General features: G+C 46.9%; 2 protein-coding genes across 3 annotated transcripts; both read left to right on the top strand.

Moving 5' to 3' along the window:
- Positions 1–42,826: 42,826 nt before the first annotated feature.
- Positions 42,827–555,224, top strand: DQX1 (DEAQ-box RNA dependent ATPase 1). 2 transcript variants are annotated; one of them, XM_069632365.1, is made up of 12 exons: positions 42,827–43,076; positions 222,517–222,896; positions 266,472–266,665; positions 304,298–304,688; positions 349,082–349,330; positions 385,332–385,431; positions 413,359–413,517; positions 424,889–425,080; positions 425,671–425,796; positions 503,169–503,359; positions 524,765–524,955; positions 551,323–555,224. In XM_069632365.1, the coding sequence occupies exons 2-12, from the start codon at positions 222,531–222,533 to the stop codon at positions 551,516–551,518; spliced, it is 2,355 nt and encodes a 784-aa protein (XP_069488466.1). In that variant the 5' UTR covers positions 42,827–43,076; positions 222,517–222,530; the 3' UTR covers positions 551,519–555,224. The 2 variants fall into 2 exon arrangements, with proteins under 2 accessions (XP_069488466.1, XP_069488467.1); XM_069632366.1 differs by lacking the exon at positions 42,827–43,076 and adding an exon at positions 164,435–164,455.
- Positions 555,225–799,178: 243,954 nt separating this feature from the next.
- Positions 799,179–851,028, top strand: LOC138515666 (interleukin-12 subunit beta-like). The gene is made up of 7 exons (XM_069630347.1): positions 799,179–799,256; positions 810,668–810,871; positions 814,288–814,411; positions 825,027–825,211; positions 831,731–831,882; positions 839,786–839,904; positions 850,624–851,028. The coding sequence occupies exons 1-7, from the start codon at positions 799,208–799,210 to the stop codon at positions 850,676–850,678; spliced, it is 888 nt and encodes a 295-aa protein (XP_069486448.1). The 5' UTR covers positions 799,179–799,207; the 3' UTR covers positions 850,679–851,028.
- The last annotated feature ends 24,883 nt before the right edge of the window (positions 851,029–875,911 follow it).

The following is an 875,911-nucleotide window of genomic DNA, read 5'->3' on the forward strand; positions in this document are numbered from 1 at the left end:
TCAGGGAAGCCTGCTTCTCACGGACCGTGTTGAGGATGATGATGGTGCTTATGCACGAACTTCGTGGCACTGTTCGTCCGCGTAATCCGAGTAACGAGTAAGTATACTCTGGTTGTGATGTCAGTGATGCCACTACTATTTCATGGTCGTCTCCCACATATAAAATTACATCTACATATCATTCGAATGCATGTAAATTGGTTCCATATTGTGCATTTTCTAGATAGAATTTTTTTCAAAGCAGAATGACATTTTTTACCTGAATCGACAGTGATAAGAAAGTTTTGTCATTTTAATACAGTTTGCATCTTTCATTTTCACAGGTGGTACAGGCTGGTGGCCTATCGTTGCTTCACTTGGTGGCTTCACGGGAGGCTCGGACACCGCGTTCGGAGAGTAATACCAGCCTGTGCGGTACTTGCCATTAGACAACATTTCCCCAGCGACAGTGGACAATACCGCGGATTTTCCCTGGATGTGCTGCAACCAGAACTTTACAATGTGTAATGTTTATTATTTATGTTCAGTTGAAATTAAGATCTAAAATAAAACCCAACATATATTTTAACAATGGTTGTTTTATTTTTTAAATGAATCTAGTGTGTCTCCATTGAATAGTCTTCCTGTGCCTTGTCTTGTCACACCACATGTCTCCGGCCAGCATCCTCCCTCACGCTGGCCGCCCACCTTCAATCCACATAACCGTCGAACCCATATGCAGCAGACATACATATGTTATTTTGCGGGTTGGCATCAAGCCTCCCGGCCTTGCCTCCTCCCCCAAAAATACTTACCACACCACTTTGTTCAAGCGTTGGCAATAAAAGGCCGTTGGATTTTATTGATACAAAACATGGTTATAGGTAAATAATCAATATGGTTGATCATAATAAATCATCCTTTTGGGCACCGGGTACAGAGATGACCCCCTCTGGCCCGTGCCGCCTTGCCACCACAGGCCAGCCTGCTGCTGACTAACTGCCTAGGCATCCAGGGTCTCCAGGGTGAACTGCACCCATATATTCTCCTGGGAGGGTGAGGTATTTATAAACTCACCCCCCTGCCTTCCATGTACTAGATCCTGCAGCCTGCCTCTTACATGCAGTTAGATGGCCTCTCCTTGGTGAGGCCCTGCGGCAAACGAGTCTTGTCTGCACGACCACCGCCCCAATCCACCCCCCCGCCCTATCAAAGGCAGTTCGCACCAGGGTACTTGTGCTGGCAAGTGGAGCTGTCAGGGAGCGATAAAGGCCAAGAGGTGCCAAAGACCATGTACACTTCAAAGTGGTCTATAGAGCATGGGTTGTTGTTCCCATGTCTACCTCCAGACCCCGTGTCTCCTGCCAAGCATCCCCCCTCACGCTGGACGCCCCCTGCAATCCACATAAGTGTGTCTCCATTCACGAGTCTTCCTGTGTCTTGTCTGCACGACCACCGCCCCAATCCACCCCCCGCCCTATCAAAGGCAGTTCGCACCGGGGTACTTGTGCTGGCAAGTGGAGCTGTCAGGGAGCGATAAAGGCCAAGAGGCGCCAAAGACCATGTACACTTCAAAGTGGTCTATAGAGCATGGGTTGTTGTTCCTATGTCTACCTCCAGACCCCGTGTCTCCTGCCAAGCATCCCCCCTCAGGCTGGACGCCCCCCTGCAAACCGCATAATGCCACGACATATACACGTCATTCATTCACAAACACACCCCTGTTTCGAATTCTTTATAACCCACTTCATATTTCTAATGAGAACTTCTTTGCGCTTTGCTAGTCAACCCGTGAAGGTGCTGGTTATCTGCTCTTCGTCTCTGTGAACTTCCGTGACCACTTCGAGGAAACTCGTCAGTTTGCAACCTGTGAACTGCTCCCTGTTCTACGACAAGAAACTACTCTGATCCCTGCATCTAACTGTTTGTTCGTCAAGGTAAGGCCATGTACCATAATCATTTTGCGTCCAATTTATTTTCGTTCAAGACAGTACATGCAAGGAACTAGTCACATGTTCTGAGTTTAGTGAAATTATTTTTCTATTTTTTTAAAGTTATTCAAATACTTATCCGCATGTGAATAACGTGTATAGTTCCAAGAACCAAAACGAACCTTGCATTGAACCTTTTATGTGTCATTTAATTTTTTAACACATTGGTATTCATAGAGAATTGTTGATCTTTACTTTTCAGAACTTTCCACAATGCCTGCCTGTGCCATTGGCGGTTGCCCTTCGAAGACTCATAGTAAATCTGAAGGTACTATAATGCATGTTTTCCCTAAGACAATAGATCAGATAAGAGAATGGGTCCGATATTGCGGATATCCACCGTCTGAGCTTGAAAGTAGAGTCCTAGAAGTCTTTGCGGACAAGAGGGGTGATCGATACCGCATCTGCAGCAGGCACTTTACCTCTGACATGTACTCCACATCATTGCTAATAAAGAAGAACACACCGCGAGCGAAGCGAAAATTGCTCTCAACCGCTATTCCCACTCTATTCGTCCACATCCCTCCACTGGTGAGTCAAGTTTACGTATTTATCTCTCGGCCTTGCGGTAGTGTGTAGCATTAGCTAACAATAATTTCCCCATTTATGTATCCACTCAATATGAAGGCGGAAGATTCTCCATCCGTGTCGTTATTGCAGTCATCAGCCACTTCAAGCGCCTATCGGGTAATCTTACTTAGCTATTCTGCCACTGACTTGTTTTAGGCATGTAAATCAATAGTTTTAATTTATCGTGTGATTATTTTACCTAATGGTACACCCTTGTACTCGTCCTCTAATCTTTGTTTTCAGTTATAATTATTGTTATCCAAAATAATGCAAGTACTGTCTTTCAGGGAGATGCTGAGGAGTCCAACGCATTGACGACAACCGTTGATGTCACTCAGATGCTCGAGGTACGTTTCCGGACAGTTCCATCGATGGAGATCATCAGATCTTGCATTCTTGTAGCGTGATTGTTACACACAATGTTTCTTTCGTTTTTAGCCATTGATATGTCCTTCTGTCGTCGCCCTCCTATGTGTCTTCTTTTTTCAATATTGTGTTCATTACTAATGAAAGTCCTATGTTTCAGGGAGTCGATGGAGCATTAGTCCAAGAAGAAGGGGGAGCATGCAGTTACGGGTCGGCGCAACAGCTTGCAGAAGTGTGCACCGCAGTTACATCGTCCCTTGATGTTCTTATGCATTTCGAGGTATGGATACTGACAGTTCGATCAAGCGAAATCATATGACGTGATTACATCCGCTATACTTCCTTCTTTATTAACGCAAGTACTATGTTTCAGGGAGATGACGGAGCTTCTTCTACAAGAACATCACCCCTAGTAGTTGATGCAGATCTCTGGGTGGTGACACTTCCAACGATCGAGCAAATCGAATCATATTTAGATATCCATTATTTATTTTAGACAACTGATCATTTGTGCAGGTCTATTTAGATGAGCCGTTGACGCCGGCACAAAGTGTATGTTCTTTTTAACAAAATAGAAAACCATACTAATGCAATTACTGTGTTTCAGGGAGTTACTGAAGCATCATCTTCAATAATATCATCAATGGAAGTCTATGAGGAGCCCGAGGTATGGATCTTGACAGTTCCATCTAACTAGATCAACAATGCGTGAATAATTGTCGTTTGAATGTTCTACACAAAGCGTTCATTCGTGTTTTGCTATTGAGATGTACATGGGTATTGGTCCCCAAGTACATTTTGTGTTTTCAATATTATTATACATACTAATGAAAGTTCTATGTTTCAGGGAGTCGATGGAGCGTCAGTGCGTGATGGATGTGCTTATCATGAAAATATAGTCGTTGCAGCGCAAGAGGAAGTGGAGACATGCACACACGAGTCGGAGCAACAGCGTCCCGATGTTGAAGTTCGAGGCAAGAAAGTTTCAAAGAAAAGAAAGCAAAAGAAGGTTAGTGTCCTGGTCACTATATTATGTTGTTTTTCACTGTTAATAGTTCAATACTGTAAGTTGTGTTTAAACTGAACATCCCTTTTCCAATCTGTCCTATAGTTGCGAGTGGGTGTACGAACTAGATCTACACAGACAGTGAAGCGAACGAGAGATGTTGCTTGTCAAACCTTTTGGCAGGGACTTGAGACTGGAGATGCATCGTGCCAATGGGAAGAATATGAAGTGATTGACAACGGAGCTATACCACATCCAGCCATTGATAGTGAATGTCCTCCTGGTAGTTCGGATGCAGTCGGAGATCAATTCACAGAATCCACACCCGCAAAAACTAAGACCACGAGAAAGTTGAAGAAATTGTTTTATTCACCCATCGCCGGAGAAGGAACAGATGTTGCAATGGAAGAGAATGAAGTGGACGACAATGAAACACCATCAATATCACTGAACATAGCAGAAGACGATATCAGAGATTCTACCTTTCATGTGAGTGACATGTCCTCAACGTTACAGGCCGAACCAGCTGGGATGCAGAGTGACAGTATAAGGAAAGAGGCCAAATTCATTGTATTCGATAGTTGTTTGATTGATATTATTATTCGGATGAAATGTGGGCATTCGGTTGGTGGGGAAGTATGTGGGGAGCCATTGATTAATGTGACTCGTGCAATTCGAGGCACTAACCTTAAAATACATGCCACCTGTACAAACTATCATCCTTTCTCATGGTCTGCACAACCCATGCTGGGGCAACTGCCAGCAGGCAATCTACTTTGTGCAGCGGCTGCACTTTTTAGTGGTTCAAGTTTTAAAAAGTTAGAGTCTTTCTTTCAGTTTGTGGGAATCCATTTCATTGCGAAAACTCAGTTCTACAAATACCAAACCGATTATCTATTTCCAGCCATTAGCGAAGCTTGGAGAATGGAAAAAATCTCTATTGATAGTACATTCGCGGGCAAACGGTTCAGGCTAGCCGGTGATGGACAGTGCGACAGCCCAGGATTTTCAGCCAAGTACTGCACCTACCACTTTCAGGACATGGAAAGTAAGAAAATTGTGAGTTCGGTGGTCGTGCAGGTGTCACAAAGTACATCCTCAGTGGCCATGGAGAAAGTTGGCTTTGTAGCATCATTGCAAGAACTACAATCGCGGGGAATGGTGATCGACCTGATAGCCACGGACAGACACGTTTCAATTGCCAAGACAATGAGAGAAGAGTACAAAAATATAAATCACCAATTTGACGTTTGGCATCTTGCAAAAACAATCAATAAAAAAATGTCGGCTGCAGGTAAAAAAAAGATATGCAAGGTATTTCACAGTGGTCCAAGTCAATCAGCAACCATCTTTGGTGGAGCTCAAAAACATGTGGAGGGTCGTTGGAAATTCTACTGGAAAAATGGCGGTCAGTAATGCTACACTGTAGCAACGTTCACCGCTGGACCACAAACCAACATTTCCACAATTGTGAACATGGCCATTTGTCCACAGAGGAGGCACGGAAGAAGAAGTGGTTGATTCCTTCATCACCCACTCACAAAGCCATTGAAAAGATTGTATTTGATAAAACTATAACAAGAGATTTGAGGGGACTCACGGAATTCTGCCACACAGGAGATTTGGAGGTGTTCCACAATATGTGCCTAAAGTACAGGCCAAAACGATTGCATTTTGGCATGGAGGGCATGATAAATCGGACTCTTCTAGCGGTCTTGGCACATAACCATAATGTTGGCCGTCAACAAAGTAGGACGACCGGAACTTTAGGGACGCTTCGCTACAATAAGGCCTTCACTAAAAGAAGTAAACAATGGGTTATCAAACCAGTGTTTGAGGATATGCAATATGACTTTATTGAGAGACTTATTGTTGATGTCCTAGATAGGCACATACATGGAGTTGTGAACGAACCTGTGCAGGGGACAACTGCATTGCCACCCAACATTGCCTCTGTTCCATGTCCACCTAAAGAAGAGCTCATTGAGAAATACACATCACGGTTTAAATGATTGTAATTTGATTGTGAGTCCTGTGAGATGGCCTTACACTGAATGTAGCTAACTAGGAATGTGTGCTCGTTCAAAGTGAAGGTCAGCTGCTTTGATTTTTTTCTCGGGTGCCGGAATGGCCCACGACTCAGTATAAGGTTCTATTGTTATTTGACCTTGACAGGCCGGGACCATCCCGAAAGACTTCTTTTTGGGGGTGTGGGGCAATAACGTAAGAAACGATAATGAATATAATTTCAGAAACGAAAGCCATTTAATGTTCGTTCATTAGAAGAAATAACGTCGGCATAGAAGGAGTGCTATTTCGGGGCTGCCCTACGCACAGACACAATGGAAAATGCAAATATAATGTAAGTAACTCTTTAGATGAGTTTATACCGCAATTTAATTACTATACAGTAGTTTTAAAGACGGGTTAAGTTGTACTTGTTCGTTCTATGTGGCATATTGTTGTGTACCGCGCACTATCTTGAGGAGAACCATCTCCTTTTACGGAAGCACCTCAAAACCTTCCTCTTTGCTTCTGCTTTCTCTCTCCCTCTCCCCTGCTACAACTGGTCCACTGTCTGCGACCTCGGTCCTGGGCCCTTCCACTCTCCACCTGCACTGCCTCCCTGTCAACCCCTGCACTGGGGGACTGTCTCAGTATCCTACAGCCCCCCCTTGACGTATAATACCCAGTTGCACTGTCCTAGCTATGAAATAATTTCCCGACCTAATATATAAAATGAATAATTTTAATAAAGATCTGATGGTGAGACTAATTTCATTTTTTATGTTTTTAAAACAGATACATCCTTCATTATTGTATGTGTCACGAGTACCAGACACCGGCGGATGGCTTTTATAACCGCCAGTTGCTTCTCCGCGTGAACAACGTTACCACCCTGACCATTTTATGGGACGATCGCCAAGTACAAGTATGCCCTTACGCGGTACTAACGGCTAGATGCAACATACAGACCGTTGTGGTGGCCTAGTGCCTCGTTGTTGGAACAGCCATGCGATTATCAGTGCGACCGAAGAGCTTATTTTATCGTAAACCAACACCCTGTGTACTGCACACGAACATCGCTTGCCTCAAGACGAACTATTTTGGATCGAGAGCAAAGAAAAATGCAAATCGCAGAATATTCTCTAAACATTTGATGTCCAATAAATCTACTTTGCCAAATGGACAATCTTGCCGTTTGCTTTTAAACCACAGTTTCATATTCCGAATTGTGGCGCTGTATTGTGAGATGATCTAAGACCATGTGTACAGCAAAGGAACATCGCGTGCCTCAAAACGAACTTTTTGGAACGTGAGCAAATAAAAATGCAAATCGCTGAATATTCTCTAAACATTTGATGTCAAATAAATGTACTTTACCAAATTTACAATCTTGCGGTTTGATTTAAAAGTACAGTTTCATATTCCGAATAGTGGCGTGCTGTGTTGTGAGCTAATCTGTGTTGGTTTCCGGGTTCTGTATGGAGTCGCGTAGAAGACGCCTGGGCGCGTTTGCCTACGCAGCACAGTCACGTCACGGATAGAGGCGGGGAATATGAATGTTTTGATAAAGTCTGTTTCAGGGGCGGGGGATTTGATTTTGTGCCGCAAAAGCAGGTGAGCCAGGGCGATGGGGGGAAATGATAGGATTATCAGAAAATGGCGGCTGATTTCGAGTGCGTTAATGGACGAAAAGTCGGGTAAGGTCCACAGGAAAGTTTTCTACGATCTACCGATTTATGCTTAAAAACACATGGCCGAACCGTAGTGACAATAAAAAAAAAGTCCCGGAACTATCCTTTAAAAGGGATTGGTGAGAGGATGGAGCATGGGGTGACTCCGGTGAAGACTGAGAGATGCTTAGAATGCATTGTGTTGTTCTGGAGCGCCTAGTGACTGCCCTAGGGGTAGAAGGTAAACCAATGCAGGACAGTGCCAGAGAATCCCATCCTTCGGCCGATGATGCAGAGAAGGATTCTGTGGTCGGCAGTATCTAATGCAGCTGGGAGGTTAAGAATGATTAGGAGTCATGAGCCACCCTTATCAATGATTTAGAGGGCAACATCCACCACCTGGATGATGCATATCTCTGTGCACACTTGGGGCAGAACCCCAGCTGATAGTCATTTAGAGGGTGGAGTTGTTTGATTCTGCTGAGTAGTTGTGTAGTGACACGTTTTAACCCGATTTTACAGATAAACTGGAAGTTCCTAATAGTCTGGAAGTTGTCCAGGTCGTCTGGCTCTACGGTTGTTTTTTTCAAAAGAGATCATATGAGACCAGTCTTAAGGGTGTGCCGGAATGACCTTTCTCTGAGGGGGGCAATAATGATGCTGAGGAGTGCTCTTAGCTCCGGGCCCATCAACTGTTTAATGATGGGGGCTGGGATGAATTGTAAGAATTGGATTGGAGTGAGGCTATTTTTTTTAGTGGGACTTCGGGAGAGAGAGGATAGAATTCGGTCCCGAATGGTAGAGTGCATGCTGGAGTACAGGCGCTCTAATTCAATGGGAGGTTGATTTGATCACCTGTTGAATTTTGTCAAATTTTTCAATAAAAAAAGGTGTTGATTAAGTAACATTTTTCCCGAGTTGCTGGCACTTCAGGGTCGTTTGAGGGTTTGGTAAAATTATTTACTACCTCAAAGAGGGCTTTGCACCTGTTAGAGGCTGCCAAATTGGTGTTGGAGGGCATTCCGTTTTTGGCCTCTGTAATGAGAATCCTGTGGTGGGTGCTGAGGGATTTGAGATTGGTCAAATCTCCAGGGTTATGCGTTTTGCACCACTGTTTCCCTTGGGCTCTGATTGAGCATTTTTTGGAGGCTAGCTCTGGAGTGTATCAAGGGACAGATGGTTTGGTCTTAACGTGACTGTTTTTTAAGGGGGCATGAGTGTCTACCAGTTTCATATTCAAGCTGTTGAATAATTCTAGGGGGATCAAGGTATTCCCTGTTGTGGGGAAGTCTGCAAAGTTGGTTTCTAGTTCATTGACCTGGTAGATGTTCAAAGAGTGACAGTAAGGGGGCATTTAACCTGACCATTGTGGGTCGCGGTCAAGTGGGTGATCAACAGTGGGATGTTGGCGTGGTCTGACCAGTTGAGTTGGTTAGGGTCTACATAGATGATGGGGTGGTGATGCAAAGTCTATGATTAGGCTGTTGCCTTTTTTATGCATGGGGTAGAGCACAATTTGCTTACGGTCCATGGATCAGTCAGTGCGAAAAGCCTACTTTGAATGTGGTTGTCAACGTGTGACCCGAACACGTTAAACTCTCAGAGAAAGTCATTATTAGCATGTGCTAAGTTGGCAGAGGAGAGTAGGTTGGAGATGTCAGCAATGAAAGAATCACTCCTGTGAGGAGGGCTGTAGATGAAGTTCAAGGTGATGGGGTGCCTCTGAGATAAGGGAAACCGGGAGGTGAGTGATTCGAGTTGGCTTGTTCTGGAAGAGGTGATGATTGAGCAGCGTTTGTTTCTCCTGTCGATGATTGTCACTCTGCTGCCTGCTCTTCCTGGCAGGTCAGCAAGTGGGATGCAGTAGGAGGATGTTAAAAAGAGGGAGTTTGGTGAGGACTCAAGTTTGTTGTACAAGAGGAGCAGAGCTTTCTCTGCGGAGTGAGCGACTGCTGTGCGTGCATTGATCCGTATGAGGTGTGCATGTGGTCCGAGGGTTTTGGATTGGGGCAAGGGCAATATTGAGGCGGCTCCCTTGGGAGCATGCCGAGGTGGCCCATGGCACTTGGCAGTTTGAATCCTAGCTATGTGTAGTTGGCTGGTAAGGGGAACAAATCTGGGCTCCCAGGAAACCTTTGGTTTCTGTGGCGGGTTCCATGTGGTGGGTTCCATGCAGGATTTGCCAAAGGCGTGAGTGTGTACCACTGGGCTGGACAACACTCAGTTGGTTGGGTAGTGAAGCCTGAAAGGGGGAGTGACCCCCATGTTAGTGTAGAGGTATAATAATAATGATATATTTAAAATGCCATGCTATGGTCAACTTTTACACAACAGTGTTCCAAGATTCGAAACTGCGCAGAGCTGAGAGCTATTTAGCTCTTGCTACTAGCATAGTAGAGCCTGACTATCTTAAAACCAACAGCAACCAGGAGCTATTTGTGGCTCTTATAGCCAACTGGTGCCTTCCAAACATGTAAATATGACATTACCTGAGTATTTAAGAATGTTAATAAACAAGAATTAGAACACATCTTATACACATTTAAACCCAATGATTCATACAAAATGGACAAAAAGTTAAAGGAGCAACTATGGTAGCTTCTGGTTTCTCTCGTAGCTCCTGCCTACAGGGTGTAGCCCGACACCCAAGAGCTGGTTTTAGCTCCTGCTCATCAAATCTCAATTTCGAACCCTGGTGTTGTGCCAGTAAAGCACATTGTCTCCAGAAAATTAACGTTTCAAATTGCTCCAAAAAAATAACTCATCCCACATTGCCGTAGGAGTATTGCCCCATGGGACCATGTGACTCATATTGCAACATGAACTGCCCAATGCACTATAAATTGCTTTGAAGCAGTTGCAAAGCAACATGTAGCTCTCAACAAAACACAAATAATACATTTAAAACCCGGTCCGACCATGAAATGGTCCATAATGTCCAGATTTAGATGCATTTATTTATTGATTGGGTATTTATAATGTGCCTATACACAGGTGTTTGAAGGCACAGCAGGACACGGGCGGCGGGAGCAGAGGAAAGGGAAGTAGAACACAAATACAGTCCCACTAGGCCATGTGACATTCAGATTGTGCCAATGCATCTAGAGATGTTGACTAACCCGCCACCAATAGTAACAAGAGGAACTCCATAAACAGCGGGAACTAGGTGGAGTAAAGAACTAAAAGTAAACAATAGACTGTTCCCGTGTAGATAATATCTAAATTATTCATAAACAACCAGCATTTATTAGACTGGTAAATACATTGAATACATCTTTAGTAGAAGTATGATACCTGACATACTGTACAGGTGCAATAGATGGATTGTGAATATTGACATAAATGGAGCAAAATGAATCAATCTAGAACATATACAGTACTCTGTTTTGATATTCCAATGGTTCAAACATTGAGGTGGGATCCATCACATAAATTGACTCAAAAAATCACATTATTCTTTTCCCTTACAGACAGCGATGGCTGTCAAAACAGTAGTAACAAAGAGGAACTCCCGCCACCAAAGCAGCTTAGTGCAAGATGCAGAAATTGCACAAACATTTGACACCCACTAACTCACCTGTTTTCAGTTTCTGCCTGCACTGAAGCTTAATACTTCTGTGCCCTGTGCCCAGCAGGACACCCTTTACCCAGCAGCTATTTTGTGAAAGGAGAATCATGGCTCTCAGCAACACTGATTCAGTGCCTTAGGGACCCGTCCAAGGTTCATTCTGCTTTAAAGGAATGGTTTGGTAAAAAATGTTTATTGCCCCTACGGGTCGGCCATGTGTTTTTAAGCCTAAGTCGCTCGATTTTAGAAAATATTCCTATGGACCTTACCCGAGTTTTCAACCATTAAACGCACGCGAAAACAGGCATCAGGGAGCTGCCATTTTGTGATAATCCTATCACTTGCCGCATCGCCCTGGCTGACCTGCTTTTGCGACACTAAATCATATCCCCCGCCCCTGAGCCTGTCATCAGCAGACGCGTACCGCCCATTTCACAACACCAAAGCACGTCTCGTGTCAACATTCGCTGCGCTTCAGCTAATGACGTGTCGCCATGGAAATGGCAGGACGCCTCTTTCCTCAATAAGTATAAACAGACCGTTTCACAACACACAGCAGCAGATTTTCGATTCCATTCCTCTCTCTGTGTTACTTTGAGTATTTTGTGACTCGTTTCCGTCCTCTGGTCAACTACCTTCGTTGCTTGTAGCCCGTGTGAACAGATACCAGTACCACCGCTATAAATTATTTTAGTTTGTTTAACACACAATGGCCCTCATTACGACCCTGGCGGAAAGTGACTGACCGGACCGCCACAGCGTAAATAGCGTTTCCGCCATTGCACGATGGAGCAAAGTGCGGCTCATTCCGACCCATCGGGCACGAGCACCACGCCATGGCGGAAGTGCAAAGTCCGCGATGGCGTAAATGACCCCAAAACGGCCCACACCGCCGCCGTACGGCGCCCTAGGTGCAATACCGCCACCCATCTCAGCGGACACCGCAGTGAGCGCCAACCGGAAAGTACGGTGACCGTAAATATACGGAAACGGAAGTAAAAGCATGGTCCCGGAACGGGAAACATCACGCCGTACACCTATAAAACCACTAAATCCACACAACCATTAAAAATACTACCCTGAGACACATCCCACCCGTCATCCACCCTAGTGAAACCAAGAAAAATGGGAAAAGTAGCGAAGAAAGCGTGCGACCGCAAGCGGCAGGTCCACTTCTCCCGTGAGGAACTCACCGTACTCACAGAGACCCTCCAGGAGAATGCAGCCGCCGTCTTCTCCACGCAAATGACCAGGACGGCACTTGCGAACAAGAAGGCCATATGGGCCCTGGTGGCACAGCGGGTAAGTGCGGTGGGAACCGCACCCCGCAACCCACAGCAATGCAGAAAGCGATGGGACGACCTGCGGATACGCGTCCGTAGCATACTTTATGCCAACCGCAACATTGCCACAGCCACCGGGGGAGGATCGGAATCACCCATCAAGTTGACCCCCTGGGAAGAAATCTGTGCCTCCACCATAGGAATGGAGAGCATAGAGGGAGTCGGAGGGATGGAGAAAGGAGTGCAGACATCCGAAGAATCAGGTAGGTGGCCCAAATAAAACAATGCCAAAACCACAATGTCCAATCATGTGAAGTACCACGTGCCCACATAGTGCAACAGTAACACATGTCCAGGAGAACGTCCACATACATAGGCCTGATAGCACACTTCAAAACTCACATCAAATACATAAATAATTAAAAATCCTAAAAACACCCTCTTCACGTGCAGCAGGCACACCCTAACTGCAGGCTGCCAAACAACTGCACCCTCACACCACACACAAATGAAACCACCTCCAAGGCCCCGACCCAAATCACCCTCAGGTACCACCCCAATGCATGTGATACATTGCCATTCCAATTCCCACAGACCCATTAATAACGCTCGCCCTCCTTTACTCCACCACAGGGTCCGATCCAAACGACGAGCTCCAGGACACCCCTACCAGCACACCTGCAAAGAGGGCCAAGACCAACGGCCAAAGACCCTCCACCTCAGCTGCACGCATCAAGACACGGCAGCAGCACAAATCAAGTGGCAGCACAGAGGAGGGAACTCCAACAGGCACCCCAGCAGCCAGCATGCCCACACCACCACCACCACAGGTCCCCCCAATGGATGCCACAGTAGGCACTGCTTCTGGTGGCAGCAGCACCATAGGTGACACTGCATTAATGGCAGCATGCTCCGACACAGAAAACGGGGATGTCGAAGTCAGATCCATCCATGACCTGTCCCAATCCCCCTGTCTGTTCCATCCCGTACACCGTGAGGATACCACGCAGGGGCACCCACAAGACGACGACTGGCCATCCCCCACAAGCCCTGTGGCAGGGCAACATGAGGCGAACAGCCACTCTGTGACACCACCGCAAATGGCCATGGCCCAGCAGAGGCAACAGTCCCTCGACCAGTTAATCGTGCAACAGCAGCAACTGGCCACGCTCCTCAAGGACCATGCCGATGAATGTGGGGGCACTAAGGCAGACATAGAAACATCAACTGAGACACTTAGGGCAGAAATGGAGAGAAGTACAGAGACACTAAGGGCACAAATGGAGAGTAGCACCGAGAGCCTGAGAGTCCAAATGGAGAGAAGCACCGAGAGCCTGAGGGGGGAACTGCATGCGACGTCCAAAGACGTATGTGCCGAACTTGCCGCAGTGCGCCGTGTGCTCACTGAGCTCTCACAAACCCTTAGGGACATGCATGGACGTGAGCAGGCAGAGACATCATCCGTTGCAAGTTCCGTCCAGGGCAGCCCCCAACGTAGATCTGGGAGGAACCTGCGCTCCACAGGCAGGGGTGCCCCTGATACCCGCAGAGGGGGCTTGCAATAGCGACTGCCCACTGACAATGAGCATCTCTGGACACTGGTGTTCGGGGGGGAGGTAGGAGGGTGGAGGAGGGGTGTTGGGCTCACTTGGGTGGCGGGTCGATAGGGTGTTTAACATGATATCACATATGCCATAAACAATGCACGATCAACCAATGAGATGTGTGGACATTGATCTTTGTGTACGAGACCATTATAGGCGTACAGTCCATATTGTGCATGTACCATACACACACAGTGCCACGAGTCCCGTGTCCATGTATCAGCCACCAGGCGTGAGTGCTAGAAGCATGCATCTATGAGATGCTGACGAATGTCACGGCCCTCCTGTGCCTCGCAGACTCCTTGAGGTGCTGCCACATCCCCACCCTCATCATGACCATCTTCAGGTGCTTGCAGTTCTGCGTCAGGGGGCATGGGCACATTTCTACGTACGCACATGTTGTGTAGCATGACACATGCCATCACCATCTTCGCAACCTTCACATGGCGGTACAGGAGTGCCCCGCCAGACCTGCTGAGGCACCGGAAACGAGTCTTCAGTAGGCCGAATGCCTGTTCTATGACTACACGGGTACGTGAGTGGGCATGGTTGTAGTCCTCCTCATGCTGGTCCCGTGGGTTCCGGACTGGTGTGAGGAGCCATCTCTTCAGTGGATATCCGGCATCACCTGTATGTGGACGATAAACGAATCATGTGGAATGCCATTGCTACGTACGCACCCCCCCCCCTTCCTGCCAGGTCATTGCCGCATCACATACCCCACATCATCATGCATGAAATGAGACTCACCGAGTAGCCAGGATCTGTTCCCTGCGTGTCGCTCCATGTAGCGTGGTATTGTAGAGTTCCTCAAGATCATAGAATCATGGGTTGATCCAGGGAATCGGGCACAACAATGTGTAATGATCCTGTTGGAGTCACACACCATTTGTACATTCAGAGAATGAAATTGTTTCCGGTTGCGGTACTGGGCCTCCATGGCATGTGGGACGACCAATTCCACATGGGTGCAGTCGATGGCACCAATGCAACCCGGTATGCCGGCAAGTGCATGGAATCCCACTTTTGTGTTCGTAATTTCCTGCTCCGAGCGTGGTAGAGAGATGTAGTCGTCTGCGTGCTTCAGGAGGGCATCGAGCACTTGCAATAGTGTCCGTGAGAACAGTGGCTGTGAAATGCCATGCAACTGTCCGACTGTGTGCTGGTAGGTGCCTGTGGCCAGGAAGTGGAGTACAGACACCACCTTCAGTAGGGGTGGGATGGCGGTTGGGCTATCTATCATGCTGACAAGGTCAGCCTGTGTCATGTCCACAATGGCGGTTATGGTGTCCCGGTCCAAACGGTAGAGGGTGTGGATCTGCTCATCAGTGAGGTTGAACGGATGTGCTCGGAGGCGTGGGATTGCGGGCTGCCTGCGTGGTGGTAGTGGCTGTGCTGGCGGCCCTTGCTGGCCCTGCCTTGCCCTCCTCCTCCTCCTGCGTCTCCTCCGTGCGGCCGGTTGTAGTTGGTGTTCATCTTCTTCTTGAAGTTGGAGTACCTGCAGTGCTATCAGGTCCCCCAGGGCCAACATAGCTAGTCCTGCCGGTAGCATTTCGGAGTGGTTGTGGGAGGAGACTGGGCGTGCAATTTATGTGTTTTCAGGCTGTATGGCCTCCACCTGTGGTGATTCATTCCACCTGTGCAAGCTGCTCTCCCCTTTGGGCGAGCACGTCCCGCACACAACGCTGCAATTCGACGAATGGCATCTTGCTATTACAATCATGTATTTGTACCCGATGGCAGTGTAACATTGGTTGATATGTTCATTCGGCTATGGTCCCATTGTTTCACATACTATCTTTGCAGTCGCGAACAGACTTGTGAAGGGTCAGTGGAACGTAGTACTCGAGTAACGGTGGACCCTCATGCATCACTGCACCGAGGTTCAACGACGGGCGGGGCGTCCCATTTGTGAGTGAAGGCAGTTGCCATTTTCACACACAGCCGCACTAGATGGATTAATTTGTGATTTCAAGCGGCCACAGATGCCTTTTCGACGTGATGTTGCAAATGAGGAATTCGAAGGGCGGCGCTTTCGGTTTTCAGCTAGCGGCGAGGAGATGCCCACAGGTCTGACTGCAAATATAACGTTCTATTGTTCAATGTCCTTGGGACAGGGGCCATGGCGAGGATGCAATGATTGATATGAATAGTTTGGGATGCGCAATGTGGAAGTGGACGATGAGGCCGGACGTTCCCAAATACATGTTACTTCACAACACTGGAATTACGGGCTGGGGCACAGTGGATTTTGCAGGCTGCATAACGCACAGACTCAATGGAAATTTCACATGTTATGTGAGTATGGAAACAGGCGTTCTCATTACGGGATGAGGGAATGATGAATGGATGCATGGACAGATGAATTGATACAGAGTTTGCCATGTACAGGGCTTCTTGGAATCTGTCCGCCTCCCCTGCGCTATGTGATGCAGGGCTGCCATAGTGGGACCATCGTCTATCTGGCCTTGTTGAGCCCTCCCTGTCTCGACGCGCCTTCAGACACTTGTGTCTATGCACGTTACCAATCCCATCTGATGGATTCTGTTTTAACAGACGCATGCACAGGTACACTCGTTTGTGATGGTGTTTTCACCTCGATATAGATAGTTATGATTCGCAAGTTGTTTTTGGGTGGTGATGATCCTTTGGAGTGGGCTAGCATGCATATGGCTGTGGATTTGGTGTGATCATTGAAGTGAGTAATTCAAATGTAGTTCTGATGGCCATACTGTTCTTTTTCATTTCATTTGGTTGACAGGTATCTCCTCTCCTTTTGCCACTGCCATCTGTATGCCACTCCTGCAGATGGATTTTACTCCCGACACCTGCTGCTTCGTGTTCATCAGTGGAGCAGCATTACGATCTTATGGGACGATCGCCAATGGGCCACATGCCCTTACGCAGTACTAGTGGCTAGGAACAACATTTCGGCCTTTCAGCTGGACTAGTGCCTCCCTATTGGGACGGCCCTGCGGTTCTAGGCGCTTCCATGTTGCCTTTTCGTACGAGAATGTAGCCCCTGTGTACCATGAAGGAACAGGGCGTCACACAAGAAGTAGCTGGTCATTTATTGCGGATGCAGCCCACAATGGTGAAATGTGTTTTGGAGTTCATGGCCTAATGGCTGTATGGGCTTGGTGAATTTGTTGTGCATTAAATTTCTATTCTGATATGGACCGTGTAGCGTTCTTCTTTGCAAGTGATGTGGCATATTCCTATTTGGGGAGCGATGTATTGTGAGGAGATCTGCATTGGGTTCCAGCTTCGGAGTATAGTTGCGTGGTACTGTGCTGGGCGCGTTTGCCTACGAAGCCCAGTGAGGTCAGGGATGAGGGCTGCCAATATGACTGTTTTCATGATGTCATGCTCAGGGGCGGGGGATTAGCTTTTGTGTAACAGATGCCGGTCAGCCAGGTGGATTGGTGGAATGATGTGATTTTCGGAATATTGCTGGTCACAGGTGCCTGTGTTTGCGTGCGTTTCTTGGTGGGAGACTGAGGTCATGTCCATTGGGATGGCTTCTGTATTCGTGCCATCTGTGCCCTGCAGCTCCCATTGGCCCCTCTTGAGATTCATTTGTTCGTTGGCAGGCATGGATGACTAGTACATTTCACTGGTTGCATTGTGTGACTTCATTGCACCTACGGGGAGTTGTACAATGTGGCCAGGGAGCGGTGTACAGGCACTCAGTGGGGCCGTTTACGGTTGGTTCGCGATGCCGTACTTCTCACCATGGCGGAATGGTACTTTCCACCGTGCTTGATGGCGTTAGGTGCATGTCCGCTAGGGTCAGAATTCGCGTACCGTTGCGCAATGGTGGTAATTACGGTTTGGCATGGCGCGCGCGCGCGTACTTGGTGCAGTTAGCGTTGGCGTTCACTACGGTGTCGCTAATGGCATCGTACTTTGCGGTGACGTGTCATAGTCGCACCGAGCGCTATTCGATGGCGGTATTGCATTTCCGCCATCGTTTTTCGATTTCCGCCAGGGTCGTAATGAGGCCCAATGGCTACAATAATGCCCTACATGTACGAGCCCGAGTATACCGAGGAGGAACTACTGGAAAGGGAAACACGCGAAAACGATGGGTCTTCGGACGGCAGTTGGGAGGACGATTCAACAGCTGAAGAGCCTGGACCTAGTTGCATGGACAGTGTTTCCACCTGGTGCACATGCAATCGGTGCGAGCTAATGCCAACCGAGGACGAGAACTGCTGCTGCTGTGAAAACTCGGGATGTGTGGCCTACATTTTGGAAGGCGAGCCACGACCGCAATGCATCACCGAGCTGCCAGACTTCAGGGCAGCCTGCCTCACACGGTCCGTGTTGAGCATAATGATGGTGCTTATGCACGAACTTGGCGCAACTGTTCGTCCTCGTAATCCGAGTAACGAGTAAGTATACTCTGCTTGTCATGCCACTCCTATTTCATGGTCTTCTACTATATCCAAAATTACAAATACATATCATTGGGCCTCATTACGACCCTGGCGCTAAGTGAAAAACGATGGCGGTAAATGGTTACCGCCATCGTTTTCCGCTAGGTCCGATTATGACCCGTGACCGCTAACTACGATGCCATTAGCGGCATCGTAGTTAACGCCGCCGCTAACTGCGCCAAGGGCGCGCGCGCGCGACCTCCCACACCGTACTTAGCGCCATGGCGGAAAGGTACGCGAATGCCGACCCAAGCGGACATGCACCTAACGCCATCACCGAGCCCGTTAACTACCTTACCGCCATGGTGCTAATTACGCCATCGCGAACCAACCGTAAATGGCCATGTAAAGTTAATGCAGCTGCCACAGGTGCACAGAAACAGCACAGGTGAAGGCAATACAGACTCAGGAAGTACAAAAAGAGCACACCCCACCCCTTCCCACACCCAGTCACACTCCACAATTATACCAATACGACTAGCAATGTTGGGGCTGGAGGACTTGATAGCAATGCAAGTGCTACAACAGCAACAACAACAACAGGCAGCACAGAGGAGACGCAGGAGGAGAAGGAGGGCAAGGCAGGCCCAGCAAGCCCCACCAGCACAGCCAGTGCCACCACGCAGGCAGCCCCCAATCCCACGCATCAGAGCCAATCCATTCAACCTCACTTCTGAGCAGATCCACACCCTGTACCGTTTGGACCGGGGCACCATCACCGCCATCGTAGACATGACACACCACAACATCGTCAGCATGATAGAAACTCCAACCGCCATCCCACCCCTACTGAAGGTAGTGTCTGTACTCCACTTCCTGGCCACAGGCACCTACCAGCACACAGTGGGGCACTTGCATGGCATTTCACAACCATTATTCTCACGAACACTCATCCAAGTGCTCGATGCCCTCCTCAAGCACACAGACGACCACATCTCATTACCACGGACTGCCCAGGAGATTGCAAACACCAAAGTGGGTTTCCATGCACTAGCCGGCATACCTGGTTGCATTGGTGCCATCGACTGCACCCATGTGGAATTGGTGGTTCCACGTGCCATGGAGGTACCGTACCGCAACCGGAAACAGTTCCACTCAATCAACGTGCAAATGGTCTGTGACTCCAACAAGATCATCACACATTGTTGTGCCCGATTCCCCGGATCAACCCATGATTCTATGGTCCTGAGGAACTCCACAATACCACGCTACATGGAGCGACATGCAGGCCCAAGATCCTGGCTACTCGGTGAGTCCAATGTCATGACCATGGAAATGTGAAGTGGGTAGGTGAATGACGTACCAATGCAAACCTCACCTGGCTGAAAGGGGGGGGGTGATGCATATTCCACCTGGCTGAAAGGGGGGGGAATGATGCATACTCCACCTGGCTGAAAGGAGGGGGGGATGATGCATACTCCAATTGGCTGTGAGTAGCAGAGAGAACGGAGACAGATGATACCCTAAAGCAACCCAAACTCCACCCAACACCAGTAAAGCCAATACCCAATGTATGCAGCCCTACCATGTGAATGAGGTTGTGTCCCAACCATGACACAACCATCTGCAAGTGCATTCTACCAATTCAGACCACATTGTCAACAATGAAATGCACCTACATGCACGTCACCAAACACCATCAACCGAAAGGCCTGTCCCCCATAACTGCCCACGAAGGAGGCACATGACGGACAGAAACATCAACACACCATTACACAGACAGCAGGGCCCCCAAAATGTCCCTATCTACATCAGCATTGCTCACTGGGGTCATGATGAGGCCCACAGCAATGTTGCAATGATGTGCGCATTGCCATCACAGGACATGTGCCAGGCCAACTAAACAAACGGCATGAACGGACACAGTGGATGGGCACTCACAATGCACTCCACCCCTCTGCATACATTGGGTGATGGCATGCAAAACAGGCCATGAGAGCCATCAGCATATACTGGTTGCATTGTGTGAATCAATTAGTGCATTTAGAAGTGGTCCAAAGTAACAGTTGGATGCAAGCCATGGTGGCACATCATGTTCTTGATCAGACGTCATGACTGACACATACATTCTCGCCTACATACAGGTGATGCAGGCTATCCCCTGAAGAGGTGGCTCCTTACACCAGTCCGGAACCCGCAGAACCAGCACGAGGAGGACTTCAACCGTGCACATACACGTACCCGTGTGGTCATAGAGCAGACATTCGGCCTATTGAAGGCACGGTTCCGATGCCTCAGCAGGTCTGGTGGGGCACTCCTGTACCGCCATGAGAAGGTGGCAAAGATGGTCATGGCATGTGTCATGCTACACAATATGTGCATCAGACGGAATGTGCCCCTGCCCCCTGACGCAGAACTGCAACCACCTGACGATGAGGATGAGGAGGGTGCAGATGGGGCCGCACCTCATGGAGGAGGCGATGCACAGGAGGGGCATGAAATGGTTCAAAATATCATCGACCACTGCTTCTAGCACACACGGCTGGTGTGTATCACATGGAGACTGCACTTGGGGCACTGTGTGTCTCTGGGACATGCACACTGTGGACTGTACACCAATAAAGCACACATATGCAATGAAAATGTCCACACATTTCATTTCGGAAAAGGAAAAAGTGTATTTCAATCATAAATTGTCGTGACACACCCCCTCCCACCTCCCCCCTCCCCCCTGCACACCCCAACACACCCACTCCCACCTCCCCCCTCCCCCCTGCACACCCCAACACACCCCCTCCCACCTCCCCCTCCCCCCTGCACACCCCAACAAACCCCCACCCACCTCCCCCCTCCCCCTGCACACCCCAACACACCCCCTCCCACCTCCCGCCTCCCCCCTGCACACCCCAACACACCCCCTCCCACCTCCCCCCTCCCCCTGCACACCCCAACACACCCCCGTCCCTCCTCCCCCCTCCCCCCTGCACACACCAACACACCCCATGTAAGTGTCTACAGATGCCTGTGACAGTGGCCACAGGCTGTTACGAGCCCCCTCTCCCGGCCCCCGGGGCACCCCTGCCTGTGGAGCGCAGGTTCCGTCCTGAACGTCGGACGGGGCTGCTCTGTGCAGAACTGGCAGCGGAGGATGTCCCTGCCTGCTCCCGTGCATGCACGTCCTGTAGGGTGTGGGAGAGCTCAGTGAGCACACGACGCAACCCGGCAAGTTCGCCACAAATGTCGCTTGACATGGCCTGCATAGCATCCCTCAGGGCGGCAGTGCTCTGCGCAATTTTGGCCCTTAGGGTCTCCGTGGCATGTTCAATGGTTGCCCTAGCCCCCACACATTCCGCAGCATGCTCAGTCAGCAGCGTGGACAGATGTTGCTGCCGTTGTATGATGTCCTCGAGGGACTGCTGCCCCTGCTGGGCCATGCCCAGTGCTGGTGGTGTGATGGAGGGGCTGCTCCCCTCCTGTGGACTAAGAACTGGGCATGGGGTAGAAGGCCACTCCTCTTCCTCTGTGTGCCCCTGTGTGTGATCCTCACGGGGGCTGGCATTTGACAAACAGGGGGAATGTAGAAGGTCAGTGGGGCTTCTGACGTCATGCTCCTCAATGTCAGAGTCTGAATATGCAGCAATTGCAGCTGTTTCACCCATGTTGCTGCTGGCCGCAGACCCAGTGCCTTCTGTGGCAGGCAATGTTGGTACAGGTGGTGCTGCTGCTGCTGGCCTGCTGCCTACTGGGGTGCTTGCCGGTGGGCCGTCCGGTTTGCTTGCAGTGGATTCTGCTTGTTGTGGGGTCTGCCTCACTGCAGCTGAGGTTGAGGGTGCGGGGATGGTATTCTTGGCCTTCTTGGCGCTTTTCGTCGCAGGGGTGTCCTGGTCCTCGGGGTGTGATTCTGTGCCTGTGGTGGAGCAAAGGTGGGAGGGCGTTTTTGATGGGTCTGCGGACTTTGGAATGACAATGATTGACATGATTCTGGTCAGTAGATGAGGCAGATTTCAGGCAGGGCCATGCAGGTTGTCTCCTTTTTGTGTGGAATGTGGATGGAGGTATGTGGGTGCCAGCAGTGTATACAGGGTGGAGCTCGCATGTGGTTGTGGGCAGTGTCCAGCTAATGTGTTGCATTTACACTCTAGGGCAACATTGTGCTACACATGAATGGATTGCAGTGACTATGGCATGTCTTGTTTGAGGCACCTACCTTCATCGCCTGATGTCGGAACTCCCCTTTCCATCCCATCCGACGCCTTCAATACCTTCCATGCCCACGGTTGGAGTTTCAGTGGGGATTCCGAACCTCTACCGGTACCCAGGGCAAGGTTGCGGTTCGCAGAGATGACGGCTCTGCCCGTATGCAAAGGTCATCCCAACGCTTCCTGCACTGCTGTGGGGTGCGGGGTACGGTCCCCACCGCGCTGACGCGCTCGGCCACCAGGGCCCATATGGCCTTCTTTTTTGCTATCGCCGGCCTGGTCATTTCTGGCGAGAAAACAACAGCTGCATTGTCTTGCAGGGTCTCCGCAAGCATGCAGAGTTCCTCCCGGGTAAATCTTTCCTGGCGCTGGCGGTCACATGCCTTCTTAACAACTTTAGGCATTTTTGGGTGGTTGAATGGGTGGGTGATGGGTTCGGACAGGTGTCAGGGTTGGATCTGGTGTTGTTCGGAAGGATGGCAATGGATTGTGTTTTTACAGATGGCCGACGTGCTGTTTCCCGTTCCGCCGCAATAACGCTATTTCCGGTTCTGCTTTTTACGGTGACCGCTAATTGCGGCCACCGCTAATTACGGTGGCCGCTACTTACGGTGGCGGAAGTGCACCTTGCTCGCCCTACGATGCCGGTAGGGGCCCTTTCCGCCATGGCGTTATTTACATTACCGCCATGGCGTAAGGCTCGTGCACGATGGGTCGTAATGTGGCACTCTTTACGCCATCGGCCCACGGCGTAAACGCTCATTACGCCATGGCGGTAATGTTGGCAGATTACCGCCAGGGTCGTAATGAGGCCCATTGTAACGCATGAAAGTCGTTCAATAGTGTGCAGTGTCTAGATAGCATTTGTCCGAGCAGAAAGCCATTAGTTACAAGAATTGTCATTGACAACAAGCGTTTATTAAACTTATCTTGGTCATTTAAAAACAGTTTGTTTCATTCCTTTTCACAGGTGGTACAGGCTGGTGGCCTTTCGTTCCTTTACATGGTGGCTTCACGGGAGGCTTGGACACCGTGTTCGAAGAGTAATACCCGCCTGTGCCGTTCGTGCCATAAGAGAAACGTTCCCGAGTGACACCGGTCAGTACAGGGGACTTTCTCTCACTGTGCTGCAACCTGACCTGTACAATGTGTAAAGTTTTGTATTTTTGTGTCATCAAAATAAGATACAAAATAAAACCGCACATATATTTTAACAACGGTTGTTTCGATTTTTTAAATGAATCAAGTGTGCCTCCATTCAAGGATGAACGTCAGACATCCCTGCTCCGAATGGGTGAAGGTCAGGTCGCTGTGAAGCAGGGTGGTCACTATCTAAGCTAACATAATATATTCTCAATAATGCATGCAGGTATTGAGGACACGTTTGTGGAGATGAACGAGCTATGTGCTTAGTTCAGGCTGGTTCACATGCAGGACAGTGATCGAAGAGGAAGAGTGATGTGTTACATTTATTAGCTGTTGCAAATACCTCTGGAATTTTCCAGTCAGAGTGGGAACGAGGGTGGGAGCCATGTGATGTGCGCAGTGACGCCTGGTCATCAAGATGGATTGGAAAGGGGGGTACAAAAATGGATGCCCTGTGTCCTGCTCAGTGGTCCCATCTACGCGAATGTCAACCAAAGTTAACATCACATAAGGGCAAGGGGCGAACCCACTTCTGGAGGCACTTGGTCCGAGTTTCTACTGAGAAGTAAAGGATGAGAGGGGCCTGATGGCCTCTCGCTCCCACACACTTGCCTGCATGCCCACCGGCCCATCCATCCCACCCCCCTCTATCAAAGGCTGTTCGCACCCGGGGATGAGCGCTGGCATGGGGGGCTGTCACGGGCGCAAACAGCCAAGGTGCCAAACAGCATATACACTTCAAAAGGCATCCCACGCCCAGGGGCCATCGCTCACATGGCCTCCTCAGACCCCGTGTCTCCAGGCAGGCCTCCCCTGAGGCAGGCCGCCCCCCTGCAATCCACATAAGTGTGTCTCCATTCAGCAGTCTTCCTGTGCCTTATCTGCACGCCCCAGGCCCATCCATCCCACCCCCCTCTATCAAAAGCGGTTCACACCCGGGGATGAGCGCTAGCATGGGGGGATGTCACGGGCGCAAACGGCCAAGGTGCCAAACAGCATATACACTTCAAAAGGCATCCCACGCCCAGGGGCCATCGCTCACATGGCCTCCTCAGACCCCGTGTCTCCAGGCAGGCCTCCCCTGAGGCAGGCCGCCCCCCTGCAATCCACATAAGTGTGTCTCCATTCAGCAGTCTTCCTGTGCCTTATCTGCACGCCCCAGGCCCATCCATCCCACCCCCCTCTATCAAAGACGGTTCGCACCCGGGGATGAGCGCTGGCATGGGTGGCTGTCACGGGCGCAAACGGCCAAGGTGCCAAACAGCATGAACACTTCAAAAGGTATCCCACGCCCAGGGGCCATCGCTCACATGGCCTCCTCAGACCCTGTGTCTCCAGGCAGGCCTCCCCTGATGCAGACCGCCCCCCTGCAAACCACATAATACCACAACATACACACGTCATTCATTCACAAACACACCCCTGTTTCTAATACTTTATAAACCACTTGATATGTCTCATGAGAACATCTTTGTGCTTTGCAAGTCAACTCCTGAACCTTCTACCTGAGAAGCACTGATATCTATGCTAATCTGCTCGTCGTCGTGCTATCTGTGACCGCTTCGAGCAAACCCGTCAGTGTGCTACCTGTGGCCATCTACCTGTTCTCCTGCAACATACTGCTCGGCCTGCTGAATCCAACTGTTTGTTGGTCAAGGTAAGGCCATGTATCCTAGTCATATTTCTGTCAGAGTTTCAATTGTTATGCTATCAATAGATCTATTTATTTTCATCTGTGTCAATTGTCATCGAATTGCTTCCTTCGGGGGTCCCGTCTATAATGTAAGCATGTTTCCTTTTCGTGCAAGACAGAACATCCAAGGGACGAGTCACATGTTCAGAGTTTAATCCCATAATTTAAAACATTTCTGTAACTTATGCAAAGCCGCACATGATGAACTGGTATAGTTCCGGTGACCAAAACAAACCTTGCATTGAGCATGGTATGGTTCATTTACTTTTTTATGACATTTTTATTCATCAAGGTTTTATAATAATCTTGATATTTACTTTTCAGAATTTTCAACAATGCCTGCCTGTTCGATTAGCGGTTGCCCTTCGAAAACCCATGCTAAATCTGAAGGCACTACAATGCATGTATTCCCGAAAACTGTTGATCGAATAAGAGAATGGGTCAGACATTGCGGATATCCACTGGATGAGCTGGAAAGTAGTGTCCAACAAGTCTTAGAGGACAAGAGGGGTGATCGATACCGCATTTGCAGCCGGCACATTTCCTCGAACATGTACGCCACATCTTGGGTAACAAAGAAGAATAAACGGCGAACGACACGAAAATTGCTCGCAAACGCTATTCCAACTCTATTCGTCCACATTCCGCCACTGGTGAGTCAAGTGTCCGGATTTAGCTTTAGGCCTTGCGGTAGTGTGTAGGTAGCTGAATGGATTAATTGATATTTTAGGTGTTGTGTCCCTTGTAATACTCCCTTGTAATACTTTCGATATTGATATGAGTGTATAGCTTTTTGAATAATGACATTTATCAATAAATTATTTTTCGATTTTATAACCCCCAAAGGAAATCTATTTATGGGCACAGGGAACTGTACTATAGTGAGCATTTTCAATAGCATTATTCTCAAGTATTCTGTCGGTTTACATGGCAATTTTTTAATATTTGCTTTTCATCATCAAACAATAATTTACCTTTACAACTGCTTGACTATCCACTGAATCTGAAGCAAGAACATTCTACATCCGTGACGTGCCCGCAGTTATCAACCACTTCTAGCGCGTATCAGGTAATCATACTTGGCTATTCCGCTACAGACTTGTTTTATGCATGTCAAGTAATTTTTTATGTCTCGTGTGATTATTTTACCAATTGTTTGGTTAGTGCTTTCAATTGATATACACCTTAGTTGTCGTCTCCTGGTGTTTGTTTTCAGTTAAAATGAGTGTTATCTATACTAATGCAAGTACTGTCTTTCAGTGAGATGCTGAAGCGTCCACCACATTGACAACAGCCCTAGATGTTCTTCAGCAGCACGAGGTATGGATACTGACAGCTCCATCGACCGTGATCATCAGGACTGGAACACTTGTCGTTTGATTGTTCTACTCCATGTTTCATTTGTGGTTACCCATTGATATGTACCTGTGTGGTCGACCCCAAGTGTGTGTTGTGTTTTCAATATTGTAATCCTTACTAATGCAAATTCTATGTTTCAGGCAGTTGTTGCAGCGTCAACCCCTGCACTTGATGCGGAGCCTGAGATTCAAGTAATTCCAGGGGAAGTGGAAGCGGAACCATGCGGATAAGAATCGGCGCAACAGCTTTCGGAAGTGCGCACCACATTTACAACATCCATAGATATTCTTCAGCACCATGAGGTATGGATACTGACAGCTCCATCGAGCGTGGTCATATAACGTGATTCCATTTGCTATACTTTCTTCCCTATTAACGCAAGTACTGTGTTTCAGGGAGACGATGGAGCTTCCACTAAAATCACAAGATCCCATTTAGATGATGCAGATGTAAAGAAATCAGAGAAATAAGTCGATTAAATCTGATCATATTTAAATATTCCTTGATTCTTTTAGACAATGCAACATTTGTGGTTATCTCTTTATATGTATCTGTGCCGTCGACCCCAAGTGTGTGTTATGTTTACAATATTGAAAACCATACTAACGCAAGTACTGTGTTTCAGGGAGTTGCTGATACCTCCTCTTCAATACAATCATTCGTGGCAGTCCATGCAGAGCCAGAGGTATGGATACTGACAGCTCCATCGAACTAGGTCAACAGAGCTTGAATACTTGTCGTTTGATTGTTCCACACAATGTTTAAATCATGTTTGCCTATTGAGATGTACCTGTGTGTTCGTCCTCACGTGTGTTTTATGCTAACAATATTTTGATACACAGTAATGAAAATACTATGTTTCAGGGAGTCGATCGAGCCTCATTCCGTGCTGTCTATGCGGATACAGAAAATATAGTCGTTGCAGCGCAAGAGGAAGGGGAGACATGCGGATACGAATCGGAGCAACAGCGTGCAGATGTTGAAGGTCGAGTCAAAAAAGTTGCAAAGAAAAGAAACAAAAATAAGGTTAGTTACAAACAGTTCATAACTTTAGAATTTTTTTTGTGCTGGGGACTATTTTATGTTTTTTTCCAGTCAATTGTACTATACTTTATCTTCTGTTTAAACTGAACATCCCTTTTCCAGTCTATCCTCTAGTTACCCGTGGGTGTCCAAACTATACATACACAGACAGTGAAGCGAATGAGAGATGTTGCTTGCCAGACCATTTACACTATGGAGCAACTATTAATTCAGATGCCGCGTGTTGAGACTAGAGATGCTCATGTCAAATGGCCAGAACATGAAATGAATGTGTCCGGAGAATCCAGCAAAGTTGTATTGGACCATTGCTACAGTGCGACCGCACCACCACAACAACATGATACTGGATGTATTGAAGATAGCTCTGAAGTAGTCGCAGATCAATTCACACAATTTACACTCGCCAAAAAATTGCCACCAAAAAAGCTGTCGACATTGTTGTGTTCTCCCATCAATGTTGAAGTAGCAGATGTTGAAATGACAGAGAATGAACCAGCAGCAGCATTCACCGACGCATCAGAACTTGATAGCAGCGATATTTCTTTCAAATGTGGTGATATGTCCTCAACGACACAGGCCGAAACAACTTTGACGCCGGATGACAGTCTAATGAAAGAGGGCAAATACATAGTATTCTACAGTTGTTTGATGAATATTATAAGTATGCTGAAATGTGGGCATTCCGTTAGAGGGAAAGTATGTGGGAAGCCATTGATTCATGTCACTCGTCAAAAAAAGGCAGTAACGTCAAAATAAATGCCGCCTGTAGATTAAATCATACGTTCTCATGATCTGCACAACCGATGCTGGTGAAACTGCCAGCAGGCAATCTACTGTGTGCAGCTGCATCACTTTTTAGTGGGTCCAGTTTTAGAAAGTTAGAGTTTTTCTTTCAGTTTGTGGGACTAAATTTCATTTCAGAAACGCAGTACTACAAATACCAACATGATTATCTGTTTCCAGCCATTAGTGATGCTTGGAAAATTTAACAATTGTCTCTAGCAAGTACATTCGAAGGCAAACGATCCAGGCTAGCCGGCGATGGACAGTGCGACAGCCCAGGATTTTCTGCCAAGTACTGCACCTACCACTTTCAGGACATGGATAGTAAGAAAATTGTGAGTTTGGTGGTCGTGCAGGTAACACAATGTACATCCTCAGTGGCCATGGAGAAACTAGGATTTATAAAATCAGTGGAATATCTACAATCGAGGGGAATGCACATCAACCTCATAGCCACGGACAGACACGTTTCAATTGCCAAGACAATGAGAGAGCAGTTCCCACATATTAAACATCAATTTGATGTATGGCATCTTGCTAAATCAATCAATAAGAAAATATTGGCTGCAGAGAGAAAAAAAGGTTTGGAAAGTATTTAAGAGTGGTCCCAGTCTATCAGCAACCATCTTTGGTGGAGCTCCAAAACTTGTGAAGGGTCAGTGGAAATACTACTTGAAAAATGGCGGTCACTGATGCACCACTGTACAAACGTGCACCGCTGGTCAGAAAACCTACATTTCCACCAATGTGAACATGGCCCTTTGTCCCCAGTGGAGGCACGGAAGAAGAAGTGATTTATTCCATCTTCACCGACACACAAAGCCATTGAGAAGATTGTTTTCGATAAAACTCTACCAAGAGATTTGAGGGGACTGACAGAATTCTGTCACACAGGAGGTTCGGAGGTGTTCCACAATATGTGCCTAAAGTACAGGCCAAAGGGCTTGCATTTCAGCATACAGGGCATGAGACATAGGACTCTACTTGCCGTCTTGGCCAATAACGAGAATCTCGGCCGTGAACAATCTAGGACTACGGGTAATGTAAGGATGCCTCGCTACACTAAGGCCTTTTAAAAAAGAAGTAAGCAATGGGTTATCAAACCAGTCTATGAGGAAATGGAGTTCGACTTTGTCAAAAGCCTTATTGTTGCTGTATTAGAGAAGCACAGATATGGAATTTTGAACGTTTCTGTGCAGAGCACTGATCCATTGCCACCAAACATTGCCACTGTGCCATGTCCACCTAAAGGAAAGCTGGTTGTGAAGTACAAATCCTGGTTTAAATAATTGTAATACGATTGTCTTTTTGTAAATAAATGTTATTGTACAGTGTACATACAAAGTATGCTAACCCTAACCCCTACCTTCACCAGCCTGGGTGGCGAACAACCTGGGTGTCATCTTGGACTTCTCTCTCTATTCAACTCATATTGCTGACCTTCTCAATATGTGTATGTATATATTTTTGTTGATGTAACTAATTTTCGCAATCTCATGTAAATGCTGCGCACTGTTAACCGAGGGGAGGCTTGCGTATTGCAAATAATAAAACAAACAAACAATAAATCTCACTTTCAACTCAACTCCTCGGGTACTTTATACTTTCCCTGACCTTCCCCAAAAAATTAAAAGTCTCAATAGTTATGGTTCTTTGGGGCTGCAAAGCTCGCAGACAACGAGGACAAAATTGGGGGCCTTAGAACGCGCCAAGCGAGCCGTTGCAGATGGGAGAGAAGCCAGTTTGCATTTGCACATTGAGGCGCAGTACATAGATGGATTCGAAACTTCAAGTTCTCACAGATGGCTTTACTACGGGATGTTGCAAAGAAAGAATGTATGCTAATTTCTAGTGAAGGTCAGCGGCTTTGATTTTCAGCTCGCGGCCTGAAGAGGCCCACAACTCGCACTGGCAGCATAAGGTTCTATTGTTTTTTGACCTTGAGAGACAGGGACCATGCCGAAAGAACTTCATTTGAAGGGGGGGGTGCAATAACGTAAGAAATGATAAGGCAGAAAATTCTAAAACTAGACCGAGTTCCATGTTAGTTCAGTATACGAAAAACCGTTGTCAAGAGCACAGTGGGATTTACGGACTGCTTTACGTAGAGACACAATGGAAATTGCAAATATAATGTAAGTAACTCTTTAGACGCTTTTATACCGGAATGAAGAATTAATGAATTGATGCATGAATAAATGAATGAATGAAGAGCTAGAAAAACGTTTGTAGGATCGTCCTTGTAGCGGGCACATGGGTATGCAGGTCCACATTCCACACACATGTAGACAAACAGTTGTTTCTCATTTTGTTACTTTTCGCATTGATTTTAGAGCCGAACATACTCCGTTGCACTATCCTTGAAAGCAAATAGTTTCAGCTTGGCTGTAATAAATAAAATGAATAATATTAATAAAGATCGGCTGGCGAGACTAATTATAATTTTTATGTTTTCAAAACAGGTCTATTCTTCCCTACTGCGACTGCCACCAGTTTCAGACCCCGGCAGACGGCTTCTTCAACCGCCAGCTGCAGCTTCTTGTCGACAACTGCACCACTTTGACAATCTTATGGGATGATCGCCAAGGGACCATATGCCCTTACGCGATACTAGCGGCTAGAAGCAACATATCATTCTTTACGCTGGCCTAGTGCCTACTTGATGGAACAGCTTTGCGGTTCACCATGCGACCAAAGTGCTTCTTTTAACGAAAACCAACACCCTGTGTACCATAAAGGAACAGCGCGTGACTCACGATAAAACGGAACAGTTTTTAAATGGCATTCCGAGTTAATATGGCAATTGCTGAATATTCTATAAACATTTAATGTCAGCTAAATCTACTTTACTAAATGTACCATGTTGCTGTTTGATTTTAAAGTACAGTTTCATATTCTGAATTGTGGCGCGCTGTGTTGTGAGTTCATCTGTGTTGGTTTCCGGGTTCTGTGTGAAGTCGCGTAGAAGACGACTGGGCGCGTTTCCCTACGCAGCACAGAAACGTGACGGAGAGAGGCAGGGAATATGAATGTTTTGATAATGTCAGGCTGAAGGGCGGGGGATATGATTTAGTGCCGCAAAAGCAGGTCAGCCAGGGCGATGCGGCAAGTGATAGGATTATCACAAAATGGCAGCTCCCTGATGCCTGTTTTCGCGTGCGTTTAATGGACGAAAACTCGGGTAAGGTCCATAGGAAATTTTTCTAAAATCGAGCGACTTACGCTTAAAAAAACATGGCCGACCCGTAGAGGCAATAAAACATTTTTACCAAATCATTCCTTTAACCTTTTAATGCCATGATCAACTGGATCACATGGTGGGAGTTTGCAGAGGAGTGATGTATTTGGATGATTCTCAAAACAGCCTGCCACTTGCTTGATGGCAGCCCTGCCTTCTCAATACCAGTGGAACCCCATGAGAAAATTAGCAAGTTTAATGGGCTACCATAGAGCAGGTATAAGGCACGGGGCTATGTTGGGAAATCACTTTACGCCAACCTTACTTGAATGTGTACTATCCTGTAACACCATGCAGCCTGCCTACACAACAAAGAATGCAGTTATCTTATTTTGTTTTGTCAATGGCCTTCTCAGCATCCCTCTCAGTGGTGGTCTTTAGGCCGAAAGGCAGGTGACAAACACATGCTTCTTTGCCCACTGCTCTTTCTAAACTTGTGAGATTGAGCCTTGAGGCCTGTCATCTCCCCTTCATAGTCATTGTTGTTGCCGATGTCCATTAACGATAGGAATAGCATATGCACTTCTTGACCTATCAGGTGTAACAGACCAGATCATTTCATGTCAGGCTCCGCCTCTCTAGTGCTGTGGAAGAAGCTGGTGAGGCACCCCAGCCACATCATCCAGTATGGCATGCATGCGAGCTGGTACCAGCTGCAGGAGGCTGGAGGTTCCCTGGGATGATCTCCTGCCAGCTCCAGGTCAGACATGGTGTCCTGATCCCTTGGGCTGTGGCGCAGCCTGTGGGAACGGGTGCGCCGCATGGTGGGTCCGAACCCTCTTTCTGGTTATTGCTCATTCACAGTAGTTTTGTACCACCTTATACTGGCATCTATGAATGCATATTGATGCATCTTTCACCTGTGTCTTCCATAGCGGCAGGATGTTTGCAAGCCATGACATCACAATGTCCTGGTCTATGCCTGGTGACTGCAGTGAGGGCAAATGATGCATACCTCTTAACCTTCTAGGACCCCAGGGCAGGTGAAAGCGGGCGATTTAATTTTTGGTGGGTGAGAGCCCATTGAATTAAATCGGCTGGTAAGGGGCTTGGTGGGTGATTTAAGTTTTCCCAATGAGGGTGACACCCACCCAAAGCGTGTAGGTTGAGAGCTATTATAATGTGTTGGCATAACATATGCTTTTGTGGGACCAGTGCTTCACTCCACTAGCAGCTTTGGACATTTTAATTCCAGCAAAAGTCAAAAACCGTTGTGAAAGTTACATGCTGCTGGAATCGGAAATTTGCATCAAAGTCATCTAGCAATGCACGCTAACCACCCTCTAGAAACCTATCACTTGTGTTACCTGAATGTCCATCCTGCAGATCCTAGTGTTGGTGCAAAACTACACCACACAAGTCACACGCGTTTGGCGGGTGTTACACGCCATGGAATCAGTTCCCTCACCAGCCAATCCCCTTACACTTCAATGAGCTCTCACCCGCCAAAAACATGATTTTGTTTTTGGGCCTCCTGCACGCCCATTCATTCCAATGGACGTCTCACCCGCCAGAAACAAAATCGGGTGATTTCACCCGCCTTTGCAAGACAAATGGTTGAGAGCTATGAAATCAGTACTTTCACCTGCCCTGGAAACACAACATTTTAAGAGCTATGCGCAACTACAAAATGGCTGACATTAGAGCCTCTGCCACTGCAATGTAGAAATCACTCGGTGCTAGGGTGACCAACTGTCCTGTATTTTGCGGTACTGTCCCGTTATGAAGGACTCTGTCCCGTGCTGAATGGGTAAAAGTCCCGCCTTTGCTCGTTCAGCAGCCTGGGCCCAGGTTCCGTTGTGAGCCTACAGATCGAGCTGTTGCTGCTGCTCTTTCAGTCTTTCTAACGCTCTGGCACCTGGCTTTATATTACAATGCTGATGCTTTGCTCCTGGGGTTGTGATGGTCGCCTTTGCAGTTAAAACACGTGACCATCATCTCCCACAGATAAACCTTTCGCATTACAATTAATCCAGGTGTTAGAGCATTAAAACCCATTCAGCAATTGTATAAATAACAATTGGAGGCTGGTCGAAGATGACACCATTGCTGCTGTGTGTGTGTGCCAAGTGTGACAACTTCAGTGTTCTGGAAAAGAAAAGTAAGAGAGAGAAAATCAAAAGCATGAGGTGAAAATATAGCAAACCAAAAGGAGGAGAAAGGAGAAACAGAATGGGTGGGAGAAAAGAGGAAGAACAAATGGGAGTCAAAAAGAAAGAACAAGAGAGGTGGTAAAAAAGAGAATGTGAGGGACGACGATCCAATCTACAGAACGAAAGAGAGTGAGTGAAGAGACAGATTGGAGATCAGAGAAAACCAAGAGACTGCATGAAAGGGACAGCAGAATTGTAGGGATAAAGGGAAAAAACTAAACCAAATGTAAAGTTCAAGTGAGAGGAAAGGTGTGATAGGAAAGGAACAGGAAGGAGCGACAAAGACAGAGGACAATAAATAATAAAGGAATTAGGCAAACAATTATCAAGAATGAAAGAGAGGGTAGGGGTACCACCCCATGTTCACCATTTATAATCTCTTACTGGGAAAGGTGGTGAACCCTGAGCTCAAAATAGGATGTGGACTGGAAGTGGGATATTGGGAGGCTCTTCGAGGACAAACAATGGGAAGAAACATGTTTCTACACAATGGCAGTGTCTCGCAATGCGCGACTAAGTCTCGTACAATACAATTTACAGAGGACATACCTGACCCCATGACATGAACCACAACAGGCCAACAGATTGCCTGAGGTGTGAGGAAGGGGACAACGGGTTTTCTTCATATTGTATGGGAATGCACGTGCTTTAAACAGTTTTGGGAGGCAGTATCGGTAGATATAGTGGATCAGCCCGGCTGCTGATGTGGTTACTGGGACAATTCCCTCAGAGTAAACCCAAAGAATTACGGAATAGAATGGCTAACTTAGCTATACGCCTCTTTGCCAGCATCAAGCAGTGGTTGAAGTGGGCTGGAGCGGTCGGGAGCGGTGCTCCTCTACTTATTTGAATTAAGTTTTACCGTTCCTATACTTTTATTTTAAAAAGAAACCGTTCCGGAATGGTTTCGTTTTAAAAAATAAAGTGTAGGAAGAAGTTGAAACTTGCACTTTCAGTGCACTGTACAGGACGTTTCCTTAAAGAGCAGGCTCGTGTTTTTTGGGGTTTGTATCGTGCATGGGAGGGGGTGCGGCGATGGGGTCTGTGTGGAGCGGTGCAGGCCAGTAGGGAACATAGTTCCACTACTTCTTTTCGTACACTCCGACCACTGGCATCAAGGCTATGTCGTGGTTTAGTCCACTGGGACCCAAGATCGCTGTCAGGGAGACTTACTGAAACTGGCCGGAGTGGAGTCATTGTTGTTGATACGACTAGAATTGACATACGCAAATGTAAACACGTCCAATAGAACGGATTGGGCAATATTTCTCGATGGTTTGCTGTACCCTCTGATGGCAGGACCCCCTGCATTTACAACAGTTGGTTACTCATATGTGTCCTTGGTTGATAGAGGCAACTTAGATGAACAGCTGGAATGACTCAATATTAGATTGTGTAGACCTGACAGGGGTTGTTGGCATATATATATATATATATATATATATATATATATGATGTGCAACTGGGGGCGGGGGGTTGGGCAAGTTACTGCATTGATATTCCTGAATGTTGGCACTTCCTGTGGCAAGACATTGATCAATGTCTTGAGTTTGTATGTATACTCTTGATAAAAGCCATTCAAATACATTGGTTTTTCAATGCAAGAGGAAACATGGGAACTGAAAAGAGAGTGAATAAGAGAACAAACAAGGCATCTGAAGGAGGGAGAGAAGAAGGGTGACAGCACAGGTTAGGGACAGAACGAACAGAGGAGGGAGTGTGAAGAATGTAGAGATAGTGGAGAGAGTGTTCAGGGGAAGGCGAGTGATGAGGGAGAATAGAAGGCAGTGTAAATTTAAAATCCAAAACAAAACATGCAAATGTTCTAAGCGAGCCTGTTCCATGCTGTGTACATTTCATCCTCCGTGATCAGGTTTCGGATCTTTTACATTGAAAACATGCAAAGAGAGACCTCCCCTTTAATCCTCCTGCCCCCGAAGTATACCATTCGATTCTCGTGGTGTCCTGTCCACATTGGTATGCAATTTCACCCTTTTAGCAAACCAAATGGATACATGCCAACATTCCGACACACCTAGAAGGGAGATTTCATCAGAGAAATCGGGAGACAACAATTTCCCCATAGGAATCCATTGGGGAAATAATAATTTTAGGCGGGAGTATGTGAAAAAGAACATTATTATTTAGTGAAAAATCAGGAGTCTCCCGCCTAAATCGGGAGCGTTGGCATTATGCAAATGTCATCTGGACCTCAATAGGATACCCCTCAAAGACATCTAAGCGTGTCCTCCCCTTTAAAGCTAAACAGATTTTGTAGTATGCATTAGAGAGAGTTAAGGTAGCATCTTGGCAAGCCGCCACCAACAGCCAACCCCTTCTTTAGGTACCTACTGACCCCATGAGGGCCCACCAGAAAAAAATGTTCTTCAAGGAGGGATGGCATTAAAAAGTGTGACGACCTGTGCCCTATGATGAAGCTAAAGGCTTCACTATTGGGCTCAATTTTTAGAAGGCCCACCCTGCCCATTAGTAGCATCTTTTTTAAACTGAATAGCCACGGAATTGGGGAGAAAGGTGCAAGAGAAATGACCCAAAGGAAGCTCAAATAGCTATTAAGCCTCCTGGCCTCAAAGGGAGGGAGGGGACAAAATACAGTCACTACCAGCTTTCAAAACTGTTGTCCAGCCACCACAACATTTTGAAGCTGGCTTGGTAGTAACTGGAAGCTTAACCTGGTAGGTGAGGTTATGTTCCAGCCCTCGGCGTGCGCGCACGAGGGCTGGAGGAGTTAGGCAAGGCCGCATGGTCTGTGGCGCAGCTCCAGCGGGAGCTTCAAGAACTCACAAGCACACGAGTCGATGGTCTGCCCCGGAACTGCCTCCCGAGCACGGGGGCATGGCTTTTATTCGGCACGCCCTGCGTCACCGCGTAGCGGGAAGCAGGGCGGAACATAACATTCCTCCTTTATTATAAAACAAACAAACATAACACTAACTTGCATGAACGGTGAGTGCAAACATCTGCTCACGCTCTTAACCAATAGGTGCCCGGCCATACCACACATAGTCATTTAGCTTGGCCGGCTGTCTCGTGGCCACTCTCAGACCGTACCGCCCTTCTTGGGGCCTGCACCCCCCCCCCGGCTCCTGATCTGGCTCACCTTCACTGGTCAGGTCCTCGAGGCCGGGGGCCCCCAGCGGTTCCCAGGTTCCATCCGCCGCTCCTGTTTCATCCAGGATGGACCTAGGCTCGTCTTCGCTGGGCTGAGCGTCCTCCTCTTCCAGATGGCACTCACTGCCAGTCCACAGGTTGCGAGGCACCGCCTTGAACCACGACGAGTTCCTCGTCACTTGACGGTGTCCTCGGGTCACAGTCACCATGGTTCTGTGCCGATCGCTGACGGTCCATGGCAGTTCCTCGTATCTGGTGTCGAGTTTTGATTTGGTGGGGTTTCGTAGCATGACGACTTGGTCCCCCACTTGGTGATCAGACTGCCTCACTCTCCTCTTGCCGCTCATGTGGGCATTGGCACTCCTTCTCCTCATTTCCGTGTGTGATTCATTGACCTCATCCGGGGTCCTGCTTGGATGGTGCGAAATCGAGGATCGGATGACGGTGCCGAACATGAGATCCGCCGGCGGTATGCCGGTTGTGCTGTGGGGGGTAACCCGATAGTTACTGAGGAATCGGTAGAGGTCGACCTTCCATGGGCTGGCGTTCGCCTTGGATACCCTTAGCACCTTGTTAATGGTTCTCATGAAGCGTTCGGCGTCCCCGTTGGCCTATGGCCACCTCGGCATGATGTGGTGATGCTTTATATTAAGGTCCTGCAGATAGTTCTTGAATTCCTCCCCGCTGAACGGTGGCCCATTGTCACTTTTGATGGAGGTTGGTAGTCTGTGAGTTGCGAACATTTTTTCTATGGCTGGAATGACCACTTCCGCTGCTGTGGATTCGACCACTTCAACTTCCGGATATCGGGAGTGGTCATCAACGGCTACCAAGAGGTGGAGGCCTTCCCGTAGCTTGTAGAAATCAATACTGATGGCCTCCCACCGAGAGCGGCCGCGTGCCGCCGATAGAATTGGTTCTGGTTCTGGCGGGGCTCCTGTTATCTGACAGGCGAGGCACGTGCTGATGAGTGTCTCGACCCGTTCCTCGATCTGGGGAAACCATACCCTGTGCCGTATGCGGGCTTTCGTCCTTGCCAGCCCTTGGTGTCCTTCATGGGCCATGGCCACTATCCTGTCTTGCATTCTGAGAGGGATTACGATGCGGTTACCCCTTAGTATCACTCCGCCTTCTGTGATTGACAAGTCTTGCCGGATGGTAAATATGCCGGACAGAAATCCTTTTGCTTCCGCTGTCCTGTTGTGTGTGTGTCTCGTGAAGGTTTTCCAGTCCCCTGAAATTATGGCATCTTTCACTAGATTGCAGCAGGGATCCTTGTTGGTTTCTGCCTCGATGCCTTCGATGCTCACCGCTTTTGGTCTCATTGCGCGAACCACTTGGCATATATGTTCCTCTGTCTCTTCGGCCACTTGGATCTCGTGTTGGGTGGCCGCTCGCGGGTGCCTCGATAGGAAGTCCTCTGGGTTTCCACTGCCTGGTTGGTAGATGAGATCAAAGTCGTATTGCTGGAGATGTAGTAGCCATTTGGTGATCCGTGCCGGAGGGTGTGACGACGTTCCCATGAAGATGGGTAGTAGGGGTTTGTGGTCGGTGACTGCTGTGAACCGCCGCCCATATAGGTACAGATGAAAGTGCCTGCACCCCCACAGCACTGCGATGGCCTCTTTTTAAATGTGGGAGTACCTCTGTTCGGTTTCCGTGAGGGCTCTCGAGGCGTATGCTTTCGGTCTTTTCTCCCCTTCTCTCGTCACTTGCATTAGGATGGCACCGAGCCCCACGGGGCTTGCATCCACAAACAGTTCTGTGGGCAGTTCGGTGTTGTAATACGCCATCTTGGTGTCGACGGACAGGGATTCTTTAATACTTTCAAACGAGTCTTGGCACTTCTGCCCCCAGTCCCACTTGACGTTTGCTTTCGTCAGCTCCCGTAGTGGCTCAGATAGGGTGGTCAGGTTTCGAATGAACCTCCCGCAGTACGTTGCCATCCCTAGGAAACTGCGTACTTCTGTGGGGGTCATCGGTGGGCTTGCCGCCTGGATGTCTGCGACCTTCTGGGGATCAGGGGAGATGCCCGTGCTGCCAAACTTGTAACCAAAAAAAGTGATTTCCGATCTGAGGAACTTGCACTTCTCCCTGTGTATGGTCAGTCCGGCCTCTTGTAGTCTGCCCAGTAGTGTATGAAGCCTCTTGAGGTGCTCCTTCTTGTCGGGGGCGTGAATCAGAATGTCGTCGCTCACGTTGAGGACCCCAGGGATGCCCCTGATGACCTCCTGGATAGTTTGCTGGAATACTTCAGCAGCAGACGAGATCCCGAACCTCAGGCGTTTGTATCTCCTTAACCCCAAATGCGTCGAGAATGTTGTGATGTAGCGCGAGTCTTTGTGGAGTTTGAGTTGATGATACCCCGCTTTCAAGTCAACTTTCGAGAAAACACAAGACCCTGTGAGGTCCGCCACGATTTCGTCGATCGTTGGGGTGATGTGGCGTTCTCGTTGGATGGCAGTGTTAGGTATAAGCATATCAATGCAAATCCGGTCTTTTCCGGGCTGTTTAGGCTTTCGCATGACGACCATCGGGGAGACCCATGCTGTGGGCCCTGTAACCGCCTCTATGATGCCAGCTTCCTCCAGAGCCTTGAGTTCCTGCTCCACTTGTTCTCTCATGTGGAAAGTGTCCTCCGATGCCGTAGGGCCTTCGGCTGCACTGTTTCGTCAATGTGCAGCCGGATGGTTTTGCCCTTGAAGCAGCCTATTCCATCTTGCAGCTTAGGGTATTGACTTAGCATTTTCTCCACCTCTTCGGCCTCATCAATGTGGCAGATGAATTTGACCACTCCCAGATCTTCTGCGGCATCCCCACTCAGGAGGCTTTCAATTCCTGCCTTCACGACATAGACTTTCGACCATAGTCTGTTTTCGCCGTGCTCCAGCGTGGTGCGGAACCTGCCCATGACTGGTAGGGGCTTCCGGCTACCGTAGGCATACAACAGCGTGTCTGTGCTTTTCAGGACTGGTTGAGGCTTTAGAGTCTGGAATATGTTTGTGGGCATAACATTCACCAAAGCGCCGGTGTCAATTGTCATGAGAATGCGCTGGTCTTGGACGGTGACCATGCACTTGCGCCTTCGGACAGATTTTCTTTGTGTTTCTTGACCTTGGCTTAATGCGGACACCAGGTATATCTTTCTTCCTTTCCTCTCGTTGTCCTTGCCGGGATCCTGCTGCCCTGTCGAGATGTCATCCCCTTCTTCCTCCGTGGAAGAGTTGACCACTGCGACCCTCCTTGCACTGGCTTGCTTCTTTTTCTTGGTCGCGTTTTTGTCTGAAATGTTCTGTGGGGGCTGCGTGGAGGCGCCCGACGATCGGCACACCTTTGCATAATGATCCTTCCAGCCGCAGGCGCCGCAGGTGGTGCCCTGTGCAGGACAGTTGCGGCGGCCATGTTGTGGGCCACCACACCACCCACACTCTGTGGGCCCAGGAATGCGCGGTTGCCACCTGTTCTGGCCATAGCCCCCACTGTATTCATCCCTCGAGGATTGTTTGTTGGTGATCTGGGCCACCATGGCTGTGTTGAGGGCAGGTTGCAGTCTGTGCAGTGTGGCCTCCATGTTGGCCGCTCTGGTGTGGGCTAGTTCCCTTTGTCGTCCAAATTCAAGGATACGTTGCAGGGGGATGCCTCTCTCGCTGAGTATTAGGCGCCTTAGTTTTTCTGATTGTACGCCGTTAATGATCTGCCTCCTGATCTCCCTCTCAACATTGGTGAACTCGCAGGACATGGCCAATTTTCTTAACCGAGTGTGGTAGGCATCCAGGGTCTCGTCTGCTGCCTGTATGGTGGTGCAGAAAATGAAGGTCTCATAGTCCGGGTTCAGTTGGGGGAGAAAATGAGCCGTGAGGGCATCTTTTGCGCTTTGAGACGCATTTTGGCCATCGGTCACATCCAAGGAGTTGAAAATTCGCAGTACCTCGTCACCCACACTGAGTAGTAGGTGCGCCTTCATCTTCCTGGCCGACGTCACATCTTTGCACTCCATCGCCATCTCGAATTTCTGGATCCACAGCTGCCATCTGGGTCCACTCGAAGATGGGTCGGTAAAGGGGTCAAAAGGCTGGACCAGTGTCGATGAGCCTCCTTGTGTGCGAGGCTGTGGGGACGTCAGCGATAGGTTTTCCGCAATTCTGGATGGCGTGGTAGGCCCAGGGGTGGACGTGCCGGCCGCCATGTCGTCGTGTACCTGTTCAGCCTTGGCGTGAGCTGTTCAGGCGACCACTAGCGCGGTGAATTTGGGCTTTCCCTGGAGTTGCTGTGGTGTCAAAGCGCTGTGGCGGAGAATTCAGGTGCTGGTTTTCCCATGTGGTTCCGATGCCACGTTGTGTTGGTGCTCCTGGTGTGGGAGGGCAGATGTCAGATGGCTCCACACTGCCCAGCCATCACTTGTAGGGCGAGTGATGATGAGAAGATAGAAGGACAGAGAGAAAAAAAAAATATTTTTTTTTTCTTTTTTTTTTTGGGGTGGGGTGGGTCACGTGTGCGATCCCCCCCCCCCACCGGGTGTCCAAAAATGTGGCCGCGATGGCTGCGGGCCATCTAGGCGCCGTGAACGCCGAGTGCGTGTTTGTCCTCGCTCCACCTCGTCGCCATTGTTATGTTCCAGCCCTCAGCGTGCGCGTACGAGGGCTGGAGGAGTTAGGCAAGGCCGCACGGCCTGTGGCGCAGCTCCAGCGGGAGCTTCAAGAACTCACGAGCACACGAGTGGATGGTCTGCCCCGGAACTGCCTCCCGAGCGCGGGGGCAGGGCTTTTATTCGGCACGCCCTGCGTCACCGCGTAGCGGGACGCAGGGCGGAACATAACAGGTGACACCGGCCTTATGCATAGCTCTGAACCATTTGTGTTGCAAAGGCGGGTGAAATCACCCGATTTTGTTTTTGGCGGGTGAGACGCCCATTGAAATGAATGGGAGTGCTGGAGGCTTGGCGGGTGAGTCAGCCTTTTACAAGGCGGGTGACACCCGCCAAAAGCGTGTGAGTTGAGAGCTATGCCTTATGTGGACGGGAGAATCCTGATTTTGTAAGAATATTTTGTATACATGTTTAACATCCCTCCTAAATTACCAAATATTTTAATGCAAATAAGCAAACAAACAATGGGCAAACAAAGTTCCCCCATTTTTGGTGCTAGATCTAATGTATGTCCATTGACCACTTCATAAACAGCTGCCAGATTGCTCCCTCCTTCTACTGCACAAGCTAGCCGCAGGTGTCTTCGGTCCTTCTGCTACAACTGTGTGCAAACAAGGCGGCCATCTTGCAGTGGTAATTTCCCTCTTTCCATTTCGTAGATACTCGATAAAATACTCTTAATATTACAACACTCGCTGTTCGAAATTTCCAATACAGGAGACCATTTTAAAAACTCCCAAAACAAAAAAAATTCTAATATTCTGACTAAAATATTTACATAATTGAAAAGCCTCTTATTTATGCTATTAAAATATGCACAGATACAGAATAATCAAAAGACTAAGAAAGGTTGCATTTTTTCCGGGGAGTCGTGTGGTTCTGCGCCATTAAGCCACCGCCTGGAGAGGGAGCTGGGGTTGAGCCGCGCCGGGGCGTTGCCCATCTTCCCTGTCCTTGCCCTCTTGGCCTGCCAGTGCGACAGGCAGTGTTTTTGACTGCCGACGCCTCGGCTGTTCCCGGCTGCCCTCGGCTGTTCTCGGCACTCCCCTTTAAGGCGTCCTCGGCAGTCTCCGGTGCTCGGCTCTAGGTGTTGTGCTGGGGCCGGGGACAGGCGGAAGCAGGAGCCCAGGGCAGGAGCTGTCAGGCCCGTGACCAGTGGAGCTCACCTGGGAGAGGGCAGGGAATGAAGAGGCCGAGTGCCGACGCAGCTCTGACACCGCCGAGCCCCCCAATGGAACCACTGACACTGGGGTGACAGGTGAGAGAAGGGACAGGGGGCTGGGGTGGCAAGGGGGCCTGGGGGTAATAAGATGGTATGGGGCAAGAAAGGGGGGTAATAAGAGGGTATGGGGCAAGAAGAGGGGGGTGCCAAGAGAGGGGGGTAATACGAGGGTATGGGGCAAGAAGAGAGGGGTGCCAAGAGAAGGGGGTAATAAGAGGGAATGGGGCAAGAAGGGAGGGGGTAATAAGAGGGTATGGGGCAAGAAGAGGGGGGTGCCAAGTGAGGTGGGGGGGTAATAAGAGGGTATGAGGCAAGAAGAGAGGGGTGCCAAGTGAGGGGGGGTAATAAGAGGGTATGGGGCAAGAAGAGAGGGGTGCCAAGAGAGGGGGGTAATAAGAGGGTATGGGGCAAGAAGAGAGGGGTGCCAAGTGAGGGGGGTAATAAGAGGGTATGAGGCAAGAAGAGAGGTGTGCCAAGTGAGGGGGGTAATAAGAGGGTATGGGGCAAGAAGAGAGGGGTGCCAAGAGAGGGGGGTAATAAGAGGGTATGGGGCAAGGAGGGAGGGGGTAATGAGAGGGTATGGGGCAAGGAGAGAGGGGGTAATAAGAATGTATGGGGCAAGAAGAGAGGGGGTAATAAGAAGGTATGGGGCAAGAAGAGAGGGGGGTTATAAGAAGGTATGGGGCAAGAAGAGAGGGGGTTATAAGAAGGAATGGGGCCAGAAGAGAGGGGGGGTTATAAGAAGGTACGGGGCAAGAAGAGAGGGGGTAATAAGAAGGTATAGGGCACGAAGAGAGGGGGTAACAAGAAGGTATGGGGCAAGAAGAGAGGGGGGTTATAAGAAGGTATGGGGCAAGAAGAGAGGGGGTTATAAGAAGGAATGGGGCAAGAAGAGGGGGTAACAAGAAGGTATGGGGCAAGAAGAGAGGGGGTAACAAGAAGGTATGGGGCAAGAAGAGAGGGTTTGTTAAGAAAAGAGGGGCAATATGGGGGGAAGCTACATTGGACAAGAGGGGACAAGAAAAATAAGTAGGGGGAAGGATATCAGGGTAATTGAAGAGGGGTGACAAGCAGGGCTGGACTGGCCTCTGCACCCTGGACCTCTTTGTGTTGTATTTCCAAATTTTCCCATAGGAAAAAGGATTGGTCTTGCTGAATGTGTGTAATATGGGGCCACTTTATTTCCTATGCTTCCTTTTTGTTTCCAGCCCACCCAGTGGAGTAACTTTTCAGAAACTGTTGCTGGAGTGGGGGACATGACATCTGAAGAAAAAGTGCCCCAGCCAAATGAATGCGACAAAATGGTGTGCCATGAAAGTGGGGGGGGAGAGAGACAAACTCCCCTGCCCCCTCCCCCTTAAAATTACACCCATGAGCTCACTCCTGGTGAGAAGGAGTAGATGAAAGAGGAATCTGGGGGTTAAAATGAGATGCCATGGGACAAAGGTGTGAAGTTAGTTAAGCATAGAAGCCGAGGGTGGGAATAGGAGGGCTTTGCAGAGGGAAGGTATGGTATGAAGAGAGACGTCTAGGGTTACCAGTGAGTCCAGAAGGAGGACAGCACCAGCATGAAAGGAAAAATGCAGTGGTGGGTAAGGGGAGAGTTGTGGAGGTGAGGCAAGGAAAACTGGGAGCATCATGTAATAAACAGTCCGATCCATTTTTGATTAATCTTCATCCAAGATTGTAGCGCCTGACGGTAGCGGTCACCTGCTGCCAACCGCCTATATTGCGGCCCATGAACGCTTCATCAAGGCTGGGGGCTTTGGGTTGGGGTGCGATGGGCTTGCTAATTTGGCCTCACACCTTCTTGCAACGCTCAGTTCACCATCCGAAGCCAAAACATCAAGTGCTCCATCTGCTGATGACTGTTTATGCGATATCCCTTATCAATGCTCCCTCCTCATGGACATGCCATTGGACGGGACTGTACAGTAGGCTCGACGGGTGATCAATTGACAGAATCAGTTAGGATGCACCCTATATAAGATATGTTGCCTCACGATGCCCCGCAGTCAACTGCGCTGTCCATCTAGAGCTGGCTTTGTGTATTTTTGGGGAAGGTGAATATTTGGGGACCATCTGAGATCCGAGAGTTCATTTGGCACCACACTAGAGAGTTAATCACCATGAACGGTTCTCTAGACTTTGGGTAGATTAGGTGACTCTGGGGTAAAGACATTCAAGTTGCAAGCTACTAGCTAGGCATAAAATGTCACTACAAATTCTCCACGTTCCACCAATGTCTTACCTAGAGTCCATTCTCACTAGCTAAAGGCTATTGGCAAGTTTAGATTTTGAGCTCCAGGTGGCTGTTGGGATTGTAATCATTGCGCGTGGTTCCTGACGGGCCATGCACGACACATCCACCAGGACCTTTTGATGTTGTTGTAAAAATGCTGACACAACACACACTATAGTAATATTCCAAATCCAGAAAAGGGACTTTTGCAAGTCTGGTTGTAATTGACGGTAAGTGGTTAAAATCTGCTGCCGTCTCTGGGAGAATTTTAATGAGCTCTGCAACGCTGGACTTGCAGATGCCTGTTAGGCACTATCCAAATATCGTGGTCCTATGTTATTCTTTTCCATTCATTGTTGCTTTTTAAGGTGCCCTATTGCATGCAAGATATTTCAGCATGCACTGGAAAGATATAAAAGTAGGGAGCTTCTGAGGTGGTGAAGCCACGTGGGGAAGTGCAGTCTCAAAAGAATCAAAGAACAGAGAGAGTACGTTCCTGGGGCATGTAGGATCCCAGCTAAGAGCAAACAAGATCCATGCATAGAAACCTCTGGGTATTAAACACGTTATAAATAACCAATAATAGTAATTACAATATGTATGAACCCACTTCCCACTATTAAATGCTAGAAGAAAAGGGCAGAATCCACGTCACAGGGTCTGGCCACTGTTAGAATCAGATGCCACAACATGTTGGATGGGGCAGAGGCTAATGACAGTGCATGGATTCAAGAGTGGTCAGAAAGACTGGGGTCAAGTTTATTTTGAATCTTGGGAGACTGCCATTCAACCTATAGGATATTATTGCAGACGGTGATGAAAGCATTACCTCTAGTGCATTGTTTCTTGAACCTAATTTGAATGAGCTTGCTGCTGTTGACCTATCTGAGCGTTCTTCCAAAGGGATAACTCTTCAAGATAGATGACATAAAATTGGATCCAACCATTTTGTAGGGTTGGCACACTGTTTTAGATGCAGTTTTGGAATCCTATAGGTAGTCCTTCCAGCATTCCAAAATCCGTGCAGATGGAATTGTGAGATTGTAGGCCCAGAATCCATCTAGCAGCTTAGATTTGGATGAGATGAATGTTGACATGTGGCGCATTTATCAACACAAAGATAGTTGCTATTACAATATTCAAGGTAAGATGGGAGTAATACTCTTGTCTCGTCCGTTATGGTTCATGTTCAAGCAAGGAATGCTATTTCTCATCAGATGGCGTTTGAAGTAAGATTCTGGTTTGTCTCATTTTTAGGAGTTCATGGAGAAGTCTATCAGAAATCTCAGATTTTTCACTGTACTGGAGGGAGTCTGAAGATGGCAAGTTGAGCGGGAGTTGTGAAGGCTAGGAGATGCCAATAAAGATTGTCTTTTTTACGAGCAGGGTTTGATAGAGGCCCCTGTTCTTAAGCCGACATGAGGCAGGTGTGACAGAGGGATCGTTTGTTTGTTTGAATTCCAGATGGACAGACATTTATGTATTGTCCATATAGATTTGGAAAATGCTGGTTGAAGGTTCTAACGTCGGCAAGGGGAGTCATGTAGATAATAAACAGCCATGGTCGGAGGGTTAGGGGAACCTTGGGGTACTCCTCTGTCTTGTGCAGTCCTTTCCAACGCATAAATTAGTTTTGAAAAATTGATTAGCAGATTTAGCTAATAAAAAATTTTTTGATTAGCAATTTTGTACTAATATTGAATGTCCCCAGAATTAGTTGTACCCCAAGATATAGAATTAGCAATAATGCAGAGATTATTTCTATGTACCTCTGAAGTATAACATCAGTGCAATGTCTGTAAAATGTAAAGGTTCGCTGTAAGATATTTTTAGAATAAAGTGTTGGGCTAGGCTTACCTCTCGGGCCCGTTGTTATCAAGTTGGAAGGTCCTTTCTGCCTAATCTTCCTCTACACGGCAGACCCAATTCCTACAAAATAGGCAAAAAGCAACTCATTCACCAGCTACCAACAACAATGTACACTCACTCTGCGGGGGTGGGGGGGGCTCGAGAATCAACAGCCGAACAAATGCCAGCGTAGCCACTTGCCAACACCCAGCCCAGCAATCAGCGACAGCGCTGGGGCTTTTCGCCTTTACAAACAAGTGAGGCTCGAGCCTCTGAGGGGGGGGGGGGGGTCCAGCAACTGCCCCCATGGTTCCAGTCCATAAACTGGCCAGTGTAAAGCTTCCTACTGGCTCTGGCTGCCTGCCTCGTGATAAATTCGGCAGCTAACCTCCATGCACCACTGCAGGCTGCTCGGACTGGCCTATATAGGGCAATAGGCCCATGGCTTGACCAAGAACGCAAAATGCTTGTGTGGGCCCATTTATTGGGTCAAAGTGAGCCACCTTTTTGGCCAATGTGGGCCAGTTTGATAACTTACTGGAGTCCAGTAACTCATCAAACTGGCCCAATAGTTTTGACAGTGTTGCTGAATTAAAATGTACAATTTGCCCCACCTCCCCCTTTGGTTAGTGAAACAATGTCACAAAAGGAATTCATTCACTGTGAAACACTTTTTCGGTTGGTGCCCGAGACAATTGTATGCCCCAGTCTGACCCTGCCCCACTGTTTCCACCATCAGCAGTGGGTAGCTGGGGTCACATATCAGAGTCCCCTCCACAGTTCTATATCTGGTCCTGCACCCTTGCATCAATAATGTGCTCTTATTTAATGACCTTCACTGAATGACCATGGGCGTCGTAAGGGGGGGGTCAGTGCCCGTTGTTTCCCCCTACCTAACCTGATGAAAAAAAACTAAGGTGAAATGTCGAATTGCGGTGCTGCAAAATTCAGGGAAAACCTTTGTATTGATTCTTGGAGTTTACATGTGCATATTTTACAGTGTTGATTTTATGGAATGGTGAATGCTTTTTGTCCAATGCAATTTGGGTGGTTGTGACAAGGCAATTTATTGAAATATGCATAGTTCAATTTGAACCGCAAATTTCTGACGTCTCATCACATTACAACAGAGTTTACCTTTTTGACATGTGGGCAGAGCCAGGTGAGAATGGGTGGGGTTTTGTGTGACTCACTGTGGGCGGGGTGTAAATCTCAGGAATTTTGATTTTCAAATGTAGACAGGTATGGGTGCTGGGTGTTAGAGAGCGCCTGCTCCCTAACACCCAGCACCCGCCGCAATAACGCAGCCTTGTGCTCGTAGCAGAGGCCTTCTACGAGCACAAGGCTGCGTTATTACGGCGGGTGCTTGGTGTAAGTGGCTGAGAATAATATTTCTCTTCTCCCGAACGGGCGGGAGAAATATTATCAGACACTTACACCCTGCACCCAACAGATAAATTAATAAAAAGGGCCCGGCTCCACCACCCAAACCTCCTTACCGTTGAAGCCAGAGTCGAGTGTGAGAGGGGTCGGAGATCCTCCTCTCACGTGACACTGCACCCGGCTGCGCTCACATTGATACAATGTTTTGAGCCTAGCCCGGGTGCTTCTGCCTGCCTCGCCTGCAGTGCGCAGAGGCAGGCATTAAAAGGAACCATTTATTTTTTTTTGAGTGGAAAATCATATCGCAGTAACTGCGACATGATCATGAACATAAACAGCAAACAGGCTTAATTATATTGCAAATAGCGATGCAATACCGCTTATTTTATGCCTTGCTTTCACTGAGAAACGAAGGGAACCATTTGGGAGGAGTTCCCTCATACCCGTGGAGGTATTAAGGAATTTTAGCAATTGGGTATGATATGCTGTGTTTTATAAGCAGCAGATGGGTACATTGAGGGTATTGTTGCGCAGGTCTTTTCAGTAAGGGTTATTTCATGAAGGGTAGCGAGGTTTCAGAGCTTCTTTGATCCTAGGGAATAAGGAATGGGGTGCCAGTCTCTCAATATGGTATTTATGAGCTTGGCAGGACATCTGAGCATCCAACGGATATTGACAACACCACAGTACAGCTTAACACATTGCATTAGCCATGGGTATGCAATTCCTGGCCCTCTCGGGTGTTTTGTACTTCAACTCCATTTGCTCTAGACAGCATAATAAGTAGTGATGGATCAAGGGAATTGTAGTCCCAACCATAACAATTTAAGTTTTTTCACAAAGGACACCTATATAAGGTAGACCTCAGCGCCCTTCTGTTTGTTGAGACCGTAGTATTTGTCGCATGAAATTAGTAACTGCAGTGAAAATATGGTTCCTCCACTCTGCTTTATAAACTAATCGTAACACTGTTTTTACACTTTGACTTTCATGCCCCAGGTAAACAAAAAATAACTTCATTCAGTTGGAATATAGTTCTTAAAGCTGTGTATTTATATGAACAAGTGCCCACACGTGTTTCGACCGACTTGGCCGTCTTTTTCAAATCAGGGCAAATGGTATTGTACTTTAATTCTGAACACGCCTTTTCAGCAAGTCCACAAAAGTCATGGGTTCAATCCCAACCTCTGTACTTTAAACAGCAGATCCGTACGAATCTGTCCGCGTTCGGAGTAGTCCCAACCAACTTTCAGAATACAAATTGTCTACCCAGTCCATGCAATGGTTGCCTGCTCGAACACCAGCCTAACAAGAGGAATACCCTGCCACCTGACTTGAGATTCTATCCCAGTCTAGTTAGTTTCAAACGCAATCTGAAAACTGTACTTTTTGAATACATCTCAATCACAGGCCTGCTCTCTCTACCTTTCGCATTAGCCCTGACTGCTATGTTACTCGTTATCTGTTTGGTCCCAGCGCTTAGATGCCTCAGGGTTCCTGTTCAGCGCTTTACAAGTAAATTAAAATAAAATAAAAAGGACTGGAGTCACATTTATCTTTTTGTTTGGCTAGTTAGTCTGGTACCATGTTTTATTATTTATTTTCACCACTAATGGTAGAGGGACCAACCGGGTCAATGCTCCCTCTTGCTTTGTTTCTTAAATGCCTGTGCATGTCGATTGGCAAACGATTCCATGCGCTGTCAGTAGCAATGGTGGAATACTCTTTGGCCAGGGCATCTTTGATAGCGCGGGGGGGGGGGGGGTGATGCTGCAACCTGGGGTACAAAGTAAGTACATCCCGGGGTAGTTGGGAAGTGCTGCCTAGTATGTTTGATATTTACCCTGCATGGTACCTTCTGTATTCCTTTTTTCCTAAGTAGCCCGTGTGGTCCAACACATGAGTAGCATTTTCAACATGTAAGGCACAATCCACAGGTTTATCCTTTTTAGTTTTCACGTTTGCAGCATGAAAGCAAGGCACTGTCTCGTCGCAGGCTCGTTGGCGGGGCCCATTCTGTCACTAATGTATGTGCTAATAATAGTCCGAGACGCGCTACTTTTATCACTTCTTATGAAGAATGCACGGAGTTGCAGTACCGGCATTAAACACACATTTAAGGTAGCCGCAACACCAGCCAGGAAACGCTTACGTAAGGGTGGGGCGCGATGTTCCAAAAGGCGTCGCCATACTTTGTCTTAAGTGCCAACTCACGTTTTGAAAACGTGATGACTGCAGCGAAGAAAGCCGCCACGTTAGCTTTAGTAAGGAGGTGGCTTTCTTTTCAGGTTGTTAGGAGTAGTGGTGTTAAGAGTACTGTGTGTTAGTGCACTAACAATAACCTAGCTCAGCCGGCCAACAAGCAGTTGCATGTGAGCTATGTGTAGGCTGCCGCCCAGTTACCTGTTCCCATCATGACCAGGAAAATGAAGTGCTGTGTTTTCATGGCAATATTCTCTGGGCGTGTCCCATGCACACGTGACCTTTGTGGACAAGATTATGTATGCTTTTCTGGCCTGCAGATTCCATTGTCCGCAACATCCTTTGTAAACATCCTAGATAACAAGGCACATGGATGGAGGTCAGCCTCGCCTCGGGGTCAGATCAGTGGCAACGTCTATACAGAGAGGGGCATAGACACAGGCCCCTGTGCATTCAGCCTACACCCCACCCTTCCTTTCCAGCGTTGCCCTGAGTATGAGGACCGGTCCGATTGCGTGGCTTCACATTGGCAGTCCTGCAAGTGTTACTAGCGGGCAAAAGAATGCCATGCTATGGATACAGATTGGTATTTGAAGGTCAGAATGCGATACCATTCTATTTGCATTTTGATGTGCGTTTTATATAGCACAACCTTTCTATGGGTTATGAATGGCTTTACAAGTAATTTTGGTTAATGGATCCTTGGAAGTGGAGGCTCTGGGAATCAACCCCGTGTCAGGTGCGTACATGGCTGGTAACGGCCCACTAGCAAGAGCCTAGGCAGGCTCGAGCAAAGCGAGGGTCTCGTGAGGTCAGTGGCCCGTTACCGGCCATGTATACCACCACCCCCCACTCCCACAATGGAACACTAATAAGAGCCTAGGCAGGCCCGAGCAAAGCGAGGGTCTCGTGAGGTCAGTGGCCCGTTACCGGCCATGTATACCGCCACCCCCACTCCTACAATGAACACTAGCAAGAGCCTAGGCAGGCCCGAGCAAAGCGAGGGTCTTGTGAGGTCAGTGGCCCGTTACCGGCCATGTATACCACCACCCCACTCCCACAATGGAACACTAGCAAGAGCCTAGGCAGGCCCGAGCAAAGCGAGGGTCTCGTGAGGTCAGTGGGCCATTACCAGCCATGTATACCACCACCCCACTCCCCCAATGGAACACTAGCTAGAGCCTAGGCAGGCCCGAGCAAAGTGAGGGTCTCGTCAGTGGGCCGTTACCGGCCATGTATACCACCACCCCCCACTCCCACAATGGAACACTAGCAAGAGCCTAGGCAGGCCCGAGCAAAGCGAGGGTCTCGTGAGGTCAGTGGCCCGTTACCGGCCATGTATACCACCACCCCCACTCCCACAATGGAACACTAGCAAGAGCCTAGGCAGGCCCGAGCAAAGCGAGGGTCTCGTGAGGTCAGTGGGCCATTACCAGCCATGTATTTTTTTTTTTTTTTTTTTTTTTTTTAATTTTATTATTTTCAAACAACTTCTCACCCACATTAGGGTGGAATTAGCTTAGCCATGTCCCCCTCTACTTCCCCCCCCTACCTCCACCCCCGTCCCTCGACCCCTATATTGTGTATACTCCACCAAGTCTATGAGTATGCAACCGAGTCAGCGGTTGGTATGAAAAGGGAAACTTCCCTTGTTGTCACTAACGAGAAGATACTGCTTCTACTGAGAAATGGTCAGCGAGGCAGGAGCCCCCACTGATTCATTCATCAAAAAGGTTACTAAGGGTCCCCAGATGTCGGGTGGGCGTGCATGTTGTGGCAGCAGCTTAATGAAATCTGTTTCAACATCTTGGCAGTAAAGAATATCTCTGCGCCATGCGGTGACTGTTGGGGGAGGACCACGGCTCCATGCCATGGCGACTCTTCTGCGAGCCAGTGTCAGTAGAATGCCTGCTAGCTTTCTCGTAGGGGCCTTTAACAGTCTGGTCATACCCAACAGCGCTGCTGTGTTGGCTGGGAGAATCGGCTCACCGATTATCTTACTCGTGATTTCCAGCACCTGGGGCCAAAATGAGGCCAGCTTAGGGCAGTCCCATGCTAGATGAAAGAAGTTTGCAGATGTCAATCCACACCTCTCACATTCGAAGGATGAATTTGGATGCTGTATTTTTGCTTTGGCTGGTGTAAAGTACGTTTGGTGCAGGTAGTTGAAGTGGATTAACTTGAGGCGGGTATTGAGGGCAATCTTCTGTGTCTGTCTAAGGATAAAGGACCAATCGGTGTCGGAGAAAGTTATGTTTAGGGCCCTTTCCCATCTAATCTTGGCTCGGGTCACAGTGGGAGATGTGTCTGTAGTGATGGTTCTGTAGATCTGAGAGAGGGGTCTCCCTTCACCCTGAGACTGAATTACTGAGTGTAAGAGTTGCCATGTTTGGGGTTGTTGTGGAAAGGTAGGAAGGATTGCTCGCAGAGTGTGGCGTACCCTGAAGTAGATAAAGATGTCTAGCGAGGTAGTGCCACCTTTTCCCTTCGCTTGATCGGGGGTCAGGAAACTGTCATCAGTGAATAGGTCCCCAAGGTTCTTAATTTGAAGTTTCTCTAGCCATTGGAGGTACACTTTTTCGGACGTCAGCGAGATCCCCGGTATGAATTTTGCAGGTAGGAGTGGAGAGTATCGAGTGACGATGTTGTGTTTCTGCGCTAAGAGCTTCCATATCTTGTACGTTATTAAGATTACATTCATCGTGTCGTTGGGGACCGGGATTTTCCCGAAGATGACTGCTCTCAGTAGATTTGGTGAGGCTAGGGCCCTCTCAACTTGGACATGTGGTCTGACAGGGTTTGTGGCGTACCAGTGGCTAAGAAATTGCGCCTGGGCCGCCCAGTAGTACCTCTCCAAATCGGGGAGCGCCAAGCCACCTTTCGTTACTGGGAGGGTTAGCGTGGAGTGAGCCACTCTGGCGGGTTTACCGGCCCACAGTAGCTCCAGGACCAGACTCTTTAGTTTTTTCAGGAAGGGTTGTGGAAGTAGGATGGGAATGTTGGTGAAGAGATAAAGAAGTTTCGGAAGAATCACCATCTTGACAAGAGAGGTTCTTCCCCATAGTGTTAGGGGTAGGGATTTCCATCGGGCCACCTTTTCTGTTAGGGACTTGAAAACTACCTCGTAATTGTCCCGGAATACTTCTTGGTGATTTAGTGACATTTGGATGCCTAGGTTTCGCACCTTGGATGATTTCCAGGTGAAATGGAAGTCGTCATGAAATGGCTGAGTCGCCGGGGTGAGCGGGAAGACAATTGATTTTGTTTGATTGATCTTGAGGCCAGATGCTGCCCCGAATCTGATCACTTCGCGCATGATGGGGTTCAGATTGTCGATTGGGTCTCTTATGTAAAGAACCACGTCATCTGCGTACAGCGAGATGATGAGTTTGTGTGGGCCTATGACCAGACCTCGGTGTTGACTATGCTCGCGAAGATTGGAGGCAAGGGGTTCCATTACTAGGGCGAATAGTAGAGCTGACAGTGGGCAGCCTTGCCTGGTACCCCGTTGTAAGTTGATGATGGACGATCTAGCTGTGCCGACTAGTATGTTGGCTGTAGGTTTAGAGTATAGCAGGGAAACTAGTTTAATGAAGCGAGCCCCCAGGCCCATCCTGGCGAGTACGGAGAATAGAAATGGCCACTCCACTGAGTCGAACGCTTTTTCAGCATCAAGAAGAAGAGCAATGGCCTGTTGGGCTGGGTCCAGTGCTCCCATCACTCCAAACAGTCTCCTAATGCCGAATGTGGTATTGCGGCCCGGTATGAACCCCGCCTGGTCAGCAAGAACTAGAGCAGGCATTAGTGGCATCAGTCTGTTCGTTAGGATTTTTGCTAGAATCTTGTTGTCTAGATTTAGGAGGGAAATGGGGCGGTAGGAAGCACATTTATCTGGTGGCTTGTCTGTTTTGAGCAGGAGAATCACATTGGCTTCACGCATGGTCTGGGGTAGGGTACCGTTCTCTAGGGCTTCCTCGTATACATCGGCCAGAAGGGGAGCAAGGGTAGGCGCGAAGGCTTTATAGAATTCCCCGGTTAAGCCGTCAGGGCCGGGGGCTTTGGTATTCGGGAGTGATTTAATTGCCTCAGCTATTTCTTCTGGGGAAATCAGTTCATTGAGGGGTTCCCTTAGTTGTGCCTCTGCCCAGTATAATTCCGTCTCTCTCAGGTATCTCAGTGGGGCATCAGAATTTTCGGGGTGTTGGGAACTATAAAGCTCCTGGTAGAAGAGCCTAAATTCCTCTGCCATGTCGACATCTGTGTTCGATGTTCTTCCTTGTTGGCTGCGAATCTCTGTAATAGGCGTCGGTGTGTGGTCAGCTCTCAGCAACCTCGCCAGGAGAGCTCCAGGCTTTTGCCCCTCACCGTATTGTCTGACTACCGTGCCACGGTGGAGAAATTTTAGTTCGCGTTCGGCGAGTGTATTAAACTTCAGCAGTTCTTCTTTCAGGGTAGCTTTCGTCTTGGGTTCGTCCGAATCTCTGGTTTTGCGTTCGAGATCTTTGAGGCGGTCCTCGCAGGTTTTAAGTTCGCGTCTAATAAGTTTGACAATGCCATTCTCCTTGGCTTGGCATACGCCTCTTACGAAGCATTTCAGAGACTCCCATAGCACTCCGGCCGAGGAGACCGACCCCACGTTGGCTCCGAGAAAGATTTCGATCTCCTCTTTTAGCTCTGCTGCGAAAACCGTGTCCAGCATGGAACCTGTCTTGAAGCGCCAATTCTGTAGTCTGGGGACAGGCCGGGAGGGGAGGAGACAAAGGACCATTGGCGAGTGGTCTGATATAGTCCGTGGAAGGATGTGACAGGGACCGGGCTGTAGGGGGCCTGTTCTGGATGTGAACAAGTAGTCGATGCGAGAGCTGGTATTATGGACCGCTGAGTGAAAGGTGTAGTCCCTCAGATCTCCGTTAACTGTTCTCCAGGCGTCTTTTAAGTCAAAGGCGCGGCAGATTTCTGTTATTTGCAAGCTGGCTTTAGAGGTCTGCTGAGACGAGGGGTGTGATCTGTCTTTGGCCGGGTCTATGACCGTGTTCATGTCGCCACCCCAAACCACCATGGAATGTTCAAGTGAGGAGAGCTGCGACATCACCCAGCCAAAGTTATCTGGACCATCTACATTGGGGGCGTAGGAGTTAATGAAGGTTATCGCGTTGCCTGCAATTATGCCCTTGACCAGTACGGATCTTCCTATGGAGTCTTTTGCAACGTGTGTGAGACGGAAATTGGTTCTTCTGTGTACTAGAATAGCCACTCCTCTAGAATAGGAGGAGTAAGATGAATAATATCTATGGCATCCCCACGATTTGGCCCATGTGCGTTCTTTCACGGGTGTTAGGTGGGTTTTTCCGTATCATTGCCACGTCAATCTCATGTCTCCTTAGGTATTGTAGGATTTTGCGGGTTTTAGAAGGGATGTTACCTCCCCTTATATTCCATGTCGCAACCTTGAGTGTTGAGAAGAAAGTTTGGAATTGCGTTGGGAGTTCCTTGGTCCAACGGTCGTTATATAGTTTTGGGTGGAATGGTGGGCATGGAGCATATCGAGGTACATTACATGGAGCACGACGACAGGAAGCGGAGAGCGAGGAGCGAAACCGAGGGGAGGCAACTCGGGAGGGTGCTGGTCTCTCCTAATGAGAGATTTGCACTTAACGAGATCTGGCAGTGCCAGAAGGGTGGTTGTTAACCTGACCCTGAACAAAAAACAATAAACAGTCCAACAGCCCTTAGAACTATTCCCATTTCGCGGACAACCCCCAACATGTCCGACGGGATCCCCCTCAACCTGAGTGAGGAAACAGATGCTGTGCTCGGGGCGCTTGGGGTCCTTCCAAGAACTCTGCCCAGATGTTTAATGGTGAGTGAGCGTGTTCCGGCAATTTGGGTATGTTTCGGAGCCTGGCTTGGGTTTTAAGGAGGATTCCTGGGGACCCTCTCTCTTCGTGCGTGGGGTCGTTGAGGATTGTGAGCTGGGCAACCGTTACGGTCCAGAAATAGATGGACTTCCTCAGGTGAATTAAAGAAGTGAGTCTTTTCGTTGTATTGTACCCTGAGACGAGCAGGGAAAATCATGGAATATGCGAGCTTCCCTTCACGCAGTCGTTGTTTGGCGCTGGTGAACGCTCTCCTCTGGGTCTGTACTGTTGATGAAAAATCGGGATAAATATGGATCTTGTCTCCGTCGTGGTGTAACTCTCCCTTCTCCCTTGCCAGTCGCAGGATGGTGTCGCGGTCTCTGTAATTGAGCAGCCTCGCTATGATGACTCTAGGAGGTGCGCCTGGGGCTGGTCTGGAGGTCGGGGTTCTGTGGGCCCTTTCAATCATGAACATTTGCGAGAAGGAGTCTCGGCCGAAGAGGGAGAGGCACACGGACTCCACAAAGTCCTCCATCTTCCCTGGGGTAGCGTTTTCCCCGACCCCAACGATTTGGATGTTGTTCCGCCTAGAGCGACCCTCCAGGTCCTCGCACTTGGCCATTGTTGCGGACATTTGGCTTTCAAGTCGCGCGACTTTGTTGGAGAGGGATGTGGCACCGTCATCGAGGCTCGAGATTCTTTGCTCAGCGTCGTTTAGCCGTTCTGTATGTGTGTCTAGGCGATGTTGCATCAGATCGACTTTGGAGGATAGACCATCCATCTTGTTATTTAGACTTCCTATGCCTGCTTTTAGATCTAGAAGGAGTTCTTTTATTTCCATCGGATAGCTTTCGGAAACTGGTTGACTAGAACTGCACGGTGACGGGTCATCCCCTTGTTGTGGGTTTGGAGTTTTTGGTGCAGTGTTGCTGTCGAATGTCAGCTTCTTTTGAAGTTTATCTACTTTGCCCATCTTGGCGGGTGAATGTATGCAGTCTTGGCGAAGAGGGTCAGCGGTGGCAAGGTGGCTTGTAGTCGCCGCCGTGATTGAGGGAGAACTGGCGTTAGGTCGGTGGAGGCTCGACCCCTAGTCGAGGCCAGGCCCCAGGTGTCTTATGGGCTTCTTCGTGGACCGGAGGGAGTTCAGCCCCCCGAGCCGCCGCCACGCACGGCCAACCGTGCCTGTGGCCACGTTTGGGGGGCGCAGCAATCTATTCTCGGGGCTCTCGGCGAATCCGGGCACGTACCTCAGGTCTTCATCTGTCGGGCGGATGTCCTGGTGTTCCCCCGCTCACGTCGCTGCCTCCCGGTTCGGTGCGGCCCTGCACGATGGCTCCGGGGAAAGCGGGAAGGCGCCTCTGTGGCCGGACTGCAGGTGTCACACTCAGGTGGGGGGGCTGTCCAGGATCGTGCTGGGGCCTCCACCGGCCCGGAGCCGCCCGCGGGCGGGGATCCGCCGGATGGCTAGGTGATGACACCCCCCACCACGGGGTCTGTCGGCGAGGCGGTCCCAGGAAGGATGGGGGGCAGCTGGCTGCCTGCCGGGCCCCGGGCGGTCCCACCAGCACCGGCCCGGGCCCTATGTCCGAAGCGCCGATGCCCCGGAGGGGGGGGGGCTCCGCAGGCACGCGTCCGGACCCACGTCGGCCCCGAACCAGGGGGGGCGGCGCTCCCAGAGGGCCGCCGGTGCCCGTGGGCGACGGATCTCCGGAGCAAGGAACGACCGCTCAACGGTCTCCGCGAAGCCGCGCCCCGCCCCTCGGCGTCCGCCCGGTGCTCGGGGAGGCCCCGGCCTTCGCGCCGGTGTGGTGGTGTGGGGGCTTGGACTGGCCGATTCTCCCCCAAATTTCGGCAGGGAGTGTGCTGTGCAATCAGAAGCAGGGAGAAGCCCTCTGATTTCCAGTATGTAGCCAGGAACCGCAGGATTCAACAGGATTTATTGCGGGCAGAGCGGGAGCTCAGGTAAGAGCGGCCATCTTGGTTGGCCCTCTAGCGCCCCCTTATTACCAGCCATGTATACCACCACCCCACTCCCCCAATGGAACACTAGCTAGAGCCTAGGCAGGCCCGAGCAAAGTGAGGGTCTCGTCAGTGGCCCGTTACCGGCCATGTATACCACCACCCCCCACTCCCACAATGGAACACTAATAAGAGCCTAGGCAGGCACGAGCAAAGCGAGGGTCTCGTGAGGTCAGTGGCCCGTTACCGGCCATGTATACCACCACCCCCCACTCCCACAATGGAACACTAATAAGAGCCTAGGCAGGCCCGAGCAAAGCGAGGGTCTCGGGAGGTCAGTGGCCCGTTACCGGCCATGTATACCACCACCCCACTCCACCAATGGAACACTAGCTAGAGCCTAGGCAGGCCCGAGCAAAGCGAGGGTCTCGTGATGGCATTGGGCACCATGTATGCCCCCTCCTCCATCCCCCACAATGGAACACTAGCTAGAGCCTAGGCAGGCCCGAGCAAAGTGAGGGTCTCGTGAGGTCAGTGGCCCGTTACTGGCCATGTATACCACCACCCCACTCCCGCAATGGAACACTAGCTAGAGCCTAGGCAGGCCCGAGCAAAGCGAGGGTCTCGTGATGGCATTGGGCACCATGTATGCCCCCCTCCTCCATCCCCCGCAATGGAACACTAGCTAGAGCCTAGGCAGGCCCGAGCAAAGCGAGGGTCTTGTGATGGCATTGGGCACCATGTATGCCCCCCTCCTCCATCCCCCGCAATGGAAGTATTGCCATTAGCATCCTGAGGCTCTGAAGTGGTGCTTTCTTGGGAAGCACCAGGCTTTGCACATGCCACGCAAGCCACATCTCCCGTGAAGAATAGTAAAATAAAACAAGCTGGCCAGCGCCCTAGTAAATCGAAAAGGGATCTAGTCCTTCTTCTATTTCCATGGCGGGTGCAGAGAACTGGAGCGAGCCTCTGGACTGGGGCACCAAGTCCTGGTGCAGCAGATAAGTGGGGTTGTGTGTGGGATGTAGAGGGTGGGGCTGCTTGTTTTATCCCCAAAGTGAAGATGGTGCAACCTGGGGAAAGGATCCGGGTGGCTGGAAAATCCAGGTGTTACACTATATTATCGCCCGTATTTCCAGCTACTTGAAAGGCTGAGCCTCCTTCCACGGGTGCGAATATAGGTTATTCTAGCTTGGAAATCACATACTACAGGCACAGTATGTGTATGTAGCTGGGAGCATCAGGCCCTAAATTATGCAAAGATTTCTCCGGATGAGCTGGTTCCAGAGTTCATGTTGGAGCTGTTCTGATGGCACTTGGTTGGGATGTGGCAAGAGAAGTCATGTTTCCTGGTTTTTCTCTTTGTGTGCCAGTTTAGTCTTTGAGCCTCGCGAAGGTCTGGCTCCGTGAGTAGTGGCTCCCACCTGAACCCCTGAGCTTTGTGGCTAGGGAGGCAGCTGTTTGGGAAGTAGTTGCCTCATATGTGATCCATGCAGTTTGGGAGAGTATCCTAAGCAGTAAACTCCAGCTACCTTGGGATTTCAGAATACCTCCATGTAGTCTGCATAGCATGTTCCCTGGACTGGGCTTTTTATTTATTTCTAAAGCTGGCTCTGCATACTAACTTTTACCTCCTCACTGGAAGTCCTACATGGTGGCTGCTGTTGCACAGCATAGTTAGGTCCTATTGTGTGGAGAAGCCATGGCCTGGAAATCAGAATTGTATGAATGGGCAGGTTGCAGATGAGTTTGAAGCCCACAGCAGATGGGAAATGTGTCTTTTGGGTTACGTCCCGTTTTTGTCAGAGGTAGACGGGGATAAAGCATTTGTGGTTACAACAGTTTGGTGTTCAGTAATGTCCTCAACAGCATTTTATTTATTTTAATTTTACTGTGTATTCGTAAGGTGCTTATACATCAAGAAAGTGTGTTTCAGAGGGCCCACAGGGCAAAGGGGAGGGAACATGGGAACAAAGGCTAAGAATAAACAGATGATCGGGGGGAAAAGTGGCGGTCCTACTAGGCCTTGTGAGCATTCAGAACATGCAAGTGCAGTGAGAGAAGAGGGAAGGTGTAGGGGGTAAGTGCTAAGGACGCAGATGTGTGCAACAGTGAGTGACTGGCAGAGATTGCAGAGTGATCACCTGCCATTAGTAAGTGCAGGCCTGTGAAACACGAGCCAATGGTTGCCAGAAGGCAAGTGCTGAGATGGTGCAGAAGGCTGAAGGCCGGATAAGGTGCCAGGCCATCAAATTCAGTGACTGTGGGGTATTAGCACAGGAGTGAGAATGGGAAGGAGGAAGTGAAGAGGTCCGGATCAAGACGCAGAGGAGGGGGGAGGCTGGTCCAAAGGAGGGAGCCAGCCGAGGAGAGAGATCTTCCACCAGCTCGCTGCTTCAAAAAGTGCCTGCACGCAGAGAGTTGGAGCCGCAAGAGCATAATGGTCTGGAAGGACCGGATTTAAGTGAGAACAAGTTCTATATAAAGTGGTCCTCGGCCCCAGATAGCTTTATGGATGCTGCAGAGGGATTTCAATTTGATCCTTGCAACAACCGGGAGCCAGTGGAGGGATTTTATGACTGGAGAGATACGGTCCCTGGGCTTGAGGCCAAAGTCTTGCAGCCCTATTCTGGACAAGCTTGAGGGGGCGGAGAGAGGAAGAGGGTAGATTAAGGAAGAGGCTGTTGCAGTAGATCCGAGATCTAGAAACCAGTGAGGAAGGGAAGGATACCTCCTGGGGAGGGGAAGTTGAAAATGGGCCTTTTTGGCAAGGTCCGAGATGTGAGGGAGGAAAGAGAGAGATGAGTCGAACAGGACTCCAAGGTTTCTGGTTTCAGATGTAGGAGAAGGGAGATATCCTATAGAGGGTGGCCAAGGTGAAGGGAGGAAGGAGGGGGAGGGAGTCCGAAAAGAATGGATTTTAGCCTTGCTGGCATTGAGGCAGAGATCATTGGAGACACACAGTACTGGATAGCAGATAGGCAGTCAAGAATGGCAGAGGAAGAAAGAGGAGCATCAGAGGGAAGTTTGAAGAAGTGTTGGGTGTCCTCTGCATAACACTGGAAGTAAGGGGAGTAAGTGGAGATAAGGTGTGCAAACCGAGCGAGATGGACTTTAAAGAGCCAGGGTGAGGGGTTAGAGCCTGAGGGGGAATGCCACAAGTGGAGATAGAGGTAGGAGATTAGAAAGAGCCCAGGATGACCTGGGAGGGGCGGTCCGCGAGGAAGGTGGTCAGCCAGTCGAGTGCCTGCTCCAAGATACCCAGGGTATCATGGAGCTGTTTTATGAGGATGGAGTGGTTGACCATATCAAATGCAGAGGAAAGATCAAGCAGGATGAGGACAGCAGGGGAATTGGTGTTGAGAGATGCAAGCAGTTTCCGTGCCTCTGGATGCTCAGAATCCAGATTGATGGTTGTGTAGGCAACCAGCGATCTAAGTATGCGGGCCAGTTGTAGGTAGACCAGCTTTTCAAGGAGTTTCCCAAGGAAGGGAGTGATGGAGATGGGGACGGTAGCTAGCGGACACGAGGGGTCGGCAGGAAGCTTATTCAGGAGTGGGTGCCTAAGGGAGTGCTTGAGGGAAGAGGGGAAAGACCCATTAGCAAGAAAGTGATTGCAGAAATCAGCATGGGCAAGGGAGCCAATGCATGTGGGTGCAAGCATTGCAGATCTGTTGATGTGTTCGTTACAGCGCCGTGGGATGTTCATAGAGAAGCATCCAGTTCTCATTTTCACTGCAACAAACCTTATGAATGCTTCCAACCTATCTTCCTGCCAAACAAAATAATCTGATGTTTCAAACCAGATAGCTAAAGATTCACTCAATAATCCAGGGATATGCAACCTTGAGTCTCCAGAGGTGTTCTACTACAACTACCATCATCCCTAACCAGCACAGTCGATGGTGAGAGGCCATGGGAGTTGTAGTCCAAAATATCTGGAGAGCCAAAGGTTTCAGATCCCTGATTAATCAATTGCTTATGGAACCATCTCTTGGACCTGCTTGTTCTTGCCCCCGCCACAATGTTCGATTCTATGGGCCCTATCCTTTTCTCTCTGAAGTGAATTTGTTATTGTACAAGTATACTATGAAAGCCAATAAAATAAAGCTATTCTGCTATAGTGCTAGACGGGGGCGGAGCTAAAGGCGCGGTTTGGTTAGAAGTGTGCAGTTCGTTTTGATGTGCATTTGACGGAGTACTTCCAAGGTGTTTGTAGGTGAGGAACATAAAGTTTGTGCAGGCATGGACTGGCTGCCAGTGGGTGATCATTAGTTTGGGTGATACAGGTTGACTTTTTTTCCAGCTATAAGATTAGGTACCTGCATCACTCTGTAATCTGTCCAGCTGGTACTGCAAGGACTGCATTGACTGTGAGCTCAGTACAATCGCGAGTAATCCGGCGACCATGGGGTGGTATTTGGTGGAATAAAAGGCAACAGGTTTTTCAGTTACTCCAGCTGTTATTGGGACATTTGAGTCCAGAAGGTTGTCCTCTCACATGACCTTAGATTCCTTTCTTTTCTTTTATTTCGATTTGTTCAGCAATGAAGGTGGATTTCGGGCATACACTATTACTCTGCTTCAAGCAGTTTTTTCACCATAGGACCTGCAGTTCTGTTTTTTGAGCAAATCGCTTTAGGGCCTTGGCTCATTTTCAATTTTATTTTCGGACCTTCTGATGGGGTTTGGCAACTTGCGGCAGATGCTTTCCAGGTGTTTTGGACTCCATTTCTAATGATCCCTCACCGTTGACCATGCTGGCTAGGTCTGTTGGGAGTTGTAGTCCAAAACATCTGGAGAGCCAAAGGTTTAAGACACCTGTCTTAAATTGATTACTTGTGCTGCCAGGGGATTTGTGTGCCATCTGCATCTGCGTGGAAGATGAGATGATCTCATTGTAGGTTAATTGATGGTTGGAGGTAAAGATTCAACAGCGGGTGGTGGCGGGAAGATGCTCGCAGGATGCTGCAAAAGACTGGTGTGGGAGGTGGGTGGTGAGGCTGCTTATGATGCAGGCTAGATCGTTACAGAGGGCAGTGCTGGATCCGCAGAATGGGCGCAATCCTTATCGGCAGGTGTTTTAATCTTGCCTCTTGGTTGTGCTATTACACATTTCTAGATTTATATTGGATGTCCTAGGTAGACCTGTCGTGAAACAGTAATTATTTAGATCATGTAGGTTTCTTTAGGCACCGGCTGATGCATGAGGCTTTTTGAAAAAAACTCTCCCATGTTTGGAGCTGTTGATAAGATTTACTTATAAGATTTGAAGCCATGTGATTGGCTGCTTCAGTACCATTAGTTAGTTGGAGTGAACCAAGACTACAAGTCCTAGAATGCATTGGGCTTTACATAACTTCATGCACGACGAGAGATTATCTGGTGACCCTACCTTTCCAGAATAACTCGATCTAATGATTGAAAGCATAATGTAATATAAACGCCCAGCTCTCCCACCGCTCCACCATCCCTCCCAACACCCGTCTCCTCTCTCTCTGCACAGGAGTTCTTTTTGATTTCCAGGTCTCTGGATCGGTTGTGTGGATTAGGGTGGTCAGCTGGTCTTCTTCTTTCATTGGGACTCCTCATGCTGTTTGCCTTGGCATTGGTCTCTACCACGCTGAGTAGGTTGGACTAGGGTGGTCAGCTCGTCTCCTTCTTTCATTGGGACTCATCATGCTGTTTCCTTGGCATTGGTCTCTACCACGCTGAGTAGGTTGGACTAGGGTGGTCCGCTCGTCTCCTTCTTTCATTGGGACTCATGATGCTGTTTGCCTTGGCATCGGTCTCTACCACGCTGCGTGGATAGGATTAGGGTGGTCAGCTCGTCTCCTTCTTTCATTGGGACTCCTCATGCTGTTTCCTTGGCATCGGTCTCTACCACGCTGCGTGGGTTGGATTAGGGTGGTCAGCTCGTCTCCTTCTTTCATTGGGACTCATGATGCTGTTTGCCTTGGCATCGGTCTCTACCACGCTGCGTGGATAGGATTAGGGTGGTCAGCTCGTCTCCTTCTTTCATTGGGACTCATCATGCTGTTTCCTTGGCATCGGTCTCTACCATGCTGCGTGGATAGGATTAGGGTGGTCAGCTCGTCTGCTTCTTTCATTGGGACTCCTCGTGCTGTTTGCCTTGGCATCGGTCTCTACCATGCTGCGTGGATAGGATTAGGGTGGTCAGCTCGTCTCCTTCTTTCATTGGGACTCATCATGCTGTTGCCTTGGCATCGGTCTCTACCATGCTGCGTGGATAGGATTAGGGTGGTCAGATCGTCTCCTTCTTTCATTGGGACTCATCATGCCGTTTGCCTTGGCATCGGTCTCTACCATGCTGCGTGGGTTGGATTAGGGTGGTCAGATCGTCTCCTTCTTTCATTGGGACTCATCATGCTGTTTCCTTGGCATCGGTCTCTACCATGCTGCGTGGGTTGGATTAGGGTGGTCAGCTCGTCTCCTTCTTTCATTGGGACTCATCATGCTGTTTGCCTTGGCATCGGTCTCTACCATGCTGCGTGGGTTGGATTAGGGTGGTCAGATCGTCTCCTTCTTTCATTGGGACTCATCATGCTGTTTCCTTGGCATCGGTCTCTACCACGCTGCATGGGTTGGACTAGGGTGGTCAGCTGGTCTCCTTCTTTCATTGAGACTAATGATGCCGTTTGCCTTAGCATCGGTCTCTACCACGCTGCGTGGGTTGGATTAGGGTGGTCAGCTCGTCTCCTTCTTTCATTGGGACTCATCATGCTGTTTCCTTGGCATCGGTCTCTACCATGCTGCGTGGGTTGGATTAGGGTGGTCAGCTCGTCTCCTTCTTTCATTGGGACTCCTCATGCTGTTTGCCTTGGCATCGGTCTCTACCATGCTGCGTGGATAGGATTAGGGTGGTCAGCTCGTCTCCTTCTTTCATTGGGACTCATCATGCTGTTTCCTTGGCATCGGTCTCTACCATGCTGCGTGGATAGGATTAGGGTGGTCAGATCGTCTCCTTCTTTCATTGGGACTCATCATGCTGTTTCCTTGGCATCGGTCTCTACCACGCTGCGTGGGTTGGACTAGGGTGGTCAGCTGGTCTCCTTCTTTCATTGAGACTAATGATGCCGTTTGCCTTAGCATCGGTCTCTACCATGCTGCGTGGGTTGGATTAGGGTGGTCAGCTCGTCTCCTTCTTTCATTGGGACTCATGATGCTGTTTGCCTTGGCATCGGTCTCTACCACGCTGCGTGGATAGGATTAGGGTGGCCAGCTCGTCTCCTTCTTTCATTGGGACTCCTCATGCCGTTTGCCTTGGCATCGGTCTCTACCACGCTGCGTGGATAGGATTAGGGTGGTCAGCTCGTCTCCTTCTTTCATTGGGACTCCTCATGCTGTTTCCTTGGCATCGGTCTCTACCACGCTGCGTAGGTTGGATTAGGGTGGTCAGCTCGTCTCCTTCTTTCATTGGGACTCATCATGCTGTTTTCCTTGGCATCGGTCTCTACCACGCTGCGTGGGTTGGATTAGGGTGGTCAGCTGGTCTCCTTCTTTCATTGAGACTAATGATGCCGTTTGCCTTGGCATCGGTCTCTACCACGCTGCGTGGATAGGATTAGGGTGGTCAGCTCGTCTCCTTCTTTCATTGGGACTCATCATGCTGTTTCCTTGGCATCGGTCTCTACCATGCTGCGTGGATAGGATTAGGGTGGTCAGCTCGTCTCCTTCTTTCATTGGGACTCATCATGCTGTTTCCTTGGCATCGGTCTCTACCATGCTGCGTGGGTTGGATTAGGGTGGTCAGATCGTCTCCTTCTTTCATTGGGACTCATCATGCTGTTTCCTTGGCATCGGTCTCTACCACGCTGCGTGGGTTGGATTAGGGTGGTCAGCTCGTCTCCTTCTTTCATTGGGACTCCTCATGCTGTTTGCCTTGGCATCGGTCTCTACCATGCTGCGTGGATAGGATTAGGGTGGTCAGATCGTCTCCTTCTTTCATTGGGACTCCTCATGCTGTTTGCCTTGGCATCGGTCTCTACCATGCTGCGTGGATAGGATTAGGGTGGTCAGCTCGTCTCCTTCTTTCATTGGGACTCATCATGCTGTTGCCTTGGCATCGGTCTCTACCACGCTGCCTGGATAGGATTAGGGTGGTCAGCTCGTCTCCTTCTTTCATTGGGACTCATCATGCTGTTTCCTTGGCATTGGTCTCTACCATGCTGCGTGGATAGGATTAGGGTGGTCAGCTCGTCTCCTTCTTTCATTGGGACTCATCATGCTGTTTCCTTGGCATCGGTCTCTACCATGCTGCGTGGATAGGATTAGGGTGGTCAGCTCATCTCCTTCTTTCATTGGGACTCCTCGTGCTGTTTGCCTTGGCATTGGTCTCTACCATGCTGCGTGGGTTGGATTAGGGTGGTCAGCTCGTCTCCTTCTTTCATTGGGACTCATCATGCTGTTTTCCTTGGCATCGGTCTCTACCACGCTGCGTGGGTTGGATTAGGGTGGTCAGCTCGTCTCCTTCTTTCATTGAGACTAATGATGCCGTTTGCCTTGGCATCGGTCTCTACCACGCTGCGTGGGTTGGATTAGGGTGGTCAGCTCGTCTCCTTCTTTCATTGGGACTCCTCATGCTGTTTCCTTGGCATCGGTCTCTACCACGCTGCGTAGGTTGGATTAGGGTGGTCAGCTCGTCTCCTTCTTTCATTGGGACTCATCATGCTGTTTTCCTTGGCATCGGTCTTTACCACGCTGCGTGGGTTGGATTAGGGTGGTCAGCTCGTCTCCTTCTTTCATTGGGACTCATCATGCTGTTTTCCTTGGCATCGGTCTCTACCATGCTGCGTGGATAGGATTAGGGTGGTCGGCTCGTCTCCTTCTTTCATTGGGACTCCTCATGCTGTTGCCTTGGCATCGGTCTCTACCATGCTGCGTGGATAGGATTAGGGTGGTCAGCTCGTCTCCTTCTTTCATTGGGACTCCTCATGCTGTTTGCCTTGGCATCGGTCTCTACCATGCTGCGTGGGTTGGATTAGGGTGGTCAGCTCGTCTCCTTCTTTCATTGGGACTCATGATGCTGTTTGCCTTGGCATCGGTCTCTACCACGCTGCGTGGATAGGATTAGGGTGGTCAGCTCGTCTCCTTCTTTCATTGGGACTCATCATGCTGTTTCCTTGGCATCGGTCTCTACCACGCTGCGTAGGTTGGATTAGGGTGGTCAGCTCGTCTCCTTCTTTCATTGGGACTCCTCATGCTGTTTGCCTTGGCATCGGTCTCTACCATGCTGCGTGGATAGGATTAGGGTGGTCAGCTCGTCTCCTTCTTTCATTGAGACTCATCATGCTGTTGCCTTGGCATCGGTCTCTACCACGCTGCGTGGATAGGATTAGGGTGGTCAGCTCGTCTCCTTCTTTCATTGGGACTCCTCATGCTGTTTGCCTTGGCATCGGTCTCTACCATGCTGCGTGGATAGGATTAGGGTGGTCAGCTGGTCTCCTTCTTTCATTGGGACTCATGATGCTGTTTGCCTTGGCATCGGTCTCTACCACGCTGCGTGGATAGGATTAGGGTGGTCAGCTCGTCTCCTTCTTTCATTGGGACTCATCATGCTGTTGCCTTGGCATCGGTCTCTACCATGCTGCGTGGATAGGATTAGGGTGGTCAGCTCGTCTCCTTCTTTCATTGGGACTCATCATGCTGTTTCCTTGGCATCGGTCTCTACCACGCTGCGTGGGTTGGATTAGGGTGGTCAGCTCGTCTCCTTCTTTCATTGGGACTCATCACGCTGTTGCCTTGGCAAAGGTCTCTACCATGCTGCGTGGATAGGATTAGGGTGGTCAGCTCGTCTCCTTCTTTCATTGGGACTCATCATGCTGTTGCCTTGGCATCGGTCTCTACCATGCTGCGTGGGTAGTATTAGGGTGGTCAGCTCGTCTCCTTCTTTCATTGGGACTCATCATGCTGTTGCCTTGGCATCGGTCTCTACCATGCTGCGTGGATAGGATTAGGGTGGTCAGCTCGTCTCCTTCTTTCATTGGGACTCATCATGCTGTTGCCTTGGCATCGGTCTCTACCATGCTGCGTGGATAGGATTAGGGTGGTCAGCTCGTCTCCTTCTTTCATTGGGACTCCTCATGCTGTTTCCTTGGCATCGGTCTCTACCACGCTGCGTGGGTTGGACTAGGGTGGTCAGCTGGTCTCCTTCTTTCATTGAGACTAATGATGCCGTTTGCCTTAGCATCGGTCTCTACCACGCTGCGTGGATAGGATTAGGGTGGTCAGCTCGTCTCCTTCTTTCATTGGGACTCCTCATGCTGTTTGCCTTGGCATCGGTCTCTACCATGCTGCGTGGGTTGGATTAGGGTGGTCAGATCGTCTCCTTCTTTCATTGGGACTCATCATGCTGTTTCCTTGGCATCGGTCTCTACCACGCTGCGTGGGTTGGATTAGGGTGGTCAGATCGTCTCCTTCTTTCATTGGGACTCCTCATGCTGTTTCCTTGGCATCGGTCTCTACCACGCTGCGTGAGTTGGATTAGGGTGGTCAGCTCGTCTCCTTCTTTCATTGGGACTCATCATGCTGTTGCCTTGGCATCGGTCTCTACCATGCTGCGTGGATAGGATTAGGGTGGTCAGCTCGTCTCCTTCTTTCATTGGGACTCATCATGCTGTTGCCTTGGCATCGGTCTCTACCATGCTGCGTGGATAGGATTAGGGTGGTCAGCTCGTCTCCTTCTTTCATTGGGACTCATCATGCTGTTGCCTTGGCATCGGTCTCTACCACGCTGCGTGGGTTGGATTAGGGTGGTCAGCTCGTCTCCTTCTTTCATTGAGACTAATGATGCCGTTTACCTTGGCATCGGTCTCTACCACGCTGCGTGGGTTGGATTAGGGTGGTCAGTTCGTCTCCTTCTTTCATTGGGACTCCTCATGCTGTTTCCTTGGCATCGGTCTCTACCACGCTGCGTAGGTTGGATTAGGGTGGTCAGCTCGTCTCCTTCTTTCATTGGGACTCATCATGCTGTTTTCCTTGGCATCGGTCTCTACCACGCTGCGTGGGTTGGATTAGGGTGGTCAGCTCGTCTCCTTCTTTCATTGGGACTCATCATGCTGTTTTCCTTGGCATCGGTCTCTACCATGCTGCGTGGATAGGATTAGGGTGGTCGGCTCGTCTCCTTCTTTCATTGGGACTCATCATGCTGTTGCCTTGGCATCGGTCTCTACCACGCTGCGTGGATAGGATTAGGGTGGTCAGCTCGTCTCCTTCTTTCATTGAGACTAATGATGCCGTTTGCCTTGGCATCGGTCTCTACCACGCTGCGTGGGTTGGATTAGGGTGGTCAGCTCGTCTCCTTCTTTCATTGGGACTCCTCATGCTGTTTCCTTGGCATCGGTCTCTACCACGCTGCGTAGGTTGGATTAGGGTGGTCAGTTCGTCTCCTTCTTTCATTGGGACTCATCATGCTGTTTTCCTTGGCATCGGTCTCTACCACGCTGCGTGGGTTGGATTAGGGTGGTCAGCTCGTCTCCTTCTTTCATTGGGACTCATCATGCTGTTTTCCTTGGCATCGGTCTCTACCATGCTGCGTGGATAGGATTAGGGTGGTCGGCTCGTCTCCTTCTTTCATTGGGACTCATCATGCTGTTGCCTTGGCATCGGTCTCTACCATGCTGCGTGGATAGGATTAGGGTGGTCAGCTCGTCTCCTTCTTTCATTGGGACTCCTCGTGCTGTTTCCTTGGCATCGGTCTCTACCACGCTGCGTAGGTTGGATTAGGGTGGTCAGCTGGTCTCCTTCTTTCATTGGGACTCATCATGCTGTTTCCTTGGCATCGGTCTCTACCACGCTGCGTAGGTTGGATTAGGGTGGTCAGCTCGTCTCCTTCTTTCATTGGGACTCATCATGCTGTTGCCTTGGCATCGGTCTCTACCATGCTGCGTGGATAGGATTAGGGTGGTCAGCTCGTCTCCTTCTTTCATTGGGACTCATCATGCTGTTGCCTTGGCATCGGTCTCTACCACGCTGCGTGGATAGGATTAGGGTGGTCAGCTCGTCTCCTTCTTTCATTGGGACTCCTCATGCTGTTTGCCTTGGCATCGGTCTCTACCATGCTGCGTGGATAGGATTAGGGTGGTCAACTCGTCTCCTTCTTTCATTGGGACTCATCATGCTGTTTCCTTGGCATCGGTCTCTACCACGCTGCGTGGGTTGGATTAGGGTGGTCAGCTCGTCTCCTTCTTTCATTGGGACTCATCATGCTGTTTCCTTGGCATCGGTCTCTACCACGCTGCGTGGGTTGGATTAGGGTGGTCAGCTCGTCTCCTTCTTTCATTGGGACTCATCATGCTGTTTCCTTGGCATCGGTCTCTACCACGCTGCGTAGGTTGGATTAGGGTGGTCAGCTCGTCTCCTTCTTTCATTGGGACTCATCATGCTGTTGCCTTGGCATCAGTCTCTACCATGCTGCGTGGGTAGTATTAGGGTGGTCAGCTCGTCTCCTTCTTTCATTGGGACTCATCATGCTGTTTCCTTGGCATCGGTCTCTACCATGCTGCGTGGATAGGATTAGGGTGGTCAGCTCGTCTCCTTCTTTCATTGGGACTCATCATGCTGTTTCCTTGGCATCGGTCTCTACCACGCTGCGTAGGTTGGATTAGGGTGGTCAGCTCGTCTCCTTCTTTCATTGGGACTCATCATGCTGTTGCCTTGGCATCGGTCTCTACCATGCTGCGTGGGTAGTATTGGGGTGGTCAGCTCGTCTCCTTCTTTCATTGGGACTCATCATGCTGTTTCCTTGGCATCGGTCTCTACCACGCTGCGTAGGTTGGATTAGGGTGGTCAGCTCGTCTCCTTCTTTCATTGGGACTCATCATGCTGTTGCCTTGGCATCGGTCTCTACCATGCTGCGTGGGTAGTATTAGGGTGGTCAGCTCGTCTCCTTCTTTCATTGGGACTCATCATGCTGTTTCCTTGGCATCGGTCTCTACCATGCTGCGTGGGTAGTATTAGGGTGGTCAGCTCGTCTCCTTCTTTCATTGGGACTCATCATGCTGTTTCCTTGGCATCGGTCTCTACCACGCTGCGTAGTTTGGATTAGGGTGGTCAGCTCGTCTCCTTCTTTCATTGGGACTCATCATGCTGTTGCCTTGGCATCGGTCTCTACCATGCTGCGTGGATAGGATTAGGGTGGTCAGCTCGTCTCCTTCTTTCATTGGGACTCATCATGCTGTTGCCTTGGCATCGGTCTCTACCACGCTGCGTGGATAGGATTAGGGTGGTCAGCTCGTCTCCTTCTTTCATTGGGACTCCTCATGCTGTTTGCCTTGGCATCGGTCTCTACCATGCTGCGTGGATAGGATTAGGGTGGTCGGCTCGTCTCCTTCTTTCATTGGGACTCATCATGCTGTTTCCTTGGCATCGGTCTCTACCACGCTGCGTGGGTTGGATTAGGGTGGTCAGCTCGTCTCCTTCTTTCATTGGGACTCATCATGCTGTTTCCTTGGCATCGGTCTCTACCACGCTGCGTAGGTTGGATTAGGGTGGTCAGCTCGTCTCCTTCTTTCATTGGGACTCATCATGCTGTTGCCTTGGCATCGGTCTCTACCATGCTGCGTGGGTAGTATTAGGGTGGTCAGCTCGTCTCCTTCTTTCATTGGGACTCATCATGCTGTTTCCTTGGCATCGGTCTCTACCATGCTGCGTGGATAGGATTAGGTTGGTCAGCTCGTCTCCTTTCATTGGGACTCATCATGCTGTTTCCTTGGCATCGGTCTCTACCACGCCGCGTAGGTTGGATTAGGGTGGTCAGCTCGTCTCCTTCTTTCATTGGGACTCATCATGCTGTTGCCTTGGCATCGGTCTCTACCATGCTGCGTGGGTAGTATTAGGGTGGTCAGCTCGTCTCCTTCTTTAATTGGGACTCATCATGCTGTTTCCTTGGTATCGGTCTCTACCACGCTGCGTAGGTTGGATTAGGGTGGTCAGCTCGTCTCCTTCTTTCATTGGGACTCATCATGCTGTTGCCTTGGCATCGGTCTCTACCATGCTGCGTGGGTAGTATTAGGGTGGTCAGTTCGTCTCCTTCTTTCATTGGGACTCATCATGCTGTTTCCTTGGCATCGGTCTCTACCATGCTGCGTGGGTAGTATTAGGGTGGTCAGCTCGTCTCCTTCTTTCATTGGGACTCATCATGCTGTTTCCTTGGCATCGGTCTCTACCACGCTGCGTAGGTTGGATTAGGGTGGTCAGCTCGTCTCCTTCTTTCATTGGGACTCATCATGCTGTTGCCTTGGCATCGGTCTCTACCATGCTGCGTGGATAGGATTAGGGTGGTCAGCTCGTCTCCTTCTTTCATTGGGACTCATCATGCTGTTTCCTTGGCATCGGTCTCTACCATGCTGCGTGGGTTGGATTAGGGTGGTCAGCTGGTCTCCTTCTTTCATTGGGACTCATGATGCTGTTTGCCTTGGCATCGGTCTCTACCACGCTGCGTGGATAGGATTAGGGTGGTCAGCTCGTCTCCTTCTTTCATTGGGACTCATCATGCTGTTGCCTTGGCATCGGTCTCTACCACGCTGCGTGGGTAGGATTAGGGTGGTCAGCTCGTCTCCTTCTTTCATTGGGACTCATGATGCTGTTTGCCTTGGCATCGGTCTCTGCCACGCTGCGTGGATAGGATTAGGGTGGTCAGCTCGTCTCCTTCTTTCATTGGGACTCATGATGCTGTTTGCCTTGGCATCGGTCTCTGCCACGCTGCGTGGATAGGATTAGGGTGGTCAGCTGGTCTCCTTCTTTCATTGGGACTCATCATGCTGTTTGCCTTGGCATCGGTCTCTACCATGCTGCGTGGGTTAGATTAGGGTGGTCAGCTGGTCTCCTTCTTTCATTGGGACTCATCATGCTGTTTGCCTTAGCATCGGTCTCTGCCACGCTGCGTGGATAGGATTAGGGTGGTCAGCTCGTCTCCTTCTTTCATTGGGACTCATCATGCTGTTTGCCTTAGCATCGGTCTCTGCCACGCTGCGTGGATAGGATTAGGGTGGTCAGCTCGTCTCCTTCTTTCATTGGGACTCATCATGCTGTTGCCTTGGCATCGGTCTCTACCACGCTGCGTGGATAGGATTAGGGTGGTCAGCTCGTCTCCTTCTTTCATTGGGACTCCTCATGCTGTTTGCCTTGGCATCGGTCTCTACCATGCTGCGTGGGTTGGATTAGGGTGGTCAGCTCGTCTCCTTCTTTCATTGGGACTCATGATGCTGTTTGCCTTGGCATCGGTCTCTACCATGCTGCGTGGATAGGATTAGGGTGGTCAGCTCGTCTCCTTCTTTCATTGGGACTCATGATGCTGTTGCCTTGGCATCGGTCTCTACCACGCTGCGTGGATAGGATAAGGGTGGTCAGCTCGTCTCCTTCTTTCATTGGGACTCATGATGCTGTTTCCTTGGCATCGGTCTCTACCACGCTGCGTGGATAGGATTCGGGTGGTCAGCTCGTCTCCTTCTTTCATTGGGACTCATGATGCTGTTGCCTTGGCATCGGTCTCTACCACGCTGCGTGGATAGGATTAGGGTGGTCAGCTCGTCTCCTTCTTTCATTGGGACTCCTCGTGCTGTTTCCTTGGCATCGGTCTCTACCACGCTGCGTAGGTTGGATTAGGGTGGTCAGCTGGTCTCCTTCTTTCATTGGGACTCATCATGCTGTTTGCCTTGGCATCGGTCTCTACCACGCTGCGTGGATGGGATTAGGGTGGTCAGCTCGTCTCCTTCTTTCATTGGGACTCCTCATGCTGTTTCCTTGGCATCGGTCTCTACCACGCTGCGTAGGTTGGATTAGGGTGGTCAGCTCGTCTCCTTCTTTCATTGGGACTCATCATGCTGTTTCCTTGGCATCGGTCTCTACCACGCTGCGTGGATAGGATTAGGGTGGTCAGCTGGTCTCCTTCTTTCATTGGGACTCCTCATGCTGTTTGCCTTGGCATCGGTCTCTACCATGCTGCGTGGATAGGATTAGGGTGGTCGGCTCGTCTCCTTCTTTCATTGGGACTCATCATGCTGTTGCCTTGGCATCGGTCTCTACCACGCTGCGTGGATAGGATTAGGGTGGTCAGCTGGTCTCCTTCTTTCATTGGGACTCCTCATGCTGTTTGCCTTGGCATCTGTCTCTACCATGCTGCGTGGATAGGATTAGGGTGGTCGGCTCGTCTCCTTCTTTCATTGGGACTCATCATGCTGTTGCCTTGGCATCGGTCTCTACCACGCTGCGTGGATAGGATTAGGGTGGTCAGCTCGTCTCCTTCTTTCATTGGGACTCCTCGTGCTGTTTCCTTGGCATCGGTCTCTACCACGCTGCGTGGATAGGATTAGGGTGGTCAGCTGGTCTCCTTCTTTCATTGGGACTCCTCATGCTGTTTGCCTTGGCATCGGTCTCTACCACGCTGCGTGGATAGGATTAGGGTGGTCGGCTCGTCTCCTTCTTTCATTGGGACTCATCATGCTGTTTCCTTGGCATCGGTCTCTACCATGCTGCGTGGATAGGATTAGGGTGGTCAGCTCGCCTCCTTCTTTCATTGGGACTCATGATGCTGTTTGCCTTGGCATCGGTCTCTACCATGCTGCGTGGGTAGGACTAGGGTGGTCAGCTCGTCTCCTTCTTTCACTGGGACTCCTCATGCTGTTTGCCTTGGCATCGGTCTCTACCACGCTGCGTGGATAGGATTAGGGTGGTCAGCTGGTCTCCTTCTTTCATTGGGACTCCTCATGCTGTTTCCTTGGCATCGGTCTCTACCACGCTGCGTGGATGGGATTAGGGTGGTCAGCTCGTCTCCTTCTTTCATTGGGACTCCTCGTGCTGTTTCCTTGGCATCGGTCTCTACCACGCTGCGTGGATGGGATTAGGGTGGTCAGCTCGTCTCCTTCTTTCATTGAGACTAATGATGCCGTTTGCCTTAGCATCGGTCTCTGCCACGCTGCGTGCGTTGGCCGTTGGCCAGTGGAGGCACTTTTATGGCAAGGGAGGGCAGGTTGCATCTTGTGACCAGCGGCCGGTATGAGGTCAGCACTTGGCACTGGTGAAATCGACCTTTTGTTGCTTGTTCGTGTAAACATTGGAAGCCTCCCGCACACACGGGCAGAGCGTGTGCACACCCAGTGTGGTGTTTACTTGCAGCCCGTCGTCCCAGTCCCCCTAGCATTTGAAGCATGATGTGTTTTTTCCACCAACGCGGCCGGATTGTGCCTTTACCACAGTCAGCAATTCCCTTTGGTGCAGCAGCGCCGTTGCCTTGTCTCTGTAAGCAGGCGACTGACTCTTCACTCATCCCAGCGTTCCGTTATCTGGGTGCCCAATTCCGTAAAGTAGACGGGCTTTCCAAGCTATTTCACCCGCTAACATGGCTGTAAGTACTTCAACCAATATTCTGTAGGGCGCTGGTCGAGTGCTCTATCTTACCAGCAAGGTCTTTCCTCTGGAACGTGAGAAGGTGACATCCTGCGGGTGCACAGGACTTTCTGCTCAAGGGTGGGGGGGAGCGCACTGAGATGTCTTTCTATGCAGTATAGGAATGGTGCCATTGCTGGAGGTGACCTGCCTACAGTATGTGGCTTGTTTTGCGTGTATTTACGAGATGTCATTGAGCTATAAATGACAGCAACAGAGAATAGCCCCCTACCTCTGTATGCTGAAGTGCTGCCTTACGGTCTGTACGATGTGCAGTCTGCATAATATTTATGGTCTCCAGTGTAATCATTGGCCACTTCTCCACAATTACGGGTCCCTTGGCCGTGACCGTGGCCAGTAGTCACATAGCCTGTGGCATGGCATCAGATCATGTTAAACCAGCCAAAGTAGCCACTGGGCCTCATCTGTAGCCAAGCCCAGTGACTACACTACCCACATTGCTGATCCAGTTGCCTTTGGCCCTGCTTCATCCCTCGCAAAGCCATCCAAAGTATGATACACAATAACATAGCATGTCTGGTGGGAACTTTACCTCTGGCGTGGCCTTCTGCCATGCCCCATCTCCCACGAAGTGACACAAAGAGGTCGGAACGCCTGGCCAGCAGCCAAGCAGAGTGGCTACTGTTCCGCAATTGCATGTGTCCGAGCCAGTGGCCATGGCTTCCACCACTTGACCTGTGGCACTGCATTTCGCCATGCTACATGCCCTGCCAAGCCACCCACAGTGGCCGATCTCCTCCATTGTAGTGTCATAGGCTAGTGGGTACAGCCCTGCTGAATCCACAGGCTTCTACTGGATTCCAAACCTGGTCTCTGGGTCAAAACCCGGTCAGGGGTCTGGGCCTGGTCTGAGAAATGGGCTTGGCCTGTGAGCTCGATAAACCATGTGATAAAAATGCTGTTTGTTTTTTGGGGCCAAGGGCATATGCCTCTAAGCACTAACCATCCCATTTAGCCCTGTGTCAGTGCAGATAGACAGCAATAGTCAGCAAACCCCAACAGATGCCTTTTGATGCAACTCAATGGATTGGATAGATGAAGAAAATCTGATTTCCCCTGATGAGTCCGCAGAAGTTACCATGCAGCTGAACCCAAAGTAGCCAATCATGGCCTGTCTGCTATATCTGAATACAGACATCCTGGATCAATCATTGGCCCGATTTGCACCAGATGTGTAGACGACCACTTGTGCGGCCCATCGCCTGTGAATGTTTGACTCTGATCCACTCAGATTCAGGCTGTAGTCATAACCTCTTTCCTTGGCTGCTCACTTCTCCATCAATGCAAAAGCCTGGATCGAATCATTGCTATCAAATATAACTATGAGGGTCTTCTCCACCTCTGTCTCTGCCACTCCAACACCAGTCACCTGCGGTGTCCCGCAAGGCGCCTGTGTCTCCCTGATTTATACCGTATCTTCACAAAGCCCCTCTTCTACCTTCTTGACACTTTGGGTATCTATTATACTAACCCTGCAGACGATGCCCGAATCCTCATACCCCTGTCTGGCACCTACGAGACTGATGTTAATGCACTGAGCAAAGTACACGAAACCATCCATGCCTGGATGGCTGTACGCTTCTCTGCCTAAATGACAAGAAAACAGAGTTGCTCTTCATTGGGACGCAAGCCCGCTTAAAGAAACTACACCATGACTACAATTCTTTCATCATTGATGGAGACCTCATTTCAGTTTCAAAAGATATAAAAACATTAAGGGTCTACCTGGACTCTATGCTATCACTAACGAGACACGTAAATTCAGTCGCCTCTGCCGCTGCATACACCTCGAAACTTCTCAACGCCTGCAGACAACTACTTGTACCTTGTATGCTTGTGACCAGCGCCCAGATGCCTCCGGGTTTGACGTGCTTTATAAATAAATAACTGAAATACAGCCAAGGAGAATGAATGGTTAGTCCCATCCGTACCACTCTCTCCACACCCCCACGACGAGTAGTATTTTCATTTGCCAGTCGATGCTATATATTTATTGAAAAGTGTCATGGAGATTCGTCATACTGCCCAAAAAGTGCGTGTTCTATAAGCAGTGTCACTTGAGCATAACTATAGGTTTGCCGCCTGCAGCCCTGGCATTCCCTGGTTTTTGAGGAAGGCTGCCCAAGTGGCGCATATAGAAGGGTAGAGAACCAAGGTCCTGCACCAATAGCAGCCAACATTTGGAAACATTTGATGCTTTACACGTACAGTTCTCATTTAGCAGAATGTTGTGTTCGTTATTATGCTTTGGGATTGTAAATCGGCCAATGTTTTTCTTTCACCAGGGTTCTTACTTTTTGCTTTTGACTTTTCTGCTGGAAGCCAGTGTTAGTCGGACTGAGAAATTAGTAAAACTGAGGGAGGGCGCTGTGCCTCACTGAGTGACCCTGCCTCACTGCTCATAGCTGTGTCATGTGTGGGAATCTGATTATTTACTCAATGTCGCCCCCTCACCCTTCGTCTTCTTGGGCACCCACCTCCATACTCCTTTTACTCCTTTCTTTTCTCTTCCTCTTGATACCCCACTGCTCCTTATTTATTTATTTGTTACACGCCGTAGCCCGCAGGCATCGGGGTACCCCGCGTCTTCCTCTCGGAGCCATGTTCGGGGCACAGGCTGTTCTAAGGCCTGACTGCTCTTGTAGGAACTCGTCCCTGTATTACAGACCTGGCGGTGCAGTCCGAGTGGGTCTGTTTCCCACTTCCAGTGAGCCGGGTCCACCTGGAGAGGGTTGCTGTTATGTGGCACCCTGGCGTGTACGTGCTCCATCTATTAAAGACTCTGTGGTACGGACCTGGCGGTTCAGTCCGAGTGGGTCTGTTTCCCACCGCCAGTGAGCCGGGTCCACCTGGAGAGGGTTGCTGTTATGTGGCACCCTGGAGTGTACGTGCTCCATCTATTACAGACTCTGTGTTACGGACCTGGCGGTGCAGTCCGAGTGGGTCTGTTTCCCACCGCCAGTGAGCCGGGTCCACCTGGAGAGGGTTGCTGTTATGTGGCACCCTGGTGTGTACGTGCTCCATCTATTACAGACTCTGTATTACGGACCTGGCGGTGCAGTCCAGAGTGGGTCTGTTTACCACTTCCAGTGAGTAACCAAGAGGCCTGTGTCGGCTGATCTCAGGTTTCTCCTAGGTGTGTAGAGTGCAAATTTTTCTTTGAAGTATCCTGGCGCCGTGCCATATAGGCATCTGTGAACGATCGTCATGGCCTTAAAGTAGACTCTTTCTTCAATTCTGAGCCAGTGAAGATCTTTCCTTGCAGCCGATATGTGGTTTCCAAATTTAATTTTCTTAACAATGCGAACTGCCTCATTTTGCATGACCTGGCAACGATGCAGCTCTTTCTTGGTGGCGCCCACCAATAGTGCATTGCCATAGTCGAGACGGGATAGTATGATCGCTCTTGCGATATTTGCCGCGTTTGCTTCACTTATGTAAGGTCTAATGGCTCTCAACAAGCGCAAGTAATATGTGTTGTTTTTGTGTAGATAGTTTACTTGTGGTTCGGCCCCCACTGAGGCTTCTACCAACATCCCAAGTGTTTTGACTTGGGGTAGAACTGGGATTTTGGCATCTTTTATTCTGAAAACCTTATATTGATCTCCTAATTTGGGTCTTGCATGCTGAGCTCCAAAGATCATGAGCTCAGTCTTGCTATTGTTGAGGCACATCCAATGCTTCTGCATCCAGATATCAATGATTTTATAGACTTCTTCTACTTCCGCACTATCTAGTGTATAGTCTCCCGTCATTTCAAAAACCAGCTGAGTATCATCGGCATAGTTAGTGAAAAACACACCGATGCTTTCCAATAATTCACACAAGCTACGCATGTAGACGTTGAAAAGCAGAGGGGACAGACTGGCTCCCTGCGGTACTCCAAATAGGATGAGAGCTGCTTCTGAGAAAGTGTCTCCCCAGTGAATGCGTGCCCTCCTGTCACTTAAGAAGGATGCTATCCAAGCCAGTGCTGTTGGAGAGCAACCTATAGTTTTATCTAGAGCCTCTTGTAGTAGTTGATGGTCCACTAGGTCGAACGCTGCACTAAGATCCAGCAGCATGAGCATCCCGACTTGCCCTTTTCTATCAGCTCTAACATGTGGGATTGTAGGTCGAGCATAGCTGACTCTGTACTGTGGGCTGTTCTAAAGCCCGATTTGCTGTGTGTGTAGCATCTCCTGTGCTTCCATGTGTTGTTGTAGCTGATTTGTGGCAATTTTGTCCAGAATCTTCAATACAAAATTGGAGTTTGTTATTGGCCATAAGTTGCTAGGATCTTTTGGATCTAAGCCCGGCTTTTTGACCAGAGGGGTTATGGTAACTTTTTTGATGATGTTGGGAATTTTCCCTTCAGAAAACGAGGTGTTAATTATTTTAGTGAGAGTTGGTGCAAAGAGCTCTTTATTATCCAGAATAATATTTGTGGGCAGGATGTTCTCTGCACAGGATGTTGGTTTCATTTTAGATAGTACCTGGCAGAAATCTTCCTCTGTTATGGCTTTGAACTGAAAACTGTCCCTATTTCCTGGTCTGGGCTCTACTGTGGTGCAAGTTTCGATACTGGCGGATTCCCTTGCCTGAATTATATTAGTTCTGGCTTTTAAAATTTTGGCTGCAAAAGCTTCTTGTTCTTTCTCGCAATCTTCTTTAGATGGGTTATGTGGTACTGAGAGTGCCTTTGGCCTTTCAATTGACTTGAGGATTTCGAAGAGTTTACTAGTTGAGTTAGCGGCTGACTCTATTTCTCTGTTGTAGTAGTTGAGTTTGGCTTCTTTGACTGCCTTTCTGTATTCTAGGTCCTTGCGTTTCCAATCATTTCTATTCTCTAGTGATTGGTTCCGAAGCCATGTTCTTTCTTTGGCACGTTTCTCTTGTTTCAATTTGTTTATTTCATCATTGTACCATTTACAGTGATTGTTATTTTTCCTGACCAACTTATTTTTTAGTGGGGCGTGCTTGTCCACTAATTTTTGCAGACCTGAGGTGTATTTCTCTAGCATGGTCTCACAGCTATCATTTTCTGCAAAAGATTTCAGGACTTGCTGTAGGCAAGGTGTCAGAACTTCTGGCCCTAGATTCTTGAAATTTCTACTCTGAATTCCTATATGTGGGTTTTCTTGTCTTTTGGGTGGGGGTCTAATTTTAATTCCAGGGTAACCAGACTGTGATCGGACCAGATGCATGGCTCAGTGGAGACATGTTCTGATTGTACATTGTTGGTGCACACCCAGTCCAGCTGGTTCCCTTGGGGTGTAGTAGGGTCATTGTTAATAACATAGAAACCTGTATTATTCAGGGCTTTTTCTAATGCCAATGCCTCTTTGTCCGCCGGGTCCCCCCTCCACCTGTTCATATCGCCTACTAGTATGGTGGCGGAGTTTGCCGAGGTTAGTTTATTGATTTGACTGACTACCTCATTTTGAAAGTCTGAGGTTCGCACTGGGGGCCTATACACCACAATAATATTCAGACAATTATTGGGTGTATAGGTCAATTTTAATTGAATAGACTCGCAGCCCGTACATTCGAAACTGGCTTTGAATAGGTGTAAGGCTTCTTTTGCTATGACAGCCACTCCACCGCCCTGTCCCTTATCTCTATTTTTGTTGTATATAATGTATCCCTCTGGGACTGCGGTAGAAACCACTGGCCCTGGAGAGGGTTATGTGGCACCCTGGCGTGTACGTGCTCCATCTATTACAGACTCTGCGTTACGGACCTGACGGTGCAGTCCAGAGTGGGTCTGTTTCCCACCGCCAGTGAGCCGGGTCCACCTGGAGAGGGTTGCAGTTATGTGGCACCCTGGCGTGTACGTGCTCCATCTATTACAGACTCTGTGGTACGGACCTGGCGGTGCAGTCCAGAGTGGGTCTGTTTCCCACCGCCAGTGAGCCGGGTCCACCTGGAGAGGGTTGCTGTTATGTGGCACCCTGGCGTGTACGTGCTCCATCTATTACAGACTCTGTGGTACGGACCTGGCGGTGCAGTCCAGAGTGGGTCTGTTTCCCACCGCCAGTGAGCCGGGTCCACCTGGAGAGGGTTGCTGTTATGTGGCACCCTGGCGTGTACGTGCTCCATCTATTACAGACTCTGTGGTACGGACCTGGCGGTGCAGTCCAGAGTGGGTCTGTTTCCCACCGCCAGTGAGCCGGGTCCACCTGGAGAGGGTTGCTGTTATGTGGCACCCTGGCGTGTACGTGCTCCATCTATTACAGACGCTGTGGTACGGACCTGGCGGTGCAGTCCAGAGTGGGTCTGTTTCCCACCGCCAGTGAGCCGGGTCCACCTGGAGAGGGTTGCTGTTATGTCGCACCCTGGCGTGTACGCGCTTGTTCCCCGCATTCCCAGCTCTGTGTCCCGCACATTCCTGGTGAGATTGGCTGCTCTCATCAGGTAGGAGAATTAGGGATGGGCTGGGGAGAATCGGTAGGATTTTGCCCACCAACCTCGCTACGAAGACTTACATTTCTGGAAGCTCCATCGTTTCAGCCTCTAGGTTTTGCGTTTCTGAATTTGAGATCCGTCGTTATTTTCGCTCTGACTCTCATATTCATCGCAATAGCCCTTTTTTTTTTTTTTTTTTTTTTAAGTATTTGTCTTTGCGGTTTTGCAAACATGGTAGCTTATTGTTGTAACCGCATTTACAAACTTTTCTTATTAATAAATACAGTGTACATTTATTATATTCGTGTTTTAAAGGTGTTGGAATCTGGCGCGCCCGTGCCCGCATTCCATACTCCCTTTTGCAGCTCAGTTTGATGTACGCGTTTTGCATTGTTGAAAACGGGGCTAAGCAAGGCTAGACATAGATTGCACCATGGAGCACTACTTAGGAAAGGAAGAGCGCCTTAGGGGTCGCTTTCGGTGCTCTGCCTTCCTTTCTGGGATCAAGTAGCGTTTTACACTTGTTGAATGAATGGGAACCCAACACTGTGAATGAGCATTGGCTGGAACTAGGAGCACATTTAATTCTTTCAATTCTCTTTTAATAGTTCCCCCTGCCACTATTGGTGGCCTAGCTGCGCGTGGGGTGGGAGCGGCCTAAGAGCGCCCGTGGGAGAGGCTGATGGTGAACCAGTGCTGTGGATTGGTGCAGGTCGGAGGTACACGGTTCCTGAGGGCCAATCTGCTTTCTAGGGGTTTGGCAGGGATACTTGTGTGTATGTTACTCATAGGGAAGAGCCCAAGATCGGATAGACTGCAGCGCTTATGGTCAGTGGTCGAAGTGTATAACAAAAAGAAGTGGAACTATGTTCCCGTTGCCCAGCCCCCTTTCCTGCGCACTCCCTACCACCCATGATCACTGCCACCCTCGCAAATCCAACCCCACACCCTGTCCTTCCTTTCCTCCACCCAAGAGTTCTAGCAAGACTGAAGAAAACACAGTGCAAGAAAAATCATCTAAATGGCCACCATTAGTATGTCATTATTCCGAACACTATGCAGCCTCCCCTTCCAATCACACACCACTCGCACCTCTTAAGGGAAATGCCCATGTCTATAACCCCCCCTCCCATTATATGCAAAGACCGCTGCACCTACAGCAATTCATATACAGGTCGCTGCCGAGCTGGGCTTTTTGGCTGCTTCGGAATGCGTTTTATGTGCCAGTCTATTCAAATAACACCAATTGAGGCATGCAAGATTGCACAGTGACTTGTTGTGCTGGCTTTTTATGGCAGGACTCAGCTTCGAATCCCCAGTATGGAGAAGTTTAAACAAAAAACGTTTCCATCCTGGAACGGTAATTCGGGTTACATAAAGTAAGGGAACAATCATGGATTGCCCCGAGAAGCAAGGGAACGTCGTACAATTTAGGCCCTCCGCTCCCCCTTAAACTCCCACCCTGCAGGGGAAAGAGGAGCCCATCATGAGGAAGCAAACAAGATTGCATCTTTAAATCAATGGTTAATAAAAAAGCTTAATGAACCTCCTTGCGTCCCCAAAGTCACAAAGCGACCACTCGAGGACCTAAAGGGAGCGGTTCTGTTCCGATAGGCAAGAATCCCCTTTCTCGTATTCAATGATAACTGTATCCACAACGTTTCCTGAGGCAAACACGGACAAAAAAGAGCTGGGAGCACTTATCCCTGTGACAGTGAAAAGTGGAAACTACCTTGGGCCAGAAAGAGGGAACACAACGCAAGGTATATGCTTTCAGCGAGATGCAGAGTTAAGGAGAGCAATGAAGGGTTCCTAGTTCAGCTATCGCCCAAGGGGATTGTGGTCAAGGTACTCCTCACAGTCAAGTGGCTCTGTGGACTGAGAAGGCTCGAGTGGTAGCCTGAAGGGTTTGGGGTACAGGGATCTTTCCCAAGGAGGAGTGAGAGATTGCACCCTGTGGAGGCAAAGAGCAATGCCAGAAAATAATGTCCTATTCCTAAATATCCACCCAAAGATCCCGGAAAGCAATAATGGCTTCCCACAGCAGGCTGAGTGAGGAAACAGACGCCCAACTGAAAGCCATGTAGAAGAAACTTTGCCATGTCTGGCCACACATAGTCAAGAGTAAGAAGGTTGTTCCTGACACACCAGCTTGGCAAGGTACTCCAGTGCCGATCATGGGCGTGAATAGTGAAGGGCTTCTTGGAAGCCTGAACTGCCATTGACGGACGACCAGAAAGATCCTGATGCTTCAGATAGTCTCTTATTAAAGACCAGTCTGTACACAGGAAATTGTTAGGTCGTCTGCCATTGATTGATTGATTGATTGGTAGATTGGCTAGAGAAAAGGGAGGAGCTGTTAACAAGATCAGAAGGAAGGTAAACGAAGACCTCTGAGTTCAGTAAGGGACCACCAGAAGAACCTGGGCACAGCAAGAGGGTCCGAGGAAACCTGTAAATGAGATAACGAGGCCAGATAATATTTATTTATTTGTATTTGTATCGTGCACTTTCAGCCCAGGGACATCGAGACGCTGTTACAAGAATATGTGACTATGTAAGAAGTTTGGCATACAGGTTGAGGCGCCTTAGGCTTCATGGTAGGATGCAACATAGCATGACAGGTTACATACATGCAGAATGATAGAGAACAATATGTTGGTTCTAGCTAAGAAGGGTGGTACCAGTTCAAAGCTTTTCAGTTGAAGAGCTTGGTTTTGATGGCTTTCCGGAACACTTGGTGGGATTCGATCTGTCTCAGGTGAGGAGGGAGTGCGTTTCAGTGTGTGGCGGCCAGGGTAGGAAAGCTAGAACCGCCTGCTCGGGCTTTCCGGATTTTAGGTGTGAGGATGGTGTTGGAATAGCCTTCTCTGAGAGGCCTCGTGGCAGTGTGCCTCGTGATTCTCTGGGAGAGGTATGGGTGTGCGAGCTCATGGAGGCATTTGTGGGTGATGGCAAGGGTTTTAAAGACAATTCTCTCTTTGACCGGGAGCCAGTGGACCTGCCTTCTCACTTCAGTGATGTTGTCTCTTCTGGATGTTCCAGTGGCTGCCCTGAGTGCGTTGTTTTGCCCCAGCTGGAGTTTGTTGAGGATTTTTTGGGATGTCCCAATGAGGAGAGCATTGCAATAATCAAGCCTATAACCAATTATTTCCCTTTCAATAGTAAGGCAGTTCTCATGGGAAAGAAATGGTCTAGCTGCGTTTAGCACTTTGGTGTAGTACGCAGAAGATGAGGCAATGGCATTAACCTGCCTTTCCATGGTCATGTCGGCGTCCAAGTAGACCCCAAGGGTCTTGACATTGTTAGAGACTTTGATGGGAATGCTGTCAAGAGAGAAGGATGAGTACTGCTCATCGAGGTTGCCCAGGGTGGTGGGTGATCCAATGCGCAGGAACTCAGTTTTTTCGCTGTTGAGGCAGAGCCAATTGTCCGCCATCCAGGATTGGATGGTGGAGTAGATGGAGGTGAGTGTGGTAAGATCTGCGTCATAGTCCCCTGTGAGTGGAATAAGCACCTGCGTATCATCAGCATAGTTGGTGTATGATATGTGGCGAACCCTGTGGGACGCCACATTTGATGTGGCTAGGGGCGGCACAGGCAGTGTCAGAAAATACTTCATGACTCTTTGCTGGAGAAAGGAGGTGATCCATTCATATGCCTTTGGGGAGAAGTTGGCCTCAGTAGCTAGATGGCGACACAAAGTGTTTTGTTCAACCAGATCAAAGGCTGCTGACAGGTCAAGGAGCAGGAGCAGCGCAGGTTTGCCTGTGTCTCTGATATCGTCCATTTGGTCCTTTAGGTCTAAGAGGGCCGTCTCAGTGCTGTGTCGAGGGCGGAAGCCAGATTGGCGTAGTCCAAGAAGACGGTTCTTTTCCAAAAATTCTTGGACTTGCAGGTAGGCTGCTTTGTCAAGAATTTTTAGTAGAAATGGGATGGTGGTGATGGGCCTATAGTTCCCTGGAGCCGTTGGGTCAAGGGAAGGTTTCTTGAGGAGCGGGCGAACCCATGCTTCCTTAAGGCCAGATGGAACGTGTCCAGACTGGAAGGATGAATTTATGAATGCAGTAAGGAAAGCTGCTAGGATTTGTGCCGAGTCTTTGATGAGTTGGGCAGGACAGGCGTCTCCTCTGCAGTTACAGGGTTTGATGGCTTTGAGCAGGATGATCACTTCAAGTTCGGTCATATCTCTGAAGTGGAAGGTGGAGGGTGGGGAGGATCTAGTCATGGGGGGGTTTAGGTGTAACGCTATGTAAGTTGGCTATGAGGTTATTGAGAGCTTTTTGGTGGCCGCAGATTTTATTTTGGAGTAGGTTGAGTTTGTCAAGCATGGCTGACTGAATGCTATTGCACCGGTTCTCATCTTTAAGGAGGGAGGGAGGTGGCGGAGAGGGCTTTTCCAATTCCCTGAAGATCGTGAATAGTTCTTTGGAGCCTGATTTGGCGTTGTTGATCCTAGAGTTGAATGCTGAGGATTTGGCTAAGGTGATGTTGGCTTTATAAGAGATGGAAATGGTTTTAAATGCGTTCCTTGTGACTTCTGAGGGATTAGCTTTCCAAGCGGAGAGTGCAGCCCTCTTCAGAGAGCGCTGGTCAAGCAGATCTTTTGAAAACCAAGCATTAGAGTGTTTGATTTTCTTGGCTTTTTTTTTGGGTAAGTGGAGCTATGGAGTCGACTGCTTGGGTGACGATTTCTTTGAAGGTGTTGGATAGAGTTTCTGGGTCTTTGGAGAAGGGGGCCTGAAGGCCTGGCACCTGTAAGAAGGGTGCTAAATTTTGGGCTGTGAGTAAGCGTGAGCTCCTTGCGAGTGCTGCAGGGAGGGGGTGGGGTAATAGGTTCGGTAGGGCCTTTTTTAGTCTCGATGTTGAATTGAAGGAAGTGGTGATCAGACCAGGGAATGGGACTGTTGGCGACCATTTGGATGGAGCAGTTATGTTGGCTGATCCAGTCAAGGGTGCGTCCTTTGATGTGGGTAGGGTCTGTGATTGTGTGAAGCCCAAGGTGGTGAGGGCCTTTTTGAGGGATCTGGCGTGGGAGTCCTTAGGGTCGTCGAGCCCTAGGTTAAGATCGCCCAGCAGGATGACTTGTGAGGTCTTTTTAATGTTGTCTGACAATGAGTGGATGAGGGCGTCATGGACGTCTATGATAGGACCAGGAGGTCTGTAGACAATATGCAAGTTGATAGTGCAGTTGTGGGAGAAGTAGATTTTTAGTGGGAGGTAGTCTGAGTTGTGGACCAGTTTCCCTTCCACTTCTCTAATGGATAGACTTTCTTGGGCAATGAGGGCTACACCCCCTCCTCTCTGGGGTGCCCGATCTTTTCTGAAGATGGTATACCCTTGTGGAATGGCGAGAGATAGTGCTGGGCCTGAGCTCTCAGTGAGCCAGGTTTCAGTGATAATTAGGATATCGAGGTTGTTATTTATGATGAGGTCTTTAATGTCTAAGGCATGGCAGGTAATGAGCGGGCGTTAACCAGGGCACACCTGAGGGTCGTATTGGTCTTAGAAGATCTGAAGGCATCATGCAGAGGGGCAGCGGAGGGCAGGGTGAACATAGCAGCATCAGTAGTGGACATCACATCATTAGACACAGGGGCCACAGAGGGTTTACACAACGTAGCAGCATGAGTAGCGGGCATCACAATACCATCGGTAGTGGGCAGCACATCATTAGACACAGGGGCCACAGAGGGCTTGGGCATAGGCAGCATAGCAGCATCAATAGTGCGCAGCATATTGTGGAACATAGGGGCAACAAAGGCCAAGGGCGTGATATGACCAGCTTTCAGAGTAGTGCCCATAGTGGCCACAGGGTGCTCAGGTGCTGGAAGCGTGGTGGACCCAACGTTTTTGTTCCTTATATTCACTGGTGAATGGGCCTCAGGAATAGTCGCTGTGAGAGATCGGGTCTCAGAGCAGTATAGGGCTAAGTGTGAGCGTGCTGACGATGGAGCGCATCTGTAACCTAATCTTAGGTTACGTAGGATAAGGCTAGGCGTGAGGTGTGCCTGCAAATGAGAGCGGGTGCACGATCGCAGCCGTGCATTTCTGTGGCAGGCAGAGAGAGGGACTGGTTTCCCTTGCTGGGGGCGCATAGCCGTAATGGTAGTTTTTAGAGGCTTACCTTTATACAAAGTGCTTTGCAGCGCCTCCCGCAGCGGAGAGCTGCAGAGAGGGGGGGGGGAGGCCTTTTCCGTTGGCCTTCTCCCGGCGGCTTTGCCTGTTGGCCTCCTCCCACTCCATTTAAAGCAGGAGGGGAGGGGCTGGCAGGCTGTGTGCGCCAATGGCGGCCCTGATTAGCAGAGCAGGTTTTCGCGGGCATTTCCTTCTGTTTCCCGGGCTCGGGATTGTTGATGCCGGTTGCCTGCCATCTCTCGGCCAGGCACACGCACAGACCACGTGTGCTGGCGGTGTAGCGGCCACGAAGGGGAACAGATGAGGGCTTCTCCGGGTGAGTGAAGCCGTGATTCTTGATTGCAGGCAGACTTCCTTGCAGCAGAGCTGCAGAGAGGGGGGGGGAAGGCTTTTCCCCATAATAGTGTTTCCACTGCCATGCTTTCCTCCTGTGGGACTCTGAGCAAAGCCTGGGAAGCGTGTGGTTGAGACGTAAGGCAATCCTGTCTAAAGCCAGGAGGTGAAAGCACTAGACAATCAACTGGAATGCTGAATGCTTGATCAACATCGCTTGTTATGAGAACTCCCTACCAGTATGTTGTGGATTCCCTTGATATGGGCCACCTTTGCGCCCAGCACTCAGTTTGAGCAAGATAGCAGCTAGATTGGGAGATTTTATTCTTCCCTAAGGGTTCAGATAAGATATTGGCATTGTGTTTCCTAACGGAATCAGACAGGGAAATACTTGATATGGTAGAAGTTCCAAGAGGGTTTAACGCACAGCTTCCAGTTACTCCAATTAGACAAACTTCGAGATTCCCTGGGTGACAAACGACCTTGATTGGTAATGATCCATGAGAAGGCACCACATGCCCAACCGCTGCTGTTAAGAGATGTCTAATGGCTAGCCATTGAGTAAGTTGATTATTTGATTGATTCCCTCAAGTGGGGGGTGGACCCAATCTTTCAAAGTCTGCTAAAGCTAGAGACCCAGGCATTTGAAGATGCCAGAGGTGGAGTCTCGCCAACAGGAGGACCTTGAACCCAAAGACCTCTCCTGGTGGAAGCCTTCTTTCTTTGACACAATCGCCTCACTTTGTGAATGAGGTAGACTGCTCTGGGCTCTAGAAGGTGAACCAGATCGAGTTTGGTTTAGAAGCGGGGTCTTATTAATGAGCGATCTCTGGGTGAGACCAATTGTGAGAAATCGGGGAAACCATGTTTGGTCAGGAATTAGGCCACACTGACAACTGCCTCCTCACCTCCTGACTTGAGTTATCCTGCACCAGGACATGGTCCGGAGGAAGCCTCTCCATCAGGGGCACAAGCACTCTTGGTGCCTACCGGAGCCCCAGGGGAGAATTTTGAATTGTGAATGGAGCCCCTTTGATGGAGACCCTCAGGAATCTGTGATGTTCTGGCACCTAGCGATGGACATCACTGAGATCTAAAGAGGCCAACCAATCCCTGGATGTTACCAAAGGGATGATCCGCTGGAGGAGCTCCATCTTGAACCTGACATTTATCACGTACCTGTTGACCCCCCCCCCTTCTGATCAAGGTGCAGCGTGCACCTTCCTTACACTTTGGGGACCAGGGAAATTGGATAAAACCAACCTTTACCCCAGCAGCACCGAAGAACAGGGCAGACACCATATTCTTTCTCAGAACCTGAAATGGTTACCACATGCGGACTTTCTTCAGCACATTCCTGAGTCAGAAGGGTATTGAAGGAATTCTATTCCATGCGCAATGTCACGCACCCATGGATCTGTGATGGAGGAATTCCAGATGACCCTGAAGAGACTGACTCCTCTTCCCCCCTCCCCCCCAGCTCCCAACGAAGCTGATGGAAGGTGGCCCGCCATTCAGAATTTCCCTTTCAAAACTGAACGCTCCTATCTGGTCTTCTGGGGTAGAGCCTGCTGCCTGTTCCTGTAGGTAGGTCTACCTGTAATGGGGGACAGTTGGACAGTAGACGGTGTTGAAAATCTTAGATGACCCCTGGAGTGTTGTGTTGAGATTTTTCCTGAAAGTCTTCGAATGCTTCTAATGTTTGTGCACTTGATGTACCTTTTTTTTTTTTTTTTGTTCCACTTTCTCAACCAATATGTAGGAGCTCCGGAACGGGAGGATTCTTGCAACATTCTTGCGTGCATTCATTGACGGTCAGTCTCGGTGATGGATGCTTTTCCTTTTTGCTATTGCCGATCCCATGGTGAGAGGCTGCTCCGTCATAAGGCAAATCGAACGTGAATTTCTGTTTGTGATGCATGGTTTTCGGAAGGTAAGAGAATTCCTGCCCCACCTCCATACAGTCCTAGAGGACCTGGAAGTCCTGGAGCAGGGACGGCGCTGCATTATAAGGGAGTGATATGTGGAGGCTTGAAGAGATCACTGGAAGCAACGAGGTCGAACACCGCTGCTTCCTTAGTGGACCTAGAAGAGCGCTCCATAAGTCGGAATAACTAGTTTTCTTTTTCCACAGTGGCGGATAAAGCCTGTTCCTTCCCACTTAGGGAACATCATTTCTCCATGGTTCTAGGAATGTGTATTCAGCTCGTGCCTTTCGATTCCTGCAGAACCTTGTCCTTGATCTCCTCAGTTAGGGGAAGGTCTTCTGAATGGCTTTCTCCAATTGCTGAACAGTAGCCAGCCCTACATATGAGGGGTATATCGGCTACTTTTACTCACTAATGTGCATGAATAACTTGGACATTTCTATTATGAAGAATTTCTATTTTACAGTTAAAACATTACTTTCTTATAAAATACTCCTGTTCCGAATGGGACTTACTTTTTTGCTCTCTCAAAATCCTTTTAATCACAACTTTAAAAAGTAGGGTGTAAAATACTCTCACTTCAAAATCTTACCTGGAGCACTGACGATAGCCCTGAGGTTGAGAGGTGATGCTTAATCACCCGAGGACTGCATTGAGGAAGCAACATGTTCCAGCACCTTACTCCTAGCTCCCTGAACGAGGTACTGGGTTACCTCACTTCAGTGGAGAAGGGAGAAAGCTGCCCTAGTCCTGCTCCTGTGAGTAACCGCTAAGCCACCGGCTCGTTGTACACAAAACATGAGCGGTGTCTGTTGGACCAGGTCATTGCAGCTGACCCCCGGGGGACTGGGGGGTCAGCTGCAATGACCTGGGGGGGACTCTACGTCCAGCCAGGCTGAATGTGCGATTCAATGGTAGCGGGAGGATGGTCCATGCCACAAGTGTCTCTTCCACCACAATTCTGCAGGCGTGCCAACCTGCGTTTCCTGCCAGCTGCACCTAGCCAGACAGCCCCGCTCCTTCTTCATAGCTCATGCTTTACGGGCCGCGTACCCCGGGTTAGCCTTGAAATCCTGGGCTCCACTGTCCCGCTAAACCCAGCAAAGGAGGTTGGAGCAGAATCTTGAAACAATGGGCTGCCTGTTCTTGTAGGTGCCGGCAGGTCTCTGCTTCAGTGAAACATCTGCCCAAGGGGCAGCAAGGGAAGCCGGATGATTGGAGCTCTAGCAGCCAACTTCAACCTACAGCGGGAGAGCGGAAGGTGTGTTTTGAGGTTTTGTAAAAGGGTCTAGTGGAGGAGGCCAGACTGCCTTTGTTTAGTTTGGAATGGAATGAGGAAGAGGGGACATTGGGTAATAGTTCTTTATTGTATTCAGGGACCAGATTATATTGAGTTACTCATTTGGCAACAAAACAGTCCTGCGCGAAGCCTTCATAAACCTTGCCCTGTTTTTCAGCTTCGGCTGCTGCTTTGTGCACTGCATGTTACATCCACCAACCTGAGGGATGGTGTCTGGCAGTTCAGGCTGCTTCTTCCCATCTCCCCATGAGATCATTTCTGCATAATAAGCTTTACAACCTGTCAATATGCATTTGTGTATCCAGGTTTTTATTATGCCTGTCACATGCAGGCAGGCGCCACGGTGTAAAAGGTTGGTGGACGTGTGGCGAACGAAGGTATAAAGAAAGGGTAGGGAGCAGATGACATGAATTGTTACGTTCTTGAAAAGAGGCATCTACTCCAATATAGACTTCTAGAATGAGGGAGGGGGTCATTACCGCAGGATAATGACTCGCCACAAAGTTGTGCAAGGGTCCTTTTCCCCATTAATAATCCCCCTTCCCGAGGTAGAGAAGCCCATTAGCCCATAGTGGCAATTGCAATGCATGTTTTGGAGTTGTCGTGGTGAAGTAAAAATGTTACTTTTAATAGTGAGTAAAATAGACAAATGTGCTCTTAGTAAGTTTGTCTTCATAAGTTGAGCATTTAAATTGCAAACTTTCTTAAACTGCAGCAGGTTTCAACATGAGCATGCACTAGGTGTCATGTAAAAGGAAACCATTTCTATATAACGAGTTTTCCCATCTTTTAGCTGTTCCTTTGTTGTGTTTAATAGGATGTTGCAGCAAACAAAAAGATCTTCTGAGAGATGAGGTTACTTGTTGAAATAATTCTTGCATGGAAATAACAGTTCTTTCCAAGTTTGCTTTTGAACCCCTGTTCACAGTGCAGTCTCTGCCACCAGTTTTTGACTGTGTTCTGAATGTTCCTATTGGCTGAGAGGAGGTCAATAGCCATCTCCATGTGCTAGTAGACATTTATATTTTAAATTAACCCCTAATTGGTAAGAGTTGCTACCAATAGATTAGCACCCCGGGCAGAGCGAACAACCAATTAGATTGCTCGGATCTCAGGCTGAATCCCACGATCCATGCCCGCGTTTCAAGCAGTCTGACTGCTGCTTCCCCTGCCCCACAATCCCCCCCCCACACTCCCCTGCCCTTCGTTTACCGTCACTCCCATCCCCACGTACCAGATTTGTTTTTCAGCAGCAGCGGTGCCTCGGCCGCTCCGTCTTCCATTTCCATGGTGGCCAGAAGGAAGAGGGGCACTGCTTGGAGTTCAATTTTCCAGGTCTGTGGCAGCCATCTTGAGTCAGTTTTTTGCATGAACGAATGGCACGCTGCGAGACATCCCGTTCATTCATACAAAAAACATTGCTGTCAGCACGCCGGGTTACAGGATTGGCAACCCAGGATCCAAGATGTTTGGGCTGAGACTCCCTGGAGAAACAGTCGGCCTGTAGGACGCATGCCAGGCAATCGGATGTGGCAGCAGATTGCCGGCCAAACCGCATGTCCAGTTTGCCTTTTGCTTCCGGAGATCATTCTACTATTTCGAGGCCAGTGATGAAAATAGTCTCCTACCAACCCGCTTCTTCTTGCTTCTGCTGATATGTAGCACATGCTTCGATGATGAACTGAAGTTTCTCGGATAGACCTACGGAATGACAGTGGGGGGGGATCCGTATATATGGGCTGCCCTGGTTGTGTTTGATCTGGGGAAATGAAGTTCTTGGATGCTTTTTAAATGGACAATCCTGGGTCGCGATTGGGCCTCTAGTAGTTTTGAGCGAGTGCAGGCTCCAGCACAGAAGTGATGCGAAGAGTGGCCCACGGGTTCAGTGATTGCCTTTTTTTTAAGTTGGTTTCAAGGCTTTGTGTTTCTCATACTTCATTTAAGGTTGGTGAATTTAAACCTTTAGTAATTAGAGTGACTCTGGTCTGGCTGGAGGGTCACTGTCAAATATGTTGTATTCTCTTTTCTCTCTCTTTGCAGCTCCGGATCTGGCTCAACCTATGGTGGGTTAAGTTATGCCACCAGTGGTCTAAAGGGCAGTTTTACCACCAAGGGGTGGGACTATGGTACTCGCACCCAGCTGCTCGTGGCTAAAGAAAGCCCTGTTTTTAGAATGCGGCACACTTTTTAAAGATCCTTTTCGATGTAATTACTGTAAAGACACTTCACGTAGAACTGACATTGTTTGAATCTTGGGGTAGAAGGAGGGCAGTGTGAATCCTGATAGGCTGCCCCCGAACTGGCAGAGCATGATCTGACCTCTCTGTGCCAGGCGTCACGCGAGCAGCCAGCCTTTACAGATCCCTTCACCCCCCCCTCCCATGGAATGCCTACTTATGAGGTACACACGCCAAGGTTGGGGGTGCTGCTCAGCATATTTTTGATGTTTCTATTGAACCTTTCGACAATCTATTAATCTTTTATTTATTTGTCCCCTGAATAATGGTGAATGGAGATGCCATCTCCTTTGCCTTTTAAGCCACTTAAGACATTGGAAATACAGATCGGTTTCCTGCCTAAGGTGAATCACTAAACATTTTTGGCCATAGATGGACATGGTAGAGATATTCGCTGGAATGTTGCTGCTCTAGAGAAATATTCCAACTTATTGGCAAATGGCTTATCTCAAAATAACATCTGTTCTTTTGAAGATCTGTTGTTACCGTCTCTTCCAGATGTTTCCAGTCCATTTTAAACTGGCTTCCCTTTTAAGAACTCTATGGAAAAGGAGAACCTCAATATTTACATGATCTTATAATAATAATAAAAATAATTTGGCATTTATATAGCGCTACGAACCCTCACGTATCTGAGCGCTGCTTATTATTACCCACGGTGTGTGGTGCTCATTTATCGACCTCGGAAGGATGAAAGGCTGAGTTTGGCCCTGCCGGGATACGAACCAGCGTTAACAGGCTCTGCATAGATGTCAAAGCGAGCGCTCTACCCGCTGTGCCACTTGCCACTTTCTTTACTGTCACTTTTACAGTGATGTGCTATGTGACCCTGTGACAATGTGTGCATATCTTATTACGACAACTGTTTTACTTTTATGTATAAAACGGGACCATAAAAGCCTTACTGACATGGAAATAATGGAGCAGGAAGTAAATCATGTAGGACCTTTCCTCTAAGCCTGTTTTTGGTTTCCTAGGAGACGGGAGCTGAGGAAGAAAACGTCGTGGAGCCCAACGGTCTCAGCTGGGCTTACTAATGAGGGGCGAAAAGGAAACGAGAAAAGAAAACAGCTGATCGGCGCAGTCGAGAAGAAATAAAAAAAATGAGTCGTTAGAGGAACGTGAGAGGGAGAGGGAGAGTCGCGATCACAGGAAGACCTGCATGGCGAGGCCCAGCTGATTGGGAGAAAGTCGTTGTTGTGACAGCCGGAACAACGTTACAATACGGAGAAACAACGCCGGAGGCTCCAGCGGAAGGCCCGCATGTCGAAGCTCAGCTGAATAGCGGTAAGCCGTAATTGGGGAAAGAAAGAGCAACGCTGCTCTACAAAGCGAAGATCGGCAGGACGAGGCGAATAAAGTTGCTGTTTATTGTTGAAAAGAAAGCGCCGTTGCGCTATACCTTAGTTAAGCTGACGTTACGAGTTTTTCAGGGAGCGCCGTTGCGCTAAGGATATTAATTAAAGCACTATCTTGCCATAAGTTGTTAACGAAACCACCGCATGGTAACTATTTGAAAAGCGCCGTTGCACTATGAACTGGGTACAAAGCGCCAAGGTGCACGTTGAGAAGTGCTGAATCCAGACAGAAAGAGTGATGAGAGTAAAGAAGGAAAAAAAAAAGGGAGAAGGAAGAACACAAGACACAGAGAAATTCTAAAGAGCTCCTGATCAGAGAGTAGTGACTGGAAAAAACAATTTAAGGAAACAGTGACCTGATAAAGGGAAACCTTAAGTTGAAAGGGTGTGTAAAGACAATTGAATTGTATGAACACAGTCACAAGGCAAACAACAGAGGAAAAAGGAATAATCCCTCAAGATCAGAAAACCAAGAGCCAGGAAAATGAAAAGGTCACTTCTATGAGATAGAGAAAAGAACGGAGAAGAGAGGCAAATACATAATTAAAGACAAAGAGAAACAAATAAGTCCAAGAAGAGACTTTCAGATAGAACTTACCTTTTAAATTCCTTGCTGGTGAAACAAGACGACTCTCTCCTTAAAGAATGGCGGAACAACGGAGAAGACGTATCCTTTTCCTGTTTTCTTTTTCAGAAAAGAAAAGAATTTGATTAATAAAGAATTGGGCTCTCTTTCAGTCCAAAGAAAACTACTTTTGGTTGAAGTCTCATATTTCTTACTATTATATATATCATTTCCACTAGTATCGTCAGAGTTGGTGTCAGAAGTGGGATTCTGAGAACGCCATGGAGGACCTGATTAAAACTCTAAGCGAGGGTCAGCAACTGTTACAACAAGCCTTACAGATGCAATCACAACAAGCTCAAGCTGACAGGTTGGCCTTCCAACAAGCCTTACAAATACAGCAGGCTCAACTACTCGAAGTCACCAACGCACGGAGCAACCCCCAGGTCCCTACCTCTGTATTGCAGAAGTATTTAGCAGGCGAAGACCCAGGACACTTTTTCGTGAATTTTGAAAGAGTAGCTCGGAATGCACAGTGGCTCGCCGAGAGATGGTGTCATTACATCGCACCATTGATGACCGGTGAAATGCAATGTGCATATCAAGCGGCAAACCCTGCAGGTGATACGAACTATGGGGACATGAAAAAGGTGGTTTTGGAAAGAATGGGACACGATGAGGAAACTTATCGAGTAAAGTTTAGAGAAGTCAAGTTGAAAGGAGACGAAACCCCAAGGCAGATGTTTTACCGAGTAAAGGAGTTAGCAGAAAAATGGTTACAACCGGGGACTTCGACTTCGGCAGAAATGACAGAAAAAGTCATTTTGGAACAGTTCACTGAGGCTCTCCCTAGTCCGGTACAGAGGTGGGTCAGACAACATCCCAGGCTGTCATTGCCGGAGGCTGTGGAAGTGGCCTCAGCTTACCAAAAGGCTGGGCAAGGGAAGGTGATGACCTATCCGGCAAGCTATAAACCACCTCTTTTGTTGAACAAGTCCGCTACTACACCAAGATGGCCACACTCAATGCTACGAAGACCAGAAGGTGACGGCGTACGCTCCAGACCTACCAGTGAGGGTCCGATGAATTATCGTCAAGCTACACTTACCCCTAGGGGTCCACAATGTTTTGACTGCGGAGATTGGGGACATTTAGCAAGATTCTGTCCGAAAAAACCAAAAGCTGAACCGATGGAGGTGGGGTTACTCGAATCCCAAAAAGGAAATGAAGCTACAGAAATGATGAGTGCGAGACCGTCGCAGTATCTGTATACTTGTGACGCAGAGGTTGACGGAAAACACACCACAGCATTAATCGACTCAGGGAGCCTACAGACAGCGGTAACATCAGAGCTGGTAGGTGAAGATTATTATTCCTCAGAGAAAATTCCGATCCGATGTGTGCATGGGGATGTAAGGGTATACCCATCTAAAGAAATACAAATCAAAGTAGTCGGGGAAACAATGGGGGTGAAGGCCGCAGTATTACCACATCTACCAAAACCACTTTTAATTGGTTCAGATATACCAACATTTCCAGAGTTAGTTCATAAGATTGAGAAGAGTTGGTTGGAAACGGCCCCTTTCCATAGTGATGAAATACCTAGTCCAATTCCAAAAATACAAAAAATCAAAAAGCTCAGACGCTCTCTGAAGAAAGAATGGAGAGTCAAAAATGCTTTACCGGTAGCAGTGGATTGGAAGATCGAGGAAGACGGAGACAGTTTCCGGTCTGCACAAGAGCTAGATCCTTTGCTGCAATATGCTCGAGAAAGGGCTCTGGAAAGAATAACGGGAGAAGGACCACGATTTATCAAGGAGAATGGATTGTATTATAGATTAAGTAAGGCCAGGACTGGCGAGGACTTAAAACAACTGCTGGTTCCCCATAAATTTTATCAGACTATATTGGAGGTAGCTCACATACAAATTGGTGAAGGCCACCTAGGAACGGAGAAAACAACCAAAAAGATATTGGATAGATTTTACTGGCCTGGAGTCTATCAGCAGGTGGTTCGGTTCTGTCAGGCATGTGAAGAGTGCCAGCGGAAGAACCGAGCCAATGTAAGAAGAGCCCCCCTTCAACTTATGCCCCTAGTGATGGAACCATTCAGTATAATCGGAATAGATATGGTTGGACCTTTGGAGCCGACTCGAAGAGGTCACAAATACATTCTTGTTGTGGTCGATTATGCAACTAGATATCCCGAGGCATTTCCGTTGAAAGCCACAAATACGCAACAGATTTGTGACGCCATCATACCTTTTATTGGACGAGTTGGGATACCCAGGGAGATTGTTACTGACCGGGGGTCGAATTTCATGTCCAAGGTATTAGAACAAGTTTGTGAGACCCTAAAAATAGAACACCTGAAGACCGCTGTGTATCACCCACAGACCGATGGGCTGGTAGAACGATATAACAATACAATTAAACAGATGCTGAAGAAAACGACTTCCCCAGAGAATAAAGACTGGGATAGAGTACTTCCATGGATTCTAATGACACTCAGGAATACTCCACAGTCCTCAACCGGGTTCTCACCCTTTGAGTTATTGTTCGGGAGGCCCGTTCGTACTTTGTTAGACCTGTTAAAAGAAGCTTGGGAAGAACAACCAAAATGTGAGATAACGCTGACAGAATATGCCTCCCAACTACAAGAAAGGGTAGAAAAACTACAAAATGTCGCAAGAAATAACCTTCTCCAAGCACAGATAAGACAAGAAAAATACTATAATCAAAATACACAGTTACGTGTTTTTAAAAAGGGAGACCAAGTACTAGTGCTAGTACCTACCTCTGAGAACAAAATGCTAGCTACTTGGAAAGGTCCTTATGAGATTCAAGAAGTGTTGGGACCGGTAACCTAAAAGCTGAAACAGACAGACTGTAAATTTCCCTATCAAACCTATCATGTCAATTTACTAAAAAAATGGAGATCTCCCATCCCAACAACGGCCATGATGTCGGTGAATTAATCTACAGAAGACAATTTCTGCAAATAAAGAATAAAGTTGGTTCTGAGGACCTAAATGTGAACCCAGATTTGTCCACTGTACAAAAAATAGAATTGTCCAAGGTTATACAAAAGTTTACACATGTGTTCTCTTCCCTACCGGGGAAAACTAATTTAACGAGTCATCATATAGTCACCAAACCAGGAGCCATAGTGAGACAAAGGCCTTATCGAATTCCTGAATCAAAGATCAAAGCTTTCAACCAAGAGGTTCAAGAAATGCTAGATCTTGGGATCATTGAACCATCTTACAGTGACTGGTGCTCCCCGGTAGTCCTTGTACCAAAGCCGGATGGGAGTGTAAGATTTTGCATGGATTTTCGAAAAGTAAACGACATTTCTAAATTTGATGCATATCCAATGCCTCGAATAGAAGATCTCCTGAACAATTTGGGGAAGGCAAAGTTTTTGACTACAATTGATTTAACTAAGGGTTACTGGCAAAATTCCCCTACTTCCCGCTGATAAGGAAAAGACAGCATTTGTTACACCCACGGGTTTATATCAATTTACTGTGTTACCCTTTGGGTTGCATGGAGCTCCCGCCACCTTTCAACGACTAATGAAGCATATCATCAAGGGACATGAACAGTATGTCGGTGCTTACCTTGATGATATCATCATCTATAGCAACACATGGACAGAACATTTACAACATCTTGCAAGGATTCTTAAGACCCTAGAAACAACCGGATTACACATAAATCCCAAGAAGTTGCCATGTTTCATACAAAGTATCTGGGATATTATGTCGGTCAGGGGATCATCAGACCTCAAGAGGAAAAGATCAAGGCTATAAAGCAATTGAAATTTCCAACTACACCGAAACAAGTAAGAGCATTTCTAGGGTTTGTGGGATACTATCGAAGATTTATTCCACACTTTTCAACTCTGGCCAGCCCTCTCACAGATCTATTAAAGAAGAACTCAATGACCAAGGAGACTTGGGAAACTCGGGAGACTTTACAAGCATTTAAGGCCTTAAAGGAGGCCCTCACTGAGCGAGCTGTCTTGCACTGCCCAGATTTTAATGCCCCGTTTTTCCTACATACTGATGCCTCAGGTACCGGGCTAGGAGCTGTGCTGTTTCAAGATGAGGGAGAGAAAGAGAGACCCATACTCTTCATTAGTCGGAAGTTGTTACCACATGAATTGAGTTACCCAACTATCGAGAAGGAATGTTTAGCCGTAAAGTGGGCTATTGACGTTCTACGATATTATCTGTTAGGCCGAGAGTTCACTTTAATTACTGATCATGCTCCCTTGGTCTGGCTTGCTCGAAACAAAGACTCGAATCAGAGGATACTTAGATGGTTCCTTTCCCTCCAACCCTTCTCTTTCAGGACAGTTCATAAACCAGGAAAACTCTTAGCTCAAGCTGATTATCTATCCAGGGCTGAAACCCTTCCCGATCGTAAGGGTTTAGTAGAGGGGGTGTGACAATGTGTGCATGCCTTATTACGACAATTGTTTTACTTTTATGTATAAAACGGGACCATAAAAGCCTTACTGACATGGAAATAATGGAGCAGGAAGTAAATCATGTAGGACCTTTCCTCTAAGCCTGTTTTTGGTTTCCTAGGAGACGGGAGCTGAGGAAGAAAACGTCGTGGAGCCCAACGGTCTCAGCTGGGCTTACTAATGAGGGGCGAAAAGGAAACGAGAAAAGAAAAACAGCTGATCGGCGCAGCCGAGAAGAAATAAAAAAAAATAGTCGTTAGAGGAACGTGAGAGGGAGAGGGAGAGTCGCGATCACAGGAAGACCTGCATGGCGAGGCCCAGCTGATTGGGAGAAAGTCGTTGTTGTGACAGCCGGAACAACGTTACAATACGGAGAAACAACTCCGGAGGCTCCAGCGGAAGGCCCGCATGTCGAAGCTCAGCTGAATAGCGGTAAGCCGTAATTGGGGAAAGAAAGAGCAACGCTGCTCTACAAAGCGAAGATCGGCAGGACGAGGCGAATAAAGTTGCTGTTTATTGTTGAAAAGAAAGCGCCGTTGCGCTATACCTTAGTTAAGCTGACGTTACGAGTTTTTCAGGGAGCGCCGTTGCGCTAAGGATATTAATTAAAGCACTATCTTGCCATAAGTTGTTAACGAAACCACCGCATGGTAACTATTTGAAAAGCGCCGTTGCGCTATGAACTGGGTACAAAGCGCCAAGGCGCACGTTGAGAAGTGCTGAATCCAGACAGAAAGAGTGAAGAGAGTAAAGAAGGAAAAAAAAAAAGGGAAAAGGAAGAACACAAGACACAGAGAAATTCTAAAGAGCTCCTGATCAGAGAGTAGTGACTGGAAAGAACAATTTAAGGAAACGGTGACCTGATAAAGGGAAACCTTAAGTTGAAAGGGTGTGTAAAGACAATTGAATTGTATGAACACAGTCACAAGGCAAACAACAGAGGAAAAAGGAATAATCCCTCAAGATCAGAAAACCAAGAGCCAGGAAAATGAAAAGGTCACTTCTATGAGATAGAGAAAAGAACAGAGAAGAGAGGCAAAGACATAATTAAAGACAAAGAGAAACAAATAAGTCCAAGAACAGACTTTCAGATAGAACTTACCTTTTAAATTCCTTGCTGGTGAAACAAGACGACTCTCTCCTTAAAGAATGGCGGAACAACGGAGAAGACGTATCCTTTTCCTGTTTTCTTTTTCTGAAAAGAAAAGAATTTGATTAATAAAGAATTGGGCTCTCTTTCAGTCCAAAGAAAACTACTTTTGGTTGAAGTCTCATATTTCTTACTATTATATATATCATTTCCACTAGTATCGTCACAGACCCATAATGTTTTTTTATTTTGCTCTTTCATTTAATTTGATTATATATATATATGACCCAGGATTTTTCTGATGCTGGATTTATGGGTTCTTTTTGTAAATCCGAAATAAAATCATTTAACTAACTGATCACCACTTTCTCTTTTCAATGCATTGATGTGTTACTGGCAGAGTTTGTGTAACTTCTGGTGCTTGAAGACGGATCTGCAACATATTTTATGTAGCATGTGTGTGAACCTTCTGTACAACAAGTGCCCCATGTTTAGTTGACTTCACAAGTAGCTGCTTATTCCCACAGTTTAAAAGCAGAGTGGTGTTCAAGCAAAGCATGGCCAGTAACGCTTCCCCACTTAGGACGCATTTCCAATGAATCTGGGAATCCTTTGCACTTAACCCAAGGCCATGCTGGACTGGTTCCACCTCCCGCCCCCCCCCGCACTTCCGTCCGTACACTTGCATGACCTGAATTTACTAGGCCTACTAAGTCTGTCCTGTCCCCCTTTGTCTCCCCTCCCTAGTTTGGTTGCACCTGAATCAATTCATGCACTTGGAGTAGGTGAAATGCCGTCGTGCCTAGTACGCTAATTACTTTTTTATTAGATCATTCGGAAACCTCAAGGCGTAAGAATGACTACTGTATTCTCTTGCACCCTTCCCGCTTTGAAGCGCTATGGAGCACTTCACTTGTGTATAAGCGCTGTACAAATAAACAATTACACTAATACACTGCAGGGTTAAATGACAGCCTTACATGACATGAACTGAAAGGTCAAGTAGACCTCTGCTGTGAGAGACATTGCATCTAATGGCCAAGCACACTTAAGAAAGTGACAGGTCTAAAAGAAACCCTAATGCAGTGAACGGGCCTGATGAATGAGCCCATGTGTCATGCTGAAGATGACACAGGGAACAGTGGATTAAGGAAAGTGTGTGTCTTTCCGCAGTTGAAATCCAATGAAAGCTGAAATAAATGTAACCAAAGTGCAGGTTGGAAAGGCACATCACATGTTGGCTGAGAGATGAATGCAGAATTTTCAGTGAAACTGCCACCCATCAAAAGGTAGTGCACTATGACAACTCGGACCCACTTTTCAGCATTAAAACAAACCACAGATAATTAAAAATATATTTTATGAATGACTGAAATAAACAGCCCTGTACTTTCAGCTGTCCTATTTAAAAACCATTGCTGTATGAAAAGAAAGAAGAAATCCACTGAAGTGAAAGTAAAGTGAACCATGATCCGTAAAACACACAGTATTTCAAAGAATAAAGGCTGATGTTAGAACATGCAATGTGAGTTCATTTCAGCCAAGGACAATCTGTGGGTCTCGGGCAGAATTCGGCCAGGTTCTGTGAAAGTTGAATCTAGATCTGTTACCACCTGCATTTGAACTGTTCCCACCTGCATTTAGAAGTGTACCCAACTGCTCCTGGAAGTTGCGCCGGATAGCCTCTCAGAGAAAGTTGAATTAGAATTGTGCCCTCTTGCATGTAGAAGTGTACCCAACAGCATTTAGAAGTGTACCCAACTACATTTAGAAGCTGCATCCCATAGCCTCTCTGTGAAAGTTGATTTTAGAATTGTGCCCTCTTGCATGTAGAAGTGTACCCAACTACATTTAGAAGCTGCACCCAATAGCCTGTCTGTGAAAGTTGATTTTAGAATTGTTCCTACCTGCATTATAAGTATACCCAATCTTATTTAGAAGCTACGCCCAATAGCCTCTCTGAGAAAGTTGAACTAAGAACGGCTCCCACTCGCATCTAGAACTGTACCATGCACCCTCTCTGAGAAAGTTAAAATTAGAATTATTCCCTCTCACAATTAGAAGTGTATCCAACGGCATTTTAGAAATGTACCTAATTGCATTTAGAAGCTGCACCCATTAGTTTCTCTGAAAGTTGAATTTAGAACTGTTCCCACCTGCAATTAGAAATGTACCCAACTGCATTTTAGAAGTGTACCCAGTGGCACTTGAAAGTTGCACCCAATAGCCTCTCTGTGAAAGATAAATTCAGAATTGTTCCCACCTGCATTAGAAATATTCCATTTTAGTTAGAAGCTCTGCCCAATTGCCTCACTGAGAAAGTCGAATTAAGAACTGTTCCCACCTGCATTCTAGAACTGTACCCTGCACCCTCTCTGAGAAAGTTGAATTTAGAATTGTTCCCACAAACATTTAGAAGTGTACCCAATTGCATTTGAAAATTGCACCCAATAGCCTCTCTGAGAAAGTTGAATTTAGGACTGTTCCCACCTGCATTTAGAAGTATAACCAACTATATTTGAAGTTGTGCCCATTAGCCTCTCTGAAAAGTTGCTCAACTCAGTAGTATACCCAACTGCATTTAGAAGGTATACCCAATTGCATTTAGAACCGTACCAAGTTGCACTTAGAAGTATACCCAATTGCTTAGAAGCACCAATTAGTCCTTGACTAGTTGTGCCCAGAAGTGTTCCTATAAGTGTGAATCACCGACCCTAGAACCACAATCAGAAATCCCTCCTAATCAACCCAAAGCTCACACAAACCATGAGCGCACCAACTCCACCAGTTCCCGTTAGAAACGACTCTCATCGACCCCCTCCACTCTCCGATCTGCCCTCCTCCCCCCCTCCCAAGAAAACCCACCATCCTCCGCAATCCCTGCCAGCACCCTCACCAAACACCAAGCCAGGGGGGCACGATGGCGTGCCACCCACCCCAAGACCGCTCATCTCCTGAACCCCACTGCCAACCCGCCAGCACTGCCCACGCCCACTCCCCCCACTACCACACCCCACCCTGCAGTCACCCACCCCCCGCCTTGCCATCATACCCCTGCCACCTTCCCCCCCGACTGCACCCTTTCCCCTCCCTAAAAACTGCGCGCCTAGCCCTAGCGAGAACCGAAGCTGCCTCCGTCTCCCCCTCTGAACCCCCTACCCTCTCTCTCACACCAATCGCAGCAAAGAAACTAAAGAGGAAGCGTTCCTGGTCCCCCTCAACCTCTCTGCTCTCCTCGCCTCCCTTGTCTCGACCCACCTCCTCCCTCCCACACTCTCCCCCCTCCCCCGTGTCCTTTCCCTTCCTGAAACCCCTCTCCCTCGATTTCTCCTCAACCGCAACCGAAACTCCCAACCGCCCTCCCCCGTCCTCAAATCCCCCTCCCCAAACCCGATCATCCCACAACACACATCCACCCAACCCCGCCGTAAGCCAGCAAATCTCCCGGCTTGCCCTCTTTTCCCAAGCATCACTAACCCTACCCCTCTCCCTCCACTCTCTCCCCTTCCGCCCAATCCCACTCCAGCCCCAAAACCAACCTTCCCTGCCGATGTGAACTGTATCCTATTTAACGCCCGCTCTGTAGCAAAAAACAGACACTGCATCTTTGACCTCCTCACTTCCGTCAAACCAGACCTAGTTTTCATCACCGAAACCTGGTTCTCTGATGACTTCAGCCCAATCGCAAATGAAGCCTTTCCGCCCAACTACAGCCTCAACCCACTGAACCGTCCGTCCAGAGGAGGGGGGGGTAGCATTTGTCTTCAAATCTCTCTTCCGCGCCTCAATCATGGACAACCAACCCTCCATTCCATCCTGCAAATCCCTCCTCGTTAAACTATCCCTCTCCCCGTCGCTCTCCCACACCTTCCTAATAATCTACAGGCCCCCTGGCTACGATAGACATTTCGCAAACAACTTTTGCGACTCTATTGCCACCCTCCAAATAAACCATCCCAACCTCACCCTTCTCGGAGACTTCAACATATGGCTCGACATCCACACCAATCCCATGACACACGCCCTGATTGACGGTCTAGATGCAATTAATCTCCCACCCCACATAAACGGACCGACTAATTTTAAAGGACACACTCTCGACGCCATCTTTAGCTCCAACAACCAGATTCGGTTAAAGCCCCCCACTCCTATCATCTGGTCCGACCACTTCATTCTCTCGTTTGCCATCCCCGCGCCCGGCCCGATACCCGTACCCGTACCCGCATCTGAACCTCCTAACCTATGAAAATGCTGGAAAAAACTTACCCCGGACCTAGCCGAGGCACTCCTCCAGTCTCCACCACCTACCTGCCAAACTAACAACCAACTAACACCTGAGGCCTTTGACTCATGGCTCAACACATCTCTGATGCGACTCACCCCTCCATGCAAACCATCAACCCGCCGTGGCCCGTTCCCCAGATGGTTCACTCCTGACATGACGACCAGTAAACGACACTACAAATACCTAGAACGCAATTGGCAAAAAGAGAAAACCCTCGAGAGCAGGACCACCTTGGCCCGACACCTGTACCGTTACAAGGCTGAAATCCGGAAAGCTAAAAAAGCCCACTACAACACCCGAATCCTAAACTGCAAAAACCCAAGCAAAGAACTCCACAAAATCATCTCCGAATTCACCAACCCAACTTGTAATACAACGGTCCCGACCCCGTCACAATCACTGTGTGACTCACGCTCCCTCCACTTTTACACCACAGCCATTGAAAGGACAAAAACTCTAAACACCAAACTGGCTCTCATTCAACCAATTAACAATCCCCCTCCCATACCGGCCAGCCCGTCAAATGCAACCTCTACTCAACCAACGTTCGAATCCTTTAGTCCAATATCACCAGAACAATTTCTCAAACTTCTATCAGCCCGCAAACCATCTGGATCCCCTCTGGACCCCTGCCCAGCCACAACCCTTAAAGAAATCTTTGCTTCTACCAGAGCTGGAGAACACGCAAGATCTATCATAAATGCCTCCCTTTCCTCCGGTATTTTTCCCGAAGCATTCAAAATGGTACATGTCAAACCTCTAATCAAAAAACCCTCACTCGACCCTCTCGAGCCCAAAAACTACCGCCCAATCTCAAACACCAGATTCCTTGCCAAACTCATTGACCGAACCGCCTACTCCCAACTAAACGCCTTTGTCGAAGCCAACAATCTCCTTGACCCCGCCCAATCAGGTTTCAGAACTCGGCACGGAACCGAAACAACCATAACCCCGATCTGGGACGACCTTAAAATGACAGCAGACTCTGCAGGATGTGCCGCTCTAATCCTTCTCGACCTATCCGCTGCCTTTGACACGATCAATCACTCAATCCTCCTAGACCGCCTCCACTCCCTAGGAATTTGTGGAACCGCTCTTAAATGGATAGCTTCATTCCTCAAAGACAGGCACCAAATAACAACACTCTCCGGCTTTACCTCCCAAGCTCGACCAGAACTTTCAAAAACCTTAGGCGCGTCTTTCCATACCTCTCATTTCCCAACAGAGTCTCCGCTGTCCAATCAATCGTTATATCCAGACTGGACTACGGAAACCCCCTATACCTCGGAATCCATGCCTACCAACTGAATAAACTCCAAAGAGCACAAAACGCGGCGGCCAAAATGCTACTTGTGCTCAATCCAAGAGACCACATATCCCCAGCCCTTAAAACACTGCACTGGCTTCCAGTAGCAGTAGGGTAGCTTTCAAAACCTTATGCCTCTCTCATCGAGCACTGCATAAAACTGGACCGCAATATCTTCAAGACAAAGTAATAGCTTATCATCCCACTCGCACACTAAGATCGAGCTCAGCCGGCCTCCTAGTAATTCCCAAGACAAACTCAGTCAGGCTAGGCGGATCATCATTCTCTGCCCTGGCACCAACCCTGTGGAACTCACTCCCACCCCACATCCGTCTAACTGAGGACAGAACGGCCTTCCGCAAATATCTGAAAACCTGGCTCTTCCCATAAAACCAATCTAGCATTATCACAATAATACCGACCCATCAAACTACATGAAGCGAGAAATGACAGCTAAATAAACTCAAATGTAAACTAGAAACACAAAACAGGCCTAAACGAGTAAAGTAGATCAAAACGGTGAAACAGAAAATAGGAATAAATCATTGAGAAACTTGGAGATCTGAACCGATGAAAGGGACATAATAAATGAGAAAGGAATACAGTGATTGACATAAATGAAATAGTTAGAATGGATGAAGCGTACAGAACAGACAAATACACTAAATGGAAGCGTGCGGTTAAGACCGGAGAGCGGATGAGTTGTGGAGAGCGGATGAGTGGTGGAGAGTGCGGATGAGTGGTGGAGAGTGCGGATGAGTGGTGGAGAGTGCGGATGAGTGGTGGAGAGTGCGGATGAGTGGTGGAGAGTGCGGATGAGTGGTGGAGAGTGCGGATGAGTTGTGGCGATCGGTAAGTGTAGAGAGTAGAGAGGTTTTAGTGCGGAGTGCAGCTGAGCGTGGGGACCAGAAGAGAGCTGAGGAGCGTGGAGAAGGGACGAGTGTGGAGAGCAGACTAGTGCGAAGCGAATGAATAAGGAGAGCGAAAAAAGTAAATGTGTAGCGTGGATGGGCGTAAGGAACGGGTGTGTATATGGAACGAACGAGTGTCGGATGCGGATGTATATATAGAGCGGACGATTGGGTGAAGCGGATAAATGTGTGGTGCGGACGAGTGTGCCTAACAGATGAATCCATGGAGCGGACAAAAACCATAGAGCCATATGGGTGTATGGAATGGATGAACAGACAGAGCAGACGAGTAGTTGGCTTTTCCGATGAATGGATAGACCGGACGACCATTGTAGACTGAACGAGTGCCCTATCTGGAGCCGGTATCCAGACTGGACGAGTGTGTGGACTGGACGAGTGTGCAGACTGGATGAGGGTGTGAACTAGACGATGATAATGACCGACGAATCTGTGAAGCGGATGAATATGAGGAACGGACGAATATGTGCAACGGACGATACCTAACATGCTTTGGAATGATGGAAACACTTGAAAACATACATCATACCACACACCACGCTTACTCTTCCCCCTTACACCAACCACTCATCTAGAACACAGAGATACTATGACACCATTCGGTATAACTGTTCTCATATCTACATCTCCCGCTCACTCCACATCACTCTAAGTAATCATTGCTGGTTGCACCCCCCCAGCCAGGCGTTCTCCTCAGGCCTAATGCAGCCACACTCGTTCTGGGTAAAACCGACCAGAGCGAACACATACTCCTGACCTCTCAACCACCACACCTACAGCTAAGAAGCAGCTACCACTCGATTTCTGCACCAGCTGCACACATACCTGGTGCGCACACGCACTTTTGCTCTCCCTCTACTCTCTCTACTGACCTGAACTTCGGTTCCCAAGGGCGTTCAACCTACCAGCGCCTTCAGATGGAATATATATCTTTTCAGTACTTTTCAGTACTCTTCGGCCCAAGTATACGTTTGAAATCAAATCACTGGAATCCAGGGGTCTCCCATTCTGCAAACTGAATACTCCTTCCTGAAATATACAAAAGGGGCACCAATGCGAGGTAGAGACACTCTTTGTTTTCGAATATTACTATGCTGATGTAAATGGATACAATAGCACACTAAAACCATCCCTATCTTTTTTTTTTTTAAGGGATATAATCTGTGTGGAAGAACAAATTTAGAAATTACGAAATTATGGAAAACTGAAATTTGAGATTGGATAACATATTATGTTTTGCTCCTGATGAAGGGATGTTATTTCCCGAAACGCGTTGAGCTAGTTGTACAGTAGTTAGGCCTCCACTGTATCATATATGCACTTACTTTTTGATTGAAGACCTGGGACTATGAGGATCACCAATTGTGAATATTGCTGAATATAGACGGGCATGCACTAATAAATCTTCTGTTCTTTTTTAAATCATTAACTAAGTGACCTTATTATTACCACCTCAATAGATGAAGAAAGTATATAAATGATTATGAATTGTAGAGTGAACTTAATTGGGTGACGCACTAGCCACCTACTTTAAACAAATTTAGCATTTTAATGTTTTGAACTTTGTTTCGTTTTGCTCTGTAAGCAATTCATGTGACAAATGGACCACTGAAGTAGATCCCCAATAACAATATCCACATTTTGTGAATTACTGATTGCCATTGGCAATATCTTGAGTGTGCAGGGGACGCGAGTGTTCCACAGCCCGTGGACACTTTCTTCTTCTTGTTATGTACCACTACCTAGTGTCAAGGCAGTGTTTTTCTCTTCTGCACCTCACTAAATCTCTATCGGCACTAGAAGAATCTTTCTCAATCGCTTGGTCTGCATACTATGTTCGATTTCCTTTGTGCAGTAGCCTCTGAGTGCCAAGCCAAGAGATTATCAAAAGGAACTAGATTGTCCAACAAAAGCAGCATGGGGATCTATTTAATCAACCCATTCCCTTTCATTGGTGGGTTCTTTTCCACTAGTGAGTGGGGGTAAAACTTTGTAAATCCTTAGCATTTTTGAATGAATATTAATTTAATTCCCCTTTAGCAAAACACAACAGGGTAAATTTTGTTAACATTCAAAATTAACAAAGCTCATTCCCATTGTATGCTTAAAAACTATAGCCTGTAATGTAATTGGGTAATCCTATTTTTCCTGTTGACCTCGACTTCTTTAAGGAGGGCTGCCCTTGTCCCTAAACTAAAAATCCCTAAACTATTTACATCCCTCAACATGAGCCTGTAACTGAAGGGGAGGAGGGGTCTGAAAATCCTAAAAATCCCCATGTTTTGGTCCCACTTCCCCAACATGGGCCTTTAAGTGAGGTGGGTTTGAAAAACGAACTTCTGAACTGTCCCCACTCCCCCGACCTGGCCTTTGAATAGAAGGTGCTGCATGTAATTGTTGCTTGGGTTTTTGGGGCTTGGGATAGAAGTGCTTTGCTTTTTGCTTTAAATTCACCCTGTGTTTATTTAGAAGCAAAATCGTGGGTGAAATAATAATTGCCATATGAATTTGTACAAATCTGTAAACCAAACTTCTAGCCTTTTTAAGTACGCAGGAAAATCGAAATTGAACTCTGTACGTACATTGATTTTGATCCTTGACCAGTGTTGATTATTCCTTAAAGTGAAATCCAAAATCTGCATAAAGTATTGTGATTTGTGTTTTCCAAACCAACTTGTGTGATTTATTTATGTAAAAAGACGTTTAATTGTGAGCCGCAGAGAAGGTGGCGTGCATAGTTTTAGTGCGATCTCCGTTACCTATAATTCAAATGCATATATATAAATGTTCTGTACACCTGCTTGGTTCTTGGCTCATTGGTGGCACAGTGGGAGGGATTCAAGGGGCAGGAAATTAATCTGAAACGGGGCTGAACAAAGAACCCATTCAACAGTTGGTTGTGTGACACCTTGATTGGGGATGGAAGGCACTCCTATGTTGAGGGTGGCGGCATACCCCGTGTTGAAGGTGACCTCTCAATAAACAGTTACAACGCACACCACTCGGGAAATGGGGCATAGATGTAAAGACTACCCCCAAAGGGGAGCATGGGGGTTTACATGGTCTGAATGATGGCTGAAGAAGGGGGGGCAGGCTGAGGGATTTTCTTGATTTGATATTATGCATACGTTCACTTTTTGTGTTGAATATTATAGAGGGATTATCTTTGCAATGTGCCGGGACAGTGAATGGGCACTGCTGCATACAGTGTGAGTTCTATCCCCCATTGGCGTCTTGAGCACCTATGGCGTTAAGCTTCTGTAGAGGTAGAAGTGGCTACACATCCTCTACCTTTTAGATTTCATGTCCCTAATTGTGCTGATAGGTTAAACAGTTGTGCATTTGAGGATGTGGGGGTGAACACTGCCACGCTTTTGGGCCATACAGTAGTGTAGCTTTTTGGCAATGGGCCATTTTCATATTTTTTTTCAGTAAGAAAGCTTTTTAAATACATCTGATCATTGCTGTAACTGTTCCTCTATTTTTGGAGCCTCGCATATAGTTTAGTGTTTGTGATGGCTGATTTAGAGCTTAGAAGCATAGACTTGTATTGTTTTAATATATAGGCGTTGTCAGGTGGAAATAAGTGATTGCTGTTTATTCCAGGAAAAGCAAAGTTATCATTCTTATTCCTACTGCAGGAAAGTCACACACTTCAATACTGTCTCCCCCTGTCCCCTTGTATTTGTTTTATTCGGAGGAAAGTGCGGCGCGGTGACGTAGTGGCTCTGCAGCTGCCGTCCGACACGTGTTAAGTCCTGCACAGCTGCCTTTGCACTGCATCTTTTGAGTTCCTGGAAGCTTGCGTAGCCTTCCTCTTCCTTCCACCTGCGTTCACTTGGGCGAGGGGGGTGCGGTCGCGCGATCCCTGGGGCCCAGCAGTGACCACTCTGCTATGAAGCTCTTTTCATAGGCTGAGAAGGTGCGTCCTGTGCAGGGGGCAGATCGTTACTCGTGCTCCCCTTTATGTGTGACCAGCTGCTTTTGATAATAAATGACACTGTGTCACACCAAGTAACTGCAAAGCGGCCAGGGCCCAATGTTGTCATTGGTAATGCCCCCTTTCGTTCTTCGCATGAACCCTGGGAGGCCAGGAAAGGCTATAGCTGGCCCCGTATCCCGCCGTGCCGACATTAGCTCAGCCCCTGGTCTTTTCCAGGCCCAGCAACACCCCGGGCTGAGAAGCAAAGTTGCCTCCTCGACCCTCTTGAAGGAAGACTTGACGTTTTGAAAGAGGGCTCCTATTGTGGAACGGAAGCAGCTCTTCCCTGGGGGGCATCCAACAGACTGTGGGACCCGTAATGCCCCTCCCAGGTGAACATTGTAAGCATAGATGAGTGACATGTCTTTCTTTTCTTTCATTAGTGCCCGATTCTGCCCATTTCCCTCTGCTGGCGCTTTCCTTTCTATCTGCACTGCCTGTGTTTGATAGTTGGCGTATGATTCTTCTCTTTTTTTTTTCTTTTACTCTTGCACAGTCTGTTTTACATTCTTGGAGTGGTCCTAGCGCCTAGATGCCTGTTTAGGTGGTATGCACTTTACAAAGGAAACATTAACCCTTCCTTTTCTTCTAACATTTGATCTCATCCCTTAAAGGCCTCCTAAGTTGTCGTGTTACCTGTCTGGCCACTTCCAAACACTCATGTCGCGTGTTATGAAGGTTTACATGTAGATAAAGCATGTTGGGGAAGTGCGCTTTTCGCATTGGGTTATCCGCATATCCGAAACCAACCTTTAGGAGCTCGTATCTCGACATTGCACATGCCTTTATCGTACTGGCAACCCTGCATTCATCACCCACTTGGCAATCGGAGTAAGGGGCGGGAGGGGGGAGGGGGGAGTTCATTCGTAGGATGTATCGTATCTTTGATCTGGGACGGTGGAAGAAGAGGAATTATTGTAAAATTAATATTTTAAGTAATATTCTGGTGATTTGGGCGGGCGTCATGCAAATCAGATGCTGGGCCGTATGCTGGCAGTGTCATGATTGCGCTCTCCTAGATCTCCATGTATACACCTCGGAAGGATGAAGGGCTGAGTCGGCCTCACCAGGTTCTGAACTTGTGCCGCAAGACCTTGGACCTGCTGTTCCCAAGGGGCGTGCATTATTCGTGATCGCTTCAGCCGGCCACACTTTGATGTGAATACTGGCGAAAATATGATGCGTAACTACTGCGCTTATCAGGCACAGCTGTGAAGTTCTGTAATATTCTGCAGCAAACGCTTCTGCATTGCAGTATACTCGATGCATTTCATGTGCTACAGTTTACACAAGACATGATTGCGGTTTGCTTGTGAAAACGTAAGTAACCTATACCATGAATTCAAATGCTGCTGGGCTCTCCCCATACGCTATAGTCCCAATGCTGCTGGGCTCTCCCCATACGCTATAGTCCCAATGCTGCTGGGCTCTCCACATACGCTATAGTCCCAATGCTGCTGTGCTCTCCCCATACACTAGTCCCAATGCTGCTGTGCTCTCCCCATACGCTATTGTCCCAATGCTGCTGTGCTCTCCCCATACACTAGTCCCAATGCTGCTGTGCTGTCCCCATACACTATAGTCCCAATGCTGCTGTGCTCTCCCCATACACTATAGTCCCAATGCTGCTGTGCTCTCCCCATACACTATAGTCCCAATGCTGCTGTGCTCTCCCCATACACTAGTCCCAATGCTGCTGTGCTCTCCCCATACACTAGTCCCAATGCTGCTGTGCTCTCCCATACACTATAGTCCCAATGCTGCTGTGCTCTCCCCATACACTATAGTCCCAATGCTGCTGTGCTCTCCCATACACTATAGTCCCAATGCTGCTGTGCTCTCCCCATACACTATAGTCCCAATGATGCTGTGCTGTCCCCATAAACTATAGTCCCAATGCTGCTGTGCTCTCCCCATACACTATAGTCCCAATGCTGCTGTGCTCTACCCATACACTTGTCCCAATGCTGCTGTGCTGTCCCCATACACTATAGTCCCAATGCTGCAGTGCTCTCCCCATACACTATAGTCCCAATGCTGCAGTGCTCTCCCCATACACTATAGTCCCAATGCTGCTGTGCTGTCCCCATACACTATAGTCCCAATGCTGCTGTGCTCTCCCCATACACTATAGTCCCAATGCTGCTGTGCTGTCCCCATACACTATAGTCCCAATACTGCTGGGCTGTCCCCATACACTATAGTCCCAATGCTGCTGTGCTCTCCCCATACGCTATAGTCCCAATGCTGCTGTGCTCTCCCCATACACTATAGTCCCAATGCTGCTGTGCTCTCCCCATACGCTAAAGTCCCAATGCTGCCGTGCTGTCCCCATACACTATAGTCCCAATGCTGCTGTGCTCTCCCCATACACTATAGTCCCAATGCTGCAGTGCTCTCCCCATACACAATAGTCCCAATGATGCTGTGCTGTCCCCATACACTATAGTCCCAATGCTGCTGTGCTCTCCCCATACACTATAGTCCCAATGCTGCAGTGCTCTCCCCATACACTATAGTCCCAATGCTGCTGTGCTGTCCCCATACACTATAGTTCCAATGCTGCTGTGCTCTCCCATACACTATAGTCCCAATGCTGCTGTGCTCTCCCATACACTAGAGTCCCAATGCTGCTGTGCTCTCCCCATACACTATAGTCCCAATGCTGCTGTGCTCTCCCCATACACTATAGTCCCAATGCTGCTGTGCTCTCCCCATACACTATAGTCCCAATGCTGCTGTGCTCTCCCCATACACTATAGTCCCAATGATGCTGTTCTGTCCCCATACACTATAGTCCCAATGCTGCTGTGCTCTCCCCATACACTATAGTCTCAATGCTGCTGTGCTCTACCCATACACTAGTCCCAATGCTGCTGTGCTCTCCCCATACACTATAGTCCCAATGCTGCTGTGCTGTCCCCATACACTATAGTTCCAATGCTGCTGTGCTCTCCCCATACACTATAGTCCCAATGCTGCTGTGCTCTCCCCATACACTATAGTCCCAATGCTGCAGTGCTCTCCCCATACACTATAGTCCCAATGCTGCTGTGCTGTCCCCATACACTATAGTCCCAATGCTGCTGTGCTCTCCCCATACACTATAGTCCCAATGCTGCTGTGCTCTCCCCATACACTATAGTCCCAATGCTGCTGTGCTCTCCCCATACACTATAGTCCCAATGCTGCTGTGCTCTCCCCATACACTATAGTCCCAATGCTGCTGTGCTCTCCCCATACACTATAGTCCCAATGCTGCTGTGCTCTCCCCATACACTATAGTCCCAATGCTGCTGTGCTGTCCCCATACACTATAGTCCCAATGCTGCTGTGCTGTCCCCATACACTATAGTCCCAATGCTGCTGTGCTCTCCCCATACACTATAGTCCCAATGCTGCTGTGCTGTCCCCATACACTATAGTCCCAATGCTGCCGTGCTGTCCCCATACGCTATAGTCCCAATGCTGCCGTGCTCTCCCCATACGCTATAGTCCCAATGCTGCTGTGCTCTCCCCATACGCTATAGTCCCAATGCTGCTGTGCTCTCCCCATACACTATAGTCCCAATGCTGCTGTGCTCTCCCCATACACTAGTCCCAATGCTGCTGTGCTCTCCCCATACGCTATAGTCCCAATGCTGCTGTGCTCTCCCCATACACTAGTCCCAATGCTGCTGTGCTGTCCCCATACACTATAGTCCCAATGCTGCTGTGCTCTCCCCATACACTATAGTCCCAATGCTGCTGTGCTCTCCCCATACACTATAGTCCCAATGCTGCTGTGCTCTCCCCATACACTAGTCCCAATGCTGCTGTGCTGTCCCCATACACTATAGTCCCAATGCTGCTGTGCTCTCCCCATACACTAGTCCCAATGCTGCTGTGCTCTCCCCATACACTATAGTCCCAATGCTGCTGTGCTGTCCCCATACACTATAGTCCCAATGCTGCTGTGCTCTCCCCATACACTATAGTCCCAATGCTGCTGTGCTCTCCCCATACACTAGTCCCAATGCTGCTGTGCTCTCCCCATACACTATAGTCCCAATGCTGCTGTGCTCTCCCCATACACTATAGTCCCAATGCTGCTGTGCTCTCCCCATACACTATAGTCCCAATGCTGCTGTGCTCTCCCCATACACTATAGTCCCAATGCTGCTGTGCTCTCCCCATACACTAGTCCCAATGCTGCTGTGTTCTCCCCATACGCTATAGTCCCAATGCTGCTGTGCTCTCCCCATACACTATAGTCCCAATGCTGCTGTGCTCTCCCCATACGCTATAGTCCTAATGCTGCTGTGCTGTCCCCATACGCTATAGTCCCAATGCTGCTGTGCCCTCCCCATACGCTATAGTCCCAATGCTGCTGTGCCCTCCCCATACGCTATAGTCCCAATGCTGCTGTGCTCTCCCCATACGCTAGAGTCCCCACACACTGTTGAATGGTATGGCTTTTCTTTACGGGCGTCGTTGTATTGTGAAGTGATTGGATTGTATGCCTCGTGCACGGATAGTCCTGCATGGCTTTGAAGGCCGGGCTTTGCATTGTCTGGTGTTTCTGATCCTCGAGTTAAAGCCCATTTTGGGCCTCGTTGGTACCGCCTGGTCTTCTCGAAGTGTTTGGAGGTTTGCTGCTGTGCGACCTTCCATAACTAGACCTTGTGTAAGACCCCCTATTTACCTCCATAAATTCCTCTACCAGGACCAGCGTTTTGCTCGTGTGCAGGCAGTGCCCATGCCAACTTTGCTTGGCCCGCCTGGCTCCATGGTGGCTGCAAGCGCTGCCTGGCTCACTGACTGCCTGTCCCCTGAGGGGAAATCCTAGTAAACGCTTCTTTCATAGCGATTGCCTGACGTGGCGGCCTGGCCAGCCAACAGCTGAGCATGGCAGACATATGCCAGGGCCGGCGGCTGCCTGCTGCCCTCGCAAGTGTCGGGCAGCCTGCCAGGGCTCCCACTGAAAGGACTCTGTAGTACTGGGGCAAACAGCAGCCTGACTGTTCACCAGTCCTTGTGGCCTCGAGGGATCCTGCTCCCAGGCAATGGGATCTCTGTCCGTCACTTAAATGTTTCCGACTGGCTGCCTCTGCATATGGTTCCTACTGCCACCAGGGTTCTCCCCTACCCTCCGTTATCTATCGCCAGGCAACTGAGGACCTTGTTGCTCACTGGTTGCTCACTGGTTGCTCACTGGTTGCTGGCTGGTGCTCGCGCCCAGGGCTTTGGCCATTGGCACCGACGCGAGATGGTGCTTGGTCCTTTGCTGCCACTGGCCCAGTAACGAGTCTCGGTAGCCTTTGATGACAATCTCTTGATCGTGTTACACTGACTTTCCTCTGGGGCTTTAGTCTAAGGTTTTATGTGGGGCATCAGCTTGGCAAGAGTCTTTTTGTCTGACTCGGTAGCCGGCTTGGCTTTGATGCCTTCCCAGAACAATCGTGTGGGCAGGCCAGGCCCCCCAGAAAAATAGCAAATGGACAGTAAGTCCAAATGGCTATGAAGTATCGTGCTCCGTCGCGTCTCTGTGCTCCCCCACCTGCTCCCGGACTCCCTCATCCCTGGGCTATCCCCACCCCCAACCCACCAAAGACCCCGGGCTCTACCCACCCTGCTCCTGCCACTATCCCATGCCCCCCACACCCTTCATCCTGCTCCTACCATAGTTCCTGGGCTCACCCTGCTCCCAGCCATTGGAAGCTTGTGATTTTTTTTTAAGGGAAGCGTCATTTGCCCCATGCCATAGCACACTTTAAAAAAAAAAGAAAGCCAAGAGGTGTGCGTGGCCAGGAACATGTTCTGAGGAGGGCAGTGGGTGGAGAGAAGAGCAGGCGTGGAGCCCCATTGAGGCCGTAGCGGCAGATTCGACCATGCTCTTGTGCAAGTGTGGGAGAACGGAGAGTGAGCTGCGCCTATGCAGGGACACAGCTGATGGGGCCTCCAGAAGTGCTAAATTCATGTCACTGCCCGACTCTGACCAACAATTCTGATAGAGTGGGCCAGTACTGAATGTATGCAATGAGGGCACACGTTCAGAACACGGGAGCCATCTCTCCCTATATGCATTAGGAAGTGGTAGACTCGTCTGATACGCATGGGGATTCCTATATACTCTGCTCAACACCTCGAAGTATCCTTGCCCCTGTCCAATGTCATTGCAGGAGTTAACATACCCTACACCCCAGCTGTTTCTTAAGTGTGTAATGCACTTGAGCATTGAGTATAACGGTGCGGTCCCTTTCTTGGGTAACCCTAAAACACCTTTACTGGGAAGACTTGCATGGGATCTTGTGTAACCAAGTTCTGCAGTCTGGAGTCCTAAAAACTAACACTCCAAACGCAGGAGGCTCCACCTCTGGAACTTGATTCTGGCCCACAACGCCTTATCCTTATGAGAACCTACGCTAGGGTACTGTCCCGCCAGCCTCTGAGAGCTGATCCCTCCTGGTCGGTTTAAAGTGAAAAGACCGAAAAAAAAAATATCGAAAAAAAAGTCGAACCAAAAAATCTCGGGGAAAAAAAAATTTTTTTTTTTTTTCAATACGTTTTTTTTTTTCGAAATGGGGGGTTACCCCAACCCCCTTTTTTTCTATTTTTTTATTTTACCCCTTTTTTTACTTACCTGACCCCAAAAATACATATAAATAAATAAAAAATGCGTATTTTTTTTTTTGATATTTTTTTTCTCTATATTTTTGTCATTTTTTTTCGGCCTTTTGACTGACCACCCTCCTGGTCCATATCGAAAGGTGGCAGTACCTGACTGATTTGCATATGGCTGGACCCCTTTTGCAATGGCGCAGCCGGGCTAAGAAACGGTGGTGTGGAAGGTTGCCCAGAGCAATGCCAGTGGTTTCGGTTCATTCAAAACCTTCCACCCATCACTTTTGTGCTTACAGTTTGTCTCACTATGTGAGAGAAGGTATGCCCAGATGTGGGTCCCTTGCTCGCTGCGCCATAGGGAACCAAGCTGCACCTCACTGAGAGGGCCCAACAAGGCCGAAACATGTCTGGGGTTGCTTGGTTTTCTGTGCAGAGGGGACCTGGCCTAGCAGTTCGGGCTGGGCTGCTACCATTGGTGGCAGTACCTGACTGATTTGCATATGGCTGGACCCCTTTTGCAATGGCGCAGACGGGCTAAAAAACGGTGATGTGGAAGGATGCCCAGAGCAATGCCAGTGGTTCCGATTCATTCAAAACCTTCCACACATCACTTTTGTGCTTACCATATCAAGATGTACCATTTACAGCTCTGTGAAAGCACTTAATCAGTGTTCACGGGTTGGCAAAGGCGCCACCCTCCTTCACCTTATACTGGACTCCATCATTTAATTGTACAGCACCTGTTTGAAGAAATCATTAACCACCTTGAAAAAACACCCAAACAGACGCCTGTTGTTCCTGGTTCTATACGCCCCAACAGTTCAGCACAACACCTTGTCTTTTCCCTCTCCTCCCCTGAGCAATACCACACTTTCTCCTTTCAGATCAAAGTGTGTGCCTGAACACCATGCAAATGGCATAAATCGCACACATACATGTTAAGAGGGACTCGAGACACTTGACATGTATGTGTGTGATTTATCCTCTGGCTGCAGTATCTTACAGGAGAGATCTTTATCTGCCAGGTGATAGTCAAGAAGCCCCCCTCAACATTTGCAGTCTATTAATATGAGCCCTGTTAGTAGACTGCTGCCCTGTCTCCCTCTGATACACCCGACCCCCCCATCCCTTTTACCGGAGGATCAGATTTCTGGTAGCATTGTTCTCGTTCCCTTTCTAGACACTGGAGGGCTGTGATTCTAACACTCAAGCACTCACACAGACAATTGCACCTCATTTACAGACACAAGGAATGGCTGCCCCCTCACTCTTCAAACTCTTCATTCCAACGGGCACTACCAATGGTGCCCTATGATGCCTGCAGAACTTCTTGCATTGCCTCTTTTCTGGGGTCTGGGGGTGGAGGATGGATACTAGTGCCCCCTTTTCTGGCATATTGTCAACTTCCTTGCATAATGCACCGCTGACGGGCCTTTCTGTTATGCATATTAATCTTTTATAACGCACTTAATCCTTCAAAGAAACTAAGGACTCAAAAAAAAGACAACGTTTTGGTTACATTTCTTTTGCAGACTGGTTGAGCGACCCACTGGACATGAGGCAGCGGCCCCTCGGGGGCCTGCGCCCCACAGTTTGAATAGTACTGTCCTAGATGGAGATTAATCCATAGGGCTCGTGGCACAAGCCCTGAATGCATTGGAGGAGGAGGCTAATTGCGTTTGGAATGCCCAACATTACAAAGTGACGTCAGACGACATGAAGTCACAGCAAGGCCAGCCTTGCTCCTGGGGATAGCAATGGCAGAGGGTTTTTCTTCCCCACACAGCGGTCCTCTTCGATGCAAGGAACTGCAGAGGAGGAAATGCTGAATTGCAGTAATAATGTTGATGAAATGTTGCCTTTTTTATTGTGAATTGGTTTATCAAAGTTAGCCTTACACATACAAATCCAATTTCCATTTTTTTTAAATATCACTATAACATATGATAGACACAAGTAGATTATATAAATGCATAATAGTAATAAAAAATACAAGTGAACATATAATCTAACAATATAATAAAAGGCAAGATGTAGGTTGTCCGATGCAGGAGCTTTGCCTGTTGCCACCGCTAGAGGGAGCTCTTGCCTTAGGATATATAGTGGTCCTACTGTGTTAATGAAAACCTGCACTTTGTATTTGTATTTATTTTTGTTACGCGCCGAAAGCCCACAGGTATCAGGGCACGGACATAAAGACAGAGGACTATGAGTAAGACAGGACGGGAACGTGTCATCTAGCTCAGGGTATTAGGTAAGTTATTTAAAGAGCAATGTTTTTAATTTCTCTGTTAAAATGTGGAAATTGGCTTCTAGATTTGGCCGTCTAACCTGGTTGTTACACTAGTAGTTTCAATAAATGCATACTTGCTCCGTTCGTCCTTAACCTGTGAGGAATCGGCAAGGTAATTAATATAACACCTCCTCTATATGTGCACAGTAATTGATAAAGGGCTCGCTGCGAGGATGCATATCCTTTTGGAAGTCCTAAAAAGTCCCAATGCTCATTTTTCGTTCCCCTTCCTGCCATCAGTCACGCTTCTTCAGGGCACAGCTGGTATTTCTACATGGCCTGGCTTTTAGGTTGTCATTCTCAAGTCCTGTACTAACGTAGCGTATTTATTTTATTCGGAAAATGTAGCATTTCCTTATAATATAACACAAGATATAAGAACTCAAAAGCATAACGTTTAATTTTCAATGAAAATCCGTAAATAATTAAGAGCCAAGCTATGGAATAAAATGCCAAGCTTAAACCGCAGGCGCAATGAAATGATAAACCCGACAATGTCGAATATTCACCCTGTGGCAGAAAACTAACATCACACAGGGCTGTTTCACTTTGTTTGTTTCTTTATTTGTATAGCGCACTGAACCCTGGGGTAACTGGGCGCAAACACTTTATCTAACACCTCGTTTTGGACCATTGTTTTGCCCGAGCCATATGTTGGCAAAAAGACAGACATTGAGACGCCTCTTCCCCTGGAAGCGCGTCACACATATATTTACAGTTTGCGTGTTTTGACCCCAGTGACATGTTCTAACAGCTGATGCGGGCATATTCCTGCGCAATCTTTGAAATGCGCCTCGCTCCAATCCGCCAGTCCAGGTAATATCCTAAACCGGTCAACCCCTTGGATAACTGGTCGAACTTGACTGTCGCTTTCACCTGATCCCTGACCTCCAGAAACGGTTCCCAAATTCCCCCAGCCAATGTGGACAGCCTCCGCCCCACCCCAAGCTCACTTGGTGCATTGCTTTCCGCTGCATGCTGACGGAGACCTCTACAGCGGTTTTGGAGGGGGCACTATCTGCGTCACATATTGCCCCCTGTGCCCTAATCCTTCCCGAGGATTTCCACAGACTTGTGCCCAAGTGCAGAGGATGGCTGACCTGGCAGCTGGCCAAGAGGAATTGTAGTCTTTCGCAATCCGAGGTTGCATGCTCTGTAACGATTCCTGTAAGGCAGGCTCTGGCGGCCTCGTCCAGGGTAATGGCATCGTTAGATTTAAGAGGCTGATGATCACTGTTACTGTCTAAGCACCAATCAGAACAGTGACTCCTGATTGCAATTCAGGCAACACTGTGAGAGCTGTGACCCTTCTATGCCATCCGTGTGTTACTGCCATGTATGTTGCCTTTGCTAAGGCCATGATGGGCCGTGCTTTCTGGTAGACTCAGCATAACAAGGCTTGCCTCCTCTGCCAAAGCTCTGCGGCTCCCAATTGGTCCACTGTGCAGCTGTGCAAGTATGCCGCTATAAAAATGGGCAAATATACATGTGCACATATATATAATGTGCTATGCAGGTATATAGATATGTATGCAGCAGGTCGCGTGCCCCTTTAGTGAATTTGCATACTTGAGGCAGGCGGGCTGAAGATTTGTCAGGGCTCGTGGAGGGCCTATTTCAATATGCGCCCCCCCCCCCCCTTGCAAAACGGTCTGAGACACCTCTGGGGACTTGAATAGTGGATACTAAGGGATGCAAGGGTCGTGCTAATCGCTGGAGATTATCACGGGCAGGCAGCCAGAGGGGAGCTGGAACATGGAAGTCCCAAGGCTGCATGTAACATGCACACATTTTAAAGTCTTGAATTAAGGTGACAGCAGCCAGCAAAGGCAGCGGCACCTAAATCAAGCGGATTTAATGTCCTGAATTAAAAGAAGTAACCTGTTGCTGTGTAGTAACACAAGCTGCTCCGGTCCCCCTGAGGCTCGTGGCCCATTTCATATGAAATACCTCAAAGGCCCTGGTGCCGTCTTTGCTTCGGAGTCCGAGAAATGACCATGGAGTGAGGTTAAAAAAAATCTCTCATCAAAGAGAGAAAACCGGGCAATTGGGGTGAGCGATGACAACCGCTGCAAGAAAAGTTGGCAATTCTTATAGAGGCCGACAACTTGCTGTTCTGTATTATGCGATTTAAATCTGCAGTTTAGAAGATCAAATATGCATTTACGTGTAAAACATGGAGTGGACCAGAACGTGGAGTGGACCACTTGGAATAGCTTTTTAATGTTGGCAAAACAAACCTGGATGGGAGGTTAAGTCATTGTAGGCCAGCATGGGACTCTGCTGAGGTGCTCTCGACGAGTTCTCATGTTAATGCCTTGCCTGGCCTAGGTGGAGGTTGGTCCTACCTCCTGAAATATGGTATGGGGTGCATCCACTCGCATGTACTCTCTATGTGTGTGTGTGTGTGTGGGGGCGGGGGAGGGCTCCTTTCACTTAGATGACCTCTGATCTCAAAGGAAACACTTGCTTTTTTCTGGGACATGAAAAGTGTGTGGAAAGTGAAGGTGTGGCCTCTCCGATGCTATGTGCGTGTGCGTTTTAGGATCCTTCTCTGTTCTAAACAATTCTAGCTGGTAACGTAACTTCTGTGTGCGCCGAAGGGGCTTCAATGCATCCTCCACGGTCGGGCATCATCTTTGGGAAATGCTTCTCCAAGTTTAAGAATGCCTAGGTCACTAGCTCTGGTAGCTTCAACTCGCAGGCGATAGGGGTGGCTCAGGCGTTTCCGATTTCCAGGCCTATGGTCTAGGTTTCACGGTCCTACATCGTGCCAGCTTGTGCGGGCCATTGCCACCTAAGGTTACTTTTAACGAAATCCATGCAGCCATTTGCCTCTGTGTCACCTACAGAATTCTTGAGGGTGCCTCGGAAGAAGCTTGTGATCCTTGTGGGTGGGGGTGGGGGGAGTCGTTCCGACATCTTGGCTCTGCTGGAGATCAAAGATGGGAGGAAGATGCTTTTTCGGCCTGATTGGTGCCTTGGGGGGTGTTCCGTGGATTGGTGCCTTGGGGGGTGTTCCGTGGATTGGTGCCTTGGGGGGTGTTCTGTGGATTGGTGCTCTTGGAGCAGATGGGGGAAGTGGCTTGCTTTCAACCAGCAAAGGCTACATAGCATGTTCCTAACTACACCATTCAGGAACCCCGCAGTCTGTGCTGGGGAGGTTCCCAGAACACATGCCATGGGGATGTGATTAAGGGATGGGCTTCTGGGAAAGGTTGTCCTTGATATTCCGTAGGGTGCTGAGAAAGTCACTTGATCATGACTTTGATACCTTGACACTGGGAGATGATCGGCTCGTTGATGATTTGACTGGTGCACAGAAAAGGGGGTTCTTTGGGGAATTTATGCCAATTCATCCTGAGGAGCGCACGTGGATTGGAGAGATGGGCGGGATCACGACGATGGAGAGCGCTATTTACAGGCATCGGAAGAAGAATACGTTGGTTGAGGATGGCTGGAGCTGGTTTTTGCAATTGTTCTAATCTGCATGACACTGTTGAGGATGACTGGGGTGGGTAGTAGGTTTTTGCAACTGCTCTGTATATTTTTATAAAATGTAAATAAAAAAACAGAATGGCTAGGTTATTGAAGAGGAGAGCCCTTCTTGTCGTATCGTGTTTCACTCACTGAGCAGCCCAGCTGTCCATGTAAGTAAACTTGTCTGAGCAAGTATATCCTCGGTCTAGCCATAAGGTGCACAGTGTTTCCCTGTGTTCACAACTTCCCGAGTAGTGCACGAAGGTCAGATCGGCGCATCTGCCTTCTCAGTTCCTCGCACGTTGGGACTTTGCTCTGTGGGGCCGTTATCAGCCAAGGTAATTACACCTGGACGGTCTGAACCCAATCACAGACAGTCTAGTGTATTGCATCACCTCTGACATAACACGTTGCCTGTCTGTGTCAGTGAATCTTACATCACAGGCTTGTTGGCATAGGAGAGGGGTTCTATAGCTTTCAACATGTGACTTGCTGGGTGTACACAGTAAACCTAATCCTGGCCTTCAGTGGGCATCACTCCTGGTGCTTGTATCCCCAAAGCAATACAATGTGAACTTGACAATAAAAGTGCATCAAATAAAAAGAAATTCAGAATGCTGTGAGCTGGAATCCACGAGCTGGAGAGCATCTTTTGTGAGCTTTCGCTGCATATTTTGGAAACTGTCAAATGACCCAGGCGTGACTTTTGATTGGAAACGTGACCAGCAGCTTGGGCGGCAAGATTGCCTACTCGGTAGTTCCTTTGCATGCATGTTGCTATAGTTTCCAAGAACACAAAACATGCCAATGCTGCCATTGTACTCATCATAAGAGTTGGATACACTCTGGGGCTGGCATGACCCCTGAACAGACATTGCGTCCTCTGATGTCACTTCCTGCATGTTAATGACTCCAATCAAGCATTCCCACTAAGTCAGTGCCTTGTCTGGGATTGCTCAAGGGAAGCCCTTATTTATATATTTTTATGACAAGTTATAATCTGGATGATGAACCCTTGTATAACGCCCCTCTCTTAGAATCCCCCTGACCCCACTGAGCCAAGAAGTAGGTTTGTTTTGCAAATTAAAAAGGTTTATTCGAAAAATTAAACAATAGATATATATCACACTTTTATAATTAATATTTGACATCACACTTAGACATATGACAGTGATCAACAATGGATGATGTTATACTAGTGCACTGGTTTAATTACTTAGGAGTAGTATAGAGGATAAGGTAGCTGAGAATGCTTTATGGTTTCAAGGAGATGCAAGATGAATAAAAGGCAGTACAGAAATAAACTTGATATGATTTCAGCAAAGGATAATATGATGACTTTTTCTCTGACAATTCACTCCCCCCCCTATGCAATGTGAGGAGATGGAAGTAACACACACAGTCTTCAGGAATACAATCATAGTACAATACAAATTCAGTTCCCCCCCTAGCAAGCTTATAGCACCAGGGATGATTTTGAAACACAGGCAAAATACTTTAAATGTGTTTTTCAAAGAAGGGAAAAATATGCTAAAAATGATTTTTAATTCCCTATAAGACATTCAGGGTGGGTGATGGATACTTTAAATTAGTTCAGGATCACTTTAGCAGTGCTCTATGAATGATTGTCAGGTTGCAAACGAATTTCAGCAAAGGAAAGCAAGAAGCTGCTATTTTGATAAGTGAAGAAATTTGAGCCAAATCGCGGCACTTTTTCTGAGTCCGTCGAGCGCGATTACGGAATAAGTATAATGAATAGAAAGTCAATTCTGGGTTCGTTAGAAAGCCTAGAATCTTAGCTTTAAAATGAAAGTTAAAATGCGCTCCTAGCACAAACGGTTCAAGAGATACGGACAACTTCATGAAGGTAGTTTTTCAGAAATGAAATAATGATTCAAAATGGCAAAATGACACTTTAGAGGTTTAAATCGGAGAAGGAACACATGATTCCTATGATGCAGTTCTGGACAGGTTCAAATGTTTTGAATCGGATTATTTTAAGCTAAGAGATGGGTTCTGTACAGTTCTAGCTGGGTACTCACACTATAAATTTGAAAGGAATGGCCTCGTCACGGATCTGGTCAACCAGTTGAGCTGCGGTTCTCTCTGCTCGACGGGTCAATCAGGCACCTGTTCTGTTCACAGCGGTCTGGTCTGGGTCTCTGGTTCTGCTGGTCTGGATCAAGTGGATTCTGGATACCGCACTGCTTTCTGGGTACTGGTTCTGTTCTGGATACACAGGACTCTTAGCAGGCAGCAAACCGCACAGCCCGGCGGTTGAATAGTTTGCAAAAGATTTAGAGCCCTGCTGAAGAGTTCAGCTCTTTGGAGTTTTTGTTCTGGAGTCAGTCTGGATCTCTGGAGTTCTGGATTCTGGAGTTCTCCGTCAGCGTGCTGTGCAGGAATTCAGTTGAAGGTTGGAAAATGAAAGTCCCTGTCTGTGTTCCAGTGGCTCTTTTTATGTCTTTAGAAAATGGGTGTGTGTTGGCATAACTAAGCCTGCCCCTCGCAACTTATCATTGGCCAAGTTTTCCTCTCTCCCTTGATTTGGGGAAGGAAATGGAGTGTCATCGTGATGAGGCAGTTTATGGGTCAGAGGATCCACCCCTGGTCAATTTGCACCCAAATCTATTCTTGATCCAAATACATATTTATCTACGTACAATTTTTCTAATATTATATGTCCAGTTAACATATTTTCTGTAGCACCAAAACATCCGATCCCTGTCTTTGTAAGATGTCGTGTCCACTTATGACAGAATTCTGCTCTTTTCATCAAGAACACAACCTCTAAACTTGTCCAGAATTTACACAAACATGCACAAGGAATATGGGCATCAGCTGATAAAGTGTCCGATTTTTAACATACAGACATTTGGAGTAATACCTTATTTTCCACTACTACCCCCAAGAACATACCACAGATTCCTAACACCTCTTAAAATGTGCACAGAAAATTCACAAGAATAATGATATTAATTATATAATTTTGACAAGTCCGTACTATGAATTATCCATCTTTTTAAAATTATGCTCTGGCCCAGAGGGGTGTGGTTTCCCAAAGCACATGGTGGAATTTCTGGTTTGTCCACTTCCTCCAACTCAAGTTGCTCGCAGAGGCACTGCCCCTCCCCGTTTCTCTCAAGAGGAAGCCATTTACGACCCCCCCTAATTTAACATTTGCCTGAGCCAAGAAAGGCTCATTGTTCTGTTTCCCGCCAGTCCTAGGTGCTCCTCCCCTGATGCAATCACGGAGGTGTCATCTCCTTTTGGTGGGGGCAGCAGAATGCAACCAGGCCTGGGAAGAGTGGCTGAGCAAGTTTCAACTCCTGTCGGGGGTAGTTGCCGGGCAGAATTCACTCTCTTCAAGCCAGGGTTCAGCCAAATGTCACTTTTGTTCCCAGTTTTTATTCATTCAAAACAAACTAACAATTTTTACACATGCAGCTAGAATGCTGATTCTAAGTTCAAAACTATGACATTTAACAGTTGCAAACTATGTGACACTCAACAGTAGGTCACTCATTTATTTTAAACATTTAGATTTTAGTGGCTTTCATTCCAATGGCTGCTGACATCCACAGCTCAGCCAGTTTCATTATGAACATTATTTTAGGCTCTTTCTTTTCCCAGATTTTGTATGCACACAAGACTACATTCTGCCAAATGTCTGCTGGTGTTCAGTGAGATTTTTGAATGTCTTGCAATGTTCACGCTCACACTGGTGGGTGGCAGATCAGGGGAACATTTTGGTGTGCACCAAAACTGTGCAGTTTTCCTGGATTGTGACGCAATGTGGGCTTTTTCGGCCATCTTGGATTGTCTAAGCCCACAGCACCAAATATTGCAGCATAATAGTCCAAACGTGGGTCAGGACACCCAACAAGCCCCCCCCCCGCCCGACTGCGCTTTGATTTCGAGTCGAGGGGGAGTCGGGTGCAAAGGATGTTTTGATCCACGCGCTGGAATGTCCGCATCATCTTCTTCCGATTCTGCAGATGACAAAGTTCAGCATCTTTTCCTCCATCAGGGTGGATCGATCGGTTCTCCTCGCAGGTCCTGATGGGAGTATTGGGCAGTACCCCGGGCCCCTCGGATCTTTGGTCCCCAGGTCATCTTCCGTGGTCAGTCTCCAGGTTTTCTTTCTCCTAGCATGACAAAGCAAAGCGGCAATACACATTCCTAGACATTTTTCCACCACTATTCATGGTGTGGCGAAGAGATACATTTTATACATCAGGATACATTTTGCAGTCTTATTTTAAAAACAGGATATAATTAGGAGACATTTACATTAGGTTACTATGTTGTTGATATGTGGAATATCTTAGGGTTGGAACTCTGGAGCGGCCCCCTCTGGTATTGCAGAGGAGTCCTCCAGTTGCTGCAGAGTGTTCCTGGGATGGCAACACTTTAACTGATTTATATGGACCCACTTGTCTTCCCCTTCTGCCAAATTACCTTTGGGGATGCGGATCTTGTAGGCAACTGGGGAGATCTTGTCTATAATTTCAAAAGGTCCCTTCCATGTAGGCAAACATTTTCGCTGTTTGGCCTGGTTCCTTTGGAAATTGTATAGATCGACCCGGTCTCCCACATTATATACTTTCCTGGAAGTTTTCAAATCGTAATTGGTCTTCATGCTATCAGCTGATCTTTCTAGATTTCGCTGAGCATAGGCAAAAGCATGTTGGAGGTGTTTCCTTAAATTCTCCACATACTCATGAGTTGTGGAGGCATTTATCAACGTTTGCTCTTGGGTTCTGTAGAGCAAATGCTGGGGAAGCACCATCTTGCGTCCAGTCATCAGCTCAAATGGTGACATTTTAGTTGCAGATGAAGGGGTAGATCACATGACCATTAGGACCAGAGGTAATCGGATATCCCAACTTGGCCCAGAATCTGCCACAAACTTTTTAAATATGTTCACAATGGTCTGGTTGTAGTGTTCTACTGCCCCAGAAGAAGCTGACCGGTAAGCAATATGTAGCTTCCTTTTGACCCCCTGTATCTCCAACATCTTTGTCATTACCTCGCTGGTGAAATGGCTACCTCTGTCTGACTCAATCCTTTGAGGTAGACCAAAACGGGAAAAGATGTGGTTAATCATCAGGGCAGCTGCTGTTTCTGCCTTGCAGTTTGGGGCCGGGAGACATTCCACCCACTTGGTAAACAAGCATGTGACCGTCAACATGTACTTGTTTCCTCTAGACAAGGGAATCACGGGGCCTATGAAGTCGATTTGCAAATCTGACCATGGCAGTGTCATCCCCCTCTTTTGGAGAGGCGCCCGCTGTGTGAGGGATGTTGGCTGAAATTGTGCACACACAAGACACCCCTTCAAGTATTGGTCGAGGTCTTGCCCCATGTGTGGCCAGTATGCAACCTCTCTTAAGATCTCAAGTGTTGTGTGAAACCCCCTTTGACCGGCGGTGGCCGCATCATGGGCGTGACTTAACATCAGGCTTCGGAATGAGGTAGGGACCACCCACTGATCATGGCCAGCTTGGGATTTCCTTACCAACAAACCGTCTTGGATTCAGAACATTTTTGGACATTTCATCAACACTCTAAGGTCCTCTTTCCCAATGTAATCGGTATCCGTCAGGGGAAAGTTCTCAGGGTCCTCAATGTGTTGGTAAAACCTACCAATTATTGGATCCCCCTTCTGAGCCGTAATTAAATCGGCATCAGGGGTCTCCTTACTCCATTGTGCAGTTGAAAGATCATTGTGAGCATTTGTCTGGGACCTAGTGATAGCAGTGACCTGGATTTCCCCCAACAGGGACTCTATTTCTATTAGATCCCCTTGGATGGCCCCGGTTTTGTCCAGCTGATCAGCTAAGTCATTCCCAGTTTTGTCTGGTCCATCTACTTTGGAATGACCCTTGATCTTTTTCCAATAGATGGTCATCCCATTCAAAGTGACCAGATCATCAATATTTTGGATTAACTTCCCATGTTTCAAGGGTTTGTTATTAGCACATAACATGCCTCTGGTTTTCCAATTAACCAGGTGCTCTACGAACCAGTTCCGTACATAATCCGAATCTTTGATTATGACCAGTTCGTGGAGTTGATGTTGGACAGCAGTGAGGATGGTCTGACGCACAGCCATCAACTCTGCCACCTGACTACTTCGGGGACCAATTTTGTACCCAGCGGAGGGTTCTGGAAACTCCTTCACCCATGCATTCCCTACGCCGGCCACCAGTTCTTTCTCCCCGTTGATGTCAACGAGGTAAAAACATCCATCCACATAGACGGTGGGGATCCCCTCACACTTGTCTTCTTCAAAGACTTTGTGTGGGGTATTAAGGTATGCCTCCATGTTGTCCTTGATTTTTAGACTTTCGTCCTCGAGACAGTTTTCTCTGGCACAATCATGCAAGTCAGCCAGACTTCTTCTTGTTTTGGCCATATCTGACCTCCACAGGAAAGCCTTGCATTGAGAGAATCCAGGAAGTAATTCGGGAATTACTCACATTTCCTGCCCGGATTCTGTCACTTTGGAGATATTGCAGAGGCTGGTGTGGAGTCTCCACTATGATGTGTTCCCCCTGGATGAATGGGCGGTAATTCTTCAATGCCCACACCGTTGCCAGGAGTGCCTTCTCACAATCGTTGAATTTTTCCTCCACAGAGGATAAAGTTTTGCTTGCATAGGAGATTACTTTATTGACCTTGTCATGCTTTTGGTATAATACTGCCGTCAAGCACGTATTAGAGAACCCTGTCTCCAGGAAAAACTCCTCGTTTCTGACAGGGTAAGCTAGGCAGGGCGCTTGTGAGAGGCTTCTTTTGAGCTGTCTTACTGCCTTGGCTTGTTCTGGACCCCATTCCCACTTGACCCCCCCCCTTCAAGAGATGAATCGGGGGTCTGGTGATCTCTGCGTAGCCCTCAATGAACTTTCTGCTGTAATTAGTCAGTCCAAGGAGGCTCCTTAGTTCCCGCAGAGTTGTGGGGTCTTTCAGTTTCTGGAGTGCTTCCACTTTCTTTTCCTGGGGACAGAGACCCTGAGGAGTAATCTCATGCCCCAAGAAATGAACACGTGTTCTTCACCACTGTGCTTTTTGGAAGGAAAGTTTTGCTCCGGCGGCCCTCAACTGGGTCAGGACATAACGGATCTCCGCTATGTGTTCCTCAACAGTTGAGCTTTTAATGAGGACCTCATCTACATAAGCCAGGTTACCCCTCGCACCCAGGTCGGCATGGCCTTGTGTAGGAAAATGTTGAATTCATTGCCAGAGTTGAGGTATCCGAAGGGAGTTCGGGTCCATGTGTACTGCTGGCCCCCAAAGGTAAAAGCCAGTTTGTATTGGTCCTCCCTACTGACGGGTACGGTCCAGTATCCATTGGTCAGGTCTATTGCAGTGAATACCTGTGACCCCTGAATCTGGGCCAGCCCTTGGTCAATGTAGGGCAGAGGCCATCTTGAAATATGGACCCATATGTTGAGCTCCCTAAGGTCCGCGCAGAGTCTCCACTGGCCGTTTGGCTTCAATATTCCCACCACCAGATTATTGAAGGTGCTTTGTACTGGACGGATTATCCCTTGGGACTCAAGGTTCTTAATTATTTCAGTAAGGGACTCCATGGATGCGAGAGACAAACAATATTGCTTCACAAACACTGGAGTCATGCCAGGGTCTGTGGGAATTGTTGTCGTGTGGATGTCGGTGCGACCACAGTCATATGAGTCTACCGCAAAAAGATCTTGGAAATCCAAGAAAACTTGTTTCAACTTTTGCTTCTGTTCCAGAGTCACACCGGCATCAGCTAGGTTGACTCTCTCTTCCACCATCTGCCTGAAGCCTGGAAAGACTTCTGGTTTTGCTATCTCGGCGGCTTCCTCCAGCTGGGTGGAGAAGTCCCTGGTCAGAGTGCTGATTTGGACCGGAGGCTTCAGGTGGGAAAGGCAACCCTCATGGACCTGGAAAATCACCTCATCCCCTCTGAAGTCACAAGTCACATCTTCCTTACCATAAGGGCAAGAAGTGTACACCAGGAAGTTCCCCCCCCCCATGCCGGGTAAAGATCCTGTCTGGTGTTGTATTGTCATCACTGTCACTGTCAAAACAGTCCTCGAGGATTGGTCTTAACAGTTCATTTCCTAAATCAATGGAGACATGTCGGTCATCAACCGCCATTCCAATAATGGTGCCTGCGGCTAGAGTAATACTCTGTAAGTCGCTGTTATCCACCTCTATTGGAATGGTGTCATGTTCTATATTGACTAATGGTGTTGGGTTTACCTGGGGACAGAGACCCTGAGGAGTAAGCTCATACCCTTGCTGTTGGAGATAAGCATTTAGATGAATGTAAGCATCAGGGTTTTTTAATTTTTGTCCTCTTAACTTTCACTTCCAGGGAGAATTGTCGGGTCCTTTCTGGGATGGTGACTTCCTCTTTAATCTGAATTTCAACTTCATAAGGTAGCAATTGAGCCGACCTAAATGCTTTTTCTGGATCTTCAAAGCCCATGGGATTATCCGCTAATCGGGACCAAGCTTTGAAGTTTATTAGGTCCAAACTAATGGCAAAGCGATTGAGAATGTCACTGCCTAAGTAAAAGGCGGCAGTGACGTCTCGCACAACCCAACAATTATGGACTATGCTCTTGTTGCCAATAGAGATTTTGAGCATACACCTGCTTGGCAGGAGATGTTTGGAATTGGGTGCTTCCAGGTCCATTTCCCATTTGTCTATCAGTTGGAATGTGGGAATGGCTGGATCTTTTGGGAGTTGGCGGAACATGGCTTCGCTGATGAAGCTCTTACCGTTGTTCACACACACTCGGGCGAGAACAGAGTCCTTCCCATCATTTAACTGAACAGGGATGACCAACTGCTCTCCAATTTGCTGAACATTAGCCAGGCTCTGAGCTGATTTCACATCTTAATGGACTATCGGAGTGGGAGTTTCTGATTGTGGATTAGTAAAGAATTTCAGAGTATTTCCTTCCAGTGTGGAATACCACCTTAAACTGGAGCGAAGGTTGATTTTCAGAAATAGAGAGGACCCCCCATCACCAGTCTGTTGTCCTACTGCTATTACTGTCACATCTGGAATTTGGTTGTTCTGGAAGTGAAATTCTACTTGGTCAGATTTTTGTTCAACCATGTGGCACGTGCCGTTTAAACTAACATGGTTGACACTCTGCTTTAATTTTATTGGTCGGCTAGTCTGGGTCCAGAGGACCTTGTTTATGCAATCTATTAGGGGTGACAACCTTCTCAGGAGGTCATTCCCTAGTAAACAAGGGGTGCCCTCTGGAGTCACTACTATGACCGGGTGTTTCACCTTGTGTCGCCCAATTTTAATGTCCAAATCTGCAGTCCCCTCGACAGGAATTTCCTTCCCGTCAAAGTTCTGCAGTTGTCCAGGAAGAGAGGTGAGAGGAATCTGGTATTTCTCTCCCCCTTCCTGAATTTATTTCATCAAAGGCCTTTTTGGACAGAAGAGTAGCTTGGGATCCAGTGTCCACCAGTGCCAAAATTGTACCCTGCCCCTGTACTTGTACCGGGGCATAGTATCTTCCCTCCTTCTCCTCAAGGGGGCACAGATAATGCACATTTTTGGACAACTGGTGGGATAATTTTCTGGTTTTGGACATTGCGAGAGAAGAAATTTGGGCAGAATTCTTTGGAGAGTCATGGGAATCTGCAAGAAAAAGTTGGCAACTTGAAAGAGGATTTTCGAGTTCCCCTGGTTCCAGTCCTGGGCCGCCGCCCCCCCCCCCCCCTTTTTTGAGGCAGTCACCAGAATGGGTTTGAACCTGGGGATTTTGATGCTGTTGGTTCTGGGATAGGATGATGGGCAGCGACAGCTCAATCCCCACATCTACCCAGTCTATTGATTCGGCTTTGGGTTCCTCTGGTTCCGGTTCTGGGCCGCCCCCCCTTTTTTGGAGGCAGTCACCAGGATGGGTTTGAACCCGGGGATTTTGATGCTGTTGGTTCTGGGATAGGATGATGGGCGGCGACAGCTCAATCCCTACATCCACCCAGTCTATTGATTCGGTTTTGGGTTCCTCTGGTTCCCGTTCTGGGCCGCCCCCCTTTTTTGGAGGCAGTCACCAGGATGGGTTTGAACCAGGGGTTTTCGGTATTGTTGGTTCTGGGATAGAATGATGGGCGGCGACAGCTTAATCCCCACATCTACCCAGTCTAGGTTGGAATCCCTTGGGACCCATTTTTCCTTGGGAGGAGTTCCCCCATCTCTGAAGGAGAAGATACTTTTCCCAGGATCCTCTGAGGATCCCTCTCCCTCGAATTGGAAGACCTGTACCTCATCCACAACATGGGTCTGTTTGGGTCCTTTGTTTCTCCTACCTCCTCTTTGCTCCTTGGGTGGCAGACTTTCAGGGGTAGGAGATTTTGTTTCCAGTTCCTGGTTTTCCAGGGGCTGTTTACAAGTGGGGAAGGAAGCTTCCTCCAATGCTTTACAACCCCCTTCCACTTGTGCCTCCTCCCTGGGAACCGGTGGATTATCGGGGTGCTGCCCCCATCATTGTTCTGGAGCACCAGGCCCAGAGTTTGGGGCATTCTGCGGTGGCATGCTCATCTGAGGGTTCTGTTGAGCCCTCAGTATGTGACCCAGATCCCGTGCCATATTTTGGACCTGGTGCTCTAACTGTGAAACCCGCTCAGGCTGATACAGGGGTTCTATTTTCTCCCCGGGGCTGATCCCGGGAAGGGTAGCTATCCCTTCTCTGGTAATATCCGGGGTTGGGAAGATTTGGGTACCCCTCCACCCTTGGCCTTCCCTCTCCCGGATTCGGTTGTCTGGGCTCAGGGAATTGGGGAAAGAAGGATGGATGATTTTGGGGCTGGAAGTTGGGTGGATACCTGGGGAACAAGTTCTGCCCAGGATTTGGTGAATTTCTACCCCCCTGTGGGAAGTTGGGAGGGAAGTCCCCTGGGTCAGGTGCTTGGCTGGATCCCCCCTCTTGGGCTGGAGGAGTCCACACGTAACCCAGGATGGGTCTGTTTCCCTTGTAGCGGGGACTTACATAGTCGGGGGAGCGAGGGACCCCATTTGTGGGATTACCTCCTTGACTCCCTGTCAGTGACTGGCCCGAGGGCCTTCTGGGCTGTGAATTGTTCGGTGCAGGCAGGTTTTTAGGCCCCCCATCTCCAAATCTAAAACGGGGGCAACCTTTACCTCTGCCACCTTGGCAGCAGCAGGGGTGCTGTTGGTTTTGGGGTTTTTGGGCTGATTCTTATTTTCCACCGGTTTCTGCACCTCATAGATGCGGGTGGCTTGCTCAATGACCCAGTCTAAACAGACCCTCCAGCTTATAGCGATTTTGCGATCCCGCAAAATGCCGCGAAAACGGCCGTTTGTGCAAAAACAGCATTTTTTAAAAAAAACATTTTTTTTTTACATTTTTTTTTTTTTTAAAGTAATTTGCAAAAATGACTGTTTTAAGAAAAATTATACTCGGGGTGCCAGGTTCTCAATTTTTTTTTTTTTTTTTTTTACACAAGAAATGAAATGCGCTAACGCATCTCATCACTTGCGCCCCAAAAAAGTGCAGCCCAATCCACAAGGGACACATGAATGGGCACATTTTATATGCGCGCCCATTCAGATGGCCTTTTTCACCTCCTTGATCAAATAAAGTAGCGTTTCTGTCAATTTAAAAGTGCATCCCTCATTTCCAAGCAAGATGCACATTTAAATGTGTAGAAATTGTAGGCAACCCTACGCGCACGGGATGTGGGGCTGCCACTGCATGACAGGGTCTTTCCTGACCCTGTCATGCATTTCTTTTAAGGTATGAACCGCTGCTGTGTTGCTTGCATTTCTGTTCCTCAAACAGGATCAAAATGAATTTTTTGGGTCGCATTTTACAGCGGCAGGCACCTGGAGGGCCTGTCCTTGTGAAAGGCGCTGGGAGCTTGCAAAACACTGTCAGGAGAGCGATTCCATTCAAAGTACTGCCCATTTTGATGACAAAAATCTATCGAATGTTCCAATTTGACCTATTTCGTCCAGTACTATTCCATCAGTATTTTTATAAATACTGAACATGTGTTGCGGGGGTGTCACCCGCTCCCCATGTTCAGTATTTATGGTCTAGGTTGGTTGAGAAGTGTTTTCCCCTTTTTTCTTCAAAATTGGAGGCGGGGACAGAAAAAAAGAAAATAACGAAAAAGGGACCCTGCGGAGTCGGATCCAACCCGCGTTAGAGGGACGGATCTGGCACCGCAGGGTTGCAGGGGAAACGGCAGCGACCAAGCAGTTAAGTGGGGGAGGGGTGGGGTGGTGGTGAAAGGTACATTTTGGCTTGTTTGGCAGAAGTGCAAATCAATTTGCAGCGAAATTGACTACGGTCAATTCCGCCGCAAATAATTACACTTCGGTCAAACAACCCAGATCACCATTCAAGGCAGCTAGACAGCGCACAATTTGCGCTACAGCTCAAGCCTGTGGAAATGTGCCAGTCACCTTTGAGAATAAGGTTACCTTCTCATTTCCAAAAATGGGTTGTCTAAAAATAGCATATCCTCCGTTCTTTTTTTAAATGGCCCATTATTTGAGGAACTGGGTCAAAATGTACCATTCAAAAAAATAAAAAAAATGGTTACACTATGAGAGAGAGGGAGAGTGATGGGTGAGATGTGAAGTGATAGGCAAGAAAGCAGAGGGAGAGCAGTGGGTCAGAGGAGGAAGCGCTGCACAAGAGAGCAGTGTAAGCAGTGATGCGGTGGGCCAGAATTCTGAGAGCGAGCAGAGGTACAGAAAGTAGAGGGAGTGTGTGGTCAGTGAGCCAGAAAGCAGAGAGGAAGCGGTTGGCCAGAAAGAGGCAGTGAGCTGCAGATTGGGAAAAAGGATGAGGGAAGAGTGCGATAGAATGGGAGAAAGGATGCATGATGCAGAAGCAGCACAAAAGAATGAAGGACTGTATATTGCGGGAGGAATTGTAGAGTGTAAGGTGTGAGTTGGGAGTATGATTTGGAGTGTGGCAGGGTCTGGGCAGTGTAAATTGTGACTTGACAGTGTTACATAGCACGTGAGTATTTGTATGACATAGTGAGAGGTTAAGGAATGCAAGTTGTGATGGAGAGTTGGTGAGATGTGTGTGGGTGAGAGAGGTGTGTGGGTTTTTGGGGGATTGGAGAAAGGGGAATATTTTCAGCATTACAATTGATAATGATCAATTTAGTTAATACTATTAAATAGTCATGAACATTAAACCAGAAATGTAGCCAAATCAAACACTGTTCTGCCAAGCCAGAGACATCTGGGACTCTTCCTATTAAATTAATACAAACGATACATAATAATGAGACCCTGGCTCTCTTGTAGCCTTGCACTACGCCTATGTTCTGCAATGTGGCAATCTTACACCCTCCAGTTAATACAAAATGTCCTACAAAAATGCTGCAATAAATAAAGGTTTGTGCCGCAAAATTTGCCATTTCATGCCGCAAAATTTGCCATTTCATGCCGCAAAATCCTGGAAGGTCTGTCTAAAGATCTTTTCTCATGAAAATCTCTCACAAGCTGGGTCATTATGTATTTGGGTAAGGCATGGAAAAACGTATTAACAAATTCTTTACTGTCCGTACACACCCTTTTTGTAGTCTGTGCAAAAGCACGCTTTAACTCCTGCACAAATTCTTGTGGAGCCTGATCCTCCCCACATTGCAAATTGTAGGCTGCCTTGCGAGCCTCTTGAGGATTTCTATGAACAGAAAAATGTTTCAAGATGGCCGCCCTATAGGTGGACCATCTTGAATGATTTTGGTCCTCCAGCCCCGCAAAGAAACTGGAGTATTCTGGGGAGAATGTCCATTTGACGTACTGGATGCAGCTACTGCTGTCCTTCAAATGGAAAGTCTCCATCATTTGCTCATAAAGCTCCAAGTGTTCCCAAACAGAATACTTGGCGTTCTTGTGATAAGGGGTGATGACACTCCTTATTGCCTTGATCTGCTTTAAGGGGTCCTTAAGCAAGGCCCTTTTTGCCTTATTGGCCTTTTTGGTTCGGGTAACCCTGGTCCACTCATCCTCTGACTTAGAGGCACTGCTCCCAGAGGTGCCCGTCTGATCTTCCAGGTTTTCCCGGATTCTGCGAGCCTGGGAATGGCTGGCAGAATGTGGGGACCTGGTCTCCTGTGTCCTGGGCCGCTCAGAGGAGTCTTCAGATCCCTCCTTGCTGCCAGGATTTGATGGGCACCCCCCCCCACTGACCTAACTGGCCTGAGGTTTTTAGGATGCCCTTAGTGGGTCTACTTTCCTGGGGTTCCCCACTAAATTGCACTGTGCTTGGGTGCCCATACCCGGATGCCCGCCCATCCATTCCTGGGAGGTACTGGCCTATGAACCCCATACTTTTGGCTGGATAGTAATCTGCCATCCCTGTAGCCCTGTGCTCATGTGCACCAGGGGACATGGGGGTGGCAGAGTCCAAGGACTGGGAGAGATGAAGGCCTCTGGTACTAGGGCTCCTGAGGTTATGCTCAGGTGTTTCCCTTTCCCAGCGAACTTCATCTCTGTCAGCCCCTGCTCCCTGTTGCAATGCAAGAGCCTGCGCTTTTCAGTTCCTCAGTTAAGGCCTTACTAGACTCTATCAGTCTCTCCTGCATGGCTACCTGTTGCTGGAGCCTATCATTGTGCTGACAGAGAGCCTCATTTTCTCTCTGCGTCTCCCGATTGGTCCTGGAATACTGGGCCAGTCTTTGCTGCAGGGTGGTTACCTCCTGAGTCCCATCCCTACTGGCCTGCTCCTTTCTTGCCAGAGCATCTTCCACCCTCCTGGTGTGCTCTAACAAGTCGTGGTGCTATTTTTGGAGGTCACCCAGTCCCTGGAGGGCCAGGTGATTTTCTTCCATTTTACTTTTTAAGTGGCAGACTTCCTGGCCTAAGGTGTCCCTTTCCTGACTAAGAGTCTGCATCTGTGCCGCCAGGTCGTCCCTCTGCCGTTGAAGGGCACCAGCTTTCTGGCGCTCTTCATCAAACTCTGCCTGGGTATTCAGGTCTTTCAAAATAATTTTTATTGCTTTCCTCTTTCTCTCTGTCTAGTTGGATTTGCAGGGTGGCTACCTGCTCTGTGCACGCCCTGTTGAAATTGATCTGTTGCTCCAGCTTTTTCTGGCTCTGCAGTAGGGAGTCCAAACCTTCTTGGTACTCCTTCTGCAAGGCCAGAATTCTGGTATCCTGGTCAGCCTTTTCCTGTTGCAGGATATCCATATCCCCCTTCATTTTAATGATGTATTGTCTACTCTCATTTTCGGACTCCTGGCTTCTGTGCAGCCTCTGCTCAGAAGAGTCCAGATCAGATTGGGCCTTCTGTAATGCCAAGAGTTGTCTACTTGCCAGATCTTGGCCTTCAGCACATTTGTCCTGCATGGCTCCCATATATAAATATAAATATGCCGCTACCCTGGCAATCTTGTTGTGCTCATCCTTGGCCTTAAGGGCCATATATAGTTCACTAAGGGCCACATGTAAGGGACCCTGATCTCTCCATATATCTGACCCTGTTTCAGTGATCTGGGGTGCGATTGCCTGCAACCAGACCGCCTGGTCCTGATGAGCCCACTCACCTCTCACAAATATCTTTATGTAAGAGGTTTTCTCTGGCTATTTTGATGTCTACCAGTGTCGTCATTCTGGAAATTGATTTCCTTCCTGACTTACCGAAGTTAGTATTTTGTTTTGCAAAACAGACCGTTTCTTGAGAGCGTTCCTTTTTGAGGGATGTTTTCACAGCGTAGCACAGCGTGGTGATCAACAGGATTTATGTATCATATCAGTTAGTACACTGTATTAAGCTGCACAAGCGGTAGATCTAATCCAGAATCCCCGGCTACGAGCCCCCACTCTGTTAATGACTCCAATCAAGCATTCCCACTAAGTCAGTGCCTTGTCTGTGATTGCTCAAGGGAAGCCCTTATTTATATATTTCTCCAGCATTGGATCTTTCATGGATTCACATGCTTAGAATATTCCCCGTCGTCAGACTGGGACCCCTCGGTACACATATATAGCCTTTTCCTATAGGAAAACTTCTGACACTTTTGTGTCCTATCTACGTCCTTTTAGGACCCGCCTACGCACGCTCCGTAGGCCGTCCCAGTATAAGAGGCCCGCCCCCACGGCTCCCCTTCAGATTTCAACCGTCTCCAAAGTAGTGGGATCTCCTCGCGTCGTCTTACTATTTTGTACAAGGTTGTGTACCTGGAGTTGGAGTTAAGGGAAACTTTCCTCCATGTCAGGAAAAGCGCTGTTCCGTCCGTGCGCAACGTGCAGCTTGAAAAATGTTTACGAGGGGGACGGACCTATGGATTGTATATACTGTCTCCACCCTCATCATTCGGCTGATAACTGCGACATGTGCAAAGGGTTTTCTCAAAAGACCCTCAAAGACCGAAATTGACGGCTGGTGGCATGGTTGAATGATGGAGCGGGGGCATACCCCCCTTCGGAGGTAGGCTCCACACAATCGGCGAAAACATCACACCGCGCTGCCTCGTCGGAACCACCGGCGCAGAAATCTCGACCGACGGAAAAAGAGTCATCTCGGAGTCATTCAGCTAGAGAATCCTCGTCGAAAAAATCATCATCTTCAGCAAAAAAGCATGACAAGGAAAGGCCGAAATCCTCCCCGGGCGATCACCATAGATCGACCATGAGTCGAGAGTCCAGTAAAGGCAGGCCAAGTGTGGAAAAGGCAGGACCGCCTAAACCACCTGCTAAGCCACCGTCGTCGATGGCGGTCCAATCATCGGCCTCCACCCTGCCACTGACGCATGTGGTATCCACCGTCCCACCGACTGCGACGGTGGCCTCGTCAACGGAGGTTCTACAGGAAGCCTGGAGGCCTGAAGTTTTTGATCCGATCCCCCCGGATACTTTACTGCAGGAACAGGCTGTGTCGCTGTCCTCTGGGGAGGACGAGAGCGGGAGAATAGCTGCCCGGCAGACCTTGGCCTACGAGTGGTTGACAAGTCGTCGACGAGGGGATCCGGAATTCCGGTGTCTGCCCCTCTTCTCAATCCTCAATCCGTTTTGTCGTTGGAGATTCTGTCCACGCTTCAGTCTTTAGTACAGTCGTTGGACCAGAGATTACCTCAGGTAAACCTGCCACAGTCACCCGTCGACAAGCCGGGCCCGTCCCGTCCACCGACGCACTTACGCACGCCAATCTCAGCACCACTGGCACCCCAAGAGGAAGGTGAGCTGCCAGATTCGGCCTCATGTCGGATATCTCATCATCCCCCTCCAGGGATCCAACCTGGGAGTCAGAAGTGGAGTTAGAAACCCCAAGAAGCCCAGCTCACCCGTCCCCCCCCGGACGATATTGCATCATTCCATTCTATGATGGAGAAGGTGTGTAAGGAATTTGGTTTGTCCCAGGAAGAACAGAAAAAGGACTGTTTGTTTTTTGTTTGACCACATGGATAAGAGAAGGAGGTCAGTGTTCTCAATACCCATACTAGACCACGTGTGGAAGGAGGGTTTTCAGACAATGCGTCACCCCTTTTCGGAGCCGGCAGTGAAAGGACGCCTTGAGAAAGTTTAAAGCTCCAGAGTCTACCCCCAAGTGTTTATCCTCCCAACCAACGCCTGATTCGGTGGTGTCGGCGGCAGCGGCGAGGAAGGCGAAGGCCCAACACAAGTGCACGACTCCGCCTGAAAACGAGGCAAGACGTCAGGATGCCTTTGGCAAAAAAGTGCTATCCGTAGGAGCAACTACAGTAAAGGCCGCAAACTCTCTGGCTATTGTAGTCAGATATGACAGAGAAATGTGGCACAGGCTGGCACCGTTGCTGGATAATCTTCCGGAAGAACACAGGAAGGCAGCAATGTTACTTGTCTGAGAGGGTGAGGAAGCCTCCAATCACGCAATAAACATTGCGGTTGACCTCGCTGAGTCGGGCTTCAAGCAAGTAAATAATGGGGTTGTATTACGACGACAGTCATGGCTTAAGTGTACCTACTTCAGACCAGAGGTACAATACAAAGTACTAGATATGCCCTTTGAGGGAGACCTTCTATTCGGAGAGAAGGTAGACGAGGCCCTAAAGGGAATGAAAGAGGACTCGGACACGGCACGTTCATTGGGTGCCCTCCAGAGTGGCCGAAGCTACAAGTCTTTTCGTCCCTTTAGAGGGGCTTCAGGTAATTCCAGATTCTCTGCGTCGGGAGACAGATCCTTTGGTAGGTCGGCTTACCCTCCCAGGGATACAGGCGTGCTTCCCAAACTGCAAACCGACGCCGGAACTTCCAGACGTCCAGGAAGAGACCATCCTATCCGTCGTCGTCGAGAGACAAGCAAAATAAAGATCAGCAATGACGAACAACACACCGTTCTGGGGGGAAGAGTATCAGCCTATGTCGACGAATGGGAAAGAATAACGACGGATCAATGGGTGCTAGACACTATAAGGAACGGGCACTCTCTACAATTCAAGCACAGCCCTCCGCACATTCCACCTGCGTTCACTGCTCATTCCCATCTGAGGATACTGCAACAAGAGGTAACACTCATGTTAGCAAAGGGCGTGATAGAATTAGTTCCAACATCACAGAAAGGTCAAGGAGTCTACACAAGATACTTCGTCGTAAAAAAGCCGAACGGCAAATGGCGTCCCATTTTAGACTTACGCGATCTCAACAAGTCTTTAAAGAGCCTCAAATTCAAAATGCTCACGCTGCAAGAAGTGATCCGAGCCGTTCAAGAAGGGGATTTTCTAGCGTCCCTGGATTTACAGGACGCGTACTTCCATATTCCAATGTGTCGGAAACACAGGAAGTTCCTGAGGTTTGTAATAGGGCGGACTCACTACCAGTTCACGGTTCTTCCCTTTGGGCTCAAGACCTCCCCCAGAACGTTCACGAAATGCCTGGCCCCAGTAGCGGCCTGGCTAAGGAAGCAAGGCCACCACGTATATCCATACCTCGACGACTGGCTGGTAAGGGGATCCTCCCCAGCGTCGACTAACACAAGTTTGCAAGCCACCATGCAGCTTCTACAACAGCTGGGATTTGCCATAAACTTAGAAAAATCCTCTCTGCGGCCATCGAGAACGTTGGTGTTCCTGGGGGCACAGTTCGAGACCCAGTCGGGGCTAGTGATGCCTTCCCTCAACAGAACCTCAAAACTCAATCAGCTGGCGAGCCGACTTCGACGAACCACCAGGCTCTCAGTGAGGAAATACGTTTCGGTCCTAGGAGCCATGGCATCCTGCATCCATCTGATGGCAAACTGTCGCCTATTCATGAGGCCAGTCCAGGAATTCCTCGCGGACCGATGGACACAGGCCCAAGGATCATGGTCAGACAAGATAACCATCAACGACGACAAGCTGCTTCGGACCCTTCAGTGGTGGCAGAGTTTCCACAATCTGAACAACGGTGTACCCCTACAGGAACCGGAGTTCCAGCGAACCATAGTCACGGATGCGTCCCTAACCGGATGGGGAGCTCACATGGGTACTCTCAAACGGAGTCACTCCTACACATAAACGTGTTAGAGCTCAGAGCCGTACGATGGGCCTTGAAGGCATTCCTACCACACATCAAGGGATCGAGAGTACGAGTGCTGACGGACAATACGACGACCATGTTTTATTTGAGAAAACAAGGAGGGACGCGATCAAGGACTCTTTCCATAGAGGCCCAGAAAACATGGCATTGGGCATTAAAGCACGAGATTTCCATCGTGGCTCACCATCTCCCGGGAGTGAGAAATTCGCAAGCAGATTCCCTCAGCAGAAGGATGGCCCAGATACACGAATGGGAAATGGACACAGTTCAGCTGATGAAAGTTTTCGAGAAATGGGGTCACCCCCCACTGGACGTTTTCGCAACCAAGGAAAACAAGAAATGCGAGCAATTCGCAAGCAGATGGCTCAGGAGGGCTGCATGGGGGAGGCATTCTCCTTCCCATGGACCGACATGTTCCTTTATGCTTTTCCTCCGTTTCCCCTCATACGGAGGACAGTACAGTGGATACGCAGATACAGTTGCCGGGTAATTCTAGTGGCACCGTACTGGCCGTGGCAACCGTGGTTTTCCGACCTGCTTCACCTGTCGCTGGAACATCCAATAGCGTTTCCGAGAGTCCCGAACCTACTGTCCCGGGACAAAGGCACGGTGTGGCATCACGACCCGGACAGTCTCAACCTTACAGCCTTGATCCTGACTTTTCGGAGTTCGGTGCCTTAGACGTTTCGGAGGATTGTCAGAAAATTCTGCAGGCGGCTCGGGCCCCTTCTACCAACAAATCTTACACCTATAAGTGGCGGAGGTTCTGTGAATGGTGTCGAGGACAACAAGGCCTACAGCCGTTGAAGGTGACTCCGGAGCAAGTTCTACCTTACCTGCTTCTCCTGGCGGAGGGGGGTTTATCTTTCACATCGATAAAAGTGCACCTGGCGGCCATCTCTAGGTTCACGAGGAAGAGACAGTCGCCTCCTCTATTCAGCGACAGACTTGTGAAACACTTCATGAGGGGTTTATTTCGAAATTTTCCCATGGTAAAACGTTTCCCACCAACATGGAGTCTCAACATAGTGTTGGCAGGCCTAATGAAACCACCCTTTGAGCCTATGGCCACGTCGGACATGAAATTCATATTGTGGAAGTTGGCATTCTTAATTGCTATCACATCTGCTAGGAGAATCTCGGAACTACAAGCGTTGATCGTAGACCCGCCATACCTAAGATTCTTTAAAGACAAGGTGGTCCTGGCAACTAATCCTACGTTCGTCCCAAAAGTTCCTACAGTGTATCACAAACACTCGTCCATTGTTCTCCCTACTTTCTTCGCGACCCCATCATCGACAGCAGAAAAAGCTCTGCATACCTTGGACGTTAAGATGGCCCTGAAATTTTACCTACATCGCACACAGGAACTCGGGTCTACTCGACAACTGTTCATCGCATATGGTCCGTCGACGAGAGGGAAAGCAATCTCTAAGCAAGGATTGGCTCGATGGGTCTCATCGACGATTGCGTTTTGCCACTCCAAGGCCGGAAGGCCGCTGCAAGGACATCCTAGAGCCCATTCTACGAGATCAACGTCCTCCTCAGCAGCATTATGGGCAGGAATTCGGCTAACGGACATATGCCAGGGTGCGGCATGGTCAGTGCCCCCCACGTTTACCCGCCACTACTGCCTTGCCAGGCAGCATGCGGACGAGGTGCAGATGGGAAGAGCAGTCCTGCGCCATCTGTTTTAATAAGGTAAGCTCCACACTCTGGAGAGTTGTTTTTCCACCTTTTGGTGACCGTATACTTTATGGGGGTACGGTTATATGAGTAAACATATTTCTGGTGTACCTATGCATTGTGTATTGTGGTGAGGGAATATTACATTACATTCTCATCGGCGTTTTCAGGTGTTACTGCTATACAATCTATTCTAAGCATGTGAATCCATGAAAGATCCAATGCTGGAGAAGGGAATAGTTTCTTACCTGTAACTCCATTTCTCCAGCATTGGTATCTTTCATGGATTCACATGCGCCCACCAGCCTCCCCGGAATGCAATGTATTTGCTTGATAAGTTTAACCCTTCCTACTTTGGAGGGGCCGAAATCTGAAGGGGAGCCGCAGGGGCGGGCCTCTTATACTGGGACGGCCTACGGAGCGTGCGTAGGCGGGTCCTAAAAGGACGTAGATAGGACACAAAAGTGTCTGAAGTTTTCCTATAGGAAAAGGCTATATATGTGTACCGAGGGGACCCAGTCTGACGACGGGGAATATTCTAAGCATGTGAATCCATGGAAGATACCAATGCTGGAGAAATGGAGTTACAGGTAAGAAACTATTCCCTTTTATGACAAGTTATAATCTAGATGATAAACCCTTGTATAACGCCCCTCTCTTAGAATCCCCCTGACCCCACTGAGCCAAGAAGTAGATTTGTTTTGCAAATTAAAAAGGTTTATTCGAAAAATGAAACAATAGATATATATCACACTTTTATAATAAATTAATATTTGACATCACACTTAGACATATGACAGTGATCAACAATGGATGATGTTATACTAGTGCACTGGTTTAATTACTTAGGAGTAGTATAATGCCTCGGGGATCTCTCTCTCTCTCTCTCTCTCTCTCTCTCTCTCTCTTTCTCTCTCTCTCTCTTTCTCTCTCTTTCTCTCTCTCTCTCTCTCTCTTTCTCTCTCTCTTTCTCTCTCTCTTTCTCTCTCTCTTTCTCTCTCTCTTTCTCTCTCTCTTTCTCTCTCTCTTTCTCTCTCTCTCTCTCTTTCTCTCTCTCTCTCTCTTTCCCATGCAGTCTAATCTCAGCGGGTCTCATGGGGTTGGTATCTCGTGAATGTAGCCCGTGTGTGCCCCCTATATAGTGCTGGTACGCGCGCAGTGCTGCAATGGCGGCGCTTCCCTTTCACCCGTGTCATGGGAGCTAGCCCGCATAGCAGCCATTCTCTGGATAGCACGTCTCGCTCCAGGCCCGCAGCGAGCTCCATGGCGGCCCCTTTTATCAGTTTCCATCTGTAAGGCCGTCAGGCATTTCACAGGTGCGTGCATTATTCTCTCATTTTACTGTGGCTGGGCTGTGGGCGGGCTGAGAAAGCGGCAATGCCTGCCATTTCTTGTCAACGATCAAAGCTCGCACGGAGGAACCGCTGCCGCAGTGCAGGAAGAGCTGTGCAGTGCGCTCAGACGTTCAGCTGCAGCAGGAGAATTTAGATCTCAAGCGTATAACCGAGCAGCTCCGCTGGCCTCTCACCTTAAATGTTTATGGGCCCCTGATCTTTGACCTCCGCATCACAAGCCTGCATTTGGGTCAGACATAGGCTTGCTACAGCCAGGAGAGAGTGACCCAGCGAAAGTAACAGAAAGAAAGAGAACACCAGAAAGATGAAGACCCATACAAATGGAGTGACCAAGAGAAAAGCAAGGGAAAGTAACCAATGAGACAAACGAGAGGTGTAGGGATGGGTGGCCGGGGAGAGTACACGAAGGTAAAACTAGAAAGTAAAAGGCTGCGTCTACTGGGTGACGACCACCACCCCATACTTGAGAATCAAGGCCTGTGGAAGCAGAAACTGCAGGTTCGGTCCTGTTAGACACTTGCAGAAAAGGTGCTACCACTGGGCAAGGCCTTAAAAAGCCCTTATTACAAGGGCAAACTGTTAGGGCCAGCCTTCTTCTAAAGAGAGGGCTGCATTTCACCTGCTATCAAGATGCAGCACCTGCTCGGCACCCCAGGGGCCTCAAGAAATGCCCACGGGTGTGCACTCGCCTGGGCTTTTTTGATGTTTTTTAAGAAATTGAATGATGGGAGATCAAATCCAAGAGGGAAGCAAGGCCCCTCCCCTAAACATCTCCCAGGGAACAGAGGGAGATGCTGAATTCAGAGGACCCTCCAAGCAGCTCCAGAACCGGTACCCAGCAAGCACACAGTGTGCCCGGCTTGGATCTGCAAGCAAGCTTCCTAGCTAGGAAGTGCCAGAGAGTCTCTGAAAACAAAGGACAAGGCTGTTACCTGCAACACTCTCCTCAGCTTTGGGCCATCCGCCTTATAGTAGGACACATGCCCTGGAGAAGCTAGGAGGAGTGCACCAATGAGCATAAACCAGCGTCCACGAGTTGCAACCGACTGTACCACTGACTTACCATGCACAGTCGCTCATGTCGCCCAAGACGCCTCGACGAGTGCTTCAGACCCGCCAACCAGAACTGAGACCATGATTCCTGATGGCCTTGCTCGCTGAACTGCTTGCAACCTGATACCCTGCAGCTGTCTCCCGTCTTTAATTCTGTCGCAGAAGCTGCAAAGCACCCTGAAACCGACTTGACGGTATCGCACACCAAGAACTTCTACAAGCACATGGTACATTGTGGTTCTGTCCTCCTGGTCCTTCACCGAAGGCCGATAGTGATATTTTACGACCCATTGCTCCCTTTGTGCTGAAACCAAATATCCTTGAATTATTGAGATTAATTACTTTACCAACTACCCTCCTGTCAGTATCCAGAGTGCATCCCTTTTCCTTATTGAAACTGCTCCCTGCATTGCTTTCAAATGTTCTTGATTAGCAAACAAATCCATTTGATTAGCAATGTTGTTCTAATGGTTTTAAAGCCATAAAGTTATTTGTAGCCAAGAAATAAAATGATCAACGATACAGCAGTTTTGTGTAACGCTGAAGCAAGACATTGTGGGGTACATTTAAGGCCTAAGGCAGAATCCCTGTACAACAAAAACTGAATTTCAGCAGTCGCCCAAAAGTGGCTGTGCTTTTGTCTTCTGAGCACATATGGGGCGAGAGTTGAACACAGCCACCCCAAGAATAGCTGCATTTTTTCATTCACGTGAATCCAGAGAAAATAACACACATTCAGAATGGCTGTGCATTGCTGTCCTGTCATTTAAACATTCCAGGTTGCACAGGAAAATGTCCTGCATTTAAAATGGTATCGCACTGGTGCTAGTTTCATTTTAACATCACACAGTTTTGTTCTATTAAACCACGGCCCTGTCTGTGTATTTCATTTTGAACACCATCAAATAAGGCCATCCCTTCCAAAACGGCATGGTTTCATCAGTGAAGTCTGTGAAAAGCAAAAGAATTCTGCTTCAAGCCCGCACGGCTTGGATTTACTTTTTGAAATAAACCAACACATGCAAAGTACTTCAAAGAAAAGATGCTCCCTCTTGACTCATGTCAATTACCAAGAAACCATTTTCAAGCATATCTCTGCGTCCAGAAACTGACCAGATCTATAAAAAGCCTTTCAGAAAGTAAATTCCAAGGAAGCTGCGTGCATCAAAAACCGCATTTTGTGAAATGAACAGGAGAGAAAAAGAACATGGGTTAATCCTGCTTTTGCAAAGCAGAAAATGGCATTTGGAAAGCTAAATCTGAAATAACCCTGTAGCTCGCACATAAACACAATTGTACATGTGAGGAGAGGGGCCACAAAGACATGTATATTGTGCTGTTTTTCCCCCCAAAAGATAAATCATCTTGGCTGAGGCCCAGGAGTGTCTGTCAAAACAGTTTGGCAGAAAGGCTAATTTCGCACCTACCAGCGACTAAGGCTGCAAGGGCATATGCCCTGTTCTTATGGACCTGACAGTGTGATAATTACATGTTCTCCCAGCCCGACAAGCAGAACTGCTCCCACGGACAAAGGATGTGGGTGAAGCCCTGTGTTTTGCCTCAGAGGTGTGATTTCCTCTGCATTCATTCCCAGTATCCACTGGACGACTTCAAGGAGGAGTCCTGGAAACCCGTGTGCAAGCTGACCCAGGGGAGACAAGTTGTATTGTCGGGGTGGCAGCGCTGCCCACATCTTTGGCAAATCCAACTCATTGACAATGCAGGACATTTATACTTTAAGACATTTTTCTCCGCAATCTGAATAAGCAGTAATGTGATATTATGACAGTTAATTTTAATGTATTTTTGTACAAGCGCAATAAGACTATGTGCATCTCTCTGGCACGTGGTGAAATGAAATGGCAGGAAAATGCATTTCTGTGGGGAGCATAAATGGCACAGGTATTAAACATGAGGAAACTATGCCAAATACTATTATGCTAATGTGTAGCTATTTGCAGAATTTTAGATAATGTATCTCCTGAAAACAGCGAAATTGTGTGCAAGGACGAGGCAACATCGCACAGAGTTGTCGATTGAACCGCCATATTCCTTGTAAAATATAGGATCTGCCCATCTGATTATTATTTTTTTAACATTTTTTTAATTTTTTTTTTAATGATGGTGACTATTGTAAATGTGAAGTTTTGTTCACTAACCCACCTTTGTGAAAAATAGGCTTCTTAGACAAAGGGAGTCCTAAAAGGCCACACACATAAGGTGAGGTCACTTCCCAGGAACCAATCGGCCCGCTGGGAGGAAGGGACACCTGTAGCCTGGCCTATCCCCTGCAAGCGGTAAATCCAGAATACTTCCGCCCAGAATTGTACATTTCTATGATGCCACTCTGCCTATATAAGGGGTAGACCGGGAGACAGAGAGATTAAACGTTCAATATTCACCCTGCAAGAGTCCAAGACTTCAGAACCAGGTCCAGAGGCAGCTGATCCCATCCAGCCAGAACCAGCTATCCATATCACTATTCATCCCAATAATCCAGGGAGAAAGGAGGAAAGGCAGCTAATCCCTTTAGGAGAATCCAGCGGACCCATCCTGCTGTCCACAGTGACCAGACTTTGCACAGCTGTTCGCAACCAGGAGAGCCCAGCTGACCCAGTAACCAGATCTCTTGACCCCGCTGCCTGTGACAATATCCGTGGACCCGCCGTCTAGAGACCCTGGTGGCTGTCCAAATTACCAAACCCAAGCTTGCCTTGTGAGTATCCCATCACCCAGTACCCAAAAACTGCATATCCCGCTGTTTTACCTTGCCTCCTGTTCAAAACCGATTCAAATCCCATAGAGCCCCTAGTCATTTCCCAAATTGCCAGTATCCTCTGTTCATCCTTGCCCTAGAAGAATCTGTTTAGTCTATATCTGTTAGCATATGTCTTTTCTAATTCCTTCAGTTACCTCTGTAAGTCCCTAGTATCATTTGGAATAAATCAATTAATTTCCCTGTAAAGAGATTCACGGTGAGTTGGTTGCAATTCGAACTCAACCTCCTCTTGACAAGTGCCTTTCTTGAACAATTATTGTCTTTAAAATATAGTCTCAGTAGAACTAATCATTGTGCCACCAAAACCGATTTTGCCCATGTATTTTGCTTTCCTTTTAAAAATCTGACTTCCATTTCCCATAAAAAAACATATCACCATCCTATAAAGAGGCATCCCTTCCTTTTAGTATCCGACCTGTTCTGTTCCTTTGTTTCCCATCGCAAAACCGATTTCCGACTTTGCATGCCAAGCCCATTTTCCTAGCTGTTTACCAATTTAAAGCCGATGTCAAATAAGAAATTGCAATTCTGCCGTGTGTGATTTTTGTTGCATTGTTTTCCTCCCAAAATCGATCTTCTCACCTGTGTTCCCGTTGCTTTAGTACCCTGCTCAGTAGCCTGTAAGCTTCTTTGTCTCTTTAGTGCAGCCACACAAATTTGTCCTATCTATCCTACCGCAGATACCAGAGTCAACCACGCGAAAAGTTTACGTTTGCAATCTAGACCACAAATTAACCACTGCTCCAGATAAGTCACAAAATAGATTAGTCCGGGAACCAACCGTGTACAGATCCTGAAGAACCAAGAAATAGTGAAAAGGGGAGATGTGTTATGCAAGACTCGATTACATAGCATAAGCAAGCATAGCTAAGGGTTAACTCCTAATTCGGGATTGTACTCTTAACAGCCCTGGCAACTTCTGTAACTGGCAGCCACAGGGCAGGAAACGAAGATTAGTCTGCTGTGTGACTGTTTTCCCTGTCAAATTTAAGTGATATGTGAACTGAACGTGGGTCACTGGAGCCATTCCAGGTGGCAGGCTTGGATGGGGCAGGGGAGCACATATCCCATTTTTGTCCCAAATATCATTAAATCTGCCCCATTATATTCCACAATTTTTTTTAATATTGTGTACTTATTACTTCTAAAGACTCCACTTTCTGCAGTGTATTCACAGTGCGGTTACACACATTGTTTAAGTAATAAAAGTGGGATTTTAGCCCCCCTACTGCAAATTGGCACTCAACTACATTATTACTATCTCATGGTGTATACTTGATAAATACAGCAAACCTATTTCCCAAGAGTCTAAGAGCAGTCCTCCTATTTAGGTTCACTCTTTGGTTTTTTTTAAGATAGGTGGGAGGGTGCAACAGAGAAACAACCAACCCTGACACTGGGTGGTACAAACTAAGACACACAGCAGATGTCCACACCTTTGTGGAACTCTCCCGTCCCTCGCACACCCTTTCTGTGTTGCAAATGCAACCACATATTTACTGTTTAACTATCATTTTCTTATCATGCCACTGCAGACTTGTTATATATAGTACGTGATATTACTAATATTGTGTACTTATTTTCATATGAATCATATTAGATAATATTTTACACATAAAGTTCATTTTGTTATTGTAGGAAACACATTCGATGCAAAATTCAATTACAAAAGAAAGAGCAATAAGTTTGATAAACATAGTTACTTCCTTTAGTATATTTCCAGAAAATGAACTACAAATATTGATCCAATTACTCCCAAACCATTCCTATGCAATTAACCACATTGTTGAATTGTTGGAAATAATGGTGTTCTAATTCCTTGAATGTATATGCGCTCTACGTGTTTCAGGAACCCTTCCCCTTCGTCAGTAGCTGTTAATTCAAAGTGTTGCTATTCCTTTTCTTTTATATAAGTAATGATATATGATCATCAAAGATTAGATTTCAAAATGTTATTTCGTTATGTAATTAGCATTAATCGTCTGTCATGTGACTCAATGGTCATAATCACCTAGATGATACTGTTTTTGCAAAGAAATGTTCGAATCTTCCTTCTATCAGGATTGCCTTAAGTGAACTTGTTTCCTCCTGTAAATAGTAGAGGTGTAATCAATCTGATGAAAAGGCTATATCTTACTAACTTAAAGTTCTAGCGCTAAAAAGACATTATACTGATATCTAAATTAGATGCCATCCATCTGTTGGTTAAAATCTGAATAAGATATCTTGTCTATTTTAGTATACCTGTGTAAGGTAGGACGGATTACACCGCTCTATGCTGATTAGAACGCGTCCAATCCCTTATTTGGGTCCTTCAGTTTTCATATTGTGTGGCATTAGAATTGTCCTCAGCATACACCTGTAAAACAGGTTAAAGACCTGTGTCACTTATGTCAAGCATTTCTAAGCAACATGCCTATTATTTATCCCAGCACAAATGCCTGGTAACGTGTATTTTGATCTTATCAAGCGGGAGTATGGTCATCAGGGTCATTCCGGTGTATCGTAGTGTTGTTTTAAAGCCCGGGGGTCAAATTAATGCCTTGTTGGTATAAATCGAAAACGTGGAATGTTGGGGCATTGTCTATTGCCCTCATAAGTTGTCAATGTGTCTTAAACTTCGCATAAAAAGCCTAAACCAATCTATCTACCATCTACTTACCTTGGAACGTCATGTCAAAGCACTGAACACTTCCTGAGAGAACCACGAGGAGCGCACGTTCTCAAAATGGCTGCTTAATGTTTTTGTACGTCATCACGCCATAACGTGATGACATCATGTTCTTGTTTACATTTTTGTCGATTCAAAGCTTTTCCAGTCTGCTAGGGAATCTATGTAGCTATGCAATGCAAGTCAAAACTTTCAGTGTAATAACAAGGATCCTATAAGTCTTTCATGTGTATTTTAATAAATTTGCAATTAAGTAATAATTCAATAACTTAATAATGCCCCAAAGAAAGCGATTGGTTGAGATAATAAGTCCTAACTATTACTGTGTCACAAGACCTCTCGTAGTTCTGAATCTGTTACCTAGTGAGGCCTCTAAGTGGCCCCTGATTGTATTAGTAAAATGGAGGGCAACTCTGATTTCTCAAGTTAATTCCCATCAATTCTGCATAACCGGTTCTTAGAAGGGATACTGAAATCGGTATTAGCTAAGTCCTGACTAATACTGTGTGGAACAAGGCATTTAGTCCCCAGTGAGGCTTCTATGTTGCCCTTGATCTTACTTATAAAATATTTAAAGAGTAACTCTAGTTTCTCGTGTTAATTCCATCAATCCTGCACAGAAGATTCTTAGAGCTGATACTGAACTTGGTACCATATCCGCTAGATGTTGTTGTTAGTGTAGTGGATCTCTAGTAGTAAACTGTATGAGATACTTGGTAATGGATATTATCATCAAATGTCGGGCATGAACCCAAAGTGGGTTTATCTTTTCGACAGTACATCATCCTTATGTTTATTTTTAGGAACATGCTCACAGTCTTATACTATCCAGTTGAACTCAATGTTCAGTTACATACCCCGATTTCAGATGCACATTATGGAGGTTACGATTACACCACACGTACTGTTGAATCATTCTTTCGGTGGACAATTTTAGGAACCCACATTTCTAATTTTCTCGATGGATCCTGTACTCGAATAACATTTTTTTCCATCACATTTGTACATTAAGGAGGTTGCAATTTCACAGGAATGGTCACAAACTGTACTCCTCATTCATTTCATCAGGGTTTAAGCTGCTCAAAGGTTCAATCCAAAGGATTTCTCTTTGGTCCATGTGTCTAGCATTCCCCCCCCCCCCTCTGTTCGCTTTCTTAACTACCTCCAAGATGATCACTTTAAGTTGTGCAATGGTGTGTCTATTTTCATTGAAATGTGGAGCTATTGGTAACTTGGTGTTATTGGTTCTTATATTTATTTTATGCTCGTTCCACCTCTCCTATGCTATTCTTGTGGTTTGGCCTACATAAAAGATTACACATGGGCAGGTTAGGCCGTATAGGATTGCCTTGGTGTCCCATGTTGCAAAGTCTTTCAGTTTGATTTTGTGACCTTTTTTAAGGTGTCTGACATAATTGCCTCTCATAGGATTGTTGCAGTTGTTGCAATTCAAACCTTGATATGTGCCTGTTTTCTTTATACTCCGGGTACGTTGTTTATCCCTGGGTGGCCTTTCAGCTTTGACCAACTTGTCTTTAAAATTCCATCCCATTTTACAAGCGATGATGGGTGGTTTTGTGAACAATTGCTGGAGTTGTGAGTCCAACTGTATAAGATGCCAATTCTTCTTTATTAGTCTAGATACAGGATGACTTTATCCCGAATACTGTAGTGCACATAAAAATGGAATGTCTTACATTAAAGGATGAGAATTAATAATTGACTGAAAAGTACACGAAGAGGGGTTACTATAGAGGCATCATTGAGAAAGCCAAAGTCAGAACTAGGAACTTGGAAAGGACAGACCTTCTGGTCCCTAAAACTAAATCAAGACATTCCATTTTTATCAAACTTATTGCTCTTTCTTTTATAATTGAATTTTGTATCGAATTTGTTTCCTACAATAACAGTGAAAAAAATGTGTAAAATATGATCTAATATGTTTCATATGAAAATAAGTACACAATATTAGTAAATCACTTTTATTATATAACAAGTCAGCAGTGATATTATTAGAAAACAGTAAATAATTGGTTGTATTTGCAACACCGAAAGGGTGTGCGAGGGATGGGAGAGTTCCACAAAGGTGTGGACATCCGTTGTGTCATACTTGATAAATACACAAATCCCATAGTAAAGCAACCTACTAATATGTATGTATGGAAACATGGTAAGCGAAAAGAAAATCATTGTACAATCTTTTATTTTCCACATCCTGAATCGAAAAATGTTCTAGAATGATGGTCTTAAAAATCTTGTATTGATCATTTTTAGTTAACTTTTTGTAACACGCTAATAACCAGAGACCAGTTTCTAAGTGGAAGACTGGGATTCGAACCTGTGTTGCTCTGCGTTGTTTTGCTTCCAAGACAAAATTGTTGCCACTGAGCTATGCTTCCGGCCCATTTGTGAAGCACCAAGCTTCACTCTGCTTTCAATACTTAAGAAATTCTGGGGTTTCCCTTTACTTAAGAATGTAACTTGAATGGAAATGACCTGTTGCATTTGCCCTTGCATTTAGCCAGGTCTCGCGCATGCACCTTTACTCATTTGCACTAATGAAGTGCAAAACAAAGTGTAAATGCAGGCCTCATTGCCTGCGCCCCTTCGTCTGTGCACTTTATGTTATGAAGACGCCGGGGGAGACGGGTAAGATCAATTATAAGGTTTATTGAGATAATTGATAAGGAAAAGAGCCCCAGCAATGCAGAGGCTCCCTTCCTCCTTGTAACTTCTCCAACTGCCATAAAATAGAACACAAACAATACACAGCTAACATAGTTCTATGACATCACATAGAACACAGTGCATATCTAGGCCATCTGTCATTAGGGAAAGCATCATAACACATCTTCCCATTTTTTTTTTTTAAATCAATTCACCAATTTATTTACATAACAGGGTCATTTACACAAACTCCTCACTCATGACCCCTCCTCACTGTGGCAATCCTATCCTTATTCCACACTTGCCCTCCAGTCACCCGCACAGCTCCTTTCATGACAGCAACAACTCTGACCGGATCAGAATAAAGGGAATCACCCTTCCGCTTCACCACCCCTTTCTTTATCCTGACCCAATCCCCACACTCCACATGCAATTCTTTCCTTCCTCTCTTCCTATTCTCACGCATGACCCACTCTGTCTTCCTTTCCACTAGTGACTTTCTTACTTCATCAATAATCACATCCGTCTCTCTGCTCCTGCCAAGCCATGGCGGACATGCCCAGGAATATGGCTTTTGGCCCCTCATAGGTTCAAAAGGACACAATCCTGTTGTGGAATGTGGCGCCATCCTCAGAGCCCGCACCCTACTTTGTATAGCGGCTAGCTTATCAAAACCACACTCTTCCCCCATGCGAACGCTTTCCATCACACATCTATTCATCATTTCAACCACTCCGTTGGTCTCTGGATGATATAAGGAGGTTTTTTTGTGACCAATACCACATTTCCTCAAATAGTTGGCAAAACTTCCTCCTACAAACTGGGGACCGTTATCCGTTAACACGCTTTCAGGCAGACCCTCATTCACAAATATTTCTTGCAATACCTTAATCATACTTTCTCCCGTGATATCCTTCACGATCTTAAAATCCACCCACCTGGAGACCAAATCCACAACCAAAACTATGAACTTCCCCCGCCCATAGCCTAAATCTACCGGGCCCAATATGTCCATGGCTAGATCACACCATATTCTCGATGGGAGACCAACATCCACCAACGGCTGTTTCTTAGCCACAATTCCCTTGATACACAACTGACAATCAGCTAAACATTTTTCAATTTCCTTATCAAAACCCGGCCACCAGTAATCTGCCCTCAACACTCCCTTGGTCTTGGTAATCCCAATATGGCCTTCATGTGCTAAATGTATCACTTTTTTCCGTAAGCCAACAGGCACCACTGCCCTTCCCCACCTGAACAAAATGTCATTTGCAACAGATAATTCGTCTTTCACCTCCCAATATGGCTTCACCCCTTCTGCCAGTTCCAACTTGCTAGGCCAAGATGTGGACACCACATACGGAATTACTCTGTTGATTGCTTCATCTCTTTTTATCTCATCCAGCCACTCTTGCTTGGAGACAATTCCATCGGTATTCACGAACACTAATTCCATCTCTTCACCATCTACAACATCCGCAGCACTTACTCTCACCCTGGATAAACTATCAGCCAGTACATTGTTCTTTCCAAGTATAACATCCATCCTAAAACAATGTGTCTGCATCCTGGTGACCCAGCCAGCTACTCTACGTGAAACTTTGTCCAGGCCCTTATTTTCAAAAATAGCTTTCAGGGGTTTGTGATCTGTTCGGATCACAAACTCTGCACCCCACACAAAATTCCTGAAACGCTCGACAGCCCAAAAACATGCCAGAGCCTCCTTTTCTAGAGCAGAATATCTCAATTCTGCTCCCTTAAGACCTCTTGAGGCATGAGCTATTACCTCCTCTGATCCGTCCTCCTGCTTTTGAGACAATACGGCACCTAGTCCACTTTCACTAGCGTCAACTGTAATGATTGATGGTTTCCTTGTATCAAAACACCCTAAAGGATGAGCCATATTAATCTCTTCTTTATTCTGATAAATTCCAGGTCGCACTTCTGATTCCATACAAAATCGGCACCTTTCCTCAAAGTTTTTCTCATCTCCTGCACTTTGTCCGCATAATTCTCTACAAACTTTTGGTAAAATTCAATCATACCAAGAAAGGAACGAAGTTCACTCTTACTGCTCGGTTTCTCAATGTTCTTTATAGAATTCATCATGTCCTCCTTGGGTCTGATACCATCACCTGATACCTCATGACCTAGATAATCCACTTTTGTTACGGCAAACTTACACTTCTCTTCTCTCAAAGTAATGCCCCTCTCTTCGAATATCTTCAGCACCCTGCCCAGATTCCTGTCATGCTCTTCCAACGTCGCTCCACTTATCAACACATCATCTTGAAAACAGAACACACCCTTCAAACCCCTTAGAAGACGATCCATAATTTTCTGAAATGCTGATGAGGCTGACGCCAAACCAAAAGGCATCCTTTTAAATTGAAACACTCCTTCATGCGTCACAAAAGCCGTGACCTTCCTACATGCCTCCTCCAATTCCACCTGGTGATAAGCGGATGTCATATCAAGCTTCGAAAAGTATTTTCCCCCACCCACCATGGTTAACATTTCGCCCATGTTGGGTAGCGGGTGCCTGTCCACTAAAACACACTTGTTTAACTCGTGCATGTCTACACATAGTCTCAAATCTCCAGAACTCTTCTTGACAATCACAACTGGGGAGACCCACTCAACCCCCCCACCCCCACTCTCTCGATCACACCCGACCTCAACAGCTTCTCCAACTCTTTCTTCACACTATCTCGCAGGGCAAAAGGTACCGGTCTGAGCTTTGCCACCACAGGCGTACTCCCCCTTCTTAGGATTATTTGATGTTGAAAACCCTTCACCTTCCCCAACTTTTTATCAAATACCCCACCATACCCTGAAGTATATTTGCTGGAAAATGGGGACGCCTCCGACACTTGCAACACCTGTTCTGGGTGATTGGGATCAAGTCTGATGCCAAGATTCTTTTGTTCTCTCCATCCCAATAATGATTGCCCCTTCTTAGTAACATACAGCTTGCCCTCACATCTGCGGCCTTTAAACTCAAAGGTACTCCACACATATCCCAGTAACTCAATCTTATCTTGGTTATAACCACCGGGATTGATGTCTGGTTCCGACAATGTAGATACCACACCTTTCATCTCAGTCTCAAACGCACCCCTAGACAGCAGAGTGATTTTTGATCCAGAGTCAGCCATCATAGATACTTTACAACCATTCACTGTTAACACAGCATGTGGGCGTTCACAATCATCTGACTTCCCACCATTTGCAACCACATTTACAGTATTGACGATAACATTCTGCAATGGCATCACTATATCGTCCTCAGATGATCCTGTCTTCTTCCTCATTTACATGGAGAACCTTTCTTTGCCCTGCCTGGCCACATTGGAAGTTCCTACAGCACGTCGCAAAGTGTCCTCTTCTCTTGCACTTCGTGCACACAGCTTTCCGACCTGGACATATCACGGAAGATGCAAAATGTGTTGCACTGGCACACCGATAGCAAAGTCTCTCATCTTTTCTATCGTCTCTCTTCTAATTTTTCTGCGTTGGTTCTTGGCTCTTCTTCTCTTCAGCGTTGTTTCGACTCATTTGTTTGTTTCTTCCTCTTCTTTTGTTTTTCGCCTCACCCACATTCAGTATCTCTGGTTTATTTTCCTTGGCCTCTCCGCTCTCCGTCTTTGCAAGTTTTGCCACACATGCCAGAGAATGTTCTACCCGCTTTGCCAGATCCAACACTTCATCCAGGTTCGGCTCATCTCTTAGCCAAAGTTCCTCTCGTATTTTGTTGGACCGGCAGTGGGTCATGAACTGGTCGCGGATGTGTTCATCGAAAGCTCCTTGGAACTTACACGTCAGGGCCAGGTGCCGGAGTGCCATCACATAGTCTTCTACAGATTCCCCTTGGCCCTGCATTCGCATGCAAAAATTATCGTTCCAGGATGGTACTGGTCTTGGGATTAAAGTGCTTGTCAAGCTTCAATAAAGCCAACTCAAATTCGTTCATGTCATCACCAGCACCATCTCCAGTCATCTGAGGAAGAGTTTCAAAAATTCTGACCTTCGTACCCCAGAAAGTGTAAAAGTAATACCCCCTTTCTCTCACTGGAATACGATGTTCCTCCGGCAGCTTTCATATAGTGCATAAACCCCTTGTGGCATTGGGGCCAAGCTATCTTTGCAGCACCTGGAGCTGGCATGAATATAGGTGGGCCCGCTATGCCCGGTAAGGCTGCCATTCTTGCTGTGTGTGTGATACAGTAGAGGTAGGACTGATACTTTGGACAGAGAGTTCACGTCTTATTCCTAAAATGCAAATCACCAGAATATGTCCTGTGCTTATTAGTGAATTACCCACTAAATTAGGCGCATCTCTCCATGTTCATCCTGCTCCTCTATTACCATCAATGCGTTAGTTATTCGCTTCAGTATGTGCCCCCACGAATGTGTATTCCACGGGCGTTTGATATTGGCCCAGCTTTTTAGGACGCGGGCTCTGCAAAGCACGCCGTCCCCTATTCTTCGTTCACCTTGCGCCTCTATAAGAAGGTTTGCGGTAGCTGGTGAGTGACGTTGCCCGGCTCCTCTTCGCTTTCACGGATACAGGCCAATATCGATCGATTCACTTCGTCTTTCAAACAGGACACACTTATGCGACTGCAGATGAACCTGGTTGGGGGGCGGGCACACACTTACTTGAGGGATGCAGATGGCTTCAAAGATGATCCAACGGCCGCTCGACTCTGTGGGAAAGCAGAGTAGCCTGCTGAACGATGGATCAGGCTCGCCGCGTAGTCCGTGGTACCGGAGTGGAAAATTCCTCACAGCAGGCCGCTCGACGCCGGGATGAGGCGGAGCAGCCCGCGAAGGCACGGGTGAGGATCGCCACTCACCCTGGAGAGATGCACACTTCTTCTCGCCCGAAACGGTCGCTGCAGCTCCAACGGAGGGAATATCGGGATGCTGCTGCTGCGCTCTTCAGGCCGCTCGACGCCAGGCAGTGGCGGAGCAGCCCGCGGAGATCGGCGCAGGGGCGGCCGTACTAGCCGCGGTGGGGCCGCTTTTCACAGCTCAGGCCAGCGCTTCAATGCCGGGGCAAAGAGGAGCGGGCCAACGACGATGTTGCTGGGGGTCTCCTGTCTTCCGTGTCTTCAGCACCATCCCATCCTCGTCGCCATTGTTATGAAGACGCCTGGGAAGACAGGTAAGATCAATTATAAGGTTTATTGAGATGATTGATAAGGAAAAGACCCCCAACAATTCAGAGTCTCCCTTCCTCCTTGTAACTTCTCCAACTGACATAAAATAGAACACAAACAATACACAGCTAACATAGTTCTATGACATCACATAGAACACAGTGCATATCTAGGCCATCTGTCTTTAGGGAAAGCATCATAACACTTTACAGTGCACATTGAATAAATGTCACTTGCCATTTATGCAGTGCTTTAAGTGGGCCGTAGCCCGCCGTGGCTGGGCCCCGGAAGTCTCCAAAAAGTAGGGCTGAGCCGGGACCTCCCGGTCCCACCACAACATTGGCGGAACGCATTATCCCGCCGCAGCTGCGATGGGAGATGCACCTTCCATTAAGTCTGTCAAGCTGACAGAAGTGCCAGCCACTGCGATGCTGTGGATGGCTGGTATTTCTGCCAGTCACTGTAAATTCCTCTAGTGACCCCTCGAGTGACAGATCACAAGAGGAAGTTACTGTCCCTTTGTTTACTCAGGTCGCTGAGGCATCTTTAACCCTCGGCGAACCTGGGTATTCCTTTAAATATTTTGAGGTTTATAAAAGATTGCTTGAAAAGTGCACAATTCCTTTGCCGACGGACAATGACGCCTTAGGCAATGTCCGTTGCAAAGGGTTATAAAAGATGGCTTGAATTGTGTACTTTTCTAGCCATCTTTATAAACATAGAAAAGTACGCAAACCATAAGGTATGTACACACATTTAAATCTTATATATTTGTGGGCGTATCTTACTATGGTTTGTGTACTTTTCAAGCCATCTTTTATAAATCGATATTTTATAAAAGGTAGTTTGCAAAGTACACAAACCATAATACGGTATTTATACAAATACTTGCATGCATTAATAGATTTGTTTGCGTACCTTACTATGGTTTGTGTACTTTTTCGGCCACGCCCATCCCACAAGCCACACCCCCAAATGACCCCCCCCCAAACCCCTTCCCCGATTTCTTATTCCACCTAATGCATGGTAGTCTGTGGTTGCAATGGCCTTCTTTGGAATCCACTTGCAAACGTAGTCGGAGTCCATAACAATCAAAAGCAGTGAAGCTAGTATAAAAATGGCATGCTGGCGTAAACGAAACGCTCGTGCTTTTGTATGACGAAGAGGTTGGGAGTGGAGCAATAGGCAATTCCATTCCGTGCCCTTCTTTACAATACAAATGATACAGTGAAGCGTAAAAAACACACGTTAAAACTTTTAGGTTCACATTATACAGATGCTGTTTATTATAAACATGATCCCTCTGTAAAAAACAATTGTGTAAAAATAAATAAAAGTCACCTGATATGATATGATAGGTTATTTATAACACGCTTAATACCCAGAGGTTTCTAAGCGCGGACCCAGGAATTGAACCTGCGTTGCTCCATGTGGTCTTGCTTCCAAGGCGAGCACGTTGCCCCTGAGCTATCCTCCCGAGACAGTGCTACCAGATTATCCGTCAGAAACGCCTAGTTAACTGTAATACACGCTGTTGGGAGCATTTAATGCTCGTCAAGGTAGTGGCCATCCTGCGTCTAAATTGCTCTGTAAAAAGTAGCGTTGTTGTTTTACACCCTTTAACCGTCTTGGATGCAGTCACAGGTGTGTTCATTAATTGGAGATGCGCGGGGTCGCAGGGTCTTCAAGTTCGAAAGGTCCCATTGCAGCGCCACTTGCCTGAAAAATTCCCACCTCGGAAAGGCGCTGCTGAAAACCCAAGGGAAGTTATTGCGCAGAGCCGGACTCCGGCCTCATCTGCGCGTCATGCTGCCCCTGACGGCCCTGGAGGTCAGCGGGTGCCTCCAGGGCACCGTAGGCCCCGCCACGGGCATGCTTAGGACTAGGAGCAGTGCTATAAATGGTATAAGAAATCGAGGGGTCCCTCATTTGAGGACGTGTCTTCTGGGATGGGGGTGGCCTAACTGTAGTAAGGTACGCAAACAAATGTAAATCTACGTAAGCATTTATAGATTTGTGTGCGTACCTTACTATGGTTTGTGTAGTATGCAAGACATATTTTATAAACATAGAAATATGTAACCTTTATGTTTATAAAATATGGTTTGGAACGTACACAAACCATAGTAAGGTGGACACACTAATATATAACATTTATATATCTGTGCATACCTTATGGTTTGTGTACTTTTCAAGCCATCTTTTATAAACCTCAAACTAATTCACGGAATCCCCAGGTTCGCTGAGGGTTAAAGACGCCTCGGCGACCTGGGGAAACTAAGGCACAGTTACTTCCTCTGGTGACCCCCTCATCTGAGAATTTACCGTGACTGACAGAAGTGCCAGCCAGTCAGTGTCGCTGTGGCTGGCTTGCACTTCTGTCATGTCTGATTTAATGCAGGCGCATCGCCCGTCGCGGCTGCGGCCACAGCAGGATAATGTGTCCCGCCAACATTATGGTGGGACCGAGAGCCTCGGCTCAGCCCCACTTTTTGGAGACTGCCGGGGCCCGCCCTCAGGTGGCTCCGGCCCACTTAAAGCACTGCCTTTTTTTTTCTTTTTATTGGTTACATCTAAATGAATTGTTTTTGAGTAAAACCAATAGATGCTAATTAAAAAAAAGAAATACAAATAAAAGCATATTAACCTAGGAGAGCATTTGAGTGCCGCCGCACAGGGATGGTAGCCAGGCTCCCAGAGCTGGGGCGCTGCCATCATGATGTCGGTGTGGGGTTGAGCATCGTTGCTGCCTGAGCCTCTTAGAGCAGCAACGCATCACATCTGGACTTCTGTTGCCCCGTCCCCACCCCCAACAGGATTATGGTCTATTTTGCATGCTATTGTGAGTGCATATTACTCTGCAGGACCGGGCCCTGAACAGCGCTCCGAGCAGGCAGGCTTCTCCGGGAGCTGCACGGTGAGGTAAGGCACCCGTGGATGGGCGGGCGCTCTCCATGGCATCCCTGGCCTCTAGCCAGCCTTCCTCTGCTCACCCTGCAGGCCTGCTGTGGCCACGTCCTTGGCTCGGGGCCCAGGGGCGTGTGAAGTCAGTCCGCTACCCCCTGGCGCCGCACTACCCTTCTCGCCGCAGAGGTATGAAGCGAGCTCCGTCTGCGCGGCTGTTTGTGTTGGCATACGTGGCATGTGATGTGACAGAGGGACTGGTGTGCTCGCAACACTAGTTTTACGACCGTCTCTTGCGGAGCATGACAGCAGGAGAGACCTGGAGAGTTGCAAGCGGGGGGTAGGGGGAGGGCCGCGGATGTGCGACTGCCCTGGCACGGGCTCAACCACAGCGATAGCAGGCGAGTGGCACTAAAGCCGAGGTGCTTTACGAGAGCTGCCTACGAGATCCAGCTTTGAGAAGGAGGGCATGTTGCCTGTAAAACGAAGGTGTGTTGGCAGGGCTGTCTATGATGCCGGCACTGGACGAGGAGGCATGTTGCGTCAGTGTGTGCGCTTCGCCAGGGCTGCTGCTGATTCCAGGACCGGTAAACTGAGGTTTCCAGCATTGGGGTCGCCTGAAAGCGGAAGATTAAACCCGAGCAGTGCGGCTATTGATCCGGCCATTGATCACGGCGATCTGCAAGGCCAAGGAGTGTGCATTTATTCAGCCATTGCTTTGATCCCTGTGTGGGCAAACTTTGATGGAGCGCAGTTCCGCCTTGTTGCTGCCCATTTCCTAGTCTGGGCTCATGATGTTAAAGAGGGCAGTGGTCTTGTTGCCCCCGTCTGTTCTGCAAGAGCAGGACCTCGTGGGACACTACATGGGATCGGACGGGCTCTTTTCTTTCAGACTGACCCACCCATCTAGTTGCTTCCCCATCTGCCTCAGCCCCTGGGGTAGCATCTGGGGGTGCCCCTAAACCTTAGGCTGATGGGGTTTTTGGAACCAAAGTACCGGAGCATATTTGCAAAGACTATACAATGGAACTAGAGGATATCAAAGGTCTATCCCTGAAATATTTATTTAAATGTATAAAGCGGCCGTGGGGCATTGTGGCGCTGTTGCAGCAGTGCTTACTTAGTTACACAGAGAAAGACCAGAGCACCTGTCTGTGGTTCTTGGTTACATTGAACCTATTGCCAGACAGATAGACGTACAATGACAAAAGATGGCACATAAAATGACAGGGAAAGGCACAAAGTGCCGGTGGACAGGACGTAGGATTGAGGTAACAGACGGAGAGCTAGCGAGGGCAGGAGACCTACTGATGGGTGGATGGATGCAGTGTGAGTGACTAAACTACCCCACGCAAGAGAACATAACCTGGGCATTTGTCCATTAGTTAGGCCATGTGTATCACCCATTTCTCATTCTTGCCAGCCCCTTTTTTTTCCCCTCCAGTAAGGTGCTGAATGAGACATTTCCTTTAGTTTGGCGTAACAAGGCCGCAGATTTATTTTCACATATATACAACCACAGCAACAGATCTTGAAAATAGTTCCAAAGATGTAGCGACTGCTCCTTGTCCTGCTTCCCCCTTTTTAACCATGTCCATTGCAGGCCCAACTCCCCCAAGACCTTCGAGTCTGAGAACCGCCTGCCCCTGCAGGTATTTGCGGACTGGGGGAGCGCCGTTTGTTGGGGGGAAGCTGAGCCCCAATTGCTACCGCCAGACACCCCCGCCGTTTAGGCTCCCAGGAGGCGCTGTCCAGACTGGGCGAAGCCCCTTCCGGTTTAGCAATGGCTCATTCGGAGTCTTTCTCTTCTCATTGGTCGCCACAACACCGCACTGTCGTCCTGCGGCGACGACGTCCAGGCTCTGCCGTAGCTGTAGGGTGGGTGGGTGGGAAAACAAAATCCTCTCCTGGTTGACGGGCACCCGGCTGCTGGAAGAGCTGCAAGTGCTCCTGTGCCGGGCGCCCGCTGCATATGAAGCCCTTGCTCCTCCCCTTTCCATTGTTTCCCTTCGCAGGCTTACTGTTGCGCTTGGCGATCTTTTGGAACTCTTGCCGCCCTCTCCCCTGCCCCTGAGCAAATAAGACGTTACAGTAATCTAATTTGGCTCCAATGGTGGCTCTGGAATATGCACATGTAACGGACCAGAATGGCTAAGCCCCTGGAGTGATGGGTAGACAGGAATGTTATACATTTCCGCGAGATTTGGCGCACCTGCGGCTCTTTTGGGGTCATTTTAGTGTTAGATGAACTATTACTATTGTAAATGCAATTTCGATAGCTTGAACCATTTAAGGGACATTTGGAGGTATTTCTTTGCTTAATGCTTGACTTCTAATGGGGCAACGTGTGTACATCCAATGCTTCGAGGCCTCCCGCTCGCTCTCTTTGAATTGCCCACCAATTCTTTGCCATCTCGGCCCACCCGCTTCCTCCAGGCTTTTATTTCCCATTTCATTTTTCAAGCCACTTGCCCTTAAGTGATGGCTGCTTGTGTTTGCACTATTTACTTAACGCAGTGCTTTCCTGCAGTGGTACGCACGCGCGAATTCCAACCGGACCTGCGCAGTTCGGTTATCAGATGAGCCAATCTCTGTTGCACCCCTCATTTATGAGATGCGCTCCAAGCTGACCTGTACCCATCAGATAGGTCGCAGATGGCCTTAAGAACACCAGTTCAAAGGTTGTTGTAAAAATCGTAAAGGGGTTCTCTAAGGGGCGCCCCTCTCTCTGTCCTACTGCGGGCTGTTCCTTCCCTAACCTAGGGGTCCCCGAACCACAGGCTTGTTACTAATTATGGGTATCCCCTATTAGACAACACCTTCTCTAAGACTCCCTTAGGGGCTGCGTGGTATCTGCTCTAATGTCCCTCTTAGGGTCCTACTCTCCAAGGATAGGGGCCTTCCAGGCACTCTGGCCCCACTTGGTCGCTTCCTTTCAGACCCTCCTGTTTCTCTGCCTACGTGTCTCTCTCTCTCTCTCTCTCTCTCTCTCTCTCTCTCTCTCTCTCTCTCTCTCTCTCTCTCTCTCTCTCTCTCTCTTTTCACCCTCTCTCTCTCTCTCTCTCTCTCTCTCTTTTCACTCTCTCTCTCTCTCTCTCTCTCTCTCTCTCTCTCTCTCTCTCTCTTTTCACCCTCTCTCTCTCTCTCTCTCTCTCTCTCTCTCTCTCTCTCTCTCTCTCTCTCTCTCTCTCTCTCTCTCTCTCTCTCTCTTTTCACCCTCTCTCTCTTTTCACCCTTCCAGTTACCATCCCATTCACTCCCTGCTTAGGAGCAACCACAACCAAGTACCACTTTCTGTAACCAAGCAACACATCCTCTGGCACACTTTCACTAATTCCCCTCCACGCTGTTCTCCACTTTTCCTTTTCTGGCCTCGTCTCTTGGTCCTCCACCACTTTCTTTCACCACACCCGGATAACGCACACCTTCCGTTTTCCTGTCTCCCCCCTTCCCTTGGCCTATCTTCCTCTGCTGGTACCCCAGCCAATCTCTGACTGCCTTTTCCCCCATGGATAAAAAAGGGTACTTACCCTCGCCCTTTCGATATGTGGTCCTATGTGGTGACTTGCTGGCGTGTATTGGATGCTGGATAGGTAACTGGTCCGCTCCACTGCCTTGTACCCGCATTGTCCAGGTGATTGAGCGCACAGCTGAACGGAGTGCCGTGTGGTCTGCGTGGGGTGGAACCATTATTGGAGTCCCGGCTGCGTGGGCCCCTAGGATTGCTTGCTCTCGGGGCATGGGTTGTTCTACTTCCTGGAGCTCTCTTGTAGTTTCTATGCCAGTAGGACCACTTGCTCTTTCACCCCAGGTCTTCTGGGAACTGAAGTTTTCTTGGGGAAACAACTAGCCAGCATCCTGCAGTACAGGTATGAAGCAAAGATGGTGCGTCTCAATTCATGCATGCAGGCACAAAAAGAAGGGGCAGGGCTTGGGGCCCAACCAAAACCCTTAATCTGGGCAGGACTGGATCTGGAATTCCTTGTCCCAGGCCTTCCACTCTAGGCTGAGAGGGGTCCCCATCTCCTCGTGACTGGGTCAGATCACTGACCCTATCACAGTTAAAATATGAGCTCAACTCTGCCCTCGCCCAATCTGTTATCAGATGAGCCCCAGGCTGAGAGGCGCACTCCACATCTGTCCGACGAGCCCCAAGCGGAGATGCACTGCACATCTGTCCGATGAGCCCCAGGCTGAGAGGCACTCCACATGTATCAGATGAGCCCCAAGCGGAGATGCACTGCACATGTATCAGATGAGCCCCACGCTGAGATGCACTGCACATCTGTCCGACGAGCCCCAAGCGGAGATGCACTGCACATGTATCAGATGAGCCCCACGCTGAGATGCACTGCACATCTGTCCGACGAGCCCCAAGCGGAGATGCACTGCACATGTATCAGATGAGCCCCAAGCGGAGATGCACCCCACATGTATCAGATGAGCCCCACGCTGAGATGCACTGCACATGTATCAGATGAGCCCCACGCTGAGATGCACCCCACATGTATCAGATGAGCCCCACGCTGAGATGCACTGCACATGTATCAGATGAGCCCCACGCTGAGATGCACCCCACATGTATCAGATGAGCCCCACGCTGAGATGCACTGCACATGTATCAGATGAGCCCCACGCTGAGATGCACCCCACATGTATCAGATGAGCCCCACGCTGAGATGCACTGCACATGTATCAGATGAGCCCCACGCTGAGATGCACCCCACATGTATCAGATGAGCCCCACGCTGAGATGCACTGCACATGTATCAGATGAGCCCCACGCTGAGATGCACCCCACATGTATCAGATGAGCCCCACGCTGAGATGCACTGCACATGTATCAGATGAGCCCCACGCTGAGATGCACCCCACATGTATCAGATGAGCCCCACGCTGAGATGCACTCCACATGTATCAGATGAGCCCCACGCTGAGATGCACCGCACATGTATCAGATGAGCCCCACGCTGAGATGCACTGCACATGTATCAGATGAGCCCCAGGCTGTGATGCACTGCACATGTATCAGATGAGCCCCAGGCTGTGATGCACTGCACATGTATCAGATGAGCCCCAAGCTTAGATGCACCGCACATGTATCAGATGAGCCCCAAGCGGCGATGCACCCCACATGTATCAGATGAGCCCCACGCTGAGATGCACCGCACATGTATCAGATGAGCCCCAAGCGGCGATGCACTCCACATGTATCAGATGAGCCCCACGCTGAGATGCACTGCACATGTATCAGATGAGCCCCACGCTGAGATGCACCCCACATGTATCAGATGAGCCCCACGCTGAGATGCACTGCACATGTATCAGATGAGCCCCACGCTGAGATGCACTGCACATGTATCAGATGAGCCCCACGCTGAGATGCACCGCACATGTATCAGATGAGCCCCAGGCTGTGATGCACTGCACATGTATCAGATGAGCCCCACGCTGAGATGCACCGCACATGTATCAGATGAGCCCCAGGCTGAGAGGCACTCCACATGTATCAGATGAGCCCCAGGCTGAGAGGCACTCCACATGTATCAGATGAGCCCCACGCTGAGATGCACCCCACATGTATCAGATGAGCCCCAGGCTGTGATGCACTGCACATGTATCAGATGAGCCCCACGCTGAGATGCACCGCACATGTATCAGATGAGCCCCACGCTGAGATGCACCGCACATGTATCAGATGAGCCCCAGGCTGAGAGGCACTCCACATGTATCAGATGAGCCCCAGGCTGTGATGCACCGCACATGTATCAGATGAGCCCCACGCTGAGATGCACCGCACATGTATCAGATGAGCCCCAGGCTGAGAGGCACTCCACATGTATCAGATGAGCCCCAGGCTGAGAGGCACTCCACATGTATCAGATGAGCCCCAGGCTGAGAGGCACTCCACATGTATCAGATGAGCCCCACGCTGAGATGCACCCCACATGTATCAGATGAGCCCCAGGCTGAGAGGCACTCCACATGTATCAGATGAGCCCCACGCTGAGATGCACCCCACATTTATCAGATGAGCCCCAAGCGGCGATGCACCCCACATGTATCAGATGAGCCCCAGGCTGAGAGGCACTGCACATGTATCAGATGAGCCCCAAGCTGAGAGGCACTGCACATGTATCAGATGAGCCCCACGCTGAGATGCACCCCACATTTATCAGATGAGCCCCACGCTGAGATGCACCGCACATGTATCAGATGAGCCCCACGCTGAGATGCACTCCACATGTATCAGATGAGCCCCAAGCTTAGATGCACTGCACATGTATCAGATGAGCCCCAAGCTTAGATGCACTGCACATGTATCAGATGAGCCCCACGCTGAGATGCACTGCACATCTGTCCGACGAGCCCCAAGCGGAGATGCACTGCACATGTATCAGATGAGCCCCAAGCTTAGATGCACTCCACATGTATCAGATGAGCCCCAAGCTTAGATGCACTGCACATGTATCAGATGAGCCCCACGCTGAGATGCACTGCACATCTGTCCGACGAGCCCCAAGCGGAGATGCACTGCACATGTATCAGATGAGCCCCAAGCTTAGATGCACTCCACATGTATCAGATGAGCCCCAGGCTGAGAGGCACTCCACATGTATCAGATGAGCCCCAAGCTGAGAGGCACTCCACATGTATCAGATGAGCCCCAGGCTGAGAGGCACTCCACATGTATCAGATGAGCCCCACGCTGAGATGCACTGCACATGTATCAGATGAGCCCCACGCTGAGATGCACCCCACATGTATCAGATGAGCCCCACGCTGAGATGCACTGCACATGTATCAGATGAGCCCCACGCTGAGATGCACCCCACATGTATCAGATGAGCCCCACGCTGAGATGCACCCCACATGTATCAGATGAGCCCCACGCTGAGATGCACTGCACATGTATCAGATGAGCCCCACGCTGAGATGCACTGCACATGTATCAGATGAGCCCCACGCTGAGATGCACCCCACATGTATCAGATGAGCCCCACGCTGAGATGCACTGCACATGTATCAGATGAGCCCCACGCTGAGATGCACCGCACATGTATCAGATGAGCCCCAAGCTGAGAGGCACTCCACATGTATCAGATGAGCCCCAAGCTGAGAGGCACCCCACATGTATCAGATGAGCCCCAAGCTGAGAGGCACTCCACATGTATCAGATGAGCCCCAAGCTGAGAGGCACTCCACATGTATCAGATGAGCCCCAGGCTGAGAGGCACTCCACATGTATCAGATGAGCCCCAGGCTGAGAGGCACTCCACATGTATCAGATGAGCCCCAGGCTGAGAGGCACTCCACATGTATCAGATGAGCCCCAGGCTGAGAGGCACTCCACATGTATCAGATGAGCCCCAGGCTGAGAGGCACTCCACATGTATCAGATGAGCCCCAGGCTGAGAGGCACTCCACATGTATCAGATGAGCCCCTGGCTGAGAGGCACTCCACATGTATCAGATGAGCCCCAGGCTGAGAGGCACTCCACATGTATCAGATGAGCCCCAAGCTGAGAGGCACTCCACATGTATCAGATGAGCCCCAGGCTGAGAGGCACTCCACATGTATCAGATGAGCCCCAGGCTGAGAGGCACTCCACATGTATCAGATGAGCCCCAGGCTGAGAGGCACTCCACATGTATCAGATGAGCCCCAGGCTGTGATGCACTCCACATGTATCAGATGAGCCCCAGGCTGAGAGGCACTCCACATGTATCAGATGAGCCCCACGCTGAGATGCACCCCACATGTATCAGATGAGCCCCAGGCTGTGATGCACTCCACATGTATCAGATGAGCCCCAGGCTGAGAGGCACTCCACATGTATCAGATGAGCCCCACGCTGAGATGCACCCCACATGTATCAGATGAGCCCCACGCTGAGATGCACCGCACATGTATCAGATGAGCCCCACGCTGAGATGCACCCCACATGTATCAGATGAGCCCCAGGCTGTGATGCACTGCACATCTGTCCGATGAGCCACAAGCGGCGATGCACCCCACATTTATCAGATGAGCCCCAAGCGGAGATGCACCCCACATGCATCAGATGAGCCCCACGCTGAGATGCACTGCACATCTGTCCGGTGAGCCCCAAGCGGCGATGCACCGCACATTTATCAGATGAGCCCCAAGCGGCGATGCACCCCACATTTATCAGATGAGCCCCACGCTGAGATGCACTGCACATCTGTCCGGTGAGCCCCAAGCGGAGATGCACCCCACATTTATCAGATGAGCCCCAAGCTTAGATGCACCCCACATGTATCAGATGAGCCCCAGGCTGTGATGCACTGCACATCTGTCCGATGAGCCCCAAGCGGCGATGCACCCCACATTTATCAGATGAGCCCCACGCTGAGATGCACTGCACATCTGTCCGGTGAGCCCCAAGCGGCGATGCACCGCACATTTATCAGATGAGCCCCAAGCGGCGATGCACCCCACATTTATCAGATGAGCCCCACGCTGAGATGCACTGCACATCTGTCCGATGAGCCCCAAGCGGAGATGCACCCCACATTTATCAGATGAGCCCCAAGCTTAGATGCACCCCACATGTATCAGATGAGCCCCAGGCTGTGATGCACTGCACATCTGTCCGATGAGCCCCAAGCGGCGATGCACCCCACATTTATCAGATGAGCCCCACGCTGAGATGCACTGCACATCTGTCCGGTGAGCCCCAAGCGGCGATGCACCGCACATTTATCAGATGAGCCCCAAGCGGCGATGCACCCCACATTTATCAGATGAGCCCCACGCTGAGATGCACTGCACATCTGTCCGATGAGCCCCAAGCGGCGATGCACCCCACATTTATCAGATGAGCCCCACGCTGAGATGCACTGCACATCTGTCCGGTGAGCCCCAAGCGGCGATGCACCGCACATTTATCAGATGAGCCCCAAGCGGCGATGCACCCCACATTTATCAGATGAGCCCCACGCTGAGATGCACTGCACATCTGTCCGATGAGCCCCAAGCGGCGATGCACCCCACATTTATCAGATGAGCCCCACGCTGAGATGCACTGCACATCTGTCCGGTGAGCCCCAAGCGGAGATGCACCGCACATTTATCCGATGAGCCCCAAGCGGCGATGCACCCCACATTTATCAGATGAGCCCCACGCTGAGATGCACTGCACATCTGTCCGGTGAGCCCCAAGCGGAGATGCACCGCACATTTATCAGATGAGCCCCAAGCGGCGATGCACCCCACATTTATCAGATGAGCCCCACGCTGAGATGCACTGCACATCTGTCCGGTGAGCCCCACGCGGAGATGCACCCCACATTTATCAGATGAGCCCCACGCTGAGATGCACTGCACATCTGTCCGGTGAGCCCCAAGCGGAGATGCACTCCACATGTATCAGATGAGCCCCAAGCTTAGATGCACTCCACATGTATCAGATGAGCCCCACGCTGAGATGCACTGCACATCTGTCCGGTGAGCCCCAAGCGGAGATGCACCGCACATTTATCAGATGAGCCCCAAGCGGCGATGCACCCCACATTTATCAGATGAGCCCCACGCTGAGATACACTGCACATCTGTCCGGTGAGCCCCAAGCGGAGATGCACCGCACATTTATCAGATGAGCCCCAAGCGGCGATGCACCCCACATTTATCAGATGAGCCCCACGCTGAGATGCACTGCACATCTGTCCGGTGAGCCCCAAGCGGCGATGCACCCCACATTTATCAGATGAGCCCCACGCTGAGATGCACTGCACATCTGTCCGGTGAGCCCCAAGCGGAGATGCACTCCACATGTATCAGATGAGCCCCAAGCTTAGATGCACTCCACATGTATCAGATGAGCCCCACGCTGAGATGCACTGCACATCTGTCCGATGAGCCCCAAGCGGCGATGCACCCCACATTTATCAGATGAGCCCCACGCTGAGATGCACTGCACATCTGTCCGGTGAGCCCCAAGCGGAGATGCACCGCACATTTATCAGATGAGCCCCAAGCGGCGATGCACCCCACATTTATCAGATGAGCCCCACGCTGAGATGCACTGCACATCTGTCCGGTGAGCCCCAAGCGGAGATGCACCGCACATTTATCAGATGAGCCCCAAGCGGCGATGCACCCCACATTTATCAGATGAGCCCCACGCTGAGATGCACTGCACATCTGTCCGGTGAGCCCCAAGCGGCGATGCACCCCACATTTATCAGATGAGCCCCACGCTGAGATGCACTGCACATCTGTCCGGTGAGCCCCAAGCGGAGATGCACTCCACATGTATCAGATGAGCCCCAAGCTTAGATGCACTCCACATGTATCAGATGAGCCCCACGCTGAGATGCACTGCACATCTGTCCGATGAGCCCCAAGCGGCGATGCACCCCACATTTATCAGATGAGCCCCACGCTGAGATGCACTGCACATCTGTCCGGTGAGCCCCAAGCGGAGATGCACCGCACATTTATCAGATGAGCGCCAAGCGGCGATGCACCCCACATTTATCAGATGAGCCCCACGCTGAGATGCACTGCACATCTGTCCGGTGAGCCCCAAGCGGAGATGCACCGCACATTTATCAGATGAGCCCCAAGCGGCGATGCACCCCACATGTATCAGATGAGCCCCACGCTGAGATGCACTGCACATCTGTCCGGTGAGCCCCAAGCGGCGATGCACCCCACATTTATCAGATGAGCCCCACGCTGAGATGCACTGCACATCTGTCCGGTGAGCCCCACGCGGAGATGCACCGCACATTTATCAGATGAGCCCCAAGCGGCGATGCACCCCACATTTATCAGATGAGCCCCACGCTGAGATGCACTGCACATCTGTCCGGTGAGCCCCAAGCGGCGATGCACCCCACATTTATCAGATGAGCCCCACGCTGAGATGCACTGCACATCTGTCCGGTGAGCCCCACGCGGAGATGCACCGCACATTTATCAGATGAGCCCCAAGCGGCGATGCACCCCACATTTATCAGATGAGCCCCACGCTGAGATGCACTGCACATCTGTCCGGTGAGCCCCAAGCGGCGATGCACCCCACATTTATCAGATGAGCCCCACGCTGAGATGCACTGCACATCTGTCCGGTGAGCCCCAAGCGGAGATGCACTCCACATGTATCAGATGAGCCCCAAGCTTAGATGCACTCCACATGTATCAGATGAGCCCCACGCTGAGATGCACTGCACATCTGTCCGATGAGCCCCAAGCGGCGATGCACCCCACATTTATCAGATGAGCCCCACGCTGAGATGCACTGCACATCTGTCCGGTGAGCCCCAAGCGGAGATGCACCGCACATTTATCAGATGAGCCCCAAGCGGCGATGCACCCCACATTTATCAGATGAGCCCCACGCTGAGATGCACTGCACATCTGTCCGGTGAGCCCCAAGCGGAGATGCACCGCACATTTATCAGATGAGCCCCAAGCGGCGATGCACCCCACATTTATCAGATGAGCCCCACGCTGAGATGCACTGCACATCTGTCCGGTGAGCCCCAAGCGGCGATGCACCCCACATTTATCAGATGAGCCCCACGCTGAGATGCACTGCACATCTGTCCGGTGAGCCCCAAGCGGAGATGCACTCCACATGTATCAGATGAGCCCCAAGCTTAGATGCACTCCACATGTATCAGATGAGCCCCACGCTGAGATGCACTGCACATCTGTCCGATGAGCCCCAAGCGGCGATGCACCCCACATTTATCAGATGAGCCCCACGCTGAGATGCACTGCACATCTGTCCGGTGAGCCCCAAGCGGAGATGCACCGCACATTTATCAGATGAGCCCCAAGCGGCGATGCACCCCACATTTATCAGATGAGCCCCACGCTGAGATGCACTGCACATCTGTCCGGTGAGCCCCAAGCGGAGATGCACCGCACATTTATCAGATGAGCCCCAAGCGGCGATGCACCCCACATGTATCAGATGAGCCCCACGCTGAGATGCACTGCACATCTGTCCGGTGAGCCCCAAGCGGCGATGCACCCCACATTTATCAGATGAGCCCCACGCTGAGATGCACTGCACATCTGTCCGGTGAGCCCCACGCGGAGATGCACCGCACATTTATCAGATGAGCCCCAAGCGGCGATGCACCCCACATTTATCAGATGAGCCCCACGCTGAGATGCACTGCACATCTGTCCGGTGAGCCCCAAGCGGCGATGCACCCCACATTTATCAGATGAGCCCCACGCTGAGATGCACTGCACATCTGTCCGGTGAGCCCCACGCGGAGATGCACCGCACATTTATCAGATGAGCCCCAAGCGGCGATGCACCCCACATTTATCAGATGAGCCCCACGCTGAGATGCACTGCACATCTGTCCGGTGAGCCCCAAGCGGCGATGCACCCCACATTTATCAGATGAGCCCCACGCTGAGATGCACTGCACATCTGTCCGGTGAGCCCCAAGCGGAGATGCATCGCACATTTATCAGGTGAGCCCCACGCGGCGATGCACTGCACATCTGTCCGGTGAGCCCCACGCGGCGATGCACTGCACATCTGTCCGGTGAGCCCCACGCGGAGATGCACTGCACATGTATCAGATGAGCCCCAGGCTGTGATGCACTCCACATGTATCAGATGAGCCCCAGGCTGAGAGGCACTCCACATGTATCAGATGAGCCCCAAGCTGAGAGGCACTCCACATGTATCAGATGAGCCCCAGGCTGAGAGGCACTCCACATGTATCAGATGAGCCCCTGGCTGAGAGGCACTCCACATGTATCAGATGAGCCCCAGGCTGAGAGGCACTCCACATGTATCAGATGAGCCCCAGGCTGAGAGGCACTCCACATGTATCAGATGAGCCCCACGCTGAGATGCACTGCACATCTGTCCGGTGAGCCCCACGCGGAGATGCACTCCACATGTATCGGATGAGTTAAATCATGATCTCCCATTATATCCTTTTCTTAAGGCTGGGCGGTTTTTCTATTTTTGCAGAGCCGCACATTGATGTTAAATGTGTTGCTTTGTAGTCTGGTATTACTAATCTGGTAGAAAACAATATTGATCCGGACATCTTCTGGATTCCAGAAAGTACATCTAAAGGAAAAGGTTACTGAGCTGCATGGATTGGTGCGAGACCTGCACTCGCTCTGGGAAAGGATCCCATATGAACTTTGACAAGGATTGCCATTCATGAAACTCAAACAACAGTTGCACAATGTTTTCATTAAGTTAAAATCAGGATTTTACCACAAGGTACATTTGTGCTTTTTTTTCTCCAATATTTCACAAACACATTTTTGAAATTACTTGTATATTCCTAACACCAGGATTATCATCACAAATGAAATCGAAAAAAATGTCAAAAAGCAGCAGCATTTCTGTTATACCGTTTGGGCTGAAGCCATTTAGCATATTGAATGCCATACCCTGGTGACCAAACCCGCCATATCTCAAGATGTCTGAGCCCATCTTGGACACCATCATGGCGGGAGATGCCAGTTCTTAAGGGAGTGACGCCACATAACATGCGTGAGAGGATAGTGGCGTTCCCAAGAATATCCCTGCGCGCCTCAGCTCTGACCCATTCCATAAGTGAAGAAGAGGTGTGCATGGGGATGTAAAGAAGCGGAGAGGGAGCGGTGGGCAGGAAAGAGGCAGTGAGCTGCAGATTGGGAGAACGGATGAGGGAAGTGTGATAGAATGGGAGAAAGGATGAGGGAAGAGCGCGATAGAATGGGAGAAAGGATGAGGGAAGAGCGCGATAGATTGGGAGAAAGGATGAGGGAAGAGCGCGATAGAATGGGAGAAAGGATGAGGGAAGAGTGTGATAGATTGGGAGAAAGGATGAGGGAAGAGTGTGATAGAATGGGAGAAAGGATGAGGGAAGAGCGCGATAGATTGGGAGAAAGGATGAGGGAAGAGCGCGATAGAATGGGAGAAAGGATGAGGGAAGAGTGTGATAGATTGGGAGAAAGGATGAGGGAAGAGCGCGATAGAATGGGAGAAAGGAAGCAAGATGCAGAAGCAGCACAAAAGAATCATTGCAATAGGAATTGCAGAGAAAAAGGTGTGAGTTGAGAATATGACTTGGAGCGCGGCAGGGACTGGGGAGTGCAAATTGTGACTTGGCACTGTGACAGAGCATGTGTGGGACAAAGTGAGAGATTCAGGAGCCAAGTTGTGATGGGGAATTGGTGAAACGTGTGAGTTGTGTGGGTGTTTGGGGGGTTCGGAGAACATAGAAAAGGAATATTGTCAGGCTTACAACTGAAAATGATCAATACAGTTAATAATATAAACTAGGCGGGCACATTAAACCAAAAACGTAGCCAAAACAAACACTGCTCTGCAAACCCAGCACATCTGGGACTCTTGATATGATTGGTTATTTATGTCGCACTTATTACCCAGAGGTTTCTAAGCGCGGACCCGGGGATTGAACCTGTGTTGCTCCGTGTCGCCTTGCTTCCAAGGCGAGCACGTTGCCCCTGAGCTTTCCTCCCGAGACCATCCTATTAAATGAAAGCTACACATAACGACATCCTAGCTTTCTTGTAGCCTTGGAGACTGCCTCTTTCCTGCAGTGTGCCAATCTTACACCCTCCAGTCAATAAAAAATGTGCTGCAAAATTTGCCATTTCATGCTGCAAAATATGCCATTTCATGCCGCAATTTCCTGGAGGGTCTGATTGTATATGAAGATAACAGTGGGTTGCAAAAATCCAAAGGGTAAAGAACCCGTCAAATGACTCTGCAATGAACAGCTGGCCAAGTGTTAGCGGAATGCACCAATTCTCACAACAATACCTGAAAGGAGCATTGGATCTCTTGCACATGGAGGCTGTGGTGTTCCCGAATTACTGACAATCGTGCTACCATGATTTCAGCAGAGCATTAAGGGCATTTAGGAGCAACTCATCCAAAACTGAGTGAGCCAAACGCAATGGCGGCCAAGTATGGACGCAGATGTGGAGTTAGCTGTCAAATGCCTTGAGTACCTTAACAGCGACATTGATATTTTATTTCTATCGTGCTCATACACACGTGTTTCAGAGCGCGACGAGGCATGAGAGGGGAACAAGGAAGAACAAAAGCAACAATCTTACTAGGCCCAGTGACATTGAGAATGCGCAAGTGTAAAGGACATGTAACGTACTATGAGGTAGGCTTCCGTACAACATGCCAAAAAGCTCCAAGCAGTACTGGAAATGGAAAAAAATAATTACTCTGGGAACAGCGCTCTCATTGCGAGTAGAGGCCGTGGAGGGGGGTGTGTTCAAGGGGTGAGGCCAGGGCACTTCACGAAACACCCTATTTCTTCATGGAAACCAAGACTGGCAATTTGCATAAAAGCAAAGATCATTTTGGGAACAATAGAAAGCACCCATTTTTAAATCTTAAATTGCCTATTCTAGTGATTCAGTGAGAAACCCTTTGACTAATAGAAGTTGTGTTCTGCGTTTTTTAATGGTCTTAACACTCATCCAAACAAAAATTTCTTTAAATTGCAAGACATATATACAAATTTGGACAGCCTTTACATGGCATGTGAGACTTCCTCCAGGCTGTTCCTGCATTCAGTCTCGTGTTCCTGCCGACTCTTGACAAAGTTTGCCGGTGCTCCGCTCCATCGAGTTCCACCCAATTTCCTACGCTGGCTCCAAGGAGCATAGGACAAGCCAGGTCCAGTCATTTTTTAACACCTAGAGCACATGAAGCCTGAACACAAGTACAGATTAATGATGGTGTATTATTTATGAAAATGAATTGAACTTTGCTGCGTGCAATACATTTCTACATGTACTGGTATCGACCCACTGTGAAGTATATTCTGGACCGAAGGGTATCCGTATGAGCCCAGTCACACTTGTGTGACATAAAATGGTGGAATACCTCCAATATTAAGCAAAGCAACATGGTACCTTCCCCATGCCAATGGCCAGGTTGAGAGTGGCAATTTATTAAAGGAGCCTTACAGCACTGTGCCGCAAGGAGATGATTACCAGGTGGGACTGGGATGTGTTCTCGGTCCACCCTGGTCTCTGCAGTCCCAGGGCTTCCTGGTTCGTAGGCTCTTGGCCGCTGTATCAGCATGACTTGACTCCTCGTTAATGGGTATATTGCGTGATTAGCAGCAGGCGGGTGCTGGTGCAGTGAGGTTGCCTTTGACTGCATGGAAGTACCGGATTTACCCGTGGAAGTGCAGGAGAGTGCACTTCAGCAGTTGTATGGAGTGTGCTGAGACACATTATTTTCTTGTTAGTCTCTTGATTAAAGACTAAAGTGGGCGTATGAATGTATGACCTAAGGTTTAAAGGTTGTGTTGCAGCGGTTCCCAATTCTGTTCCTTTTTCAGTTTATTCGGTTTGAACTTGCTTGGTCTGTCCCCCTGCCGGTCTCCTATGAATGATCAGATTCCAACTATGAGTGGGTGCCCTGCTAAGAGGGAGGGAGAGAGGGAGGGAGGGAGAGAGGGAGGGAGAGGGGGATAGAGGGGGAGAGAGGGGGAGAGAGGGACAGAGAGAGGGGGACCACGACCACCAAATGTGAGATTGTCTGTCTTAGATCCAGATTTACTGGATATAAGTACAAGTCTGAATTTAGGTCAGGAGAGTGATCGCTACATAGACACACACTCTATATTCTAAGAAGAGGATAGCGATTGCTCCTCCTTTTCATCTTCTCAATCCAGTGAAGGAAGTGGGTTATTATCACTGTTGCGACAACCTCAAAATGGAGTCCATAATTCCTCTACTATAATTGCTTTGAACTGCGTTTCAACAGCATTTGTTGCATTATATGAAGTAAAACTTCTCGGTCGTGTTTGGTACTATTTGTAAAAAACCTGATAGAATATCGAAAACTGGGAATGCAGGTGATAATCGTGCGATGGGGAGTCAAATTCAAGCTCTCCTCCTACCAATAGTGTAGCCATATATTTAGGCTCTCAGAATTTGTTTGCAAACTTGGGTATACAGAATGCTTCGGGATATCAGTGGGGCTTACTTTGGGGAGTGTGGTTCATGCATCACCTGCAAGGGAGTGCACCACTGGAAATATCCTGGTCACCGGCAATGTGCTTAGCTGCAGGGATTCATCAACCTAACCTAGTGGAACCAACGATTGTGATACCCGACACTCAATTTGAGTCTAGGCCACTGTGAAGGATGGAGGGGAGCCTCAAATGACTAATGCCTTAAGAACTGCCACAGATGAGTCGTGTTCGGCCATCCCTACGACCCTTTGTAAAGATAAGTCGTCGGGAAAGCAAACAAGCAAAACAAAGAATAGGAAGGCTGAGAAGATTAATGGCAGTTCTTATAGGACATATACAATGCCCTGTTGAGGCTGGTGGCTCGGGGAAAGAGAATGTCAAAGCTAATGTGGGGATTGCGGTCGTAGCTTCTGTGTCAGATGCTCGATGTGGACATTATTAATTAAATTACTGATCCCGGATTTGGGTGAGAAGTTACAAACTGATTAAGCCACAATCAACATGTTATATTTGGCCAACTCTCTGCAAAAGGCATACATTGGTATACGTGATCTCGAGAAAAGGTGTGTTCCAGTGCTATTGGATCACGATATGGAGCCAACTGGTACTGTTCCATCATTAATTACTAAAGATCCTATAACTGGGAAAGGAATATGGGGTAAGGTGTCTTGGGCTCTACTGAGCCAAGTGTGCATATTGCGGAGTAAAGCCTGGCACCGGCAGACCGGTTAATGTACTGCTAGGTGGCGTGTCCCCATCCAATTAGACACTGAAAGCACCGTCTTCTGGTTTACCTGGGTCAAGTGGTCTGGGAAATAATCATTCATATGAACGATCACAAGTATTACCATTGCCAGTACGTCCTAATCGATTATTGTTAATATATACTGCGAGATACTTGTCCTGTGCCTGTGAATCATATGAATGTGTACTGGCTATGTTTTCTGAAATTCCCAATCGTTGGGCTATACCTACTAGGGATATAGCAAGAGTGGAGTTTTCCAATGGGAGACTAGATCCTGTGACAATGAACATAGCCTCTAGGATAGTTTGGCGTGATTCTAAGGGAGCCCCCCCCCCGCTTGGATGTTGGGTTATGATATTACTCCCTAGGGATCCTTGTCACGGGGATCACAGGATCTCTTAATTATGCTTATTTCCCACAAGGTTTGAAGATTTCAGTAAATGATCATATGGAATCGGGCTCCAAATCCATCTGATCTCTCCACCCATGAAAAATATTAATTGAGGGGATGACTGGTCATGGATCTCAAGATCTATGAATACTAAGGCTATGAATTGTTGTTTGAAACAACCCCATCTTTAGTGAAGATTTAAATCTGGTTTCTTGGAACTCATGTGGGAACTTACATTTGTTCACTAATGAGCTTTTGGGGTCCGTGTTATTGGGCATTGCTACAAGAAACCTGGCTGTTGAGTGCCTCCATGTTGGATGTCCTTACTGTTTATTTGCAGGTAGCTGAAAAAAGTTTGGGGTGCCACCCTCAGGGGGTGGGGAGGCCTGCTTACGGCCATAAAATCACATCTTGTGGGGAGGAATAGTTCAGTACCAAATATTCAGAGAGGGGCTATGGAGGTTGTTTTGCATTTCCCAGTTGATAATTGGTTAGACTGTTGATTGTGAATGTTAAATGTGGTGTTTCTAGCTAGGGTAGAGGAATCATTGGATTGATAATAATCAGGACGGTTTCATTACAATAGCGGGTGATTTTAGTTCAGATTTAAATTTTTACTCAAAATGACATTTCGTCGACTTGAATGCATCATCACTAAAGGAATTAAATGGTAGAAGTTGGTATTTAAAATGAACTACCCTTGGTTTGAGGATGCTGAATGGAAATGCAGGGGATAATATCCCAGCTCAAAGTACTTGGAAGTGTAAAGTCTGAATCCATTTTGGATTACGTTTTTGTGGTCCATCGTTTATTTTCTCGCTGTTTTTAAATTTGGAATGATAAAATCCAACATAAGTGACCATAATATGTTGAGCGGTCAGTTTGTCTTAGATTTTGAAAGCGTGACCGTTTAATTAGTGATTATTTGATAGTGAACCATGCCTGTAATAAGTTTAGGTTGTCTAGTAGGCAGATAACATTTTTTAATGCTATGATAGATCACTGTTGGAATAGAAGTACATATTAATGGAAATGGCATACTTTTAATCACAACCTATTTTTGGTTTCTGACGAGCATTCTGCCTTAGGCGGGGTCAATTCTAGTGAACATCTGCATAAATTTGATCCATTAGTAGCGGGGCGTAAAGAAAGGCTTGATATGTGCAATCAGTAGGGGGCGTACCGAACGTCGGCTTCGAGTAAGTATTTGGGCAAATTCCGGCTGAAAAAAAGCTATTTGGCTCCAGTCGAATAGTTTCTTGCGGAAATCTTTGTCTTTCTCATTTGAATAAAATGCAACAAGAACTCAAAGGCTAATATAGACTTCAGTTTGCAAAACAGAGTAGGATTAGACCAGACACCTAGTCACAAGACCAGACAAATTGCTATCACACAGCTGTAAAATATCTGATATTGTAATCTGCTCTTTAGGGCGTGTTTTATTACAGATTTTTAGACATATAAAAGGTGCTAATCTTTTATACTTAGCCAGCAACAATGCAGGAATTATTTTTCTTTTGCTGATTATTTATGTGCAATGTGCACTTTCTTCAGTTGGAAAAGACAAACTGAAAGACCTATATTGCACTTTGGGATGCATTCAGTTCCTGTCATCGTCGCTTCCCATTGCGTACGTCGGAGCCCCTTTTTCATTTTTTAAGGACTCGAGTCCTGAGTTTAACATTATCTGAGATGTTTCAGGAATGATAAGGTGCATATGTTTGTGTTTTGGCGAGAAGGAGTGACGAGGATAAGTGAAAAGTGAGCAGCATTTGTTCCTATGAGCCATGCCCATAGAGAAACATTAAGAATTATAGGTAGTGGAGTGGGCTCGGGGATGTCAGGCAGAGTATTTAGTATTTATTTATTTATATCGCGCACCTAACCGAGAGGTAACAAGGCGCAGAGGCAACAAGAGGAATGCAAAGCTTGGTTACATACAAAGGTACGCGGTCCGGCTGTGGTTACAATGCTGGACGCGTAAAATGGAAACAATGCACGCTGAGGAGGCATAAATTACAGGGATAAACAATATAGGCAATATTATATACAAGGTGCAGGTTGTCTCATGACGGATATCTACGGCAAACAGATGACAACCTAAATGTACATATTTACAAACATAGTGGTGTGGGGCATCAGGGCAGCAAGAGATCAGGCAGTCGTTATGTGTCGTGATCCTTGAGCCAATGGATGGTTTTAGATCTAAATTGGCCGTAGGGAAGGTCCTCCCTACAAGTAGGAGGGAGGGAGTTCCAGAATTGTGCTGCTTTTACCGGAAAGCTGTTCCCTCCCGACATAGTACGTTTAAACCTAGGCACCAGAAGGAGATTAGAGTTGGCCACCCTGGAAGCGCGAGAGGAAGTGGGTCTGGTGAATCTAGTGATAAGGTATTGAGGGGCTGCTTGGTGGAGACATTTGTGAGTCAAGGACACCGATTTGAGGAAAATGTTGTCTTTAGTGGATAGCCAATTGACGTATCTTCTAGAGTCAGAAATGTGGGCTTTCTTCGGGATACTGAGGGCCGCTCTTAGGGCATTATTTTGAAGGATCTGTATTTTGTTAGTGATATATTTGTTGCAGCCTACATAAAGTGCGTTGCAATAGTCCAGCGTGGACAGGATCAACGCCCTTGCTAGTGTGATGCAGTTGGAAGGAGAGAGAAAAGGTTTAGCTGCTCTGATGAGTTTGCAAGTATAAGCTGTGGCGGAGGCCATGGCGTTAACTTTGTTTTTTGAAGGTGAGAGTGGAGTCTAGGTAGAAGCCGAGGGTTTTGACCTCCTTGGCTACCGTGATCTTATTGTTGTCAATTACAAAGGAGGAGTAATTTTGGTCCAATTTGCTAAGGTTATGTGGCGATCCCAGAATGAGGTGTTCCGTTTTGTCATCATTCAGGCATAGATCGTGTGAGGCCTTCCATGCCTGAATGATGAGGTACACCCTATTGACGAAGGCCAAATTCTTATCATAATCCCCCGTCAGCGGGATGAGGATCTGGGTATTATCGGCATAATTGGTGTAGGTGATACCCAGACCATCTAGATCATCAAAAAGGGGCTTTGAGAATATGTTGTAAAGTGTCGGGGAAACGCATGATCCCTGGGGCACGCCACAGGTGATGGGCGTGGGGTCGGCTGCTGCTAGTAGTGAGAAGACTCATTGTGTGGTTGTTTAGAAAGGATTGGATCCAGTCAGTAGCCTCTTGAGAGAAATGGGCTGCTTTTTGAAGGTGATCACAGAAGATCTCGTGGTCGGCCAGGTCGAAGGCAGCTGAGAGATCAAGAAGTACCAGGAGTGCGGGCCTGCCCTGATCTCTCAGTTCATCTATCTGTGCCTTAAGGTCTATGAGTGCAGTTTTGGTACCATGTTGAGGCCTGAAGCCCGATTGTCTGACTCCTAAGAGCTGGAAGTGCTCGAGGTGGTGTTGGATTTGTTGGTATGCTACTTTATCGATGATTTTAAGAAGGAACGGTACTGTGGTGATGGGGCGGTAATTAGTGGGAGTAGAAGGGTCTAGATTCGTTTTTTTGAGCAAGGGGAGGGACCCATGATTGTTTCAGATTGTTAGGTACGGTGCCTGATGTGAATGACACATTTATTAGTTTGGTAATAAATGGTGCAAGATCACGAGCCGCATCCTTGATCAGTTGTGCAGGACAATGGTCCCCGTGGCAGTTCGATGGCTTGAGAGAGGGAATGACCTTTTCTACCTCTTTGGTAGATACTCTGTGGAAGTTGAATTGGGGATTATGAGCCTGAGGATGCGTCTGAGTAGGGTGAGTCTTTTTAGGGGTGAGACTACTAGGCTTAGTAGAAGAGAGAAGGGAATCTTTTTTGGTGTTTATCTTTGTTTTGAGGGACAAGATTTTGTTGGCTAAGGCATTTGGTATACCCGTGCACCAGATTTTGTCCTTGAGGCATGAGTCAGGCGCTTGGACGGGAGATTCAACCTCTTTTAGTATAGTAAAGAGCTCTCTGGTGTTAGGTTTGGCTTGTAGGATTCGGGTGCTATAGGACGTTTGTTTGGCCAGGATAATGTCTTTTTTATATTGGGAGGCTAGTCTACTTAAGTTATTCTTGTTTTTTTCCGAGGGATGTGATCTCCAGATTTTTTCGCAGCGTCGCTTTTCCTCTCTGAGGGCTTTGAGATGGGGGGGAAAACCAAGAGTTGATGTGTTTTCTAGGTTTGCTCTTTTTCAGTTGCAGTGGGGCTATGACATCAAGAGATGAGAGCATGACTTTGTTGTAAATGTCTACCATCATAGCGGGATCCGTATGGTCCGGGATGGCGTTCAAGGTCGGTGCGATCAATGGGATCAGATTTTCAGGGGTAATGTTCTTTTTATTTCTCGTCTGGACAGCTGGAGCTATACTATCAATTTGCGCTGGTGTCGCCTCTAGTGTAAACGAGATCAAGTAGTGATCTGTCCAAGGCTGTGGAAGTATAGAGGAGATCAGGACTGGGCAGTTGTGCACAGCTAGCCAGTCCGGAGTTCTACCTTTGGTATGAGTAGGCTCTGTGATCTTCTGGGAAAAGCCCAATTCCTCGAAGGTATTATTAATTTTTATGGCGTTAGTATCTGTGGGGTCGCTAAAGCCCAGGTTAAAGTCTCCTAATAAAATGCTTTGTGAGGAGTTCTTGAGATTATTAGATAGGATATTTGTAAGGTCTTCTTCAAATGACCCTAGGGGGCCAGGTGGTCGGTAAATGAGGTTAATGGAGATGGATTGTGTGTTGGATATGGTTAGTTTAGCAGTTAAGGATTCGCAAGATCCTGCATCGGGAGGTGTCTCAGTAGTCGGGGGGAATTTAGTTTTAGCTATAATGGCGAGACCTCCGCCTCGAGAGGTGGTACGATCAAGTCTTAGTAGGATATAGTCATCTGGAATGGCTAGCATAATTGCGGGGCCTGCTGTTGGGTGTAGCCAGGATTCAGTAACAGCTAAGAAGTCCAGGTCTTCATTGTAGAGTAGGTCGGCAATGTCAGTTGCGTGGGCTACCATGGAGCGGGCATTTATCAGTGCTCCCTTGGTCCCAGGTTGTGCTGGATTTGACAGAGGTATCGAAGATGTGTGCGTCCTTTTCAGGGCACGGGTAGACTCGCGATAGAGTCTGCTATTTAGTTGAAGAGGGTGCTGGAAGGAGCTGAGGGGGCTGGTAGTAGCCTTGCTGTGAGCTACTTTGGTTCGAGGGTCATAAAGCCTTGGGAGCCTTGCACGTAATTTGAGGTTCCTTTGTAGGACAGTGCAGGGTGTGGTGATCATGTTGGTGGGTTTGTGCAAGTTAGGTGGGGACTCGTGTGCAGGTAGATTGAGTGGCATGGTCGGGTAATGGATATTCACAGTATAGAGCAGTAGTCTTAGTGTCACAGTATAGAGCATGTGGAGATACATTGTATGCGTGGGCAGGATAGGATTAATGCAGGGTAATTGTTAGTGGTTGGCATGCAGTCGTATAACACCTCGGTCTAAGGAGGCAGCAGTTCGAATGCAGGGCAGTAGCACACCTAGATTCAATTATATCACTAAGGTTTGACAGGCCGCAATTCAGTACATGGGCATAAGCACACCCAGATTCGATTTTACCACTAAGGTCTGACTGGCAGCAATTCAATACATGGGCGTTGGCACATCTATACTGGGCAAGTTTGGCACTAAGGTTCGGTAGGCAGCAGTTCAGTGCAGGGGTAGTGGCCCTGAGTGACTAGCAAACACGTTTAAAGTAGTAGCTAGATTCGAATTGTGAGCACACTAGCAAGGTAGCAAGTAAATGGAGTGACTAACGAACACATTTAAAGTAGCAGCTAGATTCGAATTGTGAGCACACTAGCAAGGTAGCATGTAAATGGAGTGACTAACAAACACATTTAAAGTAGCAGCTAGATTTGAGTTGTGAGCACACTAGCAAGATAGCATGTGAATGGAGTGATAAGCAAACGTTTAAAGTAACAGCTAAAATCGAACGGCATACTCACACACTAATAAAATAGCTCATACGTAGAGTAGTCAGAGAGCAAATTAAGGTAGCGGCTAGGTAACTAGTAGTCATAAAGGGAGTTCTGAGAGCGCCATTGTTTATCTAGAGCCAGGCGCTTACATTGGTTCCAGTGTTAGTATAGTTGCTATCCGGATTTGCAAAGGGATCAGTCCGCTCTCTCGCGGCTCGCAGCGGACAGCAGCAGCAGACAGGTCCTTTATAGCGAGGTCCTTGGTGCGAGGGTCCACAGCCGGCTCACGCCATCCGGCAGTGCAGGCTGCGTGATCAGAGGACGTGCAGCCAATCGGGCGGCTGTCTGGAATCGTCGGATGTGGATTGCGTTGCCTAGCAACCACATGTAAACGTGCTCGCGACCATTTTCAAACAGGCAGCACGTTAATATTGGTAGGCAGTGTTACGCATGTAACGGGCTTGGGGCTCGTACCTTATTTGTGCTGCCAGAACGGAGCACTATTTATGGGCACATCAGGGTCAGGGTTCACGCTCATGCAAGTAGCGTCGGGACGTCGTGAAGAGCTCGACCTCAAGGGCTCCTGCCCTTGTAATATGCTCCCACCTAACAGGCCTCACAGATGAATTTATGTTGGGTAATCTCTCCAGTTCCAAAGTGGGCCAGTGTGTGACAGCGGTTAAAGATAGGTGTGAGGGCTCTGAGACAGTCAAAAAGCTATGCTCTGTTGGTGGAATTTGTAGGATGTAGAGTTGTGAGAGCCAGAGAATTCCTGCGATGGCCCAAGTCAGGGCCGAGTCTTAGAGTCCGGCTTGGCTCCAAGTGGCAAACGTGGGCTGAAATGGCAAAATGAGCATGTAAGCCTTGGAACCAAAGACACTATTGCTGACACTCTGCAAAACCCATGTGGTCCACATTCAAAACCCTTAATGGCCTAAGACATTTAACAATGGACATTTCCCTTCTCAATGCTGTTGCCACTTCTTGGGTGTGTGGGTGCCTTCATACGCCCCCAATGGTAGGCTCTCACTGCAGTCTACTGCTGGGGGCTGTCATGATCCTTGTTGTTAGCTTGTGTGCTTGTTACCTTGGCTGGCCCAGTAATTTAGCTGCCCGTGTACCACAACAATACAACAGTGGTGATTGGCAACAGTTGAGCTTCTTCATCCACCGGATGTTGTTAACCCATGAAGTGCTAGGGGTCTGTTTTTCCCATCAATTACATTGGAAATACTTCTAATCTCCACCCACTCCAGTGCTTAACCTGGCAATTCTCTCTCCAAATATTTTTTGTTTGTATTTATGTAAATCTGATTCTACAGCTTTTGCATTTTTAGTGCTCTAAATCAGTAATGATGTCATTTGTTCTACTCCATTCCCTTTCTGCCAAGTTTTCTAGTTTCATGCGTGACACCTCAAGCCAGTCCTGGTTTTTGCTTCCAGTTGCATGCTGGACCTTGAGTTTTGTTTTTCCCATTGCAAGGGTGGGCCTACAAGTCCCAGCATGCAGTGTGTAAAAACAGGACGGGCTCAAAGTTTCTGCGTGCAACTGGGAAACTTGGCAGTTAGGCCATTACCATTCAAAGCTGTGAATCATTGGAACATAGATTCACAACACGGTATTCAGTGAACCCACTGAGCTAGCAGTTAATGTGGTTTGCCATCTGTAGACTTTGATAGTATAGCTAGTGAATGCACTATGTTCTCAGAAGTAATCCTCCAGAGTCTGCTTGAAGCTTGTGGGTGATGCAGCCTCTCTGTGGTAAAGCAATGCCCTGGTGGTCAGATCCTGCATTCGAGACAGGAAGCAGAGAATGTGTTGGGAACCCGGTTCCCCTCAGTCCTGGGGTGCCTTCCTGACCCTCGCCCCTCCCCGCCCCCATGCTGTTTCTTATGGGTGTGGGTGTCTGGGAGAGGAGTCTGGGCAGACCCACCCAGAGCAGCATGTGATAAGACAGTGGAAGGACCTTTGAGCTTCTTGGAACCGTTACAGCGGAGCTTAGACGTGCACTGGGAAAGTCCCCTCCCCTCTCCAGTGCAGACTATGTCCTCTGGGAGGCCGCTGGAGGGGCGCGAGGGCGGGGGAGGGTCATCCCCCATCCCTGGCCGTGACCAGGGAGTGCTGTACCTTGGTTGCCTGTTATGTTTCTTCTTTTTCTGCCCCCCTGCAGCCGCTCTGTGTATTTCTAATGTAGGATGCGCGTTGCACATTGAAAGGCTGTGAACATCCAGACAGAAACCCTGCAATACTGCAGCGCGTGTGGCTGAACGGAGGACTCTGCGTGCTTGTAATGCCCGTGTTTCTATGTGAAGATGACCCCCCCACCCCCCACCCCCCATCATTGCGCTCTTTATGTATGATAATGTAAAACAATCTGGTGTATGCATTTCTGATATTTTGGCGGTATTGCTGCGCATGTTTGTTCTAGTAAAGAGAGGGGGCGTGGGTAGAGGAGGGCAATGCAAAGCCTGTGGCCTTGATGCTTCACAGAAGAAAGTACCTGGATGCCAGTGTAACTAGGCGGTGGGTGAATCACCCATAGAGAACGCAACATCGACCCGTTAAGTTGGCGCTATAAGGACTTAATTGGCACCACTGATGACGCAGCACGCTGCTGGGAATGCCATCTGGTGCTTTGGCTAAATTCATGTTTTCCAGGAAAAATGCTATTTCCAGTGGAAGACATTCCACCCGACAAGGCTTCCTCGTACTGTCAGGAGAGAGCCCACGCGAGTGCTAGCTAGGCCTGTGACATGAAGTCTTGTTCAGAACTTCGCTTAAGTCTGGTGCAATCCCCAGGTGGCCACCTTAAGCCCGCTTGTGCAATACCCAATGTACACAGGAACTTCTGGGGCACCAGTGGCCCAGGGATGAATATCGGTTTCTAAACTATGAATCAGCCCCACAACTCTAGTACACCAGAAGGGATCCGAACAGATTGGAAACGCAAGCAAATTATAAACCTCCATGTCCAATTTTGGTAATGTGGACTGAACGGCAGGCTTATCGCTGCACGGTCGTGGATCAGTGGTTCATTGCAACACAGTGAAAATACAATTTTCACACATTGATAAAAAGGGGCTTTCCAGTCAAGGTTGAACAAAAATATCTACTTCATTATGATTACAACAGACAGTTCTAGCACACTGCAAAAAACAACACACCCTGTAAAGGAACACAGAGGACGGACCGTTTCAAGAAGGAAAGGAGGTCGCACTGAGGATACTGACAGGAGGGTTGTCGGTGAAGTAATTAATCGCAATAGTTAAAGTTGCAGCTCCTAGCACATAGTTCAAGATGGAAGACGCCGCAAGTATCAGGCGGCAGGCAGTTCGGCAAGAGAGGCTGGAGGGACGCCTGCAGGCTGGTTTACATGGCGGGTTCTGGTCAGGAATATTTGTCTCAGTGCTGGTTGGCGGGTCGTAAGGACTGGTCAAGGCGTCTCAGACAACGTTGGCAACTGCAACATGACAACAGTCAGTGGTGCGGTCCGTTGCTGCTCGAGGGGCTAAAATGTCCTTTAATCTGGACGCTGGTTGACGCTTGTCGATGCACTCCACCTAGCGTCTTCACTGGGCTCCTGTTGTCCTTTAAGGTGGACAGCCCAAAGCTGAGGAGAGTGCTGCAGGCAACGGCCTTGTCCGTGGTTTGGTTCAGAGACTCAGCGGCACATCCCATCTAGGAAGCTTGCTTGCAGAGGCTAGCAGGGCATGCTGTGTACTGGCTGGGTATCGGTTCTGGAGCTGCTGGAGGGTCCTCTGGATTCAGATCTCCCTTTGTTCCCTGGGAAATGTTTAGGGGAGGGATCTTGCTTCCTCTTTTGCAGTCCTGGCCTTCCTTCACTGGCAGAAGCTGTAAGGCAGGCTGTACCTTCAAAACCAGGAAATGTTAGTGCACACCACTCTTAAAATCTCAAGAAATTCAGAGAATTAAAACAATGTTAGAAAGTCCCTAAGGTCCAGGGAAGGAACTGTGGTCCTGGCACAGAACACCTACACAATACAAAGGAGAAAAGAATATCCAAAAGTCTGATCCTCCCGTCCCCTGCACACTATGAAATACTGTACAAAACGGTCAACATTTCAATGTAGAATTATATCAAGTTTTGTCCTAATGAATATTAAATCATGGACACCTCCATTCAATTTTCATAACAAAAAGTAGAATTGTAATCACAATCAACATTAAAAATTAAAAAGAAAGAAGTGATAAGTCCGCTTTTCTGGCTGATGCGTTTCGAGGTAAAGACCCCCTTCTTCACATCACATACAAGGACATATCGGACTAATGTAAATTCAACAGTAGCTTGTGGTTTACAAAACTATTCTATTTGGGGGAGATGTGTTTCATAGGACCCTCTTTAAGTCTTATCTCATTATGCATTATCAAAATATCTACACATGGTGCCAGCTGGATGTGTCCCTCATAAGTTGCTAAACAAGCATTCAGTTGCCAATCTACTACCATGGTTTCTCGCGGTCAGTCCCTGTGCGTGGAATTTCCCCATAATAAAACCCATTCACCCGGTGAAATAAAAATAAAAAGTGGTAAGGGCCTATGTTGCTCACCAATACTTCTTTCATTCCATACCCAATGTTAATAGGATGGCTCATGTCGCCAGACAATTCCTGGGAACAAAGGAGAGCCAAACGGCATCTGTTAGATGTCAATAAGGCTCACGCACAAACTATACCATATCTGTAGTAATAGTAACGTGACCGACCATCCTCTAGACTTGCTTTGGCATATCCATGTTTCTTCATGAGGTCGGAGTCTGAGTACGGAGTTCCATCCACCGCGTGCTTGACTACAAGGATGTAAAAGGCCACCACCCATAGGGAAGAAGAGTGCCTTTTATGTTGTTATAAATTGTATAATATTGTACTAATACGCCTCACTCTGTGACTCTAATTGCCTATTCACAGTGAGATCATTAACCTGAGAAATATAAAGCAAAATGGCAGAGATAACGTATAGACAATAGGACAACACTCACTCACCCCTCGGTGGATTTTGCTGGTGTTACGTATCCCACCAGTCTATTCAGTAGAATTATTCTCTCGGCAGATGTGTATCATCATGGGGTGCGGAGAAACTGCTATAGGCAACCTGGTTCCAGCGGGTACTGTAACGAGTTACAGTTTACGTTGTGGTGATTAAGTGGTCTAACTAAACGATAGAGCCAACACTCGTGCGTGTATGAAGAAAACCCATCTTCCCGAGTTCAATCGACTCACCCCTCTCAGACGGACACCGCTGCTACACTGTGTAGTGTGGTCAGTGGCGTCTGTAGCCACGGCAACAGCAAAAGCTGAATACTCGTGACACCCGACATCTTGCAATGGTTTATGGACTCAGGCGTATAGATTAATCTTGAAAGGACTAACTGGAATGCCTTCTATCACCTAGACACCATCTTGGAATAGAGTTTTATACCTGAATCCAAGGCAGAAACATCCTAATAATTGTGCCGACCAGTCCCAAAAGTACAGTACGTCCTGGTCGCACCAGTCCTACGACTGATTTTAAATGAAGGTGTACCCAGATGGCAAGGAGGGATTTAAAAAAAAAAAAAAAAAATTCATTATAGTAATCTCTTGGTTCTGTGTAAACAAGACCCCAATATTGCTATCCCAGGTCAACATCTAGGTGGCTCGCATGTTTTAAGTCAAAAAGCCTCGCGTTCATTTACCGTAGACACCATCATGTAATGGTCTCCTATTTGTATGTAATAAGTGCTTGATCCTGATGGCTCATCAGAGCCTACACGCGCTTACAGTACATAGCCTTACCTAGCTACATTTCTCAATCAAGCCATGTTCCTATAGTTCCATCGTGTTAATAGGGTGACCATATTGGTCCTACCAACCAGGCTTCACATCAGAGATTAGTCATGTACTTATGATTCAATCATGCTAACCGGGAAACCATATTCTTTCTGCCTACCAGGTTCACTAGCAAACTCAGCAAACCTTTCACCATGTGTATCTAAAGCTGCCTACATAGATGTATTCATAGGGAAACACCCACACAAGTACGGACTGCAATCACACACTCCTGTTTAGGGAAAGTTGCACATGCATGATTAGTGAAAGTTGTACCCATGTTGTTTGAGATTAACAGAAGGGAAACCCCGACTGTTGGGACCTGGGGATAAACCATGCTTAACAAGAAAACCTCCTAACAAGGAATGAATATTGCAGAGGCTTAGTGATTATTTCCCCATGGGGCACTCCATGTCCTAGTCTGTGTCTCAATCGCTCAACATGTTGTGTTGATCATCATTTCTTTTGGCCTCAAACGGGACACCTCACGATTTGGGTGTTTCTACTCTTTACATACTCTTTTTCTATAATTTATATATTGCCAGGCTGATATTTGATGTGTACAATAATTTGGGTACTTTCTGATTATTTCTAAAAAGCAGAATATTAGTAGCCAGCCCTATGGTCATGTGCGTACATTGCAAACTGGCCTCAAATCCCAGATTGTCTATTCAATCAGTGTCATCATTTTTCAAAGCATTCGCTCTTCCTAAAAATAAAGTTGTTCAAATCATTTGTATGTCTTTACTTCTAATTGTTAAATCAAACAATAATATATGCATTCATGTTATCCAATTCTTAAATTATTCATGGGTTAGTAGACGTGAAAACATTTTTGTACACACTATGAGTTCACAATAACAAAAGATGTGCTAACTTATTTTGTCTCTTGTCATTTTTGATTCATTTAAATATCCTAATATATATATTCTACCCTTCTCCCAATTCCTGCTGCTCTTTGACCTTACATTTCGGGTTATCGGACATAAGTAGCAGTTGGCCTTTGAATTAAGACTACGGTTTTGAAACATTTGTATTGTAAATACTTATTAACCTTGCCTTGAAAAAGACCTCCATGCGACGAAATAGATGGCTATGCAGTCGGCACATCTTTTGTTGTTGTAAACTCTGTTTTATGTTTACTACCCATGGATAATTTAAGAATTGGATGACTTGAATGCACACTTCTTGATATTGGAAACAAGATCCAACCAAAATTTAAATGTCCTAATTTTCACTAGTATATGTTTTTGGAACAGCTAAATTCGTAAATCATTTTGTTTTGTAATTCTTACTTAGAAAGCAAGTTTCAATAGACACAGTATTATACAAAAATAATTATTTTATCCACATGATTTTTTTAGTGTTTCCAATATCAAGAGGTGTGCAGGGGACGGGAGTTCCTATTATCAATAGGAATTCCATATGTTTTCAGTATATTACTGACCTTTGATACCGAGGTTGTTGGTTTTCTCCCCCGCACCCCTGAAGAGTATTTAACCACTAAACAAGCCATTGGAGCTTTGAATTTCTTTAACAGAGACTAACTACTTATTTATAATATAGGGTGTGCAATTTCTTTTTTGCATTTCCATGACTTGAATGCATACATATTTGTTTAATTTTGCAATTAGAAGTAAAAATATACAAATGATTTGAACAACTTATTTTTAGGAGGAGCGCATGCTTCGAAAAATTATTTCTGAATTCTATTAGCCGTAGGTTTTAGGCTAATTTCCTTAACCATTTCAGCAGACAGCCATTCTCTTCATTTAATCAGTTTATGTGAGCCCGAGCAAATCATTTAACTCCCTGTGCCTTATCACGCACAATTTCTAATCGGTAAAAGTGATACACTTTGCAGCTTTCTCTTTTCAAAAAAATCTCTTGTATTTTACGGTTCTATGTAATGTTGTCCCTGCAAAAATGTCTTCTGACGAAAAAGTTGCTGTTTTTTGCAGAGATTTTATTTTTTACAGGGGGAGCAGGGGACATCCTCCGCAAACGTCCCCATACATAATGTCACTGTATATAATGCCGCCAATGGCTTTTCCCGGCGACATTACGTATGGGGACATTATTACCCGATACCTGTTGTACTAGACTGTAGTGTAGCATTGACAAAGCCGTAAGTTGAAGTTTGTGACTAGTGAAAACGTTTTCTGTTTCAATGTGTTCACCATACAAAGAAATATGTTGTTTCTAAATGTGAGTCTGCTTAGATTTAGAGGGACTGTTTCCATTCCTTTTTGCTATTTAAAGTGATTTAATTTTTTTTTTTTTTAAATTTCTGTAGGTAAGCTTTTGGTTCTAGTTACACTTTCAATTGAGAGAAACATGATCGCAATAAACACTTTTCCGGTAGCGAAATCTAGGGGAGTGCGCTTTTACACAAATTACCTTTACATGAGATAATGAAGGTACATTACTTTTGCAATATTATTTTCCGCTTTGCCATGACTGCTTTTAAGTACTGGAAGTATAAAGTAATAAACCCAGTATTTGTGTACAGTTTAGGGATTATAAAATGGGGCAGAGTTGTATTGTGGAGTTTGCAGTAGCCAGCACATTCTAGTGCGTCATTCTTCTTTGTGGTATATTTTCTACAAACTGCCCTGCCTAGCAGAACTAACTGGGCCCGCAGTTCTGCGCAGGTTACTGTTCTCAAACTAGCAGATTCCACTACATGGAACTCTGCGGCATCATCATGTGGCTTCTCACATGGAGCCGGACCTATTTGTAATCCTTTTATCTTTGTCACTTTTTTCCTAGTGCCTTTTACACCTATTTAAATGGGGTATTCAAAATGCATCTTTAGGTCTGATCATCCATTTGGGAAGACGGTTCCTCTATTCTCATAATTTGAGCATCGGTACATTACATGCACTGTGTCCTTGTGGATGGGTCCAGTGTTGGGGTCGAAATTCTAGTCTCTAGAGCAGGAGCTGGAAGTAGCTCCCAGGTGCCAGGATGTTCCTCTGACCAGTAGTTACTCATCGCGACCCTGAAGCTATTAAACTCCAGTCTCACGAAAGAGTGCCTGAAAGATGCTGGAAACTGCTGCATGCACTCAAATGCGCATGCCTTGCATCACCCCTCCTCTATTGCTTTGATTCTATGGCTTGTGCTCTGTTGCTGCGCGGGTTGAATACTCCGTTTCTTGCCATGTTGCTTTACAGTTCTTTCCTTTTCACACTCTTGTTTTCCCTTTTATTGCTTTTTCATTTTTCTGTCAATTCTTACATCTTGTTACTACCTCTCATTTAGTCTATCTGTTGTTGCCAATACATTCTAACTCTGCCACTTCATCTGTTGCTGTATTAATCTCTGTTGCGATCTCTGTTGCTACCTCTTTTCCTGTGATGCGAGACTTGCTCACTATTTCTCGATGCAGCTGTTGCAAGTCTAGCTTCAACATGAGACGTAAGATCTTTGTGTTCAGCGCATATGTTATCTTGCATTTGTACCATTCATGTTCACATTTCTTCTAGATATTTACTAATGCACCTTTATGTAAATGCCCAGACTGAGTTAATATTCAGACAGGCAAAAGTAGCTCCTGGCAGCAGTTGGTGTCAAGATACCCGGACTCTTTTAGGCGCTATCCAGGAGCTAAATAGATTGCAATTGCAAAGCCTGCAGTGCTGCAGGTCGCAAGTAATCCACGTCCAAACCAATTGAATCATGCGTTGCAAACCCAGAGTGTAGTATGTGTTGTAAAGTGTAATGCCATCCTTCACTGTTTATTAATTAATAGGTGCTGCGAGTGATTCATGTCATTGGAGATGCCCTTCTCGCTGCTCTAGTTTTGCTAATAGTGCAGTGAGGCATATCTGGTAGGGAACAGGAGACACTATCTTAGTTTATTTATTTGTATAGCACAGCCAAACCCTGAGGTAACTGGGCACATTAGACTTGTAGCACTGCAAAGGTTACAATGTGGAGCTGAGACAACAGGTTACATACACATGCACAAACTTACAAATGACAATAGTAAATACAGAATAAATAGAATGGGGACCAGGTTACAGAATGGTCCGAGTCAATTGGCAGCATAGGTGAAACGGGATAGAACAGGAGTAGTATTACTGGGTAGAAAGTAGATCCTTCACCTTGGCTCTGAATGACCAAAAAGAAGAGTCCGCTCTGATGTCCGTAGGGAGCGAGTACCCGCATTTCGCAGCTAGCACAGGGAAGGTCGCAACCCCTACTGTTTTCAAATTAAACTTAGGAATGTTCAGTTGGTGCAAGTATGGGGATATGATCGGTCTGGTGGAGCACTGTCTTATAAATTTGTCTGAAAGATATTGAAGTGCTTTCAGTGAAAGGCATTTACGCGTAATGACAAGTGATCGCAGTTTAATTCTGTCACGAATGGGGAGCCAGTGAGCTTCCTTTCTAAAGGTGGAGATGTGTGCCGTGCGGGGTGAATTGAGGCCACATCTGAGGGCGTTGTTCTGAAGAACCTGTAATCTATTCAAATTGTGGTTCGTTGGGCCAAGAAAGAGTGTGTTGCAGTAATCCAATTTGGACAGAATTCTCGCCCTTGCCAAGGTGAGGCAGCTGTTGGTGGACAAAAATGGTTTACAAGCATTAATACATTTGTTAGTGTAAGTAGTGGAGGAGATAGTGGCATTTGTTTTTTGAGCGAAGTGTGGAGTCAAGGTAGACACACAGCGTTTTGACTTTCCGAGCCTTTTATAATGTTACCGTCGATAGTGAAGGACTGGTAGCGGGGGTCGAGTTTATTAAGACGAACCTGAGATCCCACGATCCGCAGTTCTGTCTTGTCATTTAAACAGAGGCTATGAGTGGCCATCCCGGCCTGGATTTCAAGGTAGATTTTGTTTATTTTTTCAACATCTTTCTCATAGCAACTGGTGAGGGTAATGAGGACCTGGGTATCATCAGCGTAATTCGTGTATGTGACACCCAGATCATCAAGACGGTCAAAGAGGAGCTTAGTAAAGATGTTGTAAAGCGCAGGAGAGACGCAAGACCCTTGGGGGACACTGCAATGGATGGGGACAGGGTCAGCCGCGGCCAATGGGGCGAAGACCCGGGTTGTTCTATTGGAGAGGAAGGATTAAATCCAATTGGTGGCATTCTGGGAGAAGGCGGCTGCTGAAGAAAGGTGTATAGTCAGAATTTGATGATCTATCAGGTCGAAGGCTGCTGACAAGTCCAACAAGAGCGGGATGGCCAGCTTGCCCTTGTCTTTAGCTTCATCCATTTGGATTTTTCGGTCTAGGAGGCCTGTTTCCGTCCCATGCCTGGGTCTAAAGCCGGATTGTCGCAAACCTAGTAGGTTATCTTCAAAATGTTTTTTGTATTTGGAGGTTCTCCTGAACCTCGCTGGACGCCGCGCACCCCAGAGGATTTAGAGTCCAGGTGCCCGCTGCTTCTGGTCCGACAGAGCTGTCGTGAGGTGGGGCGACTATAGATCCGGCGGCACCGGGCCTTAGTTGTGGTCTGCTGTAGTGGGAGCCACATACTAGCTCTACTTGTCGGATGGTGGCCTCCATCCTGGAGTTAACGAGCCTGGACTCCTGTTACCTCTCCGCCCCATCGCCTTCCACCTAGACTGCTGCTGCGGGGCCCACCGTCCCCTGCCCCAGCTGGATCGTGCGCCTGGCCACCCACTTCTGCTCCCTGGGACCCCTGGGCAGCCCCAACATCGTACACGAGACGGCACTGGGGACCTTCTGTCGGCGCAAGTCTCCCGGCCATTCCGGACCCACTACAGTTTCAGAGGACCCGAGGTGAGCTGGCCCACATTTCCCCTTGCCCCTCACCCTTGGCGGCATGGGGCCTGGCACACACAAGCCTTACTGTGCTATATCCTTTCCACTGGATTTGACCTCAACGTCCCTGGCTAGTTGAGTGAACATTTGCACGCCTCTACTGTTGTCCGGCTGCTGGGCGTGTTAAGAGATGATGTGCTTGAGTGGGGCCTCCATTGCAGAAACTTAATCATCTCCCTCGGTATCTGAAATCATTTCTCCCCCTCTTTTGTGGGGCTACCTCTCCATTTGACATCTCTGCATTGCCAACCCCAATGAGGGTTTTTTTGTTTCGCCTGCGGAATATAAGCAAGATACTCGGGGCGGGACGATCCACCTTTGACTGCCTGGCTGAAGAACGTGCACCTTGCCGGACGGCCTCCTGCATCAGAGTCCTGCAAGGGGAGGCTGCAAGTGCCGTTGAGGGGGGGGCCTGGGTACTCCAACAATGCGCTATAGATGCCGCAGTAGCAGTCAACTAAGTGTGCCACGTAAAACGTCATTAGCTCACCCCTGTGTGCCATCCTCACTCCCCCTCATCAGAGGTGCAGAGTCGCCGGGGGAAGGGGGACTGGCCTGGCCCTGACCTCAAGCCATGACAAAGGGAGCTAAATGGGGAAGGAAAACTGGTGCCATGGACATGTTCACTATGTCGACCCCGAGATCGGAACAGGGGGCCACGACTCACGATCAAGGGGAGCCATCCTCTCCTTCCCCTGCACCACCCCCATATCTTACGAACATGATGGAGGCCATGGCCAAGAAATTTGCGGCCATTCTTGATAAACTAGATGACATCAACACTAACGTGGCGTCAATTCGCACACAACTGGCTCATGAGGGTGCCCGCATCACTGAGACCGAGACCAGGATCGGGGCCAACGAAGATGGTCTACATGTTCTTCAGGACACAGTGGCAAACCTAACCCGTGACATGAAGCTCGTCAAGCACAAGTGCGATGACCAAGAGTCCCGCTCACGGCAGAACAATGTCCACCTTATCGGTGTTCCCGAGGATGCCCTCAAGGGGACGATGGAAGTGGCCACTGATAGCCTCCTTAAAGATCTTCTGGGGGACCCGGTTCTCGCCCCCTTGTTTGCAGTAGAGCGCGCCCGCCGGGCCCTTGCCCCCGCGCCCCAAGCCGGGTGACTTCCTCAGACCCATCATTGCGAAAATCCTAAGCTTCCGGGACCTAGATCAGCTGCTCAGGCTGGCTCGAGAGGAAGAGGAACTACGGCTGGGTTCGCAGTTAAGTATTTTCTCGGATTTCTCCACTGGTGTGCAGCAAAAGCAGCGTCAATTCAGCGGGGCCAAGAAAATGCTCCGGGAGAGGAATATCCCGTACACCCTGCTCTTTCCTGCCCGTCTAAATTTCTCCTTTCGGGAAAAACTCTACTTCTTCACCGTCCCGAGCAAAGCTGTGAAGTTTGAGGCGCAGATTCCTATGCCGAGCCCTGCAGCTAACCCGATAGAGGGCTGACGCAATGATATGATATATTTTATTTGTATCGCGCTCGTACACAAGTGTTTCAGAGCGCGAGTTTGTTGACTGGTTCAGATGTTATATTTCCTCTTGTTTAATCCTTTCAATCATATGAGCCGATAGAGTCACACTGAAGTATTAGCCGCTGGTATATTTTATAACAAGGGGGCATCCACCCTCTTGGAATGTTGTCTGTGGTTGAAGCAAGGCCACAGTGGTCACCAAGGCCTTCAAACAGGTTGGCCGGAAATGATATCCCTATATGCTGATGACGTACTTCTGTATGTCTGCGATCCACATCTTAGTCTAGACCCCATAATGCAAGCTATCGTCCGCTTCGGGCACTTCTCTGGTTTCACAATTAACCCATCTAAGTCTGAAATATTCCTGCTTGCAGACAATATCCCCTGTATTCCACGGCATCTTCCCCCCTCCTCTGGTCAGCTGAATATATTAAATACCTTGGGGTGACTGTGGCTAGGTCGCGCCCTGTTCTACTGAGGGACAACTATGACTCGTTGGCGGTGGTTGTCGAGGGCAAAATGCTTAGGTGGCAAAGCCTCCCCTTGTCCGCACCGGCTAAACTCTCACTCATAAAAGCTACCTAAGCTGCTCTGTGTTCTCCAATGTGCCGCTCTGGCCTGGTAAACAGTATTTTGCTAGACTACATTCGCTCTTCGTACAATTCTTGTGGCCCTCTGATGCGGTCAGGAAGAAGTGGACCAAACTGACTACTACATATGATAAGGACTGAAAAAGGGGATTGGGTAATGAAGCCTAGTGGGACACTGCGCTTGCAGACTAGTTTAACAAACCGGAAGGCAGCAGGTGGCTGGGGTTTGTAGGTACGTTGCCCAAGTACTCCACGGTAAAACTTTTAACTATCCTCGCAATTGCGGAAAGCTGTTAATTGAATGTTGGATCTGCTGTTGAAAGCAGCTGATCCCCACACCTAGGAGGATAGTTAAAAGTAAATCTACAATTACGTATGAACGTACGCATCAGAACTACTTCAATCCAAGCCTCAGAGGAAGAGCAAGGATTGCTCGAAACACGTGTTAGGCTGTACACCATCTCATCAAATAAATCTGCAACTTAAGCAGTGTCTATCATTTTTTGTGTTGGCGCAGCGAGACTGGAAACACTTCCATTTAGTACATATGATAAGGGGCGGTTATCAGCACAGCACACCAAATTATACTGGATGTCTTCCCAGGCACAATACACAACATACTGGTATCTAGTGAAGCTTCCCACTCCACATCAAATTTGAGTCGCTGGTGTGGTTGCACTGATATCAAGACCCTTATCCTAGATTCTCGGTACAGGGATGACTCCCTGCTGGATCCGGTGGCCTCTATCCCGAAGGCCTGGCAGCTGATCTTCACCCTGGTGGGCACTGAACACCCATTCTGTAAATGTCTCCCTATCTGGAACTTTCCAGGGTTACTCCCAATGCGCAACAAGGCAATTCAATCTCGATGGGAGGCGTTAGGCTACAGAACACTGGCCAACCTATTTCCAAATGGGGTGTTCATTACGCCGGAGACTTGGAGTCCGGGCCACAGGGATATCGGAGGTGATCTCTTTCAATATTATCGGGTCCGTGATGCGATTGCATCCCACTGGCCTGGGTCCCCCCGGGAACCCCAGGAGACGCTGATTTTAGCCTACATTGCCAACTCTGGTGATAGTAATCATTTAGTGTCCTCACTATACGAGTTGTTACTGGACGGGAGGGTCCCACCCTCTCAGAATGCACGCTCCCGCTGGGCAGAAGAACTGGGGACAACCATTACTAACACCCAATGGTCACGCATGTGCACACACACACACACACACACACACACCAGAAGAGTCTCCCTCCACTTTCACCTCAATTTATGCAATTTCAGATTTTACATCGCCTGTACTACACTCCCTGCCAGACTCTCCGAAATTCCCCCTCTTACACAACATGGTTGTCACAGGTGTGGTGAAATGGCAGCCGACCACCTCAACATGTTCTGGGGATGCCTGCAACTTGAGGCGTTTTGGTCTGGAATTGTTGATGTTCTCTCTGACATAGTGGGCATCCCGTTAGAAAAACACCCGCTGGGCACACTGTTTGGTTTATGGTCTGAGACTCTGGGTAGGCCTGACCGGGCCTTCGCCAACGTAGGGTGCATGATTGCGAAAAGAGCAATACTTCTTTGTTGGAAAAATAAGTGCCCCCCGACTGTGGGCGAATGGATGAAAGCACTAACATGGGCACAAGAAAACGAGAATCTCTATGCCCACACTCTCTCCTCCGGGACTAGACCCCAGGATATATGGAGCGGGTTCTGCTCCTACCTGGCCCAAGGAGTTGCGAATGAGTGATGTAGTCTATATTCTCTGCTTATGTCAACAGAAATGTCCGTCCTATGTGTGATGTAAACTGCATTGCTGCGTTGGTATTTGAAAATGTTGTACACATTACCTTTTGAAGGGTGCCTGCCCCTTCTGTATGTATCTTCAATCGCCAATTTTATAAATAAGTTTTCAAAAAAGAAAACTGATACTGGTATCCTGTAGAGAAGCTGATGTCGCATATTGGAGCGAGTTGCATAGTTATTTTAAAGGGTCTTGTATCGCACACTGTTACCACCTGAGTGGTGTCTTGGTGGTCTGGCAGGCCTGTAAAGCAAGAGGGTCAGGGGGCGGGGGGTAAATTAGTAGGGCTAAGCTGGAGAAAAGAGCAAGAGAGCTGTGCTGTTGGCAGCTTCAGTTCGGTTGACACTGTTAGCTGATTGTGGGGGTGTTTTTTTCTGTTGGTAGCTGTTGTGCAAGGCTGTGTGTGGTTTGTTTTGTTGTGGTGTATTGAAGTGTATGCAGTTTGTTGTGCTGTAGCGTTATGGTTGTATTTAGTTCAGTGTTTTAGAGGTGTACGCAGAAATGTGAGTTTTTATTAGTAGGGTAGGTTAGTGGCGGTACCCTATCCTACCCCCACTATTTTTAATTTACTGTGGTCCGTGTCCCTTCCCCTGTCATACATTCTGGGTCCTCCATGGGCTGTACAGTGGCAGTACCCTTTCCACCCTCAGCGTTGTGATCAAGTGCTGCCCCTCTCCCTTCCCCCTTGGTACATCCTGGTGTGCAGCGACCACCACCCCCACAGGCTCCTCTAGCAAGGAATGCGCTATTTGTGCCCATGGTCCATCAGTTCCGAGATTGGGACGCCTCTCACGCCCCATTTTTCATCTACAGTTCTCGTCAGTGGTCTAATAAAGTCAGACCCATTTCCCATCCCGGTTTCCCTTTTGACCCTCTATAGGGAAGGATACTCACTCCCATTTGGGCGAGGTCTCTTCTCTGCACTCCACTGCGGTCTGGCTTACTCCCCAGTCCTTCTCATGGGAGAGACACCCAAATTTGGGTATCAACAGCAAATGCAGTGACGCCCAGATTTGAGATACACCAGTGAATAATAAAACACCTAAATTGAGCTACCTGGTTGAATTGAGAAACGCCTAAATTAGGGGCTCAACAGGAAATGCGCTCACATTTGAGATACCTGGCAAATGAATGAGCAGGTTTGGCATTCCCTTGGAAGTTTGCTTTGGGCTCAAGTGGGTAGGTAGATGCTTCTGGTTCCTGATGCTTAAAATCCATGCCTTAATCGTTTTCCAGAATATAACTTGGTCCCGGATCATTCAGACTTCTTTTGGTAGAGTTCTGCCACTGTGCTAGAGGAAGCCAATCCTCTTATCTTTCTGATGTAGCACGTGGTCTCTAGTGCTACATTCATCACTGATATTAGTGTCTGCCTTGCGTGATCCTTGCGCTGATGAATTCTGCTCCATAGCACTGAAGGGCTCTGTGGGTGGTGCAGGGTGCTTTCAAGTGGATTATTGCCATGATCCATAGCCAGTGAGAGTTAATAATGCTGGCGGTATCTGGTCCCTCCCTGGGCCCTCCCGTCGCGCCTGAGCAGAAGTTTATTTGTGAAGTTATCCGGCATAGCAAAGTATAAGCTGTTGACATAGTCAATTCTTCATTAAAACCAGGGATTTGACGGTGAGGGCCCTGTGTGGTTAAGGGACGAATGGCAGAAGCTGTCTGAGTGAATGGGGCAGAGGCATTTCTTCAGTACTACAGTGATTTGTGATTCCATAAAGCTAATGAGATTCTGGATTACTTGTGTGGTTTCTGGTCATATACCCATTAAAATAGGCCAAGGTAGTGGTGCTTCTAATGTTGGATTTAGGTGAGACAATTGTGTGTTCTGTTTTCTCTATCTTCAGTTTGAAGTTTTGAGGTTATCCAAGTGATCGCATGCCAAAGGCACTTAGTGAGGGCGCAAGTGGATGTGTTGTTGCAGGTCGCTTTGAAGATTCTGCATCGTCTGCTTAGTTTAGGCCACAAGTCTGTTAACCAGCTTCATAAGTTGCACCATTTTGATGTTGAAAGATGAGTGGTAGACACTTTGAGGGATGCCACAGGTTATTTTGTCCGAGTTTGTACTTAAAGGTGGAAGTCTTGTGATTTCTGTTTTATCTGTGAGGAAAGGTTCCATCCACAGAAGTGTTGTCTTTTCCAACCTCTTATAGACTCCTCATTGAAGATCTTTGGTGACGGTGCCAAAAGCCATTGTGATATTTAAGAGTTTGAGGGCTGAGGTGGTGTTAGTGTCTTTGATGTTTCTGAGGTAATTTCAGATATATGAGAATGCTGACCCGGTTCCCCTCATCGGTATGAATCCTACTTGTACGCGATGTTGGATGTTTTTGGACTCTGTGTTCCAGATTGCTTTCTAGAATTATGGCTGAGTTGGGTATATTTGTTACTAGCAAAAAGTACCCGTACTTCGCATGACTTCTACAGGCAGACGTGATGACGCTCTTATCAATTGTTGAAAATCAATGTTCCTGTAGGTCGCTGTTCCGAGTTGCTTATCGATTGATGCGCTTTGCACTCTGAAGTAAACTGCACCAAAATGGGCACGTATGGCTGGCTTGCATACCCCAGACCACATGTGGCGGTGAGGCAAGAGTTGGCATGCGGAAGCATATTGGGACATTCTGTGTGCTCTCCCCACCTGTCGCCTCACCCTGCCATAGGGCAGTGAGTTGCGGTGCAAATATCTCGGAAACGGTGCGTCCGAGGGCCGTTAATTGTACTTTCAACCTTTTTGAGTTGTGTTCCTCACATCGAGACGCTTAAAATGAGCATTGTCCGGTCCTTCCACGACCACATTGATGTTTTGCTGATTTCAGGCAACCGTCTCATGTGTGAAGGGGCTGAAATCCGGGGAAAGAGGTGGGGTGTCCAAATGTCATGTAGCCAGTAATGTCCAGAGGGTCCTAACTGGTAACTATGCACCTTTTGGTGCTCATTGGTGGAACTGTGAGGAATTGTATAGGGAGCAAACTAACAGATGTTCTGCTTTATACGTGTAGATAGGTCGTTATTAGGACAATCGTCTGTATTTCTGGTAACCTTTTTGTGGAGCAATTTTAAAATGCAGTTTTATAGGGTCTTTGGTAAAGAGTTCATCACTTTAGAGTGCCAGGCTTTCTTTGGTGTGTATCTTTTTGTGCCGTCTGCCGGGAATAGGTCTGCTTGGGAGCCCGCTTCTACTTATGTGATCACGTTGAATTGTTTAAGTGCTGGTGCTATTTGGTGGTTGCATAAGATTTCTGTCAGTTTATGCTGCATGCGTTGCTTGCTGGGTGTTTTTCACTTTATTTTAGAATTTGGTGGTGATATCGACACACAACTTCTGGGAGGGCATGGGTGATTTGGTTTCTCTGGTGACTTCGGATCTTTCTTCGTCTGGGTAAGTGGTTTTTCTGGTTTGTTGTTTGTAGTGACGTTTTTGAGCTTCGAATCAGTCTCTGTCTGATATGCGGTCTTGTCTTGTTGCATGTCATGCTTTCCCCAAGCTTTTTTCAGGGTCCTATCGATATTTTTTCAGAGTTCTTAACCTCTGTGCTGTTGCCTTTTTCTAAAATGGCGGCAGGTTTCAGTGGTGTCAGTATGTAGAGTTTGGTGCTGCTTCTTATTCCTCCACCGGGAGCTTCTCGTCACTTTGCCTTGGCGTCCTCCATTAATATTCGTAGTTCTTCAAGCTGGAGTTTTTTTCCCAAAGTTGAGAGCCTGCTTATTAGTGCTTTGATAACAAAAGCTGCAATGAGGTAGTCCCTCAGGCGCCCTCTCACAGACCATGTAATTGAGATTGTACCTACCTACAAAACGTGTTGCTCCCCGTTGTGGAAAGTGGCCATGTAGGAGCCCCAAAGGTTTGCTACAGCTTTTGGTTTCTTCTTTAATCAGATATGGAAATCTCCAACTACTTCGAGGTCCTGGTGTTCCAGCGTGAGTTTTATGGGCCCTGGTCATCTACACCTCCAAAAAAGCAGGGTATCTAATGTACTCCTTTAACAAACTTGGGGCGCAGGTCACAGTCCACTGACTTGTGCCAACTTGAATATTGTTCATAAACTTTGCATACTCCTAATTATTAATGCTTGAACTCCTTTTCCAAAGGTTTCATTCACCTTTAATTCGCTCTATTCCTTTCTTTTTCGCACTGTTCTGCTTTTCTCATTTGCTTTTTCCCTGTAGCGTTCTTTTTGCTTTCCTTTGTAATCCGCTCTTCGTGTTTGTACGTTCTGTTGCAGAATCCTTTCCTCTTTCTCTGCAGTGTGTACTGTCGTTCTTTGTTGCTGTTTCTCTTTTTCAGAAGTTTTCGTCCTCTTGGACCCATAGCACCCATTACCAGCCAGCTATAAATCACCGCTTCCTCCCTTTCCCAACACAACCTTCTGATCTCCCAAACACCACTTCTTGAAACAAACCAGTGCTTGTGATCTCAAGGTGTGCAGTGTTTTGAGCGCTGAAAACAAGCCTCGCTATTTCCCTTCAGCGCCTGGAGATTTTTGTTGTTAGATTCATGGGAGTTGTCCCGCTTGGGGCCAGGTGCCAGCAAGTCCATGCCTAGCTGAGCAGCATCCCGGGCTCCCCGGTCCGCTGGCAAGTGTTTGGCTGTCAGAAGACCCGTGCCCGCTGCTTGGCTGAGCATGTATCCGGTTCGGCCCGTTCCCTGGCCCGAGCTGATGATGATGATGATGATTCAGAAGGGCGCGGGTGCCAGGTAGATTGCATCTGCCACGTGTCGCTCTCGCTTAGGATGACCTTACGCAGGGCCCAGAAGCCTAGGCCCCCGTCTCACCCGGTGGCATTCCTGTGTCGCAGCGCTGTGTGACATGAGGACGATACACAGGGTGTCCCCGGACTTCGCGAATTATGAATCCCTCCCAGCTTTATTTTCATCGCTCACTAACCGCTTGCTTAATTACCGCTTCGGCGTATATATTCATAAGTAGCGCTATCAATAGCGCAGGGTGTCGCCGCGCTGTGCGCCATGAGCAGCTTTAGTTTTTAGCTGCGCCCTTTAGGGCTCACCTAAGGAACGCCCAGTGCAGGGCCGAGCCCTTCACTACTGCTCCCCCAAGTGCACGGCTACAGAGGTGGGCTAAGAGCACAACCGGAGAGGTCTCCAGCGCCGTGTACTGCCCTGGCCGACCATGTCTTTATGGCACTATCTACTAGTCTTGGTCGCTTTAGGCCACAATCTCTCTCAAATGTTCTGGAGTCCTCACCCGTGCTGTCCCCATGTTACTGATGAGACCCTGTGCTGTCAGCACCCCAGCAGGCTAGCCCAGTGCTTTGAGGGGGGCTCTAACAAGGGGGCTTGACCTAAGCGTGTGGTGGGGGAGCATTCGTGGGAGGGGTGAGAGAGGGGAGCAGCAGGAGGGGTTGGGTAAAATTGGTTCATACCCATCTTTGTGTTTGTTGCTCCCTGGCTCCCGCAGTTGGGTGCCTGTGGTGGTCAAAGCCAGTGATTATGAAACGAAAGGAGAGGACGCACCAAAAGAATTGATGGCAGTGTGGTCGCCGCTTTTTTTTCCTTCTTCTTTTGAGCAGACCCATCAAGCAGCCCTTTAACTCAACATAGCCTGAAAAGTCGAGGCCTCTGTTTTTTCTTATCGGACTCCAGGCAACCCTTTAGCCATGCAGGTCTAAAGGGCTGCCTGAAGTGTTTTTGCCTATGTAGCTTTTCATGGGATAGCCCCGGCCCACTTAAAGCCCCGGGCTATCCACAGCATGGAGTTGATGCCGGGTGTTTTCAGGAGGCGCTGGGGTGGAAGAACTTGAATGGGCAGTGCACCCCGGCTTTTACACCGACCTGGACCAGCCTCTTTGTGGGGTTCTTGGGTCGCAGTCATTAGTCGGGCTCATAGAAGCTGTGTTTTACCAGATACGCAGGATAGGGCATCTCATGGCTTCCATGTTGGTAGCAGCGACCGAGCCATCCATGCCAGACCATCAGAATGGCCACGCCCTGTGGACACCTTTTATATAATAACACTGCCCTATAGAAAGAGACTCCCATTATAAAGCATAGCGGGGCTGCCACCAGCTTTGCAGTTTTGTAAAGCAATGGTACTCCTTTTATTATCCTCTGGAGCGTAAGACTATCGGTCTTCCATTTAAGGTGCACAACAACATTGAGAAGAAATAAGTTCAGCAACTGAGCAGTCTTAGTCGCTGGTGGATCTAGACGTGTGGGGCAAATAATGGTGACACTCGTGTGAAAGCAAGAAAGGCACACGTTTGTTTGGTAGTTCTCACCATAGTTCTCACTGTTCTTAAGACACTTTTGCTATGCACCCTTGCAGGTCTCAACATTGCTTAGCGGGTGATAATGAGAATTCATATAGTGCTTTCTCGAGCGTGCTTTAAATACAACTTATTTACATACAGTATCACCCAGCCGAAGTGGGTGTTCATTTATCAACCTCGGAAAGATGAAAGGCTGAGTTCTCATCCCGCTGAGCTATTTTATCGGCGATGCTTTGTTTTTGTGAAGCAGCAGTGGAAGGAAGCATTACGTGCAATGCCGGAGGGGACCCTCCCTAGGGGGGCACAGATGAGCTCATAGTGTGAGCACAGAGACGTTACGCCCTAGACGCAGAGTCTGAATGTCTCGAGCATCACGCTGCTGGGGGCCGAGCTAGTCAGTAACACAGGACATGATGCCTTCTGGAAAGCGAACCTAGTTGCCCTTCCTTTGCTCTTGCTTCCTAAGGCCCTCTAAGCAGGGAGATGGGTGAGGCAGTTGCTTTGCAGTGTGGGGGTTGCAGCTTCATTTCTGATGCTCGTCTTTGATTCTTGGCCTCTGCGGATTTCTTCACCTTAGAAAGATTAAGGTGAGCATTGCACACGTTCCCGGTTTCCCCCTCTGTGGAGGGCGATATTTGGGTCCAGGTCAGCTTTGTTTTCTCATGCTCCCATTGTCGACTGAAAATGCTTAGACCATTTGATCTCGGTGGCCTTTCTCTTTTGGAGGAGGCCAGGCCCTGCATATTGCATAAGAACACAGATCACTACACGTTTTGCCTTTTGCAATAGCTGATTTGAAAATAATTGTTAATGATTGTTTGAATTGTGATACTTGCTGTTCCCGAGCGTAACATACGCCGTAATAGCGTATCTTCAAGGTCAATATTGGTTGGCAATTCCTAGGGTCACTTCTGTGCCCCTTCTTAAATATCGGAATTACCACTGATCGTTTCCAGGAAGAGGTGGGGGTGTAGTTCCCTGTGTCCTATTAATGGTCATTGAAAGGCTAAAGGTATCTGAGTTCCCTCAGTCACACAGACCTCTATGATGCGTCTTTGTAGACTCGTAATTCTCAACCTTGTTCCATTGCAGAGTGCCCGTGATGGCATAATGTTGTGTAGTAGCATCATTATCTAACCAACTTTCAGTTTTAGCTCATGAGGAGGCATTCGTTCTACAGCATTTCGCTCTTCAGAGACTGAAATGTTGAGCCAGTAATTGTACATTGACACTGGAACCGCTGTGACCTGTATGAAGAGAAATGGGGTTGGAAAGAAGTCACTTCCAAATGTTTGCAATAGTGGAAGGTGAAGGCGACCGCGTAGAGCCATACTCATTCTGTCTGTTGAAATGGTAGCTGTTGTTGAAGTGGGTGCACTTTGTCATTTGGACAGTAGAGGGAAGCCTAACACTGCTAAATTGTATTAGCGAAGTATGAAAACATACCTAAGCATATATGATTTCTGAGGCTTGTGGAATCTGCTTAGATCACATGCTATGCATATGCTGACATCTAGTGGAAGCTGTACAGTATTAGTTTTTTCCAAAACTCAAAGGGAGGTCAACAGGGAATGCCGGTAATACTAGCCCTAGTGTGATGTCTACGGTACCCATGGTGCTTCACGCGTCATGGTGCCTCAGATTGTTTTTTTCCACCATCATAGTCTGGCGCATGTTATTTTGTTTGTACCGCGCCAAAGCCCGTAGGCATCCAGGCGCCGAGAGACAGGTAGGAAGCATTTAGAATAGCATTGTTTATTCTAATTAAAAAGATGAGTTTTCAATTGCTTCCGGAAAGCAAGGTGGTCCTCGGTTTTGCGCATCTGTAAAGGCAGAGCATTCCATGCCTTGGCTCCCTGTATGTGGAAAGCCAACCGAGGCCACAAGCTTGTTTTACCTGATGCAGAACCATTTGAGAACCCTCTGCTGACCTTAGGTTCCTTTTTGGCATGTACATGTTTACTTTGTCTTTCAGATAGATGGGTGCATTATGCCATGTGGTCGGCAATTTAAACTGAATTCCTGCTCCCACTGGAAGCCAATGTAACTTTTTACGTGCATCAGTGGTAGGTTCCGAGCGCTTCATCCGAAAGATGATGCGTATTGCTGCATTCTGAAATTTCTGCTGTTGTTTAATATCGGCTTTATTAGCACCTCCTAAGAGTGCGTTACAGTAGTCTAAGCGTGGGAGAATCACTGCTCTCACGAGTTTCATACGATTCTTGATTGAGATCAGTGGTGCTACTTGCCTGAGTACTTTGAGGTGGTAATTTGAACTGGTACTAATGGCTGTAGCATGTGCTTCACAGTCCAAATTATTATCCATGTATGTGCTTAGGGTCTTTCTGTATATCGCAGATTTCCTTCTCGGCTATAGCCATTTCTTAGAAAAGTTTAATGTAGTATTTCTGTCCTTGCGATATCAATCTACCGCTGGATCTTCGACAACTGCATCAAGGATGAATTACTATCGTCGACGACTACAACAACTCGTCTCGACAATCCTTGGTCACGGCCTCGGAAGGCCACAACGTCCCTCAGCCCTCACAGTAGGGAGAGTGGGGGGGGTGTTCATTCTTTAGCCTCGTTAAGAGAATGCATATTCCCCTTTCCGCACACTTATATTGCCAGGCTGCCATCCCCATACATAATAGAGAATACACTGTTTAAGTTTTGCCCCTCTTGTAATAGAAAATTCTCCTGGAAAGACTTGCACCAGGTGTGCAATCTTTGTCTCCCCAGGGATCACGCTGAGGGACAGTGCAAGTCATGCAAACTGTTCAGGTCCAAGGCACTCAAGGACCGCAAAACCAATCGCTTGGCCCACTACTCTACACCGGCCGAGGCCGCCATGGACGTCAAGGGAGCCTCCAGTGACGGCAGCATAGACATGAACAGTGACGCCAAAGGCGATTGCGATCCGTCAGATACCCGCGTGCAAGCCTCCAACCCCAAGAGGTGGGCTGGTGGTTCTGCTAGGGGACGCGGCGGCACTAGCACGTCCAAGTCACACCACATAAAGTACACATACCATGGCTGAAAGTCGACCACGCTGCCGATCGGAATCCCACACAGCGTCATGGGGAAGGTACGAGGATTCCCTGTACTCTGGTCCATCGCGCTCATGATCACCACATGACAGGCCCCTGAAACAGATGAGCAAGACTGTTTCTGACACCATGTCTAAAGCCACAAATCCTCACATGTCGATGACCAGGCATCGAAAGACGTGTCAACGCCCCCCTACAGACCGACCACTGACCGGTGAAAGACACGTCAAAGGCCTCCTCAAAGTCTACTCCAAGATTGAAGATGAGCTAGCTGATAAAAAAACACGTCCCAGATAAACCGTTAAAAAGCCGGTTGTCGAAAAACCATAAGTCTTTGAGGACCCAGGGAGAGGGCACTATTTCGGGGGCTATGACCCAGGGGCACTATTTCGGCGGCTATGCACCATAAAAGAACCCGTGCACCTAGCCAACACCCACCCACCGCCTTTGTTCCCCCTGTAATTTCAAGTTCATCACAAAGGATAGCAAAACAAATTGACAAGGTCATGAGGTGAATGTCCTCTCTAGCTAATTTCTTTGATGACCACCCGAAGTCCTGCAAAACCTTGAGGGTGCTCCACACAGCGGGCCAGTAACTACTGAAAGTGGGGCAGCAGTTACCCAGACTTCTGCCAATAGAGCCCACACAGACTTCACACAAGCTTCCACCTCGCAGCAGGACCTAGGGCAGCATGCTTATTGTTACTCCATGCAAGGCTCCCAGGACCCATGAACTAACTCAGGCACAGATGATCAAGGGGACATGGGTGATGTCGACCAATATAATGATGATGATGATGATGAGGATGTCTACGTCATCCAGTCCCCAGATCATTCAGACCAACTGGTGGCAGACTCGCCAGTGGATAACCAAATACAATATAACAACCTACTCCTAAAGCAGCAGAGTACTTCAAAATCAGATCAACACACAAGAGACACAAGTTGATAAGGACTTTGTTGAAGACATTCTAGGGGATACAAAAGCATTCAGGCCAGCTGTCTCAGACGCCCTATACATCAGGGGACAGTAATACCCAACTCTTTAGTGGTAACAACTACTAGAAATAGAGCTGGCACCCCTCAGGCCTCTTCCAAAAGCCCTTCTGATAAGGAGAGTAAAAAGATTTACACTTTGGGAGAAAGGTAGCCTTTTCAGCAGCTTACTTGACTAGAATTGCTAATAACACAACTCTGTTAGCTATTTACAACTGTCACAAGTGGGATGGCCTTGCCGAACAAATAGCATCGGTCACAAAGCCCCTCAAGACAAGGCTGTCGGTTTCCATTGCAGAGGGTAAGCAAATGGCAAACTGCATCCTCAAAAACAATTTGGATGCAGCCGACAATGCAGGTAGAATCATTGCTGAGGGCACGTTAATTAAACGCCACACGAGTCAGGCTTCAAGCTTGAAACCCAGGCAACCCTCCTTAACATGCCCATCGAACCCAAGGCTTTATTTGGCAAAGCGGTGGAAGATGCCATAAAGAGTGCAAATAGGAATATGACACCCACAAGTCATTAGGGCAGCTCTCCAAGAAATATTCCAGGCAAAGAGGGGGCTATAATTCTCGCTGTTTCAGAGGGCAAAACTCTAAACAAGCTTCACATTATAATCAAGGTGGCCAAAGCTCGTCCTGGGGTTCGTCACAGGGACAGTCCTCAACAGTGGTTTCAAAGAGGCCAAAGAAGGTCTCGAAGTAGGGGCAGACCCTCTTCTTCCAGAGGCGGCTCATCACCCCCCAAGTAATGACCACCCACTACAGGTTCCCTCCCATGCCACTCCAGTAGGAGGTTGCAGTTCATACTTTACCCACACATGGGAGGGAATCGCCTTGGACAAGTGGGTACTTTCCGCCGTGGCTAACGGTTATTGCATAGAGCTGATACAACAACCAGCCAGCCAGCCAGCCAGCCAACCAGCCAATCACCCACCAAGACAAAGGAACACCTCCCAGGAAGAACACCATATCCTGTTGGAAGAGGTTGAAGGCGCTGCTCCTAAAGGACGCTGTAGAAATCGTCCTGACAAACCAGTGTGCTGGATCGACCAACACATTAAGATGAGTAGCATTTACCCTGGAGATGGACGGGAATGCAGATTTTATTCATACAACAATAATCGAAACGACTCAGGTTGTTAGCAAAAGGAAAACTGTTTTAATATCAATTATCTAAAACAGGAAGCATAACGAACATCAACGATCTCGCTCGATCCTGTTACTCAATGCATTTTAGTAAAAACTAAGACTTTAGGCATAATATTCGTCATCATTGATGTTTAACCCACGTATTACCAACGTCATCCTACGTGGCATACTACAAAAACCTATACAAGTGGATGATTGGCTCAGAGTGAACATCTAAGTATACAATCCATACTAGTTACAGAAATGTGACTGTGATTGGTTAATTAACATCAGGTGGGGCAACTAAGCCCTCCCCTAAAAATGATCACTATGAACGTCACTAAATGTACGACCTCCCATTTGGTTACACAACTATAGGACCTCTAATTACGTGGTCCTCTACAATTGGTTGGCACTCTAACCCTTCGTCAGTACTTTTCCACCTATGTCTAGCAGCAAGCAGGCTGGCCATCCAGGTGCTGGTGAGGTTGCCTTAACTTTAGCTTCCCACCAATTAGCATATCAATCCATCACCACCTCAGTAGTCTGTTGGCAATTAGGCTTTGAAGCTCGTCCTTGAGTGTTCTTAGCTCTGGGAAATTCAGGGAGTAGAGGCACGCACTGCCTTCACCATCTCGTTCATTCAACTTCATCTTTCCACATGACTGGAGACCATGAAATGGAGCTTCTAGTGTATTAAAATACTATTTTTTAATAGACCTCTGATGTCTTCCTTGTTTTGCTCATGCCTTCTGAACAGGAGTTTTGTTCTTCCACATGTTTTGTATCCAATGTCAGTTCATTCCAAACTGTAATACTCCGCAGCTGCCACTAGATGTCGGCCTATGCACAGCATGTGAATCTAAGCAGATACAAGCATCAGAAATACGATTACGGTGAGTAATGTATCCCATATATAATATATTTGCCGCAATCTAGTCACTATAAAGCTTGAGGCTAGCTTCACGATTACTTTGCTTTTGTACATTTGTAAAATAATTTGATATCTTCATCAATTCTGTGGCATAAACTTCTTTACCTTGATCCCAAGATGCCACTTATCCTTGATACTTTCTTGATGACTTATAGAATATCTGCATTCTGTGGGCTCTGCATCTCTTCTAGGTATGCCAGTTAAGCTCTGCATGACGTCACCATTCTCTTGTACTGTTCATCTGCACTGCTTCTTCAGGAATCTTATTTAAACAACCATCATATTTCCCCCTGTGCAGGTATGGTTTCCTCAATGGGAATCTTGCCTCTAGGATTCTCTTTGCTGTTGGTATTTTCACTGGTATGACACAGAGTCGATACTCTGGCCTTTGTTGGTTCAACTGTTCCGTGTATGTCACATACTCTGGCTTCCAATCTATAGGTAATATGGGTGGGACGGTTGAAGTGGGAGTACTTGGTTCCTCCTTTAAACCAAGTAAATGAGGGTATTTATTCAATGTACTTCCTTGTGCCAAAGAAAGAACTTACGATGTGCCCTGTCTTGGGCCTGTGCCCTGCAAACACCTATGTCATGCCGCAAAAATTCAGCATGACAACGCTATAGGAAGTAATCCCACTGCTAAAAAAGATACATACTTTCATATTTCAATGTTCCCAGCGCACAGAAGATTCTAGCGTTTCAAGATAGTGAACCAGCACTACCAATTCAAAGTGCTATCCTTCGGCATAGCCTCCGCTCCAAGGGTATTCACCAAGGTGCTGGAGGCAGTGGCAGTGCACCTACACAGGGAGTCAATCCCAGGTACCCTTACCTGGACGACTGGCTGATCACAGGAGAGAACCCCCAAATTTGCAAGCAAAATCCCGAAAGAACCATTAATCAAATTTTTCAGTTGGGTTACTCGATCAATGAGAAAAAATCAAGTCTCGTACCAAACAAGACCAACCATTTCCTAGGAGCTGTCATAAAAACAGAAGAGGGTCTAGTCGGTCAATGAAACGAAAGAGTACAAAACATACTGCTGAAAATACCCACGTATCTAGCCGGTCGCCAGAAAACCGTACGCAAAGCGATTGCTCAGGATGAGGATGACATGCATTTACCTGGTCCCACACGCACGATTGCACATGCGCCCAATGCAAGAGTGGTTGGCGAAACCGTGGTCTCAGGCAAGTGGTCAGTGGGACGATCTAGTGGTTGTTTCGCCAACCCTAGTACAATTTCTGTGCTAGTGGACAAAGGATAACCTGTTAAAGGGGAAACCCCTCTCACAACCCTTCAGTGCAAGTGGTTATCACAACAGACGCATCACTCAGCGAGTGGAGAGCCCATTACCTTCATCACAGAGTGCATGGCCTGTGGACTCAGATCACAGGCCCAGAATCACATTACCCTACTGGAACTTCTAGCAGTGCTCAAGGCTCTACGAACATTCCAAGCACACCTGTCACATCTGACAGTACAAATACTCAGACCGCTCCACTGCTATGTTTTACATAAACAAGCAGGGGGGGCACCCACTCTCCAAGTCTGTCCAGGCTAGCACAAAATATCTGGAAGTGGGCACTCGGGCATGTTCCTAACATCGCAACATGTCGCAGGGGAACTCAGTTCTCTAGCAGACTCACTAAGCAGAGATCCTCTGCCTAAAGCACATGAGTGGCAACGCGACAAAATATGGTAAAATGGATCTTTACACAATGGGGCGACAAAACGTGCAATTCTCAGACTTCGCATCCAGGTTTCCCCAACACGACTCCAAGGGGAACGCCCTGTGGATGAACTGGTCAGGGAAGTTTGCCTGTGCCCTACTCCCCACCCCAATGTCCCCCAACTCCTCTAATGAGCAAAGTGGTGAGCAAGTGACATTAATCCTAGTTGCTCCTATGTGGGCGAGAGAACCTTGGTTTCCATATCTGCGTAAACTGGCAATGTGAAATCCCAATCAAACTCCCGGGCCCCTTCAACATGCTCACGCAGCACGGGGGGACGACATTACACCCTCAACCTCAGTCTATGAACTTGACAGCTTGGCTCCTGAAGGCATAACGTTGGGCCTTTTTAAATCTACCTCAAAGGTGTATTGAAATCCTCAAGGAGGCACGTTAACCGAACACTAGACACTGTTGAAAAGATTTGTATTGTGGTGCCAGTCAAAACAAATAAGCCCAATAGAATAAAGGTTAGTATTTAACTAGATGAATCTTCACCTAGCGGCTCTATCCATGTGTACCACTTCTCAAAGTAAGGTGTCCTAGTGGAAAATCCCAGTCATTAACGCATTAATGGAGGGAGTAAAAAGACTCCACCCTCCCATTTCAAACCTGCTGCCAAGGGTGGGACCTAAATGTAGTACTTGCAAAGCTCCTGGGACACCCTTTTGAGCCTATGCATAAGTCCAGACTGCAACACCTCACATATAAAACAGCATTTCTGGTGGCTATCGCCTCCATAAGGAGAGTCAGTGAACTACAAGCTTTGTCAGTGCAAAACCCTTTCTTTGTTATCCACAAAGGGAAATTGGTATGAAGAATGCACCCTAGGTTTTCACCCAAGTTAATTTCAAAGTTCCATGTCAATCAGGCCATCGAGTGACTAGCTTTCTTCCAAAATCCATCAAGCTCTGCTGAGAAACTCCATACACTAGATGTAAGGAGGGCAGTCCTTTACTGTGTAAACAACACCAGACTGCTAAGGAAAACAGACCACCTGTTTGTCTGCATAACTCTAGGCAGGGAAGGAGACCGCGTTTCTAAAAGCGCCATGTCCAGATGGATAGTAAGATTAATACAGCTCTGCCACTCTGTCAAATAAAACGCTGCCTTTCACACCAGGAACTACCTTGGCCTTTATCACAAGTCGCGCTGGACACCATTTGCAAAGCAGCTACATGGAGCTCTAGCCACACTTTTACTCGGCACTACTGCATTGACACTCACTCTAAAGCACTGTAGACCACCCCACCTTGCTTACTCGCCTGTCTCAAATTGGCATCTCGGGCCAGGTTCTGTCCTGGTTCTCTTCTTTTTTGGCTGATCGCACTCAGGTACTGTCTTTTGCATCCTTTCTCTCAGGCTCGTACCGCCTCTCCTGCAGTGCTCCGCAGGGCTCCACCTTGTCACCCATTCTTTTCAACATTTTCTTCTGGCCTTTGATCTGTCTCATCTGCTCCCTCGGCATCAGTTGCCATTCTTATGCCGATAACACCCAGATCCTGATACGGTTAGATCTTGATCGGACTGAGGTGTCGTGCCTTCATAAGTGCCTGATTGCTGTTGGTGAGTGGATGAGTCATAACAGGTTGAAATTAAATGGGGCCAAGATGGAGGTGATGGTGTTAGGGGCCCCTCCTGATCCCACTCTTTGGGTGTCTTCCTTCTGGCCTCTTCGCTTGGTATTCTTTCTGTCCCTGTGTCCAAGGTGAGAAATATGGAAGTAATTCTTTCATCTTCCCTCTCAATGAAAGACCATGTGTCCGCGGTTGGCAAAGCCGGTCCTTCCCCCTTAAAGTCTTTAAAAAAGGTTCTCCCTTTGTTACCTGCTACCTGCTAATCTCCACCCGCTGGTGTTTGCTGCCTTGGTGTTGAGCAGACTTGATGATTGTAATTCTCTTTATCTGGCTCAGCCCAAGGGCACAATCCAACGGCTACAGAATGTAGCTGCCCGGGTGGCCACAGGGTCTCTGCATTGAGTTCATATTTCCCATGTGCTACGTACTCTCCATTGGCTTCCTGTCATGCAGCGGATTAGGTTCAAGGCTTTGTGTATTGTACATAGGGCACGGCAGGGGGCAGAGTACCTCCAGTCTAAATTTACTCGGTACCTCCCCACTCGCCATCTTGGTTCAGCCTCGGCTGGCCTTCTGCTGGTTCCAACGTTCCATAGGTCATGTATTGGAGGACATGCCTTTTCGGTTGTCACTGCTCAAATTTTGAACGACCTGCCAGGGACAGTTAAGAACCAGTTTAAGAACCAGTCAAATCACCTGCAGTTCAGGAGAGCACTCAAAACATGCTTGTTTTAGGTTTCCATTCTTTTGACATTTTCGGCAGCCTCCCCTCTAGCACCAAGATACCTTTGGGTGAATATTGCGCTCTACAAATTATAAAAAAAGAAAAAAGTAGATTCCTAGGTGGGATAAGTAGTGCTAAAACATTTATTTTACGCTGTACCTTCTCACAACCCACCACCTTCTCCAAACACTGGAGTGAATCTAAGCAGATACACTAGCATGAATCTTAGCAGATACAAGCATCAGAAATATGATTATAGTGAGTAATGTATTATATATATTTATTACAATTAAGCATGGTGTTCATATTTCTACGTTTCTTCTTAAAATAATAAATATGTCTGTGCATTGGGCGCTGGCCAGATCGACAGACGTTCTTACTGTGACCTAGTCCCTCCTGTTGTAAAAATCTGCAACAAGGCTTCCAGACCCTGCAAAGCACTCGCCATATGGAAGAAGAGACATTACTTCTGCAAACAAGAAGCACAGGGATCGCAATTAAGATGGAATAAGCAGGAGCTAATAGCAGCTCCTGGGTATCCAGCATTAACCAGTGACCAGGAGCTACCCCTGGGAACGAGGAGCTAGTACATAGCGTTCCACAAATCTAACTTCCACATAATTTGCAAGCCTATAATTTGTCCTTTTACTTCTATCCGCTTATGCTTTAAATGTCGTATGGATGGGTACTAATGTTTATTTACATATTCTCCCAAATGTACATGCATAAATAAACATTGGTCTGTTTGCTTGCCATTACTTGGCCTGGGGAGTCAAAAGTATCTCTTGCTAGCAGGCGTCAATCTAACCAGGCTCTTCTAGGCTAGAAGCAAGATATAAGTAGCTCACAGCTGCCTTCAATTTCGACCCCTGGAAGCAGGTTGGCCCTCAACCCCAAAGGGGTTACAGATTTCAAATGAGAGACTTGTTATGAGTTGGCACCACTTAATTAGTATTATTTTAATATCTTTTCTGCACTTCAATTTTGTGCTACACCGAAAAAGCGCCAAGCGCTAGGGGTTGTTATTATGCTAAACTAAATTCTGACCTGAACTCTGTCACTAGACGAACCTCTAAAAGACACTGCCTTGTTTGCTATTGATACACTTTTAAGCCATAAATCATATCTTAACCCTCAATAGAGCGTTTTAGACAATGTAGTTTACATAAAAGAGAACAGGCTTTTATTGTACATGGATCCGAAGTCCTTTCTGAAGGAAGCTCATTCTGACCTGCCCTACAGAGCATATCTTGTCTCATGTCTTCTTCAGAACTAAAATGTGGTGAAGTGTTTCTATTTCCTTCAGCATTATCTTCATACACAGAGCCTTAAGTGGCACAGAAAAATGAGCCAGGGCTCATCAAGGGTGGGGGGAGTTGCCTGCCGGCTCGTTGGCCATGCCCTCGTTGAGCCCCTGCGTAATGGGCTACAGGCACCCCCTCTAGGTAGCCCTTTGCAGAGATCAGCACCCTCTCCACCAGGGGAGAGGGTGCTGATCTCTGCATTTATTAGCTAAAGAGATGTGAAATAATTACATAATAAGCGAGAGCTGCAGGCTTTAAAAAAAAAGCCTTGTCCTCCCGCAGCCAGGCCTGCAAGGGGACATTAGTAGGCCCTGGCACGGCCCCACCTCAGAACGCGCACTCTGTGCCTCAACCCTGCCCGCTCTGCCCCCGCCCGCCTGCCTGCTCTGTCACTGTCCATAAACCATGTGCCAATGTAGGTATGAAGGGATGAGAGAGCAATTTGTTATCATGCGAGATGTCTGGAATCTTGCCTGCAGCACAAGTTGCTCTTTCACAGCCGTCATCTCAAAGATCTCCTTCCTTCCATTCTCTAACCAGCGTCTACCTGGCACGCAGAATCTTTTGTTTCTTTGTTAGTAATGGAACCCTTTCCTTTCATATCAGTGATTTCAAGTTCTCCTTGTAAGCCAGAGCAATATTTTGTGGGTAAATAAAATTGAAAAGTGTGAAATCCAGCATGCTGATCACAGGTGCTAAGAACCAATGTCTTGCAGAATAGAGTTGGCCAACACTAACAATGCATGGTGGTTTTCGAGCACTGTTGTGGTGGTCTTTATTCCTATGTCTCATTTCAATGACCTCTCTTGTTGCTCCAGATTGCCATTTGGGGATGTGCACCGCTGTAACTCTTCCAGACCGTGTTGGTGCCATGGATGGCAGGCTGAACACTGAGGCGGAAGGTTCTGGACTGGAAGCAGACTCAATCTCCAACTCCTCGTTACGCTCCAATGGACTGGACGGCATGCTGGATGAGGAGGACGACGAGGATTGGGAGAATGGGGCTGACCATGACATTGGGGAGGACCTTGAGGTGAACCCGTATGACGGCCTCCCCTTTTCATCACGTTATTATGAGCTGCTGAGGCTCAGGAAGGAGCTTCCGGTGTGGGGCATCAAGTACCTCTTCATGGAGAGCTTGGAGAGCAGCAGCATTGTGCTGGTCTCGGGGGATCCTGGCACGGGAAAGAGCACCCAGGTAAAGGAAGATGGCGTTAGCCTATTTGTTTATTATTTTTTAAGACCGTGTTTATTGACTTGCCCTCCATTTAGAGACTAACATAATGTTCTTTGTAATTAATACAAGACCAGATGTGACATGCCTCAGAGAACTGCTGGGGTGATGTTATATCTAGGCGTTGTGTTACAATCCAGAAAGTTCCATGTCTTGATGAGGGACCCTGGAGAATGGGCACAAAAGGAAAGTACCTTTATTCACTCCATTCTGGCTAAGTGGACAGTCTAGAAAATAGATGCTAGAGACTGACCCATAGCCATTTCCTGACTCCAAGTCGGGTTCACAACAGTTAGCAATGGTTGCACGCATGCATCCCTCCCTCAACCTGCCTGCAGTCATGCAACCCATGAAAACACCATTACATGTAAGCACACCACAGACCCTAAAACTGTTCATCTGAGCGTCGGCCTTTACTATTCATCTGTCTGCTGCGATTACATGCAGTAGTGCGGGTTTACTGTCCTAGTTTAGAATAGCTCTGTGCATATGTGGGTGTCCTAGGCCAGGGGTCTGCAACCTTTTGGCTTTCCCATGGTGGGAGTTGTAGCCCAGCACATCGGAATCGCCACAGGTTGGAAACCCCTGTCCTAGGCCATCGGAAGTAACTTGATGTGCTAGCATTTAACTCAAGTAGTTGGGTGATATGCGGCATCTCGTTGCTGAAAGGTCTTAGTTTTAATTATGTTCGCACACCAAACGTCATGTTCTTAATGGGCTCTAGGTGAAATCACTGCAGCTGATTTTCCCGCGACGGGAATGTTTGCATGGGAAATGCACGAATACAAAATGTTCGTACATTTCCCATGCGAACATGCAGGAGTGTCCCCCCCCCCCCCCCCGCTCACTGTAGTAAGCGGGGTGTTGTGGGGGACACCCGCACCAGCCCCCCACAGCCTTTTTTTTAAAATACATTTTTCAGACCGTCCCCACCAAAACACCTAAATACATTCCACGAAAAGGTCGAACTTTTGGTAGTTAGAACTTTTCGTGGTGTGTGTTTTAGGTCTTTTGGGGGGGGTCAGTAATTTTTATTCGGACATTTCGTCCTATTCCTCTTAATGCAAATCTTTGCCCTGGTGTCTGGATAGGTCATTATACTAGCAGCTCCACTTACTAATAGCATACGCATTACAATATTCCAGACAGTATTAGCCATTAACTGTCCCTAAACCTGGGTTTAATAAAGAGTTGTTATTGCCGGCAAACGCAGGCAATAAGGCATATTTAGAATATATAGCCAATCAATTGACCTCTCCCGCCCTTCCTTCTAGCATTCCGATTAGTCAATCAGTTTATGGAAACTTGATGTCTCAACCAACCAATCAGAACCTGCCTCAGACAAGTTCTACTGTTGTATGGCTCCCTTCAGGGTACTTTTTATGGTTTACCAAAAACCGACTTAACATTGCCTACCTAGTACATTTAGTAAAGAGTTTATTTTGGAGTATTTTAAACTGATGGCAGAAATAGTAATGTGACACTGTATATTCCAGAGGGCATTATGAGAACATTTACCTTTGTCCCCGCTGGAGGCCCTCGCCTTAGGCTCAGCACCTTGCATTAAATAAATAAAATAAAAACTCAAAACCTCCCCCTTCGCCTTAACCTTTTGATTGCCTTGCTCTTTACCTTGCCTGTATTATACACTGTTTTCCGTTTTCCCTCCGTAACTAAGAAATCTGTCTGTGACGAGCACCACGATGCCAGCTATCTCTCATGCGTGTACTGTAATATGTCTGTGTCGCTTCTCATATATTTTGTAACTTAGAAATGTGTCTGTAACAAGCGCCACGATGCTCCCTGGCTGTTGCGCGCTCTACAAATTCAAATAAATAAATACATAGTGATGGTTTCAGTTATTTCATGAACAGTGACTATAATAATATAGTCTTAAAGCCTAGGCTTCTTTAGACGTATTAAAGACCAAGGGACCTAGTTAAATGCCCAAGAGATGGGCATATCTCTTTCATAGCAGCTGTCCAAACCAATGAGCAGTTTGGCCCGTCACATGACCTGTGGCTAAATGGCGGCCCCCTAAACCACAGCTTCTTAAGCTGGTCACAAAGAGGATCTGCCTTCTTTATAGTGAATGTGGTTCAGTGGGTTATAAATAATTGTATCTCCTTCTTTATGGTGCTTGTGAAGCATTTGCCCGCATTTCTGTTTAAAACATACATAATGCCTTGTAAGGTGTTGCGGTTTATTGCGTGGTCGCACTCAACTCGGGGAGTTCCTTTCCCCCAATCAAGGTGGCGCACAACAAAGCACTCTTCTTTTGTCAAGGTTCAGTTTGATAAGGCAGCCAATCTCGCACCCAATCCCCACAAATAACCGGTGCCACAATCGACTAGGAACCAGGCCGGTGTCTAGTAGGAATATAGATTTGTTAATTTATTTAAACCAAATTTGACAGACTAAGATCAGCCACCAATGCTGTGGCAACACAAGAACAAAAATGTCTTCCGTAAGGGCACCAACACAGAGGAAAATACTGAGAGCAGTCACAATTTCTCGCAGCTTTCTTTTCAAATCACCCACCAATACAACAAAAGAACATTTCAAGACACACACTGATTGCTGATTTGGTTCCAAGACTTTTTCTCCCAGCAACCCCCACCCTCCAAACATTAATAAGACTTGGCCCCTCTGAATTGAAGTCCAGTGGAAGAGAGTGCGAACACAATGGGGAAAATCGTTTTAGGGTTCTGTTAAAAATGCACACTTTGGAAAAGGGTTTCAAGGGGAAACATAGTTTTTTCTCTTATTACCACAGATGCAATGTGAGAGAAAGAAAAGCAAGTGAAACTAAAAAGAACAGGCAGAACTGTGTGGTGAGGGTCACAGTGCAATGGGAACATAGGGGCAATTTCGTTTTCCCACCACACATGCAAAGGTAATCCAAGGCGTCGCACTTCCGATTTCAAATGAAAGGGATCAATGGGGACTTTCATTTCGCACCCTGCACACTCCCTTGGAAACAGGGTTTTGGGATTTATTCCTTTTGCAAATCTTTAGGTCTATACCGGCTCAGTACACACTGGGAAGAGCTCGTTTGTTTTTAATGCTATCATAACACATCCTGTGATTTCCATAGGGTAATTAATTGATTTACATTAATTAAATATGCTAAGGATCTACACTGACAAACAGGATATTTTGCTATGGGGAAATACTAGAACAATACTTGAGAAAAATGCAGGGCCTACACAATCTATGGCTTTGGGATAATGTTCCTTACATGAGGCCTTGTAAAGGGCATCAGTGAACAGCAGGGCAGCTCAAGGGGTCAGCAAGGGTGTCAGTCAAGGGTAGTCCACTCTGGCTCCTCCAAGGGGTCGCAGTCAACTTCTGTGTCTCCTGGTCCATGTCTCCAATACAAGATTTGGGGCCTCTGCTTGGGATTTTCTAGCAAGAGTTTAGCAGCAGATTACCTCACAGAATAAGTGAAAAAGCCCAGTGCAGATGCTAACTGGTTTACTTAGATCTTGAGTTGGGAAAGCTGTGGGGGAGAAAGCCTTGTCATCCGAAACTGACATGTGGGCTTGGCATGTTCAAACTCTGACAATCTATCAACATGGCAAGTACCCTCATTTTTCAAATATTTACATGTATGGATATATTTTTAAGAATTACATTTTAAAGCAAATCAGATGATGCTAATCTGATGTCGGCATGCCCTTCCTATGCAGAGATATGGTTTTTCTATGTTTACTCAGGAGCGGAATCAGTGAAAATATGCCACTTCATAGTTCCCATGTTAATTTTCTCCTTCACCCTCAAACCAACTTTCAAATCTCTCAGAATCCAGGGAAGGCCCAAATCAAATTTTCATTATTAACATCTGTCATGTTTATCACACACATCATTTTGGCATGGTTCAAAGGGGGTTACTGTCACCTCTTAATAAATGTCTGAAATGACCATTGTGGCATATACACTGCCCTTTTTATGCAATAATATATATTTTGAGGGGATTTTCCTTCGACGTATTCCACTTCTCCGACACAGTTAATGACCACAGCTGTGCTGCTTCGGAACATTTTTCGGCGTAGCCGTCCTGAGTTGATGACGTCCATAGGTTGTTCCTCGAGGGCCTCCGTCGAGGGTCGACGTCACCGGATGTCATATATAGGACACATGGCGCCCGTAGCCTCGGTTCTGTTTTTTCTGCAAACGTGTTTGCTTCGGAATATCGGCGCACTCGATTCTTACTTTTGGATTAAGAGGTCTTCGTCGTCTTCTGCGACCCCGAAGTCGGGCTTTAAGAAATGTCGGGACTGCGGGTCGAAAATGTCCATCACGGACCCGAATGACATCTGCCACTGGTACCGCGGCGAAAGCCACGCCACCGACGATTGCGATGACTGCCAGTCCCTAACATCCAAGTCCTTACAGGAACTTAAGACGAAGTTAAAGGTAGGTAGGGTGTCTAAGCTCCATAAGTCGAAATCCGCTAGCCTTTTGACAATTGGAGAGGTGACACTCTGCGTCGCCGGAAGTCCAGGGGATCTCGGTCCCGGAGTGGTTCCCGCCATTCCTCTGCCTCGTCGAGGCATTCTAGGAAGCGCCGTCATCGGTCGCCTTCCCCGTCCTCGTCGGAAGACTCCGCAAGACGGTTGACTTGTCCTACCAAGTCTTCGTCTCGGGCAGAATGGGACGCATTCCGCAAGCAGATGATGACACTGTTCCGTCCGTGCCTTTCAAAAGAAGCTGCCAGGGAACGAGCTCGGTCCACTGCTCGCACACGCCTTTGGGCAAGGGCGGTCGGCGCGCTCATCTGGATCCGCCGAGGTCCCAATCGGACAAGGAAGATCGCCGTAGCCGTGCCATGTCTAGGTCCCGGTCTTCGACACCATCGAGACCGGCGGATCCTGTGAAGCCTTCGAGCAAGGCGTCCGACATCGGCGCAGTGTCCATCGAGGGACACTCTGGGCTCTGCCCTCAAACAGGTTGTCGACGGCGTCTCAGTCGACGCCGATTCCTTCGGCGCCTTCGATGCCGTTTGTGGAGGAATTGCCGAAGGTGCCCCAGAGGGGTGTGGAACCTCTGAGAAAGGCTCTCAGTAAGTCGGTGAGACCTATTTTGGAGCCTTATTCTGGTCCTCCTGCAGGCGGCGGCGGCGGCTGCGGCTCCAGCAAAGCAGGCGGCGTACCCTACCATCCCTCCTGATAGGGACAACAAGCGCTTTTATGGTTGGGCGAAGAAGGTATTTTCTTCTGGGGGTATAGCTTTGAAGGCAGCCAACTCTGTTTGTGCCTTGGCGAGATTCACTCACACTCTGTGGAACTGCTCATCGTTGGCGGCTGAGCATATTCTCGAAGGGGAAGAACAGGATGGTTTTCTAGCCCTCGTGCAAGATGGCAAGGATGCCATGTGTGAATCCGTTCAGTCGGGGTTTGGACGCGACAGACTTTGTCAGCTGGTCCATGGCTGCAAGCACCGTGATACGCGCATTTGCGTGGTTGCGGAAGTCGGGGTTTGCTCCTGATGTGCAATCCCGGCTTCTCAACATGCCTTTTGATGGTGTCCATCTGTTTGGCAGCAAGGCTGACGAGAGCCTTGAGAGGTTGCAGACCTCCAAAGCTGCAGCAAAGTCTTTGAGCGCTGCAGTTCGTCAACCTCTGCCTTTTCGTCCTAGGGGACAGCAATGGAGGGGAGGTTCCTTTCGGTACTACTCTACCTTTGGTAGATCGAGAGGAGCTGCCAGTCAAAGGGGCCACTGTAGGAGTACCAGAGGAGGAAAGCATGGTACTCGAGGTGCCAAAGCCGCTCGGGCAGTTGTCTCCTTGCACTCAGGCAATGCTGCAGCCGCTTCCGCTCAGTCATGAGTCCTGGCCCATGGTTCGCCGGTTGGGGGGAAGACTTGCGCAGCATCTTGGAGAATGGCGTGCCATTACTTCAGATGTGTGGGTTCTGGAGATCATCACCCACGTCTACTCTCTTCCCTTCCGGCAGAGGCCTCACGACAATCCACCGGGAAAGCTCTCTTTGAAGCGTCCGGATCCGCTCTTTGCGCAGGAAATTCCTATCCCTGCAGGAGAAAGTGGCCATAGAACTGGTGCCTGTAGCAGAGAGGAACAAGGGATGGTATTCCCCATATTTTTTGATACCGAAAAAAGACAGAGGATTGAGACCCATCATGGACTTGCGTGGTTTGAACAAGCTCCTCAGGAAGGACGAGTTCAAGATGGTTACTCTTTCTCAAGTCCTCCAGGCCCTTCAACTTCAGGATTGGTTGGTGTCTCTCGACCTCAAGAATGCTTACTTTCATGTGCCGATTCATCCCAAGCACAGGAAGTACCTGAGGTTCGCGGTTGGTGACTCGCATTTTCAGTTTCGGGTCTTGCCGTTCGGATTGACCTCCGCCCCGAGGGTCTTCACCAAGCTAATGGTGGTGGTGGCAGCGTATCTCAGGAAAGGGGGGATTCACGTCTACCCCTACCTGGACAATTGGTTGATCAGTGCGCACTCTCCCAAGCAAGCCCTGGATCATCTGTCTGTCACCTGCCACTCCCTTCACAAGCTGGGCTTCTCCCTCAATTTAAAGAAGTCTCATTTGACACCTACCCAGCAGCTCCAGTACATCGGAGCAGTGCTCAACACATCCCTGGGGCAGTGTTCGCCTCCCCAGGTGAGGGCTCATCACATTCTGCAGATGGTGGACAAGTTTCAACATGCCCAGAGTCTCCCGGTGCTCCGGTTCTTGTGGTTGCTCAGCCTCATAGCATCCTGCATTCTACTGGTGCCAGAGGCCAGGCTGCAGATGAGATCTCTTCAGTGGGCTCTCAAGATGCAGTGGTCGCAGTTATCCGGCAGGATGTCGGATCCCGTTCAGGTGCCGCCCTCGGTCGCCCAGGATCTTTTGTGTGGGCCATCGAAGGAAATCTGATGAAGGGAGCACCATTTTGGCTACCGTGACCGGAGGTGACGATCGTGACGGACGCATCCCTCACAGGATGGGGAGCTCATGCCAACGAGTTGACAGCCAGCGGTCGTTGGTCTCCATCGGAGTCCAGACTCCACATCAATCTGCTGGAGCTGAGGGCTGTCAGGCTAGCCCTGAAGGCTTTCTGCCGTCTGAGCGGGGGAAGAATGTCCTGATTATGACGGACAATACAGTGGCCATGCACTACCTCAACAAAAAAGGGGGGCGGGCGTCACTCCCACTGTGCAGAGAGGCGATGCAGCGCTGGTTCTGGGCCATCCAGCAGGAAATTTCAATCTCGGCAGTTCATCTGGCCAGAGACGAAAATGCGGCGGCGGATGCTCTGAGCAGGCAGAGCACGGTCTCTCACGAGTGGGAGCTGGCTCAGGAAGTTCTTTTGGAGATCTTTGCCCTTTGGGGAACCCCACAAGTGGATCTCTCTGCCACCAGTGTCAACCGGAAGTGCAAGAGATTCTGCTTGCGGGAATTTTCCCCAAGAGGAGGCTTAGGGGATGCGTTCATATTGGAGTGGTCCTTCCCACTGCTGTAAGTGTTTCCTCCAGTCCCCGTCATTCCGCAAGTGTTGCAGAGGTTATGGAGGTTCGGTTCCCGAATGATCCTCATTGCTCTGGCATGGGCCAGGAGAGTGTGGTACCCGGACCTTCTCAACATGTCCATCTCTCCTCCATGCCGTCTTCCCTATCGAGACGATCTGCTCTCATGGGAGGGTGGTTGGGTTCTCCATCCAGAGGTCAAGTCTCTCAGCCTTCATGCTTGGTATCTGAAAGGCTGAGGTATAAGGATTGGGACCTCACTGAAAACATGATGGAGGTGTTGCTTTCAGCCAGAAGGCCCACAACGAAATCCCTGTACCGTTGCCGTTGGAGAAAGTTCTGCGACTGGTGCAGAGTACAGAAAGTGGATCCTTTTCAATGTTCCATTCCTTGGGTTGTCTTTTTTGCTTTCATTAGCCCACATGGGCCTGCAAGTGGGTACCATTAAGGGTTACCTGGCGGCGCTGTCAATATTTAAGCGCTTGTCTGAGGAGTGTTCTTATTTTAAGATTCCTTTGATTTCTCAGTTTATAAAAGGGCTAACTTATGTGTTTCCACCGTCGCCTTTCTAGGTGCCGAGATGGGATTTGAATTTGGTTCTAAAGTTCCTGATGGGAGCACCGTTTGAGCCCTTACATTCTTGTATGTTGCGACTGTTGTCCTTTAAAACTGTTTTTTAGTTGCGGTTACTTCCGCACGCAGAGTGAGTGAGTTGCAGGCACTTTCCGCCAAGCCACCCTTTACTGTGTTCCATAAGCACAGGGTTGTCCTTAGGGTGTGGCCTTCTTTTCTTCTGAAGGTTGTGTCGTAATTTCATTTGAGCCAGAAAGTAATTCTTCCGGCGTTTTATCCTCCTCCACATCCTAGTAGGGAAGAGGAGAGGCTCCATAGGTTGGATCCTAGGAGATCTTTAAGTTCTATCTCCCAAGGATGTCCTGGGTCATAGTGGACAATCGGCTCTTCGTTGGTTATGCTGGAAGACACTTGGGTCAGGCTGTTTCCAAACAGACCTTGTCCAGATGGATCATTTTGACGATCTCGGAGTGTTACCGTTTGGCGGGAAAGGACCCACCGGTAGGCTTACGGGCTCAATCTACTAGGGGTGTGGCTGCCTCCACTGCTCTGCAGAGGGGTGTTCCTATTCGCAGTATTTGTGAAGCAGCCACATGGGCCTCTGTCCATATTTTTGCGAGACACTTTTCCCTGGACTCCATCCATGGGCAGGATTTGGCCTTTGGTAAGGCAGTCCTCTATTCAGCAATTTGATTGGGCATTCTAAAATTATAAAATTGTGAATTCTGTTCCCACCTCCATACGTTGGTACTGCTTTGGGAGTCTGTCAGAGATGTGGAATATGTCAGAGGACACAATCCCCTCAAAGAACAAGTTACTTACCCTAGCTGGTAACGTTCTTTCGATGGGATGATGTTCTGACGTATTCCACATCGAACCCTCCCAGCCTGCCCCTCTACAGAACTTCTTATGCGATTGCAGCTTGCGTTTCCGCAAGGCTTTCTGCAATCGTACTGTTAGGAGATTGGTGCCACACGTTCTGGGAAAAAAACTACAACTGAGGCTATGGGCGCTGTGCGTCCTATATATAACATCCGGTGACGTCGACCCTCGACGGAGGCCCTCAAGGAACAACGTATCGACGCCATTGACGCAGGACGGCTACGCCGAAAAATGTTCCGAAGCAGCACAGCTGTGGTCATTACCTGTGTTGGAGATGTGGAATACGTCGGAGGAACATCCCATCGAAAGAATGTTACCAGATAGGGTAAGTAACTTGTTCTTTTCTATTAACTAAACTCCAACCTCACCTTTGTTCTTAAGTTTCATTTCCCCATAAGCATGTGATCAGCCAGAGGCTGGCTCATGTTTATCTTCGCCTATCACTTCTTGTTCTTGTAATAGCCCTGGCTGTGCTTCATACACGTTTTATGGGAGTTGTGACTTAAAGGTCATGTCTGCTGAAAGAACAGGCATGACTTTATCCATTTCCACCGTGGTTTAAATCTAGGCAGTGTATGTCTTTATTTTATTTTAAGCAATGGACCTGATTGATTGTTGACAACCAGACCTCCTCCTCCTGGACCCACAGAGGAAAGGTCTTTGAGGTTAAGTTTCATTTTCAGGAGAAATGCCCAGCTGCATGTAAAATTCAGCAAGAAAGGGCTTTTAAACTTGCACATAATACATTTTTGCATGAATCATTTTATAATGTATCGAAGCCTTATATCCCTCTGTAATGTCTTTCCTTTAATCTCACAGTCGCAAAAGACATGATATCACTTCTGGATTGTCCATATGTATAGGGCAGTTATATGAGAAAACCATGTTCCATCTCTGAAACCAAGTGAGCACTTCTCTTAGCATACTGTCATTTGGATGAGGAAAAATGAAGTTCTTTTATTTCTTATACTTGCAATAAGCTTGGTTTCACTTGAGATTACTGGAACACAGTCTGGTATTACATTGAAAATAATGTACATACTGCTATCTGTCTCTTTAAGTAAAAGTGCAACTCTCCATGAATTTAGTAAAACAGTATTGTCAGCCACATGGTCTTTCTTTTCTTTGCTGAAATGCATTGTGTTTATCTTCGCACTTTTGAACTTCCCAGCATATGTCTACTTCATTTGAGATTTAGGCCTTCTTTAGTTCAATAGGCCTCATGTCTGACATCACCATTTCTTTGTTGGCTTTAGACTCCAATGGGACTTTACAAATGACTCTGGCCTCTTTGGCTGGTATTCAGGGACTATATTTCACCCCACAAAGGCAAGTCCCCTTTGTATCATTACAAATCAATCCAAAGAGTAAAGAAATGTGCACAAGATGTGAGAATAACAAATATTTATTTTAACATTCTAGGGCAGGGAAACATCGAACAGACATTCAAATTCAATCAGCGAAATGTCTGGTCATATAGCAATTACAGAAAGGAAAATACATCAAATGTTTCAAACTTCATTATTCATTGACTGGTGTCCTCTACAATATAGGTGCCTACATACATTTTCTAATTTTATTGGCCTATTCTGATCATTGATCATGTGATAAAGCTAACGTGCTTGCTAATTAGCTCATGTGCTGGGAGATCATTTCCATGTTCTTGCACTTACATTGGACAGTGCCTTTTGGTACATATATCAGTCGGAATTAATTCATTCTTGGTTGCTCCAGGAGCAGTAAATCTGGAGTGAATGATTGCAGAAGTCTAGTAACAATCATTTTATGTGATGTCATAGTGTAATACATACAATATACATGTTTACAACTCTTTATGTGTGCTTAGCAACAAAAATGCATGTTTGTTCAGTCCATTTCAGTAATCCAGTGCCCATGTTATGCCATAGCAGCCAACATGTGTTTCGACTAAAATTGTCTTTCTCAAGGCTGACCCATGATCCAATATTTATGACAATTTTGACAAAGTAATCGTATCACAGCAAATTATGACATTTATCAGTGAGCAGTTACATACATAATATTCAATTTATTGAAACCCATGATCATCACATATTGTAATATGTTAGTTTTACATACCAGGGTGGATTCGGGCATGTGGTAGGATTACCAAAGGTCACATGGAAAAAACATGACAATGGCATATGAATGTCTAAAAAATTAACCAGTTGTTGAGCCAAATATCCTATTGGAGCATTAAGCACCACCAATCACAGTGGCCCGTTGTAGCTCTCATAGTAAATGACACAATGTTAAGGATAACATCCTTATGTGAAAAACCAATTGCCAAATATAACATTCAAGGATTTGTGATCATCCAAATTAGTGCCTGAATAGAATGATTAGCTTGTTCACCACCCCCTCCTTCTGTTAACATGCAGGTTGAAACCCTTCATACCACTTAGTAGTGTCAGCTTGAGTGGTAGGCAGTGATGTGACCTGAGAGTATGTGTGGGTAGTTAACAATTACTATATTAAAAGACTCACCCCATGAACCTTTATCACTCTGAAAATAAATAACAGCATGAGTAATCGGAAAACCCGAAAGCTAGTTGAGTCCCCAGAATGGAGTAAACATCGAATTAGTAGCATGTCCGTTGTGAATTAATGAATCTTTTACCCCTTGTGTTTTATTAGGTAAATCTGTCATCCTAAAATAGTAATGTAGTTGCTGTTCGCCATGTGCTAATATTCTGCAATTTAACAGTTAAATATAAACAGGTATATACCAAGTAATTCATCACTGGTGATCCCGATTAGTTAGAATTTACCTCATTTGCCTAGGCGGCTAATGTGGTCAGACAGACGCTTACCTATTGTCCCAGTGCGCGTTAGTAGTAATGTTTATGCGTTCCTCGAGATAAGTTTTCCATCCATTCCAAACCCGCTAGTTAGTAGCTCTATATTCCCTGAAAGAGAAACAAAGTGCTCTGTAGCCATACATTACTGATAACCTCGAAGACTATCCCGAAATTGCATTTCTATAAAACTTACTTTGTCATTTGTAACAAATGTCCTGTTCGATTCATTTGTTCCGGTGTCCGTGCTAACTCTACACACTCATTTCTTATAAAGAAAATACTTTCGGATGCTTGCAGAGTGTGCTCAACTTATGATGTACGTCGAACAACTGGACCGATAAAGTTAAGAAGGTCCAGCGCAGAAAATATCAGTGTTAACCCAGTCAAATTAGCTGTCTTAATATTAAGTAGCGAACACCTGAGTCTGAGATTTCTTATGACATAAACTATTACACCTGATTACTCATGCTGTTATTATTTATTTTCAGAGTGATAAAGGATTATGGGGTGAGTCTTTTAATATAGTAATTGGGAACTACCCACACATACTCTCACGTCACATCGCTGCCTATCACTCGAGCTGATGCAATTATGTGGTATGAAGGGTTTCCACCTGCATGTTAATACAAGTAGGGGGTGGTGAACAAGCTAAACATTCTATTTAGGCACTCATTTGGGTGATCAGAATTCCTTGCATGTTATATTTGGCAATTGGTTTTTCACATAAGGATTTTATTGTTCACATGTGTCATATTTGAGAGCTACAATGGGCCGACACTTACTAGATGATTGGTGGTGCTTAGTACTCCAATAGGATATTTGGCTCAACAATTGGTTAACTTTTTGGACCTGTATACGCCATTATCTTGTTTTTTCCATGTGATGTCTGGTAATCCTACTACATTCCCGAATCCGCCCTGGTATGTAAAACTAATTAATTTATTACAATATGTGATGATCTTTGGCTTCAATTATTTGAATATTATGTATGCAACTGCTCACTGATAAAATGTCATAATTTGCTGTGATAGGATTACTTTGTCAAAATTGTCATAGAAATATTGGATCATCGGGGAGCCTTGAGAAAGACCACTTTTGTTGAAACTAATGTTGGCTGCTATGGCAAACATGGGCAACGGATTACTGCAATGAGCTGAATAAACATTCAATTGTGTTGCTAAGCGCATTGGATTAGAATATTCAATTTTGACTATATATAGATATATTTCTGAGGCTTATCGAATCTGCTTAGATTGCATGCTATGCATAAGCTGACATCTAGTGGAAGCTAGGGAGTATTACAGTTGTTTTCTAAACTCGAAAAAAGGGACGTCGACAGGGCGTGCCAGTAATACTACCCCTAGTTTGACATCCACTGTACCCATGGTACTTCACGCATCGAGGTCCCTCAGATTGTTTTTTTCCGCCATCATTGCCGGACGCCTAAAGCGGAGTGCCTTCTAACCGTTGCCATTTTATTAACGATAATTAGAGTTAGTTACTGTCCTTTCTTAGCCGTTGCCCTACAAAACCTTCAGCGACGGCTTTGAGGACTACATTAGTTGGCTGCCGAACTCGACTCAAACTTTTCCTGATGGCCTCGGGAGGCCGCTTCGGGCCTCGCCCTCACAGTAGGGGGGTATTCATATCTTAGTTCCCAAAGAGAATGCATATTTTCCCTTCTTCCCACTTTTTTTCAACAAGCTGCCTTCGCCTCACAAAATGGACAATACACCATTTAAATTTTGTCCATCCTGCAATAAAAAATGTCCCTGGAAAGACTTGCACCGGGTGTGCATCCTTTGTCTTCCAAGGGTCCATAATGAGGGCCACTGCAAAGCTTGCAAGCTCTTTAAACCCAATACTTTAAAGGACCGTAAAACGAAGCACTGGGCCCTCCATGCCATGCAGGCCAAGGCCGCCATGGATGTTGAGGGTGCCTCCAGTGACGGCAGCATCTGCGTCTTAAGACGGTGAACGGAATCTGTCAGATACCCGCGTGCAAGCCCCCGACCCAAACAGGAAGGTTGGCAGCTCTGTTACGGGTACGACACCCAGCAGCACTGGCACAGACAAACCTACTCACACTAAACACATAACCCTCGGCCACAAGTCGACTTCAATGCTGACCGGAATGCCTCACACAGCGTCAAGTGGAAGGTCCGCAAGTTCCCTGTCCTCTGGACAATCGCGCTCCCGCTTGCCTCACGACAGGCCACCGAAATAGAGAGAAAATCCCAGTTCGGACGCTGCGTACAAAACTACCAGTGCTATGCATGCCGATGACCGAATGTCGAAAGACGCGACGATGGTCTGTATGCACGCCAAAAGACAACTGTCGAAAGACACGTCGAAGGCCCCTGCTAAATCCCCCTCCGACCACGAAAATGTCTGAACTTAATAAAAAACATGTCCCGGACATGCTTTTTCGAAGCACTACAAGTCAAAGGACCACAAGTCCACTAGACAAAAGGAGGCTATGTCCCAGGAAAAGGAAACCATTTCAGGGGCTATGAGGCACAAGAAACACCATGCACCTCAGCCAAATCCCACACCTCCTGCTTCAGCTGTTGTCCCATCTCCTGTTGTCCCAAGTTCTTCCCAGTGGTCTGCAGAAGAAATAGATGGTCATGAGACGCATGTCCTCTTTAGCCAATTTCTTTGACAGCCACCCAGAGGTTTTGGTAAATCTCCAAGGCACTCCACCAGCAAGTGGGGCCACTCTTACTCAAACCCCCCACCAAAAGACCCTGTACAGACACCTCAGAAACAGCCACTCCTTAGCACGACCCAGGGCAGCTTTCATACTATGATTCCACTCAGAGCTTCCAGGACACTGTAGCATAAACGGATATTGAGGATCATGGGCACATGGGGGGGGGGAGGATGTAGACCAGTTCTATGACACAGACTATGAAGACAGTCTTCGTCATACAGTCGCCGGATCATACAGACCCACTGGTTGCAGACTCATCGGTCTATAACTGATTCCAGTATAATGATATACTCCTAAAGGCAGCTAAACATTTCAAAATAGATACACAGGAAACCCAAATAGACAAAGACTGTGCCGAGAACATCTTCAGAGACAAAAATCTGCTACCCAATTTATCCCTAACCTCCTGTCTGTAAAGAGGCGAATACAACCCGCTTTGTTAACCCCAAACTTAAAACAGGCTGTAAACCTGCATATTGAAAAGGTCTTCCGACCAGTTCCCTCAGACCCCCTTTACATCAGGGGTCAGTTCAAGCGAGACTCGTTGGTTGTTACCACCATGAGAAAAAGAACGGAAACATCTCTAGTCTCGTCAGAGGCACCCCTGACCAAGTAAAACGATCTATACTTTCGGCAGGAAAGTCGCAGCCTACCAGGCGAGGATTGCCAATAACACCACCTCGGTGGCCAGTTACAACTGTCACAAATGGGACGAGGTAGACCGAATTAATGGCCTCAGCCCCAGAGCCCCTTAAATCTAAACTCTCTCTCGCCGTGTCAGAAGGGAAAGTTGTTGCCAACTGCACTGTAAAAAATAATCTAGATGCAGTGGATAATGCGGGTAGGATAATTCCTGAAGGTACGATTATCAAAAGCCACGCATGGCTACGCCAGTCTGGCTTTAAACTCGAGACACAGGCACCACTTCTCAACATGCCGATAGAACCTAATGTCTTGTTTGGCAAGTCAGTAGAAGACTCCCTCGAAAGTGCCAAGGAAGAATAAGACACCTTAAAGTCACTGGGCTATCTTACCAATAAATCCTCTGGTCAGTTAGGGGATAACATTTACAAAGAGGGTCTGGATACAACCAGGATCAGAGCTCGTCCTGGGGCTCACCACAAGGCCAGTCCTCACAAGGTTTCCAGAGGCCTGAGAAGATCTGGCACCAGTGGCAGATCCTCCTCTTCCAGAGGCGGTGCCACCCCCCCAAAACAATGACCACCTGCTACAATGTCCCTCCCATGCCACTCTAGTACGAGGACGCAGAACACACTTTACACACGCATGGGAGGGAATCACCCCAGACAAGTGGGTGCTTTTAAACGTGGCTGGCATTTATTGTATAGAGCTGCTACAGCGACCTGCCTATCATCCCTCGAGACAAAGAGCCACCTCAGAGGAAGAACAATGCATCCTACTGGAAGAAGTAGCAGCGCTGCTATTAAAGGGCGCCGTCGAAATCGTCCCGGCGAACCAGGTAAACAAGGGTATCTATTCAACATACTTCCTTGTGCCCAAAAAAGATCTCACAATGTGCCCGGTATTAGACCTGCGTCCTGCAAACACTTATGTCAAGCCACAAAAATTCTGCATGACAACGCTACAAGAAGTAATCCCACTGCTAACTGGGGCCTATGGCAACCTTTAATATGAAAGATGCTTATTTTCATATTTCAATGTTCTCAGCGCACAGAACATTTTTGCGTTTCAAGATAGCAAACCAGCACTACCAATTCAAGGTGCTACCCTTCGGCATAGCATCCGCTCCAAGGGTATTCACCAAGGTACTGGCGGTGGTAGTGGCTCACCTACGCAGGGAATCGATCCCACTGTATCCTTACCTGGACGACTGGCTGATCACAGAGAAATAAAACCACATTTTCATGCGAAATACCCAAAGAACAATCAACCTTCTTTTCCAATTGGGTTTCTAAACGAGAACATGTAATTCCTTGTACCAAACGGTTCTATGGAGCTGTCATAAGAACAGAAGGTGGTCTAGTCTTTTCATCAAAGGAAAGAGTACAAAACATACTGCTGCAAATACCTGAGTATCTAGCCGGTCGCCAGATAACCGTATGCAAAGCAATCCGCTTGCTCAGAATGATGGCGTCATGCATTTACCTGGTCCCACACGCAATCAGTACACATTCTCACAGACAGCACCACTGCGATGTAATATATAAACAAGCAGGGTGGCACACATTCTCCAAATCTGTCCAGACTAGCACAGAACATATGGAAATGGGCACTCCAACAGGGAATATTCCTAACATGTTCCAGCGGAACTCAATAGTCTAGCGGACTCTTTAAGCAGAGATCCATTACCAGAAGAGCACGAGTGGCATCGCAACAGAAACTTCGTAGAACACATTTTTACACAGTGGGGCTACACCTGACTAGACTTGTTTGCAACAAGAAAAAACAAACAATGCCCAGACTTCGCGTCGAGGTTTCCCCAACCCCACTCCAAGGGTGACGCACTGTGGATGAGTTGGCCAGGGAAATGTGCCTACGCTTTTCCCCCAACTCCACTAATGAGCAAATTGGTGAACAGGATTCACAAGGAACAAATTACATTAATCCTAGTTGCTCCTGTGTGGACGAGACAACCTTGGTATCAATATTTCCACGAGCTGGCGATGTGCGACCCGATCCTGTGCCCATTCAACCTGATCTCCCAGCACGGGGGGACATATTACACCATCAACCTCACTCTATGAACTTGGCAGCCTAGCTCCTGAAGTCATATAGTTTCGACATCTAAATCTACCTCAAAGGTGTATGGAAATCCTCAAGGAGGCACGTAAACCAAACACAAGACACTGTTATTTTGACAAGTGGAGAAGATTTGTAATTTGGTGCCAGTCAAAACAAATAAACCCAATAGAATGTACACTACATCTCACATTCTCCATTACATGCTTCACTTATTGGACTCGGGGTTAGTTTTTAACTCATTAAAGGGTCACCAAGCTTCTCTATCCATATACACCACCTCTCAGAGTAAGGTGTCATGGTGGAAAATCCCTGTCATTACGGCATTCATTCAGGGAGTAAAGATTCTCCACCCTCCTATTTCAAGCACACCGCCCAGCTGAGATCTCAATGTAGTAATTACAAAACTCATGGGATCCCCCCTTTGAGCCTATGTATAAGTCAAGCCTTAAACACCTCACGCTTAAAACTGCTTTCTTGGTGGCTATCGCCTCCATAAGGAGAGTCGGTGAACTGCAAGCTTTGTCAGGGCAAAACCCTGTCTTTGTGATCCGCAAAGACAAATTCAGAGTACCAGAGAGAGTCTTTGACAGCAGAGGGAACGTTCTGGTATCAGCGTTGGAATAGTCCGCTGAATACCTCTTTAAGCTGAAGAAGTGGGCTGGACTTAAATACCCTTACACGGCCTGCAGCACCACGCAAAGTCCCAGTCTACCAGTCTCCCGGCTGTCGCAGTATGTGCAGTTTGCGGGCCCAGATCCAGCGTACGTGTGAATTTGGTGAAAGAGGTTACACTTTGTAGCCTACACCAAGCGATCCATAATCTAGCTTGAAGCTTCATCGGACACCGTCGGACACCAGTAAGATGGTAACGAGACCAGAACATGGTGTGGGACATGGACGCCCCAACACAAGGCTGAAGGCGAAAGCGACGGATTGCGTGCTGCAAGGAACTGTACAGGTCTGCGGTGTTAGAGTGAGGCTGAAACAGACACAGATTGTGTGAACTCGGGTGAAAGTTTCCAGCAAGAAAAACAGAACGCTAAAGTTGTTCTTGTACAACAAAAAATGGTGGAGAAATCTATCAGTGGAAACCTGGAAAACACAGTGGGCGGAACTTTGGAGCCTGAATGTAAAAAAAAAAAAAACTGAAAGTGAACGTGAAGCAACATAACCTACCGAAGCCACGGAACAGCAAAACATGGAAACTACAGACACTGTGGCCGCCTTGGATACCGCGGCGAGTGCAGAAACTGAGTAGACTTGAAAAAGCTGTGGGTCCGGGTCTGGGTACTGCAGAGGCCAGATGTATCCTTATAGTCGACAACGATATGGTACCATATACATCCGACCCGAACTAATCGAATGAATCGATCGAAGAGCCTAACCAAAGTTACATTACAAAGGAAAAGCGCAATAAGAGTGAACTATGTACACCGCAAACGGGAGGGAATTTCCCAAGGAGCTTCCACGAAATTCATGCAATAGATGTGGTTGCTGTTTCAGTTGCAGACATAGTGCTTGACATGAATATATACAAAATGGAGGAAAGACTGTCAGCCATAACAAATAAGGAGCAGACCTTGTTTAAAGAAGACCTCTACGATCTAACAGATGCAGAGATTTAGAGGCTGACAATGAGCTGCAGTTAGCACCTAATCGAGTTGAAATAACTCACACAAGTCGATAGCAAAAGGCCTTGGAGCTAGTGCCGTAAAAACACCTAAAAAGGCATCTCCGGTTCAAAAGAAAACAACCTTATAAGTGTGGTGAAAGAAGTCAGCCCGCGCAACAAATGTTTTGGAATTGAACTAAAGGGGCATTTAAAAACTGGAAACAAAGATCAAACAAAAGAGGTAAATAGAACAAGAAAGGAGGTACTGACATGAAAAACAGTCAAAGGAGATCTAAGAGGGCAGGTAGAGCCCCAGTGTTCCACTCCAGTCTCCTTACTACCTTACATGAGCAAGGGCAAGGGGAATTTCAATCTGTGCCAAATAGAAGACTTGCTAAACGAAGGAATTGGAGAAAAGAAATGTAATGTTTTCAACTAATGGAAATAAAGGCAAACAAGAAAGTGTCAGTATAAACACAGAAAGAGTCTCTGACTTGACATTAAAGCCAAGAGCTGTCGCATTTAATGAAGACGAAACATGGAGGCCATTAAGAGGCGAGTTCATGCCTCGGGGAATCAGGACTGCAGACTGATGCAATCGACCAAATACACATGGACAAATTAAATACTGAGACAAAAGAAGATAAACATTCTAACAGGCATCTGTCGGTGGCAGCAGAGATACAGATACATAACAATGTAATGGCTGCCATGACGATAGCAATGGCTCCCTTTACGAAATTATACGAGAGCATCAATGAGAATGTAAGAGATAACTCGACCCTACTAGCCATGATACACTTGAAGATGATTTACATAGAATCTTTCACACAACAGTTGCAAGAATGCTTGAACCAGGAAGCGGAAAACTTAAGCACATGGCAAAGAAGACTCAGAGACCTTGCAGAAAGCAGAAACAATGATAATGATGTAATGAAGGAGGCCTTACTGGATTCTTTAAAATGGATGCGAAAACAAACAGAAAGAAACTAAAAAGACGAAAGTCTTTTAAGGAATAATTTAAGAAACGAGGTGAATCAAGCTCTGAACATAAACAAGACACGGGGAATACAAGATCACATAATAAGACCAATTCTTGAGCAAGCAAAAGAAACCCATCCACGGTTGAACATTCAAACAACCGTAGCAACACAAGCTTCCAGTGACGAACGGGTTACAAAAGTAATTGCTCAACCAGGAGAAGAATATGCAATATTTCAAAAACCCCAAACAGGTATCAAAATGGAATGAGCAAATAAAACATCACAAAATGTTAAAAGCATAGGTCAAGAGAAGTCGCAAATATCCCAGAATGAAAAAGAAGCGAACAAAGTTAAAAAAAAAACAAAGCACCAGAAAGGACATCCTGAAATGAAAGCATCATGCTCTCAAGCATTTTTGAGAAATATCTAGACACCCCCAAGGGCACCAAAACCCACAACAGAGACAGAAGCCTCCGTGGAGAGGCCGACAAAAAGTTCTTATGAACATATCAATTTAATCGACCTATCTGAATATCTGAACTCATAGACTGGAAATATGTCACAGACATCGCTCTACCAAGGAGAGTACGATCTGATTGAAGAAGCCTCTTTTTACATTGAGGAAGACAGTAAAGACAAGAAGGGTATAAAGATCCCTGTAAGAGTGAACGGTGGTCAAGGGCACGGGCTCCCGGTAGAAGAAAGTGGAGAGAGTCCTGATGAAAGGAAAGAAGGTCCAGGTGTAAGAAAAGTGACCTTCAAGGAAGCCAGTGATGTAACTCACATTTGTACTCTAGCTGAGAAGTGGGAAAAAGTCCTAAAGAGTAAAAGTCAAATTGCCAATAAACTGTCATGGCCATAGGGCAAGAACCACAGCTGACATCACTTAAAAGGTCCAGTGGGACCCAGTCCTTGTGCCTTTGGTGCCAGGCTCATGAGAAAGTGTGCTCTGCACACTTTTTTCCTAGTGCACGTGCTATTTCATCTCTCGCTGAGCCCCGCGTGCACACATGCCGGGCGTGGCAATAGGAATGCGTTGGGCTACGCATGCAGCATCTTCTGGGAGTGGCAGGGTGGAGCCATCAAGCAGAGCAAAGGGGTGCGGCTGGGACCAGGCTATTTGAGCCTGCCCCACCCGCATGCCAGCGCTTCGCGTTAGTCTGCTCATGCAGAGTAACGCTCACCGCCGCATGGAGTGCTTCTTACCTGTTTCCAGCAAATCCATCGCCCCCAAGACGCATCCTACCTTTGCCTGAAGCTCATCTTACCTGCTTTCAGCACCACGATCTACCATCGCCTAGAGCGCACCTACCTGACTCCAACAATACTACCGCCTGCATCGCTCCTTACCTGTTCCGGAGTTTGAACACTTACATGGGAGTTCTCCTCGGCCAGCATCCTCGCGGCTACAGTCATCCATCATCCGCCGACAGGTTTTTAGACAGCTGCTCCTTGTCGGGCGTCGACAGGCCATACCTGCAGAAGAAAAGGATAATTAAGGTCAGAAACCACATACAGACGAATCGCTAAGGTCACGCACTACATAACCCTCGCAATGACCTTAGGGCTCAAACTTACCATCTATTTGGGACATTGTAGACTCCTCAGGGCTCTATTCCGGCTCACTTCCAGCAGCGCGACTCCGGAGGGCCTTCGTCACCTACTGGGGAGAAACAAAGACGTTACTAGGGATATGAACACTAATCATGTGGAAAAAACATTGCTAACGAATACAGACAATAATCATTGTTGAAGAACACTTACCTTAGAAGTGGATCAGTCACAGCTGGTCTGGGCTGCCACGCACAAGAGCCAGTGAAGGAACTAGGCCCAATTAAAGCACCCCTGCACTTGAAAAGCAGGACGGAGAGCTCATCATCATAGTTTTAACAGGTGAGACTATATGGGCAATGCTCACCACGTTCTGGGAAGAAGGATTCGAGAACTAGAGCCATATAACGGCATCCTCACGATCTTTCGTATCCTTACAGAGGCAGTTCCAACCATCGGAGCAGTTCACAACACGGGAGCAGGGGAAGAAGCCTGATCCAGGGAAGCCAGATCCTGGGAGGGCAGCAACCGTGCCCCAACATCCCCGCAGAGACCAGGTGAGCGTAACATAAACTGAATCTGCAGTCACGGCCAGAAGAGAGAAAAAAACAAAACTTATGGAACCCAAAAAAACAGACAAACAGAAGACAGAACAAACGCAAACAAGGGCAGCCGAGAAGTTGAAGAACCCTGTGAACCTTAGAAAAAGCGGCTGTTCTATCTTTAAGGGAGAAAAAGAAATCAATTTAAATAGAGCGAACATTACGAACTTGCTGCAATCGGTCGTGGGAAGAAATAGATTAGACTCAGATGAAATCACAATAGTGGAATACCTGACCGAACAAAGGGTAGATCAAGTGATTCTAAATCCGAGTTTGGAGAGAATAGTAGAATAAATTGAGCAAAAAAAGAAAGACCTACAGAAAAAAGGCTATGACCTAAGACATTACAAGGATGAGACAAGAACCTACAAGACACAAGTGGAACACAAGAAAGCGGTGAAAAAAAGAGAAAGGGAGTGTAAAGACATCGAGCCAGAAAAGATAGCACATGTTACAATTACAATTGATAACTCAAGACCAAGGAACAACGAGGAAGATCGTAGTCCAAGGTGCGAAAAGAAGAAAGTTAAAATATCTGAAAACTGCGACTTGTTTGCAATAGCTCTAGCAGGCGCAGACGAACAATAGGTAGCAAAGGTGAATAATGTTATCTCCCTGATAACATGGAACACAAGAGGGTTTAAACACCTATTTAATAACGTCCAAGAAGCAATAAGGGAGGTGGAAATACTGTGCCTCCAGGAAACCTGGCTACAGACCTGTCCATCATGTGATGGATACAACGTCAGGATAAACCCAGCTGGTAAAGGAGAAAATGGAAGACCCCATGCAGGACTCCTGATACTTGTCAAAAATAATGGCAAGTTATCAGTATCCAGCACTGGGTGATTATTAAAGAACATTCACGGACAAGTGAAAACAATACCATCTTCATAAATGTGTATTGGAACCCTAAGAAAATCAACAGAGCCGAGCTACTGTACTGTATTGGGATGCTTATTGATAACATGCATCAACAAGAGACAAATCAGGTGATTCTAAGTTGTGGACACATCAACATTAAATTATTGGTGGACACAGAAGTACTCAAAAGAGCAAATGCAGGTCTCCAGAAATGGATGGTGTCAAACAAGATGCTGTGGGAAAATCTAATGAAATCCTGGAATCTCCACCTACTGAATGGTCAGGCGGTAGGCAATAAACCAGCGAAAACGACCTCGGAAAATGGTTTCATGAAGTCTACGTTAGACTACATATACGTATCTCAAAACCATCTACACAAAATGAGACTTGAGGTGTTGGAATCCAAAAACCGCAATCACAAGCCGTCAAAATAACATGGGAGGGAGAAGAGGATATAACCCAAAGTACATGAACGCCCTTGGAAATTAATCAAGGTTGCAATCGCCTAAGTATAAAACAATGTGACGTGATACAACTTAAACGCTCCTAGTTTGTAAGTATACTACCTGGTATGATGGGGTAAAGGGGTTACAGGGAGGGGGATACTGCCTCTTGCCACCCGGCCTCCAAATCCCCGAAGACCCCCTCACCCAGGTGATCCTCCCGCACTGGTCCACCCCCAGGAACTGGATTCAAAAATGATGACAGTGTCCTGGCCACCTGGATGATAGATGCCGGGGACTAGCGGGTGAGACACCTTCAGGTTTCTCAAAATACACATGCATAATATAATAGCACCTACACATTTCCCATACTCTTGGTCTCTCTGAAGGATTCAAACTACAGCGCATTGGGACCATACCCATGGTGAAAGGTGCTATACAAATGACAAAATGAAATAAGAGACTTTGGTTCGAGATGACTATCGAGAACAAGTATGTTGAAATACAATGTCTTTAAGAAATGCTTCTAAAACACCATGACCAGACAATCTCCTGATGGATTTTTATATAGCTTTCCATGAGAACCGTTGACCCATACTTCGTAAATTGTTGGAATATATCTAGGGGCCGTATGGCAACATCTATTAACCTTGAACACCAGGCCTTAAATACACTTCTAGCTAAGCCAGGTAAAGATCACAGTGAACGGGTAAATCACTGCACAAAATCAATACTTAATAAAGCTGTTAAACTCTCAGTGAAAATCTTTGTTAGCCGACTGGATATTGTTATGCATGGTCTTATTTCCAGAGATCTGGCTCATAAACAGTCTGTTTGGTTCAGATAACCAAAATAATTACAAAAGTTGGTAAAAAGGAGTGCAAGAAATAACGCAGTTTTATTCACTGCCCCAGCACAGCTGGAACAGCAAATTCAAAGAGATTGTGGAACAGAACTGCATGAAAAGGTGCTGTCAAAGAAACTCCCCTAAGGTTAGAACTTTTATACAATGCAAGTAATTTGTTATGTAATCGTGCAGCATGAAAAAAATCTCACCAAACAAATCTGATTGCACTTTGAACCCTTATAGAAAAGCATTCAGTGTGATCAATGATTGGGTCCATGGACCTTCCCACAATGCCCTCATTTACACCCTATGACGTCACAATCCACCCTCAATTCCCACAGCGCAAAGTTAAATCATTGAAACATTTGCGATGACCAGTGGAACTTTATTCATATTCAACTGCTTTGTTCGGCTCATTCTGATTCCCATGAGAATGGCCTTTCACCATGACACCATCAGAGCCTTGAACCACAGACATACTAACATACAATTGTTGCATATCACGGACCCTCTAACCACTTTCCCAGACAAAATGTCCTAAGGGGTTTTGAAACTGCTGTGGTTCTTTTTGACTCCATTAGAAAATTGTATTTCATGAATGATTTTGAATTATGAAATGGTCATGTATTACTTATTCATTGGCAAACCCTGTGAGCTCTAATCAGTGACCTCGAAAAATAACCAATGTGTATTCTCTAAGCGCTGGCCTGAGATTGCAGACTGCACTAAATCGCCAGCCAAAGTGGCCTTTACCACGCATAAAATGCAAACACATGTTTTAAGTAAAATCATGCTTTTAAGGCCTACCACTAAGTTTGATACTTACCTGTGCCCCAGTATTTATGGATATGTTTTATTAAGCATATCATCAGAAATAGCCCCCTCCCCTTTTACAGTGCTACTCTTGCAGCTAAGTGTGTTGCTTCATACTGCGCTGAACTTGCACATTTTTATTACATTATTTCCTCCTTTGATTAATTTATTGATAACTACTTTTATTGGGGCCTCGTGCATTTTTAGCAAGTTCTTCTTCATGTATCCAAATGTTTTCCAATCGTGTCATGTCTCCCCCAGTCTCCTCCCAACCGTTCAGATCTTCCCCCACCCATATACACCTTGCCAATCCTTTGATATTGTATCCAGCATTCCTTGTAATTCTCAACCTCAGCAGGCTGTGTGAAAACCCATCCACCAGGAACCTCCCCCTCACTTTCCCCCCTTATTTTTTTCCTGCTCTCCATTTCAAAACTATTTTTGTCAACACTCATTTTTGCTTGTTAAAATATACCTATGTTCTTAATAAATAATGTAGAAGGTGATGAGAATACGCAACACGGGGACAGTCACAATCCAGAAAGAAAGGTGGGTACCCATGCAAATACTGTCCAGCCAGTCTTTTGCTTGCACTCAATTAACCTTGTTTGTCATCTTTCTCAGTAGTGTCTGTATCTCTTGTACAGCTGCACTTAGAATTCCATTAAAGGCATCACTGTCGAGTATCTTGGTGCTTCAACTTGTCCCCAGCTTGGCACACCAAGTGCAAAGCTTCCTCTTTTCCTTGATTGCATTGAGCCCTTTTGCTTTTGAGGTGGCCAGCTGCAATAGCTCTCAACTGGTTAGCTGCAATCATTTCGAATTTGCAGCAGCCTGTACTCCTGGAAGCAACAATGAAGGTTATCCGCACTGTAAGAAACGCATGGTGGCAATTAGGGGTGTCACGGTATTAGTTTTATGACGGTACGATAACCTTCTTGCCAAATGACGGTATATCATGGTTACCACGGTATAGCAGGTGGAGTTAACTAATCTTAACAAATATTTTCTAAAAGGTCATAAATTGCCAGATTTATCAACACAAACAAAACCAGACACCCAGGGCCAGAATTGGGTTTTTCAACATACTTTCCACTGAAATGCCACCCCTTGCTTCCACCAAACACAAATACACGTGTGGAGGGTGGACGGGGGGGGGGGGCAGGCCTGCTGCGACTGGCAAAGCAAACTGAATAGCTTTTCTTAAGTGGTCATTTAGGCTTTTAGCTCCCCCACTGGCTGCTGGTGAAGATGAACATGTTGCCATTTTGATAACATGCCACAGATCAATGGAGGCTGATGGTAGTATAAGCTTGTGTGCATACACACAGGCACACGCACACACACTCTCTCTTTACGTTACAGCCTTTAGCTTACTTGCGGCCCAAAAGGTGTTCAGTAATCACGGTCCTGTTACCCTTTGGTATGGCAGCAGGGAATACCCACAGAGATGAGTGAATTTCGCAATGTGACTTATTTGTAAATTCAATGATAGAACCAGGGAAATCCCCCCCCCCCATTGTCATATGTTTAGCAAACATTATTGATTATAAATATACCCCAAAGTTGCCAACCCAAAGTAAACCCTTTTCCTCTTGGCACTGTACTTATTCTTCCTATTACTAACATATTGATTTTGTGTCAGGCACGTGTGGTTTATGGGATGGCATTAAAAACTGCTCCAACTGAAAATACTTGGCATACGGCACATCCAACAGTGCAAGACCAAGACTGCGCAGCACTTGCTTACTGCAGCCTTTACAAATCAGATTGAAAAGCACACTTGACGGTATACCGGTATAAACAATGTGATGGTTATTATTGTTAAATTAAGTGGTTCACAGTATCTTTAACGGTATACCGTTATACCGTTTCATCCCTAGTGGCAATAGTAAGACAAACACAGTGACCACAGTTTAAGGGTGTTTATTGAACTTTTGCAAAGGTATGATAAACGCCTATCTTAAGCTAAATCTAAGGGAGCAAGCTGCGACCATCATTTAATAATAATAAAGTCCTTTTGGAGTCATGTCAAATCAAAAAGGGTCTATACTAAAAAGAATATTGCCAATCCATACCACGAATTTACAAATGGTGCTGGGTGAAGTTCATGAAAAAGAAAAGTGTTTACAAAATGATAAGTTAGGATGATTGGGCCATTGGCCTCCTCCCCCATGTTTTCAGCATGGGGTAAGGCGGTTCACTCGAGCAAAGCGCACACTCTGGCTTTGGTGGCATGAGGATACAGTGCTCTTTTCACAGTTTAGGACCTCTTATGTCCAAGTCTCTATGCAAGTCTCTTGACTCAGATGGCCTGGTGTATACAGAAACAACACACAAACGTTCTTTTCCATTTTACCAGTATTCAATTTGGGCGTTCGTCCTGGATCCCCCCCCCCCCCCCTCTTCTGGGCTCAGATCCCTTTCAACTATGTTCAGATCTTCTCTGGCTCAGATCCCTTTCTTTTGGTCAATTAGTCACCCTCAGCGAGGCTCAGACCAATTGCAATCTACTTCAAACTACTGGAGACTTTCGAATGTGCACAGGATTTAGCAAGACCCGTTGCATGACCACTTAAATCTCTGTATACTTTTTCTCACATTCAGCATCAGTTGGATAGCTAACATAGACCTTCAAATGGGCTCCCAGATTGCACTGGACTACTCTGTATATGGTATCTTGTGTTGCCTCCCAAAGTTCAATCATAAAGTTCAATTACCTCTTTTGGTCCAATTATACTTGCGTCGCTCCTTGCAAACGGCCCACACACTGTTCTCTTTATACAGTGTTGCTGCTTGCAACCTTGCTTCAACACACAAGCTGGTTTGCTATCAGTCTCTCTGAATGAACGGCTGTGCTGTCTTTTCTGATGCTGCTTTGTTGTAAGAGCTAAGGACAGTATCACGGCGGCAATCATTCCTTCCTGCCTTGGTTATTGACGTGGAGAGCCCCGGGTACCTTCGACACACTATGCAGGTTTAATCAGCCTTAGTTCTGGTCATCGATTTCTTACTTTCGAAGGCTGATGAAACTAACAGTCTTTAGGGGTCACGGGTACTTCCCTACTTGCGAATCTCTGTGGTCTTGCTGTCTTTCTACTTGTATTAAACTGCCATCTTGGAACTGCTGTTTCCTCGCATAGTTTGCCTCGCCCAGAGTGTGCTTTCGTGCTCCGCCTTTTTATCCGTGTGGGGAAGTGTGATGGAAGTCAGGTGTATGTAATAATCTGTAATTGCCTGTCCTTGCCTGTCCATGGTGTTAGGACTTGTCAGGTATGCGGCTCTGGTGTTAGTCAGCTGTCGCTCATGGTAGACTGTCCTTGAGAAAGAGTTTGTGTAAGAAAAGGGGGGATTGAATTCCTGTGTATTCTACCTGGTAAGATGGCAAAAGGGTGTTATTAGGAAGGGGAAACGGCATCTAACCGTCCAGTGTCCCACTTCCACTCCCCGAGGACCCCTCATCCAGGTGATCCTACCGCACTGATACACTCCCAGGAACTGGATCTAAAAACGATGGCCATGTCCTGGTCACCTGGATGACAGATCCCCAGGGACTAGCGGGTTAGACACCTTCAGGTTTCTCACAGCACCCTCCTTGGAGAAGTACCTATTTCTTTCCTTCTCATTATTTTTTGCTGCTCATTTTGATGTGCCATATTCCCCTGCAGCGCAATCTTCATTGCAGTGCTATTTTGAGGCATCACTAGTGCAGGGCTGTGCAAAGTGATGAAAGTGCAGACACCACTCCAGTCAGGCAGAAGCTGGGCATATGCTTTGGACCCACAGACCCACCAATAACCCATTATCGCCGATGTTCTCTGCATCAGCGCCACATTCTTCACCACCTCTGTGCAGCACGAATTAGTCCCCAGGAAAATGGACCCACTTGACCTGAAAGACAAAAGGAATCATGTAAAGCTCCTTATATCGACTGGTTGATGCTTTTCGTGTAAGCAGTTTAAAGCATGATCATATTTTCCCCACGTTGCCTGGTAGCTGCCATTGACTTTAGCTGCCACATTTTGCTCAACGCCCACCGGTCTCTCTGCTTGACACTGTTTTATTCCCCCCTCTCATTTATCCCCATACCATACTGCTCCTATTCTCATCAGTGGCCTTGTGTGACACCATGGGACACTTTGCCCTTCTTTAGTTGTGCATTGTAATCTTTTATGGTCTCTTAGTTGTAATTCCCCCTGTTTCTGACCTTAGTGACATACTCCCATCACCTTATGCCGGGTTTCCTCATTTTGAAGTTTGTGTTAATTTTACGAAGTTGTCTTCATACACATTTTTCCCTTCATCCATCCAGTGAACGGCTACATTTTTCACTTGGAGTAAACTTTGAGTTCTACAAAGAGACTGGTTCATTAGGCATCCCGCCTCCTCATAGGACACAGCTTGGGGCAGGAAAAGCTTAGACACTCCAGCTACGTGTGGAATGAGAGAGCACATGCTTCCCACACGCATCATACCAAATATTGCACGTTAATGAATTATGCTCTTCCCCAGAGCCATGGTGGAAGCCTTTCCCATTCATCTCATTGCTCTTTACAATTTCCCTTTTTCATTAAATAGTTTTTCACATTTTTCTTTAAAATCAAGTAAAACAAAAACATTAAAACTACACTAAAACATATTAACATTCTGCTCCAGAAACCTGAAAATGTATTTGTCGAACATTTTGCATTACAACCTTCCACCCTCTTTTCGCTGGCTTTTTAAAAAGTCTAAGGGCTGTCGAAAATGAAAAAGTTTTATACGCCCCATTATGATGTGCTTTGTGCTTTGGGAGATGGTGCTCTTGTCTTTGCGAACGTCAGCTATGTGGACTCATGAGCGACGTCCCTCGATCTTTACTGCAGCTGGTGTTGAATAGTTGACGGTATGTGGACCAGTGAAGCATTCCTATTTCCACTTCCAGACGTGTTTCAGCACGAGGACGTGGTCACCCGGAAAAAGAAGTGCTGCGTGTGGGAAATGTTTGTTTGGATCACCTGATTGTCCAGGTTGGTTTTTAGGCGTCCTCTGCAAGGAGATATAATGTAGTGAGCATCAGAGATTGTACGTGACGGCGGAATTGGCGAATGCATTCTCCGCCCTGTAACAATCACATGAGAAGTCAAGTGATGATCTTCTCCAGGTGTATTTCTTAGCGCAAACAAAGCAAAAGGCAAACGGTGCACCTATGATTTCTCAAGCGTTTGCATAAGCTTAGCCAATCCAGCCCATTCACCACCTCTACCAAACGGTTGGCTTGAGGATGGTAAACCGTACATAGTTTATGCTTTATCCCCAGGATTGTTGTTATTTCCTTTATCAAATTGTTGACAAAGTGCTGCCCATTATCAGAACAAATTTAATCAGGAATCCCCCACCTCCCTCCCCAGAAATCTTTTTGCATAGCGGGCATCACTGTGGGCACAGGGACCTGCCACAAGCTAAGGCGAAAATGGACACACAACTACAAGCAGGTACTTGTAAGAAGTACACCTTTCTTGCATATCGATATAATTGATATGCAAGTGCCGGAAGGGGCCTTCCTGTTGGGACACTTTTCCATGTACAACTCTCAATGTGTGAACTGGCAGAAACCTCTGGCAGGTCATGCAGTTAATTACATATTCAGAAACACATACATACATATTTGGCACAAACCAGTCTTTGCTTATCCCTGCAGCCACATGCTCTTTCAAGCTGTTCCAATGTCTTTGTCATGACAACCTTTCCTGTGCTATCATGTCGCAAAACCAAGTCTTTTGGGGACAGATAACATCCTCTCTTTTTCCACCGCTCTTTTCAGCATCTGATGCTGCTCCCTGCAATTCGATTATCTGCAATATTGGGATTGCATTGAATCTTTCTGGCAGTGCATCTTTCTCTTTGCTCACTTTCAATACTGCTATTAGGGGTATTTTGTCTTCGCCAGGGAACAGCACATGTTATCCCTCTGGCATATATGCTGCTTCTTTTGCTGCTCTGTCTGCTTGCCTTTCGTTTCCTAGTGAGATACAATCTTGCCTTCATGTATGGGCTTTGCACTTTATTAATGCTAATAACAGGTCTCCCCCTGCTCATCCAGGACCATCAAGGATAACATTGTCTCTCTTGCCCCTGCTCTCGCTGATTTCTGAAATCACTCCTTTATTACTGGATCTTCCCCCCCCTCCCCCTAAAGCACTCCCTGGTGCGGCCACTCCTGGAAAAACCATCCTCTGGCCCTATCTGCCTTGCCAGCTATCGCCCTATCGCGATCACACCCTTCCTGGGGAAGCTACTTGAGAAGCTGCCTTGCCCCAACTTAACTATTACACTGAACTTGTTGGAGGCCTCCACGACCATCAATCTGGATTCTGAGCATCCAGAGGCATGTAAACTGCTCTACTGAAGACCCGTGAAGAACTGTTTGCATCCCTGAACTCCCCAGCGGTCCTTATCCTCCTCGTTCTGTCCTCTGCATTTGACACAGTTAACCATTCGGTCCTCATACAAGTCTCCACGATACACTTGGTATCTCGGAATGGGCACTGGATTGGCTGTCTTCTATCCTCATTAACCGCTCTTCTGAAGTCATCCTGGGCCCCTTCTCCATCTCCACCTATGGTGTCCCTCACGGCTCTATACTCTTCCCCCTGGCTATTTGACAACTACCTTTCTCTCCTTGCACGCCTCATCTCCTCTTTCCCCTCCAACTTCCAGTGTTAAGCAGATGACACACAGCTATTCTTCAGATTCCTTGCTGACCCTCTTGTACCCTCCATCGTCCCTTACTGCCTATCTGCCATCCTGTCCTGGTGCGCCGCCATTGATCTCTGCCTCAACGCCTGTAAAACTGGGATCCTTCCCATTGGGGCCAATGCTCCATCCTCCTTCCCTTCACTGTGGCCTTCTTCCTTGGGCTCTCCTCCTGTGCCTTCAACAGAAGCCTGAAACCTTGGAGTCATCTTCAACTCCTCTTTCCTTCCTCCCTGACACTCAGGACTTTGCCAAGAAGTCCAACTATCAGCACTTACTTCTTTTCTCACTATCCCTCAGAGGCTCAATGTGATTGAAGCCCTGGTTCTCTCTAGACTTGACTACTGTAATAGCCTTCTCCTGAATATTCCTTCTACCGTTTTGCGACCCCTCCAGCTTATCCAGAATAGTGCAGCAAGACTTATCGCTGGCCTTAAGTCCAGGGACCACAACTCTCCTGCACTAAAAAGTCTTCACTGGCTTCCGGTTGCTGCACAGATTAAATTCAAATCCCTCTGCATCATCCACAAGGCTGTCTGGCCCGGGACTACACTATCTTCAACTTTATCTCACCAAACACTCTCCCTCTAGACCACTTTGCTCATCTAGCACCAATTCTTTGTGCGTAAAGCGTTTTGCTAAACAGAGGGCAGGGGGCGCTCCCTTTCCTCTGCGGGCTTCCTCCTTTGGAATAGCCTCCTGCTCCATTTGAGTAGGATCTTCTCAAATTCCAGAAGCTCTTTAAGACTTTCCTCTTTTCCTCCTCCTCCTTCCCTCCCTTGCTTTGCTAATCCCACAGTTGCTGAATCGGTGTACTTGGCACTTATGCATCTTCGGGGCCTTGACCTCCCACACCAAGTCCCACACCAATTCTTCCCAGCTTCTGGATAGCTCAGGGGTGACGTGCTCGCCTTGGAAGAAAGACGGCACGGAGCAACACTGGTTCGATCCCCGGGTCCGCGCTTAAAAACCTCTGCGTTTTAAGTGTGTTAGAAGCCTCTGCGTATTAAGTGTGTTATAAATAACCAATCTTATATCACCCTCGGTTCTGGAGACTTGCACTTATACCTCCCTTGGCCCAGGCCGTGTAGCACTCAACACTCCTAGCACTACGTCCAGGGCTCACCCACAAACTCAGACTCCCTAGCCCTTATCCCACTTCCCCCTTACTGCACTTTCACGCTCTGAATACTCCCAAGGCATAGTAGGTTTGTCCCTCTTCCCCTCTAAATATTGTGTTGTAATGTATTTTCCTACCTGCTCTGTGGGCGCTTTGAAACAGTATATTCTTATTGCATAAGCATCTAACAAGCAAACAATAAATAATGAAATAACCCTACTGGGAACGGTAACATTTCTCGTTGTTCACTTAGTAATGCTGCTTGCTGAAAGGGAGTGCCACCACTTTATTTAAACTGTCTCCTTTCTTGCTAATCCTGAGTGCAGTGTAGAGGTGACATAGGCCAAATCTGAGAAGATGTTCACTGTTTGGTCTTCTGACATGTCTAATTTTTCAATCAAGGCCACTAGCTCTGCTGCTTGTGCAGAGTAATGGTTTGGTAGTCGTGTCTGTGTACATGATCAACTCCTCCCTTTTGTGTACTCCTGTTCCATATGCCACCACTGCGCACCCAGAGTGCCTTTGCCCCGTGGTCTGGTCAATGCTGGAACTCCCATCAATGAAAAACATGTCCCCCCTTTGATCACTTCTTCCTTAACTAGGGTTTACCTTCACTCCTGTCGATGCATGCTACAGTCATGCACATAATCCTTTTCTACTTTCTCTTCAATGAACTTGTTGTCCTGCACCACACCACTTCTATTGCTGGGTTGGTTAGTATTACCTCATACCCTGAAGACCTCTGAGTTGTTAGTATTGATTTTGTTTTCTCCAGTACGGAAAACAAAGCATTTTCGACGTACAAAACTATCTCTTTCACTGTTTTCGGTCGTGGAGTCTTGTGTATGGCCTCTACTCCTTCTGGTGTTAGTTTTCTCCCATCTGCTGATGTAATCTAACCCAAGTACACCACCTCTTTTTGAAGTATTGCAATATCTCCCTGTCCACCTTGTATCCTTTGTCTACTAGCAGAGTCAGTTGTGTTACTGAGTCCCTTCTGCACGCCTCTTGTGTCGTACTGTACACCAATAAGTCATCAACGTACTGTAACACTGTGCTAGCAACCTACACATTTCTCAAGTCCATTAGTATTACTCTGTTGAAGATGCTAGGCCCTTTGCAGTAATGCTGAGGCATTCTAGTATGTACGAACTGCGTCCAGCGATATGTAAATGCGGTGCGATACCGGGAGTCTGGGTGTAGTACAATAGAGAAAAAGGCGTTCATTAAATCAACTACTCTAAAATAGTGTGGCTCTCCGGGAATGCTGCAAAAAAATCATTGCAGGTTTGGGAACCAATGGATACTGTGCCTCAATGTCATTCAAAGTGCGTAGATCCTGTAAAAATGTCACGCCCCTCCCTTTGTTTTTTTAATAGGATAGATAGCTATGTTGCAAGATGATGAGCAGGCCTGTATTATGCCTTGCTCCCATAGGGCATGCAGTGTCTCGTATATGCCCTCAAATGCTTCTTGAGAAAGTGGGTACTACTTTACTCATGGCAATAGTGCTGCCTCTTTTAATGTGCTGTGTACCGCCCAGCCACTTAAAGTATTCCGACATCATGGGGTCCTGTTGTCCACACATTCTTGGGCACCTTATCCAAATCCTCCTGCAAATTATTGTGCTTTGTTATCTTGCTCAACTGAGGCATTGCCCTTTCTTTTATGTACTGAGCAAGGTAGGCTCAGTTCGAACACTACCTCTCCTTCATTGTATTATGTTGCAAATAACTGTGTGAATATTGAGCGCCATTCCATGTTCTCATCATTGGCAACTAGTATAATCATGACTTTTCTTACGACTACTTCCTCCACGTATAGTACAGTGTGTTTGTCTAATATAACTGAAGAAGGACACCGAGCACCGAGGCCTGAACAAATATTCGATGGACAGCCGGGTTCAATCCCTGACAACCATCCCAAAAACATGTGTACTCCATACACAAACACCTCTGTGTGTTGGTATCCCTCTCATTGTGCTGTGTGCATAGTATGCTTGAATCAGTACTGCTGCCCGAGCTGCATACATTCCGGGTGTGGTGAACTCCATCCCCCTACTCTGAAAATGAAATTGTGGCATTCAGTCTGCCCACCATCGGTTAAGGTCGCCAATCAAGAGCGTGGAGCAGTTAGGTTTGTTCATACCTGCCAGAATGCTAATTATTTCTTCATTGAAGCTAGACATATCAATGGGTGGACGATAAAATGATATTTGTGCAATTTGTAGTAGTCAAAGTAATTTTGAATGGGTGATTTAAAAAGGCACAGATATCCCCCCTTTTGCCCCCCCCCCATCCTTGTTTTTGGTCAAAGATATCCATTAGATGACTCTGTTTAATTAGTTTTCATCACTACTGAATATTACATCTGATGACGTAATTTCTGAATGTATGGATGACTGATAATCCTACATCTGAGGTCGCATAAGATTAAAGACACGATCATGAGAGCCAAAGAGAAGCTGGACGATATCGGCTTTGGACTAAGCGACCCTGAGACATTTGAGCGGAAGAGACGGGAAGAAAAAACCAGCGGCTTAGGCACGATCACAGAGAGATAAAGACAAAAATTGCAGAGTCTATCTGTAGGTCAAATATTAAAAAACATATGGAAAGGCATTGACCAAAGATCAGGACAAGTGAGAATCAACGACCAAAGGAAAAACGAAGAGAAAGTCCACAAAAAAAAGGTTGAAATGCTCATTTGCTTGTCGCCGACTCAGTTACAAAGCTAAGATTTACTGTAGACAATTCCAGATTAAAGACCAAACAACTTGGAGTTCAGAAATTAGGACGTAAACAAGTGGCAGACTGGTCGTGGATGGCGAGTGCCCTGACCATAAAAAAGAAACAGACTAATACTGAAGCAGACGAAAAAAAAGACACTACATCCCTCAAGGAACACCAGGGACATCTAAACATCTATACTCCAGAGAAAGTCGTTTCTTGGGAAAGTTTGAACTAATTTGTTTACAAGAATCATTATGTGAAGGGTATGAAGTTTATATGAACCCTGCAAGAAAAGGTCTTAAGGGAAGACCTTGTCCCGGGTCATTTGACCCAGGTTAAAGTTGACGGTGATCTAAATGTGTTGGAACACCATATCCCATATCCTTTTGCACAGCTGTTAAAAATTAAGAAAACTATGGGACCACATGAGATTAGATTACTTTTAATAAATATGTATTGGAGCGTAAATAACTGCGACATCGAAAATTACATGCGTGACATTATGGAGGCCATTGACAAATCTATGTTGGATGAAAAGAACCAACTCATTCTCCTATGTGGCAATCTCAATCTAAAGCTACTGAGTAAAGGAGGACAATTGACAACAGGCTCCCAGCTGGAAGCAAAGGAGAAGAGATGGCTAGAAGAAATGGAAATCTGAGAGATGAAGATGCGGAACGGACTGACCAAAGGTGATCTCCATGGGGCTGATACGTGGTCTTGCAACATAAATAGTGCATGTCTGGGCTACTGCTTTGTGGCAGGGAACACTTTAAAGTGGATTAACTCCTTTACATTTCAGAAGCAGACTGTTGGTGATCATGCGCTATTGGAAATTGAATTCCATTGGGAGGGATGGTTAAGTATATACCTCCCCCATTGGAAGTAACTTGGGGGCGCAACAGATTAAGAATAAAACATCAGGCCATTCCAAAAAAAGAAGATCACTTTAATACCCATGTGAATAGAAATCCAGATGAAGTAGAATATAGGTGGCTACTTAAATGAACTGCGATGTAAATAAAATCAAAACAATTACAAAGAGGCATGCATACAACAAAGACCTCATGGCCAAAAGGAAAAAACATCGAGCACAATTGCTATGACTAAAGTCGAAGCTCTTTTGGACAAGGACAAACTTATGAGGAAATGTAACAAGTCCAATAAGAAGTGGCCGAAATCTTCAAGGGCCTTGAGAGCGCAGGATGATTCCGAGCAAATGCTGGCAGCAGTCAGGACAGGTAATGCAAGAAGTCTTTGGTAGATAATAAATAAGGGCGATCAGCTTCAATCTGCATTAGTCACTAATAAAGTCTCGGGAGACACATGGGTCAGGCATTATACAACACTATTCCAGCAGAGCCCTGAGGGCAACATCAGTGAAAAGACAAAGAAATTGACCCCTTGGCACATTAAGTTTGATCGCAATGATATTTCTCTGATGATTAAAAATTGAGCTCCTCAAGGGGGGCCGGGCCCGACAGCATATCGAATCATGTGTTAAAAGAAACCTGTGAACCCTGGACTGATTTAATCTTATTACTATTTCAACAGATAATAAGAACTAGAACAATACCACAATCATGGAAGGAGGCATTGATAGTGCCCATTAATAAGAAAGGAGATCGTATTAACCTACTGAACTACAGGCCTATTGCCCTATTGGGAAGCTATTTGCCTCAATTCTCCTGCGGGACTTGAAGAGCTGGGCCTTTAAGGCTGGCATTATGGACAAACGGCAAACTAACTTTGTAAGTGGGGTAGGTACCTCCCTGAATCTATTTCCTATGAATATACTAAAACTAAGGGCGCTTGAAACAAAGAGAAATATCTATTTGGGCTTTGTTGACCCAGAGCAGGCCATGGATGGCATCAGTAGAGAACTTTTTTGGGCCAAGTTGACAAAATTGCATTGTCCGGATGACCTATTAGAAGCCACATCAGTACAAATTCAGATTTCAAAGGGAGGTTGCACTACTGAGAAGATCCTGACCTTTAAGGGCATTAAACAAGGCTGTGCCCTGCCCCATATTTTTTTTGTCTTCCACCTGGCTGACATGGCTGATTCACAGATGAAAGTCAGAGCCTTCCCGCCCATGTTTGAAGGTGGTGTAATATCTTGGATCCTATATACGGATGAAGTGGTATTTATATATCAAACCGCTATAGGTCTCCAGAGACGAATCACTGAATTTAAAAATTATCTAGATGAAAACAGCATGAAGATGAATAGAAAGAAATCAATGATTCAATAGGGAAATCAGCCTGGGGAAAGCTAACTAAGAAAAATAATTTTACATGGTCGATTGAAAGCCAAAAGCTGGAAATAGTCAAGTCAATAATTTACCTTGGCGTAAGAGTTAATAAAAACATGAAGGCACATGGTCAATATTGCCTGATTAGAGAGATGTTGTTGACACTCACAAATCAGGGCAGAGCCCTCTATCAGCGATATGGCACTAATTTGATGATTCCAATATTATCCTTTTACAAACAAAAGGTGATAGCAGTTCTGACTTATGGAGCTGGCGCACTGTGAAATCTTCCTTGGTTAACATGGGGAATATGTGAGGCTTTCTTTTGGCGGAAAATACTTAGGCTCCAAACTGCCTAGCTGTATCAACAATAAGGCATGAACTTAGATTGCAATCCCTTGCATCGACAGTCTTGTGGAAGACCATCTACCTCTATCGGAAATGTATCCGGGATTCACCTCCAATGCCTTTTGAGATCTTGACAAAAACAGATGTGACAAAGGTTGATAAAAAATGTCAACTTTGGAAATTGAAATGCAAGGAAGTGCTAATGTTCCATAACATCAATTTGGAGACATTAAAGGGAAATCCAAATGAGGCAAAAAGAACCCTTCAGGAAAAGGATTGGGATGGAACCCAAACACTAAAAAGACAGAATACATTCTGCCATAGAATCGTATGGGAACGAAACACATTGAACAATCCTCCCCCTTGCATGAGAGAATTTCCATCATCTCATTATAGGGATGTATTGATGTGATGCAGGCTTGATATCCTGCCATCTATGTATCTGCAATTACTAAGAGAACAGAGCAAAGTCCAAGAAGCTAGTTGCCGATTTTGCAGAGACACTGCAACATTGGAGACTATTTATTAGGCATTTGATGCTGTCCTGTCCTGAATTAAGAGATCAAAGGGAACAGAGCATGGGCAAATATGTGGTTTTGATTAACCCAAATACAGAGGAGGAATATTGGGAAAGACTAAAGACGGCCGATAAAATGGGTCAGACAATCGATGGTCTCAAATTTGTGGAACTCTTATCGTCCCAACCTGATGCTGATAATCCTGAATACTGAGAAGGGACCCGGAAAATTGCTACTGGCCCATTTTGCTCTGACATTAATTAACAAAGATGTTTTGTGTTTTCTTTTTTTGGGTTGGATGTATGGATATATGTTAAAGGTTTAATTTTTTTTTTGTTTAACCAATAAAACATTAAAAAAAAATAGGGGTGGCCAAATCGATATTTGGTTAACCCGAGTCTATTAGCCAAGTTTCCGTTAAGCACATGAGATAGATATCATTGTTCAGAATATAATTGTGAATGCTGATTGCATGTTTGCCTAATGAACGCCTTTTTAAAAGGGATTCTTTAATAACTTGTTTGCAATGGGCATATACTTAGGAAGCGGCATAATGGGTTTGTCCATGTGTGTGATTACTCGAGCAGGCGAATTCTTGCAATTGTGTGCGAGTGCCATTTTCCCCCATCCGTCTCAAACCCTTTTACAAACTACTGAACTCTAGTCTAGTCTTTGTCCACTTCTTTAGTTTTGGCTATTAGGTGGTTCTAAAATGTGTCATGCTTAAGTGAATCCCTGGGGGTGCTTGGGGGGAGTAGGCGGCCTCCTGCTTCCGAGGAGGCTTTGAGCTGGGGTTGTTTTTAGATGCAACCAAAAAGTGCTTCAGTTCCGTCCCGAAGGACGGAATATCCCACAAGTATAAAGGAAAGTGAACTAAGTCTTAGGAGTAGTACATCAGTCACTATGGTGAATAACGTTTTCTTAATCTTCCACAGAATTGACACTAAAAGGCTGTAAACCAGTGCTATGAGGGGATGGTAAGCCTTTGCTTGGGATCACGTGTTTGGTGTTGCGTGTATTGTAGAAGGTGTCGAGATGCAGCACGTGAATCGGTCACCGATATCAAGTTGGTACTCTCTTGTCCTAAATTCGGGTCTGTGTTTAGGTTATTGGTGTAGCTTTGGAAATTCTGTAGTAATGCAGTACCTGTAGGCTTTATTGATGATACACGCACCGTTTGGACAATTGAGGATATGCAGCGTTCATCTGCTTTAGATCCAGATGCTTTTAATCTTTCTGCAGTTTAAAAAGCCACAAAAGTAAGTGGCCATTAATATTCAGTAACCAGCACACTCACCCTTGATGCTGGTAGTGAAATGGGAAGCAGCTTCACAGTTCTTACTTGGATGATGCAAATACTAGTGTTACTGGTAAGTAACTTTCACACCTGGCTTCGCGTTTCAAGGGGAATTACACCTCGGATAACTCACTTTAAAAGGTAACCTTATTTGGTGTTGATGAAACGGTCTCCAATTTCAGACTACTAATGTGGCTCCTGCCCAATGGGTGCCCAGTACAGACAAGTTGCTTTTAGCTCATGCTCATCGAAGCTCCATTTCGACCCCTGAAACAGAGTCCGATTTCCAGCCTCCTGTGCTCGCCTCTGACCATATCCAAGGCAGGGGTCTGCCAGCCCAATCCTTGGGGCATGGGATTACCACGCTAAACTGTGACATTTGTGGTGTACAGATTAGAACCTTCCCCTTTCGGTGGAATGTGGTAGACAAAAGTGCAGGGTTCTATGGGGATATGTTCTTCATCTCGTTCAAGGTAAGTAAGGGGTTGGTTCAGGTTAAAGGTGAAAACTTGGTTTCAGAGAGTCTGAAGGTGTAAAGGGGCTTGTCTTGCCTTAGCTGGTTGGCTCAACCACCAATTAAGGTTCTAGAATAATAGGTTTTTAATAATCCTTTATTATTGGGTGCATCGGGCTACAATAAGGTCTAGATACCCTCATCCAGATCTTAGTCTCATAAGGAATGGTAGGAGAGACAGTCGTCCTTTGACTGGCAGAGCTGGTTACAGTGAGAAGTTTGGGACCCAATGTTAATGATTGGGCTAATTATTTCTTCACGACCACCCAGCCGCATTTGCAAGTGAGCTGAGGTGTAAGATCTTTACCCCCTGGCATCTTTTGTCAATTTCTAACTGCTCACAGTAGGCCATTGGGTCCTGAAAATAATGGCGGGTCACTGGCGGTGGTTCCAGTGTTCTGGTGATCCAGCAGTGGTTCTGAGACAGACGCAGATCTTCAAGGAGGGCAGCTAGAAAGCCCCTGCTGATGCTTGTGTGCTGCCAAGGGAAGATGGAGAACTACTATGGTTGGGGTGCATTGCAGACCTCATGTTAGGAATGCACAGACATTGCCCAGTAGAGGCCGTATAGATGAGGGGGGTTGGCTCATTTCTTACTACTTTAGAAGCAAAAGACCTGAGGGTTTATGGTTTTTCAATGCACCGTTTGTCTAGTGCTCCTCCTTTTTTGAGTTGGGTCTTTGGAGAGACTGGTCAGAAAGGCTTTCTGGGACAGATGTGGGCAATCCAATGTTTTAGCTGGATAAAAAGAAGGGTGACTTGCTTCATAGACTCTTTCATAACACAAGATATCTGGCACAGTCTATACCGGGGAATAGTTTTGCTGTTCGGAGGCTCTTGGCAGTTTGCACATTCAACCAGGTCCTTCTCGCAAACAGCTTCCAGATGGGCATCACTCGAAGCTTTGTGCCACACCACTAGTGTTTCCAATATATAGGCACCAGCCTTCTAAGTGTAGTGTGGCTCTTGAGGGAAGTGCAGAGTATTTTTTTTAATTTTTTTTTATTTTTTTAAGTATTGAAGTATTAATTCCATTTGCAATAGGGGTATTGTTTTCAGGCCAGTAAAAAAAAAACAGTTGTCGCTCACATCCCTATTTTATAGTCCGTACTTTGCACCTATTAATTTCTGCAAAATAAAACCTGCTTAAAGTTCCTTTTCTATTCATGTAGTTTTAATGTTAGCTCTTCTTCTTGTGACACTGCTTTTCTGGTCGCACTGATCCGAATTGATTGTATGTGGGTGGAGCTGGCAATATGCGCTTATGGGCCCGCTGTTTCCTATTTTTGGTTGGGAGTGTTTTAGTCCCTATTTTTTATTTTGTGAGTTTTTGACTGTTAAGTGACTAGTGCGCTGCTTCTCTGTATGGCTGAATACCCCATTCACACAATCGAATCCGCTCTTGTTCTTCTAGACGTGCAGTAGCTATGACTATATGTGGGTTCTACTCACACATTAGTCCAATGTTTGACCTTCAGTATTGAATTTAACATGGAATCCATTAGGACCTCACTGAAATCAGTAAACCGGTCAAACAAGCCAATTGGTGTACCCTGACCGTAAGAGTCCTGGGGTCTTTTGACATGGGAGGTATTTGCGTCTTCGAGGACATCTCAGTGAGAAGAATTGGTTAACTTGGTCGGACAATCCAATATACCTAGGATCCTAGACCATAGAAGCAGGATCCCTCCATGGGAATCTAGGAATGTGCTTGTTTTATATCCGGTGGTGATGGGTTGCAGGAATTTCCCTGCCGGTTTCACTCGGGGTGGTCAAAGAGTAGTGCCTCGTCGGCAGGACATTCCTGAAGGCTCTTACTTGGCAGGAACATCAGCGGGCACCATCGGAAAAACTGGGAGCAGTATCAGCACTGTGTCTACACTGAGCCTCTAAGCGCTGCAGTGGGGTAATGGTGGTTGCCAGCCTTTACTGATCTCTCCTGTTGGCTGGCAAAAACCGAGCCAGAGAAAAGTAAAAGAAGCCATTCCTCGCATGAAGGACCAGTGATTAATGATTCTCCTGTTTTCTCAGTGGGGACTTTCACTTCCCCCCTGAATCCTGGGATAATTCGCTCCAGCGCTTGGCACCTGCGGACACAGTCTCAAAGGTCCTTTCACTTGTGAATTAGAAATCATTTAGAACCATAGGGCCAAGATATGTTTTTAAGAACCGAAACAAAAGCACTTTAACTAGGTAATCTGGTTGTTGGTGACCGAGTGAGGGAAACCTGCTCAGCCATATTGTTTTAGGATGTTATTTTGTCGGATGTTTTTGTGTTTGATATGCATTATTGATTTGTCCTTCATCCTATTTTCTTACATAATGATATTATCGCCATAGTTGTAGTCCAGACTGACCTATTGACTATAACTGCAATGATTTCCGATATGGATTCGTTTCGTACATTACTTTAAGCAGTATTGCTGATCCAAACATTTGCACAGTATACACACTCAGCAAACTGGCTCACCCTTGCCTTCACAGCCTGCCCCTGGGGAAGGCTGGCACAGGGCTGGCAGGGCTGGTGACAATCAGACTTTGGAGCCGGGCCAGGAAAAGTGGTGCTTTTGATGGACTACTTGACAGGTGATGCTTGGGCAGGTAGAGTTATTGATAGGTTAATGCAGGCTGCCTTGACCATGTTGCGTGCTTGAAGGGGTAGCCAGTAAACCTCCTTGAAGGGAGTGATGTGTTTGAATTTTCTTTGTCCTGTGGTGGGGCGTGCTGCAGCATGCCCGGTGGCTTTCAGAAGAGACAGGGTGGCATCGGCCACTCCTGTGGAGACAGTCTTCCCATCCTCCAGAAGTGAGCGGAACAAGGCTTGGACGGCTGCACTGAAACTCGGGACACCACCTATCTTGCGTCTCATTCCCCCAGCTCTCTCATCTGCATCCTGGACCCTCCCCCAGCCTGTCTTTATGTCCAGGCTTCTCATTAGGGCCTTATGAATATCCAATAAACAAATAACTAATCTGGCATTACAAATGAATATATCTGCAACTGCCCAAATGTGTAAGTTGTTTTTTTCACCATGTTTTATTACATGAATAATCGCTCAGAATGCAAGTAGCATGCGTCTGCCTCATGGATGTTCTCTTGTGTCTTGCAGATCCCTCAGTGGTGTGCGGAGTATGCCCTGTCCATGCAATACATTCATGGATTGGTGGCGTGCACGCAGCCGCACAGCCCTGCTGCACTCAGCCTGGTGCTGCGGGTCGCCGATGAGATGGATCTGAACCTGGGCCACGAGGTGGGCTTCTGTGTCCCATACGAAGATTGCTGCACCCCAGAGACCATCCTCAGGTGAGAGGGCGACCCCTTTTCACCCCCCCCTTAACGTTTACTGGCAACAGTCTGACTACGGCAACCTTTTCCTCCCCAGGAGATGCCCTGCTGGCAGGCATGAGCTCTGCTACTGGTAGGCAAACATGAGTCCAGAAGTGACTTCATGGTTGGGATGCCAGTGTTCCCCTGTGCCCCATGACCTGCTACTTTTGCAACATGCCACCGCTATTCTATCATATCCACAAAGGCCTATTTGAACCATGCAAGGATTGTGGGAAACCCCCAGATGCTGTTGACTCTTGCAAGCGCTGTGACTGTTGCGTGGGCTCTGATCATGACAGCCAGAGCATCCTAAGGCCATTAGGTGGAGCTTGTGGCAAATGTCTTCACCACCCTCCACCCAACGGCCCTGTCCTCCGCAGAGACATGGGTGCACCGCCTGCTGATGCGGGCCTTCAAACTGGCCTTGGGTGCCTTTTTTGTATTTCATGCATTTATTAATCGTTTTGAACATACAAAGCAGCACAAAGTAATGAACAAAGGAGCCACGTTAGTAGGTATGAATAGAAACCAGACAAGAGTGCAGTATCTCCGTCTAAATGTAGTCTATTAGAACATGCCTGTTCAAAACCCCCTGTAGTGAGCTCATTACGAGACTGGCCCACGTGTTCCCACTTAAGGTAACTGGGTACGAAAATGACCCATTGGTATAATACATCATTCCATTTAATATTCAATTATTTATCTATGCGTGCTCTATAAAAAGAATAGGAAATGCAAAGTAAGCATAATCACAGAGTCCTTTAAACATACACTAAATAATAGTTTCATGCTACAGGTGCCTTCCACCCCAACAGAGATCCATCCATATAGAGGGCCACATGTTCTTACGTCCTTTAGTGACAAATCTATCCTCAATTCTCCACCGACAACCATGATTTTTCTCTTTTTTTTTAAGGTCAATATCTTTTGTTATAACAATATGCATTGCTGTGCTAGCATTTTACTTCATGTCAATACTCTGGGGTGATATGCGACTTCTAAAGAATAGATTTTCAAGGTGTTAAGGATGCCAATCGGGCGTCACACACTGGACCTGGACACTTGGTCTTATCCTGTGAGGTGGCGCTCAATAGGAATGCTTTTTCTTTAATTTCAATTAATTCACATTGAGCCGATACCCGACCCGTCTCACACCCCGTTTTACAAATACCCCGGGTCACGATGGACCTAGAACCAGGCCAGTTGATTGAAAATACCATTTTATTTACTTTAAAATTCACAAAAATAACACACATTTTTCATATTGGGCAGCAATCCCCATGGGGTGATAATTACAATACAAACTACTAAACTACACTTGGTTAGCCTCCTACATGAACATACCCAAAGCACAATTGAATATGAGCACTTTTTTGAATTAGGATAGATGCCACCCAAGTTAAGGTTTCCCCCTGCAATTTTCCCTCCACCCACAAACCAAATTCTAAGTGGATAGAAAGAAGCAGCAGGTAATTGGGGATAAGAGGCAGGAAACAAAAGCAACAAAAATAAGAGGGAAACCCTTTGCAAAGGCCTGAATTGACACTCGGATTTTGATAAATAATTATATATGTTTTTAAATAATGATATGCATATGTTTTATCACAGTATCAGGGATGTTATATCACTAGCAACCATCAGGAAAAGTATCACAAAAGCCTACAGTTCACAAAGCAGATTGAAATGGAAAACCCAGCGCAGCCAAATTCACACATGGAAAAGTTGCATTTTTCTAGTTTGCAGTTTTAAATGTAAAAAACGTTTTTTGCAAAAAACGGGTGAAAAACACTGAATTGGAATGCGGTTTGTGGGCAGGATAATAGATGCACAGCACAGGGACAATATAGAGGTGAAAGTAGAGCTATAGGTGGTGAATTGGGAGAGACTTGGAAGGTAGAATGAGGTTCGTTTTTAGGAAAAATAGAGCAGTTAAAAAGAGAAAATCGGTTTTAAACTGAAAGGCAAATTTTACTTAAACTAGGTTTAATGGCTAAGAAAAGAGGAACGCCACCCGTGAATATAAATGTTAGGATGCAGTTGTAACCCTTCACGCAGTGTACCCCTTTTCTTTAGGGAAAATTAATTTAATCAAAATATGGCTAATGACTTATGATCTATGAAGACAAAAATGAAGAGGAAAGTGGCTCTAATGCTTGGAGATAAAGGATGGGGTGCACAGAGAATGCTGACAGTTGGACAAGTTATCAGGATATGGATAGGGCTGCTTAGAGAGTGGAACAAAGACAAAAATCAAGATGGGGTAGACTGTGTGATGGGATGTGGATACTCAGTTTGCTCTTAAATTTGGGATTAGGCACAGTCAACCGGGTTCTGGACTCCAGGGCTCGGGTCACTGGACGGTGGACTCTCCTGCCAAAAGACAGCCGGGCAAAGGTCTTGTCACAGCACAGCGACGCCTCAGCGGGATGGAGCGGGTATGCAGGGCAGGCAGTTAGTGAGCAAAAAGCCGGTCTAGTTTCAGGAAGCTTCACCACAGCTTTCCCTTTGGTTATTGGGATTTTTAGATCTGAGGTCTCTGTATTGAAGCCTTGCTGGGATGGTCAGCAATGCTTTGGCTTTGCAGTGGAATCTGGAATCTGCAATGCTTTGGCCTTTGCAGGGTGATCTAGAATCTGGCAAGGTGAAAGTGAAAAATCAGGAACGCAGGCGCAGGCAATTCAGGAAAGAGTGGGTCAGCCACCCTTTATATAAAGCATGGTGACATCATAGAAATATATGGTGGGGCAGGCCTTAGCTGAGCATGCCTCCTAAACAACTGGATTGGTTAGGGGTAATGGTTGACGCCTTGCTCTCAGCTGGTTGGGTTTCAAGGGCATGCCGTCAGATTTATGATGTGAGTTTTACAATGTCCAGACCCTCCCACAGTTATTTTAGCTAAAATCCAGTTTTGCCATGAATGGCGCATTTGTACAGTGGTAGCATTTTAACAAATTACATACACAGGTTACATAATTTATGCAAATTAACAAGGGGGGTCCTGGGAGTCCCTCTGCCAGACATTAGTCCTGGTTACGAGAGACTTACCCAGAGTCTTTAGCTCACTATCTTTCACAGAGAAGAAATATCCCACACATATCAGTCTTTGTCCTGCCCTGGGGCAGTCCAGCACCGAAATGCTAGGCAATTCTCCTCTGAACAAGAGTACCAACAGAAACCCCAGACACGTGTTTCGGTCTGGTTGGACCTCATCAGTAGGGTGGATCTGTGCCTCTCTAAGAATAGTGAGCAAGGGGTCCACGTCTGGGGGTGGGACCAAGCCTGATTTGCATATGGTTTTTCCCCTTTTGTAATGGCTTGGCAGGCGAAGAACGATGGTCTGGAGGGTTGCCCAGAGCAATGCCAGAGGTCAAGATTTATTCTAAACCTTCCAGCCATCTACTCTTTTGTTTTGCTATTGTCACCCCGAGTGGGAAGGGTATGCCCAGACGTGGGTCCCTTGCCTGCTGGGCCTAGAGACCCAAGCTACTCCTCACTGATGACGTCCAACAAGGCTGAAACATGTCTGGGGATGCTTGTGGTCTTGTGCAAAAGGGATGTGACCTAGCAGTTCGGGCTGGACTACCCCTTTGGGGGTGGGACCAAGCCTGATTTGCATATGGTTTTTCCCCTTTTGTAATGGCTTGGCAGGCGAAGAACGATGGTCTGGAGGGTTGCCCAGAGCAATGCCAGAGGTCAAGATTTATTCTAAACCTTCCAGCCATCAACTCTTTTGTTTTGCTATTGTCACCCCGAGTGGGAAGGGTATGCCCAGACGTGGGTCCCTTGCCTGCTGGGCCTAGAGACCCAAGCTACTCCTCACTGATGACGCCCAACAAGGCTGAAACATGTCTGGGGATGCTTGTGGTCTTGTGCAAAAGGGATGTGACCTAGCAGTTCGGGCTGGACTACCCCTTTGGGGGTGGGACCAAGCCTGATTTGCATATGGTTTTTCCCCTTTTGTAATGGCTTGGCAGGCGAAGAACGATGGTCTGGAGGGTTGCCCAGAGCAATGCCAGAGGTCAAGATTTATTCTAAACCTTCCAGCCATCAACTCTTTTGTTTTGCTATTGTCACCCCGAGTGTGAAGGGTATGCCCAGACGTGGGTCCCTTGCCTGCTGGGCCTAGAGACCCAAGCTACTCCTCACTGATGACTCCCAACAAGGCTGAAACATGTCTGGGGATGCTTGTGGTCTTGTGCAAAAGGGATGTGACCTAGCAGTTCGGGCTGGACTACCCCTTTGGGGGTGGGACCAAGCCTGATTTGCATATGGTTTTTCCCCTTTTGTAATGGCTTGGCAGGCGAAGAACGATGGTCTGGAGGGTTGCCCAGAGCAATGCCAGAGGTCAAGATTTATTCTAAACCTTCCAGCCATCAACTCTTTTGTTTTACATAATTTATGCAGCACATGCCAGTACAACCTTGCAGTCTGTAAGACATTGTTTCGCCCTTCTAATAATCTTTGGTCATTTTTAGGGTGAAATAACTTTATGCATGTGTGGGGATTATCATTAGGCATGTCAGCATTGAATTCGCAGTTGCATCAGGTATACTTTCTGTGGAATATCCAATTCTCTGCCATTTCTATTCCCAATATGGCAGTGAAAGCTACAATGTCTTACATTTTTTAAATTCCTGCAAAGTCCGCTTACAAAGATAAGTCTGAAAAGTTTCTTAATAAAATAGCTGTTTAAACCAAATGGTTAGCATTGTCCTCCAAATATGGTCATGCCTTTCCAGGCTTCCCTCCTAAGTCTAGGGTTTGTCATGGTGGAGTTTTTCTTTGAAGCTTCTTGTAGAAGTCACAGGGAGGTGTGATTTTCCTTTTCACATCCTCGTGTCCCAGAATTTCTATTGTGAGAGGCCTCTGCCCAGCCGAAGTCTGAGTATGTGAACTTTCTTTGTCTTGGTCAGTCAAAGTTTTCCAACCTAGTAATTATCAGCCAAGTGTCCTGTAAGTTTATGGTGGTTCCTTTTGGGGGAAGCCTTAGATTAGCCAGCAGGGAAAAACATGTTCTGGATCTTGCAAAATCCCGCCAGTACAGTTTAATTGCTTTTATTTTATTTTGTTCTGGATCAAAACAAATCTGTTTGATGAAACATCCCCTATGTTTCACAGCAACACACCCCTTTACATTGCTAGGCACAGACACGTTTTTGTTCAACATGGTACTTTTAAAACAGGCATTTTTTTCTTCTGGTTTGCAAAAGGCCATTATTACATGTGAAGCCAGCTGACATTTTCCTTGCAAATTCGGTTTGTCTCTTCCCTCTGCATTTCCACATTGTTTTGTAGCCATAGTTAGTTCCTTGTATGCAGCAATTTGTTTGAACACAGATGTACTGAAATCGACATGAGCCCAGAGCCAGGGCCTCTTCGACGCATTGATCTTTGATATTTTGTATCCCAAAAGTAAAGCGTATACCGTGTGGCTGAAGTAAAGCTTATTTTGATTCCTTCAGAACTGAACAACAGCCGGTCATTCAGGGATACTGCTCTTGTCTGCTGGAGCACAATGTGAATGGGCATGGCAGAGTCTCCTTAATAAAATAGTGTGATGAGGAATTGGAGGAAAAAGCATCAGAGTGGCATAATTTTTAATATAAATATTTCCCTTTTCTAATGGGAACTGTGGGTTTGCAGCAAAGCAGCACTGTGGCAATAAGACCCGAGGCGACGGGCCCATACCGCCCCAGGTAATGCCCGGGACCGTACGCTCGGGCCTTAACGAAGCCCCGGGCATTACCGTGGGTGGTATTGGCCGACCGCCGAGGGTCTTATTGCCATTAGTACCTCGACCCGTTAGACCGGGGTACTAATTGCTGAAACATAGGGGATGGCCCCCGCTCCGAGTCTCCACACGGCTGGAGGCTTCCCTCGTCTCCCGTTGGGGACGCAAGAACAAGAAGGTAAGTTGGGGGTGGTGGGGGTGGGAGGGAAGGGAATAAAAAAAAAGACTTAACCGTGTCCCCGGCGGGGGGCGAAGGCAGCCTCTCAGCCGCGGGGAGGCTCAGAGCGGGGATGGCCCCGTTTCGAGCCTCCTCATTGGTTGAGGGGCTGTCACGCCCCTCACCGGGAACAGAGTAGCCGGCACACACAGCGTAACTGGGAATACCGTGTGGTATGGCTCGCAAATGAGCCAATCACCACACAGTATTCCCTTTGCACCGCGCGTGCCAGGGACTAATGCTTTTTCACTCCCCTTCTTTTGTACATGTAAGAACACACTGGCACCTTTCTCTTTGTGCTCCCGGTTCCAACTCTCCCATTTTGTGTTTGGCAAGATGGTGCAGCCATACATTTCTCGCTGCCAGGCACAGTTCTGACGCAATGGTGCCCCAAGGAGTCAGTGCAGCCATTTTGCTGTTGACTGCCAAAGCGCAGCTTGGTTATGGATAAGAATTCTGTTGAGTGGGTCAATGTAGCCCACAAGACTATGAAGAATGCAATCTGAAGCAGCTTCACCTTTAAGCTGCCATCTAAACGCTAGTCAATATATTTATCAAATAATAAAAGCATAGGACTGCTCTCCATTGTACTTCCGAGCATTTTCTTTTCAGCCTAGTAATAACTGCATTCTAAAGCTTTCCCATATGTGGAAATGCCCAAAATATGTGGCCGAAGGAGAGCCCAGTGGCCCACACCACCTCCAACAATTGGGTGATTGTATTAGACCCACACTAAAACTTCTGGACGGATTGCATTGTATCCTTTGAATGGTCTTAAACAGTGCCTCCCTATTCTTTAGATCATATGTAAGTGATTTCAACCCAGCACTTCACCTAAGTCAATGCCTAGTGTGGGATGCACAATTGAAAGCCTTAATTATATATTTTTGTCTAGAAGTTCTTTTATTTCTGAATGTTGTACCCTTTTATCACACCCCTCTCTTTGAATACCCCCGGTCACACTGAATCAGGAAGCAGGCTTTTTTTGTTAAGTTAAAAGGATTTATTTTATGAATTTGAACAAGATATATGTCACACTTTTATGAATTTGAACAATATTTAGATATCACACTATTCATATTTATACAATGATCAGCATTGGGTCATATCACAACAATCAAAAATCTCTTTAATCAGAATGAGTATGGATAAGGAAAATAATGAAGAATGGAATAATACTTGATGTGGGTTCAATCAAATGCAATGTCACTCTTTCCCCCTGATACGACTCAATCCCCCCTAATATGCAATATAGAAATGGAAGGAGAGAAAACAGATTTAAGGAATATACTATCTCAACCAATACAATATCAATCCCAATTCCCCACCTGCCCCCCAACAAGCAGAGAGAAACCGGAATGATTTCAAAACAGGTCAAATGCTTTTGAATGTGGTTTTGAATGAATGGGAAAAATACGGAAAAATGAATTGAATTCTCTAAATTGGATTCAAATCTAGTGGGAGCCGCTTTGTATAGTTTCAGGTAAACACTAGCAATGATGATTAAATAACTAGCAGATTGGAAACTGAGTTCTGAGGTCGGATGCAAAGAATAGCTGTTGTACACGTGTTGAAATTGAGCCAAATGCAAATCTACGGCATACTTTTCCGCGCAGGAGAAACGCGATAGAGGCAAAACTATAAGTAGTTGGAATGCGATTTTCAATTTGGCACTTAAATTTCGTTTCTAGCATGTACGGTATGGAAGTTAGAGGTTTTAGTAGAGGTCGATTTTTCGCAGAAAGAGTCAAGATTTTCAAATGAAAGATGTGCTTTTGAAATTACAAACAGATATTCTTTACACTAAGGAGGCTATGAAGATGCAAGATACCAACGGACAGCCACCAGAACAGCGGCGCCTCTGCTCTGACTTTTGCCCGCCAAGACACTTGTCTTTCTTCAGCAAATATATTAGCGCAAAGATGAATTCATCACTACAATTTACAAAGGACTATATGGATGAGGGAAAGATTCAGAAAAACAAGAGAGATTCTACAATGCAGTTCTGGATATGATAGAAGAGTTTGGATAGGATTACCTAAGGATAAGAGATTGGCTATGGACAGTTCTATGCTATAGATACTCACAACTATGGTTTGGAATAGGCCCGTCAGTATCGGGTCAAAGGGTTCTGGACTGGAATTCTGCTAGCCCACCGGACAGGTTTCAGGCACCCGGTTCTGTACTCAGCACGACCCTCTGGTCTCTGCACAGCCTCTAGACTGGATCTGACGGGTTGGTTCTGGTTACAGCTATCTGGTTACAGCACTGCTCTAGTGGTTTGGATCTCTGGGTTCTTGTAAGGGTTCTTGGCAAGAAGCAGAAACAGCACGCAGGCTGTTCAATTTTTGGTGTGCACCATCAGGTTTCAAGATTTTAAAGGCCAGCTGAGAAGGGTTAAGCTTTGGAATTGGGCCTTCTGCTTTCAGAGTTCTGGAGTCTTGGATCTGGATTCTCCTGCAGAGCGCTTCGCCAGTAAGTCAGTTGATGGGTGAATCTGTGTCCCTCTAGGTCCTACACTGTCCCTATTTATGTATTTCCCAAAGGGGTGGGTAGGCTGAATTATACTAAGCATAACCTCTAGGAATCCTATTGGTTAAGGTCTTTCCCCTCTCCTGATTTGAGAAGGAAGTCTAGTGTCATAGTGATGCTGCATTTTACAATCCATGGAGTACCTCCCCTTTGTTTCAGTACTGTAAATCTATTTTTCACATAAATCATATTTACAGTATCACCAACTTGCTAATAATACATATTCTCATTACAGATTTAATAGAGCACGTATCCGTCCGAGTCTCATTTAGTGCAAGCTTTGGTTCAAAATTGACAATTTTTCACGCTTTTGCTGGGGTACCCAGTGTCGGATCTGTCCACATTTTTCTCCATACATGCACATGACATCTGGGCATAATCCTGTGAAGTTTCATATTTCTAGCATTATCACAATTGCTACAGCATCAACATGTTGGTAGTCCTGTCTCTGAACATCTGTCAGGCTGAGAGGTCCTGTATCCGCGGAAGCTGCTGAACCCCCGACAATCCCCCTGAGATGTATTTCCCAGAACTAGTTTTCAATACAGCTCTGTAAACTACACCCCAAAGGGAAAGGGGGAATGGGACAACAAAACAACACCAGGCAGACTGCGTCAAGGCTAATCAGTGCTGAACCTGCAGAGGATAAAGAATAACATATACACTTTCTTAATTCACTTACTTAACCTTATGAATGGGAAGTAATTAATCCTTAACTAATAATTGAGAATCCTACCTGGTTCTTCTCTTGAAATTTCTTAGAGAAGCGGATAAGAAGCTGAAAATCTCTCTTACTTGCGATACTAGAAATTCCCAGCAACTTCTTACATTAGGCAAAACTGGAAGTTTTAGTTCTTTGTTTGTCTTTTTTCCAACTTGCACTGGTAGTTCAATTAGATTGTCTTTAAAATGTTCTTTCTTGTAATATCAAAACTTTTCAAACTATTTATAATTATCTTGAGTCTTTGAATCCTTGAAGAAAGAGGAAAAAACGTGCTAACTGCACACGCAGGTTATTTCCATTAATCGTTGAACTTCACATAGAAATCTTCCTGGTTGAAGAACACGCGCAAACGGATGAAGACGCGCGATCCAAGTAATCCACACGCGCAAAAAATCCACACGCGCAACAATTCACACGCGCAATGGTCCACACGCGCAATAATATTCTCCTGCGAGACACGCGAAATAAGAACACCCGCGCTATTGAGTTCAAAAGCAACGAAGTGATTGTCACGCGCAAAATTACTCGCGATGGAAAAAACACACGCGCACTCACAAGGCACGCGACGAACAGATTCTCGCGCTTAAAATCACACGCGCTTTGTATTTCACACGCGCTTTGTACACACGCGATAAAAATCACACGCGCTTTATATTTCACACGCGAATTGTATTTCACACGCGCATTGTACACACGCGATAAAAATCACACGCGCATTGTATTTCACACGCGCTTTATACTTCACACGCGCTTTTTATACTCGCGCTAAAAATCACACGCGCATTGTATTTCACACGCGCTTTATATTTCACACGCGCTTTGTATTTCACACGCGCTTTGTAGTTTTCACGCTGCGTATAGCTTTTGGCGAAAAGGATCTCTCGCGCAATAAAACACACGCGCTTTTAAAATGGCACGAGACCAACCTCTGCTCGCGCTCGGAATACAAACGCTAGAAAGCACGCGCTCACTTGAATACGCACGTTAGAGTCAAAATCTCGCGCTAAGGAACACCGCACTGGAAACACAAGCACACACCGATAGTTCAATTGTTTTAGTTGAAACACTACTTTTAACGAATTTTCAAGGAGACTGTATTTAAGATGAACAGATTTACAGTAGAAATAAAGTCACTTATCTCCTTAGCGAATTCACAAAGATTTCCTGCTTTTCCTATCTTCCAAAACGAATTCCTGCCAGCTGAAGACTTCTCCTGAACCCCCAAGAAAGTAGCCGCTCAACTGCTGAGATCTGAAGGATAAAATCCACCAGGCCTAATACTAAAGCAGGAGCAGCCACTGAACACGTCCTCTCAGATGGGGTTTTGATGATGAAAGGCACAGAGTGACAGTTTAGAATGTTCATTGTTGTTCAGCATTGTCTTCTAGCCAATCAGAGCTGTCACTGTGAGGCTCCATCTTGCCTTGGGTCAGAACCAGGATTCTGAATCATCAAGTTAAGGCCTAACCACCTATAATGGAAAACTTCCCACCCACACAAAGCTAATCTGAAAAGGATAAATAATGAAAAGGAAACTTGAATAAGAGAAGGAAACCTGACAGTACCCCCCTCCTAATGCCCAGTCTCTGGGCCTATCTTGTGTGGGTATTTAGCGTGAAACTTAGCAACTAAACGGGGGGCATGTACATCAACTGAATCTTCCCAAGAGCGTTCCTCCGGTCCATATCCCTCCCAATCAATCAAATACTGCAATCTTCCCCTCACTTTCCTAGAATCCAAAATTTGTTTAACCACAAATTCCTCAGATGAATCCTCCAAAATCACAGGGGAAGGTGGTGTTCTGAATCTAGCTCCTGAACAAACTGGTTTTAAAAGACTAACATGAAAGGTAGGATGTACCTTCAACTGCTTGGGTAATTTCAATCGTACTGCCACAGGGTTGATGATTTTCTCTACCTCAAAAGGGCCTACAAATCTTGGACTGAACTTATTCTTCCCCTTAATTTTCAGGTATCGGGTAGAAAGCCAAACTAAGTCTCCCACCTTATATTCAGGACCAGTTTTTCTTCTCAAATCGGCATATCTCTTATATTTCAACTTATTTTCTCCCAGAACCTTTTTTGCTCTATCCAAGTTATTTTTCATTATCAACAAGCGATCTTCCACTCTAGGATTCCCTGAATCCTCCTCCAACACCTCAAAACTCAGAAAGCGAGGATGAAACCCACGACCCAACAAGAAAGGGGACATAGAAGTAGCATCTTTTCCACAATTATTGTAAGAGAATTCTGCCAACCACACCAAATCCACCCATTCCTCTCTAGCTTGTAAATAACACCTTAAAAACTTCTCCAATTCTTGATTTACTCTCTCCACTTGTCCATTACTTTCCGGATGATACCCAGAAGTCAAACTAACTTCCACTCCAAGTTTCTTACAGAAGGCCCTCCAGAATTTTGAAATAAATTGAGATCCCCTGTCAGAGATAACTTGACTTGGGAGTCCATGTAGTCGAACTACACCTTGCAAAAAACTATGAGCCAGTTTTTCCGCGGTAACCTCTCCCTCTATTGGTAAAAAATGTGCTTCTTTAGTAAGAAGATCGACCACAACAAGAATGGTAGTACAACCCTTATCTTGAGGGAGATCTACTATGAAATCCATAGAAATTGTGTGCCAAGGACGAGGAGGAACAGGTAACGGCTCCAATAAACCATGCGGCTTCCCAACTTGACTTTTCGCTTGTGCACAGACTACACAAGTTTTAACAAAATTCAATGGCCCTCATTACGACCCTTGCGGAAATCGGAAAACGATGGCGGAAATGCAATACCGCCATCGAATAGCGCTCGGTGCGACTATGACCCGTCACCGCAAAGTACGAAGCCATTAGCGACACCGTAGTGAACGCCAACGCTAACTGCACCAAGCACGCGCGCGCGCGCCATGCCAAACCGCAAACACCACCATGGCGCAACGGTACGCCAATTCCGACCCTAGCGGACATGTACCTAACGCCATCAGGCATGGCGTAATGTACCATTCCGCCATGGTGAGAAGTACGGCATCGCGAATCAACCGTAAACGGCCCCACTGAGTGCCTGTACACCGCTCCCTGCCCACAAAGTACAACTCCCCGTAGGTGCAATGAAGCCACAATGCAACCATTGAAATGTACAAGTCACCCATGCATGGCAACGAACAAAAGAAACACAAGAGGGGCCAATGGGAGCTGCAGGGCACAGATGGCACGAACACAGAAGCCATCCCAATGGACATGACCACAGTCCCCCACCAAGAAACGCACGCAAACACAGGCACCTGTGACCAGTCATATTCCGAGAATCACATCATTCCACCAGTCCACCTGGCTGACCGGCATCTGTTACACAAAACCCAATCCCCCGCCCCTGAGCATGACAACATTCAAACTGTCATATTGGCAGCCCCCATCCCTGACCTCACGGGCTTAGTAGGCAAACGCGCCCAGTACAGTACCACGCAACTAAACTCCGAAGCTGGAACCCAATGCAGATCTCCTCACAATATATCGCCCCCCAAATAGGCATATGCCACATCACTTGCAAAGAAAAACGCTACACGGGCCAAATCAGAATAGAAATTTAATGCACATCAAAGTCACCAAGCCCATACAGCCATCAGGCCATGAACTCCTAAACACCAATCACCATTGTGGGCTGCATCCGCAAGAAATGACCAGCCACTACTTGTGTGTCGTCCTGTTCCCTCATGGTACACAGAGCCACATTCACGTACGAAAAGGCAACATGGAAGCGCACAGAACCGCAGGGCCGTCCCAATGGGGAGGCACTAGTCCAGCCGAAAGGCCGAAATGTTGCTCCGAGCCACCAGTACAGCGTAAGGGCATGTGGGCCATTGGCGATCGTCCCATAAGATCGTAATGCTGCTCCACTGATTAACACGAAGCAGCAGGTGTCGGGAGTAAAACCCATCTGCAGGAGTGGCATACAGATGGCAGTGGCAAAAGGGGAGGAGATACCTGTCAACCAAAAGAAAAGAAAAAGAACAGAATGGCCATCAGAACTACATTCCAACAACTCACTTCAATGATCACACGAAACCCACAGCCATATGCATGCTAGCCCACTCCAAAGGATCATCACCACCCCAAAACCACTTGCGACTCCTAACCATCTATATCGAGGTGCAAACACCATCACAAACGAGTGTACCTGTGCATGCGTCTGTCAAAACAGAATCCATCAGATGGGAATGTTAATGTGCATGGACACAAGTGTCTGAGGGCGTGTCGAGACAGGGAGGGCTCAACAAGGCCAGATAGACGATGGTCCCACCATGGCAGCCCTGCATCACATAGCGTAGGGGAGGCGGATAGATCCCAAGAAGCCCTGTACATGGCAAACTCTGTATCAAATCACCTGCCCATGCATCCATTCATCATTCCCTCATCCCGGAATCAAAACGCCTGAATAATTACTCACATAACATTAGAAACATCCATTGAGTCTGTGCGTTATGCAGCCTGCAAAATCCACAGTGCCCCAGCCCGTAATTCCGGTGTTGTGAAGTAACATGTATCTGGGAACGGCCGGCCTCATCGCCCACGTAGCAATTGCGCATCCCAAACTATTCATATCAATCATTGCTCCCTCGCCATGGGCCCTGTCTCAAGGACATTGAACAACAGAACGTTATATTTGCAGTCAGACCTGTGGGCATCTCCTCGCCGCTAGCTGGAAACCGAAAGCGCCGCCCTTGGAATTCCACATTTGCAACATCACGCCGAAAAGGCATCTGTGGCCGTTTGAAATCACTAATTATTCCATCGAGTGCGGCTGTGTGTGAAAATGTCAACTGCCTTCACCCACAAATGGGACGCCCCGCCCGTCATTGCAACTCGGTAAAGTGATGCATGAGGGCCCACCGTTACTCGAGTACTACGTTCCACTGACCCTTCACAAGTCTGTTCGCGACTGCACAGATAGTATGTGCAACAATGGGACCACAGCAGAATGAACATGTCAACCAATGTTACACGGCCATCGGGTACAAATACATGATTGCAATAGCAAGATGCCATTCCCAGATTTGCAGCGTTGTGCGCGGGACGTGCTCGGCCAAAGGGGAGAGCAGCTTGCACAGGTGGAATTAATCACCACAGGTGGAGGCCATACAGCCTGAAAACACATAAATTGCACAGCCAGTCTCCTCCCACAACCACACCGAAATGCTACCGGCAGGACTCGCGATGTTGGCCCTGGGGGACATGATAGCACTGCAACTACTCCAACTCCAAGAAGAAGACGAACACCAACTGCAACCGGCCGCACGAAGGAGACGCAGGAGGAGGAGGAGGGCAAGGCAGGGCCAGCAAGGGCCGCCAGCACAGCCACTACCACCACGCAGGCAGCCCGCAATCCCACGCCTCCGAGCACATCCGTTCGACCTCACTGATGAGCAGATCCACACCCTCTACCGTCTGGACCGGGACACCATAGCCGCCATTGTGGACATGACACAGGCTGACCTTGTCAGCATGATAGATAGCCCAACCGCCATCCCACCCCTACTGAAGGTGGTGTCTGTACTCCACTTCCTGGCCACAGGCACCTACCAGCACACAGTCGGACAGTTGCATGGCATTTCTCAGCCACTGTTCTCACAGACACTATTGCAAGTGCTCGATGCCCTCCTGCAGCACGCAGACGACTACATCTCTCTACCACGCTCGGAGCAGGAAATTACCAACACAAAAGTGGGATTCCATGCACTTGCCGGCATACCGGGTTGCATTGGTGCCATCGACTGCACCCATGTGGAATTGGTCGTCCCACATGCAATGGAGGCCCAGTACCGCAACAGAAAACAATTTCATTCCCTGAATGTACAAATGGTGTGTGACTCCAACAGGATCATTACACATTGTTGTGCCCGATTCCCTGGATCTACCCATGATTCTATGGTCTTGAGGAACTCTACAATACCACGCTACATGGAGCGACACGCAGGGAACAGATCCTGGCTACTCGGTGAGTCTCATTACATGCATGATTATGTGGGGAATGTGATTTGGCAATGACCTGGCAGGAAGGGGGGGGGGGGTGTGCGTACGTATCAATGGCATTCCACATCATAGGTTTCTCGTCCACATACAGGTGATGCTGGATATCCACTGAAGAGATGGCTCCTCACACCAGTCCGGAACCCACGGGACCAGCATGAGGAGGACTACAACCATGCCCACTCACGTACCCGTGTAGTCATTGAACAGGCATTCGGCCTACTGAAGACTCGTTTCCGCTGCCTCAGCAGGTCTGGCGGGGCACTCCTGTACCGCCATGAGAAGGTTGCAAAGATGGTGATGGCATGTGTCATGCTCCACAACATGTGCGTACGTAGAAATGTGCCCATGCCCCCTGACGCAGAACTGCAAGCACCTGATGATGGTCATGATGAGGGTGGGGATGTGGCAGCACCTCATGGAGTCTGCGAGGCACCGGAGGCCCGTGACATTCGTCAGCATCTCATTGATGTATGCTTCTAGCACTCACGCCTGGTGGCTGATACATGGACACGGGACTCGTGGCACTGTGCGTGTCTGGGACATGCACAATATGGACTGTACGCCTATGATGGCCTAGTACACAAAAATCAATGTCCACACATCTCATTGGTTGATCGTGCACTTTATATGGCATATGTGATGTCATGTTGAACACCCTATCGACCCGCCACCCAAGTGAGCCCAACACACCCCCTCCACCCTCCTACCTCCCCCCCGAACCCCAGTGTCCAAAGATGCTCATTGTCAGTGGGCTGTCGCTATTGCAAGCCCCCTCTGCGGGTATCAGGGGCACCCCTGCCTGTGGAGCGCAGGTTCCTTCCAGATCTACGTTGGGGGCTGCCCTGGACGGAACTTGCAACGGATGATGTGTCTGCCTGCTCACGTCCATGCATGTCCCTAAGGGTTTGCGAGAGCTCAGTGAGCACACGGCGCACTGCGGCAAGTTCGGCACATACGTCTTTGGACGTCGCATGCAGTTCCCCCCTCAGGCTCTCGGTGCTTCTCTCCATTTGTGCCCTTAGCGTCTCTGTGCCTCTCTCCATTTCTGCCCTAAGTGTCTCAGTTGATGTTTCTATGTCTGCCTTAGTGCCCCCACATTCATCGGCATGGTCCTTGAGGAGCGTGGCCATTTGCTGCTGTTGCACGATTAACTTGTCGAGGGACTGTTGCCTCTGCTGGGCCATGCCCATTTGCGGGGGTGTCACAGAGGGGCTGTTGTCCTCATGTTGCCTTGCCACAGGGCTTGTGGGGGATGGCCAGTCGTTGTCTTGTGGGTGCCCCTGCGTGGTATCCTCATGTTGTACGGGATGGGACAGACAGGGGGATTGGGACAGGTCATGGATGGATCTGACTTCGACATCCCCGTTTTCTGTGTCGGAGCATGCTGCCATCAATGGGGTGTCACCTATGGTGCTGCTGCCACCAGAGGCAGTGCCTTCTGTGGCATCCATTGGGGGGACCTGTGGTGGTGGTGTTGTGGGCATGCTGGCTGCTGGGGTGCCTGTTGATGTTCCCTCCTCTGTGCTGCCACCTGATTTGTGCTGCTGCCGTGTCTTGATGCGTGCAGCTGAGGTGGAGGGTCTCTGACCGTTGGTCTTGGCCCTCTTTGCAGGTGTGCTGGTAGGGGTGTCCTGTAGCTCGTCGTTTGGATCGGACCCTGTGGTGGAGTAAAGGAGGGCGAGGGTTAATGATGGGTCTGTGGGAATTGGAATGGCATTGTATCACATGCTCTGGGGTGGTACCTGAGGGTGATTTGGGTCGGGTCCTTGGAGGTGCTTTGATTTGTGTGTGGAGTGAGGGTGCAGTTGTTTGGCAGCCTGCAGTTAGGGTGTGCCTGCTGCACGTGTAGTGCGTGTATTAGGGGTTTTTATTTATTTATGTATTTATTGTGGGTTTTAACGTGCGCTATCAGGCCGATGTGTGTGGCCGTTCTCCTGGACATGTGTTTCTGTTGCACTATGTGGACGCATGGTACTTCACATGGATGGACTGTGTGGATTTGGCATTGTTTTATCTGGTACACCTACCTGAATCTTCGGATGTCTGCACTCCTTTCTCCATCCCTCCGACTCCCTCTATGCTCTCCATTCCGATGGTGGAGGCACAGATTTCTTCCCAGGGGGTCAACTTGATGGGTGATTCAGGACCTCCCCCGGTGGCTGTGGCAATGTTGCGGTTGGCAGAGAGTATGCTGCGGACGCGTATCCGCAGGTCGTCCCATCGCTTGCGGCATTGCTGTGGGGTGCGGGGTGCGGTCCCCACCGCACTTACCCGCTGTGCCACCAGAGCCCATATGGTCTTCTTGTTTGCAAGTGCCGTTCTGGTCATTTGCGTGGAGAAGACGACGGCAGCATTCTCCTGGAGGGTCTCTGTTAGCACGGTGAGTTCCTCGCGGGAGAAGTGGACCTGCCGCTTGCGGTCGCACGCTTTCTTCGCTACTTTTCCCATTTGTCTTGGTTTCGCTAGGGTGGGTGACGGGTTGGGGTGTGTTTCAGGGTAGTGATTTTGGTGGTTGTGTGGTTTTAGTGGTTTTATAGGTGTACGCCGGGATGTTTCCCGTTCCGGGCCCATGTTTTAACTTCCGTTTCCGTATATTTCCGGTCACCGTACTTTCCGGTAGGCGCACACTGCGGTGACCGCTAAGAGGGGTGGCGGTATTGCACCTAGGGCGCCGTACGGCGGCGGTGTGGGCCGTTTTGGGGTCATTTCCGCCATCGCGGACTTTGCACTTCCGCCGTGGCGTGGTGCTCGTGCCCGATGGGTCGGAATGGGCCGCACTTTGCTCCTTCGTGCAATGGCGGAAACGCTATTTACGCTGTGGCGCTCCGGTCAGTCGCTTTCCGCAAGGGTCGTAATGAGGGCCAATGTGTCTTGGCGAATTTTTTCCCACCAAAAATTTCTTCGAACCAGTTCCAGAGTTTTTCTGAACCCAGGATGTCCTGCTAAAATGGATTCATGACAATTTCTCAAAACCTTTTCTCTCAACTCATCAGTAGGTACATAAAGCTTATTATCAAAAAAAGGAAGATTGTCTTTCAACTTTCTAGCTGGATCCAGTCTCACCCACTCCTCCATCTTCTGCAAGGACATATTTTGACGAACTTCATTCAAAAAATCCATTTCTTTAATGGCTCCAGCTAACAAAAAACGTTCTGGAGCAATTATAGGTTCTGGTTCTATAATCTCTTTGTCTTCACTTCCAGGAAATTGGCGAGATAACGCATCAGCTTTTTTGTTCTGACTTCCAGGTTTAAAAGTCACAATGAAATCATAATCTGCAAAGAACAAAGACCAACGAAGTTGTCGTGGAGACAAAGTTCTTGCAGATTTTAAAAACAATAAATTTCTGTGATCAGTAAGGACCGTTACTGTATGTCTTGCTCCTTTAAGAAAATGTCTCCATTCTTCAAAAGCGGACTTTATTGCTAACAGTTCCCGATCAGCAATTGTGTAGTTCACTTCAGCAGCAGAAAACTTTCTAGAAAAGAATGCAACTGGATGTATTTGACCAGTAGTTTCATTCCTTTGAGAAAGCACCGCCCCCAACGCTAAATTTGAAGCATCCGCCTCCACAAAAAAAGGTTTAGAAAGATCTGGATGAATTAGAATTGGACTAGAAGTAAATCTTTGTTTTAACTCTTGAAAAGCCTTTTCTGCTTCAAGGTCCCAGTCAAATTTCACTCCTTTTTTCAAAAGTCTCGTTATAGGAGCAACCAGTCGAGAAAAACCTTCTATAAATCTCCTATAAAAATTGGCAAACCCTAAGAAACTTTGTATTTCCTTAACCTTAGTAGGAGGGGGCCATTCAAGAACGGCTTGCACCTTTTTAGGATTCATTTCTAAACCCTTAGGTGAAATTATAAAACCTAAAAACTCCACAGAATCGGTATGGAATTGACTTTTTTCCAATTTGGCAAACAAATGATTTTCTCGCAATTTTTGTAACACCAAGCGCACATGTTTCTGATGTTGATCTAGGTCAGAAGAGAAAATCAAAATATCATCGATATAAACGACAACAAAAATATCCAAGAATTCTCTAAAAACCTCATCAATGAAAAATTGGAAAGCCGCTGGAGCATTACATAGACCGAATGGCATAACTTGATATTCAAACAGCCCAAATCTGGTCTTAAACGCTGTCTTCCATTCGTCCCCTTCCTGCACACGTACAAGATGGTAAGCTCCTCTCAGATCTAATTTAGAGAAAATATTTGCTCCTTGTATTTGATTAAGCATTTCTGAGATGAGAGGAAGAGGATACCGGTTCTTAATAGTGACTTTATTAACTGCTCGATAATCTATGCAAGTTCTAAGCGAGCCATCCGGTTTTGGTACAAAAAATAAAGGAGAGGCCGCAGGTGACTTAGAATGACGAATAAATCCTTTGGCCAAATTTTCCGACAAATATTCTTTTAAATAATCATTCTCTTTCTCAGTAAGAGCATATACCCTACTACTAGGCAAAATTGTTCCTGGCTCCAGTTCAATTTTACAATCAAAGGATCTATGGGGTGGTAATTCTCCTGCCACTTTCTCATCAAATACGTCCCAGAAATCTTTGTAACACTGGGGAAGTTGACCCACTACAGCTCCCACATCATGACCTCCAATTCCAGTCTCAGCCAGAAAACTAGATACAGAATTACTTTGTTTTACCTCTTCCTCTGAGAGACTTCCTGAAAAGCAATTCTCTTTACAAAAATCGGATTGCATGTCAATTGTCCTAGCACTCCAATCAATTAGGGGATTATGAAGAGTAAGCCAAGGCATGCCTAAGATAATCTTCAACAAAGGGGCATCAATTAACTCAAATGAAATTATCTCTCTGTGACCTCCTGATAACTCCAAAGTTAAAGAACCAGTTCTATGAGTAATAGGACCAGAAGATAAACATGTACCATGAACAGCCCTAGCCTGCTCTACAACCTCCTTCAGAATAATTGGAATTCCCAACGATTTGGCCAGACCCCAATCCATGAAATTCCCAGTCGCACCAGAGTCAATCATTACAGGACCATTTCCCTTACACTCCAAATCAAAAAATAAGGATACATTTATGGTTATATGAGGAACCGCTGTCTGCACCGTATTGGCGATCTGTTGTACCTTGACTGCTGAGGAAGAAGTCTTCTTGGGAGTGTAAGGACAGTTTCCTAAAAAATGCCCACCTCTTCCACAGTATAAACACAAATTATTCTCTCTCCTCCTAGTCTTTTCCTCCACTGTTAACGGGCCTCTGATTCTTGGAGATGAATTATTCCCTTTGGGTCTACTCTCTATTTTGGGTCTATCTACTCTAAGTATAGACTTTACATCACTCTGACCATGACGTCTCTCTGCCTTCCTTTCACTCAAACGGAAATCCAATTGAATAACCAAATCAATCAGACCTTCACAAGTAGGAGGGCGTTCAACTACTCCAGACAAGGCATCCTTTAACTCATCTCTAAGGCCCCGATAAAACAACGAGGCTTGTTTAGCCTCGGGCCACTTGCTTTCTAACACAAGGGACTTAAATTGTGTTATATAAGCAATCAAGTCTCTATTACCTTGTTTTAATTCTAAAAGTTCACCATCCACTTCCAGAGATAGCTGTCTTCTATCAAACATTTTTCGGAATATCTCTAAAAAGTTGGTATAATTTTCTAAAACCGCACTCTTTTGACTCACCAACAACCCAGCCCAAGCAGATGCTTCCCCAGAAAGATATGACAACATAAATGTTATCTTAGAAGCATCCGATGGAAATAATTCTGGTCTACTCATAAAATGTAATTCACATTGTGTTAAAAACACCCTAAATCTCTTGGAATCCCCATGATAACGTTCTGGGGACGCCAAAGGCACTGGCATAATTATACTCCTTACCCCTTCTGCCACTGTAGGCGCCCGTTGTATGTGTGGTAACTGATCTTCTCTTTCTAACTCTGGTGGAGAACCTGCGCCCCCTGAAACCTCATCCTCTCTCCTTTCTCCCCTCTGTTGAATTTGTGTAACTTTAACACTTAAGTCATCCACCTTTTGACTAAGTAAAGCATTCTCATCCCGAGAAATTTTCAACTCCTCCCGTAACTCCCTAATCAAAGATCCTAACATCTCCATGGATTCGTCGGGGTTCATGACAGCTCGGGCGGACTAAATTATTGGCCTTTCATTCTGTCAGGCTGAGAGGTCCTGTATCCGCGGAAGCTGCTGAACCCCCGACAATCCCCCTGAGATGTATTTCCCAGAACTAGTTTTCAATACAGCTCTGTAAACTACACCCCAAAGGGAAAGGGGGAATGGGACAACAAAACAACACCAGGCAGACTGCGTCAAGGCTAATCAGTGCTGAACCTGCAGAGGATAAAGAATAACATATACACTTTCTTAATTCACTTACTTAACCTTATGAATGGGAAGTAATTAATCCTTAACTAATAATTGAGAATCCTACCTGGTTCTTCTCTTGAAATTTCTTAGAGAAGCGGATAAGAAGCTGAAAATCTCTCTTACTTGCGATACTAGAAATTCCCAGCAACTTCTTACATTAGGCAAAACTGGAAGTTTTAGTTCTTTGTTTGTCTTTTTTCCAACTTGCACTGGTAGTTCAATTAGATTGTCTTTAAAATGTTCTTTCTTGTAATATCAAAACTTTTCAAACTATTTATAATTATCTTGAGTCTTTGAATCCTTGAAGAAAGAGGAAAAAACGTGCTAACTGCACACGCAGGTTATTTCCATTAATCGTTGAACTTCACATAGAAATCTTCCTGGTTGAAGAACACGCGCAAACGGATGAAGACGCGCGATCCAAGTAATCCACACGCGCAAAAAATCCACACGCGCAACAATTCACACGCGCAATGGTCCACACGCGCAATAATATTCTCCTGCGAGACACGCGAAATAAGAACACCCGCGCTATTGAGTTCAAAAGCAACGAAGTGATTGTCACGCGCAAAATTACTCGCGATGGAAAAAACACACGCGCACTCACAAGGCACGCGACGAACAGATTCTCGCGCTTAAAATCACACGCGCTTTGTATTTCACACGCGCTTTGTACACACGCGATAAAAATCACACGCGCTTTATATTTCACACGCGAATTGTATTTCACACGCGCATTGTACACACGCGATAAAAATCACACGCGCATTGTATTTCACACGCGCTTTATACTTCACACGCGCTTTTTATACTCGCGCTAAAAATCACACGCGCATTGTATTTCACACGCGCTTTATATTTCACACGCGCTTTGTATTTCACACGCGCTTTGTAGTTTTCACGCTGCGTATAGCTTTTGGCGAAAAGGATCTCTCGCGCAATAAAACACACGCGCTTTTAAAATGGCACGAGACCAACCTCTGCTCGCGCTCGGAATACAAACGCTAGAAAGCACGCGCTCACTTGAATACGCACGTTACAGTCAAAATCTCGCGCTAAGGAACACCGCACTGGAAACACAAGCGCACACCGATAGTTCAATTGTTTTAGTTGAAACACTACTTTTAACGAATTTTCAAGGAGACTGTATTTAAGATGAACAGATTTACAGTAGAAATAAAGTCACTTATCTCCTTAGCGAATTCACAAAGATTTCCTGCTTTTCCTATCTTCCAAAACGAATTCCTGCCAGCTGAAGACTTCTCCTGAACCCCCAAGAAAGTAGCCGCTCAACTGCTGAGATCTGAAGGATAAAATCCACCAGGCCTAATACTAAAGCAGGAGCAGCCACTGAACACGTCCTCTCAGATGGGGTTTTGATGATGAAAGGCACAGAGTGACAGTTTAGAATGTTCATTGTTGTTCAGCATTGTCTTCTAGCCAATCAGAGCTGTCACTGTGAGGCTCCATCTTGCCTTGGGTCAGAACCAGGATTCTGAATCATCAAGTTAAGGCCTAACCAACTATAATGGAAAACTTCCCACCCACACAAAGCTAATCTGAAAAGGATAAATAATGAAAAGGAAACTTGAATAAGAGAAGGAAACCTGACAACATCGCACAGAGTCCAGAATAGTTTCAAATGGTGAACAGCATTTTCATATTAACAACCTCTAATTTACAGATTTTTACAAATTTTTCACAGTTTTCTATTCTTTTTCAAAAAGATATTTTCTTGTAATTTAAGATACACAAATCTGTCTGGTCCCGCCCCCCAAGGTTTGGCTGGGTCCAGAGCACTCCCAGGCTTCTCTTCCTGCTGGCAGTTTTCTGTTGACAGTTGAATCTGCATATCTTTTCAATCAAGGGAGTCTGTTCTCTCCTCAGAGCAACAGGCCAAAATCTCCTCTCACCTCCATTAACAACTCAATGACAGTTCCTGAGCAGAGAGCAGGGGGAAGATGCCTTTGTTTGGGGCAACTGTGGAATGTGCCTTTGAAGTACCGTGGCTAACATTAGGTCACTTTTAAAACCCCTGGTTTAAAATTGTCTTTTCTAAATAAACTTACATTTTCACCAAATATACACACAGATCTCATAATCCCAGTCTTTTCCAAACATAGAGATTGAATTGTAGCAACCTATATTGATTTTGATGGCAAGTCTCTTCTTTTCCACAATTTGATCTTAATGTACAAGTTTAACTTGCAGTATAAGTAAATGACAGCACTTACACCGGCAAGCGGCGTTACTGCGCCCATATCTGACAGATTTTTCCAGGCAAGCATATTTTTTAATGTGGATTTTCTTGTGATGAAATATGCTCCTCATGACATTGTGCTTAGGTGGATTCTTCAAATAAAGGGATGTTTAACACCGAACAAGGATGTTGGATCTTTTCTGATGTTTTGGAACCATGATTTTGCACCTTCAACAGCCAAGGGAAAACAGATTTTAAAGCACTTCTGGGTTTTCCTGGCAATGCAGCCCTGCCTTTTCAAATAGTTCCATTTCACTCTGTGGGCAGCCCAATGACAGATTTTGGTAGTGTGGTCTTCGGTTCCACCACTGACACAGGCAAAATGGATTGGCGGCCTATTTTTCAGGTTTCCCTGCGCACTTCTCAGAGATTTTTAGCGATTAGAGCTTTTTGGCGACCATCCTGTTGTTTCTGATGAAAGCAGCACAGAGTGATGTTGCAGGGCAGAGCCTAGTGGGTCAGAACATCCCACACATAAGAGACATGCGGTATCATTGTCACAGGTGGGTGTAATAATTTAGTTAAACCATTTTCTGCGATTCTTAACGGAACCTTTGAAGATTCTGGTAAGCTCAATTCTTGTTCTTAGAGGGTCGATTGCACAGCATAAAAACAGGCATGTGGTTCAGTAGGATGCACCGGCTGAAAAGGGGTTTGGAAATTGCTGCTAGTGCCGTCCCTCACACTCTCGTATCCCAAGGGACCTCCTTCCGTAGCCCAGACATCTGTAACCACTGGTTAGTTCTACCGAATGGTAACCCCCTACTGCCTGACCACTATCTTTGGCTAAATGTGTCTGTAAAGCGATTGCTCTCTCTCCTTTAAGGGCTTCCTAGTTGGCCCTAAACTACCGATGATTGCGTGCACGGTTCGATCTTCAAGCCTGGTATACCTACTTACTGCTCACGTCCGTCCAACTCTACCCGCATTCTCTCCTTCCCATGCCTCACCTCCTGGATTTTGTAAGATTTCCTCTGGCCCTGTGATCTTCTATTTGCGGGGTCTTGCACTAGCCCTAGATTTGATATTCTACTATGTTTCTATTCTCTCAGTCTTGCTCTGCTGTGGCAAGGAAAGTTCTCCGCCACTTGAAACAAGCCACCCAAGATATGTTTAATGAGTGGAACAACTGGATGCCTACAGGCAATGGCTTATGATCTATGCCAGAGATGGGCTAGCCAGAGATAATGTTAGGTCAAATGTTACATTGTGGATATATTCAAGATTTCTTCAAGTGCATTGTTTGATAGAATGGATAAACATTTTGATATGTACACAGGCTCTCTGCTTGGTACCCAGGCTGCAGGATGATATGGTATAGGAAGGGGAGGAGGAGGACAACAAAGGGTTGGAAAAGTGTGATTGGTGCATACCTATGGGACATTCCGCCCATTGGGACAGGACCGGAGCACTTTAAAGCATATAAAATTACTTTATTGTACTTCTTTTGAAAATTTGTATGTGCGCCCACCGGACATGACTGTAGCCTCGCCTTACTGAGCTCTGCCCCACGCATCACCCTTGAGTCCTTTTCTCCCCGCGGTCAGACGTACTTGCATCTCGGGGAATATTTTTCTTTTGGTTCCCTTGTCCTAAATTTTCCTGCTCCGGATTCCACAGACATCTTTCTTCTGTCAGTCGGAGGGAGCGTCTGGGATTCGTGTCTTGTTCATCGTGCGAATGTCGTTTCCCGAGGGCGCCTCCCAACTCTTTGCCTGGAGTGCTTAGGCCCTGAACACCGGTGGGACGCGTGCTTCTGCTGCCGACACCCTCTCCATCCAGGCACTCCAGCATCTGCTTTTCAGGTGGGAGGTGGTGATCCAGCTGGTTCCTCCACCACGTTTACAGCAGTTAATTGAAGAAAAATGGAAATGGGCAGTAATTTCTTTTTTTTTTTTTTTAGGGCCCCTCGGCCTGGGGACTCCTTCCCGTGGGTCTTCTGGGTCCGGGAGGGGCTCAAGTGGCTCTGTTACCAGGGATCTCCCTAAGGTGTCCCAAAAGGGTTCTAATTGGTGCTCCCGAGTTTTCTCTGAGGTTCCTGTAAAGGGCCTCCCAAGGCCGGATCTTCATCCGAGGTTCCCTTTTTGGGGGCTAAAGTTGGGCTGAGTGTTTCTGGGGTTGTTGTCATTGGGGTCAGCCTTGAGGTTTCAACTAAGTGTACAGCGTCTCTGCTCGAGGTTCCTGTGAAGGTGACTAAACGTCCCCGGGTTACCCATGAGTTTCCCTTCTTGGGGCTATATCTGAGACCAGCAAAATTGAGTGGCCCACTTTGAGTGCTCTGGCTTTAAGGGGGTGTCTCTAAGCCTTTCCACGCTCAGACCTAGGATCGAACCGATTCTTCTGAGGGTGCGTTTTTGATAAGTTTCAGACGCTCATGCATTCTGATCCCATGAAGGTGTACTTTAAGGAATTTTTTTATTTAAGGAAATGTATCCAAGCTGCCAGAAGCGGCCCCCTTCTGGCAATGCCTATGCAGGTCCCGGTAGTGCCACCTCCTCCACCACTTCCTGTGGGGCCTCCTCCTCCAATGCCTCCTCTGCCTCCACTTTCCCCTGTGGAAAAGACTACCGTTGCGCAGTCAACCCTGCTCTCGGGGGCCTGAGGCGCCACGTGTGGCGTATCAGATTTCTGCCTCCGACTCTCTGGATGAGCATCAGGCGGACCAAGACAGCGATGACCCACCCCGCTGTATTAGAGCCTTTCACGACCGGGTTGTGGATGTGATGGCGTTGCTAGACATCCCAATACCCGAGGCCCCGGCTCCACAAGAAAAGGTACAGGGGTACTTTCTGGAGCCTTTACTCTGTCGACACAGGAGCGCACTGGCCTGTACCTTCAAAAGGATGTCCTCGCCGATGTCCTCGCCGAAGCCTGCAAGGTCTGGGAAAAACCTCATTCCAGTCAATATCTAAACAAGAAAATTGACGCTCTCTACAAGCTACATGTGTCTGAAGACCTATCCCTGTCTGCATGTCCACTCTCCTAATCGACGGTGGTAGCAGCAGCTATGCTCCAGTTGAAGCCGGCCTCTACATCCTCCACTGCAGCATCTCCGATCCTTTCCAAGGAGGACAAGCATCTTGACGCCATTGGGGGAAAAGGGTATTTTCAAATTCAGCTCTTCAGCTGCGTCGGGCTAATGCCAAGCTTATCCTGGCGGCTGCTAATGTCAAGCTGTGGAAGTAGCTCACAGAGTTTCAGGAATGTATTCCTCCTGATAGGCTCAAAGACTTTAAGGGTGGCTTAGCTGATGCCAGAGTTCTGGCGCAGGATCTACTAGAGACACTTGCGCTCGGGGCTGTATGGTCGGAGTAGAAGTTCAGGACAAGGTACTTGATCTCCCCATCGGTAAGGAACTGTTCCACTCCTCCACTGACGAAGAACGTACAAAAACTACGGCAAGTACCCAACTGCCAAGTCCTTGTCGGTCCTTGCCAAAACCCCAGCAAAGGCACCTTATACTTAGAGGTTGGGGTCTCAAACGAGGTCCTCATCTGGTTTCAGCGGTTTTCAGGACCACCGGTCAAAGGCTCCCGCTGGTGGCCATCGCCGTAAACAGCAATGGCGAAGTGGCTGGCTTTTTTCTCGGTCAACATTCTTCTCTTCAGTAGCGGGTAGTCTCCTTGTCGATAAGCCATCAAAATTGTTTTTCATTGGTCGCACGAGACACCGGTGGGAGGACGAGTTTCGTCTCATCTGGAGGCGTGGCAGACCATCACAGAAGACTGATGTGTTTTGTCTGTAGCCTGGGTGGGCTTCCGCTTGTCCCACCCCCTGCCCCACCCTCTCACCGTCTTCTCCAGCAGACTGGTTCGCCCTCCCTCGGAGCCGAGGTACAGAAACCTCCAGACCTCAGAGCAGTGGAACCTGTTCCCACTGTCTGTTTACAGTGCCCAAACCCAACCAGGCTGGCCTGCGCACTATCCTCGACCTCTCCAAGTGCAATCTCTTTTCACCCCAATAGAAATTCAAGATGATTACGCCCTGTCAGATTAAGTCTCCTCTCTGGAAGGACGATTGACTCAGCATGGTAGACCTTCAGGATGCCTACATGCATATTCTGATCTGGAGCCTGCATCGAAAAGCTCTGTGGTTCTCTGTAGGAACGAAACACTTTCAGTATAGTGTGGTTCTGTTTGGGCTCAGCACTGCGTGTCTTTGCGAAGATGATGGTGGTCATCGCAGCATTCCTTAGACTGCAGGGAGTTGATGTATATGCATACTTGGATGATTGGTTCCTGCGCACCCCTTGCCCACAGGCCGCTACGGCTAATCTTCAGTCACTCCTTCAGCTCCTGTTCCATCTTGGGCTGTCGGTGAACTGGCGGAAATCGTCTGACTGTTGCTCAAGACCTGATCTTTCTGGGTTTTCATTGGGATACCATCAGTACCAGAGTGTTCCTGACAGAGGACAGGATTGAAGACCTATCCACTGCGTGCCAGCTTCTCCTGCAGTCCTCCCACATGTTGACCTGGTGGTTCCAGACCTCATGGACTCTTGTGTGTTAGCTCTATCTCTTGCACGGCTGAAAGTGAGGCACACTCAGCTGGCTCTTTGGGGCTGCTGGTCCCAGGCTACGGATCCGGACTCTGAGATGATTCCAGTCCCACCCTGCATGACGGCGGATCTTCAGTGGTGGTCGTATGCCAACAACCTTTCAGTTGGGACCTCCTTCCGGGAGCTCTGCCTACAAGTAACAGTTACTACAGACTCCTCCCTTATGGGGTGGGGGAAGGACACTGTGTCACCTCGAGGTGTACGATTCCATATCAACTACCTAGAGCTCCCAGCTGTTTTTCTGGCGCTTAAGGCTTTTTAACCCTCTATCACCAAGTGTGGTTTGATTTCGCACAGACAATTCCATAGCAATGTTCTACATCAACATAGGGGCACCAAGTCTCATTCTTTGGTGGACCTTGCTATTCAAATTTGGATTTGGGCTATCCAACACAATGTCTGTCTCTAAGCTGCGCACATTCCGGTCACATCAATGTGGCTGCAGATTCCCACAGCCGCCTGTCTGGGAGTGGAAGATGAACACCGATGTTCTCACCAAGATCTTCCAGCAATGGGGTTCTCCAGCGGTGGACATCTTTGTGAACTCATCAAACCGGAAAATTCCTCTTTATGCTTCCAGGGACGGGCTCAGAGTGTCTTCCTTGGGGACGTTCTCAAGATCCCGTGGGACAACATTAAAGCTTACACTTTTCCTCCTTTGCCGCTTGTTAGATAAAGATTTGGGGTAGTACCCTTAGGGTGCACTACAACAACCTTAGCCTCCTGGCAAGAGGCACCCAACCTTTGGTATAAGTCTGAACTACACAGGTTGGTAGTGTAGTAGAGCAGTCAGGCTTATCTCAAGAGGGGTCAATGTGAGCAGTAATGCAGTTACACAGATTCACAGTGACAAGTATTAAAATAAACACTCATACTCATTATAAATTTATTTACTGGTCATTTAAACAATCCTTCTTCAGAAGGGAGCAATATAAAAGCAACACTCGAATACACTTCAAAATCCACACTCTTATGTTTTCTAGATTCAGTAACCTCCTATTGGGGATGGTACAGAGACTTCCTACACCATCAGGTGACTTAAATAACTAGGACACTGTGGACATTAATATAGTTCTGTTGCATTTAGAGTAGGCAGAGAGAGTGGCAAAGGGAGAGTTATTTAGAATAAACAAGAGAATACAAATATTTCTAAAGCAGGCGAATACTTTTGGACCCCCCAATGTACAACAGAGGAGAGAAGAGTCATTCAGGGAACCAGGCTAAGCCAATGTCAATGGGCAAAATCTATGTTGCTGAAGCACTTCTTGCAGGTGAGTAAAAGTCTTTGCACAATGTTTTTAGAGTCTTTGTTGAAGAAAGAGGAATCAAATGTAGGGCCACAAGCCAGGAGACTTGTGAAGTAGAAGAGAAAGCAAATCTACAGTGAGACGTAAGTCCTCTCCAACTTTACAGTACCTTTTGGTTTGAAGAAAAATGCAGCAGATGACTACTGTTCCTGTGCAGCTCAGCAGATCCTGGTGTTCCTGGGCCTCAGTCGTGGGGACAAGAGGGAAGACTTCTGGGGACTCCTGCACTACAACAGGACGGTCACCGACTGGAACCGGCAAACTTCAAATCAGTGTTTCTTCAGTGTTTCAGCTCCTTGTGTCCACCGCAAACAGCACCACCGTGGTTTCTGGCTGTCGAGATGGGCCTTCCTTGCATCTGGGGTCCCACACTCTGTTGAGGGGGCTCAGGCTCGGTCAATCCTGCTTCCTGGGAGTCCGGAGGATCTTCCTGGAGCTCTTGGCCAACTTAAAAGCAACGCACACAAACTGGTGTTCCTCTCCCTGGCTATTCGGTTCCAGCAGCGACTGCAATGGAAATTCAACCAGCTCTGAGAAGGATGTCCAGGTGGCTTATTTTGAAGTTGATTGTTCCCACCAACTCAAGGGGAGAAGTCGTCTTAGCAGGGCTTCTCTATTGAGGAGAACTTGGAATTTCAGCACAGCAGCAGGGCTTCAATGTGCAAACCAACGGTCCAGGAGTTGCAGCAGGCGTCCTCTTCAAGCTCTTCTTCTGATTCCTTTGTCCAGTGGTCAACTCTGCCTTCCATCCAAAAAGCCTCACCTTTTCTTTTATGCAGGTTTCTCCCATTCATTCCAGCCTAGCTGTCAGTCACCCAGCAGGGTGGCTGTCCTGGGCGGTCAGCCAGCCGGCCAATCGCCTTGGAGTGCATTCCTGTCTCCTAGGCACAGGGAGTTTCGGGCACCTCCCTCACTTCCTGCCCCCACCAGACTCTCTGGAGCCAGAGGTGGGTTTCACTTGTGAAGTCCGCCAAAGGCAAAATTAACAAAGGGACCAAACCTGGTTTGGCACGCAGAGTAACTCTCAAGAAGGACTAAAACAACAGGGAATGGTGAAAAAAGAAGACCGGGGCCATTTTGACAAAAATGGCACCAATGGGTGCTTTACTGTAGCTGCGAAGGCAGCCCGCGGTAAAGACACGACACGGTAGTAAGAAGTAACCAGCCATTAATTGTGTAAAGGGTAACATAAAATCTTTTACAAAGCGAAGCTAGACAACGTCGCTACTAAGTAATCCCTCCAGCCCCTATTGTAAGATAGTGTGTGCTGGGTCTAGAAAGTTACAATGTAAGTAAAGTCAATTTCACTTTACTGTTCTTGGAAACGGTAGTTAATCCAAGAGTAAGGTATTTAAACCTTGAGAAATCTAAAAGACCTCCCTGTGTCACTGCACTAAAGGTGCTGTGTGACACAATGCAAAAAGATGCCTATGGAGTTTGTCAGACTCCAAAAACAGAGTTAAAAATCGCATTCAAAATACATGAGAGAGTGGAAAAAAGGTTTCACTCTCTCCAGGTTCAAAATTAAAAGTCCTAGAGTCCAGCAAAAGTGCTGTGGGTCTGTAAGGTAGAGAGGAAATAGCACATTTCTGAGAATTCTCCCTAACGCAGCTGATTCATCAGCCGCTCTGGAAACTCAGGAGTGCCGCCAACTGCACTCTCCGTTTCATAGCTCCTTGGGAGCCAGCCATGTTCTGGTTTTCAGAACTGCAGCACCTGTCGGTGTGCTCCCCGTTCAGGTTGCCGCAGATTCCCGACCTCCTTCACCAGAGCAATCAACAGTTGTGTCATCCCTCCCCACAATCGTTCAGCTTGGCGGCCTGGTGCCTGAGTTCCGATCAGTAGCGCAGTTCAACCTCTCCGAGGATAACTGTAACGCTCACCTGACTCCTACGGGGGCGCTGGCCTGGTTCGCGCTGCTGTGACCTCGTCTAAGGTGAAGCGCAGGGTTCGGAAGACGGACTGGACCGGGCCCCAGATCTGGCTTGTCTGACTCGCAGAAGTATCCTTCTGTAGGTGAGAATAGGGAGTTAACTATCAGCGGGGTAATGCAATCGGCCTCCCACTTACCCCTCTCACCCTCCTCAAAACCCTTCTGTGCTTCCCCGTAGCGTCTCACCTTAGGGTCTGGAAGGACGAGCTCTCCATCCTGCTTCTGATGCAGGGGCGCGTTGGTATCCAGTTACGTCACTGGATTTTCGGATTGGTGAGAACCAAACTTGCTTGGCTTCCAGGTAAGTTTTTCTATAAGTGGTTCCCCTTGTGTCCATGCATTAATGTTCTAATGCTAATGTCTTTTTCCCCCATAGGTGCGGGGGTACGGAATGCCGGGGAACAGGCACCGACCCGAGGTGAGCGGTGAAATCCTTGTGGAAATCAGGTAAGTCTTTAATGAGTGTTTTGGTAATGTCTTTTCATTCACTCATTAACGCTGATGTCTTTTTCCCCTTAGGGGCCGGGGTCCGAAAATGCCTGGATGCGGCGCGGACCCGAAATGAAAAGGGAATGACCCAACAGGTAAGTCTTGACATGGAGTTCTAGGTTCCCTTTTCCCTTCTTTCTCTCACCTTTGTTCTTGTCTTTTTCTCCCTAGGCGCGGGGGCGCGACTGCGAATCCAGATGGTCGCTGCTGAACATGGAGGCGCCCTGTAAAGGTGAGTAGAATGCGGCGCTGCAGCGATCGATGCGATGTGCTTTTAAAAAATAAATGTCTTCCTTTTCAGGATTGTCGGCGAAATGTTTCTGGGATGCAGATTTAGCAGGTGAGGCCTTTTCCTTCTTCTGTTCTCTTGTTCCCTTCCTTTGCAGGTGATTCAGGATGCGGGCAGGTGTGGCAGAAGTCAAGATGCAGGAGCAGACACGGTGAGCGTCCAGCTGCTAGATGCAGAACAACGCGAAGCACGTGTGGCTGATCGGGTGTGGTTTAAATAGCCTTGGAAGAAGTTCCTAGAATGTGTCCTTCCTCCAATCAGGTATGTATCCTTCCCCGACCACGCCCGGGTGGTAAAGGAGTCCCACAGGTAAAGTAGTTACTTTCAGGCCTCAAGGAGGCCGGGGTTCTGCAGCTTGGTCTGCATCAGGTAAGTGCATCCAAACACTTTCATAATGAGCCTGGCGCCCATGGCGCCAGGACTGACGTTTTCTATGAGCCTGGCGCCATAGGCGCCAAGATGCTGTCCAAAGGGCCCCTATAAGGGGTTGCTGGGACCTTCCCCGGGGACTTGATGTCCGCTTTCGGGGACGCAGGGCCTGAGCCGGCTCCCCGGGAGCGGGCATCATGACAATAACATGCGTATAATTCAAGCGGCACGTAAGCCTTCTACGAGAGCTCGATACAGGAGCCAAGTGGCTCTGTTTTTGCCATTGGTGTCTAGCCAAAGATCTTGATTCCACACAAGCTTCTATGGACTGTGTTTTGTCTTTTGAATCTGACCTTCAAGCCTCTGGCATTCATGTCCTAACATACATTACATACTTTTCTGCCATTGCGGCTTATCTGTCTACAGACAGTTGCTCTTTTTCACTGGCAAATCCAGTCATCAGAGACACTTTGCAGGTCTTCATCTTTTTCCGCCGGTTCTGGCCCCTCATCTCAAATGGGATCTTAACGTGGTCCTCAACGCTTTGTCATAAGCCTTTTTAACTTATGGCCACTACCGAACTCAAGTACCTTTCTTGGAAGGTGGCTTTTTTTATTGCGGTAACATGCGCAAGATGAATAAGTGAGCTTCAATCTCTGTCGAATAGCCGTTTCCAACTTTCCACAAGGATAATCCGGTACCGGTAAATCCTTACCGCCTTACTACGAGGTCCCTTTGCGGGTTGGGAAATTTAACGCCTGCTTTTTGCAGGCGTTAAAAACCAACCCGCAAAGGGACCCAGGGAGCTAATTACGGTACCGCAATTTGCGGTACCGTAATTAGCACCTTTCCCCATTCCCATTATGCCCTATGGGGCAAAAAGGGGAATGGGGAAGGGCAATGGTGGAAGGGGGAATTACCGCCCCGCCAACCTTGGAATGGGGCGGTAATTCCCCTTTCCACCAAGGCGGTACCGGTAAATTACCGGCATGAACGCACCATGGTTTATCGCCTACCGTGTAATGAGGCCCAATATCTTTACTGGTCTTCTTCCTGAACCCGGTCACCGATGCCGAGAGGGTTTTACAAAAGATAGACATCAGACGCGCTCTGAAGTTTTACCTCGACAGGACAAGCGAACTCAGAGGTTCTTCACAACTCTGTTACGTTTGGTGACACAAAAGGGAAACCAGCCTCGAATGCGTCCATCTCTCGTTGGATAGCTTCATGTATTTCCAAGGCCTACAAAATTCAAGGCCCTCAGCCCCAAAGGGTATTAATGCACATCTGGTCCATTGCAAAGTGGCGGCTGTTGCCTTCCAAAATAACGTCCCTAGGGGGCCCATTGCCAAGACCTCCACGTGGGTCTCCCCATCAGCTTTTTTCAGACATTGTCTTGACCTGAGCTCCCGGGCCGATGCCCAGTTTGGCCAGGCAGTTCTTAAGAATTTGTTTCAATAAGGGAATTTTCCACCCACCCGTAATACCTGGGGTCAGTGCTTGGGGATCTCCCACAAGCATGGAGGAAAGGGGACGTAACGGGACATAGGAGTATGACAAAGCTACCCACCGTAGTGACTACCTTGCTCCTAGTCCATAGTCCAATTTCCTCCATACTTGTGGGACATCCCGTTATATATATATATATTTGTGTTTTTTTGTTTTGATGCTTTAAAGTGCTGCGGTCCTATCAAGTCCCACAAGTATGGAGGAAATGGGACTATGGACTAGGAGTAAGGTAGTCACTACGGTGAGTAACTTTGTCATTCTATGGTGCCCGTGTTGGTGTAATATTTTCTCTGTGAACGAGACACTGCGAGGCATCTCGTTCACGGAGAGGAATTACTTTTTATTTTTTTACACCATTAGCACCCATGTAGCGCACTACACAGGTGCTAATTAGGCGACATGCCCCGAGGTGGCGGCCCACTCTGTAGTTACCTGCATGTTATTTTAGGGTTTTGCCTTTCTAGTCACTCTTACTCCTGCATTTGTCAATTGTTTACTTAACACTCAGCATTTTGTGTGCATTTGCCTCTAATCTGTTATGAGTTGCGTGCCAAGAGGCTGTTTTTGTGCAGGTTCTAATTTTCAAATAACCACGTAGATTATACCTGCTTTAGTTTGTTAGCTACCCAGATTGACTCTAGTACTCATCCTACATGTCTAACTTATTGTATTGTTTCGTAAAACTGCTGATTGTGGCTATCAAATGTGCACTGTGGTCCACTGACCACTTCGGCACCGTCTTCTAGGTAACCAGTTTTCTAGTCTGAGGAATTATATAACCTTGGGCCTAGTCCCTAATGTCCCATTTATAGATTTTTTCCTTCGTAATTTCAGTTGAGCAATTCATAGTATATTGCATTACATCGGTCCAATAGCACAGCCAACCTTGTTTGTGGCCATACAGGTATACTAGTTACGAATCCTGCAGTCCATCACCAAATAATACATTCAGGAGGCCAGGCAGCAAAGGTAGACTAGGTTAATTTCCATACAGCTGCACAGAAATGGACGGGGAAGCTGGCATAGTATCCCCATCCCAAAAATGAGGTTCCGTTCATGTGCATGCAGTTACTGGTACGGCAGCAACATTTAGCTTTTGAAAATTCCCTGTTATGTGTTCATTTTAAGGCAATATTAAACTTGTGGGGCTGCTACCATTTGTCATTTCCCCCATTAACATGTGACCCTCCCACTTTACATGCACGTGCCCCAGGTAAAGCACAGGAGGCCAAGTAGGGTTTCCAGGAATGGGGCTTGGGTTTTAGGCAGGGGGGTGTTTGCAGTAATGCTGTGTGTCGAGTTGCCTGCTTCAGTGTCTCTACACTAGACACTAGAATAGAAACCCTATGCATATCAATGAATGCGGTGCCATAGTTACTGTAGTGAGTATCTTCTACTTATCACTGATTTGACATTATCTTTGGGGAGCAGCACACAATGACTGCCCTGTGGCTTCCCAAAATGAACTCTGTATCCTCCTCTCTCTCTCTGCTGATGCCTTTGCTCTTTACTTCTCCACGGTCACTAAAATATGGGACACTCTAACCACCCAATTAACTCCCTCCCTCATTTGCACCTCTGCTTGTCACCTCTTCTCTCTCCTCTTTATTCCATATACTCCCCACATCCTCTTCAGAGCTCCAACCCTTTCTACGCTCAGCCAATCCGTCCTGTGATCCCACTATAATTTAAAAACCTGTACCTACCACCTGTGCCTATATCGCGTCTCCTCCTCTCACCCAATATCTTCAATGTCTGCTACAAAGTAGTCCCCATTATCTGGAAAGATTGATCTTATCCCAACAATCCCTCCTTTGATCATGTTTCCCCTCTTACCTCCTGACGCAATTGGTCTTTAACCACATTCTCTGCTATCTTGAAAACACTCCACCAAAATCGTTCTCTTGTGTTCAGACCACTGCACATCAGTCATCTCTCCTCCATCCTATTCCTACTTGATATCTTTGCAGCCTTCGAAACTCCCCCCATCACTCCCTCCTTCTGGCCCTCTCCTCCCTAGGCATCGCGATCATTGTGCTTGACTGGGTGACCCACGACCTCTCCAATTCCTCCTTCACCTGGAATTTCAGCATTGCTTCTCCCACAGCTCTGCCAGGGGGTGTCCCTCAAGGGTCTGCCCTGGGCCTCTTCACCATCTATACCTCCCTGGGGAAAATGATATTTTGATTGACTTCCTATAGATGGATCGCTCTATGCTGCCTGGTGGGGAATTCTTCCAAAACTGTCCTTCTCCTTGCCTCTACTGCTTTTCCTGCTCTTCTGTACGACATCCTTCCCCCTAGCCTGCTCTCTCCCTGTTTTGAATCTTGCAAACTTCAACTATTTATTATGGCAATAGCCATGGTAGCCTAGTGCAACATCCCTGAGGAACATCGGCACCTTGCCTTCTACTGTACTATAACCTTTATATCAATCATTGAACTCAGAATACCTGAATACTGTTCCAGCCTACTATCGGGTCTTCCCATCAGTAAAGTTCTGAACTTTGCCACACATGCCCTCTAAAATCTACACTGATCCTCCCCCACTACTTTACACCTTCACCATGCTGGCAGGCTCTCCATGCACATACACTCTTTACATTTCTACTCCAAGTCTACAAAAGAATCTATGGCCTTGCCCTTTACCACCTAGCCCACTGCTCTACTTTATATTGCATGCACACAGTGATCACCCTCCCCCCTCAGCCTATCTGTCACCTGACCTTCCTTCCACCACCTGGTGTGTCAACCTGGTTCTGTTCCTGCTCCGTACTCTTCCCCTGTCCACTGGGGTGTCCTTCCCCCTCATCAAAGCCAGCCCATAACTGGAACTGTTACATAATAAAAACCCACCTATCTGTAACCAAATGGTCTCTACAAATCCTTGTAGTGACTCCACCTGGACTATAGCCCTTCCCAGCTGTGATTATCCCATGTGCTGGTGCTCCTTTTAAGAAATGTATACTTCTAAAATTAACTGGAAATGGGACACCTTTTGTCTGGTGTATGCATGCGCCTGCTCTGTCCCTCCATGTCATCTTTTCACCAATGTAGGTGCTCTCATTCAAACATCTACCACCTATGGTAATGCACTCTACACAGGGGACTGTCACCTGCCACTTGAATCTTTCACATTGAAATGTCATTCCTCCTTCTCCATTAAATACCAATACATTAGTGGGATGGGTTTCTTGATTTCTTACTAGGCTCACCGTCTTCATGAACTGTATAGGTAGTGGGCAGACCTAGACCCACCTTTCTAAGGTACTGCTGGCTTCTTTTCAGGTACTGCACAGATGAGATGCTTCTGAACGAGATGATGTCCGATCCGCTGCTGCACCAGTACGGGGTGATTGTCATCGACGAGGTACAGGAACGTACCGTGGCAACGGATGCACTGCTAGGCTTGCTGAAGGACGTGCTAAGGCAACGGCCGGACCTCAAACTCGTGATCATCACCGCGCCCACACTGGAGCCTCGACTACGGGCCTTCTGTGGGGAAGCAGCCCCAGTAGTACATGTTCCATGGACTGAGGAGGGTCCACCTCCGGAAGCAGAAGTGGTTTACAAAGACCCGCAGTCCCGGGACCGTGTGTCTGCTGCATGCCAGATGGTGCTGGATATCCACCGGAAGGAGGAACCTGGGGATGTCATGGTCTTCCTTGCAAGCGAAAAGGTAGGTCTCCAAAATCTACTGCTTCTGGCATTTTAAAGTGAAGTTGCTTGATTGCATTTTTCCTCCTCCAAACTTTTATTCAGGCCATGCTGAACGGTTTTCTAGTAGTAGCATGTATGTAATTCTTGTCATTAATTTGCTTCCAAACATAAGCAGAAGCTAAAATAACATGACAAATAATTAGGGCTATTTGGAATCCTGATAATAAAATGAACTTGGATTATAAACACTAAATGTTGGATCCAAGGGGCACCGTTTGATGGGTGAGCAACTGGAACCCACATTTGTAGTTGGTTAGGTGGCAATCTCTTTTGACTACATACAAACGAGTCCCAGTCAGAATGGCTTAAATAAACGTAGAACATGTGTTAAATCCAAGCCCACTCAGTGTATTATAGGACACAAACAGATGAGAAATCTACGGGGTAGGAGATTTCAAAGAAGTTACAGGTTATTAATGTTTGCAAAAGTCTGTAGAAGTTCACATGCTTATAGAAATGTCCTGATTTGTAAACAACTAAAGTCAAACCAGGTAAATGAAAATTACATTTTAGTGATTGAGCTGCAATAGTCTTTTATGCTGCCCCCAATACCATCAAATGCCGTTTGGACGGACTGCTGAGCTGAATGTAAAAGATGTATTGTGCCCAGTGTTGCATTTTCAGACCTTGGTAGGTTGTAGGACGATAGGAGGGTGGGTTCATAGCTGTAGGAAGCGGGAGAATGTGGGAACGAAAGGAGTGTGCGTGTTAATGCTTTGATGTGAGTGCATCCCATTAGTTCGACCAAGAGGAGGCCTAGAAAGATGGCGATGTGATGCATGGAGGCATGTGGACTTACTCTTCAAGTATGAGCACCATTCTCTGCCATTAAAAAACGGAAACATTTCACTTGGGCTGTGTTGGCATTGTCCAGCGTAACCTTGGGGAAGTGCGAGAGGCTAAAACTGACCATGCCTGAGCGCAACAAAGTCACAGAAGGGATGATGTTGGTTTTGATTTTTTGGGTACCATGTTAGTCCTCTGTCTTTCAGTGGAAGTGCAAGCTGGGTGCCTGGAAAAGAAAAGCTGGGTGCCTGGAAAAGAAAAGCTGGGTGCCTGGAAAAGAAAAGCTAGGCAGCTCCTGAATTGTGGATTTTTGCTACCTCTTCTATTGCAGAATGTGTGGAACTTTTTTCGCCTTTTAGGAACCTGTCAAGAACTTACTTTTTTTATTCTAAACCCATCTGAAAAGTGCTATATTAGTATCTCCTATACAATACAGCACGTTCATTGTCTTCCACAGGTGCAGCCATGTAGAAGGAATACAGCCCAGAGGGCAAGCAAGGACCTAAATAAGTCCAACCCTGCTGCAGGCAGGTTGGAGCGAGAGATGCCACAAGGGAGGTTGGAGGGAACAACCTGGAGGTTGGCAGGAGATGGAAGCAGAAGGTGGCATGGAGCTGCTAGGAGGGTGACGGACAGAGCAGAAGGGAGTTGGCTGGTAGAGTTGTGAGAATGTTGGAAAGAGGAGAAACCACAAAGGAGGGCATCAGGAGGATAAGAGAACAGCAGAGGAGGTGGTAACAAAGCAGAAGTGTCAAATTGGAGAGGCAGGAGGCCCAGAGTAAACCTAGACCCAAGGAAGTAAAACAGAGGAGATGGCCCAGCACTTGCTTCTGTAAAATATTTAGTTTTTAGCATGTGCTTTCCGTATGCATACACCCTTTGGCAATTTTAAATTGTCATGTGATGTGTGCACTTTCGTGTTGGTTGGTTGTTAAGAAGAGACAGAAGACTAGTCATCTTCGCAGCAGTCCTTAAGTGTCTGAATTCACACATGAAGGGCCGAATTAAGACTGCTTTTGACATTGAAGCTTCACCAGATGCGTCTCACTAAAATTTGTAACTATTAGAGGCCCGAAACACCACATTCGGTGAAGAATGCCCACAGAAAGAAAGCGATTCAAAGCATAGTTACTTTTTAAAGCTGAGATCATATCATGGGGTCTTCAAGTTTAAGATGAAAAGGAAACTCCTACCTTAGCGAGACTCTGATTTAGATGGGATTTTGTTACAATGCTGCTTCAAAAGTGGAAGAAACTAGCAGCTGAAAAGCCAACCACACACTGCATCCCATCCACAGGATTACTATGCTGGCAAGTACCAAAAGAAATGTGCATTTGGTCCTGCAATCGTATTCTGTTCAGAGGTAGTGCAGTTCCCAATCGGGCCCAGCATACCTATGAATTGTGTTGGCCTTACCCACTGCCTCCAACTGCATTCTGTGCCTTCCGCCAGCCACTGTTATGCTGCCCTTTTGAATGGTGTTGGCCTTTCGAATGGATTGTGTCCTCCCACGTATTCTTCATCTTAGCTATTCAATATCTTCAGATTTGCTGCTTCGGAAAAAAGATTTCTCAACCAGAGGGCGCTGTGTTCGAGGTCGTGGCATCAATGTCCTTCGGCGGCAGCCGTCGAACGTCGACGTCATGCGTAGTATAAATGTCTTGTGCCAAGCACGTTGGCTTCAGTTCCGTTTTTCCGATAGCTTTCGCTTCGTATCAAGAAAACAGCGCTTCAGTTCTTCAAACTATGTTTCTTCGTCGAATCCTTACACGCCTAAAACTGGCTTTAAGAAATGTCAGAAATGCGGGAAGATGATGTGATTACCGATCCCCATCAAAATTGCCTCCGGTGCTTTTGTCTGGACCATCGGGTGGACGAGTGCGGTTCCTGTCAGGCGATGACCAACAAAGCTCTTGGGGAATGGAGAGGTAAACTGGCAGTGGGGCAGGAATCCTCAGTTTTCTTCAAGAAGAAAGAAAGACTTGGTTGAGTCGAGTGAGAGACGTCACAAAATTAAGAAATCAAGGCCAAGGAGTAGGTCTAGGAAGTCATCTTAAAAAATAAAATCAAAGAAAAGGCGACACCCATCTCCCTCTCCCTCTTCCTCTTCTTCGACATCATCAGAAGCGGAGGTTATCACTTGCCCTTCATAGTATGATTCCCCAAACAAGTGGGAGGCCTTTGGAGCCTAAATGATAATCTTTGAGAATGCGGCCCAAGCCCCCTCAAAGAAGTCTAGTGAAGACCATGCCCCTGCTCCTGCTAGAAGTGACAGGGGGAGATCAAAGACAAAGTATAAAATCTGGCGAAAAATCGTCGAGGGCGTCATTGAAGGAAACTTCTCCGACGCCTCATAAAAAACGCCTACCAGTGCATAAACCGGAGGCAATACTCAACAAAATGGTGTTGAATACCCAACCTCCATTAAAGTCTATATCGAAGGCTTCCTCAACGCCTCTATCGAAGTCGACAGGGTCGAAAGCGTCGGCAGTCCACTCAAAGACTCTTACATGGAGAACTCCTTTGACTGTATCGAAGCCAGTGTCGATAGCATCAATGCCTTTGTCAAGGTCTTTGTTAATTCCGATACCCAAATCGGCTTCTTTGTCGAAGCCAAGGTCTATGCCACCTAAGAAGAGGTTTCATCCAGAAACTAGACAGGATTTCTTTTTAATCCATATCTTTAATTTATGAAGAGCATTCCTCAGAGGAGGATATTTAACTTTCGGGTGTTAAGTTTGGAACAAGAAAAGTTTGTGAGGAGTTAATTGACCCTCATTCCAAAATGGCTGACCTATATGAGTGTCTACAGACAGCAAGTGGTCTGGATACATCTCCTGAGTTAGAGTTTGAGAGACCTGACCCTGCTGATCACGCAGATTCAGGATACAGGAGACTGATGAATAGAGTAACGGAATTCATGGGATGGAGCAGAAATTCCCCTGTTTACCAAGAGGATGACATGACATGACAGACAATCTTTCTCGAGGCCCTCAACAGGATCCCATACTTCCCATTCACATAGCTCTGCAAAGAAAGGTGATGGCTTCATGGGAAATCCCTGAGTCAGCTCATGCAGTAAATAGAACATTCACGAGTAAATACAGGCCCTCGTCTTCGGACCCTGAATATTTAATAAAGCATCAGTCAACTGAAAGTTTTGTGGTCCAGGCGGCCACATCCACTAGGAATTCGGCATACCGTACAATTCCCCTAGACCGGGATGACAAAAAAGTTGATGCATGGTCTCGTAAGATTTTTTCTTAGAGAAGCATGGCATTAAAATCAACAAATGTAACTTGCACCCTTGCAAGATTCACATACACCCTCTGGGAGTGTATGACAGTGGCAGCTGAACATATTCCTGATGGCGGGGCGCGAGAATGGTTCCTGGCGATTGTGAGAGATGGAAAGGAGGCTATGGGGGAATGCCTTCAATCAGGTCTGGACACTGCTGACCGCATCAGTAGGTACATGGCGTCTAGCACAGTGCTACGCATATTTGCGTGGCTGAGATAGTCGGGGTTTGCATCGGATGTACAGGCCAGACTTCTTAATATAAAAAGACCAAGTACACAACTAGGTCACTCAACTGCTCTCCAGAAAACCCAACCGGGTACTTTGATAATGCAAATTCATCAAAAGTTTAATGTATTTCCGAAATTATATGTTCACATATAATAACCACGTTAGTCCATTGATTTTTCAAAAAAAGAGAGTTTTTATCAACAAATAGTTGCGTGAAGGCATAGTAATCTGCCTCGTGGTGTGAGGCGTTACTAATATTTCCTTAGCGAGGAAGGAAAAGCCACTTAACATCTCATGTCAGACAAAAACATTTGCCAATGCATTTCGGATTCATATATCCTTCTTCAGGGCAAGTCTGCAAATTGTACATGTGTCATATCATAATATTCCAAAATTAATGTATCGACAATAATTAAATGAATAAAGTAAATAACATACCAATAATTGTTGTGGTGGAAAAGGTCAAAATTGATAGATGCGGATAACAGGAAACAGAAGGAGAAGAAGAAAACAGCAGTGAGAGGGCTGATGCATATAAAATTGGCAAGAAATAAAAATTCGAATAGCATTTACCTGACTGAGTAGTAAAGTGCTTGCATGCGTGGTGGCTTGGTGTGCGAAAACATGTGGACGGCAGTGAACTGCCCGGGAAAATGTCAGCGCCGTAGCGCAGCCTTCGGAATAGGCTGAAATGTAATGAAAGTACCATAAGCTATGGAAGCAGACAGGTACGATCGGTATAGATAAATCTTTAAGAAGGCTTACCGTGTGACCAGCGAGCGATAGAACTGTTCCTCTCGCTAGCTCACTTGAAACTGCGATGCACGCATCGGCGCGTTGTCAGGACAACGCCTCTTGAATCTACCACGTGACCGCGTTCCCGAAGGACTCGCGGGTAGGGATGACCGACTGTGTGTGGATCTCCGGAAGGGAGTGCAAAGTCAAAAAATAATTTACATTCTACCAAAAGGTAATCACGGAATAATGGTGACTCAAAATTATCAATAATGAAAAACATGGAAATAGAAGAAATACTGCCAAAGTAAAGAAGAGTAAAGACAAGCAGTAGCCAAAGGTATGAAAGTGAGATGGCAATTAAAATGGTGTCCAACCCAGAGGCGGGCTGCTAAATATGTTAAGCACAGTATACATAATATTAGTAACACATGGTTGTGGAATTACATTCTGAAATTACAATCAACATACAAAATGCAGTGTCGAACAGTGGCGACACCAAAGGGAGTAACGCTGATGGTGCAAGCCTCCCCACTGCTATGGTGGCGCAAAACAACGCCACCTTGGGTCCCAGACAATTGTCCAGGAGACGTAGCGGGGAGGACACAAATAGATCAGTCATATGGAAATTCACAGTATATAATAGCTAGAAACATGTCTATAAAGCAATTCACAGTATATAATAGCTAGAAACATGTCCATAGAATCAAAGAAAAGGCAAAATTATAAAAAACAGTGATAATTGATCTCCTCGTTCATTCCATGGGGAACCAAACTCCCAAGTTTGTCGATCCAAAATGTCTCTCTTCGGTTCAACCGCTGGTTCAAATCTTCGTGAGGATTATTCTTAGTCAGTACCTCCAAGATCACAAATCTGATTTGGGTCAAATTATGACCATTCTCCATCCAGTGGCGGGCTACAGCAGAGTTGGTGTTAGCAGTCCGGATGCATGAGCGATGCTCATTCCACCTCACTTTAGCCATTCTTGTGGATTGTCCCACATAGAATTTTCCACACGGGCATTTGATGCCGTAGATTATATTGGTGCTATCACAAGTACCATAGTTCTTGAGCGGAATCTTTTTCCCTGTTCTGGGATGGTTGATAGAGTCTCCTTTAATTACTGAATTACAATTGGTACAGTGGAGGCAAGGGTATGTCCCAGTGCGTTGGGTTGCAGATTCTTTCAAGGGGGGTCTAGTATATACCAGTTCATCCCTCAAGTTCCTGCTACGTTGATAGGCAAATACCGGTAATTCAGTGAATAAACTTTGTACTCGGACATCATTCTTCAAAATCCCCCAGTGCTTACTAATAGTTTTCTTAATCCTGTTACTCTGAGTTGAAAATTTAGAAACAAATACCGGTGTTTTTAATTCTTTCTTATTTCTGGGATTTTGGGTAGATAACAAAGTTTCTCGTGTCAGGGTACTGACCCTATTTGATGCTATGTCGAGTTCTGTTTGTTTGTAGCCCCGGGCTAGAAATTTCTCTTTCATAATCTGTTGTTGGACTGCACAATCCTCGGGGTCGCTAACAATCTTCTTAACCCTAAGCAGTTGACTGTATGGAAGGTTCTTGAGTAAACTGGGTTGGTGAAAACTTAAGCGATGTAACAGATTGTTACGATCTGTCGGTTTCCGGAAGATTGAGGTACTGTAAGATGTAGTCTCTCTCTTAATGCAGATATCCAAAAAGGTAATCGTATCCTGTGAAACCTCTCTAGTGAATTGGATGCGTTGATCAATACTGTTGAGATATTCAAAGAAGGTGTCAAAGGCCGTCTTGGTGCCCCTCCACACTCCAAAGATATCATCGATGTAGCGAGTCCATAGGCAAATGTCATTTTTCCAACGTTGATTACTCAGCACATTATCAGTTTCAAATTTATACATGAAGCTGTTGGCGTATGAGGGTGCCATTGTTGCCCCCATAGATTACTATGCCTTCACGCAACTATTTGTTGATAAAAACTCTCTTTTTTTGAAAAATCAATGGACTAACGTGGTTATTATATGTGAACATATAATTTCGGAAATACATTAAACTTTTGATGAATTTGCATTATCAAAGTACCCGGTTGGGTTTTCTGGAGAGCAGTTGAGTGACCTAGTTGTGTACTTGGTCTTTTGCTTTTTTAGTTGAGTTTAGATTTGGGTGTCTCCTCATTTATCTCAGCTGGCTCCCTCTTACAATTTTTGGACAAAAAATCACATAAGAAACTAATTTTCTAAAAAATCAGTATCCGAGTAAAGATTACAAAGTGGTGCCCACTTCTTTGCTGCTACAGACTTCTTAATATGCCATTTGATGGCTTAAGGTTGTTCGGCCGCAAAGCGGATGAAAGTTTGGAGAAGCTGCAGACCTCTAAGGAAGTAGCTAAGCCGCTTAGTGCCTACATACGACAACCTCAACAACGCCCCTGCAAAGGCTCATGTTCCTGGAGGGGTCGTCCTTTTTGTTTTTATTCCTCATTTGGAAAGGGAAGAGGACAGGCCAGTCAGAGGGCAAAGGAAATTTCCTTGGGGGCGAGGAAAGGGTGCTCGATCAGCCCCAGCAGTGGCATCTGTCCCCTCAGCCGCAACAAAGCAACTCTCAGGCCTTGACCCACAAGACCCCAGTGGGAGGCAGGATCTCTCAGCTTCTGAACGAATGGTGGGGCATTACTTCAGATGCTTGGGCACTAGAAACAGTGGCCCAGGATTACTGCCTTACATTCCAGAAAAAACCTCTGGATCACCCTCGGATTCAACTCTGTCAAAATTCCAGATGCGCTCCTGTTGCAGGAGATCTTAACCCTGCTGGAGAAAGGTGCAATAGAACATGTACCTGTGGCGGAGAGGAACAAGGGTTGGTATTCCCAATACTTTGTAATCCCAAAAAAAGACGGAGGATTGAGACCTCATCTTGGACTTAAACAAGTTCCTCAGGAAGGACAAGTTCAAGATGGTTACCATTTCTCAGATCCTTCAGGCTCTCCAACTCCAAGACTGGTTGGTATCATTGGACCTTCAGGATGCTTACTTTCATGTGCCGATCCATCTCAAGCTCAGGAAGGATCCGCGGGTCGCGATTGGCAATTCTAACTATCAGTTTTGAGTTCTGCCATTCAGGTTGACCTCCGCCTGAGAGTTTTCACCAAGCTGATGGTGGTAGTGGCAGCTCTCAGGAGAGGGGGAATTCATATTTACCCTTACCTGGACGATTGGTTAATCAGGGCAAGTTCACCCGAACAAGCCCAGGAACATCTGAACAAGACCTACCACTTCCTACACAGACTGGGCTTCTCTCTAAATTTCAAGAAGTCAAATATGATACCATCACAAAGACTCCAATTCATTGGAGCAGCCCTGGATACTTCCTCGGGCAAAGCCTCGGCTCCTGAGGTGAGGGCTCACAGCATTCTGCAGATGGTAAAAAAGTTCCAATATGCCCAATATCTGCCGGCCTTCGACTTTCTGAGGTTGCTTGGCCTCATGGCATCCTGCATTTTTCTGGTGCCAGAGGCCAGATTGAGAATGCGATGCCTTCAATGGGCCCTCAGGGCTCAATGGTCCCAATTCTCGGGGGGATATGTCAGATCTTTTGCAATTTCCGACCATGGTGGTTCAAGATTTTCTATGGTGGGCTTGCAAGGAAAATATCCTCAAGAGAGAATCTTTTTGGCAACCACGGCCAGAGATAACAGTAGTGACGGACGCCTCACTCACAGGGTGGGGAGCCCACACCAACGATCTGACAGCGGTCGCTGGTCTCCATCGGAGTCCAAACTACACATCACCCTTTTGGAGCTTGGAGCCGAGAGCAATCGGACTAGCGCTGATAGCTTTTCTGCCCTTTCTACTGGGGAAAAAGGTCCTGATAATGACGGACAATACAGTGGCCATGTACTACCTCAACAAAAGAGGAGGTGTAGGGTCACTACCTCTGTGCAGGGAGGCAATGCAGCTCTGGTTCTGGGCAATACAAGAAGGAATCTCTCTCTCTGCAATTCACCTAACTGGAGAGCAGAACACAGCGGCAGACACTCTGAGTAGACAGAGCACAGTGTCCCACGAGTGGGAATTAGCTCGGGAAGTTCAAGAGATCTTCACCGTTTGGGGAACCCTTCAAGTGGATCTGTTCGCAACCAGTGTCAACAGGAAGTGCTATCAGTACTGTTCAAGGGAATTTCCCCCAAGAGGAACTCTAGGAGACTTGTTCATAGTGGACTGGGAATTTCCACTCCTGTACATGTTTCATCCAGTCCCCGTGATTCCTCATGTAATCAGGAGGTTAAGAAAGTTCAGGAAAACCATGATCCCAATTGCCCCGGATTGGGCCAGGAGGATGTGGTACCCGGACCTTCTGGACATGTCCATCTGCCCTCCACTACGTCTTCCACAAAGAGAGGATATTCTCTCGCAAGAGGAAGGTCAGGTTCTCCATCCAGAGGTCAAGACACTCAGCCTTCACACATATCTCAACCTCTCGGAAACCAAAAGGATTGGGACCTTCTGGATGACGTAATGGAGATTTTGCTTTCGGTCAGAAGGCCAGCAACTAAATCTTTGTGCCAGTGTCGTTGGAACAAGTTCAGTAACTGGTACAGGGATAAGAATGTGGGTCGATTCCAATGTAATATCTCTACAGTACTGTTTCCTTTTACACTTGGTCAATTTGGCGCTCCAAGTTGGCACAATAAAAGGATACTTGGCAGCGTTATCTATTTTTAAGCGCTACTCAAAGTATCTTATTTCAAAATGCCCTTAATTGTCTAGTTCCTGAAAGGGCTTACTAATGTGTTCCCTCCAATACCCTTTTAAGTACCTGTGTGGGATTTAAATGTAGTTTTAAAATTTCTCACATGTATTTCTTTTGAGCCCTTACATTCTTGCCAATCTTAAGGCCCCTTACTTTAAAAACAATACTTTTAGTGGAAATTACATCGGCCCGCAGGGTGAGGGAGTTGCAGGCGCTTTCTAGTAAGCCTCCTCACACCATTTTTCATAAGGATAAAGTTATTCTTAGGGTCAACCCCTCCTTTCTGCCAACAATTGTCTCTGACTTTCACCTGTCACAAAAGGTAACAGTGCCTTCCTTTTATCCTCCTCTTCATGCAAGTATGGAGGAAGAAAGGTTACACAGATAGGACCCAAAAAGTTTCTATATATCCAGATTGGCTACATTTTGACAATGTGGCCAACTTTTTGTGAGATATACTGGACATAAATTGGGTCTAGCAGTAAAAAAGCAAACATTATCCAGATGGATAATTTTGGCAATAACTGAATGTTATAGATTGGCTGGGAAAGATCCTCCAGATGGGCTGAGAGCTCATTCAACCAGGGGCATGACGACTTCAACAGCTCTTCAGAGGGGTGCCCCGGTGCAAGAGATTTGTGCAGCAGCCACATGGTCATCTATGCACTAATCTCTAGATTATAAATCTTCTCAAGGGGATCTCTTTGCACTCCATACAGTCCATGATTAATATTTCTGTTACTCCCTCCTCCAAATTCATACTGCTTTGGGAGTGCGCGCACATTTGGGAAAGTGCTTTGGATAAGGGCTGTTGTGGCTGTCTCACCCTGCTGGAAACCTGCGTTCATTGACCTACAGTATGGACACTTCCACTATAATACCAAAGGAATGGTGACTGTCGGCTGGACCATTTGCTGAACCTGTTTTTATTATTCATTTGTTTTCAGGTTCGGCAGACTTTGTGCTCTTGTGATGAAAACGAGTGTGCTCATACGGATTTTGTGCTTTTTTTCAAAGCTTTGTGTCACTGAGAGCTGACAGGGATTGTTAGCCCGCCTCTCGCCCAGCCCAGCATTACGCAGCCTTCTACATAACCGCTGTGCGTGCGCATTTGTGCGCGCGCATTTGGGAAAGTGCTTTGGATAAGGGCTGTTGTGGCAGTTGGGGCTGATTAGGGAGAGTTGGCGTGTCTTCACGCATTCAGCTAAGTCTTGTAAGCTTTATGCGCTTTCTGTTGTACCTAGTTAGTAGGTTTATTTATTATGGTTCAAGGATTGTACACCCTTACTACTGACATCTTGGTATCCCAAGCCTCTATGACACTTAACCTGCTAAAGCTTCTCCTACTATAGCCAGCAGAAAAACAAGTAACGGGGGTATTGTCTTTTGTAGCAGAAAAGAGACTTAACTCAGCAGATGTGATTTTTGTTCCCCACGTGAGCCACTGTCGAAAGAAATCAAAGGTGACTGCCCGCCTCAGTAATCAATCCCCCATAATTATTCTGGACAGTGCTGTGCAGCTACGAACATCAGAAAATGTTTCACTTACTAATAAACAACTGGTTTCTGGCGCTATGCCAATTGCTGAGGTTGTAGAGGCACCTGAGCCGCTGGAGGGGGTTTTGAAAGCGGCTGAGATGCCTGAGCATTTACCCTCTGTGTTACCACATATTGAGGATGATATTATTGAAATTCCTCATAATGGCAATGAAGAGTGTGCGAAAAATCGTGAGTTAGAAACTTTGAATGTTGACCATGCCCGACATGTTTCGTGCGGCCAAGGCGTAAGTAACTAGATTAACGAATCGGTTGGTGTTCTGGCATGTTTCTCACCAATAGCAAAAGAACCGCCGTGCCCACGAGTTACTGCGAACATGTCGCATAGCATGTTAGATCATTCTATACAATATCAAATCTTTCTGTATCATATATACAGCCCACTCCAAGAAAACCACAAACAGAGTTTACTCCTAAAACAAATCATGCGGGCCACCTGTCCCTGGTTGAAGTTTATTGAACACAGTAAATATTGCTATGACGTCTCTAATGAAACTTTTTGAGACTTTAGATAATCAACTAACTATGCAAGCAAAACAGATTGATAAAATTGTAATCTGGATGGCTAAATTTGATAAACACTTGAAATGCGAGAGTATACTTTAATTAAAAAGGCTTCAACAATGGCTGTTAGTTTGCTTGCCGAGACCAGGGACAAGGGGTCACACGTGGACGAAAGTGATTTAAAGGCTGCTTTCGCTACACAGGTGTCTGATCACAAAATGAAGTCTCAAATTGGAGCGGGAAACCTCCAAATGCCGGAGAAGCCAGGACAGGTTGTGGACTTAACTGCACAATCTGGCGATCATGTTCTAAAAAATAATGTAACTGACTTGATTAAAGGCGGCGACAATACTTCAAAAACTTTAAATATGTTTTCCTCTAAAAAGAACTCTAGACAAAAAAGTTACGGGGCTCCGATTGTGAAGTCTTCACATGCTAAAATAGCAAAACGTTTGTCAAACACTTTGTGAAACAAGTCACTATAAAGACTGTGCCTCGAGTGGATACTTATCAAAAGATTTTAAATAAATATAAAAAAGTGGCTAAATGCCAGGCTAAAATCACCTCCTCAGAAACAAATGCTGAAGAGATCATCTTCCTCAAGATGATCTAATAGCATCTCTGGCTGTGGGCGGTGCAGACCCATCCACAGATACTAATAAACAGAGCACACAGCTCCATATTGAGCGACTGTCAACAGAGATCATGCTAATAATGACAATGCTGGTCTTAAAAATATATTTGGATGAAGTCAAGAGGCTGGTCCCAACAATTCTACTCAAACAAGCTCAAATGGAGATATTTTACCACATATACAAGGAATGATACAGTCATCATTAGATTTTTTTTTAAGGGTTCAACAAATAAAAATGAGCAAAAATGGTCAGATGCTTTCGACCTTAGCTACTCTGGTGCAAGACCTGCGTGCACATAGAAAGGATGACGTTACAAAAGAGAAACAGGCGTTTGTCTCACATTCCCATGGAGAAAAGATCAAACCTCATATTGACGCACGAAATTTTAATCATTGCGTCACAATCAAATGTAGACCTGCTCCCTATCCATCTTACTGCTTTGGGAGTCTATCTAAGATGAGGAATACGTGGGAGAACACAATCCATTCGGAGAACAAGTTACTTACCAACAGTAATGTTCTTTCGACTGGATGTTCCTCCCACGTATTCCTTATCGACCCTCCCATCCTACCCCGCAGTACAGTTTACATGTTTTACACTCGATGTTCCTTGAGAGCTTAAGGTCGAAGGAAAATGCCTTATCTACTCATCATTATTTTTAAATATACGAAAAAACCAGAACTGAAGCCAACGGGCGTGGCTCGAGCCTTTTATACTATGGATGATGTCGATGTTAGACGGCTGCCGCCGAGGGACATCGATGCTGCGACCATGAGCACAGTGCCCTCTGGTGGAGAACATTTGTTTTCCGAAGCAGGAAAGCTGAATATATTGAATATCTAAGATGAGGAGTACGTGGGAGGAACATCCAGTCAAAAGAATGTTACAGTTGGTAAGTAACTCGTTTTACTCACTGCCTTCTGTGCCTTCCACTAGCCACTGTTACGCTGCCCTTTGAATTGTGTTTGCCTTACTGCCTCCAACTGCATTCTGTGCCTTCCGCTAGCCACCGTTACGCTGCCGTTTCTATTGTGTTGGCCTTACTCACTGCCTCCAGCTGCATTCTGTGCCTTCCGCTAGCCGCTATTACATTGCCCTTGAATTGTGTTGGCTCCACCTAATGTTACTCTGCTTTCGCTTGTTCTGCCACCTTTGCTTAGGTCTGTTTGCTCGACTGCTGCTCTCTAGCGACCTGCATTACTCTCACTTGCCTGATGTATTTCTAGTATAATTGATTTTTATGCCTCTACCATTCAGGTTTGTGGCTTTGACATCTTCTAACTGTTCACCTAGCTCCATTTCTTGACATCTAACTGTTCACCTAGCTCCATTGCTTGACATCTTCTAACTTTTCACCTAGCTCGATTGCTCCCCGTCTCACCAACGTATTTCACTACGTATACACTGGCCTCACACATGCACACACAGCAGAATATACATCACAGCACCCCAACCTCGCATCTCCTGCTCATGCTAGTGCTCACCGTTTCCACCTTAACTAATTCCACGCAGTCTATATTGTTAACTTCCAACATGATTTACCCACCTTACACCGGCCCCACAGCTCCCTATCCTAGATGTCCAGGCCTCCCCGAGGAGCCCCAATGCCACACACAGCCCGCCGACGCACCTATTCTTTAGGCTCTTCAGGCTTGGGTCACACACTGAAACGTCACTGCCTCCTAGCCCAACAGCCGGGAGGATCTTAGGCTGGGCTCTCGCACTCATCACGCCTACGCAACCAAGTGCACCACTAAAGTCAAAAACACTCTCACTGTGCCAGAAACGTCATTCCTGACACCTCCTCTAAGGACTCCCGCCTTCCCTATCAAGTCGCTCCACATGCGCAATAATCAAATTAAGAAGCTAGTCCATTCGCCCCCCCATTTCCCATCCCCTCACTCCAAAGTACCCCCTCCTCCCACTCCCCATACTAAGAAAACCACACCCTCACCCGCCCTTAAACGTGCACTCATAAATGCACGCTCTTTCCGCCCATGTGCTGGAGATCAGTGACCTCATCACTATTCACAACCTAGAACTACAGGCTATTACGGAGAAGTGGCTCCACGAGGCCCCCGTTCAAGCCCTCCCGCTCAGACACTCAATTATCCGTCAAGACACTGCTGTCTAAAGGAGGAGGTGTAACTCTGATTACCAAAGATGCACTGTCTATCAGGCTGTGCAACCACCCGTGGGAAGGTAACGCCGACCTTCTCTCATCCAAACTGTCCCTATCCCCCAATTGCACCATTAATATACACCTCACCTACAGTGCCCCAGGCTCAGCCCCAGATTTCCAAGGATGTCTCCTCCACATTCTAGGCAACAACTTAAAAAGCTCCACCAAAACTATCCTACTCAGCAACCTTAATCTAGGTCTGAGTGACCCTAAAGATAAAGCAGCTACAGCCCTAGCCAAAGAACTGAAAGACCTGGGGTTCACACAAAAAGTTACTAGCCCAACTCACTGTAAAGGCCGCACCCTTGATTGGGTGGCAGACCATAACTGCTACATCATCTCCATCATCTTCAACTTTGCCTACCCGTGGACGGACCATAACTGCATCCAATTCACCATTCCAACCACACCTACCATTAAAGCTCTCACCTATGCTTCTCCAGCCCGGGTCACAAGCTCAAAAGAACTAAGGACAACCTTTGTCCCTTCCTGGAAGTCACTGAACTCAAACCCCTGTTCTCAAGTGACCCTAGCATACTCGCAGACATCTACGCCGACACACTCACTAGAGCCATCGACGCCATAGCGCTGAATGAATGCAAAAAAAGAGAAAAAATCCATTCACACACACTCCTGGATCACGGATTAAATACAGGCCTTGCGTACTAGTAAACATAACGCATTAGCTTACTAGCACTCCAAGCCTAGTGACTCCACCAAAGAAGGATTTACAAGGCTATTCGCTCAGTATAAAGAAGTGATATTTAAAGAAAATTCAAACTCCTTCAACATACAGATCTCTAAGGCTAACTCGCATTCGAAGGAAATGTTCTCCATCTTCAGAGACCTTATCATCCCTTCCGCCAGTCCTAACAAGATCATTAAAGATTAAGCTTGGTGCTCCAGCATACAGCCTTGCTCAGCAAAATAGAACTCCTCCAAGAGAAAATACAAGCACAATTCAAAGCTTTACATAAGCTTGACCTTCCTCCCCTGTCCAGCCTCCCATCCTATATTCCCTCAGACCTGCTCTTTTCTTTCCGTGACGTCACAGGAGCTGAAGTCCTCGAACTCCTCCAACATCTCAAACCATCTATGTGCAAAGGAGACATTTGTCCACCTAACATTATCAAAGAATGCAGTGACTCCCTGGCTCCCCTCATCACAGCAATCATTAATGCATCATTTACAACTGGTTCTGTCCCGACTAGCCTCAAAGAAGCCTGGGTACGCCCTCTACTAAAAAAAAAACCAAAAAAAAAACCACCCTAGATCCTACCTCATCTAACAACTACCAACCTATTACCACTTTCCCAATTCACCTCAAAATCTTAGATAAAGCTGCCCACAACCAGATCCAACATTTTCGCACAGAAACCACCCTTCTGGACCTTAAAAACCAAATAACCGCAATCATGGACAAAGGTAAACCGGCTCTCCTCCTACTCCTGGACCTCTCGGCTGCCTTTGATCTTGTGGATCACAAGAGGCTCACCTCCCATCTCACTCATGCAGCTCACTTTACGAATAAGGCCTCCTCGTGGATCACATCCTTCCTAGAAGGAAAAGCCATGAAGGTCTTCTCAGACCAGGCGAATGCAGCTCATCCACTATCCACTGAGGTGTCCCACAAGGCTCATGCACAGCTCCCCCTCTCTACAACCTGTTCACAAAACCGCTCTTTGACATATTGGACTCCCTCGGCATAGCTTTTACCAACTATGGCGATGATATGCAGGTACTCCTGCTACTCTCAGGCTTGTATGACCAAGACACTGCAGCTCTCCTCCAGATTTACACCACCATCCAAGCCTGGATGGCAGCTAATGGGCTGTGTCTGAACGGTGACTAAACCGAGAGCAGCAGCATCATCATGGGCCCCAAAGAAACACTAGCTAAACGTAGCTGACAATACTGTAACTTTACTATCGAGAACTCCTTCATCCCTGTCTCCTCTTCAGTCAAGACACTAGGGGGTTGCCTAGATTCCACTCTGTCCATGACACGACAGGTCAGTGCCATTGCCTCTGCATCTGCCTACACTACCAAGCGTGTAAACGCAGTAAAACCATTCCTATCCAACCAGAACTGCCTTTCTATAGCCATAGCCATCATTGGGGATAAACTAGATTATTGCAATGTTCTCCTAGCCGGCACCTCTGCAAAAAATATAAATAGACTTCAAATAGTCCAAAATAATGCTCTTAGAGCAGCACTTAAGATCCCGAAACGAGACCACATCACGCAGGCCAGACGAGCTGCCCATTGGCTCCCCGTAAAGGAAATGATTACCTTTTAAGCCCTCACCTTAACGCACAAATGCTTAGGCTTCTCTGCCACTACATACCTATCGGGGACCATAGCCAGAGATACCTCATCATATCCCAAAAGACCTTGCCATGCCAACCAACTGCGCATCACACCCATCAAGAGTCAAAGCAGGGGGGATTGGCTACCCTCATATAGCACCAAAACTTTGGAATTTCCTACCCAACACACTCAGAGCCGAGACCTCCCTCCCAGCCTTCCGGAAAATGCTAAAAACCACACTCAACTAACACTGCTATTTTCCTTCCCCTTCCTCATGCTGTCTGCTTGTAACTTGCTTTGTTTTATGCTTTCTTCATGTAACCAGTATGTACTATACAATTAAGAACGTTGCCTGTAACAGCGCCACAATACCCTCGGGCTCTTGGGCACGTTAAACATTTTAAATAATAAATAAATAGCTCTGAGGAGGTTCCCAAGGTATTTGCACAGCGGCTTTGGAGCACTTCCTCCTGAATGGGTTCTCAGGAGACTCGGATGTGCGTCCCTAGTCAGTCCTTACGGTCAGGACTCGTTAGGAAAGGATTGTTGCCAGGCTACAGTTTAGGCTTTCTGCCTAGCACATCCGCTTTGACATTTGAAACATCCGTACCTACAACTCGAAATGTGGCAATGCCAAACACCCCGTCAATTTGCTCGCAGACTCTTGTCTTTGTTATGGTTAGAGCTGCTGGGAGAGCCTGGCTCCCACCAGTGCTCTGGATTGACCCCCTGCACTCCCGTGCCTAAAGCAGGGGCCGGCCACGAACCCCACTGTGTGCTCGCCCACTCCTCCTTTATTGGTCCCTATATCCATTTAAAACCTGTTGTTGTCCCTTAGCCCTTTTAGCTGTCACGAGACCCGTGTAGCACCTGTTCTTGCCTCCTTTTTACACCTTTACTTACCTTTTTTCTTTTAGCCCCTTTAGCCCTTTAAGATGCCCCTGTATTGTTTAGCCTCTTTTGTTGCTCCTAGCCACCTTAAGTCCCTTTTGTTGCCACAATCCCGTTTAGCCCCTCCCGTTTAGACCCTTTAGCTCCTTTTCATGCCCTTGAAACAGCACCCCTCCAATTTCGCACGGATATTTCTCTGGCTAGGCTCCTATTTGGCCCCAAGAGCCAGCCGGACCCCCAGGCTCGGCCCTTCTCATGACTCCCTTGGCTCTCCCATGCAGGTCTAGTTATCGCCTTAGAGCTCTGGGAACTTCCAGAGACACTCGGGTGACATGCTGGACCAAAGTGAAACAGCTTTCCCAAGACCCTTGCAAAAAACCAACTATAAGGCAACATCTCCATGGATGTCTGTCTTATTCCGCCATAGTGCCCCTTTGTCGTCACGTGATGAGTCTGAAGATGGCACGCTTTGCTCAGATGTGCATGGACTCAGTGAAGGTGTCCGGCTGCCTACACGCGCCATATTCCGGGCCGGCGCTAGGGGGCGCTGTGTGCACAGCTTGTGATTGCAGACGGGATTCAAGCTGTAAACCCAAGATAAGCCTCTTCTGCTCAAATGTTTACATTAACAACCAGCACCAACTGCGCGTCGCCACCACCTGCCTCGCGGAGCAGTCGACACAGCTTGCTCTGCGATTTCGCGATATCTGGAATCCTCGAGGAAGACACATTTTAGTGCCTCTTAAGGTGCCCGGATGTGCGTCACAGCACATCTGCCTGAAAGTAGCAGGATAGCCGGGCGCTGCTCGTGATGGTATAGGCAGTGGTGAGGGATCGTGGAGGCCTGTGAGCCAAAACATCTGGAGGTCACCACTGATTTACAGATTGTACAGTATCACAGTAAAAAACCCAGTTGGTTGTACGATCACCCAAGTGACACTCTGGTATGGTAATTTTTATTTGTAAAGCGCTTATACACAGGCAAGTGTTACAAGGCGCTCAAGGAGGGAAGGAGCGGGATAAAAACAAGTAATTCAGAATTCAGAGCCATTAGGTTCTTGAACGATAACCTTTCTGCCAAAGCAGTGTACGTGCATATAGTACAATTAACAGTGTACATAACAACAAAGACGATTCTGCAGTTTTTCCAAGAGCATAGAGGCGCCACCATGCAGGGGGGGGACAGGGAGAAAGAGAGAGAAATGATATTCAAGGCATGGTATGTTCAGATCAAACACGTGCACAGACGGTACAGGAGAGGGGTCATTGTTTTCTCAGGCCCCCACAACCCTTAAACCAATCTCGCACAGATGTAAACAATGTAAACACACCGCGTCCCTAAAGCTGTATTGCAATTACCCACACCTTCAGTGTGTACTGAAATCAGATCCTTACTATTGAAAGGGATGACGGATCTGTGGCATGCAACTTTTTCTCCAGACTCCTAAGCATTGGCGGATCTGTGGCATGCATCGGTTTCTCCAGACTCCTAAGCATTGGTGGATCTGTGGCATGCATCTGTTTTTCTCCAGACTCCTAAGCATTGGCGGATGTATGGCATGCATCTGTTTTTCTCCAGACTCCTAAGCATTGGCGGATCTGTGGCATTCATCTGTTTTTCTCCAGACGCCTAAGCATTGGCGGATCTGTGGCATGCATCCGTTTCTCCAGACTCATAAGCATTGGAAGATCTGTGACATGTATCTATGTTTCTCCAGACGCCTAAGCATGGGCGGATCTGTGGCATGCATCGTTTTTTCTCCAGACTCCTAAGCATTGGCGGATCTGGGGCATGCATCGTTTTTTCTTCAGACTCCTAAGCATTGGCGGATCTGGGGCATGCATCTGTTTTTCTCCAGACTCCTAAGCATTGGCGGATCTGTGGCATGCATCGTTTTTTCTCCAGACGCCTAAGCATTGGCGGATCTGTGGCATGCATCTATGTTTATCCAGATGCCTAAGCATTGGTGGATCTGGGGCATGCATCTATTTTTCTCCAGACTCCTAAGCATTGGCGGATCTGGGGCATGCATCTGTTTCTCCAGACTCCTAAGCATTGGCGGATATGGGGCATGCATCTATTTTTCTCCAGACGCCTAAGCATTGGCGGATCTGTGGCATGCATCTATGTTTATCCAGACGCCTAAGCATTGGTGGATCTGGGGCATGCATCTATGTTTATCCAGACGCCTAAGCATTGGTGGATCTGGGGCATGCATCTATGTTTATCCAGACGCCTAAGCATTGGCGGATCTGTGGCATGCATCTATGTTTATCCAGACGCCTAAGCATTGGCGGATCTGGGGCATGCATCTGTTTCTCCAGACTCCTAAGCATTGGCGGATATAGGGCATGCATCTATTTTTCTCCAGACTCCTAAGCATTGGCGGATCTGGGGCATGCATCTGTTTTTCTCCAGACTCCTAAGCATTGGCGGATCTGTGGCATGCATCTGTTTTTCTCTAGACTCCTAAGCATTGGCGGATCTGGGGCATGCATCTATTTTTCTCTAGACTCCTAAGCATTGGCGGATCTGTGGCATGCATCTATTTTTCTCTAGACTCCTAAGCATTGGCAGATCTGTGGCATGCATCTATTTTTCTCCAGACGCCTAAGCATTGGTGGATCTGGGGCATGCATCTATTTTTCTCCAGACGCCTAAGCATTGGCGGATCTGTGGCATGCATCTGTTTTTCCCTGGACTCCTAAGCATTGTCGGATCTGGGGCATGCATCTATTTTTCTCTAGACTCCTAAGCATTGGCAGAACTGTGGCATGCATCTATTTTTCTCTAGACTCCTAAGCATTGGCGGATCTGGGGCATGCATCTATTTTTCTCTAGACTCCTAAGCATTGGCGGATCTGGGGCATGCATCTATTTTTCTCTAGACTCCTAAGCATTGGCGGATCTGTGGCATGCATCGTTTTTTCTCCAGACTCCTAAGCATTGGCAGATCTGTGGCATGCATCTGTTTTTCTCTAGACTCCTAAGCATTGGCGGATCTGGGGCATGCATCTGTTTCTCCAGACTCCTAAGCATTGGCGGATATGGGGCATGCATCTATTTTTCTCCAGACGCCTAAGCATTGGCGGATCTGTGGCATGCATCTATGTTTATCCAGACGCCTAAGCATTGGTGGATCTGGGGCATGCATCTATGTTTATCCAGACGCCTAAGCATTGGTGGATCTGGGGCATGCATCTATGTTTATCCAGACGCCTAAGCATTGGCGGATCTGTGGCATGCATCTATGTTTATCCAGACGCCTAAGCATTGGTGGATCTGGGGCATGCATCTATTTTTCTCCAGACTCCTAAGCATTGGTGGATCTGGGGCATGCATCTGTTTCTCCAGACTCCTAAGCATTGGCGGATATAGGGCATGCATCTATTTTTCTCCAGACTCCTAAGCATTGGCCGATCTGGGGCATGCATCTGTTTTTCTCCAGACTCCTAAGCATTGGCGGATCTGTGGCATGCATCTGTTTTTCTCTAGACTCCTAAGCATTGGCGGATCTGGGGCATGCATCTATTTTTCTCTAGACTCCTAAGCATTGGCGGATCTGTGGCATGCATCTATTTTTCTCTAGACTCCTAAGCATTGGCAGATCTGTGGCATGCATCTATTTTTCTCCAGACGCCTAAGCATTGGTGGATCTGGGGCATGCATCTATTTTTCTCCAGACGCCTAAGCATTGGCGGATCTGTGGCATGCATCTGTTTTTCCCTGGACTCCTAAGCATTGGCGGATCTGGGGCATGCATCTATTTTTCTCTAGACTCCTAAGCATTGGCAGATCTGTGGCATGCATCTATTTTTCTCTAGACTCCTAAGCATTGGCGGATCTGGGGCATGCATCTATTTTTCTCTAGACTCCTAAGCATTGGCGGATCTGGGGCATGCATCTATTTTTCTCTAGACTCCTAAGCATTGGCGGATCTGTGGCATGCATCGTTTTTTCTCCAGACTCCTAAGCATTGGCAGATCTGTGGCATGCATCTGTTTTTCTCTAGACTCCTAAGCATTGGTGGATCTGGGGCATGCATCTATTTTTCTCTAGACTCCTAAGCATTGGCGGATCTGGGGCATGCATCTATTTTTCTCTAGACTCCTAAGCATTGGCGGATCTGGGGCATGCATCTATTTTTCTCCAGACTCCTAAAGTCTTTCCATGTGCAGTATTTTATTGCCTACAGTCGTAGCTCCTCCCAGTCTGAAGGCAAAGGCCGGAGAAGCCCAACTGATGCTTGTACATCGCCTCGTGACAGCAGCGCACTGCACATGGTCGACTCTAGCATGGTTCTTTCTTCCACAGTTGTTGAAGAGGGGTGGCCCTGTATAGTTGTGCCTGATTTGAGAGCTTTTATATTTTCTGCTGCAGTGTGGCACTAGTGCTCAGACAATTCTCGCGTGGTTTGTGATTACCCAAACATTTTTTTTCAGTTATTGTCCATCTTTAGATCAGAAAACCGAATGGTGAAGCTCCTGTGAGTAGCAGCGCAGTATACTGAAGCTCCTATGAGTAGCAGCACAATAGTAAAGCTCCTCTGAGCGGCAACACATTGATGACGCGCCTCTAAGCGCTATGATCTGCTGATTCCTCTGGTGTGGATTTATCAGCACCGCAGTGCAGGCACCACCATGGGCAGGCAACTGCTTATCTGTTGCTTCTGTATATTTTGTGTCTAGTTCTGGGAGTATTTGCCTACCATCCCACTCTTCTGCAGCGACTCTATCACCTTTGTATTTGAGGCCCCCCTGCTTGGCTGGAAACTGTACTGACCAAGCGCTCACAGGCGATGATTCCTCCCTCCCACGCCCCTCCACCCCCACCCCCCCCCCCCGAATCAGCTGCAGGCTCAATCGGCGGAGGAGTGGTCACGCAGGGATCTTTCTTGAGCAAACTGCTTTTTATCTATATCCAAGGCTTTTGGTGCATTTAGTCCAAGATGAGGTCTTGTATGCATATGATACTCTGGTTTGCTATTGACTGGGGTGCTTCACTGGAGGGCTTCAGAAACTCCATACACTGCGTAGGATTCTGGATGAATAATAACAATCCAGGAGAAATCGAGATCTTTTTCCCTCCATCACCTAGGCCGTGCTCTCCTTTAGCTGCTGGATTGAGCAGTTTGGGTCTGCACCATTAGGCCGATGCATTTCTTCTGTGGCGCCTGATCACAATCTGTGTTCTTTTTGGTTCATTTTTATCATTCCCTGCCCACAACAACCGGCTCTCTAGTTTGTTTTTGTTAGTTATTCGGGTATCTGAAGGATACCAGGGAGTGCTTTACAAGTCATAGGAGAAAGTAGGTCAATGGAAGCAGAGATGCAAGGGGGTCTGGGGCTAAGGGCGGGGGAGGGAGAGGGCAGCCCATTGACGGCAAAAGATCTACAAGCAACCGGGGAAGCGGGTCACCCAGTCTCGGGTTAGGTGGGGAGGGCTGGGGCTGTGGTGCGTGCTGTTGAAGAGGAGCCATTCCTTGAAGTGGAGGCTCTTGACCTCTTTCCTGAAATGTAGAAGTTATGCGGTGCGGTCTCTACCTAGGTCCCTCCCTCCCTCCCCCTCCCTCCATAGAGTATTTCATTGCTATTATTGCACTCTTCATAGATGGCAGATCATGGTGGGGGATGGTGGGGGGCGGTGTTCTTCTCTGAATGCGCGGCACTGGCTGCCCACCCATCACAGAAACGCCTTTGCTTGGCGCCCACAGCCTCGGGCTCGCAGGGCCCGGGGATTCCTAATGGTTGGGATTAAACCTCGCCTCCCGGCTTTTGCACTGGGATCAAGCAATAAAGCCCTGCTTATAGCGCACGATGGGGCGGGAGATGCTTTTCACTACAGGCCTCTAATGCTAGTAACGCTCTGCTGCCTGTGCATCTAATATGAATGGTGGATCATCCGGCGTCTACACGGCATCTTGAAACCTCTTTGCACCCGCAAGGGTCCCTAGTTGGATGGTTCTTTGTTCAATGTTTATTTTGGAATCCCAGCTCCGAGATTGGATGAATGGGGCCTCTGCGCTTTGCTTTATCATGCTATGTAAGTAAGACTCGGGGACAGCTGGATACTGTGTTAAGGCTAAGTGCTCTTCTAGTATCACGTGGTGTATGGGGAGCCATTGTTATCCCCCTTTATAATTATATAACGCTACAAACCTTCATGCATCTGAGCAATTACCTGTGGTATCCCCTGCCGGGGTTAGGGGAGCGAGCGCGGGTCGCAGCAATAACAGGCCGACACGAAGCGGTGCTGCAAGACCTCTATCTTTATTCGTGCTCCAACATGAACTGATTAACCCCGCCCGCGTCACTTCCCTTCTCTTCCCGCCCGGGTCCCACCCGCCCCCGTTGTCCAGGATACGTCAACATGACATCTCCCCCCTTTTTAAACGGTTACCACACTCTTCGCAACAGGCGATGATCTGGTGAGTCTCTAGTCCATTTCCTCGATCCACCGGCGAGGTCTGTTCCGGACTCGCTGTGGTCGTGTCAGCTCAGCCCTTGGTGACGGTCTGCTCGCGGCCGTCTCGGCTTCTGGATCTTGATCCGATTCGTCAGCTTCCCACGGATCCTCTCCTTGTTGATCACTGTATTCCTCCTCTGGTGGGGCTTGTACCCTGCCGCTCAGGCGTCTTGTTCCGGGCGGTGGGAGTTCCTTGACGTGGAACGAGTTCCGGGTTACCGCTCCCGTGGAGCCTTGTGCAATGATCATCGACCCCTTCCTCTGGGTAACGAGAAGGGGCTCTTCCCCAAATGCAGGCGTGTGCTTATGGGTCGAGGGCTGTCGAACCGCCACCACATCTCCTATGGTTATTTGGGATGTCTGGGCCTTTCTGCGGGCGTCTGTGTATTCCTTCATTCTGTTCTTTGCTGCTTCATCCCGCTCTCGGACCTCCGCATCCATCGCCGGGCGTGGTGCACTTGCCTCTGCTTGGGGAATTCGGGTTTGAGGGTTACGTCCAAACACGAGTTCGGCAGGGGTCTTCCCTGTGGTGCTATGGGGCGTTCCCCGGTAGTCCCGTAGTAGCTGATTGAGCACTTGTTCGTGTGGTTGTTCCGTGAGGCGTGCAATCTGTAGGGCCCGCTTGAGATTGGCCATGAACCGTTCGATCATCCCATTGGCTTGTGGCCAAAGCGGGGTCACCTTCCGATTTCGGAACCCCAAGTACTCCACAAACCGGGCAAATTGATGTCCACAGAACGGGGCCCCGTTGTCTGTCTTGAGCACCTTGGGCACTCCATAGGCAGAGAAAATCTGGTCCAGTGCTGAAACGACGTGATGCGCGGCAGTGGACGAGATCAGCTGTACTTCTGGATATCGGGAGTACTCATCCATTACTGCGAGGACATATCTTCCCCCTCGATAGGTCCAAAGAAATCGGCTGCCACCGCTTCCCATATGTTCTGCAGAAGTTCGGACATTTGTAGTGGCTCAGGATGTCGATTAGGTGTAATGATGCAGCAGGTGGGGCATTTTCTCAGGGCGGCCTCTACTCGGGCATCCATTCGTGGAAACCACACCTTTTGTCGCAGCGTGCGCTGTGTGGAGACCATGCCTCGGTGGGTCTCATGTGCCAGGTTGATGACTTTCTCCCGCATGGTTGCAGGGATCACTAGCTTGCAGTCCTTCTACTCTGATACGGCTAGCTCTTCTTTCACGAGGAGAAGTCGTTCCACGTCTTCCCATGTTTGGCCTCCTGCCGCTTTTCCTCTCTCCTTAGCCCTCCTCCATTGTCCAGATGTGAGACCTTCACATATGATGCGGCATGCAGGGTCGTTTTCAGTTTCTCTTGCCAGTTCTTCTGTGTTAACCCCCTCCGGCGTGGTTTGGTGAACCAGATCTCTGAGCTAGCGGTCTGCCACAGACGGTTCAGGTCTGCTCTCGCCTCTCGGTCTTCTTGACAGGAAGTCAGCAGGGTTTTCACCCTTCCCTGGTCTGTGAATGATGTTGAAAGCGTAGTCTTGCAGACGTAGCCCCCATCGGGCGATCCTAGGGGGCATCTTAGCTTGGGGATTGCCATGGAGAAACAGTAGCGCCTGGTTATCAGTGACCACCTGAAATGGCTTTCCATACAGGAATAAGTGGAAGTGTTCGCATGCCCACACCACCGCCAATCCTTCCTTTTCAGCCTGGGAGTAGGCTTGTTCAGTGGCGGATAAGCTGCGGCTGGCATAGGCTACCACATGTCTCTGTTGTGGGTCTTTGGGATCAAATTGAGCCAGAATGGCCAATAATCCCACGGGGCTGACGTCAACTGTTAGTTCTGTTCTCCGGTTAGGGTCGTAGTAGGCCATGTTTTCCGCCTTTGCAACCCTCTCCCTGATGGTTTTGAAGGCTCCCTGACATGCGCCGGTCCGCTCAAATTTCTTGTTCTGGTGTCTTAGTTTCCTTAAAGGTTCGGTAACCGAGGCGAAATCCTTGATGTACCTGCTGCAGTAGCTGGCTAGGCCTAGAAATGAACGAAGTTCCGACACATTAATTGGTGCTGCTGTGTCATTCAGAGCCAAGACTTTATCCGGATCTGGGGTCATCCCCACCTCTGAGAAGACGTGGCCGAAGAATTTTAGCGTGCTCTTCCAGAACTCGCACTTGTCCTTGTTTAGTGTGAGGTTTGCATCGTGTAGAGCTTTACACACCTTCATGAGGGTTTCGTCGTGGCTCTTCACGTCCGTCCCGAACACCAAAATGTCATCCGAGTAGTTGAGGCAGTTGGGAATGTGCTTTATGATGTTATGGACCTCGGCTTGAAAGATTTCTGCGGCTGACGACACCCCAAAGCTCAGCCTTTTATATCTGAACAAACCAACGTGAGTGACAAATGTGGTTATGTTGCGACTCTCGGGGTGTAAAACCAGCTGATGGTATCCCTTCTGGAGGTCTAGTTTTGAGAACAACTTGGCTCCGTTTAACAGATGGATCATGTCCGTTATTCGTGGTGCAGGGTATCTTTCCCTGCGGATTGCTTGGTTGGGACGCCTCATGTCGACGCACAACCTGATAGCTTCAGATCCCTTCTTCGGGACGGGGACGATGGGAGAAACCCAGGTGGTTGCTCCCGAGGCCTTTTCAATGATGTCCTGTTCTAGCAATTTCCTTAACTCATCCTCCACCTTTTGTTGGATGTTGACAGGTATCCCTCGGTATGGCTGAGCCACTGGGCATATGGAGTCGTCTACGTGTAATTTCACTTGTCGGTTCTTGAGTTTCCCGATCCCTCTGAATATTTTTGGATATAAGTTGTTAATCTTGTCAATCGGGTCGATGTACTTGTGGACCATGATGTTATATAAGATGTGTATCAGGCCCATGTCTGCGGCGGCCTTGAAACTCAGAACACATCCGCTGTCTGTTTCGGTGGCCAGGACGTGGATTGGGACTTTCATCTCTTGCCCCTTGTAGCGGCATAGCCCGCTGAACCTTCCTACGCACTTGAGGGGAGTTTTCGCACCATAGGCGTAGATATCAACAGTGGCTGGCTGGAGCTTTGGTTTCGGGGTTAGTTCGGCATATACTTGTTCACTCACCACGTTGACGGTGGCGCCAGTATCGATGAGGAATTCCGTTGGTCTTTCCTGCAGCTTGATGATGAGGGTGGGGCTATGAGCCGTGGCTGTGGGATTTCCTAAAGCGTAAACGTATGCCTTCTTCTTGTGATCACTCCCGGAAGAACTAGGGTCTGATTCAGTGGGGCATTGTTTCGACAAGATAGCGGACATGGCGCCTTGATCTTCTTTCGGGTTTGGCCCGTGTCACGAATTGTCTCCTTTCTCTCCGCTTTTGGCGGTTGTCGCCGGAGTCCTTATCTCTGTGGTCACTTCCGAGTTGACTTGGAGGGTTGGAGGTGCTACTTGGGGTCGAGTGAGTGCTCGGTGTCCCCCCATATCGATTCCTCGAGCGAGTGGTGCTGTCTCGGGGCCTCTCTCTCCCTCGATCCCTGAACAGTCTGCATACCGCTTTGAAATGGCCTTCTTCACCGCACGAGGTGCAGCGTTGTCCTACGGCCGGGCATGTCCCTTCATGGGGATATTCGAACCCACACTTGTAGCAGAATAGTTCTTCTGTCTTTTTCTCTAGGTCTAATTTGTTCAAATTTTCACCCAGTGGTGTGCTCCCGAAACTTTCTACTTGACAGTCAATGGCTCTTTCGACCCTGGCCAGTGCCAGTATTTCCTCTAGCGTGCGGGACTTCTGGAGCATTTTCCTGTGGAATGTTTGGGACTCGCAACCCGATATTATTTGCGATCTGAGGGCTTCAATGTTCGAATAATTTGCAAAGTCACAGTGTTTGAGCTTTGTGCGAAGTCGCATTACATACGCATCCATGGTCTCCACTGTTGCCTGCTTTGTGGTGTGGAACAGGTGCCTTTCGTAATCGACATTCGTGTGGGGCGCGAAGTATGCTGCCAGGGCGTCTTTTAGTTTCTGTATGGAGTCTATGGAGTCCTGGGGCATTTCGTCTATGATGTCTCGGGTGGCGGAGCCGACCGCTAGCTTTAGTAGACACACTTGCCTTGCATCCGCCACTGGCCCCGTGGCCCCCATGTATAGGTCAAAGTCCCGAATCCATTTGGTCCACCTGGGACCCATGTTGCTCGTGTCCGTCACGTCAAAGGCTCCAGGCATCTGGGCAGCCGGTGTGTCCGGCAGTTGGTAGGGCACGTGATCCAGCATTTGATCTACGGGTGCTGGGGGCCCATTTCCTGGAGCTCCTGCGCCTTGATTTGCATCCTGATCAGACATGGTGATGGGAGCGTAGCTTCCCTACGCGTGATTCCGCTTTTGTGGTGTGATGGCCGCCTTATGTGGCACGAGCACCATCAATGAGCACCACGCCTGTTGAGATGCTCTTCCCTGGCTTCACTTCCCTTGTGTGGGGCTCCTCGTGTCTCTGGTGTGGGCCTGGCCTGGCCCTAGGCCCTGGGTTGTGGCTGCGCGAGGGCCTTCTCTCTCTCTCTCGGCGTGGGTCGGGGCTCGACCGTGACTATGCACTTGGCCACGTGTGCTTTATGGAGGAGGGGCCCGCACCGTACCTTGCGCGTATTATTACGCGCACGTGCACTCTCCTGCTTCTCCGTGTTCACCGCCGCGGCCCGGATCTTTTCTCCGTGACTCGATCTTGAGCGGGGAGGAGCCTAGACGAGCTCCCTCTCTCCGCGTCCGGTCTGTCGGGTTCCGTGACACCCCGATGCTGCGGTGACGCCACGCGCTTCTTGGCTGCTGCGGGCGCCGGTCGGCGAGCGTTCTACTTGCTGTTGCGTGCGGATGCACGGCGCTCGTCTCTCTCTCTCAGGGGACCCTGCCGCTCCTGATCCCATCCTCGTCGCCATTGTGGTATCCCCTGCCGGGGTTAGGGGAGCGAGCGCGGGTCGCAGCAATAACAGGCCGACACGGAGCGGTGCTGCAAGACCTCTATCTTTATTCGTGCTCCAACATGAACTGATTAACCCCGCCCCTCCCGCGTCACTTCCCTTCTCTTCCCGCCCGGGTCCCTCCCGCCCCCGTTGTCCAGGATACGTCAACATGACATTACCCACGGTGTGTGGTGCTCATTTATCGACCTCGGAAGGAGGAAAGGCTGAGTTTGGCGCTGCCGGGATTCGAACCTGCGTCAGCAGACTCTGCACGGATGTCAAAGTAGGCGCTCTACTCGCTGTGTTATCTGATTTGCCAGGTGCAATGAATCTAGGAGACCCAGCTTCCTTTGCAGGTTTGCAGGTTTGCTTTATTAAGTAGAGAGGCTGCAGCACACGGAGTAGGCCCTGATGGGGGCTGGGGGACATTACATGTCTAGTGACTCTTGGACCGGCCTAGCTTGCTCCGCATGTTTGCTTTGAAGGTGACGACGGAAATACAGAAAGAAAATGGAGGAGGCACCCCGATAACCGGGGCAGGGGCCTTCCTCCTTCCGCTCTCTCCTCCCCCCACTTCCCCTCGGGGGCAGGGGAGAGGGCGGCAAGAGTCCAAAAGAGCGCCAAGCGCAACAGTAAGCCCGCGAACGGCAACTATGGAAAGGGGAGGATCAAAGGCTTCATATGCAGCGGGCACAGGAGCGCTTGCAGCTCTTCCAGCAGCCGGGCGCCCGTCAACCAGGAGAGGATTTCGTTTTATCACGATGGGTTTGTTACTGATTTCGGGCCTCCTTTTCACGTTACTGATGTGGGGCCTCCGTGTCACCTTAATGATTGAGGGCTCCGTTTAACTTTTCGGGTCGCTGCACTAGCGGTGAATTGTTTGGAGGTACGGTTGTAGTTTTGTAATATTATGGCGCTACACATGCCCTGTTTATTGGATTGTTCAGGGGGCACGCAATGCGTTTCCTCAAGGGGAAAGTCTCCTGTGTTCAGCGTTGGTTTTCTGCATTATATGACGTTATGTGGTTGCCCTGTGCCCTCATTCCGGCCCTCGGGCATTGCTGATTGTGGTATCTATGCGCAGTATATCATTACAGTATCTAAAAATTTGGCCGTTGTGTGGTGTTTGTTCGGTACGGCCGCCACACCGATTTGGGGCATTTCTTGTCTGCCACAGTTCATCCTAATGAAAAGGAATCGTTGGGTGGTGATATGTATATATCTGGCGTGACCCAGGAACCACATGGTACTCCGTTGTCCGTATAACCAAGGGTCGGCCCATGCATCCACTCGGAAGAGCGCATTGTTGTTCGCCAAAGCGCACCTCGGATGCAGATTTAATTTTCATAAAGTGTTTTCCTTGCATGGTGGGATGCGAGCTTCATAGAGGTATACTTCTGCAATTAAGCGATTGGGCGATTCATAACCCCCACGCCGCATGTTACCAGTATGTCAGTATTTTCTTGCCCAACCGCATTGGAAATGTAATGGTACAAGAGGACCGCAGCGAGGCATCTTGTTCACTTGACCATGTTCGCAATCTTATGAACTGCATTGGTGTTCTATTTTGGCGGCAAAGCTGTTTCACTTGACCAGCCTGTGTTTTGGTGCACAATGGCCCCGTGCTGCACCGTTGTTTTCGAGGTTGGAGCACGTGTAGTGCAGTGTTGTAATGGAGGCTCGGTGTGAAGCATGGGCTTTTTTGTTTACGGGTTGCTGGGACAAAACGGCATGAGTGCTGAGCGTGTCTTTACCCTAAGAGCTGGGAGGTCATACAATGTGCATAATGGGCTGTAATTTCGGACTGATTGCCGGAATTTATATGCACACTCTTAAATGTCTGCACGGAATGTAATTCATGCGATTTATTCACAAAGTTGTTCGTGGCCGCGCCTCTGTGCACTAACGCGAGCACTCCAGGTGAATGTGATCACCTTACATGCTGTATCTGTGCATTCATCAGGTTTTGAAATTGGTAATGTCGAAAGTGGGTAGCACGTATGGTCTTGGAATTCAAAATGTGAACCATTATAGGATGCAATAGGCGAAGAGATGAAGAGATTACAGATGGTTTCATGTACTTCTTTCTCGATGCTGGAGATGGAATCCGCAGGTTGGTGCATGGTCTCTGCCCGCATGACACAGCCTGTTTAAGGCGACGGTTTGTGTTGATTTCAGCTACTATGTGACATGATTGTGTGGGGGTTGCTGGTAGAATGAGTTTGCCGGCATTTTATTAAACATGGCAACATCAAGGAGGGAGAAAAGGCGGCGTGTTTTTTGTTTTGTCGCTCAGAACACAGTAACGCGTGTCGCTTAATAATTTAAGAAATGTACAAATTACTTTAAATTGGTGCAGTGTTTTCCGGCATACCAGATGCTCCCAATGGTATGCCGAGTGTTTAAATGGAGCGTTAATTTGCGCTCATACTTGCTTTACAAATAGTGAGAATTCAATGTGAACCTCGATTCGGCGTGAAAAAGTAACAGATCGGCCGTTTTGAACCTGAAATTTTCCAATGGGGCTGTTGATGGCCGACGTCCCCTTTTGTTGTTGATGCGTAATTTAAACAAGTGGACGTTCGGAATTATGAGTAAATTGGTTCATGGCCTCGGCGCCGCACGTTCCCTTTATGGTTCATGGGAGCAAAGGTAAACGCATATGGGCATTCAGAGGAACAAGCAGGTTAGTTCACGGCGCCACACCTGCGGTGCATAATTTGAGGCGTTGTTCCAGAACAGGTGTATTTAATTTGAATTCTACGCCCAACTGTTCATGGCCCTGTGGCGCAGTAATTGAGGTAATACTGTGGGATTAAGTGATTTAAGGAATGATGAATCAAGGGGCGCATGTATGCTTGCGCCATGAATTGAACTCCATAATGGCTGCAGTTTTTAACCAGCGGATATGTGCAAGGAGAAGCCCATGTCCCTTAGGGCAACAGGGCAGCATATGGTGCTTGAGAAATAAACATGGAGGCCGCGATTGCATAAGGAACGGACAACTCCTAAGGTTGGTGTGGCAATGTTGTGCCTTTATAAGTGAGGTCTAGGTACGGCCGGAGCTTTAAAGAACTGCTGCAATACTGGTTGGCGGAAACGAAAGAGGGTCAGTGGCCGTGTTTAGGAGTTTGCGTTTAATGTTTCAAGCCCATTTTGGTGCATTATGGGAATTGTAGTTGGGCACAGGATTGATATCAGATTGGCTTTTTATTCTGTAGATTCAATTTATGCCAGACAGTCATGCCCCTGGCCGGGGTTTAGTTCCCCGTATACCTGCAAGACTATAAGTCCCAGAATGCGTTTAGGCATTTGCCACGTGCATTTCTAAATAATGCGGCTTTCATGTAGCTGTTACGCATTGGTAAGGTGCTCTCTATTGTTGAAAAAGGGTTTGAAAATGGAAAAATGGCGGCTTTACAGTGAATAAATGTTCTTTCATTACACATGCATGGGATTGGTTTTTCCAAAAAACGAAAGTAATCAGAGTTGGTTTCCAGTAACGTCCACACGAATAATAGGGAATACTTTCTACGAATAGGGATTTTCTGACCATTGATGTTAGTAGGCGCAAACATGGTGTAAGTGCATGGCCATGGGATATGGTTTCCTGTGGTATTACTGTACATTTATGGTAACAGGTGTAAGTGCATGGCCATGGAATATTGTTTTCTGGGGTATTCACTAGCCATCGATGGTAGCAGGTGCAAGAAGGGTGCATGGCCATGGAATTGTGCCAGGCGTATCCCTTAGACTTATACACAGCCCAAAACTGTTGGGTTTGAGAGATGGGTGCGTGCATATCTCCTGGGTTGATCGCCTTGCCTTGGGGCAGGGGGGCATGTGCCCAAGGCATTTGGGGGGACAGCCCCGGGTAGTGTTGCGTGGGGGGGCACTGCTGTGCGTAGTGAGTCACTGGTCCCTCCCGCAGGAGGTGAATAGTTAAGTACATTTGCCATAGCACAGCAACGTGCGGAACTCGCGTGTCTGGACTTTTATGCAACATCCAAGAAAAATGTTAGGATGCATCTGGACTGAGTAATGGTTTCTTAAAGTGGGTTTCTACGTCTTTAGGACAGGATAGCGTGCCACAGGACTTAACATTCTTTTAAGAGGCACAATTACTGAAAGATTAGCGGAAACATTGCTGGTGGATAATATAATTATGGCTAATAGTATAGGTTGTATGGATACAAATAAGCCCCACTTCTGGATAACGAGACTACAAATACCAGAATGCAATTCGGCAGAAGGCGGTAGCATGGCCTGAAGTTGTTTAGATATTGAGGAATGTTGATGGATAATATGCTGGTTGGTTTTCAGGAGCCATTAGAAAAGGTTTTCCAGGAGGCATTACTTGGTGGAGATGATCCATACGGACAGGTAGCGATTGCACCGACCAAGATTTCCCGGAAATGGCAGGGTGATTAATTATTCACTCAGCTGACAAATGAATTTATGTATGGGGGAAGGTACCTATCCACAAGGCAATGCTTTTGGGACACAACCTACAAGTCCGAAAAAGGTGTCCACAGTAAGCCTCATGTCTGCATTGGGTGGATAACAAATTGTTTTCTGTTCAAATACAGGCAGGGGTGTCTGGTGTGGCAACGTGGGCTCCGCTTCCTCGAACAAATGGCGTTCTCTCAGCCCAAAAACACCTGCAAGGGCAGGGGGTATCAGGCACGGAGGGTTGAGAGAGTCGTGTCTACGAAGGAGATGGTTGGACAAGGCAAGGAACAGAGTCGGACCGGCGCCTCTTGGGAGCCTAAAACGGCAGGGGCGTCTGGTGGTGGCAACGAGGGCTCCGCGTCTTCGAACAAATGGCGCTCTCTCAGCCCAGAAACACCTGCAGGGGCACGGGGATAGCAGGCACGGAGGGTTGAGAGAGTTGGGGCTACCACGGGATGGTTGGAAGAAAGGGGAGGCAGTTGGCCTCAAAGCGGTGGTCGAACCGGGAGCCGGTTGTGTGAGAGCAGGTCAAGGTATGACGGAAAGATGGAGGGGACTGAAGTATCCCTAGATCAGGCACAACCGGCAAAGGTGAAATCCCTGGTCAAAGGAGGATAGACGAGGCTGCACTGGGCAACAAGGTGTACTCAGAACTGCTAGAACTACAAAATAGGAAAAGGGGGAGCCACGGTGGGCGGTAACCCAACTTTGGCGTGGCGGTGTTGTGGCGACCAATGAGAAGAGAAAGACTCTGAATGAGCCATTGCTAAACCGGAAGGGGCTTCGCCCAGTCTGGACAGCGCCTCCTGGGAGCCTAAACGGCGGGGGTGTCTGGCGGTAGCAATTGGGGCTCAGCTTCCCTCCAACAAACGGCGCTCCCCCAGTCTGCAAATACCTGCAGGGGCAGGCGGTTCTCAGACTCGAAGGTCTTGGGGGAGTTGGGCCTGCAATGGACATGGATAAAAAGGGGGAAGCAGGACAAGGAGCAGTCGCTACATCTTTGGAACTATTTTCAAGATCTGTTTGCTGTGGTTGTATATATGTGAAAATAAATCTGCGGCCTTGTTACGCCAAAACAAAAGAAAATGTCTCATTCAGCACCTTACTAGAGGGGAAAGGAAAGGGGCTGGCAAGAATGAGAAATGGGTGATACACTGGCCTAACTAATGGACAAATGCCCAGGTTATGAGTAGAGGCAGCAGCCCCGCAGTAAGCCCTCATGGCGTGGCATTACATGTCTAGTGACTCTTGGACTGAAGGGTCGTGCTCATAATAGTCTGGTGCCTCATATCTGCATGGCCTTTAACCTTCAAGAAATCCGTTACTACCAAACGACACCTGCTGGATAGAACTCCAGTTGCTCCATAAACTCGCGTACCATCAACCCCTCACCCCATCTCATTTTCCCCTCTCTCTAACAGAACTTGTGAGTGCTGATCTAGTGGCACCACTCCCCCTAAACTCTTCCCTCGTTTTATCAGGTCTGGGGATTATAGCACCTGGGTGGTCGCACCCACTGGACCTGGGGCTCAACCTTTCCTGGGTGAACTTGCTGCATACTGATTTCCAAAATTCCATTGTTAACAATCAAAACCCTCATATTTTTAGCTTTGTTACCGCCCTGTGCTTGACAGCCATCTTGCCTGTGCTGATTTATTGGTCTCCCTGAACTATTAAGTTACTTCCCTGTTTAATTGAGCAATTGAACACGTTGCTTTATCATCTGGCAATGGCAGCATGCTGCAAACCTGTCTGCTCCACTGGATGGAAGCTAGTGAGGAGTGACTTTCCATGGAATTGCAGAATAAGCAACACATTGCTTTATCATCTGCAATGGCAGCATGCTGCAAACCTGTCTGCTCCCCTGGATGGAAGCTAGCGAGGAGTGACTTTCCATGGAATTGCAGAATAAGCAACACATTGCTTTATCATCTGGTAATGGCAGCATGCTGCAAACCTGTCTGCTCCACTGGATGGAAGCTAGCGAAGAGTGACTCCATGGAATTGCAGAATAAGCAACACATTGCTTTATCATCTGGCAATGGCAGCATGCTGCAAACCTGTCTTCCCTAGCGAGGAGTGACTTTCCATGGAATTACAGAATAAGCAACACATTGCTTTATCATCTGGCAATGGCAGCATGCTGCAAACCTGTCTGCTCCCCTGGATGGAAGCTAGCGAGGAGTGACTTTCCATGGAATTGCAGAATAAGCAACACGTTGCTTTATCATCTGGCAATGGCAGCATGCTGCAAACCTGCCTACTCCACTGGATGGAAGCTAGCGAGGAGTAGCGACTTTCCATGGAATTGCAGAATAAGCAACACATTGCTTTATCATCTGGCAATGGCAGCATGCTGCAAACCTGCCTACTCCACTGGATGGAAGCTAGCGAGGAGTAGCGACTTTCCATGGAATTGCAGAATAAGCAACACATTGCTTTATCATCTGGTAATAGCAGCATGCTGCAAACCTGCCTACTTCACTGGATGGAAGCTAGCGAGGAGTAGTGACTTTCCATGGAATTGCAGAATAAGCAACACATTGCTTTATCATCTGGCAATGGCAGCATGTTGTAAACCTGTTTGCTCCACTGGATGGAAGCTAGCGAGGAGTGACTTTCCATGGAATTGCAGAATAAGCAACACATTGCTTTATCACCTGGTAATGGCAGCATGCTGCAAACCTGTCTGCTCCCCTGGTTGGAAGCTAGCGAGGAGTGACTTTCCATGGAATTGCAGAATAAGCAACACATTGCTTTATCATCTGGTAATGGCAGCATGCTGCAAACCTGTCTGCTCCACTGGATGGAAGCTAGCGAAGAGTGACTCAGTGGAATTGCAGAATAAGCAACACATTGCTTTATCATCTGGCAATGGCAGCATGCTGCAAACCTGTCTGCTCCCTTGGATGGAAGCTAGCGAGGAGTGACTCCATGGAATTGCAGAATAAGCAACACATTGCTTTATCATCTGGCAATGGCAGCATGCTGCAAACCTGCCTACTCCACTGGATGGAAGCTAGCGAGGAGTAGTGACTTTCCATGGAATTGCAGAATAAGCAACACGTTGCTTTATCATCTGGTAATGGCAGCATGCTGCAAACCTGCCTACTCCACTGGATGGAAGCTAGCGAGGAGTAGTGACTTTCCATGGAATTGCAGAATAAGCAACACATTGCTTTATCATCTGGTAATGGCAGCATGCTGCAAACCTGCCTACTCCACTGGATGGAAGCTAGCGAGGAGTAGTGACTTTCCATGGAATTGCAGAATAAGCAACACATTGCTTTATCATCTGGTAATGGCAGCATGCTGCAAACCTGCCTACTCCACTGGATGGAAGCGAGCGAGGAGTGACTTTCCATGGAATTGCAGAATAAGCAACACATTGCTTTATCATCTGGTAATGGCAGCATGCTGCAAACCTGTCTGCTCCCCTGGATGGAAGCGAGCGAGGAGTGACTTTCCATGGAATTGCAGAATAAGCAACACATTGCTTTATCATCTGGTAATGGCAGCATGCTGCAAACCTGTCTGCTCCCCTGGATGGAAGCTAGCGAGGAGTGACTTTCCATGGAATTGCAGATTAAGCAACACATTGCTTTATCATCTGGTAATGGCAGCATGCAGCAAGCCTGTCTGCTCCCCTGGATGGAAGCGAGCGAGGAGTGACTTTCCATGGAATTGCAGAATAAGCAACACATTGCTTTATCATCTGGCAATGGCAGCATGCTGCAAACCTGTCTGCTCTAGCGAGGAGTGACTTTCCATGGAATTGCAGAATAAGCAACACATTGCTTTATCATCTGGTAATGGCAGCATGCTGCATACCTGCCTACTCCACTGGATGGAAGCTAGCGAGGAGTAGTGACTTTCCATGGAATTGCAGAATAAGCAACACATTGCTTTATCATCTGGTAATGGCAGCATGCTGCAAACCGGTCTGCTCCCCTGGATGGAAGCTAGCGAGGAGTGACTTTCCATGGAATTGCAGATTAAGCAACACATTGCTTTATCATCTGGTAATGGCAGCATGCAGCAAGCCTGTCTGCTCCACTGGATGGAAGCGAGCGAGGAGTGACTTTCCATGGAATTGCAGAATAAGCTTCACTGGCTCAGTGCGGTCTGGGGCAAGACTTGGCAGTTGTGCACCAGGGTCATGTGCTGTGTTTCTCCCCTTGTGAGCCACAGAAGTGTGCTTAATGTATATAGGTACGGGCCTGTACTGTGCCTCCTGCCCCGACTGAACCCATATGCGTTGCACAGGACATGCTATCATTGCCACTCTGGCCTGTGCGTTATGAACAATACCCAAAAGGTACGCAAAATGTTTGCCTTCTCTTGCGGGCCTTTAAGTCGCAATTACACAAAAATAGAATGATAGTCCTTTCAGACAATACAATCACAATACACTGTACAACTGCAGGGTCACTCTTAATCTGTGCAGAGAGGCTCTAACTCTGTAAACTTGGCTAATTATATTTTTATTTTATTGCCTGTAGCGCAAACCTAACTCAAGACCAGTGGAGCTCTTTACAACAGGATTGTTCCAGAATTGGCCTTGGCTTTTTTTTTATGGTAACGCAGTACTATAGGTGGACGGAGACAGGGATTTGTATTCCTCTGGCAGGTATTGTTGCAAAAGCCATTTTTTTAGTGTTTTGCTGAACTGGAGGATGATAGGGCCATTTCCAGCCTCTACTGGGATTGGGTTCCAAATGGCCGGGGCGTGGCAGGAGAAGGGTTGCTTGCGATGCCTACTCTTTGCGGTCTAGCTTTGACTCCAACCTTTTGTGAGATTTGTTATGTGAGGTGGGAGAGCCTCCAGAAGTGTGGAGTTTACCCGCCAAGTATGTGGAAGTTGCGTTTGAGACTGCTTTGTAGTTGATGCATGGAGGGGAGGTGGGGAGCCAGTGAAGTGTGCACAGTGTTGGGGGGGTACGGTCGAATTTGCGGCCACGTGTAATGAGGCGGGCTTCGGTGTGGTGTGCTGCTTTGCGAGGGTGTGGGGAGTATGAAGGCACTAAGGTGGGCATTTCCCCCATCGATGTGAGAAATAAGGAGGGCTTGTCTCACCATACACAATTGGTTCGGGGGAAGTGAATGGTTTGATTTTGTGAAGTGTGTGGATCTGGAACCATGTATTTGTGCCTTTTGGCTTTGTAGTTTTGGAAGGAAAGGCTACTGTCAAAAATGAAGCCCAGGTATTTGGCTGAGTTTGACAGCTGTGGGGCGAATGCCTTCCGACACTCGTCATCCAGCCATTGTTGCACGGGTTATTTGGTCGGGGGAACGATGAGGACAAATTCGGTCTTGGCCTGGGACAGTTTAAGGAAAACGTTTGACATCCATATTTGGATAGTAGGCAGGCATTCAGGGAGGCTAGCAATATCCTGGGGCCACTGACCTGAAGGTACAGCCAGCTGGCATCAGCGTTTTGATGGATGGCTACGTTTGGGTAATTTAGGAGAGTTCCCTAGGGTTCCATGTATAGATTGAAGATGTTTGGGGAGAGAATGGATCCTTTGGTGACCTCACATGTGGCTGGGAGTCAGTTGAATATGAATGATCCCATCTGTACCACCTCGTGCCTATTGGATAAGTAGAATGTAAACCATTTTAGCACAGTACCAGAGAAGCCCATCCTGCCCGCTAGAAGGGAGAGGAGTAGTTGCCGATCAAGTTTGTCAAAGGCAGCTAAGCGGACTAAGAGGACTAGAAGACATGAGTTCCCAGTGTCAGTGATTATGAGCGCATCATCCACCACTTGGATGGCTCTATTCTCAGTGCGGCATTTGGGGCGGAAGTCAGACTGTTAATCGTGGAGGAGGTCAAGCTAGTCGATTTTGGCTAGTATTTGGGTCGCAAATACTTTCTCAATGAGCTTTGCAATGGATGGGAGGCTTACGATAGGTCTGTAGTTGGCTAGGTCCAGTGGGTCAAGCAAGGGTTTTATGAGAAGGAGTTGTATGAGATAATTTCAGGGGACATCTCTGTTCATGCTTTCCATGCTTTTGCCTGTGGAGAGCAATGCAAGAATGGACGAGCTCTGCAGGCTGCTGTTGGTATCTTACATGCAGTCTTTGCATCACAATGTGGTAGATCATGTTTTTGAAAATTGTGAGCTTTCACCGGTGGATACTTTAGTGACCCCTGCTAATCAGAAGTGCCCAGATTCTGCTGTATATATTTCCAAAAGAGAGGGAAGGGAGGGATTAGGGGATGCCTTCTTGATCTCGTGGAACTTTAGGCTTAGGTATGCATTCCTTTCAGTTCCACTACTGTATCTGACCCTTAGGAAGTTCAAGTTTCAAATGGGGGAACCAATGGTCATGGTAGCCAAAGATAGCCAAGGTCTTGTATGCAGACTTGCGCAACCTGGGTAATGAGTGCTGAAGGATTACTATGTGTTTCCAGGCTTATTGAGACAGGATCTGGGCAGGGTATACCATCTAGACCAGGGTGGCATCCATCATTATGGCTGGCTCAGGTTTGATGGTCTTGACTTGTCTGAGAACATTCTAGACCGCATGGGTCTGGATAAACTGAAAATCACGAGTAAGCTGCCTTCCTGGATGTGGTTGTGCTTTTGTAGGTGTATGATCCTCGGTGGATTGGCATTTCTCAGCCTCAGTGGCTAGGAGCCTGCCGTGCACAAAAGTGAGGGATGGCTGGCCGCCCGGTCTATCTGGAAGCAGGGGCATGAGGCGGGGGTCCTTTTCTAGATCCTTTATTTGATTCAATTTCTGAAGAAATTGGCCATCCACTATCTACTGGCACCGTAAATACATTTACAGAGAGACCTGAAGTTGGTCTTGACATAACGGATAGCTCTGCGATTAACGCTAATGCCCAGATGTGACTTTTTACATTCCTCACCCGAAAAACTGACTTTTTGTTGGCAGTACCATCGGTGAGATGTATTTATGAGCTGCAGGCTTTGTAGGCTGATGGGCCTTACCCAGTATTTACACATTATAAGGTGACACTTGCAGAGAAGCTGTCTTTATTAGCAATTCTCAGATCAGCCAATCTAGGCACTGTCTCAATTCCTTTGTGGCCATATTCCTCAGTCATTGGGGAAATCTATAACGTGTGGCCCCACTAAGAAGAGTAGAGCATGTACAGGCAACTGTGACCTTTGTCCACATGTCTAGAGAGGCAGCTCTGGCCAAATGACCATCTCTAGACAGATTGGTGCATGCCTTCGGCTCTGATAGAAGACAATGTACAAGTATCCCCTTTCCCCATCACCAAAGGGGATTGTGGTGCATTCTAAAAGGAGATGCGCAGCTATGGCTAGTTTAGCTGGGCGGCGACTTGGTTGTCTATGCCTATGTCTGCAAGGTACTACTGTATGGGCTCAGACTCTAGGGCTGAGACTTTGTTTGGAAGATCTGCAGTGCAGCATACCATTTTATGTGAGCTCTTCTCTTGTTCTATTTTGCTGGTGCATCCCAGAGCCATCCTTTGCAAATAGACATTACTGGGTCAATCATTCAAAGATAAGGCATCTACAAAAGAGCTGTTATACATCAGCAGAGCAAGTTACAAAGCATATGAGTAATATGGTTATGATGAAGCAGTTTTTTATTTGCAAATTTCATATTGCCTGTGCTCTTCTCCTTAGACCTCTATGCATTTTCTCTACCTGTGATGGGAATTATCCGGGGACCTATTGTGCTCTTGGCCTACTCAGTCTTGAAACACTTGTGTATAGGCGCGTTATAAATGCCATATCATATATCATATTATACCCTGCCACTTCCAGTGGAGGCAGCGAGGCACCTTTCTGTGGCCAGTGGAGTAACTTTGGTGGAAATGTTGGGTGGGGGGACGTGACGACTGAAAGAAAGGGGCAGGTTGGAGGAAGGGCGGACGGTGGCTCTGAGGCAGAACACTAAACTACTATACCACAAGAGTCCATTGCTGATGCTCTTATAACTTTCGTACGACTGGTGACGTATCTTTAAAATTAAATTCGAAAGACACTCTAGTCTTCTGAAACATATAACGCTACAGCTGGTCTTTAGAATGAACTGCATTGGCAACAGTAAAAAAAAGCCTGCGCCCCCCTCTACCCCAAGAGGGCCTGCCAGCAGCCCGAAGGGAGCTGGTGTTTGATTATTGCCACCAGGCCACTGACTCAAACAAGCATATAGACCTAATACACTATGGATGTCTACAAGATTTTAAAACGGCACATTAGGTCGCTTATTCTGATTGCATTAATTACTTGAAACAGTCTGACTTATTAAAATTCAGGTATGTTTTTCTGTGTTCAAATGACCCCAAGCAGTAGCGTACCATGTGGGAGGTCAGACTGGGACATTTGTCAGTGGGGTACCACTCCCGTTCGGCACCTCAAAGATGGCGCCCAACGGAAAAGGTGTCACACTGGCAGGACAATGTGTGCCAAGCAATTCTTGCTCAGCACGCTCATTGTCCTGGCAACAGGACACCTTACCCTTTCCCAACAGTACAGGTGTCCCGCTGCCAGGACATTGTTCCAAGAGCTGTGGTAATCAGAGCATCCTCACGTTGCTCTGTGTCAACAGAGCATTACACTGTGAGCCATTAGGCACTGATGGGAATGGGAGGGAGTGATCAGAAGTGAGAAGGGTGCATAATGTTGCAAGTTTTATGAAATAATGACTATGGCTTTAAAACCCAAGGGGGAATTGTTAGGCTCACGTTAATCTGCATGATGCTATTGTGACTTTGCATGCAGGATGGGGAGAATAAAACTAAAGCCATACTTTCATTCCTCAACATATTTCTATGTCAATGTATATAGTGTACAGTTAGTTTACTATGAAAGGCTAGCATATTATGTAATGTGGTTTGCTTCCAAGGCATTGCCAGAAATAACTATTTCAGCACATGAAATGTAAAGCAAAACCATAATAAATATCTATATCAACTAAACCTGGGAAAAAGTGAACAGTTGCATAAATCGGTTTCACCATTTAACCAAAGTGTGTGATCCTGGGTAATTTATTTAATCACATTGGGCCTCATTACGAGTGTACCGGTCCGGTAACAACGGAGCCGGTAAGCCTAACGGCACCATTGTTACCGGACTCGCACATTACGAGTCTGCCTGCCTGAGCTGCTGGGCACATCGACCACGGGAAGCGGACCGTAACGGAGGCACCGGCACTGTTATTTACGGTGCCGGTGCCTCCGTGCTCCCCATTCCCATTGAGTCCTACAGGACTCAAATGGGAATGGGGAATTACATTTACCGGCGCCTGACATCCTGGAATGCCGGGGTCATAATCCCAGTGATTCCGGGAAGCCAGGCGCCGGAAAATATTGCATGTCCGGCGGCACCCCGCCAGCAGCACCGGCAGCGTTACTGCCGGACTTGTAATGAGGCCCACATTGTGTCTTATCTGAAGCTCTGTACGTGATTCTGATTTACTTCAAAGCTTATGTTAATATATCATGCTATTATAATAAAAAAAGCCTAATGACTATAGAGTTGCTCCACATATAAGAATAGTGCAATTTCTGTATTTTGCACCACTAAGTTATTTGCCACTCGGCTTGCTTATGGCAACTTATCCTAAAGTCGCTTCCATGGTGCCTCCATGTATCAAAGACTAATGATGCTCCTTGCAATGTCCTTTTCTGTGAAGTCCCTACTGTTGGTGCCATCCATATGCAAATTAGGAGGTTTCCACATATTTTGCCCCAGAGCGCCTGGACAGAGCTCTAATAGATGAGTAATGTGCATCTGCAATGGTTCTGCAGTTTTATTTTTTTTATGTGTAAAAATGCCATCTGCCACTAGTGTTACCAAAAAGTAGATTGGGGCAGGGGTGGGCAGTTTGGGCATGTGAATTAAACTATTACACTCATTGCATTTCGTAGCTCACTTCACCCCTTAGTCTTGCAATGCCTGATTCTCCCCTGACACCAAGTGTGATTGTCCAAATGTGCCCACTCACTAGGGTCAGCCCGCAGCTCAGCCCTCCAGCAAAATACACACAGCTGAGCTCAGCTTGGCATTATGTAATAAGACGGCGCGAGCCTGGCTGGGCACTTCAGCCAGGCTCAAGCTATCCCATTAAATGATCAATGAATGCGGCGGCCACCATGCGGCCCCCTGGCCCTCCCACAAAAAAGCATGCCACAAAAGTTGGAGGGGACTTGTCCCCCCCCATCCTCCCTAGAATTACGCTCATGTCTGTGGCGCCATCCAGCACCATGCGACTGGTGTAATATTTCTAATGAAAAACCTTGCGGATAGACGTTTCAAAAATGGGGAATCTAGAGTGGGGTTATTGTATGTCTTTGGAGGATAGCTCAGGGACATGATGCTCACTTTGGAAGCAAGACGACACGGTGCAACACAGGTTCGATCCCGGGGTCTGCATTATAAATAACCTACCCTATCATAACAGAACCAACATTACACGTGAGATGTGCAACCTGTTCTTCCTTAGCAGCCTCAAGGGTTTAAGAATAATATTGAAATGAAAGAAAAGGAAAACTGTAGTAGATTTTCTTATATGCCAAGAGACCCGCCCCAGAGGATCAAGGATGAATGTGGAAAGACTGGACTCATTACCATGTATAGCAACATTTTGAGTGTGCAATATGTATTACTGTGTTTTGTGCGTGTAAGCTGACTTGTTGCCTTTCATCTTCATCCACTCTGCCAGGAGATCATTGACTGCTGTGAAGCCATCAGGACTGAGGGGGTGGCGCTGAATCCTGTGCTGGGAGAAATCCTACCCATCCCCCTTCACCAGGGCGCAGGAAGTTCTGCACAGAAGGTCTACGAGCCACTACCAGAGCGAGGAGAAGGGGGCTACCGACGGAAGGTGGTGATCACCGATTCATTGGCAGATTCCTCTTTCTCTCTGGGAACACTGCGTTACATCATCGACACTGGAGTAGAGCTGAAGAATGTGAGTGTATGTGTGAAGGAGCCCGATGTGAGGCGGAATCGGTGTTTATATTATTGTAGAAGTGCATGGTTTATGTCTTTTTACTTGCATTATGTGATTTTCAGTTTATTTTAACTTGGAAGCAGGGATCGCAAAATCTATTCGCCCACTCAAGGTGCATTTATGAAGGTCTTCTACCAATTGCATGGTGCTCTATTGTGCTCGCAAGTACGGGGATGTTTGAAACTTTTTTTACATTTACTGCAATCAAACTTTGTTTGCAGTAAATGGCAAATAAACGTTTTGCTGGGCGCAGCTGACACCGAGTGTCAGCATTGTACAAATATGATGTGTGCTTATTGGGACATGCACCACTTCACAGAAAACAGTAGTAAAGTCCTTGCGAAACGAAGTCACTCGACCTGCAGGTCTAGTAGGATGTTATGAGGCCTGGAAAATGAGTCTGTGGCCATTGACCCATTGCTACGTCTTTTTGGTTTTACTCTCTTGCTGACTGTTTGGTATACACAGAGATCTAGATAACTTGCTGTGCAACCTATACACAACACCTACATGAATAAATGACACATGCAACCATTGCAGTCTAAACAGTTGGACTATTCTTTATGAACAAGTTAGTTCCATTCGCATCCACATGTGGCTGTTATTGCAAATGTGCAATGTTCGAACCACAGTGTTAGGCGGAAACCTGTGCAGTTCCCTCTGGGACCACTGCAAAAGGTTTAGGACTACAGGTGTTTGGCAGTAAACCCACTTGGTAGCAGTCTCTACCACACAGTTTCACTTGGTAGCTGTGGCTGAGCAGTCAGACTTCTCTCAAGAAGAATTAGGCAGTATGTGGAGTATACAACATAGGGCAATTCTACACAGTAAGACAAGCAAACTCGCAACAAGGCTTCGGTGTAAAGATATAAAGGTATTTATTTATAACAACACATCTATGGAAAACACTCGGGCACTAATACGGCAAACAACTTCAATCGCAATTACTATAAGAAAAAGAGCAATCCCCCTAACAATAGTTCGACAAGTCTAGGTTCAACGGCATCACTTATTTGCAGACAGAGGTGTATGCTTTAACCTAGATGGCACTCTCGTATTCGTTCGTATTCGTTCGGACGGGAGAGAAAAGGCGGGTTAAGAAATCAACTCGATACCAATACTTTTAAGAACAAAGATGCAAGGCAAGAAGACAGGAACCACTGTAGCTTCAAAAGTTCAGAGGCCAGGCCCACTCGGAGAGAGTCAAGGCGATATGTCCCAAAAAGTATCTTAGTGGAAATGCGCTTCAAGTCTTTGTCGCAAATTGTTATAGGCAGATTGGACCAGTTCAGAACAAAACGTTATAGAAGCTTAGAGGCGACCCTATGGAGAGGCGAGGATTAAGACACCCAACTCTATCCGGCAACAAGGGAAGCCAGGCGGACACAGTACCTTGTTTGTGGAGAGACAGCTCCGGCGGGGGCAGTTGTTCCTGGTGGTGGATGCACGTCGGGTCTTTGCCAAGAGAAGAGATGATCTCGTCGTCGAAGGAAAGTTGAGGTTCGGTGCACCACCAGGGAAGAGAACAGCCGCGGAGTGCTCCGTCACAAGGCAGCACCTTTTGGTCGCGGTGCAGGGGTAGTGGCTATCCGGTTGCCGAGGTGCTCTGCACGGGCAATTCGACCACTGCGTCCTGGAGCGAAGAAAAAGCGAAGGGGACTGGTTGTTCCCACCAGTCAGGGGAAGAGACTCTCCTCTGTCGTCGGGAAGTGGTGAGTCGGTTCAGCAGGGCTCCACCGGAGGTGTCGTCGTTGCAGGTCAGCTCAGCTTTACCGTCGTCGGATTCTTAGGTCCTGTGGCAACTTCTGAAGATCCAGTCCCAAAAGCCCTGCTGAATGAATGGGGGTTTATGCAGAAAACCCCCATTCATTCAGCCTAGCTGTCAATCAAAACACGCTAAGTGGTGAGCGGGGTGGCTCATGGAAAAAAACAAACTCCAGAAATCCAGCAAAGCTGCTGGGGGACTCACTAGGTTAGGAAATTCAGCCTAAACAGAGAATTCTCCCTAACACACGGAAGATGTCAGTCTCCCAGGATCCTAACTTTAGATAAACCTTATTGAACATATCCGTACATCTGAAGTATCTCTTTTATGTAGTCCATAAGGCTTGAATTTGTCTCAGCCCATTCACATTATATTAAATTAGTAATATTATGTGAAAAAGAGGCTTAAATTCGCCTTTTCGAAATGAAGGCTGTAAGCACTTGGCGAATCAAGGTTCTGCATACCTAGCATGAGCAGCGCATCCTCGTAGCCTGTGGTGGTGTGCATGTCTACTGCTCTTTCTCTGATTTTGGGCCCCGTCTTCGCCAGATATGCTTAATTTGTGCGCTCACTAGCTCAACGTGATATTGTGTTTGTCTCTAGATGACTAACACGGTGTTTGTCCATGACACCGACAGCTGCTCTATATTGGGAAAGCCAGAATATTTAAAAAACATTCTTCTAATTGCCCAGCCATTGATGTTTACAACTGTCCTGGAAGCTACATGAGGGGAAACAATTGTTTTATGTGCACCCACAATTCTTGAAGTGTTGTGACACTGTGATAATGGGTAAAGCATTTTATGTGAGTTGTTTTCAAAATTATGAAACTTTCCCGCCAGGCCGAGGACTCTTAACAAGAATGATTTTTTTCAAACGTATTTTATTGGTATTTGGTGATAAAACACGTGCAGTACAAACATGTGAATTGAACAGTGAGGTAAACAAGGGAGGGAGTAGTGAGGGGGGGAGGTCAGAAGAAGGGGGAAAGAGCAACAAAAAAACCCCAAAAAAAACAACAGTCTTCATGTTATAGCGAACGTTTTGGTGGGTGGATGGGTCGGGGGCCACGCCCCAGCGCCTCAGGAAGCAGGGGGGGCCTCATTCAGGGTCCTTCAGTTCAGGCGCAGGAAGTTAGTGTCAGTGTGATGACATGGTTATCAGGGAGGCTTGTGGTCAGCGCTGAAGCGAATGTCTCTCAGGAGGGCCCTCCAAGAGTCCAAGGTGCTGCTCTCTATTTCACCGCTTGATGTTATTCCTTCTTGCCTGGCTCTAGTTTCAGCTGCCGTCCATCTCTCCATCTCTTTCAGCCAGCGTTCGTGCCTGGGGCCCGATGGTGTCTTCCAAGCCATCGCAATGGTTCTCTTGGCCAGAATGCATGAGATGTCCATTAACCTAACGGCATGCTTGAATTTGCTGGGTCTGGGGTAAATTCCCAGTAGGCATTCGCCGGGAGTCCATTCGTACCTCCGCATTCCGGCGTTCATGCATGTCTGTTTAGCTTTGGCCCATAGTGTCATCGCTCTAGTGCAAGTCCAGAACATGTGGATCATGTCTGCTTTATCGTTCCCACACCATGGGCATGCTGGGGAGGATGTCTTGTTGAAGGAGGCGACCCTATGTGGGGTCATGTATGTCCTGTACAGGACGTTCAACTGAATCTGGCCGCATCTAGCGTTCCTTGACACCTTTATGGGGAATATTAACACTACTCTTTCCCATTCTTTGTCCGTGATTGGGGTCTCGAGGTCTTCCTCCCATCTTGACCTCAGAGCTTCGCCTTTAGGTTTGGGTTTGTCATATAGTCTGTTATAGAGCCTGGAGACTGGTCTCCAACCATCCGTGAGGTCGTGCATCTCTTGTAGTAGAGGGTCTGGGGTGGGTTCCTCTGGCCAGCTGTTCCATTCTTTCTTGGCGGTCTGCTTGAGGCGGTGGTACCAGAGAAACTGGCCTGGGGGTATTCCTTCGATGGCCTTTAGTGACTCAAAGTCCCTGAATTCCCCTTCCTCAAACATGTCTCCGCACGTGTATACACCGGCTTCTTCCCACCTCCTTGCTGTGGATAGGTCTGCCTCCGTTCTGCAAGTGTCTGCCTAGATAGGATTATCCGGAGAGTACGGGTGTTTCACTCGCTTGATGTAACAGGACCTGGCCCATATCTTCCTTCCTAGCTCAATTACCTGTGGGGTGGTCGGGGATAGCTGCATGGGGTGCCATATGGTTTCCTTGGGGGTTACGTTGATCGAGGATTGCCTCAGTAGTTCCGATTCAGCCGAAGGTTCGTCCGAGAGCCATTTTGTTATGTGGCTTAACTGGGCAGCCAGGTAGTATAACTGGAGATCTGGTAGCTTTACCCCCCCCTCCCTATGTGGCAGGGATAGGATGGCTAGCGACAGTTTGTGTCTATGGGGTCCCCACAGGAAGTCCTTGATGATTGCCTCCAGCCTCTTGAAGAAGGGTGGACGGACATAGTGACAAATGTTCACGAAATAGTATAGGAATCGGGGGAGTATGATCATCTTGACCATCGCTGCTCTGCCTACCATTGCCAGCGGGAGCTTGGACCAGAATTTTATAGAGCGTCGAAGACTTGTGGTTGCGACTTCTGTATTGTGTTTATGCGTGAGTAGCGGGATGTGGCTCACGTTGATCCCTAGGTATCGGAACTTAACCAGTTGTCAACTTATTCCGACAGCCGGGAGATCGTTTTCTGGTTTGCCGTGTAGGCCCGCCAGGGGGAACGCAGAGGACTTACTTCTGCTGAATCTGATCCCGGAGTATTTCGCGTAATTGTCGAGTACCTCTAGCGCAGTTGGTGTGTTGACCTCAGGGTTTCTCAGGTATAGAAGAACGTCGTCCGCGTATAGGGATATTATGTGGTGTACATTGCCCACCTTGATGCCAGCGTCGAAGAGCTGTTGCCTGAAATATAGTGCGATCGGCTCCAGGTCCAGAATGTACAGGATGGGCGATAGCGGGCACCCCTGTCTCGTTCCCCTTTGTATCTCCCTGGCAGCTGATACCATTCTTCCCGTTTTCACTCTTGCCATTGGGGAGTTATAGAGGTCCTTGATCCACCTGATGAAGCCCCCTCCGAAGCCGAATCTCCTCAAGACCTCCCTAATCCACTCCCAATGTATGGAGTCGAAAGCCTTGATACCGTCAAGCGACAATACCGCCAGGTCCTCATCTCTCTCGTATGTTTCGGCCATTATGTGTTGTAGCCTCCTTAGGTTAGCTGTGGTGTTGCGCCCAGGCACAAATCCGTTCTGATCTTCATGTATTATGGGTCCCACCATTCTGGCCAGCTTGCTGGCTAGTATGGATGTGAGAATCTTGGCGTCATAATTTAGCATGGCCAGGGGGCGATAGGATTCGCAATCGGTGGGTGATTTGTGTGGCTTGAGCATGGGAATGATTATGGTCTCTTTCATGGTGTTTGGTAGGACCCCGTTTGTGTATGCCTCTTGGTAGACTTCATGGAGTACTGGGGTAAGGATGGGCTCGTACGTTTTGTAGAACTCGGGTGGGAGGCAGTCGCTGCCGGGGGCATTGCTGTTGGAGAGGGACCTGATTGCCCCTTGCACGTCTTCTGGAGTGATCTCCATCTCCAGTTCTTCTCTCTGCTCGGCTGATATTCGGGGGAGGTCTATCTCCTCGAGTGTTTCTATGATGTCTTCCGTGGGAATTTGTGCCTCGTGGGCGTACAATTTGGAATAGAATTTGGCAAATGCGTCATTGATCCCCCGTTGTGTCGTGTGGGATATTCCATCGGCATCCCGTATCTCCGTCGAGAGATGCTTGGGGTGTTCTCGCTTGCAGAGCCAGGCCAGCAATCCCCCCGGTTTGTCCGATTCCTTGTGGGATCTGGCAGTGTATGTGGTGAAATCGAATTTCTCCAGTCTTTCCCATGCTTGCTGACATTCCACGCGAGCTTCCTTCAATTTGCTCTCGGCCTCTGTGGAGTTGTCGAGGGCGGACTCCAGTCGGGAGATCTCCGATTCTTGTGCTTCGAGTGTTGTCTTCAATTGCCTGCGAATTCCGCCGGCTTTTGATATAATTTCTCCTCTGGTCACCACCTTCATGGCTTCCCATAATGTGCTCCAGGAGGATACCGAACCCTTGTTGATTTCCAGATATTCTTCCAGTCTTCCGGCGAGGTCTTCCCTGAACTCCGGGTCTTCGAGTGCCGCAGTCGGCATCCTCCACATAGGGATCGGGGGTCTGGGTCCCTTCTGTTGCCATAACATGGTTAGTGGGGAATGGTCGGAGATCGTTCTCCCCAGGTATTCTGTAGCAGTGGCTCTTGGGGCAAGCTCCTTGTCTATGAACAGATAGTCAATTCTTGTATGAACTCCGTGCGGGGCTGAGTAGTGGGAGTAGGTCCTCTCGGATGGGTGGTGCTCCCTCCAGATGTCCACCAAGTTGAGCTGCTCTAGTGTTTCCTTCAGGGCACGGGTTGTGAGGTTGCTCGAGTGGGGAGGAGGCAATGATCTGTCCATGTTTGCGTCGGCGACGCAATTGAAGTCGCCACCCCATATAAAGGTGCGGTCCCGGTGTTGAGTCAGCTTTGCGATCATTGTGGTGAGCTATGCCGGTATTCCGTGGTGAGGGAAATGTGAGTTGGCCAAGCAAATCGGGGTCTGTTCCATTGTGCCCCAAATCACTACATATCTCCCTTCTTTGTCTAGTTCACACCCCTCCAGTTGGAAGGGCACATCTGGGCTTATCCATGTCAGCACCCCTCTCGCGTAATTGGAATAGGGGGACCCTCTCACAGTCCCGGCCCATCGGTCTGCAATCTTGGACATGGCCTCCGTCGTGAGGTGAGTTTCTTGTAGCAGTGCAATCGAGACTTTCTTCCTTTTTGAGATAGGATTGTATGCGATTCCGTCTGAGGTATGAGCCCATACCCCTCACGTTCCACGTCATCACAGTAAGTTGTGCCGCCATCGGGTCTGAGTTTCAGGTCTGGCGCGGGACTCCGTCCCTGGGGTTTGGCTCTGCTTTAATCCGTGATGAGCAGAATGCAGGAGAGACACCGCCGGCTCCCGAGCTCCAGGGCCACATCCAGGGCCCATCCCGATCTTTATTAGCGAGAGAAATTTGAAGACTGTGTAACTAATGAAACTAATAAAACTCAAACTGGTGCGCCCAGCGACTACAACATTGTCGCGGTGCTCAGGCGCTCTCGAGCCGTCGAAGCCCATCCGGGAGTCGGGCGCGAGCTGGGTCAGGCGGGTGCCTGGCCTAACTGAATTCTACGCTGGGGGTAGGACTAGGGCCTGGCAGCGGAGCTGAACGAGGCCCTTTCCTTGTGGCAAAATGACATTGGATTACATTCTGGTTTCCGGCGTCTTATTTACTGGTTCTTGATGGTTACATGTGGGTTACTTGTGAAATCTAAGAGGGTTAGGCCTCCGTCCGTGGATTGTCCTTGCCGTTGGCAAGATTATTGTCCTCTAGCCACATGTTGGCTGCGTCTGGATTGTCGAGGAATACCACTCTCTCCTTGTACATGACCCTGAGGCGCGAAGGGTAAAGTAACCTGTATTTTAGGTTCAATTGGCGGAGCCTAGCTTTTATCGGGACAAATGAATTTCTCTCTTTGCACCTTCTGCGTATAGTCCAGGTAGATGGCGATTTTGGAGCCCACCCTTTCGATGGGGCCGCCCTCCCTGGAGTGTCTTAAGATAGTTTCTCTGTCCTGAAAGTCCAGTATCTTGGCTATTATTGGTCTAGGGTGCGAGCCTGGGGGGGGGGGCGCTTCTGGAGGGACCTGTGGGCCCTTTCGACCGAAAATCCCTGTGTCAGCTTGCCGTCCCAAATTTCTTGCAGCAGAAGGGTTTCGACGAAGGATGTGGTGTTTGCCCCTTCACTTCCCTCAGGGACTCCCAGGATCCTGATTTTGCCCCGTCCGGCCCGGCCTCTTCCGCCCTCTCTTCTAGGAAGGCTACTTTCCTCTTCAGGTGGGCGACCTCAGACTGTAGGGCTGAAGTGGCCCCAGATGTTTCCTCTGTTGATTGTTCGATGGTCGTTACCCTCTCCGCCAAGTTGCGTGCGTCTTGGCGAATGAGTTGAATGTCTATTTTAAATTTGTCGATCTTGGAGTCTATGTGCGTTATTAATGAGGCTATGGCTTCCAGTATTTGAGAGTGATTCTTGGCGGCTACCCCTTCGCTTGTCTGGGCGGTTTCTGGGGGGCTGGCCTTAGCTTGAGTAGGGGTCTTTACCTTGGTGGAGACAAAGGAGTCCATGGTGGCAGCTCTGGTTTTGTTCTTGGTGGCCATCATGAGGTGGTAGTTGTGGATGCCCTGGGCCTCAGGAGCTAGATAGCGTGCAGGGATGTGATCGAATCGCCCTTCCGATACTGGGGTGGGGGGCCCAGGTCAATGTTTTACTCGCCCTCAGTCTTAAGCGTGCAGGCCCCTCAGGGTAGATGCAAGTAGAATCGGGGGCGCAGGGGTACCCTTACGTAGGTGTTGTGAGTTCTCACGCATCTCGTCTTGTGGCTCCGTGCCGATGGATTGTCCCGCGGGGCGTCTATCTTCTCCTCCTGCGTATCGGGGTGATGGGCAATCCGTGCCGGAATCGGGTCTGGCGTCGTCCCGGTGAGGTGAGCCGCAGTGCAGTCGGTTGCGGCCCAGGGAAGCCCAGGATTGGGTATGTCGTTGTGTCCTTGTCCACGGTCATCCAGCCGCAGAGGAGCTTGGGTCACCCCACGGCGTGTGATCCGGTACGGGAGCCCCCGCACTGTGCGACGGGGAGCGTTCAGGCCCAGCGTTCGTGCCAACTGGGCGACCCCCGTCCCCCTTAGAGGCTCCGCTATGTAGTACGAGGCGCCATCTTGGATTCAATCAGAGCGGAGGGGGGGAGAGCAGTCTCAGTGCTCCGGTAGTGTCTAGGAGGTCCGATTCAATAGGCTCGCCGGCGGTTCGGGTGCAGGTCCGCTTCCCCCAGCAGCACGTTCCACTCCGAGGGCTGGTGCTACACATGAGCCGGAGAAAAGGATCAGGAAACGGCGTCTCGGCCGGAGCTCGGCAGATCAGCTACCGCTCGCCATCGGCGCCAAGCCACGCCCCTCTGAACAAGAACGATATGCTATAACCAAGAACAGTTGTCTATAACCAATCCCTGACAGAAGGGGTTTAAAGTGACATCCATTTGACATCTGTGATGTAACTACCCCAATCACCAGAATGGGTTGGCTTAATGCATTTTATGGAACTACGAGCGGTCCATGATGGAGCCACTACACTTGACTTGTCTCTAGCTGGGCTTTGCGCAGCTCTGTGTTCAGAATATGAGAGACCTCTCATCAACTAATGAACATGATTTCCCTCAAATCTGGCAGATTCCTAGTATGAGAAAGACCTCCCCTCAACTAGGAAACATGATTTCCCTCAAATCTGGCTGATTCCAAGTATGAGAATGACCTCCACTCAACTAGGCAACATGATTTCCCTCAAATCTGGCAGATTTCTAGTATGAGAAAGACCTCCCCTCAACTAGGCAACATGATTTCCCTCAAATCTGGCCGATTCCTCGTATGAGAATGACCTCCCCTCAACTAGGCAACATGATTTCCCTCAAATCTGGCTGATCCCTTGTGGTAAACATGCCCAAGCAGACCGGAAAAACATTTAGGAGGAGAACAAGTTGGTTAAACACATACTGTCAGGAAAGTAAAACAGTAATGGAGGTTCCAGGTGTATAACTATATGAAACAGAATTTCTGCAGCGTCTGTGATGGGTTACTCCATCAAGAAGGGCCCCCAGCAACTGGGTTGGCTAACCAGGATCCAGGGGCACTGCGTAACGCTGATAAAGGATATCCCAGGCCCAATATTAACCGTACAAAGATAGAAGTTCAGTGCAGCTCAGCAGTTATAGGGAATAAAAAAGGAGATGTTAAAACTTCAGAATAGTTTGAAGTGTTGTAGTTCAACAAAAGCATGGCAGGCTTCCAGTTCAGCACTGAAGATTCCGGTGTTGAAACTTCCATGCACGCTGGTAGATTTTGAAGCTGCTGGAGATGATGCTGGGCCACATCCCTCATGCTGGGGTATGGGACACTTGTCTAGAAGGCATGATGTCCGGTTACTAGGATATACCAACTAATTCCTGGCACCTCTCGCCCTCCGCATTGCTGCTCTATGCTCCAACTTCCAGTGCTATGCGGATGACACCCAGCTCGCCTTCAGGCTCCCCTCTGTCGCCTCTTCCCCTTCTCTCATCCCAGACTGTGTGTCTTCAATCCTGGAGTGGTGTGCCGCCAATGATCTCTCCCTGAATGCCAGTAACAGAGATCCTCCTCATCAGCACACCTGCACCCCCCTTTCCCGCCTCTCTGGCCGGCCTCCCTTGGCCTTCTTCCTGCTCCCACCTGGGTGGCTAAGAACCTCAAGGTTATCTTCGACTCTACACTCCATCTCCCCTAACGTTTCCGACGTCTCAGAGAAGTCCAACTACCAGCTGCACCTCCTCAGAGGTATTCTGCCTTTCCTCTCCTTCCCCCAGAAGTTCACTGTCTCCAGGGCTCTGGTTCACTCTAGGCATGACTAGGTTCTGTCTTTATACTGAAATATTTTATAAAGAATGAACATATATAGAACATTTAATAACAAACATTTTTTATAGAGAATGCACTTTTATTTTTTCAATCCCCCTTTTTAGACCCTCAAAAACCCACCCCAACCATTTGCCAAAAATATTTAATCCTTTACCCCATCACAAAATGCATTCTCTATGAAAATAAATGCCTTTTTGAAATCTACCCTCCTCTACTCTCCGTCCTCTGCAGCTCATCCAGAACAGGACTGCGAGACTTGCCCTTGGCCTCAAGCCCAGGGATCGTATCTCTCCCCCACTGAAATCTCTCCATTGGCTCCCAGTGGCTGCAAAATCAAGTTCAAGACCCTTTGTATTGTCCACAAGGCCTTCTGGGGCCTAGGGCCAATATACCTCCAGCTTTCTCTTCAGAAGTATCTTCCATCTCGAGCTCTTCGCTCTGCCACCTCCAACTTCCTGAGGGTCAGTCGCTTTTCTAAGCAACGAGTTGGGGACAGATCTCTCTTCGACCGGCGCCCCTCTCTGGAACAGCCTCCCTGCTTCTCTAAAACTTGAGCAGAACCATCTCTGGTTCTGGAAGATGTTCAAGATGTTCCTCTTTGCTTCTGCCTTCTTTTTTCCACTTCCCTGCTGATCCTCTGTCCGACAATGCACTGGTTACCTGGCTACCCTCTGAATCATGGACCCAGGTCCCTGTCCTCCCAGCTGTACACCTACACTGCCTCCTGGCAACCCTGCACTTGGGGGCTATATCTGCATCCCTACAGTCCCCCAACTTGCACTTATCCAACTTTTTGTTGTCTGCACTTAACCCCTGCACTGCCACATGTTGGCTGCACTCTTTCCTTTGTCTTGATCCTTTGTCTCGCACTTCCCCTCCTCCCTTTCCCCCTTCCCTCTTCTCCGCACTTGCGCAATCTCAATGTTCCTTGGCCTAGTAAGATCGTTGTATTGTTGCCCACCCTGGCCTTGTTGCGCCTTGAAACACTTGTGTATATGCACCCTATAAATAAAATATCCGATCATATAGGAGAAGTGGGCAGTGATCCAGCAGCCTGGGACAACTAAGCTTGCTTGTAACCTTGCTGCGCCTGCCATGTCAGTGAACGAAGCACCAACTTCATGGGTCCCTCTGGAAGGGGCCAATTGGCCCATCGGCCATTCGGCCTGTGGTCTGGCCAAAATCATGATGAGGTCGGCGAGGCCCTGGGGGCTGGATCCTTAAGCCCACGCCAGGGCTGGACGTAAGTATCTTTGCAGCCCACCGCACATGCAGAGAAGGGGAACACTAAAGTTTAGCTTTCTTTGATGAATGCGGCAGGCCGGCGGCCAACTGCTGCAACACCATGGTGCCAGCAGACAGTCAGTATTACAAAACACTGGGAGCGGCTGGGCAAGGCCGGGCTGCCTCAGCCCGTCCTGCACCCTCGCAGTGAATTATATTGGTAACTAACATGAGAGAAGTACCGGCGGGCCGTGCGCATTTGCAAGTTGTTGCAAATTACTTTGTGCCGTCATCGCCCACTCCTGGCTGCCTCCGGAGCTGGGCAGTGGACACCCACTACCATAAGGGGGAGACTGTGACCGTGAGCGTTAAGCCATTGAGCCCAGCTTTCCTATCCTGCTCCTCGAATTTCAGTCTATGTAGGGGGCGTGGTGGCCTGTCCTGGTCACTCCTGATCCATAGCGTCTGTCAATGCTTTGCTGCGTGTGCCTTACTCGTGGCCTCCAGTCTCTCCCCTGTGCCCGTGCCTAAGCAGGCAGCTGCCGGTCCGAGTTCTGCATCTATGTTAAATTATGCATCACGTGTTCACCCAGATCCAAGCGTGTGGGCAGGAACTGGGTCTGTGGAGGAAAGAACTGTCCATGTGCCTCGAACCTGCCCTAGTCGGTGGGGAGTTCAGACTCCATGCCGATTCAGCCATGGCTTGGCCTCTTTGCTGAGACTGACAACAGGGGCCCATGTCTTGCTAATTACAGCAGTGTTTTGTAGCCAAATGAAGTGGGAAAGGCCAAAAGGACACACAGGAAAGTATGTCCTGTATACAAATTACACAGGCTCAAGCTGATGCTGCTTTAAGTGTCTCCCTTTGCGATGCCTGACCCATCCATCTGATTGGAGTTGTTGGAATGGGTAGTGCGCAAGCAACACAAACCCTGGCAGTGGTAAACAATTTCACAGGCCTTGCGTTGCACTGCTCACAGCAAGCAGTGATGTGTTGGATAAAATAATGGAACTCAACGAGGCGTATAGGCTGGATTTAACCACTGCTTTAGAGCAATTGTGTTTCATGTTGTGGATAGACCCGTTTTGATGCATTCAGACCGTAAATAATGGGTGTTAATGAATCAGGTCCTGTGTCTAGAGTTCTAATCAGAATCTCAGAGTTTAGGTTATTAAAGGCCTGGTTGAAGGTGAAGAAGCAGAGGAACATTGTCCCAGAGAGTGGGGGCATGATGGTGGACAGACCTACACCTTCTGTGCTTATCGCAGATGGAATGAGGCCAGGAGGTTGCTTAGCAGAGTGCTCGTGCCCTAGTTTGGAATAGTGCCTCATTATAGTCGTGGAAAGATTTGTGGTGCAGTCAGTGGATCTCCCATTTATGTGGGGGTCTCCCGCATCCGTAATCCCATCACACCTTCCATGTTGTGTGTGACCCCTTCGGACCGTCCTGTCTTTTGGCCAAATGTATTTCATATGCTGGGTTCTGCTGGCACATATTTTAAGAAGGAACAACAAAACTACATATCCAAGAATACAAAGTGCTGTGTGGGGTGAAAGATTGCCGGTTGGTCGACATGACGACACATGACTTCAGGGACGGGGAGGCGGGTCAGGCTGTGCATACAATTGTCTCGGGCACCAACGAAAAAGTGGCCCAAGCCAGTTGCAAATAGCAATACATTCCTTTTGTGACAGACTGTTTGAGTAGTACCCAAGGGGAAACGCAATGCAAATTGTCCAATTTAAAGAATATTGATTCAGTACCAATGGTCTAAACTACTAGCCGCAGAGTGAAGTGACTCATCAAACTGTAATATTGGCCAAAAAAAGTGGCCCACAGTTGCAAATGGCGATTCATTCCTTTTGTGACACTGTTTGAATAGTAACCAAGTTGGAGTTTTTTTTTAAATAAAATGTGATGTAAATTGTGCTTTTTAAAGGATAGTTCCGGGACTTTTTTTTTATTGTCCCTACGGTTCGGCCATGTGTTTTTAAGCATAACTCGGTAGATCGTAGAAAACTTTCCTATGGACCTTACCCGACTTTTCGTCCATTAACGCACTCGAAATCAGCCGCCATTTTCTGATAATCCTATCATTTCCCCCCATCGCCCTGGCTCACCTGCTTTTGCGGCACTAAATCAAATCCCCCGCCCTTGAGCCTGACATCAGCAGACGCGTACCGCCCATTTCCCAACGCCAAAGCACGTTTCGTGTCAACAATCGCTGCGCCTCAGCTAATGAAGTGTCGCCATGGAAATGGCAGGACGCCTCTTTCCTCAATAAGTATAAACACACCGTTTCACAACACACAGCAGCAGATTTTCGATTCCATTACTCTCTCTGTGTTACTTTGAGTATTCTGTGACTCGTTTCTGTGCTCCGGTCAGCTACCTTCGCCGCTTCTAGGCCTTGTGAACACCTGTACCATCTCTGTAAATTATTTTACTTTCTTTACCACACAATGGCTACAATAATGCCGTATATGTACGAGCCCGAGTACACCGAGGAAGAACTACTGGAAAGGCAAGCACGCGAAAACGATGGGGATTCGGACGGCAGTTGGGAGGACCAGTCAACGGATGAAGAGCCTGGACCATGTCGCATGGACGGCGTCTCCACCTGGTGCACGTGCAATCGGTGCGAGCTAATGCCAACTGAGGAGAACTGCTGCTGCCGTGAAAATTCCGGGTGCTTGGCCTACATTTCGGAAGGCGAGCCAAGTCCGCAATGCATCACCGAGCTGCCAGAGTTCAGGGAAGCCTGCCTCTCACGGACCGTGTTGAGGATGATGATGGTGCTTATGCACGAACTTCGCGGCACTGTTCGTCCGCGTAATCCGAGTAACGAGTAAGTATACTCTGGTTGTGATGTCAGTGATGCCACTACTATGTCATGGTCGTTTACCACATATAAAATTACATCTACATATCATTCGAATGCATGTAAATTGGTTCCATATTGTGCATTTTCTAGATAGAATTTTTTTCAAAGCAGAATGACATTTTTTACCTGAATCGACAGTGATAAGAAGGTTTTGTCATTTTAATACAGTTTGCATCTTTCATTTTCACAGGTGGTACAGGCTGGTGGCCTATCGTTGCTTCACTTGGTGGCTTCACGGGAGGCTCGGACACCGCGTTCGGAGAGTAATACCTGCCTGTGCGGTACTTGCCATTAGACAACATTTCCCCAGCGACAGTGGACAATACCGCAGATTTTCCCTGGATGTGCTGCAACCGGAACTTTACAATGTGTAATGTTTATTTATGTTCAATTGAAATTAAGATCTAAAATAAAACCCAACATATATTTTAACAATGGTTGTTTTGATTTTTTAAATGAATCTAGTGTGTCTCCATTGAATAGTCTTCCTGTGCCTTGTCTTGTCACACCACATGTCTCCGGCCAGCATCCTCCCTCACGCTGGCCGCCCACCTTCAATCCACATAACCGTTGAACCCATATGCAGCAGATATACATATGTTATTTTGCGGGTTGGCATCAAGCCTCCCGGCCTTGCCTCCTCCCCCAAAAATACTTACCACACCACTTTGTTCAAGCGTTGGCAATAAAAGGAAGGCCGTTGGATTTTATTGATACAAAACATGGTTATAGGTAAATAATCAATATGGTTGATCATAATAAATCATCCTTTTGTGCACCGGGTACAGATATGACCCCCTCTGGCCCGTGCCGCCTTGCCACCACAGGCCAGCCTGCTGCTGACTAACTGCCTAGGCATCCAGGGTCTCCAGGGTGAACTGCACCCATATATTCTCCTGGGAGGCTGAGGTATTTATAAACTCACCCCCCTGCCTTCCATGTACTAGATCCTTCAGCCTGCCTCTTACATGCAGTTAGATGGCCTCTCCTTGGTGAGGCCCTGCGGCAAACGAGTCTTGTCTGCACGACCACCGCCCCAATCCACCCCCTGCCCTATCAAAGGCAGTTCGCACCGCGGTACTTGTGCTGGCAAGTGGAGCTGTCAGGGAGCGATAAAGGCCAAGAGGTGCCAAAGACCATGTACACTTCAAAGTGGTCTATAGAGCATGGGTTGTTGTTCCCATGTCTACCTCCAGACCCCGTGTCTCCTGCCAAGCATCCCCCCTCACGCTGGACGGCCCCCTGCAATCCACATAAGTGTGTCTCCATTCACGAGTCTTCCTGTGTCTTGTCTGCACGACCACCGCCCCAATCCACCCCCCGCCCTATCAAAGGCAGTTCGCACCGGGGTACTTGTGCTGGCAAGTGGAGCTGTCAGGGAGCGATAAAGGCCAAGAGGTGCCAAAGACCATGTACACTTCAAAGTGGTCTATAGAGCATGGGTTGTTGTTCCCATGTCTACCTCCAGACCCCGTGTCTCCTGCCAAGCATCCCCCCTCACGCTGGACGGCCCCCTGCAAACCGCATAATGCCACGACATATATACACGTCATTCATTCACAAACACACCCCTGTTTCGAATTCTTTATAACCCACTTCAAATTTCTAATGAGAACTTCTTTGCGCTTTGCTAGTCAACCCGTGAAGGTGCTGGTTATCTGCTCTTCGTCTCTGTGAACTTCCATGACCACTTCGAGGAAACTCGTCAGTTTGCAACCTGTGAACTGCTCCCTGTTCTACGACAAGAAACTACTCTGATCCCTGCATCTAACTGTTTGTTCGTCAAGGTAAGGCCATGTACCATAATCATTTTGCGTCCAATTTCTTTTCGTTCAAGACAGTCCAAGCAAGGAACTAGTCACATGTTCTGAGTTTAGTCAAATTATCTTTCTATTTTTTTAAAGTTATTCAAATACTTATCCGCATGTGAATAACGTGTATAGTTCCAAGAACCAAAACGAACCATGCATTGAACCTTTTGTGTGTCATTTAATTTTTTAACACATTGGTATTCATAGAGAATTGTTGATCTTTACTTTTCAGAACTTTCCACAATGCCTGCCTGTTCCATTGGCGGTTGCCCTTCGAAGACCCATAATAAATCTGAAGGTACTATAATGCATGTTTTCCCTAAGACAATAGATCAGATAAGAGAATGGGTCCGATATTGCGGATATCCACCGTATGAGCTTGAAAGTAGAGTCCTAGAAGTCTTTGCGGACAAGAGGGGTGATCGATACCGCATCTGCAGCAGGCACTTTACCTCTGACATGTACTCCACATCATTGCTAATAAAGAAGAACACACCGCGAGCGAGGCGAAAATTGCTCTCAACCGCTATTCCCACTCTATTCGTCCACATCCCTCCACTGGTGAGTCAAGTTTACGTATTTATCTCTCGGCCTTGCGGTAGTGTGTAGCATTAGCTAACAATAATTTCCCCATTTATGTATCCACTCAATATGAAGGCGGAAGATTCTCCATCCGTGTCGTTATTGCAGTCATCAGCCACTTCAAGCGCCTATCGGGTAATCTTACTTGGCTATTCTGCCACTGACTTGTTTTAGGCATGTAAATCAATAGTTTTAATTTATCGTGTAATTATTTTACCTAATGGTACACCCTTGTACTCGTCCTCTAGTCTTTGTTTTCAGTTATAATTATTGTTATCCAAAATAATGCAAGTACTGTCTTTCAGGGAGATGCTGAGGAGTCCAACGTATTGACGACTACCGTTGATGTCACTCAGATGCTCGAGGTACGTTTCCGGACAGTTCCATCGATGGAGATCATCAGATCTTGCATTCTTGTAGCGTGATTGTTACACACAATGTTTCTTTCGGTTTTAGCCATTGATATGTCCTTCTGTCGTCGCCCACCTATGTGTCTTCTTTTTTCAATATTGTGTTCATTACTAATGAAATTCATATGTTTCAGGGAGTCGATGGAGCATTAGTCCAAGAAGAAGGGGGAGCATGCAGTTACGGGTCGGCGAAACAGCTTGCAGAAGTGTGCACCGCAGTTACATCGTCCCTTGATGTTCTTATGCATTTCGAGGTATGGATACTGACAGTTCGATCAAGCGAAATCATATGACGTGATTACATCCGCTATACTTCCTTCTTTATTAACGCAAGTACTATGTTTCAGGGAGATGACGGAGCTTCTTCTACAAGAACATCACCCCTAGTAGTTGATGCAGATCTCTGGGTGGTGACACTTCCAACGATCGAGCAAATCGAATCATATTTAGATATCCATTATTTATTTTAGACAACTGATCATTTGTGCAGGTCTATTTAGATGAGCCGTTGATGCCTGCACAAAGTTTATGTTCTTTTTAACAAAATAGAAAACCATACTAATGCAATTACTGTGTTTCAGGGAGTTACTGAAGCATCATCTTCAATAATATCATCAATGGAAGTCTATGAGGAGCCCGAGGTATGGATCTTGACAGTTCCATCTAACTAGATCAACTATGCGTGAATAATTGTCGTTTGAATGTTCTACACAAAGCGTTCATTCGTGTTTGCTATTGAGATGTACGTGGGTATTGGTCCCCAAGTACATTTTGTGTTTTCGATATTATTATACATACTAATGAAAGTTCTATGTTTCAGGGAGTCGATGGAGCGTCAGTGCGTGATGGATGTGCTTATCATGAAAATATAGTCGTTGCAGCGCAAGAGGAAGTGGAGACATGCACACACGAGTCGGAGCAACAGCGTCCTGATGTTGACGTTCGAGGCAAGAAAGTTTCAAAGAAAAGAAAGCAAAAGAAGGTTAGTGTCCTGGTCACTATATTATGTTGTTTTCACTGTTAATAGTTCAATACTGTAAGTTGTGTTTAAACTGAACATCCCTTTTCCAATCTGTCCTCTAGTTGCGAGTGGGTGTACGAACTAGATCTACACAGACAGTGAAGCGAACGAGAGATGTTGCTTGTCAAACCTTTTGGCAGGGACTTGAGACTGGAGATGCATCGTGCCAATGGGAAGAATATGAAGTGATTGACAACGGAGCTATCCCACCACCAGCCATTGATAGTGAATGTCCTCCTGGTAGTTCGGATGCAGTCGGAGATCAATTCACAGAATCCACACCCGCAAAAACTAAGACCGCGAGAAAGTTGAAGAAATTGTTTTATTCACCCATCGCCGGATAAGGAACAGATGTTGCAATGGAAGAGAATGGAGTGGACGACAATGAAACACCATCAATATCACTGAACATAGCGGAAGACGATATCAGAGATTCTACCTTTCATGTGAGTGACATGTCCTCAACGTTACAGGCCGAACCAGCTGGGATGCAGAGTGACAGTATAAGGAAAGAGGCCAAATTCATTGTATTCGATAGTTGTTTGATTGATATTATTATTCGGATGAAATGTGGGCATTCGGTTGGTGGGGAAGTATGTGGGGAGCCATTGATTAATGTGACTCGTGCAATTCGAGGCACTAACCTTAAAATACATGCCACCTGTACAAAATATCATCCTTTCTCATGGTCTGCACAACCCATGCTGGGGCAACTGCCAGCAGGCAATCTACTTTGTGCAGCGGCTGCATTTTTTAGTGGTTCAAGTTTTAAAAGGTTAGAGTCTTTCTTTCAGTTTGTGGGAATCCATTTCATTGCGAAAACTCAGTTCTACAAATACCAAACCGATTATCTATTTCCAGCCATTAGCGAAGCTTGGAGAATGGAAAAAATTTCTATTGATAGTACATTCGCGGGCAAATGGTTCAGGCTAGCCGGTGATGGACAGTGCGACAGCCCAGGATTTTCAGCCAAGTACTGCACCTACCACTTTCAGGACATGGAAAGTAAGAAAATTGTGAGTTCGGTGGTCGTGCAGGTGTCACAAAGTACATCCTCAGTGGCCATGGAGAAAGTTGGCTTTGTAGCATCATTGCAAGAACTACAATCGCGGGGAATGGTGATCGACCTGATAGCCACGGACAGACACGTTTCAATTGCCAAGACAATGAGTGAAGAGTACAAAAATATAAATCACCAATTTGACGTTTGGCATCTTGCAAAAACAAGCAATAAAAAAATGTCGGCTGCAGGTAAAAAAAAGATATGCAAGGTATTTCACAGTGGTCCAAGTCAATCAGCAACCATCTTTGGTGGAGCTCAAAAACATGTGGAGGGTCGTTGGAAATTCTACTGGAAAAATGGCGGTCAGTAATGCTACACTGTACCAACGTTCACCGTTGGAACACAAACCAACATTTCCACAATTGTGAACATGGCCATTTGTCCACAGAGGAGGCACGGAAGAAGAAGTGGTTGATTCCTTCATCACCCACTCACAAAGCCATTGAAAAGATTGTATTTGATAAAACTATAACAAGAGATTTGAGGGGACTCACGGAATTCTGCCACACAGGAGATTTGGAGGTGTTCCACAATATGTGCCTAAAGTACAGGCCAAAACGATTGCATTTTGGCATGGAGGGCATGATAAATCGGACTCTTCTAGCGGTCTTGGCACATAACCATAATGTTGGCCGTCAACAAAGTAGGACGACCGGAACTTTAGGGACGCTTCGCTACAATAAGGCCTTCACTAAAAGAAGTAAACAATGGATTATCAAACCAGTGTTTGAGGATATGCAATATGACTTTATTGAGAGACTTATTGTTGATGTCCTAGATAGGCACATACATGGAGTTGTGAACGAACCTGTGCAGGGGACAACTGCATTGCCACCCAACATTGCCTCTGTTCCATGTCCACCTAAAGAAGAGCTCATTGAGAAATACACATCACGGTTTAAATGATTGTAATTTGATTGTCTGTTCTCTCGAGTCTCCTCATGTCGCAGGCCCATTGAATATGTGTATCTATGTAATGTGTAAATAAAAGTGATTGCTCAGTGTACATGCAATGTGTCTATCCAACCTTGTTCATTTGCGCATTAAATTAAACCAAACAGTAATATAAATCATTTTTCAAAAAATATAGAATGTCTCCGTATTAATGGTTCTATGGGGCTGCAAATGCACGCAGACAAAATGCAAAGATGGAGTGTAAATTTCAAGTCCTGTGAGATGGCCTTACACTGAATGTAGCTAACCAGGAATGTGTGCTCGTTCAAAGTGAAGGTCAGCTGCTTTGATTTTTTGCTCGGGTGCCGGAATGGCCCACGACTCAGTATAAGGTTCTATTGTTATTTGACTTTGACAGGCCGGGTCCATCCCGAAAGACTTCTTTTTGGGGGTGTGAGGCAATAACGTAAGAAACGATAATGAATATAATTTCAGAAACGAAAGCCATTTAATGTTCGTTCATTAGAAGAAATAACGTCGGCATAGAAGGAGTGGTATTTCGGGGCTGCCCTACGCACAGACACAATGGAAAATGCAAATATAATGTAAGTAACTCTTTAGATGAGTTTATACCGCAATTTAATTACTATACAGTAGCTTTAAAGACGGGTTAAGTTGTACTTGTTCGTTCTATGTGGCATATTGTTTTGTACCGCGCACTATCTTGAGGAGAACCATCTCCTTTTACGGAAGCACCTCAAAACCTTCCTCTTTGCTTCTGCTTTCTCTCTCCCTCTCCCCTGCTACAACTGGTCCACTGTCTGCGACCTCGGTCCTGGGCCCTTCCACTCTCCGCCTGCACTGCCTCCCTGTCAACCCCTGCACTGGGGGACTGTCTCAGTATCCTACAGCCCCCCCTTGACGTATAATACCCAGTTGCACTGTCCTAGCTATGAAATAATTTCCCGACCTAATATATAAAATGAATAATTTTAATAAAGATCTGATGGTGAGACTAATTTCATTTTTTATCTTTTTAAAACAGGTACATCCTTCATTATTGTATGTGTCACGAGTACCAGACACCGGCGGATGGCTTTTTTAACCGCCAGATGCTTCTCCGCGTGAACAACGTTACCACCCTGACCATTTTATGGGACGATCGCCAAGTACAAGTATGCCCTTACACGGTACTAACTGCTAGATGCAACATACAGACCGTTGTGGTGGCCTAGTGCCTCGTTGTTGTAACAGCCATGCGATTATCAGTGCGACCGAAGAGCTTATTTTATCGTAAACCAACACCCTGTGTACTGCACACGAACATCGCTTGCCTCAAGACGAACTATTTTGGATTGAGAGCAAATAAAAATGCAAATCACTGAATATTCTCAAAACATTTGATGTCAAATAAATGTACTTTGCCAAATGTACAATCTTGCCGTTTGCTTTTAAACCACAGTTTCATATTCCGAATTGTGGTGCTGTATTGTGAGATGATCTAAGACCCTGTGTACAGCAAAGGAACATCGCGTGCCTCAAAACGAACTTTTTTGAACGTGAGCAAATAAAAATGCAAATCGCTGAATATTCTCAAAACATTTGATGTCAAATAAATGTACTTTACCAAATTTACAATCTTGCGGTTTAATTTAAAAGTACAGTTTCATATTCCCAATTGAGGCGCGCTGTGTTGTGTGAGCTCATCTGTGTTGATTTCCGGGTTCTGTGTGGAGTCGCGTAGAAGACGCCTGGGCGCGTTTGCCTACGCAGCTCAGTCACGTCACGGATAGAGGCGGGGAATATGAATGTTTTGATAAAGTCTGTTTCAGGAGCGGGGGATTTGATTTAGTGCCACAAAAGCAGGTGAGCCAGGGCGATGGGGGGAAATGATAGGATTATCAGAAAATGGCGGCTGATTTCGAGTGCGTTAATGGACGAAAAGTCGGGTAAGGTCCATAGGAAAGTTTTCTACGATCTACCGAGTTATGCTTAAAAACACATGGCCGAACAGTAGGGACAATAAAAAAAAAAGTCCCGGAACTATCCTTTAAAGAATATTTATTAAGCAACACCGGTCAAAACTACTAAGCCCATAGTGAAGTAGCTCATCATACAGGCCCACATTGACCAAGAAGTGGTATACTTTGAACAAAATAGGCTGGCCACACCAGCATTTACATTTTTGGTTTGGCCATGGAGGACACCGCACAGGGGCAGTGAGTACTGCGCTGTGGGAAGGCTGTTGCATGCGTACTCTTGCATGATTGGGTGAAAGAGCATTATCACTCAAGCCAGAAACTGTGCTACTGTTCCATTGCTAGGGCCTTCATATGAATCCACATAGAAGGATACATGCTTTACAGTTAAGTTGCAACATACACTGCATGGGAATAGCATGTCATTGTGTTACTACCTATGACCATACTTGCATACATAGAAGTAATAGCCTGTATTTAGGCACGTGTTTTAGTGGAACGACTAGTTTCCATTCAATTTCATATGGGGCAGCACCGTGCCGCCATGGGGTGGAATTCAAGCAAGTATAGTAGCTTTCAGCCATACTTGGACAAGAAGAGTGACATTGGTGGGGCAGAACTGGGACAAGAGGCAGGCAGCATGAAAATGTGTTAGTGTTAATGCAAGCACAGATTAAGGCCGATACATGTTGTATGGTATCACTTTCTCAAGCGTTTACACAAAACATGACCTGCAAAAGACACATGAATCCTAGCGTTTTCTGCAAAGTCGTGAATTGACACGATTCACAGATGATGGTTTGAGGGCCACTTTTTCTGAGGCGACGGGTGTCTTTTTTTTGGTTGTCCGGGCCTATTTCTTGTCCCAGTCCGAATCTGCCCTCTGGTCTTGAGCAGTCAGTCCTGTATCACAGATCCTCTGCAGCGTTATGTTGGACAGACACCACAGCAGAGCTACCAGGTTTTGTAAAACTCTAAAACCCAACTTTTGAAGCATGTTCAGTTCAAGCTCTGACATCTGTACTCCCAGGAATTTCCTGTCCGCAGCACCAACATTTCCTGTCTGTTGAGGTCAGATGTATCCATAAAAAAGTTTACTTACGCAAATCAATGGGGGCTTGAAAAGTATATATAGGAAATTGTAAACGGCTGTAACCTTCTTCTATAAACTGGGAGGTAAGGTACCATCATCCACCACAAGAAAAGAGATTTCTCTGGCTGCCACAGTCAGCAGGGCCAGTACCCATCCAGCCTCTTCTCTCCTTGTCCATAATGTCTGTTTTATGCAGAACTCAGCAGTAGCCTGCAGGCTGCTGGCGCTTTCTCTCTCTCTGCCCACCTTTCATACTTTCCACTCACTGCTTGGCTTTTCTACACCTTTCTCTGACCCTTGCAATGCGTTCTTCCATGCCCTCAGCACCCCCCTGAAATCCCAGCCTTTTTTTTGTAGTTTACCCTTTCCTGCCCATTTCTCTCCTGCATCCAGTCTCATTTGCGGCTTCATAAGGACCATAAAACTCTAACATGCACGCCCCAGACTCCGTTCCAATCCCCAACATGTGTATGTGAGTGAATAGTGCAAAAAGAAAAGTATGGAAAGTAGAAGAACACCCTATTCTCAGAGATATAATCTACTCTAATCAGTACTTAGTCAATTGGTTGCTAATTGCAAAAACTATTCGAGGTGCAGAGTAGAGAGATGCAACCTTGACACCTAGGTTGCCTAAATACAGAAAAGAGAAACAAGTTCCCAAGTCGGGAACTCGCGTCCCCTGCACACTATTGTATGTCTGGAATACCAGACCAAAAATTCATCATTTAAGTTCACGCTATTTTAGGTAAGTAGTTGTAACATATATTGGAGAGAAAACAACTTAGACAAGAAACAGTTAAGAAAAAATGAGCTTTCAGTCAGTTTAGGGCACAATAACCATCTTCATTTTATTCATGATGATGTAGTCGAAGGGGGCCCAACACGTTTCGAGTGTTGCACACTCTTCATCGGGGGCAATTCAATTTCTAGAAAAGGATTATGCAAAAACAATAATGAATTCAATCTCATCAAATCTCAAAAACATTCAAAGCCTAAAACTTTTTCATAGTAAATACACAGATTTAAGAGACATGATCCAGATAATAGATTTGCTCCAAGCCAACAGAATGCCAAGAACTAAGGGTGATAGTGTTCCAGTGTATTGTGCCTACCCACTAAAGTTATCGGTGGGGGCAGTTTACCCACAGAAGTATTTATAATGGCTCAAGAGTCCAAGACAGGAGATGCATCAAGTGAAGAAGCCCAATAGGTGACAATGTTGTGGATTAACTGGCATGGCCAGATTAAAGGTAGCAAATACCAGTAGAGAAATAACTGGTCTAACCTTGTGTCTTTTTCTTTAAAAATTATTCAGGGTACATCTATATTCTGACTAGTATCGGTCTTTCGGCGGAGAAATACATTCATGCGGCTAGTTCACCCTATAGTGCAGACAGGTCCCTGTGTGCAAGAGAGTAACCATCAGTTACAAATTGGACTGAACAGATAAACTTATATATTCCGAAAAATTTAGAAAGCCCTTAATTTATGTCTAGGAAGTCTTTAACATGGAGGCTCTGCCAAAGATGGCGGGAAAGTGGAAGGCAGTAACTGGTCCCGAGGGTTGTTCAGAGGCACATTCTAAAGCGAGAGGTGTAGGTAAGTAAGTACAAATGACCCCTCGTAGCCGAGTGTCATGGTTCAGGTAAAAAGAATGTGCAATTAAGCACAAGCGAGTGGAGAGTTCTTACCTCAAGAGTGCGGTGCTGCAAGATGGAATCAGGATCCCAAGGAGGATGTCTGACTCCATTTGCCACGTCGCATCCATTAAAATACGGTCATAGCCGGTGACGTCAGCACGCACTGAGCGCGCGTGCCGTGTATGTGCAGATGAATCCTTTGCTGTCAATGGATGATTATATTACCAGAGTACGAAAAAAGATAAAAACCAAGAGGGAACGCATTTGTCAATGTAGTGCTCCGGCTATGGAGCATTCTCCTAAAAAAGAAGTAAACTTTAAAAGCGTGACGGGTAATGGTTACATAGTGACCTCACTACGCTAGCAAGCGAACAACGTCACATGTAAACAGAAGATCCCTAATCTGCTCGGAACGAAAGGATTGCTGTTTTAAAGCTGTATTATGCCTAAAGAGGAAGCTGTCACTAATAAAGGGCTGCTAGTCTCCTGGGAGCTTACGGGTGTTTGAAAAAAGAAAGTGTAAGGCAAAACCAATGTTTTTATCGGGAGTGTCCATACAAAATAGGAGGCTATAGGGAAAGCAGTTACAAGCAAGTTGCTGCTGAAAGCATGAATAGTCGGGAGATAAAATGTGCATGGGGTGTGCATTCTGTTGGCTTGGAGCAAATCTATTATCTGGATGATGTCTCTTAAATCTGTGTATTTACTATGAAAAAGTTTTAGGCTTTGAATGTTTTTTAGATTTGATGAGATTGAATTCATTATTGTTTTTGCATAATCCTTTTCTAGAAATTGAATTGCCCCTGATGAAGAGTGTGCAACACTCGAAACTTGTTGGGCCCCCTTCGACTACATCATCATGAATAAAATGAAGATGGTTATTGTGACCTAAACTGGCTGAAAGCTCATTTTTTCTTAACTGTTTCTCGTCTAAATTGTTTTCTCTCCAAGATATGTTACAACTACTTACCTAAAATAGCGCAAACTTAAATGATGAATTTTTTTTAGTCTGGTATTCCAGAGATACAATAGTGTGCAGGGGACGTGAGTTCCCGACTTGGGAACTTGTTTGTCTTTTATCTGAGTGAATAGGTCAATTTCAAATAAGATGCGTACAGGTAAGAAGAAAACTAATTTGCTAGACTCACAATTTTTTGTTTTTTCATTCTTGATTTCAATTTTGCAAAGCGGCACATATAAAAAATGCCAAAATACGTCAATCAATATAACCCCAAATCATAAATAATGCAACGTCCGGACAAGGGGCCAGTCCTACAAACTGTGCTTGCACCTGTGTGTGCTTAGGAAATGCACCTCCAGGTTCACACATCACTCTCTAATGGCTGCACAGTAACTTCATGTATTGTGTCCAGGCAGCAAAGATGGGCTTAATATCACGCTTCCACTCGCCACATATGCCCTTCCTGCCCTTCCATCAGCCCATTCAATGCCACCTCAGAACTCGAGTATGTTTTCATTCCGTCTGTACATCACCCCAGAATCATGTAAGCCAACAAATCACCACCCGCCCAGCACTCATCTTCTTTAAGCGCTGGTCATGCCATCTGGCCAGTGACCAGTATTTGTTTTATAGTAAAAGAGAAACTGGTGCACATACGTGTATGGTCCATACTGGAGCCAAAAATCCCCTCTACAGGTTGCTCAAGGTCAGTTCAGTTATTACCGTACCACGCATTCTCCCGGATTCGTGTTTTCCCACCTTTCCCTCCAAGGTCAAGGTATCCAAATGCTCACCTCCCCCTCCACTGCCCAATTGCACGGATTTTCGTTTGACCAGCAGCCTAATGTGGAGAGTAGGGTAGATTGCACACTGGTCACATCTTTTCCCAGTAACACCCTCTGTAGAATTCCCTTAAGCATTTTACATTATAAAAAGGAAGCATTCTGCCAATGTGTAGCTTTCAGGCCCAGGCTGGGCGCGGATATGGTGTTTTATGGCCCGCCAATCCAAGCTTTGCTAGGCCCGAGTGAAGCGGGGCCTCGGCTCGGGCTGTACCCCTCCTTCACATCATTGCTGTCACTTTCTTCATGCATGCGTTCAGCCTTTGTCCAGATGTGGGGACTCAAAGCCCCCCCCCCCCCCCAAATGACCTCTCAGGAACTTCCAAGAGAATTTCTCTTCTTCTCCCTCGCCCCAGAATTTTAGTAAACCTCTTCCTTTCCAAACAGAAAGGGGGAGGTATCTGAAAATGTCCGTCTGGGAATAGCATTCATTGTGCTAATGTTCATTCTAGCCTTTACAATGCAGTTCAGACGCACCTTATGAGACCGTCTGGTACTTTTACATCAAACATTAATGTCAGCGCGAGACTTTTCCCCAACGTTTTTTTTTTCTCTCCCTTTCTCTCTTACAGTACTAATGTGTTGGCATTAGCTGGTGCTCCAAAGAGGGGAAAGAGCTTAATGTGGGAGAGGTGTGCCTCCTCACATGCAAGTACTAGGACGAGGAAGAGGGATGTGGAGGTAACGGAAATGCGCAGTGTTTAAAATAATGAGATCTTTGCATTTCACATGGTTTTCCTGCTGCGGGGTAATGAAAGGGTGCTGCAGGAATTGGTTGGCAGCTGATGCCTGTAATATCCAGATAATACTAGACTCTTTAGAGAGCTAACGGCAGCCTGTGTTTCCATTCATTAAATGTGGTTTTCATGCTTAAAGGAAAATGCATCTAATTGGTCAGGTTCACGCTACCCAGGTTTCCAATTTGGTGAAATTGATAATTGATTGGGACTCCTGTAGTTATAAATTAGGGGTGTTAAAACCAGTAATGATTGTGTAGAAACCTAGCTAAAGATATACTCAATGTAAGTCTATGGAGACCTATGGTATGCAGAGTAATGTATCTTATGGGGGCATTATGCTTACATTCCGGGCATTATACATGATGCATCTGGGATGTCGAGGGAGCGCTCGAATGTCTGGATCAAACATTCATACTAGGTAAATATGTTAGTCACATAGCGCTTTCACCAAAGTGCTTTACAAAGAACACATTTACGTACAATGTATGACCCAACCGAAGCTGGTACTCATTTATCGACCTCTGAAGGATGAAAGGCTGGGTAGGCCTTGCCAGGTTTCGAATCTGTAACCTGCAGATCACACAAACAGCTGGAAGCTGCGAGCGCTCAAGCCGCTGAGCTATCTTACCGGTTTGTGAACTATCTAACCGCTTAGGGAAGATCCCTGACAGTCACCCTCACTTTGATTTAGTTCTAATATTTGTTTTGCACTAAAATAGGAACTGGATCCAGGATTGGTGCATTTTACGAAGTGTATTGCGTTCAATGCATTTGTGTAGATTCTTCTTGGGTGTTTTATACCCCGTCGCGATGTTCAGCCGTCAGTTGGGGACGGCACTCACGTGGATAATTAAATAATTCCCTGTTCCACGTGCCGGGCATGATAAATATATGCGCCAACTGTCGAATATTTAGCATTTGTTGGGTGTTAAATATTTAAAGAGTAATCTAAGGAAATGTGCTTCTGAGCTGGCTTTTCGTCTGAAGTCTGTGAAACATGTGCTAACCAAGTCACAAAATGTACCCCTCTCGGGTGCCTGCTCAGACTGCACTCCAATACTTACAAGAACTGAGCAGTGTGCACCCAGTGACTGGAGAAACATGGGAAGAGGCGCCTGGCAGCCTCCAGACTCTCACTCTGGATGCTCTCCCTCTGGACTTGCACCTCCTAGAGACTGGAGAAGCATGGGAAGAGAAACCTGGAGGCCTCTGGACCCACACACTGGAAGCTCTCCCTCTTGACTTGCACATATAGCCTGGAGAAACAAGGGAGGATGCTCCTGGCAGCCTCCAGACTCTCACTCTGGATGCTCTCCCTCTGGACTTGCATCTCCTGGAGACTGGAGAAGCATGGGAAGAGAAACCTGGAGGCCCCTGGACCCCCACACTCTGGATGCTCTCCCTCCGGACACGCATCTCCCAGAGACTGGATCAATGTTGGAAGAGGAGCCTGGCGGCTTCTGGGCCCACTCTCTGGAAGCTCTCCCTCTTGACATGCACCTATAACCTGGCTAAACCTGGGAATAGAAGCCTTGTGGCTTCCAGACCTATACTCTGGATGCTCTCCCTCTGGTCTGCCTTCAGACCTGATGGACTCTGGACACTCTCTGGAAGCTCGCCCTCTGGACATACACCAGGGAATACCTAGAAAGAGGAGCATGGGGGCCTCCAGACTCGCACTCTGGAAGCTCTCCATCTAAACAGCCTCCAGACCCCCACTCTAGATACTCTCCCTCTGGACGGCCTCTAGACCCCCACTCTAGATGCTCTCACTCCGGACATGCATCTCCTAGATACTAGACAAATATTGGAAGAAGAGCCTGGCAGGCTCTGGGCCCAAACTCTGGAAGCTCACCCTCTTGACTTGCACATATAGCCTGGAGAAAGATAGGAGGCGGCGCCTGGCAGCCTCCAGACTCTCACTCTGGATGCTCTCTCTGGACTCGCACCTCCTAGAGACTGGAGAAGCATGGGAAGAGAACCCTGGAGGCCTCTGGACCCACACTCGGGAAGCTCTCCCTCTTGACATGCACCTATAACCTGGATAAACCTGGGAAGAGGAGGCTTGTGGCTTCCAGACCTATACTCTGGATGGTCTCCCTCTGGACTGCCTTCAGACCAACAGGGGAACAGGAGCCTGATGGCCTCTGGACATGCACCAGGGGAAACCTAGGAAGAAGAGTGTGGCCGCCTCCAGAGTTGCACTGTGGAAGCTGTCCATATGAACAGCCTCCAGACCCCCACTCTAGATGCTCGCACTCTGGACATGCACCTCCTAGAGACTGGAGAAGCATGGGAAGAGAAATATGGAGGCCTCTGAACCCACACTCTGGAAGCTCTCCCTCTGGACATTCAAATGGAGACTGGAGAAACATCGGAAGAGGAGCCTTGCGGCTTCCAGCCCTACACTCTGGATGTTCTCCCTCTGCCTTCAAACGAACATGGGAACTGGAGCCTTATGGCCTCTGGACACTCTCTGGAAGCTCGCCCTCTGGACATGCACCAGGGGAAACCTAGGAAGAAGAGTGTGGCCGCCTCCAGAGTTGCACTGTGGAAGCTGTCCATATGAACAGCCTCCAGACCCCCACTCTAGATGCTCTCACTCTGGACATGCACCTCCTAGAGACTGGAGAAGCATGGGAAGAGAAATATGGAGGCCTCTGAACCCACACTCTGGAAGCTCTCCCTCTGGACATTCAAATGGAGACTGGAGAAACATCGGAAGAGGAGCCTTGCGGCTTCCAGCCCTACACTCTGGATGTTCTCCCTCTGCCTTCAAACGAACATGGGAACTGGAGCCTTATGGGCTCTGGACACTCTCTGGAAGCTCGCCCTCCGGACATACCCCCAGAGAAACCTGAGAAGAGGAGTGTGGCGGCCTCCAGACCCACTCTCTGGATGCTGTACCTCTGGATGACCTCCAGACTCACTCTCTGGATGCTCTTCCTCTTCACATGCACCTAGATCCTGGAGAAACATGTGAAGAGGATTCTATCGGCCTCCGGACCCACTCTATGGATACTCTACCTATGTACATGCACCTAGAGACTGGAGAAACATGGAAAGAGGAGCATGGCGCATCTAGACCCACAGACTGGACAGTCTCCCTCTGGACTGCCTCCAGACCAACATGGGAAGAGGAGTCTGGTGGCCTCTGGACCCACACCCTGGAAGCTTTCCCTCTGGACATGCCCGCAGAAACTTGGGAAGTGAAGCTTGTCGGCCTCCAGATCCACTCTCTGAATGATCTCCCTCTTGACATGCCCCCAGAGACGGGAGTAACCTGGGAAGAGGAGCCTGGAGGCCTCTGTCACCACAGTCTGGAATCTCTCCCTCTCGTCATGCACCTAGAAACTGGAGAAACATGGGAAGAGGAACCTGGCCACCTCCTGGATATACACTCTGGATGCTCTCCCTCGGACATGCACCTCCTAGAGACTGGAGAAACATGAGAAGAAGAGCATGGATGGCCTTCGGACACAAACTATGGACGGTCTCCCTCTGGACCATCTCCAGACCAAGGTGGGAACTGGAGCCTGTTGGCCTCCAGATGCACTCTCTGAATGATCTCCGTCTTGACATGCCACCAGAGACAGGTGAAACCTGGGAAGAGGAGCCTGGCGGCCTATAGACTCTCTGAATGCTTTCCCTCTGGACTGCCTCCAGACCCATAATCTAGAAGTTCTCCCTCTGGACATGCACCTTGTAGAGATGGAGAAACATGAGAAGAGGAGCCTGGCAGCCTCTGGACCTACACTCTGCCTCTCGACATGCATCCAGAGAATGGAGAGACCTGGGAAGAGGAGTCTGGCTGCCTCCTGATAAAATCTCTGTATGGTTTCCTTCCCACTGGACATGTGCAGGGAATCCTTTGCAGTTCAGGAACACACCTGGTACTCTTTCTTCATCAAGGCCGTCCATGACTTTACCAGAACCCCAGCGGGGCTTTTTCTCCATCAGGCTTTCAAGCGTGTAGGGCTTTCTCCGCTCAAAAGGATTAAGCCATCCATACCGGGATATATTAATGTAACTTTTAAAGTCAGGATGATTCTTCTTTTGCCAGCCTGCTTGCTGGTTCAGTTTTGATCACTGTCCTGCCACCTCCCGCCCTCCTTTCTGTGGGGGCTCTGAGGTAATCTTGCATACATGCAGTGCCTACCTTAGCACCATATATGTATGCATGCACATGCACTGGCACCTAGAAACACTTGTGTAGAGGCGCGTTATTGACTTATCATATCACCCAATTATCCTTTCGCATGATCACCAAATCACTCCTTTTATGCCTCAGGCATGTTCCTGTCGGCTAAACCAGATTTAGCATTCTCATTATGGATGGTTAATGAGTTATTCAAGCATTTTGTAAACATTTTTTTTTAAGCGACTTTCCCTCATCCTGTACGGGCACAGTCGTGATCGCATGGAAGCAATGCAAACCGAATCAATCGACATCTCTCTGAGGACCAAAAAGGCCAAACATTTTTTAGCTGTGCTTGTGTTGAGTTGATATTTATCCTAACAAGTTGGGCTGGATTGCCCCCTTTGGTGGCAGGGTCCAGGCTGATTTCCATAAGGCTGGGCCCCTTCCTTAATGTGGCAGACTCCCAAAAGAAACATGGAATGGAAGGCTTCCTGGAGCAGTTTATAATGGTTAGCGTTGGCTCAAGAATTTGATCCATTGTATTTTCCCTCTCAACACTGCTTTCTGTACCAATATCATGACTGTTGGCCCTTTGTCTTCCACCCAAACCTCGACTTGCTCTGTTGTACAATGATAGAAGGATTGTGGTCCGCAGGGACCTTTATTTCCATAGAGGACCCTGTTGAACCGTCTTTTCAAATGTTGGCCTTTGGATTTTTACCCCCTAAAGACTTTAAGGAAGTGCACATTTCAAGTGTATAGAATGGAATAATTGGAGCTTCTGCAGTCAGGTGACTCTTGCTTAAACCTAGACTGTGCTGCACTATAAAGCAAATCGACTCTTGAAGCAATAGCCTGAATTCTTGATTTCTTCATGAAATCTGTACCACAAGACAGGCTTGATGCAACCTCCAAATGAGATCCTCTGCCGAGTGTGGTATGCAACATTATCCTGACCACGCTCCAGCCTACTTCATAAAGATTCATATGCATCCTTTGTGACAACCATACAGCGGATTATCAATTGTTGCTTTGCTGAGGGTATTTTTTACTGCTCCCTCTAAGAAGGTATAGAGGAGCAGGTAGACACGTCATCCCTAGCTGCCGCCCCCTCACCTTCATCCTACTGGAACAGCAGGAGGAGAGCCCCATGTGGGACACCAGATATTATCCCAATAATGCACTGAGTGAATAATAGACAATATGCACGCAGACAACCGTATCGAATGTGCCCCGCATTGAAAGGGTGGAAGCATGCGTGCACACACCATCGGACATCAAAGAGGTTTAAGTGAAATCGGACGGTGGCAGAGTGACGTCATGATGGAAAGACACGACGCACCGAAAAGATATGCAAATACATAAAGAATGAAGATGTAACTGGGGTAATTAGAGAAACATGTAATCGAAGATGAAGAAATCATGTGCACCAAGGAAATAAGTGAGGAGAGATGAAGTGACTGTTATATACAGAAATTCAAGCTAGTTGACACATATAGAAGCTTACTGCGGAAGAAAAAATAACGTTGCTAAGGCGGCCATGATGGAAAGATGGACGTCGGACTTGTGTTGAAATGCTACCTCATACAGACCAAGGCTTCAGGGTCAGGAGACGCTAGTTTTGCGAGAGGAATAAAGAGGAATCTATTGGCCTGGGATCATTGATATTTTATTTTTGTCGCGCTCATACACAAGTGTTTCAGAGCGCAACGAGGCAAGGAAGGGGAACAGGGGAGGACAAAAACAACGATCTTACTAGGCCCAGTGACATCGAGACGTGCAAGTGCAAGGGAGAGGCAAGGGGGAAACTGCATGGGGGAGGGGAAGAAGTGGAAAGTGCTGAGCAAAGGAATAAAACAGTAGTACTGCAGCCAGCAAGTGGCAAGTGCACAGACAGGGTTTTTCTGATAAGTGCAGAAAGGGTTGGGGCTGTAGGGTTACAGATACAGACCCAAGTGCAAGGGTTGCCAGGAGGCAGTGCGGGTGCGTGGCAGGGTGAGCAAGTAACTGGGCCTGAAATCGGAGGGTAACCAGGTGCACGATGCCGAAGCAGAACATATCAGCAGGGGAGAGGAGGAGCGAAGGCAGAAGCAAAGAGGAAGGTCTTGAGGTGCTTCCGGAACCGGAGATGGTTCTCCTTAAGTTTCAGAGTATCAGGGAAGCTGTTCCAGAGGGAGCCCTCTGCTGAAGACAGAGATCTACCCCCAGCTTGTTTCTTTGAGAAGCGACTGACCCTGAGGGAGTTGGAAGCAGAGGATTGAAGTGATCAAGAGGGAAGGTATTTACGGAGGGACAGTTTAAGATATTTTGGACCCAGGCTCCAGAAAGACTCGTGGACAATGCAAAGGGTCTTGAATGTAATCCCTGCAGCCTTTGGGAGCCAATGAAAAGATTTCAGGACTTGAGGCAAAGAACAAGTCTTGCAGTCCTGTTCTGGGCGGAGAGAGAAGGTCGATTTAGAAAGAGCCTGTTTCAATAACCAGCCTGGAGAGAACCAGGGCTCGAAAGACAGTGAGCTTCTGGGGGAAGGAGCGGAAAGGCAGAATACCTCTGAGGAGGTGCCACTTCAACGGATAATTGCAAGGCACAAAGGGAGTCGAGGATAGGCCATGTACGTAAACGTATTCCTCTTAGATTAAGCAAAGAATAAAACATTTTCAAGAGCCAACTATTGGACAATTAAAGTTGCAAATAGCCTATGCAAAGTGGAGTGAGCAAGTCTCCAGAGGCCAAAGGGAGTAATGACACCCAGCTTAATTAAATCAAAAAGCAGTAAAAAAAAAGTCAAAAATGAACAGAATTGTGGTCTCCTCACACGTAATTCAGAAGTCGAAAACATGGGCTATTCGTTAAGATGCAGACAACGATAATTATGTACCTACACTCCCTTAAAAGTCCCAGAACAGAGAACAGGATGCAAGTTTAACTATAAAGGTGAAGCCTTGCCTTGGGGTCTGACCAATGAGAGATGATGGACTAATTGGGCAAGTGGGTAGTAGTTGGACGTTGCTCTCTGCATCAGTTTCATTTTGCTTACGTGCTGCTAACCAGCCAAAAGTCCAAGGTGGGAGAGAATGCCGACCAATTAGAGGGTCTTTGTAGCAACACGCTATGCAATGTTGCACAGGCCAACCGTTGCTTTTTTTCTGCTATCTATATTATACGTAGTTAGAGATGGTTCAAGGCATGCCTATTAGATAAGGGGCGTCCAGTAATATTACTAATACTTATGATATACAGGCCCATTTGTTCCCTTAACCAATCCCTCCATTGAATATATAAAGCAATTCTGATTATACAAAGGAAGTGTGAGTGCATGGTCTAAAGTTTGTTGTTCGCCAGGTTGCCCAATTTTATTTTATGCTGAGAATAAAGTAGTACTTTGCCATATTCTTTGAGTCTGTCCGGTTATTTGGGCCTGAGATCATTATTGATGATTCCATTTAGCACATGCGATGCTTCAAGGTGCTAGAGCACAGAGGGGTAATGTTACTACTATTCAAAAGGCTTTAGCCACTTGTGGATTTCCACCATCCCAACCTTGGTTGAAATCATGGCAAAGGTGGTCGGCAAAACACTTAAGGCCTTACTAGACCTCAAGCGCTGTTCACCTCTGTTACAGTCTGGGTTCGGAGCACTAGGCCGGATTTAAAGCACCTCATTGGAGAGGATGCTATGAAGCAGATGGACAATGGATAACGAGTTTCGTTGGTCATACTTGACCTTTCAGTGGGCTACAGTGCTGGGGGTCACCTTATCATGCTGACCAGCCTGTATGGCCCTGTCCAATCATCCTGGACAAACCTTCACTGTAGGTGAAGTTAGCATAGTTCCTCTGTCCTTGGGTTCATTTCAGTTGAGGGGTTGCTCACTGTTCACCCTATCTCTCCTTGGCACGTTCCTGAACTGCTGAATTCTCAGTGACTTGTCCGCACCAAAACATGAATACTGCCAATTCCAGTCGGCTCCAGCTCAACCTTGCAAGTGCACAAACAAGTTATAATTGCCCTATAGCGTGGCTAAGCCCCACCTCTAACACTCCACTACTCTTTGAGTTTAGGTTGGTGACCGCCTGACTTCGTGGGTAATTGAGGTGACCCTTTGATCTTTATCGTAATTGTACTATTACTCTACCTTGTTGGACTTTACCTGTATGAAACCTTGCTAAATGACAATCCCCTAACAAAATGACATATTATTGTTGGGGATTTATTGAGCGGGGACCTAGTATTCCATCACCCCTCATCCCCTTCTGTTCTTTTGTACATTTCCTGAATGCTTTCACTGCCATGTTGCTTCTTTCCTCAGACCTTCTATTCTTTTGTTCACAACCAGGTTTACAGTCCCAGGATCCGAGCAGATTCTCAGGTCTTTCGGCCCATCAGTAAGAGCCAGGCAGAGTTACGGAAGAGGCGTGTGCTGGGATGTCCACCAGGTGAGACCAAGTGCAGCTGTTTCATTCCATGCACAGCTAGACTCTGATTTTGTACCAAGGATCTCAAAGTGTAACCTATTGACATAAGGATGCTCTGAAATGTGAGAACACTCATTTATTTCCTGAGATGTCAGGATTCTGACCGGGAGCATCATAGCTCAGGAACCCTTTCCTAATACCTATTTGTAGAGTCAAGAAAGGCTGAACCACAGCTTTCTTTCAAACCTTCTCTGTAGGTGCCAACCTCTTCCTGGGTGACAGTAAGCCAACCCTCCACCCAATACAGAGTAGCCACCACAAATGTAAAGGGAAACATGGTTTCTCTTTTCATTTCAGTTCTCCACTGTGCATGCCCGATAGGAGATGCAAGTCTGGGCCGTGTTGCTCCCCTTGCTTTGCATGATCCATTGGGGATGGGGACTAGGGAAGAACAGTCCTAAATGTGTGTAGTGGGTGCTACTGTGCCACCCCTCACATTAAGAACTCATTGGCCAGCGAAATTGAGGTGCTCCAGCCCCACCACGCATGTCATCACTAGGAAGTGCTTCCTGCTTTTTGCCTACATGAAGCACAGGAGCTGGAAATCCGAAGCAGTGTTCATCCCCAGGCTGGAAAGAAACTGGTAAGGGAAAACCAGCAGTTGTGTATGCCTGCTTATGCATGCAAGGAGGCTAGATGTGTATGCATGCCTTTGAACATGGGAGTCTGTGTAAATGTGCATCTGAGATTGCAGTGTGGGCATATGAATGGCTGCTTGAGAGAGATGGTGTGTGTGTGTGTGTACGTTTACAGAGCCAGGTTGGGTGGCATATTTGTGCCGCAAGCAAGGACATGTTTTCCTACTGTCATTTAGCATTTCATAATGGTGCTACTGACAATCATGGCGGGGGCACCCAGAGAGCATCCAGCAAATATGTCTTCTCATTGTGTCTTGCCATTATTTTTCCTGCAGTTAAGGGCAAAGTCAACATGAGTGGTCTTAAGTGCCCCTATCATTCATCATTGCAATACATTGCTAGTGGTAGTCGTGGATGTGCTTCCTATTGCTCCTCTGTTGCTCTGTCACACTCACAATTATGTGCTGCGCTTTCTGTTAACTAGACCCTCCTCCTTTGAAGTTATCATTGTAACCCGTGGCTCAAACGGGACCCTTAAAGATAGGTGTTTATGGGTAAGTATAAAAATACATATATTAAGAAATACAAGACACACCAGAAGGAGTTTATTAAAAGCTTTATTAAATGTGTATGTCCTTTAAATAGACTTACCTGAACATACCAAGTTCCCCACCATGGGGGACACATGGAACACTGGGACAATACCCAAAAGGCAGGTCTTCCCTGTTGAAAAAAGGTTGACTGGTCTTAAGAAGCTCCAAAAAGGAATGCGAGAAAGACAGTTGAAAAGTGACAGTTGAAAGGAGGGGAAGTAACAGAAAACACAGAAGGAAACCTTGGGAAAAAAGCAAAAGAGAAAGAAAAGCTGCGGTCCCTCGAAGGTCGCAACCTTGGGCAGCCACCCGGGGCTTTATAGGTGAGCTGAGCCGGGCTGTGTCTGCCAACTGCAGCCCGGCGGGAAGTTTAGCATCAGGCCGTGTGTGTGGCCTAGCCGGGGTGAAGAGAAGGGCCTGCATCCGGTTCTGCTTGTGCAGGGCGGCCCTCAAGACGCAAATGTGCCCTGGGAGGCAGTGATCCGCCTGAGTGACTGATGCCCCAGTCCGGGGCTGCGTGTGTAATGAGGATCCCCACCAACAGTTGGGTGGCCGGAGGGCTACAGGCTACCCGAGCAGTCTGAAGGAGAGTGAAGTCCTGGGCCATGCTGCGTGGGCGAAGATGGAGCGCACCCACATTGAAAGCTCACCCACCCCGGGGAGGGTGGTGAAGAGAAGAGACTCCCTTTCCCGTTCCTTTGTGGAACTCACTAAACCACCTACTATCGCAGCATGCATGGGACTGCCTCTTATAACAAATAACCTGACACATTTTCATTTGGCTGAAGGCAATGCAAAGAGAAACCCATGTGGAAAAGAAAAGGAAGATGGCTCTTTACCAATAGACGTATATATAACTGGGACATCGTGGCATCACGCCTTGTGGGCTCAAAGGCGAGTTTTGGAGCCTGCGACTTTCAACAAGGCAGAGAATGCCTTTATAAAGCCCAGAGGCCCGGCATGTGCATACGCGAGGAAAGCATTGTCAGGAGGAAAGAAGGAACAAGGTATCTGGTGGTGGCATGATCACCCCAACGAGGGATCGAGAAGCCGGCGACCGAGAAGAGCACGAAAGCGTACTCGAGCGAGGTCTGTGCCCCCCGACCTTTCCCTGCATACAGAGACATTATTACAGCTGAAATTGCATCCCGCGCCCGTTCCACTCTGTTTTACTCCCCCTGGCCGCATTGCAACCATTAATACAGAATTTTGGAAAAAACGTGGTTTTTATGCCACTTTTGTTAAAAACGAGTGTTCGCCGCCATTGATTGCCACGAGGACTCCCCACACTTCATCATGGCCACCCCTGCCTCCTGCACCCTCCCCACTTGTGCCATTGAGCCAGGAAGCTCCAGGATTGGCTGTAGTCTCAACAACTAGCCAATCCACACCGCCGGCAGGCGAGCGCCAGCCCACGAACTAAGGCACAGGAACCAAGGCACCTGACTGAGCCTTCTGCCTTCCAGTCCCCTTTGCATCAGAGCGCGAGCTCTACCTGCTCTCCCAGCTGCAGGAGCAGCCATATCAGCACCTTCACCCCTGCCGGGTGTTAAGGTAAGGCCTGGGGCATTTTACGGAGCCCAAGGCATTATTACGGCTGAAATTGCATCCCGCGCCCATTCCACTTTGTTTTACTCCCCCAGGCCGCATTGCAACCATTAATAAAGAATTTTGCAAAAAACGTGGTTTTTATGCCACTTTTGTTAAAAACGAGTGTTCGCCACCATTGATTGCCACGAGGACTCCCCACACTTCATCATGGCGGCCCTGCCTCCTGCACCCTCCCCACTTGTGCCATTGAGCCAGGAAGCTCCAGGATTGGCTGCTAGTCTCAACAACCAGCCAATCCACACCGCCGGCAGGCGAGCGCCGGCCCACGAACTAAGGCACAGGAACCAAGGCACCTGACTGAGCTGACCGAGCGTGCCGTGCTGCGGGCAGCTCAGGGTCCTAGCGCTTCCTCTGCCCATTGCCTTATCCTCTCCAGGACTGCCAACCACCACGGAGAGACGCACTACGGACTATATTACATGTTACACATCCACGGTATGTCACCATCTGCATCCTGACCTGGATCGTGCCTCACAACGTTTAAGTATAGCATATCTCGTGTACTGCCTTCCCTCCTTCCTGCATCCCACGCGTGTCCCACTCTTTACACGGAGGTGTGGCAAATAACCATTAAGTCATGTACACCATGGTACTAAACGTAATTTTGTGTTGCTCAGCACTATATGGCACTACTAAACATTGCACTGTTTTGTTTTCTCTTAATGCTACTGCTAAAACCATCCACTCACCAATGCACAGTAGCACCTAACCTGCCGGTATTCTCGTATATAGCCCTTCTACTGTAGATATCCGCGGCACTTAGGGGCACAGCAGCATTTAGTCTGCCCTGATATGCCAGTTAGCCTGCTATTGCCTGATTGCATTTTGCATTTAGTTTGCCCTGATATGCCAATTAGCCTACTATTGCCTGATGCGTCCTACTAGCCCTGTTACTGCCATTTCGAGCACATAGGTGCACAGTTGCATTTTGCATTTAGTTTGCCCTGATATGCCTAGTTAGCCTGCTATTGCCTAATTGCATTTTGCATTTAGTTTGCCCTGATATGCCAGTTAGCCTGCTATTGCCTGATTGCATTTTGCATTTAGTTTGCCCTGATATGCCAGTTAGCCTGATATTGCCTGATGTGTCCCACTAGCCCTGTTACTGCCATTTCGAGCACACAGGTGCACAGTTGCATTTTGCATTTAGTTTGCCCTGATATGCCTAGTTAACCTGCTACTGCCTTGATGTGCCCTGTTAGCCCTGTTACTTTGTGCACCTATGTGCTAGAAGTGGCAGTAATCTGCATTCTGACTGCCTTGGTGTGTTCAGCTAGCCTTGTTATTACCATCTCTAGTCTACAGAAGCTTGTCGCATCTAGATTACTTGAAAATATCGCTACTCATCCCTGGCCCTGTCCTTACACCGCAGCTCATAATTACTATAGCTCCCCCAGCTCAGTGGTATGCGTTAAGCAAACACTTGGCCCACAATTGTAACCCAGACTTCCCATTTATGTAGCAGGTGAACCCCTGGCTACAGCTAGCCACCCGCATTCTATATTGCAACACCCTAGCCAGACACTCTAGCGAAGTAAGGGAGTAACTTCTCCCACTACCATGTGCAGAAACCTGACCTCCTTGACCCTCCTAACCACAATCATGGCCTTTGCTACCTACAGCACTAGCCCCCTCACAGACAGAAACCGGAGACTTAGGGCAAGACTACCTTGCATATATGAACCTAATAGAAACAGCGTTAACAATACCGTTAGATCCCTAACCATACAGACGCATTTGGAAAAGCAAACTCAAGCCACGAAACCTTCAAATCTGGCCACAAACCCCACTCACCTTCACAAAAAGAAACACCTGAGTCGAAACAAGCACACAGATAAAGCTGCTAGCCTTCCCTTTCCTAAGAATACTTTATCACTTACTGGATCCCTTATCAACGCCAGATCCAGGGTAGCCCATGCAACTGAAATTGCTGACATACTAAATAATAGCAGCATCGACCTCCTTGCCGTAACAGAAACTTGGCTCCACGAGGCAGCAGGATCCTCCCTGATGCTAGCCGTACCTGACAATTACCAGATCCACAGAGTAGATAGACCTAATTCTAAAGGTGGTGGACTAGCCATCATCGCTAAAACCAGTCTGCCTATCAGACTCACCACCTCACCTCCCTGCGCTTCCTGCGAAGTACTCTCAGCAAAATTACAACTCTCTAACAACCGTATGTTAACTATTCTCTTGATCTATATGCCCCCAGGTCCCTTGGGAACATTCAAAGATGACCTTACCACCCTTATAGCCAACAATACCCAAAACCACTCGCAAACGCTGTTGCTGGGCGATTTTAACATTGGCTTTAACGAGCCAGATAACAAAAATGCCCTCTCTATAACAGCTATCCTAACTGACCACAGGCTTACCCAAAAAGTCCTCACCCCCACACACGTTAAAGGTAGAACCCTTGACTGGGTATCTGAACTTAACTGCAACATAGTCATCACTGACATCATCCCTCAACCATGGACCGACCACTATCTAATAACCTTCAGTGCCACACTTGACCTCCTCAGCCCTAAAATTATCAAAATTATACCACCACTCCCTACCAGAAGTAAAAAAGACATTACTACAGAAAAACTCACCCCCCTCCTCTTGCCCACTATCAATGGCCTGGAGAACAATACTGACCCAGACACCCTAGTAGACACCTTTAATAAAGCTATGTCTCATGCACTAGATACCATTGCACCACCTAAACTACGCAAAGCCAAACAAGAAGCCCACCTCAATGCCTTGTTCACACCCCAACTTAAGGACCTTAGAAAGCAGAAACGAAAACTCCAAACTATCTGGCGTAATTCACCCACTGACAACAATAAAGATAACTTAACCCAATTTGCTAACTACTACAAGTTAGAAATTATCAATACAAAAAAAACCTATTCAATGACAGAATTAGTAATGCCAAATCTAATACCAAGGAACTTTTTGCCATCCTCTGGGAAATGGAATCCCCCATCCAACCAACTGACACGGTCCCCAAGGACAAGACATGGTGCACTAATATACAGAACGCCCTATCGAATAAAATCTCCACCCTCCAACTCAAAATAACCAATAAAAAGGACACCCTCGCTCCCTCTGATCAACAAGTACCTTTACTGACTGAACCTAATACTATCTCCCCCTTTAGCTTCAAACCGATCTCCATCATCAACACTGAAAAGGTTATCCTCTCACTGAAGCCCTCCCACTGTAAGGGTGACAGTTGCCCAGCTCAAATAATAAAGGACGCAGCTAGAGATCTAGACCCGTTTATCTCGAAGCTCATTAACTCCTCTTTCAAATCTAACACAGTGCCAGCCAACCTTAAAGAATCCTGGGTCCTCCCCCTTCTTAAAAAACAAACTCTTGATCCATCCATCCCAACCAATTATAGGCCTATCACCACTGTACCCTTCCTACTCCAAATTCAAGATTACTTAGAAGCTAACCATCTACTAGGCTTGCGCCAATCGGGCTTCCGCCCTCTCCATGGCACTGAGACAGCCTTGATAGATCTTAAAACCAAAATTGAGGAATTCAAGGATAGTGGGAAAACAGCACTGCTACTCCTACTGGACTTATCAGCAGCTTTTGATTTGGTGGATCACGCAGTTTTATGCACCCACCTCAAGCTTGCGGCCAACCTCACAGGGGAAGCTTTAGCATGGGTCCAATCTTTTCTAGCCAACCGGACCATTAGAGTCTTCCACCTCTACCTGTCCTGATCCCATCCAAATTACATGTGGAGTCCCACAGGGATCCTGTGTCTCTCCCACTATGTACAACATCTTCACCAAGCCATTGTTCGACAAGTTGGACAGATTGGGTGTCACCTACACAAATTATGCAGCTGACACCCAGATCCTCATACCTCTTTCGGGCAACTATGTAACGGACCTGGCTTTGGTGAACAAAATATACATCCTCATTCAGGCATGGATGGCCACCCAAGGCCTCTGCCTGAACGACGATAAAACTGAAATCCTGCTCCTTGGCTCAGACCATAACCTAACTAAACTCACCCCGGACTATGCCTCATTTAACATTGACAACAACACCATTAAGGTTATGCGAGAGGTTAAAACTCTAGGTTTTTACCTCGACTCAGCTCTCTCCCTTAAAAAGCAAGTGAACTCCCTCGCCTCTACAACCACTTACACGTGTAAACTCATCCGTGCTGCCAGACCATTCCTGTCCAGTGCCAGCTGCCTCACCTTGGCTAATGCTCTTATGTACATACTGGACTATTGCAACGCGCTATACTCGGGTGCAAATAAGTCGGTCACTGACAAACTCCAGAGATTACAAAATAATGTCTTAAGAGCAGCTTTGAATATCCCACGTAGAGAGCATATCTCCAAATACCGGACTGAGGCCCACTGGCTGAAAATAAAGGGAAGAATCCTCCTTAAAACTATTTCTCTCACGTCCAAATGCCTCAACAATCAAGCACCCCCCTACCTAGCTGAAAGAATCAACTGGAGACCCACAAACCGACTGACGAAATCTGCTAACACCTTCTTACTTGAAGTCCCGAGATTCAAACTTACCACGGCGGGTGGATCTAGCTTCCCTGGTAGAGCTGCACAATCATGGAACACACTCCCTCCTGACCTCAGACGCCCATTACCCTACACTAGATTTAGATGTAACGCTCTCAAATGGTTGCATGACAATGATATGTAATACTCATCCTTACCTAGCTGATCTTGCTATACATATGTCAAGACGTTACTCCTCTAATGCTCACTAGTTATGATCCCATATGTACTGTATCTCTGATTTCCTCTGCTGTAACCTTCTCTGTCCTTGTAACAGCCTGTGTCAGGCTATGCAACTAAGTTTCGAGTATACTTGTATTGTTGCGCCCAGCTGCCCATGGGCTTGGAGCGCATTACCAAATAAATAAACAAACAGAGAGATATCCAGGGAAACTGGAGAAGCAGGAGGCCACAGGGTCCCCATAATCGATCTGAAGAAACTTGTCCCAGTTCTAAGGACAAGAAAGTAAGGGTAAGACCGTAATTGGAATTGTAAAAAGTAGAGCAAACCAGTAACAAATAACCTGGTTGGGGTAGAGGGTTAATATAAGAGAAACTTGTCCCAGTCCAGTGGACGAGATATTAAGGGAAACCAGTTAACAAGAGAAGTGAAAAGAACACAACAAAAGGGGTTTACCCAACTGAGGTGGGGGGAACACGCAGAGACTGGAAACCAATCCCCTCATAGGAAGAGGAGAACCCCTATGAACAGGACAAGAGGAAAGAATCTAAGAGCGCATTCATTGCAAGGAAGCCTGAAAAAGATTCAAGATAAACCCCAACTCAGGAAAGCCTGAAATTAAAGAATAGGAAGTGCTTACCAGGGAAGACAAGAGTATGAGGAACCAACTGCCAGAGAAAACATTCCAAATATAGGACCACGGAAAGCACAAAATTGACACCTCCTTCCGACCCACCACAGTTCTCAATTTGGTGTCGGCCCTGAAGGCTGCTATTGCCTTTTCCTTGGGCTGGACATAATTAAACATTACCAGAATATCGCTTGGTGGAGCCTTGGGACACCTTTTAAGTCTTCCCAATCTCTGAACTTCTTCCACTCTGTGAGCCTATTCAATGCATCCTGTTGGGATTTTTGTAATCAAGGAAAAAGGGTTCTGCTTATGGTCCATTCTAAAATGGATTTTGAGAATAGGCCCCAGAGGCCACTCTATTCTGATGAACGAGGACAAACGCTAATGTCTAGCCACATTTTTTTCTGGGTCGTGTGACTGAACAGCACGCTTAGACTTGAGAGCATGAGAGTGGGGAAGGAACACATTCAGAAACTCTTAGCAATGAAATTTCATAGGCAAGTAACACTAAAGCAGTCACAACTATATTATATACGCAATTACCTTGGTGTGCTGTGCTAAGAGAAGTAGCACTTCACTTTTAAAATACAGTATACAGTATTCTGAAAACTATTTCTAAGTGTAGAAAAACAAGTGAAGGAAGAAGTAGAACCAGGTATGTAATGAAAAAATCGAGAATGACTAGACTGGAAATAAGAGTTGGAAAACACAAAACAAAACCATAGAAATGCGGTATAAGAAGTCTTTCCCAAGCTAGATATGCAGAGACCTGGCGCCCTTAGTGTCACAGGTCTCAATCCAATGAAACTCACTTCAGGAGGCTGGGAGTCTCTTTAAGGGGTTAAATAGGTTTTGGATTGAGCAAACAAGTCGTTTGTAAGTGTACCAAAGTACCAGAACAGTGGTACCAACTCTCTCCTTCAGAAAACCATGTCTTTCATCCTGTAAATTACTTCAGATCTGCTGTTCAACCCTTGTTCCTCCCCCACCTAGATGGTGGCAATGCCCCTTTGGGAGGCAACTACTTTGGCACCCCTGAGATGTGTCCTGCATGCTGCTGCACTTCTCATCAAAGGACTCCACAAATGTTACCTCATAACCGTCCCTCGTCAACTGCATTAGCATCCACTGCAAGCATTTATCATCTTTAAAACCTGCTGCACCATCTACAAGGCTGTCACCTGGAAGTCGTATAGCCAACTCAGGAAGAAACTAAGCATCTCCTGAAGCCTACTATGCGTCAGAAGTAAGGACATTTGCAGACTTGAACTCTGCCAGTGCAGGAGGGAATGAACTAGAAGACCAGCTTTTCAGTCTACGCCCCAAGACTCTGGAACCCCCTCCAAGTCAAGAACAGGTTTGCCCTGCCACTTCTTCAGTTCAGAAAAGGGCTCAAGACCCCCCCTCTTCAAGGATTGACTCCTCCCTAAAACGTAGGTCCACACATCCTCCACTTCCCACCTGTCCTGAGTGGGTGATCTGCTCCCGACTGTTCCCTTGTCTGGTTGCTTGCAGATCCCTTGCTGCCAAATTGCCCACCCTCTCCCAACCCTGTTGCTCGCTCCCAATCTCTTGTGTTCTGCTTCCGCCACCAAGTTCTTCCCCGTATGAATGTAAAGCACTCCAGTCAGGGTCCAACAGGGAAGGTACTTCAAGAGACATGCGAGAGTGGTGGGCAAAGAAGGCCCAGAGAGTTCCAGCGCTATCTCCGTGAGTTCAAAAGAAGGCGTTCGGCAGCGGTCAACTGTTAGATTGTGAGTGCCTTGCCCTGCACCCAACAGAGAAAACTTGCTAGTCCAAGTGTAAACAGTCGAACTGCGCCACACCAAAAATTTCAAGAAGTACAGATGTACTTTGTTTTAATTCATGCACTGGACAGCCTGACACGTGTTTTGAGCGTAGCTCTTCTTCTGAGGCTGTTAGAATTAGTAAATTAGTATCATAATACATTTTTTCACATACACATGATGTTAACATTGCCATTCAAAATAGATGGGCCAAATTATGGGGCCATTCGAGGTTGCACCACATGTATATAATCAAACACAAATTGTAGATCATTGATGCCAACATTAAATAAGATATATAGCAATGCATATTAGCCTAAGAATACATATAACAAACAGTTTTATGTAAAAAAAGAGTTATTCATTTTACCGATTCAAGTAGTGGCATCAAGGCAGTCCAAAGATAAGAAGAAAGAAAGAATAACAAAAAACAACTATTAGCCATATTGGTAGATAAACAACCGCGGACAAAATCTGCGGCAGTTGGGAATTTGTCAAGATTGTAAATAGAGATGAAAAAAGAGGCATATTTACCAAGGAAACTTGTCCAATCTGATCCACTAAACAGTAAACAAAAACAGTAAACATCTGTACTTCTTGAACTTTATGGTGTGGCGCAGTTCGACTGTTTACAATTGGACTAGCAAGGTTTCTATGTTGGGTGCAGGGCAAGGCACTCACAATCTAACAGATGACCGCTGCCGAACGCCTTCTTTTGAACTCACGGCGATAGCGCTGGAACTCTTTACAATTGGTATGACATGTGCGAGTGGTCCACAGAGGGGGCAGATGTTTTGCACACGAGATGTGAGTGAGCATGGACAAGGCCCAGTTCTTTTCTTAACTTTGATTCCTTTAAGGGCCTGGTACATTCCCTTTCCAAGATGGTGTGCATGCTTCCCAAAATTGATTGGTAGAAAGCAGTGGTGAGCTAGTGTGGACTCCTGAGGAAAATTCTAAACTGCCTTTTATCCAGGACTTTGACTAGAGTGGTCACAGTTTCATTATGCTCCAAGAATGAAGACTTTGAGAGTGAGAAAAAGCCAAGCGAAGATTACAAGAACCAACCTGATGTATCCAAGCACCTGAAAGGGGATAAGTGAGACCTTAAATACTATTAGACAGGACTGGCCATCTCATAGCTTTATCTTCACACTGAATCTGTTGGTTGTCTTCATGACCATCAGTCTGGCTTCAGAGCTGCCAGAATCATGGAAACTGCTCTCCTGAACATCAGTGAAGACCTGCTCTCCAATATTGACTCCAACACCCCCTGTGTCCTCATCTTACTCGATCTATTTTCTGCCTTTGATACGGTCAAGAAAGCCATCCTGCTCAGCCGTCTCCATGACAACCTGGGTAACCCTGGTCAGGCCCCGGACTGGCTGACTTCTTTCATCTCTGATCGACCCTCCCAGGTCCAACTTGGGTCCTTCCTCTCCTCTATCTCTGTCTCTACCTGTGGTGTGGCCCAGGGGTCTAACCCATCTCCCTGGCTGTTCAACCAATACCTGGCACTTCTTGCCCACCACATTGCCGCCCTCTGCCCTAACCTTCAGTGCTATGCGGATGACACTCCGCTCATGTTCAGGCTACCTTCAGCCACCTCATATCCTTCTCTCATCATCTGTGTCTGTCTGTCTGATATCCAGGAGTGGTGTGCCGCCAATGTTCTCTGCTTTAATGCCAGCAAGACTGAGATTCTCCTCATTGGCACACCCGCTCTATCCTTCCCTGACGCTCGTTGGCTGGCCTCTCTTGGCCCTCTTCCTGTTCCCAACTGTAAGGCTAAAAACCTCGGGGTCATCCTCAATTCCACACTCTCCTTCTCCCCTCACATCTGTCGTCTCTAAGAAGTCACACTACCAGCTGCACCTCCTCAGAGGTATTCTTCCTTTCCTCTCCTTCGCCCAGAAGCTCATGGTATCCCAAGCTCTGGTTCTCTCTAGGCTGGACTACTGCAACAGCCTCTTTCGAAATCTGCCTGCCTCTACTCTCCGCCCTCTGCAACTCATCCAGAACAGGAGTATGAGACTTGCACTTGGCCTCAAGCCCAGGGACTGTATCTCTCCAAGACTGAATTCTCTGCACGGCTCCCAGTGGCTGCAAGAATTAAGTACAAAGCACGTGGGAGTGTAGTGAAAGTGAGGAGACTTTCAAATTAAGATGCTGCAGGAGCACGGAGAATAACTTCTGAATCTTAGCACAGTTAGCTGTGAGGGGTCAGAAATGAAAACTGGACACAAAGTTGTCATATTTTCAAAATCAGACGTTTTATTAAACAAAAGGGGTTGGGAAAATACATCCCTAGCCGTATAACTACCCTTCCTAGAAACTAAAGCTAAGGGTCTGTCAGTATGTCAATTGTTAAAGAAAGCTTGTTCTTGTGTCCAAAACATCCTACTCTGACCCTCTCACTAAAACACAGCAATAGAGGGTGCAAGGACATTTCTGTGTCTTGGTGTTGGAAAAAAGAGTTCAAATCCAAAAGCATAAAGGATGGATCCAACAAAAATGTTCTCCAGGGTAAAGATCCTGCGATCCAGAGGTTGTCCCTTTTCCACTGGATTCTTGGATATACTAGCAAAAATGTCTCTCTAGCTAATATTTCCATCGGGTCTTCACTGGACTCACAAAGCTCTTGTTTAAACCATAAGTTCTGTAATAGTGTTTCTGTAGTAGTTCTGATAATCTTTGCAGATCACCTGCTATATGCCCCTGTCAGGAATGTTCATACAAGTTCATCTGCCTGGTATATTCGCCTATCGCGACTTCTTTGTGTTTCACAATTCTTTAGTTATCACTCTTCTTTGATCATACCATGACATCATACACCGTGTGGTGCTTGGTAGATGGGTTTATGGCAGTGGTCTTCAAACTTTTTTGGCCCGAGCCCCCCTGAGCAACATTTGGGCAGGCCGGGCCCCCCAAAATACCAAATGGAAACTATGTACAAATGGCTGTGAACTATTGTGCGCTGTCAATGCACCCTACTCCCAGTATAGTCCCTGTTCTCCCCCACTTGCTCCGATCAGAGTTGCTGGGCTCCGTCACCCCACTCCTACCCAGTCCCTGGGTTCTCCCCACCCCATCACAGATCCTGGGCTCTCCCCATCCTGCTCCCACCATTATCCCAGTGCTCAAACCCATCCTACTCCCACCACAGTTCCTGGGCCCCCTCACCCCGTTCCCAGCACAGTCCGAGGGCCAATGGGAGCTGGCAAATTTTTTAAGTGGAGCGGCATACATATTTTAAAATGGGTTAAAATGTTGCATTTTAGAGCATACTTAAAAAAAGCTGCAAAAACCAAAACAGTTTGCAATTGCCACTGGGGGGCCAAGGGGGAAAGCATGGTATTTTTGACTGGACATCTATGACAGATATCCAGTAAAAAATGAAATTACCATCCCTGTCCCCTGGGCTCCACAGCGCCTCAGATAGAGAGCTGATTTTGGCAGGTGGGTAACAAAGCTTTGTTCTACAACCCCCCCTAACGCCTTATACCTCCAACTCGCCAAAATCGGCTCAACAGACCAAATACACACACACACACACACACACACACACCTACACACCAACACTATCATTCATACGAGCACCCATAACCATAACACTCACTCATAACAAAAGCTTAAACACATCTATACCCATATTTAAATAAAAAATAAATGAACATAAATGTACCTTTTGCAGGGGCCTGTGCATGGGTGCTGAAATGCCCCGCTCCAGGTTGCTCTGTCTGTAATGTGCGAGGAGGCGCAGGATCTCCCCCCTCACACATACAGACCTGCAGTGCCCCAGCCAGCCTTTTCAATGAGCTATGCAAGGCTGGCGAAACTAAACACCTCCAGCGTTGCATGGCTCAGTGAGCATGTGTGGCAGGGGAACTGAAATGTCGAAGGGAAACAGCGTTTCCCTTCGTCAGTTCAGCCAGTCCAGGAGCACTCCCTCAGCTGGAAAAAGCAGCTGAGGGAGTGCTCAGTGTTTCACTGTGCTGGCTCCTCGGCTCCTCCATAATGGGTGACGGGACCACTGGGTGGATGCCCCCTCGCCCATTATGGATGAGCCGCCAGGGTCGGACTGTCCCGTAGGGCAATAGCGTGATGCCCGTACCAAAAATGCTAGTGTAGGCCAATCAAAATGGGCCACTTTTTTGGCCAATGTGGGCCAGTTTGAGGAGTTACTTCACTATGCAGCTAGTAGTTTTGAGCATTATTGCTGAATAAACATTCTTTAAATATCACAATTTGTTTACATTTGAACAAAAAACACCCCCTTGGGTACTATTCAAACAGTCAGTGACTAAAGGACTGAATATCCATTTGCAACTGCCGGCCACTCTTTCATTGGTGCCTGACAGTTTTATGGTCCATTCTGTCATGACCAAAATTCAATTTGACGCAGGAGCTGCCGAACCCCACAGACCCACCAAAGTGTAGCGCTCTCAACTAACTGTATAACCAGCTGAGCTTGTGACACCCCAGGGGGGAAGAGGAAGTGAACAAAACAACAAACTCAGACACAGAATCTTCAACCTCCTTCTGGTATCGTCTCTGCATAGGCGAGAGATTCATACAGAATTTATTAAAATCTACATTCCCATTCCAACATAACATATCCCTCCAAACACTAAGGATAAGTTACCTGAGAACGCCTCTATAACTGCCTAGAGAATTGTATTCCTTGTATTCTTTTGGCTAGCTCATGGCACTTAAAATTCACAGTCTTTTCCTAGGATAGCTTGTGCACAACGTTTTTGAATCTATAGCCCAACACTTAGAATTAGTGTGTACCCTTTTATTCCCAATAGATAATTGTTCTGGTAGTAGACAAACACTAGGATTCTTTAACACAGTCTCTAAACAGAGTTCTTCAGCTTGAGAAAGTTGGATCCTGTTTACACTGAGTTGTATGTGTTCAATGAAACCTGTGGAAAATTATTCTTTTAAAACCCTGATCTGCCACTTAATTCTAGAAATGTCCTAATAGTTGCCCTAAAAAGAATTCAAACAAGCACTGGAAAAGTCTCCATTAAACTCTAAGGCATATTAACCTTGAATTCTCAGCTTGCTAACAGATATGGAAGGAGTTCATCTAATTTCAGCACACTATGGGTTAAGTGGGCACTGTTATATCCGCCCTACGTCCCGCTACGCGGTGACGTAGGGCCGTCAAATAAAAGCCCCGCCCCCGGCATCGGGAGGCAGTTCCGGGCGAAGCTACCGAAGCGTGTGGTGTGTGTTTGTTCGTGCTCCAGCTGGCGCGGCGCCACGGGACGTGCGGCCTACTGTGTCGGAGCCAGCCCCACGTGCGGGGCGCTCCGGGACATTGAAACATAACAATGGCGACGAGGAGGTGTTCGAGTCCTCACGCGCTCAGGAGAGCCTAGCACGCGGATGCCCCACGGACATCCCAAACAAATTTTTGGACACTCAGTGGGGGGCACAGCGACCACGTGACCCCTACCCCCCCAAAAAAAAAAAAAAATTTCTCGCCCTCTATCATCCGGATCGATATTTTTTTCTCCCTGGCGCACGTACCACAAGGCGCCCATCGGACGTTGTGAAAGTGCCTGAGGGCACATCTACCACCAGAGAACATTTCCCACAGCAAGGCACATGTAAGCCCATGAGGCAGGACAATATCTGGTCACGAAGACTGCACAAATAAAGCGTCAAAGGCACGTGACGCCATGGCGGCTGGGACATCAACCCCTGGGCCCTCCACGCCATACAGAATCGCGGCAAATCTGTCGATGGCGTCGCCACCACCCCGCACGCAGGGCAACTCGTCAACGCTGATACAACCCTTCGACCCGTTCACTGACCCCTCATCCAGTGGACCCAGATGGCAGTTATGGCTACAAAAATTCGAGATGGCTATGGAGTGCAAGGACATCACGTCATCCAGAAAAATGAAAGCTCATCTACATCTCAGCGTGGGCGACGAGGTATTGCGCATCTTCAACTCCCTGAACATTGATGATGGTCAAGACGCATACCTGAGCGCAAAGGACGCCTTAACGGCCCATTATCTCCCACAACTGAATCCAGACTATGAGACTTTTATCTTTTGCACGACCGTCCAGGCCATCGATGAAACGTTGGACGCCTACCACACGCGACTGAGGAAACTGGCCATGTCTTGTGAGTTCACGAACACTGAGAGGGAGATTAGGAGACAGATCATAAATGGCATCCATTCGGAGAAGCTGAGGCGGCTAGTACTCAGCAAAAAAAGGTATACCTCTACAACGCATCCTGGAACTGGGTCGACAGAGAGAGCTTGCCCACTACAGGGCCGCCAACATGGAAGCTACATTACAGAAACTACAGCCATCTCTCTCCACAGCAATGGTCGCCCAGATCTCCGACAGACAATTCACAAAAGTCGAGGCTGGCGGCAGCCACACTCAGAACAGGTGGCAACCTCGACTCCCTGGGCCCACGGAATGTGGGTGGTGTGGTGGCCAAAGACACGGTAGACGAAACTGTCCAGCACAGGGCACCACGTGCGGAGCTTGCGGCAGGAAGGACCACTACGCGAAAGTGTGCAGATCAGCGAACATGCCGTTACAGCCTCCGCAAGGATCTCAGGAAAAGGGGTCGTCGAAGAAAAAGAAGCAAGCCAGCACCAGGAGAGTCGCAGCAGTTAACTCCTCGACAGAAGAAGAAGGGGATGATCTCTCAGCCATACGGCAAACGGCAGGCAGAGAAAACGAGGAAAAGGGCCGGAAGGTATACCTAGTGTCAACACTAAACCAAGGTCCGGAACCACCGTCAAGAACTGTCAGGCGACGAAAATGAGTGGTCACCATCCAAGACCAGAACGTCCTGATGACCATCGACACGAGAGCCTCGGTGAACGTCATGCCATCCAGTGTCTTCCAAACCTTAAGCCCACCGCCTGAACTCAAAAATACAGACACCCGTCTGTTTGCATACGGCAGCCAGAGACCTTTGCCAGTCATTGGGAGGTTCCGCACAACCCTAGGACATGGCAAAAATAAGGTGTGGTCAAAGATATATGTCGTAAAGGCAGCAATCGAAAGCCTACTGAGCGGAGACGCAGCCGAAGACCTGGGGGTGGTCAAATTCATCTGCCAGGTTGACAGTGCAACCGAAGTTGAAGACATTCTCATGCAACACCCCAAGCTACAGAAGGGGATAGGCTATCTCAAGGGCAAGACTATCAAACTGCACATTGATCAATCTGTACAACCACGAGCGGTGAGACACCGGAGAACACCATTCCACATGAGGGAACAGGTGGAGAAAGAGCTGAAGGCACTACAAGCTGCCGGCATCATAGAAGAGGTCACGGGACCCACACCGTGGGTTTCCCTGATGGTGGTCACCAGGAAGCCCAAAGAACCCGGAAAATTCTGGATCTGCATTGACATGCGCCTGCCCAATGCGGCCATTAAAAGGGAACGACACATCACACCAACAATTGATGAAATCATCACCGATCTTACAGGGTCATGTGTGTTCTCGAAGGTGGACCTAAAGGCGGGGTACCACCAACTCAAGCTCCACAGAGACTCGCGCTATATCACAACATTCTCAACGCACCTGGGTTTGCGGAGGTATAAGCGCCTGAGTTTTGGCATCTCATCGGCCGCGGAGGTTTTTCAACAGGCCATCCAGGAAGTCATCAGAGGCATACCAGGGGTGTTGAATGTGAGCGATGACATCCTGATACACGCACCGGACACCAAGGAACACGTCAAGAGACTCAAGACCCTTTTGGGCAGGATGGAAGATGCCGGACTCACAATTCATCGAGAGAAGTGCGAGTTCCTGAAGTCGGAAATCACGTTTTTTGGATACAAATTTGACTGTACAGGTATCTCACCTGATCCCCAAAAGGTAGCGGACATCCAAGCTGCCAGTCCGCCGGTGAACCCCATCGAAGTACGCAGTTTCTTGGGCATGGCCACCTACTGTGGTAGGTTCATTCGAAACCTGGCCACCCTATCTGAACCATTACGCGAACTAACCAAGATCAGCACCAGGTGGGACTGGGGTCAGAAATGCCAGGAAGCTTTTGAGAGCATCAAAGAGTCCCTGTCGATTGAAACTAAGATGGCTTACTACGACACGGACCTACCGACAGAACTATTCGTGGATGTAAGCCCAGTAGGACTCGGAGCAATCCTGATGCAGGTCACAAAGGAGGGCGAAAAAAGACCCATTGCATACGCATCCAGGGCACTCACGGTAACGGAACAAAGATACTCCCACATAGAGAAGGAGGCCATTGCCGTGTTATGGGGGTGTCGACATTTCCACATATACCTGTATGGACGTAGATTCACTGCGATCACTGACCATAAACCCTTGCTACCCATTTTCATCGGGTCATCGGCGCACCCACCAGCTAGAATCACCAAGTGGCTGCTCCACCTCCAGCAATACAATTTCAAACTTGTTTATCAGCCGGGTAGTGACAACCCAGCGGACTTCCTCTCGAGGCACCCCCAGCCAGCCACTCAGCAGGAAGTCCTGGTCGCTGAAGAAACGGAGGAACACATATGCCAAGTGATTCGGGCCATGAGGCCCAAGGCTGTAAACATTGAGGACATTGCGATGGAAACGCAGAAAGATCCCTGCTGTGACTTGGTGAAAGATGCATCATGTCAGGAGATTGGAAGGAGTTCCTGACGCACATCCGCAACAGAACAGAGGAGGCAAAGGCATTCCTGTCCGGCATGTTCGCAGTCCGACAGGATCTCTCAATCACCGAAGGAGGACTGTTGCTAAGGGGAGATCGCATCCTCATACCCCCAAAACTGCAGGACAGGATAGTAGCCCTAGCACATGAAGGACACCAAGGACTTGCAAGAACAAAGGCCCGGGTCAGACACAGGGTATGGTTCCCTCACATCGATGATCGTGTCGAAGTCCTAGTAAGCACATGCTTGCCCTGCCAAATAACAGGGGCCCCACCAGAACCAGAACAAATCCTGTCGGCCGAGCGCAGCCGTGCACAGTGGGAAGCGATCAGCATTGATTTTTGCAAAATCAGAGAGGGCCTATATCTGCTGGTGGCAATCGATGATCATTCACGCTATCCAGAAGTCGAGATACTGGAATCCACAGCGGCGGAAGTGGTCATCCCGGCGATAGAAAAGATGCTTGCAACCCATGGCCTGCCCACAGCTATCAAGAGTGACAATGGACCCCCGTTCACAGGGGAAGAGTTCAGACAATATCTACAGGAACTGAACATAAAATATCACCATATAATGCCAAGGTGGCCCCAGGCCAATGGGGACGTCGAGCGTTTCATGAGGACCATCAACAAGGTGTTAAGAATATCAAGGGCAAATGCTAGCCCATGGAAAATTGACTTATACCGGTTCCTTCGGAACTATCGGGTCACCCCACACAGCACAACAGGCATACCGCCAGCTGACCTCATATTTGGAACAATCATCAGATCTTCGATTCCCCATCATCCAAACAGGACCCCTGACGAGGTCGACGATCCACGCATGGAAAGGAGGAGAAGAAGTGCGAATGCTCACATGAGCGACAAAAGAGGGGCAAGGCAGTCAGATCATCAAGTGGGTGACCAAGTCATCATGCTACGAAACCCCACAAAGTCCAAGCTGGACACCAGGTACGAGGAACTGCCATGGACGGTCAGCAACCGGCGGGGGACCATGATAACTGTGACACGGGGACGCCGGAAAGTGACAAGGAATGCCTCCTGGTTCAAGACTGTGCCATACAATCTATGGACGGATGGCGAGTGCCCCCAAGACGACAACAACCAACAACAGGACGTCGAGGAGCCTATGCAGGGCCCCGAGGAGGAAGCCGCAGCTGGCGATCAGCGAGCACGCCAGACATTGGGGACATGCACAGTGAAGGTGAGCAGATCCCTGAGCTGAGCAGGGACAGTCCCCAAGGGAAGCGGTATGGTCTGAGAACTGCCACGAGGCCGCCTGCGAGGCTAAATGACTATGTATGGTAATTGGTATACGGTTGCCAGGTATCCTGTACAAGGGGGAGCTGGTGCAGTGTGAAAAGGGGGCTGTGTTAGAAGTGTGAGTTTTTCTTGTTAAGTTGGTTATGTCTATGTTAAGCTTATTTAAAATAAAGGAGGAATGTTATATCCGCCCTACGTCCCGCTACGCGGTGACGTAGGGCCGTCAAATAAAAGGCCCGCCCCCGGCATCGGTAGGCAGTTCCGGGCGAAGCCAACGAAGCGTGTGGTGTGTGTTTGTTCGCGCTCCAGCTGGCGCTGCGCCACGGGCCCTGCGGCCTACTGTGTCGGAGCCAGCCCCACGTGCGGGGCGCTCCGGGACATTGAAACATAACAGGCACTAGTAGAAAATGTCCTCCCTTTACCGTGTAGACTTTAATTCAATTACATTGTCCGTTGAAGAAAAGAAAACTCCCTATAGGTGCTCACAGTAGCTGCTCAGAATGCACCTTTCAAAACTAGGAAATGATTTGTTACTGCTTTAAAAACGAAACAGCTTCAGACAGCAGTAACCCACTGTCGCTGCTCACACCGTGCTAAAGGAGTGGGTAAATACTGCAAACAATGTATGTCAGTTTCACTTGCAAGTGGCTGCGCAAACGGGTGCAAGAAAAAAGCACTACGCCAGAAAAAATACAAGCGCGCCTGCTTACCTTATTGAAGGAAGGAAGCCCGGAAGAAATGTCCAACCCTCACCTCCTATGTACGCAGCAGTCGAAACATCCGCGGCTCGATTCCTCACCTCCGCTGGATCTGGAAGAACGCACTGCGCAGCCGACTTCTCTCATGAAAATTCAGAACTTCTAATGAGGTAAGAAAAGTTACATGAGAGTATTCACACGATCCTCTCATAAACAACACACTCACACACGCATATCAAAAGATTAACCTCTCAAGGACAAGAACCAGGTTCTCAGTTACCAGCTTATCTCAAAACAAGAGGGGAAGTACTTACAAGTGTGGAAAAGCTGAGGTAGTTAATCATAAGAAAAGTACTTGGCTCAAGAATGAAAGTTCATGACACTCAATTGAATCTTCTTTCCCAAAAAGATGTCTACTTTTTCATAAGGCTGCTTCAAGGTTCTGAAGTCTTCACAAGAGGTCCTAGGCCGAAAACTCAGGGGAAAACAAGGGGAAAAGAAAAAACATAACCTGCACTTATGAAATGTATATGAAAGGCAGTTTAGAATGTTCAATCCAGTCCTTTGTTCTCACATCCACCAATCGCGACTCCTTTTCCTTTCCTCCATCTTGGCTTGGGCTCCCACCACCATTCTGAAGACGAAAGTTAAGGCCCAAACCAACTCCTGGAAAACTTCACTGATTAACAAATAAAAAATTATAAAAGCCCTATAAAGAGAAAGTGAAGCACTGAGCAGATAAATATGTATGAAAACATATTGGTAACCTTTCCTGGGGCCTGAATTTTACTGGTTATTTACCCAGGGACCTGACACAGTCCGGCCATGTGAGCAGCCCCTGCCCTTTCAACCAACCTAAAAAAGAGCTTTTTTTAAAAATGACATTTCACACAGGGCTCTCGCGCACCCCCCCTGGGATGCGGCCGCCCCCCATGAGGGGGCGCACCCCACAGTTTGAAGACCTCTCGTCTATGGTCATCTTTATTCACTCTTCCCACATCGGCCTCTCATGCATCTATACTTGATTGGGTTTTGCCTTCATACTTTGCCTTCTCTGCATTCACACATTCTCCTTATTGAGTGCTGAATTTGTGCTTTGCCTTGACTACATTTTAACAACCTTCTTGCATTATCTGCATCAGCAATATTGTAGCATTCAAAGACTTGTTGGTGCGCTTGTTGGAACGCCCTGTGGTCCCCAGCTGCTTTGGGAAGACTTACTGGTTCTTTCCAGGGTCTCTGATGTTGCTTGTGCATCTGTGGTGTGATTCATTCACCTGCTTTCCCTTGATGCTCGGACGTCATACTTGTGGTTCTCTGCATTTGGCCAGCTCTCCGTGTGGCTCGCATTCCTGAACCCCAGTATGGTCAGCAACGTCTCTTCTTGCATTTCTCGACTTCACCTGGCAGTTGCACGCTTTAAACATCCTGTGCACTGAAAGTTTGGTGAAACTAGTCAGCATATTGAACTTCGAGCACATGTCGCTTTGTACAAACTCCCTTGTTGTCCTCGTTTCAGTGCCTCGGTGGTTATCGAAGTTGGCGTCCATAGCTGTCTTTGGACTTTTAACTCCTAGATGGTGTCATTTATGGATCTCGCATGAAGGCATATTAGAAAAAAAAAAGTTCTGTGTGAGTTGTGGGTGTTTGGGCCAAAGGTGGTGGCCTGTCCTGAACAGTGTAAGGAAAAGGTTTATTGACTTCCTCTACATGGGGGAACTGTTAGTTTACAAAATGCCATTACGGTTTTGGTTGTTAGAGGGTCTTCCTCATGGGGTGGGTGGGATATTGTGCATCATCCAACAAAGTCATGACATCTCCCCGTTAGTTGTCTCCTCCCATGTGATCCTCCCTCATAAAGCCGTCGAAACCCCCCCCACCCCACAGCGTCAGTATCGGGTAGATGTCCCCTTGCCACTGTTAGGCACAGTTTGTATGCAGTACCCTTTGGGACCACTACACACAACTATGGCTACAGGTGTAAGCAAAACTAACCTTTGGTATAAGTGCGTACTACAGTTTTTGGTAGCAAAGCTGAGCAGCCAGGCTCATCTCAAGAGGGAATATGAGCTGTAATGTTACATAGAAGTGTACAATCACAGGTAATCAAATAAACTATTACACTCAAGTTTTCTTTGTTAAACACTTATTCGACAGTTATAAAAACATTCACTAGAAGGATGCAGTTACATATCACACAAATATACTTCAGTACTATATTTGTTAAGTTTCTTAGGCATTCAAACTACTTTGAAGGAGGAGCAAAATGGAATTCAGAATACTTTGAAGGAAGAGCAAAAAGGAATAGGTTCAGAACATAAAAGGATTACAATTTCTTAGACAGTGCAGATACTTTGAGTTCACCAGAAGAGTCAATTCAATAGGCTAGGCCAAAGTCAATGGGCTAAAGTCTTGGATAGGAAAAAACGGTTCTGGTAATTAAACAGTAAAGTCTCTGTCAAAGTTCTGATAGGTGGGTTGTAAAGCGAAGAATTATATGATGGGTTACAAGCTGATTAGGCCTGCTGGTTGCAAAAGTTTCAAGCACTTTCACTTCGAGAGGTAAGTACTCTGTCTCGTTTCACAGTATCTTACAAATGAAGAAAAAGATGCAGCTGAAGACTTCTGTTCCTGGCATTTCCTGCAGATCTCGCTGTTCCTGAGCCTCACTCGTGGGGACAAGAGGGAGGACGTCTGAGGACTCCTGCACTGGGACGGGTCAAAGCTGGCACTTGGCAAATCTTCAATTCTGGTAGCTGTAGTAAAGCACACAAGCTGGTGTCCCTCTCCCTGGATATTCGGCTTCCTGCGGCACTCTGAGGAAAATACAACCAGCTCTGAGAATGGTATCCAGGTGGATTAGTATCGAGTTGATTGGTCCCACCAACTCAAAGGGAGAAGTCGTCCTTGCAGGGCTTTTCTGTCGAGATGAACTTAGTGATTCGGACCTCCAGCAGGGGGATTCACCGGACAAACCAACAATACAGGAGTTGCAGCAGCCCTCTTCAAGCTCGTATTTGGTTCTTTCGTTCCAGTGGTCGACTCTGCCTTACAAGCCAAGAGACTCTCCTTTTATTCAGTACTCTCCCATTCATTCCAGCCTAGCTGCCACTCACCCAGCAGTGTGGCTGTCCTTGCCGGACAGTCAGCCAGCCAATCATACCAGAGTGCATTTGGGTCTCCTAGGAGTCTAAGCACAGGGAGTTTTGGGCACCTCCCTCACTTCCTGCCCACCCCAGACACTCGGGCGCCAGCGGCAGTCTTCAGTCCTGAAGTCTGCCCAAGGCGAATGAACAAAGGAACCAAACCTGGTTTGGGGCGCAGAGCAAAACTCTAGAAGGACCTTACCACAAAGAAATGGCAAATAAGATCGGGACCTGTTTAAACAAAGGGGGCTCAGACGCCATCTTGAAAAAAATAGCTCCCACGATTTAACGCTACTGGTGTTCGCGGTAGGGAAAAATCAGGGTAGTTCGCTGATGAACCATTTCCACCAGCCATTTAGAGTGGAAAGGGTAGCATTTGACTGCTACATGAGTATCAAGACACAGGGGATGCTAAGTAACCCCTCCAGCACTCTATAGTAAGATGGGGTTTGCTTGGTCTAGGAATTTAAGAAGACTAGTAAAGTCAATTTCATTTTACTTTCTCTGGGAAACAGTAGTTTATCCCAGAGAAGGTATTTCAACTTTGGGAAAACCTGAAAATGTTTCCCTGTGCCACTGCACTGAGGGTGCTGTGTGACGCACGTGAAAAGATGCCTATGGAGTTGTCTAAAACTCCATAACCAAAGAAAACACAAGAGTAAAAGAGATTTCAAAACACATAAGAGAGTGGGAAAAAGATTCACACTCTCTCAGGTAAAATAATCTAGTCCTCAAAATCCGGCAGAGTTGCTGGGGGTCTCTAAGGTGAAGGGAATTGGACCATTTTTGAGAATTCTCCCTAACAGCCACATGGGAGGAGATTCCTGCTAAGGAATCCGTGATCACTCCATTGGATTCATCATATAGCACTGAATAGACTGTGATGGAATAAACAAAGTAGAAGTGGAAAACGCACACTCCGAATTTGTAAATATTGTATTTCCTGCATGGAAGTTTAGTTCATGCATTTATTCATGAATAGAGTCATTCAAGTCAATAAAAGAAAGAAAAGACATTTTATGCCGAACCGAGCAGATAAAAGCTGCCTTGCACTTAGTGGAGGCAACAAGTTAAAGGGGAATGAAGTTAGAGCAAAGAAAATTCTAGAACTGAGAGCCGATGAGGAAAGGCCTGTGCCACTATGTTTTCCTTCCTGTACTTGTAGAGGCGGAAACTAGAGCAGAATGCTGGCGAAGAGCAGCAAACAGTGGTCTGGCATTTGTTTTTTATTCCCTTTCACTTGCCCAGCCCCCCTCCTCACTTTCCCCCAGGAAGTGTTTAGTTTGTTGTCCAACATGGCAAAAGCCTCTCTGTGGAGGTTGTCGCTTAGTGGCAAAGTCTAATGGTGAGGGACCCGCAGCTTCACAGTGGTAGAGTTCGAAGCAAGCAGTTCAAAGTTGCCAGAATTGATAGTGGGCGGTTCAGATTGCTTGAGTTCTAAGTGGCAAATCTAAGGGTGGAAAACTCAAGGTGGCATGCTCTAAAAAGTGTCATAATCGCACAGTCGTCAAGGGCAGGGTGGCAGGGCCCCACTGTGGTAGAATTAAGTGGCAAACCTCACACCTGCAGAATTGAAGAGACAGAGCTCACATTGGCAACATTCAAAGTGAGAAGGAAGGAAGAGGATCACAGGAGCAGAATTTAAAGGAGACAAGGGGCAACACAGGCAAAATCCAATGTGAGAAATTCAAAGTGGGAAGGTCCCCCAGTGATAATATCAATGTTCACATCTGACAAAGTTCAAACTAACAGAATTCCAAGTCGCAGAATTCAAAGTTAAGAAAGTTCCACAGTGGCAGGAGTAATACATTGAAGCTTACAGCAGCAAAGTTAAGTGTGGCAGAAGGTTAAGAAAGTTCCACAGTGGCAGGAGTAATACATTGAAGCTCACAGCAGCAAAGTTAAGTGTGGCAGAAGGTTAAGAAAGTTCCACAGTGGCAGGAGTAATACATTGGAGCTCACAGCAGCAAAGTTAAGTGTGGCAGAAGGTTAAGAAAGTTCCACAGTGGCAGGAGTAATACATTGGAGCTCACAGCAGCAAAGTTAAGTGTGGCAGAAGGTTAAGAAAGTTCCACAGTGGCAGGAGTAATACATTGGAGCTCACAGCAGCAAAGTTAAGTGTGGCAGAAGGTTAAGAAAGTCCCACAGTGGCAGGAGTAATACATTGGAGCTCACAGCAGCAAAGTTAAGTGTGGCAGAAGGTTAAGAAAGTTCCACAGTGGCAGGAGTAATACATTGGAGCTCACAGCAGCAAAGTTAAGTGTGGCAGAAGGTTAAGAAAGTCCCACAGTGGCAGGAGTAATACATTGAAGCTTACAGCAGCAAAGTTAAGTGTGGCAGAAGGTTAAGAAAGTCCCACAGTGGCAGGAGTAATACATTGAAGCTTACAGCAGCAAAGTTAAGTGTGGCAGAAGGTTAAGAAAGTCCCACAGTGGCAGGAGTAATACATTGGAGCTCACAGCAGCAAAGTTAAGTGTGGCAGAAGGTTAAGAAAGTCCCACAGTGGCAGGAGTAATACATTGGAGCTCACAGCAGCAAAGTTAAGTGTGGCAGAAGGTTAAGAAAATTCCACAGTGGCAGGAGTAATACATTGGAGCTCACAGCAGCAAAGTTAAGTGTGGCAGAAGGTTAAGAAAGTTCCACAGTGGCAGGAGTAATACATTGGAGCTCACAGCAGCAAAGTTAAGTGTGGCAGAAGGTTAAGAAAGTTCCACAGTGGCAGGAGTAATACATTGGAGCTCACAGCAGCAAAGTTAAGTGTGGCAGAAGGTTAAGAAAGTTCCACAGTGGCAGGAGTAATACATTGGAGCTCACAGCAGCAAAGTTAAGTGTGGCAGAAGGTTAAGAAAGTTCCACAGTGGCAGGAGTAATACATTTGAGCTCACAGCAGCAAAGTTAAGTGTGGCAGAAGGTTAAGAAAGTTCCACAGTGGCAGGAGTAATACATTGGAGCTTACAGCAGCTAAATTTAAGGTTAAAAAAAAAAACTCCCAGCAGCAAAGCTCAAAATGACATCCGCACAGTGGCAACATTAGCAGTGACAAGTCTGAAGGGGGGCTGGGGGAGTGGGGGCTATGTCTCAGTGGTGAAGATAGAAAGTGGCAAGAAACGTCATTGCCCCTTTTTTCTTTTCACTGATCACCAGGGCTGATGGTGGTCGGAAGGCTACAATGCAGGGCCGGGTGCCAGGCAAACAGGGAATTGCCTTTCTACACTGCCCTTTGCCTGGCTTCCCGGGAAAGGCTGCTTTAGGCTGCCTTAGGCTAACTGTAGAAATAGGACGGGATGAGGGACCAGGTGACTTCCTGGGCCTATCGGATGCGTGGATGTCTTAAAGAGATTTTGGGATGGCGAGTTAAAAATTGTTCCTAGAAAAAACCTAATGCGATGCCATTTGATTAACTAATGAATTATATACTGAATTGTGCGAGTACTCATGATATCAGTCACTAACTTGATATTTTCATACATATGTGCATCTATACGTCAATGCACCACTGCTTTCCAGCTGGCTTTACCCTAGAAATCCCTGGTATACATAATGTTTCATCTGCCCTCCATGGCGATCCAGCTTGCTTCGTGCTTTAATAATCCCTCATATACATACAGCGTTCCGTAAGTGGGTCACGGCTTTCCAGCTTGCTTCATGCCCAATAAATCCCTTACACACAGTACAGCATTACATAGTTGAATTTTCATCCTTTGAGCACCAGTCTTCATTTAAGAACTTTCATTTTGTGTAGATTTGACAGTTGCTGGAGCTTGGAAAGGCGCAAAAAGAAATTGGTCTGAGATGTATGTAACATTGAAAAAGAAACAATTCGGCACATTTTGCTAAACAGCAGAACCTTGTTAATTAAGAAAGGGAATGGTCTTCCACACCTGGGGTATGATGTTTATAGTTCAAATAATGCTGTGGGCTATACTCTGCATGGCAACATTCTGCAGATCTTTAGAATGAAATGTGATTTGTAGTTTTGGATAATCTTCATTGTGTTGTAAGTCTGTACAAGCCAACATTATAAATGTATTTTCTTTAGATTTGATTTTGTTATATTTGTATTTTAGTCAGTGATTGAGGTCTACTGATGGTTTTAGGTCTACATTGCTAAGGTTAAGAAAACATAATTTTTATTACATGTGTTGTAAGTGTTCAAACGGTTTGCTGTTGCTTTCACAGGTACCTGCTTCCGCTTGTACACAGAAAAGTTCTATGAAACGTGTATGCCAGACTTCCCTCCTCCGCAGGTGATTGAAGCAAACCTCAGCCACCTGGTGCTGCTGCTGAAGAGGCTGGATATCGCTGATATGGGGCAATGTGACTTCCTCGACCGGCCAGGTATGACGTTACTGGATCCAATGGAAGAAACATGCTGTCGGGTTACTGGAAGGGCTTACTTTCCTTCATGTTATTTCGTCTCATTTATTGTCAGATTTTACATATGCCTTCCCTTTTATTTTCCTAAAGGCCATCTACACCTACATGCTGTCTCTCTGTTTTCATTGTTTTGTGATGCTCATCTCTATGCTCCATCCAGTACTACTGTAAGGTTCCAGCTTACCTGGCCTGCAGAGATTGAAGATACATCCACTAACCCCCGCTGCACTGCACAGACTGAGGGTTTCCTCAAAATCTACTTCAGACTGGATAGCCCCAGGGGGCAAAGAGGAAGTGGACTAAATAACAAAATTCCAGACTTCAGCTCTACTCTCGGTCTCAGCTTGCTTTATTCCTCCTCAGGATATCTGCTGATCTCTTTTTCTGATTTTCTTTTGACTTCTCTAGATTTCCATCCTAGAAGGGAATACTTTTTTTCTGCAGTCTTCTGTCGTTGAACTGTCTTGTTCATACAGCCCCACTCCTCAATTACTCTGACTTCTTGTTTTACTTGTTTGTCAAAGATATTGCAGACTGTTCCTCACTGCTTTCTTTTGGTAGTTATAGCTTAACTAATTAAGTGTTGCAGTCTTTTTCAAACAGTTTCCTGCTCTCCACTCTTTACAATTTCTATTATTGCTAGCCTTTGGTAGCTGTTACTGAACTAAATTGGCCTTGTAGTCTTTACAAACTATTTCCTGCTTTACAATATTTACATTTTCTGTTGCTGCCTCGCGTCCTCCTGAAACGGATGCCACACATCCATGCTCTGCTTTACACATGTACAGCGCTCTGAATACCATGAGCCGGATTACTTCTCACTGTTCCTTGCCATTGCTGCGACACTCACTTCTGCCTGCCCTCCGGGTTGCCATGATGAGCTCCCAGATTGCGGCATTGTTGTGATGCGCATATAAACAAGACAACGTCACACACAGAGCACGCCGCAAGGTCCTTTACTTGCGCTGGCTCAAAGCAGTCTTTCACCTCTGCCAATGGATCGCCCGACTGACGCAACAGTTAAGCATCAATAGACGGAAAACCTGATAACTGTCTCACACTTTTTATAAACGCATGGAAGGCATGGCAGCCTATTTTCTTCGATTAATTTGCCAGCTATTCAAAACATGTTTACTTTTTGTCCTAAAAGAACACTGCCCCTATTATATCAGTAACTATTTACATTGACTGTACACTCTGTTTCTTTCATATTAAAAATGAGTCCTTTCCAAATATTCACATAGCAAAACTTTAGTTTTTCATATCCTAAACACTTGGCTCTCTTTTCACTGCCGATGGGTTTCTCTTGATGTTTCAGATTATTCCTCACTGGAGCTGCTGAAGCTGTGACCTTCCTTGCTTAGTTCTGAGGATGAAAGGCAGTTTAGAACCCCCACGATGGTGACAAATTGTCACAAGTAGCCCTTGTGCCAACAATTGGGAATTCCTGTTTTCACCATCTTGGAATGATCCCATTGTCCTAAATGCCAAGGTTAAGGAAAGCAACCAAATACCAATGCCCACTTCAGACATACCATACACAACTACCTATTCTATTCTAAAGATTTTTTATATTGCCACAGCACGACCGCAGGCCTCGGGGCGCTCACAAAACGTACAACAGAAAACAATCCGGTAGGAACACCAAACTATTCTTCCAAGCAATTGAGTGATCCAGTCTAAGTGACAATGGTAAAATGTCCCACATGGTTGGAGCCCAGGAATCAAAGCTGATTCCTCCAAACCTCTTCAAGAAATAGCGTGGCAGAAACCGAAGGTCATCCTTATTTGAATGTAGAGGGCGCCTGATTGGTGCTCTGTTAATTTGTGAACTGAGATACGGAGGGGCATTACCAGCCACACATTTGTATACCACACTAGAGACTTCAAAGTGAATTCTCTGTTGAATGGGTTGCCAGTGTAGCTTCCAACGGCCCCCAGAAATATGTGCCCTCCTGTCCATGACACAAACTGCATGGACTGCCCCATTCTGATTCACTTGAAGCTTTTTAATGTTGGCCTGGTATGTTCCAACCAAGAGACTATTACAATAGTCTAGTTTTGTGTTAATTGTTGCAGCTGCAATTAGTGTTCTGTTCTTTTCTGATAGGTAGGGATGAATCTGCCATAGTGAGTTTGTCATACAAGCACAGGAAGAACTCAAATAAGAGACATGCTTTTTGAAGGTTAATTGGGGGTTGAAATAAACCCCTAACGTTTTAAAATGTTTGAGACCTGAATCATGTTTCCTGCAATAATAAAAGCATTGTATTGGGGATCAAGATTTTTCAATTTAGCATTGGTACCCAAAATCAGAATTAGTTTTTTTTTCATTTACAGCAAGTGCGTTTCTGGCCATCCATATTTTGATGGTCCCAAAAACCTCACTTACCCTTGCTAAATCTTCTAAATATGACCCTGACAACTCAAGGACTATCTGGGTGTCGTCCGCCTAATTTCCAAACCTGACACTCAGGCCGTCCAAAGGTTGCACAGTGGTCTCTAATACACATTGTACAGCAAAGGAGACGCACATGAGCCCTGCGGAACACCCGAGTTCAGTGGAACCTGCTTTGATTGGAAATCATCCCTAGCCACTCTTGCCATCCTTGTTCCAAGGAAGGATTTAAACCAGTTTGCAGCAAGCTTTGAGCATTTGCCAGTATTAATCAACCTGTCCGCCAACATCTCGTGGTACACCAAATCAAATACGGCGGACAGGTTGAGCAGCAACAGCAGTGCTACACCACCCGTGTCAATAATCTGGGTTATATTGGACTTCAGATCAAGTAGTGCAATCTCTGTACCATACTTTGCCCGAAAGCCTCATTGTCCTACGGCCAGGATTCCCTGTTGTTCAATGAAACTCTGATACTGGCTACAGGCCACTTTATCAATAACTTCCAGAAGGTAAGGAACATTCGTTATTGGTCTGTAACTAGCAGGGTCCTTGGGATAGAGGTTATCCTGTTTTAGCAAGGGGGGGATATCCAAGCTTCCTCAAGACATTCTGAATCATAACCTTCCTGGAAAGAACGTTTTATGAAGACCGTGACCCAAGGAACAAAAGATGGTAGAAACTCTTTAAACGGTGCCGCCAGAAGAGCATCTCGCTTGCATGAAGTGGGTTTCATTGTGTGTCCTATCTCGGGGACCTCTCTATCTGAGACTTGTTTGAAAGTAAATGAAGAATCGTCTGGATTTGGTTCTACCCCAAGAGCAGTGGTTACAATTTCAGATTCTGATATGTTATTAATGCAGTCTGCAATACATGCTCAATGCTGATTGAATTTCTGTGTAAATTTGGACTCCTGTAAAAACTTGACTATCTCTCTATAGTTTGACTTGGCTCCCCTAATTCGTTCATCAAGTTTGATCTCCTTTGCCTTGAAGAAAACCACTGCTTTGTTTGCTTCCTTTTTTAACCTTAAGCGTAGGGGTGCCAGAGTTTCAAACACTCTGTTGGTAATAGTACGAAACTGGTTAGTGAGGGATTCAAGAGAAATATTTTCTTTAAGGGAAATTAATTGAGGAGTAACAATGGACTTGATGGCCTCATATGTGGCTTCCCGGGTACTTCTAGAAAGAAAGGATTTAACCCATACTTGACTACTTTTCGTTAATACATTTGGAAGTTGAATCTCGAATATCAGGGAAGAATGATCAGACCATATGCACTTTTGAATAATGATTAATGTAATGGGCTGTTTTTATGTTAAAATCCAGTCAAGAATATTCCCTCCACAATGTGTGGCTACTTTTAGCTGTTTCAATCCCAGACTATCCAGGAGATTCAGCAATGTGCTGGCAACTTGATCTGATTGGTCATGTACCCACACGTTAAAGTCTCCCACGATAATGAATGGTGTGCTAAGCTTTATGATAGATCCCAGAAAGGCCATTAGTTGTTCTTCAAAAATAGAGGTTGCTATTGGTGGGGCTATAGTGTGGTTGTAGAGTTTAATCCCATTTTCACCAGCATGGCTTCACAAGAATCCAATGCTGGTGAGGTATATATAAAAATGTTAAAATGGTCTCTGAATATTATTTCCACACCACCTCCTCTCTGACCCACACGGTCTGAATGCAAAATCTTATACCCAAACGGGGTTGCAATTTGTGCAGCTTGTAGACTTGCTTCCTGCAGCCATGTCTCTGTTATAAAGGCAAAATCAAGCTTTGAATCGCATATAAAATCTAATAGTTCCGTAGCATGACATACAAGCGATCGCGTATTCAGTGGGACTGTTCTTAATGTCAATTTAGAGTTACATAATGGTATATGACTTCCAGATACAGTCATGGATCAGTGGTATTTGATAAACTAGTTTTAATTTCTGGGATTCCGCCCGGAATAAGACTCCCTTGATTAGGCCCCAGTACCAAGGGGTCTAGCTGGACTACGTCTTTGTGGATCAGTGTCTCTTCAAGAGCGCAATCAGCTGTAGCTGCCTCTTTTCCAGCCTTTCGTTTCCATTGGATCTTAGAAATCATATCCATGCAGGACATTTTGAATAATCTGCTTAATGCCCAATTTCTGTTTCCTGAAACTAAAGCTTTCTAGAAGCAAGAGGTTCCCGTACTACTCACCATGCACGAACCAGCACAAACCTGCTCCGACGCTGACGTGCCTGAACTTGTAATAAAAGGTTGCAAAGACTACAAGATACAAGGGAACCATAGTTCTAATTGCAGTTCTGGTGCGTAGAACCCAGATGCAACGCAGTACAATAGATCTTTAAAAATCAAATTTTGGACATTTTTAAAAAGGTTTCCTAAAATCTATTAAACACACTAAGAGGTTAAAATTAGCTGTGCAAAATGAAAAGTAAGCGAGTCGAAGTGGTCAGTGCCTTTTGAATAGTCAAACAGGCACTGATGCACCCGCGCTGACGACACCTGAGCTTGTAGTAGAAACCCCTCACATAGTTGTATTTCCTGGGCATGGACCCGACAACTACAGCTGTATTTTCCCTTGCATAGTTCTATATAATGTAATGGGAGTGTAATTTATATAACTCTTAAAATCCTTGTGGACCTCAGTGTTTCAAGATGGAGATTACAAGTGCCATCTACACTCAGATGTGGACCTTATGCAGGTTTATACGTTCTATTTTTCAGTTTTCTTTGGTTGGACTGGCTCTCCTGAAGAGAACTAAAAGGATATTGAGAAGCATTTGAGTTAAAGTGATGAAAACTAAGGTAGCAAATTACTTCTTTGTAAATATTGGGAGCTTTATTCTCTTAGAAATGTTGGATTATCTCGAGGACTGATGAGCAGCCACTGGATTGGAAAAGTTAATAGGATAAAAAGTTGATTTGTCAACTAGGGGCAGGATTTGGAGATCTACAAAGTATGGGCGGTTAACAATGTGAATAGGACACCAGCAAAGGTACAACATTTCCCATGACTGTGATTTGAATCATTTTGAAAAGACAGTAATCATCTCTCTGAAAGAAGATTGAGTCCAGGTTCTTAAATATTTAAGATGGCTTTGAGCGAGACTGATAGAACGGGCACAATTTATTGAACATAAATTTGCTAATTAAGGTGCCATTGGAGTTGGCAGATTGTTGAGGGGAGTTGATATAAACATTTGGAATCCATATAACAAATCGCTTTATTTTCTCTCACACAAATCCTAAACTCAATTAGTTATTAAGAGTACATCACAACAGATAACGGAATTTGAGGTTCTCATTTGCATTTTGTGGGATGCCGAGGAGTGTTGAGAGTTACATTATAATGATGGGGAAACGGCTGGAGAGTGTTGCTGTTATTTGCTACCTGAACTGCAGTAGATTCATTGGTACTTTTTTGCTGGTCAATAGACTGCTATGGAGATTAGGTGCTGCTGCATTTCTGGTTACTTGAATTTTAACCTCATATCTGTCGGGAGGGTAGAAGCTGATTAGGACCTTAACGGTACCTGGAAGGAATGTGGTGACGTAAACCATGATAGCTTAGGTGGCACCAAGCAGGAGAGGCACATTGGAAAATAGTCCAACAGTCAAAACCTAGACGGGGTACGCTGCACAGTTACTGTTGAGGGCTGCTTAGCATAAATGGCTAAGTAATCTTTGGTCATAATCCTACTTCCTTCCCTTCATCCATAGTAGTATTTGGCTGGGGTGTTGCTAGGTCTGGAAAAGATCAGGGGCTAAGCTAATGTCGGGACTTGCGGATTTCTGGGCTGGCTAGCATTTTGGTTGTAGCACCTTAGCATCTATCCAGGGCAACAACCAAAAGACCAGGGGCTATAGCCCCGTCAGCAACCCCACCCACCCCCCAGCAACACCTCTGGTATTTGGAAGTAAGTCCCAGAATGGGAGAAATATCCCAGTTCCTTAAGCCTTAGTGGCTCCTCTACTGCACCTGTTGTCCCCCAACGGAAACAAACGTTGACGAATCCAGCCCTTTATCTCTGCATGTGGGGCTAAATGTCTTTGCATAATGTGTACATTTGCTTGCACACTTGCAGATACTTCCAAGATCTCTGATGCTTCGGTCCCTATGCCATATTCAAGGCATGTTCAGAATTCCACCCACTCCCCATTTGTGTGTGTGATACACACCGTGCGAGATGAATCAAGCACTGCTGCGTACCATCATCACCACTAATATTCCAACCTCTCACGAGTTGTATACGTTCCCTTTTAAAGGAAGAGTGTAAGTAAAACTTAAAACTGGCTAATAGATTCTCACTGGGCTCTAGTGAAGAAAAAACATCATTTTAGTTCTCCTTTGGACAATATTCTTTCTTTCATATCGGACCTGCAATTTCAAACTTAAGAGTAGATTCTTTTAAGTGTCTTTGGCAGCAATAAGTGCCTAAATTGCATCTGAATCCGAGTGGCTTTCTTTCTAAAATGCTGTAGTAAATCATAATTTTGATGAGTTGCTCTTTTGTATCCCCTAGTTTAACGGTCCAATCCAGTTGGGCATCTTAGTTTTGTCGTCAGTGTTGCATCATAATCAGTTTGATTGGATACCTTCAAGTGAGTTGAAAATTGTGTTTTAGATGACATGTGTTGATTACTTCAACTGCAAAGCGAGCAAGCTGCCATCACTCTGTCCATCATAGGCTTATTGCCAGCTTCCACAATGTCCCTGTAGTGGGTCACAGAGTTTGAGGGGTGCTTTACTCATAGAAAATCGATATGAGGCCTGGATACTAACGGGTATCTCAGATATTGCATTGAAGGAAAGCGAGAACAAACTTTGGCTGCACAGTTGGAGATATTTCTTCAATTTGAGCCAGCAAGACATTCTACAGATCAACGGCGTGCCTTTCTGATGCTTGAGCAAACACCTTAACAAAGACTTTTGCTGGTTGAAAATGTCTTCCAGAATTCTATGTACACAGATATAAAAGGATATGCAAAATGATATAAAGACTGCGCAGAGCATGCATGTATTTATTTTTAATTTTAATTTTAGAGAAATATCGAAATAATGTTTCATAGTTGGCTAGATATGGACACTTAAAAATTATTGGAAATTGGAGCCGAAGTGAGAAATTGAGAAATCTGTAAATACACAACACTGAAGCAAGACGGTTTAGCTTCATTAATTTATGGAAAGAGTCAGCACGACTGTATAATGCTCATTTCACTTGGCACAGTAATTAATCTCAAGTGGGTGGATGTTAACAAATCAGATTATTTATTGGTTCTGAGTATGCCAACATTCTAAGGGTTGTTCACTTGAATCTCCTCTCACCTCTTAGAGGAATAGTACAGGTAAGAAGAGAAGACTGGGGAAAGTCTTGAGAAGAGAGATAGGCCCATGTCCAAGATTGAAATAACTAACTTGGTTTTCTTGTTCGGGTCGTCGACCCTGCAGATCTCAGTTTCAAAATGAAAGAAGAGAATCTTTGATTTTTGTAATAAACTTCCACTTTCCCTTCTTGGTGGTTGCTGGTTCAGCTGTAAATAAAAGGGAGCTTAATTAGAAACACTTCGGGTCTGTCTGCAGGTTTCAGCAGATTCTGTGGATCTTGACCAGTGGGATCTGACAGTGTTTTAATAGTTCATTTGGGTTCACCTATCCACCTTGCTCTAGATCCCATCATGTTTTCATTGGCCCTCTTCTGGTGCTCTGAACACTCTCTGTAATCAGAATGTATGAATTAATTTGTGTCCTTCATTTAACAGCTATGTGTGGTGCTACTTCTCCTGTAAAGTAGGCCTTTCGTGGTTCAATAATGCTCTATAACTAATTCAATACATCAGTAGGGAATCTAATATACCTCGAGGAGTAATATCAAATCTTGTATCCAGTTAAATTGCTGTATGAAAGTGTTGTGTACCATCAGTACAAAATATTCCGCAAAACATTTATTTGGGAAATTGATCATAAATGGTATACACAAAAAATCCTGATTAGATCAATACAGAGACAGGCTATTACAACAAAATATTCCATTGTACATAAATTGTGTAGACGACAAAATGTTATCACAGTACACTTCAATGATCTTAATTGCCAACAGTTCATGCCTGTGTGTCGGGGTCTCCTTGAAACTCACCCAAAAATTGCAAAACTAGTTAAAAAGGAGTGCTATGCTGGTGCAAGAAGTAACAGTTTAATTCAGGGTGCAGACGCTCCTGGGACAGCTATATTCAAATAGATTGCGTAACAGAACTACATGAAAAGGTGGTGTGAAAGTATGCCCCTCAATCTAGAACTTTTATACAAAGTAAAATAAGTAGCATTCGTGATTGTGCGACATGAAAAAATGCCCCACAAAAAGCTGCTTGGTGCTCACACTTTGAACCCTTATGGAAAAGAATACATTATGTACAATAATTTGTTCCATGAACATTCCCACAACGCCCTCAATTACAATATGTGACGTCACAGTCCAACCCTAATTCCCACAGCACAAAGTTAGTTCATTGAAACATTTGAGACAACCAGCAGAACTTTAATCAACTACCCTGGTTGCCTCATTTCCGTTCACATGAGAAGCGCTTACAACCATGTCATTGTCAGAGCCTTGAGCCACGGACGTACTGCTACTCAAATGTTGCAAATCGGGGGCACTGTAACCTTTTCCCAAAGAAAATGTACTGCAGGGCAATTTGAAACTGCTGTGGATCTTTTGTGCTCCATTAGAAAATTGTATTTTGCAAGTGAATTTTGAATTATAAAATGGTCATGCATTCATTACTTGCTGGAGGAACCCATGGGCTCTAATCTATGACCTTGAAAAATAACAACCTTTGAACACTTCTTTCAGTACTGGCCTGGGATGGCAGACTCTGCACTAAGTCAACTATCACAGCGGCTTTTGTCCACACACAAAAGGCTAACGCATGTTTTTGGCAAAAGCAAGCTTTTATGGCCTATTTACCACACTTCATCCTACCACTAAGTTTGATACCTGTGCCCCTGTATTTATGGATTTGTTGTATTATGGATTTTATTTCACACAAGTATTAGAATGCCCCCCATCCCCTTTTACAGTGTTACTCTTGCAGCTGATAAGTGGGTTATTATACCGTGTTGAACTTTTCCCTGGATTATACTTGTACAAAGTTCACATGTGTATATATAATAGACCAACATGTTTCTGTCATTCTGAATAATCTTTGGACATTCATCAGGGAATATATTTATGCGCATTTCTGTCTTTTTTGTTCTGTGAAACAATACAGTTCTTGTTTTAAACAATACAAGATTCCAGATACTATAGGACAATTTGTCCTGTTTTCTTTTATTTGTTGGGTGATAAACTCATGGATGCACTCCAATGTAGAGTTGCTGTGAAAAAAACACAAATGGTGCTAATTAACTATGGAACCACGAAAGGGCATGGGATGTAAACAATCCAGTGCAGCCAAAAGGTAAAACAATACCTCCATAATTTATATGCAAGTTGGCTCCTTGTATTAGCTTAATCTCCATTCTTTACTCAAGTGTCTCAACGTAATCCTACTAATATAACGAAGGGATTTAATTATAGGATATGGGCCTTAAGTGCAGACACCTTGCGGAAGGCACTCATTACCTTGTTCTTGGAAGTGAACACAGATCAAAAGCTTAGCTTCAGCAGGCATCAGTAGTGGGTGTATTTTCTTTCATAAAATGGACGGCATCTGAAAAAAACAACCCAATGGTTTTTTATACTCTGCCTTATTTCCTGGCATGTTCATTTGTCTGAGGGTCTCCTATGATCTTCCTTCAAAAGGCCTTCATAGTAATTTGCCAAGACTGCGCCAGTGAACTTTAAGTGGCCAGTTCTGCTTGCTATCTTCAGAGCTGCCACCTGGTCTGCTCTGAATTATTTTTGTAAGCATCAAGTCAAAATCGAGCTCTACAAAGGGCCCTATTTTTTGGCTAGTCCCTTAACTTTGGCTTAGACGTTGGCCCAGAGGTCTCAGTTGCCTCCCCCTTACTATGTTTTAGTCCATAGCTCTAATTCCTCCAGACATCATAGCTGCTGGCAGATCTCGGTCTATGTAGGTCTTTTGCCTCATATACATTGGGAAGATAATGGGTTGGCAGTTGGGCTGCAATCGGAGCATTGCATGATTCTGACTTCAGGCCCTGTTATATGCAAAGTTGTTCCAGACACTGCTCATGTTAGGAGTCGCCATCAAGTGTTTAGGAATAGGGTTGTTAAATTACAAAGCTTACTAAGATTAATGGCTGAAAGTAGCTTTACAAAAGATGAAGAGGTAGTTCTCGGGAGGTGCTGTAATGCTGGGCAATGAGCTTAGGTCGAGTTGGATAAAATTTCCAGTGAAGTGATATAAGAGCATAATGCTTTAAGATGCCAATGCAATGTGTTTCGGAATCATGGGGTGCTTCAGGATTCATACTAATATATTTCACATTTGGAAGGAAAAGCCGGCTCATGGGCTTAATTTAAAACCAAGTTTGAGCAATTAAAACATTAATGCTATCCTTTCCAGACCTGTCACACCACGTTCATCTTCCTCATGAGCAAAGCCTGGCCGGTATTATACAGCGTCACACTGCCACACACTTATTTAATCTTTTTCTCGTTTTCACTATAAGTATTCTTTCCCCTTTATGAATGTTTAGCACTGTTCCCTTCTGTAGTCTTCTTTCAAATGCCTTCATTTTGTCTGAATCGCTCATTTAATGTGTTTTTTTTAATGTTCACTGAATGATAAATTTCATCTGCCCCTCTTGTCAGTTCTGTGCTCTTTCTCACTCCGTTTCCCATGCTCTATGCCCTGTGGGTCTCTCTCCAATTGGAGAGAAAAGGTGGAAGGTAAATTGCCTCCCACCCATCCCTGCTTTTGGTCAGTGTCCAAGGTGTGAACTGCTATTCCTCTGTCTGCCTCTCTCCCACAGCTCCGGAATCCCTGATGCAGGCCCTGGAGGACTTGGACTATTTGGCTGCTCTTGACGATGATGGGAACCTATCGGAGGTCGGGATTATCATGTCGGAATTCCCCCTGGATCCTCAGCTGGCCAAGGCCCTCATCGCTTCCTGCGAGTTTGACTGTGTGAACGAGATGCTGACAATCGCTGCCATGCTAACCGGTATACAGCACTTTGTTTCTGGAACTCTTGGCGACCCTGCCTTCTTGTGCATACGTATTCCATTAGCGGCATAAAGGGATGTTTTTCATGATCTGCAATTGCTAATCCCTCTACTCACATTTGTAATATAGCACCTTCATGAGGCAGGACATGTTTTAAAGGTCTTGACCGAATACTATGCAGTGACCCTGGGACACCACATCCAAAAAATGCCCACTTGCAGCTCTTGTTCTGCAGTTTAAATCTTGACCAACTACAAGATCAATTTTATAGGTCAGTGATTATTGGATCCCTGTCCAATCTTCTATACCATTGGTGTGTTAGATCTTTGCATTAATCTACCATCTGGTAGGACCGAGCAGCTTCATACAAAGTCAGTTCCTGCTGTTGTAGTTGCTTGGATACCAGAGGTTGGATTTGACAACCCTTGGGGGTAATTAATGATTTACAATTCCTTTGGTTGGCTGTGTCACCCCGTGAGGCTGTGCAATGTCTTATTTGGATTAGTTTTCTTATTTGCACAAGGATGTGTTTGTATTCTCCATAATTTCAGTCTTGCTTCTTTTCTAAATCCTCCCTCCATTCTGTAGCTTCTCAATGTTTTGTGACCCCACCCTCACGATCCGAAGAGGCTGCCATTACCCACCGTAGAGTTCTGCTGCATCCGGACGGAGATCACTTCACACTGATCAACGTTTTCCATGCCTTCAAGCAACGTAAGTAAAACCTTAAACCACTGGAACATGGGTAGAAACATTCAGGTGCTGAGAAGAGTTTGAAATAAGTAGCTTTAAAGACTAAGAGTTGAGGTAAGCATCTAAAGGCAAGCTGGCAGATGTCACATTGTGCAGTACTATGAGAGTGGCTGCATATAGTATGTTTGAAAGAAAGAAGAGTCCAGCTCCCAAGATCGACTTGAATCTGGGCTGCAGTGATTGGAAGTTAACCAAATAGCCACTTACGTGATTTAGATTTGGAAGGTGGATCAACATTGCTACTAACAGATCATTTCCTCCCACAGATTCCTGAGTGCCTAATGCACACACCATTAACCTGTCTCCTTGTTTACCAGACGGTTTGTTGAATCGTCAACACTTTTGTTTCTTAGACCTGTGTCATGTCCACTCATAAAATCTCAGGCTTCGTTCCCTGCAATGATTGTAAGAGCTGCATGTCTATCTGGGATCCTCACTGGTGCTATGTTTGGTGCTTGATGCCGGATCGACACTGAGGAATGCAGCTATTGTCGGTCAATGAATTCAAAGGCACATTTAAGGAAAGGGAGCCATGGTCTTAACGGCATTGCACAAGGCAAAATCATCAGAATGCCTCCCCCCCAAAAGCCCAGTTTGTGCCACATAACAGTGTTTTTGGAGGCGTGCGGCTTATTCTCTCCAATCTTCCATATCCCGTTTTTCACTATGGAGGGTGTGAAAGTTTGATCGACCATGATTTTGACAGATCCTTATTAGGCAAAGAGGATTTGGTAACCTGCCAGCTCCTACATAGTGTGGACTTGTGTCCTGGGTGGCAGGGGCAATCCTCAACCTGAATCTGGCCGGCTTCAACATTCATGCTAAATGCAAAGGTACAAGGACTGAGTTTTATTTAATGATGGTCGTCCAGGAGACTTGCTGCCAAATTGATTTATGCCTGCAGATGGAGCAAGTTTTTCACCTGGGGTGAAGAAAGCCGCATGGATTGTTGTCACTTTCTATTGATGGCCTAAACATTTGCACAGTGAAGGGCTAGGTAGTGACTACCTCTCTGTGCAAGGGTACGCCTGAAAAGTTTGTTCTTCTCCATATGTACTAGTCTGCAATTTCTGAAAAGGGTTGGCCAATGTTTTTACACAACCATAGTTCTATTGGATATATACGACGAGAACCGAACTGTAATGCAATCTTAAACTCCCCACCTTTTTTACTGCTAATATTTTCATTAATAGGTATAGTTTTAATCTGCTGTGAATTTACGTTTCCTTAGAAACCAAAATACGTGGTTGTTTTCCTGCTGAAGCCATTTGTTAAGGACTTAAGAGAGTGGCTAAAACAGAGCACTGATTCTGTGAGATTTTGATTTCTGATGTGAACTCACTCAACATTATTCATAAAGCTGTGTTAATCGATTCATGTAATGATTTTGATTTTTTTCGCATGTGTTACATACCCTGCTCATGTTGCAGGACCATCTGTTTGCATCAATGCCTCTTATGGTCATTGATGTCACCCTTTGGACCAAGCATGCCTGTATGGAGTATAAACTGCCGATGTGTATAGCACTCATTTAACCATCCTTGTTGGCATAATTATATGTTACTGGAACGCCTTCATATATCCGTCCTAGCGGCACAAGTGCTTTGTGACATCTCAGACCAAAACAATGGACTTGCAAATTTTAATGAACACATGATGGCCACTTTTAATAGTTCTGTTTCACTGATCGCCAAAACATGAACGGAATTCTCTCATAAGAGTAGAGAGTGGCTCCCAAAGAACATCCAGCTCCTGCAGCGCTCATTCAAAACCCTAGAGAGGAAATGGGAATATGCCTGTGCTTGGAATGTAAAAGCTGAGATCATATATATGCCGGTTTATAGTCATAAAATGGAATGACATAATGTTGAAAGTCATTATGTTGAAAAAAAAAATTCGAATTTCTATTTTTGCATGTATTTGTTCGAAATGGGGGTGCCCCCTAACCCCCCCTTATTTTATTATATTTTTTAACCCCTTTTTTCTAATCGTGATAGCCAAAAAAAACATAAATAAAGAAATAACAAATTCAACATTTTTTTTTCGACATTTTTATTTTCGACATTATGACTGTCGACATTATGTTTTCGACTTTATGACTGCACACCATATATGCCAAATTAAGAAAGACTAATTTATGTAATCTAATTGATAACTGTTTGGTAAATGTTGCTTTTTACATATCTTTCCACTACTTCCTTTCAAACCCCAACCCCCCCCCCAACCCCACAACACTACTGCTGGAATTTCTGGATCTTCCGATTGTCATTGAAGGTGAGTGAAGAAGATTTTCAGTCTCCCTGCCCCTCTGCATTCCTTTTTTTGTTTGGGCACTGGTTTTTCTTTTTGGGTTATTAGCACTGCAAAATTCTCCCTTTGTTGTGGCATCTGAGTTTTTCTTATGGCATACACCCACAGTATGGGGAGTGCCACCAGGGGCTGCAAGACACGTTGTCTGTGCTGAGTAAGGTGCATTGAGTTAGCCTATGTTCCTCTGGTACTCAGCGAGAAGTAACGCTTTGCTTATTTGAGCAGTTGATACTTTTTTATTTTTGTTTTACAATATTTTTACTGATGCCAGGTCGTATGCTGCCTCTTTCACAACAATGATGCACTTAAGAGGACCATATACTGAAAATGGCTACTCCTCGTGTTTTACGCCCGGTTCACGATGGTGTAGCCTTAATAGGCCTTCTCTCTGCCTTTCCGGGTGCGGTCGGGTCCTCTTTCTTATCACGCATCCTCTACAATACCTGTGTTAGCAGTCAGGAGATAGGAAGAAGGGCTATCTGCCCCAACTCTGCTTTACTCCAGGGATGTGGGTGTGGCTGTTGCTGCACAGATTCTGGGAGGCTTGCTGCATGCTATTGCCTAGCCACTTCCAGGTTTAAATGCTGCAGAGTCCCTTTTAGGAGGGCTGGCCTAACCACCCGCCTTATTTCTGGATTATAAGGAGGGAGATGGTCCCTGGCAGCTAGTCGACCACTGGACCTAGAAGAGCACCAAACAAGGAGACGCCCGAAGGACGCCAGAAACCTGCATTGGCTCAACAAACACCATGATATTTGGACCTCCACCTTCGACCTGACAGGCCAGACCTTTGGGAGGCACCTCCCTCCCTTTTGTCTGGTGGGCACAGCCCTGCACCATTCTTGTGCCAAAGGAGCTTGCAAGTTTGCAATGCGCCTGAATCAACTGGAATCCGCTTTGCACCCATGCATGGGCTCAAATCTAACATAGTGTTACACCTCACTGCTTGCTCCCTACACATCTGGACCCTCCTATACATCAGGGCAGGCAGAATCAATCAAGTAGGAACGTGCACAAAATCATAGCCATCCATCATGGCGTTGTCATGATCCGCCGACCATGGAAGTTGTGGAATCAATGGAGGAAGGGTTGAGCCGTATTGTCTCATGGCAGAAGCGAATGCAGCATTCTAGTGTTTCCACTTCCTGTTAGTGACGTGTATTTATGCGCGTTGGCAGCTTTCAACAGCGTGTTGCAACCCTCATTGATTTCGGGTTTACACACTGTCAAGTTCTACTCTGCATACTCTTGTGCTCTTTTCCTTCCTTGCCCTCCTCTCCTGTCTTCCTCTGTATCCCTTCCTCCCCTACGTTCCGCTCCTCGGAACGTATCCTTTCCCGTTTGGTTTCACTTTACCTCTCGGGTTTCCGATCCACTTACCGCGCTTCCTGCGGTCATTCTTTGCAGCAAAGGCAGTTCCGCTCCGGACCCTCAGACGTGCCTGGAACCTTCCTCGCTCCGTCTTTCTGTCGGAGCTCCCTACTCTATGTTGGACCGCCTTACTCTTCTACACCTTACCGGGATAAAGATCTCACCGGTGCATGCTGGTCCTTGCAGTCCTCCACAAAGAAGACCACCACTTTTCTACGTCACCGAATCCAGTTAAAACCTCCGGATTCTGCTGACATCGTTCTACATTAACAGGGTTTTTCAGCAAAGCTTTTCCCTGCCTGTGGGGTGGTCTCCCTGGAGGTCCCCACTGCCGAGCAATTGCATCAGGCAGGGTGGCCTCCGGAAGAGCCCATCCTAAATTCTCCAATAAAAAGCCTGCTGCAGCTTGGAGAGAGAGAAGAGACATTCATTCTGACGAATCATCTGAAAACGAACATTCAGGTGAGGAGGAGGAGGAGGCGGGTGAAAGGGAAATTCAAGCATATTCTTAGAGATTGCCCTAAGATGGCTAGCTTAGAACAATACCAAGAACTCGTCAATGCTATACAAGGCATCAATCTAGAAGTGCAATCATTGAAGACCGACAAAGCCGTTCTGAAGGCAGACAATACCAACTTAAGGCAAATAGTACAACGGAGCGACAAGGGTCGAGGAGACTTACCTCCATTATCTTTGCCTTGCGGGAAGTACGATGGTAACCCCAAGCGAATAAAGGAGTTCCTAGACTCTTGCACCATTTATTACACTTTCCGGCAAAAGACTTACGTGTTCGACAGGAATAAATTCCGTTCCCTCATTTCCAATCTAGCGGGAAACGCACTGGCTTGGGCTACTCCGCTGGTTACTAATGCCGACCTAGTACTCAACGATTACGGCTTGTTTGTGCAACGTTTTCGAGCCAGGTTTGAAAGACCTGAAGTGTTGTACACATCCTATGAGACACTCCTTGATACCAGACAGGGCTCTTCAGATGTTCAGACTTATGTATCTACTTTCCAAAGAATCGCCCTCGAGACAGCATGGCCTGATTCGGCTAAGCAGACCCTTTTCAGGAGAGGTCTCCATGATGATATAAAAGATGAGTTGGCTAGAATTGCCAAACCCACTGCTTTCCAGGATTTGGTCTTGTTAGCTCTACAGATTGAATACAGGTTGTCGGAAAGGAGAGCTGAAAAGAGAAAGACCCGTCCTTTCACTCCGGTACCTCCTCATCTCCCTGTGTCCTCAGGAAAGAACACACCAGTATTCCAGACCGATGAACCTATGCAAATGGGAATGACAAGAGGTCCCTTGACTCCAGCAGAAAGAAAACGAAGGAAAGATTTGAATCTCTGCATGTATTGTGGCTCAGAGAAGCATCTCCTGCGGGATTGTCCGGAAGTACCACCCAGGAGATCGGGAAACGAGGGAGGGGTTTCAGCCATAAATCCCTGTGTCTCCAATCCACAAGATATCTCTCAACATTTAATGGTATTTAGAGTGGTATTGGAATGGGAAAAGGTCATGAAGTGGAGTGTCTTGCCATGTTGGATTGTGGCGCGGCAGGTAATTTCATGGACGACGGGTGGGCTAAAAAACACCTTATTCCCAGAAGGAGGAAGTGTCTGTCAATTCCTGTAGAAGGCGTAGGTCACACAAGAAACCCTAGAGATCAAGGTGAAGATGGATATACACCAGGATGAACTTATATTTGATTTGATTCGTGCGGCCCCCTTTCCTGTAATATTAGGGATCCCTTGGCTCAGGAGACATAACCCAAACATAGACTGGGAGACCAACAAGGTGGAATTCAGATCTAAACATTGTTTCCAGTCATGTTTAGGACCTAAAGAGGAACAAACCCATCACGGTGAAGCTGTACAAATAAGCAGCATGAACACCATCCCTCAGGCATATCAAGAGTTCGAGGATGTGTTCACGGATGTTCAACCTCGACTGTTGCCGCCTAATAGACCGGAAGACTGCAAGTTTGAACTAATACCAGGAGCTATAGTTCCATTCGGGAGAATGTTCCCTTTATCCCTCCCAGAAAAGGAAACCCTAAGAGAATATCTATCCACCAATCTAAAGAACGGTCTTATCCAAGAATCGGTCTCTCCAGCTGGGGCCTCATTGTTCTTCATATCCAAAAAGGAAACAACCGAGCTCCGACCCTGCATTGATTTCCGGGGACTGAACAGTCAGACGATTAGAGACAGGTACCCTATGCCCCTTATGAAGGACATCATGGAGGCTGTACAGGAAGCAAGATGGTTCACTAAACTAGACCACAGAGGGGCTTACCATCTGCTTCGGATTCAAAAAGGAGACGAGTGGAAAACGGCGTTCCGGACTCCTCTAGGACATTATGAGTACCGAGTGATGCCCTTCGGGCTTGTAAACGCTCCTGCCCAGTTCCAAAGATTTATGGATAAAGTCTTTTCTGATCTGCTCTTCAATTCAGTGGTGGTTTACTTAGATGATATCTTGATGTACTCAGACACCCTTGAAAGACACCGTGGGCATGTAAAGGAAGTACTCCAAAGACTTCGTCAACATCAGCTATTTGCTAAACCGGAAAAATGCCTTTTTGAAGCCTCAACCGTTCCATATCTGGGTTTCTTGTTATCCGAAGGACGTCTGGAGATGGATCCACGCAAAACTGAAGCCATCACAAATTGGCCTACTCCCAAATCCGTCAAAGATATTCAGAAATTCCTGGGGCTGGCCAATGTTTACCGTAAATTCATTACGAATTTCTCAGATATAGTTTTGCCCATTACCACTCTCCTTAAGAAAGAGACAAAATTTGACTGGGACCAGAAGGCCGAAGAGGCTTTTAGGCAACTAAAAGAGGCATTCGTATCCGCACCAATCCTGAGGCAACCTGACCAATTGTTACCCTTTATAGTGGAAACTGATGCCTCCTATGGGGCTATAGGGGCAGTGCTTTTACAAAGGAAGGAAGATCTGCTGGAACACCCTATTGCCTATTACTCCAGGACTCTCACCTCAAGTGAAAAGAACTATTCAGTTCTTGAAAAGGAATTACTGCCCATCCCGCAAGCTTGCACAGAGTGGAGACATTTACTACAAGGGGCCAGGCATCCTTTCACAGTTCGTACAGACCATAGAAACCTCAGTGTCCTGCAACAGATGGAATGCCGTAACTCACGTCATGCCAGATGGGCATACTTCTTTTCTCAATTCGATTTTGAACTCACTTATCTACCTGGAAAGGAGAATCAGTTAGCAGACGCCCTCTCTAGGAGTCAAGGAGAAGAACCAGGGAAGTATACAGGGCAAGAGCTGATGTTGTCCGGGAAGAGATTCATAGGAGCGGTCAACTCCTTTCTACAGGAAGTATTAGAGGCACAACGAACGGCTTCTTTTGAGGATCCCGCCTTGCTCAAGAAAGGGAATTACTGGTTCAAGGACGACCAACTGTACTTACCGGTTAAGAAACATCAACTAGTAGCTTTGTCTTGGTGTCATGATCTTCCAACGGCAGGACACAAGGGACAAAACGCCACATTAGAGCTAACTAAACGTCACTTTTGGTGGCCAACAATGACCAAAGATACAAAGGACTACGTATCCTTCTGCCCTACATGTGCCCGGAGTAAATATAGCACAGCAAGACACTCCTCCAGCCGGGCCTTGGCAACACTTGTCAATGGACTTCATAGTGGAACTGCCCAACTGCCAAGGTCACACTGCTATTATGGTAGTGGTGGATTCCTTCAGCAAGCTGGCACACTTTTCCTCTCTGACCGGTACCCCCACTGCTTCAGTTACCGTAGAGGTGTTTCTAAAGGATATCGTACGTCTCCATGGTCTACCACTCACAGTTGTGTCCGACAGAGGATCTCAGTTCACCTCAAAGTTCTGGTCTTCAATTTGTAAACAGTTGCAAATACAACGGGTTATGTCATCCGGATTTCACCCGGAGAGTAACGGACAGACCGAGCGCCTTAACGCAACTCTCGAACAATACCTCAGGTGTTTCTACAACCAAGCCCAAGATGATTGGAACAGTCTCTTGCCAATCGCAGAATTCACCTACAATAATACAACACACTCCACGATTGGAATGAGTCCTTTCCGATGTACTTATGGATACAATCCACTAGTCAACCTACAATCCATCAGGTGTTAAACACCTTAAAAGACAGTCACAAGAAAGCCCAGAAATCCTACTTTCCAGTCGTCAAGAGTACAAGAAGTGGGCTGACAAGAAAAGAAGACCGAATCCGGAGTGGCAAGCCGGGACAAAGGTTTGGTTATCGACTAAGTACCTACCCAGATGGGTACACCCTGGGAAGTTTGCTCCAAGATACATTGGGCTTTTTTCCATTGATCAGCGCATAAACCCAGTGGCATTCAAGTTGTCTCTACCACAGTCCCTAAGAAGAATACATCCTGTATTCCATACCTCCCTTTTGAAGGAATATAGACCAGGCCCCTACAACAGACGGATCAAAAGGACACTTCCTTGTACTGAACCAGATAAGGAGTACGAAGTATCTCATGGCAGAAGCGAATGCAGCATTCTAGTGTTTCCACTTTGTGTTAGTGACATGTATTTATGCGCGTCGGCAGCTTTCGACAGCGCGTTGCATCCCTCATTGCTTTCGGGTTTACACACTGTCAAGTTCTACTCTGCATACTCTTGTGCTCTTTTCCTTCCTTGCCCTCCTCTCCTGTCTTCCTCTGTATCCCTTCCTCCCTTACGTTCCGCTCCTCGGAACGTATCCTTTCCCGTTTGGTTTCACTTTACCTCTCGGGTTTCCGATCCACTTACCGGGCTTCCCGCGGTCATTCCTTGCAGCAAAGGCAGTTCTGCTCCGGACCTCAGACGTGCCTGGAACCTTCCTCGCTCCGTCTTTGTCGGAGCTTCCTACTCTGTTGGATCGCCTTACTCTTCTACACCTTACCGGGATAAAAATCTCACCGGTGCATGCTGGTCCTTGCAGTCCTCCACAAAGAAGACCACCACTTTTCTACGTCACCGAATCCAGTTAAAACCTCCGGATTCTGCCAACATCGTTCTACATTAACAGGGTTTTTCAGCAAAGCTTTTCCCTGCCTGTGGGGTGGTCTCCCTGGAGGTCCCCACTGCCGAGCAATTGCATCAGGCAGGGTGGCCTCCGGAAGAGCCCATCCTAAATTCTCCAATAAAAAGCCTGCTGCAGCTTGGAGAGAGAGAAGAGGCATTCCTTCTGATGAATCATCCGAAAACGAACATTCAGGTGAGGAGGAGGAGGAGGAGGCGGGTGAAAGGGAAATTGAAGCATATTCTGAGAGGCGTGCAGCGCTTTAGAGCTCCATTCTACACTCGGTGGAAGCTGCCGTGGAGAATGGCTAATGCAGCACTACATTTGCCATGAGGCTCCGCTTATCATGTGAGCTACACCACCAATGGCGCATTAGAGCCTCATCTCCGGGTTACGTCCGCCTCCGTCTCCTCATTGATTAAAGCAGCTGTAACTCACTGAACGCCGCTTCTGTGTGAAGTTGCAATCCAGCGTTCCGAAGTTCCTTCTTCCTGCCAACATTCTTGTTGTTCGACTTCAATGTACCGAACTCTTGCCTATCCTGACACTTCTGCCTTCTGTTACATTGCCTAAAGTCAGCCCGTGTACTGAACCTTTGCCTGTTTGACAGACTGCTTTTGTCTTCTGTTTTGTACTTAATTGCCAGCCCGTGTACTGAACATCCTGCCTACATAATGGACTCCTTTTGCCCTTCGTTGGGTCTTGTCTAGCGTCAGCCTGTGTTCTGGACTTTTTCCTTCATATCGGACTCTCCTGCTTCTCTACCCTGCTTTGTGAGCCGCTCTGCATAACTCCAACACGGTGAGTCGGCTTCATACTCTCCGGTGTTTTCGGTGGGCTCCTATTAGTCTGCTCTGCTTGCAGTCCTTTTGGACTAGTGATCCTGTGCCTTTTCATTCCATTGTGCCTTCGGGGAGTAACTACTGAACCCTTCTGCATTGGACACAACACTGTTCTCCTCATTCTGCATTGGATTTATTCTCTGTGCTGGGACTGCCTATATATCATCCTCAAGTGCACAGAGGGACGCTCTGCAGATTGTGCACCTACCCGTATCTAGTGCGCTCCTCGTGCCGCCCGAGGCTAGTACTCTCACTAACGTTCCTGTTAGTTATTTTTCACAGTAATTGTTCTTTACCTTGAAGGTAAATCCAATCAACTAGTGGTATGAAATATTCCTCTTCTTATAATCCCCACCTGGCTGTTTGAAAAGTATCCACAACCTCTTTCTGCACTTATAGGAAGAATCTTGTGTGTGTCCTCTTTGACAAGCTAGAAAGTTTTTCAGGTATTGTTTCTTCGTGTTTTGGGAAATGTGGATGTTCATTCTCAACTAGTTGCTTATTGCCTGTTCTTTCCTTTCAACTGGGTCCGTGGCGGTGCGTTCTCCCCGCTCTTTTAGGTGATTGGTCTCTTTGCCTGTTTTTGCATACAGCAAAGAGGCATAATTATAGAAAATAGCTTTTTCCCCTCATAGAGAGGAGGCTCGGGTGGAGGCTCCAACCAGAGCTCTTCAATCACCAACCCAGGGAAACGCAGACGTGGTCTCCTGCCTCGCTCATTCACCGTCCAGTGAGTAACGCATAGAGGCTGGAATCTACAAGGGCATCCTCTGCATTCTGGTGCAATGCTGTAACACTGCTGTGCTGACCTTCAACAGAAGAGGAACCCACCAGTAACCCGAAGTCCAACCACTGAGCTGCACAAGGCCCGCTGACCCTGTGCGGGATCAATCCAAGAAGTGCATCTGTCAAGTCATTCATGAGTCTCTGCTTAATTGTCGGACTGATCCAGGGTGACTCCACTCTAATTTAAAGGAATGGTTCGCCCAAAAATTTTTATTGCCCAAAAAGATGGGCAATAATAAAACAATTATACTCGTACTTTTTTTTTTTTAAAGTTCCTATGTAAAATTTTGAGCAATTCAAGCTCAAAAATTGGAAAAGCAAGCACATGGGCGCATCCATTTTGTGAAATGTATGCCCGCCTGTGCTGGCTTTTGCGGCACTAATGAAGGAAAAGCCAGCCAGCTGTAGTAAACAAAAGCTACCACTGGGTGGCTGTTCCTTCGTTGGTGCCGGGACTCGGAGGACGCGGACCGGAGACTACAGGCAGAAAAGCTGCAGCTGAATCTCGGTAAGTGCTATTCATTTATTTTTTTAAATAAGCACTAGCTGCGTTTTATTTCTACGTTTTCCGGGCTGGAGGAGCCCGGAAAACATAGAAATAAAACCACCGCTTTAAAAACGTATTTATGTTTGCGGTAGCTTTTGAAGCTACCGCAAACATAAATACAACGTTATTGTGTTTGAAAACGCTGCGGTTTTGCCTCTGAGCCTGAGAAACCTAGAAATTAAAACCGCAGCGTTTACAAACACAACCGCGTTGTGTTTCTGACTAAATCTGCTTTCCCATTTGGGGCTCTCGGGCTCCCCCGAGAGCCCCAAATGGGAAAGCAGATTTAGGCAGAAACACTACAATATTTAGCATTTCCCATTTGGGGCTCTCGGGCCCCCCATGGGGAGCCCGAGAGCCCCAAATGGGAAATCGGCTGTAGGCAGAAACACTGCGGCATGTAAACACAACCGCGTTGTGTTGCTGCCTGCCTTGGCTTTCACTTTGGGTCTCCGGTGCTCCCCTGGGGGAGCACCGGAGACCCAAAGTGATAGCCACGGCAGGCAGAAACACAACGCGGTTGTGTTTGAAAACACTGCGGTTTTTCTTTATAAGTTTCTCAGGCTCCTCCGGCTCGGAGAAACTTAGAAAGAAAAACCGCAGCGTTTTCAAACACATTAACGTTGTATTTGTGTTTGCGGTCGCTTCAAAGGCGACCGCAAACATAAATACAATGTTTTTAAAGCTCCTCCAGCCCGGAAAACTTAGAAAAAAAAATCCAGCTATTGCTTACTTTAAAAAAATAAATAAATAGCACTTACCGAGATGCAGCTGCAGCTTTTCTGCCTGTAGTCTCCGGTCTGCGTCCTCCGAGTCCCGGGACCAATGAAGGAAAAGCCACCAAGTGGTAGCTTTTGTTTACTACAGCTGGCTGGCTTTTCCTTCATTAGTGCCGCAAAAGCCAGCACAGGCGGGCATCCATTTCACAAAATGGATGCGCCCATGTGCTTGCGTTTTCAATTTTTGAGCTTGAATTGCTAAAAATTTTACATAGGAACTTAAAAAAAAAAGTGCGACTATATTTGTTTTATTATTGCCCATCTTTTTGGGCAATAAAAATGTTTGGGCAAACCATTCCTTTAAGGTTTCAGATGAACCAGAAGAGGACTACTGGTGGCCACTCTCAAATACGTAACCCAACGACTCTGCATGACCCAAGATGCATGATGGTGGGGCAAGTCTTCCTCAGAGATCACCTTCTACTAGTGGTGGTCCTACCTTTTAAGCTCCAGGGCTGAGAGCCGTTCTCTTAATTTGCCCCAATCCACTTTGAATTTACATTAGGCGCAAAGTCCTACTTAACTTGGCGCTATCTGGTCTGACCCATTTGGTGGTGATGGGGCCTTTTTTTTTTTTTATATATATATAATGCGCTGCATGGCCGTATGCCTCAAGGCGCACAAATAACAATTTCAAACAAAAACAAGACATTATAAGAAACTGGGGTCAGGCGGTCAGATCAGGGAGACAGAAGGTAGTGAGTTAGGTTCTACTGAACCTGATTTAGACAGAAACAGATGGGTTTTGATGGATCTCTTGGATTCTGTCAAGGATAGGGATGCTCCGGGGAGAGTGGAAGGGCATTCCACTCCCTGGGTGCTTGTATGTTAAAGCTGGCTCTGCCTAATTTGGTCAGTTTAAAATGTGGTTGCACCAGTTTGTGATTGTCAATGGAGCGCAAGTTGCACCTGCGCTGGTTGACAGTCAAACTATAAGTCAAATATTGAGAGGAAGTGGCTGTCAAACATGTATAAAACAGGGATAGCAATGTATGTGTAATCCTGTGTGTCATTGGTTACCAGTGTAGGGACCTTTTGGATGATGTCACATGATCTTGTTTGGACATACCATGAATGGCACGCACCACACCATTTTGTGTAATTTGGAGAGAGTGGAAGTTGGCCTGTGACGTTCCAATAAGGAGGCTGTTAACATAGTCATGCCTGGTGTTAACCAGTGCAGTGGCTAGGAGGGATCTGTTGCTGATGGACAAGTAAGGCCTTATTTGATTCAGCAACTTGATGACGTACCCACAGGAGGATCGGATATGAAGACCTGGGGCTTCATAGACAATTCTTCTTTTTGGGACACCTTAAATGATTTTCTAATTGAGTATATATGCATTGCAATGTATCAATGGACACCAGAAAGCTACGTGTTAGGACTATTCCCAAGGGGAGGCAAAACACACACAGCCAAGATGAAGGACTGTCGTTGGAGATAGGCAGAGACAACAGTTTGGACCAGCGTAGTACAGAGAGGGTCAAGAGAAAGCAGCGACAAGATATTGGCTTGAAACACACTTGTACTGGATATGCCGGGATCCAGAGAAGATAGGGATACCAAGGACCCTGGTGGGTCGGAAAGCGTGGTTACAAACCCGATGGACCATGAGGAAAGCCCCAACATGGGCGTCTAAACAGCCGTGGGTGCCATTCGAACACCAGTTCACTGGGTTGGGCGAACAGACAAGCAGCTGGAAAATGGATACCCGAGAATTGTGCATAGAGACAAGGAGATGCGTCACGAGTATTGCAATTGTGAGAGACTCCCTGCAAGCAGTGCGATTTGTATGTTATGGTGTTTGTTGTATTGTTGCTTAGTGTTGAATGTTATAAAAATACAATGAAGAGTTTTAAAAAGAGTATATATGCATTGGACGCACACAGTGTATGAGCTGCCTTATAAGTTTAAGCCCTATGTTTTGATGACATTAACAACTTTTTCCTCTTTAGCAAAAAAAGTATGTTGTGTTAAATACTAAAGTATTGAATACTAAAGTGTGCCAAACTGTGTGTTACATACTATAGTGCGGCGGTCGTGTCACTATCGTTAAGTTGAGTATCAAGTTCAATACGAAATGTGAAATTGAATTGCTAATAACATTTGACTCTCATGACGGATTTGGATGATATTTTGCAAACACAAAACTTGTCATGGCCCCTTTCCACCCCAAACCACCTCTCCTCAAGACTGGACATTTTGTGAAAGAGTTGTTAAACAAAAAAGTTATTAAGAAATTAAATAACTGTTTTCAGCCTACTCCCATTCATTTCCCTCCTAGAGAAAAAGTCCACATTTCTGTACAGTGCACAGCAAAAACCACTGGACTGAATTGGGCCAGGTACGAAAAAGCTTGAGCACAAAGCAGTGACTCGCTTTCCAGTAGTTGTTAAAATATTTGATAGGGAAGGGTGGGGTGCCCCCTTCTCCCAAAATTATAGCTATATCTCCCATGGTGCTTTGCCATTTCTTTTTTTGTTCGATGCAATGGATGACCGGGGTCATTTGTAAAATAACCGGGGTTAGTCGAGAACGAAAAAAGCCATTTATCTGGGGCGGGTGCGGGAAGAGGATGACTTGGCATTCGGCGAGAAGTTGGGAGGGTGAAAGAGGACACTGTGAAATTGGGGGTTTGCTGGGGACCAAGTTAAGGGTTATGGTTGAAAACAAGATCGGGAATGAATGTGCGTCACAATAATAACGGGGGTTATTTTACAAATAACTGACGTTATTTGTAGTACATTACTATTTTCGTGGTTATGGGAAAGATATATATGTTTTTTTAAAGAGTTAAAAATATTTGATTAACAGAAAAAGTGGAATGTTGCAGCTACAGCGAGGTGGTGGTATAATGGTGTGGTCAGAGACTATGGCTGCTGGGTTACTTTAAGGAACCGGGTGGTGAAATATGGAAAGTGGACACAGCCGAATGTCGTGGCCTCTGGCCATGGCCCAGTGTGCCCAAAAGAAACCTAGTGCTGTGGCCACTCCAAATGGCCATGCCAAAGGCCCCAAAACCCTTGGATGTCCCCCTGTCCTGATGCACTTAAACTTCTTTACACGAACAATAGTGTTCAGGTCAGATTAGACCACAATGGTACTTTATCACGCCCAATAGCGAACTCCAGAGGAATCAGAAAAGGTTTCACAGTAGCTCCTCTCCATGAAAACTAGGAAGCTTGGGCGCATGCCTTCCAAAAAATAGCGTCATCCCAAGTAAAGTACCTTGCTTACGCAGATGGCCTGTACTTATGGATTTAAAATTTGCTGGGATAAGGAAACTTGCTGAGGGCCTGTGGAAGTATGAAGACCCAATTGATATTATTCATCCAGAAGCTGTGTGGAAAGACCTGCTCTGTTGGTTTTAGGGTGCCAGAATAGAATACACAGATAACTATCCATATCTGGGTGTGGAACAGGAGTGTAAAAGAAACTACCCAGAGTGTGAATGCATCAGAAAAGGAAAGCTGAGCAGCTGATGGCTCTGATAACCTAGTTTACCAAGAGCACATCCGGTTGTAGCCTGAAGGGATTTCTGAAAATTAATAAACAGTGTTTCTGCCCGGATGTGACATATGGCCTGGAATCGCTCATGATGGCCGATATGGCTTGGGTTGGCAGTCTGGAGGCTTGCTTTTGGCGTATGATCCTGGGCTTACCAACTTGCCTAGAGTTGGAACTTTGTTCAATGGATACAATGGTCCTAATGAGAAGGAAGGCAGTTATACATAAAAGCTTTGAGAAATCCCTGGTGCCCTCTATTAAATCTAATTGGAACAGATATGCAGTCTAGGAAAAGTACTCCATATGTAGAATCTGTTCTGGACCTATTTAGAGCAATCAATTGGTCCCCAAAGTGGGAGATGGGACACAGGGATCTGTCCAAGGAATTAAAGATTAAAATGGCCTGTGACAGAATAAAAAATCACATGCACCTACAGGGTCTTAAATTATATCAGCATTCAATGTTATACACCCTGGGTGTCCCGCAGCGTTACCTTATGCTCTGTCCATCTGAAAATTCAAGCAGGTTTTTATTGCCTCTCTTAAGCAACATCGGACCAGCGATGAAAATAAAGCGAAGTGAAAGGTACTGTCGCTTGTGCAAGAATGAAAATTGTATGGAAACAAAGAAACACGTCCTTATGGAGTGTCCCCGTACGGCGTAAGCTATCCAATTAAATCTAACCAGCTGCGTTCATGGCCTGGCTTCAGACAGACGGAGCCCTTTTGGCGCTGGCTGAAAACAGGTAATAACGGTTTACATTTGGCTTTAAATCGCATATGGAGGGCTTTTGAGCAACAGATAGCAGCCACAGGGGGCTTATGTAGCCCCCCTTGTAAACCCTTCTGCGTACAATGTCGATGTTGATGAAGTGAGCGTCCTTGTCAACGATGTATTTTGTATTCTGCACTTTCTTAATTCATAACACTTATTTAATGTAATGTATTATATGTTTTATTCTGTGTATATTTGATCATGTTCTGTTTTATAAGGAGTATTTTCTATTTTATGTGTAAGGTCTTTATTTGGCTAAAACACTTTAAAGCATAAATAAATACATTTAAAAGATACAGGGGGCACAGCCAATGTGGCCAGAGCCAAAAGCCCTGTCTAATGAGGCCGAAAGACATGTAGAGGCCGTGGCCACCTAGTGGGGGGAAATAAAAAAAAAAAACATAGTGGGGGGCAGGCATGTAAAGTGGCCATGGCAGTGGTGCTAGTGGCCTGTAAAAAAGCTGATATAACACAACTCCTCAAATTCAGCAGATGTGTGAAGTGCTGAGCAGCTTAACTGCGCGTTCCCGTTGCAAAGCCCATGAGCACATGCATATAATAAAAGAGGAGATTCACAATGACACTCAAAATTATATAACGCGGGGGGACATCAACGGGAGCGTGCCATGTTAAGCTGGTCATGACTTCCCACATCTGCTTAATTTCAAGTGTTTTGTTGGGTTAAAACTGCACCATAAATGTTTTTTCCAGTGTATGTGTGTGATGAATCTGGCTAATTCACACCCTTTGCAACTCCCAAGAAACACTCCCCTCATGATGAAAGTAAGGGACAGGAAAGAAAGTCCTGTGGAAAATATCTATTATTTAACTGTGACAAGGAGGCCATCCGCAGATGCAACGGAGAAGTACCAGCAACGTTCTAGTTGTTTCCCAGCCACTATGAGCATTCGTCCAATAAAAACAGAAGAGGGACGAAAAAAAGTTTTGGTCAAGTAGTAGAAGCAGTAGTAGCTGTGGCAGTGGTCGTCGTGGTAGAACTGGCAGCAGCGAAAGTAATGCAAGCAGGAGCCTTACTAGCAGTGGGCTGGAGCAAAGAACTGGAGAGAGACGAAAGAGAAGTGGCTGGAGTAATTGGGAAAGTCGTGGTAGTGGGCAACGGAAGGGAGACCGAAGAAATCTAGTGCCCGAAAATTCCCACACGTTACGGGAGCAGTGGAAGGCACAGGAGACTTCATTGAGTGCCGGTCCGTGAAAACCGACAAAGACGTACTGTGGAGGGCTGCCTAAACCAAGGCTGCTGCAGAGGCAGTGTATGTTCCCGTGGCATGGGAAACATCTGTGTGCAACACCTGAGGCAGATTCCAGACAAACATGAGAGGTCAGCCTCTAGGCTTGGGAAATACTTGCATACCGACTGTGGACAAGTACTTAAAGGTGGTGTAGGCCGGGTGTGGAAATCTATACAGGCTGCCCCTCTACTGTGGCTTACAACCTGCAACTCCCCTGCAGGCACAACGGGGAAGCCGGCAGAACCGAAGATTTCACTAGCTGGTGTCTGCAGCGCCAGTCTGGTGAAAGAGTGAAGCAACCTTGGAAATGGCTTGTGTGGTAGCCGACCAAAGAACCGATAAGTGAACCTTCTGATGTTTGTGAATCTGCTTAGAATCACATGCTGTGCATATAGTCAGACATCTAGTGGTAATCGCAGAGAATTGCATCTTTTTTTTGAAGATCGAAAATGTACGTTGAAATGCGCGTGACTGTAACACTATCCCATATGTGACATGTAGTTTACACAAGATCCCTCGAGCGTCTAGGTCCCACCAGATAGATTTTTTCCGGCAACCTAGTTGATCACACAAAATGCAGAGCTCATAAGAGTTTTTTATATTTTGATCAAAATTGGTGTTAATTCCACGGTTATTGAGTGGTTCACTCATTCTCGAACTATTGACGCCTGATCCTGCCGACGTTACATCCTGGGCTGTTCGGCAACTGTTCCCGCGTGACTTCCTCTTTGAAAATGCCTTTCTCTTTCCCCCTTCTCTTCATTTTCTTTCGGTCTGGCTGCCGCTTCCCTCTACTATGGAGAGGACGCCCTTTAAATTTTGCTCGTCTTACAACGGGAAGTTCCCTTGGGTAGACACCCATCATCTATGCAATCAGTGTTTTCCTAGTGACCATGACAAGCGCTCATGCAAAGCCTGTGAACTCTTACAACCAAAAACTTTGAAAGACAGGCGCACGAAACAGTGGGCGGCATATGCCATGCAGTCAGAGAATTTATCTGGCGCCTCAGACGAGGAATCTGTCGGCAGCCACAACTCTGATTTTGGAGGGTGTGACTTTACGGTGGAGCCCTTGTGCTCACACGTGTCCGGCCCGGCCACGACAGGCATGCAGCTGGCAGTGCTATGGGGAGATCACACCTCGGCGTCAAGGACACACACACCACATGTTTCTAAACCCACAACTCCTAAACTTTCATCGACTGTACCGTTGAAGGTTTGCACACCCGCAGGCCCATCCAAACTTTAGACTAAACATTCCGAACCTCACGGTTTGACGCCCCCTGCATTACCGCAGTCGCGGGTTTTGCATGGTGGGAAACCTAGGGTTAAAACGGGTGCCTCTAAATCTTCTAAAATTAGGAAAGACACAGCTGCCCCGAGAGATCTGGCATCGCCAAAAGATGTTGTAGGGCCACAGGACACAGTATCACCGAAAGACAGGCCAAAACAGGCCCACTCGACGATTTAAGCTTCCAAAACTACGGGAGAAGCTTTTCGAGTGACGCCTCTTTACCGGAAAGCTATTCTTCTGCCCCCGTCCTCTCTCGAAGGCCCTGCCTAAGGGCTCAGCTTCCTTTCAAACCCTTCAGCCTCCCCTGAATGTACTAGGGACAGGTTTGAGGGCCTGTATGAACAGAATGGCATATATTCTCCAGTTCTCAGACCTGTTTGATACATCTGTTAAAAGACGTAGTGAGCTGGACTCGTGTCCTATCCCTTCTAAGGACCCCCTTTGTCCAGGTGACCAGTTTCTCGACTTGGAGGAATCCAATCTGGACCCCCAAGTCAATGTTTTTGGTGATGACCAGGATGAACTGGATCAGGATGTTGTTTACACATCAAGCTATAACCAAAGGTCATGATCCCAGCTACCAGGACCCCTTAAATGATCAGGACACATGGCACACCCCACCACATGACCCGGACACAGACAATATTTTCTTGGATACACAGACCGTCACCCAGCCTAGAGACTCGTCGCCTATATACGACAAAATGACATTCAGCGGCCTTCTTCAAGAGGGGGTTGATCACTTCTAAATCATTACACAAGAATTCAGACTTTGTAGAGGATATTCATAAGGAAAAGGCCCTAGTCAGCCAGGCCATTCCTCTGTTGAACGCCATCAAAAAACGCCAGACTCCCCCGTTGCTTACACCTTCACTTACAAGAGCGATTAATCCCTATTAGGCAGGTTTGTATGTAGTAACCCTGTGGGAGACTACACCAGTCGTGTCCTCTTGGCAGTAGGTAACTCAACCTTTGGTATAGGCCTGTACTACACAAGTTGGAAGAGTGACTGAGCAGCCAGGCTTATCTCAAGAGGGATCAATGTGAGCTGTAGAGATGCAACTCAAAGATTCACATTGACAGGTATTCAAATAATACTTATACTCAAGGTTTCTTGATTAAAATAATTATTTATTAATTTAAAAGTCAGTTTTAAAATAAGCCTTCTTTAGAAGCTGGCAACAATAACATACACTTCAAAAATACATTCCTTCAGTTCAAGTAAGCAAGTAGATACCCTTTTGGGATGTCACACACACACACTTCCTACACCCAGAGGTGACTTCAATAACTAGTGTGCTGTGGACATTAATATATCACTTTAACACTTAAATGTAATATTGGAGTTATGGAAAAAGGAAAAGGTTAGGGAAGGAAACAATGGTTAACAAGTTTCTCCAAACACGTAAGTACTTTACAATCCCCCAATGAAATATAGGTTAACCCTTTCCAAGCTATACAATTAACTTATGTATGACTTTTTGAGGGACAGATAAACACCAAGTCAGAGGGTAAGAAGAGTCTGCAGGGTGCCAGGACAGCCAATGTCAATTGAGCAAAGTCTAGGGAAGCTTAGGCACTTCTTGAAGATAGATCAAAAGTCTTGCACAATGTTAAAGAGAGTTTTGTTGTAAAAGAAATCACTGTTGGGCAGCAAGCTGGGAGGTTTGTGAAAAGCAAAGATGCAAGCAACTAGCAAATGCAAGTCTCACAGTGGGGTTACCCCACACTAGACTTGTTCGCTACACTAGAAAACAAGCAATGCCCAGACTTTGCGTCCAGGTTCCCTCAACCAGACTCCAAGTGGATCGCCCTATGGATGGGCTGGTGAGGGAAATGTGCTTATGCTTTTCCCCCAGCTCCATTCACGGTAGTGAACAAAATCCACAGAGAACAGATGACACTCATCCCAGTGGCTCCCATGTGGGCGAGGCAGCCTTGGTATCCACATCTGCCCAAACTGGCGATGTGCGACTCCATCAAACTCCCTTGCAGCCCAATATATTGACCCAACACGGGGGGACTAACAGTGCACCCTCAACCACACTCAATGAACTTGGCAGCATGGCTCCTGAGATCATAGAGTTCGGACATCTTAACATACCACAACTGTGTAAGGAGACACGTGAACCAAAGACCAGGCACTGTTATTTTCTTTTTTTAAAAACTTTTATTTATTCAGCTTGGTAGCACAGGTACAGGTGAGCAATAACAGAGCATATAAAATCAAAACAACGTAAAACATTACAGATTCATACAATGAGTCGTCTTACGCACAAGTGGGGATACATAGCAGGACAGTACAAAACCGGGTGGAGAACAAATCAAGAAACAACTGGAGATAAACGAGAAGAGGGGGCTGGAGATGTAGGATCTGAATCAGTGTCAGGGGGGGACATAAATGAGCGGAACTTCAACCAAATGTCTCTAGGTCTAGAGCAGGCGGGCTGTTGTACCGCCCATGATTCTTCGGTGTCGGAAGCCCACGTAACTGCTCTGAGCCACTGTGCGTGAGTAGGGGTGGTAGGCCGAAGCCAGCAAAGTAGTATTGCACGCACAGCCAGCAGCATACAGAGGCCAGCCAGTTTCCTGGAATCACGGTGGAGCTCGGGAAAGTCGTGGAATAAGCATTTCATTGGGGTTGGGGAAATAGGGTGATCAAGAATGGACGAAACAGTGGAACAAACTGCGCTCCAGAATTGAGCGAGACAGGGACAAGACCAGATCATGTGGATATAGTTGGCGTCATCACGGCCACATCTAGGGCATCTAGGGGAGGAGTCGTTAGAAATACAGTGTAGTCTGGTCGGGGTGTAGTGGTATCTGTGGAGTAACTTAAATTGAATTAACTTGAATCGGGAGTTGAAGGAGACCCCCTGGATACGTGCGCACATATGGGACCAACGATCGTCGGTCATTTCCAATCCGAGATCCGCCTCCCAAGAGCGCTTTAATTTAGAAAATGAAGGGGGTGATCTGGATTGGATCAAGGTATATAGTCTGGAAATTTTGCCCCTCATAGGGAAAGGTGAGGACAGTTCAGTGATTGCCAACTCATCAGGTGGCAATGCTGGGAAGCACGTGTACTTATGTTTGAGGACTCTACGGAGGGCTGAGTACTGAAGCCAGACGGAAGGCCTCTGTCTAAGGGACGGTGGGAGGTCAGGCCATTCTATGAAATTACCACGTTCGAATATGTCTCGGAGCAATTCAAATCCCGCCTCAGCCCATGTGCGAACAACCGATGGAGGGACCTGTGGGATCCCCGGGACACAGTTCCAGATCGGAAGGTTACCATGGAAGGGATGGGTGGTGCCCAACATTTGCCACGTTTTGGATAAAGCCAAGGATGTGCACCTCACCGGATCTAGTGAGCCCGATACTATTGGCATGGGTGCGATCACCAGAGATCGGATGTCGCGGTCACTAACTGATAGCTTTTCCAGTCTGACATGGGGAGGGGGGTCCGATATATTAAACCAATGTGCAATGTGTTGAAGTTGTGCCGCCAGCCAGTACTTGAGGAAGTCAGGTGCACCAAGGCCACCCACCTCCATCGGGGCGGCAAGGGTCTTGAGCTTAAGGCGGACCGCACCCGAGTGCCAGAGGAAAGTATTGAGGGTTCGTGTCAACGCCTGAAAGAAATCGACTCCCGGCCACTGCGGCACATTAGCGAATCTATACAATAGTTGGGGGAGTACTACCATCTTCAGTATTCCTACCCTACCTGCCAATGAAATCGGAAGTTTGTCCCAACCCTGAATTTTTAACATAAGATTTGTGAGGTATGCTTGATAGTTCTCCTCGAAAACCCGATCAATGTGACGTGACACCACTATGCCTAAATAGGTAAACTCAGATTGGGCCCAAGTGAATCCCAGGGTATCGGGAGGGGGGAGTGTGCTGGGAGTGAGCGGAAAAAGGGTTGATTTAGCGCAGTTCACCATCAGGCCAGAGATACGCCCAAAGAAAACAATATCCTCTAGTATTGGGGCCAGGGTTATTTCAGGGGAGTGAATGAAGAGGAGAGCATCATCAGCATATAGGGAGACTATATCCGAGGAACCGGTGGTACGTAGGCCTCTATGAGAATGATAATGGCGAAGCATATCTGCGAACGGCTCCATTGCCACAGCAAAGATTAACGGAGAGAAGGGACAGCCTTGTCTAGTACCCCTAGCTATATGGAAGAGGGTGGAGCAACGGTCCTCAGTGCGGACTCTGGCAACGGGGTTTGAATATAGTAGCCTGACCCAGGAGAGAAAAGTGGGGCCGAATTTACATTTGTCGAGTACCCGCCAGAGATACCTCCACGAGACTGAATCAAAAGCTTTTTGCATATCAAGCGTGGCGGCCACTGCATGGACATCTGGGCTCACTCTGCTTATAATATTAAAAAAGGCGCCTCAAATTCAGGGAGGTAGAGCGTCCCGGAATAAACCCCGCCTGATCTGGATGAATATGTGGCATGAAGGGGACAAGTCGTAAAGCAAGTAACTTTGCGTAAATCTTGACGTCACAATTGATTAATGAGAGTGGGCGGTAAGAGCCGCACTGAGTGGGGGATTTGCCAGGTTTTAGCAGGACGGTTATGGTGGCTTCGCGGAGCGTGGGAGGGAACTGACCCACCTCCACCGATTCCTCCCAAAGAGCAACCAGACGAGGGAGTAGAAGAGACTTGAACCGCTTATAGAACTCAACAGGTATACCGTCCGATCCTGGGGATTTGCCTGATGAGAGGGAGTCTATGGCCTCCGAGAATTCCAAGGGGGTAAATGGGCTCTCAAGGGATCCGATGGTATCGAGGGAGAGAACCGATAGGGGAAGCTTGTCAAGAAAGACGTCGATTTCTGATGTAGTGGCATTGTCCGCGTTAGCATACAGAGATTGATAGGAGAGGAATTCGGAATTGATATCACCCGGGGAAGTGGCCAGGGATCCATCAGGTCTCTCAACTCCAGGAATGGGTGCGGCACCAAACTCACGGCGGAGAAGCCTAGCCAGGAGACGGGATGGGCGTTCACCCTCACCATATTTCCTCGCAAGCCCAGGGTTATCAAGAAACCTCCGCTCCCGGTCCGCAAGTGCACGGAAGGTATCCAACTCCGTGCCGATTAACGCAAGGATTTCAGGAGTTTGATCTAATGTATATCGAGCCTCCAACTCGGATAGAGCGGCCTCGCTCTCGGCGATCTCCCTACGGATGGTTCTAAGGATGCCATTTTCCTTAGAGAGGGCAATGCCTATGGTGTAGGCCTTGAAAGACTCCCAAAGGGTGGCTTGTGACGAGACAGAGTCGGTTTTGATCTCAAAGAACTCCTCGATCGCCGACTCCAACTCCGAGCTGAAGACCGGGTCGAGGAGGGAAAGTGGTTTCATCCTCCAGTGTCTGGTTCGGTCACGATCCGGGCCCCAGTATAGGGTGACAGTCACTGGTGAGTGATCGGAGAGAGTCCTGGGCAGGATCGTCAAGCCCGAAACACTCCTTATGAGTATATCAGACACTAGCCATCTGTCAATCCGGGAAAAGGAATCATGTACCGAGGAATAAAAGGAGTAAGAGCAGGAGTCGGGGTAAAGGAGCCTCCATGCGTCGACCAGGGCCAGGCGGGGAAGGGAAGAGAGTGTAGTATATGCAGCCCTAGTGAGTTGACGGGGACGAGAACCAGATCTATCGAGATCCACATCGAATATCGTATTAAAATCGCCTCCCTAGAGAATCGGTACCAACGGGAAGCCATCTAGGAGAGACGTAAGGTGTGTATAAAATTCAGGATCGTCGATGTTGGGACCGTAGATATTTAGCAGGACCACTTCCCTATTCTGCAAAGTGCCATGGAGTAACACGTATCTGCCCAGGGGGTCTATTGTCATAGCTATGGGGTTGAACCTAATGCTCTTGTGAATAAGGGTCATAACCCCACGACTTTGGGTAGAGTAGGAGGTATAGTATCTCTGTGGTCCCCATGATTTAGCAAACTTTTTACAATACTCAGTACATGCATGTGTCTCCTGAAGAAACAGGACCTTAGTTCCATGCCGCTCAGCCTGAAGCTGTAGTAATCTCATTTTCTTGTAGTTTCCCAGCCCCCGCACGTTCCAGCTCATGAATGTCAAGGTTTCCTCACTCAACACTCCCAAGGTAGACATAGAGGAATACAGGTGGATGGAACAGTGCCCCCCATAGTCGGTCCCTAGTGTAATCAAATCTGTAACGCCATTGGGACCATGGTGCTCTGAACTCTACCTTCTCTGCGAATACCAAGCCTTTTTTAACGTAAAACCCCCTACCCCCCACCTCCACCCACATCCCTCCCCCAACCAGAGGGATGAACACCCCATATCCAACCAACCAAATCCAAAACAATGGCATCAACGCCTGGGGGGCCTGTAAGTTGGCCTGGCGGTGGTGCTCCGTACCATGAGGCAATTTTAGGATAAACTTAATGCCTGACAATGATAGCAAGACTCATCCGGGGGTGGTCCCGCAGGGGGGGGGGGGGGCAGGCATGACCACCTATAATGAACCAATGTAACGAGGTTATAAGGAGTAACCATCCGATCAACAGGATCGAGACGATGTATGGGTTCAGTCACAAACGTTAGGATCAAGGGATTACCACAGAGTTCCTGGGCAATCGAAAAGGCAGAGGATGCATGTGGCAAGTAACTGGGACGCATCGATGGGGAGAAGTCCGCACCATCGACCGCCCAACAGCTAGAACACACTGTAGCATAACCCAAACCAGCAGTCGAACCGCATAGAGAAAAAACAAAGACATTAACATTTTACATCACGATGTGGCCAGGTCGGGATGGACGGCGGCCCCTCGGCCCATAAGCCTTCGTAGATGCTACAACTGGTAATGACGGAATGCTACAAGTCTAAATAAGTTCTGGGCTAGGGCCCATTGGCATCCCCTCAACAATTAGTCCATGTTGTGGTAGGCTCATGTCACAGTGTGTGATCTGACGTAACAAGATATAAGGCAATAACAGTGAATGTTGCGAATACGGTTCAGCCGGGGAAGTGTTCATCCATGAACCTGGAGGCCTCCTCCGGTAGCGTGAAGAAGTATACTCGGTTTGCATGTTCGATTCGCAGTTTGGCGGGATATAGCATAGCATATTTAACCTGGAACTCGCGCAGTCTTCTCTTCACCGCCAGGAAGGTCTTATGCTCACGCTGGACTGCCACTGAAAAGTCCGGATATAGGTGGATTCTGGCTGCGCCCAACAGAAGGTCTCCCTTGATTCTCGCCGCCCTGAGGAGGGCATCACGGTCGCGAAAATTTAGGACTCTGGCTATGATAGGGCGCGGAGGAGCGCCAGGTCTGGGCTTCGCTGTAAGTGCACGGTGGGCTCTCTCGATTGCAAATTGTGGGGAGAGTTTTGGGGAATCAAGAAGTCGGAGTAGCATGCTCTCCACGTAGTCCTCCATGGGTTCTTGTATGCTATCCTCCGGTACCCCGATTATGCGGAGGTTGTTGCGTCTCGAGCGAGACTCAAGATCCTCGTTCTTCTTCTCCACCTCTGTCACGCGGGCGGATAGCGTGGAGACCTCCGCACGGAGGCAACCCAGACCATCCTCGGCGGTGCTCACCCGTGATTCAATCTCGGTCACATGACCATCAGTCCTCTCCATATGTGCCTTAATAGAGGATATCGTACCATTCATGTCATCTAGTTTGCTATGGATTGTGGTGAACCCCTCCCGGATGTATTCCATCATTTTCTGAGATTCGGATGGTTCCAGCTCATGCGAAGTGGATGGTTCCTGTGCAGGCGTCTCCGCCCCAGATCCCCCCGGAGGCTTCGTAAACTTATTGATGGAGGATTGTTTCTTTCCCGTCCGTGTCGACATGATGCCGACAAGAGATGAGCTTAAATCCAGTGGGCCAGACAGGGAGGTGAATAGGGCGCCAAGGGAGGGCACCCAGACCGACCCGGGCCACGTGTGTGTGGGGTCGCGGCCGAACACCAACACCGGATGCGGCGACTCAAATCCAGATGGTGGGACCAATCTATGCTGGACTGCAGGTCCTGGGTCAAGAGGGCCTCCCCGGCCAGCTAATGTGTAGAAGCCAGTGAACCGCAAGCAGACCCCAGAGATCCTGTAGGGGCCAGGGCCAAGGAGACAATGACTAGTAGGAGAGACCGGAGAAGCCGGAGCCCTGATTGCCACTGCGGTGAAGTGGCACAGGGTTATACCACTGTATGAGGCTGCAAGGTGGTCGGCACTCTGGAAGACAGGGGTCATCAAAGGCAAGTGAGTCCCGGATCAATGGCGCGGCAGTGCGGAAAGTCAGGGGTCACAGCGCACCTTGGCGCGGTAAAATGACCAGTTAATAGGTAACTCGGAAGGGCCAGACGCCTCAGGTTATCACCGGGCCAATTTATGAGGCAGGTGGGCCACAGGCGAATGGGCCCGGGGGGTGGCGTGGCCAGAGAAAGGATCCGCCGGGGGGTAGACTCCGGCCGGCATGCCTACACCACAGGGTACCAGGAGAAAAAAGGGGGATGGAGTTGCCGCCACCAGACAGGGCCAAGCGTAGCGCCCGAAATCATCCACAAGGGAAGGGATCCAGCGTAGGTAGTGGGATGCCACAGAGCCCACCGTGCATCAGGGAGGCCCACACGCGACCCAAGGACGCCAGGAATGTGGAGTTCCGGGAGGACTGTCAGCGGGCTGCACGCAGAGAAGATCAGGGGCCCAGGGCAACTCACCGCCCGGAGCCGGGAATGGAGGCTCAATCCAAGACAGCACGCCACCCAGGATGGGGCAGCGGAGCGAAACGCTCTCGAATCCAGCGAAGGTCCCGGGGATAGGCCGCAGCGCAGATCAGCCGCTCTCCCGTAAGGCAGGAGAGAGCGGTCGCGCAGGGCGGGAAGGACGCCCCTCCCCCACAGAAGGCCGCAAGCCACGGGACCCGGCCGCGATCCTCTGGAACCCAGAGCGGGGCCAGAGAAGCACCCGCTCCCACCCCGCTCGCGGCGGCCCGTAGCTCCACAGCAGGAGAGGCCCGGGGGACGGGGTTCGAACAGCAGACGCCCAGCCACACCAGCAATCTCCCCAGTCAGTTGGTTGTACAAATCGCCGAGGCAAGCAGGACGATTACTGCAAAAGGGCGCCTCACGGCTCGGAGCAGATCAACAGGCGGCCATCTTCTCTGAGCGCAACAGCGCCCCCCCAGGCACTGTTATTTTGACAAGTGGAGAAGGTTCGTAATTTGGTGCTAGTCTAAACAAATAAACCCCATAGAATGTTCACCTTCCTACATTCTAAATTATATGCTCCACTTGCTAGACTCGGGTTAGCATTCAACTCTATAAAGGTCCACCTGATGGCTTTATCAGCATACACCACCTCCCAAAGTAAAGTATCATGGTGGAAGGTGCCAATCATTAAAGCATTCATGGAGGGAGTAAAAAGACTCCACCCTCCAATTTCAAAACCTCTGCCAGGCTGGGATTCCAATGTGGTACTCGCACAGCACATGGGACCCCCCCTTTGAGCCTATGCACAAGTCCACTCTTAAACACCTGACATGAAAAAACGGCCTTCTTCGTGGCCATTACTTCCATTAGAAGAGTTGGTGAATTGCAAGCGTTGTTGGTGCAAGATCCTTTCTTTGTCATACACAAGGACAAATTGGTTTTACGTACACATCGTAGGTTTTCACCTCCAATTAATTTCCAAATTCCACGTGAACCAATCCATTGAGCTGCAAGCATTCTTCCAGAATCCATCTAGCTCAGCTGTGGTAAAACTCCATACGCTAGATATAAGGAGGGCGGTCCTTTACAAGTTTAAATAAGACCAGACCGCTCAGGAATACAGGCCAACTGTTTGTCTCCGTAGCACCAGGCAGAGAAGGATATCGCATTTCCATGAATGCCATCTCCAGATGGATATTCAGATGCATACACATGGGCGTAATTTTACGGGGGGACAGGTGTGTTTGTCCCCCCAACTTTCATGGTACACCATTTTGTCCCCATTCATTTGGCTGTGGTACATTTTCTTTAGATGTCATGCCCTCCCCCCCCAACATTTTCTGAAAGGGTACTCCACCGTGCATACAACTATGCTACTCATTATCAAACAAGACACTGCCTTTCACACCAAGAGCTCACTCCACCAGAGGCACAGGAGCTACCTTGGCCTTATTGCAAACGTCCTGCTGGACGCCATTTGCAATGCAGCTACATGGAGCTCCATCCACACGTATACTCAGCACTACTGCATTGACACTCACTCTAAAGCAGATTCCCAGGTGGGACAATCGGTACTTATATATATATTTCTGATGCTTGTTAATCTGCTTAGAATCACATGCTGTGCATAGGTCCGACATCCAGTGGTCACTGCGGAGTATTGCATTTTGTTTTTCGTATTCGAAAAGGGACGTCGACAAGGCGTGTCTGAAATACTATCCCTATAGTGACGTGCGTTGTACCCACAATCCCTCACGCGTCGAGGTCCCTCAGATTGTTTTTTTCCGCCCAGCTACTGGTCGCCTTTACGCGGAGCTCCTCGAGAGACATTGCAGATTCCATCTCCTCGACCTTTGGTCGTTTTTTCCTGTTTAAAGATTTAATATATGGATCCCTCCCTCGACGCAGTTGTGAAGCTGTCTCCGCCGACCAAGATCCCCGACGGAGGGGACGAGCGGAGGAGATCCTTCGGCGTTGCCGAACACGTGGCCTGGCCTCGCAGGCCAAATACAGTAGGGAGAGTGGGGTCGTGGGACATCTCTGATTCTTTTTCTGAGAATGCCTTTCCTTTTCCCCTTCCTTTCCCTTGGGGTAGTTATCACGGTTTATTGCCTCGGCTATGGAGAGGACACCCTTTAGGTTTTGCCCACTTTGTAAGGGTAAGTTTACTTGGAAGGACAAGCATTCACGGTGTAACCGCTGCTTGCCCCTCGATCACGTAGAGGAGGGTTGCTCGGCTTGTCGGCTTCTAAAGCCAAAGACTCTAAAAGACAGTAGGGTCAAGAGGTGGGCGGCCTACGCTATGTCGAAGGCCGGGTCTTCACCCGCCGCTGCTACCACCGACAGTGACGAGGAACGTGATAACACGACCTCCGCTACGGAAGTCGTACACCCCTCTAAAGAGCGCTTGCGCTCTTCGTCGTCTGTCCCCGGCCCCGACGGGCTCGGCTCACGCCCTGCTTATGGGGATGAACACCCCGGCGACACTGACGCACACGATACAACACATAAACACACAACCCATAGCTCTTCTTCGTCGAAGACGAAGAAAGCATCAGCGCCCAAGGAGACGCAGGTTACTCCGGTGGCCTCCTCGGACCGTTCGGGTTCGAAGCCCCTCTCGCAACCGCAGCTGCGACCAGCGACTGGGCTTTCGGCAAATAAGGGCGCCGCCCCCAAACCATCGGCCGGCGCGCACCAGCAGAGAGCGCACGCCGCCGTAGAACGTTCGACACCCGTAACGTCGAAACCACAGCCCTCCGCTGACAAACGAGTCACAGAGAGCTTGGCGAGGATCGTTGTGGCCGACGCCCAGAAGCGTACGCCGAAAGACACGTCGAGCGCTACGCAAAGGTCGAAAGACACGCCGAAAAAGCCCGACGAAAAACAGGGACTACCCCCTTCAGTCGGGGGGACCCCCAGCACACCGGAAGGCTTTTCGGAGGGCGACGGGACACTTTCCTCAACGTTGTGGGAGAGGTCGAGCTGTTTTCAGCAAGATAACACTAATTTTCCCCCGCTAGACCGCTCAGGGGTACCCCATGAAACCATGGAAAGGCTCCATCTCTGCATGGAGAGAATGGAGAGGTTTATGAACACCCAGAACCCTCCCACGAGAAGGGCCTCAGGAGGACCCCAGGGCCAAATACCCGAGGCAGGACACACCCTTAGACTTCCATAATGTGTATGACCTCACTGGTGAGGAACAATACTTAGAAGAGGAGGATGATTTTGTGGACAATCAAGAAGGACAGAACCAAGAGGAAGGTCTGGAAGACAGCCCAGACATGGTAGGAGAAGGCTTCGGAGAAAATCCAGAAGAAGGACCTTCTCATCCCTGGCAATCCCGATCAGTATATTCGGACACTGATGTCCTGAACCTAAATCCTCCTGACAATTCACCTGTTAGAAACCCATCTCCCATTGACGATCAGCCCACATTCAATGCCCTGTTGCGCAGAGCAGCAGCACATTTCGAACTGGACACTGGGGAGATCTCTCCGGAAATAGACTTTGTGGAAAGAGTAATTAAGGAGAAACCCCCAGTCAGCCAGACCATTCCCCTCCTCGCTTCAGTGAAGAGAAGAATCATCCCTTCGCTATCCACACCCGCACTAATCAGAGGAGTCAATCCAAGGATTGAAAAACTTTTCACTCCTTCACCCTCAGACCCGCTGTACATCAGGGGACATTCCATTCCGGATTCCCTTGTAGTAATGAATACAAGGAAGAGGGCAGGGGTGCCGCTGTCCACCAGTGAGGCACCACCTGACAAGGAGGGCAAGAGGTTATATGCCCTTGCTAAAAGAGTCACATCCTCGGCTGCCTTTTCGGCAAGAATTGCGAACAACAATTCTTTGTTAGCTAGCTACGCGGACGCGCAGTGGGCCAAACTGCGCAAGGACGCCAAAGAAGCGCCGGAACCACTACGTACACGCGTGCTTTCAACTATTGGCGAAGGAACCCAGGTCAACCAGAGTATTGTAAAGAACTCTCTGGATGCTGCTGAAACAGCGGGACGTACCCTGGTTCAGGGAATACTCCTAAAACGCCATGTATGGCTGCGCAACTCAGGGTTCAAACCGGAGACACAGGCGTCTTTAATAAATAAACCTGTTGAAGTCTCAAACCTCTTCGGGAAGGCGGTGGATGAGGCTCTGGAAATGGCTAAAAAAGAGTTCGATACTATCAAGACTCTTGACCAGATCTCTAAGCCCACTACCAGACGCGGCTATGGCAACAAACGCTTTTTTCGTGGCCAACGCCAACAGCAGAATCAGCAGCAACAGTACCCTGCCACCAGTTACCAGACCAATAGTGGGCAGTACAGCCAAAGAGGACAGCACAGGGGCAAAGGGAGAGGGCGGGGGTCCACCCCCAGAGGCTCCCAAGCCCCGAACAACACCAAGTGACGCAAAGATTCGCGTCCCCTCCCATGCAACACCGGTCGGGGGCCGGATAACATCCTTTCTTCCAGCATGGGAGGGAATAACGTCAGACCGCTGGGTACTTTCCACCGTAGCCCACGGACACTGCATCGAATTCAACAGTTCCCCAACATACAGACCCCCGAGGGGACGACGCATGACACCGGAACACCTTGCCATCCTTCTCCAAGAAGTACAACAACTGCTGGAAAAAGGAGCCATAGAGGTTGTGCCTCTATCTCAGGTAACGGAAGGTATTTATTCAGTGTACTTCCTTGTACCCAAAAAGGATCTAACCATGCGCCCTGTATTAGATCTGCGCCCAGCGAACAAGTTTATCAAACCCCAGAAGTTTCGTATGGTGACCTTACAGGAAGTGATCCCACTGCTATCACAGGGAGATTACATGACAACATTGGACATGAAAGATGCATACTTTCATATTTTAATGTTGCCAGCGCACAGAAAATACCTCAGGTTTATGAAAGAGGGCAAACACTATCAGTTCAGAGTGCTACCCTTCGGCATAGCATCAGCACCAAGGGTATTCACGAAGGTACTGGCAGTGGCAGCGGCCCACCTGCGCAGGTTGTCCATCCCAGTTTACCCTTACCTCGACGACTGGCTCATAACAGGGGATTCTTACGAAACATGCTTCTCCAATACCCAAAAGACTGTAGACCTTTTGTTCCAGTTGGGCTTCTCCATCAACAAAAAGAAGTCCAGCCTAGACCCCAGCCAAATCAAACAATTCCTAGGGACTCTAATTCAAACAAAGGACGGCCTCGTCTTCCCCTCTAACGAGAGGGTCCAAAACATGCTGTTTCAGATCCCTCAATATGTGACCGGTCGAGAGGTGACGGTACGCAAAGCAATGCGCTTCCTAGGCATGATGGCGTTGTGTATTTATTTGGTACCTCACGCGCGCCTGCGCATGCGCCCTATGCAAGAGTGGCTCAACAGCCAGTGGTGTCAGGCCAGCGGATTATGGGACGATCCAGTGGTGGTCTCGCAGGCCTTGGTTCTCTCGCTACGATGGTGGACAAAGGAAAACCTGGAAAAAGGGAAACCCTTTGCCACACCCGCGGCGGAAGCCACTCTAACCACAGACACATCCCTAACAGGATGGGGGGCTCACCTATCCCATCAGACTGCTCACGGAGTGTGGACTCCGAAAGTAGCATCCAAACACATAAATCTACTGGAGCTACTAGCTGTGTTCAAGGCGCTAAAAGCCTTCCAGGAACACCTACAAGGGAAAACTGTGTTGGTCCTTACAGACAGCACCACAGCCATGTACTACATCAACAAGCAGGGGGGCACCCACTCTCCAGGACAGTCCAAACTGGCCCAAAATATATGGAAGTGGGCTCTCAAACAAAACATGTTCCTACTGTCAGAACATGTACCAGGGGAACTCAATCTGCTGGCAGACAAACTCAGCAGAGAGTTCCCCCTGCCCGAAGAGTACGAATGGCGACTGCACGAAGACATCGTCTTCGACGTCTTCACACAATGGGGATTCCCAGAAATAGACCTATTCGCAACCCTGGACAACTCACAATGCCCAAGTTACGCCCCTAGAACCAATCCAAGGGGAACGGTCTGTCGATGCAATGGTCAGGGAAATTTGTTTACGCTTTTCCCCCCGACTCCCCTTCTCAACAAGGTGGTGCACAAGATGCACCAGGAACAAGTAACCATGATACTGGTGGCCCCAATGTGGGCCCGACAGCCATGGTTCGCTCACTTGATGGAGATGTCTCTATCTCCCCCAGTGAAACTCCCCTGCCCGTACAACATGCTGTCACAAGACAAGGGCAGGACTCTGCATCCATGCCCCCAGAACATGAACTTAGCAGCTTGGCTCCTGAGATCATAGAATTCGGACATCTACTGCTCCCGCAGAGATGCATGGACATCCTCAGGGAAGCCAGAAAACCTAACACTCGCCACTGCTACTCTAGCAAGTGGAGGAGATTTGTCATCTGGTGCAGAGGGAAAAGCATCAACCCGATTGACTGCTCTCCCACACATATTGTTCTATACCTGACCCACTTGTTGGATTCAGGTCTAGTGTTCAATTCCATTAAAGTCCACCTAGCGGCACTTTCTGCATACACCACTTCCCAACTCAAGGTGTCGTGGTGGAAGATCCCTGTTATAAAGGCCTTCATGGAGGGAATAAAGAGAATACACCCCCCGATAGCTGACCCAGCTCCCGGATGGGACCTTAACGTGGTACTTACCAGACTCATGGGCTCACCTTTCGAACCCATGCACAAAGCATCTCTTAAAGACCTCACTCTTAAGACTGCTTTTTTAATAGCTATCACCTCCATCAGGAGGGTAAGTGAACTACAGGCTCTTTCTGTTCTAGACCCCTTCGTTACAGTTCACAGAGATAAGGTGGTTCTACGCACGCACCCAAGGTTTGCTCCGAAGTTCATATCGAAATTCCACGTAAACCAGTCTATAGAACTGCCAACGTTCTTTCAAAATCCTTCCAACTTGGGAGAAAAAAACTCTACACACACTAGATGTGCGCAGAGCGGTCATGTTCTACATGGAAAGAACGAGACCACTGAGGAAGACTAATCAGTTCTTCGTCTCGGTGGTAGCAGGAAGAGAAGGGGATGCAGTTTCAAAGTCCACTATTTCTAGATGGATTGTTCAATGCATCACTCTCTGCTATACTCTTGCTAAGAGAGAACTGCCCTTTAAGCCTAGAGCACACTCTACTCGAGGCACAGGGGCGTCCATAGCATTCATTGCAAATGTTCCCCTTGAGTCCATCTGCAAAGCGGCAACCTGGAGTTCTGTGCACACCTTTACAAAACACTACTGTCTAGATGCACACTCGAGATCTGACTCCCAGGTGGGTCAGGCAGTATTAAGACATATTTTCTCTACTGTTCCTTCTCATAACCCACCTCCAACTCCGGGTACTGCTCGCTAGTCTATGCACAGCATGTGATTCTAAGCAGATTAACAAGCATCAGAAGACAATGCATTACTTACCGTAAAAGCATTTCTGATGATTGTATCTGCTTAGATTCACATGCGCCCACCCTTCCTCCCCGCTCGGATGGAAGGAACATAGACTTCCTTTTATATCTCTCTTTTCTGTACTCACTCACGTCTAGAAGGCTCCCTCAGGGCAGAAAAATACAAACAGAGGGACCTCGACGCGTGAGGGATTGTGGGTACAACGCACGTCACTATAGGGATAGTATTTCAGACACGCCTTGTCGACGCCCCTTTTCGACTACGAAAAACAAAATGCAATACTCTGCAGTGACCACTGGATGTCGGACCTATGCACAGCATGTGAATCTAAGCAGATACAATCATCAGAAATGCTTTTACGGTAAGTAATGCATTGTCATATATACACACACATATTTCTAGGGCTCGTGGATTGGTTCTCCCTAGTATGACATGCACTGTGTCCATGGTCCTTCACATGTCGAAATCTTCAGATGTTTTTTTCCCACCATCATTGTTGGTCGGATTTTGCATAGCTCCTCGCTATGCTGGTCTTTAATGCATTTTGCCCATCTTGCAACCGAAAGTTTCCCTGGAAAGATGGACAAAACATGTGTAACCATTGTCTACCTCGAAACCACCAGGAGACTCGGTGCAAGGCCTGTAAACTATTTCGACCAAATACACTTAAAGGCTTTCAGTTGAAGCACCAGTCAGCCTATGCGATGCAGATTGAAGCAACGTCCGAATACCCCGCTGGCGCAGAGGAATTCGAAGCAGAATAACACGGCACTGTGATGCCGAAGATTCCGAATTGGAGACGGAAGACTCCAGTGTGCTCATACCCCAGCTCCGGAAGGCAGGCGTCATGCTCTGCTTTGGAGGCCTCCTCTGTTGACAAGAGCAAACATAGCAAAGACAAGGAAACAGCACTGCACCATAAGGCACATCCACATAAAATGACATTCAAACACTGTACACCTTCTGGTCACGCAAATCTGCTGAAAAGTGCAAGGCTGGCAGCAGAACCTAGCCCTTCTGCAGGCATTAAGGCGTCCCATAAGACCACTATGCTAGTGGCTCCTCGAGCAAGTCCCGAAACAGATGTCGAACACAGTTGGTTTGGCGCTGAATATCCCAATGCACGTCCCCGTTCAGGCACAGCTGCCGAAACAGCTCCCAAAACAACCTTTGAAAAAGACAATTTTGGCAGGGTACACTAAATTCTTCACCCCTTTATCACAAGCGCTAAAAGAAAGGCCTTTTTCTCTCCAAAGGAAGAAATAATCTTTCCCTTACAGGATACACCACCCTTGGACCAGAGTAAGATTTGAAACCACCATGGATAAGGAAGCTTGCATTGTAGATTTTGTACCTTCCTTTCCTGTCACTCTCTGGCCGGCCTCCCTTGGCCCTCTTCCTGCTCCCACCTGTGAGGCTAAAAACCTTGGGGTCATCTTCGACTCCACACTCTCAATTTCTGCTCACGTCTCCAACATCTCTAAGAAGTCACACTACCAACTGCACCTCCTCAGAGGTATTATTCCTTTCCTTTCCTTCCCCCAGAAGCTCACTGTCTCTAGAGCTCTGGTTCTCTCTAGGTTGGACTACTACAACATCCTCTGAACTCATCCAGAACAGGACTGCAAGACTTGTCATTGGCCTCAAGCCCAGGGATTGTATCTCTCCAGCCCTGAAATCTTTGTTGGCTCCCAGTGGCTGCAAGGATTAAATTCAAGAGCCCTTTGCATCATCAACAAGGCTTTCTGGGTCCAGGTTTCACAATACCTTCAACTTTCTCTCTGTAAATTCCTTCCTACTAGACCTCTTTGCTCCTCCAACTCTCTCAGGGTCAGTCGATTCTCCAAGCAACGAGTTGGGGGGGGGGGGGTAGATCTCTTTTCTCGGCTGGATCTTCTCTCAGGAACAGACTCCGTGCCTCTCTGAAACCTGAGGAGAACATCTTTGGTTCTGGAAGCACCTCAAGACCTGCCCAAGTCTCCTGGCAACCCTTGCATTTGGGTCTGTATCTGTTACCCTACAGTCCCTTTACCTGCACTTATTTAACCTTGCACTTGCCACCTTGCTGGCTGCTCTTCCGATTGTTGTTTTATCCCTTGCTCAGCACTTTCCACTCTTCCACTCTCCCTTGCACTTCCCCCTACCCCTTCCCTCTCCCCTGCACTTGCGTGTTCTCAATGTCACTGGGCCTAGTAAGATAGTTGTTTTGTCCTCTCTTGTTCCCCTCCCTTGCCTTGTCGTGCTCTGAAACACTTTTTTAGTAGCGTGATACAAATAAAATATCATATATCATATCACAAACATTGCATTAGACAACCTCCCCAGGGTGAGTTTGCACTTCCAGCTAAAGTCCCAAGGGTTCAGTAGACTGAACCCTATGAAGAGTCTGTAATTGACTTAGAAGAGGAAGAGGTGTAGGGGATGTCTTTTTAACAGACCAACTTGTCTCGGACCTTTATGATCCAGATGATTACTCTATTCAGTCCCCAGACATAACTGTTGCCAACTCTCCAATTGATGACCAAATACTTTATAATGATCCCTTATAAAGAGCTACTGATCATTTTAGAATTGATCCTCTGGAGTCAGAAGACGACACCGACTACGTAGCAAATATATTAAACGTAAGAAAGCAGGTGGGGCAGTACACCCCCCTAGAACAGTTGAGAAACATTTTCTCCCTTCGTTGACTATTCCAGCTCTAACTAAAGCTATTAACCCACATGTTGAAAAGCGATTCACACCTGCCCCCCAGACCCTCCTTCCATCAGGGGTCACTTAAAACCCGACTCTTTGTGGTAACAACATCACGCAAAAGGGCAGGTACCCCCCTAGTTACCTCAGAAGCTCCGCCAAACAAGGAAAAGCAAAACTTTCGCACTAGGCAAAAAGGTGGCAACTTCTTCCACCTACCAGATGCGAATAGCCAACAACACTACCCTGATGGCCAGCCGGGCACTTTGAGAACAAGTGGAGGAACAAGTTAACGGGGTTCCGGAGCCACTGCATTCAGATTCTAAAGCCCCTACATGACGGCAAAAATGCTGCTAACGCCATTATTAAACACCCTTGATGCCGCTGATACAGCCGGCATTGTGGTGGCTGAGGGACACTTCTTAAACATCTTGCATGGAGCAGAAACTCAGGCTTCAACCTGAAACTCAAGCCACTCTTATTATCATGCCCATCGAAGTTAGAGTCCGTTTTGGCAAAGCTGGTGATGACAGTTTAGAAACCAGCAAGAAAGAACATGATACACTAAATACTTTAGGCCAAATCCCCAACAAGCCTTATACCCAATGGGGGGCTTAGTCACACTTTTTTGTGTACATGGTTATGCTAGAACGGCACAGTCACTGTATTCCCCAGGTACTTCCAGCACATGGTACACCAGTCAGGGACAGCTACCATCATCCCAAACCTCTTTCCATAGGCAGTTAAGATGAGGGCGTAGTCTGGGTATAGGCCAAGCCGCTAGAGACTCAGCCATCCCCTCAAAACAATGACTCCCAAATGCTGGTCCCCTCCCATGTATCCACGGTAGGGGGGTCGTGTTTTACTTTTTTCCCCACAAATGGGAAGGGATCACAACAGACAAGTGGGTACTATACGGATATTGCATCGATTTCTTAGAAACCCCACGTTATCATCCACCAAGATCCAGGAATATGTCCTTGGTACATCAACTCATACTCCAAGCAGAGATACTACTGGTTCTGGAGAAAGGAGCCATAGGACGTGCACCCCCCCCCCCCCCACCCTCCCCCCATCCTGATGCCCAAATAACAGGTAAACAAAGATATCTCTTCTGTGTACTTCCTTATGTAAAAGAAAGACAAGACAAAATGCCCAGTTTTAGATCTAAGACCTGCAATTACATATGTCAAACCTCAACAGTTCAGAATGACAACTTTACAAGAAATCATTCCTCTATTAAAGAGGGGAGACTAAATGACAACGCTGGATATGAAAGATGCACACTTTCGTATTTCAATGTTGCCCGCACATCAAAAATATCTGAGTTTCAAGGTACAGTCTAAACACTACCAGTTCAAAGTGCTACACTTTGGGCTTTCCTCAACCCCTCGGGTGTTAACAAAGGTGCTAGCGGTAGTGGCAGCCCACCTACGCAGGCAATCATTTCTAGTGTACCCTTATCTTGATTACTGGCTCATAATAGGGGACACACTGCAAGTGTGCTGCGGGCACACTCAAAGCACCATAAACCTCCTGTTCCAACTAGGATTTTCCATCATTAAGAAAAAGTCAAGCCTAGTCCCAAGCCAAGTCAAACAGTTTTTAGGGGCAAATGTTCAGACAGAAGTCGTCCTAGTTTTACCCTCCAATGAGTACACAATATGCTGTGCCAGATCCCTTGATACACAGCGGGGTGCCAGATAACTGTTCTGAAGGTGATGCACCTTCCTGTTATGATGGCTTCTTTATTGTGCCACGCGCAAGGTTGTGCATTCATCCAATGCAGGAATGGCTAGTGAAACAATGGTCTCAAGCAAATGCACAGTTTGCAAAGCTACCACTGGATCATCCCACTGTCCGACAGCACTTCAGTGGTGGACAAAGGATGATCTTCTGAAAGGCAAGCCATTTGTCACCCCTCAGACACAAGCCACATGGACAACAGATGCATCGGCTGGCTATGTTTTTCGTGGCCAAGGTCTACAGCTCAAGCAGCTTATGCCTCTGGTGCAGGTTGCTCCTCCTGGTTCGGGAACCAAGGTCAATCGTCTGCTTCTCAATCCTAATTTCTATGGCAGTTCACAAGACTCCAAGAGTTCCAGCCACTTCCACAAAACAATCACTCCCTTTGAAGTTCACTACCCATTTCACCACAGCAGGGGGTTGCATAATATTGTTCACCCACACATGGGAAGGGAACACCACAGACAAGTGGGTGCTGTCGTCTGTGAAAGACAGGTATTGTGCTATATAAAACAATAAATACAAATACAAGAACAACCACCAATCACCCGCCAAGACACCAAAGGGTACCAGTAGAACATCTGTAGATTCTACAGGAGGAAATACAGATACTGCTATAAAAGGGAGCCATAGAACCCGTTCCACCATCAGAGGTAAACCGTATTTATTCTTCGTACTTCCTTGTGCCAAAGAAAGGGGAGACAAAATACCCACTGCTAGACCAAAGCCACATATGTAAAGCCACTTAAATTCAGGATGACAGCCCTTAAAGAAGTCATCCCACTGCTCAAGAAGCGAGACTTTAGGGCAAGACTGGATATGAAAGATGCATACTTTCATATTTTAATGCTGCCTGCACATCGAAAATACCTACGATTCAAAGTGGGCCAAGTGCATTATCAGTTCAAACTGCTCCTTTTTGGGATTGCATAAGCCCCCTGTGTATTCACAAAGGTTCTAGTTGTAGTGGAAGCGCACCTACCCAGGGAAAGCATTCCAGTGTACCCTTATCTTGTTAATTGGCTAATAACAGGAGAAAATAAGAAATATATCGGCTAAACACTAAAACGCTGAAAACTAGAACTTCTTTGCACAAACTAGGCTTCCCCCTCAATGAAAAGAAGTCCAGCTTAATAACAGTCAACAAAAGCAATTTTATGGGGCTTTAATTTGGACAAGAGAGACACCTTGTCGTTTCCCTGCAATGAGGGGGTCCAAAACCTTTTTTTATTTTTTTTAAATCTGTTTTTATTGTTTACATTGTACCATTAACGTGGTTACTCAACAAAACAACAGTACACTTACACCCTCCCTTTCCCAACTGTCCGGACCAAAACGTAATACACCACAAGTTGCAGCTCTGTGATTATTGTGAGTCATTTGTGTCATCGCCAGAGGAGCCTTCTGCATTGGGGTTGAACAATGTAACAATTAGCGCCACCCATTGTAGTAGGTCATCCGAGGTGTCCTGTCTTTGTTTGCTCTGGGCCATCTCCCAAGCAGCTGTTTCGGCATTCGTCCATTTGCAAAGGTCTTCCCACCATGTTGACAAGCACAGGGCCTGAGGGCGCTTCCAGTTCATGGCGATGCGTCTCTTTGCAAGTATATACATTAGGTCTTTTAGTTTATTGAGTGGTCTATTCTTATTGCTTCTGGAGTATCTGCCGAGGATACATGCTTTTGGCGTGTGTACCTCCGGGGTGACGTACGCCTCGGCCACCTTGGCTTTGACCTGAGCCCAGAAGGACTGTATGGTGGGGCATCCCCAAAACATATGTGTCATCCCTGCATGGGGTTCGTTGCATTTGGGGCATCCCATACTCACGGCACCGCTAAATCTGGAAATGATGTCTGGTGTGAGGTACGCTCTGTTCATGATGTAGAATTGGATGAGTTGGAACCTGGCATTCCTGGATACCTTCTTGTGGTATACCATTATGTCCCCCCCACTCTTTGTCTTCGAACTGCAAGCCAAATTCCTGTTCCCACTTTTCCTTACACTTAAGGCTTTGTTGGGTGGTGCCGTCGAGCAGTGTTTCATATATTCTGGAGGTCTCGTGGCCACCCTCCGCTGCCCTGAGCAGGCTCTCAATGCTTTCGTGTCCGGTATCCAAGTTCTCCATTGTGGGCCAGCGGGCTTCTAGTCTCTTAACCACTGCGTTGTGCAGTAAGAACTGTCCCGTGTGGATCCCAGAGGCTTCATGTAGCTCAGTAAAATTTAAGATTCCCTGGTCGTCCACCAGGTCGCCCAGGGTGGCGATGCCGCTAGGTTCCCAAGTGTCTCTTATTATCCTTTGACTTCGCGGCCTGTTAGTCATAATGGCAGCTATAGGGATTTGTGGGGAGTAGGGGTCCGGAAGCATTGCGGGCTTGCAGGCTCTTTTCCATATCTGGATACCTAAGAGGATCAAGTACGAGTGTGGTTGTTTAGTTCTAGGTTCAATCCATAGCAGGTCCCTGAGTAGCAGTTGCGTGACTCCTGGCTGCAGCAGGCGAGTGTCTGTTGAGGCCTCATCGGCCATCCATTGTATAACGTGCTTCAATTGTCCAGCTAGGTAATACAGTTCGAAGTTAGGAACCTTGAGGCCCCCTTTGTCATATGGTCTCTGCATTGTTTCCAGGGCGACTCTGTGCCTTCCGTCTTGCCACAGAAATGTCCTGCACAGCTTGTGTAGTTCATTGAAGAATTGTCGTGGTATGTTATATGGTACGTTAGTGAAGAAGTAAAGAAGTCTGGGTAACGCCACCATTTTTAGTAAACCCCCTTCTGCCCGCCACCGATAGCGGCAGCCTGCTCCAGAACTCCATTGATTTTGCCAGTCCTTCCTTTGCCCTAACTGTATTCAGAGCGTGCTCTGTCTTGGGGTCTCTATGCACCCTAATGACCAGGTACTTAAAAGAGGAGGGTTCCCATTTCAGGGCTAGCTTGGGGAGCACTCCGGCCCCTTCTCCGCTCAAGGCGGCTAGGGAAACAGGCAGGATTTGTTCTGATTAATCTGGATCCCCGTATATCTGTGGAATATGTCTAAAGTTTCTAGTATGTAGGGCAAAATGTGTGCAGGGTTCGTTAGATAGAGGAGCATGTCGTCAGCGTACATGGAAATCATGTGGTTCTCCCCGTCTACCACTATGCCCCCATCTCCATATTCTTGTCTTACGTATGCTGCCACCGGCTCTATAGCCATAATGTACAGCAGTGGTGATAGGGGGCATCCTTGCCTAGTTCCCCGGGATAGCCTCCATTTGTCTGAGAAAGTGTTGTTGGTGTGTACTCTGGCCTCGGGGTTGGTGTAGATGAGTGTGACCCACTTAATGTAGCTAGGCCCTATACCCATCTTGGACGTGGTAGCCAGGAGCCATTTCCAGCGCACCGAGTCAAACGCTTTGGAGGCGTCCAAGGACGCCACTGCGCATTGCGTTTGTCTACCTTCGGTACTGTAAATGACATGGTGCAGTCTACGTAGGTTTTCGGTGATGGTTCTGCCGGGCACATATGCCGTTTGGTCTTGGTGGATCAGGGTCGGGATGACTTTCCGCAACCTCATGGCCAGTATTGCCGTTAGTACCTTACTGTCTGTGTTTAGTAAGGACAAGGGTCTATATGAGCCGCACTCGGCGCTATCTTTGTCAGGTTTTAAGAGTGGGATGATGACCGCCTCCCTCATGGTACCAGGTAGTTGGCCTGTTTCATATGCCTCGTTGAACACTTGAGAGAGTAACGGGGCTAGTTCGTCCTCGTAGGCCTTGTAGAACTCGCCTGGGAGTCCATCCGGACCCGGCGCCTTCCTAGAGGGAAGCGTTCTAATAACGACTGCAACCTCTTCAGGGGTTACTGGCCCTTCCAGGGATTCCGCTACGTGTTCCTCAAGGTGTGGTAGTCTAATGATGTCCAGTACGTCCTCTATTTCAGTGTCTGTAGGCGGTGGGGTGTCAGTGTAGAGGGCGTGGTAATACCCAGCGAATGCGTGGTTTATGGCAGCTTGTGAGTGTGTGTCTATGCCGTTGGCATCGCGTATACGGCAGATGGGTGTTCTGGGGGTTTCTCGCTTGTAAAGCCACGCAAGTAGCTTACCCGGTTTATCTCCGAGGGCGTGGTTTCTCTCGGTGAATTTGGCGTAGCTGAGTTTTCCGAGGGCCTCCCAGTGTTGTAGGCAGGCCTTCTTTATTTGATTATTTTGTGTACATGGGCTGGGTCTGAGGAGGCTATGGATTCTAATTGCTTTAGCTCTTCTTCAGCGCTTGCTAACTTCGCTGTGATGGATTTTTGGGCTCCCCCTGTGGTGGCTATCATTTCCCCTCTGATCACTACTTTGTATGCTTCCCATGCCGTGCTGATGTGCTGGACACTGTCCATGTTCGTCTGCCAATAGTTCACTGTGCATTGTCTAATCTGTTCTTGGAATGCCTTATCTAATAGTGCTTCGCCTCTGAGTCTCCATGTGGGTATGGGGGGTCGGGGTGCCATTATCGTCCAAGAGGTAACTATGGGGGAATGATCCGATAGCACTCTGGCCAGATATTGTGTGTCCTCGAATGTGTCTAAGTGTTCCTCGCTCACCAGTAAACTGTCAATTCTAGTGTGTACCGCGTGTGGGGGTGAGTAAAAGGAGTAGACTCTGCCCTCTGGGTGCTGAGCCCTCCAGAGGTCTTGTAGGGCGCATTGTTGTAAGAGGGCTTTCAATATTTTAGCGGGAGGGGAGGGGCGGGTGTGTTTACTATCCGATCTGTCCATGCGTGGATCTAGGGTGCAGTTGTGGTCCCCACCCCATATCAGCATGCCGTCTCTGTCCGGACTGAGCCGGGTATATAACGAACGGAAGAAGACCGTTGCGTCGTGGTTGGGGGCGAGAGGGTCCAAAACCTTATTCAGAAAATACCTTCTTATAAAGTGTGTCAACGGATAAGTCAAAAGTGCTATGCCCCCATCTCGGCATGATGGCATCATGCATCATCTTCATGCCACATGCAAGGCTTCATATGCGTCCAACTAATGTTACCTAAAAAAAAGTTGATGGGAGGGGAAGCTGCTAAAATGAGGCCGTATGTATGAAATTGTGCACACTGCATTTGGGGGGAAAGTAGCAGGACTTTTTTTTGCGCCTCACCGACCCACTGTTGCAATGCTGGATACTCCACCCCCCCCCAAACTTCCAGCGCACACACACACACACACCAAAAAGCACATGAGAGCGCCCCACTTAGCACCGTGGATGTTGTTGCGCTGCAGCTGGCGTGGCAAGGCTGAAATGCCTTCCAGTAACAGTCCACGCCATGCCAGCCGTAGTGCTGAACTGTGTGATCCTCTGCAAAGACTTTGGTACATTGACTTTGGCCCATGCCTCTTGGATTTGATTGCCTCACTGTAGTTACTTTTTCTAGATTGCCCTGCTTACTTACTTGTTGGTGCTGCTCAACTTTTGTCTAACTTTCTTTCCCTCCCTTTTAAATTACTGGAGTGCCATTTTGCTCACACTTAATTTTGAGCTCAACTTGTCCAGAATCTATTGGGTGGGGTGTGGTGTATTAAGATTGTGATTTTTCAACTCCCTGATAGTAGTGCAATGTTTTATAACTGATGTGTAAATAAATGTATGTTCTTTTACTCAGAAACCTTGAGTTAGTGTTTGTTTGAGTCATAGTAGTTGCTGTTCTTTGTGTAACTATTGATACTGCTCACTTTACTCTTGAGATAAGTCTGGGCGCTCAGCCATCGCTACCACTTTACTTGTACCAAAGGTGAATTTGTACTGTCACTTGTAGTCTTAATTGTGTGTGGTGTTCCCAAAGGGTACTGCATATGATTCTGCCTAACATCTCCATCATATATAGTGCACTATTTATTACATGTATTAGACTCTGGTATTGTTTTCAATTAATTAAAAGTCCATCTTGCAGCTCTGCCTGCTTATACCACTTCTCAAAGTAAGATCTTTTGCCAGAGAGTACCAGTCGTCCAAGCCTTCAAGGAAGTAATCAAACGACTGTACTCACAAATTTCAAACCCACCCCCTGTTTGGAATTGAAATATTATATTAAGATAAGCAAGATCATGGGCCACCCTATTGAGCCAATGTATAAAGCAAGCCTCAAGGATCTCACTTGCAAGGTATTTTTTTTTTCTCACAGTAATTTCATCCATTCGAAGAGTAATTGAGTTTTATGGCATTATCTGTGGCAGAACCCTTTGTCATAATACACCAAAACAAGGTGGTTTTAATAACACATCCATGATTTTCACCTAAATATATTTCTATGTTCATGTCAACCAATCAATAGAGCTGCCAGCTTTCTTTCAAACTCTTCAAAATTCTGAGGGGAGGGAACTCCACGCCCTGGATGTTCAGAGGGCTATCGTGTACTACCTCAACAAAACAAAACCACTCAAAGACTAAACATTTAATTCTTTGCTTAGCAGCCGGAAGAGAATGCCACCCTGTCTCAAAGGCTAGTTAGTATATCTAGATGGATTGTAAGGTGCAGCCAACCCTTTTAAACATTGTCAAACAAGACACTGCCATGTACACCCAAGGCTCACGCCACTCGTGGTACAGGTGCTACATTAGCTTTTATTGCTACTGTACCACTAGAATCTATATTACAAGCAGTCACATGGAGTTCACTAAACACTTTCTAACAACATTGTGTTGACACACAGGAATGACTCATAGGTTTGACAAGCACTGCTAAAATATGGGTTTGTCTCCGTGTCTTCTATCTGCTTAGATTCACATGCACCAACCCAGCGTCTCCTCATTTGGAGTTGGTGCACCATAGACATGTATGCTATGTGACGTTTTTCAAACAATTCTTCACATTCACACTTCACTACATACTTGCAACCTTAGGTCAGAAAAAATATCTCAGGACCGTGGCACGTGAGGGATCATGGGTACAGTACATGTCACAGTAGGGATAGTATTAGTCATGCCCAGTCGATGTCCCTTTATTCGAAATCAAAAAAAACTATTATGAACTACTCTGCACCAACCAGTAGATGTTGGCCAATGCAGAGCATGTGAATGTAGGCAGATATATGCATAAGACTGATGATTACAGTTATGTAATTTTTTTCATATATGAAAGCCTTAACTTAAAGGGACAAGTGCGCAAAACTAAAGAGAAGTACTATATAAATATACAAAATTGCATTATTAAGCATCACTGGAGGCAGTGGTGGGGCCAGTTAGGGAGGATGGGGTAGAGGGCAGGAAGAGCTTGCCCTTTGGAAAGGTAAGTTCACGCCAGGCGTTTGAAGAGATCCACAGTTGGGCTAGCTTTGATTGTTCTGGGCAGTGGGTTCCAGTCGGGTGGGCCGAATAGGGAGAAAGAGTGGAAGCGAGAGGAGTTGCAGGGAGTGTATGGGATGGGGGGATCAATGCAGAAGAGGATCGGAGGGAACAAGATGGTAAGTAAACTGAGATACAATTGGACTGTACTGAGGAGCAAGACCATTGCTAGATTTGTAGACTAGTAGAAAGTACTTGAAAAGAGCAGTTGTGCATGGGGAGCCAACTAGCATGTTGACGGTAAGTAGGTAGGTTTTAGAGAGTGCAGGTTTCAAAGTTGAGCACTTTCTCTAGAGGGATGAATGAGTAGATAGGAAGGCCAAGGAGTAGGTTTCAGCAGTAGCCAGGTTTGCTCAGCACGAGACTGGAGTTGAGTTTTTGTAGAATGGTTAGTAACAAAAGGAATCATTTTCCAAATGTTGAGGAGGTTTAATACAAGCCGTGGTATTGTGTAGGTCGTTATCAAAGAGGATCCCAAGATTGCAAGCCTTGGGTGAGTGAGCAAGAAGTCCAGGCGGGAACGAGATACGAGAGGCGAGGGTTGGGATGTCACTGGAAGCTGAGAGAAAAATTACTTCAGTTTTTTTAGGAACATGAGGCAACGGAGAGCCATTATAGTTAGTAATCCATTCCAAGGTTATGTTGTGTTATTTTATCTTATACCGCGCCAAAGCCCGTAGGCATCCAGGCGCCGAGAGACAGAAACATGCAGGCTACCCGTGAGGAGAAGGGTTACTAATGAAAGAGATGGGTCTTCAGCTGCTTCCTAAAGGAGAGTAAGTCCTCGGTCTTACGCAATGTAGCTGGTAACGCATTCCAGGCCTTAGAGCCTTGGATATGAAACGCTCTGCCCAGCCCACGGGATTGTTTCACACGATGTTGGACTAGTAAGAGATCTTCCGCTGATCTGAGCCTTCTTGAGGGTTCGTAAACATTTACAACATCCTTCAAATAAATTGGTGCAGTCCCAAAGACGCATTTATGACAGATGGTGAGTAGCTTAAACCGAATTCGGGCCTCAACTGGAAGCCAGTGTAGCTTTTCCCTAGCAGTAGTAGTTGGTTCTGAATATTTCATTTGGTAGATGATGCGAATAGCTTTATTTTGTACCTTTTGGAGTTCAAGGATGTTGGCTGTGCTTGCCCCACATAGGAGAGCATTACAATAATCCACGCGTGGTAGTATAACAGCTCTCACCAGTTTAGTACGGTTTTCAATGGAAACAAGTGAGGAAACCTCTCTGAGCACTTTAAGATGGTAATTAGTGCTCTTTGATATGGCAGCAACGTGAGCTTCACAGTCTAAGCTACTCTCCATGAAGATGCCTAATGTTTTAACTTTCTGTACAACTTTTATATCACTACCATCAATCCTGAAACCTGAGTACGCCTGGTCCAGTTTGGTTAGTACCTGACGGGGTCCGAATAGCATGAGCTCAGTCTTCGAGGCATTAAGGCAGAGCCAGTGTGTAGACATCCATTTTTTTATCAGTTGATATACCAGATCTACCAAATTTTGGTCTGTGTCATGATTACCCATGATGTCAAGGACCAATTGGAAGTCATCCGCACAATTGCAAAAGAAAATCTGAAAAAATTCCAAATCATTGCAAAGGGGGAGGATGTAAATATTAAATAATAAAGGGGAGAGGTAGGCCCCCTGTGGAACTCCACAGGTCAACAGTTGAGGTTCCGAGGCACAGTCCCACCAGTATATCTGTGATCGACGGCCCTCCAGGAATGATCTTAGCCATTCTATAGCATTTGCAGAGAAGCCCCCAACTGACTGCATTCTCTCAAGAAGTATGTTATGATCGAGCAGGTCGAAAGCTGCCGATAGGTCCAACAACATCAGCAGCCCCGACCTGCTTTCTTCTAGCTTAGAAAGCATATGAGTCTGCAAGTCCAGGAGGGCGGTCTCAGTGCCATGATGGCTTCTAAAACCTGACTGTTTAGTATGAAGTATATCCGCCATCAATACATAATTCTGCAATTTGATGGTTGCAACCTTGTCAATAAGTTTGAGTAGAAACGGGGTATTCGTAATTGGCCTTAAGTTGGCAGCATCAGAGGGATCCAGTCCGGCTTTTTTTAGTAAAGGTAAGACTGCAACATTTTTCAGTGGCTGAGGGATTTTGCCTGACCGAAACAAGGCATTTGTAAATCTACATAAGAAAGACGCAAATTGCTCTTTGTGCTCCAAGATGACTTTGGAAGGGAGGAGTTCACCTGGGCAGTTGGTAGGCCGCATAGATTTCATAATGTTAATCATTTCTACTACAGAGGTTTCCTTAAAGGTGAAACCAACTGCAGGTTCAGTTTTGGTGATCGTGTTGGGCATAGAATTTTGTTCAGTAGCCTTTGGTTTAACATCAGGTTGTGATACCTGACTAGACAGAAGTATAGTCTTAACTGTGAGCGATGGGAGAGTCGGGGTTTCCTGCTTGATTTTGTCTTGGGCTTTGCGTAGTCTATCCGCAAAAGCTTTCTGCACACGGTTGCAGTCCTCAATGGTAGGTGACTAGGGTGCACAAGGGAAATGAGAAACAAATCTTATATCTGCAAAAATCTGATGGTGAAAGCAAAAGGATGAGATAAGTCTTCCTATGGCAGAGGTATAGAGGGTGCACAGCAGAGGTCCTGACTGATCCTTGGGGAATGCCGACGGGGAGCGGGGTTGGTTCAGAGGTATGCAACTTTCTGGAGATTTTAAACGATCGAACTTGCAAGAAGGAGGGGATTCCAGGCAAGAGCTGATCTGTGAAACACAAAATCCTGGAGAGTAAAGGAGGCGAGGAGGAGTGTCGAAAGTGGCAAAGTTCCAAAAGGATGAATATAGAAGAGAGTTTGGAGTGGTGAACATTAGAGAGGAAGTTGGAGACGTGCATGCTTGCAGGCTCAATGGAGTGTTTACTAAGGAAGCCAGATTGAAGTGGGTCTCCAATTCCATTAACCTCAGTGTTTAGTGATCCAGACAAAGACCACCTGCTTAAGGGCTTTTAAATGATGGGTAAGGAGAGAAACTAGCCGATAGATTGCTGGGAAGTTTGAGTCCGCAGAGAGTTTATCAAAAAGGGGTAATACGGTTGCAGATTTGAAGGAGGCATGTAAAAGTCTAAAAGGGAGAGATTGGTTAGAGCTCAGAGAGGTAAGGGCAAGGGGTTGAGACGAAGTCTTAGTCCATTTGGGGAGCGGTTGCGAGTAGGGGGAAAGGTGGTGGACAGGAGGAGGGTGTCCGAGGGATAGAGATGAGGGCTTTGAAAGTGTCACAAATGTTAGAGATTTTAGAGTAAAAGTAGTGATCAAAGACATTAACAGAAAGGGAGGAGGCAATGCATCGAGTGACACATAAATAATGCATCCCAGACTGAGTAACTCGAGCAAGCATCCATTTCGGGTCCTGATCAACTTGATCCGCAAGAGCCCCAAAGACCCACCAAGGCGTCTAGTCTACAGCGGACTACCTCAACAGCTGAACCCGACACCCCCAAGGGTGAAGGAAAAGAGGATAAATAACAAACGTCCTTAAGGATATATGAAGATCTGCAGTGAATGAGAACATAGAAGCTCATTGGTAAACTACACTTTTAAGCACTACCCACAAACTCTCTACCCTCTTCTCCCAAGATTACCTGTGATCCTCTGCAGTCAGGGAAAACATTTGGAATAGGAGTTTCCTGCGTGACTGTTTCTGTTCATCCAAATCCTTAATAGTGGTTCCTACAAGCCATTTAAGACCAAGCTTTGGACAGAAACATTAATCTAAAAACGAAAATAACTTGACTAACCTTTTGTAAAAACGATCTAATACAAACCTATTTCTTTAATAAGCTACTTCATGCAAACACCTAAGAATGTGGTGCTATAGTTTACTTTAAGCACACTCTTAGTTATGTTGTAGTTCAACTCTTTAAGTTTTAACTCCTCTTCAAAACTCTTTTTCCCTTATTCGTTCAGAGTTAATGCTTGCTGCATAGGAAAAAACACAATTCCTTCTTCATGAAACGGAATTGGCCACAAGAGGGTGTCAGAGCACTACAGAGGCTCCAATCCTAAGTATGCCTTCCTTTGAAGGAAATCTCCCATTGCACAGCACAAAAACAAGACTCTTTATTAATTTTAGGGTTTGGTTGTTCAAAGTCATGAGCTGCTCCTGCATGGTTTCTTACATCTCCCAGCTTATTCACCACACCAAATCTGTTGCTTGTCTCCACGACCACAAGTCTGGCTTTAGAGCTACCAGAGGCATAGAAACTGCTCTCCTGAACACCCGTGAAGACTTGCTCTCTAATCTCCATTCCAGCTCTCCTTCCGTTCTCATCACCCTTGACCTTTTCTCTGCCTTTGATATGGTAAATCATGCCAACCTCATAAATCGGCTCCATGATACCCTTGAAATCACAGACCTGGCTCTGGACTCGTTGACCGCCTATCTCTTTGACTAACCTTCAAAGGTTTAACTGGGCCCTTTTCTTTCCTTCATCTCACTCTCCACCTGCGGTGTCCCTTGGGGCTCTGACCTCTCGCCTTTGCTTTTAAACAGCTACCTGGCCCCTCTAGCCCACTTGATCTCCACCTTCTCTCCTAACTTGCAGTGTAATGCCGATGACACACAGTTTTCCCTCAAGCTTCCCTCCTCTGCCTCCTCATTTTCCTCTCTCATTCCTGACTGTCTGTCTGCTATTCAGGCATGTGGCACTGCTAACGACCTCTGCCGTAATGCCATTAAGACAGAGATCCTTCATTCGGACTCCTGCTTCCTCTTTCCCTCCCACACTCTGGCCATCCTCCATGGGCCCCCTGCCCCTACACTGATGTGAGGCAAACAACCTTGGTGTCATCTTCGACTCCCCTCTCTCCTCTCCTCACATCCCGTACCTTGCCAAGAAGGCCCACTTTCAACTGCACCTCTTCAGAGGCATTCTCCCTTTCCTCTTTTTCCCCCAGAAACTTAATGTCTCCCGAGCTCTAGTACTCTCCATGCTGGACTACTGCAACAGCCTCTTCCTCAATCTGCCTAACTTTTCGACTTCGCCTCCTTCAACTAATCCAGAATAGGACTGCAAGACTTATCCTTGGCCTCAATCCCAGGGGCCACATCTCTCCAGCTCTCAAATCTCTCCACTGGCTCCTGGTTGCTGAGTGGATAAAGTTCAAGGCCCTCTGCATCATCCACAAGGCTTTCTGGGGCCGGGGAAGCCAGGTACATCCAACTCGCTCTCCCTAAATGCCTCCCTGGTAGAGCCCTTCAGTTTTGTAGCTCCAACTCTCTGCAGATCAGATGCTTTTCAAAGCGGAGCGTGTGGGGGGGTACATCTCTCTCCTCAGCAGGTGCCTCCCTCTGGAATGGCCTACCTGCCCTTCTCAGACTTGAGCCAGATCTCCTTACGTTTCGGAAGATTCTCAAGACCTTCTTTTTCTCACGTCCGCCTTCCCTCTCCCCCTTCCCTGCTAATGTCCCCGTCTGCCTCTTGACTGGCCTCTTGGTTCCTTCAGATTCTTAGAAAGCACCAGACCCTCCTCTTCCAGTCTACCTCTGTACTTGGTCTCCCCAAACCCCCCTCCAAATCCCCTCAACCTGCACTTTCCATCCGGTCCCCCTCCCCCGCGCCCTGCACTAGCCTGACTGGGCCGGCACTCATGAGTCCTTCCAGCCCCTTACCTCACACTTAGCTTGTGGACTTTCCTTCCTTCCCCTGCACACTCTGCACTACCCTGGCTCTGTCCATCTGGCCTCCCTTGGCAGGCACTTTCTCACCGGCCCTTCTGCCCCTCCCTCCTCCTTGCACTTGCACGATCTGAATGTCACAAGGCGTAGTGGGATCGTTTTTGGTTTCGTCTTCCCTGTCCCCCTCCCCCCCCCTTGTCCTGTGCCCTGAAATACATTGTGTGTAGGCGCATTATAAATACCCAATAAATAAATAAATGAAATAAATAAACAGTCTTAAATTGATTAAACTTCTTTAAGCACCCGTGCGGGGGAGTAACCAATCGGGTAGGTCGGATAGCGGGCTGAAGCTACTGAGCCAAGCCTGCGTTCTGAGCTTCCCCACCATCTTTCCTCCACCCCTCTTTCTCTTACGTACTGTTTTAAGCCCCCTGACCCTGCCCCACTTACCTGATTTCTGTGGCTGTGCTGCCCACCGCTGCTGCTGCCTCCTCCCGTTGTCCCTGCTGGCCGCCATGGAAATAGAAGAGAGGCTCCGTACAGCGCCCAACTTACTGATCCATGGTGGCCATCTTCGTTCATTCAAACAAAATACTTTGCTGTCAGCACCCCGGGTTACCGGATTGGTAACCCGGGGTGCTAATGGCAATATTACCCGATCCGGCAGGCCAGATCGGGTGGTAACAGCCTGGGGACCCCCGTTAAACGCCCTCACTACGCTCATGCCTTTAACTCCGGCCATGGGCCATTACCAACTGATCTGGCCTGCTGGAATAGTTATTACTACTATAGTAGAGTTAACTGTGCTGCTTCTTGATTAAAATTAATTCTTTGGCACAAGCAATTGACTTCAACTCAGTTCATACAGAACACTGCGCCCCACCAGGTCAACCCCACTGCCCCTCGAAGCTCCTGCAAACTATCCTTCCTGTTTCTTGTCACCTTTCTTCATAAAATACACTGGTTAGGCCTGGAAACTGGGTAGCTACAAAAACCAGGACCTTCCTACATGTAATCTTCTATGAAGGGCAGTTTAGAATTTTGACTGCCTTTCCAGACTAAAGTTCCAACCAATCCTCATTCAGAGGTGTTTACACCATGATGGGACATTGAAAGTAATAGAGCTTTCATGCTCACTGAATCCCAAAAGGTGTGTAATCGAACAAATGAAACTCTTGATTCTGGTCCCTAATTCTATATGACGTGACATTCCGGTATGGAGTTTTCGAAGTGGTACACGTTCATCGCTCCAACTATGATGTATTTGAGCGGGCAAAATACCTGTACTCGGACAGTGCAATAGACCCAGAAAATGATACATTCCAGGGAAAGTATTACAACTTTGGACATATGCTTCTCTCAGATGAGGTGCAGCTCTGATTGTAGATTAGCAAGGCACCCAGTAAAAATGAAACCAAACTACAAGGCATAAATTAGTTTTGCAAAATCGATTAGTCAAAAATGCTAACTAAAAATATTTTGATTGCCAATCCAAACTAAATGATTAGCAATGTTTGCATCAATATTTTAAATGGGATGAGAACATGGGCGTAATTTTAGGAGGGGGGGCGTGGGGGACAGGGGTGTTTGTCCTCCCCTACTTTCATGGCACACTTTTTTGTCCCCATTCATTTGGCTGGGGCACCTTTTCTTCGGATGTCATGTCCCCGCAAACTTTTTCAGAAAAGTTATTCCACTGGATGAGCAGTTTATTGCAACAAGGCATCAATGAAGTTTGTGTGTGTACCATTTTTGTTTTATTGTGAAGCAAGTAAGAACATTTTACTAGCATTTCGTATAAAAGTGCACTGTCACAAGCAGCTGGTTGGTTTAAGACTGGGGAATTTTTTTTAAGGAATCTAGGACTAAGGTGTGTCTTGAGATGTGCTTGGTGTATATCTGCTCTTTTTCGGAGTGCTTGGTCTCAACTCTTCAACCGCACCAGCATGACGTCTAGGTTTCATGCAAAACAAATACCAACAATCCTTTTTTTTTTCATACAACCCTGCTGGAGAAGGGCCATAGACTGTCAGATTTAAAATTGGTTGGTTTGTCATGTGATGTACACTGTTCAAGTCTAACCGCACATTCTGCTAGCCCGTTGAAAGTGGAAACTTAATACACGTGTACAAACAACTAGATCTGAGAACACAATCCAGTGCCTGAACTGTAGGCTGGGCGCAAATCCCAGCGTCACCGCTTAACTTGTGTGATCTTTGACTAATAATCTTCAGTCACTGTGCCTTCTCTGCAAAAATTGGAAAATGACTTCACTCACAAAAAGCCTCTGTTCTTCAAAATGTTTAAATAAACTGCTTGTTGCAGCTCTATATTGTAACACAGTGACCAATTATGATGCCGTCACGACGTTATTTGTCACTTGGCTCAAGCAACTTAACTGCCCATATGATGTAATCTACTATCAAAGACTGGTGATACTTCAGACTGGCATAATTCTATGTCAATGCTGTTGTGAGTGTCATAACTAAACATGGAACAAGGCACTGTACAAATAGACAGGAGGAAGAGGTGTGGTATATATGAGCAGGAGGTAGAGTGTGCAGAGGGCCTGTAGCAAGTGAAGACCCCAGCTGGTGGATACAGAATAGTGGGCAATGGATGGATTGGCTATTAAACAGGTGCGCCATTTGCCCAGTGAGCCTACCATCAAAGAGTCCGGGGTGGGTCCATTGATCGTTGCCTCCCTGCATGTAATCGCCTCCCTCCCCATTTCCTCTCAAGCTAATAATGGTTGTCTCCGACAAATCAAATACATTAGCATAAAAAATGTTCCCGTGAGACTTTCTGCAGCACCGTCGTCCTACAGTTTTCAGGTTAAACAGGGCTGGCCACTAGTCTGCCACAGCTACACAGCTCAAGTTCACCCACAGGATAGATAGCTCACCGTGTTAGGTGTTTGCTGCTGGGGTCTGTGCTCACATTGTAGATAAGAATGTTCAAGCTCGGAAAGGGTCAAATCAAGTTTTCTTACTAGGTTTGATAATAATTTGTATTAACAGTACTGTGGAGCATGGTTAAGCATTCTATTTATGTGAGCATGGCTCGTGCACCCTGTCTTTGAACGTGGAGTCAGAGGAGAGGGAACATCAGATTACTACCTGTTCACAGACGTGTTGGGAACAGGCTTGGAAGTCTTTTTTTGCGGCAGTGCTGATCACAGGCATTTACTATAATAGAGGTGACTATTTTAAAACGTTGTTTTTATTTTTTTTAACTGTTCTAGAGTCTGATACTGCCCGTGCCGGTGGTGGCCTCCCTGTCCTCCAATGAGTAGTCGGGTTTTATATCGGTTGGTTTGTTATGTCAACCTTAATACACATATTGTACCAACAAATGGAGATGAAGGCACAGTGCAGTCCCTAAAATGCAGCCTGGGCTCAAATACAAGCTTTACTGCCTAAATAACTTGTGGGATCCTTAGCAAACTGTTAAAAAGCACCTTCTTCAGACTTCTTTAGCTTCTTAGGAATACTGTATTGCTTAGTTCCATGAAGCTAACAAGTAAGGGAACCACTGGGTCCCATCACCCAGGCATAACTGACCTCAGGTAGAACACTCGCACAGCATTCACTCATCAACATTCCACATAGCATCGCAGGGTGTCTCTTTCACAGGCAAGCACTCTCACTGCTCATTAGTTTACAAAAATTAGAAGGGTTTGGCTGCATTATTTATAAAGCCCCCACAGTTTTAAAATCTACCGCTTCTTGCTCCATAAAGAACACATCGACCAATTGTGTGCACATGCTCACACAAGTATCTGCTGATTGGATCGCTCATCGCAACTTCATTTACATGTCCATATGATATGCTCACTCGACTATCAGACTGCTGTCAATTCAGACTGGACATCGTTTTTCTCACCGCTATTGGGGAGAAAACATGGAACGGCAATGTGCACATTTAGGTAGAGGTCAGATATAAAGCGCCCATAGAAAGTGAAACAATCGGAATAGTCGGCATTTAGTAGAGAAAATTAAGGCACTGATTGTAAATAGATTGTGAAGTGGAAACCACAGCCATGCCAATGTGGTGATAGATTGGTATACAAGAATGCATAACTCTCAGCCTTTTCTATGCCCACGTTAGGTGAAAGCACCAGATCTTTGTTTTTGTGTGGCAGGGGGTGGGTTGGGGGTGAGAGCCCATTGAAGTGTATAGGCGTGTAGGTGGCTTGGTGGGGTGAGTACAATAATTCCAGGGAGGGTGACACCCGCCAAAACGTTTGACAGGTATGGGTATGGGCGTGGAAAAGAGCAGGGACCAACAAGTGTTTAGGTGGGATAAACTTCAAAATAGATTAACTTTGTTACCCATTATAAAAATGGTGATGCATTGCAGAGCTGTTTTTCTTCAAAAATAATTGTTGCCCTCCCCCATCTACTACAGAGCCCAGAACTCGAATCACAACCTGCAGGGCCTACTTCAAATGCAGTGATTTTTTTTCTTCGTAATAGCAAAGGCATTTTTTGGAGTGTTCCCACTACCCTCCAGCATGTGGGATGTTGCCCAACGCCAGCATGACCTTATACCCCCTCGTCGAGTAGATACGTGGAAAGGCGCATGTCTGCGCCAGACCCCATAATTGATTGTGTTTGCTACTGCGATGCTCACCCTTTTACTTACCTGTATTCATGAGCACACGTGGCAGTTCCCATTCTGGCCCCGGACCCTCTGCACATACACTCCACTGGCAGCAGCATGTCCTGTGCTCCTGGGCTCGGCACATACACTCCACTGGCAGCAGCATGTCCTGTGCTCCTGGGCTCTGCACATACACTCCACTGGCAGCAGCATGTCCTGTGCTCCTGGGCTCGGCACATACACTCCACTGGCAGCAGCATGTCCTGTGCTCCTGGGCTCTGCACATACACTCCACTGGCAGCAGCATGTCCTGTGCTCCTGGGCTCTGCACATACACTCCACTGGCAGCAGCATGTCCCTGTGCTCCTGGGCTCGGCACATACACTCCACTGGCAGCAGCATGTCCTGTGCTCCTGGGCTCTGCACATACACTCCACTGGCAGCAGCATGTCCTGTGCTCCTGGGCTCTGCACATACACTCCACTGACAGCAGCATGTCCCTGTGCTCCTGGGCTCTGCACATACACTCCACTGGCAGCAGCATGTCCCTGTGCTCCTGGGCTCTGCACATACACTCCACTGGCAGCAGCATGTCCCTGTGCTCCTGGGCTCTGCACATACACTCCACTGGCAGCAGCATGTCCCTGTGCTCCTGGGCTCTGCACATACACTCCACTGGCAGCAGCATGTCCCTGTGCTCCTGGGCTCGGCACATACACTCCACTGGCAGCAGCATGCCCTGTGCTCCTGGGCTCGGCACATACACTCCACTGGCAGCAGCATGTCCTGTGCTCCTGGGCTCGGCACATACACTCCACTGACAGCAGCATGTCCTGTGCTCCTGGGCTCGGCACATAAACTCCACTGGCAGCAGCATGTCCTGTGCTCCTGGGCTCTGCACATACACTCCACTGGCAGCAGCATGTCCTGTGCTCCTGGGCTCTGCACATACACTCCACTGGCAGCAGCATGTCCTGTGCTCCTGGGCTCGGCACATACACTCCACTGGCAGCAGCATGTCCTGTGCTCCTGGGCTCGGCACATACACTCCACTGGCAGCAGCATGTCCTGTGCTCCTGGGCTCTGCACATACACTCCACTGGCAGCAGCATGTCCTGTGCTCCTGGGCTCTGCACATACACTCCACTGGCAGCAGCATGTCCCTGTGCTCCTGGGCTCTGCACATACACTCCACTGGCAGCAGCATGTCCCTGTGCTCCTGGGCTCTGCACATACACTCCACTGGCAGCAGCATGTCCTGTGCTCCTGGGCTCGGCACATACACTCCACTGACAGCAGCATGTCCCTGTGCTCCTGGGCTCTGCACATACACTCCACTGGCAGCAGCATGTCCTGTGCTCCTGGGCTCTGTACATACACTCCACTGACAGCAGCATGTCCCTGTGCTCCTGGGCTCGGCACATACACTCCACTGGCAGCAGCATGTCCTGTGCTCCTGGGCTCGGCACATACACTCCACTGGCAGCAGCATGTCCTGTGCTCCTGGGCTCTGCACATACACTCCACTGGCAGCAGCATGTCCCTGTGCTCCTGGGCTCTGCACATACATTGGTACAATGTTTCAGGCCAGCCCAGAAACCTCTGCCTTCCTTGATAACCGTGATGAGAAAAAAAATAAATTGTACAGAATCTGCACTACCCTTGCTTTAGAAATCATTTCGCAGTTACTACGACATGATTAATTAAATAAAATGCAAATCACTGGTATTATATCGCAAAATGCGATGCAATACAGCTTATTTTATGCCTTGGACTATCTGGAAAATTAGTTTTACTTAAATTCTAAATGAAACGCATCAGAGCAGCTCCCTTTCCTATGAAAAAACGAATGGTGTATTTTAAAGTTCTCATGTTTTTGCTGGTCCGGAAGTATGGAAAATGTTTCTCGCCACACCATCCGCATATGAGCCAGCAGTTCAACAATCAGTGGCTCCACGGCCTGCTCTCTGCCAAATTTATGATGATGTAACCATTGATGTATCAGAAAAGCACTGCAGTTATTTGATTAGAGAGCTGTACGTCCATCTTGACAGCCTCTACCACCTATAGTAGTAGTGCACAGTTTAGGATAATCTAGAAGAGCAGTAGGAATCTGTGATTTTAACAAATTAAAAAACAGAATGAAATAATTCAACTTTTATAACGAAAAAATATCGAGTTCTTTTATTTGGGGGTGTTCCCCCTCCCATCCCCATCATTTCCCCCTGCTGACCCTCGTGGCAATACAGTCTGGCTTGGAGACCGAGGTGAGCAGTCAAAGCTCAGCTGACCTACAGTTGATAATCGGCACTAACGCAGAGGGGCTTACCCTACTTATCTTCAATGTCTATAACAGGCCTTATGGAGTTGACCCACTGGCTACTATGACCCAATTGCATGACTTAATGAGTGGAAATTGCGGGTATCCGGCCTCCTCCACATTATTGTGGGTGGAGACTTTAACATCTAATTTGAACCGCTAAAAGAAATGGAGGGGTTATGGTAGAATATGGATGTGGCTTGGGAGATCCTGCCTTTAGAACAGCCTTCTTGTGCGGACTCATAAGTACGCTCTGGAGTCAGCCCGGATTTTATATGCGTTAAACCTGAGGGCGTGTAATGGTAGAGGCGTAGAGGGTAGGCCGGGAGGGAATACGTTGTTTGCAACAGATTGGTCCTCTAGGATAGATTAGATCCTGATGGATATGGATGACTGGCAGGCAGTGCAAGAATTCTCCATAGTAGATCAGATGGACAGCGACAACAAACTCCTCCAGCTAAAAGTAAGAGGGTCAGGTAAGAATCAGGGACCTATCACTCCTGCCGTACCGATTAAAATAAGTGCGAACGGTAGGCGTGCTGTCAAATGGGACAACACTATGACAGCGGGTCTCAAGTTTGCAATATATTCCTCGATCCTCCCTTATATTGAGAATTTCAGTGAACCTAATCGTGGGGACTGTGAAATCATGGTCAAGTATGCCCGACTGACTTCAGAGCTTAGCCCTTGGTATACCAGTGTAGTGACCTCGCATAAGCGAAGTAATCTGCAAATGGCTGCCTGGTTTAATTCCTCATGTAAGCTGGCAAAGGAGGACCTTATGTCATACCTCAGAAAAGAAGAGACGGTGGATAAGGACATTCTCCAACTGAAGAGGAGTAACTCCAAGAAATTGGTGAAGAGGAAAAAGTTGGACTTTCTCAAACTGAAGTGGGATTATCCTAGAGAGGCAGCCATAAGCTAAGACAGACTTTCTGGTCCCTATTTGCAGATGGGAAAGACACAAAAGATAACACCCTCTACTGTATGATTACAGCAGAAGAATGGTTTCTTCATTTCCGAGTCCTGTATCAGGAAGAGGATGACCTCCAAGGTCCTTCTATAGAGAGCCGAGTTGAAATGGATTGGACATCATTTAACCACTGTTGGCAACCTATTAATATTACCCTGATGGCTGTAAAATTTGCACTACTTGGCACAATAAGCCATAAGGCATCAGGCCAGGACAAAATTGATGTTGACCTCTGGAAAGACGAGCCTGATGTCTGGCTACCTGTATTTACTAGGTTGTTTCAAGCAATGGTTTGCCTTAACAAGGTCCCCGAGTCATGGCATTGTGTGGAGATCATACCCATTTACAAAAAGGGTGGAAAAGAAAAACTGAGTAACTACAGACCAATCTTCATAACTCGATGCTTCGGGGAATTGACAATCAATCATTCAAATAAGTTTATTCGGCCTGAGGCCATCAAAGTACACGTATACAACATAACCACATAATACCATATGAAAAATAATATATCAGAACATGTTTAGACCCTTGATCATATAGCCTCAACTTCCATTGTGCAGAAGTAGAGTCTACTTGGGAACACATTTACAGGCCGATTCATGGAATTAGTGTGCGCCGAAAATCTCTGCGCAAGCGTGCGAAAGCGTGCTAATTGCAGCACAAGTGCGAAAATCGCAGTGCAAGCGTGCGAAAGCCGCGCACTTTGATTCATGGAAGTCCGTGCGCGTGTACATTCTGGGATGTGCGCTAAAATCCTGCGTGGCGCACGCGGGCACACATGTCATCAAACGGCGTGTGCTACGCGCACAGCGAAAGCGCGCATTGCGCAGCGCACACAAAAAAAGTAGGCGGAACACAGGGCGTAACACGTGGAATTAGGAAAAACGCGTGAAAATGTAGGCGTTACGGGGGAAGTACAGGAGGCAAATGCGCGGAACACCCACACGCGCGCCTACTACAAGTATTGATGGAATTGAACAGGGCAAACGTGTGCGCCAAAAAAGACGCACTAATCCGGAAACAACATAAAAGTGCGCGCAAACAACAAACAAGCTCAGACGCTATGATGAATATACCGTTCCTCGCAGCAGTGGTCGTGGGACACCGCAGGATGAGGAGGCTAGTCAGGGCCTGAATTTCTACACCCAGGACCAGCCTTTTTGGGATGCCTGATGACCAGTTGTATGGGAGGTACAGGTTTCCACCTCACATAATACTCGACCTGTTGAGTGAGTGGGAGGATGACCTCACATCACCCACCCTGTGCTCCCAAGCACTGAGCCCCTTGGAAAAGGTGCTCAATGTACTCCACTTCTTGGCCACTGGTTCATTTCAGCGGACAAGTGCCATAGTGAGGGGTGTCACAGGCCACGCAGTCACACTGCCTACACCAGGTGTTGGCCATCATGACTGCACGCTCCTCAGTCCGCAGGCACATATACATGCCAGGAACACCTGCAGAAAGGCAGGCTGCCGTCCAGGATTTTTACGGGGTGGCACACTTCCCCAAAGTGCTAGGTGCCATTGACTGCACCCATGTGGCTCCCACGTCCTCCCAGGGCAACTGAGCACATCTATAGAATCCGCAAGCACTGGCATTCCATCAACGTGCAGGTAGTATGTGATGCCAAGGAAATCATCACCTCAGTATATGCCAACTATCCAGGGTCCACCCATGACAGTTTCATTTTCAGAATGTCAACCCTAAACCGGGTTCTAGAAGCTGGGCGGCATGGCGATACATGGCTGCTCAGTGAGTATAAATGCCACAGCACATGCATGCATGCCAGATACTGAGTAATGTCACAACCCCACTAATGATACCCATCATCACCTCCCCAGGGGACAGTGCCTACCCTCTGAGCACCCACATGATGACGCCAATTCGGAACCCCACCACACCACCCGAGGTAAGATACAACACAGCCCATATTGCAACCCGGGCATAGTGGAGCGCACATTCGGAGTGCTCAAGTCACGCTTTCGCTCCCTTGACCGATCTGGTGGGCAGCTGCTATACGCGCCCCCAGTACTGTGCAGGATCATAGTGGCAGCATGTGTTCTGCACAACGTTGCAACCCGCCGAGGCATGCCGGTGGACATGGTGGTGCCCCCACATCCCCAACCACATGCACGGCCGCTGCGCATGGGAGGGGAAAAGGCACGTGGTGAGGCAGCCGTACGCAGCTGTTGGCTAATTAATTCACCTAAATTCACACCCCTGTGAAGTGCACATAGCCCTGGCACATTCCAGCTGACAATCAATGATGATGACATAAGGGACAGTCAACTGTCACAACCATACCAGCCTGAGATTGGTCACCTGGAAGTGTTACATTGTGTGCATCCCTACCTACCGAAAGACAACCAATGCTGTGTCACAAAAAGACACACATTTATGCTGCATGAATGACTACCGCCTTGCAAAATACAACATGAAAATAGCGCCATGTCACCCAACCCCTCCCCATCTCCGCCACCCAACACACCATGGCATGTCATGCAATGTGAAAGCAAACAAAGGAATGCACAACACATGACACAAGTGTCACAAAGTGCACTGTCCCAAATGGAAACAGGCCACAGACAATATGCTCCCAGTAATCAATAACAAACAGCACACATGACCAAATACTTACCAGCAACACAATACAGCAACACAGCATGAAACATTGCCAAAAAATGACAGTACAAACTCAAAGTAGTGCAAGTCTTACAACCTTAGTAAGCCAGCACATCGACCCCTTCCAACTGCAGAGTGTTGCCATCAGGCAAATGTGTCAGTGTACTGCATACAACATGAACTGCATCTGCAAAGGAGACGGCCTTGTGAAGACATGAAGAAGGAACCTGCGAATAAGGAGGAAGACATGGATGCGCAAGCACATATCAATACACCATGCAGTGTTCAATACAAAAACAATCCCCTCTAGGGATGTCCACACAGTTATGACTACAGACTGCCCACACAGCTCATGGGAGCCAAAATGTGACTGTGTAAGTCACTGTCACTTGGTCACACCCTTTGCAAGCCCATGGAAACGGGAAGCAGGAGGGGTGTGTGTGTGTCAGGAACCCCAAGCATCTAACCCAAACACAGGACAAGCCTGCATGTGCCCAGCCGGAATACACAGTGGATGCCCATGGGAGTCACACTAGGCAACACACTGTAAAAAAATGTAATTTTTTTTTTAAAAAAATGGCCATGTGGGGGTTAAGGGCGGGGGGGGCACCCAGGAGGTTCGAGCACAGTGTGCACACCAACACTCCCCTGCGTGGATGTTGCGAAAAAAAAAATACTTCCATGGGCTCATGGCCTGCACAGCTATGCCAATGTGGGAGAACTGCTGTCGCTCTCTTCACCCTCTGCTGCTGTATCAGGAGGTGGTGGTGCTATGGGAGGCAGCCCATGCAAAGCCCTGGTATGGTCCTCCATGGCAGCAAGCATGCGGGTGTGGAAGGTCTCGTTCTGGAGGATGATAGTACGGAGATCCCCATGCAGCACCTGACGGGTTGCCTGCATTTCTGCACACATGGCCTCACGTGATGTCTAGATCTCCTCCCGAGTTGCCTGTAGCTCAGCTGAGAGCGAACGTGTGAGCTGCTCCAGCTGCTGTTCTGACCTAAAATTTCGGGAAGCCTCAAGTTCACCCAGAGTCTCCCTGAGGTTATGGAGTTATACCCTCAGGGCTTCCCTGTGGCCCTGTGACTCTATAGATATGGCTTCGCGCAGTCTCCAGTGCCGCCCATCGGTCCCTGTTGGACGCCAACATGTCTTCCCTGTGTGATTGGCAAATGGAGTCTGTTGCCTGCTGTTGTTGCTCCATCTGGCTTTCAAGGGGGAGAATGGAAGTGGCCACTCCGCTCCCTATACCGCACATGGAGTTTTCCCATACAGTATTGCCTGGTGGCGTATGGCCACCGCGTCGGCGGGCAGCATACCTGTTTGGGGCAAGGCGATCTGCACCTTGCTGTGCTAGCACTGCCTGATGCTGCAGGACTGCATTCCCCCTCTGATCAGCTGGCACAGGAACAGGATCAGATGTTGTGGAGTGTGACCCTGTATCCGTAACCGCCAAAGGCGGACTTACCAACACTGACATCCCCATAGAGGGTACTACCCCTGGTGCAGGTGGGTTGGACAGAACAGAATCCCTGCCAGAAACACTCACCTGCGACAGCACATAAGTCTCATCATCTGATTCAGCACCTGAATAGAGGTCTGGGGAGGTGCACCCAGAGACACCCCTGGACAGTATGGTCTGCAGTAAGATTGAGCTTTCACCCACCACCACACCACGTCCTCCACTGGTGCCCGGTCGGCCTGAGATTCCTCCTCGGTCTGCACCATCTCCTCAATCTCAACAGCATGAAGTGCGTCATCACCTGCAAAAACATGAAAGACAACAAATGGAAACGGGCATTAGCACCATAGCACACACATAGGCCTGACAAGCCAGAGATCCAGTACATGAATTACACATGTCCCACATGACTATAACCCTGGCATGCATGGACTGTCAATCAGTTGGAAGGGGAGGCCAAAAGCAGACACTGAGGACACCAAGATGGAAAAGCAACCCATTTTCTGCATGCTGGGTAGCACTGGCATCACACATTAGCCTGTGAGTGGCATGTCCAATACACATGCATGACACATGCCAGCACACAGATGGCATGTAGCATAGCCATGGTACATTTGACAAGTACAGCCATATGTCAGTGAATGAGTACTGTCACCCATCCATGTGAGATGGACATGATGAGATGAAAAATGCTAAATATTGTGACAAAATACGCATGTGCCACACACTACAACACATCCAGTGTACAATAATACAGTGATAGCAGGAAGATGTACACATCAATGGTTGGTCACTTCAACAAACTATCATGTTCCACATTCAAACAGGCCCCAAAAATTAATGTGAGCAGGCCAATACTCAATCAGCCTGAATGGTTTAATCATTCACATAACAAGGTGACAAATGTGGGCCAATGTGGGGGGTAATCAATGACAGAAGCATGTCACATATGTGGCATTAGAGCTGAAAAATGCGTTGCAAAAATGGGAGAATTGAAGCAATCAGAACAATGTTGTTGCAAGATGACAGTTCAAGGGCAACTGCAGTAATGTGGGGCTAATTGGCTACTGTGGTCAGAAGGGATACTGTCATACCCAAACCCAAGGCCGGTGAATGGTTTGGAAGAAGCACATTGGTGACCCATACCACTCAGGAGTACACACCCTCACCTGGCACTCAATCAGAATCCGTCACCCAAGCAACATACAAATGGATTACACACACATGCATGGGCACTCACCGGACAATGTGTCGTAATCTGGTAGGTCTCCCACGCCTTGAATCTGTTCCTCTGTGACGAAGGTTCCAGCAACAGACTCATGTTCTGTGAGTTGGTTGTCCTCTGGTGGAGACCCACCGCCAGTCACCAGAGTAGAGGCATGATTTGAGGCCAGCTTGTTCTTTGCTCTGCGTTTCGGGTCATTCCACTGCTTGTAGCAAATAGCTGTGCGCCTCACAAATCCAAGGGCACTAATGTGGTCCACGATGGTCTGCCAGTGTGCCCTATGTTGACCAGGTGTGGTCTTGCACCCTGCAGTCACCACCATTTTGCGGCTATGTGCCGACACATAGGCCACAAGTGCATCAAGTTCGGCGTCATTAAAGCTAGGCTTCCTTGACGTGCCGGAGTGTGAAGCCGTGTCTGGGGTCGCAGCCTGTAGTGCCAGAGCACACTTCTTCTTTTTCAAAGGTGGTGCGGATCCCGAGTGGCTTACGCCACTCTGGTCCGTAGGGGCAGAAGCGCAGGTGGACTGGGTAATAGAAGTGTGCAAATGCACAATGACCATAGGTCTTGGTGCAAGCATTGGCTGCAGGGTGATGTTGGCAGGGCCAACGTCGGTTTGATGGACCTGGACCGACACTGTCCCGGATGGGAGACTCAGAGCTGGGGTGGATTGAGCTGCAGCTGCCCCTGCAGCCTCCCCACCCTGGCCTGGTGACGGCAACCTTCCCCGCCACACGTGGCTTAGACTTGCTGACCTGGAAGTCTGCCTGGGATTCATCCTGTGCCGGTTCAGGTGCCAAAATGGGCCGGTCCAACAAGGGCTGAGCTGGGATGGTGTCAGCTACGTTTCCCACAACCATGGGGGTGGGGGGGGACATGGGTGTCCCTGATTGGTCCTCCACACACGGGGGTCCAGGGGCACCCTGCAAATCCTGGCCACGTCCCCTACCGCGCCCACCACGCCCACCTTTTGGAGGACGGCCACCCTTACCTCCCTTACTGCTTGGTCGCCTTCCAACCATGGCACTGATGTTGTTGTGGGTATGGGAGTTGCATTAAAAAATTGTCCAGGGCAATTGTGGTGACAGGGGTAGGGTACTAGATGGAAATCATACCCTAGTGCTCTAGAAAGGCTGTATGTGACCCTCTGGGGGAAGATAGCGGGTCACGCAACGCACAGGCACCCCAAAAACAAAAGCACACGTGCACGCAACCCCTGGTAGACCACGTGTGTGGAAAAATAAACCTGCACTACGCTGTGGCACCCAGAAACACAAAAATAAGCGTACACGTGTTACACACAGCCTACAATGACCTCTGAAGGGGTACGCGACACACGGGTGCAACCACAGTTGGAAAATACGTACGCGACTCACCGTCTGCCTTGAAACATAACGTGAAAAAGACGCGCATAGGCAACACCCCCGCCAAAAGAAGAAAAGAACGCAGTCTGAGGAAACAGGGAGTACGAACTGGAAACATTGTGAAGTAATTGCGTGTGAACCGACAAGAAGTACAAGATACACCTGCTCGCTCTCCACAAAAGGCACGTACAAGGTAATAGCGTGATACTCATACCTTTTAAGCCAGCCCACACGTGAAACGTCACTTATGCGCTAACGCCCTTTCCTCAATAGCACGGTGACGTGCAGTTTTCTCACGTGCTGATTCACTATGCACTCGTGTTGTGGGCAACGCCCGCATGCGTAACGTCACAGATGTGCTTACGTGCTAAGGGCCTTTCCTCGGATTTCACGCTGACGTGCAACTTTTTCACATGCCAAATCACTCCGTATCAAGCTGGCCACGCGAAAACACACGGAAGACCACGCTCCTGCCCAAAAGGCCATTTTCCTGCCCCCAATAGCCCTGAGCACGCTCCCACCTCCTACCTGCCATCTGCTGCTGCCTGCCTGCCTGCTGCCTACGTGCCCTGCTATTTGCTGCCTGCATGTCAGCCAGGGGTGCAGTTGCTGTGACCATCCCTGCTGGAACCGAAGACTCCCGACTGGGATACCATCGTTCCACAGCCCAGCCCCAGGACCCAGTTGCCCACCCACACCTGCCTCTGGGGTTGCCATGTCGGGCACAACACCATCTGGCACCACTGGCAACCCCCAGCCAGAGAGGCAGAGGACCACCAGCTTCAGTGCCAGGGAAGTTGGTGCCCTGGTGGAGCAAGTCCTGGGGCAGTATTATGCCCTCTTTGGAAGTTCACGTGCCGACAATGAAGGACGAACCAGGATCTGGATGGACATCGTGACTGCCATCAACGAGGAGGGGGTGGCATTCCACGACATCAAGCATGTCCGGAAGCGCTGGGAGTACTTCAGGTCCAGGACCCTCGACATGGCCCAGCGACTCTTGAAGGCAGCGGATGCAAAGGGGCGCCGGGGCCAGCTGTCAGACCACCAAATGCGGGTCCTGGAACGCATACGCCCAGCGCTCCATGTCCAGGTCCTTCAGAGGCAGGCCCACCTGTAGTCGAGCGGTAAATGTACATGCATACTGATTGGATGCTGTGCATGTTGTGGTGTGCCACTAGTGTGCAGGTTGCACATGTGTTTTTGTAGGGCCATGTATGGATGTGTATGTACAGGGGCGTGAGGCTGACACGTGAGTCCTCTCATGTGTGAGACACATCGATGGTGTATGTGTTGGTAAGCATGCTGGGCAAATGCAGGTGTGGGAGCACACACGTTTGAATGTCTGTGTATGTATGGTGGTATGGTTGTGGTGTCACACATGGATGGTGGTTCCTGCTGCATGTATCTGCACTGTGTTCATGTGCATGTGTGTGTATTTGACAAGTGTGCAACTGTGATACAACATGGATGCATGTGACACTGACATATAGATGACAGAATGCCAGATGTGACATGGATGGGGATGTCATCACTGCGACAGTTTGTGGAGATGTACACATGAATGTAGGTCAGGTGGCGTGTGTGCATGTGTTGTGCACTCCGTGTTTCATGTGTCGTCAGGCACACCTTCGGCTGCTCGTGCTGTTTTGTCTATGGATGGTGCTGCCTGGTGCAATATTGCTGTTGAATTGCTCATGTGTGTGAGTTGAAATGACATGTGTGTTAGGGAGTGTGATGCCATGTCTGAAGTTTGACACTGCCACTCATGTACAATTGTCATGTGTGTATCAGTCCATTGTACAGTGCCCTGATTCCTGTGTTCTATCTCTCCCTGTCTGCAGCGTCAACTGATGGAGAGGGCGGAGAGGGTGCTGTGGAGCAAAGTGGCAGGGATCACACCACCAGCCAGAGACGCAAGGCCCGGCTCCCCTGCCAGATTGTCATCTCGTCGGGGAGTGAGGAGTCTGGTGCCGCATCCCAGGCCGCAGCTGCCGAGGGTAGGTCCAAGACGCGGAGGTCAGAGATGGACTCCTCGGCAGCAGAAGGGCAGCTGAGACCCCACAGGGTCCGACGGAGGAAGATGGCATGGAGTCATCCAGGTTGGTGGGGGGTTTGGTGGAGGAGGAGGCCGCGGAACGGACACACACGGGGTCTGGAGGTGGGGATTCCACTGGTGCGAGTGGTGCAGTGCAGGGGTAGGGACAGGAGGCAGCACAGGCCACCGCTGAGGTGCCTGCTTGTAATCCTGTCCCTGATCCTGTGACTGCATCATCCGGCACCAGCAGGGATGCCTACGTCCAGACCCGTTTTCAGGGAGGGGATGAGCGTGCAACAACTGGCCTTCCTCTCCCTGCGAATGTGGCTATCCGGGACCAGGTTGAGCCTGTCCTGGCTGGGATAGCGTTGCGTCAACGGGGCATGCAAGGTGACCTGCAGTGTTTTTGTGAAAACACTGCCCGTCATCTCGGATGCCTCTTTGACCGCGTTGGCCTACTGGGACGGGTCACCAGTGCTGGATTCCTCTGTGTGCTGGACCTTCTTGCGACCCCCTCCTCACCTGATCCCCCTTCCCACCCATGTATCACCTGGGTACCCTGTGGAGCTTCCTCTGACCCAGCGGCCAGGCTGGTGGAGGACACATCCCTGCCACAGTCGGGAGTCGGACGTCCAGTAGGGGAGGCCACCACGACAACTGCACCCCAGCTGGAGGAGGACGTGCAGGCAGCAAGAGACAGGGCGCAGGAACAGGCACAGCAGCAGCAGCAACAAGGTGGGAGCAATGATGGATCAGGGCCTTCAACATCGGAGGGGCAGGCATCGGCCAGAGGGCAGGAGGATCCAGGATTGCAAGTGTCTTCCGTGTGGCAGCGGTTGGGCCAGGCCATAGGTGTCGAGCGGCGGCGGGTGGAAGAGGCACGTCTCACAATGGTCAGGGCGGAGAACTCCATGCGGAGGGCACTGAGGCAGGGCGAGTGCCTCGAGGCTATTCGCAGGGAGTTGGATTCCAACATGGCATCGTCCCTGCGAACCCTCGGGGGCCATGGAAGAGGACTGCCTCCAGGACATTGAGCGGGAGTTCGATGATGCCCTGGCCCGGGACATCGAAAAGTGATCCGTCGGACCAGCCCGCCGCAATTGTAAATTAGTTTTTAGTGTTAGGTTTCATTTTCGTTTTCCTTTGATTTGCGTTGATTGGACTATGCCCCACACATTTGTAAAATGTTTTTTTCTTAGATAGTGTCTTAGGTAGGTTTCATTTCTTTCGTCGGGCTCATGGACCCTTGACGATGGATTGTACATAGTTGGACAATGGATTTGTTTGAACTTTTCCTTTGGATTTCACCAGGGATTAATGGAATTTTCTTTTTACGGTTCATTTGGATTTGCTTTGGTGGAGGGAGAGTTTGGACAATTTTCTTTTGGATTTCTTTGGATTGGTTATACTTTTCATTTACTCATCTTTTGGACATGCTTTTCATTTCAAGTTTGCTATTTGTTTATGCTTTCATTTCATTGCGTTATTTTTGTCCACAATACATTTTGATATTTTACTTCCATGTGTGTAATTCGCTCATTGGGTTCATGCATGTGAAAATGTGGGTTTACACTATCAATGCCAACCAGTGTGTGTGTGTGACGGACATGTGTTGATTTACATAGTTGACTTTTGGTTTGTGTCTTGAGATAGGCATGTCAGTGTGGGGTGGATTGGGAAATCATTGCGTCTCAAGGGTGGCGTGCTGTGGTATTTTGGTGTAGAAGTGGGCCATGATAGTGCATCTTTATGTCATGTGGGGGGGGACATAATTGGGACATGAGTGGGGGCCTGCTGGCAGGTGCCCCTCACTGCTGGGGGGTGGGGGTGCAGGGGGACATGAGTGGGGGCCTGCTGGCAGGTGCCCCTCACTGCTGGGGGGGTGGGGATGCATGGGGACATGATTGGGGGCCTGCTGGCAAGTGCCCCTCACTGCTGGGGGTGGGGGTGAAGGGGACATGAGTGGGACATGAGTGAGGGCCTGCTGGCAGGTACCCCTCACTGCTGGGGTTGGGTTGCAGGGTGCAGGGGGACATGAGTGGGGGCCTGCTGGCAGGTGCCCCTCACTGCTGGGGGGTGGGGGTGCAGGGGGACATGAGTGGGGGCCTGCTGGCAGGTGCCCCCTCACTGCTGGGGGGTGGGGGTGCAGGGGGACATGAGTGGGGGCCTGCTGGCAGGTGCCCCTCACTGCTGGGGGTGGGGGTGCAGGGGGACATGAGTGGGGGCCTGCTGGCAGGTGCCCCTCACTGCTGGGGGGTGGGGGTGCAGGGGGACATGAGTTGGTGATCACTAGTGCAAGGTGACATATGGCCTGGCTGGGGGGGCATGCCCATGGTGGATGGGCTGCCTGCGGGACATGACCAGGGGTGCAGGGTAGTCCACTGTGGTGTGGGCTGCCTGCAGGGGCCGTGGAGGGTGTAGAGTGCACACCTGGGAGGACCCACACTGCCAATTCACATTTGAAACTTCCCGCGCACCCCCTAAATACGCGTACCTCGCTCGCACAGGCCCAATCACGTGTGAAACTTCCCACGCACCCCCGAAATACACGTACCCCGCTCGCACAGGACCAATCGCTTGTGAAACTGCCCGGGCACCCCCGAAATACACGTACCCCGCTCGCACAGGGCCAATCGCGTGTGCAACTTCCCACGCACCTCCGAAATACACGTACCCCGCTCGCACAGGACCAATCGCGTGTGCAACTTCCTACGCACCCCCAAAATACACGTACCCCGCTCGCACAGGGCCAATCGCATGTCAAACTCCACGTGCAGGGGTGTACGTGTATTCGGACGGGTGCACGGGGAGTTTTACAGGTGTTTTCGTGGTTGGGGGGCCTGTGCGCTTGTACGGGATTTGCGCGCTGATCATGGCGCATGGGGAGGGGTTTGGGGACGTAACTGGCACTGCTGCAGGATCGCTGCGCCACTCTGCACCACGGCTGGTAATGGATGTTGAAATCCATGAATACACTGTGCGCGGAAATGGATTTTGGCGCACGCGGCTGGCGCAGACTGTCGCACGCGCACAATGTGCGCCAGCCGCGTGCGCCACTTGGGCGCTGAATTCTATGAATTACCCCCTTAATCTTCGGAAAGAACACTGCTTGTCTGGCCCTGAGGGATGCTCCAATGACTGTTAGTGGGCAGCACCTGTCTTTTCCCCAGTGGGCCCCTGTTGGCACCAGAGAGCATGAAAAACTGGGGCTCATTGGGAGCATTGATCCATGAGGGTGATCAATCTTGAAGTGAGGGGACGCGTTAGTTCGGTGGCCATCCTATGGTCCCTGAGGTCTATGTGGATTAAATTGTATATGCTATACTTGTTAGAACCTAGTCTCATGCAGCTTGTAATGTCCTCCCTTGTTATAAAGCAGCAACAAAGTACTGATCTCAGCGAATGAGTGCACTTTTTTGTGACGGAGTCTCTAGTTTCTGGCTGGCCATTGGGGTATTTGGGGATCCTGTGTAAGAACACCACCCCTGTTCGTTGTGGCCTCCTCAGATGTGTACGCTCCATACTTTTGCCATGGGCAAGTTGAGGTTTTGAGACCTGTGGGTGGGATTTGGTTCTGGTTGCCAAGTGTGGGGAATACTCTGCGGCCGATTGCTTTCGCCCCTCCTTGCTTGACATGGAACCCCCCTTGATTGTGCACCCCGCGGGCACTCCCGGCATAAAGATCCCTAGGAATGGCCTAGCGACTGGCGCTGGAAAGGTTAGTGCCAAGAGCAGTTTCACCCATGAGCACTCTGTTGCACCCTACGGCAGGCTGGATCGGCTGACCCCTGGCCTCTTTTGCGGGCGCTGTTCCCTCTATCATGGGGTCACCACTAGGGTGTTCCACTGTCATTTCTGGACCTCTGCCTGGACTCCTTGGATATGCTGCCCTGGTATGCTGCTTCCTGCAACTCTTGTGTTTTCGAAGATTAATAGAAACCATTTTTTAATGGACCCCCAGCTCAACAAGAACCTGAGAGCCATGCAGCCCCATGCTATGTCCTCAGGAAATGTTGCTGGGGTATGGGTGTTGGGTAGCCCAGTGAAGGCTGTGGAAGGGGACTTAGCACCCGGAAGACCTTCTACTTCTATTATTTGGTGGGCGTGTGTGTGTGGGCACTCCGTGATAGTGGAGGTTGCCCGCTCATAGGGGGCAGGGTCCTCAGCTCGTGTTTGCTGTTTGCAAACAGGTGGGTTAGGGGGTCTCGGATTGGATTCAAAGGGGTGCTGGCATTGAAACCCTTGGTCAAGCTGCTTAAGAGAAATTGGTTGGTGGCGATAGCGAGGTTGTTGGTACACATCCCCTGGGCTTTATTCACAGGAGACTCAAGGTGATTTTTCTGGGATTGACATATGGTCGTGGGAGCCTCGACTGAAGGTGATTGGTGGGTGTGATCCGATGCTTCCATGGGTAAATGAGAAAAATGTTTGTGGCTCAGCAGGGAGGCCATATCCCAAATAGTTTCACCTTGGACCTGGAGTTCCAAATGAGGGGCAACAGGTAATGCAGTGAACCCCGCTGGTTCATTCAGGGCCTTAGTGCCTGTGCCAACCCAATGTGCTGCAATATCACCTTTGCCATCGCGTGCAGGGCTGCCCTCTCCGCAGTGAGTCCATCGAACCCCTCAAGGATTGGGGCACCTCCCAAGAAGTTGATTTCTTTGATCAGGTTATATGCATCCCCTGTTAACATGATGTAGCCATGGTTCCTGGCTTTATTTGCATATGTTTCGGGGACCTGGGGTAGGACTTGAGTTTGGGGGTCCCTTGGCCTCTGCTTCAGTCAGAGTTCTTCTCTTGTGTGCCACTGGCGCAAAAGGAGATCTTGGTGGTTAAAGAGGGTTGGGGGTTAGCAACAACCTCAGTGAACACTGCTTTCGTGGCCATGGCAGCTAAACCAGCCCTAGCGGCCAAGGAATCACGATTTAATAGCTGGATGTGGGTGAGGGGAGCAAATCGGGAAATTTGATTGCATCAGAGGGGGAAGCCTGTTGCAGTTCAGATAGCCCCCCCACTCTTCTCATGCTCCTCACCTTGATACGTTTTCTCGATTCAGGTTCTCCTCTTCAGCGCGTGGAGCCCTCCTGTTCTCCTAACACCCCCTGCGGGTGCACAACAACCTTGCGCCCTTGCTTCCCCTGCGGGATTTGGGGAATTGTTTGTCAAAGTGATACAACATCAACTCTAGTGCTGGGTGATGGCGAGGGGCCTTATTTCGCATCTTCAGGCTGTGTTCCAGAAAGGGGTACGCGCAGTAGAGCAGTGCTTCTGCCTATCCATATTCTGCAAAGGTACACTGTACTGGAAAAAAAAATTGTTTATGCAGTATTTATAGATCTACAAACTGCTTTTGACAGTGTACTCAGGGCAAAGTTATGGCAGGTCCTGCTGAATAGGGGGGTGTATTGCCAGTTGGTATCGATCATTATCCAACTTTATTGTAATAACACAGCAACTGTGAGATGGGGCCCGTTAAGAGAAATCACGGACCAGTTTTCCATAGACCGAGGCGTGCAGCAAGGCTGTGTCCTTGCCCCGCTTCTGTTGTGCTTATATATAAACGAGATTATCACCAGCCTGATGGTGGAATGTGAGTGGGGCAACTTAGATTCACCGAAAATTGGTGCTGATGGTTACCCTATTCTTCACGGATGACTCAGTTCTGTCATCTACGTCACCCGTAGGGCTTATGCAGGCTCTGGAGTGCTTAGCTAGTAAGTGCTTGCAACTAGGACAAACCCTCAATAGAACCAAGACCAAGGTGATGGTGTTTAGGCCACTGAGATCTAGGGTTAAGACCCTGGGTCTAGAAGTTGAGGGGACTGTCTTGGAACAAGTCCAGTACTACGACTACTTGGGGGTACGATTCTCCGGCACTGGGCCATGGGCTGGTGAATCCAGCTGGTCGCAGTCTATTCTGGAAAAGAACAATAGTGGCCTTCGAATTTTTTTTGTACCTCATGGTGAACAAGCGGTTTTACCCGCCATTGACATTTACACGATCCAGTTCACATCAGCAGTTTTGTATGAAGCTGAAATACGGGCCCAATGTAATGGTTCCTAAACTGGGCATGACTGACAATAAATTCCTCAAAGAATTACTTAGGCTACCATGTAATTCACTGTGTGCACCAATACTGATGGCCTTGAACCCATGACCCACCAATTGGCCTGGAAACTTGCCTTCTACTGTGTGCGGCTTTGGGGATCACCGGAGCTGGGAGAGTACCAAGAGGATCTCTTTGACTTGCTGAGCCCGCCGGGAGGTCGATCTCTTTAATGGCCTACCCACGTAAAACTGGGCTCGGAGGGTCTAGACGAACTCTGGAAGAATTCCCAGAATATGCCATGCAATGTCAAAAGAGATGTCCAGTGACTTGCTAAATGGGAGAATCAGGAACACTTCCGAAGCCAGTGCTTGAGATTGAAATCGGGGCTGGATTATTTGGGTCGTGAAATTTAGACCTAATAACTCTGCCTATGCACGTACCCTATTTATTACATTCAGGATTGGCACGCACCCTCCGGGTCGCGACTTTCAAACGCAGCTGGAGGGATGGCAACCCTGAAGTTTTCCCAGCCTGTTGTATGGCCCCTGAGTCCGTTGTGCACTTCCTACTCTACTTCTGTGAAAGTTATAATGATTTGAGAATGTATTTGATCCCGCTATTTAGGAATAAACACGTCTAAATACTGTGGGTGCAGTTGCCCTATGCCAATCGGGCATATTAATTTTAAATGATATATATTTTGTTGCCAGATTTGTTCACTGTGCTTGGGGCTTTGTAGGAAACTCTTGTTGTGTAACTGATTTTTATGTAGTATGTAATTGGATTTTATGATACGCCGATGCACATTGCAATGCTAGCTTCGTCCTGGATTCATGGTATGAGATTTCTGCAGCATCGCTTTAAAAACAAAACAAAAACATTTTACGCTAATGGCAAAATTGCTGAATAAAGCATTTTGACTTTTTTTTTAAAATTCAATATGTTTTCATTATTATTGTTTAGTTATTATTTTTTTCTCTTTTCGATTCGGTAAAATTACTGGATACCGAGCAATATGTCCAATTGCGTTCCTCGTAAACCGGGGCGTAGCCCGCATTGTCTAACAAGTGGAGCCTGAAGCTAAGGTAGCTGGGCCCCCCGCAGTGACAGTAGCATCTGTAAATGCCCACACTGCGCTACTGAGTAGGTATTTACAGATTTGGGGTGTCCCTTGCCCGCTCAGGCCCCACACTGTCTACGCCTTTGATCCTAAACTGCATGCCAATCCCCTGACAAACGGGGGCTGTAGATTTGCTGTTAGTGTAAGGCTGAACTGCTCCTCCCGTCAGCACACTTCTTATTTCTATATGTATATTTTATTTGTATTAGTGTTTTCGTTATTACAACTTTTAACACCATCATACAAACCTAAAAATGATATCAATAATAAAACACATTATACATACATAAAAACAGCTACATATATAAACAGGCCATTAAAGTGCAAGTGCGAATACAGTAGATATATTTCCTCTGACGGCCCCTACCTGTTGGGTGCCTCCTCATTATTGTTTCATGACTTGATTACCATGTAGGTGCCGTAATCCAAATAAATTGAGGCTCTGGACCTAATAACATTGAGACTTATTTAGATACCAGTTAGTCTGTAAATAGTGGCATAGTGTCCAGTTTCTTTGCTGCCACCAACCAAACTCAAATTACTGCTAACGCTCAGGATAGTCTACGTCTCGATAAACACTGCAGCCAAGTCTTCCCTCCTAATTTCATGTATATCTTCTGCGTGATCACCATAGTAACAGAAGTATGTTTCTAGCTTGTTGTTGCAGCTTGTCAAAACATTGTTTCTTGATTTTCTACACACTTGGAGTCTGCAAAACCTTTCAGTCATACCAAGTTCCACAAACCGCTCCTACCCTTAGATTATTTAATCTGATGAACATGAAGATTCTCCTCTACCTTGGCGAGGGAAATTGTCATAGATAGCCCTGTGGTTTCATAAAGCTAAACGCCATTCTTGCCAACGTGCTCATGATTCCTCGCCTGCAGTAGGGAGACACAGTCCTTTTCCCAATGAGGCCACCACGCAATTGCACAACAAATATTTCCTTCATGTTCTTGAATTCTTGCAGAGGGCAGCAGGATCTCTCCTCAGTGGCCTCTCTCAGCATTGTTATGATAGACGTACCCTCTGATGTATTATTTTAATGAACAAACTCCCTCTGCTTCATTTAATTGTAGAGGTCAATGCACAAGGGCCGAACTCCAACCTGATGGCTTCAGTTGGAATCTCTTGCGATATGCCTAGTATTTGGCGCCAGATCTAACCCTAGAGTTTCTTAACCCAGGACTCTTGGAAACCATACGCTGTTTCCAATGCATAGGTCATCCCTGCACCCAATGTTTGCTTGTATGCCTGAATGATCCCTAAGAGGCTATATCCTGCATACCTCTGCGAGAACTATTGCATCAGTCCGATCGTCAAGAGTGCCTTGGCTTTCCTACGATTTTTCAACTGACTCATAAGATATAGATATTACGTCCTAACCCTTATTTCTATACAGTAATTGAGACGAATATGCTTGGGACTTTTGATACAATAATATTTCTGAAGGCACATTTCTGAATAACCTTGTCTCCTCTTTGCAGACCATGATGACGAGGCTTGGTGTGCTAAGAACTTCCTAAGCTACTCTGCCTTGAAGCTTGCAGACGTTGTAAGGGCAGAACTTCTCGAGGTAATGCAGCGGATAGAGTTGCCCATCTCCCCACCAGCATTCGGCACGGCTGAGAACATCCAGAATGTGAAAAGGGCCTTGATATCCGGCTACTTTCTAAAGGTGCGTGAAAATACTTTTCGGTAAATGGTGTCTGCGTGTAGGCTCTGGAAGATATCTCACCTTTCCTTTACGTAGACTTCAAGCAACCCTGGCATATCATTACTGTGTTTGGCTGTACCCTCTATTTGTTACAAGAAAAGAGCATTTCTTGCAAAGCATAAAAAAGCAGAAGCAGCTATGCGTAAGGTGAGACTTCACCCCTGTGCCTGCCTCATGCACCTTTAGCAGGTACTGCCTTCAACACTATAACCTCTCTCTCTCTATGTTGTAACAGACTTGAAGATTTGTGCAGCAATTTGTGTTTTTAATTGAACACATCACTATTCAATTGCTTTGAATTTGTACGTAGTGGGGCTTTCTCCCTCTGCTTCACTGATGTCCTTGTTTCAGCCATTTAAGCCTGGAATGGCTCTTTACTAGACCTGTGCTGCCCTGTATAATTCTATGATGCAGATCCACACAATCTGTCCGCAGTGCCATGGCACAGTCATCATTGGCTTGGCTCCACCAGTTGTAAGTCCCATCGGATTGAGACCAGACTTCTACGCTGCATGGTGGTCTTAAGTGGTGCAGCTCCTCTGTAGTTCACTAATTGTGTTGCAAAAAAGAAAGAGTGAACCTCCTTTTTTCATATCTACCGAGTCCCAGTAACCTGTTCCTTCCGGACAATCTGATGGTAATGTTTTCTCCGGGAGTCTACCCTGAGGTGCTGACCTTTTTTCTGAGATTTGCATTTGGGTTTCTGATTTCTGGAAGTGTTACCGAAAAGGCTTGCTTTTGCACGTTCACCCAAAGCCCAGGTGGTAACGATTTCAAACCCATGTAAAACAATTAGGGAATATTCCCAAGAATGCCTGCGATTTATCCTTCTTATGTGTTTGGGCAAGATGAAAACAAAAGCTCAGCTGCCAACTAAAGGTGTGAGGTGGTGGCACAGCTTCTGTACCAAAATCACTGCACTGGGGGTGCTATAGAAAAGCACTGGGCCACATTGGAATCATCTATACTGCTATCTCCACTGAATGTTAGGTGGTGAAACACATCAATAATCCATGTTTGGTTCTGGTGTTTTCCCATGTGACATGGGCTTTACTGTCAGATATTGTAGCACAGTATATTCACTCTCTTACTTTCTTTTGACCCTCCAGTCCCTGTGGCTACCCGTGCATTGATTGCGCAGATATGAGTTAATGCTCCATGCCTTCTCTGGTTCTCTCCTGTTAAAATATTTGGAAAGGAACCTACCTAACCTATGATGGCTGCAAGATTTTAAAATGCTGGTAAGGTAGGTAGTACCTACTCTTCTGGTCCTGATGGTCCCATTCTATCTCAACTGCACTGCCGGCTCCTTCCCCCTGGTGGGACGGCCTCAGATCTCAAGAGAGCCAGTCTCTCACATTGGGGGTTCCTGTCATAGTCGGGGGGAGGGTTGGGATAAGGGCAATGACACAGCTTCTAGGCTAGAGCAGTTTGGTGAGAAGGCCTTTTCGAATGCTAAATGTTTCCACTCCAGACTTCAATCTGCTGTTCTGGGGTCCTCGGCAGGGGAGCTGATTCACATTCTGCCCTCTCCCGGGTGTTGTGCTGAAGGTATTCTCCCAGCTACTACCCCAGAATCTTCCTTTCTGGTGGCCAGGGAAGGGCCATCGCTTTTGGATTCCGACTCTGGGGGTGGACATGTGAGGGAGGATCACCGGAGTGGACGGTCACCGGGGATAGGAAAGACAATACCCAAGGGCGACACATGGTATTCCGTCTTTCCTCATAATACACCAACCCACTCTCCCTCAGCTTTAATGGGGTATTTCGAATCACTCCCCATTTCCAATAAGTACTGGGACGAAGAAGTGACAAGCAGGAGCGATGAGGATTACCCATAGAAACAACATAGGAATACAAAGTGAGGCCCACCATGTAACACGTTTGAATTGTCCCACTAATAGTCGGGGACCTTATTATGACTATTCACACCTTACTCCACTTGACTCTACACCAGTATAAAAGGTGTGGTTCTGCCAAAGAGTATGAGCGATCTGGGGATGCTGACTGGACCAGAGGAGCCATGGAGCTGCAGGAAGAGAAGCCTGGAGGATCCGGAGGAGAACGGCGTGCTTAGACGCTGGTCCGATGTTGGTGAGGGGCTGCAGTGTGGCTAGGGTTTCCTTGGTATGTGTGCCAGTCAAAAGGGTGTCTGAGGTGCAGGTGGTGAGACCCTGACCTCAACCCGATGCACCCAGGAAAGACCGCTCGCAAGCACTACGCTACCCAGTGAGTTTCAAACTAGTGAGAGAGTAACTCGCGAGCGTGCGGTTGGCTGGAGCGGAAAGGGAAAAAGACAAGGTTTTGTAAAGCGGGACGGAGCGGAAAAGCGAAAGGTAAAGCATAAAAGGACAGAAGGTAAGAAAGAAGGAACAATTAAAGTGGCAAGGAGAGAGCATTCTAGCGGTGCAGAAATAAAGCAAAGCCCAGAGTAAAGACATTGAAAGAGAGATGGAAGCAAGAAAAGGGTGCAAACAACCCAAAAGGAGGAAACAAGTGGACAGAAAAGTGACAGAAGTGTGCAGAGAGGCACGACAAAGTGAAAGAAACACAGAGATAAAAAGTGGTGCAGGAAGCACCTGAAGTTCAAAGATTCAAAGGGAAAAAAAGCACAAGAAATACAGAGAGGGGCTAAAGAACAGAGTGGTCGCGTTTAGGAGGAGCCTGCGTTTTCGAAAGTCTCTGATTCTGCCCCATGAAAGGATTGTTTGTTTATTTATTTATATAGCGCCCCAGACCCGGAGGTAAGAGGGCGCTTAGGTAGGTGGTTACAGAATACATTTTATACATTTTGCAAGTTGTGCAACAAGTTCAAAGTACATTTTACAGGTTATACATCACATTAAAATACAGGGCAAGAATGTCGAGCGGAGGAAGAAAAAGGGGGGTATGGGAGAGAAGTGTTAGTTATTATTCAGTAGCCATGAGATGACGTGTTTTCTGAATGATTGAAAGATACAGATGGATTTGATGTTCAATGGTAGAGTGTTCCACAGTTAGGAGGCAAGGACCGAGAAGCTAGTTCCTGCCGCTCCTTTTAGTGTGAATCTTCACACCATTAGGCATAGGGTGTTAGTGGATCTTGTGATTCTCGTGGCAGGTTTCAAGGTACTCTTGTTGGTGAGATAAGGGGGGCTTGGTGGTTCAAGGCTTTATATGTGAGGCAGATGGTTTTTAGGTCTATTTCTTTGGTTGTATGGAGAGCCATTTGCATGATTTTCTAATGGTAGAGATGTGCTCTCGCCTGGAAATGTTTAATGCTGCTCGTAAAAGCGTTGTTTTGGAGTACCTGCAGTTTGTTAATTATGGATTGGTTGGCACCTGGGTAAAGACTGTTGCAATAGTCCCGTTTGGACTCTTTAAGGGCTCTAGCCAGTATGAGGCAGCTGTTGGAGGACAAGAAGGGTCTACAGGCTCTGATTAGCTTACCTGGGTAGGCAGTGGCTGAGGCAGTCATGTTCATTTGTTTAGAAAGGTTGGTATTGGCATCAAGGTAGAAACCTAGAGTTTTTATGCTTTTAACAATGGGAATAGAGTTTCCATCGATGATGATACTAGTGTAATTCGGGCTGAGTTTCAGCAGGTTGTTGTGAGAGCCGACAAAGAGGAGTTTGGTTTTCTCATCATTCAGGCAGAGGCTGTGTGTGGCCATCCATGCCTGAATGATGGTAAAGATTTTGTTGATACGGGTAACGTCGGCGTTGTAGTTGCCTGAGAGGGTAAGGAGTATCTGGGTGTCACCTGCATAATTAGTGTAGGTGACACCCAGATGGTCCAGTTTGTCAAAGAGAGGCTTTGTAAAGATGTTATACAAAGTGTGTGAAACACAGGAGCCTTGTGGGACACCACATGTGATTGGGATGGGGTCAGCTACTGCTGCAGGTGAGAAGACCCTCATGGTTCTGTTAGAGAGGAAGGATTGAATCCACGTGACAGCAGGGGAGGAGAAGTGAGCTGCTGATGATAGGTGGTTGCAGAGAATTCTGTGGTCAACCAGGTCGAAGGCTGCTGAGAGATCGAACAGAAGTAGGATGGCAGTCTTTATCTTTAAGTTCATCAATCTGGCTTTTGAGGCTGACAAGGGCCGTTTCGGTTCCATGTTGGGGTCTAAAGCCAGATTTTTAGCAGGAATGGGACGGTGTTGATGGGTCTGTAGTTAGTGGGTATGGCCGGGTCTAGTGTTTGTTTTTTTTAGAAGTGGGAGAACCCACGATTGTTTCAGGTTGCTAGGGAATGAGTTGGAAGAAAGATAGGTTTATAAGTTTAGTGATGAAAGGGGATAGATCTCTGGCTGCTGCTTTTATAATCTGGGCCAGACAACTATCTCCTTTACAGTTGGAAGGTTTCAGAGAGGCTATAATTTTTTATACTTCAGGTATAGTTACCTTCTTGAATGTGAAACCTGAATTAGTATCGGTGGTAGGATGAGTACTGGGGCTGATAGCCTTGATACAAGTAAGTTGTTGTCTTTTGGACTCTATTTCGGTTTGGAGCCCTGTGATTTTGTTGGCTAGGGCATTCTGGATGCTAGTGCACCAAGGTTTGTCCTTCGTACAAGTATCTACTGGCGGGTTGGGGTTTTCTAATTCCTTTTAGAATGTTGAATAATTCTCTGGTGCTGGAACCTGCCTGGTTTATCCTAACGTTGTAGGCTTGTTTGTTTGTTTGTTTATTCACTTATATTGCGCACCGGACCCGAGGGTAAGAGGGCGCAGGAGTACACAAGAATATTCTCCGCTTAGTTACAGTGCTGTACAGTATTTACAGTGAAGAATATAGGTTAAAACAGTTACAATAGAGGCAGTGATATAAAGTTTAAGAATATACATATTTACAGTATGGTATACAGTAGCATGATAGGTTAGGCAGTCAATTAGCAGTCATTGAGTTTTAACCAATGGATGTAGTTATGTAGTTATCTCTGAAGTGGGTATAGGATTGAGGAATCCTTAAGGAGGGTGGTAGGGAGTTCCAATGTTGGGCTGCTTTCACCTGAAAATTGTTGCCGCCCATTTTGGATCGTTTGAACCTCGGAACTGTGAGCAGATTTGCATTAGAGGTTCTGGTGGGTCTGTTAGGTGTGTATCTGTGTAGTCTGTCAATTAGGTAGCGGGGGCAGCATTGTTGAGGCATTTATGAGTTAGGGAGGCTACTTTTAGCAAGATTTTGTCTGTGGTGGTGAGCTAGTTATGAGGTCTCCTGATATTGGAAATATGTTCTCTCTTAGAGATGCTGAACGAGATGCTGAACGCTGCTCTGAGAGCGTTGTTTTGCAACATCTGGATTTTGTTGGTGACCTGTTTGTTGACTCCTACATAGAGGGCGTTACAGTAGTCCAGTTTTGATAGTAGAAGGGCTCTGGCTAGAGTGATGCGGCTCTGTGAGGATAGGAATGGTTTGGCTGCTCTTATTAACTTGCAGGTGTGAGCCGTGGAGGATGCCATAGAGCTGACCTGTTTGTGGAAGGAGAGGGAGGAATCGATGTATATTCCTAAAGTTTTCACTTCTTTGGCTACTGTGATTGAGTTCCCGTCAATGATGAAGCTGGTGTATTTATTGTCCAATTTGGTAATGTTGGGAGTGGAGCCAAGGATGATGAGTTCAGTCTTGTCATCATTCAGGCATAGACTGAGAGGCCATCCATGCCTGGATGATGAGGTACACCCTGTTCACCAAGGCCAAATCATGGTTGTTATCTCCCGTCAACGGGATGAGGATCTGGGTATCATCGGCATAGTTTGTGTAGGTGATATCCAGGTCGTCGAGATCATCAAACAGAGGCTTTGTGAACACGTTGTACAGTGTGGAGGAGACACAAGATCCCGGAGGGACTCCACAAGTGATTGGGATGGGGTCTGCGGCGGCAGAGGTGGAGAAGACACGCATAGATCTATTGCTTAGGAAAGACTCGATCCAACCGATGGCTTTGTGGACGGCTGAGTCCAGATGGTTGCATAGAGTTTTATGATCTACGATATCAAATTCTGGCGAGAGGTCTAGGAGGAGCAGTAAGGCAGTTTTCCCATTATCTCCGAGTGTCAAATTGAGCCTTCAGATCGATAAGGGCCGTTTCTGTCCCGTGTTGGGGTCTGAAGCCTGATTGCCGGATGCCCAGGAGGTGGTTTTGTTCAAGATATTTTTGTATTTGTAAGTATGCTGTCTTGTCTACGATTTTGAGCAAGAAAGGCACAGTGGTAGTAGGCCTGTAGTAAGTGGGTATAGAGGGGTCAAGAGAGGGTTTTTTGAAAAGGGGGAGGACCCAGGACTCTTTAAGGTTACTGGGGATGGTACCTGAGAAGAAGGAGGCGTTAATGAGTTTGGTAACGAATGGAGAGAGGTGTCTAGCCGCATCTTTGATGATTTGTGAAGGGCAGGGGTCACCCTTGCAGTTTGATGGTTTAAGGCTGAGAATAATTTTTTCCACTTCTAAGGTGGAGACTTTGGAGAAGCTGAAGCGGATAAAAGGGTTGTTAAGCCTAGCGTGTTGGGGTGTGGGCCTAGGGGCTGTGTTATAGGAGTTCGTCAATTTGGTTAGGGAGTCTTTCTTTTTGTTAATTTTAATTTAGAGGCCTGCCCCTTTATAAGACATGGCGTTTTGGACACTAGTGCACCATTGTTTGTCTTTAAGGCATGTATCTGGAGTTAGAATAGGTGTTTCCAGTTCTTTGATAATAGTGAATAATTATTTGGTGCTGGAATCGGCTTGTATTATTCTCTGGTTGTAGGATTCTTGTTTGGCAGCTATGATTGCATTTTTGTAGGTGGCTGTTATTTTGGAGATTGTCTCCAGACTTGTTCCTTTTTGCGTTTCTCGAGTCTAAGGGCTTTGAGGTGAGGGGAGAACCAGGAGTTCAGGTGTTTTTTCGGCTTACATTTTCTAATCTTTAACAGTGCAATGAAGTCCAGGGCTGAGCTCAGGATTTTGTTGTAGCCTTCTACAAGGTCATGAGGGGTGGAGGTGGCTGGGAGTTGGTTCAGAGTCGGTAAGATGAATGGGATTCGTTTTTCCACTGTAATATTTTCTTACTACTTGTGGGGATAGCTGAGGCTACAAACAAAAGAAAACAAGGCAACTTTGCCTTATTATAACTGGTGCTTCTCAGTTGGCCCCTAGAGAGGGCTGCAAGTTCCCAAAGTATTTATATCCAATGTTCTAATAAAATCAAAGCCGCAGTTAGATCCGTGCAGTTTTGGCCAGGAATGTTTTATTCACATCCCTGTTTTTCTAATTAGATTTATTCTGAATGTGATCTGTTGGGCGATCATATTTTGCCATCAATATACATTTAGCCAATGCATTTCGGTGAAAACCTTCATCAGGGCTGTGTATAGGCTCTTGATTACATCATCAAGCTACGCATAGTCATACATTTGTCAATACAAGTTCATTAAATGGTTTGTATACAATACATAAACAAATTCACACATACCATTTTGTTTGTCCCACGAGTATTCAATTGGTACGCCAGAAAAAATAAATGAAAAACAGAAATTATCATTTAGTATCAGCGTTACAAAACTCTATGTACGCAGTTTAAGGACAGAAGAGTGTCCTACCTGATCACTTTCAATACGCTCTCTCTGTCAAATCTGGTAAGCCCCAAAGGCTTTTATTTTGCAACCCTCACGGCTCCAGCCACGTGTGTTGCAAATGCGTGGTGAAACGCATATGTTAATGGTGTCTCTGTGAAAGAAACAGGCTATTAGACAGCCGTTCTAACATGTCTTTAGTGATTGTATGAATCAAAGCGGCGAATGTTCTCCGACGTTTAACTTCAGTTCCTGCGTTGTTCTGCCTTCTGCAGAGAGACATGCATGCGCATGTCTCTTAGTTCTATTTAAACGTTGCCTTGGAGACGGAGTCGAGGTGCCGAGGTCCGACAGGTATGCCGGAGCACGTATGCCTCGCGTCCCACCCCCGGGGTGATTACCCGGGGGCGGGGATGTCTCCATGACAACTCCTGAAACGCTATGTGTTGCCAAGCTGTCAGCGCCGTTCTCGTGTGATTGACATTAGTTTCGGAATGTTACTGTGAATGCGTTTGCATTGTAGCGTAAATGCATGTTATAAGTGTAATAGGTGTTGTATAATTTGTGCTGTTTTAAATTTCTCATTATTTCGGATAGCCAGGTATCGCTACCTCTACTGGCTAATGCTTACAGGTTATGTACAAAGCTAACTATCATTAGCTTACTATGTGTTGTATTTTTGTTCTTCATTTGCGGGTTTCAAACAAAAGGTCTTAATTAAAACAGGCACAAGTGTAAATGTACAGACATAGAACTGTAGCGTTTACAATAAAACGTCACGTAGGATTTTTTGTCTGAAAGGACAAGCAGAAAACCTTCACCCAAACAATGTTTTAGACAATCTAGTACATGGTGTTAGTTAAATTAGAAATAAATGTAATTCCAAGTGTCAAATTACGTCCGTTTCATTTGTTGATGTCTGGGCTCCAGACCTGGTTGGCCATTACGATGGCTGCTGTGGGAGTTCATAACGCAATCATGAATGTTTGATTACAAAAAACACATGAAGTTAATCTCCTCGTTCATTCCTTTAGGAATCAGGGAACTCAAACAATCTATCCAGAAAGTTTCTCATTGATCCATTGTTTTCTGAAAGTTTTCATGTGGATCTCTCTTTTCCACTATTTCTAGGTTAGCAAATCGAATCTGTGCCAAGTTGTTTTTTGTCATGCCAATGTCTTGCCACAGCCGAAGTTTTGTTGTTATATATACAGGATCTATGTTCGTTCCATCTTGTTTTAGCCGTTCTTACAGTTTGTCCGACATAATGCAAGCCACAGAGACATTTTATGGTATATATCACGTTTTGGAAGTCACATGTTCCAAAGCTTTTTAGTTTTATATTTTCTCCTGTATACGGATGTTTCAAAGAATCACCTTTCATGATGTAGCCGCAATTGCTACAATTTAGGCTAGGAAAAGTACCTATTCTCTTGGTGGCTTTCTTCTTTTGTGCTGGTCTGGTCTTTACAAGTTTATCTTTCCAATTATGACTCCGTTGATAAGCGAATGTTGGGACCTCTTTGAATAAATGTTCTACACGTTGGTCGCAGGTGACTGTGTTGCAGTGTTTTTTAATGATGGTTTTAATGCGGTTACTCTGTCTTGAGTGCTTGGATACGAATACTAGGGGGGGTTTGTCTTCCTTCTTGGTTCTAGTTCTCAATAGATCTTCCCTTTTCTGAGTTGCTATGCGTATTTCTGCTGCTGTCACTTCTTCTTTCATGTATCCACGGTCCAGAAATTTCTTACCCATTTCTTTGACTTCTTTTTCGTACTCTACAGGGTCACTCACTAGTCTTTTTACATGAAGCATCTGTCTGTATGGTACATTTTTGATGAGGCTTGGTTGGTGAAAGCTTAGTCGTTGGAGTAGATTATTCCTATCTGTAGGCTTTCGAAAGATGGTGGTCTGGTATCCTGTGTCGGTTATTCTGATTTGTACATCCAGAAAGTGTATACTTTCACGAGAGTATTCATGTGTAAACTGTAGTCTTGTGTCCTTACTGTTTAGGTAATCAAAGAATTCAAGTAGTTCTTGTTCACTCCCTTTCCATACCCCAAAGATGTCATCGATGTATCTTATCCAGATACCCAGATGTTGTTGCCACCGTTGGTTAAGTAAAACATTTTCGGTTTCAAATGTGTGCATGAATGAGTTTGCATACGAAGGGGCCATGGTGGCCCCCATAGCTGTGCCAGCCACCTATAGATAGTAATTATCTTTGTATCTAAAGTATGATTTGTTGCTGATGAATTCCAGCAGTGCCATTATGAATTCTTTTTGAGCTCTTATCTCCTCTGCCTTCAGAAGTATCCATTCCACTGCTTCATTACCCAGATCGTGTGGGATTGACGTATACAAACTCTTAACGTCAATTGTAAAGCAAATGTTTTGGGAGTCAAATGGTATTGAATTCAGGTGTTGCAAAAAGTGTGTAGAGTCTCGGATGCATGTACTTGTTTTTTTAATAAAAAGTTGTAGGAAGTAGTCCACATATTTACCAAGAGGTTCTAGGATGCTGTTTGTCCCTGCAACAATTGGTCTACCTGGCGGTTTGACTGAGTCTTTGTGTACCTTTGGGAGAGTATAAAAGTGTGGTACCCGTGGGTAAGAATTCGTCAAGAATTTTTTCGTGTGATGGTTTATCCACTCAAGTTCCTCTGCTTTACCTAGAAGGATCCCCAGATTTTCTTTAATTTCTGCTGTTGGGTCATTTTCTAATGGTGCATGTATTGATGTCTCTCAGTTGTCTTTCGCAGTCTTCATCATAGTCCACCGTGTTCAACAAAACTAGCTGAGGCTAACACATTGTTGATGATGGGACTTTGGGCTTCAAGGGCGAAGGATAGGAGATGGTGGTCAGACCATGGTTGTGGGGAGTTAGCTGAGATGGAGGCTACACAGTTATAGTCAGCAACCAAGTCAAGTATTCTCCCTTTGTTGTGGGTGGGGGTGAGCACTATTTGAATGAAGCCTAATTCTGATATGGTATTGTTGATGAGGGTGGCCTGATAGTCTTTGGGGTCCTTAAGGCCCAAGTTGAAGTCCCCTAGGAGGAGGCACTGGGAGGAGTTTTTTAGGTCGTTGGTAAGGATAGTTGTGAGGTCTTCCTCGAAAGAGCCTAAGGGTCCAGGAGGTCTGTAGAACAAGTGGATGGATATAGTTTGGGAGTTGGCGGTAGGCAGTTTAGCCGTGAGTGATTCACAAGATGGGAAGTAGCTGGAGGAGTCAAGTCTGATGTTGAGGTGCGTTTTGGCAATTATGGCCACGCCACCACCTCTACATTGAGTTCTATCCACTCTGAGTATGGTGTAGTCGTTGGGGATGGCTAGCGAAAGGGCTGGGCCTGCGGCTGCATGGAGCCAGGACTCGGTAATGGCTATGAAGTTGAAGTCTTCTGCTAGAATGAGATCTGCTAAGTCTGTGGCATGGGCTACTATAGAGCATGCGTTGATTAAGGCATCTCTTATAGGCGAGACAGTACTTTTGGTGTGATTAGGATTGGGGTCTGTGTTGTGCACCTTATGTTTGGACCTGGTGTTAGTTGGATTGTACTTAGGTCCTTCCAAAGGAGGGTTGGTGAGAGTGGTCGAATGCATAGTTGGGGAGTGGCTAGTGGGTGTAGACTAGGTGGTGTCTCTGGCTCGAGGGTAGTCTGGCACGTAGCCTGGTATTTCTAGCCGGGAGGCTGCATGGTCTGGAGGAGTAGGGCAGAGTAATTGTGAGGTGAGGCATATTGGAAGATATGGAAGTAGTGCCTAAGGTGGCCACACAAAGGGTGAAGCTTAGATCAGTGAAGGAGTTAATAAGGGAGAGAATGACTCTCAGCAGTACTGAGTAGATGCCTGGGATGTACATTTTGTTAATTGTAAGTGGTGCGTGAGAGTCAGGTGTTGGAGCTGCACTAGGATGAGTTTGCTGCATACAGAGGCTAGATGCCACATGGGTAGCTGATTACGACTAACACGTTACAATATCAAAATACAATGTAGTGGCAGGCTAAGAATGCAATTATAGGAGGCAGGTTAAATGCAGCCTTCAGGCAGGCTAAATGCGACCTTCAAGAATTCAGTGTAATGGCAGGCTAAAATGCAATTATAAGAGGCAAGCTACATACATCTATCAATGATGCAGTGTATAGTTAAATAGCTAAATGCATCTGTCAAATGTAGAATAGTAGCAACTAGTTGCCTATGCATGTGTGGCTGAGGGGCCATATAGCAGGTGTCTTTGGCAGGTGATGTAACAGGTAGTAGTGTTTAGATGGTATGCAGCATAAATTTGGAGCAGTTATCAAGAGATTATCAGAGGCCAGCTGGTATCACAGTTAGAAGTAACAGGTAATCAGTGTTCGCATATTGGTTACCTCTGTGTGATGAAATATGGCGCCAGGGCATCAGTGTAGTCTGGTGTACTGTGGTGGGCAGGTCCGGTGGGCAGTCTAGGTGAGTTCTGGAACCAAAGGGACAGGTAGGTGAACGGTGAGCAGGGCTGATGGTTACGGGGTATAATGTCCTTGACGTGTTTCTTAGCACGTATTATCCCACTTTTATATATAAGGACGTGGTGTTGGTGAGATTAGTTTTATTTTCAGTGGAAGGTGTCGTTTTCCAGAGTGTTTCAAGTTTGGCTTTCTTTTTCCTCAATAGCTTGAGTTCGGGGGTGTACCAAGAGTTCACGTGTGCTCTGGGTTTGCCCTTGCGCACTTTAGCCATGGAGTCATTATAGGTGTTGACCAGTAAATTCGTGTCAGCCGTGGCCGGAAGTGCGTTAAGAGTTGGAAGTACCAAGGGCATTAGGGATTCGACAGTAATGTTGCGCTTATTCCTGGGTAGGCAGGCTGGTACAATGGGGGATTTTATGGGTTCGAGGTTATTGATATTAATATCTAGTGAGATGAGATAATGAACAGTCCATACGAGAGGTGGGGCCACCCTACAGGTAATGTTGCAATTTAGCACAGCAACCCAGTCGATAATTCTACCTTTCTGATGAGTGGGTTCAGCGCTAAGTTGTATGAAGCCATGCTCTGCTAAGGCGTTGGCTAGGGAGGAAGCTGGAAGGTCGTTGGAGTCCTTGTACCCACGGTTAAAGTCTCCAATGATGATAGTTTGTGCTGATGGTTTAGAATTCTCAGCTATTAGAGAAGTGATATCTTCTTCAAAGCAGCCGGGGTGAACTGGGGGCCTGTATATTAGGTGAATGGAGATTGTACTTTTGGGAGAAGTCTGCAGCTTGATTGTGAGATGTTCACAAGATTTTAGCGGGGAGGAGGTGACTGGTCTAAGGTCAAGTGAAGATTTATAGATGATAGCTACGCCTCCTCCACGAGCATTGGGTCTGTCAGCTCTGAGGATGGAATAGTTGATAGGGATAGCTATGGTTAAATATGGTCCTGCTGCCTCATGTAGCCAAGTTTCTGTTATGGCTAAGAAGTCCAGGTTGTTGGTCAGGATAATATCAGCGATCTCTGTGGGATGGGCCACAAGGGACCTGACATTTAGTAGCGCTCCTTTTAGTTGGGATGGATTGGGGTTGTTGGAGATAGTGCTATTTTTATTGGTCTTAGTAGAAGGTTTGGCTGGTGGGTTGCTATTCATATGGGGGAGTCTAGTACCTAGTCTAATGTTACGGTCTGTGAGATTTGGGTTGACGGTGACTGTGTTGCCAAGGTGATTAGTTCTGAGAGACTTAGAGATAGGTTTGGGGTGAATGGGATTGACGCCACCAACCTGGTGCTCTAGGCTGGTGACATGAGGTTTTGTCAGTATCAGTAATGAGGTTGGCTGGGGTGTCGCCGAGGTGGTCACTGGTAGTGTTACTTTGGTAGTAGCTATGTGGGAAGGGTGGTGTAGTGGATTGTATGTGAAAGAAACTGTATCTAAGAGAAAGGTACATCCTGACGAGCTGACCTTGTGTTTGAAACTAGAGGGTCCTAAGCATGGCGAAGGGAACCCATAAGAGACATAATAAAGCTGAATACTTTTGGAAACCGAGAGTCATAAGCTTGGGGAAGGGGACCATGAGAAGCCTAAGAAGAATTGTGTTCCATTTCGTTTTGTGTTGAACTTTGTGAAGAGAGATGCCTAGACTTTGGGAAGGGAACACTGAGTGGTCTACACAGAAATGTATTTTTTTTTTTTTTTGGAACTGGTAAAGTCGAAGTTTGTGGTAAGGGAATCCCATGAGACAATGTAAATTCCATTGACCTACTGCAAGGGCCCTACATGCAAGGTACCAAGGGCAACCCTTTTGAGTTGAACTGTTTTTAACTGACAGAACTAGAACTACACCTATTGGTAAGACCAACTGAAACCAGATATTGTTTACATTTCCTTTTTTTTTATTGTGAACCACTATTTTTCTTTAAGAAGACTTTCTATCACATTTTCTCAGAGTGGGGGCAAGCATAGGTTTAGAAACAGACAGAGTTTGGTTTTGGACTTCCTGACATCGATGGCCCTTAGAAACATCAGTTGAGTGAACAATCCCTTTAGAGTTGGGGCCAGTTAGGTATTACACCAACCCCGGAACTTTGTTAAATAACAGTGTTGAAACTGTTACTTTTCAGTCTGTGTCTCTCGTGATACCATGCATGTCTCAGATATGGTGTAAGGAGTGGGGATGGGAGTCCACTGGCAAATGTAGGTTGCAGGGAAACAGACAATCTCCTCCTCTCCACCAGTAGGTCATTTCACCCTGAATCAGAAGAATCTAGAACCCAAAGGTGTTCCAACTTTGGGATGGGGGTCACCTCCCATCCTTCCATCTTCTAACCCCACAAGCCTTTCCTCCAGTGAGAAAAATAGTGGAGGGAAACACTTATCTGTTTTGTCATCGGGATTATGTAGTGGTAGGACGAGACAACGTGATAGTCTCCATGCACATTTCACATTGACTGGCACACATGTCATACCCCATAGGAAAAGAAATGACGAGATGTTACCCGTATTATCTGTGGAGACACCTTGAAATTCATCCTTTTGAATTTGTCGGCCACTTCCAAAAAGATCTGTAGGGGTGACATCATGGGAAACCTAGTGTATGCACCCTTATGGACTTACTTTCTCCTATCTGACGATGGAACAGTGATGAGTCCCGGCCAATCATTTGAGACAAGGGGACTCAAGAAAAATGTTCCCTGCCCAAAATAAGCCAGCTTGGGAACATCAGCCCCCAAAATCAACGAGGAGAGCAAGAGAGAAGACTGTAAAAGCCTGTCTGAAGTATGGACCCAAGAACATTTTCATTATCCCTCAAAAGGCGAGGTTGCGGAAGATCAGATCGGGAGTAAGTCCTTAGAGAAATATGGGACCAGAGAGAACTTCTGCTACATTATATTCAGCCATGACGATGGTGAGAACCCTGATAAACCATCTGAGGGAGGTGAGGACCAAACCCTTCTATTGCATGGATTAGGGGTGGAGACAAAGTAAATCTTTTGTGATCAGAGCAGAAACAGTCCACTGAGGGACAGTAAGAGGGAACCGGTGTGAGGAATTTGACCATCCGCATGGGGAGTGTGCACTTTCCTGGGCTTTCTTTGAAGTTTTGTCATTAAAATGAATGATTGGAGATCAACTTCAGAAAATGTGTGGGGCTAATCCGTACACATTTTCCTCTGCTCACCGCACAACAAACACATAGTCATGTGTACTCTGGGGGACACAGCCTGCAGGCGCAGTCCTCCCTGTCACGTTTAGCTGGATTGTGACAGCCATGGGACAATCAAAGCATTTCAAGAAGGGGGAAGGTAACACTTTCCTCCTGTGATGGCCAGCCTAATTAGAATATCAAAGGCTCCATGGATCCGCCCTCTCTATTGTCTAAGTTCTTCTGGTGGCAGTGCATACTGATGGGTGTTAATTGAAGTAGGCCTGCAAAGGGGATTATTCGCAGAACTGACAAAAGGGGACAGGAAACCAAACACCTCTTTGATATACAATGTGTCAACATGTAGCTAGCTCCCACCCCTTTGTATGAAGGGCAGTGAATGGCATGTCTGGGACAACTGTTTACAGTAGGCAACCCCTGCAGGGAGAACCCCTTTCAAAGGAAAGAAGTATGTGAATTGATGGAGACAGAAGTCTGTTCTCGCCACAAACTTAAAGGTAGACCAGTTCCGTTGATCGAGTCACAGTTAACCAGAGAGACACATTGATCCATAACAGACAGGAAGATGGGTGGAACATAGTAGTACATGTTGTCACCCCTTACGTTTCCTGTTGCAAAGCACTTTGGTTATGACCTCATGCATAACAGAAGATTGTTGGTGGGGGACCCAGTATTGCTTCATTAAGGTAGGCTTAGCCTACACCAATCACTGGGGCCCATTTTGCTTTAAGAGTGTGGAGTCCCTCACTTAGCAGATCATCCGACTTCGAAAGGAGTAAGAAGGACTCATCTGGACCCTAGCTGAAGGTACAGTCTGCCTTACAGCTTCCGCCAGTGAAGGAAGGCCAGGATTTCCAAAAGGGAAGCAAGAGCCCTCCCCTAAATATCTCCCAGGGAACAGAGGGAGATACTGGACTTAGAGGACCTGTCCAGAAGATCCAGGACCAGTACCAAGCCAGCACACAGCGTGCCCTGCTAGGTTCTACCAGCAAGCTTCCTCGGTGGGAAGTGCCAGAGAGTTTCTGAACAAAAGACAAGGCTGTTGCCTGCAAACACTCTCCTCAGCTTTGGCCGTCCTCCTTAAAGGACGATGTGAGCCCTGCGGCGAAGCTAGGAGTGCCGCAACAAGCACCAACCAGCGGCCATCTTTTAAGGACATTTGCAAGGTAGTCGAGCCCTCAAACTGTGACCGGCCGCACCACTGACTGTCGTCATGCTGCAATCACTAAAGCGTGCAAGATGCATCGACCAGCGTTACAGATCCGCCAACCAGCACAGAGACAGCGATTCTTGACCCTGAACCGCTGTGTAGGCCAGCCTGCAGCCGTCTGTCCATCTTCACCTTCAGTACCGCCGGCGGACTGATACCCGCAGCTGTCTCCCGTCTTGAACTCTGTCGCAGGAGCTTCAAGGCGTCCTGGAACAAACAACGCTGTTGAGCATCTAGATAATCTCAAGCACCAGGTACATTGTGGTTCTGTCCCGCTGGTTCTTCTCCGAAGACCCCTATTGACATTTACGACCCCTTGCTCCGTTGGTGCTGAAACCAATTAACCATGAACATTTAAGACTGATTGCTTTACCCTTCTGTCAGTATCCAGAGTGCATTCCTTTGCTCTGAGAAACTGTCTGTCCTCTGTGTTCCTTTTACAAGATGGGTTGTATTTTGTAGTGTGCTAGAACTGCCTGTTGTGATGATAATAAAGTAGATATTTGTATACAACCGTGAATGGACCATCCCTTTTATCATTGGGTAATAATTGTATTTCCGCTGTGTTGCAACTAACCAACGATCCATGAACTTGCAGAGATCAGCCTGCCGTTCTGTCCACGTTAAGAATTGGACAAGGAGGTTTAAAATTGACTTGTGTTTCCAATATGTTCCGATTGTAATTGCTTTTTTATAGAACGCTTATACACAGGTGGAGTGCTTCACGACGGGGAGGGAACAGGGGAATGCAGGCATTCTTAGGCCTTGAAGTTTCCGAATGATCTTTTAAAAATGACTAGCAACTTGGCCTTATGGCCTTGCTACAAGTGCAGGTGTAAGACAAAAGGAAGGAGCAAAGGGGGAGGAGAGGGAGAACCATTCACTCCTTAGATGCTGCGGCTAACGATGATTTCACAATAGCGCAAGTGCATGACAGATGGTTAGGAGATACGGGATGTGGGGGGACTACAGAAACACAAAATGATCGTACTAAGCCTGGCAGACCAGGCCAAGAAATTTCCTGGTAACGTACTTTTCCTGGTCCAAGACACGTCTAGTACACCCTTTTGGTGTACTAGAGGTGTGGGGCTGATTGATGGTTTAGAAACAGATATTCATCCCTGGACCATTGCTGCCTGTGAGAAACCTGAAGGTGTCTCACCCGCTAGTCCCTGGGGATTTGTCATCCAGGTGGCCAGGACACAACCATCGCTATTGGATCCAGTTCCTGGGGGTGCACCAGTGCGGGAGGATCACCTGGATGGGGATGGGTGGTCCTCTGGGAGTGGAAGTGGGACACCGACGGGTGAGATGCAGTATCCCCTTCCTTATAACACCTTTTCCCCATCCTAAACCTGTGGGATATTTAGAAGTTCAACTCCCCCCGCCCCCCTTCCGACACAAACACTTTCTCACTACGTGAACAAAAACAGAGCCGTCGACCGAACATGTCCCAATACAAGAGTCCGTTAATTGACAATAACTACCCACACCTGGCGGCCCTTTCCCTTCCCTGCAGGGATAAAAGGCAGAGCACTAGAGCTCACTTTGAACAAGGCCGAACCCACAAGGAATTAGACATTCCAGACCAGCAGTTTAAATGGAGGAGAAAGGCGGCGAGACCTGGAGAGCTGACGAGGGGGAGATTGCCCTTTTCAACTCAGACCCACGATTACTCCAAAAGGGAAATCATAAGACCAGGGAAGTCTCGGTGGCGTGTGGTGTGAGAGGTGTCAATGGTACACCAGTCCCTCCCACGCTGATTGCCAAAGCGGGGAGAAGCGCTTGCTGCTGTGGTGCCATGCTTGATTCCCAAGACAAGAAACTCCAACAGTTCAGCACAGTCGGAGAGGACTGATAGTAAACTGAACTTTGCTGGGCCCAAGGTTGCTGACGGCAACTGTGTTGAACAAAGAACTTGTGTGTTTTGAACTTTAAAAGAAAGGTCCAGAGAGAGAGTGGTCCAGTGCTGCAGTGTTTGTGCAGGGAAGGGGGGGGGGTAGAGTTTCCTACCTGGTAGGATGGGGTAAAGATGTTACAGGGAGCAGAGGGATACTGCGTATCACCATCAGGCGTCCCACTTCCCAAAGACCCCTCACCCAGGTGATCCTCCCGCACTGGTCCACCCCCAGGAAATGGATCCAAAAGCAATGGGCGTGTCCTGGCCACTTGGATGACAGCTTGGATGATCCCCTGGGACTAGCTGGTGAGACACCTTCTGGTTTCTCACATACCCTTCCCCTATGCAATGTGGATACACTTGGTCTCTTCCAAGGTCCTGGAAGATGTATCCAGGGACTTCCAGATATTCCATAGGTTTCTTTTCCTCTGTCCCGGTAGAGGCGGGGTATTCGTGTTTGTCTCCCGAATGTATCATATAAATTGCGATTGCAGTGTCCATTTTGTTATTGGGTATTCCTGAGGTTCAGTCACCATCCACTCCATAACGTAGAGGTTTGGGAGCAGAAGTAGGTTGCTAACAATCCTAGGGTACAAACCCTCTATGGGAATTTGGAATATCTTGCAAGAGTAGAAAATTGCAGGAAAGTATCTTCCCACAATGACTTGTTCGGGGAGTACAGGAATAATGGTGGATGACACCAGCTGTGATTCTCCCCCGATGTTAAAGTGCACCAGTATCTTGGGGTAGATTACATTATCTCTGTGTACACATGTGATTTTAAATAGACTTCATTTTCAAGGTCTGCTGTTCGCTGCTAAATCAATTGGCACCTTTGCTGGCCTTCCATTTACTAGGGCTTTTTCATATGTAAAGTCAGTTGAAGACTGACCGACATATGCACAAGGTTTCTAGATCAACCTCTGTTTCTTCCCACTCGTCTCCTCTGGCACCCTGTTTCCATTGTTTCTTCCTTTAGATATTTAGGGCAATGTCGAGGCAGAATGCCAGTTTCTTTACACGAAAATGAAATCGGGTGTGACGGTTTAATCGCTTTAAGTAATTCTCTCCTGCTTTCCTCTCTAGACTTCGGGTCTGGTCTTCTGGTTTCTATATTTACTTTTGGGGTCCATTCTTTGGGTTTTGGGAGCCCACTATCTAGTACCTTGTTTTGGGAACGGTATGTGGGTTTGTGATCCTTCCATTCTTTACTTCAGCGTACAGAGTGAGAATGTTTTGCTACGTTCGAGTGATTCTGGGCAGTCTAAACAACCATGAATACAGTAGGTTGGTTTAGTTGCAACACTGTTTTCTGTAAAAAAGGGAGATAGAGAATTGGTGAATTGCTCCAGAATGATAATTTCGCCAATTCTTCCATGGTCTTGTTGATCCCGAGGGCTACCATATTCTTAATTTGTCCCCTTAATTTAAGGGGGGGTTTCCCTGGGGTTTAATATTAGCCCTTAGTTTCTGTCAATAGAAGTTACAGATCTGGCCTACTCTTTTTAAGAAGTCTCTCTTCTATGGATATAAATGTAGCTCCCTGGGCCAGGTTAAGTAGCTGGTAGGCAGTCTGTAGCTCGTCTTTCAATAGGGGAACCAAATAAAAAAATGTTAGATTGTCTTCCCACCCCAATTGCTCAGCTAATTGCTCGAAATTCAAAACTACATTTCCCAGATCTTCACCCTCCTGATAAGGTTGTACTATCGCTTAAGGTAGTGTGTTTCTGGCCAGTAACTCAACTAATTTTGTTAAATTCTCTTGAAGACTGTTTTCAGCCTGCATTTGATGGGCAGCCAGTTGGGCCATAACATCATGCATCCCACTCCCACTCCCCGAAGACCCCTCACCTAGGTGATCCTCCCGCACTGATCCACCCCCAGGAACTGGATCCGAAAGCGATGCCAGTGTTCTGACCACCTGGATGACAGATCCCCGGGGACTAGCAGGTGAGACACCTTCTGGTTTCTCACAACACAATGGTCACATATTTCTGCTTATAGACTTTTATTAACCAGTAACAGCTTTGGGAATATTGCCTTTGTCCCTAAAGCGAATACCCTGCCTCCAAGAAAACTATGGAAAACGTCAGGTTGTAAAATAGTCAGGCCCTGCTTCTGACCGTAACACTAATAACTTAAATCTAATGTGCAAGGAACACCTTTCCAGAAATTAAAGTGATAATGACAGTTCTTAACAGAAAATTTCCCATCATCTCGAGTGGTCAAAAACAATAAAATAAACGTTCCTTTACCGCGATGTACAAGTCCAATGCTCAGGGGGTAGGCTCCTTTCCTCTGGATTCCTTCTGGTACTTTTTTAGGAGCTCTGACAAAGGGGTGTGATACCACTTTCTCAGGAGATGGTCGTCCTAAATCCCATAAGAGGCTTCCTCTACCTTGTGATCCTCCCCTGGTGCACCACCCCAAGGAGGACTACTGTACTGTTGATGCGCCGCCCTGGCCCCATGGCAAAGGTATCCCCTCACCCCCAGGGGAGAAGGGACGACATCCACAGATTAGTCAGTGACAATATCAAATATTTGTGGCATTTGGGATGTTCTAGATTGCCGTCTTAAAATACATATTCTGGTAAATTGAGGGGAGATGTTGATGCAAAAGAACTCTGATACATACATTGGGTTTGATCCAGGATTGTGGTCCAAATGGTTGAGTAAGAAAGAGATGTAGGAAAAGTGGTGCTTTAGGGCAAAGAAACACTCACATATACCCCAGCAAGTACCGCACAATGAAAATAGTGGAAGGCCATCAGGCAGGTTAGAGGTCATTCGTGGTTGGATTTGTTTTGTAAATTGTAGTGTGGAAAAGTGCAAGGTCATTTACATGGATGTGAGGTGTGTATGTGAACATGACATTTATTCAATTGGGTCAGAGGTCATTGGATTGAATTGGTAAATTGGTGTACCAAACATGCAACCATTTTGTTTCACCATTTAGTTTGGCTTGTTTTTGAATGGCTTCATGTTATAGAACGCTGTGTTTAAGAACACTCGGGTTAACGGGCAGCAAACCTTGACTTTCCTCGTTTTTGCCTTGTTACCCCACTGCCATCTCTCATTTCACCCTTTACTGTGCCATGATTTGCAGGCTGCCCAAGATGTGGATGGGCAAGGAAACTACCTGATGCTGACACACAAGCACGTGGCCCACCTGCCTCCGTTCTCTTGCTACCTGACGAGGAAGCCGCTTCCCCGCCCTCCATCCTGGGTCCTCTACCACGAGTTTACCATCTCGCAAGGGAACTGCATCAGTGTGGTGTCGGAGATCCAGCCGGATATGTAAGGAATGCATCTTTTGAATAATTAACCCTGCTTGCATGATGCACTGCTGCCTCTAGAGATCCTGTGGCCCGCAGGTGCTGTCTTCCTGTGGCATGCAGGCCTATCACCTCCCACCCCCGGCTTAGAATGGGTCTATGGCACAAGTTCAATGCCCCCTTCTGGCTCAAAGGGGTCTCACCCACCTCTTCCCCCTGCTCCTGAATCAAGTGGTCTCAATATCTTGTCCTCCCTCTGACTTCATCCCCTCTCTCTCCCCTCTCCTCCACTCTCTCTCCCCCCGCCCACTCTCTCTTCCCACCTCTGTTTTCTCCCCTGCCCCCCCAGCCCCCACTCTCTCTGCACCCCCTCTCTTGCCCGGAAATGGTCAGCTCTCCCTACGGTGGCCTGGAAAGTGTCTCCTCCAACCCCCGCTCATCTGGCCCAGAAAGGGGTCGTTGTCAGATGTATTTTCCTCTAGTAATATCCATGCAATATAGCAATCTTTTAACACACGTTCATGGTACCCACTGGAAGTTTCTTTGTCCAGTCTACTATACACTTCTAAACGTGTATTGTAAAATTGAAAATAAAGATTAAGTTGCTGAGTGTAGAAGGGGACAGAAGAGGAAGTAGGGACCGAGGGAGGAAGAGTAGAAGCTTTCCTATATGAGTAAGTGAAATGAGTTCAGATGGTGGTGTACAATTTTCAGGCACATGCTGTGAACAAGCAGAAAAACAGTTTCCTGGGTGTCGGCTAATGACGGATGAATCTTCTAAAGGGCGTTGCGTCTCTTCTGCAAATGTAGTGAGGAGGAAGGAAGAGGAGAGAGGTTTCTAAAAGCGGACATTTATGCGTCTTATCAGCACGGAGACGCAACACCCATTCACCTCAATTTCTTAGAATTTGCATCACTGGAAAAATGTAGAGCTATGTAGGAACGAATGCTTTGGTTGGAACACATTCTAAAAATGACCAAGAGATCCATCAGACTAGAAACCTGAAAAGCAAAATTCACAATCCATTGCCCACTGAAACTACATGTGTACAGAACATTAACAAGCACATAGCAGTGACCCAGTATAAGATGGCTTTCCCATAAAAGTTAGATATTCAAAAGTGATCTGTCTACTCCCAAGCGTTTACAATTTTTAAGGCCAACTGAGGATTAAAACAAATGACATCAAAGACTCGAACATAAGGTGGCTAAGCAAGCATTGGCTGCATAATTCAATTAAAACTCTATTTACCTTGTATGGAAAGCCCTTAGGTCCTGTGATGTGCAAAGATGATGTGAAAGAAACTGAAATGTGCAGAGCGGATTTTGCTTGCCAAACTGAAAGATTTCTTTCCATTTTCACTACTTCCAGGAGCTAGTTGCACATTTTTATGAGTCATAACTGAGAACCTTCATCATCCTCACCCCGCATCCACCACCGCAAGATTCTTTTGAACTATGCTATTGCAAGTAAATATTCGCAAGCTCTCTAAGGTAATGGTGAGAGCTTCTTCAAAGTTGACTGTACTGCTTTTCTTGAACTCGGGGGATTAGTTTTCTCCAAATCCTATACATGTGGGTGAATTCCACAGTTCCAGCTGCAGGATTGTGTATCCCTTTGGTACATGCCTTTGGATGTTTTGAGAAGGCCATGGTTTAGGCTGTGGTCTAGTTTTGCCATGATCCCAGCCATGGATATTGCATCTCGGTTATGTTATTTGCATAGTAAGTGTCTCACAGTGCTCATTGTAGCCAAATTGGAGTCTTCTAGTTGGTTCAAGAGTTGTATTTTGAACAAAGGCCAGAAGAATGACGAGCAGTCCAAGAGATCTCGTTTGTTGATTCAGAGACCAGCAGCGCATTGCTAGTGCTGACGCGTCCGGTGAATCACCAGGCAGGCTTTTCCTGCTAGGGTGGGTTAACTAAAGGGAGTGGTTTTGGACAATAGGGGGTAGTGTTATTGTGTGCTGCATCGCGGTCTTCGCATTGGTTTGCGAGACGCAGAACTTTAAATTATGCCCTGCCTATCACCCGAAAACCAGTAGAGGACTCAAGATCGAGGACAAGTGGCTTTCATTTTTCAATACTGTTGAAAAGGTTTGACTGCTGTGTTCTGGTTGGGATACCTATATAGGGTCTATTGGCGTAGGCCAGGTTTGTGTACATCAGTATCTTGACAAGTGCCACATGTCAGAAGGAAGGGAACAGCATTTGAAGCTTCCTGACCAGAATAAAGGCCCTTTCATCACTGACGTCCCCTCCAAGAACACATTTTTTGTGCATGTACATTTCTAATTTTTGTCTTTATTTGGCAAAGGTCATTTGGAAGGACGTGAACGGCTGAGAGCCTCAGAAGGGTTCATTGGCCAAGCTGGACTTTTGTTTTGACCTCTGTAAGTTGAGGTTGCTCATCCCTGAACATATCAAACGTGTTAGTGGCCCCATATCACTATGGAGAGCGGAATGAGAAAATGGTTGCACTCTTTCATAGTACTTAAGCATCTGTTTTAGTTAATTCTTTACTCATTTTTCAATGTGGTTTATAGTGGCTTTACAATAGAGAACTTGTGCTTGCAGGATTCAAAGTATTATTTCTGGTTTCTGTGCTTTATGATGAATCATTTCATAAACTATTGAGGGAGTGATAATCTGACACTAATCCCTGATCATAATTTAAAGGTATCTCCTTTTTGTTTAACCAGTCAGAACAGTTTTGGTTGAGGAAAGTATTTTGGATGCAACTTTAAAATTGCTTAACTCCTGTAAGGAAGGCATGGTATCAAACAGTGAAGACAGACACAAGTGATCACAGTTCAAGGGTGTTTAAGGGTGTTTATTGAACTTCAGATGGGTTGGGTTGGTTGAACGCATATCTAAACCTAGACCATCAAACAATAACATTTCCTAGTCGAGTCTCTGTCAAATAAAAGGGCCTATTCTAATAAACCTATTGCCAGTCCTTCTAAATACAAAAGGGTCTGGGACACATGGTGTATGCAAAAAGAAAAGTGTTCAAGAAATATGTCCGGCTGGTTGAGCAGTTGGCTTCCCTTCCCCACATTTTCAGCACGGGGCAAGTCTGCGTGTTAGAGCTTTGCACACACTCTGGCTTTTTGGTACAGATATCCGGGCCTTCTGCCAAAACCTCTTTTCCAATCACGGTCTCTCACTGCAGAGGTTCTGTTGTACCAAACAAAGTCTCAAAGTTCCATTCCTATCAGTATTTTTTTACATGCTCATGTTTTCGCTTTCAATGTTCATCGTGGGTCTCCCTCTTAAGGCTGAGACCTCCTTTTATCGCAATGTTCATACTTGGTCTCCCTCGTTTGGCCTCAGACTATGGACCTCCCTCGTTCGGGCTCAGATCCTCTTTTTACCAAAATCGAAAGACTTTCGAATGTGCGACTGATTTTGCTTAAACCGTCGTAGGACCACTTCGATTCACTTCACACAATTGTTTTCATCAATCTTCTACTTAATCTTTGGCGGGATACCTTACAGAGACCTTCGATTGAGCGCATATATGGTAACGCACCACTCTGTCAACGTATCGTATCTTGTCTTTTTAAGTTCATACATTCATCAGTAGTTTAGCTTTACTTGCGTCTTTCATCACACGCGTTCCAGTGCTCGTTATAAAATGTTGCTGCTTGCAACCTTGACTTCAACATAGACCGGTCTTGCATTGGTCTCCCCAACTCACCGGCTGTGTTAGTCTCTCTGGCTCGTCTTTGTTCTTGGAGCCAAGGATGATACCGCCGCTGCTGCTCCTCCCGCCTTGGTTAGTTACGCGAGACGACCCTCGGTATCTTTGACACACAATGCAGGATTCTTCAGTCTGGTTTCGTGGCCTTACGCTTTCGGCCTTGAAGGTTTTTTAAAGTAACAGCGTATGGCCGAAAGGTTTATGGGTTTTTCCCGTCTTATGAATCCTTCTGGGTTTGCCGTCTTTCTCCCCTCATTCGGCTGCCGACTCACAATTGCTGTTAATTAGTGTGCTTTGCCTTGCTCAGTGTGTGCTCTCGTACTCTGCCTTTTATCCGTGTGGGGAAGTTTAACGGATGTCGGATGTGAGTGATTGTCAGTAATTGCCTGACTTCGCCTGACCAATAGTAGCGGGACATGTCGTGTACACTGGTCAGGTGTGAGTCTTTTTTCTCCCAGAGCAGGTTGTCTGTGTGAAAGTGCTAGAGAAGGGAAAGGGGGGAGGGAGACAAGGTTCCCACATATCCTACTTTGTTTGGGGTAAAGGTAAGAGAGGGATACCGCGTCTCGCCATCTAGTATCTCACTCCCTCTCCCTGGAGACCCTGCCTCCCCCACCAGTGCATCCGAGGGTCTGGATCCAAAGGTGATGGCTTCACCCTGGCTACCTGAGAGATAGATCCGCAGGGACTAGCATGTGAGACACCTTCTGGATTCTCCCCCCGACCCCTCATCCAAGAGCCTAGACGCAAATGTGGATAGTACTGGCTTTATTTAGTATGCATGCATAACTACTAGTCGATTTGATGCTTCTCTTTTTAAAAGACCTAATTCACTTTTTCGAACGTACTAAACCTAATTCTAACCTATCTATGTACATGAGTTAATTTGATTTGCTACTTGCTTCACCTTGTGGTTTCTTGACTGCCTTGACAAAATAAACTATCCATAGATTTGTAGTGTTCCTTCCTCTGTTCTTTTGTTCGCTATGAACAGTTGCATGCACTTCAATTTTCATTTCTCTTTTTAGCACTGATCTAGTGCTCCTCTTCACACCTCTGGAGTTTTGTTGCTAATCACTTGCAAGCAAGTACCTTCCAGGAAAGCTTAAGTGCTAAATCTGTGTGATGAAGTGGCTCTGTTGATAGGCTCTAGTGCAGCCCGTCAGTGTGTAAACTTCTTGTGAATGATGGCACTAACGGGGCCTACATCTGCCTGTCTCCAAATTGAGGCATGTCCAGAGGCTCTCTCCCACAATCACTTTATTAGTGCACTGGGTAGGTGTGACAAGGTCAGTAAGATCACCTTGTCAAGAGGGGATGGGGAAAACTCTGATGGGGTGAGAGGCCTACCAGGGTGGAACCTAGAGCCAGTCCTACTCCAGAGGGGGAATGTGGCAGTTGGGAGCACCCCAATTCCTGTCCATTCTCATAGTGCCTGCTTGTTTTCCTGCAGTACTATTGACAATCACACCATGCCTTTCTTGTAAGATTACATAAACAGATGGGATTTGAGCTGGGTTTTGAATTGATTAAAATCAGAAATACCGTGAAGGGCCACAGGAATCGAGTTCCAGAGTTTGGGTTCTGCCACCGAGAAGGCACGGCCACCACAACAGCAAGAAGAAAAGAAGCAGAACGCAGTGCCGCTGTGGTGAACCTGAAGGTGTCTCACCTGCTAGTCCCTGGGTGATCTGTCATCCAAGTGGCCAGGACACGCCCATCACTTTTGGAACTAGTTTCTGGGGGTGGACCAGTGCGGGAGGATAACCTGGGTGAGGGGCCCTCGGGGAATGGAAGTGGAACACCGGACAGCAAGACCTGGTATCCCATTCCCTGTAACATCCTTTACCTCATTCTACCAAGTAGGATACTTAGGAACTCCCCCCACCCCGACCCCTTTCCCAACACGAACACTTTCACGGACAGCTTGCTGTGAGAAAACGGACTAACACCCGAGCCGTATACCTGACATGTCCCAGTACAATGGTCAGGTTATCAGGGAGCATTACACACACCCGACTTCCATCACACTTCCCCACAGGGATAAAAGACAGAATACGAAAGCACACTGTGAGCAAGGCAAAGCACACAAGGAAACAGCGGTTCCAAGATGGCAGTTTAACGAATGAAAGTACAAGGCTGTCGCTGATCGGAAGCATCAGTGTGCTCTACAGTATCAAGATTGAAAGAGGGTTTGGGTGCCTACAAAAACATACATTTGAAGTGAAGAACAAAATTTAGCCCGCGATTTATTGGTCCATTTCACATAGAGAAAATCATTAATCCGGTTGCTGTCCTTCCGAGGTCGATAAATGAGCACCACACACCGTGGGTAATAATAAGCAGCGCTCAGATACCTGAGGGTTTGCAGCGCTATATAAATGCGAAATTATTATTATTGTAAGGCTAAGGTTACCTCCTAATACCAAGTCATCCAACTTTTCATGTGAGCTTCGTTAAACCTTGTGCAGAGGGGACGTGACTGGGCAGACCTCTGCCAGCTGTAATCACTGAAGATAATGAGGAAGAATTTGAAGTTAAGAGCATTCTGGATTCGAGAGTAGTTAGGGGAAATCTTCAGTACCTAATAGAATGGAATGGCAGTGTTCCGGAGGAAAGGTCCTGGGAAAACGCAGGAGATGTACATGCACCACGCTTGATTGTGAAGTTTCATAGAAAATACTCTTTTAAGCCAGGCCGTGGGACAGGACTTTGCTGGAGGATGGGGGGTAATGTGAGGTCTTTCAGGTCTAGCAGATGGCCAGCATTGATTCATAGGGTTGGAGGATGTTTTTTATCCAGGCAAAGTGTCAGGTGTTAGAGGCCCTAAGGAACAATTCCAACGTATTCCTAACTCCAGGATGCCCTGCTAATGGGGAATCAGGACAAAGCCTTAGTGCCTCCTCCCGCAGTTCTTCTAAGGGCACAAACAACCGTGCATCTACAGACTGTAGCCCCCCCCCATCCACTCACACATCTCCATAGACATCAATTGACTCATTTGCTCATCAAATTTCTCACCTTTTTGCACCTTACCAATCATTGTTTTTTTTCTTACAACAACGGAACTGGGGTGAGTATCCTCTGTAATACTTCCAGGATAACACCTCGACAATGTCTCAGCCTTGCCATAAATGCCTTTGCTTAAAAGTGATTACAAAATTGTTCTCTGCAAAAAATAAACACCAACGTAATTATTGTGGTGTTAAGGTCTTGGCAGAAAGCAAACATTTATTTGTATGGTCTGTTAAAACAGTTAGTTGATGTCTGGCTCCAAGAAGGTAGTGTCTCCAGACTTCGAACGCTGCCTTGATTGCCAACATTTCTCCATCAGATATTGTGTAGTTCCTTTCAGCGGCTGAAAACATCTTTGAACAGAAACCTACCGGATGAAGTTGACCTGTTACCGGGTGTCTTTGGGAAACACTGTTCCCAAGGCTACTTCAGAAGCATCCGCTTATACAAAGAATGGTTGTTCCACATCCAGAGGCAGCAAAACTGGTCCTGTGGTGTACCTATCCTTCAGAAAACAAAAAGCTTCTTCAGCGTCACCTCCCCACACAAACTTCATTCCCTTCTTCAGTAATAGGCGTCATAACCAGACAAAAAACTTGGATAAACCTGCTATAAAAATGTGCGAATGTGATAAAACCTTGGGTGTCCTTGGTGCTGTTTGGTGTTGGCCACTCCAGAACTGCCTTGATTTTACTAGTATCATTTCCAAACTAGATGGAGAAAATCACAAAGCCCAGAAAAGCCACTCTTGATGTGTGAAACAGACTCTTTTCCAACTTAGCAAAAAGGTTATTCTTGCACAGTTTCATCAAGACCTTCTGAACATATTTTTCGTTTTGACACATCCTTGGAAAAAATTAAGTTGTCATCAATGTAAAGAAACACAAAGAAATCTAGGTATTCCCGAAGCATTTCATTGATAAAAAACTGAAATGCTGCTGGAGTGTTAACAAAGGCTGAACGACATAACCTGATACTCAAAAAGTCCAACGCAAGTTCGAAATGCAGTCTTCCACTCGTCTCCCTCTCTAATTCTCACAAGATGATACGCCCCTCTGAGATCCAATGTGGTGAAAACCTGTGCGCCCTGTATACGATACAGCATCACAGAATTCGTTGTAAGTGGATGTCGATTCTTCGCAGTGTTCTTATTTAGGGCTCTAAAATCGATGCACGTTCTTAAGGTTTTGTCCTACTTGGTGTAAGGAAGGCAGGGTATCAAGCAGCGAAGACAGACCCAAGTGATCGTAGTTAAAGGGAGTTTATTGAACTTCAATGGGTTGGTTGAACGCCAATCGAATCCTAAATCTAAGGATGGGACCAAGATACGACCATCAAATAACGCAGTCCTATTGGAGTCTGTCAAAATAAAAGGGCCTATACTAATAAACCTTTTACCAATCCTTGCTTGTAAATACAAAATGTGTTGCAAAAGAAAAGTGTTCAAGAAATAATATGTTGGGATATTTGAGTAGTTGGCTTCTCTTTGAAGGCTCACTCCCTGACTCTCACGTACAAATATGATTTCCTCCCAATGTCCCTCATCTATTTTCAAACCCCAACTAGCCAGTGGTTTGTGTGATTGGATCTGAAGTGAGCTATGTACAATCTACATCTCTGACCTGCTCAAGAATCTCATTTTCAACTACTGAAACACCAAAACGGATTGCCAAGGTTCTGTCCATAAGGTTTTCGGTAGTGCCAGAATCTAAAACACAAGTACCCCCACATCTCAGCTTACCATTCCAATGCAAAGATACGTTCAGCGTAATGTGGCACTGAAGTCTGAATGGTATTCGCCACCAACTGACTCCTTCCGGTAGCAGAAGGAAATCTTCGGGGCACTCGAGGACATCTTTATACAAAATGATTACTATCCCCACAGAAGGCCGTATAAAGGCCCTGTTTGCGCCTGTTAGCGGCCTGGAGCGGTATTGAGCATCCCCAGAAAACTCCTATAGGCAGAACTAGAATCGCATCAGGAGTTCAAACAGCCCGTTCTCCGCATGCCCTCGCCGCTTCTATCATCCAGTCTCGGAGCATGCATCTGCAAACATCTGCAAAGAACGCTCACAGCATGAAGGTAAACCTATAGGCAAACGTTCAATATTATCCTGCATGAGCTGCCTGATTGTCCTAGCATCCCCGCCCAAGACTGATTTCACAACTTCCATAGTACACCCCACCCATCGGTTGGCGTACCGCATTTCTGCTATCGTGATATCTCTAAGTGATCTGCTCCTCCATAGTATCACATATTGTGCCCCATGGTCATGTCCAGTCTCCCTTTGACCTATGCTGAGCCCTGTGTTGTGCCCTATGGTCGCCATTAGACCACATTTAACCTATGCTGAGCCTTGTGTTGCACCATGTTGCGACTTAGATGTGCTTTATTAGTGAATGCCTCACCTAGCCTATATGTGCCTTGTTAGTGAATGCCTCACCTAGCCTATATGTGCCTTGTTAGTGAATGCCTCACCTAGCCTATATGTGCCTTGTTAGTGAATGCCTCACCTAGCCTAGACGTGCCCTGCCACTGAATTGCCCATTTGTGCATGCTAGCGAATGCCTCGCCCAGCCTATATGTGCCTTGTTAGTGAATGCCTCACCTAGCCTATATGTGCCTTGTTAGTGAATGCCTCACCTAGCCTAGATGTGCCCTGCCACTGAATTGCCCATTTGTGCCTTGTTCGCGAACGCCCCACTAGCCTATATGTGCCTCGCTACTGAATGCCCATATGCACATTGCCATTGAATCTCCACTTGTTCCCTGCCATTGAATGCCCATTTGTGCCTTGTTAGTGAACGCCTATATGTGCCTCGCTACTGAATGCCCATATGCACCCTGCCACTGAATGTCCATTTGTGCCTTGTTAGTGAACGCCCCATCCTGCCTATAGTCCTAAGCACCCACGTGCACATATCTGGATTCACTAAAAAATGCTGCATCCATTATTGCACTACAGCATTATAGCTGTTACTCTAAGTTTTATCACCATGACCCAAGAACACCTTACGGCATCTCCTGCCTCGATATCAGACCCGACCTTACATACGTTGCCCAACATAGTGACTAATAACCCTACCAACTCTCCACCAAATAATATTAGTACCAGAGGTGAAACCTTCACCTCCCTCCCACGCACCTTACCAGACAGAAATCTTAAACTTCGCGCAAGACTCACACAACTATATGAACCAGCTAGAAGAACCTTACCATCAACCAACCTAAAAACAAATTACCCACATAAACCACACCAGACGGTAACAACAAATGTCACTACAATCAAAACACAAAAGTTCAAGACCTCAGATACCAATTTAACTACCCCTAGCCAAGCAAACATGCCTAAAGAGACGCTAGTACTCAAAGGAGCACTCCTTAATGCGAGATCCCTTGTCGCCCGTGCCCTTGACATAGCCAACCTCATTACAGAACACAATCTGGACTTCATGGCAGTAACCGAGACCTGGCTACATAACGCAGCTGGTCCTTCGTTAATGCTAGCCATTCCAGAAGGCTACACCATAACAAGACAAGATAGGGATGGTACACGAGGTGGTGGAATTGCCATCATCTCCAAATTGAGCCTCTCTCTCAGAACATCCCCTCCTCAAATCCTACAATCCTGTGAAAATATCTTGTTTAAATTCCAGATAAATAACATACAAACCCTCACCATCCACTTAATTTATAGACCCCCAGGTCCTCTCGGTACCTTCGACGAGGACTTGCATAGCCTAATCACCAACAACCTTAAACCCACCTCCAAGCTTCTATTATTAGGAGATTTTAACCTTGGCTTTAATGACCCTATGGACAAACAAGCCTCAGACATAGCCAATACCATCAATGCATCAGGCCTGTCTCAGAAAGTCAACAACCCACTCACTCCAAAGGGAGAGCACTAGACTGGATAGCAGATTACAACTGCACAGCCTCTATCACTTCCATCTCTCCCCAATCATGGACAGATCACTCTCTCGTAACCTTTAACCTATCTACAGCCAGACCCTCTCTGACGGTCCCATTGTTGGCACCTCCTTGTCCAACCAGAAACAAAAAAAGTATTACAGCGGAAAAAGTCATCCCCGCCATCCTACCCACGTTAAACGCTCTGACAATCTAGACCGTAGTACTCTAGTTGAAGAATATAACAAGATTATGCTCAACACACTGGACGCTCAAACTTAGAAAAAACTTAGAAAAAGCAAACCTAAAGCGCACCTTAACAAATGGTTCACTCCCCAATTGAGAGATTTACGACTCCTAAAAAGAAAAAGTGAAAATTCCTGGAGACTCTGTCCCTCTATCGAAAATAAAGCTAAACTATCCTCTATCTCCTCTCACTTTAAAAAAGAAGTGAACCTTGCCAAAAAGAATTCCTATGATGAACGTATCACTAACTCTAATTCTAGCATGAGAGAACTCTTCGCCATACTGAAGGAATTAGAGTCACCAATAGCCACTCCAGACTTAGTTACCAAGGATAAGACTTGGTGCACAGATATTCAAAATGTGCTAGCAAATAAAATCAATACACTTCAAACTAAAATACAACAAAAAAAAGATATGCTCAACCTTCAGCACTCCCCTAATACCTCTACACATAGTATCCCATCAGAGGCAAACAACAAATTTCACTTCTCTAAAACATCCCCACTAGAAGTAGAAAAAATCATTCTTTCACTCAAACCATCTAACTGCAAGGGCGATACTTGCCCAGCACAGTTAATAAAAGACGCTGCCAGAGACCTCTCACCATTTATTTCTAAATGAATCAATGCCTCCTTCACATCAGGCACTATCCCAGCTAATTTAAAACATTCCTGGGTGCTCCCACTTCTCAAAAAACAGACCTTAGACCCACTTATCCCAACCAACTACTGCCCCATTATCACTGTGCCATTCCTCCTCAAAATATTGGACAAAGCCGCCTATATTCAGATACAAAAACACCTTGACTTGTATAAGCTCCTAGGAGCAAGACAATCTGGTTTCCGTCCACTTCATGGAACGGATACCGCCTTAATTGATTTAAAGACGCAGGTCGACGAGCTGAGGGATGGAGGAGGAACAGCACTCTTGCTCCTACTTGATCTCTCAGCAGCATTCGACTTGGTCGATCACAAGGTACTCTGCAAACACCTGGACTCTGCTGCCCATTTCTCTCCTGAGGCCATCAAGTGGCTAGAATCTTTCCTCAGCGAAAGAACAATGAGAGTTTTTTCGCCTTCGGCCGCAGCTGACCCTACCCCTATATTATGTGGCGTTCCCCAGGGTTCCTGCGTCTCGCCCACCCTATACAATATCTTCACCAAACCCTTGTTCGATGATCTGGACCTTCTGGGTATCACCTACACTAACTATGCAGATGATACACAGATTCTCCTCCCGCTTTCTGGGGATCATAGGAAGGACTCGGAATTGGTGAACAGGGTATATCTCGTTGTTCAAGCATGGATGGCCACACATGGCCTGTGCTTGAATGACGACAAGACGGAGTTGATAATCCTGGGAACACATATGAACACCAAAAAATTAGGTCAGGAATTCTCCTCCTTCAACATTGATGGAAATCCTATCAGGGTCTCTAAGGAAGTAAAAACCCTTGGTTTCTACTTGGATTCCACATTATCATTCGACAAACAACTAAAATCCCTGGCCTCCACAACCGCCTATACCTGCAAACTGATAAGAGCAGGCAAGCCTTTCCTCTCTAATGACAGTTGCATGATCTTGGCTAGAGCACTTATCCTCTCCAGGATCGACTACTGTAATGCCCTTTACAGTGGCGCCAACAAATCTACCATCCAGAAACTTCAAACGCTCCAAAACAATGCTTTGTGAGCAGCGCTTGGCATAAATAAAAGAGCACACATTTCCACCATTAGACGTCAACACAAATGGCTATCTACAAACCACAAAATTAAATTAAAAATGATCTCCTTGACACATAAAGCTCTTAACAACGCCGCCCCAAGCTACCTCACGAACAAAATACAAAAAAAACCTCCCTCAGACCTACTAGAGCTACCAACACTAACTGCTTGGTAGTACCTAGATTTAAACTAACCACGGTCGGTGGGAATAGTTTCCCTGTGAAGGCGGCTAAAACCTGGAATCTATTACCCAACAATCTAAGAGCAGATCAGCCGTACCCACTATTCAGAAGGAATGCTATCCAATATCTTATCTCCAACGACCACTAGATATAGGTTTATAGTATTCCCAGACCTGACACTGGTCCCTCTCCTCTGTCTCACGATATGTTATGCGTACCATCTTCTATGTAACTCATCGACCTGCACGAGGATGGTCCTGCACATTTGTATACTATTACTGCATCTTGTATAATATGTATAACTTGTATAATATCTATAATATCCATTACTGTACCTTGTATAATATGTATAACTTTTACTGTATCCTGTATAATCTGCAACGATGTAAGCTTCGCATTATCCTACCTGCTGCGCCCTTCTACCTATGGGTCTGGAGCGCATTAGAAATAAAACAAACAAACAAACAAACAAAGATTTTCTTTCCTCCTCCTCTCCTTCTCTTCCTTGGTAAGGGTTGCTCTAAACTGACTTTCCCGTCCCAGACTTCTAGTTTCCTTGGACCCAGAATCCCCCTTGGGAAGCTCACTCCTCAACAAGGGTTTACTCAGGAAATCCCTGTCTACATTCTAAGCATCTTTCAGACAACATAGCATCCAACGCCATGGTAATTCTTCACATGAAGCTGGTCCCTCCACAATAGCTGTGAGGGCATCTATATAAAAGGAAGGACCTTTTCTCTTCTGGCCAACTACTCTCCAAGGCCAAAGCCCTAAACTGCGTAGTATATGTAGTTTGATCCCTACTTCCCTGCTTTAGTTCTAGCAACTCATTATCTGTGCTATGGGTCAGTGTTCACAGGTCAAGCATCTTACTAAACTCTGCTTTAAATAGAGTCCAACCTAGTAGCTCCCTCGCTCCTCCTCCCAGCAAGGGAACAGCCCAGGCTGGTGCCTCCCCAGACAAATAGGAAATTAAAAGGGCCACTTTTGAGGTCTCATTTGGAAATGACTCTGGTTGACATATGTAATCAATTCAAACTGCATTGAGAATGAATTAAACTTTCATTGGTCTCTAGTGAAACTCTTCAGTGGAGCCAAAGGTATTTTCACAAATTAAATTCCTGTTGAAATACTAACTCGCCTTTCAACTCCCCTGTCTTCTCCTGATCCTCCAAACATCAGCTCTGGAAACAAGATGGGAGGATTTCCTTACAGAACTCAAACCCAAAATACTAGGTCTCTCTGCCTCTGCTCCTCCTTGCAAACCTGAAGGCTAAATTTCCATCTTTGCATTTAACTTCAAGGCTTCCCTCCTAGATTCTATAATGTCCTCACTCATCTCCATTAACCTCTTTCCCAGAGTTTGCAATGTTAAATTTGACTCTGACTCCATCTGTACTTGGGCAGGTCTCAACAACATGGGCCTTTCATTCTGTAAGGTCCCAGCTCTCAAATCCTGCAGGAGCAGACAATGACTCCTCCAGACCTCTTAGTCCGGTCTTTGTTACAATTGCTCAGTTGATCAGCCCGAGGGGAAAGGAGAAGTGGATGAAATAAAAAAAGAACAGGTGACTGACGGTTACCCTCTGACTTCAGAACCTTACTCCTTCAGGAAACCTGCTAAACGAATGCATCTTATGGTCAAATCACTTCTAGGAATCGGACACTCCCCTCAATATTATATACCACCTTCCCTTTTATTACCTGAATACCTCCGCTCCCAGCCTGGAGGTAACCATTTTGCATTGTGTTACTATGTTGAAATGAGTCTCTATTGGCACTATAGACTTTCTTGAACTATGTCTTTAAGAGATCATCTTTAGAAGAGGCTGTCCCCATACAGCTCTGTCTCACAAAACTATCTGCCAGCTATGACTGTATTCAAGGTTTACTTTCCATTTGTATTTCTTACTTCTTCTCAACTATGGCCATCTACCCAGTTACTATTAAGTTCCTTCTTTTCCTGCTTGGCAGTACTTAAAAAGAATTTGTAATTCCTGTAGATTGCCTTTTCAACTTAAGCTCTCAATTTAGTTTCTGTGTTTAAACTTTCCTCAGATTGTGCTGAAAAAGCATTACAGAAAATGACTTTGGCTTTGTCCTGTCTTAGATTTACTTTGTCACAAAAACTATTTACAAATCTTGCTTCCAAAAATAACTTGTTCCGGCGCTCAGATGCTTAATTTTCATTGCTGTGCACATGGAAGTAGTTACTTTTGCCTTAATTCGATCATGTGCACCTTAATGGTAGTCAATCGCTTTTAAATCCGTTCCTAAACGCACTAAAGCTTCTCTGACCCAGTTCGCTAGCCCAGGCCCCCGACACTCAATATTTACTACGCTGCGGAGAAACAACAAACTCATTCAACAATGCGATGTGCTTGAAACATAGGTGCACATATGCAGGTCCTTTACTCTAGTATTGCTCACAATAAAGTCTTGCGTAACATTCAAGTCCAGCGTTAACACTTACTACGCTCAGCTGGTTGCCTTCGGTTAAACTGATAACGATTCTAAACCTCTAGAAAACGCTATTTTTATAACTTGCTCAGTCTTTTCATCTAAATATTGGATTTAGATTCAACAATAAATGGTCTGAAACTTTAGTTCCTTCATTTCTTCTTAAGGAAGGATTATACTTTCAGGATTCAAAGTTTCAAGGGGCAGGAACTAAAACTAGCTCCTGGGTGTTGGGCATCACCAAGTAGACAGGAGCTACAGCAGGGGAACCAGGAGCTACCAGTGATGCTCCTTTAACATTTTGGACATTTTGTTTGAATCATTGTTTACATGTGTATCATTCCATTTCCCCTTTATTAACATTCTCAAATGTCGGGTCCAGGTTACCTCATCCACAGAAGCTGCTGAACCCCACAGACCCTCTAGAGTGTTAAGTCAAATAGTGATCTAGTTACAACAGAAGTCCGAACCCCCCTGAGGGAAAGGGGAAGTGGATAAAATAAAAAAGAACAGACATCAGTCTTCAACTTGGCTGTTAGCAGCTGAAAATCTGTTTTTCCTCCTCGAAGAGCTGAGAGGATTTCTAATATCTGAAGGGGTTTTTGAAGGCATTAAAATAACTTGCACCAATGTTTTTAAAAAACAGTCTTAAACTAAAAAGATAAACACTTCATTAAAGTATCTTTTACTTTGTTGAAACAGTCTGAAGGCAGATTAAAGTATCATGCTGACACTGCTCTCTGGGCAATAACAGTAAAGTTTTCTCTTTTGTGTAAATAGTTGCATTGATGATTCTACTGCTCTGGCTTTGTCTTGTTTCTCAAACTTGGATCAAACAAATTGCGCACTATTTCCAATTTGCTTCCGTACTGTAAACAGTAGGTCATGGATTGCTTCATATTACAAGGAAATACAAGGCCACAATCCTCACTCGTGCATGCTCTGTTCAGCTCTGTCCCCAAAAGACACTACTCTCCTTCAGGCAAGATGCTCTGCAGAGTTCCGGGAGAGTCGCTAACTCCTGGAGCATGCGCAGAAAGAAAAACTACACCTAGGTTTGTGTAACTGCACAACACTCATGCGCACAGTCTCTTACTAAAAAGGGGGAAGTAATAGCTTTGAACTTGCATGCAATGGAATCTTGAACCTTCACAATTTAAACTTCCTATCTCTTAGGAGAAACGTTGTGCGTGTTTAAATCTTGTGTCTCTCACTAAATACCTAAACTAAAAAACCTTATTATCAAGGTAAACGTTATTTATAAGTTCCCCATAAACTTCAAAGTTGTCTCTTTCAACTTGACTTTAGTTATGCTGCTCTGCCACCAAGAGAAAACAGCTTGTCTTGTCCCACACTGACTTCGGTGCTCGCAGATAGGTTATCCTTAGTTTTCACTGCTTTATCTGATAAGGCCTTAAAAACAAGAGTTGCTTAAACACAGGACCTTCCTGTTCAAGGTAAGACGTTGGAAACACACAAACAGGTCCAAAGTTCCAATTGCCCTGCAATCAGCTGTCCTGTTAATATTCACCCATCAGCTTCTTAGCCTTTTCAGCCTCGATGGCTTGGGGAATCCTCTTTCTGATAGCCAGCTAGTTAAGGCCTGAACCAATTATAAAACTCTCACCTTAATAAACTCAAACCTCTGTAACAAATATCCCTGTTCCTCTCATGGCCCAACCTGACATCAAATACTCCAAGGTAATGTCACATTTGCATGTTTGGAAGGCGCCAGTTGGCCCTAGGAGCCAAAAGTATCTCCCGGTAGCTGTTGATTTCAAGCTAACCAGGCTCTACTATGCTAGAAGCAGGAGCTAATTTTGAATCCTGTACTCTACATTATCTCAGCACTTATCCTAGTTTTGAAGTTTCTTCAGAGGTGACAGGAGATTTTCTTGTAAATCTTCTTCAGTTTTTCACTTGTTAATTACTGGAACTCTGGTTGCTGTGACCTTCCTTGGACTTGACAGGAACGAAAGGCAGTATAGAATCTTCTTCTGATTCCAAACTACCTCACAATCGCCCCTGAGCCAATCATTGTTGCTCTGTAAACCCATCATTTTGAGTTGGGATTACTCCTGTATCCTGTAAAGCTAAGTTAAGGAAAGACATCCTTGCCCGCACTTAACAATACATTTTAGCTCTTGCACCTTCTCTGTGCAAAACACTGTTTTTGCTAACCCAGCACTTCTTTCTAGCAATGAAACAGTGGGAATCTGACACAAAAAATAACTTGTGATCATGTGCTACCAATTTGACGGCTGTTACACTGGAGCTGTCCCCGCTACTTAAACTGAATGGCAAAGAAGGACTCTGTTCTTTGTCCTCATCTGAGCCGTTTCGCAGTGCCCCGTGAGGTTCTAGTATGCTAAGAGCTGTTGTACAACCAGAAGGAGATCCCAGCTAGTGTAGTGGGCGCATCGAAGTGTGTGAGGCAGACCTTGGGCTTCAGGAGACTGACGCGAGACTCGTCTCCAAAGCTAAGGAGACGAACAGCGTGACACCCGGGTGCATCCTACAAGTCATTTGGGAACCAGTGCAGTAAACCTGGAGAGACGGAAAGGTGGTGATGCGACCTGTAGTGGGTGGACCATTTGGTGCCGAGATCACCTACTGGAGCCCACAGCAAAGCTGCGTAGGCGAGTGTGCAGAGAGTACACAAGACTCTGGTGGCGTGACCTGTCGTGGGTGGACTGAGTGGTCCAACAACAGTGCTGGGACTGGCACACACAATTGGCCGCGGAGAGAAGCAGGCCATAGCAGTAGCGTGAAAGAAGAAGCTGAAAAAGTGTGAACCTGCGACCCTTGACGAAGCCGGTGAAGAGTTCCTTGGGAGAAGGTAACGGGAACAAGTACAAGTCTGTGAGGGGGCCGGGAAGACTTGAGGCTGTAAATTCTTAAGAAGTATATGAAGCAGTGAATCACTTTGAAGCACCATTCCCTGGGCAGTTACACAAGAGTGTGGTGCTGGAGAGTCGAGAGGGGACCAGGCAGCATCTTTGTCATCCCAGTTGGGATACGATAAAGATCAGGAATGAACCCAAGTGTTTTGAAACTTCTTTGAAGGAATTAAAAGTTTTGCTGAAGTCTATAAAGAACATTGGGGAACCGGCTAGGAGAAGGGAGTCATTCTCCTAGCCCCATAAGGATCCTATATAACTGTTTTGGTTGTCCTGAAAAGCTTGGAAAATTCTGGGAAGACTTGGCGTCTTTGGGGCACTTTTTACCCAGGAGAAATGGGAGTCATTCTCCTTGGCCATGATCCAAGCCAAACGTTATTTCTTGTAGTGGCAAGGATAGCGTAGGAGCTTTCGGACTGGGACGGTTCCTTTTTGATTTAGGACTTTCACAGACTTCCTGACGAACACCCGAGTATCTTTAGTTTAGGTAGAGAAACCCCATTGGGGTTAAGGACGGATAGGTTTATTGTTTACTTAAAAATAGGTTTATAATAACCCCTATATGGTCACTCTCATCACCAGCGCATGTCTTCAAGCTGACAGAATTTGGCCATAGATAAGAGTTTATCGCCTCTGCTAGATTTGTATCAATAGAGTATACTATTGATTTTTAAAAAGCAAGTGGAATATCATCAAATGGAGAAGCTGATTTAAGTCCTACCATGGCTAAAGCAATATCCGAACAATTTGTCAACTGAAAGGATTCAAAGGAAGGTAAGTCGGGGCATTTCGCGGAAAGCAAAGAATGAGCAGAATCACAATCAATATGTAGAGTATGGAAGGCCTCCAATATTTGACCTGATGTTCTCAATTGTATTAACAAAGATATTAGACAAATTATCGCACACATTTTGTGAGGTTGGCACTGTAGGGCCTAGTCATGGAGAAAGCACATCTTTGATTGTTTGAAATAACTGGTTAGGAGTATTGGCTGCAGGTTGAATAACTTCAGCATAATAACACTGTTTCTAAAAGATATATCATCTAGCATCCCCTGCAAGGAGAAGCACCTTTACCAGGCGCAGCAAAATTTCCCTGAATTACCAAGAGCCCAAATTCAGTTACCAGCAGTATGGCAAGAAGATATTGCTCATTGACCCGGTAAACCTCAATCGATAGCACTGAGGAGGAGATACTCAGCATAAACCATAAGCAGCAGAGGGTTCACATACACCGAACGCTGTATGGACATTATGCTTGCCTGGGAAAGAGCCCATAGTGGCTCTCCGGTCAATCAAGTGTACTGACAGGCTGACCTACCCAAACAAGAACTGGGATTTACCCAATATTGTATTTACCTGGTTGAGAGCCATTGAAAGGCTCCCCAGTAAACTGACAGGGTCACAAGGCCATCGCATGATTTAGACCTTGAAGAGCATGATGGCCACAGTGCGCCTTCATTGTTGAACTGCGTAAATCTGTGTCTGAGAAAGAGGCAGGTATTAGACCTGTTTTTCTAACTGTTCTTTGTAGGTTCTCCCAGGCAGGAAGAATAGGCGAACATAGGACTGGACAACAAGTCGAGAGGGGTGATCAATGGGGAGAAAGGTAAAAGTATAATGGGAGAGCTAGGAGCCGGGAAGTTGTCAGTTATGCAAGTGAGGTCACAGGAGGCAGAGGTGGAACATGAGCGCAGGTGGATAAAGGACCATGCAAAGGAGTGCAGAGGAGAATTTTAGTGGCGGTGTGAAAGGTGAGGCGGTTTTGGTTGGTAAGACAAAGTGGTTCTGAAAATAAATGTATGTGCATGAGTGATCTGGCAGGAAAGAGCATTGAGTGAATTTGAAAGGGGTGTGACTGGGAAACAAAGGTGGGAGGAGAGTAGTTGTGTGGGGATGAGAGTAGTGGCATGGGAACGGGTAATAGGAGGTAGTAAAATGAGAGGGTGGAGGTAAACCTTTGTGGGAGGAACATCGGAGAGAGGTTCATCAGAGGGATGGTAGAGAGTGTGTGTGAGAGAGAGAGACTGTGGGAAGACCCTAGGAGAAGTTGGAGGAGAGAGAGTAGATGTCAGCAGGTGAATAACAGGGTGTGGAAGTAACTGCAACACCTGAAACCCAGGGTATCTGAAGGCAACAAAACAAACAATATCTGTTAGTTACCATCCCCAAGATTATTCCCTGAGGAAGCTCATGTAGCTCATGTAGAAAAGGCTGTAGACTTAAGGCCATCATCAGCAGACCTATAGCTCTTCAGACAGCCGGGGTTACAGATCTCTAGTACCAGTCTGAAGTTGGGGGACGCCTGGGTTTAGGTGGATCGCACCTTCGCTGGTAAGATAGCTCAGGGGGTTGAGCACTTGCTGCTGTGATCTGTACATCTCCGGTTTGATTCCTGACAAGGCCAACTTTGCCTTCCATCCTTCTGAGTTCGATAAATGAGGACCAATTTCAGTTGGATGATAAATGTTTGTTAATGTTCTATGTAAAGTGCTTGGGCGAAAGCACCATATAAATAACAAATCATTATCATTCCAAGGTAAGTGTTTGCCCCTCTGCTAAATAACCTTTAAACTTTGGTATGTTATTGAGGCCATCTGTGACCTAGGGATGCGTCACTTCCTTCCCGGTGAGCCTCTTCTCCAGCATGGGGTCTGGCATGGATTCACATGCTCATGAATATTCCCCGTTGTCAGGCTGGGAATCCTCAGTAAAGAAAAAATCAGTATCAGTTTCATTTCTGATCTGTCTTTCTTAGTAGTAACCAATCACTGGTCTCTGGGGTCATACTGCCCCCAGCCAATGACAATGACTGCCCTCTCCCTAAGCCCCTCCCCTGGCAGCCATCCTCACATTTTTACTGCACGTTCAAGTGTTGGGAGTCCTCGTGCTATAGCTCTCGAGCTTTTACTGCGATTTTTCAAAGAGTTTAATCTCATTTTTTTCGGTCAATCGAGCCTCAAGCTCCACCGTTTTTACTTCTGATCAACAGGGACCCGTTTCAGAATTTTCTACACCTCTCAAGGGTAAAGTTTTGTCGAGTTACGCTTCTTGGAGGATTCTAGAAGATCTGAGGCCTACCTCATGGATATGGCCTAGGACAAGGAAAGCTCGACGCCCGGATCCAAGCTTTTCAGGAACGGCCCTGGATGCGGAATACAGAATGTTTTCAAGGAGGATGAGCATTTGAGATATCTCTACTGCCTTCACGAAGACAAAACGCACGTGGAGAAGGACTGTGCGTTTTGCAAGAACATGTCGGAACGGACCATGAAGGATCGGCGTATCCGCCTCACCACTGGCTGACAGGAAAGAGCCCCGCAGGCGAGAAGAAGAAGAGGTCCGAGCGGTCTTCTCAGTCCTTTGAGGGCGCTCTGGTGACAGGGGCCCAACAGAAGGCAAATCACCTCAAGTCCGCGGGCACCGGGAGCGCCGAAGGGTCGGGCTCCTCGGCTGCCAGGCAGGGCGCACTTTCACCAACGCCATCTACCACGAGCCAACGCTCTGGCTCGGGGAAGCGAAAATCCGAGAAACCGGGTAAGCTTCTGGAGAAGTTCCAGTCGATCTCGAAGTAGTCAGCCGAGGGGGAGCGAGGAAGTAAGTCTCCCCCAAGGTGAAGGCCTTGATTCACTCAGCTAAGGCATCTATCTAGGGAGTCGTGGCGGCCCTGGCGAAGCCTGTGGAGGCTACCCCAGTGGAGGCGACCTTGGGGCCCAGAGTTTCCCTGCCACCGCAGAGAGAATCCTCTTTTCAGCCCATTGATAAGACCCTGTGAAGACCCTGGTGGGTAAAGGGGGGGGGCGGTGGCCATGACGGACACGGATACAGCCTCTGAGGAGGAGCTGGTTGAAGTCGTGAAGGGCCTCAAGAGATTTGAGGAAGTCCAGTCCCACAGGAGGAATCCCAAGGAGGCGGACGAAGAGAGCGGCAGTGGCGCTGATGAGGCTCCCGTGGAGGAGCAACCATCCCGCCCGTCGCAACCAGTGCCCGAGCCTCAGGACAACTCGGTGGCCATTTTGAGGGCAATCCAAACCTTTTGCACTGAGATGAGGACGAGGTTTCATCTACCCCCAATAGACGACCCAGCAGAACCGGGCCCGTCGGGAAGCCCTCCAAACAAGAGTTCATCCCCCCCACCCTTCCAGCCCGCTCAGCCTTCATCTCCTTCCCCTGATCCTAGGGATGACACGGGAACGGATACAGGCACGACGGGGACGGATGACAACGTGGTGACAACGGGATGGGCCTTCCATCACCACCCCCTCGGGCCTCCCCGCCTGACGAAATTGGCTCCTTCCACGCCATGATTGCCAGGGCATCCGAGCTTTTCCAGCTCTGCCCCGAAGAACAGAAGAAGGAAGGTTTCCTCTATCAACGGCGCGAGGCCAAGAGGAAGACGGTCCTCGCGGTGCCGTTGCTTGACGACATCTGGGACGAGGTACTTGCTCTCCTGAAGAACCCATCCACGACGCCTGTCAAGAGGGATTGGTACGAGAAGTAGTACCGGGTCCCCAATTCCGCCCCTTTGTGCCTTAGGGCACAGCCGACCCCTGATTTGGTCGTCTCGGCGGCGGCCAAGAAGAAAGCGGCGGGGGCGACAGTTTAAACTTCAACCTCCCCACCTGACGGCGAGGGAAAGAAACTGGACGCCACGGGCACACTCTCGAATTTCTTAAGACGTGCCCCTGCATTCCTCCTGTGGCCAGGAAGGAAAATTGCGTCCATCAACTGCTGTTAGAAGTTAGGGCGATGCTCAAGAAAGGTGCCATCGAGCTCGTCCCGAAGAGGCTCCGGGGCTCTGGCGCCCCATCCTGGACCTGCATCAGTTAAACAAATGCATCAAGGCCCAGAAGTTCCGGATGGTCACCCTCCAGCACGTGCTGGGACAGCTGGAGGAAGGCGACTTCCTATCATTGCTGGACTTTGAGGATGCTTACTGCCACATCCCCATTCTAAAAGGGCACCGAAGGTTTCTCAGATTCGTAGTCCAAGGACGGCACTACCAATTCAAGGCCCTGCCATTCGGATTGAAGTGGGCTCCTAGGGTATTGACCAAGTGCCTAGCATCCGTCGCAGGTCGCCCTGTATCTGGGAGTCAAACTCGATACAGTGGCGCGATTGGTTTCTCCGTCGGAGGAAAGGACAAAGGCCATCCTGGGCAAGGTGCAGCGCCTCACCCGGACTTGGCCAGGGTGAGGTCCATCAAGTCCCTTCTCGGCATGATGTCCTCTTGCATTTACCTGGTGTGCCTATGCAGGCTGCGGATGCGTCCTCTACAGGAGTTCCTCGACGCCCGTTGGATGCAAGCGGCAGGCAGTTTCGAAGACAAGATCCCGCTCAACGAGGTCTTCCGCCAATCAATTCGGTGATGGGGAACCCGTGCACATCTCGCGGCGGGCACAGACTTTCAGGCCCCAGCACACCAGGAGACAGTGACGACGGATGCCACCAGGGAGGAACAAGGTCCCCGGCCAGGATCTGTGCATTGGGCCGTTGCCCAGGGGATGTTTCTGGTGCTCTTCCATCTAGCAGGGATAAAGAACACCATCGCTGACTCGCTCAGCAGGGAGCTGCGCTCGTGCCACGATTGGGAACTGCGTCAGGACCAAGTGGATCTTTTTTTCCGACGATGGGGCAAACCCCAGATCGACCTGTTCGCGACGGCGGCGAACTCCAAGTGCCAGAGGTTCGCCAGCAGGTTTCCTCAGCCTAGGAGCATGGGCGATGCTTTCTTGTTCCCCTGGGATGGCCTGTTCCTGAATGCGTTCCCCCCGTTGCCGTTGCTACTGCAACTCGTCAACCAACTCAAGAAGTCCCAGTGCAGGATGATCCTCGTTGCACCGGCGTGGCTGAGACAGATCTGGTTCCTGGACCTTCTGGACCTATTAGCGTCCTCCCCAGTCAAACTATCGACGGACGAAGATCTTCTCTCCAGAGAAGGAGGCGCCATCCTCAATCACGACCCGGGGTCACTGAACTTGCAGGCCTGGCTCCTGCGGCACTAGAGTTTGGAGGGTACGATATCCCGGCGGACTGCAAGGAGGTGCTTGCAAAGGCCAGGGCGTCCTCAACTCTCGTGCTATGGACACAAATGGAAGAGGTTCTCTGTCTGGTGCTATGCACAGAAGATTAACCTTCTGCGAATTATGGCCCCTCAAGTGCTGCCATACCTGCTGTCGCTGGCCAAGGTGGGGCTGGCTCATGCCTCCATCAAAATACATCTAGCAGCGATCTCCCGCTACACCAGAACTACAGGACAATCATCTCTGTGGTCTCATCGCCTGGTGAAGGAGTTTATGAAGGGACTGTTCTGTTCATTCCCGCCGGTGAAGGCTCCGGCCCCGGCGTGGGAGCTCAACGTGGTGCTGACCAGGCTCATGGGGGCGGCTTTCGAGCCTCTGCATTCGGCACCGTTGAAGTTCCTGTCGTGGAAAACAGCATCTTATCACCTCCGCACGACTAGTCGGAGAGATCCAGGCCCTATCCTGCAAGCCTCCGTACTTGACTTTTCACAAGACGAGGGTGGTGCTGGGGACGCACCCCTCCTTCATGCCCAAGGTGCCATCAGACTTCCGTCTCAACGAGCCCAAGGTGTTACCAGTTTTCTTCCCGTCGCCTTTGTCGCCGGGCGGAGAGGACTTTACACTCGCTGGATGTAGCTAGAGCGCTGAAGTTCTACGTGGACCGCAGGAAGAGTTTTCGGAAGACATCACAACTGTTTGTGAACTTTGGACCTGTGAACCAAGGGAAGGCCCTCTCGAAGGCTTTCGTTTCCAGATGGCTTTCCGGCTGCATCATGCACGGTCACCGGTTGGCAAACCAACCATTGCCCGGCCATCCGAGAGCCCATTCGACAGAGCGATCGCTGCTACCACGGCATGCTTGTCTGGTGTACCCTTGCTGGACATCTGCAGGGCTGCTACGTGTAGGTCGACGCACACCTTCACGAGATTCTACTGCGTCAACTGGGATTCCAGGGAGGAGTCCAGGGTCGGCCAAGCAGTCCTGCGCAACCTGTTCGGCTGAAGGTGGGCCTGGTGAGGAGGTAAGGGATGCTTAATGTTGAGTTTATGTAATGCTTAATGTTGAGCCTTGCCACCTCCCGTGGTTGTGCATGTGTGTACTGCTATGTATTCTCATATTCATGAGCATGTGAATCCATGCTAGACCCCATGCTGGCGAAGGAACAAGATACTTACCTGTAACTGTTGTTCTCCAGCATGGGTCTGGCATGGACTCGCATGCAAACCCTCCCTCCTTCCCCTCTGCAGCTCTTCACTTGGTCCTACTGCCACTTTACGTGCTACCAAATCTGAGGATGGCTGCCAGAGGAGGGGCTTAGGGAGAGGGCAGTCATTGGCTGGGGGCATTATGACCCAGAGACCAGTGATTGGTTACTACTAAGAAAGACAGATCAGAAACGAAATTGAAACTGTTTTTTTTTTACCGAGAATTCCCAGCCTGATGACGGGGAATATTTATGAGCATGTGAATCCATGCCAGACCCATGCTGGAGAACAACAGTTACTGGTAAGTAACTTGTTCATTATTTACCATTTAGTTCTAAATTTCCGCTACCCCCCATTTTTGATATTGTATCCTTTAGATCCTTGAACCAACTTCTAATTTCTTTAATATGTTTTAACCTTTCATTTCACATTGAATGTTGAAACCACACTATGAAACCCAAAGCTTGTTAGAAAACATGAAGCCATTTTTTGTTTGTTTCCTAAACTCTAAGACAATTAAACACGATTAGTACTTTAATTTAAAAATGTTTTTTGTCAACTAACGATCTTGCTCTTGAGAACTAGTAATTTTATTTTTTCTGTGCTGATCTTTCGCCTGAAGTGTACCAAAGTCATGCAATTTCATAATTCAAAGTGATCTATGAATTTTTCCACCACTTACCAGAATTAATTTTTATGGGGGTTCAGCAGTTCAACCCTGTCGGTGGCTGTGTAGCAGGTGAGGTGGTGGAGAGAAATGTGAGATACCCTAACATACCTCTCGGGCCTTCAATGAGCGGGGTCTCCCCTTGTGCCTTCCCAGACTTCATACACTGCATTCTTCAAAAGCATTTTCCCCAGTTTCACAAATCTCTCATGTTGCCGTGGTACACCTGTCAAAAAGAAGATTATGCTAATAAAAGAGCACGTATTTAATTGTGTTCTCTCCTTTGATGTTGTTTGTAGTCTGAGAAGTCTGTTAACACAGTATTTCCTGTCTCGTCTCTTCCCACAGGCTGGTTGAGTTTGCCCCGCAGTACTATCTAAGCAACCTGCCGGTTAGTGAAAGCAGAGACGTCCTGATGGCATTAAGGGAGAAGCTGACGGCTGCTGAAGAGCATGCGGATGAAGAGGCTTCAGGTGAAGCTGCTGAAGTCACTGCTGCAGGGAATGCTGAAGAGGAAGAGAAGGACATGTGCTCCCTACAGTGAACCAGGCGCGGGTTCCTACCTTGGAGCAGGGCTTGAAAATATGGGACCAGTTAGCATGCCCCATTGAAAAGACGCTACAAAGCAGGTGGGCCGGATAGGATCCACTTAGTGGCCTTGAGACAGCTTTTCTAGTTGAGCTCAGTAGCCTATGAATGACTGTACAGAAGCATTTTGGAATTCCTAGAACCAGTAGGTTTATCGCTTGGTACGATGATGACATTATGCGACTTCTTCTGGTGAAGTAGCAGAGAATGCATCAGAACGATTACTGGAGCCTTACAAAGAAGGGATTGAGGTGGGGTATTGGACTTATTGCACCAGTATGATTTGCCGCTGAAATTTCTTTGATTTTTCTGGGATACGAGTTTGACACAGGATAAATGGATTTCCTATGACTGCAAAAGGGGACTGCCTTACCTGTCATAGGGGAGAACATCCCTGCATGACCTGGTGCACTGCTCATCTGTGCACACAGATACACTACGTTCTTTGACAGAGCATCCAACGACTGACAGCTGTGTTTGACTGAGAAAAGTAGCTGTAATGCTGGATTTCTTTTCCATTCTATTGATGACATTGTAATGGAAGGATAAGCAGTAACCCTCAGGAGTAATAGACACTTTTAAGTGGGTTATACATATGCCCAAAGAGGATTTTTAAAAAGGTGGATGGATATTAAATGTGGAAAGTGGAAATTGTAGCAAAGTGGGTGGGGTGGATTTGGGGCGGAGCTGTGGGTGTGTCATTTCCCCCTGCTGATAAAGAATTGCAGCTCCCCGTTGGGTGATTCGACCTTTGAGTACGTGTTTGAGATGGCCGACGGGAAGGACCCCATACTGCCTCAGGTGATGGATAAAGTGCAATCAGGATGCAACACTGGATGCTCCTGTTCAGTAGGAACGTGGAATTTGGAGCCTCCACTCTTAGGAAATTCTCAACTGGATCTAGGGCTTAGTTAGGGGCTCCATAACTGCAACCTCATCTCACAGCGAAAGGTACGCACTTATCAGACGACATGTGCACCACGGCTCATCGGGCTGTGGTGGGAACGTAAGGTCTTAAGGAGGAGATATAATCTTTGACAAATGACGTAGGTGAGGAACTTGGATTCCTGTGCTGTGTTTTGCAGGGAAGGATAGTGGTCTACACTCGAAGCCCAGCTCTTTGAGATTATGTGTTGTTTTAATGCTGGCAAAGCTGGGAGTGGGTCTTGAGTCATGAGTCATTGGGTTGAACTCTGAACAGACGGGAAGTGGTGTGCCTGTTGTACTCGTAGGACCTGGTTAGATGTCATGATTTGTAGTTTGTGCTCTTGGGGAGGAGTTGTCTTTAGGGCACATGCCTACATGTCTGAACTCCTTTGTAGCCCAATTGATTCTGATCTTTTTGTTAAAGGGAGGTGGGTTCTAGAGAAAAAGTCCCAGCGTGTTGGCGCTTCCATGTCCATTTCACCAGCATGTGATTTCTTCTGCTAAAGAAGGAATGGGTATTGGATTATAATTTCAGTGAGAACGTGTCTACATCCTAAAGCGTTGCAGCTGGACCCCTCTTCTTACCTTGTGCCTAGCGTTTCAGCAGCAGGAACACTAATGGGGATGTAGTAATTGATGTAATCTTCCTTTGGAGGCAGACCTGAATTATATGTATGGCCATCCGTTGCAGAGGTGACTGAACCTGTGCTCTTATATTTTGTGTTTGTAAAAGTGTGTTGATGTCCTATTTTGGTCACAGTGTGTAGCACAAATGAATTCTGTGGCAAGACAGGTTTAGCAGGTTAGTGCGTTTTTCATCCCAAAATGGTGGCAGATCTATGGACATGACTTTGCTTGCCCCCAGCAGGAATTCTGCACGCACGAGTGCCATGATTAAACTCAAAAGATAGACCATTGGTTCATGTGCTTTATCTAGTGGAAGGGTCGCTGATGTTGCGGAAGCTGACCTTCGCTGCCTTGCCGCCCCATTCGGATGCACCTTGTAGGGGGATATGCAGAGTTGCAGAATATTTAATGAAGCTTCTTTTTGCCAATGATGTACTTGCACTTTGCTTATGTTTATGACTCCTATTTCCATTGCTGTCATCCCTCACTGGACCAGCCCTGGATCTCAAAGCTAAAGAGACAACCTTTTACTGCCCGCTTTGATGTGTAGCTCAAGGTGGGCAGTTTGTTTCTAGGCCCACTGCACATGACGTCTGTCACTGATCACAAAACTGACATTGGCACCCCTATGGGGTTTCAGGGGCACACTTCACTGATCAGCATCTACTCATCCATGCCAGTGAGAACTGATAAGGCCCTGGAGGAAGCTAAAAGTAGCACGTAAAAGGGGAACTTGGTCCGTTCACAGAAAGTACCAAACGCCCATTAATGAAGAACTTAGAATTGCTGAAGGGCTGTGCCTTCGGTATGCAAGAATATAGAAGCATACCTTATTCGACTGGCACAGCCTGTCCTCTTCAAAGCCCTATCATTTGGTCTGGTCAGGCCTTAACGCACGACCCCTTAATTTTATTTTTAGCGTATAGGAAGTTGGATGGTACTTCATTTACATATGTCACACTTCCCGTCTATTTTTTAAATGTAGAATGCACAACCTCATGTTATCAAGAAATCGATTAATATGTTTTTATTTGTGTGCACTGTTCCTCTTTGTAGAGAAGACCTAAGGCCCTTTCGGAGCAGCAGGTCACTCTTGATGTTTACAGTCTTGGGCTTTTGTTCTTGGTAAATGTAGAGCTGTCAATTTTTTCCCTTGTGCCTCAGTAAAGCTCCTAGAAGCTCAGGCAGGTATGTGGTAAGGTTGTCTCATGGGTTTGGAGGGTTCCATGGCATAGACCATACCAGACAATACAATTCAAGCTCCTGACAACCTGTCATAAATGTATCTACGGTGATGCACCCATATATCTTAAGAACAGGCCTGAAGATATATGTACCTAGCAGATCTCTTCGCTCAGCCAAGACATGCTCTCCACACGTAGATCAAGTGAAAAGAGCTTGTGGCAATGGCCGCGCCTTTCATGTGCAGGCCGCACAGGCCTGGAACGCCCTTCCGGTGTCTCTGCGCAATACAAACAATCTTCTGATGTTTCAGAAACAGTTGAAGACCTTCCTATTTTCATAAAATCCTGATCCAGCTACCTGGTTGTACTAGATAGGGCCTACCTTCTTTCTTCCTGGCGCCTGGATGCCTTCTGGCTTTGGCGCCTTATAAATGAAATAACATAACAGACACAACCAGGCAAATGGATAGCAAGATATACCTGCAGCCAAACACTAGAGAATAAACAGTAAAACTTCATCCATGTTTGGCCGATATCCACATGCACTGGGATGTACCCATACAGGTGCCACAGAAGCTGAATGGCATGAAACAGGGTGCACATACGCGAGCCATTCTAGGAGATTCCGAAAAGTCCTCTTTCCATGGGGGTGAGAGTGAGTCCCTTGCATTACCTTAGCTTTTATATTAACGCTGACCATGAACATCCAGGAAAGGGGTTTGCCATAGCAGAGGTGGAGGGGCATGGCTTTGCTCTTATTTACTAAATGTTTGTTTTCTCCGGAAAGGCTTAAAGGAGCACTCTTTTCTTGTGCTTTCATTGCACAATTGCTGTGTACAATCAAGTGATTTTGTTTTCCTCATGTTTGTAATTGGTTTGTTCATTTCTTTCAGGTACTTGTCATAAATCCAACTGTTTACAGAATTTCTGTCATTCTTCAATGAGTTTTCAGTCCCATTGTGTGGGTAAGGAAGATTTGCGGTGGCTCGGCCGCTGCTCTATGTATATTATTAGAGAGAGTGAGACACACACAGTACTCAGAACGGGAAAAGTAAAGATGGGGCCAGACATGAGAGAGAAGAACTGCATTCAAGCCACGGACAGTGGCTAGAGCGAGCGAGCGAGAGGGACAAGAGCTGGTGAGATGGCTGCAAGGGAGGAGTAAACTGGCGACCTGGAAAGAAGAAACAGAAATAGGATTTTTAGACAGTCACTCGAGGGCATGAGAAAGAAGAGACAGAAGGAGACAGGAGCGAGACAAGAGAGGGCTAAAAATATACTGGTATGGTTAAGATGGGAAAAACAGGGTTTGAAAGATGCAATTGTGTGTGCCTTGATATGATGAATTGGCTGCAGCGGGAGAGAGCGATTGAAAGGAAAGGATGGGTGACAAAAGCAATGAGGAGTGGGAAATAAAGCTCCAGTAGAGTATTAACCAGGTCCGGAATTTACAGCCTCTCTGGAGAACAATTCTGAGAAACCACGTGTCTTTTTACACGCTAGTCCCCGTGGATCTGTCATCCTGGTGGCCAGGACACGGCCATCGCTTTTGGATCGAGTTCCTGCGGGTGAACCAGTGCGGGAGGATCACCTGGGTGAGGGGTCTTTGGGGGTGGGAGTGAGACACCAGATGGTGAGACGCCGTATCCCATTCTCTAACAGCTTTACCCCATCCTACCAGGTGGGATACTTAAGAACTCGACCCCTAAACCCCCCTCACAACACAAACACTTTCTCACGTACAGCCCGCTATGAGAGAAAACAGACTAACACCCGAGCCGTATATCTGACACGTCCCAAAACAATGATCAGGCAATTACTGGCCATCATGCACACCTGCCTTCCATTCAAATTCTCCACGCAGATAAAAGGTGGAGCATGAGAGCACACGCTGAGCGAGGCAAAGCACACAAGGAAACAGCAGTTCCAAGATGGCAGTTTAACACAAGGAGAAAGACAGCGAAACTGATGGGGATCGCAAGCAGGAACCTTTACTTTCATGAAGCCTCGAGAATAGAAAGTGTAACACCAGGAAACCAGGCTGAAGAATCCTGTATTGTGTGTTGGAGGTACCCGGAGACCTTCAGTGTCAGTAATCAAGAGGTACTGTCGTTAGCTCAAAGAACAAAGCTGCTTCAGTGAAAGCAACACAGCCGGTGAATTGGGGAAATGGATACAAGACCGGTCTGTGTTGAAGCCAAGGTTGCAAGTTGCAGCATTGTATGGTGAGCTCTGGAACGAACATTGTATGAAACATGTGTGATAACCAACGTGAGTAAAGTTGAACTGCAGAAGACTGATTGAATTTTGAAACCAAGATATACAATACCTTTGACAGAGTGGTCCGCCACCGTGTGCATGCTCAATCGAAGATGTCCAGCAGAAAGTTGGAAAACTGAAAGCTTGGCAAAGCATTGTGAATCAAAGTGGTCCTGCAACAGGTCAAGCAAAATTCTGTGCACAATGAAAGTCTTTGATGTTAAGACAGTAAAGAAAGTTGATGGCAAAGTAGATAAAGTTAGTAGGGACTGGCAGAGCGAGATCAATAGAAGGCTTTGTGTTAAAGCAAGTTTGTGTTACAATAGATAAATTGGTTCGAGCCCGGCAGAGGGGGACTGATTGAAGATTTTGTGTTAGAACGGATCTGAGTCTGGCAGAGAGGGGGTCCGGGGTGAACCGTGAATCACCCTAGAAATTGGATATGTGGAAATCCTAAGACAATTGTGTATATGTGAAAATACAAACTTTTTGTTAAAGTGGATTTGAGCCCGGCGAAGGGGGGGGGGGGTCCAAGGTGAACAGTAAATCAACTGAGAAAAGTGAACATAGGAGAATTCTAAAAGTAAAGAAACTTGGTTATTTGTTTGTTGCATCAGGCCCTCTCAAAGAAGACCCTTTTGAACGGCAAAGAGACTTTGGTACAGAAAGCCGTGATGTTGGAGTTTTGAACTGGTCCCTTGTGCTAGAGAAGCCAGAGATTGTGCTAAGCTCCAGTGTGCCGCCTTATGCCATGCTGAAAACTAGGGAAGGGAAGCCAACGGCTTGAATATCCTGACCTATCATTTCTTGAACACTTTTTTCTTTTGCATAACTTTGTTTCCCAAACTATTTGGATTTAGAGGTAAAGATTGGCAATACGTTTATTAGTATAGGCCCTTTTATTTTGACAAGACACTACTAGAACTGCGATATTATTGTTTGATGGTCATAGCTTGCGCCCATCTTTAGATTTAGGTTCAGATGGGCGTTTTCAAGCCCAATTGAGGTTCAATAAACATCCTAGAAATGTGGTCACTTGTGTCTCTTACTGTTTATACCATGCCTCCCTTACAGTACTCTGACACTTATGAAAAGCACTCTCTGGTGTGGTAAAGCCAGAACAATGCCGTTCCATCATTGGTATAAATGTCGATGACCGCCATTTCAACCAATGCACGTATGTGCCTCCAGGACCTTTCCTTTTGTGTCAATGTTTGCATTTTTATGATGGCTTTCAAGGCATACTTTATCTGTGTCTGATAGATCTTTGTGTAAAAAAAAGTACCTTTTGTCTTTTTAAATGTTTTTCACAGAGCTTGTTTGGTCGCATTGAGAGGCAGGTGCGATCTGCAGTATATCATCCATACGTGTACTCCAATTGGTCCTCAGCCAATTCTCCATTCATTTAATTGCAATCTCGCCTCCGATGGACATGGGAGGGGCCACTTCCTATTTTAGCATTTTCTATTAAGAATCTGAAATGAACAAAATGATGTAGTTCACAAGTTCAGAGGGTTTCTTGTAATGCCTCCCACATTGCAATACATTAACATATGTACTTCCAAATGAAGGGTGTGCAGATGTGTCCATTATTTTATTTTTGACAGATAATTGTATACATTACTCTGTGTTCACCACTTCTGCCTTGCCTCAATGAGTGCACACTTTACTAGACAGTTTCCTGTTGCATACATTGCATCTTCATCATTAACCGATTCTAGAGCATTTTCCCTTTATATTCCGACCTAGTCTCTGCAGAAATTACAGCAGGCTCCTTGCAAAAAGGCAGTCTGTTCTGATGGGTGTGAAGGCACCCTGTTAGTGAGGTTCCTGAAAACGTCTACTTCCTCTGGGTCTTTTTGTAACATAGAAGGCTTCACTCTGGTAAGAGGCGGTTGTCCTGTGTGTGATTAGCCACAAGCATGGTTCTGGGGTAGGAGGTCTTGGTATAAGACTGAGTGCGAGGCCTGACATAAAGGCATCCTAAATGCCCAGAGCCACCTTCCAGTAATCTTTGCAAGTTCGAATCAGTTTATGAAACCAGGGGGTATAATGTTAGTTTAGGACAGAAGGCAAAGTTGAAAACTAACTTTTAGGAAGTTATATCCTTCTTTCTTTACTGGCTCACAAAACCTAGACGAGAAGCTTCCTCCCCCAAAGGGGTTATTTAAAGCGCATGATGTACAAAGGTTGTAAAGAAAGGAAGAAACGGCAGAAGGGAAGTAATGGTTAAAAGTCTAGTGAGCAAATTGGTGAGGAAAACCCAGACCTGTTGGGTGGAAGGATGAATTTTTTATGAAAACTGAATAAGGGCAATGCCGATGCAGAGACAACAATTTTCCGACAATAATGCAGTCACCATTTGGGATTCAACCTTCAGCAGATCGAGTCATCTTAATGTTAAAAATGTCTATGAACACTGTTCATATTAATATAGAGGACAGTTCCCCCAAACAGTTAACCGTTTACAGCATATGAAGTCTTTTCTGTTTTGCAAAATACCATACCAATTCTGAGTATGTAATGCCCACCGAATATTTAGGAAGTATTAACCAAATGTCTTGAAAAGGGTCTGTAGGGCCTCGTTCTAGACAACTGTGTTAGATGAGCGAAACAAAACAATACCGTTTGCCTTTTGTCGACCTCTGGAAGTGACATCGAATATAAGGTAATCACCTCTAATTGCGACAGCGTGCTGAGGTTGGCAAGGCATGACTGACAGAGCAAATTAACTATGGAAGAGGAGTTTTTGGTGGGACGAGAGAGGCACCAAATGGAACTAGATGATGGTAAAAAAATAGTGCAGGTGGTGCAACAGAGTCTGAGTACGTGCAAGGTGGGCTGTGGTGAGGGGTGAATACATGAGTGTGACTGAAGAAAAGGGATTAGTGGTGAAGAAGACATGAATGGCAGGTAAGATAAAAGTTAAGGGTGGAGGTGGGCACACTGAAATTGCTTATTGGTGTGACAAGTAGCTGTGGAGCATAGGTTCAAGCGGGTAGGAGGTGGAGGAGAGGTCTTGGGGTCTCAATTACAAGAGGTTGAACAGGGATGAGTGGGTAACAGAATACGCCCAGAGACATCCCAGAGAAGGGAAAGGCTGGGATTAGGAAACTTGCGGAACCTCAAAAGTGGTTCGTCAACACATGTGATTGCCAGTCTAAAGATAGCTTGTCGTACAAAGTAAGTAGACTAATCGGAGTAGAAAAATAGTAAGCAGGAACAAGGTAGTTGATAAGACAATATAGGACCATACCTTTTGTATACATAGGGGCTGGAATTGTTTGCTCTGGTTATTGATCAACATTAGAGCATCATCTTAAGGTATTATTTATTTCAATTCTCTCAAATAATCTCATGCCCTATGTGGGATTTCTCCGCATCGAGGGACTCCCTTGAATAGTACTGAAGTGTAACTTAAATCATGTGACTATCCCTACATCTGTGGCAATAGAGTGTTCAGACACTTTGTATAAAATGGCAAACAATCAACAAAATACATGAAAGAAGAATAATGCTCCAATCATCAAAACTGCAATTAACTTGGCCATTTATCGTCTTGTGTCTCAAGCTGGTGGATGGAGCTGATGACCACCACTATCTTCGGTCCGAGAGGAGTGTTATGGTGGGTCCCCCAGTTTGCCCAGTCTATCCCTGGCATACCCTGTTTCAGCTATCTCCTCCCCTTCACATTCCTGTTAATAAGCAGACCCCACCTTTACTGAAATTCATGGTCATTAATTTATGTAACATGTATCATAGGCCAATCTCCAAGTCTGTGACCGGTGTTCAAAGCTGTGTTGCTCTGCCTTGTCGTGCTTCCAAGACAAATGTGTTGTGCCTGAGCTATCCTCCTGGATAACAAGCAGAAATATAGTGATGCATTTTCTAAAGAAAATGTGAGACATATCAAGTTTCAGAAAGGCACCATTCAGTCAGAGGAGAAAGGCTTGTGTGAAACCAATGTATGAACCGTTGGCCCGGCTAACTAGGCCGACTATTTCAGGTTCCCACATACCAAATACAGCAAGAATAAATAAATTATTTAATCAGTGGAAGCGTTCAGCTACTGCTTTCGCTTGCAGTAGGCACCAAGGAACCAGCGCAGCAGGAATTAATGTTACCTTGCTCGTGGAATGTTAGAAAGGAATACGTACACCAATGAGTAACTGGGGTTGTGATCCGTAGGAATGTGGATTCAAAATGGCGGTCCACCTAGATGAAGCCTGTAGAGCTGCATGAAGACACGCTTGGTAAACCAAATTGGTTGGAGAATTTGTAGGTAGACAATGAGCTCTTCAGCTGCATTTCTTATTTCTGGAGTACAATTAGCTGATATCAGTTACACACTTACTGCTCCTGTGGGAGCCTGCTAGCATGTAAAAGGGGGCAGATATCTAGAGGTGTCGTAGTAAGGAGATGGAGGTATGAGGAGCAGGATAGTGATGGGCGCTGCAGCGTGCAGTGTAGAATCAGAAAGGAGGAGGTGGGGAATGAGGTGCACTGAGGAGGTGGTAGATACTGAGAGGAGTAGAAGGAGGAGGGTGTAAGTAGCCATAAAGAGGAGGTGTACTGTTCATCAAGGAAAGCAGGAGGAGCAGAGGTTGAATGCTGCTTTAATGAAGAAGTGGCGAGACAAACAAGTATGGCACAGAAGTGAAGAGGAACAATAAGGAGGCAGCGGAAAAAACCCTGAAATGAAAGGGCGAAGTGTTGGTAAGGTTGTCTTATACAGAATGCTAATAGGAGATATGAAGAAGTACTTCGTGTACTGCATTTAATTTGTAGGATCTTATATTGCCATTTAGAACTGCTACTTTAAATTGCATTTGACCATACCAAAAAAGTACCATAGCAAGCATAACACAGGTCGCACGCACACGCTGCGAGATTTAAAGCAGCGTGTGTACTTCCAGGGCATGCCATAGTTAGATCATGTACCCTATTTGACTGCCTAACCTGTAACTACCTGTGTATTTCTGAACACTGTACCTAGGACTGTTTGGTTGACAGGGACTTATTAGCATTATCCAGATTGACGCAGTGGAAGCAGGACTATTCTGGTAACTGCGACGCAGGGGACTACACTACCCAGAAGTCCCGACTGGCTTTTTAAAGAAACGTCAGGCGCTTCAGCGCCACCGCTTCAAAGCCCAGCCAGTCCTCGCCATCCGTGGCGTTCACGGCTACCCAGAGCTTTGATCTATCTTTTGCCAGCTTGCAGGCCCAGTCTCCAGTGGGAGAAGAGGATATAGTCATGCCAGACATGTCCCACGGTAAGTGTGGCATTGCAACAGCCCACAATGTTGCTTTACATGCCATGGAGAATGAGATTTAATGTACCCACACCACCACAGTCAGAGCAACAGCCAATGATTAAGGGCTTTGCACTACAAAAGTATAACAGGAAAGTTAGCAAAGACTCGACTACAGCTAACAAAAGCACACAAGCCAAGTCAAAATAGAATAACGATGACAAAAAGGCCCTAAAAGCATATGTTTTGAACCTCTGCTCTCTAAGCAAAGCTGTGCAAAGCGTACATGACCTCATAATTGAGGAGGAGTTAGACATCATATTCCTCATGCAGACTTGGCTTCGAGACCCCTTTGGCCTGGTTTGCTACATAGCAGTCCCACAAGGATTTACCATACAGAACAAGAACAGAGACACTGGAGTTGGGGGAGGAGTTGCAGTAATAGTCAGACTCCATACATCTGTTTAAGAAAGCCATTTCATGTGCTGGATGCAAAAGGTTATATCTGAAATTCGCGCCAACGCATAACGACTGTATTAACTTAATAGTTATATACAGACGTCCCTCCCTTAGTTCTGATTTGTGCAGTGAACTAACCCAACAGTTAAACAACCTGAAATCCACCAACACAGCAACTTTGCTTGTAGGTGACTTTAATAGGTGGCGAGGGAACCCGGCAGATAAAGAGGCTCTCCAATTTCAAGGTTAAAAACAAGGAAGCCACGACAGCCTAGGGAAATCAGCTAGACTGGATCATAACTCAAAACCTTGAGGCACAAATAGTGGCGACATCGCCTTGCATTTGTTAAAAAATTGGTGGCAAGGCAGGTGCTCTGTTGCCAGTCAAATTTTCCTGCATTAGCTTCTCCTCCAAATGCACGTTTTCATGACTACATCAATCTTCAGGGAGGCTGTATTTCTTTGCTTTTTCAGGCGTCTCTTCATTTCCTTTTCAGGTGTGGCAAGTTAATTGACTCTAAGGATTCTGGTACTTGTATTTTTCGCACTTAATTTTTCTTGCAGGTGGCTGGAAACAACTCCCTCCATAGCACAAATCTTCCCCTTGATGGGGGGTGGGGGAAAGCCATGGTTGTGGCTCTCCATTGTAAGGCATGATGGCCCTGCTGCTGCTGCCGCCTTTTGAGCACGGGACTCCTGGAACAATGTTTAAAAATTGGTGGCAAGGCAGGCGCTCTGTTGCCAGTCAAGTTTTCCTGCATTAGCTTCTCCTTGCATTTGGTCAGACCGCTTTAAGATCACATTTGAGATACAAATGAGTTACTCTCTTAAAAAAGCCATCAACCCACACAAAAAGGTCCAAAGTAGACATTTTAAGACCTATGGCTCGTCCAACTGGATCAATGTCTGAAAAAGATACAGGAGAACATCCAGGAAGGGGACTTCTATGAGGATCTGTTACAGAAATACTCCACCTCGATTTTACAACTTGTGGAGCAGCTTGCACCGCTTGAATCGAAGTTGGTAAGGTAAAACAGTAACCACCAGAAATGGTTTCACAGTGAGCTAACCAAACTCAAAATAAAAGAGGTTTGGAAAGGAAGCAAAGAACAATATAAACACACTGAAATGCATTATAGAAAAGGTATCTGAGAGTCTAAAAAACGACTTTAATGAACTGATGGCATCCGCACCACTGCAAATTATTTGACATCTTTGAGTCCATGTAGAAACCCAAGGCCCTATCTCCCCATGGAGGAAGGCTGCGATTCGGTGCAAAGGGCTTTCGCTCTCAAAATTCAGAAAGCCAGGGACACCATCATATTGGCTAGGGATACCTCCAACAGAGTGGTACCCACACCTGATCTGGAAATCAAGCAGCAGGAGGTAGCGAATTTTCACTTCCATCCCACTACGAAGGAGGAGATGGCCAGAGTGCTGGCCACCATGGAGCCCACCTCATGCTCTGAGAATATTATCCCCCCGAAATTAATATTGGAAAATAAGGAGATGTTCACACTAGTCCTGAACAAAATTGTAAATGCTTCATTCAATGATAACTCTGTGTCCAAGTGCATAAAAGTAGTCACCATCAACCCACTCATCAAAAAGCCAGGCCTAGACCCCAAGGACCCTAAGAATTTACACCCTATTACCAATTGCAATTTCGTGCTCAAGGTCCTGGACAAAATAGCAACATCCCAACTCCAGAAGCATGTCGAAGCTAATTCCATCTTACACTACCAACAATCGAGCTTCCGTACCGCACTTAGTCCCACATGCTTAGCGTTCTTGATAAGGGTAAGACGGGGCTGCTGATGCTCTTGGACTTGAGCGCCGTATTTGCTTTAGTAGATCACCAATTATTACAATTGGTCCTGGACTAAATGGCTGACTGCTCCAAGGAAGCATTGGCATGGTTAAGATCATTCTTAGCTGACCGGGAGGCAAATATTCATTGGGGGGGGGGGAATTTCTTCAACACAGCCCACATAAGTTATGGGTTCCACAAGGGGCTAGCTTATCCCCTCCCCTCTTCAACTTGTACATGCGTTGCCTGTGCGAATTACTGGAAAGCGCTGGTGCATTTTTTACAAACTACGCCGACAATACCCACCTGGTGGTAGAGCTGGAGGGCAAACTATCGTAAGGATAGCGCCAAAATCTGAACACTGTACATCATAGAGAATTGGATAGAGGGCCACTGGATGTGCCTCAACAGCTAATTGATGGAGATGATCTTTGGCACCTATCAAGCCAGACTACGAGGTCTTTCACATCAAGGACACACTCATCCAGGTGTCGGAGCAGGTTAAAACCCTCGGAATGATCATGGAGGCATCTTTGGGAGCTGAGGTGCAGGTTCATTATCTACACAAGAACAATTCCTACTATCTCCGCTTACTGAGATCTATCCATCCCTTCATAAGCAAGAAGAATTGTGACATAATTGAAAGGGCAACCATTTTGTCCCGTATGGTCTATGGAAACTCTGATGCTCGGGGCCACTAAAAACTGCATAGAGAGATGCCAGATCATGGAAAACAATGCTGTGCAAATTATCATAGGCTTGAAGAAAAGCAATCATATCTCCATGGAAAGGAAAAATCTGCATTGGCTCAAAAAAGAAGATGGGATCCAGTTCAAAACCTTGACACTAGTGCACAGGTGCCTGTATGGCACCGCAACAGTATATCTCAAGAAATAAATCGCACGCTATTTTCCAAATCGTTGATTGAACTCGGAGGCGCAAAGCAGGATCACAGTGCCTCGCCACAGCTGTGCAACAGGCCTGGGCAGGGCCTTCCCTGTACTGGCTGCTAAGAAATGGAATAACCTGCCCTTGACTCTTCGACTCGAGCCAAGCTACCAGGCCTTTAGAAAGAGCCTTAAATCTCACATTTTTAAATAGAGGATTTCAGCACCCGGATATCCAGTCAGTCTAGGCTAGAGCGTTATAAGTCTTGTTTGTAATTTATGTTTTACGTTATGCGCCCTGATGCCTGCAGGCTTTCGGGGCGCTCTACAAGCACATACATAGTAATAATAAATAAGTAGTCATCATTGCAGAGTAGGGGAGTAACCATAATAGAACAGAGGAGGAACAGCTAAGAGGAGGAAAGACCATGGCGGGCAGAGAAAAATGACAGAGGAGGGGAGAGAAGCGAGAGGTAAGAAGTGACGAAAAGACCAGAAGCGGGAAGATCGAAGGAGATATCCAATTAATTGGGCTGTGAGATTGAAGGGAGAATGAATAGCAATTTCCTGGAGAAATTGTACAACGTTCTGCAACTGCCACAAAGGGTGTTTGACAAGACATCCCTGCGGTACACTGTGATATTTGCTAAGTTCCTAAACTATCTAATGCCTATCTCAATTATCCAGTGCACCAAGAGTGTTTGTACCGGTTTTGCTACAAAAGAGTAGCGACATTCCAGTAACCTCTACGAAAGCTAAATAATCAACTTGAAAAGCTAAGAAAGAAAGTCTGGGGCACTTAATCCCCAAGGACATTGATCCTTCAGTTCTGGCACATGAGTGAGAAATGGAATCAACCGGATATGACTCAAAAGGCCCACAATTCCCAACCTCTCCAATCCTGGAGGTGTTAAACTACTATGCACAAGCCGCATAGAGTGGTTCCCCCTAGAGAAAGAAAATGCATTTCCATGTGTAAAGATCAAGCCTCCACTGGCTATGGTTGCATCTCTCCCAAGTCAAGCTTGGCACTCAATAGTGTGATTGATATTGGAGCAGGAGTAATACACCAGGATTATCGGTGGGAAGTAATGTTCTTGTGAACCATTCATCCTCTCCATTCCGGGTGAAGGTTGGAGACATGATACCTCAACTAATCTGCAAGCTTGTTTTTCTGCCTCAAGCTTCAGACGGTCCAGTGGCTGGGATAGACCAGGAGAGAGGAGAGTTTGTACCATATATCCGTGCACCTCATCCAATCCGACCAACCTCATCCTTTCCCTTGCGTTTGCCACGGCCAGCTTAATGATATGTTCCTCTGGAAACGTATTGACCAGGAGCTTTTAGAGAAAGGGATGTCTCATAGCTCAATACTATTAATGCTGACCCTGTAATCTACAACAAATCCGCAATTACTTAATGTTTATTTTCAAGTCAACTCCCATAAAACAGAGATGATAAAATAAATGTCAAATAAATAAAAGCACAAAATGTACTGGTTCAAACAGTCCTCACATTGTCACCTAAACAGCAGCACTACCTAATGTACTAATTTAACATTCATATCTATTGGAAAAATCCTACACCATTAAAAGGAAGCAAAGATGTGGCAATTTAGATTTCAAAATGTATTTTGTTCTAGTATTTCTTATGCTAAAGCTTGCATTGGCACCCTAACCAAATTTCTTCATGAGGGAAGGTAAACCGATCTACCCGGATATAATGTACTTTGAAAATAGATTGATGTCATTTAGGTACGGGGTCTTTGCAAGTAGCTGTTAATAAGTGCAAGCGCTCAGTACTATAGTTGGCAATTCCCTGCTCTTTACAAACCAAACATGCAAACAGTTTCTAGGTGAGGCACATCATGGATTAAATGTAATTTATTGTGAGATTCTCTTATTTTCTAGGCAGAAGTAACTAGACATCTTGTTTCTGGTACTTTTAGGATTTTAAGTCGAAATCTAGAGATTGTTCTTTTGTGGTCAGCACAGAGCTACACACAGATTGACAAACAGTCCTGATCTTAAATTAATTTGTAATAGCTGCTTAGTGCTCATCCTGTGCAACCATGTTGGGTAAATAGAATGACCAGCTCCCAGTGGGTTATTGTTGTTGAACTGGTTTGAGATTATTTTTTCATGGGGTTATTTGGGTTTGTTTCTGCAGCATATGAATTAGCTTCTAAAGTAATCCCCTACACCTCCGCTGCATAGTTCAGCCCTGTATGGTTTCAGTGGGTCTGCAACAGTACGACTTCCTATTGTTCTGTTGGCTGAGATTAGCACACTTTTTACCTCTTCCTCCTTGATTGCCTTATTATGCTATTTTTCAAAATTTAGTTCTTCACTGCTTACTTCCATATTATGAGAATTGCCCACCTTCTCTAGTTTACCAATGGCACTGCATAAATTGGGCTCCATTTTGTTCTTTTGTCCAAATACTGTAATATGTAAATAGTATATTTTGACAGGTGTACATGCCGACTTTGTATGTTTAGTCCTGCCCCCTTTTGGTATCAATTTAATATAAAAAGATATTAAAAAAAGATGTCAGATTGATATCAAATTTATATCAGATTCATATAAACGGCTATAAAGAGTTTGTGTGTTTTGATATGTTTTGATATAAAGTGAATCTAAACTTTATATACAAGTGATTTTAATATAAAGTTTATATTAAATTAATTTTAATATGGGAGACCGCGTAGTGAGTTGAGGAGTTAGTCAGCGAGTGTTAGGTGGTGGTAACGCTTTAATGACGTGGGAGTGAGTTATGGCTTTTATGGTGTGATGCCATCATTTTATACAGATTTTATACGAGGTTGTTGTATATTTGATAAGCTTTTGAATAATTTAATATAAACTTTGAATAATGTTATCTAAAGGTGCTGGGGATTTTGAACAGATCTTGAATTTTATATAAACTTTATATTATTTTGATATAAAGGCGGTGCACATTTTGATAAGAACTTGAATGTTTTTATAAATGTTATATATATTTAATTTTATTTTTATATAAAGTTGGCAGACATTTAAAGAATGCTCGATATAAAATTGAAAGGGTCAGGCCGTGATGGTGTCGGGGAGTGGGTTTATACCCCGGATATGTAGCTTTTTGAGCTAACCATGGGCTATTCAGAAAGCGAGAATTATGAACTGCTACAACTGCGACAAGGGGAAAACACCTCCAGGAAGTCCTGGGGGATCTGAGAAATATTTCAATTTTTTTTTTTAAATGGGGGGGGTTCCCACCGCATGCCCCCGTTTTTTTTTTAAACCCTATTTTTTACTTACGAAACAAACAAAAAAAGTATAAACTAAAAGACATTAAAAAAAAACAAATCGGCTAAATGTTTTTGGCATAAATGTATTTTGATTTTTTTTTTTCTCGAAAAAAATGACCGGGTACCTTATACCCCATAATGATCTATGGATAATGATGATCTAGAGATTGATCTGGACTTGTTCACAGATCGTGAGACCGGGGAGCTCTGTGAAAACATAGCTGCACTTTCTGTTGACAGCAAGCCACTGCATACTGTTATGGCTATGGGCGAGGCTGTTGGAGATTGCATTCAAAACATTAAGGAGCATGTGCCCATAACAGTGGCTAATCTGGGAATGGCAACCTGGAATGGCGATGCCGTGATTATGGAGCAATCAACAGTGGTCAAAGTGGGCTCTGAAGACGGTGGCTATGATATGATATGATATGGCATTTGTAACGCGCCTATACACAAGTGTTTCAAGGCGCGACGAGGCAGGGAGGGGGGAACAAGGGGAAGACAGACAACGATCCTACTAGGCCAGGTGTCATTCAGACCGCGCAAGTGCAGGGGTAGGGGGAAGGGTAAAAGTGCAAGGGGAAGGGGGAGGGGAGGGAGTGCAGTACAAATAAGTAGAATAGAAATAAAATAATAAATAGGGCCAGCTGGTGGCAAGTGCAAGGTAAGTGCAGACAAGTGCTGGGGGGGCTGTAGTGATAGAGACAGTCCCGCAGTGCAGGGGTTGCCAGGGAGGCAGTGCAAGTGAAGAGTGACTGGGCCCAGGACCGAGGTCGGTGAGAGTGGCCCAGTTGCAGAATCCGTGCAGTTTTGGTGAAGAATTTAGCAGGGGAGAGGGAGAGAGAAAGCAGAAGTGAAGAGGAAGGTTTTGAGGTGCTTCCGGAACCGGAGATGGTTGTCCTCAAGTTTCAGGGAGGCAGGAAGGCTGTTCCAGAGGAAGGCCCCTGCCGCGGAGAGAGATCTACCCCCAGCTCGTTGCTTCGAGAAGCGGCTGACCCTGAGGGAGTTGGAGATGGATGAGCGTAGGACTCGGGAAGGAAGATATTTAGGAAGAGAGAGTTGAAGGTATTTAGGCCCCAGGCCCCAGAAGGCCTTGTGGACAATGCAGAGGGTTTTGAACTTAATCCTCGCAGCCACTGGGAGCCAGTGTAGAGATTTCAGTCCTGGAGAGATACGGTCCCTGGGCTTGAGGCCAAGGACAAGTCTCGCAGTTCTGTTCTGGATGAGTTGCAGAGGGCGGAGAGTGGAGGCAGGCAGATTAAGATAGAGGCTGTTACAGTAGTCCAGCTTCGAGAGAACCAGGGCTCGGGAGACAGTGAGCTTCTGGGGGAAGGAGAGGAAGGGAAGAATACCTCTGAGGAGGTGCAGCTGGTAATGTGACTTCTTAGAGACGTCAGATATATGAGGAGAGAAGGAGAGTGTGGAGTCGAAGATGACCCCGAGGTTTTTTGCCTTGCAGGTAGGAGCAGAAAGAGGGCCAAGAGAGGCCGGCCAGAGAGCTGCAGGGAAGGAGGGAGTGGGTGTGCCGATGAGTAGGATCTCAGTCTTACTAGCATTAAGGCAGAGGTCATTGGCAGCACACCATTCCTAGATAGCAGACAGACAGACAGACAGACAGTCAGAGATGAGGGAGGGAGAGGAGGAGGCCGAGGGTAGCCTGAAAATGAGCTGGGTATCGTCCGCATAGCACTGAAAGTTGGGGCAGAGGGCGGCGATGCGGTGGGCAAGGAGTACCAGATACTGGTTGAACAGCCAGGGAGAGAGATTAGATCTATGGTTTTGTAGACAGACACAGCGACAATGTCAGAGACGGATAATGCCCTATTTCCCCATCAGAAAAGATGGGGGATGGGAGGATTAAGCACCCAGGGTTACGGACAGCATGATATCCGGTAAGTATGTTTTAAAGCAAACATGTTTATTTTGTAGGATGTAAGAACTAGCCGTAGTTAAAACTATGCATATTTGTTTTGTTTACAGCCTTTAACCGATAAAGTGGACGGCGCTGAGGACGACCAGGATGTAGTAGAGAGCATCAATATTTACTGAGTTTGCTGTTCAAAGAAAATAAAAACTTGGGTGCTTCTGAAAATGTCCTGTATAAGGCATGTGTCTCGCTAATGATAACTGATAGCGTAAAAAATAATACGGTTATAGCGGCTGTGACCTGGAACGATATCATGGCTATCAAAGGTTTTTATGGTCGTTGTTGTGAAAACATGTTTAAAACACTTTCACAGATGGTGCTCAGGGCACAAAATTGATGACCCCCAACAGGATGCTTACGAGTGTTTGGAAAAAGCTTACACGGATAACTTGCTACATAAAATGTCACATTGAAAGCTCTAAACCCCTTGAAGAAATGATGCGCTTGACGCACTCGCGAACACAGCTATGCTTTCGGCATGGGGTGGAGCATTGTGTATCTAAAACACTGTGGGCTATGCAATCGGCAAATAAACCCCTTTTGAAAATGAAGCAATTTAGACCGGACTGCCTTATGTGTGTTAGAAGCATTATTGAGAAAAAAGTTTGTAAATGGGATGATAAAGTATATCCAAGACAGCATGGTAGAGCAATGTGCGTGGAACCCCGTAAACCGACCTATGAGGACTGAGACTGTAGATGTTTTCCTATGTATTTGTGCTTATTTGCAGGAAATAAAACATCTGATGAAGTGATTAATTTAATGTGAAACCAGCCGTTGGATGTGTACAGCTCTTATTGCTGGATCTAATTAAAGAGCGGCTGGCTACTATATGTCCAAGGCTTCTGTGTTATCTGGAAGCACCAACAGTGATATACAGAAGTGCATATACGGTAAAATGCATCGCAAGCATATGCAGCAACCTCAATCGCCCACTAATGGACAACTACTCGCAAAAGCATCGCAAAGGAGGTCACAGTGATTTAAGGTCACCAGTCGGGCCCTCATTGCGAGTAAATGTGGCCACCCTGCAACAAAGTTTTAGATACGTTAAAGGACACTGGTTGCTTGACAGGGAACTTTGTGAACTTTTGTCGACCGTCTCTCTATTAGGCATATCTGCTTATCGATGTGGTGAAAAACAGTCTATGTATGAAATAATTGATGATCCATTAAGATTTGTATCTGAGAGGATCGTTGTGCAACATGTGGTAAATCGAGTTATTTTATGTGAATAAAAGAATATTTTATGTTGATAAATTCAACATTTGAAATATGAATAAAAATCTGTTTTATAAAACCTGAATGTCTTTTTTTTTTTATTTTGATTTTTTTACGTAAAATGACTATGGAGGGCAAAAACGGCCTGTATAGAACAGGCAGAAATATATGATGACAAAGATGGCCAAGAGTTTATAACCGCACCTGTGAAAATAAGTCAACATTTTAAAACAGAATTCTATAGCGCGATTAAAACCAGTCTCTCTAAAAGTTCATGGCCCCAAGCACAACATAGCATTATACATATCAACAAAAATAAACCTTTAAAAGTGATGTGTGTTATTATACATTTAGTAAATAGGACCACGTAATCAAGAACAGGTTATGAATTGTAAAAATATGTACTGGCCGATTCATGGAATTAATGTGCGCTGAAAATGTCTGCAAAAGCGTGCGAATCGCAGCGCAAGTGCGAAAATCGCAGCGAAACCCGCGCACAGCGATTCATGGAAGTCCGTGTGCGTGTAAATCCATGGAGGTGCGCTAAAATCCTGCGTGGCGCACGCTGGCGCACACGTCTTCAGACAGCGTGCGCTACGCGCACAGCGAAAGCGCACATAGCGCAGCACACACAACAAAAGTAGGCGTAACAGGGCGTAACACGCGGAATGGGGAACAACGTGTGAAAATGTGGGCGTCACGGGGAAGCACAGGAGGCAAATGCGCGGAACGCCCACACGCGGGCCTACAACACATATTCATGGAATCGAACGGGGCTAACGCGTGTGCCAAAAAAGACACGCTAATCCGGAAACACATACGCCAGTAGGAAGCAGGCATACATGGACCCGCGCAGCATAAAAGTGCACGCAAACAAACAAGCTCAGACGCTAAGATGAATATACCGTTCCTCGCAGCAGTGGTTGTGGGATACCGCAGGAGGAGGATAAGGATAGTCAGGGCCAGAATTTTTACACCCAGAACCAGCCTTTTTGGGATGCCTGATGACCAGGTGTATGGGAGGTACAGGTTTCCACCTCACATAATACTCGACCTGGTGAGTGAGTGGGAGGATGACCTCACATCACCCACCCTGTGCTCCCAAGCACTGAGTCTCTTGGAAAAGGTGCTCAATGTACTGCACTTCTTGGCTACTGGTTCATTTCAGCGGACAAGTGCCATAGTGGGGGGGGGTGGGGATGTCACAGGCCACGCAGTCATGCTGCCTGCACCAGGTGTTGGCCATCATGACTGCACGCCCATCAGTCCGCAGGCACACATACCTGCCCAGAACACCTTCAGAAGGGCAGGCTGTCGTCCACCACTTTTACGGGGTGGCACACTTCCCAAAGTGCTAGGTGCCATTGACTGCACCCATGTGGCTCTACGTCCTCCCAGGGCAACTGAGCACATCTACAGAAACCGCAAGCACTGGCATTCCATCAACGTGCAGGTAGTATGTGATGCCAAGGGAATCATCACCTCAGTATATGGCAACTATCTAGGGTCCACCCATGACAGTTTAATTTACAGAATGTCAACCCTAAACCGGGACCTAGAAGCTGGGCGGCATGGCGATACATGGCTGCTTGGTGAGTATAAATGCCTCTGCACATGCATGCATGTCAGATACTGAGTAAAGTCACAACCCCACTAATGATACCCATCATCACCTCCCCAGGGAACAGTGCCTACCCTCTGAGCACCCACATGACGCCAATTCGGAACCCCACCACACCACCCGAGGTAAGATGCAACACGGCCCATATTGCAACCCGGGGCATAGTGGAGCGCGCATTCGGAGTGCTCAAGTCATGCTTTCGCTCCCTTGACCGCTCTGGTGGGCAGCTGCTATACGCTCCCCCAGTAGTGTGCAGGATCATAGTGGCAGCATGTGTCCTGCACAACGTTGCAACACACCGGGGCCTGCCGGTGGACATGGTGGTGCCCTCACATCCCCAACCACAAGCACGCCCGCTGCGCATGGGAGGGGAAAGGGCACGTGGTGAGGCAGCCCGTATGCAGCTGGTGGCTAATTACTTCACCTAAAATCACACCCCTTTGGAGTGCACACAACCCTGGCACATACCACCTGACATTCAATGATGATGACATAAGGGACAGTCAACTGTCACAACCATACCAGCCTGAGATTGGTCACCTGAAGTGTTACATTGTGTGCATTCCTGCCTACCGAAAGACAACCAATGCTGTGTCACAAAAAGACACACATTTATGCTGCATGAATGACTACCCCCTTGCAAAATACAACATGAAAATAGTGCCATGTCACCCAACCCCTCTCCATCTCGCCCACCCAAAACCCATGGCATGTCCTGCAATGTGAAGGCAAACAAAGGAATGCACAACATATGACACGTGTCCCAAATGGAAACGGGCCACAGACAATATGCTACCAGTAATCAATAACAAACAGTACACATGACCAAATACTTACCAGCAACACAATACAGCAACACAGCATGAAACATCGCCAAAATATGACAGTACAAACTCAAACTAATGTAAGTCATACAACCTCAATAAGCCAGCACATCAACCCTTTCCAACTCCAGAGTGTTGCTGTCAGGCAAATGTGTCAGTGTACTGCATACAATATGAACTGCATCTGCAAAGGAGACGGCCTTGTGAAGACATGAAGAAGGTACCTGCGGATAAGGAGGAAGACATGGATGCACAAGCACATATCAATACACCATGCAGTGTTCAATACAAACACAAACCCCACTAGGGATGTCCACAGAGTTGTGACTACAGACTGCCCACACAGCTCATGGGACCCCAACTTCACTGTGTAAGTCACTGTCACTTGGTCACACCCTTTGCAAGCCCATGGAAACGGGAAGCAGGAGGGGTGTGTGTGTCAGGAACCCAAGCATCTAACCCAAACACAGAACAAGTCTGCATGTACCCCGCTGGAATACACAGTGGATGTCCACGGTAGCCACACAAGGCAACACACTGTAAAAAAAACAAAAAAAAAACCCATCAAAAATGGCCATGTGGGGGCCAGGGAGGGAGGCCACCCAGGAGGTCCGAGGACAGGGTGCACACCAGCACCCATCTGTGTGGATGTTGCGGAAAAAAAACACTTGCATGGGCTCATGGCCTGCACGGCTACGCTACTGTGGGAGAAGTGCTGCTGTCACTATCATCACCCTCTGCTGCTGCATCAGGAGGTGGTGGTGCTATGGGAGGCAGCCCACTCAAAGCCCTGGCATGGTCCTCCATGGCAGCAAGCATGCGGGTGTGGAAGGTCTCGTTCTGGAGGATGATAGTACGGAGATCCCCATGCAGCACCTGACAGGTTGCCTGCATTTCTGCATGCATGGCCTCCCGTGATGCCCGGATCTCCTCCCGGGTTTCCTGCAGCTCAGCTGAGAGCGAACGTGTGAGCCGCTCCAGCTGCTGTTCTGTCCTCAAATTTGTGGAAGCCTCAAGGTCAACAAGAATCTCCCTGAGGTTATGGAGTTCTACCCTCAGGGCTTCCCTGTGGCCCTGTGACTCTATAGAAATGGCTTCCCGCAGAGTCTCCAGTGTGCCGCCCGTCGGTTCCTGTTGGACGCCAACATGTCTTCCGTGTGTGATTGGCAAATGGAGTCTGTTGCCTGCTGTTGTTGCTCCATCTGCCTTTCAGGGGGGATAATGGAAGTGGCGACCCTCTCCATTGCCTGAGCCATCATTTCAACTGATGCTGCCTGTTGGGTTGCCATACCATACATGGAGTTTTCCCATACAGTATTGCCTGGTGGCGTACGGCCACTGTGTCGGTGGGCACCACACCTGTACAGGGCAAGGTGATCTGCACCTTGCTGTGCTGGCACTGCCTGAGGCTGCAGGACTGTATTCCCCCTCTGATCTGCTGGCCCAGGAACAGGATCAGATGTTGTGGCGTGTGACCCTGCATCCGTAACCACCAAAGGCGGACTTACCAACAATGACATCCCCATAGAGGGTTCTACCCCTGGTGCAGGTGGGTTGGACAGAACAGAATCCCTGCCAGAAACACTCACCTGCGACGGCACATAAGTCTCATCATCCGATTCAGCACCTGAATAGAGGTCTGGGGAGGTACACCCAGAGACACCCCTGGACAATATGGTCTGCAGTAAGATTGGGTTTTCACCCACCACCACACCACGTCCCCCCACTGGTGCCCGGTCGTGCATGAGATTCCTCCTGGGTCTGCACCATCTCCTCAACTTCAACAGCATCAAGTGCGTCATCACCTGCAAAAACATGAAACACAAAAAATGGAAACGGGCATTAGCACCATAGCACACGCATAGGCCTGACAAGCCAGAGATCCAGTACATGATTTACACATGTCCCACATGACTATAACCCTGGCATGCATGCACTGTCACTGAGTTGGAAGGGGAGGCAAAAAGCAGGCACTGATGACACCAAGATGGAAAAGCAACACATTTGCTGCATGCTGGGTAGCACTGGCATCACATATTAGCCTGTGAGTGGCATGTCCAATACACATACATGACACATGCCAGCACACAGATGGCATGTAGCATAGCCATGGTACATTTGACAAGTACAGCCATATGTCAGTGAATGAGTACTGTCAGCCATCCATGTGAGATGGACATGATGAGATGAACAATACTACATAGTGTGACAAAATACACATGTGCCACTCACTGCAACACATCCAGTGTACAAGAATACAGTGATTGTAGGCAGATGTACACATCAATGGTTGGTCATTTAAACATCACAGGAAACAACTATCAAGTACCACATACAAAAAGGCACCAAAAATCAATATGAGCAGGCCAATACTCAATCAGCCTGGATGCCAAGGTAACAAATGTGGGCCAATGTGGGGTGTAATCAATGACAGAAGCATGTCACATATGTGACTGTAGGGCTGAAAAATGTGTTGCAAAAGTGGGAGAATTGAAAAAATCAGCCTGAATGAACACAGAAAAATTCTGAACAATGTTGTTGCAAGATGACATTTCAAGGGTAACTGCAGTAATGTGGCGCTAAATGGCTACTGTGGGCAGAAGGGATACTGTCATACCCAAATCCAAGGCCAGTGAATGTTTTGGAGGAAGCACATGGGTGACCCATACCACTCAGGTGCACACACCCTCACCTGGCACTCAATCAGAACCCGTCACCCACGCAACATACACATGGATTACACACACATACATGGGCACTCACCGGACAATGCGTCGTAATCTGGTAGGTCTCCCACGCCTTGGATCTGTTCCTCTGTGATGAAGGTTCCAGCAACAGACTCATGTTCAGTGAGTTGGTTGTCCTCTTGTGGAGACCCACCGCTAGTCACCAGAGTAGAAGCATGATTTGACGCCAGCTTGTTCTTTGCTCTGTGTTTCAGGTCATTCCAGCGCTTGTAGCAATCACCAGCTGAGCGCCTCACAAATCCAAGGGCACTAATGATGTCCGCGATGGTCTGCCAGTGTGCCTTACGTTGACCAGGTGTGGTCTTGCACCCTGCTGTCACCACCATTTCGCGGCTATGTGCTGACACATAGGCCACTAGTGCATCAAGTTCGGCGTCATTAAAGCTAGGCTTCCTTGACGTGCCCGAGTGTGTAGCCTTGTCTGGGGTCTCGGCCTGTAGTGCCAGAGCACCCTTCTTCTTCTTTTTCAAAGGTGGTGCAGATCCTGAGTGGCTTACGCCACTCTGGTCAGTAGGGGCAGAAGCGCCGGTGGACTGGGTACTAGGAGTGTGCGAATGCACAATGACCATAGGTATTGGTGCAGGCATTGGATGCAGGGTGATGTTGGCAGGGGCAATGTCGGTTTGATGGACCGGGACCGACACTGCCCCGACTGAGAGACTCAGAGCTGGGGTGGATTGCGCTGCATCTGCCCCTGCAGCCTCCCCACCCTGCCTACCTGGGGCAGCAGATGACATAGCTGCCCCAGACCCACGTGGCCTGGTGACAACAACTTGCACCGCCACACGTGGCGTAGACTTGCTGACCTGGAAGTCAGCCTGGGAGTCATCCTGTGCCGGTTCAGGTGCCACAATGGGCTGGTCCAACAAGGGCTGAGCTGGGATGGTGTCAGCTACGTTTCCCACAACCATGGGGGTCTAGGGGCACCCTGCAAATCCTGGCCACGTCCCCTACCGCGCCCATCATTGCCTCCCTTACCGCTTGGTCACCTCCCAACCATGGCACTGATGATGTTGTGCGTATGGGAGTAGCAGTAAACGATTGTCCTGGGCAATTGGGGGTGAAAGGGGTAGGGTACTAGATGGAATTCATACCCTAGTGCTCTAGCAAGGCTGTCTGTGACCCCTGGGGGAAGATGACGGGTCACGCAAAGCACAGGCACCCCAAAAACAAAAAATAACGTGCACGCAACCCCTCGTAGACCACGTGCATGGAAAAATGAACCCGCACTATGTTGTGGCACCCAGAAACACAGAAATAAGCGTACGCGTGTTACACGCAGCCTACAATGACCTCTGAAGGGGTACGCGACACACGGGGCAAGCACAGTTGGTAAATAAGTGCGCGACTCACCGTCTGGCTTGAAAAAGAACGTGAAAAAGATGCGCGTGTGCGCGTTGGCAACACCCCCACCAAAAGAGGAATTGTACGCTCTCTGAGGAGACAGGACAAAAGAAGAAGTGAATGCTGTTTGAAGAAACAGGCCCAACAAAAAAAATGAACGCTGTCAGAGGTAACCGGGAGTACGAACTTGAAACGCTGTGAAGTAATCGCGTGTGAACCAACAAGAAGTACAGAATTCACCCACTCGCTCTCCACGAAAAGCACGTACACGGAAATGGCGTCCTACATGTACCTTTTTAAACCGCCCACATCTACAACGTCACTTACGTGTGGACACGCTAAGGCCCTTCCCTCCAATTACACAAGCTGAAACTCAGACGTGCCATTTTTGCACGTGTACGATGAACATATGAACATGCACACGTGCTGAGGGGAACGCCCTTGCGTGTCACGTCGCAGACGCGCTTACGCGCCAAGGCCCTTTCCTCGAATTACACGCTGACGTGCAATTTTTTCATGTGCCAAATTACTCCGTATCAAGCTGGCCTGCGACAACGCACGGAAGACCACGCTCCTGCCCAGAAGGCCGAATTACTGCCCCCAAGAGCCCCGAGCATGCTCCCACCTGCCATCTGCTGCTGCCTGTCTGCTGCCCACATGCACTGCTATTTGCTGCCTGCACGTCAGCCTGGGGTGAAGCTGCTGTGACCACCCCTGCTGGAACTGAAGACTCCCGACTGGGATACCATCGCTCCACATCCCAGCACCAGGACCCAGTTGCCCACCCACACCTGCCTCTGGGGTTGCCATGTCGAGCATAACATCATCTGGCAACACTGGCAACCCCCAGCCAGAGAGGCAGAGGGCCACCAGCTTCAGTGCCAGGGAAGTTGGTTTCCTGGTGGAGAAAGTCCTGGGGCAGTATGATGCCCTCTTTGGAAGTTTGCGTGCCGACTATGAAGGACGGACCAGGATCTGGATGGACATCGTGACTGCCATCCACGGGAGGGGGTGGCAGTCCGCGACATCAAACATATCAAGAAGCGCTGGGAGAACTTCAGGTCCAGGACCCTCGACAAGGCCCGGCGCCTCTTGAAGGCAGCGGATGCCAAGGGGCGCCATGGCCACCTGTCGGAGCACCAAATGAGGGTCCTGGAACGCATAAGCCCAGCGCTCCACGTCCAGGTCCTTGAGAGGCAGACCCGTCTGGAGTCGAGCGGTAAGTGTACATGCATACTGGTTGGACGTTGTGCGTGTCGTGGTGTGCCAGTAGTGTGCAGGTTGCACATGTGTTTCTGTAGGGCCATGTATGGATGTGTATGTATAGGGGCGTGAGGCTAACACATGCGAGTCCTCTCATGTGTGAGACACATGGATCGTGTATGTGTGGATAAGCATGAAGGCCAAATGCAGATGTGGGAGCACACATGTTTGAATTACTGTGTATGTACGTTGGCATGGTTGTGGTGTCACAAATGGATGTTGGTTCCAGCTGCATGTATCTGCACTGTGTACATGTGCATGTGTGTGTATTTGACAAGAGTGCAACTGTGATGCAACATGGATGCATGTGGCAATGACATGTAGAAGGCAGAATGCCAGATGTGACATGGATGGCAATCTCATCAGTTGGTGGACATGCACACATGCATGTAAGTGTGTTGGTGTGTGTGCATGTGTTGTGTACTCCCCGTGTTTCATGTGACGTCAGGCTCACCTTCGGATGCTGATGCTGTTGTATGTGTATGGATGGTGCTGCCTGGTGCAATATTGCTGTGGAATTGATCATATGTGTGAGTAGAAATGACATGTGTGTTAGGGAGTGTGATGCCATGTCTGAAGTTTGACACTGCCACTCATGTACAACTTTCATGTGTGTAGTGCCCTGATGCCTGTGTTCTATCTCTCCCTGTCTGCAGCGTCAACTGAAGAAGAGGGCGGAGAGGGTGCTGTGGAGCAAAGCGGCAGGGATCGCACCACCAGCCGGAGACGCAAGGCCCGGCTCCCCTCCCAGATTTTCATCTCTTCGGGGAGTGAGGAGTCCGGTGCCGCGTCCCAGGCCGCAGCTGCCGGGGGAGGTCCAAGAGGCGGAGGTTGGAGATGGACACCCCGGCAGCAGAAGGGGCAGCTGAGACCCCACAGGGTCCGACAGAGGAAGATGACATGGAGTCATCCAGGTTGGTGGGGGATTTGGAGGAGGAGGCGGCCGTGGAAGGGACACACAGGGTCTGGAGGTGGGGATTCCACTGGTGCCAGTGGTGCAGTGCAGGGACAGGGACAGGAGGCATCACAGGCCGCAGCGGAGGTGCTTGTGTGTAATCCTGTGACTGAATCATCCGGCACCAGCATGGATGCATACGTCCAGTCCCGTTATCAGGGAGGGGATGGGCGCACAACGACTGGCCTTCCTCTCCCTGCGGACGTGGCTATCGGGGACCGTGTTGAGCCTGTCCTGGCTGGGATAGCGTTGCGTCAACTGGGCATGCGAGGTGACCTGCAGTGTTTTCGTGAAGACACTGCACGTCATCTCGGATGCCTCTTTGACCGCGTTGTCCTACTGGGACGGGTCACCAGTGCTGGATTCCTCCGTGTGCTGGACCTTCTTGCGACCCCCCTCCTCACCTGAACCCCCTACGCGCCAGTTGTCCTGCATGCCATCTTCCCACCCATGTATCACCTGAGTACCCTGTGGAGCTGCCTCTGACCCAGCGGCCAGGCTGGTGGATGACACATCGCTGTCACAGTCAGGAGTTGGACGTCCAGCAGGGGGGGCCACCACGACAACTGCCCCCCAGCCGGAGGAGGACGTGCAGGCAGCAAAAGCCAGGGCGCAGGCACAGCAGCAGCAGCAACATGGTGGGAGCAATGATGGCTCAGGGCCTTCAACATCAGAGGGACAGGCATCAGCCAGAGGGCAGGTGGACCCAGGATTGCAAGTGTCTTCCGTGTGGCAGCGGTTGGGCCACGCCATAGATGCAGAACCGCAGCGGGCGGAAGAGGCACGACTCACAATGGTCAGGGCGGAGAACTCCATATGGAGGGCACTGAGGTGGGCCGAGTGCCTCTAGGCAATTCACAGGGAGTTGGAGGCCAACATGTCATCGTCCCTGCGAACCCTCAGGGCCATGGAAGAGGACCGCCTCCAGGACATTGAGCGGGAGTTCAATGATGCCCTGGCCCGGGACATCCAAAAGTGAGCCGTCGGACTAGCCCACTGCCATTGTAAATAGTTAGTGTTAGGTTTCATTTTGGTTTTCATTTTTTTTGGGGTGCTTGGACAATACCCCACATTTTTGTATATAGTTCTTCATTAGTTAGTTTATTTTTGTAGGTTTCATTTGGATAGTTGGGCTCATGGACCCAGGATTTCATCCTTGTAAATAGTTGGAGTGTGGATTTGTTGGCATTTTCATTTTTGATTTTTCCATGGAGCAATGGATTTTACTTTTTCATTTCTGTTTGGATTTGCTTTGTTGGAAGGAGACTTTGGAGACATTTTTGATTTCATATATTTTGGATTCTGATTTCCTCTTTTTATCATTATGTGACATTCTGCATTGTTTTACTTATGTCCATTGTTTGGTATTTGATTTTCTTTCACCACATTTTTTGTTCAATACATTTGTTCCCGTACTTCAATGTGTGGTATTCTCTCATTGGTTTCATGCATGTCACGATGTGGGTTTAGACATTCACTGGCACCCATTGTGTGTGTGTGACAGACATGTGTTGATGTACATACATGCCATTCGGGTTGTTTCATTTAATGGGCATTTCAATGTGGGGTGTATGTTATGCTTGGTTGGTTATTTGGGCAGGGGTGGCGTGCCGTGGGATTTTGGTGGCCATGAGGGCCATGATTGTGGGTCATGTTGACATGTTGGGGAGGGGGAAATGAGTGGGGGCCTGCTGGCAGGTACCCCTCACTGCTGGGGTGTGGGGGTGCTGGGGGACATGAGTGGGGGCCTGCTGTCAGGTGCCCCTCACTGCTGGGGGGTGGGGGTGCAGGGGGGGCATGAGTGGGGGCCTGCTGGCAGGTGCACCTCAGTGCCGGGGGGTGGGGGTGCAGGGGAACATGAGTGGGGGCCTGCTGACAGGTGCCCCTCACTGCTGGGGGGTAGGGGTGCTGGGGGACATGAGTGGGACATGAGTGGGGGCCTGCTGGCAGGTGCCCCTCACTGCTGGGGGCTGTGGATTCTGGGGGACATGAGTGGGGACCTGCTGGCAGGTGCCCCTCACTGCTGGGGAGTGGGGGTGCTGGGGACATGAGCGGGGGCCTGCTGGCAGGTGCCCCTCACTGCTGGGGGGTGGGGGTGCAGGGGGACATGAGTGGGGGCCTGCTGGCAGGAGCCCCTCACTGCTGGGCGGTGGGGGTGCAGGGGGACATGAGTGGGGGCCTGCTGGCAGGTGCCCCTCACTGCTGGGGGGTGGGGGTGCAGGGGGACATGAGTGGGGGCCTGCTGGCAGGTGCCCCTCACTGATTGGGGGTGCTGGGGGACATGAGTTGGTGATCATATTGCAATGTGACATGTGGCTTGGCTGGGGGGCATGCCCATGGTGGATGGGCTGCCTGCGGGACATGGCCAGGGGTGCAGGGTATTCCCCTGTGGTGTGGGCTGCCTGCAGGGGCCGTGGAGGGGGTGGAGGGGACACCTGGGAGGACCCACACTGCCAATTCATGTGTAGGACTCCCCACGCACCACACTGGATACACGTACCCCGCTCTGAAAGCAAAATCGCGTGTGAAACATCACGCGCACCCCCGAAATACACGTATCCCGCTCTGACAGCAAAATTGCGTGTGAAACTTCACGCGCACCCCCGAAATACACGTACCCCGCTCTGACAGCAAAATCACGTGTGAAACTTCCCGCGAACCCCAGTAATACACATACCCCGCTCGCACAGGGCCAATCACGTGTGAAACTTCCTGCGAACCCCAGTAATACAAGTACCCCGCTCGCACAGGGCCAATCGCGTGTGAAACTTCCCGCGAACCCCAGTAGTACACGTACCCCGCTCGCACAGGGCCAATCGCATGTGAAACTACCCGCGCAGTGGGGTACGTGTATTCGGAGGGGTGCGCGGGGAGTTTTACAGGCGTTTTCGAGGTTGTGAGCCTGTGCGACATGTACAGGATTTGTGCGCTGTACATGGCGCACAGGGAGGGGTTGGGGGTGTAACTGGCACTGCTGCAGGGTCGATGCACCACTCTGCGCCTGTCATGATCTCTGCTTCCAAAAGGTCAGGGTTTTCCCAACTCCCTCGGAAGCAGATCCATAACCCAGGTTCCGAGTGCCAACCAGTCCCAATTGGGACCTTTTGGACCCAGTCCTGGCGCCAGTGGCACCAGGCTCATAAATATGCCCAGTCCCAGCGCTGAAAGCGCCGGGCTCATAATGCTTGGGTGGACTTACCTGCAGCAGACCATGCAGCTTACTTGCCTGCCAGTTGAGCCTCTGATCCTCTTCTGTTTGGAACTACTTTTCCTGTTGGGTGGGGCAGGACCCACTCCCTAGATTCAGAACACTGGAACTCTTCTGGAAAGCAGGAACTCTTTTCTTACCTAGGCGTGGCTGTGGAAGGAGACACCTAGGCACTACAGGAGGCTATTTAAACCACACCCGATGGATGAATCTTGCTTTGCGTTATTCTGCATCCTCTGCAGCAGAACGCTCACCGTGTCTTCTGCATCTGATCCTGGGCCTAAGGAAAAAGGCTTACCATTCTGAATCCAGTCTTCAGCAACACCTATAAAGACAAGAAAGAACAGGTTAGCATTACGGTCTTCAGTGACAGCTCTTCACTTACCTGGTCCATCGGCTGTCACCAACGCCTCGCGCTGCATTCCGGCATCTGAAAGACAAAGGCTTACCTACTCTTCGTGCGCTCCGGTGGTCTTCACACTGCATTCCGGCATCTGAAAGACAAAAGCTTACCAACTCTTCGCACGCTCCGGAGGCCTTCGGCGCTGCATCCCGCATCTGAAAGACAAAACAAGGTGCGTTTAAAGACATTGGGGAACTTTAATACTCACGTGCAATTCCACATCTAACCCAGTGGGTATTCCGGCACCCTGCAGCCGGTCCGAACTTGTACCTGCAAAATAAAAAGACAGTTAGAGCGCATCGTGAAGCAGGCAACAAGCGCTTACTTACGTGCTTCCAGGCGCTTCTATTCAGCACACGGGCTCCATCTTCAACTCACTTCAGCCCGTCATCCGCCATCGCCGGAACCCTGCAAAACAAGAAACATCATTACTAAAGACTTTAAAGACATTAGAATTACTCGAAACTTACCGTTGGTGCAGTAAACGACGGACAGCAGTCCTCTGAAGTCAAGAGGCCTGCTCCCCTTATCCAGTGAAGAAACTGGTTACAGCACCCTGCCCCGAGGCAGATGGAGAGCACGGCGTTCACTTACCTAAGGTGAGAGCGTTAACCTTTGGGGTTCTACAGGAGAAGAGAAAGGGAAGAAGAGAGAGACATTCAATAACCCAGTTCCTTAATCCCATATTTTCTATCTGCAGACATCTTACCCTTCGAGTCAGACATACAGTGCACAGAGGTCCAGCCCAAAGTGCCAGCCGTGTGTTACACATCACCTTTGAAGATACGGTATACGCCCAGTCAAGACCGGCGCCTCTACGGGAATCAGGTGAGCGTTACAGCGCCCTGGCTGGTTTTGGATGTTAAAATCCATGAATATGCTGTGCACGGAAATGGATTTTAGCGCACACTGTGCACCAGCAATGTGTGCCACTTGTGCGCTGAATTCTATGAATTACCCCCTTTATATATAAAAAAGATATACTTAATACTGAAAGGAAACCTGCATGTGTAAAAACATTTAATAAAATAGAAAAATAACCATACAGATGCAAATACCCAAAATCTCAGACACTCCATTGTGAATTGTAAAAATATTTTATTTATAAAAAATATATACTTAATACAGAAAGGAAAAATGCATGTGTAAACACATTTCTGTGATGAAGCATTGGGGACAACGGCTCCCCAGGCTGGTAGACGCATTGCAGAGATGTTTGGAGCCTCTTCCAGCATGGCCGTGGGAACGGAGGGTAACAGTCTAGTGTGTGAGGCCTCTAAGATGGACCTGGCCACGCCCCGGAAACAGGAAGCAGAGAGAACGCTATTTCCAAACCCCCTCTGACAAGAAGTTGTGTTGCTACTCTCCAGACCGTTTACCTTCGCTCAGTGAGTTTGTTTGTTAGTGTATCCCATTTCTCTAAGGAAATCTGTTTAGCTCGTTCCTATGTAACTTCCTAAACTTTGTGACTTTCCTTCCTCTAGTTTCACTTTGTGTCTTCTCCAGGGATCGTTAGAGATTACCCGCAACCTTCTTCCTGGTCCATTCCCTTTCAATATAGAGACCGCCCAGTAGCCGACAGGTAGGAAGCCTGTTGGCTACAGGGATATTAGGGAGAGCAGTTGGGGGCCGAGCATTTAAATCTGTTTCTGTTCTTAGCTGGCAGCAAGAAACGCTGTTCTCTCCTGTTCAGGACTTCAGATCCCAGCAGTCCGTGTTTTGGAACACCCGCCGGTCCTTTTGCCGGTACAGCGTCTTTCCTGATTTCACTCATATTTCTTTCCCTTTCTCTTCTATCTTATTGGGGGTTATTTGATTGTTTATCGCAGAGGATATCTCTTGGTGTGTCACGCAGTGTTCCCCATTGCAGCGCTATTGTCGCTACCTAGACCATTGTCCAGGTTGGAAGGATTCCATTTCCTGAAGTGAGGGTAAGAGATCTAGGTTGGATAGTAGTCTGTACATTTAGGACATCATCCCTAGAATCTTCAATAACCATTGTCTCTTATCCATCAGCAGATCTCTACCACTGGTAGAGGAACGCTTTGGGTCTTAACGGCACACAGTCTGGGCAGGATTGGACAGGATCCCACATACACGAGCAGCTCATGATTTCCGGATTCCCTTCAAACAACAGTGCCAGCGTTCCCAAGCCACTCATCTCAGCACAGGGTTTTATTCCCCAAGAGGGTTTCCCTGGGGGTCCCTCTTTGGGGTTGCCTTCGGCGGCACCCTAGAGAGAGCTCAAGGTAGGCTCTCATTACATCGGTGCAGTCTGCCGATCCAGGTAGGTGGGGTTCCATTTGTGACAGTTTTGCGGTAGAGTGCTGTATATTTTCAATTGGCCAATCTAGGCATAACATAAAAAATAAACATGCTGATGCAAATATCCAAAATCTCAGACACTCAAATTGAAGAGACACGGCACAATTACAAGAAGCGTTGTGACAAAGCACAGGGCTGGTAGAGGTTCTTATTAAAATATTATTTAATAGCCATAGGGGTGTGTCAACCCATCTGCTGCCAGTGTTCTTTTATCAAAAACAACCCTAAGCGTCTTTTGTAGAGGGACAGTGCTAATTTCCCACTGTTTTTTATCGCGCACTGTACATGGATGTGTGACGATAGATTATGGGGTGTCACACGCATCTTCCTGCATCTCCCTGCACCAGATCTTTTAAACTGTCAAAACGTATTTGGGCCCTGTTGTTAACATTTAACGTTATACCTTTTGCTTTCATGCTGAAGGTTCCTAGGGATGTGCGATAGGCGTATGTTTTGGGCCGCGCAAATATGAACTCCACAATGTATTCTTCTGTAGCTAGCTCAGAAGTCCGATTTCCTTGATAATTGCCAGTGGACCGGTTGACATCCCAGGGGCGGCTGACAAAAATAATGTGGTCTGTATTGTGATACAGAACCCATTCTTGTAATTGCTCCATTACAGCAAACAGTTTTAAGCGGGCATGAGTGGTTATGACCGCTGCTATGAATATATTTGTGTTGTCTAAAGTTGTTGGATATTCTATGGTGTAGCGCCAACAGACAAGCCATTTCTTCGTTTGAGAACACGCAGCTGCTCACGTCATAAGAATTATCAAGTAGATAGACATCAGAGTCTGTAATGATGGTTGTATTGGCCAAATTACCTCTTTGCACAAAATTACGCCACAACGAATTAAGGCATAGCTTTGCCAACAGCCGCCGAGTTGGGTTGTCCTCAATATAATCCATACGCAAGCGTATGCCCTGATGTTTATAATAATCATCAATGTAGGCCTGTTTAGCGGCATCGTCCACACACTCGGCAGAGGTTTCTTGTTTCTGCCGTAGGAACATAGAAACATATTCACAGAAGAGCTTGAGGGTGATTATTTTAAAATGTCATATTTCGTGTATGTGACCCATGCGATAGCCCTGTTTCAGAGCCGCGTATTCCGATTGTACACCAAGTGCCTGTCAGGCGTCACTCCTCATCTGTGTGTTCGCAACGGGCCTATTTTGTCTCTACGCATGTGCGGCAAAGCGGAAACATTAGTTTACTGGTGCATCTATAGGGTAACAACGGTATGTAGAGGCCTTGGGTTGGCTAGACCTTGCATCTGATTAGATGGAAATTGGTGTATTTTGACAAAATTATTACAGATGATCTTGGGATGTCACACAGGGTAGGGTTTGTCATTATTTATAGAGGGATACAAACTGGTCAAATCTAGGTAATGTATCTGCTCCTTCTCTGAGACGCTGCAGTGTAACTTTAAAGCATTTGTACGGCCACTGCATAGCGCATCTCTGGGGTTTAGGTGTTCTGGTAGGATTAGTTGATGATGATTTGTGTTGGGGTTGTGGAAAAGAACAGGGTACTCTGTTACATATGTTGTGGCATTGTGAAAGAGTGGTAAGATTTTGGAGGGAGGTTATTGACAGGATTGATCAAGTCTGGGACATTGTTTACCCACGCAATCCCTTAGCAGTTATATTCCTGTCGTACGGTGGTGGGCGTAATGTAAGTTGGGTGATATTGTGCGGGGTGCGTAAAGTTTTGTTGGTGGCGGTTAAACAAGTGTTGAAGGTCTGGAAGACACGAAAAAAGCCGACAGTGGAGGAGCGGATTTTGGATGTTAGAGCTTTATCAAGATTTGAAAAAACTATGTTTAGTAAACAAAACAAGGCAGAACTTTATGATGAAATGTGGGAGAGTTTTAATGACCTTTATGGATAATGCTAGGTTGAATTATAGAGTGGAGTGAAATGGTTTACTTTCAGGTACTTTACATATAGGGGGGAGGGGAGGATTGTGTTGTTTATGTGGTTGTTTTGTGTAGTCTTGTTTGTCTGTTATTTGTCTGATATATCTGGTTTGGTTTTAAGTTAATTTTACATTTTGATATGGTGGGATATGGGGTTATGGTATGAAATTCTGCTGTATTGCTTCCTGCTATTGTATATTTTGCAGTTCAATGATTTATGATGATGATACTGCTTGTTGAATATTGTTGAAAATGAGAAATAAAGAGTTGAAAAAAAAAAAAGAAAACAGCACACAACAGGCTTGTTTTGTACCAGCACGTGCCATTCATGTTCCCAGATAGTGACAATGTGAACACCCAGATTGGCTAGAAAACCTTGTTTCAACAGAGTGCGTCTATATAAATGTTCATAAGTAGTACCTTTTAAAGTGTTGAAGCCACCGGGCCGATAGCAGTCGGGACAGCCATTACAAAAGCACCCGTTAAATTTGTAGGCTGTTTCCACCCATTGAATCACAGCATAACTGTCTAACCAGTTTTGGCCATAGTGTTTTTTGCCACTGTCAGTTAGGGCGTTCTGTATAGAGATGTTCTCTGTTTTTGAGATGTATAAGAGCCACTGAAGCCGGCGTGGAGTAATGTTTTTGTCAACAGTTTAGTTTTTTATTTATACAGCGCACCAAACCCTGAGGTAACTGGCGCCAGAGACTTAGAGCAAGTTACAGCCAATTATAGACATACAAAAAAAAGATAACAGTAAGTATTTGTATTTATTTTATTTATAGAGCGCACCAGGCCCTTGGGCATCCGGGCGCGTAATTTAGTTACAACATGTTAAGGCGAACGGAACATTACAAAATTACACTTTAAGTTTACAAATTACACTTTACAAATTACACTTTAGATTACAGTTATATACATAATGCAGTGCAAATGACCGAGTTACAAGGTGGTCGAGTGGCAGACATAGGAAAAAAATGCATTAGTAGGTGATGGTGATATGAATCAGTTCATAGATCAAGTTGTCTGTAGAGCTGCATATAACTAGCCAGGGTGATATTTTGAAAAGTGTCGATGTATGACACGTGAATTCCACCTTTTTATAGGTGTTTTATGACAGGTCATTTGAATGATACCGCCCATTAACAAATTACAATCTGTGTTCATGAGCCTTATACCAGGTCATAAACTGTATTGTACCCCGTATTGATCCGGGTGCTGGACTGAGCCGATGTATTTTTGGCTAGCAGCAGTGTTAAAAAGATAGGGAAAGAAAGCCTTTGAACTGGGGAAACTAAATGCGTTTGAAAGTTTGCTGAGTTTCATGGGTAAAAAGGTCAAGGAACCAATAAAACAAGTTTGTAGAGGTACCATAAAGATGGCCATTAGCTTAGCACCTTGGGTGGATGTGTTAAACTTACATTTTTTCCCGAACTGTTTCAACACAAAGTATGAACCATATCCTTTGTAATTATGGGCTAGAAAGGTGTAACCCGTGAATTTGCTTGCTGCAAAAGTGCTCGTAAAGGTAACCACACAGTCGTCCTCTGTAAATTCCCAATAGCTATCCCTTGTTAGATGTCTGGCATAGATATAGTTCAGTGGTTGGGTTAAATTCTCTTGGCTGGCCTCCATGTCATATATTATGTAGTTGTCGGTTTTATTCTGAGGTGTACCAGGCATCATGTTGCGCAGTTGTTCAGCCATGTTAACAATGGAAACCTTGCACACTCTAGAAATCATCCTGACACAGTTGTAACTCTCAGGAAGAACTTTATGACACATTGGACAAACATTGCTCGGCTCACATATGACCATCCCCAAAGCCGCCTTTTGGATGTGTGTGTCTAGACAGACCTGATACTTTGCGAACGCGCGATGCTGTAGGTTTTCCTTATCATCCTGACACAGTTGTAACTCTCAGGAAGAACTTTATGACACATTGGACAAACATTGCTCGGCTCACATATGACCATCCCCAAAGCCGCCTTTTGGATGTGTGTGTCTAGACAGACCTGATACTTTGCGAACGCGCGATGCTGTAGGTTTTCCTTATGCGTTTGATTTTCTTCTCCTAGACATAAGGTACAGTGGTATTGGCAGCTGCCTGTTTGTTTTTTGAAATGTGATGACAATGCTGACAGATGTTTAGTCCCCAGAAAACCTTTTCTTGTTATTGTTATTTTGCATTTATATAGCGCCTTATATACAATTGGTATGGTCTGAAGGCACTTGTAGGTTGAACGCCCTTGGGAAACGAAGTTCGGGTCAGTAGAGAGAGTTCAAAGGTGCGTGTGCGCACCAGGTATGTGTGCAGCTGGTGCGGAATTCGTGTGGTAGCTGCTTCTTAGCAGTAGGTGTGGTGGTTGAGAGATCAGGAGTATGTGTTCGCTCTGGCAGGATTTATCCAGACCGAGTGTGGCTGCGTTAGGCCTGAGGAGAATGCCTGGCTGGGGGGTATGAAACCAGCAGTGATGGGGAGTGAGCGGTAGATGTTGATATGAGAACAGTTATACAGAATGGTGTCATAATATCTCTGTGTTCTAGTTGAGTGGTGGTGTAAAGAAGAGAGTTACGCGTGGGGTGTGGTATGATATATGCCCTTTCAAATGTTCCCTGCATTCCAAAGCATATTATGTACGTCACGCAATTCTATGCAATCAGGTCAGTTCTATGCATTTTATTCACTTCAGGCGTTCAGGATTGTCCTACACACTCATGTCTGCTCGACACACTCACGCACTCTAGTCCGCCTTGTGTGCTCTAGTCTATCCCTCATTCTCCAGTGTGCCCTACGCATGCTCTCATGTATTTCATACGCATGCACTCCTGTCTTCTCCGCGCATGCAATCCGGTCTACCCCGCGCATGTACTCCTGTCTGCCTACGCACTCATCCGCTCTGTATACTTGTCCGCTCTGTATACTCATCCGTTCTGTACGCTCATCTGCACTGTATGCTCATCCGTTCTGTACGCTCATCCGTACTACACACTCATTCGGTCCAAATATTTATCTGCTCAACATGCTGCTCGTCCACTCTTCGTACTACTCAACTGCTCTACGTACTACTCATCCGCTCTACATACTACTCATCTGCTCCGCTCTACGTTCTATTCATCCACTCTACGTAGTCATCTGTTCAACACGCTCATCCGCTCCACACATTCATCCGCTCCACACACTCATCCTTTCCATACATTCATCCGCTCCACACATTCGTCCGCTCTACGTACTTGTATTCACTACGTACTCGTCCGTTCCACACACTTATCTGCTCAACGTATTTATCCGCTCCACATACTCATCCGCACCACACACTCGTCTGCTCTACGTACTCGTCCGCTCTATGTACTTGTCCGCTCCACATATCCGTTCCCCACACTCATCCGCTCCCCACAGTCATCCGCTGTCCACTGCCATCCGCTCTCCACACTTATCCACTCCCTACACTCATCCGCTCTCCATACTCATCCACACTCATCCGTCCCCCCCCACTCAGCCGCTCTCCACAACTCTGTCGCTCTCCACACTCAGCTGTTCCCCACACCCCATACTTATCCGCTCCCTAACACTCATACGCTCTCCCTACACGCATCCGCTCCCCACAGTCATCCTCTCCCCACAGCCATCCGCTCTCCACACTTATCCGCTCCCTAAGCTCATCCACTCTCTACACTCATCCGCTCCCCCATTCATGCATTCCCCCACTCAGTCGCTCTCCACAACTCAGTCGCTCTCCACACTCAGTCGCTCTCCACACTCAGCTGTTCCCCACACTCCATAATTATCCGCTCCCTAACACTCATATGCTCTCCCTACACGCATCCGCTCCCCAGTCATCCTCTCCCCACAGCCATCCGCTCTCCACACTTATCCGCTCCCTAAGCTCATCCACTCTCTACAGTCATCCGCTCCCCCATTCATGCATTCCCCCATTCAGCCGCTCTCCACACTCAGTCATTCTCCACACTCAGTCGTTCTCCAAACTCAGCTGCTCCCCGCACTCAGCTGCTCCCTACGCTCACCCACTCTCCACACTCTACACTTATCCGCTCCCTACTCTCATCCGCTCTCCACACTCGTCCACTATCCACACTCATCTGCTCCCCACCCTCATCCGTTCCCTCCACTCAGCCGCTCTCCACACTCAGCCGCTCTCCACACTCAGCTGCTCCCCATACCCACCCATTCTTCATGCTCAGTCGCTCCACACACTCATCCGCTTTCGGCAGTCATCTGTTCTACACCTACATCCGCTCTCCGCACACGTGTGCTCTCCGCACACGTGTGCTCTCCACACTCATCTGCTCTCCACACCCGTCTGCTCTCCACACCCGTCTGCTCTCCACACCCGTCTGCTCTCCACACCCGTCTGCTCTCCACACCCGTCTGCTCTCCACACCCGTCTGCTCTCCACACCCGTCTGCTCTCCACACCCGTCTGCTCTCCACACCCGTCTGCTCTCCACACCCGTCTGCTCTCCACACCCGTCTGCTCTCCACACCCGTCTGCTCTCCACACCCGTCTGCTCTCCACACCCGTCTGCTCTCCACACCCGTCTGCTCTCCACACCCGTCTGCTCTCCACACCCGTCTGCTCTCCACACCCGTCTGCTCTCCACACCCGTCCGCTCTCCACATTCATCAGTTCTACACGCTCATCCTCTCAACATGCTCGTTCGCTCTTACATGTTCATCTGGTCTAAGCGTTCATCCAGTCTACATTCGTCCGTTCAGTATAGTCATCAGTTCTACGCCCTCTTGCGATTTGTTCGCTACTCTGTATTTACGTACTCATCAACTCTACACAAACTCATCAACTCTACACGCTCGTCTGCACTACACACCCAACCACTCTAAACACTCATTGGCTTTAGTATGTTCATCTATTCCATCCAATCTCCATACTCATTTGATCTTTTTAGTCGTCTGTTCTTCCACTCCTGCATTTCATCTATGTCATTCACTACGTTCCCTCCTCATTCATTATGTCCATTTCATCAGTTTAGATCTCCTTACTTTCCCAATGATTTATTCCTATTATCCACTTCACTGTTTTGATATACATTACTCGTTTAGTTCTGTTTGTCTTGCTAGTTTACATTCATGTTTAATAGCTGTCAATTTTCGCTTTAGGTAGTTTGTTGGGACGGTGTTATTGTGATGATGTTAGTTTGGAAAACCGGTTGGTTTTAGGGGAAGAGCCAGGTTTTCAGTAGTTTGCGGAAGGAGGTTAAGTCCTCAGTCGGATGTGGGGTGGGAGCGAGTTCCACAGAGTTGGGGCCAGGGCTGAGAATGATGATCCGCCTAACCTGACTGATTTTGTCTTAGGAATTACTAGGAGGCCGGTTGAGCTTGATCTTAGGGTGCGAGTGGGATGATAAGGTATTAGTTTGTCTTGAAGATATTGAGGTCCAGTTTTATGCAGTGCTCGATGGGGGAGGCATAAGGTTTTGAAAGTCACCCTACGGGCTACTGGAAGCCAGTGCAGTGTCTTAAGAGCTGGGGATATGTGGTCTCTTGGACCGAGCGCAAGTAGCATTTTGGCCGCCGCGTTTTGTGCCCTTTGGAGTTTATTCAGTTGCTAGGCATGGATTCCGAGGTATAGGGGGTTTGCGTAGTCCAGTCTTGATATAACGGTTGATTGGACCACGGAGAGTCTGTTTGGAAATGCGAGATATGGAAAGATGCGTCTAAGGGTTTTAAGGTGGTGGTGGCAAGACTTTGAGACATTTTTGACTTGGCGCGAGAGTGTTATGTCAGAGTCCTGGGTGCATCCAAGATTTTTCACTGTGTTGGAGGTTGTCGGTGAGTTGCCCATGGCGGGTGGCCAGGGAAGTGGGTGCGGAAGAAGATCGGAGTTGCCGCAAACCATGATTTCTGTTTTGGAGGGGTTTAACAAGAGGTGGCTTTGGGTCATCCAGAGTTCTATGTTAAGGAGGCAGGATGCCAGGTCAGGTCGGGAGTTGGGTTTCGAGTTCAGGAATTTTATAATTAGTTGAGTGTCGTTGGCGTAGTTGTAACACAGGATGTTGTGTGAACAAATTATTGGTGGGAGGGTGATCAGGTAGAGATGGGCTTGGGAGGTAAAGCTGGAGAGTGTCGTTATTTGGTGCCTGTCTTTGAGAAATGAAGCTATCCATTTAAGAGCGGTTCCACGAATTCCTAGGGAGTGGAGGCGGTCTAGGAGGATTGAGTGATTGATCGTGTCAAAGGTGGCCCATAGGTCGAGAAGGATTAGTGCGGCGCATCCCGCGGAGTCTGCTGTCATTTTAAGGTCATCCCAGATCGCGGTTAGGGTGGTTTTGGTTCCGTGACGTGATCTGAAACCTGATTGGGCGGCGTCTAGGAGATTGTTGGCTTCGACAAAGGCATTTAGTTGAGAGTAGGCGGTTCGGTCAATGATTTTGGCAAGGAACCTGGTGTTTGAGATGGGGCGGTAGTTTTTGGGCTCGAGAGGGTCGAGTGAAGGTTTTTTAATTAGAGGTTTGACGTGCACAATTTTGAATGCGTCGGGAAAGATACCGGAATAAAGGGAGGCATTTATGATAGATCTTGCGTGTTCCCCTGGCAGGTTGAAGCAAAAATTTCTTTAAGGGTTGTAGCTGGGCAAGGGTCCAGTGGCGATCCAGAAGGTTTGCGGCAGATAGAAGTTTGAGAAATTGTTCTGGTGATATTGGACTAAAGGATTCGAACGTTGGTTGCGTAGAGGTCACAGCTGATGGGCTGGCCGGTACGGGCAGAGGATTGCGTGGTGGATGTAAGAGAGCCAGTTTGGTGGTTAGAGTTTTTGTCCTTTCGATAGCCGTGGTGTAAAAGTGGAGGGAGAGTGAGTCGCATAGTGATTGTGACGGGGTCGGGACGGTTGTGTTACAGGCCGGATTGGTGAATTCAGAGATGATTTTGTGGCATTCTTTGCTTGGGTTTTGCAGTTTAGGATTCGGGTGTTGTAGTGGGCTTTTTTTGCTTTCCGGATTTCGGCCTTGTACCGGTACAGGTGTCGGGCTAAGGTGGTCCTGCTCTCGTGGGTTTTCTCTTTCTGCCATTTGCGTTCTAGGTATTTGTATTGTCGTTTAGTGGTCTTCAACTCAGGAGTGAACCATTAGAGGAAATGGCCACAGCGGTTTGATGGTTTGCAAGGGGGGGTGAGCGGCATCAGAGATGCGTTGAGCCATGAATCAAAGGCCTCAGGGGTTACTTGGTTGTTGAGACGGCAGGTAGGTGGTGGAGACTGGAGGAGTGCCTCGGCTAGGTCCGGGGTGATTATTAGTTTTTTCAAGCATTTGCGTAGATTCGGAGGTTCAGATACGAGTACGGGAAGGGGGTCGGGTGAGTGGATGGCGAACGAGAGGATGAAGTGATCGGACCGGATGATAGGAGTGGGGGACTTTAAATAAATCAGGGTGTTGGAGCTAAAGATGGCATCAAGAGTGTGTCCTTTGTAGTGAGTCGGGCCGTTTATGTGGGGTTGGAGATTAATTGCAACTAAACCGTCAACCAGGGCGTGTGTCATAGGGTTGGTGGGGATGTCGAGCCATATGTTGAAGTCTCCAAGAAGGGTGAGGTTGGGATGGTTTAGTTGGAGGGTGGCGATAGAATCGCAAAGGTTGTGTGCGAATTGTCTATCGTAGCCAGGGGGCCTGTAGATTATTAGTAAGCTGTGTCAGAGCGACGGGGAGAGGGATAGTTTAACGAGGAGAGATTTGCAGGCTGGAATGGAGGTTTGGTTGTCGATGATTGAGGGGCGGAGGAGAGATTTGAAGACGAATGCTAACCCCCCTCCTCTGGACGGACGGTTCAGTGGGATGAGGGAGTAGTCAGGGGGAAAGGCTTCATTGGCGATTGGGCCGAAGTCGTCTGAGAACCAGGTTTCAGTGATGAAAACTAGGTCTGGTTTGACAGAATCGAGGAGGTCAAAGATTCAATGTCTGTTTTTTGCTACAGAACGGGCGTTAAATAGGATACAGTTCACATCGGCAGGCAAGGTTGGTCTCGGTGCTGGAGCGGGATGGGGCGGTGGCGGAGAGAGTGGAGGGAGAGGGCTAGGGTGGTTGATGCTGGAAGGGAATAGTGGGCGAGCAGAACATTTTGCAGGCTTCGGGCAAGGATCAGTGGCTGCGTGTGATAGGATGATCAGGTTTGGGATGGGGGATTTGATGGTGGGGTGTTTCTGTTGCAGTTGATGAGAAATCGAGGGAGATGGGTTTCAGAAAGGGGGAAGCTACGGGGGAAGGAGGAGATTGCGGGAGAGAGGTGGTGGGTCGAGACAGGGGAGGCGAGGAGTGCTGAGAGATCGAGGGGGACCAGGGACGTTTCCTCTTTAGTTTCTTTGCTGCGATTGGTGTGTGAGAGAGGGTTGGGGGTTCAGAGGGAGAGAGGGAAGCAGCTTCGGTTCTTGCTAGGGGTAGGTGTGCAGTTTTTAGGGAGGGGAAAAGGTGCGGTCGGTGGGGGAAGGTGGCAGGGGTATGAGGGCAAGGCGGGGGTGGGTGATTGCGAGGTGGGGTGTGCCAGGTATGATAGTGAGGGGAGCGGGTATAGTTAACGTTGGCGGGTCGGGGGTGGGGTTCAGAGGATGAGTGGTCTTAGGGTGAGTGGCTCGCCATCGTGCCCCCCTGGCTTGGTGTTTGGAAAGGGGAAAGGCAGGGGGTGCGAAGGAGGGTCGGGTGATTTGGGAGGGGGGATGGGAGGGAAGACAGATCGGAGAGTGGGGGTGGTCCACGGTGGTCGTTTCTGACAGACTGAGGTGGAGTGGGTGCGCTCATGATTGGTGCGAGCTTTAGGTTGATTTAGGAGGGCTTTCTGATTGTAGTTCTGAGATTGGAGGTGGCACGCTTTTAGGTAGACTTCCAGGTTCAACTGCTCAAAGGCGATATTAGACTATTTGGTGCTTTCTAGATACAATTGTGGACAGAGATGATATTAGTTTATTAGGTACACTTCTAAGTTCACCTGTACACAGAGAAGATATTCGTTGAGTCTCTAGATTCAATTGTCTTAGAGGGGGTATTAGATTATTAGTCACTGTTATAGGTTCTACATTACACAGCTATACTGTTAGATATACTAATAGGATTGAATAGGGCACGCTAGTGGGTGGACTTCTTTCAATTCACCATTATACAGGGAGGGTATTAGGCATGAATCTAAATCAACTTCGTATTAGATTATTAGTCACCGTTTCAGATTCTTCATTACACAGCTATATTGTTAGTTATATTAATATGAATATTTAGGGCACGCTAGTAGGTGCACTTCTTTCAATTCGACTTTATACATGGAGGGTATTTAGGGACTTTGAACCGAGCGGTTATTAGGGAGATTGATCTGTTCGGTCCGGCATGGTATTACACTATTGCAATTTCACAGAGTGGCTATTGTGGTCACTTCAAATTGTAACTTTCCACAGATTGGCTAAGTTCACAGAGAGGCTATTGGTCACAGCTTCTAACGCAATTGGGTACACTTTAATGCAACTTTTCTCAGAGGGACTATTGGGCACAACTTCCACAGATTAGCTAAATTCACAGAGAGGCTATTGGTCACAGCTTCTAACGCAATTGGGTACACTTTAAATACAACTTTCTCAGAGAGGCTATTGGTCACAACTTCTAAATGCAACTTTTCTCAGGGAGACTATTGGGCACACTTCTAAATGCAGTTTTCTCAGAGATGCTATTGGGCGCAATTTCAAATGGGATTGGGTATACTTCTAAATGCAGTTGGGCACCCTTCTAAATGCAACTTTGCTCAGAGAGGTTATTGGGCACAACTTCTAAATGCGACTTTCCTCAGAGAGACTATTGGTCACAACTTCTAAATGCAATTGGGCACACTTCTAAATGCAACTTTTCTCAGAGAGGCTACTGGGCACAACTTCTAAATGCAACTTTTCTCAGAGAGACTATTGGGCACACTTCTAAATGCAACTTTCTCAGAGAGACTATTGGTCACAACTCTAAATGCAATTGGGTACACTTCTAAATGCAATTGGGTACACTTCTAAATCCAATTGGTTATACTTCTAAATGCAACTTTCTCAGAGAGACTATTGGGCACACTTCTAAATGCAACTTTCTCAGAGAGACTATTGGTTACAACTTCTAAATGCCATTGAGTAGACTTCTAAATGCAATCGGGTACACTTCTAAATGCGATTGGGTACACTTCTAAATGCAACTTTCCCAGAGAGACTACTGGGCACACTTCTAAATGCAACTTTCTCAGAGAGACTATTGGTCACAACTTCTAAATGCAATTGGGTACACTTCTAAATGCAATTGGGTACACTTCTAAATGCAACTTTCTCAGAGAGATTATTGGGCACACTTCTAAATGCAACTTTCTCAGAGAGACTATTGGGCACACTTCTAAAGGCAACTTTCTCAGAGAGACCATTGGTCACAACTTCTAAATGCAATTGGGTACACTTCTAAAAGCAATTGGGTACACTTCGAAATGCAACTTTCTCAGAGAGACTATTGGGCACACTTCTAAATGCAACTTTCTCAGAGAGACTATTGGTCACAACTTCTAAATGCAATTGAGTAGACTTATAAATGCAATTGGGTAGACTTCTAAATGCGATTGGGTACACTTCTCAATGCAACTTTCACAGAGAGACTATTGGGCACACTTCTAAATGCAACTTTCGCAGAGAGACTATTGGGCACACTTCTAAATGCAACTTTCTCAGAGAGACTATTGGGCACACTTCTAAAGGCAACTTTCTCAGAGAGACCATTGGTCACAACTTCTAAATGCAATTGGGTACACTTCTAAATGCAATTGGGTACACTTCTTAATGCAACTTTCTCAGAGAGACTATTGGGCACACTTCTAAATGCAACTTTCTCAGAGAGACTATTGGTCACAACTTCTAAATGCAATTGGGTAGACTTCTAAATGCAATTGGGTAGACTTCTAAATGCGATTGGGTACACTTCTCAATGCAACTTTCCCAGAGAGACTATTGGGCACACTTCTAAATGCAACTTTCTCAGAGAGACTATTGGTCACAACTTCTAAATGCAATTGGGTACACTTCTAAATGCAACTTTTTAAGAAAGACTATTGGGCACACTTCTAAATGCAACTTTCTCAGAGAGACTATTGGTCACAACTCTAAATGCAATTGGGTACACTTCTAAATGCAATTGGGTACACTTCTAAATCCAATTGGGTATACTTCTAAATGCAACTTTCTCAGAGAGACTATTGGGCACACTTCTAAATGCAACTTTCTCAGAGAGACTATTGGTTACAACTTCTAAATGCAATTGGGTAGACTTCTAAATGCAATCGGGTACACTTCTAAATGCGATTGGGTACACTTCTCAATGCAACTTTCCCAGAGAGACTATTGGGCACACTTCTAAATGCAACTTTCTCAGAGAGACTATTGGTCACAACTTCTAAATGCAATTGGGTACACTTCTAAAAGCAATTGGGTACACTTCTAAAAGCAATTGGGTACACTTCTAAATGCAACTTTCGCAGAGAGACTATTGGGCACGCTTCTAAATGCAACTTTCTCAGAGAGACTATTGGTCACAACTTCTAAATGCAATTGGGTAGACTTCTAAAGGCAATTGGGTACACTTCTAAATGCAATTGGGTACACTTCTAAAAGCAATTGGGTACACTTCTAAATGCAACTTTCTCAGAGAGACTATTGGGCACACTTCTAAATGCAACTTTCTCAGAGAGACTATTGGGCACACTTCTAAATGCAACTTTCTCAGAGAGACTATTGAGCACACTTCTAAATGCAACTTTCTCAGAGAGACTATTGGTCACAACTTCTAAATGCAATTGGGTAGACTTCTAAATGCAATTGGGTAGACTTCTAAATGCGATTGGGTACACTTCTCAATGCAACTTTCCCAGAGAGACTATTGGGCACACTTCTAAATGCAACTTTCCCAGAGAGACTACTGGGCACACTTCTAAATGCAACTTTCTCAGAGAGACTATTGGTCACAACTTCTAAATGCAATTGGGTAGACTTCTAAATGCAATTGGGTACACTTCTAAATGCAACTTTCTCAGAGAGACTATTGGGCACAGTTCTAAATGCAACTTTCTCAGAGAGACTATTGGGCACACTTCTAAAGGCAACTTTCTCAGAGAGACCATTGGTCACAACTTCTAAATGCAATTGGGTACACTTCTAAAAGCAATTGGGTACACTTCTTAATGCAACTTTCTCAGAGAGAATTGGGCACACTTCTAAATGCAACTTTCTCAGAGGGACTATTGGTCACAACTTCTAAATGCAATTGGGTAGACTTCTAAATACAATTGGGTAGACTTCTAAATGCAATTGGGTAGACTTCTAAATGCGATTGGGTACTCTTCTCAATGCAACTTTCCCAGAGAGACTATTGGGCACACTTCTAAATGCAACTTTCTCAGAGACTATTGGGCACACTTCTAAAGGCAACTTTCTCAGAGAGACCATTGGTCACATCTTCTAAATGCAATTGGGTACACTTCTAAAAGCAATTGGGTACACTTCTAAATGCAACTTTCTCAGAGAGACTATTGGGCACACGTCTAAAGGCAACTTTCTCAGATAGACTATTGGTCACAACTTCTAAATGCAATTGGGTAGACTTCTAAATGCAATTGGGTAGACTTCTAAATGCGATTGGGTACACTTCTCAATGCAACTTTCCCAGAGAGACTATTGGGCACACTTCTAAATGCAACTTTCTCAGAGAGACTATTGGTCACAACTTCTAAATGCAATTGGGTACACTTCTAAATGCAACTTTTTCAGAAAGACTATTGGTCACAACTTCTAAATGCGATTGGGTACACTTCTAAAAGCAATTGGGTACACTTCTAAATGCAACTTTCTCAGAGAGACTATTGGTCACAACTTCTAAATGCAATTGGGAACACTTCTAAATGCAATTGGGTACACTTCTAGATTCAACTTTCTCAGAGAGACTATTGGGCTCACTTCTAAATGCAACTTTCTCAGAGAGACTATTGGGCACAACTTCTAAATGCAATTGGTTACACTTCTAAAAGCAACTGGGTACACTTCTAAATGCAACTTTCGCAGAGAGACTATTGGGCACACTTCTAAATGCAACTTTCTCAGAGAGACTATTGGTCACAAATTCTAAATGCAATTGGGTACACTTCTAAATGCAAATGGGTACACTTCTAAATGCAACTTCCTCAGAGAGACTATTGGGCACACTTCTAAAGGCAACTTTCTCAGAGAGACTATTGGTCACAACTTCTAAATGCAATTGGGTACACTTCTAAATGCAACTTTCCTCTCAGAGGCTTCCTTAGTTGAGTGGGGCGGTGATTGCCCTGTCCACACTTAATTATTGTTGGCTTCTTGCTTCTCTTGCGGATACAGGGACTATTTTTTACTCGGGTGTGGTCCTGGGCAACTTCTTTCCTGGGACTACTTTGGAGGCTACTTAAACCATGCCTCTCACCGTACCTGCAGCCAGCATCCAGTCTTCTGCCACGCCCGCCTCGAATCCGGAGCTCCTAGAATAAAGAGGAAGAAAAGGACAAGGTTAGAAAACAAACTTATTTCAAATTCCTCACCTGATTCCGGATCCATTTCATCTCCCGACCTGGAAAGTACATCAGTCATGCATGCGTCGCTTCGCCAGCTCCAGCACAGCACCATACTCACTAGTTCTCACAGCATCTTTCGATCTGGCACTGTCTCCATCATTTCTTCGCCATACTCCGGCACCAAGGGGCACAAGAATAACAAGGTGAGCCAAGGGAATCAACAAATACCTCTTACCACCATAGACTTACCTGATTTACCGCCGGCGGTATTATTCTCCATATCTTGATATGCCGCATCTGTAAAGAAGGAGAAAAACAACATGTTAACGCATGCAATAGTTACCGGACAGCGTTGGGTAACACGGACTCTTACCTGAACGCCAGCTGCAGCTACGAGACCTTCTTCTCACGAACTCAGTTGCAACTTAAGGAAGGAAGGGGACAAGAGTGAACATCGGGCACATTGAACTCTTTGAACTTGATACTTACCAATCCCGCCTGGGTCTTCAGAGTCAATGCTTACCGGAACTCTCCCAACACCTTCAAACCAGTGAAGTAACTGGTATCTACGCTCCCCTGCAAGACACGCAGGATGGAGAGCTCATCTTTTACAAACATAAGGTGAGGTTACTAAGGGGATATCGGAGGTGATTAGTGGGGGAGAGCGAGAACAGTTGGGAGGCCATCACTAAAACCCACAGGTGGCTAATCCCTGTCTCCACTTGCAGGAAAATACTTCTTTGGGTCCAGCAGACAAGACTAGGCGAGCCAGTCCAGACAGTCATCTCTGCACTACACATCACGTTGACGGATACCGCAGCTGTCCGGGTCCGATCGACACCCCTGTGGGGTCCAGGTGAGCGTAACAGAACACAAAGCCTTTCTAAAAATACCCACCCAGGTGTTATGGAAACTTCGGAAACTGACCAACTGGCCCAATTATTGGGGGAACTTAGGGCGGAAGTACATGCCGCTCGCCAAGAGACTAATGCCCTCAGGATGAGAACTGATTGTCTCAAAGGAGTGCACTGATGATTTGGCTAGGCAACTACTGCAAAACCAAGCTGGGCAAATGCCCCTACCTGGATATGGGGGAAACCCAACCCCCATTTCATCAAGCAATCCTGTGCAAGTGGTTTTACCAGGAAATATTCCGTTAGCTCCACCCGAACGCTTTGCTGGGGACCCCAAAAGGTTTGCTGTGTTTATGAACTAATGCCGCTTGCACTGTTTATGCAGAGCGGGAGCCTTTCCAAATGACCAAGCCAAAGTAGCCTTTGTATTGTCATATCTTAGTGGCAGCGCAGCGGATTGGTCCATTCCGTTAGTCAACCAGGATGATCCTCTTCTCCGGGATTTTCAGGGTTTTGAAAGGAGCATGGAAAAACTATTCGTCAGACACTCACAGGGTCAAGCCCTGGACAACGAACTTTTATCCTTACGACAGGGAAACCAGGATCTACTAACCTATATTGCAACCTTCAATAGGTTGGTGGTGGAAACCGGGTGGCCGGAGGAAAAACGAATTACATTGTTTCATCGTGGACTTCGGGGAGAACTCAAAGACGTCTTGGCTCAAGTTGTGAACCCACCTCAGGATTGCACAGAATTTATAGACTTAGTGGTCCAGCTAGACCACCAACTTCAGAACCGAAAGACTGATCGAGCTAAGTTCGAGAATCGGGAATTGGTTAAACCCAATGTTGCCCCCAAAGGAACAGATGCATCTGAACCTATGCAGATCAGGGGGGTTAAAGGACCCTTAACTCAAAAGGAAAGAGAAAGAAGACGACAGATGCAGTTGTGTCTGTACTGTGGAACCTCAGGACATTTTCTACATGATTGCCCTACAAAACCACCCAAGAAGGTGGTAGGAGTTGCTGATAAAAGCCACATAGAGCCTGATTCGGGAAACGACCACGCCCGACAATAGAGGTCCGCTTGCCGAGCTTAAAGAAGGACACTCAGACCTCGCATCTGATCATCCCAATGGTCCTACTTGATTCCAGGCAGCCATCACGTATGCACGCAGTAAGGGCATACATAGATAGCGGGGCCGTAGGAAACTATATGGACCACGAATTGGTGTCAAGGATGAATCTACCTCTTTGCAAAAAGACCACTTTGGATGTCATCACCACAGTTGATGGAACTGAGATTGCCTCGGGGCCTGTAACTCATTCCACTACAGAGATGACACTGTCAAGATGGGCATCGAGAGACTATTGTGTTTGATCTAACCAAAGCCCCACAGTTCCAGATAATACTGGGGATGCCATGGTTGGAAACACATAATCCTTGTATAGAATGGCGAGAGAAGAGAATAACCTTCCCGGATTGTGCACACACCTGTTACCCGGAGAAAACTTTGAACAAAGGCCTGGCTACAGTCGTTAACCCAATCGTGCAGTTACCTCAGGAATACCAAGAATTTCAGGATGTTTTTCAAAAAGAACAGGCCAATACATTACCTCCTCACAGATCATACGATTGTCAAATCGACCTCCTACCCGGAGTACAACCCCCATGCAGCAGAATCTACACCCTCACAGAACCTGAAAATCTTCACCTATGGCAATACTTGGACCAATACCTTGCTAATGGCTTTATTAGTCCTTCCAAGTCTCCTGCATCCTCAGCTTTATTCTTTGTGCCAAAAAAGGAAGGTGACCTTAGAACGTGCATAGATTACCGCGCATTAAATCAGATTACGGTAAAAAACCGATACCCATTGCCTCTGATCCCCGAATTACTAGACCAAGTAAAGGATGCTTGTATCTATCTCCGAGGGGCATATCATCTGGTACTATTCAAGAAAGGCGACGAATGGAAGACTGCCTTTCGCACCAAGTACGGATTATTCGATCATTCAGCTGATGCCCTTCGGGTTGTGCAATGCACCAGCACCTTCCAGTATTTTATGAACGATGTCCTTCGTGAACTCATTGACGTCTGTGTCGTCGTATACATAGATGATATTCTAGTGTACTCCTCCTCAGAATCAGACCATGTTAAGCACGTGCGTGCAGTCCTTGAGAAACTACACCAGTACAAGTTATATGCAAAATTGGAAAATGTGTTTTTCATGCTACGGAAGTTTAATTTCTTGGATTTTTCCTGACTCCAAAGGGAGTCCAAATGGACTTTCGAAAGGTGGACGCAATTCTCAAGTGGCCATCACCCAGTTCAGTCAAAGGGGTACAAAGCATGCTTGGATTTGCTAATTTCTACCGCAGATTCATTCCGGACTTCTCCCATGTTGTACACCCCATCACAGCACTTTTGCGAAAAAACAAACGCTTCTTGTGGACCGAAGAGGCTGAAAAGGCCTTCCAAGAGCTGAAAGCGAAATTCACATCAGCACCTGTCTTAAAGCATCCACGCCGAGCTTCCATACATAGTAGAAACTGATGCATCCAGTTTAGCCATGGGAGCTGTCCTGTCCCAGAAGGATCCTGAAACCGGTCAACTTCACCCAGTAGCGTTTTGGTCCAGAAAGTTCTCAGCACCTGAGTTAAACTATGTGATTACTGATAAAGAGCTATTAGCTATCAAATCCACCTTTAAAGCTTGGTGGCACTACCTTCTTGGTGCCAGGCATACCATTACCGTAATCACTGATCACCGGAACCTGCCGTATTTAAAAACAGCCAAAGCCCAATCATCGCAACAACTTCGATGGGCATTGTTCTTTGCCGAATTCGATTTTGTGATCACTTATCGACCAGGCCGCAAAAATGGCAAAGCGGATGCCTTATCCCGAATAGGGATGGGAGAAGCATATGCAGACCCGGAACTGGTGCCAATAATTCCCGAGCAAAGAATCCTTGGCATAACTACTCTACAGACACTAGAAGATATTCATTCAAAAATCCAACAACTCTTCGATCCAGCAACCCTGCAGGACTGGGTAAAGAAAGGCCCAGACTACGCAGTCATCAATGACCTACCTTACTATAAAGGACGACTATTTCTACCACACAAGGAAATACAAGAACTAGTCATCTCCAATTACCATGACACCCTGATCGAAGGGCACCCAGGTATCGCAAAAACTGAAGCGAAAATTAACAGACAGTTCTGGTGGCCCACTTGGCGAAAAGACGTAAAGTCATTTGTGATGTCTTGTGGCATTTGTGCCCAAAACAAAAGCCAGAAGAAAAAACCTGCTGGCCTTTTACAACCTTTGGATATTCCACCTACACCATGGCACACCTTGTCTTTAGACTTTATTACAGATCTACCTCCATGTAATGGATTTAACACCATCCTAGTTATTGTGGATCTTTTTTCCAAGATGGCCCACTTTATTCCTTTAAAAGGATTACCTTCCGCTTCAATTTTGGCCAAGGAGTTCCTCTAAAACATTGTTCGAATACACGGATTTCCTTCCGTACTGGTCTCTGACCGAGGCACTCAATTCATTTCACAATTCTGGAAGAAATGTCAATTGGCGCAAATCAACGTGAGGTTATCAACCAGTCACCATCCCCAGACCGATGGTCAGACGGAGAGGACCAACCAGATCCTTGAACAGTACCTACGTTGCATGCTGCACCAGACCGAAAGCAATTGGAAGGATATTTTATGGATTTCCAAATATGCATACAATAACTCGGTACATTCTGGAACCGGACAAAGCCCCTTCTATACCATATACGGACATCACCCTCGAACCTCAGAACTCGATTCGTCTCAGCACTTAGAAATGCCTGCAGTTAATCATTTACACTCTACTATTACACAAGCCTTTAAGGAGGCAACAGAACATTTTCGAAAGAGAAATATAAGAAAAATGCTGATCAACATAGAAGCGTTGCTCCACGATATCAGATTGGGGATCAAGTTTGGCTGGCTACAAAACACATACCTCTAAAAATCCTACGTATTTGGGACCTTACACTATTAAGGCCATTATCAACCAGGTGGCCGTCAAGTTGGAATTACCCTCTAATATGCGGATCCATCCTGTCTTTCATGTTTCACTTCTGAAACCAGTTCAACCCGGGACAAGGCTTGCCAAACCACCTGACCCCACCCTAATAGATGGAGAAACTGAATTCGAGGTAAAGAATATCCTGGACTCTAAGTTGGTTAAATCAAGACTTTTTTATTTAATCGACTGGAAAGGTTACGGACCACAGGAAAGGTCATGGGAGCCTAGTGACCATGTTCATGCACCTCGGTTGGTGAAGAAATTCCATCGGAACTTCCCAGACAAACCAGGGCCAAGGGGAAGAATAACTTTAGGAGGGGCCTTGGGGGGGGGGGGGAGTGCTATCATGATGCCTACCCCCGGGCATCCGGATCAAGCCCATCAGCCCCGGGAGCAGGCATCCAGACTTTTACAAAAACCCCAGCAGGCCCAGCTAGGTGCTGTCTGGGTTCAGTCCTGGCGCCATAGGCGCCAGGCTCATAGACATTACTTACCTCATGCAGACCATGCTGCAAATAAATCCAAGCCAACGTGAGGCCTGGATGGGACTATTTTACTACAGGGACTATTTTTTACTCGGGTGTGGTCCTGGGGAACTTCTTTCCTGGGACTAGTTTGGAGGCCATTTAAACCATGCCCGAACAGCAGCACATGCTTCGTGTTATTCTGCATCCAGCAGCGTGACTCTCACTGTGCCTGCAGCCAGCATCCAGTCTTCTGCCACGCCCGCCTCGAATCCGGAGCTCCTAGAATAAAGAGGAAGAAAAGGACAAGGTTAGAAAACAAAATTATTTCAAATACCTCACCTGATTCCGGATCCATTCCCGACCTGGAAAGTACATCAGTCCTGCACGCGTCGCTTCGCCAGCTCCAGCACGGCGCCATACTCACCAGTTCTCACAGCATCTTTCGATCCGGCACTGTCTCCATCATTTCTTCGCCGTACCCCGGCACCTAGGGGCACAAGAATAACAAGGTGAGCCAAGGGAATCAACAAATACCTCTTACCACCATAGACTTACCTGATTTATCACCGGCGGTATTATTCTCCATATCTTGATATGCCGCATCTGTAAAGAGGGAGAAAAACCACACGTTAACGCATACAATAGTTACCGGACAGCGTTGGGTAACACAGACTCTTACTTGAACGCCAGCTGCAGCTACGAGACCTTCTTCTCACGAACTCAGTTGCAACTTAAGGAAGGAAGGGGACAAGAGTGAACATCGGGCACATTGAACTCTTTGAACTTGATACTTACCAATCCCGCCTGGGACTTCAGAGTCCATGCTTTGCGGAACTCTCCCAACGCCTTCAAACCAGTGAAGTAACTGGTATCTACGCACCCCTGCAAGACACGCAGGATGGAGAGCTCATCTTTTACAAACTTAAGGTGAGGTTACTAAGGGGATATCGGAGGTGATTAGTGGGTGAGAGTGAGAACAGTTGGGAGGCCATCACTAAAACCCACAGGTGGCTAATCCCTGTCTCCACTTGCAGGAAAATACTTCTTCGGGTCCAGCAGACCAGACTAGGCGGGCCAGTCCAGACAGTCATCTCTGCACTACGCATCACGTTGACGGAGACCGCAGCTGTCCGGGTCCGATCGACCCCCCTGTGGGGTCCAGGTGAGCGTAACACTTTTTTTAAAGATTTGAAATACTCGATGTCGCTGAGCTTGAGATCTCACCCATTTTAGGTTTTGTCTCCTGTTTTTAAAGCTTTGTTGGAACAGATGGCTGCCTCCGCTTTGAACAATCGATTTGTATGTAACAACGGATGTGTTTTAATTGGATGTAGACTTCCAGCGCAGATGTCTGGGGGCCTATTTCGGAGTGTTTTTTAATAGGGGGGCTTTGCCGTGCCTCGTTAGTTGCTAGTCATAACTTTTCGGGCTCCTCTAATGTGTTTAATATTGTGATCTTTCTGGATCCGGGGTTGACTGAGATGCGTATATACTAGGCCCCACAAAAGTTGTGGAAAATTGGCTAGACAGGCGGTTAGTGCATTTTGTGCAAGACCCTGGACCTCGTCTAGCGCTGTAGCTGGGTGCACCTCTGTGAATGCTTCACAAGGTTTATCAGAGGCCCCTTCTACGACTACTTGAGTATGTACAACAACCGGGGCATCGGTTAGTGTAATATTGACCGGCAAACCTGTGCCTGTCCCACAAGGTGGCGCAGCTAAGGTGCTAGTATCGACCCCCCTGGTGCTTTAGTAGCATCAAAACAGCCCCTTCCGTGTTTTCAAAAGAACTCTGAACCATATATTGTACAAGCCGCTTCTTTCTACAATAGGTTTTTAAACTTTTGACGATGCTCAATAATGTCTTATAATCCTTTTTTAAAGTGTTTTCTTTTCTTGTTCTTTTGAATAACCGCTGCACGCTCATACATAACTGTATTATCTGAAACGTTAAGGACCCCAACGCTACCTCCGGCTCCCACACCGTGATCACCTTCATTTTGCGTGTCTGTATCACTATCCAAAATTTTAAGGGGCACATCGCGAGGTGTTTCAGCAGGTGTATGGGTGTTAGTGTATGATGATGGGAGCTGAAGGGGAGTAACAGCCTGTGTTTGAACACTCTGCACCGAAAACATTTGAAATATTAACAACATCTGCATTGTAGACCTTTCATCATTTTGCACACTGACCCCTTGATAATCATCTGAAAAATATCAATATCATCCCCATCATTATTTACACAACCCTCCTGAACACCAACGGAAGTTCCATCCCCACACCCGTGCGCATGTCCTCCTTTATTGTTATTAGAAACAGCCCCTTCCTCATTCACACACAATTCTTGAATACCAACAGAAGTCCCATCCCTCACCCTGTGCACACTCCCCGCTTGAGTGCCTAAAATATTAGAAACATCCCCACCCTGAACATCAGAAGAAATTACCATTGTGTGGTTACCCTTCCTGAACATCAGCGGAAAAATTATCAGGGCCAACGCTGTATTCATCTCCATTCCAATATACACAGTCATTTTGAATATCAAGGGGATCTGTATTAATAGCCCCAATATTATGGCTTATTGCCACATTGCTATGTATACCCGCTTCATCAACTATATTAATGTCAGCATCCCCTAAAAGCGCCTCCAGAGATATAGGATTGAAAGTAAACTCTGGATTCCGCTCCATATCGAATATTTGCGCTTCCAACTCAACTACTGTGTCATCCTGAATAGCGGCTGTAGTGTCATCTGGCATATGTCACATTTCCCACATTCATCAACGCCCCCATGTCTTTCTGAAAAAACCCTAGAACCACTAGCAGCTCCTCGGGTGAAAGCCCTGAAAATGAGAACTCATTGGGTTCTACTTCTGCATTAGATTGGTATCTAAATGTTGAACGCTGTTTATGCTGGTAGCGTTATTTCCCTCTTTACCAACATATACATTCTGCAGAGCATATTCTGGTACATTTGTCTCGTTGTTGGTCATCACAATCGTATAGCTCATGTCAACCCCCAACTGGACAACCATGTTTATACACCCCACGCTCTTGACATTTTTCTTTAGTTGCCATTTAACACACCGCCCCTGTGGCTGTCTTACTCCAGCCGGATCATTCTCATTATGCATTGCATTTTGCAGCTTAAAACATGTTACACCATCAACCCCATAAACCTGTTTCACACCAGCACTGTCCTGTGAATGTACACTTTAAAAAGAGGCTTGCAGCTCCGAGCCGTCGAAAGATCTGCCTGAAAATGTGTGAATGCTCACTCCCACCATGGCATGAACTGGTTGAATATTTAAATGGCCGGTAATATCCGTCAGAGCCCTCGAGCACCCCATTGCTGAGGGAATAAATCCATAATCGGGGTTTAAAACCAGAGTATTCCCTAAATTGCTCGAAGGATGCTGGCGTGGTAAATGCCATCTTGAGCCGCAGAACACAGAGGGATAACTTGCGTGCATGGACCCCCTGTTATAGAATCATTTGCCAGCCCATTTCCAAGTTGCTCAGGCACATTTCAATGCTGGAACAGTACAATAGTCATGAACAACCTTCAGGGCCTTACTGACTTTATCGCTCCGTGGCCCACCAGACACTCAGCAGGCATTGTAAAACTCCAGAACCTGCAGGGCCCATTGATGAATTCACAAAAGAATTCTGCAGCATATACCCCCAGATCCATTGGGCTTTACCGCTCTAACAACACAGTCGGACGCATCCATGGGTCATTGAAACATTCAAAATCTGTTGATCCATGCAAAACAGGCCTCCTCCCAGCGTCCGCACACAATCCAGTAGAGACCGACAAACCCATCCCTGTGCTCTCAAAACATTCAGAATTTGCTGATCTACACAAACCAGTTTGCCCCTTGGAGACTTTTCTATCACTTATTAGGCCCCTGGACATTGCATTTGTGCATTTCAAAAACTCCAGAACCAAGTGGCCCGGTGATGATTTCACAAAAGACATCTGTGGCGGTGGGCCCCCAAATCCATTGGCCCTTGCTGCTGTAACAAAAACGGCGGTCCCATTACTGGGTTGTTTAAACATCCAAGGTTTGTTAATCCAGAAACAAACAAAATATAGAATCATCACATTATATTAATCTCTGCGGCCTTAAACATTTTAAACTACCTGTGTAATCTATGACACACTGGCAGAAGCATCATTATTTTTATAAAAGTTACAATTATGTTCTCAATTCATGGCGCACAATGAAAAACCCACAGTGCAACTCCTACATGTTTCAAAATACTAACACTCTAATTCAGCCTTCACATGTTTTCCAAACACTGCGGTGTATAAATTAGTATAATGTGTTTCAAACAAAACAACGGGCAAAGGACTACCACTGATAATAAGGCCACCAGAATCAATCAAACAGATCAGGCCCATTTATAAAATGCAATCTCCAAACATATACAATCAGTGATTATAATATTAAGCTTATCTCAACACCCTGAGTCAAAATATAACATCCTGAATCTTGGGGCCTTAAAAATGTGAACCGCCCATGTGATCTGTGACACACTGGCAGAAGCCTCCTCATTTTTTAAAAGTTGCACCTATATTTTAAATTCATGACGCAGTTAAGAAAACGGACACAAGGACACTTGGACCATCACGGACAGCTGGAACAGCATTTTCATTTTGTGACTGTGGTTACTTTAAACCAGGCTCACTATGCTTATTCACTTTGTCATGAGGCCACAATTGGAAAACCACACCTCACCAAGCGCCTATTGCTTGTGTTCAACACTGCTTTCCTAGGCGTTTTCATTTTACACATAGAATGTCCCCGCTTCTGAGGTCGGTTATCTAGAATGTTGATAAGCTTACATGTCTAATAGCCTCTCCAACCAAAACAAATATTTGTTTTAAAGTAACAAATGTGTTATAAAATAAGACTGTGGCTGCTTTAAGCAATCTTCTCCATGTCTATATAAATGCCATGCCTATTGGGTTTGTCGATGGCTAAAATGTGTTCAATTGCAATACTGTTTAAATCAGCATTTTTGAATTGTCGTGGTGTTTCATTAAAAAAAGTGGCGTTTTCTTCACAAAGTGCCTATTCAGACATGTGCTGAATGCCAGTTCACAATTCCTCGTGTCACTTGTGTGCATAGTCAGAGCTCAACATTTAAAAATAAGTTTAATTGCCTAAAAGCAAATGAAGGTTTACATAAGTTTATATCTGGCATTATTGTGCATGCTGTCTCAGCTCGGCATGTGGAGATCAGACTGAGCCCTAATTTTCATTTGCACAAAGAATGTCCCCACTGCCAAAAACGTTGTAAACAAATTCTCTAAAAACGTTTATACGGCCTAAACACTAGCAGCCCTAAAACGAACATAAAATGCAGATTACAAAATGACCATAACGCGCCTGAGACAGCTTTGCATGTAACTTAAACCTAACCGGACAATGTTAAGACGCACCATTGCATCCGTATCAAAATGCAGGCTGGCTTGTTAATCCAGCATGTCCCCGCCAAGAATAAACACACTTTTTGTTTTAAATTCTCGCACTTTACCCTGTTAAATAAAAATACCTTACCCCCATGGGCTTTGGTGTTTCACATTAACCCATGTATTGTTAGCAACTACACAGTGCCTCATGTAGCTTGTGTACACATCTAGTTTGACAGGCTATTGCCTGTTTAAGAATTTTTAAACATGTTAAAATTATTTTGGGTTTAAAAATGTACTTTCAAAGTTGTGACATTGGTGTGTGCAGCCCCTTTAAACACGACTGGGTTATTTACTGTTGTGCATTATAGAACATTAGACATTTTTAAAATCTACAAATAAGGCTCAGCAGTGTTTCTGCAGGCTGACAGAACGCTATAACACATAAAAGTGTATAGTGACGGCCCACCTTATTTAGCCAGGCACATTACAAAGCCAGAATATGCATATTCCTCATATAGTTTTGAATACAAATATTTACACAGCACTCAAACAGGCCCATACTTAAAAATACACAATGGCAGATTCTAGAACACTGTAGAAATCAGGACAGAAGGCGGTATTGATGCTTACTCAATACTTTATTTTCTTAATGTTCAGGGACTCCCTCGATGTCCTTTAACCAATAATGATGCTTGGAGGCAGCTGCTTCACTGCCCTCAAAGTCTTGGAGTCAGGCTGCTCCTCTTGAGTCTTCTCCTACTCACTCCAGCCAGGGTAGGCCCACCAGTTACTGCCTCTCTCCTCTCCGGTCGTCTGCAAATAACCAACAAAGGAGAGTTTGTGTTACTATTTTCATATCAGGTGTTTCCACCAAACAGTTCTTGCATCCCCCACCCCAATAGGCTGCTTACTAGAGGACCCTATCATTATAAGAGGAGCTGCCGTCCCCACCCCCTCTCCAGCTGCACCAGTTTTAGGGCCGGAACCTCCCCTTTCACCCCAGTGGACTTTCAGGTCATGATGCCTTTAGAGCTCTTTCCTGCTCGAGGTATTACTGTCGGAGCGCTGTGGGCCGCTATGAGCCTCTACCCTCCCCCACCAGACGTGCCTCAGGGTCCGCTCCGTGTGGGAACTTCTCCCATGGAGCCGCGGCAGCCATGGAGGCCATGCGTGCCGGCTGTACAGGTGAGTGTCAGGGATGTAGGGGTAGTGGTGGCGGGTTGGTAACTTGAAGAACCGCCCTCCCTCCGATGTCAGTCCGGCGGGCTGCGTATGGGGCACTGTTTCTCCTTGCATGCCGTCGTACCCCATCTGAGTAGGAGGGTGGTCCCTCCCGAGCCATTCGGTGCCAGCGCGGCAAGTGTGGATCTTGCTCCGGCGGACCCAGAGGCAAACTCTGCTCCAGAGTCACGGCCGCCGAGCTCGGCTCCCACGCACTAGGGCCCTCCGTTCCACCAGCTAGCATGCCGGGGTCCGCACTGACCACTCCTCCCGTACCGTCCACTCCTCCCTCACAAACACACTTTAAATAAAGGCTGGTTTTCACAACAATTGCATCTTTGAAAAATATTAAGCAGTACATAAACATGTGTGTTTGACAAAGAAATTCCAAATTCATTCTGGCATGTTCTCCCAAAAACAAATATATTTTGTTTTATTGCACATTTAATAGCTGGGCTATAAACACTTAGAAATGCAATGTCATAAACGCATGTTAGCACCTTTAAACACTTTCTAGCACTTCTTTAGATTTAAACAATGTATACATTTAAAATGCTTTCACATACTTGTACAAAGCTACATATAATAAATAAATAAAACACATCTTACCTTATTGTTCTTTCAAAAATAAGGCCTCCTCCGTCACAGGACTTTTAGATGGTGGGGTCTTCCAACCGAAGTCCACAGATCAAGCAAATCTCCCAAAATCCACAGCGCTATTTGGCAGGCTTCCAAAGCGAGCAGTGTGAATATGCTGGCTGTCTAGCCTATACAGAAATTGGCACTCTGTATAACATTAATACACCCCTGAAATGCGGCCTTTCATTTTTTTGCACGTTGCTGTGAACACTGTATATTTTCAAATGCTTTTACATTTGCCTATGGACCTGCAGCTTTGTTGCTGTGAACACTGTTTTTTGCAACCCATGGAAAAGCCAATGACCAGCATTTTTGCCTGTCTATATTTTCAGAGGTTTAATGTCCGCTTCATAAACAAGACATGCCCGGGCACACCCCACCACTCTTGGACGACACCATTATAAAATAATTTTTATTCATTTTGTATTGGTTTTAAAATAGCCAGACCCCTCCCAAACCTATCCTGCACAGTATAAAATGATAACGGCGTACCTAGAAAAGCCCCACACCCTTTTTATATTAAATCTATATAAAATCTATTATAGAACTCTTATAAAGTCTTGAGATCGCTCTGCCTCGCTTTATATTACAGCTCTAATACATCTACATATAAAGTGCTTATCAAAATGCCCACCAGCTTTATATACAATTATTTGAAGTTTATGTAAAAATGATTCAAAGGCTTATCAAATATACAGCAACCTCTGCTTACCAAATTACATTTCCAGGCTTCAGGGATCTTAGGCACTAGACATTTGTGCAAAATGACATATTGAAACATTGCATGATGTCACCTATGATAGATGACATTTGAACTGATACATAAGCAGCTGGGATGCAATATGGGAGCATAAATTCCAATTGAGGTTGTAAACTAACGCACAACAGGCTAGAAGGACAACACTCTAGCGGATGACTGGCCATGATGAGGCACGTCTGCAGAGTCTGTCTGGCACCTGAAACACAGGCTTCGATGCGATATGCCATTGCTAAGAAGACGTGGCCTTCTAAGGCAAGACATTGCACGATCTATCAAAACCTTCTTGTCTAACAATGTTCCAGGTTCATTTACAATCAATGCGAACACCTCAGAATCATTCTACAAGGGGAGTCATGATGCTGACTTAACTTCAAAGAAAAATGCTTTGATGGCGATAATTCAGTCCCTGTTAGAGTTGTGGTAGCGGTAATTTTGAACACATTCTTACGCCCATCTTCATCATCACTAAGACATTTGTCATCATGCTCATAGGATGTAAGAGCAATGGGCGGCTCTGTCGCGTTCTGCACTCTTGGCTTCTGTTCAGTGGAGTGCAGCAATTGTGCAAACCTAACCTCTCTTGGACAGGCCATGAAAGGAACTCTTCAGACTTCAACTGCACGGCTGCTTGCCCTGATCCAGCACCCTCACTGCTTGCCCTGATCCAGCACCCTCACTGCTTGCCCTGATCCAGCACCCTCACTGCTTGCCCTGACCCAGCACCCTAACTGCTTGCCCTGATCCAGCACCCTCACTGTTTCCTCTGATCCAGCACCCTCATTCAAGACAGCTAAAAACCAAAGCATGGTGGCTCCTCCTTTGTATAGCCTAGCTCTGGCATTGGCTTCAGGGCTCCACTGTTTTCCTAAAATGAGCTACACTTTGATGGTGTGGGTGACCCCATCCCTTCTGTGTTGGACACCTCGAAAGGGTTGATCATTTCTGAAAAGCATTCTATGAATAGGCGGCTGTCCTTAGTAATGTAGCTTCCAATGTCCAGGATGCCAGTGAACATGAAACATGCCTCTGCAATGTGCATGTTTCCAGTGAACTATTGCAAACGCTGGTGCTACTCTGGTCCTCCTGCCAAGCCAGTGGCCCAGGTTGACCTAATCGACCTTTACTTCAGCAGTAGCTGGGCCACTGCTGTGTGTTTGAAACCAGCTTTCAGAGTAGCTGTGGACCATGACCTTGCCAAAAAGCTTGGAGTGGCTGGCACAGATCCATGGTTCCTACCCATGCATGGCAAGCAGTTGGATGATTTTGTCTGAAAGGTGTGGCCATCCTGCAGCCTAACCTTGAGGGTGGTGAACGTCGCATGCACCCTTGCTAAATGCACCCACTGTTTGTGGAATGTGATGGGAGGCCTTGCTCAAGAGGAGAGCGATTCACATCACTTGTTAGAGATGGGAAGGAGGCAGCCATCTGATCCGCCAGTCGGTCCTGGAAATGGCAAACTGTGTTGCTAGAGCCATGGGCAAGGCCTCTGCCATCTGCCGTCATTCATGGGTGCAGACCTCTGGGTTTGCAACTGACTGTCAGGAACAGCCATGAGACATTTGAGCATCTGAAGGTGAACAGACTGTGCCCCCAGACCCCATGAGGGTCCATTGTGAAACGATATCTTTCTATATTTCTGTTACAACCCTAAACGACCCTGGAGAAAAGGGGGTGGGACAAAATAGATAACTCGGACGCTCCTCCCTCTGCTTGTGAGCATTTGTCGAAGTGGGCGGGCAAAATGCTGCTCAACTCTACTTTTACTGTTCCTATCCTATTCCCTAGTTCCTGGATGGTTTTGCTTTAGAATAAGTGTACGAAGAAGTTGAAACTTGCACTTCAGTGCACTCCTTGAATAGCAGGTGTTTGTTTGGTGGTTTGGATTGCACGTGGGAGGGGGCCTGCCAATGGGGCTTGTGGGTCCGAGGGCACGCCAGCAGGGAACATAGTTCTACTATCTTTTCATACACTTCCAGCACTGCTTGTGAGATATCTGCAGACACAAAAGTAAAGACAATGAGAGACACATTACACACTTTTCTCTGCTGTACCTTTATTCCTACACCCTTGAGCATGTAATCCTGACATTACCTGATGAGCTTCTGATAGCCGCAGAGTGGCTTTTTGCTTGGTTATTATTTTTATTCTTTTGACTTTGACGGAAAATAATCTTTCAGCAATGAGAATCTATAGAGGTTCTCTTCTGGACACTCCTTTTCCTTTAATATTAGACTGGCAGATCTTGAAACTGTTCTCCCTCTTGCTTCTTAACAGTCCCCCAAAAGCCCCCCCACCCAAAGTAATTCCTGAAGCCCTAACTAATCTTCATAACTTTCAATATTTACATTTGTAATCCTGTTGATTTTCTCTCACTTTAAGGGGGAGGGAGGGTGGGGGTTCCCTTTCCCAAGGATCTCCTCTGAAGTGCTGTAAGTGTCTTGGCAGAACAGGATACACTGCACCCCTTGACGAGCCATGTCTTGTTCAACAAGTCATTAATTGCATTATCCGCCCTAGGCACCTGTGGAAAACACTGATCATTGTCCAAAACATTGGTGACAAGAACTGCTGCGGTGGACCTGTGCACACCCCAAACCTACTGTTAAGGCCTCTCCTTCAGTTTGGAAGTGTTCACCGCCTGTCAAGGTAGTGTTGAGAGACCGATGAAGGCATCCTCCATTGTGTCGGCCCCTCCCTCCCCTGCCTCTATATTGACTGAATGAGAGAAGCGTATCATTCCTGAATACTGCCCCCCTTCCCCTGCCATACTGCAGACATGAAAGGTGTTATTCACTAAGCCACCCCTGTCCGCCTTACCCCGGAACAGTCGAAGAAGAGATGAGCCTGCAAGGTTTGGCATGTATGATCATGCTGTAGCTAAAAATAACGAAAGCAAGTGACGTCATCCCACTTCTGACACACATAGATGCCCGAGACATGAAGCAGATATACATTTACCACCAAGCTACATGGACATTAGGTCAAACTGCATTGATACATGAAGAAAATACATTGCACTCAATATACACTAGAAAACCTGCTCAAATATATCTGCTGTAATGCAAGATGCACAGAACACACATAATTCTTGCTTAATGCAGAAACGCAACAGTAATAAGCAGACGTTTGGATAAAATGTACGGCGGTGGCATTCTCGAATGGGAGATTGAAGGAACATCGAAGCTGCAGGAAAACAAATTCGATGAATTAGCTAAAAAGCACAAAGGTGAACAAACGGGACAGTAGCTGCACAGCTCGCCAAAGGTTATTACAGATAAATGGAGGTTTGGACTGGTACCGTGGAGCGCATGAGATAAATGGTTTCCAAGTGTAAGACATATTTCTCTTAGATTAAAGAAACAGACAGGCTTCAAGGACCAGGTGCTCCTTAATTAAGACTAACACCGAAAGAGAAATAGCTTGCACAAGTCTCCAGTGGACAGAGAGGGTGACGGCACCCATAGTAAAAAAATAGGTTAAAAGCCGAGCATAATAATTCAAGGAGGACCAGGTCTTTTCATTAGCTTCAGACATAGAGAAACTAAGACCTTCACTCCATCCGAAAACTCAGACTAAAAGATACGAGATAGAAATGTTGCTCATGTGCTGATGACCTGCCAAGTAATCTAGGATGGCGAATCCAATGACAAGCAATCATTGCTCCCAAATGGTGTTGTTTTGCAACAGTTGCATGAACCAATCCAAAGGCATAGAGATGACACACAGCTACCATTATCAATTTAGAGGTAGTCCCAGGTGGAGCCATCGGATAGAGTAAAACCAAACAGAATGTCGACTGCTATAGATTGTATACTTATATGATACGGCTAACTGAATCCCACCTTCCCGAAGGTTTTACTAACTCAGATACTGTTGTGACGTCAGAGGAGACATATTTTTGCCTTTTCACCTGCAGATTTGCATTACGAAATTAGAGAGCTTTGAGACTTGTGCACTTGCTGCTGTCCCCGGTTTACAATTGTTAAATAAAACAGGCCTTTGTCATTTAGCCTTACTCTTCTATTTTTGGGCCCAGGATTTCCCGGCCTACCTGGTCTGCTAAGGGCTTGGATTTTCTGCCTCTCCATTATATATGGTAGCAGAGGATGGTAAACCAGGACTTACTCCCCCCCACCCCCCCTGGATGTTCGACTCTTTCCCATCGCGAGCCTGAGGACTGTGGAGTAACTCGTGGAGACCAGAGAATCTTGTGTGATCTTTGAGATGGCCGTCAGGAGCCCCCTTGGTGAAAATCCTACCCCGCTCCCTGCAGAGGTGCCCTGCAAGGACGGCAGGCGAGAGTGATACCTGAGACCTCAGTCGATCCACGGGGTATGTAAGTATGAGAGCAGTGACAAATTATGGTGGGAGGGAATTCTTTGTATAGAGTGGGAACCTGTGATAAAGTGTTTTATTAATGAGACGATTACCTGTGACACAGGTCGTGGAAGGTGACGCATTAAACCTCAGAATGAGGTATTGAAGTAGTAATAGATAAAAAGATATCCTTAGCCAAGGGGTTAGGAAGAATGTGTTGCAAACATCCTGTTAGGATGTAAAATAAGAGGATATTCCCTTGTTATGAAAAGAAGACAGTTGTGAGCATTTTGACTGTAGTATTTTGCAGGTGCATCTATATATATATCCAAGAAAAAACATGAGTTGCAGGGACGTTAAGGTGAGAACTTAACACAACAAAACCCCTGTAATTCAACTAAAGCCACCTTAACTTTGCACCCCCTGTTGTGCAGCCTATGACCACAATGATGACTCCACAGACCATATCACTAATGACATCACTAATTACATTACAACAGTAACCAGCATTAAGGATGGCCTTCAGCCATGTACAGTGTGCATGGGCAAATATATTTTAACACATTCATGGGTACTAATCATGGCCTTCCGTCATGGACACTGGCCACAGTCTTCACCCATGTGCACTGTATATTTTAAAACACACATGGGCCACCAACCGTAGACTTTAGCCTTCACCAGTGGCTACAGCTTTCAGCTGTGTCCACTGCATATTATATTTTGTAATCAGCCACTAACCATGGGTGTTAGCACAATACTTGCCAGTGGCCACAATCTTTGGCTGTACCCAGTATTTGTTCTAATATATAAATGGACTATTAGCCATGCCTTTGACCATGAGCAGTTTGTACATCTATTGGCCATTTATGAGGACACTTCTCAGAAATATACGTGTATTCTGTGGGATAGTAGCCAGTACCTCTGAGTACTGGTCCCAGTCCCCAAGGGACACTAAGGAAATCTGTACATGGGCACCAGAGGTGATTCCTGAAGAGAAGGGGGAGGACAGCAACCTCAACCTCAGAAATGGGGTAAGGGTGGGTCAGGCTGACTGGCTAGACACCAAGTGCCTTACCTTTACACTTGAGGGCACCCTTTCTCTGCTCGAAGGCCCCACAGTCCCAACAGGTGCCCGGAATGAGGTGACCAAATTGGATTCACTGGGAGCCTGCTTTGCACCCACTACTCTTACTCCCACCCCCATGGGACTTATCCCACTAGATATTTGGACCTTAGAGGGAGAATCTTTAGATGTATTCGAATGTGGGCAATGACGCCCTCAACATACTTGACGGCCCTGCCTCCTGGTTCGACTCACATTTGACACGTTCGACACAGTAAACCAACAGGCACTCATGGACACGCTACATCGGTGCATGGGGATCTGCGACCTTGTCCTTCTCTGGTGAGCTTGGGAACGTGCATATGGGATGGATGGGATTACAAATAATGGAACCAACTCAGGAACATGGCAAAGTACTATTTTATTAACAATGATCTAAAATAGGGAGTTTACAATGAACATCGACGAAAAACGGACATACGCTCAGTCTCTCAATGATCTTTACACAAAATGTTTTTTATACCAAAAATATGTCGAACTGATGACATACTACGTGGGAATAATGAAAAACCTATCGAGGGTCAGGATTGGTTAAGGGAGACATCAAAGTTTGCTTTTCTATAGGAGCTAGGATTGTTATTGGCTGTCCGTTATCAGGTGGACAACTTATGCTCGCCATTAAAAACATGTAATTTCAGAAACATTAGACACAGTTTCTCATTGGTCTTCAAACTATTACGTCCTTCGTTATATGGACTGATATAATTGGTTGGCATGCTGTGCCATGTCTTGAACATTCGGTTAATTTAGCAGCACGTTTGCCCAGACCCAGGTGCAAGGAGATAGTGCATAAAACTACCCCACCACCCAATTAGCCCAGCATCTCATCTTCTGCCATGAACATTGTCTTTGAACTTGGCTTTGCAGAGTATCCTTTTTTGAGGATGCACGGGAGTGAGGGCTCTCGCTATTGTGTATGGGACTTCAAGTTCAAGCTCTATTTTCATCCTTGGCTCACGTGACAGGAGACCACGATTTGGTCCGTTTTGTAGGTTTTTAATGCTTTAAATTAATAAAACTTGGCATCCTTGGTGTTCTTTCTTGCACCTTAACAAGGGAAGATGCATCCTCTGCATGCTTGCTCTTTTCCAGAATAGATAGATGACCTTGCTTCTTGAATCTTAACCCCAGGCAGCCTTGCCATGCAACTTCATGAGCCTATTATTCTTGCTGCGACAGTTTTCTATTCCAGCTTCATGGGTTCTGGTCTACTAAATTCATGATACCAATGTCCCGTTTCTATACAATGGCGGCTTTGCCTGCATTTTATACACTACTCATAGTCAGCTTCTATGATGATTTAATCTACCTTGCTTTTCAGCAGCTGTACATTCATTGAACGCTTGTTTCTCTGCAACACTTAGTGCACAAGTAATCTTCCTTTTTTGTATTGAAAGCTCACTCGATTCTTTACATCGCCATTCATTTCTTCAGGGTCTATACATCATCTTTATCCAGTATCTCCGGGCATCGTGTACACTTCTTTATGACATCATCTATTCATTGGTTAGCTTTTCACACGCCTTCAGGTTTTTCCTCCTGTAGGTTAAAATGAAGTTGAGGGTACATTAGTTAGGGTTGTCTCAATGGGTACCTTCTTTCAAACACTTGATGTGGTATTGGTATTATGGCGGGTGTAAGACACGGCACAATCTCATGTCTCCAATACACAGGAGGTAGGGGGCGGGATCTTCTGCAGATGCACACAGCTGCTCCTCTACACTGGTTCAAGTCCTACCTTGCCAATCGCCAGCAGTTTGTTCAGATGGACTCCTCTAGATCGCCAATGCTACCAGTCACCTGTGGAATCCCGCAGGGTTCAATCCTTTGGGAGCCTTCCTAGCCAAGTGCAGCATCCACCAGTACACCGATGAAAAACATATATACCTCAAGATCGACTCCATCAAGGACGTCCACAGGCTCAAAACCTACCTCTCGCTGATCTAGTCTTGGATGTCCAGTGCATCCTTCAAGCTCAACCCCTCCAAGACAGAATTCCTACTCCTCACCAACAACACCGAACACCCAGACATACAGACCTGGCTATCAACCATGAACTCTGAGGGCTTCACATCCAAGCTCACCTCATGCGCCTAGTCCCTTGGGTTCCACATCGGCAAATACCTCTCCTTCAAGACACACATGGCTAAGAAAACTCAGACAGCTTGGTATCAGCTCTCCCACCTGGGTAAAGTTAAGCTCTTCCTCCCTCCAGACAGCTTGCGATCCACAGTTCAAGCACTGGTCCTATTCCACCTGGATTGGGGCGATGCACTCCTCGATGGCCTCCCGTCGTCCTCCCTTGTGCCCCTGAGAAGTGTCCTACATGCGCCCACACACCTCATCAAGTGTCTACTCCGATACGACTGCATAGTGTCAGTGAATCCTGAAATTAGTCCCCACTCAACTCGATGACCAACTGCGTGTCATCAGCGTAGTTGGTAAACAAGACCCGTAGGTCTTTCAGTAGTGAGCAAAAGGAATACATGTATAGGTTAAAGAGGAAATGTGACATCAATGCTCCTTGGGAATTGACATATTTGATAGAGGAGACTGGTGAGGCTGCTGCACCCCATTGGATGTTTGACTCCAGATTCGACTAAAAGGACTTGACCCAATTGATCGTTTTCAGGGAACAATCCCCTTGCTGTTGTAAGCACTCGAGTAGACGCTCGTGGTTAAAGAGGTCGAATGCTGCCGACAAATCCAGCAGGATCAACATCCCAGGATTCCCTGCTTGTACGATGTCTGGTAAATGGGATTGGAGGTCCACTAGAGCAGTCTCTGTGCTGTGGTGGCGGGGGGGGGGCGCGGAAGCCTGACTGCTGGCCATGAAGATTGTCGTTGGATTCCATGAAAGCTTGTAACTGGGTTGTAGCTGCCCTGCCTAAGATTTTTAATAGGAACTGATTATTTGTGATTGGCCTCAGGTTCCTGGGGTCAGTGTGATCCAAATGCAATTTCTTGGGGATCAGTGTAATGGTGACTTTCTTGAGTCCTAGGGGAACCTGTTCGTCTCTGAAGGACGAATTGTGTGAGGAAAGGTACAAACTCGTCTTTGTTCCAGGATGTGCTTGGATGGCAGGAGATTAAGAGGACAGGTTGCTGGATGCATGGAGGAGAGCATGATGGACATCTCCGTAGCTGAGATGGGGAGAAGGAGAAACCAGGAGCGGGTATGACATTCGCTACCAATTTGGTGGGGGCTCCTTTGATGGTCGCTGCGCCCTGGGCTAATAGCATTTTATCCCTAGCCCTAGACACTTTCTCATCGAAAGCTGACGCTATTCGGGCACGGTCTTGATCCGATACTATGACTGGAAGTTCTGAAGCTTGAGGTTTTTCCAGTGTTTTTAGAATGCTGAAAAGTTTTCTGGTTGACTAGGAAGATTGTTCTATCTGTGAATTCAAGAAATGTTTCTTCATTTCCACGGTTAGTGATTTGTAGGATTTGTCACATTTCTTCCATTCCAGCCGGGTGGTGTCATCGGAATGTTTCATCCATGTTAATTCAGGCGCCCTTTTTTTCTTTTTTAAGTCTTCCAACTCAGGTGTGTACCAGCTTTGATGTCTTGGATTATCGCTAACGTTTTTCGTTGATATGGGGGCGATATTGACCAACATTATGGTAAAAGAGTTGGTAAATTTCTTCATCATGGAATCTACATTGTCTGATGGCAGAGAGTTTGCCATGATGGTTTCCATGCCACGCTGAAGGTCCGATAAGCTTACCTAAGTTTCGACATGTGATGAATTTCAGCGTATTAGTGGGCCTGGTGAGAGGCGCTGAGAGATGCAAAGGGAAACTAATGAAGGAATGGTCCAACCAGATACATGGGGAAGTGACAAGTACACCTGATTTAAGTTTCTGGGTAACCACTCAATCCAAAATGCGTTAATTCTATATGGTAGGGTCAGTGTTGATGACTTCATGGTTGCTGTCCTTTAATGCTGCTTCTAAATTGAATGCCTCTTTACGTGAGTCTTCTTTCCAACAGTTGAGATCACCCCAAAAAATGTTTGTCTAATTTGGGCTGATAAGGTTATTAAGTAGACCTATGATTTCTTCATTGAAATCCGGCATATTACAAGGGGGCCGGTAAATCAGTACAGTTTTAACACATTTGTGCGGGCGGGGGGGGGTCATTTTAAGATGTAAAATTTCACATCTCGTACAGGAGATGGTAGCGGGTTATAAACTTAGATTAGATCTGGCAAAGATGCTTACACCCCCTCCACAATGATCAGAACGATTTGCGTTATAGAATGTATATGCTGGGGGGGATCCAAAAAGATGGAGGGGCCACTGGTATCTTGAATCAAGGTCTCTGTCACGCAAAGTATGTCTGTTTTGCTATGTAAAATATAAACCTGTAAATCTTGTGCATGATTAAGCATAGAGCGAGTGTTGAGTTGGGATAATATTGAGTGTACAAGGTTTTTCCCCATCCCGGAGCTGAGTCAGGTCACTAGTGTGCTGTTCGGTCCTAGGGGGGGCAGCGTCACCTTGTTGTCAGGGGTGCGAGCCTCTAAGGCCGTAATAAGTCCTGTCTGGTTAACTTCCTGTATCGGGGGTTCCTGTGCATTCGTGCTGAGTGTGTGATTCAGCTCTACCTGTAAAGAGGCTATGGGAGAGAGTACTTCTGGGACTCCTTTCTCTACTGGAGTGGCCCGGGGGCTGTCCAGAGTAGTTTGCTGGAGTCTTTCAATTAGTGCCAAATGATTAAGGCGGAGTGTCGCCAGAGATAAGGGCTCATTCCTGATGAACCCCATAAGCAACTGCAACTTACCTCGCAGCCGAGTCACGTCGAAGACCGGCGAAGACCTGCTTGTTTCTGAAGCACCTGAGGGGTCGCTGTATGCAGCCCTAGGGATCTTGGGAAGTGTAGTTTCCTGGCCCGTTTCTCACGTTGCCAACAAGAGTGCAGCAAGATGACGTTGCCTTAGTTACTGTGGGTAACGCTGCTGATAAAATCACGCATTCACACACACCTAACTAGCTAATTTGAGTGTTTTTTCTCACTGCCACGCTACTAAACTACTAAACCTTTACAATATCATGCAAGAAAATTGTAACAACCGCTGCATCCTCTAAGGAAACAACAAAGACCTAAAGTCGTGCTTCCTGCAAGTCTAGTCAATTACAGTTGCAGATTCATAAAGCAGAGCGCGATAAAAGCGACTCGCACAGGTCTGCAAAAATCAGCCAGGTTCTGACCACCACCTCACCCCTCATGAATTAGTGACAGCACTTCGCATGAGAATGCCTCTTAGGCCTTCATCTAGAGTGAGGAGTGATGCCCAGAGTGTCGCAAAGATTTTACATGACGTGATGCACGATTATTTGACATGTATGACTGCCAGTGTTTCTTTCAGATCAAATCAAACATCGGAGGAAGGGGTCAAGGAACACAGAAGAGGACAATCCAGCGGCCAATTCAATTGAACTATTGCCACCGCCAAGGTTATATGTTGGTGACTCAATTCTTGTTAAGAATTTTAACAGAAGGTGGCACAAACCTAGATTTAATGGTCCTTTATTGTTGAGGAAGTCTCTCCTTCTGCAGTTAAGGTATCGGGAAGACGAGCTTGGCTGCATCTAGGTGATGTGAAAGTTTTTATAAAAGTGAGACCATCCCTCCAGTGTTTGCTGACCCAGAAGCAAGACAAGAAGAATTTCTGTGTGTGCTGACTCAATCGATGACCAAGAAGAAAGATGATAAATCAGCAAGTGGGTAGCACATACTTCTTTTTGGACTGGAATTCAATAGACACTATATATATTTTAGAAGGAAGTGCAAGGACTTGTAGAGAAATTCCAGAGGCTGAAATGAACATTTAGAAATTCTTTCAAGAAATAAATATTGCATCAGCATTTTGCTTAAACGTCAGTTCCTGATTAAAAATTGGAAAAGGGATCAATATCCAGATTCATTTTGCAGAGAATATCGGTTTTAATTGATAAAATACATGATACCTGTTGGCAGTAACACAGTCTCGTGGTTGCTATTTTTGTGTTCATACTTCTATCCTGCCCTTGTTAGGAGAGATGTCAACATTCACACCTTTTTATATGATCCCAGGAATGGTCCAGTGATAAGGAGACTCTTAACATCAATAATTGAAAAGATTGTGCAATTACAGATGTGAAATTGAATACTTGAAGTAAAAATGATTTGAGAAGAAGGTAATGTGATTATAATATTTATTATGTTTAGTTCATAGAACTTTTCGTATATCAATTTACAATTCACATATAATTCACAAATAATACATTATATACTTCAACATCAACATACCAAAGTTTTTTCCTTACAACTCATACATATACCACATTTAACATTAAACATGAACTTAAATTCACATTAGAAATTCATACCTACTATGAATAGCAGTCCAAATCACACTACTTCCAAATACCACAGTTTGTCACTATCAAAAACTAGAAATTAAACAAAATTTCTAATCAACAGAGCCAAAATAAAATAAAATAAACAAAGCATTTAAATTCATAAAATTCCAATTAAGATTTGTCATCCTTCTTACTCCATATATTAGGGTAATCCGGAAACCAAATATATGTTGTGAAATCTAAAATCAAAAACGTTCTTCTAAATAACACATAATTTAATCAGAATGGAAATCCGCAAATGTTCCCTTTTGTTACAAAATCCCATGATGCTTCTACTCCAATTAGTTCTTAATATTTAGCCAGATTTGGTACAAGGCAACATGCAGCGATGTGGAGTTTGAAATCAAACAATGGACCCAGAAATCGTCACTCAAAATTGCCTCATAATTATGTACCAGATGGCCTAGATGTACCATGTACAGGTGGCCTACTTTACGGCATTTGGTGAAGATGTGTCTCAGTGTTTCTTCATTATTGGGATTTTTTTCAAATCCTGCAGAAACGATTTTCCTGGCTAAGTTTAAATCGACCACCCGTAGATGTATGTGAACGGGTGCTGGATGATCCTTGTCAGGTGTCGTCTTAATTTGGGGTCAGGGCAAATCAAAATATATAACTGAGGACGCATAAAACAATGAACCACTTTTGATACTTGGGTGTACCCATGGAATGTTTCCAGGTGGGTATAATTACCTAACCAGTCCCCTTGGTTTAATTTCCTCGATTCCTTTTTTAAATTTTGCATAATTAGCTCTATGGGAAAACTCTGGTTGCCAATTTTTCGTTTTTTGGGAACAGCTCATTTATTGTTTCTAGATATTTATAGTTTTTCTTAGTCTTCACCAGGATGAACCTCACCACTCGGGACATTAAAGAGCCATTGGTCATAATCTGAGTGCAGATATATAATTCCCCTCTATGTTTCAACACCATCGCTTTGAGGGATAATAATCCCAACTCTAGGCTTAGATATTCTATGGGAATACTTTGTGTAAAGCTATTAGGAAGGCACACTAAATGTTTTTTTCCAGACTCCTAGGCCTGATATATATATGACTATGTATTCTTTTTATCTTTCTGTATCTTACATTTCTGAAAATCTATTCCCCTACCGATCAAATTGAATTCTTCCAAGTGCAGATACAAATGATGATCATATTGTTAATCTCTATGAGCATGTTAAACGACATAGGAGAGAACCATAAAATAATCAGGCGATATATACCTACCTTGATAATGCAGCTCACCTGGGGAATAATATGCAGTATCAGCACATGAACAATTAGGGGACAGAGCATCTCATGAGAAATGCTATGTCTGCTCTCTCATCCCCACGAATCCTGTCAAAACCTTCATTTCAAAAGAGATGCTGGCATAAGATGTGAAGTGCCTCAGTCATTTAGCAGCATGTACCACCAGAAGACAGTTCCAAGGGAGCTGGTCCACGTTGCGATGAAGATCAAGACAATCGTTTCCATACCAGGATAATTATATCAAGACAACACAAATAGAGAGAGAACCAGGGTGGACTGACAGGATGCTTATGTATCCTGCTGCAGGCCAGCACAAGGTGATTGTTGAAGAAATTAAGAGAGTGAACTGTTCTGACATGACTGGAATGCCTGGATGCTGGGAACGGTCAAAGCTACCGATCTATGGGCGAGTGCATAACAGTAAAGGATGGGAAGATGGAATGATGTCATGTGCAGCTCATCTACTAAGAATAGAAGCAGTACAATGAGTACAGAAAGTTAACAATGAGTTATTGAAGCCATGGTCTAAGTATTCTAAACTGCTGACCTGGGTGGAGGATGACGCTGGGCCAGTATCTGAAGTCCCATTAATAACTGCGACCATGTGCTTTCAAAGCAAGGAAATTAATTATGTCTGACACAATAAAGGGTGTAAAAACTCCATGGACGTTCCAGGAATGAGGGGAGGGACGGATGTCCTAATGGATCAGTATTGGGCCTGTAACACTAGAGCATATATGAAGTGTGCTCTTGTTCACATCCATGTTCCAGCATTGGTGATCCCACAAAGTGACCTGAAGATTGAAGTGTTCCCAAAAGTAGACAACCACATGAGAAGAAGGTCAATAGAACTTCTGTGAAGAAAGAGATCGAATAACAAAATCAAAAGCAGCTTTTGATGATATTGCAGATGAGCACAAATTGTTCAATAAAACTGCAGTGTTGTTCACATCTATTTTCATGCCTGGGGTTCAGATTGCTGTAAACGCCAGGTGGTTACAAATCACCAGATGGGAGCTGCTGCAAACAATCAATGCCACTATAAAGGTATTTAACATGATAAAAGTAGAATTGAGGCCCTCCAGAACCGGTATGTCCTCGACACGATCACAGCCATGGAAGGAGGTGTTTGCGCCGAGATCGGGCCTTCGTGTTGCACAGTCATATCATCTCATGACTGAGAGAATGGGACGTTGACAGACACCACATCAATGTTGGCAGATTTGCACATAAAAATGGTGGACGAGACAGCCATTGAAGATGATAGTTGGTTTACATTCCTGTTCTAGTGTATTCCTTACTGGTATTCAAGTTCCTTTGAGCTATTTTGGTGTTAACAGTATTTGTATTCTGTATGATAAGGATAATAATTGGACAATGTAAGAAAACTCATAAGGTCAGAATTGATGCCATGGATGAACCAGAAGCCAAGGAGCTTACTGACGCCATCAGAGAGTACATAAAGGCCAGCATTGTTGCACCTGAGGGAACAAAGTTTTGATACCCAAAGTATCATTAGAAGTACGTTGGATGGTGGGTCTACTGTACCGCTAATGGCCAGTGCAATTACATGCCCTGGAGTGGACACATTAAAACAGTGGGCACCGTAGGGGGTGACGAAGACAGGGACACTGAAGAGACATTTATTTTTTCAAGAGAAAATGCATAGGAGCAGACAAACTTGAATAGGTGGTCGAGGACTACACCAGAGGGGGGGATCTAGAGAAGCAACTGTGCACATCTGCCGGTGATCCTGCAATCTTACTTCACGTCTTGGAGACTTGAGATCATACCGTGCCGAACACCAGCCATAATACGAATACCACAGTGAGTGTTTGAAAGGAGATATCTGTTGAGACAACACTACTGAATGTCCCTTCAACATGATGATAACCTATAGAAGGAAACCGCTGAAGGAATATAAAGAGAAGCTCAATGGGTGAATTAATGAGTTTATAAAGAAGTGTGCACATGTCTCAAAATAAAGAAGTGTCACAAGGTGTGAGTCCTAAATGATAAATAATGCAAACGTTGAAGTGTGCTATCGATATAAACAAGAAAAACACTACAAAGTAAATAAGATGTTGCAGAAAACAGAAGTTCAACACATGGACAGATGCTGAAACACAAAGTAGATTAAGTCATCACAGAGGCCAGCTATAAGTAGTAAATAGAATGCAGGCGAAGCCACCATTGTACAGAAACTGCACATTGGTATCATGAATTAAGTAAGCCAGAATCCATGAAGCGGGAATGGAAAAACTGTGTTGCAGCAAGAATATTAAACTCATGGAGCTGCATGGCAAGGCTGCCTGGCCTGGAGTCAAGGTTCAAGAAGCGAGGTCAGCTATCTATTCGGAAGGACGAGGAATGTGCGGAGGATGAACCTTCTCACGTTAAGGTGCAAGAACGAACATAAAGGATACCAAGCTTTAATTCATTTAGAACATTTAAAATCTGCAAAATAAACCAAATTGTGGTCTCATGTCACGTGAGCCAAGGATGGAAATTGAGCTTGAACTAAGTTACAGACATGATAGCAAGAACCCTCACTCTTGTGCATTCTCAAAGACCAGGATACTTTGCAGGGCCAAGTACAAAGACAATTTCATGGCAGGAGGCATATGCAATGAGAGATATAGGGCTAATTTGGTGTTGAGGTACTATCAGGTCCTATCTCCCTGCACCTGGGTCTGGGCTTAGGTGCTGCTAAACTAACCAAATGTTCCAGACATGACACAAGCGTGCCAACCAATTATATTAGTCCATATAACAAAGGACCTTATAGTTTGTAGGACCAAATAAAACAATGTATGTTTCTGAAATTATATGTTTTAGAGGTAGACATAAGTTGTCCACCTGATATTGCACAGCCAGTAACAATCCCAGCTCCTATAAAATTGTAGATCAAGATGTTTCCCTTAACCAATCCCAACCCTTGATAGGTTATTTCACTATTGCCACATAGTATGAGGTCACTCTGACGCACTATCTCTATAAAACTTGTATTTTTTGTGGAGATCATTGAGGGACTGAGCGTACGTCCGTTGATGATCGTTGTAATTTCCCTGTTTTAGATAATTGTTAATAAAACAGTACTTTGCCATCTTCCTGAGTTGGGTCCGTTATTTGGACACAGAATGACTCTGGTTTAATCCCTTCCATTCCATATGCACGTTCCTATGGGCCAAACGCTCAATAATATGCACAAAGTAAATTGTAAAATCACGACTGAGAAAGTGGTGGTAAATATGTATACTTTTTCTTTGATGTGATGTTTGCAATTGAATTCACCTCTGAGAAACTTCTTGGAAATGTGTACAGTCTTACCATGGATTATGAGTCGTGCTGGTCTCTGTGTTTTGGAATTGTAGGCTCAACCAGAGAGGAAATAAGTTATGGAAAAATTTGTGGTAGACCTTAACCATGTTATCAACAGAATAGAGTTGTGGGGTCTAATAGTGCATCGCATGAGCAAATATTAAAATCTTCCATAATATTGGCACAGCTTGAGAAGAAGAGGCGATGCAGAGAATACCACACTGAATCTAGAAACTTCTAGAAGAGTTTTGGAAAATGGGGCCAGCTATTGGAATCACAGGCATCGCTCCTTGTTTACAAATGCACAAATGCACGTATGATGTCATCACGTCACGTGATGACGGGTTACGCTTATCCATAAAATGGCAGCCATTTTGAATCCGCAGCACAGCCGTGGCTGTATTCTGCAAGAAGTAACAAGCAGGTAGGATTGGTACCGGGGACTGCTGGATAGATTCTTGGTCTTTGCAGTAGAATAGGGAAACCTTACTTGACACCGACCCTCTTTTGGGGTTATGCTTAGAGGAGAAGCCAACACTCCAGGGAAAGAGTGAGCAGGTGTAATTTTCACCATAGACCTCTTCCAAGAAAGTAGCACTGTGCGCCCTTGCATCTTAGTTAAGGATGACACAATTGAGGATTAGGAGGACACACAGTAATTGTGTGTTTACTTTATTCTTTGTACAGAAATCAGTGTTTCTACACCTAAAGAAAAGCAGAAGAAGATTTGAAAACATTCCGGGAGAGTGCTCCAGACCTCTAGCGTGGTTAGAGTGGGGACCCCAATGAAAGTTGGAGAGAGACATTGAGGGGGAGACGTCTGCTTTAGCTTGTGCTTTTATGTTTTTATGTTTCAGGGTAGCAGGAAGAGGAGAATCTGATCCTTCCAAAGTGAGGAGGACAGTTTGGCAACATTAATGGTTGCAAGTGTTTCATCATATGGGGGCACCATATTCCAGCAGGGATCGCCATCTATACCAGGATCTTAGAGGTTTGCACAACAGTGGCCAGCCACGTTGATTACACACACACACACACACACACGAGGAATATGCCCCTGATGAATGTCCGGCAGTTGAGAGCCATACAAGGACAGAAACGTGCACAAGTGGGGCTAATAAAACACGGCGTGTGAATGTGGTGTAGTAGACTCACACTAGAGTTAAACAGTTGTTGATGATACTGGACTAAAATAATGCCCATTGTGGTTATTTGTATTATTGTGTAATTACACACATGGTTTAGTAAGTATGATTTAGTGGTTTTGGCATGAATATTAGTGTTGCAGATCTTTTTGTTTTATGGGTGATTATAATGAATTTGTATGTAATAATATTGAGTATACATTATGTAAAAGAAGATCTCTCCTGATTAATGGATGAGGGAATTTGGAATGGGCACTTATATGTATACGATGTCCTCTATGACACACATATCCGCTGGCTTAGTTCTGTTCTGAAGCAATTTATCGCCCTAATGGCAGAACCTTCTTGGGAATAGACAGTTCTATGTGATATTTCTGCATTTGAAAGACGATCACAAAAATGACAGATTTTATTTTCTTGTTTTTGTGTGGCCCTTAAAATTCCAAAATATATTCCAGCCCTCCACACCTCCACCCACTCCCAGGGGATTTCTATTAAATCAGGGGGGTTTAAACCCCTCTAACTCTCCCATATCCTAACCCAACAACCCCGACCCTGCCCAATACACACTAATTCCCAAAAAGCACACACATACACGTTTTACCTACCTTGTGGGGACTATGTGTGGGAACCAGCCATGTTGGGACAAATCTTTCCCAATGTTTTAAAAATATACTAACAGCAGAAATATATTTTAAAAAAATTGATAATGGAAGATCGAGCTTCAAATATGCAAAAATGCTATTTTTTTATTGCGTGTATGGTACCATCTCTGTGGGTACCTGAACATGTGATACCATCCTTGTGAAGACTTACTTTATTATTCTCATTTGGAATTTAATGTATCCCTATGCAAATAGCTAAATGTTTGTTTCATAGACATCAATGTGAATTACACAATTCTATTTCTATATGAGTTTGTGCCCGCACCGTAGGTATACACAATAAATTGTAATGGTGTTGTATTTTCCATAATAAATTCACTTAAAATGTACTAAATCCAGCATGGGACCATATTATAAAACACTCCAAATCTGTCAGAAAAGAACTGGGGCACAGAAATATTAGGTGATTGGCTCAGGATCACACTCTGTCAAGTGGAGAAGCAGAGGAGAAGCAGAGATTTGCATACAGGTTTCATTGTTTCTCAGTCACCATCTTGTCCACCGAAACACATCTGCTCTCTATAATTGGTCTGATGATGAAGATGTTACAGTCCCCATTAAAATGGTGTTTGATGTTGGGGATGTTGAAGGCCCAATAGAGATTGTCTGTCATGATACAGATTTCAGGTCCTCTTAGGGATGGTGTGTACAAATAATCATGTTAAAGACCCCATACATATGTTGTTTTATAATACTGACGTTAAAGTCCACACAGAGTTGGCGTTTGATTAACATGCTAATAAAGTACCTATAGACCTGGGGTTTGATGCTGGTGAAGTCCCAACAGAGATTGTATGTTGTGATACTGATGTCCAGGTCCTCATATTTGTGTTATGGTTCCCACAGAGCTGGTGTGTGTTTATAATAACTTTGAAGTCCCCACAGTGATGGTATGTGATGATAATGATATTAAAGTCTCCACACAGATGTTGTCATTATCTTGATATTAAAGTCCCCACGGAAATGGCCTGTGATTATCTTGATATTGGTGGGATAATAATGATGTTACAGACCAAAAAGATGATGTTCGATTATGATAATGTTAAGGTCCCCACAAAGATAGCGTGTGATACTAATGATGTTTTAGTCCCTACAAAGATGGTGTGTGATTATCATGATATTAATGTGCCCGTAGACTTGGTGTGTAATGTAGAAGTTGTCATGGAGATTGTGAGTCATAATATAGATGTTCAGGTCCTCACAGAAATGGTGTGTGATGATTGTGTGAAAGTCTCCACAGAGATGATGTGTGGTTATAATGATGCTAACATCCTCACATAGATGTGTTGTTATATTGGTGATGTTAAGATCACCTTAGCAGATAGTGGGCCTGATCACGAGTTGGGCAGTAGCCCTTAAATGCAGCGGTAACTATGTTACAGCAGCATTCTAGGGTCTACCCAATCCTGAGTCTGTCGTGTTTACCCCCAGCTCAGAGCTGGGGGTAAACACGATATGATATGAATGTGATATGAATAAAATATCATTTTCTATTGTTTGTGAATATGATGAATGCATGAAGAAGTTGTGAATGAAGTGTGTATGGAGGGATGTGTTTTTGGTTTAAAGAGCCTTTTTATATGAAAAGAATTGTTATTGTGCAATCTGATGTACGTTTTTTGTAAAATAAATAGTCAACGATTACAATTGAAACAGTAATCGGATGTTATCTCTGGTCTATTTCTCTTCAGTTCTACTATATTGCCTGAAAGACCACAGATAAAAATCAGGCGTCCCTTATATTTTCTTTATATAAGTCCTAACAGTTGTGACAGAGTTACAGTAGATGTTACATATATCAAAGCATCGACGAAGGGAAGCAGTGTACAAGAGTAATGTAATACAAGGTCCCGCCGGGACGCACAGGGCCAAAGGTTAGTCATTAGTGTGAGGTAGCTAACCAGAGCTTGGCTTTGAGTTTGAATAGGTTGAACTTTGAAGGTGTATTGATGATGATCATAATGAAGATTTGTTTTACTTTTCTTTTGCTACTTCTTATTATTGAATTTCTTACAAAACAAGTGAGCAGCGGTACATTGAATTTCCCACTTGTCATACATGTACAGTCTGATGTAAAATACTGATGTCCCAAAGCTGTTTTCCCAGTGCCAGTGAAACATGCCTGTCCTCTGTGAAAGCCACGCTTCTATATCCCACAGAAGACTCGCTAGCATACCTGTTGCAGCTAGGAATATAACTATCTCTCCAATGCTCCTAAATGCTGCATACCCTCTCTTCATGCTCACGTCCTCTGTGCAGCCCGGCTATTCAAACACTGATCACCAGCCTATACAAATGAAAACTGTTTCCCCAAACATATTTTTCAGGGTCGAGTCAGATCTGAGCATTTGTTTAAAAGGTTGTGCGCTTCAGGACACACACTATACTTGCCTGCGTTTCCATGCTATCGAGATGTGCCTCTTCGCTAACACCAACCCCAGAGCACATAACTTGCTCGCTGCATCCGCCCTTTTCCTGATGGGTAGCAATCCCAATAAACACTACTTAATTGTTGAGTGTATAGCTCTTCCTGATAATCTGCCCAGCGTTTCTACCGCTGCTTCCCATTAGGGCACCACCGTACTACACTCCCACCACATATGTAAATTTGTTCACTATGCAGACCCACATCTCCAACATGTGGATTTCTTATATGGCAACCAGTGAAATCTTGCATTCCTAGAAACCTCTTTAGTATGTCTGAGTGCCCTGATCCATTTCTCATTAGTCATTTGGTCTCCGAAGTCTGCTTTGCACGCCTCGCTATCCTTCTGCAACCTTCCCTCCATTCTCCTAGAGATCGCCCCATAGAGCTCTGGCATTCTCTTCGCCCCATCTACTAAGCCAGTCAAAGTCTGATTAATCTGTTGCACATCTGGTTTCAGTGACAACTCTGGCTAAAGTTGCCACAGCGCCGCCTTCAACCTAGCATAATCCAAGAAGATCTGGGATATCAATTGGTGCAATTGTTTAATCTCCGAGTACATTGCCGCTCAATCTCTAAAATATATATATCTTCAATCTTTCCCCAAAATCGGATCACCTCACCTCTCATCCGAGTCAGCCCATTAGCACTATACCACTTGCAACTACTGCTTAACAACATCTCAGGTAGGTACATCATTTTAGTGCTGGATGCTCCTGCCACCCGCCTTCAGACTTTAATCAGGGTGCTAACCGGCACAGGCAGGCTCTTTAATTCCCTCATAGTGGCCCTAATCAGCTCAAACAACCTGGCAGGGCAGCACATCTCCTCTTTCATTCTTGTTGTAATGTTGCACCCCAACAAAAAGCCCTACAGTCAGGGACACCCATACCCCCCTGTCCCGCTGGCACTTGTAATGTTGACAACATGGCTTTTGGAGCCTGTGTCCTCTAAATAAATGTCCACAATACCCTGTTCATCCTATGGCATCTTTTGGAGCGCATTTAGCATTCTTGCAGTACCATCATCATTGCTAAACCCACTCAACCCATTGGAGACAGATGGAACTTTGTCCAAAGACCTCCTGCTTTGCCAAACTTAAGCAGCGCCTCCTCCACATTCTGCTAGTACACCCCTTGCAAATCGGCACTCACCCACACATCTAAATATGTGAATCCAATAGAAGTAACATTCATACCAAGGTCGTAAAAATCTGCCCCCACTATGTCCGTTGTCATGTACACTGTGGGCTTGGGCCTACTTATCAGTAGCCCTGACATTGTCACAAACTCCTCCACTGTTTCCAAAATGGATCCCAGAGACTATGTAGGGTTAGCAGCATACAAGATAATATTGTCCGCATTCAAACCCACACAGTGTGATGACTCTCCTATGTGAACTCTGCAGTTATTATATCTCCCTCGGAGCACCGTAGTTAGGGGCTCAATTACTAAACAAAATATTATCAGCGACAGGGGGTAACCCTGCCTTGTTCCCCCTGCCCACCTCCTAGGACTCATCCAACCTCTTATTTGAAAGTGGGCCGGTTGTAGAGCAGCTTGACCCACTGCAAAAAACTGATCCCCCAACCTATGTCTCATCTAAGACCATCCACTTGTACTCCCAATGATAGTATTGAATGCCTTGTACGGGTCTAGGCAAGCTATCCCCAGTCCTTCCCTTGCACTTTTACATTGATCTACAATCAGAAATAATTTCTGCAAACTCTGGTTGGTGCTCCTGTCTGGTATAAATCCAGATTGGTCAGCATGCACTAACCTAGTCATCACTTTCCTAAATCTGTGCACCAGTACTTTGCTCAAAATCTTTAAATCTACATTGATCATAGACAATGGCAATGGTCTATATGAACCACATTCTGCTCTATATTTCTATTGCTTGAGCCCAGAAACATGCCCCTCCTGAAGGTCTCCTGGAAGTCTTTCAGTAAATTAGGAGCCAGGATGTGTTTGTAGCCCCGGTATAATTCCACTGTCCGGCCATCTACCCCCTGTGTCTTGCCCCGCCCTAGTTGTTCCATATCCCACTCCACATCCGAGAGATCAATAGATGCACTGGGCAAGCTAACTTCCAATCCCAAAGAGTACAGGGAAAGCGCCCTGAACCTAACTCCTAAGGAGGTGCTAGGCAAGCCTAAAAACTCTGATTTATCAGCAAAGTTGGCAGTAGATTTATCGCTTTTGACAGACATAATAAACACAAAGACGATTGAGTATTTCTATGAAAAGAGAGGCTTGATGTCTTGAGAGATAAGCAAAGTCGCCCCAGAGCAGCTACCCCTAAAGGAACCCAGACAGGGGCCAAGGACTTGGAAGTGGAAATTGTAGTAGAAAGATTGCCTTGGAGTTCAACAGCAAATTGTATTAGTGCATCCGCAAGGTGTCAAACCCTAGTGGAAGCCCCAGTGGTGGACGACCGCAAAGAGAAGTATGAATGTTTTCAAGTTTCCCCAAACCGAAGGCGCGGGTCATCATCTTCGGATTCCAGTATGCTGAACAATTACAGTGAGGCTGGATGTGGTCATCAGCAAGGGGGCCATACTCTCAAAGATGAGATAGCTACCATCCAGAACACTGTGATTGCCTCAATGGCCATGTCCCTATCTCCCTTCTGTAAGCTATATGAACTGCACCATCCAAGAACAAGTGCCCTTTATGTGGACACTGCAGCAGAAGTTGACAAATGTATGTACTTTCACAAAAAAGCTAGAACAAAGGCTTGACACTGACACAGAAACCTCGAATCAGTGGCAACAAAGGGTCTGTGACCTGGCCGGAGGGAGACGGCCGATAAAACCTCATTGATGGAGGCCATCATAGGAGATGGAAAATGGATGAGGGCCCACTGGAAGTCAACACAGTACTCGGCCCAGTATAGGAATGCTGCCTCCTTGGCCTGCCAATTGAAGGAGTATAGGCCCGTCTCGAATGCTATCAAGGAGACGGGGAAACGTAATGGTTGACTTGACAACAATGCCCTATCTTGAGCCGACCAAGCCAAATATGTTTGCAATATTTAAGCCTGTGACTTCGGTAGAGGGGGCAGCCCCTGGTCGGAAAAGAAAAAGCAATGTTCTACAAGAGAAAAAAAACAAAAAACGTAAAACAAGCGCCGAAAAGAAAAATGAACAGCTCAAGTGCATTCTTATGGATCATTCAGGAGCCACCTCAAAGGTATTTAATCCACTGTACCAAAAGACCCCACATGGAACTGGTGATGCCAGAAGATGTGCCTCCCCATGCTAATACTGACAAAAACAGGCTGGATCAAAGCCTACAATCCAGGACAGGTGAATCCACCTTCCAGTCAGATACCTGTCTCAGTGATCTCCTGGAAATTATGGACAACAAGGAAGACGATAGGTGGAATAATCTGAGCGATTCTGACCGGAGAAGCAGGAAGCCCTGATATCACAAAAGCCCGGAAACAAAAATCCAGTTGAGACAGCTACACAGCAGAAATTGGTCTCTAGTTTCCAAAACATGGAGGCTAAAAGAAAGACTGCTGATTTGAAGAGCTGTCCGGCATCTATTGGCCTCAAGGCCAAGGTAGAAGGGAAGCAACATTTTGGTAACATCGACAGATCACGGAAGAATGAGGGGCAGGATGATTGCTCATACTCCCCAAGAAGAACAGAGTAGACCCCGAAAATATCCCTGCAAAGAATCATAGCAGACCGGAAAGCTCTCCTTCTGAACAGGGAAAACGTAATGAAGCTCCTCCAGTGCATTCCAGCACTGAGATTTGTAACAGATGATATAAGAGTGGTTGAATTCGAATCAGAGGACCGAGCAGACTTCGTAATGCTGCATCTAGAATACCACCTCATCAAGGATGCACTGCTAGAGCAGGGTGAAAGGTTGCTACCTTTGGGACATGATCTGAGAGACTATAGTGAGGAGCGATTTTGGAATAATCAGGCTAAGAAACGGGCACCCCAACCAGCCTCTAACGTATGCATGAAAAAGCCTGTCATAGGTGATGTGGATCTGCCATTGTCAACAATTGGAGAACAGAAGAAAGAATTGAGGCCTTTTGGGAAATTTCCCAATTAAGAACAGTTGACTTAAAAACCATCAGAAGACCGGCAATGTGTGCCCGGACAATACTGAAATAAATCAGCCTGATTGGAGCATCATATTACAAGAAATAATCTTGTGGACACTGAGTAAAGACAAGAGACCCTTTTCAGTCGGGCTTTGTTAGAGGACTGGGTTACTCGCCGAACATGCTAACTCTTAATATGTTGAAATCTAAATATTTAAGAACAAAATCAAAGCAAATGTATGACATTTGTGGATTTCTGCATTGCCTTCGATTCGATAGATCGTCAGTTGCTATTCACCAAACTGAAGCACTATGAATGTCCATCCTCGCTCCTAACTCTAATTAGGATGTTACATACCGATACAACAATGCAAGTCAGGCTTACGCTAGACAGGGTTTTGTCTGCCAGAATCATGACTGAACGGGGATTGAAGCAAGGGTGCATCCTGGCCTCAACTTCGTTCAATTTATTCATATTGGACATGGGAGAAAAGTTTGAAGAGACCATTGCAGATGCAACCAAATTAGGAGACCAGAAACAAACTTGGCTTCTTTATGCGGATGATCTTGTCCTCTTTTCTCAAACACCTAAAGGAGCACAGAATCTGCTGAATAAATTAGCTGAGTATGTGAGTGGAAATAATATAACCATCAATTCTGAAAAGACCCAAATTGTACTGTGTAAGAGAAAGAACAATAAAATGTCCAACTACATATAGACATTACAGAATACCATACTTGTGGTAGTACCACATTCCAAATACTTGGGGCTGCCATTTACTGGAACTATTAACAACGCTACATACACATTAACATTGGATGCCAAAATTAGAACTTTGATATCACAGGCAAGAATATTCATGCATAATTATGGTCAATTTAAATCATCGCATATGATTTTTTTCAACAGAAAGTAGTCCCAATAGTGACATACGGGTCTGATACTATGATGTCCAGACAGAGAAAATACTCGGATCAACATGAAGCCAAATTCTGGAAATCGGGATTGAAACTTCCTGGTTGTGTGCCTCTACCATTATTAATGTATGATATTATGAAAATGTACTGTTTATATAGAAAATGCATAATGGGAGTATCAGCTTTTAATATCGGTATGGTGGCACAATGTGTTAACTTCTACAAAAAATGTCCTAAGATATGGAATAAATGCATTCTAAATGCTTTACTTGATGCGAATGTTACAATTGAACTTCTAATAACGAATCCTGAAAAGGCAAAAAAAATCCTTCTATCAGTTTGATTGGATATGTTCCCAAGAGTATTGTCAACGATTTGTGGATGTTAACATCACCCTATTTGGCCATAACAGGTTTTGAGTCATGGAAAGCTATCTAGTAAACTGTCCTTCACATTATATTAGTATGCAATTGCTAAGAATACGAATGAATTTATGTCCAACAAATGAAATTCTAGCAAGAAGTGGGATAATTTCAAAAAAACGAAACACCTGTCGATTCTGTAGAAATCAAACACAGATAGAAACGTTGTCACATCTGGTGGTAGAGTGTCTGGCATTGGAACAGATACGGGAAAGATATTTTAACAAATTGTTTCAGATTGTCATCTATCTAAAGATTAAATATGGTCCTTACTATTCACTAGTACAAGAACAAGAGTACACATTGCATGTGTCCAATATGTGCATGTTATTGTACCTAGAGAGGTAAATACAGATTACATGTCTTACAAGAGTAAATATTGTTTTATTTGTGTTATGATTATGTGGCCTTGTTGTTATTTTTATGTGATACACGTAGATTGTACTAATATTTAAGAATAACAATTATTTCCTTTTAATTGTATAAATGAATTGTTTTGTGCAAAACAATTTTGTAAAGAATGAAATTATGTATGTTAAATGAATTAAAATTTGAAAGGTTGAATCATTCGCCAAACAAATAAGTAAAAAAATAAAAAATATATTCTTACCAGGCACACGAACTATCTATGGGGAACAGCTATTGACCACAGATAACCTTACCTTAAACTGATTTTCGATTTGAATATCACTCCTGAACAGATTATAGATGCAAGTGATAACATGAGGTCATGCAAATGATTGTTGCTAGGTAAGAAGCTATCTTTAATGATTATATTGGGAGGGTCACTGAGACCAAAATGTGTGTAGCCCAATTATGCTTGCTTAGATTTGATCACAGATTTTAAGCGTTGTACGTTTTGGATACTGAACCTTGGCAAAGCACTTGGAGGGTGCAATACGAAGGGCGTGGACTCTGAGTCTCTATCAAACCCAAATCCTTTGCCTTATCTTAAATGTTAGTCAAACATTGTATGAGTCTCTGCTATAATTATTCTAAACTTGGAAGATACCTATTAGTGTCTTTTGGGCTCCGAAAGCCATAAGTGTAACGATTTCCTTTTCCTTTCGTTTCCCCCTTTTCCCCATTTCTCCCTTTTCTTTCCCTATACCAGATAATTATCTTTGAATACCATGCTCTTCAGGGCAAGAATGGAGGAGCACGATTGATGGGTATTAATTTGCACATGTGATACAAGAAAGTGGGGTTTAGCAACTTGCAAACGTGACTTATTCAATGTGGCACCATAATTTGCATGTGCATTGAATTCTTTGAAGAAATAAGAAAGACTGTTTAAATTGCATCTGTGACATAGGAAGAGACATAGCAAATTGCAAACCTGTCTCAGGGTTTGTGGCACCATTAGCAACTACTCAATGTGTATATGCATCAATCATTTTTGTAAATTACCTAGACAAAGCGCAGGTGGGCGAAACATTAGCACGTGCTGTCCAATGAGTGACTGTTGGATTTCTTTAGCTATGCTATGGATTCTCTCGGTTATGGTATTCGCTCAGATAGGTTAAAGGAGTTTCTCAGTCATGTTAGTTGATTGTTGTTCAATCTAAGATCGCTAATTGACTTACAGGTTTCTTAGTCATGTTAATTGATTTCTGTTCAATTCAGTATTGCTAATTGACATACAATAAATTGTGATTTCTTCTTAATGTCCAATTTTATATTTATGATTTATGTTTTGCAATCATTTTACTGCTCGGGAGAAAACTGTGACAAATCAAAAACACGTCCGCTGTGTATTGTATGTTCATTATCAACGACTATGTGTGAAAGCAGCCAGGGACTATTGCGGCATTTACCTGACACCCTTTCCCATAGGAGATTTACTCACGCAATGATGGAGATTTACTCACTCATTCAATTGCTCTATGCACTGAGTGCAAGAATGATTCATTTGTAAACGGGCATTAATTTACAAACTGAGCAAGGGAAATGTACTAACAGTATGCAGACTGGATGCAAAGACCAACCGAGATCATGTTGAGCGACTCAAAGTACATGTTTCCAGTGTCTCATGATACTTATTCATTTGTTTAATATTATGGTATATGAGTGTGGCGTGTGGCTCTACAAGTAACCAGGGTCAGAGGTTGAAACAGGAAGAAGCAGAACACCTGTTCTAAGGTTGAGTGGAGGATTTGGGGATCTAGAAGTTTAGGAGAAGCCATTCCTTGAAGAGGAGGGTCTTGAGATCTATCCTGAAATGTAGGGTTATGTCTGGTGTTGACAGGGAGGAAGGTCCAGAGTCTGGGGGCAAAGAGAGAAAAGGCCTGTTATAGTTTTTCCTTCCTGCACTGGTGTGAAGATCGCCATCAGAAGTGCATCTACTGCCTTCATCTGCACCAAGATGCAGAGGGATGTTCGATCTGCCAGTCCTCCTCCTCCAAGACATGGAGGGTCCGTCACAGAAGGTTGGTGGCATGGATCGATGAGGGTAGGGCCTCTGGCTAGGGGTCTGTGCCCAGTCATGCCTCTACCAGGACCAGCAGACCCAAAGAGTGGGTTCCTTCAGAGACGAGGCAGAGATCCATTGAGGACACTTCCAAGGGGAAGACCCCAAAAAAGGCAAAGTTGTCCCACGCTCCTACTTCCCTGTCAACTATGGCGACAAAGACTATCCCTTCAGGCTGACGATCATCAACATCGTCACCGTTGACTGATTGTCCTGTTGACCGGTGAGACTCCGTTGATGAAAAACGTAAATCTTTGTCTTTTAAATCTTCACTGAAGACTTAAATGGGCCAATCGTTGACTTTGTCCACAAAGACCCAGTCATCGATGTCGGCCACTAGACTGGCTGTGCCAGTTTTTGCCCCGTCAACGTCGTCAGCAAAACCATCACCATCTCCATGGTGACCACTGCCGCTTTCAAGGTGACTCTGCTTCCAAGGTCTCCCTCAGCAGTAACTGGGGCTGCGCCACCCTCACTTACATCCCCAGGAATCCCAGTGATTGACTCCTTCCCTAGGGGATCCAGTATGGGGAAATAGTTGCCTTCAGCACTAGATTTTCTCCCTAGGCCTAGCAGGCCTGTGCTACCCTGCGCTGTCTCTGCACTGAGGCTTCCCAGGGTGTCACCCCCTGCTCCATTTAAGACATCCAATCTGTTGGATGACTACTAGCTGGAGGGTGTTATTTCGGCCCCGAGAAGGTGGTCATGGTGACCCTGATCTTCTGCCAGTTCCACCTCGCCCTAAGAGCCTTTGGACTTTTGTCCTAATACTGTCTCTTACAACCCCCAGGGATGTGTCGATGGACATTTTGACCACTCTCAATATTGGTCTCTGAGATTCAGCAGCATCTCCCACCTGTGGTTTCCAGCACTCCAGTGGGTCCCAGCACTGTACTGGCAAAAAGTCCTCCAAGACATTCCCGGCCTATCCAGATGCCACCCTGTCTGGCTCCTGATGTTCCTCAGCCAGCAGCCACCTGTTCCATGCCCCCTATCCTGGGGGAGCCTGGTTTTACAGGCACAGATAAAAATACAGACATCAACCCACACATGGATGGTACTCTGCGGGATGGATATTTACAACAACTACATCCCCGCAGATACCGAGCTCTCTGAAGCAGTCATGACACTGGGTGCTCTCCTCCACATGAGAATGGGTCCTTTCAAACAGTAATTGCCCAGGCTGCAAACCTGTTTAACTTCATCCCTGAGGAGATAAAGTTAGGAGGGTTTTCTTTTTCAACATTGTGAGTCCTCCAGGAAAACAGCTGTCTCTGTTCCCCTTCTAGATGAGATCAGGGAAGAGGGCTTGGTGGTGATGAGAAACCCCTACCCTACTCCTCCCAAGAAGGAGCATCTGGAAAAGAAATACAGGGTCCTGGATACTGCACCCAAATGCCACCCCAAGCCACATTCAGTGGTTTCTGCTGCAGTAAGGAAGAAGTTGGCAAAGCCAATCTTCGTCTTGTGCAGTCCCGCCAGATCTGGAGGGCAAGAAGTAGGCTGCTGCTGGAAAAAGTATCACTACAACTGCGCACCCACTATAAAAGTCACCAATACCTTTGCCATTCTCTCACAATATGATGGAGAGATTTGGTATAAGCTGGGCTCTAGCCATCTTCTATGAGGTGAGGTGGCCTCTGACTTTATCACAGTTTCCCTGGACATACAGACTCTGGGTTCCAGCAAATAGGGAACAGTGTGGCTTTGCATCAACAAGGCTGGCTCAAAGCCACTAGTTTTCAACCAGATGTGTAGGCTAAGGTGGTGGGTGTGCCATTCAATGGGGAGAACCTGCTTGTCAAGGCAGTTGATGAGTCTTCTAGCTATCAAGAGACATAGACCCAGCACGTTCATTGACACGCTTCAGCTACGGAAGCAGTTCTTTCGCTCCTCTAAGTGGAAGGCTCCCAGGTCCTTGAAGGTTCTCAGTCCAGCCTACCATCAGACCTTGTGGTCCACCACATAGGATGCATATAGGGTTTGTTCACAAACCTACAGAGGAGGTTCCCAATGTCATTACACCCCAGGAGCCTGGGCGTTGACAGCCAAAGAAGACTGGCCCGGCTCATAGCCCATGCCCCCAATTTCGCACCCCAGTGGGAGGCTGGCTATCTCAATTTGTCCGCCAGTGCTGGAACATCTTCACAGGCAAATGGGTGTTCAATATCATCCAACATGGTGTCACCTTGGAGTTTCAGAGCAAATACCCTTGCATCCCTTCCATCTCACAGCAGGAGAAGCATGGGGCCCAACTCTTCCAGGAAGGCCAGACCATGTTGTGAAAAGGAACAGTAGAACCTGTCCCTCTATGGTTCCGGGGCTCCTGAGTGTACTCCAGATACTTTCTGGATCTAAAGAAGTCCTGAGGGTGTAAACACATTGTGATGCTGGAAATGTATTGGAGGGACAGGGCCTCCCTGTCCTTGTCCTGTACGCCTTTATCATGTGTGTTCTGTGATGTTTTCTGCACAGGAGTCCATGTGGGACACCTGTCAGTGCGCCTCTTCCTCTTTTTTGGTTTTGTGAACAGACCCTTGGAATACCCTTATGGCACCCATGGGTAGGGGTACAACCCAGTACCCCTAGTGTATGTTTTTGGGCACCTGTGTGTGCCCCACAGAGCAGGTTATGGGCTGGTTGCAGCTCCATGCTGAATTTGACAGATGCTCCAAGTATCCTCCATTTTGGGATACCCAGGCCCTGCCGTAGGAATCAGTGGATTCCTGATGGGTGACAAGATGGCCCCCATTGCCTCTTGCTTTCTATCACCTGTTACCTTGTTTTCACAAAGTCCTGGGAAGCCCTGACTCTGTCCTGACCCCTGACTGGCTGTTGGGTGGAAGAACCATATATGGTATTGTGGGGAAGTCCAGGCCAGACTGACTGAAGCCTTCTAAATCACTGTATGTTGTGGGTACACCCTTTGGGTGGGTCCTGGGTCAATGGAGTTTGTGACCATTATACATTTAATGTTATGTGTTTCTAGTTTCTGCTGTATGACCACAAGAATGAGACAGTTCTGCCCGAAACTGGTATGAATGCAGTGTGGCGTGCTGAATGGCTGGGTGTTTGTCCGAATCCACATTCCGTGTTGAGAGTATCTGGATGAAGAAGAATGGCCTAAATGCACTGTGAGCCTGATTGGCTGCCTGCCTGCCTGAATGCCCTTCTGAGTGATTGATTACCTGAGTGTGACCCAGCAGATTGAAGGAGAGACCAAAAAGTATTTCTGGGGCCATCTCACTGATGAAAATCGTTCAGAAGCTGAAGTTGAAATTTGATGCTTTTCCTTGACGACGAGCTGAAGAATTGCTTCTGCTTTCCTGCGACTCAATCCAAAAGCTGTTGTGTCTGCAAGGACTGATCCAAGAGAGGACCTGGCTAGGAGATCTCTTCCCGAGCTACGAGGGACAATCGTGCACCAGCTAACCTTCACCAAAGCTCCATGGAAGTCTGCCCTCGAAAGGCTGCCGACTGGAAATGGGGACCGCCGAGGAATCTGAAGTGGAGCGCCCAGACATTGAAGTCCATCACCGTCGGGAAAGGTGCGGAGGACCACTGTAATCTTGTCGACTGGAGCCTCAACACTCCATTGCCTAAGAAAGACCTAAGAAATCAAGGACTCCCTTGCTCATCACCATCGACCGCTTTGTTCTGCCGGTGAAAGTCAAGGTTGCTGACAAACCAAGGAGAATCGGCCGGTGGGTTTCCCACCACCCGAAGTCCACACAGACGCTGACGAAGATCCAAAAGCCAGTCATGGTCGAGTCCCATTCGCCGATGCCAAACGCTGATGACCAGATCCCCTTGCTGGGCCTATGTTCTTCATTGACTCTTTGCAGCAAAGAACTATTGTCGTTGAGGTGCACCACATGCCTCTTTTTCACCGGACGTTCACGACTGATCATCGAAGAGCACCCCGAAGATCGAAGCTGCGCTTTCAACTACATTGTTCACTGTTTCTATGTGGAATCTCGCCAATCCGTGGCTCCTGTCTTAAAGGTGGGGTAGTAGAACCTTTTTTTTTTTAAAGAACCAAGACTATTTTAAACAATTATGGACTGGGCTTGTCAGTATACTTTATTCACAGATTGGCCAGGTGGTGGGATCCTCACACAGAACTGTGTTTAGTGGTAGGGACTCAGTTTTCTGCCAATTGTTTAACCAACTTGGTTTCCTCCCAAGTCTATGGTTGATACATATTGCTATTGATTTGTATGCCATTGGAAACTGTCAACAGTTGGTGCATTTTAATGGAGACAGAATTATGGTACCACATAGAAATGTATCATTATAGGATTGCCTGAGCACAAAGTGTTATTGTATGTGTATATAACTTGAACCTTATTTAAATAAAGAACTGTGTTATCACTAACAGTGTGTGGGCATTCCTTTGTTGGGTGCTTGGGGACTACACTGTACTTAAGAACCAGCCTGCATCACCTACTGAGAGCTTAAGCATTAATTGCTTGTCCATAGATACCCTATAGAGAATCTTGGATGGGGTGCTCTGTGCTTCTACTCTGCCATATAGAGGACAGGAGTACAGATACCCCCCACCAGTTTTTACACACATCCTGGATTTAAGACGTCTCAACAAATTCCTGACATCTCAGTAGTTCCGGATGCTCACGTTTAAGCACGCACTTGAGCAGCTGGAAAGAGGGAATTTTCTGGCATCTCTGGAATTGGAAGATGCATATTTTCACATTCCCGTCCAAAGCCCCGGAAGTTCCTATGGCTCATCATCCAGGGGAACCACTAACAATTCAAGGTACTGCCCTTCAGCCTGAAATCAGCCCCAAGAGTCTTCACCAAGTGATTGGCTCCGGTGGCGCTTTTCTTCAACATATGCCTCTCAAATAGTTTTCTGATGCTATACATCAGTAATCGCCTGTCCTCCTCTCTGTGTAAATGTGGAACATCAAGCTTAAAGTATTCATGTAGCCTGATACCCCTGGGTCTGGCGCGCATTACAAACAAATGAAACAAAGAAACAAATAAGGGGATCTACGGTTATCTGTACCTGGACTGGCTAATCCGGTCCCGCTCGCACAAGCTAGTGGTACACCATACAGAAACTATCCAGACCCTAGCTTCTCTGGGATTCTCAATAAATTATCCAAAATCCTGCATGGTGCCTTTCTAGAGTGCACTTTTTCTGGATTCCAGTCGCAACACAAACTCGTAACTGACAATGCCGTCAGAAGACAGGATGAAGGCCATCCTGGGGAATGTTCATCGCCTGGCAGCAGCCGCCATACTTGCGACAGTCTGGTCCACCAAGTCCCTCTTGGGGATGACGTCCTCTTGCATTCATCTTTTTCCACATTGCATGTTCCTCTCAGGTGTTCCTCTGCTGGATATCTGCAGGGCGGCTACGTGCGGGTCTACCCACACCTTCAGAAGATATTACTGTGTTCACAGGGATTCCAGGGAGGAGTCTTGTGTTGGAAAAGCCATGCTTTGCAACCTATTTAAGAAGGTGAGCCTGTTCCAAGGGTAAGTGTATTGCTTATGTTGAGCCTTGACACCTCCCATGGTTGATATATATATATATATATATACTGCTGTGTAATCTTATTCATGAGCAACATGGGAATGCTTGTAAGACCCCATGCTGGAGTAGGAACAAGTAACCTACATGTAACTCTTGTTCTCCAGCAAGGGTCTTACATGGCTTCACATGCAAAACCTCCCTCCTTCCCCTCTTGGCTCTTCTTGGTTCCTACTGCCACTTTATGCACTCCAAAATCTGAAGATGGCCACCAGGGGAGAGCCAAGGAGGACGGATATCATTGGCTGGGGCAGTATGACCCAAAGTGACAGCAATACCCTGTATAAACGTCATGCAGTTTTTAGTTCAAAGCTAAACTGCTTTATGTTACAGAGAATTCCCAGCCTGACGACAGGGAATATTCATGAGTATGTGAAAACATGCAAGACCAATGCTGGAGAACAAGAGTTACAGGTAAGCAAGTTGTTTCCTTCTTATCCTTTCCAACCAAAGAGGATCCCAGACTTCTCTGGTTCCGAATTTTAAAAGTTGTCGACGCCATCTTTCAGCCCCTCACATTCATTCACAAAAAATTATTCAAACAAGCCTTCAACAGGACTCAACATATATGCTCAATCAACCAACAGATTTTGGGAAGCACCAGGACCTTCATGCAATCTGGGTCCCTTCAGTGATGGCTGCTGCCATTTCCTTTCACCAGGCTACTTTGAGCCACTTTGTTTTACCCTGCCAGTCCTCCACCCTCAGGCCTTACGATTGGCTGATGCCAACTACCTCTGAGGCCGCGGCTTCCCATCGGCAGCTGGAGCCGGCCAACCTCCAAGGACTTACTACTTTCATATAAAAGTCCTGTCGAGCCATGGCAGCCTAGAGCTTACTTAATTTTCTTCCAAATCTTTGTCTAGGGAATATGGCCTATTGCAATAACCTTGCCTGCACGGTTCCATGAATTACAAGCCTTGCCTGTGGACCCTAATGTAAGGCTTCCCATGCTGCTTGGCTTCTGCAACGTTTCCCTGCTGCTTGAGAGCCTGCATGGAGGTCTGGCACTGCTCACTCACACCTATTTTCCATTTGCCATCTGCTCACCTTCCTGCCATCCGCCGTGCCTCAGTTCATACTAGACTGCCACTGCATGGCCTAAATCTTAGTAGATTTATTCCATGTTGTAATCCACACCTACCAAACCCCTTTGCAAACCCTATTGCTCCTTTAATCCACCATCTGGGTGCTTTACGCAGCCTGCAACTTCCATTGGCTGATGTTGCTTCGCCAGAATGACCACGCACATGAGTCTTTCACTCTCGCTTACCTGTCTTGACTTGCGCATGCTAGCGCTGTAACTTCAATTTATCTGTAACCACAATCATGACCAGTGCAGTGTGTGCTGTTAATTGCAATTTACATGTATCACAGGATAACATTTTGTGACACTGTCTCTTTTGCAACCAGTCTAGGGGCACCTGGATCTGTACTATGTTGCACTTCTACCTTTATCTGTGCACTTGATGTAGCCCCCCCACCATGAGGTGAGGCATTCTAAATTGTCTACCTATACTGTAGAGGAGCAGGTGAATGCATTTTCCCTTACCTCCCACCCCCACCACCGTCCTACCGGAACAGCAGGAGAAGGGCCCTGTGTGAGGCTCCATGTGTTATGCTACCTCATCGAGTGTATGAGAGACGATATGCACTCAGACAACCATTTTGAATTTACCCTCACACTTAAAGCTTGGTTAAGCCCAGCGAAATGAAGGGCGACAAGGATTGCTACTGTTTGGCTGTCTCCCAGCCTGTTTGGATGCTGTGAAGATTTCGAGCGTGTAGCTCCGCCCACTTCCGAGGTGGGACTAGAAAACCTTGCCCCAGCTGCCCTTGCGGCGTTAAGCCCGGCGAAGTGAAGGGCGACAAGGATTGCTACTGTTTGGCTGTTTCCTGGGGCTGGGATCGGGATCCTGCCTGCACTTCTTCAAAAATCTATAGAAAACATTAATGAGACAAGGTTCTCCTACGCAGCCTTCCTTTAGGTAATTACTGCATTTGGCTGCAGAGTGGCAGTCCTGTATCACTGCATCTCCCGCAGCTGATATTGACGATAACCAAAGCTGCAGAGCTTGGTTAGTCCGCGGCAGTCTGCGGAGGCACGGGGGAGCAGAGGCTTCCCCTGACCTCCTTAGACCCCCCGGACACCCTTCCTACCCCCCCTCCATGGAGGAGTCAGGGCGGGCCCTGCGTAGCAGCCGCTCGAGCCGTGAGGACTCTGGACTGGATCTAAGGAGTCCATTGAAAAAAAGCATCCGGCAACGGCGTCTACCCACTACATCAGCCACAACAACGACTACACCAGCGACGCCTCTACAGGATCTATCAGGTAGGATCCATCGAGAACCTACCCACAAAAACATGACTTTAACCTCTCAATCCACTTCCCTCAAACTCCTTCTCCCCCTTCCTCCCTCCTCCCAACCATCCCAACCATCCCCCTTACGGAAAGAACTAGACTCGCCCACTGTAGCTTGGGACATCTCGTCTCTCCCTGCCCCGGCGTTACGGGCGGTGCTCCCGCTGGCGGAGCCGTCGGACGGGGGCCCCGAAATGGAGGGAGCACTGTCTCTGACGGGACAGCTCTTGTGCCCACGGTTGGAGGGAGTGGTTGGTTATGTGACGGGGGATGAGGCTGGTGTCTCTGTTTCAAAGACGTCAGCGAGGAATTTGATGAAGGAGGACGCGCGCAAGTTGTTCGCATTGAGGGAAATAGACTGTGTGGACGAGGGGGGAGAAGTCAATGCTCCGCTCTCCCCCGGAGGTGCTGCTGAAGCAGCGGTAGACGGGAGCAGGGGGGAAGGAAAGGAAAGTGGGGAAATCCCACAAAGGGAACCACAGACATACACTGCAAATGCAAACCTTGGAACTCATGTTGACATCGCCATAGAGGTACATCGACAAAGTTATGTGCCGACCTGAAAAGGCCGGCCAACGTCCTGACAATGGATGAATCAATTTCTAATGAAAGTGTGAATATTGAGGACACTTCAATATTGGAAAATTCTATGGTCGATTTGAGGATTGACATGGGCGACAGCTACGCCCCAAATCTGGCCCCCTCCCCAACAGTTGACGGGGGTAAAACAACAACGAAGGACTTAAAGAGCTCTAATAAAATCATTAAGCTAGACAAACCGGCTTCAGAAGTAAACATCCAACCAGAAATTCTGTGTGAGGTGGCCCTGGCAAATAAAGAAACGGTTGCTGCGCTACCTGATAACAACTCTGACAACATCAATCTCCCACAATCGCATAACGTATCCCAGGAGGGCGAGGAGGTGTTATTATCCGGGAAACCATCATCAATCAACCCGGCAAAAAAAACAGCCCAAAAGCAACGAGGCGGAAAATTTAAATCACCCACGGACAAGAGGAACAATTCTTTAGAGTTCCAACCTAAAAGAACAATGAGAAAAGCTAAATCCAGATTAAAATCAAATATGTATCTGATAAACTCAGTAGCCAGATTCTTTAAAAAAACCACGCTGGAAACTCATGATCTAACTGAGGCACTATCAGATGCAGAACTTTTAGAGGGTGATATCTCTCAATTACCAGACGGCATCCATGAACCAAGGACCGATCGGTTAGGGATGAGAATAATCACCCCCAAAACTGGCTTAAAACCAGGAATTCGATATTTTAAAGACCCAGAAGTGCAGGGGACATCTCCTGATCCGGGGCCGCAACATCAAAATAGCAAGTCGATTGAGAAAGCATATGAAGCCCGGAGCGAAGGAAGTAAGACGAACAATAATCACCCGAATATAGGGAGAGCCGGGATACCCAAGGGAGCCTTTGTAAGTGACAGCACAAAGGAGACAATGGACACTATACTACTGGAGCCCAACATTGAGACAGTAGTAGAAAAATCTTCGACTGACACGGAGTCCCCGACAAGGGAACAACTTCAGGAGACTCCAACGATGGAAAAGACCGACAGAACTCCAACTAAGGAAAAAACGAAGTCTCTAGAAGCTAGTGGTCCAATGGAGAAATTGACGGAGGGCGAACTGAGAAAGAAATTGTATGAGCACCCTCCAGGAGAGAAAACAACTATAGAAGACGATTCTCAAAGCGAAAAACAAGTAAGGTCAAATGACCTCAGTAACAGAGTCACACCAGGTCCGTATGTATGCCCCCAATCACAAAATAGAAGATCATGGAATGGGATTGAGAATAACGAGATAAACACACCAATGCAAAACAGGAGAGCTTCAACAAGGAACACCGATAGCGAGGAAGAACCATCGACAAAAAACCTGACATTTTTGCAATAATGTCTGCAATAAACATCGCAATGAACCCATTTTGTAAACTATATGAATCCCTGCATGACACTCTAAAGGATCAACTGACTTTGGTAGCAATGCTACATACGAAAATGATCTACGTGGAAGGCTTCATTACGGCTAGGGAACCCAGAGGAGGGCAACCCCTCACACCTAATAGGGTAAAAAGTAGAGATAACGGTCAACAAACCAACATAGAACTAATGAAGTGTAGCCAGCACCTCGCCTCAACTTCCACCCAGACGGAGAACAATTTAAAAGAATTGAGAAATAAAAAGGAGCAAGAACCAGGAGAACGACTGGGTCATTTATTAACGACAAAAAAGAGTGAAAACGACTCCCGCAAGGCCGGTGAAGAGCCTCAGAATACCCCCCAAACTAAAGTACGAACTCAACAAGGGGGCAAATTAAAAGAATTGCAAAAAAAAAAATCCACAAATGGATGCATAGTTTTGACTTTGGGAAAGAGGGGAAATGTACAATATCCAAAGAGGACATCGGAAATAGAAAGCCCCAAACTGAGAAGAAGAAACCCAACCCATTAAGCGAAACCTCCGAATTAAAACACCTAAACACATTACCCAGAGTACAGTCAACATACCCACTTTTTGAGAATGGCAAAATAAATGTAAACAAAGCTGGTGATAGAGTAGTTATACTAGAAAGAAAGCGACCACTTAGCAAATCGACGAAAGAATCCTCTAACCATGAGGAAATAACAACGAAATTAAATGAAAAAGTGAATAATCGACAGGTAGCCCCTTCTGAAATAGAACATAATCAGGGAAGAAGAAGCTTGCACCACATCAATAATTATAAGCAACCAAAATACTGAAGATAGTGAAGATAGCATCGCCTCAACTGGAAACCGAGACAACAGAAGCCAAAGTTAATAACAGCGATATGGCAGAAAAAGACAGTAATAGCCCGTTCCTAACGCTAGAAGATAAGCGTAAAAAAATCGTTGGGGCACCAGTAGACAGTGCAAGAGCCAAAATTCCAATCAAGGAAAAGGGAAAAAGGGCAGCTGTTACCAGAGAAAAGGAATGTGAATCAAGGACATCGACACAGCGAAGAAGAACCAGAAGCCCCAAAAGAGTCTCTAAAACTCAAACATGGAAAGAAGTAAAATCCACTAACAATCAAAAACCAGACGATATGCGAAAGAGAAATCAAAGAGACGAAACTACGGACAGAAAGGGGAGAAACAAAAGAAAGAATTCAGAGTACGAGAAAGAGGCCTATATTCCATATAGCAAAAACATTGGAAGTGAAAGGTCGTTCAAATTGGAGCGTGTAGGAAAAACGCGAGACAACCTGATACTGAACAGAAAGAACACACTGGCCCTTATGAAGTGCATTCCTAACTTGAGACAGATCAATTCCAACGACATCAGATTCGTAGAATTCAGCACGTCGGGTAAAAGAGACAGTGTCTATCTACACATTCCATCCCCAATAATCAGAGCCATGATACCAGCTGAATTAGAAAGTTTCCAAATGCTAGGGTACGATCTAAGCGTTTACCGCTCAAGAAACCGACAACTGGACCAGGAGAAAGGCAAACGAGTAAGTCGAGACCACTCACACTCAAGAAGAACACAAACAGGGGCTGACATAAGTGATCAGCAATGGAGATAAAATGAAATTGCAATCCACAGTGACAAAAAGCCCTCGAACACATTAAGAACTCATACAGAGGAGAAGATAACCCAAAAAGGAACCCAGCCCCTGGTGGACCCAGTTAGAACTATATATCAGGACCCCTTAAATAACGGAAGACATCCCAAGGGCCCAGTGAAGACCCTTACAATAACAGTCCTCCAGGAAGAACCGTCAAGAGATAATGGCTCAACTGTATCGCACACGCTAAAGGACAAAGCAGACAGTGTGGCCTCAAGATGGACTTGGATCTGAAAAGCACTAAGCAGAAAGAGCTAGCCACGCAGAGAACCAACGAAGCTCTGGGAGCAAGGGCCGAGAGGAGGGCTGGATGAGCAGATGAACAACATCGTAATGAGTAGCTGGAACACTAGAGGTTTTAGCCATCTTCTGGCAAAAAGCGAAGTGAATCTTGGAGATTTTGATATCTTATGCCTCCAAGAAACATGGCTAATTAACAAACCCTTTCTGGAAGGATATGAAACCTTTTTAGCGCCAGCCTCCTTCTCTGGAAAGGGCCGACCAACATCAGGCTTAATGACAGCCATCAGATCTGGGGTGGGAATCAAACATATGAAAACGGAGGTTTCCAACGCTCACTTCCAAGTATCCGTTTTAGGCTGGACGAAAACGGTGACAGACATCAACAACCAGAATTCTGTAAAGAAAGAAATTATTGTTGTGATAAATGCCTATTGCAACCCGGCAGTAATTAAAAATGAAGTCTTTTTGAAAACAGGAAACATCATACTAGAGAAAATGTATCTAGAATGGGCACCAAAATTTGTCATGATATGTGGGGACCTGAATGCGGTTTGCCCAAAAATCAAATCACACAAGAGAAACACGAAAAAAGTACCCCTAAATATGGTCCAAGGACCCCTATGGATGGAGATGATGTCTGCGTGGTACCTCCATAGCTTAGAAACATCTATGCTTAATGAAGGGACGACAATTCCGACGTGGGAACGTAATAACCAGAAAGCAAACCTTGACCATATGTTCGTCTCCAACGAATTGCTGAGAATAATGGTCAACTACGAGGTCGTGAAAACATCTAATAGCGACCACAACTTATTAAAGGCAACCTGGACAAATATAAGATCACCTAGCCCAAGTATGACGGCAAAAATCGAGGAATGCAGTGGAGGCACAAGGTTAAGACTGCCAGCTAAGGCGGTCGAACAACTCACGAGCATCTATACTGCCATATGTAAACCAAATTGAGTGACAGGATTAAGTACAGAAAAAGATAACATTGACTACCGTCCTCTACTAAAAATCTTTGAGAAAAAGAAAAAACTGTGGGCCAGTCGTGAAATAAAAAACGATATGCACGAATTCAATAAAAGTATTGTGGAGGAAAGAAAAAAATTAAGAAAACTTAAACGTTCAGCAAAAAAAGTAAACACCCTTGAGCTGCTGAATCAAGTGAAATCTGCTGAAAGATCTTATAAAAGCTGGCTTTGGCTCAACAGAGCAACAATTGAGCAGGCAGACGCTACTGCAATGCTGCAGACCCTATGCAGCAGGAAATCGAGAGACTTCTGGTCCTTGATCAGAACAACTTCTGGGGCGCAAGTGAATGCAACAAATAACTTTGTTGGAGAAGAGGCCTGGATGAAACATTTTAGAGCCCTATTCCAGAAAGTTGGAAGGCAAAATACTATAACATCTGCCACCTTAGACTCCCCCTGGACAACAACATGGGACCGGGACGACATTATGAGAAAATTGGTGCGTTTAAATAACTTGAGGGCATCCGGCCCTGATGGCATTAGAAACGTTGACCTAAAAGAGAATAAAGAAGAATGGGCTGACTTCATCCATGAAGTAATAAAGAAGTGCACTCTCCATAGATCCATTCCTACCTCATGGACAACGGCAACTATAGTGCCGATATATAAACATGGACCGAGAGGGGACCCTAAGAACTATCGCCCAATAGCGCTCCTTGATGTAATTGGAAAAATCTTCGGCTCACTTCTTCTGGAAAACTTTCAACATTGGGCAAGAACCTCGGGCATTGAAGACCCACTACAATCTGGTTTCGTGAAGGACGCCGGGACTGCTGTTAATATCCTGCTACTAAGCACCTTAAAAAGCAGGATTCACGAAGGTATCCCAAAAATCTATCTGGCGTTTGTAGACCTGGTCCAGGCCTTTGACCAGGTCAACAGAGAAACCTTATGGGACAAATTAAGAGTGAAAAACTGCCCGGCAGGGATTTTGGAACCGATTATAGCCCTCCATCAAAATACCACCATCAGTGTACGTCTAAACCATGCTGGGCTCCTGTCTGAACAAATAACTACGGCTAGAGGAGTGAAGCAAGGGTGCCCCCTCGCCCCGACGTTATTCAATTCGTATCTATGGGACATCAAAGAAGGAGAATCAGTGAATCGTGCATTTCCACCTACTATAGGCACATCAAAAATCTCAAGACTGCTTTATGCAGATGATCTCATTTTGTTGGATTTTACACCAATCGGTTTACAGCGCCAACTAAATGAGCTGGCAGCTTACGTAAAGAATAACAACTTAGAAATTAGTAAAACCAAAACCAAAGTGATGATCATGGAAAGAAAAACCTACAGTGCTGAAAACTTCAGATGGACCCTGGATGGAGAAAAGATCGAACAGGTAAACGAATTCAAATACCTAGGGGTAATCCTCAGTAACAACAATCAGGAATCTGCAATGCAAGCTCATCTCCTGGAAAAAACAAGGAAATTGGCTACCCAGGCTAAAATGATAGACGTAAGATTCTGTAAATATACAATAACTCCCCTGATACAATTTTACAAGGGGAAAGTGGTTCCAGCCCTCATATATGGAGCCGATGCAATGTTGATGATGCCACGTAAATTCTGGAGGCGAATTGAAGGCCTTTTCTGGAGAACTACTCTGAAGCTACCAACCTCGACACCCATTTCAACAATACGTCAAGAACTGGGAATACAATCACTCGAGTCGATGGTGATAAGAAATATAATAATGCGATACAGAAAAATCAAAATCAGTAAATGCCCAAGTGTAGCTACCATCATCAACGCTGAGCTTGAAGCCCACAGAAGCAACCTTCTCACAAACTGGGCGACAGAAAACCAAAATACTCTCGCCGAGATTGACAGTACTGAAGAAGAGCTGTTCCAAAACCCAAATAAAGTTAGACAAAAACTGTGGGAACGAGATTGGATCCAGACAACGTCCTTGGAAAATAGAAGAAAACTAATAAACCACCAACCACCTATAACAAGAGGTATAAATGACATCCCAAATTATTTAAAAAGGTTTCCAAATAGACGTCTAAGAAGCACGTTTATGCGTTTTCGCATGAACCTCTTGCCCACAAACGAAATCAGGGCGATAAGAAAGATCTCACTGGAAAACAGCTGTCGTTTTTGTAAAAAAACAGCGGAAATTGAATCACTGAGACATCTGCTGTTGACATGTACAAACCTGAGGGTTCAGCGAAGTAAACACCTTGGCCATATATTTAAAGAGTCAACCACATGTGGAGAAGAGGACTGGTGGAACAAGCTTATAGAGGGAGATAACACCTCCTATGTTATAGCGGTCACACAATTCCTCTTGAACCTTAATCTGGAACTTTTGGAATGAGAAAAGTGGGAGACCCTTTTGTACTATACTACGCTAAGCTAGTACCTGGCTTGGTGTCAGCATAGAGGGCTATTCCCCATCCTCTACCTACTTCTCGTTATTTCTCTTCTTTCGTCTGAGGAGGCTATCTGCCTCTCTCCCAACATAGACTGGAATAGACTGGAACTGATAACTTGGAAGGTGGAAGGGAGGGAAAATGTTTTTCTATCTTGTAAAAATTTCTTTTGTAAATTGAATCAAGTAAAATAAAAAATACAAATAAAAAAAAGCTTGGAAGGATGCCATATGGAAGGATGTCGGCATGCACCATTGGTCATCATGGAGTGCTGAGTGAAATCTAACGAGAGCAGAGTGGTGTCATGGAGAAGATGTACCAATCCAGGCTGAAACGATATGAACATACTTTAGAGGGAAGATATAACTGAAGTGATAAGAGAAACTTGTACGAAACGATAAAGTAATCATGAATGTAAAAGAAGACAAAATCATTTGCTGACCAATACGTATAAATACCCAAGGTAGAAAAGATAAATAGAAACTTGCTATAGAGAAATGTATGACGTGGCAAGGATTGCTATAGTTGATAAATGGACACCAGATCGTCTAAATATTCAATTCAACCACCTCAGAAGGCGATCAGGGTTGCAGAGTGAGGAGACACAGATAGAACAGCTTCATGTGCAAAATAGAGGAGTCAATGTTGGCTTTGGAACAAGGATACTTTTTTTAAGGAATAGCTGCAAAGTACGAATGGAGGCTGATGGATTATTCATGGATGGGACATATTTATTTTAGATTAACGAAGAAAACATCTACAAGAGCCAAGTATTGGAAAGTTAAAAGTGTATAAAGTGTATGCAAGGTAGAGAGCAAGTCTCTAGTATCCAAGAGGAGTAATGACACCCAGTTTAATGAAATCAAATAGCAGTAAATAAGTGGCTGAAATTGGCTAATTCGTGGTCTCTTCACATGTGACTCACAAGTCGAAAACAAGGTCTATTCTTTAAGCCTCGGATGAAGATAGTGATGTGCTTTCATTCCCTTCAATGTCCTAGAACTGAGAACAGGCTTCAACGGGATGGGAAACTTTGGCTCATGGCCGCATTGATGAGTAATGATACACTAATTGGGGAAATTAGGGAGTAATGTGACTTGATCCAAGCACCTGGCATTCGGTTACTTACGTGCTGCTAGCCGAGCCGAAAGTCCTAGGTTGGGTAAGAATGCCAACCAATCAGTGGGTCTATGAGGCAACCTGCTATACAATGTTGCATGGACCAATCGGCTGTCATTTTGTTCGCTATAGTTCGATGGTTGTCTTACAGATAAGAGACTGCAGATGAAGCATTAACCCATAAATATTCTATAAATAGATATGTTCCCCTAACCAATCCCTCATGCTAATGTGTTTTACGGTTTGCCACGTCGGATGACATCATTGATGACGCATGTGGGATATAAGACCCTTGGGTATTCAGGTTTGTGTTTGAGTTTGCAAGCATCAGTCCGATGTCTGTCAGTTTGCCCTGCTTTATTAAACTGAGAATGAAGTAGAACCATGCCATATTCCTTGAGTTTGTCCGGTTATTTGGTCTGAGATCTATATTGGCAATTACATCTAGCACAAGAGACGCTGCAAGGTGCTAGAGCACATGTTGATAGTGGTGCGGATGGTTCAGGTCTAGTCGACTGAGGCCCAGATCTTGGTACCTTTGGCTGCTCCTGCCATTAGCAGAAGACCACAGAGCTTCCTGTGGAGAACGGCATGCAAAAATACACGTGTAAAAGATACGGTTGGCAGGTGCCTCTTTGATGACATTCCTGTCCCGTCCCCGCACGTGCCCCGTGGATGGAACACAAACTGGTCAGTTGAAGGAGAGTCGAGGGACTCTAGCTGAGGCACGGATGTAAGTAAAACATTGAAAATGGCAACAATAGGGGAGGGACTGTGTTGTAAATAATGTATTTATAAAAGTAACAGCTTTTTTGGGGATTATAGAGAAGAGAATTAGATACCTTGCTTCCCATTTCCAATGGGATGGAAGGTTATGCACTAAAAAGACTCCGAACGGGGTGTTAAGGATTCCTGAGGCAAAGCCAATAAGAAGAGTGCGTATCAAGCTCCATAATGGGGCAATAATCAGATGAGATAAATTTACTAAAGCTAGTAAAGGAAGGCGTACGCAGGGGAACATTTATTAGGATGCACATGTGCAGGGTTATAAATATGTCAGTATAAAGCTTTTGTTGTGTTTAAATTAGTAGATATAAAACAATAGAAAAACATAAAGGTGCTTTTTGATCGAGAGATTGATGTCAATCAGAAGGATACACATCAAAGGCAACTAATAAATAAAGAAGAGACTTAAAATATCAATGGTAGAATAAAGAGATATTAAACATTGATAGAAAGTGTAAACAAAGAACATTGTTGTTTAGAGTTTTAAAAGCGAATGCAATATTTTGATTTTCGCATCATCAAGCATCCATTGATGGTGCCTGCCAAATTGATCAGTGTGGGATATTTGATAACATAAAGGGAAGAATACAAAATCAGGTAAGTATGAACAATAAAGATCGACTTGTCATCATAGGAGACACTCCTCTTCCACACTTTTGAAGGACATTGCCACGATACACAACTAAGAGAAGGAAACTTCATTTGGAATGGGTTTGAGGCGCGACTAATAAGGCATGCATGCTGTGGCCTCAGGATGGTACATTGTCAAAAACGGTACTGCAACATATGACAACATATTTGAAAGATGTTATAGAAAAGGTTGGCTGTTTTAGAGCTATGGGAGATGTCTCTGAGTGAGAAAGAAGATCCAGCAGAGAAGGAGTAGATGCTTAATCAGCATAAAGGGGAGGAAGACACACCTGTGGCTCCCCTTTGCCCTCCTGAAAACAAGAGCGTAGACACAGAGGAGAAGGGATTTTATCCTTTAAATAAAATGAAAGCAGCAGCAGGTTATATTAATTCACCTGCTTATAACAGTGATCACAATGCAGAAGAGAGCAGAAGTAGAGGACGCAAATATATCTCGACAGGCAATGAAAGTAAACTGCGTGATGAGAGGAAGGACAGACAAGAACAATAGATGGAGAGAGGAAGTAGCAGAACGAAATAAAGGACAAAGCTAAGGGAATGAAAATAGTACAGAACAAATGGATAGGAGGACAGATATTATTTAAGCTGTATCTTAAGGGCATTGATGGGGTTTGAGAAGGAGAGGAGAGAGAAGAACGGTAAAAGGAAGAAGAGAGCATATCAAGGAGAGAAGGTAAGAGAATGCAAGCAAATTGGAAGAAAGAAGAAGGCATGAGGCAATGAAAGAAAAGGAGATACAGGAATATGCGAGAAGTTAGACGCGCAAATAATACAACACTGTAGCTTGTAAACAAGGCAAACGGAAGATGAATTAAGGGAGATGAGGAGAAGAGAGGAAGACATAAACAAAAGTGGGGGACTAAAAGATGACGAGATGCTGATTGAAGCACAAGAACGACTTGAGGAAGAGAGAAGGTCACAACAACCCTGTAGCGAGCTGCAAGTGGTACCAAGAATACCATCATTGGCTGATGTGCGAGAGTCAGAAGGCATGGAGAAAAGACTTGGGGATTTATATGGGCAAATGAGGGATAAAGAAAGGTATAAAACCCAACAGAACATAAAAGGATCTCTATCAAAACGGAAACTGCAGGTATGTCAGATAACGTCATAACAGACTAGCACTAAACACTGTCTTGAAATAGACTAGATCTTGAGGATGCAAAAAAGGACAACAGCCATACAAGCTGGGGCATAATGTCAGACAAAGAGAGGGAATAAAATAAAAAAGAGCACAAAAAGAGCGGGGATACAGATTTTCAAATGAATCGAGTATAGAAAATGGTAAAATGAACAGATTTAGAAGACCACAAAGAGAGAACACCAGAACCGACGCCATACACTGAGCGACCACAAGCATGATCGCACAGTGCAGGGGATGTATCCCTGCCATATGCAAGCGGATTAATGGCACTACCCGGACAGAGACAACAGACAAGTCTAGTCCTGCCTGGAAAACAACAAGTGTAGGCAGGTATGATTATGGACCAGGGTTTTCACAATTCCCATTATTAGAGAAAGGTGGAGGACATCCACAAATATACAGTGGCCCCAAAGTTTGAGAAACCAAAGGGTGGCTCACCCGCTAGTCCACAGGGATCTCTCTCTCAGGCGGCCAGGGCACGGCCATCACCTTTGGATCCAGATCCTGTGGACCAGTGAGGTAGGATCACCTGGGTGAAGGGTCTTCTGGGAGTGGGGGTGAGACGGCCGATGGTGAGACGCAGTATTCTCCCTTTTTCTGTTGATCTACGCTATCTTATTTTGTAGGATTTTCTGAATTCCCAACTCACATACCCCCTTTTTATACAAACACTGGGCTGAGGAAGCTGGTGACTGAGAGTAACCAGACTAATTCTCTCACATCATACTGGACCTGTCCCATTAATCAGGTCAGGCAAAGTCAGGCCCTTTAACACTTAGCTCATATACCTGATACCAGTTATCTCTCCTCACACGAATAAAAGGCAACGCCTAAAGACACACTCTGAACAAGGTGGATCACGAGTATGAGCAGAACTTCTGTGATGAAGAAGCACACCTACTAGAGTAGAGCAATGGACAAAGGGAAGAGAGCAGCGGGCCAAAAACCCCAAGGGTTCCCTACTGGAGGTCGTTGCCTCCGACAGACAGCAAAAGACACATGGAGAAGGCCAGATCCCACAAGTGAAGATTGCATTGTGTTTCAAGGATGCCAGTGACACTCCCGGGCGAACGGCAGAGTTGGAGAGATGAGGCCAAGACTGTGATACTTACCTCGACTTGTGAATAGCAAAACAAGAAAGAAGCACACACAGCCAGTGAGTTGGCAAACAACCGAGAGACCGGTGTGTGTTAAAGTGAATTCAGTAGTAACATTATATCACACGTGAAGCAGGGACGTCATTTCACCAAAATACTTGGGGTAGTGGAAGTGACATCGCACGACCCTTGATCCCAGATGACATCACAGGAAGTGATGTCATTTGGCCCCACCCCGAAGTGATATCGTGGGAAGCGATGGAACACGACTTTTCACCCATTGACAAAACAACGGCATCACACAGCATTGTACACTACGAAAAATATGGTTAGGATATCACTATTATGTCAAGTACATTGCATAAAAGAATGGATCGCCATATGTATCGTTAAGATCAATGTGTATAGGCCCATATTACCAAATTACTGTGAATGCAAGCAGACGTCCATGACCAAATGATAATGATATGTTATTATATAGCACTTACGCTTAAGCGCTTTATATAGAAACAATATACACCCAATATCACCCAACCTGTGTTGGTACTCATTTATCGACCTCAGAAGGATGAAAGGCTGAGTTGAGGCGTTTAAGAACAGACTAATTCAGTGACTCACCACCTGAAGTGTGCCTGAAATAAACCTTTAATGAGTTTAGCATTTATTGTATAGAATTCCAGAACGACACAATATTTGATGTTCCTATTATTTCTTATTTAGGGTTAGTGCTGAAAGTGTTAGACTTGTGGCACTCCTGTTCTTATTTTTCTTATTTTTTTAAGGGGCCTGAACAAGAAAGCCAGCCAGCCAATCCAGAAGTAAATAGCCACATGGTGCTGGCCACAGCCCAGGACCTTGTATTAAAAATATATATATATGTATATATATATATTTCCTTTTTGGTTTTTTAGACGTTGCAAGGGATACCACAGAGGTCACAAGGGAGACCTCAGAGGTTGCAGTTGCGACCTCCGGTGACCCCTAAATGACGTCCCTGAAGTGAAGGCTGCACGCATGTGGATGAAACGCGAAGAAAGGCAGACCTGTGAATGAACTTTGAAGTTAAAGGCAGCTGTGAGTTGAGCAATACTAAGTAACTGATTGGTCCAGCGAAAGGAAGTAGCCCAGTTGAAAATCTCTGTGAAAGGTACATTGTTTGAATCTAAAAAGCAAACAAACAGCAAAATTGAATTAAGCAAGAGTAAACCAGAACTTTGAGTCAAAGTGGTCCTGTGGTGGTCTGTAAAGAAAGCCATGCACATTCGTAAGTCTTCGACATCCGAAAGGGGTCTGAGCCTAGTACAATAAGCTTGCGGAAGGGAACCCCCTTGCAAGTTTGCTTTGAACTGTGACATGAGAAGTCTGAGCGTGGCAGAGGGGTACCTTTGTTAACTTTGTGTTGGAATACAATTGTGAAAGCCAAGAAAGGGACTTTAACGTGGAAGGCCAGGTGGGCCTCAATCCACGGTTTAGAACTGATTAGCGTGTTAGTAACCGAGCCAGCGTTTGTCATCCTGCTTACAAGGAAAGCCTTACTCTGTGAGGTTTAACGTGAAGAGAGCTGGTTCAACTACCTCTCTTCTTTTGAACACTGATTTATCCTTTGCATACATTTCTCCTTTTTACAATGTTTGTACAAGTGATAGGGCAGGCATTAGGTTTTGTTAGCATACAACATTTTTGATTTGACGGACACCACTAGGACTGTTTTGTGTATCGTTTGATGGTCGAGACTGCTCCCATCTTATTATAGGGCAAAATAGGAGATCTCCAACCCCAACATTTTCATTAAAGATTTTAAAAATTGTATCCATTGTGTCAGTGTCATACTTGTGATACTTTGCTTTTCCTACAAAATGGATAAAGACAATTTAAGATGTAAATTACAGAAAAATTGATTTATGAGCCAGAGAGAATAACATGACATCAGGAATGACGTTAGCCATAGGTGATATAAAAGGCTTTCTAGCAGCTATCGTAGGGGAGAGAGCGGGCGACATTTGGAAACAAGAGGGATACGCAGGTGGACTGCACAAAACACTACACACGATGGAGCGCCATTTAATAATTGCAGAGCAGACATGTGGTGCAATATCTGATACATCAGACATGGGTGCGATTATGACTAGGAAAATGGGGGAGGATGAAGATGCTGGTGCTTATATATAAGATATTCAAGAGAATTGGCACCTTGAGACGCGTGAACCGTGGGATACAACAGAAGCATTATTATACCACATTTTGTGTCAGGGACTGTGTAAGCCAGTGCAATGGCAATTGATGAAACAGGTGGGAATGGAAGCAAATCCATGGCCAGAAATACAATAGACGAACATGCATCCCTGCCGATTAATTCAGGAGAAGAATAAGAAGAAAGCCGAGAATAGAAATAAGGAGTATGCGAAGTTAGTCCAGAAGAAATTGACAAAAATAGCCATAGAGGGACGGTATTGACAAGTAATGAAAGTGGGGTTACACCAGAGGTGTAATCAGTGCAGCAAAATAACATAGGGTATCCCACAGATCAGAGTGGGTTCCATTTTTGGCGAAGAGGAAGAGGAAATGGGCCAAGCGGAGGAGGACGCAGTGGATTGCAAAACCCTAAGGGACGAGGAGAATTTAATGGCAGACAACCGCAACAATGTTGGAATTGCAGAAGAATAGGACACATAGCTAGAACATGTAGAAGCAGCGGAGGAATGCAGCAAGATTGGCAAGCTCCAAGAGTGGGTTTGGCTATGCTCTGCAATATAATACAGAACCACAGGAATATTATGCCAAAGATCACATGCATTTTCAGACATAAGTGATGTACCCACAGCAAGCGCCATTACAAATGCAATTGCCAGAAGGGCAATCACAGCAAGTACTCATGCAAGCACAACAGGTACAAACGCACCAAGCAGGCTATGGTACCACAATGGACTATGCATACAGGGGTTCAGCAAGCACCTGCACCAAAATTAGGGAGTGTGACTGTGGTAGGAGGAAATCCTTTCAAAGGTACAGAGATGAATTTATATCCACAATAGGACAGCCCACAGAGCGACCTGATGTGTTCAGTACTATCAGTGACACCAGACCCCCAAGAGGAACCAATGGTCAAGGTTGTGATAGTAGGCAAGACGTTTTCTTTTCTTGTAGACACCGGAGCAACTCATTCCTGTGACTGTGAGGGAAAATACCCAATGTCAGGTATTTCAATGAATGCGCAGGGATTCTCTGGGGTGATGAGTTTAGTTCCTTTTACAGACGAATTACCAATCTCTATAGGAAAACACGACATGTCTATGCCATTATTAGATTGCAGGCAAACGCCAGTTAACATATTAGGGCAGAACCTAATGACAAAAATGAACATGGCAATATCTTTTACTGATGAAGGAATAGTGTACTCCACTCCAGGGATACATTATATGAATGTGAGAGAGTTTTTATATTAGCGTTTGCAGGCCAGAGAGCATTGAGAGGGGTCCTTTTGGACACAAAAGTATTTCTGTATGGAGTGACTGTTTTATTATCGTGGTTGACCAGATTGATAGGTAAACTATTAAGAATACCTGATGAGTTTTTGTTCAGACCACCAGTTAGAAGCAGCAGGGATTAGAGAGGAAAGGGTGGTTCTTCATGGGACAGATGATGAGGGAGGAGGATGGAGAACAGTGATAGCCCTCAGTGAAGGATACAGGCTGACAGATTTGACAGTTGAGGAGTTGTTTAAGGATGAGTTCTGTGAGCCAGGCATGGTATCAAGAGAGACACGGACTCAAAGGGGTTCATTTGAACAACCTTTATTTACTAAGGGTCCTGGGTTTGTGTAATGCCTGACTGGCCCTAACACTTAAGGGATAATTCCTTCAACTGAGGTTTCTAATGGCCGTCATTGTCGAAGTGTCCAAAATAAGTCTGTCTGTGTCTGAACCTATGCTTGCCCTCACTCTTTACAGAAATGTGATAGCAAGTCTTTTCAAAAATATGAAAAATTGTTATTCAACAAAAATGGAAACCAGGACTGGTTTCAGGTGGTCTTCTTACCAGGTGCTGCTGGGTCAATGTCACACAAATAAGTTCAATCCACAGAGCTATTCGTAAGACCTTCTCCACAGATCCCTTGTAGTTACTCTAACTACATTTAGTGTCTTTGTCATTTGGGGTTCCCTTCCCCAAGCTTCAACTTCTTCAGGTTTCAAAACACCATAGAATATGATAACACAATTCCTTTTGTAAGCGTCTCAGGGTTCTCTTCCCCACGCTTCAATTCTCTCTTCACTACAACAAAGAAAAACTAACAATTCTCTAACTTGGTTAGGCCGCTTAGGGTTCCCTTCCCCAAGCTCAGGCCCCTTTCAACATTGAAACACAAAATCAGTTCTTTATCGGGATGTACTTTGATTTTTGAAATAGGCCTCTCAGGGTTTCCTTCCTTCCCCAAGCTCTAAACCTCTTCCAGTTTCCAAACAAAACACATGATTTAGTACAGTTCTGTCTTGAATTCATAAAACATTCTTTCATGGGGTGGAATCGGAGGCTTTCTTTCGAAAATGGCAGTTTTTTTGCTTTTCATAGCCGCCACCACTCTGACCATCTTGCCCCTCTTTGCTCTCACGTTCTTCTGTTACCTTTTTGTTTCCTTCAGATACTTTCTGCACCCCTTTTCTTCTGCTTTCCTTTCCATGCACACTTGCACCCTCTTTAACGTGCCCTTGGCACTTTGCTGATCTCCTTTCCTTTCTGTGCACACTTGCACCCTCTATTGTCCCCTGTACTTATGCACCTCTTTAACGTGCCCCAGACACTTTTCTTTGTCTTTATTTGGCCCCTCCCTCACTACGAGCCACTCGCTGTTTATTTCCACTTTCTCTCGCTTTTAGCTTTAATTGGGCATTTAATTGCCTTTCGCTCCTAACTGCTTTTCTCACTGCTTTAATTTTGCTTTCTGTCTCCTTGCTGCGCTTTCAGCCTTTTCGCTTTGCTTTCACTTTTATCTTTCACACTTTTTTTCTTTCCGATTCTATGCTGCTTTTCTAGTTCGTGCTTTTCTCCCGCTCCGCTCTCATTTAAACGCACGCTTCTGAGTTTCTCTTACATTCGTCATAAATCTCTCCAGGCAGCGTTGCGTTGAGCGGCCGTTCCTCCAAGCAATACAGGGTTGAGGTCAGGGTCTCACCACGTGCCCCTCAGGCACAATTGGGGTTGGCACTGGCCCCAAGGGAACAAGCACTTTACTGGACCTTTCCTGTGGAATACAGGCAGCACTTCTCTGGCTCCCTGGAGGCACGGCTCTCTCGCCACGCTTCTGCCCACACACACCTGGCAGGCATTTCCACACGCCATCTTCCTCCTGCCTGCAGATCCTGCTCCACCACTTCTGGGCTCCACCGGTCCGGACTGCATCCCCAGCTTCTTCATGTCTCTATGACTGAACACACCTTTTATTGCTGAACACACGGTCCAGTGGAATCAGGTGTGAATGGTTACCTACCAATCCCTGACTCTGCCTGACTCGATTAGTGTGACAGTAGTTTTTAGGTTTGCCTTACTTTCCCCATGTTATTCTTATGGGTAATCTCTAAAGATCCCAGTGGCCTCCTCCTCGTCTTAGTATTTATTGGAAATTGGGAGGGGAGATGAGGTGAGATTGTAAACACCCCACAAAGGCTGAGGGAGAGTAGGGTAAGGGGTTTTCAGGATTGGGAAAATACGATGTCTCGCCATGCGGTATCCTCCTACCAAACCCATGCGATCCTCCACTCAGGTTATCCGCCATCGCTTGTCCACCCCCAGGGTTGGGATCTAAAAGCAATGGACCTTCCCTGGCCACCGGAATGGACGATCCTGAGAGAGTGGCTGGGAGAATACCGTCAGATTTCTTACATTACTCAGATGATGAATTAGTTAGTATTTTTCATAAGTCTCACTTACTGGATAAAAGTAGAGAATAGAGAAATACTGCAGAAAATGGCATTGGTAAAAAAGACACCATAATTTTTCCAGGAGGATTTTGAGAAAGTGCTGAAGACTTTATGAACCACAAGTCCATGTGACGTGGGTCTATTAAAAGGAGTAGGAGCAGTTAAAATAAAGCTTAAACCACAAGCACTTTTGCCACGTGTAAAGCAATACCCCATGTCCAGAGAGGCGGGTTACGGTATATTCGAGACCAATTCTGCTTTGATGAAGCAAGGAATATTGGTACCATCCGATTCTCCATGTAACAGGGCTGTGCACCCAGTGAGAAAATCGACGGGGGGCTCGTGGAGATTTTCTCAGGGCCTTCGCCCTCTAAACAATATAGTCGAAGTTAAGTTTCCTTTAGTTCCAAATCCCATGACAATATTGTGTAACATCCCATCTAAGGCCAAATATTTTACAGTCATAGATTTAAAGAATTAATTATTTTCAATTCCCCTCCATGAAGACTCACAGTATTTGACTTCCTTTTCGTATTGAACCATCGACCTGAATCATACTCGATTACCCCAGGGGTACTGTGAGTCCCCTTCGTACTTTAATAGAGTCCTCCAGATGGACTTAGGCATTATTCAGCTCAAAAGGGCAATAGTTCAATACATGGATGATATTTTGGTGTGCAGTGAGACAGAAGAAAGATGCATAGAAGATTCAATTAAACTCATGACTAGCCTCTCAGAGAAATGATATAAAGTGGATAAAGAGAAGTTACAATACTGTCAGGAAGAGGTCTTGTATATAGGACAGCTGATTCCCCATGAATGGAGGAAGGTGACGCCTGAAAGAGCAGAAGCAATTATGAAGACCTCAGAACCTAAAACTGTAAGGGAAATGCAACAATGTTTAGGACTATAACTATTGAGGGCCTGGGTTTTCAATTAAAGTACTTGTATTCAACCATTTTTAAAAAGGCTAAAAGAAGTGCAGGTGGGCAAGAGTAAATTCATATGGACAGATGAAATTACTGTAGGAATGGAAACATTAAAAAAAGTTGATCAGTACAGGCCCTGTGTTGGGATTTCCAGATTATATTTAAGAATTGTATTTGTTTTCGCATTCAAAGTCATGACAGCAGTCCTCACACAAAATGAGACTTTAGGGCAAGGACACCAACCTTTAGTCGTTAGTCTATTACAGTGGGATTTTGGATCCAGTTATGAAAGGGCATTCCTTGTGAGCAGTATTTAGCATGCTGCTCTATTCGTGATTGAATGGGGTGTTCAGTAACATTATTTATTGAGCATTCATTATTTGTGATTTTAGAGAAACACAAACGTACATTGACCACACAGAGAGCATCAGGATACGAGGTAATAATATTGCATCCTGCGATTAAAATGGTCAGATGTAAGATGGTGAATCCAGCAACGTTCATAGCAGAACCAGTAGGAGAGGATTATTATGCGCATGATTGCACAATATATACTGAGACCTATAATGAAATTCCCCAAGTTAGAGAAAATGCCCACGGGAGGGAGCGAAGTTGTTTTTATTGATGGTTCTTCAAAAATGTATCAAAGGACTGGCGAAAGGCATACTGGATCAGAAGTAGTAAAGCTGACCCGAGAGGGTTGATTTGAAGTAGTGCCAAGCACAAAATTGCCTTTGCATTGCTTAGCACATGCTACAGAATTAGTGGCGCTTATCGCTGGGCTTCAGAGATTTGAAGATGGAAGTGGCGGTGTACTCTCACTCCACCTATGTGACATACACCATACATGTAGGTTTGTCACGTTGTAAAGGGATGGGCTTCCTCTGCGCAGATGGCACTCCAGTGCTACAAGCGGCCCTATTGGATAAACGTATTGAAGTTCTAACACTGTCATTGACTCTAGCAGTCGTAAAATGTGCAGCGCATTCCAAAGGACATTTAATTTCTTGCAGAAATGAAGCTGCAGATTTAGAAGCCCAAAACGTAGCCTATTTCCCATCCATTTCTAATTTTGAAATAGAATGTGTTAAACAAATGACAGGACAATGCATGTTGGTGAAGGAGGGCTTTAACGTCCAGTTAATTGAGATACAAGTGAGAGTACCACAAGAAGAGAAGGAATTATGGAAGAAACAGGGGTGTTTTTTTCCCCCACTGAGGCAATTTGGAGACAGGATAGCACTGGAAAGTCAGTTATGCCTCTAGCATTATTGAAGGGAGCACTGGAGCAGCTTCACTAGCCCGCGCATGTGACTCAAGAGAGTCTAGCTACTAGCTACTACAATAGCAGAAGAATTCTGGTAAAGTGGTCAACTACAAATTAAAGGAACAGTGCTTACTCCTAAAGGATTGGTTGTGTGCGAAGCGACCGCATTAACCAAAAATGGGAAGTAGTTATGGCAAATGCAGAAAAGGAATACAAAAACCAATGACCTAAGATTGCAAGATTGTTGACATTGGTCGATGATGAGGGGGGACCATCATAAATACTACCACTGAAGAATGCGTCTTTGTGCTTTAGAAATAATGGCTCAGTGAGAGTTGGAAAGAACTGCAAGTGTGGCTGAGTTTTTGATTTACCAGGCATGAAGGAAGGAACAGCAGTCCTGATGGACCATTATTGTGTCTGTGGATCAAGAGCATATATAAAGTTGCCACCAAAATGGGGAGAAGTTTGTTCATTGGTGCTGATAAGCATACCAGCCTTAGTAGCACCAAGAAGTGACCTACATATTACAGACTTCCCAAAAATGGACACACACACGAGGAATAAAATATTGTTTTATCGAAGCAGACAGAGGAGAGACAATTACTTCTCAGCATCTTCAATAGAAGCCTATTATGATATTCCAGATGAGCATATGTTGTTCAGCCGAACAGCAGTGACATGTACAGCTATATTTCTGCCAGGAATTCAGACTGCAGTGAACGCCATGGGCTGCAATTCACCAGATGGGAGCTGTAAACAATCTATATGACAATAAAAGGATTTAATGCAATCAAAGAAGAGTTCAGGGCAATTAGACGTGTGACCCCCCAGAACAGGTATGTCCTGGACTTGATTACAGCAATGGAAGGAGGCGTGTGCATCAAAATCAAACCTTATTGCTGTACCTTTTTTATACCTGCCCATGATGAAGACAATGGAACTTTGACAGAAGCAATGACGATGTTGTCAACCCTGCATACGAAGATGGAGGATGAAGTTGGCAAGACCAAAGAGGATGGCTGGTTTACTTCTCTATTTTCATGGATTCCAACTTGTTTGGCAAATACCTTCAAATTACTTGCAGCAGTACTAGTGTTGGTATTGCTTGGATTTTCTTTCATAAGGATCCTCTTGGAACAATGCCAGAAGACAGCCAAGAAAGCTATTGGGATGAAATCATGATTGATATAGATGCTGGAACTGGTGAGCAAATTGAGGAAAGTACCTGTGAGAACATAAAGAAAAGTGCCCTTGCACCTCCAGGAATGATGTTCTACTATCCCAAGGAGCATAAAACAATATGTAGGATGGTGGATATTCTGTCCACCCCAGGAGATTGCTGCCACATGACCTGGAGTATGGATGAACGTATAAAGAATGCAGGTCACCTGATGGGGGTGACAAAGATATGGGTCCCAAAGAAACGAAAGTATGAAGAGATGATATAGGAGAATGAAGAAAGGAATGTGCTGGAGGACTCGACCAGAGGGGGGGGGGGGAATTTAGTGAAGCAGATGGATACATGTTCCCTAACTCCCGCCCCCTTACCATCGCCATAATGGAACAGCAGCAGAAAGGCCCAGTTTGAGACTCCATGTTTTATGGCTATACCTCATTGAGTGTATGAGAGGTGAGATGCAGCTAAGCATATCGAATGTACCCTTGCACTGAAAGTGTGGAAGGATGCTGTATGGAAGGATGTCGGCGTGCACTACTGAACATCATGGAGCGCTGAGTGAAATCTGACGAGGGCAGAGTGATGTCATGGAGAAGATATTTGAGGCCATGCTGACACGATATGAAAATACTTAATAGTGATGATGTAACTGAAGTGATAAGACAAACATGTAGGAAAAGATAAAGTAATCATGAATGCAAAACAAGACAAAGTAACTTGCTAACCAATAAGTGTAAATACTCATACTCATTAACGCAAGGTAGAAAATATACACAGACGCTTGCTATAGAGTTATATATAACGTGGCAAGGACAGCCATAGTTGGAAAATGGACGCCGGCTCGTGTAAATATTCAATTCTACTACCTCAGAAGCCGATCAGGGTTGTACAGTCAGGAGACGCTTGAAGAACAGCGTCATGTGCAAAGCAAAGGAGTCAATGTTGGCTTGGGATCAAGGATGCAATTTTTAAGGAATAGCTGCACAAAGGGAGGCCAACGGATAAGCCATGGATGGGACATATTTCTCTTATATTAAAGAAGAAGAAAAACATCTGCAAGAGCCAAGTATTGGACAATATATAAGGTAGAGTGAGCAAGTCCCTAGAGGCCAAAAGGAGTAATGACACTGAGTATAATGAAATCAAATATCAATACATACAAGGTTTAAATGGACACATTTGTGGTCTCTTAACATGTGACTCAGAAGTTGAAAACAAGGGCTATTCTTTAAGCCTCGAATGAAGATAGTGATGTGCTTTCACTGCCTTCAATACCCTAGAAGAGAGAACAAGCTACAAGGTCAACTACAGATGGGAAACTTTGGCTCATGACGGACTGATAAGAGATGATTCTCTAATTGGTATAGTAGGGAGTAATCTAAGGTGATCCAAGCACATGGGTTTCGGTTTCCTTATGTGTTGCTAGCTGAGCCGAAAGTACAATGTTGGGTTAGAATGCCAATCAATCAGTGCGTCTATGGGGCAACCTGCTATAAAATGTTGCAAAGACCAATTCGCAGTCATTTTGTTACCTATAATCGGTACTATATATATTTAGAGGTAGTTCAAGGGTTAGATGAGAGACAGGCAGTAAAGTATTAACACACATACATTACATAAGTAGATATGTTCCCCTAACCAGTCCGTCCCACTAATAGGCTTTATAGTTTGTCACGTAGGATGACGTCCTAGATGACACATGTTGGGGTAAAAGGCCCCTGTGTAATCAAGTTTGTGTGAGTGTGCAAGCATCTATGTGATGTTTGTCAGTTGACCCTGCTTTATTAAACTGAGAATAAAGTAGTCCTTTGCCATATTCCTTGAGTCTGTCCGGTTATTTGGTCTGAATCTTCATGGTAATTCCATCTAGCACAAGAGACGCTTCAAGGTGCTAGAGCACAATCCTAATGCTGCTTTTTACCTACCTGTATTTGTACACTTGATGTAAACCCCCCACACCATTAGATGAGGCATTCCAAATCGTGCAGCTATACTAATGGTCTTTACCTGCCTGTAACTGCACACTTTTTGCAGCACCCGTACCAATTTGTGAGCTTGTGGCAGTCGGTGCTCTCACCTATTGTGTCCTACATGCTTGTCTATCCGCCTGATGTAGCCCCCCCTTACCTTGAGGTGAGGCTTTCCCAGTCTATGTGCCTGCACCTATTATGTCCCACTTGCTTGCATAGTTGCCTGATGTAGCCCCCTGTACCATGAGGCGAGGCCGTTCCAGTCTGCATACACTTACTAATTTAGTCTGTAAGACTATGCCCATTCTTGCATCTCACTTATGCACTATGCACTTTGTGTAACTAGCGCCTAGATGCCTCGGGGCTTGATGCGCTGAAACAAAATGTAAAAATAAATGAATAAATATTGACATTTTTCCTGTGATCCTCTTGATATTCTCTCCCATTCTGAGATTCCTGCCTAAAAGGAGACACCCAAAAAGACCAAATTTAAATACCATATATAGTGGATGTAGACTTGTGGCTTTCTGACACCGGAACAAAGAAGACTCGCCGAAAATTGAAATTTCAAAATTAGAGTGCCCCAAATGTGACCTGAGAAGGAAACTAGCAGATCATCCGAAGATGCGGTCATGATGACTCTCCCCTCTTGGGGTGCCTGGTGCAAATGCGGCCCATGTGCACATTTTTAAGTCAATTGAATTGTTCTTGGCTTAGAGGTACGGCTGAAGCCACATAGCCCTTACAGCCAGAAAAATACGAATCTAATATGCTTTCTCCTTCCTCCATTTAGGTCTGTTGTTGGCACGATGGCCCTTTAATTCTCTAATTTGTGCTGATGATGCGTTTCGAAATGGCTACCTGCTCTTTGGTGAGATTTGTTTTACTTTTGTGGGGGGGTGGGGGAGCGGGGGTGGGTGGAACGGGAGGAGAGAGGGTATGTGCTCTGAAGGTTGCTTTGGGAAGTGATGTCACATATGCTAAAGTGTAATATGTACATTTCAATTAACCTCTCTTTCACAACTGAAGAAAGTGCACAGACCAAGTAAGAACTTTCCAATAGAGCAGATGTTCGTATTACACTGCTGGCTAATATAAAATGTATGCACCTTTTAAATCTGATCATGTTTGACACAACACATCCTGTACTGGTGTATGTCAACACAGGACATGGCCTGTGATGAAGCAAAAACACTTCTGCACCATACCACAAGCCCAGAGCTCTGCCCGTGGTTATGATTAATTCAAAACCTTCCAGGCCTAGAGACCCAAGCTACTCCTCACTGATGATGCCCAACAAGGCTGAAACATGTCTGGGGATGCTTGTGGTCTCGTGCAGAAGGGATGTGGCCTAGCAGTTCGGGCTGGACTGCCCCTTTTGGGGTAGGACCAAGCCTGATTTGGATATGGTTTTTCCTCTTCTGTAATGGCTTGGCAGGCTGAAAAACAATGGTCTGGAGGGTTGCCCAGAGCTTTGCCCATAGTTATGATTAATTCAAAACCTTCCAGCCATCACCTTTCTGTTTTGCTAAAGTCACCCCCAGTGGAACGGGTATGCCCAGACGTGGGTCCCGAGTCTGCTGGGCCTAGAGACCCAAGCTACTCCTCACTGATGACGCCCAACAAGGCTGAAACATGTCTGGGGTGCTTGTGGTCTCGTGCAGAAGGGATGTGACCTAGCAGTTCGGACTGGACTGCCCCTTTTGGGCTAGGACCAAGCCTGATTTGCATATGGTATTTCCCCTTCTGTAATTGCTTGGCAGGCTGAAAACGATGGTCTGGAGGGTTGCCCAGAGTTTGCCTGTGGTTATGATTAATTCAAAACCTTCCAGCCATCACCTTTCTGTTTTGCCCATGGCCTGTGATGAGCCTATACGTGTGGTCTTCTGGCTAAGTGTGTCGCCTTCCAGCTGCACGACCTGGCTGCGGCACTGTTCGAGTCAAGTGTGTGCAGCACATTTTTTTGTATAATTCTTTAAATATACAGGAGAGTGGAGGTTCTTCCAACCCTTTCATAAGTGGGCAGATGCATCCACATGCGTGGTCCGTCGAGTTTTGCTGTGGTTGTGCGTTATCCCCACCTGGCAAGGGTGCAAAGCCCTGACTTTTTAATTTTGATTGACCAACAGACTGATGAGGGTAATTCTATCTCCAGAAGTGGCAATGTGCCAACCAGATTCCCCTTTTCCATCGACTCCATGCCAAAAGCACAGTGCGCTCGTGCCCTGCTGCATAAGTAGCCTGATCCACGGTTCCTGCTCTACTCGTGGCACAGAGCAGGTTTGAAGATCATAAGATGCCCACTTGACGGCTTCAGAGGCCGCCAAGTCCCTGTCACTCAGGAGCAGCCTTTAAGATATGCCCTCCTGTACCCAAAACTATGAAGATCCTAAGTAACCATTGCTGGTGGCAGGGTAATCATAAAATAAATCTATTCCCGAGCTTGGGCATAGTGCATGGTTCTACGTTTGATAATGATTCGACACATTCCAATTGATATCACACATGTCATGTGTCAGCTCCTGTGAGTCAGCTCTGCTGTGGAAGCTGATGTTTATTCTGGTCAGCCAGGTGTAGCCCCCAAATATTATTTTATTATTTTATATTATATTATTATTTTATATTAACATTTTTGTAACGCCCAGACCCAGGGGTATCACAGCGTTGGGTACAGAAATTAGGTAGGCGGAGGTACATTGCAAAAGTCATTGGTGAACAGGTTCAGGTGTTACTCATAGTTATCAACCAGCCACGTTTTCACTCGCTTTTTGATGGTAGTGTAGGATTGTTTGTTTTTGATGGATGCGGGCAAGGAGTTCCAGAGACACGGGACCGTGGCACAGAAGCTGACGTTGCTAGGTCTTTTGTTCTTGAAGCCAGGGGTAACCAACAATATGCTACAACTGTACCTTAGTGCTCGTACGGGGAAGTTTTGAGAGATACAATTGTCACAGTAGAGGGGAGCCTCCTTGTAGATACATTGATGCGCTATAGACAAAGTTTTAAAGGCCACACTGGCTTTGATGGGGAGCCAATTAGTCTCACGTCTGGATGCTGTGATGTGATCTGAGTGATTTATGCCCAGGACGCCGTGTAGTGCTTTGTTTTGCAGTAGCTGAAGTTTGGACATGTTGGCAGCAGAGGTACGCATTAGTAGGCCATTGCAGTGATCCAGTTTTGTCAGAATAGGTGCTTGAGCAAGTGTGAGGCAGTTGCCTAGTGAGAGGAGTTTCCTCCTGAAGGAGATGAGCCTGGCAGTACCTGATGCTAGGGCATTAATGTGCCTGGTCAAGGACAGGTCAGCTTCAAGGTGGACCCCCCCCAGAGTTTTGATTTGTTTCAGGACAGGGATGGCAGTACAGTAACTGCATAAGGAGGAGAAAGAAGCATCCAGGTGTTTGAGCCGGTAAGGGGAGCCGGCAATGAGGAGCTCCATTTTATCATTAAAGGAATAGTGCTCTCAAAAATATTATTGTCCCGAGGGTTCGGGCATGTGTTTTTAAGCATACGTTGATCGATCGTACAAATATTTCCTATGCACCTTACCGTAGTTTTCCTCTTTTTTTTCTTTTTTACACATGGGAAATCAGGCAGCAGGGCGCGGCAATATTGTGCTAATCTTATCCGTTGCAGCATCGCCCATGGTGGACTGCCCTGGCGGCACTAATTCATATGCCCGCCCCTGAGGCTGACATCACTAGACGCGTACGGCCCATTTCACAACGCCAATGCACATCTCGTGTCAACATTCTCTGCGCTTCGGCTAATGACGTATCTCCATGGAAATGGCAGGACGCCTCTTTCCTCAATAAGTGTAAACAGACCGCTTCTCATCAGACAACATCAGCTTTGCCTTTCCAATCGTTTCAATGTCTTTTTTTGGGTATTCTGTGCCTAGTTTCTGTGCTCTGGTCAGCTACCTTCGTTGCTCGTAGCCCGTGCGAACAGATACTAGTACCATTACTATCCATTTTTATTTTGCCCCATAATGGCAACAATACAGCCCTACCAGTACGAGCCAGAGTATTCTGAGGCAGAATTACTCGAAAGAGAAAGAGGCGCAAACGATGAGGCTTCGGACGACAGTTGGGAGGACGATTCAACAGATCAAGAGCCTGAGCCTAGTCGCATGGACCACGTTCCCACCTGGTGTACCTGCAATCGGTGCACTCTAATGCCAACCGAGGAGAACTGCTGCTGCCGAGAAAAATCGGGGTGCTTGGCCTGCATATCGGAAGACGAGACACGGCCACAATGCGTTACCGAGCTGCATGACTTCAGGGCAGCCTGCCTCACGCACGAACTTCACGCACAGTTCGCCCTCGCAATCCAAGTAACGAGTAGGTATACTCTAGATCTGATGTCACTTGGGCCACTAACATTTCATGGTTGTCTCCTACATTGTCATAACTTTGATCTATCAATGCCAAACGAATGCAGTCTTGCAATTCTATACATCACTCGCAATTTGGGGAAATCATAGTGGTCTCCTTATGTTTATTTCATGTACAATCATGAAGCAATATTTCTTTGTATAAATGTAATGGAAATGTAATGGAATGCATAGTCGTTCAATATTGTACAGTGTCTAAGTAACATTTGTACTGGCAACAATGCCATTGGATACAAGATTGCATTTTCAACTAAGGTTTAATACACTTATCTTGTTCATTTAAAAACCGTTTGTATCTTGCTCTTTCACAGGTGGTACAGGCTGGTGGCCTATCGTTCATTTACATGAGGGCTTCATGGGAGGCTTGGACACCGTGTTCGACGAGTAATACCCGCCTGTGTCGTTGGTGCCATTAGAGAAACGTTCCCCAGTGACAGTGGTCGGTACTGGGGATTTTCCCACACTGTGCTGCAACACGAAGTTCATAATGTGTAGTACATTTGTGCCATCAAAATCAGCAACAAAATAAAACACAACTGAATTTTTATCAATGGTTGTTTCAATTTTTCAGTAAATCAAGTGTGTCTCCATTCAGCAGTGTTCTCGGACTTGTCTGCATGCCTCATGCCCGTCCATCCCCCCCCCATTATCAAAGGCAGTTCGCACCAGTGGATGTGCGCTGCAAAAGGGGGCTGGCAGGGGTGGGAACGGCCAAGGTGCCAAACACCATGTACACTTCAAAGGTATTTTACGCGCATGGGTCATTGTTCACATGCCCTCCTCCGACCCAGTGTCTCCTGGCAGGCTCTCCTGAAGCAGGCCGTGCCCCTGCAATCCACATAAGTATGTCTCAATTCAGCTGTGTTCCGGGCCTTGTCTGCACGCCTCATGCCCATCCTTCCCCCCTCCATTATCAAAGGCAGTTCGCACCAGTGGATGTGCGCTGCCGAAGGGGGCTGGCAGGGGTGGGAAAGGCCATGGTGCCAAACACCATCTACACTTCAAAGGTATCTTACGCGCAGGGGCCATTGTACAAATGGCCTAGCCAGACCCCGCGTCTCCAGGCAGGCTCCCCTTGAAGCATACCGCGCCCCTGCTATCCACATCAGACCACGCCATATATGATATGATATGATATTTTATTTGTATCGCGCTCATACACAAGTGTTTCAGAGCGTGACAGGGCAAGGGAGGGGAACAGGGGAGAACAAAACGACGATCTTACTAGGCCCAGTGACATTGAGAACGTGCAAGTGCATGGGAAAGGGAAAGGTGAAAAGTGCATGGAAGGGGGAGAGTGGAAAGTGCAGAGCAGCGGAGAACAGATAAATAGTCATAAATACAAATACATAGATAATGGAACAATAAACAGGGGTAGTGCATTCAGCAAATGGCAATTGCTGTGTTTACGGCAGCAGAGCTGGGTAAGTCTGATAAGTGCATAAAAGAAGAAAATGGGAGGGGTGGGGGACTGTTTGGGTACAGATATGGTCCCCAGTGCGAGGGGTGGCCGGGAGGCAGTGCAGAAGGGTGGCAGGGGGAGCAGGTACCTGGGCCAAGGGGGACAGATGGTGGCCAGGTGCACAGTGCCAAGAGAGAGCAGATCAGCAGGGCTGAGGGGGAGCAAAGGCAGATGCAAAGAGGAAGGACTTGAGGTGCTTCCAGAACCGGAGATGATTCTCCTCAAGTTTTAGAGTGGAATGGAGGCTTTTCCAGAGGGAGGCCCCAGTCGAAGTTAGGGATCTCCCCCCAGCTCGTTTCTTTGAAAAACGACTGACCCTGAGGGAGTTAGAGGTAGAAGAGAGAAGGGCTCGAGAGGGGAGGTATTTGCGGAGGGATAGCTGAAGGTCTTTTGCACCCAGGCCCCAGAAAGCCTTGTGGACAATGCAGAGGGTTTTAAATGTAACCCTTGCATCCACTGGGAGCCAATGGAGAGATTTCAGAGCTGGAGAGATACGATCCGAGGGCTTGAGGCCAAGGATAAGTCTTGCAGTCCTGTTCTGGATTAGTTGCAGAGGGCGAAGAGTAGAGGCAGGTAGATTTAGAAATAGGCTGTTTCAGTAGTCCGACCTAGAGAGGAGCAGAGCCTGGGAGGCAGTGAGCTTCTGGGGGAAGGAGAGGAAAGGAAGAGTGACTCTGAGGAGGTGCAGTAGTAAGTTTATATATATATATATATACGCCATTCATTCACATACACAGCCACTTTTCTAATTCTTTATCAACCACTTGATATTTATCATCAGAACATCTTTGAGCACTGCAAGTCAACTCGTGAACGTGCTACTTATGAACTTCTGTGACCACTGCGAGTCAGCTCATCATTGTGATACCAATGACCATCTCCCTGTTCTCCTGCTACTAACTACCCTGCTTGCTGAATCTGTTTGTTGGTCAAGGTAAGGGCAGGTCACCTAATCGTATCTCCTTGATCTTTAAATTTCTATCTATTTCGAACGAACGTACCCAGTAGTGTAATGATCATTCATCTCATTGCCATTACCATTGTCTTGAGTTTAATTTGTTATGTTATCGATATATAGCAATTGTCATCAGTGTCAATTGGGATCGAATTGCATCCTTCGTGGACCGTGTCTATAAGCATGTTTCCTTTTGAAGCATGATGGTACATTCAAGGGACCAGTAACATGTTACGATTTGCATCACATCCATTGTGTATGAAAGTTATCCTATAATACAGCTGGCTATGCTACACAGGTTTTGCTTCTGTGACCAAAACATAGATTGCGCAGAAAAATGTATGATATAATTCCATCTTTCTCACGCTTTTATGCAAAGTAATTTCCGAATGATGTTGACCTTTTTTTTTAATAGAATTTCCAAGAATGCCTGCATGTACGGTTTACGGTTACCGTTCCAAGACCCATAACAAATCTAAAGGCACTACAATGCATGTATTCCTGAGGAATATAAATCTAATAAGAGAATGGGTCAGATCCTGCGGATTTGCGCCGGAAGAGCTTGAAAGTAGAGCCCATGAAGTCTTGGGGGACTTGAGGGGTGATCGATTCCGCATCTGCAGCTTGCACTTTTCCACAAATATGTCCGACCAATCGCAGTACACAAAGAAGCATCGACTCAGAACGTCTCGTAAATTGCTTCCAAATGCAATTCCGACTCTATTCATGCACACGCCGCCTCAGGTGAGTCACGGTTCCTGATTTAGCTGTAGGCCTTGGTGTACTGAACAGGTAACTACATGGACGGATTGGTGTTTTAGGTGTTAATGTCCCTTATAATACTTTTCATATTTACAAGATTGTATTGCTGTATAACTAAACCCCATTTTGCTAAACATCTGTCCTTCATTTTAGGAGCATCATAGAAAACGATTTATGGGCACAGATAACTATACAATAGTGACCTTGGAAATAAGCATAATCTTTTTTCGTAATCGATTGCTCTACATGTCAATTTTTTAGGTCAGCATTTCTAAGTCAATTCTAATTTTCCCTTTACAACTCCATGACAATGCACTGAATATGAAGGAGCAAGATTCTGTATCCATGTCTTTCCTGGAGTCACAACAACTTTGAGCGTGCATTAGGTAGTTTTATTTAGCTATTCATTTCCAGAAATGTTTTATGCATTGGAATTTGAGATAACATGATCAAATATACGTATCCTGTCATTTGTTTACATAATGTTTCATTTATGAGTTTTTATTAATATGTACCATTGTCTGCATCACATTGTGTGTGTTCAATTTCACTTTTTTCATCCATACTAAAAACGTACTGTGTTACAGGGTAATACTGGTACTTTGACTACAATTACATCATCCTTCAGAGCTGATCCAGAGCCAGAGGTTTGCGTACTGACAGTCTCCTCGCATGAAAGAAAATGGGTCCTAGATCTGATACTATTAGACAGTGACATTATTATAAATGAGCATCTTTTTCAAATTGCTTGAGTGCAACATTTCAATCAGTCGGTTTCGCATAGTCATCTTTGATCGAGTAAACTAGCCATCAATCAGGTGAAATTCGAAATGTATCTTTTTACTAAATGACATACACAGTGTACAAGGGTATCTGTGTAAGCCATGTGTGCGATGGAATAATTTGATTTCAAATACAAATGACTTATTTTTAATGAATACTCTTTTCTAGGGATGTATACAAGATCGGGATATAGAAGAGGAGGCACATGGATCCAAGTTGGCGGACCAGCTTGCTGGTGCAGTGGTTACAGTGAAGATGAATGTTTCACAGACAACCAAAAACGTAAGGTTAACTAACAAACTATTTCATTTTCAAACAGTGTTTTGTGCTGGTGCCTTCATAACATGCTTTAAAAAAAATCTAAAGTGCCATATACTGTATGTTGGATTTACATTGAACGTGTTTTTCCAACCTGTCTTATAGAAGCCCAAAGGTGTACGAACTATGCAGACACAGACAGCTACAGCAATCAGAGATGTTGCTTGCCAAACTGATTTCACCATGGAGCAACTATTACTTCAGGCGCAGCGTGTTCAAATAAAAAGGCAGACTCAAGATGCTTTTGCCCAATGGCCAGAAAATGAATTGAATGTGACCGGCGAAGCCAGCAAAGTGTTGTTGGACCATTGCTACAATGCGAGAGCTCCACCAAATGAAGATGAAACTGAATGTAATGAAGATGCTTTTGAATTAGTCGCAGAACACTTGACACAATTGAAAACCGGCAAAAAAGGGCCACCCAAAAAACGATCGACATTGATGCTTTCTCTGATTCATATTCAAGTAACAGAAGCTGAAATAACAGAGACTGAAGCATCAACACAATTGACCGAGGAACTAGCCAAAGATCATGACTACAGTTTATCCAGTTGGGCTGATATGTCAACCACAGTTGACTCTGAAACAACATTCTTGCAGGATGATACTCTATTAAAGGAGCCCAAATACATTGTATTTGACAGCTGCTTTATGGAGATTATAATGATGCTGAAATGTGTGCATCCAGTGAGAGGGGAAATATGCGGGAAGCCATTGGTGAATGTGACTTGTGTATCACAAGGCACTAACCTTAAAATATGAGCCAACTGTGAAATAGTCCATGCAAAATTTTCATGGTCCGCTCAACCGATACTTTGGAAACTGCCGGCTGGGAATCTACTGTGTACAGCTGCTTTACTTTTCAGTGGCTCTAGTTTCAGTAAGTTGTCTAGTTTCTGTGAATTTGTGGGACTCCAGTTCCTTTCTAAAACGCAGTACTACAAATATTAATGAGAATATTTATTCCCTGCCATTAGTGAAGCTTGGAAAATTGAACAAATATCAATTGAAAGGACATTCTCTGGGAAGCGGTTCAGGCTAGCTGGCGATGGACAGTGTGACAGTCCGGGATTTTCAGCAAAGTACTGCACATACCACTTTCAGGACATGGAAACGTAAAAAATTGTGAGTTCTGTGGTCGTGCAGGTGCCTGAATGTAAATCCTCAGTGGCCATGGAGAAACTTGGTTTTATAAAATCCCTGGAAGATAACCAAATTAAGGGGAATGCAAATCGACCTAATAGCTATGGACAGACATGTTTCAATAGCCAAGACAATGAGAGAGCAGTTTCCAAATATTCACCATCAATTTGATGTATGGCACGTTGCCAAATCAATCAATAAAAAAATCTCAGCTGCAGGGAAAAAAAAAAGGTTCTGAAAATATTTTACACTGGTCCCAGTCTTTCAGCAACCATCTTTGGTGGAGCTCCAAAACTTGTGATGGGTCTGTGGAAATTCTACTAGAAAAATGGCGGTCACTAATGCACCACTGTTCCAACATTCACTCTTGGACAGAAAACCAACATTTCCACCAATGTGCACATGGCCCTTTGTCGCTGGAGCAGGAACGCAAGAAGAAGTGGTTGATTCCATATTCACCTCCACACAAAGCTCTTGAGAAGATCGTGCTTTATAAAACTCTATCAAGGGATCTGAAGGGACTCACAGAATTCTGTCACACGGGAGATTTGGAAGTGTTCCAAAATATGTGCCTAAAGTACAGGCCCAAGAGATTGCATTTCAGCATAGACGGGATGTAATATAGGACATTACTAGCGGTGTTAGCGCATAACGAGAATGTGGGGCGTTAACAATCGAGGACCGTGGGAAACTTTGGGATGCTTTGCTACACAATGGCCTTTACGAAAAGAAGCAAAAAATGGGTGGTCAAGCCAATATACGAGGAAATGGAATTCGATTTTGTGAAATATCTTATTTTGACTGTCTTGGACATACATACTTACGGAATTGCATGTGATTTTGTTCCGAGGACACACACATTGCCACAAAACATTGCAAACGTGCCTTGTCCACCGAAAGCAGAGCTTGTGGAACAGTTCACTTCCAGGTACAAATGATTACCATCTGTTTCTTTGATCAAAAATGTTTATATAAAGTGTCCAAATAAAGCATCCAATTTGTCTTTTGAAATCCATCCTCTTTGTCAATTTTTTTTTCAACAAGTATTATTTTTACAAATGCCATACAATATAACGCTGTGCTTTCATACTTCCTAGTTTCGCCGAGCTACTGTGGGACCTTCACGGATCGTGGGAGGGCCAGATGGATAACAGCATGAAAGCAACTTTGGGGTTCTGCAGTTGCCTTACCAAACAGTTACCCATATAGCTGATTAACTACTCGTCCCACAAAAGGGATGAGACCCAGGCTAGATAAGATATTTGGCATGCAAGAACTACTGACTGTGAGCAAAACAGTGCATCAAAGTGGGTTGTTGGCGAGAAATAGCTGCACTCTGACCAATATATTCATGGGGGCATGTATTGGGGGTTGTTGCTAATGTAAGGAAGGAGTGGGTTGGATGAGCCCCCAACCCCCATACATTATACGGGAAAGTGACACCCTGCTCTTGCACTCGTGGGGGACACCTCCTTTGCCCTTCTGCAGCCATGGGGAAGAAGGCCCTGACATAAGCAGAGGTGGGGCGCGAGGTTGAGGTGGTGCGGGGTTAGGGTCTGGACACCAGATGCGTTCAAGGAGAACTGCGGTCATGGGTTCAGGGGACCGCGGCCTGGCAGGAGGGGGTTGCAGCAGTGCTTGCTCGGACATTCCCATACAAGCACATTTTGTTAGGGCTCTAGACTTGCTCCTTGCGAAAAATGTTTACGTGATTTGCCGTGTGAACCGGAGATGGGCTGAGCTGACAGGTGGTGTGGGCTGGCTGTGGGATTCGCTGGGAGAGTGTGAAGTTCTACAGAGGAACATTATAAATAAGGCATTCAGAAGTAAACTAACTAACTGTTTTTATAAATAAAAGTAAATCGCTAGAAATTTTGCACGGCATTGGTGGATGGCAGAAAACCATTCATATTTGTTTCAAAAGAATTTCTAATGCCACTGTGGTCTGAAGGGCTATTCGCTCCCATTCTGAGTGAACGTCAGCGGCTTTGGATTTTTGCTTGCGAGCTGCGCAAACCCACGCATCGTACAGAGTAGAAGGTTCAATTGTTTTTTGACCTTGAAAGAAAGGGAGGATTCCGAAAGGAATGAATGAAGGGAGGGGTGTAACACCGTCAAATATGATAAGGTTCACCATTCCAAAACTGGACAAAGGAACATGTAATTTCATTTTATGACAATTCGTTGATCTGAACGGAGTCTCTGCGTATGCTGAGAGAATGGAAATGCTGAATATTATGTAAGTTTTACTTTCGACGATTTTATAGACCAACAAGTCAACGTATCATTAGCCGACCGTTATTGCTGGCTTACATTGTACTGGGTTGTTCTTTGTGGCATATTGCAACGACATGCAAATACAACCTGTGTGTGTACTTGTCTTTGTCCCGGGCACATGGGCAGTCCAGCATCGAGATGCATGTAGTCCACAACTGAATTCCCCCAGGTTCCACAAACGCCAAATTCTACGCAAATATTTAATTAAAATGCAGTCTCTGTTCTTTGAATTGTAGCATCAGCTTCTGCATCCCATTTCGAGCGGAACATACTACATAGCACTAACCTCAGAAGCAAATTGTAGACTACTTTACATCTTGTTTTCTCTGTGTTCCCATTGTTTCACGTCTGTGTTCATCATTAGTTTTTACACGGGGCCGAATTAATGGGTAAAATGATAAATTGTAATAAAGATCGGCTACTGAGACACATTTCTGTTATGTTTTTCAGCTACATCCTGCCTTTCTGCGATTGTCATCGATTCCAGATACCAACTGACAGGTTTTTTAGCAGGCAGCTACAGATACACTTGAATGGATGGATCACCATGACGCTTTTTTTGGGACGATCGCCACAGGCAGATATGACCTTACGTGGTACCAGCGATAAGGAGCAACCTAACATCATATACGGTGGCCTAGCGCCAAGCTGATGCCCAAGGCTTGCGATTCACGATGCGTCCAATGCCCTTCATATATCCAAAAGTAACACTGCGTGACTCACGATAAACATTTGTGGATGGAGAACAAAGAAAACAAATTACCCATTTGCTTGAATATGGCAATTGCCGGATGTTCTCGGAGCGTTTATTGTGAAATAAAAGTACAGTTTTGCTATTTCCTTTAAAAGTATAGTTTTATATTCAAAATTGGGACGCGCTGTGTTGTGAGATGATGTGTGTTGATATTCCGGGTTCTGCATCAACTAACGTTAACACGTAGAAGATGACTGGGCGCGTTTGGCTATGCTGCCCAGTAAATTCATGGAGATAGGCAGAGAATAGCACTATGTTTGGTGATGTCAGCCTCAGGGGTGGGGCATATGAATAAGTGCCGCCAGAGCAGTCCACCTTGGGCGATGCGGCAACGGATAAGATTAGGAAAGGAGGGTCGCACCCTGCTGTCTGATTTCGCATGTGTAAAAAAGAGGAAAACTACGGTAAGGTGCATAGGAAATGTTTGTAATATCGATCAACGTATGCTTAAAAACACATGCCCGAACCCTCGGGACAATAATATTTTTGAGCGCACTTTTCCTTGAAGACCCATATTGTGTGTGGCCATCTCGTATTGTATTGTACTCTACACAGTGTTGATGTGGCAGTGTCTCTGGCATGATCACCAGTGAGAGAGATGTGTATTTGGGTATCATCGGCAAAGAAAGGCTTTGTGTAAGTGTTGTCAAGAGTGGGTGAGAGGCAGGAGCCTTGCGGGATACCTAGTGGGGCAGAGATGGCATCGGCTGTAGCTTCGCCAATGAATACTCTAGTGGTGCCACCACTGAGGATTTAATTAATCCATGAGGTGGCTTCAGGCGAGCAATGGAAGTGTTGGCTGAGGTGATGGCAGAGGATCTCATGGTCCACTAGGTCAAACACAGCTGAGAGATCTAGAAGGCGGAGGTTGGCTAGGTTGCCTGCGTCGCAGATCTTATCCATTTGGATTTTTAAGTCATGCAGGGTAGTTTCCGTGCTGTGCTTAGGGCGGATGCCGGATTGCCTTTTTCTGAGTAGATGGTTAGGTTCTAAGAACTGTTGGATTTTGAGCATAGCCAAGGCAGACGAGAATTCTGAGTAGGAAAGGGACTGTGGTGATAGGGTGGTAGTTAGTGGGGATGGGGGGTCTAGAGAGAGTCATTAGGAGCGGTGTGATCCAGACAGACTTGATACTGGAGGGCACAGCACTGGTCAGGAAGGAGGCGTTTGCAAACTCAGGGATAATGGGTGTAAGGTGGGTGCCAAAGCTTCACTATGTAGGTATTGGCATAAATCCTCTGCAGTTTGAGGGTTTTGGAAATCAAATAGTGGCAAATACTTGTTATTGAGTAACTTAGCAGAGAACAAAACGGGGGGCTTTATTTGGAACTGATCTTGGTAAGTACTGTCTCAATTTGGTGTTATAATGCATCTTGCATCGTGGTACACCAGGCCTTATAACTGAGCGAGTACCATCAGGTGTTAGGATGGGGGTTTCAAGCTCTCTAAGGATGGAAAATATTGTAGTGTTGGAGCCTGCATTGGGAATTTTGACATTGCAGGAATTGGATTTGAGGATGACTACTGCTTTCTTGTAGAAGTGAGCCATGAGGGTGAGGGCATTGCAGTTGCGTGGGGAGGGGTGCTTTGTTTGTTCAATGGTCCTTTTGTTCCTTTGTAAGATGACTAGTTCCTCTGAGAACCAAGTGTTTTTAGGTTTATGGGGTTTGGGAATGTTAGTTTTGACCTGTGCCTGCAAGTCCAGTGTGTGGAGCAGACAGGCGTGGCATTTAATGGCCAGATCTTGAGGACAGTTGCTCTGGTCCCAGGCGCTTGAGCTAAGCATTGCAAGGAATGAGGACTGTAGAACTGTGTGTCAAACTGCGAGTATTGCGTACACAGATAGGGTTTGGTGTGGTTGCCTGGATCATGTGGGGGCTTGGTCAGAGATTGAAGTGGATGAGGAAGTGATCAGACCAAGGTTCTGTATCAATGGCTGATATGTGTAAGGAAGACATGGTATCAACAGTAGGACAGGCACAAGAGACCACAGTTTAAGGGTGTTTATTGAACTTCAAAAAGGGTATGATTAATGCCTATCTAATCCTAAATCGAAATATGGGAGCAAGCTACAGCCATCAAAAAATAGTAACACAGTCCTAGAGCTATGCTAATAAACCTATTGCAAATCCTTACTTCTAAATACGAATAGTGTGGGAAACATTATGGACTCATTATGAGGTTGGAGGTAGCCCTGCTGGTTTTACCAGCGCGGCTACTTCCATACTAGCAAGAAAATCTGGCACCCGCGATTGGGCAATTACCGGGGTATTCCGCCCACGCCAGACCCAGTAATTGCCCTTTCGCGGGTGCCGGTGCCGATAGATCCCCATTCCCATTTGAGCCTCAGAGGGCTCAATGGGAATGGGGATGCCTTTAGCACCGGTATGGTTCATTACCGTGCCGGTGCTACAGGCTTGCTGTGCTCGCGGGTGCCTTTCATTCTGCAAGGCACCCGTGAGCACAACTCAGAGCTTGTTGGTCCGGTAACAGCAGTACCAGCAAGCTTGCCGGTACCATTGTATCCGGACCGGCAACCTCGTAATGAGGCCCAATGTTATGCAAAAGAAACATGTTCAAGAAATATGTCAGGATATTTCAGTCGTTGGCTTCGCATCCCAACGTTTTCAGCACGGGACAAGGCGGCACACTCGAGCTTAGCACAGTTTGTTTGTTTGTTTTATTTATTTATATAGCTCTCCAGACCCAGAGGTAAAAGGGCGCTTCAGTAACGGTTACATAGTACATTATATACAGTTTACATTTATACATTTATACAGTTTACAGGTAAAAAGCATAATTAAAGTATAGGCAGTAACGTCTGACATAGGAGAGAGAAGATGGTAAATGCTAGTGTTTGTCCAGTAACCATCCAATAGCCTGTTTCCTAAAAGACTGAAAGGACTCGATAGATTTGATGTTGAGTGGTAGGGTGTTCCAAAGTTGGGAGGCAAGGACTGTGAAGCTGGAACCTCCAGCTCTTTTTAAGGTGAATCTGGGCACAGTTGGGCAAAAGGTATTGGATTATCTAGTAATTCTGGTAGCAGGTTTCATGGGGAATTTGTTGGTGAGGTAAGGTGGGGCTAAATGGTTTAAGGCTTTGTATGTGAGACAGATGGTTTTTAGGTCGTTTTTTTTGTTGTATGGAGAGCCATTTGCACGATTTACTGGTGGTAGAAATGTGCTATCGCCTGGGGATGTTTAATGCTGCTCATAGTGCATTATTTTGGAGTACCTGTAGTTTATTAATTATGGATTGGTTTGCACCTAGGTATAGACTGTTACAGTAGTCCAGTTTGGACTGTATAAGAGCCCTGGCCAGTGTAAGGCAGCTATTAGAGGACGGAACGGGTATACAGGCCCTGATCAGCTTACCGGTGTAGGCAGTGGCTGAGGCAGTCATGTTAATTTGTTTGGAGAGGTTAGTGTGGGCATCAAGATAAACACCAAGGGTTTTCACACTTTTAACAATGGGGATAGTGTTACCATTGATGATGATGTTATTGTAGTTAGGGCTGAGTTTCGCCAGGTTATTGGGTGAACCAACAAGGAGAAGCTCTGTTTTCTCATCATTCAGGCATAGGCCGTGTATGGCCATCCATGCCTAAATGATGGAGAATATTTCGTTAATCCGGATGACGTCAGCATTGTAGTTACCTACAAGGGTAAGGAGTATCTGGGTGTCATCTGCATAACTGGTGTAGGTGACACCCAGATGGTCCAGTTTGTCAAAGAGTGGCTTTGTAAATAAATTGTACAAAGTGGGCGAAACTCATGAGCCTTGTGGGACACCGCAGGTGATAGGGATAGGGTCTGCTGCCGCTACTGGTGAAAAAACCCTCATGGTTCTATTAGCCGAGAATGATTGTATCCATGTGACAGCAGAGGAGGAGAAGTGAGCTGCAGAAGATAGGTGGTTACAGTGGATTTTGTGATCGACCAAATCGAAGGCTGCTGGGAGGTCTAAGAGGAGTAAAATGACGGCGTTACCTTTATCTTTGATTTCATCAATCTGACTTTTGAGGTCAACAAGGGGAGTTTCTGTTCCATGTTGAGGTCTAAAGCCAGATTGACGTATTCCTAACAATTGGTTTGCCTCCAGGTAGTCCTGAATTTGCAGGTAAGCAACTCTGTCAAGGATTTTTAGCAAGAATGGGACCGTGGTAATGGGTCTGTAATTAGTGGGTATGGCTGGGTCTAATGATTGTTTTTTTAAAAGTGGGAGAACCCATGATTGTTTACGTTGTTAGGGACTGAATTAGTAGAGAAAGACAGGTTTATTAGTTTGGTGATTAAATCTCTGGCTTCTCTGGCACAAGGGTGCAGTTCAAACATTGGCATCAGGGTCTTCTGTGCCTAAGTCTCTTTGCCTTTCAAAGTCTCTTCTTTCAGAGGGCCTGAGGCAACAAACAAACAATACGTTATTTTCCTCTTAGGATTTCACACGTGCTCAATTTCTCAGGTGATTCCCTAATCACCTCGGATCCTCCTCAGTTGGGCTCAGATCCCCTTTAACACAATTCTTGTAGGATCTTCATGTATCCAATTTTACCCCAATTTTATCCCTGCTCATCTTTCTACTCCGGCGAGGCAGACTCCAATTTGTCACATTCTGGCACCTTCTCTTAAGGGTACAAGTCCTCAGAGGATTGGTCTAAAGCTAGCCTGCTTTAGGGGACCTATCCCTGCTCCTGCCTGGAGTGGACTTTGCCCTCTTGATCTTGCACCCAAAGCGCTTTGCTCCAGAGGAAGTGGAGGAGCCGGGAAAGTGAAAGAAAGAAAGCGAGAAACATGATGGTGGAAGGCTTCTGGCCGTGAAGTGGAGGTTTTACTTCTGGAAAGATGCTAGAGGTAAATCTTCTACTTTAATGTAAAATAAATCATCAGATTTACTGCAGCTGAAGAAGTCCTACGGGCACCCTACAGGGGACAAACACAGACATTAACACACTGCAGTACATTTGTGGGACCAAGTGGCGGTAATGGTAAACAAGTTTGGTGGCTATTCCTCCAGACTTGTAATAAGGACCCATGTAACTCACGAGGCAGTCCCTTAACCTTTCAGAACAGGTTCAAATAAAAATGCTACTGATAATTGTAAATAATGTATTTTAACAAAAAATAAACACACTACATTCTGTCTTTAGTTGTGCAGCACCAGGTCCTTTGCTGGAAAAAACAGGCAGCAAGAAAGCTCGATAATCTTGGGGATGCCTGCCTCTCCCACCCTTTACAGATCTACTGCAGGGGAGTGCTGCAAGCTGCATGGAACAATGCAATTAGCATCATCGCAAAATGGCGGAGGAGATTCTCCCGCCGTCACGGATTGGCTACAGTAATGGAGCTTTTGGGTTGGAGAAGCAGGCATTAAATCCCTGTGTGTTGCTAAACTCTGGGGTCTGCATAGCAGTATTGCTTTTAGTATGCCCACTCCTGAGGTGTTCAAGCTAGTGACCCACTGGTCCCAATTGTAATTCCATAGGGGACACATTTTACAGGAGAGCAGACTAAGCTCTTATGTAGTACTATCAAAACGTTCACATGCTGTGTCCCCTTGAGTAAAACTATAGATGGTGTCCTCCCCGAATACTAGAACTGCTTATATTTTCTATTAAATGCAGTAACCCTTCCCCCTTTTAAAGCTCCTGCCTCCCATGTCCTCCGATGCCCCCCACAAACCCCGGTGATCAAGCCCCAAAGTTTGAAGACAAGTACTCTAAGGTGACCATCCAGTCTGTCGTATAGAACCGGATCAAGGCAGCCTCCCAGCCTGACTCCTTGCTGTTGTTGATAAAAGCTTTCCTCAAGCCTCGTGCCTGTATTCACATTGCCCTTTGTCTGGGGTGGGAGTAGGGCTTCTTAGATTGCTGCACCTCTTCCCTAGAGCACTATGGAGGAGGGTCTAGGAAAAGCAGCAGCTTGGGCCCATTTAAAGGTGACCAAGTGGGCCATAATATATTTTTTCATTATGTAACTGCAGCTATTAACAAAAAGCTATGCCTGTTTCACAAGTAGCTAGGGCATGGGACTGTAATCTTTGCTTCACCAAATTTCCGGACTAGTATTCCCATCAGCCCGAGCCAACATGTTCAATGATATGGTAGGTTATTTATAACGCGCTTAATAGTCTAAGCGCAGACCCGGGTATCGAACCTGTGTTGCTCTGTGTCACTGAGCTATCCTCCCGAGGTGAGACAATGTTGAAGGATCATGGGAGTCAGAGGGCCTCATTACGAGCTGCCTCCGTTCCGGGCTCCATTACCGGGTTCCTGCAATGGGGACTTACCGGGTTACTCCGAGATAGGAGGACCCGGTAAGTCCTCCATGCAGGGAACCCATCTCCATTCCCATTTGAGCCCCCATAGGGCTCAATGGGAATGGGGAGGGAGGAGATAACGGGCAGATTACATCTGGCCCGTTATGGCCTCCCTCTTCCCCTCGCGGGACCCGGAGAGCAAGCCTGGTTTAACCAGGCGTGCGATCCGCGTCCCGCGATGGGAAGCTCGAAATCGGCACTCCCGGATTGAAGGGGGTCGGTCCCGTACCGGCCCCCTTCAATCCGGGAGCGCCAGGATTATAATGAGGCTCATAGCCCAAAACATCTTGAGAGCCAAATGTTGTAGGGCATTGAAACTCAAAGGTAACTTGATGAGAGAGTAGCTTGACCCCTATGCTCCTGAGGTCAATATTACTGTAGTTATTTTAGGGATTCCTCGGCTTCTGTTTTAATCAATGATTGATGTATATCCATTAGATAATAATTCTAAAAGGTTTATCATAATTTGTATCATTTCAGAGAATGTGAGTGCGGCAAGGAGTCGTTTGCGCCACCATGAGCTTTCAGGGCCAAACATTGTTAGTCAGTGGCAATTGTTTCCAAAAAGCCAAAATATTCTAGTGGTTTAATAAGTTAGGTCAAACATATTCATATAAGTGTCACTGGTTTAAAACATAGACACTATGCCATCGCGCTATTGCATGGCATCGTTAAGGTTAAGTCGAATTGTCTAATGAGTTGGAGAAAATAACACTTCTGAATAACTTTTGAATCCTTTCATGGAACGCTCTGAAAAATGTGCGCATGAAATCTTGCAGGCATCCACTTCAAATTGTAAAATTTCTGAATTTTTCCTGGATGGCTTCTTATTTTGAAAAGTAAAGTTTAATTTCCTTTTCAAGCAGCGTTTTGCATGGGGCTTTCTCCTAGGGAAATTGAAAACAATTCTGTCCACACATCTTAATATTGGGAGCTTGGATTTTCACAGGTTTTTAAATGTGGGTTAACATGTCCAGGATTTTGTGCTATTAAAGAAAAAAAGTGAACGTTCACCTGGACAATTTTGAGATATTCAAGTTTTTAAAGATGTATCTATACATCTTGCATTCATTCTGCATTCAACTATTCTATACATTTCGTGCGTGCACAGTAATATCCATATGAAAACTCACATTAAAATCGGCACTGACTTTACATGTTCAGATGTTATTGAGATGTATAGCACATATAAGTTGCATGCCTGTATTTGATCTAAAACTCGTATATGCCTTCCATACATGTACAAACTGACATCAAAGTCAGCCCTCTCTTTGTGAAGTTTCATACATAGAGGTGGCATGTAGGACATGTCCATTTCGTATGACTTTACACCATGCACGGGCATGCTCCTGATATGCCATACACCTACATGCCAGACACTTACAACCAAACACCCATATGCCTTACACCACACACACATTGACAACAAACCCTTTCCCGACACATGTATTTACCACTTGGTATTTGACACACTTTTGACACAGTTTTACAACACATGATCTTATGCTACATGGTCTTATGCTCCTACCCCAAAAATGCTTACTGCACACGGTCCTATAACGAATGTTCTTATGTCACTGTGATGCTGGATATGCATTGGAGGGACAGGGCCTCCATGTTCTTGTCCTGTACTCCCTTATCATGTGTGTTCTGTCTTGTTTTCTGCACAGGTGTCTATGTGGGACTCCTACCAGGGCAGCTCTTCCTCTTTTTGGTTGTGGTGAACAGAGACCCTTGGGATACCCTTATGGCACACATGGGTGGAGTTACAACCCTGTACCCCTAGTGTATGTTTTTGGGCACCTGTGTGTGGCCCACAGAGCAGGGTATGGGCTGGTAGCAGCTCCATGCTGAATTCGACCGGTGCTCTGAGCATCCTCCATTTTGAGGTACCCAGGCCCTGCCATAGGAATCAGTGGATTTCTGATAGAAGGCAAGATGGCCTCTGTGGCCTCTTGCTTTCTATTACCTGTTAACTTGTTGTCCCAAAGTCCTGGGAAGCCCTGCCTCTGTCCCTTCCCCTGACGGGCTGTTGGGTGGAAGAACCATATATGGTCTTGTGGGGAAGTCCAGGCGAGACTGGCTGGAGCCTTCCCAGTGACTGTATGGTGTGGGTACACCCTAGGGGTGGGACCTGGGTGAATGGAGTGTGTGACCAATATGCATTCCATGGTATGGGTGTCTGTGTGTGTGTGACACCAAGAATGAGTCAGCCCTGCCCGAAACTGACATGAATGCAGTGTGGTGTGCAGAAAGGCTGGGTGCTTGCCCCAATCTAGGAGACCTCTCCCCGAGCTACGAAGCTGATCTTCATCAAGGCACCCTAGAAGCCAGTCCTGAAAGACTGTCGACCAGAGACTGGGTTAGCCAAGAAATCTTGAAGTAAAGCACCAGGACATCCAGGCCATCGAAGTCCATTGCTGTCGACCGGGGTTCGGTGGATTTCTGAAGCCAGTCGAGTCGTGTTGCCCAGAAGCGGGGACAGCCTGACGCTATGCTGCTCAACGACCAACGCTCCACCTTCGCCTAAGAACAATAAACAAAGGGCTCCCATGCCATCACCATCGACCGCTTTGTCCCGCCAGAGAAAGTCGAGGTTATCCACGACCGAGGAGAATCCAGCGGTGGGCTTCCCGCCACCCAAAGTCCACAAAGACACTGACAAGTGAAGATCCAAAGTCCAGCCATGGTCAAGTCCCGATCGCCGACATCTGACGCTGACCCTCAACGCCCCACTGCTGGCCCTACATTCTTCGAGTCTTCTTTGCCAAAATCTCTTCTTCGAGGAATCTCAACATCGAGGTTCACCTTTCTTCGAGGACTCTCGATGCCCTGTAGTTCCTATGTTAAAGGGAGTCCACCCTTGAGGGCTCCATCGACGAACCGTCGAAGAAGCTCTGCTAACTCAGATACATTGGGGTAGTGAAACATTTTTGACCAGGAAACAAGACTATTTTAACATTAGTGGACTGGGCTTCTTAATAAACTTTATTACAGGTTGCCCAGGTTGGGGGTGGAGGGGGGGTCCTCACAAAGAACTGTGTCTTAGTAGCAAGAGTACCATTCTGCCATTGTTTAAACTAACCTGTCTTCCTTCCTATGTCATATGCTGAAGCACATTACTGTTTGATTTGTATGCCATCAAAACTATCAGCATTTTAAAGGAATCAATAGTTAAGTGTAGTACCACATAGTACCACATAGACATTGTATATATTTGCCATATTAGATTTGCCAAAGTACAAAGAGTGTTATTAATTATCTATATATATATTGAACCTTATTTTTATATAAAGAACTGTGTTAGCAGATACCATAGTGTGTGGAAATTCCTTTGTCGTGGGCTTGGGGACTACACTGTACTTAAGAACCAGCCTGAATCACCGTCTGAGCACTTATACCTTTGTTGCACGTCCTTCATACTCTATACCCTATACCTTATAGAGAACCTTGACTTGGGTGCTATTTGCCTCTACTCTGCCATATAAAGGGCAGGAGTACAGATACCCCCCCTCCAGTCTTTGCAGTCACATGCTCTCACGGCACATCCCATACTACGCACACTTACGACATACACATTTGCGGCACAAAACACTCTTATGCCACATAATACATTTTATTATTTATTTTATTGTTCAAATCTCGAGAGCAGCAAAGTGCGGTACAAGGCTTGGGTAGCCAGGGTTTGAGCTGGCATCTTTTAAGTGTAGCGCGGTACCCTGAATTGCATTCTGTGTGTCCATTAGGGGGGAGTCCATTGGGCAGGTGCTGTTGAAAATGCCATGTTCTTACATCGCATGCTCTTGTAACACTCATGCTTATGACACCTGACTTTACAACATACACTTACAACTCACCCTCTTATACCACATATTATTGTTACATGCTCCTACAACACACTTTCGACCTACACACTAATGACAAAACCACATGTTCTTATGCCACATGCTCTTATGGCTGATACTCTTATGCCACAAATACTTTGTCGCATGCGCTTATGGTACACACACAAACGGTTTTATGACTCACGCTCTTATGCTATGCACATTCTTACATCGCATGCTCTTATGCCACACGCTCTTGTGCCATGTACTTTTGAACTATGTATTCTTATGCCACATAGGCTTTTGCACCACACGCTCTTGTGTTATGCTCACATATGCCATGCTCTCGTATGCACATGGCTCATAGAACGTGACTTTGATGTGTGGTTTCATATGTATGAATTGTATAGAAGATGTAAATTATGTACATGTATGATATGGATACATATGCATCCAACACATATAAAAACTAACATCAAACTTAGACCTCACGTTAATGTGTGCTTTGATATTTTTAGGAGGTTTTTAAGACATGCAGAGAATGAATGTACATTTTCTATAGAAACTGCAGATGTATGTGTAGAAACTCAGAAAATCGTGTCCACTCTCTATCCCTCTACCTCCTCCTCCATCACCCCTGCCCCTCTTGAGCTGTTTCTCCTCCTCCCTTCTCCACCTTTCCCCTGTTCACCTCTGAAAATGTTTCTAGACAAGTCCAATCTATGACAGTTTCATCAAAGCAGGTTCTCCCCTGCTCATCCAGAACCATCAAGGACCATATTGACACCCTGGCTCCTGCCTTGGCTGATTTCTGTAATCACCATATACTACCCCCCTGAAGCACTCCCTTGTGCAGCCCCTTCTAAAGAAGCCCTCTCCTGATCCTTCCTCCCTGGCTAACTTTCATCCGATCTCCATCACTCCTTTCCTGGGCAAGCTCCTGGAAAAGCTGGCCATTTCCCAGCTTAATCTACATACTGAATCTATTGTTTGTCTCCACGACCACCAGTCTGTTTTTCAGAGCTGCCAGAAGCATGGAAACCGCTCTCCTGAACACCCATGAAGACTTGCTCTCTAATCTTCACTTTATCCTTCCTTCTGTACTCATTCTCCTTGAACTATCCTCTGCTTTCGACACAGTCAACCATGCCATCCTGGTCTATCGCCTCCGTGGCAACCTGGGGATTACTGTTCAGGTCCTGGCCTGGTTGACCTCCTTTCTCACTGACCAACCCTCCCAAGTCCAACTTGAGTCTTTCCTCTCCTCTCTCTCTCTACTTGTGGTGTTGCCCAGAGGTCTAACCTTTCTCCCTGGCTTTTTAACCACTACTTGGCACCCCTCTCCCACCGCATTGCTACTTTCTGCTCTAACTTTCAGTGTTATGCAAATGACAATCCGCTCTCCTTCGGGCTCCCCTCAGCCACGTCTGCTCCTTCTCTCATACTGGACTGTCTGGCGGAAATTCATGAATAGTGTGCCACCAATGATCTCTGCCTTAATGCCAGTAAGACTGAGATCCTCTTCATTGGGACACCTGCAACCTCCTTTCCTCTCTCTCTCTCTTTGGCCGCCCACCCTGGGCTCTCTTCCTGCTCCCACCTGTGAGGCTAAGAACCTTGGTGTCATCTTCAACTCCACCCTCTCCTTTTCTCCTCACATCTCCGACATCTCTCAGAAGTCATACTATCAGCTGCACCTCCTCAGAGGTATTCAGCTTTTTTTTGCTTTCCCCCAGAAGTTCACTGTATCCAGAGCCCTCGTCCTCTCTAGGCTGGACTATTGCAACAGACTCTTCCTGAATCTACCTGTCTCTACTCCTTGTCCTTTACAACTTATCCAGAACAGGACTGCAAGACTTTTCCTTGGCCCCAAGCCCAGGGACCGTATCTCTCTAACTCTGAAATCTCTCCACTGGCTCCCTGTGGCTGCAAGGATCAAGTTCAAGGCCCTTTGCATTGTTCAGAAGGATTTCTGGGGCCTGGGACCACACTACCTCCAACTTTCTCTTCCTAAACATCTTCCTTCTCAAGCCCTCCGCTCATCCACCTCCAACTCTCTGAGGGGCAGATGCTTCTCCAAGCAGAGAGTGTGGGGGTAGATCTCTTTCCTCTGCTGAGGCCTCTGTCTGGAACAGCCTCCCTGCCTTTCTCAAACTTGTGCAGAACCACCTCTGGTTCCGGAAGCAATTGCGCTTTCTCTCTTCCTCTTCCTTGCTGATGCCCCTGACTGCTCTGCACACTAGCCACTTGGCCATTCACTGAAACCTGGGCCCAGGTCCTGCATGTACAGTTGCCCCTGCACTGCCTTCTGGCTTCCCCAGCACTTAAGGGTCTGTATCTGCAACCCTACAGTTCCTTGTCCCTCTGCACTTATGAGCCCCCTTCTGGCAGCCCTTATTGAGTTCCGGCACTTCTCTGCTCTCTCCTTCCCGCACTTGCACGATCGGAATGACACAAGGCCTAGTAAGATCATCGTTTTGTCCTCCTTCTGTCCCCCCCTCCTTGTCGTGTTGCACCTAGAAACACTTGTGTACAGGTGCGTTGAAAATGACTTATCACATATTATACATTTCGTACATGTACACCAAGATATGCATGAACACTCATATCAAAGTCAGGACTGCCTTGGGTGTCAGTTTACAAAAAGTGTATGAGACATATATGTGATGTGAATTATGGACATTTACCAAATGTAAACCCTTGTATGCCCCATATGTCTAAAAACTTGCATCAAAGTCAAACCTCACTTTAATGTAAGATATCATATGCATAAGAAGTGTATAGGCTATGTGCATTTCATTTGACTTTACACCAGACATGCATATACCATAAACTCATGTCAGACACTTGCACACAAAATACACCACACACCCACTTAAGACACAAACACTTATGCCACAAGCTTGTATGCCACACATGCTTTACCAACACATAATTTTACAACATACACATGTATAACACATGCTCTTAAGACACATACTTATGATATGCACACTTACGACATACACTGTTACGACACACACTCACATGCCACATGATCTTATGGCACCTGGTCTTATGCCTTATAACCAGGGGTCTGCAAAGATTGGCTCTACAGATGTTTTGGACTACATTTTCCATCACCCGAAGCCAGAATAGTTAATGGTCACGAATCATGAAAGTTGTAGTAAAAACATTTGGAAAACCAATGGGTGCATTCACCTGAATTTTATTCCCGTCACCTACGCTTGTTTGCCAGATGCTCCTGGAACACATGCTCATGACACACACTCTTATGCCACACTATCTTACACCACAGGCCCTTATGTCACATACTCTTAGGGCACATACTTATGGCACACTGTCCTACGACTCACACTCTTCTGTTACACATGGTCTTACACCATAAGCACTTGCGCAATATGCTCTTATCACACACACTTTTACAACACACACACTTAAGACACACACTTTTGACACCCATTCTTACAACAGACATTCTTACAACACCAATTCTTACAATGTCCATTCTTACAACACACTCTTACACCGAATTGTCTTACACCACCTGCTCTTAAGGCACAGATGCTTACACACAGTCCTATGGCACACGCTCATACACCACATACTCTTGCCGGCCTCTGCTCTGGTGTTCTGGTAGTTATTGGCCCTGGTGGTGATCAGTAATCTACATATAGTGCAGAATTTCTTGAGCAGTGGTAAGGTTGAATGCTCTGCTGGACTGTTCACAAGTCTTTTGTTGTTTTCTGATAGTTGTTTGGTTGAGGTTACGTTCTTGAGTGCAACAAGGTTATGGAAGTTTTAGGTTATGTTATTTCACCAGGGTGTGTGGGAGTGGCGGGCCATTTGGGCCCCCCTCACCCATTCAGTTCGACCAACAGTGGGGGACGCTTCCTTCGCCCCTGTGTGCATAACCAGCCCCCGTGCTGATGAGGACATAGGTGGGGCTGTTGCAGAGACACTTGGCATACATTTTGGGCACCCTCGACTCCATCTTTGGACGAGGCCTCACTGCGATAATACGAAAAGGCTTCTCTCCCCTCTGCAGCGCTGCACACAGTGCGCTCCAAGGCCTCTACCTTTTTTTCCCTGAGTCTGACAGCCTTGCAGCTCCATTCTCACGCCTAAGCCGGAGGTAATTACAACAAAATAGATGTAGTTTAAGTTTGAAGTTTATTTTATTTGTAAAGCGCAGCCAGGCACCTGGGCAACCAGGCGCATATTCTTAGATACAAGTTACAATATATACAATGTGCACAAATTAAAATGTAACGCCTCAACCTTCCTCTGAGATCACTGTCCTGCGCGTGAACCGGCTCGAACCAGGCCTTGCAGCCCATCCATCTCCACAAACCTGCCTGTGCCCTCTTACCCCCGCTGTTGGAAAATTACTGCCAATATAACCCCATGGCCCCGCTAGGTATTGTCTTGATGTACCAGACGTGTAACCTCGGTGTGATGCCCACCCCAGTGTGCCCCAAGTAACACAATCCAACCTTTGTCACAGTATATTGTACCTTAGAACTAACAAATGTCAGTATGCCCCCTAGTTCTTCTGATGTGCTCAGACCCACCCCATGATCAATGATCCCACCTAGGCCAAGATACCCGAGTCCTGAAAAACCCCACAAGCCCCCAGTGAAAAATGGTGTTATCATAAACCTAGAATTTATAGAGAATACATATTTGCTCAAAGGAGCCTTAGTGACTGTTATTTAGTGCATGCTCAAAACAATATCTTATGTTAGATTAGCGCCTGCTCTGCTTCTTCATGACCTGAACCTCACCCCACCCGGACACAGGCAACTGGACCTCGTGGCATGCGCCCTCCTGCCAACTGAACAACCAATCCAGCGGGAGCAACGTCATCAAAGACATATGTAGCCGAATGTTTTACCCAATCCTGTGTCCATGTAGTCCCCTATAGCATGATGTCAGTTGTGACGATTTTCACCTTCTTAAGCTGCCACATTTGTAGTGTTTGCCAGAGCGCTCTCTGGCAGCAGAGTTCTATGGATGCCAATTTCATATAAACGACTAAACTCTTGCAGCCTGTTCTCCTGGTCTCATTCCCCGCTGGGGTGTGCCTTATTCCTTTATATTTTGGACGTGCAAGTCGGGTGGGGGTGCCTACATTTATGGTGACCCCCGTGACGTGATCGGGACAGGTGCCCTGGGCCCCCGTGCCGTGCGGCGAGATCCGGGATGCCCCCCATCAAAACCATCGCCTCCCCGGTTGACCAGGTTGTGCGCACTAAAGAGCGGGTCCAAGGTTTCCCATTTGCCAAATACCCAACTAAAAACTGCTCACCAAGGCGGGCCACGGCTTGGCTGGGGTGCAGACCAGATTGTGGATAAGCCGTGAATGGTGGCTCTCGGACCACCCAACTGAAAAAGTGAGTACTGGCTGCAAGACTTTTTAGGGAAGGAAAATGGTCAGGCTAGAGGGGATCAAGATAATGGCTTGGGTAAAGATATAGCAGAGTGGGGACAAAATATAGGGTCTGTGTGAATGTTACTGAGGCTCTCTCTTATCTATCCTTTTATATGGCCATTAGGCTTTTGTGGTAAAAAGAAGTAGAAGAGAAATACGGAAGCCTAGCCCGAACAGGGTAGAAGGCGGCAACGCATAGCATTGTCTTGTGTAGTGCAGGGAACAAGTGAAGATAAAGTGGAACAAAGTAGGAGTCATATATATATTGAGTAGACTCAGAGTAGTAATTTAGATTATTCTTTTTCCTTGCGAGCAGAATTCTTGAAAAAGGTAGCCCGAGGGGGCTTAGAGGTGGGGGAGTGTGTGAGACAGCAAGAGTAAGGGGTGATAAGGTAAAACTAGCAAAAAGGGGGACAACGAGAAGGTAGTTTATGTTACATGTTTTCTGTGTGTCTGTTACATGTTGGTCTGTCAGTAAGTGCCATTTTATCTGTGATTTGAGAAATATAACAGTTAACAGGAGAAGGTGCTGACAAAATTGTGATTTTTGACCAAACGTATTTTGAATAATTGAAGAGCAATTAATGGTAATTGTCGATGCAATTGAATTCCAGAATAAGAGGTGTAAGTGAAAGAGGATTGGTTACATTGTTTTCAGGGGGGAGGTAAAGAAAGTTGTGACGTACATTCATTTTGAGAAAAAGAGAAAAGAGGAGCTAAAGACGAGCCAGAACAATACACGCAGCACAATGGGTAGTAACACACCGTTAGCGCACATCTGTCAACATCTCCCTCTATATAGTGTGAAAATCCAAAAATATCATGATCAGTGGGTGATGGAGATAAAAGGAGACAGTGTACAGCCTATATGTTATGTTATGTTACTTTGCATTTAAATAGCGCCTTATGTACCATTGGTATGGTCTGAAGGTGCTAGTAGGTTGAAAGCCCTTGGGAACCGAAGTTCAAGTCAGTAGAGAGAGAAGAGCGAGTCAAAGGTGCGTGTGAGCACCGGATATGTGTGCAGCTGGTGTGGCATACGTGTAATAGCTGCTTCATAGCGGTAGGTGTGGTGGTTGAGAGATCAAGAGTATGTGTTCGTTCCGGCAGGATTTATCCAGACCGATTGTGGCTGCGATATGCCTGAGGAGAACGCCTGGCTGGGGGGGTGTGTAACTAGCAGTGTTTAGTTAGAGGGATGGGTAGTATGAGGCAGTTGTTGGTATGAGAACAGTTATACCGAATGGTGTCGTAGTATTTCTGTGTTCTAGTTGAATGTTGGTGTAAAGAAGAGAGTAAGCGTGGTGATGTGATGTGATGGGTTACATGCTCTTTCAAACGTTCCATGCATTCCAAACCATTCCATGAAAGTCGCGTAATTCTATACACTCCAGTCCGCTCCATGCACTCCAGCCAGCTCCATGCACTCCAGCCAGCTCCAGGCATTCCAGACTGCTCCATGTACTCCAGTCCGCTCCATGCACTCCAGTCCGCTCCATGTCACCCGTTCCATCCACAAACGTCACCGGTTCCATCCACATACGTCATCCGTTCCGTCCACATACATCACTCATTCTATCCACATACTTCAGCCTCCGCTCTACGCACTCAGTGGCTCTACGTACTCATCTGCTCTACCTACTCATCGGCTCTACGCACTCATTCGATCTCTACGCACTCATCCACTCTACGCACTCATCACGCTCTATGCACTCATCCGATCTACCCACCCATCCGTTCTTCATGATCTACGCACTCATCCGCTCTACGCTCTCATCCGCTCTATGCACTCGTCCGCTCTAGGTGCTCGTCTGATCAAGGCACTCGTCCGCTTATGCCCTCTCACGCTCTACGCATTCATCCGCTCTACGCACTCACATGCTCTACGGATTCATCCGCTGTACGCTCATCCGCTCTACAGACTCACCCGCTCTGAGCACTCACCTGCTCTTATGCACCAGTCCGCTCTCATGCAACCCTCCGCTCTCATGCACTCATTCGTTCTTACGCACTCGTCTGCTCCATACACTCGTCCGCTCTACCCGCTAGTCTGTTCTATGCAATCTGTTCATCCACTCTATACACTCCTCCGTTCTTATACACTCCTCCGCTCTACACACTCTTCCGCTCTGTGCACTCTTCCACTCTGCACCCTCTTCTGCTCTGCACACTCTTCTGCTCTGCACACTCTTCTGCTCTGTTGACCTATCACACTTGCGCACTCATCCGTTTTGCACACCCATCCGCTCCACGCGCTCATCTGTTCCCTGCCATGACGGGTCAGCAATTGATAACGTTAGGGCCCAAGTATGGGTTGCATTGCGAAGGACATTTACAGACACTCCAGATTTACACTTAGTGATGCAATGCACTATGGGAGAGAAGGAGGAACCTACGCAATTCATCCTCCGGGTGCAAGACCTGTGGAGAAGTGAAACGGGCACGATGTGGGACCAATCAACCACCTTGTTCTATTTCATAATAAAAAAAAGGGCTCCCAAAGGAGGTACAGAAGGCCTTGGATAAAATAGCTGGGATAGAAGCCAAGGGCTGGCCAGAGATTCAGAGTATAATTGTATACCATTGTAGGAGGATCAAAGAAAGAGAAAAGGAGATAGCACAGCGAAGGTTGGCAGACGAAGCGAAGTTGGTGCAGAATAAATTAGTGAAGGTCGCAGCTAGGAATGCTACAACATCAACGGTCAGACAGGAGGAAGGAGAAGAAGCGGGAGGAAGCAGCCCAGTAAGGATGGCAGCAACATGGACAGGAAACGGGCAAAAACAGTGGGACGGAGAGGAGCAGTACGGAGGGCCACAATGACAGGGGAGGCCTATGAGAGGACGAGGTGGGTACAGAGGACCAAGAGGTGGGCTTGGAGGAATGGGAAATAGAGGATTTGGAGGGCCAGGGGCAAGGGGAGGACCACAAGGATCATGTTGGACCTGCGGAAGGTGGGGGCATTACTCACGGGAATGCACAATGAGACCTATGGGATATTAGCAAGGGAAACCCTAATGGGAAATTAGCAGCAATACGGCCTCCCACACCCAGGCAGTCCCTATGGGTTACCTAGGGGAGGGAATGGTCAACAGGAACAAGGCTATAACGAACCGCAAATGCAGAAGAGGCAGCCGCCACAACAACATGCACAACAGATAGGTATGCCGCAGCAAATGCCAAGACAAAACACTATGGCAAATGCGAACATTTTTGCAACATCTGCAAACGGTGCACCGGCACCTTTGTTTGTTTGTTTGTTTATTTGTTTGGTAATGTGCACCAAGCCCTTAGGTAGATGGGTGCAAGAGAAACAAGAAATCTTAAAACTTAGTTACAGTGCAAAGGTAGCAATACATAGAGCAGTGATTGCAATCGGAGCAAGATGTAGGTACAGGATACAATAAATACAAAGCAATGGTGTTTGAAGGTCAGGGAAGCATTATCATGTATATGCACACCCACATGTACACATATGTGTAAGCCACCTTACATGTCTACCTTGTTACATACAAACATGACAGAGCAGACGACATGCGTACATAGTTAGCCAGGCTACGGTGTAGTTAGGTGGGATCAAGAAGGGTGGGGCTGGAGAGATAGGAATGTAGATTCATTAGGTATCGTTAGTGTGTAGCAGTGGTGGGGGACAATGTATTCTTTGTTCCAGGAACAGAGACATATGCAGATTAGGACAGCCCACAGAAAACACTTGCATGTCCAGTCCTATCCACCAACCTACGTGCAGAAGAGGAACCACTAGTGGTGGCGGAGATAGGCAACAAACAGTTCATCTTTATGGTGGACTCAGGAGCTGAAAAAACGTGCCTCATGGGAGGTCGGTTTCCGCTCTCGGGCAGAAATTTGGAAACGCCAGGGTTATTTGGGGCTATTTTAAAAGTTCCTTGCACAAAAGATCTTGACATAACAGTGGGGGGGGGGGAAACAGTGCGAGCACCCTTATTGTATCATGAAGACTCGCCGATCAATTTGTTAGGAAGAGACCTTCTAAGCAAGTTGAACATGACCATATCCTTTACTGAGAGGGGAATAGTTTGTTCCACCCCAGCAGTGTGCACCGGGCAGGCAATGTTGATGATCAGCACAACGACAAATGAAGTTGCAGTAAGAGTGGTGCCTATTGATATGGACATTTATATTTATGGCATCAGAGTACTGGCACGGGTGGTGCCAGAGATAACAAGAAAGGAATTGAGGGTGCCTTCAGACTTTGTTTTCCGCCCAATTGTAAACACTGATGTTGACCCGGGAACTATTTTGTCTATTGATTTGGAAGGGGTACAAGTGTCAAGCAAGCATATTGCGGTGATAGGACTGGACACACATGGATGCGAATGGAAGACAGTGTTGTGCATAGACCCAAACATACTGTTGCGCAATTTAACTGATGAAGAACTATTTGCTGATAATGAGTGTGATGGGGAGATAATAATGGAAATTAGTGTGCCATGTGACATCATGATTCAACACAAAGAGGTACACAACCTCCTCATGGCCAGTGTTAACATACCACCCACTATATTTGAAAAAGACATGGAGAAGGTATTGACAGAAATATGGAACAACAGGCCCACATGACGTAGGGTTGTTGCAAGAGGTCACACCAGTCAGGATAAAATGAATGCCAGGTGCCTTACCACCTAGAGTGAAACAGTACCCATTATCAACTGAGGCAGAAGAAGGGATATCAGAGAAACAATTAATGCATTACTGGAACAAGGGATAATAGTGCCATCAAATTTACCATGTAACACTGCAATTTTCCCAATCAAAAAAGCAAAAGGAGGGGCTTGGAGGATGATCCAAGACCTAAGCCCACTCAATGACGTAAGACAGAGAGTTCCCATTAGTCGCCAATCCAGCATCAATATTGTGCAGCATACCAAAAGATGCTACGTGTTTTACAGTGGTGGACTTGAAAAACTATTTTTGCTCAATCACACTTGACCCAAGCTCCCGGTACCTCACAGCGTTTACACTGGGGGGAAACAGATACGAACATTGCAGATTACCTCAAGGGTATTGCGAGAGCCCCAGCATTTTTAATTAGACTATTGCATGAAGATCTTGGCAACGTTGATGTAGAGAGCACAATAACACAATACGTAGACTATTTTCTCGTCTGCAGTGAAAGTGAGGAGAAGTGCAGGGCTGATTCGATAGCACTGCTGAATTTATTGGCCACAAAAGGATACAAGGTGGACAAGGGGAAGCTGCAAAATTGCCTAACAGAGGTACTTTACCTAGGGCAATTGATTTCAAAAGATGGTAAGAGAATTTTACCAGACAGAGCAGCAGCAATACGTCACATGATCATACCAAAGACAGTTAAGGACATGCAAAAATGTCTTGGCATATGTAATTACTGCCGTGCATGGATACTGGACTACGCAGCTTACACACCCGCACTGTTGCAGGCCCTGAAAGAAGCACAGAAGAATAATATCCCAATAAAATGGTTGAATGAAATGATGCCACAATACTTTAAATTACAGGACCTCATCACACACGCTCCAGTTTTAGCGAATCGAGACTATGATCGGGAGTTTTATCTCTTTTCACACAGCAATGGCATCCTTATGACTGCAGCGTTTACTCAAAAAACTTCATTAGGCCACAAGCCATTGGCCTATCATAGCAGCACACTCAATTCTGTAATGCAGGGTCACTTCGCATGCGAACAAACTCTAGCTGCAGCGGCCTTCGCAAAAGAAAAGAGCACCACGATTGTTATGGGATGCTCAGTAACTCTGTATGCTGAACACTCAATTTGCAATATTGGAAAGATCAAAATCCACATTGACAACTCAGAGTGCAACTGCGTATGAAATAATCATATCACGCTGACATGTGGAACGGAAGCATCATTGTGCATCCCGGAGAACATCTGGAACAAAATAGAAGGCATGGTTTGGAGAACCGTTCTGGGGCTTCCCAAATCAACCGCAATAACGGCTATCAGAAGGGAGCTTGGATTAATATCCTTGGCCTCGATAGTCGACGTTAATGCAATGAGACTATTCAGAAAAATCATCCTTGCTGACTCCCTGCCAATCTATGCATTGATTAAAGAAGAACTTGACACTGGAAATTGTATCTTATTCAAGAAGTGGGCAGAATCTAGAAAGGAAAGGTTGTCTGAAATACTGTGCACGGAAACAGACCTAAAAGAAAATCCAGACAAAATCAAACGGAAACTCGAAGAAAGGGATTGGATCAAAACAATAGAGGCAGCAACAGAAAATAAACTATTACAACATCTTCCACCTACGTTCAACAAACCAAAGGTTCCAATGAAATACGTGAGTAAATTCCCGGACAAGAAAAAAAGACATTTGTTTATGAAAGCAAGACTAAATTTACTACAAACTAAACAAATACTCGCCATTCGAAATATGGCAGAAAACCAAGTATGTCGATTATGTAAAAACGCAGACACTGTGGAAACGATCAGACAGCTAATCCTAAACTGCCCCTGCACGAAACAGAATAGAATCATCTACCTATCACCGTTGATCACGAATCATTGGATGATTCAAGAAGAAACTTTGTGGAACAGACTCATTGCCGGTGAAGCCACTAGGTGGACAATAGCCATGACAAATTTACTCGAAATGGCGTTCAAACAGATAAACGAGGCCCGGCCCACTGAACCTACTGAAGCAGAGCATGGCTTGGAGAACCACCAGTCAGATGACTTCGGAGGTCTCCCACAAGCACTCTAATAAGTCGGATCTGTAAAAAACCATTGTCGAGGAACTCATTTTCAATCAAATCAAGAGCAACAAATTGCAGGACAAAACTGTGCCACACTCCTTTGACAAAATTACAGGTTTTTCCTGAATATAAGTCAAATAAATAAATAAAAAAATAAAATAATCATATCAAGCCCCAAAGTCCTTGTCGTCAGGTGCAAACCAGTAAACCCTGCCACATTCATCACAGAGCCCTGCACAGTGGAAGACATTAAAACACACGATTGCGCTACATATGAAGGTGAAGGGGATGACATTCCTAAGGCCAGTGAAAATGCACTACAGGAGGGAGAAATATATTTTGTTGATGGATCAGCATCAATAGACCGTGAAACAGGAGAAAAACATGTGGGGGAAGCAGTTGTAAGAATGGAAGAGGAAGAATATGAGATCATTGTGCAGAAACGCCTACCCTCTCATTATTCAGCTCAGGCAGCGGAATTGACAGCACTAATTGAAGCGCTGTGCACTGCTAAAGGATGTGCATTGACAATATATCATGACTCAGCATATGCTACAACAACGGTTCACTCAAGGCTGTCACGATGGAGACGTAGAGGGTTTCGCAGGGCAGATTGGTCACTGGTGCAACATGCCGCCTTGTTAAATGAATTGATAGACGCGCTGGCAGAACCATCAGTGGTAGCCTTGATTAAATGCCAGGCCCACACAGCAAATACAGATTTCATGTCATGGGAAACGCGGCAGCAGACGCAGCAGCGAAAGTTGCTGCATATTTCAATATGCCACCAACAACAGAATGTATAATAAAAACACCAACAAGAGAGATACAGTGAGAACGATATAACAATGCACCAATTTCCCAAGTAATAGAACTTCAAAAGTGTGCGCCCAGTGAGGAGAAGGAGTTATGGACTAAAAGAGGGTTCAAACAATCAGCGACTGATTTAATATGGAGGTAAGAATTAACAGGAAAAGTAGTGATGCCAGTAGAACTACTAGAAATTGCATTTCAGCAGTTGCACTTCCCGACACATGTGACAAAACAACACATTGCCGCAGACATACAGGAACATTAGTTCATCCCGAACTTGCAAGAACTGCTGTCCAAATTTACAATAAAGTGCACTACATGTGAAACATACAGCTCAGGAATGACACTGAGAACATTAAGAGGAACATTGCCACCACCAATAGGACCATTTAGAGAGCTGCATATTGATTACACGGACATGGGAGAAAGGTGTAATGGAGCAAGGTACTTAATTGTGGTTGTGTGCCCATTTTCAAGGTGGGTCGAGGCTGGCCCATGCCCCCACCCTGACGCCAAGAATGCCGTGAAGTTTTTGGTGCGGGAGGTCTTTTCAAGGTGGGGCATTCGTGATGTGATAAGATCAGACAATGGCACACACTTCGTGAATAACCTCTTCAAAGAAGTGACAACGTTGCTGGGGGTCAAGCACAAACTGTTCCATTTATCATCAATGGCTAACGGAATGGTGGAGAAGATCAACGGCCTCCTAAAAAGCAAAATTTCCAAACTGTGCAACACATTAAAAAAGAACTGGGTATACTGCTTCCCACTAGCACTGTTCCAACTCAGAACGCAACCAAGCAAGGACTACCATGTAAGCCCCCATGAAATAGTCAGACAGGCGCATTCATACACCACTATCCCCGATAAGAGGAGCTTCGGATGCTCACAGAGCTGCCACAGTGCTGGGGGATGAGTTTAAGGAATGCCTCACCAATTTGACTCATGCAGTGCATAGCATAGCAAGACAAATTGCACCACCATTCACAGAGAATGCTGCGACAGATACTGCCATGCCAGCACATGGCAGCACAAAAGGCCAACTAATGCCAGGTGAAAAAGTGTATGTTCAGAGTTTTGTACGGAGATGGAATTCTCCAAGGTTTCATGGCCCTTATGAGGTCATTTAATGCGCTCCCACAGCGGTGAAGGTGAAGGGATTGAAGTATTGGGTGCATTTGTCAGATGTGAGAAAGGCACGCGATAATGCAATCCCTCAAACTGACCAAGGTAACAGCAATGAAGTTGTAAGTGGGTAAGAAAAAATATGGGCAAGTTTTAAAAGAGTAAATGGAAAATGACACAAGATGATTAAGAATTAAATGGAGCTACGTAATTATTGATTGGTATCCCTCACTGTCCCACTCTCACACTCTCTCCCTATCTCTCACTTCCTCTCTCCCTCTCTCTCTGTCTCTGTCTCTCTCTCTGTCTCTTACTCTCTCTCCCTCTCTTTCTCTCTCTTTTCTCTCTCCCTCTACCTCTCGCTTTGTCTAAACACAGCTTGCCCATCTAAAAAGTTCTGTGTTTAACGGTCTAAGTGAATAATAAATGGAAAAAATATTTTATAATAACAGAGTAAGAAGAAAAAGTTGTGAGTAAAAGTGCAGTGTCTATGATAATAAAATGTGAAGATAAGAGAAAGAGAAAGATGTGCACATCCAAAAGAATAGTAAATAGAGTAACAGAGTAGGGGAGAATAATAACTGCAAAAATTAAAACGTTTTTTATGCATGTTACTTAACCATTTTATATCAGTGACACAATGGCAGAAAGGACTGCACTCACCGAGGATGACACAATTTTAGTTAGTGATAGGGTAGTTGTTAGGAATAACAAGTGGTATATTTAGTGCGGAATAAAGTACTCGATTATGTTATTTTCTGTAATGTTATTTTTTATGGCTTGGTATTACATGGTGTCTTTTATTATAGAAGATCTAAAAGAAGGGGGGAGTGGGGTAAACCTGATACAAGAAGGCTCAACACTAATATGGGCCGGGGTAAAAACCATGTGGAGACACAGTCCCTCTGATAATACAAATCTCACCACGATGCATAAGACTTGTACAAATCGCGTGCCTCCCTTCCCACTGCCAATGAGGCCAATCAGTATGATGGGGATTATTTTTGGAAAAATGAACCTGATACTAATGTACAAACAACCGCAGAACCTACCTCACAAAGCACTATAATGCACTTTAACATTGTTACTACTAATGAGCCAGAAAGTCCAGACCCACTGGCGTGGGAAGCTGCTAATGAACCCAATAATACAGCATGGGCTAGGGTATTTCCCATACACTACGGGAAAGTAAAATCGACTAATGATAAGAAGGTAGGGAGGAGAAGACGGAAAAGGGAGGCGGGAAGGAGAAGATATGATGTCTACCATGGGCTGGGACTAGATGAAATAGAAGACCCGCGCCACCCTGGCGAGTCTAATAAATGGTATTCAGACATGAGTGCAACCACAAAACAAGCCACTAGTATGAGAGAGCTGCTACGTTTGCTCTCTCATACCACACGCATCAGGCACACCTAAAATACTCATACCTCAGGAGGTGCCCTTGCAAGACGGCCAATGTTTAATTCATCTTGTGTTATGTAGGATTCGGAGCACCTTCCAGGCACACACAGTTATAATAGAAATGCTGCAGAATGAGAAAATGTGCACGAGCAAGCGCCAAGGAGTGATCTGCATCAAATAGCTATTTTTCATCATAACGGGAACGGGATTCACAGAAAATAAGTGGCAGGATGAGACAATCCAGTGCAAGGCTGAAGGACTAAGAGGACTCACTGAAGAACATTTCCAATGGGTCAAAGAAACGTGCACCCCGTCTGGTCCCAACATATTGCACAACTCACATGGGTTACTGCTCTTGAAAAACCCATCGAAACACAAAAAGAGATTCTACATGAACTTTGCTTCCATGGAGAAGGGAAAGTGCCAATGGGCACCAACAGACAATGCAACAAAACCCTCATTATCCCAGACATGAAAAAAAGGTACAGCGGCGCTCATGGACATGTATTGGGTGTGCGGTAAACAAGTTTACCTGCACCTTCTGGCATCATGGAGGGGCACTTGCACCCAGGCAAATCTGCACTCCGCGCTTATGGTGATCCCAGAAAGCAACATCCAAGGGGGGAGAAGTTCGGCTGGCAAATCGGCAGCAGGAAAATTGGCTGACATATCGGCAGCATGACAATCGTCTAGCACATCGGCAGCACCCCAACCAGCACAAACAGAATCGTACCCATACGATATAATATCTGAAAATGACCTGAAAGACTGTCCCGCAGAAAGAGGTCAAACTGCATATACACAGAATCCTCCAAACTTCTAGCTGAGATTCCTACAAAATACAAGCCTTTCAACTCAGCAGAGACATTCTTTGCGTCCCTCCTAATGCCAGGTCTCCAGGCACGAACCAACGCCAAATGGTTGCACATCGTCCGCTGGGAGCTGATCCAACTGGCCAATGACACTGAAGAGGGGTTCAATGTCATCAAGGTAGAACTCCATGCCTTGCAGCTAATGACAATGCAGAACCGGTACGTCCTAGACCTTCTTACACCAATGGATGGCGGTGTTTGCCGAAAAATAGGGCGTGATTGCTGTACATTTGTACCTTCTGAGGACACAGATAATGGACCCCCTCTCACGTTACCTCAGCAGTACACAGCCTGGGGGGACAAATGCGGGAAGAAGGAGTAGAACCAAGGAGCTGGTTTGAAAACATGTTCAATTGGGTACCATCCTGGTTCAGCATCATGATGAACATTTTTGTTCCAGTCATCGTCTTTATTTTACTATTTTTCTGTGTGTGCCAATTAGCTGCAATGGGATAGGGAGGTGTGGGTGGACCTGGATGGGGATGGAGGGATTTATATGACATATACACCTGATGAGTATGCCAGGAAATGGCATAGTTTGGGAAGTGTATGTAGGGCACACCTACATAAAGGGTACACCTACATGGGAGGAAGCGCTGGCTGAAGAAGAGTATTATCGCAATGAGAGTAAAAACAAAAACTAATTTGTTACTTTAGATGTAACAAAAGGGGGGAATGTGTGGGAGTGGCGGCCCATTCGGGCCCCCCCTCACCCATTCAGTTCAAGATGCATCACTTGCTCGACCAACAGTGGGGGACGCTTCCTTCGCCCCTGTGTGCATAACCAGCCCCCGTGCTGATGACGACATAGGTGGGGCTGTTGCAGAGACACTTGGCATCTATTTTGGGCACCCTCTTCTCCATCTTTGGACGAGGCCTCACTGCGATAATACGAAAAGGCTTCTCTCCCCTCTGCAGCACTGCAAACAGCTCCAAGACCCCCACCTTTTCTCCCTGAGTCTGAAAGCATTGCAGCTCCATTCTCACGCCTGAGCCGGAAGTAATTGCAACAAAATAGATGTAACGCCTCACCCTTCCTCTGAGATCACTGTCCTGCGCGTGAACCGGCTCGAACCAGGCCTTGCAGCCCATCTATCGCCACAAATCTGCCTGTGCCCTCTTACCCCCGCTGTTGGAAAATTACTGCCAATAAAACCCCATGGCCGCACTAGATATTCTCTTGATTTACCAGAGGTGTAACCTCGGTGTGATGCCCACCCCAGTGTGCCCCAACTAACAAAAGCCAACCTCTGTCACAGTATATTGGACCTTAGAACTAACAAATATCAGTATGCTCTCTAGTTCTTCTGATGTGCTCAGACCCGCCCCATGATCAATGATCCCACCTAGGCCAAGATACCCGAGTCCTGATAAACCCCACAAGCCCCCAGTGAATAATGGTGTTATCACAAACCTAGAATTTATAGAGTATAATGATTTGCTGAAAGGAGCCTCAGTGACTGTTATTTAATGCATGCTCAAAACAATATCTTATGTTAGATTAGTTAGCGCCTGCTCTGCTTCATCGTGACCTGACCCTCCCCCCACTCGGACACAGGCAACTGGACCTCATGGCACGCGCCCTCCCGCCAACTGAACAACCATTCCAGCGGGAGCAACGTCATCAAAGACATATGTAGCCGAATGTTTTACTCAATCCTGTGCCCTATAGCATGATGTCAGTTGTGATGATTTTCACCTTCTTAAGCTGCCACATTTGTAATGTTTGCCAGAGCGCTCTCGGGCAGCAGAGTTCTCTGGATGCCAATTTCATATAAACGACTAAACTCTTGCAGCCTGTTCTCATTCCCCGCTGGGGTGTGCCTTATTCCTTTTATATTTTGGGCGTGTAAGTCAGGGAGTGGGCCTACAAGGGCATGGCAGTTGATGTTAGTTGTGAAGGTGGTGTTGAGTTCTGGAGTGAGTCATAGTCCTAGTTCTTCTGAGGTAGGTCGATCCATTTGCGTTTAGGTCGGTGAGGTCTTCTGTGAGTGCTTCTTCTATTTGACAGTTTCTTTCTCCCCCTCTCTCATGCTTTGTCTGTGCCTTGCCCTCTATCTCCTCCCCTTCTCTCTTTCTCTCTCTATTGCCATCGCCTTCTCTCGCACACTTTTTATATTTTTCTGTCTCCCTCTATAGTACTATCTCTGGCTCTCTCTCTTTTCGTCTCTTTCTCCCTGTCTTTTTTTTATCATTATCTCATGTCCATTATTTATTTTGCTCATGCTCTCTGTTGCTATGTCATTTTGTCTCTTTTTCACGCTCCTACATTTTAATGCTCTGATTTTGGAAAAGGTTTAGCCACTGTAAGACTACGGTGGTGAAGGGATGTGACAAATTGGATTCTGTTCTGTAGGAGTACAAGTATGAGTAGGGTAATATGGCCCGCTCACACTTCTACAAACCAAAACATAATGCAATCATAAAGGTCAAACAGGGACAAAAAAGAGATATACCTACTTCCCTTATTGTGGTAACATGGGCTGAGGGTAGGGTATATGCCCAAGAGAGGTGTGAAGGTGAACCAGTAGTGACCCCAACAGCACAGTATCACAGTCTGAAATAAAGGGAAGGTCCAATCAATTTTCTATAAAAATATAAACACTTTAACTAAGCCCACCATCGCAACATAGAACTAAAAAGATATTACTATACAAAAACCCACCCCAAAGGAAGAACAGAGTACATGCAACAGACTGGAAAAAGCAGCACTCTGAGGGCCCGATTCTGATGTGGGTGTTAAATACCGAAAAGGTCAGAGAAATCGTTAATGACCTTTTTTTGGTAATTAAGGCTTATTCTGAAGGTGGTGCTTTTTTCTGAAGTCGGAATGAATGTGCCACTTTCAAAATATATGTGGTGGTTGCTAGGATGGGTGGGAAACCAACCTATCAACCCCCACATTCTTTACCTGCCATATAACACAGGTATTCTTCTGGCACTACTCCACTTAATAATGTGCATTAAAGTGGCGCGCATATACGGTATCATTTCGGTGCTGGTATTGTGGAGGAGTGCCACAGGAAGCCTGTCGCTGAGTGCAGGTGAGTATCTTGTCATCAGATGCCAGTAAATAATTAAACATTAGGGAGGAAGATCGAGAAAGGGAACCCAGAATAAGTTGAGGGTTGTCAGAGGTGAGAAGGGAGGAGAACCCAGAACTAGCCCAAAGGTGGATGAGAGAGCTACATTCATGTTTGGGAAGTTACATAATTGATTCAGAACCCACAGTTAAGCAAAACCAGTTGGTCCTGCCAGTTGGGTCTGTAGGAGGTCAGGTGCGTGGTAGGAACCCTGGCATATGGCGAGGAGGTTGATGAGATGCAGGAAGTCAACAGGACTCGGACAGCCCACCCATCACTTTCTAATTTTCTAACACTGTCCATAGCAATATCTGTTTGTGTGGAGAGGTATCACTTACCAATACATGGCTCTCTCAGCTTAGTGTGGAGCCAGCTGGAGACTAGTGCACACAATGAATGCCTCTCAACTAAGATCAGTATACAGACTACTCTTGAGTTTGCAGACTTGAAATCAACCATGCCATGTAAACTCCTATAAACAAATGTTAGAGTAATGCCCATTTACAGAAACTAGAGAAGGGATCACAAAGGCGAAAAGTATTTGTTTAATGTGCAGCTATGTGAATTAACATACTGGTCATAGAATTTCTTAGTGCCTTGCAAACTTTTCAGTAAAATGACACCATGTCTAATAACATTCCTGATCCACGCAAAGATATGTTATGTTTTATACAGCCTTTTATTCTAAACTGAAACACAGGGAACTTTTCAACAATATCACTGTCTAACTTCCGCGACCGGTGGTGTTGTTGCAATTCTAAAGATGTTGCATTGGTGTGTCAAAATTACGGAGACAAAGGGCCTCATTCCGAGTATGGCGGTAAGGGATAGCGGCCACCGGTAACGAGACCGGTGGCGGTATTCCCTTACCGCCATACTCCGAGTTCCCTTTGCGCCCTCGCCCTTAACCCCTGCTTTGAGCAGGTGTTAAAGTCGAGGGCGCAAAGGGGCCTCCAAGCCAATAACGGTGACCGTAATGAACGGTCACCGTTATTTGCATCTTCCCCATTCCCATTGAGCCCTATGGGGGCTCATTTGGGAATGGGGAATTACCGCCCCGCCAACCTTGGAATGGGGCGGTAATTCCGCCATCCACCAAGGCGCTGCCAGTCCGGGTACGGCGTCAACCAAGGCGTTAATAGCGCCATTGGTTAGCGCCGTACTCGGAATGAGGCCCAAAGAGTTCCCCTACTCCGTTTGTTATAGGTAGAAGCGTCTGTTCTACACACACCTTGTTACTGCGCCATAGTAAAAGAAAGCTTCCAGAGTACTTTGTGAACGACGCGGGTCACGAGAAATATGCTACATTCAGACAGGATTTAGCCCGGTACTACTTCCAACCCTCAGCTATCATGCACATATGAACCACGGCAAAGGATACAAAGATATGCTCTGATTTGAAAAAGGCATCTATAATGCCGAAACACGTGTTATCAAGGGCCACAAATAAAAATTCACCAACCATACACGAATCAGGACTCTGGAGGCTTTCTTTTGCTATGGTGCAGTAACAATGTGTGTGCCAAACAGAGGCTTCAGCCTTTTATTCTACACACATCACCAGCAGAATGCTCTTTTAGTGCAAAGCGGTAAATAGTGAACCTGTACCGTGTTTTTTGGGTGACAAAGAATGAAGCAAGAAGGTGACCCGGAAGGGCAAAATGTGGAAGGTGTTTGCACAAAGCAGAAAGCCTCAAGGCACTTTAGATGAGAGAAATAGCAGAGAAGGGGAGTATGGAAGTGATAACTGGAATGCACGTAAAGTTATAGGGTTCTCAGCAGCACTTTCGTAAAATAAGGAATGTCTAGTTATTTAACGAAAGTGCTGCCGAGAAATTCCATTCCGCTCGTTGTCGACAAAAACAGGCGGAATGCAGGCGGTGCACTGTCGTGCACTCCGAGGACGCCCAGGACCACTTGAGAATAGTGGTGGAGCCTGGGCATCCAGATGTGGCGCAGTGATTGGTGCTCTTTAGCACACTCACTGTGCCAACATCAAAATCTGGCACTGAAAGTAGTTCCAGGGGTGGTAGATGGGGTACTACCAAAGAAAGGATATTTATCAAGTGGACTGTGGGGGCGGTTTAGAGTCAACAGTACCTGGATTCGGTTCTTGGTGGGCTGGCGCAATTAGACCTAGGTTCAAACGTTGATGTGAACTGATCAGGCTCAGTTGGAGGATGTAGGATCATGGAGGCCACGGCAGCAAGTAGTTGTCGAGTAGGGGCGAGTGCAAGAGCGCTGGGCGGCTGAACGGCAGCTCTTTGAACATGCAGGTCAGGGCAGTCCCAGGAATGCTGCGCAGTTGGCCAGGCCAATTAGGGCTTTAGCCGCTATGCAGGGTCAATGGGTGACACTCCTGCAGTTTGAGTTGGCAGGCAACGGTCATCGGAGTGGTGATCTTAGGCGCATCAATGTGCGATCATTGAGGTGGCAGTTCTAGGGCTAACTGGGCCGAACCATGGTTGGAACCCCCTGTTAGAGTCAGCGAGTGACTCTCCAATGATTCAGTTTGGGCGCCGGCATTGAGTATTTATTTAATTTATTTATTTTATTGGTCATTTGTTAGGCGCTTATACAATTAGCAAAAACTGTTTCAAAGCACCCAGATGGCAACCGGATGGTTACAGGGAAAGGTAAACAATGAATTACAACAATGATAAATAATTAATAGTACACATAATGAGGATAAAAAGGAGGGGAGACGAACCTACTATGCCTCGTGAGTGTTCAGAACGTGCAAGTGCAGAGGGGAGAAGGGTAGAGGATAGGGGCTGTGGTGCTCATGGAGAAATGCTCAGGTTGAAGTGCTAAGAGGAGAGAACGTAAGTGCAACCACCATTGAACATGTGAAAGTGCAGTAGAATGACAGTGGCTGGGATGAGGGATGTGGGGGGTCAGGGCCACAGGGAAACATAAGGGCCCTGCACATCTGTCATGCTACTGTATGATTAGCAAGGAAGAGAGGAGGAGAAGAACGAGGCAAAGTGAAAGTTCTTGAGGCTTTTTCGGAACTTAAGGAGGTCATGCTCAAGACGCATAGGGAGAGGGAGGCAATTTCACAAGAGGGAGCCCGGCAAAGAAAGTGAATGACCCAAATCTCTCTGTTTAAAAAACCGCTTACCACGTATAGAGTTGATGCCAGAGGAACGCAGGAGTCTATAAGGGGAGTATTTAGTCAGGAAGCGTTGAAGATAGTGGTCTCCGGCCCCAGATAGCCTTGTGGATGATACAAAGGGATTTGAATTTGATCCGAGCAGAGGACATGAGGACAGGATACTTCATTCAGGGTCTGCACTCCTGACTTAGGAGATGCATTGCTGAGTGGTTGGCCCTGGTCCACAGCACTGGTCACTCCCGATGTGCCCTCGGAGTGGTAGGAAACAGATGTTCCTTCTGTCATGTATGATCCTTCTTCACCTCAGGCTGTGGCCTTTGGAGAGTAGCACCATCCCAAAGGAAGTCCATTGAGCTGTTCAGAAAGGCCCTCCGGCCTTAAAGGTTCAGAGAGGAACTGAGTGGACTCTGCTGAAGGAGTGAGAGACAGCTTATTTTTAAGGCACAAGTATCCAGGTGATTTGTCTAAAGCTAGCCTGCTTTGGCTGACCAGTCCCTGCTCCTGGCCGGAGTGGACTTTGCCCTATTGATGTCACACCCAAAGTGCCTTGCTCCAGAAGAAGTTGAGGGGACAGGAAAGGGAAAGAGAAACAGTGGGAAACAAGATGGTGGAAGGCGTCTTCCAGTGACCAGAGCCCTCCTGCCTATCCTAATCCTGCCCCCTTTGCCCATCATTCACAACAGAGGCTTTTAGGCATGCAGCACCCTGGTGTGAGGCTGCTCCTTCTAAATGGGTCTGCTCCTTTGATACCTGGGCCAAGGGTAGCTGCCTGCTGTGTGGCTGTCTCTCGTGGAGGGTCTTACCAGCCCTCACACAGGGGAATCAAAGAGAGGCTGGGTCCATGTGGCAGCATCGGCCTGTCTGACCTGAATACCCATTCTCTTCCACAGCAAAGCGGACTCACAGGAGCTGATAAATGTCCACTATCAATTGGGATGATGTGGCCATGACGTTAGTATCGCCATGCATTATGCCTAAACTCAGGAATAGCTTCTTCTTAGATATTACCCTGCGAGCAGCATGGGGTACTCATGATCATCGTAATTTGGGTACAGGGGCATTTTTTAAATGTCACCCCTGGGCTGAAGTGACTTTGCTGTTGCTACAGTGGTCAAGTTGGCATCATGTGACATTTGAACATGCTCTGCACCACAGGCAGAGCAGGCCTGTGGATCAGGCTACTGATGCAGCAGGACAAGGACACTATGCTTTTGGCGACAAGTGGGAATCTGGTTAGCAGATTACCTTTTGGAGAAGAAATCACCTGCTTCATTTTATGTATTACTACAAATTTTAAAAGCGAGGGCTTTACACCCTTGCCCAGGGACATCATTTGGGGGGTTTCCAGCATTCACAACTGCGACCCACTTGGTCGCAGTTTGGAAGCCCTGGCGACTCCTTTGCGACCCCAATGATTGTTAAGAATAATAAAAAAGAAATTGAAAAAGAAAATTAAAAAAGTAAGAAAGCCAGAAGCTTCTGGTGGACCGGGGGCCAACGCATATCCTGCGGTTCGGGGTCCCCCACCATACCAGGTCTGGGGGGGGTAACCCAGCCCAGTCCTCACCCATCAGGGTGAAGACTGGTCCAGGGACGCGCTCAGTAAGGTTTGGAGTTGGAGCAGAGCATGACATGCTGCATATGTCACATACCACGTTCAGCTCCAACCCTTTTTCCCTCGGCTTGCCCACAGCTCATATACGGGAACCAGGAAGCTCTTGTAGCTTCCTGATTCCTGTTTGTGAGCAGCACGGAGGAGCCGAGCAGGCTTGGTAGGACGGACCGAAGCTGCAAGAAAAAGGTAAGAAGGCTTTTTTTAAAAAAATGTGTATTTTGCTGCCGGTGTGAAGTGTGCAACAGATGTATGTATGTGAATGAGAAGTGATGTGATGTGTGTTTTTGAATGTTCTGGGTGGGTGGCTGTGTAGAGAATGTGATGAGTGTATGTAAGAGAAGGTGTGAGTGACTGACTGGTGGGTGAATGATAAGTGATGTGATGTGTGTTTTTGAATGTTCTTGGTGGGTGGGTGTGTGCCTGTGTAGACAATGCAATAAGTGGACGTAGGAGATGGTGGGCGTGACTGGTGGGTGAATGAGTATGAAGGTGATAGTGTGTTTTTGAATCTTGTGCGCGGGTGTGTGCTGTGTAGAGAATGCAATGAGTGGATGTCACAAAAGGTGTATGGATGAGTGACTGGTGGGTGAATGAGTATGAATGTGGTAGTGTGTGTTTGAGTGGTGTGTGCCTGAGTGGTGAATGCAGTGTGAATGAATATGAGAGGGGATGTATGGGTGTTGAGTTTTATAAAGCGCGTCCGAACCCTCAGGTAGTTGTGCGCATAATCAGAGTGACTGGTGGGTGAACGGGGATGCATTTGTGCATGTGTGTGTAAGGCCCTGGGAGACTGGGGATCACTAGAGTATTATATACACATCCTTTATTGACTTTGCATGTTTTACTGGTATTTTATCGGGCACAGCAATGTTCATGAGTGTTATTACCTAGCTAGACTGGCCTTTTTGTGCAGTCGGTCTAGCCATTGCTTACTGTGGTATGACATTTATTACTAGGCATCTTTAAAACAGCAAGCATGATAAGTAGTATTACCTCACTAGACTGATGTGTTGGTCTAGCAGCCTGTATATTATTTACTGTAGTATGACTTTTTATTAATTGACCATCTATGATGAATCAAGCATAAGTGTTTCAATGGGTCTAGACTGGCTTACATTGGAACCAGATTGGACAGGTTATCATATTCTGACCTGTCACTTTTAATGGCCAAACCGACGGGAGTATGTTCTAAACATAGGAGTACTGGCATGTATTAGCAAGCCACTTTTGTGCCCAGTGCCAGTGATGATACTATACAAGAACGTCTTAAAGCGAACATGAGTATGGTCTTATATGGGGATACTGGTGATTATGGCATAATTTACTGCAGATGAGTGACGGGCGGCTAGTCTACACTCCTGTGACCTGAAAACTCTAGCAATGTGCCCTCCTATTCATCAACAAGTAAGAAGCACAGACTACAAAAGGATCTGTCACCCTGGTCTTCTGCTGCCTTGACATATAAGAATGTCCAGTTACTATCTACGATAAGATGATTGGACAAACGTGAAGGCGGTACACACGGATGAACATAAAACAGAGGTAATGCCATGGTACAAAAAACAGTGACACTATGACGAATTTGCGTGGTGTTTTCTAAAAATACAGAGCCTGCCCTGAAGATGGACCATGTGTCTGAAATGCATCGGCTTTGGCTTCTGCACTGAACAAATCGAAATTAAAAAGAGAAAGATCTCAGACTGCAAAAACCTAGAGGACTATTGAATTTCTTTTTGACATCTAAACTCTACAAAATTGAACAATTGTAATTTTTGGAAGTAGTGTTCACTACATAACCGGCATCTCCAGACTCAGTGAGCGTTTCACTGAGCACTCCCTTTCCATTATATGGGAATACTAGCATATGTTGGTGTTTCCAGCATGGAAATGTTTGGGCACAGCCAGCAGAAACATGCTTTTTATACTGGCATATATTGCAGGGACCGGCATGATCATGCATTGAGACATGCCCAGTGCACCTTTGAGGACTTTCATCTATTGTACTTTTGTTCATGATTTACCCTACACCCTACAAAACGACTGTTGGCCTTTTGCCCAAATTGTTGGCCTTTTGCCCACATTTTTACAAAGTGTGCTGTGTAATGCGCCATTTACACCCATTATTCAAAACATTTTCTCAGGGGGGGGGAGAAGAATCCCGCCCAACCTCCAAACCCATTTTCGTTAGTTCTGGCCTCCTCGCTACGCTTGCTCGCAACTGCATACTTGTGGCAAATATTTACACTCTCCAAGAAACAAGAAACATTTGTGGCCCAGGCACTGCCCCCTTCTTTCTACGCTACGTGAAACATTAAAGCTTTGATTAAAAAACATACATTTCTTTTTTATTTAGAAAATTGTTTTAGTTGATTCATCAACGTTGTCAATATAGTGGTTTCTATTAACAACATCAAACACACATTTACTTCTCTCACTTGCAGTAGTGCATGCCGCTGCAGCAGCAGAATCATCATGGACATTCCACACACGTGGTGTTCTGAGCCTGCCCGCGGTGTGGTGTGCCCTTTTCTTTGTTAAGGAGCTTGGTGGCGGGGGGGTCCCACATTTTGGCCTTCCCCATTGTCTGACAAAAGGGTAGTGTGCAGTGCACTCCTTGAGGTCTGCCAGTGAGTCCCTGTGTGAGCAGCAACTTGTGGGTGTTTTCAATGTAAAACAACTTTGTGGTGCCACGGATTTATGTGTGCAGCAATGATATTAAATGGTGGGGGCTTTTTAAGTCCTCTGGCATCCAGTATTAAGCTTAGATGATAAAACCTATGGGGGGTCTTGGGTATATTGAAAGAACCTTTAGGGGCACTCCCCTGTGTGCACGCAGACCAGTCTCATAGGTTTCTTCTATCGTAGTGGTAGCTGAATCATATATACATTTCTAACCAGGGAATTTTGTTGATACTAAATCCTGGTCAATGATTTAATTTTCAGGACTTGCTCGTGCAGCATTTTGCCCCTGGGTAAACAACAGCACGCGCCTCCCCAGGTCGGTGCTTGTTTGGCTTCTTTAACACAGCAACGACACAGATAACAACTACTTCTGTGTCTCTTTATCGTTAGATGTTTCATACACTAGCTGTAGCCTGAGTTACAGATTTCGGTTACCCTGTTACAAGTACTGCATTACGTATGTTTTGTATATAGACCCCACGGCGAATATGGAAAATGACATTCCCCAAATGTGTGATGTGAACAAACCACCGCTCCCTCTGGGCTTCGGTTCTTATATCTGGCTGAAATGAGAGCGCCTGGAAACACGGGTGCTATACGCATCTGAAAAATGTGAAGGTCGTTTGCCGTCACTTCCTGTGATGTCACTCAAGGGTGGGGTCAAAAGACATCACTTCCTGTGATGTCATTTGGGGGAGGGGTGGCAAAGGTTGTGTGATGTCACTTCCGCTACCCCTGCATTTTGGTGAAATGATGTCCCTGTCTTGCCAGATGGCAATTCCTCACAAGGGTGCAGTACAAATAAATGTGTTTGACGTGATCATGTTGTGTCACACGTCGCTGCCCATTTTACTCCTTCTGTATCTTATCAATTTTTTTGTACCAGTCTGTTCTCTCATGGCCTTTTCTTTCTCTCTTTCTCTGATACTAGTGCGTTCCTTACTGGTCTCTCCTTCTGATTATTCTCTCTTCACCCTCACCTACTCTCCGTCAATTTCCTTCCTGACATCTCTTCGTCTTTCTTTAGCCTCTCTCCTCTACCCCCGTCTCTCCTCTCTCTCTTATACAGCCCTCTCTCCTTCTCCTGTACCCCCCCTCCGCCCTCGCCTCTACCCTCTCACGCACAGCCACTCATTATCGGGTTCTCTGCTCTGTTGCCTGTCTCTTGTCTCCCATCTCTGTCTCTCTTGCTGTCTCTCCTTTACCCCCTCTCTCTGTTCTAACGCCCTATCTCCTTCCTCTACCCCCTCCCTCGCCTACACCTACTCATTATCGGGTTCTGTGCTCTGTTGCCTGTCTCTTGTCTCCCATCTCTCTCTCTCACTGTCTCTCCTGTACCCCCTCTCTCTCTTCTACAACCCTCTCTCCTTCTCCTCTACCTACCCCCCTCGCCTCTACCCTCTCACGCACAGCCACTCATTATCGCGTTCCCTGCTCTTTTGCCTGTCTCTTGTCTCCCATCTCTCTCTCTTGCTGTCTCTCCTTTGCCCCCTCTCTCTGTTCGACCGCCCTCTCTCCTTCCTCTACTCCTCCCTCGCCTCTACCCCCTCTCTCGCGCACACCTACTCATTATCGGGGTCTCTGCTCTGTTGCCTGTCTCTTGTCTCCCATCTCTTTCTCACTGTCCCTCCTCTACACCCTCTCTCTTCTACCACTCTCTCTCCCTCGCCTCTACCCTCTCTCACGCACAGTCCCTCATTATCGCGTTCCTCTCTCTCTCTCTGCCCCCCCTCTGCTCCCTCCCCCTCTCCTTTTCTCCCTTTCTCTCTCCCCCTCTCCCTCCCCCTCTCTCCCTCTCTCTCTCTCTCTCTCTCTCTCTCCCCCCCCTCTGCTCCCTCGCGTTTTCGCACCCATGCACTTGCTGTCATTATCGAGTTCTCTTCCCTGCCGCCTCGCCCTTATCTGCCATCTCTCCCCCCGCCCCCCACCTCCTATGTCTGCCCCCGCCCCTTCAGGATCGCATGAACACCCACGCACTCGCCAGTTCTCTCAGCTCTGGGTGTCACGCGGAGAGATAGCACGAGTCCGGGGAGTCCGCCTTTTATCAGACGGATGACGCAGGACGTATTGCTCAGAGCATGGCATCTTTTCATCTTAAAACGAGAAAGGGAAAATAAGCGGTTACAGATACACCAGAAGTCTGGGAAAGTCGACCATCAATTAAAATGGACAAACCCGAGTTCTGATAAAATACCAGGTGGCGTAGGGTTCTGCGAGGGTCACACACACACACTTGGGGTGATGTTAACAATGTGGGGTGAATAGCTTGACTGTAGGGAACTGTGGGTTCCGGTCCCACATGAAACCCATGCACAGATATCAAAAGCAAAGGGTGGGGGGCGGGGGGCACCTGGTCAATGCTACAACCTTCTTCAGGTAACATATGTGTAAAGGATGGACTTGTTATCCGTTCAGAGACATCTTACTGGTTCTTAGGGGGAACTCTGCCTAAAAACCAGCAGGATACCTCCGATCCTCAGACTCTCTGCTACGAACCAGAAGGATCTCCTAGATCCTCGGTTTCTGCCCTCATAACCTGCAAGATTCCTCACATCCTCACTCTGCCCAATAACCAGCAAGACTGCTCAACGAGGCACTATCCACCTGCAAGCTTGCTTACGTCCTCGGACACTGGCCTACCAACCAGCAAGTTCAGCATATTGGCATACTCTGCCCAAAGTACAAGCAAGATCCTTATGATCTGTAACTCTGGCCAAATAATTAGCACTATTCCTTTTATCGGACCCTGCCCAACCAGCCATCCTGCAATATCTCCAAGAACCTCAGGCTGCACTACCTACCTGAAAGATCCCTCAGATACTCACTCTGCCCCAATAATCAGCAAGACTCCTCAGAACCCCAGACTAAGCCCTTCCAACCAGCAAGACCCCTTACAGCCTCAGGCACTACTCTACCAAAGAGTAAGTTCCTCATATCATCAGAGTCTGCCCAAAGAACAAGCAGCATCCTTGACTCTGCCTTACTGCAATATTCCTCTGATCATCAGACTCTGCCCAACCAGCCAGCTAGATCTCCCAGAACCCCAGACTGCGCTAGCTACCTGCAAGATCATTCGGCTCCTCAAACTCTGCCCTACTAACCAACAGGATACTTCCTATCGTCAGACTCCGGCCTACTCCGCTTAACCAGATTTCCAACGCACCATTTGCGAGGTCAGTTTTCTTGTCCTAGTCCCCTACTCTTTGTAACTCACACACTTCCCACCTGTGTCAAAAAGAGAAGTAATCCTGTTTCTGATCCTCCATCAAGGGCTTTTTATTTTTATTTTCAGAAGCCCTTTAATCCGCTGTCCTCCCAGGGCTGGCTCACCTCTGGTTCCCGCACCCTGCAGCTGCTTGATGCGAGGATCCTACAATAAATTAGTGTGATGAGAAACATAGGAGTAAGGGAATCAAGTGAGGAGAGATCACTCGCTCAGTGATCCCTGTGAGTAAAGGGGGTGCTCGTTATCCATGGCAGCCTCCCTTCACAGAATGGAGATTAGTATTCTGATTAAACTATGATCCGGATGGGAAAGTGGAATAACTTCCCATTTTTGGGTGTGGAAGACGATAATGGCAATTAAAATGGATCAACTATATGTGTACCCTAAAATCCTTTAATGTATTTTTTAGTTATTTACAGAGTTTCTGATATTGACACTCTGTGGATGAACTACTTGCAGGCATAGATCTCACTTTTCCATATCTTTATAACTGTGGTACCATGTGACAAATCTTCACTAAACTGCCTCCCCCCTAAGCAGTACATCTATACATGACCTTGAACTTTTTGGAACATTTTGTGGTGCTTGGTTAAGGTACGGCAAAGCTACACCGGGTCCCGAAACTTGCATCTCCCATTTACTTTTCAAAGGCAGGTTTTTGCCCTCATCTACTTCACTGGATGGATTTCGGCCAGTAACGGTGCAAGGGTTATGTTCCACTTTTGGTGTGGCACATTTGTCTTACATCTGAAAAAAGTGGCCAAAAGCCAGCATCTGCGTTTACCTGGTGCCATTCACTCACACTTCTGCAGACCAAGGCTGGACGTTCAAAAATGTACCTGATGATCCAGACTGGCTTATTGAAAAACTTCAAATCTGATTGGTTTGGTTCCTGGAAATAAATTGCAAAGAGCTGCCTTTGCTGTACACAGACTTTCTGCCAGGACCTATGAAACCCGGGCTGCAAACATTTGGTCATTGGGAATATTGCACCCCCTAAGAATACTCCCACCCTATGAAAGGTGAGGGGGTTGGGGGGATGTAAAATCAATTAAAGCATGGGCAAAGGGGAAGTCATTGTCAGGTTTACCTTAGAAAAACATTGAAATTCTGTGAATAACCTTTGCTGGAAGGACACTAGTGTTGTAGCGCAAAATAAAAAAATAACCCTAAAGATTCATGACTGCAGGCCAAAGTGGTCCATGGGGCTGAACCATATGCCTGCATTAGGGGTAAAGTGGCCACCGGGAATGGCTGCAGGCCAGGCCAAGTGCACCCTTCAAGTGGGTTGTTGGGGTCTGGAGCTTGGTCATCCCTTGGAGAAAATGGCCACTGGCAATGGAGGTCACGCGACCAGCCGAAGCCAGGCGCAGCTTCCACTGTGTCTGCTGTCTTGGGGCCTATGTCATGGCTTAAGGCTATGTCCCAGGAAATTATTTGAACAAAAATACTAAGATTTCAGACAGCGCCAAAGTTAGGCCTCAAAACATAAGTTTATTTTAAATGGTTGCCCTTGGTGATGACACGTGTTTCGGCGTATCTTAAAAACCTTTATCAAATCAGGGGCTTAGTATACTGCATTAAACAATGGTTTCAAGTACATATTCAAAAATGTTTGACAAAGTGCACACACATCAAAGGTTGTCATTACATATAGATTCTTTTGAACCATTGCACAAAATAATAAGTAATGTATGCAAGATAATGAATTGTTCATTCACATTCATATTAAATAAGTTATAAGACAGTTATTAGTCACAGACAGTTGAGGGTTGGCAAAGGGGAGGATTGAAAGGGTTGGAGAAACAAAATGAGAGGAGATATGTTTATATATAGGAGAAAAGGGGACAAAGAGAAGGGCATAAATATGTCTTTATTCATGTTTATTATAATTAATTTACCTTCTGATGTGTGTCCCCATTGGAATATGGAATGGTTGTTCGATCAATAAAAGGGTTTATTTATTTTATTTATTTACATTTATAGAGCGCACTGCAGCCCATAGACATCGAGGCGCTATTACATGAAGGCGTAAGCAGCAAGATTGTGTAAACATAGGAAACATAAGGTACTTAGTTACAGAGAGAAGAGCGGAGCATAGTTACAAATGACGTTCGTAAGCCTGTAAATATAAAGGCAGGAAGGTTTAGACAAACAGCCTGGTTTTTAAGGCTTTGCGGAAGGCTAGGTGAGAGTCAATCCCCCTGAGGAGCGAAGGTAGGGCGTTCCAATGTGAGGCTGCTAGGGCTGAGAAGCTCGAGCCGCCAGCACATACTCTACAAATCTTGGGAGTAGCAATCAGGGTTCACTCCCTATGCGGTGAATTAAACACAAATAAATCTCAAATCAGTATCTGGACTGTCACCAGATATGTACCTTGTAGATAGTGTGTGATACACCATTATAGCATTCCTTTGTATTGCGGTTAAAGCAGGGGTCCTTCATGTCTAGAACATGTTCGCGAGGGAGCTGAGCAATGCTCTCCATTGCACTGCCCATGCGTGTGCTTTGCCTACTGCGAGTGTACGCTTCTTAGACTTTCCAAGAGGCACTATACTTTTGCAAAGTGAGCAATACTTTTGACTCGTATTAACCATTACGCTGAACATGCGTGCGTGTGTGTCCCAGGAAACGCTGCCGCGGGCTTTGCCCCCCCCCATAGCCAGTAGCCCAGAGACCCATAATGAAAACTAAGTGGCCACTGTGCCAGGCTTGAGGCCGTGTGGCAACCTCAGGTGGCTTCATGTGGTATATAAGACATGGCCAAGGTCCATGCCCTGTGAAGAGATGCCGCCTGTGGCCTAAAGGGCCACAATGCAAGGTAAGTGGCCAAGGGCACGGCTGCGAGTCGGCCCTCTGGCATGAGCGAAGCCAGGGTGGCTCAGTGAGCTCATGGGTCGACTTAGTGCCATGCCATGCCCAAAAGTCACCGTTGTGATGATTTCACGCCTCGAAACACTTGTGTATAGGCGCGTTATAAATGCCATATCACATCGTATCATGATTATATATGTCACAAAAACAACAACAAAAAGACAGCAACAAATTGGACTCAAGAGAAATTATGGTTGTGTCCCTTAAAATAAACATTGAAATTCAATAAAGAACATGTTTTCCGTCCAAACACGAAGAAACTTGGCTGAAAAATATTGTAAAGTGACTATTCATACTGAATCATGAGTAACGCTAATGCTTTGATACTTAAATACATTTGTAAGAAAGAACTGTTTCCTAAGTGATGTCAACAAGGTGCACCTCTCAGTCCTTTCCTGTGGATCCAGGCCCTGGGGGTCACCTAGATCCCAAAGGCCCAGTAACTATCATTATGGTAAATGTACATAAACTGATAGAGCTTGAACATGTTTACTGGTATTAAATTTCCGCAGCGCTCATTAATTGCACCATTCCTTCATGTTGCCAATCCGAGCCATGCAGGCCCATCATGAAGGCATGATTGATGTGTTCCCAAAGTTGAGCATGCAACACCCGCCTCTCTTTCCCGTCCACGTCCAAAGTTGTGTTGCATAGATCGGTCCACCCACACAGCCCAATAGTGGTAGGGTACCGCCCTTCAACAAATCCAGGGCAGTGCTGGTCGCCTCAAGTAATGCCTCGGGGTTGCCCAACAGAGACGGGGTGCAGCACTGCAATCCAGGCAGGGCACCTTGCCCCATGTGCTGCCATTAGTTGGCCAACAGTGGCAGGAACCATCACTCCAATCCAGGCAGGGCACCTTGCCCCATGTGCTACCTTACAGTTGGCCAACAGTGGCAGGAACCATCACTCCAATCCAGGCAGGGCACCTTGCCCCATGTGCTACCTTACAGTTGGCCAACAGTGGCAGGAACCATCACTCCAATCCAGGCAGGGCACCTTGCCCCATGTGCTGCCTTATAGGTGCCCAACAGTGGCAGGAACCATCACTCCAATCCAGGCAGGGCCCCTTGCCCCATGTGCTACCTTACAGTTGGCCAAGAGGGGCAGGATGCAGCACTTCAATCCAGGCTGGGCACCTTGCCGCATTTGCTGCTTTACAGTTGGCCAACAGAGACAGGGTGCAGCACTACAATCCAGGCAGGGCACCTTGCCCCATGTGCTGCCATTAGTTGGACGACAGTGGCAGGAACCATCACTCCAATCCAGGCAGGGCACCTTGCCCCATGTGCTACCTTACAGTTGGCCAACAGTGGGCAGGAACCATCACTCCAATCCAGGCAGGGCACCTTGCCACATGTGCTGCCTTATAGGTGCCCAACAGTGGCAGGAACCATCACTCCAAACCAGGCAGGGCACCTTGCCCCGTGTGCTACCTTACAGTTGGCCAAGAGGGGCAGGATGCAGCACTTCAATCCAGGCTGGGCATCTTGCTGCATGTGCTGCTTTACAGTTGGCCAACAGAGACAGGGTGCAGCACTTCAATCCAGGCAGGGCACCTTGTTCCATGTGCTGCCATTAGTTGGCCAACAGTGGCAGGAACCATCACTCCAGTCCAGGCTGGGCATCTTGCCGCACGTGCTGCCTTATAGTTGGCCAACAGGGACAGGAACCATCACTCCAATCCAGGCTGGGCACCTTGCCCCATGTGCTACCTTACAGTTGGCCAACAGGGGCAGGATGCAGCACTTGAATCCAGGCTGGGCATCTTGCCGCATGTGCTGCCTTACAGTTGGCCAACAGGGACAGAGTGCTACACTCCAATCCAGGACAGGGTACTCAAGGAAATCCAGTGTACCCACATATATATTATATGACAACTTGTGTGTCCCTTGCATGTAAGCGGTTATTAGCATGTTGCTGAACCATGGCCAGAAAACTGAGAGGTTCCACCTCCTCCGTGTAGGTAGTTGCAGTGTCTCAATTGTGTCACCTGGCATGGGTGTGAGCGTTGGTGTCTGCTCATTTGTGGTGGTGAGCTCTCCTGAGATGTCGGGGTGGACAACTGTGATGGTGATGATTGAGCCTGCTGGAGCTGGAGCAAGAATGTTTGCTCTGATTGGTTGGGCCATTCCAGCACTGTGGCCACCCTGTCCTACATAGCAAGGCCTACCGACAAAGCACCAAGTCAACATTTATTTTTTTATTGTTTGCTTATAAAGCACTTATACAAAAAGAATATACTGTTTCAAAGAGCCCACAGGGCAGGGAAGGAGGGTGGGAACACAATAACAAAACAATATTAAGAGCAGAGGGGGAAGAAAGGGAGGGACGAACCTACAATCCCTTGTGAGTATTCAGAATGTGCAAGTGCAGTAAGGAGGAGGGAAGAGGGGGAAGAGGAGCGAGAGGGGGTAAGTGCTGGGGAGCTGCAGGGTGAGACATGGACGAAGTGCTAGGAATGATTGAGTGCTACACGGCCTGTGCCGCAGGAGGTGTAAGTACGAGTCCACAGGGCAGAGGTTGTGCAGATGCAAAGTGCTGTGGAAGACAGGAGCTGGGGAGAATTGGTGTGGGAGGTCAAAGCCCCAAGATGCGTAAGGGCCAGGACACCAATACAGCACCTGTGAGATTAGCAGAGGAGAGAAGGAGGAGGAAAAGGGGGATGGTGTTAAGGAGCTTCTGGAATTTGAGAAGATCCTTCTCAAGGAACAGGGAGAGGGGGAGGCTATTCCAGAAGAGGAAAGAGAGCGACTACCTGCCCTCTGTTTAGCAAAATGCTTTACGCACAAGGAGTTGGTGCCAGAGGAGCAAAGTTGTCTAGAAGGAGAGTATTTAGTAAGATAAAGTTGAAGATAGTCTGGTCCCTGGGCCCAGACAGCCTTGTGGATGATGCAGAGAGATTTGAATTTAATCCGCGAAGCAACCGGGAGCAAATGAAGACTTTTTAGTGCAGGAGAGATGCTGTCCCTGGGCTCAAGGCCAAGGCTAAATCTTGCTGCCTTATTCTGGCTTAGCTGGAGGGGTCGAAGAGTGGTGGAAGGCAGATTCAGGAGGAGGCTGTTAACAGTAGTCAATCCTTGAGAGATCCATGGCTTGAGTCACATCGACCCTCTGAGGGAAAGTGAGAAAAAGGTGGAATTACTTTGAGAAGGAAAAGCTAATAGTGGGCCTTCTTGGCAATGTCCAGAGTGTGACGGAGGAAGGAGAGTGAGGAATTGACGATGACTCCAAGGTTTCTGGCTTCAGTTGGTGGTATAGGGCAGGGGGAGTATGATATGATATGATATGGCATTTGTAACGCGCCTATACACAAGTGTTTCAAGTGAGTACAAGGAGGATGGCCAGAGTGAGGGGAAGAAGGAGGTAGCAGGGGGTCCCAATGGGAAGGAACATGTCAGACACAATGCCTGTGGTCCCCTCTCGATTGCTCCAGCATGATTATGAATGCTGCTCTGGGATGGTTGGGGGGATCCTGGATTGAGCCATGGATCTCAATCTGCATACAGAGCACATTATTCTGTACGTCAAGACACTTCAGATGCACCTGACACTTGGTTGTCTCACGCGTGAGCTCACGTTGTCACTCCACCAACATGGAAGTGTGGTCTGGGATTCCACTGTTCTCCAGTGGGCATAGCATGTGGTGAGTGCTGGGCATTGGTGTGGAAGGCCAAGTGTTCTTGGGGTCAGGGGAATATTATGGTTCCATGCCTTTAGGTGTCTGGCCCCCTTCCTGTTACTGGTCAGCTAACTGATCTGGCAGTGTCTGCTGGAGCACACACTATTCTGCCTGCACACGTATGGTGTGTTGAGCTGTGCCCTAGGACGCGCCCCGGCTTAATTTCGCGTCTCCTCCAGTGCCTCTTGCAGTTTCCTTGTTAGGGTGTGTGGCACTGAGAGCGGTAATGGGGACTGTGGCAGCCATTTTCGTGTCCTCGTGCTGGCTCAGATGTCTACCGTGCTTTGAGGCAGCCTCCGTGTCCAGTGATTCTTGCAAGCTGCTGGCTTCCAAGACATCCAAGATGGAGACAGTCACCGTTAATTGGTGGCCATTAGAGTCAGACATGCATCACTGTGTCCCCAGCATGCCTTTCTACCGATAAGTGGTATGCATATTGCTACCCACACACGGTATGTATAGTGCAGGCTGCTATGCATTGCCATGTGTGGGATCATCAGGTAGAGTGTGTCTGGATGGCCATATATGTGCAGGTGCTTCTTCTTGACCTTGTCGCGTGCTTGTGTGTGTACTGTGGCAAGAGTTCAAGTCTGATATATGTGTGCCTTCTTGGGGTTGTGCACATGGCCATTGTTGGGTGAGTCATTAGTGTGTGCACACCATTGCCATGCCTGCCTGAAGTGCATATGTGCCATGTATGCTGTCTATAGTTCTAATGGGTTTGTCAACTGCACTTGTTGTAATTGTAATTGGTTATTTTAACACGCTTAATACCCAGAGGTTTCTAAGCACGGAACCAGGGATCGAACCTGTTTTACTCCACATTGTCTTGCTTCCAAGGCGGAAGAACAAAGCACCAGAGTTTACACAAAAAATTGTGGGATTTCGCGTGTATGAGCAAGTGTTCTTGAACCTATTCACTTGTGTGCTTTGTTCTTCAGTTAACCCTCCTGGGTAGAATAGGTTCCATACCAGGAGCCCAATTGTTTGATTCTTGCTTCTAAGGCGAGCACATTGCCCCTGAGCTATCCTCCCGTTGCACGTGATAAATACTTTATTTTGGTTCTCACCATTAACAACAAATAAAATACAATACAAATCGTATTGTTAAAAGCAATCGTATTAAAATATATAGTGCATATGGTAATAAAAGAAAGAAAATGATCAACTTAAAATGTTCTTGCCATGCGCTTAAAAGTTGAAATAATATACTTGCATAAATCATTCACAAAGCGAGCATCAACACAGCACAAGACCAAGTTCAAAGCGTCAGAGAGGTGCCTGATATTGTTGGCTTTCACATGTCTTCTCAGCCACAGGCGTCTCAAATCTAAATGTTTTCCACAAATGAATAAGAGGTGAATTAAGTCCTCACCAGCCCCACTGCCAGCGGCGCAGAGGTGGCGTTGAACTGCCACGGCATGCGGGCCCTCAATGGTAAAACATTCAGTCGCACCGTTGCCATAATGCGTCTCTGCGCTGGTGAACGAATGACGCTCACCGAGAAGTTCTCATAGTCGGTGCGACGTGCCACCCTTCGGTGACCCAGTGAGTGCAGGATTTCCATGCCATTTATAGCAAGATCAAAGTCACTTCTTGCTTTCATATACCGCTGTTTTTGGTCATCCGGCTTCCCTCAGTTCATCGAATACCATCTCCCACTTTCTGCACAAGATGGCAATTTTTTTATACCAGCTGTAAATGGCATAAGTCTCGGCTTCTACTAAGTCTTCCAACACATTCACGATATTGGGGTTCACCAAAGGGCCTGAGTGTAATTCACGAAAGTACTTTAAAAACCTAAATGTCCCCGTAACACTGTATCATGTAATGTGTACGACGTTAATTCATCGCCCGTTTTTTGTTCTAGCTGAATTTTTTCCCACCAAATTTTTGCCGCAGTAACTAATTGAAAAGTATGGAGTAGGGTGGAGGGGGGTAAAGGGATTTAAGGGGTAGGGAGTGTGGGGACTATGTTGTAAATAGCTGAGAAGGGTCGTTTGGGGGGATACAAAAATTGGTGATGGAATGACATAGAACCGAAGCCTGGAGCACTCGCCAGCCCAACGAAGGGCAGCGCTTTCTGCTCCCCGATTGTCCAGATGATGGTGTCTGGATCCTCTTTGCCAGGACGGTCCTTTGCCGTTTGACTTTTGAAATGAGCTTGTGCATTACCTGCTTGCCCAGGTCTACCTTGTCTCATGTAGCAGTGGACACCACATTGGCCAGTAGAGAATGGGCCTCTGATCCTTGGAGCCGAGACTCCACAGCTATCATCTTCTCCACACGCCCATCAAGTTATGTGGCCGTGAAGTGGGGAGGACGGGCACCTGCCAGTGGAGTAACGTTGCTGAAAATGTGGGGGGGGGGATGGCATGACATCTAAAGGAAAGGGCCCCCTACCAAATGAGTGGGACAAAATGGTGTGCCACAAACTTTGAGGGGAAACAAACACCCTTGCCCCCCCACCCCGGGAAAATTACGCCCATGGCACTGGCAATGAGTTCTGGCTCTAAATGTATGCTGTGACTAATGTTTTAAATGCAACATGAAGAAACGTAGAATTTTGGGATAGCCTTCCAGAGACTTGTTGAGGGAGGAAGAGTGGCAAAGCAGCCAGGAAAAGTAGTGTTAGGTTGGCATAAGGTGTGCCCGGGGTGTAACCCTATTTGAGACGTTGTGTGCAAAATATCAGCTTTACTAGAGGTCAACAGGAGAGAAGTTATTTGAACCATTATGGATTTAAAATACAAACTGTATGGCAATTTAGTTTAAATGCAATGTATCAATCTTGCAACATATACCAATTCTATCATTGGCCTCGTTGTTCCCCATGGGATGTTTTCTGTGGCAGTGATATTTAAGAGTAAACTATATTGAATATTCCGGATGTAGTAGACAGTAAATGTCTTTCTTCTGTTCTAGAGGCTTCGAAATGAACTCAAACAAAGAGCGTGTACTTGGCGTGCCGTTGGCATTCTGTGTTTTTCCAGACAAAGAGGTCCTTTTGGAGGGCGGCCTGTATCTGCAGCCATGGTTCCTCAGAACAAAGAGAGATACGCCTGGTCATATATCCGGAGTATAATTGTGCAAGCAGAGAATATACCCGATCACCTTTATGATGTTGAGAGAAGGGGACCACCAAGAGACCAGGACCCTGCGTTTCGTGTTGGTTGTGCTGAGGCATTGATGTCCCATGCGTCACCCTGTTTCTGGCATGCAATGGCTTTTACTCTCTCCATGCGTTTGTTCATGTAGCCGGGGCCTGCCCAGATGTTGTTTGAGAAAAGGTGTGGGCTGGGAACCAAAAGAGGCCCTGGAAATAATTCTCAAAGTGGCCCCATATCATACTTTTTCAACAAGCTCAACCCTTTTTCCTCTGAGAAAATGTGGAAATAGCACGTCAAAGTGGCCTAGGGTGGAGAGGCCTACCAGAAAATCTCCTGAGTTCACTAGAGGCCAGTCCACCCCTGCCCAGGGTGCAGAGGCCGACCAGAAAATCTCCTGAGTTCCCTAGAGGCCAGCCCACCCCTGCCCTGGGTGCAGAGGCCTACCAAGAAATCTCCCGAGTTCCCTAGAGGCCAGTTCACCCCTGCCCAGGGTGCAGAGGCCTACCAGGAAGTCTCCCGAGTTCCCAGTTTCCTAGAGGCCAGTCCACCTCTGCCCAGGGTGCAGAGGCCTACCAGGAAATTCCCTGAGTTCCCTATAGGCCAGTCCACCGCTGCCCAGGGTACAGACGCCTACCAGGAAATCTCCTGAGTTCCCTAGAGGTCAGTCCACCCCTGTCTGAGAGATCTACGTTTTCCAGGGTGTTCCACACATTTAAACATGCAGCTGTTATTCCTATCCTCAATGCATGGAAACACACCTCATCCTCAATGCATGAAAACTCACCTACGAACCTCAATGCATGGAAACTCACCTCCTATCCTCAATGCATGGAAACTCACCTTTTATCCTCAATGCATGGAAACTCACCTTCTACCCTCAATGCATGGAAACTCACCTCCGAACCTCAATGCATGGAAACTCGCCTCCTATCATCAACGCATGGAAACTCACCTCCTATCCTCAATGCATGGAAACTCACCTTCTATCCTCAATGCATGGAAACTCACCTTCTATCCTCAATGCATGGAAACTCGCCTCCTATCATCAACGCATGGAAACTCATCTCCTATCCTCAACGCATGGAAACTCACCTTCTATCCTCAATGCATGGAAACTCACCTTCTATCCTCAATGAATGGAAACTCACCTCCGAACCTCAATGCATTGAAACTCGCCTCCTATCATCAACGCATGGAAACTCACCTCCTATCCTCAACGCATGGAAACTCACCTTCTATCCTCAATGCATGGAAACTCGCCTCCTATCATCAACGCATGGAAACTCACCTCCTATCCTCAACGCATGGAAACTCACCTTCTATCCTCAATGCATGGAAACTCACCTCCGAACCTCAATGCATGGAAACTCGCCTCCTATCATCAACGCATGGAAACTCACCTCCTATCCTCAAAGCATGGAAACTCACCTTCTATCCTCAATGCATGGAAACTCGCCTCCTATCATCAACGCATGGAAACTCACCTCCTATCCTCAACGCATGGAAACTCACCTTCTATCCTCAATGCATGGAAACTCACCTTCTATCCTCAAAGCATGGAAACTCACCTCCGAACCTCAATGCATGGAAACTCGCCTCCTATCATCAATGCATGGAAACTCACCTCCTATCCTCAAAGCATGGAAACTCACCTTCTATCCTCAATGCATGGAAACTCACCTCCTATCCTCAAAGCATGGAAACTCACCTTCTATCCTCAATGCATGGAAACTCACCTCCTATCCTCAAAGCATGGAAACTCACCTCTCTCAAACATAGTTCTGCGACTCAAAGAAGAGTGGGCTCAAGATGCTAGCCCTCCCCCAGGCTTGAAGTTGCGATTGGAGATCGACTTCCTCTTTTACTCCCATCTCAATGTCTCCCCACGTAACATCCTCTTTGACCAGGCTTAGCACTTTCTAATATTTTTACCAAACAAACCCATCCACTGGCCATGGATACAATTCTTCTGTTAGTTGCAGCTCCCATACGCTTCTGATATGAAGCCCCCCCCTTGCAAAGGTCTATAGCCCCCTGCCCCCCATAGAAGAAAGAAGAAGATGCTTCTATTTTGTGTACCTTCAAAAGAGAGTTGGAGTCGCAGCTAAAATGTACCCGGGCACCGAAAGACAAGTGGCCCATAACGACAAATCAGAATTCATTACTCTTCGGGACAGACTGTTTGAGTGCTACTCAATGGCAGGTTTTTGGTCAAATGTAATGCAAAAAGTGCGTTTTAAAGCACATTTCCTAAAACTAATGCAGTAACTCATGAAACTGGCACTCTTTGGCCCTCTTTGGCCAACTCAACTGGCCCAGTTTGATGAGAAATCAGACCCACCTTGACAAACATAAAACTGGGCACTTTCTCCATTGAACCTGCCTACTCTGACCAATAGAACCTAAAAAATGGCTCCCTTTGACCAAAATAACGGCCCACGTTGAACAAGAAGAATTGACCACTTTGACCGAAAACAAGGGCCCACAAGAGAATGTTGCTGTGGCCCTTCGAGTACAGCTCTTTGCCCTGTGTGTCACACCAAGCCTGCAGGCTCTAAACAGTTCATGGGTTTCTAGTCCTCACATTCAGCATCTAATCTCAGAGGGTCGGTTCATCTTTGATACAAAGATTTCACAGCCCGGGCCATCTGCAGAGTCCATCTCCTTTCTGAGCAAAGGCAATGAGCAAACCTTGCCAGGAAGGCCCACTTTCAGCTGCAACTCTTCAGGGGCATGCTCCCTTTCCTCACCTTCCCCTAGAGGCTCAATGTCTCCAGAGCTCTGGTGTTTTCTAGGCTGGACTACTGCAACTTAATCTGCCAAACTCCTCCCTTCGTCCCCTTCAACTAATCCAGAATAGGACTGTGAGATTTATCCTTGTTCTCATGCCCAGGGACTGCATCTCTCCAGCCCTAAAATCTCTCTGCTGGCTCCCGGTTGCTGCAAGGTTCAAGATCAAGACCCTCTGCATCATCCACAAGGCTTTCTGGAGCCTGGGACCCGCTACATCCAACTCTCCCTCCCTAAATACCTCCCTGCTAGAGCTCTTTGGTCTTCTAGATCTAACTCTAACTCTCTGCAGATCAGACGCTTTTCCAAGCAGACAGTGTGGGGGTAGACCGCTCTCTCCTCCGCAGGTGCCTATCTCTGGAATGGCTTCCGTACCCATCCCCGACTTGAGCTAGCCCTCCTTAAACTCTGGAAGCTTCTCAAGACCATTCTTTATTCCTCTTCATGGGCCACAGCAGAGCAAGCTTCACTCACATAGGACAATAACAGCATCGGCACTTAATGACAACCCTAACTCGCAAAGGACAGCTTGAACATGGGACACAGCAGGACAAGCTTCACTCACACAAGACAGGAACAGCATGGACCCAGAATGACAAACCTAACTCGCAAAGGACAGGTCGGGCATGGGCCACAGCAGTGCAAGCTTCACCCACACAGGACAGGACCAGCATGGACACAGAATGACAAACCTAACTCGCAAAGGACAGGTCAGACATGGGCCACAGCAGGGCAAGCTTCACCCACACAGAACAGGAACAGCGTGGACACAGAATGACAATCCTAACTCGCAAAGGACAGGTCAGACATAGGCCATAGCAGGGCAAGCTTCACTCATACAGGCCAGGAACAGCATGGACACAGAATGACAATCCTAACTCGCAAAGGATGGGTCAGACATGGGCCACAGCAGGGCAAGCTTCACTCACACAGGACAGGAACATCATGGACACATAATGACAATCCCAACTTGCAAAGGACGGGTCGGCATGATCCACAGCAGGGCAAGCTGCACTCATACAGGACAGGAACAGCATGGACACAGAATGACAATCCTAACTCGCAAAGGATGGGTCGGGCACGGCCACAACAGGGCAAGCTTCATTCAATCAGGACAGGTCCCATCAACGGCTTGCACAATCTGGGAACAGCACCCCACTCCAAAGAACAGACAGGAATTCTGATGTAAACCTCTCAAAGGTTGTGCATAAGGGGGTCTGTTTGCTGCAAATGGCACCACCGTACCTTTGATCCTAACCATGTGACATGCACCTGGTTATCAGTGGGAACTCAGTGGGTAATTTTGAGGTCAGCATGGTCCTTGCCGACAAAGCAGAATTTTTTCATTCCAGACACGTTGGTGCCCCCATCATGCCCTCCCCACTGTATGGGCATCATTCGTAGGTCTCCTTGGAATAAAACATAGATCATGTCGTTCTCTGTTTTCTCCTTTATCAGTTCCCCTCCTAGAGAGTGAACCTAGTGTCCCACTGATCAATCCAATTCACAAGGGATTTAGAGCCCATTTCCCTGCACATCTGGTAGTTCAAATAGAGTCACCGTCATTCTGGGGGGGGCACTGGCGTCTTAAATCTTGGCTCATGATTTGGCATCCCAAGACCTCTGCCTTTGCACTCAGAAATATGACCTTGGTGCTAGGTTGCAGCCCTTCCCTTCTTTGACTGCACACATTCCTACCTAATTAGTTCAAAGACCTAATTGATGTGGGGGGCATATGTGTATTCTTCACTGTGGCTACGAACCAGAATGCAATGGTGAGGCGAGGGTTAAGGCCGCGTTGTTGTGCATTTCTGTGAGAACACGCCCTGCGAGGATTCAGGCGAGGATTCATGCGTACTCATAGGTGCAGTGTTAGTTTGTGTTACGACTGTCATGTATATATGTGAGAACACGCCCTGCGAGGATTCAGGCGAGGATTCATGCGTACTCATAGGTGCAGTGTTAGTTTGTGTTACGACTGTCATGTATATATGCACACTATAACCTACATAATTCAATTGCAACACTACGGATTAACTCCCCTGTCTTTTTGATTTCCTACTCCTGCATATTATCCCTACCCATAACAGCCACTCCACCCCCTCACTCCTCCTGTGCTCAATTCCATAGTTGAATATATTTATCGTAATCTGAATCGTCTAGGAGGGACGGTGGTCTGAACGTTCATCCCAACATGTTCAATGTAAGCCTTACATTCTAAGACCCACACGTCCAGTGGGACAGTACAATCATTACTCATTGCTTGGTTCAGTAGCCACCAGACAGAGCCCTCTACTGAATCAGGTTATTGTGGCTTTGCCACCTGGGCGATGGGCAACGCCCATGGGTTTTGGCAGGGTAGCGTTTTGATTAGATTTTCCTTATCCAGATGCCAACTTTCACTTTCATTTCCTTTTACAGGTGAAACTGTTCTTGTCCATGATTCATTAAGCTGTTTCAATGATGTGCAGGCAAACCTGTTGACCCTTTTGCCTCTTTACACCAAGAAACGTCGATATGTACATGTCTGGTAAACTGGGAATTCCTCCCTCGAAGATGCCAAGTGTGAAATGGCCAACCTCCCTGGCCTCTGCCATGGCACACCCCACAGGCATCTCCTTGCCTCCAGAACCTCTTTTCCTCTTTAGTCAACAGCTGTTGGGACTGTTCCAACCAATGCTATGGTGGTCCACCTGCCAAACATGACAAGGTTCACCCTATTCAGCAGCAGATCAGGGTTCGGGTGAGACTTAGAAATGAACACTCACCATGACATTCCCATGACCTAGCCGTGCACGGGACATGCTGCAGAAACCTCCCATAATGCACTTTAAGCACGGGGCGGATGCAGTCAGACAGCGCTTACTCAGCAGTTGTGTAGGAGTTGCTCATGGGGTGTAGTATTTTGAATATTGTATGCATGCACCTTGCACTTGCGTGATCTGAATGACAACTGGCCTAGAAGGATCGCCGTCTCTGTCTTCCCTTTATTCCCCCTCCCTTGCCTCGTCGCGCCTCGAAACACTTGTCCATAGGCGCGTTATAAATGCAATATCATATCATATCATGCATGCTCGCCCTGCTTCACAAAGAAGCATTGACTTATTTGCCTCTACACCCTCTTCTCTGACATCCACAAAGTACACGTCTACCCTCCCCCACCAATTGGCCCCTCTGGGATCGGACTATAATCACATCAGTAATTCTAGGAAGGAGCTACACTCGCTCGAAGTGGAAAGCAGAACCCACTTTAAGGCCCTCACAATAGCTCATAGATGCATTCATGGGAAAGCCCCAGGCTATCTGAAATCCAAAATTCACACTTATGCTCACAGCAGCATTCTACGATCAATGGATCAAATTAGGATTGCAGTAGCTTCACACAAACGCAAGCTGGGTTTGGGTAAATCCTTTCCAGTCATCACTGACGGTATCTGGAATAATTTACCATCTAACATAAGGAAAGAACCAAATTACTTACGGTTTCGTAAACTAGTGAAAACGTATCTCTTCGACTGATTCTACGTTCCTAGATACCTCTGATACTTAGACCCTCCACATAGAGTTGTCCTGTCATATTAATGTTTTGTCTTCCGTGTCCATGTATCTGCGCCCGAGACTTGCGAGTTACCGGCGCAATATAAATAAATAAATAAATAAATAATCGTTAATTACCTCGATGGCTGTTGGGAAAGTGTGGTACAGCGACTGCAGGGCCGTGCGTAGCTCCACCTTTTTCCCAGGCACCCTACTAGGGCAAATATTTCTGCTCATAATCGTGGTGTGGTTGTACACACCACATGGAGCCCTAGAACCACTTAAGCAGACAGCCATCAGCATACACCACCAACAATAATTACTGCGCCCACCCACAAGGTCTGTGTGGCCCCGTACCCAGGCTACGTCTGCTGCAGAGCACTGGCTGCGGGCATGGCTGTGCTCTGTACCCAGGCTGCATCTGCCGCAGAGCACTGGCTGCAGGCATGGCTGTGCCCTGTACCCAGGCTGCATCTGCCGCAGAGCACTGGCTGCGGGCATATCTGTGCACTGTACCCAGGCTGCATCTGCCGCAGAGCACTGGCAACGGGCGTGGGCTTGGGTATGCTCTATCTGCTGCAGCGCACTGGCTGCGAGCATGAGTGTGCCCTATCTGCCGCAGAGCACTGGCTGCGGGCATGGCTGTGCCCTGTACCCTGGCTGCATGTGCTGCAGAGCACTGGCAGTGGGCATGGCTGTGCCCTGTACCAAGGCTGCATCTGCCGCAGAGCACTGGCAGCGGGTATAGCTGTGCCCTGTACCAAGGCTGCATCTGCTGCAGAGCACTGGCAGCAGGCATGGCTGTGCCCTGTACCTGCCACAGAGCACTGGCAGCGGGCATGGCTGTGCCCTGTACCGAGGCTGCACTTGCGGCAGAGCACTTGCAGCGGGCATAGCTGTGCTCTGTACCCTGGCTTCATCCACCGCAGAGCATGGCAGCGGGCATGGCTGTGCCCTATACCGAGGCTGCATACGCCACAGAGCACTGGCGGCAGGCATGGCTGTGCCCTGTACCCAGGCGGAATATGCTGCAGAGCACTGGCCTGGGAATGGCTGTGCCCTGTACCTGGCCTGCATCTGCCGCAGAGCACTGGCAGCGGGCATCGCTGTGCCCTGTACCGAGGCTGCACCTGCGGCAGAGCACTGGCAGCAGGCATGGCTGTGCCCTGTACCCGGGCTGCATCCGCCGCAGAGGACTGGCAGCGGGCATAGCTGTGCTCTGTACCCTGGCTTCATCCACCGCAGAGCATGGCAGCGGGCATGACTGTGCCCTGTACCCGGGCTGCATCCACCGCAGAGCACTGGCAGTGGGCATGGCTGTGCCCTGTACCTGGGCTGCAGCCACTGCAGAGCACTGGCAGCGGGCATGGCTGTGCCCTATACCGAGGCTGCATACGCCGCAGAGCACTGGCGGCGGGCATGGCTGTGCCCTGTACCCAGGCTGCATCCGCTGCAGAGCACTGGCAGTGGGCATGGCTGTGCCCTGTACCCGGGCTGAATCCACCGCAGAGCACTGGCAGCGGGCATGGCTGTGACCTGTACCAAGGCTGCATCCGCCGCAGAGCACTGGCGGCGGGCATGGCTGTTCCCTGTACCCAGGCTACATATGCCGCAGAGAACTGACAGCGGGCATGCCTGTGCCCTGTACCCAGGCTGCAACCGCCGCAGAGCACTGGCAGTAGGCACAGCTGTGCCCTGTACCCGGGCTGCATCCGCCACAGAGCACTGGCATTGGGCAGCGGGCATGGCTGTGCCCTATACCGAGGCAACATCCGTCACAGAGCACTGGCGGCGGGCATGGCTGTGTCCTGTACCAGGGCTGCATGTGCAGCAGACCACTGGCACTGGGCATGGTTGTGCCCTGTTCCCAGGCTGCATCTGCCGCAGAGCACTGGCAGTGGGCATGGCTGTGCCCTATACCCAGGCTGCATATGCTGCAGAGCACTGGCCTGGGCATGGCTGTGCCCTGTACCCGGGCTGCATGTGCAGCAGAGCACTGGCACTGGGCATGGCTGTGCCCTGTGCCCAGGCTGCATCTGCCGCAGAGCCCTGGCAGTGGGCATGGCTGTGCCCTGTACCCGGGCTGAATCTGCCGCAGAGCACTGACAGCGGGCAGCGGGCATGGCTGTGACCTGTACCAAGGCTGCATCCGCCGCAGAGCACTGGCGGCGGGCATGGCTGTTCCCTGTACCCAGGCTACATATGCCAAAGAGAACTGGCAGCGGGCACTGGCTGTGCAGCAGAGCACTGGCAGTGGGCATGGCTGTGCCCTGTACCCAGGCTGCAACCGCCGCAGAGCACTGGCAGTAACGGCTGTGCCCTGTACCTGGGCTGCATCCGCCGCAGAGCACTGGCAGTGGGCAGCGGGCATGGCTGTGCCCTATACCGAGGCTGCATCCACCACAGAGCACTGGCGGCGGGCATGGCTGTCCCCTGTACCCAGGCTGCATATGCTGCAGAGCACTGGCAGTGGGCATGGCTGTGCCCTGTACCTGGGCTGCATCTGCCGCAGAGCACTGGCAGCGGGCATGGCTGTGCCCTGTACCCGGGCTGCATCTGCAGCAGAGATCTGGCAGCGGGTACTGCATCTGCAGCAGAGCACTGGCAGCGGGCATGGCTGTGCCCTGTACCCAGGCTGCATATGCGGCAGAGCACTGGCAGCGGGCATGGCTGTGCCATGTACCCAGGCTGCATCCGCCGCAGAGCACTGGCAGCGGGCACTAGCTGTGCCCTGTACCCAGCCTACATCCACCGCAGAGCACTGGCAGCGGGCTCTGCATGTGCAGCAGAGCACTGGCAGCAGGCACTGCATGTGCAGCAGAGCACTGGCAGCGGGCATGGCTGTGCAGCAGAGCACTGGCAGCGGGCATGGATGTGCCACAGAGCACTGGCAGTGGGCATGGCTATGCCCTGTACCCAGGATGCATCCGCTGCAGAGCAATGGCAGCGGGCATGGCTGTGCCCTGTACCCAGGCTGCATGTGCAGCAGAGCACTGGCAGCGGGCACTGCCTGTGCAGCAGAGCACTGGCAGCGGACACTGCATGTGCAGCAGAGCACTGGCAGCGGGCATGGCTGTGTCCTGTAACCGGGCTGCATCTGCAGCAGAGCACTGGCAGCGGGCACTGCATGTGCAGCAGAGCACTGGCAGCGGGAATGGCTGTGCCCTGTACCCGGGCTGCATCTGCAGCAGAGCACTGGCAGTGGGCACTGCGTGTGCAGCAGAGCACTGGCAGCAGGCATGGCTGTGCCACAGAGCACTGGCAGTGGGCATGTCTGTGCCCTGTAACCAGGATGCATCCGCTGTAGAGCACTGGCAGCGGGCACTGCATATGCAGCAGAGCACTGGCAGCGGGCATGGTTGTGCAGCACCTCGCTGGGAGCGTTCCCCCAACCGTAGCCATTTGCGACGATTGTCTTGAAGTTCCAGGGGCTCCTGTGCGAGGTGTGGAGCAGCTCTTTCATTCATCATTGGCATGGTCACAGGCTGGTGGGCTTGTGGGCTTGTGGTTTGCGGTGTTAGTTCCCATTTGTGGCATTCCATAGGACTACATCGGTGATTTGGGCGGTGGACCGCAGGTGCTAATTCCGTCCATGGAAAGCCTCCATTTACTGGAGGTAATGTGGAGGAGAAGACTCCAGCCTCCACATCACACAAACAACTTACTTTGGCATTGAGGAATATGGCACGTTTTCCCGCAGTGCCACACTCATAAAGAGACCCAATGCAGCAACACCAAAGCGAGCGAGTTATAGACACTAACATTCCATTAGTACTGTACATCACTCCAAACCAGGGGCGAAAAAAGGTATCCCCGCCATTTGGCCACAGACGACTGAATCACATTTTACTGTGTTTGTTTTTTGTTAGTAGAGGGGTGGGTGGTGGATGGGCGAGGGGTATGTGGGGGTGACAACAGAGGAGCTCTGAGAGGACTGCTCCCTGAGTAAAATGCAGTGATCTGTGGAATCCTGAAATAAATGGGCAGTCTCCCACACGAAGGGCATCATGCATTAGTCCAGAGAGGGGATTTGGTAGCCACATTGGAGAATGTGCCGCTGTGTGGAGGCTCACATCCCAGCTTTGCCACCTCATGATATGGTGATCCTCGACAGAGCATCCTATCCACTGTAGTGTCCAGTCTTCAGATAAACGTTTGCCTATAATTCTTTCTTTTAATAATAGGTTATTTATAACACACTTAATACCCAGAGGGTTCTAAGCACGGACCCAGGGAACGAACCTGTGGTGCTCCGAGTGCGTTGCTCCTGAGCTATCCTCCCAAGACCACATTATTGTGTTATTGTTTAGCCCATTACCTATTATTTTCCTTTTTTTCACAGATCTTTGGTAAGCTTATTTTCAGGTCTGCTTATTTAATAATGTAACTTTTTTCATTTTTAGTGTTGCTCACATAATGAATAACAAGCAGCTCATCAATGGGAAACAAAGAAAAGAAGCAGGAGACCTTGTTGCACAATTTCCTTTGCTCAACGTGTTTTACATTTTGAAATGTATTAGGAAACCCCATTTAGATTTATTTAGGCTCACAATTACAATTCTGGTTTTTAAGACTTCCATTTATGATAGAAAATATAAATCTATAATTATTCTCCTTTCACATAACATGTTTTTAACAGGATTTCTAATATTGTCATTTCGGTTTATTATGTGTTTTGTGTTCTACAAAACAGAATAATATTTTAGTCTCTTGAAATTCAAACCTTCACAATAACATGTTTTTTCTATATGATAAGAACTGGAATAGGATGTGGTGAAGTGTTTTAACTACAGACATGGCCCAAATCTCAGCATTACCACTTAAACATAGTGTGTGATCTTGGTAAATCGTTTACTCGCAAAAGGCTTAATCTGTTATCAGTCTCTAAATATTTCAAAATTGTCAATCCCCAAGAGTGATTTAGTACTCATGGCATGTCCTTCAAGAAACCCTCCCTCGTGTCTTAATTGGCTATAGTTTCGCTCCACACCTCAGTCCTGTGAGGTGGCCTTATTGTGGCTTAAAGTCGAAGCATAGTAACGTAATATAACAGCAGGGTGCCAGGCTGTGTCTGCATACTGAAAGACGGGGATCTGGTCCTTCTTACCCCCACTGCCTTTTACACAGTGTAATGAACTCAGCCTGCAGAGGTCGCCCAGCCAATGTTTTTTTTCTCTCTGTAGATGGCTTTGCATAAGTACTAATGCTTAGTAAGATATGTTTTCATTTTTTTAAACACGTCAGTTCACCGAAATGCCAGGGGTAGGGGAAATGACATCTCACAACCCTTGACCCTCTGATGACATCACAGGATGTGATGTCATTTGATCCAACCCGAAGTGACATCACGGGAAGCAAAGTAACACTACCTTTCACCCCTTGACAAAAGAAGGAAGGGGCATCACATAGCATTGTTCCTAAGTACAAAACGAAACATATGGTTACGATATCACTATGATGTGATATACATTTCATACAAGAATGGATCAGCAAATGTATCGTTAATATCAGCGTGTATAGGCCCATATTACCAAATTACTGTGAATGCAAACAGATGTGCAAGGCCAAATGATAATGATGTGTTATTATATAGCACTTGCGCTTAAGCGCTTCATCTAGAACAAATATACATACAATATCACCCAGCCTGTGTTGGTACTCATTTATCAACCTCAGCAGGATGAAAGGCTGAGTTGAGGTGTTTCAGAACTGACTAAATCGGGAACTCACCCCCATAAAGACACATTATTTGTTATTCCTATTCTTTCTTATTTAGGGTCAGTGCTCAAAATGTTACACTAGTGCAACCCTTGTTGTTTTTCTCTTTAAGAGGCCTGAGCAAGAAAGGCGGTCACTCCAGAAACAAAGATCCACATGGCACTGGCCACAGCCCAGGAGCTTACATTAAAAAAAAGAAAAAAAACATTGTTTTTTTAGGGGTAGCAAGAGAGACCTCAGGGGTAGCAAGGGAGACTTCAGGGGTTGCAGTTGGGACCCCTGGCAACCCCCAAATGACGTCCCTGGTGCGCACTAGATTTGAATCCAACTTAAATGAGTTCGACTGCATTAACTTGGTGTTGCAGGCAGGTGGACATGCATTGCATGTCCCATTCCCCCTTAGCTCTCCAACTGACAGAAAAATGGCTGAGTGCCGTGTCCAGCTGCCGCATCGCCACTGACACCGCCGTCCTCTCGGTGCTTGAAAACTCTAATTTGTATGGCTAGTATAACGTCTTTAGGCAAGTCATCTCTGCGACGAAGTGAGCAGTTGCCAAAATTCGCCACTTGCACGTTCTGAATGCTCACGAGGCCTAGTAGGACCGGCCCTCTCCTCTTCATCAGTTCATTCTAGTTGCCTTTGTTCCCATGTTCCCTCCCTTTTGACCCTGTGGGCGCTGTACAACACAATTTCTTGATGTATAAGCGCCTTACAAATGCACACTATAATAAATAAATAAAATACTATTTTCATGCCTAGTAATGCTCTTTCATTTTCATGTTTGTGCAGACTGCAGTCAAGCCATAGTGTTTCAAGAGCACAGCAATGGCAGTGGGTGCTATACAAACATCAAGTGCCATAACATAACATGTAAAGGCGGAACCATACCAAAGTGTCACCACGATTGTGTCGACATTATTAGTACTGCGCCTGAACGCTGTACAAAAATCCCTACCCCCATTACTGCGCCCAAGTATCGGTAAGTGGGGGACACCATAAACATTAATAGTACCCAGCGCCGTCAGCACTGCCCCACGTAAGCGAGATGAACTGACGCTGCCGGGGTAGAAGGCAGTCGCGGGCACACACACAAGTGCGCCACAGAAACGGCCGGTGGGGGGTTGGGAGTGGAGAGGTGCGGGTTAGAGGATTGCAGACAAAAGTGATCTATCTGATCACTGCGCCGCGCCGTATTTGTAGTTGACGTTTTTAATCGGCAGAATTAGGGGCGACGCATTGATCACATAGATTCTGTAAGGGCAACAGCTGTGGCACATTTACTATGGTTTAGGGTGCAGGGAGAACCTTTTTGTCAAAAAAAAAAAAATATTGTGTGCCCTAGCAATCGTTCTGCACACACAGAATTCCGTCACCAGCAGACTCGGACTTGCCTGAACCCACTCCAGCCTGCAGCTGGTGGTGATCCAACATGATTAGTAGCCCCCACAAACTCTTGAGCACGCCTCAAGGCCAGTACATGACCCTTTTAACTGGCTTCCATGTGTGTGTTGCTGGCTAACAAGGGACGTTCTGGGTCTCGTCCTTTCTTTTGCTTACATGCTTCTAACATTTTTCTGGGTCAAAACACTGAAAACTGTACACTCATCCCAACCACCACGATCACATACCCTTATGTTTTCATTTCGCCACATGGTGTGAGCTACATACGTGTCTGTCTCACAGACTATTCCCACTCTTTGCCTTTGCACTCTCCTTGGGTCACAATTCATCTCTACATGGACAAGGCTCCTCTATTATGGCAGTGATGTGTGCAGTATAAACGAAAAATATTGCATATAATAATAGCGGCCATTGAAATGGCCAAAGGGATAGAAAAGCAACTCGAAACCAAATTGCGATGCTCTGGGAGCTGTATTCTTATTTCTGAAGTTTTGAAGGTCAGATAAACACACTGATGATATTACCACTCTGCTATCCTACCAGGTCCATCACTTCCTTTAGGGCGGTGCTTCTCAGTCCTTTCCTCTGTCCCTTGATTCGGGGTCGCATCTCAGGGCAGCTGGAACAGCCACTGACAGCCTCTTGGATGTTATACTCCCCCAAACACTTCTTTCTCGACCATGTGTCTTTCTTGGCTGGTGCAGGGGTCATCATGGCTATGTGTTGGTCCTCCTGGACTTTCCTTTACTTTATATATTTATAATGCTCACCTGGGGACGCGGAGACATAAGGGCGCAACATACATACATACACGGGAGGACACGTATACAGACCAAGCAGCTGTATTAAAGGAATGTCATATAGGGCATCTACACAGAAGTGTCTTTAGTTCTTTTCTGAACAACGTTGCAGAGCCCTGTTCTCTGAGATCTGGGGGTATCACATTCCGGGCCCTAGGGGCTGCCACAAACAATGCACATTTGGAGGTCTGAGTAAGGGTGCATTCAGGGATTTTAAGTTGGTTGATCTTATTAGAACGGAGATTCCTCGTGTGGGTTTTGTTAAGCAGGGCATCTTTCAGATCTGAAGGCCCATGGCCATTCATACATTTATAAGTGATCACCAGGAGACTGAATTCAATCCTGACCTCCATGGGGAGCCAATGAAGGTCTCGTCTAGCATTCGAGACATGGGGCTTCATTACAAGTTTGCCGGCTGGAAATAAGGGTGCTGATAAACTCAACGGCCCCCTTGTTTCCGGACTGGCAAACTATGGGTCTGTCTGCCGGAGCCACTGTGCCCGACAGGTCTGACACTGCTGGGCACATCGGTCACGGCAGGCAAAGCCGCCACGGAAGCATTGGCACCATTAACAACGGTGCCTGTGCTTCCGTGTCCCCACTCCCATAGAGTCCTAATGGACTGGAGTGGGGATTAATGAAAATACCGGCGCCTGACTTCCGGACCGCCAGACTTGAAATAGCCTGGTGGCACCAGGAAGTCAGACGGCAGTCATTTTTAACGGGTCCAGTGGCAACCCGCCAGTAGTCCCTGCAGGGTTAGCGTCAGACCTATAATGAGGCTCATGGTCTCTGCTACCGAGACCAGTAATGACCCTAATGGCGCTATTCTGTATGACTTGTAGCATCGAGCATTCTGATTTGTTGAGTTCTATCTAAAGGCTGCTACAATAGTCGATTTTAGAACGGATGATAGCTCTGCCCACGGTCTCACAGTTAGTGTGACCGATGAAAGGGCACAGTTGTGCCAATAGCTTTATGTAGGAGGCTGTCGAGGAGCCCAGGCTACTCACTTGGGCATGCATATTAAGATTTTGATCTAGCAGGATGCCAAGTGTTTTGACTTTATTCTTAGTTTCGATTTCATGTCCTGCTAACGTGAAGGCCTTGTACTCGGCTCCCAGTTTGAACACTCTCTTTTCAGTGCCTCCCACAATGAATTCTGTTTTCTCTCTGTTGAGTGCCAAGCCATTCTCAGCCATCCACACTTGGATCAGATCATATATTCTGTTTATACCCCTGGCATCTACCTCATAATTGCCAGAGAGTGGGATGATACAGTGGGTATCACCCGCAGTGTTTGCAAATCTGACACCTTGCTCCTCCAATAGATCGAAGAAGGGAAGGATCGTATGTTATAGAGCGCAGGTGACAAGCATGCCCCCTGGGAAGCCTAGAAAGCAAGGGTGCTGAGAGCCTCTGCCATATCACTGACTACTCTGCAACATCTGTTCTTCAAAAAGGTTTCAATCCCGTCCGCAGCCCTATCTGAGAAAGCGGCCACCTCCTTAAGTCTGATGAGTAAAACGGGGTGATCAACCAGATCAAAGCCTGCGGACAAATCCAGCACCATTAGCATTGCAGCTTTTCCCTTATCCATGATTTACAGTGATCTTGATTTCTAGTCAAGAAACGCGGTTTCAATGCTGTGTCCTTGTCTGAAGCCCGACGGCCATTTATTTAAAATTGTGTCATTGTTCAGATATTCTGATAGCTGTGAGGGATATTGGTGATCGGCCTATAAATGGCCGGTGTTAGCAAACATAAGCCTGTTTTTTTTAAAAAGAGGGGTAATGCATGCATCCTTAGGAATGTGGGTACATGACTTTCCCTGAAAGAGGCATTGACAAATTTGCACAGTGTCTGGATCAGGGTTGGCGTACAGGCCTTAATAGTTATTGCGGGACATCCGTCCCCTTGACAGCTTGTGGGTTTGAGATTGTCAATAATCATGGCCAAATCGTCTTCAGATAAAGCTTTGAAGTTAAATGTGTACTTTTAATCAGTGTGGGAGGGATTATTTGGGGAGTTTATTTCAGATGAACAGTTATCTTTAATCAGGTTAATCGACTTTTCAATCCATTCCAGCTTCCCTAGCATAGCTTCTTCTATGGAGGTCCACCACTTGGCGTCTTTGGTTTCCATTCGATCCAGCTTCCCTAGCATAGCTTCTTCTATGGAGGTCCACCACTTGGCGTCTTTGGTTTTCAATTGATCCAGCTTCCCTAGCATAGCTTCTTCTATGGAGGTCGACCACTTGCCGTCTTTGGTTTCCATTCGATCCACCTTCCCTAGCATAGCTTCTTCTATGGAGGTCCACCACTCGGCGTCTTTGGTTTTCATTCGATCCAGCTTCCCTAGCATAGCTTCTTCTATGGAGGTCCACCACTTGGCGTCTTTGGTTTTCATTCGATCCAGCTTCCCTAGCATAGCTTCTTCTATGGAGGTCCACCACTTGGCGTCTTTGGTTTTCATTCGATCCAGCTTCCCTAGCATAGCTTCTTCTATGGAGGCCCATCACTCAGTGTCTTTGGTGGGTATAATTGAGTTACTGGTACAAGAGGTTTCCAATCCCTTAAGAATCTTAAATAGTTATCTAGATTAATTTCTTGTTTTGGTGATTCTACTGTCAAACATAGCTTTTTTTGCTGCTTTGACTCCTAGTTGATGTATTTTAGAGCCTGCATTATAGTCATCTTTGTCACCAGATTCCTTTGATATTTTCCAGGCATAAAAACATTATTTTTGTTACTTTTCAATGTGTCTAAGTCGGGAGAGAACCAATTGGAACAATTCTTTCCAGGGATAGACCTGGTTCTCAAAGGTGCTTGGATTTGTACTGCTTCCCGCGTGGTGAGTTGGATAGCACTAGCAATGTCATCGGCAGACTCCAGCTCACTGACCGCCGACATCAGAGGTTTCCTACCAGATACTACCAAACTGGTACCCAAGGTCATCCGATAAGCCATCAGAAACAGCACAGCTCACATAGCGGGACAGTAGCGTACCGCACGTTTCCACCCCTGGTCTGGTCTTGGAATCACTCTAGCTAAACATAGTGCTTGACAATACGCCACCTCCACCTGCCCCTTATTCCCAGTCCATCTCTGGCCTGCATCTGGCTTCTCTCCAGCATCTTCCTGACCCAGCTCTTGAGGAGTTCTACACCTCTCTTCTTCCTCCTTTAACTGTTCCTGCATCTCTGCCCTTAATCTGGCCTACTTCTCCAGTTTAAGAGCATCTTCCCGACCCAGCTCTTGAGGAGTTCTACACCGCTCTTCTTCCTCCCAGTGATTTCTCCTTTAAATGTTCCTACATCTCTGCCCTTAATTTGGCCTACTTCTCCAGTTTAAGAGCATCTTCCTGACCCAGCTCTTGAGAAGTTCTACACCGCTCTTCTTCCTCCCAGTAATTTCTTGTTTAACTGTTCCTGCATCTCTGCCCTTAATCTGGCCTACTTCTCCAGTTTAAGAGCATCTTCCCGACCCAGCTCTTGAGGAGTTCTACACTGCTCTTCTTCCTCCCAGTAATTTCTTGTTTAACTGTTCCTGCATCTCTGCCCTTAATCTGGCCTACTTCTCCAGTTTAAGAGCATCTTCCCAACCCAGGTCTTGAGGAGTTCTACACCGCTCTTCTTCCTCCCAGTGATTTCTCCTTTAAATGTCCCTACATCTCTGCCCTTAATCTGGCCTACTTCTCCAGTTTAAGAGCATCTTCCTGACCCAGCTCTTGAGGAGTTCTACACCGCTCTTCTTCCTCCCAGTAATTTACCTCCTTTTCTCCCCCTCTTCCTTCCCCTTTAGATGTTCCTGCATCTTCTACTTTCATTTCACTCTGTGCTGCTTTTCCACTCCCTCACCGTCCTCTTACTTTCTGAATGTTCTTCTTCCGCTTCCTCTCCTTACTTTATGTGCTCTTCCCCTCCTCTCTCACTCTGCACGTTCATCTTTTTGGACTCCTTTCCTTCTTCTACCTGCAAGTTCTTCCTCATTTTCCAGCTTCCTTTCTGCTTAGCTGCTTCCAAGTGTGTGTGTGGCTGTGTGAGCTGTGGAACATGCCGTGGCTGTACGTAGCAAGGAACCATGTGTTCCATGGCTGCTCAACTTCATGATGGTGCCGCAGGCCATCATATCTCTGCATGGAGCCGACTCGTGGATCCCCCAAACTGCGGTGCTCATACACCTGTCTTTCACAAACTGTAGATAACTGGGATGGAATGGAAGTCCTGGAGGTTCTGCTTCATACTGCCTCCGGGGCCATCATCACAGAGCAGGCAATGGATCCAAACACACAGGGTCTCCCCAAACACCATCCCCATGTCTCTTAACATTGGCTTTGTCACACCATCCATACATTGTACATCACAAAAGTCTTGTGTTTCTTGCCTCACTTAAGGCAACACTCCTGGAAAACCATGTACCTCTTCAAATCCCAGTCTATGGTCCCTGATAACTTCTGATACCTTTCCTCTATCTATGCTATGGTATGTGCACCTTCCTTGTTGCTTCTCATCCGTCTCCTTTATCCATGCTAGGGCACTTGGTCATTCAGTGAGACTGACCTATGTGGGGAAAGTGGGAGAGTATCTTTTTCCACACAGCTACTGATATGTGACCTGCATCTAGACTGCACCTACATCGTGGCTGATATGATTTAGTACCCGGCAATGGAGGTGTGGTGGCCTCCCAACCAATGAGGTGGTTCAGAGTGGGGGGCTGCCATCTTCTCTTGCTGGGAACTGGGTAAGGGTGCTCCCCCTCTATGTCCACTGCCCCTTCTGCCAAACCCCTTTTCCACATCTCCTAATTCCCTTGTGCAGCCACAACCCTCGTAGATGTTGGGAACACTAGTGTTTTCCCAGCGTATCCACGAACCGACAATGGCCACCATAGAAAGGGAGAAGGGACTACATGTAGTTCCCTTCCCCCCATCCATGGCAGCCATCTTGATCTGTAGTTTATCTCGAGCTGAGAAATGGCAAACAGGTTGTTTTGTTATGTGATATATGTTATGTTATATAGATGTATAAAGCGCACAAAACCGTAGGCAACTTGGTTGCTAAAAATACAAACAAGGAGCAAGAGCTGCTGGGAAGTCTAGAATAAAAAGGTTTTTAACAAATGCTTAAACGGGAGATGGTTTCCTAAGGTCCTGAGCATAGGTGGGAGGGAATTCCACAGAAAAAGATTGGCCCCAAAACCTGGCCAGACGAAACCGGGGGACCAAAAGCAACCAGGCATTCTGGGAACAAGAGGCATGAGTGTGGCAATAAGGTGGAAACTTGTCCAGAAAGAAACTCTGCGCCCACTCGCAGAATGCCCGGTGCACAATGCAAAGCAATACACTTGGACATTGTCAGCCAACGCAGTGAACGCAGCACAGGCGAGATATGAGACCCATACGGGGGGCCCGTGGCAGCACTAGCTGCCAAATTCTGGAGGAACTTGAGACGCTTGGTAAGGTATAGAGGTTGAGCTAAGTAGACATAATTACAGTAGTCGATGCAGCTCAAGATAAGAGCCGCAACGAGCAGTGCCCAGAGAAGAGGTGGAAGAAACGGGAGGACTTTCCGCAAGATTTTTAATTGAAGGTGGACGGTCTGACCGACTGAGATATGATATGATGATATGAAATTTGATTTGTATCGTGCTCGTACATAGGTGTTTCAGAGCACAACAAGGCAAGGGAGGGGCACAAGGGAGAACAAAAAACAAATGATCTTACTAGGCCCAGTGACATTGAGAACGCGCAAGTGCATGGGAGAAGGAAATGGGAAAGGTTCATGGAATCAGGGAGAAGTGGAAAGTGCAGAGCAGCGGAGAACAGATAAATAATAAACAAATAAACAACAAAGGCAACCAACAGCGGTAGTGCAGCCAGCAAGTGGCAAATGCTGGGTTGAGGCAGCAGACAGGGTTTGTCTGATAAGTGCAGGAAAAAAGGAGGGGGGGCTGTATGGTTACAGATACAGACGCCAGTACATGGATTGCCCGGAGGCAGTGCAGGTGGGTGGCAGGGTGAGCAGGTACCTGGGCTTGGAAGACAGAGGGTAGGCCAGGTGCACAGTGCCGAGATCAGCAAGGGAGAGGAGGGGCGAAGGCAGAGGCAAAGAGGAAGGTCTTGAGGTACTTCCAGAACCAGAGATGGTTCTCCTCAAGTTTCAGAGAGGCAGGGAGGCTGTTCCAGAGGGAGGCCCCAGCCGAAGACAGAGATCTACCCCCAGCTTGTTTCTTTGAAAAACGACTGACCCTGAGGGAGTAAGTGGTAGAGGAGCAAAGAGCTCGATTGGGAAGGTATTTATGGAGGGATAGCTGAAGGTATTTTGGACCCAGGCCCAGAAAGCCTTGTGGACAATGCAGAGTGCTTTGAATGTAATCCTTGCGTCCACTGGGAGCCAGTGGAGAGATTTCAGGGCTGGAGAGATATACGATCCCAGGGCTTGAAGCCAAGGACAAGTCTTGCAGTCCTGTTCAGGATGAGCTGTAAAGGGCGGATAGTAGAGACAGGTAGATTTAGAAAGAGGCTGTTGCAATAGTCCTCTGCGGAGGTGCAGTAGGAAGTTTGACTTTTTAGAGACATCTGAGATGTGGGCAGAGAAGGAAAGCGTGGAATCAATGATGACCCCGAGGTTCTTAGCCTCAAAGGTGGGGGTAGGAGGAGGGCCAAGGGAGGCCGGCCAGAGAGTGAGGGGAAAGGATGTTGAAGTTGTGCCGCTGAGGAGGATCTCTGTCTTGCTGGCATTCAGGCTGAGATTGTTGGCGGCACACCAATCTTGAATGGCAGTTAGGCAATCAGAGATGAGAGATGGAGAGGAGGTGTTCAGGGCAGCCTGAAAATGAGTTGAGTGTCGTCAGCGTAACACTGGAAATTGGAGCAGAAAATGGCAAGGAATTTGGCAAGAGTTGCCAGGTATTGGTTGAACAGCCAGGGCGAGAGGTTAGACCCCTGGGGAACACCAAAGGTAGAAAGTGAGATATATGAAAGGAAGGACCCAAGTTGTACCAGGGAGGGTCGATCAGACTGGAAAGAGGCCAGCCAGGCCAGAGCCTGATTGGTGGTACCCAGTTTGTCACTAGGGGTGTACCGAATAGTGAAATTACTATTCGGCCGAACACCGAATATTTAGCAAAACTATTCGGCCGAAGCCGAATAGTGAGCTGAATAGTTGTTTTTTTAAATAGGGAGGGAGAGGGAGAGGGATAGAGAGGCTGAGCAAGGGGAGAGTGTGAGATGCAGGGGAGGAGAGATGAGAGAGAGAGAGAGAGAGAGAGAGAGAGAAAGAGAGAGAGAGAGCAGAGTAGGGGAGGCAGAGCAAGGGGAGAGTTTGAGATGCAGGGGGGAAGAGAGAGAGAGAGACAGAGTGAGCAGAGGAGGGAGAGGGATAGAGAGGCTGAGCGAGGGGAGAGTGTGAGATGCAGGGGAGGAGAGATGATAGAGGGAGCAGAGGGGGAGGCAGAGCAAGTGGAGAGTGTGAGATGCAGGGGGGAAGAGAGAGAAGAGAGAGAGAGAGAAAGAGTGAGCAGAGGAGGGAGAAGGATAGGGAGGCTGAGCGAGAGGAGAGTGTGAGATGCAGGGGAGGAGAGACGAGAGAGAGAGAGAGCAGAGGAGGGGGAGTCAGAGCAAGGGGAGAGTGTGAGATGCAGGGGGGAAGAGAGAGAGAGAGAAAGAGTGAGCAGAAGAGGGAGAGGGATAGAGAGGCTGAGCGAAGGGAGGGTGTGAGATGCAGGGAGGAAGAGAGAGAAGAGAGAGAGAGAGAGAGAGAGAGAGAGAGAGAGAGAGAGAGAAAGAGTGAGCAGAGGAGGGAGAGGGATAGAGAGGCTGAGCAAGGGGAGAGTGTGAGGGGAGGAGAGGAGAGATGAGAGAGAGAGCAGAGGAGGGGGATGCAGAGGGAGGCAGAGCAAGGGGAGAGTGTGAGATGCATGGGGAAGAGAGAGAGAGAGAGAGAGAGAGTGAGAGAGAGAGAGAGAGAGAGAGAGAGAGAGAGAAAGAGTGAGCAGAGGAGAGGAGGGAGAGGGATAGAGAGGCTGCGTGAGGGGAAAGTGTGAGATGCAGGGGAGGAGAGACGAGTGAGAGAGCAGAGGAGGTGTAGGCTGAGCAAGGTGAGAGTGTGAGATGCAGGGGGGAAGAGAGAGAAAAGGGAGAGAGAAAGAGTGAGTATTAATTAAGGCGTTAACCCTGGCATGGGGCCAATTTCTTTGAAAAGAAGATTCAATATGCTTGCAAACTTTTTTCAGAGCAACTAGTAAAGATTTCTGGACACATTCAAAGCAACTAGCTAAAGCTGGCACTATACGGGCATCAGGGGATGGCATTCTCCGCGACCATTTAGTAAGGTCTCTGAGGTGTACGTTTTTGAATACTCACCCGTCTTTTCAGCCTTTGCTCTTACGCCAGGTGGCGCTAAGGAAAAAGCGAAGGACACAGTCACGGCAAAACAAAAGTTCCGCCGTTAGGAACTCTCGGATCTCGCCAAACATTGCAGTTTATGGAAATTGAAGACGGACGACCGCCTCGAGAGTCAGTCGTTTGGGTGTTGAATAAGCGCGGGGTTTTGGCTTCTGTGTGGATTGCTTCTTGATCTGTGTAACTTGCCACAGTGGCGGCTGTTTTAAAAAAAACGTATTTTCCTCTTTCAGATGAACTCTTGTGGTAATTTAAACAGATATTTAGCAAATATAGCAATATAATTATATCGGTCGCATGTATATAAAAAATAATGGCTGGCTTTGGAGGTTATAATTACTATTCTGTGGGCCTCATTACACGGTAGGCGGTAAGGGTAAGGTAAAACCTTGCCGCCTTACTACGAGGACCCTTTGCGGGTTGGAGAATTTAACGCCTGCTTTTTGCAGGCATTAAAAACTAACCCGCAAAGGGACCAGGATGCTAATTACGGTACCGCAATTTACGGCACCGTAATTAGCGCCTTCCCCATTCCCATTGAGCCCTATGGGGTAAAAATGGGAATGGGGAAGGGCAATGGGGCAAAGGGGAATTACGGCCCCGCCAACCTTGGAATAGGGCGGTAATTCCCCTTTCCACCAAGGCGGTGCCGGTATTTTACCGGCATGGACCAATGTGCTAATAGCACCTTGGTCCTCCGCCTACCGTGTAATGAGGCCCTATGAGTTAACTTTTTCATTAATCATAGATTTGGTCATATTAAGTAATGTTTGGTCTAATGTATTTGCGAAATACGTTACTTTCTGAGAATCTCCCCTTTCACTAAAGCAAAGGAAAATGCTGCTGAGCAGCCCGCAGAGCCTTTGAACAAAATGGGTGTGCTTTCCCACTGTTCTCTTTCTACGATTGGCTATCATCTCTCACACTGAGAGAAGATTGGCAATCATAGAAAGAGGACTTTTAAAAAAAAATGTTTTTTTTCCAAATTTCGGCTTCGAGTAAGTATTACAGGAACCTTCAGCCGAACCCGAATAGCTGGTTTTCAGCCGAAATTCGGCCGAATACCTACTCGAAGCCGAAGTTTGGTACACCCTTAGTTGTCACACAGACGGTTGAGCAGGATGTTATGGTTGACTGTGTCGAAGGCAGAAGAGAAATTTAGTAGGATGAGGCCAGAGGGATTTTTACAGCTGAGGTTAGAGAGCAGATCTTCACAGATGTTCAGGAGAGCATTTTCCATGCTTCTGGCAGCTCTGAAGGCCGATTGATGGTCGTGGAGACAGCCAATAGAGTCAGAATGAAGGTTAAATTGAGAGATGGCCAGCTTTTCCAGGAGTTTGCCCAGAAAAGGAGTAATGGAAATTGGGCAATAGTTAACAGGATAAGAAGGATCAGCTCTGGGTTTCTTGAGAAGAGGATGCACAAGAGAGTTCTTCAAAGGAGAGGGGACGGCTCCTGAGCCAAAGGAGTGGTTGCTGAAATCGGCAAGGGCAGGAGCGAGGGTTTCAATGTGGTCCTTGATGGTTTTAGAGGAACAACGATGAACTTGTTTAGACAAGGTTTTCATAGATCGGACTTGTCTAGTGACCTCGTCAGGGGAGAAAAGAGGAAAGGACGAGAAAGAGGGAAGGGGTGGCTGAAGGAGGGTCAGCGTTCACAGAAGGAGAAGGGAGAGCAGCGGAGGAGAGGGTGGACAGTATGACCTGGGTTTTTAAGATGAAATGAGAGGAAAGGACATTGCAAAGAGCCTGTGAGGTGACAGGAGGGGTAGAGACTACAGCAGCGTTGGCTAGCTCCTTGAAGATTTTAAACAGTTTGGCCGAGTTATTAGATGTAGCAGAGACATGAGCTCGAATGTGGACTCTCTTCTTGGTGCGGACAGAGAGTCGGTATTGCATTTGGAGCAGGTGACCGGCCAGTTTGTCAGAGGATGAACAAGAAGCCCTCCGTTTCCTCTCAGCCGCCCTACACCTACGTTTAAGTATAGTTAGTTAGGTCAGAGTCATACTAAGAATTGCATTTGGCTTTGGACTTCAGACGGATCCTCATGACCGGGTCAAGAGCATCAAGAGTATCAGAAATAGAATAGTAGAGCTGAGACAGGGCTATGTCAGTATGTGAGTCAGTCAGACGTGGACTGACAATAGACGTAACATACAATGGCTCTCAGTCCCACAACGTTCTCACTGAAAACTCTGGCCCTTACTCAAAAATACCTCTACAACCAAGCACCTTGCTACCTGGCCAACAGATTTGCCCTCCACAACTCAAACAGACCCGGAAGAACAGCACAGACCAACTGCCTCGTTAATACACGTTTGAACCTTCAAAGATCAGGCAGAACCAGCTTGCCAGTAAAGGCTGCTAAATTATGGAACATGCTCCCCAATGCGCTAAGAGCAGAGCCGTCCTTCCTTAGATTCAAACACTTGGCCAAAGCGTGGTTGTCCACCCAAGACCCCCCCTCCGCTGGTCCACCTCCTCCCAGGCACTAACAACCTGCCCTACCTTTTTGTATATAGGTTTAGCTATGTTGTTCACTGTTTAACAGCCTTCTATATATCGGTAACTTTTGGAAAATCATAAATGCTCTGTCTGCCTTTTCATGTTGACTAAGTGATGCGCCCGGATGCCCCTGGGCCTGGTGCGCTCTATAAATAAAATAAATACTAAATACTAAATACACGCTTCATAGGCCAGATGTCCGAGAAGGTAGGTGGCAGTGATGGGGCAGTGTTGGGGTAGGCTTGGCTTCGGGGTCAGAGAGGGAGAGATGAGAGGAGAGAAGGGAGCGATCGCTCCCGGAGAGAGGAGTGGTCAGAGGGATAGAGACGGGGAGGTCAGGGGAGATCAAGTCATCAAGTGTGTGCCCAGCAGAGTAAGTCGGGCAAGAGGGGAGGACAGAAAGGGAGAGGGAATCACAGAGGTCACAGAAGAGTACAGAGGAGGAACTGGGAGAGTCTAGATGGATATGGAGATCTCCAAGGAGGAGGAGTTGAGTGATTGAGACCAGGAGGGAGGAGGAGAGGTCCGCCCACTAAGAGAGAAATTAGGTGATCTGACCAGGAGGCCGGTAGGTAGTAGCCACCGTAAGAGAATGGCTAGGAGAGAGAGAGAGAGCCTGCAGACAAGGCATTGAAAAGAGGAGGTAGTCTGAGTGGGAATGATAGAGGCAGGAATCCATTCAGGAAAGATCAGGGCTACACCCCCTCCGGACCGAGAGGCTCAAGGTGCAGCGAGGATCTTGTAGCCATCAGGGAGGAGAGTGTGAAAGCTCATAACAGAGCTGGCCGTGAACCATGTCTCATAAGACCAACGTCACCAAGGTCAAGTTCTTCAAGGAGGTGACATATGTCAGAGGAGTGTTTGACAGCAGAGCGAGAGTTATAAGTGGCAAGATGAAGACGGTTGCCAGCCTTAAAGACCTTCCGGGGAGGGGTACAAATCAAAGGTACATCCTGCGGAGGAGAAGGTGTCAGAGGTGGCACAGAGCATCAGGAAAGAGAATGAAGGTAGCCAAGGGGGGTGAGGTGAGGACAGCAGGAGATGAAAGGAAAATGATGAGGCAAGGGAAGCGCCTGTCAAAGAGGAGGAGATTAGCCTGAGGGCCTTGGACAATGACGGTGCCATTAAGGTAGTCTTTAATGATGACTTTAGAGGAGACGAAGGAAGCCATGAGAACTTCCTGACTGGTGCAATCATTAATGGGAGAGGAGGAGACACAGCAGAGCACAGAGTTCATATGAAGAGTCCATAGATCTGGCGAAGGAACGACAAAGAGAATGTTGCTGAGGGTCCGTCTGAAAGAAGCGCTGGAATAAGTATCAGCAATGGGGAGACCTGAGTTGGAGGCCGGATATCCTTTTTGAACTTCTTCCTACCAGTCTTAGTGAGAAGGGAAGGAAAGTCGATGGAGAAGCAGTTTGAAAAGATAGGAGAAACCGAAAGCGCCATGGGGGTGGTAACGAGGAAAGGAGGGAGAAGCCGGGGGGGTGGGGAAGGAAAGTGGGAGTGGACAAAGAGAGCAGTGAAGTCACTGGGATGACAAGTTACAGAGAAGCAACAGTTACAAGCAAGTTAGCAAAGTACATTAAGATTTGACTTTTAAACCATAGCAAAAAAAGCAGAAATCAACTTTTAAACCAAAAGCAAAAATGGCAAAATTTGACTTTTAAACCAAAAGTAAAAATAGCAGAAATTGACTTTTAAACCAAAAGCAAAAACACCAAAATTTGACCTTACAATTGGTTTCCGATACAAGATTATTCATCACAGATGGTTCAGATATAAGCAAAAGGTAAAAAGACAAAGCACTTCAGTGTGTTAGCATGGGAGAAACAAGTAGAGAGGGGGAGTGAAAGTTCAAAGATGGTAGGAGTGAGTCCAGGAAGAAGGGAACTAACCCATTATTAAGGCGGTGTGAATGTCACAACTGTTTAGAGTTCTTAGAAGAGTTTGGTGGCAACATTATTGACAGGCCTGTGCTCACCCGGGACTCACTAGATAGAGATGAAAAAACCTTGACTCTCTAGAGGAGTAAGTGGACACATTCTCCCTAGGTAACGCCCACTCGCGCCCATCCTATTGGAGTGACAGACAAGGAGATACAATTGGGTACCCCGTCGATTGTATGAAAAATGATATGCACTCGGGCAGCCATTCAGAAGATACCTTCACGTTGAAACAGTGGAGGAAACCTACCAAGAAGGTTAGCCCTTGCTGAGTTGTCGAAAAGCAGCCATAAATAAAATGGTGCGCGACATGGATGTACATTAAACAAAGTCTTATAACAGCAAAAGAATGTCTGAAAGAAGATATATGGCCCTATGCTGAAATGATATGAAAATACTTACAAATGTCAATGTAACTGAAGCAGTAAGAGACAAAAAAGAATGAAGTGACCCCCTGGTCAATAACTGTAAATACGCTGAAACGCAAGGTAGAAAGAATACAAAGAAGCTTGCTTGTGAGAGGTATATATTCATTAGGCCTGGACCTAAGATACCGGTGTACCTTGTGGGATGTTTTTACCCATGCATCCGAGCCCTACCATAAAACTGTGCATTACTGGCATTGAAAACATCATGATGGCCAGAACTCCCCAGAGAGTGCACAGGGAAAACATGAAGAACAGGCTGCCACCCATTTTTGCCTATGTTGTGAGCACAGGAGGGCACTGCCTAAAACCACCATTGGGCTACACACACAGTAGCCTGAAACCGTTGGGAATGGCAATGCTGATTGCCAAAAGCAACCCAGAACTGTGGGGAATTCATTTTCTTAATGTCAAAAATGGATGCAATACTGGTGCTCACCACTATCAGAAAGCCGGAGTTTTAAAACCACCAGACTTTTGTGTAAAACTGAACAAATTAACCCAAACCAGGACAAGGAAAGACTTGCTAAGAGGTGGATACAATGTAAAAGTATATTCTGAAATGACTTGAAGGAAGTAATTATTTAATGTATATATAAAAAATAGCTGGGGATGTCAGCAGCTTAAGTGAATTTGGGTTTAAAGCCACTAAAATCGAAATGTTTAGAATAAATGAGTGACATACTTGTGAGTGTCACATAGGTTGCAATTGTTTAAATGTCATAGTTTTGAACTTAAAATGAACATTCTAGCTGCATGTGCAAATATTGTAAGTTGGATTTGAATGTAGAAAACTGGGAACTAAAGTGACATTTAGCTCAATTCTGCCTGACAACTACCCCCCCGACAGGAGTTGAACTGGCTCAACAACTCTTCCCAGGCCTGGCTGCATTCTGCTGCCCCTGCCAAAAGGAGATGACACCTCTCTGATTGGATTAGGGGAGGAGCACCTGGGGACTACAGGAAACTAAACAAAGCACTGTCCCGGGCTCAGGCAAATGTTATATTGGGGAGGTCGTAAAATGGCTTCCTCTTGGGAGAAACTGGGAGGGGCAGTGCCTGTGAGAGCAAGCTGAGCTTGGGGGAAGTGGATAAACCAGAAATTCCACCATGTGCTTTGGAAAACCACACCCCTTTTGGGGCCAGAGCATGATTTTAAAAAGATGGATAATTCATAATGCGGACTTGTCAAAATTATATAAATAACATTATCATTCTTGTGATTTTTCTGTGCACATTTTAAGAGGTGTTAGGACCCTGTGGTATGTTCTTGGGGATAGTAGCGGAAAAAAAGGTTGTTACTCCAAATGTATGCATGTTAAAAATCTGACACTTTATCATCTGAAACCCATATCCCTGGTGCACATTTGTGTAAAATCTGGAAAGGTTTAGAGGTCGTTATCTGGATGAAAAAGGGAGAATTCTGTCATAAGTGGACACAACATCATACAAAGACAGGGATCGGATGGTTTGGTGCTACAGAAAATATGTTAACTGGACCTATAATATTAGAAAATTGGTACATAGATCAATATGTATTTGGGTCAGAAATAGATTTGTGTGCAATTTGATAAGGGGAGGTTCCTCTGACCATAAAACCTACAGCATCACTCTGACACTCCATTTCTTTCAAGGGAGAGAGGAAAGCTTGGCCAATGATAAGTGAGAGGGGCAGGCTCAGCTAGGCCCAGGCACACACCCATTTTCAAACCACATAAAAGGAACATTGAAACCCAGGTAGAGACATTCACTTTCCACTTTCTTGCGGGACGCTTTGCCGGGAGACTTCAGACCTCACATCCAGAGATCCAGACTTCAAATCCATCAATCTCCAGAGACCAGAAATTAACTCCAGAATTTGTAGCAGAGAGGCCTGAATCCACAAGCTGAATCCTCTTCAGCAGGCCTCAAAACCAACCAAACTATTCAACAGCCAGGCGAGCTTTGCCAAGAACTTTTGCAAGAACCTGTAGCAGTATCCAGAAAGCAGTGCTGTATCCGGAACCAGAGAGAACCAGAGACCAGATCGCTGTGAAGAACCGCTAGCAGAAGTCCAGCCAATCCTGACCCGATCAGTGACGAAGTCGCATTCCTGTCCAAAATCTAGTGTGAGTACCCAGCTAGCACTGTGCCAAAACCAATCTCTTAGTTACAAATAATCTAATCCAAACTATTTTAGCCTATTAGAACTGCCTCTTGTCATTCTGTCATCTTTAAAACTGAAAACTGTCATCTGTCATTCGAGCCTTAAAATTTCAAATCCGAAAAACTACCTTTACTAAATCGGCCGTATCTCCGGAACCGTTTGTGCTAGGAACGAGTTTTAACTGTCATCTTAAAGCTAAGATTCTAATCTTTCCAAAGAGCCTAGAGCCTCCGTAATTGCGCTCGACACACGCAACTAAATTTGCCGCGATTTGACATTTTGCTTAATTTCAGCCATGTGTAAAAATATTTATCCTTGCTTTCCTTGCTGAAATTAGTGTGCAACCTGACAATCATTCATAGAGCATTGCCAAAGTGATCCTGAATTAATTGTAGTATCTCACACTCACCCTGAACCTCCTATAGGGAATTAAAAGCAATTTGAGTATATTCTTCACTTAATTGCAACCACATTTAAAAGGATTTTGCCTGTGTTTAAAACTCCTACCTGTTTTCCTCTAAGCTTGCTAGGGGGGAAATTAATTATATTTGATTGCATTCCTGAGAACTGTGTGCTTTCCTCCCATCTCTTTACCTTGCATAGAGGGGGGGTGAATTGTCAAAGAAAAGTGATTACATTGTCTTTTGTTGAAGTCAGATCAAGTTTCTTTTCTGTACTGCATTTTATTCATCATTGCATTGTCCTTGAAGCCATAAAAGGATTCTCAGCTACTTTATCCTCTCTATATCACTTCTAAGCCATCAAAAAGAGTGTACCACTGTAACATTATCCATTGTTGATCACTATCATCCTCACAAGTGTGCTATCAAATATTAATTTACTATAAAAGTGTGATAGATATATATTGTTTAATTTTCGAATAAACCTTTTAAATTTGCAAAACAAATCTTCTTCTTGGCTCAGCGGGGTCGGGGGGATTCTGAGAGAGGGGTGTTATATAAGGGTTGTCATCCAGAGTAAATGAACTGGACATAAAAAATACATCAATAAGGGCTTCCATCAGCATCCCAGACTAGGCATTGACTTAGCTGTAGTGTTGAATTGAAGTCGCTTACAACCTACACTCTCTCGGATGTTCTGAGACAGTGCAGACTGGCAAGGTCAGTCTTTAAACCGAAGACACTGGCATGAGGCCTACAGGTGAGAGAGGGTGGCCTAATTGGGAAACACAGGAAGAGCTGACGTATCTCCAACCACCTGGTTTTCGTTTCTACGTACCTGCTGCTAGCAAGCCCAATGTCCAAGGTTGTTTTTGGGTTGCCAACCAATTAAAATAGCCTGCCATGCCCTTTTCCATACAATGTTGCAAAGTATTAGTCCCCTCCCACATTTTCTGCTATGACAATTACCTTATACCACGTGATTAGAAGTAGCTCAGGGTGTGTCTCACAGAAAAGAGACCACCAATGAGGGACTAACACGCACATTTTCTATATGTAGAGATTATCCCCTATACCAAGCCCACTTCTCGATAGGTTTTTGAAGTTTGCCACATAGGATGACATCATAGGTGACGCACCTAGCATTATATAAACTGCGCATGACGGATAAAACAGTGTGGCCCTGCATGTATATAATTGATGAGTGTTTATTTGCCCTGCTTTACTTCTTGAGATTAAAGCAGTATTTTACAATCTCTGTTGAGTCTGTCCATTTATGGGTCTGAAGTATTTTTCTTGGTAGTAGCACAACAAATGCTTCAAGGAACTCCAAGACTTTTCACCACGAAACCGCTGAAGGAAGTGGGTCCAGCTCCAGAGGCCAAAAAGAGGAAGTCCAAAAGTGAGACAGAAGAAAGTTGTTTCTCAATTTGAGATTAAAACACTATTAGCATCCGGGTACAATGTGCCGGCGTACTAATAGGAATATAACCCTCGCAGGAGAGAATTACCGGTCAGATAATGCCCAGGGGCTTACGTTAGAGCCCTCAGTTCGCTCAGGCTTGTAACTGATGCCCTGCTGCTCGGGTTACATTGCTTTAATGTTAACCTGCACCCATGTTAGATCACAAGTAGCCTCATGGTGGACTGCTAATGTTGCATGCAAAGTGCCACGTGTTCATTGTTCTGAATCTAACATGGAAGGCAGGGCTCAGGAGCCTTCAGGGAAGTTCCTTGTGCTTGCTGCTGCACCCGTCTATCAAGGTAGGGATTGGGACTTGGGCAAAGTGCTGTGGCCAAGCAGAGAAACTTAGATCCCTAATTTGCTGTGACGTAGGCCCAAAAGACCCCTAAAACCTATCAACACTAGGATGCACCGTGACTCGGCCAACTACTGCACGGTAGCAACACTTGGTTCACTCAGCTCCAGGGGAGAGAGTTCTTGCAGATGTACACTCGGTAGTAGGCGGATGTCGTACCATAAAGGGACCGGGAGGGAGAGCAGTGGACTCTGGGCTGAAGGGTCAGCTACTAACAGTTCTGTTGCTGGAGAAGAAGACATGGAACGCATCTCGGTGATGTATTTGTTCATAGGTCAGCGGGCATTAAATATACATGATTGGTCTGAAGTGGGGGAGGTTAGGAGGATGAAGGAAGGATGCCAGGGAAGAGGGCTGTATAACAGAGGGCACCCGTGAAGATTGGGTGGTGCCGAGTGTGTGCCTCAAGCTTGCCCCCGTTAGCCAGATGGACACTTCGTTCCATTCCATGCCCATGTAATACTTGCTTGGCCTCTCTGCTGAGACTGGCAACGAGGGACCATGCTGTGCCAATTATTGTGGTGTTTTGTGGAAAAAATCATATGGAAAAGAGCAAAAGTAGACACACTGCCCTGGCTTCTGATGGTGGCCCCAGCCACATTCCAACTACCCCAGTGTGGGCTGGGGACCAGTTTATCCTGTGATGATTTGGACAAGAAGAGCGTGCTCAAAGGATCTCTCCGTACGGCCCCCTCTAAGAAAGTGTCAGCCTTCCCCATCCAATCAGGGTTCCTAGATAGTAAAGTAAGATTGAACGTGCCCCAAAGCGCTGACATTGTTTTTATTACTCACAAAAAAGCCACATGCTCTGACTTGTCCCATCTTCCCCAGAAGACTGGGCGTTATGACACACGCCATGACCACGTGGTGCGTGACAGGCCTTTCGATGAGAGGCAGGCGCAGGGCCGCTCTCTGCGGTCTGCTGCACCCATCTCTCCTTTTTTAGTAAACGTTCCTCTTTCACAGCTATCTCTGAAACGACCGCCTGCTGATAAGACACTCGTGCCACGTCAGGTCATTGAGTGGCTGCTTTGAGCTCCTCGAAACCTGGGAGAGTTTGCAAGGCACCCCTTTTTTCCCCTTCTTAGAAATATTTCTGGACTTCCCCCAATCTAGTTCATCGTGTGTATATTTTGTGTCTCCTGTATCAGTTAGCGGGCTGAAGTTGTGCATTTGTCACGTCCCCCCACCCCGAGAGTTGACGTCACTCAGTAGAACTTGGGTAGTGAGGGGGCTGTTGAATGTACAAATATATATATATATATATATATATATATATATATACATGTAGTCGCTCTGTCCACACTGTCCCCAGCAGAGAAGCCTTATCGCTGCAGAGCAGACTTCAAGTTTCAGAAGGTAAGGAGCCCCCATCTCGTGTGTGTGCCAGAAAGAGGAACTAGGGGTAGGCCCCAAGCCCTGCCAGGGAGCAGGGTATAGACGCGTCTAGTCTCCTCTGGCGGCTGTTCGTCTCAAGCTATAAGCTCAATTCTTGCATGCTCGAGTGAATGGAATGATGAAGGTTAAAAGCATGGACCATTTTAAAATGTTCATGCCACATCATGTATTTATATAGTGCTTCATACCGGATTTTTGCGTCTTCGAAGCACTGAACTGACATCTACTATTACCCGATGCAATGGTGCTCTATTTCTCAACTTCTGAAGGGCGAAAGGCTGAGTCTGGCTGTTCGTGGATTCAAGCATGGGACTACAGAGAGCATGCACGGGGAGCGCTTAACTTGCTGAGCTATCTATTTCAAACAGCAGCTTAGTCTGCAGGCTGTGTCCAGTGGATCGTGGATGGCAGATTGGACAGGCTCACGTTTAAACCCGCAGGTGTAACTACTCGCTGGTTTACAGCTTCAGTACTTGGTCCGAAGAGCTAATTATGCCAAAGGTACCGATTGCAAATGTTAAGGACTACTGTCGGAAATGCAGATCCGTAAAATACTCAGGCGTGCTACACTCACTAGGACAGACTTCTGTCACCTGTGGCTCTCCAGATGTTTTGGACTACGACTCCCCTGATCTGATATGTTATTTATAACGCGCTTAATACCCAGAGGTTTCTCTGTGGTTGTCCGTGCCTTCTTGTTTCCAAGGCGAGCACGTTGCCCCTGAGCTATCCTCCCGAGATCTCACACCATTAACCATGATAGCTGGGGCGGATGGGATTTGTAGTCCAACAACATTTAGAAAGCCAAAGGTTGCAAACCCTTGCACTAGGGTAGACCGCTTATGTAACATAGGAATGGGCAGCGACATCACAGGAAGTGATGGCCCAGCAAAACTAATCGCAGTTTCCCCTGTCCATAGAAGCAAGGATTGCCTGTCAGATGACGTCACCGAAGAGTAAAGTCTCCTCAATGCATAGGGCAAACCTTGCAGAGAACTTGAGGTAGCACCATCAAGCCAGGTGAAAAGCCATCCGTGTAGAGCAGGGGTCTGCACCCTGCAGCTCTGCCGATGTTTTCAACTACTGTTCCCATGATCCCTCAACATTGAGTTTGAAGGATATGGCTGATGGGAGTTGTAGTCCAAAACAACTGGAAAGCCAAAGGTGGCAGAACCCTGCTCTAGAGCAATGCTTTTCAACCCAGCATTTAGCACACTCTATTCTCATTTCCAGAATAACATTGCCCTGTGTTTCCAAAAGTGTATACAGGAATGTGTCCTTGTATAAGGCTTGAAACAGAGTGCTGTACACGAGGAAGCACTCGGTTGCATGTAGGGTGAGGGGTTAGCAGAAGAGTTGGGATGGATAGGGGGAGCAGGGCAGGAGGAAATCTGGAGGGCTAGAAGTAGACTTGAGTGGAACGATCTGGGGTTGGCAAAATGTTCTTTGAAGGGTGGGGTCTTCAGGCCATTCCTGAAGTGTGGGAAGAAGGGGGCGCCAGTTAGCTGAAGCTCCCGTCCCCACTTCCCAAACGGTCTCTCCCCAAAAACAGAATCCACCATCTTCTTAAATATTACTTTCATTTGCACTGTATCAGCGTGTATCAAACCCTTACATTAGAGATAGGCAGAAAAACGTATGACACCAAATAGAACTCTGTCGTGTCACGTCTATCCCTCCACCGCTCTCCTGTCTATCCGTCCCCAGCGCTCCTGTCTATCCCCCCACTGCTCTCCTGTCTATCCCTCCACCGCTCTACTGTCTATTCCTCCCCCGCGCTCCTGTCTATCCCTACCCCGTGCTCCTGTCTATCCCTCCCCAGCGCTCCTGTCTATCCCTCCACCGCTCTCCTGTCTATCCCCCCACCGCTCTCCTGTCTATCCCTCCCCCGCGCTCCTCTCTATCCCTCCCCAGCGCTCCTGTCTATCCCTCCCCAGCGCTCCTGTTTATCCCTCCACCGCTCTCCTGTCTATCCCTCCCCAGTGCTCCTGTCTATCCCTCCACCACCCTCCTGTCTATCCCTCCACCGCTTTCCTTTCTAGCCCTCCACCGCTCTCCTGTCTATCCCTCCAGCGCTCTCCTGTCTATTCCTCCCCCGCTTTCCTTTCTAGCCCTCCACCGCTCTCCTGTCTATCCCTCTCCAGCGCTCCTGTCTATCCCTCCCCAGTGCTCCTGTCTATCCCTCCCCCGCTTTCCTTTCTAGCCCTCTGCCGCTCTCCTTTCTATCCCTCTGCCGCACTCCTTTCTATCCCTCTGCCGCTCTCCTGTCTATCCCTCCGCCGCTCTCCTGTCTATTCCTCCCCCGCTTTCCTTTCTAGCCCTCTGCTGCTCTCCTGTCTATTCCTCCCCGCTTTCCTTTCTAGCCCTCCGCCGCATCCCTTTCTATCCCTCGGCCGCTCTCCTTTCTATCCCTCTACCGCTCTCCTGTCTATCCCTCCACCGCTCTCCTGTCTATTCTGCCACCGCTCTCCTGTCTATTCACCCCCGTTCTCCTGTCTATCCCTCCACCGCTCTCTTGTCTATCCCTCCCCAGCACTCCTGTCTATCCCTCCACTGCTCTCCTGTCTATCCCTCCACCGCTCTCCTGTCTATCCCTCTCCAGCATTCCTGTCTATCCCTCCACTGCTCTCCTGTCTATCCCTCCACCGCGCTCCTGTCTATTCCTCCCACGCTTTCCTTCATAGCCCTCTGCCGCTCTCCTTTCTATCCCTCCGCCACTCCTTCTATCCCTCCGCCCTCTCCTTTCTATCCCTCCACCGCTCTCCTGTCTATCCCTCCACCGCTCTCCTGTCTATTCCTCCCCCGCTTTCCTTTCTAGCCCTCTGCCGCTCTCCTGTCTATTTCTCCCCCGCTTTCCTTTCTAGCCCTCCGCCGCTCTCCTTTCTATCCTTCCGCCGCTCTCCTTTCTATCCCTCCACCACTCTCCTGTCTATCCCTCCACCGCTCTCCTGTCTATCCCTCCACCGCTCTTCTGTCTATTCCTCCACTGCTCTCCTGTCTATTCCTCCCCCGCTCTCCTGTCTATCCCTCCACCGCTCTCCTGTCTATCCCTCCCCAGTGCTCCTGTCTATCCCTCCACCGCTCTCCTGTCTATCCCACCACCGCTCTCCTGTCTATCCCTCCCCAGCGCTCCTGTCTTTCCCTCCACCGCTCTCCTGTCTATTCCTCCCCTGCTCTCCTGTCTATCCCTCCCCCGCTCTCCTGTCTATCCCTCCCTCGCTCTCCTGTCTATCCCTCCCCAGCGCTCCTGTCTTTCCCTCCACCGCTCTCCTGTCTATTCCTCCCCTGCTCTCCTGTCTATCCCTCCCCCGCTCTCCTGTCTATCCCTCCCTCGCTCTCCTGTCTATCCCTCCCCCGCGCTCCTGTCTATCCCTACCCCGTGCTCCTGTCTATCCCTCCCCAGCGCTCCTGTCTATCCCTCCACCGCTCTCCTGTCTATCCCCCCACCGCTCTCCTGTCTATCCCTCCCCCGCGCTCCTCTCTATCCCTCCCCAGCGCTCCTGTCTATCCCTCCCCAGCGCTCCTGTTTATCCCTCCACCGCTCTCCTGTCTATCCCTCCCCAGTGCTCCTGTCTATCCCTCCACCACCCTCCTGTCTATCCCTCCACCGCTTTCCTTTCTAGCCCTCCACCACTCTCCTGTCTATCCCTCCAGCGCTCTCCTGTCTATTCCTCCCCCGCTTTCCTTTCTAGCCCTCCACCGCTCTCCTGTCTATCCCTCTCCAGCGCTCCTGTCTATCCCTCCCCAGTGCTCCTGTCTATCCCTCCCCCGCTTTCCTTTCTAGCCCTCTGCCGCTCTCCTTTCTATCCCTCTGCCGCACTCCTTTCTATCCCTCTGCCGCTCTCCTGTCTATCCCTCCGCCGCTCTCCTGTCTATTCCTCCCCCGCTTTCCTTTCTAGCCCTCTGCTGCTCTCCTGTCTATTCCTCCCCGCTTTCCTTTCTAGCCCTCCGCCGCTCCCCTTTCTATCCCTCGGCCGCTCTCCTTTCTATCCCTCTACCGCTCTCCTGTCTATCCCTCCACCGCTCTCCTGTCTATTCTGCCACCGCTCTCCTGTCTATTCACCCCCGTTCTCCTGTCTATCCCTCCACCGCTCTCTTGTCTATCCCTCCCCAGCACTCCTGTCTATCCCTCCACCGCTCTCCTGTCTATCCCTCTCCAGCATTCCTGTCTATCCCTCCACTGCTCTCCTGTCTATCCCTCCACCGCGCTCCTGTCTATTCCTCCCCCGCTTTCCTTCATAGCCCTCTGCCGCTCTCCTTTCTATCCCTCCGCCACTTCTTCTATCCCTCCGCCCTCTCCTTTCTATCCCTCCACCGCTCTCCTGTCTATCCCTCCACCGCTCTCCTGTCTATTCCTCCCCCGCTTTTCTTTCTAGCCCTCTGCCGCTCTCCTGTCTATTCCTCCCCCGCTTTCCTTTCTAGCCCTCCGCCGCTCTCCTTTCTATCCTTCCGCCGCTCTCCTTTCTATCCCTCCACCACTCTCCTGTCTATCCCTCCACCGCTCTCCTGTCTATCCCTCCACCGCTCTTCTGTCTATTCCTCCACTGCTCTCCTGTCTATTCCTCCCCCGCTCTCCTGTCTATCCCTCCACCGCTCTCCTGTCTATCCCTCCCCAGTGCTCCTGTCTATCCCTCCACCGCTCTCCTGTCTATCCCACCACCGCTCTCCTGTCTATCCCTCCCCAGCACTCCTGTCTTTCCCTCCACCGCTCTCCTGTCTATTCCTCCCCTGCTCTCCTGTCTATCCCTCCCCCGCTCTCCTGTCTATCCCTCCCTCGCTCTCCTGTCTATCCCTCCCCAGCGCTCCTGTCTTTCCCTCCACCGCTCTCCTGTATATTCCTACCCCGCTCTCCTGTCTATCCCTCCCTCGCTCTCCTGTCTATCCCTCCCCCGCTATCCTGTCTATCCCTCCACCACTCTCCTGTATATCCATCCCCAGTGCTCCTGTCTATCCCTCCACTGCTCTCCTGTCTATCCATCCACTGCTCTCCTGTCTATCCCTTCACCGCTCTCCTGTCTATCCCTCCACCGCTCTCCTGTCTATCCCTCCCCAGCACTCCTGTCTATCCCTCCCAAGTGCTCCTCTCTATCCCTCCACCGCTCTCCTGTCCATCCCTCCCTTGCGCTCCTGTCTATCCCTCCCCAGCGCTCCTGTCTATCCCTCCACCACTCTCCTGTCTATCCCTCCCCAGCGCTCCTGTCTATCCCTCCACTGCTCACCTGTCTATCCCTCCACTGCTCTCCTTCCTATCCCTCCACCGCTCTCCTTCCTATCCCTCCACTGCTCTCCTTTCTAGCCCTGCGCCGCTCTCCTTTCTATCCCTCCACCCCTCTCCTGTCTATCCCTCTCCAGCGCTCCTGTCTATCCCTCCCCAGCGCTCCTGTCTATCCCTCCACCGCTCTCCTGTCTATCCCTCCACCAGTCTCCTGTCTATTCCTCCCCCGCTTTCCTTTCTAGCCCTCTGCCGCTCTCCTTTCTATCCCTCTTCTGCTCCCCTTTCTATCCCTCCGCTGCTCTCCTTTCTATCCCTCCGCCGCTCTCCTGTCTATCCCTCCACCGCTCTCCTGTGTACTCCTCCCCCGCTTTCCTTTCTAGCCCTCTGCCGCTCCCCTTTCTATCCCTCTGCCGCTCTCCTTTCTATCCCTCTTCTGCTCTCCTGTCTATTCCGCCCCCACTCTCCTGTCTATCCCTCCACCGCTCTTTTGTCTATCCCTCCCCAGCGCTCCTGTCTATCCCTCCACCGCTCTCCAGTCTATCCCTCCACCGATCTCCTGTCTATCCCTCTCCAGCGCTCCTGTCTATCCCTCCACATCTCTCCAATCTATCCCTCCACCGCTCTCCTGTCTATTCCTCCCGCTTTCCTTTCTAGTCCTCTGCCGCTCTCCTTTCTATCCCTCCACCGCTCTCCTTTCTATCCCTCCGCCGTTCTCCCTTCTATCCCTCCACCGCTCTCCTGTCTATCCCTCCACCGCTCTCCTGTTTATTCCTCCCCAGCTTTCCTTTCTAGCCCTCCGCCGCTCTCCTGTCTATTCCTCCCCCGCTTTCCTTTCTAGCCCTCTGCCGCTCTCCTTTCTATCCCTCCACCGCTCTCCTTTCTATCCCTCCACCGCTCTCTGTCTATCCCTCCACTGCTCTTCTGTCTATTCCTCCACTGCTCTCCTGTCTATTCCTCCCCCGCTCTCCTGTCTATCCCTCCACCGCTCTCCTGTCTATCCCTCCCCAGCACTCCTGTCTATCCCTCCACTGCTCTTCTGTCTATCCCTCCACCGCTCTCCTGTCTATCCCTCCCCAGCGCTCCTGTCTTTCCCTCCCCAGCACTCCTGTCTATCCCTCCACGGCTCTTCTGTCTATCCCTCCACCGCTCTCCTGTCTATCCCTCCCCAGCGCTCCTGTCTTTCCCTCCCCAGCACTCCTGTCTATCCCTCCACCGCTCTCCTATCTATCCCTCCCCAGCGCTCCTGTCTATCCCTCCACCACGCTCCTGTCTATCCCTCCACCGCTCTCCTGTCTATCCCTCCCCAGCGCTCCTGTCTTTCCCTCCACCGCTCTCCTGTCTATTCCTCCCCCGCTCTCTTGTCTATCCGTCCCTCGCTATCCTGTCTAGTCCTCCCCCGCTCTCCTGTCTATCCCTACACCACTCTCCTGTCTATCCCTCCCCAGCACTTCTGTCTATCCCTCCACTGCTCTCCTGTCTATCCCTCCACTGCTCTCCTGTCTATCCATTCACTGGTCTCCTGTCTATCCCTCCACCGCTCTCCTGTCTATCCCTCCCCAGCACTCCTGTCTATCCCTGCCCAGTGCTCCTGTCTATCCATCCGCTGCTCTCCTTTCTATCCCTCCACTGCTCTCCTGTCTTTCCCTCCACTGCTCTCCTGTCTATCCCTCCACCGCTCTCCTTCCTATCCCTCCACCGCTCTCCTTCCTATCCCTCCACCGCTCTACTTTCTATCCCTCCACCGCTCTCCTTTCTATCCCTCCACCGCTCTCCTTTCTATCCCTGCACCGCTCTCCTTTCTATCCCTCCACCGCTCTCCGGTCTATCCCTCCACCGCTCTCCTGTCTAGCCCTCCACCGCTCTCCTTTCTATCCCTCTGCTGGTCTCCTGTCTATCCCTCCACCGCTCACCTGTCTTTCCCTCCACTGCTCTCCTGTCTATCCCTCCACCGCTCTCCTTCCTATCCCTCCACCGCTCTCCTTCCTATCCCTCCACCGCTCTCCTTTCTATCCCTCCACCGCTCTCCTTTCTATCCCTCCACCGCTCTCCTTTCTATCCCTCCACCGCTCTCCTTTCTATCCCTCCACCGCTCTCCTTTCTATCCCTCCACCGCTCTCCTGTCTATTCCTCCCCCGCTCTCTTGTCTATCCGTCCCTCGCTATCCTGTCTAGTCCTCCCCCGCTCTCCTGTCTATCCCTACACCACTCTCCTGTCTATCCCTCCCCAGCACTTCTGTCTATCCCTCCACTGCTCTCCTGTCTATCCCTCCACTGCTCTCCTGTCTATCCATTCACCGGTCTCCTGTCTATCCCTCCACCGCTCTCCTGTCTATCCCTCCCCAGCACTCCTGTCTATCCCTCCCCAGTGCTCCTGTCTATCCATCCGCTGCTCTCCTTTCTATCCCTCCACTGCGCTCCTGTCTATCCCTCCACTGCTCTCCTGTCTTTCCCTCCACTGCTCTCCTGTCTATCCCTCCACCGCTCTCCTTTCTATCCCTCCACCGCTCTCCTGTCTTTCCCTCCACTGCTCTCCTGTCTATCCCTCCACCGCTCTCCTTCCTATCCCTCCACCGCTCTCCTTCCTATCCCTCCACCGCTCTACTTTCTATCCCTCCACCGCTCTCCTTTCTATCCCTCCACCGCTCTCCTTTCTATCCCTGCACCGCTCTCCTTTCTATCCCTCCACCGCTCTCCGGTCTATCCCTCCACCGCTCTCCTGTCTAGCCCTCCACCGCTCTCCTTTCTATCCCTCTGCTGGTCTCCTGTCTATCCCTCCACCGCTCACCTGTCTTTCCCTCCACTGCTCTCCTGTCTATCCCTCCACCGCTCTCCTTCCTATCCCTCCACCGCTCTCCTTCCTATCCCTCCACCGCTCTCCTTTCTATCCCTCCACCGCTCTCCTTTCTATCCCTCCACCGCTCTCCTTTCTATCCCTCCACCGCTCTCCTTTCTATCCCTCCACCGCTCTCCTTTCTATCCCTCCACCGCTCTCCTGTCTATTCCTCCCCCGCTCTCTTGTCTATCCGTCCCTCGCTATCCTGTCTAGTCCTCCCCCGCTCTCCTGTCTATCCCTACACCACTCTCCTGTCTATCCCTCCCCAGCACTTCTGTCTATCCCTCCACTGCTCTCCTGTCTATCCCTCCACTGCTCTCCTGTCTATCCATTCACCGGTCTCCTGTCTATCCCTCCACCGCTCTCCTGTCTATCCCTCCCCAGCACTCCTGTCTATCCCTCCCCAGTGCTCCTGTCTATCCATCCGCTGCTCTCCTTTCTATCCCTCCACTGCGCTCCTGTCTATCCCTCCACTGCTCTCCTGTCTTTCCCTCCACTGCTCTCCTGTCTATCCCTCCACCGCTCTCCTTTCTATCCCTCCACCGCTCTCCTTTCTATCCCTCCACCGCTCTCCTTTCTATCCCTCCACTGCTCTCCTGTCTATCCCTCCACTGCTCTCCTGTCTATCCCTCCACCGCTCTCCTTCCTATCCCTCCACCGCTCTCCTGTCTATCCCTCCACTGCTCTCCTGTCTATCCCTCCACTGCTCTCCTGTCTATCCCTCCACCGCTCTCCTTCCTATCCCTCCACCGCTCTCCTTCCTATCCCTCCACCGCTCTACTTTCTATCCCTCCACCGCTCTCCTTTCTATCCCTCCACCGCTCTCCTTTCTATCCCTCCACCGCTCTCCTTTCTATCCCTCCACCGCTCTCCTGTCTATCCCTCCACCGCTCTCCTGTCTAGCCCTCCACCGCTCTCCTTTCTATCCCTCTGCTGGTCTCCTGTCTATCCCTCCACCGCTCACCTGTCTATCTCTCCACCGCTCACCTGTCTATCCCTCCACCACTCTCCTTCCTATCCCTCCTCCGCTCTCCTTTCTATCCCTCCACTGCTCTCCTTTCTATCCCTCCGCCGCTCTCCTTTCTATCCCTCTGCCGCTCTCCTGTCTATCCCTCCACCGGTCTCCTGTCTATCCCTCCCCCGCTCTCCTGTCTATTCCTCCCCCGCTTTCCTTTCTAGCCCTCCGCCGCTCTCTTTTTTGATCCCTCCACAGCTCTCCTGTCTTTCCCTCCACTGCTCTCCTGTCTATCCCTCCCCCGCTCTCCTGTCTATCCCTCCACCACTCTCCTGTCTATCCCTCCACCACTCTCCTGTCTATCCCTCCACTGCTCTCCTGTCTTTCCCTCCACCGCTCTCCTTCCTATCGATCCACCGCTCTCCTGTCTATCCCTCCCCCGCTCTCCTTCCTATCCCTCCACCACTCTCCTGTCTATCCCTCCACCTCTCTCCTGTCTATCCCTACACTGCTCTCCTGTCTTTCCCTCCACCGCTCTCCTTCCTATCCCTCCCCTGCTCTCCTGTCTATCCCTCCCCCGCTCTCCTGTCTATCCCTCCCCCGCTTTCCTTTCTAGCCCTCCGTCGCTCTCCTTTCTATCCCTCTGCCACTCTCCTTTCTATCCCTCCGCCGCTCTCCTTTCTATCCCTCCACCGCTCTCCTTTCTATCCCTCCACCGCTCTCCTTTCTATCCCTCCACAGCTCTCCTGTCTTTCCCTCCCCCGCTCTCCTTTCTATCCCTCCACACCTCTCCTGTCTATCCCTCCACCGCTCTCCTGTCTAGCCCTCCACCGCGCTCCTTTCTATCCCTCTGCTGGTCTCCTGTCTATCCCTCCACAGCTCTCCTTTCTATCCCTCCACACCTCTCCTGTCTATCCCTCCACCGCTCTCCTGTCTAGCCCTCCACCGCTCTCCTTTCTATCCCTCTGCTGGTCTCCTTTCTATCCCTCCACCGCTCTCCTTTCTATCCCTCCACCGCTCTCCTTTCTATCCCTCCACAGCTCTCCTGTCTTTCCCTCCCCCGCTCTCCTTTCTATCCCTCCACACCTCTCCTGTCTATCCCTCCACCGCTCTCCTGTCTAGCCCTCCACCGCTCTCCTTTCTATCCCTCTGCTGGTCTCCTGTCTATCCCTCCCCCGCTTTCCTTTCTAGCCCTCCGTCGCTCTCCTGTCTATCCCTCTGCCACTCTCCTTTCTATCCCTCCGCCGCTCTCCTTTCTATCCCTCCAGCGCTTTCCTGCCTATCCCTCCACCCCTCTCCTTCTGTTTCACAATGCACTTCGCTCTAACATGACCACAAACTGGCGCTGACTTCTTATTCTGCCGATTTAGAAAAATCCTGTGGTATCCCAGCAACAAACTGACCTGGTGAGACTCCCACAATACTAGGGTACGCTGGAGCACCTCGCAAGTCCATCAAACAACCAATCACCAACCTGATCTAGGCCCCAGACTGGCCTGGCCGAGATTACACCTTCGCCGTAAATCAAACTACTCCTAATCTTGTTTTACTTTCCACTGATATAATTATCCCACACGCACACATACAATCCACAACCATATACCTCTACCCGCTTCTCTTTTTGTACTTTCCGCCCGTAGTTCCCTTCAATTATTTCCTATCCTCTTTTCTCCTCATTCTCCCAACCCATGTTTGTCCTCTTCCCATTTTTGTCTTTGCTGACTCTATATTCCCGCTGTTGACAGTTCAAGTTCGGATATCATCCGGTGGGGGTCACCAAACGCCCACATTTTGGACCAGGATTAGGCGCCGTAATACCACTACAGTGGTGAAGGACGCTTTACAAATGCTTAATAACATAACATACCATTAACGTCGGCTACATGTCTTTATAACTAAACGTTTTATGAAGAATGCACTTATATCGAATATTTAAGAACGAAAAATATTACGAATATTTTTTTGTTTTGTTTTTTGGGGGTGTCCCCCCTTAAATCACTATTTACCACCCCTAGAACCTCCCCAACCGTTTCCCCACAAGATTGAACCCTTTACCCCACCCCTAAATGCATTCTTCATAAAATCTTTTGTTATAAAATATTCGATATAAGATCATTCTTCATAACCTTTTCGATATAAACACTGCAGAGCCATTAACGTCGAGCATTTTCTACATCCCTTCCCTTCCCTCGCGCTCTCCTCCTCCAAATCAATTTTCACCTTTATGACTGTTCCACTATTGGACTAAGCCTCTGAATTAAGCTCACGTTGGCAGCTGCAGGAGTGCCACCCAGGAAATCTCTGCAGTAATTGAAATGGGTGTAGCAGATATATTAAGCCACCGCCTCTACTGGCCACAAGCACGTGCTGACATGAGCACGTTCTCGAGTCTGTCACACACCCAACACTACTGGATTTTTAATTGATAGGCTTCCAAAATTGCCTTGGAACCAAATTACTGATATCTCAACACATAACTAGTCTCTAACTGCTTCAAAAAGCAATCCATATGAACTACTAGATCAATACACATCCATCCTTACACAAAGCACTTGCCTTTGCCCAATCTCCGAAACCAGCACCTTCTCTTCCCATTCTCCGCTCTTGCCTTCCTCCGTTTTGCTCACTATTCCCCATGCAGACTAAAGTCTGGTTACACACCGAGCGGGGCTCAACACGCCGCAGACAAGTCCCTGGTGCTCTGATACTACTATGTGCCGATTTGGCTCAGTATAAAAGCAGGGTACCAACGTAACATAACAATTGCTGGGTCATTGGTCGTTGCATAACGAGTGAACAATAAATAAATAAATACAGAAAGGAAGAAAGAAAGAAAGAAAGAAAGAAAGAAAGAAAGAAAGAAAGAAAGAAAGAAAGAAAGAAAGAAAGAAAGAAAGAAAGAAAGAAAGAAAGAAAGAAAGAAAGAAAGAAAGAAAGGCTATACAAACTTATCATAAGATGCCCAGGTTCAGATAACATTGAGAGACGGCTGCACATTGCAATCACGCAGAAGTCTTCATTCGTGGATTTTCAGCAGATGAACTAATAAGACACCAGTGCAATCGCCCATCGAAGCTGAGAGGAAGGCGCTTTAGCTTTCTTGCCAACCTCTGCCATACCGATCTCAGATTGGGTTTGCTGGGAATCAGCTGCTCAGTGAAGCAGAAAGGGCTTTCGCTTGGCCCACTGCATCTTGGCTATGCCTCGCCTCATTTCCGATTCATCCTATAGCCAGCGCGCAGCAGTGAGGTTGCAGCACTGCAGTCTGGATCCTCTGTGGCTATCAGCGAGGTGCATGGTTGCAGCAGAGGATATATGGCCCCAGGAGGTGTATGTGCAGCTTCACTGACATTTGATTCTTCAGGCTCCAACATGGGCGTCGTCAAACGTCCCATCACTTAAGGAGGAGGAGGTGTGTCGGGAGGTGGAGGTGAAACATCAGGAGGTGGAGAGGCTAAGGAAGGAGTCAGAGTTCAGAGATTGATCAGGAGGCAGCGGTGAGGTTAAGGATGATGGGGAAGTTGAAGAGGAGGTGTATCGGGAGGCAGAGGTGAAACATCAGGAGGTGGGAAGAGAAGAGGCTAAGGAAGGAGTCAGAGTTCAGAGATTGATCAGGAGGCAGCGGTGAGGTTAAGGATGATGGGGAAGTTGAAGAGGAGGTGTATCGGGAGGCAGAGGTGAAACATCAGGAGGTGGGAAGAGAAGAGGCTAAGGAAGGAGTCAGAGTTCAGAGATTGATCAGGAGGCAGCGGTGAGGTTAAGGATGATGGGGAAGTTGAAGAGGAGGTGTATCGGGAGGCAGAGGTGAAACATCAGGAGGTGGGAAGAGAAGAGGCTAAGGAAGAAGTCAGAGTTCAGAGATTGATCAGGAGGCAGCGGTGAGGTTAAGGATGATGGGGAAGTTGAGGAGGAGGTGTATCGGGAGGCAGAGGTGAAACATCAGGAGGTGGGAAGAGAAGAGGCTAAGGAAGGAGTCAGAGTTCAGAGATTTATCAGGAGGCAGCGGTGAGGTTAAGGATGATGGGGCAGTTGAGGAGGCGGTGTATCGGGAGGGAGAGGTGAGGTTAAGGATGATGGGGAAGTTGAGGCGGAGGTGTAATGGGAGGCAGAGGTGAGGTTAAGGATGATAGGGAAGTTGAGGAGGAGGTGTATCGGGAGGCAGAGGCGAGGTTAAGGATGATAGGGAAGTTGAGGAGGAGGTGTATCGGGAGGCAGAGGCGAGGTTAAGGATGATGGGGAAGTTGAGGAGGAAGTGTATCGAGAGGCAGAGGTGAGGTTAAGGATGATAGGGAAGTTGAGGAGGAGGTGTATCGGGAGGCAGAGGCGAGGTTAAGGATGATGGGGAAGTTGAGGAGGAGGTGTATCGGGAGGGAGAGGGGAGGTTAAAGATGATGGGGAAGTTGAGGAGGAGGTGTATCGGGAGGCAGAGGCGAGGTTAAGGATGATGGGGACATTGAGGAGAAGGTGTATCGGGAGGCTGAGGTGAAACATCAGTAGGTGGGAGGAGAAGAGGCTAAGAAAGAAGGCAGAGTTCAGAGGCTTATCAGGATGCAGCAGTGAGGTTAAGGATGATGGGGAAGTTGAGGCGGAGGTGTAATGGGAGGCAGAGGTGAGGTTAAGGATGATGGGGAAGTTGAGGAGGAGGTGTATCGGGAGGCAGAGGTGAGGTTAAGGATGATGGGGACGTTGAGGAGGAGGTGTATCGGGAGGCAGAGGTGAAACATCAGGAGGTCGGAGGAGAAGAGGCTAAGGAAGGAGGCAGAGTTCAGAGATTTATCAGGAGGCAGCGGTGAGGTTAAGGATGATGGGGAAGTTGAGGAGGAGGTGTATCGGGAGGCAGAGGCGAGGTTAAGGATGATGGGGAAGTTGAGGAGGAGGTGTATCGGGAGGGAGAGGCGAGGTTAAGGATGATGAGGAAGTTGAGGAGGAGGTGTATCGGGAGGCGGAGGTGAAACATCTGGAGGTGGGAGGAGAAGAGGCTAAGGATGAAGTCAGAGTTCAGAGGTTTATCAGGAGGCAGCAGTGAGGTTAAAGATGATGGGGAAGTTGAGGAGGAGGTGTATCAGGAGGCAGAGGTGAGGTTAAGGATGATGGGGACATTGAGGAGGAGGTGTATCGGGAGGCAGAGGTGAAACATCAGGAGGTGGGAGGAGAAGAGGCTAAGGAAGGAATCAGAGTTCAGAGATTTATCAAGAGGCAGCAGTGAGGTTAAGGATTTATTTATTTATTTATTCAGATTTATTTAAAGCGCACGTCAGCCCGGGGGCATCGGAGGATGATGGGGAAGTTGAGGAGGAGGTGTATCGGGTGGCAGAGGCGAGGTTAAGGATGATGGGGAAGTTGAGGAAGAGGTGATTCAGGAGGCAGAGGCGAGCTTAAGGATGATGGGGAAGTTGAGGAGGAGGTGTATGGGGAGGCAGAGTCGAGGATAAGGATGATGGGGAAGTTGAGGAGGAAGTGTATCGGGAGGCAGAGGCGAGGTTAAGGATGATGGGGTAGTTGAGGAGGAGGTGTATCGGGAGGCGGAGGTGAAACATCAGGAGGTGGGAGGAGAAGAGGCTAAGGAAGGAATCAGAGTTCAGAGATTTATCAGGAGGCAGAGGTGAGGTTAAGGATGATGGAGAAGTTGAGGAGGAGGTGTATCGGGAGGCAGAGGCGAGGTTAAGGATGATGGGGAAGTTGAGGAGGAGGTGTATCGGGAGGCAGAGGTAAAAAATCAGGAGGCGGGAGGAGAAGAGGCTAAGGAAGGAGTCAGAGTTCAGAGATTTATCAGGAGGCAGCGGTGAGGTTAAGGATGATGGGGAAGTTGAGGAGGAGGTGTATCGGGAGGGAGAGGCGAGGTTAAGGATGATGGGGAAGTTGAGGCGGAGGTGTAATGGGAGGCAGAGGTGAGGTTAAGGATGATAGGGAAGTTGAGGAGGAGGTGTATCGGGAGGCAGAGGCGAGGTTAAGGATGATGGGGAAGTTGAGGAGGAAGTGTATGTGGAGGGGGAGGTGAAACATCAAGTGATGGGAGGAGAAGAGGCTAAGGAAGGAGTCAGAGATCAGGGGGTTTTTCAGGAGGAAGAGGAGAGGCTAAGGAAGGAGTCAGAGTTCAGAGATTTATCAGGAGGCAGCGGTGAAGTTAAGGATGATGGGGAAGTTGAGGAGGAGGTGTATCGGGAGGCAGAGGCGAGGTTAAGGATAATGGGGAAGTTGAGGAGGAGGTGTATCGGGAGTAAGAGGCGAGGTTAAGGATGATGGGGAAGTTGAGGAGCAGGTGTATCGGGAGGCAGAGGCGAGGTTAAGGATGATGGGGAATTTGAGGAGGAAGTGTATCGGGAGGTAGAGGCGAGGTTAAGGATGATGGGGAAGTTGAGGAGCAGGTGTATCGGGAGGCAGAGGTAAAAAATCAGGAGGTGGGAGGAGAAGAGGCTAAGGAAGGAGTCAGAGTTCAGAGATTTATCAGGAGGCAACGGTGAGGTTAACGATGATGGGGAAGTTGAGGAGGAGGTGTATCGGGAGGCAGCGGCGAGGTTAAGGATGATGGGGAAGTTGAGGAGGTGGTGTATCGAGAGGGAGAGGGGAGGTTAAGGTTGATGGGGAAATTGAGGAGGAGGTGTATCGGGAGGCAGAGGTGAGGTTAAGGATGACGGGGAAGTTGAGGAGTAGGTGTATCGGGAGGCAGAGGTGAGGTTAAGGATGATGGGGAAGTTGAGGAGGAGGTGTATCGGGAGGCAGAGGCGAGGTTAAGGATAATGGGGAAATTGAGGAGGAGGTGTATCGGGAGTAAGAGGCGAGGTTAAGGATGATGGGGAAGTTGAGGAGCAGGTGTATCGGGAGGCAGAGGCGAGGTTAAGGATGATGGGGAATTTGAGGAGGAAGTGTATCGGGAGGTAGAGGCGAGGTTAAGGATGATGGGGAAGTTGAGGAGCAGGTGTATCGGGAGGCAGAGGTAAAAAATCAGGAGGTGGGAGGAGAAGAGGCTAAGGAAGGAGTCAGAGTTCAGAGATTTATCAGGAGGCAACGGTGAGGTTAACGATGATGGGGAAGTTGAGGAGGAGGTGTATCGGGAGGCAGCGGCGAGGTTAAGGATGATGGGGAAGTTGAGGAGGTGGTGTATCGGGAGGGAGAGGGGAGGTTAAGGATGATGGGGAAATTGAGGAGGAGGTGTATCGGGAGGCAGAGGTGAGGTTAAGGATGATGGGGAAGTTGAGGAGTAGGTGTATCGGGAGGCAGAGGCGAGGTTAAGGATGATGGGGACATTGAGGAGGAGGTGTATCGGGAGGCGGAGGTGAAACATCAGGAGGTGGGAGGAGAAGCGGCTAAGAAAGAAGTCAGAGTTCAGAGGTTTATCAGGATGCAGCGGTGAGGTTAAGGATGATGGGGAAGTTGAGGAGTAGGTGTATCGGGAGGCAAAGGCGAGGTTAAGGATGATGGGGAAGTTGAGGCGGAGGTGTATCGGGAGGTGGAGGTGAAACATCAGAAGGTGGGAGGCGAAGAGGCTAAGGAAGGAGTCAGAGTTCAGGAGTTTATCAGGAGGAAGAGGTGAGGAGAAGCTAAGAAAGAAATCAGAGTTCAGAGGTTTAACAGGAGGCAGAGGTGAGGTTAAGAATGATGGGGAAGTTGTGGAGGAGGTATATCAGGAGGCAGAAGTGAAACATCAGGAGGTGGAGAGGCTGAGGAAGGAGTCAGAGTTCAGAGATTTATCAGGAGACAGAAGTGAGGTTAAGGATGATGGGGAAGTTGAGGGGGAGGTGTATCGGGAGGCAGAGGTGAAACATCAGGAGGTGGGAGGAGGAGAGGCCAGGAAGGAGTCAGAGTTCAGAGGTGAATCAGGAGGCAGAGGTGAGGTTAAGGATGATGCAGAGGTTGAGGAGGAGGTGTATCGGGAGGCAGAGGTGAAACATCAGGAGGTGGGAGGAGGAGAGACTAAGGAAGGAGTCAGAGTTCAGAGGTTTATCAGGAGGCAGAAGTGAAGTTAAGGATGATAGGGAAGTTGAGGAGGAGGTGTATTGGGAGGCGGAGGTGAAACATCAGGAGGTGGGAGGAGGAGAGGCCAAGGAAGGAGTCAGAGTTCAGAGGTTTATCAGGAGGCAGAAGTGAGGGTTAAGGATGATAAGGAAGTTGAGGAGGAAGTGTATCGGGAGGCAGAGGTGAAACACCAGAAGGTGGGAGGAGGAGAGGCTAAGGAAGGAGTCAGAGTTCAGAGGTTTATCAGGAGGCAGAGGTGAGGAGAGGCTAAGGAAGGAGTCAGAGTTCAGAAGTGTATCATGAGGCAGAGGTGAAAGATCAGCAGGTGGGAGGAGGAGAGGCTAAGGAATGAGTCAGAGTTCAGAGGTGAATCGGGAGGCAGAGGTGAGGTTAAGGATGATTCGGAGGTTGAGGAGGAGGTGTATCGGGAGGCAGAGGTGAAACACCAGGAGGTGGGAGGAGGAGAGGCTAAGGAAGGAGTCAGAGTTCAGAGGTGAATCAGGAGGCAGAGGTGAGGTTAAGGATGATGCCGAGGTTGAGGAGGAGGTGTATCGGGAGGCAGAGGTGAAACATCAGGAGGTGGGAGGAGGAGAGGCTAAGGAAGGAGTCAGAGTTCAGAGGTTTATCTGGAGGCAGAAGTGAGGTTACGGATGATAGGGAAGTTGAGGAGGAGTTGTATTGGGAGGCAGAGGTGAAACATCAGAAGGTGGGAGGAGGAGAGGCTAAGGAAGAAGTCAGAGTTCAGAGGTTTATCAGGAGGCAGAGGTGAGGAGAGGCTAAGGAATGAGTCGGAGTTCAGAGGCTTATCAGGAGGCAGAGGTGAGGAGAGGCTAAGGAAAGAGTCAGAGTTCAGAATTGTATCATGAGGCAGAGGTGAAAGATCAGCAGGTGGGAGGAGGAGAGGCTAAGGAATGAGTCAGAGTTCAGAACTTTATCAGGAGTCAGAGGAGAGGTTAAGGATGATGGGGAAGTTGATGAGGAGGTGTATTAGGAGACAGAGGTGAAACATCAGGAGGTGGGAGGAAGAGAAGCTAAGGAAGGAGTCAGAATTCAGAGGTTTATCAGGAGGAAGAGTTGAGGAGAGGCTAAGGAAGGAGTCAGAGTTCAGAAGTGTATTCAGGAGGAGGTGAGGTAAAGGACGATGTGTAAATTAAGGAGGAGGAGAGGATAAGGAACAAGTCAGAGTTCAGAGGTTTATAAGGCGGCAGAGGTGAGTTTAAGGATGATGGGTAAGTTAAGGAGGAGGAGGAGGTGTATCGAGAGGCAGAGGTGAAACAATAGGAGGTGGGAGGAGAATAGATTAGGGAAGGAGGCGGAGATAAGCTAAACAAGTGTAGAAGAGCACACCTTTTGTCAATTTCCCCTTTGTACATTCAGCGCTAGTTCTGTGTTACCGAAATGTATACTTAATTTTACCTGCCCTGGAGCCAGATCCTGGGCTACAGAACCAAATATAGTAGAAAAGCTTTTTGGATCCCTTTCAAACAAAAATGACCATCGCTCCAGGCACACTTTTAGGCATTAAACAATGCAAAATGATATTTATCTAGGTTGTGTTTCAACATTTATTATTTAATCTTGCTTAAATAAAGTAAACATAAACATCAATTAATTTCATTTTTGCTTCTTCAAAAAACAGTATATGAAAATGACAGTTCTAAATTGGAACAATTTCTAATGATTCTAAATGAACAGTTTAGATACAAAAAACACAAATGATTTCCTTCTTGTTTATATTCGGCATAAAGTGTCTCTTAACGTTCTAAAGAGAGTTAATTTCCTATTTTTCTCTTTCAAATTATACTGGTTCTTTTCTTTCAAAATTAATTTTTCTACTCCTGGTGAATTGCCTTCTTGTTGCTATGAATCTCTAATTCACTACGCTTTTCGGGCACATGACGCCCTTCATTAGGTGTGGACAAGTCTCTTTTTCGATTAATGATTTTCTGCAAATTAAATAAATGAATATTCTTGTCAATCGTGTTGCTCATTATGTTTAAAATATTACAGTAACTTTCATTTTACCTAAAGAAAGATATATATGTATCTTTTATCCTCGACCTGTGGACCAATGTCTGTAAAATTCGCCACTTTTTGCTGGGAAATTGCTTCTGTAGAGTTTTCGTGTAGGCTCTTTGCCTACTTCAATTCTTCAGATGGAACGGGGGTTAGCCAAATCTGTAAGTCAATAGATGGTACATTTTAATACTTTGCCCTTTCTCACTGCGTGGCTTTTGTACCGGGACCAGTCGCTACAATGATAGCGCTGTGCCCCAGTACAAAAACCTAGATTCTCTAGTGTATCGCCTTATGTATAGTGCTCTTCAATCTTGTACTTATTTTGCTCACCTATGCCGGAGAGCTGATGCAGAAAATGCCTTGGGCTTTTTGGAGTGTGACTTTCCACGGACGCTTCAATGGTTCTATGCTCCTCGTCACTGATATTGTGGATCTTTTCTCCCTGCAAAGCGATCAATTTTGAGTTAAGATTATATTCATTGCTCATATGCTGAATTCCCAAGTTGAGGACATATAGGCAACATCGTTTCCTCAAAAGTACTTTTCTGTTCTTTTAGGCGCCTTTGTTGCTTCACGTCGCACACCTTCTTGTCACCGTGTTTCTCTCGCATGCATGCCGTCTTTCTGTCACCATTAATTTTGTGTTCCTGGTGCGGCATATTCCGTTGTTAATTACACGTAGCTTATGCTCTACGGGCTGTCTCCTAATGTGCATGGTTATCTCGTCGTCTTCCGTTCCCCCTATTTCGCCTTGCCTTGTCTGTGGTAAGGGTTTGGAAATCGGCGTCTTCCTCCCTCGAGTTTCAAGTACCGCGTTGTTCCATTTGTTATGGCAAATAGATTGCATTTCCTGGTTAGTCTCTCTCCTTTCTAGAGGAGGTGACTTACAGCTTGCATTTGGCGGGCCATCTTGTAGTGTATTGGTTCTCCAGATTTTCATTCGTGTTTGGGCTAAAGATCTTTGATGGTCTGTTGATCTTTTTCGTTGAATTTCTCTGAATGATTCTTTCCCCATGATAAATCTGCTGAAGTTTTGGTTTCTATTGATGATTCACAGGAAACAACTTAAGTCCCAGTCTGCGTTCATACCATTTGGCTGCATGGAGTTGAGTTTTTCTATCCAGTATGTTTCTTTTTGGAGCAAAATTTTATTTAGGTTGCCTCCCCTTCTTGATGGTTTTACTTATTCCAATATGATAAATCTTATTTGAACAATGTTGTATCTCTCTTCCTTGAAGTGCTGGGCGACTGGAGGTTTCACTGCACCTGTCCTTACATTTGACTTGTGTTTGGACCATCTCGTTTTTGCCTTTCTTGTTGTCATTCCTACATAATATATGCCACAAGGACATCTTATTCTATATATTACGTTTTTGGAGTCACACGTGGATGTATGGTGGAGGTTAATCTTATACCCTTTGTGTTGATGGTTAATACTTCTATCCTTTATTAAATTATTACAATTGTTACAATTGTGACATGGTACTGTTCCTTTGTACTTGTCCAGACTTCCTCTTTTTGCCGCAAAATCTGCTTTGATCAAGTGTTCTTTGATAGATTTACTTTTGTTATAAGCAAAAAGCAGAGGTTCAGGGAAGGGTCTTTTCATCATTGGGTCAATGTGGTCCAGTTTTTTTTAATTATCTTCTTGATTTTGGGACTTTGTTGGGAAAAGGTAGTTAAATACACCAGCTTCTCACCTTCTTCTTTATTTTTGGGTTTCAATGGATCCGTTCCACTTGTCTTGCGCACTTTTTCAGCACTTGTGTTGATGTTCATTGGTTGATACCCTCTTTTTTCAAATTTGCTTTTTAGATATTTCGTTTTCATATTATATTCCCCGTCTTCCGATACGATGTGTCTATACCTTTGAAACTGGCTGATGAGTATGCCTGAGTATGCCTTCTATTGTCTGAGTATGCCTTCTATTGTCTGAGCATGCCTTCTATTGTCTGAGTATGCCTTCTATTGTCTGAGCATGCCTTCTATTGTCTGAGTATGCCTTCTATTGTCTGAGTATGCCTTCTATTGTCTGAGTATGCCTTCTATTGTCTGAGTATGCCTTCTATTGTCTGAGTATGCCTTCTATTGTCTGAGCATGCCTTCTATTGTCTGAGTATGCCTTCTATTGTCTGAGTGTCTTTCGTGGATGAAAGCTACTAGCATGTGATATGTTATTTCTGTCTGTCTGTTGTGTATATATTGTTGTCTCTAGTTTGTTTATTTTTTGTATACTTATACATCCAGATATTCAATTGTTTCTTTGCTTGTCTTTGTTGTCAATTTTATCCTTGATGCCATTGTATTTAGATGTTGGAAGAATGTCTCTAGCTCTTCTTGTGAGCCAATTTTTCATCACGGAAGATGTTCTTTTCTTCCAAGTAGGTCATGTAGGTATTGGCATAACTTGGGGCCATTGCGGCACCCATAAATGTTCCAGATGTTTGTATATAATATTTGTCTTCGAACATAAAGACATTTTTCTGTAGTACAATCTTCAATAGCTTTAGAATGAAGACCTTGTCGGCTTTACAATATGTGTCTGGTTTTAAAAGTAACCATTCCATAGCTTCTAATCCGCCTTCATGAGTGATGTTTGTATATAGACTCACGACATCCATAGTGAAGAGGATGTCTTGCTCATAATCAATTTCTATCATTTTGAGTTTATTCAAAAAATCGTTAGTGTCTTTAATGTAGGTCTTGAATTTCTGAATTGATGGTTGAATTGCTTGGTCTATATATGGGGCCAATGGGTCAAGTAGACTGTTTTTGCTCCAATGATTGGCCTTCCTGGTGGATTTGTCAGATTCTTGTGAACTTTTGGTAATCTGTATATGATTGGAATAGAAGGATGAAGATTTGTCCATTTTATTTTTCGTGAGATAGCTTATTAATTCATCACTTTCTGCTTCATCCAGCGTGGTCTGGATTATTTTCCATACTTTTTGTGGAGGATTTTCAAAAATATCCAGATAAGTATTTCCATCCGCTAATTGCCTTTCCACTTCCATTTTGTATTGTTCCGTGTTCATCACCACTAAGGCACCACCCTTATCAGCTGGTTTTAGTGTCAGATTGGGATTTTTCCAAAGTTTGTCCAACACCTGTTGTTCTCTTTTGGTAAAATCGTTTTGGTTCTTTTCTGATAGTTGAGTTTTTCTAGGTCTTTCAGAACTTGTTTTTGGAACACAGCTAATAGAGGATTTTGAATCGGGCCATACATGTGCTTTTCAGTCTCATTTCTAGGTATTTACAGTCCTCCTTTGGAGTTCCCCATTCACAGGTATCAAAAAACAATTTCAATCTCATTTTCCGGGTTAACTTGAAGAAGTCAATCTTCTCTTTGAGAAGTGAGCTACTGTAATTGGGGACAAACGAGATGCCCTTTTATGGTTTTTTTTTCAGAAATGTTCATGACTAATTTCTCTTTTGCGTGAAGTTCACTTTCCGGGTTGGGTGTTTTCTTCTTGCCTCTTCTTGTTTTGCCCGGTCTAAAAAAGATGCAATATTCTCTGATGGTGATTTGGTTACCTTTGATGTCGATGGTACTTGTTTGTCTCTTTCTGCCGGTGTTTGTTGCTCCTGTTCAGGTGTTTCTGATTCTCCACTGGATGCTTCTGATGAGCCGCTACCTGTGGTTGGTGTTCTTTTATTGTAAGGTGTCCTTCCACTCTTGGAGTTATCCTTCTGTTGGTAAGAGGAGCCGGAGATAAGGAGCAGAAGGACGTATCTCAGGATGTAGAGATGAAACATCAGGAGGAGGACAGAAGAGAAGGTCAGGAAAGAGGCGGAGTTGAGGAAGATGGAGTTTAGCCAGAGGAGGAGAACAATGGTGAAACCAGGAGAGGAGGAGGTGAGGCTAAGTAGAACATCAGAGGTGGTGCAATTGCAGAGTAGAAGCTTGGGGAGGGTGGTCTGTGGTTAGAGGGAAAACCCTGATATGAAGGGATGGATCCCGAGGTAAGTAGTGGAACGAGCTAGTGGTAAAATGGCGAGGACGCTATGCCAGGTCTAGAGGTAAGGCAGGGCAGGTGGAGAGAACCCAAGGCTAATGAACTCCAGGCCTATCCTCCACACATGAAGCCTACTGAGCCAGTCACCAATCAAACATGCCGCTTTTCTCTGAGCCCAACACATCTAAGACTGTGGAACACTGTTATATGAGATGTGTTGAACAACTCGGTAAAGGCTGGCTGAAGAAGACCCCGGTGTCCCTCCTGGTCTTATCCAGCCAGGCAGCTTCACCCAATATCATCTTAACTTAGAAAGGTCTATGAGACATTGCACTGTCCCTTGTGTAGCCCCACCCATAGCCACTGGGTAAGGTATGGGAGGCACTGTCACCCGTGTGCCGGAAGTCCCACCCATAGCCACACAGGTACTGTCACCCGTGTGCCAGCAGTCCCACCCATAGCCACTTGTAAGGTATGGCAGGCACTGTCACCCGTGTGCCGGCAGTCCCACCCACAGCCACGGGTAAGGTATTGCAGGCACTGTAGCCCATGAGCCGGCAGTCCCACCCATAGCCACTTGTAAGGTATGGCAGGCAATGTCACCCGTGTGCGGGCAGTCCCACCAATCCCACCGATAGCACGTGTAAAGTATGGCAGGCACTGTCACCCGTGTGCGGGCAGTCCCACCAATCCCACCCATAGCACGTGTAAAGTATGGCAGGCACTGTCACCCGTGTGCCGGCAGTCCCACCCATAGCACGTGTAAGGTATGGCAGGCGTTGGCACCCGTGTGCCAGCAGTCCCACCCATAGCCACTTGTAAGGTATGGCAGGCACTGTCACCCGTGTGCGGGCAGTCCCACCAGTCCCACCCATAGCCACTTGTAACGTATGGCAGGCACTGTCACCCGTGTGCCGGCAGTCCCACCCATAGCACGTGTAAGGTATGGCAGGCGTTGTCACCCGTGTGCCGGCAGTCCCACCCACAGCCACGTGTAAGGTATTGCAGGCACTGTCACCCATGTCCCGGCAGTCCCACCCACAGCCACATGTAAGGTATTGCAGGCAGTTCACCCGCGTGCCGGCAGTCCCACCTACAGCCACGGGTAGGGTATTGCAGGCACTGTAGCCCATGAGCCGGCAATCCCACCCACAGCCACTGGTAAGGTTTTGCAGGCACTGTCACCCGTGTGCCGGCAGTCCCACCCACAGCCACTGGTAAGGTATTGCAGGCACTGTCACCCGTGTGCCGGCAGTTCCACCCACAGCCACGGGTAGGGTATTGCAGGCACTGTAGCCCATGAGCTGGCAGTCCCATCCACAGCCACATGAAAGGTATTGTAGGCAGTTCTCCCGCGTGCCGGCAGTCCCACCTACAGCCACGGGTAGGGTATGCAGGAACTGTAGCCCATGAGCCACAGTCCCACCCACAGCCACTGGTAAGGTATTGCAGGCACTGTCACCCGTGTGCCGGCAGTCCCACCCATAGCCACTGGTAAGGTATTGCAGGCACTGTAGCCTATTATCTGGCAGTTCCACCCACAGCCACTGGTAAGGTATTGCAGGCACTGTCACCCGTTTGCCGGCAGTCCCACCCACAGCCACTGGTAAGGTATTGCAGCCACTGTAGACTATGAGCCGCAGTCCCACCCACAGCCGCTGGTAAGGTATTGCAGGCACTGTCACCCGTGTGCCGGTAGTCCCACCCATAGCCACTGGTAAGGTAGTGCAGGCACTGTCACCCGCGTGCCGGCAGTCCCACCCACAGCCACGGGTAGGGTATTGCAGGCACTGTAGCCCATGAGCCGGCAGTCCCACCCACAGCCACTGGTAAGGTATTGCAGGCACTGTCACCCGTGTGCCGGCAGTCCCACCCATAGCCACTGGTAAGGTATTGCAGGCACTGTAGCCCATGAGCCGGCAGTCCCACCCACAGCCACTGGTAAGGTATTGCAGACACTGTCACCTGTGTGCCGGCAGTCCCACCCACAGCCACTGGTAAGGTATTGCAGGCACTGTCACCCGCGTGCCGCCAGTCCCACCCACAGCCACGGGTAGGGTATTGCAGGCACTGTAGCCCATGAGCCGGCAGTCCCACCCACAGCCACTGGTAAGGTATTGCAGGCACTGTCACCCGTGTGCCGGCAGTCCCACCCACAGCCACGTGTAAGGTATTGCAGGCAGTTCACCCGCGTGCCGGCAGTCCCACCTACACCCACGGGTAGGGTATTGCAGGCACTGTAGCCCATGAGCCGGCAGTCTCACCCACAGCCACTGGTAAGGTATTGCAGGCACTGTCACCCATGTGCCGGCAGTCCCACCCACAGCCACGGGTAGGGTATTGCAGGCACTGTAGCCCATGAGCCGGCAGTCCTACCCACAGCCACTGATAAGGTATTGCAGGCACTGTCACCCGTGTGCCGGCAGTCTCACCCACAGCCACTGGTAAGGTATTGCAGGCACTGTCACCCGTGTGCCGGCAGTCCCACCCACAGCTACTGGTAAGGTATTGCAGGCACTGTCACCCGCGTGCTGGCAGTCCCACCCACAGCCACTGGTAAGGTATTGCAGGCAGTTCATCCGCGTGCCGGCAGTCCCACCCACAGCCACGGGTAGGGTATTGCAGGCACTGTAGCCCATGAGCCGGCAGTCCCACCCACAGCCACTGGTAAGGTATTGCAGGCATTGTCACCCGTGTGCTGGCAGTCCCACCCACAGCCACTGGTAAGGTATTGCAGGCACTGTCACCCGTGTGCCGGCAGTCCCACCCACAGCCACCGGTAAGGTATTGCAGGCAGTTCACCCGCGTGCCGGCAGTTCCACCCACAGCCACGGGTAGGGTATTGCAGGCACTGTAGCCCATGAGCCGGCAGTCCCACCCACAGCCACTGGTAAGGTATTGCAGGCACTGTCACCCGCGTGCCGGCAGTCCCACCCACAGCCACGGGTAGGGTATTGCAGGCACTGTAGCCCATGAGCCGGCAGTCCCACCCACAGCCACGGGTAAGGTATTGCAGGCACTTTCACCCGTGTGCCGGCAGTCCCACCCACAGCCACATGTAAGGTATTGCAGGCAATTCACCCACGTGCCGGCAGTCCCACCCACAGCCACGGGTAGGGTATTGCAGGCACTGTCACCCATGTGCCGGCAGTCCCACCCATAGCCACTGGTAAGGTATTGCAGGCACTGTCACCCATGAGCCGGCAGTCCCACCCACAGCCACAGGTAAGGTATTGCAGGCACTGTAGCCCATGAGCCGGCAGTCCCACCCACGGCCACTGGTAAGGTATTGCAGGCACTGTCACCCGTGTGTGGCAGTCCCACCCACAGCCACTGGTAAGGTATTGCAGGCACTGTCACCCGTGTGCCGGCAGTCCCACCCACAGCCACTGGTAAGGTATTGCAGGCACTGTCACCCGTGTGTGGCAGTCCCACCCACTGCCACTGGTAAGGTATTGCAGGCACTGTCACCCGTTTGCCGGCAGTCCCACCCACAGCCACTGGTAAGGTATTGCAAGCAGTTCACCCGCGTGCCGGCAGTCCCATCCACAGCCACGGGTCGGGTATTGCAGGCACTGTAGCCCATGAGCCAGCAGTCCCACCCACAGCCACTGGTAAGGTATTGCAGGCACTGTAGCCCATGAGCCGGCAGTCCCACCCACAGCCACTGGTAAGGCATTGCAGGCACTGTCACCCGTGTGCCGGCAGTCCCACCCACAGCCACTGGTAAGGTATTGCAGGCACTGTCACCCGTGTGCCGGCAGTCCCACCCACAGCCACTGGTAAGGCATTGCAGGCACTGTCACCCGTGTGCCGGCAGTCCCACCCACAGCCACTGGTAAGGCATTGCAGGCACTGTCACCCGTGTGCCGGCAGTCCCACCCACAGCCACTGGTAAGGCATTGCAGGCACTGTCACCCGTGTGCCGGCAGTCCCACCCACAGCCACTGGTAAGGTATTGCAGGCACTGTCACCCGTGTGCCGGCAGTCCCACCCACAGCCACCGGTAAGGTATTGCAGGCAGTTCACCCGCATGCCGGCAGTCCCACCCACAGCCACCGGTAAGGTATTGCAGGCACTGTCACCCGTGTGCCGGCAGTCCCACCCACAGCCACTGGTAAGGCATTGCAGGCACTGTCACCCGTGTGCCAGCAGTCCCACCCACAGCCACTGGTAAGGTATTGCAGGCACTGTCACCCGTGTGCCGGCAGTCCCACCCACAGCCACCGGTAAGGTATTGCAGGCAGTTCACCCGCATGCCGGCAGTCCCACCCACAGCCACGGGTAGGGTATTGCAGGCACTGTCACCCGTTTGCCGGCAGTCCCACCCACAGCCACTGGTAAGGTATTGCAGGCACTGTCACCCGTGAGCCGGCAGTCCCACCCACAGCCACTGGTAAGGTATTGCAGGCACTGTCACCCGTGAGCCGGCAGTCCCACCCACAGCCACTGGTAAGGTATTGCAGGCACTGTCACCCGTGAGCCGGCAGTCCCACCCACAGCCACCGGTAAGGTATTGCAGGCACTGTCACCCGTGAGCCGGCAGTCCCACCCATAGCCACCGGTAAGGTATTGCAGGCACTGTCACCCGTGAGCCGGCAGTCCCACCCATAGCCACTGGTAAGGTATTGCAGGCACTGTCACCCGTGAGCCGGCAGTCCCACCCACAGCCACAGGTAAGGTATTGCAGGCACTGTAGCCCATGAGCCGGCAGTCCCACCCACGGCCACTGGTAAGGTATTGCAGGCACTGTCACCCGTGTGTGGCAGTCCCACCCACAGCCACTGGTAAGGTATTGCAGGCACTGTCACCCGTGAGCCGGCAGTCCCACCCACAGCCACTGGTAAGGTATTGCAGGCACTGTCACCCGTGAGCCGGCAGTCCCACCCACAGCCACCGGTAAGGTATTGCAGGCACTGTCACCCGTGAGCCGGCAGTCCCACCCATAGCCACCGGTAAGGTATTGCAGGCACTGTCACCCGTGAGCCGGCAGTCCCACCCATAGCCACTGGTAAGGTATTGCAGGCACTGTCATCGGTTACGCAGAGTGTTGAGGTACCATCATCTTGCATTGTTATCTCCCTGCTACTTATTTACTGGGCTCCATCATGTTGTCAGCCACTCTTGTCTTTACCGCTCACTGTTATTTGGGTGAAGCCAATCAGGTTCATTAGAATTAGTCAATGTGTTATGTTATTATGTGCAATTCCATACTACAGTCTAGTGACCTCTGCAGCGCCCATCCCTGCACATCCAATCTGCATACACCGCTACAGGTCCATGTCCATGGCAGCTTCGTGATCTACAGCGGGCTATCATGACATAACATAGCATGACCAATATCATATCATACATGTAAGCTTACCTACCTTATTCTTTCAGATGGGTCTGCAGTTGCTACCTGTGCTCCTCCTGATGCAGGCCATGCGTGGCGCATGGCCTCTCAACACCTGGCCAGAGAACTGTAAGTGTGCCCTTTGCGAATACCCTTCTCAATTGCCACTAGTCTCTGTTGATGATCAGTGCCGGGCAGAGCTGCGCTGTGGTGTGCTACTCTCTGCTATACATACTAAAGTGCCAGGCCATACAAAATATGGTGCTGTGATTACCTGTGTGCATGATGCGATAAGTCATTTATAACATGCCTGTACACAGTGTACACAGTGTACTGTATAGGTGCCAGTGTTTCTAACACAGTCTCATGCACAGGGGGCCGCCACTCTTCACGCCCAGATCTTTTTGCCAGATATGTGCCCGATTTATTTATTTATTTATTTATTTATTTATTTATTTATTTATTTATTACATTTATGAAGTGCACGAAGCAGCCCTTGGGCATCGTGGTGCTGTTACAAGGAGGCTTGCGCGGTTACACATGAATGAAAGCCTGTCTGTTGTTCGTGCTTAGCGCCTGCTGGCCGTGAAAAGGGACATTACAGGTTATGGGGATGCTGGTTTGTTGCAAGTGCGGCTGGTAAGATAGCTCAGCGGGCTGAGTACTCGCTTCTGTGATCTATGTGTGTTCTGCAGGTCGATAAATGAGTACCAACTTTGGTTGGGATGGTTAATGTATGCAAATATGTTCTATGTACAGCGCCTAGGCATAAGAGCTATAGAGTTAACAAATAACTATCTTTAACATTTTCCCCTTTACTGCATCACTCACTCTGGCTGCCATATTGTAGGCCCCCTCCAAATCTTCATGCCCCCTGTAAGATTTTCTGGGCCACAAAGTCCTTTTAAGACCAGATCGATGGTGGCCCAAGATTGCATGCATGTCACAAGGCCTTAATCACCATGGAGATTAAATCCCTCCTCACTGCCCCAGAAGGATGATCATGTGCTGCTTTCCGTCCCTGAACTGCGCGCCCCGTGTACGGGCTGGACAGCCTTGTCTGTAGTACTGACGGTGCACTGGGAAAACTGCAACAAAAGTGCCAACGCTCCAACTAAGCAAGGATGAAGCTGGAGACCATGCAAAAATGGGCAGACTGGAAGTCCCTGGAGGTCCACATCAACACGTTCTAATAGGATGGGAGTTCCCCGATCTCCTCTTGTCCCTCCTATGGTAGCTGACTTATGACGCTATCAGTCGTAGGTCATAGGGGACCCGCCAGTAGCAGGAGAACCCATTTTATGATATCATATTTTATTTGTATCGCACTCGTACACAAGTGTTTCAGAGCGCGACTAGGCAAGGGAGGGGAACAAGGGAGGACACGGCACAACATAAAAACGATCTTACTAGGCCCAGTGACACTGAGAACGCGCAAGTGCATGGAAAAGGGAAAAAGTGCATGGAAGGCGGAGAGTGAAAAGTGCCGAGCCGAGGAGCGCAGATAAATAAAATAAATAAAAACAAATAGAAAATTGAGGCAAACTGTGGTAGTGCAGCCAGCAAGTGCTGTGTTTAAGGCAGCAGACTGGGTAAGTCTGAATAAGTGCAGAAAAAGAACAAAAATTGGGGGGGGGCTGTATGGGTACAGATACAGTCCCCAGTGCAAGGGGTGGCCAGGAGGCAGTGCAGGAAGGTAGCAGGGTGAGCAGGTACCTGGGCCCAGAGGACAGAGGGTGGCCAGGTGCACAGTGCCAAGAGAGCAGATCAGCAGGGGAGAAGGGGAGCGATGGCAGAAGCAAAGAGGAAGCTCTTGAGGTGCTTCCGGAACCGGAGATGGTTCTCCTCAAGTTTCAGTGTGGCAGGAAGGCTGTTCCAAAGAGAGGCCCTAGCCGAAGACAGAGATCTACCCCCAGCTCATTTCTTTGAAAAATGATTGCCCCGTAGGGAGTTAGAGGTAGAGGAGTGAAGAGCTCAAGAGGGAAGGTATTTGCGGAGGGATAGCAAAGGTATTTTGGACCCAGGCCCCAGAAAGCCTTGTGGATAATGCAGAGGGTTTTGAATTTAATCCTTGCATCCACTGGGAGCCAATGGAGAGATTTCAGAGCTGGAGAGATACGATCCCAGGGCTTAAGGCCAAGGACAAGTCTTGCAGTCCTGTTCTGGATAAGTTGTAGAGGGCGGAGAGTAGAGGCAGGTAGATTTGGAAGGAGGCTGTTACAAAAGTCCAACCGAGAGAGAACAAGAGCGTGGGAGAAAGTGAGCTTCTGAGGGAAGGAGAGGAAAAGAAGAATACCTCTGAGGAGGTGCAGTAGGAAGTATGAGTTTTTAGAGACCTCAAAGATATGGGCCGAGAAGGAAAGTGTGGAGTCCAAGATGACCCCAAGGTTCTTAGCCTCGCAGGTAGGGGTAGGAGGAGGGCCAAGGGTGGCCGGCCAGACAGTGAGGGATGAGTGTGCCGATGAGGAGGATCTCCGTCTTGCTGGCATTCAGACAAAGATCATTAGTGGCACACCAATCTTGAATGGCAGTTAGGCAGTCAGAGATGAGAGAGGGGGAGGAGGTGTGTTAAGATGGATTTCTTAACTCTGTCCTTGAGGGGCAGAGGTTCAGAAGGCCAGCCTAGTTTCTTGGAACAGGGTAACCTCTGGACAAGCCAGACCAATCAAGGTAGCGATCGCGGCGGTCAAGACTAGGTCTCAAGAAGGGTGAGGGTGACTGAAAGCCCGCAATGAGCACACAAAGCAAGGACATTTACAAATTACTCCAAGCAGGTGTTATATTAAAAATATAGACACATTTATTACAAGGCCTTTGTAACATTGACCGTAGCGAGAAATCACAATAAAACTCAAGTAAACCAACACATCACAATCAAATACAATATATATACAATTACCAACGAGTCTAACGAGTTAGACACACAAAATGTGCAGACCACCTAGATGGGGAGGAAAACAGGCAGTGCGAATAATAGTTAGACCCAGTCCGCCTTCAGAGGCACCTAACTAGAAGGAAGTCCGAGCTCTACGAAGAGTGGAGTCTTGAGCTCAAAAGTACCTGCACACGCGGGTGCCAACGGGCAAAGGGGGGTCTCCTCGAGGGAATCAGAAAGTTCAGTTCGGTGAACAAATGAAGATGAACAGAGCTCCGCGACTCAAGCGCAGCCTCCACTGTGGGCAGAAGCAGAGCGCGAGTACGGAAAGGCGTTCTGTTTGACACAGCGGGGAAAAGCTATGGGCTACTGCAGGAGGTCGACCAGTTCCTAGCGATGCTACTCACCGGTCCCCGATGCAGGCAGACCCAGGCTTCTCCGCGTCAGTTTCAGGGCTGTCAGGGTCAGATACGAGCAGGGGATGTCTCGGCGTCGTGTAGATTCCACGGCAGCAGAAGTTAGAGTTGAGGTTGTCCCAAACGCAGTGAACCCGCACAGTTTGTTACCACAGCAGGGCAACGGAGCGGCCCTGTGTATTTCAGCCCAATGTACACTTCTCACTTCAGACCTGGGAATGCCAAGTGTACGAATCGTGTGAGAGTGGCAAGGACTCGTAATACAGCAGCAACCTGACGGCGGTTACGGAGCAAGACTCCTGGGTAGGCTGGTCAGTCCACTGGATGGCCGAGAGACACTTCCGTGCAGGAGATGGTGAAGATGCCGAGAATAGTTGTTCCCACTATTCCAAAGGGTCGAAGTACCAGTACAGGCCTTCTCGTTCGGTCAGAGGTAGAAAGGGTTTCACAAAGCGACAGCAGTGCAGAGGAGCAGTCCTTCAGCGGGTCACCAGCGATTCCTCGGTTTCAGCCTCGTAGTTGCAGGATATTGGGCTCCTGTATCCCTTCGTTCGTGAGAACTCAGGAGATCGACATGGTAGTGGTGTTTCCAGCCTCCTCCTATCCACGGTTCCATTCGCACCAAAACGGAGAGGACCCAATGGGAGATCTGCTCACAAAACACTCACACCATACGTGGACCTATCACGGACCACAGTGGTCCCAGGCATTCATGACACACTAGACTCTCTGGCACCCAGGATGTGTATTCGGACCAGACATCCCAGCCCACATCCTGGAGGAACGCACAAGGCCTGTAGAAGCCCGCAAAAGCATCTGTGTTTCGCGGGAAAGTACATGCCCAAATAAGGAAGGCCCTGGGTCGGCTCGACCTGGGGAAGGTGAAGGGGGCAAGACGGTCAGTGTGCAGAACAAAGAGCCTCGTGGTCTGGCCATTTTGGAAGCCAGCCCTCATTTTGGGCTAAGTGCGAGAAACGCGCTTAAACAGCCAAAAGGAGCTCAAAACACAAAGAAACGATCGCTGCCACCAGTCCCGTCCGTGATTCACTTGCACCGTTCGTTAACAATCCAAAGAGAGTGTCTAGGGCCTGTAGAAGACTAGAGACCCAAGAGAGCAGTAACTTAGCTTACAGTGCCCTCTTGTGCCATGTTACGTGAAAGCTGCAACATGATAAAAGAACTACGGAAAGCAACGTTTCCCGGTACTGACTGTCTTAAGGGCATGTCAGTTTCCCCATAAGAACGGAGCGAAAGCCCAGAGGAGTGCGGCAGAAGGCTGCACTTCTCTGGCAAAGTCTAGATCATGGTGAAAACAACAGCAAAAAGTTTAGGGGTTGCCACATGGAAGGAAAATTACCCACAATTAAGAAATCTTTCCTAACAAGGTGGCCGAGTGCAGCCGGGAAAAGGAGTTGAGTGTCATCAGTTAGCACTGGAAATTTGAGCAGAAAATGGCAATGCAGTGAGCGAGAGTTGCCAGGTATAAGTTGAAAAGCCAGGGTGAGAGGTTAGACCCCTGGGGAACCCCACAGGTGGAGAGGAAGATAGATAATAGGATAGTCTAGCAGAGGGCCAGGGGGCAAGACTTCACGCAGCCCACACATGGCTTTACCGTCTGAATGGTATTTGAAATGCTGTTGGTAGTTCCACGCAACCTGGTCGGGCAGTGGACACCAAATCATCTTCCACTGGACTAGGAGGTGCTTTCCCCATTGGGCTGTTGCTTGCATGGTTGCTTGTAGGCCAAATTGCTGTTTGTAAGCTCTTGGAGCTCATGGTATACCTCAGCACCTGTCTGCAAATGGCCTTTCTCAGACAGGCCATTGACCCTGATGACCATGTCGCATGAGATGGCTGTAGGCGGCCATCTTGTCTATGAGCTGGGATAGACATGGTGAGTTCTGTCTCTGAGGAGAGGCTCTAGGTGCAGTGCCCATGATAGGACCTTCACATCCAGCTGCCGGGATAGCCATCACTTACAGTGTCAAGGCTGGAGAGCAACAGAGGTATGCGCTCACTTCTCTTTGTCAGTTACATCAGGGGTTTAGGGGTGAAGTTTGGCAATAACAGAGTCCTCTTCCCTTGGCCCTCAGTCCTTCCTTCTCTCCCATCAAGAACTCCATCCTCTCAGCAGCAAACAGCCACTCGCAGTCTTGTTGGGAATGGGGTGTTTGGGTGATACAGCACTTATTTCCTGCCAAGTTGTACAGTCTGTGTTGTCCTAGGTGCCAGGTGGCAATTGTTGGGATGTTGTGTTGGTGTACACTGATGTCAAGAATCCCTGCCACCACCACCGCCCATCTGGAGGGGATGTACCCCAGGATTGATAGACTTCTATCCTCCTTTTTGCGGTACTTGTTAAAATTCCAGGCCTTCAGCCATAACCTGAAGTCTCCCCATTACTAACTGATCCTACTCGGGGACAAGGTGTTGACGATGCTCGCTCTGCCCTCTACCCTCCTCTTGTCTCCTACTACACTCCTTTTCTCATCCAATTCTATTCCTCCACTTCTCCGTCCTTCTTCTCATTCCTTCCTGCTTGCCTCTTTCTCCTTTCCACTTTCTGGCCTCCTTGACCCATAACCACGCAGCCCATTGCTCCTCAATTCTCTGCTTCTGTCTCCTTTTCCCCGATCCAGTCTTACCTTCTCCCTCCTTGCCTCCTTTCTCTATCTTTACCACCTACTTATTCTTTCTTTCCTCTCTATCACCTTCTCTAATTTCTTTTTATGCTCTCCCTCCTACATGTCTTTCTCTCTCTGATCACCCTCCTTACTCGCGCTTGTCTTTTCCTTCCCTTCCACTCTTCCCTTTCTCCTTCCTGCTCACTTTTCTTTCCATTGCCTTTCCTCTTTCTCCCACTTCAGCTTTTCTTGCTCCTATCTCTGCTCCTCTTGCTTTTCCCGCTGCTTCTCTTGCTCCCACCTTCTAGCTCTTTTTTTCTCTCTACCGCCTCTGCTCTTTGCTCTTCCACCTTTTGCTCAATTCTTCTCTCTCCACCTGCTCTTTCCGTCTCCTCACCACCTGAGGCTGGCACTTTTCTCTCTCATACCTCCACCTATGTTTCCCTCTCTCTCCACCTTTCCTCCTTGCCACACTGCCACGCGCCAACCTGCACCTCGCTCTCAATATTCCTGACTCCCATCCTTCACAACATTTTCACTTCTCCTTTCCTTCTTCCAATGGGCAGGAACTTTTCAAATTGACCTTCTGTCCTAATTGACCTTATAATAGTGGTTTATTTATTTATTTAATTAACCTTTATGGCTGAATCATATATTGATGCGAGACATGTTTGATTTCATGATTTTGCACTGGCACTTTACTACAATGTATGCTCTAATTATGGAGATATTACTGCAATAGATGCACTATGCACTTATCCGCCTGTTATCCAACATGGCTCTTTTTGGGACAATTGTGTCTAAAATATGCCGAGGTCTATGCAGATTGATGTTGTTTCCCTTGTCTCATAATAAGGATGAGGCGCCTTTAAGGTACAATACATTTAGAGGCAGGTCATGTGACGATATACCTAAGAAGGGAATGTGCTGCGCTCATCTCTGGCTTTTGCTAAAGGCATTCTAAGCCATGGGGTGAAATGGTCGATCGTTTCATCATGTAGGATGAAACCAAACCATTTTTATATATGTTTGCGCACTGGCGCACATGAACACATTATCACAATTTTAATATGGTGTCAGGAGGCAGCATCTGGTGTGCGGTAAGCAGCCTCTCCCCCGCGCTTTTGTATTTCTCCAACACAGTATTTAGCTGATATGGGGATAGTATTAACTTTGATATATGGATTCTGAATTCATTCATAGATGGCCGCGGCTTTGCACGTTAGCAATCCCAGCCCCTTGCGATCACATGATCGGTAAAATGAAAGCAAAGGGGAGGAGCCTAATACCAATGCCGGTCCTGCGCCTGTTTTTACAAAAGGAAGGTGTTTTCACGTGTATGGGAAAAAAAAGCCTGAGGAAGCTTGGAACACAAGCGGAATGCGTGGCGGTTTCCACCCTGGTGGGATGAGTGTCTTTACAACCTGTTTGTCAGTAAGGTAGGCAGGAGAGATGCCTACCCTTTTTAAGCCATTAGGCAGTGTTGGTTGCACGAGATTTTTTGTAATGAAATAAAAATACTTTTTGGAGCAAGCGGCTTGGTCATTTGTGCAGGGATTATTGTGCTACATGTTGTTGTTGTTGTTTTTTTTGAAGTTCTACAACCTTCCTCCACACGTGTGTATTTTTGTATATATTTTTATATATATATATATATATATATATATATATATATATATGTATTTTTTTCCACTGAAAAACCTTAGTTAAGCTGCAGTTAAGTTACGCAGATTTAACGCACAAAACCCTTGATATTCCACGGATGTTCGGAAGACATGGCCAGCTTAACTTGGCATGCTCCTGTTGATGTCCATCAAAATGCCATTTTATATGTCATTGTGAATCCCTTCTGTTATAATATTTATGTGCTCATGGACTTTACCACGGGAATGTGCCGAGTTAAGCTGGTCCTGACTTTCAACTTCTGCTGAATTTCAAGGGTTTAATTGCGTTCAATCTGCGGAACTTAACTGCACCTTAGCTAAGGTTTTTTCAGTGAATTTCAAGGGTTTTGTTATACCATATTTTTTTTCACGGGTCACAAGCCATGGCCTTCAGCAATAACCTTTGGCCCTGTCCAATGTAGCTGTTCCTCCAATATGCTTCTTATGGACCCCCTGGGTGGATACAGCCTTTGGGCGTACCCAATACACATTTCTTTTGGGCACACTAGGTAGGTCCTTTGTCCCTGGCCAGTGAGCATGGCCTTTGGCCGTGCCCCCTGTATATTTTAAAACACTAACAAGCCACTAGTCATGGCCTTCATCCAAGGCCATTGTCCACGATCTTCGGCCCTGTCTACTGTACATGTTCCCCGAATATGTTTTTTTGTGGACCTATTGGATGGCTGCGCCTTTCGGGCCCACTTCCACCCTGGTTAGATGGCAGTGTCTTGGCCTGTGCCTCCTGTATTTTTTAAAATAATACCGGGCCACTAGACATGGCTTTGAAACTTTGGCCGGTGGCCACGAAATTTGGCTGTGTACACTATACTTGTTTCTTTTGGGCCCACTAGGCTGTGGCCACTATACATGTCTTTCTGGCCCATTAGCCAGGGTCATCGGCCGTGTCCACTTTCCATGTTGCACCATTCAGTTCCTTAAAGTAACCCAGTAGCCATATCCTTTGACCAAACCCATTACCCCCCATCTCACTGTAGCTGTAAAATTCCACTTTTTTGGGGGTATTAATATTTTTTGTTTTTACTGTCTCTTTAAAAAAATTCATTTTCAATAGCCACGGTTATATTAGTAATATACTACAAATAACCCTGGTTAGCCGTAAATATCTGCAATTATCTGTAAAAAGCGGGTATAATCTAAAACTCTTCACTGCCGTCCCAGGCACTTACCAAGTGCCCTCCTCTTGCCATGCTTCCCTCACTCCTCTCAAGTCCTTTTTCCCTTGCATGCCCTCTACCATTCCCCCAACACTCATTTCGTGTGACGCACTTTTTATTCCCAATGCCGTTTTCTACTATAACTGTGGTTATCCCGAGTGTAACACTGGTTATGCAAAAACGTTCAAGGTCCGAACTTAGTATCCAATCACCCTCCAGACTGCAGAAATTTCACATGGCGTCCTCTTTCCGCCTCCCACCTCTAGCTGGATGCCATTTCATCCTTTGTTCTTCTCCAAATGGCATTTTGCCACTTTTCGTTTTCAGCTATCCCCGGTTATACCCATTATAACTGTGGTTATCTCTTGCAACTAACCATAAAATAAAAGCCAGTGAGAAAGATATGCAAAAGCATACAAAAAGATCCAGGACATTGCGCCTTTAAAAAAGATAGATGTATTTTATTCTCATCTGTAGTATGAAAATTGCCCTTCTAATTACACATCGGGACTATTTTCCTTTTCAAATAACAATGGGATTTGACCCAACACACTTTTTCTGAATGAGAAGTCAAAGACCCCCGGTGTGGTTTGATTATACCAGCCCTAATTTGAAAAAAGGCCGATAGGGGCCGAAACACGTGTATTTAGAAGGGCAATTTTCATACTACAGATGAGCATAAAATACATCTATCTTTTTTAAGGGCGCAATGTCCTGGATCTGTTTGTATGCTTTTGCATATCGTTCTCACTATTTTTGATGGATTTCTTGTGGCTTACCGCCGGTCCAGTGGTTTGCGACACATAAATGAATGTGAGGAACAGAGGGGTGATTCCTGTCCCCAGTTTGGATTTGGTCACAACAATTTTTGCATTAAGTTAATGTGGAACGAGTCGCCCAACAGACCAGCTGTAACCCTAAACCCAGCACTCTTGTCTTAAAATAAAAGTCAGCTTTACATTTCTGAAAGGTCTCTGCTGCAATGTACCATGGGAAAAAAGTATCTATAATTTTGGGCGAAATTTCTCCGTCAAATCTTTTAACAACTACTGGACAGAATAACCCCAGACCCCTCCTGGAAATCTAGTCAAGGCTATGATGTCCATGCTGTTTCATACCTGGTCCAATTCCACCCAGCAGTTTTTGCGGTGTGCTGTCCAGAAATGTTGACTTTTTCTCTATGGGGAAATGAATGAGAGGAGGCAGAAAACCGCATTTTGTTGCTTTGTTAATAACTTTCATTTTGTAACCAATCTTACCCAAACTTTCCAGTCTGGGGAGTGAGGGGTCCCTCGACACCCTTTTTGTTTGTGAAATATCAGTCAAATCCATCATGCAAGTCATTGGCATTTACATTTTTGGGTTTCCTATGGAACTTTGTAGTCAACTTAACTGTAGATGGGCGAGTGCCGCACTATAATATATATATACACACACACACATAATGTTACATCCTACGTATACTGTGGTCAAGATCATGATTATACTTTAGTTCTCACTCTGGTTGGTGATTGGTTGACTAATCTCATTGGCGGAGTACACTGTATTTAGCAACAGGTCCAACTGAGACCCTTCCTGAATACAGGCCCACCACAAAATGTGGCTAGATCCTAGACCCCGACAAGTCCCGCCCCCTTCTTCCCATAGGATGTGAGGCTTGAGGCTTAGATCTGTGATAGGCCTAGTTCAAATCTTGCCAGGCAAGTTACATGACGAGCCATTTAGTCTTGACATCGACGCTACCTGGATTTGGATCCAGGTAGCGTCAATTTCAATCCTACAACACTACGCCCACCGCAGATCGAAGCATCAAGCCCTGATAGTGCACACGAGCTCCTCGTTTGGATCGAGGGGCTTCGCTCAAGTTGCCACATTTGTAAGTACCTTGTCTCTGGCTTTTCGGCCACCAGCGCCTTACCTCCCCGTGGAAACCACCAGAGCCTCCTTCGTTTGAATTCCCTGCAGAGGCTCTTCTAGCATCAGCCGCTTCTCTGTGTATCTCGTCCTCCACTCCATTACCACTAAATTCTGAGGAGGGGTCTGCAAGTTTTGGCTCTAAAGATTTTTGAAACTAAAACTCCCACCATACATAGCAGCACAAAAGACCTACAAAAAGTGGGTTGGACTCAACACATAGAACGAGAAGTGATTTCACTGGAAAATAACATATTCTAATATAGTGAGATATGCAAATGGCATTGTATTGGCCTAATGGAAGAAAGTGCACAGGAAGAAGGGACATTTGCCATTCAGAAAATCCTAAACCCACTAAAAACAGCCCTGGAGTGGATATCTTCCAGAACTTTGCTGGCAAAGTATAAAAGGTGACCCCCCTTATAAACCCAAGCATCTGTACAGAAGATATTCCAAATTCTGAATATTTTACCTATAAACTGCATCACCTCTGATGTGGTCCTGTGGGGAAAGTGCTAGGTCTGGAAATATGAGATCATGCCTCAAATCCCAGAGAATACTGGCTACATTCATATAATGTCTTCTTCGTGCGCCCCCAAACCTGTGTGCAAGGCTTTGGTAAGTGAATGGTGGAATACACTGAACATGATAACACAAGATGGTGGAAACTGGAATGTGTGCATGGAACACAGCAGGAAGTCCACAGCATTGTAGAAAACCAGAAGATGTTTCGCTGCTGGCTCGTGCTTGAACAATAGGGACTCATTCCTAATTCTGCAGCTCTGTGACTCACACTGCTTATGTGGTTGATAGTTTTCTTGACCAATGACGGTGTTAGTGGCATCCCACACTCACGCCTTCTTCCCTTCCAGTTATATCCGCCAGACTAAATTCTGATGTCAGTCTAGAATGCAGAACTGACCGCGAAGACATTATCTGGAAGAAAGGTGGCCTGGGCATTGCAGAGAGAAGCCCACGAATTCTGAGTTTCACTCGTGTGGACCAGCCTGATGCCGGAAACTACACCTGCTGGTCGGGTGACCAGATCGTCAGCTCCGTCTACCTCTTCATTTCAGGTGAGTTTCAATATTTACATATCACTCACCACGAAATAATTTCTCATGAATGGCACGACTAATATTTACGACTAATACTCATGCTACAGACCTCATAAGAATATAGAGTTTACTCAACGCTGCTGGGGTGCAATTGAGCGGGTACATTGGTAACGGAGCTTTTGGGTCACCTGGCAAGCAATAGTTTTGGATCTGGCCATAGCAGGTCCACCAGTTAAAGAAAATGAAGAGTCCAAGGGTTGACTTACAGGGCACAGCTCAGACAGTGCACTCACTTGCAAAATTCTCCATGCGGCCACCCTCCTGTCTCTGCAGTACCCCTGGGTGCTATAGTGTAAGTTAGTATTGCATTGATATGTAGAAACATATCAGAGTTCAGTCTTTGGGAAGGATCCAACCTGTTTGTGTGGAATGGGGATTTTGCCATTTGTGTAAGTGGTGTGAGCCATAGAAATTGGGAGTATTGTTCATAAAAATCTTTCTGTAATCAAACGAAAGAGTTAATCGCTGTATACATGAAACTCCCAGGAATTCCCATCAAATGCCAACTATTCTCATCAAATGTCCAAGTGCATACATAATAGGCTAGGTATTGCCAGGAATAATTTTCAAGTGGTACATACTCTCACTCCATCTCAGGCAGTGCCATCAAATGTCAGGTACTCAGATCGCATAGCAGATATTGACATCATCAGCCCATCCTCATCATCATTTGCCATAAGCAGGAAACACACCCGAACTGGTATCTATCCTAGAATAAAATGCAGTACCCATAGGGGGGAGAAATATGACCCTACCTTAGAAAAAGTTAAATTTACTCTGAGAGTAGTCAAATGTGAATCATGAGGAACAAGACATCAAGAGAAGGATTTCCAACAGTATGTTTAAAATAAGCGCAAAGTCAATAGCAAATTCCAGAGCTTTCTTGTTAAATCAGGCAAAAAATATATTGCCTTTGGATGCAGCAATATGTCCTGGTGTGGCCCCGCTTGCGCAGTACTATCGTCAGCTGGGATGGTGGACTAGACCCTACCACAGAAATGCACAGGACTTTGGCTTCAGTCTTCACGCGCAAAATTCCAAGATCAGGATTCAGGAGGAGATGCTGGGGACATCTATCAATTTCATCTGTCAATTTCCAGCTCACCTTAGTTTGCTCGCACCTGCAGTTTTGGCACTCTTTCACTGCTCCGGTCCATCGTGCGTGCCCGGGGTGCGGACAGAAGCCAGATCTGGCAACTTCAACCCTTAGTTCCTCTGGGGATTCTACGCCACTTGCTGGTGGCAGCAGACTCATCTCCCCTGTGCAAATTCCTGTCTCAGAAACCTTCTTGGAACTGGAACCTTTTAGGCATCCCCATCCCAGAGCTATTGCCTTTGTCATGCCTTTGGATTGATACTGTATTATACAAGGTGTGGCATAAGGGTGCTGCTGGATTTCTGCATCAAAAGTGGTCATCACATCTCCAGAAGTGCAGTGCTTTGGGATTTATGTATAGTCCTACGTGAAGTGTCACCTAAGTCACAGTGGGTTATCCAAACTTGGACCCTCGGCTCACTGTGCCTTAGAGAGGCCCAGCTTCACCTCACTGAAGAAGCCCGACAAGGCCGAAACCGGTGTCTGGGGTTGCCGATGGCACTCTTGTTCAGAGGAGAATTGCTCTTGTGGGTAGGACCAGGCTTATTTGTAAATGGATATTTCTCTCTCCTCTGTGAAGGGTGCAGTGAGTGTGTAAATCCCACATAGAACAGCTCCCACAATCTTATTAACTCTCTCTGGATGCGACCTCAACAGGCAGATTCTGGGATGGAGGAAATGCCCGGCTAACCCTCAAAAAAAGGACCCTCTTCCCTGAGGAACACGCTGATGGGAAAACAGGTCCTGCAGAAGATATGATGGAAGATGGGAAGCATCAAATCTTGCCAGAACCCTGACATCTGTTAGGAGTGAATGGGAGGATGGCATTAAGCACCCCATGGTCATAAGGGCTAACACCATTCCCAAATGACCACCTGCTCCCGGGCCTCAATATGCATTTCCAGAATTTCTCCAGCCAGGACGAGTGAGACACATTGGCTTGCCGGGGCGACCAGGAGGACGGTTGCTTGACTGTGGGGGATACCAACACCAACGCAGACTCCACGTTCCAGGTCTTGGCGGAGACCTTACACCACTCATGAAAAGGCTGGCATTCTAAATGCAGGGTACCTGTGTAAGAAGCCCCCTATAAAGTCGATCACTTTCTTGATTCCTATGCACAAGAACAGGGCTCTTTCTAGGCAACACAGGGCCTAAGGCAAACAACACACATGTGCTCCCTGTCATTGCGGCACACTCCTGTGACGCAAACTTTGACTCCACGCAAGCACTACCTAAGATCATGTTCAAAATCAGTGTGCACAGACGCACCCCAGCAGGTCCCTGACAATGCCATAAGAGGCTGCAGTGCAGCTCCCCAACATGAGGTGTTCAGGTGCTGCATCCTATTTATACCTGGGTGGGGGGGGAGGGTGGTGGTGTTTACAAACAAATGCAATAAGGGATTGATGTGAAGACGAAATCCTTCATAGAGTCAAGAACTGGGACGAGGAAGAGGAGGACGTGGAGACAGAATCATTGTTTTATGCACATTTTGTCAAGGGACAGAGTAGAGGGCTCCCCAAGTTTACACGCAAAGTGTAAAGTCACTTACGTATATTAGAAATGCTGACAGAAGGTCCCAGCCAGGCACAATAGTTGCCCCTTAATCATGTCCATGCCCCATAAACACATTTTTTGGCACCATTTTCAAAGCTCACTGCTCATCAAAAGTGCAGTGCTCAAATTTTCCCATTGCCATGCATGAGAAGGACGGCCAGTCCTGCTTTTGAATGCTGGGCCTTGTAGTTTTTTCCATTAGAAATGAAGGAAAACTACAAGTCCCAGAATAAAAAGGAAAGAGACAGGACTGCATAGCCTTCTCATGCATGGCCTGGGGAATTTTGTGATCACAGAGCGATGTGAGTATGTTTGATACTGTATTTTTTTGCACTCCTGTGGATGATCTGTGAACTAAATTGGCTTTGGGGACCGAACCTGCGAAATTCTTGGCTTTTATCAGGAACATGATCAAAGAAGCGGTGTTTTACAAGAACTTCCAAAGTCTGAAAACTCCTGTCTTGAGAGCTAATGGGGAATGGGGAATAGAGTTGCTGATTGGCACTATAATAATAATAATTTTGCATGAATGGATGGATGAATGTAACTGCTGTGAGCGCCCCATATTATGTGAGCCCACGCTGGCCGACCATGTGACGCCCACGTTTGCTGCCCATGTGATGCCCATGCTGGCAGCCCATGTGACTGGAACGTCTTCTCTCTGCCCCTTGGTCTCACTGCTCCCCCTTTCTGATAATACCCTGTCTTTGTCCCCCAGAGCAAGACGGGCCCTCTGGAATTTCCTGCAATGCAGCCTCGTACCTGGACACCAGGCTGAAGTGCACCTGGACCCATTCTCTGATGAGAGCCCCACACAAGATCAGAGCGAAAGCCGAAAGGGGGTGAGTGTTCCCTGTTTCCCTTGTGCCATCCCTGCTTGAAGGGGCCCCAGTTACACAGTGAACCAGTGCCATTAAAAAAGCCCCTAATAAAGGGGGTGCACGGTGCCTTGGGTGTTAGCCCCCAACATTGCACCTCTGTGAGATGTTATTGAAGGAAGTGAACCCAACTCTTGTTGATTAGCACAGCCTGTGGAGGGTGATGCGGTAAAGGTCGTGTAACTTTTTAAAGTGGTTGCAATACCATACAAATGCAAAATGCATGAGACGTTCTAAATGTATGGTCCAGATTGAATGGACGCTTGGTCGTTTTTAAGGCATGTGCTCCTAATCATGAAACTACTAAAATATTCCGATCAATTTAATGATACTTGCTACTTCACAGCTTATGGCCTTTCATGAGCAAGGTCAGTTCCCACGTGTTTCGTCCCGGGAGGTACTTCATCAGGACTTCACAATGATAGGACTGCCATGCCATGTCATTGCCTGCCATGATTTTAACAAAATATAAATAAAAACAAGACAAGGCCTTGTAGGAATTACTCATATACTAGGGCAACTCACATGTTTTGCTGCTTCTGTTTAAGATTAAATCTGCCCCTTTCTCAAAGACCAGCTCTTGTAGGCGTGGTCGGCTTCTCAAATCACACTTTCTGCTTTTCTTACCCAAGGAAATAACAAACACACCGCATTTCTGCATGATACCTAGGGCTTTAAGTGTGCTGGGTCCCGCCAGGGTTTTATATGTGGACGTGAGACGGGCCCTGTTTTAGGCCATATGTAGGGCACTTTCACTCACCTCCCCCAGCCTCTTTACCACACCAGATAACATTCTCAATCCAAAACACCAAAGAAGACAATTAAAGACATCAACACACTTGCTGATAATGGCACAGTGCGGCTAGAAGGATACCCTTGTTTTGGTAAACCGCGCCGTCCACTTTTCTGTCCTCAGACAGTTTCCTTCTTTCATGAACTTCACATGTAACCATACAATTTTCATAACAGGCAGAAAGAAATCAAATGGCACGTATTCACCCCCAGCTTGCTGCCAGTGCCAATTCACTCTGATTCAATGTCAAATCCCTTCATTCATTAATTCCTACCTTCATTCATAAATACATACATTCAGAGTGAACATTGTCCTTGACGGTCCTTGATGGTCATGGTCACGGGGATCGAACCTGTGTAGATTCACGTCGTCTTGATCCCAAGGCGAGTGCGTTGCCCTTGAGCTATCCTCCCGAGATCCTTCGAGGAGTGCATTGGAGAACTCATTGTTTATGCAGCTTGTTGTTATAGAGCTAAATGTGAGTTGCTATCCTCTCCCGCTAGACACAAACATGCCCTTTGTCAGCTCCTGGCATTGGCAGGATGGCATGGCCCAATTTTCCCAACACTTTCTTCGCCCAGATGTTCTTTAATGTAAACAGTCTTCAGTCAAAACTGAGAGTTACGCCAACGCAAAGCTTTGCCCACGCTTTACCGCTGCCACTGGAACGCATTTTTACATTATGTTGGAACAAAAAACAAGGTGGAGTGCCTATATATTTAGAACACAAATTGTCACAGGAAGTGAAGTCCTGCTGTGTGCCAAAAATGTCCATAAGCAGTTCCTATGATGTACAGTAAGTTAGAGTTTTACTGCAGCATATGGTTGTGCTCAGTGCTTTAAAGGGAGAAAAAAAAGAAGTGCTTGTACTCACCAATCTAGGTTTTAAGTGAGCCGGGGCTCAGATCCGATAAGGTCCAAAATGTGCTCTCGTGCCAGATTCCTGAAGGTTCTCCCCAACCCAGTGCTATAATATTCACCTTGTCTCCCCACCCAGTCACTTTGTTCTCTCTTTTTTGCTCCTTCTTTGTGTGTCTTGCACTTTGTGTGTCAGTATTTGGATCACTTTGTATTTGTCTCTCTACTTTACACCCAAAAGTATTTTCAGCCTATTTCACTCTGTGTAAGTCGCATCTTTTTTAAGCTTTGGCCTTGGAACCCTGAAACACTAAAACATTACAATCAGCGACCCCAACCAATAACTTAGTATAATGGTGTTTTCGTAAGTCATTTGCTTGCAATTTCATTCTGTCAGCCTAATCCGGTCACCTCTCCAAGAGGTCATTCAATCACAGACTGATTAAGCCCTTATTTGTCACCAATATGGTGATGTAGAAAAGTTGCCAGGCTTTGAAGGAAATGATGGCAAGAAAGTTACTCTGCAGACATTCAGATGTGTAATTTAGCTTCACACCTGATCATCTTAATGAGTTACTCTGCAGACTTTCAGGTGTTTGTTGGACCGGTGTTGGGGGCTGGTGTGTGCCTAGGTGAGCCCCTTGGCTCATCCCCGGAGCCCTGGATGTGGATGGCCTGGTGCCATCGTCCTGACCCCTGGACCTCTTGGTAGGTGTCCTGGGCTGTGGCGCTGCATGACCCTCATCGCTGTCTGCATCGGTGCCTGTGGGAGACAGAGAGGCAGGGCATCAGTGATGGGAGTACTTGTATCATGCATGCATTGGTGTTTGTGCAGTTTGGGCCTTGTGGTTCGTTGCATGCTTGTCGGCGTGGTGGACAGGGTTCTTGCAAGATTGGTGGGGGAAGAGGCCAGTATTGGCATCCCTCAGGTGTAGTCATGTTTTCCATGGTGTCTGCTGTGAGGCCAACAGGTGTGTTGTGGCTTGCGTGCTGTGTGAAATGTGATTTTTGTTTGTGTATTGTGTGTGCATTGGGTATAGGAGCTGCATGCAGCATGCATTTTGATGTGACAGTGGTGGGACCAGCTTCTCGACAGGGATGTGTGTATGTGTGTATGATGGCCCATGTATTTGCTCTCATCAGGTTCAAATTTTTTGGCCTACATTTTACTTTGGATGTCAGGTGTTTGTGGGGACTTGTGTGGTGCGCAAAGGGTCACTCACCTTCATCAGCCGATGATAGGACTCCATACTCCGCTCCACCAACTCCTTCAATAGCCTCAATGTCGATGGTGGAGCTACAGGTCTCTTCCCACCTCGACATATTAATGGGGGAGTTTGGACCGCTGCCTGTTGCCAGCCCCTGGCTGCGGTTGGCCGATAGGATGTTTCGGACTCGCAGGCGCAGGTCGTCCCACCGCTTCCTGTAGACCTTTACTGATCATGCAGTGGCACCAACCGCACGTACCTTTCAGGCAGTCTCCTCCCATATTCTTTTCTTCAGTAGCTGTGCTGGACGGAGCAGGTCTGCACTGAAAACCACATCTGCCTGCTCCACTAGTGTATCAGCAAGCATATTTAGCTCATTGTCACTGAAACGCTGTTTTCGCATACGTGCTGCGCCTTTCTTGGTGACTTTCGACATTGTCCACCAGTATGGGTTGGGAAATTGGCTGCTCAGGTCCTGTCTGCAGGGGATTGCAATGGATTGTGGTTTTTAAGATGGCCACTGGTGCGTTTCCTGTTTTGGCGCAATGATATTGCTTCTGGTACCGGCAGTGACATACCGGTAGTGACGGTACTGGTAGTCACAGTGCTGTTATTTGGGGTACCAACGGCGCATGGAGAAAGTTTCAGTGGATTCCTTGATGCCGCTATCAGTGGGGTGGGGGGACTTTTACCGGCAAACAGTGCATCGATTACCGGCATGCCGGTATGCATGTGAACACGGACTCGTTATCTCTCATTCATTACGGGTGCAGTCCAATGTGGACACTTTCATACCGGCATGCCGGTAATTATGGATATTTACTGCCAAATTCGTAATGGGGCCCAAAGTCTTCTCTTTAGGCAACTTATCTCAGGTTGCCTCGCCCCAGTTGAATCATTGAGGGGCGGCTATTTGGTTGGTGGACACTATACCGGACACTATTCTGGACCCAGAGGAATCATGTCTGGCTCCCAGAGTGGGCGCAACATTCAAAGATCCTGTGGATAATTACCTGATTTTGGTTAAGGATTTGAACCTATTCTTTAAGTGGAATCCTCGTCGAGTTCATCAGGGTCCTATGTTCATCTGAACCCGCATAGGTTATTTGGTTCACCAGCTGTAGCCACTACTACAATGGAGAATACACTGTTGGCTATAAATATTACACTGTCGGACCGAGTATAACTTTGCGAATCTTTGAACATGAAGATCCTGGATAAAGATTCTTTGTTGGCTTCCCTTACTACAAAAGTAGTATATATATAGAGGGGTATTTGACTTCGAAGGATCATTCTAAGAGACAAAGTACACAGAGCCCTCGGGTTCAGTTGCCGGTGGTTACGTTGGTTGAACCTCGCACTTTAGTGCAGCAATTGCCTTTGCCAAACGACTCTTTGAAGTCGCTGGAAGAGGTGACTTTTGCTTTGCCCTTGGAGGTTACCGACCATGCCTCTTTGGTTGGATTATCAAAAGTCACTGTGGTGGAGGTTGTTTTTCGCAATTTTATTTCAGCTGAGGTGGTTTTCTGTGAATTAACTACTGCTGAGGATCCTCCTTAGGAAGTCTTTAGGATTTTTGGTAAAAATGGGGGGAGAATCAAAATCACTCCTAAAAAGAGAAAAACGAAAAATCAGAGGGCTGGAGCAGGAGCTACATCTTTTGGGTCCAGGAGGTTTCTCCGTACTCTTTCTACTCCCCCGCCTCCCAATAATGAAGATAAGCCCAAGGGAAAAAAGAAGAAACCGGTTAAAAAGAAACAGTCTACGAAAATAGTAATTACTGAGCCTGTTGTCCTCCGGGAGTAGGGGTTTGTCCCGCCATTGGACTGAACTCAAGAGATTAATTGGTGATTGATGAATTGCTGAATGTTTCTGTATACTCAGATGACATCCAGTATGATCAGTTGATTGAAAGAAGGGAGGTGATGGAGGAATTGGTGCCCTTTATTGAAGGGGTGTTAACTAACATTGCCACGCCACTTTAATAAATTGTTGTTTAAAGATAACAATCAAGCTGGATAAACTTCACAATCAACCTGTCACTGGCTGGAAGACTCTGGAACAGAAGAGATTAATGTGTGATAAATCGTAACGTACTATGAGTCTTCACCGGGTAGAGGATCAGATCTCTCAATATATGGCCTTGGCAAAGGACCAGTCTCGGGGGGATGGGATAGCTATGGAAAAAGGGCATAGAAATGTAAATTCTATTGAGACCCAGAGAGCCCATGGCTCCGACGACTGCAGGGCTTATTAAAAATTATGCTGGTCGCCCGAATCCTTATTTTGGAAAGTGTGGGTGATTGTTAGGATAGGTTTAAGCTGAATAAATTAAATGTGCTGAGGTTATTTGACTCAATCACTTCTTTAAGGGCTATACAGTCCAGGGACATTGCCCAAGTGGAGTTCCTTAGGGTCGCTTACTTTCCTCTGTGGGCTCCCTCCTCTGGAATAGCCTCTCCCTGCACCTTGAGCAGGATCTCCTCAAATTCCAGAAGCTCTTTTAGACCGTTCTCTTTTCCTTCTCTTTCCCTCCTTCTCTCCTCTGCTAATCCCCCAGTTGCTGAATCGGTGTACTTGGCCCTTATGAATCCTCGGGGCCTTGACCTCCCACACCAATTCCTCACAGCTCCTGTCTCTCCACAGCACTTAGCATCTGCACACCCTCCGCTCTGGAGGCTCGCACTCGCCCATATCGGAAGAAGAATTAGCTAAAACTATTAGTCAGCTGAAGAGCACAAGTTGTAAAGGTGATCCATGTTCTGCCATCATAATCAAGGAATGCCTACCTACCTTAAATCCAGCCCTCACCAAATTTGTTAATGCCTCATTTGAGTCAAAGGTAGTGCCTATCAATCTGAAAAATGCATGGATTACACCTTTACTGAAAAAGCCCAATCTATGACCGCTCACCCCTGCTAGTTACAGGCCTATTACGAACACTGCCTTTCTTCTTAAGATACTAGATCGGGTGGCGTACAACCAGATCTTGTTATTTATGGAACAGAATCAAATTCTACATAATTATCAATCTGGGTTCCGTGCCAATCATGGCACGGAAACAGCGCTCCTCGCACTTAAATCCCATCTCATTCAGGCTATAGATAAGGGTCAGATTGCCTTATTGATGATTCTGGACCTCTCAGCAGCCTTTGACCTGGTGGACCATTCGATTCTGTCCACCAGGTTAAAAGAGAATGCATTTTTTTCTGAAGAGGCCATCCAATGGGTATCATCCTTCCTAAAGGATAGGCATATCAGAGTTGCCAGTGAAGTAGCAGAAGCCGATCCCGTGCTCCTGCTATATGGAGTTCCACATGGAGCATGCGTGTCTCCGTGCTTTTATAACATCTTCATGATCCCCTTCTTCCAGATGCTGTAAGAGGAAGGAATTGTGTTTGCAAGTTACGCGGATGACACGCAATGCATCCTTCCTATTTCAGGAATACATCAAAAGGACGAAACCTCCATTAATAGAATCTATGCGAAGATCCAAATCTGGATGGCAGCTAACGGATTGGCCCTGAATAGAGCCAAAACGGAGCACCTTTTGGTAGGTTCGCCGAGCAAACTGGACAAATTAGGAGAGGAATATAAGAATATTAACTTGGACAATTGTGTCATTAATACACTGTCCAAGGTTAAGACGCTGGCCGTATGTCTGGATAGACATCTAAACATGAAGGCGCAGGTGAATAGTCTTGTCTCGTCAGCCTCCTATTTCCTCAAACTCTTTCGCCATCTTCGCCCATTTATTTCTGAAAAAAACTCAGAAACTTTGGCTAGAGCCATTATTGGCTCGAAATTAGACTATGGCTGTAGTCTCTTGGTGGGCATTCCGCAGTCGGAGATTCATCGCCTTCAGGTCATCCAAAATGGGGCAGTAAGAGTAGTAAAGGGCCTGAGAAAAAGAGATTATGTCTCGGAGGCCAGAAGGAGTCTCCACTGGTTACCAGTTGGAGCAAGAATTCAGTTCAGGCTCCTTCTGATAACCCAAAAATGCATTGTAGGCCCAATGCCATTGTATCTGAAGGAAGCTATTATCGTGAAAGACAAGGGAAGGTCACTGAGATCAGACAACTCAAATTTACTTGTTGTTCCTCGGCACAAGACCAACAAGACAAGACAAGGGTCCTTTGAAGTTGCGGCTCCTACAGCTTGGAACGCCCTCCCCACTCACATGAGAACCCTGGTTTCAACAGAACTCTTTAAAAAAAAGCTGAAAACACTGCTCTTCGTTTAGAGCCGTGTCAGTATTAAACATGGACTGCTTTTAGCTCTGATGTATATGTAGTTCTGTTCTGTGTTTGTCAGTCTGCGCCCATCAGCCTCCGGGTACCAGGTGCGCACTATAAATTCCTTAACATTACATAACATAACTTACACGTCCCGAAGCCCTGGCCGTGTGGCACTCAACATTCCTAGCACTTCGTCTATGGCTCTCCCTTGAGGTCAGATCCCATAACACTTACCAACTCTTCCCTCTTCCTTTCTGCACTTGCACGTTCTGAATACTCACAAGTCCTAGTAGGTTCTTACATATTTTACAATGGGCTCTTGGAATAGCCATGTCTTTAAGCACTGGTTCTCAAGTAAAGATAACCCTTTGAGGGCTCTGGATATAGTGTTTTTGCAGGAAACCTGGCTGAGGGACCCACCTGAGTTGGGATGGGTATTCGTTCATTCTAAATCCAGTCACTAAGGAGGTTTCTGGTGGGTCATCTTTGGGTTTGCTAATGGCATGTAGGAATGGAAATGGGTTTAAGTTTGAGACCCTTGGTGGCCCTGAATCCTTTTCTTCAACTGTCTAAATTGTTTCGTTTGGACAAACAGGGTAGGGATCAAGGGTATTATGTGTTGTTAAATGATATTGGAATCCCATGGACATTAGTGAGGACACATTCTTTGATGCAATTATATATTTGCTGAATAGATACACTGTGGATTTGGATATTTTGACAGTGATTATAGCGAGAGTGTTTAACATAAGAAGTATCCTGCAGAGTCTATGTAACTTACATCAACGAGCTAAGAGATGGTTGCCCTTAAAGGACAATAGGGGCTTCAATAGACTGAACGGAAACATTAAGGGAGATATTCCGCTGTGCCCTACATGGCAGGGTGAGGCGGGAACTTCCATTATTGATTCTTTTTTAGTTTTTTTGAGGGTTTTTGGAAACGGTTGAAGAATTCTCTATAACACCCCAAATAAACAGTGATCATAATTTGTTAATGGTCAGATGGCCTGATCTTGTCCCACTTCGAATAAATGATTTCTATCGGCAGAACTTGCGGGTCTCGTCAGATAGAAATCGTTTTAAATGGTCCCAGATGTCGTTATCTGCCCTGCACGCACGGCTGATAAATACATATTCATCAATTCATCGTGGGTGTTTTGATGATGATGTAGCTTATATCTCTTGTTTCAATCTTTTTTTCTGTGACGATGGTCCTCTTGCCTGAAACCTAGACTCTTGTAAGCAGGTTTTTGATGCTAAAGTTCAGTCTAAGAAAAGTAAATTGAGATCTGCAATAAGGACCTCATTGCTAAGAAATAGGCAATCGATTTCATTGGAAATTAAGTCACTAAAATTGAAATATAGGAATTGGTGTAGAGGTTACCGGGCTAAACTGGTGCTGAGTGATGCACAGCAAATGCTAAAGGCATTAAGTTCTAAAAAGAGTGCGGAAATCTGGACTATTTTGAATTCTAATGGGATTGACCTGCAGCTGCCTCTGCAATTGATTAAGAAGGCTGGGCTGTTTAATTTTCTAATATCTTTGATATGGGCCCATCTATGGGTGGAATACATTTTTGGTTGGAGCCCTGCTCTTCAGAGTTATCTTTTGACTGGGATGATTTGTTGCATTATATGAACAATTACAGTAATTCCACAGCCCCGGGGCCCGATGGGCTGTCCGATGCAATGTTCAAGTCCCATCCGGAGGTCTGGGAAGGAAATTCTGATGACCATATTTTCTAAAATTCTTGCACTTGATTTGATCCCATCTTCTGGAAAAGATCAATAATTGTCCCAATTTTTAAAAAAGGCCAGACAGAGGATCTGCAGAGTTATCATCCGATAGACTTCCTTGACTCCCCGGGCAAGATTTTTGCCAGACCAGTTCTGAGAGATCTGCTTGAGTGGGTCAAGGAGATCAAGTGGTTTGACTCTAATCAATCGGGTTTTGTGGTAGGCTTAGGGACCTCTGTTAATTTGATGGCTCTCTCATTGATAAAGAAAAACGTTTTAAATTCAGGCCAACCGGTCTACTTAGCATTTATTGATTTCAAATGGGTGTTTGATTCAGTAGCCACAGCGTTGCTTTTTTACTAGATTGCATAAATGGGGTTTCCCTGTAAATCTTTTAGCCATGATAAGGGCTTTGCATACTTATTTATTGGATACAGCTAATGGTGTTTCAGGGCCAGTCAGGCTGAACCAGCAAGGCCTTTTGTTGAGATCTATTCCCACTTTTAGAGGACTAAAGCAAGGGTGCATTTTGGCCCCTGCTTTATTTAACATCTTTTTATGGATCTAGGTGACTACCTAAGTCAGGTGTGCTCGTTTCCTCTGAGGTTGGGTGGTTTTTCATTGGTGTGGCTTTTTTACGCTGATGATTTAATTTTATTGGACCAGAACCCGGTGGGACTTCAACGTCAACTTAAATGGTTAGAATTCTATACAGGGTGTTCCTATTCAAATTATTCGCTTCGAGCTAGACCTTCTCTCATTGGCCACAATGGTAAGAAGGCGGGCCTTGACTCTTTTGAGGGAATGTTTGTTGGGCCATGCTAATAAGATTTCGTCAATATTAGGAGCCCTTTTTATGACTGACTCAGAGCAATTGGTTTAAAACTGGAGGGAGGGTAGTTATTGGGTGATGGAGGCGGCGGGCATCTCAATGGATACTCTTATGTTAATACCCGATAGAGCAAAGTGCAAATTGTGGTGTCATGACTGGACCCAGGCTCTATTGCAGTGTAAAAAATATAATATTTAAAAAAATGTTCAGTCGAGGATTAAGACATTGAATTCTATCCCAAAGTATTTAATGAACTTTCCCTGCAACAGATATCGGAACTGGTTTTTGAAACTCCGTTTTAATCTATGGCCGACACGGGTGTTGTTGGGTACGAAATCTAATTGGCCTATTTCTCAAAGGAATTCTCGTATTTGTAGTAGTTTGACAGAGCCAATAAACCTGAGACATATATTTGTATCTTGTCCCGGTGTAGTAGCAAAAAGAAATATTTATCTGGTTAAGCATTTTAGTAATTAGAACATTTTTACTGAAGACAAAGTGTGGCCGATTATTTTTGGTGAGGAACAGCTCATCTTTAACGCTAGATGGGATTAGATTTCTATTGGATATTGATATTTTATCTAAACAAGTATATTAAGTAAATTGGGTTTAATTAATTGTGTCTCTTGTTTAAGCTTTTATCAACATGGATTGATTATTTTGTCTTTTAATGTATTGTTATTGTTTTGTCCTGTTTTGTATTGTGTTGTTTTTTTATGGTGATTATAAGGTTGAAAAATTCAGCCAATGAACACTTACAAATAAATAAATACATGTATAAATAAATAATGAATAAGGTCAGTACCACGGGTTCCTAAAAGTACCCCCTTGCTCAGAATGAAACGCCCAATGCGATTGAACATGCTCAGGCTGCTCTCTAGTAAAGTCTCTCACTTTCGTTTCCCTCTTTCAGCCACTCAGATGTAACGCCCTGGGTTGACGTGCACATGGCCAATGATGGCACCGTGGCGTTCCAGCTGGAACTTTCCGATTCCTGCCTTTATGGGGAGGAGGACGAACCCATCACTGTGCGCCTAGAGGCCATAAATGACCAAACGTACACCTCTGAAAATAGAACCCTGGCTCTACGTGACATCAGTAAGTATGCTCCCTGTGTTAGTCTTGGCTTGTAATGTGGGGACGGCACTTCCTGTATTGCCACTTCTTGGCTCGAGGCAGGGAGCCTGCACTTCCTGTATTGTCCTTTATTGGTTAGGAGGAGTGGACATGCACTTCCTGTTTGTCACTTCTTGGATCGGGGCAGAGGGTCTGTCCTTCCAGTATTGTCACTTCATAGTTAGATGCACTTCCTGTATTGTCACCTCTTGGCTAGGCATAGGGTGTCTGCCCTTCCAGTTTTGTCACTTCTTAGCTAGGAGTACTTCCTGTATTGTCACTTCTTGGCTAGGCATAGAGGCCTGCTCTTCCAGTATTGTTACTTCTTGGCTATGGGCAGGGGAGCTGGACGTCCTGTATTGTCCCTTCTTGGTTAGGTGGAGTGGGCGTGCACTTCCTGCAATCTTACTTCTTAGGTAGGGGCGCTTCCTGTATTGTCACTTCTTGTCTAGGCGTAGTGGTCTGCTCTTCCAGTATTGTCTCTTCTTGGTTAGGGGAAGGTGGATTGTCCTTCTGGTATTGTCACTTCTTGGCTAGACATAGGGAGCCTGCCCTTCCAGCATTGTCACTTCTTGGCTAGGTGCACTTCCAGTGTTGTAACTTCTGGGCTAGGCCTAGGATGTCGGAACTCCCTGTGAGTGCTACTTCTTAGCTAGGGGCAGGGGGCCTGCACGTCCTGTATTCCCCCTTCTTGGTTAGGTGGAGTGGGCGTGCACTTCCTGTAATGTTACTTCTTAGCTCGGGGCGCTTCCTGTATTGTCACGTCTTGGCTAGGCATAGGGGGCCTGGCCTTCCAGAATTGTCACTTCTTAGCTAGGTGCACTTTCAGTACTTCCTGGCTAGGCAAAGAGCATCTGCACTTAGACTATTGTCACTTTTTGGCTAGTGGCAGGTGGGCTGTCCTTCCTGAATTGCCTCTTATTAGCTAGGTGCACTTACAGTAGTGTCTCTTCTTGGCTAGGCATAGGGCGTGTGCACTTAGACTATTGTCATTTCTTGGAAAGGGAAAGAGGGTGCACTCTTCATGTATTGTGAATTCTTAGCTAGGGAAATGGGTCTACACTTCTGGTATTGTTGCATCTTGGCTAGGTATAGGGTTCTGCATGCTCTATATTGCCTCTTGTTTGTTAGCGGCATACGGCCTGTACTCCCTGTATTGTACATTCTTGCCTAGGCATAGGGGGTAGGCACTTCCAGTACTGCCACTTCCTGGCTAGGGCAAGGTGGTTTGGCTTTCCTGTATTGTCACTTCTTGACTAGGGGAAGGCAGTGTGACCTTCCCGTATTGTCAATTCTTAGCTAGAGAAAGGGCTCTGCACTTCCTGTATAACACTTCTTAGCTAGGTGCACTTCCTGTATTGTCACTTCTTGGCTAGGTGCAGGGAGTGTGCCCTTCCTGTATTGTCAATTCCTCGCTAGGGCAATGGGTCTACACTTTGAGTATTGTCACTTCTTGGCTAGGTATAGGGGGTCTGCATGCTCTATATTGCCACATGTTTGTTAGGGGCATAAAACCTAGACTTCCTGTATTGTAAATTCTTGGCTAGGCGTAGGGGTAGGCACTTCCAGTACTGCCACTTCCTGTCTTTCCTGTAATGTCACTGCTTGACTAGAGCAAGGGCTCTGCACTTGCTGTATAACACTTCTTAGCTGGGTGCACTTCCTGTATTGTCACTTCTTGGCTAGGGGCAGGGGGCATGCCCTTCCTGTATTGTTCATTCTTTGCTAGGGCAATGTGTCTGCACTTCCTGTATTGCCACTTGTTAGCTAGGTGCACTTCTTGTTTTGTCCCTTTTTGGCTAGGCATAAGGAGCCTGCACTTCCTGTATTGTCACTTATTTGCTTAGGTTTACAGCTAGCATTTCCCTGTAGGCATATAAGCCTGGTAGCTTACTGCTAGCATGCCCACCTAGTCCCATAAGGTTGGTAGTTTACTGCTAGCTTGCCCACCTAGGCCCATAATTCTAGTAGTTTACTGCTAGCATGTCCACATAGGCCCATACGCTGGTAGTTTACCACTAGTAGATCCCCTACGGCCCAATAAACTGACATAGGCTGCAACACCTTCCGGTTAAGCATAGACTACACTGAAGCATCTCGTTAAGCATAGACTATACTGAAGCATCTCCTTAAGCGTAGACTACACCGAAGCATCTCCTTAAGCATAGACTACACTGAAGCATCTCCTTAAGCATAGACTACACAGACTACACTGAAGCATCTCGCTTAGGAGTGAAATAAGCAACTGACCCTTTGCCTGTGTTTTGTCTTCTGTGATTTTATTAGTGTATGAAAATGAATAGGTATGTTCATGGCTTATGCTTGAATTATAATAAAATATACAATATTCATACATTAACAGAGCTTAGATGTTAGCCATGAAACACAGAACACACTTTTCTTGCACAACTAGTGATAATGACCAATGGTTAGCTCTTCCTTTTACGTTTCTAAACCAATCAGCAGCATCAAGATCATCAAGTTATACGGATTAGTAGTATAGGGGTATGCCTTCCATCAAGTGTCTCAGTTGACAGGTGGTAAGCCCGATTTACTGCACCTAACCACACCCCCAAAGCCTGATAAATGTGGTTGCGTGACCAATATTTTCTGATATATATTTGATAAAAATCTGATTGAATAATTTGAAGATATACATTTTGATATAATTTTCATATACATTTTATGTGAATTTTGATATGAATTGTGTACACATGTATTATAAATGTTGACATAATTTTGATATAATTGTGCATATATTTGATATATATTTTAATATACAATCGATATAAAATGTATATACTTTCAATATAATGTTGATATAAATTGGATATAAATTTGATTTTTGATTCACCCCAAAATGTTTGATATACATTGTGATATAAATTTGATATAAACTGGACAAGACTACTACTGTAGTGTATAAATAGATGGCATCATGAACCTCCATACATTCGATTATACCCAAAAACAAGCCAATACATATGAGTTTTCTTGAAGCTGCCTGCACCATGAAACTTTTATAAGCAAAGTGGTGCCTTCCCAGTGCCAACAAAAAAATCCAAACTGTTTGCTTTGGCAAAGCTTGCTTTTGAAAGAAGGCACAGTGATTTTAATATCGGTTACACATTTGAGCTCGCTTCAAGCAGCCAGCACCATTGAACTTTTATAAGCATAGTGGTGCTTTCACAGTGCCTACACAAAAGCCCAAGCTGTTGGATTTGGCAATGATCGGTCATTTTAGCCTGTCCAATTAAACCAATTGGATTACTTGAAACCACCCTCGCTAAAAACAACAACCAGCCGCTGTCTGCTCCCTTTGCCCGTGTGGCCCAGGCCTTTTAAACATATCAACAGAGAACACATTCTCTTCCTGCCACTGTCTAATCAAGCTGTGCACTTGGTACATGGCATACCAGCCGTTTTGCGTAGTTACTTACACCTGCTGAACAGGCACACGGCAGCCTCTCAGTACACCCCAGCAATAGATGCTCTGTACTTGGAAGTATTTTGGCTGTAGGAATGCTTTTAGTAGTTAATCTAGGAATGTGTTTCTGACATGATTTAGACGAGTGTGGCGTAATGCAACCAAATGTTATTATATGGCTGACTTCGTGCTCTGTGTGCTTCCTGCTCGGTCTTCTCAGCGCTACCAAATTGTAAAGTTGCAATATGGATAGCGCCTAATGATTGGCAGAGAACAGATGAGGTTTCAAGAGGCTCATGAGCAGACGCAATCACTGCTTTTGTGTTGAGAGGGCGTTCACAGAAAATATTTGGTAAGCTTTTGATTAACCCTCAAAGAGTAACTCTGAGTTTGTTAGTGGGGTTGTCGATGAAAGTGTAACGAATGCCCGCTTTTGTGTGTGTTGTGGAGTGTAGTGGAAGCGGCACTCTGCATTTTCTGCCAGGAGAAAGTGTAGGTTTGTATCTGCTAACCAAAAAACATAAGCTAATCCCTACTGAAGTTAAAGTATTTGAATGGTGAAGTACTGAAGATTAGAATATTTTAACGCGTTCACAAATTTGGCAGATGAGGAAACAGAGGGAAAATATGAAAACGATCATGTTGATTGCCCAGGGTCACACCATTTGGTAAAGTTGGGAGGCCTGTATTAGAACCCAGTCTCATGGCTCCAGCACAGCCGAGGACTGACGCATTAAAACATATCTTCTGACTTAAGCAGAGTCCTCCTGTTTTTTTGGAATGGTTGGGCTGGCAATGTGGAAACAAATGGTATTTTTCCCACTGCAAAACCCTGCCTATCCAAGCCTCCTCTAATACATTGCCGTTAGCTAAACACATAACAACTATCCCCTCGCAATACTCCCTTCTAGACTACCTCCATAGACTACCCCTCTCCACCCATCCACATGCCAATTAGACACGGGTAGCTAGCAGGACCTTGGCCACCCATTCATAGCCTCGTATTGTCTATAATGCAACACGCCTACTAACACCGACTCAAATTTCCCGTACCTTGGACTTCGGTCCCCTAGGGCATTCAATATACAACACGTCGTATCCATACCAATGGTGAAATGCGCTATACAAATGACGAAAGTAATGAATGAATGTTGCAGCGGTAGTGCTGTCTCAGTAGAACCACAGTTGCCACGGAGAAGGCGAGGTCCCACTTCGCCTGGCTCTATTTGGAGGCTTCCCCAGCCCCTTGTGCACACACATTGGCTGCATGTTCAGTTCGAGTCCCAGTTCAGTGACATCAGGGCAATCCACAATTTGCATGTCATTTGAAAATAAACACTAGAAGAATCTGAATGATGGCCTTGAAGTAAGAGAGTAACAAACACAAGGCACACCTGTAGGCGACACCTACTTGCTGATTGATGGGCGTGGAATTGGTGGGGCTTCCAGCACGTAGGCATTAGGGGAATTAAGTAAGTCATGTGGCCAGCGATGCCGGGGGAGGTCAAGCTGGTGGCAAGTGGGGCTGTGGCATCAGGGAGGGCAAAGGAGACCATGAGACTTTTGTTGTGCGCCATTGTGGGAAGGTTTAGATGTGTAACATGGCAGTGGGTGGTGGCTTAATCGCAAGTGGGGAATACCGCAGAGTTGTCAGTTGAAAGGTAAAGGGATGACCTCCTGAAAAGTAGTCTCTCAATATTTTACTGGTGAGAAATGCCAAGTGGTAGTTGGCAATAACAGAATGGGTGACAATGTGTTAATTTCAGGGAGTAGGGCAGTATATGTTATGCTAAATGTTCTTATGCCACACATTATAGCCACCCGCGTGGTCTCTTGGCGCTCAATATATAGTGAGAAATGGAAGAGACAGGTCATGTGTGGAAGTTGCAATCCAGACAATGGTTTCATTTTTGGGATACAGAGGAAGGAAGCTGACAGGTATAGAAAAGACGTGAGAAGAAGGGAGGACAGAATAGAGGTAGATAGGTGTTGGTGCAGTCTATCGAAATATCAATGGCCTTCTTCATCTGTAGATGCTTAGACCTTTAAGTCTTAATGACTATAGTTTATGTTCTTCAGTCAAAACCTCATCTTTTCCTGAAAGTTGTTCTTGAGCAAGGCCTTGATGATTGTGTTTCTAGTTTGGACAGTTCTTAACTTATGATCCAAATTTGACTTAGTGTCTGGCTCTGGTTTGGAGAGTTCCTAGATTAGGATCCCATTTTGACTTGGTATGTGGCTCTAGTTTGGAGAGATCATAGCTCATGATCCCATTTTGACTTAGTATGCTGTTCTAGTTTGGAGAATCCTAGTTCATGATCCCATTTTGACTTAGTATGTGGCTCTAGTTTGGTGAGATCCTAGCTCTTGATACCATTTTGACTTAGTATGTGGCTCAATTTTGGAGAGTTCATAGCTCATGATCCTATTTTGATTTATAATTTGGCACTCACTTGGAATGTTTGTAGCTCATGGTCCGATTTTGACTTATTATGTGGCTCTAGTTTGGGGAGTTCCTAGCTCATGATCCCATTTTGACTTAGTATGTGGATCTAGTTTGGAGAGTTCCTAGCTCATGATCTCATTTTGACTTAGAATGTGGCTCTAGTTTGGAGAGATCCTATCTCATGATCCCATTTTGACTTAGTGTGTGGATCTAGTTTGGAGAGTCCCTAGCTCATGATCCCATTTTGACTTAGAATGTGGCTCTAGTTTGTAGACTTTCTAGCTCATGATCCCATTTTGACTTAGAATGTGGCTCTAATTTGGAGAGATCCTATCTCATGATCCCATTTTGACTTAGTATGTGGATCTAGTTTGGAGAGTGTTTAGCTCATGATCCCATTTTGACTTAGTATGTGGCTCTAGTTTGGAGAGATCCTATCTCATGATCCCATTTTGACTTAGTATGTGGCTCTAGTTTGGTGACTTCCTAGCTCATTATCACATTTTGACTTAGTAAGTGGATCTAGTTTGGAAGTTCCTAGCTCTTGATCCCATTTTGACTTAACCCTATTAAATGATAATGTCTTGCCACTCCCCTACTCCCCTCTCCCTTTGTTTCAACCCTATAGTTAAGCCCAGCTGCCCGGAGAATGTGAACGTTCTGAAGCTGCCTGAAGGAGCCGTTCAAGTCAACTGGAATTACCCCTCTTCCTGGGTGACACCGCATTCTTACTTCCCCCTTCTTTTCCATGTTGAGCAGCACTTCCACAACAAAAGCCGGGTACGTTGTGTGGAAGGGGTAACACTGCACTTTCTAGTACTCACCGAATATGCACTTAATTATCCATTCCACACGCTATTGATGTACCATTTACCTTTGTAATGGCTGACTGCCCAATAATCCTTTACAGTCAACTGTGTGTGATATACTTCAGCAATATGTACCAATGCACAGGACTTTATTTATTTTATTGTTTTTTTTTTATAATGTGCTTAATACCTGCTTTTGGTTTCTAAGCACGGATCTGGGATTCAAACCTTTGTTACTCTGTGTGGTCTTGCTTCCAAGACCAGCACGTTGCCCCTGTGCTATCCTCCGTTCATAGCCTGTAAAGATAGCTACCATTTACACTGAAACGTGTCTCTTTTCTATGTCCATGATGACTGTGCCAGAGATGGCGGTCGGGCAAGGAACCTGTTGAGGAGGTAAGTAGGAGCTGGTAGGTGAGGATGCTAGGTAGGGAAGTGGGTCAGGGTGGGATGGGTGGGAGCAGGGGGACTTTGAGGGGCAGTATGGAGGACACTGCAAAGGAAAATAAAATTGCGGCTGCAGAAGAGGCACTGGTGTCTAGCATGGAAAACTAGCTTTACCTTATGGTAAAGCCTACTCTCTTGGCTCCCTTATTGGATGGTGCCTGTACCTCATGTTTCATCTGGCAGAGGAATCATGCAATGACTGGGTAAATAAGAAAGGTGGGTATCCTGGATAAGCACATTATAGAGAAGCCACATGCATCATGTCTACCTTAATGCATAGGCAAGCCCTGGGCATGTAGTCAGCTCCTGGCCATTCAATGTCTAGCCCTGGATTCCTGATCACAACTGCGGTTTGGGTCTCGGTCTTAGTCGAGAGGAACGTGACAGTGGGATAAAGCCTGTAGATATTGTGCATTGTGGCCTGGGCCAAGTTGGCAGTCGCTGTGATAAAGGAAGAGAATACCCAATTTCTGAGCCTGTGGAGGACAGAGATGCCAGGCAGGAAGCAGATGTGCTCAATAGAGTTATGGGCTTGTGGGACCAGGAGAAGTCTGAGAATATTGGCTTGGCTCAGTTGACTAAAGGAGTCACTCATTTAGCCACTTTTGGATTCCTATGGATTGGTCAGTTTCCTTGTCATGAGGCTATGGGGCATGATAGAGCTGTCAGCTTGTGGGATCAGGGGACGTCTATGAATTTGGCCATTGTTGGGTTGACTATGTGGAGTCACTCAGCATTAGAGTTTTGGATTCCTGTGGATTGGTCAGTTTCCTTGCCATGGGGGTATGGGGCATGATAGAGCTGTGAGCTTGTGGGATCAGGGGACGTCTATGAATTTGGCCATTGTCGGATTGACTATGTGGAGTCACTCAGCATTAGAGTTTCGGATTCCTGTGGATTGGTGAGTTTCCTTGCCATGGGGGTATGGGGCATGATAGAGCTGTGAGCTTGTGGGATCAGGGGACGTCTATGAATTTGGCCATTGTCGGGTTGACTATGTGGAGTCACTCAGCATTAGAGTTTTGGATTCCTGTTGATTGGTCAGTTTCCTTGCCATGGGGGTATGGGGCATGATAGAGCTGTCAGCTTGTGGGATCAGGGGACGTCTATGAATTTGGCCATTGTCGGGTTGACTATGTGGAGTCACTCAGCATTAGAGTTTTGGATTCCTGTGGATTGGTCAGTTTCCTTTCCATGGGGGTATGGGGCATGATAGAGCTGTGAGCTTGTGGGATCAGGGGACGTCTATGAATTTGGCCATTGTCGGGTTGACTATGTGGAGTCACTCAGCATTAGAGTTTCGGATTCCTGTGGATTGGTGAGTTTCCTTGCCATGGGGGTATGGGGCATGATAGAGTTGTGAGCTTGTTGGTTCAGGGGACGTCTATGAATTTGGCCATTGTCGGGTTGACTATGTGGAGTCACTCAGCATTAGAGTTTTGGATTCCTGTGGATTGGTGAGTTTCCTTGCCATGGGGGTATGGGGCATGATAGAGCTGTGAGCTTGTGGGATCAGGGGACGTCTATGAATTTGGCCATTGTCGGGTTGACTATGTGGAGTCACTCAGCATTAGAGTTTTGGATTCCTATGGATTGGTCAGTTTCCTTGCCATGGGGGTATGGGGCATGATAGAGCTGTCAGCTTGTGGGATCAGGGGACGTCTATGAATTTGGCCATTGTCGGGTTGACTATGTGGAGTCACTCAGCATTAGAGTTTTGGATTCCTGTGGATTGGTGAGTTTCCTTGCCATGGGGGTATGGGGCATGATAGAGCTGTGAGCTTGTGGGATCAGGGGACGTCTATGAATTTGGCCATTGTCGGGTTGACTATGTGGAGTCACTCAGCATTAGAGTTTTGGATTCCTGTGGATTGGTCAGTTTCCTTTCCATGGGGGTATGGGGCATGATAGAGCTGTGAGCTTGTGGGATCAGGGGACGTCTATGAATTTGGCCATTGTCGGGTTGACTATGTGGAGTCACTCAGCATTAGAGTTTTGGATTCCTGTGGATTAGTGAGTTTCCTTGCCATGGGGGTATGGGGCATGATAGAGCTGTCAGCTTGTGGGATCAGGGGACGTCTATGAATTTGGCCATTGTCGGGTTGACTAAGTGGAGTCACTCAGCATTAGAGTTTTGGATTCCTGTGGATTGGTGAGTTTCCTTGCCATGGGGGTATGGGGCATGATAGAGTTGTGATCTTGTGGGATCAGGGGACGTCTATGAATTTGGCCATTGTCGGGTTGACATTGTGGAGTCACTCAGCATTAGAGTTTTGGATTCCTGTGGATTGGTGAGTTTCCTTGCCATGGGGGTATGGGGCATGATAGAGCTGTGATCTTGTGGGATCAGGGGACGTCTATGAATTTGGCCATTGTCGGGTTGACATTGTGGAGTCACTCAGCATTAGAGTTTTGGATTCCTGTGGATTGGTGAGTTTCCTTGCCATGGGGGTATGGGGCATGATAGAGTTGTGATCTTGTGGGATCAGGGGACGTCTATGAATTTGGCCATTGTCGGCTTGACTAAGTGGAGTCACTCAGCATTAGAGTTTTGGATTCCTGTGGATTGGTGAGTTTCCTTGCCATGGGGGTATGGGGCATGATAGAGTTGTGATCTTGTGGGATCAGGGGACGTCTATGAATTTGGCCATTGTCGGGTTGACATTGTGGAGTCACTCAGCATTAGAGTTTTGGATTCCTGTGGATTGGTGAGTTTCCTTGCCATGGGGGTATGGGGCATGATAGAGCTGTGATCTTGTGGGATCAGGGGACGTCTATGAATTTGGCCATTGTCGGGTTGACTATGTGGAGTCACTCAGCATTAGAGTTTCGGATTCCTGTAGATTGGTGAGTTTCCTTGCCATGGGGGTACGGGGCATGATAGAGTTGTGATCTTGTGGGATCAGGGGACGTCTATGAATTTGGCCATTGTCGGGTTGACTATGTGGAGTCACTCAGCATTAGAGTTTTGGATTCCTGTGGATTGGTGAGTTTCCTTGCCATGGGGGTATGGGGCATGATAGAGTTGTGATCTTGTGGGATCAGGGGACGTCTATGAATTTGGCCATTGTCGGGTTGACATTGTGGAGTCACTCAGCATTAGAGTTTTGGATTCCTGTGGATTGGTGAGTTTCCTTGCCATGGGGGTATGGGGCATGATAGAGCTGTGATCTTGTGGGATCAGGGGACGTCTATGAATTTGGCCATTGTCGGGTTGACTATGTGGAGTCACTCAGCATTAGAGTTTCGGATTCCTGTGGATTGGTGAGTTTCCTTGCCATGGGGGTATGGGGCATGATAGAGTTGTGAGCTTGTTGGTTCAGGGGACGTCTATGAATTTGGCCATTGTCGGATTGACTATGTGGAGTCACTCAGCATTAGAGTTTCGGATTCCTGTGGATTGGTGAGTTTCCTTGCCATGGGGGTATGGGGCATGATAGAGCTGTGAGCTTGTGGGATCAGGGGACGTCTATGAATTTGGCCATTGTCGGGTTGACTATGTGGAGTCACTCAGCATTAGAGTTTTGGATTCCTGTGGATTGGTCAGTTTCCTTGCCATGGGGGTATGGGGCATGATAGAGCTGTCAGCTTGTGGGATCAGGGGACGTCTATGAATTTGGCCATTGTCGGGTTGACTATGTGGAGTCACTCAGCATTAGAGTTTTGGATTCCTGTGGATTGGTCAGTTTCCTTTCCATGGGGGTATGGGGCATGATAGAGCTGTGAGCTTGTGGGATCAGGGGACGTCTATGAATTTGGCCATTGTCGGGTTGACTATGTGGAGTCACTCAGCATTAGAGTTTCGGATTCCTGTGGATTGGTGAGTTTCCTTGCCATGGGGGTATGGGGCATGATAGAGTTGTGAGCTTGTTGGTTCAGGGGACGTCTATGAATTTGGCCATTGTCGGGTTGACTATGTGGAGTCACTCAGCATTAGAGTTTTGGATTCCTGTGGATTGGTGAGTTTCCTTGCCATGGGGGTATGGGGCATGATAGAGCTGTGAGCTTGTGGGATCAGGGGACGTCTATGAATTTGGCCATTGTCGGGTTGACTATGTGGAGTCACTCAGCATTAGAGTTTTGTATTCCTATGGATTGGTCAGTTTCCTTGCCATGGGGGTATGGGGCATGATAGAGCTGTCAGCTTGTGGGATCAGGGGACGTCTATGAATTTGGCCATTGTCGGGTTGACTATGTGGAGTCACTCAGCATTAGAGTTTTGGATTCCTGTGGATTGGTGAGTTTCCTTGCCATTGGGGTATGGGGCATGATAGAGCTGTGAGCTTGTGGGATCAGGGGACGTCTATGAATTTGGCCATTGTCGGGTTGACTATGTGGAGTCACTCAGCATTAGAGTTTTGGATTCCTGTGGATTGGTCAGTTTCCTTTCCATGGGGGTATGGGGCATGATAGAGCTGTGAGCTTGTGGGATCAGGGGACGTCTATGAATTTGGCCATTGTCGGGTTGACTATGTGGAGTCACTCAGCATTAGAGTTTTGGATTCCTGTGGATTAGTGAGTTTCCTTGCCATGGGGGTATGGGGCATGATAGAGCTGTCAGCTTGTGGGATCAGGGGACGTCTATGAATTTGGCCATTGTCGGGTTGACTAAGTGGAGTCACTCAGCATTAGAGTTTTGGATTCCTGTGGATTGGTGAGTTTCCTTGCCATGGGGGTATGGGGCATGATAGAGTTGTGATCTTGTGGGATCAGGGGACGTCTATGAATTTGGCCATTGTCGGGTTGACATTGTGGAGTCACTCAGCATTAGAGTTTTGGATTCCTGTGGATTGGTGAGTTTCCTTGCCATGGGGGTATGGGGCATGATAGAGCTGTGATCTTGTGGGATCAGGGGACGTCTATGAATTTGGCCATTGTCGGGTTGACATTGTGGAGTCACTCAGCATTAGAGTTTTGGATTCCTGTGGATTGGTGAGTTTCCTTGCCATGGGGGTATGGGGCATGATAGAGTTGTGATCTTGTGGGATCAGGGGACGTCTATGAATTTGGCCATTGTCGGCTTGACTAAGTGGAGTCACTCAGCATTAGAGTTTTGGATTCCTGTGGATTGGTGAGTTTCCTTGCCATGGGGGTATGGGGCATGATAGAGTTGTGATCTTGTGGGATCAGGGGACGTCTATGAATTTGGCCATTGTCGGGTTGACATTGTGGAGTCACTCAGCATTAGAGTTTTGGATTCCTGTGGATTGGTGAGTTTCCTTGCCATGGGGGTATGGGGCATGATAGAGCTGTGATCTTGTGGGATCAGGGGACGTCTATGAATTTGGCCATTGTCGGGTTGACTATGTGGAGTCACTCAGCATTAGAGTTTCGGATTCCTGTAGATTGGTGAGTTTCCTTGCCATGGGGGTACGGGGCATGATAGAGTTGTGATCTTGTGGGATCAGGGGACGTCTATGAATTTGGCCATTGTCGGGTTGACTATGTGGAGTCACTCAGCATTAGAGTTTTGGATTCCTGTGGATTGGTGAGTTTCCTTGCCATGGGGGTATGGGGCATGATAGAGTTGTGATCTTGTGGGATCAGGGGACGTCTATGAATTTGGCCATTGTCGGGTTGACATTGTGGAGTCACTCAGCATTAGAGTTTTGGATTCCTGTGGATTGGTGAGTTTCCTTGCCATGGGGGTATGGGGCATGATAGAGCTGTGATCTTGTGGGATCAGGGGACGTCTATGAATTTGGCCATTGTCGGGTTGACTATGTGGAGTCACTCAGCATTAGAGTTTTGGATTCCTGTGGATTGGTGAGTTTCCTTGCCATGGGGGTACGGGGCATGATAGAGTTGTGATCTTGTGGGATCAGGGGACGTCTATGAATTTGGCCATTGTCGGGTTGACATTGTGGAGTCACTCAGCATTAGAGTTTTGGATTCCTGTGGATTGGTCAGTTTCCTTGCCATGGGGGTATGGGGCATGATAGAGCTGTCAGCTTGTGGGATCAGGGGACGTCTATGAATTTGGCCATTGTCGGGTTGACTATGTGGAGTCACTCAGCATTAGAGTTTTGGATTCCTGTGGATTGGTGAGTTTCCTTGCCATGGGGGTATGGGGCATGATAGAGCTGTGAGCTTGTGGGATCAGGGGACGTCTATGAATTTGGCCATTGTCGGGTTGACATTGTGGAGTCACTCAGCATTAGAGTTTTGGATTCCTGTGGATTGGTGAGTTTCCTTGCCATGGGGGTATGGGGCATGATAGAGCTGTGATCTTGTGGGATCAGGGGACGTCTATGAATTTGGCCATTGTCGGGTTGACATTGTGGAGTCACTCAGCATTAGAGTTTTGGATTCCTGTGGATTGGTGAGTTTCCTTGCCATGGGGGTATGGGGCATGATAGAGCTGTGATCTTGTGGGATCAGGAGACGTCTATGAAGTTCTATTTGGCCAAGTTGGCTATGAGGAGTCACTCAGCTATCCGGCTTTGGATTGGTATGCGTTGGTCAATTACTTTGCCGAGGGAGTGGTGGAAGAAGGACGAAGAGAATAAAAATGAAATGTTATTGCTGTAGAGGTGAACAGAAAGATGCAACTGGAGGTGGGGTGAACACCAGTAGTGGCATCTTGCGAGAAGTGGAGGGGATCGTTGAAGTAGCCTGAATCGATGGTCAGCATGAACTAAAATAATCACCACAACAGTGAGTCAGAACAGTTGGTGCAGTAATAATAATAATACTAATGTATTTCTTATATAGCGCTGCACAGCCATAGGTCTCAGAGTGCTGAAATTACAGAAGACAATTATTACCCCACAGGGTTGTACTCAATTTATCCACCTCGAATGTTTGAGTTGACCCCGCTGGGATTTGAACCGGCGCATAGATATCAGAGGCTAGCACTTAGCCCCCTGCCCTGCACTTGGGGCGATCTCAATGTCACCTGGCCTAGTAAGATCGTTGTCTCTGTCTTCCCTCTGTTCCCCCTTCCTTGCCACGTCGCACCTTGAAACACTTGTGTTCAGGCGCATTATAAATGCCATATCATATCATATCATGTCTGACCGGCCGTAGGATTTGGCATGATGCGCAGTAAATATGTTGTAGGTATGAGAGTGCCCTGATTGGTGTTGTCCAATAGGCAGGGATGGAGCGTGGCTGGTCATGGAGAGGCAAGGATGAGTCCCATCTCTGTTTCATGGCTTAGACAGACAGAAAAGAGCAGCTATTTGTGCCTGGATTTGAGTATATCACCTGCTCCACTATACTTTAAACTTCTCGACAGCCTTTATGCACAATACTGATCAATAATATTGTGTGCATTTCCCTGTAGGAAAGGCTTTATGCATCTAAATCTACTTCTGCTTTGGGTTGACAACACTTGGCATGACCATAGGAGGTCCAAGAGATACTCTGCCCTATAGAACTGGGAAGGGGAGTACCTTAACAATGACTCATTGTCCTCATTCCAGATTATCATTCCAGTGGAAGGAGGGAATGGAATAACACTGACGAAAAAGGTGAAGGCTGTCCGTCTTAAGTGCCGTGACCTGTTCTATAACTCAGAGTGGAGCGACTGGACGAAAACGAAGTATGACATATTTCTATATTTATTGAATATATTATTAAAACTGTTGCATTCTTTTGAAATCAGCTATATTTTTACTCTCTTCTGAAAGTAACAATAATAACTTGTGTTTCTTGTACAGTATAAGACATGGTTGTGTTTGTAGATGTTATTTGTGAGGCTGTCACTGTCTGAATAGACGTATGAGAGAGTTTACCGACATAATTCAATTTGAGTACCCACAGAACCGTAATCCAGAGTCACAATAGATACAGGCCCACAGCATCTTTCAAATACCCTTAGCTCCCCTCTAGGTAGCACAGGCTTAGTTCAAAGGTTAATTTCTCCAGAGATGGAATGACATTTTCAATGCAGAAGGGATGTTAGCTCGTAATACTGAGGAACATAACGATGAGACATTTGAAAAATAAATGACATGTTCAGTGATTTACTTTTGAAAGTGCAATTCAGCTTTTTGAGGACACAGTTTTTGACCCTCTAAGAAGAGTAAAAGAAACCGATTAAATATACATATTGCCCTTCTGCTCAGGGTAACAAGACCATAATATTACTAAAATTCGATTTGTGGGCCTTGAACATGCGCACCCCCCCGACTTGTATTAGGGGAGGGTAGGAAATACTTTGTTTATTTAAAAAATGAAGCCCCATGGGCACAACACTTAAGCGCATGCTTGCAATAGGTTGAATACAGTACATGAAGGTTTTGTGTTCTTGGACATAATGAAAGCTGTGACTTTCAACAGAATAAGAGAATATATACTATGAATTGATTATGGCTTTGTGGATATTCGCACCTGGGAAAGACACATTGATCAATGAGAACCTGTCTTTCCTGGGCGCGATACTCTTATCTGTGCCCGCACAGCTGCCATTAAAATAGAAAAGGCACTAGGTCCCTTTTCAGATCAAGTCAGCTATTTTGGAAAATGTTTGTTATGGCTGCCGTCATTCTAAAAGGGACCTAATTCCTTTTCTATTTTGATGGCAGAGGCCATTTATTTCCATTTTCTTTTCTTCAATGGAAGAGGGGCTTGTGCTGAGCTGCACACTGGTTGGACAAAAAAAAGAGAAAACTCTCTTCTCCCCAGTAACTCCTGGGGTGCGACTAATTTTCACGCCCAGGCGTGAGAGGGGCATAGATGGGCTTTAACGGCCTGCTTCCCGAGCTGAGGCCCTCACTTCGCTCAGGCCTACCAAAGCACGAGCTGGGGGCTGGCAGGCCGTTAAAGCTCATGTCTGCCCCACCGCGGGGGTGTGAAAATTATAAAAAGATGTTATCAAAAATAATAATATACATTTTCTTATTATAAATAATGAAAATCAATAGAAATTATAATTAAGTATAAAATGGGAATCTGGTATCTGGAGGTGATGTAAAAAGAAGGAAACCACTTTCCAGGCAAGTAGTCTTGAATTCATGGGGTTTACCCACCTGGGAAGGGGTGATGCTATTGCAATACTCTAGGGGGTATGAATTCCAAGATTGTCAGGACCATTTACAGCCACTAAGCCTGTATGCTGCACGGAGTGGCATTTGCCACTAAGTCCTCATCATGTGCTTGGTGTGGTGGGAAGACGGATATGGGTACACACACCATGCTTCCGCAATGCCCTCAAAACATGGTTGTTTGACTAACGTGCACACTATGGGCCTCATTATGAGGCTTGCGCTCACGGAATGAAGGGGGCCGGTACAGGACCAGCCCCCTTCATTCCATCAGGGCTGATCAGGATGTTCCCTTCGCGCGGCCCAGGATCAGACACCTGGTAAAACAAGGCGTCCTTTCCGGGTCCCGCGAGGGGAAGAGGGAGGTAATAACGTGCCAGATGCAATCTGCCCGTTATTTCCTCCCTCCCCATTCCCATTGAGCCCTATAGGGGCTCAATGGGAATGGGGATGGGTTCCTGCAAGGAGAATTTACCGGGTCCTCCTATGTCGGAGTAACCCGGTAAGTCCCTGTTGCAGGAACCCGGTAAAGGAGGCCGGTTTGGAGGCAGCCACGGAGCTAATAGCTTCATGGCTACCTCCAAACTCGTAATGAGGCCCTATGTCTTGTATTACTGTCAGTGTTTATGCTGCATGTATGCACCCTTGTAACTAAGCAAACTGACTAACTTCTGTAACAGTGCCGCGATGCCTATGGGCTGTTGTGCTCTATACAAATACAACAAATAAAAATAAAATTAAAAGAAAATACTGTGGTAGGTCAGAAGAAGGACACAGACTGTCATTAGATGTTTCATTGGTGATTTTCATTACAGGAAAAGTATAAAGCCTATCTTTCCCTATTCTACAAGGCATCCCTACCTATCAAAACTAGTTAAGGTGCTCATCAGTCATCAGTGAATGTCTATAAATGAAATCTGTCCACCGTCCAACGCCAATTTATCTAACACTACCACTATTTGTACCAACGTGAAATCAGGAGAATGTCTCTCTTCTCCTGAGGTTTCTTGACTTCTCTTTCGAGCATGTCTCAATATTTAATGTTCAGATAGTCTCTGGTCATTTCTTTTATCAGTTCATACAGCTCATTGATTGTTGTCTTAGATTTTTGATTCTTCTCTGATCTTTTCCTATAGGTGAATGATCCTGTTTTCCTCCCCTGATAAACGTATCCGAGTATAATCTTTTCCTTCTGGGCTATTTCCCATTTTCTTGAATATTTCATTTTCTTTCTTTTGTACTTTATCTGGATCTCTTTTTAGGAGTTCCAACTTGTTCTCCAGTTTCTGGTTGATAACCGGTTCTTTTACCTCACTTCGGCCATCCTGATATGAATCTTTATGAATGGGATTGTTCCCCGAACAAATCTTTGACTTTTCTTTGTATTGAATCTACAACACGTTCTTCTAGACTATGACGAGTATGAGCAGTCCAACAATGGTTCTCATGTTCTCTTGTTTTATTGTCTCTTTCGAATGTGACGAGTATGAGCATTCCAGTAATGATTCTCATTCACTCTTGTTATGTTTGCTCTCTCTCGACTGTGACGAGTATGAGCATTCCAGTAATGATCCTCCTTCACTCTTGTTATTTTCTCTCCCTCGACTGTGACGAGTATGAGCATTCCAGTAATGATTCTCATTCACTCTTGTTGTGTTAGCTCTCGCTTGAGGTTTGGTGGTATTTATATTAAAATCTTGGCATATGAGCATCCTTACAGTACAAAAAAAAAGTTATAGATTGAACTGCAACAAAACCAACAGACAAACAAACTGAGCCTCACTCTGACAAATACAGTGTTACATTGGTGTTTTGAGAGTGAACCAGAGTTCCCCAGGGAGTCATTCCACCCAGTGGACATAAAAAGACAGGGCCAGGTCCCACCAATGCTCCACCATATTCACAGACTCGGGACACCATTTAGGAAGGGGGAGCAACCACACCATCTTTGTCTATCAGTAGCAGCTGAAGAAAGGATCTCGACATTCATGGAGGTTTGTCGTTAGATGGGGCAAACATGACTAAAAGGAGCACCTTCTAGGCCTATATATTGGTAGTACATTCTCTAAGGCCCACCTTTATTACTCTGTGCCACACTAAGTCTCAGCAGTGCTCCACCGCCACATGTCCTTCAGCCATAGTAAATGGTTATGGCCCACCCACCTGTTTCGAAGCAATCGCAATTCTCCTTTTTGCAAGGTGACATGACAGAGCCATAAGTTCAATTACATGTCTTACTTTATCGGGTCTACCATAAACTCCAGGCAAGCGTTCAGCCGGGGTCCACTTGAATCTGCATATGCCGACACTTGCAAGCGTCAATTGAATAATGCCCCAGAAAGCCCACACCTAAGTAATAAGGTTCGAGCCATGCAAGCTGTATACCTCCATCCTCATGACTCTGGTACAGGGTAGATATAGGGATCCTATGATGCCCCCCCCCCCAGAGAAAGTACCCTGAAGGTAGACTCAGCCTTCCTCAACATTTTTTGGTGATATATCATAAATATTTGGTTGCCTCTGGATGAGCTTGGCCGACTTCAGCGGTTGTTTCAAATGAGGGCTTTCATTGTTGGAGGTTACTTAATTGTAAGGAGGGAGGTAGAGCTTGAATGAATTGCTCTAGAGATCATTTTTCGACTACTTCTTCCAGAGTTTTTCTCCCCACCCACTGGGAGAGGGTTTTTTGAACTCAAGCTGCCAATTGTGATGGGATCTCATTATTTATAAGTCTGATCTCTCGGAATTTCAGTCGATAGAAACTCTCTGTCTGTCCTTCTCTTTCAAACAGCGTCCTTTTTAATACGGAGAATGGAGTGGTTCCTTGTGGATTAATGGTCTGATAGGAGCCCATAAACTTACCTTTTAATGAAGAGGCCAAGAAACACGTTTTTACCCCTTCGTCTCAATTAAATTGCCTTGGCAGCATTTCAAAATGTATAAAGAAGTTGACTAAATTCTCTCCTTCATATGGTTGTTATACCCCTGGGGAACAATTTAGTGTTGTGTACCTGTTTTTGCTTGGTCTAATCTGTCCTGGAAACATTGGTCAACCTGGATCTTATGGGTCACCAACCGATCCAGGTGGACCTCTAGGGTGCTCATGTCAGGACTAGGTTCACCCTCTGACTGTGAACTTTGAGAATCCTCACTTTCAGCTTCTTCCTACTTGTCTGACTGACTTTTCACTAATGTCGATTTTATCTTCAGATTATTCTTAAATCTCTGAATCGTACAGTAACTGCACATTTTGGGGAGTAGGGTTAATCATGGTTTGGTTTTGACTTTCTGCTAAGGTTTTTTATCACTAACAAACCTTTCGGAGGAAGGTTGTCAATAGGTGTGGCAATGTAATAGTAAAGTTGTGGGTGGTCTCTATTTCAGGACTTTAGCATCCCATTCCTGACACTATATGTGGAAGGTCAGAAAAAGGACACAGCCTCTTATCCGAGATTTCACTGGTGAATTTTATTAAAAGAAAAGACTATTGCCTATCTTTCCCTATTCTACAAGACATTCCTACCTATCAAACTAGTTAAGGTGCTCATCAGTCATAGTGATTGTCTATGAATGAAATATGTCCGATTCTAACCTATCTAACCCTACCAGTATTTGTACCAACTCAAAATCAGGAGAATGTCTCCCTCCTCTGAGGTTTCTTGACTTCTCTTTCAAGCATGTCTCAATATACAATGTTCAGATAGTCTCTGGTCATTTCTTTTATCAGTTCATACAGCTCATTGTTTGTGGTCTTAGACTTTTGATTCTTCTCTGATCTATTCCAATAGGCATTGATCCTTTTTTCCTCCCCTGGTAAACTCATCTGAGAAAATAGGAACTATCCATGATTACTTCATGGATAGTTCCTATTTTCTTTAATATTTTCTTTTCTTTCTTAAGTACTTTATCTGGATCTCTTTTTTTGAGTTACAACTCGTTCTCAGGTTTCCTGTTGATAACCAGTTCTTTTACCTCACTTTGGTCTTCCTGGTATGAATCTTTATTTCACTTCTCTTTATTGAATGTACAACATGTTCTTCTGGACTATGATGAGTATATGAGTATGAGGAGTCCAACAATGGTTCTCACTTACTCTTGTTATTTGTAATTTGTAATTTATTTTATTGGTAAAGCGCAGCCAGACCCTCGGGCAACCGGGCGCATCTTCTTGGGAGCAGTTACCATACATACAATGTAGAAAATATTTACAACACAATACAGAAGATATATACAGAGTTACAGTATATTACAAGTCAGAGCCATACCTTGGGAATGGTGTTTCATACATTCTGCAGGAGCAGCCAGGATTTGGTTTTGTTCTTAAAGGTTAGGAAAGAAGGCTCTGTTCTGATAGGTGTAGGCAAGGAATTCCAAAGCTTAGAGGCTCGGACAGGAAAACTCACCCCACCAGCTTTTTGGAGTTTGATGATGAGGCTGTGAATATGAGGATTTCTGGTGGGACGCGTGGAAGTGTGGAGTGTGATATATCTCTCTCTTGGATGCTATGAGTATGAGCATCCCAGTAATGATTCTCATTCACTCTTATTATGCTTGCTCTATCTTGACTGTGACGAGTATGAGCATCCCAGTAATGATTCTAATTTACCCTTGTTATGTTTGCTCTCTCTCGACTGTGACGAGTATGAGCATTCCAGTTATGATTCTCATTTACTCTTGTTATGTTTGCTCTCTCTCGACTGTGACGAGTATGAGCATCCCAGTTATGATTCTCATTTACCCTTGTTATGTTTGCTCTCTCTCGACTGTGACGAGTATGAGCATCCCAGTAATGATTCTCATTTACCCTTGTTATGTTTGCTCTCTCTCGACTGTGACGAGTATGAGCATCCCAGTAATGATTCTCATTTACCCTTGTTATGTTTGCTCTCTCTCGACTGTGACGAGTATGAGCATCCCAGTAATGATTCTCATTCACTCTTGTTATGCTTGGTCTATCTCGACTGTGACGAGTATGAGCATCCCAGTAATGATTCTCATTCACTCTTGTTATGCTTGCTCTATCTTGACTGTGACGAGTATGAGCATCCCAGTAATGATTCTCATTTACCCTTGTTATGCTTGCTCTCTCTCGACTGTGACGCGTATGAGCATCCCAGTAATGATTCTCATTTACTCTTGTTATGTTTGCTCTCTCCCGACTGTGACAAGTATGAGCATTCCAGTAATGACTCTCATTAACTCTTGTTATGTTTCCTCTCTCTTCACAGTGATGAATATCTGTGTTCCAATAACACTGGTTGTCACTCACTCCCTCGAGTCTCCTCTTATCCCTATTGCCTTCCGTTCTTCTTAGGGCTAATGTCACCAGGGTTTTTGTTCAGTGAGGATCGGCTTCTCTGCTTACCGATCTGCTGTTTTTTGCTCTTTCTCCTGTCTCTCTCCTCTCCGCTCGTTGTGCCTCTCTGGCCAGCCTCTCTCACCCACAGGGATCCGGTGTCTCGGGTCTTAGCTTGTCTCGATCCAGTCGTGCCAGGACGGTTGCAGCATAGTTACTTGGACCTCTGGTCCACCCCAGTCTTGCCATGGCCACGTCACCATTCTCCACTTCTTTCTTTTTCTTCACGTTGGTATGCCATGTGTCCAGCTTTGATTCTGCTGACTTCCTGGTTAACGATCGTAACACATCTCAACCCTCTCATACTCTCTCCTCTGCAGGACACTGCATGTCTTGCCTCAACTCCTCTCTCGCAGCATCTCCAAGGTGCAACCCAGTACTGAAAGAGCTCCTCTGAGCATGTTCACAGATATTTAAGACTACATTGGGTAAAGCACGGGCTGGTGGAGTCATAACAAATAGCCTTCCATGCCAGGGCCGACATGTGGGGACCATTTCGGTCTCGGTCGTACATAATATCACTCAAACAATTGTACTGTCATCATATTACATTCAGGATGGTCTGTCATCTGAATTACTGCACATCGCCTGCAGAAAAACATTCTAAGCCTGCATATTTGCTGTAGGTTCCCTACTGTGCCTTTTCAGGGTCCTATATAATTCCACAGACTCTGCAGCAGACCATTCCTTCATATCTCCATCACCAATGTGTACAGTGGACCAGCATTTTTCTCCAATGACATGGTTATTCTACGTTAAGCTAATACACAGACTAGGTCCATTACTTTTACCACCTTCTCTGGCTGGGGATAAACACCCAACTACTATTCTGCCGGGGTCCAGCTATATCTGCTCACTCCGGCTCTTTCCTGCGCCTGTCTTATAGTGTGTCTTGGTCGTTCATTCCTTCAGAGCTACGTCAGCAATCTACCAGATTTGTCTCCCTCACCATGCATTCTGGACACATACACACCATAGCCAAATTTCCTCAGTTGTGCCAATGCGGCAGTGCATTGCTGCCTAAGAGTCACCAGATCTGCCTAACTAGACTCATCAGGAGCCTCATTCTCTTCCAAACTCTGTATGTTGCCCTCCAGCTTTCCTAACTCTGTCAGTAAGGATTACTGAATACCACCAGCATTAGCAATGGTCTCACCCCTCACCACCACTTTAAATGCCTCCCACATGCACCCCCACCTACCTATGCTCCCTACATTCTTGTCAAGAAATTCTGTTATAGTGTCCAAGTGCCCTCTAAAGCAGTCATCTGACAAGGTCTCCACCGGCATAGGCCATGTTGGTACCGGGGGCATCACCCCCCTTGGGTTCCAAGTTTCAATCAGCAGGAAGGATCAGAGATTGATCTACCCACATATACTGCCTCTGTGAACACATCCAAATGTTCCCGTCCGAAGACCATGTAATCAATCCGGGTGTGAACTTTATGTGGGGCTGAGTAATTTGAATAACACCTACTGTCCTCGTTGATGGCTCTCCGCACATCCACCAGTGAGAGGTCCCCCAGCAAAGGTAGAAGGGTTTTAGCAGCTGCAAAGGGATTCTCATATTTAAAGTCTGACCTGCCTAACTTGAGGTCCAACATACAATTAAAATGACCCCCCAAAATCCAAAAGGTCACCCTGCAAGTTGTCAATCTACCAAATAGCAAATGAAAAAAGTCAGGTGCTGCATGATTAGGAGAATACAAATTAATAATGCATAATCCCATATGTTCAATATAACCATGTACGAGCAGCAGTGTGCCCAGTTCACCCGACAAAAACTTGAGCAATATAAAGGGGACCGAACCAGAAATCCACGCCAAAACTCCCCATATGCTGAGTAATGAGAGCAGTATCCCACCTCACCCCATATGGTGACAATCCTGTCCAGTTCATGCCCTAACAGTTTTGTTTCTTAGAGGAGAGCTATACCAATCTTCTTCCTACGCAAATAGGAGCCAATCCTGATCTGTCTCAGATAAGCGTTCATTCCCTTGATGTTCCACGTCACAACCCTAAGTGTTGCCATTTCACATGAGGATCTACCTTCCCCCATTCAGTCCCTCATTCCATACCCACATATTTTCAACTCGACATAGATTAGTCCCCACACTAATCCCCACACAAATCTACTCTGGAATTCCGTCTTCGAGTCTAGCCCACCTCCCGCTGCCCTCTCCCAGCCACCAGTAGCACCTGCTTCTTCGCACATGTGTAGCTACATAGCTCTAATATAAACCAAACAAACACAAAGAACAAACCAGAACAATAAGAGTGACCAATAATCTTAACGGTAAGTCACCATTCCAGCCATCCTGCACTTCCAGTGCAAAGCTATTTCGGAAGTCAGCAGGTGGGGTGACCAGCAACATGGGGAACAAAGTATTGAAGTGGCTGTTCACCCTCTGAGCTGTTGTTCACCAGATTCCTGACTGTGAGTTTAAGCACAGAGCTCCTGAGAACTAATTCGAAACAATGCGCTAGATAAAGCCAATGACCCCATGGGCGACCAGCAGAATGGGCAATATGCAGAGGTTTATATCCCCATAAGTAGAGCCCAGTTCAATCTTTCAGTTGTTCCTTGTTGCCCTCCACGGGAGGTGTCAGCAGTCCGTTATTGTCCACGATTTATTTGCTTCTTCTGAACCTTCAAAAAATGAGGATTTCCATTAACAGAGCAACTTCAATTTTGCCCGGGACACCAACATAAACTTAAGCCCCAGCTGTCGGAGTCTGTCTTTCGTTGGGTAGAACATGTTTCATTTTTTCGTGGTAGGCAGTGTATAGTCTGGATATATCACCAAACTTAATTTTACTCAATATAGAAATAAAGACTGTGGAGCTACTTCCAGTCCAGTTCTCAGATAAAGAGAATATCTCTGAACATGCTGCCCGTTTCCCCAGTGATTACAATTAAGGTTAGTATGTGGAACCGTAATGAAATAGATAAGATCAATGAACCAAACTCCAGTTGCACAACATTAATGATTTAAAAAATATATCTCCTTGTATTTCAGTGCTTGTGTACAGAAAGCATTTACGTGGGTTCTCAAATCGTGCTACAGCATCAGTAAATCCTCGTCCTGAAGAAGGCCCAACAATAAAGTGTGAAAGTGTTAGGGATAACGTCATCGCACATAGGGGCTGAAACATATGTCGACTACTCCCAGGCTACAGCGGAAAGCCTGTAAACTGGTTTTTCAGCTTCCCAGTGGAGAATAAAGACAGGGAAAGGTCTTGTTTAGCCCTTCACTCTGAATTAGACAAGGAAGGATGTATTAGTTGAGCAGTACCAGAAATTGTATGTGCCAAGAGATTAAACATCACATACCTCACTAACCCCACAGCACTATTCTTAATGAATACTTAAATGTACAAATGTGTCAAATGTTATTTTAATATGATGTGTCTCTATATATTTTTTTAGAAAAATGATCTTAATAAATTGTGACTCAACATAAAAGTGTGCTTGGATGTATATAACACTGAAATGAAATACAGTATTTAAAAGTTCCATTCTCTACTGAATCACAGGGTCATAAGGTAGGGGTAACCAGTTTTCCTTCTCAATTGCACTCTATTTGCTATCTTCCCGCTTTAAAACTGACACCCCAAAAAAAAAAAATTACCAATACCCATATTTACACTGCCTTGTGGTTCATGACATCTCTCTAAGCTGTAAGAACAGACCCTTTCTCTTTGAAGAGTGATTTAGTTGTCCAAAATATGAATGCATGGGCTTGATGTGAGGTCACAGAAGTTCTGCTGATTAACCATCTGTGAACTAGTACCCGGTACTGGATTGCCCATGAATGGTGTGTCCTGGAGTTTGTGATCACTTGAGATTGTGTAACTTGTGGGATTGACACTGGCCTGTGTGATTTACTAAACCTCTCTGCTATTGTTTCTTTCTACAGCAGTCTAAGTGACAGGACAACTTCCCGGCAATCATATCCGGTGATGGGAAGATGAGAATCAGCGCCTTACTTTAATGAAGTCATCTTTTGCTTGGTTCTGTCCTATCCCATAGTCTGAAGACACACTGTGTTTGTATCTGCTTAGCTCCAAATGAAGTTTCACAAGACTGTGCATTTCCCTGAATAAAATCTACCCAAGGCACATGTGCTGGAAGCTGTTGTCAATAATTGACCAAATTCCCCCTATGACACACATTTTATCACAAGCAAATACAGCCTGCTAGGCCTGAGAACACTAGCTAGGATCCTATAGACGGTGCCCCTCCTTGCCACAAAGTTAGCTGTGTCTGATCTCATATACACCATCGGTTTTTGTGTGTTTTTTTTAAATAATATTCTCGGTGTTTAGATTGTATGGAAGAATGGTTTGTAAAGATATGTAATAGAAATTGTATGAATTTTGTAATATTGTAATCTTGTGATTTTGATATTGTAAATTTTGATATTGTATTTTATAAAGTGTATAAGGTTTTAATTAATCAATTGCCTTCCAAATAGCCATGGTTAGTGCTCTCAGCTATAGACTGTCTTCTTGGGAGGATGTCAGACAGGCGCTTAGACCCTGGCATACCTCCACCTTGGCAATTTGTCCAAGAGAGCCCGGTAGCTGCTCGCTGGCCATGCACACTGGGCGGTTGTGTTACTCTAGTAAAAATAGGCATGCCTTTCCCTAAAATGCTCCTCTCAATTTTGAAAAATAAATTGAAAACTGAACATTAAGCTAATGCCCACCCACAATGCAAGACTGTTACTTTATGAACATTACTAGTTTCTCACTAGCGGTGTGCAGTCTATAACAGAAAATGTATGTAGAATGCACATACAACAAACATCTTATAATGAAAAATGCAAAAATATACTTCTGCTGAGTACCTGCCCTTGCAACGTCAAACCCATTACTTTCTGTTAAACAATGGATCTGCACCTCCCCTAATCTTTCCCTGAATTCAAATGTAACAGGCTAGGGCTCAGGCTGGGATTCTCTGTACAAATGCAAAAGCCTCATTTTACAAAGCCATTTTGCTAGAACCCGAATATAGGATTTTAAAATGGCAACTGCTTTTAAGACTGAGTAAGGAAGTGTAACTGGTAGCCACATTTGTGACTGTGGGACATTTTAGCCAATCAGTGTGCAGCGTGTGGTCCGAAACTCCAATCATCTGGTGCATCCTGTTAATAAAGACTGACACCTAGTTTGGCACCTCTCAACTATTTTTCACTTAGGAATAGTTAAAATACACCTCAGAACATACATAGTTGTGAACGAAATGAGTGACAACACTCTGCCTCTGATTGTGTATTTTTATTTCATGAAATATTGCATCTTCGTCGTGAACTGATGAGCTGATTATGTCTTGTTAGACATACAGAAATGTGGGCATTACTACATGAAGAATATTTATTAAAATGTCTGTTTGTTTAACACATGCTTTTTATTCTGTGCGGTTTTGTAAGGAAAACCGATTGTGTATAAGAGGTTCATCAACTTTTATCGTTACTTATCTCTGATTTCAAACCAGTTTTCTCTAAATTTCGCAATATCTTGGTTTTCTGTCTGATGGAACAGCCAGTGCTTCTTTGACCATGACCCTGTATAGAGACGATTGCATTTATAGTCCAGATACCTGTCTTCATATTGTCTCATACTTGTAACCTCGCTCTAAACGAGCGCGCCACCACACAACCCGACCCGCCACATACGTCTAATGATCATATGGAAGTCAATGTCGATTCCTTGACCCACAAGAATGCTTGCGTGTAGTCAATAGCTAAAGTCAATAGCTAAAGTCAATAGCTAAAGTCAATAGCTAAAGTCAATAGCTAAAGTCAGTGTTTACATTCCGATCACTCTGATTTCAGCGTCAGATAGAGAAGCAACAGAAAATGTTTCTTCACACTCAGGAAACGGAAATACAACATTCAGAAAATATTTAGTTTCGAGATATGTATTCGCTCTGTGATCCATGTTTGGAAAAAGAGGGGGGTTGTGGGAGTGTGGTTACTGTCAGCACTGTTGAAAATATAATAAATACGTGCAGTTTTATCATAGGGCACACTCCAGCCAGGGACTCCTTCCCCGACAATGAATGAAAGCAAGAAAGCACATTTTCTTATTTATTTTTTACTTGTCACTAATTTAGCACTGTCAAACTCAGGTGGAAGGACAATATGGGTTTCATTACCAAAGCTTTTTATTTTTAATAAACCACAGATTCTTTTTCTTGAGTAGGCCTCCTACCCGTCTCGCACCCAGCCTCCACAAACACCCCATGTCACAATGGACCGGGAATCAGGCCGGTGTGTATCAATACCAAGTCAAAACCCTGGGTATGATGGTTAACTCAGTGGTTAACTCTAAGGCACTGACCAATTACCTTCAAAAGAACACGGCTTACGACTTAAGACTCATAAAAGCCATAAAGCCTTTTCTGAACGAAAACAATCTGGCTACAATAGCCAGAGCCATTATTCTGTCAAGGCTGAACTATGGGAATGCTTTATTGATTGGGGCCACGGTCAAAGATTTGGCTAAATGCCAAGTCATTCAAAATGATGCAGTAAGGCTAGTTAAAAATCTGAAAAGAAGGGACCATGCAACAAGACAAAGAATAGCCCTTCATTGGCTCAACATTGAGGAGCGGATAACATTCAAAACTCTCACTCTAGTGCTCAAGTGCCTATATGGCAAAGCCCCAGGTTATCTAAAGAAAAGCATAGTTCCATATGCTCCTCACAGATGTCTGCGATCGGAAGGTAAGGGCCTTCTGGTCGTTCCCAAATTCAGATTGAAAACTGGCCTGGACAGGTCCTTTGTGGTCCTGGCCCCACAACAATGGAACAACTTGCCTGAGGCCTTGAGAACAGAAAATAATCATCTGGCTTTCAGGAAACGTCTTAAGACTCACAACTTTCAATAAGAAATGCAGCCCTCAGGTATTATGTTAGGCCAGGACCAGGAATGGGTGCGACTCAATATCTCACTTTATGTGTTTGTACTGTCCAAAGCGCCCTGATGCATGCGGACTACCGGCGCTATACATGTATAAATACATACATACATACATATATACATACAATAAGATATTTATTAATTTATTATTCAATGAAAACGGAAAATAAAAAACTATTTTACAGCCACTAATGCTGTGGTACACAATTGCACTCATCTCTACAAAACAATTAGGCTAAGATAGCCTGTTACAATTCTCACAATCTTTAAGGGCAACACAGAAAAAGAGCAATTTTAGAAAGAGATAACACCAACGTTTTAGCACTCCCCGCTGCAACACTCACCCCCGAAACATTAGCTAACTTGATTCCTTTGAATGGAAGGCAGTGGCAAGGCATAGGGATAGAGAGAGAAAATTGGATTTGGGGTAAAGTCCACCACCCCAAGATGGGAGACCAGCAAATAAAGTGAAAACCGTTTTTTGGAGCAAAACGGCAGAATGGGATTTTGATTATTAGTCACTACAGCTAGGGGACAGAATGAAAGGACCTTTGTGTTGCTTACACTTGAGGAGATAGGGAAGCTACTAATCATCACACCAGGGTAACAATAGAAATAACACAGGAAAATCGATTTGGGGAGAAAGCAATGCAAAAGGGAAACATACATGGGCAAATGAAAATTCGTTTTACACTGGATTTACAATGCCAAGCAGCGCAGAGAAGGGGTATAGCTCAAAATAGGAACACCAGTTTTAAATGACAAGCAAATGCAGAAGGTAAATACGGTGGCAAATGAAATTCGTTTTACACTGCGGTTTACAATGACAGGCAGCTCAGGGAAGGGGTTTTGCTCAGGGAAGGGGTTTTGCTTGGACTGGGAAAATCGGTTTTCAATGACAAGAACAGGGACACATAACAGATAGACTTGTAGGCAAAAGGGATTGCTCTCAATGGGATTACGGTTTGGGGTTTTTATAGGACAGATGTATGCAGACTTCCACCACTGAATGAGGCCATTCAGCTGCTGCTGGCACCATTTACAGCATGCCTACAAACTACAGGAGCAGAGCTGTACATCCATGTAACTGGGACCACTTTAAGCACATCATTGGGATGCAGGCTCACAGCATATAAACCCATGTTTACTGCGTCTTCTCCAAGCACCTGCAGGATTGTCGGAGACCAGTTCACTTTGCTTCAGTGTCCGTTCAGGATGTTTAGTACCATGGGTCCAGGTCCGTTGATGGTACAGTTAACAAACCCGTAGCAGGGCTTAGTCCCTTGAGTTTTGGGCAGGCAGCGAGACGCTTCTAGCAGGGCATCTAAGCTGTGCCACGTGATGTTGACAGGGCATTGGATGACAGCATGTGACTAACCCCTCTTTTCTTGGTCACGCTTCCGCAGGCAGGAGTGTCACTTTATTGCTGTGGTACAGAAGGGTGCAGAAGAACTCTTGCAGAGCTGCAACCCTCACTGGCCTGTTGCACTACTTCTTGGTGGTGGATGTCAGGGCCGCATGACGTTGGTTGGCCAGACACAGATGACAGGGTGTCTGGACCATTCCCCTTTCTCCATATTGCACCTGCTGAATTTCACCACTCTCGGTGGTAGATGTGGGACAGGCAGCGGGACACTATTGTCAGGGCCTCTAGGCTGTGCCATTCACTTCACTCTGCCTTGAGCTCTTTCCAAGGGGCCTGCGATGTAGCACCCAGCCCCAGCATTGCAGTGCACTCCTCACACTATCTGCCAAGGTGGTGCTCCTATTCCTGAAGCTTGATACTTATGCATGCATGGTGTGTATACTATGCACCTTTCCAGTGCACCTGGTCATTTGAATAAATGCTGGAGAGGGATGGGGAAGCCTACAACCCACCCACTCTATTTAGGCCCGATTCCCAGTGGTCCCATGATTGACAAGAATGTCAGACACCCACTCAGCCAACCATACCCCCTCAACCAGCCCTATAGACCAGGTGCGGTACGATTGGATGAAGAGCCGCAGGCTGTGATCAAAGACACCTCCATTGACAGTCTCGACTAAAGCACCAAGGAGTCATGTTGTTGACGTCTTTAGAGACACCACCAAATAGCAGCGTTAGACATGAAGCACATGTGCCATCTGCACTTTGGGACACAAACATTCACTCGAACACATGATGAACACGAGCGTATAGTTCTATAGTTAGAGGACAGACACATATAAATACTATCATTGCTTTTATTATTTTGCCTCTAGCCAAACACAGACACCGCAAGAAGCAGGAGATCATGAGCAAAGCTAGCAGATGCGTACATGCGTATAACCCCATGGAACTGCAGGAGCACCTATGGGACCTGAAAGAACCACGTGTGATTAACCTATGGGAATGGTGTATAGCATGGACACAGTAGAAGCCGCATTATAATGGTTTAGGAAAAGTACAGCAGGCTTTAGGCCTCTGAGCAAGGGAGGAGCTGTGCTGATTCAGGCTGGACAGAGAGCAAGACGTGTGAAACTAGACCCGCAGCCAAGGCCAGGAGATGTGGATGATATTCCAATCTCCGGACGACAAAGGCACCAGCTGCAGTAAATGCAAATAATTCCTCATATTTCAGAGCTGCACCGCTCAAAGCCGTGGTCTCTGAACACGTGACACGGCCGAAGCAGACAATGGACAGCGACCAGTGGTGGGAAAGAGAGCTGGTCTCAAGCTACCAGACATAAGACCGCAACAAATATGCCACAATGTGAGACAAGTGTTGCACCAAGCATGAGAGCACTCTCATAGACTAAGGTGGTACACACAAGTTACAATGCAGACACATAGTCCTTCCTATTATCTTGAAAAGGTACACAGAGAGCTGAGAACCTTTGCTGATCCCAGGCCTGGGGACGTCAGCTCTACCCAACCATAGTTTAGTATCTTAGGGGTGGGTAAGACCCCCATACTGCAACATTGTTATAGATAGTGACTAGGGGAAGGATCAGGCCAGCCACCTGACATGCGAGGGCCAGTAGAATAACATGTATAGTGTCCACTGTAGGTGAAAAGATACTCGATACCCAATTGTGGAGCGAAAAGTTTTCTGGAGAAGGGCCCAGGTTGTGAAGTCACTCTGACGTGATTGTAGTGTAATACCGGCCTGCGAGCCGAGGACGAGCGAGAGATGTACATGGATTTATCCTGTTCCTGTGCTGATCCCTGTTGGTAATAAACCACAGTATGAACTTGCCATTGAATGAGTCCTGAGTTATCCTGGGGAGGCTGTTGAGCCTTCCAAGAGTCTGCAGACTTCCAGTGTCCCTCTGGTATACCTGTGAGTTCTTCCCACCACTGCCACTTCAAATATTCATTGCGAGCTGATGAAGTCTTGCATTACTGGTCTTTCTCGTCGGGTGCCTGGACTGGAATCATGTCCCCCCTCTACTCTGCATGAGCCAGCAGGTTCGGGGCAATGGTGGCTTTGCTTTGGCAGGAGCGTGGGCGAACACACCTGATCCTTGCTGATCCCAGAGGGCGGGCAGCTTACTTCAAATGTTCACCAAACTGTGGTTTACAACCATGGGGTAAGGGCTGGTGCTTTGGTGAACTAATCTTTTAGGCACCCTCATAGGCATTTGTTCTAGCTCATGCAGCCAGGATGTATGGGGCGTGCTGGAGGGAACAGTCATAGGCAGCACTGTATTGATCACCACTGTGCGGCCCGGCATCTCTGCAGGGGATGGTCTCCCTTAGTATAGTGCTGACATGGAGCGCTTCTCTTCTGGCCCCACCAGAGGCCGTTTCAGGCTCGGACGTGGAGCTACTGCACTCTGCCTGGATGGACCCGGGATGTGGAGGGAGCCATGCATTTTATTTTCTCACACGCCGCATCGACCTGGAGCACTTCCTTTATCCCTGAAACTCAGAGCATGGAGCACTTTTTCTTAATTCTTAATTGGTTATTTATAACGCGCTTAATACGGACCCGGGTATCGAACCTGTGTTGCTCCGTGTCCCCTTGCTTCCAAGGCGAGCACGTTGCCCCTGAGTTATCCTCCAGAGACACTTTAATTCACTGCCACATTGGCCCAGGATCATGGTGGCTCAGCAGCTTAATCACCGGCTGTCCCAAACAGCTGCTTGCAGAGGGGGGCAGTGGGGGTGAGCCACACGCTCCCCTCTGGCGTCGGGATCTCATTGTGATAGAGCAAGGCGGCCAAGGCCTCTTCTCCGTCGGGAACCGCAGAGGGCCATAGATTTTGTTCTGGCAGTGCCCATTTAGAGCGCTTAATTTGGCCTTTTGCTCCGACATGAGGCACTTCAAACATTCAGCGCCTCTTGGCCCGGGATATAAGGGAGGGGCCTCCCCTTCATTTCCAGCGCATTCATGGATCGCGTTATTGTTATCACGGTCGGGTGGGCCAGGACCTCATTGGGAGCCGCTTCTTGTTACAGCTCTGATCTGGAGTGTGAACAGTTCCCCGCCGGGGGTGCCCTGGTGGTTTGCAGAACTTTCTACCTGTTTTCTTTGTGTGGACACACCGTGCTTCCTTCTTTACACCACCGTGCTTCCTTCTTTACACCACCGGGCAGCCAGGCTTTGCAGAGGGAGCACGGCCAGCCTCCCCCTTCATGTTATGTTCATAGCGCAGCGCTGACTCGCAGACCTTCTCTCCTTTCTCTTCTTCTCCTCAGGGATTTGAGCCAAACACTGCTTCTTGTGCTTCTGCTCCGGCTTTAGGATTTCAATGGGGGGTTGCCGGCACAGCGAAATCTGTGGTAGCGGCAGCTCAGCCTCACATTTCTTTGAGGGCTAATGCCGCAGAGCCTGCGGGCACCTCAGGGCCTGCGGGCTGACTACCACCTTGGCCACATGAGCACCCTCCTCACAGATGACCGCGGCCAGGAAGGATCCGCCAGCAGGGCCCTGAACATGGCATACCGCCCTCACCATCGTCACAGCGATGGATGTCACTCCCGTTCCCAGCTGGGCACAGCTCCTTCCTCCTTTCTCGCGGTGATGGAAGCCGCCTCCACCTTTCTCCCTCCTCCTTTCTCCTTCCTCCTTTCCTCCTCGAGGATAAAGACAACGGTTTGAGGGACAGCGGGAACAAGGCACGTCGCAAGGGTTATTCCTCCTCGTTGTCATTGTCGTAGGGACTGGCTATTGGCATCCAGCCGGCCCCCATCTTAGCTATCGGACACCAGCACCCTGGAGGCCCAATGCCTCAGGGAGTCCCCAGGGGGCACCTGGTCTTAAGTGGGGGAAAGGCGGGTCATACACTTAAACATGCGGACTCTTGCCACCTTGCTTGCTTGAGGGCCCACAGCATCATGGCCTGCCGGCTCGTGCTCACATGGTGTGGGCCTGCTCCCTGCTGCTGATGTGGCCAGCCCTCTGTTTACCGCTATCCCTTGGCTCCCCTGAGCTAATGGGGGCATCGTTGCATGACCACAACTGCCCTGCATGCCCCATCGGGTACCTGTCCCCACAAGCCACTGGCGGGCATGAGACATCCACTGCCCCTATGGGGTACCCCATGGAAGAGGGGGGGAAACCCCTCAACATGCGCCCCAATTACTCCAGGTACCTCCCTCCCCTGATGACCTGGTCCTGATGTAAAGGGTAGAAAACCAAGCGCGCAATTGCCTGAACGGACCAGGTTGCCCCTGCCTGCACCAGTGATAAGGCCAGATTTCTGACACACCTGCACAACCCCCACTGGTCCCCACCCGACATGATGCCTCAAAATTCGCTGTCTGAGCTGTGAGCATGCCACACCAGACCCCTGAACCTGACCTCCCTCCCATCCCGCCAGTGTATTGACCTTGGACGGTGCTGATCAATGCTCCTGTGCCATTGTATCGTCTTCCACAGGCATAGCCCTAGAACCTGCAGTTGGTCCCCCAGCCTCTTACTTCAGGGCTCACCCTTTCTTTGCAACCTTCCCCCTGCGCACCAAAGGTGGAAAGGCGTCCCTTGGTGGCACATCCTTGGGCCTGGGTCTGGCGGCCGCACTTGCTTCAGCCGTCTACTCCACCATCACAGCTGTCCCTGGTCCTAGCGCCTCTTGCGGGTTCTGCAGTTGTGCCAGTACCTTACCAAAACCTTCTGAAGTACAGACAAGAGAGCACTGATTTATTGGTTAGAGGCCTCTATTGTGTTTTCCCAGATGTGGACAAACACCAAGCACTGACAGCAACCCCTTACCAGGAAGCCGGTACTCTAACATGGCGGGGGACCGGAGCTAGCAACTTACACAACGATTTTTTTCAATTCGCCAATTAAATAATATCTCACTCATTTTCTGCAGCAATCTATGTAATTTCTGCCACACTCCTAAACCCCTGTCCCCTCCACTCATCACCGCGGTTAAATGCTTGCCACCAGACCACTGGCCTGATTCTAAGGTGATATGATAGGAAAAGATATGCATTTATAAGACGCCTGTACGCAAGTGTTTCAAGGCCCGACAAGAAGAGGGGGGGGGAAACAGGGAGAACAAAACAACGATCGTACTAGACCTTGTGTCATTCAGATCGCACAAATGTAGGGAAGTGGAAGGGAAGAAGTGCCAAGGGGATGGCGGGAGTTAAAAGTGCACGTAGTCAAAAGTGCAGCCAGCGGATGGCTCAGTGCAGGTAAATCAGAAAGTGCAATCAACGGGTGGCTCCTAAGTGCAGAGAGAAGGGACAGTAGGGTTAAAGATGCAGACCACAAGTGCTGGGGGAGACAAGAAGCAGTGCGAGGTGCAACTGGACATGCAGGGACCTGGGCCCAAGTTCAGGGGGTGGCCAGGTGACCAGTGCAAGGAGCAGACGGGTCATCAGCAGGGGAGAGGATGAGAAAAAGCGAAAGCAAAGAGGAAGGTCTTGAGTTGCTTCTGGAACTGGAGGTGGTTCTGCTCAAGTTTGAGAGAGGCAGGGAAGCTGTGCCAGTGGGAGGCCCCAGCCGAAGATAGAGATCTGCCGCCAACTCTCTGCTTGGAAAACCGACCGACCCTCAAAGAGTTGGAGGTGGATGAGCAGAGAGCTTGAGAAAGGAGATGTTTAGACGGGAGAGTTGGAGGTAGTGCGATCCCAGGCCCCAGAAAGACTTGTGGACGTTGCAGAGGGCCTTGACCTTTTTTGATACATGCCGCCACTGGCAGCCAATGAAGTGATTTCAGAGCTGGAGAGATAGGATCCCTGGGCTTGAGGCCAAGGACAAGTCTTTCAGTCCTGGTCTGGATAAGTTGTAGAGGATAGAGAGTAGAGGCTGGAAGATTAAGAAAGAGGCTGTTGCAATAGTCCAGCCTAGCGAGGACCAGAGCTCAGGAGACAGTGAGCTTCTGGGGGGAAGTGAGGAAAGGAAGAATACCTCTGAGTAGCTGCAGCTGATGGTTTGACCTTTTAGAGACGTCGGAGATGTGAGGAGAGAAGAAAAGTGTGGAGTCGAAGATGACTTCAAGGTTCTTAGCCTCACAGGTAGGAGCAAGAAGAGGGCCCAGAGTGGGTGTCCTGAACAAAAAAGGAAAGGAGGGAGCTGATGTTCCAATAAGGAGGGTCTCCATCTTATTGGAATTAAGGCAGAGAGTATTGGCAGCACACCACTCCGGAATTGCAGACGGACAGCATGGAATGAGAGAAGGAGTAGAGGCGGCCCGAGGGGAGCCTGAAAGAGAACTGGGTATCATCCACATAACACTGAAAGTTGGAGCAGAGGGCATTGATACTGTGGGCAAGAGGTGCCATGTATTGGTTGAATAGCCAGGGAGAAAGGTTAGACCCCTGGGGAACACGAAAGGTGGAGAGAGAAATAGAAGAGAGGAAGGATGCCAGCTGGACCTGAGAGGGGCGATCAGTGAGAAAGTTTGTCAGCCAGGCCAGGGCCTGATCAGTAATACCCATGTCATCACAGAGGTGATTGAGCAGGATGGCATGGTTGACCGTATCAAAGACAGAAGAAAGGTTGAGAAGAATGAGGACAGAAGGAACGTTAGAGTCAAGGTTAGAGAGTAGGTCTTCACGGATGTTCAGGAGAGCAGTTGCCATGCTTCTGGCCGCTCTGAAGCTAGACTGGTGGTCATGGAGACAACCGACAGATTCAGTGTGAAGATGAAGCTGGGAGATAGCCAGCTTTTCCAAACATTTGCCCAGGAAAGGAGTGATGGAGATCAGGTGATAGTTAGCCAGATAGGAAGGATAGGCAGAGGTCTTCTTTAGGAGTGGGTGCACAAGGGAGTACTTAAGGTGGGAGGGGAAGGTTCCAGTGGCGAAAGAGTGATTGCAGAAATCCTCCAAGGCTAGAGCAATGGCGTCAATGTGATCCTTAATGCTCCTGGATGAACAGGGAAGAACCTGTTTTGACGAGACTTTCATAGATCACACTAGAAACGTCATCGGGGTAACAAGGGAAAGGACTAGAAGGGATGAGGAGAGGCAGCCACAGGCAGGTCAAGAGTGGAAGAGGAAGAGAGGGTGGACAGGATGTTCTGGGTTTTAGTGATGAAATGAGAAGCCAAGGCTGTACAGATGGGCTGGGAAGGAAGAGGAGAGGTAGAGACTGCAGAAGAATTGGCCAGCGTCTTGCAGATTTTGAAGCATTTGGCCGAGTTGTTACATGCCGCCTGTTTGGATATGTGCTCTCTTCTTGGCGAGGACAGAGAGTCTGAACCGGTTGCCCTCTACATCCTCTCAGCCACCCTGCACTTGCGGTTGAGGGTGATGAGGTCAGAGTCATACCAAGAGTTGCACTTGGCTTTGGGCTTTAAGTGGATCCTCATGACAGGGGCAAGTACATCAAGAATGTCAGAGATAGACAGATGACAGTTATTAATGGCTGTGTCAGGATGTGAGTCAGCCAAAGGCGCAGAAGGGGAGAAGGTAGCAGCAAAAGCCTCAACTGACACATGCTTCCTGGATCGGATGACCGAGAAGGTAGGTGGCAATAATGAATTTGGCTTGGCGTGAGGGGAAGAGAGGGGTAGAGAGGGAGAGATGGGAGGAAAGGAGAAAGTGATCACTCCAGGAGAGAGGAGTGGTGAGTGTTAGGAGTCCGACCATCCACACAGTAAGTGATTTTTTAAAATGAAAATGAATGAGGGGAGATCAGCCTCCGAAAATGTGTGAGGCCATTCCGCACACATTTTTCCTGCTCACCACACGAAATGCATAGTCACGTTTACTCTGGGAGGACACAACCTACAGACGCTGTCCTCCCCTGTCATGTTCAGCTGGAATGTGACAGCCATGGGTACATCAAAGCATCTCAAGAAGGGAGAAGGCGACCCCTTCCTCCCGCCATGGGCAGCCTAATTAAAATATCAAAGGCCCCATGGATCTGCCTCCCTATTTTCTAGTTCAGCTGGTAGCAGGGCATGCTAATGAGAAATAATTAAGGCTTGCCTGGAAAGGGGCTTGGTCACAGGACAAACAACAGCAAGGCGGGGCTAAAACCTCTACGATATGCAATATGTCAACTTGAAGCTGTTCCCACCCCTTTGTATGAAGGACAGTGAATGGCATGTCTGGGTCCACTAGTACCGTAGGCAACCCCTGGAGAGCGGACCCATTTCAGAGGGAGAAGTATATGATATAAGGCAGACAGGAAGTATGCTCTTGTCACAAACTTCAAGGGAGATCTGCGCTTTGCTCAAGAGCCACACAGGGCTCAGTTAACCAGAGCGACACTTTGAGCTACAACAGACAGGAAGATTGGTGGGATGTAGGAGTACATGGTGTCACCCACTACCTTTCCTGTTGCAAACCAATCCGGTCTTGACCTCACGCATACCAGAAGATTGTTGGTGGGGATCCCAGATTGGTTTCTTAAGGTAGGCTTAGCCACACAAGCATGAACCAGTGTCCACCTTTTAAAAATATTTTCGAGGCAGTCGAGCCCTCGAACCGCGACTGGCTGCACCACGGACCCATTGTCACGCTGCAGTCTCTAAAGCTTTCCGACACGCCCCAACCAGCATTCCAGATCCACCAACCAGCACAGAGACAGTGATTATTGACCCTGAGCCGCTGTGTAGGCCAGCCTGAAACCATCCGTCTAGCCTTGCTTGCTGAACTGCCTGCCACCTGATACCCGAAGCTGTCCTCCATCGTGAATTCTGTTGCAGGAGCTGCAAGCGTCCTTGAACCGACGCTGTAGAGCATCAAGAGCATCTCAAGCACCAGGTACATTGTGGTTCTGTCCCCCTGATCCTTCTCCAAATGCCCTAGTGACATTTACGACTCCTTGCTCCCTTGGTGTTGAAACCAAATAACCTTGAACTGTTAAGATTGATTACTTTACCGACTACCCTCCTGTCAGTTCCAGACTGCTTCCCTTTCCTTTGTGAAACAGTCTGTCCTCTGTGTTCCTTCACAGGGTGGGTTGTATTTTGTAGTGTGCTAGAACTGTCTGTTGTAATAATAAAGTAGATAGTTTTATACAACCTTGACTGGACAGTCCCTTTTATCATAGGGTAATAATTGTAATTTTGTTGTGTTGCAACTAACCAATGGTCCACAACCTTGTGGATAAAGCCTGCTGTTCCGTCCATGTTACAAAAAATTGGACATGGCGGTTTATAATTTACTTGTTTTTCAATCGTTCGGATCCCTTCTGGTGTACTAGAAGAGTAAATGTATTTGGTTATTTATAACGTGCTTAATGCCCAGAGGTTTCTAAGCGAGGACCCGGGGTTCAAAGCTGTGTTGCTCTGCATCATCTTGCTTCTAAGGCGAGCGTGTTGCCTCTGAGCTATCCACCCGAAGTGTGTGGCTGATTGATGGTTTACAAACCGATAGTCATCCCTGGACCACTGGTTCCCCAGAGTTTGATTCGTCACAGTGAGATGGTTGGAGAGTGGGAGATCAGAACATCCAGGGTGTCCCCTGCAGAGTGAGTCGGCCCAGAGGGAAGGTGCGTGCGATAATGGAAAAGTGTTGTGTCTTAGATGACACAGTGCCTGATTCTGAGCTTGTGCTACATATATGGGGGAAAGCCGACATTCTCCCCTTCAGTTTCCAGCACCATGATTCTGAGATGGTTGATTGAAGGACAGTGAATGTCATGTCTGGGTCCACTAGTACTGTAGGCAACCCCTGCAGAGCGGACCCCTTTCAGATGGAGAAGAATATGAAATAAGGCAGACAGGAAGTATGCTCTTGTCACAAACCTCACGGGAGATCTGCGCTTTGCTCAAGAGCCAAAGAGGGCTCAGTTAACCAGAGAGACACTTTGATCTACAACAGACAGGAAGATGGGTGGGACGTAGGAGTACATGGTGTCACCCCCTACCCTTCCTGTTGAAAAGCACTCCAGACTTGACCTCACGCATACCAGAAGATTGTGGATGGGGATGGTTTCTTAAGGTAGGCTTAGCCACACAAGCATGAACCAGCGTCCACCTTTTAAGGATATTTTCGAGGCAGTCGAGCCCTCAAACTGCGACTGGCTGCACCACTGACCTGTGGTCACGCTGCAGTCACTAAAGCTTTCCGACAGGCCCCAACCAGCGTTCCAGGTCCGCCAACCAGCACAGAGGCAGCGATTATTGACCCCGAGCCGCTGTTTAGGCCAGCCTGCAGCCATGCGTCCAGCCTTGCTTGCTGAACTGCCTGCCGCCTGATACCTGCAGCTGTCCTCCATCTTGAATTCTGTTGCAGGAGCTGCAAGCGTCCTTGAACCGACGCTGTAGAGCATCAAGAACATCTCAAGCACCAGGTACATTGTGGTTCTGTCCCCCTGGTCCTTCTCCAAATGCCCTAGTGACATTTACGACTCCTTCCTCCCTTGGTGTTGAAACCAAATAACTTGAACTGTTAAGATTGATTGCTTTACCGACTACCCTCCTGTCAGTATCCAGAGTGCTTCCCTTTCCTTTGTGAAACAGTCTGTCCTCTGTGTTCCTTCACAGGGTTGTATTTTGTAGTGGGCTAGAACTGTCTGTTGTAATAATAATAAAGTAGATCATTTTATATAGCCTTGACTGGCCAGTCCCTTTTATGATTGGGTAATAATAGTATTTTTGTTGTGTTGAAACTAACCAATGATCCACAACCTTGGGGATAAAACTTGCTGTTCCATTCATGTTACCAAAAACTAGTCATGGTGGTTTATAATTTACTTGTTTTCCAATCGTTCGGATCCCTTCTGGTGTACTAGAGGTGTCATTGTAATGCCTCTGAGCTATCCTCCCGAGACTCCCGAAGCGTGTGGCTGATTGATGGTTTACAAACCAATATTCATCCCTTGACCACTGGTGCCCCAGTAGTTGATTTGTCACAGTGAGAGGGTTGGAGAGTGGGAGGTCTGGGGAGATCAGAACATCCAGTGTGTACCCTGCAGAGTGAGTTGGCCCAGAGGGAAGGTGCGTGCTATAATGGAAAAGTGCTGTGTCTGAGATGACAGAGTGTCTGATTCTGAGCTTGTGCTAAATATAGGAAGGAAAGTCGAAACATTCTCTCCTCCAGTTTCCAGCACCATCATTCTGAGATGGGGAGAAATATTGGAGGGGAAAAAGCTGCTAAAATCTCTCTTTGTGGAGGAAACATGTGCTCCAGTGCATTGCAAGCATTTCTCAAAAGAGGGAAGTTTTCTTAAACTTTCATTAAACTGGAAAAGTGGTGCTGAAATCTGAGACTACACGTGCCTTGACATCATCCCCAAGTGCGGCTTCCAGGACAAATCAAAGTACTCCTCACCTTTCGACCGAGCCTGGGGAACACCGGGCCACGCTGGGTGGTTCTGAGAGCGGGGCGCAGAGCAACCAGTGGGAGCGGCAAGCGCAATGAAGAACCTCATGGAGGAAGAGGTCAAATCTCTTCCATCAGTGCAAATCCTTTGGCGGTTCATTCTTTTTATGGCATGGCGAGTTTAATGGGCGGGGCCACGCCTGAGGAGGGAGGCGATGCTTACCTCTGCAGCTGGCACCCCATTTATGCTACCCATTCCTGCTGCAGCACCGCTGCCACCCCCGCTCAGAAGGCAGCAAAACCACCCACACCCAGGTGACCCATGTCACCCTGGGGCACCTGAAGGAGGGGGCAGCTGATATCGGGATGGCGGGACCCAGACGTCGCCCACTTCCTTTTTGGCAGCCAGCTCCAACTCTCCAAGCTGGCCACCTCAGCAAGATGCAAGGGCTGGCCGCCATTCACAATTTAAGAAAACAACACGTCCCAGAATTCCAAGTGCAAACAGGAATGGATCACCTTCTCACATGGCCACAGGAATTCAACGAGTTTGGGGGAGATCTCTTTCTTCTTGTGTCTGGAACAAGCTTCCTGCCTCCCTGCATCCCTGAAACTTGAGGAGAACCATCTCCGGTTCCGGAAGCACCTCATCCAGAACTTCCTCTTTGCTTCTGCCTTCTTTTTTTCCTCTCCCCTGCTGATCTCCTGTCTGTTACTGCACTGGTCACCTGGTTATCGTCTGGATTCGGGCTCAGGTCCCTGCTCGCTCAGTTGCACCCCTGCACTGCCTACTGACAACCCTTGCACTTTGTTCTATATCTGCAACCCTACAGTCTCCTGAACTGCACTTATTCGACACCTGCTGTATTGCACTTGCCACTTGCTGGCCACTACTTGTTTTTATCCCATGTTCGGCACTTGCCCATTCTCCCTTCCCCGCTAGCACTTTCCCCCACCCTCCCGTACACTTGCGCGATCTGAATTTCACCAGACCTAGTAAGATCGTTGTTTTTTGTCCTCCCTCGGTTCCCCCTTCATTGCCTCGCCGCGGCTTGAAACACTTGTGTATAGGCGCATTAGAAATGCCATATCATATCATATCTTATCATATCTCTGTTCTCAGCCTGATATCTTCAACTGATAAGGAATGAAGGAAGGTATTCAGTCAACGGTGGACACTTTGTGACCCAGAACCTTTGTGGAGAAGAGTTTGGGCTCCTCCTTTAGGAATTGCATGTCACTTGCCTTCACTTATGTCCCGGATTGTGTATATGCAGGCGGTGTCGTTTCTCTTTCGCTGCCATTAATTTCCACTTAATTGCGCCCTTTTCGGCAACTGGTTAATTTTTCAAACTCTACTAGTGCAAGAGAAAAAAACCAGAGGACCCTTTTTCCTCCAAGTGCAGAACCCCATGGAAATGAAATGTGGGTTTGTGAATTAAGTATTTTGGCTTGTATGCAATGGAAATGCGGTTTGCTAATTTAGACACTAGGTGGTAGGATAACCACATTGCTTAAAATGGTCAACTTAAATGAGTGGCAATTCGCTTTGTCCCAGGAAGCAGGTGAATTGAAGCGCTGTTCCTTGAACATTTTATTTCGTCCCTCCCCGACGTTCCAAATGCAGCACGTTGTCTACTCCCGAGCCATCCATGTGCAACCCATTGCCCACCCGCATGATCCTTACAAGTGCCTTACATTGCCCACCCTCAATTCCATGTGGGTGCAATACCTGGCCCACGTCCAAGCTCTTCCGAGTGTAGGATACTGGACGCCCCAATGTCTTCTTCAAAGCGGTGCAGTTCACCCCAGACGGGGGTACAATATTCCACTTTCTGGATAAACCTAAACCCAGGCACTAAATACCATCCTGTCCTCCACCCAGGTTCCTTTGCTGTGCCAGGCAACTCTGAAGTCACTGAGTCCCCTGATGCCAAAGTAGGGTGCTCAGTTGTCGTGGTTTATTATGCAGACATACGCAACTCAGGAAGTTCTTTTCCCCCCAATCAAGGTGGCGCACATCAAAGCACTCTTCTTTTGTTAAGGTTGAGTTTAGTAAGGCCTCCAACCCGTCTCACACCCAAACCCAACAAATACCCAGTGCCACAATGGACTAGAAACAAGGCTGGTGTGTAGCAAGAATATAGATTTATTAATTAATGTAAACCAAATTTGAGAAACTGACTAACATCAGCCACCAATGCTGTGGCAACACAAGAACAAAAATGGCTTCCGTAATGGCACCAACACAGAGATAATACTGAGATATGCAGTCACAATTTCCCGCAGCTTTCTTTTCAAATCACCCACCGATACGGAAATAGAACAATTCAAAGCACACATTGATTGCTGATTTGGTTATAATAAGAACAGGCAGGTCTTTGTGTTTGGGTCAGAGCACATTGGGAACAAAGGGGCAATTTCATTTTTCCCACCACACATGCAAAGGAAATACAAGGCCTCCCACTTCTGATTTAAATGAAGGGGATCAATGGGGAATTTTGTTTTGCACCCTGCACACTCACTTGGAAACAGGGTTTTGGGATTAATTCTTTTGGCAAATCTTTATGTCTATATCGGCTCAAAACACACTGGGAAGATCTTCTTAATTTTGAATGCTAACAAAATACATCCTGTGATTTCTTTAGGGGAATTAAATTAATTACTTTAATTAAATATGCTAAGGATCTACGCAGACAAACAGGATATTTTGCTATGGGGACATACTAGAGAAATGCTTGAGAAAAATGCAGTGCCTACACAATCTATGGCTTTGGGATAGTTTTACTTACAAAAGAGGCCTTGTAATGGGCATCAGGGAACAGCAGGGCACCTCTGGGACAGCAAGGGTGTCAGTAAAGTTCAGTCCCCTCTGGCGCCTCCAAGGGGTCCCAGTCAGCTTCTATGTCTCCTGGTCCCTGTCTCCAATGCACGATTAGGGCCTCTCTGCTTGGGTGTTTCTCCCAAGAGTTCAGCAGCAGGTTACCTCCCGGCATAAGTGGGAAAGACCAGTTCTGATGCAAACTGGTTTACTTATAGGCCAAATGACATCAAAAACGGGTCATGATTCCCGCATAAGGATTGGTTGGTTCTCTACCCACCTCCCACCTGTGTGCTAATAGGACAAGGAGATGACGGGTGTGAGTTAGGAAAGCTGTGGGAGGAGAAAGAGTCTTCCCAAAATGACATGTGGGCTGGGCCTGTTTAAACTCTGAAAATCTATCAACATGGCAAGTACCCTAATTTTTCAATTCTTTACATCTATGGATATATTTTTAAGAACTACATTTTAAGGGAAATCAGATGATGCTAATCTGAAATCATCACGCCCTCCCTATGCAGGGATACGTTTTTTTGCATTTACTCAGGAGCCATATCAGTGAAAAATATGCCACTTCATAGTTCCAATGTTCATTTTATCCTTCACCCTCACACCAACTTTCAAATCTCTTAGAAACAAGGGTAGACCTAACTAAATTTTCAATAATAACTTCTGTTATGTTTCATACAAAAATTGTTTTAGCATGGTTCAAAGGAGATTACTGTCACCCTTAATACTCTGGAATGACCGTTGTGGCATATACACTGCCCTTTTTATGCAATAACATGTATTTTTCCACTAACTAAACTCTAGCCTTTCCTTTGTTCCCTTAAGTTTAATTTCCCCTAAAGCATGTGATCAGCCAGAGGCTGGCTCGTGTTTATATTCGCCTGTCCCTTCTTGGCCTTGTAATGGCCCTGGCTGCAACTCTAATGTACATTTTAGGGAGTTGTGACCTCAAGGTCACTTCTGCTGAAAGAACAGGCATGGCTTTATCTATTTCCACTGTGGTTTAAATCTAGGCAGTGTATTTCTTTATATTTTTTTAAGCAATGGACCTGATTGATGGTTGACAATCAGACCTCCCTCTCCAGGACCAGCAGAGGAAAGATTTTGGAGGTTAAGTTTCATTTTCAGGAGAAAGGATCGGATGCATGTACAATTCTGCAAGAAATGGCTTTTAAACTCACACACAATGCATTTTACATGACATTTTATAAGGCACCTGGGCCGTATATCCATGTGCAATGTACTTATCTAATCCCATAGTTGCAAAAAACATGAGTATCACTTCTGGATTGTCCATATGTATAGGGCTGTTATATGATAAAACCAGGTTCAAACTCTGAAAGTCTTGTAGGCACTTCTCTCTGCATACTGTCATTTGGATGAGGAAAAAGGAAGTTATTTTATTTCTTATAATTGCAATAAGCTTGGTTTCACTTGAGATTACTGGAGCACATTCTGGTATTGCCTTGAAGATAATGTACACACAGATAGCTGTCTCTTTAAGTAAAAAGTGTAGCTTTCCATGGATTTAGTAAAACAGCATTGTCTGCCACATGTCTTTCTTTGTCTTGCTGAAATGCACTGCGCATATCTTCATACTTTCGAGATTTAAGCTCACTTCTTGAGATTTAGGCCTGTTTTTAGTTCAATAGGCCTCATGTCTGACATCACCATTTCTGTACTGGCATTAGACTTCAATGGGAATTTACAAATCACCCTGGTCTCTTTATTTCTGGTATTCCGGGGCTATATATCACCCCACACAGTGGCTACTGGCCCCCCCTCCCGCAGGAGTAGGTGACTCAGCAGTCTGCAGAACTGGACAAGGGGCTACCAACTACTCCGGTCCCTCCAACAAGCCCTCTGGAAGCACCCCAGGCCCTAAGGCTCCTAGAGTCTTCAATCTGGTGACCCCTTGCACCTTTAATCTCATAGCCAATGCGGCTATATTGGGATCAGGAAGCTCATTACCCAACAGACATGGGACAGGGATTGAGTCTTTGACCGCTACACGGCACTTGTTTGTTTTACCATGCCAGCTGAACTCTACTATCGCCAAGGGGTATTTACTTTTTCCGTCAAACCTACTGACTCTACAATCAGGCCCATCAATATACTGGCCTGGTTGTACCCACTGCCGGGTGACAACAGTGGTGCCTCTGACTGCAGAAATGTTGTGGCCATTGATATGCACATGTTCTAATAACAGTTGAGTATTGTTGGGAATGGGGACCATTTCTGGAGATCCAGGACCATTCCCACTCAGTGTGACCAATCCACATTTGGCCACTCGTTGGCCTAGTGGGAAGTCCTCCTCTAAGAGGTCCACACTAATGATGGCCTCTTCCATGAGTCTAACATTCACTATGGCCTGCTTGGGTAAGCCTTTGCAAGCAAGATCCCTTTACCTATGGCCCAGATCCTTACAAACAAAACAACCTTTGGGTTGGGAAAACACAGGTGTCCCAGAGTTAGGGGTTCCTGCGCTTTGCTTTTCAGAGTGGAAAGCTGAACCAGAGTTATGGGATTTCCCGTCATGTTTTTGGAGACCTCAATTAGAAGAGCGGTTTGTACCTTTGTTCTTGCCATCCTTGTTACCTTTCTTGTCCGAAGATTTTTCTACTGGCTTGGGTTTGCTCGCCTGAGCCTTTTTCTGGACTTGAGTACCGACAAACCTATTGGTAGCCTTTGCAAGCCCCCCAGGGTCTGTAATAGTCTTGTCCACAAAATGCTAGTGTAGGTCAAACTCACAATTCTTCAATATATGCTAACACACAATCAAATTGTACGTCCCTTTAAATGTGTCAACTTTGTTACCAGACACCTACCTGCTCAGATATTTCAACAAAACATGTGTGAACGCTTCAAATATCTGCCCACTTTTCTTTCTGAGCTCTCTGAAGCTGAAGGTTGCTTTCATGCTCTCATAAACAAGCCTTTCCTCTGGAGTTAACTGAAGAATTGCATCAGTCCACTGGGTCGGTAAGCGACGCATCAGGGCTGCACCCCACAGTTCCTCCTACACTTCCTGTAGCTGAAAAGAAAGCTTGAGAGCTTTAAACAAATCAAAAATATCCTTCCCCACTTCCTAAGCCTGCACTAAATCTTTGAGGGGTGTGGGTGGTGGTGCCAGGGCTTATCCCGAGCACCTTTTTTGAGCCACTACTGCTGCTTTCGCTAGAGGTGGATCTGTTGGCCTCCTTCTTGTCTTCGAGGCTCAGATTGCGCAGCTCTATGGTGACCTTTTTCCACTCGTTGTGTTCCTCCAGCGCTAGTCTCCTCTTCTGCAACAGGAGCTTTCTAGATGCTACATCGTTAACCACCAGAACAGTTACTGGACCACTTAGAGGCTGTGATGAGGCTTGGGACCTGCACAATGTTGCACTAGCCCCTGACCTGCCTGACATTCCGGAGTGCTGAGAAACCACACTTGGCCCCTGCTGGATGGTTGGTGAGAACCACTACTCATGCTGACTTCCTCACCATCTTCCACAACCTCTTCTGGAAGGCCTTCTTCTTTCGGGACAACACCCTTGGTTCTAATCAAGGTTGGGGGCTGATCAGCAGCTCAGATCTATTAAGCCTGGTGGTGTGAGGAAGTCCCCTCTCTTGACATAGGACGCACAGGACATCCTTTCGCAAGCCTTTCACAGTTTCTATGTCAAGATCCATGATTAATAACAAATACCTAGCAGTGTTCTAAACGTTAACTGCGACCATACTGTTATCGTTGGGTGACTAAGCTGTGTTCAAGGCTCAAACTAGATCCAACTGTCTGCCACCAATGTGACAAATCAGCTTCTGGGGTACCAGTGGTCGAGGGGTGAATATCGGTTTCTAAACCATTAATCAGCCCCACACCTCTAATACACAAGAAGGGATCTGAACAGATTGGAATAACATGCAAATGATAAACCTCCTTGTCCAATTTTAGTAACGTGGACAGACCAGCAGGCTTGTCTCCGAAAGGCTGTGGATTGTTGGTTATATGCAACACAGCGAAAATACAATTATTACCCAATGATAAAAGGGACTGTGCAGTCAAGGTTGTATCAATAAAATGTACTTATTAATATCACAACAGACAGTTATAACAATAATATGAAATACAAACCACTCTGTGAAGGAATGCAGAGGACAGACAGGTTCCAAGAAGGAAAACTGATGCACTGTGCATACTGACCAGAGGTTAGTTTGTATTATTAATGACCAGCACAGATAGTTACGGTTTCTTGGCTTCAACACAAAGAGGGAAACAGGTCTTAAAACGTCTCTAGGGGCCTTTTGGGAAAAACTAGGGGGACAGAACCACAATTTACCTTTGGTGTTGATGTTATTGGTGCTCGGCAGGATCTATCTGGCTTCATGGCACTTTGCAGGCTTCTGTGACAGAGTTTGAGACGGGAGTCAGCTGTGGGTATGAGGCGACAAAAGAGTTTGGCGAGCAAAGCTGGATAAACAGCTAGGGGGTTGGCCTACATGGTGGCTCAGTGTCAGGAATCATTGTCTTCAGTGTTTCTGAAGCGCTGGTCAAGAAGTCTCTGATGTCTTTAAGCAACAGCGGCTTGACAATGGTCGGCATTGCCGTCAGTCACAGATCAAAGAACTCAACTTCTCGAAAATGCCCTTTAAGGCAGACATTGGTAGATGCTCATCGAGGTCCTTCACCCAGCTTCCTCACTGGGCTCGTGATGTCCTTTAACGCGGAAGGCCCAAAGCTGAGGAGTGTGTTGCAGGCAGCTGCCTTGTCCTTGGTTGTAGGTTCTAAGACCTTCCGGCATTTCCTATCTCTGATTGCTTGCTGCAGAGCCTAGCAGGGCACGCTGTGTGCTGGCTGGGTGCCGGTTCTGGAGTAGCTGGAGATTCCTCTGAGTTCCTTATCTCCCTCTGTTCCATGGGAGAAGTTTAGGGGAGGGATCTTGCTCCCCTCTTTGGATATCCTGGCCCTCCTTCACTGGCGGAAGATGTAAGGCAAACTATACCTTCAGTCAGGGTCCAATGCTGAGTTCTTCTTTCCTGCTTCTGGTCAAGCCTTCATATGATCTGCCAAAAGAGCAGCTAAGCCCTCTTTTAAAGCCAAGTGGGTCACAGTGATTGGTGTAGCCAAAGTCTACCTTAGTGAACCAAACCTGGGGTCCACATCAACTATTTTCTATGCGCGTGAGGTCATAACTAGAGTGCTTTGCCACAGGGAAAGGTAAAGGGGTGGCACAGAAACCAGGGGTGTCCCAGAACTAAGATAGCGGAAACCTCCTCTCAACAGAAAGAGCTCTGGGCTCACTCCCTTGTGCTACTCATTTCACCCATCTGCCTGTCTGCTGTGATCAAAGAATCTCTCTGGTTAATGAATCTCTCTGTGGTTCTTGCCTAAAGCGGCAGGACTCCCTTGATGCGACTGGGAGACCAGACTCTCTGGGTTCCACAAACCGCATTCCGGTTTCTTATGATTGGGCCACCCTAGTGGGTGTGGCCTACTGCAACAAAATACCCAGACATGTCAGTTCACTTGTCATTGATAATGAGGTTGGGAGCTGGCTTCAGGTTGAGAAAGTTACATATGAAAGGTTGTTGGGTTTCCTGTCTACTTTGTCATCATCTGCAGCCAGGTCCCCTGGGGGCCTGTTGTAAGTACCATCTTTTGGTATGTTAATCACTGCCACCAGCTGCATGGCCTAACAAAAGAGCAGGGTGGTCCCATGGATCCTTTGTCAGTTAATCAGGCTGCACATGGCAGGGGGAGGTTTTGTCCTCCCCCTCCTTGAGATGACATTGTGCCCTCCTCTGCTGTCACATTGCAACTAAATATGACATGGCGAACTGTGCCTGTAGGATGTGTCCATGCCAGAGTACACATGTCTCTGCTTTTGTTGTGGTGTGAGAATAGGACAATGTGTGTGAATTTGCCCCACACAGTTTCCTGAGGTCGGTCTACCATCATTCCCTTTATTTACAAATTTCAAAAAAGCCCAGATGAGCGCACACCCGCCATGCAGATGGCCGAATTGCTCCCAACAGCACTTTTGTCAAAGTGCCTTACAAAGAACATATTTACATACAATAGCACCCAACCAAAGTTGGTACTAATTTATCGAGCTCAGAAGGAAGAAAGACTGAGATGGCCTTGTTGGGATTCAAACCTGGCACCTGCAGATCAAACACAGATCGCAGCAGTGAGTGCTCAACCCACTGAGCTACCTCTCCAGTTCTGTGTCTGATCATAGCATTCATTCCACCATAGAGTGGTTGGGAAGATGTGTTTGTGTATTTGTGAAGTGGTTTGTGGAGGAGAAGATGAAAAGAAACTCTGCTACTATGGTCAATGAATGCCTGGTGATACAGAGGGAGAGAAATGCAAGGAAAGTGCGGTTGAAGAAGGATAGTTCAGGGGCAATGCGTTTGTGTTGAAAGCAAAACAACAGCAGCACAACACAGGTTCGAATCCCGATCCCCTTATATGCAGTTATAGAAGAACAATTATAATTCTGTTATGTCATATGCAGCTCCAAAGCGCACATACACCCGGAGGCATCTTGGCGCTAAGTGACACAGAACAGCAGTAGTTTAGCGGAACTTAATAAAGATGAGTCTTTAAGGCGTGACGAAAAGACAGATGGTTATCAACCATACAAAGTGGCAGTGGGAGATTGTTCCAAGTTTGAGTGGCAACAACAGAGACAGCCCGGCTGCCAATACGAGAGAGTCTGACACGAGGAATGAAAATCAGAAGAGCAGACTGAGAGCGCAAAGGACGGGACGGCGCGAAGCAGGGAAATTTAGTTTGGATGTATTCTGCGCCCTGCTTGTAAAA

The sequence above is a fragment of the Ambystoma mexicanum genome, chromosome 6q, assembly GCF_040938575.1.
Source record: "Ambystoma mexicanum isolate Mex_15411 chromosome 6q, UKY_AmexF1_1, whole genome shotgun sequence".
Taxonomy (NCBI): domain Eukaryota; kingdom Metazoa; phylum Chordata; class Amphibia; order Caudata; family Ambystomatidae; genus Ambystoma; species Ambystoma mexicanum.

Bases quoted from the DNA above. Each gene is read 5' to 3' on its own strand.
- DQX1 (XM_069632365.1), top strand. From the start codon at position 222,531: ATGTGCACCGCTGTAACTCTTCCAGACCGTGTTGGTGCCATGGATGGC. The intron at 349,331-385,331 runs GTGAGTGTATGT...GTTCACAACCAG, and splicing joins CTGGAGTAGAGCTGAAGAAT to GTTTACAGTCCCAGGATCCG. The intron at 524,956-551,322 runs GTAAGGAATGCA...CTCTTCCCACAG, and splicing joins TCGGAGATCCAGCCGGATAT to GCTGGTTGAGTTTGCCCCGC.
- LOC138515666 (XM_069630347.1), top strand. From the start codon at position 799,208: ATGCAGGCCATGCGTGGCGCATGGCCTCTCAACACCTGGCCAGAGAAC. The intron at 799,257-810,667 runs GTAAGTGTGCCC...CTTCCCTTCCAG, and splicing joins CAACACCTGGCCAGAGAACT to TTATATCCGCCAGACTAAAT. The intron at 810,872-814,287 runs GTGAGTTTCAAT...TTTGTCCCCCAG, and splicing joins CGTCTACCTCTTCATTTCAG to AGCAAGACGGGCCCTCTGGA.